Source organism: Anguilla anguilla, chromosome 2 (assembly GCF_013347855.1).
Source record: "Anguilla anguilla isolate fAngAng1 chromosome 2, fAngAng1.pri, whole genome shotgun sequence".
NCBI classification, from domain to species: domain Eukaryota; kingdom Metazoa; phylum Chordata; class Actinopteri; order Anguilliformes; family Anguillidae; genus Anguilla; species Anguilla anguilla.
This window is the reverse complement of record NC_049202.1, coordinates 58,414,941-59,379,940: the sequence shown is the minus strand read 5'-3', so window position 1 is coordinate 59,379,940 and position 965,000 is coordinate 58,414,941. Positions and strand designations below refer to the sequence as shown.

The following is a 965,000-nucleotide window of genomic DNA, read 5'->3' as shown; positions in this document are numbered from 1 at the left end:
GATCTTTCACAGATGCTCTAACTCACTGGTTCTTAAACTTTTAATATCGGGACCCAAATTTGAAATTTAGTACCGTTGGAGGACCCATCAAATACACGTACTAGCAGAGACTAGTGGATGACAGGCTAATTTCAGGCCCACCTCATACACTCCCCGGGCCTGTTTTGGCTTTCGACCCATAGTTTGATCCAAAGGGAGCCGGTATCTCTGCTCCGGGCTATTTTTGTTCTCGCCAGTGATGTTACAACCTGTGGATTCTTTTACCTCATATACTGTTTCCATGCACCACAACCTCACCTCAACACCCCCCCCCCCCCCCCCCAATCCCACGTCCACACACACGCACACCCCCAAAGGGTCTCGAGAAAAATCTCTAGATCTCTGAACTACTGGAGCAAGGAATTCCCCCTGGCCAAATTATGCAGTTATTCCAGTTTCAACTGCCAAAGTAGAACACAACGAGTTACACTCCCTTTGAATTTGATGTGTTATAAACTTTAAAGATATGAATATATTTTCTATTTTTTAGTTGTTTTTTTTGTCAATTTCAGGAATGCCTCATTTTGTGATCGCATAACGCAATTCTGTGCGATTTGTTTGCTTTCGTAAGACTGTTTTTTGGATGTTGATTGAATTTGTTTGTGCGAAGTTGTTTACATTCATGTATCATACAGGTTGCACGAATATTGTATGTCGCCCTGGAAATTGGTCATTGGTCATAACATGAACCAGGCTCTTCTATGCATTCATGAAAGTGTGATTGAGGTGGGTGGAGTCAACAAAGATGGCCCCTCCTCTTGCTGAAATGATGGGCATCTGAGGTCCACAGAGAACCATAGAAGCCCAAAAATCTTCTCTATCTGCCTCTTTCTCTTCATTTTCTTGCCTTCTACCTCTCTCTCTCTCTCTCTCTCCTCTCTCTCTTCCCCCACCCCCATTTTAACATTGTCCATAAAAAATAGAAAATTATGAACAATGCAACACTGGACCCCAGTTTCCCTTGTAAAGGTATATGGCTGTTTAGTTAAATAAGTTAAAAGTTGAGCTAAACCCTGCAATCAGTGGCTGCTCAAGAATCCCCTCTGGTAGGGAGTGCGAGGGGGGGGGGGGGGGGGGGCAGGGGAGAGGGAGAGGGTGATTATTCCAGGGAAACCATGAGTCACCGTCACACTGAAGGGACTGAGGAGCCCAGATTTGCAGGCAAAACCACACAGGCCTTGGTAAATGGTAAATGGACTGCATTTATATAGCGCTTTTATCCAAAGCACTTCACAATTGATGCCTCTCATTCACCGGAGCAGTTAGGGGTTAGGTGTCTTGCTCAGGGACACCTCGACGCGCCCAGGGTGAGGAACGAACTGGCAACCCTCCGACTGCCAGACAACCGCTCTTACCTCTTGAGCTATGTCGCCTTCACTGCAGTCAGCCATCTTTAACCCATGTCATTTATATTACTGCAGTCAGCCATCTTTAACCCATGCCATTTATATTACTGCTGTCAGCCATCTTTAACCCCTGCCATTTATATTACTGCTGTCAGCCATCTTTAACTTGTGCCATTTATATTACTGCTGTCAGCCATCTTTAACTTGTGCCATTTATATTACTGCTATTGGCCATCTTTAACCTATACCGATGCCATTTATACAAGCCTCTTGTTTCCTCTTCAGATTTTTTAAATTGATTTTTACTATTAATGCTAATAAGAACAATAACACCACCCCAAAAACGACTGGATCTCCCCCAAAACAGGTCCCTGCCAGACCAAACTGCATGAGAACAAAATCAAGCACTTTTCAGGGCATAACCCCCTGTCTTCTGTTTTATGGCAGGATTGAAATTAAAGAAAGTCTTTCCTCATAACCTTGACCGCTCAGTATATTCAAAACATGCACACAACAAAAACGCCCACTGCGGAGTCCCTGCCCAAATACTTGCTCGATGAAATCGAATCCATCTGAGAATTACATTACTGCTTTCTACATTACATTTCACTTTTTCATTTTGAGCAACATAAGTGGTAGAGGCATAAACTCTGTGGTATTTTTCAGAAAATTTTGATTTGGGAATTTGTCAGGAGCCATTACCACTGTAACAGAATACAGGAAGTTTAGATTCAGGGAGGGGAAGACACTGAAAGGGCTGTAGTTCTGTCAGATGAGTCCGATTTTGGAATATCACCAGCATGACTTTCTTTTTTTTCATTTCTTTTTGTTGCCGGAGTGGTGCAATATCTTTAAATATATCTTTAAACATGACACAGCCCCAGTGTTCCATGCGATCTCCTGACCTCCTGGCTGTGGTGACTCATACCGCTGAAAGCTCTCTACCTCCTGGACATGACAAACCTGTTCCAGAGCCCAGTCCAGAACTTTTATTCATTTGAACACTGTGTTCTAGCGCTGGAACAGGGGCTGAAGTTTCTGAGCATTGGTCACTGTTTCAGAACCCGAAATCTGGGCTTTGTGACGCAGTTCAGAGGACCCAGGATGGCTTCACTCTCCACCCCCCCCGCTCAGTCTGAACCGCCGAACTGGGTTGCAATTACCCCATCTAAGCCGCACGACTACTGGTATCCCAGCACACGCCTAACCCAACCATGACTTTTTTCTTTTTCTTTTATTTCCCCCTGCTAACTGCAGAAGAACACATGCCGCAAAGCCAAATGGGTCTTGTTCATCTGTTTTTGATTTTAGCTTGTGTGAGAGAGAAAGAGAAAGATAGAAAGAGTGAGAAAGAGAGAGAGAGAAAGAGGGAGAATGTATCAGAGGAAAAGAGTGGGTCTGTGTTAAATACAACGGGGGCCTCAGGTCCGTTAGGTAAAAAACTTTAAAGGTTTTAGATCGGTAATGGTGAGACGATTTAGCAGAATTCCGCTCAAATGCCTTAACCACACTCAGAATGAGCCCCTCCCCCCCCCAGAGTCTAGACAGACTTCCCACCTCAGCCCCTGATGGATGCAGCCCACCCACAAGCCCAGACGCCCAGAAAATTCCACACTGAGAAAATCACTCGAGGAGTTGTTTCATTTTTAAAAAATTCATTTTATTTACTTTATTTGCTTTTATTGTATTTTTTATGGGCTTTGCCTTTAAATGCCTTTCTGGCGTGTGATGGATAACCTTGTCCTGAGTGGCTTACAGCACAAACTCAAGCGCAAACACCCGGGTCCCAGGTGCGGTAATCCCTTAAAGGCAGAAAGCATAATTCCGAAAGTGTCCACAAGTGCACACTCAACTGACAACTGGACAACTACTCTAGTGAACATTAAATCAAGTTACACAAACAAGAACAAAATAACCCTAATGAGAATTTAACAAGATTACTCAAACAATAAAACAACAGCAAAGGACCACAGACACTTAAAATTAACAAAAAAATAAAAAGGTATGCTGTAGGATTGGGTGACTGGAGTTCGTTGGTTTGTAGGATTGGATGATTGGAGTTAGTTGGTTTGTAGGATTGGATGATTGGAGTTGATGGCTTGTAGGATCGGATGATTGGAGTTGACGGCTTGTAGGATTGGGTGATTGGAGTAAGAGGCTTGTAGGACTGGGTGATTGGAGCTGATAGCTCATCGGATTGGGTGATTAGGTTTGGCAGCTTGTCTGAGCAAGGGCTTGTTTTGTTGTGTCTGATTTTGTTTTAGTTTGTAAATTCCTTTCTGATGTACAGATGAAGGCATTGAAGAGTTCAGACCCTTCGCTGAAATTAAGGTGGTGGTTGTGCTTCACCCATAATTTGGAAATGTCCTCACAGGCCCCCATCCATCACCATCCCTCCATCCCTCTCTCCATCCCGTACAAACACAAACACATAAGCACTTCCGAGCGCCCCTCAATCTTTCACTCCTGGAATCCCTCTCACCCTCTACTTTAAATAGGTAAATACTGTTGTCTTGCCAACCAAAATGTGCATATACCAAGGAAAACAACCCCTATGGGGTGAGCTCCTTCACCAGTCAGCCTAAATGGAGGACCTACATTCAGCTTTCAGTTGATCGTCTCCACAGCAACAGGCAGAATTGGCCAGGTTTAAACACACACAGGCCAATGAGGCAATAATGCGTAACCTGGTTTGACCTCGTGTTGTGAATTAATTAAAAACAAACAAAAAGCATTTTAAGAGACCTGGAGAAGCAACCCATTTGACTGCAGCATCCTGTTTGTTTTTTATTAAAGACTTCAAGTCAAGTATTTTCTGGATGATACCCAACATTCGTGTTAAGGATAATTGTTAGGAACGACTGCCCTGGACCCTCCCCTTACCCACCATGTAAGGGAACTTTCCAATTAATTTCTGGGGCAAATCAGACAGGTACAAATAAATAGAGGAGGCACTGGGTACTCTGCCAAAACTTGACATTTTTCGTGAGATGAAAATAACAAAAGTGGCATTTATTTTTAGCACAATAAATACACTTTAATGGGCAATCTAGGTTCTTCCAGCAAGGGAGAGATTAAGAGACCATGTTGACTTAAGGAGCTGGTCTGTCATGGTGCCCCAGCCACAGACACAATGCCAAGCGTTCTCCAAAGTCAACTCGACATGAATAACAAAGCACTAAGATTAGGACTGGAGGCTGAAAAGCATAAATTCCTGTGCGCCAACAAGAGCTTGTTTCTAAAAATGAGGAATCAGATAGGGAAAAGGTATTTGAGTTGAGTGAGAATGGAGTGCTTATATAACAGCTCTGCACAGGCCATCTGCTTCCCCTGAGACACTGATGTCATGTTTGTTTTTCCACAAAAAATTCAGAAATATATCTGTATCTGCTACTTTTTATTTGATAACAAATTGGGCACCCAATGTGTGACTGAGTACATCCAATTACCACCTTAATCTGGAATATGCAATTGACTATTCGTAGCGGTGTTCATGTAGTGATCCACACTGTCGACTGGGGAGATGTAGTCATCCGCAGTTCCCCTCCGAAACACATGGTGTCGCCAGCCTGCTGCTTTTCACACCTCAGACAACAGCCCAAGCTTGCACAGAGCTGAGTCGGAGGAAGACATTTCATACTCAAGAGGAAAGGTACAACAGCAGTGTTCTACCTGGGAATCAAACCTGTGACCTTTCGGTCAACAGACCAGAGCCTTACCCATTATACGGCACATTCCAGATTGGATCCAAGTCTGTGGGTCTCATCCATGCACCCCAGAGCAGAGCCTTAACTAATTGAGCCACCCAGCAGCCCCATGTATCATCTACTTCAAAACAGTTTATATAAACAGTTTTTATTTATTTATTTATTTTTAACCTGTAATCAGTCCATTTTTACCGTGGCATGATAAGAAGCAGTATACCCTGACTGAAAACAACATCAATAGATGTCATTTGTCTAGATATTATTTGTGTGAAAATTATTCATTTTTCCACATTTCCACGCGTTTCTTTTTGTCAAGTCAGATTGCCAGCTTTGTCATCTGCACATTATCCCTAAAGAGGGAGAGAATTTGCGGCACTTCCTGAAAATATTAAGCAGGGGTACGTGGTCTTTCAAATTTTGGAAAACTGTCTTTCCTTGTGTTTATAAATTTTGAGCAGTATTAGCAGAAAGCTCAACTGTGTCTCACCCACCCAGCTGACAAGACTATAGTCTTCTCTTCTACAAGAATCCAGAATGTTCCGTGTCTACCCCTTTACATCTCCAGATTGCGGTTACAGACACCAACCGAATCAGCGTTTCTCTTTTGAAATCGAGAATTATTTAATTATATTCAAAACATTAAGGAAGTGTGTAGATGCCATGCATATAGGTCTCATTATCTCCAGATCACAAATGATCATCTTATGATCTCAACATAATTGTTTTCTTGTGATCATAAGGTAACCTTCACAATCTGAATTCATCATGATTGCGTGTGACAGACTGGGAACAGAAAATTAACAGGTGTAATCTGACCAGGGAACGAATCTGACTGAAACCACGCACTGACTTTCAGGAAGAAAGTTGGCATTTGTCGGTTAATGAAGCCATTTACTGTCAGGCTGTGGAACAAGGTGGGTGCAAGTGCAAAGAATGACAAGAGATTGGATTTCAGCCAAACTAGGGCACTTTAATAAAATACAAAATAACAAACAGGAGGGAATGCTAGAAGGAAGCAAACATGGGAGAAAATAAACCAGGAATCACAAAACGCAGACGCAAGAGAAAAGGCTGAGGATTCGTAAAAAGACGACTAAATAACCGACCAAAGACAGAACTACCATAGTGAACTTAAATGCAGAGAACAAGTTAATGACTGATGACACACAGGTGGGGAAAACTAATCACCCAATAATACAATAATTTAAAAACTAGAAAGGTTACAGTTCCTGAAGGAATTGTGTGGGCTTGCTTCAAATTCCAGCTGGCACTCTCCTCAAGCCTCAGTGCATTTCAATCAGGGTGTGGCGTTCCCGGCTGAATGATGGTCAGACTCTATACCGATGGTTTATGAAGTCCTTTAATGTTCTTAATCATAAACACACCGTAAAAGCTAAAGAAAAAACAAATACAAAATACATGAATATATTTACTTTAAATGACAGAAAACAACCTTTATGCACATGGCTGTACTAATCCCAGAGTCTCTTTTAAGTATCCCTTTATTTTGCTACTGAGTTTAAGCCAACAAAAGTGCATTAAATGTATAGCTTCAAACATTTTCCGAATTAAAATGTACTTCCATGAATGTGTATTCATATAATGTGCATCCATACATCACAGTAGTCTCAACTATTCTTCTAATTTATAAATATTTATTATTATATTTGTGCGTATATTCTGAAAAGGCAGTCTTAGCGTTGCTCAGTCCTATAACACGGGTCTCGACAGAATATAACAAATGGCATGTCTTTAATGCAGTGGACAACCACCAATTATGTGGCTTATAACCCAAAACGCGCTTAACCACAAACAAGAGAGCTAACTTCTTCACGTTTTGCAAATCAAACACATCTCAATAGTCTAAAACCAAAATAAACGATACAAAATGATCAACCAGGCGCTATACCATTTAGAACATAAAATAAACCGTACGTTTTATAAACCATTTTTACGAAGCTCAGAAGAAGCACGAAACCATCCAGACTCATGGCGCACCGTAGCGTATACAGCCAGGGATCAGCAAGTAGCGATTATGTTCCAGAGATCAGTCATATCCTAAAAGTGTCATGAGTAAAACTTGGCTAGCTAGCTATGGTATGTCCTCACCTCTGTAACGTTATTTGTTGTCCTCCATGTGTCCATACATCTGTATCGGTGGTTGTAGCTGTGTGTCATTAGCTCCTACTCATGCGTGCACTAAGTAGATTAACTAAAGTAGGCAAAACGTGAACATGTTAGCGTAGGCAATAAAGCTGTGCTTAAAAATCTTGTGCCGTTGGAAGTGCATCCCACCTGCGCATGTGTCCTATAGCGTTCCACGAAACGTCCGACAAAACATGCTATGCGACCAGACACCTCAGAAACAGGTACGGACACCATGACAACAAAGGGAAGCCACGCGGGGTAAAACATGGACAGGTCTAGGATGGGTGACCAGAAGTTCTCTGGTGTCCAGGAACCATGGCATTTATACTTGAGTCAGTCCCTGCTCAAAGTAAAATTGAATGTGATCATCCATTGTAAGACAACATGCTATTCCCCAGACTGTCACACACAATCGCTGTGCCCTTTTTTTTTTTTTTTTTGCTTGACCAGAAGTTAGTGGGACTTTATCACTTTTCTCAAAATGTGCACAATTATGGAAGACCATACAAGGCAAAATGAGGAAAAAATGGGTAAAAATATGCAAAAATAAATTAAAGTAAATAAATAAATGGACACTCTGGTGAGTGCTGACAGAATGCATCAATACTGGGAGATTAAATATACAAGTCTCTTCAAAAATAAAATAAATAAATAATCTATTGTTAGGCCTGAACAACAAAACAAGGTCAAGGGCTTTTAAGTAGTGTGGGAGGCCGTCACTCTGCAAAATGAGAGAGAGAGAGAGAGATAGAGAGCCACAACGTCAATCTATCCAAAGAAAAGTTAGAAGAAAAGGGATGAAGTGCAGCATACAGCCAGACGAAAAGGACAACTTTTAAAAGCTCCTCACATGAGTGAGAGATGTTTATCACCACCTCTACAAAAAAAAACTCCCAAAAAAACAAAGAGGCGACTTGGTAAGCTTAAGCATTCTTACTGAGGTTTTGTGAGTCGGATACAAAAATAAGAAAAGGATGTGAACGAAAAAAAAGTGAAAATGGGTGATTTTAAATAGTTTTCTTCTTTGTCATGGACTGTTGTTTTTTTTGGAAACAAAAGCAGCAGCTCTCTCTCTCTCCCTCTCCAACCTGCACCCCCCCCGCGCCCGAAAGCGGGTGTTTGTGGTGCGAGACGTAGGAGCCACGGACGGCGGTTTGAATGGCTGCACTGGGCCGTACCGTCCTGGGGCAGAAATATTTGGCATTCATTTCACCGTAGGACTCGAGGAGGCCCTGACTGAGGAGTGGGACCATAAATACTCCACAGGCATTAACTCCCCATCGTTTATTAACTCCCTCCCTCCCTCCCTCCCTCTGTCCGTCTCTCTCTCTCTCTCTCTCTCTCTCCAGTGGAAAACCTAGCCAAGGTTCACTCTTCAACGGCCTCTGAACTACCATGGTTCGCCTGCAATTATTCTTAAATTCTTAAAATGATAACAAGGGAGAAACAAATTATCCTCACTCAACCCCCCGATCCTGACAGTACTTTTGACCTGGACGGTGCCGTTTCATGAAAACCCCCTTAATTAATCTGGGAAAGTTCTGGGGGGAATGGGGGGGGGGGGGGGGGGGGGGGGGTGCATGTGAATTGTGGCCCGTGTGAACGTTTATCACGCGGATCGGACAGCAACGTTTGCAGAATGCTCACAGACACCTCGGCCAGCAGCTCCCTTTCTGATGCTGCTGTGATCGGAACAGGAATGAAAAAAATTGAGATGGGCTGAACAGGGCATCATCATATTTAAAGCCTGCGCGAAATCACATTCATACTTGCACTTGATATGTCCATTAAGCCCCAAAACACCAATACATGATATTAATTTCTAACATTTACCTACAGGAAAGTTATACAATTTCCTTTTGAAGTAAAGCATGTTATTTGTATGCATGCACATTGGAGGTCTGTTCTGTATGGGTATTCTTTAATCAAACCTGATTATTTGTCTTTTGTTATATATGTATTAATATAAAAATATGCCTTTTATTGCACAGGGTACATAAAGCTAGGTGCCCCTGTCTTCAGTGTGACATCCATTACAACATTTCAATGCACAAAAAGGTTTTTCTGCATGTGTACCAGCAGAATAAGATCCACTGGAAAAGCACTAATAGGAAGGTACTCCTCGCACCCACTCCCCCCCAAACCACATACGAATCTGCAAATTATTGGTGTTTCATTAAAAAAAATATATTTTCACAAAGTAGGCAGTGATGCTGTACCTACCCTGACCACACATTTCTGGCAGCCTGGTTCAAACAATATTTTGATGTATTTTTATGCAATTTATACTCATCAGTTATTCCCTGCTCTTTAAATGATCCCTCATGGGGCACTAATAAAAGCTCTATTCTATTCTATTCTATTATATTCTATTCTATTCTATTCTATTCTATTCTATTCTATTCCATTTCTGTCTGTTCAGTTCTATTCTATTCTATTAAACTCTGCTGTATAGTATCTTGCTTTATCCTATTATATTGTGGGGGTCCCTTCATAACAATTCAGGGTGCAGAAGGAAACCAGGTGTTTTTGCAACTTTCTTGCTGTGATGAAATTTGGCAGAATTCCGTTTGATGACATACCACCATTCACATCTCCCTCTCTGCTTGTAAGATTCTAAAGGCATATTCTCAAGCTGGCTGATGAGAACTGACTGGAAAAGGCCTGTTTTTTCAATCCTGGGTTTGTGGATATATTTCATGTAAGGTGCGGATGTGGATCTCTCCGGTCTGTCCTAGAATGTATAATGATGAGAACATTCCGTTCGTTATTTACCTGCAGCCTAGAGAGCATCAAGTGCTACATCAATCTTTTACTCAAACACCCCAAGGATCTCTGCCTCTACAGCTGTTCCACACACTGACAACTTCCTGTGTGGAAGTACAAAACTTTTCTTACACGAGAGAATAGAGCTATTCGGCTGCAGACAGTTAAAGAAGACACATAATCACTACCCTTAAAAATAAAAATAAATCCAACATGAGTGTCCCTAGTGAGGAGGGGGTGGGCGGGTACATTTGGGATGGGGGGGCGGGGGGGGGGGGGCTTAGAGGCTCTGCTCACAGGCCTCTGTTTGTATGGATACAGCACCTGGTTCTGTGTAGCCTTCAGAAGCGGGGTTGGAAGGATGGGGGGGGGGGGGGGGGGGGGGGTTAGCTTTAAACGGGTACATTGAGGATGGCTAAGAACATGCATTTACAGACAGGCTCAACACCCTGTGACATTCCATTGCATCCATTTATACAGCTGGATATATATATATATATATATATATAGGTAGGGGCCGCAAGTGAGCAACAACTGCTTCGCCTGGCGGAGATCTGCACTCTACTGAGTGCACTCTTCTAGTTTTATTTTTGTTTTTGTTGAGGGTGGGGGCAGGGTGGTCACACTGCTTACAGAATGTAGTAGACGTTGCAGAGGGCAAGAGGTGAAAACTGCAGAAATAAAAGATACTCAGACAGGGGACCTTGGAGGAAATTAAGTTGTAATGTTACATTTCTGTCTTTGTGCTGGGCACGAGGTTCACCATTACCTGGGCCAGGTAAACGTACCTATCTATCTCTCTTTGTCGAATGGGCAGGTACCCGCAGCAGACCTGCTTTACCTGTCCGTGTGTTCTCTCAGCACAGTGTCTGGTAACATTCCACAGGTGTGTTTATATAGGCCGAACGATCTTACCAAACATCTGAAATATGTATCTGAAATGCCTTCTAATCCTTTAGAATTCAGTACGGTTGCTGAAGATTAATGGAGGTGGAATAGCTGAGGTTGAGGAGAGAGTGTTAAGTGTTAATTATTCCCTGTAAGAAACCTCCCTGCCCACCGCACCTGTTCTTTCGTTCTTGTTTCAGTGCACCACCCTCCTGCCGGTCTCTCTCCCCCCCTCTCTCTCTGTATGTCTCCATTTTTCTACATCTCTCTCTCCCTCTCTCTTTCTACTGCGGGCTCCAGTGGGGGGTTTGCCTAGCCTGGTAGCTATGAAGAATCCTTCGCCGAAGTATTCCCCACACTGCAGACTCATCACCCATACTACTATTTATTTCTTTCTGTTGTGGACACCTGCTCAAGAAACATACTGCTTGCATTCATTTGATGGTGTGATCCTTAGCTAATGAAATATAAAAATGAAAAGAATGTCTGCTGTGGCCAGAAGTAGGTCTGGTACAAATGTACTACAGCATAGTCAGTGATATACAGTACATTTCATGATTTTCAAGTTTTTTCCCCAAAGTACTTATACTGAAAACAAAAAACAAAAACTAAACAAAACAAAAAACTAATGATTAGCTACACTAACTACCATGAAAATATTTCCAAAGGGCTTTGTTATTGGTAGAGCTTCAGGGGTGGAGGTAACAAACCCAAAAACTAAATAGAATGCGGTATTCCTGACCATAGAAACACTGCGGAAGATTTCTACCAGGAATTTGAGGATGAAAAAGAAATGTCAGCTTAGCTTTCCAGAACAAAGGAATGGTAGGAGAGTTGTACTTGGAATCATGAACACAGAAAAGAATGCAGAGTTATATTTGGAATTGGTCACACAGAAGGGGTCGCAGAATTCTGAAATCCGGGAAACAGTGCACATGACCTTTTCATGACTGCATGCATCTGCAATAATAGTTTACATTTTTTCCATGCTATATGTGGCTTGGCTAAAGGACTCAGTCACTCTGAAAGTGTATATGTTATATTTATTTATATGCAATGTGTACACAAACGCCTGCCACAATTTTGACAAGTTCAGTTTAGGCCAAGCAGGCTCCTGTTTCCTCTCTCTTTCCCTCTCTCTCTCTCTCTCACTCCCACTCTGTCTCTCTGTCTTGTTCTTTTTCTCTTGCTCTCACTCTGTCGGTCTCTCTCACTCAGTCTATCTCTGCCTCTCTTTCTCTCAGCTGAAGTGTATTTGGACACCCTCTCTCCATCAGCCTGTTCATTACACACTCACACAACACCCCCCGCCCCCTCCACAACTCACACTCACTCTCTTCAAAATAAAATTGAACTAAGATCACAGTAATGTGAAACAGAAGGACAATAGCAGCAGGTTTATGGTCCTTATGGGGTAGAGAGAGACGGCTTCCCCTCTGGCTATCCCAGGATAAACATGTCATCCGGTGTGAATGGGTTATCCAGAAGAGGTTTTTCTGTTTTGTTTTAATTTCAGCTTTTTTTCTTTTTTTTTTTGAAAGAAGGAATATTCCCACGGCTTTCCTGGGAACGATCGAAGGAAACAGGGATGTGTCTGCAGGGAGCGGGAAAGCGAGAAACCAGAGGAGAAGAGGAACAGTGGGGACCTCAGTCACCCAGTCACAAACAGCACTAATTCAGCAAAAAGTAAGATTTTTGTGGGACCTTGCAGGACAGGATTGGAATTTATAAAATGAAGGGAGGGGGGTGGGGGTGGGGTTGATTCTCCCAATATTGTTGACCAGTGGGTAGTTTTGGGGTGCTGATATATAGTGGAACTGCTCAGTGGCCAACAATAGAGGATTGTGGTTGTACTGGGCAGCTCCCAGGTGTGAATGTGTATGAGTGTGAAGCAGGGCGTTCCTGCAAAAGAGCATCCGTGCTCAGCGAACCTACCCTGGATAAATAAAGGTTAAATAAAAATGTTATGATTATGATTTTGTGTCACATGCAGTATTTTATTCAAATGTTTGTTAATTACAAAATGGTGTGAATTAGGATAATAATAATAATAATAATAATAATAATAATAATAATTTATTATTTATTTATTTATTTTTATTATTAGTAGTAGTTGTAGTAGAGGTATTGTTGCTGTTGTTGTTTTGAATATGGGTAATTCATATTCAATCTCTGATTTGAACATCTACATGTCTGCAGCATGAAGCTGCAAGTACACCCCCTGGGGATATACTTGGGTATTACAGTGTCACTCAGGAAAAGCACAAACACACACACACACACACACAGTCACTGCACTATTTATTTTAACCTTGCATTCAAAATATTAGCAGGAACTAACAAGAATACTTAAAAAAAAAAACGGGTCATTTTTTTTGCCTCAAGTTTGAGCACACTTTCTTCAGAGGAAGATCTGTGCCAAATTATAAACATTATAGACTGTTTTTTAAAAAAAAAGAAAAAAAAAAAGAACCGTCTATCCCAATAAAAAAATACACTTTTTTAGAACATTTAGTCACTATTTATTTGAGAAAGATGGTGCTTTTCCCCCCCTCTTTTGGAAGTTCTGTTGCCTTTTGCTTTCTTTTTGGGAAGCACTCTCAGACTTTTCTTTGTTTTGGTTGGCTAGTTTAATTTCCAGATATTCAAAAAGGCTGAAATGGTCAGCCAAATAAAAGCCACACTCTCCAGGACGAGGGCTGATGGCCTCTGTTGAAGACACAGCTTACAACTGGTCACCCACCCCGAGAAGCGTTAGCTCATGATATTAAGCAGTGCCAGAGCACTCAAGATCAGTTGCTTATGGTGCAGGTACCCTGACCCCACTGTGACACTAATGGGGAGGCTGACTGATGAGGGCAGTGTGACGTTGGTGTGGGCCTGCCAATTAGAGATGGAGTGCGTTTACCCTGGGACCTACGAGCCAGTTGTTGGGTCAAGACCCAGCCGATACAATGGAAAATCTGCACTTTCTGGTGAATTACAGACTCATACTTTTTACCATAGTTCAGTCCCGACTTATGGTAACTGATTTTTTTGTCTAGAGTAAATGCGTGTGCAGGTCTGTTTGTGTGTGTGTGTGTGTGTGTGTGTGTGTGTGTGGGCATGCGTGTGTGCGTAGGTGTGTGTGGGCGGGGAGGATATGAGGGTGGTGGCAGAGATACATTTCCCCACAACCCTGCGGAATTTCCCCACTGTCACTAGGCAACAGGAGGTATTCAATATGATATTAATAGGCAGCCCTCGCTTTTTTTCTCTATTTAAAAGCAAACTAAAATAATAATTGTCTTGTAATGGCGTTACCATTCGGTGCATTCCTCAGTTAATGTGGAAGAGCAGAAAGCTCCTGTAAGTTCCTGAAGTTCAGTGGGAGTTCAGAGTCATGTCCCAGTGCATTGTGGGGAAAAAAGAGGGGCAAAAAGGTTCTCCTGCGGCTGGCTCGTACCCGCTACCACAAAGCCTTTCCAGAAGATCTGGGTGAGATTTCAGTTAGATTCCATTTGATTATCAGATAATGTTTTCAATAGGAATGTTCCCCAGGCTTCGATCATTTCATTGCTGCAAAAGTTAAACTTTGAGTTTATTCAATGGATAGCCAGAAAACTGGACAAATGTAGGTTTTGTGATTGTTTACCAATTTTCTGGAATGTATTGGGAACCAAAAACTGTTAACTGTGAAGATGTTCACAGTGTGGAGCAAATCTGAAGAGCTTAATTCTGCAAATGTAAAATAAAACATTATGAGCATGTTGGCATTGGCACTGGGCTTTTTCATGAACACTATTCATTATTTTGTTCATAAACATGCTCCCTTTAAAAAACTTTGAATAAAAGTAATCCCTGGTTTTCACATGAACTGTCAAATTCTTTTAATTTAAGGAATAAATCTTGGACCTTGGCTAGACATTCAGGTGACCCATCTCACTGGCTTACTTTTAGACAGTGAAGACATAAATTACATGACAGGGATTTCCTATCAGACACTCTTATCCAGCAGGACTATACTACACCTCTGTTAATACTGAGGTAACCAATCCCCTGACAATGAAGCTAAGTTAATACTGAGATAACCAATCCCCTGGCAATGAAGCTCAGTTAATACTGAGATAACCAATCCCCTGACAATGAAGCTCAGTTAATACTGAAGTAACCAATCCCCTGACAATGAAGCTCAGTAAATCCTGAGGTAACCAATCCCCTGACAATGAAGCTCAGTTAATACTGAGATAACCAATCCCCTGGCAATGAAGCTCAGTTAATACTCAGATAACCAATCCCCTGACAATGAAGCTCAGTTAATACTGAAGTAACCAATCCCCTGACAATGAAGCTCAGTTAATACTGAGATAACCAATCCCCTGGCAATGAAGCTCAGTTAATACTCAGATAACCAATCCCCTGACAATGAAGCTCAGTTAATACTGAAGTAACCAATCCCCTGACAATGAAGCTCAGTTAATACTGAGGTTAATACAGTTAATTTAGTCAGTCATGAAAACGAGACCGTAGTGTCATGTGCCTTGGTGAGGACTGTGACAGTTTACACAGAGCACATGGTATAATTCAGCATTGTACTCTGTTTACACAAAAAAATGAAAACATGCGTGAGACACAAACAAGTTTTCAATAGAATGTAATGACACCAGCGCCCTATATTTAAATGCATCTCCGCAGATTCCGTCTGACCCTTTAAAAAAAAATAATAATCTGGGTCCTCGTATTTCAGATAAACAGTCAAGCATTGTTTCTTTCTCAGCCTCTAGTCACTGTGTGTTTTTAGTGTTGGGCAGTTTCCCAGGTCTGTTAATGTTAAAATAAATATTGAAATAAACTCTACCACAGACAATTTGCCTTCATACCAGAGACACTGTAGCCACTGTGTTCATTACACTGGGTATTAGTGATTCACAAACCAAAAGAAAAGTCACAAGACAAAACATACTGAAATCCTGATCAGAGTATGATTTGTGTTCAGTGACTCAATGGGTGACATCTAAAGGAATGTTTATAAAGCCAATTTGGTTTTAGTTTAATTGTGAAGTCATAGCGCTACACCCTAACAAGTAAGCCAGGGCCAACTGAGCCAATGTAGGCAACAGTTGTCAGTGTGGCAATGGGTAAGGGTAAATAGCCAGACCACGCCACCTTGGGAATTTCACCCAAGGAAATAAACAGTTCAGACACTTTACAACAGTTTCTCAGGTTCTTTCATTGAAGGAAGACAGACACATGGCTCAAAAGAAATGATTTTAACTTTTATTGAGATTAAAATAGAGGGCTGGAAGTACCTGTATGGAAAGAATCAAGCTCAAATAGCCAAAACAATTAGAAGCTACAAGAAAATAGACAAATTTAAGCAATGATATCAATTTTTTATTAATTTAACATCAGAATACATACACGGACTTCCAGACTACCCTTGTTAAAAAAGACTAAAATGGCCACTAGATGGCGCTAAGGAGTGAGCAGACAACCTACTCGGTGGGAGGGTTACTAGCAATTACGGGCTGTCCTAAAGTAAATTCTACTTTGCACCATGCGTGCCACCTCATCTTCAACACATCAAATTCGTGTTAAATAAGTGATTCAGTGCAATCACTAGGAACGCAAACAATGAGGGACCTAACCACCAAGCTAACCTCCCCACCAGAGCAGCGCTGGGCTCACGGCCAACCTTAATTTAAGCAATTCAATAGATCTAGTTAAAAACAATGAATCAAATACAAAGAACCAGTTGGTTAGTTTCGATCATTTCGAAATTGAAATGTCAAGGGTAGGCCCACTACAGTATTTCCCGTATCTCCGCCAACAAACAGTGTAGCCCGTTTAAGGTTTTTAAAAAAGGAGATTTAACAGCCGAACAATTGCAGTAAAACACGACCAGCGCGGATACACTTAATGAGCGTTCAGGGTAGCAAGTGCCGTACAACTACCAAACACATAGCATATTCTGACAAAGCTATCAAATCATAGGAACAGGGGAAACCTACAGAATAGCTGATAAGTTTTAGGCAAGTAATGTTACGCTAAGAAAGAGGCAAAACAGCAGTACACCTTGGCAACCTAAAAGGGGGGAAAACAAACCAATAAACAAGGTAACCGGACAATTGCTATGAATTGGGGGCCATAAGGCAATCCTACTTACCATACCTCTAGCCTACCTTAAGCCTCAGAAATGCACGCACCTTGATTGGTGAAGACACACCCTCACTTTACTACCTCAGCCAGGCGAATCAATCACTCGCTCTGGCTGACAGATACCTGTGAATGAATTGGAGGGTTTGTTAGCCAGTGAAAACACGGACTTTTAGTTGAATATGCACGTCTTCCCAAAATACCTATATGCAGCAACAACTGGTTCACTGTAGGATCCAGCGATTTACTAGAGGCCAGGAAACCACAAATGCAAAAGGTTATGAATTTACCATTGTGGATATTGAACCTTAAAACAGAGGAACAAGACTGCACGGCTACACGTACCTCTCACCAAAACAGGAAGACTCTCAGAAACAGAGGCACAAGAGCAGGAACCTAGGTAAAGCGAGGGATACGTTTCACCTACCTAAAACCTATCTAACTGGCGAACTACTCAGGGAAGAGGGGTGGGAAAACACGCAACCATTTTACCATGATGTCATCCCAAACAGGAACAAATGAAGAATCACTAGCTCCGGTCACATCAACACACTACTATTGAAGGCCATTATCTGCTCAAATGGCCTTCCATAAAACTGTACGTGTTAACACTCATTTTAATTTAATGTATGCACAACGTCAGTAATTTATGCAAGACGTGCTCCCTTGCGTTGTTGTTCGACATCATGAATATGTATGACTGCCTTGATTCAAGGTCCCTCATTGGCCACATGACATTAACGCCTCGTTATTTGCTCAAATGACCTTCCATAAGCGGCAGGACTACTCGCAAACTATTCAGTGACATCACTGAAGCCATAATCCTGCTAACTGTGACATCATTAAAGTCATAATCCTGAAAACTGTGGCATCATTAAAGCTGTAATCGTGCTAACTACGCCATCATTAAAGCCACAATACTGCTAACTGTGACATCACTAAAGCTGTCATCCTGTTAACTGTGACATCATTAAGGGTGTAATTCTGAAAACTGTGACATCATTCAAGTCATAATCCTGCTGCTTGGGGGCAGGAGTGGAATCTCAACAGTCGCTGCAGCTAATTTTGAAGAAAATAGTTAATGAGACATTTTTGGAAGTACTTGAGGATTGGACTGGTAAATTTGGCTCTCTGAATGGGAAATAAAGCTAACGCAGAAAAATGAATGTGATGATGTGCAAACAGTACACAATTGATTCCTGTATTACATATATTTTAACTGGGGATTTGGATTAAATGTTTGTATGTCTGGTCTTGGTTGAAAATGAAAGTCACCTGCGGCTGCACAGAACTAACGGTGGAGGGTTGCATTTTTATTGCGTCTTTCATCACAAAGCGCTTTACAGTGAAGTGGCGGGTGTAAACTCATTACCCTAACCCCCTCCAATGTGTAGCACCCACTTGGATAATAATGGGAAATAGAAATGTAAAAAAAAATCATTAATAACATAATGTAAGTAATATGGGAAAGAAAAAAAAAATTCACAGAACCAGCGTCATTAGCCACAGCACCAGTCCTCTTTATTGCACCTTGATCACTGTGGTCAAGAAAGGGGATGTCTATGATTTCTGCACATGCTGAGCAGTACAGGAGTTAAAGTGGTTGTCAGGGAGATGATAATGCTCTTTGAACTCTCTTTCACTGCCACACTGAATGATGGATTTTGTGCATAACACAAAGGGTTAACTATATATATATATATATATATATATATATATATAGTAAAAATATATACATTTCACAATACCACTCAATTGGCAACGGAAAACAAAGGGAAACATACATTCACTTACAACACTGTTTGTTTAGCGATTTATGGATCAGATCATTGTGTCAAACTTTGGAACGTTATTCTGCTGGCTTTATGTGGATCCAGGATTTTTGTTTCATCATTCTAGCGCTGAATGCGTCCCAGTTATAAATACTTTTCCTTGAGAGAGAGAGAGAGAGAGAGAGAGGATTCCAGGATTGTGAAACATGAGAAGAAGGACTTACATTGGTCCATATGTTTCCCATCTAGAAATTTCCATAGCGATGTTCAAGCCATGACATATGCTTTTGTCGGCATAGAAAAATATACATTTTTGTTGGTGCACCTGAGACAGGTAGAGGAGTCTGCAGTGAAGGTTTTTAACATAGGTTGCTATGCTTGCATTTCTTGGCACCGGCAGTACGCTAGTGGCTCCTGCTCCTGTTATATAAATTTAAACCTTTAAGCAACAACAATGTTACAGTCGTGCATAACAGCAACTAACATACCCAATCAGAAATGAGCGATCTACAATAATAGGAAGAAAGAAGAAGGAAGAAAGAAAAAAGAGGAATAAGACAGAAGAAGAAAGAATGAGTAAGAAAATGAAGAAAGGAAGAAGGAGGAGGAGGAGGAGGAAGAAGAAGAAAAAGAATATGCAACTACTATAAATAGTCAAGAATGAAATCTAGCAATCAGCAGATGCAAAGCGAATGTCTGCACTGTAATCCTTTCCCTAAAAATATGACCTCATACTCACTCTCACTCTTCGGAATTTCCCCTTTGTGAAGTCCAAGCGACATCTCACATCTCGCGGTCAAGTTTTTGCCCATTCGTTTTCTTTGTTTTTCTTTTGTATGTACTGTATGCAGATGGATTATTGTTGGAGCACTTCACTGGGAAATGCCGGAGAAGGCCATAGGCCATGAAAGCGCATAGTAACATGCACACCGACAGCCAGGTGGAAGCTCGCTGTCCAAATACTATAGTGGCTCACTTCGGTTTTTATTGAAAGCCTGTACTTATAAAGTATGCAGACCTTCAGTTTGCTTATCACAGGTCCCAGAGCTCTCCCTGTGGAGTCCGATTGAAGTCCCTATACCATTGTAAAAATTCATATGTTTATCTAGTATGGAACCAAAACATTTATAGGTATAAGTATAATTTAGTGACAAATCTCCCAAAAAAACAAAAAACAAAAAAACAGATTCGCTTCCTATTTCTCTGTTTTTTCTAAAAGTGCACAATAAAGGTGTTTTCTCTGGCAGTCATTTGTCTCCATGTGAGGCATCAGACATTGACAATGTTTAACCTATTTTGAAGATAACGAACATGTTTGCCCAAATCCAGGTGATTGGAACAGAACACAGGGGAGTAGGTATGTGTATGGTATGTTTGTGCGTATGGTACAATAGAAGTGCACCACCTGGGAATCGAACCGCCAAACCCAGACTTGAAAACTCCTTTCCCTAACGGTTATAGACTTGCAGGAAACCTTCCACAGGCTTTCAGCCCCCTTCATTTACAGAGGAACTCATTCTGTTTTGTCTTCCTGAATGGGAATTAAATAAACACAGAAAAAATAGATCATAAATATGTGTTCCAGTGCTATACATGTATGCCTTCAACATAATGAAATTTCATTATACGGCACAATGAGCCATCGCATTTTAAAAGTTACATTCAGATCTTGCACATCTCATGTTGTCTGATGTTGAACTTCAAGCACTCTTGGAAAACAGTCAGCCAGTGAAGTACTTGGCTAAACCTTGCACCAGTTTTGTATTGTGTCTGTTTGTTTTTAAAGATTAGTTTTATAAGAGCAAAGACCTGCGACCTCTGCCTGTACCCCACATTCCTACATCACTACCTCTGTGACCCTTGACCCGTGACCCCTTGCATGTGGTTGTAATCAGGAGATCCAATCAGAAGTGGGGAGCATGTTGATTGAGGGGAAATGAGGGTAATGAGAAACAGGCTTTGTACCACACCATTCTACATCCTCCATCACACACACACACACACACACACACTCACATACATTTGCACGCACACACACACACGCAGACAAATCCACACTCACCCACACACACACACACACACGTATACACACAGACACACACGCACACACACACGTATACACACAGACACATTCATACACACACACGTATACACACAGACACACACACACACATGCACACACATATACACACGGACACACTCACACATATTCACATACACCCACGCACACCCACAGACACACACACACACACCCAAATGCACACTCACACATACGCACATACACACACACACGCTCACGCACACACACACACACACACATATACACACACACACACACGTATACACACAGACACACTCCCACGCACACACACACACACACACACACACACACAGAGCAGCTGTTTAATCACGCCGCAGCTCATTTAGTGGCTGTAGTTAATGAGTTGTGGCTGCGCTCTGTGGAAAGGTCACCCAGTTTGCTGCTTTCCCATACAGACGGAGCACAGGGCCATTGTGTGGGACTCAGCCAGTCTGTGTAAAGTAAAAGGCCGGGATGGGGGTCCCTGCTGCCGGATACCCTTTTCCAGTCTCCCCTGGTAACCCCTCTGCCTATCAGCTGAGACAGGCAGGCGAGGTGAGGGCTGTTTGCCTGTCCCTCTGTCCAGTCTGAGGACACCCAGCTAAAAGAAATAAAAACTTGACAGGACCAAGTCTCAACCCCAAAAAAGCAAATAATAATAATAATAATAATAATAATAATAATAATAATAAATAAATAAAAATAAAACAATTGCAAGTACAAAATAAAGGGCTCAAACATAGATGATAAAAAGGTTCCCAGTCTTACATGGAATCAGGCTACAGAGGAAGAACCCATCCTCTGACTGGACAGCTTGGTATCAACAGTTAAAGACGGGCTAAATGGCAATAGAGAACTAATGGGGAATCCGTCATCGCAAATAATCATTGTTGGACAGATTATGGTCTGAGGTGTTAAACTAGCTGGTAAGATAGACATCCCCTTTTATAGTAATATCTGGTTCAGAAGAGCAAGGTCATCCATCGAGGTAGTGTCATGACAGGGGTTTAATACAGGAGAGGTTCAGCCCTGGAGTAAAATGCAGTGAGAATATTCTAGTTCCTCTGACATCATGCTTTAATCATCACAGTTCTGCAGTTTTTCTGGTCTGTTTCACTCCCTGGAGCTCCTCCCTCTGTCATATCTCCTTCCTCAGGTTCTTCTCATCTTCTACTTCTCACTGGATCTTCTCTGAAGTCTTTTTCTCATGCTGCTAAAGCCTCCTGTTCCTCTCCTCCTCCATGCTGTTTTACTTTTAGAATGGGCTGACAATCACCGCAATGCTCCTCCCAACCACCAGGGTGTGTGCTTCCTGACACTGCAGCTCTGCACTGATGCTCAATGGAGAAATACACAGCATCCCAACAGCATTTCCTTGTGACCTCATTTCTTCATTTAATAAACACTGAATTTTACTCGCTTTGTTGCCAAGTACAATGAACCTCCAGAAGCATAACATATGATTATTTCATGTTTTTTATTTTATTTTTAATAGCAGGAGTCACAAATACAGAATGATTGGACTGATCACAGTAGTTTTTAAAATGTAGTAAATGTATTAACTATACTATAGAGTTTTCTGGTCTGTTAAACAGACATGTAAACCGTCTCAACAGTAAAGGGCTTTGATGGTGTTGTGCAGGTGTGGGGTTCATATGCCTGCCATGCAGTGGGTGTGGTCTTAACCACAGGAGGCCAGATGGATGTGAATGCCTCCTTAAGGGTCTCTAAACAGCACAAACAATCATCTAATAATCTAGGAGGCCTTCTTCATGTGGTGCTCCAGATATTTCTCCCGAAAACAGAAACTAGGAAATACTAGTTCAGGCCCATACCCAGTCTGAATCCCCAGGAATCCAGCAAGTGAGGTCACAACCTCCCCAGGAGGAAGAAAAGACTCAAATAGTGGGAACAAATCTCTGGTCTGAATGAATGAATAAATCAATAAATAAGTGGCAATTCACCAAGAAGGCATAGATGCCCATTTATAACTAATAACTGTAATATTGACCCACAAAACAATAGTTTGCACTGTAATAAATGCAGGTACCATTAAACAGGTAACTTATCTTAACGCAGCTAAACCTGTAACATTATTCTAAAGGAAATCCTAAGAAAAAAGTAGGTCAGGGGAGCCATGGTGGCAGAGAGAGAGATGGGAGGTGGAGGGATACTGAGTTGGGACCTGGGGGAGGGTTGCCTGGGAAGAGGATTAACTATTGTGTTTGAAGACTCCATCTTGAAGGAAATGCAAACTTCAGCAACCTTCTTGTAAAAAAAACAGCAAGGTTTGGGACACATGTGGTCCCCCCACACAGCGAAGAAGATGATGAGGGAGGCAAAGAAGTGCCCAAGGATCACAATTTTAGTTTAGTTGCTTTTTGAGATCAGAGAACGCTAAATGATGTATGGAATATTATTTACAGAAATATTATTCAAAAATTGATTATGTTGGCTGAGGTGTAATTTGCAATAGAAATTTGCATCACTCCAGCATGCCCAGCTGAACTACGCTGGCCTGAAGAAAGCTGTGAAAGTTACACATTTAACTGTGACACTGAGAAGCTCTCAGAGCGGCTGCCATCTCCTCTGAAATCGCAGAGTATCCTAACCCAAACACAGCTGCAGGAAGCTTCAACGGTTACCAAGTGCGTCTGCATTTTAGTGCCATGCTCCTCTCTCCTCTGTTTGAAATATAAACAGAGCTGCAGGTTAGAGCTGATCGTGTGGTTTCTGTACTCTGATCACGTGCTCACGACGGGAAGCTAATGAGCCGCAACGTCCGTTATTTTTATACTTTCATTTTTTTTTCAAGAGGAGGTAATCAGATAAGTAAGATATGCCCACGTATTTTATAACTGTTCTGCAGCTATCTTCCTGTGTGTGGCAGGAAAAAAACGGGGTGTGCATATGCAAGTGTGTATGTGTGAAATAAACAGATGCAGCAGTTTCTTTCTCTGTGTTTGTGTTTGTACTCTGATAAACAGCTTGATGTCAATTCCATTTCTAGGAGCTTTTAGAATGTAAATATCTTCATAAATTATACTTTTAGAGAACTACAGTACCAGTCAAAAGTTTGGACACACCTACTCACAGAAGGGTATTTCTTTATTTTTACCAATTTCCACATTTTAGAATAATAGTCAAGTCTTCAAAACTATGGAATAACACAAAGTGAATTATGCAATGACCAAAAAAAGGTAAAACAAATCAAAACTATCTTATATTTTACATTCTTCGAAGTAGCCACCCTTTGCCTGGATAACATCTTGGCACACTCTTGGCATTCTCTCAACCAACTTCATGAGGTAGCCACCTGGGATGCTTTTCCAGCAGTCTTGAAGGAGTTCCGATATATGCTGAGCACCTGTTGGCTACTATTCCTTTCCTCTCCGGTCCAACTCATCCCAAACCATCTCTATTGGGTTTAGGTCAGGTGACTGTGGAGGGCAGGTCATCTGATGCAGCACTCCATCACTCTCCTTTTTGTCAAATAGCTCTTATACATACTGGAGGTGTATTTTGGGTCATTGTCCAGCTGAAAAATAAATGATGGCCCAACTAAGCGCAAACCAGATGGAATGGCATGTCGCTGCAGAATGCTGTAGCCATGTTGATTAAGTGTGCCTTCAATTCTAAATAAATCGCCAACAGTGTCACCAGCAAAGCACCCCCACACCATCACGCCTCCTCCCCCATGCTTCACGGTGGGAACCACACATCCAGACATCATCAGTTCACCTTCTCTGTGTCTCATAAAGACACGACGGTTGGAACAAAAAATCTCAAATTTGGACTCATCAGACCAAAGGACAGATTCCCACTGGTCTGATGCCCACTGCCTGTGTTCCTTTGCCCAAGAAAGTCTCTTCTTCTTATTTGTCACCCTCAGTAGTGGTTTCTTTGCAGCAATTCTACCATGAAGGCCTGATTCACGCAGTCTCCTCTGAACAGTTGATGTTGAGATGTGTCTGCTGCTTGAACTCAGTGAAGCATTCTGAAGCCTCTAATCTGATGTGCTGGTAATTATCCATTTCTGAGGCTGGTGACTCTAATAAACTTATCCTGTGCAACAGAAGTAACTCTTGGTCTGCCTTTCCTGTGGTGATCCTCATGAGAGCCTGTTTCATCATAGTGCTTCACAGTTTTTGCCACTGCACTTGAAGAAATGTTCAAAGTTCTTGAAATTTTCTGAATTGACTGACCTTCATTTCTCAAAGTAATGATGGACTGTCATTCCTCTTTGCTAAGTTGAGCTGTTCTTGCCATATTACGGACTACTACAACCAGAAATGATGGCCTTCTACCGACCCTACCTTGTCTTAACACAACTGGTAGGCATTAGACATTAATGAAAGAAGACATTCCACAAATTCACTTTTGAAGGCGCACATTTACTATGTGTGCCTTTAAAATTATGATTTAATCATTGTGCTTCAACATTCTCCATCTCTAAATTTCACTGAAGTTCTAAATGAAAACTACTTGTTGGGGGTGCATTTCAAATTTTTTAAAAATTTTTAAATTAAAATTTTAGTTTTGTAAAGACATTCATACATAGGCATCAACTTCACTATTTATATTTGTCTAATAAACTAATTTCAAGCATTTCAGCATAATCCTTTAGATCAAAATGTCTTTAAGATCATGAGAAACATACATTCAGTCAGGTGTGTCCAAACTTTTGACTGGCACTGTATATGAACGTTTATTGTGTTGTACATTTTTATTGATTCCTAATGCAAAGGTTTTATAACATGTATTACTTACTGCAGCACAATTTCAATCCGAAGGTCTCCAGGGCGCGAGCATTATACTGTACATCAGCCCGGAAGCCAGGAGTGACCGCTGTCCATTCAGCACCACGTGCTGCCATAGCGCCCGGCAGCACCAGTGCAGTAACCGCTGTCTTACCTCAATACAGTTCATTGGTCTCACTCCATGAACATGCTGCGAATTCTGTACTGCTCATGTCAGCTGTGTTGCAGAAACTGTAGCCAAAACTGTTCCTAAACAAGACCGCATAAACTCAACAAGGGCGAAAACGCAGTCTTGGTAGTCTTTTGTGGGCACTCAGCACGAGGTCAATAGATACTCATAGCACTTTAGAAACTGTACTGTCAATATGTACGCATTTGTATACATATTGCTTTAAAGCAACATCGGTTCAGAAACGACTGTAAGTGAGATGAACTTAAAAACAGGCAGTGCTATACAGCAAATAACTTGTACTTGGCTCGAAAACGTTAGTCTAGCCACCAGCCCATTTACCATTTTCCCTTCACTGGCCTGACCAATCGGTGCTCATCTTTTTATCTATGACGTCATTGCAGTTCGACGGTGGTAAAGTCGAACAAGACTTCCGGGTAAGCTTTCAGTGCAGTGTGAATGTAGCTCCACGAAGCTAGCGACAGAATATAGCTAATTGTTTCAGCATTTTTTTTGCAATGATTTACGTCGTTAATGTCGACTGACCCGAAAATAGTTTAGCAAATATATATCTGTGATGAAAGTTCACGTTCACGTGGTTAAGATGACAATGAAGAAATCGAGGACGGCTATTTAGCTTGCTAAAGTTAGCTTGTTGAATTTAGCGTACTGCTCTACCACTTAATAGCTGTAATCTTAGCCACCTTTATCTTATTTTGTAAGAAAAATGTTGAGTATTCAAATACCTTGATAGGTGGCTATAAATATTTATTTTCGTGTGAAAATATGAAGTGTTTTGGTTGCAAGCTAGATTATATTTTATTAAGTGGGCTTATTGTGAAGCGTACAGATCACTATCTGCCATGTAATTGAGAATCGCTGGATGAATAATAGGGAATGTTGTGACGTCTGAATTGTAACTTAACCAGTTTTGTGCTAATTTAATTGAAAGGTGGAACGATATGATCAATAATGCGACGGGTGGAATAATGCGTATTCTGTGCGTTACTGCGTTGCAGGGGAGCTGAACGGGGGCAGTGGCTGCGTCCTCTGTCAGAGTGCCGCAGGACCAGCTTGGACTCCTGACGAGAAAGGGCTGCACGCGGAAGATGAGGGAATTTGAAGATGCGCAGGACAAGAGAGACCCAACGGCCCATTACCCCTCTCCGCCATCAGGTAAACCCATAGGCATGCATATGACTAGACAGGAAAGCTCAGCCAACCTAAGCGGCGCAGCCCCGGAAATATGCTTGTACTGCGCATGTCTTCGTTGTTCAGGGGCAAAACATTGAGCTCCCCATTAAAGTGAATGGGGAATACCAGACTTTTGAAGGCAAAATAAAACTACCCCGATAGTATTATGACTCTCGATTGATGACCGTTACGTTTCATATGAAAAGCAGATTTAAATATATGCATTATGTAGTAAAAATGCTCATGTTAATAAAAATTTCCCCATGACTTCTGGACCAAAACAACTATTGTTTCAGAAACTGCTGCACATAATGAAATTTATGATCACAAAAAATGGACTGATGAGGTTTTCTTTGGTTCCTAAATCACCTTGGACTTCTACATTGAAATCAAAGGGCAGCAAGCTCTTTTGCCCTCAACAGTTTCCGAACGTGCACAGTAGAGGCCGTTTCCCGATACTTCCTAAGCTTCACCGACTGGCCACCTCTACCCTCTCCAGTTCCTATGTACGCTCTATGGGTAAACCACCCACCCTGCTGCCCCGAGGCCTGTCCCTAGTACCCTCACCCGACAAAGCACTCCTCCCCAGCCTACCACTGCTGCTCCCCCTTGGACAGATCCTGAGGTAAGATTTCACTGTTAACACACAGCACTGACTTTGTGTGTTAAATATTTCACTGTGAACCCATAGGAGACACATCATTTGGTAAATTTAGCATTAACACGTCTTGTTATAGAACCGTCTTTTTGTTTCTGCATGGAAAGAAACACTAAAATCCAGATTTTTCCTGTTGAAATGAGTGTAGAGGGATGTCCAGACTGCTGGGTTGTTAGCATTGTTACTTTTTGTTTGTAAACCTGTAATAAAATGTAATTATTATTTGTGAATCTTTAATTAAAATGCAGATGTTTTCATAAAAATTCTGCCTCTTGCCAGTTTTATTACATTGTCTTTTATATGCGTCATATGTTTGCGTTTACATTAGAAATGATCAGGGATATTATCATTTTTTAAAACAAAATGTCACTTCATCTCACCGCATGTACTCATTCATGCAAAATCTAATCTTTCACTTTGTTTGAATGATTCTCATCTCAACGGAACACAATGATACAGATGCTCTTCTAGTACACATATCCCTATAGGACATCTATTTTATTTTGTTGCTTCTATTACATTTCAGCTTGAATAGGTTGTTACAAAATCATTGAAAAAATATATCTTCTAGGAAATAAACAATAAGTAAATTTTGTTGTGAATGAGTCTTTCAGTTTTATTTCACACTCTTCCGGTGAAGCAGGAAGCTAACATACACATACACTTTCACACACACACACACACACATATTTTATTATTTTATCTTGTATTTGTTGTATCTTATTCCTATATTTAGCTAACAATATTTCTTATTTATTTATGCTCTATCTATTTTTGTATGTTTTTGTTGAGTTGTTTTATTTAGGGTGAGGCCATGTATAAGCCCCTTGGGTTTCTTGCCTCTCCCTGAACTATTTCACTGTTTTTGGGTCTCTTCTGTTTCTGTTTTGTATTTTAATTGTGCTAAGTAAAATCAAACCAAATCAAATTCAGTTTTATATTAAATGTAAAGGCTTTGCTGCCTAGGGTTTCATACGGCACAGCCAAACACTGCACTGAAAACTTTCTCCTTTTTTGAAATAAAAAATGTGTCTGTCAGTGCAGTGTGTCATGGGGGTGAGGTCTTTTGCTGGTGGGAGGTGTCCTGACAGTTTGCAATGATGCAGAGTTGGAATATATGGAGAAAATGTAAATGGCGTACGCTGATTTGTCACTGTGACCATTCAAAGTGTCCCTGCAATGCTCTTATAAGGTGACAGTGAGTGTGATTGGTGGGGGGGAAGAGTGTGCTCTCTCAGAGGGGGGTCGGGTGCATGCATAGGGCTCAGTTTCTCTCAGAGCTCAGAGGTGAAGGTGTGAGCATCCACTCTGCTCTGAGGAAGGTTCTGTTTGCGCTGAAGAAGATGGAGAGATGTCTGTTCTGCCTCTCTCTCTCCTCCCTGCTCCTGCTCTCCACAGCCAGTGAGTACCAACTTCATCCTCCTCTCCAGCTCCCAGTCAGGGCTCAGAGACTGGGGGTCAGGGCCAAGGGGTCTGCTGGTGAAAGGGCAGCTCCCTAGCCAGGGCAGTGATACACTCTAAACACCAGAGATTAGTAATATTTAATTGCACTAAGTTTTCGTGAAACTAATTTAGTATGAATTATTTAGGAAATGTTTATGTACTCACCGGTATATACAATTCACTGGTATATAAAACACTATTTGAATAATCCAGCCAGGATAAAGACTTGTGTTTGCACATAAATGTAAATGTAACTTAAAAAAATTTTTTTTTTTATTTAAATTTGAATCTTTTTTAAGCATTGTTTTAAAAAAAAAAATCATTTTAATTTCTACAGAAGTTGGCACCTGATATTCGTTAAAAAGTCCAGGTAATAGCTGGGTCCAAAATACAAGCTGCTGTTTTATATAGAGTTAATTTCAGAAGTTAGCTTAATATATTATTACTCTCAGTTTCTGTAGTTGCAAACTGCTTTTTAGTTGTTTAGTCTTATGAAAAATGTCCAGTCGGATGAGTTTTAACCAAACGGAAGTGTGACATACTTTAAATGATACATTTGATTTCATTATGGAAGAACATTTATTATATATTACACATACTCAAATGTACTCACCTGGAAAAAAAAAAAACAACAAAATAAAAATAAATGAAAAACGGTAGTGCAGCAGTGGTAAAACATGTGCAAACCTCATCTCCAAACCCAGGGCTGAAGCAGCGTCGATCCAGAGTCAAACTTTCTGTGTAAAAAACATGCTCTGAACAGATAATATCATCCACCACTGCTGGCAACAACGAATGGAAAAAAATAATTTTATTTCAAGCTCACACAAGTTTGAATATGTGGAATATTTCATGCGAAATTGTAAAAGCAGTTCCTCAGTTTGAAAAATAAAAATAATCATGGAAATTTAACAAAAAATATGACAAGGATATATTCCATAGATGAAATTATATGTGATTGTGTAATAAAAATGCGAAATCATTTTATTTAAAAAATTTTGACTCAGATTCACATTTAATCATTCATCATGGTTAATATATTTTACGGAAAATGAAGTCATCCCTAATGTAGAACATAATGTTTTTCATTAGTAATGGTTTTATTTTCAGTAAAATGTTTACACCATAATATAATGTTTCACATAAAAACAAAACGGTATAATGCAAAACTACACACATCCTGGGCTGTACACAAATATCAATAAATGGTTGATGGAAAGGCATTACTGCCATTTACCATACACTTTTATCCAGAGTGAGTTACAGTGCACACACACACATACAAAGATCAGGGATGAAGGTGCAGTAATTCTCTAGAGAGGGAGCGCAACCGGTGTTTTGCAATGCACAGGAGGTTTATGTCTGAGTGACCATTAAGCCAGGAAATGCAATAGAAGGTGAAAACTCATACCAACCTGCAATAAAAATGCACGTTATCCCAGTCTCCTTTTAATCACTCAGTTTCTGTAGAAAGCGGACACTGGTAACGCTGATTGCATTTTGAGAATATCTTTGTGTTTGCACTCCACAAGGAAATGTTTCTGTATTTGATTCACTGGTATACAAGAAACTATATTTGAATACTGCAGCAAGGCTAAAGCCGTTTCTTTGCTTATGTTTGTGTTTTAGTGAATTTAAAGATATTTTAAAAGTGTTTTTCTAATCGTTGTCATTTCTACAGTTAGTTAGCACCTGATATTCATGTAAAAGTCCAGGTAATAGCTGGATCCCAGAGTACAACCTGCTGTTTTATATAAAGTTCATAAGTTAGCCTAATATATTATTACTTTCACCTTGTGTTGTTGCTAGCTGCTTTTTAGTATTTTAATTTTGTTAAAAGGCTTCAGTCTCTGATGAGTATTAACTGAATGGAAATGTTACATACTCTCTTCATAGTGAAACATTGATTTAATTTTTGCTGTGCATTAATTATATATTACACCTATTAGAAAATACTCATCTGATAAAACATAACAAAAATAAAAAAACTCAACTTCAAAAACAGAGCTGAATCAGCATAGATCCAAATTCTTTAAAATAGACTGAACAGATATTATCCTCAACCCCTGCTAACAGCAGCCAATACGAAAATATTATTTCATTTCAGGCACGCATAAGTTTGAATGTGTGGAATATTTCACACAAAATTTTAAATTTCTTAGTTTCAGAAATACAAACATTTAAATAAAACATGAAATATGACAAGGATATATCCCATAGATTAGTTGAAATCTAAAAGTGATTGGTGAACAGGAATTTTATGAAGCATACGTATAAAAGTTGCTACAAATATAAAATAAAAGCTAAAAATTCTGATTTGCATTTAATCATCCCTCATAGTGAAAACAACATTTGACTGAAAACTTTTCAGTCTTTATCCAGTTACATGCCATTGGATATCCTCTCCTTTACTAGCATTTACCAGACACTTATCTAGAGAAATTACGGAAACTTACGGAAACTACAGGTACAAAGATCACGAACGGAAATGCTGTAATCCTCAAGAGAGGTAAAGTATCGTCCCCAGAGGGGTAGCGCGTCTTTAAAACCAGTGTTTTGCACTGCACAGGAGTTTACTTTCATGTTTAAATGACCATTAAGCCCAAGAATACAACAGAAGGTGAAAAGTCTTAGTAACAAACTGCAATAAGAAAGCATGTTCCAGTCTACTTTAAAAGCCCTCAGTTTCTGTAGAAAGTAGATGCTGTTAATGTTGATTGCAATTTGAGAACATCTTTATGTCTGCACTCCACTTGAGATATTTGAAAATGTCAAATCCCAGGTTTTTAAAACCATCTCAATATTCTCAATTCCTATTTCCGGGGCTGTAAATCCCCTCTAAAATTAGAGAAATTCAAAATACATATTTATTTAGTAAACTTTTATAAGCAAATAATTTTTCCCCACCTTGTGGCCAAAGTGTGCATCTGCAGTCTGTGGGGTGAGATGAGTGCTGTCACTCGAGCATCATCTGCTTATTCATGTGACTGGCCTCACTGGCAGAGCTCATGTCACTGGTGTACAGTGTACAAAGCATGCGGGATAGAGCATACCCTTGTGGTGTGACTGTGTTCCTGCAGACAGTGATGGGGAGGGGTTTTCCAGTTCTTGCTGTCTGAGCCCTATCTTTTGAATCCACAGTGTCAATATGGTGTTAACACCCATGGTAGAGGTAGAGGTACATCATGGGAGCTCCTGGGGCACAGTGTGTGATGCTGACTTTGACCAGCAGGACGCAGAGGTTGTGTGCAGAGAACTGGGCTGTGGAGCTCTTAAAGAGCTGCGGGGGGCAGCTGCATTTGGCCAGGGGGAGGGCCAGGTGTGGGCAGAGGAGATTCAGTGTACAGGCAATGAGTCTCAGATTCAATTCTGTCCCACAGCACCCTCACAGAATCAATCCTGCTCCCATGGAAACGACGTGGGACTGGTGTGTTCTGGTAAGAGTCTTCTATGCACTATGAGTGTTTTAGTAATATTGGTTAGACGTCATTCCTATACAGATTGTATTAATTTATATGTAGATATATATCTTTATTCATGATACTATGAAGTGATAGGGGCTGTATTGTTTGAATATTGTGATGCATATATAATCTGTAAAATGCAGTGAAAACTATAGAGGGCTGTGATGTATGCTGTGCATATCAGAGCCACTTGGAAGATCCAATGTTTCAGACTTTAGCCACAGTGCTGAAACAGTTAAGCTGTTTATAACCAGAACCTTTGCCCTATAGGGTAGCTGGGGTAGCAACTATATCCATCTAGACCTTCTCCACTAAACCCTCCCTGTTTTTCTCTACAAAAACTGGATGTATTTGGTCCAAATGAAACTAAAAAAACTACAGAATGTAAGGCTAACATGTTTTGTTGTTTTTTGTTAGTTAATTCTTTCCCCTCCTCTTTGTTAAAGCCCCACTTTACCTGTATATTTGATTTGCATAAACATGGATAAATTAAATGAAACATTGAAAAGCTTCTATATATATATATATATATATATATATATATATATATATATATATAATATAGAAGCTTTTCAATGCCTCCAAGTGGCTCTGATATGTACAGCATTGGCTGAGGGCACCAGTTCTTTGTGCATGTCCAATTAGAAATCTGAACTGGACAATGTAACGTTGGTCCAAGTAACTGATAGGAGATATGTATCAGTAGTTTCTAATGAAGTTTCATTTCTGTGACTCAGTTGGGTACTTGGGGATGAGTGGGTGGGATTGAAGACGGACGGACGGACGGATGGACGGGGCGGGGGGAGGGGGGGAGACTTCTTTGCTTGTAAACACAGGCTAAAAATTCCTGCATAGTAGGCCTTTAAACCCAAGTGCATTTGACTTAAACACAGAACATTGCATAAACACAGGGTACTCTATCCATGGATTTTAAAATTATTTTTTGCATTTAAATTTTTTGGTTTTGCATAAGATCACCCACACCCATCTCACACAGTTTCTCATTCTCATACTTGACTCTTTCTCTCTGCTCTCTCTCTCAGGTATTGAGGATGTGAGGCTGGTGAATGGTAGCAGCCGCTGTTCTGGGATAGTGGAGGTTTACCATCGAGGAGAGTGGGGGACAGTGTTCCGTGAAGGCAGATTCGGGACTATGAGAGAAGCTGGAGTGGTGTGTAGAGAGCTAGCCTGCGGAGATGCTGCAGATGCACCAGAACGTGATCACACTGTACCAGGGTCTGAAAAAATTTGGATGGGTGTGGTGTACTGCCTGGGACCAGAATCCACACTGAAAGAGTGCCTTTTAGGAGCATGGCTTGAACGTTACACTCGCTATGCATGGGTTGCCGGAGTGGTCTGCTCAGGTAGGACTGCTATTCAGCTCTTAGCAATGCTTTTATTGCAATGCAGCAAATTGGATTGAAATTAGGATATATTCATTTTCATAAACAAATATATTATAACATATATGAATAAAACTTAGTATTACATTTTTCCAGTTTAAAAAAGGGAATGTGTGCATTGTTCCATTCACTAAACTAATCCACAATTTACAGCCACAACAGAATCTCATACTTATGTTTCTGATGTACTTGCTCTGGTTCTGTAGCAATGTTATGTTCATGCTAATGTTTATTAATTTTATCCTAAGTCTGTCACTGCAGTTGGTTTGTGATTGGCTCATCTTGCACTACAGTTTACACGTGATTGGCTTGGCTCAAATTGCGTTTTACATGTGATTGGCTCCTCTCACAGACTCACACTGCAGTTTTCATGTGATTGGTTCCTCTCATACTGTTGTACTCCATTTTTAGTAGCTGTGCAATTCTGTATTCTTATGGCTGTACTGAATGTTGTCTCTGGAATAAGGTGCCAGTCATTGCTGATGATTCTCTCTTTATTCCCTGTTTACTTCTAGGCAATGTCAGGCTGGTGGGTGGGGCAGACCTGTGCTCTGGGAGAGTAGAGGTGCATCATGGGAGCTCCTGGGGCACAGTGTGTGATGCTGACTTTGACCAGCAGGACGCAGAGGTTGTGTGCAGAGAACTGGGCTGTGGAGCTCTTAAAGAGCTGCGGGGTACAGCTGCATTTGGCCAGGGGGAGGGCCAGGTGTGGGCAGAGGAGATTCAGTGTACAGGCAATGAATCTCAGATTTACTTCTGTCCCACAGCACCCTCACAAAATCAGTCCTGCTCCCATCGAAACAATGTGGGGCTGGTGTGTTCTGGTAAGAGTCTTCTATGCACTATGAGTGTTTTTGTGATATTGGTTAGACGTCATTCCTATACAGATTGTATTCATTTATATGTAGATATATATCTTTATTCATGATACTATAAAGTGATAGGGGCTGTATTGTTTGAATATTGTGATGCATATATAATCTGTAAAATGCAGTGAAAACTATAGAGGGCTGGGGTGTAGTGGAGTTCACTGTGGAGTGTGCTTGATCTCCCAGTGTCTGTGTGAATATAATCTGTGTGGAGTTTGCATGATCTCCCAGTGTCTGTATGAGTTTAATCTGTGTGGAGTTTGCATGATTTCCCGGTGTCCGTATGAGTTTAATCTGTGGAGTTTGCATAATCTCCCAGTGTCTGTATGAGTTTAATCTGTGGGAAATTGACATGATCTCTCATTGTCTGTTTGAGTTTAATCTGTGCTCATTCTGTATTTGTGTGCATGCATGTCTATGTGTGTGTGTTTGTGTGTGTGTGTTTTGTACCTGTGTGTTTGTGTTATCCTTTTCCACAAGTTTCCTGTATTATCTCAGTGTTGGTCAGATGCTAACCCCACTCTGCTGTGTGTAGGGTACACTGAGTCCAGGCTGGCTGACGGCCCTGACAGCTGTTCTGGTCGAGTGGAGCTGCAGTACCAGAGTATCTGGGGGACAGTGTGTGATGCATGCTGGGATAGGAGAGCCTCCAATGTCCTCTGTCAGCAGATGAAGTGTGGGACTGCAGTGGCAGTGCCAGGACAGTCCTGGTTTGGAGCGGGGAGTGGGCAAATCAGGGCTGATGTGTTTGATTGCCATGGGAACGAGACACGCCTCTCGCAGTGTGCCATTTCCTCTTGGAGCCGAGCTATGTTCTCACATGAACAGGATGCTGGAGTCATCTGCTCTGGTGAGGAGTCCTGCTCTCTATGCTGTATACTTGGCAGAATTTAGCATATATTTGTGTGCTATATTTGTAGCATATATTTACGACGTACAACGTCGCTCTGATAAGAGTGTCTGCCAAATGTCTGTAATGTAATGTAATATTTATCGCACTGAGAGAGACAGAGAGGGACAGAGAGAGAGAGAGAGAGAGAGAGAGATTGAAAACGAAAGAGAGAGAGAGAAATTGAAAAAGAAAGTGAAAGAGAGACAGAAAAAGTGAGAGAGACAGAGAAACAGAAAGAGAGTAAGAGAGAGCCAAGTGAGAGAGTGAGAAACTTTTAGATGGGTGTGGGTTGTCTTTTGCAAAATCAAAAATACGATGAACCAAAATATAAATGCAACACTTATCAATTTAGAAGATTTTACTGAGTTCAAAGGTAATAAATGGAGAAATGATCACCCATTACTTTGGCAACAGCTCTACAGGACATTCCTGCAGTCACCATGCCAATTGCATGATCTCTTAACTCTTGTGGCATCTGTGACATGGTGTTGAACAACAAAAAACTCATTTAAGGATGGCCTTTTATTGACCCCGTCATAAGGAACATCTGTGTAGTGATCATGGCTTTTAATCAACATCTTGATATGCCACACCTGTGCAGGAAATGGATTATCTTGACAAGGGAGAAATGCTAGCTAACAGTGATATAAACAAATTTGTGGGAAAAATTTGAGAAAAATTAAATCTTTGTGAACATAGAACAAATCTTTGAGGTATTATTTAAACACATTAAAAATGGCTGAAAAAATAGAAGTGTTGCGTTTATATTTTTGTTCAGTATGAAAATGCACAGGGTAGAGTATCTTGTGTTTATATGATGTTAGGTGTTAAGTTGGATATAAACAAAGGAGTGATCTGTAATTCTGTGCAAATTTCTGTAACACACTCGGATTTTTAAAGGAGTGTACTCTGCTATCCTGTGGAAATGCATGCGAGTAATACACTTGAATTTAACAGAGGAGTATAACCCTAACCCTAATACACTTGGATCTAACAGAGGAGTCTAACCCTAACCCTAATACACTTGAATTTAACAGAGGAGTCTAACCCTAACTCTCATACATTTGGGATCCTCAGGCTCTGCCCTCTCAGCTCTGGACGGGACGGTGCGGCTGGCTGGAGGGAATGCATGTGAGGGCCAGGTGGAGGTGTACTACCAGCAGACCTGGATCAGAGTGGGGGGGTCCTGGAGCTTCAGCGAGGCCTCGGTGGCCTGCAGGCAGCTGGGCTGTGGCTCTGCAGTGCAGATCTACAGTTCCTCTCCGTCTGGGACGGGGGACAGTGGGGAGTGCCTAATGGGGTTTCAGTGTTCCGGGAGAGAGGCTCACCTGGGGAACTGCAGCGCTCCACACAAACTCTCCTGCAGCTCCAAGGAACAGGTGTCCATCGTCTGTTCCAGTGAGTACAGGTTACTAATGAAGCTCCTCTGCAGTGTCTAGTAGGGCTGAATACAAATACTATATTTGACAACACCCAAATAATGCGTTCACCCTGAATGTTTTCTTGCCCTTGAATTCGGATTCTGATCTTTTTCCCACCTCTTTGATGCGATTCGCTCAGAAGTCAGCTCCACATTTCTCAATTAGACACACACACACGTTGCAGAGAGACAGTGAGTGAGAGTTTCCTTTAACACTAGATAGGCCAGAGCAACATCATTGATCTTTGGGGACTTTAAAATGAAAATTACTCCTACACCGTAAATACTATATCCTCCTCCTTCCGTGACTTTCCTAAATATCTAAAATATATATCTAAAAAATATTCCTAAATATATTTAACTGTTTTTTTTTTTTTTTTTGCCATTTTCCCATTTGCATTTACCATGTCATATGCAGATAGAAACAAACCTTTTACCATATCATAAGCAGACATAATTGCAAACATTCCCAATGACCCCTCTCCAAAAAAGACTTTTCTCTTAACACCTAAAAAAACCCCCAAAAACAGTTTTCCGAGTGTTGTTTTAGAATTCTATTTACATAGCTAGTTGAAGCGCGAGTTTTTAGAAAAAGTCAAGGAATGACAGACATGTGGAATAAACATTAACAAAATACATCCCATTTTACTGTGCAAGGGGTCAGTTGACATGGCGGTTCTAGTGATGAGCAGTATACTGTGAGTAGTGCCAAGTGACGTCAGAAGCACACTACGTGACCAAAGACGGGAAGTGTTGAAGAGAAGCTAACTGCTTGTCCAAAATTACCAATATTTATACGCCATCTCTATGCCGCTTCACAGCGATAAAAATATCCTACTTATCAGACGACGTTAATTTCGTCAACGAAAAATATTCGTTACGACCCCTTTTTCCATGACAAAAACAAAACATAATGAAATAACAATTCAGAATATGCCTTAGGGTTTAAAGTGAACAACTCATTTATAAAATAAATGTTTTACAATAAAGAATGAATGGAAATAGATTCATTAAAACTCCTCAATTAGCATGCTCAATCAAGATACATCACATGGTAACAGCTAGCTATCAGAAGGTGTTAACAAGGTATAAACTGTGTACTTTGCATTAGGCTACTATCTGCCGGTTAACTGAAATACCATAAAAAATAAAAAACATATTCACTCCAGTAATATAATCAAAACTTACCCGAAAGCATGTAGTCCTTTGGCTCAGACAGTGCGGTAGTGTTGGCAGTAATGTGGGCTGCACACGTGATGGGAGAATGCACTGTGCATGCAGAGGGTTGTAATTTTACTGAATTCCTATTTAAATGTACAGTGTGTAGAATTTAGTGGCATCTAGCGGTGAGGTTGCTGATTGCAACCAACTGAATACCCCCCCCCCCCCTCACCTCCCCTAACCCCTCCCTTTCTAATGACGTAGGAGAAGCTACGGTGGCATGTAAGTTCCAAAAATGATGTCATCGTCTACGGCAGCATCGAGTAGCCAAGTGTCAAGTGATGAGGTTCCTTGATAGATTTATAAATTGTAATTAGTTATTTAGTCTGCAAAACTATAGGTCATAGCTTACAAGTAAGATTGCTATTATGATTGTTAATTGTTCTGCATTGTGGTAGCGTTTTATTGCTAACGTTAGCTGCTTTGCATGGCAAATCATAGAAAGACATGATGCATCACAAAAACTATCACACTACTAACTAACGCTTACATTACAGTGTGAAAGATCCTCATTATAAAATACCACTAACCTATGTAAAGACACTCAATTTCAAAAATAATGTATATAACCGAAATAATTTTGAGGAGTAATACTTACATAGCAATGATGAAATCTTATCTGTTTTCAATAGATAGAGACAGAGACAGAGTAAATCAATGATATGTTTATATCCGCTTCTGTCTTACACCAGAAAACGATGTCAGCTAGGTCTATCAGCATACATATGGCTTAGCTATGCCCAGAAGTCCTCAATAATAATAGTATTTTCCAAGAAATTACGAAAAATCGTTAACAACGTTTCATTAGGTGCAGCGTATTTTACTGCTACCACAGAGTGAATGTGTAAGTGAATGCGATGATAACAAAACTTTCGATTACGCTGACGAATGAAACGCTATTCCAAAAGCAAAATTAGACATGTTATACATCGTTATAAAGCTTATACTCTCACCTACTGAATAAATGGATTGTCAATCAAGCCAAACTGTACTAAAAAGGACGACAACACCGTAAACAACACGTGTGGTTTTACACACAGCTATTTTGGAAGGTACCCAAGCATTACAAATGCGCCCTCTCTAGAGCCTTTTGTCCGTTCTGGGCTACTGTAGAAACATGACGGTGCAACATGGCAGCCTCCGTGGAAGAGGCCCCGCTCCCTATGTAGATATAAAGGGCTCATTCTAAGGTAACGAAAACACAACACTAATTACAACACTATACACTAATTAAAACATACTTATAAATATTACATTCCATTTCTGCCAAGTCCGTTCCGCTAGACGCAACTAAATTCTACACACTGCACCTTTAAATGGATGCTGACAAATTATCAGTACATGTGATGGAAGAGTGCGCTGCTGAATGCAGTGTATGGTTACAATTCAATTAAATGGGAATCCATTATAAATAAATAAATTCACTATTAAAAGTTAAGATTTTTATATTGAAATTGTGCAAAATTCCCAGAATTCCCTAGCTTAACTTCCCTTCCAAAATTTCCGGAAATTTACTGGAAATATTCCGACCCTTTGCAACCCAAATCAGGACTCATACCCTCACCGGCTTCCCACCCGCGAACACTGCCAATTGTGTTCGTAGGAAAGTCTGACCGAGCCGGATGTGCCGTTGCCGGGGATTGAACCCTGGTCTCTGAGGTGGTAGGCGAGTGCCTCAAACTGTTTTTAAAATAAATGTTAAAAATTGGCTCAGTATAGAAATACAGGCAGTTCATGCCATTTTCTTCCCAACCCCCCAATAATGCACAGGTGGGAACGTGTCGCTGTCTACTCCTGCACGCTGTTCAGCTACTGAATGACCAGTGCTTTGATATGAGTTTCCCAATCAAGCGCTATCAAAACTAACTTTGTCCATATAATCACACAAAATTCAATCACTGCAATCATCTGATGAAGTTTATAAGCCCTTTGGGGTGAGGATGTAGTTGTAGTTATAGAAATGATAACCTTAGAACTCCACCAGCATATTTTCAGGTTTTCACTGAAAATGAGACTTTGAATAAACTGAATAGAACAGCTGCATGACAACTGAAATGTCACTGATGTGTGTGCGTACGGTCTCAACAAACCACCAAGGCTGTGCATTGTCTGTGGAATTGATAAGAGGAGAACAATGGTGTGTAGGGTATGTAAAAGCGCACTCCAAGGGGAAGGGAGGGAGAAATGTACTGAATTCGTTATGACCGAGGAGATCTTTTTTTTTTTAAATATTGCACTTTGTATTTCTTTAACTACTTTCTATTCCATTTCCATTTTGTTTTGTTTTTGTCATGCACATCTTTGTGCTTTTCTCTGTGTTCATGTAATATGCCTTGATACATTTTCCCTTCGCCTATATTACAAAACCCCTATAATTTAATAATACAAATGTTGAAATTTCTTTCAGCATTTAATTTCAGACTCATCTAAAAAGAGGTCCATAGCAGGTTTTGCGCTCTTTTTTTCCTCAAGAAAATAGTTTTGAAATATATTATTTCACAGTCTTCATAATCAGATTAGGTTGTTACCGGTGCAGAAATCAATGCTGTAATGCTGGATACGTCCAGCTCATGTGTGGGTGGGGTTCATGCAGTTCATAAAATGCAGTGCAGAGTAAGGATGAGTTACTATTTTTTTATTCATAAAAATATTTTGTCTATGTTTGAAACTTGATTTGACTGTTTGTTTTCATCAGTGTTATAAAAGCCTGTTTTGGCTATATAATATATTGGTCGTTATTTAAGGTAAGGTAATCTTTATTATCCCCGATTTGTTGCACAGCCAGCAGTAAATATAATCATCATCAACAATCAACACACACCAATCAACACACTAACAATTCACACAATAAACATAGAATTACATAACGTTATTCAAAAGGCCAATAGCAGCAATATTTCTTTGTTAAATACTGCATTTAAAAGCAAATTAGCTGTTGTTTAACTGGATTATTATTGATGTCATTGTAAAACCATGACTTTAATACTTTAATATCGACAATAGTAGTGCCACTGATTACAATAGTAAATATCTAGTATTTGGGGCATTTTATACATCTTCAGGGTTAAACCACAACCTGAGAGTAAGTATTTACAACAGGCAAGGAGTTTGTGTTACAATAGGTTCCAGCAAGCTTGAACACATTACCTGAACCATCTGTTTTTTAAAGTTCAATTCTCTCTGACGCTTATCATCAGGTAAATCATTAAAGTATTTTTTAAAGTCTCTCTCTCTCTATTTTCATTCTCTAGGTGTGTGAGTGGATATTTTGTGTTTCGTTTGAAAAATGCAAATATGTTGGTCTCTATTTTATACATTTTGTGCAATAAAGGAGTCTTTTAAAAGTCTCTCTCTCTCACTTAGCTCTCTCTTACCCTCTGTTTCTCTGTCTCTCTCTTTTTCTATGTCTCTCTCTCTCTTTCTTTTTCAATTTCTCTCTCTCTCTCTCTCTCTCTCTCTCTTTCTCTTAGATCACAGGTCTCTCAGGCTGGTGGGGGGAGGGGGGGAATGTGCGGGACGTTTGGAGGTGTTCCACAACGGCTCCTGGGGGACGGTTTGTGATGACTCCTGGGACCTGGAGGATGCTCAGGTGGTGTGCAGGCAGCTCCAGTGTGGGACAGCCCTCAGTGCCCCGCTACCCTCCTTCTTTGGGCCAGGAAATGGACCCATCTGGCTGGATGAGGTGGGCTGCATGGGAAATGAGACGTCCCTGTGGGACTGTCCCACATCTGGATGGGGACATACTGACTGTGGACACAATAAGGATGTGGGGGTCGTGTGTTCAGGTTTGGAACTCTATTGAGCGCCTAAAAATCTTGCTTTTACACTGACACTTGATAAATACATGATACCCGACTAGTCAGGAAATTCAGGTGTTTCACAAAATATTGGTGAAGTGATGAGATCCAATTCAGGAGAGCACTGACTAACGGAACATACTATTTTTCATCCCAACTTACCTGCATTTGATACTTTTACATTTTTTTCCTCTGTAATTTCTGGCAAGCTATTTTAAAGTTAAGTTTATTTTGTCCCTAAAAGATTTCTAACATTGTCATTGTAGAATTCAAGGAGATAAGGCTGACCAAAGGCTGTTCTGGGAATTTGGAAGTTTTCTACAATGGCACCTGGGGCAACGTGTGCTTCAATCGAATGACTGCAGACACAGCCACTCTCATATGTCAGGAGCTAAACTGTGGGAAGAGTGGATTGCTTTCTCGTACAAGGCCAAGGCTGGAATCAGTTCCAAACTGGCTGGATCATTTAAAATGTCGCTCACATGACTCCACTCTGTGGCAGTGCCCATCAAGCCCTTGGGGTCAGAATAGCTGCAGGAAAAATGACGTGGCTTTGCTCACCTGCACAGGTAAACCTGCCCCTACTGCAGACACAGTATTACTCTTGTTGGGAAGAGTAGAATATATAGAGATATAGATCATTATTCATTATACTATGAAATTACATGTCTCAGGGGCTGTAATGCTTGAATACTGTGATGTAGACATAATCTGTAAAATGCCGAGAAAACTAAAGAGGGCAGGGATGTGCAGCCCATAAGCCTGTGATAGGGGAAGCACAGATTATGTACCATAGACACACAGGAAGAGGAAGCACACAGCTATCAGCAGCCTTCCTGTGAGCTGCAGGAATTCACATACAGGGATTTCTGAGCCACGGCATTTCCCAGTGTCTGTGTGAGTATAATCTGTGTGGAGTTTGTATGATCTCCCAGTGTCTGTGTGAGTATAATCTGTGTGGAGTTTGTATGATTTCCCAGTGTCTGTGTGAGTATAATCTGTGTGGAGTTTGTATGATCTCCCAGTGTCTGTGTGAATATAATCAGTGTGGAGTTTGTATGATCTCCCAGTGTCTGTGTGAATATAATCTGTGTGGAGTTTGTATGATCTCCCAGTGTCTGTGTGAGTTTAATCTGTGTGGAGTTTGTATGATCTGGTATGATATTGTAATCAAATGAATTTTGGGAACTGTAGAATAAATCTTTCTCTACTGCAGATAGAGTGTTACTCCTCTTATAGTAGTCAGATTCTATAACATTTGGTAAAACTAAGGGCTATTGTGAATTTTCTTTAGTTTTGGTGTAGCCCCAAGAATGAGATGTTTCTGAAGCGTTCAGTAGTGCGGGTTGCTTTTCATATGACATGCACCTGTCTTTGTCTCTGTGTTAATAAAATTATATCTTAATTTCTAATTCATTTATATATTACTTTTTTCCACATCAAAGGGGAAGAGCACAACAAAGTTCCAAGAAGCAAATTGTCATGCTCCTCTGCTACACATCAGAGAGCTTGCACAAGTACGTTTTCTTTGGCCTGAATCCTGAGGCCTGTCAACATGAGATGTGTCTGTAGATGTTAAATGTAATGAGATCAGCCATAATGTCAGCAGAGATGTGACTGTAGGAGATGTTAAACGTAATGAGGCTGCTCAGTTCATCTGTGTTTCCTGCTCTAGATCACTGGCCCCTCCGGCTGATGGGGGGTAAAGGCGAGTGCTCTGGGAGGCTGGAGGTGTTCCACGGGGGCTCCTGGCGGATGGTGTGTGGAGACTCCTGGGATATGATGGACGTCCAGGTGGTGTGCAGACAGCTGGGCTGTGGGTCAGCAAAGGAGGCCCATGGTAATGCTATTTTTGGGCTGGGGAATAGTTCCCTCTGGCTGACTGAAGTGAACTGCAGGGGCAGTGAGCTGCACCTGTGGGACTGCCCACACTCTGAGCACCAGCACAGCCGCTGCCCACCCCAGAACCAGGCTGGGGTCACCTGCACAGGTGAGTCTGCATCTCCAGATCACCTCAGGCTAACTGCCAGCTTCTGTGAAGTTTAATCACTGGAGCCCTGACAGAAACATACACCCTTAACCCCAGGAGCAGCTTAAAGATTCACCCTGCATTACACCTCTATGATTACTTTGTTTATAGCACCGTGAAAAAGTATTTGACCCATTCTGATTTCCTCTGTGATTGCATATTTGTCACACTGAATGGTTTCAGATTGTTAGACAAAATGTAATCTTAGACAAAGGGCACCTGAGTGAACAGGTTATAAACAGTTAATTATTATTTAATTTATTTAATGAAAAAAGTTATCAAACACCCATATCACCCATGTGAAAAAGTAATCGTCCCCTTAAACGTAAAAACTGGTTGCACCACATTTAGCAGCAAAATGTACAAACAAACACTTCCTATAATTTGATACCAGTCTTTTATATCACTGTGGAGGAATGTTAGCCGACTCTTCTTTGCAGAACTGCTTTAAATCAGACAAATTTTTGAGCATGAACTGCTTGTTTCAGATCTTGCCACAGCATCTCTATTGAACTCAATCAGGACTTTAACTATAGGCCAGTCCAAAACTTAAATTTTGTTTATTTTCAGCCATTCAGATGTGCCCATTCAAGTGTTTTGGATCATTGTCTTGCTGCATAACCTAATTACGCTTCAGCTTCAGCTCACAAACAGATGACCGGACATTCTCTGGCTAAGAATTTTCTGGCACAGAGCAGAATGAATGGTTCCTACAATAATGGCATGTTGTACATGGTCCCGAGGCAGCAAAGCATCCCCACAGTATTGCACTACCATCACCATGTTTGACTGTTGGTATGAAGTTCTTACTGTGAAATGCTGTATTTGCCTTACGCCAGACATAATGGGACCCATGTCATCTCAAAAGTTCCACTTGTGACTCATCTCTTCATAGAACATCATCCCAAAATGCTTGGGGATCATCCAGGTGCTTTTTTTGCAAATTGAGAGGAGCATTGATTTTTCTCTTTGGTAACGGTCTCTTTCTTATTGTGGAGTCGTGAACACTGACCTCAGCTGAGGCTAGAGAAGCCTCCTTTTATATATAAATAAAAGACTTTATTTCTGTGCCTTTGGAGAAATTTTAGCATTCTCCATTTGGAAATAAAGGCTCTCACTGTGGTTCAGTGAAGCATCCGAGCCATAAAAATTGCTTTCTATGCCTTTCCATACTAATATATTTTAACAACTTCTTTCTTATCTCTTCTGGAATTCTCTTTGACTGTGGCATAGTGTGCTTGTAGGAACTTTGTGATGACTACTTCACTCGGATGGTATGGTTTGAAATGAATGCGGTTTAGATTCAACAGGGCTGGCTGAAATCAAGCCTGGCTGTGTTCAGTCAGCTGAATCTGTTTATCAATTAAATGTGGTTAATTGGTTTACTGAAGCACTGTATGGCACTGTATGTATTCACTAATAATGGAAGCAGAAATAATGATGCATTGGAACGACATTCACATTTATCAGAAGCACTTATCCAGGGCAGCTTACAGAAGTGCATCCATAAAGGTTTAGGCAACAAGCACAGAGGATGACAGTGCACAGGAACAGGAAGTGAGACAGTTGAATGAATAAATAATACATCTTCTCATATTTTACAGGTCATTCATCTGACTCCAGTTCCACTGCAGGTATGGACGTCCTCTAGATGGTGTAGGAAAGAGTTTAGGAGATAAAACCTGAGGCTGAGCTCAGAGCCCTGTCAATCACACAAACACAAACCCTTTCTCATGCCCAATAAAGAAAACAATGCATTTGCTTATTTTGTTGTTTTATGTACTCCTGGAATGACTATCAAACCAACAACACAGCCAGGTAAAGCTGACCCAGGAGTCATTTATACAGTAAAAAGAGGACCTATTATCTCACAACTAATTTCAGTTATTGAGACTAGCTTTTCTGTTAATTCTTTGTATTGCACTTCCTCCATAGACATTCTATTGCTAGGTGGTGACTGAGTAGATAGCTAATGCCTCACATACATTAGAGGACTGACATGCTCACGGTAACACTTTACAATAAGGTCACATAAATTGGCATTAAATAATGTCGTTATTTAACAAGAAAGAACAAAGAACAAATAAATTAATTAAGCATGAAATTAACTTTTCATTAGTTAGTTAGCAAATACATAAAGTATTGCATTGGTTGCATTATTATTTACACATTAGGAAAACATAAGATAAACTTATAGGGCTCTATTATTGTGAATCTAGGTGCAAACGCAGGTCTAAGTTCAGAGCGCTGGGGCACATGGGTGTGGCCAACTCTTTTTTGGTAATTTGGTGACCAGAGGCGCAAGCGCATCCATGGCGCAGCATGGGGGAGGGTTGGAGTGGGAGGAATACATTATTAGCAGGTATGTCCTGGCTGCCTTCAGTCATGGCCAATCAAATCAGCTCCTCTCATCCCCTTTAAAACCGGCGTGGCGCACAGGCGCAGCGTATTGTCAATTTCGTAATGGCTGAAGACGCGCCAGACCGGCTCCACCAGCCAAACTTTACCCAGGAAGAAACTGACATACTTGTCCGAGAGGTTCAGACTCGCAACGACCGAATATATGGCACTGCAAGTCGGCCTCCATGGGCTGATGATGTTAAATTGGCTTGGGAAGAGGTAATGAGTATTATAAGTGCCTCTTCCTCTGGAGCTCTGAGAACCGCTGCCCACATCAAATTCAATAGACAAGAGTCAAGCTCATTTTTTTATGATTAACTGATTCAGAAGGTTGCATTCAGTAGTCTTGTTTTAACTATTTGTGTAAGCGGGATGAAATACGTAGGACATCCACCAAACCTGTCTGTGGGATTTTGGATAGGTCTACGTTCATGTGCTCCCCCGCCCACTAAAGTCACGAAAATAGCTGAAGATCACCAGCGCTGCGCTTAGACGTGGTTTGAGTGGGCGGAGACGCAGGCGTGATTTTACGCCAAAACAGACACCAAAATTGTAATGCACTGGCGTATCTGTATCGACACACCCCCAGCTATGACATACCACCCATCTCGGCGCAGACGGGTTCATGTCGAGCCACGAAATTAGCAAATGGGCGCAAGCGGGAAAAAATCACGTTGCCACGTACCAAATTCCAAATACACCTGCGTGTGCGCTTGGACCAGACTTCCGTCCGGTACAAAAATAAAGCCCATAATCAGTTAACCAATAACAAATAATTCAACAGTTTTTATTCCAAATTGAAATAGCATTAACTACTGCAGTTGGTAACATTAATTAACATTGTACAAATACATTAACAAAGATGTACAGATTAAAATTTTAGTAGTTAGTAGTTAACAACTGCATTATTCCTCCCCTACATTAGAGGACTTCTAGACTACCAAAGTCTGACACACTCTCACGTGTTGACACATTGGTCCAGACAGTAATTGAATTGTCAGAGGACCTCGCAGAAAAACAATAGTCTTTTTCAGCCAGAATTATTATTCGCATGCTCGATAAAAATCTAAAAATCACTGATAGCTGAAATGTTTACTAGTTAAAAGCTATACTGTACACTTGTTCTCTGACCCACTTTTGGCCTCATTGCATTGAGAATTGTGGAATGACTTGCTATATACAGTACATACAGCGACCACTTAGCTGGTGGAAACCTAGCTAAGTGGTCATTGTAAGTTAAGTAGCAGCAGTATGCCATGTTGTTTGCTGATTCCCAACCCCTTTACTTCCTCATTTTCAGTGACCAAACGGCCAGAGCCCCCATTAGAGGCTCCACCCAGCCTATCTATCCTAGAAGTGGCCTTCCTGGTGGTGGGGGTGCTGTTCCTCTTGCTGCTGGTGGTGCTGCGTGTTCTGCTGCTCCGGAACAGAGCACTGAGGAGAGGTAGGGGGCAGACGGATAGATGCTGGGCAAACCGCCATCACATGCTAGCTGTGACTGAGGAAGCCTCTTCAGTAAACAGCTCAGTCGGTGAACCAGGCAGTTTTAAATAGGGGCTGATGGGAGGCTCGCCTAGTTATGACCCTGGGCCAGTGTGTGTTAGTGGGCTCTGCAGTGTGTGTCCTCCATCACCAGGTCCCCTGAAAGCAAGGAGACTTCAGGGCACTGTGTGATTAGCTGTAGCGTTTTCAAGCGAAGGAGGGATTCAGTTGGCATGCTCACCATGTCTCTTTGTGCATGAGCGCCCCCTCAGGTCAATCACATGCCTGCAGTTTGCCTGGATAAAGAATTAGTTGTGTAATAAAAGGTTAAACTGATCTCAGATCAGCAGTCCTACAGGGCCCTGGTCTCTGTCAGGTGGCTGGTGTATGACAGTTGCTGTGCGCTGTACCTCTGCTACTCACATGCAGAGAGAGATAGGCTCTCTGACAGGAGACTTTAATTCTGTGATTCTCTGTCTCTGCTCTCACAGCCCTGTCTCAACGGGACCACGCCCCTCTGCACGAAGCCATCTACGAGGAGCTTGAGTGCAAACTGGCTGAAGGGGGAACCACCAGCGCCCCCTGGCGGGGTGAGTGAATCTGATCTGTCCTCCTCGAGCTTCACAGTAAAGTCTTAAGCACATTGTGGAAGACCTCCACAGAGCATGTGTGGTGTGGGCGGGGTCAGTACACAACATCTCTCCTGTTCACAGGGAGTCGCCTATCTGAGGATCCGCCCTCTGGGTATGAAGACGTGGAGGAAGGTGAGGGACTCTCCCTCTCAGGTAAGGGGGCGGAGCTCTGTGGAGCTCTCAGTGGGTGAAGATGGTAATGCTGTGGTTTCAGTGTGATTTTGGAAGGGGTGGGACTCCTGAGTGGTCCTCAGAGTTTTGGTGGATTCGGTGGGTTAACATGATCCACAAGCCAGACAGCAATGTAATTTGATTGGTAGGGAACTGGGGTTGTAACCTCAAGGTTGCAGGTTCAATTCTCTGATAGAACTGCCAGGTACTTGACCTGAATTACTGACCTGAATATATCCAGGTCAGTAATTCAGGTCCAGCTGTATGAAATGGATACTGTATAAAAATGACAAAGCTGTGTAAGTTGGTCTGATTAAAGAAATGAGAAATGTCTGTAATGTAATCATATTTTTGATTCATTGTAAATTCATGACATACATTAAAACAGCAGTTATAGGAACACAGGGATACACTGTTAATCATTCCTTATACCTCACAGAAACACTGAAATAGGATCCTTCAGGCCTATATTTTTGAGTACTTAGATACATCTTCCAGGAAGTGGAGCTGTGTTCCTCTGTGTTCTGTCTAATTGTTATTGCCGGGTCAGTTCAGTTCCTGTGGGACACAGTGATGTGGAGTCCCCATTACCCGCATACCAAAGTTTAAATATGGGGTCAGTTAGACTGTGAAAGATGTCCCCACATCGTCAGTCAGCCGGGACTGCAGTGTGCAAAAACATCTAGCTGAAGTGTTATTCAGTGCTGCTCTGAAGGGCTCTGCTGTTTTGCTGTGTTGGAGTCTTGATGAAGCCATAAGTCCCCAGAAGTCTCTTTGCTTTCAGGGGACCTGGTGATGGAGGACACACCAGAGAACTATGATGATGTCATCACTGCAGATAAGCATCCAGACAGTGTGACAGGTGAGTGCTTTAATTGGTTTGTGGGACGATTAAATATTTTCTCTTCATGAATACATCTATTGGCCTTCATTATAATATATTGTAATTAGTTGTTTGTGTTATGTGGCCAGTATAGATTTGGAGGGGGAATTTACTTTGTCCTCTTTAGAAGAATAAAAGTTGTGCATTACTGAAATTATTTGATCACATAGAGCCGCTCTTGTTGAAAATACTTTTGTGGTCCAGCCTTGGACATGGAAAAATGACTTTGAAAGTTGTTCCCCCAAAAATGATCCATTATGAGTACTATAACCAGTGTGCCCAGTTTAATCAGCACAGCTGCTGCTTCTCTCTGCTTGTTTAAGGGGAGCTGGTGGACGGAGATGCACCAGAGCGCTATGATGATGTCATCACCATGCAGCCAGGCCCAGATGCTTTTCCAGGTTGAGTATCTCTTTTTAGACAGAATGTTGGAGTGAAGCACAATCTCTGTCATCAAATTCACCGTGTTCTGCTCAGGTGGTTTTTGTGTCTCTGATGGCAATCGTGTTATTTATTCATTATCAATCTTATTTTTACATTCTAGGTATTGATGTTTAGTTAATTATTCCATTTATTCACCTTAAGTCTCAGTCCTGTGCTAAAAATCTCTACTTCCTGTCCGTGTGATTTGTGAAACTCACTGCCCTGCGTTACTTCCTGTTTGTGTGATTTGTGAAACTGACTGCCCTAGGTTACTTCCTGTTTGTCTGATTTGTGAAACTCACTACCCTGGGTTACTTTGTGTCTGAGTGATTTGTGAAACTCACTACCCTGCGTTACTTCCTGTTTGTGTGATTTGTGAAACTCACTACCCTGGGTTACTTCCTGTTTGTCTGATTTGTGAAACTCACTACCCTGGGTTACTTCCTGTCTGTGTGGTTTGTTACAGGGTATCATGTGACAGACACAGAGGAGAATTATGATGATGCCGTGACTCTGGACTGGATTCAAGTGGGTGAGTCTGTGCAAAGTGATCAATGTCTAAAACAAATTACTACAAGATTTTATGGTTTTAGCAAAATTCATCAATCTGCCTCATTTTGTTTCATATACTGGCTCTTTGAAGGCAGTTTTAGTGATGGCTTCATAGGCAATTATGGGAATATGTGCATTCCTTTCCACCTGCAAACTTTGCTGAAAGCAGGCATTTGAGTGTTGATGTAAGCCTGCTAAAATATTTTGAATTAAACTTTTAATTTCAATATAGAATTACAAGATTACAGCAGGTATTTGTTGAAAATGACCTTCTGCTGACTGTGTCTATCTGTCTTCTGATCCATCCCTGTAGGGGAGAGCGTTCTGGCCCCCGAAGGCCCTCCAGCTCCCAGTGGGATGGACTATGATGATGTGGGGGAGGAGCCTCCTGAATGAGGAGGAGCATCTTGAGATTGGCACTTCTAACTGAGGAAGAGTCCGCTCACTCAAGTTTGGACAGCAGAGCGTACAAGGACACATTTATGCTACACAGTGTCACAAGGAATATATTTTAATGTTATAAAACCACATCCTAGTAGATCAGCCATTCTTCAATTAGTAATTCACCTGGAATTATTGACAGTAGATTCCTTAGCTTGTTCATAAATTAGACCATTGTAAGTGCTGGTACTTGTATAAATTGGCTAAAACAGCTTGCATTCATTGACACAATGAATCAATTATTGCAGTACTACTCGTTTCATGCTGCTTTCATTTCTACCCAAACTGGTTCAATAGACTGGAACTTTTCTCTTTCAGCATTTAAAAATCTGTTGCCATTTTTTTTTATTAACAAAAAACTTTTTATACTAAATATTTTTAGATATTTGGATCTTGGAGAATTATGCAGCTTTTGATAGACAATATTTTATAAAACTGAAATATTTCTCACAATGTATTTGTTTGCCTTCTTGAGCAATATCAATATTTTTAACAGCTATACATAAATGTGATATTTTAAATAAAGCTTGAAGACTGAATTCCTTTTTACTGTTGTATATTCATTTATTTATTTGTCAGAAAATATTAAGAGATATGCATTGTACAGTTTAGGTTGTTTGTCGTTTACTGGAGTCTGCGCTGTGTCTCATGGTTTAGGGCCCTCAGCTTCTCCCTCCACATTCAGCTCACCATTCCTATTCAGTCTCTCCTGCTCACACTTGGATTTGATTGTGTTTCTCAGCGCAGTGGAAGGTGCCATAACTGACCTACTGGGGATATTACATTACACGTATGTTTCTTTTTTCCTTTATTTCTCATCATGTTACAAAATTAAAGAGGGAACAAAAAAGAACACACTTTAAAGTCCATTTAATTTAATACTAATACACGCAGACACATGAAATGCATTTTGAACATGTTGCAGAGTCTCAGCTGTTTAAGCTGTATGTACGTCTTTCGCGAGTTTTCTGCATCATATATAAAGTTCAACGTAGGACCTGAAACAAACACACAGCGATCAAAGCTGACTAACTTAGACAAAGATGTCATGTGCAGCGCTCGCGAATCACAACTGCAGATAAATATTACACAGATCCTGCACTCTAGAGGCACAACAACTTCCTGTTCTCATTCCCAAAACTCACTGAGTGTCCCCATGACTGTACCCCCAATCAGGATTTCCCTGCAAGCTGGGAAACATCACAATGAAAAATAATCCTGAGCTCTCAAACGTTCTTCATTCGACATGAGCACACTGATCCAGCTTCTGTGTGAAGGTTTTATAAGTCAACTTCCACATTCTCTTCAGTGTATTTGACAGCTGCCTCATTAGACGACCCTGCACATCAACAAACATGTATAAACACGACAGAGGGAGAGAACTGGAGTGAGAATGAACAGTGTTGCAGCCTGAAATCTGAAACACTCGTTTTTAGATGTGTTCCCCTGTAAAATGACATCACCTGGTTTCCTGCACCATTTCACACACAGTATAATGGAGGCCAGCAGCAGAGGAGCAGCTCCCAGACCGAACACCAGTCTACCTGTGGAGAGACACAGAGATGAGGGATATGTGGAAAACATAAACCTGTGCATATACAAGAATATATGGCCTGACAGGGCGGCAATCTGAACCCATGATGTGGTTAATATCTCTTATACTATGGCTACAACTAAAATGCATAAAACAATTAAAATATGAAGGTATTTTTTGAAGACATTTCATTAAATAAAACCATTGTGTACACATCTGTCACTTCACTAAATATGGTTTCTCTGGTAATGATAGATGGCACCAGTGTTTCTCTTTTCATATGTATGCAGAGTAGTTTCACTATCAGCCATCAAAAATATTAGAAAAGAGAAAAGACATTAAACAATGAAAAACAAAGTTCACAACCATTGATATGATTCATTTAGCAACTGGTATAATGGGCAGACAGTCAGCTGTGTCATTTATTCTAATCCACATAACTACGCTACGCTAATATCTCCAAGCTTAATAAATGCTGCACTCCTGACCACAAAAATGTGAAATGTGTTGCAGCTGAGATATTTTCTGGATAAAAATGCTTTCTATCTGCATATTGAACATTAGCTATTGATTTTTTTTTTCAATAATGTGGTGTTCAGTTTCCTTTTATTTTAGGATTTCTAAGTCAACAAATTGAAAGTTTTCGTGTAGCGATTTAGAACCATAATGAGGCAAATTGCCCACATTGCCATGCCTATACACAAATATATACAGCAGCCATACCACCATGCACTCTGCTCCTGCTGACTGGCTGAAGCTAAGCAAGTGTGGGCTTGGTTAGTACTTGGATGGGAGACCACCAGGGAATACCGAGGAAGTGCTGTTGGTGGGTCAGCAGGGGGCAATCTTCCCTCTGGTCAAATAAACCCCAATGCCCCAGTGCAGTGACGGGGACACTGGGCTGTAGGAGATGCCATCTTTCGGATGAGATGTTAAACCGAGGTCCTGACTCACTGTGGTCATCAAAGATCCCATGACACTATTTGCAAAGAGTAGGTGGTTCCTTGGTGTCCTGGCTAAAATCCCAGATCTGGCTATAGCCAAAAAAAAAAAAAAACTTGGAAACTAATCATCCCCTGATCTAATTGGCTAAAAAAAAGTTCTCTCCCTCTAGTGGAGCTGCTCAGTGGCCAGCAATAGAGGATTGTGGTTGTACTGGACAGCTCCCAGGTGTAAATGTGTATGAGTGTGTAGCAGGGCGTTGCTGCAAAAGAGCATCCATGCTCAGCGACCCTACCCTGGGTAAATAAAGGGTAAATAAAAAAATAATACATGGGTGTCAACCAATCAGTTAATGGAATACAATGTAATGCACTGTAAATATATCAAGGTGAAGTTCTATATCTAAATAAAAGGCCTACCTGAGACTCACCTACAGTCAGAGTGATGGAGTCGCTGCGCTGTGATGTCACATTTCTCCCCTCCAGCCTCCCCTCACACCAGTACTGCCCCCGGTCAGACCCAGCAGCACCAGGGATGTTGAGTCTGTTACCAGTTACACTGTGACCAGCAGTCTGGGACACGGCCATCTGGGTCTGGTCTTTGTACCAGGAATATGTCCAGTTGCTGTAAGAGTCTACCTCACACCTCAGGGTGACGGTCTCTCCATTGTACAGTGGGCGCCATTTTGGCTCTGCAGTCAGCTTGGCTTTAGGCAGTGCTGTAGAAACAGACAGACTGGGTCACAGTTCTGTTGTCATGCCAGTGTTTTTATGACTATGGAGAAACCAAATCACCCTAACTGAGGCGAAAAAATTCAGGGCAGCTACATTCCTAATTTTAACGACATAAAGATATTCAAGAATCAACAATGAAAAATCTATAATTATAATCCACATAGCACAAATATGAAACTAAGAAAGAGGATCCCAGAATCATCACAGCAGTTGCACCCAGTGCATTATGGGAATGTGCCAGTTTTGCACACTGAAAAATGCCTGTCAGCACTCACCTGATACCTGTATGTGGGCGGTGTTACTGTGCTCTGTGTACCAGTCAGCACTCACCTGATACCTGTATGTGGGCGGGGTTACTGTACTCTGTGTACCAGTCAGCACTCACCTGATACCTGTATGTGGGCGGGGTTACTGTACTCTGTGTACCAGTCAGCACTCACCTGATACCTGTATGTGGGCGGGGTTACTGTACTCTGTGTACCAGTCAGCACTCATCTGATACCTGTATGTGGGTGGGACAACTGTACTCTGTGTAGTCTGTGTGGGGTGAGACCACCTAATTAATTAGGTATTTGCCTGTAATAAATGAACTGGTACGGGAAGCACAGTGTGCACCGGGGAAGATTGAATAAATGTGTTAAATATGGTCTCTCTGTGGGATGAGTGAGACCACCAGTGTTCAGCTGTTGATCAATTTTGACTCACCTGACACGTTCAGTCCGACATGATCACTATAGGAGCCAAAATCAGCGCACCTGTATATACCACTGTGGGCTTCAGTAACAGGTGAGATGATGTAGGTGTTTTCATAGGATGTGTGCTTTGTCACCATAATATTTGATTCATTTCTGTACCATATGAATCCATAATGTTTGAATGGCTGTCCCAAACACCTGAAACCAACAGTCTCTCCAGTGAAGAACAGGGGCCAGTTAGGCTGCAGAGTCAGTACAGCCTTTGGGCTCCCTGTACAAACAGTGCATGCACTACGTCAGTACATGTGTTTAAATACTCATGACATGTTTATAGTGTCCTGATTAATGCCTCAGCTTCATTAGTTTAGAACAGTAAAGATCTGCTTCTGTTTGTGACCTCTGTATCGCCCCGTATTGTAGGACATGCCTTGAGTCTCACAGAATATTATCTCCACATTACCGTCCACATATGCATTCAAACTCATCACATCATTAAGCTGTTATATAGTCTTAATGTGAGTACTGACATTCTGTTATCAATCATACATTTAATTAAACTAGCAATGCTGTTTTCTCTGATAAATCATCAGGTAAGAAAAGGTGGGATTTGTTTTAATATCTATGAGCACTCACCCAATCTGGCCATTAGACTCAGCACTGTAACACAGAACAGTCAGAAATCATTGGTAGTATCAATATAATGGTCAATGAAGTGCATTAATTCCAAGAGAAAGCTAAATTACAATTATTTTCCAAATGAAGACTGAATAGACCCCATCATTTCAATCTGATTACATGGTATGTTCTCTGTAGTATTTTGGATGCGGGGTAAACTTAAGTAAACCAGTTATGTGAAAAATCAGTTTGAATGGAGTGTGTTCATCTGTTTGAAGTAACATTTGAATATATTCCATATACATCACTTCTTGTAGTTCTTCCTTAGATATGTATAATGTTTGATGTGTTCCAATGTTGTATTACAGATGATGAAACTGTATCACACACTCTCACACACACACACACTCACTCATTCACTTTGAACTGAAACATAAGTTTGCTGGCATGTGTATGTAACAAGCACAGTCTCTCAATTTGTATTTGAAATACAAATGTTAAATAACTATCACTTCAGTTGAATAATCCATCTGTTGTCCTGCAGTAATTAATTCTGTAACGTGCATATTTCAGAATCATGTGACTTTCTATATGCAACGGCAGCTTTTATGACACACACTCAAAGAGTGCTTCAGAAATATTTATTTGAAACACAACTATAGCTCAGACTATTTACATTTTTTGAAACATCATTCTTTCTGATGTTTTTGTAGTTTCAGCGCTGTGCCATCAAACACTCAGCTCGGTTCAATTCAAATATGCTTCTATAACCCTTTTTATAGAGACACCATCACAAAGATGCTTTACACATGAACAGGAAATAGAAAAAATTTAAACCCCTGTAACAATAAAATGGCTGTAGAGACAGACCAGTTAACTGCATAGTAACAGAGTATTAACTCTTCCTGTTATCTATTGCGTTTTCAAAGACCTCAAGTCAAAAACGTGCCCCTTAATATGGCCCAAGTCCAAGTCTAACACACTTCACATGCAAAACCTATTACAAGACCGTGTTTATTATCTTCTCTCACTACATTTTGTTAGTGATCATTCAAGGTATTTTATCTGCTGAATTAAACGCATACTTCTTCACTCATACTTTTCTTCTTATCTGATAATGCAGGTAATTCCAAGGCAGCCCAAGGGCTGTAGAGCATTCTAGTGTTAGTGAGGTCAAATCATACTGAGTTACTTCAACTTAACTTAGTAAATGTGTTGTTTTTTTTTCTCAATCAAATGCAAATTTCACCACAAAAACATCATGCTAAAAACCTTTACATTATAAAACTGATTCGGTAGTACTCACAGATCAATGTGACCCCGCTGTTTGCCTGCATGATTCAAGAAGAAGTTTAGTGCTACAACTTCAGTGGTCAAAAGGGCGGAAAAAAAACCCTGGCAATTTCTTTGCAGTATAGCACAGCTACTGCATTCTTTTCTTAACTGCTTGTGTGGTCAGCAAGTTGTGAAATTATTCTCACACAAGCTCACACATTTCCTGCCTACTGACAAAAAAGTCACCAACAGCAGAAGCCAGAAAACCCACAGGCACTCACAGTGCCAAGCCGAGAACACATTACGCAAACATGTGCTTGAATTGTGTAGGCTACATTCAGAACTAAGCCACTTTGTATGACCTGCTGACACTAGATACCTCTGCATCTGATTTTCTGGAGGTTCTGTTCGCTCTCTGTCGAACATCCTTCTCTGGGAGCTCTGGGCCAATTCACAAGAACCCTGAGATTGATTTATGGAAGAAGGTTCACACTAAAGAGTCTGCTCTGATGTTTAACTGTACAGTTCCTGGAAAGGACTTGGGGTGGGGGTGGAGGGGGGGGGGGGGGGGGGGGGGGGGGGGGCGTGTTGTAAATAGAAAATGAAATACATTTTTTGTAAACTGTCACTGGAACAACTGTTTTTTTTTTTTAATTAGGGATTAACATTTTTAAAAAACTCTAATGCATAACTTATATTGTTTTTTATATTCCTGAACAATAGAGATGAAGCATGAGGTGCTTGGAGGTACGTCAAGTCAATTTGCATAAATGAAATTTAAAAAACAGTGCCCTCAAAAAGAATGGTAACGGTAATCTGAAATTAGTTCTTTTTGCCTTTTATTTAAGGAATTTGGATTTAAGATCGAAAGATGTATATGAGATAAAGGTAGATACAATCAGCTTTTATTTTATGGTATTTGTATCACCATTTTATTGAAACAGCTGTTTTTTTGTTGAGTCCCCTGATTTTCAGCTGTGCAAAAGTAATCTAAAGTATGAATATAAAATCAAAAAGTAGGCTAAAAGTTTCTTGCGTTACACTTTCAGCTGTCCATCATTACTTACAGAGAAAAGAGTTCACTTGACCTTTACCATACTTTTAGAGGACACTATGTGAAAGCAAAAATAAGGAAGTATAAACTAAAGAAAAAGTGGAAAACTTCACTCTCATTATCACCAGAAATCAGAGTGATTTTAGGGCAGAACTGTGCCTAAATGCACTGGTCCTCTGTGCAATGCAACACTGCATGGTTCAAAAACCTGACTGTGTCAGAGCTGACTGGGAATGTTGGACAATGAACAATGAACAATTGAACAATGCACAATTGGCTAAAGTGCTGTCCTGGGTGTGTATGATAGGCTATTGTGCTGTCCAGAGAGCGCAAAATCAGCTATAGTGTCCAGCCAAAGGCTATTTCAGCTTGACAGCTTCAGTTTCACAAAATGGCCGCTTCTCTGTCTGGTATAGCCAAGCAGCAGGCTGGTTGCATGCGTTTGAAAGGATGGGGCTGCTAGAACGCCCGCTAACAAACTTACACAGGATTGGGTGCTGGTCTGTGGCCCTTTAAACATACAGTGAATGTCACTCTGAGAAAAGGCATGAGAACCTCTACTATCCTGCATTTTACTTTGCAGAACATTCAATCCTGGGAATTTGGCTGAGGTTTTTTTTCTTGGTGTGTGCATTCCCACAAACCCCCCTCCCTTTTTTTCCCTGCCCCAATCCAAAGTGACCAATGCAATCAGCCCACCATAATCCTCTCCCAAACGCTCATGGGTATGGGTGAGGGAATAAATAATATGTTAAAATCAATAAATACATAAAATAAATAAATAAATAAATAAATAATAATAATGCCTTTATTTTGTTGCAGATTTGTGAAGACGTCACAAAATTTATTTTTCTTTGATAATAGCAGCAGGCCAGCAGGTGGGGCCATAGAGCAGTAAAAAAATAGAGTATTTCAAGAAAAATATGGTGCTAGTATGCCTTATCTTTAGGGTACGTTGTAGTATGCGGGATTTCCTGCAATCTGGCACCACTAATTCAACAATGTTGTTGGAGAGTAGAGGTTCTACTATAATGATCTTTAAAAAAACCGACAGTGTCAGAGATGTAACATTGAGGCTAATGTGTGAGGTCCCGCCCTACTGAAAGAGCAGCTGTGTAAATAGCATGTAGTGGCTACAGTCTCCTATAGGCGTTAATCAAGGTCACCCCTGTAGGGGCTGGACTGTCAGAGTGATGTTTCTATGCTGTGCAGCACTCACTATAGTTCCTTCTTCCTTCTTCCTTCCATTTATAGCCACCAATAGGGCTGTAGTTTGTCAGTGTTCTTCAGCACGATGTGAAATGAAAGCTTTTCCTGTAAATAAATAGAAACAGGCCAATAGGTCTGCATGTGTCCAAGGCTGAAGTTAATCTGAGCAGACAGAGAGACTCACTCCAATACTGTTGGGGTCTGAAGTGTGAATAACCCAGTTAAACAATAAGAGAATCCCCTGCTTTCTTCCAGGTTGACTGCAGGTCTGATATTCAACTTGCTGCAGGACTGTGTTGTCTGATGTGTTGGCATGACACAGCAGTTCATCTGCGGTTCTCTACCCCCCTCTCAACAGCTCAGAGAGACAGTCTAACTGGCTCCATCCTTCTTTCAGATATGGACTTCATGGCTGCTTGGTCATAGAATTATTTGTGTTCTGTCTGTTTCTCCAGGCTTGGCAGCTGATTGGCTGCAGCAGAAGAGCTGTACTCACAGCTGAGGGAAACTGAGCAGCAAATGGGCAGAGGGGGCGGAGTTAATGCACTCAAAACCACTACACTTTCTGTTCCTGGCTAAGACAGTGTGCGGGCAGCCATCCTTCAGCATTTAATTTAATGCCCCTACCACTCTACTGATTCTCTCAATGAACAACTGAGGTCTCTTGCCGCGATCAGCATTCCACACGTGCGCCCAACCCCCACTGCTCCCACAGTTCTTGCCCAATGAAGTTAGAAGACAGCGCTACTCATGACATACGCACACTCGTCTATTTTGATCATCACTTGTGCCATTTCTCATGACCTGCTAAAGTTCTGAGCTTGTGAACGGAAGCCTAATACTGTCCCAGAGAAAGACATGGCCTTTGCACATGTTCACTGAACAGAGGATGCCACTAATTAAATTAAAAAACAACACAGATCAATGAACTTAAACCCATCTCTTCTGGTTTTAATGTTAAAGTCCCAGTACCTGTGTGAGATGTCCTGCTGTTGGCCATTCTGACTTCTGGCTGATGCAGTACTTACTTGTGACCAGGTGAGGTCAGCAGATGACATGTTTCACTGTCAGCTGAGAAAGAACAAAAAGAAAAACTGAACTCCTCCCCCCCACCCCCCAAAAAAAAAAAAAAAAACAGCAAGTAAAGTTTAAAAAAAAACTGAAACAGCGATAATAAAAAGGTTCCCAGGCTTAGGTGGAAGCTGGCTACAGAGGAAGCCCATCCGCCACTGGCTAGACTGGTATTAACAGTTAAAGATGGGGTCAATGTCAATAGAGAGCTAATGGGGATTCTGTCAAAGCAAATAATCATAATGATTGAACAGATGATGGCCCGAGGTGTTAAACTAGCTGGAACAATATGCATCCCCTTGTACAGTAAAATCTGGTTCAGAACAGCGAGATCAGGTCTCCAGGTAGTGTCATGACAAGAGTTTGAACTAATATGCAGAGAGAATATTCTATTTCCTCTGACATCATGCTTTAATCATCACAGTTTTTCTGGTTTGTGTCACTCTCTGGGGCTCCTGCCTCTTCCCTCTCTTTATGTTCTTAATGTTATTATGTTCTTGTCTTCATCCACTTCTCTCTGGATCTTCTCTGATGTCTCTTTCTCATGCTGCTGGAGCCTCCTCAGTTCCCCTCCTCCTCCACGCTGTCAGTTTTCTGGAGGAACTGTGTGATCTGAGTGTGTGCTTCCTGACATTGCAGGGCTGAAGTGCCGGTCAGTGAAGAATTCCACTGCCTCCCAAAGCCTTTCCTTGTGTACTCAATCCTTCATTTAATAAACCCTGTCTGTCACTCACTTTTGTTGCCACGTACAACTAACCCCCAAAAGAGAAACAAATGATTATTTGATGTTTTTCATTTTTAATAGCAGGAGTTGCAAATATAGAATTCTTGGACTGAATGTAGTGAATGTATATAATATACTATAGAGTTTTCCAATCTGTTAAACTGAAACTTGAAAAGGGATAAGGTGAGAACATAGGTAATTGGATATTGGAGTGTGAAGTGAGATTGGGGTAGTTGGAGCAACATTCATATCCATTATGTCTGGCAATGGTAGATGCTGGCAGGTGTGTGTCTGTGTTATGAAAGGCTTGCATATTTTCACCAATAGGTGTCAGTAAACTCTCACTAAAAATGTGGGGAAACAACGGTCTTTCTCTGGGACATAACCAGACTTCCGTTCACCAGTTCTGCCTTTCAGCAGGTCAACAGAAATGCCACAAAATAAACAAGTGTCTGTACATCAGGAGTAGCTCTGTCTCCTAAATTTATTGGGCCGGAACTACAGGAGTAAAGGGGGTTGGGCGCACATGTGGAATGCTGATGGCAGAACAGAATCATTTGTAGACTGCCAGAGCGGTGGGAGATCTCTGGTGTTCATTGAGAGAATTAGTTGAGCAGAACGGGTATAAAATTAAAGGGGCATGTAGGATCGGTGAGGATAAAGAGATTCCCCCAGGGGGGTGGGACGGGGGTTGAGATTCCTTGTGTGCCAGTTAATTTTATTTTCATTTATTCTTGGTGGCCAGGTCTGTGTTGTGTCTCGAGATACTTTTAACCTTTGGTACAGCACCTTTGTGTGGTGTCTGTGATGTGATTGGTTGTGCTTGTAACCTGGACGAGGGGCTTATCTGGCGGCAGACGGGGGGAGAAGCCCTAGCCTGGAAGCCAGAGTGTACAGCGGCGTTGGCAAAACCGCGGATCAGGCTGTGGCGCTGTGGGAAGTTGGAACAGGAAGTGCAGCAGTATCTTGAGAAGTCTTTAGTTTATTCAGAGCTCAGAGTGCAGTAACTCCGCCCCCTCTATCTATTTGCTCTTCAGTTTCCCACATAGTGGTCCTTAGCTATGACCTAACACAGCTCTTCTGCTGCAGCCAATCAGCTCCCAAGCCTGGAGAAACAGACAGAACACAAATGATTCTGTGGCCAACCAGCCATGAAGTCCGCATATGCAAGAAGGGTGGAGCCAGTTAGACTGTCTCCACCTGGGCTGACGGAGCATGGTGGCCAGATGTTGGGCTTTGACTGGGCATTGATGGGCATTGTTTTTGCAGAGGTCATTATAGGAGAACCTCTACTCTCCATCACCTTCAGGGAATCCGTGTTGCCGGATAGTAGAAAATTTTGTATAGTAGAGCGTACCCTAAAGATTATGCAGGAACCAAATTACTGAAGTATTTATTTATTAATTATTTTTAAAAACTCAAAGTATTATTTTATTCCTCAAGGGCCCCACCTGCTGGCCAAATGATTTTACAATAGCTTCTATTTTCAAGTAAATGTCAGAGGGACATGCACTGTAAGTTCAAAGGAGCACAGACAAGCACCCAATCCTGTGTAAGTTTGTAAGCACACAGACTAGCACCTCAATCTTGTGTACGTTTTTTAGTGCACAGACAAGCATCCCCATCTTTTCAAATGAATGCAACCAGCCTGCTGCTTGACTATTGAGTCTGACCAATCAGAGGAGCTGCTATGTTGTGATGGGACGGTACTCCTCACAAACTGAAGCCACCTTTCTGTGGACCACACTACAGCCTCTGGACAGCACAGTAGCCAATCACATACTCCCAGGGCTTCACTCTAGCCAATTGTGAGCTGTCCTGCGGGTCCAACATTCACAGTCAGCTCTGGCACAGTCAGGTATTTTAGACCATGCAGTGTTTCATTTCACAGAGGAACAGTGCATTTAAGCAAGGTGCTGCCCTGAAGTCTCTCTGATTCCCTGTGATAACGAGTGGAGTTCTGCACTTTTTCTTTAGTTTATAAAAAAGAAGAGAAGAAAACATGAAGCTGGTTTGCTGTGCAGGACCTACTTCCTTATTTTTGCTCTCACAAACAGAGCCCCCCAAAAGTGTTATAATGGTAGAGCGAAATTGGTTTTGCTCTGTGCTTACGGTAAATGGATATTAATATGAGACAAAAGTACAGTCAGCTTTTAATATCATGGTACCATTTCTCAGAAACTGCTGTATTTGTGTTGAGTCCCCCTATTTTCAGCTGTGTAAAAGTAAAAAAAAAAAAATTAAAATTAAAAAGCAGAAGTTCTTTCCTCCACACTTTCAGCTTTCCATTGCTTTGGTTTTTATTTTTTTTTATTTTTTTGTCTCATCTGTTCATAAAACTGTTTCAAAACTCTTCTGGCTTGTATATTTTGGCAAATTCTAATCTGGCCTTTTGATTCTTGACGTTGATGTGAGGTTTTGTATTTTGCTGTTTAGCCTCTATAATTCTGCTCTCAGAGTCTTCTGCATTTGGCGGCTTGCTATATCTTTACCCCTGCCCTCTGGAGACTGCTGGTGACATCACTGACCGTAGTTTTAGGGTTCTCCTTCACAACTCTTCACAGGATTCGTCTGTCATCAACTGCAGTCCAACTCATACAGGTACTTAGAGTTGTATGTAGCCTACACAACTCACATACAAGTTTGAATAGTTTATTATCTGTTTGGCACTGTGAGTGCCTGTGGGTTTTCTGGCTTCTATTGTTGGTGGCTATTTGTCAGTAGACAGGAAAGGTAAGAGTGATCTTCTGCAGATATATATTTAAATTTAGTTGATTTTAGTTACAGAAAAGCGGAAGGTAAAGCAGTGATGAAGTAGAAGTGTGGGAGCTTCTGGAAGAATTTTTTTTGCAACTTGCTGTCCACACAAGCAGATAAGAAAAGAATGCATTAGATGTGATGTACAGTATATATAATAGCCCAGGGGTTTCTTTTTTATCGCTCATTTGATCACTGAAGTTGAAGCACTAAACTTCCTCTTGAATCATGCAGGCAAACAGAGGGGTCACACTGATCTGTGAGTACTACTGAATCAGTTTTTTAATGTAAAGATTTTTAACAGACAAGTATGGTTTTGTGGTGAAATTTGCATTTGATTGAAATAAAACAACAACAACAACACATTTGTTAGGTTATGCTTAAATAAATAAGTATGATTTGACCTCACTAATACTAAATGCTCTACAGCATTTGGGCTGCATTGGAATGACCTGCGTTATGGGAAAAGAAGAAAAGTATGAGTGAAGAAGTATGCTTTTGCTTCAGTAGATAACATACCTTGAATGATCACTACCAATTTTTTGTGAAAGAAGAAATACAATTTAATTTATCTGTTATTTGAAAGAGACATTGGACAGTTAGTAAGTACCCCAGAATTAGCTTGATAACTAAATTTCTTCAGTAGTCCCTTGGCAGGTGGGAAAGTGGGAAAATTTACAAAAAATATGTACAAGCAGCAATTTGCAATTAGAATAAAAAGGTTGGTGTCCATCAATACACTCTAGCAGTAAAATAAAAAATATAAATAATCGCAAATGGTGCCAATGTAGAATATTGTGCTACAAATAAAATAATAAAACAAAAAATTACATGATAAAAGGTGAGACAATTGTACTTAATAATATAGCAGTGGTGATATGTAACTGGCTTTTTAACCAGAACTTTCAGTGTATTTTTGCACAGAACATGTAAAGGTTTCAAATATGTTCACACAAACAGATACGCTCCATTCAAACTGATCATTACTGAACTCGAACACTGACTGGTGGACCTGAGTTTACCCAACTTCCAAAGTACTGCATGGATGACATCTTGAAATCAAACAGCTTGAAATCAAATGATGGGGATGTATTTAGACTTTATTTGGAACATATTTATAGTTTTGTATTTTTCTTGCACTTATTGCATTTTTTGGCCATTTCGATGATGATGTCAATGATTCCTGTCTTTTTTTTTCTTTTTTTTACAGTGCTGAGTCTAATGACAAGACTGGGTGAGTGTTACTAGATTTTAAAACAAACCCCACCTTCTGTTACCTGATAATTTATCAGAGATAAACCTTATTCAGACAGTTTAATGAAACTTACGATTGATAACAGAATGTCCTGCTTCACAATAAGACTGTCTCACAGCATTATGATGTGATTAATTTGACTGCATATGTGGACGGTAATGTAGAAATATTATTCTGTGAGACTCGAGGCATGTCCTACAGTAGGGGGTGATACAGAGATCACAAACAGAAGCAGTTCTTTACTGTTGCAAACTAATGAAGCCACAGCATTAATCAGGACACTATAAACATGTTGTGAGTATTTAAACACATGTACTGACGTAGTGCATGCACTGTTTGTACAGGGAGCCCAAAGGATGTACTGACTCTGCAGCCTAACCGGCCCCTGTTCTTCACTGAAGAGACCGTCACTCTCACGTGTTTGGGACAGCCATTCAGACATCACGGATTCACATGGTACAGAAATGAATCAAATAGTTTTGTGTTAAAGCACACTTCCCAGGAAAACAACTACACCATCGCACCTGTTACTGAAGCCCACAGTGGTGTATACACGTGTTCTGCTGAATCCACGAGTGATCCTGTCAGACTGAACGTGTCAGGTGAGTCAAAACTGGTCAGCAGCTGAACACTGGTGGTCTCACTCGTCCCACAGAGAGACCATATTTAACACATTTATTCAATCTTCCCCAGCGCACATGGTGCTTCCCGTACCAGTTCATTTATTACAGGCAAATATAAAATTAACTTATTTTCACTTAAATGGGCTGGGTATACCAGCAATTGAGTTGAGTTTGACTGTCACACTGTTTGTATTGTTAATATTTGAGCTTCTGTATGTTTTAATCCATGGAACGTAGCCTTTTCTATCTGTTATGATAGAATGAGAGAATCTAATGCTTTAGCTCTTTGTTTCAACCCCAATCAGAGCATGCCTGTCCCTCTGTAGTCATGTCTACACTCCACTAGCAAAGTTGTATGTAGAAGTTGAGTAAATTTCTCTGGGTAGAACCATCTGCGAATGCCTGTAATGTAGTGTAATGTAATGAGCTGTTAGAGCTGTGACACAGTCTGTCCGTCTTCACAGCCTCACCCACACCCGTTCTGAGATAGTCACATGCTTTCCCAGTACATGGATAAGCGAACCATGTTCTACTGTATCACAGATTAAAGCCAGTTTGCACTGTATGTTTGGTTATGCCATTATTAGGAACCTGGGGGAGAGATTCAGTCTGTTCTGTCTGTTATAGAGAAACCCCACCTGTCCTGACTGTCTCTCCACACAGGCAGTTATATGCAAGAGAATATGTCAGTCTCTCTTGTATGGTATCAGTGACTTCAGCTGGCTGGGATTATTACTGGTAAAAAGGAACTGGATCACATGACATTGCCCATATTTCCAGAACATCTAAAGGCTTGTACACCCTCAGTGCTGCTCCTCTTACACACACAGGGGGGAGACCCAGTCTGGTACACAGAGTATAGTTTCCCCACCCACATACAGGTATCAGGTGAGTGGTGAGTACTGACAGGCATTATTCAGTGTGCAAAATTGGCACATTCCCATAATGCATTGGGTCCAACTGCTGTGATGATTCTGGGGTCCTGTTCCTTAGTTTAATTCTTGTACCATTACGATCAGGATTAGAGCTTTTTCAATTCTGATTTTTGAATATCTTCTCTTAATATTATTGAAAATAGGAATGCAGCTGCCCTGGTTTTTGTCCTTCATTTAGGGTGATTTGTTTTTTCCATAGTCATAAAAATTCTGGCATGACAACAGAACTGTGACCCAGTCTGTTTGTTTCTACAGCACTGCCTAAAGCCACTCTAACGGTAGAGCCAAAATGGCGCCCACTGTACAATGGAGAGACCGTCACCCTGAGTTGTGAGGTGGACTCCTACAGCAACTGGATATATTCCTGGTACAAAGACCAGGCCCAGATGGCTGTGTCTCAGACTGCTGGTCACAGTGTAACTGGTAACAGACTCAACATCCCTGGTGCAGCTGGGACTGACCAGGGGCAGTACTGGTGTGAGGGGAGGCTGGAGGGGAGAAACGTGACATCACAGCGCAGCGACTCCTTCACTCTTGCAGGTGAGTCTCAGGTACGCTTTCAATTTGGATATGTCACATGCTCTATTGGATTCAGATCTGGGGACTGTGCAGGTCATTGGAGTAAAATGAAGTCGCCATCTTGTTTGTGGAACCAGCTAGAGGTGACGTGTGCTTTGTGACATGGCACATTACCTGCTGGAACTATCAACTCGAAAAAAGGTAGAATGTGGTCATAAAAGGATGCACATGGTCCGCTACAATGCTTAAGTATGTTCTGGCACTCAATTGATGCTCAGTTGGCATTAAGGGGCCTAATGTGCGTGCCACAAAAACATTGCCCACACCATTACACTACCACTGACAGCTGTTACTGCGGACACAAAGCAGGATGGGATTTTTATGCAGATGGATTCATCCTGTTATGCCAAATTCAGACCCTACCATCTACGTATGTGTCGTAGCAGAAATTGAGATTTGTCAGACCAGACATTTATCCATTCTTCAATTGTTTAGTTTTGGGTTGTGTATTCAGAGATGTCCATCTGCGCAGCACTGTTGTAAATAGCTGTTATTCAACCATTTGTGGCCTTTCTGCTAGCTTGAATGAGTCTGCCCATTTTACTCCAACGCTCTCATTAATAAGGTATTTTCACCCGTTGAACTGCTACTCACTGGATTTTTTTGTTTATTGCACCACTCTCTGTATATTTCATACATGTTTTTGGGATTCTAATGAACTCAGTAGTGCTAGAGGCTTTGTATAATTATCCTAATTTCAATGATATTCAACATATGCTCACACTATAGAGAATAAAAATATTCTGTGAATGATTTCACATATCTAATTTACTTTTGAAGTTATGCTACAAATATTTGTATTTTATGAAATATTGCACAGGACCATCTATTGATTCAAAGATAATGAATCTTTCTGACATGGTTCTTTTCCCCTTGCATTTTATACACAACTGTTTCCTCCTCAATCAAAACTGTGACCCAGTCTGTCTCTTTTCCACAGCCCTGCCTAATTCCTCTCTGACTGTAGAGCCAAAATGGCGCCCACTGTACAATGGAGAGACCGTCACCCTGAGGTGTGAGGTGGACTCCTACAGCAGCTGGACATATTCCTGGTACAAAGACCAGGCCCAGATGGCTGTGTCTCAGACTGCTGGTCACAGTGTAACTGGTAACAGACTCACCATCCCTGGTGCTGCTGGGTCTGACCAGGGGCAGTACTGGTGTGAGGGGAGGCTGGAGGGGAGAAATGTGACATCACAGCACAGCGACTCCATCAATCTGACTCTTGCAGGTGAGTCTCAGGCAGGCTTTCAATTTGGATATGTCACATGCTCTGTTAAATTGAGATCTGGGGGCTGTGCATGTCATTGGAGTAAAATGAAATCACCGCCATCTTTGTGGAACCATCTGCAGGTGACGTGTGCTTTGTGCCATGGTGCATTACCTGTTGGAAGTATCCACTTGAAAAAAGAAAGACTGTGGCCTTACAGGGACGCATATGGTCAGCTACAATACTTAAGTATGCTCCGGCACTCAATTGATGCTCAGTTGGCATTAAGGGGCCTAATGTGTGTGCCACAAAAACATTGCCCACACCATTACACTACCACTGACAGCTGTTACTGCAGAGACAAAGCAGGATGGATTCATCCTGTTTTACCAAATTCTTACAGTACCATGTTTCAATTGTTAGTCTTGGGTTGGGTATTCAGAGATGCCCTTCTACACAGTTCTGTTGTAAACAGCTGTTATATGAGCATGTGTGGCCTTTCTGCTAGCTTGAACGAGGCTGCCCATTCTGTTCTGGCCTCTCTTATTAGCAAGGTGTTTGCCCCCAAAGTAATGCCATTCACAGGAGTTTATTGCACCACTCCCCGTGAAATCTAGAGACTGTACTGCATAAAAATCCCAGGAGCGAAGCTGTTTCTGAGATGCTGGAACCACCACGTCTGGAACCAGCTATCATACCATGGTCAAAGTTGCTTATATTGTGTGTCTTGCTCATTATAATTTTGGTTAAACAAAAAACAAAAACTCTTTACCATGTCTCCATGCTTTATATGTTGACTTGCCGATGCCACGCCCTTGTTGTGAGATGATATTAAACAGGGAGACAAAGAGGCAGGAGAGGAAATTGTTTACTGAAACACAGGAAATGATATTAATCAGAGATGCAGCTCACAAAAGGGGCCAGCTTTTGGTTGTCAACCTCAGCACCAGATGTAATGTCGCCCCTGCTGATATCCATTATTTTCGCTCAAAAAGCAAGTTTCCCCATTCGGCTCCATTCATTTTTGAAAACAAAAATAAATTACTCAAATATTTATGTTAACTATATTAGGAAGAAAAAACTCTTAATCAAATAATTTGTTCAGACATGTTATTGGCATTCTCCTGAATTCAGCAGTGCTAGAGGCTTTGTATAATTGTCCTAATTTCAATCATATTCAAATAAGGCAAACATTAAAAAATTCTGTTAATTATTTCGCATACATAATTTGCTTTTGGTTAAATGCTTCAAATTTATTTTTTTGTGCAGGCCTGTCTATTAATTCAAAGACAATGTACATTTCTGCCAGGTTCTTTTTCATTACATTTTAGACATAACCCTTTCCTCCTCAGTCACATGTACATTCTGAGAGAAGAAACTGTGACCCAGTCTGTGTCCGTTCCACAGCCCTGCCTAATGCCACTCTGATCATGAAGCCAAAATGGCGCCCACTGTACAATGGAGAGACCATCACCCTGAGGTGTGAGGTGGACTCCTACAGCAACTGGACATATTTCTGGTACAGAGACCATAACCAGACAGCCACATCTCTCTCTAAAGAGTACAGTGTGAACATCACTGGGGCTGCTGGATCTGACCAGGGGCAGTACTGGTGTGAGGGGAGGCTGGAGGGGAGAAATGTGACATCACAGCACAGCGACTCCATCACTCTGACTGTTGCAGGTGAGTCTCAGGTAGGCTTTCAAATTATATATAAAACTTTATCTATAAAATATTTGCATTGCTTTCCATTCACTTACCATACATAGTAGCAACAAACAGTATAACAATTTATACTATGGCTTGGACAATTATTTAATTCCGATTGGTTGACAGCCATGTCAACCAATCGTTTTATTTGTGTTTGTGTATAGGCATGGCAATGTGGATAATTTTGCCTCATTATGGTGTCAAATCACTACACGAAGACTTTCAATTTGTTGACTTAGAAATCCTGAAATAAAAGGCAACTTCACACCACGTTATAAATAAAAAAAATCAATCGCTAAATTTAAATGATAGATAGAAAGATAGAAAGCGTTTTTTAATCCAGAAAATATCTCAGTTTCAACACATTTCACATTTTTGTGGTCAGGGGTGCAGCATTTATTAAGCTTGGAGATATTAACGTATCGTAGTTATGTGGATTATAATATATGATACAGCTGACTGTTTTCCCACTATACCAGTTGCTAAATGCACCATGACAATCATTGTGAACTTTGTTTTTCATTGTTTAATGTCTTTTCTCTTTTCTTATATTTTTGATGGCTGATAGTGAGACTACTCTGCATACATAAGAAAAGAGAAACACTGGTGCCATCTATCATTACCAGAGAAACCATATTTAGTGAAGTGGCAGATGTGTACATAATGGGGTTAGTTTTGTAATTAATTAAATGTCTTTAAAAATACCTTTTTACTTAAATTTTTCCACGCATTTTAGTTGTAGCCATAGTATAACAGAGATTAACCACTTCATGTCAGGCCATATATTCTTGTATATGCACAGGTTTATATCCTCCACATATCCCTCATCTCTGTGTCTCTCCACAGGTAGCTGTATACTGCTATTCGGTCTGGGAGCTGCTCCTCTGCTGCTGGCCTCCATTATACTGTGTGTGAAATGGTGCAGGAAACCAGGTGATGTCATTTTACAGGGGAACACATCTAAAAACAACGTGTGTTTCAGGTTTCAGGCTGCAGAACTGTTAATTCTCACTCACAGTTCTCTCCCTCTGTTGTGTTTATACGTGTTTGTTGATGTGCAGGGTCGTCTAATGGAGCAGCTGTCGAGTACACTGAAGAGAATGTGGAAGTTGACTTATAAAACCTTCACACAGAAGCTGGATCAGTGTGCTCATGTCGAATGAAGAAGATTTGAGAGCTCAGGATTATTTTGCAATGTGATGCTTCTCAGCTTGCAGGAGGGGAAATCCAGATTGGGGGTGCAGTTATGGGGACACTCAGTGAGTTTTGGGAATGAAGCAGTCGTGCCTTTAGGGTGCAGGATCTGTATAATATATGTGTGTTTCTGATTCACCAGAGCTGCACTTGTGATCTTTGTCTAAGTTAGTCAGCTTTGATTGCTGTGTGTTTGTTTCAGGTCCTACGTTGAACTCTATATATTATGTAGTAAAATTGCCGCAAGCTTACATACTGCCTAAACAGCTGAGACTCTGCATGTTCAAAATGCATTTCATGTGTCTGCTTGTATTAGTATTACATTAAATTGACTTTAAAGTGTGTTATTTTTTGTTCCTTCTTTATTTTGTTAACATATGAAATAAATGAAAAAAGTAAAAGGTTGCAGGTTCGATTCCCGGGTAGGACACTGCCGTTGTACCATTGAGCAAGGTGCTTAACCGAAATTGCTTCAGTATCCAGCTGTATAAATGGATACAATGTAAAAATGCTATGTAAAAGTTGTGTAAGTCGCTCTGGATAAGAGCGTCTGCTAAATGCCTGTAATGTAATGTAATGTATATTATGCTGATTCCACCATATTATTTTGACTACATTGTCATTTTGATATTGCTTGTAATAGCGTATTACCATTATCATTACTTTACATTACAGGTCATTAAAAATGTTATTAGTTGCGGTATTTCTGTCTTTGCATTGAGTTTTCGATGATAACTATGAGTAATTACATATGAAAAATAAATAGGCCATCATAAATAAAAAATGAGAATAGCTGAATTTAATTTGATCTTAAATAATTGTTGAGCATCAATTGGCCAGGGCAATGAAGGGATAGGCTGTTGGCTTGGCAAGCATATTTGAGGAAGTAGACTACAAGTGACTTAAATTACCGGCATTTAGTAGACAGTGTGATCCAGAGCGACTTACACAACTTTTACATTGCAACTACATTGGATCCATTTATACAGCTGGACCTATACTGAAACAATGCAGGCTAGGTACCTTGCTCAAGGGTACAACGGCTGTGTCCTACACAGGAATCAAACCTGTGTGCTTTGGGTTACAAGACCTGTTCGACTCATTATACTGTGCTATCGCTCATGCTAACATAATAGCAGTGTCTTTGGAAGCTCATCACATTTGCAATCCTTTCTGAACCGATGTTGCTTTAAAGCAGTATCCGTTCAAATGCCTACATAAGGATCATATAGTTTTAAAGTGCCCTAAGGTTCTGTTGATGCGTGGTGCTCAATGGACAGTGGTCACTCCTGGTTCAGGGCTGATGTATAATGCTCGTGTACAGGAGAACTCAGGATTGAAACGGTGCTGCAGTCATTAATGCATGTTATGAAACATGTCTAATAGGAATCAATAAAATGTATACAACACAATAAACGTTGATATAACGCACTTAAATAATAACTTATTGAGATAAGCTTTATTTTTTATAAGCTCCCTGACATGGAATGGACACCTAGCTGTCAGGCGCTACCTGACTATAAACACAAACATACGGACTTTCACATTTCTCCAGAGGAAGAAAGTGCTGCATCACACATGTGCTCTGGCATATGCACACACTGTTATTTTCCTGCCACACAGGGGAAAGCTGCAGAACGGTTATAAAACACACAGGCATGTCATACTTCTCTGATTACCTCCTCTAAAAAAAAAATGAAAGTACCAATATAGCGGACGCTGCGGCTCATTAACTTCCCTTCATGAGCACGTGATCAGAGAACAGAAACCACGCGAGCGTCTCCAACCTGCAGCTCCGTCTATATCTCGAGCAGTGGAGAGAGGAGCATGGCACTAAATGCAGACGCACATGGTAACCGTTGCAGCTTCCTGCAGCTGTGTTTGGGTTAGGATACTCTGCGATTTCAGAGGGGATGGCAGCCGCTCTGAGAGCTTCTCAGTGTCACAGTTAAATGTGTAACTTTCACAGCTTTCTTCAGGTCAGCGTAGTTCAGCTGGGCATGCTGGAGTGATGCAAATTTCTATTGCAAATTACACCTCAGGCAACATGATCAAATTGTGAATAATATTTCTGTAAATAATATTCCGTACATCATTTAGCATTCAAACAGAGTTACATTAAAAACTTTAGGGTTATCTGAGACTTTAAAAGTTGCAGAAATTGTGTGGTTACAGTATGATTTCAGAGGCAGTTGACTCTTACTTTGCCAAGTTTCTGTTCATGACCAAAAGGCTCAATTTTGGTCAAACCAGACAATTGATTTACACAATTGCTCTCACTAAGGCCTTTGTTTGTGCAGCATTTCCAAAGAGCCTGTTGGTATGACGGTGTTATTGTATGGTTGAATATGAGACTTGGTGATCTCAAAAAGCAACTATATTCAAACTGTGATCCTTGGGCTCTTCTTTGCCTCCCTCTTCATCTTCCTCGCTGGGTGGGGGGACCATATGTATCCCAACGTTGCCGCTTCTTTAACAGGAAGGTTGCTGATATTTACAAATCCTTCAAGATGGAGTCTTCAAGCACATTAGTCAATCCTCTTCCCAGACAACCCTCCCCCAGTCCCAGCTCAGTACCCCTCCCCCCATCTCTCTCTCTGCATCCTCTCCTCTTCTCTCTCTTTACCAAGTCTCTTGTTTCTGTTATCTCCTCTCATACTCTATCTTCCAGGTCACATCTCCAGTCTGTTCTGACCCCTGGTGGTAGAATGAGCTTCTGACTGCTGTCAGGAATGCAGAAACCATGCCCATGCTCCCACTGCAACATTGTATGAATACTGCTCGATACCGTCATACTGTACATGAGTGTGATTAATTTCAGTTACTTTGAGAATGTGAAGCTTTAATGGAATCTATGGCTGAGGTAGTGCACTGCTGTTTGTACAACAGCTTATATTAGAAATGTGTATTTACACCATTTGATATTTCATAAAGGCAAGTGTCAGAGAGCTGCAAAGGAGATGCATGAAAATGTGTGAAGAGAGAGATGCACTTGACTTGATGTTGGAGGAGAGAGAGAACAGAATAAAAAGTGCCGATCTGGAGCAGGAGGAATTTAAGAAGACATTTCAAGAGAAAGCAATGGCTTTGAGCAGTGAGTACCGAGCAAGACTCTGTCAAGGGAAACCAGATATGACATCTAAATAAGGTAACCATGGCAATGGGAGAGTGAGGCTTCATGAACTCCATTATAGGTGGGACTACCGTGTGCTGTTAGTCATTGACATTGATATGAATCAATCTCTCTAGTTTGGTCTCCATAGCAGACCGCTTTGACTGGATCAATTTTATCAACTGTTAATAACTCATAATAACGCCACCCATTTCGGGGCTTGTGTCTTATTCCAAGTAACAGTCATTGGAAAGGAAAAGTAATAATATTGATGCTAATTTTAGAAGTAACTGAATCTGAGTTAACAATGGACAGACACTTAACAGAAAGCTTAAATTGTACTTGAATGATGAAGCTTTTGATTATTTTTTAACGTGCTGGAATCCTGTACAGGATTGATGAGTGTCACATGGTGCACACCTCCATGTGCTGTGATCCAGTTTATAAAAAGCACATGAGTTACTGCTGGCTCCAGCACAGTGTAAGACTGAAGCCTGTGTGCTCCGTGCTGCAGGAAGCTAGGGCAGCTTGAGCAGGACTGGAGAGCGAAGCTGGAAAGAGTGATGGAGGAGAGGAACGAGCACAAGCAGTTCGTGAAGAAGGAGATCCAGGCTCTGCTCCTTAAGCTGTTCAAGACTGAGTGGCTGCACCAGACCCAGGTGAGCACATCCAGCGAGTACCAATGCGCCACTCTACCCTCTCTGCAGTCAGGTCTGTCTCCTGTAATAGGATTGCATCCATATGTGTGGGTCTTAGGAACACCTTTAATCTCCATGTTCTCCTATTCCATTGCAGATATGTGACTATGAGATCAAGTACAGGGACTCACTAAAACTGGTGTCTGAGCTGCAGCGTCAAATCGAGGAGCGTGAGGTGAGAGGCTGAAATGGAGGTCGGCAGGAAGATCCGTACGTGTGTGTGTGTGTGTGTGTGTGTTCTGGCAATGAATACTTGCCTCACCTGTCAGATCTTTTTCTGTCTGTCACTTGTCTTTCTCCAGGTTGCAGTTCTTCAGAACAAACAGGAGAAACTTGGTAAGAAGGACACTATCAGTTGTTTTTTTAATTGGTATCATGACAGAACATTAATTACCCCTCTTTTCCCTCATATTCAAAGCAAAAGCAGCAAGTGATGTCCTTGAGCCGAAGAGACGGATGGCCATGTCTCGGGAGAAATATCTGGAGCACCTGAAGAAGGCCTCCTAGATTATTAGATGATTGTTTGTACTGTTTAGAGACCCTTAATGAGGCATTCACATTCACCTGGCCTCCTTTGGTTAAGACCACACCCACACCATGGCAGGCATATGAACCCCACACCTGTACAACACAATCAAAGGCCTTTACTGCTTAAACGGTTTACATTTCTGTTTAACAGACCGGAACACTCTATAGCATAGTTAATACATTCACTACACTACACAAGAAATATCAAATAATATTACGCTTTTGGAGGTTCAATGTACATGGCAAAAAAAGCGAGTGAAATTCAGTGTTTATTAAATGAGGAAATGAGGTCCCAAGGAAATACTGTTGGGATGCTGTGTAATTCTCAACTGAGTATCAGTGCAGCCCTTCAGTGTCATGAAGCACACACCCTGGTGGTTGGGAGGAGCATTGCAGTGATTGTCAGCCCATTCTAAAAGTAAAACAATTGTATGTGAGAACAGTACTGCTCACACAGATGGGAAAGGAGATGTTTAGAGACATTTGTGCAGCACGGCTGTGAGCTTCAGGAGCTCATTGGTCAGTGTCACGGCGGACGTCACATGTTAAGCAATAAGAACAGGGCTGACCACACTCAGATCACACAGCTCCTGCAGCAGACTGGCAGCATGGAGGAGGAGAGGAACAGGAGGCTCCAGCAGCATGAGAAAAAGACATCAGAGAAGATCCAGAGGGAAGTGGAAGAAGAGAAGAAATAAGAAGAGGAAAATGAAATAATAAAGGAGGGAGGGAATAGGCAGGAGCTCCACGGAGTGACACAGATGAGAAAAACAGCAGGAGGATTGGGTGATTTAAGCATAATGTCAGAGGAAAGGGAATATTCACACTGCATTTATCTCCTGAGCTGAACCTCTCCTAGTCAAAACGTTGTTATGACACTACTCGGGGGCCTGGATGGATGACCTCGATCTTCTGCATCGCATTTTAATAAACAAGAGCTGTTAATTTTCTCAGCTAATTTAATACCTCAGGCCATAATCTGTACAAACTCTATGGTTATTTGCTTTAACAGATTCCTATTTAGCCCGTCTTTAACTGTTGATACCAGGCTTGTATGAACCATTTAATCATCACTTTTTCAGTCTTTTTCCTTTACTTGCTGTGTATTGGGAGGCTCAGATATGATCTTGCACTTTTTACTGTTTTGGCTGACCGTGAAACATGGCCTCTGCTGACCTCCCATGGTCACAGATGAGTACAGCATCAGCATTAACCCCCTGCAGGATATCTCACTCCGGTATAGAGACTTAAACATTAAAACAAAGAGAGGTTGGTATGAAGTTATTGTCTAAGTTAAGTTTATTAATCAATGTTGTTCATTTGTTTATTTAGTGGCCTCCACTTGCTCTCATAAATTCTGTTTCCGTCTTGTAGGAGGGTGTAGTTACAAGGCAAAAGCCACACATTTACACAGACAGTGGTGGAATGGTCATTGGTCACAGGTGTTTATCTCACATGCAGGTCCAGGCACCATGAACATCTGACCACCAGCACATCCCCTACATCTGAGAGGTTACAGAACACCTTCACTTCCCCACATACATTAATTCCCCAAGCTGTCACAACAAAAGAGAATTTAGTTCTCTCTTGACTGAAATGAATATTTTTTTAATTTTGAAAATGGATAAGGTGAGAACATAGGTAATTGGATATTGGGGGCAATAGAGTGTGAAGTGAGATTGGGGTATTTGGAGCAATATTCATATGCATTATATATGGCAATGGTATATGCTGGCAGGTGAGTGTCTGTGATATGAAAGGCTTGCATATTTTCACCACTAGGTGTCAGTAAACTCCCACTAAAATCCCATTTCAGTGAATGTGGGGAAATGCCAGTCTTTCTCTGGGACATAACCAGACTTCTGTTCACCGGTTCTGCCTTTCAGCAGGTCAACAGAAATGGCACGAAATAAACGAGTGTCTGTACGTCAGGAGTAGCGCTGTCTCCTAAATTTATTGGGCCGGAACTACGGGAGTAATGGGGGTTTGGCGCACAAGTGGAATGCTGATGGCAGAACAGAATCATTTGTAGACTGCCAGAGCGGTGGGAGAACAGAACACAAATGACTCTGTGGCCAAGCAGCCATGAAGTCCGCATGAGCAAGAAGGGTGGAGACAGTTAGACTGTCTCTGGGCTGACGGAGCACGGTGGCCAGATGTTGGGCTTTGACTGGGCATTGTTGGGCATTGTTTTTGCAGAGGTCATTATAGTAGAACCTCTACTCTCCATCACCATCAGGGAATCAGAGGTGCCGGATAGTAGAAAATTTTGTATACTGGAGCGTACCCTAAAAATTAGGCAGGAGCCAAATTAGTGAAGTATTTATTTATTTATTTATTTTTTAAACTCAATGTATTATTTTATTGCTCAAGGGCCCCACCTGCTGGCCAAATGATTTTACAATAGCTTCTATTTTCAAGTAAATGTAAGAGGGACATGCACTGGAACTTTAAAGGACCACAGACAAGCACCCCATCCTTTGTAAGATTGTAAGCACACAGACTAGCACCTCAATCTTGTGTACGTTCTTTAGTGCACAGACAAGCATCCCCATCTTTTAAAATGAATGCAACCAGCCTGCTGCTTGACTATTGAGTCTGACCAATCAGAGGAGCTGCTATGTTGTGATGGGACGGTACTCCTCACAAACTGATGCCACCTTTCTGTGGACCACACTACAGCCTCTGGACAGCACAGTAGCCAATCACATACACCCAGGGCTTCACTCTAGCCAATTGTGAGCTGCCCGGCGGGACCAACATTCACAGTCAGCTCTGGCACAGTCAGGTATTTTAGACCATGCAGTGTTTCATTTCACAGAGGACCAGTGCATTTAAGCAAGGTGCTGCCCTAAAGTCTCTCTGATTCCCTGTGATAACGAGTGAAGTTCTGCACTTTTTCTTTAGTTTATAAAAAGGAGAAGGATACATGAAGCTGGTTTGCTGTGCAGGACCTATTTCCTTATTTTTGCTCTCACAATCAGAACCCCCCAAAAGTGTTATAATGGTAGAGGGAAATTGGTTATTTTTGCTCTGTGCTTACAGTAAATGGATATGAATATGAGAAAAATGTACAGTCAGCTTTTAATATCATGGTATGTGTGTTACCATTTCTCAGAAACTGCTGTCGTTGTGTTGAGTCCCCCTATTTTCAGCTGTGTAAAAGTAAAAAAAAAAAAAATTTAATTAAAAAGCAGAAGTTCTTTCCTCCACACTTTCAGCTTTCCATTGCTTTGGTTTTTATTTTTTTATTTTTTTGTCTGATCTGTTCATGAAACTGTTTCAAAACTCTTCTGGCTTGTCTCTGTATATTTTGGCAAATTCTAAGCTGGCCTTTTGATTCTTGACGTTGATGTGAGGTTTTGCATTTTGCTGTTTAGCCTCTATAATTCTGCTCTCAGAGTCTTCTGCATTTGGCGGATTGCTATATATTTACCCCTGCCCTCTGGAGACTGCTGGTGACATCACTGACTGTAGTTTTAGGGTTTTCCTTCACAGCTCCTCACAGGATTCGTCTGTCATCAACTGCAGAACAACTCATACAGGTACTTCGAGTTGTATGTAGCCTACACAACTCACATACAAGTTTGGATAGTTTATTCTCTGTTTGGCACTGTGAGTGCCTGTGGGTTTTCTGGCTTCCGTTGTTGGTGGCTTTTTGTCAGTAGACAGGAAATGTTAGAGTGATCTTCTGCATATATGTGTTTAAATTTAGTTGATTTTAGTTACAGAAAAGCGGAAGGTAAAGCAGTGATGAAGTAGAAGGGTGGGAGCATTTGTGAGAATTTTTTCGCAACTTGCTGTTCACACAAGCAGATAAGAAAAGAATGCAGTAGAGGTGCTGTACAGTATATATAATAGCCCAGGGGTTTCGTTTTTTTCGCTCTTTTGATCACTGAAGTTGAAGCACTAACTTCCTCTAGAATCATGCAGGCAAACAGAGGGGTCACATTGATCTGTGAGTACTACCGAATCATTTTGTTAATGTAAAGGTTTTTAACAGACAAGTATGTTTTTGTGGTGAAATTTGCATTTAATTGAAAATAAAAACAACAACACATTTGTTAAATTATGCTTAAATAAATAAGAATGATTTGACCTCACTAATACTAAAATGCTCTACAGCATTTGGGCTGCATTGGAATGACCTGCGTTATGGGAAAAGAAGAAAAGTATGAGTGAAGAAGTATGCTTTTGCTTCAGAAGATAACATACCTTGAATGATCACTAACAATATTTTGTGCAAGAAGAAATACAATATTGTTTATTTGTTGTTTGAAAGAGACATTGGACAGTGAGTAACTGCCCAAGAATTAGCTTGATAACCAAATTTCATCAGTAGTCTCTTGGCAGGTGGGAAAGTGGGAAAATTTACAAAAAATATGTACAAGCAGCAATTTGCAATTATAATAAAAAGGTTGGTGTGCATCAATACACTCTAGCAGTAAAATAAAAAATATAAATAATCGCAACAGGTACCAATGTGGCATATTGTGCTACAAATAAAATAATAAAACACAAAATTACACGATAAAAGGTAAAACAATTGTACTTAATAATATAACAGTGGTGATATGTAACTGGCTTTTTAACCAGAACTTTCAGTGTATTTTTGCACAGAACATGTAAAGGCTTCAAATATGTTCACACAAACAGATATACGCTCCATTCAAACTGATCATTGCCGAATACAGACACTGACTGGTGGACCTGAGTTTACCCAACTTCCACAGTACTGCATGAATGACATCTTGAAATCAAACAGCAATGATGGGGATGTATTTAGGCTTTATTTGGAACATATTTATGGTTTTGTATTTTTCTTGCACTTATTGCATTTCTTTGGCCATTTCGATGATGATGTCAATGATTCCTGTCTTTCTTTTTTTTTTTTTTTACAGTGCTGAGTCTAATGACAAGACTGGGTGAGTGTTACTAGATTTTAAAACAAACCCCACCTTCTGTTACCTGATAATTTATTAGAGAATAACCTTATTCAGACAATTTAGTGAAACTTATGATTGGTAACAGAATGTCATGCTTCACAATAAGACTGTCTCAAAGCATTATGATGTGATTAATGTGACTGCATATGTGGACGGTAATGTAGAAATATTATTCTGTGAGACTCAAGGCATGTCCTACAGTAGGCGGTGATACAGAGATCACAAACAGAATCATTTCATTACTGTTCTAAAATAATAATGCCACAGCATTAAACACTATAAACATGTCATGAGTATTTAAACACATGTACTGACGTAGTGCATGCACTGTTTGTACAGGGAGCCCAAAGGATGTACTGACTCTGCAGCCTAACTGGCCCCTGTTCTTCACTGGAGAGACCGTCACTCTCACGTGTTCGGGACGGCCATTCAAACATTATGGATTCGCGTGGTTCAGATATGAATCAGATAGTCGGCTGCTAAAGCACGCATCCCAGGATAACATCTACACCATCGCACCTGTTACTGAAGCCCACAGTGGTGTATACACGTGTTCTGGTGAATACGAAAGTGATCCTGTCAGACTGAACGTGTCAGGTGAGTCAAAACTGGTCAGCAGCTGAACACTGGTGGTCTCACTCATCCCACAGAGACACCATATTTAACACATTTTTTCAATCTTCCCCAGTGCACATTGTGCTTCCTGTACCAGTTCATTTATTACAGGCAAATATAAAATTAACTTATTTTCATTAAAATGGGCTGGGTATACCACCAATTGAGTTGAGTTTCTGACTGTCACACTGTTTGTATTGTTAATATTTGAGCTTCTGTATATTTTAATCCATGGAATGTAGTCTTTTCTATCTGTTATGACAATGAGAGAACCAACTGCTTTAACTCTTTGTCTCAACCCCAATCAGAGCATGTCTGTCCCTCTATAGTCATGTCTACACTCCACTAGCAAAGTTGTATGTAGAAGTTGTGTAAATCTCTCTGGGTAGAACCATCTGCGAATGCCTGTAATGTAGTGTAATGTAATGAGCGGTTTGAGCTGTGACACAGTCTGTCCGTCTTCACAGCCTCGCCCACACCCGTTCTGAGAAAGTCACATGCTTTCCCAGTACATGGATAAGCGAACCATGTTCCACTGTATCACAGATTAAAGCCAGTTTGCACTGTATGTTTGATTATGTCATTATTAGGAACCTGGGGGAGAGATTCAGTCTGTTCTCTCTGTTATAGAGAAACCCCACCTGTCCTGACTGTCTCTCCACACAGGCAGTTATATGCAAGAGAACATGTCAGTCTTTATTGTAAGGTTACAGTGACTTCAGCAGGCTGGGAATATTACTGGTAAAAAGGAACTGGATCACATGACATTGCCCATATTTCCAGAACATCTAAAAGCTTGTACATCCTCAGTGCTGCTGCACTTACATACACAGGGGGAGACCCAGTCTGGTACACAGAGTATAGTTACCCCACCCACATACAGGTATCAGGTGAGTGCTGACAGGCATTATTGTGCAAAATTGGCACATTCCCATAATGCACTGGGTCAAACTGCTGGGACGATTCTGGGGTCCAGTTCCTTAGTTTAATTCTTGTACCATTACGATCAGGATTAGAGCTTTTTCAATTCTGATTTTTGAATATCTTATCTTAATATCATTGAAAATAGGAATGCAGCTGCCCTGGTTTTTGTCCTTCATTAAGGGTGATTTGTTTTTTCCATAGTCATAAAAATACTGGCATGACAACAGAACTATGACCCAGTCTGTCTGTTTCTACAGCACTGCCTAAAGCCACTCTAACGGTAGAGCCAAAATGGCGCCCACTGTACAATGGAGAGACCGTCACCCTGAGTTGTGAGGTGGACTCCGACAGCAACTGGATATATTCCTGGTACAAAGACCAGGCCCAGATGGCTGTGTCTCAGACTGCTGGTCACAGTGTAACTGGTAACAGACTCACCATCCCTGGTGCAGCTGGGACTGACCAGGGGCAGTACTGGTGTGAGGGAAGGCTGGAGGGGAGAAATGTGACATCACAGCGCAGCAACTCCATCACTGTTGCAGGTGAGTCTCAGGTACGCTTTCAATTTTGATATGTCACATGGTCTATTGGATTAAGTTCTGGGGGCTGTGCAGGTCATTGGAGTAAAATGAAGTCACCATCTTGTTTGTGGAACCAGCTGCAGGTGTCGTGTGCTTTGTGACATGGCGCATTACCTGCTGGAATTATCAACTTGATTAAAGGGAGACTGTGGTCATAACGGGATGCACATGGTCCGCTACAATGCTTAAGTATAATCTGGCACTCAACTGATGCTCAGTTGGTAATAAGGGGCTTAATGTGTGTCACATAAACACACCATTACACTACCACTACCAGCCGTTACTGCTGACACAATGCTGGATGGGATTTTTATGCAGTATGGATTCATCCTGTTTTGTCAAATTCTGACCCTACCATCTAAGAATGTGTGGTAGCAGATATTGAGATTCGTCAGACCAGACATTTATCCATTCTTTAATTGTTTAGTTTTGGGTTGTGTATTCAGAGATGTCCTTCTGCGCAGCACTGTTGTAAATAGCTGTTTTTTGACCATTTGTGGGCTTTCTGCTAGCTTGAATGAGTCTGCCCATTCTACTCCGATGCTCTCAATAATAAGGTATTATCACCCATAAAACTGCTACTCACTGGATTTCATTGTATATTGCACCACTCTCTGTAAATTTCAGACAAGTTTTTGGGATTCTTATGAATTCAGCAGTGCTAAAGGCTTTAACAAGTGAATAACAAGTGAAGTTCCGCATTTTTCTTTAGTTTATAAAAATAGGAGAGAAGAAAACATAAAGCTGGTTTGCTGTGCAGGACCTACTTCCTTATTTTTGCTCTCACGAACAGAGCCCCCCAAAAGTGTTGTAATAGTAGCTGGAAATTGGTTACTTTTGCTCTGTGCTTACAGTAATTGGATTTGAATATGAGACAAAAGTACAGTCAGCTTTTAATATCATGGTATGTGTGTTACCATTTCTCAGAAACTGCTGTTTTTGTGTTGAGTCCCCCTATTTTCAGCTGTGTAAAAGTTTTAAAAAAAATTAAAATTAAAAAGCAGAAGTTCTATCCTCCACACTTTCAGCTTTCCATTGCTTTGGTTTTTATTTATTTATTTTTTTTTTGTCTCATCTGTTCATAAAACTGTTTCAAAACTCTTCTGGCTCTTCTACTTTTTGGCAAATTCTAATCTGGCCTTTTGATTCTTGACGTTGATGTGAGGTTTTGCATTTTGCTGTTTAGCCTCTATAATTATGCTCTCCGAGTCTTCTGCATTTGGCGGCTTGCTATATTTTTACCCCTGCCCTCTGGAGACCGCTGGTGACATCACTGACCGTAGTTTTAGGGTTCTCCTTCACAGCTCCTCACAGGATTCCTCTGTCATCAACTGCAGTACAACTCATACAGGTACTTAGAGTTGTATGCAGCCTACACAACTCACATACAAGTTTGGATAGTTTATTCTCTGTTTTAGCACTGTGAGTGTCTGTGGGTTTTCTGGCTTCTGTTGTTGGTGGCATTTTGTCAGTAGACAGGAAATGTTAGAGTGATCTTCTGCAGATATATATTTAAATTTAGTTGATTTTAGTTACAGAAAAGCGGAAGGTAAAGCAGTGATGAAGTAGAAGGGTGGGAGGTACTACCAAATCAGTATTATAATGTAGAGGTTTTTAACAGACAAGTGTGTTTTTGTGGAGAAATTTGCATTTGATTGAAACAAAAAACAACAACAACACATTTGTTAAGTTATGCTTAAACAAATAAGTATTATTTGACCTCACTAATACTAAAATGCTCTACAGCGTTTGGGCTGCATTGGAATGACCTGCGTTATGGGAAAAGAAGAAAAGAATGAGTGAAGAAGTATGCTTTTGGTTCAGTAGATAACATACCTTGAATGATCACTAACCAATTTTTTTCTGAAAGAAGAAATACAATTTTATTTATTTGTTATTTGAAAGAGACATTGAACAGTTAGTAACTGCCCCAGAATTAGCTTGATAACTAAATTTCATCAGTAGTCCCTTGGCAGGTGGGAAAGTGGGAAAATTTACAAAAAATATGTACAAGCAGCAATTTGCAATTAGAATAAAAAGGTTGGTGTCCATCAATACACCCTAGCAGTAAAATAAAAAATATAAATAATCGCAAAAGGTACCAATGTAGAATATTGTGCTACAAATAAAATAATAAAACACAAAATTACATGATAAAAGGTAAAACAATTGTACTTAATAATATAACAGTGGTGATATGTAACTGGCTTTTTAACCAGAACTTTCAGTGTATTTTTGCACAGAACATGTAAAGGCTTCAGATATGTTCACACAAACAGATATACGCTCCATTCAAACTGATCATTGCTGAACTCAAACACTGACTGGTGGACCTGAGTTTACCCAACTTCCACAATACTGCATGGATGACATCTTGAAAGCAAACAGCAATGATGGGGATGTATTTAGTCTTTATTTGGAACATATTTATGGTTTTGTATTTTTCTTGCACTTATTGCATTTCTTTGGCCATTTCGATGATGATGTCAATGATTCCTGTCTTTTTTTTTTTTACAGTACTGAGTCTAATGACAAGACTGGGTGAGTGTTACTAGATTTTAAAACAAACCCCACCTTCTGTTACCTGATAATCTATCAGAGAATAACCTTATTCAGACAGTTTAGTGAAACTTATGATTGATAACAGAATGTCATGCTTCACAATAAGACTGCCTAACAGCATTATGATGTGATTAATGTGACTGCATATGTGGACGGTAATGTAGAAATATTATTCTGTGAGACTCGAGGCATGTCCTACAGTAGGGGGTGAAACAGAGATCACAAACAGAATCAGTTCTTTACTGTTCTAAAATAATAAAGCTGAGGCATTAATCAGGACACTATAAACATGTCATGAGTATTTAAACACATGTACTGACGTAGTGCATGCACTGTTTGTACAGGGAGCCCAAAGGATGTACTGACTCTGCAGCCTAACTGGCCCCTGTTCTTCACTGGAGAGACCGTCACTCTCAGGTGTTTGGGACGGCCATTCAAACATTATGGATTCATGTGGCTCAGATATGAATCAAATATGTGGGTGCAAACGCACAGCTCCCATGAAAACATCTACACCATCTCACCTGTTACTGAAGCCCACAGTGGTGTATACAAGTGTGCTGCTGAATCCGAAAGTGATCCTGTCAGACTGAACGTGTCAGGTGAGTCAAAACTGGTCAGCAGCTGAACACTGGTGGTCTCACTCGTCCCACAGAGAGACCATATTTAACACATTTTTTCAATCTTCCCCAGTGCACATTGTGCTTCCCGTACCAGTTCATTTATTACAGGCAAATATAAAATTAACTAATTTTCATTAAAATGGGCTGGGTATACCACCAATTGAGTTGAGTTTCTGCCTGTCACACTGTTTGTATTGTTAATATTTGAGCTTCTGTATTTTTTAATCCATGGAATGTAGCCTTTTCTATCTGTTATGACAATGAGAGAACCAACTGCTTTAACTCTTTGTCTCAACCCCAAGCAGAGCATGCCTGTCCCTCTGTAGTCATGCCTACACTAGACTAGCAAAGCTGTATGTAGAAGTTGTGTAAATCTCTCTGGGTAGAACCATCTGCGAATGCCTGTAATGTTGTGTAATGTAATGAGCGGTTAGAGCTGTGACACAGTCTGTCCGTCTTCACAGCCTCGCCCACACCCATTCTGAGATAGTCACATGCTTTCCCAGTACATGGATAAGCGAACCATGTTCTGCTGTATGACAGACTAAAGCCAGTTTGCACTGTGTGTTTGATGATGCCATTATTAGGAACCTGGGGGAGAGATTCAGTCTGTTCTCTCTGTTATAGAGATACCCCTGCCTGTCCTGACTGTCTCTCCACACAGGCAGTTATATGCAAGAGAACATGTCAGTCTCTCCTGTATGGTATCAGTGACTTCAGCTGGCTGGGATTATTACTGGTAAAAAGGAACTGGATCACATGACATTGCCCATATTTCCAGAACATCTAAAGGCTTGTACACCCTCAGTGCTGCTGCTCTTACACACACAGGGGGGAGACCCAGTCTGGTACACAGAGTATAGTCACCCCACCCACATACAGGTATCAGTTGAGTGTTGACAGGCATTATTCAGTGTGCAAAATTGGCACATTCCCATAATGCACTGGGTCCAACTGCTGTGATGATTCTGGGGCCCTGTTTCTTAGTTTAATTCTTGTACCATTACGATCAGGATTAGAGCTTTTTCATTTCTTATTTTTGAATATCTTCTCTTAAAATCATTGAAAATAGGAATGTAGCTGCCCTGGTTTTTGTCCTTCATTTAGGGTGATTTGTTTTTTCCATAGTCATAAAAATACTGTCATGACAACAGAACTATGACCCAGTCTGTCTCCTATCCACAGCCCTGCCTAAAGCCACTCTGACGGTAGAGCCAAAATGGCGCCCACTGTACAATGGAGAGACCATCACCCTGAGGTGTGAGGTGGACTCCTACAGCAACTGGATATATTCCTGGTACAAAGACCAGGCCCAGATGGCTGTGTCTCAGACTGCTGGTCACAGTGTAACTGGTAACAGACTCACCATCCCTAGTGCTGTTGGGTCTGACCAGGGGCAGTACTGGTGTGAGGGGAGGCTGGAGGGGAGAAAAGTGACATCACAGCGCAGCGACTCCATCAATCTGACTGTTGCAGGTGAGTCTCAGGTACGCTTTCAATTTGGATATGTCACATGCTCTATTGGATTCAGATCCGGGGACTGTGCAAGTCATTGGAGTAAAATGAAGTCGCCGTCTTGTTTGTGGAACCAGCTGCAGGTAACGCGTGCTTTGTGACATGGCACATTACCTGCTGGAAGTATCAACTTGAAAAAAATGTAGACTGTGGTCATAAAGGGATGCACATGGTCTGCTACAATGCTTAAGTATGTTCTGGCACTCAATTGATGCTCAGTTGGTATTAAGGGGCCTAATGTGTGTGCCACAAAAACATTGCCCACACCATTACACTACCACTAACAGCTGTTACTGCTGACACAAAGAAGGATGGGATTTTTATGCAGTATGGATTCATTGTTTTGCCAAATTCAGACCCTACCATCTATGTATGTGTGGTAGCAGAAATTGAGATTTGTCAGACCAGACATTTATACATTCTTCAATTGTTTAGTTTTGGGTTGTGTATTCAGAGATGTCCTTCTGCGCAGCACTGTTGTAAATAGCTGTTATTTAACCATTTGTGGCCTTTCTGCTAGCTTGAATGAGTCTGCCCATTTTCTCCCACGCTGTCATTAATAAGGTGTTTTCACCCACAGAACTGCCACTCACTGGATTTTTTTGTTTATTGCACCACTCTCTGTAAATTTCATACATGTTATTGGGATTCTAATGAACTCAGCTGTGCTAGTGATTTTGTATAATTATCCTAATTTCAATGATATTCAACTTATGCTCATACTATGGAGAATAAAAATATTCTGTGAATGATTTCACATATATAATTTACTTTTGAAGTTATGCTTCAAATATTTATATTTTATGAAATATTGCGCAGGACCACCTATTTTCTCAAAGATAATTAATCTTTCTGACATGGTTCTTTTTCCCTTGCATTTAATACACAACTGTTTCCTCCTCAGTCACTTCTACATTCTGACAGAAGAAACTGTGACCCAGTCTGTCTCCTTTCCACAGCCCTGCCTAATGCCTCTCTGACTGTTGAGCCAAAATGGTTTCCACTGTACAGTGGAGAGACCATCATTCTGAGGTGTGAGGTGGACTCCTACAGCAACTGGACACATTTCTGGTACAAAGACCAGACCCAGATGGCTGTGTCTCAGACTGCTGGTCACAGTGTAACTGGTAACAGACTCACCATCTCTGGTGCTGCTGGGTCTGACCAGGGGCAGTACTGGTGTGAGGGGAGGCTGGAGGGGAGAAATGTGACATCACAATGCAGCGACTCCATCACTGTTGCAGGTGAGTCTCAGGTAGGCTTTCAATTTGGATATGTCACATGCTCTATTGGATTGAGATCTGGGCCTATGCATGTCATTGGAATAAAATTAAGTCATCATCTTGTTTATTGAACCAGCTAGAGGAGACATGAGCTTTGTGAAAATACTCATTACCTGCTGGAAATATCCACTTGAATACAGGTAGACTGTAGTCATAAAGGGATGCACATGGTCAGATACGATACTCAAGTAATCTCCGTCACTCAAATGATGGTCAGTTATTATGGGGCCTAATGTGTGTCATGAAAACATTCCACACCATTATGTTATTGGCATTCTGATGAATTCAGCAGTGCTGGAGGCTTTGTGTAATTATCCAAATTTCAATGAAACTCAGCTTATGCTCACATTATAGAGAATAAAAATATTTGGATTATTATTTCACATATATAATTTATTTTGGGTGAAATGCTTAAAATTTTAATATTTATGGAATATTGTGCAGGACCACCTATAGAGTCAATTAAAATTTATATTTCTAGTTATTTTTCCTTGCAATTTATGCACAACTGTTTCCTCCTCAGTCATCTCTAAATTCTGACAGAAGAAACTGTGACCCAGTCTGTCTCCTTTCCACAGCCCTGCCTAAGGCCACTCTGATCGTGAAGCCAAAATGGCGCCCACTGTACAATGGAGAGACCGTCACACTGAGCTGTGAGGTGGACTCCTACAGCAACTGGACACATTTCTGGTACAGAGACCATAACCAGACAGCCACATCTCTCTCTAAAGAGTACAGTGTAAACATCACTGGGGCTGCTGGGTCTGACCAGGGGCAGTACTGGTGTGAGGGGAGGCTGGAGGGGAGAAATGTGACATCACAGCGCAGCGACTCCATCACTCTGACTGTTGCAGGTGAGTCTCTTTCAAATTATATATAAAACTTTATCCTTAAAATATTTGCATTGCTTTCCATTCACTTACCATACATAGGAGCATCAAACAGTATAACAATATATAATATAGCTTGGACAAATATTTAATTCCGATTGGTTGACAGCCATGTCAACCAATCGTTTTATTTGTGTTTGTGTATAGGCATGGCAATGTGGGTAATTTTGCCTCATTATGGTTCTAAATCACAGCGCGAAAACTTTCAATTTGTTGACTTAGAAATCCTGAAATAAAAGGAAACTTAACACCATGTTATTTAAAAAAATCAATCGCTAAGTTGTGCAGATAGAAAGCGTTTTTTTATCCAGAAAATATCTCAGTTTCAACACATTTCACATTTTTGTGGTCAGGGGTGCAGCATTTATTAAGCTTGGAGATATTAACGTATCGTAGTTATGTGGATTAGAATATATGATACAGCTGACTGTCTTCCCACTATACCAGTTGCTAAATGCATCATGACAATAGTTGTGAACTTTGTTTTTCATTGTTTAATGTCTTTTCTCTTTTCTTATATTTTTGATGGCTGATAGTGAGACTACTCCGCATACATATGAAAAGAGAAGCACTGGTTTATCATTACCAAAGAAACCATATTTAGTGAAGTGGCAGATGTGTACATAATGGGGTTAGTTTTGTAATTAATAAAATGTCTTTAAAAATACCTTTTTATTTAAATTTTCCCACGCATTTTAGTTGTTATACATAGTATAAGAGATATTAACCACTTCATGGGTTCCGATTACCACCCTGTCACACCATATATTCTTGTATATGCACAGGTTTATATCCTCCACATATCCCTCATCTCTGTGTCTCTCCAGAGGTAGACTGGTATTCGGTCTGGGAGATGCTCCTCTCCTGCTGGCCTCCATTATACTGTGTGTGAAATTACATTACATTACATTACATTCATTTGGCAGACGCTTTTATCCAAAGCGACATACAAAGAAGTGCATTCCATGGTCGTAGACAACTGCTAAACACGGGTTCAGTAAGGTACAATACTTATTTTGTACAGCTATTTCTAGCCAAGAACAGTGAACACTATTCTGGCCTAACATCTGCAAAGCCAACTAGGCAGAAGAATAAGCTGCAGTATTAGGACAAATACAAATTACCAAGATGTGTTGGGATGGGGCAACATGTAACAAGTGACAGGAAAGGGGTTTTTTTTTTTTTTTGGGGGGGGTTGGGGTGCTCACTGGATGGGCGAAGGAGTTCCGGATTGTAGCCACCTTTCCTTCAAATGCGGCCAGAAAGTCATCTGCGGAGAGGGAAGAGGGAGGTGGGGGTGGAGGAGGTATGAGGAGGGAAGAGAAGGTGGAGAATAGTTTGAAATGTTGCAGGAAACCAGGTGATGTCATTTTATAGGGGAACACATCTAAAAACAATATGTGTTTCAGATTTCAGGCTGCAGAACTGTTAATTCTCACTCACCGTTCTCTCCCTCTGTTGTGTTTATACGTGTTTATTGATGTGCAGGGTCGTCTAATGAAGCAGCTGTCAAATTCACTGAAGAGAATGTGGAAGCTGACTAATAAAACCTTCACACAGAAGCTGGATCAGTGTGATCATGTCAAATGAAGAACATTTGAGAGCTCAGGATTATTTTTCAATGTGATGCTTCTCAGCTTGCAGGAGGGGAAATCCTGATTGGGGGTGCAGTTATGGGGACACTCAGTGAGTTTTGGGAATGAAGCAGTCGTGCCTTTAGAGTGCAGGATCTGTATAATATATCTGAGGTTCTGATTCACCAGAGCTGCACTTGGGATCTTTGTCTAAGTTAGTCAGCTTTGATTGCTGTGTGTTTGTTTCAGGTCCTACGTTGAACTCTATATATTATGTAGTAAAATTGCCGCAAGCTTACATACAGCCTAAACAGCTGAGACTCTGCAACATGTTCAACATGCATTTCATGTGTCTGCTTTTATTAGTATTACATTAAATGGACTTTAAAGTGTGTTCTTTTTTGTTCCTTCTTTATTTTGTTAACATATGAAATAAATGAAAAAAAATAAACGTATGTGTAATGTAGCATCCCCACAGGTCATTAAAAATGTTATTAGTTGCGGTATTTCTGTCCTTGCATGATGAAGTTTTTGATGATAACTAAGTGTAATCACATATGAAAAATAAATAGGCCATCATAAATAAAAAATGAGAATAGCTGAATTTAATTTGATCTTAAATAATTGTTCAGCATCAATTGGCCAGGGCAATGAAGGGATAGGCTGTTGGCTTGGCAAGCATTTTTGAGGAAGTAGACTACAAGTGACTTAAATTACCGGCATTTAGTAGACACTGTGATCCAGAGCGACTTACACAACTTTTACATTGCAACTACATTGGATCCATTTATACAGCTGGACCTATACTGAAACAATGGAGGCTAGGTACCTTGCTCAAGGGTACAACGGCTGTGTCCTACACGGGAATCAAACCTGTGACCTTTGGGTTACAAGACCAGTTCGACTCATTATACTGTGCTATCGCTCATGCTAACATAATAGCAGTGTCTTTGGAAGTTCATTACATTTGCTGTACTTTCTGAACCAATGTTGCTTTAAAGCAGTATCCGTTCAAATGCCTACATAAGGATCATATAGTTTTAAAGTGCCCTAGGGTTCTGTTGACGCGTGGTGCTCAATGGACAGCGGTCACTCCTGGTTCAGGGCTGATGTATAATGCTCGCGTACAGGAGACCTCAGGATGCATAATGCATGTTATGAAACATTTCTAATAAGAATCAATAAAATGTATACAACACAATAAACGTTGATATAACACACTTAAATAATAACTTATTGAGATAACCTTTGTTTTTTATAAGCTCCCTTACATGGAATGGACACCTAGCTGTTTACCTGACTATAAACACAAACATACGGACTTTCACATTTCTCCAGAGGAAGAAAGTGCTGCATCACACATGTGCTCTGGCGTATGCACACACTGTTATTTTCCTGCCACACACAGGGGGGGAAGCTGCAGAACAGCTATAAAATACACAGGCATGTCATACTTCTCTGATTACCTCCTCTAGAAAAAAAAATTAAAGTACCAATATAGCGGGCGCTGCGGCTCATTAGCTTCTCTTCATGAGCATGTGATCAGAGTACAGAAACCACGCGAGCGTCTCCAACCTGCAGCTCCGTCTGTATCTCGAGCAGAGGAGAGAGGAGCATGGCACAAAAATGCAGACGCACATGGTAACCGTTGCAGCTTCCTGCAGCTCTGTCTGGGTTAGGATACTCTGTGATTTCAGAGGGGATGGTAGCCACTCTGAGAGCTTCTCAGTGTCACAGTTAAATGTGTAACTTTCACAGCTTTCTTCAGGTCAGCGTAGTTCAGCTGGGCATGCTAGAGTGATGTAAATTTCTATTGCAAATTGCACCTCAGGCAACATGATCAATTTGTGAATAATATTTCTGTAAATAATTTTCCATTCATCATTTAGCATTCAAACAGAGTTACATAATAAACTTTAGGGTTTAAGTTGCAGAAATAGTGTGGTTACCATATGATTTCAGAGGCAGTTGACTCTTACTTTGCCAAGTTTCTGTTCATGACCAAAATGCTCAATTTTGGTCGAACCAGACAATTGATTTACACAATTGCTCTCACTAAGGCCTTTGTTTGTGCAGTATTTCCAAAGAGCCTGTTGGTATGACGGTGTGATTGTATGGTTGAATATGAGATTTGGTGATCTCAAAAATCAGCTCCCAAGCCTGGAGAAACAGACAGAACACAACTGATTCTGTGGCCAAGCAGCCATGAAGTCTGCATATGCAAGAAGGGTGGAGCCAGTTAGACTGTCTCTGGGCTGACGGAGCATGGTGGCCAGATGTTGGGCTTTGACTGGCTCCTATGGCTCCCCATTGTTGGGCATTGTTTTTGCAGAGGTCATTATAGTAGGATCTCTACTCTCCATCACCATCAGGGAATCCGTGGTGCCGGATAGTAGAAAACTTTGTATAGTAGAGTGTACCCTAAAGATTAGTCAGGAGCCAAATTAGTACAGTATTTATTTATTTTTTTAACTCAATGGATTATTTTATTGCTCAAGTGCCCCACCTGCTGGCCAAATGGTTTTACAATAGCTTCTCTTTTCAAGTAAATGTCAGAGGGACATGCACTGGAACTTTAATGCACCCCATCCTGTGTAAATTTGTAAGCACACAGACTAGCACCTCAATCTTGTGTACGTTTTTTAGTGCACAGACAAGCATCCCCATCTTTTCAAATGAATGCAACCAGTCTGCTGCTTGACTATTGAGTCTGACCAATCAGAGGAGCTGCTATGTTGTGATGGGACGGTACTCCTCACAAACTGAAGCCGCCTTTCTGTGGACCACACTACAGCCTCTGGACAGCACAGTAGCCAAACACATACTCCCAGGGCTTCACTCTAGCTAATTATGAGCTGTCCTGCGGGTCCAACATTCACAGTCAGCTCTGGCACAGTTGGGTTTTTTAGACCATGCAGTGTTTCATTTCACAGACAACCAGCGCATTTAAGCAAAGTGATGCCCTAAAGTCACTCTGATTCCCTGCAATAACAAGTGAAGTTCCACATTTTTCTTTAGTTTATAAAAATAGAAGAGAAGAAAACATAAAGCTGGTTTGCTGTGCAGGACCTACTTCCTTATTTTTGCTCTCACGAACAGAGCCCCCCAAAAGTGTTGTAATAGTAGCTGGAAATTGGTTACTTTTGCTCTGTGCTTACAGTAATTGGATTTGAATATGAGACAAAAGTACAGTCAGCTTTTAATATCATGGTATGTGTGTTACCATTTCTCAGAAACTGCTGTTTTTGTGTTGAGTCCCCCTATTTTCAGCTGTGTAAAAGTTTAAAAAAAAATTAAAATTAAAAAGCAGAAGTTCTATCCTCCACACTTTCAGCTTTCCATTGCTTTGGTTTTTATTTATTTATTTATTTTTGTCTCATCTGTTCATAAAACTGTTTCAAAACTCTTCTGGCTCTTCTAGTTTTTGGCAAATTCTAATCTGGCATTTTGATTCTTGACGTTGATGTGAGGTTTTGCATTTTGCTGTTTAGCCTCTATAATTCTGCTCTCCGAGTCTTCTGCATTTTGCGGCTTGCTATATTTTTACCCCTGCCCTCTGGAGACCGCTGGTGACATCACTGACCGTAGTTTTAGGGTTCTCCTTCACAGCTCCTCACAGGATTCCTCTGTCATCAACTGCAGTACAACTCATACAGGTACTTAGAGTTGTCTGTAGCCTACACATCTCACATACAAGTTTGGATAGTTTATTCTCTGTTTGGCACTGTGAGTGCCTGTGTGTTTTCTGGCTTATGTTGTTGGTGGCATCTTGTCAGTAGACTGGAAATGTAAGAGTGATCTTCTACAGATATATATTTAAATTTAGTTGATTTTAGTTACAGAAAAGCGGAAGGTAAAGCAGTGATGAAGTAGAAGGGTGGGAGGTTCTGTGAAAATTTTTTCACAACTTGCTGTTCACACAAGCAGATAAGAAAAGAATGCATTAGCGGTGATGTACAGTATATATAAAAGGCCAGGGGTTATTTTTATGGCTCTTTTGACCACTGAAGTTGAAGCACTAAACTTCCTCTTGAATCATGCAGGCAAACAGAGGGGTCACATTTATCTGTGAGTACTACCAAATCAGTTTTATAGTGTAAAGGTTTTTAACAGACAAGTATGTTTTTGTAAAGAAATTTGCATTTGATTGAAACAAAAAACAACAACACATTTGTTAAGTTATGCTTAAATAAATAAGTATGATTTGACCTCACTAATACTAAAATGCTCTACAGCATTTGGGCTGCATTGGAATGACCTGCGTTATGGGAAAAGAAGAAAAGAATGAGTGAAGAAGTATGCTTTTGCTTCAGTAGATAACATACCTTGAATGATCACTAACCAATTTTTTTGAAAGAAGCAATGCAATTTTATTTATTTGATATTTGAAAGAGACATTGGACAGTTAGTAACAGCCCCAGAATTATCTTGATAACTAAATTTCATCAGTAGTCCCTTGGCAGGTGGGAAAGTGGGAAAATTTACAAAAAATATGTACAAGCAGCAATTTGTAATTTGAATAAAAAGGTTGGTGCGCATCAATACACTCTAGCAGTAAAATAAAAAATATAAATAATCGCAAAAGGTACCAATGCAGCATATTGTACTACAAATAAAATAATAAATCAATAAATTACATGATAAAAGGTAAAACAATTGCACACAATAATATGACAGTGGTGATATGTAACTGGCTTTTTAACCAAAACTTTCTGTGTATTTTTGAACAGAACATGTAAAGGTTTCAAATATACTCCCACAAACAGATATACTCTCCATTCAAACTGATCATTGCCGAACTCAAACACTGACTGGTGCACCTGAGTTTACCCAACTTCCAAAGTACTGCATGGATGACATCTTGAAATCAAACAGCAATGATGGGGATGTATTTAGGCTTTATTTGGAACATATTTATGGTTTTGTATTTTTCTTGCACTTATTGCATTTCTTTGGCCATTTCGATGATGATGTCAATGATTCCTGTCTTTCTTTTTTTTTTTTTTTACAGTGCTGAGTCTAATGACAAGACTGGGTGAGTGTTACTAGATTTTAAAACAAACCCCACCTTCTGTTACCTGATAATTTATCAAAGAAAAATTTTATTCAGACAGTTTAATGAAACTTATGATTGATAACAGAATGTCATGCGTCACAATAAGACTCTCTCACAGCATTATGATGTGATTAATTTGACTGCATATGTGGACGGTGATGTAGAAATATTATTCTGTGAGACTCAAGGCATGTCCTACAGTAGGGGGTGCTACAGAGATCACAAACAGAATCAGATTTTTACTGTTAATCTAATGAAGCCACAGCATTAATCAGGACACTATAAACATGTCATGAGTATTTAAACACATGTACTGATATAGTGCATTCATTGTTTGTACAGGGAGCCCAAAGGATGTACTGACTCTGCAGCCTAACTGGCCCCTGTTCTTCACTGGAGAGACCGTCACTCTCAGGTGTTCGGGACAGCCATTCAAACATCATGGATTCGTATGGTACAGAAATGAATCAAATAGTCTTGTGACAAAGCACACATCCCATGAAAACATCTACACCATCGCACCTGTTACTGAAGCCCACAGTGGTGCATACTACTGTGCTGCTGAATCCAGCAGTGATCCTGTCAGACTGAAGGTGTCAGGTGAGTCAAAACTGGTCAGCAGCTGAAAACTGATGGTCTCACTCATCCCACAGAGAGACCATATTTGACACATTTATTCAATCATCCCCAGTGCACATTGTGCTTCCTGTACCAGTTCATTTATTACAGGCAAATATAAAATTAACTTATTTTCACTTAAATGGGCTGGGTATACCACCAATTGAGTTGAGTTTGACTGTCACACTGTTTGTATTGTTAATATTTGAGCTTCTGTGTGTTTTAATCCATGGAACGTAGCCTTTTCTATCTGTTATGATAGAATGAGAGAATCTAATGCTTTAGCTCTTTGTTTCAACCCCAATCAGAGCATGCCTGTCCCTCTGTAGTCATGTCTACACTCCACGAGCAAAGTTGTATGTACAAGTTGTGTAAATTGCTCTGGGTAGGAGCATCTGCTAATGCCTGTAATGTAATGTAATGAGCAGTTAGAGCTGTGACACTTTCTGTCCGTCTTCACAGCCTCGCCCACATCCGTTCTGAGATAGTCACATGCTTTCACAGTACATGGATAAGCGAACCATGTTCTACTGTATCACAGATTAAAGCCAGTTTGCACTGTATGTTTGATGATGCCATTATTAGGAACCTGGGGGAGAGATTCAATCTGTTCTCTCTGTTATAGAGATACCCCGCCTGTCCTGACTGTCTCTCCACACAGGCAGTTGTATGCAAGAGAACATGTCAGTCTTTCTTGTAAGGTTAGAGAGACCTCAGCAGGCTGGGAATATTACTGGTAAAAAGGAACTGGATCACATGACATTGCCCATATTTCCAGAATATCTAAAGGCTGGTACACCCTCAGAGCTGCTGCTGTTACACACACAGGGGGGTTACCCAGTCTGGTATAGTATAGTTACCCCATAGAGTATAGTTACCCCACCCACATACAGATATCATGTGAATGCTGATTTGTACACAGAGTACAGTTACTACAGTTGCAAAATTGGCACATTCCCATTATGCACTAGGTCCAACTGCTGTGATGATTCTGGGGTCCTGTTCCTTAGTTTAATTCTTGTGCCACTACAATCAGGATTAGAGATTTTTTCATTTCTGATTTTTGAATATCTTCTCTTAATATCATTGAAAATAGGAATGCAGCTGCCCTGGATTTTGTCCTTCATTTAGGGTGATTTGGTTTCTCCATAGTCATAAAAATACTGGCATGACACTGTGAACTGTGACCCAGTCTGTTTGTTTCTACAGCACTGCCTAAAGCCACTCTGACTGTAAAGCCAAAATGGCGCCCACTGTACAATGGAGAGACCGTCACCCTGAGGTGTGAGGTGGACTCCTACAGCAACTGGATATATTTCTGGTACAAAGACCAGGCCCAGATGGCTGTGTCTCAGACTGCTGGTCACAGTGTAACTGGTAACAGACTCACCATCCCTGGTGCTGCTGGGTCTGACCAGGGGCAGTACTGGTGTGAGGGGAGGCTGGAGGGGAGAAAAGTGACATCACAGCGCAGCGACTCCATAAATCTGACTGTTGCAGGTGAGTCTCAGGTACACTTTCAATTTGGATATGTCACATGCTCTATTGGATTCAGATCTGGGGACTGTGCAGGTCATTGGATTAAAATGAAGTCGCCGTCTTGTTTGTGGAACCAGCTGCAGGTGACGTGTGATTTGTGACATGGCACATTACCTGTTGGAAGTATCATCTTGAACAAAGGTAGACTGTGGTCATAAAGGGATGCACATGGTCCGCTACAATGCTTAAGTATGTTCTGGCACTCAATTGATGCTCAGTTGGTATTAAGGGGTCTAATGTGTGTGCCACAAAACAATTGCCCACACCATTACACTTCCACTAACAGCTGTTATTGCTGACACAAAGCAGGATGGGATTTTTATGCAGTATGGCTTCATCCTGTTTTGCCAAATTCAGACCCTACCATCTACGTATGTGTAGTAGCAGAAATTGAGATTCGTCAGACCAGACATTTATCCATTCTTCAATTGTTTAATTTTGGGTTGTGTATTCAGAGATGTCCTTCTGCGCAGCACTGTTGTAAATAGCTGTTATTTGACCATTTGTGGCCTTTCTGCTAGCTTGAATGAGTCTGCCCATTCTTCTCCGAAGCCCTCATTAATAAGGTGTTTTCATCCACAGAACTGCCACTCACTGGATTTTTTTTTTTATTGCACCACTCTCTGTAAATTTCAGACATGTTATTGGGATACTAATGAATTCAGCAGTGCTGGAGGCTTTGTATAATTGTCCTAAGTTCAATGATATTCAAATAATGCTAACATTAAATAATTCTGTAAATTTTTTTGCATACACAAATTGCTTTTGGTTAAATTCTTCAAATATAATAATAATAATTAATTTTTTTGTGGAGGCCTGTCTATTAATTCAAAGACAATGTACCTTTCTGCCAGGTTCTTTTTCATTACATTTCATACACAACTGTTTCCTCCTCAGTCACATGTACATTCTGACAGAAGAAACTGTGACCCAGTCTGTGTCCTTTCCACAGCCCTGCCTAATGCCTCTCTGACTGAAGAGCCAAAATGGCGCCCACTGTACAGTGGAGCGACCGTCACCCTGAGGTGTGAGGTGGACTCCTACAGCAACTGGACACATTTCTGGTACAGAGACCATAACCAGACAGCCACATCTCTCACTAAAGAGTACAGTGTAAACATCACTGGGGCTGCTGGATCTGACCAGGGGCAGTACTGGTGTGAGGGGAGGCTGGAGGGGAGAAATGTGACATCACAGCGCAGCGACTCCATCACTCTGACTGTTGCAGGTGAGTCTCAGGTACGCTTTCAAATAAAACTTTATCCTTAAAATATTTACATTGCTTCCATTCACTTACCATACATAGGATCAACAAACAGTATAACAATTTATACTATGGCTTGGACAAATATTTAATTCCGATTGGTTGACAGCCATGTCAACCGATCGTTTTATTTGTGTTTGTATATAGGCATGGCAATGTGAATAATTTTGCCTCATTATGGTTTCAAATCACTACACGAAAACATTCAATTTGTTGACTTAGAAATCCTGAAATAAAAGGAAACTTAACACTACGTTATTTAAAAAAAATCAATCGCTAAGTTTAAATGTGCGGACAGAAAGCGTTTTTTTATTCAGAAAATATCTGTTTCAACACATTTCACATTTTTGTGGTCAGGGGTGCAGCATTTATTAAGCTTGGAGATTTTAACGTATCATAGTTATGTGGATTAGAATATATGATACAGCTGACTGTTTTCCCACTATACCAGAATGAAGAGAATGTGGAAGTTGACTTATAAAACCTTCACACAGAAGCTGGATCAGTGTGCTCATGTGGAATGAAGAACGTTTGAGAGCTCAGGATTATTTTTCAATGTGTTGTTTCCTTTAGAGTGCAGGATCTGTATAATATATGTGAGGTTCTGATTCACCAGAGCTGCACTTGTGATGTTTCTCTAAGTTAGTCAGCTTTGATTGCTGTATGTTTGCTTCAGGTCCTACGCTGAACTTTATATATTATGTAGTAAACTCGCTGCAAGCTTACATACAACCTAAACAACTGAGACTCTGCAACATGTTCAACATGCATTTCATGTGTCTGCTTGTATTAGTATTAAATTAAATGGACTTTAAAGTGTGTTTTTGTTCCTTCTTTATTTTAACATAAGAAATAGATGGAAAAATAAACATACGTGTAATGTAACATCCCCAGTAGGTCAGTTATACCACCTTCCACTGTGGTGAACAATACAATCTAATCGAAGTGTGAGAAGGAAAACCCGAGCAGGAATGGTGAGCTGAATGTGGAGAGAGAAGCTGAGGGATCGATTGTTTTTATTATATTATTTTTATATAATTACTGTTAATACTTCTACTGTAATAACAATTTACCAGTCATAACTTTCTTGTGCTCATTCTTCGTGGTGATGAATCGTGACAAATAAATATTAATAAATAAGTAGGCTAAAGCTGGCATTTGTCTCTCTGATGCTATATTATGCTGATTCCACCATATTTTTTTGACTACATTGTCATTTTGATATTGCTTGTAATAGCAAATCGTCATTAAAAATGTTATTAGTTGTGGTATTTCTGTCTTTGCATAATGGAGTTTTCGATGATAACAAAGAGTAATCACATATGAAAAATAAATAGGCCATTATTGTCAGGACTGGCGAGGGAATGGACCCAAATGCTGAGTAAAAAAATCCAAGAACTCCAAAAGGAAAATTTACACAAAGACTTTAATTACCAAAACTAAGGAACAAATGCAGGAAACCAAGAAATGCCTCGCAGGGCAATTCCCAACAACACAAAAGAAAAATACAAAGAAACAGAAAACAGAAAATCCAAAAATCGCAAGAAGAAAAACATACAGAACAGAACTCGGGCAGGGCAGGAACTCATGGGCAGAAACACAGAGGCAGAAAAACATGTGGAAACACAAGGAACCAGCACCCGAGTCAGGGAAGCAAAGAACTTAAATAGACATGACACTAACGAGTCACAGGAGGGCACAATGCACAATCAGACCACAGAGAGGGAAGGGAAAACGAGATAACCAAAAAACAATAATAGAATAATTGAAAACAATAATACAATTAAATAGGGAAAAGGAACAGAACTACAAACTGTGCCGCCATCTGGCAGCCCAAAAACGGAAAAGCAGACAAACACAAAACCATGACAATCATAATTAAAAAATGCGAATAGCTGCATTTAATTTGATCTTAAATAACTGTTCAGCACAAATTGGCCAGGGCAATGAAGGGATAGGCTGTTGGCTTGACAAGCGTTTTTGAGGAAGTAGGCTACAAGTGATTTACATTACCGGCATTTAGCAGACACTGTTATCCAGAGCGACTTACACAACTTTTACATTGCATCTACATTGGATCCATTTATACAGCTGCACTTATACTGAAACAATGCAGGCTAGGTACCTTGCTCAAGGGTACAACGGCTGTGTCCTACACAGGAATCAAACCTGTGACCTTTGGGTTACAAGACCAGTTCTACTCATTATACTGTGCTATCGCTCATGCTAACATAATAGCAGTGTCTTTGGAAGTTCATCACATTTGCTGTCCTTTCTGAACCGATGTTGCTTTAAAGCAGTATCCGTTCAAATGCCTACATAAGGATCATATAGTTATAAGAGCCCTAAGGTTCTGTTGACCTCGTGCTGGGTGCCCCCTAAAGACTGTCAGAGATTGCACCTTCGGCCTGGGTGAGCAAACAAGGTGTTTTTTGGGAACAGATTGGGCTACAATTGGCGCATCACTGATGAAATGAGCAATACAGAAATCGCAGCTTCAGTCTTGCATGTTTACGGAGTGAGACTGCTGTGACGTGGTGCTGAATGATATTTGCAGTACTCTGGCAGCGCGTGGTGCTCAATGGACAGCGGTCACTCCTGGCTCAGGGCTGATGTATAATGCTCGTGTACAGGAGACCTCAGGATTGAAACAGTGCTGCAGTCATTAATGCATGTTATGAAACATTTCTAATAGGAATCAATAAAATGTATACAGCACAATAAACGTTGATATAACGCACTTAAATAATAACTTATTGAGATAACCTTTGTTTTTTATAAGCTCCCTGACATGGAATGGACACCTAGATGTTTACCTGACTATAAACACAAACATACAGACTTTCACATTTCTCCAGAGGAAGAAAGTGCTGCATCACACATGTACTCTGGCGTATGCACACACTGTTATTTTCCTGCCACACACAGGGGGAAAGCTGCAGAACAGCTATAAAATACACAGGCATGTCATACTTCTCTGATTACCTCCTCTAGAAAAAAAAAATTAAAGTACCAATATAGCAGACGCTGCGGCTCATTAGCTTCCCTTCATGAGCACGTGATCAGAGTACAGAAACCACGCGAGCGTCTCCAAACTGCAGCTCCGTCTGTATCTCGAGCAGAGGAGAGACGAGCATGGCACTAAAATGCAGACGCACATGGTAACCGTTGCAGCTTCCTGCAGCTGTGTTTGGGTTAGGATACTCTGCGATTTCAGAGGGGATGGCAGCCTCTCTGAGAGCTTCTCAGTGTCACAGTTAAATGTGCAACTTTCACAGCTTTCTTCAGGTCAGCGTAGTTCAGCTGGGCACGCGAGAGTGATGAAAATTTCTATTGTAAGAAATCTGTCTCTGATGCCAATTTGTCTGCTGGCCACACATTCCCTTGATCTTATCATTATCACAATACAGTTGGTACAATGGTAGAATAGTGACCGGGAGTGAGAGATTGGGAACCATCCAAGCCAACAGACGTGCTAATTCAATCACAACAGGACAGCCAATACACTACGGCCTAATTGATAAGTGTTAAAAAACTGACTATATCCTTCTTAGTATGTGTATTCAACACTCCTGATCAAAGCTTCGAAAACAAATAAGAAGCAGCCTCTGGAAAGGTTCGTGGTTCAGTCTGACTCTGCTGAATCCAAGGTGTCATTCGTGCGCTTTGTCACTGCCGGTATTGGAAATAAACTTTGTACTTTTTCATCACGTTCGAGAGACGTCCTTTTTTCCTTACAAAATGTACTCCAACATAGTCAGTGATATACACTACATTTCATGATTTTCAAGTTTTTTTCCCCAAAGTACTTATACTGAAAACAAAAAACAAAAACAAAACAAAACAAAAAACTAATGATTAGCTACACTAACTACCATGAAAATATTTCTAAAGGGCTTTGTTATTGGTAGAGCTTCAGGGGTGGAGGTAACAAACCCAAAAACTAAATAGAATGCGGTATTCCTGACCATAGAAACACTGCGGAAGATTTCTACCAGGAATTTGAGGATGAAAAAGAAATGTCAGCTTAGCTTTCCAGAACAAAGGAATGGTAGGAGAGCTGTACTTGGAATCATGAACACAGAAAAAAATGCAGAGTTATATTTGGAATTGGTCACACAGAAGGGGTCGCAGAATTCTGAAATCCGGGAAACAGTGCACATGACCTTTTCATGACTGCATGCATCTGCAATAATAGTTTACATTTTTTCCATGCTATATGCGGCTTGGCTAAAGGACTCAGTCACTCTGAAAGTGTATATGTTATATTTATTTATACGCAATGTGTACACAAACGCCTGCCACAATTTTGACAAGTTCAGTTTAGGCCAAGCAGGCTCCTGTTTCCAGGCTTCCTCTCTTTCCCTCTCTCTCTCTCTCTCTCACTCCCACTCTGTCTCTCTGTCTTGTTCTTTTTCTCTTGCTCTCACTCTGTCGGTCTCTCTCACTCAGTCTATCTCTGCCTCTCTATCTCTCAGCTGAAGTGTATTTGGACACCCTCTCTCCATCAGCCTGTTCATTACACACTCACACAACACCCCCCACCCCCTCCACAACTCACACTCACTCTCTTCAAAATAAAATTGAACTAAGATCACAGTAATGTGAAACAGAAGGACAATAGCAGCAGGTTTATGGTCCTTATGGGGTAGAGAGAGACGGCTTCCCCTCTGGCTATCCCAGGATAAACATGTCATCCGGTGTGAATGGGTTATCCAGAAGAGGTTTTTCTGTTTTGTTTTAATTTCAGCTTTTTTTCTTTTTTTTTTTGAAAGAAGGAATATTCCCACGGCTTTCCTGGGAACGATCGAAGGAAACAGGGATGTGTCTGCAGGGAGCGGGAAAGCGAGAAACCAGAGGAGAAGAGGAACAGTGGGGACCCCAGTCACCCAGTCACAAACAGCACTAATTCAGCAAAAAGTAAGATTTTTGTGGGACCTTGCAGGACAGGATTGGAATTTAGAAAATGAAGGGAGGGGGGTGGGGGTGGGGTTGATTCTCCCAATATTGTTGACCAGTGGGTAGTTTTGGGGTGCTGATATATAGTGGAACTGCTCAGTGGCCAACAATAGAGGATTGTGGTTGTACTGGGCAGCTCCCAGGTGTGAATGTGTATGAGTGTTAAGCAGGGCGTGCCTGCAAAAGAGCATCTGTGCTCAGCGAACGTACCCTGGGTAAATAAAGGTTAAATAAAAATGTCATGATTATGATTTTGTGTCACATGCAGTATTTTATTCAAATGTTTGTTAATTACAAAATGGTGTGAATTAGGATAATAATAATAATAATAATAATAATTTATTTTTATTATTAGTAGTAGTTGTAGTAGAGGTATTGTTGCTGTTGTTGTTTTGAATATGGGTAATTCATATTCAAACTCTGATTTGAACATCTACATGTCTGCAGCATGAAGCTGCAAGTACACCCCCTGGGGATATACTTGGGTATTACAGTGTCACTCAGGAAAAGCACAAACACACACACGCACTTTAACATACACACACACACACACACACACAGTCACTGCACTATTTATTTTAACCTTGCATTCAAAATATTAGCAGGAACTAACAAGAATACTTAAAAAAAAAAAAAAACGGGTCATTTTTTTGCCTCAAGTTTGAGCACACTTTCTTCAGAGGAAGATCTGTGCCAAATTATAAACATTATAGACTGTTTAAAAAAAAAAAAGAAAAAAAAAAAGAACCGTCTATCCCAATAAAAAAATACATTTTTTTAGAACATTTAGTCACTATTTATTTGAGAAAGATGGTGCTTTTTCCCCCTCTTTTGGAAGTTCTGTTGCCTTTTGCTTTCTTTTTGGGAAGCACTCTCAGACTTTTCTTTGTTTTGGTTGGCTAGTTTCATTTCCAGATATTCAAAAAGGCTGAAATGGTCAGCCAAATAAAAGCCACACTCTCCAGGACCAGGGCTGATGGCCTCTGTTGAAGACACAGCTTACAACTGGTCACCCACCCCGAGAAGCGTTAGCTCATGAAATTAAGCGCAGTGCCAGAGCACTCAAGATCAGTTGCTTATGGTGCTGGTACCCTGACCCCACTGTGACACTAGTGGGGAGGGTGACTGATGAGGGCAGTGTGACGTTGGTGTGGGCCTGCCAATTAGAGATGGAGTGCGTTTACCCTGGGACCTACGAGCCAGTTATTGGGTCAAGACCCAGCCAATACAATGGAAAATCTGCACTTTCTGGTGAATTACAGACTCATACTTTTTACCACAGTTCAGTCCCGACTTATGGTAACAGATTTTTTTGTTTAGAGTAAATGTGTGTGCAGGTCTGTTTGTGTGTGTGTGTGTGTGTGTATGTGTGTGTGTGGGCATGCGTGTGTGCGTAGGTGTGTGTGGGCGGGGAGGATATGAGGGTGGTGGCAAAGATACATTTCCCCACAACCCTGCGGAATTTCCCCACTGTCACCAGGCAACAGGAGGTATTCAATATGAAATTAATAGGCAGCCCTCGCTTTTTTCTCTATTTAAAAGCAAACTAAAATAATAATTGCATTGTCTTGTAATGGCGTTACCATTCGGTGCATTCCTCAGTTAATGTGGATGAGCAGAAAGCTCCTGTAAGTTCCTGAAGTTCAGTGGGAGTTCAGAGTCATGTCCCAGTGCATTGTGGGGGAAAAAAAGGGGCAAAAAGGTTCTCCTGCGGCTGGCTCGTACCCGCTAACACAAAGCCTTTCCAGAAGATCTGGGTGAGATTTCAGTTAGATTCCATTTGATTGTCAGATAATGTTTTCAATAGGAATGTTCCCCAGGCTTCGATCATTTCATTGCTGCAAAAGTTAAACTTTGAGTTTATTCAATGGATAGCCAGAAAACTGGACAAATGTAGGTTTTGGGATTGTTTACCAATTTTCTGGAATGTATTGGGAACCAAAAACTGTTAACTGTGAAGATGTTCACAGTGCGGAGCAAATCTGAAGAGCTTAATTCTGCAAATGTAAAATAAAACATTATGAGCATGTTGGCATTGGCACTGGGCTTTTTCATGAACACTATTCATTATTTTGTTCATAAACATGCTCCCTTTAAAAAACTTTGAATAAAAGTAATCCCTGGTTTTCACATGAACTGTCAAATTCTTTTAATTTAAGGAATAAATCTTGGACCTTGGCTAGACATTCAGGTGACCCATCTCACTGGCTTACTTTTAGACAGTGAAGACATAAATTACATGACAGGGATTTCCTATCAGACACTCTTATCCAGCAGGACTACACTACACTTCTCAGTTAATACTGAGGTAACCAATCCCCTGACAATGAAGCTAAGTTAATACTGAAGTAACCAATCCCCTGACAATGAAGCTCAGTAAATCCTGAGGTAACCAATCCCCTGACAATGAAGCTCAGTAAATCCTGAGGTAACTAATCCCCTGACAATGAGGCTCAGTTAATACTGAGATAACCAATCCCCTGGCAATGAAGCTCAGTTAATACTGAGATAACCAATCCCCTGGCAATGAAGCTCAGTTAATACTGAGGTAACCAATCCCCTGGCAATGAAGCTCAGTTAATACTGAAGTAACCAATCCCCTGACAATGAAGCTCAGTAAATCCTTAGGTAACCAATCCCCTGACAATGAAGCTCAGTTAATACTGAGATAACCAATCCCCTGGCAATGAAGCTCAGTTAATACTGAGATAACAAATCCCCTGACAATGAAGCTCAGTAAATACTGAAGTAACCAATCCCCTGACAATGAAGCCCAGTTAATACTGAGGTAACCAATCCCCTGACAATGAAACTCAGTTAATACTGAAGTAACCAATCCGCTGACAATGAAGCTCAGTAAATCCTGAGGTAACCAATCCCCTGACAATGAAGCTCAGTTAATACTGAGATAACCAATCCCCTGGCAATGAAGCTCAGTTAATACTGAGATAACCAATCCCCTGACAATGAAGCTCAGTTAATACTGAAGTAACCAATCCCCTGACAATGAAGCTCAGTTAATACTGAGATAACCAATCCCCTGGCAATGAAGCTCAGTTAATACTCAGATAACCAATCCCCTGACAATGAAGCTCAGTTAATACTTAAGTAACCAATCCCCTGACAATGAAGCTCAGTTAATACTGAGATAACCAATCCCCTGGCAATGAAGCTCAGTTAATACTGAGATAACCAATCCCCTGACAATGAAGCTCAGTTAATACTGAGGTTAATACAGTTAATTTAGTCAGTCATGAAAACGAGACCGTAGTGTCATGTGCCTTGGTGAGGACTGTGACAGTTTACACAGAGCACATGGTATAATTCAGCATTGTACTCTCAGTTTACACAAAAAAATGAAAACATGCGTGAGACACAAACAAGTTTTCAATAGAATGTAATGACACCAGCGCCCTATATTTAAATGCATCTCCGCAGATTCCGTCTGACCCTTTAAAAAAAAATAATAATCTGGGTCCTCGTATTTCAGATAAACAGTCAAGCATTGTTTCTTTCTCAGCATCTAGTCACTGTGTGTTTTTAGTGTTGGGCAGTTTCCCAGGTCTGTTAATGTTAAAATAAATATTGAAATAAACTCTACCACAGACAATTTGCCTTCATACCAGAGACACTGTAGCCTCTGTGTTCATTACACTGGGTATTTGTGATTCACAAACCAAAAGAAAAGTCACAAGACAAAACATACTGAAATCCTGATCAGAGTATGATTTGTGTTCAGTGACTCAATGGGTGACATCTAAAGGAATGTTTATAAAGCCAATTTGGTTTTAGTTTAATTGTGAAGTCATAGCGCTACACCCTATCAAGTAAGCCAGGGCCAACTGAGCCAATGTAGGCAACAGTTGTCAGTGTGGCAATGGGTAAGGGTAAATAGCCAGACCACGCCACCTTGGGAATTTCGCCCAAGGAAATAAACAGTTCAGACACTTTACAACAGTTTCTCAGGTTCTTTCATTGAAGGAAGACAGAGACATGGCTCAAAAGAAATGATTTTAACTTTTATTGAGATTAAAATAGAGGGCTGGAAGTACCTGTATGGAAAGAATCAAGCTCAAATGGCCAAAACAATTAGAAGCTACAAGAAAATAGCAGACGAATTTAAGCAATGATACCAATTTTTTATTAATTTAACATCAGAATACATACACGGACTTCCAGACTACCCTTGTTAAAAATGACTAAAATGGCCACTAGATGGCGCTGAGGAGTGAGCAGACAACCTACTCGGTGGGAGGGTTACTAGCAATTACGGGCTGTCCTAAAGTAAATTCTACTTTGCACCATGCGTGCCACCTCATCTTCAACACATCAAATTCGTGTTAAATAAGTGATTCAGTGCAATCACTAGGAACGCAAACAGTGAGGGACCTAACCACCAAGCTAACCTCCCCACCAGAGCAGCGCTGGGCTCACGGCCAACCTTGATTTAAGCAATTCAATAGATCTAGTTAAAAACAATGAATCAAATACAAAGAACCAGTTGGTTAGTTTCGATCATTTCGAAATTGAAATGTCAATTAGGGTAGGCCCATTACAGTATTTCCCGTATCTCCGCCAACAAACAGTGTAGCCCGTTTAAGGTTTTAAAAAAAGGAGATTTAACAGCCGAACAATGGCAGTAAAACACGACCAGCGCGGATACACTTAATGAGCGTTGAGGGTAGCAAGTGCCGTACAACTACCAAACACCATAGCATATTCTGACAAAGCTATATTACCAAATCATAGGAACAGGGGAAACCTACAGAATAGCTGATAAGTTTTAGGCACGTAATGTTATGCTAAGAAAGAGGCAAAACAGCAGTACACCTTGGCAACCTAAAAGGGGGGAAAACAAACCAATAAACAAGGTAACCGGACAATTGCTATGAATTGGGGGCCATAAGGCAATCCTACTTATCATACCTCTAGCCTACCTTAAGCCTCAGAAATGCACGCACCTTGATTGGTGAAGACACACCCTCACTTTACTACCTCGGCCAGGCGAATCAATCACTCGCTCTGGCTGACGGATACCTGTGAATGAATCGGAGGGTTTGTTATCCAGTGAAAACACGGACTTTTAGTTGAATATGCACGTCTTCCCAAAATACCTATATGCAGCAACAACTGGTTCACTGTAGGATCCAGCGATTTACTAGAGGCCAGGAAACTACAAATGCAAAAGGTTATGAATGTACCATTGTGGATATTGAACCTTAAAACAGAGGAACAAGACTGCACGGCTACACGTACCTCTCACCAAAACAGGAAGACTCTCAGAAACAGAGGCGGGCACAAGAGCAGGAACCTAGGTAAAGCGAGGGATACGTTTCACCTACCTAAAACCTATCTAACTGGCGAACTACTCAGGGAAGAGGGGTGGGAAAACACGCAACCATTTTACCATGATGTCATCCCAAACAGGAACAAATGAAGAATCACTAGCTCCGGTCACATCAACACACTACTATTGAAGGCCATTATCTGCTCAAATGGCCTTCCATAAAACTGTACGTGTTAACACTCATTTTAATTTAATATATGCACAACGTCAGTAATTTATGCAAGACGTGCTCCCTTGCGTTGTTGTTCGACATCCTGAATATGTATGACTGCCTTGATTCAAGGTCCCTCATTGGCCACATGACATTAACGCCTCGTTATTTGCTCAAATTACCTTCCATAAGCGGCAGGACTACTCGCAAACTATTCAGTGACATCACTGAAGCCATAATCCTGCTAACTGTGACATCATTAAAGTCATAATCCTGAAAACTGTGGCATCATTAAAGCTGTAATCGTGCTAACTACGCCATCATTAAAGCCACAATACTGCTAACTGTGACATCACTAAAGCTGTCATCCTGTTAACTGTGACATCATTAAGGGTGTAATTCTGAAAACTGTGACATCATTCAAGTCATAATCCTGCTGCTTGGGGGCAGGAGTGGAATCTCAACAGTCGCTGCAGCTAATTTTGAAGAAAATAGACATTTTTGGAAGTACTTGAGGATTGGACTGGTAAATTTGGCTCTCTGAATGGGAAATAAAGCTAACGCAGAAAAATGAATGTGATGATGTGCAAACAGTACACAATTGATTCCTGTATTACATATATTTTAACTGGGGATTTGGATTAAATGTTTGTATGTCTGGTCTTGGTTGAAAATGAAAGTCACCTGCGGCTGCACAGAACTAACGGTGGAGGGTTGAATTTTTATTGCGTCTTTCATCACAAAGCGCTTTACAGTGAAGTGGCGGGTGTAAACTCATTACCCCTAACCCCCTCCAATGTGTAGCACCCACTTGGATAATAATGGGAAATAGAAATGTAAAAAAAAATCATTAATAACATAATGTAAGTAATATGGGAAAGAAAAAAAAAATTCATAGAACCAGTGTCATTAGCCACAGCACCAGTCCTCTTCATTGCACCCTGATCACTGTGGTCAAGAAAGGGGATGTCTATGATTTCTGCACATGCTGAGCAGCACAGGAGTTAAAGTGGTTGTCAGGGAGATGATAATGCTCTTTGAACTCTCTTTCACTGCCACACTGAATGATGGATTTTGTGCATAACACAAAGGGTTAACTATATATATATATATATATATATATATATATATAGTAAAAATATATACATTTCACAATACCACTCAATTGGCAACGGAAAACAAAGGGAAACATACATTCACTTACAACACTGTTTGTTTAGCGATTTATGGATCAGATCATTGTGTCAAACTTTGGAACGTTATTCTGCTGGCTTTATGTGGATCCAGGATTTTTGTTTCATCATTCTAGCGCTGAATGCGTCCCAGTTATAAATACTTTTCCTTGAGAGAGAGAGAGAGAGAGAGAGAGAGAGAGAGAGGATTCCAGGATTGTGAAACATGGGAAGAAGGACTTACATTGGTCCATATGTTTCCCATCTAGAAATTTCCATAGCGATGTTCAAGCCATGACATATGCTTTTGTCGGCATAGAAAAATATACATTTTTGTTGGTGCACCTGAGACAGGTAGAGGAGTCTGCAGTGAAGGTTTTTAACATAGGTTGCTATGCTTGCATTTCTTGGCACCGGCAGTACGCTAGTGGCTCCTGCTCCTGTTATATAAATTTAAACCGTTAAGCAACAACAATGTTACAGTCGTGCATAACAGCAACTAACATACCCAATCAGAAATGAGCGATCAACAATAATAGGAAGAAAGAAGAAGGAAGAAAGAAAAAAGAGGAATAAGACAGAAGAAGAAAGAATGAGTAAGAAGATGAAGAAAGGAAGAAGGAGGAGGAGGAGGAGGAAGAAGAAGAAAAAGAATATGCAACTACTATAAATAGTCAAGAATGAAATCTAGCAATCAGCAGATGCAAAGCGAATGTCTGCACTGTAATCCTTTCCCTAAAAATATGACCTCATACTCACTCTCACTCTTCAGAATTTCCCCTTTGTGAAGTCCAAGCGACATCTCACATCTCGCGGTCAAGTTTTTGCCCATTCGTTTTCTTTGTTTTTCTTTTGTATGTACTGTATGCAGATGGATTATTGTTGGAGCACTTCACTGGGAAATGCCGGAGAAGGCCATAGGCCATGAAAGCGCATAGTAACATGCACACCGACAGCCAGGTGGAGGCTCGCTGTCCAAATACTATAGTGGCTCACTTCGGTGTTTATTGAAAGCCTGTACTTATAAAGTATGCAGACCTTCAGTTTGCTTATCACAGGTCCCAGAGCTCTCCCTGTGGAGTCCGATTGAAGTCCCTATACCATTGTAAAAATTCATATGTTTATCTAGTATGGAACCAAAACATTTATAGGTATAAGTATAATTTAGTGACAAATCTCCCAAAAAAACAAAAAACAAAAAAACCGATTCGCTTCCTATTTCTCTGTTTTTTCTAAAGTGCACAATAAAGGTGTTTTCTCTGGCAGTCATTTGTCTCCATGTGAGGCATCAGACATTGACAATGTTTAACCTATTTTGAAGATAACGAACATGTTTGCCCAAATCCAGGTGATTGGAACAGAACACAGGGGAGTGGGTATGTGTATGGTATGTTTGTGCGTATGGTACAATAGAAGTGCACCACCTGGGAATCGAACCTCCAAACCCAGACTTGAAAACTCCTTTCCCTAACGGTTATAGACTTGCAGGAAACCTTCCACAGGCTTTCAGCCCCCTTCATTTACAGAGGAACTCATTCTGTTTTGTCTTCCTGAATGGGAATTAAATAAACACAGAAAAAATAGATCATAAATATGTGTTCCAGTGCTATACATGTATGCCTTCAACATAATGAAATTTCATTATACGGCACAATGAGCCTTCACATTTTAAAAGTTACATTCAGATCTTGCACATCTCATGTTGTCTGATGTTGAACTTCAAGCACTCTTGGAAAACAGTCAGCCAGTGAAGTACTTGGCTAAACCTTGCACCAGTTTTGTATTGTGTCTGTTTGTTTTTAAAGATTAGTTTTATAAGAGCAAAGACCTGCGACCTCTGCCTGTACCCCACATTCCTACACCACTACCTCTGTGACCCTTGACCCGTGACCCCTTGCATGTGGTTGTAATCAGGAGATCCAATCAGAAGTGGGGAGCATGTTGATTGAGGGGAAATGAGGGTAATGAGAAACAGGCTTTGTACCACACCATTCTACATCCTCCATCACACACACACACACACACACTCACATACATTTGCACGCACATACACACACGCAGACAAATCCACACTCACCCACACACACACACAGACACGTATACACACAGACACACACGCACACACACACGTATACACACAGACACATTCATACACACACACGTATACACACAGACACACACACACACATGCACACACATATACATACGGACACACTCACACATATTCACATACACCCACGCACACCCATGCACACACACACACACACCCAAATGCACACTCACACATACGCACATACACACACACACGCTCACGCACACACACACACACACACATATACACACACACACACACGTATACACACAGACACACTCCCACGCACACACACACACACACACACACACACAAACACAGAGCAGCTGTTTAATCACGCCGCAGCTCATTTAGTGGCTGTAGTTAATGAGTTGTGGCTGCGCTCTGTGGAAAGGTCACCCAGTTTGCTGCTTTCCCATTGTGTGGGACTCAGCCAGTCTGTGTAAAGTAAAAGGCCGGGATGGGGGTCCCTGCTGCCGGATACCCTTTTCCAGTCTCCCCTGGTAACCCCTCTGCCTATCAGCTGAGACAGGCAGGCGAGGTGAGGGCTGTTTGCCTGTCCCTCTGTCCAGTCTGAGGACACCCAGCTAAAAGAAAGAAAAACTTGACAGGACCAAGTCTCAACCCCAAAAAAGCAAATAATAATAATAATAATAATAATAATAATAATAATAATAATAATAATAATAATAATAAATAAATAAAAATAAAACAATTGCAAGTACAAAATAAAGGGCTCAAACATAGATGATAAAAAGGTTCCCAGTCTTACATGGAATCAGGCTACAGAGGAAGAACCCATCCTCTGACTGGACAGCTTGGTATCAACAGTTAAAGATGGGCTAAATGGCAATAGAGAACTAATGGGGAATCCGTCATTGCAAATAATCATTGTTGGACAGATTATGGTCTGAGGTATTAAACTAGCTGGTAAGATAGACATCTCCTTTTATAGTAATATCTGGTTCAGAAGAGCAAGGTCATCCATCGAGGTAGTGTCATGACAGGGGTTTAATACAGGAGAGGTTCAGCCCTGGAGTAAAATGCAGTGAGAATATTCTAGTTCCTCTGACATCATGCTTTAATCATCACAGTTCTGCAGTTTTTCTGGTCTGTTTCACTCCCTGGAGCTCCTCCCTCTGTCATATCTCCTTCCTCAGGTTCTTCTCATCTTCTAATTCTCACTGGATCTTCTCTGAAGTCTTTTTCTCATGCTGCTAAAGCCTCTGTTCCTCTCCTCCTCCATGCTGTCAGACATCTGCCGGAGCTGTGTGATCTGAGTGTGGCCAGCCCTGTTCATATTGCTTAACATGTGACGTCCGCCATGACACTGACCAATGAGCACCTGAAGCTCACATCCAGGCTGCACAAACGTCTCTAAACATCTCCTTTCCTATCTGTGTCCACGTGTGAGCAATAGCTGTTCTCACATACCATTGTTTTATTTTTAGAGTGGGCTGACAATCACCGCAATGCTCCTCCCAACCACCAGGGTGTGTGCTTCCTGACACTGCAGCTCTGCACTGATGCTCAATGGAGAAATACACAGCATCCCAACAGCATTTCCTTGTGACCTCATTTCTTCATTTAATAAACACTGAATTTTACTCGCTTTGTTGCCAAGTACAATGAACCTCCAGAAGCATAACATATGATTATTTCATGTTTTTTATTTTATTTTTAATAGCAGGAGTCACAAATACAGAATGATTGGACTGATCACAGTAGTTTTTAAAATGTAGTAAATGTATTAACTATACTATAGAGTTTTCTGGTCTGTTAAACAGACATGTAAACCGTCTCAACAGTAAAGGGCTTTGATGGTGTTGTGCAGGTGTGGGGTTCATATGCCTGCCATGCAGTGGGTGTGGTCTTAACCACAGGAGGCCAGATGGATGTGAATGCCTCCTTAAGGGTCTCTAAACAGCACAAACAATCATCTAATAATCTAAGAGGCCTTCTTCATGTGGTGCTCCAGATATTTCTCCCGAAAACAGAAACTAGGAAATACTAGTTCAGGCCCATACCCAGTCTGAATCCCCAGGAATCCAGCAAGTGAGGTCACAACCTCCCCAGGAGGAAGAAAAGACTCAAATAGTGGGAACAAATCTCTGGTCTGAATGAATGAATAAATCAATAAATAATTTATTCATTAATTAATAATTTTAATTTTAATTTGTTTTGGAACCGCTTTTCCTTTTATAGGTCAGACGGAGTCCACCCAAACAGGCAGGGTAGCCGAATGCTAGCGGCTAACTTGCAGCACGCTGTGCAGTCCTCTCCACGTGACTGACTGTTTACCTCTCCTACACACACCCCCGAACTCCCCTCTTCTTCTCAGGTTTTACCCCAGGCCTCTGTTTCCAGTACTAGCACCCCCTATCTGTTAGGAGTGCAATTTTTTCCTTCGTCCTCAGTGGCCTTTCCCTTTCCTTCTCCTCCGGTCTGTACCACTGGCTCTCCCTACTCTCGTATCCTTAAACTTAATGTTCAACAGTATATCTCTCCTCCCATCATTCCTACCCGAATCTCTGTTAGATATCCCACTCATTATCCAATCCGTGCTGTTACTGTTTCCAATTTAATTACAATTCCCCTTCAGCTTCCTATCACCAGCTCTGTTCCCATTCTATTTAATCCAACTACCTTTAGAAACAGAAAAGGATTAGGAATTATTCACTTAAATATTAGAAGTTTACTTAAGAAATTAGATCATGTAAATATACTAGTCATGCAGACTGACCTGGATATACTGGTTTTAAGTGAAACTTGGCTTAAAAATAGCATCAGTGACTCAGATGTAGCTCTATTGGGTTACAACTTATACAGAGTGGATAGAACTGGTAGGGGAGGAGGGGTGAGTATATATGTTAAAACAGGTTTCTCTGTAACAATCTTAAAAGCTGTCACAATTCCAAGAAATTTTGAATTCCTTGCACTGAAGGTTCAACTGGGGCCTAACTCAGTAATTGTGGTTGGGGTCTATAGACCCCCATCTGCTGAGTTAGGCTCCATTGATGCAATAGCGGATCTACTGTCCCATTATTCCAATGCTGAATTGATTGTTATGGGTGATTTTAACTTGAACTGGCTGAATGTTACTTCCAATCATTTCAAGGAGGTTAGTGCTGGCCTTAACTTATTCCAACTAATAACAGAACCCACTAGGCCAAATCTGAAAGACAGCTCAAAATCTACCCTAATTGACCTTATTTTTTCTAATAGGGTTGATAATATCACTGCCTGTGGTGTCTTTGAGCTTGGAATCAGTGATCATTGCCCTGTTGGCTGCATTAGAAGTACTCGGCTAATGAAAACAAAATCTCACAAGGTTATGAGGAGAAATCTAAGACATTTTAATGAGCAAGCCTTTTTATCTGACGTTTCCCATAGTAACATACAATACACATCTGAGATTACTGATGTCGACTTGGCTCTGGATTTCTTCACAAAGACTCTTCTTTCTGTCATTGACAGACATGCTCCACTGAAAAAACTTAGGATTAAAGATAGAGTCACCCCCTGGTTTTCACCTGAGCTAGCAGCTTTACTCAAAGAAAGGAATAGAGCCTGGTCTCTTGCCAGACACTCCGGCGACCCTTCACATTGGGCAGCTTTCAGGCAAATCAGGAATAGATTCACATCTTCGGTAAGAGTAGCCAAATCCAAATATTACCTAGATCTAATTACCTGCTCCTATGCTAACCCGGCTAAATTCTGGAAGGCAGTGAACTCCATCAAAAACAGACCCACTACTTCCCTACCTTCACACATTGATTCTGGTGACTGTTTGATCTCTGATCTTAATGAGGTTTGCCTAGCTTTCAACAAGCACTTTGCTGAGGCTGGGCATTTATTTGAAAAGGAATATACAGCACCCCCTCTTATTAGTGATGATTGTGTATATACTATGAACCAGGCCTTTCAGTTTTCCTTTCAGCCCTTCTCTGCTAGTGTTGTTTTTGAGACCTTGCAAACCATTGATCCCAGGAGCGCTACTGGAGAGGATAAATTAGATCCCTTTTTTCTAAAAATGGCTGCTCCATTCATTGCAGAGCAGTTATCACACATATTCAATCTTTCTATTTCAACAGGAATATTCCCTAGTATCTGGAAATTGGCACATGTATTTCCACTGCACAAAGGAGGTGATAGAAATAATCTAAACAATTATAGACCAATCTCCAAATTACCATGCCTAGCTAAAATTCTGGAATCTCTGGCAAATAATCAACTCAAAGTATTTCTTTCTAGTCATTCAGTTCTAAGCCCACATCAATCCGGATTTAGAGCCAAGCATAGCACTATCTCAGCTGTTACGCTAGTTACAAACAATATTATGTCTGCTCTAGACAGTAAGAAACACTGTGCTGCCCTTTTTGTAGATCTGTCTAAAGCTTTCGACACAGTCGATCACGCTTTGCTTTTACAGAAGCTGTGCAGCATTGGTTTAGATGGTAAAGCTTGTGATTGGTTTCATAATTACTTGTATGGGAGATTTCAGTGTGTGAAGTCTGGGAGCACCCAGTCTGGGTTCCTGCCTGTGTCGAAGGGGGTTCCGCAGGGATCAGTTCTGGGCCCTATCCTTTTCACCATTTACATTAGTAATATTGTTTCCCCACTAAATGATTGTCAAGTCCATCTATACGCAGACGATACTATTGTATATTGTATTGCTGATTCTGCTCAGCTTGCCATTGAGAAACTGCAGCTTGCTTTTAATGCCCTTCAGGAGGCTCTTGTTAAGCTTAAGCTGGTTCTTAATGCAAGCAAAACAAAATTCATGTTGTTTACTAGGGCCAGAAGCACTGATTATGATAGCATATTTATATCCACTGCAAATAGTTCTAAAATTGAGAGAGTTTCTGAATATAAATATCTTGGCATCTGGCTTGATGAGAAATTCTCATTTAAATTCCATATAGATAATCTTGTCAGCAAACTGAGACAAAAAATTGGCTTCCTTTATAGAAACAGATCTTGCTTCCCTATGATCAGTAGAAAAAGAATTGTTGAAGCAGTTTTCCTTTCAGTATTAGACTATGGTGACATTATTTATAGAATTGCTGCTCCTTCTTCCCTTAAGCGCTTGGACACAGTCTATCACTCTGCCCTCAGATTTATTACTGGCGATAGTTATGGTACCCACCACTGTGTCCTCTATGCCAAGGTGGGTCTGTCTTCTCTGGCAGTGAGGCGTGATAAACACTGGTTTTTGTTTATCTTTAAGGCCATTGTCGGAATGCTTCCACCTTATATTACAAGGTTGTTAGAGTGGCGCTCTGGACCCTATCAAACCCGATCAAATGGCTTGCTTATGCTTAAGGTCCCTCGGGCTCGATCAGAAATTGGGAAGTCAGCATTCCATTTTAGTGCCCCATCCTCCTGGAATGAGCTCCAACAATTGCTGAAAATCAGCTCTCTACCTACTTATGGGCAGTTTAGATCGCTGGTTTTGAACATTCCTGTCTCTGAGTGCATCTGTTTTTGATCGTATCTGTGCTGATTTTATTTATTTTATTATTTTATTTTATTTTTATTTTTTATCATATTTTACTGTATTTTATTACTGTTATTTTATTATTTACTATGTTAGTTGCTGTTGCTATATTCTATGATCTTTTATTACACCTATTGTGTTTTAATTGTGTTTGTAATCTCGGCTACATTGAAAATGAGGGCCTGGCCCTCAATTGTACCTCCGAGAATTTAAATAAAGGTTCTGACTGACTGACTGACTGATAAGTGGCAATTCACCAAGAAGGCATAGATGCCCATTTATAACTAATAACTGTAATATTGACCCACAAAACAATAGTTTGCACTGTAATAAATGCAGGTACCATTAAACAGGTAACTTATCTTAACGCAGCTAAACCTGTAACATTATTCTAAAGGAAATCCTAAGAAAAAAGTAGGTCAGGGGAGCCATGGTGGCAGAGAGAGAGATGGGAGGTGGAGGGATACTGAGTTGGGACCTGGGGGAGGGTTGCCTGGGCAGAGGATTAACTATTGTGTTTGAAGACTCCATCTTGAAGGAAATGCAAACTTCAGCAACCTTCTTGTAAAAAAAACAGCAAGGTTTGGGACACATGTGGTCCCCCCACACAGCGAAGAAGATGATGAGGGAGGCAAAGAAGTGCCCAAGGATCACAATTTTAGTTTAGTTGCTTTTTGAGATCAGAGAACGCTAAATGATGTATGGAATATTATTTACAGAAATATTATTCACAAATTGATTATGTTGGCTGAGGTGTAATTTGCAATAGAAATTTGCATCACTCCAGCATGCCCAGCTGAACTACGCTGGCCTGAAGAAAGCTGTGAAAGTTACACATTTAACTGTGACACTGAGAAGCTCTCAGAGCGGCTGCCATCTCCTCTGAAATCGCAGAGTATCCTAACCCAAACACAGCTGCAGGAAGCTTCAACGGTTACCAAGTGCATCTGCATTTTAGTGCCATGCTCCTCTCTCCTCTGTTTGAAATATAAACAGAGCTGCAGGTTAGAGCCGATCGTGTGGTTTCTGTACTCTGATCACGTGCTCACGACGGGAAGCTAATGAGCCGCAACGTCCGTTATTTTTATACTTTCATTTTTTTTTCAAGAGGAGGTAATCAGATAAGTAAGATATGCCCACGTATTTTATAACTGTTCTGCAGCTATCTTCCTGTGTGTGGCAGGAAAAAAACGGGGTGTGCATATGCAAGTGTGTATGTGTGAAATAAACAGATGCAGCAGTTTCTTTCTCTGTGTTTGTGTTTGTACTCTGATAAACAGCTTGATGTCAATTCCATTTCTAGGAGCTTTTAGAATGTAAATATCTTCATAAATTATACTTTTAGAGAACTACAGTACCAGTCAAATGTTTGGACACACCTACTCACAGAAGGGTTTTTCTTTATTTTTACCAATTTCCACATTTTAGAATAATAGTCAAGTCTTCAAAACTATGGAATAACACAAAGTGATATATGCAATGACCAAAAAAAGGTAAAACAAATCAAAACTATCTTATATTTTACATTCTTCAAAGTAACCACCCTTTGCCTGGATAACATCTTGGCACACTCTTGGCATTCTCTCAACCAACTTCATGAGGTAGCCACCTGGGATGCTTTTCCAGCAGTCTTGAAGGAGTTCCGATATATGCTGAGCACCTGTTGGCTGCTATTCCTTTCCTCTCCGGTCCAACTCATCCCAAACCATCTCTATTGGGTTTAGGTCAGGTGACTGTGGAGGGCAGGTCATCTGATGCAGCACTCCATCACTCTCCTTTTTGTCAAATAGCTCTTATACATACTGGAGGTGTATTTTGGGTCATTGTCCAGCTGAAAAATAAATGATGGCCCAACTAAGCGCAAACCAGATGGAACGGCATGTCGCTGCAGAATGCTGTAGCCATGTTGATTAAGTGTGCCTTCAATTCTAAATAAATCGCCAACAGTGTCACCAGCAAAGCACCCCCACACCATCACGCCTCCTCCCCCATGCTTCACGGTGGGAACCACACATCCAGACATCATCAGTTCACCTTCTCTGTGTCTCACACGACGACACGACGGTTGGAACAAAAAATCTCAAATTTGGACTCATCAGACCAAAGGACAGATTCCCACTGGTCTGATACCCACTGCCTGTGTTCCTTTGCCCAAGAAAGTCTCTTCTTCTTATTTATCACCCTCAGTAGTGGTTTCTTTGCAGCAATTCTACCATGAAGGCCTGATTCACGCAGTCTCCTCTGAACAGTTGATGTTGAGATGTGTCTGCTGCTTGAACTCAGTGAAGCATTCTGAAGCCTCTAATCTGATGTGCTGGTAATTATCCATTTCTGAGGCTGGTGACTCTAATAAACTTATCCTGTGCAACAGAGGTAACTCTTGGTCTGCCTTTCCTGTGGTGATCCTCATGAGAGCCTGTTTCATCATAGTGCTTCACAGTTTTTGCCACTGCACTTGAAGAAATGTTCAAAGTTCTTGAAATTTTCTGAATTGACTGACCTTCATTTCTCAAAGTAATGATGGACTGTCATTCCTCTTTGCTAAGTTGAGCTGTTCTTGCCATATTACGGACTACTACAACCAGAAATGATGGCCTTCTACCGACCCTACCTTGTCTTAACACAACTGGTAGGGCTTAGACATTAATGAAAGAAGACATTCCACAAATTCACTTTTGAAGGCGCACATTTACTATGTGTGCCTTTAAAATTATGATTTAATCATTGTGCTTCAACATTCTCCATCTCTAAATTTCACTGAAGTTCTAAATGAAAACTACTTGTTGGGGGTGCATTTCAAAAAACATTTTTTTTTAAATTAAAATTTTAGTTTTGTAAAGACATTCATACATAGGCATCAACTTCACTATTTATATTTGTCTAATAAACTAATTTCAAGCATTTCAGCATAATCCTTTAGATCAAAATGTCTTTAAGATCATGAGAAACATACATTCAGTCAGGTGTGTCCAAACTTTTGACTGGCACTGTATATGAACGTTTATTGTGTTGTACATTTTTATTGATTCCTAATGCAAAGGTTTTATAACATGTATTACTTACTGCAGCACAATTTCAATCCGAAGGTCTCCAGGGCGCGAGCATTATACTGTACATCAGCCCGGAAGCCAGGAGTGACCGCTGTCCATTCAGCACCACGTGCTGCCATAGCGCCCGGCAGCACCAGTGCAGTAACCGCTGTCTTACCTCAATACAGTTCATTGGTCTCACTCCATGAACATGCTGCGAATTCTGTACTGCTCATGTCAGCTGTGTTGCAGAAACTGTAGCCAAAACTGTTCCTAAACAAGACCGCATAAACTCAACAAGGGCGAAAACGCAGTCTTGGTAGTCTTTTGTGGGCACTCAGCACGAGGTCAATAGATAGTCATAGCACTTTAGAAACTGTACTGTCAATATGTACGCATTTGTATACATATTGCTTTAAAGCAACATCGGTTCAGAAACGACTGTAAGTGAGATGAACTTAAAAACAGGCAGTGCTATACAGCAAATAACTTGTACTTGGCTCGAAAACGTTAGTCTAGCCACCAGCCCATTTACCATTTTCCCTTAACTGGCCTGACCAATCGGTGCTCATCTTTTTATCTATGACGTCATTGCAGTTCGACGGTGGTAAAGTCGGTTAAGCTTTCAGTGCAGTGTGAATGTAGCTCCACGAAGCTAGCGACAGAATGTAGCTAATTGTTTCAGCATTTTTTTGCGATGATTTACGTCGTTAATGTCGACTGACCCGAAAATAGTTTAGCAAATATATATCTGTGATGAAAGTTCACGTGGTTAAGATGACAATGAAGAAATCGAGGACGGCTATTTAGCTTGCTAAAGTTAGCTTGTTGAATTTAGCGTACTGCTCTACCACTTAATAGCTGTAATCTTAGCCACCTTTATCTTATTTTGTAAGCAAAATGTTGAGTATTCAAATACCTTGATAGGTGGCTATAAATATTTATTTTCGTGTGAAAATATGAAGTGTTTTGGTTGCAAGCTAGATTATATTTTATTAAGTGGGCTTATTGTGAAGCGTACAGATCACTATCTGCCATGTAATTGAGACTCGCTGGATGAATAATAGGGAATATTGTGACGTCTGAATTGTAACTTAACCAGTTTTGTGCTAATTTAATTGAAAGGTGGAACGATATGATCAATAATGCGACGGGTGGATTGATGCGTATTCTGTGCGTTACTGCGTTGCAGGGTAGCTGAACGGGGGCAGTGGCTGCGTCCTCTGTCAGAGTGCCGCAGGACCAGCTTGGACTCCTGACGAGGAAGGGCTGCACGCGGAAGATGAGGGAATTTGAAGATGCGCAGGACAAGAGAGACCCAACGGCCCATTACCCCTCTCCACCATCAGGTAAACCCATAGGCATGCATATGACTAGACAGGAAAGCTCAGCCAACCTAAGCGGCGAAGCCCCGGAAATATGCTTGTACTGCGCATGTCTTCGTTGTTGAGGGGCAAAACATTGAGCTCCCCATTAAAGTGAATGGGGAATACCAGACTTTTGAAGGCAAAATAAAACTTCCCCGATAGTATTATGACTCTCGATTGATGACCGTTACGTTTCATATGAAAAGCAGATTTAAATATATGCATTATGTAGTAAAAATGCTCATGTTAATAAAAATTTCCCCATGACTTCTGGACCAAAACAACTATTGTTTCAGAAACTGCTGCACATAATGAAATTTATGATCACAAAAAATGGACTGATGAGGTTTTCTTTGGTTCCTAAATCACCTTGGACTTCTACATTGAAATCAAAGGGCAGCAAGCTCTTTTGCCCTCAACAGTTTCCGAACGTGCACAGTAGAGGCCGTTTCCCGATACTTCCTAAGCTTCACCGACTGGCCAGCTCTACCCTCTCCAGTTCCTATGTACGCTCTATGGGTAAACCACCCACCCTGCTGCCCCGAGGCCTGTCCCTAGTACCCTCATCCGACAGAGCACTCCTCCCCAGCCTGCCACTGCTGCTCCCCCTTGGACAGATCCTGAGGTAAGATTTCACTGTTAACACACAGCACTCACTTTGTGTGTTAAATATTTCACTGTGAACCCATAGGAGACACATCATTTGGTAAATTTAGCATTAACACAAGTCTTGTTATAGAACCGTCTTTTTGTTTCTGCATGGAAAGAAACACTAAAATCCAGATTTTTCCTGTTGAAATGAGTGTAGAGGGATGTCCAGACTGCTGGGTTGTTAGCATTGTTACTTTTTGTTTGTAAACCTGTAATAAAATGTAATTATTATTTGTGAATCTTTAATTAAAATGCAGATGTTTTCATAAAAATTCTGCCTCTTGCCAGTTTTATTACATTGTCTTTTATATGCGTCATATGTTTGCGTTTACATTAGAAATGATCAGGGATATTATCATTTTTTAAAACAAAATGTCACTTCATCTCACCGCATGTACTCATTCATGCAAAATCTAATCTTTCACTTTGTTTGAATGATTCTCATCTCAACGGAACACAATGATACAGATGCTCTTCTAGTACACATATCCCTATAGGACATCTATTTTATTTTGTTGCTTCTATTACATTTGAGCTTGAATAGGTTGTTACAAAATCATTGAAAAAATATATCTTCTAGGAAATAAACAATAAGTAAATTTTGTTGTGAATGAGTCTTTCAGTTTTATTTCACACTCTTCCGGTGAAGCAGGAAGCTAACATACACATACACTTTCACACACACACACACACACATTTTATTATTTTATCTTGTATTTGTTGTATCTTATTCCTATATTTAGCTAACAATATTTCTTATTTATTTATGCTCTATCTATTTTTGTATGTTTTTGTTGAGTTGTTTTATTTAGGGTGAGGCCATGTATAAGCCCCTTGGGTTTCTTGCCTCTCCCTGAACTATTTCACTGTTTTTGGGTCTCTTCTGTTTCTGTTTTGTATTTTAATTGTGCTAAGTAAAATCAAACCAAATCAAATTCAGTTTTATATTAAATGTAAAGGCTTTGCTGCCTAGGGTTTCATACGGCACAGCCAAACACTGCACTGAAAACTTTCTCCTTTTTTGAAATAAAAAATGTGTCTGTCAGTGCAATGTGTCATGGGGGTGAGGTCTTTTGCTGGTGGGAGGTGTCCTGACAGTTTGCAATGATGCAGAGTTGGAATATATGGAGAAAATGTAAATGGCTTTCGCTGATTTGTCATTGTAACTGTTTGAAGTGTTCATGCAGTGCTCTTATAAGGCGACAGCGAGTGTGATTGGTGGGGGGGAAGAGTGTGCTCTCTCAGAGGGGAGCCGGGTGCATGCATAGGGCTCAGTTTCTCTCAGAGCTCAGAGGTGAAGGTGTGAGCATCCACTCTGCTCTGAGGAAGGTTCTGTTTGCGCTGAAGAAGATGGAGAGATGTCTGTTCTGCCTCTCTCTCTCCTCCCTGCTCCTGCTCTCCACAGCCAGTGAGTACCAACTTCATCCTCCTCTCCAGCTCCCAGTCAGGGCTCAGAGACTGGGGGTCAGGGCCAAGGGGTCTGCTGGTGAAAGGGCAGCTCCCTAGCCAGGGCAGTGATACACTCTAAACACCAGAGATTAGTAATATTTCATTGCAGTAAGTTTTCGTGAAACTAATTTAGTATGAATTATTTAGGAAATGTTTATGTACTCACCGGTATATACAATTCACTGGTATATAAAACACTATTTGAATAATCCAGCCAGGATAAAGACTTGCGTTTGCACATAAATGTAAATGTAACTTAAAAAAAAAATTATTTTTATTTAAATTTGAATCTTTTTTAAGCATTGTTTTAAAAAAAAAAAATCATTTTAATTTCTACAGAAGTTGGCACCTGATATTCGTTAAAAAGTCCAGGTAATAGCTGGGTCCAAAATACAAGCTGCTGTTTTATATAGAGTTAATTTCAGAAGTTAGCTTAATATATTATTACTCTCAGTTTCTGTAGTTGCAAACTGCTTTTTAGTTGTTTAGTCTTATGAAAAATGTCCAGTCGGATGAGTTTTAACCAAACGGAAGTGTGACATACTTTAAATGATACATTTGATTTCATTATGGAAGAACATTTATTATATATTACACATACTCAAATGTACTCACCTGATATAAAAAATAAATAAAAAACGGTAGTGCAGCAGTGGTAAAACCTGTGCAAACCTCATCTCCAAACCCAGAGCTGAAGCAGCGTCGACCCAGAGTCAGACTTTCTGTGTAAAAAAACAGATAATATCATCCACCACTGCTGGCAACAACGAATGGAAAAAAATAATTTTATTTCAAGCTCACACAAGTTTGAATATGTGGAATATTTCATGCGAAATTGTAAAAGCAGTTCCTCAGTTTGAAAAATAAAAATAATCATGGAAATTTAACAAAAAATATGACAAGGATATATTCCATAGATGAAATTATATGTGATTGTGTAATAAAGATGCGAAATCATTTTATTTAAAAAATTTCGACTCAGATTCACATTTAATCATTCATCATGGTTAATATATTTTACGGAAAATTAAGTCATCCCTAATGTAGAACATAATGTTTTACATTAGTAATGGTTTTATTTTCAGTAAAATGTTTTCACCATAATATGTTTCACATAAAAACAAAACGGTATAATGCACAACTACACACATCCAGGGCTGTACACAAATATCAATAGATGGTTGATGGAAAGGCATTACTGCCATTTACCATACACTTTTATCCAGAGTGAGTTACAGTGCACACACACACATACAAAGATCAGGGATGAAAGTGCAGTAATTCTCTAGAGAGGTGAAGTATCATCCCAAGAGAGGGAGCGCAACCGGTGTTTTGCAATGCACAGGAGTTTACCGAGGTTTATGTCTGAGTGACCATTAAGCCAGGAAATGCAACAGAAGGTGAAAACTCATATCAACCTCCAATAAAAATGCACGTTATCCCAGTCTCCTTTTAATCACTCAGTTTCTGTAGAAAGCGGACACTGGTAACGCTGATTGCATTTTGAGAATATCTTTGTGTTTGCACTCCACAAGGAAATGTTTCTGTATTTGATTCACTGGTATACAAAAAACTATATTTGAATACGGCAGCAAGGCTAAAGCCATTTCTTTGCTTATGTTTGTGTTTTAGTGAATTTAAAGATATTTTTAAAGTGTTTTTCTAATCATTGTCATTTATACGGATGTTAGCACCTGATATTCATGTAAAAGTCCAGGTAATAGCTGAATCCCACAGTACATCCTGCTGTTTTATATAAAGTTCATAAGTTAGCCTAATATATTATTACTTTCACCTTGTTTTGTTGCTAGCTGCTTTTTAGTATTTTAATTTTGTTAAAAGGCTTCAGTCTCTGATGAGTTTTAACTGAATGGAAATGTTACATACTCTCTTCATAGTGAAACATTGATTTAATTTTTGCTGTGCATTAATTATATATTACACCCATTAGAAAATACTCATCTGATAAAACATAACAAAAATAAAAACCTCAACTTCAAAAGCAGAGCTGAATCAGCATAGATCCAAATTCTTTAAAATAGACTGAACAGATATTATCCTCAACCCCTGCTAACAGCAGCCAATACAAAAATATTATTTCATTTCAGGCACGCATAAGTTTGAATATGTGGAATATTTCACACAAAATTTTAAATTTCTTAGTTTCAGAAATACAAACATTTAAATAAAACATGAAATATGACAAGGATATATCCCATAGATTAGTTGAAATCTAAAAGTGATTGGTGAACAGGAATTTTATGAAGCATATGTTTAAAGGTTGCTACAAATATAAAATAAAAGCTAAAAATTCTGATTTGCATTTAATCATCCCTCATAGTGAAAACAACATTTGACTGAAAACTTTTCAGTCTTTATCCAGTTACATGCCATTGGATATCCTCTCCTTTACTGGCATTTACCAGACACTTATCTAGAGAAATTACGGAAACTTACGGAAACTACAGGTACAAAGATCATGGACGGAAATGCTGTAATTCTCAAGAGAGGTAAAGTATCGTCATCAGAGGGGTAGCGCATCTTTAAAACCAGTGTTTTGCACTGCACAGGAGTTTACTTTCATATTTAAATGACCATTAAGCCCCAGAATACAACAGAAGGTGAAAAATCTTAGTAACAAACTGCAATAAAAAAGCATGATGTTCCAGTCTACTTTTAAAGCCCTCGGTTTCTGTAGAAAGTAGATGCTGTTAATGCTGATTGCATTTTTAGAACATCTTTATGTCTGCACTTCACTTGAGATATTTGAAAATGTCAAATCCCAGGTTTTTAAAACCATCTCAATATTCTCAATTCCTATTTTCAGGGCTGCATCCCCTCTAAAATTGGAGAAATTCAAAATACATATTTATTTAGTAAACTTTTATAAGCAAATCATTTTTCCCCACCTTGTGGCCAAAGTGTGCACCTGCAGTCTGTGGGGGCTTCTCCCTGAGAGATGAGTGCTGTCACTCGAGCATCATCTGCTTATCTATGTGACTAGCCTCACTGGCAGAGCTCATGTCACTGGTGTACAGTGTACAAAGCATGCGTGATAGAGCATACCCTTGTGGTGTGACTGTGTTCCTGCAGACAGTGATGGAGAGGGGTTTTCCAGTTCTTGCTGTCTGAGCCCTATCTTTTGAATCCACAGCGTCAATATGGTGTTAACACCCTTGGTAGAGGTAGAGGTACATCATGGGAGCTCCTAGGGCGCAGTGTGTGATGCTGACTTTGACCAGCAGGATGCAGAGGTTGTGTGCAGGGAACTGCGCTGTGTAGTTCGTAAAGAGCTGCGGGGGGCAGGTGCATTTGGGCAGGGGGAGGGCCAGGTGTGGGCAGAGGAAATTCAATGTACAGGCAATTAATCTCAGATTTACTTCTGTCCCACAGCACCCTCACATAATCAGTCCTGCTCCCATCACAACAATGTGGGGCTGGTGTTTTCTGGTAAGAATCTTCTATGCACTATGAGTGTTTTAGTGATATTGGTGAGACGTCATTCCTATACAGATTATATGTGTCAGGGTTCTGTGTCTTCCCCCTATTTTTCCTGGTTGGGCCGCCAGATGGCGGCACCTCTGTTTTGTGTCCTGTTTGATTGTTTCATTGGTTTCAATTATCCCATTATTGGTTGCTTATTGTCTCGTGTTCCCTTCCCTCTCTGTGGCCTGATTGTTCATTGTGCCCTCCTGTGTCTCGTCTGCGTCGTGTCTATTTAAATCTCCCTTCTCCCTGACTCAGGTGCTGGATCCTTGCCCTATGCCCGTTGCCTATTGCCTGCCTGTTGCCCGTTGCCTCTTGCCTTATGCCCGTTGCCTGTTGCCTGCCTGCCTGTTGCTTGTTGCCTGCCTGCTTGCCTACTTGTTGAAATTAGTTTGTTTAATCGTGCCTCCGAGCATTTTTCTGCCTTGTGTGTTCCTGCCTTTGTTCTGTTTCCTACGTGCCCTTGGATTTTTGTATTTTCTGGTTTCCTGCTTTTAGAAGTTTTTTGTGTTTGTGTTTGCTGCCCTGCGAGGCTTTCTGTTCCCTTTCTCCTGGATTTCTTCTGGATTAAAGTCTTTTGTTCTCCCACCATCTTGGAGTTTTGTGTTTTTCTCTACACTCTGCGCTTGGGTCCATTCCCTCGCCCGTCCTGACAGTATGAATTTATATGTAGATATATATCTTTATTCATGATACTATGAAGTGATAGGGGCTGTATTGTTTGAATATTGTGATGCATATATAATCTGTAAAATGCAGTGAAAACTATAGAGGGCTGTGATGTATGCTGTGCATATCAGAGCCACTTGGAAGATCCAATGTTTCAGACTTTAGCCACAGTGCTGAAACAGTTAAGCTGTTTATAACCAGAACCATTGCCCTATAGGGTAGCTGGGGTAGCAACTATATCCATCTAGACCTGTCAGACCTTCTCCACTAAACCCTCCCAGTTTTTCTCTACAAAAACTGTTTGTATGAGGTCCAAATGAAACTAAAAAAACTACAGAATGTAAGGCTAACATGTTTTGTTGTTTTTTGTTAATTCTTTCCCCTCCTCTTTGTTAAAGCCCCACTTTACCTGTATATTTGATTTGCATAAACATGGATAAATTAAATGAAACATTGAAAAGCTTCTATATATATATATATATATATATATATATATATATATATAATATAGAAGCTTTTCAATGCCTCCAAGTGGCTCTGATATGCACAGCATTGGCTGAGGGCACCAGTTCTTTGTACATGTCCAATTAGAAATCTGAACTGGACAATGTAACGTTGGTCCAAGTAACTGATAGGAGGTATGTATCAGTAGTTTCTAATGAAGTTTCATTTCTGTGACTCAGTTGGGTACTTGGGGATGAGTGGATGGGATTAAAGACAGACGGACGGACGGACGGGGGCGGGGGGAGGGGGGAGACTTCTTTGCTTGTAAACACAGGCTAAACATTCCTGGATAGTAGGCCTTTAAACCCAAGTGCATTTGATTTAAACACAGAACATTGCATAAACACAGGGTACTCTATCCATGGATTTTAAAATTATTTTTTACATTTAAATTTTTTGGTTTTGCATAAGATCACCCATACCCATCTCACACAATTTCTCATTCTCATACTTGACTCTTTCTCTCTGTTCTCTCTCTCAGGTATTGAGGATGTGAGGCTGGTGAATGGTAGCAGCCGCTGTTCTGGAATAGTGGAGGTTTACCATCGAGGAGTGTGGGGGACAGTGATGCGTCAGGGCAGATTCTGGACTATGAGAGATGCTGGAGTGTTGTGTAGCGAGCTAGCCTGCGGAGATGCTGTAGATGCACCAGAACGTGATCACACTGGACCAGGGTCTGAAAAAATTTGGATGGGTGTAGTGTACTGCCTGGGATCAGAATCCACACTGAAAGAGTGCATTTTAGGAGCATGGATTGAACGTTACGTTCGCAGTGCATTTGTTGCCGGAGTGGTCTGCTCAGGTAGGACTGCTATTCAGCTCTTAGCAATGCTTTTATTGCAATGCAGCAAATTGGGTTGAAATGAGGATATATTAATTTTCATAAACAAATCTATTATAACATATATGAATAAAACTTATTACATTTTTCCAATTTAAAAAAGGGAATGTGTGCATTGTTCCATTCACTAAACTAATCCACAATTTACAGCCACAACAGAATCTCATACTTATGTTTCTGATGTGCTTGCTCTGGTTCTGTAGCAATGTTATGTTCATGCTCATGTTTATTAATTTTATCCTAAGTCTGTCACTGCAGTTAGCTTGTGATTGGCTCATCTTGCACTACAGTTTACATGTGATTGGCTTGGCTCAAATTGCGGTTTACATGTGATTGTCTCCTCTCACAGACTCACACTGCAGTTTTCATGTGATTGGTTCCTCTCATACTGTTGTACTACATTTTTAGTAGCTGTGCAATTCTGTATTCTTATGGCTGTGCTGAATGTTGTCTCTGGAATAAGGTGCCAGTCATTGCTGATGATTCTCTCTTTATTCCCTGTTTACTTCTAGGCAATGTCAGGCTGGTGGGTGGGGCAGACCTGTGCTCTGGGAGAGTAGAGGTGCATCATGGGAGCTCCTGGGGCACAGTGTGTGATGCTGACTTTGACCAGCAGGATGCAGAGGTTGTGTGCAGAGAACTGGGCTGTGGAGCTCTTAAAGAGCTGCGGGGGGCAGCTGCATTTGGCCAGGGGGAGGGCCAGGTGTGGGCAGAGGAGATTCAGTGTACAGGCAATGAATCTCAGATTTACTTCTGTCCCACAGCACCCTCACAAAATCAGTCCTGCTCCCATCGAAACAATGTGGGGCTGATGTGTTCTGGTAAGAGTCTTCTATGCACTATGAGTGTTTTTGTGATATTGGTTAGACGTCATTCCTATACAGATTGAATGCATTTATATGTAGATATATATCTTTATTCATGATACTATAAAGTGATAGGGGCTGTATTGTTTGAATATTGTGATGCATATATAATCTGTAAAATGCAGTGAAAACTATAGAGGGCTGGGGTGTAGTGGAGTTCACTGTGAAGTGTGCTTGATCTCCCAGTGTCTGTGTGAATATAATCTGTGTGGAGTTTGCATGATCTCCCAGTGTCTGTGTGAATATAATCTGTGTGGAGTTTGCATGATCTCCCAGTGTCTGTGTGAGTTTAATCTGTGTGAAGTTTGCATGATTTCCCGGTGTCCGTATGAGTTCAATCTGTGGAGTTTACATAATCTCCCAGTGTCTGTATGAGTTTAATCTGTGGGAAATTGACATGATCTCTCATTGTCTGTTTGAGTTTAATATGTGCTCATTCTGTATGTGCATGCTTGTGTGCATGCATGTCTATGTGTGCGTGTTTGTGTGTGTGTGTTTTGTACCTGTGTGTTTGTGTTATCCTTTTCCACAAGTTTCCTTTATTATCTCAGTGTTGGTCAGATGCTAACCCACTCTGCTGTGTGTAGGGTACACTGAGTCCAGGCTGGCTGACGGCCCTGACAGCTGTTCTGGTCGAGTGGAGCTGCAGTACCGGAGTATCTGGGGGACAGTGTGTGACGCATGCTGGGATAGGAGAGCCTCCAATGTCCTCTGTCAGCAGATGAAGTGTGGGACTGCAGTGGCAGTGCCAGGACAGTCCTGGTTTGGAGCGGGGAGTGGGCAAATCAGGGCTGATGTGTTTGATTGCCATGGGAACGAGACACGCCTCTCGCAGTGTGCCATTTCCTCTTGGAGCCGAGCTATGTTCTCACATGAACAGGATGCTGGAGTCATCTGCTCTGGTGAGGAGCCCTGCTCTCTATACTGTATACTTGACAGAATTTAGCATATATTTGTGTGCTATATTTGTAGCATATATTTACGACGTACAACGTCGCTCTGATAAGAGCCAAATGTCTGTAATGTAATGTAATATTTATCGCACTGAGAGAGACAGAGAGGGACAGAGAGAGAGAGAGAGAGAGAGAGAGAGAGAGAGATTGAAAACGAAAGAGAGAGAGAGAAATTGAAAAAGAAAGTGAGAGAGAGACAGAAAAAGTGAGAGAGACAGAGAAACAGAAAGAGAGTAAGAGAGAGCCAAGTGAGAGAGTGAGAAACTTTTAGATGGGTGTGGGTTGTCTTTTGCAAAATCAAAAATACGATGAACCAAAATATAAATGCAACACTTATCAATTTAGAAGATTTTACTGAGTTCAAAGGTAATAAATGGAGAAATGATCACCCATTACTTTGGCAACAGCTCTACAGGACATTCCTGCAGTCACCATGCCAATTGCATGATCTCTTAACTCTTGTGGCATCTGTGACATGGTGTTGAACAACAAAAAACTCATTTAAGGATGGCCTTTTATTGACCCCGTCATAAGGAACATCTGTGTAGTGATCATGGCTTTTAATCAACATCTTGATATGCCACACCTGTGCAGGAAATGGATTATCTTGACAAGGGAGAAATGCTAGCTTACAGTGATATAAACAAATTTGTGGGAAAAATTTGAGAAAAATTAAATCTTTGTGAACATAGAACAAATCTTTGAGGTATTATTTAAACACATTAAAAATGGCTGAAAAAATAGAAGTGTTGCGTTTATATTTTTGTTCAGTATGAAAATGCACAGGGTAGAGTATCTTGTGTTTATATGATGTTAGGTGTTAAGTTGGATATAAACAAAGGAGTGATCTGTAATTCTGTGCAAATTTGTGTAACACACTTGGATTTTTAAAGGAGTGTACTCTGCTATCCTGTGGAAATGCGTGTGAGTAACACACTTGGATTTAACAGAGGAGTCTAACCCTAACCCTAATACACTTGAATTTAACAGAGGAGTCTAACCCTAACTCTCATACATTTGGGATCCTCAGGCTCTGCCCTCTCAGCTCTGGACGGGACGGTGCGGCTGGCTGGAGAGAGTGCGTGTGAGGGCCAGGTGGAGGTGTACTACCAGCAGACCTGGATCAGAGTGGGGGGGTCCTGGAGCTTCAGCGAGGCCTCAGTGGCCTGCAGGCAGCTGGGCTGTGGCTCTGCAGTGCAGGTCTACAGTTCCTCTCCGTCTGGGACGGGGGACAGTGGGGAGTGTCTGATTGGGTTTCAGTGCTCCGGGAGAGAGGCTCACCTGGGGAACTGCAGCGCTCCACACAAACTCTCCTGCAGCTCCAAGGAACAGGTGTCCATCGTCTGTTCCAGTGAGTACAGGTTACTAATGAAGCTTCTCTGCAGTGTCTAGTAGGGCTGAATACAAATACTGTATTTGACAACACCCAAATAATGCGTTCACCCTGAATGTTTTCTTGCCCTTGAATTCGGATTCTGATCTTTTTCCCACCTCTTTGATGCGATTCGCTCAGAAGTCAGCTCCACATTTCTCAATTAGACACACACACACGTTGCAGAGAGACAGTGAGTGAGAGTTTCCTTTAACACCAGATAGGCCAGAGCAACATCATTGATCTTTGGGAACTTTAAAATGAAAATTACTCCTACACCGTAAATACTTTATCCTCCTTCCGTGACTCTCCTAAATATCTGGGCTTAAACTGTTTTTTTTTTTTTTGCCATTTTCCCCTCATTATCTCCCCAATTTAGTCGTTATACCAATTCCCCATGTGGATGACTGTCCTGGTTGATGCGCGATCTTCTGTTGGTCTGGGGATGGTGTAGACTACCACATGCCTCCTCCGATACATGTGGAGTCGCCAGCCGCTTCTTTTCACCTGACAGCGAGGAATTTCACTGGGAGAGCGTAACGTGTGTGGAGGTTCACGCTATCTCCCCCAGATCCCCTCCCTGCTGAACAGGCGCCCCAACCAACCAGTAGGAGTCGCTAATGCAACAATGAGGACTAGGGTTGCAAAATTCCAGGAATATTCAAGGATGGAAAGTTTCCATGGGAATTAACGCAAATTTATGGGAATTAACAGGAAATAACGGGAATAAAATGGAAATACAGCCCTATTTGCTCAGGCTGCATTTACCATGTCATATGCAGATAGAAACAAACCTTTTACCATATCATAAGCAGACATAATTTCAAACATTCCCAAACACCCCTCTCCAAAAAAGACTTTTCTCTTAACGCCTAAAAAACCCCCCAAAAACAGTTTTCCGAGTGTTGTTTTAGAATTCTATTTACATAGCTAGTTGAAGCGCAAGTTTTTAGAAAAAATCAAGGAATGACAGACATGTGGAATAAACATTAACAAAATACATCCCATTTTACTGCGCAAGGGGTCAGTTGACACGGCGGTTCCAGTGATGAGCAGTATACTGTGAGTAGTGCCAAGTGACGTCGGAAGCACACTACGTGACCAAAGACAGGACGTTTTGAAGAGAGGCTAACTTCTTGTCCAAAATTACCAATATTTATACGACGTCTCCATGCCGCTTCACAGCGATAAAAATATCCTACTTATCAGACGACGTTAATTTCATCAACGAAAAATATACGTTACGACCCCTTTTTCCATGACAAATGCAAAACATAATGAAATAACAATTCAGAGTAGGCCTTAGGGTTTAAAGTGAACAACTCATTTATAAAATAAATGTTTTACAATAAAGAATGAATGGAAATAGATTAATTAAAACTCCTCAATTAGCATGCTCAATCAAGATACATCACATGGTAACAGCTAGCTATCAGAAGGTGTTAACAAGGTATAAACTGTGTACTTTGCATTAGGCTACTGTCTGCCGGTTAACTGAAATACCATAAAAAATATAAAACATATTCACTCCAGTCATATAATCAAAACTTACCTGAAAGTAGTCCTTTGGCTCAGACAGTGCGTTAGTGTTGGCAGTAATGTGGGCTGCACACGTGATGGGAGAATGCACTGTGCATGCAGAGGGTTGTAATTTTACTGAATTCCTATTTAAATGTGCAGTGTGTAGAATTTAGTGGCATCTAGCGGTGAGGTTGCTGATTGCAACCAACTGAATACCCCCCCTCACCTCCCCTCACCCCTCCCTTTCTAACGACGTAGGAGAAGCTACGGTGGCATGTAAGTTCCAAAAATGATGTCATCGTCTACGGCAGCATCGAGTAGCCAAGTGTCAAGTGATGAGGTTCCTTGATAGATTTATAAATTGTAATTAGTTATTTAGTCTGCAAAACTATAGGTCATAGCTTACAAGTAAGATTGCTATTATGATTGTTAATTGTTCTGCATTGTGGTAGCGTTTTATTGCTAACGTTAGCTGCTTTGCATGGCAAATCATAGAAAGACATGATGCATCACAAAAACTATTACACTACTAACTAACGCTTACATTACAGTGTGAAATATCCTCATTATAAAATACCACTAACCTATGTAAAGACACTCCATTTCAAAAATAATGTATATAACCGAAATAATTTTGAGGAGTAATACTTACATAGCAATGATGAAATGTTATCTGTTTTCAATAGATAGAGACAGAGAGAGAGTAAATCAATGATATATTTCTATCCGCTTCTGTCTTACACCAGAAAACGATGTCAGCTAGGTCTATCAGCATACATATGGCTTAGCTATGCCCAGAAGTCCTCAATAATAATAGTATTTTCTAAGAAATTACGAAAAATCGTTAACAACGTTTCATTAGGTGCAGCGTATTTTACTGCTACCACAGAGTGAATGTGAATGCGATGATAACAAATCTTTCGATTAAGCTGACCAATGAAACGCTATTCCAAAAGCAAAATTAGTCATGTTATACATCGTTATAAAGCTTATACTCTCACCTACTGAATAAATGGATTGTCAATCAAGCCAGACTGTACTAAAAAGGAAGACAATGCCGTAAACAACACGTGTGGTTTTACACACAGCTATTTTGGAAGGTACCCAAGCATTACAAATGAGCCCTCTCTAGAGCCTTTTGTCCGTTCTGGGCTACTGTAGAAACATGACGGTGCAACATGGCGGCCTCCGTGGAAGAGGCCCCGCTCCCTATGTAGATATAAAGGGGTCATTCTAAGGTAACGAAAACACAACACTAATTACAACACTATACACTAATTTAAACATACTTATAAATATTACATTCCATTTCTGCCAAGTCCGTTCCGCTAGACGCCACTAAATTCTACACATTGCTCCTTTAAATGCTGGCAAATTATCAGTACATGTGATGGAAGAGTGCGCTGCTGAATGCAGTGCATGGTTACAATTCAATTAAATGGGAATCCATTATAAATAAATAAATTCACTATTAAAAGTTAAGATTTTTATATTGAAATTGTGCAAAATTCCCAAAATTCCCCAGCTTAACTTCCCTTCCAAAATTTCCGGAAATTTACTGGAAATATTCCAACCCTTTTCAACCCTAATCAGGACTCATACCCTCACCGGCTTCCCACCCGCGAACACTGCCAATTGTGTTCGTAGGAAAGTCTGACCAAGCCGGACGTGCCGTTGCCGGGGATTGAACCCTGGTCTCTGAGGTGGTAGGCGAGTGCCTTAAACTGTTTTTAAAATAAATGTTAAAAATTGGCTCAGTATAGAAATACAGGCAGTTCATGCCATTTTCTTCCCAACCCCCCAATAATACACAGGTGGGAACGTGTCGCTGTCTACTCCTGCACACTGTTCAGCTACTGAATGACCAGTGCTTTGATATGAGTTTCCCAATCAAGCGCTATCAAAACTAACTTTGTCCATATAATCACACAAAATTCAATCACTGCAATCATCTGATGAAGTTTATAAACCCTTTGGGGTGAGGATGTAGTTGTAGTTATAGAAATGATAACCTTAGAACTCCACCAGCATATTTTCAGGTTTTCACTGAAAATGAGACTTTGAATAAACTGAATAGAACAGCTGCATGACAACTGAAATGTCACTGATGTGTGTGCGTACGGTCTCAACAAACCACCAAGGCTGTGCATTGTCTGTGGAATTGATAAGAGGAGAACAATGGTATGTAGGGTATGTAAAAGCGCACTCCAAGGGGAAGGGAGGGAGAAATGTACTGAATTCGTTATGACCGAGGAGATCTTTTTTTTTTCAAATATTGCACTTTGTATTTCTTTAACTACTTTCTATTCCATTTCCATTTTGTTTTGTTTTTGTCATGCACATCTTTGTGCTTTTCTCTGTGTTCATGTAATATGCCTTGATACATTTTCCCTTCGCCTATATTACAAAACCCCTATAATTTAATAATACAAATGTTGAAATTTCTTTCAGCATTTAATTTCAGACTCATCTAAAAAGAGGTCCATAGCAGGATTTGCGCTCTTTTTTTCCTCAAGATAATAGTTTTGAAATATATTATTTCACAGTCTTCATAATCAGATTAGTTTGTTACTGGTGCAGAAATCAATGCTGTAATGCTGGATACGTCCAGCTCATGTGTGGGTGGGGTTCATGCAGTTCATAAAATGCAGTTCAGAGTAAGGATGAGTTACTATTTTTTTATTCATAAAAATATTGTGTCTATGTTTGAAACTTGATTTGACTGTTTGTTTTCATCAGTGTTATAAAAGCCTGTTTTGGCTATATAATATATTGGTCGTTATTTAAGGTAAGGTAATCTTTATTATCCCCGATTTGTTGCACAGCCAGCAGTAAATATAATCATCATCAACAATCAACACACACCAATCAACACACAAACAATTCACACAATAAACATAGAATTACATAACGTTATTCAAAAGGCCAATAGCAGCAATATTTCTTTGTTAAATACTGCGTTTAAAAGCAAATTAGCTGTTGTTTAACTGGATTATTATTGATGTCATTGTAAAACCATGACTTTAATACTTTAATATCGACAATAGTCGTGCCACTGATTACAAGGGTTAAACCACAACCTGAGAGTAAGTATTTACAACAGGCAAAGAGTTTGTGTTACAATAGGTTCCAGCAAGCTTGAACACATTACCTGAACCATCTGTTTTTTAAAGTTCAATTCTCTCTGACGCTTATCATCAGGTAAATCATTAAAGTATTTTTTAAAGTCTCTCTCTCTCTATTTTCATTATCTAGGTGTGTGAGTGGATATTTTGTGTTTTGTTTGAAAAATGCAAATATGTTGGTCTCTATTTTGTACATTTTGTGCAATAAAGGAGTCTTTTAAAAGTCTCTCTCTCTCTCACTTGGCTCTCTCTTACTCTCTTTCTCTTTCTCTGTCTCTCTCTTTTTCTATGTCTCTCTCTCTCACTTTCTTTTTCAATTTCTCTCTCTCTCTCTCTCTCTCTCTCTCTCTCTCTCTCTCTCTCTTTCTCTTAGATCACAGGTCTCTCAGGCTGGTGGGGGGAGGGGGGGAATGTGCGGGACGTTTGGAGGTGTTCCACAACGGCTCCTGGGGGACGGTTTGTGATGACTCCTGGGACCTGGAGGATGCTCAGGTGGTGTGCAGGCAGCTCCAGTGTGGGACAGCCCTCAGTGCCCCGCTACCCTCCTTCTTTGGGCCAGGAAATGGACCCATCTGGCTGGATGAGGTGGGCTGCATGGGAAATGAGACGTCCCTGTGGGACTGTCCCACATCTGGATGGGGACATACTGACTGTGGACACAATAAGGATGTGGGGGTCGTGTGTTCAGGTTTGGAACTCTATTGAGCGCCTAAAAATCTTGCTTTTACACTGACACTTGATAAATACATGATACCCGACTAGTCAGGAAATTCAGGTGTTTCACAAAATATTGGTGAAGTGATGAGATCCAATTCAGGAGAGCACTGACTAACGGAACATACTATTTTTCATCCCAACTTACCTGCATTTGATACTTTTACATTTTTTCCTCTGTAATTTCTGGCAAGCTATTTTAAAGTTAAGTTTATTTTGTCCCTAAAAGATTTCTAACATTGTCATTGTAGAATTCAAGGAGATAAGGCTGACCAAAGGCTGTTCTGGGAATTTGGAAGTTTTCTACAATGGCACCTGGGGCAACGTGTGCTTCAATCGAATGACTGCAGACACAGCCACTCTCATATGTCAGGAGCTAAACTGTGGGAAGAGTGGATTGCTTTCTCGTACAAGGCCAAGGCTGGAATCAGTTCCAAACTGGCTGGATCATTTAAAATGTCGCTCACATGACTCCACTCTGTGGCAGTGCCCATCAAGCCCTTGGGGTCAGAATAGCTGCAAGAAAAATGACGTGGCTTCGCTCACCTGCACAGGTAAACCTGCCCCTACTGCAGACACATTATTACTCTTGTTGGGAAGAGTAGAATATATATAGATATAGATCATTATTCATTATACTATGAAATTACACATCTCAGGGGCTGTAATGCTTGAATACTGTGATGTAGACATAATCTGTAAAATGCCGAGAAAACTAAAGAGGGCAGGGATGTGCAGCCCATAACCCTGTGATAGGGGAAGCACAGATTATGTACCATAGACACACAGGAAGAGGAAGCACACAGCTATCAGCAGCCTTCCTGTGAGCTGCAGGAATTCACATACAGGGATTTCTGATCCACGGCATTTCCCAGTGTCTGTGTGAGTATAATCTGTGTGGAGTTTGTATGATCTCCCAGTGTCTGTGTGAGTATAATCTGTGTGGAGTTTGTATGATCTCCCAGTGTCTGTGTGAGTTTAATTTGTGTGGAGTTTTTATGATCTTGTATGACATTGTAATCAAATGAATGTTGGGAACTGTAGAATAAATCTTTCTCTACTGCAGATAGAGTGTTACTCCTCTTATAGTAGTCAGATTCTATAACATTTGGTAAAACTAAGGGCTATTGTGAATTTTCTTTAGTTTTGGTGTAGCCCCAAGAATGAGATGTTTCTGAAGCGTTCAGTAGTGCGGGTTGCTTTTCATATGACATGCACCTGTCTTTGTCTCTGTGTTAATAAAATTATATCTTAATTTCTAATTCATTTATATATTACTTTTTTCCACATCAAAGGGGAAGAGCACAACAAAGTTCCAAGAAGCAAATTGTCATGCTCCTCTGCTACAAATCAGAGAGCTTGCACAAGTACGTTTTCTTTGGCCTGAATCCTGAGGCCTGTCAACATGAGATGTGTCTGTAGATGTTAAATGTAATGAGATCAGCCATAATGTCAGCAGAGATGTGACTGTAGGAGATGTTAAATGTAATGAGATCACCCATACTATTAGTGGAGGTGTGTCTATTGGAGATGTTAAACGTAATGAGGCTGCTCAGTTCATCTGTGTTTCCTGCTATAGATCACTGGCCCCTCCGGCTGATGGGGGGTAAAGGCGAGTGCTCTGGGAGGCTGGAGGTGTTCCACGGGGGGTCCTGGCGGATGGTGTGTGGAGACTCCTGGGATATGATGGACGTCCAGGTGGTGTGCAGACAGCTGGGCTGTGGGTCAGCAAAGGAGGCCCATGGTAATGCTATTTTTGGGCTGGGGAATAGTTCCCTCTGGCTGACTGAAGTGAACTGCAGGGGCAGTGAGCTGCACCTGTGGGACTGCCCACACTCTGAGCACCAGCACAGCCGATGCCCACCCCAGAACCAGGCTGGGGTCACCTGCACAGGTGAGTCTGCATCTTCAGATCACCTCAGGCTAACTGCCAGCTTCTGTGAAGTTTAATCACTGGAGCCCTGACAGAAACACACACCCTTAACCCCAGGAGCAGCTTAAAGATTCACCCTGCATTACACCTCTATGATTACTTTGTTTATAGCACCGTGAAAAAGTATTTGACCCATTCTGATTTCCTCTGTGATTGCATATTTGTCACACTGAATGGTTTCAGATTGTTAGACAAAATGTAATATTAGACAAAGGGCACCTGAGTAAACAGGTTATAAACAGTTAATTATTATTTAATTTATTTAATGAAAAAAGTTATCAAACACCCATATCACCCATGTGAAAAAGTAATCGTCCCCTTAAACGTAAAAACTGGTTGCACCACATTTAACTATACTTTAACTATTGGACTTTAACTATAGGCCAGTCCAAAACTTAAATTTTGTTTATTTTCAGCCATTCAGATGTGCCCATTCAAGTGTTTTGGATCATTGTCTTGCTGCATAACCTAATTACGCTTCAGCTTCAGCTCACAAACAGATGACCGGACATTCTCTGGCTAAGAATTTTCTGGCACAGAGCAGAATGAATGGTTCCTACAATAATGGCATGTTGTACATGGTCCCGAGGCAGCAAAGCATCCCCACAGTATTGCACTACCATCACCATGTTTGACTGTTGGTATGAAGTTCTTACTGTGAAATGCTGTATTTGCCTTACGCCAGACATAATGGGACCCATGTCATCTCAAAAGTTCCACTTGTGACTCATCTGTTCATAGAACATCATCCCAAAATGCTTGGGGATCATCCAGGTGCTTTTTTTGCAAATTGAGAGGAGCGTTGATTTTTCTCTTTGGTAACGGTCTCTTTCTTATTGTGGAGTCGTGAACACTGACCTCAGCTGAGGCTAGAGAAGCCTCCTGTTCTTTGTACGTTCTTCTGGGATCTTTTGTGACTTTATTGCTGTGCCTTCTGAGAAATTTTAGCATTCTCCATTTGGAAATAATGGCTTTCACTGTGGTTCAATGAAGCTCCAGAGCCATAGAAATTGCTTTCTATGCCTTTCCAAACTAATATATTTCAACAAATTCTTTCAATCTCTTCTGGAATTCTCTTTGACTGTGGCATAGTGTGCTTGTAGGAACTTTGTGATGACTACTTCACTCGGATGGTATGGTTTGAAATGAATGCGGTTTAGATTCAACAGGGCTGGCTGAAATCAAGCCTGGCTGTGTTCAGTCAGCTGAATCTGTTTATCAATTAAATGTGGTTAATTGGTTTACTGAAGCACTGTATGGCACTGTATGTATTCACTAATAATGGAAGCAGAAATAATGATGCATTGGAACGACATTCACATTTATCAGAAGCACTTATCCAGGGCAGCTTACAGAAGTGCATCCATAAAGGTTTAGGCAACAAGCACAGAGGATGACAGTGCACAGGAACAGGAAGTGAGACAGTTGAATGAATAAATAATACATCTTCTCATATTTTACAGGTCATTCATCTGACTCCAGTTCCACTGCAGGTATGGACGTCCTCTAGATGGTGTAGGAAAGAGTTTAGGAGATAAAACCTGAGGCTGAGCTCAGAGCCCTGTCAATCACACAAACACAAACCCTTTCTCATGCCCAATAAAGAAAACAATGCATTTGCTTATTTTGTTGTTTTATGTACTCCTGGAATGACTATCAAACCAACAACACAGCCAGGTAAAGCTGACCCAGGAGTCATTTATACAGTAAAAAGAGGACCTATTATCTCACAACTAATTTCAGTTATTGAGACTAGCTTTTCTGTTAATTCTTTGTATTGCACTTCCTCCATAGACATTCTATTGCTAGGTGGTGACTGAGTAGATAGCTAATGCCTCACATACATTAGAGGACTAAAGTCTGACACGCTCACGGTAACACTTAACAAAAAGGTCACATAAATTGGCATTAAATAATGTTGTTATTTAACAAGAAAGAACAAAGAACAAATAAATTAATTAAGCATGCAATTCACTTTTCATTAGTTAGTTAGCAAATACATAAACTATTGCATTGGTTGCATTATTGTTTACACATTAGGAAAACATAAGATAAACTTATAGGGCTCTATTTTTGTGAATCTAGGTGCAAACGCAAACGCAGGTCTAAGTTCAGAGCGCTGGCGCACATGGGTGTGGCCAACTCTTTTTTGGTAATTTGGTGACCAGAGGCGCAAGCGCATCCATGGCGCAGCATGGGGCAGGGTTGGAGTGGGAGGAATACATTATTAGCAGGTATGTCCTGGCTGCCTTCAATCATGGCCAATCAAATCAGCTCCTCTCATCCCCTTTAAAACCGGCGTGGCGCACAGGCGCAGCGTATTGTCAATTTCGTAATGGCTGAAGACGCGCCAGACCGGCTCCGCCAGCCAAACTTTACCCAGGAAGAAACTGACATACTTGTCCGAGAGGTTCAGACTCGCAACGACCGAATATATGGCACTGCAAGTCGGCCTCCATGGGCTGATGATGCTAAATTGGCTTGGGAAGAGGTAATGAGTATTATAAGTGCCTCTTCCTCTGGAGCTCTGAGAACCGCTGCCCACATCAAATTCAATAGACAAGAGTCAAGCTCATTTTTTTATGATTAACTGATTCAGAAGGTTGCATTCAGTAGTCTTGTTTTAACTATTTGTGTAAGCAGGATGAAATACGTAGGACATCCACCAAACCTGTCTGTGGGATTTTGGATAGGTCTACGTTCATGTGCGCCCCCGCCCACTAAAGTCACGAAAATAGCTGAAGATTAGATGTGGTTTGAATGGGCAGAGACGCAGGCGTGATTTTATGCCAAAACAGATACCAAAATTGTAATGTGCTGGCGTATCTGTATCGACACACCCCCAGCTACGGCATCCCACCCATCTCGGCGCAGACGGGTTCATGTCGAGCCACAAAATTAGCAAATGGGCGCAAGCGGGAAAAAATCACGTTGCCACGTACCAAATTCCAAATACACCTGCGTGTGCGCTTGGACCAGACTTCCGCCGATACGAAAATAAAGCCCATAATCAGTTAACCAATAACAAATAATTCAACAGTTTTTATTCCAAATTGAAATAGCATTAACTACTGCAGTTGGTAACATTAATTAACATTGTACAAATACATTAACAAAGATGTACAGATTCAAATTTCAGTAGTTAGTAGTTAACAACTGCATTATTCCTCCCCTACATTAGAGGACTTCTAGACTACCAAAGTCTGACACACTCTCACGTGTTGACACATTGGTACAGACAGTAATTGAATTGTCAGAGGACCTCGCAGAAAAACAATAGTCTTTTTCAGCCAGAATTATTATTCGCATGCTCGATAAAAATCTAAAAATCACTGATAGCTGAAATGTTTACTAGTTGAAAGCTATACTGTACACTTGTTCTCTGACCCACTTTTGGCCTCATTGCATTGAGAATTGTGGAATGACTTGCTATATACAGTACATACAGCGACCACTTAGCTGGTGGAAACCTAGCTAAGTGGTCATTGTAAGTTAAGTAGCAGCAGTATGCCATGTTGTTTGCTGATTCCCAACCCCTTTACTTCCTCATTTTCAGTGACCAAACGGCCAGAGCCCCCATTAGAGGCTCCACCCAGCCTATCTATCCTAGAAGTGGCCTTCCTGGTGGTGGGGGTGCTGTTCCTCTTGCTGCTGGTGGTGCTGCGTGTTCTGCTGCTCCGGAACAGAGCACTGAGGAAAGGTAGGGGGCAGACGGATAGATGCTGGGCAAACCGCCATCACATGCTAGCTGTGACTGAGGAAGCCTCTTCAGTAAACAGCTCAGTCGGTGAACCAGGCAGTTTTAAATAGGGGCTGATGGGAGGCTCGCCTAGTTATGACCCTGGGCCAGTGTGTGTTAGTGGGCTCTGCAGTGTGTGTCCTCCATCACCAGGTCCCCTGAAAGCAAGGAGACTTCAGGGCACTGTGTGATTGGCTGTAATGTTGTCAAGAGAGGGAGGGTTTCAGTTGGCATGCTCACCATGTCTCTTTGTGCATGAGCGCCCCCTCAGGTCAATCACATGCCTGCAGTTTGCCTGGATAAAGAATTAGTTGTGTAATAAAAGGTTAAACTGATCTCAGATCAGCAGTCCTACAGGGCCCTGGTCTCTGTCAGGTGGCTGGTGTATGACAGTTGCTGTGTGCTGTACCTCTGCTACTCACATGCAGAGAGAGATAGGCTCTCTGACAGGAGACTTTAACTCTGTGATTCTCTGTCTCTGCTCTCACAGCCCTGTCTCAGCGGGACCACGCCCCTCTGCACGAAGCCATCTACGAGGAGCTTGAGTGCAAACTGGCTGAAGGGGAAACCACCAGCGCCCCCTGGCGGGGTGAGTGAATCTGATCTGTCCTCCTCGAGCTTCACCGTAAAGTCTTAAGCACATTGTGGAAGACCTCCACAGAGCATGTGTGGTGTGGGCGGGGTCAGTACACAACATCTCTCCTGTTCACAGGGAGTCGCCTATCTGAGGATCCGCCCTCTGGGTATGAAGACGTGGAGGAAGGCGAGGGACTCTCCCTCTCAGGTAAGGGGGCGGAGCTCTGTGGAGCTCTCAGTGGGTGAAGATGGTAATGCTGTAGTTTCAGTGTGATTTTGGAAGGGGTGGGACTCCTGAGTGGTCCTCAGAGTTTTGGTGGATTCGTGGGTTAACATGATCCACAAACCAGACAGCAATGTAATTTGATTGGTAGGGAACTGGGGTTGTAACCTCAAGGTTGCAGGTTCAATTCTCTGATAGAACTGCCAGGTACTTGACCTGAATTACTGACCTGAATATATCCAGGTCAGTAATTCAGGTCCAGCTGTATGAAATGGATACTGTATAAAAATGACAAAGCTGTGTAAGTTGGTCTGATTAAAGAAATGAGAATTGCCTGTAATGTAATCATATTTTTGATTCATTGTAAATTCATGACATACATTAAAACAGCAGTTATAGGAACACAGGGATACACTGTTAATCATTCCTTATACCTCACAGAAACACTGAAATAGGATCCTTCAGGCCTATATTTTTGAGTACTTAGATACATCTTCCAGGAAGTGGAGCTGTGTTCCTCTGTGTTCTGTCTAATTGTTATTGCCGGGTCAGTTCAGTTCCTGTGGGACACAGTGATGTGGAGTCCCCATTACCCGCATACCAAAGTTTAAATATGGGGTCAGTTAGACTGTGAAAGGTGTCCCCACATCGTCAGTCAGCCGTGACTGCAGTGTGCAAACACAGCTAGCTGAAGTGTTATTCAGTGCTGCTCTGAAGGGCTCTGCTGTTTTGCTCTGTTGGAGTCTTGATGAAGCCATAAGTCCCCAGAAGTCTCTTTGCTTTCAGGGGACCTGGTGACGGAGGACACACCAGAGAACTATGATGATGTCATCACTGCAGATAAGCATCCAGACAGTGTGACAGGTGAGTGCTTTAATTGGTTTGTGGGACGATTAAATATTTTCTCTTCATGAATACATCTATTGGCCTTCATTATAATATATTGTAATTAGTTGTTTGTGTTATGTGGCCAGTATAGATTTGGAGGGGGAATTTACTTTGTCCTCTTTAGAAGAATAAAAGTTGTGCATTACTGAAATTATTTGATCACATAGAGCCGCTCTTGTTGAAAATACTTTTGTGGTCCAGCCTTGGACATGGAAAAATGACTTTGAAAGTTGTTCCCCCAAAAATGATCCATTATGAGTACCATAACCAGTGTGCCCAGTTTAATCAGCACAGCTGCTGCTTCTCTCTGCTTGTTTAAGGGGAGCTGGTGGACGGAGATGCACCAGAGCGCTATGATGATGTCATCACCATGCAGCCAGGCCCAGATTATTTTCCAGGTTGAGTATCTCTTTTTAGACAGAATGTTGGAGTGAAGCACAATCTCTGTCATCAAATTCACCGTGTTCTGCTCAGGTGGTTTTTGTGTCTCTGACGGCAATTGTGTTATTTATTCATTATTAATCTTATTTTTACATTCTAGGTATTGATGTTTAGTTAATTATTCCATTTATTCACCTTAAGTCTCAGTCCTGTGCTAAAAATCTCTACTTCCGTGTGACTTCTGAAAGTCACTGCCCTGGGTTACTTCCTGTCTGTGTGTCTTGTGAAAATCACTGCCCAGGGTTACTTCTGTCTGTGTGATTTGTGAAACTCACTGCCCTGGGTTACTTCCTGTCTGTGTGATTTGTGAAACTCACTGCCCTGCGTTACTTCCTGTTTGTGTGATTTGTGAAACTGACTGCCCTAGGTTACTTCCTGTTTGTTTGATTTGTGAAACTCACTACCCTGGGTTACTTTGTGTCTGAGTGATTTGTGAAACTCACTACCCTGGGTTACTTCCTGTTTGTCTGATTTGTAAAATTCACTACCCTGGGTTACTTCCTGTCTGTGTGGTTTGTTACAGGGTATCATGTGACAGACACAGAGGAGAATTATGATGATGCCGTGACTCTGGACTGGATTCAAGTGGGTGAGTCTGTGCAAAGTGATCAATGTCTAAAACAAATTACTACAAGATTTTATGGTTTTAGCAAAATTCATCAATCTGCCTCATTTTGTTTCATATACTGGCTCTTTGAAGGCAGTTTTAGTGATGGCTTCATAGGCAATTATGAGAATATGTGCATTCCTTTCCACCTGCAAACTTTGCTGAAAGCAGGCATTTGAGTGTTGATGTAAGCCTGCTAAAATATTTTGAATTAAACTTTTACTTTCAGTATAGAATTACAAGATCACAGCAGGTATTTGTTGAAAATGACCTTCTGCTGACTGTGTCTGTCTGTCTGTCTTCTGATCCATCCCTGTAGTGGAGAGCGTTCTGGCCCCCGAAAGCCCTCCAGCTCCCAGTGGGATGGACTATGATGATGTGGGGGAGGAGCCTCCTGAATGAGGAGGAGCATCTTGAGATTGGCACATCTATCCACAAACATTTATCCTACACAGTGTCACAAGGAAAATATTTTAATGTGATAAAACCACATCCTAGTAGATCAGCCATTCATCAATTAGTAATTCACCTGGAATTATTGACAGTAGATTCCTTAGCTTGTTCATAAATTAGAACATTGTAAGTGCTGGTACTTGTATAAATTGGCTAAAACAGCTTGCATTCATTGACACAATGAATCAATTATTGCAGTACTACTCGTTTCATTCTGCTTTCATTTCTACCCAAACTGGTTCAATAGACTGGAACTTTTCTCTTTCAGCATTTAAAAATCTGTTGCCATTTTTTTTTATTAACAAAAAACTTTTTATACGAAATATTTTTAGATATTTGGATTCTACATCTTGGAGAATTATGCAGCTTTTGATAGACAATATTTTATAAAACAAATATTTTTCCAACATACTCACAATGTATTTGTTTGCCTTCTTGAGCAATATCAATATTTTTAACAGCTATACATAAATGTGATATTTTAAATAAAGCTTGAAGACTGAATTCCTTTTTACGTCTGTTGTATATTCATTTATTTATTTGTCAGAAAATATTAAGAGATATGCATTGTACAGTTTAGGTTGTTTGTCGTTTACTGGAGTCTGGGCCCTCATCTTCTCCCTCCACATTCAGCTCACCATTCCTATTCAGTCTCTCCTGCTCACACTTGGATTTGATTGTGTTTCTCAGCGCAGTGGAAGGTGCCATAACTGACCTACTGGGGATATTACATTACACGTATGTTTCTTTTTTCCTTTATTTCTCATCATGTTACAAAATTAAAGAAGGAGCAAAAAAGAACACACTTTAAAGTCCATTTAATTTAATACTAATACACGCAGACACATGAAATGCATTTTGAACATGTTGCAGAGTCTCAGCTGTTTAAGCTATATGTACGTCTTTCGCGAGTTTTCTGCATCATATATAAAGTTCAATGTTGGACCTGAAACAAACATACAGCGATCAAAGCTGACTAACGTAGACAAAGATGTCATGTGCAGCGCTCGTGAATCACAACCGCAGATAAATATTACACAAATTCTGCACTCTAGAGGCACAACAACTTCCTGTTCTCATTCCCAAAACTCACTGAGTGTCCCCATGACTGTACCCCCAATCAGGATTTCCCTGCAAGCTGGGAAACATCACATTGAAAAATAATCCTGAGCTCTCAAACGTTCTTCATTCCACATGAGCACACTGATCCAGCTTCTGTGTGAAGGTTTTATAAGTCAACTTCCACATTCTCTTCAGTGTATTTGACAGCTGCTTCATTAGGCGACCCTGCACATCAACAAACATGTATAAACACAACAGAGGGAGAGAACTGGGAGTGAGAATGAACAGTGTTGCAGCCTGAAATCTGAAACACACGTTGTTTTTAGATGTGTTCCCCTGTAAGATGACATCACCTGGTTTCCTGCACCATTTCACAAACAGTATAATGGAGGCCAGCAGCAGAGGAGCAGCTCCCAGACCGAACACCAGTCTACCTGTGGAGAGACACAGAGATGAGGGATATGTGGAGGATATAAACCTGTGCATATACAAGAATATATGGTGTGACAGGGTGGCTATCGGAACCCAAGAAGTGGTTAATATCTCTTATACTATGGCTACAACTAAAATGCATGGAAAAATTTAAATTAAAAGGTATTTTTAAAGACATTTTATTAATTACAAAACTAACCCCATTATGTACACATCTGCCACTTCACTAAATATGGTTTCTTTGGTAATGATAAACCAGTGTTTTTCTTTTCTTATGTATGCAGAGTAGTCTCACTATCAGCCATCAAAAATATAAGAAAAGAGAAAAGACATTAAACAATGATAAACAAAGTTCACAACTATTGTCATGATGCATTTAGCAACTGGTATAGTGGGAAGACAGTCAGCTGTATCATATATTCTCATACACATAACTACGATACGTTAATATCTCCAAGCTTAATAAATGCTGCACCCCTGACCACATAAATGTAAAATGTGTTCAAACTGAGATATTTTCTGGATAAAAAAACGCTTTCTATCTGCTTTCTATCTATCTTTTTAATAAAGTGGTGTTAAGTTTCCTTTCATTTCAGGATTTCTAAGTCAACAAATTGAAAGTCTTCGTGTAGTGATTTGACACCATAATGAGGCAAAATTACCCACATTGCAATGCCTATACACAAACACGAATAAAATGATTGGTTGACATGGCTGTCAACCAATCGGAATTAAATATTTGTCCAAGCCATAGTATAAATTGTTATACTGTTTGTTGCTCCTATGTATGGTAAGTGAATGGAAACTAATGTAAATATTTTAAGGATAAAGTTTTATATTTAATTTGAAAGCCTACCTGAGACTCACCTGCTACATTCAGAGTGATGGAGTCGCTGCGCTGTGATGTCACAGTTCTCCCCTCCAGCGTGGGTTTAGGCACACACACAACCACTCATGCACGCATGCACACACCAAAAACACATATATGGTATTGACAGTATAAATTTATTAAACAGCATAAACCTGTATACCCTACCTTGCTGTTTAATTAAAGTTGTAGGATATGACGGAGTGATAGAGTCACTGGGTTGTGATGTCACATTTCTCCCCTCCAGCGTGGGTTTAGGCAGGGCTGTGGAAAGGAGACAGACTGGGTCACAGTTTCTTCTGTCAGAATGTAGAAGTGACTGAGGAGGAAACAGTTGTGTATAAAATGCAAGGGAAAAAGAACCATGGCAGAAAGATTAATTATTTTTGAATCAATAGATGGTCCTGCGCAATATTTCATAAAATATAACTATTTGAAGGATAACTTCAAAAGAAAATTACATATGTGAAATCATTCACAGGGTATTTTTATTCTCTATAGTGTGAGTATAAGCTGAATATCATTGAAATTAGGATAATTATACAAAGCCTCTAGCACTGCTGAGTTCATTAGAATCCCAATAACATGTCTGAAATTTACAGAGAGTGGTGCAGTAAACAATAAAATCCAGTGAGTAGCAGTTCTATGGGTGAAAATACCTCATTAATGAGAGTGTCGGAGTAGAATGGGCAGACACATTCAAGCTAGCAGAAAAGCTACAAATGGTCAAATAACAGCTATTTACAACAGTGCTGTGCAGAAGGACATCTCTGAATACACAACCCAAAACTAAACAATTGAAGAATGGATAAATGTCTGGTCTGACGAATCTCAATTTCTGCTACGACACGTACGTAGATGGTAGGGGCTGAATTTGGCAAAACAGGATGAATCCATACTGCATAAAAATCCCATCCTGCTTTGTGTCAGCAGTAACGGCTGGTAGTGGTAGTGTAATGGTGCGTTTATGTGACACACATTAGGCCCCTTAATACCAACTGGGCATCAGTTGAGTGCCAGAACATACTTAAGTATTGTAGCGGACCATGTGCATCCCTATATGACCACAGTCTACCTTATATCAAGTTGATACTTCCAACAGGCAATGTGCCATGTCACAAAGCACACGTCACCTCTAGCTGGTTCAACATACAAGACAGCGACTTCATTTTACTCCAATGACCTGCACAGTCCCCATATCTGAATCCAATAGAGCATGTGACATATCCATATTGAAAGCATACCTGAGACTCACCTGCAACAGTCAGAGTGATGGAGTCGCTGCGCTGTGATGTCACTTTTCTCCCCTCCAGCCTCCCCTCACACCAGTACTGCCCCTGGTCAGACCCAGCAGCACCAGGGATGGTGAGTCTGTTACCAGTTACATTGTGACCAGCAGTCTGGGACACAGCCATCTGGGGCTGGTCTTTGTACCAGGAATATATCCAGTTGCTGTAGGAGTCCACCTCACACCTCAGGGTGACGGTCTCTCCATTGTAAAGTGGGCGCCATTTTGGCTGTACTGTCAGAGTGGCTTTAGGCAGTGCTGTAGAAACAAACAGACTGGGTCACGGTTCTGTTGTCATGCCAGTATTTTTATGACTATGGAAAAAACAAATCACCCTAAATGAAGGACAAAAACCAGGGCAGCTGCATTCCTATTTTCAATTATATTAAGAGACGATATTCAAAAATCAGAAATGAAAAAGCTCTAATCCTGATTGTAATGGTATAAGAATTAACTAAGGAACAGGACCCCAGAATCATCACAGCAGTTTGACCCAGTGCATTATGGGAATGTGCCAATTTTGCACAATAATGCCTGTCAGCACTCACCTGATACCTGTATGTGGGTGGGGTTACTGTACTATGTGTCCCAATCAGCACTCACCTGATACCTGTATGTGGGTGGGGTAACTATAATCTGTGTACCAGACTGGGTCTCCCCCCTGTGTGTGTAAGAGCAGCAGCACTGAGGATGTACAAGACTTTAGATGTTCTGGAAATATGGGCAATGTCATGTGATCCAGTTCCTTTTAACCAGTAATATTCCCAGCCAGCTGAAGTCACTGTAACCTTACAATAAAGACTGACATCTTCTCTTGCATATGACTGCCTGTGTGGAGAGACAGTCAGGACAGGCGGGGGTATCTCTATAACAGAGAGAACAGACTGAATCTCTCCCCCAGGTTCCTAATAATGGCATAATCAAACATGCAGTGCAAACTGGCTTTAATCTGTGATACAGTAGAACTGTTGTTGTATTTCCCGGTCACTTGTCTCCCCAGTACTGTCTCTGTGTCTGTGTTCCCTGAGCTGCTTCACTCCCCTGTATTTGTGTGATTTCACTATTCGGGTGGTTCCGGGTTTTCGTGGTTTCCCCCCCTTCCTTCCAGTCTCGTTTTTACTTACTTACATTACATTACATTACAGGCATTTGGCAGACGCTCTTTTCCAGAGCGACGTACAACAAAGTGTATAACCATAACCAGGAACAAGTATGACGAAACCCCTAGAGAGAAGTACCGGTCCAAGTACAGGGAAGAACCGCATAGTTCAACCTGGACCCTGGTGGTTAAACTGATAACACTAACAACGAGAACGGCAACAACGCAATCTATGGAAAAATAAAAATAAATAAAAATACAAGTAGTCGTTAAGACTGGCGCATCAACTAAGTCACCTATTAAACAGCTACCTAGTTACAACCCTAAGTTTAGTCATTTACAGGGGGGAAGGGAGGGATGGGGAGAGGTGCAGCCTGAAGAGGTGGGTCTTCAGTCGTCGTTTGAAATGGGTCACAGTCTCAGCTGTTCTGACCTCCACAGGGAGGTCATTCCACCATCGTGGGGCCAGAACAGATAGGAGACGTGTTCTGGAAGTGCAGGTGCGAAGAGGGGGAGGTGCTAGGCGTCCTGAGGTAGCAGAACGGAGGGATCTGGCTGGCATGTAGGGTTTGAATATCTTGTGAAGGTATGCTGGGGCTGATCCCTTGACTGCCTGGTATGCTAGAACCAATGTTTTGAATTTGATGCGAGCTATAACAGGCAGCCAGTGGAGGGTAGTGAGCAGGGGAGTTACGTGGGAGTGTCTGGGGAGGTTGAAGACCAGACGAGCCGCAGCATTCTGAATGAGCTGTAGGGGCCTGGTGGCAGATGCCGGTAGTCCAGCCAGAAGAGAGTTGCAGTAGTCCAGGCGGGATAGAACCATTGCTTGGACCAGGAGCTGGGTTGAGTAGGTGGTGAGAAAGGGGCGGATTCTGCGGATGTTGTATAGGAAAAATCTGCATGCCCGGGTTACTGCTGCAATGTTGTTGGAGAGGGACAGCCTGTTGTCCATCATCACTCCGAGATTCTTGGCGCAGGGTGATGATGTCACTACGGTGTCCCCTAAGGAAATGGAAAAGTCGAGGAGGGGAGAGGATAGAGCAGGAATAAAGATTAGCTCCGTCTTTCCCGGGTTGAGCTTCAGGTGGTGATTGTCCATCCAGCTCTGTATGTCCCTCAGGCAAGCGGAGATGCGGGCGGGGACCTGTGTGTCCGATGGGGAGAAGGAGAGAAAGAGTTGCGTGTCGTCGGCATAGGAATGATAGGACAAGCCATGGGCAGATATTACAGGGCCAAGGGATCTGGTGTACATGGAGAAGAGAAGGGGACCAAGGACTGAGCCCTGGGGAACTCCGGTGGTGAGGGGACGGGGTGGTGATACCTTACCCGCCCAGGCAACCTGGAAGGAGCGGTCAGAGAGGTAGGACTCAATCCAGTCAAGGACTGTGCCGCGGATCCCTGTTGCTGCCAGGGAGGACAGGAGGGTAGAGTGGTCCACAGTGTCAAATGCAGCGGAGAGGTCTAGAAGAATCAGGACAGAGGAGAGGGAGGCTGCTCGTGCGGCATGGAGTGACTCACTGACCGAGAGGAGTGCAGTCTCAGTCGAGTGGCCAGGCCTGAAGCCAGACTGGTGGGGATCAAGCAGGTTGTTCTCAGAGAAGAAAGCAGAGAGCTGGTTAGATGCAGCACGTTCGAGTGTTTTGGATAGGAAAGGGAGGAGAGATACCGGGCGGTAGTTCTGAATGACTGAAGGATCTAGTGTGGGTTTCTTCAGCAGCGGGGTGATGTGGGCCTTCTTGAAGGATGAGGGGAAACATCCAGAAGATAGGGATGAGTTCACGAGGGAGGCGACAAAAGGGAGGATGTCTGGTGTGATTGCTTGAAGGAGAGATGAGGGGATAGGGTCGAGGGCGCAGGTGGTAGGGCGGTGGGTGAGCAGAAGCTGGGAGACTTCAGTGTCTGAGAGTAGTCTCACTATCAGCCATCAAAAATATTACAAAAGAGAAAAGACATTAAACAATGAAAAACAAAGTTCACAACCATTGATATGATTCATTTAGCAAACTAGTAAAAAAGTAGCATAACTACGCTACGCTAATATCTCCAAGCTTAATAAATGCTGCACCCCTGACCACAAAAATGTGAAATGTGTTGCAGCTGAGATATTTTCTGGATAAAAATGCTTTCTATCCGCATATTGAACATTAGCTATTGATTTTTTTTCAATAACGTGGTGTTCAGTTTCTTTTTATTTTAAGATTTCTAAGTCAACAAATTGAAAGTTTTCGTGTAGCGATTTAGAACCATAATGAGGCAAATTGCCCACATTGCCATGCCTATACACAAATATATACAGCAGCCATACCACCATGCACTCTGCTCCTGCCGACTGGCTGAAGCTAAGCAAGTGTGGGCTTGGTTAGTACTTGGATGGGAGACCACCAGGGAATTCTGAGGAAGTGCTGTTGGTGGGTCAGCAGGGGGCAATCTTCCCTCTGGTCAAATAAACCCCAATGCCCCAGTGGAGTGACGGGGACACTGGGCTGTAGGAGATGCCATCTTTCGGATGAGACGTTAAACCGAGGTCCTGACTCACTGTGGTCATCAAAGATCCCATGACACTATTCGCAAAGAGTAGGTGGTTCCCCGGTGTCCTGCTAAAATCCCAGATCTGGCTATAGCAAAAAAAAAAAAACTTGGCACCTAATCATCCCCTGATCTAATTGGCTAAAAAAAAGTTCTCTCCCTCCAGTGGAGCTGCTCAGTGGCCAGCAATAGAGGATTGTGGTTGTACTGGGCAGCTCCCAGGTGTAAATGTGTATGAGTGTGAAGCAGGGCGTTGCTGCAAAAGAGCATCCGTGCTCAGCGAACCTACCCTGGGTAAATAAAGGGCAAATAAAAAGATAATACATGGGTGTCAACCAATCAGTTAATGGAATACAATGAAATGCACTGTAAATATATTAAGGTGAAGTTCTATATCTAAATAAAAGGCCTACCTGAGACTCACCTGCAACAGTCAGAGTGATGGAGTCGCTGCGCTGTGATGTCACTTTTCTCCCCTCCAGCCTCCCCTCACACCAGTACTGCCCCTGGTGAGATCCAGCAGCCCCAGTGATGTTTACACTGTACACTTTAGTGAGAGATGTGGCTGTCTGGTTATGGTCTTTGTACCAGAAATGCGTCCAGTTGCTGTAGGAGTCCACCTCACACCTCAGTGTGACGGTCTCTCCATTGTACAGTGGGCGCCATTTTGACTTCACGATCAGAGTGGCCTTAGGCAGGGCTGTGGAAAGGAGACAGACTGGGTCACAGTTTCTTCTGTCAGGATTTAGAGATGACTGAGGAGGAAACAGTTGTGCATAAATTGCAAGGAAAAATAACTAGAAATATAAATTTTCTTTGACGCTATAGGTGGTCCTGCACAATATTCCATAAATATTAAAATTTTAAGCATTTCACCCAAAATAAATTATATATGTGAAACAATAAACCAAATATTTTTATTCTCTATAGTGTGAGCATAAGTTGAGTTTCATTGAAATTAGGATAATTATACAAAGCCTCCAGCAGTGCTGAATTCATCAGAATGCCAATAACATAATGGTGTGGAATGTTTCTGTGACACACATTAGGCCCCATAATAACTGACCATCATTTGAGTGCGGGAGCATACTTAAGCATTGTATCTGATCATGAGCATCCCTTTATGACTACAGTCTACCTGTATTCAAGTGGATACTTCCAGCAGGTAATGCGTCTTTTCACAAAGCTCATGTCTCCTCTAGCTGGTTCCACAAACAAGATGATGACTTAATTTTATTCCAATGACCTGCACAGTCCCCAGATCTGAATCCAATAGAGCATGTGACATATCCATATTGAAAGCCTACCTGAGACTCACCTGTAACAGTCAGATTGATTGAGTCGCTGCGCTGTGATGTCACATTTCTCCCCTCCAGCCTCCCCTCACACCAGTACTGCCCCTGGTCAAACCCAGCAGCACCAGGGATGGTGAGTCTGTTACCAGTTACACTGTGACCAGCAGTCTGGGACACGGCCATCTGGATCTGGTCTTTGTACCAGGAATATGTCCAGTTGCTGTAAGAGTCTACCTCACACCTCAGGGTGACGGTCTCTCCATTGTACAGTGGGCGCCATTTTGGCTCTGCAGTCAGCTTGGCTTTAGGCAGTGCTGTAGAAACAGGCAGACTGGGTCACAGTTCTGTTGTCATGCCAGTGTTTTTATGACTATGGAGAAACCAAATCACCCTGAGGTGAAAAAATTCAGGGCAGCTACATTCCTAATTTTAACGACATAGAGATATTCAAGAATCAACAATGAAAAATCTATAATTATAATCCACATAGCACAAATATGAAACTAAGAAAGAGGATCCCAGAATCATCACAGCAGTTGCACCCAGTGCATTATGGGAATGTGCCAGTTTTGCACACTTAAAAATGCCTGGATGAGTGAGACCACCAGCGTTCAGCTGTTGGTCAGTTTTGACTCACCTGACACGTTCAGTCCGACATGATCACTATAGGAGCCAAAATCAGCGCACCTGTATATACCACTGTGGGCTTCAGTAACAGGTGAGATGATGTAGGTGTTTTCATAGGATGTGTGCTGTACCACCAAACGATTTGATTCATTTCTGTACCATATGAATCCATAATGTTTGAATGGCTGTCCCAAACACCTGAAACCAACAGTCTCTCCAGTGAAGAACAGGGGCCAGTTAGGCTGCAGAGTCAGTACAGCCTTTGGGCTCCCTGTACAAACAGTGCATGCACTACGTCAGTACATGTGTTTAAATACTCATGACATGTTTATAGTGTCCTGATTAATATTGTGGCTTTATTAGTTTAGAACAGTAAAGATCTGCTTCGGTTTGTGATCTCTGTATCGCCCCCTATTGTAGGACATTCCTTGAGTCTCACAGAATATTATCTACACATTACCATCCACATATGCATTCAAACTCATCACATCATTAAGCTGTTATATAGTCTTAATGTGAATACTGACATTCTGTTATCAATCATACATTTCATTAAACTAGCAATGCTGTTTTCTCTGATAAATCATCAGGTAAGAAAAGGTGAGATTTGTTTTAATATCTATGAGCACTCACCCAATCTGGCCATTAGACTCAGCACTGTAACACAGAACGGTCAGAAATCATTGGTTGTATCAATATAATGGTCAACGAAGTGCATTAATTCCAAGAGAAAGCTAAATTACAATTATTTTCCAAATGAAGACTGAATAGACCCCATCATTTCAATCTGATTACATGATATGTTCTCTGTAGTATTTTGGATGCGGGGTAAACTTAAGTAAACCAGTTATGTGATAAATCAGTTTGAATGGAGTGTGTTCATCTGTTTGAAGTAACATTTGAATATATTCCATATACATCACTTCTTGTAGTTCTTCCTTAGATATGTATAATGTTTGATGTGTTCCAATGTTGTATTACAGATGATGAAACTGTATCACACACTCTCACACACTCACTCATTCACTTTGAACTGAAACATAAGTTTGGTGGCATGTGTATGTAACAAGCACAGTCTCTCAATTTGTATTTGAAATACAAATGTTAAATAACTATCACTTCAGTTGAATAATCCATCTGTTGTCCTGCAGTAATTAATTCTGTAACATGCATATTTCAGAATCATGTGACTTTCTATATGCAACGGCAGCTTTTATGACACACACTCAAAGAGTGCTTCAGAAATATTTATTTGAAACACAACTATAGCTCAGACTATTTACATTTTTTGAAACATCATTCTTTCTGATGTTTTTGTAGTTTCAGCGCTGTGCCATCAAACACTCAGCTCGGTTCAATTCAAATATGCTTCTATAACCCTTTTTATAGAGACACCATCACAAAGATGCTTTACACATGAACAGGAAATAGAAAAAATTTAAACCCCTGTAACAATAAAATGGCTATAGAGACAGACCAGTTAACTGCATAGTAACAGAGTATTAACTCTTCCTGTTATCTATTGCGTTTTCAAAGACCTCAAGTCAAAAACGTGCCCCTTAATATGGCCCAAATCCAAGTCTAACACACTTCACATCCAAAACCTATTACAAGACCGTGTTTCTTATCTTCTCTCACTACATTTTGTTAGTGATCATTCAAGGTATTTTATCTGCTGAATTAAACGCATACTTCTTCACTCATACTTTTCTTCTTATCTGATAATGCAGGTAATTCCAAGGCAGCCCAAGGGCTGTAGAGCATTCTAGTGTTGGTGAGGTCAAATCATACTGAGTTACTTCAACTTAACTTAGTAAATGTGTTGTTTTTTTTTCTCAATCAAATGCAAATTTCACCACAAAAACATCATGCTAAAAACCTTTACATTATAAAACTGATTCGGTAGTACTCACAGATCAATGTGACCCCGCTGTTTGCCTGCATGATTCAAGAAGAAGTAATTAAAAAAAAAAATTTCTTTGCAGTATAGCACAGCTACTGCATTCTTTTCTTAACTGCTTGTGTGGTCAGCAAGTTGTGAAATTATTCTCACACAAGCTCACACATTTCCTGCCTACTGACAAAAAAGTCACCAACAGCAGAAGCCAGAAAACCCACAGGCACTCACAGTGCCAAGCCGAGAACACATTACGCAAACATGTGCTTGAATTGTGTAGGCTACATTCAGAACTAAGCCACTTTGTATGACCTGCTGACACTAGATACCTCTGCATCTGATTTTCTGGAGGTTCTGTTCGCTCTCTGTCGAACATCCTTCTCTGGGAGCTCTGGGCCAATTCACAAGAACCCTGAGATTGATTTATGGAAGAAGGTTCACACTAAAGAGTCTGCTCTGATGTTTAACTGTACAGTTCCTGGAAAGGACTTGGGGTGGGGGTGGAGGGGGGGGGGGGGGGGGGCGTGTTGTAAATAGAAAATGAAATACATTTTTTGTAAACTGTCACTGGAACAACTGTTTTTTTTTTAAATTAGGGATTAACATTTTTTTAAAACTCTAATGCATAACTTATATTGTTTTTTATATTCCTGAACAATAGAGATGAAGCATGAGGTGCTTGGAGGTACGTCAAGTCAATTTGCATAAATGAAATTTAAAAAACAGTGCCCTCAAAAAGAATGGTAACGGTAATCTGAAATTAGTTATTTTTGCCTTTTATTTAAGGAATTTGGATTTAAGATCGAAAGATGTATATGAGATAAAGGTAGATACAATCAGCTTTTATTTTATGGTATTTGTATCACCATTTTATCGAAACAGCTGTTTTTTTGTTGAGTCCCCTGATTTTCAGATGTGCAAAAGTAATCTAAAGTATGAATATAAAATCAAAAAGTAGGCTAAAGGTTTCTTGCTTTACACTTTCAGCTGTCCATCATTACGTACAGAGAAAAGAGTTCACTTGACCTTTACCATACTTTTAGAGGACACTATGTGAAAGCAAAAATAAGGAAGTATAAACTAAAGAAAAAGTGGAAAACTTTACTCTCATTATCACCAGAAATCAGAGTGATTTTAGGGCAGAACTGTGCCTAAATGCACTGGTCCTCAGTGCAATGCAACACTGCATGGTTCAAAAACCTGACTGTGTCAGAGCTGACTGGGAATGTTGGACAATGAACAATGAACAATTGAACAATGCACAATTGGCTAAAGTGCTGTCCTGGGTGTGTGTGATAGGCTGTTGTGCTGTCCAGAGAGCGCAAGATTAGCTATAGTGTCCAGCCAAAGGCTATTTCAGTTTGACAGCTTCAGTTTCACAAAATGGCCGCTTCTCTTTCTGGTATAGCCAAGCAGCAGGCTGGTTGCATGCGTTTGAAAGGATGGGGCTGCTAGAACGCCCGCTAACAAACTTACACAGGATTGGGTGCAGGTCTGTGGCCCTTTAAACATACAGTGAATGTCACTCTGAGAAAAGGCATGAGAACCTCTACTATCCTGCATTTTACTTTGCAGAACATTCAATCCTGGGAGGTTTTTTTTCTTGGTGTGTGCATCCCCACAAACCCCCTCCCTTTTTTTCCCTGCCCCAATCCAAAGTGACCAATGCAACCAGCCCACCATAATCCTCTCCCAAACGCTCATGGGTATGGGTGAGGGAATAAATAATATGTTAAAATAAATAAATACATAAAATAAATAAATAAATAAATAATAATAATAATAATGCCTTTATTTTGTTGCAGATTTGTGAAGACGCCACAAAATGTATTTTTCTTTGAAAATAGCAGCATTTGGCCAGCAGGTGAGGCCATAGAGCAGTAAAAAAATAGAGTATTTCAAGAAAAATATGGTGCTAGTATGCCTTATCTTTAGGGTACGTTGTAGTATGCGGGATTTCCTGCAATCTGGCACCACTAATTCAACAATGGTGATGGAGAGTAGAGGTTCTACTATAATGATCTTTAAAAAAACAGACAGTGTCAGAGATGTAACATTGAGGCTAATGTGTGAGGTCCCGCCCTACTGAAAGAGCAGCTGTGTAAATAGCATGTAGTGGCTACAGTCTCCTATAGGCATTAATCAAGGTCACCCCTGTAGGGGCTGGACTGTCAGAGTGATGTTTCTCTGCTGTGCTGCACTCACTATAGTTCCTTCTTCCTTCTTCCTTCCATTTATAGCCACCAATAAGGCTGTAGTTTGTCAGTGTTCTTCAGCACGATGTGAAATGAAAGCTTTTCCTGTAAATAAATAGAAACAGGCCAATAGGTCTGCATGTATCCAAGGCTGAAGTTAATCTGAGCAGACAGAGAGACTCACTCCAATACTGTTGGGGTCTGAAGTGTGAATAACCCAGTTAAACAATAAGAGAATCCCCTGCTTTCTTCCAGGTTGACTGCAGGTCTGATATTCAACTTGCTGCAGGACTGTGTTGTCTGATGTGTTGGCATGACACAGCAGTTCATCTGCGGTTCTCTAGCCCCCTCTCAACAGCTCAGAGAGACAGTCTAACTGGCTCCATCCTTCTTGCAGATATGGACTTCATGGCTGCTTGGACACAGAATTATTTGTGTTCTGTCTGTTTCTCCAGGCTTGGCAGCTGATTGGCTGCAGCAGAAGAGCTGTACTCACAGCTGAGGACCACTCTGTGGGAAACTGAGCAGTAAATGGGCAGAGGGGGCGGAGTTAATGCACTCAAAAAACCACTACACTTTCTGTTCCTGGCTAAGACAGTGTGCGGGCAGCCATCCTTCAGCATTTAATTTAATGCCTGTACCACTCTACTAATTCTCTCAATGAACAACTGAGGTCTCTTTCCGCGATCAGCATTCCACACGTGCGCCCAACCCCCGCTGCCTTTGCACATGTTCACTGAACAGAGGATGCCACTAATTAAATTAAAAAACAACACAGATCAATGAACTTAAACCCACCTCTTCTGGTTTTAATGTTAAAGTCCCAGTACCTGCGTGAGATCTCCTGCTGTTGGCCATGCTGACTTCTGGCTGATGCAGTACTTACTTGTGTCCAGGTGAGGTCAGCAGAGGACATGTTTCAAAAACTGAAACAGCGAGAATAAAAAGGTTCCCAGTCTTAGGTGGAAGCTGGCTACAGAGGAAGCCCATCCGCCACTGGCTAGCCTGGTATTAACAGTTAAAGATGGGCTCAATGTCAATAGAGAGCTAATGGGGAATCTGTCAAAGCAAATAATCATAATGATTGAACAGATGATGGCCTGAGGTGTTAAACTAACTGGAACAATGTACATCCCCTTGTACAGTAAAATCTGGTTCAGAACAGCGAGATCATCCATCCAGGTCTCCAGGTAGTGTCATGACAGGAGTTTGAACTAAGATGCAGAGAGAATATTCTATTTCCTCTGACATCATGCTTTAATCATCACAGTTTTTCTGGTTTGTGTCACTCTCTGGGGCTCCTGCCTCTTCCCTCCCTTTATGTTCTTAATGTTATTATGTTCTTGTCTTCATCCACTTCTCTCTGGATCTTCTCTGATGTCTCTTTCTCATGCTGCTGGAGCCTCCTCAGTTCCCCTCCTCCTCCACGCTGTCAGTTTTCTGGAGGAACTGTGTGATTTGAGTGTGTGCTTCCTGACATTGCAGGGCTGAAGTGCCGGTCAGTGAAGAATTCCACTGCAGAATTCCACTGCATCCCAAAGCCTTTCCTTGTGTACTCAATCCTTCATTTAATAAACCCTGTCTGTCACTCACTTTTGTTGCCACGTACGACTAACCCCCAAAAGAGAAACAAATGATTATTTGATGTTTTTTCATTTTTAATAGCAGGAGTTGCAAATATAGAATTCTTGCACTGAATGTAGTGAATGTTTATAATATACTATAGAGTTTTCCAACCTGTTAAACTGAAACTTGAAAAGGGATAAGGTGAGAACATAGGTAATTGGATATTGGAGTGTGAAGTGAGATTGGGGTAGTTGGAGCAACATTCATATCTATTATGTCTGGCAATGGTAGATGCTGGCAGGTGTGTGTCTGTGTTATGAAAGGCTTGCATATTTTCACCAATAGGTGTCAGTAAACTCCCACTAAAAATGTGGGGAAACAACGGTCTTTCTCTGGGACATAGCTAGACTTCTGTTCACCAGTTCTGCCTTTCAGCAGGTCAACAGTAATGCCACAAAATAAACGAGTGTACATCAGGAGTAGCGCTGTCACCTAAATTTATTGAGCCGGAACTAAGGGAGTAATGGGGGTTGGGAGTACGTGTGGAATGCTGATGGCAGAACAGAATCATTTGTAGACTGCCAGAGAGGTGGGAGATCTCTGGTGTTCATTGAGAGAATTAGTTGAGCAGAACGGGTATAAAATTAAAGGGGCATGTAGGATCGGTGAGGATAAAGAGATTCCCCCTGGGGGGTGGGACGGGGTTGAGATTCCTTGTGTGCCAGTTAATTTTATTTTGGTTTATTCTTGGTGGCCAGGTCTGTGTTGTGTCTCGAGATACTTTTAACCTTTGGTACAGCACCTTTGTGTGGTGTCTGTGTTGTGATTGGTTGTGCTTGTAACCAGGACGAGGGGCATATCTGGCGGCAGACGGGGGGAGAAGCCATTGCCTGGAAGCCAGAGTGTACAGCGGCGTTGGCAAAACCGCGGACCAGGCTGGAGGCGCTGTGGGAAGTTGGAACAGGAAGTGCAGCAGTTTCTTGAGAAGTCTTTAGTTTATTCAGAGCTCAGAGTGCATCAGAACTCCGCCCCCTCTATCTGTTTGCTCTTCAGATTCCCACAGTGTTCCTTAGCTATGACCTAACACAGCTCTTCTGCTGCAGCCAATCAGCTCCCAAGCCTGGAGAAACAGACAGAACACAAATGATTCTGTGGCCAAGCAGCCATGAAGTCCGCATATGCAAGAAAGGTGGAGCCAGTTAGAATGTCTCTGGGCTGACGGAGCATGGTGGCCCGATGTTGGGCTTTGACTGGGCATTGTTGGGCATTGTTTTTGCAGAGGTCATTATAGAAGAACCTCTACTCTCCATCACCATCTGGGAATCCGTGTTGCCGGATAGTAGAAAATTTTGTATAGTAGAGCGTACCCTAAAGATTATGCAGGAGCCAAATTACTGAAGTATTTATTTGTTAATTATTTTTAAAAACTCAATGTATTATTTTATTACTCAAGTGCCCCACCTGCTGGCCAAATGATTTTACAATAGCTTCTATTTTCAAGTAAATGTCAGAGGGACATGCACTGTAAGTTCAAAGGAGCACAGACAAGCACCCCATCCTGTGTAAGTTTGTAAGCACACAGACTAGCACCTCAATCTTGTGTACGTTTTTTAGTGCACAGACAAGCATCCCCATCTTTTCAAATGAATGCAACCAGCCTGCTGCTTGACTATTGAGTCTGACCAATCAGAGGAGCTGCTATGTTGTGATGGGACAGTACTCCTCACAAACTGATGCCACCTTTCTGTGGACCACACTACAGCCTCTGGACAGCACAGTAGCCAATCACATACACCCAGGGCTTCACTCTAGCCAATTGTGAGCTGCCCTGCAGGACCAACATTCACAGTCAGCTCTGGCACAGTCAGGTTTTTTAGACCATGCAGTGTTTCATTTCATAGAGGACCAGTGCATTTAAGCAAGGTGCTGCCCTAAAGTCTCTCTGATTCCCTGTGATAACGAGTGAAGTTCTGCACTTTTTCTTTAGTTTATAAAAAAGAAGAGAAGAAAACATGAAGCTGGTTTGCTGTGCAGGACCTACTTCCTTATTTTTGCTCTCACAAACAGAGCCCCCCAAAAGTGTTGTAATGGTAGAGCGAAATTGGTTATTTTTGCTCTGTGCTTACGGTAAATGGATATTAATATGAGACAAAAGTACAGTCAGCCTTTAATATCATGGTACCATTTCTCAGAATCTGCTGTCTTTGTGTTGAGTCCCCCTATTTTCAGTTGTGTAAAAGTAAAAAAAAAAAAATTAAAATTAAAAAGCAGAAGTTCTTTCCTCCACACTTTCAGCTTTCCATTGCTTTGGTTATTATCTTTTAAATTTTTTTGTCTCATCTGTTCATAAAACAGTTTCAAAACTCTTCTGGCTTGTCTCTGTATATTTTGGCAAATTCTAATCTGGCCTTTTGATTCTTGACGTTGATGTGAGGTTTTGCATTTTGCTGTTTCGCCTCTATAATTCTGCTCTCAGAGTCTTCTGCATTTGGCGGCTTGCTATGTTTTTACCCCTGCCCTCTGGAGACCGCTGGTGACATCACTGACCGTAGTTTTAGGGTTCTCCGTCACAACTCTTCACAGGATTCGTCTGTCATCAACTGCAGTCCAACTCAAACAGGTACTTAGAGTTGTATGTAGCCTACACAACTCACATACAAGTTTGAATAGTTTATTATCTGTTTGGCACTGTGAGTGCCTGTGGGTTTTCTGGCTTCTATTGTTGGTGGCTATTTGTCAGTAGACAGGAAAGGTAAGAGTGATCTTCTGCAGATATATATTTAAATTGAGTTGATTTTAGTTACAGGAAAGCGGAAGGTGGTGAAGTAGAAGTGTGGGAGCTTCTTGAAGAATTTTTTTTACAACTTGCTGTCCACACAAGCAGATAAGAAAAGAATGCATTTGAGGTGCTGTACAGTATATACAATAGCCCAGGGGTTTCTTTTTTATCGCTCTTTTGATCACTGAAGTTGAAGCACTAAACTTCCTCTTGAATCATGCAGGCAAACAGAGGGGTCACATTGATCTGTGAGTACTACCGAATCAGTTTTTTAATGTAAAGGTTTTTAACAGACAAGTATGGTTTTGTGGTGAAATTTGCATTTGATTGAAATAAAACAACAACAACAACACATTTGTTAAGTTATGCTTAAATAAATAAGTATGATTTGAAGAAGAAAAGTATGAGTGAAGAAGTATGCTTTTGCTTCAGTAGATAACATACCTTGAATGATCACTAACAATTTTCTGTGAAAGAAGAAATTTTTATTTATTTGTTATTTGAAAGAGACATTGGACAGATAGTAACTGCCCCAGAATTAGCTTGATAACTAAATTTCATCAGTAGTCCATTGGCAGGTGGGAAAGTGGGAAAATTTACAAAAAATATGTACAAGCAGCAATTTGCAATTAGAATATAAAGGTTGGTGTCCATCAATACACTCTAGCAGTAAAATAAAAAACATGGAACATATTTATAGTTTTGTATTTTTCTTGCACTTATTGCATTTCTTTGGCCATTTCGATGATGATGTCAATGATTCCTGTCTATTTTTTTTTACAGTGCTGAGTCTAATGACAAGACTGGGTGAGTGTTACTAGATTTTAAAACAAACCCCACCTTCTGTTACCTGATCATTTATCAGAGATAAACCTTATTCAGACAGTTTAGTTAAACGTACGATTGATAACAGAATGTCCTGCTTCACAATAAGACTGTCTCACAGCATTATGATGTGATTAATTTGACTGCATATGTGGACGGTAATGTAGAAATATTATTCTGTGAGACTCGAGGCATGTCCTACAGTAGGGGGTGATACAGAGATCACAAACAGAAGCAGTTCTTTACTGTTGTAAACTAATGAAGCTGAGGCATTAATCAGGACACTATAAACATGTCATGAGTATTTAAACACATGTACTGACGTAGTGCATGCACTGTTTGTACAGGGAGCCCAAAGGATGTACTGACTCTGCAGCCTAACTGGCCCCTGTTCTTCACTGGAGAGACCGTCACTCTCTCGTGTTCGGGACAGCCATTCAAACATCTTGGATTCACGTGGTACAGAAATGAATCAAATAGTTGGGAGCTAAAGCACAAATCCAATGAAAACATCTACACCATCGCACCTGTTACTGAAGTGCACAGTGGTGCATACTACTGTGCTGCTGATGAGAGGAGTGATCCTGTCAGACTGAACGTGTCAGGTGAGTCAAAACTGGTCAGCAGCTGAACACTGGTGGTCTCACTCGTCCCACAGAGAGACCATATTTAACACATTTATTCAATCTTCCCCAGTGCACATTGAGCTTCCCGTACCAGTTCATTTATTACAGGCAAATATAAAATTAACTTATTTTCACTTAAATGGGCTGGGTATACCACCAATTGAGTTCAGTTTCTGACTGTCACACTGTTTGTATTGTTAATATTTGAGCTTCTGTATGTTTAAATCCATGGAAAGTAGCCTTTTCTATCTGTTATGATAGAATGAGAGAACCTACTGCTTTAGCTCTTTGTCTCAACCCCAATCAGAGCATGCCTGTCCCTCTGTAGTCATGTCTACACTCCACTAGCAATGTTGTATGTAGAAGTTGAGTAAATTGCTCTGGGTAGGAGCATCTGCTAATGCCTGTAGTGTAATGTAATGAGCAGTTAGAGCTGTGACACAGTCTGTCCGTCTTCACGGCCTCGTCCACACCCGTTCTGAGATAGTCACATGCTTTCACAGTACATGGATAAGCGAACCATGTTCTACTGTATCGCAGATTAAAGCCAGATTGCACTGTGCGTTTGATGATGCCATTATTAGGAACCTGGGGAAGAGATTCAATCTGTTTTCTCTGTTATAGAGATACGCCCGCCTGTCCTGACTGTCTCTCCACACAGGCAGTTATATGCAAGAGAACATGTCAGTCTCTCTTGTAAGGTTACAGTGACTTCAGCTGGCTGGGAATATTACTGGTAAAAAGGAACTGGATCACATGACATTGCCCATATTTTCAGTACATCTAAAGGCTTGTACACCCTCAGTGCTGCTCCTCTTACACACACAGGGGGGAGACCCAGTCTGGTACACAGAGTACAGTTAGCCCACCCACATACAGGTATCAGGTGAGTGGTGAGTACTGACAGGCATTATTCAGTGTGCAAAATTGGCACATTCCCATAATGCACTGGGTCCAACTGCTGTGATGATTCTGGGGTCCTGTTTCTTAGTTTAATTCTTGTACCATTACGATCAGGATTAGAGCTTTTTCATTTCTGATTTTTGAATATCTTCTCTTAATATCATTGAAAATAGGAATGCAGCTGCCCTGGTTTTTGTCCTTCATTTAGGGTGATTTGTTTTTTCCATAGTATTTTTCCATAAAAATACTGGCATGACAACAGAACTGTGACCCAGTCTGTTTGTTTCTACAGCACTGCCTAAACCCACTCTGACGGTAGAGCCAAAATGGTGCCCACTGTACAATGGAGAGACCGTCACCCTGAGTTGTGAGGTGGCCTCCTACAGCAACTGGACATATTTCTGGTACAAAGACCAGGCCCAGATGGCTGTGTCTCAGACTGCTGGTCACATTGTAACTGGTAACAGACTCACCATCCCTGGTGCTACTGGGTCTGACCAGGGGCAGTACTGGTGTGAGGGGAGGCTGGAGGGGAGAAAAGTGACATCACAGCGCAGCGACTCCATCACTGTTGCAGGTGAGTCTCAGGTACGCTTTCAATTTGGATATGTCACATGGTCTATTGGATTGAGATCTGGGGACTGTGCATGTCATTGGAGTAAAATGAAGTCGCCATCTTGTTTGAAGAACCAGCTAGAGGTGACGTGTGCTTTGTGACATGACACATTACCTGCTGGAAGTATCAACTCGAAAAAAGGTAGACTGTGGTCATAAAGGGATGCATGGGATTTTTATGCAGTTGGATTCATCCTGTTTTGCCAAATTCAGACCCTACCATCTACGTATGTGTCGTAGCAGAAATTGAGATTTGTCAGACCAGACATTTCATCCATTCTTCAATTGTTTAGTTTTGGGTTGTGTATTCAGAGATGTCCCTCTGTGCAGCACTGTTGTAAATAGCTGTTTTTTGACGATTTGTGGCCTTTCTGCTAGCTTGAATGAGTCTGCCCATTCTACTCTGACGCTCTCATTAATAAGGTGTCTTCGCCCACAGAACTGCCAATCACTGGATTTTTTTGTTTATTGCACCTATCTCATGTAAATTTCATACATGTTTTTGGGATTCTAATGAACTCAGTAGTGCTAGAGGCTTTGTATAATTATCCTAATTTCAATGATATTCAACTTATGCTCACACTATAGAGAATAAAAATATTCTGTGAATGATTTCACATATCTAATTTACTTTTGAAGTTATGCTACAAATATTTATATTTTATGAAATATTGCGCAGGACCACATATTGATTCAAAGATAATTAATCTTTCTGACATGATTCTTTTTCCCTTGCATTTTATACACAACTGTTTCCTCCTCAATCAAAACTGTGACCCAGTCTGTCTCCTTTCCACAGCCCTGCCTAAACCCACTCTGACTGTAGAGCCAAAATGGTGCCCACTGTACAATGGAGAGACCTTCACCCTGAGGTGTGAGGTGGACTCCTACAGCAACTGGACATATTTCTGGTACAAAGACCAGGCCCAGATGGCTGTGTCTCAGACTGCTGGTCACAGTGTAACTGGTAACAGACTCACCATCCCTGGTGCTGCTGGGCCTGACCAGGGGCAGTACTGGTGTGAGGGGAGGCTGGAGGGGAGAAATGTGACATCACAGCGCAGCGACTCCATCAATCTGACTGTTGCAGGTGAGTCTCAGGTACGCTTTCAATTTGGATATGTCACATGCTCTGTTAAATTGAGATCTGGGGGCTGTGCATGTCATTGGAGTAAAATGAAATCACCGCCATCTTTGTGGAACCATCTGCAGGTGACGTGTGCTTTGTGACATGGTGCATTACCTATTGGAAGTATCCACTTGAAAAAAGAAAGACTGTGGCCTTACAGGGATGCATATGGTCAAGCTACAATGCTTAAGTATGTTCTGGCACTCAAATGATGTTTAGGTAGTATTAAGGGGCCTAAGTGGTGTCACAAAAACATTCCCCACACCATTACACCACCACTACCAGCCGTTACTGCAGAGACAAAGCAGGATAGATTCATCCTGTTTTACCAAATTCTTACAGTACCATGTTTCAATTGTTAGTCTTGGGTTGGGTATTCAGAGATGCCCTTCTACACAGTTCTGTTGTAAACAGCTGTTATATGAGCATGTGTGGCCTTTCTGCTAGCTTGAACGAGGCTGCCCATTCTGTTCTGGCCTCTCTTATTGGCAAGGTGTTTGCCCTCAAAGAACTGCCATTCACAGGAGTTTTTGCACCACTCCCAATGAAATCTAGAGACTGTACTGCATAAAAATCCCAGGAGCAAAGCTGTTTCTGAGATGCTGGAACCACCACGTCTGGAACCAGCTATCATACCATGGTCAAAGTCGCTTAGATTGTGTATCTTGCTCATAATAATTTTGGTTGAACAAAAAACGAAAACTCTTTACCATGTCTCCATGCTTTATATGTTGACTTGCCGATGCCACGCCCTTGTTGTGAGATGGTAATAAACATGGAGATAAAGATGCATGAGAGGAAATTGTTTACTGAAACACAGGAAATTATATTAATCAGAGATGCAGCTCACAAAAGGGGCCAGCTTTTGGTTGTCAACCTCAGCACCAGATGTAATGTCGCCACTGCTGATATCTATTATTTATGCTCAAAAAGCAAGTTTCCCCATTGGGCTCCATTCATTTTTGAAAACAAAAATAAATACTCAAATATTTATGTTAACTGTATTAGGAAGAAAAAACTCTTCAAATAATTTGTTCAGACATGTTATTGGCATTCTCCTGAATTCAGCAGTGCTATAGGCTTTGTATAATTGTCCTAATTTCAATCATATTCAAATAATGCAAACATTAAAAAATTCAGTAAATTATTTTGCATACATAATTTGCTTTTGGTTAAATGCTTCAAATTAATTTTTTTGTGCAGGCCTGTCTATTAATTCAAAGACAATGTACCTTTCTGCCAGGTTATTTTTCATTACATTTTAGACATAACCCTTTCCTCCTCAGTCACATGTACATTCTGAGAGAAGAAACTGTGACCCAGTCTGTGTCCGTTCCACAGCCCTGCCTAATGCCACTCTGATCATGAAGCCAAAATGGCGCCCACTGTACAATGGAGAGACCGTCACCCTGAGGTGTGAGGTGGACTCCTACAGCAACTGGACATATTTCTGGTACAGAGACCATAACCAGACAGCCACATCTCTCACTAAAGAGTACAGTGTAAACATCACTGGGGCTGCTGGATCTGACCAGGGGCAGTACTGGTGTGAGGGGAGGCTGGAGGGGAGAAATGTGACATCACAGCGCAGCGACTCCATCACTCTGACTATTGCAGGTGAGTCTCAGGTAGGCTTTCAAATTATATATAAAACTTTATCTATAAAATATTTGCATTGCTTTCCATTCACTTACCATACATAGGAGCAACAAACAGTATAACAATTTATACTATGGCTTGGACAATTATTTAATTCCGATTGGTTGAGCCATGTCAACTTATATTCATGATGATTCTATATTTTTGATGGCTGATAGTGAGACTACTCTGCATACATAAGAAAAGAGAAACACTGGTGCCATCTATCATTACCAGAGAAACCATATTTAGTGAAGTGGCAGATGTGTACATAATGGGGTTAGTTTTGTAATTAATTAAATGTCTTTAAAAATACCTTTTTATTTTAATTTTTCCACGCATTTTAGTTGTAGCCATAGTATAAGAGAGATTAACCACTTCATGTCAGGCCATATATTCTTGTATATGCACAGGTTTATATCCTCCACATATCCCTCATCTCTGTGTCTCTCCACAGGTAGCTGTATACTGCTATTCGGTCTGGGAGCTGCTCCTCTGCTGCTGGCCTCCATTATACTGTGTGTGAAATGGTGCAGGAAACCAGGTGATGTCATTTTACAGGGGAACACATCTAAAAACAATGTGTGTTTCATATTTCAGGCTGCAGAACTGTTAATTCTCACTCACAGTTCTCTCCCTCTGTTGTGTTTATACATGTTTGTTGATGTGCAGGGTCGTCTAATGAAGCAGCTGTCGAGTACACTGAAGAGAATGTGGAAGTTGACTTATAAAACCTTCACACTGAAGCTGGATCAGTGTGCTCATGTCGAATGAAGAACATTTGAGAGCTCAGGATTATTTTGCAATGTGATGCTTCTCAGCTTGCAGGAGGGGAAATCCAGATTGGGGGTGGAGTTATGGGGACACTCAGTGAGTTTTGGGAATGAAGCAGTCGTGCCTTTAGAGTGCGGGGATCTGTATAATATATGTGAGGTTCTGATTCACCAGAGCTGCACTTGTGGTCTTTTTTCTAAGTTAGTCTGCTTTCATTGCTGTATGTTGGTTTCAGGTCCTTCGTTGAACTTTATATATGATGCAGAAAACTCGCCGCAAGCTTACATACAGCCTAAACAGCGGAGACTCTGCAACATGTTCAACATGCATTTCATGTGTCTGCTTGTATTAGTATTAAATTAAATTGACTTTAAAGTGTGTTCTTTTTTGTTCCTTCTTTATTTTGTTAACATATGAAATAAATGAAAAAAGTAAAAGGTTGCAGGTTCGATTCCCGGGTAGGACACCCTTGAGCAAGGTGCTTAACCGAAATTGCTTCAGTATCCAGCTGTATAAATGGATACAATGTAAAAATACTATGTAAAAGTTGTGTAAGTCGCTCTGGATAAGAGCGTCTGCTAAATGCCTGTAATGTAATGTAATGTATATTATGCTGATTCCACCACATTATTTTGACTACATTGTCATTTTGATATTGCTTGTAATAGCGTATTACCATTATCATTACATTACATTACAGGTCATTAAAAATGTTATTAGTTGCGGTATTTCTGTCTTTGCATGATGGAGTTTTCGATGATAACTATGAGTAATTACATATGAAAAATAAATAGGCCATCATAAATAAAAAATGAGAATAGCTGAATTTAATTTGATCTTAAATAATTGTTGAGCATTAATTGGCCAGGGCAATGAAGGGATAGGCTGTTGGCTTGGCAAGCATATTTGAGGAAGTAGACCTCAAGTGACTTAAATTACCGGCATTTAGTAGACACTGTGATCCAGAGCGACTTACACAACTTTTACATTGCAACTACATTGGATCCATTTATACAGCTGGACCTATACTGAAACAATGCAGGCTAGGTACCTTGCTCAAGGGTACAACGGCTGTGTCCTAAACAGGAATCAAACCTGTGACCTTTGGGTTACAAGACCTGTTCGACTCATTATACTGTGCTATCGCTCATGCTAACATAATAGCAGTGTCTGTGGAAGTTCATCACATTTGCAGTCCTTTCTGAACCGATGTTGCTTTAAAGCAGTATCCGTTCAAATGCCTACATAAGGATCATATAGTTTTAAAGTGCCCTAAGGTTCTGTTGACGCGTGGTGCTCAATGGACAGTGATCACTCCTGGCTCAGGGCTGATGTATAATGCTCGTGTACAGGAGACCTCAGGATTGAAACGGTGCTGCAGTCATTAATGCATGTTATGAAACATTTCTAATAGGAATCAATAAAATGTATACAACACAATAAACGTTGATATAACGCACTTAAATAATAACTTATTGAGATAACCTTTATTTTTTATAAGCTCCCTGACATGGAATGGACACCTAGCTGTTTACCTGACTATAAACACAAACATATGGACTTCCACATTTCTCCAGAGGAAGAAAGTGCTGCATCACACATGTGCTCTGGCGTATGCACACACTGTTATTTTCCTGCCACACACAGGGGGAAAGCCGCAGAACGGTTATAAAACACACAGGCATGTCATACTTCTCTGATTACCTCCTCTAAAAAAAAAAATTAAGTACCAATATAGCGGACGCTGGGGCTCATTAACTTCCCTTCATGAGCATGTGATCAGAGTACAGAAACCACGCGAGTGTCTCCAACCTGCAGCTCCGTCTATATCTCGAGCAGAGGAGAGAGGAGCATAGCACTAAAATGCAGACGCACATGGTAACCGTTGCAGCTTCCTGCAGCTGTGTTTGGGTTAGGATACTCTGCGATTTCAGAGGAGATGGCAGCCGCTCTGAGAGCTTCTCAGTGTCACAGTTAAATGTGTAACTTTCACAGCTTTCTTCAGGTCAGCGTAGTTCAGCTGGGCATGCTAGAGTGATGCAAATTTCTATTGCAAATTATACCTCAGCCAACAAAATCAATTTGTGAATAATATTTCTGTAAATAATATTCCGTACATCATTTAGCATTCAAACAGAGTTACATTAAAAACTTTAGGGTTATCTAAGACTTTAAAAGTTGCAGAAATAGTGTGGTTACAGTATGATTTCAGATGCAGTTGACTCTTACTCTGCCAAGTTTCTGTTCATGACCAAAAGGCTCAATTTTGGTCAAACTAGACAATTGATTTACACAATTGCTCTCACTAAGGCCTTTGTTTGTGCAGCATTTCCAAAGAGCCTGTTGGTATGACGGTGTGATTGTATGGTTGAATATGAGACTTGGGGATCTCAAAAAAAAAAAAATTCAAACTGTGATCCTTGGGCTCTTCTTTGCCTCCCTCATCTTTCTCGCTGGGTGGGGGGGCCATATGTATCCCAACGTTGCTGCTTCTTTTATAGGAAGGTTGCCGATATTTACAAATCGTTCAAGATGCAATCTTCAAACACATTAGTTAATCCTCTTCCCAGACAACCACCCCCATTCCCAACTCAGTACCCCTCCCCCCTTCTCTCTTTCTGCTTCATCTCATAGGGGGCGACATAGCTCAGGAGGTAAGACCGATTGTCTGGCAGTCGGAGGGTTGCCGGTTCAAACCTCGCCCTGGGCGTGTCAAAGTGTCCTTGAGCAAGACACCTAACCCCTAATTGCTCTGGCGAATGAGAGGCATCAATTGTAAAGCGCTTTGGATAAAAGCGCTATATAAATTCAGTCCATTTACCATTTCCTCTTCTCTCTCTTTACCAAGTCTCTTGTTTCTGTTATCTCCTCTCATACTCTATCTTCCAGGTCACATCTCCAGTCTGTTCTGACCCCTGGTGGTGGAATGAGCTTCTGACTGCAGTCAGAACAGCAGAAACCCTGCTCATCTTCCCACTGTAGTCAGGACAGCAGAAGCCCTGCTCATCTTCCCACTGTAGTCAGGACAGCAGAAACCCTGCTCATCTTCCCACTGTAGTCAGGACAGCAGAAACCCTGCTCATCTTCCCACTGCAGTCAGGACAGCTGAATCCCTGCCCATCTTCCACTGTATACTGAAGACTCAGCATCACAGATTCCACCATGGCTCCCCTAACCTACTTTTTTTCTTTGGATTTTCTTTAGAATAATGTTGCAGGTTCAGCTGTGAAAAGATAATTTATCTGTCTAATGGTACTTGCATTTATCACAGTATAACAGTTGTTTTGTAGGGTAACATTTCACTTATTAGTTATAAAGTGGCATCTATGCCTTCTTACTGAATTGCCACCTATTCATTTATTTTTTAATTTTTATTTTTTTGTTCATTATGTCCCGAGATTTGGTCCCTGTATTTGTTCCCCCGAACGTTTTATCTTCCTCCTGGGGAGGTTGTGACCTCACTCGCTGGATTCCTAAGGATTCAGACTGGGTCTTATCTCTGTAGTGTGATTTGGAGAGTGGTTTTGTGGTTTTTTATGATTCTGCTTTTTTCCCAGTGCTTCCATTCCCCAGGACAGCCTCATTGCAGTACGGCCAACCAGATGGCCAGTTCCTGATAGACCAGAGCATCTTACAGATAAGTAGTGTAAGCTGCACTACACACCTGTGTCAAGCACATATATGAATATGATTATTCTGTAACATTTGGAAACTCCTGCAGTTCCCTGGGAATGATAAAGAAAATATATGTAAAGTGTAAAGTCAAATTGCAAAAGTTTGTGTAAAGGGGTTTCCTCTGTAACAAGTGCTTCAATACTAACACCGTTACTAGAATGGATAAAATCAGGTAAGTATGGACCAGATCAGAAGACAACAGATTCGACTCGAGAGAGAGAGGCAGTTTGCACATCAAGAATGAAGCACACGGAAGCAGGATCTGTATTTCAAAGGTAAGAGAATGATTTTTTTTCTTTTAATTTTAATTTTCCCTTTTTGGTTCTCTGTACCCTTTGTTTTTATTACAAAGTAGAAAGCATTAAACAACAACAGTACACATATCTACAAAATGGGAAAAGGAAAAAAATACAAGTTGGTCCCAAGCCCTTTTACTTTGTGTCTGTATTTATATTTTCTCTGGTTCCACTAATTTTTGACTATTTTTCCTATCTTTATACCTTAACCATACTTTTAGTATTTATTTGATGTGTTTCAGTTAATCCCTATTATTAGTTATTTGGTTCTAGTATGATTTGTCACTAATTAGACTTTAGGACTTTTATTTTGAAACCAAAACCCTTATGTAGTACTACTGCATAGTACCTATGCAAAGGAAACTTATCACACTATAACACCAAAACACTTTTCTAAAACACTATCTGTGCAAATCAGTTTAGTCCGTGTGGTTGTTGGACCACTTGTTGCTGAGTTCCAGTTTGTAGAATTCAAACTCTTGTCCTACCACCATTTTAGAAGGCACAACTGAACTCTTTCCTTCTCTTTAAAATTGCAGGTCGATTCCATGGGTGGCTCGCCAGTCCGCGTGCCGCTGTAGCTCTCCAGGGAAGGCAAGCAGGGCGGACGAATCCAGGATCCAGCACAGCAGTTCAAATCCAACAACAAAAAAAACAACACTCCAACAAAAAAAACCCGGCCTTGCAACACAAAGCCAAAAGACTCATCAGTAGTCTGTACATTCAGATTATTAAGACATAGTATACACTGTGAACATCTAAATTGTATAACACTTGTAACCTTCCATTTACTCTGTTAAATAAACTTGGTGAAAGCTTAGGGTAAACGTCCCTATTAAGCCCATCAAATCCGCTTTTCAGACATTTTTAATGTATACTGCCCCAATTTAAGTGAGAACATTTTAGTTAAAATGAAAGTCTAATCTCTCATTTGAAGTGTCAATAATTCATTTATACCAATTTCTAATGTTTTTATTGTTTAATTTGTCAAAATATGTCAAAAGTCTGGCATGGGCTTAATGGGTACCTAACGTACCCTTTAAGCCCATGGGTGTTCCAAATAAGCCCACTTCATGATTTGTTGATAAATAAATAAATATTTAAAAAATCTTAACAATACAAACTTGTTCTATTCAAATCTGTAATCTCTTAGCTCTCAATAGCTATTTTCATTTCGTCTCCACTCCTATCCTATGGCCTGTAAATGGCATTTGAAATAGGCATGACCAGCCTTTCTGCTGTGTTGTCAACACAGAAAAAGCTAAACTTACAATATGTCTTCTTTGGAATGTAGCCAAAAAACTATTTACGAACAAAATCAAAACTATAGTGGAAATTACTCTTCAATACTTCCTCTTTCAATATGTGTTGTCATTTTGTCTGTATCTCTATCCTATGGTGTGCTGTTGGCATTTGAAATTGGCCAAAATTTCTGGTCCAGTCAGCTGGTTGAAAGTGCAGGTGTTTTTATGAAGATTTCTGAAGACCGACTGACTGAACGAAAAACAATTTCAGGTTCAATACTAATGTTCTAAGGATAGTAAATAAGTCAATTTCAGGATTTACAATTAAACTATAACTTTTAAAATGTTAATCACATTTAGGATAGTAGTTTGAAAACATTGTAAAAACACATTTTAAAACCATTCAGTTCATTGTGGAGTAACATTAAAACATACAGTTCATTATGAGGAGACATCAGTCATAACATATTGAAGCTCATGTATCATTAGCCTATAACTTAAACAAAATAAACAAGAAAGATGTCAACATTTCTGCAATTTCTACTTTCTCCAAGACTAAACATAGGCCTATGCTCTTTGAGGTGATTGTATCGTTTTAGTAAGGCTATCATTTGCTCCATGCTCCATCTTAGTAGTGTAACATAACATAGGTTATAGGGTGGGCTAAGCTTTATTTTATTTGTTTGTTTCAATCTTTTGCCCACGTTATGGTTGTCTTTGTCTTACGCTAACAAGTCTTTCATGGCTTTCATCTTGTTTTTGTAGATTTTCAACGACCTCATGATTGCGCAAATAGAATGGTCCAGGTCCCTACAGCCCTGCTTTGCAGAGGATGAACTTGCGCTTCTATCATGCGTGGGCATGAACTGTAGTTCTTTTGTGTTTTAGTCATCTTAAACTAAAACTCATCTGAAAAGTAAAGATTAAAAAATTATTGCTAATGTTAAGATAGAACACAGGCCTATCCAGAATGAATTGACCTATGCAATATCACTGATATTTAAATGTGGGTATTAATTATCTGAATTATGGAGCTGATTCATCAGGTGAGGTCAAAATTATGGAGGAAAATGGTTCAAAGGTCAAAAGGGAGAAAATCCCCATTGAAACACAGTAAAGTAGGCTTAATGGGAACAGGTGGGCTTAAAGGGAACATCAGTGAATTTATGATTAAAAGACAGAATATTTTATTCTACTCACATGACATTAAAATACAACTATATGAAATAAATCTATATATGGTGCACTAACATAATATGAAAAGTATAAATTGATCATGTAGAGAAGTAATTAGCTATACTCATTTACATCCACCTCAGTCAGTGTGATTTTTTTGCTAGAGTCCCCTTTAAGCCCACCAGGTAAAAATGTTGATTAAAAAATAAATAAAGATAAACATACACATTTATTGTCTATTTAACAGTATAATAATATAAACTGCATACAAAAATATAAACTATACATGCTTATCATGCTTTATGTCATTGCAATGAACCATACTATGTAGCTACTGTATTGATGCAGCATGTGGTCTGTTTGCTAGCGTGCTAAAACTCATATTTTGATTTCAAGACACAATATTTCTAATTCAGGTAATATTCTAACATATGTCTCATTCAAAACACTAATCACTTAAATTTTGATAACAAGTGAGTACTTTCCAAAAACAGGAGTAGAAATATACAAAAAATGTTATTTTCTGAGGGTACCAAAATCACCAAAGTTTTTTTGCAACTTCTTCTGGGATCAGCAGGCACATGCCACACATGTGCTTCGATAACTCAATTTCGATAAATGTGATTGACTTACAATAAAAAGTGTCATTTACGTAACAAGCAGCTTCATTTGAAAAAACATCACACAGCAAAAAATGATGATGTAGTTTTTTTTATTTGACTCAGAAGTTGCAAGTGGGCTTATATGGTACGTGGGCTTAATAGGGACGTTTACCCTATATCAATTGTCAATCTGTTCTCATTCTGTCAGCATATCTAGATTCTGATTAACTGGAAGTAGAATTAGCCACCATTAGCTCACTCAATTCACTACTCATATCTTGCAGTGCTTCCAAACTTACCCACTGACGTTTCCTCGCAGCACTAGCTAGCTAGCTAGTTACGTTAGCTTTCTAATAAAAGGTACCACAACATACATTCGTTTTAAGTAACATTTAACAAAGAGTACGCCGATGTGGCTTCGATATTCGATTACACAGGAGATACACTTTCAGAACTCAACCGGAGAATTTTCAAATGCCCTTCTTCTAGCTAACGTTACATCACATTGTCCCCGCTTCAATATATTTTCAGCTTGCTATGTGGCGAACTGCCTGGTTCGTCTACCACCACAGTCACAAAGCAGGAAACAGCCCTGCTGTTAGCCCGGCCTACACCCCACACATCAATTATACACATTTGCCGGTTTAGCCGCGAGTTGCTATAGCTAGCCAACTTAGCTAGCTGCTACTACCAGAGCTTTAAATCACATGAAGCTAGCTACTTAGCAACCTTCATTTTCGGATCTTTTTTTAATTACGAATACGTTTAACATTTTCGTTTCTGAACACACCCAAGCTAACTGATACTACGGCAGTGAAATAAGATAGATAGTCTTAGAATGGGAACTCACCAAGGGAATATGTTCAAAGTTGTACAAAGTTCGGTTTTCAACGATCTTAATGGCGAATGCAGAAAATTTTCTTTCACGCGGTCGTCACCCAAGGCGATAGAAGAACGCTGCAAATCTTCGTTATTTCTTTATAAATCTGTTTCTTTTCAAGTTACTGTCACTCCTCAATAAAATATCTGCAATTGTATCCTAAATTCACTTGTAATTCACTTCGAATTAGCTTAATCTGTTCAGAGAAAGTTTCGCATGACTGCTGTCGCTCAAGCCATCTTGACCAGAGGAAGTTAGGGCGGGCTTGTCATCTGACTGACCAATCAACAAATGTACAACAAGTATCATTATCCGCATTGGTTGTCTAATCCTTCTATCAACATATCTTTCTGCATATAAAGAAAATGTATTTTTCCTTATTAAAAGTATTTTTCTTTTGTCTCCATTTTGAATGGTAATTTACTTGCTACTAGTTATTTACAATTGTTTTTCTTTGTTTCACTATCTATTCAATTTGTGTCCTGGAACCCTGGGTTACATCTGCACATCATAACAAATCTGCTGAAAATACATCTTTCAGTCTACTTAAAAATTGAAAGTATTGGAAAATGTTTAATTAAGTTAGCCAGGGATAGTCTTTAGCTCATGAATAGTCAAATCTATTCATGAGCTCATGAATGACTACAGTTAAAATGTGTGTACATAATTGAACTTCATTCAGTAATTCAGAAGCAGGTCCAGCCTCCAGGATTGGGGTCTCCACCCATTTTGTTCTGACAATTTAATGGGTGGAGACCCCAGTCCTGGAGGCTGGACCTGCTTCTGAATGTATATTTACACAACCTGCCATTCATTCATTCATAAGTATCTGGTTTTGTTCTTCAGGAAATGGATTCTGCTAGTGAAAGCACCAGGAAAAGCACTGCGTTACTTCCTATAGAAACACCCAAAATGCACGTGGACATTGGCCCGTTCCTGGATATCTGTCTTGCATCAAACCGCCCATCGACAGGTACCCGCTTCCTGCTACTGCTGTTACGATGGCCATTCTTCAGGGGTGAGGAGAACATCCTGTCATGCAGTTATGTTGAAATCCCTAAAATGATCCTCATATTCTTTGGATTTAGGAGAGGCTTCTTTCAATAAAATAAATGAGATGAAGGACAGTGTCTCCTCACTGAAGTTCATCACCAGCATACTCCTTCAAGCTGAGCTGCACATTCAAGCATATTCAGAAACGGTAACAACTTTACTTTTTACACTGTGCTATTTATTGTTGTGTGTTCAGGAATTCTCGTGTAAGATAGGACTGCATGTGATCAGAAACACCAGCAAATGAACAACTCCAGTGACCTTTGACCTTTAACACTGTTTTTTTTCCATTCAGATCATCAACATTTTGCCACAGAAATGTCAGCCAGGCTCTGTGTTCCATCAGACAGCAAGGATGGTCATGTCCATGACACCGGCTTTGAATGTGCTCATGATTTTGGTCTTCTGATGAATTTTATCCACATGTAAAGTATTTGCATCAGGAGGGCTTGTATTTGTCATAATCCATGTGTTTGTCCATTTTTGATTAGAGACACTAAAGAAAAATTAGAAGAATCAGAAGAATGCTTTCTTCCTCCCATCGTAATAACTGGAACCTGAAGGTGAGAAACAGAAATTAGTAATTGGCAAAATTAATACTGCTCGATACTATCATATACTGTAGATGAGTCTGATTAATTTCCGTTACTTTCAGAATGTGAAGCTTTAATGGAATCTATGGCTGAAGTATTGCACTGCTGTTTGTGCAACAGCTTATATTAGAAATGTGTATTTACACCATTTGATATTTCATAAAGGCAAGTGTCAGAGAGCTGCAAAAAAGCTGCATGAAAATGTGTGAAGAGAGAGATGCACTTGACTTGATGCTGGAGGAGAGAGAGAACAGAATAAAAAGTGCCGATCTGGAGCAGGAGGAATTTAAGAAGACATTTCAAGAGAAAGAGATGGCTCTACAGCAGAGAGTACCAAGCAAGACTGTGTTAAGGGAGACCAAATATGACATCTAAATAAGGTAACCATGGCAATGGGAGAGTGAGGCTTCATGAACTCCATTATAGGTGGGACTACCGTGTGCTGTTAGTCATTGACATTGATATGAACCAATCTATCAAGTTTGGTCTCCATAGCAGACCACTTTGACTGGATCAATTGTATCAACTGTTAATAACTCATAATAACTCCACCCATTTCGGGGCCTGTGTCTTATTCCAAGTAGCAGTCATTGGAGAGAAAAGGGAATAATATTGATGCTAATTTTAGAAGTAACTGAATCTGAGTTAACAATGGACAGACACTTAACAGAAAGCTTAAATTGTATTTGAATGATGAAGCTTTTGATTATTTTTTAACGTGCTGGAATCCTGTACAGGATAGATGAGTGTCACATGGTGCACACCTCCATGTGCTGTGAACCGGTTTATAAAAAGCACCCAAGTTACTGCTGGCTCCAGCACAGTGTAAGACTGAAGCTGGTGTGCTTCGTGCTGCAGTAAGCTGGGGCAGCTTGAGCAGCACTGGAGAGAAAAGCTGAAAAGAGTGATGGAGGAGAGGAGCGAGCACGAGCAGTGTGTGAAGAAGGAGATCCAGGCTCTGCTCCTTAAGCTGTTCAAGACTGAGCAGCTGCACCAGACCCAGGTGAGCACATCCAGCGAGTACCAATGCACTACTCTACCCTCTCTACAGTCAGGTCTGTCTCCTATTATAGGATTGCATACCTATGTGTGGGTCTTAGGAACACCTTTAATCTCCATGTTCTCCTATTCCATTGCAGATATGTGACTATGAGGTCAAGTACAGGGACTCACTAAAACTGGTGTCTGAGCTGCATTGTCAAATCGAGGAGCGTGAGGTGAGAGGCTGAAATGGAGGTCGGCAGGAAGATCCGCTATTAAAAATAAAATAAATCAAATAATATTACGCTTTTGGAGGTTCATTTAACATGGCACCAAAGCGAGTTAAAGCATCATCAGAGAGAGACATCAGAGACGATCCAGAGGGAAGTGGAAGAAGAGAAGAAATAAGAAGAGGAAAAGAACATAATAAAGGAGGGTGGGAAGAGGCAGGATCTCCAGGGAGTGACACAGATGAGAAAAACAGCAGGAGGATTGGGTTATTTAAGCATAATGTCAGAGGAAAGGGAATATTCACACTGCATTTATCTCCTGAGCTGAACCTCTCCTGGTCAAAATCCCTGTTATGACACTACTTGGGGGCCTGGATGGATGACCTCGATCATCTACACTGCATTTTGATAAACACGGGCTCTTAATTTTCTCAGCTAATTTAATACCTCAGGCCATAATCTGTACGAACTCTGTGATTATTTGCTTTAACAGATTCCTATTTAGCCTGTCTTTAACTGTTGATACCAGGCTAGTATAAACCATTTTATCATCAATGTTTCAGTCTTTTTACTTTACTTGCTGTATATTGGGAGGCTCAGGCTTGCTCTAGCCCATTTTTAAAATTTACTGTTTTGGCTGACCGTGAAACATGGCCTCTGCTGACCTCGCCTGGTCACAGATGAGTACAGCATCAGCATTAACCCCCTTCAGGATATCTCACTCCGGTATAGAGACTTAAACATTAAAACAAAGAGAGGTTGATATGAAGTTATTGTCTAAGTTAAGTTTATTAATCAGTGTTGTTCATTTGTTTATTTAGTGGCCTCCCCTTGCTCTCATACCTTCTGTTTCTGTCTTGTAGGAGGGTGTAGTTACAAGGCAAAGGCCACACATTTACACAGACAGTGGTGGAATGGTCATTGGTCACAGGTGTTCATCTCACCTGCAGGTCGAGGCACCATGAACATCTGACCACCAGCACATCCCCTACATCTGAGAGGTTACAGAACACCTTCACTTCCCCACATACATTAATTCCCCAAGCTGTCACAACAAAAGATAATTTAGTTCTCACTTGACTGTCTGATGAAATGAAGATTTTTAAATTTTGAAAATGGATTAGGTGAGCACATAGGTAATTGGATATTGGGGAAACAGAGTGTGAAGTGAGATTGGGGTAGTTGGAGCAACATTCATATGCATTATATCTGGCAATGGTAGATGCTGGCAGGTGAGTGTCTGTATTGTGAAATGCTTGCATATTTTCACCACTAGATGTCAGTAAACTCCCACTAAAATCCCATTCAGTGAATGTGGGGAAATGCCAGTCTTTCTCTGGGACATTACCAGACTTCTGTTCACCGGTCCTGCCTTTCAGCAGGTGAACAGAAATGCCACGATATAAACGAGTGTTTGTACGTCAGGAGTAGCACTGTCTCCTAAATTTATTTGGCCGGAACTACAGGAGTAATGGGGGTTGGGCGCACATGTGGAATGCTGATGGCAGAACAGAATCATTTGTAGACTGCCAGAGAGGTGGGAGATCTCTAGTGTTCATTGAGAGAATTAGTTGAGCAGAATGGGTATGAAATTAAAGGGGCATGTAGGATCGATGAGGATAAAGAGATTCCCCCAGGGGGGTGGGACGGGGTGGAGATTCCTTGTGTGCCAGTTAATTATATTTTGGTTTACATTACATTACATTACATTATAGGCATTTAGCTGACGCTCTTATCCAGAGCGACTTACAACAGTGTAACCAAACTCAGGATCAAGTCCACTTAAGTCCATTGAACAAAATGCAGATAAAAAGCCTTTACTATGGTAGCATACATTAAGGAGAAACAAGATAATTTTTGGTTCAGACTTTTTTTTTTTTTTTTTTTTTTTTTTTTTAATAGTTATGGGAGGGGGTTTAGGGAAGAGGAGAGAGGTACACAGAGAAGAGGTGCGTCTTGAGTTTCCGTTTGAAGGTGCTCAGACACTCTGCTGTTCTGACCTCCACTGGAAGATCGTTCCACCATCGTGGGGCCAGAACTGCAAAGAGTCGAGACCTTGTTGCTGCTCGTGTTGGGGGAGGAATCAGCCGCCCTGTAGTAGCCGATCGGAGCGATCTCCGGTTTATTCTTGGTGGCCAGGTCTGTATTGTGTCTCAAAATACTTTTAACCTTTGGTACAGTACTTTTGTGTGGTGTCAGTGATGTGATTGGTTGTGCTTGTAACCTGAGCGAGGGGCTTATCTGGCAGCAGACGGGGGGAGAAGCCCTAGCCTGGAAGCCAGAGTGTACAATGACGTTGGCAAAACCGCGGACCAGGCTGGAGGCGCTGTGGGAAGTTGGAACAGGAAGTGCAGCAGTTTCCTGAGAAGACTTTAGTTTATTCAGAGCTCAGAGTGCAGTAACTCCGCCCCCTCTATCTATTTGCTCTTCAGTTTCCCACATAGTGGTTCTTAGCTATGACCTAACACAGCTCTTCTGCTGCAGCCAATCAGCTCCCAAGCCTGGAGAAAAAGACAGAATACAAATGATTCTGTGGCCAAGCAGCCATGAAGTCCGCATATGCAAGAAGGGTGGAGCCAGTTAGACTCTCTGAGCTGACGTAGCATGGTGGCCAGATGTTGGGCTTTGACTGGACATTGTTGGGCATTGTTTTTGCAGAGTTCATTATAGTAGAACCTCTACTCTCCATCACCATCAGGGAATCCATGGTGCCGGATAGTAGAAAATTTTGTATAGTAGAGCGTACCCTAAAGATTAGGCAGGAGCCAAATTAGTGAAGTATTTATTTATTAATTTGTTTAAAAAAACTCTATGTATTATTTTATTGCTCAAGGCCCCCACCTGCTGGCCAAATGATTTTACAATAGCTTCTATTTTCAAGTAAATGTCAGAGGGACATGCACTGTAAGTTCAAAGGAGATCAGAGGAGCTGCTATGTTGTGATGGGACGGTACTCACAAACTGAAGCCACCTTTCTGTGGACCACACTACAGCCTCTGGACAGCACAGTAGCCAATCACATACACCCAGGGCTTCACTCTAGCCAATTGTGAGCTGCCCTGCGGGACCAACATTCACAGTCAGCTCTGGCACAGTCAGGTTTTTTAGACCATGCAGTGTTTCATTTCACAGAGGACCAGTGCATTTAAGCAAGGTGCTGCCCTAAAGTCTCTCTGATTCCCTGTGATAACAAGTGGAGTTCTTCTGAAGAGAAGAGAACATGAAGCTGGTTTGCTGTGCAGGACCTACTTCCTTATTTTTGCTCTCACAAACAGAGCCCCCCATAAGTGTTATAATGGTAGAGGGAAATTGGTTATTGTTGCTCTGTGCTTACGGTAAATGGATATGAATATGAGACAAAAGTACAGTCAGCTTTTAATATCATGGTACGTGTGTTACCATTTCACAGAAACTGCTGTCTTTGTGTTGAGTCCCCCTTATTTCAGCTTTGTAAAAGTAAAAAAAAAATTAAAATTAAAAGCCAGAAGTTCTTTCCTCCACACTTTCAGCTTTCCATTGCTTTGGTTTTTATTTTTTTATTTTTTTTTGTCTCATCTGTTCATGAAACTGCTTCCAAACTCTTCAGGCTTGTCTTTGTATTTTTTGGCAAATTCTAATCTGGCGTTTTGATTCTTGACATTGATGTGAGGTTTTGCATTTTGCTGTTTAGCCTCTATAATTCTGCTCTCAGAGTCTTCTGCATTTGGCGGCTTGCTATGTTTTTACCCCTGCCCTCTGGAGACCGCTGGTGACATCACTGACCGTAGTTTTAGGGTTCTCCGTCACAACTCTTCACAGGATTCGTCTGTCATCAACTGCAGTCCAACTCATACAGGTACTTAGAGTTGTATGTAGCCTACACAACTCACATACAAGTTTGAATAGTTTATTATCTGTTTGGCACTGTGAGTGCCTGTGGGTTTTCTGGCTTCTATTGTTGGTGGCTATTTGTCAGTAGACAGGAAAGGTAAGAGTGATCTTCTGCAGATATATATTTAAATTGAGTTGATTTTAGTTACAGGAAAGCGGAAGGTAAAGCAGTGATGAAGTAGAAGTGTGGGAGCTTCTTGAAGAATTTTTTTTACAACTTGCTGTCCACACAAGCAGATAAGAAAAGAATGCATTTGAGGTGCTGTACAGTATATACAATAGCCCAGGGGTTTCTTTTTTATCGCTCTTTTGATCACTGAAGTTGAAGCACTAAAATTCCTCTTGAATCATGCAGGCAAACAGAGGGGTCACATTGATCTGTGAGTACTACCGAATCAGTTTTTTAATGTAAAGGTTTTTAACAGACAAGTATGGTTTTGTGGTGAAATTTGCATTTGATTGAAATAAAACAACAACAACAACACATTTGTTAAGTTATGCTTAAATAAATAAGTATGATTTGAAGAAGAAAAGTATGAGTGAAGAAGTATGCTTTTGCTTCAGTAGATAACATACCTTGAATGATCACTAACAATTTTCTGTGAAAGAAGAAATTTTTATTTATTTGTTATTTGAAAGAGACATTGGACAGATAGTAACTGCCCCAGAATTAGCTTGATAACTAAATTTCATCAGTAGTCCATTGGCAGGTGGGAAAGTGGGAAAATTTACAAAAAATATGTACAAGCAGCAATTTGCAATTAGAATATAAAGGTTGGTGTCCATCAATACACTCTAGCAGTAAAATAAAAAACATGGAACATATTTATAGTTTTGTATTTTTCTTGCACTTATTGCATTTCTTTGGCCATTTCGATGATGATGTCAATGATTCCTGTCTATTTTTTTTTACAGTGCTGAGTCTAATGACAAGACTGGGTGAGTGTTACTAGATTTTAAAACAAACCCCACCTTCTGTTACCTGATCATTTATCAGAGATAAACCTTATTCAGACAGTTTAGTGAAACGTACGATTGATAACAGAATGTCCTGCTTCACAATAAGACTGTCTCACAGCATTATGATGTGATTAATTTGACTGCATATGTGGACGGTAATGTAGAAATATTATTCTGTGAGACTCGAGGCATGTCCTACAGTAGGGGGTGATACAGAGATCACAAACAGAAGCAGTTCTTTACTGTTCTAAACTAATGAAGCTGAGGCATTAATCAGGACACTATAAACATGTCATGAGTATTTAAACACATGTACTGATGTAGTGCATGCACTGTTTGTACAGGGAGCCCAAAAGCTGTACTGACTCTGCAGCCTAACTGGCCCCTGTTCTTCACTGGAGAGACCGTCACTCTCTCGTGTTCGGGACAGCCATTCAAACATCTTGGATTTACGTGGTACAGAAATGAATCAAATAGTTGGGAGCTAAACCACAAATCCAATGAAAACATCTACACCATCGCACCTGTTACTGAAGTGCACAGTGGTGCATACTACTGTGCTGCTGATGAGAGGAGTGATCCTGTCAGACTGAACGTGTCAGGTGAGTCAAAACTGGTCAGCAGCTGAACACTGGTGGTCTCACTCGTTCCACAGAGAGACCATATTTAACACATTTATTCAATCTTCCCCAGTGCACATTGAGCTTCCCGTACCAGTTCATTTATTACAGGCAAATATAAAATTAACTTATTTTCACTTAAATGGGCTGGGTATACCACCAATTGAGTTCAGTTTCTGACTGTCATACTGTTTGTATTGTTAATATTTGAGCTTCTGTATGTTTAAATCCATGGAAAGTAGCCTTTTCTATCTGTTAAGATAGAATGAGAGAACCTACTGCTTTAGCTCTTTGTCTCAACCCCAATCAGAGCATGCCTGTCCCTCTGTAGTCATGACTACACTCCACTAGCAATGTTGTATGTAAAAGTTGAGTAAATTGCTCTGGGTAGGAGCATCTGCTAATGCCTGTAGTGTAATGTAATGAGCAGTTAGAGCTGTGACACAGTCTGTCCATCTTCACAGCCTCGCCCACACCCGTTCTGAGATAGTCACATGCTTTCCCAGTACATGGATAAGCGAATCATGTTCTACTGTATCGCAGATTAAAGCCAGATTGCACTGTGCGTTTGATGATGCCATTATTAGGAACCTGGGGAAGAGATTCAATCTGTTTTCTCTGTTATAGAGATACGCCCGCCTGTCCTGACTGTCTCTCCACACAGGCAGTTATATGCAAGAGAACATGTCAGTCTCTCTTGTAAGGTTACAGTGACTTCAGCTGGCTGGGAATATTACTGGTAAAAAGGAACTGGATCACATGACATTGCCCATATTTTCAGTACATCTAAAGGCTTGTACACCCTCAGTGCTGCTCCTCTTACACACACAGGGGGGAGACCCAGTCTGGTACACAGAGTATAGTTACCCCACCCACATACAGGTATCAGGTGAGTGGTGAGTACTGACAGGCATTATTCAGTGTGCAAAATTGCCACATTCCCATAATGCACTGGGTCCAACTGCTGTGATGATTCTGGGGTCCTGTTCCTTAGTTTAATTCTTGTACCATTACGATCAGGATTAGAGCTTTTTCATTTCTGATTTTTGAATATCTTCTCTTAATATCATTGAAAATAGGAATGCAGCTGCCCTGGTTTTTGTCCTTCATTTAGGGTGATTTGTTTTTTCCATAGTATTTTTCCATAAAAATACTGGCATGACAACAGAACTGTGACCCAGTCTGTTTGTTTCTACAGCACTGCCTAAACCCACTCTGACGGTAGAGCCAAAATGGTGCCCACTGTACAATGGAGAGACCGTCACCCTGAGTTGTGAGGTGGACTCCTACAGCAACTGGATATATTCCTGGTACATAGACCAGGCCCCGATGGCTGTGTCTCAGACTGCTGGTCACAGTGTAACTGGTAACAGACTCACCATCCCTGGTGCTACTGGGTCTGACCAGGGGCAGTACTGGTGTGAGGGGAGGCTGGAGGGGAGAAAAGTGACATCACAGCGCAGCGACTCCATCACTGTTGCAGGTGAGTCTCAGATACGCTTTCAATTTGGATATGTCACATGGTCTATTGGATTGGTCTATCTGGGGACTGTGCATGTCATTGGAGTAAAATGAAGTCGCCATCTTGTTTGAAGAACCAGCTAGAGGTGACGTGTGCTTTGTGACATGGCACATTACCTGCTGGAACTATCAACTCGAAAAAAGGTAGACTGTGGTCATAAAGGGATGCACATGGTCTGCTACAATGCTTAAGTATGTTCTGGCACTCAATTGATGCTCAGTTGGTATTAAGGGGCCTAATGTGTGTGCCACAAAAACATTGCCCACACCATTACACTACCACTAACAGCTGTTACTGCTGACACAAAGCAGGATGGGATTTTTATGCAGTTGGATTCATCCTGTTTTGCCAAATTCAGACCCTACCATCTACGTATGTGTCGTAGCAGAAATTGAGATTTGTCAGACCAGACATTTCATCCATTCTTCAATTGTTTAGTTTTGGGTTGTGTATTCAGAGATGTCCCTCTGCGCAGCACTGTTGTAAATAGCTGTTATTCAACCATTTGTGGCCTTTCTGCTATCTTGAATGAGTCTGCCCATTTTACTCCAACGCTCTCATTAATAAGGTGTCTTCGCCCACAGAACTGCCAATCACTGGATTTCATTGTTTGTTGCACCACTCTCTGTAAATTTCATACATGTTTTTGGGATTCTAATGAACTCAGTAGTGCTAGAGGCTTTGTATAATTATCCTAATTTCAATGATATTCAACTTATGCTCACACTATAGAGAATAAAAATATTCTGTGAATGATTTCACATATCTAATTTACTTTTGAAGTTATGCTACAAATATTTATATTTTATGAAATATTGCGCAGGACCACATATTGATTCAAAGATAATTAATCTTTCTGACATGATTCTTTTTCCCTTGCATTTTATACACAACTGTTTCCTCCTCAATCAAAACTGTGACCCAGTCTGTCTCCTTTCCACAGCCCTGCCTAAACCCACTCTGACTGTAGAGCCAAAATGGTGCCCACTGTACAATGGAGAGACCTTCACCCTGAGGTGTGAGGTGGACTCCTACAGCAACTGGACATATTTCTGGTACAAAGACCAGGCCCAGATGGCTGTGTCTCAGACTGCTGGTCACAGTGTAACTGGTAACAGACTCACCATCCCTGGTGCTGCTGGGTCTGACCAGGGGCAGTACTGGTGTGAGGGGAGGCTGGAGGGGAGAAATGTGACATCACAGCGCAGCGACTCCATCACTCTGACTGTTGCAGGTGAGTCTCAGGTACGCTTTCAATTTGGATATGTCACATGCTCTGTTAAATTGAGATCTGGGGGCTGTGCATGTCATTGGAGTAAAATGAAATCACCGCCATCTTTGTGGAACCATCTGCAGGTGACGTGTGCTTTGTGCCATGGTGCATTACCTATTGGAAGTATCCACTTGAAAAAAGAAAGACTGTGGCCTTACAGGGATGCATATGGTCCGCTACAATGCTTAAGTATGTTCTGGCACTCAAATGATGTTTAGGTAGTATTAAGGGGCCTAAGTGGTGTCACAAAAACATTCCCCACACCATTACACCACCACTACCAGCCGTTACTGCAGAGACAAAGCAGGATAGATTCATCCTGTTTTACCAAATTCTTACAGTACCATGTTTCAATTGTTAGTCTTGGGTTGGGTATTCAGAGATGCCCTTCTACACAGTTCTGTTGTAAACAGCTGTTATATGAGCATGTGTGGCCTTTCTGCTAGCTTGAACGAGGCTGCCCATTCTGTTCTGGCCTCTCTTATTGGCAAGGTGTTTGCCCTCAAAGAACTGCCATTCACAGGAGTTTTTGCACCACTCCCAATGAAATCTAGAGACTGTACTGCATAAAAATCCCAGGAGCAAAGCTGTTTCTGAGATGCTGGAACCACCACGTCTGGAACCAGCTATCATACCATGGTCAAAGTCGCTTAGATTGTGTATCTTGCTCATAATAATTTTGGTTGAACAAAAAACGAAAACTCTTTACCATGTCTCCATGCTTTATATGTTGACTTGCCGATGCCACGCCCTTGTTGTGAGATGGTAATAAACATGGAGATAAAGATGCATGAGAGGAAATTGTTTACTGAAACACAGGAAATTATATTAATCAGAGATGCAGCTCACAAAAGGGGCCAGCTTTTGGTTGTCAACCTCAGCACCAGATGTAATGTCGCCACTGCTGATATCTATTATTTATGCTCAAAAAGCAAGTTTCCCCATTGGGCTCCATTCATTTTTGAAAACAAAAATAAATACTCAAATATTTATGTTAACTGTATTAGGAAGAAAAAACTCTTCAAATAATTTGTTCAGACATGTTATTGGCATTCTCCTGAATTCAGCAGTGCTATAGGCTTTGTATAATTGTCCTAATTTCAATCATATTCAAATAATGCAAACATTAAAAAATTCAGTAAATTATTTTGCATACATAATTTGCTTTTGGTTAAATGCTTCAAATTAATTTTTTTGTGCAGGCCTGTCTATTAATTCAAAGACAATGTACCTTTCTGCCAGGTTATTTTTCATTACATTTTAGACATAACCCTTTCCTCCTCAGTCACATGTACATTCTGAGAGAAGAAACTGTGACCCAGTCTGTGTCCGTTCCACAGCCCTGCCTAATGCCACTCTGATCATGAAGCCAAAATGGCGCCCACTGTACAATGGAGAGACCGTCACCCTGAGGTGTGAGGTGGACTCCTACAGCAACTGGACATATTTCTGGTACAGAGACCATAACCAGACAGCCACATCTCTCACTAAAGAGTACAGTGTAAACATCACTGGGGCTGCTGGATCTGACCAGGGGCAGTACTGGTGTGAGGGGAGGCTGGAGGGGAGAAATGTGACATCACAGCGCAGCGACTCCATCACTCTGACTATTGCAGGTGAGTCTCAGGTAGGCTTTCAAATTATATATAAAACTTTATCTATAAAATATTTGCATTGCTTTCCATTCACTTACCATACATAGGAGCAACAAACAGTATAACAATTTATACTATGGCTTGGACAATTATTTAATTCCGATTGGTTGAGCCATGTCAACTTATATTCATGATGATTCTATATTTTTGATGGCTGATAGTGAGACTACTCTGCATACATAAGAAAAGAGAAACACTGGTGCCATCTATCATTACCAGAGAAACCATATTTAGTGAAGTGGCAGATGTGTACATAATGGGGTTAGTTTTGTAATTAATTAAATGTCTTTAAAAATACCTTTTTATTTTAATTTTTCCACGCATTTTAGTTGTAGCCATAGTATAAGAGAGATTAACCACTTCATGTCAGGCCATATATTCTTGTATATGCACAGGTTTATATCCTCCACATATCCCTCATCTCTGTGTCTCTCCACAGGTAGCTGTATACTGCTATTCGGTCTGGGAGCTGCTCCTCTGCTGCTGGCCTCCATTATACTGTGTGTGAAATGGTGCAGGAAACCAGGTGATGTCATTTTACAGGGGAACACATCTAAAAACAATGTGTGTTTCATATTTCAGGCTGCAGAACTGTTAATTCTCACTCACAGTTCTCTCCCTCTGTTGTGTTTATACATGTTTGTTGATGTGCAGGGTCGTCTAATGAAGCAGCTGTCGAGTACACTGAAGAGAATGTGGAAGTTGACTTATAAAACCTTCACACTGAAGCTGGATCAGTGTGCTCATGTCGAATGAAGAAGGTTTGAGAGCTCAGGATTATTTTGCAATGTGATGCTTCTCAGCTTGCAGGAGGGGAAATCCAGATTGGGGGTGGAGTTATGGGGACACTCAGTGAGTTCTGATTCTTGTGGTCTTTGTCTAAGTTAGTCTGCTTTCATTGCTGTATGTTGGTTTCAGGTCCTTCGTTGAACTTTATATATGATGCAGAAAACTCGCCGCAAGCTTACATACAGCCTAAACAGCGGAGACTCTGCAACATGTTCAACATGCATTTCATGTGTCTGCTTGTATTAGTATTAAATTAAATTGACTTTAAAGTGTGTTCTTTTTTGTTCCTTCTTTATTTTGTTAACATATAAAATAAATGAAAAAAGGAAAAGGTTGCAGGTTCGATTCCCGGGTAGGACACTGCCGTTGTACCCTTGAGCAAGGTGCTTAACCGAAATTGCTTCAGTATCCAGCTGTATAAATGGATACAATGTAAAAATACTATGTAAAAGTTGTGTAAGTCGCTCTGGATAAGAGCGTCTGCTAAATGCCTGTAATGTAATGTAATGTATATTATGCTGATTCCACCACATTATTTTGACTACATTGTCATTTTGATATTGCTTGTAATAGCGTATTACCATTATCATTACATTACATTACAGGTCATTAAAAATGTTATTAGTTGCGGTATTTCTGTCTTTGCATGATGGAGTTTTCGATGATAACTATGAGTAATTACATATGAAAAATAAATAGGCCATCATAAATAAAAAATGAGAATAGCTGAATTTAATTTGATCTTAAATAATTGTTGAGCATTAATTGGCCTGGGCAATGAAGGGATAGGCTGTTGGCTTGGCAAGCATATTTGAGGAAGTAGACCTCAAGTGACTTAAATTACCGGCAGTAGACACTGTGATTCAGAGCGACTTACACAACTTTTACATTGCAACTACATTGGATCCATTTATACAGCTGGACCTATACTGAAACAATGCAGGCTAGGTACCTTGCTCAAGGGTACAACGGCTGTGTCCTACACAGGAATCAAACCTGTGACCTTTGGGTTACAAGACCTGTTCGACTCATTATACTGTGCTATCGCTCATGCTAACATAATAGCAGTGTCTGTGGAAGTTCATCACATTTGCAGTCCTTTCTGAACCGATGTTGCTTTAAAGCAGTATCCGTTCAAATGCCTACATAAGGATCATATAGTTTTAAAGTGCCCTAAGGTTCTGTTGACGCGTGGTGCTCAATGGACAGTGATCACTCCTGGCTCAGGGCTGATGTATAATGCTCGTGTACAGGAGACCTCAGGATTGAAACGGTGCTGCAGTCATTAATGCATGTTATGAAACATTTCTAATAGGAATCAATAAAATGTATACAACACAATAAACGTTGATATAACGCACTTAAATAATAACTTATTGAGATAACCTTTATTTTTTATAAGCTCCCTGACATGGAATGGACACCTAGCTGTTTACCTGACTATAAACACAAACATATGGACTTCCACATTTCTCCAGAGGAAGAAAGTGCTGCATCACACATGTGCTCTGGCGTATGCACACACTGTTATTTTCCTGCCACACACAGGGGGAAAGCCGCAGAACGGCTATAAAACACACAGGCATGTCATACTTCTCTGATTACCTCCTCTAAAAAAAAAATTTAAGTACCAATATAGCGGACGCTGGGGCTCATTAACTTCCCTTCATGAGCATGTGATCAGAGTACAGAAACCACGCGAGTGTCTCCAACCTGCAGCTCCGTCTATATCTCGAGCAGAGGAGAGAGGAGCATGGCACTAAATGCAGACGCACATGGTAACCGTTGCAGCTTCCTGCAGCTGTGTTTGGGTTAGGATACTCTGCGATTTCAGAGGGGATGGCAGCCACTCTGAGAGCTTCTCAGTGTCACAGTTAAATGTGTAACTTTCACAGCTTTCTTCAGGTCAGCGTAGTTCAGCTGGGCATGCTAGAGTGATGCAAATTTCTATTGCAAATTACACCTCAGCCAACATAATCAATTTGTGAATAATATTTCTGTAAATAATATTCCGTACATCATTTAGCATTCAAACAGAGTTACATTAAAAACTTTAGGGTTATCTAAGACTTTAAAAGTTGCAGAAATAGTGTGGTTACAGTATGATTTCAGATGCAGTTGACTCTTACTCTGCCAAGTTTCTGTTCATGACCAAAAGGCTCAATTTTGGTCAAACCAGACAATTGATTTACACAATTGCTCTCACTAAGGCCTTTGTTTGTGCAGCATTTCCAAAGAGCCTGTTGGTATGACGGTGTGATTGTATGGTTGAATATGAGACTTGGGGATCTCAAAAAAAAAAAAATTCAAACTGTGATCCTTGGGCTCTTCTTTGCCTCCCTCATCTTTCTCGCTGGGTGGGGGGGCCATATGTATCCCAACGTTGCTGATTCTTTTATAGGAAGGTTGCCGATATTTACAAATCGTTCAAGATGCAATCCTCAAACACATTAGTTAATCCTCTTCCCAGACAACCACCCCCATTCCCAACTCAGTACCCCTCCCCCCTTCTCTCTTTCTGCTTCATCTCATAGGGGGCGACATAGCTCAGGAGGTAAGACCGATTGTCTGGCAGTCGGAGGGTTGCCGGTTCAAACCTCGCCCTGGGCGTGTCAAAGTGTCCTTGAGCAAGACACCTAACCCCTAATTGCTCTGGCGAATGAGAGGCATCAATTGTAAAGCGCTTTGGATAAAAGCGCTATATAAATGCAGTCCATTTACCATTTACCATCTCCTCTTCTCTCTCTTTACCAAGTCTCTTGTTTCTGTTATCTCCTCTCATACTCTATCTTCCAGGTCACATCTCCAGTCTGTTCTGACCCCTGGTGGTGGAATGAGCTTCTGACTGCAGTCAGAACAGCAGAAACCCTGCTCATCTTCCCACTGTAGTCAGGACAGCAGAAGCCCTGCTCATCTTCCCACTGTAGTCAGGACAGCAGAAACACTGCTCATCTTCCCACTGTAGTCAGGACAGCAGAAACCCTGCTCATCTTCCCACAGCAGTCAGGACAGCTGAATCCCTGCCCATCTTCCACTGTATACTGAAGACTCAGCATCACAGATTCCACCATGGCTCCCCTAACCTACTTTTTTTCTTTGGATTTTCTTTAGAATAATGTTGCAGGTTCAGCTGTGAAAAGATAATTTATCTGTCTAATGGTACTTGCATTTATCACAGTATAACAGTTGTTTTGTAGGGTAACATTTCACTTATTAGTTATAAAGTGGCATCTATGCCTTCTTACTGAATTGCCACCTATTCATTTATTTTTTAATTTTAATTTTTTTGTTCATTATGTCCCGAGATTTGGTCCCTGTATTTGTTCCCCCAAACGTTTTATCTTCCTCCTGGGGAGGTTGTGACCTCACTCGCTGGATTCCTAAGGATTCAGACTGGGTCTTATCTCTGTAGTGTGATTTGGAGAGTGGTTTTGTGGTTTTTTATGATTCTGCTTTTTTCCCAGTGCTTCCATTCCCCAGGACAGCCTCATTGCAGTACGGCCAACCAGATGGCCAGTTCCTGATAGACCAGAGCATCTTACAGATAAGTAGTGTAAGCTGCACTACACACCTGTGTCAAGCACATATATGAATATGATTATTCTGTAACATTTGGAAACTCCTGCAGTTCCCTGGGAATGATAAAGAAAATATATGTAAAGTGTAAAGTCAAATTGCAAAAGTTTGTGTAAAGGGGTTTCCTCTGTAACAAGTGCTTCAATACTAACACCGTTACTAGAATGGATAAAATCAGGTAAGTATGGACCAGATCAGAAGACAACAGATTCGACTCGAGAGAGAGAGGCAGTTTGCACATCAAGAATGAAGCACACGGAAGCAGGATCTGTATTTCAAAGGTAAGAGAATGATTTTTTTTTTTTAATTTTAATTTTCCCTTTTTGGTTCTCTGTACCCTTTGTTTTTATTACAAAGTAGAAAGCATTAAACAACAACAGTACACATATCTACAAAATGGGAAAAGGAAAAAAATACAAGTTGGTTCCTCTTTCAATATGTGTTGTCATTTTGTCTGTATCTCTATCCTATGGTGTGCTGTTGGCATTTGAAATTGGCCAAAATGTCTGGTCCAGTCAGCTGGTTGAAAGTGCAGGTGTTTTTATGAAGATTTCTGAAGACCGACTGACTGAACGAAAAACAATTTCAGGTTCAATACTAATGTTCTAAGGATAGTAAATAAGTCAATTTCAGGATTTACAATTAAACGATAACTTTTAAAATGTTAATCACATTTAGGATAGTAGTTTGAAAACATTGTAAAAACACATTTTAAAACCATTCAGTTCATTGTGGAGTAACATTAAAACATACAGTTCATTATGAGGAGACATCAGTCATAACATATTGAAGCTCATGTATCATTAGCCTATAACTTAAACAAAATAAACAAGAAAGATGTCAACATTTCTGCAATTTCTACTTTCTCCAAGACTAAACGTAGGCCTATGCTCTTTGAGGTGATTGTATCGTTTTAGTAAGGCTATCATTTGCTCCATGCTCCATCTTAGTAGTGTAACATAACATAGGTTATAGGGTGGGCTAAGCTTTATTTTATTTGTTTGTTTCAATCTTTTGCCCACGTTATGGTTGTCTTTGTCTTACGCTAACAAGTCGTTCATGGCTTTCATCTTGTTTTTGTAGATTTTCAACGACCTCATGATTGCGCAAATAGAATGGTCCAGGTCCCTACAGCCCTGCTTTGCAGAGGATGAACTTGCGCTTCTATCATGCGTGGGCATGAACTGTAGTTCTTTTGTGTTTTAGTCATCTTAAACTAAAACTCATCTGAAAAGTAAAGATTAAAAAATTATTGCTAATGTTAAGATAGAACACAGGCCTATCCAGAATGAATTGACCTATGCAATATCACTGATATTTAAATGTGGGTATTAATTATCTGAATTATGGAGCTGATTCATCAGGTGAGGTCAAAATTATGGAGGAAAATGGTTCAAAGGTCAAAAGGGAGAAAATCCCCATTGAAACACAGTAAAGTGGGCTTAATGGGAACAGGTGGGCTTAAAGGGAACATCAGTGAATTTATGATTAAAAGACAGAATATTTTATTCTACTCACATGACATTAAAATACAACTATATGAAATAAATCTATATATGGTGCACTAACATAATATGAAAAGTATAAATTGATCATGTAGAGAAGTAATTAGCTATACTCATTTACATCCACCTCAGTCAGTGTGATTTTTTTGCTAGAGTCCCCTTTAAGCCCACCAGGTAAAAATGTTGATTAAAAAATAAATAAAGATAAACATACACATTTATTGTCTATTTAACAGTATAATAATATAAACTGCATACAAAAATATAAACTATACATGCTTATCATGCTTTATGTCATTGCAATGAACCATACTATGTAGCTACTGTATTGATGCAGCATGTGGTCTGTTTGCTAGCGTGCTAAAACTCATATTTTGATTTCAAGACACAATATTTCTAATTCAGGTAATATTCTAACATATGTCTCATTCAAAACACTAATCACTTAAATTTTGATAACAAGTGAGTACTTTCCAAAAACAGGAGTAGAAATATACAAAAAATGTTATTTTCTGAGGGTACCAAAATCACCTAAGTTTTTTTGCAACTTCTTCTGGGATCAGCAGGCACATGCCACACATGTGCTTCGATAACTCAATATCGATAAATGTGATTGACTTACAATAAAAAGTGTCATTTACGTAACAAGCAGCTTAATTTGAAAAAACATCACACAGCAAAAAATGATGTAGTTTTTTTTAATTTGACTCAGAAGTTGCAAGTGGGCTTATATGGTACGTGGGCTTAATAGGGACGTTTACCCTATATCAATTGTCAATCTGTTCTCATTCTGTCAGCATATCTAGATTCTGATTAACTGGAAGTAGAATTAGCCACCATTAGCTCACTCAATTCACTACTCATAGCTTGCAGTGCTTCCAAACTTACCCACTGACGTTTCCTCGCAGCACTAGCTAGCTAGCTAGTTAGTTAGCTTTCTAATAAAAGGTACCACAACATACATTCGTTTTAAGTAACATTTAACAAAGAGTACGCCGATGTGGCTTCGATATTCGATTACACAGGAGATACACTTTCAGAACTCAACCGGAGAATTTTCAAATGCCCTTCTTCTAGCTAACGTTACATCACATTGTCCCCGCTTCAATATATCTTCAGCGTGCTATGTGGCGAACTGCCTGGTTCGTCTACCACCACAGTCACAAAGCAGGAAACAGCCCTGCTGTTAGCCCGGCCTACACCCCACACATCAATTATACACATTTGCCGGTTTAGCCGCGAGTTGCTATAGCTAGCCAACTTAGCTAGCTGCTACTACCAGAGCTTTAAATCACATGAAGCTAGCTACTTAGCAACCTTCATTTTCGGATCTTTTTTTTATTACGAATACGTTTAACATTTTCGTTTCTGAACACACCCAAGCTAACTGATACTACGGCAGTGAAATAAGATAGATAGTCTTAGAATGGGAACTCACCAAGGGAATATGTTCAAAGTTGTACAAAGTTCGGTTTTCAACGATCTTAATGGCGAATGCAGAAAATTTTCTTTCACGCGGTCGTCACCCAAGGCGATAGAAGAACGCTGCAAATCTTCGTTATTTCTTTATAAATCTGTTTCTTTTCAAGTTACTGTCACTCCTCAATAAAATATCTGCAATTGTATCCTAAATTCACTTCGAATTAGCTTAATCTGTTCAGAGAAAGTTTCGCATGACTGCTGTCGCTCAAGCCATCTTGACCAGAGGAAGTTAGGGCGGGCTTGTCATCTGACTGACCAATCAACAAATGTACAACAAGTATCATTATCCGCATTGGTTGTCTAATCCTTCTATCAACTTATCTTTCTGCACATAAAGAAAATGTATTTTTCCTTATTAAAAGTATTTTTCTTTTTTCTCCATTTTGAATGGTAATTTACTTGCTACTAGTTATTTACAATTGTTTTTCTTTGTTTCACTATCTATTCAATTTGTGTCCTGGAACCCTGGGTTACATCTGCACATCATAACAAATCTGCTGAAAATACATCTTTCGGTCTACTTAAAAATTGAAAGTATTGGAAAATGTTTAATTAAGTTAGCCAGGGATAGTCTTTAGCTCATGAATAGTCAAATCTATTCATGAGCTCATGAATGACTACAGTTAAAATGTGTGTACATAATTGAACTTCATTCAGTAATTCAGAAGCAGGTCCAGCCTCCAGGATTGGGGTCTCCACCCATTTTGTTCTGACAATTTAATGGGTGGAGACCCCAATCCTGGAGGCTGGACCTGCTTCTGAATGTATATTTACACAACCTGCCATTCATTCATTCATAAGTATCTGGTTTTTCTGCTAGTGAAAGCACCAGGAAAAGCACTGCGTTACTTCCTATAGAAACACCCAAAATGCACGTGGACATTGGCCCGTTCCTGGATATCTGTCTTGCATCAAACCGCCCATCGACAGGTACCTGCTTCCTGCTACTGGTGTTACGATGGCCATTCTTCAGGGGTGAGGAGAACATCCTGTCATGCAGTTATGTTGAAATCCCTAAAATGATCCTCATATTCTTTGGATTTAGGAGAGGCTTCTTTCAATAAAATAAATGAGATGAAGGACAGTGTCTCCTCACTGAAGTTCATCACCAGCATACTCCTTCAAGCTGAGCTGCACATTCAAGCATATTCAGAAACGGTAACAACTTTACTTTTTACACAGTGCTATTTATTGTTGTGTGTTCAGGAATTCTCGTGTAAGATAGGACTGCATGTGATCAGAAACACCAGCAAATGAACAACTCCAGTGACCTTTGACCTTTAACACTGTTTTTTTTCCATTCAGATCATCAACATTTTGCCACAGAAATGTCAGCCAGGCTCTGTGTTCCATCAGACAGCAAGGATGGTCATGTCCATGACACCGGCTTTGGATGTGCTCATGATTTTGGTCTTCTGATGAATTTTATCCACATGTAAAGTATTTGCATCAGGAGGGCTTGTATTTGTCATAATCCATGTGTTTGTCCATTTTTGATTAGAGACACTAAAGAAAAAATTAGAAGAATCAGAAGAATGCTTTCTTCCTCCCATCGTAATAACTGGAACCTGAAGGTGAGAAACAGAAATTAGTAATTGGCAAAATTAATACTGCTCGATACTATCATATACTGTAGATGAGTCTGATTAATTTCCGTTACTTTCAGAATGTGAAGCTTTAATGGAATCTATGGCTGAAGTATTGCACTGCTGTTTGTGCAACAGCTTATATTAGAAATGTGTATTTACACCATTTGATATTTCATAAAGGCAAGTGTCAGAGAGCTGCAAAAAAGCTGCATGAAAATGTGTGAAGAGAGAGATGCACTTGACTTGATGCTGGAGGAGAAAGAGAACAGAATATAAAGTGCCGATCTGGAGCAGAAGGAATTTAAGAAGACATTTCAAGAGAAAGAGATGGCTCTACAGCAGAGAGTACCAAGCAAGACTGTGTTAAGGGAGACCAAATATGACATCTAAATAAGGTAACCATGGCAATGGGAGAGTGAGGCTTCATGAACTCCATTATAGGTGGGACTACCGTGTGCTGTTAGTCATTGACATTGATATGAACCAATCTATCAAGTTTGGTCTCCATAGCAGACCACTTTGACTGGATCAATTGTATCAACTGTTAATAACTCATAATAACTCCACCCATTTCGGGGCCTGTGTCTTATTCCAAGTAGCAGTCATTGGAGAGAAAAGGGAATAATATTGATGCTAATTTTAGAAGTAACTGAATCTGAGTTAACAATGGACAGACACTTAACAGAAAGCTTAAATTGTATTTGAATGATGAAGCTTTTGATTATTTTTTAACGTGCTGGAATCCTGTACAGGATAGATGAGTGTCACATGGTTCACACCTCCATGTGCTGTGAACCGGTTTATAAAAAGCACCCAAGTTACTGCTGGCTCCAGCACAGTGTAAGACTGAAGCTGGTGTGCTTCGTGCTGCAGGAAGCTGGGGCAGCTTGAGCAGCACTGGAGAGAAAAGCTGAAAAGAGTGATGGAGGAGAGGAGCGAGCACGAGCAGTGTGTGAAGAAGGAGATCCAGGCTCTGCTCCTTAAGCTGTTCAAGACTGAGCAGCTGCACCAGTCCCAGGTGAGCACATCCAGCGAGTACCAATGCACTACTCTACCCTCTCTACAGTCAGGTCTGTCTCCTATTATAGGATTGCATACATATGTGTGGGTCTTAGGAACACCTTTAATCTCCATGTTCTCCTATTCCATTGCAGATATGTGACTATGAGGTCAAGTACAGGGACTCACTAAAACTGGTGTCTGAGCTGCATTGTCAAATCGAGGAGCGTGAGGTGAGAGGCTGAAATGGAGGTCGGCAGGAAGATCCGCTATTAAAAATAAAATAAATCAAACAATATTACGCTTTTGGAGGTTCATTTAACATGGCACCAAAGCGAGTTAAAGCAGCATCAGAGAGAGACATCAGAGACGATCCAGAGGGAAGTGGAAGAAGAGAAGAAATAAGAAGAGGAAAAGAACACAATAAAGGAGGGTGGGAAGAGGCAGGAGCTCCAGGGAGTGACACAGATGAGAAAAACAGCAGGAGGATTGGGTTATTTAAGCATAATGTCAGAGGAAAGGGAATATTCACACTGCATTTATCTCCTGAGCTGAACCTCTCCTGGTCAAAATCCCTGTTATGACACTACTTGGGGGCCTGGATGGATGACCTCGATCATCTACACTGCATTTTGATAAACACGGGCTCTTAATTTTCTCAGCTAATTTAATACCTCAGGCCATAATCTGTACAAACTCTGTGATTATTTGCTTTAACAGATTCCTATTTAGCCTGTCTTTAACTGTTGATACCAGGCTAGTATAAACCATTTTATCATCAATGTTTCAGTCTTTTTACTTTACTTGCTGTATATTGGGAGGCTCAGGCTTGCTCTAGCCCATTTTTAAAATTTGCTGTTTTGGCTGACTGTGAAACATGGCCTCTGCTGACCTCGCCTGGTCACAGATGAGTACAGCATCAGCATTAACCCCGTTCAGGATATCTCACTCCGGTATAGAGACTTAAACATTAAAACAAAGAGAGGTTGATATGAAGTTATTGTCTAAGTTAAGTTTATTAATCAGTGTTGTTCATTTGTTTATTTAGTGGCCTCCCCTTGCTCTCATACCTTCTGTTTCTGTCTTGTAGGAGGGTGTAGTTACAAGGCAAAGGCCACACATTTACACAGACAGTGGTGGAATGGTCATTGGTCACAGGTGTTCATCTCACCTGCAGGTCGAAGCACCATGAACATCTGACCACCAGCACATTCCCTACATCTGAGAGGTTACAGAACACCTTCACTTCCCCACATACATTAATTCCCCAAGCTGTCACAACAAAAGAGAATTTAGTTCTCACTTGACTGTCTGATGAAATGAAGATTTTTAAATTTTGAAAATGGATTAGGTGAGCACATAGGTAATTGGATATTGGGGAAACAGAGTGTGAAGTGAGATTGGGGTAGTTGGAGCAACATTCATATGCATTATATCTGGCAATGGTAGATGCTGGCAGGTGAGTGTCTGTATTGTGAAATGCTTGCATATTTTCACCACTAGATGTCAGTAAACTCCCACTAAAATCCCATTCAGTGAATGTGGGGAAATGCCAGTCTTTCTCTGGGACATTACCAGACTTCTGTTCACCGGTCCTGCCTTTCAGCAGGTGAACAGAAATGCCACGATATAAATGAGTGTTTGTACGTCAGGAGTAGCACTGTCTCCTAAATTTATTTGGCCGGAACTACAGGAGTAATGGGGGTTGGGCGCACATGTGGAATGCTGATGGCAGAACAGAATCATTTGTAGACTGCCAGAGAGGTGGGAGATCTCTAGTGTTCATTGAGAGAATTAGTTGAGCAGAATGGGTATGAAATTAAAGGGGCATGTAGGATCGATGAGGATAAAGAGATTCCCCCAGGGGGGTGGGACGGGGTGGAGATTCCTTGTGTGCCAGTTAATTATATTTTGGTTTATTCTTGGTGGCCAGGTCTGTATTGTGTCTCAAAATACTTTTAACCTTTGGTACAGTACTTTTGTGTGGTGTCAGTGATGTGATTGGTTGTGCTTGTAACCTGAACGAGGGGCTTATCTGGCAGCAGACGGGGGGAGAAGCCCTAGCCTGGAAGCCAGAGTGTACAATGACGTTGGCAAAACCGCGGACCAGGCTGGAGGCGCTGTGGGAAGTTGGAACAGGAAGTGCAGCAGTTTCCTGAGAAGACTTTAGTTTATTCAGCGCTCAGAGTGCAGTAACTCCGCCCCCTCTATCTATTTGCTCTTCAGTTTCCCACATAGTGGTCCTTAGCTATGACCTAACACAGCTCTTCTGCTGCAGCCAATCAGCTCCCAAGCCTGGAGAAACAGACAGAATACAAATGATTCTGTGGCCAAGCAGCCATGAAGTCCGCATATGCAAGAAGGGTGGAGCCAGTTAGACTCTCTGAGCTGACGGAGCATGGTGGCCAGATGTTGGGCTTTGACTGGGCATTGTTGGGCATTGTTTTTGCAGAGTTCATTATAGTAGAACCTCTACTCTCCATCACCATCCGGGAATCCATGGTGCCGGATAGTAGAAAATTCTGTATAGTAGAGCGTACCCTAAAGATTAAGCAGGAGCCAAATTAGTGAAGTATTTATTTATTAATTTGTTTAAAAAAACTCTATGTATTATTTTATTGCTCAAGGTCCCCACCTGCTGGCCAAATGATTTTACAATAGCTTCTATTTTCAAGTAAATGTCAGAGGGACATGCACTGTAAGTTCAAAGGAGATCAGAGGAGCTGCTATGTTGTGATGGGACGGTACTCCTCACAAACTGAAGCCACCTTTCTGTGGACCACACTACAGCCTCTGGACAGCACAGTAGCCAATCACATACACCCAGGGCTTCACTCTAGCCAATTGTGAGCTGCCATGCGGGACCAACATTCACAGTCAGCTCTGGCACAGTCAGGTTTTTTAGTGTTTCATTTCACAGAGGACCAGTGCATTTAAGCAAGGAGCTGCCCTAAAGTCTCTCTGATTCCCTGTGATAACAAGTGGAGTTCTTCTGAAGAGAAGAGAACATGAAGCTGGTTTGCTGTGCAGGACCTACTTCCTTATTTTTGCTGTCACAATCAGAACCCCCCAAAAGTGTTATAATGGTAGAGGGAAATTGGTTATTGTTGCTCTGTGCTTACGGTAAATGGATATGAATATGAGACAAAAGTACAGTCAGCATTTAATATCATGGTATGTGTGTTACCATTTCACAGAAACTGCTGTCTTTGTGTTGAGTCCCCCTTATTTCAGCTTTGTAAAAGTAAAAAAAAAAATTAAAATTTAAAACCAGAAGTTCTTTCCTCCACACTTTCAGCTTTCCATTGCTTTGGTTTTTATTTTTTATTTTTTTTTGTCTCATCTGTTCATGAAACTGCTTCCAAACTCTTCAGGCTTGTCTTTGTATTTTTTGGCAAATTCTAATCTGGCCTTTTGATTCTTGATGTTGATGTGAGGTTTTGCATTTTGCTGTTTCGCCTCTATAATTCTGCTCTCAGAGTCTTCTGCATTTGGCGGCTTGCTATGTTTTTACCCCTGCCCTCTGGAGACCGCTGGTGACATCACTGACCGTAGTTTTAGGGTTCTCCGTCACAACTCTTCACAGGATTCGTCTGTCATCAACTGCAGTCCAACTCAAACAGGTACTTAGAGTTGTATGTAGCCTACACAACTCACATACAAGTTTGAATAGTTTATTCTCTGTTTGGCACTGTGAGTGCCTGTGGGTTTTCTGGCTTCTATTGTTGGTGGCTATTTGTCAGTAGACAGGAAAGGTAAGAGTGATCTTCTGCAGATATATATTTAAATTGAGTTGATTTTAGTTACAGGAAAGCGGAAGGTAAAGCAGTGATGAAGTAGAAGTGTGGGAGCTTCTTGAAGAATTTTTTTTACAACTTGCTGTCCACACAAGCAGATAAGAAAAGAATGCATTTGAGGTGCTGTACAGTATATACAATAGCTCAGGGGTTTCTTTTTTATCGCTCTTTTGATCACTGAAGTTGAAGCACTAAACTTCCTCTTGAATCATACAGGCAAACAGAGGGGTCACATTGATCTGTGAGTACTACCGAATCAGTTTTTTAATGTAAAGGTTTTTAACAGACAAGTATGGTTTTGTGGTGAAATTTGCATTTGATTGAAATAAAACAACAACAACAACACATTTGTTAAGTTATGCTTAAATAAATAAGTATGATTTGAAGAAGAAAAGTATGAGTGAAGAAGTATGCTTTTGCTTCAGTAGATAACATACCTTGAATGATCACTAACAATTTTCTGTGAAAGAAGAAATTTTTATTTATTTGTTATTTGAAAGAGACATTGGATAGATAGTAACTGCCCCAGAATTAGCTTGATAACTAAATTTCATCAGTAGTCCATTGGCAGGTGGGAAAGTGGGAAAATTTACAAAAAATATGTACAAGCAGCAATTTGCAATTAGAATATAAAGGTTGGTGTCCATCAATACACTCTAGCAGTAAAATAAAAAACATGGAACATATTTATAGTTTTGTATTTTTCTTGCACTTATTGCATTTCTTTGGCCATTTCGATGATGATGTCAATGATTCCTGTCTATTTTTTTTTACAGTGCTGAGTCTAATGACAAGACTGGGTGAGTGTTACTAGATTTTAAAACAAACCCCACCTTCTGTTACCTGATCATTTATCAGAGATAAACCTTATTCAGACAGTTTAGTGAAACGTACGATTGATAACAGAATGTCCTGCTTCACAATAAGACTGTCTCACAGCATTATGATGTGATTAATTTGACTGCATATGTGGACGGTAATGTAGAAATATTATTCTGTGAGACTCGAGGCATGTCCTACAGTAGGGGGTGATACAGAGATCACAAACAGAAGCAGTTCTTTACTGTTGTAAACTAATGAAGCTGAGGCATTAATCAGGACACTATAAACATGTCATGAGTATTTAAACACATGTACTGACGTAGTGCATGCACTGTTTGTACAGGGAGCCCAAAGGATGTACTGACTCTGCAGCCTAACTGGCCCCTGTTCTTCACTGGAGAGACCGTCACTCTCTCGTGTTCGGGACAGCCATTCAAACATCTTGGATTCACGTGGTACAGAAATGAATCAAATAGTTGGGAGCTAAAGCACAAATCCAATGAAAACATCTACACCATCGCACCTGTTACTGAAGTGCACAGTGGTGCATACTACTGTGCTGCTGATGAGAGGAGTGATCCTGTCAGACTGAACGTGTCAGGTGAGTCAAAACTGGTCAGCAGCTGAACACTGGTGGTCTCACTCGTCCCACAGAGAGACCATATTTAACACATTTATTCAATCTTCCCCAGTGCACATTGAGCTTCCCGTACCAGTTCATTTATTACAGGCAAATATAAAATTAACTTATTTTCACTAAAATGGGCTGCGTATACCACCAATTGAGTTCAGTTTCTGACTGTCACACTGTTTGTATTGTTAATATTTGAGCTTCTGTATGTTTAAATCCATGGAAAGTAGCCTTTTCTATCTGTTATGATAGAATGAGAGAACCTACTGCTTTAGCTCTTTGTCTCAACCCCAATCAGAGCATGCCTGTCCCTCTGTAGTCATGTCTACACTCCACTAGCAATGTTGTATGTAAAAGTTGAGTAAATTGCTCTGGGTAGGAGCATCTGCTAATGCCTGTAGTGTAATGTAATGAGCAGTTAGAGCTGTGACACAGTCTGTCCGTCTTCACAGCCTCACCCACACCCGTTCTGAGATAGTCACATGCTTTCACAGTACATGGATAAGCGAACCATGTTCTACTGTATCGCAGATTAAAGCCAGATTGCACTGTGCGTTTGATGATGCCATTATTAGGAACCTGGGGAAGAGATTCAATCTGTTTTCTCTGTTATAGAGATACGCCCGCCTGTCCTGACTGTCTCTCCACACAGGCAGTTATATGCAAGAGAACATGTCAGTCTCTCTTGTAAGGTTACAGTGACTTCAGCTGGCTGGGAATATTACTGGTAAAAAGGAACTGGATCACATGACATTGCCCATATTTTCAGTACATCTAAAGGCTTGTACACCCTCAGTGCTGCTCCTCTTACACACACAGGGGGGAGACCCAGTCTGGTACACAGAGTATAGTTACCCCACCCACATACAGGCATCAGGTGAGTGGTGAGTACTGACAGGCATTATTCAGTGTGCAAAATTGCCACATTCCCATAATGCACTGGGTCCAACTGCTGTGATGATTCTGGGGTCCTGTTCCTTAGTTTATTTCTTGTACCATTACGATCAGGATTAGAGCTTTTTCATTTCTGATTTTTGAATATCTTCTCTTAATATCATTGAAAATAGGAATGCAGCTGCCCTGGTTTTTGTCCTTCATTTAGGGTGATTAGTTTTTTCCATAGTCATAAAAATACTGGCATGACAACAGATCTGTGACCCAGTCTGTCTGTTTCTACAGCACTGCCTAAAGCCACTCTGACGGTAGAGCCAAAATGGCGCCCACTGTACAATGGAGAGATCGTCACCCTGAGGTGTGAGGTGGACTCCTACAGCAACTGGATATATTCCTGGTACAAAGACCAGACCCAGGTGACTGTGTCCCAGACTGCTGGTCACAGTGTAACTGGTAACAGACTCACCATCCCTGGAGCTGCTGGGTCTGACCAGGGGCAGTACTGGTGTGAGGGGAGGCTGGAGGGGAGAAATGTGACATCACAGCGCAGCGACTCCATCACTCTGACTGTTGCAGGTAATTGAGCCATTCAGCGGTGTCATTAAGGAAGTCTTGTGTATCCTACAACTTTAATTGAACAGCAACGTAGTGTATACAGGTTTATGCTGTTTAATAAATTTATACTGTCAATACCATATATGTGTTTTTGGTGTGTGCATGCGTCCATGAGTGGTTGGTTGTGTGTGTGTGTGTGTGTGTGGGGGGGGGGGTTATAGACATATGCTAAAAATGCAAACATTTTTCGCCAGCACTGACAGACTATGAGGCACAGAGAGGAGGCAGAGTTACAGGACATTCTCGCTTCTTTTTCTCGTTAATTAGGCACATCAGTGATTCTGCCCATCGCACTTGGAGTTAGATTCTGTCTGATTGTTTTAGCCCTGATTTTCATTCTCTTCCAGAAACACCGCAGGAACAAAGGTGAGATTGTCATGCTGCCTAACTGAACGTTTCAGATGAATTTGTTCTTTAATCTGTGCCTACAATGTGTGTGTTTGTACAGTACATACATACAGACAGGTTTATTTTTGATGTATCTTCAAATACATACAGTCCCCACAGTGCTTGCCTGCTTTCATCCGGCTCTGACACGCTGTGCCCGAGAACCACCCAGTTTTTCATTAGCTCACCCGAACAAACAAAGGTTCATACTCCCACGCCCCTCCCCCCTTGCCCTTAGCCCACGGTACACCTGTAACTAGATCCGCTACTAGTGCTAACCCCCTTCTTACTCACCTGTCTCTCGGTGTCTGTCTGCTCTACAGGTTTACCATGCCTGGCCTGGTCCCGCTCAGAGTAAGTCACGGCCATACGTGAGCTACCATTAGCACAGGAACACCTACCATTTTATACCCTGATTCAAATCTCCCTTTCTCTCTTTCTCGTCCTCCAACTATCATATTGCTCTTTCACTCTCTCTGTACCTTATCCTCTCTCTCTCTGTCTCTCTGTCCTCTCTCTAGTTCCTCAGTGCACACTCAGGCCATTGCAGCTGTAGGGACCCAGCCCTACCCTGTGGATCAGGCAACAAGTCAGTTTCTTTATGGATGGTGATTCTGTCCCTTTTCACTGAGGGGGGCATTAGTGAAAGCACTGTCTCTCATTCCCTGTCCAGAGCAATGGAGTTTACCATGTGAAAATCTGGGCACCTGTAACAGTCAGTCAGAGTGCCTGAATGTGTTCCACTCTTTATCTCTCTCCCCCAATACATCTCTCTGCTTTTTCTCTCTTCTCTTCTTTTCTCTCTTCTCTCCTCTCCCCTCTCTACTTCTCTTCTTCTCTTCTCTTCTCTTCTCTTCTCTTCTCTCCTCTTCTCTCCTCCTCTCTGCCCTTTCAGGTTTGAGCCAGGCTGCTGGACCCAGCTGTGAGCCCCTGCATTCTCAGGCCAATGTGACCAATCAGAAGAAGAAAAGGAAAGGTGAGTCATCGCTCTGCCCTAGACCTGCTGCTCTGTGAGAACAGGGAGACTCACTTAGAGACCAGTACACGAGTGAAAATACTTAAAAATCACCTCAGATCCTCACAGGAATAATAAATAAATAACATATCTGATACATGCTGAATGTTGGGCATTCTCTTGATAACAAGAATGAAGAATGCGTTTTACACTGGGATATCGATTTATTGCTACAGCATTAGAAGTTAGTTCTAAAAAATACAGAATTGCGTTGCTGTTATTCAAGCGTCCTGGAATTGTTGCATCTGAATGAAGTGGAGAAGAATTGCAGGAAACAAGAATATATTTGTATTTTCAAGCATTAGAAATCACAGTCACTCATTAAATAATAATGCCATTGGTTTGAGTGTGGGGCACAGATGCAGTCTTTTCTCTCTGACAGGCATGAGTTAAATCGGTAAAAGATTTTCACTTTCTCTGGGTTCTGAAGCCCCTTTATGCATGCTGGCTTTCACTCCTGCCAATCTCTCGATCATTGAATTTAAAATGTGTTTAAATCCTCCCATAGTTTCATAATTAAAGTAATATCTACACATTTGGGCTCATTTGGCTTTGTTTTGAAGACCACAATTGGTTTAGCATCTGTGACACAATGTGGCCGGCAGGCTAGTTTAATGGTTTGAGCACTCGCCCTGTAACCCAAAGGCTACAGGTTTGATTCTCAAATTGTTCATGTCTGCTATGCCCTTGAATTAGGTGTTTCAACTGAATTTCTCCTGTAGAATTCCAGTTCTGTCACTGTTACTGAATGCGTCAAAGATAAAACTTTGCTCTTCCTCATTCGCTCGATTGCTTTCTCAGAAGCTGGGGGCCATGAGGATGTGGTTTGCTCAGAACACCCCCAGTAAAACATTGTTTTATCTCTCTGCTTATTTAAAACAGAATAATGCATTTTTAGCTTATATTCCAATTAAATGCATATATTGTTTTACATTTTATCAGTGCATTCTCTCTCTCTCTCTCTATCTCAATCTCTGACGTCCAAGAAGCTGAAGGTTGTGACAATGTCGTTTACTCAATCGTGGCCTTGGAGGACCAGAAGAAAAAGAAGCGGAAGGAGAAGAACACTCAGAGTAAGAACAAGGCACCTGCTAAATGCCTGTAATGTTAAATGTAAAAGAACAGGTTTTCATGGTGTTATCACTGGAGGATTGATTTTGCCTGCATAGGGCTGGCAGGGTAGCGTAATGTGTAAGACACTGACCTTATGACTCCGTGGTTGTAGATTTGAGCTATGCCCTTGTGCAAACTAATTAATCTGAGTTGCATCAGTAAAATGCCAGTTGTGGGTAAATTGAGTTAAGTCATTCTACCAAAGAGCATCCTCCAAATGGCCTGAATGTAATGCAATGGCATTTTTATTAAATTTTTTGGTGGCAGTGAGGTACAAATTTTAAGGAACTGGGCTTTGCTATATTTGAATAAATGAGACAGATCACTGGCTGCAGGCTTCTCAGTCTTACGTTCACGTTTCTGCTGTAAAACACCCCACCCCAACGCCCATGAAGCAGATGCTCTGTGATTTACGGCATTCAACAGTCACTAGAGATATCAGACAGTACAGGGAATGCTCACTGCATTCCATTAACAAGTACTGGGTATACAACTGAACCAGATATCCTACAAACTGATGTGACAGGCTTTCAGTTGAAAGGCTGTGGTTTCGGCTCCCAGCTTGTGCAAGGTGCTTGAACTTTAGTGAAATTATCCAGCTGTACAAATGGATTAAACAGAAAAAACTGCTCTGCGTAAGAGAGGCTGCTGAATACCTGTTAATTACTTTACATTACAGGCATTTAGCAGTCACTCTTATACAGAGACTTACACTCAATGTATTGTGTTAATGCACTGTGTTAATGTACTCTGTTAATGTACTGCGTTAATGTACTGTGTAAATGCACTGTGTTAATGTACTGTGTTAATGAGCTATGTTAATGCACCGTATTAATGTACTGTGTTAATGCACTGTGTTAATATACTGTGACAGTAGAATGCACTGTGTGGGAATCCACATACAGAAGATTGTCTACCTGTTCTGTGAACATAAAAATGTATTTAAAAAAAAAATGTATTGTAGCTTATATGCAATGTTATTTTTTTTTCTGATTTTGAAAGTGTATTCATGAAGGCATAAATGCTCATTTCTCTCTTTCTCTCTCTGTATCTGTCTCTCTCTCTGTCTGTCATTCTCTCTCTCTCTTTCTCTCTCAATCTCAAATGTCCAAGATGCTGAAGGTGGTAATGACGTTGTTTATTCAACCCTGGCCTTGGAGGACCAGAAGAAGAAGAAGAAGGAGAAGAACACTGAGAGTAAGATTAGCACTGACTTTCCCTGTATCACAGAAAAATAAACTATATTTTAAAAAAGAATAATGTATTCACAGCAAATTACAGACCTTATAGCTGACAACCAGCATGGGTAAATCAGTCAGGTCTCCTCAATTCAGTACTGAAATTATTGTAATCTATCAGCTTCCCATAGGGTACCAATTGTCACCAGCATACAGCAAAATGGCTGGCCTTAAGTCAAATCACAGTGCACATTTTACATTGCATTGCAGGCATTTAGTGAATTATCTCATCCAGAGCAACGTACACAGCTGCTTTTTTAAACACGGCACTTGTTTATATGGCTGAATATTTACTGAAGCAGCTCCACTCCAGGTGACTTGCTCAAGGGTTCCATCTAGGAATCAAACCAGCGACTGTTGGAGCATAAGCCCCCAGTTCATTAACCATTGCACGACAATGCCAGCTGTACTCTGTACATTGACAAGAGTGCAGTTTACTCAACTGTGGACCTGGATAAACAGAAGATGAAGAGGAATGTGAGAGAAGACTGTCTCTATCTGTTAATTGAAGGCAAAATAGTGTATTGTAGTTTATATTGTGGCAGGCTCACGGGTGTGGGGTTTCCACGTCACCAATTCAATAACTAAACAATCACACGAAACACGACTGGAGTGAAATAGGGGGATTTATTTAGGGAAAATTTACACAAGGAGGGGAAGGGGAAATTCAGCAACCAATCCAAAGTCCACAATCCGTTCTCGTTGTCCTTTTCCGTAATCCAGGGGTATCCAAAAACCAGGTCCTCAGCCAAAACAGTTCGGTACACAGCGGGGTTAGTCAAACAGTCCGGGTCACAACAGGTAATCACACAGATAATCTTCGCTCTCTCTTACTCTCCACAACACGCGTTTCCCTCACGGTACTTTGCGCCGTTCGTGCACTCCGCTTCCCCTTTTATCCCTCTGCCCTTAATGGCTTAATTAGGCCCAGGCTTGCCTCGTTGGGGCAGGAAGTCCATATAAGGCTCGGGGGTGGAGCCAGCGGGCGGCAACGTATCTGCCCTCAATTACCACTCCCCTCACCTCTCCCTGCCGTCTGCCACACACCCCCCCCTCAGCTCCGACCGGGAGGGAGGGGCGGTCCAGCTCCCTAGAGCATCCCTCCTGGAGAGGGCATCGGCATTTCCATGGGCTGCACCTGATCTGTGGATGACAGAGAACGCAAAGGGCTGTAAGGACAGGAACCAGCGGGTGACCCGGGCGTTACTGTCTTTATTACGTGACATCCAAACCAGTGGTGCATGGTCCGTTACGAGGGTGAAGTGCCGTCCCAATAAGTAATACTTCAGCGTTTCCAGGGCCCACTTGATCGCTAGACATTCTTTCTCCACAGTGGAATATCTTTGCTCCCGTGGTAACAGCTTCCGGCTAATGTATACGACTGGGTGTTCCTCACCTTCTTGTAGCTGTGATAGGACGGCCCCCACCCCTGTTTCGGACGCATCGGTCTGCACCACCAGTGGTTTGGAGAAGTTTGGAGTCACCAGCACGGGTCCAGAACACAGTGCTCCCTTTAAGTCCTGGAAGGCTTTCTCCGCCTCCTCGGTCCATATCACCTGGGCGGGCAGATGGCTCCTGGTCAGATCCGTCAGGGGGCTGGCTCGGGAGGCAAAGTTGGGAACAAATCTCCTGTAGTAGCTCGTCAACCCCACAAACGTGCGTACTTGCTTCTTGGTGCGGGGGCGTGGCCAGTCCCGAATCGCCTCCACTTTCTTCACCTGGGGTTTTACACATCCCCTCCCGATCGTGTACCCCAGGTACTCAGCCTCCCGTAGGCCGAGTCGACAATTTTTTGGGTTAGCTGTTAGCCCCGCCCCCCTTAAGGCCTGTAAAACTGCATTCACCTGGTTTAGGTGGATCTCCCACTCGTTCCCGTGGATTACAATATCGTCAAGGTAGGCCGCGGCATACTCACGATGGGGACGGAGAACCTGGTCCATCAACCTCTGGAAGGTGGGTGGGGCCCCGTGCAATCCAAAGGGCAGCTTCCTGTAGTGGAACAGCCCGTCAGGGGTGGCAAAAGCAGTTTTCTCCCGCGCCTCGGGAGCTAAGGACACCTGCCAATAACCCTTTGTCAGGTCAAGCGTGCTGATAAAACGGGCGGTCCCCAGCCGTTCTATTAGTTCATCAATTCGGGGCATCGGGTAGGCATCGAACTTTGAGATTTAATTTAATTTTCTAAAATCATTACAGAAGCGAATGGTGCCGTCTGGTTTCGGCACCAACACTATGGGGCTGCACCACTCACTATTCGACTCTTCGATGATTCCTGCTTCCAACATCATTTTTACCTCGTCCCTTATGGCGTCTCTCCTCGCTTCTGGTATGCGGTAGGGTCTCAATTTCACCTTTTTCCCCGGTTCAGTGATGATGCGGTGCTGTACCAGATCGGTGTGTCCCGGTTCACTGGAGAACACATCCTGGTTCTGGCCGACCAACTCCCTCAGCTCTTGCTTCTGTGCTTGGCTCAGCTGCTCCCCCAGTGGCACCTCCACAGGCTTGGTCTCTGTAGTAGCTTTCTTCGGGGGAATAGAGTATAGTACCTCACGTGCATTCCATTTTTTCAACAAATTCACATGGTAAATCTGGGTCAGATGCCTACGCCCCGGCTGTCTGACCCTATAATTAACCTCACCCACCTTCTCAAGGACCTCATATGGCCCGTTCCATCGGGCCAAAAACTTACATTCTGTGGTGGGGACCAACACCAACACTTTGTCGCCTGGCTGGAAGTCTCTTCGTTGCGCCCCTCTGTTGTACACCCGCGCTTGGGCCTCCTGTGCCTCCTGCATGTGTTCTCGTACCAGGGGCCACAGGGTTGCCATCCGGTCTCTCATGTCTTCCACGTGTTCCACCATGGTTCGATGGGGCGACGGTTGCTGTTCCCAGGCTTCTTTAGCCACGTCCAGTAGTCCTCGGGGTCGTCTCCCGTACAGGAGTTCAAAGGGAGAGAAACCTGTTGACGCTTGGGGCACTTCTCGGATCGAGAACATCAGGTAGGGTAGTAGCTGGTCCCAATTCCTCCCGTCCGCCTCCATCACCTTCTTTAGCATCTGTTTTAGGGTTCGATTGAATCTTTCCACCAATCCATCGGTCTGCGGGTGGTACACTGAGGTGCGCAACTGGGTTATTTTCATTAGCTTGCAGAGATCCTTCATGATTCGCGACATGAACGGGGTTCCCTGGTCGGTTAATATCTCGTCGGGGATGCCGACTCGGGAGAACAGCATGACTAGCTCCCGTGCGATTCCCTTGGTAGCCATGGTGCGCAGGGGGATGGCTTCTGGGTACCTGGTGGCATAATCCAAAATCACCAGGATGTATTGGTGACCTCGGCTGCTCTTGGGTAGAGGTCCTATCAGGTCCATTGCGATCCTGCTGAAAGGGACTGAAAGGATGGGTAGGGGAATTAAGGGGCTACGAAAGTGTGGTTTTGGAGCCACCTGTTGGCACTCCGGGCAACTGCGGCAGTAATCTTCCACTGCCCTCTTCGCACCAGGCCAGTAAAATCGTGCCTTGATCCGGTCTAAGGTCTTCTCCACCCCTAGGTGGGCCCCAAGAAGGTGGGAGTGCGCCAACTGCAGGACAGTTTGTACGAAGGGTCGGGGCACCAACAACAATTCCAAACATTCGTCGTTTTTCTTCACCACCTGATACAACAGTTTCTTCTTTATCGAAAAATGAGGGTACGTAATCTGACTTACCCCCTCGATCGGCTTTCCATCCACCACTGTCACCTGCTGGAGAGCGCTGGCCAGGTTGGAATCCTCCAACTGGGCCGTCCCAAACCGGCCCATTAGAGAGGCGGGCTCTGGCGCCACCTCGTGATCCATTGGGAATATGCTGTCCAGACTCTCCTCACCTTCCTCCAGTCTTGCATCACCTGCATCGTCCTCAGAGAGGGGTTCTGTTGATGCCTGGGGGTCCACTTCCTGGAATCCACACAACTGGCTATCACCCCTTCTGGTGTCCCTCCCGCCTCTCCGGCTTCCTCCTCCCTTTTGGTTCCCTCGTCTCCCCACGTCTCCGGACATACTGGCCCACAGTGGACGGAACATCGGGGAATCTCTCCCGATAAGGACCGGCACCGGTAGGTTTGGGACGACTCCCGCTGGTCCCGTGTGTTGTCCCTTTGTGGTCTGTAGGTGGAGGAGGGTGGTAGGGTAGTTCTTAGTTTCACCGTGTATACATGTGATGGCCACGGTGTCAGTCAGGTTCGGGGACTGGGCGTAGTCGGGGCGGATCAGGGTCACCATACTCCCGGAGTCCAAAAGTGCTGTGGTGTCCTTTCCATTGGCCCTTACCGGGGTAACAGGGGTAGGACTACTTTCCTCCGCCCAGCATGTCATCAGCAACCCGCAGGGACGCCCGGTGGCTACCTCACTGGCTGAGGCCGAAGGCATCTGGACATCACGGTTTGGACAGCTCCAGGCGATGTGTCCCGGCTCACCACACTCGTAGCACTTCCTGCCGTCTGTGTTCAGGAAGGGGCGTCGTCTCGGGGAGCTGACCATCGGGGTCCCTCCATCCCTGGTCGTGGTCCAGGCCTGGTCCTCCGTCCTTTTCCGCTCTTTCGGGCGAGTGGAGGGTTCCGCCTTCAGTGGTCGTCCGCTGCGCAGGACCTCCAAAGCCACCTGTTGACCTTCCACCAGTTCCACCAGCTGATCCGCGCTCTGTGGGTTAGCTTGGCTTGCTAACTTCTTAGCTTCAAATGGGAGAGAGCGTAGAAATTTATCTATGACCACTTTCTCGAGGGGCGTGGTCGTCAGTGGTTCCGCCGTTAGCCAGCTCTTGGTCAGCCTAATCAGATCATGCATTTGTGATCGGGGGGACGCTGTGGCATCATACGTCCAATCATGGAACCGTTGCGCCCGGCCGATCAGTGTGTAACCATACCGGCGCAGGATCTCCTTTTTCAGCCCCTCATAGTGCGTCGCCTGTTCAGCCGTCAGATCCTGATAGGTCTTCTGTGCCGCGCCTGACAGGAAGGGTGCGAGCAGGCTGGCCCATTGCGCCTGGGGCCATTTCTCCCTAGCCGCCGTCCTCTCAAAGGCTTGGAGGTAAGCCTCGATGTCATCAGCTTCTGTTAGTTTCAGCAGAAACATACTGGGTTTAGGGTGGGAGACTGCTGCGCCTGCAGCCACGGCAGCATGGGCGGCTGTTAGCTGGCTGAGTTCAGCTCGCAGGAGAGCGGTCTGCTGACGCTGTTCCTCCAGCAACTCCCGATGCATAGCCTGCTGCGCTATGTTGGTCTCCACTAGTTGCTTCACTAAGGCTTCCATTATGCTCCGTGTCTGTTTAGTTATTGAGCTTGGGTAGTGCCCGCATTTTCCACCATATGTGGCAGGCTCACGGGTGTGGGGTTTCCACGTCACCAATTCAATAACTAAACAATCACACGAAACACGACTGGAGTGAAATAGGGGGATTTATTTAGGGAAAATTTACACAAGGAGGGGAAGGGGAAATTCAGCAACCAATCCAAAGTCCACAATCCGTTCTCGTTGTCCTTTTCCGTAATCCAGGGGTATCCAAAAACCAGGTCCTCAGCCAAAACAGTTCGGTACACAGCGGGGTTAGTCAAACAGTCCGGGTCACAACAGGTAATCACACAGATAATCTTCGCTCTCTCTTACTCTCCACAACACGCGTTTCCCTCACGGTACTTTGCGCCGTTCGTGCACTCCGCTTCCCCTTTTATCCCTCTGCCCTTAATGGCTTAATTAGGCCCAGGCTTGCCTCGTTGGGGCAGGAAGTCCATATAAGGCTCGGGGGTGGAGCCAGCGGGCGGCAACGTATCTGCCCTCAATTACCACTCCCCTCACCTCTCCCTGCCGTCTGCCACAATATCCTATGAAATTATTTTATTTTGTCATTTTGCAAGTGCATTTATGAAGGCATAAACTCTCTCTCTCTCTCTCTCTCTCTCTCTCTCAACCTCTAATGTCCAAGAAGCTGAAGGTGGTAATGATGTTGTTTATTCAACCCTGGCCTTGGAGGACCAGAAGAAGAAGAAGAAGAAGAAGAAGAAGAAGAAGGAGAAGAACACCGCAAGTAAGATTGATACTGACTTTACCTGTCACAGAAAAATAAACATTGTACATTGACGAGAGCACATTTTAATCCCCCTGTGGACTGAAATACACACGTTGTGGTTGAATTAACACTGAACCCTTAAAGCCTCATCTTGAAAGTAGACACAAGCAAAATCATTCTCTATGCTGCGCTACAGGTTTGATCTCAGCTCTCTGCCTCCCTCTGCAGATGGCGACGCAGACGTGCTGTATTCCACAGTCAGGACTGGACAAAGAGAGCAACACTGGCTCCCTGATCCTCCGCCTTTATAGCTTCCTCCAGACCAGGTTTTACTTTATGCTGGTTATAAAGTGCTGCATTCTCGTATAGATGCCTGACCTTGAGGATCAGTACAGCACAGTACAGATCAGTATTTTCCCCTCCCCATTTCAAATATTGCTGAATGTGTTTTTACTTTATTTTTTACTGACTATAAAATATTGTATCAAAGCTTAGATTCATATTCATGAAGTATGCCATAATAGGACTGCTTTTGACTTTTAGTTTATAGTGGATAAGATTAGGATTTTGACAGTGGAAACATGGTCTTAGATCAGTGCTCCCACTACAAGATACTTTATGAATATGGGTCTGGGTCTTTATTCAACACAGAAGAATTATCCGCTCCTTATTTCAACATGCATCTGCTTTCACGGTATTTTATTAACCCATAGACCTGTAATAGATGTACATCAGTATTATCTGAAAGTGAATCCCGGAGGGGTTATATGGTTTCTTTTAATTAAAAATGCTGAAAACAGTAAATCAAATTATTTCAAGACTACTTTCAAAGTGATTCTAGATAGCCATAAATAAAAATATGAAAAAAGGCTTTCAGTTGAACAATCGCAGATGATAAAAAAATGAGAGAGATTACAGATACGATGCAACGCAAAAGAATTAGATACCTCAATGAACCAAAATAAATGAGTAAATCACATTACCCGTTCTAGGAGCGTCTCGGTGCTCACCAGTGACCCCTTCTGGCCAACTGGGTGACTACAGCCTGCATGCACAACCCCGGTAAAAGTTGTTCTCTGACTCCTGGCGGCCTGCAAAGAAGAATCATGTGTTTTAGCGGAGAGTGTGTGCTTTTCCGAAATATCACCAACTGAACGAGAAAACAGAAAAAATACACAAACACACCTATGCAGAGGTTTCCAGAACCAAGAGAAAATTTCGGTAAGAGAAAATAAAAAGAATAAGTCAACTCATTCCTAGAGGAACTCCAAGCTTGCATCGCCTGGTCTTGATTTAATTGATTTATCTTTCAATTAAATAAAGTTTTTTTCCGCAATTGTAAAGCACTTTACGCAGAGACGCTGTCACAGATACGCTTTACAGTGAACTCAGAAAATATCTGCGGTTCTTTGGGCTGGCCGCGTGATTCATCCGGATAGAACACAGAATTCCAGCACGGTGACGTGCTCCGCGGACTGGCATGACATCCTGACAGTGCTGGTGCCAGGCATGGACGGACAGGAGTGCTGCTTCGCCCGGCCAAGCCCGGATCGGCCAAACCCCACTTGAGTGCAAGGGACTCTACACAGTCCGCCTGCAGAGAGCGCTAATTGCAAACGTTCATAAACATATAACAATACGAAACCGTCCTTTGGTCTTCCCTTCTTATGCCATCACTATCCATACATCCATCCACCCATGTCCTGTTCATCTAACCATCCATTCCGTTAATCCGAAGCAATCACAAATTTCTACCACAACAGCGCCTGACCTGGATAATCAGGTGACGGCAGCCTGTCTTAGCCAGCTGCGTTGATGTTTTATCCCGCCACAGCAATGACGCGCCTCAGCTAGTGTGGGCTATGTGGTGACTGTGTCATTGTGACAATAGGCCTACGAGTTTCTTTGAATTTGGGAAACAGGAAATGAAATCCAAGAAGGTGTAGGCTACAGTTTAACTTTTATGAAAGTCCTGCAATAGCGTTACTGAATTTGTATTTTTAATATCTTGGGGGGGGGGGGGGTTTCAATGAAAATACAAAAGTTATTAACAGATGCTAAGCATACCCGGGTCATAACTGAAACCGCATCCTTGGAAAGAAACGTATTTTACAGGTATTCCAAAAAGCCGTATTTCCATTCAACATCAAACGTCACAAATTTAAATCTGATGATAGGCTACCGCGATAAGGCCACCTTGTTTGTGAGGCAGCTGCTCAGTGACAGGACAAACGCCATGCAGAAACATTTATTTACTTCCTTAGCCTACTTGCTTATTTATTCATCCGTTTGCTATCTTTTTATTTTTACCTTACCGCGAAGACTTTGTGACGGATGGACTGAAGCGCGGGTGGCCCTTTAAGAGAAGAAGAGGAGGGGGCTTAGAGCTGGGTTACGGCTCTGTTTTGTGTCCCTGTCAGTGAGCAAGCGAGAAGCCATCAAGTGAGGAGTGGTCGGCAATGACGGAGGCTCAGCGAAAGGCGAGGTAAGGGCATCTGGGAATCTCTTTCTAACTTCAAAGTCGGTTTGAGTTGAAATATTAAAATAAACGGAGTAATGAATTGCTCTTCGAATTCTGATGATAAATGAATCGAAATGTTTCCCATCCACTCGCGGCTAATTCCCGGCGACGGGTGGCACAGATCTAACAGTATCCGCTTCCTTTTCGTTTTGTCCCCATTCAGCACGGATATCTCAATTCTCCGACCCTTTGCTTCCCTTTGTTTACATGCGTCCACGTGTGGTAGTGTAACTTGTGTTTTGGTATCCCAGCGAGAAATTCGTTTTGGTAACTGTCCTGTGATATCTCTGACTGAGTGCAACGGTGGGAAACAAGAAAGGATACGCACAATACGGGTGATGGGTTTAGCAGTAAATCTGCCGACGGTTACCGTTGTCGACTATCGCAGTAGTCTAAATAACTCACATTGAAAGATGAGTGGTTTCCCGTAACGACGAGAAAGGAAATATCTTTTCTGTTCGCTGGGATAACGGTTCTTCCACGTGTCACGCCATATAACAATGAAATATAATATCTTATTCGAGTACAGTTGGCAATTGATATCTGTATCAAATAAAAAATGTTTTGAGCGTCACTAACAGTATCCCTACGGAACAGCAATAGGCAATGTTTATATTCATTGGCCGGAATATGTCTGTGCTCAAGAAGCAAACTCTTGATTGCAACCTGAAGCTGTTCTGACGATGACCATGGAAAAAAATCGTTTTTTTTTCCTTCCAATTTTATGATTCCCAACACAGGGGAGAGGATGGGTCTGTGTCTTTTCTGAGTCACCATTATTTACAGATGTTCCCGATTTGCGATGTTTTTTTGTGACGCATATTCCAATTAGGTTACACAACGGGTGATCAAATTTGAAACCCTTGACGTTGATTAAATGTTCCGAAAATAATTATCTGTTGCTGCAGACGGGGAAACAACAATGAAGGCATCCAGAAAACAATGGCTGTTTCTAGTGAGATGTGAACACAGAAAAAAAAACCAATCGCTAAGTTTAAATGTGCGGATAGAAAGCGTTTTTTTATCCAGAAAATATCTCAGTTTCAACACATTTCACATTTTTGTGGTCAGGGGTGCAGCATTTATTAAGCTTGGAGATATTAACCTATCGTAGTTATGTGGATTAGAATACAGCTGACTGTTTTCCCACTATACCACTTTATAAATGCATTATGACAATAGTTGTGAACTTTGTTTTTCATTGTTTAATGTCTTCTCTTTTCTTATATTTTTGATGGCTGATAGCTGAGACTACTCTGCATACATAAGAAAAGAGAAACACTGGTTTATCATTACCAAAGAAACCACATTTAGTGAAGTAGCAGATGTGTACATAATGGGGTTTGTTTTGTAATTAATGAAATGTCTTTTAAAAATACCTTTTTATTTCAATTTTTCCATGCATTTTAGTTGTAGCCATAGTATAAGAGAGATTAATTCACTCACTTTATGGGTTCCGATTACCACCCTGTCACACCATATATTCTTGTATATGCACAGGTTTATATCCTCCACATATCCCTCATCTCTGTGTCTCTCCACAGGTAGACTGGTATTCGGTCTGGGAGCTGCTCCTCTCCTGCTGGCCTCCATTATACTGTGTGTGAAATGGTGCAGGAAACCAGGTGATGTCATTTTACAGGGGAACACATCTAAAAACAACGTGTGTTTCAGATTTCAGGCTGCAACACTGCTCATTCTCACTCCCAGTTCTCTCCCTCTGTTGTGTTTATACATGTTTGTTGATGTGCAGGGTCGTCTAATGAAGCAGCTGTCAAATACAATGAAGAGAATGTGGAAGTTGACTAATAAAACCTTCACACAGAAGCTGGATCAGTGTGCTCATGTGAAATGAAGAACGTTTGAGAGCTCAGGATTATTTTTCAATGTGATGCTTCTCAGCTTGCAGGAGGGGAAATCCTGATTGAGGGTGCAGTAATGGGGACACTCAGTGAGTTTTGGGAATGAAGCAGTCGTGCCTTTAGAGTGCAGGATCTGTATAATATATCTGAGGTTCTGATTCACCAGAGCTGGACTTGTGGTCTTTGTCTAAGTTAGTCTGCTTTCATTGCTGTATGTTGGTTTCAGGTCCTACGTTCAACTTTATATATTATGCAGTAAACTCGCTGCAAGCTTACATACAGCCTAAACAGCTGAGACTCTGCAACATGTTCAACATGCATTTCATGTGTCTGCTTTTATTAGTATTACATTAAATGGACTTTAAAGTGTGTTCTTTTTTGTTCCTTCTTTATTTTGTTAACATAAGAAATAAATGAAAAAAATGAACATGTGTAATGTAACATCCCCAGTAGGTCAGTTATAGCATCTTCCACTGTGGTGAACAACACAATCTAATCCAAGTGTGAGGAGGAGAAACCGAACAGGAATGCTGAGCTGAATGTGGAGAGAGAAGCTGAGGGCTCAATTGTTTTTATTATATTATTTTTATATAATTACTGTTAATACTTCTACTGCAATAACAATTTACCAGTCATAACTTTCTTGTGTTCATTCTTCGTGGGGATGCACTGTGAAAAATAAATATTAATAAATAAGTAGTCTAATTCTGGCATTTGTCTCTCTTGATGCTATATTATGCTGATTCCACCATATTATTTTGACTACATTGTCATTTTGATATTGCTTGTAATAGCATATCGTCATAAAAAATTTTATTAGTTGCGGTATTTCTGTTTTTGCATGAAGTTTTCGATGATAACAAAGAGTAATCACATATGAAAAATAAATAGGACATCATTGTCAGGACTGGCGAGGGAATGGACCCAAATGCAGAGTAAAAAAATCCAAGAACTCCAAAAGGAAAATTCACACAAAGACTTTAATTACCAAAACTAAGGAACAAACGCAGGAAACCAAAAAATGCCTTGCAGGGGAAATCCCAAAAACACAAAAGAAAAATACAAAAAAACAGAAAACAGAAAATCCAAAAATCGCAAGAAGAAAAACATACAGTACAGAACTCGGGCAGGGCAGGAACTCATGGGCAGAAACACAGAGGCAGAAAAACATGTGGAAACACAAGGAACCAGCACCCGAGCCAGGGAAGCAAAGAACTTAAATAGACATGACACTAACGAGACACAGGAGGGCACAATGCACAATCAGACCACAGAGAGGGAAGGGAAAACGAGATAACCAAAAAACAATGATAGAATAATTGAAAACAATAATACAATTAAACAGGGAAAAGGAACAGAACTACAAACTGAAGTACCGCCACCTGGCGGCCCAAAAAAGTAAACGCAAACAAACACAGAACTATGACAATCAAAATTAAAAAATGAGAATAGCTGCATTTAATTTGATCTTAAATAATGTTCAGCACAAATTGGCCAGGGCAATGAAGGGATAGGCTGTTGGCTTGACAAGCGTTTTTGAGGAAGTAGGCTACAAGTGATTTACATTACCGGCATTTAGCAGACACTGTTATCCAGAGCGACTTACACAACTTTTACATTGCATCTACATTGGATCCATTTATACAGCTGCACTTATACTGAAACAATGCAGGCTAGGTACCTTGCTCAAGGGTACAACGGCTGTGTCCTACACAGGAATCAAACCTGTGACCTTTGGGTTACAAGACCAGTTCTACTCATTATACTGTGCTATCGCTCATGCTAACATAATAGCAGTGTCTTTGGAAGTTCATCACATTTGCTGTCCTTTCTGAACCGATGTTGCTTTAAAGCAGTATCCGTTCAAATGCCTACATAAGGATCATATAGTTATAAGAGCCCTAAGGTTCTGTTGACCTCGTGCTGGGTGCCCCCTAAAGACTGTCAGAGATTGCACCTTCGGCCTGGGTGAGCAAACGAGGTGTTTTTTGGGAACAGATTGGGCTACAATTGGCGCATCACTGATGAAATGAGCAATACAGAAATCGCAGCTTCAGTCTTGCATGTTTACGGAGTGAGACTGCTGTGACGTGGTGCTGAATGATATTTGCAGTACTCTGGCAGCGCGTGGTGCTCAATGGACAGCGGTCACTCCTGGCTCAGGGCTGATGTATAATGCTCGTGTACAGGAGACCTCAGGATTGAAACAGTGCTGCAGTCATTAATGCATGTTATGAAACATTTCTAATAGGAATCAATAAAATGTATACAGCACAATAAACGTTGATATAACGCACTTAAATAATAACTTATTGAGATAACCTTTGTTTTTTATAAGCTCCCTGACATGGAATGGACACCTAGATGTTTACCTGACTATAAATACAAACATACGGACTTTCACATTTCTCCAGAGGAAGAAAGTGCTGCATCACACATGTACTCTGGCATATGCACACACTGTTATTTTCCTGCCACACACAGGGGGAAAGCTGCAGAACGGTTATAAAATACACAAGCATGTCGTACTTCTCTGATTACCTCCTCTAGAAAAAAAAAAATTAAAGTACAAATATAGCGGATGCTGCGGCTCATTAGCTTCCCTTCATGAGGATGTGATCAGAGTACAGAAACCACGCGAGCGTCTCCAACCTGCAGCTCCGTCTATATCTCGAGCAGAGGAGAGAGGAGCATGGCACTAAAATGCAGACGCACATGGTAACCGTTGCAGCTTCCTGCAGCAGTGTTTGGGTTAGGATACTCTGCGATTTCAGAGGGGATGGCAGCCTCTCTGAGAGCTTCTCAGTGTCACAGTTAAATGTGCAACTTTCACAGCTTTCTTCAGGTCAGCGTAGTTCAGCTGGGCATGCGAGAGTGATGAAAATTTCTATTGTAAGAAATCTGTCTCTGATGCCAATTTGTCTGCTGGCCACACATTCCCTTGATCTTATCATTATCACAAAACAGTTGGTACAATGGTAGAATAGTGACCGGGAGTGAGAGATTGGGAACCATCCAAGCCAACAGACGTGCTAATTCAATCACAACAGGACAGCCAATACACTACGGCCTAATTGATAAGTGTTAAAAAACTGACTATATCCTTCTTAGTATGTGTATTCAACACTCCTGATCAAAGCTTCGAAAACAAATAAGAAGCAGCCTCTGGAAAGGTTCGTGGTTCAGTCTGACTCTGCTGAATCCAAGGTGTCATTCGTGCGCTTTGTCACTGCCGGTATTGGAAATAAACTTTGTACTTTTTCATCACGTTCGAGAGACGTCCTTTTTTCCTTACAAAATGTACTCCAACATAGTCAGTGATATACACTACATTTCATGATTTTCAATTTTTTTCCCCCAAAGTACTTATACTGAAAACAAAAAACAAAAACAAAACAAAACAAAAAACTAATGATTAGCTACACTAACTACCATGAAAATATTTCTAAAGGGCTTTGTTATTGGTAGAGCTTCAGGGGTGGAGGTAACAAACCCAAAAACTAAATAGAATGCGGTATTCCTGACCATAGAAACACTGCGGAAGATTTCTACCAGGAATTTGAGGATGAAAAAGAAATGTCAGCTTAGCTTTCCAGAACAAAGGAATGGTAGGAGAGCTGTACTTGGAATCATGAACACAGAAAAAAATGCAGAGTTATATTTGGAATTGGTCACACAGAAGGGGTCGCAGAATTCTGAAATCCGGGAAACAGTGCACATGACCTTTTCATGACTGCATGCATCTGCAATAATAGTTTACATTTTTTCCATGCTATATGCGACTTGGCTAAAGTACTCAGTCACTCTGATAGTGTATATGTTATATTTATTTATACGCAATGTGTACACAAACGCCTGCCACAATTTTGACAAGTTCAGTTTAGGCCAAGCAGGCTCCTGTCTCCAGGCTTCCTCTCTTTCCCTCTCTCTCTCTCTCTCACTCCCACTCTGTCTCTCTGTCTTGTTCTTTTTCTCTTGCTCTCACTCTGTCGGTCTCTCTCACTCAGTCTATCTCTGCCTCTCTTTCTCTCAGCTGAAGTGTATTTGGACACCCTCTCTCCATCAGCCTGTTCATTACACACACACAACACCCTCCGCCCCCTCCACAACTCACACTCACTCTCTTCAAAATAAAATTGAACTAAGATCACAGTAATGTGAAACAGAAGGACAATAGCAGCAGGTTTATGGTCCTTATGGGGTAGAGAGAGACGGCTTCCCCTCTGGCTATCCCAGGGTAAACATGTCATCCGGTGTGAATGGGTTATCCAGAAGAGGTTTTTCTGTTTTGTTTTAATTTCAGCTTTTTTTCTTTTTTTTTTTGAAAGAAGGAATATTCCCACGGCTTTCCTGGGAACGATCGAAGGAAACAGGGATGTGTCTGCAGGGAGCGGGAAAGCGAGAAACCAGAGGAGAAGAGGAACAGTGGGGACCTCAGTCACCCAGTCACAAACAGCACTAATTCAGCAAAAAGTAAGATTTTTGTGGGACCTTGCAGGACAGGATTGGAATTTAGAAAATGAAGGGAGGGGGGTGGGGGTGGGGTTGATTCTCCCAATATTGTTGACCAGTGGGTAGTTTTGGGGTGCTGATATATAGTGGAACTGCTCAGTGGCCAACAATAGAGGATTGTGGTTGTACTGGGCAGCTCCCAGGTGTGAATGTGTATGAGTGTTAAGCAGGGCGTGCCTGCAAAAGAGCATCCGTGCTCAGCGAACGTACCCTGGGTAAATAAAGGTTAAATAAAAATGTCATGATTATGATTTTGTGTCACATGCAGTATTTTATTCAAATGTTTGTTAATTACAAAATGGTGTGAATTAGGATAATAATAATAATAATAATAATTTATTATTTATTTATTTTTATTATTAGTAGTAGTTGTAGTAGAGGTATTGTTGCTGTTGTTGTTTTGAATATGGGTAATTCATATTCAAACTCTGATTTGAACATCTACATGTCTGCAGCATGAAGCTGCAAGTACACCCCCTGGGGATATACTTGGGTATTACAGTGTCACTCAGGAAAAGCACAAACACACACACACACACACAGTCACTGCACTATTTATTTTAACCTTGCATTCAAAATATTAGCAGGAACTAACAAGAATACTTAAAAAAAAAAAAAAAAACGGGTCATTTTTTTGCCTCAAGTTTGAGCACACTTTCTTCAGAGGAAGATCTGTGCCAAATTATAAACATTATAGACTGTTTAAAAAAAAAAAAAGAAAAAAAAAAGAACCGTCTATCCCAATAAAAAAATACATTTTTTTAGAACATTTAGTCACTATTTATTTGAGAAATATGGTGCTTTTTCCCCCCTCTTTTGCTCTTTTGGAAGTTCTGTTGCCTTTTGCTTTCTTTTTGGAAAGCACTCTCAGACTTTTCTTTGTTTTGGTTGGCTAGTTTCATTTCCAGATATTCAAAAAGGCTGAAATGGTCAGCCAAATAAAAGCCACACTCTCCAGGACCAGGGCTGATGGCCTCTGTTGAAGACACAGCTTACAACTGGTCACCCACCCCGAGAAGCGTTAGCTCATGAAATTAAGCGCAGTGCCAGAGCACTCAAGATCAGTTGCTTATGGTGCTGGTACACTGACCCCACTGTGACACTAGTGGGGAGGGTGACTGATGAGGGCAGTGTGACGTTGGTGTGGGCCTGCCAATTAGAGATGGAGTGTGTGCAGGTCTGTTTGTGTGTGTGTGTGTGTATGTGTGTGTGTGGGCATGCGTGTGTGCGTAGGTGTGTGTGGGCGGGGAGGATATGAGGGTGGTGGCAAAGATACATTTCCCCACAACCCTGCGGAATTTCCCCACTGTCACCAGGCAACAGGAGGTATTCAATATGAAATTAATAGGCAGCCCTCGCTTTTTTCTCTATTTAAAAGCAAACTAAAATAATAATTGCATTGTCTTGTAATGGCGTTACCATTCGGTGCATTCCTCAGTTAATGTGGATGAGCAGAAAGCTCCTGTAAGTTCCTGAAGTTCAGTGGGAGTTCAGAGTCATGTCCCAGTGCATTGTGGGGAAAAAAGAGGTGCAAAAAGGTTCTCCTGCGGCTGGCTCGTACCCGCTAACACAAAGCCTTTCCAGAAGATCTGGGTGAGATTTCAGTTAGATTCCATTTGATTGTCAGATAATGTTTTCATAGGAATGTTCCACAGGCTTTGATCATTTTATTGTTGCAAAAGTTAAAGTTTGAGTTTATTCAATGGATAACCAGAAAGCTGGACAAATGTAGGTTTTGGGATTGTTTACCAATTTTCTAGAATGTATTGGGAACCAAAAACTGTTAAGATGTTCACAGTGTGGAGCAAATCTTAAGAGCTTAATTCTGCAAATGTAAAATAAAACATTATGAGCATGTTGGCATTGGCACTGGGCTTTTTCGTGAACACTATTCATTATTTTGTTCACAAACATGCTCCCTTTAAAAAACTTTGAATAAAAGTAATCCCTGGTTTTCACATGAACTGTCAAATTATTTTAATTTAAGGAATAAAGCTTGGACCGTGGCTAGACATTCAGGTGACCCATCTCACTGGCTTACTTTTAGACAGTCAAGACATACATTACAGAGATTTCCTATCAGACACTCTTATCCAGAAGGACTTACACAAGTATTTACAAGACCAGAACCTTACCCATTATACTACACTTCTCAGTTAATACTGAGGTAACCAATCTCCTGACAATGAAGCTCAGTTAATACTGAGATAACCAATCCCCTGACAATGAAGCTCAGTTAATACTGAAGTAACCAATCCCCTGACAATGAAGCTCAGTAAATCCTGAGGTAGCCAATCCCCTGACAATGAAGCTCAGTTAATACGGAGATAACCAATCCCCTGACAATGAAGCTCAGTTAATACTGAGGTAATCAATCCCCTGACAATGAAGCAGTTAATTTAGTCAGTCATGAACACGAGACCATAGTGTCATGTGCCTTGGTGAGGACTGACAGTTTACACAGAGCACACGGTATAATTCAGCATTGTACTCGCAGTTTACACAAAAAAAATGAAAACATGCATGAGACACAAACAAGTTTTCAATAAAATGTAATGACACCAGCGCCCTATATTTAAATGCATCTCCGCAGATTCCGTCTGACCCTTTAAAAAAAAATAATAATCTGGGTCCTCGTATTTCAGATAAACAGTCAAGCATCGTTTCTTTCTCAGCATCTAGTCAGTGTGTGTTTTTAGTGTTGGGCAGTTTCCCAGGTCTGTTAATGTTAAAATAAATATTGAAATAAACTCTGCCACAGTCAATTTGCCTTCATACCAGAGACACTGTAGCCTCTGTGTTCATTACACTGGGTATTAGTGATTCACAAACCAAAAGAAAAGTCACAAGACAAAACATACTGAAATCCTGATCAGAGTATGATTTGTATTCAGTGACTCAATGGGTGACATCTAAAGGAATGTTTATAAAGCCAATTTGGTTTTAGATTAATTGTGAAGTCATAGCGCTACACCCTATCAAGTAAGCCAGGGCCAACTGAGCCAATGTAGGCAACAGTTGTCAGTGTGGCAATGGGTAAGGGTAAATAGCCAGACCACGCCACCTTGGGAATTTCGCCCAAGGAAATAAACAGTTCAGACACTTTACAACAGTTTCTCAGGTTCTTTCATTGAAGGAAGACAGAGACATGGCTCAAAAGAAATTATTTTAACTTTTATTGAGATTAAAATAGAGGGCTGGAAGTACCTGTATGGAAAGAATCAAGCTCAAATAGCCAAAACAATTAGAAGCTACAAGAAAATAGCAGACGAATTTAAGCAATGATACCAATTTTTTATTAATTTAACATCAGAATACATACACGTACTTCCAGATTACCCTTGTTAAAAATGACTAAAATGGCCACTAGATGGCGCTAAGGAGTGAGCAGACAACCTACTCGGTGGGAGGGTTACTAGCAATTACGGGCTGTCCTAAAGTAAATTCTACTTTGCACCATGCGTGCCACCTCATCTTCAACACATCAAATTCGTGTTAAATAAGTGATTCAGTGCAATCACTAGGAACGCAAACAGTGAGGGACCTAACCACCAAGCTAACCTCCCCACCAGAGCAGCGCTGGGCTCACGGCCAACCTTGATTTAAGCAATTCAATAGATCTAGTTAAAAACAATGAATCAAATACAAAGAACCAGTTGGTTAGTTTCGATCATTTCGAAATTGAAATGTCAATTAGGGTAGGCCCACTACAGTATTTCCCGTATCTCCGCCAACAAACAGTGTAGCCCGTTTAAGGTTTTAAAAAAAGGAGATTTAACAGCCGAACAATGGCAGTAAAACACGACCAGCGCGGATACACTTAATGAGCGTTCAGGGTAGCAAGTGCCGTGCAACTACCAAACACCATAGCATATTCTGACAAAGCTATATTACCAAATCATAGGAACACGGGAAACCTACAGAATAGCTGATAAGTTTTAGGCACGTAATGTTACGCTAAGAAAGAGGCAAAACAGCAGTACACCGTGGCAACCTAAAAGGGGGGAAAACAAACCAATAAACAAGGTAACCGGACAATTGCTATGAATTGGGGGCCATAAGGCAATCCTACTTACCATACCTCTAGCCTACCTTAAGCCTCAGAAATGCACGCACCTTGATTGGTGAAGACACACCCTCACTTTACTACCTCAGCCAGGCGAATCAATCACTCGTTCTGGCTTACGGATACCTGTGAATGAATCGGAGGGTTTGTTAGCCAGTGAAAACACGGACTTTTAGTTGAATATGCACGTCTTCCCAAAATACCTATATGCAGCAACAACTGGTTCACTGTAGGATCCAGCGATTTACTAGAGGCCAGGAAACTACAAATGCAAAAGGTTATGAATTTACCACTGTGGATATTGAACCTTAAAACAGAGGAACAAGACTGCACGGCTACACGTACCTCTCACCAAAACAGGAAGACTCTCAGAAACAGAGGCGGGCACAAGAGCAGGAACCTAGGTAAAGCGAGGGATACGTTTCACCTACCTAAAACCTATCTAACTGGCGAACTACTCAGGGAAGAGGGGTGGGAAAACACGCAACCATTTTACCATGACGTCATCCCAAACAGGAACAAATGAAGAATCACTAGCTCCGGTCACATCAACACATTACTATTGAAGGCCATTATCTGCTCAAATGGCCATCCATAAAACTGTACGTGTTAACACTCATTTTAATTTAATGTATGCACAACGTCAGTAATTTATGCAAGACGTGCTCCCTTGCGTTGTTGTTCGACATCATGAATATGTATGACTGCCTTGATTCAAGGTCCCTCATTGGCCACATGACATTAACGCCTCGTTATTTGCTCAAATGACCTTCCATAACCGGCAGGACTACTCGCAAACTATTCAGTGACATCACTGAAGCCATAATCCTGCTAACTGTGACATCATTAAAGTCATAATCCTGAAAACTGTGGCATCATTAAAGCTGTAATCGTGCTAACTACACCATCATTAAAGCCACAATACTGCTAACTGTGACATCACTAAAGCTGTCATCCTGTTAACTGTGACATCATTAAGGGTGTAATTCTGAAAACTGTGACATCATTCAAGTCATAATCCTGCTGCTTGGGGGCAGGAGTGGAATCTCAACAGTCGCTGCAGCTAATTTTGAAGAAAATTATGAAAATGTCTTAATGAGACATTTTTTGAAGTACTTGAGGATTGGACTGGTAAATTTGGCTCTCTGAATGGGAAATAAAGCTAACGCAGAAAAATGAATGTGATGATGTGCAAACAGTACACAATTGATTCCTGTATTACATATATTTTAACTGGGGATTTGGATTAAATGTTTGTATGTCTGGTCTTGGTTGAAAATGAAAGTCACCTGCGGCTGCACAGAACTAACGGTGGCATCACAAAGCTCTTTACAGTGAAGTGGTGGGTGTAAACTCATTACCCTAACCCCCTCCAATGTGTAGCACCCACTTGGATAATAATGGGAAATAGAAATGTAACAAATCATTAATAACATAATGTAAGTAATATGGGAAAGAAAAAAAAAATTCACAGAACCAGTGTCATTAGCCACAGCACCAGTCCTCTTCATTGCACCCTGATCACTGTGGTCAAGAAAGGGGATGTCTATGATTTCTGCACATGCTGAGCAGTACAGGAGTTAAAGTGGTTGTCAGGGAGATGATAATGCTCTTTGAACTCTCTTTCACTGCCACACTGAATGATGGATTTTGTGCATAACACGAAGGGTTAACTATATATATATATATTGTAAAAATATATACATTTCACAATACCGCTCAATTGGCAACGGAAAACAAAGGGAAACATACATTCACTTACAACACTGTTTGTTTAGCGATTTATGGATCAGATCATTGTGTCAAACGTTGGAACGTTATTCTGCTGGCTTTATGTGGATCCAGGATTTTTGTTTCATCATACTAGCGCTGAATGCGTCCCAGTTATAAATACTTTTCCTTGAGAGAGAGAGAGAGAGAGAGAGAGAGAGAGGATTCCAGGATTGTGAAACATGGGAAGGAGGACTTACATTGGTCCATATGTTTCCCATCTAGAAATTTCCATAGCGATGTTCAAGCCATGACATATGCTTTTGTCGGCATAGAAAAATATACATTTTTGTTGGTGCACCTGAGACAGGTAGAGGAGTCTGCAGTGAAGGTTTTTAACATAGGTTGCTATGCTTGCATTTCTTGGCACCGGCAGTACGCTAGTGGCTCCTGCTCCTGTTATATTAATTTAAACCCTTAAGCAACAACAATTTTACAGTCGTGCATAACAGCAACTAACATACCCAATCAGAAATGAGCGATCAACAATAATAGGAAGAAAGAAGAAGGAAGAAAGAAAAAAGAGGAATAAGACAGAAGAAGAAAGAATGAGTAAGAAGATGAAGAAAGGAAGAAGGAGGAGGAGGAGGAGGAAGAAGAAGAAAAAGAATATGCAACTACTATAAATAGTCAAGAATGAAATCTAGCAATCAGCAGATGCAAAGCGAATGTCTGCACTGTAATCCTTTCCCTAAAAATATGACCTCATACTCACTCTCACTCTTCAGAATTTCCCCTTTGTGAAGTCCAAGCGACATCTCACATCTCGCGGTCAAGTTTTTGCCCATTCGTTTTCTTTGTTTTTCTTTTGTATGTACTGTATTCAGATGGATTATTGTTGGAGCACTTCACTGGGAAATGCCGGAGAAGGCCATAGGCCATGAAAGCGCATAGTAACATGCACACCGACAGCCAGGTGGAGGCTCGCTGTCCAAATACTATAGTGGCTCACTTCGGTTTTTATTGAAAGCCTGTACTTATAAAGTATGCAGACCTTCAGTTTGCTTATCACAGGTCCCAGAGCTCTCCCTGTGGAGTCCGATTGAAGTCCCTATACCATTGTAAAAATTCATATGTTTATCTAGTATGGAACCAAAACATTTATAGGTATAAGTATAATTTAGTGACAAATCTCCCAAAAAAACAGATTCGCTTCCTATTTCTCTGTTTTTTCTAAAGTGCACAATAAAGGTGTTTTCTCTGGCAGTCATTTGTCTCCATGTGAGGCATCAGACATTGACAATGTTTAACCTATTTTGAAGATAACGAACATGTTTGCCCAAATCCAGGTGATTGGAACAGAACACAGGGGAGTGGGTATGTGTATGGTATGTTTGTGCGTATGGTACAATAGAAGTGCACCACCTGGGAATCGAACCTCCAACCCCAGACTTGAAAACTCCTTTCCCTAACGGTTATAGACTTGCAGGAAACCTTCCACAGGATTTCAGCCCCCTTCATTTACAGAGGAACTCATTCTGTTTTGTCTTCCTGAATGGGAATTAAATAAACACAGAAAAAATAGATCATAAATATGTGTTCCAGTGCTATACATGTATGCCTTCAACATAATGAAATTTCATTATACGGCACAATGAGCCTTCGCATTTTAAAAGTTACATTCAGATCTTGCACATCTCATGTTGTCTGATGTTGAACTTCAAGCACTCTTGGAAAACAGTCAGCCAGTGAAGTACTTGGCTAAACCTTGCACCAGTTTTGTATTGTGTCTGTTTGTTTTTAAAGATTAGTTTTATAAGAGCAAAGACCTGCGACCTCTGCCTGTACCCCACATTCCTACATCACTACCTCTGTGACCCTTGACCCGTGACCCCTTGCATGTGGTTGTAATCAGGAGATCCAATCAGAAGTGGGGAGCATGTTGATTGAGGGGAAATGAGGGTAATGAGAAACAGGCTTTGTACCACACCATTCTACATCCTCCATCACACACACACACACACACACACTCACATACATTTGCACGCACACACACACACGCAGACAAATCCACACTCACCCACACACACACACACACACACACACACACACCCAAATGCACACTCACACATATGCACATACACACACACACGCTCACGCACACACACACACACACATATACACACACACACACACACACGTATACACACAGACACACTCCCACGCACACACACACACACACACACACAAACACAGAGCAGCTGTTTAATCACGCTGCAGCTCATTTAGTGGCTGTAGTTAATGAGTTGTGGCTGCGCTCTGTGGAAAGGTCACCCAGTTTGCTGCTTTCCCATACAGACGGAGCACAGGGCCATTGTGTGGGACTCAGCCAGTCTGTGTAAAGTAAAAGGCCGGGATGGGGGTCCCTGCTGCCGGATACCCTTTTCCAGTCTCCCCTGGTAACTCCTCTGCCTATCAGCTGAGACAGGCAGGCGAGGTGAGGGCTGTTTGCCTGTCCAGCTAAAAGAAAGAAAAACTTGACAGGACCAAGTCTCAACCCCAAAAAAGCAAATAATAATAATAATAATAATAATAATAATAATAATAATAATAATAAATAAATAAAAATAAAACAATTGCAAGTACAAAATAAAGGGCTCAAACATAGATGATAAAAAGGTTCCCAGTTTTACATGGAATCAGGCTACAGAGGAAGAACCCATCCTCTGACTGGACAGCTTGGTATCAACAGTTAAAGACGGGCTAAATGGCAATAGAGAACTAATGGGGAATCCGTCATCGCAAATAATCATTGTTGGACAGATTATGGTCTGAGGTGTTAAACTAGCTGGTAAGATAGACATCCCCTTTTATAGTAATATCTGGTTCAGAAGAGCAAGGTCATCCATCGAGGTAGTGTCATGACAGGGGTTTAATACAGGAGAGGTTCAGCCCTGGAGTAAAATGCAGTGAGAATATTCTAGTTCCTCTGACATCATGCTTTAATCATCACAGTTCTGCAGTTTTTCTGGTCTGTTTCACTCCCTGGAGCTCCTCCCTCTGTCATATCTCCTTCCTCAGGTTCTTCTCATCTTCTACTTCTCACTGGATCTTCTCTGAAGTCTTTTTCTCATGCTGCTAAAGCCTCCTGTTCCTCTCCTCCTCCATGCTGTCAGTCTGCTGCAGGAGCTGTGTGATCTGAGTGTGGTCAGCCCTGTTCATATTGCTTAACATGTGACGTCCGCCATGACACTGACCAATGAGCACCTGAAGCTCACAGCCAGGCTGCACAAACGTCTCTAAACATCTCCTTTCCCATCTGTGTCCACGTGTGAGCAATAACTGTTCTCACATACCATTGTTTTACTTTTAGAATGGGCTGACAATCACCGCAATGCTCCTCCCAACCACCAGGGTGTGTGCTTCCTGACACTGCAGCTCTGCACTGATGCTCAATGGAGAAATACACAGCATCCCAACAGCATTTCCTTGTGACCTCATTTCTTCATTTAATAAACACTGAATTTTACTCGCTTTGTTGCCAAGTACAATGAACCTCCAGAAGCATAACATATGATTATTTCATGTTTTTTATTTTATTTTTAATAGCAGGAGTCACAAATACAGAATGATTGGACTGATCACAGTAGTTTTTAAAATGTAGTAAATGTATTAACTATACTATAGAGTTTTCTGGTCTGTTAAACAGACATGTAAACCGTCTCAACAGTAAAGGGCTTTGATGGTGTTGTGCAGGTGTGGGGTTCATATGCCTGCCATGGTGTGGGTGTGGTCTTAACCACAGAAGGCCAGATGGATGTGAATGCCTCCTTAAGGATCTCTAAACAGCACAAACAATCATCTAATAATCTAGGAGGCCTTCTTCATGTGGTGCTCCAGATATTTCTCCCGAAAACAGAAACTAGGAAATACTAGTTCAGGCCCATACCCAGTCTGAATCCCCAGGAATCCAGCAAGTGAGGTCACAACCTCCCCAGGAGGAAGAAAAGACTCAAATAGTGGGAACAAATCTCTGGTCTGAATGAATGAATAAATCAATAAATAAGTGGCAATTCACCAAGAAGGCATAGATGCCCATTTATAACTAATAACTGTAATATTGACCCACAAAACAATAGTTTGCACTGTAATAAATGCAGGTACCATTAAACAGGTAACTTAACGCAGCTAAACCTGTAACATTATTCTAAAGGAAATCCTAAGAAAAAAGTAGGTCAGGGGAGCCATGGTGGCAGAGAGAGAGATGGGAGGTGGAGGGATACTGAGTTGGGACCTGGGGGAGGGTTGCCTGGGAAGAGGATTAACTAATGTGTTTGAAGACTCCATCTTGAAGGAAATGCAAACTTCAGCAACCTTCTTGTAAAAAAAAACAGCAAGGTTTGGGACACATGTGGTCCCCCCACACAGCGAAGAAGATGATGAGGGAGGCAAAGAAGTGCCCAAGGATCACAATTTTAGTTTAGTTACTTTTTGAGATCAGAGAACGCTAAATGATGTATGGAATATTATTTACAGAAATATTATTCACAAATTGATTATGTTGGCTGAGGTGTAATTTGCAATAGAAATTTGCATCACTCCAGCATGCCCAGCTGAACTACGCTGGCCTGAAGAAAGCTGTGAAAGTTACACATTTAACTGTGACACTGAGAAGCTCTCAGAGCGGCTGCCATCTCCTCTGAAATCGCAGAGTATCCTAACCCAAACGCAGCTGCAGGAAGCTTCAACGGTTACCAAGTGCGTCTGCATTTTAGTGCCATGCTCCTCTCTCCTCTGTTTGAAATATAAACAGAGCTGCAGGTTAGAGCTGATCGTGTGGTTTCTGTACTCTGATCACGTGCTCACGACGGGAAGCTAATGAGCCGCAACGTCCGTTATTTTTATACTTTCATTTTTTTTTCAAGAGGAGGTAATCAGATAAGTAAGATATGCCCACGTATTTTATAACTGTTCTGCAGCTATCTTCCTGTGTGTGGCAGGAAAAAAACGGGGTGTGCATATGCAAGTGTGTATGTGTGAAATAAACAGATGCAGCAGTTTCTTTCTCTGTGTTTGTGTTTATACTCTGATAAACAGCTTGATGTCAATTCCATTTCTAGCTTTTAGAATGTAAATATCTTCATAAATTATACTTTTAGAGAACTACAGTACCAGTCAAAAGTTTGGACACACCTACTCACAGAAGGGTTTTTCTTTATTTTTACCAATTTCCACATTTTTGAATAATAGTCAAGTCTTCAAAACTATGGAATAACACAAAGTGAATTATGCAATGACCAAAAAAAGGTAAAACAAATCAAAACTATCTTATATTTTACATTCTTCGAAGTAGCCACCCTTTGCCTGGATAACATCTTGGCACACTCTTGGCATTCTCTCAACCAACTTCATGAGGTAGCCACCTGGGATGCTTTTCCAGCAGTCTTGAAGGAGTTCCGATATATGCTGAGCACCTGTTGGCTGCTATTCCTTTCCTCTCCGGTCCAACTCATCCCAAACCATCTCTATTGAGTTTAGGTCAGGTGACTGTGGAGGGCAGGTCATCTGATGCAGCACTCCATCACTCTCCTTTTTGTCAAATAGCTCTTATACATACTGGAGGTGTATTTTGGGTCATTGTCCAGCTGAAAAATAAATGATGGCCCAACTAAGCGCAAACCAGATGGAATGGCATGTCGCTGCAGAATGCTGTAGCCATGTTGATTAAGTGTGCCTTCAATTCTAAATAAATCGCCAACAGTGTCACCAGCAAAGCACCCCCACACCATCACGCCTCCTCCCCCATGCTTCACGGTGGGAACCACACATCCAGACATCATCAGTTCACCTTCTCTGTGTCTCACAAAGACACGACGGTTGGAACAAAAAATCTCAAATTTGGACTCATCAGACCAAAGGACAGATTTCCACTGGTCTGATGCCCACTGCCTGTGTTCCTTTGCCCAAGAAAGTCTCTTCTTCTTATTTGTCACCCTCAGTAGTGGTTTCTTTGCAGCAATTCTACCATGAAGGCCTGATTCACGCAGTCTCCTCTGAACAGTTGATGTTGAGATGTGTCTGCTGCTTGAACTCAGTGAAGCATTCTGAAGCCTCTAATCTGATGTGCTGGTAATTATCCATTTCTGAGGCTGGTGACTCTAATAAACTTATCCTGTGCAACAGAGGTAACTCTTGGTCTGCCTTTCCTGTGGTGATCCTCATGAGAGCCTGTTTCATCATAGTGCTTCACAGTTTTTGCCACTGCACTTGAAGAAATGTTCAAAGTTCTTGAAATTTTCTGAATTGACTGACCTTCATTTCTCAAAGTAATGATGGACTGTCATTCCTCTTTGCTAAGTTGAGCTGTTCTTGCCATATTACGGACTACTACAACCAGAAATGATGGCCTTCTACCGACCCTACCTTGTCTTAACACAACTGGTAGGGCTTAGACATTAATGAAAGAAGACATTCCACAAATTCACTTTTGAAGGCGCACATTTACTATGTGTGCCTTTAAAATTATGATTTAATCATTGTGCTTCAACATTCTCCATCTCTAAATTTCACTGAAGTTCTAAATGAAAACTACTTGTTGGGGGTGCATTTCAAAAAACATTTTTTTTTTAATTAAAATTTTAGTTTTGTAAAGACATTCATACATAGGCATCAACTTCACTATTTATATTTGTCTAATAAACTAATTTCAAGCATTTCAGCATAATCCTTTAGATCAAAATGTCTTTAAGATCATGAGAAACATACATTCAGTCAGGTGTGTCCAAACTTTTGACTGGCACTGTATATGAACGTTTATTGTGTTGTACATTTTTATTGATTCCTAATGCAAAGGTTTTATAACATGTATTACTTACTGCAGCACAATTTCAATCCGAAGGTCTCCAGGCCGCGAGCATTATACTGTACATCAGCCCGGAAGCCAGGAGTGACCGCTGTCCATTCAGCACCACGTGCTGCCATAGCGCCGGGCAGCACCAGTGCAGTAACCGCTGTCTTACCTCAATACAGTTCATTGGTCTCACTCCATGAACATGCTGCGAATTCTGTACTGCTCATGTCAGCTGTGTTGCAGAAACTGTAGCCAAAACTGTTCCTAAACAAGACCGCATAAACTCAACAAGGGCGAAAACGCAGTCTTGGTAGTCTTTTGTGGGCACTCAGCACGAGGTCAATAGATAGTCATAGCACTTTAGAAACTGTACTGTCAATATGTACGCATTTGTATACATATTGCTTTAAAGCAACATCGGTTCAGAAACGACTGTAAGTGAGATGAACTTAAAAACAGGCAGTGCTATACAGCAAATAACTTGTACTTGGCTCGAAAACGTTAGTCTAGCCACCAGCCCATTTACCATTTTCCCTTAACTGGCCTGACCAATCGGTGCTCATCTTTTTATCTATGACGTCATTGCAGTTCGACGGTGGTAAAGTCGGTTAAGCTTTCAGTGCAGTGTGAATGTAGCTCCACGAAGCTAGCGACAGAATGTAGCTAATTGTTTCAGCATTTTTTTGCGATGATTTACGTCGTTAATGTCGACTGACCCGAAAATAGTTTAGCAAATATATATCTGTGATGAAAGTTCACGTTCACGTGGTTAAGATGACAATGAAGAAATCGAGGACGGCTATTTAGCTTGCTAAAGTTAGCTTGTTGAATTTAGCGTACTGCTCTACCACTTAATAGCTGTAATCTTAGCCACCTTTATCTTATTTTGTAAGCAAAATGTTGAGTATTCAAATACCTTGATAGGTGGCAATAAATATTTATTTTCGTGTGAAAATATGAAGTGTTTTGGTTGCAAGCTAGATTATATTTTATTAAGTGGGCTTATTGTGAAGCGTACAGATCACTATCTGCCATGTAATTGAGACTCGCTGGATGAATAATAGGGAATATTGTGACGTCTGAATTGTAACTTAACCAGTTTTGTGCTAATTTAATTGAAAGGTGGAACGATATGATCAATAATGCGACGGGTGGATTGATGCGTATTCTGTGCGTTACTGCGTTGCAGGGGAGCTGAACGGGGGCAGTGGCTGCGTCCTCTGTCAGAGTGCCGCAGGACCAGCTTGGACTCCTGACGAGGAAGGGCTGCACGCGGAAGATGAGGGAATTTGAAGATGCGCAGGACAAGAGAGACCCAACGGCCCATTACCCCTCTCCACCATCAGGTAAACCCATAGGCATGCATATGACTAGACAGGAAAGCTCAGCCAACCTAAGCGGCGAAGCCCCGGAAATATGCTTGTACTGCGCATGTCTTCGTTGTTCAGGGGCAAAACATTGAGCTCCCCATTAAAGTGAATGGGGAATACCAGACTTTTGAAGGCAAAATAAAACTTCCCCGATAGTATTATGACTCTCGATTGATGACCGTTACGTTTCATATGAAAAGCAGATTTAAATATATGCATTATGTAGTAAAAATGCTCATGTTAATAAAAATTTCCCCATGACTTCTGGACCAAAACAACTATTGTTTCAGAAACTGCTGCACATAATGAAATTTATGATCACAAAAAATGGACTGATGAGGTTTTCTTTGGTTCCTAAATCACCTTGGACTTCTACATTGAAATCAAAGGGCAGCAAGCTCTTTTGCCCTCAACAGTTTCCGAACGTGCACAGTAGAGGCCGTTTCCCGATACTTCCTAAGCTTCACCGACTGGCCACCTCTACCCTCTCCAGTTCCTATGTACGCTCTATGGGTAAACCACCCACCCTGCTGCCCCGAGGCCTGTCCCTAGTACCCTCATCCGACAGAGCACTCCTCCCCAGCCTGCCACTGCTGCTCCCCCTTGGACAGATCCTGAGGTAAGATTTCACTGTTAACACACAGCACTGACTTTGTGTGTTAAATATTTCACTGTGAACCCATAGGAGACACATCATTTGGTAAATTTAGCATTAACACAAGTCTTGTTATAGAACCGTCTTTTTGTTTCTGCATGGAAAGAAACACTAAAATCCAGATTTTTCCTGTTGAAATGAGTGTAGAGGGATGTCCAGACTGCTGGGTTGTTAGCATTGTTACTTTTTGTTTGTAAACCTGTAATAAAATGTAATTATTATTTGTGAATCTTTAATTAAAATGCAGATGTTTTCATAAAAATTCTGCCTCTTGCCAGTTTTATTACATTGTCTTTTATATGCGTCATATGTTTGCGTTTACATTAGAAATGATCAGGGATATTATCATTTTTTAAAACAAAATGTCACTTCATCTCACCGCATGTACTCATTCATGCAAAATCTAATCTTTCACTTTGTTTGAATGATTCTCATCTCAACGGAACACAATGATACAGATGCTCTTCTAGTACACATATCCCTATAGGACATCTATTTTATTTTGTTGCTTCTATTACATTTGAGCTTGAATAGGTTGTTACAAAATCATTGAAAAAATATATCTTCTAGGAAATAAACAATAAGTAAATTTTGTTGTGAATGAGTCTTTCAGTTTTATTTCACACTCTTCCGGTGAAGCAGGAAGCTAACATACACATACACTTTCACACACACACACACACACACACACATTTTATTATTTTATCTTGTATTTGTTGTATCTTATTCCTATATTTAGCTAACAATATTTCTTATTTATTTATGCTCTATCTATTTTTGTATGTTTTTGTTGAGTTGTTTTATTTAGGGTGAGGCCATGTATAAGCCCCTTGGGTTTCTTGCCTCTCCCTGAACTATTTCACTGTTTTTGGGTCTCTTCTGTTTCTGTTTTGTATTTTAATTGTGCTAAGTAAAATCAAACCAAATCAAATTCAGTTTTATATTAAATGTAAAGGCTTTGCTGCCTAGGGTTTCATACGGCACAGCCAAACACTGCACTGAAAACTTTCTCCTTTTTTGAAATAAAAAATGTGTCTGTCAGTGCAGTGTGTCATGGGGGTGAGGTCTTTTGCTGGTGGGAGGTGTCCTGACAGTTTGCAATGATGCAGAGTTGGAATATATGGAGAAAATGTAAATGGCTTTCGCTGATTTGTCATTGTAACTGTTTGAAGTGTTCCTGCAGTGCTCTTATAAGGCGACAGCGAGTGTGATTGGTGGGGGGGAAGAGTGTGCTCTCTCAGAGGGGAGCCGGGTGCATGCATAGGGCTCAGTTTCTCTCAGAGCTCAGAGGTGAAGGTGTGAGCATCCACTCTGCTCTGAGGAAGGTTCTGTTTGCGCTGATGAAGATGGAGAGATGTCTGTTCTGCCTCTCTCTCTCCTCCCTGCTCCTGCTCTCCACAGCCAGTGAGTACCAACTTCATCCTCCTCTCCAGCTCCCAGTCAGGGCTCAGAGACTGGGGGTCAGGGCCAAGGGGTCTGCTGGTGAAAGGGCAGCTCCCTAGCCAGGGTAGTGATACACTCTAAACACCAGAGATTAGTAATATTTAATTGCAGTAAGTTTTCGTGAAACTAATTTAGTATGAATTATTTAGGAAATGTTTATGTACTCACCGGTATATACAATTCACTGGTATATAAAACACTATTTGAATAATCCAGCCAGGATAAAGACTTGTGTTTGCACATAAATGTAAATGTAACTTTAAAAAAAATTTTTTTTTATTTAAATTTGAATCTTTTTTAAGCATTGTTTTTTAAAAAAAAAAAATCATTTTAATTTCTACAGAAGTTGGCACCTGATATTCGTTAAAAAGTCCAGGTAATAGCTGGGTCCAAAATACAAGCTGCTGTTTTATATGGAGTTAATTTCAGAAGTTAGCTTAATATATTATTACTCTCAGTTTCTGTAGTTGCAAACTGCTTTTTAGTTGTTTAGTCTTATGAAAAATGTCCAGTCGGATGAGTTTTAACCAAACGGAAGTGTGACATACTTTAAATGATACATTTGATTTCATTATGGAAGAACATTTATTATATATTACACATACTCAAATGTACTCACCTGATATAAAAAATAAAAAAAAACGGTAGTGCAGCAGTGGTAAAACCTGTGCAAACCTCATCTCCAAACCCAGAGCTGAAGCAGCGTCGACCCAGAGTCAGACTTTCTGTGTAAAAAAACAGATAATATCATCCACCACTGCTGGCAACAACGAATGGAAAAAAATAATTTTATTTCAAGCTCACACAAGTTTGAATATGTGGAATATTTCATGCGAAATTGTAAAAGCAGTTCCTCAGTTTGAAAAATAAAAATAATCATGGAAATTTAACAAAAAATATGACAAGGATATATTCCATAGATGAAATTATATGTGATTGTGTAATAAAGATGCGAAATCATTTTATTTAAAAAATTTCGACTCAGATTCACATTTAATCATTCATCATGGTTAATATATTTTACGGAAAATTAAGTCATCCCTAATGTAGAACATAATGTTTTACATTAGTAATGGTTTTATTTTCAGTAAAATGTTTTCACCATAATATGTTTCACATAAAAACAAAACGGTATAATGCACAACTACACACATCCAGGGCTGTACACAAATATCAATAGATGGTTGATGGAAAGGCATTACTGCCATTTACCATACACTTTTATCCAGAGTGAGTTACAGTGCACACACACACATACAAAGATCAGGGATGAAAGTGCAGTAATTCTCTAGAGAGGTGAAGTATCATCCCAAGAGAGGGAGCGCAACCGGTGTTTTGCAATGCACAGGAGTTTACCGAGGTTTATGTCTGAGTGACCATTAAGCCAGGAAATGCAACAGAAGGTGAAAACTCATATCAACCTGCAATAAAAATGCACGTTATCCCAGTCTCCTTTTAATCACTCAGTTTCTGTAGAAAGCGGACACTGGTAACGCTGATTGCATTTTGAGAATATCTTTGTGTTTGCACTCCACAAGGAAATGTTTCTGTATTTGATTCAATGGTATACAAGAAACTATATTTGAATACGGCAGCAAGGCTAAAGCCATTTCTTTGCTTATGTTTGTGTTTTAGTGAATTTAAAGATATTTTTAAAGTGTTTTTCTAATCATTGTCATTTATACGGATGTTAGCACCTGATATTCATGTAAAAGTCCAGGTAATAGCTGAATCCCACAGTACATCCTGCTGTTTTATATAAAGTTCATAAGTTAGCCTAATATATTATTACTTTCACCTTGTGTTGTTGCTAGCTGCTTTTTAGTATTTTAATTTTGTTAAAAGGCTTCAGTCTCTGATGAGTATTAACTGAACGGAAATGTTACATACTCTCTTCATAGTGAAACATTGATGTAATTTTTGCTGTGCATTAATTATATATTACACCCATTAGAAAATACTCATCTGATAAAACATAACAAAAATAAAAACCTCAACTTCAAAAGCAGAGCTGAATCAGCATAGATCCAAATTCTTTAAAATAGACTGAACAGATATTATCCTCAACCCCTGCTAACAGCAGCCAATACAAAAATATTATTTCATTTCAGGCACGCATAAGTTTGAATGTGTGGAATATTTCACACAAAATTTTAAATTTCTTAGTTTCAGAAATACAAACATTTAAATAAAACATGAAATATGACAAGGATATATCCCATAGATTAGTTGAAATCTAAAAGTGATTGGTGAACAGGAATTTTATGAAGCATACGTATAAAAGTTGCTACAAATATAAAATAAAAGCTAAAAATTCTGATTTGCATTTAATCATCCCTCATAGTGAAAACAACATTTGACTGAAAACTTTTCAGTCTTTATCCAGTTACATGCCATTGGATATCCTCTCCTTTACTGGTATTTACCAGACACTTATATAGAGAAATTACGGAAACTTACGGAAACTACAGGTACAAAGATCACGAACGGAAATGCTGTAATCCTCAAGAGAGGTAAAGTATCATCCCCAGAGGGGTAGCGCATCTTTAAAACCAGTGTTTTGCACTGCACAGGAGTTTACTTTCATGTTTACATGACCATTAAGCCCCAGAATACAACAGAAGGTGAAAAGTCTTAGTAATAAACTGCAATAAAAAAGCATGATGTTCCAGTCTACTTTTAAAGCCTTCGGTTTCTGTAGAAAGTAGATGCTGTTAATGCTGATTGCATTTTTAGAACATCTTTATGTCTGCACTTCACTTGAGATATTTGAAAATGTCAAATCCCAGGTTTTTAAAACCATCTCAATATTCTTAATTCCTATTTTCAGGGCTGTAAAATTGGAGAAATTCAAAATACATATTTATTTAGTAAACTTTTATAAGCAAATCATTTTTCCCCATCTTGTGGCCAAAGTGTGCACCTGCAGTCTGTGGGGGCTTCTCCCTGAGAGGAGTGCTGTCACTCGAGCATCATCTGCTTATTCATGTGACTAGACTCACTGGCAGAGCTCATGTCACTGGTGTACAGTGTACAAAGCATGCGTGATAGAGCATACCCTTGTGGTGTGACTGTGTTCCTGCAGACAGTGATGGAGAGGGGTTTTCCAGTTCTTGCTGTCTGAGCCCTATCTTTTGAATCCACAGTGTCAATATGGTGTTAACACCCTTGGTAGAGGTAGAGGTACATCATGGGAGCTCCTGGGGCGCAGTGTGTGATGCTGACTTTGACCAGCAGGACGCAGAAGTTGTGTGCAGGGAACTGCATTTGGGCAGGGGGAGGGCCAGGTGTGGGCAGAGGAAATTCAGTGTACAGGCAATTAATCTCAGATCTACTTCTGTCCCACAGCACCCTCACATAATCAGTCCTGCTCCCATCGGAACAATGTGGGGCTGGTGCATTCTGGTAAGAGTCTTCTATGCACTATGAGTGTTTTAGTGATATTGGTTAGATGTCATTCCTATACAGATTGTATGTGTCAGGGTTCTGTGTCTTTCCCCTGTTTTTCCTGGTTGGGCCGCCAGATGGCGGCATCTCTGTTTTGTGTCCTGTTTGATTGTTTCATTGGTTTCAATTATCCCATTATTGGTTGCTTATTGTCTCGTGTTCCCTTCCCTCTCTGTGGCCTGATTGTTCATTGTGCCCTCCTGTGTCTCGTCTGCGTTGTGTCTATTTAAGTCTCCCTTCTCCCTGACTCAGGTGCTAGATCCTTGCCCTATGCCCGTTGCCTATTGCCTGCCTGTTGCCCTTTGCCTCTTGCCTTATGCCCGTTGCCTGTTGCCTGCCTGCCTGTTGCTTGTTGCTTGTTGCCTGCCTGCTTGCCTACTTGTTGAAATTAGTTTGTTTGATCGTGCCTCTGAGCGTTTTTCTGCCTTGTGTGTTCCTGCCCCTGTTCTGTTTCCTACGTGCCCTTGGATTTTTGTATTTTCTGGTTTCCTGCTTTTAGAAGTTTTTTTGTGTTTGTGTTTGCTGCCCTGCGAGGCTTTCTGTTCCCTTTCTCCTGGATTTCTTCTGGATTAAAGTCTTTTGTTCTCCCACCATCTTGGAGTTTTGTGTTTTTCCCTACACTCTGCGCGTGGGTCCATTCCCTCGCCCGTCCTGACAGTATGAATTTATATGTAGATATATATCTTTATTCATGATACTATGAAGTGATAGGGGCTGTATTGTTTGAGTATTGTGATGCATATATAATCTGTAAAATGCAGTGAAAACTATAGAGGGCTGTGATGTATGCTGTGCATATCAGAGCCACTTGAAAGATCCAATGTTTCAGACTTTAGCCACAGTGCTGAAACAGTTAAGCTGTTTATAGCCAGAACCTTTGCCCTATAGGGTAGCTGGGGTAGCAACTATATCCATCTAGACCTGTCAGACCTTCTCCACTAAACCCTCCCAGTTTTTCTCTACAAAAACTGTATGTATGAGGTCCAAATGAAACTAAAAAAACTACAGAATGTAAGGCTAACATGTTTTGTTTTTTTTTTGTTAGTTAATTCTTTCCCCTCCTCTTTGTTAAAGCCCCACTTTACCTGTATATTTGATTTGCATAAACATGGATAAATTAAATGAAACATTGAAAAGCTTCTATATATATATATATATAATATAGAAGCTTTTCAATGCCTCCAAGTGGCTCTGATATGCACAGCATTGGCTGAGGGCACCAGTTCTTTGTATATGTCCAATTAGAAATCTGAACTGGACAATGTAACGTTGGTCCAAGTAACTGATAGGAGATATGTATCAGTAGTTTCTAATGAAGTTTCATTTCTGTGACTCGGTTGGGTACTTGGGGATGAGTGGGTGGGATTGAAGATGGACGGACGGACGGATGGACGGGGCGGGGGGAGGGGGGGAGACTTCTTTGCTTGTAAACACAGGCTAAAAATTCCTGCATAGTAGGCCTTTAAACCCAAGTGCATTTGATTTAAACGCAGAACATTGCATAAACACAGGGTACTCTATCCATGGATTTTTAAATTATTTTTTGCATTTAAATTTTTTTGTTTTGCATAAGATCACCCACACCCAAACACCACAGTTTCTCATTCTCATACTTGACTCTTTCTCTCTGCTCTCTCTCTCAGGTATTGAGGATTTGAGGCTGGTGAATGGTAGCCGCTGTTCTGGGATAGTGGAGGTTTACCATCGAGGAGAGTGGGCGACAGTGTTCCGTGAAGGCAGATTATGGACTATGAGAGAAGCTGGAGTGTTGTGTAGCGAGCTAGCCTGCGGAGATGCTGTAGATGCACCAGAACGTGATCACACTGGACCAGGGTTTGAAAATATTTGGATGGGTGTAGTGTACTGCCTGGGACCAGAATCCACACTGAAAGAGTGCATTTTAGCAGGATGGATTGAAAGTTACATTCGCTATTCATTGGCTGCCGGAGTGGTCTGCTCAGGTAGGACTGCTATTCAGCTCTTAGCAATGCTTTTATTGCAATGCAGCAAATTGGGTTGAAATGAGGATATATTAATTTTCATAAACAAATCTATTATAACATATATGAATAAAACTTAGTATTACATTTTTCCAATTTAAAAAAGGGAATGTGTGCATTGTTCCATTCACTAAACTAATCCACAATTTACAGCCACAACAGAATCTCATACTTATGTTTCTGATGTACTTGCTCTGGTTCTGTAGCAATGTTATGTTCATGCTCATGTTTATTAATTTTATCCTAAGTCTGTCACTGCAGTTAGCTTGTGATTGGCTCATCTTGCACTACAGTTTACACGTGATTGGCTTGGCTCAAATTGCGGTTTACATGTGATTGGCTCCTCTCACAGACTCACACTGCAGTTTTCATGTGATTGGTTCCTCTCATACTGTTGTACTCCATTTTTAGTAGCTGTGCAATTCTGTATTCTTATGGCTGTACTGAATGTTGTCTCTGGAATAAGGTGCCAGTCATTGCTGATGATTCTCTCTTTATTCCCTGTTTACTTCTAGGCAATGTCAGGCTGGTGGGTGGGGCAGACCTGTGCTCTGGGAGAGTAGAGGTGCATCATGGGAGATCCTGGGGCACAGTGTGTGATGCTGACTTTGACCAGCAGGACGCAGAGGTTGTGTGCAGAGAACTGGGCTGTGGAGCTCTTAAAGAGCTGCGGGGGGCAGCTGCATTTGGCCAGGGGGAGGGCCAGGTGTGGGCAGAGGAGATTCAGTGTACAGGCAATGAATCTCAGATTTACTTCTGTCCCACAGCACCCTCACAAAATCAGTCCTGCTCCCATCGAAACAATGTGGGGCTGGTGTGTTCTGGTAAGAGTCTTCTATGCACTATGAGTGTTTTTGTGATATTGGTTAGACGTCATTCCTATACAGATTGTATGCATTTATATGTAGATATATATCTTTATTCATGATACTATAAAGTGATAGGGGCTGTATTGTTTGAATATTGTGATGCATATATAATCTGTAAAATGCAGTGAAAACTATAGAGGGCTGGAGTGTAGTTGAGTTCACTGTGGAGTGTGCATGATCTCCCGGTGTCCGTATGAGTTTAATCTGTGTGGAGTTTGCATGATTTCCCGGTGTCCGTATGAGTTTAATCTGTGGAGTTTGCATAATCTCCCAGTGTCTGTATGAGTTTAATCTGTGGGAAATTGACATGATCTCTCATTGTCTGTTTGAGTTTAATCTGTGCTCATTCTGTATTTGTGTGCATGCATGTCTATGTGTGCGTGTGTGTATTTATGTGTGTGTTTGTGTTTGTGTGTGTGTGTTTTGTACCTGTGTGTTTGTGTTATCCTTTTCCACAAGTTTCCTGTATTATCTCAGTGTTGGTCAGATGCTAACCCGCTCTGCTGTGTGTAGGGTACACTGAGTCCAGGCTGGCTGACGGCCCTGACAGCTGTTCTGGTCGAGTGGAGCTGCAGTACCTGAGTATCTGGGGGACAGTGTGTGATGCATGCTGGGATAGGAGAGCCTCCAATGTCATCTGTCAGCAGCTGAAGTGTGGGACTGCAGTGGCAGTACCAGGGCAGGCCTGGTTTGGAGCAGGGAGTGGGCCAATCTGGGCTGATGTGTTTGATTGCCATGGGAACGAGACACGCCTCTCACAGTGTGCTGTTTCCTCATGGAGCCGAGCTGTGCTCTCACATGGACAAGATGCTGGAGTCATCTGCTCTGGTGAGGAGTCCTGCTCTCTATACTGTATACTTGGCAGAATTTAGCATATATTCGTATGCTATATTTGTAGCATAAATTTAGGACGTACAACATCGCTCTGGATAAGAGCGTCTGCCAAATGCCTGTAATGTAATGTCATATTTACCGCACTGAGAGAGATAGAGAGTGACAGAGAGAGAGAGAGAGAGAGATTGAAAAAGAAAGAGAGAGAGAGAAATTGAAAAAGAAAGTGAGAGAAAGACAGAAAGTGAGAGAGAGACAGAGAAACAGAAAGAGAGTAAGAGAGAGCCAAATGAGAGAGTGAGAAACTGTGTTAGATGGGTGTGGGTTGTCTTTTGCAAAATCAAAAATATGATGAACCAAAATATAAATGCAACACTTATCAATTTAGAAGATTTTACTGAGTTCAAAGGTAATAAATGTAAATCAGTCAACTGAAATAGATTCGTTAAGCACGTATCTATTGATTTCATGTGATTGGGGATACATAGATTCCCCAAAAAAAGAAGATACCATGAAATGAACAGCATACCAATCAGTATCTTGTGTGACCACCATTTGCCTCATGCAACGCAACACATTTCCTTCGCATTAAATTCATCAAATTGTTGATTGTAGCCTGTAGAATATTGTCCCACTCCCCTTCAATAGCTGTATGAAGTTTTTGGATATTGGCGGGAACTGGAACACGCTGTCGTATGTGCCGGTCCAGAGCATCCCAAACATGCTCAATGGTGTCTGGTGAGTATACAGGCCATGGAAGAACTGGGACATTTTCAACTTCGAGGAATTGTGTACAGATCCTTGCAACATGGGGCCGTGCATTGTCATGCTGAAACATGAGGTGATGGCGGTGGATGAATGGCACAGCAATGAGCCACAGGATCTCATCACGATATCTCTGCATTCAAATTGCCATGGATAAAATGCAGTTGAGTTCTCTGCCCATAGGATGTGCCTACCCATACCAACACCCCACCACCACCTTCGGCCACTCTGTTCACAACGTTGACATCAGCAAACCGCTCACCGACCCGACGCCATACACACTGCCTGCCATCTCCCCTGTACAGCTGAAACCGTGAGTCATCTGTGAAGAGGACCATTCTCCAGCGTGCCAGTGGCCACTGAAGGTGCGCTTTTGCCCACTCACGTCGATTGTGACGCCGAACTGCAGACAATTCAAGACCCCGGTGAGGACGTCGAGCACGCAGATGAGCTTCCCTGAGGTGATTTCTGACCCAGTTTGTGCGGAAATTCTACGGTTGTGTAAACCAGCTGTTTCATCAGCTGTCCGTGTGGCTGGCCTCAGATGATCCTACTGGTGAAGAAGTCGGATGTGGTGGTCCTGGGCTGGCGTGGTTACATGTGGTCTGCGGTTGTGAGGCCTGTTGGACGAACTTCCAAAATCTCTGAAATGACGCTGGTGGCGGCTTATGGTGGAGAAATGATCACCTATTACTTTGACAACAGCTCTATAGGACATTCCTGCAGTCAGCATGCCAATTGCATGATCTCTTAACTCTTGAGGCATCTGTGACATGGTGTTGAACAACAAAAAACTCAACATGGCCTTTTATTGACCCCATCATAAGGAACATCTGTGTAGTGATCATGGCTTTTAATCAACATCTTGATATGCCACACCTGTGCAGGAAATGCTAGCTAACAGTGATATAAACAAATTTGTGGGAAAATTTGAGGTATTATTTAAACACATTAAACATGGCTGGAAAAATAGAAGTGTTGCATTTATATTTTTGTTCAGTATAAAAATGCACAGGGTAGAGGGTTTATATGATGTTAAGTGTTAGGGATGGATATAAACAAAGGAGTGTAATCTGTAATTCTGTGCAAATTTGTGTAACACACTTGTATTTAAAAGGAGTGTACTCTGCTATCCTGTGGAAATGCATGCGAGTAATACACTTGAATTTAACAGAGGAGTCTAACCCTAACCCTAATACGCTTGAATTTAACCGAGGAGTCTAACCCTAACCCTCATACATTTGGGATCCTCAGGCTCTGCCCTCTCAGCTCTGGACGGGACGGTGCGGCTGAATGGAGAGAGTGCGTGTGAGGGCCAGGTGGAGGTGTACTACCAGCAAACCTGGATCAGAGTGGGGGGGTCCTGGAGCTTCAGCGAGGCCTCGGTGGCCTGCAGGCAGCTGGGCTGTGGCTCTGCAGTGCAGGTCTACAGTTCCTCTCCGTCTGGGACGGGGGACAGTGGGGAGTGCCTGATGGGGTTTCAGTGCTCCGGGAGAGAGGCTCACCTGGGGAACTGCAGCGCTCCACACAAACTCTCCTGCAGCTCCAAGGAACAGGTGTTCATCGTCTGTTCCAGTGAGTACAGGTTACTAATGAAGCTTCTCTGCAGTGTCTAGTAGGGCTGAATACAAATACTATATTTGACAACACCCAAATAATGCGTTCACCCTGAATGTTTTCTTGCCCTTGAATTCGGATTCTGATCTTTTTCCCACCTCTTTGATGCGATTCGCTCAGAAGTCAGCTCCACATTTCTCAATTAGACACACACACACGTTGCAGAGAGACAGTGAGTGAGAGTTTCCTTTAACACTAGATAGGCCAGAGCAACATCATTGATCTTTGGGGACTTTAAAATGAAAATTACTCCTACACCGTAAATACTATATCCTCCTCCTTCCGTGACTTTCCTAAATATCTGGGCTTAAACTGTTTTTTTTTTTGTTGCCATTTTCCCCCCATTATCTCCCCAATTTAGTCGTTATACCAATTCCCCATGTGGATGACTGTCCTGGTTGATGCGCAATCTTCTGTTGGTCTGGGGATGGTGTAGACTACCACATGCCTCCTCCGATACATGTGGAGTCGCCAGCCGCTTCTTTTCACCTGACAGCGAGGAATTTCACTGGGAGAGCGTAACGTGTGTGGAGGTTCACGCTATCTCCCCCAGATCCCCTCCCTGCTGAACAGGCGCCCCAACCAACCAGTAGGAGTCGCTAATTCAACAATGAGGACTAGGGTTGCAAAATTCCAGGAATATTCAAGGATGGAAAGTTTCCATGGGAATTAACGGGAATTTATGGGAATTAACAGGAAATAACGGGAATAAAATGGAAATACAGCCCTATTTGCTCAGGCTGCATTTACCATGTCATATGCAGATAGAAACAAACCTTTTACCATATCATAAGCAGACATAATTTCAAACATTCCCAAACACCCCTCTCCAAAAAATACTTTTCTCTTAACGCCTAAAAAACCCCCCAAAAACAGTTTTCCTAGTGTTGTTTTAGAATTCTATTTACATAGCTAGTTGAAGCGCAAGTTTTTAGAAAAAATCAAGGAATGACAGACATGTGGAATAAACATTAACAAAATACATCCCATTTTACTGCGCAAGGGATCAGTTGACATGGCAGTTCCAGTGATGAGCAGTATACTGTGAGTAGTGCCAAGTGACGTCGGAAGCACACTACGTGACCAAAGACAGGACGTTTTGAAGAGAGGCTAACTTCTTGTCCAAAATTACCAATATTTATACGATGTCTCCATGCCGCTTCACAGCAATAAAAATATCCTACATATCAGACAACGTTAATTTCATCAACGAAAAATATTCGTTACGACCCCTTTTTCCATGACAAATACAAAACATAATGAAATAACAATTCAGAGTAGGCCTTAGGGTTTAAAGTGAACAACTCATTTATAAAATAAATGTTTTACAATAAAGAATGAATGGAAATAGATTAATTAAAACTCCTCAATTAGCATGCTCAATCAAGATACATCACATGGTAACAGCTAGCTATCAGAAGGTGTTAACAAGGTATAAACTGTGTACTTTGCATTAGGCTACTGTCTGCCGGTTAACTGAAATACCATAAAAAATATAAAACATATTCACTCCAGCAATATAATCAAAACTTACCTGAAAGCATGTAGTCCTTTGGCTCAGACAGTGCGGTAGTGTTGGCAGTAATGTGGGCTGCACACGTGATGGGAGAATGCACTGTGCATGCAGAGGGTTGTAATTTTACTGAATTCCTATTTAAATGTGCAGTGTGTAGAATTTAGTGGCATCTAGCAGTGAGGTTGCTGATTGCAACAAACTGAATACCCCCCCTCACCTCCCCTCACCCCTCCCTTTCTAACAACGTAGGAGAAGCTACGGTGGCATGTAAGTTCCAAAAATGATGTCATCGTCTACGGCAGCATCGAGTAGCCAAGTGTCAAGTGATGAGGTTCCTTGATAGATTTATAAATTGTAATTAGTTATTTAGTCTGCAAAACTATAGGTCATAGCTTACAAGTAAGATTGCTATTATGATTGTTAATTGTTCTGCATTGTGGTAGCGTTTTATTGCTGATGTTAGCTGCTTTGCATAGCAAATCATAGAAAGACATGATGCATCACAAAAACTATTACACTACTAACTAACGCTTACATTACAGTGTGAAATATCCTCATTATAAAATACCACTAACCTATGTAAAGACACTCAATTTCAAAAATAATGTATATAACAGAAATAATTTTGAGGAGTAATACTTACATAGCAACGATGAAATGTTATCTGTTTTCAATAGATAGAGACAGAGAGAGAGTAAATCAATGATATATTTCTATCCGCTTCTGTCTTACACCAGAAAACGATGTCAGCTAGGTCTATCAGCATACATATGGCTTAGCTATGCCCAGAAGTCCTCAATAATAATAGTATTTTCCAAGAAATTATGAAAAATCGTTAACAATGTTTCATTAGGTGCAGCGTATTTTACTGCTACCACAGAGTGAATGTGAATGCGATGATAACAAATCTTTCGATTAAGCTGACCAATGAAACGCTATTCCAAAAGAAATATTTGTCATGTTATACATCGCTATGAAGCTTATACTCTCACCTACTGAATAAATGGATTGTCAATCAAGCCAGACTGTACTAAAAAGGACGACAATGCTGTAAACAACACGTGTGGTTTTACACACAGCTATTTTGGAAGGTACCCAAGCATTACAAATGAGCCCTCTCTAGAGCTTTTTGTCTGTTCTGGGCTACAGTAGAAACATGACGGTGCAACATGGCGGCCTCCGTGGAAGAGGTCCCGCTCCCTATGTAGATATAAAGGGCTCATTCTAAGGTAACGAAAACACAACACTAATTACAACACTATACACTAATTAAAACATACTTATAAATATTACATTCCATTTCTGCCAAGTCCGTTCCGCTAGACGCCACTAAATTCTACACATTGCTCCTTTAAATGGATGCTGGCAAATTATCAGTACATGTGATGGAAGAGTGCGCTGCTGAATGCAGTGCATGGTTACAATTCAATTACATGGGAATCCATTATAAATAAATAAATTCACTATTAAAAGTTAAGATTTTTATATTGAAATTGTGCAAAATTCCCAAAATTCCCCAGCTTAACTTCCCTTCCAAAATTTCCGGAAATTTACTGGAAATATTCCGACCCTTTGCAACCCTAATCAGGACTCATACCCTCACTGGCTTCCCACCCGCGAACACTGCCAATTGTGTTCGTAGGAAAGTCTGACCGAGCCGGATGTGCCGCTGCCGGGGATTGAACCCTGGTCTCTGAGGTGGTAGGCGAGTGCCTTAAACTGTTTTTAAAATAAATGTTAAAAATTGGCTCAGTATAGAAATACAGGCAGGTCATGCCATTTTCTTCCCAACCCTCCAATAATACACAGCAGGTGCTTTTACCCAGGTGGGAACGTGTCGCTGTCTACTCCTGCACGCTGTTCAGCTACTGAATGACCAGATATGAGTTTCCCAATCAAGAGCTATCGAAACTAACATATAATCACACAAAATTCAATCACTGCAATCATCTGATGAAGTTTATAAACCCTTTGGGGTGAGGATGAATAATTCTGGACGTTGTAGTTATAGAAATGATAACCTTAGAACTCCACCAGCATATTTTCAGGTTTTCACTGAAAATGAGACTTTGAATAAACTGAATAGAACAGCTGCATGACAACTGAAATGTCACTGATGTGTGTGCATACGGTCTCAACAAACCACCAAGGCTGTGCATTGTCTGTGGAATTGATAAGAGGAGAACAATGGTGTGTAGGGTATGTAAAAGCGCACTCCAAGGGGAAGGGAGGGAGAAATGTACTGAATTTGTTATGACCGAGGAGATAATTTTTAAAAGAATGTTGCACTTTGCATTTCTTTAACTACTTTCTATTCCATTTCCATTTTGTTTTGTCATGCACATCTTTGCGTTTTTCTCTGTGTTCATGTAATATGCCTTGATACATTTTCCCTTTGCCTTTATTACAAAACCCCTATAATTTAATAATACAAATGTTGAAATTTCTTTCAGCATTTAATTTCAGACTCATCTAAAAAGAGGTCCATAGCAGGTTTTGCGCTCTTTTTTTCCTCAAGAAAATAGTTTTGAAATATATTATTTCACAGTCCTCATAATCAAATTAGGTTGTTACCGGTGCAGAAATCAATGCTGTAATGCTGGATACGTCCAGCTTATGTGTGGGTGGGGTTCATGCAGTTCATAAAATGCTGTTCAGAGTAAGGATGAGTGACTATTTTTTTATTCATAAAAATATTTTGTCTATGTTTGAAACTTGATTTGACTGTTTGTTTTCATCAGTGTTATAAAAGTCTGTTTTGGCTATATAATATATTGGTCGTTATTTAAGGTAAGGTAATCTTTATTATCCCCGAGGAGAAATTTGTTGCACAGCCAGCAGTAAATATAATCATCATCAACAATCAACACACACCAATCAACACATAAACAATTCACACAAAAAACATAGAATTACATAACGTTATTCAAAAGGCCAATAGCAGCAATATTTATTTGTTAAATACTGTGTTTAAAAGCAAATTATCTGTTGTTTAACTGGATTATTATTGATGTCATTGTAAAACCATGACTTTAATACTTTAATATCGACAATAGTAGTGCCACTAATTACAATAGTAAATATCTAGTATTTGGGGCATTTTATACATCTTCAGGGTTAAACCACAATCTGAGAGTAAGTATTTACAACAGGCAAAGAGTTTGTGTTACAACTCTTAAGTTCAGATAGGTTCCAGCAAGCTTGAACACATTACCTGAACCATCTGTTTTTTAAAGTTCAATTCTCTCTGAAGCTTATCATCAGGTAAATCATTAAAGTATTTTTAAAAGTCTCTCTCTCTCTCTATTTTCATTCTCTAGGTGTGTGAGTGGATATTTTTTGTTTCGTGTGAAAAATGCAAATATGTTGGTCTCTATTTTGTACATTTTGTGCAATAAAGGAGTCTTTTAAAAGTCTCTCTCTCTCTCTCTCTCTCTCTTTCTCTTAGATCACAGGTCTCTCAGGCTGGTGGGGGGAGGGGGGGAATGTGCGGGACGTTTGGAGGTGTTCCACAACGGCTCCTGGGGGACGGTTTGTGATGACTCCTGGGACCTGGAGGATGCTCAGGTGGTGTGCAGGCAGCTCCAGTGTGGGACGGCCCTCAGTACCCCGCTACCCTCCTTCTTTGGGCCAGGAAATGGACCCATCTGGCTGGATGAGGTGGGCTGCATGGGAAATGAGACGTCCCTGTGGGACTGTCCCACATCTGGATGGGGACATACTGACTGTGGACACAATAAGGATGTGGGGGTCGTGTGTTCAGGTTTGGAACTCTATTGAGCGCCTAAAAATCTTGCTTTTACACTGACACTAGATAAATACGATACCCGACTATTCAGGAAATTCAGGTGTTTCACAAAATATTGGTGAAGTGATGAGATCCAAATCAGGAGAGCACTGACTAATGGAACACACTATTTTTCATCCCAACTTACCTGCATTTGATACTTTTACATTTTTTCCTCTGTAATTTCTGGCAAGATATTTTAAAGTTAAGTTTATTTTGTCCCTAAAAGATTTCTAACATTGTCATTGTAGAATTCAAGGAGATAAGGCTGACCAAAGGCTGTTCTGGGAATTTGGAAGTTTTCTACAATGGCACCTGGGGCAACGTGTGCTTCAATCGAATGACTGCAGACACAGCCACTCTCATATGTCAGGAGCTGAACTGTGGGAAGAGTGGATTGGTTTCTCGTACAAGGCCAAGGCTGGAATCAGTTCCAAACTGGCTGGATCATTTAGAATGTCGCCTACATGACTCCACTCTGTGGCAGTGCCCATCAAGCCCTTGGGGTCAGAATAGCTGCAGGAAAAATGACGTGGCTTCGCTCACCTGCACAGGTAAACCTGCCCCTACTGCAGACACAGTATTACTCTTGTTGGGAAGAGTAGAATATATATAGATATGATCGTTATTCATTATACTATGAAATTACACATCTCAGGGGCTGTAATGCTTGAATACTGTGACGTAGACATAATCTGTAAAATGCCGAGAAAACTAAAGAGGGCAGGGATGTGCAGCCCACAACCCTGTGATAGGGGAAGCACAGATTATGTACCATAGACACACAGGAAGAGGAAGCACACAGCTATCAGCAGCCTTCCTGTGAGCTGCAGGAATTCATATACAGGGATTTCTGAGCCATGGCATTTCCCAGTGTCTGTGTGAGTATAATCTGTGTGGAGTTTGTATGATCTCCCAGTGTCTGTGTGAATATAATCTGTGTGGAGTTTGTATGATCTCCCAGTGTCTGTGTGAGTATAATCTGTGTGGAGTTTGTATGATCTCCCACAATCTGTGTGGAGTTTGTATGATCTCCCAGTGTCTGTGTGAATATAATCTGTGTGGAGTTTATATGATCTCCCAGTGTCTGTGTGAGTTTAATCTGTGTGGAGTTTGTATAATCTTGTATGACATTGTAATCAAATGAATGTTGGGAACTGTAGAATAAATCTTTCTCTACTGCAGATAGAGTGTTACTCCTCTTATAGTAGTCAGATTCTATAACATTTGGTAAAACTAAGGGCTATTGTGAATTTTCTTTAGTTTTGGTGTAGCCCCAAGAATGAGATGTTTCTGAAGCGTTCAGTAGTGCGGGTTGCTTTTCATATGACATGCACCTGTCTTTGTCTCTGTGTTAATAAAATTATATCTTAATTTCTAATTCATTTATATATTACTTTTTTCCACATCAAAGGGGAAGAGCACAACGAAGTTCCAAGAAGCAAATTGTCATGCTCCTCTGCTACAAATCAGAGAGCTTGCACAAGTACGTTTTCTTTGGCCTGAATCCTGAGGCCTGTCAACATGAGATGTGTCTGTAGATGTTAAATGTAATGAGATCAGCCATAATGTCAGCAGAGATGTGACTGTAGGAGATGTTAAACGTAATGAGATCAGCTAGAATGTTAGTGGGGAAGTGTCTATAGGGGATTTTAAACGTAGTGAGATCACCCATACTATTAGTGGAGGTGTGTCTATTGGTGATGTTAAACGTAATGAGGCTGCTCAGTTCATCTGTGTCTCCTGCTCTAGATCACTGGCCCCTCCGGCTGATGGGGGGTAAAGGCGAGTGCTCTGGGAGGCTGGAGGTGTTCCACGGGGGGTCCTGGTGGATGGTGTGTGGAGACTCCTGGGATATGATGGACGTCCAGGTGGTGTGCAGACAGCTGGGCTGTGGGTCAGCAAAGGAGGCCCATGGTAATGCTATTTTTGGGCTGGGGAATAGTTCCCTCTGGCTGGCTGAAGTGAACTGCAGGGGCAGTGAGCTGCACCTGTGGGACTGCCCACACTCTGAGCACCAGCACAGCCGCTGCCCACACCAGAACCAGGCTGGGGTCACCTGCACAGGTGAGTCTGCATCTCCAGATCACCTCAGGCTGACTGCCAGCTTCTGTGAAGTTTAATCACTGGAGCCCTGACAGAAACACACACCCTTAACCCCAGGAGCAGCTTAAAGATTCACCCTGCATTACACCTCTATGATTACTTTGTTTATAGCACCGTGAAAAAGTATTTGACCCATTCTGATTTCCTCTGTGATTGCATATTTGTCACACTGAATGGTTTCAGATTGTTAGACAAAATGTAATATTAGACAAAGGGCACCTGAGTGAACAGGTTATAAACAGTTAATTATTATTTAATTTATTTAATGAAATAAGTTATCAAACACCCATATCACCCATGTGAAAAGTAATCGTCCCCTTAAACTTAAAAACTGGTTGCACCACGTTTAGCAGCAAAATGTACAAACAAACACTTCCTATAATTTGATATCAGTCTTTTATATCACTGTGGAGGAATGTTAGCCGACTCTTCTTTGCAGAACTGCTTTAATTCAGGCAAATATTTGAGCATGAACTGCTTGTTTCAGATCTTGCCACAGCATCTCTATTGGACTCAATCAGGACTTTAACTATAGGCCAGTCCAAAACTTAAATTTTGTTTATTTTCAGCCATTCAGATGTGCCCATTCAAGTGTTTTGGATCATTGTCTTGCTGCATAACCTAATTACGCTTCAGCTTCAGCTCACAAACAGATGACCGGACATTCTCTGGCTAAGAATTTTCTGGCACAGAGCAGAATGAATGGCTCCTACAATAATGGCATGTTGTACATGGTCCCGAGGCAGCAAAGCATCCCCACAGTATTGCACTACCATCACCATGTTTGACTGTTGGTATGAAGTTCTTACTGTGAAATGCTGTATTTGCCTTACGCCAGACATAATGGGACCCATGTCATCTCAAAAGTTCCACTTGTGACTCATCTCTTCATAGAACATCATCCCAAAATGCTTGGGGATCATCCAGGTGCTTTTTTTGCAAATTGAGAGGAGCATTGATTTTTCTCTTTGGTAACAGTCTCTTTCTTATTGTGGAGTCGTGAACACTGACCTCAGCTGAGGCTAGAGAAGCCTCCTGTTCTTTGTACGTTCTTCTGGGATCTTTTGTGACTTTGTTGCTTTGCTTTCTGAGAAATTTTAGCATTCTCCATTTGGAAATAAAGGCTCTCATTGTGGTTCAATGAAGCTCCAGAGCCATAGAAATTGCTTTCTATGCCTTTCCAAACTAATATATTTCAACAACTTCTTTCAATCTCTTCTGGAATTCTCTTTGACTGTGGCATAGTGTGCTTGTAGGAACTTTGTGATAACTACTTCACTCGGATGGTATGGTTTGAAATGAATGAGGTTTAGATTCAACAGGGCTGACTGAAATCAAGCCTGGCTGTGTTCAGTCAGCTGGATCTGTTTATCAATTAAATGTGGTTAATTGGTTTACTGAAGCACTGTATGGCACTGTATGTACTCACTAATAATGGAAGCAGAAATAATGATGCATTGGAAAGACATTCACATTTATCAGAAGCACTTATCCAGGGCAGCTTACAGAAGTGCATCCATAAAGGTTTAGGCAACAAGCACAGAGGATGACAGTGCACAGGAACAGGAAGTGAGACAATTGAATGAATACATAATACATCTTATATTTTACAGGTCATTCATCTGACTCCAGTTCCATTGCAGGTATGGACGTCCTCTAGATGGTGTAGGAAAGAGTTTAGGAAAACCTGAGGCTGAGCTCAGAGCCCTGTCAATCACACAAACCCTTTCTCATGCCCCATAAAGAAAACAATGCATTTGCTTATTTTGTTGTTTTATGTACTCCTGGAATGACTATCAAACCAACAACACAGCCAGGTAAAGCTGACCCAGGAGTCATTTATACAGTAAAAAGAGGACCTATTATCTCACAACTAATTTCAGTTATTGAGACTAGCTTTTCTGTTAATTCTTTGTATTGCACTTCCTCCATAGACATTCTATTGCTAGGTGGTGACTGAGTAGATAGCTAATGCCTCACATACATTAGAGGACTGACATGCTCACGGTAACACTTTACAATAAGGTCACATAAATTGGCATTGAATAATGTCGTTATTTAACAAGAAAGAACAAAGAACAAATAAATTAATTAAGCATGAAATTTACTTTTCATTAGTTAGTTAGCAAATACATAAAGTATTGCATTGGTTGCATTATTATTTACACATTAGGAAAACATAAGATAAACTTATAGGGCTCTATTATTGTGAATCTAGGTGCAAACGCAGGTCTAAGTTCAGAGCACTGGCGCACATGGGTGTGGCCAACTCTTTTTTGGTAATTTGGTGACCAGAGGCGCAAGCGCATCCATGGCACAGCATGGGGGAGGGTTGGAGTGGGAGGAATACATTATTAGCAGGTATGTCCTGGCTGCCTTCAATCATGGCCAATCAAATCAGCTCCTCTCATCCCCTTTAAAACCGGCGTGGCGCACAGGCGCAGCGTATTGTCAATTTCGTAATGGCTGAAGACGCTCCAGACCGGCTCCGCCAGCCAAACTTTACCCAGGAAGAAACTGACATACTTGTCCGAGAGGTTCAGACTCGCAACGACCGAATATATGGCACTGCATGTCGGCCTCCGCGGGCTGATGATGTTAAATTGGCTTGGGAAGAGGTAACGAGTATTATAAGTGCCTCTTCCTCTGGAGCTCTGAGAACCGCTGCCCACATCAAATTCAATAGACAAGAGTCAAGCTCATTTTTTTATGATTAACTGATTCAGAAGGTTGCATTCAGTAGTCTTGTTTTAACTATCTGTGTAAGCGGGATGAAATACGTAGGACATACACCAAACCTGTCTGTGGGATTTTGGATAGGTCTACGTTCATGTGCGCCCCCGCCCACTAAAGTCACGAAAATAGCTGAAGATCACCAGCGCTGCGCTTAGACGTGGTTTGAGTGGGCGGAGACGCAGGCGTGATTTTACGCCAAACAGACACCAAAATTGTAATGCGCTGGCGTATCTGTATCGACACACCCCCAGCTACGGCATCCCACCCATCTCGGCGCAGACGCGTTCATGTCGAGCCATGAAATTAGCAAATGGGCGCAAGTGGGAAAAAGATCACGTTGCATCCTACCAAATTGCAAATACACCTGCGTGTGCGCTTGGACCAGACTTCCGCCGGTACGAAAATAGAGCCCATAATCAGTTAACCAATAACAAATAATTCAACAGTTTTTATTCAAAATTGAAATAGCATTAACTACTGCAGTTGGTAACATTAATTAACATTGTACAAATACATTAACAAAGATGTACAGATTCAAATTTCAGTAGTTAGTAGTTAACAACTGCATTATTCCTCCCCTACATTAGAGGACTTCTAGACTATCAAAGTCTGACGCACTCTCACGTGTTGACACATTGGTCCAGACAGTAATTGAATTATCAGAGGACCTCGCAGAAAAACAATAGTCTTTTTCAGCCAGAATTATTATTCACATGCTCGGTAAAATCTAAAAATCACTGAAAGCTGAAATGTTTACTAGTTGAAAGCTATACTGTACACTTGTTCTCTGACCCACTTTTGGCCTCATTGCATTGAGAATTGTGGAATGACTTGCTATATACAGTACGTACTGCTACCACTTAGCTGGTGGAAACCTAGCTAAGTGGTCATTGTAAGTTAAGTAGCAGCATTATGCCATGTTGTTTGCTGATGCCCAACCCCTTTACTTCCTCATTTTCAGTGACCAAACGGCCAGAGCTCCCATTAGAGGCTCCACCCAGCTGGTCTATCCTAGAAGTGGCCTTCCTGGTGGTGGGGGTGCTGTTCCTCTTGCTGCTGGTGGTGCTGCGTGTTCTGCTGCTCCGGAACAGAGCACTGAGGAGAGGTAGGGGGCAGACGGATAGATGCTGGGCAAACCGCCATCACATGCTAGCTGTGACTGAGGAAGCCTCTTCAGTAAAGAGCAGTTTTAAATAGGGGCTGATGGGAGGCTCGCCTAGTTATGACCCTGGGCCAGTGTGTGTTAGTGGGCTCTGCAGTGTGTGTCCTCCATCACCAGGTCCCCTGAAAGCAAGGAGACTTCAGGGCACTGTGTGATTAGCTGTAGCGTTTCCAAGCGAAGGAGGGATTCAGTTGGCATGCTCACCATGTCTCTTTGTGCATGAGCGCCCCCTCAGGTCAATCACATGCCTGCAGTTTGCCTGGATAAAGAATTAGTTGTGTAATAAAAGGTTAAACTGATCTCAGATCAGCAGTCCTACAGGGCCCTGGTCTCTGTCAGGTGGCTGGTGTATGACAGTTGCTGTGTGCTGTACCTCTGCTACTCACATGCAGAGAGAGATAGGCTCTCTGACAGGAGACTTTAACTCTGTGATTCTCTGTCTCTGCTCTCACAGCCCTGTCTCAACGGGACCACGCCCCTCTGCACGAAGCCATCTACGAGGAGCTTGAGTGCAAGCTGGCTGAAGGGGGAACCACCAGCGCCCCCTGGCGGGGTGAGTGAATCTGATCTGTCCTCCTCGAGCTTCACAGTAAAGTCTTAAGCACATTGTGGAAGACCTCCACAGAGCATGTGTGGTGTGGGCGGGGTCAGTACACAACATCTCTCCTGTTCACAGGGAGTCGCCTATCTGAGGATCCGCCCTCTGGGTATGAAGACGTGGAGGAAGGTGAGGGACTCTCCCTCTCAGGTAAGGGGGCGGAGCTCTGTGGAGCTCTCAGTGGGTGAAGATGGTAATGCTGTGGTTTCAGTGTGATTTTGGAAGGGGTGGGACTCCTGAGTGGTCCTCAGAGTTTTGGTGGATTCGGTGGGTTAACATGATCCACAAGCCAGACAGCAATGTAATTTGATTGGTAGGGAACTGGGGTTGTAACCTCAAGGTTGCAGGTTCAATTCTCTGATAGAACTGCCAGGTACTTGACCTGAATTACTGACCTGAATATATCCAGGTCAGTAATTCAGGTCCAGCTGTATGAAATGGATACTGTATAAAAATGACAAAGCTGTGTAAGTTGGTCTGATTAAAGAAATGAGAAATGCCTGTAATGTAATCATATTTTTGATTCATTGTAAATTCATGACATACATTAAAACAGCAGTTATAGGAACACAGGGATACACTGTTAATCATTCCTTATACCTCACAGAAACACTGAAATAGGATCCTTCAGGCCTAGATTTTTGAGTACTTAGATACATCTTCCAGGAAGTGGAGCTGTGTTCCTCTGTGTTCTGTCTAATTGTTATTGCCGGGTCAGTTCAGTTCCTGTGGGACACAGTGATGTGGAGTCCCCATTACCCGCATATCAAAGTTTAAATATGGGGTCAGTTAGACTGTGAAAGGTGTCCCCACATCGTCAGTCAGCCGGGACTGCAGTGTGCAAAAACAGCTAGCTGAAGTGTTACTCAGTGCTGCTCTGAAGGGCTCTGCTGTTTTGCTGTGTTGGAGTCTTGATGAAGCCATAAGTCCCCAGAAGTCTCTTTGCTTTCAGGGGACCTGGTGACGGAGGACACACCAGAGAACTATGATGATGTCATCACTGCAGATAAGCATCCAGACAGTGTGACAGGTGAGTGCTTTAATTGGTTTGTGGGACGATTAAATATTTTCTCTTCATGAATACATCTATTGGCCTTCATTATATATATTGTAATTAGTTGTTTGTGTTATGTGGCCAGTATAGATTTGGAGGGGGAATTTACTTTGTCCTCTTTAGAAGAATAAAAGTTGTGCATTACTGAAATTATTTGATCACATAGAGCCGCTCTTGTTGAAAATACTTTTGTGGTCCAGCCTTGGACATGGAAAAATGACTTTGAAAGTTGTTCCCCCAAAAATGATCCATTATGAGTACTATAACCAGTGTGCCCAGTTTAATCAGCACAGCTGCTGCTTCTCTCTGCTTGTTTAAGGGGAGCTGGTGGACGGAGATGCACCAGAGCGCTATGATGATGTCATCACCATGCAGCCAGGCCCAGATTATTTTCCAGGTTGAGTATCTCTTTTTAGACAGAATGTTGGAGTGAAGCACAATCTCTGTCATCAAATTCACCGTGTTCTGCTCAGGTGGTTTTTGTGTCTCTGACGGCAATCGTGTTATTTATTCATTATCAATCTTATTTTTACATTCTAGGTATTGATGTTTAGTTAATTATTCCATTTATTCACCTTAAGTCTCAGTCCTGTGCTAAAAATCTCTACTTCCTGTCCGTGTGATTTGTGAAACTCACTGCCCTGCGTTACTTCCTGTTTGTGTGATTTGTGAAACTGACTGCCCTAGGTTACTTCCTGTTTGTCTGATTTGTGAAACTCACTACCCTGGGTTACTTTGTGTCTGAGTGATTTGTGAAACTCACTACCCTGCGTTACTTCCTGTTTGTGTGATTTGTGAAACTGACTGCCCTAGCTTACTTCCTGTTTGTCTGATTTGTAAAATTCACTACCCTGGGTTACTTCCTGTCTGTGTGGTTTGTTACAGGGTATCATGTGACAGACACAGAGGATAATTATGATGATGCCGTGACTCTGGACTGGATTCAAGTGGGTGAGTCTGTGCAAAGTGATCAATGTCTAAAACAAATTACTACAAGATTTTATGGTTTTAGCAAAATTCATCAATCTGCCTCATTTTGTTTCATATACTGGCTCTTTGAAGGCAGTTTTAGTGATGGCTTCATAGGCAATTATGAGAATATGTGCATTCCTTTCCACCTGCAAACTTTGCTGAAAGCAGGCATTTGAGTGTTGATGTAAGCCTGCTAAAATATTTTGAATTAAACTTTTACTTTCAGTATAGAATTACAAGATCACAGCAGGTATTTGTTGAAAATGACCTTCTGCTGACTGTGTCCGTCTGTCTGTCTTCTGATCCATCCCTGTAGAGGAGAGCGTTCTGGCCCCCGAAAGCCCTCCAGCTCCCAGTGGGATGGACTATGATGATGTGGGGGAGGAGCCTCCTGAATGAGGAGGAGCATCTTGAGATTGGCACTTCTAACTGAGGAAGAGTCCGCTCACTCAAGTTTGGATAGCAGAGCGTACAAGGAAACATTTATCCTACACAGTGTCACAAGGAAAATATTTTAATGTGATAAAACCACATCCTAGTAGATCAGCCATTCATCAATTAGTAATTCACCTGGAATTATTGACAGTAGATTCCTTAGCTTGTTCATAAATTAGAACATTGTAAGTGCTGGTACTTGTATAAATTGGCTAAAACAGCTTGCATTCATTGACACAATGAATCAATTATTGCAGTACTACTCGTTTCATGCTGCTTTCATTTCTACCCAAACTGGTTCAATAGACTGGAACTTTTCTCTTTCAGCATTTAAAAATCTGTTGCCATTTTTTTTATTAACAAAAAACTTTTTATACTAAATATTTTTAGATATTTGGATTCTACATCTTGGAGAATTATGCAGCTTTTGATAGACAATATTTTATAAAACTGAAATATTTTTCCAAAATACTCACAATGTATTTGTTTGCCTTCTTGAGCAATATCAATATTTTTAACAGCTATACATAAATGTGATATTTTAAATAAAGCTTGAAGACTGAATTCCTTTTTACGTCTGTTGTATATTCATTTATTTATTTGTCTGAAAATATTAAGAGATATGCATTGTACAGTTTAGGTTGTTTGTCGTTTACTGGAGTCTGCGCTGTGTCTCATGGTTTAGGGCCCTCAGCTTCTCCCTCCGCATTCAGCTCACCATTCCTATTCAGTCTCTCCTGCTCACACTTGGATTTGATTGTGTTTCTCAGCGCAGTGGAAGGTGCCATAACTGACCTACTGGGGATATTACATTACACGTATGTTTCTTTTTTCCTTTATTTCTCATCATGTTACAAAATTAAAGAGGGAACAAAAAAGAACACACTTTAAAGTCCATTTAATTTAATACTAATACAAGCAGACACATGAAATGCATGTTGAGTATGTTGCAGAGTCTCCGCTGTTTAGGCTGTATGTAAGCTTGCGGCGAGTTTACTACATAATATATAAAGTTCAACGTAGGACCTGAAACAAACATACAGCAATCAAAGCTGACTAACGTAGACAAAGATGTCATGTGCAGCTCTGGTGAATCAGAACCTCAGATAAATATTACACAAATTCTGCACACTAGAGGCACAACAACTTCCTGTTCTTATTCCCAAAACTCACTGAGTGTCCCCATGACTGTACCCCCAATCAGGATTTCCCTGCAAGCTGGGAAACATCACAATGAAAAATAATCCTGAGGTCTCAAACGTTCTTCATTCGACATGAGCACACTGATCCAGCTTCTGTGTGAAGGTTTTATAAGTCAACTTCCACATTCTCTTCAGTGTATTTGACAGCTGCCTCATTAGACGACCCTGCACATCAACAAACATGTATAAACACAACAGAGGGAGAGAACTGGAAGTGAGGATGAACAGTGTTGCAGCCTGAAATCTGAAACACACGTTTTTAGATGTGTTCCCCTGTAAAATGACATCACCTGGTTTCCTGCACCATTTCACACACAGTATAATGGAGGCCAGCAGCAGAGGAGCAGCTCCCAGACCGAACACCAGTCTACCTGTGGAGAAACACAGAGATGAGGGATATGTGGAAAACATAAACCTGTGTATATACAAGAATATATGGCCTGACAGGGCGGCAATCGGAACCCATGATGTGGTTAATATCTCTTATACTATGGCTACAACTAAAATGCATAAAACAATTAAAATATGATGGTATTTTTTTAAAGACATTTCATTAACTAAAACCATTGTGTACACATCTGTCACTTCACTAAATATGGTTTCTCTGGTAATGATAGATGGCACCAGTGTTTTTCTTTTCATATGTATGCAGAGTAGTCTCACTATCAGCCATCAAAAATATTAGAAAAGAAAAAAGACATTAAACAATGAAAAAGGAAGTTCACAACCATTGATATGATTCATATCATTCATTTAGCAACTGGTATAATGGGCAGACAGTCAGCTGTGTCATTTATTCTAATCCACATAACTACGCTACGCTAATATCTCCAAGCTTAATAAATGCTGCACCCTTGACCACAAAAATGTGAAATGTGTTGCAGCTGAGATATTTTCTGGATAAAAATGCTTTCTATCTGCATATTGAACATTAGCTATTGATTTTTTTTTTCAATAATGTGGTATTCAGTTTCCTTTTATTTTAGGATTTCTAAGTCAACAAATTGAAAGTTTTCGTGTAGCGATTTAGAACCATAATGAGGCAAATTGCCCACATTGCCATGCCTATACACAAATATATACAGCAGCCATACCACCATGCACGCTCCGACTGGCTGAAGCTAAGCAAGTGTGGGCTTGGTTAATACTTGGATGGGAGACCACCAGGGAATTCTGAGGAAGTGCTGTTGGTGGGTCAGCAGGGGGCAATCTTCCCTCTGGTCAAATAAACCCCAATGCCCCAGTGCAGTGACGGGGACACTGGGCTGTAGGAGATGCCATCTTTCGGATGAGACGTTAAACCGAGGTCCTGACTCACTGTGGTCATCAAAGATCCCATGACACTATTCGCAAAGAGTAGGTGGTTCCTTGGTGTCCTGGCTAAAATCCCAGATCTGGCTATAGCAAAAAAAAAAAACTTGGAAACTAATCATCCCCTGATCTAATTGGCTAAAAAAAGTTCTCTCCCTCTAGTGGAGCTGCTCAGTGGCCAGCAATAGAGGATTGTGGTTGTACTGGACAGCTCCCAGGTGTAAATGTGTATGAGTGTGAAGCAGGGCGTTGCTGCAAAAGAGCATCCGTGCTCAGCGAACCTACCCTGGGTAAATAAAAAAATAATACATGGGTGTCAACCAATCAGTTAATGGAATACAATGTAATGCACTGTTAATATATAAAGGTGAAGTTCTATATCTAAATAAAAGGCCTACCTGAGACTCACCTACAGTCAGAGTGATGGAGTCGCTGCGCTGTGATGTCACATTTCTCCCCTCCAGCCTCCCCTCACACCAGTACTCCCCCTGGTCAGACCCAGCAGCCCCAGTGACGTTTACACTGTACTCTTTAGTGAGAGATGTGGCTATCTGGTTATGGTCTCTATACCAGAAATGTGTCCAGTTGCTGTAGGAGTCCACCTCACACCTCAGGGTGACGGTCTCTCCATTGTACAGTGGCCGCCATTTTGACTTCACGATCAGAGTGGCTTTAGGCAGGGCTGTGGAAAGGAGACAGACTGGGTCACAGTTTCTTCTGTCAGAATTTAGAGATGACTGAGGAGGAAACAGTTAGGAAAAATAACTATGGCAGAAATATAAATTTTCTTTGACTCTATAGGTGGTCCTGCACAATATTCCATAAATATTAAAATTTTAAGCATTTCTCCCAAAATAAATTTTGTATGTGAAATAATAAACCAAATATTTTTATTCTCTGTAGTGTGAGCATAAGATGAGTTTCATTGAAATTAGGATAATTATACAAAGCCTCCAGCTGTGCTGAATTCATCAGAATGCCAATGACATAATGGTGTGGAATGTTTTTGTGACACACATTAGGCCTCATAATAACTGACCATCATTTGAGTGCCGGAGCATACTTAAGCATTGTATCTGACCATGAGCATCCCTTTATGACTACTGTCTACCTGTATTCAATGGATACTTCCAGCAAGTAATGCGTCTTTTCACAAAGCACACGTCTCCTCTAGCTGGTTCCACAAACATGATGATGACTTCATTTTACTCCAATGACATGCACAGTCCCCAGATCTGAATCCAATAGAGCATGTGACATATCCATATTGAAAGCCTGAGACTCACCTGCAGCAGTCAGATTGATGGAGTCGCTGCGCTGTGATGTCACTTTTCTCCCCTCCAGCCTCCCCTCACACCAGTACTGCCCCTGGTCAGACCCAGCAGCACCAGGGATGGTGAGTCTGTTACCAGTTACACTGTGACCAGCAGTCTGAGACACGGCCATCTGGGTCTGGTCTTTGTACCAAGAATATGTCCAGTTGCTGTAAGAGTCTACCTCACACCTCAGAGTGACGGTCTCTCCATTGTACAGTGGGCGCCATTTTGGCTCTACAGTCAGCTTGGCTTTAGGCAGTGCTGTAGAAACAGACAGACTGGGTCACAGTTCTGTTGTCATGCCAGTGTTTTTTTGACTATTGAGAAACCAAATCACCCTAACTGAGGCGAAAAAATTCAGGGCAGCTACATTACTAATTTTAACGACATAAAGATATTCAAGAATCAACAATGAAAAATCTATAATTATAATCCACATAGCACAAATATGAAACTAAGAAAAAGGATCCCAGAATCATCACAAAAGTTGCACCCAGTGCATTATGAGAATGTGCCAGTTTTGCACACTGAAAAATGCCTGTCAGCACTCACCTGATACCTGTATGTGGGCGGGGTTACTGTACTCTGTGTACCAGTCAGCACTCACCTGATGCCTGTATGTGGGCAGGGTTACTGTACTCTGTGTACCAGTCAGCACTCACCTGATGCCTGTATGTGGGCAGGGTTACTGTACTCTGTGTACCAGTCAGCACTCACCTGATATCTGTATGTGGGTGGGACAACTGTACTCTGTGTACTCTGTGTGGGGTGAGTGAGACCACCTAATTAATTAGGTATTTGCCTGTAATAGATGAACTGGTACGGGAAGCATAATGTGCACTGGGGAAGATTGAATAAATGTGTTAAATGTGGTCTCTCTGTAGTATGAGTGAGACCACCAGTGTTCAGATGTTGATCAGTTTTGACTCACCTGACACGTTCAGTCCGACATGATCACTATAGGAGCCAAAATCAGCGCACCTGTATACACCACTGTGGGCTTCAGTAACAGGTGAGATGATGTAGGTGTTTTCATAGGATGTGTGCTGTACCACCGAACGATTTGATTCATTTCTGTACCATATGAATCCATAATGTTTGAATGGCTGTCCCAAACACCTGAAACCGACAGTCTCTCCAGTGAAGAACAGGGGCCAGTTAGGCTGCAGAGTCAGTACAGCCTTTGGGCTCCCTGTACAAATAGTGCATGCACTACGTCAGTACATGTGTTTAAATACTCATGACATGTTTATAGTGTCCTGATTAATGCTTCAGCTTCATTAGTTTAGAACAGTAAAGATCTGCTTCTGTTTGTGACCTCTGTATCGCCCCGTATTGTAGGACATGCCTTGAGTCTCACAGAATATTATCTTTACATTACCGTCCACATATGCATTCAAACTCATCACATCATTATGCTGTTATATAGTCTTAATGTGAGTACTGACATTCTGTTATCAATCATACGTTTCATTAAACTAGCAATGCTGTTTTCTCTGATAAATCATCAGGTAAGAAAAGGTGGGATTTGTTTTAATATCTATGAGCACTCACCCAATCTGGCCATTAGACTCAGCACTGTAACACAGAACGGTCAGAAATCATTGGTAGTATCAATATAATGGTCAATGAAGTGCATTAATTCCAAGAGAAAGCTAAATTACAATTATTTTCCAAATGAAGACTGAATAGACCCCATCATTTCAATCTGATTACATGATATGTTCTCTGTAGTATTTTGGATGCGGGGTAAACTTAAGTAAACCAGTTATGTGAAAAATCAGTTTGAATGTAGTGTGTTCATTTGTTTGAAGTAACATTTGAATATATTGGGATGGCAGGTATGCCATCCCGCCAAGTTACGCCTTACGTACACTTGGCCCTGTGTTTTGTAATCTTACCATTTTACAGTCATGCAAACTTTGTGTCAGATCAAAGAGTGAAATATTTTGAAGAGCCTCATGGAACACATTGAAATTCATGTACAAAACTGCTGCTGAGTAACTACAGGAAGCACATTTCTCTACTTGCTTCTGAACTGAATTTGAGTACATGTCCAAGTTATTGTATATTTGCTACGTACAATAAATACTGCATGTAAAATACATATTGTACATACATACATAGAGAACTTCTTTATCCCCATGGGGACATTTCCCTCGCAGCATGTTACATTCGCATTTACGAACACACACTTATACCAAGAAACATACTATCATTCGCGCAACAGAAAGGCTGGGCAGCGAAATACATACATACCAATACAAATTGGACATATACATGCCTATTCAATAAATCTTGACTGTGAGAGAGTCATCCACACATATGTTTGGCCTGTCCATGTAGTGCATGCTTATACACACAGGGCCAAGTGACTTGAAAGAACTGAGGAAATATTGGGTAGCATTGCTTTGAAATACATCTTACGTAATTTCAGTGAGGCAAGATAGCCTATATTGTTTGTAGTACCGTAACTTGGCGTCATTTTGATATCAATACTTTTGAGTAACTTGGCATTTTTGTACGTTGAAAACATGCATTTTAAAAAATATTCCATATACATCACTTCTTGTAGTTCTTCCTTAGATATGAAAACTGTATCACACACTCTCACACACATACTCACTCACTCACTTTGAACTGAAACATAAGTTCAGTGGCATGTATATGTAACAAGCACAATCTCTCAATTTGTATTTGAAATACAAACATTAAATAACTATCACTTCAGTTGAATAATCCGTCTGTTGTCCTGTAGTAATTCATTCTGTAACGTGCATATTTCAGAATCATGTAACTTTCTATATGCAACGACAGCTTTTATGACACACACTAAAAAAGAGTGCTTCAGAAATATTGATGTGAAACACAACTATAGCTCAGACTATTTACATTTTTTGAAGCATCATTCTTTCTGATGTTTTTGTAGTTTCAACGCTGTGTCATCAAACACTCAGCTCGGTTCAATTCAAATATACTTCTATAACCCTTTTTATAGAGACACCGTCATAAAGATGCTTTACAGATGAACAGGAAATAGAAACAATTTAAACCCCTGTAACAAGAAAATGGCTATAGAGACAGACCAGTTAACTGCATAGTAACAGATTATTAACTCTTCCTGTTATCTATGGTGTTTTCCAAGACCTCAAGTCAAAAACGTACCCCTTAATATGGCCCAAATCCAAGTCTAACACACTTGACATCCAAAACCTATTACAAGACCGTGTTTCTTATCTTCTCTCACTAAATTTTGTTAGTGATCATTCAAGGTATTTTATCTGCTGAATTAAATGCATACTTCTTCACTCATACTTTTCTTCTTATCTGATAATGCAAGTAATTCCAAGGCAGCCCAAGGGCTGTAGAGCATTCTAGTGTTGGTGAGGTCAAATCATACTGAGTTACTTCAACATAACTTAGTAAATGTGTTGTTTTTTTTCTCAATCAAATGCAGATTTCACCACAAAAACATCATGCTAAAAACCTTTACATTATAAAACTGATTTAGTAGTACTCACAGATAAATGTGACCCCTCTGTTTGCCTGCATGATTCAAGAAGAAGCTTAGTGCTACAACTTCAGTGGTCAAAAGGGCGGAAAAAAAACCCTGGCAATTTCTTTGCAGTATAGCACAGCTACTGCATTCTTTTCTTAACTGCTTGTGTGGTCAGCAAGTTGTGAAATTATTCTCACACAAGCTCACACATTTCCTGCCTACCGACAAAAAATTCACCAACAGCAGAAGCCAGAAAACCCGTAGGCACTCACAGTACCAAGCAGGGAACACATTACCCAAACTTGTGCTTGAATTGTGTATGACCTGCTGACACTAGATACCTCTGCATCTGATTTTCTGGAGGTTCTGTTCGCTCTTTGTCGAACATCCTTCTCTGGGAGCTCTGGGCCAATTCACAAGAACCCTGAGATTGACTTATGGAAGAAGGTTCACACTAAAGAGTCTGCTCTGATGTTTAACTGCACAGTTCCTGGAAAGGACTTGGGGAGAGGGGGCGTGTTGTAAATAGAAAATGAAATACTTTTTTTGTAAACTGTCACTGGAACAACTGTTAGAATATTATTTTTTTAAATTAGGGATTAACATTTTTTAAAAACTCTAATGCATAATTTATATTGTTTTTTTATATTCCTGAAAAATAGAGGTGAAGCATGAGGTGCTTGGAGGTACGTCAAGTCAATTTGCATAAATGAAATTCAAAAAACAGTGCCCTCAAAAAGAATGGTAACGGTAATCTGAAATTAGTTATTTTTGCCTTTTATTCAAGGAATTTGGATTTAAGATCGAAAGATGTATATGAGACAAAAGTAGAAACAATCAGCTTTTATTCTATGGTATTTGTATCACCATTTTACCGAAACAGCTATTTTTTTGTTGAGTCCCCTGATTTTCAGCTGTGCAAAAGTAATCTAAAGTATGAATATAAAATCAAAAAGTAGGCTAAAAGTTTCTTGCGTTACACTTTCAGCTGTCCATCATTACTTACAGAGAAAAGAGTTCACTTGACCTTTACCATACTTTTAGAGGACACTATGTGAAAGCAAAAATAAGGAAGTATAAACTAAAGAAAAAGTGGAAAACTTCACTCTCATTATCACCAGAAATCAGAGTGATTTTAGGGCAGAACTGTGCCTAAATGCACTGGTCCTCTGTGCAATGCAACACTGCATGTTTCAAAAACCTGACTGTGTCAGAGCTGACTGGGAATGTTGGACAATGAACAATGAACAATTGAACAATGCACAATTGGGTAAAGTGCTGTCCTGGGTGTGTGTGATAGGCTATTGTGCTGTCCAGAGAGCGCAAGATTAGCTATAGTGTCCAGCCAAAGGCTATTTCAGTTTGACAGCTTCAGTTTCACAAAATGGCCGCTTCTCTGTCTGGTATAGCCAAGCAGCAGGCTGGTTGCATGCGTTTGAAAGGATGGGGCTAGAACGCTAGAACGCCCGCTAACAAACTTACACAGGATTGGGTGCAGGTCTGTGGCCCTTTAAACATACAGTGAATGTCACTCTGAGAAAAAGCATGAGAACCTCTACTATCCTGCATTTTACTTTGCAGAACATTCAATCCTGGGAATTGGGCTGAGGTTTTTTTTCTTGGTGCGTGCATCCCCACAAACCCCCTCCCTTTTTTTCCCTGCCCCAATCCAAAGTGCAATCCAATGCAACCAGCCCACCATAATCCTCTCCCAAACGCTCATGGGTATGGGTGAGGGAATAAATAATATGTTAAAATAAATAAATACATAAAATAAATAATAATAATAATGCCTTTATTTTGTTGCAGATTTGTGAAGACGTCACAAAATGTATTTTTCTTTGAAAATAGCAGCATTTGGCCAGCAGGTGGGGCCATAGAGCAATAAAAAATAGAGTATTTCAAGAAAAATATGGTGCTAGTATGCCTTATCTTTAGGGTACGTTGTAGTATGCGGGATTTCCTGCAATCTGGCACCACTAATTCAACAATGGTGATGGAGAGTAGAGGTTCTACTATAATGATCTTTAAAAAAACAGACAGTGTCAGAGATGTAACATTGAGGCTAATGTGTGAGGTCCCGCCCTACTGAAAGAGCAGCTGTGTAAATAGCATGTAGTGGCTACAGTCTCCTATAAGCATTAATCAAGGTCACCCCTGTAGGGGCTGGACTGTCAGAGTGATGTTTCTATGCTGTGCTGCACTCACTATAGTTCCTTCTTCCTTCTTCCTTCCATTTATAGCCACCAATAAGGCTGTAGTTTGTCAGTGTTCTTCAGCACGATGTGAAATGAAAGCTTTTCCTGTAAATAAATAGAAACAGGCCAATAGGTCTGCATGTGTCCAAGGCTGAAGTTAATCTGAGCAGACAGAGAGACTCACTCCAATACTGTTGGGGTCTGAAGTGTGAATAACCCAGTTAAACAATAAGAGAATCCCCTGCTTTCTTCCAGGTTGACTGCAAGTCTGATATTCAACTTGCTGCAGGACTGTGTTGTCTGATGTGTTGGCATGACACAGCAGTTCATCTGCGGTTCTCTACCCCCCTCTCAACAGCTCAGAGAGACAGTCTAACTGGCTCCATCCTTCTTTCAGATATGGACTTCATGGCTGCTTGGTCATAGAATTATTTGTGTTCTGTCTGTTTCTCCAGGCTTGGCAGCTGATTGGCTGCAGCAGAAGAGCTGTACTCACAGCTGAGGGAAACTGAGCAGCAAATGGGCAGAGGGGGCGGAGTTAATGCACTCAAAACCACTACACTTTCTCTTCCTGGCTAAGACAGTGTGCGGGCAGCCATCCTTCAGCATTTAATTTAATGCCCGTACCACTCTACTGATTCTCTTAATGAACAACTGAGGTCTCTTGCCGCGATCAGCATTCCACACGTGCGCCCAACCCCCGCTGCTCCCGCAGTTCTTGCCCAATGAAGTTAGAAGACAGCGCTACTCATGACATACGCACACTTGTTTATTTTGATCATCACTTGTGCCATTTCTCATGACCTGCTAAAGTTCTGAGCTTGTGAACAGAAGCCTAATACTGTCCCAGAGAAAGACCTGGCCTTTGCACATGTTCACTGAACAGAGGATGCCACTAATTAAATTAAAAAAACAACACAGATCAATGAACTTAAACCCATCTCTTCTGGTTTTAATGTTAAAGTCCCAGTACCTGCGTGAGATCTCCTGCTGTTAGCCATGCTGACTTCTGGCTGATGCAGTACTTACTTGTGTCCAGGTGAGGGCAGCATGTTACACTGTCAGCTGAGAAAGAACAAAAAGAAAAACTGAACGCCCCCCCCCCCCCCCGCCCCAAAAAAAAAACACAGCAAATAAAGTTAAAAAAAAAACTGAAACAGCGATAATAAAAAGGTTCCCAGGCTTAGGTGGAAGCTGGCTACAGAGGAAGCCCATCCACCACTGGCTAGCCTGGTATTAACAGTTTAAGATGGGCTCGATGTCAATAGAGAGCTAATGGGGAATCTGTCAAAGCAAATAATCATAATGATTGAACAGATGATGGCCCGAGGTGTTAAACTAGCTGGAACAATATACATCCCCTTGTACAGTAAAATCTGGTTCAGAACAGCGAGATCAGGTCTCCAGCTAGTGTCATGACAGGAGTTTGAACTAAGATGCAGAGAGAATATTCTGTTTCCTCTGACATCATGCTTTAATCATCACAGTTTTTCTGGTTTGTGTCACTCTCTGGGGCTCCTGCCTCTTCCCTCCCTTTATGTTCTTAATGTTATTATGTTTTTGTCTTCATCCACTTCTCTCTGGATCTTCTCTGATCTCTCTTTCTCATGCTGCTGGAGCCTCCTCAGTTCCCCTCCTCCTCCACACTGTCAGTTTTCTGGAGGAACTGTGTGATCTGAGTGTGTGCTTCCTGACATTGCAGGGCTGAAGTGAAGTGAAGAATTCCACTGCAGAATTCCACTGCATCCCAAAGCCTTTCCTTGTGTACTCAATCCTTCATTTAATAAACCCTGTCTGTCACTCACTTTTGTTGCCACGTACGACTAACCCCCAAAAGAGAAACAAATGATTATTTGATGTTTTTCATTTTTAATAGCAGGAGTTGCAAATATAGAATTCTTGGACTGAATGTAGTGACTGTATATAATATACTATAGAGTTTTCCAACCTGTTAAACTGAAACTTGAAAAGGGATAAGGTGAGAACATAGGTAATTGGATATTGGGGCAATAGAGTGTGAAGTGAGATTGGGGTAGTTGGAGCAACATTCATATCCATTGCCGGTTCGATCCCCACCCTGGGCGTGTCGAAGTGTCCTTGAGCAAGACACCTAACCCCTAACTTCTCTGGCGAAAGAGAGGCATCAATTGTAAAGCACTTTGGATAAAAGCGCTATATAAATACAGCCCATTTACCATTTACCATTATGTCTGGCAATGGTAGATGCTGGCAGGTGCGTGTCTGTGTTGTGAAAGGCTTGCATATTTTCACCACTAGGTGTCAGTAAACTCCAACTAAAAATGTGGGGAAATGCCAGTCTTTCTCCTGGACGTAACCAGACTTCTGTTCACCGGTTCTGCCTTTCAGCAGGTCAACAGAAATGTCACAAAATAAACGAGTGTCTGTACATTAGGAGTAGCGCTGTCTCCTAAATTTATTGGGCCAGAACTACAGGAGTAATGGGGGTTGGGCGCACATGTGGAATGCTGATGGCAGAACATAATCATTTGTAGACTGCCAGAGAGGTGGGCGATCTCTGGTGTTCATTGAGAGAATTAGTTGAGCAGAATGGGTATAAAAATAAAGGTGCATGTAGGATCGGTAAGGATAAAGAGATTCCCCCAGGGGGGTGGGACGGGGTGGAGATTCTTTGTGTGCCGGTTAATTTTATTTTGGTTTATTCTTGGTGGCCAGGTCTGTGTTGTGTCTCGAGATACTTTTAACCTTTGTTACAGCACCTTTGTTTGGTGTCAGTGTTGTGATTGTCATGGTCCTGTTTTCCTGTCTGTGTTTCCCCTGTTGGGCCGCCAGATGGCGGCACTTCTGTTTTGTGTCCTGCTCCCCCCCGGTTAATTGTATGATTGTTTCATTGTCTCGTTATCCCATCATTGTTCCCACCTGTCTTATCCCCTCCTTCTGGTTTGATTGTTTTTTGAGTTCACCTGTGTCTTGTTACCCCTGTCTATTTAAGTTCTCTGTTCCCTTGACTCGGGTGCTGGTTCCTTGTGTTTGTTCCCGACTAGCGTTTGTTGAGACCGTATGTACCTGCCTGTGTTTGTTTCATGACTTATATGTACCTGCCTGTATTTTGTTCCTGACTGTTTTGTTTGACCTTCCTTTGTGCTCTGCCTTCCCGTGTTTTGCCCTGCTTGTGTTTGTTTCATGATTTATATGTACCTGCCTGTATTTTGTTCCTGACTGTTTTGTTTGACCTTCCTTTGTGCTCTGCCTTCCCGTGTTCTGCCCTGCTTGTGTTTGTTTCCTGACTTTCATGTACCCGCCTTCTTGTGTTTGTTCCTGAATTCTGTTTGAAAACCGTATGTACCTGCCTGTATTTTGTTCCTGATTTGTGTTTTGTTTGACCTTTCCTTGTGCTCTGTTTGACCTGCCCTTGTCCTCTACCTGCCTGTGTTCTGCCCTGCCCATGTTTGTGAGTTCCTCTTGTTTTCTGTTTTTAGATATTTTTTGAGTGTGTTTTTGCCCTTCGTGTCCTTTCTGTTCCCTGTTTGTTTGCCTTCCTTTCTGTAAGTAAAGTCTTTGTTAATTTTCTCCCTTTTGAGTTTTGTGTTTTTTTCCACTCTGCGCCTGGGTCCCAGCACCCGTACCGTTACAGTGATTGGTTGTCCTTGTAACCAGGACAAGGGGCTTATCTGGTGGCAGACGGGGGAGAAGCCCTAGCCTGGAATCCAGAGTGTACAGCGGCGTTGGCAAAACCGCGGACCAGGTTGGAGGTACTGTGGGAAGTTGGACCAGGAAGTGCAGCAGTTTCTTGAAGTCTTTAGTTTATTCAGAGCTCAGAGTGAAGTAACTCCACCCCCTCTATCTATTTGCTCTTCAGTTTCCCACATAATGGTCCTTAGCTATGACCTAACACAGCTCTTCTGCTGCAGCCAATCCGCTCCCAAGCCTGGAGAAACAGACAGAACACAAATGATTCTGTGGCCAAGTAGCCATGAAGTCCGCATATGCAAGAAGCCAGTTAGACTGTCTCTGAACTGATGGAGCATGGTGGCCAGATGTTGGGCTTTGACTGGGCATTGTTGGGCATTGTTTTTGCAGAGGTCATTATAGTAGAACCTCTACTCTCCATCACCATCAGGGAATCTGTGGTGCTGGATAGTAGACAATTTTGTATAGTAGAGCGTACCCTAAAGATTAGGCAGGAGCCAAATTAGTGAAGTATTTATTTATCAATTTTTTTTTTAAAACTCAATGTATTGTATTGCTCAAGGGCCCCACCTGCTGGCCAAATGATTTTACAATAGCTTCTATTTTCAAGTAAATGTCAGAGGGACATGCACTGTAAGTTTAAAGGAGCACAGACAAGCACTCCATCCTGTGTAAGTTTGTAAGCACACAGACTAGCACCTCAATCTTGTGTACGTTTTTTAGTGCACAAACAAGCATCTCCATCTTTTCAAATGAATGCAACCAGCATGCTGCTTGACTATTGAGTCTGACCAATCAGAGGAGCTGTCACGTGTTTGGACGCTACTCCTCACAAACTGAAGCCACCTTTCTGTGGACCACACTACAGCCTCTGGACAGCACAGTAGCCAATCACATACACCCTGGGCTTCACTCTAGCTAATTGTGAGCTGTCCTGCAGGACCAACATTCAGTCAGCTCTGGCACAGTCAGGTGTTTTTAGACAATGCAGTCTTATTTCACAGAGGACCAGTGCATTTAAGCAAGGTGCTGCCCTAAAGTCTCTCTGATTCCCTGTGATAACGAGTGAAGTTCTGCACTTCTTTAGTTTATAAAAAGGAGAAGGAAACTTGAACCTGGTTTGCTGTGCAGGACCTACTTCCTTATTTTTGCTCTCACAAACAGAACCCCCCAAAGGTGTTATAATGGTAGAGGGAAATTGGTTATTTTTGCTCTGTGCTTAAGGTACTTGGATATGAATATGAGACAAAAGTATTCAGATTTTAATATCATGGTATGTGTGTTACCATTTCACAGAAACTGCTGTCTTTGTGTTGAGTCCCCCTATTTTCAGCTGTGCAAAAGTAAAAATGGGGCGACATGGCTCAGGAGGTAAGAGCGATTATCTGGCAGTCGGAGGGTTGCCGGTTCAAACCCCGGCCTGGGCGTGTCTAAGTGTCCTTGAGCAAGACACCTAACCCCTAACTGCTCTGGCGAATGAGAGGCATCAATTGTAAAGCGCTTTGGATAAAAGCGCTATATAAATGCAGTCCATTTACCATTAAAAAAAAATGAAATTAAAATTAAAAACTAGAGGTTCTTTACTCCACACTTTCAGCTTTCCATTGCTTTGTTTTTTATTTTTTTATTTTTTTGTCGTATTATCTGTTCATAAAACTGTTTCAAAACTCTTCTGGCATTTCTCTGTATTTTTTGACAAATTCTAATCTGGCCTTTTGATTCTTGACATTGATGTGAGGTTTTGCATTTTGCTGTTTAGCCTCTATAATTCTGCTCTCAGAGTCTTCTGCATTTGGCGGCTTGCTATATCTTTACCCCTGCCCTCTGGAGACTGCTGGTGACATCACTGACTGTAGTTTTAGGGTTCTCCTTCACAATTCTTCACAGGATTAATCTGTCATCAACTGCAGTACAACTCATACAGGTACTTAGAGTTGTCTGTAGCCTACATAACTCACATACAAGTTTGGATAGTTTATTCTCAGTTTGGCACTGTGAGTGCCTGTGGGTTTTCTGGCTTCTGTTGTTGGTGGCTTGTTATCAGTAGACAGGAAATGTAAGAGTGACCTTCTGCAGATATATATTTAAATTTAGTTGATTTTAGTTACAGAAAAGCGGAAGGTAACGCAGTGATGAAGTAGAAGGGTGGGAGCTTCTGTGAGAATTGTTTTGCAACTTGCTGTCCACACAAGCAGATAAGAAAAGAATGCATTAGCAGTGATGTACAGTATATATGATAGGTCAGGGTTTTTTTATCGCTCTTTTGACCACTGAAGTTGAAGCACTAAACTTCCTCTTGAATCATGCAGGCAAACAGAGGGGTCACATTGATTTGTGAGTACTACCGAATCAGTTTTTTAATGTAAAAGTTTTTAACAGACAAGTATGTATTTGTGTTGAAATTAGCATTTGATTGAAAAAAAACAACAACAACACATTTGTGAAGTTATGCTTAAATAAGTATGATTTGACCTCACTAACACTAAAATGCTCTACAGCCTTTGGGCTGCATTGGAATGACCTGCATTATGGGTAAAGAAGAAAAGTATGAGTGAAGAAGTATGCTTTTGCTTCAGTAGATAACATACCTTGAATGATCACTAATAATTTTTTGTGAAAGAAGAAATACAATTTTATTTATTTGTTATTTGAAAGAGACATTGGACAGTTAGTAACTGCCACAGAATTAGCTTGATAACTAAATTTCATCAGTAGTCCCTTGGCAGGTGGGAAAGTGGGAAAATTTACAAAAAAAAATGTACAAGCAGCTTTTTGCAATTAGAATAAAAAGGTTGGTGTGCATCAATGCACTCTAGCAGTAAAATAAAAAATATAAATAATTGCAAAAGGTACCAATGTAAAATATTGTCCAACAAATGAAATAATAAAACAACAAATGTCATGATAAAAGGTAAAACAATTGCACTTAATAATATGACAGTGGTGATCTGTAACTGGCTTTTTTACCAGAACTTTCAATGTATTTTTGCACAGAACATGTAAAGGCTTCAAATAAGTTCACACAAACAGATATACGCTCCATTCAAACTGATCATTGCCAAACTCAAACACTGACTGGTGGACCTGAGTTTACCCAACTTCCACAGTACTGCATGGATGACATCTTGAAATCAAACAGCAATGAGGGGGATGTATTTAGACTTTATTTGAACATATTTATGGTTTTGTATTTTTCTTGCTTATTGCATTTCTTTGGCCATTTCAATGATGATGTCAATGATTCCTGTCTTTTTTTTTATACAGTGCTGAGTCTAATGACAAGACCGGGTGAGTGTTACTAGATTTAAAAACAAACCCCACCTTCTGTTACCTGATAATTAATCAGAGATAAACCTTATTCAGACAGTTTAGTGAAACTTATGATTGATAACAGAATGTCATGTTTCACAATAAGACTGCCTAACAGAATTATGATGTGATTAATTTGACTGCATATGTGGACGGTAATGTAGAAATATTATTCTGTGAGACTCGAGGCATGTCCTACAGTAGGGGGTGATACAGAGATCACAAACAGAATCAGTTCTTTACTGTTCTAAAATAATAAAGCTGAGGCATTAATCAGGACACTATAAACATGTCATGAGTATTTAAACACATGTACTGACGTAGTGCACGCACTGTTCGTACAGGGAGCCCAAAGGATGTACTGACTCTGCAGCCTAACTGGCCGCTGTTCTTCACTGGAGAGACCGTCAATCTCAGGTGTTTGGGACGGCCATACAAACATCATGGATTCTCATGGTACAGAAATGAATCAAATAGTTGGGTGTATAAGCACACATCCCATAACAACATCTACATCATCACACCTGTTACTGAAGCCCACAGTGGTGTATATAGGTGTTCTGCTGAATCCACGAGTGATCCTGTCAGACTGAACGTGTCAGGTGAGTCAAAACTGGTCAGCAGCTGAACACTGGTGGTCTCACTCATCCCACAGAGAGACCATATTTAACACATTTATTCAATCTTCCCCAGTGCACATGGTGCTTCCCGTACCAGTTCATTTATTACAGGCAAATATAAAATTAACTTATTTTCACTTAAATGGCCTGGGTATACCACCAGTTGAGTTGAGTTTGTATTGTTAATATTTGAGCTTTTGTATGTTTTAATCCATGGAATGTAGCCTTTTCTATCTGTTATGACAATGAGAGAACCTACAGCTTTAGCTCTTTGTCTCAACCCAAATCAGAGCATGCCTGTCCCTCTGTAGTCATGTCTACACTCCACTAGCAAAGTTGTATGTAGAAGTTGTGTAAATCGCTCTGGGTAGAACCATCTGCTAATGCCTGTAATGTAATGTAATGTAATGAGCAGTTAGAGCTGTGACACAGTCTGTCCGTCTTCACAGCCTCGCCCACACCCGTTCTGAGACAGTCACATGCTTTCCCAATACATGGATAAGCGAACCATGTTCTACTGTATCACAGATTAAAGCCAGTTTGCACTGTATGTTTGATTATGCCATTAGTAGGAACCTGGGGGAGAGATTCAGTTTGTTCTCTCTGTTATAGAGATACCACCACCTGTCCTGGCTGTCTCTCCACTCAGGCAGTTATATGCAAGAGAACATGTCAGTCTCTCTTGTACGGTTACAGTGACTTCAGCTGGCCGGGAATATTACTGGTAAAAAGAAACTGGATCACATGACATAGCCCATATTTCCAGAACATCTAAAGGCTCGTACACCCTCAGCGCTGCTGCTCTTACACACATAGGGGGGAGACCCAGTCTGGTATAGTATAGTTACCCCACAGAATATAGTTACCCCACATACACATATCATGTGAGTGCTGATTGGTACACAGAGTACAGTTACCTTACCCACATACAGGTATCAGGTGAGTGCTGATTGGTACATAGAGTACAGTTACCCCACTCCCATACAGGTATCAGGTGAGTGCTGATTGGTACATAGAGTACAGTTACCCCACTCCCATACAGGTATCAGGTGAGTGCTGACAGACATTATTCAGTGTGCAAAATTGGCACATTCCCATAATGCACTGGGTCCAACTGCTGTGATGATTTTGGGGACCTGTTCTTAGTTTAATTCTTGTGCCACTACGATCAGGATTAGAGATTTTTTCATTACTGATTTTTGAGTATCTTCTCTTAATGTCATTGAAAATAGGAATGCAGCTGCCCTGGTTTTTGTCCTTCATTTAGGGTTATTTGGTTTCTCCATAGTCAAAAAAATACTGGCATGACAACAGAACTGTGACCCTGTCTGTTTGTTTCTACAGCACTGCCTAAACCCACTCTGACGGTAGAACCAAAATGGCGCCCACTGTACAATGAAGAGACCGTCACCCTGAGGTGTGAGGTGGACTCCGACAGCAACTGGATATATTTCTGGTACAAAGACCAGGCCCAGATGGCTGTGTCTCAGACTGCTGGTCACAGTGTAACTGGTAACAGACTCACCATCCCTGGTGCTGCTGGGTCTGACCAGGGGCAGTACTGGTGTGAGGGGAGGCTGGAGGGGAGAAAAGTGACCTCACAGTGCAGCGACTCCATCAATCTGACTATTGCAGGTGAGTCTCAAGTACGCTTTCAATTTGGATATGTCACATGCTCTATTGGATTGAGATCTGGGGACTGTGCAGGTCATTGGATTAAAATGAAATTGCCGCCTTGTTTGTGGAACCAGCTGCAGGTGACGTGTGCTTTGTGACATGGCGCATTACCTGTTGGAAGTATCAACTTGAACAAAGGTAGACTGTGGTCATAAAGGGATGCACATGGTCCACTACAATGCTTAAGTATGTTCTGGCACTCAATTGATGCTCAGTTGGTATTAAGTGGCTTAATGTGTGTCACAAAATCACACCATTACACTACCACTACCAGCTGTTACTGCTGACACAAAGCAGGATGGGATTTTTATGCAGTATGGATTCATCCTGTTTTGCCAAATTCAGACCCTACCATCTACGTACGTGTCGTAGCAGAAATTGAGATTCGTCAGACCAGGCATTTATCCATTCTTCAATTGTTTAGTTTTGGGTTGTGTATTCAGAGATGTCCTTCTGCGCAGCAATGTTGTAAATAGCTGTTATTTAACCATTTGTGGCCTTTCTGCTAGCTTGAATGAGTCTGCCCATTTTACTCCGACGCTCTCATTAATAAGGTGTTTTCACCCACTGAACTGCTACTCACTGGATTTCATTGTTTATTGCACCACTCTCTGTAAATTTCAGACATGTGATTGGGATTCTTATGAATTCAGCAGTGCTGGAGGCTTTGTATAATTATCCTAATTTCGGTGATACTCAACTTATGCTCACATTATAGAGAATAAAAAATATTCTGTAAATGGTTTCATATATATAATTTACTTTTAAAGTTATTTTTCAAATGTTTATATTTTATGAAATATTGCGCAGGACCACATATTGATTCAAAGATGATTAATCTTTCTCCCATGGTTCTTTTTCCCTTGCATTATATACACAACTGTTTCCTCCTCAGTCACTTCTACATTCTGACAGAAGAAACTGTGATCCAGTCTGTCTCCTTTCTCCAGCCCTGCCTAAAGCCACTCTGACTGTAGAGCCAAAATGGCGCCCACTGTACAATGGAGAGACCGTCACCCTGAGCTGTGAGGTGGACTCCTACAGCAGCTGGACATATTCCTGGTACAAAGACCAGGCCCAGATGGCTGTGTCTCAGACTGCTGGTCACAGTGTAACTGGTAACATTCTCACCATTCCTGGTGCTGCTGGGTCTGACCAGGGGCAGTACTGGTGTGAGGGAAGGCTGGAGGGGAGAAAAGTGACATCACAGCGCAGCGACTCCATCACTCTGACTGTTGCAGGTGAGTCTCAGGTACGCTTTCAATTTGGATCTGTCACATGCTCAACTGGATTCAGATCTGGGGACTGTGCAGGTCAGTGGAGTAAAATGAAGTCGCCGCCATGTTTGTGACATGATGCATTACCTGTTGGAAGTATCCACTTGAAACAAGAGACTGTGGCCTTACAGGGATGCATATGGTCAGCTACAATGCTTAAGTATGTTCTGGCACTCAAATGATGTTCAGTTGGTATTAAGGGGCCTAAGGGGTGTCACAAAAACATTCCCCACACCATTACACCACCACTACTAGCCATTACTGCAGAGACAAAGCAGGATGAGCAAGGTGTTGGCCCCCAAAGAAATGCCATTCACAGGAGTCTATTGCGCCACTCCTCATGAAATCTAGAGACTGTACTGCATAAAAATCCCAGGAGCGAAGCTGTTTCTGAGATGCTGGAACCACCACGTCTGGAACCAGCTATCATACCATGGTCAATGTCGCTTAGATTGTATATCTTGCTCATTATAATTTTGGTTGAACAAAAAACTAAAACTCTTTACCATGTCTCCATGCTTTATATGTTGACTTGCAGATGCCACACCCTTGTTGTGAGATGGTATTAAACAGGGAGATAAAGAGGCAGGAGAGGAAATTGTTTACTGAAACACAGGAAATTATATTAATCAGATATGCAGCTCACAAAAGGGGCCAGCTTTCGGTTGTCAACCTCAGCACCAGATGTAATGTCGCCCCTGCTGATATCTATTATTTACGCTCAAAAAGCAAGTTTCCCCATTGGGCTCCATTCATTTTTGAAAACAAAAATAAATACTCAAATATTTATGTTAACTATATTAGGAAGAAAAAACTAATTTGTTCAGACATGTTATTGGCATTCTCCTGAATTCAGCAGTGCTGGAGGCTTTGTATAATTGTCCTAATCTCAATGATATTCAAATAATGCTAACAAAAAAATTTAATAAATTAATAAATTTAAATTATTTCGCAAACATAATTTGCTTTTGGTTAAATGCTTCAACTATTATAATAATAATTTATTTTTTTGTGCAGGCCTGTCTATTAATTCAAAGACAATGTACCTTACTGCCAGGTTCTTTTTAATTACATTTTAGACATAACCCTTTCCTCCTCAGTCACATGTACATTCTGACAGAAGAAACTGTGACCCAGTCTGTGTCCTTTCCACAGCCCTGCCTAAGGCCACTCTGATCATGAAGCCAAAATGGCGCCTACTGTACAATGGAGAAACCATCACAATGAGGTGTGAGGTGGACTCCTACAGCAACTGGACATATTTCTGGTACAGAGACCATAACCAGACAGCCACATCTCTCTCTAAAGAGTACAGTGTAAACATCACTGGGGCTGCTGGATCTCACCAGGGGCAGTACCGGTGTGAGGGGAGGCTGGAGGGGAGAAATGTGACATCACAGCGCAGCGACTCCATCACTCTGACTGTTGCAGGTGAGTCTCAGGTAGGCTTTCCAATTATATATAAAACTTTATCCTTAAAATATTTGCATTGCATTCCATTCACTTACCATACATAGGAGCAACAAACAGTATAACAATTTATACTATGGCTTGGACAAATATTTAATTCCGATTGGTTGACTGCCTTGTCAACCAATCGTTTTATTTGTGTTTGTATATAGGCATGGCAATGTGGGTAATTTTGCCTCATTATGGTTTCAAATCACTACACAAAACTTTCAATTTGTTGATTTAGAAATCCTGAAATAAAAGGAAACACCACGTTATTAAAAAAAATCATTCGCTAAGTTTAAATGTGCAGAAATTATCTTATTTTCAACACATTTCACATTTATGTGGTCAGGGGTGCAGCATTTATTAAGCTTGGAGATATTAGCGTATCGTAGTTATGTGGATTAGAATATATGATACAGCTCACTGTCTTCCCACTATAACAGTTGCTAAATGCATCATGACAATAGTTGTGAACTTTGCTTTTCATTGTTTAATGTCTTTTCTCTTTATCTTATATTTTTGATGGCTGATAGTGAGACTACTCTGCATACATAAGAAAAGAGAAACACTGGTTTATCATTACCAAAGAAACCATATTTAGTGAAGTGGCAGATGTGTACATAATGGTGTTAGTTTTGTATTTAATAAAATGTCTTAAAAATACCTTTTTATTTAAATTTTTCCATGCATTTTAGTTGTAGCCATAGTATAAGAGATATTAACCATTTTCATGGGTTCCGATTGCCACCCTGTCAGGCCATATATTCTTGTATATGCACAGGTTTATATCCTCCACATATCCCTCTTCTCTGTGTCTCTCCACAGGTAGACTGGTGTTCGGTCTGGGAGCTGCTCCTCTGCTGCTGGCCTCCATTATACTGTGTGTGAAATGGTGCAGGAAACCAGGTGATGTCATTTTATAGGGGAACACATCTAAAAACAACGTGTGTTTCGTTTCAGGTTTCAGGCCACAACACTGGTCATTCTCACTCCCAGTTCTCTCCCTCTGTTGTGTTTATACATGTTTGTTGATGTGCAGGGTCATCTAATGAAGCAGCTATCAAGTACACTGAAGAGAATGTGGAAGTTGACTTATGAAACCTTCACACAGAAGCTGGATCAGTGTGCTCATGTGGAATGAAGAACGTTTGAGAGCTCAGAATTATTTTGCAATGTGATGCTTCTCAGCTTGCTGGAGGGGAAATCCTGATTGGGGGTGCAGTAATGGGGACACTCAGTGAGTTTTGGGAATGAAGCAGTCGTGCCTTTAGAGTGCAGGATCTGTATAATATATCTGAGGTTCTGATTCACCAGAGCTGCACTTGTGGTCTTTGCCTAAGTTAGTCAGCTTTGATTGCTGTATGTTTCTTTCAGGTCCTACGCTGAACTTAATATATTATGTAGTAAACTCGCCGCAAGCTTACATACAGCCTAAACAGCTGAGACTCTGCAACATGTTCAACATGCATTTCATGTGTCTGCTTTTATTAGTATTACATTAAATGGAATTTAAAGTGTGTTCTTTTTTGTTCCTTCTTTATTTTGTTAACATAAGAAATAAATGAAAAAAAATAAACGTGTAATGTAACATCCCCAGCAGGTCAGTTATAGCATCTTCCACTGTGGTGAGCAACACATTCTAATGCAAGTGTGAGAAGGAGAAACTGAGCAGGAATGGTGAGCTGAATGTGGAGAGAGAAGCTGATTGTTTTTTTTAATATTATTTTTATATAATAATACTTCTACTGTAATAACAATGTTACCAGTCATAACTTTCTTGTGTTCATTCTTCGTGGTGATGAATCGTGACAAATCAATATTAATAAATATGTAGGCTAAAGCTGGCATTTGTCTCTCTTGATGCTATATTATGCTGATTCCACCATGTTATTTTGACTACATTGTCATTTTTATATTGCTTGTTATAGCGTATCGTCATTAAAAATGTTATTAGTTGCGGTATTTATGTCTTTGCATGATGAAGTTTTCGATGATAACTAAGAGTAATCACATATGAAAAATAAATAGGCAATCATAAATAAAAAATGAGACTAGCTGAATTTAATTTGATCTTAAATAATTTTTCAGCACCAATTGGCCAGGGCAATGAAGTGATATGCTGTTGGCTTGGCAAGCGTTTTTGAGGAACTAGGCTACAAGTGATTTACATTACGGGCATTTAGCAGACACTGTTATCCAGAGTGACTTACGCAGCTTTTACATTGCATCTACATTGGATCCATTTATACAGCTGGACTTATACTGAAACAATGCAGGCTAGGTACCTTGCTCAAGGGTACAACGGAATCAAACCTGTGACCCTTGGGTTACAAGACCAGTTCTACTCATTATACTGTGCTATCGCTCATGCCAACATAATAGCAGTGTCTTTGGAAGTTCATCACATTTGCAGTCCTTTCTGAACCGATGTTGCTTTAAAGCAGTATCCGTTCAAATGCCTACATAAGAATCATATAGTTATAAGAGCCCTAAGGTTCTGTTGACACGTGCTGCTCAATGGACAGTGGTCACTCCTGGTTCAGGGCTTATGTATAACGCTCGTGTACAGGAGACCTCAGGATTGAAACAGTGCTGCAGTCATTAATGCAGGTTATGAAACATTTCTAATAGGAATCAATAAAATACATACAACACAATAAACGTTGATATAATGCACTTAAATAATAACTTATTGAGATAACTTTTATTTTTTATAAGCTCCCTGACATGGAATGGACACCTAGCTGTTTACCTGACTATAAACACAAACATACGGACTTCCACATTTCTCCAGAGGAAGAAAGTGCTGCATCACACATGCACACTGGCGTATGCACACACTGTTATTTACCTGCCACACACAGGGGGAAAGCTGCAGAACGGTTATAAAATACGTGGGCATATCTTACTTATCTGATTACCTCCTCTTGAAAAAACAATGAAAGTATAAAAATAACGGACGTTGCGGCTCATTAGATTCCATTCATGAGCACGTGATCAGAGTACAGAAACCACACGATCGGCTCCAACCTGCAGCTATGTCTGTATCTCGAGCAGAGGAGAGACGAGCATGGGACTAAATGCAGACGCACATGGTAACCATTGCAGCTTCCTGCAGCTGTGTTTGGGTTAGGATACTCTGCGATTTCAGAGGGGATGGCAGCCGCTCTGAGAGCTTCTCAGTGTCACAGTTAAATGTGTAACTTTCACAGCTTTCTTCAGGTCAGCGTAGTTCAGCTGGGCATGCTGGAGTGATGCAAATTTCTATTGCAAATTACACCTCAGCCAACATAAAACTGACTGACTGAATGTTGGTCACTAGTCGGCACCCTGAGCAGACCAGAGGAGGATGGGTTTCCCCCTTGAGCCTGGTTCCTTCCAAGTTTTCTCCCCATCTGCCACAGGGAGTTTTTCCTTGCCTTAGGCTTGCTCCTGTGGGGGTTTAGGCCAGGGTTGTCTATAAAGCGTATTGTGACAACTGCTGTAAAATAAGCTATACAAATAAAATTTGATTGATTTGATTGATAATCAATTTGTGAATAATATTTCTTTAAATAATATTCCATACATCATTTAGCATTCAAACAGAGTTACATTATAAACTTCAGGGTTTTCTGTGACGTTAAAAATTGCAGAAATAGTGCGGTTACAGTATGATTTCAGAGGCAGTTGACTCTCACTGTGCCAAGTTTCTGTTCATGACCAAAAGCTCAATTTTGGTCAAACCAGACAATTGATTTACACAATTGCTCTCACTAAGGCCTTTGTTTGTGCAGCATTTCCAAAGAGCCTGTTGGTATGATGGTGTGATTGTATGGTTGAATATGAGACTTGGTGATCTCAAAAAGCAACTCAATTCAAACTGTGATCCTTGGGCTCTTCTTTGCCTCCCTCATCTTCTTCCTCGCTGGGTGGGCAGACCATATGTATCCAAACGTTGCCGCTTCTTTTACAGGAAGGTTGCTGATATTTACAAATCCTTCAAGATGGAGTCTTCAAGCACATTAGTCAATCCTCTTCCCAGACAACCCTCCCCCATTCCCAACTCAATACCCCTCTCCCCATCTCTCTTTCTGCTTCCTCTCCTCTTCTCTCTCTTTACCAAGTCCCTTGTTTCTGTTATCTCCTCTCATACTCTATCTTCCAGGTCACATCTCCGGTCTTTTTTGACCCCTAGTGGTGGAATGAGCTTCTGACTGCTGTCAGGACTGCAGAAACCGTACCCATCTTCTCACTGCAGTCAGGACAGCAGAAGCCCCTCCCATCCTCCCACTGCAAAATTGTATGAATACTGCTCGATACTGTCATACTGTAGATGAGTGTGATTAATTTCAGTTACTTTCAGAATGTGAAGCTTTAATGGAATCTATGGCTGAAGTAGTGCACTGCTGTTTGTACAACAGCTTATATTAGAAATGTGTATTTACACCATTTGAAATTTCATAAAGGCAAGTGTCAGAGAGCTGCAAAGGAGATGCATGAATATGTGTGAAGAGAGAGATGCACTTGATGCTGGAGGAGAGAGAGAACAGAATAAAAAGTGCCGATCTGGAGCAGGAGGAATTTAATAAGACATTTCAAGAGAAAGCGATGGCTCTACAGCAGTGAGTACGAAGCAAGACTGTTAAGGGAAACCAATTATGACATCTAAATAAGGTAACCATGGCAATGGGAGAGTGAGGCTTCATGAATTCCATTATAGGTGGGACTACCGTGTGCTGTTAGTCATTGACATTGATATGAACCAATCTATCAAGTTTGGTCTCCATAGCAGACCACTTTGACTGGATCAATTTTATCAGCTGTTAATAACTCATAATAGCTCCACCCATTTCGGGGCTTGTGTCTTATTCCAAGTAACAGTCATTGGAGAGGAAAAGTAATAATATTGATGCTAATTTTAGAAGTAACAGAATCTGAGTTAACAATGGACAAACACTTGACAGAAAGCTTAAATTGTATTTGAATGACAAAGCTTTTGATTTTTTTTTTTTACGTGCTGGAATCCTGTACAGGATAGATGAGTGTCACATGGTGCACACCTCCATGTGCTGTGAACCGGTTTATAAAAAGCACACAAGTTACTGCTGGCTCCAGCACAGTGTAAGACTGAAGCTGGTGTGCTTCGTGCTGCAGGAAGCTGGGCCAGCTTGAGCAGGACTGGAGAGCAAAGCTGGAAATAGTGATGGAGGAGAGGAGCAAGCATGAGCAGCGTGTGAAGAAGGAGATCCAGGCTCTGCTCCTTAAGCTGTTCAAGACTGAGCAGCTGCACCAGACCCCGGTGAACTCATCCAGCGAGTATCAATACTCCACTCTACCCTCTCTTCAGTCAGGTCTGTCTCCTGTTATAGGATTGCATCCATATGTGTGGGTCTTAGGAACACCTTTAATCTCCATGTTCTCCTATTCCATTGCAGATATGTGACTATGAGGTCAAGTACAGGGACTCACTAAAACTGGTGTCTGAGCTGCAGCGTTAAATGGAGGAGCGTGAGGTGAGAGGCTGAAATGGAGGTCGGCAGGTCCACTATTAAAAATAAAACAAATCAACAAATATTAAGCTTTTGGAGGTTCATTTTACATGGCACAAAAGCGAGTGAAATTCAATGTTTATTAAAAGTAAAACAATGGTATGTGAGAACAGTTATTGCTCACACATGGACACAAATGGGAAAGGAGATGTTTAGAGACGTTTGTGCAACATGGCCGTGAGCTTCAGGTGCTCATTGGTCAGTGTCATGGCGGACGTCACATCTTAAGCAATAAGAACAGGGCTGACCACACTCAGATCACACAGCTCCTGCAGACGACTGACAGCATGGAGGAGGAGAAGAACAGGAGACTTTAGCAGCATGAGAAAGAAACATCAGAGAAGATCCAGAGGGAAGTGGAAGAAGAGAAGAAATAAGAAGAGGAAATGAACATAATAAAGGAGGAAGGGAATAGGCAGGGAGTGACACAGATGAGAAAAACAGCAGGAAGATTGGGTTATTTAAGCATAATGTCAGAGGAAAGGGAATATTCACATCGCATTTTTCTCCAGAGCTGAACCTCTCCTGGTGAAAACCCCTGTTATGTCACTACCTGGAGGGCTGGATGGATAACCTCGATCTTCTGCACTGCATTTTAATAAACATGGGCTGTTAATTTTTTCATCTTATTTAATACCTCAGGCAATAATCTGTATAAACTCTATGATTATTTGCTTTAACAGATTCCTATTTAGCCCATCTTTAACTGTTGATACCAGGCTTGTATGAACCATTTAATCATCACTTTTTCAGTCTTTTTACTTTACTTACTGTGTATTGGGAGGCTCAGGCTTGATCTTGCCCATTTTGTAAATTTGCTGTTTTGGCTGACCGTGAAACATGGCCTCTGCTGACCTCGCCTGGTCACAGATGAGTACAGCATCAGCATTAACCCCCTGCAGTATATCTCACTCTACTATAGAGACTTAATCATTAAAACAAAGAGAGGTTGGTATGAAGATATTGTCTAAGTTAAGTTTATTAATCAGTGTTGTTCATTTGTTTATTCAGTGGCCTCCACTTTCTCTCATATGTTTTGTTTCTGTCGTGTAGGAGGGTGTAGTTACAAGGCAATATTCACACATTAACACAGACAGTGGTGGAATGGTCACTGGCCACAGGTGATTCTCTCACCTGCAGGATCAGGTACTACAAACATTTGAGCACCAGCAGATCTCCTACATCTGTGAGGTTACACAACACCTTCACTTCCCCACATACATTAATTCCCAAAGCTGTCACAACAAAAGAGAATTTAGTTCTCACTTGACTGTTTGATGATTTTTTAATTTTGAAAATTGATTAGGTGAGAACATAGGTATTTGGATATTGGTGCAACAGAGTGTGAAGTGAGATTGGGGTAGTTGTAGCAACATTCATATCCATTATGTCTGGCAATGGTAGATGCTGTCAGGTGCGTGTCTGTGTTGTGAAAGGCTTGCATATTTTCACCACTAGATGTCAGTAAACTCCCACTAAAATCCCATTTCAATGAATGTGGGGAAATGCCAGTCTTTCTCTGGGACATAAGCAGACTTCTGTTCACCGGTTCTGCCTTTCAGCAGGTCAACAGAAATGCCACGAAATAAACGAGTGTCTGTACGTCAGGAGTCGCGCTGTCTCCTAAATTTATTGGGCCGGATCTACGGGAGTAATGGGGGTTGGGCGCACATGTGGAAGGCTGATGGCAGATGGCATTTGTCACTGCCGGAGAGGTGGGAGATCTCTGGTGTTCATTGAGAGAATTAGTTGAGAAGAATGGGTATAAAATTAAAGGTGCAAGTATCATTGGTGAGGATAAAGTAAGTCCCCCAGGGGCGTGGGACGGGGTGGAGATTCATTGTGTGCCAGTTAATTTTATTTTGGTTTATTCTTGGTAGCCATGGTCTGTGTTGTGACTCAAGATACTTTTAGCCTTTGGTACAGCACCTTTGTGTGGTGTCTGTGTTGTGATTGGTTGTGCTTGTAACCTGGACAAGGGGCTTATCTGGCAGCAGACGGGGGGAGAAGCCCTAGCCTGGAAGCCAGAGTGTACAGCGGCGTTGGCAAAACCGCGGACCAGGCTGTAGGCACTGTGGGAAGTTGGAACAGGAAGTGCGGCAGTTTCATGAGAAATCTTTAGTTTATTCAGAGCTCAGAGTGCAGTAACTCTGCCCCCTCTATCTATTTTCTCCGCAGTATCCCACATAGTGGTCCTTTGCTATGACCTAACACAGCTCTTCTGCTGCAGCCAATCAGCTCCCAAGCCTGGAGAAACAGACAGAACACAAATGATTCTGTGGCCAAGCAGCCATGAAGTCCGCATATGCAAGAAGGGTGGAGCCAGTTGGACTGTCTCTGAGCTGATGGAGCATGGTGGCCAGATGTTGGGCTTTGACTGGGCTTTGTTGGGCATTGTTTTTGCAGAGTTAATTATAGTAGAACCTCTACTCTCCATCACCATCAGTGAATCAGTTGTGCCGGATGGTAGAACATTTTGTATAGTAGAGCGTACCTTAAAGATTAGGCAAGAGCCAAATTAGTGAAGTAGTTATTTATTTTATATATTTTTTTAACTCAATGTATTATTTTATTGCTCAAAGGCCCCACCTGCTGGCCAAATGATTTTACTATTTTCAAGTAAATGTCAGAGGGGCATGCACTGTAAGTTTAAAGGAGCACAGACAGCACCCCATCTTGTGTAAGTTTGTAAGCACACAGACTAGCACCTCAATCTTGTGTACGTTTTTTAGTGCACAGACAAGCATCCCCATCTTTTCTAATGAATGCAACCAGCCTGCTGCTTGACTATTGAGTCTGACCAATCAGAGGAGCTGCTATGTTGTGATGGGACGGTACTCCTCACAAACTGATGCCACCTTTCTGTGGACCACACTACAGCCTCTGGACAGCACAGTAGCCAATCACATACACCCAGGGCTTCACTCTAGCCAATTGTGAGCTGTCCTACAGGTCCAACATTCACAGTCAGCTCTGGCACAGTCAGGTATTTTAGACCATGCAGTGTTTCATTTCACAGAGGACCAGTGCATTTAAGCAAGGTGCTGCCCTAAAGTCTCTCTGATTCCCTGTGATAACGAGTGAAGTTCCGCATTTTTCTTTAGTTTATTAAAAAGAAGAGAAGAAAACATGAAGCTGGTTTGCTGTGCAGGACCTACTTCCTTATTTTTGCTCTCACAAACAGAGCCCCCCAAAAGTGTTGTAATGGTAGAGCGAAATCGTTATTTTTGCTCTGTGCTTACGGTAATTGGATATGAATATGAGACAAAAGTACAGTCAGCATTTAATATCATGGTATGTGCGTTACCATTTCACAGAAACTGCTGTCTTTGTGTTGAGTCCCCCTATTTTCAGCTGTGTAAAAGTAAAAAAAAAAAAAATTAAAATTAAAAAGCAGACGTTCTTTCCTCCAGACTTTCAGCTTTCCATTGCATTGGTTTTTATTTTTTAATTTTTTTTGTCTCATCTGTTCATAAAACTGCTTCAAAACTCTTCAGGCTTGTCTTTGTATTTTTTGACTAATTCTAATCTGGCCTTTTGATTCTTGACGTTGATGTGAGGTTTTGCATTTTGCTCTTTTGATCACTGAAGTTGAAGCACTAAACTTCCTCTTGAATCATGCAGGCAAACAGAGGGGTCACATTGATCTGTGAGTACTACCGAATTAGTTTTTTAATGTAAAGGTTTTTAACAGATAAGTATGTTTTTGTGGTGAAATTTGCCTTTGATTGATATAAATAAACCACAACAACACATTTGTTAAGTTATGCTTAAATAAATAAGTATGATTTGACCTCACTAATACTAAAATGCTCTACAGCGTTTGGGCTGCATTGGAATGACCTGCGTTATGGGAAAAGAAGAAAAGTATGAGTGAAGAAGTATGCTTTTGCTTCAGTAGATAACATACCTTGAATGATCACTAACAATTTTTTGTGAAAGAAGAAATACAATTTTATTCATTTGTTATTTGAAAGAGACATTGGACAGATAGTAACTGCCCCAGAATTAGCTTGATAACTAAATTTCATCAGTAGACCCTTGGCAGGTGGGAAAGTGGGAAAATTTACAAAAAATATGTACAAGCAGCAATTTGCAATTAGAATAAAAAGGTTGGTGTCCATCAATACACTCTAGCAGTAAAATAAAAAATATAAATAATCGCAAAAGGTACCAATGTAGAATATTGTGCTACAAATAAAATAATAAAACAAAAAATTACATGATAAAAGGTAAGACAATTGTACTTAATAACATGTCGGTGATATGTAACTGGCTATTACTGCTACTACTGTGCTGCTGATGAGAGGAGTGATCCTGTCAGACTGAACGTGTCAGGTGAGTCAAAACTGGTCAGCAGCTGAACACTGGCGGTCTCACTCGTCCCACAGAGAGACCATATTTAACACATTTATTCAATCTTCCCCAGTGCACATTGTGCTTCCCGTACAAGTTCATTTATTACAGGTGAATATAAAATTAACTTATATTTACTTAAATGGGCTGGGTATACCACCAATTGAGTTGAGTTTCTGACTCACACTGTTTGTATTGTTAATATTTGAGCTTCTGTAAGTTTAAATCCATAGAATGTAGCCTTTTCTATCTGTTATGATAGAATGAGAGAACCTACTGCTTTAGCTCTTTGTTTCAACCCCAATCAGAGCATGCCTGTCCCTCTGTAGTCATGTCTACACTCCACTAGCAAAGTTGTATGTAAAAGTTGTGTAAATTCCTCTTGGTAGGAGCATCTGCTAATGTAGTGTAATGTAATGAGCAGTTAGAGCTGTGACACAGTCTGTCCGTCTTCACAGCCTCGCCCACACCCATTCTGAGAGAGTCACATGCTTTCCCAGTACATGGATAAGCGAACCATGTTCTACTGTATCACAGATTAAAGCCAGTTTGCACTGTATGTTTGGTTATGCCATTATTAGGAACCTGGGGGAGAGATTCAGTCTGTTCTCTCTGTTATAGAGATACCCCCGCCTGTCCTGACTGTCTGTCCACACATGCAGTTATATGCAAGAGAACATGTCAGTCTCTCTTGTATGGTTACAGTGACTTCAACTGGCTGGGATTATTACTGGTAAAAAGGAACTGGATCACATGACATTGCCCTTATTTCTAGAACATCTAAAGGCTCTTACACCCTCAGTGCTGCTGCTCTTACACACACAGGGGGGAGACCCAGTCTGGTACACAGATTATAGTTACCCCACCCACATACAGGTATCAGGTGAGTGCTAATTGGAACACAGGGTACAGTAACCCCACCCACATACAGGTATCAGGTGAGTGCTAATTGGAACACGGAGTATAGTTACCCCACCCACATACAGGTATCAGGTGAGTGCTGACAGGCATTGTTCAGTGTGCAAAACTGGAACATTCCCATAATACACTGGGTCCAACTGCTGTGATGATTCTGGGATCCTGTTCCTTAGTTTAATTCTTGTGCCATTATGATCAGGATTAGAGCTTTTTCATTTCTGATTTTTGAGTATCTTCTCTTAATATCATTGAAAATTGGAATGTAGCTGCCCTGGTTTTTGTCCTTCATTTAGGGTTATTCGGTTTCTCCGTAGTCATTAAAATGCTGGCATTACAACAGAACTGTGACCCAGTCTGTTTCTATAGCACTGCCTAAAGCCACTCTGACTGTAGAGCCAAAATGGCGCCCACTGTACAATGGAGAGACCGTCACCCTGAGGTGTGAGGTGGAATCCTACAGCAACTGGACAATTGGAAACAATCATACAATTAACACAGGGGGAGCAGGACACAAAACAGAAGTGCCGCCATCTGGCGGCCCAGCAGGGGAAACGCAGACAGGAACACAGGACCATGACACTTTGTGACATGACACATTACCTGTTGGAAGTATCCACTTGAATACAGGTAGACTGTAGTCATAAAGGGATGCTCATGGTCAGATACAATGCTTAAGTATGCTCCGGCACTCAAATGATGGTCAGTTATTATGGGGCCTAATGTGTGTCACAAAAACATTCCACACCATTATGTTATTGGCATTCTGATGAATTCAGCAATGCTGGACGCTTTGTATAATTATCCTAATTTCAATGAAACTCAACTTATGCTCACACTATAGAGAATAAAAATATTTGGTTTATAATTTCACATATATAATATATTTTGGGTGAAATGCTTAAAATTTTAATATTTATGGAATATTGTGCAGGACCACCTATAGAGTCAAAGAAAATTTATATTTCTAGTTATTTTTCCTTGGAATTTATGCACAACTGTTTCCTCCTCAGTCATCTCTTAATTCTGACAGAATAAACTGTGACCCAGTCTGTTTCCTTTCCACAGCCCTGCCTAAAGCCACTCTGACTGTAGAGCCAAAATGGCACCCACTGTACAATGGAGAGAACGTCACCCTGAGGTGTGAGGTGGACTCCTACAGCAACTGGACATATTCCTGGTACAAAGACCAGGCCCAGATGGCTGTGTCTCAGACTGCTGGTCACAGTGTAACTGGTAACAGACTCACCATCCCTGGTGCTGCTGGGTCTGACCAGGGGCAGTACTGGTGTGAGGGAAGGCTGGAGGGGAGAAAAGTGACATCACAGCACAGCGACTCCATCACTCTGACTGTTGCAGGTGAGTCTCAGGTAGGCTTTCAAATTGTATCTAAAACTTTATTCTTAAAATATTTACATTGCATTCCATTCACTTACCATACATAGGAGCAACAAACAGTATAACAATTTATACTATGGCTTGGACAAATTTTTCATTCCGATTGGTTGACAGCCATGTCAACCAATCGTTTTATTTGTGTTTGTATATAGGCATGGCAATGTGGGTAATTTTGCCTCATTATGGTTTCAAATCACTACATGAAAATTTCAATTTGTTTACTTAGCAATCATGAAATAAAAGGAAACTTAACACCATGTTATTTTAAAAAATCAATCGCTAAGTTGTGCGGATAGAGAGCGTTTTTTTATCCAGAAAATATCTCAGTTTCAACACATTTCACATTTTTGTGGTCAGGGGTGCAGCATTTATTAAGCTTGGAGATATTAACATATCATAGTTATGTAGATTAGAATATATGATACAGCTGACTGTTTTCCCACTATACCAGTTGCTAAATGCATCATGACAATAGTTGTGAACTTTGCTTTTCATTGTTTAATGTCTTTTCTCTTTATCTTATATTTTTGATGGCTGATAGTGAGACTACTCTGCATACATAAGAAAAGAGAAACACTGGTTTATCATTACCAAAGAAACCATATTTAGTGAAGTGGCAGATGTGTACATAATGGTGTTAGTTTTGTATTTAATAAAATGTCTTAAAAATACCTTTTTATTTAAATTTTTCCATGCATTTTAGTTGTAGCCATAGTATAAGAGATATTAACCACTTCAGGGGTTCCGCTTGCCACCCATATATTCTTGTATATGCACAGGTTTATCTCCTCCACATATCCCTCATCTCTGTGTCTCTCCACAGGTAGACTGGTATTCGGTCTGGGAGCTGCTCCTCTGCTGCTGGCCTCCATTATACTGTGTGTGAAATGGTGCAGGAAACCAGGTGATGTCATTTTACAGGGGAACACATCTAAAAACGTGTGTTTCAGGTTTCAGGCTGCAACACTGTTCATCCTCACTCCCAGTTCTCTCCCTCTGTTGTGTTTATACATGTTTGTTGATGTGCAGGGTCGTCTAATGAAGCAGCTGTCAAATACACTGAAGAGAATGTGGAAGTTGACTTATAAAACCTTCACACAGAAGCTGGATCAGTGTGCTCATGTGGAATGAAGAACGTTTGAGAGCTCAGGATTATTTTTCAATGTGATGTTTCTCAGCTTGCAGGAGGGGAAATCTAGATTGGGGGTGCAGTTATGGGGACACTCAGTGAGTTTTGGGAATGAAGCAGTCGTGCCTTTTTTGGGTTTTTTTTTCAGCTTTATTTGGATAGGATAGTGTAGAGAGACAGGAATAATTAGGAGGAGAGAGAGGTGCGACAAAGGTCTGCGGTCGGATTCGAACCGCCGATGTCGCGGCTCGCGTTGAGCTTGTGGATAGCGCTGTACGGACTGCGCCCACAGTCGTGCCTTTAGAGTGCAGGATCTGTATAATATATCTGAGGTTCTGATTCACCAGAGCTGCACTTGTGATCTTGTCTAAGCTAGTCTGCTTTCATTGCTGTATGTTTGTTTCAGGTCCTACGTTGAACTTTATATATTATGTAGTAAACTCACCGCAAGCTTACATACAGCCTAAACAGCGGAGACTCTGCAACATGTTCAACATGCATTTCATGTGTCTGCTTGTATTAGTATTAAATTAAATGGACTTTAAAGTGTGTTCTTTTTTGTTCCTTCTTGTTAACATATGAAATAAATGAAAAAAATAAACGTATGTGTAATGTAACATCCCCAATAGGTCAGTTATAGCACCTTCCACTGTGGTGAACAACACAATCTAATCCAAGTGTGAGAAGGAGAAACCGAACAGGAATGGTGAGCTGAATGTGGACAGAGAAGCTGAGGGCTCGATTGTTTTTATTATATTATTTTTATATAATTACTGTTAATACTACTACTGTAATAACAATGTTACCAGTCATAACTTTCCTGTCTTCATTCTTCTTGGTGATGAATTGTGACAAATACATATTAATAAATAAGTAGGCTAAAGCTGGCATTTGTCTCTCTTGATGCTATATTATGCTGATTCCACCATATTATTTTGACTACATTGTCATTTTGATATTGCTTGTAATAGCGTATTATCATTATCATTACATTACATTACAGGTCATTAAAAATGTTATTAGTTGCGATATTTCTGTCCTTGCATGATTAAGTTTTTGATGATAACTAAGAGTAATTACATATGAAAAATAAATAGGCCATCATAAATAAAAAATGAGAATAGATTAATTTAATTTTATCTTAAATAATTGTTCAGCATCAATTGGCCAGGGCAATGAATGTTGGCTTGACAAGCGTTTTTCAGGAAGTAGGCTACAAGTGATTTACATTACCGGTATTTAGCAGACACTGTTATCCAGAGCGACTTACACAACATTTACATTGCATCTACATTGGATCCATTTATACAACTGGACCTATACTGAAACAATGCAGGCTAGGTCCCTTGCTCAAGGGTACAACGGCTGTGTCCTACACGGGAATCAAACCTGTGACCTTTGGGTTACAAGACCAGTTCTACTCATTATACTGTGCTATCGCTCATGCTAACATAATAGCAGTGTCTTTGGAAGTTCATCACATTTGCTGTCCTTTCTGAACCGATGTTGCTTTAAAGCAGTATCTGTTCAAATGCCTACATAAGGATCATATAGTTTTAAAGTGCCCTAAGGTTCTGTTGACTGCTCAATGGACAGTGGTCACTCCTGGCTCAGGGCTGATGTATAATGCTCGTGTACAGGAGACCTCTGGATTGAAACAGTGCTGCAGTCATTAATGCATGTTATGAAACATTTCTAATAGGAATCAATAAAATGTATACAACACAATAAACGTTGATATAACACACTTAAATAATAACTTATTGAGATAACCTTTATTTTTTATAAGTTCCCTGACATGGAATGGACACCTAGCTGTTTACCTGACTATAAACACAAACATACGGACTTTCACATTTCTCCAGAGGAAGAAAGTGCTGCATCACACATGTGCTTTGGCGTATGCACACACTGTTATTTTCCTGCCACACACAGGGGGAAAGCTGCAGAACGGTTATAAAATACACAGGCATGTCATACTTCTCTGATTACCTCCTCTAGAAAAAAAAATTAAAGTACCAATATAGCGGGCGCTGCGGCTCATTAGCTTCTCTTCATGAGCATGTGATCAGAGTACAGAAACCACGCGAGCGTCTCCAACCTGCAGCTCCGTCTATATCTCGAGCAGAGGAGAGAGGAGCATGGCACTAAATGCAGACGCACATGGTAACCGTTGCAGCTTCCTGCAGCTCTGTTTGGATTAGGATACTCTGCGATTTCAGAGGGGATGGCAGCCACTCTGAGAGCTTCTCAGTGTCACAGTTAAATGTGTAACTTTCACAGCTTTCTTCAGGTCAGCGTAGTTCAGCTGGGCATGCTAGAGTGATGCAAATTTCTATTGCAAATTACACCTCAGCCAACATAATCAATTTGTGAATAATATTTCTGTAAATAATATTCCGAACATCATTTAGCATTCAAACAGAGTTACATTAAAAACTTTAGGGTTATCTAAGACTTTAAAAGTTGCAGAAATAGTGTGGTTACAGTATGATTTCAGATGCAGTTGACTCTTACTCTGCCAAGTTTCTGTTCATGACCAAAAGGCTCAATTTTGGTCGAACCAGACAATTGATTTACACAATTGCTCTCACTAAGGCCTTTGTTTGTGCAGCATTTCCAAAGAGCCTGTTGGTATGACGGTGTGATTGTATGGTTGAATATGAGACTTGGGGATCTCAAAAAAAAAAAAATTCAAACTGTGATCCTTGGGCTCTTCTTTACCTCCCTCATCTTTCTCGCTGGGTGGGGGGGCCATATGTATCCCAACGTTGCTGCTTCTTTTATAGGAAGGTTGCCGATATTTACAAATCGTTCAAGATGCAATCTTCAAACACATTAGTTAATCCTCTTCCCAGACAACCACCCCCATTCCCAACTCAGTACCCCTCCCCCCTTCTCTCTTTCTGCTTCATCTCATAGGGGGCGACATAGCTCAGGAGGTAAGACCGATTGTCTGGCAGTCGGAGGGTTGCCGGTTCAAACCTCGCCCTGGGCGTGTCAAAGTGTCCTTGAGCAAGACACCTAACCCCTAATTGCTCTGGCGAATGAGAGGCATCAATTGTAAAGCGCTTTGGATAAAAGCGCTATATAAATGCAGTCCATTTACCATTTACCATCTCCTCTTCTCTCTCTTTACCAAGTCTCTTGTTTCTGTTATCTCCTCTCATACTCTATCTTCCAGGTCACATCTCCAGTCTGTTCTGACCCCTGGTGGTGGAATGAGCTTCTGACTGCAGTCAGAACAGCAGAAACCCTGCTCATCTTCCCACTGTAGTCAGGACAGCAGAAGCCCTGCTCATCTTCCCACTGTAGTCAGGACAGCAGAAACCCTGCTCATCTTCCCACTGTAGTCAGGACAGCAGAAACCCTGCTCATCTTCCCACTGCAGTCAGGACAGCTGAATCCCTGCCAATCTTCCCACTGCAGTCAGGACAGCAGAAACCCTGCCCATCTTCCCACTGCAGTCAGGACAGCAGAAACCCTGCCCATCTTCCACTGTATACTGAAGACTCAGCATCACAGATTCCACCATGGCTCCCCTAACCTACTTTTTTTCTTTGGATTTTCTTTAGAATTATGTTGCAGGTTCAGCTGTGAAAAGATAAGTTATCTGTCTAATGGTACTTGCATTTATCACAGTGTAACAGTTGTTTTGTAGGGTAACATTACACTTATTAGTTATAAAGTGGCATCTATGCCTTCTTACTGAATTGCCACCTATTCATTTATTTTTAAATTTTTATTTTTTTGTTCATTATGTCCCGAGATTTGGTCCCTGTATTTGTTCCCCCGAGCGTTTTATCTTCCTCCTGGGGAGGTTGTGACCTCACTCGTTGGATTCCTAAGGATTCAGACTGGGTCTTATCTCTGTAGTGTGATTTGGAGAGTGGTTTTGTGGTTTTTTATGATTCTGCTTTTTTCCCAGTGCTTCCATTCCCCAGGACAGCCTCATTGCAGTACGGCCAACCAGATGGCCAGTTCCTGATAGACCAGAGCATCTTACAGATAAGTAGTGTAAGCTGCACTACACACCTGTGTCAAGCACATATATGAATATGATTATTCTGTAACATTTGGAAACTCCTGCAGTTCCCTGGGAATGATAAAGAAAATATATGTTACATTACATTACATTACAGGCATTTGGCAGACGCTCTTATCCAGAGCGACGTACAACAAAGTGTATAACCATAACCAGGAACAAGTATGACGAAACCCCTAGAGAGAAGTACCGGTCCAAGTACAGGGAACAACCGCATAGTTCAACCTGGACCCTGGTGGTTAAACTGATTAACACTAACAACGAGAACGGCAACAACGCAATCTATGGAAAAATAAAAATAAATAAAAATACAAGTAGTCGTTAAGACTGGCGCATCAACTAAGTCACCTATTAAACAGCTGCCTAGTTACAACCCTAAGTTTAGTCATTTACAGGGGGGAAAGGGATGGGGAGAGGTGCAGCCTGAAGAGGTGGGTCTTCAGTCGTCGTTTGAAATGGGTCACAGTCTCAGCTGTTCTGACCTCCACAGGGAGGTCATTCCACCATCGTGGGGCCAGAACAGAGAGGAGACGTGTTCTGGAAGTGCAGGTGCGAAGAGGGGGAGGTGCTAGGCGTCCTGAGGTAGCAGAACGGAGGGATCTGGCTGGCATGTAGGGTTTGAATATCTTGTGAAGGTATGCTGGGGCTGATCCCTTGACTGCCTGGTATGCTAGAACCAATGTTTTGAATTTGATGCGAGCTATAACAGGCAGCCAGTGGAGGGTAGTGAGCAGGGGAGTTACGTGGGAGTGTCTGGGGAGGTTGAAGACCAGACGAGCCGCAGCATTCTGAATGAGCTGCAGGGGTCTGGTGGCAGATGCCGGTAGTCCAGCCAGAAGAGAGTTGCAGTAGTCCAGGCGGGATAGAACCATTGCTTGGACCAGGAGCTGGGTTGAGTAGGTGGTGAGAAAGGGGCGGATTCTGCGGATATTGTATAGGAAAAATCTGCATGCCCGGGTTACTGCTGCAATGTTGTTGGAGAGGGACAGCCTGTTGTCCATCATCACTCCGAGATTCTTGGCGCAGGGTGATGATGTCACTACGGTGTCCCCTAAGGAAATGGAAAAGTCGAGGAGGGGAGAGGATAGAGCAGGAATAAAGATTAGCTCCGTCTTTCCCGGGTTGAGCTTCAGGTGGTGATTCTCCATCCAGCTCTGTATGTCCCTCAGGCAAGCGGAGATGCGGGCGGGGACCTGTGTGTCCGATGGGGAGAAGGAGAGAAAGAGTTGCGTGTCGTCGGCATAGGAATGATAGGACAAGCCATGGGCAGATATTACAGGGCCAAGGGATCTGGTGTACATGTGTACATATGTAAAGTGTAAAGTCAAATTGCAAAAGTTTGTGTAAAGGGGTTTCCTCTGTAACAAGTGCTTCAATACTAACACCGTTACTAGAATGGATAAAATCAGGTAAGTATGGACCAGATCAGAAGACAACAGATTCGACTCGAGAGAGAGAGGCAGTTTGCACATCAAGAATGAAGCACACGGAAGCAGGATCTGTATTTCAAAGGTAAGAGAATGATTTTTTTTCTTTTAATTTTAATTTTCCCTTTTTGGTTCTCTGTACCCTTTGTTTTTATTACAAAGTAGAAAGCATTAAACAACAACAGTACACATATCTACAAAATGGGAAAAGATGGGAAAAAATACAAGTTGGTCCCAAGCCCTTTTACTTTGTGTCTGTATTTATATTTTCTCTGGTTCCACTAATTTTTGACTATTTTTCCTATCTTTATACCTTAACCATACTTTTAGTATTTATTTGATGTGTTTCAGTTAATCCCTATTATTAGTTATTTGGTTCTAGTATGATTTGTCACTAATTAGACTTTAGGACTTTTATTTTGAAACCAAAACTTTTATTTTGAAACCAAAACCCTTATGTAGTACTACTGCATAGTACCTATGCAAAGGAAACTTATCACACTATAACACCAAAACACTTTTCTAAAACACTATCTGTGCAAATCAGTTTAGTCCGTGTGGTTGTTGGACCACTTGTTGCTGAGTTCCAGTTTGTAGAATTCAAACTCTTGTCCTACCACCATTTTAGAAGGCACAACTGAACTCTTTCCTTCTCTTTAAAATTGCAGGTCGATTCCATGGGTGGCTCGCCAGTCCGCGCGCCGCTGTAGCTCTCCAGGGAAGGCAAGCAGGGCGGACGAATCCAGGATCCAGCACAGCAGTTCAAATCCAACAACAAAAAAAACAACACTCCAACAAAAAAAACCCGGCCTTGCAACACAAAGCCAAAAGACTCATCAGTAGTCTGTACATTCAGATTATTAAGACATAGTATACACTGTGAACATCTAAATTGTATAACACTTGTAACCTTCCATTTACTCTGTTAAATAAACTTGGTGAAAGCTTAGGCTATAGCAATTGTCAATCTGTTCTCATTCTGTCAGCATATCTAGATTCTGATTAACTGGAAGTAGAATTAGCCACCATTAGCTCACTCAATTCACTACTCATATCTTGCAGTGCTTCCAAACTTACCCACTGACGTTTCCTCGCAGCACTAGCTAGCTAGCTAGTTACGTTAGCTTTCTAATAAAAGGTACCACAACATACATTCGTTTTAAGTAACATTTAACAAAGAGTACGCCGATGTGGCTTCGATATTCGATTACACAGGAGATACACTTTCAGAACTCAACCGGAGAATTTTCAAATGCCCTTCTAGCTAACGTTACATCACATTGTCCCCGCTTCAATATATTTTCAGCTTGCTATGTGGCGAACTGCCTGGTTCGTCTACCACCACAGTCACAAAGCAGGAAACAGCCCTGCTGTTAGCCCGGCCTACACCCCACAAATCAATTATACACATTTGCCGGTTTAGCCGCGAGTTGCTATAGCTAGCCAACTTAGCTAGCTGCTACTACCAGAGCTTTAAATCACATGAAGCTAGCTACTTAGCAACCTTCATTTTCGGATCTTTTTTTTATTACGAATACGTTTAACATTTTCGTTTCTGAACACACCCAAGCTAACTGATACTACGGCAGTGAAATAAGATAGATAGTCTTAGAATGGGAACTCACCAAGGGAATATGTTCAAAGTTGTACAAAGTTCGGTTTTCAACGATCTTAATGGCGAATGCAGAAAATTTTCTTTCACGCGGTCGTCACCCAAGGCGATAGAAGAACGCTGCAAATCTTCGTTATTTCTTTATAAATCTGTTTCTTTTCAAGTTACTGTCACTCCTCAATAAAATATCTGCAATTGTATCCTAAATTCACTTGTAATTCACTTCGAATTAGCTTAATCTGTTCAGAGAAAGTTTCGCATGTCTGCTGTCGCTCAAGCCATCTTGACCAGAGGAAGTTAGGGCGGGCTTGTCATCTGACTGACCAATCAACAAATGTACAACAAGTATCATTATCCGCATTGGTTGTCTAATCCTTCTATCAACTTATCTTTCTGCACATAAATAAAATGTATTTTTCCTTATTAAAAGTATTTTTCTTTTGTCTCCATTTTGAATGGTAATTTACTTGCTACTAGTTATTTACAATTGTTTTTCTTTGTTTCATCTATTCAATTTGTGTCCTGGAACCCTGGGTTACATCTGCACATCATAACAAATCTGCTGAAAATACATCTTTCGGTCTACTTAAAAATTGAAAGTATTGGAAAATGTTTAATTAAGTTAGCCAGGGATAGTCTTTAGCTCATGAATAGTCAAATCTATTCATGAGCTCATGAATGACTACAGTTAAAATGTGTGTACATAATTGAGCTTCATTCAGTAATTCAGAAGCAGGTCCAGCCTCCAGGATTGGGGTCTCCACCCATTTTGTTCTGACAATTTAATGGGTGGAGACCCCAATCCTGGAGGCTGGACCTGCTTCTGAATGTATATTTACACAACCTGCCATTCATTCATTCATAAGTATCTGGTTTTGTTCTTCAGGAAATGGATTCTGCTAGTGAAAGCACCAGGAAAAGCACTGCGTTACTTCCTATAGAAACACCCAAAATGCACGTGGACATTGGCCCGTTCCTGGATATCTGTCTTGCATCAAACCGCCCATCGACAGGTACCTGCTTCCTGCTACTGGTGTTACGATGGCCATTCTTCAGAGGTGAGGAGAACATCCTGTCATGCAGTTATGTTGAAATCCCTAAAAGGATCCTCATATTCTTTGGATTTAGGAGAGGCTTCTTTCAATAAAATAAATGAGATGAAGGACAGTGTCTCCTCACTGAAGTTCATCACCAGCATACTCCTTCAAGCTGAGCTGCACATTCAAGCATATTCAGAAACGGTAACAACTTTACTTTTTACACTGTGCTATTTATTGTTGTGTGTTCAGGAATTCTCGTGTAAGATAGGACTGCATGTGATCAGAAACACCAGCAAATGAACAACTCCAGTGACCTTTGACCTTTAACACTGTTTTTTTTCCATTCAGATCATCAACATTTTGCCACAGAAATGTCAGCCAGGCTCTGTGTTCCATCAGACAGCAAGGATGGTCATGTCCATGACACCGGCTTTGAATGTGCTCATGATTTTGGTCTTCTGATGAATTTTATCCACATGTAAAGTATTTGCATCAGGAGGGCTTGTATTTGTCATAATCCATGTGTTTGTCCATTTTTGATTAGAGACACTAAAGAAAAAATTAGAAGAATCAGAAGAATGCTTTCTTCCTCCCATCGTAATAACTGGAACCTGAAGGTGAGAAACAGAAATTAGTAATTGGCAAAATTAATACTGCTCGATACTATCATATACTGTAGATGAGTCTGATTAATTTCCGTTACTTTCAGAATGTGAAGCTTTAATGGAATCTATGGCTGAAGTATTGCACTGCTGTTTGTGCAACAGCTTATATTAGAAATGTGTATTTACACCATTTGATATTTCATAAAGGCAAGTGTCAGAGAGCTGCAAAAAAGCTGCATGAAAATGTGTGAAGAGAGAGATGCACTTGACTTGATGCTGGAGGAGAGAGAGAACAGAATAAAAAGTGCCGATCTGGAGCAGGAGGAATTTAAGAAGACATTTCAAGAGAAAGAGATGGCTCTACAGCAGAGAGTACCAAGCAAGACTGTGTTAAGGGAGACCAAATATGACATCTAAATAAGGTAACCATGGCAATGGGAGAGTGAGGCTTCATGAACTCCATTATAGGTGGGACTACCGTGTGCTGTTAGTCATTGACATTGATATGAACCAATCTATCAAGTTTGGTCTCCATAGCAGACCACTTTGACTGGATCAATTGTATCAACTGTTAATAACTCATAATAACTCCACCCATTTCGGGGCCTGTGTCTTATTCCAAGTAGCAGTCATTGGAGAGAAAAGGGAATAATATTGATGCTAATTTTAGAAGTAACTGAATCTGAGTTAACAATGGACAGACACTTAACAGAAAGCTTAAATTGTATTTGAATGATGAAGCTTTTGATTATTTTTTAACGTGCTGGAATCCTGTACAGGATAGATGAGTGTCACATGGTGCACACCTCCATGTGCTGTGAACCGGTTTATAAAAAGCACCCAAGTTACTGCTGGCTCCAGCACAGTGTAAGACTGAAGCTGGTGTGCTTCGTGCTGCAGGAAGCTGGGGCAGCTTGAGCAGCACTGGAGAGAAAAGCTGAAAAGAGTGATGGAGGAGAGGAGCGAGCACGAGCAGTGTGTGAAGAAGGAGATCCAGGCTCTGCTCCTTAAGCTGTTCAAGACTGAGCAGCTGCACCAGACCCAGGTGAGCACATCCAGCGAGTACCAATGCACCACTCTACCCTCTCTACAGTCATGTCTGTCTCCTATTATAGGATTGCATACATATGTGTGGGTCTTAGGAACACCTTTAATCTCCATGTTCTCCTATTCCATTGCAGATATGTGACTATGAGGTCAAGTACAGGGACTCACTAAAACTAGTGTCTGAGCTGCATTGTCAAATCGAGGAGCGTGAGGTGAGAGACTGAAATGGAGGTCGGCAGGAAGATCCGCTATTAAAAATAAAATAAATCAAATAATATTACGCTTTTGAGGTTCATTTAACATGGCACCAAAGCGAGTTAAATTCAGTGTTTATTAAAAGTAAAACAATGGTATGTGAGAACAGTTACTGCTCACACATGGACACAGATGGGAAAGGAGATGTTTAGAGACGTTTGTGCAGCCTGGCTGTGAGCTTCAGGTGCTCATTGGTCAGTGTCATGGCGGACGTCACATAAGCAATAAGAACAGGGCTGACCACACTCAGATCACACAGCTCCTGCAGAAGACCGACAACATGGAGGAGGAGAGGAACAGGAGGCTCCAGCAGCATTAGAGAGAGACATCAGAGACGATCCAGAGGGAAGTGGAAGAAGAGAAGAAATAAGAAGAGGAAAAGAACATAATAAAGGAGGGTGGGAAGAGGCAGGAGCTCCAGGGAGTGACACAGATGAGAAAAACAGCAGGAGGATTGGGTTATTTAAGCATAATGTCAGAGGAAAGGGAATATTCACACTGCATTTATCTCCTGAGCTGAACCTCTCCTGGTCAAAATCCCTGTTATGACATTACTTGGGGGCCTGGATGGATGACCTCGATCATCTACACTGCATTTTGATAAACACGGGCTCTTAATTGTCTCAGCTAATTTAATACCACAGGCCATAATCTGTACAAACTCTGTGATTATTTGCTTTAACAGATTCCTATTTAGCCTGTCTTTAACTGTTGATACCAGGCTAGTATAAACCATTTTATCATCAATGTTTCAGTCTTTTTACTTTACTTGCTGTATATTGGGAGGCTCAGGCTTGCTCTAGCCCATTTTTTAAATTTGCCGTTTTGGCTGACCGTGAAACATGGCCTCTGCTGACCTCGCATGGTCACAGATGAGTACAGCATCAGCATTAACCCCCTGCAGGATATCTCACTCCGGTATAGAGACTTAAACATTAAAACAAAGAGAGGTTGGTATGAAATTAGTGTCTAAGTTAAGTTTATTAATCAGTGTTGTTCATTTGTTTATTTAGTGGCCTCCCCTTGCTCTCATACCTTCTGTTTCTGTCTTGTAGGAGGGTGTAGTTACAAGGCAAAGGCCACACATTTACACAGACAGTGGTGGAATGGTCATTGGTCACAGGTGTTCATCTCACCTGCAGGTCGAGGCATCATGAACATCTGACCACCAGCACATCCCCTACATCTGAGAGGTTACAGAACACCTTCACTTCCCCACATACATTAATTCCCCAAGCTGTCACAACAAAAGAGAATTTAGTTCTCACTTGACTGTCTGATGAAATGAAGATTTTTAAATTTTGAAAATGGATTAGGTGAGCACATAGGTAATTGGATATTGGGGAAACAGAGTGTGAAGTGAGATTGGGGTAGTTGGAGCAACATTCATATGCATTATATCTGGCAATGGTAGATGCTGGCAGGTGAGTGTCTGTATTGTGAAATGCTTGCATATTTTCACCACTAGATGTCAGTAAACTCCCACTAAAATCCCATTCAGTGAATGTGGGGAAATGCCAGTCTTTCTCTGTGACATTACCAGACTTCTGTTCATCGGTTCTGCCTTTCAGCAGGTGAACAGAAATGCCACGATATAAACGAGTGTTTGTACGTCAGGAGTAGCACTGTCTCCTAAATTTATTTGGCCGGAACTACGGGTGTAATGGGGGTTGGGCGCACATGTGGAATGCTGATGGCAGAACAGAATCATTTGTAGACTGCCAGAGAGGTGGGAGATCTCTGGTGTTCATTGAGAGAATTAGTTGAGCAGAATGGGTATGAAATTAAAGGGGCATGTAGGATCGATGAGGATAAAGAGATTCCCCCAGGGGGGTGGGACGGGGTGGAGATTCCTTGTGTGCCAGTTAATTATATTTTGGTTTATTCTTGGTGGCCAAGTCTGTATTGTGTCTCAAAATACTTTTAACCTTTGGTACAGTACTTTTGTGTGGTGTCCGTGATGTGATTGGTCGTGCTTGTAACCTGGACGAGGGGCTTATCTGGCGGCAGACGGGGGGAGAAGCCATAGCCTGGAAGCCAGAGTGTACAACGACGTTGGCAAAACCGCGGACCAGGCTGGAGGCGCTGTGGGAAGTTGGAACAGGAAGTGCAGCAGTTTCCTGAGAAGTCTTTAGTTTATTCAGAGCTCAGAGTGCAGTAACTCCGCGCCCTCTATCTATTTGCTCTTCAGTTTCCCACATAGTGGTCCTTAGCTATGACTTAACACAACTCTTCTGCTGCAGCCAATCAGCTCCCAAGCCTGGAGAAACAGACAGAACACAAATGATTCTGTGGCCAAGCAGCCATGAAGTCCGCATATGCAAGAAGGCTGGAGCCAGTTAGACTCTCTGAGCTGACGGAGCATGGTGGCCAGATGTTGGGCTTTGACTGGGCATTGTTGGGCATTGTTTTTGCAGAGTTCATTATAGTAGAACCTCTACTCTCCATCACCATCAGGGAATCCATGGTGCTGGATAGTAGAAAATTTTGTATAGTAGAGCGTACCCTAAAGATTAGGCAGGAGCCAAATTAGTGAAGTATTTATTTATTAATTTGTTTAAAAAAACTCTATGTATTATTTTATTGCTCAAGGCCCCCACCTGCTGGCCAAATGATTTTACAATAGCTTCTATTTTCAAGTAAATGTCAGAGGGACATGCACTGTAAGTTCAAAGGAGATCAGAGGAGCTGCTATGTTGTGATGGGACGGTCCTCCTCACAAACTGAAGCCACCTTTCTGTGGACCACACTACAGCCTCTGGACAGCACAGTAGCCAATCACATGCACCCAGGGCTTCACTCTAGCCAATTGTGAGCTGCTCTGCGGGACCAACATTCACAGTCAGCTCTGGCACAGTCAGGTATTTTAGTCCATGCAGTGTTTCATTTCACAGAGGACCAGTGCATTTAAGCAAGGTGCTGCCCTAAAGTCTCTCTGATTCCCTGTGATAACAAGTGGAGTTCTGCACTTTTTCTTTAGTTTATAAAAAAGAAGAGAAGAGAACATGAAGCTGGTTTGCTGTGCAGGACCTACTTCCTTATTTTTGCTGTCACAATCAGAACCCCCCAAAAGTGTTATAATGGTAGAGGGAAATTGGTTATTGTTGCTCTGTGGTAAATGGATGTGAATATGAGACAAAAGTACAGTCAGCATTTAATATCATGGTATGTGTGTGACCATTTCACAGAAACTGCTTTCTTTGTGTTGAGTCCCCCTTATTTCAGCTTTGTAAAAGTAAAAAAAAAAATTAAAATTAAAAAGCAGAAGTTCTTTCCTCCACACTTTCAGCTTTCCATTGCTTTGGTTTTTATTTTTTTTATTTTTTTTTGTCTCATCTGTTCATGAGACTGCTTCCAAACTCTTCAGGCTTGTCTTTGTATTTTTTGGCAAATTCTAATCTGGCCTTTAGATTCTTGACGTTGATGTGAGGTTTTGCATTTTGCTGTTTCGCCTCTATAATTCTGCTCTCAGAGTCTTCTGCATTTGGCAGCTTGCTATATTTTCACCCCTGCCCTCTGGAGACTGCTGGTGACATCACTGACCGTAGTTTTAGGGTTCTCCTTCACAACTCTTCACAGGATTCATCTGTCATCAACTGCAGTAGAACTCATACAGGTACTTACAGTTGTATGTAGCCTACACAACTCATATACAAGTTTGGATAGTTTATTCTCTGTTTGGCACTGTGAGTGCCTGTGGGTTTTCTGGCTTCTGTTGTTGGTGGCTTTTTGTCAGTAGACAGGAAATGTAAGAGTGACCTTCTACAGATACATATTTAAATTTAGTTGATTTTAGTTACAGAAAAGCGGAAGGTAAAGCAGTGATGAAGTAGAAGGCATCTGTGAGAATTTTTTCACAACTTGCTGTCCACACAAGCAGATAAGAAAAGAATGCATTAGAGGTGCTGTACAGTATGTATAATAGCACAGGGGTTTCTTTTTTATCGCCCTTTTGATCACTGAAGTTGAAGCACTAAACTTCCTCTTGAATCATGCCGGCAAACAGAGGGGTCACATTGATCTGTGAGTACTACCGAATCAGTTTTTTAATGTAAAGGTTTTTAACAGACAAGTATGTTTTTGTGGTGAAATTTGCATATGATTGAAAAAAAAAAACAACAACAACACATTTGTTAAGTTATGCTTAAATTAATAAGTATAATTTGACCTCACTAATACTAAAATGCTGTACAACATATGGGCTGCATTGGAATGACCTGCGTTATGGGAAAAGAAGAAAAGTATGAGTGAAGAAGTATGCTTTTGCTTCAGAAGATAACATACCTTGAATGATCACTAACAATTTTTTGTGAAAGAAGAAATACTATTTTATTTATCTGTTTTTTAAATGAGACATTGGACAGTTAGTAACTGCCCCAGAACTAGCTTGATAACTAAATTTCATCAGTAGTCCCTTGGCAGGTGGGGTTGTACATACAAAAAATATGTACAAGCAGCAATTTGCAATTAGAATAAAAAGGTTGGTGTGCATCAATACACTCTAGCAGTAAAATAAAAATATATAAATAATCGCAAAATGTGCCACTGTAGCATATTGTGCTACAAATAAAATAATAAAACAAAAAATTACATGATAAAAGGTAAAATAATTGCACTTACTAATATGACAGAGGTGATATGTAACTGGCTTTTTAACCAAAACTCAGTGTATTTTTGCACAGAACATGTAAAGGCTTCAAATATGTTCAGACAAACAGATATACTTTCCATTCAAACTGATCATTGCCGAACTCAAACACTGACTGTTGGACCTGAGTTTACCCAACTTCCAAAGTACTGCATGAATGACATCTTGAAATCAAACAGCTTGAAATCAAATGATGGGGATGTATTTAGACTTTATTTGGAACATATTTATAGTTTTGTATTTTTCTTGCACTTATTGCATTTCTTTCGCCATTTCGATGATGATGTCAATGATAACTGTCTTTTTTTTTTTACAGTGCTGAGTCTAATGACAAGACTGGGTGAGTGTTACTAGATTTTAAAACAAGCCCCACCTTTTGTTACCTGATAATTTATCAGAGAAAAACCTTATTCAGACAGTTTGGTGAAACTTACGATTGATAACAGAATGTACTGCTTCACAAAAAATCTGTCTCACAGCATTATGACGTGATTAATTTGACGGTAATGTAGAAATATTATTCTGTGAGACTCGAGGCATGTCCTACAGTAGGGGGTGATACAGAGATCACAAACAGAAGCAGTTCTTTACTCTTCTAAAATAATGAAGCCACAGCATTAATCAGTCACTATAAACATGTCATGAGTATTTAAACACATGTACTGACGTAGTGCATGCACTGTTTGTACAGGGAGCCCAAAGGATGTATTGACTCTGCAGCCTAACTGGCCCCTGTTCTTCACTGGAGAGACCGTCACTCTCAGGTGTTCGGGACGGCCATACAGACATCACGGATTCATGTGGTACAGAAATGAATCGAATATTGTTGTGTTAAAGCACGAATCCCAAGAAAACATCTACACCATCACACCTGTTACTGAAGCCCACAGTGGTGAATACACGTGTTCCGCTGAATCCACGAGTGATCCTGTCAGACTGAACGTGTCAGGTGAGTCACAACTGGTCAGCAGCTGAACACTGGTGGTCTCACTCGTCCCACAGAGAGACCATATTTAACACATTTATTCAATCTTCCCCAGTGCACATTGTGCTTCCCGTACCAGTTCATTTATTACAGGCAAATATAAATTTAACTTATTTTCACTTAAATGGGCTGGGAATACCACCAATTGGGTTGAGTTTCTGACTGTCACACTGTTTGTATTGTTAATATTTTTGCACCTGTATGTTTTAATCCATTGAATGTAGCCTTTTCTATCTGTTATGATAGAATGAGAGAACCTACTGCTTTAGCTCTTTGTCTCAACCCCAATCAGAGCATGCCTGTCCCTCTGTAGTCATGTCTACACTCCACTAGCAAATTTGTATATACAAGTTGTGTAAATTGCTCTGGGTAGGAGCATCTGCTAATGCCTGTAATGTAGTGTAATGTAATGAGGGGTTAGAGCTGTGACACAGTCTGTCCGTCTTCACAGCCTCGCCCACACCCATTCTGAGATAGTCACATGCTTTCCCAGTACATGGATAAGCGAACCATGTTCTACTGTATCACAGATTAAAGCCAGTTTGCACTATGTGTTTGATTATGCCATTATTAGGAACCTGGGGGAGAGATTCAGTCTGTTCTCTCTGTTATAGAGATACGCCCGCTTGTCCTGACTGTCTCTCCACTCAGGCAGTTATATGCAAGAGAACATGTCAGTCTCTCTTGTAAGGTTACAATGACTTCAGCTGGCTGGGAATATTACTGGTAAAAAGGTATTGAATCACATGACATTGCCCATATTTCCAGAACATCTAAAGGCTTGTACACCCTCAGTGCTGCTCCTCTTACACACACAGGGGGGAGACCCAGTCTGTTACACAGAGTATAGTTACCCCACCCACATACAGGCATCAGGTGAGTGGTGAGTACTGACAGGCATTATTCAGTGTGCAAAATTGGCACATTCCCATAATGCACTGGGTCCAACTGCTGTGATGATTCTGGGGTCCTGTTCCTTAGTTTATTTCTTGTACCATTACGATCAGGATTAGAGCTTTTTCATTTCTGATTTTTGAATATCTTCTCTTAATATCATTGAAAATAGGAATGCAGCTGCCCTGGTTTTTGTCCTTCATTTAGGGTGATTAGTTTTTTCCATAGTCATAAAAATACTGGCATGACAACAGATCTGTGACCCAGTCTGTTTCCTTTCCACAGCCCTGCCTAAAGCCACTCTGACTGTAGAGCCAAAATGGCGCCCACTGTACAATGGAGAGACCGTCACCCTGAGGTGTGAGGTGGACTCCTACAGCAACTGGATATATTCCTGGTACAAAGACCAGACCCAGATGGCTGTGTCTCAGACTGCTGGTCACAGTGTAACTGGTAACAGACTCACCATCCCTGGAGCTGCTGGGTCTGACCAGGGGCAGTACTGGTGTGAGGGGAGGCTGGAGGGGAGAAAAGTGACATCACAGCGCAGCGACTCCATCACTCTGACTGTTGCAGGTAATTGAGCCATTCAGTGGTGTCATTAAGGATGTCTTGTGTCATATCCTACAACTTTAATTGAATAGCAACGTAGTGTATATAGGTTTATGCTGTTTAATAAATTTATACTGTCAATACCATATATGTGTTTCTGTCAGGACCACTGTCATCAAGTAGAACTTTATTGACAATAAAGGCAATACAGTTATGTTTGGCGGTATGGCTCTGTTCTGGAGCTCTCCCGCCAACCACGCAGCCCGCGTGGATAAAGCCGGGAGGCCAGCAGCCAAACCCCCCCTAGAGGGGTACACACAGAACAGATCCAGCAGCAAAGCAGTTTTTAACACATATTAATGGAGCAAATGCAATTTCTTAACACATAAGGATGGAGCAATACAACTTCTTAACACATAGGAATGGAGAATGCAAATTCTTGACGCATGGGGATGGAGCTGGGGTGGTGGAGGGGATTTACGAAGCAACGTGCAGCGCTTGCATGCAGGAGGAGCAGCCGAATGAGTAGAGGGAGGATGTTTAAGTAGACCGCCCTGTTAGTGAATGTACTGTGATAGGCGAACATCACTCAGCTGAGCCATCAGCTGATTCAGCCGGAGCGCTTGACTCTCGTGACCTGCCAGAACTACGCGATGCTCCATTTTTGGTGTGTGCATGCGTCCATGAGTGGTTGGTTGTGTGTGTGTGTGTGTGTGTGTGGGGGGGGGGGGGGGGGTTATAGTCATATGCTAAAAATACAAACATTTTTCACCAGCACTGACAGACTATGAGGCACAGAGAGGAGGCAGAGTTACAGGACATTCTCGCTTCTTTTTCTCGTTAATTAGGCACATCAGTGATTCTGCCCATCGCACTTGGAGTTGGATTCTGTCTGATTGTTTTAGCCCTGATTTTCATTCTCTTCCAGAAACACCGCAGGAACAAAGGTGAGATTGTCATGCTGCCTAACTGAACGTTTCAGATGAATTTGTTCATTAATCTGTGCCTACAATGTGTGTGTGTGCACAGTACATACATACAGACAGGTTTATTTTTGATGTATCTTCAAATACATACAGTCCCCACAGTGCTTGCCTGCTTACATCTGGCTGTGACACGCTGTGCCCGAGAACCACCCAGTTTTTCATTAGCTCACCCGAACAAACAAAGGTTCATACTCCCACGCCCCTCCCCCCTTGCCCTTAGCCCACGGTACACCTGTAACTAGATACGCTACTAGTGCTAACCCCCTTCTTACTCACCTGTCTCTCGGTGTCTGTCTGCTCTACAGGTTTACCATGCCTGGCCTGGTCCCGCTCAGAGTAAGTCACGGCCATACGTGAGCTACCATTAGCACAGGAAAACCTACCATTTTATACCCTGATTCAAATGTCCCTTTCTTTCTTTCTCATCCTCCAACTACCATATTGCTCTTCCACTCTCTCTGTACCTTATCCTCTCTCTCTCTCTATCTCTCTCTCTCTCTCTCTGTCTCTCTGTCCTCTCTCTAGTTCCTCTGTGCACACTCAGGCCAGTGCAGCTGTAGGGACCCAGCCCTACACTGTGGATCAGGCAACAGGTCAGTATCTTTATGGATGGTGATTCTGTCCCTTTTCACTGAGGGGGGCATTAGATACTCAAAGACAGTGAAAGCACTGTCTCTCATTCCCTGTCCAGAGCAATGGAGTTTACCATGTGAAAATCTGGGCACCTGTAACAGTCAGGCAGAGTGCCTGAATGTGTTCCACTCTTTATCTCTCTCCCCCAATACATCTCTCTGCTTTTTCTCTCTTCTCTTCTTTTCTCTCTTCTCTCCTCTCCCCTCTCTACTTCTCTTCTTCTCTTGTCTTCTCTTCTCTTCTCTTCTCTTCTCTTCTCTTCTCTTCTCTCCTCTCATCTCCTCTTCTCTCCTCTTCTCTCCTCTTCTCTCCTCCTCTCTGCCCTTTCAGGTTTGAGCCAGGCTGCTGGACCCAGCTGTGAGCCCCTGCATTCTCAGGCCAATGTGACCAATCAGAAGAAGAAAAGGAAAGGTGAGTCATCGCTCTGCCCTAGACCTGCTGCTCTGTGAGAACAGGGAGACACACTTAGAGACCAGTACACGAGTGAAAATACTTAAAAATCGTCTCAGATCCTCACAGGAATAATAAATAAATAACATATCTGATACATGCTGAATGTTGGGCATTCTCTTGATAACAAGAATGAAGAATGCGTTTTACACTGGGATATCGATTTATTGCTACAGCATTAGAAGTTAGTTCTAAAAAATACAGAATTGCGTTGCTGTTATTCAAGCGTCCTGGAATTGTTGCATCTGAATGAAGTGGAGAAGAATTGCAGGGGACAAGAATATATTTGTATTTTCAAGCATTAGAAATCACAGTCACTCATTAAATAATAATGCCATTGGTTTGAGTGTGGGGCACAGATGCAGTCTTTTCTCTCTGACAGGCATGAGTTAAATCGGTAAAAGATTTTCACTTTCTCTGGGTTCTGAAGCCCCTTTATGCATGCTGGCTTTCACTCCTGCCAATCTCTCGATCATTGAATTTAAAATGTGTTTAAATCCTCCCATAGTTTCATAATTAAAGTAATATCTACACATTTGGGCTCATTTGGCTTTGTTTTGAAGACCACAATTAGTTTAGCATCTGTGACACAATGTGGCCGGCAGGCTAGTTTAATGGTTTGAGCACTCGCCCTGTAACCCAAAGGCTACAGGTTCGATTCTCAAATTGTTCATGTCTGCTATGCCCTTGAATTAGGTGTTTCAACTGAATTTCTCCTGTAGAATTCCAGTTCTGTCACTGTTACTGAATGCGTCAAAGATAAAACTTTGCTCTTCCTCATTCGCTCGATTGCTTTCTCAGAAGCTGGGGGCCATGAGGATGTGGTTTGCTCAGAACACCCCCAGTAAAACATTGTTTTATCTCTCTGCTTATTTAAAACAGAATAATGCATTTTTAGCTTATATTCCTATGAAATGCATATATTGTTTTACATTTTATCAGTGCATTCTCTCTCTCTCTCTCTCTATCTCAATCTCTGACGTCCAAGAAGCTGAAGGTTGTGACAATGTCGTTTACTCAATCGTGGCCTTGGAGGACCAGAAGAAAAAGAAGCGGAAGGAGAAGAACACTCAGAGTAAGAACAAGGCACCTGCTAAATGCCTGTAATGTTAAATGTAAAAGAACAGGTTTTCATGGTGTTATCACTGGAGGATTGATTTTGCCTGCATAGGGCTGGCAGGGTAGCGTAATGTGTAAGACACTGACCTTATGACTCCGTGGTTGTAGGTTTGAGCTATGCCCTTGTGCAAACTAATTAATCTGAGTTGCATCAGTAAAATGTCAGTTGTGGGTAAATTGAGTTAAGTCATTCTACCAAAGAGCATCCTCCAAATGGCCTGAATGTAATGCAACGGCATTTTTATTAATTTTTTTGGTGGCAGTGAGGTACAAATTTTAAGGAACTGGGCTTTGCTATATTTGAATAAATGAGACAGATCACTGGCTGCAGGCTGCTCAGTCTTACGTTCACTTTTCTGCTGTAAAACACCCCACCCCAACGCCCATGAAGCAGATGCTCTGTGATTTACGGCATTCAACAGTCACTAGAGATATCAGACAGTACAGGGAATGCTCACTGCATTCCATTAACAAGTACTGGGTATACAACTGAACCAGATATCCTACAAACTGATGTGACAGGCTTTCAGTTGAAAGGCTGTGGTTTCGACTCCCAGCTTGTGCAAGGTGCTTGAACTTTAGTGAAATTATCCAGCTGTACAAATGGATTAAACAGAAAAAACTGCTCTGCGTAAGAGAGGCTGCTGAATACCTGTTAATTACTTTACATTACAGGCATTTAGCAGTCACTCTTATACAGAGACTTACACTCAATGTATTGTGTTAATGCACTGTGTTAATGTACTCTGTTAATGTACTGCGTTAATGTACTGTGTAAATGCACTGTGTTAATGTACTGTGTTAATGAGCTATGTTAATGCACCGTATTAATGTACTGTGCTAATGCACTGTGTTAATATACTGTGACAGTAGAATGCACTGTGTGGGAATCCACATACAGAAGATTGTCTACCTGTTCTGTGAACATAAAAATGGATTTAAAAAAAAAAATGTATTGTAGCTTATATGCAATGTTATTTTTTTTCTGATTTTGAAAGTGTATTCATGAAGGCATAAATGCTCATTTCTCTCTTTCTCTCTCTGTATCTGTCTCTCTCTCTGTCTGTCATTCTCTCTCTCTTTCTCTCTCAATCTCAAATGTCCAAGATGCTGAAGGTGGTAATGACGTTGTTTATTCAACCCTGGCCTTGGAGGACCAGAAGAAGAAGAAGAAGGAGAAGAACACTGAGAGTAAGATTAGCACTGACTTTCCCTGTATCACAGAAAAATAAACTATATTTTAAAAAAGAATAATGTATTCACAGCAAATTACAGACCTTATAGCTGACAACCAGCATGGGTAAATCAGTCAGGTCTCCTCAATTCAGTACTGAAATTATTGTAATCTATCAGCTTCCCATAGGGTACCAATTGTCACCAGCATACAGCAAAATGGCTGGCCTTAAGTCAAATCACAGTGCACATTTTACATTGCATTGCAGGCATTTAGTGAATTATCTCATCCAGAGCAACGTACGTAGCTGCTTTTTTAAACACGGCACTTGTTTATACGGCTGAATATTTACTGAAGCAGCTCCACTCCAGGTGACTTGCTCAAGGGTTCCATCTAGGAATCAAACCAGCGACTGTTGGAGCATAAGCCCCCAGTTCATTAACCATTGCACGACAATGCCAGCTGTACTCTGTACATTGACAAGAGTGCAGTTTACTCAACTGTGGACCTGGATAAACAGAAGATGAAGAGGAATGTGAGAGAAGACTGTCTCTATCTGTTCATTGAAGGCAAAATAGTGTATTGTAGTTTATATCCTATGAAATTATTTTATTTTGTCATTTTGCAAGTGCATTTATGAAGGCATAAACTCTCTCTCTCTCTCTCTCTCTCTCTCTCTCTCAACCTCTAATGTCCAAGAAGCTGAAGGTGGTAATGATGTTGTTTATTCAACCCTGGCCTTGGAGGACCAGAAGAAGAAGAAGAAGAAGAAGAAGAAGGAGAAGAACACCGCAAGTAAGATTGATACTGACTTTACCTGTCACAGAAAAATAAACATTGTACATTGACGAGAGCACATTTTAATCCCCCTGTGGACTGAAATACACACGTTGTGGTTGAATTAACACTGAACCCTTAAAGCCTCATCTTGAAAGTAGACACAAGCAAAATCATTCTCTATGCTGCGCTACAGGTTTGATCTCAGCTCTCTGCCTCCCCCTGCAGATGGCGACGCAGACGTGCTGTATTCCACAGTCAGGACTGGACAAAGAGAGCAACACTGGCTCCCTGATCCTCCGCCTTTATAGCTTCCTCCAGACCAGGTTTTACTTCATGCTGGTTATAAAGCGCTGCATTCTCCTATAGATGCCTGACCTTGAGGATCAGTACAGCACAGTACAGATCAGCATTTCCCCTCCCCATTTCAAATATTGCTGAATGTGTTTTTACTTTATTTTTTACTGACTATAAAATATTGTATCAAAGCTTAGATTCATATTCATGAAGTATGCCATAATAGGACTGCTTTTGACTTTTAGTTTATAGTGGATAAGATTAGGATTTTGACAGTGGAAACATGGTCTTAGATCAGTGCTCCCACTACAAGATACTTTATGAATATGGGTCTGGGTCTTTATTCAACACAGAAGAATTATCCGCTCCTTATTTCAACATGCATCTGCTTTCACGGTATTTTATTAACCCATAGACCTGTAATAGATGTACATCAGTATTATCTGAAAGTGAATCCCGGAGGGGTTATATGGTTTCTTTTAATTAAAAATGCTGAAAACAGTAAATCAAATTATTTCAAGACTACTTTCAAAGTGATTCTAGATAGCCATAAATAAAAATATGAAAAAAGGCTTTCAGTTGAACAATCGCAGATGATAAAAAAATGAGAGAGATTACAGATACGATGCAACGCAAAAGAATTAGATACCTCAATGAACCAAAATAAATGAGTAAATCACATTACCCGTTCTAGGAGCGTCTCGGTGCTCACCAGTGACCCCTTCTGGCCAACTGGGTGACTACAGCCTGCATGCACAACCCCGGTAAAAGTTGTTCTCTGACTCCTGGCGGCCTGCAAAGAAGAATCATGTGTTTTAGCGGAGAGTGTGTGCTTTTCCGAAATATCACCAACTGAACGAGAAAACAGAAAAAATACACAAACACACCTATGCAGAGGTTTCCAGAACCAAGAGAACATTTCGGTAAGAGAAAATAAAAAGAATAAGTCAACTCATTCCTAGAGGAACTCCAAGCTTGCATCGCCTGGTCTTGATTTAATTGATTTATCTTTCAATTAAATAAAGTTTTTTCCGCAATTGTAAAGCACTTTACGCAGAGACGCTGTCACAGATACGCTTTACAGTGAACTCAGAAAATATCTGCGGTTCTTTGGGCTGGCCGCGTGATTCATCCGGATAGAACACAGAATTCCAGCACGGTGACGTGCTCCGCGGACTGGCATGACATCCTGACAGTGCTGGTGCCAGGCATGGACGGACAGGAGTGCTGCTTCGCCCGGCCAAGCCCGGATCGGCCAAACCCCACTTGAGTGCAAGGGACTCTACACAGTCCGCCTGCAGAGAGCGCTAATTGCAAACGTTCATAAACATATAACAATACGAAACCGTCCTTTGGTCTTCCCTTCTTATGCCATCACTATCCATACATCCATCCACCCATGTCCTGTTCATCTAACCATCCATTCCGTTAATCCGAAGCAATCACAAATTTCTACCACAACAGCGCCTGACCTGGATAATCAGGTGACGGCAGCCTGTCTTAGCCAGCTGCGTTGATGTTTTATCCCGCCACAGCAATGACGCGCCTCAACTAGTGTAGGCTATGTGGTGATTTACTGTGTCATTGTGATAATAGGCCTACGAGTTTCTTTGAATTTGGGAAACAGGAAATTAAAGAAGGTGTAGGCTACAGTTTCACTTCTATGAAAGTCCTGCAATAGCGTTACTGAATTTGTATTTTTAATATCTTGGGGGGGGGGGGGGGGGGGTTTCAATGAAAATACAAAAGTTATTAACAGCTGCTAAGCATACCCGGGTCATAACTGAAACCGCATCCTTGGAAAAGAAACGTATTTTACAGGTATTCCAAAAAGCCGTATTTCCATTCAACATCAAACGTCACAAATTTAAATCTGATGATAGGCTACCGTTTGCGAGGCAGCTGCTCAGTGACAGGACAAACGCCATGCAGAAACATTTATTTACTTCCTTAGCCTACTTGCTTATTTATTCATCCGTTTGCTATCTTTTTATTTTTACCTTACCGCGAAGACTTTGTGACGGATGGACTGAAGCGCGGGTGGCCCTTTAAGAGAAGAAGAGGAGGGGGCTTAGAGCTGGGTTACGGCTCTGTTTTGTGTCCCTGTCAGTGAGCAAGCGAGAAGCCATCAAGTGAGGAGTGGTCGGCAATGACGGAGGCTCAGCGAAAGGCGAGGTAAGGGCATCTGGGAATCTCTTTCTAACTTCAAAGTCGGTTTGAGTTGAAATATTAAAATAAACGGAGTAATGAATTGCTCTTCGAATTCTGATGATAAATGAATCGAAATGTTTCCCATCCACTCGCGGCTAATTCCCGGCGACGGGTGGCACAGATCTAACAGTATCCGCTTCCTTTTCGTTTTGTCCCCATTCAGCACGGATATCTCAATTCTCCGACCCTTTGCTTCCCTTTGTTTAGCCTACATGCGTCCACGTGTGGTAGTGTAACTTGTGTTTTGGTATCCCAGCGAGAAATTCGTTTTGGGAACTGTCCTGTGATATCTCTGACTGAGTGCAACGGTGGGAAACAAGAAAGGATACGCACAATACGGGTGATGGGTTTAGCAGTAAATCTGCCGACGGTTACCGTTGTCGACTATCGCAGTAGTCTAAATAACTCACATTGAAAGATGAGTGGTTTCCCGTAACGACGAGAAAGGAAATATCTTTTCTGTTCGCTGGGATAACGGTTCTTCCACGTGTCACGCCATATAACAATGAAATATAATATCTTATTCGAGTACAGTTGGCAATTGATATCTGTATCAAATAAAAAATGTTTTGAGCGTCACTAACAGTATCCCTACGGAACAGCAATAGGCAATGTTTATATTCATTGGCCGGAATATGTCTGTGCTCAAGAAGCAAACTCTTGATTGCAACCTGAAGCTGTTCTGACGATGACCATGGAAAAAAATCGTTTTTTTTCCTTCCAAATTTATGATTCCCAACACAGGGGAGAGGATGGGTCTGTGTCTTTTCTGAGTCACCATTATTTACAGATGTTCCCGATTTGCGATGTTTTTTTGTGACGCATATTCCAATTAGGTTACACAACGGGTGATCAAATTTGAAACCCTTGACGTTGATTAAATGTTCCGAAAATAATTATCTGTTGCTGCAGACGGGGAAACAACAATGAAGGCATCCAGAAAACAATGGCTGTTTCTAGTGAGATGTGAACACAGAAAAAAAAAACCAATCGCTAAGTTTAAATGTGCGGATAGAAAGCGTTTTTTTATCCAGAAAATATCTCCGTTTCAACACATTTCACATTTTTGTGGTCAGGGGTGCAGCATTTATTAAGCTTGGAGATATTAACCTATCGTAGTTATGTGGATTAGAATACAGCTGACTGTTTTCCCACTATACCAGTTTCTAAATGCATTATGACAATAGTTGTGAACTTTGTTTTTCATTGTTTAATGTCTTTTCTCTTTTCTTATATTTTTGATGGCTGATAGCTGAGACTACTCTGCATACATAAGAAAAGAGAAACACTGGTTTATCATTACCAAAGAAACCACATTTAGTGAAGTAGCAGATGTGTACATAATGGGGTTTGTTTTGTAATTAATGAAATGTCTTTTAAAAATACCTTTTTATTTCAATTTTTCCATGCATTTTAGTTGTAGCCATAGTATAAGAGAGATTAATTCACTCACTTTATGGGTTCCGATTACCACCCTGTCACACCATATATTCTTGTATATGCACAGGTTTATATCCTCCACATATCCCTCATCTCTGTGTCTCTCCACAGGTAGACTGGTATTCGGTCTGGGAGCTGCTCCTCTCCTGCTGGCCTCCATTATACTGTGTGTGAAATGGTGCAGGAAACCAGGTGATGTCATTTTACAGGGGAACACATCTAAAAACAACGTGTGTTTCAGATTTCAGGCTGCAACACTGTTCATTCTCACTCCCAGTTCTCTCCCTCTGTTGTGTTTATACATGTTTGTTGATGTGCAGGGTCGTCTAATGAAGCAGCTGTCAAATACAATGAAGAGAATGTGGAAGTTGACTAATAAAACCTTCACACAGAAGCTGGATCAGTGTGCTCATGTGAAATGAAGAACGTTTGAGAGCTCAGGATTATTTTTCAATGTGATGCTTCTCAGCTTGCAGGAGGGGAAATCCTGATTGAGGGTGCAGTAATGGGGACACTCAGTGAGTTTTGGGAATGAAGCAGTCGTGCCTTTAGAGTGCAGGATCTGTATAATATATCTGAGGTTCTGATTCACCAGAGCTGGACTTGTGGTCTTTGTCTAAGTTAGTCTGCTTTCATTGCTGTATGTTGGTTTCAGGTCCTACGTTCAACTTTATATATTATGCAGTAAACTCGCTGCAAGCTTACATACAGCCTAAACAGCTGAGACTCTGCAACATGTTCAACATGCATTTCATGTGTCTGCTTTTATTAGTATTTCATTAAATGGACTTTAAAGTGTGTTCTTTTTTGTTCCTTCTTTATTTTGTTAACATAAGAAATAAATGAAAAAAATGAACATGTGTAATGTAACATCCCCAGTAGGTCAGTTATAGCATCTTCCACTGTGGTGAACAACACAATCTACTCCAAGTGTGAGGAGGAGAAACCGAACAGGAATGCTGAGCTGAATGTGGAGAGAGAAGCTGAGGGCTCGATTGTTTTTATTATATTATTTTTATATAATTACTGTTAATACTACTACTGTAATAACAATGTTACCAGTCATAACTTTCTTGTGTTCATTCTTCGTGGGGATGCACTGTGAAAAATAAATATTAATAAATAAGTAGTCTAATTCTGGCATTTGTCTCTCTTGATGCTATATTATGCTGATTCCACCATATTATTTTGACTACATTGTCATTTTGATATTGCTTGTAATAGCATATCGTTATTAAAAATGTTATTAGTTGCGGTATTTCTGTTTTTGCATGAAGTTTTCGATGATAACAAAGAGTAATCACATATGAAAAATAAATAGGCCATCATTGTCAGGACTGGCGAGGGAATGGACCCAAATGCAGAGTAAAAAAATCCAAGAACTCCAAAAGAAAAATTCACACAATGACTTTAATTACCAAAACTAAGGAACAAACGCAGGAAACCAAAAAATGCCTCGCAGGGGAAATCCCAAAAACACAAAAGAAAAATACAAAAAAACAGAAAACAGAAAATCCAAAAATCGCAAGAAGAAAAACATACAGTACAGAACTTCGGGCAGGGCAGGAACTCATGGGCAGAAACACAGAGGCAGAAAAACATGTGGAAACACAAGGAACCAGCACCCGAGCCAGGGAAGCAAAGAACTTAAATAGACATGACACTAACGAGACACAGGAGGGCACAATGCACAATAAGACCACAGAGAGGGAAGGGAAAACGAGATAACCAAAAAACAATGATAGAATAATTGAAAACAATAATACAATTAAACAGGGAAAAGGAACAGAACTACAAACTGAAGTACCGCCATCTGGCGGCCCAAAAAAGTAAACGCAAACAAACAGAACTATGACAATCAAAATTAAAAAATGAGAATAGCTGCATTTAATTTGATCTTAAATAATGTTCAGCACAAATTGGCCAGGGCAATGAAGGGATAGGCTGTTGGCTTGACAAGCGTTTTTGAGGAAGTAGGCTACAAGTGATTTACATTACCGGCATTTAGCAGACACTGTTATCCAGAGCGACTTACACAACTTTTACATTGCATCTACTTTGGATCCATTTATACAGCTGCACTTATACTGAAACAATGCAGGCTAGGTACCTTGCTCAAGGGTACAACGGCTGTGTCCTACACAGGAATCAAACCTGTGACCTTTGGGTTACAAGACCAGTTCTACTCATTATACTGTGCTATCGCTCATGCTAACATAATAGCAGTGTCTTTGGAAGTTCATCACATTTGCTGTCCTTTCTGAACCGATGTTGCTTTAAAGCAGTATCCGTTCAAATGCCTACATAAGGATCATATAGTTATAAGAGCCCTAAGGTTCTGTTGACCTCGTGCTGGGTGCCCCCTAAAGACTGTCAGAGATTGCACCTTCGGCCTGGGTGAGCAAACAAGGTGTTTTTTGGGAACAGATTGGGCTACAATTGGCGCATCACTGATGAAATGAGCAATACAGAAATCGCAGCTTCAGTCTTGCATGTTTACGGAGTGAGACTGCTGTGACGTGGTGCTGAATGATATTTGCAGTACTCTGGCAGCGCGTGGTGCTCAATGGACAGCGGTCACTCCTGGCTCAGGGCTGATGTATAATGCTCGTGTACAGGAGACCTCAGGATTGAAACAGTGCTGCAGTCATTAATGCATGTTATGAAACATTTCTAATAGGAATCAATAAAATGTATACAGCACAATAAACGTTGATATAACGCACTTAAATAATAACTTATTGAGATAACCTTTGTTTTTTATAAGCTCCCTGACATGGAATGGACACCTAGATGTTTACCTGACTATAAACACAAACATACGGACTTTCACATTTCTCCAGAGGAAGAAAGTGCTGCATCACACATGTACTCTGGCGTATGCACACACTGTTATTTTCCTGCCACACACAGGGGGAAAGCTGCAGAACGGTTATAAAATACACAGGCATGTCGTACTTCTCTGATTACCTCCTCTAGAAAAAAAAAATTAAAGTACCAATATAGCGGACGCTGCGGCTCATTAGCTTCCCTTCATGAGCATGTGATCAGAGTACAGAAACCACGCGAGCGTCTCCAACCTGCAGCTCCGTCTGTATCTCGAGCAGAGGAGAGACGAGCATGGTACTAAAATGCAGACGCACATGGTAACCGTTGCAGCTTCCTGCAGCTGTGTTTGGGTTAGGATACTCTGCGATTTCAGAGGGGATGGCAGCCTCTCTGAGAGCTTCTCAGTGTCACAGTTAAATGTGCAACTTTCACAGCTTTCTTCAGGTCAGCGTAGTTCAGCTGGGCACGCGAGAGTGATGAAAATTTCTATTGTAAGAAATCTGTCTCTGATGCCAATTTGTCTGCTGGCCACACATTCCCTTGATCTTATCATTATCACAATACAGTTGGTACAATGGTAGAATAGTGACCGGGAGTGAGAGATTGGGAACCATCCAAGCCAACAGACGTGCTAATTCAATCACAACAGGACAGCCAATACACTACGGCCTAATTGATAAGTGTTAAAAAACTGACTATATCCTTCTTAGTATGTGTATTCAACACTCCTGATCAAAGCTTCGAAAACAAATAAGAAGCAGTTTCTGGAAAGGTTCGTGGTTCAGTCTGACTCTGCTGAATCCAAGGTGTCATTCGTGCGCTTTGTCACTGCCGGTATTGGAAATAAACTTTGTACTTTTTCATCACGTTCGAGAGACGTCCTTTTTTCCTTACAAAATGTACTCCAACATAGTCAGTGATATACACTACATTTCATGATTTTCAAGTTTTTTTCCCCAAAGTACTTATACTGAAAACAAAAAACAAAAACAAAACAAAACAAAAAACTAATGATTAGCTACACTAACTACCATGAAAATATTTCTAAAGGGCTTTGTTATTGGTAGAGCTTCAGGGGTGGAGGTAACAAACCCAAAAACTAAATAGAATGCGGTATTCCTGACCATAGAAACACTGCGGAAGATTTCTACCAGGAATTTGAGGATGAAAAAGAAATGTCAGCTTAGCTTTCCAGAACAAAGGAATGGTAGGAGAGCTGTACTTGGAATCATGAACACAGAAAAAAATGCAGAGTTATATTTGGAATTGGTCACACAGAAGGGGTCGCAGAATTCTGAAATCCGGGAAACAGTGCACATGACCTTTTCATGACTGCATGCATCTGCAATAATAGTTTACATTTTTTCCATGCTATATGCGGCTTGGCTAAAGGACTCAGTCACTCTGAAAGTGTATATGTTATATTTATTTATACGCAATGTGTACACAAACGCCTGCCACAATTTTGACAAGTTCAGTTTAGGCCAAGCAGGCTCCTGTTTCCAGGCTTCCTCTCTTTCCCTCTCTCTCTCTCTCTCTCACTCCCACTCTGTCTCTCTGTCTTGTTCTTTTTTTCTTGCTCTCACTCTGTCGGTCTCTCTCACTCAGTCTATCTCTGCCTCTCTTTCTCTCAGCTGAAGTGTATTTGGACACCCTCTCTCCATCAGCCTGTTCATTACACACACACAACACCCCCCGCCCCCTCCACAACTCACACTCACTCTCTTCAAAATAAAATTGAACTAAGATCACAGTAATGTGAAACAGAAGGACAATAGCAGCAGGTTTATGGTCCTTATGGGGTAGAGAGAGACGGCTTCCCCTCTGGCTATCCCAGGATAAACATGTCATCCGGTGTGAATGGGTTATCCAGAAGAGGTTTTTCTGTTTTGTTTTAATTTCAGCTTTTTTTCTTTTTTTTTTTGAAAGAAGGAATATTCCCACGGCTTTCCTGGGAACGATCGAAGGAAACAGGGATGTGTCTGCAGGGAGCGGGAAAGCGAGAAACCAGAGGAGAAGAGGAACAGTGGGGACCTCAGTCACCCAGTCACAAACAGCACTAATTCAGCAAAAAGTAAGATTTTTGTGGGACCTTGCAGGACAGGATTGGAATTTATAAAATGAAGGGAGGGGGGTGGGGGTGGGGTTGATTCTCCCAATATTGTTGACCAGTGGGTAGTTTTGGGGTGCTGATATATAGTGGAACTGCTCAGTGGCCAACAATAGAGGATTGTGGTTGTACTGGGCAGCTCCCAGGTGTGAATGTGTATGAGTGTTAAGCAGGGCGTGCCTGCAAAAGAGCATCCGTGCTCAGCGAACGTACCCTGGGTAAATAAAGGTTAAATAAAAATGTCATGATTATGATTTTGTGTCACTGTATGCAATATTTTATTCAAATGTTTGTTAATTACAAAATGGTGTGAATTAGGATAATAATAATAATAATAATAATAATAATAATAATTTATTATTTATTTATTTATTTATTTTTATTATTAGTAGTAGTTGTAGTAGAGGTATTGTTGCTGTTGTTGTTTTGAATATGGGTAATTCATATTCAAACTCTGATTTGAACATCTACATGTCTGCAGCATGAAGCTGCAAGTACACCCCCTGGGGATATACTTGGGTATTACAGTGTCACTCAGGAAAAGCACAAACACACACACGCACTTTAACATACACACACACACACACACAGTCACTGCACTATTTATTTTAACCTTGCATTCAAAATATTAGCAGGAACTAACAAGAATACTTTAAAAAAAAAAAAACGGGTCATTTTTTTGCCTCAAGTTTGAGCACACTTTCTTCAGAGGAAGATCTGTGCCAAATTATAAACATTATAGACTGTTTAAAAAAAAAAAAGAAAAAAAAAAGAACCGTCTATCCCAATAAAAAAATACATTTTTTTAGAACATTTAGTCACTATTTATTTGAGAAAGATGGTGCTTTTTCCCCCTCTTTTGGAAGTTCTGTTGCCTTTTGCTTTCTTTTTGGGAAGCACTCTCAGACTTTTCTTTGTTTTGGTTGGCTAGTTTCATTTCCAGATATTCAAAAAGGCTGAAATGATCAGCCAAATAAAAGCCACACTCTCCAGGACCAGGGCTGATGGCCTCTGTTGAAGACACAGCTTACAACTGGTCACCCACCCCGAGAAGCGTTAGCTCATGAAATTAAGCGCAGTGCCAGAGCACTCAAGATCAGTTGCTTATGGTGCTGGTACCCTGACCCCACTGTGACACTAGTGGGGAGGGTGACTGATGAGGGCAGTGTGACGTTGGTGTGGGCCTGCCAATTAGAGATGGAGTGCGTTTACCCTGGGACCTACGAGCCAGTTATTGGGTCAAGACCCAGCCAATACAATGGAAAATCTGCACTTTCTGGTGAATTACAGACTCATACTTTTTACCACAGTTCAGTCCCGACTTATGGTAACAGATTTTTTTGTTTAGAGTAAATGTGTGTGCAGGTCTGTTTGTGTGTGTGTGTGTGTGTGTATGTGTGTGTGTGGGCATGCGTGTGTGCGTAGGTGTGTGTGGGCGGGGAGGATATGAGGGTGGTGGCAAAGATACATTTCCCCACAACCCTGCGGAATTTCCCCACTGTCACCAGGCAACAGGAGGTATTCAATATGAAATTAATAGGCAGCCCTCGCTTTTTTCTCTATTTAAAAGCAAACTAAAATAATAATTGCATTGTCTTGTAATGGCGTTACCATTCGGTGCATTCCTCAGTTAATGTGGATGAGCAGAAAGCTCCTGTAAGTTCCTGAAGTTCAGTGGGAGTTCAGAGTCATGTCCCAGTGCATTGTGGGGAAAAAAGAGGTGCAAAAAGGTTCTCCTGCGGCTGGCTCGTACCCGCTAACACAAAGCCTTTCCAGAAGATCTGGGTGAGATTTCAGTTAGATTCCATTTGATTGTCAGATAATGTTTTCAATAGGAATGTTCCACAGGCTTTGATCATTTTATTGTTGCAAAAGTTAAAGTTTGAGTTTATTTAATGGATAACCAGAAAGCTGGACAAATGTAGGTTTTGGGATTGTTTACCAATTTTCTGGAATGTATTGGGAACCAAAAACTGTTAACTGTGAAGATGTTCACAGTGTGGAGCAAATCTTAAGAGCTTAATTCTGCAAATGTAAAATAAAACATTATGAGCATGTTGGCATTGGCACTGGGCTTTTTCGTGAACACTATTAATTATTTTGTTCATAAACATGCTCCCTTTAAAAAACTTTGAATAAAAGTAATCCCTGGTTTTCACATGAACTGTCAAATTATTTTAATTTAAGGAATAAAGCTTGGACCGTGGCTAGACATTCAGGTGACCCATCTCACTGGCTTACTTTTAGACAGTCAAGACATACATTACAGAGATTTCCTATCAGACACTCTTATCCAGAAGGACTTACACAAGTATTTACAAGACCAGAACCTTACCCATTATACTACACTTCTCAGTTAATACTGAGGTAACCAATCTCCTGACAATGAAGCTCAGTTAATACTGAGATAACCAATCCCCTGACAATGAAGCTCAGTTAATACTGAAGTAACCAATCCCCTGACAATGAAGCTCAGTAAATCCTGAGGTAGCCAATCCCCTGACAATGAAGCTCAGTTAATACGGAGATAACCAATCCCCTGACAATGAAGCTCAGTTAATACTGAGGTAATCAATCCCCTGACAATGAAGCACTGTTAATTTAGTCAGTCATGAACACGAGACCACAGTGTCATGTGCCTTGGTGAGGACTGACAGTTTACACAGAGCACACGGTATAATTCAGCATTGTACTCGCAGTTTACACAAAAAAAATGAAAACATGTGTGAGACACAAACAAGTTTTCAATAAAATGTAATGACACCAGTGCCCTATATTTAAATGCATCTCCGCAGATTCCGTCTGACCCTTTAAAAAATAATAATAATCTGGGTCCTCGTATTTCAGATAAACAGTCAAGCATTGTTTCTTTCTCAGCATCTAGTCACTGTATGTTTTTAGTGTTGGGCAGTTTCCCAGGTCTGTTAATGTTAAAATAAATATTGAAATAAACTCTACCACAGACAATTTGCCTTCATACCAGAGACACTGTAGCCTCTGTGTTCATTACACTGGGTATTAGTGATTCACAAACCAAAAGAAAAGTCACAAGACAAAACATACTGAAATCCTGATCAGAGTATGATTTGTGTTCAGTGACTCAATGGGTGACATCTAAAGGAATGTTTATAAAGCCAATTTGGTTTTAGTTTAATTGTGAAGTCATAGCGCTACACCCTATCAAGTAAGCCAGGGCCAACTGAGCCAATGTAGGCAACAGTTGTCAGTGTGGCAATGGGTAAGGGTAAATAGCCAGACCACGCCACCTTGGGAATTTCGCCCAAGGAAATAAACAGTTCAGACACTTTACAACAGTTTCTCAGGTTCTTTCATTGAAGGAAGACAGAGACATGGCTCAAAAGAAATGATTTTAACTTTTATTGAGATTAAAATAGAGGGCTGGAAGTACCTGTATGGAAAGAATCAAGCTCAAATAGCCAAAACAATTAGAAGCTACAAGAAAATAGCAGACGAATTTAAGCAATGATACCAATTTTTTTATTAATTTAACATCAGAATACATACACGGACTTCCAGACTACCCTTGTTAAAAATGACTAAAATGGCCACTAGATGGCGCTAAGGAGTGAGCAGACAACCTACTCGGTGGGAGGGTTACTAGCAATTACGGGCTGTCCTAAAGTAAATTCTACTTTGCACCATGCGTGCCACCTCATCTTCAACACATCAAATTCGTGTTAAATAAGTGATTCAGTGCAATCACTAGGAACGCAAACAATGAGGGACCTAACCACCAAGCTAACCTCCCCACCAGAGCAGCGCTGGGCTCACGGCCAACCTTAATTTAAGCAATTCAATAGATCTAGTTAAAAACAATGAATCAAATACAAAGAACCAGTTGGTTAGTTTCGATCATTTCGAAATTGAAATGTCAAGGGTAGGCCCACTACAGTATTTCCCGTATCTCCGCCAACAAACAGTGTAGCCCGTTTAAGGTTTTAAAAAAAGGAGATTTAACAGCCGAACAATTGCAGTAAAACACGACCAGCGCGGATACACTTAATGAGCGTTCAGGGTAGCAAGTGCCGTACAACTACCAAACACATAGCATATTCTGACAAAGCTATCAAATCATAGGAACAGGGGAAACCTACAGAATAGCTGATAAGTTTTAGGCAAGTAATGTTACGCTAAGAAAGAGGCAAAACAGCAGTACACCTTGGCAACCTAAAAGGGGGGAAAACAAACCAATAAACAAGGTAACCGGACAATTGCTATGAATTGGGGGCCATAAGGCAATCCTACTTACCATACCTCTAGCCTACCTTAAGCCTCAGAAATGCACGCACATTGATTGGTGAAGACACACCCTCACTTTACTACCTCAGACAGGCGAATCAATCACTCGCTCTGGCTGACGGATACCTGTGAATGAATCGGAGGGTTTGTTAGCCAGTGAAAACACGGACCTTTAGTTGAATATGCACGTCTTCCCAACATACCTATATGCAGCAACAACTGGTTCACTGTAGGATCCAGCGATTTACTAGAGGCCAGGAAACTACAAATACAAGAGGTGATGAATTTACCATTGTGGATATTGAACCTTAAAAACAGAGGAACGTCAGTAATTTATGCAAGACGTGCTCCCTTGCGTTGTTGTTCGACATCATGAATATGTATGACTGCCTTGATTCAAGGTCCCTAATTGGCCACATGACATTAACGCCTCGTTATTTGCTCAAATGACCTTCCCGTAAGCGGCAGGACTACTCGAAAACTATTCAGTGACATCACTGAAGCCATAATCCTGCTAACTGTGACATCATTGTAATCGTGCTAACTACGCCATCATTAAAGCCACAATACTGCTAACTGTGACATCACTAAAGCTGTCATCCTGTTAACTGTGACATCATTAAGGGTGTAATTCTGAAAACTGTGACATCATTTAAGTCATAATCCTGCTGCTTGGGGGCAGGAGTGGAATCTCAACAGTCGCTGCAGCTAATTTTGAAGAAAATAGTTAATGAGACATTTTTGGAAGTACTTGAGGATTGGTCTGGTAAATTTGGCTCTCTGAATGGGAAATAAAGCTAACGCAGAAAAATGAATGTGATGATGTGCAAACAGTACACAATTGATTCCTGTATTACATATATTTTAACTGGGGATTTGGATTAAATGTTTGTATGTCTGGTCTTGGTTGAAAATGAAAGTCACCTGCGGCTGCACAGAACTAACGGTGGAGGGTTGAATTTTTATTGCGTCTTTCATCACAAAGCGCTTTACAGTGAAGTGGCGGGTGTAAACTCATTACCCTAACCCCCTCCAATGTGTAGCACCCACTTGGATAATAATGGGAAATAGAAATGTAAAAAAAATCATTAATAACATAATGTAAGTAATATGGGAAAGAAAAAAAAAAAAAAAATCACAGAACCAGTGTCATTAGCCACAGCACCAGTCCTCTTTATTGCACCCTGATCACTGTGGTCAAGAAAGGGGATGTCTATGATTTCTGCACATGCTGAGCAGTACAGGAGTTGAAGTGGTTGTCAGGGAGATGATAATGCTCTTTGAACTCTCTTTCACTGCCACACTGAATGATGGATTTTGTGCATAACACAAAGGGTTAACTATATATATATATATATAGTAAAAATATATACATTTCACAATACCACTCAATTGGCAAGGGAAAACAAAGGGAAACATACATTCACTTACAACACTGTTTGCTTTGCGATTTATGGATCAGATCATTGTGTCAAACTTTGGAACGTTATTCTGCTGGCTTTATGTGGATCCAGGATTTTTGTTTCATCATACTAGCGCTGAATGCGTCCCAGTTATAAATACTTTTCCTTGAGAGAGAGAGAGAGAGAGAGAGAGAGGATTCCAGGATTGTGAAACATGGGAAGGAGGACTTACATTGGTCCATATGTTTCCCATCTAGAAATTTCCATAGCGATGTTCAAGCCATGACATATGCTTTTGTCGGCATAGAAAAAAAAAAATTTTTTTGTTGGTGCACCTGAGACAGGTAGAGGAGTCTGCAGTGAAGGTTTTTAACATAGGTTGCTATGCTTGCATTTCTTGGCACCGGCAGTACGCTAGTGGCTCCTGCTCCTGTTATATAAATTTAAACCTTTAAGCAACAACAATGTTACAGTCGTGGATAATAGCAACTAACATACCCAATCAGAAATGAGCTATCAACAATAATAGGAAGAAAGAAGAAGGAAGAAAGAAAAAAGAAGAAAAAAGAGGAATAAGACAGAAGAAGAAAGAACGAGTAAGAAGATGAAGAAAGGAAGAAGGAGGAGGAGGAAGAGGAGGAAGAAGAAGAAAAAGAATATGCAACTACTATAAATAGTTAAGAATGAAATCTAGCAATCAGCAGATGCAAAGCGAATGTCTGCACTGTAATCCTTTCCCTAAAAATATGACCTCATACTCACTCTCACTCTTCGGAATTTCCCCTTTGTGAAGTCCAAGCGACATCTCACATCTCGCGGTCAAGTTTTTGCCCATTCGTTTTCTTTGTTTTTCTTTTGTATGTACTGTATGCAGATGGATTATTGTTGGAGCACTTCACTGGGAAATGCCGGAGAAGGCCATAGGCCATGAAAGCGCATAGTAACATGCACACCGACAGCCAGGTGGAAGCTCGCTGTCCAAATACTATAGTGGCTCACTTCGGTTTTTATTGAAAGCCTGTACTTATAAAGTATGCAGACCTTCAGTTTGCTTATCACAGGTCCCAGAGCTCTCCCTGTGGAGTCCGATTGAAGTCCCTATACCATTGTAAAAATTCATATGTTTATCTAGTATGGAACCAAAACATTTATAGGTATAAGTATAATTTAGTGACAAATCTCCCAAAAAAAACAAAAAAACAGATTCGCTTCCTATTTCTCTGTTTTTTCTAAAGTGCACAATAAAGGTGTTTTCTCTGGCAGTCATTTGTCTCCATGTGAGGCATCAGACATTGACAATGTTTAACCTATTTTGAAGATAACGAACATGTTTGCCCAAATCCAGGTGATTGGAACAGAACACAGGGGAGTGGGTATGTGTATGGTATGTTTGTGCGTATGGTACAATAGAAGTGCACCACCTGGGAATCGAACCTCCAACCTCAGACTTGAAAACTCCTTTCCCTAACGGTTATAGACTTGCAGGAAACCTTCCACAGGCTTTCAGCCCCCTTCATTTACAGAGGAACTCATTCTGTTTTGTCTTCCTGAATGGGAATTAAATAAACACAGAAAAAATAGATCATAAATATGTGTTCCAGTGCTATACATGTATGCCTTCAACATAATGAAATTTCATTATACGGCACAATGAGCCTTCGCATTTTAAAAGTTACATTCAGATCTTGCACATCTCATGTTGTCTGGTGTTGAACTTCAAGCACTCTTGGAAAACAGTCAGCCAGTGAAGTACTTGGCTAAACCTTGCACCAGTTTTGTATTGTGTCTGTTTGTTTTTAAAGATTAGTTTTATAAGAGCAAAGACCTGCGACCTCTGCCTGTACCCCACATTCCTACATCACTACCTCTGTGACCCTTGACCCGTGACCCCTTGCATGTGGTTGTAATCAGGAGATCCAATCAGAAGTGGGGAGCATGTTGATTGAGGGGAAATGAGGGTAATGAGAAACAGGCTTTGTACCACACCATTCTACATCCTCCATCACACACACACACACACACTCACATACATTTGCACGCACACACACACACGCAGACAAATCCACACTCACCCACACACACACAGACACACACGCACACACACACGTATACACACAGACACATTCATACACACACACGTATACACACAGACACACACACACACATGCACACACATATACACACGGACACACTCACACATATTCACATACACCCACACACACCCACACACACACACACACGCACACACCCAAATGCACACTCACACATACGCACATACACACACACACGCTCACGCACACACACACACACACATATACACACACACACACACGTATACACACAGACACACTCCCACGCACACACACACACACACAAACACAGAGCAGCTGTTTAATCACGCCGCAGCTCATTTAGTGGCTGTAGTTAATGAGTTGTGGCTGCGCTCTGTGGAAAGGTCACCCAGTTTGCTGCTTTCCCATACAGACGGAGCACAGGGCCATTGTGTGGGACTCAGCCAGTCTGTGTAAAGTAAAAGGCCGGGATGGGGGTCCCTGCTGCCGGATACCCTTTTCCAGTCTCCCCTGGTAACCCCTCTGCCTATCAGCTGAGACAGGCAGGCGAGGTGAGGGCTGTTTGCCTGTCCCTCTGTCCAGTCTGAGGACACCCAGCTAAAAGAAAGAAAAACTTGACAGGACCAAGTCTCAACCCCAAAAAAGCAAATAATAATAATAATAATAATAATAATAATAATAATAATAATAATAAATAAATAAAAATAAAACAATTGCAAGTACAAAATAAAGGGCTCAAACATAGATGATAAAAAGGTTCCCAGTCTTACATGGAATCAGGCTACAGAGGAAGAACCCATCCTCTGACTGGACAGCTTGGTATCAACAGTTAAAGACGGGCTAAATGGCAATAGAGAACTAATGGGGAATCCGTCATCGCAAATAATCATTGTTGGACAGATTATGGTCTGAGGTGTTAAACTAGCTGGTAAGATAGACATCCCCTTTTATAGTAATATCTGGTTCAGAAGAGCAAGGTCATCCATCGAGGTAGTGTCATGACAGGGGTTTAATACAGGAGAGGTTCAGCCCTGGAGTAAAATGCAGTGAGAATATTCTAGTTCCTCTGACATCATGCTTTAATCATCACAGTTCTGCAGTTTTTCTGGTCTGTTTCACTCCCTGGAGCTCCTCCCTCTGTCATATCTCCTTCCTCAGGTTCTTCTCATCTTCTACTTCTCACTGGATCATCTCTGAAGTCTTTTTCTCATGCTGCTAAAGCCTCCTGTTCCTCTCCTCCTCCATGCTGTCAGTCTGCTGCAGGAGCTGTGTGATCTGAGTGTGGTCAGCCCTGTTCATATTGCTTAACATGTGACGTCCGCCATGACACTGACCAATGAGCACCTGAAGCTCACAGCCAGGCTGCACAAACGTCTCTAAACATCTCCTTTCCCATCTGTGTCCACGTGTGAGCAATAACTGTTCTCACATACCATTGTTTTACTTTTAGAATGGGCTGACAATCACCGCAATGCTCCTCCCAACCACCAGGGTGTGTGCTTCCTGACACTGCAGCTCTGCACTGATGCTCAATGGAGAAATACACAGCATCCCAACAGCATTTCCTTGTGACCTCATTTCTTCATTTAATAAACACTGAATTTTACTCGCTTTGTTGCCAAGTACAATGAACCTCCAGAAGCATAACATATGATTATTTCATGTTTTTTATTTTATTTTTAATAGCAGGAGTCACAAATACAGAATGATTGGACTGATCACAGTAGTTTTTAAAATGTAGTAAATGTATTAACTATACTATAGAGTTTTCTGGTCTGTTAAACAGACATGTAAACCGTCTCAACAGTAAAGGGCTTTGATGGTGTTGTGCAGGTGTGGGGTTCATATGCCTGCCATGGTGTGGGTGTGGTCTTAACCACAGGAGGCCAGATGGATGTGAATGCCTCCTTAAGGGTCTCTAAACAGCACAAACAATCATCTAATAATCTAGGAGGCCTTCTTCATGTGGTGCTCCAGATATTTCTCCCGAAAACAGAAACTAGGAAATACTAGTTCAGGCCCATACCCAGTCTGAATCCCCAGGAATCCAGCAAGTGAGGTCACAACCTCCCCAGGAGGAAGAAAAGACTCAAATAGTGGGAACAAATCTCTGGTCTGAATGAATGAATAAATCAATAAATAAGTGGCAATTCACCAAGAAGGCATAGATGCCCATTTATAACTAATAACTGTAATATTGACCCACAAAACAATAGTTTGCACTGTAATAAATGCAGGTACCATTAAACAGGTAACTTATCTTAACGCAGCTAAACCTGTAACATTATTCTAAAGGAAATCCTAAGAAAAAAGTAGGTCAGGGGAGCCATGGTGGCAGAGAGCGAGATGGGAGGTGGAGGGATACTGAGTTGGGACCTGGGGGAGGGTTGCCTGGGAAGAGGATTAACTATTGTGTTTGAAGACTCCATCTTGAAGGAAATGCAAACTTCAGCAACCTTCTTGTAAAAAAAACAGCAAGGTTTGGGACACATGTGGTCCCCCCACACAGCGAAGAAGATGATGAGGGAGGCAAAGAAGTGCCCAAGGATCACAATTTTAGTTTAGTTGCTTTTTGAGATCAGAGAACGCTAAATGATGTATGGAATATTATTTACAGAAATATTATTCACAAATTGATTATGTTGGCTGAGGTGTAATTTGCAATAGAAATTTGCATCACTCCAGCATGCCCAGCTGAACTACGCTGGCCTGAAGAAAGCTGTGAAAGTTACACATTTAACTGTGACACTGAGAAGCTCTCAGAGCGGCTGCCATCTCCTCTGAAATCGCAGAGTATCCTAACCCAAACACAGCTGCAGGAAGCTTCAACGGTTACCAAGTGCGTCTGCATTTTAGTGCCATGCTCCTCTCTCCTCTGTTTGAAATATAAACAGAGCTGCAGGTTAGAGCCGATCGTGTGGTTTCTGTACTCTGATCACGTGCTCACGACGGGAAGCTAATGAGCCGCAACGTCCGTTATTTTTATACTTTCATTTTTTTTTCAAGAGGAGGTAATCAGATAAGTAAGATATGCCCACGTATTTTATAACTGTTCTGCAGCTATCTTCCTGTGTGTGGCAGGAAAAAAACGGGGTGTGCATATGCAAGTGTGTATGTGTGAAATAAACAGATGCAGCAGTTTCTTTCTCTGTGTTTGTGTTTGTACTCTGATAAACAGCTTGATGTCAATTCCATTTCTAGGAGCTTTTAGAATGTAAATATCTTCATAAATTATACTTTTAGAGAACTACAGTACCAGTCAAATGTTTGGACACACCTACTCACAGAAGGGTTTTTCTTTATTTTTACCAATTTCCACATTTTAGAATAATAGTCAAGTCTTCAAAACTATGGAATAACACAAAGTGATATATGCAATGACCAAAAAAAGGTAAAACAAATCAAAACTATCTTATATTTTACATTCTTCAAAGTAGCCACCCTTTGCCTGGATAACATCTTGGCACACTCTTGGCATTCTCTCAACCAACTTCATGAGGTAGCCACCTGGGATGCTTTTCCAGCAGTCTTGAAGGAGTTCCGATATATGCTGAGCACCTGTTGGCTGCTATTCCTTTCCTCTCCTGTCCAACTCATCCCAAACCATCTCTATTGGGTTTAGGTCAGGTGACTGTGGAGGGCAGGTCATCTGATGCAGCACTCCATCACTCTCCTTTTTGTCAAATAGCTCTTATACATACTGGAGGTGTATTTTGGGTCATTGTCCAGCTGAAAAATAAATGATGGCCCAACTAAGCGCAAACCAGATGGAATGGCATGTCGCTGCAGAATGCTGTAGCCATGTTGATTAAGTGTGCCTTCAATTCTAAATAAATCGCCAACAGTGTCACCAGCAAAGCACCCCCACACCATCACGCCTCCTCCCCCATGCTTCACGGTGGGAACCACACATCCAGACATCATCAGTTCACCTTCTCTGTGTCTCACAAAGACACGACGGTTGGAACAAAAAATCTCAAATTTGGACTCATCAGACCAAAGGACAGATTCCCACTGGTCTGATACCCACTGCCTGTGTTCCTTTGCCCAAGAAAGTCTCTTCTTCTTATTTGTCACCCTCAGTAGTGGTTTCTTTGCAGCAATTCTACCATGAAGGCCTGATTCACGCAGTCTCCTCTGAACAGTTGATGTTGAGATGTGTCTGCTGCTTGAACTCAGTGAAGCATTCTGAAGCCTCTAATCTGATGTGCTGGTAATTATCCATTTCTGAGGCTGGTGACTCTAATAAACTTATCCTGTGCAACAGAAGTAACTCTTGGTCTGCCTTTCCTGTGGTGATCCTCATGAGAGCCTGTTTCATCATAGTGCTTCACAGTTTTTGCCACTGCACTTGAAGAAATGTTCAAAGTTCTTGAAATTTTCTGAATTGACTGACCTTCATTTCTCAAAGTAATGATGGACTGTCATTCCTCTTTGCTAAGTTGAGCTGTTCTTGCCATATTACGGACTACTACAACCAGAAATGATGGCCTTCCACCGACCCTACCTTGTCTTAACACAACTGGTAGGCATTAGACATTAATGAAAGAAGACATTCCACAAATTCACTTTTGAAGGCGCACATTTACTATTTGTGCCTTTAAAATTATGATTTAATCATTGTGCTTCAACATTCTCCATCTCTAAATTTCACTGAAGTTCTAAATGAAAACTACTTGTTGGGGGTGCATTTCAAAAAACATTTTTTTTTAAATTAAAATTTTAGTTTTGTAAAGACATTCATACATAGGCATCAACTTCACTATTTATATTTGTCTAATAAACTAATTTCAAGCATTTCAGCATAATCCTTTAGATCAAAATGTCTTTAAGATCATGAGAAACATACATTCAGTCAGGTGTGTCCAAACTTTTGACTGGCACTGTATATGAACGTTTATTGTGTTGTACATTTTTATTGATTCCTAATGCAAAGGTTTTATAACATGTATTACTTACTGCAGCACAATTTCAATCCGAAGGTCTCCAGGGCGCGAGCATTATACTGTACATCAGCCCGGAAGCCAGGAGTGACCGCTGTCCATTCAGCACCACGTGCTGCCATAGCGCCGGGCAGCACCAGTGCAGTAACCGCTGTCTTACCTCAATACAGTTCATTGGTCTCACTCCATGAACATGCTGCGAATTCTGTACTGCTCATGTCAGCTGTGTTGCAGAAACTGTAGCCAAAACTGTTCCTAAACAAGACCGCATGAACTCAACAAGGGCGAAAACGCAGTCTTGGTAGTCTTTTGTGGGCACTCAGCACGAGGTCAATAGATACTCATAGCACTTTAGAAACTGTACTGTCAATATGTACGCATTTGTATACATATTGCTTTAAAGCAACATCGGTTCAGAAACGACTGTAAGTGAGATGAACTTAAAAACAGGCAGTGCTATACAGCAAATAACTTGTACTTGGCTCGAAAACGTTAGTCTAGCCACCAGCCCATTTACCATTTTCCCTTAACTGGCCTGACCAATCGGTGCTCATCTTTTTATCTATGACGTCATTGCAGTTCGACGGTGGTAAAGTCGAACAAGACTTCCGGGTAAGCTTTCAGTGCAGTGTGAATGTAGCTCCACGAAGCTAGCGACAGAATATAGCTAATTGTTTCAGCATTTTTTTTGCGATGATTTACGTCGTTTAGCAAATATATATCTGTGATGAAAGTTCACGTTCACGTGGTTAAGATGACAATGAAGAAATCGAGGACGGCTATTTAGCTTGCTAAAGTTAGCTTGTTGAATATAGCGTACTGCTCTACCACTTAATAGCTGTAATCTTAGCCACCTTTATCTTATTTTGTAAGCAAAATGTTGAGTATTCAAATACCTTGATAGGTGGCTATAAATATTTATTTTCGTGTGAAAATATGAAGTGTTTTGGTTGCAAGCTAGATTATATTTTATTAAGTTGGCTTATTGTGAAGCGTACAGATCACTATCTGCCATGTAATTGAGACTCGCTGGATGAATAATAGGGAATATTGTGACGTCTGAATTGTAACTTAACCAGTTTTGTGCTAATTTAATTGAAAGGTGGAACGATATGATCAATAATGCGACGGGTGGAATAATGCGTATTCTGTGCGTTACTGCGTTGCAGGGGAGCTGAACGGGGGCAGTGGCTGCGTCCTCTGTCAGAGTGCCGCAGGACCAGCTTGGACTCCTGACGAGAAAGGGCTGCACGCGGAAGATGAGGGAATTTGAAGATGCGCAGGACAAGAGATACCCAACGGCCCATTACCCCTCTCCACCATCAGGTAAACCCATAGGCATGCATATGACTAGACAGGAAAGCTCAGCCAACCTAAGCGGCGAAGCCCCGGAAATATGCTTGTACTGCGCATGTCTTCGTTGTTCAGGGGCAAAACATTGAGCTCCCCATTAAAGTGAATGGGGAATACCAGACTTTTGAAGGCAAAATAAAACTTCCCCGATAGTATTATGGCTCTCGATTGATGACCGTTACGTTTCATATGAAAAGCAGATTTAAATATATGCATTATGTAGTAAAAATGCTCATATTAATAAAAATTTCCCCATGACTTCTGGACCAAAACAACTATTGTTTCAGAAACTGCTGCACATAATGAAATTTATGATCACAAAAAATGGACTGATGAGGTTTTCTTTGGTTCCTAAATCACCTTGGACTTCTACATTGAAATCAAAGGGCAGCAAGCTCTTTTGCCCTCAACAGTTTCCGAACGTGCACAGTAGAGGCCGTTTCCCGATACTTCCTAAGCTTCACCGACTGGCCACCTCTACCCTCTCCAGTTCCTATGTACGCTCTATGGGTAAACCACCCACCCTGCTGCCCCGAGGCCTGTCCCTAGTACCCTCACCCGACAAAGCACTCCTCCCCAGCCTGCCACTGCTGCTCCCCCTTGGACAGATCCTGAGGTAAGATTTCACTGTTAACACACAGCACTGACTTTGTGTGTTAAATATTTCACTGTGAACCCATAGGAGACACATAATTTGGTAAATTTAGCATTAACACATGTCTTGTTATAGAACCGTCTTTTTGTTTCTGCATGGAAAGAAACACTAAAATCCAGATTTTTACTGTTGAAATGAGTGTAGAGGGATGTCCAGACTGCTGGGTTGTTAGCATTTTTACTTTTTGTTTGTAAACCTGTAATAAAATGTAATTATTATTTGTGAATCTTTAATTAAAATGCAGATGTTTTCATAAAAATTCTGCCTCTTGCCAGTTTTATTACATTGTCTTTTATATGCGTCATATGTTTGCGTTTACATTAGAAATGATCAGGGATATTATCATTTTTTAAAACAAAATGTCACTTCATCTCACCGCATGTACTCATACATGCAAAATCTAATCTTTCACTTTGTTTGAATAATTCTCATCTCAACGGAACACAATGATACAGATGCTCTTCTAGTACACATATCCCTATAGGACATCTATTTTATTTTGTTGCTTCTATTACATTTGAGCTTGAATAGGTTGTTACAAAATCATTGAAAAAATATATCTTCTAGGAAATAAACAATAAATAAATTTTGTTGTGAATGAGTCTTTCAGTTTTATTTCACACTCTTCCGGTGAAGCAGGAAGCTAACATACACATACACTTTCACACACACACACACACACACATATTTTATTATTTTATCTTGTATTTGTTGTATCTTATTCCTATGTTTAGCTAACAATATTTCTTATTTATTTATGCTCTATCTATTTTTGTATGTTTTTGTTGAGTTGTTTTATTTAGGGTGAGGCCATGTATAAGCCCCTTGGGTTTCTTGCCTCTCCCTGAATTCACTGTTTTTGGGTCTCTTCTGTTTCTGTTTTGTATTTTAATTGTGCTAAGTAAAATCAAACCAAATCAAATTCAGTTTTATATTAAATGTAAAGGCTTTGCTGCCTAGGGTTTCATACGGCACAGCCAAACACTGCACTGAAAACTTTCTCCTTTTTTGAAATAAAAAATGTGTCTGTCAGTGCAGTGTGTCATGGGGGTGAGGTCTTTTGCTGGTGGGAGGTGTCCTGACAGTTTGCAATGATGCAGAGTTGGAATATATGGAGAAAATGTAAATGGCTTTCGCTGATTTGTCATTGTAACTGTTTGAAGTGTTCCTGCAGTGCTCTTATAAGGCGACAGCGAGTGTGATTGGTGGGGGGGAAGAGTGTGCTCTCTCAGAGGGGAGCCGGGTGCATGCATAGGGCTCAGTTTCTCTCAGAGCTCAGAGGTGAAGGTGTGAGCATCCACTCTGCTCTGAGGAAGGTTCTGTTTGCACTGAAGAAGATGGAGAGATGTCTGTTCTGCCTCTCTCTCTCCTCCCTGCTCCTGCTCTCCACAGCCAGTGAGTACCAACTTCATCCTCCTCTCCAGCTCCCAGTCAGGGCTCAGAGACTTTGGGGTCAGGGCCAAGGGGTCTGCTGGTGAAAGGGCAGCTCCCTAGCCAGGGCAGTGATACACTCTAAACACCAGAGATTAGTAATATTTAATTGCAGTTTTCGTGAAACTAATTTAGTATGAATTATTTAGGAAATGTTTATGTACTCACCGGTATATACAATTCACTGGTATATAAAACACTATTTGAATAATCCAGCCAGGATAAAGACTTGTGTTTGCACATAAATGTAAATGTAACTTAAAAAAAAAAAAAATTTATTTAAATTTGAATCTTTTTTAAGCATTGTTTAAAAAAAAAAAATCATTTTAATTTCTACAGAAGTTGGCACCTGATATTCGTTAAAAAGTCCAGGTAATAGCTGGGTCCAAAATACAAGCTGCTGTTTTATATAGAGTTAATTTCAGAAGTTAGCTTAATATATTATTACTCTCAGTTTCTGTAGTTGCAAACTGCTTTTTAGTTGTTTAGTCTTATGAAAAATGTCCAGTCGGATGAGTTTTAACCAAACGGAAGTGTGACATACTTTAAATGATACATTTGATTTCATTATGGAAGAACATTTATTATATATTACACATACTCAAATGTACTCACCTGATAAAAAAAAAAAACAACAAAATAAAAATAAATGAAAAACGGTAGTGCAGCAGTGGTAAAACATGTGCAAACCTCATCTCCAAACCCAGGGCTGAAGCAGCGTCGATCCAGAGTCAGACTTTCTGTGTAAAAAAACATACTCTGAACAGATAATATCATCCACCACTGCTGGCAACAACGAATGGAAAAAAATAATTTTATTTCAAGCTCACACAAGTTTGAATATGTGGAATATTTCATGCGAAATTGTAAAAGCAGTTCCTCAGTTTGAAAAATAAAAATTATCATGGAAATTTAACAAAAAATATGACAAGGATATATTCCATAGATGAAATTATATGTGATTGTGTAATAAAAATGCGAAATCATTTTATTTAAAAAATTTCGACTCAGATTCACATTTAATCATTCATCATGGTTAAAATATTTTACGGAAAATGAAGCCATCCCTAATGTAGAACATAATGTTTTACATTAGTAATGGTTTTATTTTCAGTAAAATGTTTTCACCATAATATAATGTTTCACATAAAAACAAAACGGTATAATGCACAACTGCACACATCCAGGGCTGTACACAAATATCAATAAATGGTTGATGGAAAGGCATTACTGCCATTTACCATACACTTTTATCCAGAGTGAGTTACAGTGCACACACACACATACAAAGATCAGGGATGAAAGTGCAGTAATTCTCTAGAGAGGTAGCGCAACTGGTGTTTTGCAATGCACAGGAGGTTTATGTCTGAGTGACCATTAAGCCAGGAAATGCAATAGAAGGTGAAAACTCATACCAACCTGCAATAAAAATGCATGTTATCCCAGTCTCCTTTTAATCACTCAGTTTCTGTAGAAAGCGGACACTGGTAACGCTGATTGCATTTTGAGAATATCTTTGTGTTTGCACTCCACAAGGATATGTTTCTGTATTTGATTCACTGGTGTACGAAAAACTATATTTGAATATTGCAGCGAGGCTAAAGCCGTTTCTTTGCTTATGTTTGTGTTTTAGTGAATTTAAAGATATTTTTAAAGTGTTTTTCTAATCATTGTTATTTATACGGAAGTTAGCACCTGATATTCATGTAAAAGTCCAGGTAATAGCTGGATCCCACAGTACAACCTGCTGTTTTATATAAAGTTCATAAGTTAGCCTAATATATTATTACTTTCACCTTGTTTTGTTGCTAGCTGCTTTTTAGTGTTTTAATTTTGTTAAAAGGCTTCAGTCTCTGATGAGTTTTAACTGAATGGAAATGTTACATACTCTCTTCATAGTGAAACATTGATTTAAGTTTTGCTGCGCATTAATTATATATTACACCTATTAGAAAATACTCATCTGATAAAACTTATAACAAAAATAAAAACCTCAACTTCAAAAGCAGAGCTGAATCAGCATTAATCCAAATTCTTTAAAATAGACTGAACAGATATTGTCCTCAACCTCTGTTTACAGCAGCCAATGCAAAATATTATTTCATTTCAGGCACGCATAATTTTGAATGTGTGGCATATTTCACACAAAGAGGTAAAGTATAGTCCCCAGAGGGGTAGCGCATCTTTAAAACCAGTGTTTTGCACTGCACAGGAGTTTACTTTCATATTTAAATGACCATTAAGCCCCAGAATACAACAGAAGGTGAAAAATCTTAGTAATAAACTGCAATAAAAAAGCATGATGTTCCAGTCTACTTTTAAAGCCCCCGGTTTCTGTAGAAAGTAGATGCTGTTAATGCTGATTGCATTTTTAGAACATCTTTATGTCTGCACTTCACTTGAGATATTTGAAAATGTCAAATCCCAGGTTTTTAAAACCATCTCAATATTCTCAATTCCTATTTTCAGGGCTGCATCCCCTCTAAAATTGGAGAAATTCAAAATACATATTTATTTAGTAAACTTTTATAAGCAAATCATTTTTCCCCACCTTGTGGCCAAAGTGTGCACCTGCAGTCTGTGGGGGCTTCTCCCTGAGAGATGAGTGCTGTCACTCGAGCATCATCTGCTTATCCATGTGACTAGCCTCACTGGCAGAGCTCATGTCACTGGTGTACAGTTTACAAAGCATGCGTGATAGAGCATACCCTTGTGGTGTGACTGTGTTCCTGCAGACAGTGATGGAGAGGGGTTTTCCAGTTCTTGCTGTCTGAGCCCTATCTTTTGAATCCACAGTGTCAATATAGTATTAACACCCTTGGTAGAGGTAGAGGTGCATCATTCTGGGGCACAGTGTGTGACTTCTTTGCTTGTAAGCACAGGCTAAAAAATCCTGCATAGTAGGCCTTTAAACCCAAGTGCATTTGACTTAAACATAGAACATTGTATAAACGCAGGGTACTCTATCCATGGATTTTAAAATTATTTTTTGCATTTAAATTTTTTGGTTTTGCATAAGGTCACCCACACCCATCTCACACAGTTTCTCATTCTCATACTTGACTCTTTTTCTCTGCTCTCTCTCGCAGGTATTGTGGATGTGAGGCTGGCGAATGGTAGCAGCCGCTGTTCTGGGATAGTGGAGGTTTACCATCGAGGAGAGTGGGGGACAGTGTTGCGTGAGGGCAGAATCTGGTCTATGAGAGAAGCTGGAGTGTTGTGTAGAGAGCTAGCCTGCGGAGATGCTGTAGATGCACCAGAACTTGAACATACTGGACCAGGGTCTGAAAAAATATGGATGGGTATGGTGTCCTGCCAGGGATCAGAATCCACACTGAAAGAGTGCATTTTAGTAGCATGGGGTGAACGTTACGTTCTCTACACAAGGGTTGCCGGAGTGGTCTGCTCAGGTAGGACTGCTATTTAGCTCTTAGCAATGCTTTTATTGCAATGCAGCAAATTGGATTGAAATGAGGATATATTCATTTTCATAAACAAATGTATTATAACATATATGAATAAAACTTAGTATTACATTTTCCAATTTAAAAAAGGAAATGTGTGCATTGTTCCATTCACTAAACTAATCCACAATTTACAGTCACAACAGAATCTCATACTTATGTTTCTGATGTACTTGCTCTGGTTCTGTAGCAATGTTATGTTCATGCTCATGTTTATTAATTTTATCCTAAGTCTGTCACTGCAGTTAGCTTGTGATTGGCTCATCTTGCACTACAGTTTACACATGATTGGCTTGGCTCAAATTGTGGTTTACATGTGATTGGCTCCTCTCACAGACTCACACTGCAGTTTTCATGTGATTGGTTCCTCTCATACTGTTGTACTACATTTTTAGTAGCTGTGCAATTCTGTATTCTTATGGCTGTACTGAATGTTGTCTCTGGAATAAGGTGCCAGTCATTGCAGACGATTCTCTCTTTATTCCCTGTTTACTTCTAGGCAATGTCAGGCTGGTGGGTGGGGCAGACCTGTGCTCTGGGAGAGTAGAGGTGCATCATGGGAGCTCCTGGGGCACAGTGTGTGATGCTGACTTTGACCAGCAGGACGCAGAGGTTGTGTGCAGAGAACTGGGCTGTGGAGCTCTTAAAGAGCTGCGGGGGGCAGCTGCATTTGGCCAGGGGGAGGGCCAGGTGTGGGCAAAGGAGATTCAGTGTACAGGCAATGAATCTCAGATTTACTTCTGTCCCTCAGCACCCTCACAAAATCAGTCCTGCTCCCATCGAAACAATGTGGGGCTGGTGTGTTCTGGTAAGATTCTTCTATGCAACTATGAGTGTTTTAGTGATATTGGTTAGACGTCATTCCTATTCAGATTGTATGCATTTATATGTAGATATATATCTTTATTCATGATACTATAAAGTGATAGGGGCTGTATTGTTTGAATATTGTGATGCATATATAATCTGTAAAATGCAGTGAAAACTATAGAGGGCTGGAATGTAGTGGAGTTCACTGTGGAGTTTGCATGATCTCCCAGTGTCTGTATGAGTTTAATCTGTGTGGAGTTTGCATGATTTCCCGGTGTCCATATGAGTTTAATCTGTGGAGTTTGCATAATCTCCCAGTGTCTGTATGAGTTTAATCTGTGGGAAATTGACATGATCTCTCATTGTCTGTTTGAGTTTAATCTGTGCTCATTCTGTATTTGTGTGCATGCATGTCTATGTGTGCGTGTGTGTATGTATGTATGTGTTTGTGTTTGTGTGTGTGTGTGTGTGTGTGTGTGTGTGTGTGTTTTGTACCTGTGTGTTTGTGTTATCCTTTTCCACAAGTTTCCTGTATTATCTCAGTGTTGGTCAGATGCTAACCCACTCTGCTGTGTGTAGGGTACACTGAGTCCAGGCTGGCTGACGGCCCTGACAGCTGTTCTGGTCGAGTGGAGCTGCAGGACCTGGATAACTGGGGGACAGTGTGTGATGCATGCTGGGACAGGAGAGCCTCCAATGTCCTCTGTCAGCAGATGAAGTGTGGGACTGCAGTGGCAGTGCCAGGACAGTCCTGGTTTGGAGCGGGGAGTGGGCAAATCAGGGCTGATGTGTTTGATTGCCATGGGAACGAGACACGCCTCTCGCAGTGTGCCATTTCCTCTTGGAGCCGAGCTATGTTCTCACATGAACAGGATGCTGGAGTCATCTGCTCTGGTGAGGAGTCCTGCTCTCTATACTGCATACTTGGCAGAATTTAGCATATATTTGTGTGCTATATTTGTAGCATATATTTACGACGTACAACGTCGCTCTGATAAGAGTGTCTGCCAAATGTCTGTAATGTAATGTAATATTTATCGCACTGAGAGAGACAGAGAGGGACAGAGAGAGAGAGAGAGAGAGAGAGAGATTGAAAACAAAAGAGAGAGAGAGAAATTGAAAAAGAAAGTGAGAGAGAGACAGAAAAAGTGAGAGAGACAGAGAAACAGAAAGAGAGTAAGAGAGAGCCAAGTGAGAGAGTGAGAAACTTTTAGATGGGTGTGGGTTGTCTTTTGCAAAATCAAAAATACGATGAACCAAAATATAAATGCAACACTTATCAATTTAGAAGATTTTACTGAGTTCAAAGGTAATAAATGGAGAAATGATCACCCATTACTTTGGCAACAGCTCTACAGGATGTTCCTGCAGTCACCATGCCAATTGCATGATCTCTTAACTCTTGTGGCATCTGTGACATGGTGTTGAACAACAAAAAACTCATTTAAGGATGGCCTTTTATTGACCCCGTCATAAGGAACATCTGTGTAGTGATCATGGCTTTTAATCAACATCTTGATATGCCACACCTGTGCAGGAAATGGATTATCTTGACAAGGGAGAAATGCTAGCTAACAGTGATATAAACAAATTTGTGGGAAAAATTTGAGAAAAATTAAATCTTTGTGAACATAGAACAAATCTTTGAGGTATTATTTAAACACATTAAAAATGGCTGAAAAAATAGAAGTGTTGCGTTTATATTTTTGTTCAGTATGAAAATGCACAGGGTAGAGTATCTTGTGTTTATATGATGTTAGGTGTTAAGTTGGATATAAACAAAGGAGTGATCTGTAATTCTGTGCAAATTTCTGTAACACACTTGGATTTTTAAAGGAGTGTACTCTGCTATCCTGTGGAAATGCATGCGAGTAATACACTTGAATTTAACAGAGGAGTATAACCCTAACCCTAATACACTTGGATCTAACAGAGGAGTCTAACCCTAACCCTAATACACTTGAATTTAACAGAGGAGTCTAACCCTAACTCTCATACATTTGGGATCCTCAGGCTCTGCCCTCTCAGCTCTGGACGGGACGGTGCGGCTGGCTGGAGAGAGTGCGTGTGAGGGCCAGGTGGATGTGTACTACCAGCAGACCTGGATCAGAGTGGGGGGGTCCTGGAGCTTCAGCGAGGCCTCGGTGGCCTGCAGGCAGCTGGGCTGTGGCTCTGCAGTGCAGGTCTACAGTTCCTCTCCGTCTGGGACGGGGGACAGTGGGGAGTGCCTGATGGGGTTTCAGTGCTCCGGGAGAGAGGCTCACCTGGGGAACTGCAGCGCTCCACACAAACTCTCCTGCAGCTCCAAGGAACAGGTGTCCATCGTCTGTTCCAGTGAGTACAGGTTACTAATGAAGCTTCTCTGCAGTGTTTAGTAGGGCTGAATACAAATACTGTATTTGACAACACCCAAATAATGCGTTCACCCTGAATGTTTTCTTGCCCTTGAATTCGGATTCTGATCTTTTTCCCACCTCTTTGATGCGATTCGCTCAGAAGCCACATTTCTCAATTAGACACACATTGCAGAGAGACAGTGAGTGGGAGTTTCCTTTAGCACTAGATAGGCCAGAGCAACATCATTGATCTTTGAGGACTTTAAAAAGAAAATTACTCCTACATTGTAAATACTATATCCTCCTCCTTCCGTGACTTTCCTAAATATCTAAAATATATATCTAAAAAATAAAAAAAATATATTTAACTGTTTTTTTTTTTTTTTTTGCCATTTTCCCATTTGCATTTACCATGTCATATGCAGATAGAAACAAACCTTTTACCATATCATTATCTGGCAATATTATGGATAATTATCCAGCATCCTTTAAATGGATGCTGGATAATTATCAAATTATCAATTACATGTGATGGAAGAGTGCGCTGCTGAATGCAGTGCATGGTTACAATTCAATTAAATGGGAATCCATTATAAATAAATAAATTCACTATTAAAAGTTAAGATTTTTATATTGAAATTGTGCAAAATTCCCAAAATTCCCTAGCTTAACTTCCCTTCCAAAATTTCCGGAAATTTACTGGAAATATTCCGACCCTTTGCAACCCTAATCAGGACTCATACCCTCACCGGCTTCCCACCTGCGAACACTGCCAATTGTGTTCGTAGGAAAGTCTGACCGAGCCGGATGTGCCGCTGCCGGGGATTGAACCCTCGTCTCTGATGGTAGGCGAGTGCCTCAAACTGTTTTTAAAATAAATGTTAAAAATTGGCTCAGTATAGAAATACAGGCAGTTCATGCCATTTTCTTCCCAGCCCTCCAATAATACACAGCAGGTGCTTTTACCCAGGTGGGAACATGTTGCTGTCTACTCCTGCACGGTGTTCAGCTACTGAATGACCAGTGCTTTGATATGAGTTTCCCAATCAAGCGCTATCGAAACTAACTTTGTACATATAATCACACAAAATTCAATCACTGCAATCATCTGATGAAGTTTATAAACCCTTTGGGGTGAGGATGAATAATTCTGGATGTTGTAGTTATAGAAATGATAACCTTAGAACTCCACCAGCATATTTTCAGGTTTTCACTGAAAATGAGACTTTGAATAAACTGAATAGAACAGCTGCATGACAACTGAAATGTCACTGATGTGTGTGCGTATGATCTCAACAAACCACCAATGCTGTGCATTGTCTGTGGAATTGATAAGAGGAGAACAATGGTGTGTAGGGTATGTAAAAGCGCACTCCAAGGGGAAGGGAGGGAGAAATGTACTGAATTCGTTATGACCGAGGAGATCTTTTTTTTTTTTAAATATTGCACTTTGTATTTCTTTAACTACTTTCTATACCATTTCCATTTTGTTTTGTTTTTGTCATGCACATCTTTGTGCTTTTCTCTGTGTTCATGTAATATGCCTTGATACATTTTCCCTTCGCCTATATTACAAAACCCCTATAATTTAATAATCCAAATGTTGAAATTTCTTTCAGCATTTAATTTCAGACTCATCTAAAAAGAGGTCCATAGCAGGTTTTGCGCTCTTTTTTTCCTCAAGAAAATAGTTGTGAAATATATTATTTCACAGTCTTCATAATCAGATTAGGTTGTTACCGGTGCAGAAATCAATGCTGTAATGCTGGATACGTCCAGCTCATGTGTGGGTGGGGTTCATGCAGTTCATAAAATGCAGTTCAGAGTAAGGATGAGTTACTATTTTTTTATTCATAAAAATATTTTGTCTATGTTTGAAATTTGATTTGACTGTTTGTTTTCATCAGTGTTATAAAAGCCTGTTTTGGCTATATAATATATTGGTCGTTATTTAAGGTAAGGTAATCTTTATTATCCCCGATTTGTTGCACAACCAGCAGTAAATATAATCATCATCAACAATCAACACACACCAATCAACACACAAACAATTCACACAATAAACATAGAATTACATAACGTTATTCAAAAGGCCAATAGCAGCAATATTTCTTTGTTAAATACTGCGTTTAAAAGCAAATTAGCTGTTGTTTAACTGGATTATTATTGATGTCATTGTAAAACCATGACTTTAATACTTTAATATCGACAATAGTAGTGCCACTGATTACAATAGTAAATATCTAGCATTTTATACGTCTTCAGGGTTAAACCACAACCTGAGAGTAAGTATTTACAACAGGCAAATAGTTTGTGTTACAATAGGTTCCAGCAAGCTTGAACACATTACCTGAACCATCTGTTTTTTAAAGTTCAATTCTCTCTGACGCTTATCATCAGGTAAATCATTAAAGTATTTTTAAAAGTCTCTCTCTCTCTATATTCATTCTCTAGGTGTGTGAGTGTTTATTTTGTGTTTCGTTTGAAAATTGCAAATATGTTGGTCTCTATTTTGTACATTTTGTGCAATAAAGGAGTCTTTTAAAAGTCTCTCTCTCTCTCTCACTTGACTCTCTCTTACTCTCTTTCTGTTTCTCTGTCTCTCTCTTTCTATGTCTCTCTCTCTCACTTTCTTTTTCAATTTCTCTCTCTCTCTCTCTCTCTCTCTCTCTCTCTCTCTCAGATCACAGGTCTCTCAGGCTGGTGGGGGGAGGGGGGGAATGTGCGGGACGTTTGGAGGTGTTCCACAACGGCTCCTGGGGGACGGTTTGTGATGACTCCTGGGACCTGGAGGATGCTCAGGTGGTGTGCAGGCAGCTCCAGTGTGGGACAGCCCTCAGTGCCCCGCTACCCTCCTTCTTTGGGCCAGGAAATGGACCCATCTGGCTGGATGAGGTGGGCTGCATGGGAAATGAGACGTCCCTGTGGGACTGTCCCACATCTGGATGGGGACATACTGACTGTGGACACAATAATGATGTGGGGGTCGTGTGTTCAGGTTTGGAACTCTATTGAGCGCCTAAAAATCTTGCTTTTACACTGACACTTGATAAATACATGATACCCGACTAGTCAGGAAATTCAGGTGTTTCACAAAATATTGGTGAAGTGATGAGATCCAATTCAGGAGACCACTGACTAACGGAACATACTATTTTTCACCCCAACTTACCTGCATTTGATACTTTTACATTTTTTTCCTCTGTAATTTCTGGCAAGCTATTTTAAAGTTAAGTTTATTTTGTCCCTAAAAGATTTCTAACATTATCATTGTAGAATTCAAGGAGATAAGGCTGACCAAAGGCTGTTCTGGGAATTTGGAAGTTTTCTACAATGGCACCTGGGGCAACGTGTGCTTCAATCGAATGACTACAGACACAGCCACTCTCATATGTCAGGAGCTAAACTGTGGGAAGAGTGGATTGCTTTCCCGTACAAGGCCAAGGCTGGAATCAGTTCCAAACTGGCTGGATCATTTAAAATGTCGCCCACATGACTCCACTCTGTGGCAGTGCCCATCAAGCCCTTGGGGTCAGAATAGCTGCAGGAAAAATGACGTGGCTTTGCTCACCTGCACAGGTAAACCTGCCCCTACTGCAGACACAGTATTACTCTTGTTGGGAAGAGTAGAATAATAGATATAGATCATTATTCATTATACTATGAAATTACACGTCTCTGGGGCTGTAATGCTTGAATACTGTGATGTAGACATAATCTGTAAAATGCCGAGAAAACTAAAGAGGGCAGGGATGTGCAGCCCATAAACCTGTGATAGGGGAAGCACAGATTATGTACCATAGACACACAGGAAGAGGAAGCACACAGCTATCAGCAGCCTTCCTGTCAGCTGCAGGTATACATATACAGGGATTTCTGAGCCACGGCATTTCCCAGTGTCTGTGTGAGTATAATCTGTGTGGAGTTTGTATGATCTCCCAGTGTCTGTGTGGATATAATCTGTGTGGAGTTTGTATGATCTCCCAGTGTCTGTATGAGTATAATCTGTGTGGAGTTTGTATGATCTCCCAGTGTCTGTGTGAGTATAATCTGTGTGGAGTTTGTATGATCTCCCAGTGTCTGTATGAGTATAATCTGTGTGGAGTTTGTATGATCTCCCAGTGTCTGTGTGAGTATAATCTGTGTGGAGTTTGTATGATCTCCCAGTGTCTGTGTGAATATAATCTGTGTGGAGTTTGTATGATCTCCCAGTGTCTGTGTGAATATAATCTGTGAGGAGTTTGTATGATCTCCCAGTGTCTGTGTGAATATAATCTGTGAGGAGTTTGTATGATCTCCCAGTGTCTGTGTGAATATAATCTACGTGGAGTTTATATGATCTCCCAGTGTCTGTGTGAGTTTAATCTGTGCGGAGTTTGTATGATCTTGTATGACATTGTATTCAAATGAATGTTGGGAACTGTAGAATAAATCTTTCTCTACTGCAGATAGAGTGTTACTCCTCTTATAGTAGTCAGATTCTATAACATTTGGTAAAACTAAGGGCTATTGTGAATTTTCTTTAGTTTTGGTGTAGCCCCAAGAATGAGATATTTCTGAAGCGTTCAGTAGTGCGGGTTGCTTTTCATATGACATGTACCTGTCTTTGTCTCTGTGCTAATTAAAATTATATCTTAATTTCTAATTCATTTATATATTACTTTTTTCCACATCAAAGGGGAAGAGCACAACGAAGTTCCAAGAAGCAAATTGTCATGCTCCTCTGCTACACATCAGAGAGCTTGCACAAGTACGTTTTCTTTGGCCTGAATCCTGAGGCCTGTCAACATGAGATGTGTCTGTAGATGTTAAATGTAATGAGATCAGCCATAATGTCAGCAGAGATGTGACTGTAGGAGATGTTAAACGTAATGAGATCAGCTAGAATGTTAGTGGAGAAGTGTCTATAGGGGATTTTAAACGTAATGAGATCACCCATACTATTAGTGGAGGTGTGTCTATTGGAGATGTTAAACGTAATGAGGCTGCTCAGTTCATCTGTTTTTCCTGCTCTAGATCACTGGCCCCTCCGGCTGATGGGGGGTAAAGGCGAGTGCTCTGGGAGGCTGGAGGTGTTCCACGGGGGGTCCTGGTGGATGGTGTGTGGAGACTCCTGGGATATGATGGACGTCCAGGTGGTGTGCAGACAGCTGGGCTGTGGGTCAGCAAAGGAGGCCCATGGTAATGCTATTTTTGGGCTGGGGAATAGTTCCCTCTGGCTGACTGAAGTGAACTGCAGGGGCAGTGAGCTGCACCTGTGGGACTGCCCACACTCTGTGCACCAGCACAGCCGATGCCCACCCCAGAACCAGGCTGGGGTCACCTGCACAGGTGAGTCTGCATCTCCAGATCACCTCAGGCTGACTGCCAGCTTCTGTGAAGTTTAATCACTGGAGCCCTGACAGAAACACACACCCTTAACCCCAGGAGCAGCTTAAAGATTCACCCTGCATTACACCTCTATGATTACTTTGTTTATAGCACTGTGAAAAAGTATTTGACCCATTCTGATTTCCTCTGTGATTGCATATTTGTCACACTGAATGGTTTCAGATTGTTAGACAAAATGTAATATTAGACAAAGGGCACCTGAGTAAACAGGTTATAAACAGTTAATTATTATTTAATTTATTTAATGAAAAAAGTTATCAAACACCCATATCACCCATGTGAAAAAGTAATCGTCCCCTTAAACTTAAAAACTGGTTGCACCACGTTTAGCAGCAAAATGTACAAACAAACACTTAACCTATAATTTGATACCAGTCTTTTATATCACTGTGGAGGAATGTTAGGCCACTCTTCTTTGCAGAACTGCTTTAATTCAGACAAATTTTTGAGCATGAACTGCTTGTTTCAGACCTTGCCACAGCATCTCTATTGGACTCAATCAGGACTTTAACTATAGGCCAGTCCAAAACTTAAATTTTGTTTATTTTCAGCCATTCAGATGTGCCCATTCAAGTGTTTTGGATCATTGTCTTGCTGCATAACCTAATTACGCTTCAGCTTCAGCTCACAAACAGATGACCGGACATTCTCTGGCTAAGAATTTTCTGGCACAGAGCAGAATGAATGGTTCCTACAATAATGGCATGTTGTACATGGTCCCGAGGCAGCAAAGCATCCCCACAGTATTGCACTACCATCACCATGTTTGACTGTTGGTATGATGTTCTTACTGTGAAATGCTGTATTTGCTATACACCAGACAAAGTGAGAGCCATGTCATTGAAAAAGTTCCACTTTTGACAAATCTGTTCAAAGAACATTATCCCAAAAGGGGATCATCCAGGTGCTTTTTTTGCAAATTGAGAGGAGCATTGATTTCTCTCTTTGGTAACAGTCTCTTTCTTATTGTGGAGTCGTGAACACTGACCTCAGCTGAGGCTAGAGAAGCCTCCTGTTCTTTGTATGTTCTTCTGGGATCTTTTGTGACTTTATTGCTGTGCCTTCTGAGAAATTTTAGCATTCTCCATTTGGAAATAATGGCTCTCACTGTGGTTCAATGAAGCTCCAGAGCCATAGAAATTGCTTTCTATGCCTTTCCAAACTAATATATTTCAACAACTTCTTTCAATCTCTTCTGGAATTCTCTTTGACTGTGGCATAGTGTGCTTGTAGGAACTTTGTGATGACTACTTCACTCGGATGGTATGGTTTGAAATGAATGCGGTTTAGATTCAACAGGGCTGGCTGAAATCAAGCCTGGCTGTGTTCAGTCAGCTGAATCTGTTTATCAATTAAATGTGGTTAATTGGTTTACTGAAGCACTGTATGGCACTGTATGTATTCACTAATAATGGAAGCAGAAATAATGATGCATTGGAACGACATTCACATTTATCAGAAGCACTTATCCAGGGCAGCTTACAGAAATGCATCCATAAAGGTTTAGGCAACAAGCACAGAGGATGACAGTGCACAGGAACAGGAAGTGAGACAATTGAATTAATAAATAATACATCTCCTTATATTTTACAGGTCATTCATCTGACTCCAGTTCCACTGCAGGTATGGACGTCCTCTAGATGGTGTAGGAAAGAGTTTAGGAGATAAAACCTGAGGCTGAGCTCAGAGCCCTGTCAATCACACAAACACAAACCCTTTCTCATGCCCAATAAAGAAAACAATGCATTTGCTTATTTTGTTGTTTTATGTACTCCTGGAATGACTATCAAACCAACAACACAGCCAGGTAAAGCTGACCCAGGAGTCATTTATACAGTAAAAAGAGGACCTATTATCTCACAACTAATTTCAGTTATTGAGACTAGCTTTTCTGTTAATTCTTTGTATTGCACTTCCTCCATAGACATTCTATTGCTAGGTGGTGACTGAGTAGATAGCTAATGCCTCACATACATTAGAGGACTAAAGTCTGACACGCTCACGGTAACACTTAACAAAAAGGTCACATAAATTGGCATTAAATAATGTCGTTATTTAACAAGAAAGAACAAAGAACAAATTAATTAAGCATGAAATTAACTTTTCATTAGTAAGTTAGCAAATACATAAACTATTGCATTGGTTGCATTATTATTTACACATTAGGAAAACATAAGATAAACTTATAGGGCTCTATTATTGTGAATCTAGGTGCAAACGCAGGTCTAAGTTCAGAGCGCTGGCGCACATGGGTGTGGCCAACTCTTTTTTGGTAATTTGGTGACCAGAGGCGCAAGCGCATCCATGGCGCAGCATGGGGGAGGGTTGGAGTGGGAGGAATACATTATTAGCAGGTATGTCCTGGCTGCCTTCAATCATGGCCAATCAAATCAGCTCCTCTCATCCCCTTTAAAACCGGCGTGGCGCACAGGCGCAGCGTATTGTCAATTTCGTAATGGCTGAAGACGCGCCAGACCGGCTCCGCCAGCCAAACTTTACCCAGGAAGAAACTGACATACTTGTCCGAGAGGTTCAGACTCGCAACGACCGAATATATGGCACTGCAAGTCGGCCTCCATGGGCTGATGATGTTAAATTGGCTTGGGAAGAGGTAATGAGTATTATAAGTGCCTCTTCTTCTGGAGCTCTGAGAACCGCTGCCCACATCAAATTCAATAGACAAGAGTCAAGCTCATTTTTTTATGATTAACTGATTCAGAAGGTTGCATTCAGTAGTCTTGTTTTAACTATTTGTGTAAGCGGGATGAAATACGTAGGACATCCACCAAACCTGTCTGTGGGATTTTGGATAGGTCTACGTTCATGTGCGCCCCCGCCCACTAAAGTCACGAAAATAGCTGAAGATCACCAGCGCTGCGCTTAGACGTGGTTTGAGTGGGCGGAGACCCAGGCGTGATTTTACGCCAAAACAGACACCAAAATTGTAATGCACTGGCGTATCTGTATCGACACACCCCCAGCTATGACATACCACCCATCTCGGCGCAGACGGGTTCATGTCGAGCCACGAAATTAGCAAATGGGCGCAAGTGGGAAAAAGATCACGTTGCATCCTACCAAATTGCAAATACACCTGCGTGTGCGCTTGGACCAGACTTCCGCCGGTACGAAAATAGAGCCCATAATCAGTTAACCAATAACAAATAATTCAACAGTTTTTATTCCAAAGTGAAATAGCATTCAGTTGGTAACATTAATTAACATTGTACAAATACATTAACAAAGATGTACAGATTCAAATTTCAGTAGTTAGTAGTTAACAACTGCATTATTCCTCCCCTACATTAGAGGACTTCTAGACTATCAAAGTCTGATGCACTCTCATGTGTTGACACATTGGTCCAGACAGTAATTGAATTATCAGAGGACCTCGCAGAAAAACAATAGTCTTTTTCAGCCAGAATTATTATTCACATGCTCGGTAAAATCTAAAAATCACTGAAAGCTGAAATGTTTACTAGTTGAAAGCTATACTGTACACTTTTGGCCTCATTGCATTGAGAATTGTGGAATGACTTGCTAAATACAGTACATACAGCGACCACTTAGCTGGTGGAAACCTAGCTAAGTGGTCATTGTAAGTTAAGTAGCAGCAGTATGCCATGTTGTTTGCTGATGCCCAACCCCTTTACTTCCTCATTTTCAGTGACCAAACAGCCAGAGCTCCCATTAGAGGCTCCACCCAGCTGGTCTATCCTAGAAGTGGCCTTCCTGGTGGTGGGGGTGCTGTTACTCTTGCTGCTGGTGGTGCTGCGTGTTCTGCTGCTCCGGAACAGAGCACTGAGGAAAGGTAGGGGGCAGACGGATAGATGCTGGGCAAACCGCCATCACATGCTAGCTGTGACTGAGGAAGCCTCTTCAGTAAACAGCTCAGTCGGTGAACCAGGCAGTTTTAAATAGGGGCTGATGGGAGGCTCGCCTAGTTATGACCCTGGGCCAGTGTGTGTTAGTGGGCTCTGCAGTGTGTGTCCTCCATCACTAGGTCCCCTGAAAGCAAGGAGACTTCAGGGCACTGTGTGATTAGCTGTAGCATTTTCAAGCGAAGGAGGGATTCAGTTGGCATGCTCACCATGTCTCTTTGTGCATGAGCGCCCCCTCAGGTCAATCACATGCCTGCAGTTTGCCTGGATAAAGAATTAGTTGTGTAATAAAAGGTTAAACTGATCTCAGATCAGCAGTCCTACAGGGCCCTGGTCTCTGTCAGGTGGCTGGTGTATGACAGTTGCTGTGTGCTGTACCTCTGCTACTCACATGCAGAGAGAGATAGGCTCTCTGACAGGAGACTTTAACTCTGTGATTCTCTGTCTCTGCTCTCACAGCCCTGTCTCAACGGGACCACGCCCCTCTGCACGAAGCCATCTACGAGGAGCTTGAGTGCAAACTGGCTGAAGGGGAAACCACCAGCGCCCCCTGGCGGGGTGAGTGAATCTGATCTGTCCTCCTCGAGCTTCACAGTAAAGTCTTAAGCACATTGTGGAAGACCTCCACAGAGCATGTGTGGTGTGGGCGGGGTCAGTACACAACATCTCTCCTGTTCACAGGGAGTCGCCTATCTGAGGATCCGCCCTCTGGGTATGAAGACGTGGAGGAAGGTGAGGGACTCTCCCTCTCAGGTAAGGGGGCGGAGCTCTGTGGAGCTCTCAGTGGGTGAAGATGGTAATGCTGTGGTTTCAGTGTGATTTTGGAAGGGGTGGGACTCCTGAGTGGTCCTCAGAGTTTTGGTGGATTCGGTGGGTTAACATGATCCACAAGCCAGACAGCAATGTAATTTGATTGGTAGGGAACTGGGGTTGTAACCTCAAGGTTGCAGGTTCAATTCTCTGATAGAACTGCCAGGTACTTGACCTGAATTACGGACCTGAATATATCCAGGTCAGTAATTCAGGTCCAGCTGTATGAAATGGATACTGTATAAAAATGACAAAGCTGTGTAAGTTGGTCCGATTAAAGAAATGAGAAATGCCTGTAATGTAACCATATTTTTGATTCATTGTAAATTCATGACATACATTAAAACAGCAGTTATAGGAACACAGGGATACACTGTTAATCATTCCTTATACCTCACAGAAACACTGAAATAGGATCCTTCAGGCCTATATTTTTGAGTACTTAGATACATCTTCCAGGAAGTGGAGCTGTGCTCTTCTGTGTTCTGTCTGATTGTTATTGCCGGGTCAGTTCAGTTCCTGTGGGACGCAGTGATGCGGAGTCCCCATTACCCGCATACCAAGGTTTAAATATGGGGTCAGTTAGACTGTGAAAGGTGTCCCCACATCGTCAGTCAGCCGGGACTGCAGTGTGCAAACACAGCTAGCTGAAGTGTTATTCAGTGCTGCTCTGAAGGGCTCTGCTGTTTTGCTGTGTTCGAGTCTTGATGAAGCCATAAGTCCCCAGCAGTCTCTTTGCTTTCAGGGGACCTGGTGACGGAGGACACACCAGAGAACTATGATGATGTCATCACTGCAGATAAGCATCCCGACAGTGTGACAGGTGATTGCTTTAATTGGTTTGAGACGATTAAATATTTTCTCTTCATGAATACATCTATTGGCCTTCATTATAATATATTGTAATTAGTTGTTTGTGTTATGTGGCCAGTATAGATTTGGAGGGGGAATTTACTTTGTCCTCTTTAGAGGACATTACTGAAATTATTTGATTACATAGAACCGCTCTTGTTGAAAATACTTTTGTAGTCCAGCCTTGGACATGGAAAAATGACTTTGAAAATTGTTCCCCCAAAAATGATCCATTATGAGTACTATAACCAGTGTGCCCAATTTAATCAGCACAGCTGCTGCTTCTCTCTGCTTGTTTAAGGGGAGCTGGTGGACGGAGATGCACCAGAGTGCTATGATGATGTCATCACCATGCAGCCAGGCCCAGATGCTTTTCCAGGTTGAGTATCTCTTTTTAGACAGAATGTTGGAGTGAAGCACAATCTCTGTCATCAAATTCACTGTGTTCTGCTCAGGTGGTTTTTGTGTCTCTGACTGCAATCGTGTTATTTATTCATTATCAATCTTACATTCTAGGTATTGATGTTTAGTTAATTATTCCATTTATTCACTTTAAGTCTCCATTCTGTGCTAAAAGTCTCTACTTCCTGTCCGTGTGATTTGTGAAAGTCACTGCACTGGGTTACTTCCTGTCTGTGTGATTTGTGAAACTCACTGCCCTGCGTTACTTCCTGTTTGTGTGATTTGTGAAACTCACTGCCCTGCGTTACTTCCTGTTTGTGTGATTTGTGAAACTCACTACCCTGGGTTACTTCCGGTTTGTGTACTTCCCATTTTGTTTCATATACTGGCTCTTTGAAGGTAGTTTTAGTGATGGCTTCATAGGCAATTATGAGAATATGTGCATTCCTTTCCACCTGCAAACTTTGTGTTGATGTAAGCCTGCTAAAATATTTTGAATTAAACTTTTAATTTCAGTATAGAATTACAAGATCACGGCAGGTATTTGTTGAAAATGACCTTCTGCTGACTGTGTCCATCTGTCTCCTGATCTGTCCCTGTAGGGGAGAGCGTTCTGGCCCCCGAAAGCCCTCCAGCTCCCAGTGGGATGGACTATGATGATGTGGGGGAGGAGCCTCCTGAATGAGGAGGAGCATCTTGAGATTGGCACTTCTAACTGAGGAAGAGTCTGCTCACTCAAGTTTGGATAGCAGAGCGTACAAGGAAACATTTATCCTACACAGTGTCACAAGAAAAATATTTTAATGTGATAAAACCACATCCTAGTAGATCAGCCATTCATCAATTAGTAATTCACCTGGAATTATTGACAGTAGGATCCTTAGCTCGTTCATAAATTAGACCATTGTAAGTGCTGGTACTTGTATAAATTGGCTATAACAGCTTTCATTCATTGACACAATGAATAAATTATTGCAGTACTACTCATTTCATACTGCTTTCATTTCTACCCAAACTGGTTCAATAGACTGGAACTATTTTCTTTCAGCATTTAAAAATCTGTTGCCATTTTTTTTTATTAACAAAAAAGCTTCATTAACATTTTTATACTAAATATTTTTAGATATTTGGATTCTGCATCTTGGAGAATTACGCAGCTTTCGATAGACAATATTTTATAAAAATGAAATATATTTTCCCAACATACTCACAATGTGTTTCTTTGCCTTCTTAAGCAATATCAATATTTTTAACAGCTATACATAAATGTAAATGATATTTTAAATAAAGCTTGAAGACTGAATTCCCTTTTACTTATGTTGTATGTTCATTTATTAATTTGTTTGAAGATATTTAGGGATATGTATTGTACACAGTTTAGGTTGTTTGTCGTTCACTGGAGTCTGCATTGTATGGAGTTTCTTTGGTGTCTTTATTATGCAATCAAATAGAATAGATTTGAGTGCAAAACTTCCCACACTGCAATCAAAAAATAGATTTGAGAGCAAAACTATCGACACTGCAATCTAAAAATGTTTTATTGCAAGTAAAATAAATTTGTGATTAAAAATGTATTAATGTGAATCAAAAACTTTTCTTTGCAAATCTAAAAGTTTTCTTTGCGAATTCAAAAGATTTCTTTGCGAATCCGAAAGTTTTGCTTGCTGTTTTTTGCAAATCCAAAAGTTTTGCTCGCTGTTGAGCTGAATTTCGTGGGCGGGACCTACGCTGAAAGATGTAAGACACGTTTCTATTGGCCAGTCTCGATCAGAGTGACAGCTTGGTAACATCGACAGTTAGTGAACGAGAGAGGGAGTTTTGAAGTCTATGGAGAAGACAGAGCGGCAGCGGAGAAGACAGAAAATCAAAGCACAGGTATGTTTACACATAACTTCCGTCTTAGTAATAGCAAGAATGTTATGTTTGAACTGGTGCATGTAGATTGCTTTTGTTTAACGATCTGTGATGTTGTAATGGGTTAAAAAATGCATGTTGTTTTGTCAGCCTGTAGCTGCTAGCTTAGCTCAATTAGCTAGTCACTTGCTTGTCATAGGTACGTTACGTTGTCATAAAATTTTTCCCGACCGTGAAAACTGCCTGACTTGTTTACATTTTGGACAGATGTGGCTAGTGGGTAAATCTATCGCTGTTTCCGTCGCAGCACTTTCAACACAAGCAATATCGGAAGCGCTATCCTAAAATTTCTTCTTACCGTGAAGAGTGCCTGACCCGGCCGCAACCGTAGTAATTTGTTAACACGGCGGCACAATTATATTGAGACAGAATCGTTAAACAGAAGCAATCTACATGCACCAGTTCAAACATAACATTTTTGCTATTACTAAGACGGAAGTTATGTGTAAACATACGTGCGCATTGATTTTCTGTCTTCTCCATGGACAAAACTACCTCTCTTGTTTACTAACATCAGCCCACATTACAATTTACTACGTTAACGACACTTATATTCAATATATATAGTAGAATTTCTGGGGAGTGGCAGATGGACAGCATCAATCAGTTTTTCTGTTTAATTTTGGAGGGAAGGGGGACTGTCCCCATAACAAAGTGAACAGTTACGAAAAATATTAATGCATACATACTGTAAATGTATTTGTTTACAGTATGTATGCACTAATATTTTTCTTGTGCGTCTATGGTCATAATTACTCACATCCTAAAGTTATCTTATGTTAAGACATTCACATAAACATGCACACAGCTCGAGGTACGATAAGAATACGATGTACATACTATAGATCAGATATAAACACTATAGACACTAGTGTATTCATATTTACAGTTGAAGTCGGAAGTTTACATACACTTAGGTTGAAGTCATTAAAACTCATTTTTAACCACTCCACAGATTTCATGTTAGATTTTCATGTTCATAGTGTTGGCAAGTCAGTTAGGACATCTATTTTGTGCATGACACAAGTCATTTTTCCAACAATTGTTTACAGACAAATTATTTCACTTTTAATTCACTATATCACAATTCCAGTGGGTCAGAAGTTTAGATACACTAAGTTGACTGTGCTGTGGGTGGCAGCATCATGTTGTGGGGGTGCTTTGCTGCAGGAGGGACTGGTGCACTTCATAAAATAGATGGCATCATGAGGAAGGAAAATTATGTGGATATATTGAAGCAACATCTCAAGACATCAGCCAGGAAGTTAAAGCTTGGTCGCAAATGTATACTTCCAAAGTTGTGGCAAAATGGCTTAAGGACAACAAAGTCAAGGTATTGGAGTGGCCATCACAAAGTCCTGACCTCAATCCAATTGAAAATTTGTGGGCAGAACTGAAAAAGCATGTGCGAGCAAGGAGGCCTACACCAGTTCTGTCAGGAGGAATGGGCCAAAATTCCAGAAACTTATTGTGAGAAGCTTGTGGAAGGCTACCTGAAACGTTTGACCCAAGTTAAACAATTTAAAGGCAACGCTACCAAATACTAACAGAGAGTATGAAAAGTCTGACCCACTGGGAGTGTGATGAAAGAAATAAAAGCTGAAATAAATCATTCTCTCTACTATTATTCTGACATTTTACATTCTTAAAATAAAGTTGTGATCCTAACTGACCTAAGACAGGGAATTTTTACTAGGATTAAATATCAGGAATTGTGAAAAACTGAGTTTAAATGGATTTGGCTAAGGTGTATGTAAACTTTCGGCTTCAACTATATACTACTGTCTATAGTGTTTACATCTGATCTATAGTGTGTACTAGGGCTGCCACTAACGACTATTTTTCTATCGATTAATCTATCGACTATTTTACCGATTAGTCGATTAATCTAAACGATTAATTTTCCTCCAAAAAAAAATAATCTAATTGACCATTTCAAGTTTTAAATGTTTTTATTATGGTCTTAAAACCAGAGGAAGGCGTTTGGAGCAGAAGTGGAAGAAATCTAGGCTCTGTGTTGATTTGGAGATATGGAAATCTCATGTACAGTTATATCAGGAAGCACTGTCTAATGCTAAAGCATCTTACTTCTCGGACCTCATTGCATTAGGTAAAAATCGTCCAACTACTCTGTTTAACACAACAGACAAACTTGTTAACCCAAAAGCAGTAATTCCTCTGCAGGATGAGAAAAAGGAGAAATGCAAACAATTTCTTGAATTTTTTAATGACAAAATTGAGAAGAGTAGGCTTCAGATGCCTACTATGCCCAGTCTTTTAGAAGAGCCCAGTGAAATCAGGACTAGTAGTGCCTGCTTCACAGAATTTTTAGCAGTCACTGAGGCAGAGGTCAGTCATGTAGTGCTGAAAATGAACTCCTCTACCCGCAGACTAGATCCTTGGCCCATGTGGCTTATAAAAGAATGTCTCCCTGCTTTGGCTCCGATTTTAACTTGCATTGTGAACTCTTCGTTGAAATCTGGAAGCGTTCCTACTGACTTAAAACTGGCTGTGGTTAAGCCACTCTAAAAAAAAAAAAAAAACACCACCTGTCTCCTGAGGAAATGGGGAACTATAGGCCAGTCTCCAACATCCCATTTCTATCAAAAGTGGTAGAAAAAATTGCGGTAAACCAACTTCAAGACTATCTCAATGGAAATGACATGTTGGAGAAATTTCAATCTGGCTTCCGTTCTGGGCATAGCACTGAGACTGCTTTGATAAGGGTCAGCAATGACCTTCTATGATCAGCTGATACTGGGCAGTTATCTATTTTAGTTCTTTTGGATCTCTCAGCTGCTTATGATACTGTTGATCACAGTATCTTACTGGAGAGAATGCACACCCATACAGGGATTGGAGGCACTGCCCTTGAGTGGTTTTCCTCCTATTTGTCAAACCGCCAACAATTTGTTTGTTTGGGTGATTCATGCCCTGAAAGGGGTGATGTGAGGTATGGTGTCCCACAGGGATCTGTGCTCGGGCCTCTGTTGTTCAGCCTGTATACGCTCCCCCTTTCTGCCATTATTGAGAAGTTCAACCTTGGATTGCATTGTTGCGCTGATGACACACAAATATACTGCTCACTTCCCATGAAACCGGAGATGGAAGTTGCTGCTTTGTCTCAGTGAAATACAGGCATGGATGACAACAAACTACCTTAAACTTAACTCCAAAAAGACAGAAGTATTGCTGGTTGGCTCCAGGCACAGTCTGACTAAGTACCCATGTGTAGATGTGCCATTTGATGGCCATTCTTTTAAACCATAAAAAATCTGGGAGTCATAATGGATCCTGAGCAGACCTGCCAACCTTAGGAAAATATTTTGAGTACCACAATAGTCAGTGTAACGCTTAGTGCACATGCTTTCGCACCACTCAGCTTTGCACGCGCACACAAGCCTTTATTCATAATTCTAGTTTTGACTGTAGAAGTGATCAGGCAAAATTGTATAATTTGACCTGATTCTAAAATATCACTTGCACTGCACTGGGCTATATTATGATATACTTTCGAGTAAAAAGTTTGAGTACACCTGCTTAAAACAATTTTTTCATGATTAATATTTCATTAGGGTAAACGTCCCTATTAAGCCCACCAAATCCGCTTTTCAGACATTTTTAATGTATACTGCCCCAATTTAAGCAAGAACATTTTAGTTAAAATGAAAGTCTAATCTCTCATTTGAAGTGTCAATAATTCATTTATACCAATTTCTAATGTTTTTATTGTTTAATTTGTCAAAAGTCTGGCATTGGCTTAATGGGTACCTAACGTACCCTTTAAGCCCATGGGTGTTCCAAATAAGCCCACTTCATGATTTGCTGATAAATAAATATATATTTAAAAAATCTTAACAGTACAAACTTGTTCTATTCAAATCTGTAATCTCTTAGCTCTCAATAGCTATTTTCAGTTTGTCTCCACTCCTATCCTATGGCCTGTAAATGGCATCTCATAAAAAACACGTTTTCAACGTACAAAAATGTCAAGTTACTCAAAAGTATTGATATCAAAATGACGCCAAGTTACGGTACTACAAACAATATAGGCTATCTTGCCTCACCGAAATGACATAAGATGTATTTCAAAGCAATGCTACCCAATATTTCCTCAATATTTCCTGCAGGTGTTTTTATGAAGATTTCTGAAGACCGACTGACTGAAGGAAAAACAATTTCAGGTTCCATACTAATGTTCTAAGGATAGTATATGAGTCAATTTCAGGATTTACAATTAAACAATAACTTTAATTTATTTCAAATTTTAATCACATTTAGAATAGTAGTAGTGAAAACATTGTAAAAACACATTTTAAAACCATTCAGTTCATTGTGGAGTAACATTAAAACATACAGTTCATTATGAGGAGACATCAGTCATAACATCTTGAAGCTCATGTATCATTAGCCTATTACTTAAACAAAATAAACAAGAAAGATGTCAACATTTCTGCAATTTCTACTTTCTCCTAGACTAAACGTAGGCCTAAGCTCTTTGAGGTGATTGTATCGTTTTAGTAAGGCTATCATCTGCTCCATGCTCTATCTTAGTAGTGTAACATAACATAGGTTATAGGGTGGTCTAAGCTTTATTTTGTTTGTTTGTTTCAATCTTTTGCCCACGTTGTGGTTGTCTTTGTCTTACGCTAACAAGTCTTTCATGGCTTTCATCTTGTTTTTGTACAGATTTTCAATGACCTCATGATTGCGCAAATAGAATGGTCCAGGTCCCTACAGCCCTGCTTTGCAGAGGATGAACTTGCGCTTCTATCATGCGCGGACATGAACTGTAGTTCTTTCGTGTTTTAGTCATCTCAAACTAAAACTCATCTGAAAAGTAAAGATTAAAAAATTATTGCTAATGTTAAGATAGAACACAGGCCTATCCAGAACACAGGCCTATCCAGAATGAATTGACCTATGCAATATCACTGATATTTAAATATAGGTATTAATTATCTGAATTATGGAGCTGATTCATCAGGTGAGGTCAAAATTAGGGAGGAAAATGGTTCAAAGTTCAAAAGGGAGAAAGTCCCCATTGAAACACAGTAAAGTGGGCTTAATGGGAGCAGGTGGGCTTAAAGGGAACATCAGTGAATTTATGGTTAAAATACAGAATATTTTATTCTACTTACATGACATTAAAAAACAACTATATGAAATAAATCTATATATGGTGCACTAACATAATATGAAAAGTATAAACTGATCATGCAGAGAAGTAATTAGCTATACTCATTTACATCCACCCCAGACAGTGTGATTTTTTTTTGCTAGAGTCTCCTTTAAGCCCACCGGGTAAAAAGGTTAATTAAAAAATAAAGAAACATACACATTTATTGTCTATTTAATAGTATAATAATATAAACTGCATACAAAAATATAAACTATACATGCTTATCATGCTTTATGTCATTGCAATGAACCATACTATGTAGCTACTGTATGGATGCAGCATGTGGTCTGTTTGCTAGCGTGCTAAAACTCATATTTTGATTTCAAAATAAACAATATTTCTAATTCAGGTAATATTCTAACATGTCTCATTCAAAACACTAATCACTTAAATTTTGATAACAAATGAGTACTCACCAAAAACAGGAGTAGAAATATACAAAAAATGTTATTTTCTGAGGGTACCAAAATCACCTAAGTTTTTTTTGCAACTTCTTCCGGGATCAGCAGGCACATGCTACACGTGCTTCGATAACTCAATATCGACAAATGTGATTGACCTACAATAAAAAGTGTCATTTAGGTAACAAGCAGCTTCATTTGAAAAAACATCACACAGCAAAAAATGTAGTTTTAAAAAAAAAATTTGACTCAGAAGTTGCAAGTGGGCTTAATAGGGACGTTTACCCTATATGATATGTGTGCTTATACAAACTGATAACCACCAGTGTCGCAGGGATTCAAGCAATTAGTTTCACAATTCCCTAGTGGGGTTACAAAGTTAAATTATGTATTTTTACAAATTTTCGAAATGTAGTTTGTTTCTGAGATCAGGTTGCACCCCACAGCACAACAACCTGAGCCCAACATCAGTCTGCTCATCAGTTTAACTTTCACTGCGTTTGTAATCGGTGTCATATTAAACACAAATTACAGTCTCTGACACAAACCCAATATAAACAAACACAGAGCGGAAGTTAATTTAGGGCAAAGCGCATAACCTTGGCAACGCGCGTGCGTCCGATGAAAGCGTCTATACAACCATATTTGTGTACATCCTTTGATCATTTTGTACAGAAACAACATTTTATGAATATTTACCCATTTAAAACTGCAATCGCTCCACACGAGGTGAGTCACTCAAAATGGAAGGCTCTCCACTTCCTGCTTCCTCTCGCGCAATTTCCTCTGGCGCACCTCTCAATTAGGGGATACCCAAAAAGGCACAGTGCCATCTAGTGGCTTTAGTGGGAACATATTTTCCACTCGGTTACATTTGCTCCATTTCTTCCATCTCAATGAGGAATGGATTTTTCACAAGCAAAAAAATGAATCGACTAGGAACACGCTTGGAATTCTTTAATCGCGACCATTATTAAGTACATTGGTACAAATGCCGCTTCACAGTTTCCAACTGCACTCCTAATGGCTATTTTGCTTCCTGCGACTTGGGTGACAACTGTGAATATGTAACGGATCGCTAGAAATGCTAGTAGGGACGAGCCTTTTTCAATTAACCTGAAATACACAAGACGGGACACTTAATCTTAGCTGTAACTATCGGAGAAATTTAAATGGTAAACCTGAGGGGAATAATGTTAATTCTGGTTTTGGCCGCTTGCACGAGACACGCAAAACAGAGACAGGCAGGGAATACAACGACAGTATTGGCTAGTTGACTAATGACAGAAACATGACGGTGCAAATCATAAACCCGAGGGGCTGCTAGCGCTACGTAAGCGATTCCTAGCAGGCTACACACATTTAAAATAACGAGTATTTACACGATCGCGGAGCGGGACAAGTTAACCGCTAACAATTATTTAGTTACACACAGACAAGATCGCCACAGTATTTCGGTGTGTAACACCAAATCCCCATATTGCGTGTCGAATGCGTCACACAAAAGTTTAAAATTCTGGTGATTTCTGGCACGGGCCCTTACGTAATTCACCAACTCGATTACATTTGCCATCACATCATTTATTGACTTAAACTTAGCAAACAACGCTTGTTGATGCACAATACAATGGTAAGTGTCATTCGCTGTCCCATTTGCGTTCAGTGCTTCTTTTTATAAAGCCACCGCCCCGTTTCTCTTACCGAGCATAACTGGTGCACCTGTTGTGATTGCTGTGATATAGCAGGTTGAATAGCAAACTTTCTCAAAGTTTCAAATACAGTTATTTTAATCTCCTGGTCAGTTGTTCCATTTTGCACGGGAACCATGTCAAGTAGTTCTTCTGTCACGTCAAGTTCGGTATTGACTGCTCTGACGAAGATGAGTAACTGCGGAATGTCGTTAATATCCAGGCTTTAGTCCAGTGGTGTCAAACTCGTGCCATGGAGGGCCGTGTGTATGCAGGTTTTCATTCCAGCCTCAGATCTTGATTATATAATTAGTTAAATTATTTGCTGAATTAGGGATGCAGGTTTGTGCACAATGGTGACCCGACGTCTATGGTGACCCGCATTGTCTATATAAAAATGTTCTTATATTCCGTGCTTCAATGCAGTTAAACGCATATGACTGAATGAGTAATTGGACTCAATTAAGGCAGCATTAATTGGTTGGAATGAAAACCTGCATACACACGGCCCTCCATGGCATGAGTTTGACACCACTGCTTTAGTCCATCGCAAGGCTGACAAACTCAGCGGATGACTGTTTATCCTTAAGAATATTCCCGATGTTTTCTGAAATGTCTGATGCTCTTCTAGACACAACTGAATAAGACAGTTGGAGTTTTCTAACCTCTTTCTCAATTTCGTTTTTCTCAGGAAACAGCGTGGAGCAGGCTAATAGTATGCAATCTTTCACCATTTCTTCATCGGTGTATGGTTTTATCCTTTTCATCAGTTCGTGGGTGATTTTGAATGATGCTGTTGTCGCCTTTTCACTGGTGTTTACGTGGAAATACGTTTTTTGTACAGATCGTTGTTGTTTGAGTCTTTTAAGTTTTTCGGTCCTTAGGCCTGCTCCCCCTCCCATAGGAAAATCAATACAGAACTTTGGATGTTTTGTCTCGCGATGGCACTCTAAATTGGACCTTTTGAACTGCGAAATTGTTTTATCACAAAGGAGACAAATGCACTTGCCCACACCACTGGACACAAAGAAAGATCCCAGTTCCCACTCCTTTCAATGTCCTGTTGTCATGGTTCTGTGTTTGTCTGCGTTTCCTTTTTTGGCCGCCAGATGGCTGCACTTCAGTTTGTAGTTCTGTTCCTTTTCCCTGTTTAATTGTATTATTGTTTTCAGTTATTCTATTGTTTTTTTGGTTATGTCTCGTTTTCCCTTCCCTCTCTGTCTGATTGTGCATTGTGCCCTCCTGTGTCTCGTTAGTGTCGTGTCTATTTAAGTTATTTGCTTCCTGACTCCGGGTGCTGGTTCCTTGTGTTTTTGCGTGTGGTTCTCACTGAGTGTCTGCCTGTGTTCCTGCCTCTGTGTTTTTTTTTTTTTTTTTTGCATGAGAGTTTGCCCGTGTTTCCCCGTTCCTGTTTTTGTTCGCCTGTTTCTGCCCTGCCTCTGTTTGGCTTCTTGTGATTTTTGGATTTTCTGTTTTTTATTTTTGTTTTGTGTTTTTGGGATTTGCTCTGCGAGCCATTTTTTGGTTTCCTGCGTTTGTTCCTGAGTTTTTGTAATGAATTTTGGATGAATTTTCCTTAGGGAGTTTTGGGTTTTTTGCTCTGCATTTGGGTCCTTTCCCTCGCCAGTCCTGACACCTGTACTCCTCTTCGTATTTGCGTTTTTTTGGTTACTTTCTGAAAACGGTATGCACCGTTTTGCTGGGTTTCCAGGTTGAACGACATGTTTCCTCGAAACGGTGTGCAATGGGCATTGAAGTACGTTTTCTCGTTTGGTGGGTGTGTCATAGGTGTTACCCAATCAGCAGCGACGTGTTCTTGATTGCCAACACACTAAAACTGGTTCTTTTTAGCAAAAACTCCCAAATTATTACTTCAGCTTTCAGAGGACCAACACATCTCTCAAAACAAAAAACCCTTTTCACTTGTGTTAACATGCTGCAAATTGTCAAACTTTCTGCAAATCTCCACAAACAAATGCTCTCATGAATCACTGATTACACACTGTGCTCATGCAACAAACATGAGCAGTCAAAACGGTTAACTCAAGTCCTCACAACCTAAACTCAGGTAACACCTTTCTCTAGGTACAAACACTTGGCAGCAAAATTGTTAACACACCGATCACAATCTCAGGATCAATAAATAGGCCCACAGTTTGCGTCTGTGATTTTGAATAATGGATCCTCAAAATGTACAAGCTGTCCAAAGATCAGGAAGACAAAGAAGACGACGAAGAGGCAGGAGACAATTCATCCCAGACGAAATACGTGCCACCTTGATTGACCATGTCCTGGTGCATGGTATGACGATGAGGGAAGCTGGACGGAGTTCAGCCAGACTTGAATCGTTTCACAGTGGCATCCATTGTCCATACTTTCAGACAAGAAACCAGGTACTGTAATTTACTGTAATGTTACATATTGTATCTGCTGTACTACTGTGAGAGGATATGCTGCCTATGTAATGTTGAAGTGTATTTACAGACTATGTTCTTTAGATTTTATTGCTATTTTTGTTTATAGTGCTGCATATACTGAGTTCCTTTTTTGAATGCTACTCTCCTTTGAAAATACTGCATTTTTTGTTCCTTCAACTGTGTTGTGTTTACAGTACTTTTCACTCAGCATCACTTTTCAGTATTACAAATAAAATATTTGGAAATTTGCACACTCCCTCATTTGTTAGTAGTGTAACATTGCAAAGATCAAAATCAGAACATTGCAAAGATGAAAACCAGAAAATAAGCAGAATAAGCAGGAGTAAATAACTCCTGACTCACTGCTGTAAAAGGTTTTTGCAGTAGTGCTTTGCATTTCTCACTGGTGTGTTATGGGTAATCTACATTGTCTGTGTTTTTGATGGCTTGTGTGTGCCATATGAAGGCAAAGTTTAATTTTGATGGAAGAGAATATGTTTTTGAGAAGATAATTTGAGTTTGGCATGGATGTTTGAGGTTTGTACTGATTGATGTGTAGTTTTGGGATTGTGTTAATAGTTCTGAGAAAAAGGGGAATTGTTTCATAAAATGTGTCTTAGCAATAAATAAAAAAAACTAAAAAGGCAGTGTGCACAATGGATCCAACTGAAGTCCTTTACAAATGCGTCCATTGCAGCTTGGTGTATGCAACAATTGAAGACATTAGAAGACATGTTTGTCGTAAGTATTTTACAGTAGCCTATTAAACGCGTATTTAAACCGATTTAATCAGGCTCTGAAAATTCTTCGAAAAGAACGCAAAGAATGGCCTTCTCTGCTGCCATAGTTGCAACGCTTGCATAACACAACAGGGTGTTCAATGCACCACCATTTCCGTTTAAATAAATGTTTTGCTACGTTTTGTCGGGGCTGAACGCGCTCCAGGTCTATGATTTTCATCGCCCTTGATGAAAATCAGATGAAATTTCTATTTTAAAAAATAGATTCAGTTTCATTTTCTTTGTATGGTTCTGTTAACAGATACACTGTCACATAGGCCCTTTACTAAAACAGGAACTAGAAGCTGTCCTAACATCACTCTGATAGGTTTTGCACCTTAGATCAGTTCAAAGAAGAGAACGAAACATAGCAGTTGCTATGCAGTGCAGTTCCTACTTTTATTTTCACTCTCAGAAGGTGAATTAAGTTCAACATATTCATACATCTATAGCCATTTATTTCCATCATATCAATTTCATGAGGCTATTGATAGAATGTAAGTTATGCAGTGGGCATAAATAAAAATTTAAATACTTATTTCCTCATTTAAAAAAAAGTAATTTAAATTGCTCTTCCTGGTTTCATTTTCATCCATCCATCCATTATCTATACCCGCTTATCTTGGGCAGGGTCACGGGGGTTGCTGGAGCCTATCCCAGATTGCATTGGGCGAGAGGCAGGAATATACCCTGGACAGGCCGCCAATCTACTGCAGGGCACACACACCATTCACTCACACACTCTCCAATGAGTCTTCAATTGGCCTACCTGCATGTCTTTGGACAGTGGGAGGAAACCGGAGTACCTGGAGGAAACCCGCACGGACACGGGGCGAACATGCAAACTCCGCACAGAAAGCCCCAAGTCAAAGTTTGAACCCACAATCTTCTTGATGTGAGGCAACTCATGGCACCACCGCGCTGCCATCTTTTTTTCAGCCGTTTATAAAAAGATATTTTATTTTTTATTTACAATAACTTCCCCCTAACACCACCAGCAGGACCTGCACAGTTAAACATCAAAGCATACCCTTCAGTATGGACCATCTCCCATAAGTCAATCTCTAAGGGTGAATTGTGATTGGCTCTGGGTATGGACCGCTCGGCTCCCAGACTATAAAACAATGTCCCCAGAAACAATCAGCTCATCCAAGTTGCTTAGTGTTACATGTATATGTCTCATGTACAACTTTAGATAACTTATTCTGTCTGTCACCGTGAGCAGCTGTGGTTTTCCGGCCTGTGCAGTTGCAAGCTTTTTCCCCTCAGTCCACAGGAAATGTGTGTGGGTGATCTTCAGCAGGTATATGCACATTGGCCACTTTTTATAGGTACACTGATCTAGGACTATCTTTAGCCTCCAAGCAGCCTGAATTCTTTGGAGCATGATTTCCACGAGGTGCTGGAAACATTCCATAAGGATTTTTGGCCCATGCTGACTCGATAGCATCACACAGTTCCTGTAAATCACACTTTCATGCTGCCTCGCCTCATCCCAGTGCTGCTTTATTGGATTGAAATATGGAAAGTCAGCAGGCCATTGGATAAAAACTGAGGTGTTCCACACCCATCTAGGGGTGGAGACGATGCATAACATAAAATAAAGTGGACGGGCCCTTTCCCTCCCAACCGTCCTAACCTGCCAGGCCAAACCAAGAGTGAAAACCTTTCTTTTTCTTGCCAGCTCACTGATTTATTTTAATGGGTGGGGAAGCCAAGCCAACACAAAATACAAATAACTTTTGAGCTGAAAATAAAGCCAATAACAAATTGCACTAATCAGAAAATAAAAACGAACAACACTATGCTGACTTCCTGATCCAAACAAAAACAGGAGAAAAAGAACCAAAGCTAACTGTAGCAGTTGGGCCGCCGGAGAGGCGGACTGGTCTCGGCTGCGCCGGCTCGTGGAGAGAGCACACGCACCTGGGTTGTGTTAGCTAACCAGCACAGGGGCTTAAAGGTGTGCTGCTCTCCACAGTTCGTGCCCGTGACCGGGAGCTAACACTGAGAGCACAGTCATGATTTTCGTTTCGTTTTATTTTGAGTACTAAAAAGAAAGGAATCCTCAGCCGGGATGTTGGAGGAGCTGGACCTGGCCAGGAAGGTGGTGAACTGATAAGTTGCTGCTTTGTTTTACTTTCTTTTGTCTTTGTTATTTTAGCTTGTCGTTTTACTTTATTGTTTTTTCCCGTAACCCGTGAGAGGGAGGGGTGAAGGTGTCAGTTTATTTAATTTCGTGTTTGTGTGGGTGCGCTCTCTCCTTCTCTCCATGCGACAGACAACGATGTTCCCCGGCACTGCCGCATCTCCCTCCCCGGGGTGTCACGATTGGCATGTGACTCTAATCTAAAGCTGACCGAGTGGAACCCCACCCAGATTTTTAGAAAATTTATTCACAACTTACATACCACACAAGCTGATAGGAAAATAATGTACTAGCCATGCTGAATAGTGTATACTGTCAGGCTTTTTAATCACCTTTTTGACCATTGAAGTAAAAGTGTAAAGGTAAGGAAAGTGGGATAGGCAAAGAGAGGGAAATAAAGTTCAGATACAAACAGTGCACTCTTTAGATATTTCAGTGGCTCTACTCAAAAAATTAAAGCAATCATTAGAATTGATTTTTTTTAATGGAAACACTATCAGCCCATCATTGCCTTGAGTAACACCATTAGCTTTATTACAACCAATGTGGTTTTTCTCCATATTTAGCTTAATTATGGTGAATTATACTTAAATATTTATATTTACATGCATTGATATATTAAGCTAAGTGATCATAAGAATCAAGCAAATTCAACAAGTAGTCTTTTTCTTTTCTACTCAAATGTTTTTCAAATTATTCAGTCAGTATGTTTATACAAATTACCCTTTTCTTAGAAATCAAGAGAAAAACCAGTCATTTAGAGGATTTAGCTGTTCTGTTTTTAATCAGTAAAATTTGTAGTACTGTGATACATTACAGCATATCTTGAAGTTGGTACAACCTCTGTCTAGCTAATGAATTCAGCAGGAAGTAGACAGGAATTGAGCTGCGGTTTATCTGGGTGAGAGGCTGCTGCGCTAACCACTGAACTAAAGGTGAAGTCATCAAAGCCTTCTTGCCTTGCTTCGGGGGGAGTAGTGCAATGATGCTCTCAGTACACTGGCTAGCCTCTTTGCTAATGGCAAACTCATCTTTAGAGCAACGGTTAGCCCAGCCACCTGTCACCCAGGCGACACAAGTTCAGTTCCTGCTTACTTCCTGTCAGGTTTGTTAGTTTAGATGTACGTGGTAACAAACTCACAATTTGTTATAGTGTGTCATGGATCTACAAAAGTTGGCCAATTAGAAAATGAAAAAGGTGAAATCATCTAAATCATGCATCAATTTGCAAAAGATCTGAGCAGAAAATAAAAAAGAACTAATTGAATCAACTTAATCCTAATGTTTTGTTAACTTAATATCTCAGTGAAGAAGAACATACATTTAAGTAGACTCGATGCAATTAGGCTTTGAAATATGGAGGAAACCCACATTGGTTGTATTTTAACTAGCTATGTTAACCTGACAAAGATAGCCTCATTGCATTTACAGAATACCAAAGTAGAAATGTCTGAAAAACCTGCAAATTGTTACCCACATTTCTTTGAGTAGAGGCAATGAATTAGTTTTTAGAGAGAGCTGGTGTCTTTGCATTAATATGCGTGACCCTGAAGGCCCGACACTCCTGATTTAGCCCAGCTGTTTAAATCTGATTACTCTAACATGGATCGCAGAGAACTCCACAAGAGATTCATTTAAATTCAGAAGATTGTCAGTCACAGCAGATGAGAAGCTAAAACAGTGATGTATTAGGAGGGTGGAGGGTTTGCTGACCTCACAAGCAGGAAAGAATAGCCTACATCAAGTCAGCTTAAAAAAACAGCCAATGTTTTTTTTTTCTATCACCCTTTTGTCCACTGAAGTTGAAGCGCTAAACCTCATGTTGAATCATGCAGGCAAACTGTGGATTTGCATTGATCTGTGAGTACTGCCAAATCAGTTTTGCAATGAAAAGTTGTTTAGCATATGGGAATGTTTGAGTTTTTCTACAATAATGCATTTGTTATGTTATGCGAAGGCACCGTAGTCGGATGTGACATTCTTAGCGCTAGAATACTCTAGCTTCTGGCTGTATTGGAATGACCTGCATTATGGGAAAAAAGAAATGGATGAGCTCAACCTTCAGTAGATGAAATACCTTGAATGATACCTACAAATTTTAGTGAGAGAAGAAAAGAAACAGTTTTGTATTAGATTTATATGCAATGTGTTAGACTTAGGTTTGGAGCATGTTACAGTCAAATTTGGTAGGGTAAACGTCCCTATTAAGCCCACCAAATCCGCTTTTCAGACATTTTTCATGTATACTGCCCCAATTTAAGTGAGAACATTTTAGTTATAATGAAAGTCTAATCTCTCATTTGAAGTGTCAATAATTCATTTATACCAATTTCTAATGTTTTTATTGTTTAATTAGTCAAAATATGTCAAAAGTCTGGCATGGGCTTAATGGGTACCTAACGTACCCTTTAAGCCCATGGGTGTTCCAAATAAGCCCACTTCATGATTTGTTGATAAATACATATATATTTAAAACATCTTAACAATACAAACTTGTTCTATTCAAATCTGTAATCTCTTAGCTCTCAATAGCTATTTTCATTTTGTCTCCACTCCTATCCTATGGCCTGTAAATGGCATTTGAAATAGGCATGACCAGCCTTTTTGCTGTGTTGTCAACACAGAAAAAGCTAAACTTACAACATGTCTTCTTTGGAATGTAGCCAAAAAACTATTTACGAACAAAATCAAAACTATAGTGGAAATTACTCTTCAGTACTTCATCTTTCAATATGTGTTGTCATTTTGTCTGTATCTCTATCCTATGGTGCGCTGTTGGCATTTGAAATTGGCCAAAATTTCTGGTCCAGTCAGCTGGTTGAAAGTGCAGGTGTTTTTATGAAGATTTCTGAAGACCGACTGACTGAATGAAAAACAATTTCAAGTTCAATACTAATGTTCTAAGGATAGTAAATGAGTCAATTTCAGGATTTACAATTAAACAATAACTTCTCAAATGTTAATCACATTTAGGATAGTAGTTTGAAAACATTGTAAAAACACATTTTAAAACCATTAAGTTCATTGTGGAGTAACATTAAAACATACAGTTCATTATGAGGAGACATCAGTCATAACATATTGAAGCTCATGTATCATTAGCCTATAACTTAAACAAAATAAACAAGAAAGATGTCAACATTTCTTCAATTTCTACTTTCTCCTAGACTAAACGTAGGCCTATGCTCTTTGAGGTGATTGTATCGTTTTAGTAAGGCTATCATTTGCTCCATGCTCCATCTTAGTAGTGTAACATAATAGGTTATAGGGTGGTCTAAGCTTTATTTTATTTGTTTGCTTCAATCTTTAGCCCACGTTGTGGTTGTCTTTGTCTTACGCTAGCAAGTCGTTCATGGCTTTCATCTTATTTTTGTAGATTTTCATTGACCTCATGATTGCGCAAATAGAATGGTCCAGGTCCCTACAGCCCTGCTTTGCAGAGGATGAACTTGCGCTTCTATCATGCGTGGGCATGAACTGTAGTTCTTTCGTGTTTTAGTCATCTTAAACTAAAACTCATCTGAAAAGTAAAGATTAAAAAAATTATTGCTAATGTTAAGATAGAACACAGGCCTATCCAGAATGAATTGACCTATGCAATATCACTGATATTTAAATATGGGTATTAATTATCTGAATTATGGAGCTGATTCATCAGGTGAGATCAAAATTAGGGAGGAAAATGTTTCAAAGGTCAAAAGGGAGAAAATCCCCATTGAAACACAGTAAAGTGGGCTTAATGGGAACAGGTGGGCTTAAAGAGAACAACAGTGAATTTATGGTTAAAAGACAGAATATTTGATTCTACTCACATGACATTAAAAAACAACTATATGAAATAAATCTATATATGGCACACTAACATAATATGAAAAGTATAAATTGATCATGTAGAGAAGTAATTAGCTATACTCATTTACATCCACCTCAGACAGTGTGATTTTTTTGCTAGAGTCCCCTTTAAGCCCACCAGGTAAAAATGTTAATTAAAAAATAAATAAAGATAAACATACACATTTATTGTCTATTTAACAGTATAATAATATAAACTGCATACAAAAATATAAACTATACATGCTTATCATGCTTTATGTCATTGCAATGAACCATACTATGTAGCTACTGTATTGATGCAGCATGTGGTCTGTTTGCTAGCGTGCTAAAACTCATATTTTGATTTCAAAAGACACAATATTTCTAATTCAGGTAATATTCTAACATATGTCTCATTCAAAACACTAATCACTTAAATTTTGATAACAAGTGAGTACTTTCCAAAAACAGGAGTAGAAATATACAAAAAATGTTATTTTCTGAGGGTACCAAAATCACCTAAGTTTTTTTGCAACTTCTTCTGGGATCAGCAGGCACATGTCACACATATGCTTCGATAACTCAATATCGACAAATGTGATTGACTTACAATAAAAAGTGACATTTACGTAACAAGCAGCTTCATTCAAAAAAACATCACACAGCAAAAAATGATGATGTAGTTTTTTTTTATTTGACTCAGAAGTTGCAAGTGGGCTTATATGGTACGTGGGCCTACATCTTTGATTTGGTCGGTATTAGAATAAGCAACAGACCAGTAGTCTGTCTCAATAGTCGCTGATTTCGAAGAGGGTTTAATTTTTCCTATTTTCTGTTTATCTGTAAATCAGCTTTGCAACAGTGTCTGTTAAAATCGCTATACGAATGAGCATTAATTGAGCTAAAATTAATGGCACAGTGTTATAGGAACAAAAACTGTTAATGGCCTCAGCTGCAGACGTGTTTCAACAGTTGAACTCATTATATGCAGTTGCAATCAAAATTATTCAACCCCTCTAACCCATAAGATGTCTTTGTGATGAGAATAAAATTTCATGACAATGTATCAACTAAGGCCTTTGTAAACAGAAATGCATGTTTATTAGAACACGTTCAAGTGATTTTGAAAACATACAGCTGAGTTTACCAGGGTTTCCCCCAGAAAAGTTGTTAGGCCCGGTGGCAAGTATGTTTTGACGGGGGCCGGCGGCCCGGCGCGGGCCGGTGGCCAAATGTCTTTTTTGATGGGGGCCCGGCGCGGGCCAGCAACAGACTGATGGCAGCATTAAGGTAGGGCCCTATGGTTTCTGTGATAACAGAATCACAGACGGAATCACGGAATTGAGAATTTAAAAAGCCATAACACAGATTCCATAGGGCCCTACATTAAGTCAGTGCTAAAAGCTGACTGGAGATTTGAAAATATAACTACATAATGTGAATGTTGTTATAAATAAGTCATTCATTCAACACACATTTTAAAAAATCAACAACTATTTACAGCATAGCATAGTCTTACAAAGAATCTGACAACAATGTACAGACTTGGAATGCTGTGTTTTCAACAACAACAAAAGTAATTAAATTAAAATAAAATAAATAATATCAAAGTTTTTGCACTCTACAAAAAACTTGTATTGAAGTCCTGATTGGCTACTGATTCTTACAGCCTTGGAATGCTGGGTACATGTAAGGATGGGAATCACGAACCGGTTCCAAGTTGTCCTATTCATTGGAATCTATGGCTCCGAATTTATCGAATAATTAATAATAATAAATGCGATTTTATCCATGGAAATAGCTATACAAAAAGGCAAAATAAATGTCGTGTTTGCGATTGCCGTCGTAGATGTCAGAAGGAAATGTCACTGACAAAAAGTTTGCTCTCTTTGCAGTGGTTTGGGCTGGAAACGAGCTGTAAGAGCGGGAGCGCAACACTGCCTACTTATTGGCTACTGAATCTTACAACAATGTAGGCTACAGCCTTGGAATACTGGGTACATTTCAACAACAAAATGTCTATGGATCTGTGTTACTGACTGTTTGGCTAGCTAGCTAAGTTAGCTAAATGACCACGTTGTCGTGCACATCAATGTCACCAAGCTAACGTTATTAATAAACAAGTGAAGTCGTTATTTAGATGGCGATTAATAAATCATGTAATGTTACAATGTATCGAACGTTACATTCATGCTACTAGTTTAACGTTACCTACTGCTTAAGTTAATATAAAAAGAATGTGCTTACCAACGAGATGAAGTGATAACACCGTTTGTAACGAGGTTAGTTAGCCTACTAAAGAAATGGTGCCTTGCTAGGTACCGTTAGCTTGTGATAGTTCGAAGCATCAAGTGTTAAACGTCACTCTATGTACAATAAGGGTAAAGAACAGACCTGCTGTTTTCCTATAGTGCGTTCACGTTTTAACCAACAGATGTCGCTGGTGAGCTTCCAACCAAGCCGCCCCACTGTAACTGTAGTTTAAAAAACATCTTAAAAATACATTTAAAAAAATCCCCGATTCTTAGGCCCGGCGGGCCGCCGGGGTTGCAATACACTGGCGGAAACCCTGGTTTACTATTTTTTATAAGGAAAAAACTGAAATTCTCTCCAAAAAATCAATGACCAAACTAGAAAGGTTACAGTTCCTGAAGGAATTGTGTGGGCTTGCTTCAAATTCCAACTGGCACTGTCCTCAAGCCTCAATGCATTTCAATGGGGGCGCATAGCTCAGAAGAAGCACGAAACCGTCCAGACCCACGGCGCACCGTAGCGTTACATATACAGCCGGGGATCAGCAAGTAGCGATTATGTTCCAGGGATTAGTCATATCCTAAAAGTGTCATGAGTAATACTTGGCTGACTATAGCTAGCTAGCTATGGCATGTCCTCACCTCTGTAACGTAATTTGTTGTCCTCCGTGTGTCCATACATCTGTATCGGTGGCTGTAGCTGTGTGTCATTAGCTCCTACTCATGCGTGCAGGATAGCATCCGTACGCGCGTTGTAGCTGTGTGTCCGTAGCTCCTACTCATGCGTACAGGATAACATCCGTACGCGCTAACTAGGTTGACTAAAGTAAGCGAAAGGTTACGGTTAGCTGAAGTAACGGTAGGCAATAAAGCTGTGCTTAAAAATCTCGTGCCGCTGGAAGTGCATCCTGCGCATGCTTCCTACTAAAGCGTCGCACTAAACTTCCCTCAATGAGCCGCTATGGAGTGACCACAAAAAAGTTGAATATTTCAAAAAGATGTGCCTGATACCAGTTGATGTAACTTTACTCTTCCTTCCACGTCCAGGTAGGTTTACTGCTATTCCATGACTTTTAAACTTCCTTATGATGCTGCCAATTGTGTCTCTTTGAACTTTCAATATCTTGGAGATCTTTTTGTATCCATTGACTTTTTTATGCAATTAAATAATGTCTTCTGTTAACTTTTGAGAGCGCTCCTTTGTCTTAGGCATGTTTGCTAGTCAGCTTCAAATCGATGTGAAGAAGTGCATCGGTGGGATTTATATGTTTATCACAGGTGAAGCAAACAGTATCGTTATGGATTTCCTAAGGGCTTAAGTGTGTTTCCATAAAATGTAGTTAACCTACAGACCAGCAAATATAAATACAAAATTTATATGCTACTTGGAAATCTTAAAAAATAAATTTTTATTTTGAATTTTAACAGAACACATGTGACATACATGTTGTTTTTTTTAGTTTCAAGTCTCCCAAAAAGCATACATTTAAAAATATTTACAGTTTCCACAGGGGTTGAATAATTTTGATTGCAACTATATATATATATATATATATATATATATATATATATGTGTGTGTGTGTGTGTGTGTGTGTAGCATGTGTGTGTGTAGCATAACCTGCAGGTAGAAACTGAAGATCGCATGATTCTAAAGTATGCATCTTTTGTAATTAATTACTGAGGAACAACAAAGTTGTTATAGAACAAATATACGCATAGTAACTGAACTTAGTAAGCATTCAAAGTGAGTGAGTGAGAGCTTGTCCCTTATAGAAACTAATTATTTTTTTTCAACAGTTATACAGGTAAGTTGAAGAGAACAGCACTGAACAATATATCTTGATTTCCTCATGAAACTCATTTGAGTAATTCAGTAAAAGATTATATTCAGTGTGAGAGCAATGAAGAGCACTAATAAAATAATTTTATCCTTTTTCTGAGCTGAAGGGGAAAGGAAGTTCTACAGGAAGTGGTATATGTGGAATATAAAAAAGGCCACAACAACCTAGAAAACAGTTTTATGACACCTGGTCATTGTACAGAAATATATTTTACCAAAATGAATGAATTAAAATTTGTGATGGTGATAATAATAATAATAATAATAATAATAATAATAATAATAATAATAATAATAATAATAATAATAATAATCTTTTTTAAAAATCAAATCAAAGGGAACCCCCCCCCCACACACACACGCCTGTTCAAACTGATCATTATGGATCATATTAAGTAACTTTGTTTTCTCTTAGACTTGATGCATTTCATTGCCCATGATATTAATACTGTCAATGATTTGTAACTGTTCTGTGTTACAGTGCTGAGTCTAATAGCCAGATTTGGTGAGTACTCATAGATTTTCAAATAAACCCCACCTCAGGTCACTTGATAATTTATCAAAGACAAACCATATTGAAACAGCAATGATAGTTCATTGAAATGTATAATTGATAACAGAATGTCAGTATTCACAATCAGACTGTAGAACAGCATTATCATGTATTGAGTTTGACTGCGTTTGTGGACTGTAATATTATTCTGTGAGACTCAAGGCATGTCCTACAGTAGGGGGCGATACAGAGGTCACAAACAGAAGCAGATCTTTACTGTTCTAAACTAATGAAGCCACTGCCTTAATCAGAACACTATAAACATGCCGTGAGTATTTAAACCCATGTACTAACACAGTGAATGCTGTTTGTACAGGGAGCCCAAAGCCTGTACTGACTCTGCAGCCTAACTGGCCCCTGTTCTTCACTGGAGAGACCGTCACTCTCAGTTGTTTGGGATGGCCTGATATTCGAACTGGATTCACATGGAGTAAATTTGAATTAAACAGTTGGACACTGAAGCACACATCCCATGAAAACACCTACACCATCTCATCTGTTACTGTAGCTCACGGTGGTGCATACAGGTGTGCTGATTCCTCCTCCCACAGTGATGATGTCAGATTGACTGTGTCAAGTGAGTCAAAACTAAACATCAGATGAACATATTGTGAGAACCCTAATGTTTTACAAACACATATTTTTTCTTGATTTGGCTCTGTACTCCACAATTTCAGATTTGTAATCACACAATTCACATGTGGTTAAAGTGCACATCCTCAGATTTTATTTAAGGCCATATTTTTATGTATTTTGGTTTCACCGTGTAGAAATTACAACACATTTATTTAATCTGCTCCAGAGCACATTGTTTCCTAGCTCTTTGTCATAACCACAGTCAGAGTATGATTGTCACATTGTAGTCATGGCTACAGTACACTATAAAATAAGTGAAATGTGTTCCACTGAATCCCAGGTTAAAGTCAGTTTGCACTGTGTGTTTGATGAGGCCATTATTATGAGGACAGGGGAGAGACTCGAGTCCGTTCTCTCTGTTTCAGACAAACCCCAGCCTGTCTTGACTGCCCCTCCGCACAGGCAGTTATATGCAGGAGAATCTGTAAGTCTCTCTTGTGAGGTTACAGGGACCTCTGCTGGCTGGAAATATTACTGGTACAAAGGAACTGGACCACATGACATTGCCCATATTGCCAGAACAGCTAAAGGCTTGTACACCCTCAGTGCTGCTGCTCTTACACACACAGGGGAGTACAGCTGCAGAGCTGGGAGGGGAGACCCAGTCTGGTACACAGAGTATAGCTGTCCTGCCTACATACAGGTAATAGGTGAGTGCTGACTGGTATTGAGTAAGTTGCCCCATCTACATACAGGTAACAGATGAGTGCTGAATGGTATAGAATACAATTACACAGTCCACGTTCATATACCAGGTGACTGCTGACTGGTATTCTTCAGTGTGTAAAACTTGCAAGGACCCATACGGAACTGAGTATTACTGCAAAAACTGCATTATTTCTGTTAATTCTGGGACCCTGTTTATTATCTGCCAGCATCAGTGCTTTTTCACTGTTGATTCTTGAGTATCTTTTCTAAATACCATTCAAAATAGAATAACAACTGTTCTGGTTCTTTGTCGGTTAGGACGGTTTGTTTTCTCCATAATCATAAATACACTAACATTAAAATGGAACTGTGACCCACAGCACCACCGAAGGCCACTCTGACTGTACAGCCAAAATGGCGCCCACTCTACCCTGGAGATACAGTCACCCTGATGTGTTGGGTGGACCCATATGGCAACTGGACATATTTCTGGTATAAAAACCAGCCCCAGACCGCTATATTCTTCACAAAGGAGTACGCGGTGACCATCACTGGAGCTGCTGGGTCTGACCGGGGCCCGTACTGGTGTGAGGGGAGGCTGGAGGGGAGAAATGTGACATCACAACCCAGCGACTCTATCACTCTGACTGTAGGTGAGTCTGAGGTAGGCCTTCAATAAAGACATGGCATGTCATCATTAATATATGTACAGTCCATTACATTACATTTAATTTGCTTCTAAGATGCTTTCATCCATAGTGACTTACTATAGAGGAGAAACCCAATTGCATTGACCTGTGAGAAATAAGGCCAGACCTGGCTAACTGGGTGCTGAAGTTTCTCCTGGTCCTGCCACTGCTATCTGTGGTTCTGAATTCTCCTGCCGTGGAAAAGGATAGTTGGATTTTTTGCTGCAGAGATGAGGTCCAGAGTGACAGCCGGCGGGGCAGTACCTCCGCATTGCCATGTTTCCATGTAGTGCAGTCCACAACCTGGGCAGAGAAGTCAGACAAGATGAAGTCAAGGTTATGTTCACCTTCTCCAGTGTCCTCTCCAGCATTGTCCCCAGCAGGTCTGTGTTCACCCAGTCTCACAGTGTACGCTCAGGATCTGCCTTCTCCGTGTTCAGTCCCCAGAATCTGTGGCCGTGTCACCATCTGGGTGGCCATTGGGTCTCTCAGCAGCCCAGGCTGCCTGTTACAACAGCTCAAACTCTGAGCAATTCTGCCTGAAAATGAAGGACACTGGCAGGTCATGTACCGCCCCTGCGGTGATGTTCCAGTTCCTGTGCTGATAGTGGATGAGCAGGGTTACTGCAGTTGACATGATGCTTGTCTCCATGAATGCAGGTCATAAGCAGGTTTGGGCTCATTTCAGCAGTGCCCAGGGGAACACGGTGGGGCTTCACCAGGGCCAGGGCACTCCCATAGTCATGGAGGACACAGACATTCTGCATTGTCACTGAGGAGTGGGCAGTGGGGCTGGGGTTTCCAGGCTGTGGCTGGAATTTGGGAAGCTGGATCATGATTAAAGGACATGGGGACATCCTTAGAGCTTTTCCATGGGCTAGGCAGTGAAGGTCCTGACCATGATGGGCAGAGGGGTACAGGTGGTCCTGGCGCTATCCAGAGGTACAACGGCGGGCCCTTCTGGGCTGCCATCTTCTCCGGGTGTGCAGTCTGAAGAGGTGGTTCTTCAGTCTGCATTGGGAATTATGTCTTGGTTCAGCTGTTCTGACAACTTTGGAAAGTTTGTTCCACCACTGTGGGGATTTGTAGCTTGAAGAAGCAAACGTGCAAGGAGGAGAGACCCAATCGCCTCGCTGGTCAGGGTGTAGTGTTTGGAGGAGCTGCAGCATTAGCTGCTTTTTTAGGATAGTATCAATATGAGGTGCAATACAGTACCATGTGATCAAAACAGCATGCTTTCTGCTGCTTACCAGGGAACACTGTGCTGTAGGAGATGCCGTCTTTCGGATGAGACGTTAAACCGAGGTCCTGACTCACTGTGGTCATTAAAGATCCCATGACACTATTTGCAAAGAGTAGGGGGTTCCCCGGTGTCCTGGCTAAAATCCCAGATCTGGCTCTCACAAAAACTTGCCACCTAATCATCCCCTGATTTAATTGGCTAAAAAATGTTCTCTCCCTCCAGTGGAGCTGCTCAGTGGCCAACAATAGAGGACTGTGGTTGTACTGGGCAGCTCCCAGGTGTGAATGCGTATGAGTGTGAAGCAGGGCGTTCCTGCAAAAGAGAATCCATGCTCAGTGAACCTACCCTGGGTAAATTAAGGTTAAATAAATGAATAAAAATCGATCAGATTGTATAGGTGCACAGTTAGAAATGATTCCTCCTGTGTGGGTAAGAGCTCATTGTGCCCGAGGCAAATTGGATGGCTCATTTGGTTAAGGCAGCACACAGTGTTGCATGGATGAGCCTCGGCAGCTCCATAAGGCCATGCACAATTGCCAGCTGCATTGCCTAGGGAATGGGAGGGTTTTTTAGTGGGACAGGATTCACATTTACTGCTGTCTAGTGACCCCTGCTGGTTGATCGGATGCCTGCAGATTGCAGTCAAAGCCGCCTATGTATGTGGTCGCTGTTGGAGATAATTAACTATTCCCAACTGGGGTGGGAATTGAACATACTCAGCACCACAATGGGCACCAAATTTATGAATAAAATAAAAGAGATCATGGTCGTCTCTTCTCTGTGTCTCTCCACAGGTAGACTGGTATTCGGTCTGGGAGCTGCTCCTCTGCTGCTGGCCTCCATTATACTGTGTGTGAAATGGTGCAGGAAACCAGGTGATGTCATTTTACAGGGGAACACATCTAAAAACAGCTTGTGTTTCAGATTTCAGGCTGTAACACTGTTCATTCTCACTCCCAGTTCTCTCCCTCTGTTGTGTTTATACATGTTTGTTGATGTGCAGGGTCGTCTGATGAAGCAGCTGTCAAATACATTGAAGAGAATGTGGAGGTTGACTTTTAAAACCTTCACACAGAAGCTGAATCAGTGTGCTCATGTGAAATGAAGAACGTTTGAGAGCTCAGGATTATTTTTCAATGTGATGTTTCTCAGCTTGCAGGAGGGGAAATCCTGATTGGGGGTACAGTCATGGGGACACTCAGTGAGTTTTGGGAATGGAAACAGAAAGCAGTCGTGCCTTTAAGGTGCAGGATTTGTGTAATATAATCTGAGGTTCTGATTCACCAGAGCTGCACATGTGATCGTTGTCTAAGTTTGTCAGCTTTGATTGCTGTATGTTTGTTTCAGGTCAGAGTGTTGAACTTTATATATGATGCAAAAAACTCGCCACAGGCTTACATACAGCCTAAACAGCTGAGACTCTGCAACATGTTCAACATGCATTTTATGTGTCTGCTTGTATTAGTATTAACCATAATAACCATATGCATGGTGTCCACTACAGTGGACAGGGCTATTAAAGTCTATTTTTGCCAAGTCAAAAACATTCCTAATATCCAAACTGCTTGATTCCTTGGACCTTTCCATAAATATTGATATACTCCATATTGTTACATTTGATTGCCTTTTCCAGTTTTGACACATTGAAGGTCAAAATGGTGGGTGGAGGTGGGAAACGGAACAGGAATGGTGAGCTGAATGTAGAGGGAGAAGCTGAGGGCCCTAAACCATGAGACACCATGTGAACGACAAACAACCTAAACTGTTTACAACACATATCCCTTAATATTTTCAGACAAATTAATAAATAAATGAATATACAATAGAAGTAAAAGGGAATTCAGTCTTTAAGATTTATTTAAAAATATCTCATTGATGTAAAGCAGTTAAAAATCATGATATTGTTTAAGAAGGCAAAGAAATACAGTATGAGTATGCTGGAAAAATATATTTCATTTTTAAAAAATATTGTCAATTAAAAGCTGCATAATTCTACAAGATATAGATGTAGATCCAAATATCTAAAAATATTTCGTATAAAAGGGTTATTAAAGGTTTTTTGTTAATAAAAATAAATGGCAACAGATTTTTCAATGCAGAAGGAAAAAATGTTCTGGTCTATTGAACCAGTTTGGGTAGAAATGAAAGCAGTATGATGCACTGCGTCAGAGAGAGCCAACATGGACAGCTGTGACCTACACACGATGAACACAGCAGCCAAAACTGAAAGGTTTTGATGATAACACAAAGAAATCTAAAGCAAAGACTTACACACTTACTAAAGCTCTTTGTTCTAATTTTACATTCCATTTTATATTTAATGACTCGGTTTCGTTTGAGTTGTCATTACATCATCATCTGAGTCAGCAAAATAATTGATTCACTGTGTTAATAAATGCAAGCTGTTATAGCCAATCTATACAAGTACCAGCACTTACAATGTTCTGATTTATGAACAAGCAAAGGAACCTACTGTCAATAATTTCAGGTCACTTACTAATTGATGAATGGCTGACCTACAAGGACAGCGGTTCTCAACCTCGGTCCTGGGGGCACACTGTGTATGCTGGTTTTCGTTCCAACCACAATTGCAATCTCAGAATTTTAACAAGCTGTTCATTTTTCTTAATTATGTGTTTTTCATGTTAAGAGGAATTATTTACCCGAATAAGCCACATTATGTCAGAAATTGCTATGCATGGCATGAAGAATAAAATCCCATTGTGTTATTGTGTTGCTTTTTAAGTGATTGCAAACAATCACTTAAAAAGAGGAAACATTTTTAACAGATCAAATTAAAGAGGGGAATTAATAGGCTCTTAATTAGGTTGCTGAACACATGTGTTTAAGTGTATAATATTTCCCTTAAACTAATTAGCACAATACAGATTTGACTCATCATTTTCTTTGTTTTTGAATTCTTCATTATCTATCAAATGATTAGATTTAGTGGCCAGGTGTCCACACTTTCCCCAATTAGGAACCTGTTGATTTGCCTCAGTCTTTATTTTGATTAGTTAAAAAGTTTTTTTAACCTCTTTATGTAATTGTCTACAATATAGCACAGTGTGAATATGGGACTTTTATTCTTTATGGCATGCATAGGTATTTCTGACACAAGGTGGCTTAAGTGGGCAAATAAACCCTCTGACACGACAGGCACCTAATTAAGGTAAAATAATAGCTTGTTACAATTCTGGGATTGCAATTGTGGTTGGAATGAAAACCAGCATACACAGGCCCCCAGGACCGAGGTTGAGAACCACTGTACTAAGATGTGGTTTTATCACATTAAAATATTTTCCTTATGACACTTTGTAGGGTCATGCTTGTACGCTCTGCTACCCAAATGTGTGAGTGGACACTTCCTCAGGCAGAACTGCCAATCTCAAATTGCTCCTCCTCTTTCAAGAGGCTCCTCCCCCACATCATCATAGTCCATCCCACTGGGAGCTGGAGGGCTTTCAGGGGCCAGAACGCTCTCCCCTACAGGGACGGATCAGGAGACAGATAGACACAGTCAGGGAAAGGCTCATTTTCAGAAAATCACTGCTAGGATCTTGTAATTCTATATTGAATGTAAAAGTTTCATTCATGTCCACAAAACAATTTTCAACTACAAGAACTATTGTATGTAATCAATTTCAGTAAGCACAAGTTTTATTCTTCTAAAAAGACAAATGGAGTTTTTTCCTCCAAATCCCTACTGGCTGTTTAACACAAACAACTAAGTGTAATATATAATAATGAATGCAAATAGATGTAATCATGAGGATAAAATACTGAATCACTATATACCAACCAAAACATTCACCTGCCATACTGTCTGGATGCTTATCTGCAGTGATGACATCATCATAGTTCTCTGATGTGTCTTCCATCAGCAGATCCCCTGAAAGGAAAGAGACTTCTGGGGACTTATGGCTTCATCAGAAGGCTAACACAGCAAAACAGCAGAGCCCTTCAGAGCAGAACTGAATAACACTTTAGCTAGCTGTGTTTGCACACTGCAGTCACGGCTGACTGACGATTTGGGGACACATTTCACAGTCTAACTGACCCCATATTTAAACCTTGGTATACGGGTAATGGGGAATCCGCATCACTGTGTCCCACAGGAACTGAACTGGCCCGGCGGAAAAAGAGAGACAGAACACAGAGGAGCACAGCTCCACCTGGTGGAAGATGTATCTAAGACCACGTTTACACCAACGGTCTTGATGCCTAGTTATGATTTTTTGCCTATGACCTATTTTGTTGACCACCTGTTTACATCTACTTTTAAAAGTGACCTATATCCAGTACCTGTCCTCACATGGTTTACACTTGAAATAACCCACATGCATATAGAAGGGTTTGGTGAACAACCACGCCACCACGGCCATATCACTATCTTCAGGCCATAGCAAAACAATTATCAGGTGTTCTATCAGGAAATCAAACCTGCAACCTGGAGGTTACAAGCCCAGTTTCCTAACTATCATACTGCACTGCTGTCCTGTTTGTGGATCATGTTACATAGCTTATCGAAACTCTGAGGACCACTCTGAGGAGCAGTCAGGAGTCCCACCCCTCCCAAAATCACACTGGAACCACAGCATCACCACCGACACCAACAGAGCTCCACAGAGCTCCGCCCCAATACCTGAGAGGGAGTGTCCCTCACCGTCCCCCACATCTTCATACCCAGAGGGCAGATCCTCAGATAGGCGACTCCCTGTGAACAGGAGAGAGGGTGTGTACTGAACCCGCCCACACCACACATGCTCTAAGGAGGTCTTCCACAGTGTGTTTAAGACTTTACTGTGAAGCATGAGCAGGACAGATCAGATTCACTCACCCCGCCAGGAGGCGCTGTCGGTTTCCCTTTCAGCCAGTTTGTACTCGATCTCCTCGTAGACGACTTCGTGCAGAGGGGCGTGGTCCCGTTGAGACAGGGCTGTGTGAGCAGAGACAGAGAATCACAGAGTCAAAGTCTCCTGCATATCTCTCTCTGCATGTGAGCAGCAGAGGTACAGCACACAGCTACTGTCACACACCAGCCACCTGACAGAGACCAAGGCCCTGTTGGACCGCTGATCTGAGATCAGTCTAACCTTTTATCACATAAGGGATAACTTATCTGGGCAGACTGCAGGAATGTGATCGACCAGAGGCGCTGGTGCACAAAGAGACATGGTGAGCATGCCAACTGAATCCCTCCCTCTCTTGACAACACTACAGCCAATCACACAGTGCCCTGAAGTCTCCTTGCTTTCAGGGGACCAGGTGATGGAGGAATCACACACTCCAGAGCCCACTAACACACACTGGTGCAGGGTCACACTGGGCGAGCCTCCCATCAGCCCCTATTCAAAACTGCCTGGTTCTCCAACTAAGCTGATTACTGAAGTGGCTTCGTCAGTCACAGCCAGCGTGTGATGGTGGTTTGTCCAGCGTCCATCCGTCCCCTACCTCTCCTCAGCCCTCTGTTCTGGAGTAGCAGAATACCCAGCACCACCAGAAGCAGGAACAACAGCGCCCCTACCACCAGGAAGGCCACTGTTGGGATAGACCGGCTGGGTGGAGCCTCTAATGGGGGCACTGACTGTTTGGTCGTAACTGAAAATGAGGAAGTAAAAGGGTTGGGCATCAGCAGACAACATGGTGTACTGATACTCAACTTACAATGACCACTTAGATGGGTTTCCAACAGCTAACTGCCACTGTACATATATAGCCAGTCACCTTGCTACCTATAAAAGCAAAGCACTTATCTGCATTAAACAAGTCATTCCACAAGATTTCCAATGTAATAAGGCAAAAAGGTGGTCCAAGAGCAAGTTTACAGTTAAGCTTCCAGCTAGTAAACATGAGCTAAGTTAGCTAAGCCTGTGCTAGCAGTAAGAGAATGTGGGTGTTCTCTGTTATCTGTACAAAAACATTGGCTATTTAAATTTAATAAGCTACTAGCTTGACATCAGTATTCAGTCAGCTTAGCTAGTCACACCATGTTTAAAGTTAGATTGAAACCTAGAGGATTACATTCTCTTTTAATGCATCTGAAATAAATGCATTACATTCTCTTTTAATGCTATGTATTACATTTTCTTTTAATGCTGAAATCAATACTATTGCTAACTGGCAACAAAAACTGCAAGAAGCAGCTGAGTGTTAACCAATCAGCACGGTCACTGACATACTGAGTGTTACTTTGCAACCTACCCAGGCTAACAATCGCCACCTACCTACAGCATATCTGTAGAGGAATTGCAATACAAAGAATTCATGGAAAAGCTAGTCTAAGCTGAAATTTGTGAGATTTGTGCCTTTCACTGCATGAATAACTACTGGGGCAGCTTTACCTGGCTGTGTTGTTGGTTTGACAGTTAACCCAGGATTACCTAAAACAATGAAATAAATAATTGTTATCATTATTGGGCATGAGAAAGGTTTTGTGTTTGTGTGATTGACAGGGCTCAGAGCTCAGCCTCAGGTTTATTTCCCAAACTCTCCCCTACAACATCCACAAATTAAGAAATGTATTATTTATTCATTCAATTGTTCCACTTCCCGTTCCTGCGAACTGTTATTGGCTGTGACCCTGATGGGGTCACATCCTCTGTGCTCGTTGCGTAAAATTTTATGGACGCACTTCTGTAAGCTGTCCTAGATAATATCTTCTGATAAATGTAAATGCAGTTCCAATGTATCATTATTTCTACTTGCATTAATAATGAATGCCTAAATAATATCATCAAAGAGGTGTAATGCAGGGTGGATCTTTAAGCTGCTCCTGGGGTTAAGGGTGTGTGTTTCTGTCAGGGCTCCAGTGATTAAACTTCACAGAAGCTGGCAGTCAGCCTGAGGTGACCTGGAGACACAGACTCACCTGTGCAGGTGACCCCAGCCTGGTTCTGGTGTGGGCAGCGGCTGTGCTGGTGCACAGAGTGTGGGCAGTCCCACAGGTGCAGCTCACTGCCCCTGCAGTTCACTTCAGCCAGCCAGAAGGCACCATTCCCCAGCCCAAAAGTAGCATTACCATGGGCCTCCTTTGCTAACCCACAGCCCAGCTGTCTGCACACCACCTGGACGTCCATCATATCCCAGGAGTCTCCACACACCATCCACCAGGACCCCCCGTGGAACACCTCCAGCCTCCCAGAGCACTCGCCTTTACCCCCCATCAGCCGGAGGGGCCAGTGATCTAGAGCAGGAGACACAGATGAACTGAGCAGCCTCATTACGTTTAACATCTCCTCATTACGTTTAACACCTCCGCTAATAGTATGGGTGATCTCATTACGTTTAAAATCCCCTATAGATACATCTCCGCTAACAACAGTTAGCTAGGTAGCTACTGCTGGCTAAGTAGGCTATGTCAGCAAAATGTTATTTGCGGTACTTCATTGTGGGACGTAACTGCAGCTATGGCTGTTTTCAATAAGTGCGCTAAGTAGCAAGCTAACTAGCTTGTTAACTAGATAAACATAAATCGTTGTTATTAGCAAACTTCAGACTGATGTCATGATTGTTTACCCTTTTATAGCATCATATGATACTCAAGTGTTGCAAGCAAGTCCGTAGGGAGCATCCGTTATACTACAATCGTACTACCGAGTTTCTAACCTCATTTCTGTTCATTTTGGAAGTAATTTGGAAGTAGTAGTAGCTAGCTACCATAACACGGAATGGAGAGTGCACACTTCACTGTAGGATTTTCAATCAAGGCATTGCAAATAAATAGTATGTCATTAAATAAATTATATGAAATCGCTTCTGTACTACTGTGCTGAAGTGGAAGTAAAATAGAAAGGTTCAAGTGTCATAGTTGAGAACTGTGCTTAGCACTAGCTTCTGTTTAGATAGTCATTGAACTGAGAGTGAATTCATACCAATCGAGAGTTGGCTGTGTGGGAAAGACATTCACTGACTGGAGCTGTTAACCTCCCTGTTTAAGGGTGCACATAATTTAAAGAGGAAGGTTGATCTAGTAGTATCTAGGCGGGAGAAAAGAAATACTGTCTCTCCGAGCTGTTATGCTGCATTGTTGTGAGCACCAACATTTTTTCAGGAGCTGTAAATGTATAATTCAATTTACAGCTGAAGAGGGAGGACTAGAACGAGAATACTATATTTGCAACTGAGTGTTTTATTAATGGTCAAGCATGAGAAAAAACCTCAAATGACTGGAAAACTTGAAAGTTAGATTCATTTTGATGTACTGACTCAAATGTGCTGATTCTTCATAAAGAATCAAACTTCCCAACAATACGATCCCATCCTGAACTGTATACATGCTGTTAGTCAGGCTAATGTGGATGATAGCCAAAACATGTCTTAAAATCTGGACTAGACTCTGTAAAAAAAAATATATATATATATTTTTTAACTATTTGGTGATTTTTTTAGTAAACGGAGCCACTCAGATTGTCTCAAAAATCCACAAATGAATGTGAAGCAGCTACATTTATTTGTTGATCAGCTAAATTTTTTTATTTTTATTAATTTGAGACAAAAATACCCCCATACTAATCTCATTACATTTAATATGTACAGACACATCTCCTTAACATTACTGCTGACCTCTCACAATGCTTTTTGCCCTGTGGAGAATATTAATCATATTTAAAGTTTTTTTACAAAAACCTGTACAAAAGTGAATTTATTATAGTGATTTACACATGCAACATATGCAATGTGTAATTGTATATATTCAATTTTGTTCACTTTGAGATTTCATTCTGGTATCTTTGCAGATATCTTGGGTGTTATAAGACACTCTCAAGAAGACTCCCGAATGACAGTCACAGTATTTTTAACTACCAGTAACCCTGTCAAAGACCCAGTCACTGCACAGGAACTTGACCTTTCCCAAACCAGAGTAGATGTGTGGCTGTGGATACAGCCTGCTAATCACATGTTGGCAGACCTCAGGATACCCCACAAAAAAAAAAAAAAAAAAAAAAAAACGTACTTGTGCAAGCTCTCTGATTTGTAGCAGAGGAGCATGACAAGTTGCTCCTTGGAACTTCGTCGTCCTCTTTCCCTTTGATGTGGAAAAATATATATAAATCAATTATACACAAAACATGAATGAATAAACAGAGAGAGAGAGACAGGTTCATGTCATATCAAAAGCAAACTACTGAAAGCTTCAGAAACATATCATTCATGAGGTTACATTAAAACTGAAGAAAATTCACAATAGCCTTTAGTTTTACCAAAATAATGTTAGAAACACTAATAATCTGACTTACTTATTGGTTACAGTTTATGGTACAATGACTTCATTAATTAAATCTTATCTTCTTCACCGTATACATAAATGAGCCAGTTCTGCTTGAAGATTTAATTCTACCGTTCCTAACAGGAGTAAGAAAGTCAACAGTAGAGACAGGTTTATTCTTTTGTTCCCAATGGGAGTAATACTGTGTCCGCATAGAGACAGGGTTACCTGTGCAGTCGAGCCAAGCCGTGGCTTTTTGCCCGCATGTATTCTGACCCCAAGGGCTTGATGGGCACTGCCACAGAGTGGAGTCATGTAGGCGACATTTTAAACGATCCAGCCAGTTTGGAACTGATTCCAGTCGTGGCCATGCAGAAGAAACAAATCCACTCTTCCCACAGTTCAGCTCCTGACATATGAGAGTGGCTGTGTCTGTAGTCATTCGATTGAAGCACACGTTGCCCCAGGTGCCATTGTAGAAAACTTCCAAATTCCCAGAACAGCCTTTGGTCAATCTAATCTCCTTGAATTCTGCAAGAACAATGTTAGAAATCCCTTAGTTTCTTTAAAATAAACATAAAAAATAAACATGACCGTAAAATCACTTGCCAGAAATTACAGAGGATACAAATGTAAAATTATCAAATGCAGGTATAAATCAGGATGAAAAGCTGTATATTCCGTTAGTCACTTCTCTCCTGGGATGGATCGAATCACTTTACCAATATTTTGTTGAAACATTTGAATTTCTTGACCAATTGGGTATCATGTATTCACCCCAAACTAATAACAGTGTAAAAGCAAAAATGTTAGATGCTCCATTGAGTTCCAAACCTGAACACACGACTCCCACGTCCTCCTTGTGTCCACAGTCAGTTTGTCCCCATCCGGCTGTGGGACAGTCCCACAGGGATGTCTCGTTCCCAACACAGCCCACCTCATCCAGCCAGATGAGTCCATCTCCTGGTCCAAAGAAGGAGGGTAGCGGGGCACTGAGGGCTGTCCCACACTGGAGCTGCCTGCACACCACCTGAGCATCATTCAGGTCCCAGGAGTCATCACAAACTGTCCCCCAGGAGCCCCTGTGGAACACCTCCAACCGTCCTGCACAGTCCCCCCCTCCCCCCACTAGCCTGAGAGACCTGTGATCTGAGAGAGAGAGAGAGAGAGAGAGAGAGAGAGAGAGATAGAGGTTTGTTAGAACTTATCTGAACTTAAGAGTTGTAACAGAAACTCTTTGCCAGTTTTAAGTACTTACCCTCATTCGTCATACTTAAAACAAATCCTTCACATTGAGTGTACAATATTCACCATGTCAAACAAGCAGCTAGAGACTGCAGAGAAGCTTCATTAGTAACCTGTACTCACTGGAACAGACGATGGACACCTGTTCCTTGGAGCTGCAGGAGAGTTTGTGTGGAGCGCTGCAGTTCCCCAGGTGAGCCTCTCTCCCGGAGCACTGAAACCCAATCAGACACTCCCCACTGTCCCCCGTCCCAGACGGAGAGGAACTGTAGACCTGCACTGCAGAGCCACAGCCCAGCTGCCTGCAGGCCACCAAGGCCTCGCTGAAGCTCCAGGACCCCCCCACTCTGATCCAGGTCTGCTGGTAGTACACCTCCACCTGGCCCTCACATGCACTCTCTCCAGCCAGCCGCACCGTCCCGTCCAGAGCTGAGAGGGCAGAGCCTGAGGATCCCAAATGTATGAGGGTTAGGGTTAGACTCCTCTGTTAAATTCAAGTGTATTAGGGTTAGGGTTAGACTCCTCTGTTAAACCCAAGATTATTAGGGTTAGGGTTAGACTCCTCTGTTAAATCCAAGTGTGTTACTCACACGCATTTGCACAGGATTACAGGATTTAAGTTTAATAGAAACACAGGATACTCTACACGTGGATTTAAAATTTTTTTTTGCACTTTTATTTTTAGTTTTTGCATAAGACTGCCCATGCCCTTCTCACACATTCTCACAGTCTCTCTTTCTTTCTCTCTCTGCTTTCTCACTCTCTCCAATTCAAATGTTTTATTGACATTACATGTTTAAAAATACATATTGCCAAAGCATAGTGATAAGAAAAATCAATCAAAATAAGAATATAAAAAACAAGCAGCAACAAAAATAACAGCATAAATGACATAAACATAACATTTATAAACTATTAAATTGACTACTAAATACTATTACTACATTACACCATACTCTTACTATATTATACTATGCTCTATAATTAAATTTATTATTATATTCTCAATAAAATATTATGGTTAAATGTTTACTCACTGTCCCTCAGCCTGTGACAGGCAAAAACATATTTAGCTCCTAATAGGACTCACAGCTTTAGTTCATTTGTAAGGAAGGGAAATTTATTTTGGAATTTTTACATCTTGTTAAAATATATTTTTCTTATTTGTGAATATATTTCACAATACATCAAGAAGTGCATCTCTGTCTCTACCTCTCCTGTCTTGCAGTGACCACATATGTTCTTCTTTAGCCGCGTTTCCACCAAAAGTACCCGGAACTTTTAGTCCCAGGAACTACTTTTCAAGGAACTAAAAGGTTCCTTCAGCCCATTGTTGTCTGCGTTTCCACCGCGGTCTAACGTCCCGCGAAGATTAGGCAAATTAGCCCGTTGACGTATGAAAAAGCGACGTTGTCGTCGGTCCATCTGTCCTATGATTTCTTCTGTAACCCCATACTACCACCGAAGTAGCCTACATTATTTTCTAATATCCAGGACAGCCCGGAGGGGTTTATTCCACTTATATACAACTGGTTACCAACAATGACTATATATGATTACTTTTGTATTTATTGATTTTTATCGATTTAATCACCTGGAATTGAAATATTCTTCTGCAGCCGTTTGGGCATATTTTACCGTTGTCAAGCAAAACTGTCGTTGGTAGTTGAACTTGGACCATTGTTATGCAGCAAATAGGATATAACAGGCCAATAGTTAGATTGTAACTGTTTTATATATCCTCTCAAACACATTCATTATGTTTTTATGCGAACATTCACTTTCATGTCTTGACATCCGAGGCGACAGAATGCATTCACATTTCCAATATAATTGGCAACAGCAGAAAACATGCACACGTTGTAAACAATTTGCTGTTTGATTACTTTCTCATCGTCAATTCCATATAGGCTAATCGCAAAATGACAAGAATAGAACGAAAACTCGGACTTGCGTGAAAATTTAAATTAGCAGTGGTACAGCCACTGTTTGCTTTCCTTCAAAGTTACTGCTAGCCGAGCAGCGAAGTGTGCCCTCCAGATGCGAACCATGCACCATAAATTAGTCCATAGTCTTCCTGGTCTTTTTGTGGAATTGAAGAATGGCAGAGTAAAATTACGGCAGTATGAAAAAGCTAAAGGGACGATTACTAGAATGAACTTGTTATTTTACCCTGACAAAAAGTGCGGAAGGTGATTTCCAGTTTGCTTTTTCCTGTATCACCAATGTGAATTACGCAGAACTACCGCATACCTCACATAACTGTATCAAACGTTTTGAGTCAATTACAATGGGCTAACAAAGAAAATCCGGAAGAAAATATTCAGCAACCGAATTAATCCGTTTGAATGTTTTGGTACGTAATATGCTGTCCCAGCATGAATGCTTAGCATTTTATAAAACAAATACTAAAGCAAGAAAAGAACAGAAGAGCACACATTATAATTCCAAGACGTTGGCAGGCTATAACCAAAACTAGGCTACTGCGCCGCATAACATACAAGTTTGATTTGAAATTATTATGAAAATAAATCGGTTTGCGGCTGCAGATTTTTAAACATGGCGGTTCAAATAAAACACTGCAAGTAGTAGACCAATCAGAAATTTTCAGTGCTTGCGCCCCACCCCAAAGGTTCCGGTACTTTTGGAAAGTACTACCCCCCGAGCAGGGACGTTTTTGGGGGTAAAATAAAGACCATGTTTCAGATGGTCAGAGTTAGGTTTTAGCTGGTCTCTCTCTCTCTCTCTCTCTCTCTCTCTCTCTCTCTCTCTCTCTCTCTCTCTCTCTCTCTCTCTGACAGTGAGGATTTCTTGGTTTAACAGCCAATGTCTTTATAAGTAAAATGAAACCTAGAAGTGCTTATTGACATTTCAACAGCACATTGCTGGATGATGCAAATTTTTTTTTTTTGGAAGCGATGGAGATCTCAGAAAGCCCAGTCAAGTCTGGTCAAGAGCTCACTGAGTCTACTGACATCCAGAGAAGGGTCATACAATTTTATACTGAACTTTATGCTTGTGAATATAAGGAAGTGGATGAGGTGGCAAAACAGTTCTATGAGGGTCTACCGCAGGTGTCTGTGGAGGCTAATGGGGTGCCGGAGTGACCACTGGCTCTGACAGAGCTCTTTAAAGCACTACAATGTACAATGTGGCGGTGCTCCTAGTATAGATAGCCTGTCTGTTGATTTTTTCAAGGCCCTCTAGGGGTGTTGGGTGCTGATCTCCTGGCAGTGTTAAATCCCAGTCTGGCTGGTGGGCTGCTGCCAGTGAGCTGCAGGCGGGCAGTCCTCATTCTACTTCCAAAGAAGGGTGACTTGCAGGACATGAGGAAATGGAGACCAGTGTCTTTACTGTGCACAGATTGTACATATTTTTCCAAGGTGCTGGATAACAGGCCAAGGAAGATGTTGGAGCACACAAATTAGTCCTATTGAGTCCCTGGCAGATCCATAATGGATAATATATTCTTAATTTGTGATGTCATTGATATCGCTGGGCTATTAGGTTTAGATACTGGTCTTATTTCCATTGACCAGGAGAAGGTTTTCGACCGGGTTGAACACCAATATCTGTGGCAGACTTTTGAGGTATTTGATTTCAGCCCTGGCTTTGCAACCATGATCAAAGCACTTTATGGGGGCATTGAGAGTAGATTTGAGGTAAATAGGGGGTTAAGTTTTAAAGTTCTCAGAGCTATCAGACAGGGTTCTCTTTCTCTGGGATGCTGTACTGTTTGGCTATTGAACCCTCATGTCAGGTAAGGAATAGGCTGCAGGGTCTGAAAGTGGCACCTGGGCTAGATAGGGTTTTTTTGTATCAGCATACACAGACGATGTGCTGATCATGACCAATAATCAGAGGGATCTAGACATACTGAGTCTTATTGTGAGGCAATTTGTGGGGCTGTCCTCAGCAAGGGTGAACTGGGCAAAAAGCCCAGATATGCTTTCAAGTACCTAGAGGTGTACCTGGCGGAAGACATGTCATGCAGAATAACTGAGAGGGTGTCCTGGAGGCTGTCCAGGGTTGCTTAAACAGGTGGAACTGGCTAGTTCCATGCTTCTCATATAGAGGACGGGCCCTCATTGTAAATAACCTGGTAGCTTCAGCACTTTGGCATAGACTAGCATGTCTAAAGCCACCTGCTGGCCTGTCAGCCAAGATTTGTCTCTCTCGTGAACCCCACAGTAAGCAGAGGCTGCCCTTTCTGTGGTGTCAGAGAGACAATTTTAACTGTTTTAAAGATTGCGTTAGGCTCTTTGTTGGTGGCCACACTTGGGGAAGTCTTCATAGCTCTGCAATTTATTTTTGGTACGCACAGCCCCAAGAAAAGAAGAAAAGTGGGCTGCATTGTTAATTTCTTGCAGGGACAGGCTAAGATGGCCGTGTGCCCTCAGCAGGAAGTAAAAAGTAGAAACGGGTGTAACGGTTAACATCAATGAGATATATAAATCTCTTGTCAAATCAAGAGTAGCTATTGACTTTGAGTATTATAGAAGGATGCAGGACCAAGGGGTGTTTCAGGATATGTGGAGTCTGTGTGTAGTCTGGAGGGTGGAGATTTAATATGCTGATGGTCATACAAATTGTTATATATTTGTTTCTGTAAAGCTTTGCATTTTATTGGTTTGTTCAACTTTTTCTCCTTTTATGTTTTTCTTGTATGTGTCTTGTCACACGCCAAGCGTGACACCCCGGGGAGGGAGATGTGGCAGTGCCAGGGAACACCGTTGTCTGTTGCATGGAGAGAGACAGAGCACACCCACACAAACACGAAATTAAATAAACTGACACCTTCACCCCTCCCTCTCACGGGTTACGGGAAAAACAATAAACTAAACAACAAGCTAAAATAACGAAGACAAAAGAAAGTAAAACAGAGCGACAACTATTTCAGTTCACGGCACTGTAGCTGGCCTGCTTTCCAGCAGACCAGCTCCTCCGACTTTTCTGTGGGGTTCACTTTTCCCCGTCTTTTTAAAAGAAACAAAACTGAAATTAAACGCAACTCAAATAAAGAAAGTAGCTCTTTGTGTTAGCTCCCGGTCTCGGCCCTGAACTGTGCAATGCAGCACACCTTTAAGCATCTGGGCTGATTAGCTAATGCAACCCAGGTGCGTGTGCTCTCTCCACTAGCTGGTGCAGCCGAGACCAATCCGCCTTTTCGATGGACCGAAATTTTTTTATTTTGTTGTGCCAAATGGCAGTATGTATTATACAATAAAGGTTTGTTAAAACTCAAACTCTCTCCCTCTCCCTCTCCCTCTCTCTCTCAAAAGATCAGGGGACTCAGCATGGGACTCTAGCCATGAACAGACACACACCTGAAGGCACACCTGGATCCAGCAGTGGGTGAGGAGTGTGATATTTGTGGAGTGTCGGAAACAGTTTTTCACATTTTTGTGGAGTGTGCACGACTGGGGGGGCGGGTGGGCGGTGCCTTGCATTTAGTTAGGGAGTGGGGTATAGTGCTGGGAGGTGGGTATTCTCATGCACTATTTATCGATGGGCCCAGGTACAGTGTCTCCAAAAAAGATGGTGTTACTGAACTTTCTATTGGGTAAGGCAAAGATAGCCATTCGGCTGACTTGAAAGAACTAAGAGATTGGCATGGGCTCATTGGAGCCTGTACATGTCTTAAGAGGGCTTGTTCATAAACGCCTGCTTACTGAGTTTTTCACTTTGGTGGTTAATGTTCAGGGTTTTTGGGACATGTGGGGAGTGGGGGGTTGTTTATGTGCAGTGAATGAGGGGGGAATTAGAATTGCTCTTCTGAAGTCATGGTAGGATCTTTTCTCTTTTATTCCATACTTTTTGTTTTCTGATTGTGGAGTTTTATTCAATATCTTTTCAGGTTTTAGTTTTTTGTAATGGTCTCTCATTGTGTGTCTATTATGTATAATTGTATGTATGTATGTATGTAAATGTATGTATTTCTTTTTTTGGTTTTACTTGTTGTTGCTCATTTTATTGGTATTTTTGAAAATGTGTTTATTTTTGCTCTGTATGTGTCTGAGTGGTTATTTGTGTTAATGTGGTCTTTATTTATATTTTGCCACTTATACAGTATAGAGAGCAGGACTCCTCACCTGAGCAGATGACTCCAGCATCCTGTTCATGTGAGAACATAGCTCGGCTCCATGAGGAAACAGCGCACTGTGAGAGGCGTGTCTCGTTCCCATGGCAACCAAACACATCAGCCTTGATTGGCCCACTCCCCGCTCCAAACCAGGCCTGCCCTGGTACTGCCACTGCAATCCCACACTTCAGCTGCTGACAGAGGACATTGGAGGCTCTCCTATCCCAGCATGCATCACACACTGTCCCCCAGATACCCAGGTACTGCAGCTCCACTCGACCAGAGCAGTTGTCAGGGCCGTCAGCCAGCCTGGACTCAGAGTACCCTACACACAGCACAGTGGGGTTAGCATCTGACCAACACTGAGATAATAAAGGAAGCTTATGGAAGAGACTACAACAAATACACATGCGAAACACAAACACACACACATACACAATGACACTGGGAGATCATGCAATCTCCACAAAAATTAAACTCAAACAGACACTGGGAGATCATTAAACTCATACAGACACTGAGAGATAAGAAAAACTCCACACAGATTAAACTCAGGCAGACACTGGGAGATCATGCAAACTCCACATAGATTAAACTCAGACAGACACTGGGAGATCATGCACACTCCACAGATTAAACTCAGGCACACACTGGGAGATCATGTAAACTCCACACAGATTAAACTCAGGCAGACACTGGGAGATCATGCAAACCCCGGAGCTGAGAGGTGACAGCATTAGCCGCTGTTCAAAAGTCCCTGTATGTGAATTCCTGCAGCTCACAGGAAGGCTGCTGATAGCTGTGTGCTTCCTCTTCCTGTGTGTCTATGGTACATAATCTGTGCTTCCCCTATCACAGGGTTATGGGCTGTAAATTCCTGCCCTCTATAGTGTTCATCGCACTTTATAGATTATATTTTCATCAGAACTCAAGTATTACAGCCCCTGACATGTAATATTCCACAGAATGATTAATAAAGATGTTGTTCAATATAAATGCATACACTCTTTCTAGGAACTATATTTACCCAGTATCACTGAAACAGTCACAAGTGCACAGAAGACTCTTACCAAAACACACCAGTCCCACATCGTTTCCATGGGAGCAGTGTTGATTCTGTGAGGGTGCTTTGGGACAGAAGGAAATGTGAGATTCGTTACCTCTACACCGAATCTCCTCTGCCCACACCTGGCCCTCCCCCTGGCCAAATGCAGCTGCCCCCCGCAGCTCTTTAAGAGCTCCACAGCCCAGTTCTCTGCACACAACCTCTGCACCCTGCTGGTCAAAGTCAGCATCACACACTGTGCCCCAGGAGCTCCCATGATGCACCTCTACTCTCCCAGAGCACAGGTCTGCCCCACCCACCAGCCTGATCTCTCGATGAGCTGCAATTAAACAGAGAATAAAGAGAATCAATAGCAATGACTTGCACCTTATTCCAAAGACAACATTCAGCACAGCTGTATGAATACAAAACTGCACAGCTATTATAGTACAGCTGTGTGAGATGAAGCAATCACATGTAAACTGCAGTGTCAGATTAGCCAATCACATGCAAACTGCAGTGACAGATTACAAAGAATAAGCATTCAGATAGCTGCAAGTACATCCTAAACATAAATATGCGATTCTGTTGTAATAGTAAATTCTGTAATACTTTGGTTTATTTATATATATATTTTTAATTACACTGAGTCCTACCTGCGCAGATCACTCCAGCATCCTCACCATGATTACAGTCATGTTTAGCCCATCCTCCTGACTGACACTCTTTCAGTGTGGATTCTGATACCCTGCAGGACACCTCATCCATCCATATTGGCCCACTCCCTGGTCCAAAGTGACCATCTTGTTTTGATTCTACAGCATCTCCACAGCCCAGCTGTCTACACACCACCCAAGCACCTGTAATATCCCAAGAATCATCACACACTGTCCCCCACTGTCCCTGATGGTAAACCTCCACTCTCCCAGCACAGGGGCTGCCACCATTCACCAGCTTCACATCCTCACTGCCTGAGAGAGAGAGAGAGAGAGAGAGAGAGAGATTGATTCTTTTATTGAGATGTTCCCACCCCTGCCCTCCATCCTCCCCAAAAGAAAGATAAATAAAACAGAAAGAAACCCACTACTGTACCCATTACATTTACATAGCAGGTGCTTTTATCCAAAGCGAAGTACAGAAGTGCATATCAAGGTCATTGTAACAACTACAAAACACATTTTCTACAGTTATTCATAGCCAAGAACACAATCCAGTTAATACAGTGAACATTTTTCTGACCTAACCTATGCTAAACCAACCTAGGGGGCAGTACACACTACAACATCAGGACGATAATACAAAGTACAATAAGTGCTGGAATGGAGGTACCTGTAACATGAGTGGCATGAAAGGGGGGAATTTAAGTGAAATGATCTGCAGAGTGGTGGTAGTTAGTCCAGGTATAGTATAAAGAGATGCCTCTTCAGATCATGGCGGAAGATCGGTACCCCCCTCCACAGTTAAGCTAAACATGTCTCAATTTCCTCTCCATTCTTTCCAATTTTGGCACATTATGCATCATTTTAAAATACTGAAATTCTACTCTGAGGTACGCAGAGACGTAACCCCTAAACACCTGCAGTACATCTGTGGACTCACCACGACGCAGCACGTTCCTGCGTGTGACCCAAGTCACAAGTTTTGCCTGCCCATATAAAAAATTCACCACTACTACAGTATAAAACTTCTGGCAGCTGGAACCTGTACCTTGGTCCACAGATAAACTCCCCCACAGTAAAAAGCGCCCCTAGCTGCAAACACGCTGTTCATAATAAACAAAACATTTGTTTCAACCTTACTCATGAAACAAACAGGTGTGACATTGTTTCCTGCTAAGCACAAAATGGGCATCCTATCCCCAACCCAGGGGTAACATGAGCCAACCACACTTTAGCAGCCACAGTCCCATGTACAGTAGTATCCTCCACCGCAGGTCTCCAGTCCGCTTAGGGATGGGGCCTTATATAGCACCCTCCATCTGTACCCTGCCATCGTCTGGTCACCCAGCTTATCCTGCCGCCGATGCTCCCTCTTATCACCTAGAGCCCTCTTATGCCTGACCTTAACACATCCCACATACAGGTCCCTCCCCTTCAACTCCTGAAACTATCCCAAACCTGGAGAAAAGAAAGATGAATGCATTCTGCCCGTCCCCGCCCCCCCCCCCCCCCCCCCCCCCCCCCACCCCCGCCCACAGCTGCCTTGCCTTCAGCACCGCTGCATAGTACTCTGTGTGACCTTTAGTGTTCAGACCATCCGGTCTCATTAAAAACAGCTGTAGATACCCTTTCCAAAACTTAATTTTTAATCAACGGTGGTAAATTTGACTTTCATGGCTGGTGCAGAAAGCGATGTTACCTGCACTAGATTTCCTATGATTACAATACTGCTTTCAATCAAAAAATTAACAAAATCTTCCTTCTTCAAAGACACAGCCACTTCTTTATTCATTCTAGATTCTAAGTAAATTTGATTATTCCCTTCCCCAACCGCAAGTAGTACCTCTTCCTCTGTTGTGTCTCCCGCAGGCACGCACCTAAACCCGTGACGGAGCGATTGCATGTCAAACTGATACCCCATTCTGGCCTCAGGGAAGGCCAGAAAGCCCTAGCCAACTACCTAAAAAAACTCCACCAACTCCATTAAACATTTAAATCAATAAAAATAAATATACCAATTAAATATACGATTGTGAAAAAAGGGGGGGAAACAAAAAAGAAAAAAGTTAAAAAGTTAAGCTGCACCACCAAAGTGCGAGAGAGCCCAAATCCACTACACAAAGTTCTATACATTCTCTTCTCAATCAGTTTTTTTGTATATGTTTTTGTAATTATTGTTCAATGTTATGTTCATTGTTTCACCTAATTTACACATGACACAACATTACTCAAGCTAACACAAATACCACACACACACACTGCATAGAAGACTCTTACCAGAACACACCAGTCCCACGTCGTTTCCATGGGAGCAGTGTTGATTCTGTGAGGGTGCTTTGGGACAGAAGGGAATGTGAGATTCTTTGCCTGTACACTGAATCTCCTCTGCCCACACCTGGCCCTCACCCTGGCCAAATGCAGCTGCCCCCCGCAGCTCTTGAGGAACCCCACAGCCCAGTTCTCTGCACACAACCTCTGCGTCCTGCTGGTCAAAGTCAGCATCACACACTGTGCCCCAGGAGCTCCCATGATGCACCTCTACTCTCCCAGAGCACAGGTCAGCCCCGCCCACCAGCCTCACCTTCTGAGGGGCTGGAGCTAAACAGAAGAGAGAATCATCAGCAATGCCTTGCACCTTATCCCAGCTGTGTGAATACAGGTCTGCACAGCTATAATACATGGAGTACAGCAGTGTGAGATGAGCCAATCACATGTAAACTGTAGTGTGAGATGAACCAATCATATGTAATTTGCAATGACATTTAGAATAAAAAAAAACATTCAGATAGCTACAGAACAAGAGCAGGTACATCAGAAACATAAACTAGATTCTTCTGTGACTGTAAATTCTGTGTTAGTTCAGTGAATGGAACAATGCCCACATTTTCTTTATAACACAACATTTAAGAATATACTATATTTCAGTTTTATGTATTATTATGTTTTAACTTATGACAAAATATTTTCTCATTTAAAACAAAAGTGCTATGCTGGTATAAGAACATTGGCAAGAGCTGAATAACACTGAGTCCTACCTGAGCAGATCACTCCAGCATCATCTCTATGATCACAATAATGTTCACCCCATCCTAGGGACACACACTCCTTCAGTGTGGATTCTGATCCCCTGCAGGACACCTCATCCATCCATATTGGCCCAGATCCTGGTCCAAAGTGACCATATTGTGGTGCTTGTTGAACGTCTCCACAGCCCAGCTGTCTACACACCACCCAAGCATCTGTAATATCCCAATAATCACCACACACTGTCCCCCACTGTCCCTGGTGGTAAACCTCCACTCTCCCAGCACAGGGGCTGCTACCATTCACTAGCCTCACATCCTCACTATCTGAGAGAGAGAAAGAGAGAGAGAAAGAGAGAGAGATTTTAAAATCACACAGACACTGAAACACTGACATTAATAAAGATCTTGTTAAAGTGACAATCTTGAAGACTTCACTTTCGTTCTCTATGGCGGTGCCAATGGCGAGAAGCGGTAATTGCAGGTGTGTTTTTGGACCTCACTTCCCATAGATCCAACCGGATCCAACCAGTGTCGCCTGTGTGACGTCAGTCAGTTGGCACGCCAACTATAACACTTACTATTTACTGAATAAAAAACGGTTGTTATAAAAGTAACGTTATGTACATACTCATTGGTTGTCTAACATTAGGCTAACTCAAGATGTCTTTGCACTGCCAAGCCGGGTTAAAATGCCGTAGCAAACCTGGGGTAGAATTAATGATGATCAATTTCTGCAAATGTTCTTTATCCACCTTTTGCCCGGTATGAACATCTTTACACTGCAGAGAAGAATTTGCGGGATTCGCTGTGGCTCGTGCAATTATGTACCCGCCAAAGCGTAACTTGGCGGGATGGCATACCTGCCATCCCAATCTCGTGCACAATAAGCAGTCTTTTTCGTGAATGATTGTTGTGTGGTATTTTTGAAACAACTGCCTTGCAAAATGTTACCCCTGGTGTTTCTGGTTTTGCTAGCTAAACTGTTCGAGAATAAAGCTGAGCTGGGTGTTAAATTAGCAATCAGAACAAAAAGAATAAAACAAAAACAAAGGAGATTTCATCAAAAAGGGCATAAAGGCTGAAGGAATTATAATATATTGATGAACTCGATGGCAATGTAAATAACGGTAACGTTAAGGTCAGTTCAGATCAGAGACTGTAAGGTTCAGATCAATGATTCGCAACGAGGTGAAACGGTTTTAGAATGTTGCAGAGAAAATTGCAGCGGTGTGAACTGGCTAGTAGCAGAGCCGTTGCCTGCCCTGAGGTTTTAAAAGACCGTCCTTGTCAAATAGCCAAGTGCAGTTTTATAACGTTTACAATAAGACGTCTTGGAATTTTGCAAGTTGCAGCCAGTCTCGTTGCGAATCATTGATCTGAACTGGCCTTAAGTTAGCTACACTGCAACGTTGTAACAAGGTAGCATTGCATTCGAGAGACGGTTTGCGAGGTCGGTACTGGTCGGTAGCGTTAGCTAGCGTTTTTTTCTAATTGTTAGCCGATATTAGATTGTGTTAATTACATTAGCTAGCTAGCTAACGCAACGTTACCTGATATGAGAGATGGATACTGTGCACAAAGTTGTCTAAACTAATGTTGTCTTTCTTGACATGGTCCGGTAGCTAGCGTTAGCTGTGCAAATAGCTATGTAATTTAGTAAAGTTACATTGTCATTAAATGTAATACGAAATCTACATGAACAAATAATAAGATCTGTGATGATATGTTACACAAAAACTTTTTAGGGTTCCATAACTCCCCCAACCCCCATTTCTCTGTTATTGTAACGCATGCAGACACCGGAAAAAACAGTACGCCGCTCACATACAAGTGAGTTGAAGAGCGAGACTGTTGCGTTAGTTCCGCCTACCCTCTCTGGCGGACCAACCACCAATGGGTGATGAAAAACGCGTCACTAACTTTGCGCCGCTTGTGATTTTTTCCCGGGAATGTCGCCACAGACACCAAGTTTTTTAATCATGAATTATGATAATAATAGTATAAATTAATATAAAAATAGGCTCAATCACCATTGTGTTACCCAATGCAGCGATAGATAGTGACTTAAAGGACATTTATTTTAATGAAAATCTTTGAGATTATTACTTTAAATATAAAATCATATAATCTGTCAGGAACTATATTTACCCATTATCACTAAAACACTCACAGTGCACAGAAGACTCTTACCAGAACACACCAGTCCCACGTCGTTTCCATGGGAGCAGGGTTGATTCAGTGAGGGTGCTTTGGGACAGAAGTAAATCTGAGATTCATTGCCTGTACACTGAATCTCCTCTGCCCACACCTGGCCCTCCCCCTGGCCAAATGCAGCTGCCCCCCGCAGCTCTTTAAGAGCTCCACAGCCCAGTTCTCTGCACACAACCTCTGCGCCCTGCTGGTCAAAGTCAGCATCACACACTGTGCCCCAGGATCTCCCATGATGCACCTCTACTCTCCCAGAGCACAGATCAGCCCCGCCCACCAGCCTCACCTCTGTAGTTAAACAGAGAATAAAGAGAGAATAATCAGTAATGACTGGCACTTTATTCCAGAAACAGCATTCATCACAGCTGTATGAATACACGACTGCAGTACTATTACAAATGGAGTACAGCAGTGTGTGATGAACTAATCACATATAAACTGCAGTGTAAGACATAGACTTAAATAAACATTCAGATAGCAGAACAACAGAACAAGAGCAAGTACATAAAGACTGTCTTGTCGCTGTAAATTCTGGATTAGTCCAGTGAATTGAAGAATGCACACATCTACTTTAGAATACAACATTCCCAAATGAAATTCTCTTTTTTAGTTATATGTAATATTGTATATTTGCTTATAAAAAAATATTATTTCCTCATTTGAAAAAAAGTGCTGTTTGGTACCAAGAACATTGGTAACACCTGAATAGGTCCTACCTGCACAGATTACTCCAGCATCCTCTCCATGACGGCAGTTATGTTTACCCCATCCCCGTGACTCACACCTCTTCAGTGTGGATTCTGATCCCCGGCAGAGCACATCATCCATCCATATTGGCCCAGACCCTGGCCCAAAGTGCGCACCTCCTGGGGCATCTACAGCATTTCCACAGCCCAGCTGTCTGCACACCACTCCTGCATCGATCATATCCCACTCATCACTGCAGACTGTTCCCCACTCTCCCTGATGGTAAACCTCCACTCTCCCAGCACAGGAGCTGCTACCATTCACCAGCCTCACGCTGCCTGAGAGAGAGAGAGATTATATTGAAAAATAAATATAAGAATTTACCTTATGTGGAACAAGAAGTATAAAAGACGTCTACTGTAAGCATAACAGTAGTATGGATGTAAGCCAATTATCCAATGATTTATTTATGTCTAAGTTATAAAACACCAGCACCAGTTAAAGTACATGAACAGATACAAGTGTATAGAAATGCAAATGAGTAAATGCTCCTCATAAAATGATATGATACACAAATACAAGAATCAGAAAAGATATTCTAGTTATTGTTTGCTCATGGCACTTATTTGCAAGCTAACAGTAAACGCTAGTTGAGTAAATTTCACAAAAAACATGCTCATATAGGCTATTCATTTTTAAATTGGTGAAATGTTTTGAAAATATCTGTAAATCACATTATAGAGTCAGCCTACGCCAAGTTTCTGTAGGAATTCACATACAAAGCACAGTATACCACATTTCCTTCCACAGGAATTAGAGTCAGAGGTTGGAATCAATCACTGCATAACTCTTGTTTTTGTTCACTAGGATCTGGAGTCAGTGAACGAAGAGTCTGATCTCGGAACCAGTCACCGCATGACTCTAGTTCTCGTTCGCAGGAGTCTGGACAACAGCTGTGTAGGAACCAGTGAACGAATCTGGAAACTGAGTTAAAGGATTTGTGTCCCTGAAAGCAACTGGAACGCTCACCACTAGTAAGAACTAGAAAACACCTCAGCAGCTCTGTCTGTAGGAAGACAGGGTACAGTCTATCTACTTTGACATAAGTGCTAGAATGGAAAGACCTGTATAATAGTATGTGAGGTGAGCCAAAATACCAAATTTTGTGCAAATCAGTTTTGGAGGAGCAGAAGCATTTGAAGTGTTTTTCAAAAAATTCTAATTGCCAGAAAGTACAAAATGGTGAATATTTCCAATATTTTTTATATTCAGATCTCTATAGTGGTACCATGTAATTGGATTTGGCTAAAACGACTGGAGTCATGATGTAATTGTCAATATACTTACCAAGTTTTATAACTTCATATCAAATTGTTTCTGAATCAGCATTTTTGCGAAAAAGCCATGCCACACTGCAATTTTATTGGATCATAATTTGGCTACATTTGGACAGAAGTGTTAGAAAAGTGATACGGTATCTTGAGATTTTGTGAAAATCTGGGAATTTTTGTTGGAGGAGAAGCATTGAAGAGTTTTTAAAAATATTTTAAATGGCGGAAAATACAATATGGTGATCTTATGGTTCCTTGGGGCACATTTGTTCTTAGTAAAGAGGACGTCTACTGCCATTATTTTCAAGCCTGTAGGTCAAACACAGCAGGAGTTATGTTTAATTGTTTAACAATTCCAACTTACTATAATAGCACCACCAAGAAGCCAATCACCATCAAATTTGGTATAGGGTTACTAGGTGTCACACTCTAGAAATGTGCTAAGTTTAGTAAGAATCAGCCGAGCGGTTCAGGAATAACTCAGAAAAGTAATAGATGAATAAATATATTATAAAATGGCGGCCAATTAAAGATGGCGTCAACCCAATTAGCACATAACTATGTTGCTAATGAGGGCTTTTGTCATTGTAGCAAGTTTTAAATCTCTGCAAAGGAACAGTGATTTTGAATGAATTACACTTCCACTTCGCAGGGTGGACCCCAAATAAATATGAAAAAGAACAGGTAGTGGGTTGCTGAAGCAACCACACTAATTAGTAAAGATATGGTTAAATATAAATGCATCTGATCTGTTAAAGGCATATTATGCAGGATTTTTTAGCCTGTGTTTACTATCAAAGAAGTCTCCTCCTCGATCTTCAACCCCGCCCACTCAACCCGAGTACCCAACTAAGTTATCGACACGCAAATTCATGAGACACTACTGAAAAAGTTTTCCCATCAATTACTCAGATTGACATTATATTGTCCGGTCGAGACTACAAACCAGACAATATAATGTCAATCGAGACTATGTACAAATAATTTGAAAATGGGACCTCTGACAAACCTAGCTGGATAGCTAGAAAGTAATATTACTTACAGGTCCAACAGAAAACAAGCCAACATCACATTCCTTTTCAGTGTTGCGAACTTCAGCTGATGTCACAGAGAAAAAGCAATTCCAAGGTTATTGAGCGAGCCCTATCGTCTTTTTGCTTCGGAAAGGTTCCAAACATATTTTAGGATGACAAATACAGGTAAACACGCACAAATTTGGCAAAAGTGCATAAATACAGAGATTGCCAGTGCATCAAAGAAATGCCTTAGCATGGTTATTTTATAATACTTTCGTGGTAAAAACCCTGCACAGTATGCCTTTAAGGAACTATATTTACCCACTACCACTGAAACAGTCATAGTGCATAGAAGACTTACCAGAACACACCAGTCCCACATCGTTTCCATGGGAGCAGGATTGATTCTGTGAGGGTGCTGTGGGACAGAATTGAATCTGAGACTCATTGCCTCTACACTGAATCTCCTCTGCCCACACCTGGCCCTCCCCCTGGCCAAATGCAGCTGCCCCCCGCAGCTCTTTAAGAGCTCCACAGCCCAGTTCTCTGCACACAACCTCTGCGTCCTGCTGGTCAAAGTCAGCATCACACACTGTGCCCCAGGAGCTCCCATGATGCACCTCTACTCTCCCAGAGCACAGGTCAGCCCCGCCCACCAGCCTCACCTTTCGAGGGGCTGGAGCTAAACAGAAGAGAGGATTATCAGCAATGACTTGCACCTTATCCCAGCTGTATGAATACAGGTCTGCACAGCTATAATACATGGAGTACAGCAGTGAGACATAGGACTCTATTTTACACCCGATGCAAAGCGGCGCCAAGTGCAACGCAAGTGTCAGCGCCCACGTTGTTTAAAAAGCAAATGTACTTGCGCCCATCTGAGTGCCCATGAGCATGTTGGTCTTAAAATGAGGTGTGGTCAGAAGCATTGTTGGCGCATTGCTGTCTTGAGGCAGCGGAACGCGGTTGCGCGATTGACCAACAAAAACCTGGTCTTAAGTCAATGGCGCAGTATTTTACTGTTATTTTAAGGGCGCATTATTAAGACAGTAATATGCACCTACATAGGCGGGTGCACAACGCGCGATATTAAAAAAAAAATACATGGCATAATGGTTAGTCATAATAGTTATCACAATTAGCTAATCATGTATATCATGCCTACAACTGTGCGTGAATTTTGGTTCAATCGAAAACACGAACTGTAATAGAAAGAACGTTTGGAGTGCTAAAATTGTGCTTCAGATGTTTGGGTAAGTCAGGTGGAACATTAACATACAGCCCTTATAATATCAATCCGCCAAGGGGCAAGTGCACCTGGCTTTGAAAGGGAACGGGAGATGACACTCTGATTGGTTTATTTCATGTTACGCCCAAAACACACCTATGGTTAATTAAGAGACTAAGTACAACCCCTTTGAACCATGCACCTTACTTTGTGCTCAGAATAAGAATTAAACTAGTGAAAGTGGATTTGGACACGCCCTAAATGCACTTGCACCATGCGCTTTAGGCCGTGCGCTTAGATCGTTAAAATAGAGCCCTAAAATATGAAAATTCTGATAGCCACAACAAAGAACAAGTATATGAGAAACATAAATATGAGGTTCTGTTGCAACTGTGCAACAGTGAATGGAACAGTGCACAAATGTACTTTATAGCACAACATTTAAGAATATAATACTATATTTCAGTTTTGTGTATTATCTTTTATTTTATGAAAAATTATATTTCATCATTTAAAACAAAAGGGCTGTGCTTGGATAAGAACATTGGTAACGGCTGAATAACACTGAGTCCTACCTGAGCAGATCACTCCGGCATCCATTCCATGATTACAGTAATGTATGCGCCTTTTTTGTGACTCACACTCCTTCAGTGTGGATTCTGATCCCCTGCAGGACACACGAGCCATCCATATTGGCCCAGACCCTGGTCCAAAGTGATCGCCTCCTAGTGCATCTACAGCATCTCCACAGCCCAGCTGTCTGCACACCACTCCAGCATCGATCATATCCCAGAAAAGACTACACACTGTCCCCCACTCTTTCAGATGGTAAACCTCCACTCTTCCAGCACAGGGACTGCTACCATTCACCAGCCTCACATCCTCACTGCCTGAGAGAGAGAGAGAGAGAGAGAGAGAGAGAGAGAGATTTAAAAACTCCTTTTATTGGGACATTGTTCAACCACAGAAATTACTGTACTTCAAAATAAAAATAATAGACAAGCAACATAAAGAGATAAACAATTAAAAAAACTAACCACAGGCAGAAAAGAGAGGATAGATAGAGAAGAGAGAGAGAGATGGAGAGAGGGAGAGAGATTATATTGAAAAATAAATATAAGAATTTACCTTATGTGGAACAAGAAGTATAAAAGACGTCTACTGTAAGCATAACAGTAGTATGGATGTAAACCTTGGGAATAGCGATCATTCTGCAGTCGGTTTTGATGTATTTCGGCACATTAACAAGGCCTCCACTATGGCCAGAATTTTTAATTTTAGATCAGCCAATTTTAACAAGATCCGAGAAGATTCAAGTAATATTGACTGGGTGCAACTTCAGACTGCAAGACTGTGAATGAAAAGTGGGGCAGGTTCAAAATGGTTATTCTTGAGGCACAATGTAAATTTATTTTCCAAAGGTAAGGAAAAGTAAGTTGAAGTCTCCCTAGTGGATGAACAAAAAACTGTTATAAGATATATAAAAATAACAGAACTGAGAGGGATAAGGCTGAATACTGTAATATGTGTGATATGATTAAAAAAGAAGTATGGGAAGCCAAGAGGCTCTTTGAAAGGCAAATTGCTCAAGATGCAAAAAGTAATCCTAAATGTTTCTTTCAATATCATTGTAGGAAAAGGAAACTTAAGGAGGATATCAGATGCACCGGAATGCAGTACTCAATATGTTATAGCAGATATTGAGATAGAGGATGAAGAAGTACTGGATAAATTACATAAACTAAAGACAAATAAGGCAGCAGGCCCTGATGGCATATACCCAAGAGTATTCTAGAGTTAGGTGTGGTCATCTTTAAACCACTGGCAGGTATTTTTAGACTGTCTTCAGAAACTGTAGAAATACAAGAGGGCTGGAAGCATGCTCATATAATACCAATATATAAGAAAGGGGACCTTGCTGATCCAGTAAACTACAGGGCTGTCAGTTTGACATGTTCAACATAAAAAATCAGAATCTATCATTAGAGAAAAGTTGGAAGTATTTCTTGAATAGCAACATCTGAAAAGATAGCCAGCATGGTTTTCACAAGAGAAGGTCATTGCTGACAAACCTTCTTGTATTCTTTGAAGAGCCTACCAATGCTTTGACCAAAAGAAGCCTTATATTATATGCTTAAATTTCCAAAAAGCATTTGATAAGGTACCGCATGAGAGACTTGTTAGCAAAATGAAGACAGTAGGAATTACAGGAAGTATTTCAGAGTGGATTCAGAATTGGCTACAGGGTAGAACGCAAAAAGTAGTAGTAGGAGGGATATTATCTGAGGAAACAGTGGATAGTTCCTGATTCATATCAGTGACCTTGAAAGGGACATACAAGTACATAAGTCACATTTGCAGATGATACAAAACTAGGAGACCCAGCTAATAGTTTGGAATCCACTAAAGTAATCCAATATTTAAACAAAAGGCAGAAACCTGGCAATTGAAATTAAAATAGCCAGATGTAAAATTCTGCATGTGGGAAGCTTAAGCTTAAGACTTAAGATGTATAATCTCTTCAAGCTTAGTAAAAGGACACTTAGAGGTGATTTGATTCAGGATTTTAAATTTATAAAGGGGATTAACACAAAGTGAACTACAAGAGATTATTCAGGTTGAGTTCTGTTAGTATAACGAGGGGACATAAATGAAAATTAGCAAAAGGTAAATGGACTGCATTTATATAGCGCTTTTATCCAAAGCGCTTTACAATTGATGCCTCTCATTCGCCAGAGCAGTTAGAGGTTAGGGGTTAGGTGTCTTGCTCAAGGACACTTCGACATGCCCAGGGCGGGGTTAGAACCGGCAACCCTCCGACTGCCAGACAATCGGTCTTACCTCCTGAGCTATATCGCCCCAGGTAAATTCCGTACAGGTAAGGTAAATTCCGTACAGACATTAGGGTGAATTTTTTTCACGCAGAGCGTAGTCAATGTGTGGAATAATGTGCTGGGTCACGTAGTAGAGGCAGAAATTCTGGGGATTTTCAAGACTAGGCTTGATACGGTGTTAGATATTATCTTGTCTGTAGGTAATCAGCACTAGATTCAATATAGTCAGGAAAATGGCAAGCATTGTTGAACTGAATGGCCTGTTCTTGTCGTTATGTAATGTTATGGTATGTCATGTTATGCTATCTCTGTAAGAATACCACACCAGGTTAACCTTTGTATGTGGCTGGGCGCTAACCCGTAGATATCAAGATCCTTAGTCAGTAATCCACCACCAAAGACATCAGCTTGTTCCCCAGGACACCGGCTTTCCGACTATACAAAACATGATTACCCTGTATTACAGAGAACCTTAGTTATACATAATGCTGATCCAGTAGGATATTTTGGAACTGAGCACTGTCTCTTTATCAGATAATACATAAAATTTTCTAGATAAACCTGGTTTATAGATTTTTAAATAGTGTGTAGCTTGTAACTGCGAACTCCAAATTGTCACAGTAAATTCAGGGAATAGGACCTAGCAGCATCTGCAGGAACACCGTCACAACACTGAGGTGCACTCTACCACCTATGCTTTGCACACTGTCCACCAGTGACACCAGCTCTGCCAGTGAGGCCTGTCACGTGACTGAATAAGCAGATGACGCTCAAGTGACAGTGCTCATCTCTCAGGGACATGAAGCCCCTAAATACTGCAAGTGCACACTTTGGCCACAAGGTGGATAAAACCCCTTTACTTTCTCATGCTAAGAACTGTTTTACTGCCCTGAAAATAGAAAATTAGAATGCTGAGATGGTATTAAAAACCATGAGAGTTCACATTTGCAGATATCTAAAATGGAGTACAGAAGATTTAAATGAGATATACTCAAAATGTAATGAGAATTATTAGTGTCTACTTTCTACATTCGAGACTGGGATATCATGCATTTGTATTGCAGTTTGGTACTAAGAATGTTCACATTTTGTTTAATTTCCTGGCTAAAAGGTCATTCAGACATGAAACTCAATAAACTCATGTGCATTGCAAAACACAGATTTTACAGATATGCTGCCTCTTTTGGCACAATAATTTATTTCTCTAGAGAATTACTGCACTTCCATTCTGATCTTTCTACCTTTGTTTGCATTGTAACTTTCTCTGGATAAAAGTGTCTGGTAAATGGCAGTAAAGTGGACATGTGACTGGACAGAGACCGGAAAATTCAAAGGAATTTCCACAGATGAAAGCCATCTTCTGTGCACAGCTGTGACCCCCAGCAGATCGGGAAGAACGGTTCCTCTAAAGAGCCCTGTGCATCTGTATAGCAACTCATTTATAAGTGATAAAATAGAAGACTCATCTGGAATGGTTTAAATCAACCAATTAATTATATGTGTGTACAGGCCGGGTGTGTGTACACATGCATTATACTGGTTTGTAACATTTTAAATTAGTCATGGTTTTGTTTTCAGTCAAATGAGTAATGATTAAATGCAAATCTGAATTTTTAGCTCATATATTTGTGGCGACTTCTATACCTGTATTTCATAAGATACCTTTTAAATAATCACTTTTAGATTTCATATTATCTCTGATGTTCAGTATTTAATTGGGATAGTTCTTGTTAAGTTTCCACAATTATTTGATTTGAATTTTTTTTAACAAAGAAACTTTGTATGTTGAAATGTATGTGAAATAAAATAATCATCTCCATTTTCTGTTGTAAGCAGCAGTGGAGGATATTATCAGTTCAGAATGTTATTTTAAAAGATTTTCACAGGAAGTCTGACTGGATCAACGCTGCTTCAGCCCCGCTTTTGAAGTTGAGGTTCGCACGGGTCTTTCTACTCATGCACTAATGTGTAAAGTTTTTTTTTTTAATTTTTAAATTTTTTGTTGTAATAACATTTTAGGAGATGAGTACATTTTAATTGTGTACATTTTAAAGTGTACTATATAATTAATGTTCTGCCATAATGAAATCAGCGTGTCACTATGAAGACAGTTCACATTTCCGTTCAGTTAAAACTCATCAGAGAAGAGAATTAAACGACTAAAAAGCAGCTTGCAACTACAGAAACTGAGAATAATATAATATTAATAATTAACATTATTAATAATGGTAATAATATATTATTAATTCATAAATACATTTATGACATGAACATTAAACTGTGGACTTAATTTTGAGCCAGCAATTATCTGAACTTTTTCATGAATATCACATGCCAGCTTAATTAGACATGAAAATGATAAAAACAATACTTTAAAAAGATTGTTAAATTCACTACAGCACAAACATGAGCAAACATACAGCTTTATTCTGGCTGGATTATTCAAATATAGTTTTTCATATACCAATTAATCAAATATAGAAACGTTTCCTAAATAATTAATAAAGAAATTAATTTTGTGAAAACTTCATGAAATATTGCAGTGAAATATTACTACACTAATCTCTGGTGTTTAGAGACGGCCTGTAGCGCTGCCCTGGCTGGAGAGCTGCCCTTTGACAACCTGACCTTCTGACCCCTTGGCCCTGACCCCCAGTCTCTTAGCTCTGACGGGGTGTGGCGAAGCTTGAGAGGAGGATGAAGCCGGTACTCACTGGCTATGGAGAGCAGGAGCAGGGAGGAGAGAGAGAGGCAGAACAGACTTCTCTCCATCTTCTTCAGCGCAAACAGAACCTTCCTCAGAGCAGAGTGGATGCTCACACCTTCACCTCTGAGCTCTGAGAGAAACTGAGCCCTATGCATGCACCCGGCTCCCCTCTGAGAGAGCACACTCTTCCCCCCCACCAATCACACTCACTGTCACCTTATAAGAGCATTGCAGGGACACTTTGAATGGTCACAGTGACAAATCAGCGCACGCCATTTACATTTTCTCCATATATTCCAACTCTGCGTCACTGCAATCTGACACAAACTGTCAGGACTCCTCCCACCAGCAAAAGATCCCAACCCCATGATGCTGTGCGTAGAGACACAAAAGAAGAAAACGTCTTTTTTTCTAAAAAGGATAAAGTTTTTAGTGCGGTGTTTGGCCACGCAGTCTTTACAAGATTAATATATTGTGACATGCTGCACTGACAGGCAGAAGAAGAAAGTAGCTTATTTTAAAAAGGATAAAGTTTTTAATGCAGTGTTTAGCTGTGCAGTATGAAATCCTATGCAGCAAAGCCTTGACATTTCGGACAAAAGACTCCTTTATTCAAGGATTTTTTAAAACTTATTTCAGCTGACATGTAATAGAAGCTGCAAAATAGCATATATATCCTATAGTGATATATGTACTGGAAGAGAAACTGTATTGTTGTGTTCAGTTGAGATCAGAATCATTCAAACAGAGTGATATCTTAAAACTTAAAGAGTGGAATGATGGGTGTGCTGTGCGTTATTGCGTTGCAGGGGAGCTGAACGGGGACAGTAGCTGCGTTCCCAGTCAGTGTTGCAGGACCAGACATAATTAAGCATCGTACCGATGGAAGCTGCCAATTCAGCTTATTTAATCAATGAACCGCTTTTTTACGTACACTGTATTCTTTAACTCACTCAGTAGAGGTCTCACAGCAACCTGTATGCTTCACAATGCTTTACTAATAGCCTTCTTATTGACACCCAAAAATCTTACGTGAGATATTTATACCCATCTAGCAAGTGATGTGAATATCTTACTTCATATCTTGCTTTAAAATTAAATAAAGGTAGCTAACATTAGAGCTAGCTAAATAAGCGGTAGAGCTATCATATTCAACAAGTTAATTTGAGCGAGCTAAACAGCCATCATCCTTTCCTCATTATCGTTCTTCACCAAGTTGGCAAACGTAAACTTTCACCAAAAAGAAATAACTGCTAAAATATTTGCGGATCAGTGAACATTGATTACTTGAATTGTTACTAAATGCTGCTGGAGAAAAAACTCACTGCAATAGTCGTGTCGCTGTAATTCACTGAGCTACATACACCATAGACCGTAGAAAAACCGCACTGAAAGCTTACGGCAGACTTGTTCGTCTTTACCGCCGTCAAACTGTAATGACGTCATGCAAGAAAAGCTAAGCACCGATTGGCCTGGCCAGTGAAGAGAAAATGAAGATTGCCGACACCGGAAACCGTGGAACCACAGAATCGTTATTTTACAAAAGCACTAACTTAATCACACCTACAGTCCTTTCTGAACCGATATTGTTTTAAGAAGATATGTACATATATGTGATTATGGATAATCAAGCGAATATATGAAATGTTAAAAGGGCTTGCCAGAGAAGGCTTCATTCCTATATGAAAGAGTCATTATAGCAACCATCCCGACGGAGCAGTTGTTTTGGCGCTACACAACACAATCCCGAAGTGTATCCGTGATTGGTCGGAGGGTAATGCGAGCGTTGGCGAAAGGGTGTCTTAAAATCTGAACTAGACACAGTGAGAAATAAAACCTATTTGTGGATTTTTGAGACAATCATTTTTTTCTTTGAGTCTAAGCACAAGGTAATATAAAATGTGACTCAGATGCATTTATTTGTGAATCAGCTATATTTATTTGTGGATTCGCTATATTTATTTGTGCATCAGTTACATTTATTTATTTATTTATTTATTTATTTTGAGGCAATAATACCCCCATACAGCTGTGACCTCACGCTGATGGATATTTGCGGTGAGACGGTGGTCTGGCAGCACGTGGTTCTGAATGGACAGCGGTCACTCCTTGGTCCAGGCAGAGCTGTAATGCTCGCGGACTGGAACTTTGGATCGAAATAGTGCTGCAGTCAATAATGCATGTTTTAAAATCTTTGCATTAGGAATCAATAAACGTAGACCATACAATACAATAACCTGGGACATGGAACATGGAATGGACACCAAGCTGTTCAAGAACATACACACAAACAAACGTACATACACATTTCCCCAGAGGATTAAACCCGCTGCATTTCTTTATTTCAAAGCATACTAGCCTACGCGCTAGTATGCACACCCCGTTATTTTCCTGCCACACACAGGAAGAAAGCCGCAGAACTGTTATAAAAAACACAGACATATCTTACGCATCTGATTAGCTCGTCTAGAAAAAAATGAACGAATAAAAATAGCGAACGCTGCGGCTCATTAGCTTCCCTTCTTGAGTATATGATCAAAGCGCAGAAACCACGCGAGCGGCTCTAACCCGCAGCTCCGTCTATTTCTCGAGCAGAGGAAAGAGAAGCATGGGCATGACACCAAATGCAGACGAATAAGACATGTAACCGGCGCAGCTTCCTACACCTGCATTTTTTGGAGAATTTTTTTTTTTTTTTTGTATTACTGAAACATGGTCTTGTAAATAATTCTGTAAGAATAAAAGCATATATTTGTCCTATATGTATGGACATAGAATGTTATAAATTCTCCCCTCCTAAGATTTGATCTAGATGGTTGAAAAGTTGATTTACATAAAGCATTGTGTAAGCAATAAAATGTCATATTGACCTTATAGTAATCTGATAAATGTAATTCAATGTAAGTCCTGAATGTCTACTTAATGTTTACTTTCAATAGCCTACACATCTAATTGTATGATGTTTCACCCCACACAATGCATCTGTTGCTATGTAAGTACAAGGAGATAAACCCCAGCTGCAGTACAAATAAAATGCATTAAGGAATCAAAGGACTGTCAAGTTGGAGGAGGCCCACATAGTCAGTCTTGGTATGGACTCCCTAACCTGTGATTGGCCACAAATTGAACTTTTGAAAATGGTGATTGAATGAATCTGATAGACTGGAACAACAGTACTTAAAAATATATAAACTCATGTATGAAGACTGTACTTGTACCTCCTCCCAACTGGTCGTTTTATCAAAACATCAAAATGAGCTCCTGACACTGTTGTTTGTTATCTTCATCTTCAAAACCATTATTTTTGTTTGGAAATTCCTACACCATATGAAGTAATGACTGAGCCAAGAGATTTGGTTTAAATGGAGAACAGCAGAGGCTCCAGTATAGATCTATGTGGGATTCCTGCAACAAGGGGATGAGGTGCAGAGACAGACCCCATCCAGGTGACCTGATAGGATCTATCTGCAATATAGGAAGCAAACCAAGAGAGGGCAGTTTCAGAAATGCCCATCTCAGCCAGTGTGGAAATGAGTAGTTGGTAGTTGACCATGAATGCTGCAGACAGGTCTAGAAGGATCAGGACAGAGGAGAGGGATGAGGTTCTTGCAGTGACAAGTGCCTCTGTCACAGTCAGGAGGGCAGTCTCGGTTGAGTGCCTATTTCAAAAGCCAGACTGGGGTGGGTCAAGCAGGTTTTTCTGATGGAAAAAATATTACAGTTGGTTAAGCACTACTCACTCAACAGTTTTGAACAGAAAAGGTAAAAGTGATACAGATTGATAGTGCTTGACATTAGAGGGGTCTAAGGTGGGTTTCTTAAGGTTACACAAGCCATCTTAAAATTAACACAGCCACAGGCAAGGGAGACAATAATAATGGGGAACAGATTAGGAAGGTCCTCACTGGATATAGACTGAAGCACTGCTGATGGGATGGGATCTAGCAGACCCATGGTTGCATGATGAGTGGTCATGAGTTTGAGTACATCTATGTTCTCCAGAAGCTTGAAGGAGGTAAGTGTAGGAGTGAGTTTACCATGGGGAGTACAGGGCATCACTGGATAAGTGAAGGCATTCTGGGTACTGGCCACTTTCCCCTCAAAGTTGGCCAGAAAGGCATCTGTAGAAAGAGGGGAAGAGGGAGAGCGGAGTGGAAGGGGAATGAGCTGGGAAGAGGTGGAGAAAAGTTAATATGGGTTAGAGAAGCATGCACCAATCTTAGACTGAAAAATAAACTCTTAGCCAATATGATAGCAGATATGAAGGCTGCCAGCGAGGTGTGGTATGAGGTCAGGTTGTTGGAGAATCTAGATTTCCTCCACGTCCCCTCAGCAGCTTGCAGCAAGGCAGCCATGGGCAAGGGGGAGATGATTGTGCTGGTTAGGGGACAGGAGGACAAAGTGAGTCAAGATACTGGGAGAGGCATGAGTTAAAGGTAGAGGCAGCAAGGTCAACACATAGGCTAAAGAAAGAAACTGGGAGCTCTCTGGTGGGAGATTGAAGTCTCCCAGTTGAATAGCAGGAGTGCCTTCCTCAGAGAGGGAGCTCAGGAGAGTGTCCAGCTCATCCAGGAAGCAGCCAAGTGGACCTGGAGGATGGTACAGAACAACAATGGCAATATCATAGTCCACCCACCTCTGTGAGTTCCTCAGATGAGGACAGGGGTGGGTAGACCAAGTTCGCTGGGGTATGCCTGCAAGGGTTGGCCCTTCTGAAATGAGACAAAGAGCACAGAGGAATTGTGATTAAACAAATGCTAGGTGTAAAAAGTTACAGATAATGTGTGAGAGGCTGGACAATCTATATACAAAAAAATAAATAAAAAATTGCATTAATGTCACATGTGGCCAAATTCAGATTGGACAAACATGACATGCTCTATGTATTGCACTTTGCATACATTGCATCTCGTGGTATCACTCAAAGAGAATTGTGATGATCTGATGTGGAATTTTGAAATAAAACCACTTCATAAATCACATACAGTAAATATACAGACAATTTCAGATTGGAATTAAAGGGAAACTGTGTTTCCACAAACAAATTACACATTGCATGCAAAGAGGGGCATCACATAGAATCACCCAGAAAGAATTATGATTATCCAATGTGGAATTTCAAAATGAAACATCTTCAAAAATCGCAAACAGTTAATATACTGTATGACCAAATTCAGGTTGGAATTAACAGGGAAGTATCCGTTTCCACTGACAAATTCCACTTTGCATACATAGAGGCCTGTCTCATATTATCACTCACAAAGAATTATGATGATACAAATAATTTAGGAAACATTGGGTAGCAGTATTGCTTTTAGAAATAGCTAAATTTGTGTGAGCTAAGATAGCAAATATTGTTTCTTGTAACTTGGGCTCCTTTGAATATCAGTATTTTTAATGGCAGCCCTAGATTAAGCAAGTTTTAATTAATGAGTTATAGACGGTGCATTGTATGTGTCAGTAACTTGGCATTTTTTTACGCTGAAAACGTGTTTTTCTTCAGATATTATTTACAAACTGATCATGTTGCCTGCGGTATAAGAAACCCCCAATGTGGATCATGCAACTATATTTGAACTCCAAATTCTGTATGAAATACTATTTACTGAAATATCATTTAAATTAGTATGTTGCCTGAGGTGTAATTTTTGATATAAATTTGACTCCAATATGCCCATATGACCGAACCTGACTTAAAGACCTGCGAAAATGGAACATTTAGGCTAACTGTGACACTGAGGAGCTCTCAGAGGGACTTCCATCCCCTCCGAAATCATATCCGAACCGAAACACAGGTGCAGGAAGCTGTACCCCTTACCACGTTCGTCTGCATTTTTGTGCCATCCTCCTCTATCCTCTGCTCGAGATACAGACGGAGCAGCAGGTTAGATCCGCTCCCGTGGTTTCTGCGCTTTGATCACGTGCTCATGAAGAGACGCTTATGAGCCGCAGCGTCCGCTATTTTTATACTTGAAATGTTTTCTTGAGGAGATAATCAGATAAGTACGACATGCCCACGTATTTTACAACCGTTCTGCGGCTTCCCGTGTATGGCAGGAAAATAACCGGTGTGCAGACGCGAGTGCGTATGTGTGTGAAATAAACAGATGCAACAGTTTCTTCCTGTTGTGAAATGTGAATGTCCATGTGTTTGTATTCATACTCTGGTAAACAGCTTGATGTCAATTTCGTATCTGGGAGCGTATAAAATGTAAATGATATATTTCTAAGTTATACTTTAAAAACACTCTATCAAAGTGTATGGTGTTGCATATTTTATTGATTCCTAATGCACATGTTTTAAAACATGCTTTATTGACAGTAACGATATTTAATCCAAATGTCTCCAGTATGCAAGCATTAATTGTAACTCAGCTCGGACCGAGGAGTGACTGCTGTCCATTCAGCACCAAGTCCTGCCAGAGTGCCCTCTCGTTGCAAATGTCCGTCAGCACGAGTTCACAACTGTGTCTCACACCGTAAACACCAGCACGGGGTCAACATATCCTCACAGCGCTTTTAAACTATTACATCAATGTGTGCGCATATTTCTTTAAAGCAATATCAGTTCAGAAATGTCTGCTAGTGTGATGAAGTTACAACCAGTTAGTGCTACACGTCAAATAACTGTTCGAAACGTTGGTTAGCCGACAGCCTTTTCTTCATGTTCTGGTCACTGCCCAGGCCAATCGGTGCCCTGCGTTTCTTCCATTACATCATTTCCTGTTGACGGCGGCTAAGTCGAACGAAACTTCCTGGTAAGCATTCGGTGCAGTATAATGTGTAAGATCCGTGAAGCTAGTGAACTTTTAGAATTGTTTCAGCATTTTTTGCGATGATTAAAAAGTAATTAATGTCCACTGACCCGCAAATACTTTAGCAAATATATCTCTGTGCTGAAAGTTCACGATTAGCGTCGTGGTAAAGAAGCGTATTCAGGCTTATTTAGCTTGCTGAAATATGCCTGTTGAAACTGACAGCTCTACGGCTTGTTAGCTGCAACGTTAACCACCTTTATTTATTTTAAAGCAAAATATCGAGAATTCAGATGGATGGATGGTTATAAATATTTATTTTCGATACTTGGGATTTTTGGGTGTAAATATGAAATGTATTGGTTGCAAGCTAGGTAGTAATAGGGGATGTTGTAACTTTGTAACCCTGAACCGTAGCGTTTTTTTCCACCAAAATGGTATTTCTAGATATAGCCTAACTTTGCCGCTGTGTTAACACATTTCTACGGCTGCCGGTCAAGCACTCTTCACCGTAGGACATTTTTTAAAGGATTTTTCTGATATAAATTGTGTCGAAAGTGCTGCGACGGAAACAACGATTGATTTAACCACATCTGTCCAAAATGTTAACAAGTCAGGGAGTTTTCACGTTACATAGAAAAGTGGTTAATTGATTAAATAATCTGATTGGTAACTTCCATCGGTGCAATGCTTATGTTAATCATCGAAAAGATGGGACAATATGATGAATAATGCGACGGGTGGATTAATGCGTGCTGTGCGTTGCTGCGTTGCGGGGGAGCTGAAAGGGGACAGTAGCTGTGCTGTCTGTGCTGCAGGACCAGCTTGGACTCCTGACGAAGAAGGGCTGCGCGTGGATGATGAGGGGATTTGAAGATGTGGAGGACAAGAGAATCCCATAATCCCCCCACCTTCAGGTAAACCACCCACCCTGCTTCCCTGGGGCCTGTCCCCAGTGCCCTGGCCCAACAGTGCACTCCTCCCCAGCCTGTGACTGCTGCTCCCCCTGGGACAGGTAAGATTTCATTGTTCACACACAACACTGGCTTCGTGTATTCAATATTTCACTGTGAACCCATAGCAGTCACATCATGTGTTAAATACTGCACTATCTTCACACATTTTGTTGTAGAACCTTTTGTTGTAAATCTTATTGTTTCTGCATGGAAAGAAAAACTAAAATCCAGAATTTTCCTGTTGAAATTAGTGTAGAGGGATGTCCAGACTGCTGGGCTGCCAACATTGTTACTTTTTTGTTTGTAAATTGTAATAAAATGTAATTATTATTTGTAAACCTTTAATAAAAACATATTTTCATTAAAATTCAGTCTCTTGCCGTGTTATTACATTGTCTTTTACATGTGCATTTACAGTGCAAATATATCATGAATATTATCATTTTTAAACAAAATATATTGCCTTCATCTCACAGCATGTATTGATTCATGCAAAATCTAAGATATTGCTTTGTTTGGGTGTTTCTGACGTTGTACTTATACATTTCTGCTGAAATAGCTTTTTAAAACCTTGATAAAATGAAAATGAATTTAAGAACATAAACAATATGTTAATCTTGTAAAGACTGCATGACCAAACACCGCACTAAAAACTTTTTAGAAAAAAAGACGCTTTCTTCTTTTGTGTCTCTACGCACAACATCATGGGATTGCGATCTTTTGCTGGTGGGAGGAGCCCTGACAGTTTGTGTCAGATTGCAGTGACGCAGAGTTGGAATATATGGAGAAAATGTAAATGGCGTACGCTGATTTGTCACTGTGACCATTCAAAGTGTCCCTGCAATGCTCTTATAAGGTGACAGTGAGTGTGATTGGTGGGGGGGAAGCGTGTGCTCTCTCAGAGGGGGGTCGGGTGCATGCATAGGGCTCAGTTTCTCTCAGAGCTCAGAGGTGAAGGTGTGAGCATCCACTCTGCTCTGAGGAAGGTTCTGTTTGCGCTGAAGAAGATGGAGAGATGTCTGTTCTCCCTCTCTCTCTCCTCCCTGCTCCTGCTCTCCATAGCCAGTGAGTACCGGCTTCATCCTCCTCTCAAGCTTCGCCACACCCCGTCAGAGCTAAGAGACTGGGGGTCAGGGCCAAGGGGTCAGATGGTCAGGTTGTCAAAGGGCAGCTCTCCAGCCAGGGCAGCGCTACAGGCCGTCTCTAAACACCAGAGATTAGTGTAGTAAGAGTTCTTTGCATGATTCATGATGTTTTTTTTTATCAAACTAATTTTATTATGAATCATTTAAGAAATGTTTGTGTATTTAATTCACTGGTATATAAAACACTATCTGTGAATAATCCAGTAAGAATAAAGCCGTTTGTTTGCTGATGATTGTGTTTTAGTGAATTGAACAATTTTTACGTATTGTTTTTATCATTTTCATTTCTATGGAAGTTGGCACCTGATATTCATAGAAAAATTTCTGATAATAGCTGGGTCAAAAAGACAACATGTGGTTTAATGTACATGTCAAAAATTGGCCTAATATATTACTATCCTCACTTTCTGTAGTTGCAAGCTTTTTAGTAATTAAATTTTGTGATAAAGCTTCAGTCCCTGATGAATTTTTACTGAACGGAAATTTCACGCACTGTCTTCACAGTGATACATTAGATTTCATTCTGGCTGCACATTAATTATATCTTGTACTCATCTCATAAAACTTACTACAAAAAAACTTGGCAAATGTTAGTGCATCAGTAGAAAGACCCGTGCGAAACTCAATTTCAAAAGCGGGGCTGAAGCAGCATTGATCCAGTCAGACTTCCTGTGTAAATCTTTTTAAATAACTGTCTGAACAGATATTATCCTCCACTGCTGCTTAAAACAGCAAAAGGAGATTATTTTATTTCAAGCTCACGCAAGTTTGTATATTTGCCATATTTCATACAACATTTTAGAAACAGTTTCTCAGTTTAAAAATGTAAATATTCAAATAAAATAACTATGGATATGAAATAACAAATATGACAGGTATACAGTGAGCACCATAATTAATTGGACAGTGACACATTTTTTGTTATTTTGGTTCTGTACTCTAGCACATTGAGTTTGAAAGGATACAATGACGATAGGGTTGAAGTGCAGACTGTCAGCTTTAATTTGAAGGTATTTTCATACTTATCGGATTAACCGTTTAGAAATTATAGAATCTTTTGTACATAGTCCCCCCATTTTCGGGTATCAAAAAATATTGGACAGTTTAACATAATGTAGAATAAAATAATCATTTTTAATTTTGGTTGCATATCCTTTGCATGCAATGACTGCTTGAAGTCTGCGACGCGTAGACATCTCCAGTCTCTGGGTATCTTCCCTGGTGATGCTCTGCCAGGCCTGTACTGCAGCCATTTTCAGTTCCTGCTTGTTTCGGGAACTTTTTGCCTTCAGTCTCCTCTTCAGCATGTAAAATGCATGTTCAATTGGATTCAGATCCGGTGATTGACTCGGCCAGTCAAGGATTTTCCACTTTTTGGCCGTCAAAAACCCCTTCGTTGCTCTAGCACTATGTTTTGGGTCATTGTCTTGTTGCATGATGAAGTGCCGTCCAGTGAGTTTGGAGGCTTTTGTTTTTATCTGAGCAGACAAAATATTTCTGTAGACTTCAGAATTCATTGTTCTGCTTCTGTCTGCAGTCACATCATCGATGAAGACAAGTGAGCCTGTTCCACTGGCAGCCATACAGGCCCAAGCCATAACACCCCCTCCACCATGTTTCACGGATGAGGTGGTACGCTTTGTATCATGGGAATTTCTTTTTTTCTCTCCACACTTTCCTCCTTCCATCACTCTGGTACATGTTAATCTTTGTCTCATCTGTCCACAAAACTTTGTTCCAGAACTCTTGGGGCTCTTTTAGGTGCTTTTTAGCAAACTGTAATCTTGCCTTTCTGTTCTTCAGGCTTATCAGTGGTTTGCATCTTGTAGTGTACCCTCTGTAGTGCTGCTGGTGTAGTCTTTTACATATGGTAGACTTTGATACATCTACACCTGCATCCAGGGGGGAGTGTTTTTGATCTGTTGGGCTGTTGTCAGGGGGGTTTTCTTCACCATAGAGAGTATTCTCCTGTCATCCAGTATAGTGGTCTTCCTCGAGCTGCCGGGTCTTTTGACATAATTCAGTTCACTAGTTGTTTTTTTCTTTTTAATGATGAACTAAACTGTTGACTTGGGCATGCCCAGGGTTTTTGCAATCTTCCTGATTGATTGATTTTCATTTCTGAGCCTTATAACAGCCAGATTAATTTTCATTGACACTGCTGTCTTCCTCATGTTGTCACACCCCAACAACAATCTCCAAAGGCAATTGCAAAGTCTAGAATCAAGACTAGACATCAGCAGCTCTCTTCTGCGTTCACTAACGACACAACTGAATACACCTGCCTAACGAAACACATCTGTGAAGTCAATTCAACAAATTCTTGTAGTACCTTAGAATGGGGGAACCATGTACAAAAGGTGCTGTCATTTCTAAACGGTTCATCCGATATGGATGAAAATACCCTCAAATTGAAGCTGGCAGTCTGCACTTCAACCTCATTGTCATTGTATCAAATTCAAAGTGCTAGAGTACAGAACCAAAATAACAAAAAATGTGTCACTGTCCAATGAATTATGGTGCTCACTGTATGCCATAGATTAGATAAAATGTAAAAGGGATTGTTTAACAGCAATTTTATAAAGCACAAGTATAAAAGTCAGACTCACTACAAATATAAAATGCAAGCTAAAAAGATGCACAGGGCTCGGGAGGGAGGATGGTCTGCTCTGGCTTGTCTGTGTCTTTAGAGGAACCGTTCTTCCCGATCTGCTGGGGATCACAGCTGTGTGCAGAAGATGGTTTTCAATTATTTTCACTTTTCCAGTCTTCATCCAGTTACATGTCCACTTTACTGCCATTTACCAGATGCTTTTATTCAACAGAAAGTGAAAAGTCTTAGTACCGAACTTCAATAAAAATGCACAATGTCCTAGTCTACTGTTAAAGCTCTGTGTTTCTGTAGAAAGCCGACACTGGTAATGCTGAATTCAACTTCTTAGTGTCTGCACGCCACACATTTCTGAAAGTGTCAACTACCAGGTTTTTAAAACCATCTCAATATTCTCATTTCCTATTTTCAAGTTAGCACAACCCTTCTAAAATCTGAGAAAGTTAAACATGTATTTATTTGGTTTATTGAAATTTGAAAGCAAATCTTTTTTTTTTCTTCATTGTGGCCAACGTGTGCACCTGCAGTCTGTAGGGTTTCATCTCCCTGAGGGATGAGTGCTGTCACACGGACTTCACCATGACTTATTCAGTCATGTGACAGGCCTCACTAGCAGAGCTCGTATCTCTGGTTTGTACATACGAACTAGGTTTTTCTGTGAGTGGTTCATGTACTGTGTGCAGTATAAAAATCAATGTATAATCTTCACTCCTTTTGGCACTGTTGGCTAGCTGACTAGTAATTAAAAGACTTATTGTTCGTTAAATTAACATAACATAACATAACATAACATAACATAAAATAACATAATGACGAGAACAGACCATTCAGCCTAACAATGCTTGCCGTTTTCAAGACTGTCCTTCCTCAGTTTTGTCTTTTTGATGGTGATTAGATACACACAATCTCTCTCTCCCTCTCTCTTTCTCTCTCACTGCCTCTCTCTCTCTTGTGTCTTGAGTGTGGTAAGTTGGAGTGTCTGCTGGGGACAGTGAGGGGTTGTTGTGCAGGGCTGGGAGGTACAGGGTGTCAGGGAAAGGGAGAGTGCGCTTACTCACAATTTGGGCAGGCCAAGCTGGCTACTTGGCTAAACGAGTGGGGACAGGTTCTGTGGAGGCAGGTGATGTACTGAGGGGCTGGTGGCAATGGGGCCGAGGGTATTATTTTTGTATTACTCAGTTGTGCACGATGTACCAAAGTCTGTGTTACTGTGGGAAATTGATGGGGTTCTGTGTCATTCATGTGGATTGGGAGGGGAGGGTGGGCCTTCATTTTGAGGGCTTGCACAGTAGTGTTGTGTTTTGTCATTATTTGTTTCACCTTGCAGGGGTGCAGGATGATCTTGTGATTACATTTTGAATCTCTCTGACACTGTATATATCTTACACAGCCAGACACAAATCTATTTCTCACTCTGTCTTTCTTGCCATTCGCTTTACCTTCCAATATTTCTCTTCACACCCCTGCTCTCCATCTCTCTGTCAGTTTATCTCAGTCTCACTGTCACTTAAATTGAGGGCATTAGGAGGGCTCGCTCTCTCTCTCTCAAATAAGCTTTATTGGCATGACCACATTTCAGCATATTACTTCAAATGGGATTGTTCACACAAAACACAATAGCAGCAACATCAACTATATAAACAATAATAATAAACACTCAGGTGCTTGGACCCTCAGTAATGGGGGCAATGCTGAGGGAATTTGTTAAGAAATTAAAAAATGGTAACAAACAGCAATAACCATAACAATGACAGTGTAAGCTACTAACTATTAGGTACTATCATCCCCAGCTCTCTCTCTCTCTCTCTCATTACATTTGGAACCCTAACCCTCATACATTTGGGATCCTCAGACTCTGCCCTCTCAGCTCTGGACTGGACGGTGCAGCTGGCTGGAGAGAGTGCATGTGAGGGCCAGGTGGAGGTGTACTACCAGCAGACCTGGATCAGAGTGGGGGGGTCCTGGAGCTTCAGCGAGGCCTCGGTGGCCTGCAGGCAGCTGGGCTGTGGCTCTGCAGTGCAGGTCTACAGTTCCTCTCCGTCTGGGATGGGGGACAGTGGGGAGTGCCTAATGGGGTTTCAGTGTTCCGGGAGAGAGGCTCACCTGGGGAACTGCAGCGCTCCACACAAACTCACCTGCAGCTCCAAGGAACAGGTGTCCATCGTCTGTTCCAGTGAGTACAGGTTACTAATGAAGCTTCTCTGCAGTCTCTAGCTGCATGTTTGACATGGTGAATATTGTACACTCAATGTGAAGGATTTGTTTAAAGTATGACGAATGAGGGTAAGTACTTAAAACTGGCAAAGAGTTTCTGTTACAACTCTTAAGTTCAGATAAGTTCTAACAAACCTCTATCTCTCTCTCTCTCTCTCTCTTTCTCTTAGATCACAGGTCTCTCAGGCTGGTGGGGGGAGGGGGGGAATGTGCGGGACGTTTGGAGGTGTTCCACAGGGGTTCCTGGGGGACAGTTTGTGATGACTCCTGGGACCTGGAGGATGCTCAGGTGGTGTGCAGGCAGCTCCAGTGTTGGATGAACCTCAGTGCCTTGATACCCTCCTTCTTTGGACCAGGAGATGGACGCATCTGGCTGGATGAGGTGGGCTGTGTGGGGAGCGAGACATCTCTGTGGGACTGTCCCACAGCCGGATGGGGACAAACTGACTGTGGACACAAAGAGGACGTGGGAGTCGTGTGTTCAGGTTTGGAACTCAATGGAGCTTCTAACGTTTTTGCTTTTACACTATTATTAGATTGGGGTGAATACATGATACCCAATTGGTCAAGAAATTCAAATGTTTCAACAAAATATTGGTAAAGTGATTTGATCCATCCCAGGAGAGCAGTGACTAACGGAATATACAGCTTTTCATCCTGACTTATACCTGCGGACCGAATGCCACACCGTCAGGAAATTTAGGAGTGCCGAAAATATTGGTAAAGTGATTGGTAATTAGTAATTAGTAAAGCTGGCTGACCAGTCCTGGGAAGATTCACCACTGCTCCAAGTGATCTCCATTTGGAGATCATGGCTCTTACTGTGAGTTCAGTGGAGTCCCAGAGCCTTAGAAATGGCTTTGTTGCCCTTTCTAGGCTGACATATTTTACTTTTTTCTCATCTCTTCTGGAATTCCCTTTGATTGTAGCATAGTGTGCTTGTAGAAATTTTGTGGTGAATTTTGTGGTTGCCTTTGTTGAAATGAGTAAGGTTTCAAATTAACAGGTCTGGCTGCAATCAAGCCTGGCTGTGTTCAATCAACCGAATCTAATTAGCAGTTAAATTTGGTTGATTGAGTAACTAAGGGGGCAATTACTTTTTCACCTGGGTGATATGGGTGTTTGATTAATGAAAAATAATTAAAATGTGTTTTATGTTTTGTCTAATTATTATATTTTGTGTAAAGATCTGAAATCTTTCAGTCTGACAAATATGCAATAATAAAGGAAATACTTCGTCATGGTACTCTATGTATTCACTAATAATGCCAGCCGAAACAATGATGCATTGGAACGGCATTCACATTTATCAGAAGCTCTTATCCAGCACAGCTTACAGAAGTGCGTCTATCAAGCTTTAGGCAACAAGCAGAGAGGATGTGACACCATCAGTGTCACAGCCAATGACAGTGCACAGGAACAGGAAGTGGGACAATTGAATGAATAAATAACAAATCTCTCAATTTTTCTTTTGCAGGTCATTTATCTTCCTCCAGCTCCACTGCAGGTATAGATTTCTCTGGATGGGGCTTGGGAAATAAACCCTTAGGCTGAGCTCAGAGCCCTGTCAATCACACAAACACAAAGGCCTTTCTCATGCCCAATAAAGATAACAATGCATTTTAAGTTATTTATTTTATTGTTTTAGGTACTCCTGGAATGACTACCAAACCAACAACACAGTCAGGTAAAGCTGCCCAGGAGTCATTCATTGGCCACGTTTCCATCCAAAGTACCCAGAACTTTTAGTCACAGGAACTACTTTTCAAGGAACTAAAAGGTTCCTTCAGCCCATTGTTGTCTGCGTTTTCATCGCGGTCTAAAGACCGGCGAAGATTAGGCAAATAAGTCCGCTGACGTATGAAAAAGCGACGGCTGTTATTGTGGTTCTTAATTTTCTTGTAATCTTGTTTTAATTTTTTGAGCTTCTCCCAGCACTGTTTCCCAGTGTGAACAGTGTTCACCTCGCTTAACTAACAGAAGGTTTTTTTGCGTACACCTTATCATTGCCGGTCGCCGTTTCCAATTCCCGCTGGATTTCATCCTCAACATAAATGCTCAATAAGGCCTGGACTTCGTCGTCGGTCCATCTGTCGGATTTCTTCTGTAACTCCATGTTGATGTGTCGAAGCACAATGAACAAGAAACAAACTGGTTTGCGGCTGCAGATTTTTAAAAATGAAATAAAATGCTGCAAGTTTGTTTGCTAAATCTGCTGTGATCCAAATGGTTTGCACCATTAAAATCAGACTATAGCAATGTAAAGAAGTGAAACCAGGTTTCCCTTGTGAAATAAGTTTAGGTAATTTCAACTGAGAAATATCGCAACGTCGGGTTAAACTACTTGCAAAATGTGCATGTCAGTCAAAATTGAATTTATGGTTGGGTACTGATTTCAAATTAAGCTAACCCCGCCTGCAATAAAATACAAGATGACAGTTTATTCTGTCGATATAGTGGAACTGTGACATTCTGGGGCTGATGTGAAATGTTACCTTGGCCAATCAGATAATTAACGATGGGCCATGGAAAAAGCACCGTTTTGGGAATGCAGTTCCCCTAGTTCTTATACAGTTCATTGGTTAACACTCAACTGCTTCTTGCAGTTTTTTGTTGCCGGTTAGCAACAGTACCTCTGCATTGATTTCAGATGCATTAAAAGAGAATATAATCCTCTAGGTTTCTATCTAACAATACATGTGCTGTGACTAGCTAAGCTCACAGAATATTGATGTCAAGCTAGTAGCTTATTGATTTTAAATAGCCAATGTTCTTTTACAGATAAGACTGAAAACCCTCATTCTTGTACAGATAGCACAGGCTTAGCTAACTTAGCTAACATTTACTAGCTGGAAACTTAACTGTACACTTGTTGTCAGACCACTTTTCATGTTATTGCATTGGGAATCTCGTGGAATGACTTGGTTAATGCAGATGGGTGCTTTGCTTTTATAGGCAGCTAGATGACTGGCTATATATGTACAGTGACAGTTAGCTGGTCGAAACCCATCTAAGTGGTCATTGTAAGTTGAGTATCAGCACACCATGTTGTCTGCTGATGCCCAACCCTTTTACCTCCTCATTTTCAGTTGCGACCAAATGGCCAGTGCCCCCATTAGAGGCTCTGCCCAGGCTGTCTATCCCAACAGTGGCCTTCCTGGTGGTAGTGGTGCTGTTGTTCCTGCTTCTGGTGGTGCTGGGTGTTCTGCTGCTCCAGAACAGAGAGCTGAGGAGAGGTAGGGGACGGATGGACGCTGGGCAAACCGCCATCACATGCTAGCTGTGACTGAGGAAGCCTCTTCAGTAATCAGCTCAGTCGGTGAACCAGGCAGTTTTGAATAGGGGCTGATGGGAGGCTCGCCTAGTTACGACCCTGCACCAGTGTGTGTTAGTGGGCTCTGCAGTGTGTGTCCTCCATCACCAGGTCCCCTGAAAGCAAGGAGACTTCAGGGCACTGTGTGATTGGCTGTAGTGTTGTCAAGAGAGGGAGGGATTCAGTTGGCATGCTCACTATGTCTTTTTGTGCACCAGTGCCCCCTGTAGTCGATTCCTGAGGTCTGCCCAGATAAGTTATCCCTTATGTGATAAAAGGTTAGACTGATCTCAGATCAGCGGTCCTACAGGGCCTTGGCCTCTGTCAGGTGGCTGGTGTGTGACAGTAGCTGTGTGCTGTACCTCTGCTGCTCACATGCAGAGAGAGATATGCTCTCTGACAGGAGACTTTGACTCTGTGATTCTCTGTCTCTGGTCACACAGCCCTGTCTCAACGGGACCACGCCCCTCTGCACGAAGCCGTCTACGAGGAGATCGAGTGCAAACTGGCTGAAAGGGGAACCGACAGTGCCCTCCGGTGGGGTGAGTGAATCTGATGTGTCCTGCTCATGCTTCACAGTAAAGTCTTAAACACACTGTGGAAGACCTCCTTAGAGCATGTGTGGTGTGGGCGGGGTCAGTACACACCCTCTCTCCTGTTCACAGGGAGTCGCCTATCTGAGGATCCGCCCTCTGGGTATGAAGACGTGGGAGAAGGCGAGGGACTCTCCCTCTCAGGTAAGGGGGCGGAGCTCTGTGGAGCTCTCAGTGGGTGAAGATGGTAATGCTGTGGTTTCAGTGTGATTTTGGAAGGGGTGAGTCCTCAGAGTTTTGGTGGATTCGGTGGGTTAACATGATCGACAAACCAGACAGCAATGTAATTTGATTGGTAGGGAACTGGGGTTGTAACCTCAAGGTTGCAGGTTCAATTCCCTGATAGAACTGCTGGGTACTTGACCTGAATTACTTCATAATATATCCAGCTGTATGAAATGGATACTGTATAAAAATGCCAAAGCTGTGTAAGTTGGTCTGATGAAAGGGTCTGAGAAATGCCTGTAATGTAATCATATTTTTGATTCATTGTAAATTCATGACATACATTAAAACAGCAGTTATAGGCACACATGGATACACTGTTAATCATTCCTTATACCTCACAGAAACACTGAAATAGGATCCTTCAGGCCTATATTTTTGAGTACTTAGATACATCTTCCAGGAAGTGGAGCTGTGCTCCTCTGTGTTCTGTCTCTCTTTTTCCGCCGGGTCAGTTCAGTTCCTGTGGGACACAGTGATGCGGATTCCCCATTACCCGCATACCAAGGTTTAAATATGGGGTCAGTTAGACTGTGAAAGGTGTCCCCACATCATCAGTCAGCTGGGACTGCAGTGTGCAAACACAGCTAGCTGAAGTGTTATTCAGTGCTGCTCTGAAGGGCTCTGCTGTTTTGCTGTGTTCGAGTCTTGATGAAGCCATAAGTCCCCAGAAGTCTCTTTGCTTTCAGGGGACCTGGTGACGGAGGACACACCAGAGAACTATGATGATGTCATCACTGCAGATAAGCATCCAGACAGTGTGACAGGTGAGTGCTTTAATTGGTTTGTGGGACGATTAAATATTTTCTCTTCATGAATAGGCTACATCTATTGGCCTTCATTATAATATATTGTAATTAGTTGTTTGTGTTATGTGGCCAGTATAGATTTGGAGGGGGAATTTACTTTGTCCTCTTTAGAAGAATAAAAGTTGTGCATTACTGAAATTATTTGATCACATAGAGCCGCTCTTGTTGAAAATACTTTTGTGGTCCAGCCTTGGACATGGAAAAATGACTTTGAAAGTTGTTCCCCCAAAAATGATCCATTATGAGTACTATAACCAGTGTGCCCAGTTTAATCAGCACAGCTGCTGCTTCTCTCTGCTTGTTTAAGGGGAGCTGGTGGACGGAGATGCACCAGAGCGCTATGATGATGTCATCACCATGCAGCCAGGCCCAGATGCTTTTCCAGGTTGAGTATCTCTTTTTAGACAGAATGTTGGAGTGAAGCACAATCTCTGTCATCAAATTCACCGTGCTCAGGTATTGATGTTTAGTTAATTATTCCATTTATTCACTTTAAGTCTCAGTCCTGTGCTAAAAATCTCTACTTCCTGTCCGTGTAACTTCTGAAAGTCACTGCCCTGGGTTAATTCCTGTCTGTGTGATTTGTGAAAATCACTGCCCTGCGTTACTTCCTGTCTGTGTGGTTTGTTACAGGGTATCATGTGACAGACACAGAGGAGAATTATGATGATGCCGTGACTCTGGACTGGATTCAAGTGGGTGAGTCTGTGCAAAGTGATCAATGTCTAAAACAAATTACTACAAGATTTTATGGTTTTAGCAAAATTCATCAATCTGCCTCATTTGTTTCATATACTGGCTCTTTGAAGGCAGTTTTAGTGATGGCTTCATAGGCAATTATGAGAATATGTGCATTCCTTTCCACCTGCAAACTTTGCTGAAAGCAGGCATTTGAGTGTTGATGTAAGCCTGTTCAAATATTTTGAATTAAACTTTTACTTTCAGTATAGAATTACAAGATCACGACAGGTATTTGTTGAAAATGACCTTCTGCTGACTGTGTCTGTCTGTCTGTCTTCTGATCCATCCCTGTAGGGGAGAGCGTTCTGGCCCCCGAAAGCCCTCCAGTTCCCAGTGGGATGGACTATGATGATGTGGGGGAGGAGCCTCCTGAATGAGGAGGAGCATCTTGAGATTGGCACTTCTAACTGAGGAAGAGTCCGCTCACTCAAGTTTGGATAGCAGAGCGTACAAGGAAACATTTATCCTACACAGTGTCACAAGGAAAATATTTTAATGTGATAAAACCACATCCTAGTAGATCAGCCATTCATCAATTAGTAATTCACCTGGAATTATTGACAGTAGATTCCTTAGCTTGTTCATAAATTAGAACATTGTAAGTGCTGGTACTTATATAAATTGGCTAAAACAGCTTGCATTCATTGACACAATGAATCAATTATTGCAGTACTACTCGTTTCATGCTGCTTTCATTTCTACCCAAACTGGTTCAATAGACTGGAACTTTTCTCTTTCAGCATTTAAAAATCTGTTGCCATTTTTTTATTAACAAAAAACTTTTTATACTAAATATTTTTAGATATTTGGATTCTACATCTTGGAGAATTATGCAGCTTTTGATAGACAATATTTTATAAAACTGAAATATTTTTCCAACATACTCACAATGTATTTGTTTGCCTTCTTGAGCAATATCAATATTTTTAACAGCTATACATAAATGTGATATTTTAAATAAAGCTTGAAGACTGAATTCCTTTTTACGTCTGTTGTATATTAATTTATTTATTTGTCTGAAAATATTAAGAGATATGCATTGTACAGTTTAGGTTGTTTGTCGTTTACTGGAGTCTGCGCTGTGTCTCATGGTTTAGGGCCCTCAGCTTCTCCCTCCACATTCAGCTCACCATTCCTATTCAGTCTCTCCTGCTCACACTTGGATTTGATTGTGTTTCTCAGCGCAGTGGAAGGTGCCATAACTGACCTACTGGGGATATTACATTACACGTATGTTTCTTTTTTCCTTTATTTCTCATCATGTTACAAAATTAAAGAAGGAACAAAAAAGAACACACTTTAAAGTCCATTTAATGTAATGCTAATACAAGCAGACACATGAAATGCATGTTGAACATGTTGCAGAGTCTCAGCTGTTTAAGCTGTATGTACGTCTTTCGCGGGTTTTCTGCATCATATATAAAGTTTAACGTAGGACCTGAAACAAACATACAGCGATCAAAGCTGACTAACGTAGACAAAGATGTCATGTGCAGCTCTGGTGAATCACAACCTCAGATAAATATTACACAAATTCTGCACTCTAGAGGCACAACAACTTCCTGTTCTCATTCCCAAAACTCACTGAGTGTCCCCATGACTGTACCCCCAATCAGGATTTCCCTGCAAGCTGGGAAACATCACAATGAAAAATAATCCTGAGCTCTCAAACGTTCTTCATTCGACATGAGCACACTGATCCAGCTTCTGTGTGAAGGTTTTATAAGTCAACTTCCACATTCTCTTCAGTGTATTTGACAGCTGCTTCATTAGGTGACCCTGCACATCAACAAACATGTATAAACACAACAGAGGTAGAGAATTGGGAGTGAGAATGAACAATGTTGCAGCCTGAAACCTGAAACACACGTTGTTTTTAGATGTGTTCCCCTGTAAAATGACATCACCTGGTCTCCTGCACCATTTCACACACAGTATAATTGAGGCCAGCAGCAGAGGAGCAGCTCCCAGACCGAACACCAGTCTACCTGTGGAGAGACACAGAGATGAGGGATATGTGGAAAATATAAACCTGGGCATATACAAGAATATATGGCCTGACAGGGCGGCAATCGGAACCCATGAAGTGGTTAATATCTCTTATACTATGGCTACAACTAAAATGCATGAAACAATTAAAATATGAAGGTATTTTTTTAAAGACATTTCATTAACTAAAACCATTGTATACACATCTGTCACTTCACTAAATATGGTTTCTCTGGTAATGATAGATGGCACCAGTGTTTCTCTTTTCATATGTATGCAGATTAGTCTCACTATCAGCCATCAAAAATATTACAAAAGAGAAAAGACATTAAACAATGAAAAACAAAGTTCACAACCATTGATATGATTCATTTAACAAACTAGTAAAAAAGTAGCATAACTACGCTATGCTAATATCTCCAAGCTTAATAAATGCTGCACCCCTGACCACAAAAATGTGAAATGTGTTGCAGCTGAGATATTTTCTGGATAAAAATGCTTTCTATCCGCATATTGAACATTAGCTATTGATTTTTTTTCAATAACGTGGTGTTCAGTTTCCTTTTATTTTAGTATTTCTAAGTCAACAAATTGAAAGTTTTCGTGTAGCGATTTAGAACCATAATGAGGCAAATTGCCCACATTGCCATGCCTATACACAAATATATACAGCAGCCATACCACCATGCACTCTGCTCCTGCCGACTGGCTGAAGCTAAGCAAGTGTGGGCTTGGTTAGTACTTGGATGGGAGACCACCAGGGAATTCTGAGGAAGTGCTGTTGGTGGGTCAGCAGGGGGCAATCTTCCCTCTGGTCAAATAAACCCCAATGCCCCAGTGCAGTGACGGGGACACTGGGCTGTAGGAGATGTCATCTTTCGGATGAGACGTTAAACCGAGGTCCTGACTCACTGTGGTCATCAAAGATCCCATGACACTATTCGCAAAGAGTAGGTGGTTCCTTGGTGTCCTGGCTAAAATCCCAGATCTAGCTATAGCAAAAAAAAAACTTGGCACCTAATCATCCCCTGATCTAATTGGCTAAAAAAAAGTTCTCTCCCTCCAGTGGAGCTGCTCAGTGGCCAGCAATAGAGGATTGTGGTTGTACTGGGCAGCTCCCAGGTGTAAATGTGTATGAGTGTGAAGCAGGGCGTTGCTGCAAAAGAGCATCCGTGCTCAGCGAACCTACCCTGGGTAAATAAAGGGCAAATAAAAAAATAATACATGGGTGTCAACCAATCAGTTAATGGAATACAATGAAATGCACTGTAAATATATTAAGGTAAAGTTCTATATCTACATAAAAGGCCTACCTGAGACTCACCTGCAACAGTCAGAGTGATGGAGTCGCTGCGCTGTGATGTCACTTTTCTCCCCTCCAGCCTCCCCTCACACCAGTACTGCCCCTGGTGAGATCCAGCAGCCCCAGTGATGTTTACACTGTACTCTTTAGTGAGAGATGTGGCTGTCTGGTTATGGTCGTCTCTGTACCAGAAATGTGTCCAGTTGCTGTAGGAGTCCACCTCACACCTCAGGGTGACGGTCTCTCCATTGTACAGTGGGCGCCATTTTGACTTCACGATCAGAGTGGCCTTAGGCAGGGCTGTGGAAAGGAGACAGACTGGGTCACAGTTTCTTCTGTCAGAATTTAGAGATGACTGAGGAGGAAATAGTTGTGCATAAATTGCAAGGAAAAATAACTAGAAATATAAATTTTATTTGATGCTATAGGTGGTCCTGCACAATATTCCATAAATATTATAATTTTAAGCATTTCACCCAAAATAAATTATATATGTGAAATAATAAACCAAATATTTTTATTCTCTATAGTGTGAGCATAAGTTGAGTTTCATTGAAATTAGGATAATTATACAAAGCGTCCAGAATTGTTGAATTCATCAGAATGCCAATAACATAATGGTGTGGAATGTTTTTGTGACACACATTAGGCCCCATAATAACTGACCATCATTTGAGTGCCGGAGCATACTTAAGCATTGTATCTGACTATGTGCATCCCTTTATGACTACAGTCTACCTTTTATCAAGTGGATACTTCCAGCAGGTAATGCGTCTTTTCACAAAGCACACGTCTCCTCTAGCTGGTTCCACAAACAAGATGATGACTTAATTTTATTCCAATGACTTGCACAGTCCCCAGATCTGAATCCAATAGAGCATGTGACATATCCATATTGAAAGCCTACCTGAGACTCACCTGCAACAGTCAGATTGATGGAGTCGCTGTGCTGTGATGTCACTTTTCTCCCCTCCAGCCTCCCCTCACACCAGTACTGCCCCTGGTCAGACCCAGCAGCACCAGGGATGGTGAGTCTGTTACCAGTTACACTGTGACCAGCAGTCTGGGACACGGCCATCTGGGTCTGGTCTTTGTACCAGGAATATGTCCAGTTGCTGTAAGAGTCTACCTCACACCTCAGGGTGACAGTCTCTCCATTGTACAGTGGGCGCCATTTTGGCTCTGCAGTCAGCTTGGCTTTAGGCAGTGCTGTAGAAACAGGCAGACTGGGTCACAGTTCTGTTGTCATGGCAGTGTTTTTATGACTATGGAGAAACCAAATCACCCTGAGGCGAAAAAATTCAGGGCAGCTACATTCCTAATATTAACGACATAGAGATATTCAAGAATCAACAATGAAAAATCTATAATTATAATCCACATAGCACAAATATGAAACTAAGAAAGAGGATCCCAGAATCATTACAGCAGTTGCACCCAGTGCATTATGGGAATGTGCCAGTTTTGCACACTTAAAAATGCCTGGATGAGTGAGACCACCAGTGTTCAGCTGTTGATCAGTTTTGACTCACCTGACACGTTCAGTCCGACATGATCACTATAGGAGCCAAAATCAGCGCACCTGTATATACCACTGTGGGCTTCAGTAACAGGTGAGATGATGTAGGTGTTTTCATAGGATGTGTGCTGTACCACCGAACGATTTGATTCATTTCTGTACCATATGAATCCATAATGTTTGAATGGCTGTCCCAAACACCTGAAACCAACAGTCTCTCCAGTGAAGAACAGGGGCCAGTTAGGCTGCAGAGTCAGTACAGCCTTTGGGCTCCCTGTACAAACAGTGCATGCACTACGTCAGTACATGTGTTTAAATACTCATGACATGTTTATAGTGTCCTGATTAATATTGTGGCTTTATTAGTTTAGAACAGTAAAGATCTGCTTCGGTTTGTGACTTCTGTATCGCCCCCTATTGTAGGACATTCCTTGAGTCTCACAGAATATTATCTACACATTACAATCCACATATGCATTCAAACTCATCACATCATTATGCTGTTATATAGTCTTAATGTGAGTACTGACATTCTGTTATCAATCATACGTTTCATTAAACTAGCAATGCTGTTTTCTCTGATAAATCATCAGGTAAGAAAAGGTGAGATTTGTTTTAATATCTATGAGCACTCACCCAATCTGGCCATTAGACTCAGCACTGTAACACAGAACAGTCAGAAATCATTGGTTGTATCAATATAATGGTCAATGAAGTGCATTAATTCCAAGAGAAAGCTAAATTACAATTATTTTCCAAATGAAGACTGAATAGACCCCATCATTTCAATCTGATTACATGATATGTTCTCTGTAGTATTTTGGATGCGGGGTAAACTTAAGTAAACCAGTTATGTGAAAAATCAGTTTGAATGTAGTGTGTTCATTTGTTTGAAGTAACATTTGAATATATTGGGATGGCAGGTATGCCATCCCGCCAAGTTACGCCTTGTTGGGATGGCAGGTATGCCATCCCGTCAAGTTACGCCTTACGTACACTTGGCCCTGTGTTTTGTAATCTTACCATTTTACAATGTCATGCAAACTTTGTGTCAGATCAAAGAGTGAAATATTTTGAAGTGCCTCATGGAACACATTGAAATTCATGTACAAAACTGCTGCTGAGTAACTACAGGAAGCACATTTCTCTACTTGCTTCTGAACTGAATTTGAGTACATGTACAAGTTATTGTATATTTGCTACGTACAATAAATACTGCATGTAAAATACATATTGTACATACATACATAGAGAACTTCTTTATCCCCATGGGGACATTTCCCTCGCAGCATGTTACATTCGCATTTACGAACACACACTTATACCAAGAAACATACTATCATTCGCGCAACAGAAAGGCTGGGCAGCGAAATACATAGGCTACATATCAATACAAATTGGACATATACATGCCTATTCAATAAATCTTGACTGTGAGAGAGTCATCCACACATATGTTTGGCCTGTCCATGTAGTGCATGCTTATACACACAGGGCCAAGTGACTTGAAAGAACTGAGGAAATATTGGGTAGCATTGCTTTGAAATACATCTTACGTAATTTCGGTGAGGCAAGATAGCCTATATTGTTTGTAGTACCGTAACTTGGCGTCATTTTGATATCAATACTTTTGAGTAACTTGGCATTTTTGTACGTTGAAAACATGCATTTTTAAAAATATTCCATATACATCACTTCTTGTAGTTCTTCCTTAGACATGAAAACTGTATCACACACTCTCACACACACACTCACTCACTCACTTTGAACTGAAACATAAGTTCAGTGGCATGTATATGTAACAAGCACAATCTCTCAATTTGTATTTGAAATACAAATGTTAAATAACTATCACTTCAGTTGAATAATCCGTCTGTTGTCCTGTAGTAATTCATTCTGTAACGTGCATATTTCAGAATCGTGTGACTTTCTATATGCAACGACAGCTTTTATGACACACACTCAAAGAGTGCTTCTGAAATATTGATTTGAAACACAACTATAGCTTAGACTATTTACATTTTTTGAAGCATCATTCTTTCAGATGTTTTTGTAGTTTCAACGCTGTGCCATCAAACACTCAGCTCGGTTCAATTCAAATATGCTTCTATAACCCTTTTTATAGAGACACCGTCACAAAGATGCTTTACAGATGAACAGGAAATAGAAACAATTTAAACCCCTGTAACGAGAAAATGGCTATAGAGACAGACCAGTTAACTGCATAGTAACAGAGTATTAACTCTTCCTGTTATCTATGGTGTTTTCCAAGACCTCAAGTCAAAAACGTGGCCCTTAATATGGCCCAAATCCAAGTCTAACACACTTCACATCCAAAACCTATTACAAGACCGTGTTTCTTATCTTCTCTCACTACATTTTGTTAGTGATCATTCAAGGTATTTTATCTGCTGAATTAAACGCATACTTATTCACTCATACTTTTCTTCTTATCTAATAATGCAGGTAATTCCAAGGCAGCCCAAGGGCTGTAGAGCATTCTAGTGTTGGTGAGGTCAAATCATACTGAGTTACTTCAACATAACTTAACAAATGTGTTGTTTTTTTTTCTCAATCAAATGCAAATTTCACCACAAAAACATCATGCTAAAAACCTTTACATTATAAAACTGATTTAGTAGTACTCACAGATCAATGTGACCCCTCTGTTTGCCTGCATGATTCAAGAAGAAGTTTAGTGCTTCAAGAACTTCAGTGGTCAAAAGGGCGGAAAAAAAACCCTGGCAATTTCTTTGCAGTATAGCACAGCTACTGCATTCTTTTCTTAACTGCTTGTGTGGTCAGCAAGTTGTGAAATTATTCTCACACAAGCTCACACATTTCCTGCCTACTGACAAAAAAGTCACTAACAGCAGAAGCCAGAAAACCCGTAGGCACTCACAGTACCAAGCAGGGAACACATTACCCAAACTTGTGCTTCAATTGTGTAGGCTACATTCAAAACTAAGCCACTTTGTATGACCTGCTGACACTAGATACCTCTGCATCTGATTTTCTGGAGGTTCTGTTCGCTCTTTGTCGAACATCCTTCTCTGGGAGCTCTGGGCCAATTCACAAGAACCCTGAGATTGACTTATGGAAGAAGGTTCACACTAAAGAGTCTGCTCTGATGTTTAACTGTACAGTTCCTGGAAAGGACTTGGGGTGAGGGGGTCAAGTCAATTTGCATAAATGAAATTCAAAAAACAGTGCCCTCAAAAAGAATGGTAACGGTAATCTGAAATTAGTTATTTTTGCCTTTTATTTAAGGAATTTGGATTTAAGATCGAAAGATGTATATGAGACAAAAGTAGAAACAATCAGCTTTTATTTTACAGTATTTGTATCACCATTTTACCAAAACAGCTATTTTTTTGTTGAGTCCCCTGATTTTCAGCTGTGCAAAAGTAATTTAAAGTATGAATATAAAATCAAAAAGTAGGCTAAAAGTTTCTTGCTTTACACTTTCAGCTGTCCATCATTACGTACAGAGAAAAGAGTTCACTTGACCTTTACCATACTTTTAGAGGACAGTATGTGAAAGCAAAAATAAGGAAGCATAAACTAAAGAAAAAGTGGAAAACTTCACTCTCATTATCACCAGAAATCAGAGTGATTTTAGGGCAGAACTGTGCCTAAATGCACTGGTCCTCAGTGCAATGCAACACTGCATGGTTCAAAAACCTGACTATGTCAGAGCTGACTGGGAATGTTGGACAATGAACAATGAACAATTGAACAATGCACAATTGGCTAAAGTGCTGTCCTGGGTGTGTGTGATAGGCTGTTGTGCTGTCCAGAGAGCGCAAGATTAGCTATAGTGTCCAGCCAAAGGCTATTTCAGTTTGACAGCTTCAGTTTCACAAAATGGCCGCGTCTCTGTCTGGTATAGCCAAGCAGCAGGCTGGTTGCATGCCTTTGAAAGGATGGGGCTGCTAGAACGCCCGCTAACAAACTTACACAGGATTGGGTGCAGGTCTGTGGCCCTTTAAACATACAGTGAATGTCACTCTGAGAAAAGGCATGAGAACCTCTACTATCCTGCATTTTACTTTGCAGAACATTCAATCCTGGGAGGTTTTTTTTCTTGGTGTGTGCATCCCCACAAGCCCCCTCCCTTTTTTTCCCTGCCCCAATGCAAAGTGCAATCCAATGCAACCAGCCCACCATAATCCTCTCCCAAACGCTCATGGGTATGGGTGTGGGAATAAATAATATGTTAAAATAAATAAATACATAAAATAAATAATAATAATAATGCCTTTATTTTGTTGCAGATTTGTGAAGACGCCACAAAATGTATTTTTCTTTGAAAATAGCAGCATTTGGCCAGCAGGTGGGGCCATAGAGCAGTAAAAAAATAGAGTATTTCAAGAAAAATATGGTGCTAGTATGCCTTATCTTTAGGGTACGTTGTAGTATGCAGGATTTCCTGCAATCTGGCACCACTAATTCAATAATGGTGATGGAGAGTAGAGGTTCTACTATAATGATCTTTAAAAAAACAGACAGTGTCAGAGATGTAACATTGAGGCTAATGTGTGAGGTCCCGCCCTACTGAAAGAGCAGCTGTGTAAATAGCATGTAGTGGCTACAGTCTCCTATAGGCATTAATCAAGGTCACCCCTGTAGGGGCTGGACTGTCAGAGTGATGTTTCTCTGCTATGCTGCACTCACTATAGTTCCTTCTTCCTTCTTCCTTCCATTTATAGCCACCAATAAGGCTGTAGTTTGTCAGTGTTCTTCAGCACGATGTGAAATGAAAGCTTTTCCTGTAAATAAATAGAAACAGGCCAATAGGTCTGCATGTGTCCAAGGCTGAAGTTAATCTGAGCAGACAGAGAGACTCACTCTAATACTGTTGGGGTCTGAAGTGTGAATAACCCAGTTAAACAATAAGAGAATCCCCTGCTTTCTCCAGGTTGACTGCAGGTCTGATATTCAACTTGCTGCAGGACTGTGTTGTCTGATGTGTTGGCATGACACAGCAGTTCATCTGCGGTTCTCTAGCCCCCTCTCAACAGCTCAGAGAGACAGTCTAACTGGCTCCATCCTTCTTGCAGATATGGACTTCATGGCTGCTTGGACACAGAATTATTTGTGTTCTGTCTGTTTCTCCAGGCTTGGCAGCTGATTGGCTGCAGCAGAAGAGCTGTACTCACAGCTGAGGACCACTCTGTGGGAAACTGAGCAGTAAATGGGCAGAGGGGGCGGAGTTAATGCACTCAAAAAACCACTACACTTTCTGTTCCTGGCTAAGACAGTGTGCGGGCAGCCATCCTTCAGCATTTAATTTAATGCCTGTACCACTCTACTAATTCTCTCAATGAACAACTGAGGTCTCTTTCCGCGATCAGCATTCCACACGTGCGCCCAACCCCCGCTGCCTTTGCACATGTTCACTGAACAGAGGATGCCACTAATTAAATTAAAAAACAACACAGATCAATGAACTTAAACCCACCTCTTCTGGTTTTAATGTTAAAGTCCCAGTACCTGCGTGAGATCTCCTGCTGTTGGCCATGCTGACTTCTGGCTGATGCAGTACTTACTTGTGTCCAGGTGAGGTCAGCAGAGGACATGTTTCAAAAACTGAAACAGCGAGAATAAAAAGGTTCCCAGTCTTAGGTGGAAGCTGGCTGCAGAGGAAGCCCATCCGCCACTGGCTAGCCTGGTATTAACAGTTAAAGATGGGCTCGATGTCAATAGAGAGCTAATGGGGAATCTGTCAAAGCAAATAATCATAATGATTGAACAGATGATGGCCTGAGGTGTTAAACTAACTGGAACAATATACATCCCCTTGTACAGTAAAATCTGGTTCAGAACAGCGAGATCATCCATCCAGGTCTCCAGGTAGTGTCATGACAGGAGTTTGAACTAAGATGCAGAGAGAATATTCTATTTCCTCTGACATCATGCTTTAATCATCACAGTTTTTCTGGTTTGTGTCACTCTCTGGGGCTCCTGCCTCTTCCCTCCCTTTATGTTCTTAATGTTATTATGTTCTTGTCTTCATCCACTTCTCTCTGGATCTTCTCTGATGTCTCTTTCTCATGCTGCTGGAGCCTCCTCAGTTCCCCTCCTCCTCCACGCTGTCAGTTTTCTGGAGGAACTGTGTGATTTGAGTGTGTGCTTCCTGACATTGCAGGGCTGAAGTGCCGGTCAGTGAAGAATTCCACTGCAGAATTCCACTGCATCCCAAAGCCTTTCCTTGTGTACTCAATCCTTCATTTAATAAACCCTGTCTGTCACTCACTTTTGTTGCCACGTACGACTAACCCCCAAAAGAGAAACAAATGATTATTTGATGTTTTTTCATTTTTAATAGCAGGAGTTGCAAATATAGAATTCTTGCACTGAATGTAGTGAATGTTTATAATATACTATAGAGTTTTCCAACCTGTTAAACTGAAACTTGAAAAGGGATAAGGTGAGAACATAGGTAATTGGATATTGGAGTGTGAAGTGAGATTGGGGTAGTTGGAGCAACATTCATATCCATTATGTCTGGCAATGGTAGATGCTGGCAGGTGTGTATCTGTGTTATGAAAGGCTTGCATATTTTCACCAATAGGTGTCAGTAAACTCCCACTAAAAATGTGGGGAAACAACGGTCTTTCTCTGGGACATAGCTAGACTTCTGTTCACCAGTTCTGCCTTTCAGCAGGTCAACAGTAATGCCACAAAATAAACGAGTGTACATCAGGAGTAGCGCTGTCATCTAAATTTATTGAGCCGGAACTAAGGGAGTAATGGGGGTTGGGAGTACGTGTGGAATGCTGATGGCAGAACAGAATCATTTGTAGACTGCCAGAGAGGTGGGAGATCTCTGGTGTTCATTGAGAGAATTAGTTGAGCAGAACGGGTATAAAATTAAAGGGGCATGTAGGATCGGTGAGGATAAAGAGATTCCCCCAGGGGGGTGGGACGGGGTTGAGATTCCTTGTGTGCCAGTTAATTTTATTTTGGTTTATTCTTGGTGGCCAGGTCTGTGTTGTGTCTCGAGATACTTTTAACCTTTGGTACAGCACCTTTGTGTGGTGTCTGTGTTGTGATTGGTTGTGCTTGTAACCAGGACGAGGGGCTTATCTGGCGGCAAACGGGGGGAGAAGCCATTGCCTGGAAGCCAGAGTGTACAGCGGCGTTGGCAAAACCGCGGACCAGGCTGGAGGCGCTGTGGGAAGTTGGAACAGGAAGTGCAGCAGTTTCTTGAGAAGTCTTTAGTTTATTCAGAGCTCAGAGTGCAGTAACTCCGCCCCCTCTATCTGTTTGCTCTTCAGATTCCCACATAGTGTTCCTTAGCTATGACCTAACACAGCTCTTCTGCTGCAACCAATCAGCTCCCAAGCCTGGAGAAACAGACAGAACACAAATGATTCTGTGGCCAAGCAGCCATGAAGTCCGCATATGCAAGAAAGGTGGAGCCAGTTAGACTGTCTCTGGGCTGACGGAGCATGGTGGCCAGATGTTGGGCTTTGACTGGGCATTGTTGGGCATTGTTTTTGCAGAGGTCATTATAGAAGAACCTCTACTCTCCATCACCATCTGGGAATCCGTGTTGCTGGATAGTAGAAAATTTTGTATAGTAGAGCGTACCCTAAAGATTATGCAGGAGCCAAATTACTGAAGTATTTATTTGTTAATTATTTTTAAAAACTCAATGTATTATTTTATTACTCAAGTGCCCCACCTGCTGGCCAAATGATTTTACAATAGCTTCTATTTTCAAGTAAATGTCAGAGGGACATGCACTGTAAGTTCAAAGGAGCACAGACAAGCACCCCATCCTGTGTAAGTTTGTAAGCACACAGACTAGCACCTCAATCTTGTGTACGTTATTTAGTGCACAGACAAGCATCCCCATATTTTCAAATGAATGCAACCAGCCTGCTGCTTGACTATTGAGTCTGACCAATCAGAGGAGCTGCTATGTTGTGATGGGACGGTACTCCTCACAAACTGATGCCACCTTTCTGTGGACCACACTACAGCCTCTGGACAGCACAGTAGCCAATCACATACTCCCAGGGCTTCACTCTAGCCAATTGTGAGCTGTCCTGCGGGTCCAACATTCACAGTCAGCTCTGGCACAGTCAGGTTTTTTAGACCATGCAGTGCTTCATTTCACAGAGGAACAGTGCATTTAAGCAAGCTGCTGCCCTAAAGTCTCTCTGATTCCCTGTGATAACGAGTGGAGTTCTGCACTTTTTCTTTAGTTTATAAAAAAGAAGAGAAGAAAACATGAAGCTGGTTTGCTGTGCAGGACCTACTTCCTTATTTTTGCTCTCACAAACAGAGCCCCCCAAAAGTGTTATAATGGTAGAGCGAAATCGGTTTTGCTCTGTGCTTACGGTAAATGGATATTAATATGAGACAAAAGTACAGTCAGCTTTTAATATCATGGTACCATTTCTCAGAAGCTGCTGTCTTTGTGTTGAGTCCCCCTATTTTCAGCTGTGTAAAAGTAAAAAAAAAAAAAATTAAAATTAAAAAGCAGAAGTTCTTTCCTCCACACTTTCAGCTTTCCATTGTTTTGGTTTTTATTTTTTTTATTTTTTTGTCTCATCTGTTCATAAAACTGTTTCAAAACTCTTCTGGCTTGTCTCTGTATATTTTGGCAAATTCTAATCTGGCCTTTTGATTCTTGACGTTGATGTGAGGTTTTGTATTTTGCTGTTTAGCCTCTATAATTCTGCTCTCAGAGTCTTCTGCATTTGGGGGCTTGCTATGTTTTTACCCCTGCCCTCTGGAGACTGCTGGTGACATCACTGACCGTAGTTTTAGGGTTCTCCTTCACAGGATTCGTCTGTCATCAACTGCAGTCCAACTCATACAGGTACTTAGAGTTGTATGTAGCCTACACAACTCACATACAAGTTTGAATAGTTTATTATCTGTTTGGCACTGTGAGTGCCTGTGGGTTTTCTGGCTTCTATTGTTGGTGGCTATTTGTCAGTAGACAGGAAAGGTAAGAGTGATCTTCTGCAGATATATATTTAAATTTAGTTGATTTTAGTTACAGAAAAGCGGAAGGTAAAGCAGTGATGAAGTAGAAGTGTGGGAGCTTCTGGAAGAATTTTTTTTGCAACTTGCTGTCCACACAAGCAGATAAGAAAAGAATGCATTAGATGTGATGTACAGTATATATAATAGCCCAGGGGTTTCTTTTTTATCGCTCATTTGATCACTGAAGTTGAAGCACTAAACTTCCTCTTGAATCATGCAGGCAAACAGAGGGGTCACATTGATCTGTGAGTACTACCGAATCAGTTTTTTAATGTAAAGGTTTTTAACAGACAAGTATGGTTTTGTGGTGAAATTTCCATTTGATTGAAATAAAACAACAACAACAACACATTTGTTAAGTTATGCTTAAATAAATAAGTATGATTTGACCTCACTAATACTAAATGCTCTACAGCATTTGGGCTGCATAGGAATGACCAGCGTTATGGGAAAAGAAGAAAAGTATGAGTGAAGAAGTATGCTTTTGCTTCGGTAGATAACATACCTTGAATGATCACTACCAATTTTTTGTGAAAGAAGAAATACAATTTTATTTATCTGTTATTTGAAAGAGACATTGGACAGTTAGCAAGTACCCCAGAATTAGCTTGATAACTAAATTTCTTCAGTAGTCCCTTGGCAGGTGGGAAAGTGGGTAAATTTACAAAAAATATGTACAAGCAGCAATTTGCAATTATAATAAAAAGGTTGGTGTGCATCAATACACTCTAGCAGTAAAATAATAAATATAAATAATCGCAAAAGGTACCAATGTAGCATATTGTGCTACAAATAAAATAATAAAACAAAAAATTACACGATAAAAGGTAAAACAATTGTACTTAATAATATAACAGTGGTGATATGTAACTGGCTTTTTAACCAGAGCTTTCAGTGTATTTTTGCACAGAACATGTAACGGCTTCAAATATGTTCACACAAACAGATATACTTTCCATTCAAACTGATCATTGCCGAACTCAAACACTGACTGGTGGACCAGAGTTTACCCAACTTCCAAAGTACTGCATGGATGACATCTTGAAATCAAACAGCTTGAAATCAAATGATGGGGGCCATTTCGATGATGATGTCAATGATTCCTGTCTATTTTTTTCTTTTTTTTACAGTGCTGAGTCTAATGACAAGACTGGGTGAGTGTCACTAGATTTTAAAACAAACCCCACCTTCTGTTACCTGATAATTTATCAGAGATAAACCTTATTCAGACAGTTTAATGAAACTTACGATTGATAACAAAATGTCCTGCTTCACAATAAGACTGTCTCACAGCATTATGATGTGATTAATTTGACTGCATATGTGGACGGTAATGAAGAAATATTATTCTGTGAGACTCGAGGCATGTCCTACAGTAGGGGGTGATACAGAGATCACAAACAGAAGCAGTTCTTTACTTTTGTAAACTAATGAAGCCACAGCATTAATCAGGACACTATAAACATGTCATGAGTATTTAAACACATGTACTGACGTAGTGCATGCACTGTTTGTACAGGGAGCCCAAAGGATGTACTGACTCTGCAGCCTAACCGGCCCCTGTTCTTCACTGGAGAGACCGTCACTCTCACGTGTTTGGGACAGCCATTCAGACATCACGGATTCACATGGTACAGAAATGAATCAAATAGTTTTGTGTTAAAGCACACTTCCCAGGAAAACAACTACACCATCGCACCTGTTACTGAAGCCCACAGTGGTGTATACACGTGTTCTGCTGAATCCACGAGTGATCCTGTCAGACTGAACGTGTCAGGTGAGTCAAAACTGGTCAGCAGCTGAACACTGGTGGTCTCACTCGTCCCACAGAGAGACCATATTTAACACATTTATTCAATCTTCCCCAGTGCACATTGAGCTTCCCGTACCAGTTCATTTATTACAGGCAAATATAAAATTAACTTATTTTCACTTAAATGGGCTGGGTATACCACCAATTGAGTTCAGTTTCTGACTGTCACACTGTTTGTATTGTTAATATTTGAGCTTCTGTATGTTTAAATCCATGGAAAGTAGCCTTTTCTATCTGTTATGATAGAACGAGAGAACCTACTGCTTTAGCTCTTTGTCTCAACCCCAATCAGAGCATGCCTGTCCCTCTGTAGTCATGTCTACACTCCACTAGCAATGTTGTATGTAAAAGTTGAGTAAATTGCTCTGGGTAGGAGCATCTGCTAATGCCTGTAGTGTAATGTAATGAGCAGTTAGAGCTGTGACACAGTCTGTCCATCTTCACAGCCTCGTCCACACCCGTTCTGAGATAGTCACATGCTTTCCCAGTACATGGATAAGCGAACCATGTTCTACTGTATCGCAGATTAAAGCCAGATTGCACTGTGCGTTTGATGATGCCATTATTAGGAACCTGGGGAAGAGATTCAATCTGTTTTCTCTGTTATAGAGATACGCCCGCCTGTCCTGACTGTCTCTCCACACAGGCAGTTATATGCAAGAGAACATGTCAGTCTCTCTTGTATGGTTACAGTGACTTCAGCTGGCTGGGAATATTACTGGTAAAAAGGAACTGGATCACATGACATTGCCCATATTTCCAGAACATCTAAAGGCTTGTACACCCTCAGTGCTGCTCCTCTTACACACACAGGGGGGAGACCCAGTCTGGTACACAGAGTATAGTTACCCCACCCACATACAGGTATCAGGTGAGTGGTGAGTACTGACAGGCATTATTCAGTGTGCAAAATTGGCACATTCCCATAATGCACTGGGTCCAACTGCTGTGATGATTCTGGGGTCCTGTTCCTTAGTTTAATTCTTGTACCATTACGATCAGGATTAGAGCTTTTTCATTTCTGATTTTTGAATATCTTTTCGTAATATCATTGAAAATAGGAATGCAGCTGCCCTGGTTTTTGTCCTTCATTTAGGGTGATTTGTTTTTTCCATAGTATTTTTCCATAAAAATACTGGCATGACAACAGAACTGTGACCCAGTCTGTTTGTTTCTACAGCACTGCCTAAACCCACTCTGACGGTAGAGCCAAAATGGTGCCCACTGTACAATGGAGAGACCGTCACCCTGAGTTGTGAGGTGGACTCCTACAACAACTGGACATATTCCTGGTACAAAGACCAGACCCAGATGGCTGTGTCTCAGACTGCTGGTCACAGTGTAACTGGTAACAGACTCACCATCCCTGGTGCTACTGGGTCTGACCAGGGGCAGTACTGGTGTGAGGGGAGGCTGGAGGGGAGAAAAGTGACATCACAGCGCAGCGACTCCATCACTGTTGCAGGTGAGTCTCAGGTACGCTTTCAATTTGGATATGTCACATGCTCTATTGGATTGAGATCTGGGGACTGTGCATGTCATTGGAGTAAAATGAAGTCGCCATCTTGTTTGAAGAACCAGCTAGAGGTGACGTGTGCTTTGTGACATGGCACATTACCTGCTGGAAGTATCAACTCGAAAAAAGGTAGACTGTGGTCATAAAGGGATGCACATGGTCTGCTACAATGCTTAAGTATGTTCTGGCACTCAATTGATGCTCAGTTGGTATTAAGGGGCCTAATGTGTGTGCCACAAAAACATTGCCCACACCATTACACTACCACTAACAGCTGTTACTGCTGACACAAAGCAGGATGGGATTTTTATGCAGTTGGATTCATCCTGTTTTGCCAAATTCAGACCCTACCATCTACGTATGTGTCGTAGCAGAAATTGAGATTTGTCAGACCAGACATTTCATCCATTCTTCAATTGTTTAGTTTTGGGTTGTGTATTCAGAGATGTCCCTCTGCGCAGCACTGTTGTAAATAGCTGTTTTTTGACTATTTCTGGCCTTTCTGCTAGCTTGAATGAGTCTGCCCATTTTACTCCGATGCTCTCATTAATAAGGTGTCTTCGCCCACAGAACTGCCAATCACTGGATTTTTTTGTTTATTGCACCACTCTCTGTAAATTTCATACATGTTTTTGGGATTCTAATGAACTCAGTAGTGCTAGAGGCTTTGTATAATTATTCTAATTTCAATGATATTCAACTTATGCTCACACTATAGAGAATAAAAATATTCTGTGAATGATTTCACATATCTAATTTACTTTTGAAGTTATGCTACAAATATTTATATTTTATGAAATATTGCGCAGGACCACATATTGATTCAAAGATAATTAATCTTTCTGACATGATTCTTTTTCCCTTGCATTTTATACACAACTGTTTCCTCCTCAATCAAAACTGTGACCCAGTCTGTCTCCTTTCCACAGCCCTGCCTAAACCCACTCTGACTGTAGAGCCAAAATGGTGCCCACTGTACAATGGAGAGACCTTCACCCTGAGGTGTGAGGTGGACTCCTACAGCAACTGGACATATTTCTGGTACAAAGACCAGGCCCAGATGGCTGTGTCTCAGACTGCTGGTCACAGTGTAACTGGTAACAGACTCACCATCCCTGGTGCTGCTGGGTCTGACCAGGGGCAGTACTGGTGTGAGGGGAGGCTGGAGGGGAGAAATGTGACATCACAGCGCAGCGACTCCATCAATCTGACTGTTGCAGGTGAGACTCAGGTACGCTTTCAATTTGGATATGTCACATGCTCTGTTAAATTGGGGGGCTGTGCATGTCATTGGAGTAAAATGAAATCACCGCCATCTTTGTGGAACCATCTGCAGGTGACGTGTGCTTTGTGACATGGTGCATTACCTATTGGAAGTATCCACTTGAAAAAAGAAAGACTGTGGCCTTACAGGGATGCATATGGTCAGCTACAATGCTTAAGTATGTTCTGTCACTCAACTGATGTTTAGGTAGTATTAAGGGGCCTAAGTGGTGTCACAAAAACATTCCCCACACCATTACACCACCACTACCAGCCGTTACTGCAGAGACAAAGCAGGATAGATTCATCCTGTTTTACCAAATTCTTACAGTACCATGTTTCAATTGTTAGTCTTGGGTTGGGTATTCAGAGATGCCCTTCTACACAGTTCTGTTGTAAACAGCTGTTATATGAGCATGTGTGGCCTTTCTGCTAGCTTGAACGAGGCTGCCCATTCTGTTCTGGCCTCTCTTATTGGCAAGGTGTTTGCCCCGAAAGAACTGCCATTCACAGGAGTTTTTGCACCACTCCCAATGAAATCTAGAGACTGTACTGCATAAAAATCCCAGGAGCAAAGCTGTTTCTGAGATGCTGGAACCACCACGTCTGGAACCAGCTATCATACCATGGTCAAAGTCGCTTAGATTGTGTATCTTGCTCATAATAATTTTGGTTGAACAAAAAACGAAAACTCTTTACCATGTCTCCATGCTTTATATGTTGACTTGCCGATGCCACGGCCTTGTTGTGAGATGGTAATAAACATGGAGATAAAGATGCATGAGAGGAAATTGTTTACTGAAACACAGGAAATTATATTAATCAGAGATGCAGCTCACAAAAGGGGCCAGCTTTTGGTTGTCAACCTCAGCACCAGATGTAATGTCGCCACTGCTGATATCTATTATTTATGCTCAAAAAGCAAGTTTCCCCATTGGGCTCCATTCATTTTTGAAAACAAAAATAAATACTCAAATATAATAAAAAAATATAAATATAATTTCAATCATATTCAAATAATGCAAACATTAAAAAAATTCAGTAAATTATTTTGCATACATAATTTGCTTTTGGTTAAATGCTTCAAATTAATTTTTTTGTGCAGGCCTGTCTATTAATTCAAAGACAATGTACCTTTCTGCCAGGTTATTTTTCATTACATTTTAGACATAACCCTTTCCTCCTCAGTCACATGTACATTCTGAGAGAAGAAACTGTGACCCAGTCTGTCTCCTTTCCACAGCCCTGCCTAATGCCACTCTGATCATGAAGCCAAAATGGCGCCCACTGTACAATGGAGAGACCGTCACCCTGAGGTGTGAGGTGGACTCCTACAGCAACTGGACATATTTCTGGTACAGAGACCATAACCAGACAGCCACATCTCTCACTAAAGAGTACAGTGTAAACATCACTGGGGCTGCTGGATCTGACCAGGGGCAGTACTGGTGTGAGGGGAGGCTGGAGGGGAGAAATGTGACATCACAGCGCAGCGACTCCATCACTCTGACTATTGCAGGTGAGTCTCAGGTAGGCTTTCAAATTATATATAAAACTATATCTATAAAATATTTGCATTGCTTTCCATTCACTTACCATACATAGGAGCAACAAACAGTATAACAATTTATACTATGGCTTGGACAATTATTTAATTTCGATTGGTTGAGCCATGTCAACTTATATTCATGATGATTCTATATTTTTGATGGCTGATAGTGAGACTACTCTGCATACATAAGAAAAGAGAAACACTGGTGCCATCTATCATTACCAGAGAAACCATATTTAGTGAAGTGGCAGATGTGTACATAATGGGGTTAGTTTTGTAATTAATTAAATGTCTTTAAAAATACCTTTTTATTTTAATTTTTCCACGCATTTTAGTTGTAGCCATAGTATAAGAGAGATTAACCACTTCATGTCAGGCCATATATTCTTGTATATGCACAGGTTTATATCCTCCACATATCCCTCATCTCTGTGTCTCTCCACAGGTAGCTGTATACTCCTATTCGGTCTGGGAGCTGCTCCTCTGCTGCTGGCCTCCATTATACTGTGTGTGAAATGGTGCAGGAAACCAGGTGATGTCATTTTACAGGGGAACACATCTAAAAACAATGTGTGTTTCATATTTCAGGCTGCAGAACTGTTAATTCTCACTCACAGTTCTCTCCCTCTGTTGTGTTTATACATGTTTATTGATGTGCAGGGTCGTCTAATGAAGCAGCTGTCGAGTACACTGAAGAGAATGTGGAAGTTGACTTATAAAACCTTCACACTGAAGCTGGATCAGTGTGCTCATGTCGAATGAAGAACATTTGAGAGCTCAGGATTATTTTGCAATGTGATGCTTCTCAGCTTGCAGGAGGGGAAATCCAGATTGGGGGTGGAGTTATGGGGACACTCGTGAGTTTTGGGAATGAAGCAGTCGTGCCTTTAGAGTGCGGGGATCTGTATAATATATCTGAGGTTCTGATTCACCAGAGCTGCACTTGTGGTCTTTGTCTAAGTTAGTCTGCTTTCATTGCTGTATGTTGGTTTCAGGTCCTTCGTTGAACTTTATATATGATGCAGAAAACTCGCCGCAAGCTTACATACAGCCTAAACAGCGGAGACTCTGCAACATGTTCAACATGCATTTCATGTGTCTGCTTGTATTAGTATTAAATTAAATTGACTTTAAAGTGTGTTCTTTTTTGTTCCTTCTTTATTTTGTTAACATATGAAATAAATGAAAAAGTAAAAGGTTGCAGGTTCGATTCCCGGGTAGGACATTGCCGTTGTACCCTTGAGCAAGGTGCTTAACCGAAATTGCTTCAGTATCCAGCTGTATAAATGGATACAATGTAAAAATACTATGTAAAAGTTGTGTAAGTCGCTCTGGATAAGAGCGTCTGCTAAATGCCTGTAATGTAATGTAATGTATATTATGCTGATTCCACCACATTATTTTGACTACATTGTCATTTTGATATTGCTTGTAATAGCGTATTACCATTATCATTACATTACATTACAGGTCATTAAAAATGTTATTAGTTGCGGTATTTCTGTCTTTGCATGATGGAGTTTTCGATGATAACTATGAGTAATTACATATAAAAAATAAATAGGCCATCATAAATAAAAAATGAGAATAGCTGAATTTAATTTGATCTTAAATAATTGTTGAGCATTAATTGGCCAGGGCAATGAAGGGATAGGCTGTTGGCTTGGCAAGCATATTTGAGGAAGTAGACCTCAAGTGACTTAAATTACCGGCATTTAGTAGACACTGTGATCCAGAGCGACTTACACAACTTTTACATTGCAACTACATTGGATCCATTTATACAGCTGGACCTATACTGAAACAATGCAGGCTAGGTACCTTGCTCAAGGGTACAACGGCTGTGTCCTACACAGGAATCAAACCTGTGACCTTTGGGTTACAAGACCTGTTCGACTCATTATACTGTGCTATCGCTCATGCTAACATAATAGCAGTGTCTTTGGAAGTTCATCACATTTGCAGTCCTTTCTGAACCGATGTTGCTTTAAAGCAGTATCCGTTCAAATGCCTACATAAGGATCATATAGTTTTAAAGTGCCCTAAGGTTCTGTTGACGCGTGGTGCTCAATGGACAGTGATCACTCCTGGCTCAGGGCTGATGTATAATGCTCGTGTACAGGAGACCTCAGGATTGAAACGGTGCTGCAGTCATTAATGCATGTTATGAAACATTTCTAATAGGAATCAATAAAATGTATACAACACAATAAACGTTGATATAACGCACTTAAATAATAACTTATTGAGATAACCTTTATTTTTTATAAGCTCCCTGACATGGAATGGACACCTAGCTGTTTACCTGACTATAAACACAAACATATGGACTTCCACATTTCTCCAGAGGAAGAAAGTGCTGCATCACACATGTGCTCTGGCGTATGCACACACTGTTATTTTCCTGCCACACACAGGGGGAAAGCTGCAGAATGGTTATAACATACACAGGGATGTCATACTTCTCTGATTACCTCCTCTAGAAAAAAAAATTAAAGTACCAATATAGCGGACGCTGCGGCTCATTAGCTTCTCTTCATGAGGATGTGATCAGAGTACAGAAACCACGCGAGCGTCTCCAACCTGCAGCTATGTCTGTATCTCGAGCAGAGGAGAGAGGAGCATGGCACTAAATGCAGACGCACATGGTAACCGTTGCAGCTTCCTGCAGCTGTGTTTGGGTTAGGATACTCTGCGATTTCAGAGGGGATGGCAGCCGCTCTGAGAGCTTCTCAGTGTCTCAGTTAAATGTGTAACTTTCACAGCTTTCTTCAGGCCAGCGTAGTTCAGCTGGGCATGCTGGAGTGATGCAAAATTCTATTGCAAATTACACCTCAGTCAACATGATCAATTTGTGAATAATATTTCTAAATAATATTCCATACATCATGTAGCATTCAAACATACATAATAAACTTTAGGGTTTTCTGAGACCTTAGAAGTTGCAGAAATAGTGTGGTTACAGTATGATTTCAGAGGCAGTTGACTCTTACTTTGCAAAGTTTCTGTTCATGACCAAAAGGCTCAATTTTGGTCAAACCAGACAATTGATTTACGCAATTGCTCTCACTAAGGCCTTTGTTTGTGCAGCATTTCCAAAGAGCCTGTTGGTATGACAGTGTCATTGCATGGTTGAATATGAGACTTGGTGATCTCAAAAAGCAACTAAATTCAAACTGTGATCCTTGGGCTCATCTTTGCCTCACTCATCATCTTCCTCGCTGGGTGGGGGGTGCCATATGTATCTCAACTTTGACGCTTCTTTTACAGGAAGGTTGCTGATATTTACAAATCCCTCAAGATGGAGTCTTCAAACACATTAGTCAATCCTCTTCCCAGACAACCCTCCCCCATTCCCAACTCAGTACCCCTCCCCCTCTTCTCTCTTTCTGCATCCTCTCCTTTTCTCTCTACCAAGTCTCTTGTTTCTGTTATTTCCTCTCATACTCTATCTTCCAGGTCACATCTCCAGTCTGTTCTGACCCCTGGTGGTGGAATGAGCTTCTGACTGCTGTCAGGACTGCAGAAACTCTACCCCTCTTCCCACTGCAGTCAGGACAGCAGAAGCCTTGCCCATCATCCCACTGCAGTCAGAACAGCAGAAGCTCTGCCCATCATCCCACTGCAGTCAGGACAGCAGAAGCCTTGCCCATCTTCCCACTGCAGTCAGGACAGCAGATACCCTGCCCATCTTCCCATTGTAGTCAGGACAGCAGATACCCTGCCTATCTTCCCACTGCAGTCAGGACAGCTGAAACCCTGCCCATCTTCTCACTGCAGTCAGGACAGCAGAAACCCTGCTCATCTTCCCACTGCAGTCAGGACAGCAGAAACCCTGCTCATCTTCCCACTGCAGTCAGGACAGCAGAAACCCTGCTCATCTTCCACTGTATCTTCCACTGTATACTGAAGACATAGATTCCACCATGGCTCCCATAACCTACTTTTTTTCTTTGGATTTCCATTTCGAATAATGTTACAGGTTCAGCTGTGAAAAGATAAGTTATCTGTCTAATGGTACTTGCATTTATCACAGTATGTTGAACAGTTGTTTTGTAGGGTAACATTACACTTATTAGTTATAAATGGGCATCTATGCCTTCTTACTGAATTGCCACCTATTTATTTATTTTTTCATTTTTATTTTTTATTCATTATGACCCGAGATTTGGTCCCCGTATTTGTTCCCCCGGGTGTTTTATCTTCCTCCTGGGGAGGTTGTGACCTCACTCGCTGGATTCCTAAGGATTCAGACTGGGTCTGTATATATGTATATAGTTTAGACCCGGTTCCTGTTTTAGTAAAGAGTTTATGTGACTGTATCTCTGTTAACAGAACCATAAAATAAAATAAAAAATTGAATCCATTTTTTTAAATACATAAATTTCCTCTGATTTTCATAATGGGCAATGAAACATTCGTAGACCTGGCTACAGGCAGGTCGGCCATGTTTCTGTCATGGTTCTGTGTTCCCGTCTGTTCTTCCTTGTTGGGCCGCCAGATGGCGGTACTTCTGTTTTGTGTCCTGCTTCCCCTGTTTAATTGTATTATTGGTTTCAATTGTTCAATTATTGGTTTTTGGTTGTCTCGTTTTCCCTTCCCTCTCTGTGGCCTGATTGTGCATTGTGCCCTGCTGTGTCTCGTCAGTGTCTTGTCTATTTAAGTTCCCTTCTCCCGGACTCAGGGGCTGGATCCTTGGTTGTTTGTTTGTGGATGCCTCTGATCATGTTCCTGCCCCATGTGTTCCTGCCCAGGTTTTGTTTTCCATGTGCTTTTGGACTTTTGGGTTTCCTGTGTTCCCTGTGTTTTTGAAGTTTTCCTTTGTGTTGTTCGAGAGTTGCCCTGTGAGGCCTTTTGTTCCCTTTTGTCCTGTTTTAAGTAAAGTCTTTGTTTTAGTTACCGTTTGGAGTTTTGTGTTTTCCCTCACTCTGCTTTGGGTCCGAACCCCCACTGCACCCTGACAGTTTCTCGTTGCGTAGCCTAACCTGCATTTCGAATCGGAATTACGATAAAATGTTATTTTTATTTTTTAAAAACAAGTGTTCATGTATGAAGGCAAGTAGGCAATCTCAGCAACTTGTGGATCCCTCTGACGCTTTTGACAACTCACAAACTGCTTTGGTCATAATTCCGAATTTGAATGAACATTCTGCGCCGGTTTCATATTTGAACGCGTTTCCAGAATCCAGCCGTTAGTTCATGAGTGCGCTTTTTTATATACAGATTGTGTTCATTTTTCCTCTGATCTAGTGAGTTTATAGGCTACATCTTAATTTTAAACCGAGGCTGCAGCCAAAACAGCCGGAATTCCATTTAATTGGCGTTGGCTGTTTTTAATTGCGCTGCTTAATTTCAAGTTACCGCAATTTGTCGTAGATCCCAATCAGTGTCCCGAAACACATTACGACGGTAAGATAAATATTGAATAGATTCAGCGCTGCTTTACCACTTAGTTGTACGAATAAATATTTAAGATTTGTTGGCTTTCTTGCCATTTTTGTGATAGAAATCTATTTCAGTATTTCATCTACGTTGATATCGAGACATTAGTGAGACATGAAAAAAAACATTTAATCATTAATCTCACATGGTCTATTTCTATATACATGTATTGAATAACATACAACGATAGTTTTACAGTAGTTCATTGTTATACAGTTGTTGTATACTTGATAGAGAACCTTCAATCTCTCATGATTTGGGGAGTGTGATCTTGTCTCTGCAATGTGATTTGGGGAGTGTGATCTTCCCTCTGCAATGTTATTTTGTGCTTGTGATCTTATCCCTGCAGTGTGATTTGGGGAGTATGGTATTGTATGTTGTATGCAGATTTTGCTTTGCAGTGTGATTTGGGGAGTGTGATCTTATCTCTGTAGTGTGATTTGGAGAGTGATCTTGTCTCTGCACTGTGATTTGGTTTTGTGATTTTTTTATGATTCTGTTTTTTTCCCAGTGCTTCCATTCCCCAGGACAGCCTCATTGCAGTACGGCCAACCGGATGGCCAGTTCCTGATAGACCAGAGCATCTTACAGATAGGAAGTGTAAGCTACACTACACACCTGTGTCAAGCACATATATGAATATGACTATTCTGTAACATTTGGAAACTCCTGCAGTTCCCTGGGAATTATAAAGAGAGAATTTTTTTTTCAGGAAATGGATTCTGCTAGTGAAAGCACCAGGAAAAGCATTGCGTTACTTCCTATAGAAACACCCAAAATGCACGTGGACATTGGCCCGTTGCTGGTTATCTGTCTTGCATCAGACCGCCCATCGGCAGTTACCTGCTTCCTGCTACTGCTGTTAAGATGGCCATTCTTCAGGGGTGAGGAGAACATCCTGTCATGCAATTTTGTTGAAATCCCTAAAATGATCCTCATATTCTTTGGATTCAGGAGAGGCTTCTTTCAATAAAATCAATGAGATGAAGGACAGTGTCTCCTCACTGAACTTCATCACCAGCATACTCCTTCAAGCTGAGCTGTACATTCGAGCATATTCAGAAACGGTAACATCTTTACTTTTTGCACTGTGCTATTTACTGTTGTGTGTTCAGGAATTCTCGTATAAGATAGGACTGCATGTGATCAGAAACACCAACAAATGAACAACTCCAGTGACCTTTGACCTTTAACACTGATTGTTTCTGTTCAGATCATCAACATCTTGCCACAGAAATGGCAGCCAGGCTCTGTGTGCCATCAGACAGCAAGGATGGTCATGTCCGGCTTTGAATGTGCTCATGATTTTGGTCTTCTGATGAATTTTACCCACATGCAAAGTATTTGCCTCAGGAGAGCTTGTATTTGTCATAATCCATGTTTGTCCATTTTTGATTAGAGACACTAAAGAGAAAATTAGAAAAATCAGAAGAATGCTTTCTTCCTCCCATCGTAATAACTGGAACCTGAAGGTGAGAAACAGAAATTAGTAATTGGCAAATTTCCCAAAATTGTATGGATACTGTCATACTGTAGCTGAGTGTGATTAATTTCAGTTACTTTCAGAATGTGAAGCTTTAATGGAATCTATGGCTGAAGTATTGCACTGCTGTTTGTGCAACAGCTTATATTAGAAATGTGTATTTACACCTTTTGATATTTCATAAAGGCAAGTGTCAGAGAGCTGCAAAGGAGCTGCATGAAAATGTATGAAGAGAGAGATGCACATGACTTGATGCTGGAGGAGAGAGAGAACAGAATAAAAAGTGCCGATCTGGAGCAGGAGGAATTTAAGAAGACATTTCAAGAGAAAGCGATGGCTCTACAGCAGTGAGTTCAAAGCAAGACTGTTAAGGGAAACCAAATATGACATCTAAATAAGGTAACCATGGCAATGGGAGAGTGAGGCTTCATGAACTCCATTATAGGTGGGACTACCATGTGCTGTTAGTCATTGACATTGATATGAACCAATCTATCAAGTTTGGTCTCCATAGCAGACCACTTTGGCTGTATCAATTTTATCAGCTGTTAATAACTCATAATAACTCCACCCATTTCGGGGCTTGTGTCTTATTCCAAGTACCAGTCATTGAAGAGAAAATGGAATAATATTGATGCTAATTTTAGAAGTAACTGAATCTGAGTTAACAATGGACAGGCACTTAACGGAAAGCTTAAATTGTACTTGAATGATGAAGCTTTTGATTATTTTTTAACGTGCTGGAATCCTGTACAATGGCATGTGAGAACAGTACTGCTCACATATGGACACAGATGGGAAAGGAGATGTTTAGAGACGTTTGTGCAGCATGGCTGTGAGCTTCAGGAGCTCATTGGTCAGTGTCATGGTGGACGTCACATGTTAAGCAATAGGAACAGGGCTGACCACACTCGGATCACACAGCTCCTGCAGAAGACTGACAGCATGGAGGAGGAGAGGAACAGAGGAGGCTTTAGCAGCATGAGAGAGAGACATCAGAGAAGATACAGAGGGAAGAGAAGAAATAAGAAGAGGAAAATTACATAAAGGAGGGAGGGAATAGGCAGAAGCTCCAGGGCGTGACACAGATGAGAAAAACAGCAGGAGGATTGGGTGATTTAAGTATAATGTCAGGGGAAAGGGAATATTCACACTGCATTTATCTCCTGAGCTGAACCTCTCACAGTCAAAATGCTGTTATGACACCTGGGGGCCTGGATGGATGACCTCGATCTTCTGCACCGCATTTTAATAAACACGAGCTGTTAATTTTTTCTGCTAATTTAATACCTCAGGCCATAATCTGTACAAACTCTATGGTTATTTGCTTTAACAGATTCCTATTTAGCCCGTCTTTAACTGTTGATACCAGGCTTGTATGAACCATTTTATCATCACTGTTTCAGTCTTTTTACTTTACTTGCTGTGTATTGGGAGGCTCAGATATGATCTTGCCCTTTTTTTTATGTTTGCTGTTTTGGCTGACCGTGAAACATGGCCTCTGCTGACCTCCCATGGTCACAGATGAGTACAGCATCAGCTTTAACCCCTGCAGGATATCTCACTCCGGAATAGAGACTTAAACATTAAAACAAAGAGAGGTTGTTATGAAGTTATTGTCTAAGTTAAGTTTATTAATCAGTGTTGTTCATTTGTTTATTTAGTGGCCTCCACTTGCTCTCATGCCTTTTGTTTCTGTCTTGTAGGAGGGTGTAGTCACAAGGCAAAAGTCACACATTAACACAGACAGTGGTGGAATGGTCACTGGCCACAGGTGATTCTCTCACCTGCAGGGTCAGGTACTACAAACATCTGACACCAGCAGATCTCCTACATCTGTGAGGTTACACAACACCTTCACTTCCCCACATACATTAATTCCCAAAGCTGTCACAACAAAAGAGAATTTAGTTCTCACTTGACTGTTTGATGATTTTTGAATTTTGGAAATGTATTAGGTGAGAACATAGGTAATTGGATATTGGGGCAACAGAGTGTGAAGTGAGATTGGGGTAGTTGGAGCAACAATCATATCCATTATGTCTGGCAATGATAGATGCTGGCAGGTGCGTGTCTGTATCGTGAAAGGCTTGCATATTTTCACCACTAGTTGTCAGTAACCTCCCACCAAAGTCCCATTTCAGTGAATGTGGGGAAATGCCAGTCTTTCTCTGGGACTGCCAGAGCGGTGGGACATCTCTGGTGTTCATTGAGAGAATTAGTTGAGCACAACGGGTATAAAATTGTACGATCGGTGAGGATAAAGAGATTCCCCCAGGGGGTTGGGACGGGGTGGTGATTCCTTGTGTGCCAGTTAATTTTATTTTGGTTTATTCTTGGTGGCCAGGTCTGTGTTGTGTCTCGAGATACTTTTAACCTTTGGTACAGCACCTTTGTGTGCTGTCAGTGATGTGATTGGTTGTGCTTGTAACCTGAACGAGGGGCTTATCTGGCGGCAGACGGGGGGAGAAGCCATAGCCTGGAAGCCAGAGTGTACAGCGGCCTTGGCAAAACCGCGGATCAGGCTGTGGCGCTGTGGGAAGTTGGAACAGGAAGTGCGGCAGTTTCTTGAGAAGTCTTTAGTTTATTCAGAGCTCAGAGTGCAGTAACTCCACCCCCTCTATCTATTTGCTCTTCAGTTTCCCACATAGTGGTCCTTAGCTATGACCTAACACAGCTCTTCTGCTGCAGCCAATCAGCTCCCAAGCCTGGAGAAACAGACAGAACACAAATGATTCTGTGGCCAAGCAGCCATGAAGTCCGCATATGCAAGAAGGGTGGAGCCAGTTAGACTGTCTCTGGGCTGACGGAGCATGGTGGCCAGATGTTGGGCATTATAGTAGAATCTCTACTCTCCATTACCATCAGGGAATCCGTGGTGCCGGATAGTAGAACATTTTGGATAGTAGAGTGTACCCCAAAGATTAGGCAGGAGCCAAATTAGTACAGTATTTATTTATTTTTTTAACTCAATTGATTTTTTTATTGCTCAAGTGCCCCACCTGCTGGCCACATGATTTTACAATAGCTTCTGTTTTCAAGTAAATGTCAGAGGGACATGCACTGGAACTTTAAAGGACCACAGACAAACACCCCATCCTGTGTACGTTTGTAAGCACACAGACTAGCACCTCAATCTTGTGTATGTTTTTTAGTGCACAGATAAGCATCCCCATCTTTTCAAATTCATTTCACAGAGGAACAGTGCATTTAAGCAAGGTGATGCCCTAAAGTCACTCTGATTCCCTGCAATAACAAGTGAAGTTCCGCATGTTTCTTTAGTTTATAAAAATAGAAGAGAAGAAAACATGAAGCTGGTTTGCTGTGCAGGACCTACTTCCTTATTTTTCCTCTCACAAACAGAACCCCCCAAAAGTGTTGTAATGGTAGCGGTAAATTGGTTGTTTTTGCTCTGTGCTTACGGTAATTGGATATGAATATGAGACAAAAGTACAGTCAGCTTTTAATATCATGGTATGTGTTTCTCAGAAACTGCTGTTTTTGTGTTGAGTTCCCTTATTTCCAGCTGTGTAAAAGTAAAAAAAATTAAATAAAAATAAAAAAGCAGAAGTTCTTTCCTCCACACTTTCAGCTTTCCATTGCTTTGGTTTTTATTTATTTTATTTTTTTGTCTCATCTGTTCATAAAACTGTTTCAAAACTCTTCAGGCTTGTCTTTGTATTCTTTGGCAAATTCTAAGCTGGCCTTTTGATTCTTGATGTTGATGTGAGGTTTTGCATTTTGCTGTTTAGCCTCTATAATTCTGCTCTCAGAGTCTTCTGCATTTGGCGGCTTCTATATTTTTGCCCCTGCCCTCTGGAGACTGCTGGTGACATCACTGAACGTAGTTTTAGGATTCTCCTTCACAACTCTTCACAGGATTCATCTGTCATCAACTGCAGTACAACTCATACAGGTACTTTGAGTTGTATGTAGCCTACACAACTCACATACAATTTTGGATAGTTTATTCTCTGTTTGGCACTGTGAGTGCCTGTGGGTATTCTGACTTCTGTTGTTGGTGGCTTTTTGTCAGTAGACAGGAAATGTAAGAGTGATCTTCTGTAGATATATATTTAAATTTAGTTGATTTTAGTTACAGAAAAGCGGAAGGTAAAGCAGTGATGAAGTAGAAGGGTGGGAGCTTCTGTGAGAATTTTTTCACAACTTGCTGTTCACACAGGCAGATAAGAAAAGAATGCATTAGAGGTGCTGTACAGTATATACAATAGCCCAGGGGTTTCTTTTTTAGCGCTTTTATCGCTTTTTGATCACTGAAGTTGAAGCACTTAACTTCCTCTTGAATCATGCAGGCAAAAAGAGGGGTCACATTGATCTGTGAGTACTACCGAATCAGTTTTTTAATGTAAAGGTTTTTAACAGACAAGTATGATTTTGTGGTGAAATTTGCATTTGATTGAAAATAAAAACAACAACAACACATTTGTTAAATTATGCTTAAATAAATAAGAATGATTTGACCTCACTAATACTAAAATGCTCTACAGCATTTGGGCTGCATTGGAATGACCTGCGTTATGGGAAAAGAAGAAAAGTATGAGTGAAGAAGTATGCTTTTGCTTCAGAAGATAACATACCTTGAATGATCACTAACAATATTTTGTGCAAGAAGAAATACAATCTTATTTATTTGTTATTTGGAAAATTTACAAAAAATATGTACAAGCAGCAATTTGCAATTAGAATAAAAAGGGTGTGCATCAATACGCTCTAGCAGTAAAATTAAAAATATAAATAATCGCAAATGGTGCCAGTGTAGAATATTGTGCTACAAATAAAATAATAAAACAAAACATTACACAATAAAAGGTAAAACAATTGTACTTAATAATGTAACAGTGGTGATATGTAACTGGCTTTTTAACCAAAACTTTCAGTGTATTTTTGCACAGAACATGTAAAGGCTTCAAATATGTTCACACAAACAGATATACGCTCCATTCAAACTGATCATTGCCGAACTCAAACACTGACTGGTGGACCTGAGTTTACCCAACTTCCAAAGTACTGCATGGATGACATCTTGAAATCAAACAGCTTGAAATCAAATGATGGGAATGTATTTAGACTTTATTTGGAACATATTTATAGTTTTGTATTTTTCTTGCACTTATTGCATTTCGTTGGCCATTTCGATGATGATGTCAATGATTTCTGTCTATTTTTTTTTTTTTTACAGTGCTGAGTCTAATGACAAGACTGGGTGAGTGTTACTAGATTTTAAAACAAACCCCACCTTCTGTTACCTGATAATTTATCAAAAAAAAAATTTATTCAGTCAGTTTAGTGAAACTTATGATTGATAACAGAATGTCATGCTTCACAATAAGACTGTCTCACAGCATTATGATGTGATTAATTTGACTGCATATGTGGACGGTAATGTAGAAATATTATTCTGTGAGACTCAAGGCATGTCCTACAGTAGGGGGTGATACAGAGATCACAAACAGAATCAGTTCTTTACTGTTCTAAACTAATGAAGTCACAGCATTAATCAGGACACTATAAACAGACATGACTATTTAAACACATGTACTGATGTAGTGCATGCACTGTTTGTACAGGGAGCCCAAAGGATGTACTGACTCTGCAGCCTAACTGGCCCCTGTTCTACACTGGAGAGACCGTCACTCTCAGGTGTTTGGGACGGCCATTCAGACATTATGGATTCACATGGTACAGAACTGAATCAAATATTCCGCAGCTAAAGCACACATCCCAGGATAACATCTACACCATCGCACCTGTTACTGAAGCCCACAGTGGTGTATACTACTGTTCCGCTGAATCCGTGAGTGATCCTGTCAGACTGAACGTGTCAGGTGAGTCAAAACTGGTCAGCAGCTGAACACTGGTGGTCTCACTCATCCCACAGAGAGACCATGTTACTAGATTTTAACACAAACCCCACCTTCTGTTACCTGATAATTTATCAGAGAAAAACCTTATTCAGACAGTTTAGTGAAACTTATGATTGATAACAGAATGTCATGCTTCACAATAAGACTATCTAACAGCATTATGATGTGATTAATGTGACTGCATATGTGGACGGTAATGTAGAAATATTATTCTGTGAGACTCGAGGCATGTCCTACAGTAGGGGGTGATACAGAGATCACAAACAGAATCAGTTAATTACTGTTCTAAAATAATAAAGCCACAGCATTAATCAGGACACTATAAACATGTCATGAGTATTTAAACACATGTACTGACGTAGTGCATGCACTGTTTGTACAGGGAGCCCAAAGGATGTACTGACTCTGCAGCCTAACTGGCCCCTGTTCTACACTGGAGAGACCGTCACTCTCAGGTGTTTGGGACGCCCATTCAAACATCATGGATTCTTTTGGTACAGAAATGAATCAAATAGTTGGGCGCAAAAGCACACATCCCAAGAAAACATCTACACCATCGCCCCTGTTACTGAAGCCCACAGTGGTGTATATAAGTGTTCTGGTGAATCCGAAAGTGATCCTGTCAGACTGAACGTGTCAGGTGAGTCAAAACTGGTCAGCAGCTGAACACTGGTGGTCTCACTCATCCCACAGAGAGACCATGTTACTAGATTTTAACACAAACCCCACCTTCTGTTACCTGATAATTTATCAGAGAAAAACCTTATTCAGACAGTTTAGTGAAACTTATGATTGATAACAGAATGTCATGCTTCACAATAAGACTATCTAACAGCATTATGATGTGATTAATGTGACTGCATATGTGGACGGTAATGTAGAAATATTATTCTGTGAGACTCGAGGCATGTCCTACAGTAGGGGGTGATACAGAGATCACAAACAGAATCAGTTCATTACTGTTCTAAAATAATAAAGCCACAGCATTAATCAGGACACTATAAACATGTCATGAGTATTTAAACACATGTACTGATGTAGTGCATGCACTGTTTGTACAGGGAGTCCAAAGGATGTACTGACTCTGCAGCCTAACTGGCCCCTGTTCTACACTGGAGAGACCGTCACTCTCAGGTGTTTGGGACGGCCATTCAGACATTATGGATTCACATGGTACAGAACTGAATCAAATATTCCGCAGCTAAAGCACACATCCCAGGATAACATCTACACCATCGCACCTGTTACTGAAGCCCACAGTGGTGTATACATGTGTGCTGCTGAATCCAGGAGTGATCCTGTCAGACTGAACGTGTCAGGTGAGTCAAAACTGGTCAGCAGCTGAACACTGGTGGTCTCACTCAGCCCACAGAGAAACCATATTTAACCCATTTATTCAATCTTCCCCAGTGCACATTGTGCTTCCCTTACCAGTTCATTTATTACAGGCAAATATAAAATTAACTTATTTTCACTTAAATGGGCTGGGTATACCACCAATTGAGTTGAGTTTCTGACTGATACACTGTTTGTATTGTTAATATTTGAGCTTCTGTATGTTTTAATCCATGGAATGTGGCCTTTTCTATCTGTTATGATAGAATAAGAGAACCTACTGCTTTAGCTCTTTGTCTCAACCCCAATCAGAGCATGCCTGTCCCTCTGTAGTCATGTCTACACTCCACTAGCAAAGTTGTATGTAAAAGTTGTGTAAATTGCTCTGGGTAGAACCATCTGCGAATGCCTGTAATGTAATGTAATGAGCGGTTAGAGCTGTGACACAGTCTGTCCGTCTTCACAGCCTCGCCCACACCCGTTCTGAGTCACATGCTTTCCCAGTACATGGATAAGCGAACCATGTTCTACCGTATCACAGATTAAAACCAGTTTGCACTGTATGTTTGATTATGCCATTATTAGGAACCTGGGGGAGAGATTCAGTCTGTTCTCTCTGCTATAGAGAAACCCCGCCTGTCCTGACTGTCTCTCCACACAGGCAGCCATATGCAAGAGAACATGTCAGTCTCTCTTGTAAGGTTACAGTGACTTCAGCTGGCTGGGAATATTACTGGTAAAAAGGAACTGGATCACATGACATTGCCGATATTTCCAGAACATCTAAAGGCTTGTACATCCTCAGTGCTGCTGCACTTACACACACAGGGGGGAGACCCAGTGTGGTACACAGAGTATAGTTACCCCACCCACATACAGGTATCAGGTGGGTGGTGAGTACTGACAGGCATTATTCAGTGTGCAAAATTGGCACATTCCCATAATGCACTGAGTCCAACTGCTGTGATGTCTCTAAGATCCTGTTCCTTAGTTTAATTCTTGTACCAATTCGATCAGGATTAGAGCTTTTTCATTTCTGATTTTTGAATATCTTCTCTTAATATCATTGAAAATAGGAATACAGCTGCCCTGGATTTTGTCCTTCATTTAGGGTGATTTGATTTCTCCATAGTCATAAAAATTCTGGCATGACAACAGAACTGTGACCCAGTCTGCCTGTTTCTACAGCACTGCCTAAAGCCACTCTGACTGTAGAGCTAAAATGGCGCCCACTGTACAATGGAGAGACCGTCACCCTGAGTTGTGAGGTGGACTCATACAGCAATTGGACATATTCCTGGTACAAAGACCAGACCCAGATGGCTGTGTCTCAGACTGCTGGTCACAGTGTGACTGGTAACAGACTCACCATCCCTGGTGCTGCTGGGTCTGACCAGGGGCAGTACTGGTGTGAGGGGAGGCTGGAGGGGAGAAAAGTGACATCACAGCCCAGCGACTCCATCAATCTGACTGTTGCAGGTGAGTCTCAGGTACGCTTTCAATTTGGATATGTCACATGCTCTATTGGATTCAGATCTGGGGACTGTGCAGGTCATTGGAGTAAAATGAAGTCGCCGTCTTGTTTGTGGAACCAGCTGCAGGTGACGTGTGCTTTGTGACAAGGCACATTACCTGCTGGAAGTATCAACTTGATGAAAGGTAGACTGTGGTCCTAAAGGGATGCATATGGTCCGCTACAATGCTTAAGTATGTTCTGGCACTCAATTGATGGTCAGTTGGTATTAAGGGGCCTAATGTGTGTCACATAAACACACCATTACACTACCACTACCAGCCGTTACTGCTGACAAAGCAGGATGGGATTTTTATGCAGTATGGATTCATCCTGTTTTGCCAAATTCAGACCCTACCATCTACGTATTTGTCGTCACAGAAATTGAGATTCATCAGACCAGACATTTATCCATTCTTTAATTGTTTAGTTTTGGATTGTGTATTCAGAGATGTCCTTCTGCGCAGCACTGTTGTAAATAACTTTTTTGACCATTTGTGGCCTTTCTGCTAGCTTGAATGAGTCTGCCCATTTTACTCCAACGCTCTCATTAATAAGGTGTTTTCGCCCACAGAACTGCCACTCACTGGCTTTTTTGTTTATTGCACCGATTTCTGTAAATTTCAGACATGTTATTGGGATACTAATGAATTCAGCAGTGCTGGCGGCTTTGTATAATTATCCTAATTTCAGTGATTCTCAACTTATGCTCGCATTATAGAGAATAAAAAATATTCTGTAAATGGTTTCACGTATATAATTTACTTTTGATGTTATGTCTCAAATATTTATATTTTATGAAATATTGCCCAGGACCACCTATTGATTCAAAGATAATTAATCTTTCTGCCATGGTTCTTTTTCCCTTGCATTTTGTACACATCTGTTTCCTCCTCAGTCACTTCTAAATTCTGACAGAAGAAATTGTGACCCAGCCTGTCTCCTTTCCACAGCCCTGCCTAAAGCCACTCTGACTGTAGAGCCAAAATGGCACCCACTGTACAATGGAGAGACCATCACCCTGAGGTGTGAGGTGGAGTCCTACAGCAACTGTACATATTCCTTGTACAAAGACCAGGCCCAAATGGCTGTGTCTCAGACTGCTGGTCACAGTGTGACTGGTAACAGACTCACCATCCCTGGTGCTGCTGGGTTTGACCAGGGGCAGTACTGGTGTGAGGGGAGGCTGGAGGGGAGAAAAGTGACATCACAGCGCAGCGACTCCATCAATCTGACTGTTGCAGGTGAGTCTCAGGTACGCTTTCAATTTGGATATGTCACATGCTCTATTGGATTCAGATCTGGGGACTGTGCAGGTCATTGGAGTAAAATGAAGTCGCCGTCTTGTTTGTGGAACCAGCTGCAGGTGACGTGTGCTTTGTGACAAGGCACATTACCTGCTGGAAGTATCAGCTTGATGAAAGGTAGACTGTGGTCCTAAAGGGATGCATATGGTCCGCTACAATGCTTAAGTATGTTCTGGCACTCAATTGATGGTCAGTTGGTATTAAGGGGCCTAATGTGTGTCACATAAATGCACCATTACACGACCACTACCAGCCGTTACTGCTGACAAAGCAGGATGGGATTTTTATGCAGTATGGATTCATCCTGTTTTGTCAAATTCTGACCCTACCATCTACGTATGTGTCGTAGCAGAAATTGAGATTCGTCAGACCAGACATTTATCCATTCTTCAATTGTTTAGTTTTGGGTTGTGTATTCAGAGATGTCCTTCTGCGCAGCACTGTTGTAAATAGCTGTTTTTTGGCCATTTGTGGCCTTTCTGCTAGCTTGAATGAGTCTGCCCATTCTACTCCGACGCTCTCATTACTAAGGTATTTTCACCCACAGAAATGCCACTCACTGGATTTTATTGTTTATTGCACAACTCTCTGTAAATTTCAGACATGTTATTGGGATTCTTATGAATTCAGCAGTGCTGGAGGCTGTGTATAATTATCCTAATTTCGATGATATTCAATTTATACTCACACTATAGAGAATAAAAATATTTGGTTTACAATTTCACATATATAATTTATTTTTGGTGAAATGCTTAAAATTTTAATATTCATGGCATATTGTGCAGGACCACCTACAGAGTCAAAGAAAATTTATATTTCTGCCATAGTTGTTTTTCCTTGCAGTTTATGCACAATTGTTTCCTCCTCAGTCATCTCTAAATTCTGACAGAAGATACTGTGACCCAGTCTGTCTCCTTTCCACAGCCCTGCCTAAGGCCTCTCTGACAGTAGAGCCAAAATGGCGCCCACTGTACAATGGAGAGACCGTCACACTGAGGTGTGAGGTGGACTCTTACAGCAACTGGACACATTTCTGGTACAGAGACCATAACCAGATAGCCACATCTCTCACTAAAGTGTACAGTGTGAACATCACTGGGGCTGCTGGATCTGACCAGGGGCAGTACTGGTGTGAGGGGAGGCTGGAGGGGAGAAATGTGACATCACAGCGCAGCGACTCCATTACTCTGACTGTTGCAGGTGAGTCTCAGGTAGGCTTTCAAATTATATATAAAACATTATCCTTAAAATATTTACATTACTTTCCATACTTACCATACATAGGAGCAACAAACAGTATAACAATTTATACTATGGCTTGGACAAATATTTAATTCCGATTGGTTGACAGCCATGTCAACCAATCGTTTTATTCGTGTTTGTGTATAGGCATGGCAATGTGGGTAATTTTGCCTCATTATGGTGTCAAATCACTACACGAAGACAATCAATTTGTTGACTTAGAAATCCTGAAAAAAAAGGAAACTTAACACCACGTTATTAAAAAGATAGATAGAAAGCAGATAGAAAGCATTTTTTTATCCAGAAAATATCTCAGTTTGAACACATTTTACATTTATGTGGTCAGGGGTGCAGCATTTATTAAGCTTGGAGATATTAACGTATCGTAGTTATGTGTATGAGAATATATGACACAGCTCACTGTCTTCCCACTATACCAGTTGCTAAATGCATCATGACAATAGTTGTGCACTTTGTTTATCATTGTTAATGTCTTTTCTCTTTTCTAATATTTTTGATGGTTGATAGTGAGACTACTCTGCATACATAAGAAAAGAGAAACACTGGTTTATCATTACCAAAGAAACCATATTTAGTGATGTGGCAAATGTGTACATAATGGGGTTAGATTTGTAATTAATAAAATGTCTTTAAATATACCTTTTAATTCCATGCATTTTAGTTGTAGCCATAGTATAAGAGATTTTAACCACTTCATGGGTTCCGATTGCCACCCTGTCAGGCCATATTTTCTTGTATATGCACAGGTTTATACCCTCCACATATCCCTCATCTCTGTGTCTCTCCACAGGTATACTGGTATTCGGTCTGGGAGCTGCTCCTCTGCTGCTGTCCTCCATTATACTGTGTGTGAAATGGTGCAGGAAACCAGGTGATGTCATTTTACAGGGGAACACATCTAAAAACAACGTGTGTTTCAGATTTCAGGCTGCAACACTGTTCATTCTCACTCCCAGTTCTCTCCCTCTGTTGTGTTTATACATGTTTGTTGATGTGCAGGGTCGTCTAATGAAGCAGCTGTCAAATACACTGAAGAGAATGTGGAAGTTGACTTATAAAACCTTCACACAGAAGCTGGATCAGTGTGCTAATGTGGAATGAAGAACGTTTGAGAGCTCAGGATTATTTTTCATTGTGATGCTTCTCAGCTTGCAGGAGGGGAAATCCTGATTGGGGGTGCAGTTATGGGGACACTCAATGAGTTTTGGGAATGAAGCAGTCGTGCCTTTAGAATGCAGGATCTGTATAATATATCTGAGGTTCTGATTCACCAGAGCTGTACTTGTGGTCTTTGTCTAAGTTAGTCTGCTTTCATTGCTGTATGTTGGTTTCAGGACCTACGCTGAACTTTATATATTATGTAGTAAACTCGCCGCAAGCTTACATACAGCCTAAACAGCTGAGACTCTGCAACATGTTCAACATGCATTTCATGTGTCTGCTTATATTAGTATTACATTAAATGGAATTTAAAGTGTGTTCTTTTTTGTTCCTTCTTTATTTTGTTAACATAAGAAATAAATGAAATAAATAAACATGTGTAATGCAACATCCCCAGTAGGTCAGTTATACCACCTTCCACTGTGGTGAACAACACAATCTAATCCAAGTGTTAGAAGGAAAAACCGAACAGGAATGCTGAGCTGGATGTGGACAGAGCAGCTGAGGGCTCGATTGTTTTTATTATATTAATTTTATATAATTACTGTTAATACTTCTACTATAATAACAATGTTACCAGTCATAACTTTCTTGTGTTCATTCTTCGTGGGGACGAATCGTGACAAATAAATATTAATAAATAAGTATGCTAAAGCTGGCATTTGTTTCTTGATGCTATATTATGCTGATTCCACCATATTATCTTGACTACATTGTCATTTTGATATTGCTTGTAATAGCGTATTATCATTATCATTACATTACATTACAGGTCATTAAAAATGTTATTAGTTGCGGTATTTCTGTCCATGCATGATGAAGTTTTCGATGATAACTATGAGTAATTACATATGAAAAATAAATAGGCCATCATAAATAAAAAATGAGAATAGATTAATTAAATTTGATCTTAAATAATGTTCAGCATCAATTGGCCAGGGCAATGAAGGGATAGGCTGTTGGCTTGGCAAGCGTTCCTTATACTGTGCTATCGCTCATGCTAACTTAATAGCAGTGTCTTTGGAAGTTCATCACATTTGCAGTCCTTTCTGAACCGATGTTGCTTTAAAGCAGTATCCGTTCAAATGCCTACATAAGGATCATAGTTTTAAAGTGCCCTAAGGTTCTGTTGACGCGTGGTGCTCAATGGACAGCGGTCACTCCTGGCTCAGGGCTGATGTATAATGCTCGTGTACAGGAGACCTCGGGATTGAAACAGTGCTGCAGTCATTAATGCATGTTATGAAACATTTCTAATAGGAATCAATAAAATGTATACAGCACAATAAACGTTGATATAACGCACTTAAATAATAACTTATTGAGATAACCTTTATTTTTTATAAGCTCCCTGACATGGAATGGACACCTAGCTGTTTACCTGACTATAAACACAAACATACGGACTTCCACATTTCTCCAGAGGAAGAAAGCGCTGCATCACACATGTGCTCTGGCGTATGCACACACTATTATTTTCCTGCCACACACAGGGGGGAAAGCTGCAGAACGGTTATAAAATACACAGGCATGTCGTACTTCTCTGATTACCTCCTCTAGAAAAAAAAATTGAAGTACAAATATAGCGGACGCTGCGGCTCATTAGCTTCCCTTCATGAGCACTTGATCAGAGTACAGAAACCACGTGAGCATCTCCAACCTGCTGCTCCCTCTATATCTCGAGCAGAGGAGAGAGGAGCATGGCACTAAAATGCAGACGCACTTGGTAACCGTTGCAGCTTCCTGCAGCTCTGTCTGGGTTAGGATACTCTGCGATTTCAGAGGGGATGGCAGCCGCTCTGAGAGCTTCTCAGTGTCACAGTTAAATGTGTAACTTTCACAGCTTTCTTCAGGTCAGCGTAGTTCAGCTGGGCATGCTAGAGTGATGTAAATTTCTATTGCAAATTACACCTCAGGCAACATGATCAATTTGTGAATAATATTTCTGTAAATAATATTCCATACATCATTTAGCATTCAAACAGAGTTACATAATAAACTTCAGGGTTTAAGTTGCAGAAATAGTGTGGTTACAGTATGATTTCAGAGGCAGTTGACTCTCACTGTGCCAAGTTTCTGTTCATGACCAAAAGGCTCAATTTTGGTCAAACCAGACAATTGATTTACACAATCACTAAGGCCTTTGTTTGTGCAGCATTTCCAAAGAGCCTGTTGGTATGATGGTGTGATTGTATGGTTGAATATGAGACTTGGTGATCTCAAAAAGCAACTAAATTCAAACTGTGATCCTTGGGGTCTTCTTTGCCTCTAGCATCATCTTCCTCGCTGGGTGGGGGGGCCATATGTATCCCAACTTTGCCACTTCTTTTACAGGAAGGTTGCTGATATTTACAAATCCTTCAAGATGGAGTCTTCAAGCACATTAGTCAATCCTCTTCCCAGACAACCCTCCCCCATTCCCAACTCAGTACTCCTCCCCCCTTCTCTCTTTCTGCATCCTCTCCTCTTCTCTCTCTCTACCAAGTCTCTTGTTTCTGTTATCTCCTCTCATACTCTATCTTCCAGGTCACATCTCCAGTCTGTTCTGACCCCTGGTGGTGGAATGAGTTTCTGACTGCTGTCAGGACTGCAGAAACCCTACCCATCTTCCCACTGCAGTCAGGACAGCAGAAGCCTTGCCCATCTTCCCACTGCAGTCAGAACAGCAGAAACCCTGCCCATCTTCCCATTGCAGTCAGGACAGCAGAAGCCCTGCCCATCTTCCCACTGCAGTCAGGACAGCAGAAACCCTGCCCATCTCCTACTGCATTCAGGAGAGCAGAAACCCTGCCCATCTTCCCATTGCAGTCAGGACAGCAGAAACCCTGCCCATCTTCCCACTGCAGTCAGGACAGCAGAAACCCTGCCCATCTTCCACTGTATACTGAAGACTCAGCCCCACAGATTCCACCATGGCTCCCCTAACCTACTTTTTTTCTTTATATTTCCTTTAGAATAATGTTACAGGTTCAGCTGTGAAAAGATAAGTTATCTGTCTAATGGTACTTGCATTTATCACAGTATAACAGTTGTTTTGTAGGGTAACATTACACTTATTAGTTATAAATGAGCATCTATGCCTTCTTAGTGAATTGCCACCTATTTATTTATTTTTTAATGTTTATTCATCATGACCCGAGAGTTTGTCCCTGTATTTGTTCCCCCGCGTGTCTATTTTTCCTCCTGGGGAGGTTGTGACCTCACTCGCTGGATTCCCAAGGATTCAGACTGGGTCTGTATATATATATATATATATATATATATATATATATATATTTCAGACCCGTTTCCTGTTTTAGTAAAGGGTTTATGTGACTGTATCTCTGTTAACAAAACCATAAAATAAAAAATAAAAAATTGAATCCATTTTTTTAAATACAGAAATTTCCTCTGATTTTCATAATGGGCAATGAAACATTTGGCCGTGTTTCTCGTTGCGTAGCCTAACCTGCTTTTCGAATCTGAATTACGATAAAATGTTATATTTTATTTTTTTTAAAACAAACAAGTATTCATGTATGAAGGCAAGTAGGCAATCTCAGCAACTTGTGGATCCCTCTGACGCTTTTGACAACTCACAAACTGCACTGGGTCATAATTCCGAATTCGAATGAACAGAGATTCTGCGCCGGTTTTATATTTAAACGCGTTTCCAGAATCCAGCCGTTAGTTCATGAGTGCACTTTTTTACATACAGATTGTGTTCATTTTTCCTCTGATCTAGTGAGTTTATAGGCTACATCTTAATTTTAAACAGAGGCTGCAGCCAAAACAGCCAAAATTCCATTTAATTGGCGTTGGCTGTTTTTAATTGCGCTGCTTAATTTCAAGTTACCGCAATTTGTCGTAGATCCCAATCAGTTTACCGACACATATTACCACGGTAAGATAAATATTGAACGGATTCAGCGCTGCTTTACCACTTAGTTGTACGACTAAGTATTTAAGTAACATTTGTTGGCTTTCTTGCCATTTTTGTGACGATAAAATCTATTGTTATTATATTTCAGTATTTCATCTACGTTGACATCGAGACATTACAGTGAGACATGAAAAAAAAAAAAACATTTAATCATTAATCTCACATGGTCTATTTTTATATAAATGTATTGAATAACATACAACAATAGTTTTACAGTAGTTCATTGTTGTACAGTTGTTGTATACTTGATAGAGAACCTTCAATCTCTGCACTGTGATTTGGGGAGTGTGATCTTGTCTCTGCAGTGTAATTTGGAGAGTGATCTTGTCTGTGCACTGTGATTTGGGGAGTGTGATCTTGTCTCTGCAATGTTATTTTGTGCTTGTGATCTTATCTCTGCAGTGGGATTTGGGGAATATGGTGTTGTTTGAAGTGTTGTATGGTGTATGCAGATTTTGCTTTGCAGTGTGATTTGGGGAGTGTGATCTTATCTCTGTAGTGTGATTTGGAGAGTGATCTTGTCTGTGCACTGTGATTTGGGGAGTGTGATCTTCTCTCTGCAATGTTATTTTGTGCTTGTGATCTTGTCTCTGCAATGTGATTTGGGGAGTGTGATCTTGTCTCTGCAGTGTAATTTGGAGAGTGATCTTGTCTCTGCACTGTGATTTGGTCTTGTGATTTTTTATGATTCTGGTTTTCCCAGTGCTTACATTCCCCAGGACAGCCTCATTGCAGTATGGCCAACCGGATGGCCAGTTCCTGATAGACCAGAGCATCTTACAGATAGGAAGTGTAAGCTACACTACACACCTGTGTCAAGCACATATATGAATATGATTATTCTGTAACATTGGGAAACTCCTGCAGTTCCCTGGGAATTATAAAGAAAATATATTTAAAGTGTGAAGTCAAATTGCAAACGTTTGCACATCATAACAAATCTGCTGAAAATACATGTTTCGGTTAACTTAAAATTTGAAAGTATTGGAAAATGTTTAATTAAGTTACCCAGGGATAGTCTTTAGCTCATGAATAGTCACATCTATTCATGAGCTCATGAATGACTACAGTTAAAATGTGTGTACATAACTGAACTTCATTCAGTAATTCAGTAGCAGGTCCAGCCTCCAGGATTGGAGTCTCCACCCATTTTGTTCTGACATTTTAATCGGTGGAGACCCCAATCCTGGAGGCTGGACCTGCTTCTGAATTACTGAATGAAGTTCAATTATGTATATTTAAACAACCTGCCGTTCATTCATTCATAAGTATCTGTTTTTATCTTCAGGAAATGGATTCTGCTAGTGAAAGCACCAGGAAAAGCATTGCGTTACTTCCTATAGAAACACCCAAAATGCACGTGGACATTGGCCCGTTGCTGGATATCTGTCTTGCATCAGACCGCCCATCGACAGTTACCTGCTTCCTGCTACTGCTGTTAAGATGGCCATTCTTCAGGGGTGAGGAGAACATCTTGTCATGCGGTTATGTTGAAATCCCTAAAATGATCTTCATATTCTTTGTATTCAGGAGAGGCTTCTTTCAATAAAATCAATGAGATGAAGGACAGTGTCTCCTCACTGAAGTTCATCACCAGCATACTCCTTCAAGCTGAGCTGCACATTCGAGCATATTCAGAAACGGTAACAACTTTACTTTTTACACTGTGCTATTTACTGTTGTGTGTTCAGGAATTCTCATATAAGATGGGACTGCATGTGATCAGAAACATAAGCAAATGAACAACTCCAGTGACCTTTGACCTTCAACCCTGATTGTTTCTGTTCTGATCATCAACATCTTGCCACAGAAATGGCAGCCAGGCTCTGTGTTCCATCAGACAGCAAAGATGGTCATGTCCATGACACCGGCTTTGGATGTGCTCATGATTTTGGTCTTTATCTGGAGAAGAGTATGCATTTCTTTCATTATTATCAGTGCTAAGTGTCGCACAGTTTTCAAAACATATTGTACTGTATAAAGACTGAACCTTCTATTGACCAAGATTCTCTGCCTGCTTGACTTTTTTATTAAGCAAAATATTCTATTCTGATACCTCCATTCTATTATCTTTTCCTTTTCCAGCTTAAAAGCAAGACCAATCAATGTGAGTTTATTTATTTTATTATATTGTTTGATTAACTACCATCTATTTCCTTCTGTCACATCCTTTATGTAGATCTTAGGGCCAGATTATCATGTGCTAGAATCTCATGTAGTCTCATTCTTCCTTTCTATTTTGATTTCTTAGTGACCAACAAGCAATTTTTTGAGCAGTTTGCTCAACACATAGATGAGAGTCATGTGAAAATTTCAGCCCTGAATAAAAAAGTAAGCTTCAGATGAATTTTATCCACATGTAAAGTATTTGCCTCAGGAGAGCTTGTATTTGTCATAATCCATGTTTTTGTCCATTTTACATTAGAGACACTAAAGAAAAAATTAGAAGAATCGAAAGAATGCTTTCTTCCTCCCATCGTAATAACTGGAACCTGAAGGTGAGAAACAGAAATTAGTAATTGGCAAATTTCCCAGAATTGTATGAATACTGCTCGATACTGTCATACTGTAGATGAGTGTAATTAATTTCAGTTACTTTCAGAATGTGAAGCTTTAATGGAATCTATGGCTGAAGTAGTGCACTGCTGTTTGTATAACAGCTTATATTAGAAATGTGTATTTACACCATTTGATATTTCATAAAGGCAAGTGTCAGAGAGCTGCAAAGGAGATGCATGAAAATGTGTTAAGAGAGAGATGCACTTGACTTGATGCTGGAGGAGAGAGAGAACAGAATAAAAAGTGCCGATCTGGAGCAGGAGGAATTTAAGAAGACATTTCAAAAGAAATTATGGCTCTACAGCAGTGAGTACCGAGCAAGACTGTTAAGGAAAACCAAATATGACATCTAAATAAGGTAACCATGGCAATGGGAGAGTGAGGCTTTATGAACTCCATTATAGGTGGGACTACCGTGTGCTGTTAGTCATTGACATTGATATGAACCAATCTATCAAGTTTGGTCTCCATAGCAGACCACTTTGATTGGATTAATTTGATCAGCTGTTAATAACTCATAATAACTCCACCCATTTCGGGGCTTGTGTCTTAAACAGTCATTGGAGAGAAAAGGGAATAATATTGATGTTAATGTTAGAAGTAACTGAATCTGAGTTAACAATGGACAGACACTTAACAGAAAGCTTAAATTGTATTTGAATGATGAAGCTTTTGATTATTTTTTAACATGCTGGAATCCTGTACAGGATAGATGAGTGTCACATGTGCTGTGAACCGGTTTATAAAAAGCACACAAGTTACTGCTGGCTCCAGCACAGTGTAAGACTGAAGCTGGTGTGCTTCGTGCTGCAGGAAGCTGGGGCAGCTTGAGCAGCACTGGAGAGAAAAGCTGGTAAGAGTGATGGAGGAGAGGAGCGAGCACGAGCAGTGTGTGAAGAAGGAGATCCAGGCTCTGCTCCTTAAGCTTTTCAAGACTGAGCAGCTGCACCAGACCCAGGTGAGCACATCCAGCGAGTACCAATGCTCCACTCTACCCTCTCTACGGTCAGGTCTGTCTCCTATTATAGGATTGCATACATATGTGTGGGTCTTAGGAACACCTTTAATCTCCATGTTCTCCTATTCCATTGCAGATAAGTGACTATGAGGTCAAGTACAGGGATTCACTAAAACTGGTGTCTGAGCTGCAGCGTCAAATCGAGGAGCGTGAGGTGAGAGGCTGAAATGGAGGTCGGCAGGAAGATCCGCTATTAAAAATAAAATAAATCAAATAATATTACGCTTTTGGAGGTTCATTTTACATGGCACCAAAGCAAGTTAAATTCAGTGTTTATTAAAAGTAAAACAATGGTATGTGAGAACAGTTATTGCTCACACATGGACACAGATGGGAAAGGAGATGTTTAGAGATGTTTGTGCAGCATGGCTGTGAGCTTCAGGTGCTCATTGGTCAGTGTCATGGCGGACGTCACATAAGCAATGAGAACAGGGCTGACCACACTCAGATCACACAGCTCCTGCAGACAACTGACAGCATGGAGGAGGAGAGGAACAGAGGAGGCTCCTGCAGCATGAGAGAGAGACATCAGAGAAGATACAGAGGGAAGTGGAAGAAGAGAAGAAATAAGAAGAGAAAAAGAACATAATAAAGGAGGGTGGGAAGAGGCAGGAGCTCCAGGGAGTGACACAGATGAGAAAAACAGCAGGAGGATTGGGTTATTTAAGCATAATGTCAGAGGAAAGGGAATATTCACACTGCATTTATCTCCTGAGCTGAACCTCTCCTGGTCAAAATCCCTGTTATGACACTACTTTGGGGCCTGGATGGATGACCTCGATCATCTACACTGCATTTTGATAAACACGGGCTCTTAATTTTCTCAGCTAATTTAATACCTCAGGCCATAATCTGTACAAACTCTGTGATTATTTGCTTTAACAGATTCCTATTTAGCCCGTCTTTAACTGTTGATACCAGGCTAGTATAAACCATTTAATCATCACTGTTTCAGTCTTTTTACTTTACTTGCTGTACATTTGGAGGCTCAGGCTTGCTCTAGCCCATTTTTTAATTTGCTGTTTTGGCTGACCGTGAAACATGGCCTCTGCTGACCTCGCCTGGTCACAGATGAGTACAGCATCAGCATTAACCCCCTGCAGGATATCTCACTCCGGTATAGAGACTTAAACATTAAATCAAAGAGAGGTTGGTATGAAGTTAGTGTCTAAGTTAAGTTTATTAATCAGTGTTGTTCATTTGTTTATTTAGTGGCCTCCCCTTGCTCTCATACCTTCTGTTTCTGTCTAGTAGGAGGGTGTAGTTACAAGGCAAAGGCCACACATTTACACAGACAGTGGTGGAATGGTCATTGGTCACAGGTGTTCATCTCACCTGCAGGTCGAGGCACCATGAACATCTGACCACCAGCACATCCCCTACATCTGAGAGGTTACAGAACACCTTCACTTCCCCACATACATTAATTCCGCAAGCTGTCACAACAAAAGATAATTTAGTTCTCACTTGACTGTCTGATGAAATGAAGATTTTTAAATTTTGAAAATGGATTAGGTGAGCACATAGGTAATTGGATATTGGGGAATCAGAGTGTGAAGTGAGATTGGGGTAGTTGGAGCAACATTCATATGCATTTTATCTGGCAATGGTAGATGCTGGCAGGTGAGTGTCTGTATTGTGAAAGGCTTGCATATTTTCACCACTAGATGTCAGTAAACTCCCACGAAAATCCCATTTCAGTGAAAGTGGGGAAATGCCAGTCTTTCTCTGTGACATTACCAGACTTCTGTTCACCGGTTCTGCCTTTCAGCAGGTGAACAGAAATGGCACGATATAAACGAGTGTCTGTACATCAGGAGTAGCGCTGTCTCCTAAATTTATGTGGCTGGAACTACGGGAGTAATGGGGGTTGGGCACACATGTGGAATGCTGATGGCAGAACATAATCATTTGTAGACTGCCAGAGAGGTGGGAGATCTCTGGTGTTCATTGAGAGAATTAGTTGAGCAGAACGGGTATAAAATTAAAGGGGCATGTAGGATCGGTGAGGATAAAGAGATTCCCCGAGGGGGGTGGGACGGGGGGGGGAGATTCCTTGTGTGCCAGTTAATTTTACTTTGGTTTATTCTTGGTAGGCAGGTCTGTGTTGTGACTCGAGATACTTTTAACCTTTGTTACAGCACCTTTGTGTGGTGTCCGTGATGTGATTGATTGTGCTTGTAACCTGGACGAGGGGCGGCAGACGGGGGGAGAAGCCATTGCCTGGAAGCCAGAGTGTACAGCGGCGTTGGCAAAATCACGGACCAGGCTGGAGGCGCTGTGGGAAGTTGGAACAGGGAGTGCAGCAGTTTCTTGAGAAGTCTTTCGTTTATTCAGAGCTCAGAGTGCAGTAACTCCGCCCCCTCTATCTATTTGCTCTTCAGTTTCCCACATAGTGGTCCTTAGCTATAACCTAACACAGCTCTTCTGCTGCAGCCAATCAGCTCCCAAGCCTGGAGAAACAGACAGAACACAAATGATTCTGTGGCCAAGCAGCCATGAAGTCCGCATATGCAAGCAGGGTGGAGCCAGTTAGACTGTCTCTGAGCTGACGGAGCATGGTGGACAGATGCTGGGCTTTGACTGGGCATTGTTGGGCGTTGTTTTTGCAGAGGTCATTATAGTAGAACCTCTACTCTCCATCACCATCAGGGAATCCGTGGTGCCGGATAGTAAAAAATATTGTATAGTAGAGAGTACCCTAAAGATTAGGCAGGAGCCAAATTAGTGAAGTATTTATTTATTAATTTTTTTAAGAAACTCCATGTATTATTTTATTGCTCAAGGGCCCCACCTGCTGGCCAAATGATTTTACAATAGCTTCTATTTTCAAGTAAATATCAGAGGGACATGCACTGTAAGTTCAGAGGACAAGCACCCCATCCTGTGTAAGTTTTTTAGCACACAGACTACCACCACAATCTTGTGTACGTTTTTTAGTGCACAGACAAGCATCCCCATCTTTTCAAATGAATGCAACCAGCCTGCTGCTTGACTATTGACCAATCAGAGGAGCTGCTATGTTGTGATGTTGTGGGACGGTACTCCTCACAAACTGGAGCCACCTTTCTGTGGACCACATTACAGCCTCTGGACAGCACAGTAGCCAATCACATACACCCAGGGCTTCACTCTAGCCAATTATGAGCTGTCCTGCGGGTCCAACATTCACAGTCAGCTCTGGCACAGTCAGGTATTTTAGACCATGCGGTGTTTCATTTCACAGAGGACCAGCGCATTTAAGCAAGGTGCTGCCCTAAAGTCTCTCTGATTCCCTGGGATAACGAGTGAAGTTCTGCACTTTTTCTTTAGTTTATAAAAAAGAAGAGAAGAGAACATGAAGCTGGTTTGCTGTGCAGGACCCACTTCCTTATTTTTGCTCGCATAAACAGAACCCCCCAAAAGTGTTATAATGGTAGAGGGAAATTGGTTATTTTTGCTCTGTGCTTACAGTAATTGGATTTGAATATGAGACAAAAGTACAGTCAGCTTTTAATATCATGGTACGTGTGTTACCATTTCTCAGAAACTGCTGTCGTTGTGTTGAGTCCCCCTATTTTCAGCTGTGTAAAAGTTTAAAAAAAAAATTTAAATTAAAAAACAGAAGTTCTATCCTCCACACTTTCAGCTTTCCATTGCATTGGTTTTTATTTATTTATTTATTTATTTATTTGTCTCATCTGTTCATAAAACAGTTTCAAAACTCTTCTGGCTTGTCTCTGTACTTTTTGGCAAATTCTAATCTGGCCTTTTGATTCTTGATGTTGATGTGAGGTTTTGCATTTTGCTGTTTAGCCTCTATAATTCTGCTCTCCGAGTCTTCTGCATTTGGCGGCTCACTATATTTTTACCCCTGCCCTCTGGAGACCGCTGGTGACCGTAGTTTTAGGGTTCTCTTTCACAACTCTTCACAGGATTTGTCTGTCATCAACTGCAGTACAACTCATACAGGTACTTAGAGTTGTATGTAGCCTAAACAACTCAGATACAATTTTGGATAGTTTATTCTCTGTTTGGCACTGTGAGTGCCTGTGGGTTTTCTGGCTTCTGTTGTTGGTGGCTATTTGTCAGTATACAGGAAATGTAAGAGTGATCTTCTGCAGATATATATTTATATTTAGTTGATTTTAGTTATAGAAAAGCGGAAGGTAAAGTAGAAGGGTGGGAGCGTCTGTGAGAATTTTTTCACAGCTTGCTGTTCACACAAGCAGATAAGAAAAGAATGCATTAGAGGTGCTGTACAGTATATACAATAGCCCAGGGGTTTCTTTTTTATTGCTCTCTTGATCACTGAAGTTGAAGCACTAAACTTCCTCTTGAATCATGCAGGCAAATAGAGGGGTCACATTGATCTGTGAGTACTACCGAATCAGTTTTTTAATGTAAAGGTTTTTAACAGACAAGTATGTTTTTGTGGTGAAATTTGCATTTGATTGAAGAAAAATAAAGAACAACAACACATTTGTTAAATTATGTTAAATATATAAGTAGGATTTGACCTCACTAATACTAAAATGCTCTACAGCGGTTGGGCTGCATTGGAATGACCTGCGTTATGGGAAAAAAAGAAAAGAATGAGTAAAGAAGTATGCTTTTTCTTCAGTAGATAACATACCTTAAATGATCACTAACAATTTTTTGTGAAAGAAGAAATACAATTTTATTTATTTGTTATTTGAAAGAGACATTGTACAGTTAGTAACTGCCCCAGAATTAGCTTGATAACTAAATTTCATCAGTAGTCCCTTGGCAGGTGGGAAAGTGGGAAAACTTACAAAAAATATGTGCAAGCAGCAATTTGCAATTAGAATAAAAAGGGTGTGCATCAATACGCTCTAGCAGTAAAATGAAAAATATAAATAATCGCAAAAGGTAACAATGTAGCATATTGTGCTACAAATAAAATAATAAAACAAAAAATACAAGATAAACGGTAACACAATTGTACTTAATAACATGTCAGTGGTGATATGTAACTGGCTTTTTAACCAGAGCTTTCAGTGTATTTTTGCACAGAACATGTAAAGGCTTCAAATATATTCACACAAACAGACATACGCTCCATTCAAACTGATCATTGCTGAACTCAAACACTGACTGGTGGACCTGAGTTTACCCAACTTCCAAAGTACTGCATGGATGACATCTTGAAACCAAACAGCAATGATGGGGATGTCTTTAGGCTTTATTTGGAACATATTTATGGTTTTGTATTTTTCTTGCACTTACTGCATTTCTTTGGCCATTTCGATGATGATGTCAATGATTCCTGTCTTTTTTTTTTTTTATAGTGCTGAGTCTAATGACAAGACTGGGTGAGTGTTACTAGATTTTAAAACAAACCCCACCTTCTGTTACCTGATAATTTATCAGAGAAAAATCATATTTAGACAGTGTAGGTAAACTTATGATTGATAACAGAATGTCATACTTCACAATAGGACTGTCTCACAGCATTATGATGTGATTAATTTGACTGCTTATGTGGACGGTAATGTAGAATATTATTCTGTGAGACTTGAGGCATGTCCTACAGTAGGGGGTGATGCAGAGATCACAAAGAGAAGCATAACTTTATGGTTCAAAACTAATGAAGTCACAGCATTAATCAGGACACTATAAACATGTCATGAGTATTAAAACACATGTACTGATGTAGTGCATGCACTATTTGTACAGGGAGCCCAAAGGATGTACTGACTCTGCAGCCTAACTGGCCCCTGCTCTTCACTGGAGAGACCGTCACTCTCACGTGTTCGGGACGGCCATTCAAACATCTTGGATTCTTTTGGTACAGAAATGAACCAAATGGTTGGGGGATAAAGCGCACTTCCCAGGAAAACATCTACACCATCGCGCCTGTTACTGAAGCCCACAGTGGTGTATACAAGTGTTCCGCTGAATCCATGAGTGATCCTGTCAGACTGAGCGTGTCAGGTGAGTCAAAACTGGTCAGCAGCTGAACACTGGTGGTCTCACTCGTCCCACAGAGAGACCATATTTAACACATTTATTCAATCTTCCCCAGTGCACATTGTGCTTCCCGTACCAGTTCATTTATTACAGTCAAATATAAAATTATAGTTTTAAATTATTAACTTATTTTCACTTAAATGGGCTGGGTATACCACCAATTGAGTTGAGTTTCTGCCTGTCACACTGTTTGTATTGTTAATATTTGAGCTTCTGTATGTTTAAATCCATGGAATATAGCCTTTTCTATCTGTTATGACATTGAGAGAACCTACTGCTTTAACTCTTTGTCTCAACCCCAATCAGAGCATGCCTGTCCCTCTGTAGTCATGTCTACACTCCACTGGCAAAGTTGTATGTAAAAGTTGTGTAAATTGCTCTGGGTAGGAGCATCAGCTAATGCCTGTAATGCAATGTAATATAATGTAATGTAATGTGCAGTTAGAGCTGTGACACAGTCTGTCCGTCTTCACAGCCTCGCCCACACCCGTTCTGAGATAGTCACATGCTTTCCCAGTACATGGATAAGCAAACCATGTTTTACTGTATCACAGATTAAAGCCAGTTTGCACTGTATGTTTGATTATGCCATTATTAGGAACCTGGAGGAGAGATTCAGTCTGTTCTCTCTGTTATAGAGAAACCCCACCGGTCCTGACTGTCTCTCCACACAGGCAGTTATATGCAAGAGAACATGACAGTCTCTCTTGTAAGGTTACAGAGACTTCAGCTGGCTGGGAATATTACTTGTAAAAAGGAACTGGATCACATGACATAGCCCATATTTCCAGAACATCTAAAGGCTTGCACACCCTCAGTGCTGCTCCTCTTACACACACAGGGGGGAGACCCAGTCTGGTACACAGAATATAGTTACCCCACCCACATACAGGCATTGTGGGAATGTGCAAAATTGGCACATTCCCACAATGCACTGGGTCCAACTGCTGTGATGATTCTGGGGTCCTGTTCCTTAGTTTAATTCTTGTACCATTATGATCAGGATTAGAGCTTTTTCATTTCTGATTTTTGAATATCTTTTCTTAATATCATTGAAAATAGGAATGCAGCTGCCCTGGTTTTTGTCCTTCATTTAGGGTGATTTGTTTTTTCCATAGTCATAAAAATTCTGTCATGACAACAGACCTGTGACCCAGTCTGTCTGTTTCTACAGCACTGCCTAAAGCCACTCTGACGGTACAGCCAAAATGGCGCCCACTGTACAATGGAGAGACCGTCATCCTGAGTTGTGAGGTGGACTACTACAGCTGCTGGACATATTCCTGGTACAAAGACCAGGCCCAGATGGATGTGTTTCAGACTTCTGGTCACAGTGTAACTGGTAACACACTCACCATCCCTGGTGCTGCTGGGTCTGACCAGGGGCAGTACTGGTGTGAGGGGAGGCTGGAGGGGAGAAAAGTGACATCACAGCGCAGCGACTCCATCAATCTGACTGTTGCAGGTGAGTCTCAGGTACGCTTTCAATTTGGATAAGTCACATGCTCTATTGGATTCAGATTTGGGGACTGTGCAGGTCATTGGATTCAAATGAAGTCGCCGTCTTGTTTGTGGAACCAGCTAGAGGTGACGTGTGCTTTGTGACATGGCGCATTACCTGCTGGAAGTATCAACTTGATAAAAGGTAGACTGTGGTCATAAAGGGATGCACATGGTCCGCTACAATGCTTAAGTATGTTCTGGCACTCAATATATGCTCAGTTGGTATTAAGGGGCCTAATGGGTGTGCCACAAAAACATTGCTCACACCATTACACTCCCACTAACAGCTGTTACTGCTGACACAAAGCAGGATGGGATTTTTATGCAGTATGGATTCATCCTGTTTTGCCAAATTCAGACCCTACCATCTACGTATGTGTCGTTGCAGAAATTGAGATTCGTCAGACCAGACATTTATCCATTCTTCAATTGTTTAGTTTTGGGTTGTGTATTCAGAGATGTCCTTCTGCGCAGCACTGTTGTAAATAGCTGTTATTTGACCAGTTGTGGCCTTTCTGCTATTATGAATGAGTCTGCCCATTCTTTTCCGACGCTCTCATTAATAAGGTGTTTTCACCCACAGAACTGCCACTCACTGGATTTTATTGTTTATTGCACAACTCTCTGTAAATTTCAGACATGTTATTGGGATACTAAGGAATTCAGCAGTGCTGGAGGCTGTGTATAATTATCCTAATTTCAGTGATACTCAACTTATGCTCACATTATAGAGAATAAAAAATATTCTGTAAATGGTTTCACATATATAATTTACTTTTAAAGTTATCTTTCAAATATTTATATTTTATGAAATATTGCGCAGGACCACCTATTGATTCAAATGATAATTAATCTTTCTGACATGGTTCTTTTTCCCTTGCATTTTATATACAACTGTTTCCTCCTCAGTCACTTCTAAATTCTGAAAAAAGAAACTGTGATCCAGTCTGTCTCCTTTCCACAGCCCTGCCTATACCCACTCTGACTGTAGAGCCAAAATGGCGCCCACTCTACAATGGAGAGACCGTCACCCTGAGGTGTGAGGTGGACTCCTACGGCTGCTGGACATATTCCTGGTACAAAGACCAGGCCCAGATGGCTGTGTTGCAGACTTCTGGTCACAGTGTAACTGGTAACAGACTCACCATCTCTGGTGCTGCTGGGTCTGACCAGGGGCAGTACTGGTGTGAGGGAAGGCTGCAGGGGAGAAAAGTGACGTCAGAGCACAGCGACTCCATCACTGTTGCAGGTGAGTCTCAGGTACGCTTTCAATTTGGATATGTCACATGCTCTATTGGATTCAGATCTGGGTATTGTGCATGTCATTGGAGTAAAATGAAGTCACCGCCATGTTTGTGACATGATGCATTACCTGATGGAAGTATCCACTTGAAAAACGAAAGACTGTGGCCTTACAGGGATGCATATGGTCAGATGCAATGCTTAGTTATGTTCTGGCACTCAAATGATGTTCAGTTGGTATTAAGGGTTCTAAGTGGTGTCACAAGAACATTCCCCACACCATTACACCACCACTACCAGCCGTTACTGCAGAGACAAAGCAGGATAGGTTCATCCTGTTTTGACAAATTCTTACAGTACCATGGTTCAATTGTTAGTCTTGGGTTGGGTATTCAGAGATGCCCTTCTACACAGTACTGTTGTAAACAGCTGTTATATGACCATGTGTGGCCTTTCTGCTAGCTTGAACGAGGCTGTCCATTCTGTTCTGGCCTCTCTTATTAGCAAGGTGTTTGCCCCCAAAGAAATGCCATTCACATGAGTTTATAGCACCACTCCCCATGAAATCTATAGACTGTACTGGATAAAATTCCCAGGAGCGAAACTGTTTCTGAGATGCTGGAACCACCACGTCTGGATCCAGCTATCATACCATGGTCAAAGTCTCTTAGATTGTGTGTCTTGCTCATTATAATTTTGGTTGAACACAAACAAAAACTCTTTACCATGTCTCCATGCTTTATATGTTGACTTGCCGATGCCATGCCCTTGTTGTGAGATGGTATTAAACAGGGAGATAAAGAGGCAGGAGAGGAAATTGTTTACTGAAACACAGGAAATTATATTAATCAGAGATGCAGCTCACAAAAGGGGCCAGCTTTCGGTTGTCAACCTCAGCACCAGATGTAATGCCGCCCCTGCTGATATCTATTATTTACGCTCAAATACCATGTTTCCCCATTGGGCTCCATTCATTTTTGAAAACAAAAATAAATACTCAAATATTTATGTTAACTATATTAGGAAGAAGAAACTCTTTAAATAATTTGTTCAGACATGTTATTGGCATTCTCCTGAATTCAGCACTGCTGGAGACTTTGTATAATTGTCCTAATTTCAATGATATTCAAATAATGCAAACATTAAACAATTCTGTAATTTATTTTGCATACATTATTTGGTTTTCGTTAAATGCTTCAAATATAATAATAATTATTTATTTTTTTGTGCAGGCCTGTCTATTCCTTTCAAGACATTGTACCTTTCTGCCAGGTTATTTTTCATTACATTTTAGGCATAACCTTTTCCTCCTCAGTCACTTCTACATTCTGACAGAAGAAACTGTGACCCAGTCTGTCTCCTTTCCACAGCCCTGCCTAAAGCCACTCTGACTGTAGAGCCAAAATGGCACCCACTGTACAATGGAGAGACCGTCACCCTGAGGTGTGAGGTGGACTCCTACAGCAACTGGACTTATTCCTGGTACAAAGACCAGACCCAGATGGCTGTGTCTCAGACTGCTGGTCACAGTGTGACTGGTAACAGACTCAACATCCCTGGTGCAGCTGGGTCTGACCAGGGGCAGTACTGGTGTGAGGGGAGGCTAGAGGGGAGAAAAGTGACATCACAGCGCAGCGACTCCATCAATCTGACTGTTGCAGGTGAGTTTCAGGTACACTTTCAATTTGGATATGTCACATCCTATATTGGATTCAGATCTGGGGACTGTGCAGGTCATTGGAATAAAATGAAGTCGCCGTCTTGTTTGTGGAACCAGCTGCAGGGGATGTGTGCTTTGTGACAAGGGACATTACCTGCTGGAAGTATCAACTTGATAAAAGGTAGACTGTGGTCCTAAAGGGTTGCATATGGTCTGCTACAATGCTAAATTATGTTCTGGCACTCAACTGATGGTCAGTTGGTATTAAGGGGCTTAATGTGTGTCACAAAAATACACACCATTACACTACCACTACCAGCCGTTACTGCTGACACAAAGCAGGATGTGATTTCATGCAGTATGGATTCATCCTGTTTTGTCAAATTCTGACCCTACCATCTACGTATGTGTCGTAGCAGAAATTGAGATTCATCAGATCAGACATTTATCCATTCTTCAGTTGTTTAGTTTTGGGTTGTGTATTCAGAGATGTCCTTCTGCGCAGCACTGTTGTAAATAGCAGTTTATTGACCATTTGTGGCCTTTCTGCTAGCTTGAATGAGTCTGCCCATTCTACTCCGACGCTCTCATTAATAAGGTGTTTTCACCAACAGAACTTCCACTCACTGGCTTTCATTGTTTATTGCACCACTCTCCGTAAATTTCAGACATGTTATTGGGATACTTATGAATTCAGCAGTGCTAAATGCTTTGTATAATTATCCTAATTTAAATGATATTCAACTTATACTCACACTATGGAGAATAAAAATACTCTGTGAATGATTTCACATATATAATTTACTTTTGAAGTTATGCTTCAAATATTTATATTTTATGAAATATTGCCCAGGACCACCTATTGATTCATAGATAATTATTCTTTCTGCCATGGTTCTTTTTCCCTTGCATTTTGTACACAACTGTTTCCTCCTCAGTCACTTCTACATTCTGACAGAAGAAACTGTGACCCAGTCTGTCTCCTTTCCACAGCCCTGTCTAAAGCCACTCTGACTGTAGAGCCAAAATGGCACCCACTGTACAATGGAGAGACCGTCACCCTGAAGTGTGAGGTGGAATCCTACAGCAACTGGATATATTCCTGGTACAAAGACCAGGCCCAGATGGCTGTGTCTCAGACTGCTGGTCACAGTGTAACTGGTAACAGACTCACCATCCCTGGTGCTGCTGGGTCTGACCAGGGGCAGTACTGGTGTGAGGGGAGGCTGGAGGGGAGAAAAGTGACATCACAGCACAGCGACTCCATCAATCTGACTGTTGCAGGTGAGTCTCAGGTAAGCTTTCAATTTGGATATGTCACATGCTCTATTGGATTCAGATCCGGGGACTGTGCAGGTCATTGGAGTAAAATGAAGTCGCCGTCTTGTTTGTGGAACCAGCTGCAGGTGACGTGTGCTTTGTGACAAGGGACATTACCTTCTGGAAGTATCAACTTGGTAAAAGGTAGAATGTGGTCCTAAAGGGATGCATATGGTCCGCTACAATGCTTAATTATGTTCAGGCACTCAACTGATGGTCAGTTGGTATTAAAGGGCTTAATGTGTGTCACAAAAACACACCATTACACTACCACTACCAGCCGTTACTGCTGACACAAAGCAGGAGGGGATTTTTATGCAGTATGGATTCATCCTGTTTTGTCAAATTCTGACCCTACCATCTAAGTATGTGTCATAGCAGAAACTGAGATTCGTCAGACCAGACATTTATCCAATCTTAAATTGTTTAGTTTTGGGTTGTGTATTCAGAGATGTCCTTCTGCACAGCACTGTTGTAAATAGCTGTTATTTAACCATATGTGGCCTTTCTGCTAGCTTGAATGAGTCTGCCCATTCTAGTCCGACGGTATCATTAATAAGGTATTTTCACCCATAGAACTGCTACTCACTGGATTTTATTGTTTACTGCACCACTCTCTGTAAATTTCAGACATGTTATTGGGATTCTAATGAACTCAGCAGTGCTAGAGGCTTTGTATAATTATCCTAATTTCAATGATATTCAGCTTATACTCACACTATAGAGAATAAAAATATTCTGTGAATGATTTCACATATGTAATTTTCTTTTGAAGTTATGCTTCAAATATTTATATTTTATGAATTATTCCGCAGGACCACCTATTGATTCAAAAATAATTAATCTTTCTGCCATGGTTCTTTTTACCTTGCATTTTATACACAACTGTTTCCTCCTCAGTCACTACTACATTCTGACAGAAGAAACTGTGACCCAGTCTGTCTCCTTTCCACAGCCCTGCCTAAAGCCACTCTGACTGTAGAGCCAAAATGGCACCCACTGTACAATGGAGAGGCCGTCACCCTGAGTTGTGAGGTGGAATCCTACAGCAGCTGGATATTTTCCTGGTACAAAGACCAGGCCCAGATGGCTGTGTCTCAGACTGCTGGCCACAGTGTAACTGGTAACAGACTCACCATCCCTGGTGCTGCTGGGTCTGACCATGGGCAGTACTGGTGTGAGGGGAGGCTGGAGGAGAGAAAAGTGAAATCACAGCGCAGCGACTCCATCAATCTGACTGTTGCAGGTGAGTCTCAGGTACGCTTTCAATTTGGATATGTCACATGCTCTATTGGATTCAGATCTGGGGACTGTGCAGGTCATTGGAGTAAAATGAAGTCGCCGTCTTGTTTGTGGAACCAGCTGCAGGTGACGTGTGCTTTGTGACAAGGCACATTACCTGCTGGAAATATTAACTTGATAAATGGTAGACTGTGGTCCTAAAGGGATGCATATGGTCCGCTACAATGCTTAATTATGTTCTGGCACTCAACTGATGGTCAGTTGGTATTAAGGGGCTTAATGTGTGTCACAAAAAAACACCATTACACTACCACTACCAGCCGATACTGCTGATACAAAGCAGGATGGGATTTTTATGCAGATTGATTCATCCTGTTTTGCCAAATTCTGACCTTACCATCTACGTATGTGTCGTAGCAGAAATTGAGATTCGTCAGACCAGACATTTATCCAATCTTCATTTGTTTAGTTTTGGGTTGTGTATTCAGAGATGTCCTTCTGCGCAGCACTGTTGTAAATAGCTGTTTTTTGACCATTTTTGGCCTTTCTGCTACCTTGAACGAGTCTGCCCATTCTACTCCGACAATCTCATTAATAAGGAATTTTCACCCACAGAACTGCCACTCACTGGATTTCATTGTTTATTGCACCTCTCTCCGTAAATTTCAGACATGTTATTGGGATTCTTATGAATTCAGCAGTGCTAGAGGCTGTGTATAATTATCCTAATTTCAATGATATTCGATTTATACTCACACTATAGAGAATAAACATATTCTGTGAATGATTTCCTATATGTAATTTACTTTTGAAGTTATGCTTCAAATATTTATATTTTATGAAATATTGCCCAGTACCACCTATTGATTCATAGATAATTAATCTTTCTGCCATGGTTCTTTTTCCCTTGCATTTTATACACAACTGTTTCCTCCTCAGTCACATCTGCATTCTGACAGAAGAAACTGTGACCCAGTCTGTCTCCTTTCCACAGCCCTGCCTAAAGCCACTCTGACTGTAGAGCCAAAATGGCGCCCACTGTACAATGGAGAGACCGTCACCCTGAAGTGTGAGGTGGAATCCTACAGCAACTGGACATATTCCTGGTACAAAGACCAGGCCCAGATGGCTGTGTCTCAGACTGCTGGTCACAGTGTATCTGGTAACAGACTCACCATCCCTGGTGCTGCTGGGTCTGACCAGGGGCAGTACTGGTGTGAGGGGAGGCTGGAGGGGAGAAATGTGACATCACAGCACAGCGACTCCATCACTCTGACTGTAGGTGAGTCTCAGGTACGCTTTCAATTTGGATATGTCACATGCTCTATTGGATTCAGATCTGGGGACTGTGCAGGTCATTGGAGTAAAATGAAGTCGCCGTCTTGTTTGTGGAACCAGCTGCAGGTGACTTGTGCTTTGTGACAAGACACATTACCTGCTGGAAGAATCAACTTAATAAAAGGTAGAATGTGGTCCTAAAGGGATGCACATGGTCAGATACAATTCTTAAGTATGCTCCGGCACTCAAATGATGGTCAGTTATTATGGGGCCTAGTGTGTGTCACAAAAACATTCCACACCAGTATGTTTTTGGCATTCTGATGAATTCAGCACTGCTGGAGGCTTTGTATAATTATCCTAATTTCAATGAAACTCAACTTATGCTCACACTATAGAGAATAAAAATATTTGGTTTATTATTTCACATATATAATTTATTTTGGGTGAAAAGCTTAAAATTTTAATATTCATGGAATATTGTGCAGAACCACCTATAGAGTCAAAGAAAATGTATATTTCTAGTTATTTTTCCTTGCAATTTATGCACAATTGTTTCCTCCTCAGTCATCTCTAAATTCTGACAGAAGAAACTATGACCCAGTCTGTCTCCTTTCCACAGCCCTGCCTAATGCCACTCTGATCGTGAAGTCAAAATGGCGCTTACTGTACAATGGAGAGACCGTCACCCTGAGGTGTGAGGTGGACTCCTACAGCAACTGGACATATTTCTGGTACAGAGACCATAACCAGATAGCCACATCTCTCACTAAGGAGTACAGTGTAAACATCACTGGGGCTGCTGGGTCTCACCAGGGGCTGTACTGGTGTGAGGGGAGGCTGGACGGGAGAAATGTGACATCACAGCGCAGCGACTCCATCACTCTGACTATTGCAGGTGAGTCTCAGGTAGGCTTTCAAATTATATATAAAACTTTATCTTTACAATATTTGCATTTTTTCCATTCACTTACCATACATAGGAGCAACAAACAGTATAACAATTTATACTATGGCTTGGACAAATATTTAATTCCGATTGGTTGACAGCCACGTTTTATTTGTGCTTGTATATAGGCAATGTGGGTAATTTAGCCTCATTATGGTTTCAAATTACTACACGAAAACATTCAATTTGTTGACTTAGAAATCCTGAAATGAAAGGAAACTTAACACCATGTTGTTAAAAAAAATCTATCGCTAAGTTTAAATGTGCGGATAGAAAGCGTTTTTTTATCCAGAAAATATCTAATTTTCAACACATTTCACATTTTTGTGGTCAGGGGTGCAGCATTTATTAAGCTTGAAGATATTAACGTATCATAGTTATGTGTATGGGAATATATGATACAGCTCACTGTCTTCCCACTATACCAGTTGCTAAATGAATCATATCAATGGTTGTGAACTTCGTTTTTCATTGTTTAATGTCTTTTTTCTTTTCTAATATTTTTGATGGCTGATAGTGAGACTACTCTGCATACATATGAAAAGAGAAACACTGGTTTATCATTACCAAAGAAACCATATTTAGTGAAGTGACAGATGTGTACACAATGGTTTTAGTTAATGAAATGTCTTTAAAAAAATACCTTCATATTTTAATTGTTTTATGCATTTTAGTTGTAGCCATAGTATAAGAGATATTAACCACATCATGGGTTCCGATTGCCGCCCTATCAGGCCATATATTCTTGTATATACACAGGTTTATGTTTTCCACATATCCCTCATCTCTGTGTCTCTCCACAGGTAGACTGGTGTTCGGTCTGGGAGCTGCTCCTCTGCTGCTGGCCTCCATTATACTGTGTGTGAAATGGTGCAGGAAACCAGGTGATGTCATTTTACAGGGAAAACGTGTGTTTCAGATTTCAGGCTGCAACACTGTTCATCCTCACTTCCAGTTCTCTCCCTCTGTTGTGTTTATACATGTTTGTTGATGTGCAGGGTCGTCTAATGAAGCAGCTGTCAAATACACTGAAGAGAATGTGGAAGTTGACTTATAAAACCTTCACACAGAAGCTCATGTGGAATGAAGAACATTTGAGAGCTCAGGATTATTTTTCAATGTGATGCTTCTCAGCTTGCAGGGAAATCCTGATTGGGGGTGCAGTCATGGGGACACTCAGTGAGTTTTGGGAATGAAGCAGTCGTGCCTTTAGAGTGCAGGATCTGTATAATATATCTGAGGTTCTGATTCACCAGAGCTGCACTTGTGGTCTTTGTCTAAGTTAGTCTGCTTTCATTGCTGTATGTTGGTTTCAGGTCCTATGTTGAACTTTATATATTATGTAGTAAACTCGCCGCAAGCTTACATACAGCCTAAACAGCGGAGACTCTGCAACATGTTCAACATGCATTTCATGTGTCTGCTTGTATTAGTATTACATTAAATGGACTTTAAAGTGTGTTCTTTTTTGTTCCTTCTTTATTTTGTTAACATAAGAAATAAATGAAAAAAATAAACATGTGTAATGCAACATCCCCAGTAGGTCAGTTATACCACCTTCCACTGTGGTGAACAACACAATCTAATCCAAGTGTGAGGAGGAGAAACCGAACAGGAATGCTGAGCTGGATGTGGACAGAGAAGCTGAGGGCTCGATTGTTTTTATTATATTAATTTTATATAATTACTGTTAATACTACTACTGTAATAACAATGTTACCAGTCATAACTTTCTTGTGTTCATTCTTCGTGGGGATGAATCGTGACAAACAAATATTAATAAATAAGTAGACTAAAGCTGGCATTTGTCTCTCTTGATGCTATATTATGCTGATTCCACCATATTATTTTGACTACATTGTCATTTTGATATTGCTTGTAATAGCGTATCGTCATTAAAAATGTTATTAGTTGCGGTATTTCTGTCTTTGCATGATGGAGTTTTCGATGATAACTAAGAGTAATCACATATGAAAAATAAATAGGCCATCATGAATAATAAATGAGAATAGCTGAATTTAATTTGATCTTAAATAATTGTTCAGCACCAATTGGCCAGGGCAATGAAGGGATAGGCTGTTGGCTTGGCAAGCATTTTTGAGGAAGTAGACTATAAGTGATATACATTATCGGCATTTAGCAGACACCGTTATCCAGAGCGACTTACGCAGCTTTTACTTTGCATCTACATTGGATCCATTTATACAGCTGGACCTATACTGAAACAATGGAGGCCAGGTACCTTGCTCAAGGGTACAACGGCTGTGTCCTACACAGGAATCAAACCTGTGACCTTTGGGTTACAAGACCAGTTCTACTCATTATACTGTGCTATCGCTCATGCTAACATAATAGCAGTCTCTTTGGAAGTTCATCACATTTGCAGTCCTTTCTGAACCGATGTTGCTCTAAAGCAGTATCCGTTCAAATGCCTACATAAGGATCATATAGTTTTAAAGTGCCCTAAGGTTCTGTTGATGCGTGGTGCTCAATGGATAGCGGTCACTCCTGGCTCAGGGCTGATGTATAATTCTCGTGTACAGGAGACCTCTGGATTGAAACAGTGCTGCAGGCATTAATGCATGTTATGAAACATTTCTAATAGGAATCAATAAAATGTATACAACACAATAAACGTTGATATAACGCACTTAAATAATAACTGATTGCGATAACCTTTGTTTTTTATAAGCTCCCTGACATGGAATGGACACCTAGCTGTTTACCTGAATATAAACACAAACATACAGACTTTCACATTTCTCCAGAGGAAGAAAGTGCTGCATCACACATGTACTCTGGCGTATGCACACACTGTTATTTTCCTGCCACACACAGGGGGAAAGCCGCAGAACGGTTATAAAATACACAGGCATGTCATACTTCTCTGATTACCTCCTCTAAAAATAAATTAAAGTACCAATATAGCGGGCATTGCGGCTCATTAGCTTCCCTTCATGAACATGTGATCAGAGTACAGAAACCACGCGAACGTCTCCAACCTGCTGCTCTGTCTATATCTCGAGCAGAGGAGAGAGGAGCATGGCACAAAAATGCAGACACACTTGGTAACCGTTGCAGCTTCCTGCAGCTGTGTCTGGGTTAGGATACTCTGCGATTTCAGAGGGGATGGCAGCCGCTCTGAGAGCTTCTCAGTGTCACAGTTAAATGTGTAACTTTCGCAGCTTTCTTCAGGTCAGCGTAGTTCAGCTGGGCATGCTGGAGTGATGCAAATTTCTATTGCAAATTACACCTCAGCCAACATAAAACTGACTGACTGAATGTTGGTCACTAGTCGGCACCCTGAGCCGACCAGAGGAGGATGGGTTTCCCCCTTGAGCCTGGTTCCTTCCAAGGTTTCTTCCCATCTGCCACAGGGAGTTTTTCCTTGCCTTAGGCTTGCTCCTGTGGGGGTTGAGGCCAGGGTTGTCTATAAAGTGTATTGTGACAACTGCTGTAAAATAAGCTATACAAATAAAATTTTATTGATTTGATTGATAATCAATTTGTGAATAATATTTCTTTAAATAATATTCCATACATCATTTAGCATTCAAACAGAGTTACATTATAAACTTCAGGGTTTTCTGTGACATTAAAAGTTGCAGAAATAGTGTGGTTACAGTATGATTTCAGAGGCAGTTGACTCTTACTTTGCCAAGTTTCTGTTCATGACCAAAAGCTCAATTTTGGTCAAACCAGACAATTGATTTACACAATTGCTCTCACTAAGGCCGTTGTTTGTGCAGCATTTCCTAAGAGCCTGTTGGTATGACGGTGTGATTGTATGGTTGAATATGAGACTTGGTGATCTCACAAAGCAACTAAATTCAAACTGTGATCCTTGGGCTCTTCTTTGCCTTCCTCATCATCTTCCTCACAGGGTGGGGGGACCATATGTATCCAAACGTTGCCGCTTCTTTTACAGGAAGGTTGCTGATATTTACAAATCCTTCAAGATGGAGTCTTCAAGCACATTAGTCAATCCTCTTCCCAGACATCCCTCCCCCATTCCCAACTCAGTACCGCTCCCTCCATCTATCTTTCTGCTTCATCTCCTCTTCTCTCTCTTTACCAAGTCTCTTGTTTCTGTTATCTCCTTTCATACTCTATCTTCCCGGTCACATCTCCAGTCTTTTCTGACCCCTGGTGGTGGAATGAGCTTCTGACTGCTGTCAGGACTGCAGAAACCATACCCATCTTCCCACTGCAGTCAGGACAGCAGAAGCCCTGCCCATCTTCCCACTGCAACATTGTATGAATACTGCTCGGTACTGTCATACTGTAGATGAGTGTGATTAATTTCAGTTACTTTCAGAATGTGAAGCTTTAATTTAATCTATGGCTGAAGTAGTGCACTGCTGTTTGTGCAACAGCTTATATTAGAAATGTGTATTTACGCCATTTTATATTTCATAAAGGCAAGTATCAGAGAGCTGCAAAGGAGATGCATGACTGTGTGAAGAGAGAGGTGCACTTGACTTGATGCAGGAGGAGAGAGAGAACAGAATTAAAAGTGCTGATCTGGAGCAGGATAAATTTAAGAAGACATTTCAAGAGAAAGCGATGGCTCTACAGCAGTGAGTACCGAGCAAGCCTCTGTTAAGGAAAACCAGATATGACATCTAAATAAGGTAACCATGGCAATGGGAGAGTGAGGCTTCATGAACTCCATTATAGGTGGGACTACCGTGTGCTGTTAGTCATTGACATTGATATGAACCAATCTATCAAGTTTGGTCTCCATAGCAGACCACTTTGGCTGTATCAATTTTATCAGCTGTTAGTAACTCATAATAGTTCCACCCATTTCAGGGCTTGTGTCTTATTCCAAGTAACAGTCATTGGAGAGGAAAAGTAATAATATTGATGCTAATTTTAGAAGTAATTAACAATGGACAGACACTTGACAGAAAGCTTAAATTGTATTTGAATGATGAAGCTTTTGATTATTTCTTCTACGTCTTGGAATCCTGTACTGGATAGATGAGTGTCACATGGTGCACACCTCCATGTGCTGTGAACCGGTTTATAAAAAGCACACAAGTTACTGCTGGCTCCAGCACAGTGTAAGAATGAAGCTGGTGTACTTCGTGCTGCAGGAAGCTGGGGCAGCTTGAGCAGGACTGGAGAGCAAAGCTGAAAAGAGTGATGGAGGAGAGGAGCGAGCAGGAGCAGCGTGTGAAGCAGGAGATCCAGGCTCTGCTCCTTAAGCTGTTCAAGACTGAGCGGCTGCACCAGACCCAGGTGAGCACATCCAGCGAGTACCAATGCTCCACTCTACCCTCTCTACAGTCAGGTCTGCCTCCTGTTATAGGATTGCATACCTATGTGTGGGACTTAGGAACACCTTTAATCTCCATGTTCTACTATTCCATTGCAGATATGTGACTATGAGATCAAGTACAGGGACTCACTAAAATTCCCTCATATTCAAAGCAAAGGCAGCAAGCGATGTCCTTGAGCCGAAAAGACGGATGGCCATGTCTCGGGAGAAATATCTGGAGCACCACATGAAGAAGGCCTCCTAGATTATTAGATGATTGTTTGTACTGTTTAGAGACCCTTAAGGAGGCATTCACATCCACCTGGCCTCCTGTGGTTAAGACCACACCCACACCATGGCAGGCATATGAACCCCACACCTGTACAACACAATCAAAGTCCTTTACTGCTGAGACGGTTTACATTTCTGCTTAACAGACCAGAAAACTCTATAGCATAGTTAATACATTCACTACATTTTCCTATTAAAAATAAAAAAATATCGAATAATATTACGCTTTTAGAGGTTCAATATACATGGCAACAAAGCGAGTGAAATTCAGTGTTTATTAAATGAGGAAATGAGGTCACAAGGAAATACTGTTGGGATGCTGTGTAATTCTCAACTGAGCATCAGTGCAGCCCTGCAGTGTCAGGAAGCACACACCCTGGTGGTTGGGAGGAGCATTGCAGTGATTGTCAGCCCAATCTAAAAGTAAAACAATGGTATGTGAGAACAGTACTGCTCACAAATGGACACAGATGGGAAAGGAGATGTTTAGAGATGTTTGTGCAGCATGGCTGTGAGCTTCAGGAGCTCATTGGTCAGTGTCATGGTGGACGTCACATGTTAAGCAATAGGAACAGGGCTGACCACACTCAGATCACACAGCTCCTGCAGACGACTGATAGCATGGAGGAGGAGTGGAACAGAGGAGGCTACAGCAGCATTAGAGAGAGACATCAGAGAAGATCCGGAGGGAAGTGGAAGAAGAGAAGAAATAAGAAGAGGAAAATTACATAATAAAGGAGGGTGGGAAGAGGCAGGAGCTCCACGGAGTGACACAGATGAGAAAAACAGCAGGAGGATTGGGTGATTTAAGCATAATGTCAGAGGAAAGGGAATATTCACACTGCATTTATCTCCTGAGCTGAACCTCTCACAGTCAAAACGCTGTTATGACACTACCTGGGGGCCTGGATGGATGACCTCGATCTTCTGCACCGCATTTTAATAAACACGAGCTGTTAATTTTTTCATCTAATTAAATACCTCAGGCCATAATCTGTACAAACTCTATGGTTATTTGCTTTAACAGATTCCTATTTAGCCCGTCTTTAACTGTTGATACCAGGCTTGTATGAACCATTTTATCATCACTGTTTCAGTCTTTTTATTTTACTTGCTGTGTATTGGGAGGCTCAGATATGATCTTGCCCTTTTTTATGTTTGCTGTTTTGGCTGACTGTGAAACATGGCCTCTGCTGACCTCCCATGGTCACAGATGAGTACAGCATCAGCATTAACCCCCTGCAGGATATCTCACTCCGGTATAGAGACTTAAACATTAAAACAAAGAGAGGTTGGTATGAAGTTATTGTCTAAGTTAAGTTTATTAATCAGTGCTGTTCATTTGTTTATTTAGTGGCCTCCTCTTGCTCTCATGCCTTTTGTTTCTGTGTTGTAGGAGGGTGTAGTCACAAGGCAAAAATCACACATTAACACAGACAGTGGTGGAATGGTCACTGGTCACAGGTGTTTCTCTCACCTGCAGGGTGAGGTACTACAAATATCTGAGCACCAGCAGATCTCCTACATCGGAGAGGTTACACAAAACCTTCACTTCCCCACATACATTAATTCCCAAAGCTGTCACAACAAAAGAGAATTTAGTTCTCACTTGACTGTTTGATGATTTTTGAATTTTGAAAATGGATTAGGTGAGAACATAGGTAATTGGATATTGGGGCAACAGAGTGTGAAGTGAGATTGGGGTAGTTGGAGCAACAATCATATCCATTATGTCTGGCAATGGTAGATGCTGGCAGGTGCGTGTCTGTGTCGTGAAGGACTTACATATTTTCACCACAAGGTGTCAGTAAACTCCCACTAAAATCCCATTTCAGTGAATGTGGGGAAATGCCAGTCTTTCTCTGGGACTCCCAGAGCGGTGGGAGATCTCTGGTGTTCATTGAGAGAATTAGTTGAGCAGAATGGGTATAAAATTAAAGGGGCATGTAGGATCGGTGAGGATAAAGAGATTCCCCCAGGGGGGTGGGACGGGGTGGAGATTCCTTGTGTGCCAGTTAATTTTATTTTGGTTAATTTTTGGTGGCCTGGTCTGTATTGTGTCTCGAGATACTTTTAACCTTTGGTACAGGACCTTTGTGTGGTGTCCGTGATGTGATTGGTCGTGCTTGTAACCTGGACGAGGGGCTTATCTGGCAGCAGACGCGGGGAGAAGCCCTAGCCTGGAAGCCGGAGTGTACAGCGGCGTTGGCAAAACCGCGGACCAGGCTGTGGCGCTGTGGGAAGTTGGAACAGGAAGTGCAGTAGTTTCTTGAGAAGTCCTTAGTTTATTCAGAGCTCAGAGTGCAGTTACTCCACCCCCTCTATCTATTTGCTCTTCAGTTTCCCACATAGTGGTCCTTAGCTATGACCTAACACAGCTCTTCTGCTGCAGCCAATCAGCTCCCAAGCCTGGAGAAACAGACAGAACACAACTGATTCTGTGGCCAAGCAGCCATGAAGTCTGCATATGCAAGAAGGGTGGAGCCAGTTAGACTTCTCTCTGGGCTGACGGAGCATGGTGGCCAGATGTTGGGCTTTGACTGGCTCCTATGGCTCCCCATTGTTGGGCATTGTTTTTGCAGAGGTCATTATAGTAGAATCTCTACTCTCCATCACCATCAGGAAATCTGTGGTTCCAGATAGTAGAAAATTTTGTATAGTAGAGCGTACCCTAAAGATTAGTCAGGAGCCAAATTAGTACAGTATTTATTTATTTTTTTAACTCAATGGATTATTTTATTGCTCAAGTGCCCCACCTGCTGGCCAAATTATTTTACAATAGCTTCTGTTTTCAAGTAAATGTCAGAAGGACGTGCACTGGAACTTTAATGCACCCCATCCTGTGTAAGTTTGTAAGCACACAGATTAGCACCTCAATCTTGTGTACGTTTTTTAGTGCACAGACAAGCATCCCCATCTTTTCAAATTCATGCAACCAGCATGCTGCTTGACTATTGAGTCTGACCAATCAGAGGAGCTTCTATGTTGTGATGGGACAGTACTCCTCACAAACTGAAGCCACCTTTCTGTGGACCACACTACAGCCTCTGGACAGCACAGTAGCCAATCACATACTCCCAGGGCTTCACTCTAGCCAATTATGAGCTGCCCTGCGGGTCCAACATTCACAGTCAGCTCTGGCACAGTTGGGTTTTTTAGACCATGCAGTGTTTCATTTCACAGAGGACCAGTGCATTTAAGCAAGGTGATGCCCTAAAGTCACTCTGATTCCCTGTGATAACAAGTGAAGTTCCGCATTTTTCTTTAGTTTATAAAAATAGAAGAGAAGAAAACAAAAAGCTGGTTTGCTGTACAGGACCTAGTTCCTTATTTTTGCTCTCACGAACAGAGCCCCCCAAAAGTGTTGTAATAGTAGATGGAAATTGGTTATTTTTGCTCTGTGCTTACAGTAATTGGATTTGAATATGAGACAAAAGTACAGTCAGCTTTTAATATCATGGTATGTGTATTACCATTTCACAGAAACTGCTGTCTTTGTGTTGAGTCCCCCTATTTTCAGCAGTGTAAAAGTAAAAAAAAAAGATTACAATTAAAAAGCAGAAGTTCTTTCCTCCACACTTTCAGCTTTCCATTGCTTTGGTTTTTATTTTTTTTATTTTTTTGTCTCATCTGTTCATAAAACTGCATCAAAACTCGTCAGGCTTGTCTTTGTATTTTTTGGCAAATTCTAATCTGGCCTTTTGATTCTTGATGTTGATGTGAGGTTTTGCATTTTGCTGTTTAGCCTCTATAATTCTGCTCTCAGAGTCTTATGCATTTGGGGGCTTGCTATATCTTTACCCCTGCCCTCTGGAGACTGCTGGTGACATCACTGATCGTAGTTTTAGGGTTCTCCTTCACAACTCTCCACAGGATTAATCTGTCATCAACTGCAATACAACTCATACAGGTACTTAGTGTTGTCTGTAGCCTACACAACTCACATACAAGTTTGGATAGTTTATTCTCTGTTTGGCACTGCGAGTGCCTGTGGGTTTTCTGGCTTCTGTTGTTGGTGGCTGTTTGTCAGTAGACAGGAAATGTAAGAGTGATCTTCTGCACATATATATTTAAATTTAGTTGATTTTAGTTACAGGAAAGCGGAAGGTAAAGCAGTGATGAAGTAGAAGGGTGGGAGGTTCTGTGAGAATTTTTTCGCAACTTGCTGTTCACACAAGCAGATAAGAAAAGAATGCATTAGAGGTGCTGTACAGTATATATAATAGCCCAGGGGTTTCTTTTTTAACCTTCCTCTTGAATCATGCAGGCGAACAGAGGGGTCACATTGATCTGTGAGTACTACCGAATCAGTTTTTTAATGTAAAGGTTTTTAACAGACAAGTATGATTTTGTGGTGAAATTTGCATTTGATTGAAGAAAAAACAACAACACATTTGTTAAATTATGCTTAAATAAGTAGGACTTGACCTCACTAATACTAAATGGCTCTACAGCATTTGGGCTGCATTGGAATGACCTGCGTTATGGGAATGAAAGAAAAGAATGAGTGAAGAAGTATGCTTTTGCTTCAGTAGATAACATACCTTAAATGATCACTAACATTTTCTGTGAAAGAAGAAGTACAATTTTATGTATTTGTTATTTGAAAGAGACATTGGACAGTTAGTAACTGCCCAAGAATTAGCTTGATAACTAAATATCTTCAGTTGTCCCTTGGCAGGTGGGAAAGTGGGAAAATTGTGCAAGCAGCAATTTGCAATTAGAATAAAAAGGTTGGTGTCCATCAATACACTCTAGCAGTAAAATAAAAAATATAATCGCAAAAGGTGCTACTGTAGCATATTGTGCTACAAATAAAATAAAACAAAAAAATTACATGATAAAAGGTAAAACAATTGCACTTACTAATATGACAGTGGTTATATGTAACTGGCTTTTTAACCAGAACTTTCAGTGTATTTTTGCACAGAACATGAAAAGGCTTCAGATATGTTCACACAAACAGATATACTTTCCATTCAAACTGATCATTGCCGAACTCGAACACTGACTGTTGGACCTGAGTTTACCCAACTTCCAAAGTACTGCATGAATGACATCTTGAAATCAAACACCTTGAAATCAAATGATGGGGATGTATTTAGACTTTTTTTGGAACATATTTATAGTTTTGTATTTTTCTTGCACTTATTGCATTTCTTGATGATTATGTCAATGATTCCTGTCTTTTTTTTTTTTTTTTTTTTTTTTTTTACAGTGCTGAGTCTAATGACAAGACTGGGTGAGTGTTACTAGATTTTAAAACAAACCCCACCTTCTGTTACCTGATAATTTATCAGAGAATAACCTTATTCAGACAGTTTAGTGAAACTTATGATTGATAACAGAATGTCATGTTTCACAATAAGACTGTCTCACAGCATTATGATGTGATTAATTTGACTGCATATGTGGACGGTAATGTAGAAATATTATTCTGTGAGACTCGAGGCATGTCCTACAGTAGGGGGTGATACAGAGATCACAAACAGAAGCAGTTCTTTACTGTTCTAAACTAATGAAGTCACAGCATTAATCAGGACACTATAAACAGACATGAGTATTTAAACACATGTACTGACGTAGTGCATGCACTGTTTGTACAGGGAGCCCAAAGAATGTACTGACTCTGCAGCCTAACCGGCCCCTGTTCTTCACTGGAGAGACCGTCACTCTCAGGTGTTCGGGACGGCCATACAAACATCATGGATTCTTTTGGTCCAGAATTGAATCAAACATTTGGGTGCACAAGCACGCATCCCAGGATAACATCTACACCATCGCACCTGTTACTGAAGCCCACAGTGGTGTATACATCTGTGAGGCTGATTCCACGAGTGATCCTGTCAGACTGAACGTGTCAAGTGAGTCAAAACTGGTCAGCAGCTGAACACTGGTGGTCTCACTCATCCCACAGAGAGACCATATTTAACACATTTATTCAATCTTCCCCAGTGCACATTGTGCTTCCCGTACCAGTTCATTTATTACAGGCAAATATAAAATTAACTTATTTTCACTTAAATGGGCTGGGTACACCACCAATTGAGTTGAGTTTCTGACTGTCACACTGTTTGTATTGTTAATATTTGAGCTTCTGTATGTTTTAATCCATGGAATGTAGCCTTTTCTATCTGTTATGATATAATGAGAGAACCTACTGCTTTAGCTCTTTGTCTCAACCCCAGTCAGAGCATGCCTGTCCCTCTGTAGTCATGTCTACACTCCACTAGCAAAGTTGTATGTAAAATTTGTGTAAATTGCGCTGGGTAGGAGCATCTGCTAATGCCTGTAATGTAGTGTAATGTAATGAGCAGTAAGAGCTGTTTCACAGTCTGTCCGTCATCACAGCCTCGCCCACACCCATTCTGAGATAGTCACATGCTTTCCCAGTACATGGATAAGCGAACCATGTCCTACTGTATCACAGATTAAAGCCAGTTTGCGCTGCCTATTTGATGATGCCATTATTAGGAACCTGGGGGAGAGATTCAGTCTGTTCTCTCTGTTATAGAGAAACCCCACCTGTCCTGACTGTCTCTCCACACAGGCAGTTATATGCAAGAGAACATGTCAGTCTTTATTGTAAGGTTACAGTGACTTCAGCTGGCTTGGAATATTACTGGTAAATAGGAACTGGATCACATGACATTGCCCATATTTCCAGAACATCTAAAGGCTTGTACATCCTCAGTGCTGCTGCTCTTACACACACAGGGGGGAGACCCAGTCTGGTACACAGAGTATAGTTACCCCACCCACATACAGGTATCAGGTGAGTGCTGACAGGCATTATTGTGCAAAATTGGCACATTCCCATAATGCACTGGGTCAAACTGCTGTGACGATTCTGGGGTCCTGTTCCTTAGTTTAATTCTTGTACCATTACGATCAGGATTAGAGCTTTTTCATTTCTGATTTTTGAATATCTTCTCTTAATATCATTGAAAATAGGAATGCAGCGGCCCTGGTTTTGGTCCTTCATTTAGGGTGATTTGTTTTTTCCATAGTCATAAAAATACTGGCATGACAACAGAACTGTGACCCAGTCTGTTTGTTTCTACAGCACTGCCTAAAGCCACTCTGACAGTACAGCCAAAATGGCGCCCACTGTACAATGGAGAGACCGTCACCCTGAGTTGTGAGGTGGACTCCGACAGCAACTGGATATATTCCTGGTACAAAGACCAGGCCCAGATGGCTTTGTCTCAGACTGCTGGTCACAGTGTAACTGGTAACAGACTCAACATCCCTGGTGCAGCTGGGACTGACCAGGGGCAGTACTGGTGTGAGGGGAGGCTGGAGGGGAGAAATGTGACATCACAGCGCAGCAACTCCATCACTGTTACAGGTGAGTCTCAGGTATGCTTTCAATTTGGATATGTCACATGCTCTATTGGATTAAGTTCTGGGGGCTGTGCAGGTCATTGGAGTAAAATGAAGTCGCCATCTTGTTTGTGGAACCAGCTGGAGGTGTCGTGTGTTTTGTGACATGGCGCATTACCTGCTGGAAGTATCAACTTGATAAAAGGTAGACTGTGGTCCTAAAGGGATGCACATGGTCCGCTACAATGCTTAAGTATAATCTGGCACTCAACTGATGCTCAGTTGGTAATAAGGGGCTTAATGTGTGTCACAAAAACACACCATTACACTACCACTACCAGCCGTTACTACTGACACAATGCTGGATGGGATTTTTATGCAGTATGGATTCATCCTGTTTTGTCAAATTCTGGCCCTACCATCTAAGTATGTGTGGTAGCAGATATTGAGATTCGTCAGACCAGACATTTATCCATTCTTTAATTGTTTAGTTTTGGGTTGTGTATTCAGAGATGTCCTTCTGCGCAGCACTGTTGTAAATAGCTGTTTTTTGACCATTTGTGGGCTTTCTGCTAGCTTGAATGAGTCTGCCCATTCTACTCCGATGCTCTCAATAATAAGGTATTATCACCCATAAAACTGCTACTCACTGGATTTCATTGTATATTGCACCACTCTCTGTAAATTTCAGACAAGTTTTTGGGATTCTTATGAATTCAGCAGTGCTAAAGGCTTTAACAAGTGAATAACAAGTGAAGTTCCGCATTTTTCTTTAGTTTATAAAAATAGAAGAGAAGAAAACATAAAGCTGGTTTGCTGTGCAGGACCTAGTTCCTTATTTTTGCTCTCACGAACAGAGCCCCCCAAAAGTGTTGTAATAGTAGCTGGAAATTGGTTATTTTTGCTCTGTGCTTACAGTAATTGGATTTGAATATGAGACAAAAGTACAGTCAGCTTTTAATATCATGGTATGTGTGTTACCATTTCTCAGAAACTGCTGTTTATGTGTTAAGTCCCCCTATTTTCAGCTGTGTAAAAGTTTTTAAAAAAATTAAAATTAAAAAGCAGAAGTTCTATCCTCCACACTTTCAGCTTTCCATTGCTTTGGTTTTTATTTATTTATTTTTTTTTGTCTCATCTGTTCATAAAACTGTTTCAAAACTCTTCTGGCTCTTCTACTTTTTGGCAAATTCTAATCTGGCCTTTTGATTCTTGACGTTGATGTGAGGTTTTGCATTTTGCTGTTTAGCCTCTATAATTCTGCTGTCCGAGTCTTCTGCATTTGGCGGATTGCTATATTTTTACCCCTGCCCTCTGGAGACCGCTGGTGACATCACTGACCGTAGTTTTAGGGTTCTCCTTCACAGCTCCTCACAGGATTCCTCTGTCATCAACTGCAGTACAACTCATACAGGTACTTAGAGTTGTCTGTAGCATACACATCTCACATACAAGTTTGTATAGTTTATTCTCTGTTTGGCACTGTGAGTGTCTGTGGGTTTTCTGGCTTATGTTGTTGGTGGCATTTTGTCAGTAGACAGGAAATGTTAGAGTGATCTTCTGCAGATATATATTTAAATTTAGTTGATTTTAGTTACAGAAAAGCGGAAGGTAAAGCAGTGATGAAGTAGAAGGGTGGGAGCTTTTGGGAGAATTTTTTCGCAACTTGCTGTTCACACAAGCAGATAAGAAAAGAATGCATTAGAGGTGCTGTACAGTATATATAATAGCCCAGGGGTTTCGTTTTTTTCGCTCTCTTGATCACTGAAGTTGAAGCACTAACCTTCCTCTAGAATCATGCAGGCGAACAGAGGGGTCACATTGATCTGTGAGTACTACTGAATCAGTTTTTTAATGTAACGTCTTTTAACAGACAAGTATGTTTTTGTGGTGAAATTTGCATTTGATTGAAAATAAAAACAACAACAACAACACATTTGTTAAATTATGCTTAAATAAATAAGATTTATTTGACCTCACTAATACTAAAATGCTCTACAGCGTTTGGGCTGCATTGGAATGACCTGCGTTATGGGAAAAGAAGAAAAGAATGAGTGAAGAAGTATGCTTTTGGTTCAGTAGATAACATACCTTGAATGATCACTAACCAAGTTTTTTCTGAAAGAAGAAATACAATTTTATTTATTTGTTATTTGAAAGAGACATTGAACAGTTAGTAACTGCCCAAGAATTAGCTTGATAACCAAAGTTCATCAGTAGTCTCTTGGCAGGTGGGAAAGTGGGAAAATTTACAAAAAATATGTACAAGCAGCAATTTGCAAATATAATAAAAAGGTTGGTGTCCATCAATACACTCTAGCAGTAAAATAAAATAAAAAAATAATCGCAGAAGGTACCAATGTGGCATATTGTGCTACAAATAAAATAATAAAACACAAAATTACACGATGTAAGGTAAAACAATTGTACTTAATAATATAACAGTGCTGATATGTAATTGGATTTTTAACCAGAACTTTCAGTGTATTTTTGCACAGAACATGTAAAGGCTTCAAATATGTTCACACAAACAGACATACACTCCATTCAAACTGATCATTGCCGAACTCAAACACTGACTGGTGGACCTGTGTTTACCCACCTTCCAAAGTACTGCATGGATGACATCTTGAAATCAAACAGCAATAATGGGGATATATTTAGGCTTTATTTGGAATATATTTATGGTTTTGTATTTTTCTTGCACTTATTGCATTTCTTTGGCCATTTCGATGATGATGTCAATGATTCCTGTCTTTCTTTTTTTTTTTTTTTTTACAGTGCTGAGTCTAATGACAAGACTGGGTGAGTGTTACTAGATTTTAAAACAAACCCCACCTTCTGTTACCTGATAATTTATCAGAGAATAACCTTATTCAGACAGTTTAGTGAAACTTATGATTGATAACAGAATGTCATGCTTCACAATAAGACTGTCTCACAGCATTATGATGTGATTAATGTGACTGCATATGTGGACGGTAATGTAGAAATATTATGTCTCAAGGCATACTCAAGGCATGTCCTACAGTAGGGGGTGATACAGAGATCACAAACAGAATCAGTTAATTGCTGTTCTAAAATAATAATGCCACAGCATTAATCACTATAAACATGTCATTTAAATACATGTCATGTATTTAAACACCTGTACTGACGTAGTGCATGTAATGTTTGTACAGGGAGCCCAAAGGCTGTACTGACTCTGCAGCCTAACTGGCCCCTGTTCTTCACTGGAGAGACCGTCACTCTCACGTGTTCGGGACGGCCATTCAAACATCTTGGATTCACGTGGTACAGAAATGAATCAGATAGTCGGCTGCTAAAGCACGCGTCCCAGGATAACATCTACACCATCGCACCTGTTACTGAAGCCCACAGTGGTGTATACATCTGTGAGGCTGATTCCACGAGTGATCCTGTCAGACTGAACGTGTCAAGTGAGTCAAAACTGGTCAGCAGCTGAACACTGGTGGTCTCACTCATCCCACAGAGAGACCATATTTAACACATTTATTCAATCTTCCCCAGTGCACATTGTGCTTCCCGTACCAGTTCATTTATTACAGGCAAATATAAAAATATAGTTTTAATTTATTAACTTATTTTCACTTAAATGGGCTGGGTATACCACCAGTTGAGTTGAGTTTCTGACTGTCACACTGTTTGTATTGTTAATATTTGAGCTTCTGTATGTTTAAATCCATGGAATATAGCCTTTTCTATCTGTTGTGATAGAATGAGAGAACCTACTGCTTTAGCTCTTTGTCTCAACCCCAATCAGAGCATGCCTGTCCCTCTGTAGTCATGTCTACACTCCACTAGCAAAGTTGTATACAAAAGTTGTGTAAATTGCTCTCGGTATGAGCATCTGCTAATGCCTGTAATGTAATGTAATGTAATGAGCAGTTAGGGCTGTGACACAGTCTGTCCGTCTTCACAGCCTCGCCCACACCCGTTCTGGGATAGTCACATGCTTTCACAGTACATGGATAAGTGAACCGTGTTCTACCGTATCACAGATTAATGCCAGTTTGCACTATAGGTTTGATTATGCCATTATTAGGAACCTCGGGGAGAGATTTAGTCTGTTCTCTCTGTTATAGAGATACCCCAGCCTGTCCTGACTGTCTCTCCACACTGGCAGTTATATGCAAAAGAACATGTCAGTCTTTCTTGTAAGGTTACAGTGACATCAGCTGGCTGGGAATATTACTGGTAAAAAGACCCAGTCTGGTACACAGAGTATAGTTACCCCACCCACATACAGGTATCAGGTGAGTGTTGACAGGCATTAGCCAGTGTGCAAAATTGGTACATTCCCATAATGCACTGGGTCCAACTGCTGTGATGATTCTGGGGTCCTGTTCCTTAGCTTATTTCTTGTACCATTACGATCAGGATTAGAGCTTTTTCATTTCTGATTTTTGAATATCTTCTCTTAATATCATTGAAAATAGGAATAAAGCTGCCCTGGTTTTTGTGAACCAGAACTGTGACCCAGTCTGTCTCCTTTCCACAGCCCTGCCTAAAGCCACTCTGACTGTAGAGCCAAAATGGCACCCACTGTACAATGGAGAGACCGTCACCCTGAGGTGTGAGGTTGACTCCTACAGCAACTGGACATATTCCTGGTACAAAGACCATGCCCAGATGGCTGTGTCTCAGACTGCTGGTCACAGTGTGACTGGTAACAGACTCACCATCCCTGGTGCTGCTGGGTCTGACCAGGGGCAGTACTGGTGTGAGGGGAGGCTGGAGGGGAGAAATGTGACATCACAGCGCAGCGACTCCATCAATCTGACTGTTGCAGGTGAGTCTCAGGTACGCTTTCAATTTGGATATGTCACATGCTCTATTGGATTCAGATCTGGGGACTGTGCAGGTCATTGGAGTAAAATTAAGTCGCCGTCATGTTTGAGGAACCAGCTGCAGGTGATGTGTGCTTTGTGACAAGGCACATTACCTGCTGGAAGTATCAGCTTGATAAAAGGTAGACTGTCGTCCTAAAGGGATGCATATGGTCCGCTACAATGCTTAATTATGTTCTGGCACTCAACTGATGGTCAGTTGGTATTAAGGGGCTTAATTTGTGTCACAAAAACACACCATTACACTACCACTACCAGCCGTTACTGCTGACACAAAGCAGGATGGGATTTTTATGCAGTATGGATTCATCCTGTTTTGTCAAATTCTGACCCTACCATCTACGTATGCGTCGTTGCAGAAATTGAGATTTGTCAGGCCAGACATTTATCCATTCTTCAATTGTGTAGTTTTGGGTTGTGTATTCAGAGATGTCCTTCTGCACAGCACTGTTGTAAAAAACTGTTATTTAACCATTTGTGGCCTTTCTGCTAGCTTGAATGAGTCTGCCCGTTCTACACTGACCCTCTCATTAATAAGGTGTTTTCACCCACAGAACTGCCACTCACTGGATCTATTTCTTTATTGCACCACTCTCTGTAAATTGCATACATGTTTTTGGGATTCTAATGAACTCAGCAGTGCTAGAGGCTTTGTATAATTATCCTAATTTCAATGATATTCAACTTATGCTCTCACAATAGAGAATAAAAATATTCTGTGAATGATTTCACATTTATAATTTACTTTTGAAGTTATGCTTCAAATATTTATTTTTTAAGAAATATTGCGCAGGACCACCTATTGATTCAAAAATAATTAATCTTTCTGACATGGTTCTTTTTCCCTTGCATTTCATACACAATTGTTTCCTCCTCAGTCAAAACTGTGACCCAGTCTGTCTCCTTTCCACAGCCCTGCCAAATGCTTCTCTGACTGTACAGCCAAAATGGCGCCCACTGTACAGTGGAGAGACCATCACTCTGAGGTGTGAGGTGGACTCCTACTGCAACTGGACATATTCCTGGTACAAAGATCAGGCCCAGATGGCTGTGTCTCAGACTGCTGGTCACAGTGTAACTGGTAACAGACTCACCATCCCTGGTGCTGCTGAGTCTGACCAGGGCCAGTACTGGTGTGAGGGGAGGCTGGAGGGGAGAAATGTGACATCACAGCGTAGCGACTCCATCAATCTGACTATTGCAGGTGAGTCTCAGGTAGGCTTTCAATATGGATATGTCACATGGTCTATTGGATTGAGATCTGGGGACTGTGCATGTCATTGGAGTAAAATGAAGTCATCATCTTGTTTGTGGAACCAGCTGCAGGTGACGTGTGTTTTGTGAAAAGACGCATTACCTGCTGGAATTATCCACCTGAATACAGGTATACTGTGGTCATAAAGGGATGGTCATGGTCAGATACAATGCTTAAGTATGCTCCGGCACTCAAATGATGGTCAGTTATTATGGGGCCTAATTTGTGTCACAAAAACATTCCACACCATTATGTTATTGCCATTCTTTTGAATTCAGCGCTGCTGGAGGCTTTGTATAATTATCCTAATTTCAATGAAACTCATCTTAGGCTCACACTATAGAGAATAAAAATATTTGGTTTACAATTTCACATATATAATTTATTTTGGGTGAAATGCTTAAAATTTTAATATTCATGGAACATTGTGCAGGACCACCTACGAGTCAAAGAAAATTTACATTTCTGCCATTGTTATTTTTCCTTGCAGTTTATGCACAACTGTTTCCTCTGTCATCTCTAAATTCTGACAGAAGATACTGTGACCCAGTCTGTCTCCTTTCCACAGCCCTGCCTAAGGCCTTTCTGACAGTAGAGCCAAAATGGCGCCTACTGTACAATGGAGAGAACGTCACCCTGAGGTGTGAGGTGGACACCTACAGCAACTGGACACATTTCTGGTTCAGAGACCATAACCAGACAGCCACATCTCTCTCTAAAGAGTACAGTGTAAACATCACTGGGGCTGCTGGATCTGACCAGGGGCTGTACTGGTGTGAGGGGAGGCTGGAGGGGAGAAATGTGACATCACAGCGCAGCGACTCCATCACTCTGACTGTTGCAGGTGAGTCTCAGGTAGGCTTTCAAATTATATATAAAACTTTATCCTTAAAATATTTACATTACTTTCCATTCCCTTACCATACATAGGAGCAACAAACAGTATAACAATTTATACTATGGCTTGGACAAATATTTAATTCCGATTGGTTGACAGCCATGTCAACCAATCGTTTTATTCGTGTTTGTGTATAGGCATGGCAATGTGGGTAATTTTGCCTCATTATGGTGTCAAATCACTACACGAAGACAATCAATTTGTTGACTTAGAAATCCTGAAATAAAAGGAAACTTAACACCACTTTATTAAAAAGATAAATAGAAAGCAGATAGAAAGCGTTTTTTTATCCAGAAAATATCTCAGTTTGAACACATTTTACATTTATGTGCTCAGGGGTGCAGCATTTATTAAACTTGGAGATATTAACGTATCGTAGTTATGTGTATGATAATATATGATACAGCTGACTGTCTTCCCACTATACCAGTTGCTAAATGCATCATGACAATAGTTGTGAACTTTGTTTATCATTGTTAATGTCTTTTCTCTTTTCTAATATTTTTGATGGTTGATAGTGAGACTACTCTGCATATATAAGAAAAGAGAAACACTGGTTTATCATTACCAAAGAAACCATATTTAGTGATGTGGCAGATGTGTACATAATGGGGATAGTTTTGTAATTAATAAAATGTCTTTAAAAATACCTTTTCATTTAAATTTTTCCATGCATTTTAGTTGTAGCCATAGTATAAGATATATTAACCACTTCATGGGTTCCGATTGCCACCCTGTCAGGCCATATATTCTTGTATATGCACAGGTTTATATCCTCCACAGACTGTTATTCGGTCTGGGAGCTGCTCCTCTGCTGCTGGCCTCCATTATACTGTGTGTGAAATGTTGCAGGAAACCAGGTGGTGTCATTTTACAGGGGAACACATCTAAAAACAACGTGTGTTTCAGATTTCAGGCTGCAACACTGTTCATTCTCACTCCCAGTTCTCTCCCTCTGTTGTGTTTATACATGTTTGTTGATGTGCAGGGTCATCTAATGAAGCAGCTATCAAATACACTGAAGAGACTGTGGAAGTTGACTTATAAAACCTTCACACAGAAGCTGGATCAGTGTGCTCATGTCAAATGAAGAACATTTGAGAGCTCAGGATTATTTTTCAATGTGATGCTTCTCAGCTTGCAGGAGGGGAAATCCTGATTGGGGGTGCAGTTATGGGGACACTCAGTGAGTTTTGCGAATGAAGCAGTTGTGCCTTTAGAGTGCAGGATCTGTATAATATATCTGAGGTTCTGATTCTTGTGGTCTTTGTCTAAGTTAGTCTGCTTTCATTGCTGTATGTTGGTTTCAGGTCCTACGTTGAAATTTATATACTATGTAGTAAACTCGCCGCAAGCTTACATACAGCCTAAACAGCGCAGACTCTGCAACATGTTCAACATGCATTTCATGTGTCTGCTTTTATTAGTATTACATTAAATGGAATTTAAAGTGTGTTCTTTTTTGTTCCTTCTTTATTTTGTTAACATAAGAAATAAATGAAAAAAATAAACATGTGTAATGTAACATCCCCAGTAGGTCAGTTATAGCACCTTCCACTGTGGTGAATAATACAATCTAATCCAAGTGTGAGGAGGAGAAACCGAACAGGAATGCTGAGCTGAATGTGGACAGAGAAGCTGAGGGCTCGATTGTTTTTATTATATTAATTTTATATAATTACTGTCAATACTTCTACTGTAATAACCATTTTACCAGTTATAACTTTCTTGTCTTCATTCTTCATGGTGATGAATTGTGACAAATAAATATTAATAAATAAGTAGGCTGAAGCTGGCATTTGTCTCTCTTGATGTTATATTATGCTGATTCCACCAAATTATTTTGACTACATTGTCATCTTGATATTGCTTGTAATAGCATATTGTCATTAAAAATGTTATTAGTTGCGGTATTTCTGTGCTTGCATGATGAAGTTTTCGATGATAACTAAGAGTAATCACACGAAAAAAAAATAGGCCATCATCAATAAAAAATGAGAACAGCTGAATTTAATTTGATCCTAAATAATTGTTCAGCACCAATTGGCCAGGGCAATGAAGGGATAGGCTGTTGGCTTGGCAAGCATTTTTGAGGAAGTAGACTATAAGTGATATACATTATCGGCATTTAGTAGACACTGTGATCCAGAGCGACTTACACAGCTTTTACATTGCATCTACATTGGATCCATTTATACAGCTGCACTTATACTGAAACAATGCAGGCTAGGTACCTTGCTCAAGGGTACAACAGCTGTGTCCTACATGGGAATCAAACCTGTGACCTTTGGGTTACAAGCCCAGTTCTACTCATTATACTGTGCTATCGCTCATGCTAACATAATAGCAGTGTCTTTGGAAGCTCATCGCATTTGCAGTCCTTTCTGAACCGATGTTGCTTTAAAGCAGTATCCGTTCAAATGCCTACATAAGGATCATATAGTTATAAGAACCCTAAGGTTCTGTTGACCTCGTGCTGGGTGCCCCCATATACTGTCAGTGATTTGGCCTGGGTGAGCAAACAAGGTGTTTTTTGGGAACAGATTGGGCTACAATTGGCGCGTCACTGATGAAATGAGCAATACAGAAATGGCAGCTACAGTCTTGCATGTTTACGGAGTGAGACTGCTGTGACGTGGTGCTGAATGATATTTGCAGTACTCTGGCAGCGCGTGGTGCTCAATGGACAGCGGTCACTCCTGGCTCAGGGCTGATGTATAATGCTCCTGTACAGGAGACCTCTGGATTGAAACAGTGCTGCAGGCATTAATGCATGTTATGAAACATTTCTAATAGGAATCAATAAACGTTGATATAACACACTTAAATAATAACTTATAGAGATAACCTTTATTTTTTATAAGCTCCCTGACATGGAATGGACACCTAGCTGTTTACCTGAATATAAACACAAACATACGGACTTCCACATTTCTCCAGAGGAAGAAAGTGCTGCATCATACATGCACAATGGCATATGCACACACTGTTATTTTCCTGCCACACACAGGGGGAAAGCTGCAGAATGGTTATAAATACACAAGCATGTCGTACTTCTCTGATTACCTCCTCTAAAAAAAATTCAAGTACCAATATAGCGGGCGCTGCGGCTCATTAGCTTCCCCTCATGAGCACGTGATCAGAGTACAGAAACCACGTGAGTGTCTCCAACCTGCAGCTCCGTCTGTATCTCGAGCAGAGGAGAGAGGAGCATGGCACTAAAATGCAGACGCACATGGTAACCGTTGCAGCTTCCTGCAGCTGTGTTTGGGTTAGGATACTCTGCGATTTCAGAGGGGATGGCAGCCGCTCTGAGAGCTTCTCAGTGTCAGAGTTAAATGTGTAACTTTCGCAGCTTTCTTCAGGTCAGCATAGTTCAGCTGGGCATGCTGGAGTGATGCAAATTTCTATTGCAAATTACACCTCAGCCAACATAATCAATTTGTGAATAATATTTCTGTAAATAATATTCCATACATCATTTAGCATTCAAACAGAGTTACATAATAAAGTTTAGGGTTTTCTGAGACCTTAAAAGTTGCAGAAAGAGTGTGGTTACAGTATGATTTCAGAGGCAGTTGACTCTTACTTTGCCAAGTTTCTGTTCATGACCAAAAGGCTCAATTTTGGTCAAACCAGACAATTGATTTACACAATTGCTCTCACTAAGGCCTTTGTTTGTGCAGCATTTCCAAAGAGCCTGTTGGTATGACGGTGTGATTGTATGGTTGAATATGAGACTTGGTGATCTCAAAAAGCAACTACATTCAAACTGTGATCCTTGGGCTCTGCTTTGCCTCCATCATCATCTTCCTCGCTGGGTGGGGGGGCCATATGTATCCCAACATTGCCGCTTCTTTTACAGGAAGGTTGCTGATATTTACAAATCCCTCAAGATGGAGTCTTCAAGCACATTAGTCAATCCTCTTCCCAGACATCCCTCCCCCATTCCCAACTCAGTACCCCTTCCCCCATCTCTCTTTCTGCTTCATCTCCTCTTCTCTCTCTTTACCAAGTCTCTTGTTTCTGTTATCTCCTCTCATACTGTATCTTCCAGGTCACATCTCCAGTCTGTTCTGACCCCTGGTGGTGGAATGAGCTTCTGACTGCTGTCAGGACTGCAGAAACCCTACCCATCTTCCCACTGCAGTCAGGACAGCAGAAGCACTGCCCATCTTCCCACTGCAACATTGTATGAATACTGCTCGATACCGTCATACTGTACATGAGTGTGATTAATTTCAGTTACTTTGAGAATGTGAAGCTTTAATGGAATCTATGGCTGAAGTATTGCACTGCTGTTTGTGCAACAGCTTATATTAGAAATGTGTATTTACACCATTTGATATTTCATAAAGGCAAGTGTCAGAGAACTGCAAAGGAGATGCATGAAAATGTGTGAAGAGAGAGACGCACTTGACTTGATGCTGGAGGAGGGAGAGAACAGAATAAAAAGTGCCGATCTGGAGCAGGAGGAATTTAAGAAAACATTTCAAGAGAAAGAGATGGCTCTACAGCAGTGAGTACCAAGCAAGACTGTGTTAAGGGAAACCAAATATGACATCTAAATAAGGTAACCATGGCAATGGGAGAGTGAGGCTTCATGAACTCCATTATAGGTGGGACTACCGTGTGCTGTTAGTCATTGACATTGATATGAACCAACCTATCAAGTTTGGTCTCCATAGCAGACCACTTTGACTGGATCAATTGTATCAACTGTTAATAACTCATAATAACTCCACCCATTTCGGGGCTTGTGTCTTATTCCAAGTAACAGTCATTGGAGAGAAAAGGGAATAATATTGATGCTAATTTTAGAAGTTAACAATCGACAGACACTTAACAGAAAGCTTAAATTGTATTTGAATGATGCAGCTTTTGATTATTTTTTAACGTACTGGATAGATGAGTGTCACATGGTGCACACCTCCATGTGCTGCGAACCGGTTTATAAATAGCACACAAGTTACTGCTGGCTCCAGCACAGAGTAAGACTGAAGCTGGTGTGCTTCGTGCTGCAGGAAGCTGGGGCAGCTTGAGCAGCACTGGAGAGCGAAGCTGGAAAGAGTGATGGAGGAGAGGAGCGAGCACGAGCAGCGTGTGAAGAAGAAGATCCAGGCAGGCTCTGCTCCTTAAGCTATTCAAGACTGAGCAGCTGCACCAGACCCAGGTGAGCACATCCAGCGAGTACCAATGCTCCACTCTACCCTCTCTACAGTCAGGTCTGTCTCCTATTATAGGATTTCATACATATGTGTGGGTCTTAGGAACACCTTTAATCTCCATGTTCTCCTATTCCATTGCAGATATGTGACTATGAGGTCAAGTACAGGGACTCACTAAAACTGGTGTCTGAGCTGCAGCGTCAAATCGAGGAGCGTGAGGTGAGAGGCTGAAATGGAGGTCGACAGGAAGATCCGCTATTAAAAATAAAATAAATAAAATAATATTGGAGGTTCATTTTACATGGCACCAAAGCGAGTGAAATTCAGTGTTTATTAAAAGTAAAACAATGGTATGTGAGAACAGTTACTGCTCACACATGGACACAGATGGGAAAGGAGATGTTTAGAGACGTTTGTGCAGCATGGCCGTGAGCTTCAGGTGCTCATTGGTTAGTGTCATGGCGGACGTCACATGTTAAGCGATAAGAACAGGGCTGACCACACTCAGATCACACAGCTCCTGCAGAAGACTGACAGCATGGAGGAGGAGAGGAACAGGAGGCTTTAGCAGCATGAGAAAGAAACATCAGAGAAGATCCAGAGGGAAGTGGAAGAAGAGAAGAAATAAGAAGAGGAAATGAACATAATAAAATAAAGGAGGGTGGGAAGAGGCAGGAGCTCCAGGGAGTGACACAGATGAGATAAACAGCAGGAGGATTGTGTGATTTAAGCATAATGTCAGAGGAAAGGGAATATTCACACCGCATTTTTCTCCAGAGCTGAACCTCTCCTGGTCACAACCCCTGTTATGTCACTACCTGGAGGGCAGGATGGATAACCTCGATCTTCTGCCCCGCATTTTAATAAACATGGGCTGTTAATTTTTTCATCTTATTTAATAACTCAGGCCATAATCTGTACAAACTCTATGATTATTTGCTTTAACAGATTCCTATTTAGTTCGTATTTTACTGTTGATACCAGGCTAGTATGAAGCATTTCATCATCACTGTTTCAGTCTTTTTACTTTACTTGCTGTGTATTGGGAGGCTCAGATATGATCTTGCCCTTTTTTTATGTTTGCTGTTTTGGCTGACCGTGAAACATGGCCTCTGCTGACCCCTCCTGGTCACAGATGAGTACAGCATGAGCATTAACCCCCTGCAGGATAGCTCACTCCGGTATAGAGACTTAAACATTAAATCAAAGAGAGGTTGGTATGAAGTTATTGTCTAAGTTAAGTTTATTAATCAGTATTGTTCATTTGTTTATTTAGTGGCCTCCCCTTGCTCTCATACCTTTTGTTCCTGTCTTGTAGGAGGGTGTAGTTACAAGGCAAAAGCCACACATTTACACAGACAGTGGTGGAATGGTCACTGGTCACAGGTGTTTATCTCACATGCAGGTCCAGGCACCATGAACATCTGACCACCAGCACATCCCCTACATCTGAGAGGTTACAGAACACCTTCACTTCCCCACATACATGAATTCCCCAAGCTGTCACTGCAAAAGAGAATTTAGTTCTCACTTGACTGTCTGATGAAATGAAGATTTTATAATTTTGAAAATGGATTAGGTGAGCACATAGGTAATTGGATATTGGGGAACAGAGTGTGAAGTGAGATTGGGGTAGTTGGAGCAACATTCATATGCATTTTATCTGGCAATGGTAGATGCTGGCAGGTGAGTGTCTGTATTGTGAAAGGCTTGCATATTTTCACCACCAGATGTCAGTAAACTCCCACTAAAATCCCATTTCAGTGAATGTGGGGAAATGCCAGTCTTTCTCTGTGACATTACCAGACTTCTGTTCACCGGTTCTGCCTTTCAGCAGGTGAACAGAAATGGCACGATATGAACGAGTGTCTGTACGTCAGGAGTAGCGCTGTCTCCTAAATTTATTTGGCCGGAACTACGGGAGTAATGGGGGTTGGGCGCACATGTGGAATGGTGATGACAGAACAGAATCATTTGTAGACTGCCAGAGAGGTGGGAGATCTCTGGTGTTCATTGAGAGAATTAGTTGAGCAGAACGGGTATAAAATTAAAGGGGCATGTAGGATCGGTGAGAAGAAAGAGATTCCCCCAGGGGGGTGGGACGGGGTGGAGATTCCTTGTGTGCCAGTTCATTTTATTTTGGTTGATTCTTGGTAGGCAGGTCTGTGTTGTGACTCGAGATACTTTTAACCTTTGTTACAGCACCTTTGTGTGGTGTCCGTGATGTGATTGATTGTGCTTGTAACCTGGACGAGGGGCGGCAGACGGGGGAGAAGCCATTGCCTGGAAGCCAGAGTGTACAGCGGCGTTGGCAAAACCGCGGACCAGGCTGGAGGCGCTGTGGGAAGTTGGAACAGGGAGTGAAGCAGTTTCTTGAGAAGTCTTTAGTTTATTCAGAGCTCAGAGTGCAGTAACTCCGCCCCCTCTATCTATTTGCTCTTCAGTTTCCCACATAGTGGTCCTTAGCTATGACTTAGCTCTTCTGCTGCAGTCAATCAGCTCCCAAGCCTGGAGAAACAGGCAGAACACAAATGATTCTGTGGCCAAGCAGCCATGAAGTCCGCATATGCAAGAAGGGTGTAGCCAGTTAGACTGTTTCTGAGCTGACGGAGCATGGTGGACAGATGTTGGGCTTTTACTGGGCATTGTTGGGCGTTGTTTTTGCAGAGGTCATTATAGTAGAACCTCTACTCTCCATCACCATCAGGGAATCCGTGGTGCCGGATAGTAGAACATTTTGTATAGTAGAGCGTACCCTAAAGATTAGGCAGGAGCCAAATTAGTGAAGTATTTATTTATTAATTTTTTAAAGAAACTCCATGTATAATTTTATTGCTAAAGGGCCCCACCTGCTGGCCAAATGATTTTACAATAGCTTCTATTTTCAAGTAAATGTCAGAGGGACATGCACTGGAACTTTAAAGGAGCACAGACAAGCACCCCATCCTGTGTAAATTTGTAAGCACACAGATTAGCACCTCAATCTTTACATTTTTTAGTGCACAGACAAGCATCCCCATATTTTCAAATGAATGCAACCAGCCTGCTGCTTGACTATTGAGTCAGAACAATCAGAGGAGCTGCTATGTTGTGATGGGACGGTACTCCTCACAAACTGATGCCACCTTTCTTTGGACCACACTACAGCCTCTGGACAGCACAGTAGCCAATCACATAAACCCAGGGCTTCACTCTAGCCAATTGTGAGCTGTCCTGCAGGTCCAACATTCACAGTCAGCTCAGGCACAGTCAGGTTTTTTAGACCATGCAGTGTTTCATTTCACAGAGGACCAGTGCATTTAAGCAAGGTGCTGCCCTAAAGTCTCTCTGATTCCCTGTGATAACGAGTGAAGTTCTGCACTCTTTCTTTAGTTAATAAAAAAGAAGAGAAGAAAACATGAAGCTGGTTTGCTGTGCAGGACCTACTTCCTTATTTTTGCTCTCACAAACAGAGCCCCCCAAAAGTGTAAATAATGGTAGTAATGGTAGCGGGAAATTGGTTATTTTTGCTCTGTGCTTACGGTAATTGGATATGAATATGAGACAAAAGTACAGTCAGCCTTTAATATCATGGTATGTCTGTTACCATTTCTCAGAAACTGCTGTTTTTGTGTTGAGTCCCCCTATTTTCAGCTGTGTAAAAGTTAAAAAAAAAATTAAAATTAAAAATCAGAAGTTCTTTCCTCCACACTTTCAGCTTTCTATGGCTTTGGTTTTTATTTATTTATTTATTTATTTATTTTTGTCTCATCTGTTCATAAAACTGCTTCAAAACTCTTCAGGCTTGTCTTTGTATTTTTTTGGCTAAATCTAATCTGGCCTTTTGATTCCTGATGTTGATGTGAGGTTTTGCATTTTGCTGTTTCGCCTCTATAATTCTGCTCTCAGAGTCTTCTGCATTTGGCGGATTGCTATATCTTTACCCCTGCCCTCTGGAGCCCGCTGGTGACACCACTGAACGTAGTTTTAGGGTTCTCCTTCACAGCTCTTCACAGGATTCCTCTGTCATCAACTGCAGTACAACTCATACAGGTACTTAGAGTTGTATGTAGCCTACACAACTCACATACAAGTTTGAATAGTTTATTCTCTGTTTGGCACTGTGAGTGCCTGTGGGTTTTCTGGCTTCTGTTGTTGGTGGCTTTTTGTCAGTAGACAGGAAATGTAAGAGTGACCTTCTGCAGATATATATTTAAATTTAGTTGATTTTAGTTACAGGAAAGCGGAAGGTAAAGCAGTGATGAAGTAGAAGTGTGGGAGCTTCTGTGAGAATTTTTTCGCAACTTGCTGTTCACACAAGCAGATAAGAAAAGAATGCATTAGCGGTGCTGTACAGTATGTATAATAGCCCAGGGGTTTCTTTTTTATTACTCTTTTGACCACTGAAATTGAAGCACTAAACTTCCTCTAGAATCATGCAGGCAAACAGAGGGGTCACATTGATCTGTGAGTACTACCGAATTTGTTTTTTAATGTAAAGGTTTTTAACAGACAAGTATGTTTTTGTGGTGAAATTTGCCTTTGATTGATATAAAATTAACCACAACAACACATTTGTTAAGTTATGCTTAAATAAATAAGTATGGTTTGACCTCACCAATACTAAAATGCTCTACAGTGGTTGGGCTGCATTGGAATGACCTGCGTTATGGGAAAAGAAGAAAAGTATGAGTGAAGAAGTATGCATTTGCTTCGGTAGATAACATACCTTGAATGATCACTAACAATTTTTTGTGAAAGAAGAAATACAATTTTATTTATTTGTTATTTGAAAGAGACATTGGACAGTTAGTAACTGCCCCAGAATTAGCTTGATAACTAAATTTCTTCAGTAGTCCCTTGGCTGGTGGGAAAGTGGGAAAATTTACAAAAAATATGTACATGCAGCAATTTGCAATTAGAATAGGTTGGTGTGCATCAATACACTCTAGCAGTAAAATAAAAAATATAAATAATTGCAAAAGGTACCAATGTAGAATATTGTGCTACAAATAAAATAATAAAACAAAAATTAACATGAGATAAGATAAAACAGTTGTACTTAATAATATAACAGTGGTGATATGTAACTGGCATTTTAACCAGAACTTTCAGTGTATTTTTGCACAGAACATGTAAAGGCTTCAAATATGTTCACACAAACAGATATACTCTCTATTCAAACTGATCATTGCCGAACTCAAATACTGACTGGTGGAGCTGAGTTTACCCAACTTCCAAAGTACTGCATGAATGACATCTTGAAATCAAACAGCTTGAAATCAAATGATGGGGATGTATTTAGACTTTATTTGGAACATTTTTTTTTTTAGTTTTGTATATTTCTTGCACTTATTGCATTTCTTTGGCTTTTTTGATGATGATGTCAATGATTCCTGTCTTTTTTTCTTTTTTCTTTATAGTGCTGAGTCTAATGACAAGACTGGGTGAGTGTTACTAGATTTTAGAACAAACCCCACCTTCTGTTACCTGATAATCTATCAGAGATAAACCTTATTCAGACAGTTTAGTGAAACTTATGATTGATAACAGAATGTCATGCTTCACAATAAGACTGTCTCACAGCATTATGATGTGATTAATTTGACTGCATATGTGGACGGTAATGTAGAAATATTATTCTGTGAGACTCAAGGCATGTCCTACAGTAGGGGGTGATACAGAGATCACAAACAGAGTCAGTTCATTACTGTTCTAAACTAATGAAGCTGAGGCATTAAACAGGACACTATAAATATGTCATGAGTATTTAAACACATGTACTGACGTAGTGCATGCACTGTTTGTACAGGGAGCCCAAAGAATGCACTGACTCTGCAGTCTAACTGGCCCCTGTTCTTCACTGGAGAGACCGTCACTCTCACGTGTTCGGGACGGCCATTCAAACATTATGGATTCACGTGGTACAGATATGAATCAGATAGTCTTATGACAAAGCACACATCCAAGGATAACATCTACACCATCGCACCTGTTACTGAAGCCCACAGTGGTGTATACACGTGTTCTGGTGAATACAAAAGTGATCCTGTCAGACTGAACGTGTCAGGTGAGTCAAAACTGGTCAGCAGCTGAACACTGGTGATCTCACTCGTCCCACAGAGAGACCATATTTAACACATTTATTCAATCTTCCCCAGTGCACATTGTGCTTACCGTACCAGCTCATTTATTACAGGCAAATATAAAATTAACTTATTTTCACTAAAATGGGCTGGGTATACCACCAATTGAGTTGAGTTTCTGACTGTCACACTGTTTGTATTGTTAATATTTGAGCTTCTGTATGTTTAAGTACATGGAATGTAGCCTTTTCTATCTGTTATGATAGAATGAGAGAACCTACTGCTTTAGCTCTTTGTCTCAACCCCAATCAGAGCATGCCTGTCCCTCTGTAGTCATGTCTACACTCCACTAGCAAAGTTGTATACAAAAGTTGTGTAAATTCCTCTGGGTATGAGCATCTGCGAATGCCTGTAATGTAGTGTAATGTAATGAGCAGTTAGAGCTGTGACACAGTCTGTCCGTCTTCACACCCTCGCCCACACCCATTCTGAGATAGTCACATGCTTTCACAGTACATGGATAAGCGAACCGTGTTCTACTGTATCACAGATTAAAGCCAGTTTGCACTGTGTGTTTGATGATGCCATTATTAGGAACCTGGGGGAGAGATTCAGTCTGTTCTCTCTGTTATAGAGATACCCCCGCCTGTCCTGACTGTCTCTCCACACAGGCAGTTATATGCAAGAGAACATGTCAGTCTCTCTTGTAAGGTAACAGTGACTTCAGCTGGCTGGGATTCTTACTGGTAAAAAGGAACTGGATCACATGACATTGCCCATATTTCCAGAACATCTAAAGGCTCTTACACCCTAAGTGCTGCTGCTCTTACATACACAGGGGGGAGACCCAGACTGGTACACAGATTATAGTTACCACACCCACATACAGGTATCAGGTGAGTGCTGAATGGAACACAGAGTACAATAACCCCACCCACATACAGGTATCAGGTGAGTGCTGACAGGCATTATTCAGTGTGCAAAACTGGAACATTCCCATAATGCACTGGGTCCAACTGCTGTGATGATTCTGGGGTCCCGTTCCTAAGTTTAATTCTTGTACCATTACGATCAGGACTAGAGCATTTTCATTTCTGATTTTTGAATATCTTCTTTTAATATCATTGAAAATAAGAATGCAGCTGCCCTGGTTTTTTTCCTTCATTTAGGGTGATTTGTTTTTTCCATAGTCATAAAAATACTGGCATGACAACAGAACTGTGACCCAGTCTGTCTGTTTCTACAGCACTGCCTAAAGCCACTCTGATGGTAGAGCCAAAACAGAGCCCACTGTACTATAGAGAGACCGTCACCCTGAGGTGTGAGGTGGAATCCTACAGCAACTGGACATATTTCTGGTACAAAGACCAGGCCCAGATGACTGCTGGTCACAGTGTAACTGGTAACAGACTCACCATCCCTGGTGCTGCTGGGTCTGACCAGGGGCAGTACTGGTGTGAGGGGAGGCTGGAGGGGAGAAAAGTGACATCACAGCGCAGTGACTCCATCAATCTGACTGTTGCAGGTGAGTCTCAGGTACGCTTTCAATAAGGTTATGTCACATGCTCTATTGGATTCAGATATGGGGACTGTGCAGGTCATTGGAGTAAAATGAAGTCACTGTCTTGTTTGTTGAACCAGCTAGAGGTGACGTGTGCTTTGTGACATGGCACATTGCCTGTTGGAAGTATCCACTTGATATAAGGTAGACTGTGGTCATAAAGGGATGCACATGGTCCGCTACAATGCTTAAGTATGTTCTGGCACTCAATTGATGCTCAGTTGGTATTAAGGGGCCTAATGTGTGTCACAGAAACGCACCATTACACTACCACTACCAGCCGGTCCTGCTGACACAAAGCAGGATGGGATTTTTATGCAGTATGGATTCATCCTGTTTTGCCAAATTCAGACCCTACCATCTACGTACGTGTCATAGCAGAAATTGAGATTCGTCAGACCAGACATTTATACATTCTTCAATTGTTTAGTTTTGGGTTGTGTATTCTGGGATGTCCCTCTGCGCAGCACTGTTGTAAATAGCTGTTATTTAACCATTTGTGGCCTTTCTGCTAGCTTGAATGAGTCTGCCCATTTACTCCGACACTCTCATTATTAAGGTGTTTTCACCCACAGAACTGCTACTCACCGGATTTCATTGTTTATTGCACCACTCTCTGTAAATTTCATACATGTTTTTGGGATTCTAATGAACTCAGCAGTTCTAGAGGCTTTGTATAATTAGTCTTAATTTCAATGATATTCAACTTATGCTCACACTATAGAGAATAAAAATATTCTGTGAATGATTTCACATATATAATTTACTTTTGAAGTTATGCTTCAAATATTTATATTTTATGAAATATTGCGCAGGACCACCTTTTGATTCAAAGATAATTAATCTTTCTGACATGGTTCTTTTTCCCTTGCACTTTTTACACAACTGTTTCCTCCTCAGTCACTTCTACATTCTGACAGAAGAAACAGTGACCCAGTCTGTCTCCTTTCCACAGCCCTGCCTAAACCCACGCTGGAGGGGAGAAATGTGACATCACAACCCAGCGACTCTATCACTCTGTCATATCCTACACCTTTAATTAAACAGCAAGGTAGTGTATACAGGTTTATGCTGTTTAATAAATTTATACTGTCAATACCATATATGTGTTTTTGGTGTGTGCATGCGTGCGTGAGTGGTTGTGTGCGGGGGTTGGGTGTATTGCGGTGGGGTTACAGCCATATGCTAAAAATGCAAATATTCTTCGCCAGCACTGACAGACTATGAGGCACAGAGAGGAAGCAGAGTTACAGGACATTCTCGCTTCTTTTTCTCATTAATTACACCCAACAGTGATTCTGCCCATCGCACTTGGAGTTGGATTCTGTCTGATTGTTTTAGCCCTGATTTTCATTCTCTTCCAGAAACACCGCAGGAACAAAGGTGAGATTGTCATGCTGCCTAACTGAACTTTTCAGCTGAATTTGTTCATTAATCTGTGCCTACAATGTGTGTGTGTGTACAGTACATACATATAGACAGGTTTATTTTTAATGTGTCTTTAAATACATATAGTCCCCAGGGATGTTTATTACCAGCCTTATAATGGACAGAGCCGGAGTGCTCGCCTGCTTACATCCGGCTGTGACACGCTGTGCCCGAGAACCACCCAGTTTTTCATTAGCACACCCGAGTTTACCATGTGATCTGGGATCTTACCAAATCTGGGCACCTGTAACAGTCAGGCAGAGTACCTGAATGTGTTCCACTCTTTATCTCTCTCCCCCAATACATCTCTCTGCTTTTTCTCTCTTCTCTTCTTTTCTCTCTTCTCTCCTCTCCCCTCTCTGCTTCTCTTATTCTCTTCTCTTCTCTTCTCTTCTCTTCTCTTCTCTTCTCTTCTCTTCTCTTCTCTCCTCTCCTCTCCTCTTCTCTCCTCTTCTCTCCTCCTCTCTGCCCTTTCAGGTTTGAGCCAGGCTGCTGGACCCAGCTGTGAGCCCCTGCGTTCTCAGGCCAATGTGACCAATAAGAAGAAGAAAAGGAAAGGTGAGTCATCGCTCTGCCCTAGACCTGCTGCTCTGTGAGAACAGGGAGACACACTTAGAGACCAGTACACGAGTTAAAAATCACCTCAGATCCTCACAGGAATAACAAATATATTAAATATCTGATACATGCTGAATGTTGGGCATTCTCTTGATAACAAGAATGAAGAATGCGTTTTACACCGGGATATTGATTTATTGCTACAGCATTAGAAGTTAGTTCTAAAAAATACAGAATTGTGTTGCTGTTATTCAAGCATCCTGGAATTGTTGCATCTGAATGAAGTGGAGAAGAATTGCAGGGGACAAGAATACATTTCCATTTTCAAGCATTAGAAATCACAGTCACTCATTAAATAATAAAGCCATTGGTTTGAGTGTGGGACACAGATGCAGTCTTTTCTCTCTGACAGGCATGAGTTAAATCGGTAAAAGGTTTTCACTTTCTCTGGGTTCTGAAGCCCCTTTATGCATGCTGGCTTTCACTCCTGCCAATCTCTCGATCATTGAATTTAAAATGTGTTTAAATCCTCCCATAGTTTCATAATTAAAGTAATATCTACACATTTGGGCTCATTTGGCTTTGTTTTGAAGACCACAATTGGTTTAGCGTCTGTGACACAATGTGGCCGGCAGGCTAGTTTAATGGTTTGAGCACTCACCCTGTAACCCAAAGGCTACAGGTTTGATTCTCAAATTGTTCATGTCTGCTATGCCCTTGAATTAGATGTTTCAACTGAGGAACTCCAGTTCTGTCAACAACAAAAATATATATTTACTTGTGTTACTGAATGTGTCAAAGATAAAACTTTGCTCTTCCTCATTCACTCGATTGCTTTCTCAGAAGCTGGAGGCCATGAGGATGTGGTTTGCTCAGTTCTGGGCCTGCAAGACCAGAAGTCGAAGAACACTCCCAGTAAAACCTTATTTTATCTCTCTGCTTATTGAAAACAGAATAATGCATTTTTAGCTTATATTCCTATGAAATGTTTTTTTTTTACATTTTATCAGTGCATTCTCTCTCTCTATCTCAATCTCTGACGTCCAAGAAGCTGAAGGTTGTGACAATGTCATTTACTCAATCGTGGCCTTGGAGGACCAGAAGAAAAAGAAGCGGAAGGAGAAGAACACTCAGAGTAAGAACAAGGCACCTGCTAAATGCCTGTAATGTTAAATGTAAAAGAACAGGTTTTCATGGTGTTATCCCTAGAGGATTGATTTTTGCCTGCATAGGGCCGGCAGGTTACCGTAATGTGTAAGACACTGACCTTATGACTCTGTGGTTGTAGGTTTGAGCTATGCCCTCGTGCAAATTAATTAATTAATTAATTAATCTGAGTTGCATCAGTAAAATGCCAGTTGTGGGTAAATTGAGTTAAGTCATTCTACCAAAGAGCATCCTCCAAATGGCCTGAATGTAATGCAATTTTTATTAATTTTTTTGGTGGTACAAATTTTAAGGAACTGGGCTTTGGTACGTTTGAATAAATGAGACAGATCACTGGCTGCAGGCTGCTCAGTCTTACATTCACGTTTCTGCTGTAAAGCACCCCACCCCAACGCCCATGAAGCAGATGCTCTGTGATTTACGACATTCAACAGTCACTAGAGATATCAGACAGTACAGGGAATGCTCACTGCATTTGATTAACAAGTACTGGGTATACAACTGAACCAGATATCCTACAGACTGATGTGACAGGCTTTCAGTTGAAAGGCTGTGGTTTCGACTCCCAGCTTGTGCAAGGTGCTTGAACTTTAGTGAAATTATCCAGCTGTACAAATGGATTAAACAGAAAAAACTGCTCTGCGTAAGAGAGGCTACTGAATGCCTGTTAATTACTTTACATTACAGGCATTTAGCAGTCACTCTTATACAGAGACTTACACTCAATGTATTGTGTTAATGCACAGTGTTAATGTACTGTGTGAATGCACTGTGTTAATGTACTGCGTTAATGTACTGTGTGAATGCACTGTGTTAATGTACTGCGTTAATGTACTGTGTGAATGCACTGTGTGAATGCACTGTGTTAATGTACTGCGTTAATGTACTGTGTGAATGCACTGTCTTAATGTACTGCGTTAATGTACTGTGTAAATGCCCTGTGTTAATGTACTGTGTTAATGCGCTATGTTAATGTACTGTGTGAATGCACTGTGTTAATGTACTGCGTTAATGTACTATGCGAATGCACTGTGTTAATGTACTGCGTTAATGTACTGTGTAAATGCACTGTGTTAATGTACTGTGTTAATGCACTGTGTTAATATACTATGACAGTAGAATGCACTGTGTGGGAATCCACATACAGACTTTCTTTGATGTATGAGTAATGAATAATTCAAATTTGCAAGTTAAATGCCTGTCTCTTTTACTCGCTTGATACATTTCACAGAAGCTAGAGGTTGTGAGGATGTGGTTTACTCAACTGTGAACCAGAAGAGGATGAAGAAGAACACAGATGGTGAGAGATTGTCTACTTGTTCTGTGAACCTAAAAATAGTGTATTGTAGCTTATATGCTATGAAATTATTTTTTGTGATTTTTAAAGTGTATTCATGAAGGCATAAATGCTCATTTCTCTCTTTCTCTCTCTGTATCTGTCTCTCTCTCTGTCTGTCATTCTCTCTCTCACTTTCTCTCTCAATCTCAAATGTCCAAGAAGCTGAAGGCGGTAATGATGTTGTTTATTCAACCCTGGCCTTGGAGGACCAGAAGAAGAAGAAGAAGGAGAAGAACCCTGAGAGTAAGATTAACACTGACTTTCCCTGTATCACAGAAAAATAAACTATATTTTAAAAAAGAATAATGTATTCACAGCAAATTACAGACCATATAGCTGACAACCAGCAGGGGTGAATCAGTCAGGTCTCCTCAATTCAGTACTGAAATTACTGGAATCTATCAGTCTCCCACAGGGTACCAATTGTCACTAGCATACAGCAAAATGACTGGCCTTAAGTCAAATCACAGTGCACATTTTACATTGCATTGCAAGCATTTAGTGAATGATCTCATCCAGAGCAACGTACACAGCTGCTTTTTTAAACACGGCACTTGTTTATACGGCTGAATATTTACTGAAGCAGCTCCACTCCAGGTGACTTGCTCAAGGGTTCCATCTAGGAATCAAACCAGCGACTGCTGGAGCATAAGCCCCCAGTTCATTAACCATTGCACGACAATGCCAGCTGTACTCTGTACATTGACAAGAGTACAGTTTACTCAACTGTGGACCTGGATAAACAGAAGATGAAGAGGAATGTGAGAGAAGATTGTCTCTATCTGTTCATTGAAGGCAAAATAGTGTATTGTAGTTTATATCCTATGAAATTATTTTATTTTGTCATTTTGCAAGTGCATTTATGAAGGCATAAACTCTCTCTCTCTCTCTCTCTCTCAACCTCAAATGTCCAAGAAGCTGAAGGCGGTAATGATGTTGTTTATTCAACCCTGGCCTTGGAGGACCAGAAGAAGGAGAAGAAGAAGAAGAAGAAGAAGAAGAAGGAGAAGAACACTGCGAGTAAGATTGATACTGACTTTACCTGTGTCACAGAAAAATAAACATTGTACATTGACAAGAGCACATTTTAATCCCCCCGTGGACTGAAATACACACCTTGTGGTTGAATTAACACTGAACCCTTAAAACCTCATCTTGAAAGTAGACACAAGCAAAATCATTCTCTATGCTGTGCTACAGGTTTGATCTCAGCTCTCTGCCTCCCCCTGCAGATGGCGACGCAGACGTGCTGTATTCCACAGTCAGGACTGGACAAAGAGAGCAACACTGGCTCCCTGATCCTCCGCCTTTATAGCTTCCTCCAGACCAGGTTTTACTTCATGCTGGTTATAAAGCGCTGCATTCTGGTATAGATGCCTGACCTTGAGGATCAGTACAGCACAGTACAGATCAGTATTTTCCCCTCCCCATTTCAAATATTGCTGGATGTGTTTTTACTTTATTTTTTACTGACTATAACATATTGTATCAAAGCTTAGGTTCAGATTCATGAAATATGCCATAATAGGACTGCTTTTGACTTTTAGTTTATAGTGGATAAGATTAGGATTTTGACAGCGGAAACATGGTCTTAGATCAGTGCTCCCACTAAATGATACTTTATGAATATGGGTCTGGATCTTTATTCAACACAGAAGAATTATCTGCTCCTTATTTCAACATGCATCTGCTTTCACGGTATTTTATTTACCCATAGACCTGTAATAGATGTACTTCAGTATTATCTGAAAGTGAATCCTGAAGGGGTTATATGGTTTCTTTTAATTAAAAATGCTGAAAACAGTAAATCAAATTATTTCAAGACTACTTTAAAGATGATTCTAGATAGACATAAATAAAAATATGAAAAAAGGCTTTCAGTTGAACAATCGCAGATGTTAATGCTTGAAAAAAAAGAGAGAGATTACAGATACGATGCAACGCAAAAGCATTAGATACCTCAATTAACCAAAATAAATGAGTGATTCACATCACCCGTTCTAGGAGCGTCTCGGTGCTCACCAGTGACCCCTTCTGGCCAACTGGGTGACTACAGCCTGCATGCACAACCCCGGTAAAAGTTGTTCTCTGACTCCTGGCGGCCTGCAAAGAAGAATCATGTGTTTTAGCGGAGAGTGTGTGCTTTTCCGGAATGTCACTAACTAAACGAGAAAACAGGAAAAAATGCACAAACACACCTATGCAGAGGTTTCCAGAACCAAGAGAAAATTTGGGTAAGAGAAAATAAAATGAATAAGTCAACCCATTCCTAAAGGAACTCCAAGCTTGCATCGCCTGGTCTTGATTTAATTTATTTATCTTTCAATTAAATAAAGTTTTTCCGCAATTGTAAAGCACTTTACGCAGAGACACTGTCACAGATACGCTTTACAGTGAACTCAAAAAATCTCTGGGGTTCTTTGGGCTGGCCGCGTGATTCATCTGGATAGAACACAGAACTCCAGCACGGTGACGTGCTCCGCGGACTGGCATTAAATCCTGACAGTGCTGGTGCCAGGCATGGACGGACAGGAGTGCTGCTTCGCCCGGCCAAGCCCGGATCGGCCAAAACCCCACTTGAGTGCAAGGGACTCTACACAGTCCGCCTGCAGAGAGCGCTAATTGCAAACGTTCATAAACATATAACAATACATAACCGTCCCTTGGTCTTCCCTTCTTATGATATCACTATCCATACATCCATCCACCCATGTCCTGTTCATCTAACCATCCATTCCCTGTTAATCCGAAGCAATCACAAATTTCCACCACAACAGCGCCTGACCTGGATAATCAGGTGACGGCAGCCTGTCTTGGCCAGCTGCGTTGATGTTTTATCCCGCCACAGCAATGACGATTTACTGTGTCATTGTGACAATAGGCCTACGAGTTTCTTTGAATTTGGGAAACAGGAAATGAAATCCAAGAAGGTGTAGGCTACAGTTTAACTTTTATGAAAGTCCTGCAATAGCGTTACTGAATTTGTATTTTTTATATCTTGGTGGGGGGGGGGGGTTCAATGAAAATACAAACGTTATTAATAGCTGCTAAGCATACCCGAGTCATAAATGAAACTGCATCCTTGGAAAAGAAACGTATTTTACAGGTATTCCAAAAAGCCGTATTTTCATTCAACATCAAAAGTCACAAATTTAAATCTGATGATAGGCTACCGCGATAAGGTTATCTTGTTTGCGAGCCAGCTGCTCAGTGACAGGACAAACGCCATGCAGAAACATTTATTTACTTCCTTACTTCCTAAGGCTACTTATTTATTCATCCGTTTGCTGTCTTTTCATTTTTACCTTACCGCGAAGACTTTGTGACGGATGGACTGAAGCGTGGGTGGCCCTTTAAGAGAATAAGAGGAGGGGGCTTAGAGCTGGGTTACGGCTCTGTTTTGTGTCCCTGTCAGTGAGCAAGCGAGTAGCCATCGAGTGAGTGGTCGGCAATGACGGAGGCTCAGCGAAAGGCGAGGTATGGCATCTGGGAATCTCTTTCTAACTTCAAAGTCGGTTTGAGTTGAAATATTAAAATAAACAGAGTAATGAATTGCTCTTCTAATTCTGATGATAAATGAATCGAAATGTTTCCCATCCACTCGCGGCTAATTCCCGGCGACGGGTGGCACAGATCTAACGGTATCCGTTTCGTTCGCTCCCCATTCAGCACGGATATCTCAATTCTCCGACCTGCTTCCCTTTGTTTACATGCGTCCACGTGTTACCGTTGTCGACTATCGCAGTAGGCTAAAAAACTCATATTGAACGATGTTCAGTGGTTTCCCGTAACGACGAGAAAGGAAATATCTTTTCTGTTCGCTGGGATAACGGTTCTTCCACGTGTCACGCCATATAACAAACAATTAAATATAATATCTTATTCGAGTACAGTTGGCAATTCATATCTGTATCAAAGAAAAAAATGTTTTGAGCGTCACTAACAGTATCCCTACGGAACAGCAATAGACAATATTTATATTCATTGGCCGGAATATGTCTGTGCTCAAGAAGCAAACTCTTGATTGCAACCTGAAGCTGTTCTGACGATGACCATGGAAAAAATCGGGTTTTTTTCCCTTCCAATTTTATGATTCCCAACACGGGGGAGCGGGTGGGTCTGTTTCTGAGTCACCATTATTTACAGATGTTCCCGATTTGCGATGTTTTTTTGTGACGCATATTCCAATTAGGTTACACGACGGGTGATCAAATTTGAAACCCTTGACGTAGATTAAATGTTCCGAAAATAATTATCTGTTGCTGCCAAAGGTGGGTAGAGTAGCCAAAAACTGTACTCAAGTAAAAGTATTGTTACTTTAAAATAATAATGACTCAAGTAGAAGTAAAAGTAGTCATCCAAATAATTACTTGAGTAAGAGTAAGAAAGTATCTTGTGAAAAGACTACTCAAGTACTGAGTTACTTCATATAATCTGATTTAATGTTGAAATAAGCAGAGCAAGATGAACGTAAAAATCCAAATGTCCAAAATATAAAATTGTAAATGCTTGTCCAATAGAAATAAACAAAATATTAAATAGCCATGTGCAAATTCAAATATGGCCTAAATCATATCCCTTTAAATAAAACAATACACAGGAGGTTCGTCAGAAGAGGAGGATTTTCGCTTTCTGTTGTACTCTATTAAGTCTATATACCTCATCAGTTTGTTGGGGTGAACCCTCCGTTGACAGAAAAAATATCAATGAGGCTACAGGGGATTTATCCATTAAAATAGACTCATCATCACAACAAAGAGGAGCCTGCTCAAATTCAAACAGAAACTTTATATGTGGAAAACATAATGCTTTGTCGCACCATTATTGTACCTTATGATGCACTTATCCACAATATTCCAAAGTCCCATGATGCCTTGCGCGGAATATGTGCAGAACTTCCGGTTTAGCGTAAACAAACTTATGTATGCTATGCAATGCTATGCAATGTTCCAGCGCTCACGTCATGACTGTTGCATGCTTCACAAAAACTATTACACTACTAACTAACGCTTACATTACAGTGTGAAATATCCACATTAATACCAGTAACGTATTTAAACACACTCAATTTCAAAAATAACGTATATAACCGAAGTATTTTGAACAATAATAGCCTACTTACATAGCAATGATGAAATCTTATCTGTGTTCAGTAGATGGAGACAGAGACAGTAAATCAACAATACAGTTCAATCCGCTTCTGTTTTGCTCCAGAAAACGATGTCAGCTAGGTCTATCAGCAAACATGCAGCTTAGCTATGCCCAGAAGTCCTCAGTAATAATAGTATTTCCCAAGAAATTACGAATAATAGTTGACCTCGTTTCGTGAGTGAATGCATAAGTGAATGCGATGATAAGAAAAATTCTGGTTACGCTGACCTAAAAAACGCTATTCCAAAAGCAAAATTAGACATGTTATACATCGTTAGAAAGCTTATACTCTCACCTACTGAATAAATGAATTGTCAATCAAGCCAGACTGTACTAAAAAGGGTGACAACGCTGTGAACAAGGCGTGTGGTATTAGGCACAGCTATTTTGGAAGGTACCGATTCGCGTATATTTCACAAAGGGATTGTCCAAGACAATAAATGACCACTCAGTCAAATAGTTAGCTATCCACAGCCAAAACTAACCTACAGCTTACCGCCACATATTTTCTCAAGTTCGAAGTTGAGTTCTTGTAGGCTGAAATGTCCACATTTCTAGGCAGACAAAGAAGGCAGCGCATAATGTAACTACTGTTTTTGGTAGTCTGTAAGTAAAACATAATTTGAACGTGAGGCCAGGGGTGTTCTGCCTCCTACGAATCACCCGCCGTTGTTTCAGCCATTGTTGTCACCCACTCATCCTTCTGTATGCTGTGACTGGCTACGTTTGATTGGTGAAACGGAGTCATTTGGGGCTGTGACAGAGCCAAAGCAAAGACCAGTTAGCCTCTTTGGCTGAAGTCTCTCTGAGAGAATGAAACAAACAGAACGTCCATTGAGTAAAAAATGGGTAAAAAATAAAAGTAACGAGCGGAATGTAGCCGAATATAACGGAGTAAAAGTAACATTTTTTCTTCGCAAATATACTCGAGTAAAAGTGAAAAGTATGTTGCATTAAAACTACTCTTACAAGTACAATTTATTCAAAAAGTTACTTAAGTAAATGTAACGGAGTAAATATAACGTGTTACTACCCACCTCTGGTTGCTGCAGACGGGGAAACAACAGTGAAGGCATCCAGAAAACAATGGCTGTTTCTAGTGAGCTTTTGGGGCGACATAGCTCAGGAGGTAAGACTGATTGTCTGGCAGTCGGAGGGTTGTCGGTTCAAACCCCGCCCTGGGCATGTCGAAGTGTTCTTGAGCAAGACACCTAACCCCTAACTGCTCTGGCGAATGAGAGGCATCAATTGTAAAGCGCTTTGGATTAAAGCACTATATAAATGCAGTCCATTTGCCAACACACAGGTCTATATGATACAGGGCTGTAATTATACTTATATATCTATATGTAATTAAAAACAATTAGGCTACCACACAAGCAGTGCTGTTTTTGTCTGATTTAGGGGAAGATAGAATTAGCTAAACACGGTGCAGGCTTTAGTGTACACTTGCAGAGCTTATTCGTTTATTATTACACTCTGCACGTGTAGCCTATTTTTCAATCACTGAAAAAGATTTAAATGTACGTATGTTTAAAATATCGAATACGCTTTAAATATAGAAAAAACATAGCTCACATAGCATTTTTTAAAATGAACATCATCTATACAATTATGTATGTGTAACTTTTGTCTAAATAACTTTTAGCATTTATAATGAAATATATTTTATAATGTGTGTAGTGTCTATTATCAATCTGATGCACACAGGTGCATGGATATGTTGGTGCTATAATGTGGTTTGTTTGTGTTTTTCCCCCCTCGTGTGCTAATACACTGAGACTCACATTAAAATGCACATTAATTATGTTTCAAACTGTTGGATAGGCATTGTTCTGTGCCCGGAAATGGTAGGAAAATGGTTGGCAAGAAATGTATGGACCATGCGTCTGTTGATAGAGCAACAGGCAGGTTTGTTTGTCATTCCCAAAGGAGCTATGTGGTATTCTTCACTGTGTTGGGGCACAAGAACTGTGCTGTGACTATATTAGGGCACAGACATTGCACAGGTAGTACAGGGAATGTGGTGCCTCTTTTAGTAGTGACAGATCAGTTTTATTTCTCTTTCTCAATCTCTCGCTCTCTCTGTTTTTCTCAGAGAGTTGTGGGCTTGTGGATCCGGTTTTGATGTTTAGGGGACTAGTCTCTGCCACATTTGGGCAAAGTATGATTTTTATAGTTTTGTGAATGACTTAGATCTATTTCAGAATGTTTGGTGTGATCAGGGGCAGGGAACTGTCAATTTGTATTAGTTTGGAGCAACCTGGTTCGTCTGGTGGATTATTGGTGTGTTATGGTTATGGGTGGGTGGGGGGGTGGGTGGAGGGGCTAGGACGGGGGGTTCATTTATTGATTTGTATGTGTAGGGGATATGGTTATCAAAAAAAAGATATCAAAAGTCTCTTTCTCATTCTCTCTGTCTCTGGGATAGGCTATACCAGGCTGCCTTTGCTACAACTTGCAATATAAAAACATACTTTAAAACATAAAGTACAGAGATGGGGAGCATTCTCATTTGCTCTTGTCCACACAGGACAACATCATCCTCCAGATTCACTTCCAGGGTAAATTGTTTGTGATGTCACTGTACTCATAAAACAAAACATGAGACAGGCTCTTTCAATCATAAAGTACATCAGTAGCAACCGACAGAACAACAGTGGTCAATACTTTCTGGCACCTTCCTGTTAATTCCTGCAGGAATTCTTGGAAGTGTAGCCAGAAATGATCGACCAATCACCATCAAGGTTGTACTGTTGGGTGTTATCAGCATGCCTTTCATGATTGGTGGAGCTCTTCTCTTTTTTTCTATAAAGTGACATCACAGCAGTCTTACCCCTATTTCATCACCGACTGCTGCAATCAATCACTGACATATGGGGTCTGGCTGAGATGGTGTACGTAGCTGTTTTTTTCTTTTCTTTTCTAGCTTACCTGCTTTCATGCAAAAAACGTATAAATAATAAATAAACAGGTTGCATCATCATAGCCCTTTATTTAAGTGTGTATTACTTGTCTTTTTATAGGTGGTAGATTTGGTGAGTTGTAATGACGAATAGACAGGCAACACACTTCTGTGTGGACGGGTTACATTTTTTAGGCTGGACTAGGCTTGCAGCTGGCTAGCAGACATGTAGCATCTGTGCTACATTAGCATCATATGTTCATTTGATCGGTGGTGTAGACGTTGCCACCTCAAAATTCCATGCCCCCACTGCTCATAGCTGGGTAGGAGCGGGAATGCAGGGAACAAGGCACCCTGATGGCTTTGCCCTGCCAGGAGCAGGGTGCGTTTAATTTGACTGCGGTTCCCTAGCTTACCGCTGGGCTAGTTCCTCCCCGCAGGATGCCAGACATCCACAGGATTGCAACTACCCTCAGGCCCTTATTCATGAAACATTTTTAGAGTAATTCCACTGATCTGGGATCGGTCTTGTTTTTTAGGTCATAATGGATGAGGTTAGGCTAGGTGCTGGAGTAAACTGATCCTGGACTCTGAGAGGTTTCATTAGCGGGGCCCTCGGTTAGAGATGCACCTCTCCTCTGATTGGCTCCTCGTGTGGGCATGGCCGATGACACTTTTGAGGGCCACACATTCGAGGGCCGGCATTTGCAAAGTTGAAAACTGTGGAGAAACAAACAAACCAGAAAAACCGGTATTTGGTCTTTTTTGGGGTTTGTTAGTTCTTTGGGATGTGTTTGGTAAATGGTAGGCTAAATGGACTGCATTTATATAGCGCTTTTATCCAAAGCGCTTTACAATTGATGCCTCTCATTCACCAGAGCAGTTAGGGGTTAGGTGTCTTGCTCAAGGACACTTCGACACGCCCAGGGCGGGGTTTTTTGAACCGGCAACCCTCCGACTGCCAGACAATCGGTCTTACCTCCTGAGCTATGTCGCCCCGTGTTTGAAATGTTACTGGCTTTGGGTTGTTTTGGGGGGTAGTATTTGGACTGGTTTGTTGTGTGTTAGTTATTTTGGATGTGTTTAAATTGTTAGCGGCTTTGGGTTGTTTTGGGGGGTAGTATTTGGTTTCGGGTGTGTTAGTTATTTTGGATGTGTTTAAATTGTTAGTGGTTTTGGATTTTGTTGGGGGGTTGTATTTGGACTGGTTTGGGGTGTGTTAGTTATTTTGGATGTGCTTGAAATGTTAGTGGTTTTAGGTTGTGTTGGGGGTGTTGGTTATTAGGGCTGTTATGGGGTCGGAAGTCATTAGGGTCATGGAGGGGTCAAAAGTATTTAGGGTTGTGGTGATAGGGCAGTACTGCGTTGCTTGTTTTGTTGTGGAGGGAATTTGCCAGTTCGCATTAGGTGGGGGCTAGTAGGTTTGTGGGCATCTGTGTGCATTATTCGGTTGATTGTGGGGGTGTTAGTCATATGGGTGCCAGCGGGGGGTGTTAGTCATTTGGGTCCTGGTGGGGGGTTAGGGTTATTAGGGTTGTGGTGGGGGTTGTGTGTTATTAGTTTTAGGGGGGATGAGGGTCATTAGGGTTATATTGGGGGGGGGGGGGGGGGGTGATGGCTGGAGTATCAGTTACTTTGGTTGTGGTGATGCTTTGGACATTGAGGGCTTTTTACATGTGCCTGTGTGTGAGAAGATGTGTGTGATTCTGTTTGTTCATAAGAATGTGTGTGTGTGTGTGTGTGTGAGTGTGTGTGAGTTTGTGAGTGTGAGTGTGAGTGAGTGTGTGTGTGTGTGTGCATGCACGCACACATGTGCATGAGAGTGAGTTTGTGCTGTGAACGGTGAAGCACTGGATCAGTGCTACTGCTGAAAGCTGTGATGGCGGGTTGCTCAGCGGAAATGCAGACATTAATTGTTTCTTATCAGCTGTTCTCCACCCACCCGCACAAACGCAGATGTAAACACTCTACCCTCGGCTGTCCTTCTTAAAGAGAGGATTTTTACAAAATGAAATAAGTGCCGCGGTCCCTGGCGTCGTTAGCATCCCCACTGATAGAGCTTCCTTCTGTGTCACTGAGACCTGAATCATCTGCATTCCAGGCTAAACTGGCACCCAGCTTCCCAGTAACCTCTCCAAAGGGGTAACACACACACACACACACACACACACACACAGGAAGCACTTCAAAAGGCTCAAAATCAGGTGCCACTTGCTGCCACTCATTTGCAATGTATTCAGGGGAAGCCTCTGTGTCTTGAGTAGGTGACCGGTTGACTGCTGACTGTTGAAAGTCTTTCGGGTTGACGTGTGTTTGGCGTATAATCAGGGATCTTAAACTGCCGTCCCAGGGGGCCACCTTGCCTGCAGTTTTTTCTCTTTTTTTTTTTCTTTTTTGCTTTGGAGGGAGATTTGTGGACTCTTTAGTCGATCATTACGTGGGAGTGGGGGGTACCCTAAAAGTTTATTACAGAAGTACGTGGGACAGAGGTGCACCTCGCTTGCTTCACCTCGCTCTGTCCAGCTGATCCTGACTTCTTTACACCCTGAACTTAAAAAATGTGGGCATGGGGACTCTGGGGAGTCTGTTCTTGTGTGCTGATTCTTGACAAATTCAAGACAAATTTAGCAGCTGGTTTCAGCTGGTTTCTAAGGCATAAGATCACACGTGTGATCAGAATGTTTTTAACTAGACATTATAACGTTGATGTAACAATCACTGTTATCCTGGCAACCTAGTTCTAGAATAAAAAACATGAAAATCTGATTTTTAAAAAAAGATTTTGTCTTTCAGTCATGGTGGAGAACATAGGAACAAGATGACAAAAGTAAGACTGGTTGAGAAGCAAAGAAATTTTATATATTCAAAAATATATTCATAATATATTCAAAAGTAGTTATCAGTTCTTTTTTTTCATGTGAAGGGTTTTTGCTGTCTCAAACTCATTGCTTCATGCGGACGTCGAAAACCTTGCCCAATTTCTTTTTTTTTTATTTGGAAAGGAAAAGAAGATCATAAGAGCCTGTAATTCTCAGGGCAGTTTGGGGCTGTTTTTTAATGGGGGATTTATTACAGTTAATATAAAACAAATTCATCTCATATCCCCTTGGAGAGAGAGAGAGTCTTTGGCTTTCGTTTTGAACAGGCATGCGGGGAGAAGGTATCCATTACTTTACCAAACACTGTGAAATCCCCACACTGCATTATTCCCTCCTTACCCCCGCCCCCCCATACCCCCCTCCTCCCCCTATGCCTTAGGGCTAGTCCCAATCCCCCCCATCCCGCTCATAGAAAGCCCCCTGTAAGTGGGGGGTGGGATTTAAAGCTTTGGTTCTGGGACGGCCTTTAAGTGGCTGTAGTGGGTGTCTGGCGAGGGCTTCCTGGGACAGACAGAGCTGTTTACAGAAGACGGGGCGAAGCCCCATAGCCTTCGGTCTCTGGACTCGGGTCGCCATGCGAAAGCTGCTGACTTTTTGGAAGGAGGGAGCCGAGGACGTTACCGGGCCTCCCACCCCGACCACGGCCAGCCGCACCCCACCCCCCTTTCGCACTCGGATTCTCTTTCCACATTATCTCACACTCCTCCTCCTCCCTCTATCCCTCTGTCCCACACTCCTGCTCACCCCAGATTCCATGAGTATGATGTCACTCTGCTGCCCTGCTGCCTTACTGTAAGTTACTGTGTTTCTGGGTGAAACTCTTTCTGAATGCGCTAGTCACACAGTGTCTAAGGCTGTTGGTGTGTTTAATACTGTTAGTGAGTGCTTTACACTGCTTGACTCTGTATTTAAAGGAGTACCATGGTGATTTTCACACTTTCTCGGTTTTATGTGCTATTTGCACAAGAGGCATTGAAGAAACACAATGAGCAAAGTATTAAATATGTCCGTTCTGTATTTTTGGAGAAATATGCGTTTTAAATTCATCGTCCTATTTTCAACCGGTTGAGAAAGTTGTCATTTTGCTGCGTCACGAATACAGTAACCACTCCCATTTCCACGCCCCGTAAAGAAATCTGACAGGACACACCGTGCAAATATTTGACTAAGGTTAGGTTCACTGAAATTAGAGTGCCTTTAGATTATTTATGGTTATATTCATTTAGCTAGCTAGCTAACGTTAGCTAGCTAGGAGGTTTGCTTTCATAAGGCAATGTTATCGATAACGTTAGCTTGCTAGTTTGCTTTTATGAGGACGTTATAGTTGTGCTTTTATCTTAACTTGGCTAGCTAGATAGCAAAAATTATAATTGGATATAAGTCAACGTCCTTACCTTAGCTATCTATCGATACTTGATATACTACTAAGCTAGCTAGCTTGTGAAAATTCAGTCTCCCAAAGAGAGCGCGTATCATGGGGGTAGCTATGGTAACGGGGCACGGTCTGTCAATCATAGCTAACTGCCAGTTCTCATTACAGTCAGTTCGGGTGAATTTTTATAGTGGGAAATTTAGGCTTAGAAAAATACATTTTAAAGTACATTGAAATGACTGAAGAATAAAAAAATTATGCACATTTGTTTTGTTGTTGCCTAAAGACAACTGGGAAGTGTCACGTTCAACCACCATGGTACTCCTTTAATACTGTAGATTAGTGTATTACACTGAAACTGACTGTGTGTAGTACTGTTGGTGAATGTGTGCTTCTGTCAGGTACTGTTGCAGTGTTTCTAAAGGGATTGTGTTTCTGTTTTCCAGGTAAGATTTTACAGGCGAGGAAGTGACTGCCCACCACAGACGCTCAACATGGCCCAGGTGCTGCAGATGGATTCCAACTTCCCAGGTACATCAACTGCCAGTTCTTTCTAATGCCACCGCCCCCCCCCCACACCCCCCAATAATATTCCTCATGCTCTGCCCTATATTTTTCCCAATGCCGCACTCTCTCCCACAGGGAAGTCTAACCCCGCCCCCGGCCCCTCCTTCCTGGGCAAAGAGAACGTGCCGTATTCAGTGGAGACCCCGTACGGCTACCGGCTGGACCTGGACTTCCTGAAGTACGTGAACGACATCGAGAAGGGCAACACCGTCCGGCGGGCGCCGGCGCCACGGCGACCGCGCTTCGGCTCGCTGCCGCGCGGCGGATACGGCTACACGGGGTCCTGGTGGACCTCCACCGAGTCGCTCTGCTCCAACGCCAGCGCCGACAGCCGCCAGTCGTCCTACTCCTGCTGCGTGCCCGGTTACCACGGCGCCCGGCCCTCGGCGGCGGGCGCGGCGTTCGGCGTGAGCGCGGCGCGGGTGGAGAAGACGCTGCTGGACGCGCGGCGGAGGCTGGAGGAAGAGAGGGAGCGGGAGAGGGAGGGGCGCAAGCTCTCCAACCTGGGCAGCATGCGAAACAGCGTGGCGGGATCCAACACCTCCCTGTCCAGCGCGCACGGGCTGGCGCTCAGCCGCGCCCAGGGGGCGGGGCCGGGCGGCGGGGCCGGGCGGCGGCTCCTCGGGCCTGTCCACGCCCGTCTCGCCCAGCCCCGCCCACCTGCACCAGCCCCGGTCTGACACCCGCTAGCCCTGCCAAAACACCCACTAGCCCCGCCCCAACCCCTGCTAGCCCCACCCAGACACCAACTAGCCCCGCCCCAACCCCTGCTAGCCTCACCCAGACACCCGCTTCCTTTCTATTTTGATTTCTTAGTGACCAACAAGCAACTTTTGGAGCAGTTTGCTCAACAAAAGGATGAGAGTCATGTGAAAATTTCAGCCCTGAATAAAAAAGTAAGCTTCAGATGAATTTTATCCACATGTAAAGTATTTGCCTCAGGAGAGCTTGTATTTGTCATAATCCATGTGTTTGTCCATTTTTGATTAGAGACACTAAAGCAAAAATTAGAAGAATCAAAAGAATGCTTTCTTCCTCCCATCGTAATAACTGGAACCTGAAGGTGAGAAACAGAAATTAGTAATTGGCAAATTTGTCAGAATTGTATGAATACGGCTGGATACTGTCATACTGTAGATGAGTGTGATTAATTTCAGTTACTTTCAGGATGTGAATCTTTAATGGAATCTTTGGCTGAAGTATTGCACTGCTGTTTGTGCAACAGCTTATATTAGAAATGTGTATTTACACCATTTTATATTTCATAAAGGCAAGTGTCAGAGAGCTGCAAAGGAGATGCATGAATATGTGTGAAGAGAGAGATGCACTTGACTTGATGTTGGAGAAGAGAGAGAACAGAATAAAAAGTGCCGATCTGGAGCAGGAGGAATTTCAGAAGACATTTCAAGAGAAAGAGATGGCTCTACAGCAGTGAGTACCGAGCAAGACTGTTAAGGGAAACCAAATATGACATCTAAATAAGGTAACCATGGCAATGGGTGAGTGAGGCTTCATGAACTCCATTATAGGTGGGACTACCCCCCCATTTCGGGGCTTGTGTCTTATTCCAAGTAACAGTCATTGAAGACATAAGGGAATAATATTGATACTAATTTTACAAGTAACTGAATCTGAGTTAACAATGGACAGACACTTAACAGAAAGCTTAAATTGTATTTGAATGATGAAGCTTTTGATTATTTTTTAACGTGCTGGAATCCTGTACAGGATAGATGAGTGTCACATGGTGCACACCTCCATGTGCTGTGAACCGGTTTATAAAAAGCACACAAGTTACTGCTGGCTCCAGCACAGTGTAAGACTGAAGCTGGTGTGCTTTGTGCTGCAGGAAGCTGGGGCAGCTTGAGCAGGACTGGAGAGCGAAGCTGGAAAGAGTGATGGAGGAGAGGAGCGAGCAAGAGCAGCGTGTGAAGCAGGAGATCCAGGCTCTGCTCCTTAAGCTGTTCAAGACTGAGCAGCTGCACCAGACCCAGGTGAGCACATCCAGCGAGTACCAATGCTCCACTCTACCCTCTCTACAGTCAGGTCTGCCTCCTGTTATAGGATTGCATCCATATGTGTGGGTCTTAGGAACACCTTTAATTTCCATGTTCTCCTGTTCCACTGCAGATATGTGACTATGAGGTCAAGTACAGGGACTCACTAAAACTGGTGTCTGAGCTGCAGCGTCAAATCAAGGAGCCTGAGGTGAGAGTCTGAAATGGAGGTCGGCAGGAAGATCCGTCTGTGTGTGTGTGTGTGTGTGTGTGTATGTGTGTGTGCATGTGTGTGTGTGTGTGTGCGCGCGCATGTTCTGGCAATGAATTCTTGACTCACCTGTCAGATCTTTTGCTGACTGTCACTTGTCTTTCTCCAGGTTGCAGTTCTTCAGAAGAAACAGGAGAAACTTGGTAAGAAGGACACTATCAGTTGTTTTTTTAATTGGTATCTCAGATCATGGCAGAACATTAATTACCCCTCTTTTCCGTCATATTCAAAGCAAAAGCAGCAAGCGATGTCCTTGAGCCGAAGAGACGGATGGTCATGTCTCGGGAGAAATATCTGGAGCACCACATGAAGAAGGCCTCCTAGATTATTAGATGATTGTTTGTGCTGTTTAGAGACCTTTAAGGAGGCATTCACAGCCATCTGGCCTTCTGTGGTTAAGACCACACCCACACCATGGCAGGCATATGAACCCCACACCTGCACAACACCATCAAAGCCCTTTACTGCTCAGACGGTTTACATGTCTGTTTAACAGAAAACTCTATAGTATAGTTAATACATTCACTACATTTACCAAACTACAGAGATCAGTCCAATAATTCCGTATTTAAGACTCCTGCTATTAAAAATTTTAAAAATCAAATAATTTTACGTTTTTGGAGTTTCATTGTACATGGCAACAAAGCGAGTGAAATTCAGTGTTTATTAAAAGTAAAACAATGGTATGTGAGAACAGTACTGCTCACACATGGACACAGATGGGAAAGGAGATGTGTAGAGACGTTTGTGCAACATGGCTGTGAGCTTCAGGTGTTCATTGGTCAGTGTCATGGCGGACGTCACATGTTTAGCAAAAAGAACAGGGCTGACCACACTCAGATCACACAGCTCCTGCAGACGACTGACAGCATGGAGTAGGAGAGGAACAGGAGGCTCCAGCAGCATGAGAGAGACATCAGAGAAGATCCAGAGGGAAGTGGAAGAAGAGAAGAAATAAGAAGAGAAATAAGAAAATGACATAATAAAGGAGGGAGGGAATAGGCAGGAGCTCCAGGGAGTGACACAGATGAGAAAAACAGCAGTAGGATTGGGTGATTTAAGAATAATGTCAGAGGAAAGGGAATATTCACACTGCATTTTTCTCCAGAGCTGAACCTCTCCTGGTCAAAATACCTGTTATGACACTACTTGGGGGCCTGGATGGATGACCTCGATCTTCTGCACCGCATTTTAATAAACACGGGCTCTTAATTTTCTCAGCTAATTTAATACCTCAGGCCATAATCTGTACAAACTCTGATTATTTGCTTTAACAGATTCCTATTTAGTCCGTCTTTAACTGTTGATACCAGGCTAGTATAAACCATTTAATCATCACTGTTTCAGTCTTTTTACTTTACTTGCTGTGTATTGGGAGGCTCAGGCTTGATCTTGCCCAATTTGTAAATTTGCTGTTTTGGCTGACCGTGAAACATGGCCTCTGCTTGACCTCGCCTGGTCACAGATGAGTACAGCATCAGCATTAACCCCCTGCAGGATATCTCACTCCGGTATAGAGACTTAAACATTAAAACAAAGAGAGGTTGGTATGAAGTTATTGTCTAAGTTAAGTTTATTAATCAGTGTTGTTCATTTGTTTTTTTTGTGGCCTCCACTTGCTCTCCTGCCTTTTGTTTCTGTCTTGTAGGAGGGTGTAGTCACAAGGCAAAAGTCACACATTAACACAGACAGTGGTGGAATGGTCACTGGCCACAGGTGATTCTCTCACCTGCAGGGTCAGGTACTACAAACATCTGAGCACCAGCAGATCTCCTACATCTGAGAGGTTACACAACACCTTCACTTCCCCACATACATTAATTCCCAAAGCTGTCACAACAAAAGAGAATTTAGTTCTCACTGTTTGATGATCTTTGAATTTTGAAAATGGATTAGGTGAGAACATAGGTAATTGGATATTGGGGCAACAGAGTATGAAGTGAGATTGGGGTAGTTGGAGCAACAATCATATCCATTATGTCTGGCAATGGTAGATGCTGGCAGGTGCGTGTCTGTGTCCTGAAAGGCTTGCATATTTTCACAACTAGGTGTCAGTAACCTCCCACTGAAATCCCATTTCAGTGAATGTGAGGAAATGCCAGTCTTTCTCTGGGACTGCCAGAGCGGTGGGATATCTCTGGTGTTCATTGAGAGAATTAGTTGAGCAGAACGGGTATAAAATTGTAGGATCGGTGAGGACAAAGAGATTCCCCCAGGGGGGTGGGACGGGGTGGAGATTCCTTGTGTGCCAGTTAATTTTATTTTGGTTTATTCTTGGTGGCCAGGTCTGTGTTGTGTCTCGAGATACTTTTAACCTTTGGTACAGTACCTTTGTGTGGTGTCCGTGATGTGATTGGTCGTGCTTGTAACCTGGACGAGGGGCTTATCTGGCGGCAGACGGGGGGAGAAGCCATAGCCTGGAAGCCAGAGTGTACAGCGGCGTTGGCAAAACCACGGATCAGGCTGTGGCGCTGTGGGAAGTTGGAACAGGAAGTGCAGCAGTTTCTTGAGAAGTCTTTAGTTTATTCAGAGCTCAGAGTGCAGTAACTCCGCCCCCTCTATCTATTTGCTCTTCAGTTTCCCACATAGTGGTCCTTAGCTATGACCTAACACAGCTCTTCTGCTGCAGCCAATCAGCTCCCAAGCCTGGAGAAACAGACAGAACACAAATGATTCTGCGGCCAAGCAGCCATGAAGTCCGCATATGCAAGAAGGGTGGAGCCAGTTAGACTGTCTCTGTGCTGACGGAGCATGGTGGCCAGATGTTGGGCATTATAGTAGAATCTCTACTCTCCATTACGGATAGTAGAACATGGATAGTAGAACATTTTGGATAGTAGAGTGTACCCCAAAGATTAGGCAGGAGCCAAATTAGTACAGTATTTATTTATTTTTTTAACTCAATGGATTTTTTTATTGCTCAAGTGCCCCACCTGCTGGCCAAATGATATTACAATAGCTTCTGTTTTCAAGTAAATGTCAGAGGGACATGCACTGGAACTTTAAAGGACCACAGACAAGCACCCCATCCTGTGTAAGTTTGTAAGCACACAGACTAGCACCTCAATCTTGTGTATGTTTTTTAGTGCACAGATAAGCATCCTCATCTTTTCAAATCAATACAACCAGCCTGCTGCTTGACTATTGAGTCTGACCAATCAGAGGAGCTGTCACGCTGTGATGGGACGTTACTTCTCACAAACTGAAGCCACCTTTCTGTGGACCACACTACAGCCTCTGGACAGCACAGTAGCCAATCACATACTCCCAGGGCTTCACTCTAGCCAATTGTGAGCTGCCCTGCGGGACCAACATTCACAGTCAGCTCTGGCACAGTCAGGTTTTTTAGACCATGCAGTGTTTCATTTCACAGAGGACCAGTGCATTTAAGCAAGGTGCTGCCCTAAAGTCTCTCTGATTCCCTGTGATAACGAGTGAAGTTCTGCACTTTTTCTTTAGTTTATAAAAAAGAAGAGAAGAAAACATGAAGCTGGTTTGCTGTGCAGGACCTACTTCCTTATTTTTGCTCTCACAAACAGAACCCCCCAAAAGTGTTATAATGGTAGAGTGAAATCGGTTATTTTTGCTCTGAGCTTACGGTAAATGTATATGAATATGAGAAAAAAGTACAGTCAGCTTTTAATATCATGGTATGTGTGTTACCATTTCACAGAAACTGCTGTCTTTGTGTTGAGTCCCCCTATTTTCAGCAGTGTAAAAGTAAAAAAAAAAAAGATTAAAATTAAAAAGCAGAAGTTATTTCCTACACACTTTCAGCTTTCCATTGCTTTGGTTTTTATTTTTTTATTTTTTTGGCTGATCTGTTCATGAATCTGTTTCAAAACTCTTCAGGCTTGTCTTTGTATTTTTTGGCAAATTCTAATCTGGCTTTTTGATTCTTGATGTTGATGTGAGGTTTTGCATTTTGCTGTTTAGCCTATATAATTCTGCTCTCCGAGTCTTCTGTATTTGGCGGCTTGCTATATTTTTACCCCTGCCCTCTGGAGACTGCTGGTGACATCACTGACTGTAGTTTTAGGGTTCTCCTTCACAACTCTTCACAGGATTCATCTGTCATCAACTGCAGTACAACTCATACAGGTACTTAGAGTTGTATGTAGCCTACACAACTCACATACAAGTTTGGATAGTTTATTCTCTGTTTGGCACTGTGAGTGCCTGTGGGTTTTCTGGCTTCTGTTGTTGGTGGCTATTTGTCAGTATACAGGAAATGTAAGAGTGATCTTCTGCAGATATATATTTATATTTAGTTGATTTTAGTTACAGGAAAGCGGAAGGTAAAGCAGTGATGAAGTAGAAGGGTGGGAGCGTCTGTGAGAATTTTTTCACAACTTGCTGTTCACACAGGCAGATAAGAAAAGAATGCATTAGACCTGCTGTACAGTATGTATAATAGCCCAGGGGTTTCGTTTTTTTCCGCTCTTTTGATCACTGAAGTTGAAGCACTAACCTTCCTCTAGAATCATGCAGGCAAACAGAGGGGTCACATTGATCTGTGAGTACTACCGAATCAGTTTTTTAATGTAAAGGTTTTTAACAGACAAGTATGTTTTTGTGGTGAAATTTGCATTTGATTGAAAATAAAAACAACAACAACACATTTGTTAAATTATGCTTAAATAAATAAGAATGATTTGACCTCACTAATACTAAAATGCTCTACAGCATTTGGGCTGCATTGGAATGACCTGCATTATGGGAAAAGAAGAAAAGTATGAGTGAAGAAGTATGCTTTTGCTTCAGAAGATAACATACCTTGAATGATCACTAACAATTTTTTGTGCAAGAAGAAATACAATCTTATTTATTTGTTATTTGAAAGAGACATTGGACAGTTAGTAACTGCCCAAGAATTAGCTTCATAACCAAATTTCATCAGTAGTCTCTTGGCAGGTAGGAAAGTGGGAACATTTACAAAAAATATGTACAAGCAGCAATTTGCAAATATAATAAAAAGGTTGGTGTGCATCAATACGCTCTAGCAGTAAAATAAAAAATATAAATGATCGCAGAAGGTACCAATGTAGCATATTGTGCTACAAATAAAATAATAAAACAAAAAATTACACGATAAAAGGTAAAACAATTGTACTTAATAATATAACAGTGGTGATATGTAACTGGCTTTTAAACCAGAACTTTCAGTGTATTTTTGCACAGAACATGTAAAGGCTTCAAATATGTTCACACAAACAGATATACGCTCCATTCAAACTGATCATTGCCGAACTCAAACACTGACTGGTGGACCTGAGTTTTGGCTTTATTTGGAACATATTTATGGGTTTGTATTTTTCTTGCACTTATTGAATTTCTTTGGCCATTTCGATGATGATGTCAATGATTCCTGTCTTTATTTTTTTTAACAGTTCTGAGTCTAATGACAAGACTGGGTGAGTGTTACTATATTTTAACACAAACCCCACCTTCTGTTATCTGATAATTTATCAGAGAAAAACCATATTCAGACAGTTTTGTGAAACTTATGATTGATAACAGAATGTCATGCTTTGCAATAAGACTGTCTCACAGCATCATGATGTGATTAATGTGACTGCATATGTGGACGGTAATGTAGAAATATTATTCTGTGAGACTCAAGACATGTCCTACAGTAGGGGGTGATACAGAGATCACAAACAGAATCAGTTCATTACTGTTCTAAAATAATAAAGCCACAGCATTAATCAGGACACTATAAACATGTCATGAGTATTTAAACACATGTACTGACGTAGTGCATGCACTGTTTGTACAGGGAGCCCAAAGGATGTACTGACTCTGCAGCCTAACTGGCCCCTGTTCTTCACTGGAGAGACCGTCACTCTCAGGTGTTTGGGACGGCCATACAAACATCATGGATTCATGTGGTACAGAAATGAATCGAATATTTGGACGCTAAAGCACAAATCCCAGGATAACACCTACACCATCGCACCTGTTACTGAAGCCCACAGTGGTGTATACTACTGTTCCGCTGAATCCAACAGTGATCCTGTCAGACTGAACGTGTCAGGTGAGTCAAAACTGGTCAGCAACTGAACACTGGTGGTCTCACTCGTCCCACAGAGAGACCATATTTAACACATTTATTCAATCTTCCCCAGTGCACATTGTGCTTACCGTACCAGTTCATTTATTACAGGCAAATATAAAATTAACTTATTTTCACCTAAATGTGCTGGGTATACCACCAATTGAGTTCAGCTTCTGACTGTCACATTGTTTGTATTGTTAATATTTGAGCTTCTGTATGTTTAAATCCATGGAAAGTAGCCTTTTCTATCTGTTATGACAATGAGAGAACCTACTGCTTTAGCTCTTTGTCCCAACCCCAATCAGAGCATGCCTGTCCCTCTGTAGTCATGCCTACACTCCACTAGCAAAGTTGTATGTAAAAGTTGTGTAAATTGCTCTGCGTAGGAGCATCTGCTAATGCCTGTAATGTAGTGTAATGCAATGAGCAGTTAGAGCTGTGACACAGTCTGTCCGTCTTCACAGCCTCGCCCACACCCTTTCTGAGATAGTCACATGCTTTCACAGTACATGGATAAGCGAACCATGTTCTACTGTATCACAGATTAAAGCCAGTTTGCACTGTATGTTTGATTATGCCATTATTAGGAACCTGGGGGAGAGATTCAGTCTGTTCTCTCAGTTATAGAGAAACCCCACCTGTCCTGACTGTCTCTCCACACAGGCAGTTATATGCAAGAGACCATGACAGTCTTTCTTGTAAGGTTACAGTGACTTCAGCTGGCTGGGAATATTACTGGTAAAAAGACCCAGTCTGATACATAGAATATAGTTACCCCACCCACATACAGGTATCAGGTGAGTGTTGACAGGCATTATTCAGTGTGCAAAATTGGTACATTCCCATAATGCACTGGGTCCAACTGCTGTGATGATTCTGGGATCCTGTTCCTTAGTTTAATTCTTGTACCATTACGATCAGGATTAGAGCTTTTTCATTTCTGATTTTTGAATATCTTCTCTTAATATCATTGAAAATAGGAATGCAGCTGCCCTGATTTTTGTCCTTCATTTAGCGTGATTTGTTTTTTCCATAGTCATAAAAATACTGGCATGACAACAGAACTGTGACCCAGTCTGTCTGTTTCTACAGCACTGCCTAAAGCCACTCTGACAGTACAGCCAAAATGGCGCCCACTGTACAATGGAGAGACCGTCACCCTGAGTTGTGAGGTGGACTCTGACAGCAACTGGATATATTCCTGGTACAAAGACCAGACCCAGAAGGCTTTGTCTCAGACTGCTGGTGACAGTGAAACTGGTAACAGACTCACCATCCCTGGTGCTGTTGGGTCTGACCAGGGGCAGTACTGGTGTGAGGGGAGGCTGGAGGGGGGAAAAGTGACATCACAGCGCAGCGACTCCATCAATCTGACGGTTGCAGGTGAGTCTCAGGTACGCTTTCAATTTGGATATGTCACATGCTCTATGGGATTCAGATCTGGGGACTGTGCAGGTCATTGGAGTAAAATGAAGTCGCCGTCTTGTTTGTGGAACCAGCTGCAGGTGACGTGTGCTTTGTGACATGGCACATTACCTGCTGGAAGTATCCACTTGATAAAAGGTAGACTGTGGTCCTAAAGGGATGCATATGGTCAGCTACAATGCTTAATTATGTTCTGGCACTCAACTGATACTCAGTTGGTATTAAGGGGCTTAATGTGTGTCACAAAAACACACCATTACGCTACCACTACCAGCCGTTACTGCTGACAAAAAGCAGGATGGGATTTTTATGCAGTATGCATTCATCCTGTTTTGTCAAATTCTGACCCTACCATCTACGTATGTGTCATAGCAGAAATTGAGATTCATCAGATCAGACATTTATCCATTCTTCAATTGTTTAGTTTTGGGTTGTGTATTCAGAGATGTCCTTCTGCGCAGCACTGTTGTAAATAGCTGTTATTTACCATTTGTGGCCTTTCTGCTATCTTGAATGAGTCTGCCCATTCTACTCCGACGCTCTCAATAATAAGGTGTTTTCACCCATAGAACTGCTACTCACTGGATTTCATTGTTTACTGCACCACTCTCTGTAAATTTCAGACATGATTTTGGGATTCTTATGAATTCAGCAGTGCTAGAGGCTTTGTATAATTATCCTAATTTCAATGATATTCATCTTATACTCACGCTATAGAGAATAAAAACATTCTGTTAATGATTTCACATATATAATTTTCTTTTGAAGTTATGCTTCAAATATTTATATTTTATGAAATATTGCGCAGGACCACCTATTGATTCAAAGATAATTAATCTTTCTCCCATGGTTCTTTTTCCCTTGCATTATATACACAACTGTTTCCTCCTCAGTCACTTCTACATTCTGACAGAAGAAACTGTGACCCAGTCTGTCTCCTTTCCACAGCCCTGCCTAAAGCCACTCTGACTGTAGAGCCAAAATGGCACCCACTGTACAATGAAGAGACCGTCACCATGAAGTGTGAGGTGGACTCCAACAGCAGCTGGACATATTTCTGGTATAAAGACCAGGCCCAGATGGCCGTGTCTCAGACTGCTGGTCACAGTGTAACTGGTAACAGACTCACCATCCCTGGTGCTGCTGGGTCTGACCAGGGGCAGTACTGGTGTGAGGGGAGGCTGGAGGGGAGAAATGTGACATCACAGCGCAGCGACTCCATCACTCTGACTTTTGCAGGTGAGTCTCAGGTACGCTTTCAATTTGGATATGTCACATGCTCTATTGGATTCAGATCTGGGGACTGTGCAGGTCATTGGAGTAAAATGAAGTCGCCGTCTTGTTTGTGGAACCAGCTGCAGGTGTTTTGTGCTTTGTGACAAGGCACATTACCTGTTGGAAGTATCAACTCGAAAAAAGGTAGACTGTGGTCATAAAGGGATGCATATGGTCCGCTACAATGCTTAAGTATGTTCTGGCACTCAACTGATGTTCAGTTGGTATTAAGGGGCTTAATGTGTGTCAAAAAAACACACCATTACTCTACCACTACCAGCCGTTACTGCTGACACAAAGCAGGATGGGATTTTATGCAGTATGGATTAATCCTGTTTTGTCAAATTCAGACCCTACCATCTATGTATGTGTCGTAGGAGAAATTGAGATTCATCAGATCAGACATTTATCCATTCTTCAATTGTTTAGTTTTGGGTTGTGTATTCAGAGATGTCATTCTGCACAGCATGGTTGTAAATAGCTGTTTTTTGACTATTTGTGGCCTTTCTGCTAGCTTGAATGAGTCTGCCCATTCTTCTCCGATGCTCTCATTAATAAGGTGTTTTCACCCACAGAACTGCCACTCACTGGATTTCATTGTTTATTGCACCACTCTCTGTAAATTTAAGACATGATTTTGGGATTCTTATGAATTCAGCAGTGCTAAAGGCTTTGTATAATTATCCTAATTTCAATGATATTCATCTTATACTCACGCTATAGAGAATAAAAACATTCTGTTAATGATTTCACATATATAATTCACTTTTGAAGTTATGCTTCAAATATTTATATTTTATGAAATATTGCGCAGGACCACCTATTGATTCAAAGATAATTAATCTTTCTCCCATGGTTCTTTTTCCCTTGCATTATATACACAGCTGTTTCCTCCTCAGTCACTTCTACATTCTGACAGAAGAAACTGTGACCCAGTCTGTCTCCTTTCCACAGCCCTGCCTAAAGCCACTCTGACTGTAGAGCCAAAATGGCACCCACTGTACAATGAAGAGACCGTCACCCTGAAGTGTGAGGTGGACTCCAACAGCAACTGGACATATTCCTGGTACAAAGACCAGGCCCAGATGGCCGTGTCTCAGACTGCTGGTCACAGTGTAACTGGTAACAGACTCACCATCCCTGGTGCTGCTGGGTCTCACCAGGGGCAGTACTGGTGTGAGGGGAGGCTGGAGGGGAGAAATGTGACATCACAGCGCAGCGACTCCATCACTCTGACTTTTGCAGGTGAGTCTTTCAATTTGGATATGTCACATGCTCTATTGGATTCAGATCTGGGGACTGTGCAGGTCATTGGAGTAAAATGAAGTCGCCGTCTTGTTTGTGGAACCAGCTGCAGGTGTTGTGTGCTTTGTGACAAGGCACATTACCTGCTGGATGTATCAACTTGATAAAAGGTAGACTGTGGTCCTAAAGGGATGCATATGGTACGCTACAATGCTTAAGTATGTTCTGGCACTAAACTGATGCTCAGTTGGTATTAAGGGGCTTAATGTGTGTCACAAAAACACACCATTACACGACCACTACCAGCCGTTACTGCTGACACAAAGCAGGAAGGGATTTTTATGCAGTATGGATTCACCCTGTTTTGTCAAATTCTCACCCTACCATCTACGTATGTGTCGTAACAGAAATTGAGATTCATCAGACCAGACATTTATCCATTCTTCAATTGTTTAGTTTTGGGTTGTGTATTCAGAGATGTCCTTCTGCGCAGCACTGTTGTAAATAGCTGTTATTCAACCATTTGTGGCCTTTCTGCTAGCTTGAAGGTGTCTGCCCATTCTACTCCGACGCTCTCATTAATAAGGTATTTTCACCCATAGAACTGCTACTCACTGGATTTTATTGTTTATTGCACCACTCTCTGTAAATTTCAGACATGTTATTGGGATTCTAATGAATTCAGCAGTGCTGGAGGCTGTGTATAATTATTTTAATTTCAATGATATTCAATTTATACTCACGCTATGGAGAATAAAAATATTCTGTGAATCATTTCACATATATAATTTTCTTTTGAAGTTATGCTTCAAATATTTATATTTTATGAAATATTGCCCAGGACCACCTATTGATTCAAAGATAGTTAATCTTTCTCCCATCGTTCTTTTTCCCTTGCATTATATACACAACTGTTTCCTCCTCAGTCACTTCTACATTCTGACAGAAGAAACTGTGACCCAGTCTGTCTCCTTTCCACAGCCCTGCCTAAAACCACTCTGACTGTAGAGCCAAAATGGCACCCACTGTACATTGGAGAGACCGTCACCCTGAGGTGTGAGGTGGACTCCGACAGCAACTGGACATATTCCTGGTACAAAGACCAGGCCCAGATGGCTGTGTCTCAGACTGCTGGTTACAGTGTAACTGGTAACAGACTCACCATCCCTGGTGCTGCTGGGTCTCACCAGGGGCAGTACTGGTGTGAGGGGAGGCTGGAGGGGAGAAATGTGACATCACAGCGCAGCGACTCCATCCCTCTGACTGTTGCAGGTGAGTCTCAGGTACGCTTTCAATTTGGATACGTCACATGCTCTATTGGATTCAGATCTGGGGACTGTGCAGGTCATTGGAGTAAAATGAAGTCGCCGTCTTGTTTGTGGAACCAGCTGCAGGTGACGTGTGCTTTGTGACAGGACACATTACCTGCTGGAAGTATCAACTCGAAAAATGGTAGACTGTGGTCATAAAGGGATGCATATGGTCCACTACAATGCTTAAGTATGTTCTGGCACTCAACTGATGCTCAGTTGGTATTAAGGGGCTTAATGTGTGTCACAAAAACACACCATTACACTACCACTACCAGCCGTTACTGCTGACACAAAGCAGGATGGGATTTTATGCAGTATGGATTCACCCTGTTTTGTCAAATTCTCACCCTCCCATCTACGTATGTGTCGTAGCAGAAATTGAGATTCGTCAGATCAGACATTTATCCATTCTTTAATTGTTTAGTTTTGGGTTGTGTATTCAGAGATGTCCTTCTGTGCCACACTGTTGTAAATAACTGTTATTTGACCATTTGTGGCCTTTCTGCTATCTTGAATGAGTCTGCCCATTCTACTCCGACGCTCTCATTAATAAGGTGTTTTCACCCACAGAACTGCTACTCGCTGGATTTCATTGTTTATTGCACCGATCTCTGTAAATTTCATACATGTTATTGGGATTCTTATGAATTCAGCAGTGCTGGAGGCTGTGTATAATTATTTTAATTTCAATGATATTCAATTTATACTCACGCTATGGAGAATAAAAATATTCTGTGAATCATTTCACATATATAATTTTCTTTTGAAGTTATGCTTCAAATATTTATATTTTATGAAATATTGCCCAGGACCACCTATTGATTCAAAGATAGTTAATCTTTCTCCCATCGTTCTTTTTCCCTTGCATTATATACACAACTGTTTCCTCCTCAGTCACTTCTACATTCTGACAGAAGAAACTGTGACCCAGTCTGTCTCCTTTCCACAGCCCTGCCTAATACCACTCTGACTGTAGAGCCAAAATGGCACCCACTGTACATTGGAGAGACCGTCACCCTGAGGTGTGAGGTGGACTCCGACAGCAACTGGACATATTCCTGGTACAAAGACCAGGCCCAGATGGCTGTGTCTCAGACTGCTGGTTACAGTGTAACTGGTAACAGACTCACCATCCCTGGTGCTGCTGGGTCTCACCAGGGGCAGTACTGGTGTGAGGGGAGGCTGGAGGGGAGAAATGTGACATCACAGCGCAGCGACTCCATCCCTCTGACTGTTGCAGGTGAGTCTCAGGTACGCTTTCAATTTGGATACGTCACATGCTCTATTGGATTCAGATCTGGGGACTGTGCAGGTCATTGGAGTAAAATGAAGTCGCCGTCTTGTTTGTGGAACCAGCTGCAGGTTGCGTGTGCTTTGTGACAGGACACATTACCTGCTGGAAGTATCAACTCGAAAAAGATAGACTGTGCTCATAAAGGGGTGCACATGGTCCGCTACAACGCTTAAGTATGTTCTGGCACTCAATTGATGCTCAGTTGGTATTAAGGGGCCTAATGTGTGTGCCACAAAAACATTGCCCTCACCATTATACTACCACTAACAGCTGTTACTGCTTACAGAAAGAAGGATGGGATTTTTATGCAGTATGGATTCATCCTGTTTTGCCAAATTCAGACCTTACCATCTACGTATGTGTCGTTGCAGAAATTGAGATTTTTCAGACCAGACATTTATCCATTTTTCAATTGTTTAGTTTTGGGTTGTGTATTCAGAGATGTCCTTCTGCGCAGCACTGTTGTAAATAGCTGTTATTTAACCATTTGTGGCCTTTCTGCTAGCTTGAATGAGTCTGCCCATTTTATTCCATAGCTCTCATTAATAAAATGTTTTCACCCACAGAACTGCTACTCACTGGATCTTTTTGTTTATTGCACCACTCTCTGTAAACTTCATACATGTTTTTGGGATTCTAATGAACTCAGCAATGCTAGAGGCTTTGTATAATTATCCTAATTTCATTGATATTCAACTTATGCTCACACTATAGAGAATAAAAATATTATGTGAATGATTTCACATATATAATTTTCTTTTGAAGTTATGCTTCAAATATTTATATTTTATGAAATATTGCGTAGGACCACCTATTGATTCAAAAATAATTAATCTTTCTGACATGATTCTTTTTCCCTTGCTTTTCATACACAATTGTTTCCTCCTCAGTCAAAACTGTAACCCAGTCTGTCTTCTTTCCACAGCCCTGCCCAATTCCTCTCTGACTGTAGAACCAAAATGGCGCCCACTGTACAGTGGAGAGACCGTCACTCTGAGGTGTGAGGTGGACTCCTACAGCAACTGGACATATTCCTGGTACAAAGACCAGGCCCAGATGGCTTTGTCTACTGGTCACAGTGTAACTGGTAACAGACTCACCATCCCTGGTGCTGCTGGGTCTGACCAGGGGCAGTACTGGTGTGAGGGGAGGCTGGAGGGGAGAAAAGTGACATCACAGCGCAGCGACTCCATCACTGTTGCAGGTGAGTCTCAGATACGCTTTCATTTTGGATATGTCACATGCTCTATTGGATTGAGATCTGGGGACTGTGCATGTCATTGGAGTAAAATGAAGTCATCATCTTGTTTGTGGAACCAGCAAGAGGAGATGTGTGCTTTGTGAAAAGACGCATAACCTGCTGGAAGTATCCATTGAATACAGGTAGACTGTAGTCATAAAGGGATGCTCATGGTCAGATACAATGCTTACGTACGCTCCCGCACTGAAATGATTGTGAGTTATTATGGGGCCTAATGTGTGTCACAAAAACATTCCACACCATTATGTTATTGGCATTCTTATGAATTCAGCACTGCTGGAGGCTTTGCATAATTATCCTAATTTCAATGAAACTCACCTTATGCTCACACTATAGAGAATAAAAATATTTGGTTTACAATTTCACATATATAATTTATTTTGGGTGAAATGCTTAAAATTTTAATATTCATGGAATATTGTGCAGGACCACCTACAGAGTCAAAGAAAATTTACATTTCTGCCATAGTTATTTTTCCTTGCAGTTTATGCACAACTGTTTCCTCCTCAGTCATCTCTAAATTCTGACAGAAGATACTGTGACCCAGTCTGTCTCCTTTCCACAGCCCTGCCTAATGCCTCCCTGACAGTAGAGCCAAAATGGCGCACACTGTACAATGGAGAGATCGTCACACTGAGGTGTGAGGTGGACTCCTACAGCAACTGGACATATTTCTGGTACAGAGACCATAACCAGACAGCCACATCTCTCTCTAAAGAGTACAGTGTAAACATCACTGGTGCAGCTGGGTCTGACCAGGGGCCGTACTGGTGTGAGGGGAGGCTGGAGGGGAGAAAAGTGACCTCACAGCGCAGCGACCCCATCACTCTGACTGTTGCAGGTAATTGAGCCATTCAGTGGTGTCATTAAGGAAGTCCTGTGTCATTTCCCACTTTAATTGAACAGCAAGGTAGTCTATACATGTTTATGCTGTTTAATAAATGTATACTGTCAATACCATACATGTGTTTTTGGTGTGTGCATGCGTGCATGAATGGTTGGGGGGGGGGGGTGTTATAGTCATATGCTAAAAATGCAAACATTCTTCGCCAGCACTGACAGACTATGAGGCACAGAGAGGAGGCAGAGTTACAGGTCATTCTCGCTTCTTTTTCTTGTTAATTAGACCCAACAGTGATTCTGCCCATCGCACTTGGAGTTGGATTCTGTCTGATTGTTTTAGCCCTGATTTTCATTCTCTTCCAGAAACACCGCAGGAACAAAGGTGAGATTGTCATGCTGCCTAACTGAACTTTTCAGCTGAATTTGTTCATTAATCTGTGTGTGTGTGTGTGTACAGTACATACATATAGACAGGTTTATTTTTGATGTATCTTTAAATACATACAGTCCCCAGGGATGTGTATTACCAGCCTTATAATGGACAGAGCCGGAGTGCTCGCCTGCTTACATCCGGCTGTGACACGCTGTGCCCGATAACCACCCAGTTTTTCATTAGCACACCCGAGTTTACCATGTGATCTGGGATCTTACCAAATCTGGGCACCTGTAACAGTCAGGCAGAGTGCCTGAATGTGTTCCACTCTTTATCTCTCTCCCCCAATACATCTCTCTGCTTTTTCTCTCTTCTCTTCTTTTCTCTCTTCTCTCCTCTCCCCTCTCTACTTCTCTTCTCTTCTCTCCTCTCATCTCCTCTTCTCTCCTCTTCTCTCCCCTCTTCTCTCTTCCTCTCTTCCCTTTCAGGTTTGAGCCAGGCTGCTGGACCCAGCTGTGAGCCCCTGCATTCTCAGGCCAATGTGACCAATCAGAAGAAGAAAAGGAAAGGTGAGTCATCGCTCTGCCCTAGGCCTGCTGCTCTGTGAGAACAGGGAGACACACTTAGAGACCAGTACACGAGTGAAAATACTTTAAAATCGCCTCAGATCCTCACAGGAATAATACATATATAAAATATCTGATACATGCTGAATGTTGGGCATTCTCTTGATAACAAGAATGAAGAATGCGTTTTACACCGGGATATCGATTTATTGCTACAGCATTAGAAGTTAGTTGAATTGCGTTGCTGTTATTCAAGCGTCCTGGAATTGTTGCATCTGAATGAAGTGGAGAAGAATTGCACGGGACAAGAATATATTTGCATTTTCAAGCATTGGAAATCACAGTCACTCATTAAATAATAATGCCATTGGTTTGAGTGTGGGGCACAGATGCAGTCTTTTCTCTCTGACAGGCATGAGTTAAATCGGTATAAGATTTTCACTTTCTCTGGGTTCTGAAGCCCCTTTATGCATGCTGGCTTTCACTCCTGCCAATCTCTCGATCATTGAATTTAAAATGTGTTTAAATCCTCCCATAGTTTAATCATTAAAGTAATATCTACACATTTGGGCTCATTTAGCTTTGTTTTGAAGACCACAATTGGTTCAGCGTCTGTTACCCAATGTGGCCGGCAGGCTAGTTTAATGGTTTGAGCACTCGCCCTGTAACCCAAAGGCTACAGGTTCGATTCTCAAATTGTTCATGTCTGCTATGCCATTGAATTAGGTGTTTCAACTGAGGAACTCCAGTTCTGTCAACAACAAAACTATACATTTACTTGTGTTACTGAATGTGTCAAAGATAAAACTTTGCTCTTCCTCATTCGCTCGATTGCTTTCTCAGAAGCTGGAGGCCATGAGGATGTGGTTTGCTCAGTTCTGGGCCTGCAAGACCAGAAGTCGAAGAACACCCCCAGTAAAACATTATTTTATCTCTCTGCTTATTGAAAACAGAATAATGCATTTTTAGCTTATATTCCTATGAAATGCATATATTTTTTTACATGTTATCAGTGCATTCTCTCTCTCTCTCTATCTCAATCTCTGATGTCCAAGAAGCTGAAGGTTGTGACAATGTTGTTTACTCAATCGTGGCCTTGGAGGACCAGAAGAAAAAGAAGCGGAAGGAGAAGAACACTCAGAGTAAGAACAAGGCACCTGCTAAATACCTGTAATGTTAAATGTAAAAGAACAGGTTTTCATGGTATTATCCCTAGAGGATTGATTTTTGCCGGCAGGTTACCGTAATGTGTAAGACACTGACCTTATGATTCTGTGGTTGTAGGTTTGAGCTATGCCCTCGTGCAAACTAATTAATCTGAGTTGCATCAGTAAAATGCCAGTTGTGGGTAAATTGAGTTAAGTCATTCTACCAAAGAGCATCCTCCAAATGGCCTGAATGTAATGCAACGGCATTTTTATTAATTTTTTTGGTGGCAGTGAGGTACAAATTTTAAGGAACTGGGCTTTGCTATATTTGAACAAAAGAGACAGATCACTGGCTGCAGGCTGCTCAGTCTTACGTTCACTTTTCTGCTGTAAAACACCCCACCCCAACGCCCATGAAGCAGATGCTCTGTGATTTACGACATTCAACAGTCACTAGAGATATCAGACAGTACAGGGAATACTTACTGCATTCGATTAACAAGCACTGGGTATACAACTGAACCAGATATCCTACAAACTGATGTGACAGGCTTTCAGTTGAAAGGCTGTGGTTTCGACTCCCAGCTTGTGCAAGGTGCTTGAAGTTTAGTGAAATTATCCAGCTGTACAAAGGGATTAAACAGAAAAAATTGCTCTGCGTAAGAGAGCCTACTGAATGCCTGTTAATTACTTTACATTACGGGCATTTAGCAGTCACTCTTATACAGAGACTTACACTCAATGTATTGTGTGAATGCACTGTGTTAATGTACTGTGTGAATGCACTGTGTTAATGTACTCTGTTAATGCACTGTGTTAATGTACTCTGTTAATGCACTGTGTTAATGTACTGTGTGAATGCACTGTGTTATTGTACTGTGTGAATGCACTGTGTTAATGTACTGTGTTAATGCGCTATGTTAATGCACTGTATTAATGTACTGTGTGAATGCACTGTGTTATTGTACTGTGTGAATGCACTGTGTTAATGTACTGCGTTAATGTACTGTGTACATGCACTGTGTTAATGTACTGTGTTAATGCGCTATGTTAATGCACTGTATTAATGTACTGTGTTAATGCACTGTGTTAACATGCTGTGACAGTAGAATGCACTGTGTGGGAATCCACATACAGACCTTCTTTGATGTATGAGTAATAATTCAAATTTGCAAGTTAAATGCCTGTCTCTTTTACTCGCTTGATAAATTTCACAGAAGCTGGAGGTTGTGAGGATGTGGTTTACTCAACTGTGAACAAGAAGAGGATGAAGAAGAACACAGATGGTGAGAGATTGTCTACTTGTTCTGTGAACGTAAAAATAGTGTATTGTAGCTTATATGCTATGAAATTTTTTTTGTGATTTTGAAAGTGTATTCATGAAGGCATAAATGCTCATTTCTCTCTTTCTCTCTCTGTATTTGTCTCTCTCTCTCTGTCTGTCATTCTCTCTCAATCTCAAATGTCCAAGAAGCTGAAGGAGCTAATGATGTTGTTTATTCAACCCTGGCCTTGGAGGACCAGAAGAAGAAGAAGAAGGAGAAGAACACTGAGAGTAAGATTAACACTGACTTTCCCTGTATCACAGAAAAATAAACAATATTTTAAAAAAGAATAATGTATTCACAGCAAATTACAGACCATATAGCTGACAACCAGCATGGGTGAATCAGTCAGGTCTCCTCAATTCAGTACTGAAATTATTGGAATCTATCAGTCTCCCATAGGGTACCAATTGTCACCAGCATACAGCAAAATGGCTGGCCTTAAGTCAAATCACAGTGCACATTTTACATTGCATTGCAGGCATTTAGCAGTCACTCTTATATAGAGACTTGCACTCAATGTATTGTGTTAATGCACTGTGTTAATGTACTGTGTGAATGCACTGTGTTAATGTTCTGTGTTAATGTACTGTGTGAATGCACTGTGTTAATGTACTGCGTTAATGTACTGTGTAAATGCACTGTGTTAATGTACTGCGTTAATGTACTGTGTAAATGCACTGTGTTAATGTACTGTGTTAATGCACTGTGTTAATATACTCTGACAGTAGAATGCACTGTGTGGGAATCCACATACAGACCTTCTTTGATGTAATGAATAATTCAAATTTGCAAGTTAAATGCCTGTCTCTTTTACTTGCTTGATAAATTTCATAGAAGCTGGAGGTTGTGAGGATGTGGTTTACTCAACTGTGAACCAGAAGAGGATGAAGAAGAACACAGATGGTGAGAGAAGATTGTCTACCTGTTCTGTGAACGTAAAAATGGTGTATTGTAGCTTATATGCTATGAAATTCTTTTTGTGATTTTGAAAGTGTATTCAGGAAGGCATAAATGCTCATTTCTCTCTTTCTCTCTCTGTATCTGTCTCTCTCTTTGTCTGTCATTCTCTCTCTATCTTTCTCTCTCAATCTCAATTGTCCAAGAAGCTGAAGGCGCTAATGATGTTGTTTATTCAACCCTGGCCTTGGAGGACCAAAAGAAGGAGAAGAAGAAGAAGAAGAAAGAGAAGAACACTGCGAGTAAGATTGATACTGACTTTACCTGTGTCACAGAAAAATAAACATTGTACATTGACAGGAGCACATTTTAATCCCCCCGTGGACTGAAATACACACGTTGTGATGGAATTAACACTGAACCCTTAAAACCTCATCTTGAAAGTAGACACAAGCAAAATCATTCTCTATGCTGCGCTACAGGTTTGATCTCAGCTCTCTGCCTCCCCCTGCAGATGGCGACGCAGATGTGCTGTATTCCACAGTCAGGACTGGACAAAGAGAGCAACACTGGCTCCCTGATCCTCTGCCTTTATAGTTTCCTCCAGACCAGGTTTTACTTCATGCTGGTTATAAAGCGCTGCATTCTCGTATAGATGCCTGACCTTGAGGATCAGTACAGCACAGTACAGATCAGCATTTCCCCTCCCCATTTCAAATATTTCTGAATGTGTTTTTACTTTATTTTTTACTGACTATAAAATATTGTGTCAAAGCTTAGGTTCAGATTAATGAAATATGGCATAAAAGGACTGCTTTTGACTTTTAGTGTATAGTGGATAAGATTAGGATTTTGACAGTGGAAACATGGTCTTAGATCAGTGCTCCCACTACATGATACTTTATGAATATGGGTCTGGATCTTTATTCAACACAGAAGAATTATCTGCTCCTTATTTCAACATGCATCTGCTTTCACTGTATTTTATTTACCTATAGACCTGTAATAGATGTACTTCAATATTATCTGAAAGTGAATCCTGAAGGGGTTATATGGTTTCTTTTAATTAAAAATGCTGAAAACAGTAAATCAAATTATTTCAAGACTACTTTAAAGATGATTCTAGATAGACATAAATAAAAATATGAAAAAAGGCTTTTTGAACAATCGCAGATGTTAATGCCTGAAAAAAAAGAGAGAGATTACAGATATGATGCAACGCAAAAGCATTAGATACCTCAATGAACCAAAATAAATGAGTAAATCACATCACCCGTTCTAGGAGCGTCTCGGTGCTCACCAGTGACCCCTTCTGGCCAACTGGGTGACTACAGTCTGCATGCACAACCCCGGTAAAAGTTGTTCTCTGACTCCTGGCGGCCTGCAAAGAAGAATCATGTGTTTTAGCGGAGAGTGTGTGCTTTTCCGCAATGTCACTAACTAAACGAGAAAACAAAAAAAAAAAAAATGCACAAACACACATATGCAGAGGTTTCCAGAACCAAGAGAAAATTTGGGTAAGAGAAAATAAAATGAATAAGTCAACCCATTCCTAGAGGAACTCCAAGCTTGCATCGCCTGGTCTTGATTTAATTGATTTATCTTTCAATTAAATAAAGTTTTTCCGCAATTGTAAAGCACTTTACGCAGAGACGCTGTCACAGATACGCTTTACAGTGAACTTAGAAAATCTCTGGGGTTCTTTGGGCTGGCGGCGTGATTCATCCGGATAGAGCACAGAATTCCAGCACGGTGACGTGCTCCGCGGACTGGCATAACATCCTGACAGTGCTGGTGCCAGGCATGGACGGACAGGAGTGCTGCTTCGCCCGGCCAAGCCCGGATCGGCCAAACCCCACTTGAGTGCAAGGGACTCTACACAGTCCGCCTGCAGAGAGCGCTAATTGCAAACGTTCATAAACATATAACAATACGAAACCGTCCCTTGGTCTTCCCTTCTTATGCTATCACTATCCATACATCCATCCACCCATGTCCTGTTCATCTAACCATCCATTCCCTGTTAATCCGAAGCAATCACAAATTTCCACCACAACAGCGCCTGACCTGGATAATCAGGTGACGGCAACCTGTCTTAGCCAGCTGCGTTGATGTTTTATCCCGCCACAGCAATGACGTGCCTCAGCTAGTGTAGGCTATGTGGTGATTTACTGTGTCATTGTGACAATAGGCCTACGAGTTTCTTTGAATTTGGGAAACAGGAAATGAAATCCAAGAAGGTGTAGGCTACAGTTTAAATTTTATGAAAGTCCTGCAATAGCGTTACTGAATTTGTATTTTTTATATCTTGGTGGGGGGGGGGGGGGGGGGGGGGGGGGGGGGGGGGGTTCAATGAAAATACAAACGTTATTAACAGCTGCTAAGCATACCCGGGTCATAACTGAAACTGCATCCTTGGAAAAGAAACGTATTTTACAGGTATTCCAAAAAGCCGTATTTTCATTCAACATCAAAAGTCACAAATTTAAATCTGATGATAGGCTACCGCGATAAGGTCATCTTGTTTGCGAGCCAGCTGCTCAGTGACAGGACAAACGCCATGCAGAAACATTTATTTACTTCCTTACTTAGGCTACTTATTTATTCATCCGTTTGCTATCTTTTCATTTTTACCTTACCGCGAAGACTTTGTGACGGATGGACTGAAGCGCGGGTGGCCCTTTAAGAGAAGAAGAGGAGGGGGCTTAGAGCTGGGTTACGGCTCTGTTTTTGTGTCCCTGTCAGTGAGCAAGCGAGTAGCCATCGAGTGAGTGGTCGGCAATGACGGAGGCTCAGCGAAAGGCGAGGTAAGGGCATCTGGGAATCTCTTTCTAACTTCAAAGTCGGTTTGAGTTGAAATATTAAAATAAACGGAGTAATGAATTGCTCTTCGAATTCTGATGATAAATGAATCGAAATTTTTCCCATCCACTCGCGGCTAATTCCCGGCGACGGGTGGCACAGATCTAACGGTATCCGTTTCCTTTTCGTTTGCTCCCCGTTCAGCACGGATATCTCAATTCTCCGACCTGCTTCCCTTTGTTTACATGCGTCCACGTGTGGTGGTGTAACTTGTGTTTTGGTATCCCAGCGAGAAATTCGTTTTGGGAACTGCCCTGTGATATCTCTGACCGAGTGCAACGGTGGGAAACAAGAAAGGATACGCACAATACGGGTGATGGGTTTAGCAGTAAATCTGCCGACGGTTACCGTTGTCGACTATCGCAGTAGGCTAAAAAACTCATATTGAACGATGTTCAGTGGTTTCCCGTAACGACGAGAAAGGAAATATCTTTTCGGTTCGCTGGGATAACGGTTCTTCCACGTGTCACGCCATATAACAAACAATGAAATATAATATCTTATTCGAGTACAGTTGGCAATTCATATCTGTATTAAAGAAAAAATGTTTTGAGCGTCACTAACAGTATCCCTACGGAACAGCAATAGGCTATGTTTATATTCATTGGCCGGAATATGTCTGTGCTCAAGAAGCAAACTCTTGATTGCAACCTGAAGCTGTTCTGACGATGACCATGGAAAAAATCGTTTTTTTCCCCCTTCCAATTTATGATTCCCAACACAGGGGAGAGGGTGGGTCTGTTTCTTTTCTGAGTCACCATTATTTACAGATGTTCCCGATTTGCGATGTTTTTTTGTGACGCATATTCCAATTAGGTTACACAACGGGTGATCAAATTTGAAACCCTTGACGTTGATTAAATGTTCCGAAAATAATTATCTGTTGCTGCAGACGGGGAAACAACAATGAAGGCATCCAGAAAACAATGGCTGTTTCTAGTGAGATGTGAATACACAGGTCTATATGATACGGGGCTGTAATTATACTTAAAAAAACAATTAGGCTGCCACACAAGCAGTGCTGTTTTTGTCTGATTTAGGGGAAGATATAATTAGCTAAACACGGTGCAGGCTTTAGTGTACACTTGCCGAGCTTATTAGTTTATTATTACACTCTGCACGTGTAGCCTATTTTTCAGTCACTGAAAAAAATTAAATGTACATATGTTTAAAATATCGAATAAGCTTTAAATATAGAAAAAACATAGCTCACATAGCATTTTTTTAAATGAACATCATCTATACAATTATGTATGTGTAACTTTTGTCTAAATAACTTTTATCATTCATAATGAAATATATTTTATAATGTGTGTAGTGTCTATTATCAATCTGATGCACACAGGTGCATGGATATGTTGGCGCTATAATGTGGTTTGTTTGTGTTTTTTCCCCCCTCGTGTGCTAATACACTGAGACTCACATTAAAATGCACATGAATTATATGTTTCAAACTGTTGGATAGGCATTGTTTTGTGCCCGGAAATGGTAGGAAAATGGTTGGCAAGAAATTTATGGACCATGCGTCTGTTGATAGAGCAACAGGCAGGTTTGTTTGTCATTCCCAATGGAGCTATGTGGTATTCTTCACTGTGTTGGGGCACAAGAACTGTGCTGTGACTAGCCTATATTAGGGCACAGGCATTGCACAGGTAGTACAGGGAATGTGGTGCCTCTTTTAGTAGCGACAGATCAGTTTTATTTCTCTTTCTCAATCTCTCGCTCTCTCTGTTTTTCTCAGAGAGTTGTGGGCTTGTGGATCCGGTTTTGATGTTTAGGGGACTAGTCTCTGCGCACATTTGGGCAAAGTATGATTTTTATAGTTTTGTGAATGACCTAGATCTATTTCAGAATGTTTGGTGTAATCAGGGGCAGGGAACTGTCAATTTGTATTAGTTTGGAGCAACCTGGTTCGTCTTGTGGATTATTGGTGTGTTATGGTTATGGGTGGGGGGGTGGGTGGAGGGGCTAGGACGGGGGGTTCATTTATTGATTTGTATGTGTAGGGGATATGGTTTACTAAAAGATATCAAAAGTCTCTTTCTCATTCTCTCTGTCTCTGGGATATGCCAGGCTGCCTTTGCTACAACTTGCAATATAAAAACATACTTTAAAACATAAAGTACAGAGATGGGGAGCATTCTCATTTGCTCTTGTCCACACAGGACAACATCATCCTCCAGATTCACTTCCAGGGTAAATTGTTTGTGATGTCACTGTACTCATACAACAAAACATGAGACAGGCTCTTTCAATCATAAAGTAGGCTACATCAGTAGCAACCGACAGAACAACGGTGATGGTGATTGGTCAATACTTTCTGGCACCTTCCTGTTAATTCCTGCAGGAATTCTTGGAAGTGTAGCCAGAAATGATCGACCAATCACCATCAAGGTTGTACTGTTGGGTGTTATCAGCATGCCTTTCATGATTGGTGGAGCTCTTCTCTTTTTTTCTATAAAGTGACATCACAGCAGTCTTACCCCTATTTCATCACCGACTGCTGCAATCAATCACTGACATATGGGGTCTGGCTGAGATGGTGTACGTAGCTGTTTTTTTCTTTTCTTTTCTAGCTTACCTGCTTTCATGCAAAAAACTTCTAAATAATAAATAAACAGGTTGCATCATCATAGCCCTTTATTTAAGTGTGTATTACTTGTCTTTTTATAGGTGGTAGATTTGGTGAGTTGTAATGACGAATAGACAGGCAACACACTTCTGTGTGGACGGGTTACATTTTTTAGGCTGGACTAGGCTTGCAGCTGGCTAGCAGACATGTAGCATCTGTGCTACATTAGCATCATATGTTCATTTGATCGGTGGTGTAGACGTTGCCACCTCAAAATTCCATGCCCCCACTGCTCATAGCTGGGTAGGAGCGGGAATGCAGGGAACAAGGCACCCTGATGGCTTTGCCCTGCCAGGAGCAGGGTGCGTTTAATTTGACTGCGGTTCCCTAGCTTACCGCTGGGCTAGTTCCTCCCCGCAGGATGCCAGACATCCACAGGATTGCAACTACCCTCAGGCCCTTATTCATGAAACATTTTTAGAGTAATTCCACTGATCTGGGATCGGTCTTGTTTTTTAGGTCATAATGGATGAGGTTAGGCTAGGTGCTGGAGTAAACTGATCCTGGACTCTGAGAGGTTTCATTAGCGGGGCCCTCGGTTAGAGATGCACCTCTCCTCTGATTGGCTCCTCGTGTGGGCATGGCCGATGACACTTTTGAGGGCCACACATTCGAGGGCCGGCATTTGCAAAGTTGAAAACTGTGGAGAAACAAACAAACCAGAAAAAAACAATAAACAACTAGGAAAGTATTATTATTCTTAAAGCATTTAAAACAGCATTACTGTTTGTCACTACTGATGGAAGAGTCACTCTTCCTCATTGGGTGGAGCTAAAAAGAATTGTCAATCAGGGACTTGTTTGGACAAATCGAAAGACCTGGCTCACCACAGCGTCACACAATGATTGGTCAAAGCCAGCGAGCCGCTGTTCACATACTGTAACCCCGCTCATCGGCGGTTGACCGAGCCATCGCTGCTTTCAGAAGGAGCGCTGCGGGAGATCTGAGCTATGCATTCTGACAGAGAGCGCTGGGAGAGGCTGTAGGCTGGGGAGTTCAAGGCGGTCACCTCCGAGATTGGCAGATTTTCAGGGCGTTGCCGTGACAGCAGACATACTGGGCGAAGTCTGTTCTGGGCAATTTAAATTACAGAGACATAGCATTTATTCACTCTGATGGCATGCATCAAGTGCAGCACAATGAGTTTGTCACAAAATGTAAGAGAAGCTTCACCTTTGGCTTGTCTCGGTGGACAACTCACTTATTTAAGATGACTTCGATAGAAAGGTTAATTTACCCTCTGTTTCTGTTTTATTATTTGATTTTGTGTAAATTTCACCCTTATAGTAAACAAATTGTCTGTTTTTTTCCAGTGTTAAGTACTTTGAGCTGCTTTTCTCCTTGTTTGAAGGTTGCTTCTCAAATGTATGCATATTATACATTTGCAGAAACTCTCCTATAGAGAGATTTACACAGCTTACATCCATTACATACAATCAATTTGCACAGCTGGATATTTCATGGAGCATTTGAGGGCCCTGTTTCACATGCGTGGCTAACTAAGTTAACCCGATTAGATTGTTGACATTTTGGGGATGAACCACAGATTTTCGGTTTTAATGAAGCAAGTTCACAATTTAGGCGGTATTGTTCCCAGGGGGTGGTGGTGGTGGTAGTGGTGGTGGGGGGGTTGAATTAGCCTAGCGGAAATTCCAAAAGGGTTTTTTAGTAGAGTTAATGAAACATTACATTACATTACATTTATTTGGCAGACACGTTTATCCAAGGCAATGTACAATAAGTGCATACCAAAGGTCATTAGAACAACTTACAAAAGGATGAACTGCATGGTCACCTTCCGATAATACAGGAGCTGCAGCACCCAGCCACCGGGTCAGCGCAGGTGCCCCCAGGGATGCCCTCCACCAGCGGCCTGTTGGCACTGTGCTGCAGCACAAGCTCCTCAGCAGGGGTGAAGGCTGATCACCAACACCCCCCCGTATGATCCCACCCCCACAGTCTTCCTCACCTCAGTCTTTTCCTTGTTGGTGGCATTGGGGTCAGTTTTGTAGGTTAGCCACTTGTACATGAACTATTTGATCGTTTTAAAGAGGCTTTTTTTAAAAAGATTTTTTGATATTTGACTTTGACCCACTGCCATGTACTTCAGTAACTGCTGTCAGATGCCCTGGGAAGCCAATGAAAGGAATATGATTCCATGTTTCAATATGGTGACATCAGAAAGCACAAGCATCCAATTTGGGGGACCATGGTAATTGAACCTGTGACATTTGGGTTGCAAGTCCTATGCTGCTGCTCTTAGCTGAAATGTATTATAATTATTATTATTATTATTATTATTATTATTATCATTATTATTATTATTATCATTATTATTATTATTATTAATGAGACTGTGACTAAAGCCAGGATTGATTCAGCAGGAAAGAGCTATAAGATAAATGCCCCCATCTGGCTTGAGTGAGACAACAGCATTGGTTGTGCGAGGGGCAGTTCGTCACCATCAGCGTAAGTGGGCCATATTCTGGATCCTCTGTTCAAAGAAAGAGAAATTATCCCAAGCGCGCGAGGCCTAGTGCAGGTCAGTGTCCCATGACCGGCCGAAGGCAGAGGAGTCGCTCATTCTCACATGTTATTCATTTTTTCTGGTATTTTGAAGAGATTTCACAGCAAAATAGTGGCTGGCTCATCTTGGTCATTAGACCCCCATTCACTTTGGAATTCCTTTTGGATGGACCAGTCAAATCTGAAAAAACAAGGGAGCGGTCAGTGACAGAACAAAAAACATACCTTAAGGTATGAATGTTCATAATATCATAACCCATGAATGCATTTTTTTTGGTGAACTACCCCTTTAAATTAAATGAGGCAGCAGTCTGAAATGTGTTGATTTGGTAGAAGTGGGCAGTGGGAGGTGGACCAGGGCAGGGTGGGGCCGCGTGTTATTTTCCATCCATTCAATAACAGAAAAAGAAAAGGATTCCCACGGGAGAGACTGGAATGCCTGGAGAGAGAGCGTCACCTGGTGTGAGTCACAGTGGGGGGGTTTAAGGGGGCTCTGCAGAGCGTCCCTGAGTCACCCTGACAGGCTCAGTTTGGGGTGGGGAATGAGGCACCGTCCGTCCGTCTGGAGAATGGCCAGACCCCTCTGTCCCCTCCCTCTCCCCTCTTTCTCTCCTCCCTCTCCCTTCCCTCTCTCCTCCGGAGCTTCGAAGCTTCCATCTGCTGTGGAAAGATCTGCACTCAGCTGCTGGTTTCACAACAGGTCCTGTTCTGACTGTGTGCGTGTGTGTGTGTGTCTGTTAATGTGTGTCTGTGAGTGTGTATGTGTGTGTGTGTGTGTGTGTGTGTGTGTCTGTGAGTGTGTATGTATGTGTGTGTGTGTGTGTGTGTGCGTGTGTCTGTGAGTGTGTGTGAGTGTGTGTGTGTGTGTGTCTGTATGTGTGTATATTCCCAGTGAGAGGCCTGGTGTGTGAACTGTGACTGTCGGTGTGTAACGGGTGTATCAGCAAATTCCTTGTGTGATTTTGGATGGCCAGCTGTGCCAAAAGTAAATGTAAAAATGAGTGTATACAATTCAAGAAACAAAGAAACATGGTTTTCTCTCACACTCTTTCTTTTTTCTTTTTTCACTGTCTCACAGACAATCTCTCCCCCCCCCTCTCTTTTTAATGAAGTCCTATATTTTTTGTGTTGGAACAATGTCTCAATAAAAGGGGTTTTAAAAATCTAAATCTCTCTTTCTCTGTCTCTCTCTGTTTGTCTCTTTCTTTCTCTTTCTCGCTCTCTTTTCTTAAATGTAAAAAAAAACAAACCAACAACAACAAAAAACAGCAGTTATAATTTCTTGAGTTTGGGGAGAACTCTGAGGGCTGTGGTGTTTAATGTAGAGGGTTTAACAGGCTAGCGTAGCCAGGCTGTGTCCCTCTCGCTGGCGGGCTGACGGGCGGGGCGGGGCCAGAGGAAATGGCAGGACTGATTTAGGTCTCCTGGGAGGCGTGAGGTGGAGCACCCTTTCCTGTAACCCTCTCCCAACCCGGCGCACGGCTGATGCTAATCTGCAGCGCTACCGTCCAGCGACAGCCTGGGTGCATATTATTGGCAATGTACACAGAAGACAGCTCTGCTGTGGATCTGAATTTTTATTTTGGGATTAAGTACATACTTGCACATATAGAATGCATGTATAGTTGAGCTAGTGGCAGCCAATAACTGGAAAACACCAGTTTCCAGCATGGTTCTAAATTAGTGAAGGTGCAATTATATGTAAATTAGTAGACCTGATTCAACATTAGTATCAGCCTACAGCATATACGATTTTTCTTTAGTATCAGACTCCTGCAGATCTGATTTTACGTTAGTATCAGACTCCAGCAGGTCTGATTTTACATTAGTATCAGACTACTGCAGATCTGATTTTACATTAGTATCAGACAACTGCAGATATGATTTTTCATTAGTATTAGACTCCAGAAGATCAGATTTTTCATTAGTATCAGACTCCAGCTGGGTGGTTAGACTTCAGCTGGGCATGCCCATCAGAGCCCGGATAGCTCAGTCGGTAGAGCATCAGACTTTTAATCTGAGGGTCCAGGGTTCAAGTCCCTGTTCGGGCAGCATTCTTTGCACTGTTTGAGTGGTTATAGGCAGCAGTTTTTAAGATCTTGTACCCCAACTATTTGTGAAAAGCCGCATATTGTGGTTGGTTGATCCATATGGTTAGTTGATCTCCTCACATGGAAATCAGATTTTATATTAGTATCAGACTCCAGCCGATCAGATTTTACACTAGTATCAGACTCCAGCTGGGTGATCAGACTCTAGCTGGGCATGCCCCGGATCGATCAGTCAGTAGAGCATCAGACTTTTAATCTGAGATGTTTGCAGTGTTTGAATGGTAATAGTATAGGCATTTTACATTACTATCAAACAACAGATCTGATTTTACGTTCGTATCTACAGCAGATCTGATTTTACATTTGTATCTACAGCAGATCTGATTTTACATTCGTATCTACAGCAGATCTGATTTTACATTAGTATCAGACTGCAGCAGATCTGACTTTACATGAGTGCCAAGCTACAGATGTTAGAACTGTTTGGACTGATGGAGGATAACTTTCAGCCCATCTGGGCAGCTGCTTGGCTTCGTCATCCTGTTGGCAACGAAAACGATGTTCTTTCCCCTGCTCGGAAAGGGTCGCTTTGCAGAGCAGCTTTCCCTGAGAATCCATTCCTGCCTGCCTTTCCAGGCCTCACGGACAGTTTGCCGGCATGGTATTATTGCGTGTGGTGATGCAATAAGATGGTGGTCTTCATCATACACGCATGCCAGCTTTGCTTTGGAAATTGTACTCATTTCTGCTGTTTGAACCGTTTTATCAGAGCAATCATCTCTGTTAAAATTTGTCCTCTGCCTCGTCAGAATTTCTATCAACATTTTGCTGATGTATCACTTTATTTTTGTTAAGGTGGGGCCATTCTTGATTGGCCTTTATTTTCCTTTGTTTTGGTTAGTTAATAACAAAAAAAAGTTGAATTCCAAAAATAATGGAAAAACTAGGAGGACCAGAAATTCTGCTCTGGATTGGTGGGTCCTCTATGTTTCCTGTCTCGGTGCTGCTCCTGATTGGTCGGTCCTCTGGCGGTCTGGCGTTTTTTCTCGCCGAACAGCACAGCTTCATGCTCATTCACGTGTGGGTCACGAGGGGAAATTGGTTTTTGGGAGGGTCTTGAGGTGGGACACTCTCAGACCCTCTCAGAAGTGGAGTAGTTTCCCTGTGGTCAGAGAGTTGGCTGGCTGTGAGCACGTTGATGCTCTTTGAGTCTAAATCTAGAGGGGTGTAGTCTGCAGCACAGCCTCCCCAGACAGTCCCCTCCACCCCTCCCCCTTGCGCCAGTCAGAAGCTTTGTTGAGGTGAATCAGTCTGTTTCCCTCTCCGTTTGGTCACACTGTCATAGACTGTCTCTCAGCACTGTATGTTCAGTGTGTTCGGTGAGCGGTGGTTCATGGTTGGATTTTGGAAGTGTCTGCCAAACAGGTAGGCGTTTCCCTGGCAGTTACCTGTGTTGAGGTTGTCCCGTCTCCCTGCCGGTCCTGGAGCTAAGGGTTTGGAATGAGGCGCTTTTAGGGTTTGAAGGTCATGGAAACTGAAGGATGGTAGCCTTGCAGCAGAGGGAGTGCAGGTAGCTTTTCTGGCTGGATTTGGGAAATGTAGCCTATGTGTGGTGCAGGGGGGTGTGGGTGGTTGTGGGGTGGAGGGTATAGGGGGTGTGATGTGGGTGCTGGGGTAGGGTGTGTGGTGCGGTGGGGTGGGGGGATGGGGTGGACTACACCAGGTGTCCTGAGGGATTGTTGTGTCAGCGTTATGGATTTTGTTTGTAACTGTCTGTTTTTTCAGAGTACATCATCCCAGTCCCGCTGATATTGAAGGACAGTTTTCAGCAGCCTAAAAAGAAGTGCTTGATTTATGATCTAATGGCACCTAACAGGCTGGTTTTATAGAGAGGGAAAACTATGTAACCATCTCACCAGTGTCTCAATTCTGTATGTGTATGAATTTGCAATCGTTTTGACTGATACATGAGTCAGGACAAAACTATTTCTCTTTCTCTGTCTCTTTTTGTCTCACTCTCTCACTTGGTCTTGTTCTCTCTCTTGCTCTCTTTCTCTCTCTTTCTCTGTCTCTTTGTGTTTGTGTTTATACCTCTGCGGTCTCTTTGGGTCTTCCTGTTCAGTGTCTGCATCTCTTCCTGTCCTCTTTCTCAGCATTTCACACAGGAAGTTCTCTAACCTGCTTGCCCTATTGCCCTCGGTCATCGAGGTGCTGTGTGTGTGTTTTTTTTTTTTTTGATGTGAAGAAGAACGGAGGGAAGGGGGGGACAGGAGAAAAGTAAGTTTCAGAGAGAGAGAGAGACGGAAAAAAGAAAGAGAGGCAGTGACTGAAATGGGCTCCACGGCTGCAGCGGTCTGGTAAGGAATCGGAGTCCTCTTTCCTTTCGAACCCCTGCTCCCCCCACTGCCTGCTGTTGGGTGTTCCCACGGGACTCAGGATAATGAATTTGATTGGGTCTAATAGCGTATTCCGGCGTGTGTGTGACGCCCAGCGTCAGGCCTGTGTTTCCTGGGCCAGCCAGAACACGGGTTGCTGAGATGCACTTGCCCTCTTTGGGTTGGGACAGCTGTCCTGCTAGTCCTGCCTTCTATCTGTAAATGAGTGTAAGTAAGTGTCTCTCCACAGAGGAGAGGTCACGTGCCTTTTTGGCTTGCTTTTCGGTGCCAACTGCAGCTGGCTCGCCCCTGTAACTCTCTGCAGCCACAGCGTTTCTCTTATCGTACGGCGCTAGAGCGTCCCCTCTGGTACGGAGGGTTAGTGTTAGGATTCGGAGAAGGGGCAGGGGTGGGAGGGGCAGGGTTTTCCCCATCTTGTGACAGAAGAGCTCTGTCTCTGGTGAAGGAGGTCAGGCTTTGGGGGAAGGGGGGACTGGGTTTTCCTTATCTTTCAGAGCTAGAGCACCCCTCTCTGGTGTGGGGGGTCAGGGTTAGTGTTAGGATGACTGACCAGCTCTGCAGATCAGAGCAGACCTGTGGGCCCAATGCCTCAACTCAGATACTTCAACCCTTCAGACAACAGCAAAATGCCTGCCAATCTCTGTGCTTTTAAAAGAAACATTGATTTCCGTTGCTTTTCGCCTATATTCGCCTAAAAAAAATGCGGTGGTGTGATTCGCTTAGATGCAACTTAAGTTTAGTTGAAATGTGCCAGGGATCTTAGTGGTATCTGAAAAAGGTCCCAGCCACTAAATAATATTTTAAACAGTTATTTAACCCCAGCCTACTTCTGTACAGATGGGTTCTTATTTTTCCTGCAGCCGTGATGTGGGTCGCTAAATGCAAAAAAGAAAGACATTCCAAGACTCTGTCTCGGTGTTCCCTGCTGAAGCCGTGTTGGCGTGTTCTGACCGGGGAAGCGCGCGCGGAGAACTGGCCGCCCGAGGCCAGAAATAACCTCAAAGATAATCTGTGGAATTTGGTTTCATTTGACTGGTAATCTTAACGGTCCGAGGGTGGGCGGGGGTGTTCCTTTGGGAGGGGAGACTTCCGATTGCTGGGAATAGCACAGAGGAGAAACGGAAGTGGTTGGGGTGGTGGGGTCGGGGCGGGGGGGAGACGACCAGAGGTGGCAGATGCATCGTGGAGAAATAGCCTTGAAGTCCTGTTGGGTTACTGCTGAGAAATAGCCTTAAAGTCCTGTTGGGTTACTGCTGAGAAATGGTCTTAAAGTCCTGTTGGGTTACTGCTGAGAAATGGCCTTAAAGTCCTGTTGGGTTAGTGCTAAGAAATGTCCTTAAAGTCCTGTTGGGTTACTGCTGAGAAATGGCCTTAAAGTCCTGTTGGGTTGCTTCTGTTGTTTGTGGTATGGTGATGCGAGGATTGGAGGATTTATATTTAAATTACGCTGGAGGTGTTATTAGTTTTTGCTTGTTTTTGAGGTCTTAGTTGGGTTTTGTTGGGGGTAGTGTTTGGACTGAGGTGCGTTCAAGTTCAGCGAACCAAGGCGAATGTTCGTGGCAAACATGTTTTCTTTGAACAGTTCAATTTGAACGGCTTTTTACGAACATTCCAAATTGTTTGCATTAAACGTAAACAAACATGGCGACGAGGGCATTTGTACTTGTACTCGCAGCCACTTCTGTAATCGTCGATGATAAAAAACAATAGCTAGTTAGCGAACAATAATAACATTGGCTAGCGTTAGCAATAACATTATTGAAAAAAACGATCACACTTAACGGCATCTTCAATTGAAATACCCATCTGGGAACATTTCCCTCAGTCCAGCGTCCATTTTTGTTCTCTGCAAACTACCTGTTTAGACCGTTCGCTTATGTTTGCAAACGTTCGCGGCGAACACAAAGCTAACAGAAAAAAGTTTGAAATAGTTTGCAAACGTTCGCCTTGTTCGCTGAACTTGAACACACTTCTGGTTTAGGGTGTGGTAGTTATTTGGGATTTGTTTGAAATGTTACTGGCTTTAGGTTGTGTTGCCGGGGGGAGGGGGGGGGTGAGGGGGGGCGGGGGTGGTATTTGGTCTTTTTTGGGGGTTGGTAGTTGTTTGGGATGTGTTTGAAATGTTACTGGCTATAGGTTGTGTTTCGGGGGGGGCGGGGGTGGTATTTGGTCTTTTTTGGGGTTTGTTAGTTCTTTGGATGTGTTTGAAATGTTAGTGGCTTTGGGTTGTTTTGGGGGGTAGTATTTGGACTGGTTTGGGGTGTGTTAGTTATTTTGGATGTGTTTAAATTGTTAGCGGCTTTGGGTTGTGTGGGGGGTAGTATTTCCACTGGTTTGAGTGTTAGTTATTTTGGATGTGCTTGAAATGTTAGTGGTTTTAGGTAGTGTTGGGGGTGTTGGTTATTAGGGCTGTTACGGGGTCAGAAGTCATTAGGGTCATGGAGGGGTCATAAGTATTTAGGGTTGCGGTGATAGGGCATTACTGTGTTGCTTGTTTTGTTGTGGAGGGCATTTGCCAGTTCGCATGAGGTGGGGGCTAGTAGGTTTGTCGGCATCTGTGTGCATTATTCGGTTGATTGTGGGGGTGTTAGTCATATGGGTGCCAGCGGGGGGTGTTAGTAATTTGGGTCCTGGTGGGGGGTTAGGGTTATTAGGGTTGTGGTGGGAGTTTGTGTTATTAGTTTTAGGGGGGATGAGGGTCATTAGGGTTAGGCTATATTGGGGAGGGGGGGGGGTGATGGCTGGAGTATCAGTTACTTTGGTTGTGGTGATGCTTTGGGTTAGGGTTAGGGTTTACATGTGACTGTGTGTGAGAAGATGTGTGTGATTCTGTTTGTTCATAAGAATGTGTGTGTGTGTGTGTGTTTGTGTGAGTGTGTGTGTGTGTGTGTGAGTTTGTGTGTGTGAGTGTGAGTGTGTGTGTGTGTGTGTGTGTGTGTGCATGTACGCACACATGTGCATGAGAGTGAGTTTGTGCTGTGAACGGTGAAGCACTGGATCAGTGCTACTGCTGAAAGCTGTGATGGCGGGTTGCTCAGCGGAAATGCAGACATTAATTGTTTCTTATCAGCTGTTCTCCACCCACCCGCACAAACGCAGATGTAAACACTCTACCCTCGGCTGTCCTTCTTAAAGAGAGGATTTAGAAATGAGGATTTTCAAAAAGAAATAAGTGCCTCTGGCGTCGTTAGCAGTGTATTCAGGGGAAACCTCTGTGTCTTGAGTAGGTGACCGGTTGACTGCTGACTGTTGAAAGTCTTTCGGGTTGACGTGTTTTTGGCGTATAATCAGAGATCTTAAACTGCCGTCCCAGGGGGCCACCTTGCCTGCAGTTTTTTCGTTTTTTTTTTTTTTCTTTTTTGCTTTGGAGGGAGGTTTGTGGACTCTTTAGTCGATCATTATGTGGGAGTGGGGGGTACCCTGAAAGTGTATTACAGAAGTACGTGGGACAGAGGTGCACCTCGCTTGCTTCACCTCGCTCTGTCCAGCTGATCCTGACTTCTTTACACCCTGAACTGAAATTTGGGTGTGGGGACTCTGGGGAGACAGTCTGTTCTTGTGTGCTGATTCTTGTTTCTTTAAGACAAATTTAGCAGCTGGTTTCAACCCTTTAAGGCGTAAGATCACACGTGTGATAAGAATGTTTTTAACTAGACATTATAACACTGATGTAACAATCACTGTTATCCTGGCAACCTAGTTCTAGAATGCTCTTCAAAGGGTTAATTCAGCCCAGAAAACACATGGTTTTAATTGACCTTTTTACACAATGCATCAAAGAACATGAAAATCAGATTTTTTAAAAATGATTTTGTCTTTCAGTCATGGTGGAGAACATAGGAACAAGATGGCAAAAGTAGAATTGGTTGAGAAGCAAAGAAATTTTATATATTCAAAAATATATTCATAATATATTCAAAAGTAGTTATCAGTTCTTTTTTTTCATGCGACGTGTTTTTGCTGTCTCAAACTCACTGCTTCATGCAGATGTCGAAAACCTTGCCCAATTTCTTTCTTTTTTTTTATTTGGAAAGGAAAAGAAGATCATAAGAGCCTGTAATTCTCAGGGCAGTTTGGATCTGTTTTTTAATGGGGGATTTATTACAGCTAATATAAAACAAATTCATCTCATATCCCCTTGGAGAGAGAGAGAGTCTTTGGCCTTCGTTTTGAACAGGCATGCGTGGAGAAGGTATCCATTACTTTACCAAACACTGTGAAATCCCCACACTGCATTATTCCCTCCTTCACCCCCCCCCCCTCCCTGTACCCCCCTCCTCCCCCCATGCCTTAGGGCTAGTCCCAATCCCCCCCACCCCGCTCATACAAAGCCCCCTGTAAGTGGGGGGTGGGATTTAAAGCTTTGGTTCTGGGACGGGCTTTAAGTGGCTGTAGTGGGTGTCTGGCGAGGGCTCCCTGGGACAGACAGAGCTGTTTACAGAAGACGGGGCGAAGCCCCATAGCCTTCGGTCTCTGGACTCGGGTCGCCATGCGAAAGCTGCTGACTTTTTGGAAGGAGGGAGCCGAGGACGTTACCGGGCCTCCCACCCCGACCACGGCCGGCCCCACCCCACCCCCCTTTCGCACTCGGATTCTCTTTCCACATTATCTCACACTCCTCCTCCTCCTCCCTCTATCCCTCTGTCCCACACTCCTGCTCACCCCAGATTCCATGAGTATGATGTCACTCTGCTGCCCTGCTGCCTTACTGTAAGTGACTGTGTTTCTGGGTGAAACTCTTTCTGAATGCGCTAGTCACACAGTGTCTAAGGCTGTTGGTGTGTTTAATACTGTTAGTGAGTGCTTTACACTGACTGACTCTGTATTTAATACTGTAGATTAGTGTATTACACTGAAACTGTGTGTAGTACTGTTGGTGAATGTGTGCTTCTGTCAGGTACTGTTGCAGTGTTTCTAAAGGGATTGTGTTTCTGTTTTCCAGGTAAGATTTTACAGGCGAGGAAGTGACTGCCCACCACAGACGCTCAACATGGCCCAGGTGCTGCAGATGGATTCCAACTTCCCAGGTACATCAACTGCCACTGTTATTTCTACTGCCACCGCCCCCCCCCACACCCCCCAATAATATTCTTACTGCTCTGCCCTATATTTTTCCCCAATGCCCCACTCTCTCCCACAGGGAAGTCTAACCCCGCCCCCGGCCCCTCCTTCCTGGGCAAAGAGAACGTGCCGTATTCAGTGGAGACCCCGTACGGCTACCGGCTGGACCTGGACTTCCTGAAGTACGTGAACGACATCGAGAAGGGCAACACCGTCCGGCGGGCGCCAGCGCCACGGCGACCGCGCTTCGGCTCGCTGCCGCGCGGCGGATACGGCTACACGGGGTCCTGGTGGACCTCCACCGAGTCGCTGTGCTCCAACGCCAGCGCCGACAGCCGCCAGTCGTCCTACTCCTGCTGCGTGCCCGGTTACCACGGCGCCCGGCCCTCGGCGGCGGGCGCGGCGTTCGGCGTGAGCGCGGCGCGGGTGGAGAAGACGCTGCTGGACGCGCGGCGGAGGCTGGAGGAGGAGAGGGAGCGGGAGAGGGAGGGGCGCAAGCTCTCCAACCTGGGCAGCATGCGAAACAGCGTGGCGGGATCCAACACCTCCCTGTCCAGCGCGCACGGGCTGGCGCTCAGCCGCGCCCAGGGGGCGGGGCCGGGCGGCGGCTCCTCGGGCCTGTCCACGCCCGTCTCGCCCAGCCCCGCCCACCTGCATCACGTGCGCGAGCAGATGGCGCTGGCCTTGCGGAAGATCCGCGAGCTGGAGGAGCAGGTGAAGACCATCCCCGTGCTGCAGGTGAAGATCTCCGTGCTGCAGGAGGAGAAGAGGCAGCTCAGCGTCCAGCTCAAGAGCCACAAGTTCCTGGGCCCCAGCATGGGGCCGGGCAGGCCCCGCCCTCAGCGGGGGGAGCTCTACATCCACATCCCAGAGGACGAGGCTCCGCCCCCGACCAGCCCCGGTCTGACACCCGCTAGCCCCGCCCAAACACCCACTAGCCCCGCCCCAACCCCTGCTAGCCCCACCCAGACACCCACTAGCCCCGCCCCAACCCCTGCTAGCCCCAGCTTGGAGAAAGCAACGAAGGAGGTGCGGTCTGTGGGGGTGGGCCCAGAGGCAGAGGGGCGGAGCCGGGAGGTGGGCGTGGGGGTGGAGGAGCGGGACCTGGGGCTGCTTCCGGAGGCGGAGGCCCTGAGGAGCCGGGTGGGGCAGCTGGAGACCACCCTGCAGGAGCTGCAGGCGGCCAGGGAGAGAGAGAAAGAGGCCACGCCCCTGAGGGCGGAGCCTGCTGTCAGAGCCACCACCGTGGGCTGGCGCGAGCTGCTGGGCGGGGCTCCGGGACTGCAGTCGGTGCTCAGCTTTACCCAGAAGCCTCAGCGGCCAGAGCAGAGGAATGTGGGAGTCCAGGTGTACACGCTAGAGCAGCCCGCGCTGATGCGAGCAGAGAAGTGCAGGTCCCCGTCGGCCCCGCCCACTGGGGCCGGCCTGGCCACGCCCCCTCACACGCCGCCCATAGAGAATGGCCAGGTGGAGGCTGTCAGGTCCACAGGTATGGGAAATCAGTCACTAGAGATTATGTGTATGTGTATGTACGTGTGTGTGTGTGTGTGTGTGTGTGTGCGTGTGTGTGTGTGTACCTTTGTAGCTTTTTAACCCTTTCACTCCTGAGCTCTAAATGAGCATTCCAGGAACAGGTTTTCAGTGTTCAAAGGAAATTGTGTTCACTGTGAAATATCCTTGTGAATCTCAAGAAATAAATTCAAGTCATTTCATATTACAGAAGCAGGTAGACACTGATCCTCACATTTCAAAGCTGAATTAGGGCTTGCCATGAATTAATGCCAATTATTAACACGTTATCACTCAGCCATGGCCTGTTCACAGCCTTCCTACAGCTTTCACCCACACTGAAGTAGATTTTTCATATCACATGCAAGAGTAGAGCCGGCTCCCCCTGCTGGTGGCGTTCAGTAACTGGCTTAGCCAGCCTCTTTAGTGTCACTCTCCTTTCCAGAGTAAACAGTTTCCGCAGCATTCTGGGGTTACCGTGGTGATTCTTCAGTTGGAATTCATTTGAACTGATTCTACCTGCTTGGCTAGGACTTTCATGAAAAAAAATCAATTGGATTTTCCTGTAAATATGGAGGAAAGATAAAAAACGAGGTTGTTTTAATTAACCTGGTGTTTGTCGGTCTCTCCATCTCTTACTCTCTCTCTCTCTCCTCTAAGAATCTGCCTCTGCACTTCCTCTCACTGTCTGCTCCAGGCAGGTGCAAGGGGTCCTTCACAGGAGTGAGGTGTCCAGATCTTTGCCTGTTTCCGGCCCTGTAGTGGAGAAGCTGGACACTGTGGAGCTGAAGTCCAGCAGAGGGGCGTCACAGAGGGAGAGGTCACCGCAGACAGGTGGCCAATCACCCACAAGCAGGTCACAGCCAGGTTAGGGGTCGAATGGGGAGAGTGGCATCTCTCTTGCTCTCTCTCTCATTTTTTTTGCTGTTGAGTTTTTTTTGGAAGGTCAAACCTTATCATCTCTTGTGTTTATTTTTTCATTGTGTCATGACCTGGTCTAGACCTGGTCAGACCATAAAAACAAATAAAGGAGAAAGGTAATGAAAGGGAAATGGTGACTGCAAATGGGCGAGCAACTCCAGTCTCTAACTAACTCACCAAAAGTAAACTAAAGCCTATTTAGTGTTTCAAAGCTTTCAATGCTGAACTTTGGGACACTGAGTCAGCGGACTGAGATCAAGAGTCCAGTCTTAGTAACCACCACTAAGACTTAAAATTCCACCCAAACTCACCTTCAGAAACAACAAATGAAAAACAATAAAGCTAAATAACGAAATAGTGTCCCAACAGAAGGATTTGCAATCCAAATAAGATTACCCTAACTAACAGGAGTTACTCTACATAGCAAACAAACTAGAAAGGCTGGACAAGAGGTCAAACGCACAAAATCCACAACGTAATCACGATTCACAAGCTCACAGCAAATCCGAAGAGCGAGTCTCCACTGGTGAATAGCCACCCGCGTCTTTGTCAAACAGCGATGGAAGCTGCCGGCCTGATGATGAACCGGAGAACTCACCCACACACAGACTAACAAACGAAAGCGCAATATTTACAAACAAATGTGTTCGTACCGAGGAAAGAGTTTCTGTTGAAGTATTTTATTGTCTCTCCCATCTCTCTCTCTGTCTCTCTCTCTGTCTCCTTCACTTTCTGATTCATCCTTTCTTTATCTGACTCATTCTCTTTTTCACCCTTGTTGGTTTCAATTCAGTTTTATTTTTATTTTTTATAATTTTTACATTGCTTTATTTAAATGAACTTTTTGCCTGTTAGCGTCTAGAGTTAGAATGTTTTTTTTGAGGACTCTGCTGCCTAATATTCTGTTCATCTTTGAGTCGGTGATTCTGTCTCACCATCCTGATTCCACCTTCCTCATCCTCTTTTCTCTTCATCCACAGCTGTGCCACAGCGCCCCCTGTGGCCTGTGTTGGAACACGAGGCAGAGAGCCAATCTGTTCCTCTCACCGCCAAGCAGAACCGACAGCTCAGCAGCGCCCCCACAGGGTGAGTGCGTGTACTGCAGAGTGTGTGAGGGTATGGTTTCCTTACAACACATACACACCGGCTTTCTGTCCCAGTCTTCCAGAGCACCTTCAACTGAGCATAATGCGTGCTTTACATTTTACACGTGTGTTCCACTGAAATGCACACGTGTAATGGCTGACTGATGGGAGAATACCACTCATTCAGCTGATATAAAGCAAATGTCATTAATGAGTCATTGTGTGTTCAGGATGAGATGTGCAGGTAACGGGTGTGAGTTTTAATTAGAGAGTGTCAGTGTTCAGTAGAGGATATGAGTGTTAAATCCTGGGTGTCAATGTTAAATTCGGTGTGTGGGTTCAGTACATGGTGTGAGTGTTAAATCCCGGGTGTGAGTGTTGAATTGCAGGTGTGAGTATTGAATCCAGGGTGTGAGTATTGAATCCCGGGTGTGACTGTTGAATCACAGGTGTGAATGTTGAATCCAGGGTGTGAGTATTGAATGCCGGGTGTGACTGTTGAATCACAGGTGTGAGTATTGAATCCTGGGTGTGAGTGTTGATTCTCATGTGTGAATGTTGAATCGAGGGTGTGAGTATTGAATCGCAGGTGTGAGTATTGAATCCTGGGTGTGTGTTCTCATGTGTGAGTGTTGAATCGCAGGTGTGAGTATTGAATCGCAGGTGTGAGTATTGTATTGCGGGTGTGAGTATTGAATTGCAGGTGTGAGTATTGAATTGCGGGTGTGAGTGTTGAATTGCATGTGTGTGTATTGAATCCAGGGTGTGAGTATTGAATGCCGGGTGTGACTGTTGAATCACAGGTGTGAGTATTGAATCCTGGGTGTGAGTGTTGATTCTCATGTGTAAGTGTTGAATCCAGGGTGTGAATATTGAATCGCAGGTGTGAGTGTTGAATTACGGGTGTGAGTATTGAATCACGGTAGTGAGTGTTTAATCGCGGTTGTGAGTATTGAATCGCAGGTGTGAGTGTTGAAACCTGGGTGTGAGTGTTGATTCTCATGTGTGAGTGTTGAATCCAGGGTGTGAGTATTGAATCCCGGGTGTGAGTATTGAATCCCGGGTGTGAGTATTGAATCCCGGGTGTGAGTATTAAATCCCGGGTGTGAGTATTGAATCCCGGGTGTGAGTATTGAATCCCAGGTGTCGTATCTCACTGTGCAGGTATGAGTCCTCTTCCTCGGAGGACAGCAGCAGTGAGAGCTCTGATGAGGAAAGCGATGCCAGTGAATATCACGAGGCCAGAGAGAGGCTCCCTGAAACCCCCACGCACCGTCCCTCCGCTGACCAATCAGCTGCCAAGCAGGGAGCCACCCGATCACTGTCCACCGGCTCCGCCCCCAAACCGAATGCCAACCAATTACCACTCACCGCCTCCGCCCCCAAACGGGACGTTGCTGGATCGCCGTCCGTTGTCTCCGCCCCCAAACAGGTTGTCCCCCAATCACCCCTCAAGACCCAGGAGCAGGTGTCTGGGAAAGGCAGCTCCGGACCATGCGCCTCTCAGGAAGCCAGGTAAAGGACACCAGGAGGGGACATGCTGGTCTACGATGGGCCTCCATACAGAGCACATATTTGATACAGTGCAGTCGTGTGTTTTACTGTGAGAAAGCTGGTGTTTGTTACAGTGTGGCTGGGTGTTTTACAGTAAGAAAGCTGATGTTTGTTACAATGTGGCTGGGTGTTTTACAGTAAGAAAGCTAGTGTTTGATACAGTGCAGTTGTGTGTTTTACAGTAAGAAAGCTGGTGTTTGATACAGTGCAGCTGGGTGTTTTACAGTAAGAAAGCTGGTGTTTGATACAGTGCAGCTGGGTGTTTTACAGTAAGAAAGCTGGTGTTTGATACAGTGTGGGTGGGTGTTTTACAGTAAGAAAGCTGGTGTTTGATACAGTGCAGCTGGGTGTTTTACAGTAAGAAAGCTGGTGTTTGATACAGTGAAGTTGTGTGTTTTACAGTAAGAAAGCTGGTGTTTGATACAGTGTGGCTGGGTGTTTTACAGTAAGAAAGCTGGTGTTTGATACAGTGCAGCTGGGTGTTTTACAGTAAGAAAGCTGGTATTTGATACAGTGCGGCTGGGTGTTTTGCAGTAAGAAAGCTGGTGTTTGATACAGTGCAGCTGGGTGTTTTACAGTGAGAAAGCTGGTGTTTGATACAGTGAAGTTGTGTGTTTTACAGTAAGAAAGCTGGTGTTTGATACGGTGTGGCTGGGTGTTTTACAGTAAGAAACCTGGAGTTTGATACAGTGTGGTTGGGTGTTTTACAGTAAGAAAGCTGATGTTTGATACGGTGTGGTTGGGTGTTTTACAGTAAGAAAGCTGATGTTTGATACAGTGTGGTTGGGTGTTTTACAGTAAGAAAGCTGGTGTTTGATACAGTGCAGCTGGGTGTTTTACAGTAAGAAAGCTGGTGTTTGATACAGTGCAGCTGGGTGTTTTACAGTAAGAAAGCTGGTATTTGATACAGTGTGGCTGGGTGTTTTACAGTAAGAAAGCTGGTGTTTGATACAGTGTGGTTGGGTGTTTTACAGTAAGAAAGCTGATGTTTGATACAGTGTGGTTGGGTGTTTTACAGTAAGAAAGCTGGTGTTTGATACAGTGCAGCTGGGTGTTTTACAGTAAGAAAGCTGGTGTTTGATACAGTGCAGCTGGGTGTTTTACAGTAAGAAAGCTGGTGTTTGATACAGTGAAGTTGTGTGTTTTACAGTAAGAAAGCTGGTGTTTGATACAGTGTGGTTGGGTGTTTTACAGTAAGAAAGCTAGTGTTTGATACAGTGCAGTTGTGTGTTTTACAGTAAGAAAGCTGGTGTTTGATACAGTGCAGCTGGGTGTTTTACAGTGAGAAAGCTGGTGTTTGATACAGTGAAGTTGTGTGTTTTACAGTAAGAAAGCTGGTGTTTGATACGGTGTGGCTGGGTGTTTTACAGTAAGAAACCTGGAGTTTGATACAGTGTGGTTGGGTGTTTTACAGTAAGAAAGCTGATGTTTGATACGGTGTGGTTGGGTGTTTTACAGTAAGAAAGCTGATGTTTGATACAGTGTGGTTGGGTGTTTTACAGTAAGAAAGCTGGTGTTTGATACAGTGCAGCTGGGTGTTTTACAGTAAGAAAGCTGGTGTTTGATACAGTGCAGCTGGGTGTTTTACAGTAAGAAAGCTGGTATTTGATACAGTGTGGCTGGGTGTTTTACAGTAAGAAAGCTGGTGTTTGATACAGTGTGGTTGGGTGTTTTACAGTAAGAAAGCTGATGTTTGATACAGTGTGGTTGGGTGTTTTACAGTAAGAAAGCTGGTGTTTGATACAGTGCAGCTGGGTGTTTTACAGTAAGAAAGCTGGTGTTTGATACAGTGCAGCTGGGTGTTTTACAGTAAGAAAGCTGGTGTTTGATACAGTGAAGTTGTGTGTTTTACAGTAAGAAAGCTGGTGTTTGATACAGTGTGGTTGGGTGTTTTACAGTAAGAAAGCTGGTGTTTGATACAGTGTGGCTGGTTGTTTTACAGTAAGAAAGCTGGTGTTTGATACAGTGTGGCTGGTTGTTTTACAGTAAGAAAGCTGGTGTTTGATACAGTGTGGTTGGGTGTTTTACGGTAAGAAAGCTGGTGTTTGATACAGTGCGGCTGGGTGTTTTGCAGTAAGAAAGCTGGTGTTTGATACAGTGCGGCTGGGTGTTTTGCAGTAAGAAAGCTGGTGTTTGATACAGTGAAGTTGTGTGTTTTACAGTAAGAAAGCTGGTGTTTGATACAGTGAAGTTGTGTGTTTTACAGTAAGAAAGCTGGTGTTTGATACAGTGCGGCTGGGTGTTTTACAGTAAGAAAGCTGGTGTTTGATACAGTGTGGTTGGGTGTTTTACAGTAAGAAAGATGGTGTTTGATACAGTGTGGCTGGTTGTTTTACAGTAAGAAAGCTGGTATTTGATACAGTGTGGCTGGGTGTTTTACAGTAAGAAAGCTGGTGTTTGATACAGTGTGGTTGGGTGTTTTACAGTAAGAAAGCTGGTATTTGATACAGTGTGGCTGGGTGTTTTACAGTGAGAAAGCTGGTGTTTGATACAGTGTGGCTGGGTGTTTTACAGTAAGAAAGCTGGTGTTTGATACAGTGTGGCTGGGTGTTTTACAGTAAGAAAGCTGGTATTTGATACAGTGTGGCTGGGTGTTTTACAGTGAGAAAGCTGGTGTTTGATACAGTGTCGCTGGGTGTTTTACAGTAAGAAAGCTGGTGTTTGATACAGTGTGGTTGGGTGTTTTACAGTAAGAAAGCTGGTGTTTGATACAGTGTGGCTGGTTGTTTTACAGTAAGAAAGCTGGTATTTGATACAGTGTGGCTGGGTGTTTTACAGTAAGAAAGCTGGTGTTTGATGCAGTGTGGCTGGGTGTTTTACAGTAAGAAAGCTGGTATTTGATACAATGTGGCTGGGTGTTTTACAGTAAGAAAGCTGGTATTTGATACAGTGTGGCTGGGTGTTTTACAGTGAGAAAGCTGGTGTTTGATACAGTGTCGCTGGGTGTTTTACAGTAAGAAAGCTGGTGTTTGATACAGTGTGGTTGGGTGTTTTACAGTAAGAAAGATGGTGTTTGATACAGTGTGGCTGGTTGTTTTACAGTAAGAAAGCTGGTGTTTGATACAGTGCGGCTGGGTGTTTTACAGTAAGAAAGCTGGTATTTGATACAGTGTGGCTGGGTGTTTTACAGTAAGAAAGCTGGTGTTTGATACAGTGCAGCTGGGTGTTTTACAGTAAGAAAGCTGGTGTTTGATACAGTGTGGCTGGGTGTTTTACAGTAAGAAAGCTGATGTTTGATACAGTGCAGCTGGGTGTTTTACAGTAAGAAAGCTGGTGTTTGATACAGTGTCGCTGGGTGTTTTACAGTAAGAAAGCTGGTGTTTGATACAGTGTGGCTGGGTGTTTTACAGTAAGAAAGCTGGTGTTTGATACAGTGCGGCTGGGTGTTTTACAGTAAGAAAGCTGGAGTTTGATTTGATTCTCTCCTGTGTCTGTCCTCCAGGCTGCAGCTGAGTGACAGCATGATGGCGGCCCTGCACTCGCTGCAGAAGGCCGTGGGCGAACCTGCTCTCTTCAGCCAGCAGGAGGCGGTATGCTCCTCGCCTTCTTTCACACACCGGACACGCTGAAAACACTGAACACACTGCATATACTGCATACACTGCAAACACTGAACACACTGAACGCACTGTATATACTGCATACACTGCACACACTGAACACACTGCACACAGTGAACACACTGCACACATTGAACACACTGTCCACACTAAACATACTGCGCACACTGAACACACTGTACACACTGAACACACTGAACGCACTGCATATACTGCATACGCTGCAAACACTGAACACAATGCACACATTGAACACACTGCCCACACTAAACATACTGCGCACACTGAACACACTGTATATACTGCATACACTGCACACATTGAACGCAGTACCCACACTAAACATACTGCGCACACTGTACACACTGAACACAGTACGAGACAAACATGCTTTCTGAGACCACATCAGGTTTTTAGAGCCTCACGAGGACTCTGTCAGGGGGCACACCCTGGTATTATGTGACCCTCTGATGTTCTGTAAATCAGAGCTTTCCAGACCCAATGGACAGAACGCTTTTTCAAGGAAGAAGTGGTCCATGTGGAAGCAAACATTACAGCAGCCTGGCACATGACTGTGTATAGTAACGTGACGTCAAACGTGGAAAAAAAAAACACTTTCCCAGATTAAACCTTAGAAGCCCCTACGCTAAATTATGGATGCAGGTATGCCTCTGAGGAAGAGCTGGCTTTTAAAACGCGTTTCCGTGTTACAGTTTTGTGCTCTAACCGAAACTAACAGAGTGCCCTCAGAGCTGGTTTCACTCGTCGTTCACAGTGAATTAATTTTTTTTTTTTTTTTTCTAGACTAATTCAGCCGGTGCGATGTGCATAGAATCTGTTATCGTGCCGTTCTATTTCTGGCACCGGGTCTTTCTTCCGCCCGCTCCTGCAGATAGCGGTTGGTGGCACGCGCGCGTAGATATTTCCGGAGCATAAACAGAGATGCAGCTTTGCAGCTCTTCCCACCACGCGTAGTTGCCGTGCCGACCGCAGAGGACGCAGCTGTGCCATGTTAGCGCGAGACACTCGCGAAAATGCACCTGTAAATCTTTATCTATAATAATGACCATGGTTAAACATTGTAAAAATTGTATCAAAATGTGATAGTAATGAAATAAAAAAAGAATACATTGTTATAATAATAATAATAATAATAATAATAATAATAATAATAATAATAATAATAATAATAATGTCCTCCTCCAACTCAATATCCTTTAGAGTTGATTTTACCATGAACATTTTCTACGTAATTATGGCGTTAATAATATTTTTATCTTCTTCAACATAATAACAGGTTGTCTTGAGTTCGCTTTCATTCAGACTAGCGTTTTGAGGTCAGTCTGTTTTTTTTAAAGTGTTTTCTAAGTGTTATTTTATTTCTGATAAGTGTGAGTAGAGGTTTGAATGTGAGAATCCCATTAATTCAGCACTGAATCAGGTAGCGGCCATGCGGTCGTCAATCTGAATCAGTTCTAATGAACTGAACTTGCAGGGAGGGGGGAAGAGATAAGGTAAATAAGCATATACATATCTGTGAAATATGATTTCTCTGAGCCTCTCAGGCCAGAGTGGCAGATCACTGCTCGGAGGGAGGCCAGCGTCAGGGACCTCTGCCTCGTCCCTGGTGCTGGTGTGGTCTCTGTGGGGGTGCAGAACTGAAATTATGTGTCTGCTTTTAACATGGGGACTGTTAGTCACAGCAAGGCCTTGCAGGCCTATAGATCCGTTACTGATGTGTGGAGCTATGCAGAGGCAGCAGGCAGGCATTTTATATGTATATCCATCCTTCACTCCCTCCCTCTCTTTCTCTTTTTAACTCTCTCCCCCTCTGTCTGTCTTTCTCCTCTTGTTTTCCCCATTTTCTCTCTTTCTGACTATCTCTCTCCTTTTTAATTTTCTCTCTGTTGCCGTTTATTTCTTTTGCTCTGTGCTCTTCCTCCTTTCCTCCCTCACGTTTTATTTTTTTCTCTCTTCCTCTCCTTCTCCCCTTCCTGTCGCACCCTTGCTTCAATGATCTCACAATAACAACATTGTGGGTTTGGAACACACACAAAAAAAAAAAAAAAAACACAAGTCACATGATTTGTGATTCATGAAAATAGCCTGTGGCTTGTGCGTGTCTCCTAAATGTGTGTGACTGTAGTTCTTTCCTTTTCATGATGGCAGAGGCTAATTCACAGGAGCGCAGGTTTGCCTTTCCCCTTATTGTGTATCAACAACCAGTGAAAGCCTGTGTGTAAATTGGATTGTTCTGTTACCGCGCACAATACAAGTTTTAGTGTTAATTTTACTCTAACACAGTTTATGAGTCAAGGAGGGATCAGATTTACTCTGTCAGAGTGTATTTAACGTTGACACTGAACATTTTGCTGTGTAGTAATTAGTAAGAGTGGCATATGGGTGTTGATAATTATTTATTAGACTGAATTAATTATTAGAATTAATGATTTGATCATTATGATATTTATTTTGTAATATTTATTTAGTAATTCTGCTTTGTGAAACAGGGCCCATGACCTCATTAAAAAGTATATATACTTTTTTTAATTTTGTCTGTTTTTTGGTCTGATAACTGTGCTGAAGTGATTCATAAGTAACTATATTTTGAACTTGCTGAGTAACCACATTTTGAACACATCTCCCCCTGTCTCTCTCTCTCTCTCCCTCCCCCTCTCTCGCACTCTCCCTGTTTCTCTTTCTCTCTCTCTCTCTCCATCTGTCTCTCTCATAATGAGTGTTGTCCCTTATCGGCCCTGTGTTTTTTAGTTGTTCCAATGACCTTCGGTATGCACTTATTGTATGTCGCTTTGGATCAAAGTGTCTGCCAAATAAATGTAATGTAATTTAACGTCTCTCTCTCAATTTGGTTCAATTCGATTCAAAATGCTTTATTGGCGTGGCATATTTCAGTATAAAGCTTTGTAAATGCACATTGCAATGCATATAAAATATAGTGCAATGTCATACTTTTCTCTCTCTATCCCTCTCCCTCCCTCTCTCCCTTCCCCCCTCTCTCTCTTCCCCTCCCTGTCCCCCCCCCCTGCAGAAGTCTGCGTACAGCCTGGTGCTGCAGGAGTGGCTGCGCGTGTCCTGTCACCGGTCGGCGGACACGGGCGTGGTCAGGGCCTACATGGACGCCTTCGCCTCCGTCTCCCCGCGGCTGCTGGAGTTCGTGGTCAACATGGCCGACGGCAACGGCAACACGGCCCTGCACTACACCGTGTCCCACTCCAACTTCCCTGTGGTCAAACAGCTGCTCGACACCGGTGGGGGGGGGGGGGGGGGGGGGGGAGGGAGAGAGAGGGGGCTGGAGGAAGAGAGAGAGAGGGTGGGAGGGAGGGGGAGACAGAGGGAGGGATGGAGAGAAAGGGGGAGGGGAGGGGGAGGGGGGGAGGGAGAGAGAGGGGGCAGGAGGGAGAGAGAGAGGGGGTAGGAGGGAGGGGGAGACAGAGGGAGGGATGGAGAGAAAGGGGGGGAAGGGATGGAGGGGGGGGAGGGGGAGTAAGGGAGAGAGAGATAAATATGAAGACAAATAGAAGCAGAGAGAGAAAGACTGTGTGTGTGTGTGTCTGTATGCTGTGTGTGTGTGTGTGATATACACTAACCCCTCTCTCTGCACAGGTCTGTGTAATGCAGATAAACAGAACAAGGCGGGATACACAGCCATCATGCTGACTGCGCTGGCTGCGTTCCACTCGGACAGCGATCTGCGCACCATCCTGCAGCTGCTGCACTCTGGAGACGTCAATGCCAAGGCCAGCCAGGTACCGCTTAATGTTCTGCGCAAATGTCAGTCAGACCGTCTCTCACCTATTCATTATCTTACGATTGGATAGAATTATGCTATCTGTCCTCTGATTGGATTTGATTCATGTGACTCTTCTTCTCCTTCTCTGATTGGATGGGAATGTTCTAACCCTCCTGCGATTGGCTGCGTGTTGGCAGGCGGGACAGACGGCGCTGATGCTGGCGGTCAGTCACGGGCGGGGGGACATGGTGCGGGCGCTGCTGTCCTGCGGGGCGCAGGTGAACGTCCGGGACGAGGACGGCTCCACCGCGCTCATGTGCGCCTGCGAGCACGGGCACGTGGACATCGTGCGCCAGCTCCTGTCCGTGCCCGGCTGCGACGCCACCATCACCGATAACGTGAGTCTCTTTCTCTCTCTCTGCCTCTCAGCCGAGCTGGCAGTATGGGTGACCCGCGGAACAAGGCACGGGGATCTGGTTCTGTGGACCCAGAGCTGCTTTTTAAATGTTATGTTTTAGCTCGCTTGCGAGTAGAATATGCGCATGCAGAGATGGTTAAAAACTCTGAAGGGTTCAAGAGAACCTGGTGTGCTGGGGAAGCAATCTGTGTTGGGGATGAGGGGGGGTACATGTCTTTGCTTTATAAGGTATATGAGCTGTTCTCCCTTTTGATGTTTTTTGGTTGTTTCTTAATTTATTTTTATTTTTATTTTCCTTTTTTTCATTTATTTATTTAATTTATTTTAGTGTAATGAACTGACCATGATGTTCAAATAATGGAGCATTAAAAGTCAAAAAGCCCATCTCTGCCTCTCTCTCTCTCTCTCTCTCTCTCTCTCTCTCAATTCAATTCAATTCAATTCAATTCAATAAGCTTTATTGGCATGGTAAGGGTACACTTACATTGCCAAAGCATACACTCACGTGACAAACATAACAGACAGGCAATAACAATTTAACTACAATAAACAGAGTAAATATAAAATCCAGACCACAGAAATAAAATTCTACATCTAGAAGATAACGCATACAAAATGTCAAAATGTCTCTCTCTCTCTCTCTAAAATTCAAATTCAAAGAGCTTTATTGGCATGACGAAATGTGCCTTGGTATTGCCAAAGCATGGCGAGGAACATGTAAAACATCAGATACCAAACATCTGTCTCTTTTTCTCTGTCTCTCACTTGGTCTCGCTCTCTCTCTCTGTTCCTCTCAGTCTCTTTCTCTCTCTGCTGAGTAACACTGATGCAGCTCCCTCCCTTTCTTTTTCTTCACAAAATGTTTGGCAAGTTCAATGAATTGAACTGTACTTTTCCGCTTGCTTTTGTTGAAGTCAAGACAAATATTTTGTTTTAAGACAAGTATGGACAGAGTCCAGACACGAATGCCTCTCCACCCTGTGTTTCTGCATGTTTGTCAAAATGAAAGAGAACACCGAAAAAATACTCCCTTAATGTTTTCCAGAGAAGGTCTGGTAATTTTGTCCGCATGTTCTCGGGCTCAGGCTCTGTCGGACTTTGACTGTGTGACCTTTGCCCTCTGGTGCGTTTGGTAAGGACTTGTGCCTGTGTTCTAGGACGGCAGCACAGCCCTCTCCATCGCCCTGGAAGCCTGCCAGAATGACATCGCTGTGCTCCTGTACGCCCACCTGAACTTCGCCAAGCCCCCCTCCCCAGTAAGTGTGCATACACTCTCAATGGGATCTAGGACATCATTTTAGGGCATACGCTCAACACGATCTAGAGCAGAATTTTAGGGTTTATACACTCAACAGGATCTATAGCAGAATTGTAGGGTATATACACTCAACAGGATCTAGAGCAGAATTTTAGGGTATACAATCTCAACATGATCTAGAGCAGAATTTTAGGGTTTATACACTCAGTAGGATCTAGAGCAGAATTTTAAATGGTAAAATGGTAAATGGACCACATTTATATAGCGCTTTTATCCAAAGCGCTTTACAATTGATGCCTCTCATTCACCAGAGCAGTTAGGGGTTAGGGGTTAGGTGTCTTGCTCAAGGACACTTCGAAATGCCCAGGGCGGGTTTTGAACCGGCAACCCTCCAACTGCCAGACAATCGGTCTTACCTCCTGAGCTATGTCACCCCTGTTTTAGGGTTCATACACTCAACAGGATCTAGAGCAGAATTGTAGGGTATATACACTCTCAATAGGATCCAGGGCAGAATTTTATGGTGTACACTCAACACGATCTAGAGCAGAATTTTAGGGTATATACACTCAGCAGGATTTAGAGCAGAATTTTAGGGTATACAGTCTCAACATGATCTAGAGCAGAATTTTAGGGTTTATACACTCAGTAGGATCTAGAGCAGAATTTTAGGGTTTATACACTCAACAGGATCTATAGCATAATGTTAGGGTATATACACTCAACAGGATCTAGAGAAGATTTTTATGGTATATTTTGGGGTATATATACTTAGAAGCAGGCAGATGGTTGAAGGTATATACATAAAGTAGAGATAAAGCAGTAAGCCTTAGAGTGAATAAACTGTGGGATTTACAGCAGAGTGGCTCTCTGATACACTGGTCAGACATTGCTTTGGCTCAGTGAACATCGGTAATACTCAAGCAATGATATTTATATTTCGCTGCATTACGTTACATTTAGTGGACGCATTAGTGTGAATTGAAACACACATTAGTGAGCATTATATGTGCCCAAATGCAACTGTAGTTGAGCGACTCTTCAGCGTTAGCTGTACGAGTTAAGCAGTTAATGTAAGCACATCAGATACGTTTCATACACATATACTTGGTTTCTGTGTGCGTAATGCAATGTTTTGTTTATAGGAAGTGGTTTTAGATCGCGTTGTCTGACCAAGCCACGTCCCACATTCTTATAAATGACTCGGTTGCCCAGATGCTCGGAAGACAAACAGCTGTGTGTGTGTGTGTGTGTATGTGAGTGAGTGAGTGAGTGAGTGAGTGAGTGTGTGTGTGTGTGTGTGTGTGAATGAGTGAGTGAGTGTGTGTGTGTGTGTGTGTGTGAATGAGTGAGTGAGTGAGTGTGTGAGTGTGTGTGTGAGAGAGTGAGTGAGTGAGTGAGTGACTGAGTGTGTGTGACTGAGTGTGTGATTGAGTGAGTGAGTGTGCGTGTGTGACTGAGTGAGTGAGTGAGCGAGTGAGTGTGTGTGAGTGAGTGAGTGTGTGTGTGTGTGACTGAGTGTGTGATTGAGTGAGTGAGTGTGTGTGTGTGACTGAGTGTGTGATTGATTGAGTGAGTGAGTGTGTGTGTGTGTGACTGAGTGTGTGATTGAGTGAGTGAGTGAGTGTGTGTGTGTGTGTGTGTGTGACTGAGTGTGTGATTGATTGAGTGAGTGAGTGTGTGTGTGTGTGTATGACTGAGTGTGTGATTGAGTGAGTGGTCCATGAGGTGATTGGTATCTAGAAAGGAAGGAGGCAGTGTGGTAAGGAAAGATGTTTGTTAAGGTGTTTGTTAAGGCGCGTGATTGGCCGTTTTTCTGATCTTCCCGCCGCAGACAGCCGGTCGCTGACTGCGCCGTGCTTCTCAGCCGCCGTGTTTGAGAGGGAGGTGTAGCAGCGGGCGTGTCTCCTGCGGCGGTTTGTAGCGCGCGGCGCAGCCACGCAGATTTGAAACTGCGGAGCTGGCAGCTCAGAGCCGCACGTGCACATGTGCAGGGACTGTTCAGTCATACCTGGCCACGTCCTGGAGATGTTTCTGTAGTGGGAACAGATGTCAGCACAACTGCCTTTCTCTCTCTCTCATCCTGTTTTCTCTCGCATTTAGAATGTGTAGGTAAATCTTTTTTTTCTTACACGGTACAGTGGAGAAGAGGTGGTGATGTAACAGGAAAAGACACACTCAGTTCACACGGAGTTCATTCTTCAGGAGTGGTATAGAGAGAAACACAGAGTGTGGACATATTGTGTGGATTGACATATTGTGGACGACTTGTGCTCGTGTAATCATGTGGATTATGAGCCAGTGTGGTGCTAATGTGCCTGTGGTCTGGAGTGTCTGCCGCTCCCTTTCACCACTCTGCTCTGTATAAAGGCTCATCTGTCCTTCCTCCTTCTCCCTTTAGGTGTCACCAAAAGCCCACCAAATGGGAACTTCACCTCCCCCTGCTGGTGACAGAAAGTAACTGCAGCTCAGTTTGGATCAGGCCTCACTCTCCTGCTCACAGCACTGTCACACCCGCGTGTGTGTGTGTGTGTGTGCGCGCACTTGCCCGTGTGTGTGTGTGTGTGTGTGTGTGTTTGCGTGTGTGCGCTTGCCCATATGTGTGTGTGTGTGTGTGTTTGTGTGTGCGCACTTGCCCATGTGTGTGTGTATGTGTGCGCGCTTGCCTGTGTGTGTGGGCATGTGCACATGCGCATGCGTGTGTGTTTGTGTTTGCATGCATACACACTTGGAACATATTTTCCTCTCACACTCTTGTTAAGTGAAATGGTTTCTTAATGTTGTGGAAGTATTACTTACCAAAAAAACATTGTTAAAAATTTGCCCAAAAACTGCCATAAATTCTGAATGCGTTCTTCAGATTCTGGCCTTAATTAATGAGCACATCAAAATCAGAAAGACATTTTTTGAAAAAAAAAAACAATGGAAGACCATGTTTGTATTTTTGGGTGGACCGCAACAGCGGGGCCAGCCCTATAAATGCGAACGTCTGTGACTGAGTCACTGAGTGATGAAGTTACACCATTGGTCGGCTGATCCAGCCATATACTAGGTTTTGACCTGGTGTTGTTCTATATGTAATCCAGTTCAGCGCAGTACAGATAGATAGTAATAATAAGTCCAGTCAGGGAGTTGTGGAAGTGCATAGAGATTAGTGGAAAGGTGTGGGGTTAATGAAGGTGTTTATGGGATTAGTGCAAGTGTGTAGGGATTAGTACGGCATGTTGAGATTATAGTTTGTGTGTAGGGATTATTGTGGAGTCTATAGGAGTGTTACAGTCAGTAGGTCTGTGTAGTGTCAGTGTGTGGGTGCGCACAAAGCGTTATGGGGTCATGGGGTCATTTTTGGGGGTGTAGGAGTGCAGTAGGAGTGCAAGTCTGCAGGATTTAAGAGGGCAAAGAGCAAAAAAAGTTGTGCTTTAGCTGAAGAAGCAATACCTTCCTGAGACCCGCCAATTCATTTGTCTCCTGTAGGGGGTGTCCATGAGTCTCTGGTCCTAATCTCAAGAACCCTGTATTCTGCTACGCTGACACCTACGCAAAAAGGAACACTCAATAAAAATATAAGTAATATTTTGGAAAATATTTTCACCACAACATGTTATGTGTCATGTAAGACACTCACTTGTATCTTGTCAAAAAATTGAAATGCTTACTTTTTTTTACGGCTGGGCCTCTGAAGGACGTGAAGTGTAGGTTTCCTGCTCAGCGAGACAGTGAGGAATGTTACAGTGAGGAACGTTGGAAAATGGGAAGGAAGGGTTTTAGAGTGTAGAGATAATTAAACTGTAAGTGTGTTTTGCCAGTCTTCAGGGTGCAGTAGCTTGTTAGCCCTTACCAGGAAGCAGAAAAGTGAGGTACAGGTTGTCGTAATATGTACGTCAAAATAAGAGCTGTGTGTACATCAAAATAAGAGCGGTATCTATTAAACCTGAGCAGTACATTTTCAGTTATTGAAAAATGCATATTGTGGAATGTTTGAATCTAAGCAATATGATATATTTTTGAACAACTGCAAATTTGTATAAAGAAAGCAAATTTTGAAAGTTCTTTTTACATTCCTTTCTTATTCACAAGCTTTTGAATACATATCTGTTTTATATTCTTTTATATTATGTTATTTATCTATAACTTTATATACTCTTCTGTGTAGTCTCAGTCTCCAATATGTATCTGAAGGTACAGCCAATGTTAACTAAGCATTATGTGAAATTGTCACTTAATAATGATTTTTTCTAATTGTTCCAGTTCATCCTGGTTCTTTTTCTCCAAGATAAATAAATGTTTTGTACTTTTCCCTGTGTATGGAGGTATTGCTTTTCTCAAACGCTGTGATCAAATTTGGGCCGGAAGAGTGGTATGGCGAAGCATGTGGGGTAGTAAAAATGTGACCTCTCATTAATTAGACCGCTGGTGATATTTTCCCTGGACTCAGAATGGCTAATAACAGAAAAAGAATCCAATTATACTTTATGAATTATACAATGACATCCATGAATCAGATCGGCTCGGACTCTGTTTGCATGGAGTGTGCCGTGTGTGTAGTTTTCTGTTTCTTTTACCGTCCAGTGTTATTTTGTCACGTGGTGATCTCCTGGTTTTTCCACTGGGAAAATCCTTGGGTTTGTTCCCCAGGTCAAGACATACAATAAAATATATAGTTATTGCGTTAAGATAAAAATTCATACAATAATAAAATAAAATCTGGAGCAAAAGCTACACACTCACTTCAGCATCAGCAAAGTAAAACATCGAATGAAAGCGGGCGCGTACAAAACGAGAGAGGTTTAAAAGTGAGCAGACTCCTCCGGTCTCCGACCTGCAGCGGCGCTCTCAGCACAGGCCTGACAGCGTGCACCCTGGACTCATTCCGCTTCCTGATTGGTCAGACTCAGGACTGGGAGCTGCTGCGGCCGGGTGTTTGATGGAAGCCCGGTTCCGGTTTGGAACCCTGGAGGCCGAGTCCGGGACTCTCAGCTGCAGCACATACAGATGCGACCACGCCTCTGTGGAACCCTCCTCCACAATACGGCCTCTGCCTCTCTCCTCCCCTCCCCTCTCCTCCCTCACTCTCCATTTCCTCCTCCACCTCCCTCTCTCTCTGTCACACACACACACACACACACACACACACGCATGCGCGCACACTGATTCAATCCCTCCCTGCCTGCCTCATGAATTATTCAGAAAGGGCAAAGACAGGCAGTAATGTTCCATTCTGGAGGTGGAACACACTGCCTCTCCCTATGCATACTCCCCATATATTTCTCTCTCTCCGTCTTTGTCTTATGTTTTCTTCCTCATGTTCGCATAATTAGAATAGATATACGTATTTGCCCCATAAATACGCATGTAAATTAGAACATCAGAACATATTTACCACTTATTAGTGTGCCTAATTCACTGTGTTTCCCTTTGCATCTGAGCTGCAGGTCTCTTTCTGCACATCCCTTGTGGAGGACGTGCAGACGGGACAGGGGGGTGCAGTGAGCTCCACTAAATCTTGTCCACCCACTCTATCCCTCCCCCACTCCCAGATCCTCTCATCTACTCTCCTCAGCAGAGCGTACCCCTCACCAGCCACACCTCGTTTGCTCTCTAAGGAGATTCAGGATATGACACAGAAAGCTACTACCACATTAGAGATGTTTTATTTTTTAGAGGTTAGTTTTTTGTTGTATTTTTCCTCCACAGATTTTCTTAACTTCGTAATCATTTTCTGTTGCATTTGCATTCTGTCAGAGAACCTAGATCAATTTGAATTCAAAATTTTCTTTGGCCCTGTTATGCCGTATCCATCCAAGGGATGTTTGTGAATTTAGGTGTTTTCTTTCATCGGCAGCTTTGATCAGAACCATGGAGAGCTCCTGTATTCTGGCACATTCAGTACAGGAGAGCTGTCCACGGCAGGTTTATTCAGCACCATGGACAGTTCCCCTCATGCAGGTCTGTTCTGCACAGAAGATTTCTCGTGCAGGTTTATACAGCTCCATGGAGAGTTCCTGTGTATCTTCATTCAGCAGAACAGAGAGTTCTTGTGCAGGTTTGTTTAGAATTATGGGGAGTTCCTGTGCATGTTTCAGTCCAATTAAGAGTTCTACAACAGTGCTCTCTTACAGCTCTATCACTACTCAACAGTCCCAATACCTTGTCCCAAAATCTATCTTGAAATGATTGCCGTGAGCAATTGTTCATAAGGTAAGCATCACGCAGCCTGTTCAAGCATGATTGTGCTGCACCTAACAAAATAAAACTATTGTGAAAAATGCAATTATTATTATTATTATTATGAAGTTAAAGATAAATACTGCCTAAATAGGTACTGTTGATCTTTAGTTTGTGACTGCAATTGCATGTTCTGTAAAAGTTGTTGAAAGAGTTTGCAAAGATTTGTCTGCTGGTCAGTTTTCATTTGAGTGGTTTATGTCCCGCCATGACTGGCTGCAGTTTTATTTCTACCTTGCCTGTTGTCCTGACTCATCTCCTGTCCAAATTTGGATTCGGCCAGTTGTGCATCTTGAGCCGCGGCTGAGCTGTCCATGCCCATATAAGGGGTGCTCTCACTCTGGGTATTTTTTCCACCCCGAGGGCCACAAGCCTGCGTACACTTTACTTACCTGCAGAGGTGGACAGTCCAGGGGTCAGAAAGTGAAAGTCCCACCATGCGTTTCTGACACCCATAATCTCAGCCAGCTGATTTCACTAATTAGGCTGAAGAATTGTGCCAATCAGCAAATTCAGGTACTGGGTGCAAATCCATACTGGGGAAATACACAATGCTACAGCTGATGCCCGGATACCAGATTGTGGGGTCATCCACACACTGAAACAGAGCCTTAACTGATACCAGTCCATGGGCCCCATCCACACACTGGAACAGAGCCTAAACAGACATCAGACCATGGGGCCCATCCACACATTGGAACAGACCCTGAACTGAGAGACATTTCTGAGAGACACAACAGATGTTTTTTTATCATTGTACTTATTGCTAATTGTCCATGTGCTCTATTTGAAATAACATGAAACCACAGATGAAAAAGTAACTTCTAGTGACCTTTATTTTTTCAATTGAAAACTCACTCCCCAAAAGCCTTGTGCCTTCTTTCTGAATGCACTTCTGCTTCTCCTGCACAGTAAGTCGATAATGCAATGTATTGGAAATGTCACACGCTTACTGGGCACCACACTTATCATTCATGAAAATGCTCTGGCCTTGATTCTGTTTCACACTCGACAGGCCACACGGTTGTGTGGGCGAAGCCTACAGCTGATCGGAAAATTAGTGTGTCCTCACTAAATGTTAGCATGTATAATGGGCAAGGACCTGGTCTTGTAACTTAAAGGTTACAGGTTTGATTCTCAGGTAGGGGCACTGCCGTTGTTCCCTTGGGCAAGGTACTTAACCTGAATTCCTTCAGTATATATCCAGCTGTATAAATGGATACCATGTAAATGCTATGCAAAAAATTTGTGTAAGTTGCTCTGGATAAGAGCGTCTGCTAAATGCCTGTAATGTAAAGTAATGGCGTGCAGGTGCTGGGCGCTAACCAAATGCAGTACCGACCACAGGCATCATGACCAGCTTAAACCCACCCAGCCCCCGGCGGGATGAAGCCAGTCCCGCTGCGGTCGGCTTCCTGCAAAACTCTGTGCTCCAAGAAGGCCCGCGCGGTTTCATCGTCTGAGTTTATCGTTCTGATCAGATAACCTTTCTCCATCTCCAGTAAAAATGAATTATTCAGACACTCTCCAGTAATGCGATTTCCAATCAATACGAATTTCCCGTCTGGGAATTAATAAAGGGCAGGTTCCACAACTGTAAAGCTAGCGAGCCAGCGAGTGTGGCCGAGGGCAACTGGGTGTGGGAGCTGCTTTCTTCTAAAAATCGTGTGATACATTTCAGCTTCCCTTTCACCTTCTGGAGTTTCATTAGAATGTCATACTCAATCAATAAAAAATACAAGCATTATCATTACGAAGAACATTTGTTGTGATGATGACATTACAGTTCATATCTGCCCATTTGAAAGGCTGAAGCTATTCCTGTCTCATGATGATGTCATAACACCAAACATCAGGATAACATTAGTGTTCTTTAAATGTTGAAATCATTCCTGTCTCCTGATGATGACATAAAAGCTGACATCACTGCTCTTGAATGCTGAAACTATTCCTGTCTCGTGATGATGACACAACAGCTCACATCAGCGCTCTTTAATGTCCTTCCTTCCTGAAGGCAGCGTAGCGCGAACACTCACTCGTTTCTGACCATCTGACCATCCTCAAAAGCAAGCCTGCTGTCCTAGTGGATGTTTTGATTGAGATCATTTGTCAGGGCCCTTGTGAGGTCACGTGAGGTCACGTGAGGTCATTTCCCCCGCAGCAGATGCCCTGGCTCAGTGCTGGATAAGGCAGCAGCCATGAGGGTCATGTTACACATTACTGCCCCCTCATCTAAAGGTTACAGCAGGTCAACTGCCAGCACTTACTCTACAAGCTTACTTTACAAACTATTCTTTTGTTACTGTTGCTGTTGTTGTTTTATTATCATTATTATTATTATTATTATTATTATTAGTAGTAGTAGTAGTAGTAGTAGCAGTAGTGGCAGTAGTAGTCGTAGCAGTAGTAGCAGCAGCAGCAGTAGTAGCAGTACCAGTAATAGTAATAGTGGTGGTGGTAGTAGTAGTAGTCGCAGTAGTTGAATTAGTAGTAGTAGCAGCAGCAGCAATCGTATTAGTAGCACTAGTAAAATCAGTAATAGTAGTAATAATAGCAGTAGCAGAGGTAGCAGTAGCAGTAGTAGTAGTAATAGTAGTAGTAGTAGTAGTAGCAGTAGTATTTGACTCAGAAGGCCAAACTGGACGAAACCACAGCAGTAGCTATAAATGTTGTTGTTGGTTCACTAAATAGTTGTAGATTAAACATCCATTTTTTCATGTCCAGTGCCACCTAGGTCAAACAGGTCACTTCTTATACCTAACACAGGTCACTCACCTTTTTTTAATGATGATTTAACCCATTAGACACTAGCCAAATTCCTACAGGTTAGTGGCAATTACAAAAAAATACCTTAAATACTCAGATTCTATTTAAAAAATATATATATTCTTCTTCTTTTAATTCATAGCAGGTTTCCTTAGGACTTTCCAAGGTACTTAGGACTATGCAGGGAGCAGGATCAGAGCCTCTTCTGATTCATATACATGTTTCCCATACATTAACTCCTCCCACCAATGCACCCGACACACACAGAGTACCAGTTGTCACCTGTGAGTGACGCACCCCTTCTGTAGTACTATGTGGCTTTGGACAAAATTTGTTTTAATAACAGTTACAAAGCAATTTAATAACAATGAACCATTTAATAACAATTTCATTTATTTAATAAGCTATGATCAGCTGACACAAAACCAATGGTTTTTCAAAATCTATTTAATGTGATCTTCAGCTTTTAACCCCTGTGTGTTTATTTTAGTTCACTGCCATGCTCCTTTGGAACATTTTGGGCATATGGCGGTGCTTAATGAACAGACAGAGCATGTAATTGGCTGTCATCAGCTTGTACAGTGTGCATTTCTGTAATGAACTCCACAGATCTGTGGATTTCCTCCTGTTCATATAGTAATTAAATTAATCTCAGAAGTGACAAAAATGACGTCAGTTATTTTATTTTTAATTTTAAAAGACTGCTGACAACTGTTGACTACATAAAAGAAAATATTTTTGTTCCGATAGCGCCAAGTGTCAGCGTAATCGCTGTCCGCTTTACTAAAGTGACAAGTGTTTGTGTTCAGATTCCAGCTGTGTAAAGTGGTCCAGTAATCTATTTTTTAATGTTGAAACATCAAGACCTTCGAGGTACCCCAGGGATTTCCCTTAATTTGGATATATATATAAAAAAACTCTCTGTGGATTTCTGAAATCGTAGAATTAGGTTTACTTGAATCTTGGAGTAATTCCTCCTAGAATTATTTATGATTCCGCTCTGGTGGCTAAATCCTAAAACTTAGAAAAAGAAAATGTGCAGTATAAACATGCACATTCTTTCAGGAATTGCATCTCTCACTCTCTCTCTCTCTCTCTCTCTCTTGCTCTCTCACTCTCTCTCCTTCTCTCAATTCAGTAGCATAAAAATAAATACATTCATGTTTGGACTGAAATTAAACTCATGTCTTTGTGTTTTCAGCTCAAGAGCTGGTTACAAAAAGACTGCATTTGCTCCTTGTGCACATTTAACAAAAGTTTCTATTATTATTTTTTATCACTGAATTATGAGTGAGTAATTATTCACAGTGCCATTTAAAAAATCAAGCCAATATAAACTTGTTTCTCTGTGTAGTTATAGGCGATAGAAAGCCACCAGCTGATATGAAGTATTTATTTCTGCAATGTAACCTTCAAAACTTCTATTTCATTCAGTGAAGTAGAATAGGGTCAGTGTACTCTTTTTGCATGCAGATATCTTAAATTCTGCATGTACAGAATGAATTAAACACACAATTATGGAACGTAGAATGCTGAACACAGAACATAGAGATTGTGTGTTGGTGCTTCAGCACAGAACACAGAACACAAAGAACATAGAATGCTAGTTTGTTGATTCCCCTCTGCGCTCACACTTCCATATCGGGCTGGTGGCCATGACAATAATTTATTTTTTATTTTTTTAAAGTTGTCTAACTTTTTTCATGCATTCAGTTCTGCAGTCTGCTGTGGATGAAGCACTCAAAATCGACTGATCATAAAAACTAAATGTGAAAACAACAGTCATGTTTGCTGTTTCTTAACTCCCCCCCCCCTCCCCAAGCTGAAACCACCACCCCTCCTCTGAGAGACAGGTCTGCTGCACCAGTCCCTGCTCCTATTGTCAAACCCCCATCTGCAGAACTGCTCTATCAAAGGCCACAAAGAGAATTTCAGAGCCCATCCAATAGAGCTCTTTAACCCCCCCCCCTCACCTCCCCCTCACTCTGATCCCAGATGGGGTCTCCACCCCCAGCCTCTCTCGCCCCATTCAGAGGCTCCTCTCCAATTCCCATCTGCCCGCCTTCCACCTGCTCCCCCAAACACCAGCCACACACACACACGCACTCACACACACACACACTCACTCACTCACACACACACACACACTCTCATACATACACACTCACACACACTCACTCACTCACACACACACACACTCACTAACTCACACACACACACTCTCATACATACACACTCACACACACTCTCATACATACACACTCACACACACTCACTCACTCACAAACACACACACTCACTAACTCACACACACACACTCACACACACACTCTCATACATACACACTCACACACACTCACTCACTCACACACACACACACACACACACACTCTCATACATACACACTCACACACAAACACAAACTCACACACACACACTCACACATACACACACACACTCACTCACACATATACACATGCTCAAACGCACACTCACACTCACTGACACTTACACACACATGCATTGACACACTCACACACACACACTCAAACACATATACACTCAATGGCCTGACAACCAAACTAACATATCTTGATAAGAAAGCTACTAGCAATCAGGCTTTGCGATCAGTCAGATGGGCTATGTTCTGTACATTATCATAAGCAGCTCAACACAGGCCGGACACACAGTCAGTCCTGCTACTCACACACATCCCCAAAAATCTTTAAGCAGCAGAGGAGCCAGGCTATGTTTTCAGCAACCACCACCCCCCCCCCCCCCCCCCCCGCCCCCCCAAGACAAAATCTTTCCTGTAAAGCTTTGTCCTGCCCTGGTCATGGCCCTCTGGGGAACTCCTGTGGGGTGGGGGGGTCGCAGTGGAGCAGCAGGCTCTTAGACCACATCTGTCACCTCTCAGCTGTGGGCCCTTTAATGGAGTGGTGTGTGTGTGCGTGTGTGCATGTGTGTGTGTGTGTGTGTGTGTGTGTGTGTGTGTGGAATCAATCACACTGCAAAAGAAATCTCTGCTGGTCCTCCTTAGAGCTGCTGTGATTTATTTATTTATTCATTACTGTTACTGTTGTTATCAGTAGTAGAACACTAATAGAAATAGCATTAGTAGCTAGTAGTAGTAAATTTAGTGTCAGTAGTAAAAGTTATTGTAGTAGTAGTAACGGTAATACTTGAAGTAGTGGTTGTCCTTCTGCCTTCTGGTGGTTGCAGTAGAAGTGGTAGTCATACTGGTGGTAGTAGTAGAAGTAGTACTGTCATTAGATCATAGAGCCTCGTTTTCACATGGGGATCCGAGGTGGGCGTGGCCAGCCTGTCAGTAATGGTGACAGGGCTGCAGAGAGAGAGAGGGTACAGGTGTGGTCCGGCTTCCCTGAGAGGTCCGACCCGCTAGCGGTGCAGTCCCGAATCTGAAGGGCGGGGGGTGGGGGGGGGGGGGGTATGAGGGCGGACAGAAGGGACCAGTCGCTGTGTGGAGGCTGGGTAACTAATGGACACACTTCAACTAGCCGACAACCTGCCACTAGGCCCGGTCTATCTGCATTCATTTAAACCATAAGAATAAAGGAAGCGTGCGCTGCAGCCCAGAGAAGTCATGGAGAGAATGGCAGAGGGGGAGAGAGAGGGAGAAGTGAGAGAGTGCGAGAGAGAGGGAGAGAGAGAGAGAGAGAAGAGCGGAGAAAAAAAGGAGTGAAAGAGAGAGAGAGAGTGAATCACGGCCTCCTTAAAGATTCTCCTTCCCCTTTCTTTCTCTCTCAGCTCAGTTAAATTAGATTTAAATTTAATTGGATTTAATATCTCTTACTGGGATGAAGTACAGCAGGCAGATTACTGGCAGTGCATTAACGTCACTCGCTGAAGCACGCAGAACATGAAATCAATCGCTAATCCGCGCAAGGCTCACGGTGATGGTCCTACCACCAAACGAGCAAGATACGGGCCAGAGGCAGGGTTACGCCGACCCCCCACCCCCCAGGGAGAGCTAAAGTTCCTCATGAGAACTTGCAATCTCGTGGAGGGAAATGTTGTCGTTTATTTCGTATTCTTTTGCAGGAAAGCATTGCCCCGCCCTCTCTCGGCTGACACTGTGAGTGCGGGTGCCGCCCCTACAAAGTCTCACGGGGTTTTTTAACAGCGTTTCGCTGCTGTGAGTTCTGCGGCGCGTGCGTCTCAGTGCTCCGGTTCCCTTCGGCCTCTGCTGCTCAGTCGTTGGGCTCGTTTTTGAGCGCTTCGTCGTCCGCGTTGCTCGGGGTTAGTGGGACAGCGCTTGGCCTGATGCTGGCAAGCATCAACACAGGCCCACTCCTTTATAAACTACACGGGTCATTACCAACCACAAAACATTACGGGCTTTTAGTAGCTTGGTCTTCAAGCGCTTTGTGGCATTTTAGCACACTCTCTGTCGCACACAAATGTACTATTTACTCACATTGTGGAGACAACAGCATGCCAAGTAATGCCCATGGGAAATTTAATCACCATATTTTGGTAGTCGTGCATATCAAATTGCGCACACTCGGAAACAAAGGAAATTTTTTTTTACAGTTAGCGATTCAAACTGCGTTTTATTCTTTTTCTTATACTCTCAATTCCAGTTTGAAATGCTTCACTGTTCAAATGTGTGCAGAGATGACAGTTGGAAATATTCCAACTTTGCCGTGACATACTGGATGCACTGCTTCATCCATGTTGAAGTTTTTTCGCCCTATCCCGTCAAAGTAAATACACAAATAATTATACATATAGGAATCGTTGGGCGTTGTGATCACCAGGGCGAAACCATTACAAGATAAAAAACAATACAACTGAATGCAGGGGAGAACAGGAAAGAGACTTGTTACAGCGAGCTGAACCTTGGGACAACAAGAAGTCGCAGTTACTTTGCTTACCACGGAATCAGGAATCACCTCTGATTGAGAGCAAAGAAATAACCATCGTAAATAAAAATACTCATTTCAAGAGTAAAACTTAAGAGTTTTGAGTTTGGAACAAAAATTGAAAATATTTTTGTTTTGTTTGATACTTTATACAATGTAGCCGCAGCATGTTAGCAATGAGCAAACTACTTCCACGCCATGTCGCGACTTCCTCCCACCGACAGCAAGCGACAATTGGGCCCTAAATGGGCCCTACATAGCTGCTATCAGCGTGCTGTCTGGGGTAGGACAGGGTCACCCTGAAAGGCCTCTCCCTCCCTTGGCAACGCTACGGCCAATAACGCGACACCCTGAAGTCCTTGCTTTCAGGGGACCTGGTGATGGAGGACACACACTGCAGAGCCCACTAACACACACTGGCGCAGGATCTTAACTGGGCGAGCCTCCCATCAGCCCCTATTCAACCCACTGGGTTCCGCTCCTAATTTAACGCCAATGACAAATGGGTAGAAAGTCTGACAGACGGATAGACAATGAATACAGGTGAAGGAACCAAAAATGCATTTAAATGAAGGCAACAACATACAATCAAAACATTCATTTGCAATTGTAATTTGGAGATTGCATATCCCAATTCATACCAACTACAAAAAAAACAACAACAAAAAAACTATTATACTCAACCAGTGATTTATACTAAAAGGGAAGGAAAAAAAGAAAGAATAAACAAATTGCTGGGTTCTTATGATAGGCATATACTGTGTATGTGCGTGTTTAGTGTGGTGAAGGTGGTTAAAAAAGGGGCTTGTGAGAAAGCATAAATGTGTACAGAAGCTGTGAACTTGGCCTACTTTTAAAAAGGCGTAACTACTGGAGGATTGGAGAGTCCATGTAAAGGTTGTTCGGGGCGCACGGTACCGGTACAGAAAAAGGCAAGTTTGCAGTTCCATTTCTTCCTCGCTGTTTCTTATCTTATTTTTATTGATTTATTTATTTTTTTGTGGTGTGCATCAGCACGTCGCGGGGAAGCGTGCAGAGCCGGCGTGGACGGAGCGGGGCGCACTCACAGGACACCACGGCTGAAGCGAACGCCGTAACTCCAGTGCCAGATGAGGACCTTGAGGAGCGTATACCCGATCCACTGGCGGAGATGGAGCTGCCATGACAACGACAAACTACGAGAAGTGGCATAACACGGAGAGAGAAAGCCAAGTGCGGCCTGTGGCTATTTTTGGATCGCGCGTGCCCAGTATAGGGGATGTTCCCAAATCCTAAAGCCTCTTCAGCGCACCAGCAAAAGCTCACAACAAGCTTACCAGAGCTGGGCTGATAATAATAATAATAATAATAATAATAATAACTTTCTATAGCACCATTCATAAATGAAAAAACTTAAAGTGCGGTAAAATACAGCATTTAAGCTAAAGAATAATGAAAGGCAACTGTTAAAATAAATGCAAAAACAGAAAATCAGAATATATATTTTTTTAAAATAGAGTAGATAAAATACAATAGATAAAATATACAAAATGCAACAAAATTGAAGAAATAAAGGGAATATAAAATTGTAAGAACAGGACGTCAGATTAAAACTTTCAATTAAAAGCCAGGCTAAACATGTATGTTTAAGCTGTTTTGTTAAAAATGCCTGCCTCAAATATTTTTTCAGAAGAGTGGTGTACAGTTTTGGTGCACAGAAACCACAGGCATGATTCTTCATTCATATTGCACATTGTCCTGAGTACGTTCCCTTGAGGAGATTAGCACTGGAGGATCTCACTGTGCCAAGAGATGCCTGGGTATAAATCATGAATCATGCTGTCGTGGCAATCAGAAATCCAATCAGAAATGTTTTACATCCATCCATCCATTATCTAGACCAGCTTATTCATGGTCAGGGTCTCGGGGGGGTGCTGGACTCGTCCCAGCATGCATTGGGCGAGAGGCAGGAACACGTCCTGGACAGGTCGCCAGTCCTTCTGCAGCACACATAGCATTCAGTTCACACAGAAAAGCCACGGCTACAATTCGTACCAAGGACCTCCTTGTTGCGAAGCAATGCTATCCACTGCACCACCGTGCCACCCAGAGATGTTTTCCTCTGTGTAATTTGAGGAAAAAGCACATATGCCAGGTGGGGGTTCCGATTCAGACACCGGAAGAAGCAGTAGAGAGAGAAATATGATGGAAATAATATCCACCTGAAACCCAGCTGTAAAAGATTTCTGTATTTAAATTCTTGACATAACATCAGTGTCTTTGATTGCAAAAAATTGTTGCATTAAAAAATATTTTCAAAAAAATTGTATTTAGTATCCCTTGTAGTATAGGTTTCAGCATAAGATAAGATAAGATATAATTTTATTGAACCCCGTGGGGTAATTTGTCCTCTGCATTTGACCCATCCTAGTTACTTAGGAGCAGTGGGCAGCCGCAGTGCAGCGCCCGGGGGCCAACTCCAGTTCTGAGGCCAGTGCAACTTCAGGAGCGCACCTAACAAGCATGTCTTTGAGTGTGGGAGGAAACCGGAGTACCTGGAGTAAACCCACGCGAACACGGGGAGAACATGCAAACTCCACACAGAGAGGATCTGGTCGAACCCGGAACCTGCTTCTTGCCAGGCAACAATGCTAACCACTATGCCACCGTGCCCGCCCATGGATGATATGGTTCCTGCGATTAAGACCAGAGACACATCTTCAGGAAGAAAAAATAATTGTCAGGTCTCAGTTGGATATGTGGGAACTGGGAAAAAAGAGATCCAATTCAAACCCAAAGTACTCACCTCGTGCAGAAGGCCTACATACCCCTGAAATACCTGATCTGTTCCCTCACACCTCTACCCCACCCCAAAATGCTTAAGCTCCTCCTCACTAAGGTGTGCCGCCCCCACCAGGCCCAAGGCACAGACCTCTGCCCAAAACCTATATCAGAGACAGAGGAGAGAGGAGCCCAGCTCAAAGAGGCCAGGGTATACACGGTATGTCGTGTCTTGTGGCAGATCCTCGGTAAAATGCACTATATAAATAAATAAAACACTACTGAACTGAGCAGGCTGAATCTGGCGTGCGTGAAAAAAGAGTGATAGAAAGAAGGATGGCGAGAGAGACAGATTGAGAGAATACATATATATATATATTGTTGATATGTTCTTTATATGAAAGGCTGCGGCAATATAAATATTGATTTTGCCATTCCAATAAAGCGAGGATGGAATTGGATTTGGAATTGGACGGTGGGGAGGAACAGAAAGAAGGCCAGAGGGGAGAGAGAAATTGAGAGAGGGGGAGAGAAAAAGGTGGACAGTGCCACTGGAATAAACAGACAACAGAGAGAGGGCAAGTAAAAGGATGAAACATTTCAGAAAGAGATAAAAACCCAAAAGGTGCTACCTTTTTCCCGCCACTAGGGGCACAAAGACATTCTGGGCATGCTCTTTTAGGGACACCCCGGGGGAGCGAAAACTCCGCCTGGCGGCTATGTCGCCGACAGGACGTGTTTTACAGGGCTAACATTAGCTAATTTTAGCGAGCATTTGCAAACGTGCTTGAACGTTTTCGTTTTTTTTGTTCCCCTTGAACGTTCATTAACAGTATGACAATGCAGATCACAACCATTGGGGAATGCAATAGCAATACCTGAGATAAGCAATAAGTCCACAATGATTAGACAACTAACTATCTGACTTTCAAAGACGTCATCCACAGCAAAGCAGACTGAAAATTCAGTATGAAGGAGTTCACACTAACATAACATAACATAACATAACATAACATAACATAACATAACATAACATAACATAACAACAATGATGACAATAAGCCATTCAGCCCAACAATGCTTGCCATTTTCTAATTTCTAACTAAATTTCCTGACTAAATTGTTCCTAGTGCTCTGATTACCTACAGACTAGATAGTCACTAACACCTAATCCAGCCTGGTCTGGTCTGGTCTGCCTCTACTACATGACCTGGCAGGATATTCCACACATTGACTATTGAATGTGAAAAAATGTTTCCTAATGTCTGTATGGAATCTACCTTTTGTTCATTTCCATTTTGTCCCCTCTTTCTACTAACAGAACTCAACCTGAAAAATTTCTTGTAGTTCACTTTGTTAATCCCCTTTATGAAACAAAAATCAATCAAATCACCACATGATTCCTTTTACTATGCTTGAACAGATTAAACATCTTAAGTCTTTCCACATAGCTTTTATCTTTCAAGCCAGGAATCAATTTGGTTGCCCTTTTTTGAATCTTTTCCAGAGCCTCTATACCTTTCTTGTGACAGTGCGCTGCAAAAGGTTGCCCTTATCGAAGGAAAACCAAGTTAGACACGTGTAGGCTGAAAAAGGCAGCCCCTCCGAAAAAACCCGGCAGGGGCTGTACCTGGGCAAACAGGCCTAGCCCTTGACCAGAGAGCGAGAGAGAAGGGTATGAAAGGAGGTGAGGTAATTAACCCGTTAATTAACGCCGGTTAATTACTGGGGTCCCCGCCCACTGCAGACTGAAGAGCTGATTTAGGAGGGAACACAGAGAGAGAGCCTTAACAAGTGTCTAATGGAACACTCACACACTCTATCCTCATACTCAGAGAGAGAGGCAGAGGGAGAGAGTGAGGGAGGGGGAGGTGATGGAGAGAGGGTGATGAAAGGAGAGGAGAGAAAACATATGTAATGACAGAAAGAAAGAGAGAAAGGATGAGAAGGATAGTAGAGAGGGGGAAAGAGAGATGGAGGGCTGGACATGAGGAAAGAGACAGTTTTAATTTCTGTTAGGGTTTGTAGGGTTGTTTTTTTGTTATTGTTGTTGTTTCCTTTGTCAACACAGTGCATGCCTTGAGAATAAAGCACCTTGAAAATTGAAATTGAGAGAGAGCGAGATGGAAGAAAGAGGCATGGCAGAGAGAGAGATAGAGAAAGGGAGGGATGGGGTGGATAGAGCGAGAAAGAAAGGGAGAGAAAAACAGCTGTGCGGCTGTAAACTTTGGCAACATTCACAGATGTACGTCCTGTCAATAAAGCTTTTTAATTTGAATTTAAAAGACAGGGTGTGATGGATGGATGGATGGATGGATGGGAGAGACAGAGAGAAAGAGGGCAAGGCAGAGATGGGAGAGAGAGAGAAAGAGAGTGTGATGGATGGATGGATGGATGGATGGATGGATGGGAGAGAAAGAGAGTGAAACCCACAACATGTGCATCAGCCATGATGGTGTGAGATGCTCCACCACACAGTAAAGTGGGGGGGGGGGCACTCTAGTATAAGGCGGGGGGGGGGGGCAAAAAGCGGCTGGACAGATGGACTACAGGGGACCTGAGGAGGTGAAGGGGGGGTCATCCAATTCTGGGATGGGGCAGGTTGGACACCGGGGGTGGGGTGGGGGGTGGTGTGGGCTGGTTGGCGGGGGGTGGGGGGGGGGGGGGGGTCGGGAGGTTGGGGGATTGGGGGGGGGGGGGTCGTCCTGGCTGGTTTGCTCTTTCCTCTTATTAGCGCTTAACGAGCACTTAACTCATGAAATATTCATCTGCGCTAATACCATCTCTGCTCCAAGCTGAGCCGGCTACTTACATAAGGCAATTATGTAAAATAACGAACAGATTTACTGAAAGGGAGGGAAGGAGAGTGAGAGAGAGAGAGAGAGAGAGAGAGAGAGAGAGAGAGAGAGAGAGAGGAAACAGGAAACAAAGGAGAGAGAGAGGAAGAGAGGGGGAAATGAGGAGAGAAAGAGGGGTGAAAGTGAAGTGGGGTGACAGAAAAAGGGAGCAGGTTGGATGGAGAAGAAAGATACAGAGGTTTATATCTTTTTATACAAAGATATAAAAAAAAACTGGAAAGCATTAACCTAGAACATACACAAAGGAGCAGACTGAACCAAAAACGTAGCCTTCAAACAACCCTGTGGAGAAAACACACTTTGTGTACTCATGGAATTATACTAATCTTGAAAAATCCCACAACTACTAACTCAGCGTAAAGAGGAGCAGGTACCTCAAACCAGAGTGCCACCTCCTCTGGAACTACCCTGCCTGCCAACCAGCTATTTCAACCACCTTTTATTAGTCACGGCAATTTACGACCATTTTGATGCATTTGGCAGCACGATAACTTAAGACTTGTTGTGCCAGTCGTCCACTAAGCACCGGAGATACAGTGACTCAGCAGCGATGCACACCATCCTTGATTCTTCCAAAAAATATTTCAATATTGTCCAAATGAGATCGTGGCACGTTTGAGCATTGGGTAGCACTGTCGCCTCACAGCAAGAAGTTTCCTGGGTTTGAATCCCAACTGGGGCCTTTCTGTGTGGACTTTGCATGTTCTCCCCAGTTCTGCATGGGTTTCCTTCAGGTACTCTGGTTTCCTCCTGAAGACATGCAGGTAGGCTAATCGGAAACTCTAAATTGTCCACCGGTATGAGTGAGTAAGTGAATGATGATTGAATGGTGTGTGTGTGTGCCCTGTGGTAGATTAGCGACCTGTCCAGGGTGTGTTTCTGCTTCTCGCCCAACGCATCCTGGGATACGTGCCAACACCCCCCACAACCCCTGGACAAGTGGGTATAGATAATGAATGGATGGATGTCCCAATGACAATAACTTAACAAATCAGCACGGGGGGGCAAAGAAAAAACACCTATTGCGAATACATTTTCTTGTGGGAATAATTTATTGACTTTGTATTTTGACCATATTGTACCACTAACTTACACTGATATGGGTTGCTGAAAGACCTATACTGGAGCCAGCCGTGCTGGCACTAAAGAGCAAAGTCTCTCCACAACACCAGGAAGTGAAGCCCATTTTTGGCAGCTTCGTTTGAACACAGACAACTTAGTTTAGGAGAAGAATAAGGAAACATTTTGTGGGAGTCATCTGTGAAGTTAAAAGATTAAACAAAAGATGAATGCTATTCTTATCCACCACTATGCATATCAAGTTAAACAAGCCATCACCATGAATGTTGCTTCATTTATGCACCAAGTTTGTTCAAAACAGTTGGTATCATCCATCAATAATTTATAATGTGCAGAATAACATAACTCAGTCTGTCACCAAACCAGTCGGGATTATTTTTCTGCTTTTGAGCCAAAGTCGGCTTTTCCAAAGAACAAAAAGAAAACAGATGAAAGAAAACTCTCAGTCCCCTCTTGCGATTTTAGCACAACGCTTGGAATATAAATTTATCGCGACTCCCAGAATATTTTTACTGACTTTTTATTCATCGCAAATCTCCCACCGGAGATCCATCCGCAGGCCGGTTCGGTTGAGGAGACGTGTGGCCCAATCTCTGACTCCAAGCTGTAGGGGTCAAAGTGCACGACTCCAGGGGGGCTCCCCATCTTCACACCGCACCACGGCTCCCCTGACCCCCTTTAGATATCCGTTCAAATTCACAGCTGGGCCTGCTGCTTCTCTCTCAGGACCCTCACCTGCTGCCTCCCTATGCAAAAAAAGCAAAGCAAAGTTAATGTTTTCTAGCCATCCGACCTAATGTTAGCTAGGTGAAGACTGATGCTTGCTAAATGCTAGCTAACCTTAATCCAAGCAGTGTGGATACCTTTTCAGTCTTGCTTAGGGCAGAGGACACTTTCTTTTGAGAAACTGAACAATTTTGAAAAACTTAAAATATTTTGTTGCCTGGCACAAATATGGGCGCACGATTGCCCTCCATATTATATTCGCCTTCACGCACTGGCTTGTGACTGCCCGCTGCCCAGCTCTACTTGCACCTGAATACAAGCTACGAGTGAGAGGGGGCAGGGGCAGCTCATACAGCGGAATGACAGGTGGCTGTATGCCACTTTGACATTTGAAAAAAAGTGTAGTGTGTTGCTTACAGAAATAAACAACTATCTATCCATCCGTCCATTATCTATACCCGCTTATCCTGAACATGTTCCCGGGGTGGTGCTGGAGCCTATCCCAGTGTGCATTGGGCAAGAAGCAGGAATACACCCAGGACAGGCTGCTGATCTAACACAGGGCACACACATCACAGGCCATTCACTCACACACTTATACCTATGGGCAATTTAGAGTCTCCAATTAGCCTACCTGCATGTCTCTGGGCTGTGGGAGCAAACTGGTGTACCCGAAGGGAACCCATGTGGAATAAACAACTAAACACCAAAAAAAATATTTTTGGGCAGGAGCAAATCTATTTTTTTGTATGGGTTTCATAGTATGTGAAACACAGGAAAGAACAGATCAGATTGAGGAAGTGATTTAGCTAATTTAATATTTAAGAGCAGCAGTTGCTGTAAAACCCTGAAATGGACTAGCCCTTGTTCAGCGGATCAGCAGCCCTGTCATACCGCATGGTCTGAACACCCCCCCCCCCCCCCGCCCCCACCCCCGCCCGCGGCATGGTGACACAGAGGTAGGGCGTGAGCTCACAGTAATCTTTCTCTACGAGTCATAAAACCTCCTCTCTCCCTCTTGCCACTCCCCCAACTCTGCCTGAAGACTGCAGAAACAGAGAGGTAGAGAGAGAGAGAGAGAGAGAGAGAGAGAGACAGAAAGCCATCATTTCTTGGAGTCTGTCTGACAATCTCAGATCAATAACATATACAGCGGATATATACACACACACATATAAATGAATGTATATGAATATATATATATATATATATATATATATATATATATATATATGAATATATGAATGTATGTATGTATTATATAATGAATATATATTATATTCATTATAAATGAAAGGGATAGTTCTCACTAGTTTACATTAAAAGTAAAAGAATAACAAGCAAAAACAAACACATGAGAGAGAGAGACAGAGAGAGAGAGAGAGAGAGAGAGACGTTCCCACTGCCATGTCAATCAGAAACTCCTCCACCAGCATCCTCTCTCTTTCCTCCTATCCTGATGTTTTCTCCCTGTCCCCCACCCTCTCACCTGATCTATTTGTCTCCTGCCTGTTGACATGTGTTGCTCACTGTGAATACATAATAGCTGTCACTATGTCAGATGAGTGTGTGTGTGTGTGTGTGTGTGTGTGTGTAGGATGCTACTGTCCAGGTGAAGTGTGTCTGTTGTAAATATGTATGTAAGTATATATAAGTATGTTTGTGTAAGTATGTATGCTGAAGTACGCACGTCTAAGTATGTACGTGTATGTATGTTTCTGTAAGTATGTATGAGTAAGTATATATATGTAAGGGTGTATGTGTAAGTATGCAGTAAAAGGAGTAGATTAGTGTGGTGGAGGGGAATAAAGACAGTTTTAAGATGGGCAGGGGGCATAAACAGGAAAAAAGATGGATGGATGATGGATGAGTGGTGTGATGGAGAGAGCACAGTGGGGTGACAGTCTGAGGTAGGGGAGGGTAGGATGATTAAAGGGCTGAAAGGAGCGAGAGAAGAGTCTGATTTGAGGGTAACAGGAAACGACAGCGAAGGATGTTTTCAAGGGCGTGGCGCAGACGTGGATGATTTTGAGTCTGTGGGGGGGCGGCAGGAAGGGAAGGATGGAGAGATGGTGGGACAGAGAGAGAGAGAGAAAGAGAGAGAGAGGTGGGTGAGTGGTTTGAGGGTGTGGGGCAGAGAGTCAGAGAGAGAAAGGAGAAAGGGGGAGGGGAGAGAGAGAGAGAGACTCACAGTGCTCCACTGAAAGGGGGGGGGGGGGTGGCTGCCATGTTGCTACTCCCCTCCCTTCACAATTAGCCAATCAGCAAAGGCCGTGGCAGGCAGGAGACATAAAGCACAAGATTGCAGCACAAGCAGAGAAGGATACTGAGAGAGTTGCTGGGGAACCCTCATCCAACACACCCATCCACCCAAAAAAGAGAGTACCTGCTGGGGACAATAACCACCATAAGAAAGAAGCCTCTTTTTTCCCTTTTCCGTCTTTTCTTTTTTTCCCCCAAAAAAAAAAGACAGAGAGAAAAAAAAACAACCGAAGACAGAGGTTTTTCTTTTTCTTTTCCGGAGAAAACTGCCTTTTATTTTTTTTTATTTTTAATTTTTGTGTTGTTGTTTGCTGCCACTGCCGCTGGTTTTTAATTTTCTCTCTGTCATCTGTATTGTGTCCCCACTCGGCCTTGGGAAAAGAAAAAAGAAAAAGGAAAGAGAAAAATACCACGCTAAATACAATATCAAATACAATATTTCAGCAGGCAGCATATCCCCTCACAAAGCCAAGTGGCTATTCCAAGACCTCATCGACCGGACCTGTTCCCTCTTTTTACAACAAGAATGGTTACAGTACGTATATCTGATTTTTTTTCCTTTGCATGGCTCTGAACTTGAATGCTTATTTACTCAATATATGACATAAACTGAGCAACTAAATATATGTATTTATTATAATATATCTTACTGCTGTTGATACATATATATATATATATATATATATATATATATATATCGTGTGTTTGTGTCTGATTGTGTGCAATGCATCATGAATATCTCGGATCTTCGCACAACACATTATTTTTTCCAGTCAAACATACACACACACTGTGTGCGGATATCACTGCGCATAGTGATAGGATTTAACGATCAGTCGCGGGTATTAGTAATGTGATATATGGCGATGCAGCGCGGGGCCGGGGCTTAAATCAATGACTGTGTCCTGCGACGATTTGGCTGTACGTGCTTTCTGCAGGGATTAAAATGCTTATTGTGCTCTTCCCGAGCAATATACAGCGCCAGTGAAGCAAATACCTCAACTAATCAACACGATGTATTTTCTCTTGTCTGTTTCTAATTAGTATTTCCTTTTTTCATTCATCTTAAATATTTCGTTTCAAGGCGAGAAAAGTCTTATATTGATGGCGATTTAATTGCATCTATGCATGTCCCGTTTCCACACAATAGCACGTATAATGTCTGAAATGGAGCAAAGCAGAGAGGCTGGGGCCGCGCGCCGTGCAGCAACGGGGGAGGGCTGCGCGTGCTAGGGGAGGACTGCGCCACTACAGAGAATAGCCTTTCACTGCCTAGCGCTCAGGAAGGATGCTTGTGAGGAGACTGGAGACAAAGGAAAACAATAAATCGAAAGGGGCAGCTGAGAGCCACAGAGAACAAGGGAAAGAGCTGCGTCAGAGAAAGAGAGGGAGACAGAAAGAGAAGAACAAGGGAGAGGGAGAGATATATTGAAAGGTGAAAGGATGAACAGAGAAAGAGGAAATGTACTAATGTACTTGCTTACGTTCACAGACAAGTCAGAATTCCTTAGGGTTCTCGTTGCGATGCAACTCGGTTAATGTGGTGGAAATTGCAGCGGGAGCGATGGGGAGAAACGTGGCCTCTATACAAACATATTCTGTGCTCCGCAGCCGACGCGAAAACTCGTCAAATACAAGTAGAAACACACATTTGTAGACTAAAGGTTCTGCTTGACACATAATGAAATGGCAGCTATTTCTATGCAACGGTTCTAGCGCTGAAACAGCGTCGTCGTGCGCTTCCTCGCGGACCATTTTGGGCGTGTCACCACAGTGTGTCCTTGACCCCCACATCTTCGAGGACATAACGATGCCACGCGCCTCTAGTGGTCACCCATTCTCGAGCCCGACAAGGGCTCTCGAGCTGGGAGCAATTTGTAAATTAATTGAACTGCTGGGTGAGTTCCCCCCTGCAATCTATCAGCAGGTAGAATAAATTAGTCCTTTTGTCTGGCTCCGACAGTCGCGGAGAGCGCGCGCATTGATATCGTTCCGTCAATGTAAGTAAAACAAAAAGGATGCATCGAGCAATTCAAAGAGGCCCTTCAATTCCATTTTGAAGGACAATATTAATATTTATAAATCTGCTCAAAAACCGGATTCCCCTCTTTGCGGCCATTGACGCCATTGTAATGCCAATAACATTATGGTGTGAACGTCCGTTCAGTTAATCGTTCATCGCACTCAATTTCTAACAAGTCCGCTAATTATATAACAAATCCTCCACAAATAAGCATTTGTTTTAGAGAATAAATGGTGTTGGATTGGGCACTTGCATTTTCCTATTTAGGGTTATAAATGAAATTACTAACAGAATTGGTAGGCCTTTCTTTTTTTCGATAGCATAGCCTACCATAGTAGAAAACAGAGAAAACGATGTGTTTGTCTTGTCTGAGACTTAAAATGAACACTTGAGTTTAACATGAACCGAACATGCCCGTTTAACATATACATTATTCCTTTAAACTCTGACATGTTTCGAGTTTAAGTACGCTCCATATATTCTAGGAGCATCCAAGCCCGATACAAAATAGAGGCCTTAGCAGCGTCACAAACGCTGATTCCGCAGTGCACTGTGCGCACGCACTGCACGCTCTTGACCGTCGAGTCAAATGTCACACATCCAAGCGAAGCAATCGGGAATCCGAATACCGGGCCGAATACCATAGCCGTTGTGGCTATGTTTACTAAAAAATCACGAACATTATCTAAGATGCAGTTGGTCAAATTTATACGAATGTAACGTGATAATAAAACGGGCACTTATACCACCATGCTACAGTTATATAATTATGATTATTATAATTATTATTTGTACCTTGTAGTATTTTTGGTGCTGTTCCTTAGAGAGGAAATTGTTTTTGTCGTTATTTTCTTCTTCTTCTTCTTCTTCTTCTTCTTCTTCTTCTTCTTCTTCTCATTATTATTATTATTATTATTATTATTATTATTATTATTATAGATTTTAAATAATAAATGGCTGGAGAGTACGAGAACAAAACAGCTGACCTCTGTACAGATGTAGAGTGACAGACACACGTCTGTGAAAATTAATATATCAAAACTATAATGCTGTTTTGATGCCGGCAATGATATTATCATCTGCTATCTTAGTGGGTATGGCTATTGTTGAGACAGGTGTTGATTGTATTTTTATAAAATAGATTTTTACTGTCATATATGTTATTACTATGTGAATGATTATAATCATATGCTGTTGAACACACACTGAAGGTAAGGCATTAGTACAAGCCTTCAGTCAATAAGTCAGGATATTGTTTTTTTTATTGTATGGTAGTCTGTGCACCTGCATTTCAGTTTGACTCTTTGTGTTATTGTCTAATGTGCATTCCACTTGTGTAATACATGAGTTAAAGGATTCAATTCAGGACCGCAATAGTTTAGCTCAACATTATTATTAGTAGTAGTATTATTCGTATTCTTATTATTGTTATTATTATTATTATTATTATTATTATTATTATTAGTTGCAGGCAGTGATAGCTTGCTAGCTTACTTACTAGGCTTGTGTAATGGTTCTTATATAATAATAGTGACTATAAGGGCATTATGTTATATTGTCAGATGTGCAACAACCAGTAGTAGCTACAATACAGAACACAGCCCCATCCCATCAAACCCCCATCCCCAAAAAAACAATAATAAATGGATTCATGCTGGGTTTGGGTTTGCATGTTAGACACCAAGATTAGCACAGACTTATTTAAAAGTCAAAGTAGGTGAAAGTGCTATTTCTGACCATCTGCCCACCCTGGAAAACAGCCCCCTCCCCCAACCCCCGATGATATCATCTTGGACCCACCAATAAGCATACAAGTGACAACATTGGAATTAAGCATAAAAACTTAATTTCTTTAATTCAAGGTCAGATACTATGCTGCCAAAGCTAAACTATGTTTTATGTAGCTCTTTACTAAAATTAGCAAGCCAATATGTTCCTGTGGTGATAGCCAGTGATCATTAGATAGCTAGCTTGACTAGCTTGTGTAATGGTTCTTGTATGATCGGGAATTTTAACTGTATAGTTACAAGACTTCTGCTCAAGAATGGTTTCGTCTGTCGGCCAAAGTTTGACCTGAATTTATCACCAAAGGGTTATGGTTATCAAATACTTACGACCAATCTAGTTCATATTTAAGGCTCAAATAAAAAAATGAAAAACTTTTCTCAAAATTAATCTCTGGGGTGGATTTCATCACCAATTAGCAATTTAAAAAAATTATGAGAATTGATTGATTTCCTATATAGCAAGTGCCTGTATGAGCTAGCAGCTCCAGCTGATTGGATGCCTACCAGTGTCAAACAGCACCCTAACTGGCTGCAACTCTAGTCAAAATGAGAGGAGCCACCAGAGTGCAAGGATTCTATTGGCTAACTCTAAAGGACTATTAGGGAATTAATTCAAACAGAAATTAAGGGAGAAATAACAGTCTGCAGAGGACAGTAAAAACTACGGGTGTTACGATGCACCCATCCAGATCGGTTCAAAGGGCAAAGATCCCACTCAATCAATACAACATGCAAACATTTATATGTATTGGAATGAATCATACCAAAATATTTATTTAAATGTCAATAATCAACACAGCCAACATCATTGTTTACAATTTCAGCCTCACTACGTGCTAGTGTTGTTTTTCCTTCTGTTAAACGTGATGTCACTTAAGTTTTTGCACTCTCGCCCTCCTTTTGGTTGGATGTGTACTTTGTTACAGGATTGAGTTGTAGCTGAATCACATATATTGATCATTTATTATCATATCGGATTGTTTTGGATCCGCAAAATTTGTGATATTGCCAGTCATCTAATGTTAGCTTCAGAATCAAAATAGCATCCTATCATGGTGAAGCCTGATGTTTATCCTCCTCAGAAAAACACCCATAGTATGACATGTATAATACCCAGCTTGAAAAAATAGCTCTTGGCAAGATAACTCAAAGAATTACACAAACTACTCCTCAAGATGTACATGGGAAGAACTCCGCTTTAGTGTTTTCCTTTCCTCAAGCTCCCATAGTTCATTGAAAACTCTTTATCCATGATGTCTGTGAGATGTTGGAAGTATTACATGCTTGAAGGGAGTTGTATTACAGTGTGGAACACACATTTTCCAAGCATAAAATCATTTTAAAAACGTAAATGTATAATGATTTCATTACAATCACAATAAACCTAAATAATGAAAAATGTATATTTAATGAAATTTGTTCTTATAAACTTATTTTCCTGTAACCCCCCATGGAGCTGAATCGAGGCTAGTTCTTAGTCTTGAATAACTGCTGTAGGCACTAATTGCTAATCTGTTTGTGTACAGAACAGTAATAAGTCAAACATTTCACAGTGCTTGTCAACTCAACAGGCCATTGTTTGTTAGTTTTAACTTTTCAGCTTGATTTACAATGATCTGTCTAAAGCAGGACACAGTAACCTCTCGCAAGTATAAGTTTACATTAGCATACATTTACATGACTTTTGAATTTTGATTCACAGTGTTGTGCAACTTATGTAATGGAATTGACCACTGTAAGCATAGCAAAGGTATTTGTGGCCGTAAAAAAATTACATTACAGGCATGTAGCAGATGCTTATATTCCTGAGTGACTTACACAATCCAGGAACCGAACCTATAACCTTTCAGTTAAAAAGCCCAGTTCTTTACCCACTATGCCACACTGCTACCTAGACCTCTGAGGTTTTGCAAAGTCGAGAGATCTGAGTATTTGAAATCTCTTGGAAATAGTCAAACAGGGTAAAAATTCTGTGCAACCTCCTAAACAGAAAAATGGACATAATAACTCATACAGATATATAAGATTTTTTTTTACTGGATACTACATTAGCTAGCAATTGGCTAGCTGCCTTACGACTGTACTGGCTGTTGTGGTACAGACAGAACTAAATACGTGGCCAGTTATTTCATCAATTGCAGTAGTTTAGCAAAGGAAGCACCTGGCAGATTGTTCATTGGTCACTTAGTTGCCTAGGCAACATATGGACCTCCAGCAATGGCTTGACTTTGATTCCACCCCTGAAAGAACAATCAGTAAGCATGTAAGGCACAAAAATAGAGGTTCTTTAAAAGCTCATGAATTAAAAAGGTACAATGCTGTTCACAGCCCTGTCATAACTTTATGAGGTTTAGAGTTTGTAACTGATGAAAAAAAAATCTGTTAAAACATTTGGGGTTTTAATTCCAAACTGGCAGCACACTGATTAAAAAAGGCCTTGTCAAATATTGAATAAGTCGGGCACCATTTGTTTCAAACCCTAGATGTATGCGATATGTGGGAGGGCAGATGATTGATTGTTTTTTTGCAGTTTGGAAAGCAACCATTGAAGCCACACAACCAGTCTGCTTGTGCCAAGAAATTGAGGCTTCATAGGTTTTTTCCAGATATTATTTATGGTAATACACTCTAGATTGACCGTTGTGCCATGAGATCGGCCTTCAAAATCGAGCCCTCATTGTTTAATCCAGCACTGCGAGGAAACCGCAATTTTAAGGACGAATTTCCTTTTGTGTTCAAAAAAGGTTTCGCCGTTTCATGCGCCGACTAATTACCGTCGTTGATGTTCCTGCTCGGAATGGCCGCGGCGTTTAAACTCGTTAAACGGTCACGAGAGAGGGGGGGAAAAGGGAGAAAAAAGTGGCAAACGATACAGCTCATTGTTCCCCTGCCTCGTGGCGACACAAAGGCTCAGTGTCCGCATTAATATTCATAATGCTGCCACGGTCTCTCAGCACGAGGAGGAGGAGGAACGGGTGGCGCTTTTGTTGATTGTGTCACTCCCTTTATTCAGCAAAAAGACCTTAAATTTGTGCAAGCGCACAGCGCACATCTTTTTTTTTATGGGAAAGAAAGAGAGGGAGAGAATTTTAACAAGCTTGAAGGAAAGAAAAAACGGATAGATATTCCAAGACAAAGCTGATGAGCATGAGATAACCTTTATGAATGGCTAGAAGCCACTCTTAATAAATACACAATATGCTCAGGATTCATGCCTAGCAGCCTCTGCAGTTTTTTCTAAAATTATTATTATCATTATTATTATGAATTTTACAAGCATCGCCAGTGATTTATTGAAACAGTACAGTTGTGTTCTAATCATGCATTGTTCTGATGCAATATTATGATTATTAATTGCATAATATTATTACCTTTATTTTACTTGGAGCTCACACAGGGACCAGCAGGTGGGGGGCAGCCGGAGTAGAAGTTTGTGGTGCGTTGTGAGGGTTTACAGCAGTACAGCGGACACACTGCTCTGACCCTTGAGATGATAAAGGCGCCGGTATACTCAAAACGAAACCAAACCTTTTGTTCAAAACGATGCATTTCGAAACCGAGAGATGAACAAAATTTTTTTTTTAAATACGCGGCGTTTTTGAGCTCGTGCTGTTGAAGAACACGCCCCCTGATTGGCTCCTTGGCAAGCTCAGCCGTACAAAAAAAAAAAGAAGGAGAATCTCCCCGCTTGGAGCTGAGCAGAGGTGCGCGCGGCAGAACGTTTGCATGAGAGAACAGGAGTAGTGGTTTATGTGTGGGCAGGGGTATTAATTGTCTGGAGGCTTTTCTGGTTTAGCCTTTTGCCTTCAGGCTGTCTGTCCAGCCCGTGTGCACTGTGAGTTCTGTGTCGGGCATCCGGGTGCTAATCTGCGCTAAAGCAGATGTTTTGAGACCAAACTGACCCTCTAATTAACTCGATTGTGCATACGTGCCTGTATATGTACGTGTGTGTTGACTGTTTGTGCGTGTGTATCTGTGTGTGTGTGTATGTGTGTTTCGGTTCAAGTCTCATTATCCATTTCTCCTGTCTGTCACTACCTGTTCCAAGGTTCTGCCTGTGTTCAGGTGTCATTCGTGAAGACTGATGGGCTATGGCATGCATCAGTGTTCAGGCGTCAACCACGCAGTGTGGTAGTTGCTAAGGTCTCAACCATGGAGAGTGGCCACTATGCAAGGCAACGACCCCGTCAATCCAATAAAGTCTGTCTGTCCACTTGCAGTGTTGGAAAGTGCAGGTTGAGGAACTGGCTGAATAGAGTAGCTCCTGCTGTCCCTTTGGGCAGGGTAATGAACCGGAATCACTTCAGTGGATATCCATCTGCATTAATGGATGGGATAAGTGGTCTGTGAACTGTGTCACTAAGTTTCCCGATGAGGGATAAATAAATAATTATTGAACGCAGCAGATGTTTGAGCAGCTTGACTGGTGATTCCCTCAGGAGTGCAGTGATTCTTCACAGGTGAACTGTGGCTTTGTCAGGTAAACAGGGAGCAGGTTGTTTGTTTCGCTTTTGTTTCTCAGATTTACCATAGTTCTGTTTGGTTAAGCAGGGGTTCGGTATGTTGAACAGTGATTCTGTTTGGTGAGTAGTGGTTCTGCTTGGGTGAACAGTGACACTGTTTGATAAGCAGTGGTTCTGTATGGTGACCAGTTATTCTGTTTGATGAGCAGTGGTTCTGTGTGGTGAACAGTGATTCTGTTTGATGAGCAGTGGTTCTGTATGGTGAACAGTGATTCTGTTTGGTAAGCAGTGGTTCTGTCTGGTGAACAGTGGTTGTGTTTGCTGAGCAGTGGTTCTGAATTGTGAACAGTGATTCTGTTTGATGAGCAGTGGTTCTCCTTGGGTGAACAGTAGTTATGTGGGCAGTAGTCAGTTGGATTTATGTGTTGCTGGATGATGTTTTGGTTTGAGCTCTAGAGTTCTCCTACCCCATACTGTAAATTAGGGGTATAAATACTGTATGTTAATGTGAAACATGTTCAGTGTTAATTCAACTCTAACAGAGTCAAAAAGGATCATGTGCACTCTATAGAAGTTTGATATCAGATGCTGTAGAATCGATTTTACAGTGTGAGGAGAGCTGGTTTGTTCGTGCAGATTGTTTACCAGGAGCCAGTCGTGCATTTTCCAATAGCAGATGCAGGAATAGATTTTCTTCAAGTCCAGGCAAGTCCAGCAGAAGGTGTGTTTCTCTTGTGTTGAAAGGCATATCTCCAACAAAAAGGTTTTTTTTTGTCATTATAATATTTAGCAGTTCATAATTATTGGCCTCAGTGCCTCAAACGGCATCGTAAATTAAAATGTTGGCAACCAGTTTTGCCAATGGAATTTTAGCAAACAGTTTCTTTATAATTTCCTTACAAGCAGATGATTCCAGACATTTCTGTGTGTACATTTTGAAAATGGGCTAAATTATCACTAAAGTTATTTATGGACTTACACATTTTGAATTTATAGTCTGTCATATTATTTTGAAGTAAGCTACTGAATTCACTTGAATATGAGTTTATTAAGTTGATATTACTGAAAAGTTGCAAATAACTGATTTGGTATTAAGATAACAAGTCAGCTAATGTTTGTTACATGAAAGTAACTCTAGCTATCTGGCCAGATGAACTAGCTGAACAGTGTCACATCAGCTAGATAGATGTTAGCTCTACTCTGTACTGAGGTGCTACATCCAAACTGGTATCTGTGTTAGTTTCAGTCTCCAAGTTATGATAATTGATTGACAAGTGTGAGACCCCCCCACCCCAAAGAAAAAAAAAACAAGCTTTGCATCAGCACAAAACAGAAAATGAAAATAGCTTTTTGAAGGCTACACTGAAAGTGACGCAGACGCTGTATCGTGTATCGATGCACACACTCTGATTTCTGATTTCATTTCCCAGGTGGAGTGCATTCTTTCATCGACACACCCTCCATTCTCTTCCATTCATCAGCCCTCAGTAGGGAAACCAACAGCCATTATTACACTGCAGGAAGCACTCAGACTCCATATCCTCCCTGCCCATCTCTCTCTCCTGGCCGCTATCATCTGGCGCTAGTCCTAGCATCTCCTGGAAAGGAAGCACTTTATGATACAATAATCATAAATACTTAATAAAGTTATAAAAACTACATTATACAGCATTATTAAAGTATGCATTGTTGATTGTCTGTCAGAGTAATGAATGTTTGAGAATGCACTTTCAAGGAGTAGCAAAAGGTTTCCAGATTGAGAAAATCAAATCAGTTTATGGGGGAAAATACGATGTGAGAACAGTTCTTCTGTGGTTATGCAGAACCTGGCAATCCTGGCCTCTTTCTCAGTTACATATTTTAAAAAATGTTTTGATGCTTGACTAAATATCCACTTGCAACAGTGTCATTTTGGCTAAAGCTTTCGCACAAATACATGTAAACAAACAAACACGTATGAGCATGGACATATACATGAACACACTCATGCCACTGTGCCTATTATGTAGTAGTATTTTTTTTTATTTTTTTTTATTCAGTCATCACACACAACACAATAAATATAAACAGTCTAGACAGTATAAACAATTCAACAATCTATGTATTAGGTAGTGACTGAAAAGGCACAGGCAGAAGCATAATGCTTATATATGCCTATCCTACATTCTTTTCAATTTAAGCTACCCTCCAAAAATAAACATAATAACAAAATAAAAATCATTCACAATTGTAACCCTCAAAAAGAACTTTATAAATCATTCTTTTGAAAACCAAAAGCGAATTACACATTCTTACATTTATATTAGCATTATTCCATAATTTAACCCCAACAATAGAAATACATCTCCTTTTAATCCCTTTTTTAGCTTTTTGTACAGTAACATCTCTCAAATCATATTTGGACTCCTGTATTGAAAAAAACCTTTGTACACGGTCTGGGAGTGACTTTGTTTTAGCTCTAAACATGATTTGCATTATTTTATAATATACCAAATCATTAAATTTCATAACATGGGATTTTATAAACATTGGATTAGTCTGATCATAGTAACCAGCCTTATTAATAATACGTATGGCTCGTTTTTGTAGTATGACTATTGAATTTATAGTCGTTTTAAAGGTCGACCCCCACAATTCCACACAGTAAGATATATAAGGAAGTATAAGTGAGCAATAAATTATATACAAGGCCTTATAATTTAATATATCCCTAGATTTATACAGGATTGCTATTGACTTTGAAATCTTTCCTTTTATATAGTCAATATGTTGTTTCCATGTTAATTTATGATCAATCACAACCCCTAAGAATTTTGTCTCAAAAACTCTTTCAATTTCAACATCACAGATTTTTAATTCAATATCCCCATCAATTTATCAATGCACATCAAATGTGCACACCTAAAAACAAAAACATGTAAAGCACAAATGCACATGTGTGGGTATGATACTTGTGTACGTGTGGTGCGTGTGTCAGCATGCATTAAGTGTGTTTGTGCTCATTTATTGTGCTTGTGTGTGAGAGTACGTGTGAACTGGTGTCTGGTAATGTGCATCTCCCACAACACAATGCCTCTGTCTCATTCTCACTCCCCCCCCCCCCACTGCCCTCATCCTCCTCCCCATTCCCCCGCCTCTTCCCTCTACACCGCCTTTTTTTCTGGGAGTCAGAAAGCTAGCGACTATGGCAACTGTCGTCAGGCTGCTGTTGCCCTGGGAACCAGGCTTCAGTTAGACCTTGCAGAAGGTGATCAAGGTTAGAAGAGAGAGGGAGAAAGAGAGAGAGGGAGAGATGGAGAGAGAGAGTAATTTCAAGGAATATGCCAGTGGAAATGCGGGATTTGTTTAAATATAGAATCGCTGCAATCACCTGCATTGATGCAAAATACGGATTTTTCGATAAAAGAAATCTCCAGGGGTAATCTGAGACAGAGCATCAGGCTCTGATGACATCACCGCATGACTTCAAACCCTTATGTCAATCACACTCTTGAAATGCTCTTTGACACTTCAGAGAGATATAGCTACACTGTGTGTGCATCAGTGAGTGTGAAGTCTGTAAATTGTTCAGTGTATATGTTTGTGTGTACATGTTTTATTGTGTGTGTGTGTGTGTCTGTATGTGTACGTACACGTTTGTGTTTGTGTGCATGCACATGTGTGTGTGTTTGTGGGTTGTGTGTGCTTGTACGCATGCGTGTGTGTGCGTGCATGTGTGTGTTACTGGGTGTATGTGTGTGTGTGATTGTGTGTATATGTGTGTTTATGCATGTGTGTGCGCATGCGTATGTGCATGCGCACGTGCATGTGTTTCTATGTGTGTGTGTCCGCGTGTGTATGTGTGCATGAGTGTCTGTTTTATACATGCTAACGTGCATGTGTGTGTATACGTGCGTGCGTGCGTGTGTGTGCGTGCGTGTGTGTAGGTGTCTGTGAAGGTGTGTGAATGTGTGTGTACGTGTGTTTGCACACGCGAGCATGTGTGTGTGTGTGTGTGTGCATGTGTGTGGGTGTGTGATAGTGTGTGTGGGTGTGTGAATGTGTGTGATAGTGTATGTGTGGGTGTGTGATAGTGGGTGTGATAGTGTGTGTGGGTGTGTGTGCGTGTGTGTGATAGTGTGTGGGTGTTTGCGTGTGTGTGATAGTGTGTGGGTGTGATAGTGTTTGTGTGTGGGTGTGTGATAGTGTGTGTGGGTGCGTGTGTGTTAGTGTGTGTGGGTGTGATAGTGTGTGTGCGTGTGTGTGATAGTGTGTGTGTGGGTGTGATAGTGTGGGTGTGTGTGTGTGTGATAGTGTGTGATAGTGTGTGTGTGTGTGGGTGTGATAGTGTGTGTGGGTGCGTGTGTGTTAGTGTGTGTGGGTGTGATAGTGTGTGCGTGTGTGTGATAGTGTGTGTGTGGGTGTGATAGTGTGGGTGTGTGTGTGTGTGACAGTGTTTGTGCGAGTGTGATAGTGTGTGTGTGTGTGGGTGTGATAGTGTGTGTGCGTGTGTGTGATAGTGTGTGTGTGATAGTGTGTGGGTGTGATAGTGTGTGGGTGTGATAGTGTGTGTGTGTGTGTGATAGTGTGTGGGTGTGATAGTGTGTGGGTGTGTGTACACATATTCTCAGCGTGCCTGATTTCCTCCTCCTTCCCTCAGCAGATAATCAGCACCATGGAGACTCAGGTGTCTAATGGTCCCACGGCTAACAGCCTCCCCAATGGGCCTGTGATCGGCGGCAGCAGCTCCACTGACGACAGCAAAACCAACCTGATCGTCAACTACCTGCCCCAGACCATGACCCAGGAGGAGTTCAAGAGCCTCTTCAGCAGCATCGGAGACATCGAGTCCTGCAAACTGGTCAGAGACAAGATCACAGGTACACACACATGCACACACACAGGCACATGCACACACATGCACACACATGCACACACACACACACACACACACAGGCACACACACACACGTGCACATGCACACATACACATACACAGGCACACACACAGACACGTGCACACACACACTTAGACACGCACACAGACACACACATACTCATAAGCACATGCACACACATATAAGCACACGCACACATGCACACAAACATACGCACACACACAGACTCATAAGCATGCACACACGCACACACGCATACACACACACATATACTCAGAAGCCCGTGCAAGCACACACACACACACACACACACACTTTTTTTTTTTTTTTGCTAGCATTTCCTCAGTGTAACATTCATTTTCTTGAAAGGAACAGTTATTTTCCCCCCACTATTCCATTAACCATCAAAGAGCTGAAAATTAAGGCTTGCAATTGGTTAGTGGTGAAAACGAAGGCTTGTGACTGGTTGGCGGTGAAAATGAGGGCTTGTGATTGGTTGATGTTGCAGGTCAGAGCTTGGGCTACGGCTTCGTGAACTACGTGGACCCCAATGATGCCGACAAAGCCATCAACACGCTGAACGGGCTCAAACTGCAAACCAAAACGATCAAGGTGAGGACGGAGACTTCTAGAAGCCTGCCAGCTGAGCAGGGCGTGGGGGGGAGGAGGGGGTGGGAGCTGGGGGGGAGCTGTACAAACAAAGAAAGTGTGAAGGAGAGAAAGAAAAAAGAAAGCAGGGGCAGGAGGTCAGAAGGCGGGGTATTGTCATGGTAATGTAATTAAGGGGGACTTACCAGGGGCGGGGGCGGGCGAGGAGGGGGGGCTGTTTTAGGGGAAAGCCCATCTGTCAGAGATCTGGGGGTCAATGGGGAATGCCTTTGTCCCATGTCTGAATGGGAGGGGGGTAGACAGGGGGGCGGTGGGTGGAGTTTGATGGCAGGAACAAAAACCAACAGGAAGATTAAACACTGCCCCCCCCCACCCCCCCTCCCCAGTCACTTATCCATGGTGTCTGGGAGTCACACCTCCATCAGAGGAGAGATGTGTACAATGGCATTTACAGGATTACAGACATATGGGACTGCACTGAGCTACGGGGGACGCCATCTGTACACACACACACACACGCACACTCACACACACACAGATACACACACATACACACACGCAGATACACACACACTCACAGATACACACACACACACACGCACACTCACACACACACAGATACACACACATACACACACGCAGATACACACACTCACAGATACACACACACACACACGCACACTCACACACACACAGATACACACACACGCACACAGATACACACACACACAGATACACACACATACACACACGCAGATACACACACTCACAGATACACACACACATACACACACACTCACACACACAGATACACACACACGCACACAGATACACACACACACACACAGATACACACAAATATTCTAATATAATACTAATATACAAAATACAAATATACTGAATAATTCTATAATTCTAATATAATACACATAAATATTCAAATATAAATATAAACTAATAAAGTGATTTAGTGCGTTCACAGATATATATGCAAGTACACAAACATACACAGATGTTATGATGCCCAAATGCACTGATAACAGGCATGCATTCATACCTAGATATGAGCACAAACACATGTACACAAATACGGATGCAGTGTACTGACAGTGTATGCGCAAAAGCAAATAGACACACATTACATGTTCTCAGACACCCATGAAAACACAAACACATGTATTTTTTTTTACATTTTTCAGATTTTGTATTATGCAAAGACATCGATTAGTAGTTCATACATTTTTAATGTACTGTATTACAGTAAATATATAGTTAATCTAATGAACTTTCTCTCATATTCCAAATACAGATCATCTCTACTTAGTTATTATCAGTTGCATGCTTCATTTATATTTATCATTGGTAAAGGAGAGCGTCCTGTTGTGATACAAATATAAACTAATGGAGTAGGTTGCATCTAACCCTCTCTCTCTCTCTCTCTCTCTCTCCCCCTCCTTCTCCCTCTCTTTCTGTCCCTCTCTCTCTCTCTGTGCTGCTGCAGGTGTCGTACGCCCGGCCGAGCTCGGCCTCCATCCGAGACGCCAACCTGTATGTCAGCGGGCTGCCCAAGACCATGAGTCAGAAGGACATGGAGCAGCTGTTCTCGCAGTACGGCCGAATCATCACCTCCCGCATCCTGGTGGACCAGGTCACAGGTACAGCCTTAACCCTGGATGCTGACCGAGTGCTCTCCGAGCCCCGACCGCGGGCCTCCTGGGCTGGACTGGGAGCAAAATTCGGTCATGGCTGTCCCACACCGAGCAGCCGTAGGGTGACCAGGCGAGAAGGGGATAAAATTCTTCCCAAACGTGGCCCAGCAGCCCAAAATTCAACCGGCCCATCTGGCGTTTGTCAAAATTGCCAGGCGGCCAGTTTGACCGTGGTGACCACTCTGACGCAAACACAGACTGTGACTCTGTTACGCCCACCCACTCCCACCATAAACCTGACTGCCACAGACCTGTATTTGTACTGCAGTCAGGACAGCAGAAACCCTGCCCATATTCTAACACAGACTGAAGAATCACCTGGACCATGGCTCCTATGACCCGCTCTAAATAGCATTCCTCTTTCACTTTCTTTCTTTGGAAGAGTTAGTTAGTTAGTGAGTTAGTTAGTTTAACATTGCATTTATTATTAATGGGCCATTGTGGTGATGCATTTTTGTATCCCTGCGAGTAACACTGCTGTTCTCTACTTGATAAGATGAGAGTGTCTGCTAAGTGATTGTGATGTAATGTAATGTATGTTCTGTCCCTCCTGTCTGTAACTGCACCTGACACTTTTCTGTAACCCTGGCCATGGCAGTAATGATCGTATCTCTGTCCGTAGCCCCCACCACATTCCAGGCCCACATTCTGAGCCTAATCCCTCCAGTACTTCAAAGCCTGACCCTGACTGCCTCACTCAAACCCTAAACCCCACTGTTTAGTCAGATATTATTATGGCTTACCAGCTAACATCACCCACTTAGGTACTAACATTACCCTTTACCAGCTAGCATAACCCACTCAGGTACTAACATTACCCCTTAGTGGCTAACATCACCCACTCGGGTACTAACATTACCCTTTACCAGATAACATCAACCACTCAGGTACTAACATTACTCCTTAGAGGCTAACACAACCCACTCGGGTACTAACATTACCCCCTTAGCAGTTAACATCAACCACTCAGGTACTAACATTACCCCTTAGATGCTAACATAACCTACTCGGGTACTAACATTACCCCTTAGATGCTAACATAACCTACTCGGGTACTAACATTACCCCTTAGATGCTAACATAACCTACTCGGGTACTAACATTACCCCTTAGATGCTAACATGACCCACTCGGGTACTAACATTACCCCTTAGTGACTAACATCACCCACTCAGATACTAACATTACCCCTTAGATGCTAACATCACTCACTCGAGTACTAACATTACACCTTAGATGCTAACATCACCCACTCGGGTACTAACATTACCCTTTACCAGCTAACATCACTCACTCAGGTACTAACATTACCCCTTAGTGGCTAACATAACCTACTCGGGTACTTACATTACCCCTTGGTGGCTAACATCACCCACTCAGATACTAACATTACCCCTTAGTGGCTAACATAACCCACTCGGGTACTAACATTACCCCTTAGATGCTAACATAACCTACTCGGGTACTAACATTACCCCTTAGATGCTAACATAACCTACTCAGGTACTAACATTACACCTTAGATGCTAACATCACCCACTCGGGTACTAACATTACCCTTTACCAGCTAACATCACTCACTCAGGTACTAACATTACCCCTTAGTGGCTAACATAACCTACTCGGGTACTTACATTACCCCTTGGTGGCTAACATCACCCACTCAGATACTAACATTACCCCTTAGATGCTAACATCACTCACTCGGGTACTAACATTACCCCTTAGTGGCTAACATAACCCACTCGGGTACTAACATTACCCCTTAGATGCTAACATAACCCACTCGGGTACTAACATTACCCCTTAGCAACTAACACCACCCAGCAGGGCCAACATATCCTAGTCCAGGATAAACATTGCCTCCGAGTAGCTAACATCACCCTCTCAGGTATTAACATGACCTTTAATGGCTAACATTACCTACCAGGTGCTAACATTACAACTTAGGGGCCAACATAACCTAGTCCGGAACTTACGTTGCCTCTCGGGGGCTAACATCACCCCCTAGGCGGCTCGCGTGTCCTCCTAGGTGCTAACATCCCCCCTAGGGGGTTAATGTTGCCTCCCAGGTGCTACAGTAACATCGCCCCCTGGGGGGCTAACGTTGCCTCCCAAGTGCTACAGTAACATCGCCCCCTGGGGGGCTTACATTGCCTCCCAGGTGCTACAGTAACATCGCCCCCTGGGGGGCTAACGTTGCCTCCCAGGTGCTAACATTGCCCTGCTTTCTGTTCCGGAGCAGGCATATCGCGAGGCGTGGGCTTCATCCGGTTTGACAAGCGCAACGAGGCGGAGGAGGCCATCAAGGGCCTGAACGGGCAGAAGCCGCTGGGCGCCGCCGAGCCCATCACCGTCAAGTTCGCCAACAACCCCAGCCAGAAGACGGGCCAGGCACTGCTCACCCAGCTGTACCAGACTGCGGCCCGCCGCTACACCGGCCCCCTGCACCACCAGACGCAGAGGATAAGGTACTGAGGACTGCCGGGCCTGGGGGCGGGGCTGGGGGCGGGACAGGGTGCAGGGCTGGAGCAAGGGGGCAGGTGGGGCTGTGGGGGCGGGGCTGGGGGCGGGACAGGGTGCAGGGCTGGAGCAAGGGGGCAGGTGGGGCTGTGGGGGCGGGGCTGCGGGAGGGGCTGGGGGCAGGGCAGGGGGGCAGGACGGGGGGGTGGGGCTGGGGGCGGGACAGGGTGTGGGTCTGGAGCAGGGGGGCAGGTGGGGCTGGGGGGGGTGGGGCTGAGGGTGGGGCAAGGGGATGGGCGGGACAGGGGGGCGGGGGGTGTGGGGTGCAGGTGGGGGTCACAAGTTGGGTGGACGGGGTAACCCACGTGCCTTTCTCCGAATCTGTCTGCCTGGAGCAGCATCCCTGACCACCACAAGAAATCAAAAAAAAAAAAAATGAATACTCAATAAAGTTAATACCACTCTACTACCACCATATCTCTCTTTCCTTCTCTATCTCTGTTTCTGTCTTTTTTTCTGACTTTCATTTAAACTTGCAGTGTTCTTCCTCCTGTAATTAATGATTAATGGAAAAGTCACCTACAGTAACACTAATACAGAGAGAATAATAATAAAAAAATAATAATAATAAATAAATAAATAAATAAATTTCAAAAGTGCCAGTCCCTTTCCCTCAGAGGGAAGATGACGCACGTTAAATGAAAGACCTATTTCTCATTTATTTTCTCCTTTCTTTTTTCTTTTTCTCTCCCTTTCTTTCAAGCTTTCAACTAATGTCTCCACTCCCTCCATTCTCCCTCTTCCATTGCAGACTCGACAATTTACTAAACGGCAGCTACGGAATGAAGAGGTAAAGGCTGCGACATTGGGTGTGCGTTTCAAAAGACATCCAGAGCCAAACAAAGCAGCGGGAATTACAACTGCTGGCACCACCAGTACTCCCACAGTAGAAGACATTACACACCAAACCACACCTTTCCTTCCACTCGCTTCTGCCATTTAGCAAGGCACTCTTATCACAGAGAGAGACTTACTCACTGCTATGTTAACACCACAGGACACTTTACTGAAGGAACTCCCTGGGTAAGTACCTTGCTCAAGGGTACGGCAGGTAGCGCCCCAGGTGGTATTCGAACCTGCGTCTTTTGAGTTCCAAACCCAGGTCCCATAGCCATTGCATCACGCTATCGCTCTTTTACAATCCCACACACTCATTGAAAGGACAGAGCCACATGCTCCCATTAGAAGGGTGTAGCGCCGCCTCAGAGTGCACCCAGTGTGTTGCCCACTTTAGAGTCCCTCACTCTGTCAGCACTTCCATTAGAATGACGGAGCGGAACACGAATGACGAAGTGTTCCAAATATTATAACGATCGTCTGTAGTAGTGCCCGCATTTAAATACCGGGTGCTAATAGTGTTTCCGTTTGACTGACCAACGGAAACGCGACCGGTAGCTGCTGTCATTGCACTAACGAACATCAGGCAGAAAGGATAACCTCGTTAAAATCACAGAGCGCCGCAGCAAATCCATCTACAGGGCCACAGGACGCAGACCAGCAGGCCCAGCAGAGCAGTCCCACAGTGCTGGCTTAATTAAGTATTCACTCTGCAGACACCGTTTTTATTGATATTTATTGAAGCAGGGAGTCACTGAAAATAATTTGGAAGAATCAGGTCACAGAGAGCTGTGCCCCGTCTGTGGCTCTAACTCCAGACCTCCTCATTACACCCCAAATTACCTTCCATGAGCAGCGCAACGCAATAGACATCTGCAGGAAAACAAAAAACAGCAACTGACAAGCCCATTACGGCGATCGAATCACCTTCGGCCCAAACGGGAAAGCCACATAAAGACGAAAGCGGTTACTGGCTGCAGCAGTAGATTCTGGCAAGGCTTTGTTTAACATCTCTCTCACTTTGTGTTTCCGCTTAATTGAACTAACTTTTCAGTTTTTTTCTTTCTTTCTTTCTTTCTTTCTTTTTAAATTTAATTTTCTTTTTTTCCACCAGCATCGGTACACCAGATTCCATCTCCCTTGGGTGTGTGTCTGTGCCGCAGTGTCTTTTGCCTCCGGCTTTGGTTTTCGTGTTACCTTTTTTAAAGATTCCTCCATAGGTCTCTCTGTCTTTCCTTTTCGATCGCTACCTGTTTTACCCGCATCTCCATCCCCTCCGGAAAGCAATGGACAGTTAGCGGGATAAATGTGCTTTTTCTTTCTTTCTGTTTTGCGACAAGGCCACCGCAGTGTTTGTTCATTTCGGGTCCCAGAAAAGGAAAGAAAAAAACGAAACAAAACAAAACAGAGTTGTGTGTGATGCAACCAAGCTGAGAATAAATGAGTAAATTAAAAATGGAAATGTAAAATAAATGCGATGGGCGCATTACAAAGCGCAGCAGCAGCCCTGGGGTATGACGAGTGTGTGTGAGAGAGTTTATGCGCTAATTAGCAAATCCAGGTGATCGGAACAAAATACTGGGGAAGACTTTTACTTTCTGAACCTGGACATTCCACCTCTGGGAGAGAGGCCAGACAGGGTTAGGGTGTAGGGGGTATGATTAGGGTAGGGTGTGGGTGTGGTTATCGTTTGGGCATGGGGTTAGGGTGAGGTGTAGGTGTTGTTAGCATATAGGGGTGTGGTTAGGCTGTGGGGGGTGTAGTTATGGTGTGGGGGGTGTCATTAGGCTGTGGTGTGTGCGGTTAGGATGTGGGGGGTGTAGTTATGGTGTGGGGGGTGTCATTAGGCTGTGGTGTGTGTGGTTAGGATGTGGGGGTGTGGTTATGGTGTGATAGGGGTGTGGTTAGGGTGTGAGGGGTGTGGTTAGGGTGGGGAGTGATTGTGATTTTGGTATGGGGGGGTGTGGTCAGGCTATGGCGGTGAGATTATGCCCTGGAGGGTGTGGTTAGGCTGTGGAGGGTGTGGTTTTGGTGTGGGGGTGTTGTTAGGCTGTGGAGGGTGTGGTTATGCTGTGGGGAATGCGTTTAGTCTGTGTGGGTGTGGTTATGTTGTGGGTGTGAGGTTAGGCTGTGGGGGTATATGATTATGGTGTGGTGGGGTGTGGTTAGTGTGTGGGAGATGTGTTTAGGCTGTAGGGGTGTGGTTATGGCGAGGGTGTGTGGTTAGGCTGTGGTGGGGGTGTGGTTAGTGTGTGGTTAGTGTGTAGGGGATGTGTTTAGGCTGTGGGGGTGTGGTTAGTGTGTGGGGGATATGTTTTGGCTGTGGGGGTGTGGTTAGTGTGTGGGGGATGTGTTTTGGCTGTGGGGGGTGTGGTTAGTGTGTGGGGGATGTGTTTTGGCTGTGGGGGTGTGGTTAGTGTGTAGGGGGTATGTTTTGGCTGTGGGGGTGTGGTTAGTGTGTAGGGGGTATGTTTTGGCTGTGGGGGTGTGGTTAGTGTGTAGGGGGTATGTTTTGGCTGTGGGGGTGTGGTTAGTGTGTGGGGGATGTGTTTTGGCTGTGGGGGTGTGGTTAGTGTGTGGGGGATGTGTTTAGGCTGTGGGGGTGTGGTTAGTGTGTAGGGGGTGTGGTTAGGCTGTGGGGGGTGTGGTTAGTGTGTAGGGGGTGTGGTTAGGCTGTGGTGGGGTTGCGGAATGCGCGGATTTGAACTGCAGAGTGACGTCCAGATTAGCTCTCCCTCTCTCCTCCCCAGGTTCTCCCCCATCACCATCGACAGCATGAGCAGCCTGGCGGGGGTGAGCCTGACAGGGCCCACGGGGGCCGGCTGGTGCATCTTCGTCTACAACCTGTCCCCCGAGGCCGACGAGAGCGTCCTGTGGCAGCTGTTCGGCCCCTTCGGCGCCGTCACCAACGTCAAGGTCATCCGCGACTTCACCACCAACAAGTGCAAGGGCTTCGGCTTCGTCACCATGACCAACTACGACGAGGCGGCCATGGCCATCGCCAGCCTCAACGGCTATCGTCTGGGAGACCGCGTGCTGCAGGTCTCCTTCAAAACCAGCAAGCAGCACAAGGCCTGAACAGCAGGGCGGAGAGAGAGGGAGAGAGTGAGAGAGAGAGAGAGAGAGAGAGAGAGAGAGAGAGAGAGAGAGAGAGAGAGAGAGAGAGAGAGAGGGAGAGAGAGAGGGAGAGGAATCGCCACAACTCCTTAATCCTGCAGGGGGAGCCCCATAGCTCCCTACTACACTCACCCCACATGGGTCTGGATAACGTCTCACACATACACTGATGCGTGAACACACACACACACACAGACACACAGAAGCGTGAAAACACTACACAAACACCCTCCTGCACACACACACTGATGCATGATCATACGCACACACACACATGCATTGTGCAGACACAGGTATAATCACATGCTAGACATCACACGCACACACATGCACGAACGCACGCACTCACACACTCGCACACACATACACACAGAATGGACTGTTGGACTGTACCACCAGTGGTGTCAGTAGAGTTCCATGCATGTTTATAGTTTGGTCTGCTAAACTGCCGTGAATGTTGAATAGCAACAAAATACCCACAGCGACTGCACCAGAACACACCAGAGTTGTAACAACGTTTATTGTTAGCTTGCTAGAGTAAAATGTTGTGACATTTTGTTGTCGGCTTGGTAGGAGAGTGAAATGTTGCAACAACATTTTGCTTTATGCTTGGTAGAGGAATGAAATGTTGTGACAACGTTTTAGTATTGGCTTGGTAGAGGAATGAAATGTTGTGACAACGTTTTAGTATTGGCTTGGTAGAGGAGTATTATCACAGACCTGACACTGTAAATCAGTTCAAATCTTCACACTGGAGCCATACCTTCAGCTCAAGGTCCTGTCAAATTTAACATCAGAAATCTTCCCCGACGGAATTAAATACGATTTTAAAATTTGCCCTCTGATGACAGAAAAAAACACATTGTTAAAAGTATTTCATATGATATGATATATGATGTATAGTAAAATATAAAATATAGTATGCTTTTGTAACCATCTGTTCAAATTCTAGCTCTTCCTCGTTCTTTTTTTACTTTTAACTGAAAAGAGAAAAGGGAACATTCATTAGAATAAAAAAATATTTTCCACATTTGTGGTGGGAAGGAGTCCGGGAAAAAAACTATATAAAGGCAAAAAATATATATATACATAAAAATGGTTAACTGTGTTGAAATCACATTTTGATTTTCTAAATATCGCTGAGTTAGCCAAAGAGGACGACGATCTCTTTGAGGTGAGAGGGTTACGTAAGAAATAAATATATTTTTATAAAAAAAAGGGAAAAAAAGAACATGCTGAGACTTTTTACTGATTGTTGAGCTCAAAAATATTTTGACAGACCACATTGTTTCTTTTACGCTGTTTAAAGAAACAAGGGGAAGGGATTGCGGAAGGGGAGGGAGGGGGGCAAGAACCATTTTGTTGTGTGAGAACACTTGATTGTTCGGTACAAAATCAAAAAAAAAAAAACAAAAAAAAAAACTTTTTAGTCAGTACAAAAAAATAAAATAAAAATCAGGCTTATCCCCAAATTATTATTATTTATTTCCTAATATAGGTTCAATTCCATATTTGATTAGCCCCACCCTCACTCCACCATAGCCCCACCCACTTCGCCATGGTCCCACCCACTTCACCGTAGCCCCACCCACTTCTCTGAAAGTGAACTGTGAGATTCCAGTTCTGTGATGCATGAAATATATAGAGAGGCAGAGCTAACACAGCTTCCCAGAGAGGTGGAGGAACGGGGTGCCAAGTTTCCTCCCTCGTCACCAGTTCCTAAAAGCGCATAGATCCCCAGTAAATAACCGATACAAGCAAACGGCTCCTGACAGATGCCCCTTCATTATCTGAGGAACAAAAAATAAAAGGAAATAAAATAAATCCTTACGGAACAGCAAGTGCAATGAGCTTCGTTTTTATATTAACTTAAAACATGAAATATATATTTTTTAAGAAATTAAACATCAAACTGAAATTGCAGAAAAGCAAAAGGATCAAATAAAGAAAAAAAAGACAAAAAAAACGTTAAAAATGTTTGTCGGTTTATTAGCGCTAAAAGCTCTGATCCCCTGGAATCATACACTTCCTGAGCCCCTGATTCGTGTCCTGAGTATGTGACGTTAATGCGAACAAATGATTCGGCATCAAAATCTCTTACCTTTTTTTGATCGTTAAAACAAACAAAAAGAAACAAAATAAACTAGCATCAACACAAGATTGTTCAAGGGATACTTCATTTTCACAATATGTTCTTAAGTTTATGCGTTGTTCTGTTTTTTTCTTTTTTCAATGTTCTTTGGTTTATCCATCCTCTTTTACAGTTACTGTATATCCCGTATTGGGTCTACCCATCATGCATCTGTTCTCTTTGGTTCACCCCGTGTATATCTCAGAGTAGGCGGCTTTGGTTTCTAGGTATGTTTTGCATATCAGAATCACGTGTTGATTTTGCGTCTTTGTGTGGTTAATATAGCCTAACTGTAGGTTAACGTGGGTCTAAGATTTTATTTGATTCATTCCCTTCTTTTGGGTACACATTTAAATGGCTTTTGTTTCATTGTTTAAATAATTAGTTGCCGTTCTTAAGTTTGCAGATTTTAGAATTAGTTGCCTTTATTTCAATACAAAATGTGTACAATTGTGTTTGTAAAAGTCTGTGGTAGCTTTTATTGCGGCAAAAATATATATATATATATATATAAAATGGAAAAATTACTACAAGATAGCGCCAACAAACTTGTAATTATTTGGGTGACTTTAAGCTCGTAGTTTTAACTTATTGTTAACTTAAAAACTATTTATTATCATTATTATTATGATTATTATTATTATCATTATTATTGCCTCGTATAAAAGTATGTTTTGTGTATATTTATGGTTTATTTAATTATATTTGCAAGTTTAAAGGACTTTTTTCATTTTTGCTGATATGTGGTTCTGCCATTTTTTTTCTAAAAGGGTACAAAAAGATTTTAAAAAACAACTCAAAAGTTATGCTTGAGAAATGTTCTCCATAGGCTGAGTGCACTGATTTAAAAAAAAATTCAAAAAGTTGAATTGTGTAGTCTACAAATATTTAGAAACATTCTGTGTGCTAGATGTTACGACTTTACTACCTGTGTTCTGTTTGTCTTGTTGAACCTTATATTCTTTCATTCTTCATGTTGTATAAAAATGAATTTTTTCTTCCATTCACAGTTTTGGTTTGGCAAACACTTTCAGTCTAATTTTACCACCCCCTAGAGTCCACCTGAGCACCTGAGTCTCCCCACAGCCTGTTTGAACGTGTTCTACAGGCAGCTGAGGTTTACTTACAGCACTCCACACACGTTCCAGGTCTGAATGGGCTGATCCTGAGTTTAATACATGACTATACACTAAAGTAGGAATCCTCCCTCAGATATATTCTGCAGAGGCAGGAAACGTGTGAGTTTTTTAACCTGCAAACAAAGCAAAGCAAACAAAACATTTCTCACTACTGCCCCCTGGAGTACAGTAAAGATACGTCACTTGCCTGAAAGTCAGTCGTCGAGGGTGAATATAGAGTGTGGATTAGAGGGGACATTGAATAGGTTTGTTTCTCAGACATGCACACACAACGCAGCCAAGCCATGTTGAACAAAACCTCAGGTACATAAGTATTATTTTCCCCTAAATTTAAATGCAAATTCTAACTGTTTCTGATAAAAACAATGAGTGATGTCATTTTTTCCCCTCAGAAATAAAAATGTGCACAGTCATCGTAGCTGCATTCTCTAAAATGTGAACATGAAATTAATTAATCTGGTACATTTTGGTACAGAATTTGATTTAAGTACGTTACTATAGCATGTGTTAATACAATTAAAGGACAGCCCTGAGGACAGTCCTGGTTTGTTGTAATTAACCCCTAAGTGTGTTTTAAACAGCTGGAGTTCTGTGGGTGGGACAATCAGTGCTCGTAAATATGACGACAGTGAGGAAGAGGCTGACTAGAGGGGTAAACTCTGGGAAGTCCACTCTGATTGGTGGAGGGGCGATGAGAGCTCTACTCTGATTGATGGAAGTGTACTCACCTGAGTAACATCCTTCTCTGGGGTCAACAGCTCTTCTGTTTTTATTTTATTTTGTTATTATTTCTTTAAATTTTCAAAAAAACGTCTGTTTATTGCTTGATTGATATGGGGGAGAAAACTCGTCGTTACTTTACAATGTTAAATTTTCAATATTTTCTTTGGATGGTTGAACAAAAAATAAGTAAACGATCAAATCATAAAGAAAGATGGAGTGTGTGTGTGAGAGAAATGGGAAAATCAAGCAAAACCATCAAACAAAAGCAAAAATAATTTCAACCTAAAACAAAAGATCAAACGAACAACAACGAAAATGTCAAAAAAAGAGAAAAAGAAAAGCGTGTGGTTAGTTTAGAATATTTATTACTGGGATTTCAGCTGAGGATGCTTTAAAACTTTTTCATGGAATTGTTTGATTATTTGTACTTTTCATGCTAGAAAAAAATAAAAGTTAAAAATCTTGCTAGTCTGGTCTGTTTTTATTATATATATTTTTTTTATTTCTGCGACACTGCGACATTTCTGGTTCTATCCCACAGAATCTAAAGGGCATCCAAGACAATGGGCCTCATTCATGAAGCATGCATACAATCACACTTGATCCTGAACTGTGTGTAAGAAAATTTCCACAAACATTTTGGCATTCATAATTTTTTGTCTTATCTGTATTTGTTGTTTCAGAACTTTTTATGAATAGTTCCCCCAATTTCAAGGTATTATAATGTTTAGGATAAATGGCTTCACAAGTGTTTCTGATTGGTCAGGTGTGTTCAGTTGCTTCCTTAGTGCAGGTATAAGAGAGTTTCAGTATCTAGGTTTGATTCTAGTCTTTTTATTGCCTTTGGAGTCTTATTGGTATTTGTCAACATGAGGACCAGAGTTGTGCCACTGAAAGTCAAGGAAGCCATTATGAGGCTGAGAAATAGAAAAACAAAAAACAGTCGCAGAGACATAGGCCAAATCTTAGGCTTACCAAAACTGTGTGGAACGTTGTTAAGAAGAAAAAGACCCTGGTGACCTCAGGAATCACGAAGACGCAGGTAATCCAAAAAATACAAGGAAGAGTCTGTGGTGGCTCAGACCCACCATGCCTGGAGTTCAACACCCTTTCCCCCCCCAAAAAAAACAAAAAAACAAACGCACCCTGGTGGGCCTCACCCTGGTGGACCCCTTGTGATAAAGTCTCTTCATTGAATTTTAAACCCTAAATCAATATTTTTTCATGTAGGAACAACCGGTCACTCATGAATAAATCAAGGAATAACTTATCCTGCTTCACAGTCCAGAAGTCCAGAGAAAATGTATTTCTTCAGCACTAATTTCTACTACAAAATACACATTTATTTATTTATTTATTTATTTATTTATTTATTTTGCTGGAATAGATTTGTGGACCTTAACTTTGATTATGAATTCAGATTTCATAACTGTAGGGTTAAAAAAAGACTCATAAGATACTCCTTGTACCCTGGTGGTGTGCTGTTTTTATTTTTATTTTTAAATATTAAAAAGGGCAATGTAGAACTTTTTCTAATGGTAGGGTCACTCTAGGCAAAGTCATGAAATTTCATGCTGAAAAAAAAGAAATGTTAAGAAAAGGAAAGTCTGGAAAGGATCATTTTTGTGCCTGAGGACAACAGCGGGGTCAACAGTTGACTCTCCCCGCCAGTGTTCTCTGGCTGAACTGGTCGTGAAATTTATGGCGAAAACAAAGTTCTACAGACCCTGTGGCTCTCCAGAGGCAGAATTTATCAAACGTCCTGCAACAGTATAATGAGGGAAGAGTTTGTAGTCACATTCCCCAAGCCATTATCGCCCCGGACTGCACCGAGATACACGTCAGAACACAAAGCTTTCAGGATTCTCGCTCGTCTGAATGCTCCTGAATCGATAGGAGGGTTCGCAGCAGTGAGCACTGATATATATATTCAACGTTCAGGAGAACAAATATTTATAAGTAGCATGTCATGATCAGCTGTACAGCATCCAGAACCATCCCAGATACTCTTCAGAATAGTAACTGAGTGTCTGCTTTTGCTGCACTTCAGTGACCTCATTGATTTTTAAGAGACTGAGTCATAGTGTCCTTTTAATGAACGATCAAGAACTATCAAATTTTCGGGAGGCAGAACAACCCTTCTTTAAGCCTTCTAAAAAAATGACAAGAGAACCGGCCTAACAGAAAAAGAATCACCCTGTCATCGGTAAACAAGGAGCCAGAATACGGTCATCTGCGTTTGCCCAATCCCAATCTGGGCCTGAGGTGGAAATTGAATCCAACTCACCGAGTGTACTACAATGTAACACTAATCAATACTTACAGTTCTTCACAGTTCAGCTATTTGGCAGATCCTTGTAGTCAAAATGACATTTCATTTTTGTGAAGGTGGGATGAGAGTGGAGACTCTAGCAAGGACTGAGGGACTTGCTAGCATCAATCAGGAAGACACCAATCTCACTGTAACTGTAACTTGTAGAAAATAGATTAACGGTGCTCTCTTTCTGTTATAACCCTCTGCTATTTTTCTGTTTTACAACTACCCTCTGCTCTCTCTTTCTGTTATAACCCTCTGCTATTTTTCTGTTCTACAACTACCCCCCTGCTCTCTCTTTCTGTTCCACAATTACCTCCTGCTCTCTTTCTGTTCTACAATTACCCTCCACTCTCTTTCTGTTCTACAATTACCCTCCACTCTCTGTTCCACAATTACCACTCTGCTCACTTTCTGTTCTACAACTACCCCCCACTCTCTCTTTCTGTTCCACAATTACCACTCTGCTCTCTCTTTCTGTTCCACAATTACCCTCCACTCTCTGTTCCACAACTACCCCCTGCTCACTTTCTGTTCTACAACTACCCCCTGCTCTCTCTTTCTGTTCCACAATTACCACTCTGCTCTCTCTTTCTGTTCCACAATTACCACTCTGCTCTCTTTCTGTTCCACAATTACCACTCTGCTCTCTTTCTGTTCCACAATTACCACTCTGCTCTCTTTCTGTTCCACAATTACCACTCTGCTCTTTTTCTGTTCTACAACTACCCCCTGCTCTCTCTTTCTGTTCCACAATTACCACTCTGCTCTCTCTTTCTGTTCCACAATTACCCTCCACTCTCTGTTCCACAATTACCACTCTGCTCTCTTTCTGTTCCACAATTAACACTCTGCTCTCTTTCTGTTCCACAATTACCACTCTGCTCTCTTTCTGTTCCACAATTACCACTCTGCTCTCTTTCTGTTCCACAATTACCACTCTGCTCTTTTTCTGTTCTACAACTACCCCCCTGCTCTCTCTTTCTGTTCCACAATTACCACTCTGCTCTCTCTTTCTCTTCTGTATACTGTTCTGTTCTCTTTATGTTCTTTCCCTGCTCTTCTACTCCTCTGTTCCATTAAACGTAAATAAAATAGACTGACTCTGCTCGAACTCATCGTGTGTGGCACTGTGTGACTTGGAAAAAGCCAAAAAAAAAAAAAAACACTCAATGAGCATACCAACTCCGTGAGTCCTATTTGCTGCATAATTTCATAATGCTTTTAATTTTTATCAATTGTAAAAATCATCATTGATGGTAATAGTTAAACACACTTTACAGAAACACACAGAGATCCACAAAAATATTAATTTATATATTATGTATAGTTATTTATATATTCGTCATATATGTTAGATGCATTTTATTCACAAATCCTCATCCCAGCTCTCCTTACGGAAAGCTAAAATATGACCATAATATGAAAAAGATTACCTTGACACATTTTACATACAGTATTACAGCAATATAATGTACATAAATTGCAATGTTTTCATTTAAATATTCCACAATTTGAATTCTATTACAAGGTTCATTGGAGTCATTTGCTGACCGTTGTTCTATCATGGATACTGAACCTAATATGGCTTAAATAAGAGAAAATGAAAAAACGATCATAGTTTTTTCAACAAAAAAAAAAAAAAAAAGGAAAAAACGAGATCGGAAATGTGCTTCAGCTTCAGCACAGATGGAGTCAGCATTCTGCGTCATAGACGGATGTGTCAGCACACCAATGCTGTGTGGACATGTGGGGTTTTGCAAACGACGACCGAAAGACAAAACTACTTCAAGCGTGACAAAGGCCGGAGAACAAAGAGCTCTTTTCACCTGCGACAATTCAGACGGGCACTCTCAAGTGACAGGACTTCAGTCAGGAACATCGGAGCACAGTAGGTAGGGTCAGGCTTGCGCTGTTAACCCTTGCATTTGAAAGCCGTGTTGGCATGCGAAAGACTCCCCAGCTTCCCCAGAGGCCCGGTCCTATTCCAGCACACAGCCTTAGCTGGGCGGCGCACAGACGCCGGGGTACCAGAACGTCGGACAGACAGACGGACCGTGAAGCGCAGGCCTGGCGGACAAATGGTAACAATTTAGATTGTGATAGAATTTGAACTTACTTCTGCAGACGCCTGAGAATCTTTCAACAAAATACACGACTAAGCCAGAACGTATAATCGAATAAAACTTTTAAACTATTAAAACTGTCCGTTAATCTGCAGGAGTTGTACCGGTGGTTTTAAGGGTAGGTTCTTTACGATATATTTTCAGTCCAATTTTTGGAAGCTGTAAACATCTGAAAAAAAAAGTGTCTCTCCAACGCTCACACGTTTTGGGTTAGTTGTGCTTAGTTGATATTCATCAAAACAACCTGCAGGAGTGTTTTCAGACTTTATCAATATCTAAAAAGTAATTCAATCAAGTAATTCCACAGCTTATTTGACCCTGGCCTGAATACAGTTACACTCCTGACACTAAATATTTCAGGCGACTTACGCCTAAATCCAAATTCTACAAATTTTTCAGACCGACCCAGTTCCTCTGCCCAAACTTCTGGCTTTACATCCATTCAGCACCAGCCATAGCCCTTGAGGGGTCCCTCAAACCCAACATGTTAAATAATATATATATGTTAGGATAATTAGGGGCCCCCCTGGTATTCACGGGGGCCCTATGCATACGCTTCCCAGTGACCAAAAGCCGGAATCTTGATGACTAAAGGGGTGGAAATCTAGACTGGGAGATGTTTGGACAAACAGACTATACCCCAATATTGCTGAGGTCTGACCTCGGAAATAGCCTGGCTACATCCTAGTCAGCAAGAAAACTTTCACTTTTTAATGAAATGTAGCCTGAGCTTTTCACCACAGAAATGTCCATTGGGCTACGTCACAGGCCAGGTCTGCGTCTGTTACATATCATGTGACATTTCACACGATAGATATACTCAGACCTCAGTGTCAAGCAAATTCCAGCCATCTTGAATTCAATAACTTAATAAAGAAATTGTTCTCGCAAGGAACGCTTCACGGTTCTAGTCAGGAGATACGACGTGTCTGAAATGATCCATATTTTGGATTAAGGGCCTCCTCACAAGCAGGGTTAAGGGGGGCACAGGTAAGGGTGCGTTGATGAAGAGAAGCGTTCAAATGTTCACAATCTGAAGGTGTCTGTGTTCATGTGCACTTGAGGCTAAGTTCCACGATTCAACTTCCATTGACACACACTGTTTATTGGTGAACAATGAGAGTGAGAACTTAACGTACAACATCTCCAACACAGCATAGGCTCTACATCCAACTACTGTCTGTCTTCTCCACCTCTTTGGTTAACCTGATGCCTTTCATCTGTGGAGTCTGGTACCTCCATCACCAACACACAAAGAGAAACATTACCATAGTACACACAAACACACACACACACAGGCACACAGTACACATGCGTGCACACACGCACACACACATACATGTCCATGTGCACTTTCAAACTTTTGCATACACATGTGTACTCAAAATCACACAAACTTTTTCACACACACACACACATACAGAGAGGTAAATCCCTGCTGCTTATATTTACAGGAATACACCACATAATCGAAGGAGATAAAAAAAAAAACAAGATGATATCAAAGAAAATAAAGTGCAGTAAAGATGGTCAATATCCTCCATACGCCCCTTTTTAACCAATGAGTTAAGGTGCTAGTCCAGAGTTACACTCTTCCACATTTTCAGAGAGACAGAGATTGAGAGAGAAAGTGAGAGAGAGAGAGAGAGAGAGAGAGAGAGAGAGGTGGAAATGAGAGAGAGGGAGAGATGAAGAGAGAATGAGAGTTTGAGAGAGAGAGGGGGAAATATGTGGTAGAATGGAGGAGGGCAGTACATATTAATTCCTTGCTCAACAATGATGTAAAATGAGACATATTCATTTATACAATTCATCATTTACAGTCCAACATTACAGTATATACAAGCCCAGCAGGATACATATTATACATTTACTCCTTCAGCCCTAATAATGTCATAATCATAATAATAATAATTATAATAGAATGTATTTCATTACATCCAAAAGTATCATACAAAAATAAAAACTGTACATGACCACTTTAGAGGAAACATTTGAGGCATTTGCTTATTTTTTGTTTTCCCTTTCAGTTATTTTCAACACTTATGAAGCATGGCAGCAAGGAATCAATATAGTAATAGTAAATAGTAAATCAACAAGAGATAAATGCTACAGTATTGTGTTAAAATGGCAATCTTTGTGTTTTTAAATATATATTTTAGGAGCACACATAAATGGAGATTCCACAGGGGGCCTCCGGCATGAGATTAAGCGTGTGTGTGAACAGGCTTCAGGTACAGGTGTTTTCCTTTTTAAAAAAGACCCCACGCGAAAGAATTTCCTTCAACTTCAGTAGCTGTAAAATGTTTCAGTATTACTCTCACGGTGTTAAGACTTATAAACACAGATAAACACTCATCTTTCTCACTGAGCACATGCCATGTGCGTGTGTGTGTGTGTGTGTGTCTGCGGGCGTGTGTTTGCATATGTGTGTGCTTCTCTGTGGATGTGTGAGCGTGAGCATGTGTGTCTGTATATGTGTATGTGGGTGTGTGTTTGTGTGTGTGTGTGTGTGTGTGTGTGTGTGTTTGTGTATGTGTGTGCTTCTCTGAGGATGTGTGAGTGTGAGCGTGTGTGTCTGTATATGTGTATGTGGGTGTGTGTTTGTGTGTTCATGTGAGTGTGCATTTGTGTGTACGTGTGTGTGTGTTTAAAAGAGAGAGAGATGGATACAGGTCTGTGTTTGTGTACATGTGCGCACACGGCATGTCTGCGTGAAAGAGTTTCCCAGAAAAAAACCAAATGTGCTCTTCATCTGTGAGACTTGCGATTCTGTTATATGGTAAGACGAGTAACCCACTCAAAGCAACAACTCCTCTTTCGGTTACCCAGACAACATCGCCCCAGGGGTAGCCGTGTTTGACACTAGTGCCCTCTATGGGCCAGGAGGAAGACTTACTGTGGAGTTATTTTTTTTTCCCCACAGAGAGTAAATATGACAGTAATAACAGACAGCACAGGAGGAGCTTGAAACGTCACGATCAAAAAGAATAGACAACAGCAAACCACGCGGACCTCTCCTTTCCCACAAGCCATTGTGCTCCCACGGTTCCAAGGTAAAGCCGTCATTGGTCCTTCAGAAAGGCACGCGGCCATATTGCACTGGTAGCACTGCTGGTAAAATGGAAAAGGGCGGTGTCTGGGGGGGGGGGGGGGGGGGGTTGAAAGGGGGTAGGGGTACTCTTCCTCTCATCTCCTAGCCCTCATTTAACAAAAATAATAATAATAATGTCCTCTGGCTTAGCTTCTTCTTATTCTGAGAAAAATAGAAAATCCTATTTAAAAACAAACAAACAAACAATAAAAAAAAAAAAACGATCGGCACACAACTGCTTGGGAAAACTGGGCGGAGTTCCAGGGTGGAGTTCCGGGTGGCGTTCCGAGTGGAGCTCCACGCGGAGAAAGATGAGTCAGTCCTACACATTGACACTCAATATACAGATGGCTTTTCCCCAGTCCGTCCGAAATATACACACACACACACAGAAATACATGTGCATGAGCAAGTAGAGCAAGTACACCTGTACGCGTGTTTCTGAGTATACAGCATGCGCACAACTGAATGTGCGAACGAGTGTGTTTGCATTTGTGAGCGTGTATGTGCGTTTGAGTACAAATGCGAGTGTACATGTGAACATAAGATTGAGAGTATACACATGTATGCACAAACATGTGTGTGTGTGTGTGTGTGTATGTGTGTGTGCGCGTGTGTGCATGTGTGTGTTGAGTCCAGAGTGCTACATTGTCTTCAATGGCGATAAAATAATGCTCTTCCCCAGGTGCAGTTCCTCAGAAAGACCACTGTGTGGCGCCAACACAATCCAAATCTACAGCTGCTGTGTAAATAGTTTTGTTCATATTTTGTTCCCGTTTTTTAAAAAATAAATGTCTTTTTTTATCAATAAGCGTCATTATTTTTTGTCACACTTGTTTTGTCCTCCATGGCTGGGGTGGAGTGAACTTTCCTGCATCCCCCAGCAGTACCCTGACTACAGATCCCCCCCCCCCACACACACACACACACACACACAAGTACATACACAAACACAATCTACCCCCACCACACACAGTCTAAACATCATACAGCCAACCCTGTGCCATATATATTCTAAATCCACCTATGCTGATAAACACCCACTCCTCACACACACAGGTAAACACACCCCTTTGTACAACTCACGCCCACAGACACTCTAGACCCCACCCCCCCCGACCATGTACACCTATTCTTCCCAGTCAAGGGCAGTGGCAGAAGGTGGATGGAGGGGCGTGGCAGTTGAGAGGGGTGGGGCTTGCAGGTATGAGGGGTGGTGTGGCTGTGTGTGTTTGTGTGTATAAAGGGCGAGGGTGGGGGGAGACTATTGAGTGTGATTCTTCCTCATGTGTCATTCTCCTCCTCTTCCTCATGGCCTTCATCTGAGAGTCCATTCTCTCCCACCTGCTCGCACTCCACCCCTTCCTCCTCTCTACCCTCCACTTCCTCCTGCTCTTTTCCCTCCTCTTCCTCTTTTTCTTCTTCCTTTGCACCTTCTTCTTCTACCTCTTCTTCCTCTTTCATTTCCTCCCCCTCCTCTTCCTCCTCATTTTCTCCTTCCTGCTCTTCCTCCAGCCCTGGCTCTCCCTCCCCCTCCCTCTCCTCCCCCTCCTCCTCTTCCTCCTCCTGGTCATCGCAGGTCTCCCCTAAGTGGTTGTGGTTGGGTTGCCCCTCCCCCTCGTCCTCCAGGGTCAGTTCGAACTGAAACTTGTCCCCGCAGGCGCCCAGCTCCTTGTCCGGGACGTCTGGGGGAGGGGAGGGGCTTTGGGGGATAGTGCTCTGGTACCAGTCCCGGTTCTCCTCCAGGGTGTCCAGGATGTCCTGGGCATCGGGGTGCACCAGGTCCCCCCACGTCTCCCACAGGGGGTGCACGATGTAGTCAATGAAGCCCACCTATAACCAAGGGAACGCACACACGCACACACACGTACATACAGGCACACACACACACACATACACACACATGAACATGTGCACACACACACGTACACACACATGTGCGTACACACACATACACAGATATATAAGATGGGTAGACATATTATTCCCATATAAACATGAAACGTATGTGTGTGTATGTGCGTGAGCGTGTGTGTCACCTGGCTCTTCTCCACAGACGCAGTGTGTTTGTCGCACATGGGGCTGATCTCCATGCCTCTCTCCCTCTCTTTGTCTCCCTGGCGGAAGAACTCCTGCATGATGCGCTCAGTCCACTGCCTGTACACGGCCAGCGGCTTGGTGGGGTTACTCAGGTCTGCGCAGTGCACCATGTTCCGCAGGACCTGCAGCACACAGCACGCTAAAGCTGACCGTCGCTCACACGCAGCACGCTAAAGCTTACCATCGCTCACACGCAGCACGCCAAACCTGACCCTCGCTCACACGCAGCACGCCGAACCTGACTGTACCTCACACGCAGCACGCCAAACCTGACCCTCGCTCACACGCAGCACGCCGAACCTGACTGTACCTCACACGCAGCACGCCAAACCTGACCCTCGCTCACACGCAGCACGCCAAACCTGACCCTCGCTCACACGCAGCACGCCAAACCTGACCCTCGCTCACACGCAGCACGCCAAACCTGACTGTCACTCACACGCAGCACGCCAAACCTGACTGTCGCTCACACGCAGCACGCCAAACCTGACTGTACCTCACACACAGCACGCCAAACCTGACCCTCGCTCACACGCAGCACGCCAAACCTGACCATCACTCACACGCAGCACGCCAAACCTGACCCTCGCTCACACGCAGCACGCCAAACCTGACCCTCGCTCACACGCAGCACACTAAACCTGACCCTCGCTCACACGCAGCACGCCAAACCTGACCCTCGCTCACACGCAGCACGCCAAACCTGACCCTCGCTCACACGCAGCACACCAAACCTGACCCTCGCTCACACGCAGCACGCCAAACCTGACCCTCGCTCACACGCAGCACGCCAAACCTGACCCTCGCTCACACGCAGCACGCCAAACCTGACTGTCACTCACACGCAGCACACCAAACCTGACTGTACCTCACACGCAGCACGCCAAACCTGACCCTCGCTCACACGCAGCACACCAAACCTGACCCTCGCTCACACGCAGCACGCCAAACCTGACCCTCGCTCACACGCAGCACGCCAAACCTGACTGTACCTCACACGCAGCACACCAAACCTGACCGTCACTCACACGCAACACGCCAAACCTGACCCTCGCTCACACGCAGCACGCCAAACCTGACCCTCGCTCACGCGCAGCACGCCAAACCTGACCGTCACTCACACGCAACACGCCAAACCTGACCGTCACTCACACGCAGCACGCCAAACCTGACCCTCGCTCACACGCAGCACGCCAAACCTGACTGTACCTCACACGCAGCACACCAAACCTGACCCTCGCTCACACGCAGCACGCCAAACCTGACTGTACCTCACACGCAGCACGCCAAACCTGACCCTCGCTCACACGCAGCACACCAAACCTGACCCTCGCTCACACGCAGCACACCAAACCTGACCGTCACTCACACGCAGCACGCCAAACCTGACCCTCACTCACACGCAGCACGCTAAACCTGACTGTACCTCACACGCAGCACGCCAAACCTGACCCTCGCTCACACGCAGCACGCTAAACCTGACTGTACCTCACGCGCAGCACGCCAAACCTGACCCTCGCTCACACGCAGCACGCCAAACCTGACCCTCACTCACACGCAGCACACCAAACCTGACTGTACCTCACACACAGCACGCCAAACCTGACCGTCACTCACACGCAGCACGCCAAACCTGACCGTCACTCACACGCAGCACGCCAAACCTGACCCTCGCTCACACGCAGCACGCTAAACCTGACTGTACCTCACACGCAGCACGCCAAACCTGACCCTCGCTCACACGCAGCACACCAAACCTGACTGTACCTCACACGCAGCACGCCAAACCTGACCCTCGCTCACACGCAGCACGCCAAACCTGACCCTCGCTCACACGCAGCACACCAAACCTGACCCTCGCTCACACGCAGCACGCCAAACCTGACCCTCGCTCACACGCAGCACGCCAAACCTGACCCTCGCTCACACGCAGCACGCCAAACCTGACTGTACCTCACACGCAGCACACCAAACCTGACTGTACCTCACACGCAGCACGCCAAACCTGACCCTCGCTCACACGCAGCACGCCAAACCTGACCCTCGCTCACACGCAGCACACCAAACCTGACCCTCGCTCACACGCAGCACGCCAAACCTGACCCTCGCTCACACGCAGCACGCCAAACCTGACCCTCGCTCACACGCAGCACGCCAAACCTGACTGTACCTCACACGCAGCACGCCAAACCTGACTGTCACTCACACGCAGCACGCCAAACCTGACCCTCGCTCACACGCAGCACGCCAAACCTGACCCTCGCTCACACGCAGCACACCAAACCTGACCCTCGCTCACACGCAGCACGCCAAACCTGACCCTCGCTCACGCGCAGCACGCCAAACCTGACCCTCGCTCACACGCAGCACGCCAAACCTGACCCTCGCTCACACGCAGCACGCCAAACCTGACCCTCGCTCACACGCAGCATGCCAAACCTGACTGTCACTCACACGCAGCACGCCGAACCTGACCCTCGCTCACACGCAGCACGCCAAACCTGACTGTACCTCACACGCAACACGCCAAACCTGACTGTACCTCACACGCAGCACGCCAAACCTGACCCTCACTCACACGCAGCACGCCAAACCTGACCCTCGCTCACACGCAGCACGCTAAACCTGACCCTCGCTCACACGCAGCACACCAAACCTGACCCTCGCTCACACGCAGCACACCAAACCTGACCCTCGCTCACACGCAGCACGCCAAACCTGACTGTACCTCACACGCAGCACGCCAAACCTGACCCTCGCTCACACGCAGCACGCTAAACCTGACTGTACCTCACACGCAGCACGCCAAACCTGACCCTCGCTCACACGCAGCACGCCAAACCTGACTGTCGCTCACACGCAGCACACCAAACCTGACCCTCGCTCACACGCAGCACGCCAAACCTGACCCTCGCTCACACGCAGCACGCCAAACCTGACCCTCGCTCACACGCAGCACGCCTGTGACATGGCAAACCTTACCGTCACTCACACGCAGCACATGGTCACCTGTATCTGGTCAGTACAGTGGTCAAAGCTCACCTGTATGTGGTCAGAGCTCACCTGTATGCGGTCATTGTAGCGCTCAGAGCTCACCTGTACGCGGTCAGTGTAGCGCTCAGAGCTCACCTGTATGCGGTCAGTGTAGCAGTCTGAGCTCACCTGTATGCGGTCAGTGTAGCAGTCAGAACTCACCTGTATGCGGTCAGTGTAGCAGTCAGAGCTCACCTGTATGTGGTCAGTGTAGCGCTCAGAGCTCACCTGTATGCGGTCAGTGTAGCAGTCAGAGCTCACCTGTATGCGGTCAGTGTAGCAGTCAGAGCTCACCTGTACGCGGTCAGTGTAGCGCTCAGAGCTCACCTGTATGTGGTCAGTGTAGCGCTCAGAGCTCACCTGTATGTGGTCAGTGTAGCGCTCAGAGCTCACCTGTATGCGGTCAGTGTAGCGCTCAGAGCTCACCTGTATGTGGTCAGTGTAGCGCTCAGAGCTCACCTGTATGCGGTCAGTGTAACAATCAGAGCTCACCTGTATGCGGTCAGTATAGCGGTCAGAGCTCACCTGTATGTGGTCAGTGTAGCGCTCAGAGCTCACCTGTATGCGGTCAGTGTAGCAGTCAGCGCTCACCTGTATGTGGTCAGTGTAGCGCTCAGAGCTCACCTGTATGGGGTCAGTATAGCGCTCAGAGCTCACCTGTACGCGGTCAGTGTAGTGGTCCAGCAGAAGCACTCCTGAACTTGTCACTTTCTTGGTCTCCACCATCGTCTTTAGGTCAGCCAGCAGACTCATGTGTTTGGACATGTCTGTAGCCAACACCTACAGAGAGAGAAGAGAGTGGTGGCAGAAAGAAAAAAAGACAGAAGGAAATTAAGAAAGAAGCAGAGATGAAGGGAGAAAGAGGAGGAGCAGTGTGATTATTCTAATTAGTCCAATTTATTATGAGTTACATTACATTACATTTATTTGGCAGACGCTTTTATCCAAAGCGACGTACAAAAAGTGCATTTCATGGTCATAGACAACTGCTAAACACAGGTTCAGTAAGGTACAATACTTATTTTGTACAGCTATTTCTAGCCAAGAACACTGTTTAGTTCACACAGTGAACACTATTCAGACCTAAGTTCAAAAATGACCATTCCAACTGCCAAAGGATTCTCTATTCCCCAGCTGAGCCTGCCACCCCCCCCCCCCCCTCCCCCCCGGTTCCATTGGAGGGTTACTGTGACGGACAGGCATTCATCATTCCCCAGCTGAGCCCGCTCCCCACCCCCCTCTCCTGCTCCCATTGGAGGGTTACTGTGACAGACAGGCCCTCACCATGTCAATCACCATCCTGCGCAAGCTCTGTCGCTGCCTCTTGCTCAGGTTCTGGAAGATGTCGCAGTTCTCCTCGTGCAGCAGCTTGAAGCCCACGGCCAGGTGATGGTTCTCCAGAACTGACTCATCATTGTACATCAGCGCCAGCTCAGAGTCTGAGAGAGAGAGGATCACACGCAGTGCTATAGACCAGCAGTGATACTCTGTATACTCCTGACAAGTACAGCAGTACACCATAAACCACTTACAATAACAGCAATGCACCATATACCACGTACAATTACAGCAATACTTTATATACACCTTAGAATTACAGCAATACACCATATACCACTTACAATTACAGCAATACTCTATACACCCCTTAGAATTACAGCAACACACCATATACCGCTTGCAATTACAGCAATACTCAATATACCCCTTAGAATTACAGCAATACACCATATACCACTTACAATTACAGCAATACACCATAAACCACTTACAATTACAGCAATACACCATAACCCACTTACAATTAGAGCAATACACCATATGCCACTTAAAAGTACAGCAATACTCCATATACTCCTTCCAATTACAGCAATACTATATATAGCCCCTTACGATCACAGCAATACTCTATATACCCCTTAGAAATACAGCAAAACTCTATATACCCCTTACAATTACAACAATACTCTCTATACCATTACAATTACAGAAATACTCTAAATACCCCTTAGAATTACAGCAGCACACCATATACCACTTACAATTACAACAATAGTCTATATACCCATTACAATTAGAATACACTATACCCCTTACAATTACAGCAACATTCTATGTGCCTCTTACAATCTACAGCAATACTATATCAATCAATCAATCAATCAAACTTTATTTATAAAGGACATTTCCGACAGCGGGTGCAACTCAATATGCCGTACATAAAAAGACAGAAACAAACAAGGTGATTGAAGGATATTAGAGAAAACATTTAAGACCTAAGGACAAAACTAAAATCAAGATAAAAATTAGGGTAAACGGCAGCAGTAGTGAAAGTGGCGCAACAAAAAACACAGCAGACAAACAAGGTCAGATAAATAACAGAGTAAATAGTTTAAAATAAATAAAAACATTTTTAAAAATGCATAAAAACCAGAAGTAGTACAAATAAAGATAAAAGTATAAAAAGTAGATCAGGGAGGGTAAGAACAAGGCTAAAACCAGGTAAAAAGCCATGCTAAGAGAAATAAAAGAAATAACAACAACAACAACAACAACAACAACAATAATAATAATAATAATAATAATAAGAATAAAATAAATAAGTAATAATATACATATATGTATATAAAAAATAAAATATGGATAAAACAGTGCTATAAAACCTAGGTAAAAGCCATGCTAAAATGGTGCATCTTAAGATTTCTTTTAAAAATGTCCACAGATTCAGAGACCTGGAGGTCCTCTATATACCCCTAATAATTACAGAAATACTACATATACCCCTTACAATCTACAGCAATACTCTGTATACCCATCACGATCTGCAGCAATGTTCTATACATACCTTTTACAATCACATCAACACCCTATATACCCTTTACAATCTACAGCAATACCCTACATAAGCCTTACAATCTACAGCAATAATCTATATACCCCTTACAATCTAGAGACATACTCTATCTACCCATTACACTATATAATATTATAAAACCAATTACAATCTACGGGAATGTTACTGTATATATACCCATTACAATCTACAGCAATATAGTATATACCCATAACAATCTATACCACTACTCCATACATGCAAAATGTGAATACACTCCTTAAATGCCCTGAAAATTTAAAATGTACAATGAAATGCAAATAATATTTTTTTTCTATTAATGAAAATGGATTTTTCTTTGCAAAAACACATTGCACAGCAATACTTCATATACTCAGCAACCCTCAATCTATGCAACAGCCCACATTGCCGAACTAAGCTATCGTACAGTGTACTCTTCTTCGCTGTACAGTGCTCTATGTCTATGCAGCATATTGTCATGTATGCTCAATGCTCATGTTTGTGTTTTACAGCACAAAAACCTATGCAGCACTTTGAGCCAGTACAAGGAGAAGCTCTTTAGAACGAGGCTGATTTTATTACGGCTGTGCAGTGGTGACTCACTGGTGTTGATGAGGAACTGGTTGGAGACTCCGGGATGATCCACGTCATGGATCGCTGCAGCAAACAGAGCAGCCAGGATCTCCAGATCTGTGAAAACAGCCTGAGAGACAGAGGGAGGGAGGGAGTGAGGGAGGGGGAGAGAGAGGTGGTGTGCAGCGAGAGAGAGTGACAGAGAGAGAGGGAGGGAGGGAGTGAGGGAGAGGGAGAGAGAGGGGGGGTGCAGAGAGAGAGAGTGACAGAGAGAGAGAGAGAGGGGGTGGAGGTGAGAGAGAGGGAGAGAGAGAAAGGGAGGGGGTGGGGAGAGAGTGAGTGACAGAGAGAGAGAAAGAGAGGGGGGGTGAGAAAGCGAGAGCGACGGGGCAGAGAGAGAGGGAGAGGGGGTGGGGAGAGAGAGGGAGAGAGATGAGGAAGTAAAAAAGAAAGAGAGAGGTGGAAATAAGAAGAATGGAGGGGGGCAGTACACATTAATTCCCTGCAATGTATTTCTGTAAAATTATAATTATGCATATTAATTTATATAATTAATAATTTACACTTGAACATTACTCTATAGAGAGAAAGAAAGAGAGAGAGAGACAGACAGAAAGAGAAAAAGAGAGGAAAAGGTAATCAGAGTTGAACACATCTCTTCAATTTGAAGTCCTCCTTTTTAATGAGGCACTGTCTTTTCTCTTCCCCAGGGCTGAATTTAGAGGAATGCCATGTTACTGTGTTATAAGTGCGGCAGATGCAGAAATGTGGCTGTCGGCAGCAGAAGGCGACAGCACACACAGAAGTGTGACTGGCACACCTGAAACCCACAGCACACACCCCCGTTGCATTCCCAATGAATTACTTTCCTTTCAATTTTAAAATAGATGCATGCATACTTTCCATATGTCCATCTTTTTCACATGTGTAAATTATACATTACTACATTTATGTGCTTTGGTGTAATGTTCTTATGCATGCTGTAGAATATGTCTATTCTAACAACTGTTTTTCCAACTTGGCTGGCTGTGTAGAAGTGGTACCAAAATGAATTTTTTCTGAATGGAACGATAAAGAAAAAATCAACTGGATTTAACTCGCCATGTGCCACTGAAAACTGTGACAAAGCTCCTTTGTTAAAAGCGCTATACAAATAAAAATTGATTGATTGATTGATTGAAAACACCAAGAGATTACTGATTATAACATGTGTGGAGGCCAACCATGCATTATATGTTTACATAATTTAATACAAATTATTAATGTATTATGATGACTCTTTGGTGTCACCTGAATAGTGGGTGGACCCCAGGTAATAAGAACCCCACCTTTCCCTTTGCCAAAGCTCCCTTCCTTTGTTATTTGCCTATGTTGGAGCTGTGGGACACTTTTCACTGGTTGGATTGTTCTCTTTGTTTTACACTTACAACGTCTCACATGTACACATTCATTTACTTCTGAACATCCGCACGCACTACCGACAATGCTGACTGTCCCACTCAACCCTGCTTATATCTTATTTAGTTAATAAATTAATTTATTACTTTAAGCAACATTTAATGTGTGTTCTCCCTCCTTTTGCCATGACTTTTGAGCCGGCCATGACAGTATCAACGACCTGTAGCTGATTCGTTTTAGCGAGTTAGCTGAGCCATTGTATTGATTTAGCATGGTGTCATTGCACTAAGTTAGCATGAAGTAAGTGTACTGAGGTAGCATGTTGATGCTGAACTGAATTAGCATGGAATTGATGTACTGAGTTAGCATGGTGTCAGTGTATTGAATTAGCATGATGTTGGTATACTGAGTTAGTGTGGCATTGGTGTACTGAGTAGGCAAGCTGTTGGGTTACTGAGTTAGCATGGTATTAATGTACCGAGTTAGCATAGTGTCAGTGTATTCAGTAAACATGATATCAGTGTGCTGAGTTAGCATGGTGTTTGAGTACTGGGTTAGCATGGCATCAGAATACTGAATTAGGATGTTGTTGGGGTACTCTGTAAGCATGGTTTTGTTATACTGAGTTAGCATGGTGTTGGTGTACTCTGTAAGCATGGTTTTGGTGTACTGAGTTAGCACAGTGTTGGTGTACTCTGTAAGTATGTTTTTGGTGTACTGAGTTAGCATGTTATATGTGTACTAAGTTTGCATGCTGTTGGCATACTCAGTAAGCACTGTGTGTTTCTAGTGAGTAGTTAAGTGGAGGTGAGCTAGTCCAGTGTTGGCTCAAGAGTGTTAGTATCCAAAAATGTGCAGTAAGACTAGATTTGTTATGCTAAGTGTGCACTTAGACCATTGGAAGTGCACTAAATGTAAAGCAGTTAGAAGTGCTGGCGGTGGTGGCGTGGGCACTCACGTCGAGGGCTGGGGTGGACAGAAGCACGTGCGTGGACTGTGTGACATCAGCAGCATGTAGGCTGTTGTGGTAGGCCACGTTGGAATGGTAGTGGTCCTCCAGGGTCATCACATATGTGATGAAAGTGTCCACTGGAATTCGGAATGTCTTCAACAGATCTCTCTCCTGCAAACACACAATGTTACCTACATGCAGCACACACATGCATGGACACAAACACACATGGGCGTAGACACGCTCACTCACATGACGCACACGTTAACACGCAAACAGTCTCTCTCTGTCTCCTGCTTTATAGGCATGACATATTTCCAAATACACTCTGTCTCTCTCTCACACAAACACACACACACACACACACACATACACACATATACACATACATTACACACACAGGCACGCACATACACACACAAGCACGTATACATACATACTCACACACACAAACAGACACACACAATCACCTGGAAGATGGCAAACATGATGCAGCTAAGGGGTCTGTTGTTGGTGAACTCTGCAACACGGAAGATATTCAAACCCCACTTATTCAAATCATCCAGCTCCTGCAACAGACATTACAAACACTTCAGAATACTTGTGTGTGTGTTTTTGTGTGTGTGTTTGTGTGCATGTGTGTGTGTGTGTGTGTGTATATGTGTGTGCATGTGTATGTGTGCATATGTGTGTGCGAGTGTGTGTGTGTGTGTGTGTGTGTGTGTGTATGCATGTGCATGTGAGTGTGTGTGTGTGTGTGCGTGCGTGTGAGCGTGTGTGTGTGTAACGTGGGGAACATACCTTGCCCAGCGCTTCCTCCTGCTCAGTCTGCACTCCGAAGCGAGGCAGGGTGGAGTTGGAGAGGCTGGAGCTGTGGGTGAGCTTCCTCACGCCGCTGATGTGACACATGGGCTTCTCCCGCTCTCCCGTGGGGGACGGGATCTCCACCTCATTCTGCTTATCTGAGGACCCGCATAGAGACACTGCTGTATTACATGCATGGCACACACACAGCCGGCTATACCACACATACATATATATGCCACGCACACTCATCTATACCACACACTCACCGATACCCCCACACATATATACCAGACACAATAATATATACCACACACTCATCTATACCACACACACTAATATATACCATGCGTATTCATCTATACCACACTTGTTCATTTATAGCACACACACCCATATTTACACACACACATATCCCACACACCCATCTATAACACATGGGCTCATCAATACCACACATGCTCATCAATACCATATCAGCAAATCTATACCGTACATGCTCATATATACCACACATGCTCATCTATACCATTTGTGCAGATTTATACCATACACACTCATATATACCACACATGCTCATCTATACCACATACACTTATCTATACAACACATGCTCATCTATACCACACACACCAATATATACCACAAGCACATTTATATACCACTCACACTCATCTATACCACACACACTCATATACACCATTCCACAGATAAGTGTGTGCGTGTGTGTGTGTAAAAACAAACTGAAGGTGTACGGTTGGAGTGTTATATAAAGGTATAAACTTCAGGTGTACAGTTGAAGCTGTGAATATGTAAATCTGAGGTATGAGGAAGATATGCCGTAAAATCAGTGTGTGGTTGTGGTTTAAAGGTGGAGGTAAAGGTATGAACTAAGGTATTCAGTTGTACTTGTAGGTAAAGGTGTAAAGTCCATATGTGATTATATACAGGCCCAGGTGTGCAGCTCAAAGAGGCAGGTTCAGCAACTTACCTAAGAAGGTACTGGATATGTACTCTGACACCTGGTTTCCAGAGCGACTCATTTCAGACAGGTGAGACAGCTCCCGGTTTAACATTCTCTTGAACTAGGGAGACAGCAACGAGAGAGAACGAGAGAGAGAGAGAGAGAGAGAGAGTGTGGGGGGTCAGGCATAAATTTGCAGAAAGTTTTTAACTAAGTATGGGTTCAGTAGTGTGAAATTTATTATTTTTGTTATATACTTAAGGCATTCAGGTTGTAGTTCAAAAGGTGAATTTGAGGTAAAAGTACAGACAATGAGCTTTTATTTCATGGTATTGGTAAGTGTTCCCACACTTTTGGAGGGTACATTTTAAAATATAAATGTTTAATATACAAATATACATATATGGTTTGCAATGAGCAGGGGGAACCTTTAGGGTGAATTATATAATTTGAATAATCTGCAGAACTGTATCTAGAAAAACTGAAAAAAAAAATCTGAGGGAATGACAAGATATTTACATTCAAATAGCTCATTTGCAATGATTAGAGCAGAAGGTATATTTTAGCATGCAAATAAAAATCTGACAAACCCCCAAAAAATAAAAATAAAACAAGAACACTGCTAATGTGACAACGAAGAGCATTCACAAGTTTCACAACGTTAAGAGCTCAGACAAGTCTTGTGTTTGGAGAAACCAAGCATTTTTTAGAAAGGCTGTGATGTAGGGTTTGGGTGCACCTGAAAGAGGTGCTATCCCTTTAAGAGACAGCCATTTTGTGTCACCGGAAACTACAATACGACTGCAAAAATACAACAAACAAAAAAAAACTACAATTCCCACAAGGACACCAGATTATACCAGGGATACTCAATTAGTAGTTAGCAGCCTGCCTTGTGTTGCTAACGGTTATTTAATGAGGTGGCAGGGATACTCCTTGCCTGCACCATATTTGTCTGTTCTGCTGCCTTGCCCCTGACATCCTGGCTTGTTAAAATCCGCAGTCCCACCCCTCCCTCGGTCTGTCACACTGAGGTAGCAGTAAGATGAGACTGCCTGTTTGCTCGGGGGAGGGGGGAGGGGGGAGGTGGGTGGATGATGGGGTTTTGAATCCAGAATGAACCATATCAAGCATTAATATTGCATGCAATTATGGCAGGGTCCTTTATTCAAACCCAGTTACAACTCACTGTTTTCTATGTGCTCAGCTTGTTATTTATTTTATATATGAGATAGAGAGAGAGAGAGAGAGAGGTGAAGTCAAGTATCAAGGTGCAGAAAATCCAAATTACTCCAACATGTAAAGTAAAGTAAAGTAAAGTAAAAACAAAGTTTTATTTGAAAGCTTTGGTCATGGTACTTCAAAGACACAGCACAAGGGAAACTATTAAATCAGAGTGTGGAGTAACAAAACGCTGGCTAAATAAACAAATATTTATTCTAAAAAATAATAATAATTATGAAAATGAATACATTTTGTGTAATATTTGGGGTAGGGAGTATAAATAAACATATTTGGCAGTTACTTATTTCAACAGCCTATTAATATGCATATTTATCTTCCTGAAAAAAAAATAAAATAAAATTTTTGTTTCATTTTTAAATTATATGTAGTGCCCATGGCCAAATATGAAAATGCATATATTAATATATATATATATATATATATATATATATAAGGATTCACCATTCATCTTGAAAAGCATACAATGCACATCTAAAAGGGGATAAAAGTTCATGCTTTATATTTTTAATACAGCTATAGGCTTGTTTAGCTATCGGTTCGTATACTGCAAGTATTTATGGTTTGTAAATAAAATGTGGCCTTAGCTGGGTGTCTATGTTCTACAAATTTTTCAAGTATTTCCACTAGTTACATGCACTCTGCTAAATATATACAGATCTATATACAGTTGTTTTGACATATGCTAAAAACATTTGCATGCCATATTTGAACAATATTAGGTTATATTTTAAGAAGAGGTGGGCCGTAGACAATAAATTGGCTCATAAAGGACTCAGACATTTTGGGAACCCCTACTCTAGATTACAGGTAGAAATAGAAATCAGCACCTGGATGGAAAGACTGGCCTGTTCTCATTGTTAAACTCTCTCATAACCCTAAATTTAATGAGAGAGAGAGAGAGAGAGAGAGAGAGAGAGAGAGAGAGAGAGAGAGAGAGAGAGAGAGAGAGAGAGAGAGAGAGAGAGAGAGACAGAGAGAGCAAATATAAGGAAATAAGAAAAAACTTACTTCCAGAAATTGGAACTACATTTCCAAACTTCCCAAATCATAATAATATAGAAAAACTCCTCTATATACAGGGGAGAATGTGTAGCAGTAGCTGCAAGATATGTGGCCTCCTGTCACAAAATGAGGGACAACCAGTGAGGCACCATCTCTCTTATTTGTATTGTTGGTAGTTTTTGTTCTTATCACTATCCTTGTCATTCAGGTTAGGTTATTAATTAATTAAATTTATATATTTAATATGACTGTATTAATTAAGTGTCTTAAGTGTCATTGTTATTTATTTGTGAATTGCTTTGGCAATATTGTCAATATACTGTTATATAAAGCATTGTTGAATTGAACTGAGAGAGAGAGAGAAACAGAGACAGAAAGAGAAAGAGAGAGAGAGACAGAGAGAGACATAGGGTGTGCTATGCCTATATCATCTTTGATAATGTTACACACATTATCTTTAGGTACACAAATGCTACTTCATTCCACAGCTACAATGTAATTGCATCTAATGTTTTTATACTTTACATTTATCAAATACAAGACTCCTTCCTTAAAATTTGACTCTTTCCTTAATATAAGACCTTTTCTTAAACATAACTAAGGGGACCTATGCAAGTACTGCTTTAGATCACAGCAAACTCATATTACACTAACTCATCCACTAGAGCAGCATAGCAAACACCTAAAACATGAACCCATTCACCTGAGAGGCAGTACCAATGACTATAAAACTAACCCATTCACCAGAGAGCCACAAACACCTATAACACTAATCCATTCATCTGAGAGGCACTAAAACACATATAACCCTAACCCACTCACCAGAGCACCATTACAAATGCCTACAACACTAACACGTTCACCTCAGACCCACTAAAATGCCTATAAAACTAACTCATTCACCAGAGAATCAATACAAACACCTAAAAAACTCACCCACTCACCTGAGAGCAACTACCAATGACTATAACACGAACCCATTCACCTGAGAGGCACTGCCAGTGACTGGAACACTAATCTATTCACTAGAGAGGCACTGCCAGTGACTGGAACACTAATCTATTCACTAGAGAGGCACTAAAACATGTATAACAGTAACCCATTCACACATGAGGCATTACAAACACAGCTAACACTAACTTATTCACATATAAGGCACTAAAAACACTGATAACACTAACATATTAACATGTAAGGCACGATAAACACTGATAACACTAACCCATTCACCTGAGAACCACTACCAATAACTGGAACACTAACCCATTCACCAGAGAGGCACTAAAACATGTATAACACTAACCTAGTCACCCCAGAGGCACTACAAACACAGAAAACATTAACCCATTCACACATGAGGCATTACAAACACTGATAACACTAACCCATTTACACATGAGGCATTCCAAACACTGATAACACTAACCCACTCACATATGAGGCATTACAAACTGATAACACTAACCCATTCACATGTAAGGACCTACACACACTGATAACATTAATCCATTGAACAGAGAGGTCCTAAAAACATGTCTAACACTAATCCATTCATGTGAGCCACTACCAATGACTACAACACAAACCAATTCATCAGAAAGTCTTTCACATGCATATAAAACTAACGTATTCACATGAGAGGCACTACAAATCGGATCCCCCCCCCCCCCCCAAAAAAAAAAAAAAAATTGCTGCCTTTCGATCCCCAGAATGGCTCAGTGCAGAGAGGAGTGGCCTATTTTGGAAGCATTTATGTTGTCTGCTAAGTTTCTATGATTAAAAGTGTGGCTTTTTCTCTGTAAAGACAAATGCAATGTATAATCCAGATGTCACAGAATTGTTGAATATAACAATTATTACCAAAGCTTTATAACACACTATTTGTTATGGTGTTATTTTTGGGGATGCAGTTATTTTCTCAATGATTTCATACAGGGATGTGCTGCACTTCAAAGGTGACCTTACAAGTGATGCACGGAAACACACACACCCTCTAAAACACAGACACAGAACCATAAAAACAGAAACATACCCACATAAACACATACACTCACCCAAATAGACACACACAAAAACACATATACACACACGCACATCATCACACACACACATACACAACCACACAAAGACACACACACACACACTTTCATTCACAAAGACACACACATCCACATAAACACACACACCCTCAAAGACACACACACACAACTGCACAAACACTTACACACACACACACACCCTCATACACACAGACACAAATACCCACATAGACACAAACACCCACATACACACACAGCAACACACACATGCACATACCGTCATACACACAGACACGCAAACATCCACATAAACAAACACACACACACAGAAAAAACACAGACACACCCACATACACACACACTGTCAAAAACACAAATACACACACACACACACACACACACACCGAAAAACACACAAACATATGTATATGGACAGAAAAAAGCACACAGACATACAGTCTATGCATGCAGTACACAAAAACAATGTGTTTGCACACAATATGCATATGCACACTTTCATATGCATATGCACGGCACACACAGAGATACACATACAACTACAACACCATCACTAGCACATGCACGCACTCTCACACTCGCACATGGACACATACGCAAACAAGCACAGACTTAGTGATCTAGTGACCAATCCATTCAGACAGAGTAATCTCCATGGCAACCCAAAAGGTTTCCCTAGCAACTGAACCTTCCTAATGGGTCCCGAGGCCTGCGGGGAGAAGAGCGGCTGAATAGATGACAATCTGAGAAACCTGCACAGAGCCAGGGGGACGCGACCCCTCTCAAGGTCAAACTCCTCCTGTCTGCACATCTGCCTCAGACTGGCCTCCGTCTGACTGCCTGCATCTACCTGTGCATAAGCACGCATGCATCAACATGCACACACGCATCAACACATAAACACGCACGCACACACGCATCAACACGCACACACGCATCAACACGCACACACACACACACACACAAACACATAAACACGCACACACACACGCATCAACACGCACACACACATAAACACGCACGCACACACGCATCAACACGCACACACACATAAACACGCACGCACACACGCATCAACACATAAACACATAATCACGCACACACGCACAAACACATAAACACGCACGCACACACGCATCAACACGCACACACACAAACACATAAACACGCATGCGCACACACACATAAACACGCACGCACGCACGCATCAACACGCACACACACAAACACATAAACACACACGCATCAACACATAAACACGCACGCACACACGCATAAACACGCACACACGCATAAACACGCACACGCACAAACACAATAAACACGCACGCACACACGCATAAACACATAAACACGCACGCACACACGCATCAACACGCACACACACAAACACATAAACACGCACGCACACACGCATAAACACATAAACACGCAAACGCACACACACATAAACACGCACGCACGCACGCATCAACACGCACACACACAAACACATAAACACGCACGCACACACGCATCAACAGGCACACACACAAACACATAAACACGCATGCGCACAAACACATAAACACGCACGCACACACACATAAACACGCACGCGCACACACACATAAACACGCACGCACACACGCATAAACACGCACGCGCACACACAAACACATAAACACGCACGCACACACACATAAACACGCACACACACAAACACATAAACACGCACGCGCACAAACACATAAACACGCACACACACACGCATCAACACGCACACACACACACACACAAACACATAAACACGCACGCACACACGCATAAACACGCACGCGCACACACAAACACATAAACACGCACGCACACACACATAAACACGCACACACGCATCAACACATAAACACGCACGCACACACACATAACACGCACACACACAAACACATAAGCACGCACGCGCACAAACACATAAACACGCACACGCGCATAAACACATAAACACGCACACACACAAACACATAAACACGCACGCACACGCATAAACACGCACACACACAAACACATAAACACGCACGCACACGCATAAACACGCACACACACAAACACATAAACACGCACGCACACGCATAAACACGCACACACGCACAAACACGGACACGCACAAACACATAATCACGCACACACACACAAATATGCACATACATACACATAAACATGTACACACACGCACACAAACGCACACACACAGACACAAAAACAAAGACATACACACACACACACACACACACACACAAACACATACATACACACATAAACACGCACACACATGCACACACAAACACGCACACACACACACACAGGCACAAACACGCACATACATGCACACATAAACATGTACACACACACACACGCAAACATACACATACATACACATAAACACGTACACACGCACACAAACGCACACACAGACACAAAAGCAAAGACATACACACACACACACAAATATGCACATACATAAACACACACACACACACACACAAATATGCACATACATAAACACACACACACACACACACACACACACATACAAACACACATACAAACACAGACATACACAAACATAAAAATACATAAACACACACATACATACATAAACATGCACATTCATGCACACATAAACACGCACACACACACACACACACACACATAAACACGTACGTACATGCACACATAAACACACACATACACACACACATACTGTACATGCACACACATACACACACACACACACAGAAAAACAGACACATACATGCACACATAAACACACACTTGTATACAAACATGAACGTGCACATACATACTCACATAAACATGCACATACATACACACACACACTGTACATACACACACACACAGAAACATAGACACATACACACACACACACACACACAAACAGAAACATAGACACATACACAGACACATAAACAACGCACACACTCACACACAAATAAACATACACATACACACACATGGATACATACACTCAAAAACACAAACACGCACATACACATATATACACATGCAAAAAAACACACATGAACAGACAAACATATACACACAAGAACATGCATGCACCCACCCACTTTCTCACACACAAATATAAACACACACTCACTCACACTAAGACATACATACACATGCTTTCACATACACAAACACACCTTCTCACAGATGAATATGCACACACACTTTCTTCCAGACACACACTCACGCTTGCACACAAACACATATACACACATACAAACACAGATACACACAATGACATAATGACACAATGTACACAAATACACATTCTCTCATTCTTTACATTGCATTTATTCGGCAGACTCTTTAATCCAAAACGACGTAAAATAAGTGCATACCAAATGTCATTTGTCAACTACAAAAAACAGGTTTGACAAGGTACAGTACTCATGTACAGTTATTCATAGCCATGAACACTTTAAGTCCAGTTCAGACAGTGAACAAGACTCTGTCCTATCCTATGCAAAGTCAAACTAGGAGGCATGATAAGCTACAACACCAAGACAATTATACAAGGCACAATAAGTGCTGGATGGAGGTACACTTCACAGACACATGCATGAGCACACGCGCACACACACACACACACACATGCTCTCACTCACAAACAGACACATGCTCATACACACACGCACATACACATACACATACTATGTGTGCAACTTCATTCTCCCTTTATATAGATTCTTTATATGTTTTTGAAAATATTGGCATGAAGAATTTATTTGATCATTCTGTGTATACAGTTTGAACTTTGTAACCCTGAACATTCCATCCCCCAGCTAGATAATAGAAAGCAATTACATACTGAAGATACACTCAGTACAAAACACTTAGTCACAAATATTTTGCCCCATCATGTACTGTATCAGTGTAGTCTTACTGGACTTGGACTTGGACTTACATCAGTCCAACATGTCCCTCCTCCAATCCTATATGCCCCTACCCAAATCCTAAATGCCCCTCGCCAACGCTACACACCCCTCCTCCAATCCTATATGCCCCTCCCCAAATCCAACATGTCCAAACCACTAAGAATATATGCCCCCACCAAAACACTCCATGCCCCTCCCTCAAGCATATATGATCCTCCCCTAACATGACATGCCCCTCCTCCAATCCTATATGCCCCTCCCCAAACACTACAAGCCCCTCCCCCAAACCTATATGTAACTTACCAAACTCTATGACCCTCCTCCAATCATACATGTCCCTCCTTCAATCTAACTTGCCCCTCCAGTCCTGCATGCCCCTCCCCCTCTCACGCATGCTCCGCCCCCCAGGCCTACCTGGTCCCACCAGCTGATGAGCCACGGTTTGGAGCAGGTCTCACAGAACAGGTCAACCAGGGGCGCCCTGCGCCCCTCTGCTGGAGGTCCCCCCCCTTCCAAAAACATGTCCGGAGGTGCCCCCACCCCTCCATCCATGGAAACGCGCCCTGCCCTGTCCAGCAGTATCCCGGGGGTCCGGCCCCTCCCCCAGAGGGGCGTGTAGCTGGGGGAGCGGCTGGGGGAGGAGCAGGGTGAGGGGGCGGGGCGGGGGGCCTCGGCCACGCCCATGGCGGCGGGCGGGGCGGCGCAGTGGCCCAGGCAGGAGGAGCAGGACTGCGGGGTGGGCGGGGCGCTGCCGGGGCCCCAGCAGCAGGTGGGCGTGGTCAGGGTCCGGGGTGGGGGGCCACGGCCGGGTGTGGCGGAGCACTCCAGAACGCTGCGCCCGCCCAGAGGGGGGAGGGGTGGAGCGGCAGGGGCGTAGGGTTGGGGGTTGGGGTGGGGGGTGTGGACGCGGAGCGGAAAAAAAAAGGAAGGGTGAGTCGTCAGAGGTCAGAGGTCAAGATGACAGCAGATGAGAGGGGAGGGGGGGTTGTGACCCCCCCCTCCTCCTCCTCCTCCTTTTCCTCCTTCCTCTTCGCTTTAGGAATGGCCTCCGCTCCGCCACCCCCGCCAATCGCCTGACTCCGAAAGAGACCGCATCTCACCACGCCCGCCCCCACCTGCCCCGGCCCCCCCCCCTCCCCCTCCCCCACCCCCCCCGGAAACGAAGCGCCCCCACGCGAGGGCGGAGAGAGAGAGAAACGCAGCGCAACGGGACACCGCTGCCGCTGAAGGACACTGAGCGGAGAGACAGAGAGAGAGAGAGAGAGAGAGAGAGAGAGAGGGAACACTGCAGACCTCCGGCTCCAGCCCCCACCAACTCCCCCCTCTCTCTCAGCCTGTATACTGCAGCTCTCCTACCCTGACTCCAGCTCACAGAGACCAACCTCTCACTGTCCACTGTGTGTGCGTGTGTGTGTGTGTGTGTATCTGTGCGTGTGTAAGTGTATGTGTGTGTATCTTTGCGTGTGTGAGCGTGTGTGTGTGTGTGCGTGTGTATCTGTGCGTGTGTGAGAGTATGTGTGTGTGGGAGAGAGAGCAGGCCGTGCGACACTATGCGACGTGATCAGGGCGATCAGGCGGAATGATAGTCCTCCTTTCTGTCCCGAGCGAGAGAGGGATGGTAAAAGAGGGACGAAAAAAATCTCCCCTTTGTCGGCCTGCGCAGTCGACAGCCGCCTCGTCTCCCCCGACAACGGCGCCCCTCGTCTTCGAGCGTGTCCTGATCGTCCGCCGGATCCTGTACGAGCGAGCGAGCGAGCGGGCTGGCGGGCGAGCGAGAGGTGTCGTTCCCGCCCCCCCCTCCTCGTTGTGCTGGGGGGCCCTGGCCGTCTGTCCCGGCAGCCGATCGGTCTGTCTGTCCCCCGTTCGCCTTTCTGGCTTTCTGTTTCTACCTCTCCCCCCGCGTTTCCGTGGCGTCCTCCTTCTGTTAGCCTGGGCTTCTGCAAACAGTCTGCAGGCGAATCAGGTGGTCTGTGTGTGCGCGCGCGCGTGTGCGCGCGTGTGTGCGCGTGTGTCTGAGCCGGAGCACGCCGCTAGCCTATGTGCGCCATGTGTGAGCGCACGTCACAGGCTACAAAAACACGCCTCGCCAGTTGCTGTTCCCCGACAAGGGTTTTGCAGGGGAAGAATAGGATTACATCCATCCGAGGACCGTGATATTTAACAGCCAAATTTGACAGGATTACTCCCCCGATAAGAAAGAAAAAGAAAAAAAACAACAGAAATGGGAGCCTGTCTCTTTAAGGCAGTGAGCTGAGGGAGAGCTGCCGCACTGCCATTGGTGGATACCTGCGCAGAATGCCTTGTGGTCAGAGCAGCTGGCCAATGGCTGCGAGGGAAGGGCAGAGCCTGCTTCTGTACTGTAGCAACCAAGGTTACAGCAACGACATCAGCATCAGGACCAAATTCTCCTTCCTGCTTGTTTCTCTCTCTCTCTCTCTCTCTCTCTCTCTCTCCTTATCCTCCCCCACTCCACTTCTCTTTCCTCCCATCCTCTCTCTGTCATTTGAATATTACATTGTAACCTGTAGTTCTCTGCTGTCTCTCAGTATTTATATCCATCTTACGTGCATATTTGTGGTCATGTAAGTACAGCAAACACATTAATATTTGTACTGGGCTCTGTTACACAATGTTTTGCATTAATGTCTTTCTGTTTATGTCATAAAATATAATACTGACCTTTGAGTGGTGATCCATCACAAATAAACTCCCTGCGCATATGTTTTAAAAAAACACACACACTCACACACACACATACATGCACAGTCAAAGACACACGCATACTTGTGTATACACATACACACACAAATGCACACACAGTTCCATGAATGAATTTAAGCATGAACATATGCACACACAAGCGTATATTCACAGACAACACACACAAACGCACACACAGATTTGACAAGAATGCCTTGGTTCTGCTTATGGGATTATAGTCTTCTTATTTATATGTTTGTGACGTTATGGATTATTAATTTATATTTATTTTTAATTTGGCACAGGTTCTGCTTATAGGTCTATAATATGCTTGTATAATATGTATACAGGACCTTCATCACATGATAGTTATTGTTTTTTTATTTATAATTTAGATATAATATATAATATTTTCAGTTATGGTTTGTTCCCACGTATAGGGCAATTGTAGGGATTACAGAGGTATAGGCAGGTTACAGTTATGGTATTTTTAAAGAATGGAGGTTTGTTAAGGTTACAGCATTGTGGTTGAGGTGTTTTTAAATATTGGGGTTGCGTTTTGCTTGTGTTAGGGTTAAACAGTTAGTGGTCTGGTTATACTCAGAGGGTTGTGGTTGAGGTTACGGTTAAACAGATGTGGTCGGGTTACGGTTTCAGGGTTGAGTTTGGATTATGGCTAAAAATAAAGCACTAAAATATCTTGAAGCTGGAAATAGGCCCGGTCTGATTATGATTATAGGTCTGTGGCTAGGATATAGCACAAGGACCGCACTCACGTTGTGTTTGTAATGCAATGGTCGAGGTATTTTAAATTACAGTAATAAGGTTGTGGTCAGGGTTTATTACTGAAGTGTAATGAAACCTGAGTGTTGCGTTATGAGATATTATGAAGGTTGCGGTCAGGATGTGTTACAGCAGGACTGCCCACCCCTGTTCCTGGAGATCTAGCATCCTGCAGGCTTTTCATTTCAACCCTAATTTGGCATGCTTGACTCTACTAATTAGCAGCTCAATGAGATCTCAAGTTGTTGAATGAGGTGTGCTTCGTTAGGGTTGGAGTGAAAACCTACTGGACAGTAGATCTCTAGGAACAGGGTTGGGCAGCGATTATGTTGGTAAGTCATGGCCTTGTTTCCACATCTTTTGAGCACGTTGTGGTGATGGCTTTTCAATGGTTGTGGTCCGGTTATGGTTACTGGGCTGTGATTATGTCGGTTGTGAGTGTTTGTGGTCAGGTTATGGTAAATGGGCTGTGATTATGTCGGTTGTGAGCGTTTGTGGTCAGGTTATGGTAAATGGGCTGTGATTATGTCAGGTATGAGTGTTTGTGGTCAAGTTACGTTTATATGGTTGTGATTATGTTGGTTATTAGCGTTTGTGGTCGGCTTACATTTATAGGGCTGTGATTGTGCTTGTTATGTGCGGCTGTGGCCAGGTTACATATATACGGTTGTGATTATGTCAGTTAAGAGCGTTTGTGGTCACGTTACGTTTACAGGGTTATGATTGTGTTGGTTAGATTATGTTTACAGGGTTGTGATTACGTTGGTTATGAGCGTTTGTGGTCACGTTACGTTGACAGGGTTATGATTGTGTTGGTTAGATTATGTTTATAGGGTTGTGATTATGTTGGTTATGAGCGTTTGTGGTCAGGTTGCGGTTACAGGGACCACCGGGGTAGAGCAGTACCTTGGTAGAGGCCATGTCGCTGACTGAGCGGTGAGTCTGAATAGTCTCCAGCTGGTCCAAACACCAATCCAGCTCCTCCAGGGTCTCCCGCGCTAACTGCTGATAGGTCTCCTCTGTGACAGATGGGTACATGACGTTAAAGCCACACCCCCTGCCAATTTGTCTCCTCTTTTATAAAGGGGATAGGTTGTTAATGCCACACCCCCTGCCTCTGATTTGTCTCCTCTTTGATACAGGGGATAGGTTGTTAAAGCCACACCCCCTGCCTCTGATTTGTCTCCTCTTTGATACAGGGGATAGGTTGTTAAAGCCACACCCCCTGCCTCTGATTTGTCTCCTCTTTGATACAGGGGATAGGTTGTTAATGCCACACCCCCTGCCTCTGATTTGTCTCCTCTTTGATACAGGGGATAGGTTGTTAAAGCCACACCCCCTGCCTCTGATTTGTCTCCTCTTTGATATAGGGGACAGGTTGTTAATGCCACACCCCCTGCCTCTGATTTGTCTCCTCTTCGATACAGGGGATAGGTTGTTAAAGCCACACCCCCTGCCTCTGATTTGTCTCCTCTTTGATATAGGGAACAGGTTGTTAAAGACACACCTCCAGCATCTGATTTGTCTCCTCTGTGATAGAGGGGTCAGGTTGTTAAAGACACACCCCCTGCCTTCGATTGGTCTCTTCTGTGACAGATGGGTGCAGGATGTTAAAGGCACACCACCTGCCCTTCGATACTATAATCCTCCCCAGAAGTCCAATTGCTACCCTGGTCTAATGCTGGGCACAGTCTGTTAGCTTACACTGTTGTCGTTTTTAAGTTGTCTATGTCAGTGCTTTCCAGACCTAACCTCAGGCACCCCCAGCCAGATCCTAGTATTCCATGTGTTCCATTTCAAACACACCTGATACAACCAATCAAGGTCTTTAATAGTTGAATCAGGTGTGCTTGAGATGGAACACATCAAATACCTGGATATGGCTGGAGGTACCTGAGGACAGATTTGGGAAAAACTTGTCTGTGCGTAAGTGCGTGTGTGTAAGTCAGACCTGGGTTAAGTTATTATTTTGTGTGTGCGTGTGTGTGCGTGTGTTTGTGTGTACTGTACGTGTGTATCCTGTCATAGAAGTAGACCTTAACCTACCTGACAACGTTGCCTTGGGAACTGTCGGTTGACTACCCATAGGTGACCTCCTGTGGACAGATTGAAAATAACATGAAAGAGTAATTAACAATGCCCTCTAGTGGCTGATATCGGTAAACTATTTTAGATGGAGGTGTCTTTTTGGGATAGATACCAAAAAAAAAGGACAAAACTGAATAACTGGGGCAAGAAGACTCAGGCTATGGGCAATGACAACAGAAAATCAATACATTCAGCTGGTCTAGTGCCTCCTATGGCAGAGTGAACTGGATCAGCTGACAGCTGGAACCACGGAGACCTGTCAATCACTGTCACTGTCACACACACACACACATGCACACACACCCACATACACACATGTACACACATACACACACATGCACACACACACACACGCACGCACACACACGCACACTCAAACATGCACACACACCTATACACGCACACACACATACACAGACACACACACACACACACGCACACACACACGCACACACATTATACAGGAAAAGGGGTCTTTGATTGGGTGTTACTGACCTGTTAGTGGGGGTGGTGACATTTGCCAAGATGGTGAAGTTACTTCTGACAGACCGAAGACTGGCCAACACCTGGAGACAAGGGTGTTCAAAAATGTCAGTGTAACTTCTACTTTATTCCATTAAACAGAATAAGAATGAAAGCATAAGAAGTAGAACATCCAGGCCTGTAATTTACCTCCAGACAAGGGAAACTAGAGAGCATCAATCCTTGCATACAGCCTGGGCCTGAACGCTCTGAGGGTCTCTGTCTGCACTACATTACCCAGCAGGCCGTTCCACACACTGGCACCTCTCTGTGAAATGAGCAATTAACTTTGGAGCATATGTGAATTAAAGGACTTTAAAAACAAACTCACCTGAGCAAAAGGGGTGACAATAAAATCCTCTGCATGCCTATAAAGAAAGAGAGATCGAGTGAGTGAGAGAGAGAGTGAGAGAGAGAGAGAGAGAGAGAGAGAGAGAGAGAGTAAGCAGATATGTTGACTGTATCCCTGTATTGTGTCGTGTGTCGTGATAATATGTGGATTGTCTGCTGTGGACGTGAGGGTCCGCTGAACACACGGACGTTAGCGTGCGGTGCAGGCGAGGGCGCACGCGAGGGCGCGCGCGGGGCACACTCACGCCTCGCTGGTGATGGAGGAGTTGCGGGACATGGTTTTGGGGGACATGTCGTAGTCAGAGTCAGAGCGGTACAGGAAGGACTCCCGCCGCTGACTTTGGGGGAAGGAGGGGTGCAGGACCAGCCCTGGACTCGCCTGCAAATCCAGAGCACCCGGAGAGGAGCCATTCTCCACATCAAAACTGAGAGGGGGGGAGAGCAAGGAATGAGGAGATGAGGAATGAGGAGAGATGGAGATATAAATAGAGCAGAGAAAGACGGAGAAAGGGAGAGGTGAGGAAGACAGAGATGGAGATGGTGGAAGACAGAGAGAGAGGGACAACAAGGAAGGGAGAGATAGAGATAGTGGTGCAAGAGAGAGAGGGACGGTGAGGATTTGAGAGAGATAGAGATGGGGAGCGAGAGAGGGACAGAAAAGAAAAGAGAGGGAGGAAGGAAAGGACAAAGATGGGAGGAAAAAAGGATGGAGAGATGGGAGAGAGGGATGGAGACAGGCAGAGGAAGAGAGAGAGAGGGGGAACAAAGGAAGAAAAGAGAGTGGGAGGGAGGAAGCAGAGGTAGGGAGTGAGGAAGTGAGAAGGGTAGAGGGACAAAGAGAGAGAGATAAAAAGAGAAAAACACACACAATTGAACAAAGAAAAATATCATCAAAGTACAAGTCAGTGTCAACAAGCACATCCTAGCAGCAGATTCAAGGTGTAAAGGATAAGACAGCTACTGTACCTGAAGAGGGCTCTCTCACACACTGCTGAGATAGGTCCCTACAAGGGGGGAAATCTGTGGTCTCTCACACACACACTGCTCAGACAGGTCTCTACAAGGGGGGAAATCTGTGGTCTCACACACACACTGCTGAGACAGGTCCCTACAAGGGGGGATATCTGTGGTCTCACACACACACTGCTGAGACAGGTCCCTACAAGGGGGGACATCTGTGGCCTTACACACACACACTGCTCAGACAGGTCCCTACAAGGGGGGAAATCTGTGGTCTCACACACACACTGCTCAGACAGGTCCCTACAAGGGGGGATATCTGTGGTCTCACACACACACTGCTCAGACAGGTCCCTACAAGGGGCGGAATCTGTGGTCTCACACACACACACTGCTGAGACAGGTCCCTACAAGGGGGGATATCTGTGGTCTCACACACACACACTGCTGAGACAGGTCCCTACAAGGGGGGATATCTGTGGTCTCACACACACACACTGCTGAGACAGGTCCCTACAAGGGGGAAAATCTGTGGTCTCACACACACACTGCTGAGACAGGTCCCTACAAGGGGGGAAATCTGTGGTCTCACACACACACTGCTGAGACAGGTCCCTACAAGGGGCGGAATCTGTGGTCTCACACACACACTGCTGAGACAGGTCCCTACAAAGGGGGAAATCTGTGGTCTCACACACACACTGCTGAGACAGGTCCCTACAAGGGGGATATCTGTGGTCTCACACACACACACTGCTGAGACAGGTCCCTACAAGGGGGGACATCTGTGGTCTCACACACACACTGCTCAGACAGGTCCCTACAAGGGGGGAAATCTGTGGTCTCACACACACACTGCTGAGACAGGTCCCTACAAGGGGCGGAATCTGTGGTCTCACACACACACTGCTGAGACAGGTCCCTACAAAGGGGGAAATCTGTGGTCTCACACACACACTGCTGAGACAGGTCCCTACAAGGGGGGATATCTGTGGTCTCACACACACACTGCTGAGACAGGTCCCTACAAGGGGGGAAATCTGTGGTCTCACACACACACACTGCTGAGACAGGTCCCTACAAGGGGGGAAATCTGTGGTCTCACACACACACTGCTGAGACAGGTCCCTACAAGGGGGGATATCTGTGGTCTCACACACACACTGCTGAGACAGGTCCCTACAAGGGGGGAAATCTGTGGTCTCACACACACACTGCTGAGACAGGTCCCTACAAGGGGCGGAATCTGTGGTCTCACACACACACTGCTGAGACAGGTCCCTACAAGGGGGGAAATCTGTGGTCTCACACACACACTGCTCAGACAGGTCCCTACAAGCGGGGACATCTGTGGTCTCACACACACTGTACACAAGAGGAGACTGATAACAAACAGATCTGTTCTTTGAAACCAGGTCTGCAAAAACAGGAACAGTCAGAGGAAACTTTCTTCTGCAAAGTCTTTGCCAACCCTGCCTTAAATTTGCAAATAGGATCGTCCTGGGACAGGAAAACCACTGCGTTTGACAAGACAATACTCCTCCAAATGACAAAGCTCCCACACCAGAGATAAATCTTAAGTCTCTATTTTTGTTTCCTATATTAGACCACTCTATCTCTTAAGTTCTCCTCTGTTGATTCTTTTTATTAATTTAGTTCTGACAATATGAAGTGCCTTATTCTCCAAATACAGCTTCCTGGGGGTCAGCTTCCTTTTAAAACATTGCATCCATCCATCCATTATCTAACCCGCTTATTACTGGTCAGGGTCAGGTGGGGGGGCTGGAGGCTATCCCAGCATGCATTTGGCGAGAGGCAGATATACACCATGCACAGGACGTCGGTCCATCACATGGCACACACACACCATTCACTCACACACTCAATCAATTTATACAGTTCAAATAGCCTAATCTGCATGTCTTTGGACTGTGATAGGGAACCAGACGAAACCCACAGGCACACAGATTCGAACTAAGAACCTTCTTGTTGTGAGACAACAGCGCTACCATTGCCGGTTTTCGGCACATTGTTTATAAATTGAACATGAACAAGATGTGTGATGTGCATATAAACAAAGCAAATGTCTTTTTACAACATGCATAGCAAATACTTATTACCCAGCCACAGGTGTGAAGCAAGCTGACACTGCACACACACAGGTTTGGAGAGACTCAGAAAACTGTGATGCGTCAGAATATTTTTTTCTCAGTGATTGAAGGGCCAACAGTGCATCTACACCAGGCAACATTTGGCCCCTGGGTGCCATTTGGCAGTGAAAGACAGGTTTTGTAACCTAAAGGTCACAGGTTTGATTCTCAGGTTAGACACTGCCTTTGTACCCTTGAACATGGTACAGTGCCTTCAGAAAGTATTCAGACCCCTTCACTTTTTCCACATTTTATTACGTTACAGCCTTATTATAAAATTGATTAAATTCATTTTTGTTCTCATTAAACTACACACAGTACCCCATAATGACAAAATGAAAACAGGTTTTTAGAAATTTTTGCAAATTTATTAAAACTAAAAAACTGAAATATTACATTTGCATAAGTATTCAGACTCTTTACTCAGTATTTTGTTGAGGCACCTTTGGCATTGATTATAGCCTTGAGTCTCTTTGGATATGACGCTACAAGCTTGGCACACCTATTTGGGGTATTTCTCCCATTCTTCTCTGCAGATCCTCTCAAGCTCTGTCAGGTTGGATAGCATTGCTGCACAGCTATTTTCAGGTCTCTCCAGAGATATTAGATTGGGTTCAAGTCCTGGCTCTGGCTGGGCCACTCAAGGACATTCACAGACTTGTCCCAAAGTGACTCCTGCGTTGTCTTGGCTGTGTGCTTAGGGTCATTGTCCTGTTGGAAGGTGAACCTTCAGCCCAGTCTGAGGTCCTGAGCGCTCTGCCGCAGGTTTTCATCAAGGACCTCTCTGTACTTTTCTCCGTTCTTCTTTCCCTCGATCCTGACTAGTCTCCCAGTTCCTGCTGCTGAAAAACATCTCCACAGCATAATACTGCCACCACCATGCTTCACCGTAGGGATGGTATTAGCCAGGTGATGAGTGGTGCCTGTCATTGTGGCCAAAGAGCTCAATCTTGGTTTCATCAGACCAGAGAATCTTGTTTCTCATGGTCTGAGAGTTCTTCAGTTGCCTTTTGGCAAACTCCAATGAGCTGTCATCTGCCTTTTACGGAGGAGAGGCTTCTGTCTGGCCACTCCATCATAAAGGCCAGATTGGTGGACTGCTGCAGAGATGGTTGTCCTTCTGGAAGGTTCTCCCATCTCCACAGAGGAACTCTGGAGCTCTGTCAGAGTGGTTATCGGGTTCTTGGTCACCTCCCTGACCAAGGCCCTTCTCCCCCGATTGCTCATTTTGGCCAGGCGGCCGGCTCTAGAAAGAGTCCTGGTGGTTCCACACTTCTTCCATTTAAGAATGATGGACTCCACTGTGTCTTCGGGACCTTCAATGCTGCAGAATTTTTTTTATACCCTTCCCCAGATCTGTACCTCGACACAATCCTGTCTCGGAGGTCTACGGACAATTCCTTTGACTTTATGGCTTGGTCTTTGCTCTGACATGCACTGTCAACTGTGGGACCTTATATAGACAGGTGTGAGCCTTTCAAAATCATGTCAAATCAATTGAATTTACCACAGGTGGACTCCAATCCAGTTGTAGAATCATCTCAAGAATGGATGCACCTGAGCTCAATTTTGACTGTCGTAGCAAAGGGTATGAATACTTATGTAAATGTGATATTTCAGTTTTTCATTTTTAATAAATTTGCTAAAATTTCTAAAAACCTGTTTTTGCTTTGTCATTATAGGGTATTGTGTGTAGATTGATGAGAATAAAAATGAATTTAATACATTTTATAATAAGGCTGTAACGTAACAAAATGTGGGAAAAGTGAAGGGGTCTGAATACTTTCTGAAGTCACTGTACTTCACCTGCATTGCTTCAGTATATAACACTCCATGTATAAATGGATGCAAAAGTTGTGTAAGTGGCTCTGGATAAGAGCGTCTGCTAAATGCCAGTGATGTCATTTTTTATATACCACTACAGATATTCATTCACTTCTCCTCATTTGACAGACACTCCTGCCCAAAGCTGGTGTGCTCAGCAAGGTTAGCCACAGTCAGCTAATGTTTGTGCATGCGGAAGATGAAGATGAGAAAGATGTAAATGAGTACAGGTAAGTTCACAGACATTTGTTGTGTTTGATTATTTTAGGCTCATACTAAAAATGTGACTTGTGGATCTTTTCTGTGTGTAGTTGCTGAATTCCATAGATCTGCGGCCCTACGTCCATTTATTTTTTAGCTAAAGGAACAAAATTAGCTTTTTAAATCTTGATTTAAAAACAAAAATATTGCCATGAAACATCTCTGATTACATTTTTTTTTTTTCAAAAGTTCAACACATTTGCAATATATTGCCCATTTCTTTTCCGAAATGTAGTGTGTGTGCTACAGAGAAAACATAAGTCTTTTGTAACTGCAGTTGAAAAAGTGCAACCGCAATGAAAACACTGGGGGAGAATGTCAGTGAATCCTGGCTATCGATAGGAGAGAGGTCAGTGCAGGATCCCGGGAACATGCTGTCTTAAAAGCTGTGCTTCACTCTGAGCCAAGAAACAGCCCGGCCCACCGATTGCTGTAGTTAACCTATTCCGCCACTAGAGGGCATGAACGCCGAACAAGCGAAGCAAGGACACGAACACAAAAGCCAGGTTGAGGCAAATCCCATTTTAAAATGAGTCACTTCAGGAACAGAGTCGAAATGAATTTCAATATTGAGAGAAGTTTTTTTGTTAATTCATGGAATAAATTTTAATTCATTGTCTGAATGGAAACAGAATTGACCACAGATAAGCCCAAGACACTGTTTCTCAAATTATCCGAACCCACAACCCATTTAAGGAGCAAGTCTGTTATCTGGGACCCACTCCTTTTTAAAACATAGCCTTGGATGATGTTTTACCATCCACCATGGTCAGAGCATGCACAATATATTCTGACATTTTGAATGCTGTCTTTTTCTGAATTTGTCTGTGGTAAAACAAATGCTGTCTAACATGCGACAAACCCAAACCCAGCATCAATGTACTCAATGAGTATGTGCGTGTGTGTGTGTATGTGTGTGTGTGTGTGTGTGCGTGCATGTGCATGTGTGTGTGTGTGTGTGTGTGTGTGTGCAGACCTCTAGACACACCTGTATTTCCTGTTCACAGCCTTTAAGTAAAAGGGAGTTCATGAACTTAATGTGAACCAGGACTGCTAAGAAACCAGTATAATGGAAAACTTCATTGTCGGTTGAATTTACATAAAAAGGGATGGATCATTTCCTCTGCCCCTCTGGCCAGCACATTAAAATGCAAAAACACACACAAACAAACATACAGCACAAACAGACTGAGTATACACAATATAGCATGCACGCAGCATTGGTTCCACAGGCCCCTGATGTAGATTGATTCAGCTCAGGGGACAAACATGCAACGCAATCATCCAGTAGCAAATATTCTGCAGACCAGCGGAACAGAACTGCCAGTTCTAGTGTCAACCCCATACACTCTATCAGACTGTCTATAAAGCCGATGAGACTGATTTTCCCACAATTTGATTGGTCCTTCAGCATTTTAGGCAGTGCTGTTCTATGGGGGGGGGGGGGGGGTGCTTGAATCATCGGCTCTAAATGGAGCAGTGGTTGCAGGAGGTCATGACTCATTCAGTGCAGTAACTGATCTACCACGGGTTCGTCAGCAACACGCCCCCAGACGTTAGGCACAGCTTTAGATTCCATAGGGCACTATTCCTCAGACCATGGTCCAGCAGAGCCACAAGGGGGGGGGGGGGGGGGTGTAACTTTATCAACTACTTTGATCAATCCATTAAGCAATTGTGTCTTTCTTGGTAACACAATTTCATATCATTAATCGATTGCCGAGTAACAGCTAAAAAAAACCTGAGGTTCTCCAGGACCAGGGCTGGGGACCCCAGCAGACCCTGTGGTTTTCCAGGACCAGGGCTGGGGACCCCAGCAGACCCTGTGGTTCTCCAGGACCAGGGCTGGGGACCCCAGCAGACCCTGTGGTTCTCCAGGACCAGGACTGGGGACCCCAGCAGACCCTGTGGTTCTCCAGGACCAGGGCTGGGGACCCCAGCAGACCCTGTGGTTCTCCAGGACCAGGGCTGGGGACCCCAGCAGACCCTGTGGTTCTCCAGGACCAGGGCTGGGGACCCCAGCAGACCCTGTGGTTCTCCAGGACCAGGACTGGGGACCCCAGCAGACTCTGTGGTTCTCCAGGGCCAGGGCTGGGGACCCCAGCAGACCCTGTGGTTCTCCAGGACCAGAGCTGCATGGGGACCCAGGCAGACCCTGTGGTTCTCCAGGACCAGGATTGCTTGGGGACCCAGGCAGACTGCTGTCAACGTTTCACCAAGCCCCCTCTCTCTTGTTTGAGATGCAGACTGCTGATGTGCTATATTGGGTGAGTGGAGAGGTCTTGGGTGGGTGAGGACTGGGCTGGAAGCTCATTCTGCAGCAAGGTTTGTTTTTAGATGCTGATTAGTCACCCAGTTTGAGATGTGGCAGGGGAAATGCAGTGATGCATGATGATGTTTGTTTGTAAGAGAATAAGGCTTTTCAAGTTTAACTGAAATTCAAGAGAGAAGAAGGAGAGTCAGGATAGACAGTGAAGAGAGAGGGAGAGAGAGAGAAAAAGAGAGAGAGAAAGAGAGGGAAATGAGAGATGAGAGCAGTATAAGGAAGGCAATGACAGAACATTAATATGGAAGAGTTGTTTTATGTTTGTGTGGAAAACAAAAGAAAATCTCAGCACAATTACAAAATTAAGTACAACACAAGGAAAGGTATTCCTCAGGCACATTTCTGCATCTGTTATTGAGCTGTATTCTTTCAATAAAATTAATAAACTTTTGATTGAAAAAAAATGAGCAATTCAAATTCTGCTTTTCTATGATGTTGGCAATGTCCTTTATATTAAATGTTCTGCCATTAATACTTGTCAGAGAGCATATCATTGTTTAAAAAAAACACTGTCACTGAGAATCCTTTTCAGAGAACCTTGTCACATCCTCTAAAGAACACTCCTCCATAGAGCATGGACTGGTGAAAGCAATATGGCAGCATCCTCGCCCAGCCAATCAGCAGCCACTTCATATCAGTGCAATGACACAGGAAGGAAGGCACCTTTGAGGGCCCCTCTGCAGGATTTGATTTGGGGGCACCCTCCAACCCAACATTATAAATAGTATTTATATTTTAGGATAATTAGGGGGCCCCCTGGTGGTCACAATGACCTAAGCAGCCGCTTTCCAGTGAGAAAGAGGCAGAGTCTAGATGTCTAGAGGAGTGGAAATCTAGGTTTGAGACGTTTTTACACAAGCCTACACAAAGTTAACACCAACATAAACTTTTCTGCTATAACAACCTCCACTCTTCTGGAAAAGCTTTATACTAAATGTTGGAGTGTTGCTGCAGGGATTTGCTTCCATTCAGTCAGGAGAGCATTAGTGAGGACGGGCACTGATTGGGTGATCCCAAAGGTGCTGGATGGGGTTGAGGTCAGGGCTCTGTGCAGGTCAATCAAGCTCTTCCGCACTATTCTTGACAAAAAACATTTCTATATGGACCTCACTGTGTGCCCGGAGACATTGTCATGCTTAAACAGGAAAGGGCCTTCCCCAAACTGTTAAGGAAGTACAGAATTGTCTAGAAAGAAATTGAATGCTGTAGCATTAAGATTTGCCTTCACTGGAACTGAGGAGCCTAGCCTAAACAATGAAAAACAGCCCCAGACCAAGGATTGTCCACATACTTTGGGTCATATAGTTTAGCACAAGGCTAACCCGGATATAGCCTGGCTATGACCTAGTCAGCTAGACAACTCTCCTTTTTTAACAAAATGTTGCCAGGTATCCACCTGGGGGAGGGAGGGTGCTACTTCAGAGTATTCAGGCACAGTCAGTATGTACTAAGGAAGAGTCCTTGTACCAGCATAGCTGGTATACTTTGGTGTGTACTGAAAGTGTGGTGGCAGTTCTCAGACAAAATATTGGGAAATCTTGTGAATGTATGTGGGGGGGGGGGGGGGGGGGGGGGGGGGGCAGGTGTTTCAACGAATCATGTCCCAATCATGTCCCTGGAACGATGCAGTCAGGCTTCTTGCCTCATCCCCAACCAAAAATGACAAAATAAATACAATTCTGAAATTGCTTAATCAAACTTTTACACAAGCCTGAATGAGGAGGATTTAAAAAAAAACATTTACAAATGCTGAAACAGAAATATGTTTTCATCAATACCTTAGAAACTCACCTTAATGTCAAACGTAATGTCACACCAGAGAAAAGGGGAGGAAACCTAGAACTAATTCACACTTCTCTAACTCATCTCTACTTCACATTTCTCTAACTCGCTCCTGTGCTTCACACTTCCCTAACTCATTTCTCTAACTCTCACCTGTGCTTCACACTTCCCTAACTCTCTCCTGTACTTCACACTTCCCTAGCTCACCCGTATTCCAGAATTGATGTGCAATTTTACAATGAAATACAATTCATTACTTGTCGTGGAAAACAAATTATCCAGACTGAATTTCTGTTGGTACTTCAAGAAGCCATTCATTGTTTATCATGTGGTGTGTAGAGAATACACATGAAAAGAGTCTCTGGGAGTCTCTGACCAACGAAAGTTTTCTAACTCCCTTTTACAGTTCAAAGCAAAGTTACACTTATCTTTTCTGCAAGCTAGACATTTGCACAGCTGTTGTACGAAGCATAAGACAGAAACTTTTCTGTTTTCCAACCTCGGACTCAAAACTTATCAAATCAGCAAGCTGTCTCCGCTATTTCAAGGTAAATGTGTTGTTCTACTCCGTGTTCCCTGCCTGACCTCCAAATACGATGGCATTAAGGACAACATGATCACAGACTTGTTCATGAGGGGCCAAGGTTTAATGTGTGAAAAACTAGTTTGCTTTGTTCTTTTTGTATGGGTCCTGTTCCGGTACACTGGGTTGAAATAGGGTTTGAAAAAAGCTGCAAGCTGCAAAACCAATTTTGGTTGGAGCTATAGAGAGCTGTACATAATTGGCCTGTTTGCACATACCCAAAGAGCCTTTTTGACACAGCAAAACTTAATGACTGGTGCAGATCAGGGAGTCTGTGAGAACATGGCAGATCTGCCTGTGTTTGATTTAGAGAAGAGTTGTTCTTCTGTCACAAAGTTGCAGTGCTTAGCACTGAGTCAGTATTTTCTCCCAGACAAAGCTCAGCGTCACTGCATTAGTGCTGAGTAATTATTTCACTGTGACATGTTTCTGAGTACAGAATCCAGCCCAGGGGCGTGAGGCACATTGACAGTGACACAGTCTCGCTGTAATGCAGAGACGCAGTGGCACAGCAAAGCAGTGATGCAGTGAGCTACGGACACAGTGATGCAGTGAGGCACAGACACAGTGATACAGTGAGGCACAAACACACTGATGCAGTGAGGTACAGACACAGTGATATAGTGAGGTACAAACACACTGATGCAGTGAGGTACAGACACAGTTATGCAGTGAGCTACAGACACAGTGATGCAGTGAGGTACAAACACACTGATGCAGTGAGCTACAGACACAGTGATGCAGTGATGTACAGACACAGTGATGCAGTGAGGTACAGATGCAGCAGTGCAGTGAGGTACAGACACAGTGATGCAGTGATGTACAGACACACTGATGAAGTGAGGTACAGATACACTGACGCAGTGAGGTACAGACACAGTGATGCAGTGAGGTACAGACACACTGACGCAGGAAGGTACATACACACTGACGCAGTGAGGTACAGACACACTGACGCTGTGAGGTATAGACACAGTGATGCAGTGAAGTACAGATGCACTGATGCAGTAATGCAGTGAGGTACAGACACACCGATGCAGTGATGCAGAGATGTACAGACACACTGATGCAATGAGCTACAGACACACTGATGCTCTCTATGGTCCAGAAAGAATCCTGTATAGAGCACTGGGTGAGGGTGGTGCATAATTGGTCAGGGGTGAATGTTTTAATTGGGCAGGAAATCCTCCTGCCCCCTGGCTCAGCAGCACCCCCTTTAGGGCATGGGGCGCTTGCAGCAGTGGGCCTCCAGCAGCGGGCTTAGCGGGTGAGCTGTACGACTGACTGCACCCGTTTCAGAGGCTGCGCGCTTGTGCTAGTGCGCGTCCTCGCAAACTGACAGGAGACGTTTACTGCAAAGGGACAGGCCTGCAATTACCCCACTGGGCTATATACACGACTGGGGGGGGGGGGAGAGCTGTGCTCATATTCTATTTCTGTCTCTGTGCAAGTAGCCAGCCTGTTCTTCCTCTTCTTCAACATGTTGAAAGCATGCTCCAGTGAATGTGTGTGTGTGTGTGAGGGCATGTGTGAGGATGCAAGTATGGCAGTGTGTGTGTGTGTGCCTGTGTGTGTGTGTGAGGGTGTATTTGTGTGTGAGTGTGTGTGTGTGAAGATGTGGCTATGGCAGTATGTGTGTGTGTGTGTGTGTGTTTGTGTACATGAGCGTGTGTGTTGTATGTGTGTGTGTGTGTGTGTGTGGAGATGTGGCTATGGTAGTATGTCTGTGTTTGTGTGCATGAGGGTGTGTGTTGTATGCGTGTGTGTGTGTGTGTGCATACAGTATGTGTGCATGTGTGTATATACAGTGTGCGTGTGTGTGTGTGTATGTGTGTGCAAACAGTGTGAGCATTGTATCTGAACTTAGAGTTATTGGTTTTAGTGCAGGTTTAGTTGCAGTTTTGTTCAAACATCCATTTTTTCCCGTTTTACTGAAAGTGATATTTTAGAGCAGATTTTGACAAATTTGAATGTTGAGCTCTTGTGTTCCGGTCTTAAGTATCCCGGAGGACTTCTTCGGGTTTTCTTCCTCACGTAATTTCACTGCCGCCATTGAATAGCCGGGAATTAATAAAATGTGCTTTGCCTTTGTTTAATTGCCCGTGACCAAGAGTGCTTAAAAGTCATTTTGTAGTAGGATTCTGTACAAAGGGATGAATGGGTGCCTTTAAATTGCACAAAAGGCTTCCTATATCTTGCTTTGTGTCATGGAAAAATTGATCTACTCAGGCAGCAGAGGCAGTAAACCTCTGGGTGTTTAAGTCCAGGGTGGACACTGGGGAACTCTCTAGTCTGTAGGTAAATGATGAGCCTGGATGGGCTGGATGGTCTGTTCTCATCATTATGTGTTCTTATGCTCTTAGGAGAGAGCGTTCGTGAAGGTGTGATTGAAAGGCCCAGCCTCCTCAGTGGTCACCGCCAGTCTCCCGGCTAATTCGTCCGCTGCAGGCATCGCCTCCTTCGTCTAGCCCAGTAGCGTATTGATCGCGGGCTGTCTCGTTGAGTCATAAGTCAAACAGGCGAACAGTTCCGGCTCTGCGAGAGTGGCTGGTTATTATTTCGTATTTCAGAGGCAGTTGGAGGGGGCTGCCACTGGGAGACGCTGCATACTTTAATACGTCACGTTTCCCTAGAGCTCGGGTTATGACTTATTTTCAATTGTGCCTACCACTAGTGCCTTCAGTTTTTTTTTTTTTTGTATAGTAAATTTTATGAATTTGAAACCCCCCCCCTCATGCTTTTGGCGGAGAGTCTGGTTCGTTGTGCTCAATCTTTTACACTCCGAGCCCTGGCGACATCTTCCCTCGGCTGTAAACTGTGTTTCTTAAAAGAAAACTATGCGTGGTTTGAGTTCTATTTTTTTCTCCCCCTTTGAGACTTTAGCATGTTTGGTTTGGCTGACGGCATTTGTGTTCCGCGTCAGTAATCCGTTATCAGTCCAGGGAGATACCAGCGAACAGAAGCCTTTAAGCCCTGGCAATGCCCAGGTCAATCAAACATAAGCACATCTTTTTTTTTTTTTTTGTGAGTGAAAAAATATGAAGATAACCTGTGTTGCTTTCACTGCAATTACCTTTCAAAGGGAACGCTTAAAAAAAAAAAAAAAAAAAAAAAGATATTATTAGTCATGATTTCCATTTGAGGAACGAAGCATTGCTAAGGTACAATAAACCACAATTAACCCCTTAAGACGCGAAATCGCAAATACAGTTTGTGATTAGAATGTTCTTAACTGAACATTCTAATGCTGATGTCACAATCTCTATTGGTCATTGAAAGCAGTGGTGTTCTAGAATACTGACTTAGAATTTTGAAAAAAATTTAATAAAATAATTCCAAAAGACTTACTCATCGAAGGTTTAAATGATTCAGATGTATTATTTTCATGGGGTAAGCCCACCTAATACCTCAGAAACAGGCATGCTACTTTCCTCATGGGAGATAAGTAAAAAAATAAAAGATAAAAAATAAAACACTGAACTGACCAACAACTTCACAAAGCGATTTTTTTTCTTTCTTTTTTAAGGGCAGAGACACAGCAGCCTGTCAGAATGAGTAATGCAAAGTGCTACAGTGGGGAGATGGGGGATATTGACTGTGGGATGGATGTATTGAGGTCAGGGCAGATTATGTTGAAAATGTTACTTATGGCAGAGTTATGATGCTTCTGAGAGACAAGCTGACCGAGTAAAGTTCAGCCAAACACACACACGCACACACACACATAAGGGTGGACACACACACACACACGCATGCAGAGCCTCTAAGCTTGTGTCCAGGTGATTTTTTTTTCCAGAGGCTTGGCAGCTTCACCCTCGGAGCCTGTGATCAGACGCCAGACTGGCTTCCTCAGCCCTGTCCTCCCTGCTGACCTGCCCCCCCCCCCCTCACTCTTTAACTCCAATGCTCATAGGCCACATCTGCCCTGCCTCCCACTCCCAACGCCCTGCCCCCTTTCCCAGCCACACTTCTGCCCCATAGAGCACTATGGAGACAAACATTTGAGTTAAGCATCTTAGCTTGGCAGTTCTTCACAACAATCTCTCTCTCTCTCTCTCTCTCTCTCTCTCTCCATCTCTCTCTCTCTCACACGCGCACACACAGACAAATGTATACATTCTTATAAAAATGTTTTTTTTTAAACTACACAAAACATGTCAGCAGACTATTAAATGAACTAAATGCAATTTTTTCCACTGTCTCTCACACATGTAGTATTTACTCTCCAAATACACATACAGTGTAAACACACATGTATCCCCTGCAAAAAAATTCTGTTTTAACAAGTCTTGTAATGAGACTTACTGTATAATATAAGAGTAAAGACGTTTAATGGTATTGTTCAGTTTTAGATGTATGTTTTGTTTAATAATGTATGCTTTGACAACACAAATGCAAGTTTTGTCATGTCAATAAAGCAAATTGAATTGATCTGACTTTAAATCCTTTTACTCTCAAGTAGAACATATTAGCTTGTTTTAAGCTAATATTTCTTTACCCCATTGGCAAATCTCAAAGTGTCTCATCTCACTGGGTATATTTTTGTCTTAATTAGCAAAAAGGTAACAGAAATATGATTTTAAGCATAAATATATGACTAAAATACTAGTTGAGATTATTTGGCTTTTGGAATGTATTTGCAATAAATGTATAATATGAAGTACAATGCCTGTAACAAACAAAGGCAACTGTAAATACAGTATTTTCCTCTGTCTTTCCAAGAGCATGAGACAAGGGCCCTGTTTAACGATGCAGGATTGCAAAGTTAGCTGGATAACTGCACTGAGTAAAAACCAGAACCCTCCTAAAACTGGAATGTGGACTGAAGTAAAAACAGCTGTTCTTGGGTTTTACTCAACGCAGTTATCCAGGCAACTCATTAATCCTGTTTTGTGAAATACCCCTCCCCACAGCTCCCCAAAGCTGTGTGTTTCTGAAGACATGGCGCATGCAGATCTGCTCTTTATCTCCCCTGAAGTTGGGTCTGTACAGCAGGTCCACATTCGAGAATGAAGACATTCTTCAGGTGCGCATGAATTCCAATGGCTGACTGTCAGGCCTCCCCGGAAGGTAATTCGCCTTGAAGTAAACCAGACTTACTGAGCAAAGGTGAAAAAGGCAAATATAATTATCGCTCTCTCTCTCTCTCTTCTCTCTCGCTCGCTCTCTCTCTCTCTCTGTCTCTCTGTGCCTCTGTCTCTCTCCCTCCCTCTCTCTCTCTCTGTCTGTCTGTCTCTCTCTCACTCTCTCTGTGATTCATTCCCTTCCCTTTACTCCCACGAGTGAGAGATATAGATAAGGAGAGAGCATGAGAGGGAAGGGGAAGGAAAGAGATGAGTGGAAGGAGAAAGATGGAAAGAGGGGGGGGGGAGAGAGTGAGGAAAGGGAGAGAGCCATCTCCTGCAGGGAGGGTAGGACACAGACTCCCCATAGAGGTCAGGATTATAGTGTGCGTGTGTGTGTGTGTGTGTGCCTATGTGTGTGCGTGCGTGTGTATGCCTGTGTGTGTGCGTGTGTGTGTGTGTGTGTGTGCCTATGTGTGTGCCTGCGTGTGTATGCCTGTATGTGTGTGCGTGTGAGTTTGTCTGTATGTGTGTGTGTGTGTGTGTGTGCGTGCATGCATGTATGTTTTTGAGTGTATGTTGTATAGGCACATACATGCTTAACATAAAGTCCACTCGGAACCAAATGAAAACCTTTTGTTTGTGACGGGTGTATTTATGGGTGAACTGCACTGGCCAATCACGGCGGCTTGTGCGCAATCACACGCTGGCACGCGCTCAGGACGCTGCCTCAACGATGCTCCAGAAAGGAGCCAGCGGCGTCGAGGGCGCTGGAAACGAGAGGAAAACGGAAGGAGGAATCCGGAGCCGGCGTGAAGCCGATGGCACGCCTCTGAACGCCGCGCATAAGAGCAGACACGGCTAATCACTCCCGCTTCTCCCGAAAGCTCGCTGCGTATTTTAAAATGAGCGTCTATTACCACTCAGACGCGTTGAGGCTCTCACGAGATAACAATCTCATTATCTCAGGATTTCCGTATTACTGAAAAACGTGTGACTCCAGATTGCAAGATAAGACTATCTTCCGGGGCTTCGCGCAGTTCTGAAGAATTTACTTTCGGCCTTCCTTCAGAACAATCCAAGGAACTCCTGCAGTCTCGAGATTAATCGTTACAGTCAACATCCGGACTCCTTGAGAACTACCTTGTGTTTGTGAAAGAAAAACCTCTGCAAATATTGTCTTTTCATGATGCTTCTTAAGCCAATAACATTTGAAAGTAAGCTTGTGGAATAAAGCCCTGTTGTGCTAGAAGGGCAGACAGGTTAAAGCAATTTACTTGTGAAATAAATATCTATGGTGGGTAAAAATAAGCATACGAGTTAGAACAGTAGCCTGCGATCTAATGCCTTGTTAGACCCCCCCTTAATGGGCTCACCTAGGGAGGCATTTCACTGCGACAGTCACAAAGCCAGGGTGGCTTAATTACACAGAGCAGACTTTAGCATCCGCAAGTTACCTGCGCTCGCATTACAGACTTGTGGGTTCGGAAGAAGGGGGAAAAAACATGCTGACGGAGGACAAAAGAAAGAAAAAAAAGATGTTTGCTTCTGAAAGAGAGGAAGGAAATGAGAGGAGCAGAGATGGTGAGGCAAAGAGAAAGAGAGGCAGGGAGAAGGAGAGAGAGAGAAAGAGAGAGATCATTTATTAAACAGATTGCCATACACTTCGGAAAAATATCGTTTATATACGAGTATTTTTCCTGTCAGTGAAGCAACTTTAATTTGACAAAAAAAGAGAGAGGAAAATGAAAAGGGGGAGAGAGAGAGAGAATAAGAAAAACAGAGAGGGGGAATAGCAGGGAGGAAAGCAAGAGAAAGAGGGGGAGAAATACAGACAGCTGAAGAGAGAGAGGGAGAAAGAGAGAGAGATAGAGAGATGTAATGAACTGTGTAAAATCCAGCTTGGTGAAGTTGGTGATTAACCACCCGCCCCCCCTCTTCTCCCCCACCTCCCTCCCTCCCTCCCTCCCTCCCCTCATCCCTGGAGCGTGAATAGCGCAGAGATGCAAGTGGCTTCCGTCCTCCTCTTCCTCTGTTCTGCCCACGGTCGCTTATTTCCCCTGAGCCTCCGCATCTCCCACCCAGCCATTTACCGGCTCCGTCAGTGGGCCCGCGGCTGCCTGGCCCGTCACCAGCGCTGCTGCTATATTTACACTGCTCGGCACTGCTCGCTCAGGCACCGCTCGCTCAGCACCGCTCGCTCAGGCACCGCTCGCTCAGGCACCGCTCGCTCAGCACCGCTCGCTCAGCACCGCTCGCTCAGGCACCGCTCGCTCAGGCACCGCTCGCTCAGCACCGCTCGCTCAGGCACCGCTCGCTCAGGCACCGCTCGCTCAGCACCGCTCGCTCAGCACCGCTCGCTCAGGCACCGCTCGCTCAGGCACCGCTCGCTCAGGCACTGCTCGCTCAGGCACCGCTCTCTCGACACCGCTCGCTCAGGCACCGCTCGCTCAGCACCGCTCGCTCAGCACCGCTCAGCACCGCCCGCTCAGGCACCGCTCGCTCAGCACCGCTCGCTCAGCACCGCTCGCTCAGCACCGCTCGCTCAGGCACCGCTCGCTGAGCACCGCTCGCTCAGGCACCGCTCGCTCACCACCGCTCGCTCAGGCACCGCTCGCTCAGGCACCGCTCACTCGGCACCGCTCGCTCAGGCACCGCTCGCTCAGGAACCGCTCGCTCAGGCACCGCTCGCTCAGGCACCGCTCGCTCAGCACCGCTCGCTCAGCACCGCTCGCTCAGGCACCGCTCGCTCAGGCACCGCTCGCTCAGCACCGCTCGCTCAGGCACCGCTCGCTCAGGCACCGCTCGCTCAGGCACCGCTCGCTCAGGCACCGCTCGCTCAGCACCGCTCGCTCAGCACCGCTCGCTCAGGCACCGCTCGCTCAGGCACCGCTCGCTCAGGCACCGCTCGCTCAGCACCGCTCGCTCAGCACCGCTCGCTCAGCACCGCTCGCTCAGTACCGCTCACTCGGCACCGCTCGCTCGGCACCGCTCGCTCAGCACCGCTCGCTCAGGCACCGCTCACTCAGCCACCGCTCGCTCAGGCACCGCTCGCTCACCACCGCTCGGCACGGCGGGGAGGAGTCCCGCCATGCAGCGCTGGGCCAGCGTATTCACGCTACACGTCCCCGCGGATATATATATATCTATAACCTTACATATAAAATTATATACACTATATGACCAAAAGGATCGGGATACCCCTTGGTCTGGGGCTCTTATCATGGGTTGGGCTAGGCCCCTTAGTTCCAGTGAAGGCAAATCTTAATGCTACAGCATTCAATCACATTGTAGACGATTCTGTTCTTTCTAGTTTGGCGAAGGCCTAATCGCCCAATCAGTACCCAACATCCCTCATGCTATTCTGGCTGAATGGAAACAAATCCCTGTAGCAATGCTCCAACATCTAGTATAAAGCCTTCCCAGAAGATTGGAGGTTGCTATAACAGCGAAGAGTATGTTGGTATTAACTTTGAGTATGTTTGTGTAAAAACGACTCAACCTAAATTTCCACGCCTGTAGACATCTAGATTCCACCAGACCAATTCCATATTAATGGCCATCATTTTGGATGAGAAGTTGGTTGTCAGGTGTCCACATACTGTTATCCACATATACATATATATATATATATATATATATAACCCTTTTTATCTTGTGATGGGGGTTCACTAAATGTCTTTGAGCCTGGTTGGGGGTCCCTGGATGAGAAAAGGTTGAAAACCCCGCCGTCCATTAAAGTACTGCCGCGTTGTCACCACGTGTGTATTCTGAACCTGCGTGTGCCGGCAGCGGTCTGTGCCTCTGCACACTCTCTTCTTTACATGCTCCTTTCTCTGGCGTCTGACACACGCTCAGACAGACACCAACATACCGTATGAAGCATATGCCCCCACCACCCCCTGCCCCCAGACAGCAGAAGTGCCTTTTGGCAACAGTGATTTATTATTATTTTTTAACGGGTGCCCTTTGTGACTGCAACCCCCCCCCCTCCCCCACCCACCCCTCGACCTGTATGGAGACTTGCTATTTTGATTTAATGGCAAGTGTTCTCCCTTGGGGGTACAAATGCTCTTCATGTCCTGTCATTATGGTTCTATACAACCGTAATTTTATAGCAGTGTAAAGTAGGCATGACCATCACTGTGAGCGAGGGAAGTAGGGAACAATAGGTGTGTTGTCGGGTCGGGGGGGTGGGGGATTCATCATGGACCGAGGGGCATGTTTGGGAGGAATCGGGGTGGGGGGGGCGGGTTAGAATGGTGGACTGGGTTTTGGGGGTGGGGGTTGGCTGATAGGGCCCCCCCAATCCTCCCTTAATATCCCCCTACAAGGGAAAGTCAGACAATTTCAGCGCAATAGGTTTCGCTCTCATTCAGTACAATGATGAACAAGCTGGGCGATCAGAGCAGGTGGTTATTTGGACTGTCTCAGTGCCTAGTCTGATTGTAGTGTAGAGCACGTCTGAGTGCTGTGCTTAGCGTTGGTTATTCAGGTCATTTTAGTCTGTGCGCTGTTTAATGTTGGTTATTCAGCCTATTTTAGCCTGTGCGCTGTGCTTAGCGTTGGTTATTCAGCTCATTTTAGCCTGTGCGCTGTGCTTAGCATTGGTTATTCAGCTCATTTTAGCCTGTGCGCTGTGCTTAGCATTGGTTATTCAGCCCATTTTAGCCTGTGCGCTGTGCTTAGCATTGGTTATTCAGCTCATTTTAACCTGTGCGCTGTGCTTAGCATTGGTTATTCAGCCCATTTTAACCTGTGCGCTGTGCTTAGCATTGGTTATTCAGCTCATTTTAGCCTGTGCGCTGTGCTTAGCATTGGTTATTCAGCTCATTTTAGCCTGTGCGCTGTGCTTAGCATTGGTTATTCAGCTTATTTTAGCCTGTACACTGTGCTTAGCATTGGTTATTCAGCTCATTTTAGCCTGTGCGCTGTGCTTAGCGTTGGTTATTCAGCCCGTTTTAGCCTGTGCGCTGTGCTTAGCGTTGGTTATTCAGCCCATTTTAGCCTGTGCGCTGTGCTTAGCATTGGTTATTCAGCCCATTTTAGCCTGTGCGCTGTGCTTAGCATTGGTTATTCAGCTCATTTTAGCCTGTGCGCTGTGCTTAGCATTGGTTATTCAGCTCATTTTAGCCTGTGCGCTGTGCTTAGCATTGGTTATTCAGCCCATTTTAGCCTGTGCGCTGTGCTTACCATTGGTTATTCAGCTCATTTTAGCCTGTGCGCTGTGCTTAGCATTGGTTATTCAGCTCATTTTAGCCTGTGCGCTGTGCTTAGCATTGGTTATTCAGCCCATTTTAACCTGTGCGCTGTGCTTAGCATTGGTTATTCAGCCCATTTTAGCCTGTGCGCTGTGCTTAGCATTGGTTATTCAGCCCATTTTAGCCTGTGCGCTGTGCTTAGCATTGGTTATTCAGCCCATTTTAACCTGTGCGCTGTGCTTAGCATTGGTTATTCAGCCCATTTTAGCCTGTGCGCTGTGCTTAGCATTAGTTATTCAGCCCATTTTAGCCTGTGCGCTGTGCTTAGCATTGGTTATTCAGCCCATTTTAGCCTGTACACTGTGCTTAGCATTGGTTATTCAGCCCATTTTAGCCTGTGCGCTGTGCTTAGCATTGGTTATTCAGCTCATTTTAGCCTGTGCGCTGTGCTTAGCATTGGTTATTCAGCCCATTTTAGCCTGTGCGCTGTGCTTAGCATTGGTTATTCAGCCCATTTTAGCCTGTGCGCTGTGCTTAGCATTGGTTATTCAGCTCATTTTAGCCTGTGCGCTGTGCTTAGCATTGGTTATTCAGCTCATTTTAGCCTCTGCGCTGTGCTTAGCATTGGTTATTCAGCCCATTTTAGCCTGTACGCTGTGCTAAGCTTGAGTCATTAAGCTCATTTTAGCCTGTGCGCTGTGCGTATCTTACAGATAACATTCCAATTCATTCCCAGCTCAGCCTGCTATAATCTTGTTCCTTCACTGGAAGCTGCATGGCATAGCTGTCATAATTAACCTTATTAATCCATTTAAAATGCTTATAAAAAGACTTCTATCAAATCCCATCCCCTTAATTCCTCTTTTAGTGATACTTATGAGATTCAGTGTCATCAGTGGTTTTTTTCTGTTTTTGTTTTTCAAAAATCACACCTTTAAGACTTGGAACGAGTCTTGTCGTTTTTTTATTTTTATTTTTTTCCATAAAATCAGCACCCATTTTAGATTTGGGAAACAAGGTGAGGTTTTTACGTAGCAAAGCAGGGTGTGCTGTCACTGTTACTCATGTTATTACTAAATTATCTTCTCTTGAAGCGAAGGTTAAAAATTTCTGAAAGACTGAAGCTATGGACTTTTTTTTTTTTTGCTTTTGAGTTTGTTGAGAGAGAGAGCTGTTCTATTCTGCATTTATGCGAGTGAAAAATCTTGACTCAGAAAAACAAAAAGGCCAAGACATCTATTGAAAATGGGGCAGCAATTTAAAACATGGGCAAACCCACTGTTTAACCCATTAGGTACTTCAACAGGTGCTCAGAACACAAAGAACCAAAAAGGAGTAATTAGTGGTTCTCTTTGTAAAGAACCAATAAAGGGTGGTAATAAGTGTTCCCTTTTTTCTGTTCCCTGATTATAATACAGTATTATGGCACTTACAGTAGAGTGTAATTATGGTAGTGAGGTATTGTGATTGATGATCGGGGGAACATCGAGACTGTCAGGCTAATTACAGCTGATTCATCACAGACTTCCTCTTCCATGTAGGACCAATGCTGTCACTGCTAAGCTTCCTCTGTTTTTTCTACCGCTGCTCTTTTTCTCCTGTTTTTTTATTTATTTTACCTTCTTTATTTTTATCTTTTCCTGCTCTTCGCCTCCATTGCTGCACTCTCTGTCTCCCCTTTTCCCATCCCCCTCTCTCTCACTCCTTTCTTCATTTTGTCCTCCCACACCCTCCCTCTCTCTTCTCTCTCTCTCTCCTCTCTCTCTCTCTCTCTCTCTCACCCTCTTTCCCTCCCTCTCATAAAATGCAGCATGTGTTTGTCCAGTATCACAGTCATACAGTGAAAAACAAAAGCAAACATTTAAATGTATGTGCTTGCTGTTGGAGTTCAGTGAACATTTCTATTATATAATTATTTTTTCATTTATCTATCAATGCTGACGAACACTTGCCATCTGTTGCAGTGACACTGGAGGAATGCTACAGGAATTCAGGGTTACTTTCATATTTTAAAATAGAAAGGTTAGGGAGCGCATGTAGACTGCTACAGAAACAGACACAGTCAACACCGTGTTACAGGAACACACATAGCTAGTGAACATTTGTATAGTGCTACAGGAACAGACAGGGCTAGTGAACACTTGTATAGTGCTACAGGACAGACGGGGTTAGTGAACACTTGTGTAGTGCTACAGGAACAGACAGGGCTAGTGAACACTTGTATAGGTCTACAGGAACAGACAGGGCTAGTGAACACTTGTGGAGTCTTACAGGAACAGACAGGGCTAGTGAACACTTGTGGAGTCTTACAGGAACAGACAGGACTAGTGAACACTTGTGGAGTCTTACAGGAACAGACATGGCTAGTGAACACTTGTGGAGTCTTACAGGAACAGACATGGCTAGTGAACACTTGTGGAGTCTTACAGGAACAGACATGGTTAGTGAACATTTGTATAGTGCTACAGGAACAGACAGGGCTAGTGAACACTTGTATAGTGCTACATAAACAGACAGGGTTACTGAACACTTGTAGAGCCTTACAGGAACAGACAGGGCTAGTGAACACTTGTGGAGTCTTACAGGAACAGACAGGGCTAGTGAACACCTGTGGAGTCTTACAGGAACAGACAGGGCTAGTGAACACTTGTGGAGTCTTACAGGAACAGACAGGGCTAGTGAACACTTGTGGAGTCTTACAGGAACAGACAGGGCTAGTGAACACTTGTGGAGTCTTACAGGAACAGACAGGGCTAGTGAACACTTGTGGAGTCTTACAGGAACAGACATGGCTAGTGAACACTTGTGGAGTCTTACAGGAACAGACAGGGTCAGTGAACACTTGTACAGTGCTACAAGGGTGTTACAGAAACACGCTGGGCTGTTGTTACACATGTGAGTCAGTGTGACCGCGGTGCGAAGTCTTTAGACAGAACAGGCTGTTTCACCCACCCGCGATCTGCCAAAGAAGCACTCACTACCACACTGTAGTCAGAATCATATCATAAGCTCACAGCTTTTTCTGTGCACAAATAACCTACAACCCCCACATACTGATGACCATACCCCAACTCGGCCAACATTCTCCCTGCACACACCTACCAACACAATACCTGTACATTCCTACTAACACTCTACCTGTACACCCTTACAAGACGCTACCTGTACACCTCTACTAAAACTACCTGCACATCCCTACCAACACTCTTCCTGTACACCCCTATTAACACTTTACCTGTACACCCCTACCAACATTATACCTGTACACCCCTACCAACACACTACCTGTACACCCTACCAAAACACTACCTGTACATCCCTACCAACACTCTACCTGTACACAACTACTAACACTCCACGTGTACACAACTACTAACACTCCACATGTACACATCTAATAACACTCTACCTGTACACCCCTACTAACACTCTACCCATACACTCCTTCCAGCACTCTACCTGTACACCCCTACTCATAGTCTACTCTTATCTGACCATATCAACATAACAATCCCATAAATACATAATTTCAGCAAAGTATATACTTCATGCCGACCCCCAGACTGCTAAAAATAGCAACGGAAAAGTTGTTGTGGATGCTTGCTTATGTAATTGATGGAGTCCTTTGCTTTCCCTGTGTGTAAACTGAGCTGCCTAAGGAAGACTCATGGAAGAATGTTATCACAATAACATTCAGAGACTATGGCTCCAGACCTATCGGCTAGCCCCCCCAGGGAGGTATCCTCTGCTCCCCCCCACCCCCACCCCCCTCATTCCAGGCAATGCTATCTTATCTGCCCCATAATGCCTCAACGCACAGTCCACTTTCCTGTTTAATACGCTGATACAATATGGCCTTGTTTCCAGTCATCTGTGGTTATTTTCCATTTTTGCTACACAGGTTGAAAAAAAAAAAAAGGATTCTGTATACCGGTTTATAAATCACCACTCTGAGTACTTTTAAAAGGGTGGGACGTGTCCTGTTAGGGGCTGACTGCTCACTTGCCCTGAGTTTCAATTGTTCTTTTTTTGCTTTTTTTCTTCTCCTCCTCACCGCAGTGTCCTTAATGTACTTATCCCTCTAGTATTTCTGGCTTTTTCCAACTGAACGTCTGTCTGAATTGTCCAAACTGTCAGTTAAGTCACTGTTCAGTACACCTGCAGTGTCTTGTTGCTACAGCCAAAGGAAGACCCCCCCCCCCCCCCACTCCCCCAATTCCCCACTTCCCCTGACCTCTTCGTTTGACCTTCGTTTTCATTTTGCTGATATACTGGGAAATGAATACAGGGACACTTCTGTGCGTCCTTGATTGTCTGCTCTTCAGAAAAGAGCCTGCTGTCAAACCTCTCCAGCCTTGAGGAACACTTTGCAGTCGCATATCTTGTTTTTTCGTCACTATCTTTTGAATTTTGCTGAATAGGAAGTGAATGTGCTTTAACACAGTCCCGCATGCTTTTTTTGACCTCTTTTTTGTACAGATGCAGTGCTCCCTCGCGAACGCTACTTTTTGTTGACTTGCTTTTCCCCCTTCGTTTCGGGGACGCACCTGTGCTTGACAGTAATTCTTTTAAATTTACGCCACTTTTCATTCTCAGCCTGACTGAATAAAATCTGCTCCTTGCCAACACTGCAAAAAAAAAAAAAAAAAACTCTGCCGCATCTCTCTAAATTTATCCAGTTTGACAGAATAAGCTCACTTTGATAGAATTCGTTTCAACTGAACCAGCTATGGAAAGGAACAAACAGTTACAGGCCATGCTGCAGAATAGCTTATTATGCAAATCTACCATTAGCCAAAATGTGCAACTGGATCAGTTATTTGCCATGTAAATGAAACACATTCCTCTGCACTTACAGTAATTAAAGGCCGAGAGCCTGTTTTTAAAACGGTCTTTCACTTAGTGCACAAAGATGCTGTTCATTAAGCGTGCCACTCTAAGCTGGAAGCCAGCATCGTAAATGCAGTTGACCTTCAAGTCACCTTCAAGTCCTCTCTTTACCCAGAAACAGTATTTCCCTGTTTTCTCTCCTGTAAAAGATGTTTTGAGACTGCCGTTGAAAACAAGGTTAGTTTTTTGTGGTCAGAGGTTAGGAATACAATAGTACTAAATGTATTATTTTTTTTTCAAGTCAGACTTGTTCATGCATGTGTTTAGTATGGCTGTGTTTGCCAGTTAGGGGTGGGGGGGGCTATACCTTCAATCAATGAGGATTTGTATAGAAGGGTATTGATTTCAGGTCTCTCTTGCAAAAGAGATTTTGAGCTCAGTGGGGTTTTCCTGGTTAAATAACAGTTAAATGAATTCCCTGCCCAAACAGTGGTATGCAAGCAAAGTAATTTTTAGATCCCTCTCCAATGCGAATGGTTAATTTTATAATTCTGCATTGGCATTACTGTCAATTTCAAAAATGTATATGGACAGATCAGGCAAAAAAAAGTCAGATCTCCACAGAAAAAATCAGACCGGTGAATTAAGGTGTTCTGTTAGATCACAGCCATAGAAAGAGTCACAACACACCCCACATTTGTGTTAAACCAATGGCCAATTGCTACTCCTTATTACTTTAGCAAACTTCCCTTTAGGGATCCGCATCCATGTGGATGTGTGTGTGAGAGGGAGATAGACAAGGAATGGGGAACTGCGTGTGAGTGTGTATGTGTGTGAGACAGAGAGAGAGAGAGAGAGAGAGACTGTGTGGTGTGTGTGTGTGTGTGCATGTGTGGTGTGTGTGAGAGAGAGATAGAGAAAGAATGGGGAACTGCGTGTGAGTGTGTATGTGTGTGAGACAGAGAGAGAGAGAGAGAGAGAGAGAGAGAGACTGTGTGGTGTGTGTGTGTGCATGTGTGGTGTGTGTGAGAGAGAATGAGGAACTGTGTGTGTGTACGTGTAAGAAAGAGAGAGAGACTGTGTGTGTGTGTGTGTGTGTGTGTGTGTGTGTGTGTATGCATCTGTGTGTGCGTGTGTGTGAATGTCATTTTTTTTATCAAAACTGAATTATTACTTTCAATTATTTAAACCCAGTTGAAGGAATGACCATTTTTATCAGCATGTCATAAGCTTTACAGCACAAGCGCAGCAGCTCTTCAATTGCCGGCACATTCTGGGAGATAATATTGTGCCCTAATGGAATGAATACAGCCTCTTTCCCTTTTTACAGTGAAATATATTCATTTTTTAACACCCACAAACAAGTAACCATGGCAACGGGGCTCCGGGCTCCAGAGTTGTACTTTTGCCGGAATGAGCGTTGGTCATCCTCACCTCTCCCCCGGTGCACTCTGGGATATGAGCTGAAGGTGGGAGGACACGGTCACGCTCACAGACGGACGGATGGACAGACATATGGACAGACGTACGGACGGACAGAAGGGAGATATACTGCCTGTCAGTCAGTAAGCAAGCTCTCCATGCGGTGATGGGTAAATTTGCTTATGAAATTAACAAATGTTACGATGATGTCATGTTGGAAATTCCAAGAAAAAAAGATTTATGTCTTACTGTGATTTCACAGTTTTATTTCTGAATTCAAAAAGATTTCATACTTTGAATAATAAAATCTAATCTATACACAAAACAATCTAACCACATCCACACGATCCTGATATCACATCCACACATCACATCCACACCATCCTGATATCACATCCACACATCACATCTTCACCATCCTGATATCACATCCACACATCACATCCACACCATCCTGCACATCCACACCATCCTGATATCACATCCACACACCACACCTTCACCATCCTTATATCATATCCACACACCACACCTTCACCATCCTGATATCACATCCACACATCACATTCACACCATCCTGCACATCCACACCATCCTGATATCATATCCACACACCACACCCTCACCATCCTGATATCACATCCACACACCACACCTTCACCATCCTGATATCACATCCACACATCACATTCACACCATCCTGCACATCCACACCATCCTGATATCACACCCACACACCACACCCTCACCATCCTGATATCACATCCGCCCCTTGTTATACCCCTGGGGACCAGCAGTCTGGCTGAGTTCTGAGCGTTGCAATGAAGAGCTCACTAAGTCCATAGCCTGCTTGTTCTGTTTGTACACTGAAAACACCAGAACCATCCATCTGCTCCATACAAATTCTGATCCAGATCCTGGTTCTGTTAACTTTATACAGATGATGACCCAGACCCTGGTGCTGTTCACTTTACTCCACAAAGATACCAGTTCAGTTGCTGATAGGTCATCCCACCCCCCGCAAGTAAGCTTTTTATTATTCTGTTTTGACATGTGTGTTTGGTCACGTCATGTTGCAAGGGCTGATATTGTATCTCTCGTAAAAACAATTAAATGTCCGCATGCAGTGTGTGCTGACCTCTACCCAAACGAAATTGGAGACTCTGCTGCATAAGAATATGTTACTTCTGTGAAATTTGAGAACAATTCTGTCCTTTACAAATGAAAAGCACTGCACACACTGCACTCTAATGTATTAGAGAAGGGAAGAGATGCACTGTCGGAACTAATGCACTCCCCCAGCACTAAGAGGCTATAGTGATCAATGACTCATCCTGGTACTCCAGACAGCCATGCATAAGAGAAATGTATTATTATTATTATTATTATTATTATTGATAATAATGTTGTTGTTGTTGTTATTGTTATTGTTGTTAATATTATTGCTATTTATGTATTATTATTCTTTTTAATTTCATTTATTTCTTTTCTTTTCTGCATTCACCTTGAGAAGTGAGACAGGTAGCAACCAGACTGAGAGTCACTCAGTCACTGTAGGTGGGCTGTTTAGATGCTACAGCAGTCTCCTAAAGCTCAGTGCCCCTATCAGAGCACACGGGGCATTCGTTTTCTTCTTGGCCCAGGGGAGAGAGGAAAAAAAGATTCCCTGTGCTCGCCCTCCGTCACAGCTTCCCGCCGCAAACAGGGCTTCCCCCTGAGGCTCCGCATCACTGGACTGTAGCACAGTTCCCACGCGAGACGGAGGTTGCAGGTTCAACCTCCATCTGGCGTGGGAACAGTGCAACGCGTGGAGCTGGCATGTCCACCCCCGTGTTCCGTGCGGGGTTTCCTCCGGGCGGCACTCCTACACCTCAAAGACATGCGCCCGGGCCTCACTTGCGAAAAGAGGTGTCAATCTCGACGTGACTGCCCCGGTTCAATACAGTTCAAATAAAAACTAAGTGGGCAGAATCCCGTTTAGCCCCCGGACATGAGGCTTCCACAAGGCTAAGAAAACACGAGGCTTCCTTCCCTTTTGATGTGTCCGCCCCGGAGGGCAAAAATCACAGATCCTGAATAAACAAATAAAGAATACGTGGAATAAATTTCAGCGTGCTGTGACAAACAGAGCACCGACCAGTGTCATGAGATAAACCCGAAGCCTCGAGAGAAAACAGCTCCACAGCAGGTCCAGAAATTTCTCACCAGTAGCTCAATAAACTCAGAGCTGCCGGGAGACAAACTGCCCGTGTCACTCTCTGCTATTGTGTGTTTTAAAATAATTACCCTCGTCGACAAACAGAGAACTGAAAAAAGATTCAAATTTTCCGCAAACGGCCATGTAAATGCATCTAATGGCGGCTGAGGTGAAGCCGGCTCTGAGCAGTAGTGCAAACTGACTCCGTGACACTCTTACACCCTGAGTCAGTCACTAACTCCGAGACACTACAGACTGACTGACTCACACACACATACTATTACACACACACACACACACACACACACACACACACACATACGCACCCACACACTACAGCCTGACTCAGTGAAACTCTTACACACCGAGTCAGTCACTAACTCAGAGACACTACAGACTGACGACTCACACACACACACACACACACATACACACAAACACTATTACACATACATATGCACACACACACACACATACCCATTCACACATACACACATACGCACACACACACACACATAAGCCGCGTTTCCACCGCAGGAACTATACCCCGGAACTAGGAACCTTTTGAGGAACTCAGTGCGTTTCCACCGCAGGAACTAGGGTCTAAATTTAGTTCTGGGGGCTTTGTTTTACCCCCCAAAACGTTCCTGCTCGAGGGGTAGTACTTTCCGAAAGTACAGGAACCTTTTGGGTGGAGCTTGCAGCGCTGAACATTTCTGATTGGTCGAGTACTCGTAGCATTTGTGTTGTATTTATTTTCCGCCATTACCCGCCATGTTTGAAAATATGCAGCGGCAAACCAATTTATTTTCATAATAACTTCAAATAAAACTTGTATGTTATGCGGCGCAGTAGCCTACTTTTGGTTATAACCTGTCAACGTCTTGGAATTATAACGTGTGCTCTTCTGTTCTTTTCTTGCTTTAGTATTCGTTTTATAAAATGCTAAGCATTCGTGCTGGGACAGCATATTACGTAGGCTACCAAAACATTCAAACGGATTAATTCGGTTGCTGAATATTTTCTTCCGGATTTTCTTTGTTAGCCCGTTGTAATTGACTCAAAACGTTTGATACAGTTATGTGAGGTATGTGGTAGTTCTGCCTAATTAACATTGGTGATACAGTACAAGCAAACTGGAAATCACCTTCCGCACTTTTTATCCGGGTAAAATAACAGGTTAATTCTAGTAATCTTCGCTTTAGCTTTTTCAGACTGCCGTAATTTTACTCAATTTTACTGCCATTTTTCAATTCCACGAAAAGACCAGGAAGACTATGGACTCATTTATGGTGCATGGTTCGCATCTGGAGGGCACACTTCGCTGCTCGGCTAGCAGTAACTTCGAAGGAAAGCAAACGGTGGCTGTACCACTACTAATTTACATTTTCACGCAAGTCCGAGTTTTCGTTCTATTCTTGTCATTTTGCGATTAGCCTATATGGAATTGACAACGAGAAAGTAGGCTAATAAAACAGCAAATTGTTTACAACGTGTGCATGTTTTCTGCTGTTAATGAATGTGTTTGAAAGGATATATGAAAATCAATAAATACAAAAGTAACCATATATAGTCATTGTTGGTAACCCGTTGTATATAAGTGGAATAAACCCCTCCGGGCTGTCCCGGTTATTAGAAAATAATGTAGGCTACTTCGGTGGTAGTATGGGGTTACAGAAAAAATCATATGACAGATGGACCGACGACAACGTCAGTGGGCTAATTTGCCTAATCTTCGCGGTACTTTAGGCCCCGGTGGAAACGCAGACAACCATTGGCTGAAGGAACCTTTTAGTTCCTGGTAAAGTAGTTCCTGGGACTGAAAGTTCCGGGTAATTTTGGTGGAAACGCGGCTATACATACACACACTACAGACTGACTCACACACACGCACACATACACACACGCACGCACTCACACACATACACACACACTTTAGCCTGACTCACACACACACACACACACACACTATTACACACACAAACGCACACCCACACACTACAGCATAACTCTCTCTCACACACACACTATTACGCATACACAACACTACAGCCACTAGCTCGCTGTCATACATACATACACCCACACATACATACATTTCCAAAAATGTATCACTTATGGATGCAGCTAAGCTTCGGCAGTAGAAAGCCATAATTATCTTGGTGTTGTACTTTATATGTCAGTCACACACTCACAAACAGTATAGGCAGACTCACACCCTCAGATACTGCTGCTCTGAGCTGCTGCCAAGACAAGACATCATGGAGACAATTATGGAGCTGCTCTGGATCAGCAGGATCAGCCACCAGTGTGATCAGCCTGAAGATCAGTTAGATCCTTTGAGGTGCTAACAGTAGAATCAGACTGTTGGAACCCCTTACAGAAACCATGCAGATGATCTCAGATGCTAACTGGAGCAAACGACATGGAGACCATGCTAGTGCTCTGATTAGGCAAGCTTATGGTTTGTGGATGGGTGACGAGCCCCAATCTGCCTCGCTGTGTCCTTCTCTTGGAAGGACCTGAAATGCTGGTCCCTTCTCCGGGGTAAGCACACAGCCCTATCCACCAGTTCAATACCATAGAAACAGTACACCCCAGCGTTGGTAGCCTCTACAGCACCGGTGTCCAGTCTTATCCGAAAAGCGCCGGTGTGGGTGCAGGTCTTTGAATTAGCCCCAGCACCACGGCACCTGATTCAAGGAATTAACTAATCATGGTTTTCACGCAACACCTTAATGAGTCCAATCAGCTTCTTAGTGTTGGCGAATAACATGGGACACCCCTGATCTACAATGCGTCCCCAGCTCCGTTTAAACCGGGATTCTGAACTACTGCGCATACACTGGTCGTGTTTGTCTCCCATCCAAATCGCATCATTGTTAGCAGAAACACTGGTGTGTTCTAGCGTCTGTTTCCATGTTTTTGAGTGGGCGTGCTGCTAAGTACACAGTAGGTCTCCAGACTATCGTTTCTCATGACACTTCCGGAGAGCCGCTAGCCTCTTAAAAGTAGAGCAGCGAACTGCTTGTTGTTCTTCATGGTATCGTATTAAAGTGGTGATATGGGGAGTCCCCTGCGCCCAGCTCTTAAAACCTATTTATTTCGGCAAATCTTTCGCGCTCTTGTCAGCTCTTTTAGCTGAGTAAACACGGTCATCAAAAATATCCATGGAAATTATCATGGACTGAAATGCGTAACTGCACGTCTGAATTCTTACCGTTTATTTCCCGCGTTGTTGCCGCCGGACGTGCCAGTTGTTCCGTGAAAGGAAGCGGGCCAGGTCATCCGAGACGTCTTAAGCCCCGGGCGGTCGGTCGTGTCCACCGCGTTGGAGCGCTCTATCTGTGGATGGTGATGCCGGTCCGTGTCCGAGTACCCGCGGTGTTTAATTTTGATGGGGGTCCGTGGCTGTCTCCAGAGGTGCTGCGGGGGTCTCAGGGTCGCGTGCCCTTCCCGCGGAACGGGCAGCGAGAGAGACAAGCTCTTCTTCGAGCAAGACGGGGGCTCCATCAGAGCGTGGTTATTAATACGCTCAAAAGTAAATAGGCTATTATAGCTAAGTATAGGCACGGGAGCCAAGTTCGATTATTTGGCTATATAATATTTCAATGACAAAATAAATATGTCTATTTCCATGGTTCATTCTAAACCCGGCAATGGCATATGATTTTTAAGCGTACCAATCGCTGTCAGCTAAATGTTGTTTTATCAATAGACTGGTAAAAATATTTAAGAACACAAATCATTCACAGTGCTAATTCCGTTTGAGATCCAATTGCTTGTCGATCAGACTCAGAATTGAAACTTTTATTTTTATTTATTTATTTTTGTTAAAAACTGATGGTTTTTTCTCTCTCTCTTTGCGCTGACAGTCAGCCTCGCAAACGGCTAACGTATCCGCGCAGCGGATGAAGGGAGACAGTCGCCCGCGCTGATTCCCCCGAAGTTAGTCGCATCATCGCCCATGGCGCGATGGATTACTTATTTACCACTAAATTTATTGCTCTTATCTGTCGCTTATTGCAGAATTCCAGACCGCCGGCGCTGCCGCGCGGGAGTTTATTGCTGCTCCGGGCTGCACCTGTCCGTCAAAGCGCTCTCGGTATCAATCTGTACCCAGTCCGAGCCGTACAAGTCTCCATTGGCCAAAAAGGGCTCGCGTAACTGGTACTGTAGCAGTTAAGGTGCCGCGCGTCCGCTTGTCCCATCAATGAAAGTGCATCATTTTACCTGGGCGAAGTCAAAAACTCACATACAGCTTACAATTACAAGACATCCTTTACGCACAGTCGAACACCCTGCCTCAAAAATAATTTCGACGTGTCTCTGTGTCGTGGTCATCGCTGTATTCCAAACGTTGTGCGATCCCGCGTTGTAAACCACTGTTCAAACCCCCCACTGCTATAAGCCACTCTTCTTAAAACGCCGACAATCTATTAAAAACCAAGTGCTCTTATCTCCCTTTCGCCGTTTCTCTTTCCCATTTGTTCTCTCATTGTCTTCCTTTTTATCCAGGTTGCTGGCAGTAATTTTATGGCATTCATATTACACCATTAAGCCATTAAGCCTCCCCAGCTATCATTCCCGACGCCAGTCTCAGTCGCTCTCTCTCTCTCTCTCTCTCTCTCTCTCTCTCTCTCTCTCTCTCTCTCTCTCTCTCTCTCTCTCTCTCTCTCTCTCTCTCTCTCTCTCTCTCTCTCTCTCCTCCCCCCATCCCATTTCGCTTTCCCGGCTATCCCCAGGTTCAATTTCGCGCAGGTGCCGACAAGTCCATAATTCAGATTTATTTATTGGCAACGCCTACTGTCTGTTTTGACAAGTATGTATCAAATTAAACTTAAGCCTCGGCAACGCATTAGACCATTTGTAATGGTGGATTAAACGTTTCCATTTGTTCTGAGCCAGCGGTCAGGCATCTTAGATCGCCATGCAAGTTTTCACTTTGCTTTTTAATGTTTAAAGCCACGACTGAATCTCTCGGGATAATCTGATGTCCCATAAAAGCGCATCTTCAAATGGCCTGAGTGAAGTTGGATACGAGATCAGCAAACCGTTGCTGGAACTGTACTCCCGTTTTTTCCTGCCTGATTTCGGAAGCAGGTAGCCTATTCCATAGCATGTTACACGGGTTCCTTCCACGCTTTTCTGAAGCATAATGTACATCTACCCTTCCATCTAGAAAGATTGGGCACATCATAACTTTAAAATCTGAGTCAGACCACGTCCATTCAGCAACACATAGTTTGAGTCACTGCCCCTCAAACCACCGCGCGCGCGCCGCCTCGCGCACAAGCATTCCACAATCGGTCTTATATAATGCGGATTTAGGACACCGATTGTCATGTCTATTTCTGTCTGCATTTCTTATTTTGTAAATCAAAACGAGTGCGCGAACAGTAACGATGGAATTGTTCAAACTAAATAGTGCATAGTAGGCTTTTGGAAGTCGGGAATGCGCGTGGGGACCGGGTTCTCCGTTCGCTCGGGCTTGAGTGTGCTGTCTATCATCCGGGCTCTTGATCTTGGCTTTAACCACGCGTAAAAATAGGTTGTTTTCAATAGAGGGATAACAATTATGCCTCTAGAGGACTCCTCAACAATAAGCGACTCGGTTACGTTGAAGTTACGCTGTCTGATTTTGTCATTTAGGGACCATCACATGCCAAAAGCGCGTGAACGTCTTGCCACGAACATTGTCGTGCTCTTGTGGGCTTTTGTTCACCGACAGAGCAATTTTGAAGTTTATTGTGCTGCGCCTTATTGAGCTGGACCAGCGCCGAGCTCAGTCACAACGACAAAAGTTAACGTTGCACGGAGGGCGCAAAAAATACAAAAACACTAGAAGGTATGAGCACCTAGCTTCAGATTCTTTTTCTTTTTCAGAAAGCTACACCACAATCCACAACTACATTACAAAAATAACCCTGCTCCGCTGTGACATTCAGACCAACTTTGAGATGGGACGATTAAAACTCGCAACTCCTTTGTGAGTGACAGCTACTCCTCCCAGTGAGTGACAGGTACTATTTCCTGCTCGGGTGGGGAGGGTTTGCTGAAGAGTCTGACTCATTCGGATGAGACTGTGTAGGCGGGGGTGAATTTGCGGCTTTTTGTTCAACCGTTCATCCATCTTTGCTTAGTTGAGCGGTTCTGTGAATTTTTTTTTTTTTTAAATCAAACTGAATTAATGTGATTTTCTTTAACAATTGGCATTGTGCATTTACAGTCACAATGTGATCTTAAATTTAAATGCCAAAGACTGCGTAAAATTCTTCTCCAGGAACAGCAAAGGCATGTTGGCATCGCTTTGTGAATACAGTAATCTCACAGAAAATACAGGCTGGAGGATCATCTGTCCTAACAGCATGTATCTGCCTTTGAGCGCGTGCCCGTGGCGGGGTGAGATGCCTGTGTGGGTGAATGTGTGTGTAATGCGGAAGTCCGTGTTGTTCGTGTGTGCTTGTTGACGTTTATATGAACATGCGTTCACGTGTTTTGTTAACGAATGACGACTCCTGACTTCCCTCTTCTCTCGTCGGTTCTCTTTTGTTTTATAAAACATTTTTAAAAAACGTATTTCTCGTTTCTGTTAGAGCCTATTTTGCTGGTGCACGGGTCAAACCTGAATTGAAGCTCATGGCGGTCTTCACGGGGAAAATAATCCCGAATTGGACATAGACGAACCACTGCACGAGCATAGATGGAAAGTAATTTCCTGTGTGCTTGAATAGAAAGATTTGAGAAATGCTATTAATGTAATACTGCATGTGTCAGTAACACCACTGTTTCTCCTTCAAAACAGCCCAAAATTATTTTACTGTTATCCTTATTTATCCAGTTACCTATCGAAATAATTGGTAATTCGTTGTTACCGTGAAGAGCAATTTATTTGCAAGACAGGACAAGCAATTTCCCTCTTTAGCACTTTTGACAACCAAAAATGAGATTAATATTTGTGTTTTTCTATCTGTGCATTAACACATTTGGCTCATTTATTGGATGATTATTTTGGTACAGTTTGCAGTCTGTTCTCTCTGTAATCAGCTAATTTTCAGTGGTTTCAAAAATCATGAACAAAAATAGTAAAAAAAAGAAAAAAAAAAAAGAAGGGACTCCTTTTCAAGAAATAATGGTAATTCTGAAGGGTCTTCAATGGTCTTAATTGAAAAGTGGCTACCACTGATGAGTTCCCTGCCATCACCAGGGCGTAGTTTAACATACTAGCATAGTCAAAGATATCTGTGCCTCCTCAGCCAACGCATATTAACTGCAGGTGTGTTTTAAAAGCTAACGGCTAAGCTAGTCGATGAACCGAAGGCGGAGGAAAGAGTTTGCAATTAAGTCAGTCAAGCTTGTGCCAAACGGGGCACAAACAATTCCCTGTAGCATGGGACTAATCAGACCATTTCTCCAAAAGGGCATCATTTTTTGATACGAGTGCTTCAAACCATTAAGTTTATTATTGCGTCTTTACAATATTTTTAAAAAAAGCAAAGACTTGTCCCCTTCAGATTTTGGCTTTCAGACCTCCAGCATCTTCATGAGTTCTTTCAGAAGCACTGCATTCTGAGCACTGTATATAGACGAATTGTTGTTTAATATATTATTGAAGCCTCACAGCTACAGAGCGGGTAAGAGAACAAGGTGTTAACAGTGCAGAAGCATCTCCAACTTTTGCATGTCGCCATTTGCCAGTGCATGATCGCATTTGCCTGACATTCTACCGCAGAACAAGAAGTAATTTTCCACCCGAGAGTGCCATTTTTAGACGCAGAGGGATGCTATGTTTATCCGGGCTACGCTTATGCTTATCTAGGCAGCCTGCTGCAGTTTGGGAGAGAGGCTCCAGTTTGGCATCGCAACACAACGGTTGATTCAGTGTCAACAAAATCACCCGAACCAATCAACATATTTTACTGATTTGGATTTGTTACTTTCCTTTTTTTCCACCCCTTGTGCAATTTCTTCCATCTGTTCCTGTTACAGCTCCCAAAGGCCACGGACGGTACTAGTCTCACCAACTGGCATGCCCGGCTTATTGGGTGGGAATCAGTCTGGGGGTTGTTTTGTCATCCTCAGCACGCCCGTTCATAAAGCCAGTGCCTGTTGTGCTGGGAGGCCGCCTTCGGACACACAGACAGCACCATTGCTTACAGACATGCACAGCTGAGGCTGATTCCAAAATCTTTCCAATTGCGATGCACAGTGGACATACACACACACACACATGCACAGCTGAGGCTGATTTGCAAACTTTTACCCAGCTGTGATGCACATTGCCTTCAGCAAAAAACTGTTTATGAAGGAGGCGCTGCCTGCAGTGTCTTTGGAAGGAGACACGCATGGCCAGAACTTGTTTTACATTAATTTGTCTCTCTCCGGGCCCTCCTTTTTAAAGAACTTTGGGATGTTTATTGGGGGGGATCTAACATGTCCCTAGCAGATAATTATTGAGTGCGTATTTTTCTTTGGTGGTGGAGGCTTCAAACAGGAAGCAGAGATAAACAGCCAACAAAAAAAAAAAAAAATCAAGATTGTCTAACATCGCCTTAATTTTCAAACTAATGCTGATCAAGGCTGTCCACTTGAGATTAAAATAAACCAAATCATTTCTCGATACAATCAAGCAGTCATTAATTTAATTTTATTTATTTAAAAAATGTATTATTGTTGTTATGAAATCTGCATATACAATGCGCCAATCTACTTTGAGGCTGGCGTTGTTTAATCTGTCTTGCACAGGAAAAACAGTGTTAATTAGAATTTTAAACAGGAATTAAATTAGATCTCTGATTGTGCATTTGTCATTAGTATAACTTACATGTTTGTTATTAGCATGCAGGACACTTTGATGGCGCTTGCCCCCCCCCCCCACCTCCGTCGATCTAACTGAAGATTACCTGAAAGAATCTTATCTGCGCCAGTCAACTCAGGACTGAGGCGCTTCTGGGGGCCAAATGAACAAAAAATAACTAAATAAATAAATAAGGCAACTCCTTGCGTACTAACGAAAGACATTTATTAGGCCTAAACCACACAAAGCGAATAAGGAGCCACAGGAGGGGGAAAGAAAAACAAAAACTACACTGCTGTATGTGTGCTGATGGCGCGATGCGTTTCAAAGCCTTCAAGCATTCGCTTCCCCGGGCAGCGTTACCTGCAGCTGGTTATGGGGGGGCCTGGGGGGCTGCCATTGCACAGAGTGTCAGGATTCAGCTGCAGAGGAAGCATGGCGTGGGCGTGTGCGCATCACAACATGCGATCTTAACGGCAGCAGCGGGAATGGAAAAGCAATCAAACCTCGAAGCAAAAAGAGGCCGGCGAAGATCAAAGCCGAAGGGAAAAGAGAGGGCGTAGCGTGGAAGACGTTACGTCTGCGGAAGCTGTTCCTTAATAAAGCGCACACAAAAAGAGACTACGGTGTTCGGGCCAACACGGCGATTTTAGAGGACTTACCCCACAAACACAGAACGGCAACAAAAAAATAAAAAATAGAGCGCGAGCGATTGCCATGCGAATCCGATGAGGACAGCTGGTGACGCGGAGGACCTCCAAGCTCTCCGTTTAATGGGCGGTATTATGCAAATCCAGTAGGCAAGTTCCGTCGTATAGATGCCTCTATCCGGCCCTGGTTTTCTTGCCTCCCAGTTAATTAACAATTAGCGCTACTGATTGGTCAGATTGTCTTCACACCTGACCCCCAGGTAAAGGGAGGGTGGAAAGCCAGCAGTTCCCGGACCTTGAGGACCGTGATTTGATGATCCCTGCCCTATGGGATCAACACCAACAAGTGAAACAGGCAACCACGGAACAGAAACAGGCAATGCAGTCGCTGAATCCTGGTTCATATCTGATCTGCAACACCAAGGATGAAAGTTTGATCTGAGTTTTGAGATCCGGAACGGGCTACGTTGAATGCCTTCATTTGCATAGACCGAAGAAGGAGTACAATTCTGTACAAATACAGAACTGGCGACGGAACCACACCACTCACCGGACTGCTTCCGTCACACACCGCGCAGCCTGTCCATAGAAAATGAATAGGATGCATCGAGTGCCAGATGCGACGTGAACCCGCCTTTAGCACGTGTTAGCGTCTGTGCGTCAGGCAAATTCAAAACCGATTGTGAGCGTTTGCATGCCGTTTGTGTGCGTTAGCATCGGTCCAGTTCAGCAAAATAAAACCAATGAGAGACCGGTCGATGGTATTTCACGTTTAAGGGGGTTGATATAGTTGAGAGAAATGGCTACTTGAACCTGAACCAGGGGAAATTGTGACTTGTAAACAAGTAAAAGCTAAATTTTGCTCAGACTCTCCAGTAGCAGATTTTCAGACAGTTTCGAAAGCGCCAAAGTACCTCATTGGGCTGGGCGCTGGAGTCAGAGGCCCAGTGCTCTTTCAGAAATAAGCGCAGGCGAAGCGACAGGCTGGTTCTGAGTTATAGGCAGCCATGGAGCTGAGCTGGCCTGAACGAACTGCCCTCATTGTCATAGCCCGTACATCACGCATGCGTCGTCTTCATTAAATCACCGCATCATAAAAGTGCCAAACCAGCAGTCATTCTGGATGACAATAAATCTGTAATTGCTGCCATTAGCCTTCATAGGATCATTAAGAACCAGAAGAAATCCTGCCTGGGAACAACTTGAGGTTTTATTTATCAGATTTTATTATTTTTTGTCTCTTTTTTTTTTTAACGGTCGCCTGTAAAAGTGACTGATATCAGGTGGCTGTAATCCCCCGCAAACCAGCCAGAGTCAGGTATTTTCACAGGAGGAACCTGCTGTTTTTTTCCCCTTCGAAGCGAGACATTCTGAGGTAATGCCCCTCTGCAACTCAACATCTTTGGCAAAGTGGGAAAAAAGCCCACATGACAGGCCCTGGGAATTATTCGGGTTATGCTACTCGTTTCTGTACCGAAAGCAGACCACAACTGATGCTACAAAGGGTTGAAAGTAAAAACCTTTATAACCCCCAGACCATACCGCCACCCCCACCCACCCCCAGCCCCACCCTGCCACAAAATTTAATAAAGCGTTGCACTCTGTCCCAATGGCACCAGGAACCTTTTCTGAAGACAAATGGCTAAGCTATAAACTGTAGTTCAGTTAAGACCGATGAATGCATGTCCTTTTAGCAACATGAGTCATACACACATGAAAAGGCACTGGCTAAGCCTGTGATTCGGCTCACTGAAATGTGATGTCATGTCAAGTGAAGTGATGTAGGTGTTTTTAGCTGAAAATAAATGTTTCGTTTACAGCATCGCATGTACAAAAATAATAATAATTACATGTCTTAAAACTCTCAAGAGTGAATACTTATGGTGATTACAGCTCATTCAAATAGCACTTAAGTGTGAAAATGGCACGTTTCCTTGTAGAAAAAATGCAACAGAAAAAAAAACAACTTCCCGTGGTCTGAATGCTTGGTTGCCAGAGTGTAAAAACATGATCCCCCTGTTTTTAATGAGCCAAAAACAAGGGCAGTCATAGGACATGATTTAAATTTTTCTTGTAATTAAAATAGAAAATGATAGAAACTTCCCTGGCAGAGACACACGGAGAGACAGCTGGAGGCTGAGTCCTAAATGGGGCTCTTGGCTGAAGCTACGGGGATTACAGGGCAGACGGGGGGAAGGTGGTGTGGTGGGGGGTCGTGCTGGGTGGGGAATGTTTAGGGAGAGCAAGGGAGCAACGGTTTCCATTCTTTCCACCGAGTCAGAGTTTGTGGAGACCCCGGTGCGTGAGTGCTTTGCCGGGGCGAATTCGATACGGCAAACAGTCTGCGGAAAGCAATCTACAGAAGCCTGAGCCGAGCATGCATTTGGGAAACGCTCCCCAACCCCCCCCCCCCCCCCCCCCAGTACAGGAGACAGTGCATTCCTCCTCAAAGAGTCTCTGCCTGAAATAACAGAAGCACATCACACCGAGCCCCATAAATAATATATGAACCACCCAGCCGCTAATAGTAAGGAGCTACCATTTCTTCTGCAACGTGATGCAAAAGTAGGCTAAGTGTAGGCTACGTTTTTAAAATTGTTTTTTTAAGCAAATACAGAAATAGCCAATTTGCTTCGACAGCCATGACATTGGAAGTCCTCGCTCATGACATAAACATCCGAGGGAGGCTGCGTTTGTGAAACCACTCTGTCTAAACGAGTTTCCCATTGGCTGCTGCAGCCGCCGCCGCCGTTATAACTGGCATGGCTGGGGCAGTCACGCCCACCTGACAGAGCCTAAAGATATTTGTTTTTCCACCTTTCTGGTTGATTTTCGGCGCTCCCCCCGCTGGGGAGTCGTGCCGGTGCCCGCTGTGGCCCTCGGAACGCCGCAGAACCTGATCAGCTGAGGCAGTTGATTGCACAAGTCACAGTTCCGCTCGTCTGATTCCACGGGTCTGAATCGGCGATTCCGATTTTAAAGTGAAAACAAAAAACCGGTGGAACCCATGCAGCTCTCTCTGGAACAGAGTGGCAGAACCCTGGATTATTTGGTCTCCACGTTAGAAAAGCTATTTACCTACAGTGCCATGAAATATTCTTTGCCCCCAACCCCCCTCACACACACACATACACACATCATGTTTTTATTTGCCTCCTGATAAAATGTCATATTAGACACACATTTTTCAAATTATTATTTAATTTCTTTCATGAAAAAAGTTATCAAACACCCACATCACCCATATTGCTTAGTTACTCAATCAACCAATTAACCTAATTTAATTGATGATTAGATTCAGCTGATTGAACACAGCTGGGTTTGATTGTTGAATCTAAACTTCACTCATATTGCACCTTACCATCAGAGTAAAGTACAAACCACCAAGCTTCTACAAGCTTCTTCTATGCCACGAGCAAAGAAAATTTTGTTTTTAAAAAGTTGTTTAAGTATATCAGTCTGGAAAGGGCTACAAAGCCATTTCTAAGGCTCTGGGACTCCACCTAACCATAATGAGAGGCATTATCTCCAAATAAAGAACACCTGGAATATTGGTGAATCTTCCCTGGAGTGGCCGGCCAGTCAGAATTTCTCCAAGTTGCTACGACAACTCATCCAGGAAGTCACAAGATCCCAGAAGAACATCCAAAGAACTTCAGACCTCTCTAGCCTCAGCTAAGGTCAATATCCATGTCTCCACAATAAAAAAGAGATTGGGCAAAAATGGGATTCATGGGAGAATAGCAAGGTGGGAGCTACTGCTAATCATCAATGCTCATCTCACATTTGCAAACAAAAGCACCTGGATGATCCCCTTTTGGGATAATGTTCTTTGAACAGATTTGTCAAAAGTGGAACTTTTTCAATGACATGGCTCTCACTTTGTCTGGTGTATAGCAAATACAGCATTTCACAGCAAGAACATCATACCAGCAGTCAAGCATGGTGGTGGTAGTGTGATGGTGTGGAGATGCTTTGTTGCCTCGGGACCTGGAAGACATGCCATTATTATAGGAGCCCATAAATTCTGCGCTATACCAGAAAATTCTTAGGAGAATGTCAATGTGATTTAAAGCAGTTCTGCAAAGATAAGTGGGCTAAAATTCCTCCACACAAGACTGAGGAAGTGAAAGATTGATATCAATTTATAAGATGTGTTTGGTTATTGCTGCTAAAGGTGGTGAAACGAGTTATTAAGTATAACAAGCAATTACTTTTTCACATGGTTTTGGATAACATTTTCATTAAATAAATTAAATAATAATGAAATACTCAGGTTCCCTGCATCTAATATTACATTTTGTCTGAAGATCTGAAATCAGTCAGTGTAACAAATATGCAATAATAGAGGAAATCAGAAAGGGGGAAAATACTTTTTCATTTTCTAAAATCTGTCCATATGCCAAATCATTGATATTACAAATTATGCTAAGTTATGACTAAATTGTCACCGATACGTTTCACAGAATCCAAACATGCCAGAGAAATGCTATCTATGGAAACACATATGCTGTATTTGCTGAAGGGATAAGAATAAAATGCAAAATAACTCATATTTGCGGCTTCATCATCTGGTTGTGTAAAGCTGTATTTAAATTCTGTGTGTTTACTTCAGTTCACAGTATCTGGTCTTTGTAATAGTGTGCACTCATTTGTTTTATTTTTGTGGGGACCCCTGAAAATAGGTAAACTGTACCGGTACAGGGAGAACGAGCCCCTTGTTAGCACACAGACACAAGGAGAGCTCAGTACTGAGAACCAGCCCCATGTTAGCACACAGACACAAGGAGAGCGCAGTACTGAGAACCAGCCCCATGTTATCACACATACACAAGGAGAGCTCAGTACTGAGAACCAGCCCCATGTTAGCACACAGACACAAGGAGAGCTCAGTACTGAGAACCAGCCCCATGTTAGCACACAGACACAAGGAGAGCTCAGTATTAAGAACCAGCCCCATGTTAGCACACAGACACAAGGAGAGCTCAGTACTGAGAACCAGCCCCATGTTAGCACACAGACACAAGGAGAGCTCAGTACTGAGAACCAGCCCCATGTTAGCACACAGACACAAGGAGAGCTCAGTACTGAGAACCAGCCCCATGTTAGCACACAGACACAAGGAGAGCTCAGTACTGAGAGCCAGCCCCATGTTAGCACACAGACACAAGGAGAGCTCAGTACTGAGAACCAGCCCCATGTTAGCACACAGACACAAGGAGAGCTCAGTACTGAGAACCAGCCCCATGCTAGCACACAGACACAAGGAGAGCTCAGTATTAAGAACCAGCCCCATGTTAGCACACAGACACAAGGAGCGCTCAGTACTGAGAACCAGCCCCATGCTAGCACACAGACACAAGGAGAGCTCAGTACTGAGAGCCAGCCCCATGCTAGCACACAGACACAAGGAGAGCTCAGTACTGAGAGCCAGCCCCATGCTAGCACACAGACACAAGGAGAGCTCAGTATTAAGAACCAGCCCCATGTTAGCACACAGACACAAGGAGCGCTCAGTACTGAGAACCAGCCCCATGCTAGCACACAGACACAAGGAGCGCTCAGTACTGAGAACCAGCCCCATGCTAGCAGCCACACATTCCAGCTAGCTGTGAGATTAAGTGTTTGTCTGCGAAAAGCAAACAAGCGAAGGTTTGGCATCCGCCGCCTCAGCAGCTGACAGGACATATTTTCATATGTGTGCCAGAGCCTTGTTTAATTCTTCACTTGGCCATTGTTTAATATGTTAAAAACACAGTTTTTCTCCTAAGAATAAACTCTCCTGTATATGTGGGTTTGAACACTGCCTTTTAAATTTATTTTTTCACAGCGTTTTTTTTTTTGGACAGCACACTGTGGGTCTTTGTCTCCTTTTATATTTTTAGTTTTTATTCATAATTATGGTGTGCTTTGAGTCACTGCGGTCAGATATCAACCTATCAGTGCAAAGGGCACGAGACCAGCTTGGTTCCTTCAGTTCCAGAGATATTTTTAGTGATAATATTCATGCCCTGAAGGGAATAAACCCCTAAAAGAATATATCAAACTCCACTTTGAGGAATATTGGACTGTAAAGGTCAGCTCTGCCTCAAAACTGTCACGTTTGAAGCGAATTGGTCCTTCATAATATCAATTCGATAGTATCGCAACACACAGGATCGATACCATGGCTGGTTATTCATGGTGAGAGTCCTGGTTGCCATATTGAGTCCTTTTGATTGAGGCAGGTTAACATTTGCAATATGTTCAGACTGAGGCTGAGTTCAATGTGCACATGTCGCTTTGTTTCAAAGGGTGACAAGTTTCAACTTTAAATCATGCATACAAAAGAGTAATAAGAGATATTTCCCTGGGTGACTGCGAATGGATGTCCTTTGAATAAATGCAAATCACGGCAGGATTTGTGAGTGAAAAGGCTTTGTGTGCTGAAGGGAAATGTTTAGTAATCTACGGCAGGGCTTTTGAACTTATTTATCCCGAAAGACCCTTTTCAGGTGCGTTGCATTATAAAGCAGAGCACGCGGGTGTGCATGTGTCTGCCTTTTTGTGTGTGTGTGCGTGTGTGATGCCTGTGTTGTGTGTCTCAACTTGTATGTATCTGTGCATATCAAATTTGTGCTGACTCATATGGGTTTATATAGGTTTCACTGCGTGACCAGAAACAGCACACACACACTCATGTGGGTTTATATGGAATGTATAGGGAGGTATAAACTTGTGAGAATGTACTCCATGGTGGCTCAGTTCACATGTACCATTCATACAGTATAGCAGACTATACCATCACACACATATACCATTTATGCTGTATTGCAGTCTACAACATCACACACATTTACCATTTATACTGTGTGACCGACTACACCATCCGACACATATACCATATATACTGTATGACAGACCACACCGTTCGACACATATACCTTTCATACTGTATGGCAGACTACACCGTCCGACACATATACCATTTACACTGTATGGCAGACTACACCATCCGGCACATATACCATTTATACTGTATGGCAGACTACACCATCCAACACATATACCATTTATACTGTATGGCAGACTACAACATCACAGTTATATACCATGCATTCTGTATGACAGACTACACCACCCAACACATATACCATTTATACTGTATGGCAGACTACAACATCACACACATTCACCATGTATACTGTATGACAGACTACACCCTCACATACATATACCATTTATACTGTATGGCAGACTACAACATCACACACATTCACCATGTATACTGTATGACAGACTACACCCTCACATACATATACCATTTATACTGTATGACGGAATACACCATCCGACACATATACCATTTATATTGTATGGCAGACTACACCATCACACAGATATACTAGTCATACTGTATGGCAGACTACACCATCACACACATATACCATGTATACTGTATGGCAGACTACACCATCACATTTCTATAACATTGATACTGTATGACAGACTACACCATCACACACATATACCATTCATACTTCTTGGCGGACTATGCCATCTCACCCCTATACCTTGCATTCTATATGACAAACTACACCATCACACCCTTATATCTGAACCAGACCCCGTAGCCTGTGCAACATGGATGCTACCTTTCCTCACAGTTACAGTATCCCCTCTATCTGCAGTCATGAGGGAACAGATTTAAACATCCCTGCTGGGGATGTGCAGGCTTTTAGTAGGCACTCGTACCCAGAGATACCCGCATAGCTAAAGCACACATGTTCTGTCTTTAAACACAATTATTTTATACAGCTGGATGTGTGCTGCAGTAATTCGGGCTAAGCGCCTTGTTCAAAGACAAAGCAGCCTTGGGAATTGAACCTGCAGCCTTTGAGATACAGGCCCAGGATCCATAACCGTGGAGACGCCGCTGCGATCTGACCCTCAGCCGGTTTTTCTGTCGGGTTATCTGCGTACCCCTGGCGCGACGTGTTTCCCTTCGCCCGCTTATCAATGCCGGCGCATCTACAGAGTGCTCGGTGGAGGTCGCCCCGGCTGAGCTCCCCTGTCAGGACAACGCACCCCGTAATCTCATACCGGCACGATCGCATTCCGATTCCTCTGCAGCACAGCCCCCCTGTAAAAAAACAGCCTCGGTCTGGGGCATCCAATCACATGCATAGCTGCCAATGCACTGCTGGCTTGGTATGTGGTTGTCAGGGCTTGAGTCTGAATATTTCCAGGTTTTTATCACTTTGTGCACACCAAAATATCTGGCAACCCTTTCCTCCCACGTCCTAAAGGCTCCTCTGACCTTGTAAAAGTGATGGAATTTCATCCTTGCGTGGAGCTTTTGCCAACACGGAAACCCTATCCTCCACCTTAAAACCCAGAGCACATGACTTTATGCTGTCATACTTTTGAGTTTTATGGGTATGGCAACCCTACCTTCCACTTAAAACACATAATGGCTTTTTAAGGCAGTGCTTCGTACGTTCATTCAAAGTGCATGTTGGTGAGGAGTTTCCTCAATACTGAAAACCGAATCAACCACTTAGAAGCCCTAATGGCCTCTCTAGGGACTCTCCTAATGGCCTGTTGTCAACAATGGCACTTTCGAAACCAATCAGAGCGAGTATGTGTCTCCACAAAATAACAGCTGCACGCGGCTTTGTAAAAGCAGCGGTCCGCGCGATAAATCGAGCGCTGGAGACAACGCACGAGTGCGCTCGGTTTCTCAGATGTTCGGCTCTCTCTGGTGGACAAGTGGAAGAGCCGCAGATTACCGAGATCAACAGTCAAACCAACCGCGCACAAAATGGCTCGGGAACCGTGTTTGTTAAGGAGCGGCAAGCTAAGTCCCCGGCGCAGTCACATTTCAACCCAAACGACTTCTGTAAATACCCAACGGTATGATTAGGTTTTGTGCCAAAACTAAAGAATGTAAGTTGGGCAAATCTAATTTCAGGGTCACTTTAGGGAACAGAGTGGCAATATCTTTTATTTCTGATCAAGAAATGTGATCATTCTTTCAAAATCGGATGCATCTGTAAGCAAAGTATAAGAGAGAAATAGTCTATAATTTATTCAGGATACCTTGATATTGAAGGCAATTTCACCCCATTTTGTTAAATGCATATGTATTTATTGGGAGCACTTAAAATTGCTGTTTTTGCCTGTTTTGTACTACTCTCAAACAAAGCCTTATAAACACGCAGCAGAGATATATAGGTAGTGGATGGCAGTATATGATAGCACATGCATAACATTATGACTATATTCATCAAAACCTATTGAATGTGTGAGTATACGTGGAACACAGGTAACTGATTCAATAGCCTTATAATCTACTCACTCTATTCCTGGGAGATAAATTATTATACACAGTTCATCCCCAGCATTTTTATTCCACCACTGGAAAAAAATTGTGCAGATATCTAAAAGCTATAATAAAAGGTTTTTTAATGAGAGGCTAATTTTCACCTTGAACATTCACTTTTGTCAAGCTCTTCAGTGACCTCGACTGTTAAAACATTTTCCCTTGAGTAGCTGCCATAATCACGCGCTCACAGCATGTTGCTGCCCCTGTAAATGCTGTGTTAAAGGTACTCTCTGGGCACCCTGTTGTGTAGACTGATAAGAGGACAGCTCCTGAATGGATAAACATCAATGGGGAGGCTGTGTGAAAGCTTGGAGACCTGTCTAATTTGTCCTCCTACCTGACTGACTTGTTAAAGCTTGGTTCACACTTGGCGACTGTTCCAGTCGTTGCCAGCGAAGGCAGTTCAGCCTTAACAGCGGGTCTTGATGATCGGTCTTGCCTTGCCGCCGTGACGGTGTGCACCACTGAACAGTTCATTGGTGTGCACGCTAGTCGCCCGAGGCTTTCTCTCACGAGGGCTCACTAGCCCGATTCTTAACATCTTGTCTCAGACCTCGCAAAACCTTGAGGAAAAACGATGGCGGCTCAAAAAGGATTGTGGTTGTTGCTCTTGTCATTAAAGTGAGTTTACTTCCTGCCCTTTCTGTTTGTCTTCCTCTCTAGCTTAAATTCCAATGGCTGTCACCTGGGTTGGTCTCGGATTTCAGTTTTTGACCAATTCACGCTACGATTTTGTTGCCTGTCCTGGCTGGTCTGGAGTCAACAGGGGGGCAGATTTGGAGTCCTAAGCCATTTCTCACTGAAGGATAATTAGAGCCGACCATCGGTCTGATTGGCTCCAGTCGGACTTAAAATCAGGGGAATTACCGCCATCTGTGGACCAAGCTTAAGGAAACCAATCGCTGCTCAGATAACAAAATGTAAGCTGACCCATCAATCATATTGAGCGAACTTCAGACTGGAGGCTTGGCGTGTCGAAACTTCAGTATGTGGAACAACTACAGCTTTAAAATCTGCGGAAGCTTTTTGGATCACAATCACATTTACATCGACGACAGCATCATCAAGATGCAAGTATTGGATATACCAGAACTTAATGCAGCGTAAGTACATTGCACACGGACATTTAAGACTTTTTTCTGAATGATTGATTGGGTGATCGGAAGCACTGTCCTGAAAGCTGAAATGGTATCTGATTTTTTTTCTCATGCAAAGATATGCAAGAGAAGATGAGCGTTGAAAGCATGAAAAAATAATGTTATGATGTGGTCTAGGCTGTAATGAGGTGTGGGAGACGGAGAAGCTTCTTCGGGTTTATTGCCCTGAGCTCATGGAAGAGCTGGTCAGGATAAAGAGGGGTTGCCAGCTGCATGAGTCTTCTGAAGGCTCTGAGAGTGAACCTGCGGCTTGTCTGTCGGATATGATTTAATAACACTTGGATTTGTGTAGACTCCTGCATTCTGCAGGTAGTACAGACTGCTGTGCTACTAGGGGGTCGGGGATGAAGCATAGTTTTTGTAAGCTTGAAACTGAATGATTTTTTTGTGCTCAGGAAAACTGGCCTTCCAATTAACAACTGCAAATCAACTGTACTTGATTTTTACAGTTTAACCCCATTTTGTTAAAAGCCTATGTTTTTATAGGAATAGCTATTTTTGCCTATGCAATTAGAATGTTCTTAACTGAAGATTCTAATGGTGATGCAACAATCATTATCGGTAATTGAAAGCAAAGGTGTTCTAGAAAACTGATGTAGAATTTTGAGAAGAAAAATATTCCAAAAAACTTGAACACTAGAGGTGTCATATTGACACTGACCTGCTTGACAGAGGACAGTCATCCACTCGCGTAGTAAGTGTGATTTTTTCAAATCCCAAAGATCACTGAGAGCATAATTGCTGATGTACATGTTCATGCTGATGTTTTGTATCAAACTTTTATAAGCTGCATCGTGTAAACTCCCCAGCCAGTTCAACATCTCTAGCTGCAGCCCCTGTTCAGCCCCTTAGGCCCGTGGGTCCTTTACATCTCCTTGGGTACCACCAGCTGGTGTTTGATTTGTTCCACCTCAAGCACACCTGATACAGGCAATCAAGCCTTTCAATTACTTGTATCAGGCGTGCTCGACACGGTACGCATCAAATACCAGGATCCAGGCCAGGGGTACCTGAGTTGAGCTTTGGGAACCACTGCTTTATTCTGTTTGCTATGATCAATTCCCCTTTATTATCACCATTTTAGCTTCATCTTTAAGTATTACAGAGGTGGGCCACCAAGGCCTGTATCTGTTTCTGGCTTTAATGCCAACTTCTAGTCTTAATTATTTAATTAGCCCCAACATTTTAGCTGCATGTCCTGATAAGCGCATGAATGAAGGCATTTCTCGTGTCCCTATATGAAACGCTTTATTGTTATCTAATCTGCAAGTGAATCAGTGTTGGTGTGCACACCTCGGTTAGCCAGGGTAATGGGTGGAAACAAAAACCCGCATACACAGTTGCCCCTGGTGTGGGCCCGACAGTGGAGGATGCTCTCCCCTCTCCTGACAATCCCCCCCCCCAGGAGTTTTCTTCCCACTGGGGGGTTCTCACTTGTTGGATTTTTTTGTGGGTTCAGGCTTGGATTTGCACCATAAAACGCACATAACACACAAATAAAGTTTAATAAAACTGACTTAAGTTGAAAATACATCAAACTGAATTCAAATGAGCAATCACGCAACTTGCCGAAATCACATTAAATTTTTCTGATTTTTTTCCCCTCTTATAAAACAACCAGATAGAAAAAAAACTACAGAATTCCACTGGGTTTAAATTAACTGATAAGTAATTTTCCATTGTTGTCCCATAGATACCATTAAAGTACTTTATGGAGTTAGAATGCAGTAAGTACTGCTTTAGCCAGCGTTTATAAACAGTATTATGGAGTGTGACTAACTCCATTTTCCTAGATGTGCGAGCATAATTCCACACCTGCGCATAACTGTAGCCAGTTATAGTGTGGCCACTAACTGAAATGCAGGAGTGCTAAATTATCCCCTGCTAAGCACAACCCTGGAGCCACTGTGCTATTGTTAAACAGAAGTATTTAATTCTTTTTAACATCGTTTTGAAACTCTGACAAAGTAACCTTTTTTTTTGCACATACAAGCCAGATTGCCTAGATAAATTTATATTGTGTCTCAAAACGATCATTTGGACTTAATTTGCATATTCACACAGACTGGGGCAGGTAGTGTTAGCATATTAGCCCGAGGACAATGGTGCTTTTGGGATCACTTTGTATATACTTCAGCCACACTGTAAATGTGTGTGTTTGTGTGTGCGTGGGTACACTGGTGTGTGTATAATACCTATGTCTGTGTGTGTGTGTATATGCAGGTGTGTGCGTCTGTATAAGTCAACCAACTATTCTGCTTTCTTTTTCAGCCAATCACAGAGGACCTCATATTGCATTGGTGGACATGTCACATATATTATTAAACCAGAATTTTTTTTTTTAAGCATTTGAATTGCACCCCAGGGAGTAAAGAAGAAAAAATAGTCAGAGATTTTGACATAATTGCATGCTGGGCAATATGCTAATTTAAATGCACCTGACAAAGTACTTAAATGAATATTCATGACTCATGAATATGCATATAATATGTTTCACAGTGTATCCCACTCTGACAGGGCAAAATTTCATAGGTGTTTCAAATCCCCCAGAAATGTCTCTGAGTACACTGTGGGTCGTTCCACTTTTATCTCGTCTTCTAAAAAGGGGGGTGTGGGGGGCCATTACAATACCACCAAATTGAGGGCTTCAAAACATGTCCATACAGCATTTTGGGAATAAACCAGAAAAAAGGGTTTTGGGGGGGTTGGGTTGAGGGTATTACATGAAGCAGGATTAATGAGTTAGCTGGATAACCATGCTGACTACAATGCAGGAACAGCTCTTTTTACTTCAGTCAGATAGTTCCGGGTTTTACTTCGTAATCCTGCTTCCTGAGGCAGGGCAATTCAATTCTACATAAATAAGCAGGCTAAAAAAACATCACACTCATTACACAATCATTTTGCGTGATGTTTCATTATGATATCTATTATCCGTGACAGTAACCATCCCTGGTCTTCCTGAGTCACGACATGATGCAAGCACGCTGCAGCTGAATAAAATATCACACATGACTAACATCGTGAGAGAAACGACTAGTGCTTCGCGTGCTTGTTTAACCCTGGGGCGGTACAAGACTTATTCAAACAGCGACAGACGTCTGGAGAGCGGCAGAACTGTCGGAGGACAGTGGAGCGAAAATAGTGGTGGTTAGAAGCGGCTCAGGAGGACAGGGCGCTATATCGCGCTCAGCGCTCGCGTGGATTGGTAAAATGGTGGAGATATTTGCAAGGCCGCCTGCTTCAGAGGCCTTCCAGGTATCCGGTATCACAAAGCCTCTTAATTTGTGCAAGCAGACGATGCACTTGGCTGTTTTTGCGTGGTCCTTTCGTCTGTTACTGTACTCCATTCCGATCGTAGCACTGCTGATGGTTAGGCCTCCATATCAAATCTACTGTACAGTGTACATGACGCATTAAATATCTGTGTTGTTCATACACATACTGCACATTCCCACACATACGCACACCCACACACACACACACACACACACACATACACACACACACACACAGAAACACACACACACACTCACATACACACACAAAAACAGAGCTACGCACTCACATCCACACAGACAGAGAAACACACACATGCACACACACGCACACACTCACATACACACACAGACACGGAAACACACACACATACGCGGTCTCGTCTTTATACAGTAGGTGGGTAATAGACAAGATCATTTTCATATAAAACCGCGATTGCAATCTACCTCTCAAACCCCCGCGCCTTATTTTCAGCATATGCTCTCCATAAAGTCTGCACAGCCCTGCGTCGGGACACATTAAATCCCATAACAATTTGGCTGGTATGCGACCTCCACATCAGTGCTGCACGAATACAATATTGCATTTCAGAAATATCCTAAATAACTTCAATGGGCCGGCCCCATGACAGCTCGACTGTGACATGCACACACACACGCACGCAGACACACACACATACACACACTCACACACACATCCCATGCCTATGGCATCTGAAATTGAAGTAGATACGATTTCAGTAGTGACTGAAAATCTGTGTGACCCATTAAATGACATACAGTACACCATCAGACTCTTAAGGAAATATGTGAAGCTGATGCTGGAGCTAATGTGACCAAACTTACTGCTTCTGAATCCCTGTAGGCAGGGGTACAGAGGCAACACCAAGGGATTCTGGGACCCCAAAAAAAAACTCACAACGGGCCCAGAACTGGCTCACGACATCCCTCCATCCATTATCCACACCCACTTATCCTGGGCAGGGTCGCAGGGGGTGAAGGAGCCTATCCCAGCGTGCATTGGGCGAGAGGCAGGAATACACCCTGGACAGGCCGCCAATCTATCACAGGGCGCCCCACCACCCCCGAAAATCTTATACTCTAATGTTTTTTAAGGGCCCTGTCAGGAATCATCCTAACCACAACCCTTCCCCTCCTTTTTTTTTGATACCCCAACCTGTAGGTAACCAAGGCCTTCCAGCCTGTAGGTGGCTGCCGTTGTGGACTGACTGTCCGGCCCTCTGACAAATCTCAGCGGCTGTGGTTAGCCAGGCTCACTGTGCATTATTCAGTAGCCCTGATTCGGGGAACTGACCCACGCAGCCCAGAAGCTGACCCACAAACCCCCAACCTCCCATGGGATTACAGTACAGCGGAGCCCTAACGAGAACACAAGGCCTTCTGGGCATTTCTCACTCTCATTCCCGATGCAGGTTGACGCAGCGTCTGAAACGCAGTCACCGAGCCGTGTCAGCTCGGGCGGGAAAGCTCACGGCTTCTCCGCTACCGATACGTGTCCATTACCTTACAGGCATTTAGCAGGCGCTCTTATCCGGAGCGACTTACACACCTTTTTACATGACATTTACATTACTACCACTTATACAGCTGGATGTATGCTGAAGCAATGCAGGTACTGTACCTTGTTCAAGGGTACAACGGCAGTATCCTACCCGGGCATTGAACCTTTAGGTTACAAGACCAGCTCCTTACTCATTATACTACATTGCCGCCCCAGGTAAGCCTACTGATGTATTGTGCAAGCTCTTGTCAGCTTGCTTACAGGAGGAATCCCCGTCAAACCTTAAACTGGTGCTGCTCAGTTTTGAAATAGCTACAGGCACCTGACACCTTAACTTTAAAATGTAGATCTATGTGTCATTTTCAGCCTGGGAGAGGAGACAGATATTTTGTGTAACGGATTTATTTATTTTTTTTGTAATAAACTGCAACCCTCCCACGAGGTTAATAACATGCACTTTGGCCTTGCGCGGTGCTTTACCAAACTTTCACCAAATTTCACCGCATGACTTCTCCCATTGTTACGGTACAGAGACATCCGTTTTCCAGATAAATCGTTTCACTTAGAAAAGAACAAGCACATCCCCCATAAAACTCAAAAATATGTTGGGTCATAAAATGAAAAGAGGGGGTTTTATGGCGGACATAATTTCCATTGGCTCACGTTTTGTCACTCAGTGCATCCTTCCTCAATTCTGTTTGCTCATCCGCACACAAATCATCATTTAGACCTTAGGTTTGAGAAGCAATTCCAACAAGTATGGCTTGTTTTTATTATCGGCACCATACCAGATAAATGCTATTAAATCTACACACCACAGAAATGCTTTTAAATTTAGGCAGTCCATAGCATAGACATTATATGCAGTCTAGCTGCTCTGTACCAGAATGTGTTTTTTTGGGGGGGGGGGGGGAGGTTGCTGCCCCGTACCATACAAATGCATCGAACATCTGCTCGACAGAGCTTTCGTTAGATGTATAGGTTTCATTAGATATAGAGCAGGGCTGCCCAACACTTCCTGGAGATCTACCGTTCTGTAGGTTTTCACTCCAAACCTAATTTGACACACTTGATTCTACTAATTAGCAGCTTAATGACATCTCTAGGAGTTGAATGAGGTGTGCTTTTTTAGGGATGAACTGAAGACCGACAGGATGGTTAATCTCCAGGAACAGGGATGGGCAGCCCTGCTCTAGCTGTTGTATGAGGTGTGCTTTGTTAAGGCTGGACTGAAAACCTATAGGATGGTAGATCTCTAGGAACAGGACTAGGCAGCCCTGAAACACATTATCAAATTATCTCTTCCACTCCAAAAAATGATCAAACTACTACTCACCATAAAATTTTTTGTCGAACTATGTCACAAATTGTTACTAACTGCCCTGTGTTCCAGCAGCCAGAACATCCTGTCATCAAAATAAACATCAAAAGTGCACCAGGAACACAAGACCTGAATATCCAGTTACCCTGAAGAATCTTGACCATGACTAGCTGTTTCTCACCACAACAATGCTGTGAGATCAGGCTCCTCAATGCCACAGAACCACAAGCTGATCGAGCTGTCCCACACCACAGAAATTCCTGATAACTCTCAGTTCACAAAGACTGGCCATCTGGTTAGAATTGAGAATCTGTGACCATGTGGTCTTTGCACCACTGGATTCCAGAACACGCAACACGCATTTAATTCTGCAGCATAGCAACAGGGTGCTCCTGTCACTAAACAGAGCTCCCCGTCTTCAAGAAGTGGACAGGACAGAAGGACTCCAGGAGCTGAGTATCTGACCGGTGTGTGGAATCTGTGAGGGTGCGACAGCGCCCCCTACCTGTCGGGGTCTGCGTGGGTGATGGCGATTCGCGGCGGGATGCGGAGTGGCAGGGTGGTGGGCCGGGGCGCACCGCTCAGCACCTCCGGAGAGCGGGCGCGGTCACGGTGTCGCCAGCACGGAACCTGCAGGCTGGACGGCAGCTTCTTGCTCCGCCCCCGTCGGAGCTCCGCCCCCAGCGTGGCGCCCGACGTATAGGAGCGGCTGTACCGGGTGAGCTCCGCCCCTGCTCCACCCCCTGAGCTCTCCACACACGTCTGCAGGGGGAAGGAGGTAGGGAGGGAGGAAGAGGGAGGAGAGAGGGAGAGAGACAGGGAAGAAGTAGGGGGAGAGGGGGTTTGAGAGGGAGGGAGAGATACAGAGAGACAGGGAGGAAGGGAGAAAGGGAGGAAACAAGATAGAGAATAATGAGAGAGGGAGTGGTTTAGTGGGATGTATAGAGGAAGGTAGACGAAAGACAGGAACAAGAGAGGGAAGGAAAATATTGAATAAATATTCAGATGAAAGAAAGAGGGAGGGGTTTCATGAGAGAGGAAGAGGAGGAGGTAAGAAGGTAGGGATACAGGGAGGGAGAGAAGGAGGGATTGGGTGGATGAGCAGCAGATGAAAGCAGAAAAAGAGAAAATATGAAAGGAAGAGTCGGATAAAGGCATTTGTGTTAAAATGCAAGCACTTCAAGAAGGGAGGAGCTTGTTTTAACTGCTGCTGAATAAACCGAAATAAATCTATTTTTGCAATGCCTCCTTCCCCGCAATCCCCACATCTCTAACCACACTCTCTGTACGTCTCTCCCACTCTCCATCCATCTATTCCTCTCTCTCTTCCTCCCATTCTGTACCTCTGTAATATTTAAAGGGAGAAATCTGCCCCCCACCACCACCGCCTGGCAGGGTTACACTCTCTAACAGAATTGTAATTTCGGTCCATATGTTTTCCACTCTGAGTCACACTGGGAGAGGGGTTTAAGTGTAACTCTTTTGAGTGTACTTAAAGATTATTGGATCCCAGTTTCCATTCATGTCAGCAACAACCTAGCTAAACATCAAACGTGTAAAAAAAGAGGAAATCATAAAATTTTCTATCTGATCCAAATTTCCAAGTTTGTGTGCGCACAAACACACACGCACACAGACACATATGTTTTATTTTATTTATTTTTATTTCACCATTATTTCACCAAGCAAGTTATTAAGAACAAATTCTTATTTAAAATGGCAGCCTGGCAAGCGACGAAAGCCACTTTTGTGTGCGCACACACTGGCGTAGGTTTAGTTTGAACATTGGGGGGGACACATTAAGCGGGGGTCTGGGGGTCATCCCCCAGGAAATTTTGAACATCAAACACTTAATTTCCTGCATTCTGGTGAATTTTTCTGCACCAATTTGTGGTGGAAATGCTTCTTTCATGTTTTTATTGGGGGGGACAAATGCACATGTTCTAAATATTGAGGGGGACGTATCCCCTGCGTACCCCCCGAAATCTACGCCTATGCACACACACACACACTCACACATATGCAGTACACAGAGGAATGAAGGGTATGTGCAATTGCAAGCTTTTATTTCTGTATACTGCTTTAAATCCAGCAAGAATTTTGCTGTCCCCTCAGTACTATATTTTACAAAGAGTAAATTTCCATGAACAGAACCCATTGCTGTAATTTTCCATTTTTCTTTATTTTTGCCATTCACTTATAAATGACTTATACTATAGTCAGTATACAGCATGAAGCATTTTGAATGCCAGTACTACAGACTACATAACAAAAATATAATCATCAAGTTGTGTATAAATTAAGAATATCAGCAGTGCAGTATTGGAGTTCAACACCTTGTGGAAGATGGTACATTTATGTTATTCCAGTGAGATGCTTGAGTGTCTCAAAATAAATGTCTATTGCTAATTAATAATTTAAAAAAAACAAGTGCTCTGTACCATACCCTGAAAATAAATAAACAAATAAATAACAGCCATGAACATGCTGTATATGGTGACTTTTGTTCTGATTGATAATGATTTTGTGATACAAATGTCCCCTTTTATTTTAAAGACTGCACTTCAGATGAAGCATTTGACTGCTATAGAAGGTACGGTGTTTCCTAACCATCCATATAGGTTTGGGGGGAGACAGGGAGAAATGTCTCCCCCAATATTTTCATACAAATTAATTGCAGGACTAGCTATAGTAAGCTTGTGAGACTTGACGTGTGACTGTGCGAGTCTAGGTGGTCCAGCAGTGTGTCTGCCCGAAAGCTGAATTGAAACCTACGCCAGAAACCTTCCCCAGAGTTCTCAGAATGCTCTCCTCTCAGGTAATTACCTTGCGATACAAACTGTGTCATAAGTCCCTCACCGGATTCAGATTTAACAAGGATTCATATCACTCAGTGCGCCAAAGGTTTAGCCTGCTGCAGTTGCTTTGGTCTTCATTTCAGCAGAAAAAGCACCTCATTGTAAACCCAAAATGTCAGAAATACAAAATGAGATATTCTCTGTGTGTATACATAAGAGAAAAATCTACCACACTTTTTTTCATTAATTGTAGTACTTGCTGGTGGCCACAAGAGGTCACCCATGCATGCAGGATGCTGCTGTTTCGTAACATCAGGACAAAGCTGTAAGGAGGAGTTTGTAAAACATATGGCTGCGCTCTAATTCAGCATGTGGGACGTGCAGTGTGTTGAGTGTGGGTGTTGGGTGTAGGTGCTGCAGTGTTAAGTGTGTGTGTTCAGTGTAGGTGCTTCAATGATCAGTGTGGATGTTGAGTGAAGGTGGTGCAGTGTTGAGTATGGGTGTTCAGTGTATGCATTGCAGTGTTTAGTGTGGGTGTGGAGTGTAGGTGCTGCAGTGTTCAGTGTGGGTGTGGAGTGTGCTGCAGTGTTCAGTGTGGGTGCGGAGTGTAGGCTCTGCAGTGTGTTGAGTATGTGTTCTGAGAGTAATTGCTGCAGTGTTGAGTGTATGTTTTGAGTGTAGGTGGTGCTGTGTTCAGAATGTGTGTTGAGGATTTGCATGGAGTGTGGTGAGTGTGTGTGGTGCAGTGGTGAGTGTGTGGGATGGGTACTGGCAGACATCTCTGCCACACAATAGCAGACATTAACTTCAACTGAATATTTTCCATTGAGAAATGGAAAATAGCCCTGGAGTTAATATAGAACCTCTTAACATGAATTTGTGATGGCACCTGCAATTTCGTCAAAAATAATAATAAACTGTTGCAGAAATTACAGAATTGAACCAGACCAGAATGAATCAGGAAAACGCCTTCGGCTCTAACCTAACCATATAGCATATTAATCCAGGACAGGCCGGCCACAAAACTCATCACACATAGCTGTTTTTGTTGGCGGTGTTGTAAATAATGTATTTAAATGAGCCAGCGAGGGAATGAGAACTGTGGTGGCCGGCTTTCTTGTTTTGCATGCGCTTTGCTCCGCTATTTCTCATTGACGCAACAGTTGCTAGGCAACGCAGCCGGGTTCCATACTGTGTCAACGCGGCTTCACTTTGCCTTCCTGTAGAAAACCGATAGCGGGGGAATTTAAAGAATACGCGGGTTTCACCAGACGTTTGCGTGAGCGCTAAGTGCACCTTACCTACACCATTATGTTAGTTGATCTGAGTAGCCTATAAAAGCATTTAGGGTAGATTTTTATGTTTCTTATTAAAAAAAAACCAGTCTCTGTGATCAGACTGATACTCGGTTCTAAATAGCCTTCAGTGTGGGATGTCGTTTGGCAAGGAAACCTTGTGCCATTATTCGCAACAACCTTAAATGGCATACCAGTGCGGCAAAAAACAGCACCGTAGGGTCGTTCTGTGTTACTATTTAGCTAAAAATATGGAGTGGCCGTTCATGTCCTCTGGTATTCGAAGTAGCCTATCAGTGACTCCAATACAGCGTTATGTTCATGTTAGTCACCGATGCTAAAGAAGTTTGTCGCAGGGGACAAGATGCCCGCAGGCAGACAGCTGTCAGATTTGGATGTAGGCGGGTTGGATTTTGGTCTCTTATTTTACGGATCCAGTAGCTTACTTTTTTTTTCTATAATTGTGATTTGAAATTATGTTGCCTATGCCTTATTGTATTTAGATTAATTTGCTCTCCTGTAAAATACATTTGTAGTGTGTGTATGTATGCTTTTGTTATCAGAGTAATTTACCTTGAGAATAAAGGTACATTTTATCGATAGGGTATTAAATGACTTTACTTATTTCAGTTACGAGTTACTCATTCATTCTTCTGGTTAATTAATTAATACATTAATTTGCACAGGGAGTAATTAGAACTATTACATTTCAGCTAATGAGCTGGAGAGGTCGTTGGCAAAAGGTGCACATGGTGTTGGAAAGTCCGGGTATGTACAGCTAATATTCAGTATGTGTTATCTGTTTCAGACCACATTATTACGAACAACACGGATTTCACAGTAAGTAAAACATCACGCAATTTAACCACTGGAGGGCGCACTGTCACTATAAATCTATCGCCGTGCTCCTACGCTAAGTTTCACAGTGACTGCAACGACAGTATAAATCAAAACGATCAAATCCCTTTTTGATTTCAACGCTCATGAACTGCGACCAAATGTGAGCATTTTAGAAAAAAGAAATGGGCAACAGTATAACCTGGTGTTTTACTAGATCCAGTGTCTACTCTATGAATCCATGTCAAAAAATAAAAAATAAAAAAGCTGATTTCAGCTTGATTTCTAGACGGCTAAAGAAAATACTACGCTAAACTTTTGTGCAACTCGACATGTGTATTAATATTCGTCTGCGTATTAATACATGTGATGTGTATTAATATGTGTCAAAGTTGGTAGAACTCATTATCTCTGCGAAATCTCTTTCTGTGGAAGCAATTGCTTTAAAGCTTACTGAGCAATTAAACCCGTGAATTTTATTTCCTCAACGTGCTAAATGATCATTTTCTCACTGATTGAACAAAACATGGGTGTAGATTAAATAGCATCAAAAATAAATTTTTAGTGTTTTCCATCTTTGCAACTTCTCATCGTGCATGTAGAGTTTCCTGTGTTACATGCATTTGAAATTATGTCTTGTCTTTGCAATATTACCAAATTATTTTGTCAAGGAACTAATTAATCAATTATGACTGCAATTAAGTCAACCGATAGCAAGAGGCCTTCAGAAATTAACGTCTTATAACTGGGTGGTTGAAAAAAAAAGCCACAGCCTGTGACATCTATTATGCCAGTTTAATTGCCTCCTCCATTAATCCAGATGACAAGGAGGTCATGACCATTTTGAGCTACACCCTTCAATTAAATGATGTAATGAGTAAATACTGTACTGATTGCTTTATGAAGAAGGAGAAGAGACTATTCAGAGTAAATGAAGTCAAATGATTAACCTATAAAGATTTGTTCTTAGCTTTGACTTAAAAGGAAGTGCGGGTGTTTCTGAATAAAGGCGGCAATGTGGTATAATGTGCAGGGAACTCTGATAAAGGTTGCAGGTTTGATTCCCAGGTTAGACACTGCTGGTGTATCCTTAAGCGAGGTACTTAATCTCAATTGCTACTGCAGAGCTGCCCAGCCCTGTTTATGGAGATCTACCATCTTGTACGTTTTCACTCCAACCCTAACAAAGCACATCTCACTGAACATCTAGAGATGTCATTTAGCTGCTAATTAGTATAATCAGCAGTGCCTAATTAGGGTTGAAATGAAAACCTACAGGACAGTAATCTCCAGGAACATAGTTGGGCAACCCTGACCTACAGTAACTCTGAAGCATAATCACAGGTGTACAACCTAGGACTGCCAATGAAAGCAGAGGCGGGCAATGAGGGCTGTATCCGTTTCTGGTTTTCATGCCAACTTCTGGCCTTAATTACTTAATTAACCCAAACATTTACATCAGCTGACATTTTAGCTACATGTTTTGATAAGCGCATGAATGACAGCCGAAGACTGCTCGTGTCCCTGTGTGAAACGTTTAACTGTGGTCTAATCAATGAGAGACCCAGTGGTGGTGTACACAGCCAATTAGCTCAGGGTAATTGGCAGAAACAAAAATCTGCATGCACACACACCGAGCCTTCAGGACCACAACTGGCCACCCTAACCTCTATTTTCAGGCAGTCTATGAACCAGTACTTAACTTATGGCAAATCCAAAAGACAAGTAGTTTTAACATTTTGTTGCAATCAACAGCAACAAAAAATGTATATTTTTTTTAAATAAAAAAAGTTAAAAAATGATATTTTTATTACTTTTATTATTGCTATCATTAATTTTAATTATTAGTTTTGGTTGAACATATCCCTCGTGAGGCCTTGGCGTGCTGTTCAGACTGTTGCAGTGCATGGATGGTGCCCACGGTCGGGTGTCCAATCCAGACAGCGCCAGTCGTGACTCAGCCAGGATTACAGTGTCCCAGCGCTTGCTAGTGCCCCCTACTGGTCGGTTTGGCAGCCGTACTTCCGCTGGTTGAGCCACACACAATGTGTTATCTTTCAACTCAGAGCCAGACCAAGGGGTTTTCAGCAGCCCCGAACGAGAATGCTGTTCTGGCCCCAACATGCCCAAATAAATAAAAAATAGAAAAGCTTGAATCGAGTGGCCCAGGGACGGCTGTGGCCGTAAGCACCTGAGTGTTTATAGTGTTTATGTCCGTGGTCGGCCCTCATCCAACCACAGCCAGCTCCAGGCATAAAGGATAAACGCTCTATTAGGGCCACAACCACGGATGGGCCACCAAATTCAGGTTTGAAATGTTTATTTAATACATTTTAAGACATTTTAATTATGTGGGATTCAGAGGGAAGCCCCACCCCACCCTTTGTCTGTGATCGGCTGTTTAAGCTCACCAAATTTTTTTTTTTTTAATTTTTGTTTTAGGCTCACCAAAATCCTAGAGCCGGCTCTGCTCCAACTCACGTCAGCACGAGTGCAGCCTGCAGACTGCAGGGTGATTAGAAGCGGCGGCTGACATCGCGCGCTTCGGAGGGGAGCTCGCGCTCGTCGACGCTGTCGCGGATCAATAGCGGAGATTAAAGCAATGGGCGCTTACGATAAATACTGCTGAGTATTCCAAAAGTGGCTGGTAAAAAAAAGGAAAAACTTTTATTTTTATTTTTTAAACGCAACCGTTTTACTGTTGCAACTCCTTTTTGAAGTTACGGGTAAAACGCTGACATGTGGCCGGATGGAAATTGTTCAGCTGGCGGAAGAACAGTCACAATAATAAGAGGAGGAGTAGCCGCTTAAAAAAAATGTAAATGTTCCGGCAAATTAGAGTAAGTGATCCTCTATATCCTGGACAGGATATTTGCATTATAGTCACGTAAATAAAATCCTAGTAGCCTTCTGGAATATTTTATGGGCCAACAACCAACATGAATTTCTACAACAACGTTACAAGAAAACAGGAGACTAGAATCAGTTTTAAGATGGCAGGGCATTGTTCTGTGTAACAATATAGATTATAATGTAATAATTTCTAAATTACTACCAAAACTATGACATGCAGCAGATGCAAAAGATTTAAAAAGGTTTAAAAAGGTGAGAAAAAGCATAAGAATAGTAAGAATAAGTCATTTGTAATAAGCATATTAATGTTTAAAGAGACACAGGTGAAAGAAAAAAACGAGTTGCCAAAACACTTCCTGAAAACGAAACTGCAGAGGAAGCGAAAAATGCTTCATGAATGATAATTAAACAGGAGAGATGTGAGGTGTATTAAATGTATGGGTGCGCCCCGAGCCGATAGTCCTCTGGGCTGCATCTTGCTACAGGAAGTCTTTCAGCTTCAATGAAACACAAACTTCCCTTCATAAATTAAAGAAAGGAGTAATGACAGCACTAAAAATGTTTGGGAGCTGTTCCTTGATGTATTTATGACTGGAGGATTTATCCAAGCTATAGACTAGGCCATTGCACACTGTGAGAAAGGAGTGCGTGTGTGTGTGTGTGTGTGTGTGTGTTTGTGAGTGGGTGTGTGTTTGCGTGTGTGTGTGTTTGTGAGTGGGTGTGTGTGGGTGTGTGTGTACATGGGTGTGTTTGTGCATGTGTGTGTGTGTGTGGATGGGTGGGAGTGTGTTTGGGTTTGAGTGTGTGTGTGCATGATTCTTACCTCTTCCTCAGTCACACTCAGTACACTGCAGCTCTTCTTCATGTTGAGTCTTCACTCCGGATTACACAGTCAAACCAGGCCCCCCATCAAGGGGAACGGTTACCACCAGCCAATCAAACTTCCTCTCACTGGACAACAGCCTGTAATCTTCAATCCTACTGGCTGCACGTGCTGTGGAACTTGACAGGTAATCCAGCTTCTAACTGGCCGCTCAAGTCTTCGGCGCTCACCCCATAACCCAAACTTCGATTGGCTGCAGGGGGAGAGATCACTAGAATTAATAATCATTCAAAGCACTTAATCATTTAATTTAGACTGCAGCTGGTCACCGAAGCAGGAAGTGTTAGAGGATGGGACAGCCTCACCAGCTACAACAGCAGAAAAATTGGCCGGAAACCAAAAACTTACTGCATGTTTAGAAACTCACCACAATCAACATTACAGTACTGGCATTTAGTTCAAATCAATTCAGTTCCATTCAGTTCTATTTTATTTGTACAGTGATTTTAACATAAACACAAAGACAAAGAGGCTTTACAGTAGAAATACAAAAAAATCATTTTTTTAAAATTGGCCCAAAAATCCGGCCTGAATCCTCCAAAAAGTCAGCAATTGTAAAATACTCCCCAGTGGAAAGAAAAACACTCAAATGGTGGTGAGAAAAAACTCCCCAATGGGAAGAAATATCAGGAGGAACCCAGTTATAGAGGGGAACCCATCCTCCACTGGCCAGCCCGGTGTAGTAGGAAAGATAGAATGGAATGGTGCACAGTAAAACATTCGGTGATAATTCAGCTGTTGTAGAGTTCATATGCGTCCAACTGTGGACTGCATTTACATAGCGCTTTTATCCAAAGCGCTTTACAATTGATGCCTCTCATTCGCCAGAGCAGTTAGGGGTTAGGTGTCTTGCTCAAGAACACTTCGACATGCCCAGGGCGGGGTTTGAACCGGCAACCCTCCGACTGCCAGACAATCGGTCTTACCTCCTGAGCTATGTCGCCCCTGGGACCATATGTACTCTGGTAGATTTGATCTAACACACTGAATGTTTTACTGTGCGACAGAAATATAATGAGAAATCTATCAGAGCCAATGATAAAATGGGTTTGAGCAGGTCAAAGTTCAAAGGCTTTATTTGTCACGTGCATATACATGTACATACAGTGAAATTCTGATGCGTCAAACTCCTTGTAGACTGTGCAACATAACGCTTCAGTAACAATAATAGTATACAAAAAAGAAAACATATGAATAAAAATAAAAAGAGAGAAGAATATAAGAGCAGTAAAAAAAGAGCAATACAGAGAGTATCCTGAAGGGGATGAGTAAATAATAAGTTAGCATTAGAAGTAACTAAGCTAGCTGGTAAAATAGGCAGTTCACGCAGAAATTTAGCATGTGCTCTAATGCTAAACTATGTACAGCACAAACCCGAATGCAAAGGTCAGGCTTCAAAATGCAGTAATTTCCCAGAGGGGGAAAGTGTAGCCCCGAGAGAGTCACCAAGTGCAGGAAATGTATATACAACTCGTCAACTACTTTACCAGACATTGAACTGCGTCGTGGAACAAGCACAAAACTACACCAATGAGCATCGTACTACACGATACAAACAAGAGTGCTGTCTGCAGCTCGCACATGTCTACAGTGAACGGGCGGTGCGCTCGAGTGCCTTCAGGAGCTGCTATCCACTCGCCAAGCGGGATGAGGCAAACATTCCGAGATGCCCTCGATTACAGCATCTGCCCAGGGGATAAATAAGTAATGGGGTACATTCAGGCAGACACAGGAGTGCGCCAGTGCACACTCTCACTCCTGCTCACTGCGCTACAGACTGCCCCGAATGAGGAGGTCCTGCAGGACAGACCCTGCTGAGGAAAGGGACTCCAGAACTGACCGCTGTGCTGAAGGGCGGTCTGTAGAATAGAGCACAAGGTGTTTCTGCAGAACAGACTGCACTGAAGAACACTGACCACTCTGTTCTGAAGAAGTGGCCATCCACAGAAGTGTTAAGCAACAGAGGTGTTACAGAACAGACCACCTACAGAAGCACTAAAGAACTGGCCACCGAAAGAAGTACTACAGAACAGACCATAAGCAGAAGTACTACAGAACAGACCACCAACAGAATTGCTACAGTACAGACCACTAACAGAAGTGCCACAATACAGACAAGAACCAGAAGTGCAATAGAACAGACTGCCAACAGGAGTGCTACCGTACAGACCAACTGTAGAAGAACTACAGAAAAGACCACCAAAAAGTGCTACAGTGCAGACCGCCAATAAAAGTACTGCAGAACAGACCGTCAACAGAAGTACTATAGAACAGACCGTCAACAGAAGTTGTGCAGAACAGACCACCAACAGAAGTACTACAGTAAAGACCGCCAACAGAAGTGCTACAGAACACTCTGCCAGCAGAACTGCTACTGTACAGATCACCTATAGAAGCATTACAGAACAGACCCAAAAAATGTGCTACAGTACAAACCACCAACAGAAGTACTACAGAACAGACCGCCAACAGAAGTACTGCAGAACAGACCACCAACAAAAGTACTACAGAACAGACCGCCAACAGAAGTGCTACAGAACAGACCACCAACAAAAGTACTACAGTGCAGACCGCTTACAAAAGTACCACAGAATAGAACATACTTTAAGCAGGAACAGCAGTACAGACAACAATGAAGGAGGTTCTCAGGACAGACCATTGAAGGCATTGCAGTATAGAACACACTGAAGGGAAGACTGCATTACAGACCATATCCCTTGCTGCTTTTCTTTAAAACATCAAAGTCCTGCTTCAGATTCAGAGTGTGTTCCCCTGTGGACCCCTCCCCCTCTCCAATCCTCTCTCAGCCTCAGACAGCATACAACCAGTACCAGCCCAGATATAATTACACTCTACACACAACCAGTACCAGCCCAGAAATATTTACACGCTACACAACCAGTACCAGTCATGACATAATTACACTCTACACAACCAGTACCAGCCAAGATATAATTACACTCTACACACAACCAGTACCAGCCAAAATATAATTACACTCTACACACAACCAGTACCAGTCATGATACAACTGCACTTTACACACAACCAGTACCAACCCAGATATAATTACACTTTACACAACCAGTACCAACCCAGATATAATTACACTCTACACAACCAGTACCAACCCAGATATAATTACACTCTACTCAACCAGTACCACTCATGATATGATTACACTCTACACACAACCAGTGCCAGCCCAGATATATTTACCCGCTACACAACCAGTACCAGTCATGATACAATTGCACTCTACACACAACCAGTACCAGCCCAGATATAATTACACTCTACACAACCAATACCAGTCATGATATGATTACACTCTACACACAACCAGTATTAACCCAGATATAATTACACTCTACACAACCAGTACCAGTCATGATACAATTGCACTCTACACAACCAGTACCAACCCAGATATAATTACACTCTACAAAACCAGTACCAGTCATGACACAATTGCACTCTACACAAGCAGTACCAACCCAGATATAATTACACTCTACACAACCAGCACCAGTCATGATATGATTACACTCTACACACAACCAGGACCAGACATGATATAATTATACTCTACACACAACCAGTACCAGCCCAGATATGATTACACTCTACACACAACCAGTACCAACCCAGATATAATTACACTCTACACAACCAGTACCAGTCATGATATAATTACACTCTACACACAACCAGTACCAGTCATGATATAATTACACTTTACTCACAACCAGGACCAGTCATGATATTCATTAGACTCCAGATTCAACCTGTATCTGTCTGTATGACATACATTACATTCTACTCCCAACCTATGACAGTCATGATATAATTGTCTGCTACATGCAACCAATACTAGTCATAATATAACTACATTCTGCACACAACCAGTAGTGGTCATGCTTTAATTGCGCTCAACACACAATCACTGCCAGTCAGGATATGCATTACACTAATCACTCAGCCAGTATCAATCATGATATACATTAAACTGTAGGCACAACCAGTTCCAGTCATGATATATTTACATGCTATACACAAACAGTACTGGCCATGAAAGTCAGAATCATTTTTTGAACACATCCCCAATGATAAAGCATGACTATCCTGTATTTCCTGTACTTGGGTGGAAATGGTTGGAATGTATAGCTACACTTGCAAGTATAAGTACAGTTATTGTTCTCAGTGGAATATGACCTTAAGATGTTAAAGTGCTGTCAGGTCACTGAGTATTTAAAAATATTCAAATGTTTTACAGTGAATTAACCTCAATCAATTTGTGCATGAGTAAAAATAAATTAGATTAATGATAATTATACATGCGGCACTGTAACAAGCCACAGTGATTAGTTTAAGATCAGTTTTTATTCATCTCCATGAACAGAAGGCTTTATCCAAACAGCACAAACATCAGGTGATGCTGATTAGCGTGGCCCCAAATTCATCTGCTTGCGATTAGTTTTTATCTTAAATAATGACATCCTAGCTGGCCCTGATGTACCCACAACTCTTGCAAGTCCAAAAAAAAAAAAAGAAATGTCAAAAACATTCATTCATAGAAAATAATTCATATCTCCAAGTGTTAAAATCTGACAAAAGAAGTTTATTTCTGTGTCACAGCTGTTACATGGAGAAGCACATGCAGAGAGTGGTATTCTCACGTGACCCTTTGCTTTCCCGAACAGGGGTCAGACCTCATGAAGGCCAGTATCCCAGAAAGCCAAGTTTCGTACACCTCAAACAACCATGCAGTAGAATTCCTTGACCACAGCCAACACATGAACACACACATTAACAGAACATAAACCGCACTAAAATATAGCATACCACACCATAAATTACTTAGGAGCATGACACCATGACCAGAATTAAACAGGAAATAGCTTATCCTACCCTAAAGTGCATACAATACTATACCATACATTACCCAAACGTACAGAATATTACACCATAACTACCCAGCAGCACAGAATACCACACCACAGATTACCCAGCATTGCAAAACACCACACCATAAATTACCTTATCTCAGTCACTGCCTTATTGTACCATAAATTACCCTCCAATACAGTATTCATAGCCAATTTCCAGACCACTGTTATTAGCCTACTATACAGTACCTTTCAGACTATAAACCACACTACACGACACTGTACCAAACCTGTCTCCTCTCTCTCTCTCTCGCTCTCTCTCTCTCACACTCACGCTGACAAACAGTGACACACGCACATGTGCACACACATACACACACACGCAGACACATATACACACACACACACACACACACACACATTCTCTCACGCACACGTACACAAACACACACACGCACACACACACACATGCGCGTGCACACACACACACACACGCAGATGGACGCAGCGCAGGGAGAGGGGATTAGCTCACCTTCATGGCAGACAGGGCGAGAGAGGAGACGCTGGTGTGGCCGTCACTCCTGTGAGCTGCTGCAGAGCGGGAGAGCGAGAGAGAGAGAGAGAGAGAGAGAGAGAGAGAAAGAGAGAGAACACTGGTGCGCTTCGGCACGCCAAAAAATCCCCTCCGTGAGCTCTCCTCCTCCTCCTCCTCCTCCTCCTCCTCCTCCTCCTTTGGCGGTATCCCTCCCGTATGGCGCGGCGTGGCGGTGCCACACACACCGCAGGCTGACAGCGGCGACAGGAAGGAGAGGGAGAGAGGAACCACACTTTTTTTTATTCTATCCTTTTATCACGCCTTTCACATGAGCCAGGGCTTTCTGTTTACTGGCTTTGTGTGCTGTCTTCTCCCCCCCCCCACCTCTCTCTCTCTCTCTCTCTCTCTCTTTCTCTCTCACTCACTCCCTCCCTCTCACTCGCTCTCTCTCTCTCAGACAAGACATAAGGGAACTCTCCCCCTCTCCCTCCCTCCCTCCCTTTCACTCTCTCTCTCTCTCTTTCTCGCTCTGAGGTGAAAGCCCCATGAAGCCATAGAGGATTCCCAGACTGAGGATTCCTGATAGAGGGGGTGGATGGGGGAGGGAGGGGGGGTCTGAGGGAGGGGGGAGGGGGGATGGAAACAGGAGGGTTTTAGCAACAGCAGGCAAAAGCAAAGGTACGTATATAATGCTATCACTGTGTGAATTTGTATACATGTGATATTTTGTTGTGCCATTGTGTAGATGCAATTATCCTTGCATGCGTAGATGTGATGTTGTGTGACGTTGTGGTGTCGATGTGGCATTGTATGGCACTGTTGTGTAGACGTGATATTTGTGTAGTGATGTTGTGTAGGTGCCATACAGGGTTGGAATGTTGTGTGTATATATATTGTGTGGCACTGTTGTGTAGATAGAATTTTGTATCCATGCGAAATAGTATCATGGTGTTGTGAGCATGTGATAATTGTTTTGTGACGTTGTGCACTTGTGATATTGTGTCATAATTTTGTACAGAGGTTTTTTATGATGATAGTAATTACCTCATATTTTTTCTGATAATGATATTGCATTTTGATGCTATGTTTGTTTGAATGTTTTCTCTTATGAATATTGTTTGTTTTTTGTTGTTTTCTTTCTCTTTTTTTCTTTTGTGCAGATGTCATGTCATGAACAGCAAGACAAATTCCATTTCAGTAATTCAATTCAGAAGGTGAACTGGAACTGAAACTGAATCCATGGCTTGCAGAAAATTCCAGAGATGTTCTGTGGGAATCTCCCAATTGATTAATTAAATTCCACTTCATTTCCTGAATTGACTGGGTGAAAACGGGATGCTAATGAACTTCATGTCTACACTGCGTAGATTTGTTGGATAGACACATTATACATCACATTACAGGCATTCAACAGACACTCATACACTTCATACACTACATGGAACTTTTGTTTGTTTGTTTTTTGTTTTTATATAGTACCAATTAACACTGTTGGATATATATATATATATCCAACAGTGTTAATTAAGTCATTTAAGAAATTCAGGTGAGATAGATACATTTCTCATGGGTTCAACAGAACTGAGAATAAAAGCAGCAACTCTGGTTCTGCAACCACTACACCACACTGCAGCCCATACATAATTGTGTATGTATATACAACATCCGGAGAATCCGCCCTTTCCTCACCACCTACGCAACCCAGCTCCTGGTTCAAGCGATGGTCCTGTCCCGCTTGGACTACTGCAACTCGCTACTGGCTGGTCTGCCAGCATCCGCCATCAGACCCCTGCAGCTCATCCAGAATGCTGCAGCGCGTCTGGTCTACAACCTCCCCAGACATTCCCATGTCACCCCCCCTGCTCACTGACCTCCACTGGCTGCCTGTTATGGCTCGCATCAAATTTAAGTCCTTGGTGCTTGCATACCAGGCAGCTAAGGGGTCAGCACCAGGGTACATTCAGAGGATCATCAGACCCTACACACCAGCCAGACCTCTCCGTTCTGCCACCTCTGGACGCTTGGCACCTCCCCCTCTTCGCGTCTGCACTTCCCGCTCCCGTCTGCTGTCTGTCCTGGCCCCTCGCTGGTGGAATGACCTCCCCGTGACGGTCAGAACAGCAGAGAATCTCACCACTTTCAAACGCAGACTGAAGACTCATCTCTTCAGGCTGCACCTCTCCCCACCCCTCCCTAGCCTATAGTTCAGCTCACTGTACCTAGCTAGGATAATTTGATTATGTTAGTGTATCTGGCAGGATTGTTTTTGTATGATTAGGTGTGATTCCAGTGCTAGTTTGTACTTGGTAGGATTCTTGCTTGCTGAACAAGCTTACTCTACAGGGTTGGAGTCCTGATCGATGTGGTCACTTCTGGCACTACGATCCTTACTTCACTCTAGTGTTTCTTTTGCGCCTCTACATCATGAAACCTATGCACTTGTTGTACGTCGCTCTGGATAAGAGCGTCTGCTAAATGCCTATAATGTAATGTAATGTAATATATGAGGGCTTTCAAAGAAGGTGTTCTCTAACATTTTCACTGTGGAATGTGGGCCCTATAATGATGTGGGCCATCTTTGCTTCATATCACTTCTGTGGGGGTTAAAACGTTAAAATGAGCAAACAGAGTTAAAGCAGCCTAATTTGCACTGGATGCTGCAGGCAGCGCCTAACAGGCTCACAGTCGATTCTGTTTCAGCTAAATGCAAATGAGTTAATTAATTAATTGAAATATACACCAACGTTCTTGGTGAGGATTTCTCAGTTAATGAAATAAGTTTAAATAGATTTCCTGAAAAAGTAAAAATTGAATTCGCTCCCAAGCCATTAAATACAGTCATTTCATTGCTCTTTGGAATTCAGTAATATTACGTGCAATTTTACCATCATTGCACTAATAAAATAATTTGGGTTAATCTCTGGTGCCTAGCTTATGAATGGGTATAATTTATAGAAATATTCTCAATGTTAATATATCAGATCCCTGTCTGTCTATGTATAGCTTTAATATGTAACAATCAATCATGCTGTTCCAAAGGTTTGGAGGATTTTTTGAAAATGTATCACGATTTTAAAAGTAGGACCCACTGTTTATCAGTAAAATATTCCATTCTGTTAGATTATTCAAATGAAGGCATATAGTGATTATTATTATTATTATTATTGTTATTATTACCTTGCAACAGCAACGAGGAATGATATTTTAAAAGAAGTAAAACGTGATTCACCATTTATCACAATAGTGCTTCCACATTTGACTGAATGACTCACCCCTGCTTCCGTGAATACAGACCCATCACCGGTAAGCTACTGCAGTGCAACGTACTTGATGCCAGATGTACGTCATTCTTAACGGCCTTATGAAATAGGGAACCCCAGCCGTTCATCTGAATGTAAAGCGACATGGATATGCAATGCATGTAGGAGGACAGAAAAATGTCGACATCTAGTGGCCATAGTATGAACTAGACTTTGAATTCTGAAGGATTCGCGTCCCTTTAAATACTTATTAATTTAGACAAATGCAGAAACTGAACAGATAGGTTCCGTTGCTACTTAGTGGGCTAGGATACTCAAAAAAGGGAGATAGGCTATTGTTTTTGGCCAACGATGGACAATAAGATTTACAATTACAATGTGGGTATTTAGCAGATGCTTTTACACCAAAGTGACACTCCAGTCTGGTGTTAATTCAACTGTAATAGTGATAATTCAACTCTTAACAGATAACATTTGGCCCCACTCTGGAATGTGGGACCAAATGACTTTGGCGTACCTTGTACACTGTTGAAGTAGCCATATGTTAAAAGGTGAGCTTAAGTTGACAGTTTCTAGTCCATGTTGCCAGATTTAGTACCCTCAAAATATTATATATAGATATATATTTACAATTTTTCATTTCAAAGAACACTTCCCCCACCACACTAAATTATTGATCAGCTAGGGGGGGTTTGCAACACTTATTTGAGAGCCAAACGGGTCTGCTGATTTTTGTTTTCACCTTAAAATCAGAAACCAACTCAGAAACCAGAAAACAGATGAACAAGGATAACTGTGTAATCATCTGTGTTGATCAATTTAGTGCTTAGCAACGAAGAAAACCAGCAGGTCTTCAGAAACCAGTGCTTATTGAACAACACTGTCCTGTCAAATATGTTCACCCTGAACCCCCCCTCACACATGTACTGTGTTTTAATTCCCTGTACGCATGAATAGATAGGGTAGCTGGAAACCTGGCAACCCTGCTCTCTAAACCTGGCAACCTTCTCCCCCCCTTTTCCCACTCTCCACCCCCACTCTTGCGATCCTGTCCCATTTCCTCTCCACCTTTCTGCTCCAATGTAAAATTGCATGGTATTGATCGGAAACCCTTGCGTGAAGACAGGCGGCGTGTATCGGTCTGGCATATGAAGCGAAGGCACAAATATATACTGGCTGTTTCCCCCGGGGGCCAGTGTTTGAAATACCTCCGAACAAGCGCCTTACCGTACGGTCACTGTAAACACAGGACAGCCGCTAAAGAGCCATCAATCACGTCGACAGAGAAAACCTCGGACTGAAGCGTGTATTAAATCATAAATAATACAGCCGTACAGACTGCCAGAACATAAGAGTGGAGAAAGGTGTATAAACATGTACAGATGTGTGGAGTAAGGTGTATAAAGACGTACAGAGGTGTGGAGTTAGGTGTATAAAGATGTACAGAGGTGTGGAGTAAGGTGTATAAAGATGTACAGAGGTATGGAGTAAGGTGTATAAAGACGTACAGAGGTGTGGAGTTAGGTGTATAAACATGTACATATGTGTGGAGTAAGGTGTATAAAGATGTACAGAGGGGTGGAGTAAGGTGTATAAACATGTACAGAGGTGTGGAGTAAGGTGTATAAAGATGTACAGATGTGTGGAGTAAGGTGTATAAACATGTACAGAGGTGTGGAGTAAGGTGTATAAAGATGTACAGAGGGGTGGAGTAAGGTGTATAAACATGTACAGAGGTGTGGAGTAAGGTGTATAAAGACGTACAGAGGTGTGGAGTTAGGTGTATAAACATGTACATATGTGTGGAGTAAGGCGTATAAAGATGTACAGAGGGGTGGAGTAAGGAGTATAAAGAGGTACAGAGGTACAGAGGTGTGAAGTAAGGTGTATAAACATGTACAGATGTGTGGAGTAAGGTGTATAAAGATGTACAGAGGGGTGGAGTAAGGAGTATAAAGAGGTACAGAGGTGTGGAGTAAGGTGTATAAACATGTACAGATGTGTGGAGTAAGGTGTATAAAGATGTACAGAGGGGTGGAGTAAGGAGTATAAAGAGGTACAGAGGTGTGAAGTAAGGTGTATAAAGATGTACAGAGGTGTGGAGTAAGGTGTATAAACATGTATAGAGGGGTGGAGTAAGGAGTATAAAGATGTACAGAGGTATGCAGTAAGATGTATAAACATGTACAGAGGTGTGGAGTAAGGTGTATAAAGATGTACAGAGGGGTGGAGTAAGGTGTATAAACATGTACAGAGTTTATACACCTGATATAGAGTTAATTTATAAACTAAAAGATGCAAGACAAGAAAACTGCAGAAGAGGGTCAAAGTACTCAGTATGAACACTATTGTGAGGATGAAAGAAAAGAAAAAAAGGGAGCTACTGCGGATTTATTTGTGTATTCCAAAGTCAACAGTATGTCCCAAAGAAGAAACCAACTACTGGAGGACTTAGAAATCACCAGCAATCAAGCCGTCGGCAGAAGACATCAGGAAGTGATGACTGGATGATTATAAGCTGTGAAAAAAAAATATTTCTTGATGGCCTCAGCTCAAGCAATTCCTAATGACCTCCAAAATGGGGGGGGGGGGGGGGGGGGGGGGGGGGGGGGGGGGGGGGGGGAAGTATCGCAGCATACTGTGCACAGAAGACAGAGGGGAAAATCACAGAGGCTGTACTTTCAGAGGTACACTGCTCATCAGCACCAAGAACAGAAAGGCAAGATAGGAATCCTGATGAGCCTGATGAGTTTTGTACTACACAGAGACAAAGATAAATCTTTACCAGAGTGATGAAGAGGTGAAACTGTGTAGCAAGAGAGGGACTGCTCTGGACCCTCGGTAGGCTACTTCATCTGTCAAGCATGGTGGAGTCAGTGTGATGGCTTGGGCCAGTATGGTAGCATCTGGAATCGGTTCAACGGTCTTTGTTGATTGAATGAAAGCTGAAGTGTACAGAAACATTGTCCACCAATATTCAGAGAAATGCCACCAAATTTATAGGAAGGATGTTCATCACACAGCAAGACACCAACTTACAACATACAGAAAACTTAACCGAGGAGCTAATCAACAAGACAATTTTTTCTTCCAGCGAGATCCTTCCCTATCTGTCCTCCATTTTTAATTCCTCTCTTGCCTCTGGTCATGTTCCCTCTGATTTTAAGATGGCTCGCGTTACCCCACTCATCAAGAAACCCACCTCAGACCCCTCCGATGTAATGAATTATCGACCCGTATCGCTTATACCCTTTCTGTCCAAAACCCTTCAGCGAGCAGTGCTTAAACAACTAACCTCTTTTCTCCATCAGAACGATCTGCTAGACCCTCACCAGTCTGGCTTCCGATCCGGGCACTCAACAGAGACTGCGCTCCTGGCTGTGACAGAGGTACTCGCCACTGCAAGAGCCTCACGCCTCTCCTCTGTCCTGATCCTTCTTGACCTGTCTGCAGCATTCGACATGTTCAACCACAAAATACTCCTCTCCACCTTGGCTGGGGTCTGCCTCTGCTTCTCATCCCCTTGTTACGGGAGTACCGCAGGGATCTGTACTGGGTCCTCTACTGTTCTCCATATACACCAAATCGTTATGAATAAATTGTTATGCAGATGACACGCAACTCTTCTTTTCAACCATACCTGACTACGCACTCTACCCAGCTGCTCGTCCAGGCTACAGTGACCTGCCGCCTTGAATACTGCAACTCTCTCCTTGAAGCCTGCCAGCTTGTGCCATACAGCCACTAAAAATGATTCAAAATGCCGCTGCCCGACTCATCTACAACCTTCCCAAATTCTCCCTCGTCACTCATCTGCTGTGATCACTCCACTGGCTAACGGTCGCTGCCAGGATCCGGTTCAAAGTCCTGACACTCGCCTACACTGCAGCCAACAGGACAGCCCCTATCTACTTGCAGGACACGATTTGATCCTATACGCCTTGTACCCCCTCCCACCCGAGTAAAGGGATCACAGAGCTTCTCCACCCTAGCTCCCACCCTAGCTCCCCAGTGGTGGAACGAACACCCTGTCCCTCTTTGAACCTCACTACCCATCTTCTGCCATGGTCTGAAAACTCACCTCTTCAGACTACACCTGGACTAACTACCACCACTCTGTATATTTCATTCTAAATCCCCCCCCCCCCTTTTCATGACACTCGTTACGTGTTCCCCATCCCAGCACTTATTGGTCATTTGTATTTGTCCTAATATTGTAGCTTGTTCTTCTGCCTAGTTGGCTTGGCAGAGGTTAGGTCAGAATAGTATTCACTATGCGAACTAAACAGTGTTCTTGGCTAGAAATAGCTGTACAAAATAAGTAAGTATTGTATCTTATTGAACCTGTGTTTTGTAGTTGTCCATGACCATGAAATGCACTCTTGTACGTCGCTTTGGATAAACGCGTCTGCCAAATAAATGTAATGTTGTGACGTGGCCTGGTCAGTTAGTGGACTTAAAACCACAATGACCATGCTTTTCACAAACTCAAAAACTTAAGACTGAATCCCCAGCAAAAACAAAAGAACTGAATAAGGCTGCATGAAAAACAGAGCATAGCTCTGCAGAGCATCTCAAAGGATCACATCATGAACCTAGTGATGCCCAGGAGTCAGACTCAATGCAGACATCAAATTTAAGGGGTATGCAATGAAACATTGCCCTTGCAAGTCATTCATTCCATATATTTTTTATTTGAAATACAGTACACAGGAAAAACATCCAGTTTGCCACAACTGCCCCAATGCTGTTGCATTTAACTGAAGGACATGACCCGTCTGAGTTGGGAATTATGTCAGCTGATAACCATACAAGCTTTACAGGATTACTTTTGCTCTGAGATTGCTTGGTCTGTAACAATGGGACAGGGGAAATAAAGGTTTAAGCAGCCTTGATGATGGATGGCCTCTCTCTCTAGCAAAGGGAAGTTCATTTAAGGGAAGGCTTTCTCTGAAATATGGCTGATTCCAGTGGTTTTTAGCCACCATTGTTATAATTCAATGGTTGCATTGATACGAATCGCCACCACTAATTACAGCCAAAGCTACACAAGATCATGATTTTCTCGACTGATCACTGTCCATTCGTTTATATGACAAAGTACAGCTCTGAAAGTTTGGCAGACTGACCTCAGATCAGTCTGTCACCCCAGCCAGGTACTCTACGGTTATGAGTCAGACAGGACAGACTTGTGCAAGGATTTATTTATGACGAAGAAAACATCTAAAAAATAGTAGCAAAAAAAGTAATCTGATTTGGTAACCGTAGCTTCTCAAGATACCTGCAAAACCCATTATCTATACCAGCTTATTTCTGGTCAGGGTCGCGGGAGGTGCTGGAGCCTATCCCAACATGCATTGGGCGAGAGGCAGGAATACACCCTGGACAGTTCGCCAGTCCATCGCAGGGCACACACATCATTCACTCACACACTCATACCTGGGAGCAATTTACCTAACCTGCATGCCTTTGGACTGTGGGAAGAAACCAGAGTACCCAGAGGAAATCCACATAAACACGGGAAGAACACACAAACTCCACACAGAAAGATATGCAAATAATTGAAATTACAAATATTACCTCACTTAGAATTTCACTCATCCAAATCTAATTTGGAAAGGTAATAAAAATACATTCTGCCAGGCTGTCTGTTGTTCTATGGTGGCTCTGAAGTGCGAAACTCGAAAACAAAAACAAATCACAGCTCCAACTCTCAACTCAGCTGTGACAGCAGAACGCCTTTTTCGAACGCTCTCAATCAGCATCTGATCACAGCCGGCTTCACTCCAGCTGAAACGCCACATTACCATGAATGTGCAGCCTCTGACTGAGCCACACTTCAGTACAGAAAATTAGTGTTCGATTTACCCATAATATATTCATAGGCAAACAGTAAAAACCAATTAATTCATACCATTTCCCAACATTTCATTGCTCAAACGTGTAACATTCATCCTCTGTACTACACTTGTAACGGGTCTGCACAGACCTCAGGCTGCAGAAAGGGCCGTTTTGGGCCCTCGGACCGTTCATGGAGCATTTGGCACAGAACGCAAGGTAAAATAAGCAGTAATTATACTAATATAAACTCCATGGCTGCCATGAGACAGATCTAAAATGGACACTAAGACAACGGCAGGTTATGGACTGCAGATTCAGGTCATGGGGTCATGGACTGTAGGTAGAGCAGTGATTCTCCTCGCTCAGGCCCCAGTAGTCCCCCACTGCTGGCCAGCCTCCCTGCTTGTTGTCAAGTCTACATGTGGAATCTGAAATGTATTTAGGCCTGTAAAAACGATAAAAGGAATACTACCTGAATGTTGCCATGGAAACATCATCTCCTCTCAGATTCCTGAATTCCTCTTAATTATTTATAAATGTATCCTTGGTTAAAATTTAAAAAAAGTTCTACTGAAGTCAGATATAGAAGGGATCCAGCGTTGGAGAGTACACAGCAGTGTAGAAAACTAATCCAGGAGGCTGCTGGGTTGCTGTTCCTCATTTCAGTGCACGTATAGGTCCCATGATCTGGTTTCAAATACAGACCTCATTAGTCAACTGCATCCATCAGGAAGAAGGAACACCGGAGTTGATCATCTTCAGAAGCCTGTGCTAAAACCGTTCTGCTTGCACACTTCGCTTCACTCCAGGCTACATTCTGCGAGCTGAGTACCTCCAGGCATAAGCCAGAGGTACTGTGCACACAAACTGCATGCTTTCTGCAGCTGCACCGCTCCCACACAGATGGCGCTCACGAGCACAGCAGCACTCACTCACACACTGCTCACACCCCAGAACGAGTACATTTTTCCAATTCTGTCACACGGTTAAGGGATTTGCATCGACGAGCTCAAGTCCTCATTAGAACTGAAATGTACGCACACTTGGTTTTGCATTCCCCGGGGGGGCAACGAGGTAGAAACCAACTCCCGAGCTAGACTGAGACTTATCCAGTGGAAAAATGAACACAAGTCTTCTTTCTTTTTTTTTTTTAAATTACATGTTTATTTAGCAATATTTCATGCATACAATTGTTGTTCCACCCCTCCCCCCCCAACAGCGATTACACTAGGCTGTTTTAAAAAATAATGTCACACAACAACCATGAGGAACTAGCTCCCTCTATAGGCTGTGCTGCCTGTAGCACAGTAGAATTCTAGAACGTCAGCGGTGACAGTTCCGATACAAGCATGTGTTCTGTTCTGTTGTGTCGTGCACCAACTCTCCACATTGGCAGGCCGATTTCAGAAGTCTCTCCACAAGACTGATGAATAAATGCAGCTCTTCTACCGCAATCAGACATCAGCCAGTGTGCTTTACTTTAGCACTGGCGAATCAGAGGACAGGAATGCCACCACTTAAAATAGCAATTGTGAGGCCCAGCCAAGGTAGCTTTATGAAAGGAACCAAGAGGAGAAACAATTACGACTGCTTTGAAGCATCCAGCATAAAAAAGCATTATGAATGCTTATAACCAGTTCATAAGCTTTCATAAACCCGCAGGCTGTCAGAAGGGGCGCTAGGACACCATCCATGTCAACTATGACCGTACTGCAACACAGCTGAATCAGGAAGTTGTGGTAGTATTGCCTCTAATATTAGACAATGACACGCTGCCATCAATGACAGTCCACGTCTGTTGTCATAAGTCTTCATGAATGTTTATACTGCTGTATAAAGCAGTTACGAAGGTCAAAGTCATTCACGTAAGCAGAGAAAGGCCTTGAGGCTAGCCTGCAAAGCCATCTGGAAGCAAACCCTGGGATTCTCTTCTGAGCCCATTCAGGGAATTATGGGTAACAAAATCGATTGCCATGTATCAGTCAGAAGATGGATGACATTGTTACACCAGACCGTCACGTCCTTCCACACAATGCCTAGTACATAAAAAATAAAAACACAAGTTTGCGAAATTAATTCATTAATCCGACTGGTCTTGACGTTTTTCCTTTTCTTAAAATGCATCTCATTCTCTTCGAAGGATAATGCGAAGAACTCTCCATTTCAGATGTTAAATAGCTGTCACCCCAGCAGTGATGCCTGTAGCAGCCACCAGATCCGCCCCCGAGGCTGAGATACTGTTATTATTCTGTCCCATGAAGACAATACATCCACAGGAAGTCATCACCAGCCCTACCGCGTCTATCCTGTGGTTCCCCTTCCCCTACAAGCCCAGCGAAGATCACGGCAGACCGCAGCTTTAAAATGTCTTTGAATGTCACAGAGCACGGACGACACGGTTCACGTCAAAGCAACATTTTATTGGCCGCTGAATGCAGGCGCGCGCGTCAGTCGCGCGGAAACTCGTCGTGCAAACTGAACAAAAAGAGGGCATCCCAAAAAAAAAAAATGCTTGTCCGTCGAAGGCTTTGAAAACCGGCCCTCGCTCGGCCTCTAAGCACAACCGCACACAGAGCTCGGCTTTACAGTGGACATTCACCGAGGTTTAGGACAGACGGGGAGACGAGAGAGAGCGGGGGGGGGGGGGGGGGGGAGGACCCCCCACGACTTCACAGACAAACAATCGGTGTGGAAACACATCTCTAATTTACCTTCATCAGTCTCTGACAGCCAATAAAAGCATGAGGGGTACTAATGCAGTGAAGGCAGAAACTAGAAATAAAATAAAGTGTGGACACACGGTTGCATATGATAAGGGTTTCCAACCGATCATAAAACATCAAATTCATCGTGCTTAGTCATTTATTTTATCCATTTCTGTTGTTTTATTATGATTATATACTAATGACGTCTGGACAAAAACACCTCGTGTGTAGGAAATGACTATTTGGAATATGTCATTTTTCATGAGTCAATAAGAGCAACGAAACTGAAAAGGTTGTCATCCTCAGGAAATGCATGGGGTGGGGGGACACACTAGGAATAGCAAAACTTTACTGTGTGATTTGCACACATACACAAACAGGGAGGAAAGGGAGTGGATGGAGAGTGAATATCTGATGCTGCTGCCAAGCTGATCTTGACCTGGTCTGTCTCAGGGATAAGAGGGTAAAGTTGGTTGTGATGTCACAATAACAGAATGGAGCTCCACCAATCATCACAACACTTTGGAAACAACCAGCAGAACAAAGCCTATGCTGATTGGTGGATAGGTTCTGGCTACTTCCTGCCAATTCCCACAGGGATCCAGGAAGTACAGGCCAGAAGTCCTCATTGTTCTATTGGTTGCATCCGCTGTACTCTGTGATTGGAGTTCTTTCTCATTTTGTGACATCACAACCACAAAATCCCTATTCCAATTCCTCTGGTCTGACTGATAGTATTCAGATACCTATGGGGTTGGGGATAGGAGGTGGAGTAATGGGGTGGGAAAAAAATGATTGGGTGGGGGGGGGCGGGGGGTGGACAGTAGTATAGCGAGAATGAGAACAGTTTTGGGTGGGGTAGGGCGTATTGGCGTAAAAGTTGACAATATACAGTGGGCGTGGGGGGTAGGTGAGGGGAGGGAGGTGGTGTAGTAAAGCTGTCCGTCCCAAGGTCTGTTTCACTCCGCCTCTTTCTCCTTCTCCGCCTCCTCCTTCTCTTCCTCCTTGTCGCCAGCATCCTCCTCGGTCCGCGAGTTGGGGACCCAGAGCCCTGAATCGATGCACTTCTGCATGTATATCTTCGCCTCCTAAGGGGGAAGAATGAGCTGCTTTACACCCGCTAAAAATGACACCCGCCCCACATCTCTACACCCCCCCATTACAGCGTGCATCTCAAAGAGGGCTCACATTACCCCCCATTTATTCTGATGTTCAGACCCTAAATGTCTGTGGGGGCGGGGGGCGGGCAGAAATATTTGGCTTCATTTTGCCTAACATTCTCTCTCCTGCTCAAAGGAGTAGATCTGTGTGAACTTAAGACAGACCTGAAGCCTCTAGATGAGACAGTGAAAGACAGGAAGTAAGAATGAGAAAGGAGACAAAGACGACACTTCTATTTTACCATTCTGCTCTTTCTCTTTGAAACAGAAAATTGTCATCTTTTTCATCTCTGCACTGTTTGACCATTTCTGTAAAGCACTCTGTGCTTCAAATGGCTTGTATAAAATGTGCTATGTAAATACAGGTTCTGTAGTTCTTACTGATGATAATAATACTAATAATAACAATGACAATAACAATAATAATAATAATGCATCGATATGAAGCATTTCTCATTTCCCAGAAACCTCATATCCTTTAACAGTAATAGGACCACAGGAAACCGATCAAACTGTGCCAGCCACTTATCAGGCGTGGTAATGCAGTAAAGCTCAAAATGGCTGAACAGGACAGGAGGGACCTGACTGTGGTCCTCCACTGCTGTAAATGCTCAGTCTGTCAGAAAAGGGGAGAGCCCATACGCAGGTCCTGCCATCAGAGGCCTACACACTACACGCTACACACTACATGCTAGACACTACATCCTACACGCTACACCCTACACCCTACATGCTACACGCTACACCCTAAATGCTACATGCTACAGGCTACACAGCACAGCTGTTGCCGGCGGCGAGCTCTTCAACCAACTGATCCACTCCACACCCCAAAATGACACCTTTATCCATTTTTTTGGGTCCCTTTACTTTTGGTTAACACGACCCTGCGCATATTTTCTAAATCTAAATGACTTTATAATGCCTCTGAGCTACGGCCTACCCGTTCCTTTTAAAGGCATTAAATCCCACACAAGCCTGCTCTCAGTGAGACTAATGAGATTAAGAGCTTCTGGGTCCGTTGCATAAGCAGCCAGGCCTGGATTTTATGCTCATTTTTAGATCAAGCTACAGCCACTTAACAAGCAACGAGTCAAACGGCTGCTCGATTCAAAAAGCGCGATTAGCTGATCTGTGTGACTTACATGAACCAACGTCCTAAAGAGTGTAGCATTTAAACCGAGTCACTTTAATCCTGTGACTGAGCACATGTCGAGTCTATGAGTGATTCCAAAGAGGAAGACAAACATGAAAGAGCGAGTCATTTTGCAGTACAAGAGAAGGGGAAAGGAGAGAGTTGAAGCTGAATGAGGACAGGAGAAGGACAGAGATGAGAGGGTGAGAGATTCTACAGGACAGGAGAAGGACAAAGGTGAGAGGGTGAGAGATTCAACAGGACAGGAGAAGGACAGAGGTGAGAGAGTGAGAGATTCTACAGGACAGGACAGAGGTGAGAGATTCTACAGGACAGAAAGCCAGAGGTGAGAGAGTGAGAGATTCTACAGGACAGAAGGACAGAGGTGAGAGAGTGAGAGATTCTACAGGACAGGACAGAGGTGAGAGAGTGAGAGATTCTACAGGACAGAAGGACAGGTGAGAGAGTGAGAGATTCTACAGGACAGGACAGAGGTGAGAGAGTGAGAGATTCTACAGGACAGAAGGACAGAGGTGAGAGAGTGAGAGATTCTACAGGACAGAAGGACAGAGGTGAGAGAGTGAGAGATTCTACAGGACAGAAGGACAGAGGTGAGAAAGTGAGAGATTCTACAGGACAGAAGGACAGAGGTGAGAGAGTGAGAGATTCTACAGGACAGAAGGACAGAGGTGAGAGAGTGAGAGATTCTACAGGACAGGACAGAGGTGAGAGAGAGATTCTACAGGACAGAAGGACAGAGGTGAGAAAGTGAGAGATTCTACAGGACAGGAGAAGGACAAAGGTGAGAGGGTGAGAGATTCTACAGGACAGGAGAAGGACAGAGGTGAGAGAGAGAGAGATTCTACAGGACAGGACAGAGGTGAGAGATTCTACAGGACAGGACAGATGTGAGAGAGAGAGAGATTCTACAGGACAGGACAGAGGTGAGAGAGAGTGACTGTACAGGACAGAAAGACAGAGGTGAGAGTGAGAGATTCTACAGGACAGGACAGAGGTGAGAGAGAGTGACTGTACAGGACAGAAAGACAGAGGTGAGAGTGAGAGATTCTACAGGACAGGACAGAGGTGAGAGTGACTGTACAGGACAGAAAGCCAGAGGTGAGAGTGAGAGATTCTACAGGACAGGACAGAGGTGAGAGAGAGTGACTGTACAGGACAGAAAGACAGAGGTGAGAGTGAGAGATTCTACAGGACAGGACAGAGGTGAGAGAGTGAGAGATTCTACAGGACAGGACAGAGGTGAGAGTGACTGTACAGGACAGAAAGACAGCAGGCTGCACGTAACGTACCGTCGGGTCCATTTTGCTGATGGCGTCCTGCAGCATCTGAATGTCCTTCTCATCAAAACACTTCTGCAGCTCCTGCCCACGGAGAGAGACATCAAAGGAACAGCTTTTAACTCAATGCCTCTTCAAACTGAAATCACACTCACACACATTATTCCAAAACACACCTTTCAGCCTGCCCTCACACTGAAATCACACTCACACACATTATTCCAAAACACACCTCTCAGCCTGCCCTCACACTGAAATCACACTCACACACATTATTCCAAAACACACCTCTCAGCCTGCCCTCACACTGAAATCACACTCACACACATTATTCCAAAACACACCTTTCAGCCTGCCCTCACACTGAAATCACACTCACACACATTGCAAAACACACCTCTCAGCCTGCCCTCACACTGAAATCACACTCACACACATTATTCCAAAACACACCTTTCAGCCTGCCCTCACACTGAAATCACACTCACACACATTATTCCAAAACACACCTTTCAGCCTGCCCTCACACTGAAATCACACTCACACACATTATTCCAAAACACACCTCTCAGCCTGCCCTCACACTGAAATCACACTCACACATTATTCCAAAACACACCTCTCAGCCTGCCCTCACACTGAAATCACACTCACACACATTATTCCAAAACACACCTTTCAGCCTGCCCTCACACTGAAATCACACTCACACACATTATTCCAAAACACACCTTTCAGCCTGCCCTCACACTGAAATCACACTCACACACATTATTCCAAAACACACCTCTCAGCCTGCCCTCACACTGAAATCACACTCACACACATTATTCCAAAACACACCTCTCAGCCTGCCCTCACACTGAAATCACACTCACACACATTATTCCAAAACACACCTCTCAGCCTGCCCTCACACTGAAATCACACTCACACACATTATTCCAAAACACACCTTTCAGCCTGCCCTCACACTGAAATCACACTCACACACATTATTCCAAAACACACCTTTCAGCCTGCCCTCACACTGAAATCACTCACACACATTATTCCAAAACACACCTTTCAGCCTGCCCTCACACTGAAATCACACTCACACACATTATTCCAAAACACACCTTTCAGCCTGCCCTCACACTGAAATCACTCACACACATTATTCCAAAACACACCTTTCAGCCTGCCCTCACACTGAAATCACACTCACACACATCAGGCCATAACCCCACAGCTAGAGGTAATTCTTTGTCACTGGAATTCACGTAGGGAAGGGAAGGTAGAGGAATTTTTTTGGGGATCAAAAAATGGTCTGGATTCAATCAACACCGGTCTTAAACCAAACTGCCTATGATTAAAAAAAAAAATAGACAAACAGAGTGAATCCAGGTGTTTGTTTGGTCGAGGGTAAATGGACAAAACGCCAAAACAACAATGCAACCGCAGCCAGTCACTTCACGTTTCCACAGAAAGGAAAGGGACGACAAAAACTGGCGAACGCAGCACGTCTCATTTTGTGAAGCACTGGATGCGTTTTGGGACTGCCGACCGTTGATCGCTCCCCTTTTTCCACTTGTCCAAACTTCTGTTGATTGGTTGCCATGGTTTTTTTTTCAGAAAGCCCCCGGAGGCTGGTTTACACAGCACCCAGAGGAGGCGGAGCTCACCGCTATCATGTCTGAAGTTTGACTGAGAGGAACAGGTGCGCGAGAGCACTGCACCATTCAGCACAGGGCACAAGATGGAGAAGCAGAGGATTAGAGAGAGAGGGAGAGAGGGAAACATAGTGATAACATGACAGAGACAGACGGAGAGAGAGACAGAGGACAGAGAAACGAAGAGCAGTAGGGGAGAAAAAGTAAGACTGAAAGTTTAATTGATTCCTTTATTCTTATTATTACTTCTTCTTCATATTCTATTTTTCATTTTAGCATTTTACATTTTTTAAATACTTTACTATTTATTGATTTTAATATTTTATATACATTTCATTTTTTGTTCCATTTCATAATCTCGTTTTATGTTTTTAATTTGTATAACTGATTATTAATGTTGTGTTTTTCCCTGTTTTCCTTTGCTTTTATTATTCCGGCGAAGCACTCTGAGCTGCATTCTGTATGAAAGGTGCTGTACAAATAAAGCTATTATTATTATTACAGAAGAGAGAGAAACAGAGAGAAGGAGGGAAGAGAAGAGAGGCAAAAGTGAATGAGCAAGAGGGAAGGAGAGAGAGCGAAGGGCAAGAAAGAGGGAAGAAGAAAGAATGAGAGAACAGAGTGCGAGAGAGGGAGAGACAGAGAGATGTGGGTGAGAGGGAGAGAAATAAGTGAAGGAGTGAGAGAGAGAGGGGGAGGGGGGCGTACCGCGGGCAGGGACTCGTACACCTCCACAGGGTCCAGGCCCCCTGGCCCCAGGCGTTTCTGTTTCTCCTGCTCCTCGTACTCCTTCAGGGCCTTCTCTATGCGGATCTTGGCCCGGCCCCGCACGCGCTCCTTAAAGGACTCCAGCTCGTCATTAAACGCGTCCTGGTACTGCTGGTCTGCAGTCTGAGGGAAACACAGCAGAGTCCATAACCCCAGAGACACACTCGCACACACAGACATATACAAAAATACACACACACACACACACATATACAAAAACACACACACATATACCATATACACATGCACACACACACATACAAACATACACACACACATACGTACGTACATGTACCATATACGCACACGCACACATATATATATACACACACATATGTACACGCACACACATATACACATGCACATACATACACACACATGCAGAGTCCATAACCCCTGAGACACACACACACACACACATATATACATATACACACACACAAACATACACAGACACGTATATATATATAAACACATATATATATATACACACACACACACACACATACGCACACATACACGCACGCACGCACGCACGCACGCACACGCACATGCACACACAATCACACACACCTTAATCTTGGCGAAGAACTGGCGGAAGCAGCCTCGGGGGTCCACCTTCAGACTCTTGGCCAGCTCCAGGATAAACTGCATGACTATGGTCTGGTGTGCAACCTGCTCCATCAAAGCATGTTTCTGTAAGAGAGAGAGACCAGCTCAAACTCAGTGTGTTTCCATAAGAGAGACCTGCTCCATCAAAGCATGTTTCTGTAAGAGAGAGAGACCAGCTCAAACTCAGTGTGTTTCCATAAGAGAGACCTGCTCCATCAAAGCATGTTTCTGTAAGAGAGAGAGACCAGCTCAAACTCAGTGTGTTTCCATAAGAGAGACCTGCTCCATCAAAGCATGTTTCTGTGAGAGAGGGACAAGCTCAAACTCAGTGTGTTTCCATAAGAGAGACCTGCTCCATCAAAGCATGTTTCTGTAAGAGAGAGAGACCAGCTCAAACTCAGTGTGTTTCCATAAGAGAGACCTGCTCCATCAAAGCATGTTTCTGTAAGAGAGAGAGACCAGCTCAAACTCAGTGTGTTTCCATAAGAGAGACCTGCTCCATCAAAGCATGTTTCTGTAAGAGAGAGAGACCAGCTCAAACTCAGTGCTTCCATAAGAGAGACCTGCTCCATCAAAGCATGTTTCTGTAAGAGAGAGAGACAAGCTCAAACTAAGTGTGTTTCCATAGAGAGACCTGCTCCATCAAAGCATGTTTCTGTAAGAGAGAGAGAGATCAGCTCAAATTCAGCACATTTCTATGACAGAGAATGCTCCATCAAAGCGTATTTCTGTAGGAGAGATACCTGCTCCATCAAAGTGTGTTTCTGTAAAAGAGAGAGACCAGCTCAAACCCAGAAATTTTATGTAAAAGAAAGCCGCTTCAGTAGTGAGTCAGAGTTCAGGTGGCAGAAGTCAGGGGTCAGGTCTCACCTCCTCCACCTCCAGGTCGATGCACATGATGACCAGGTAGTTGGCGGTCTCCTCGCACACCAGGTGGGGGTTGTCCGACAGGTACTTCTGGCTGTCGTCCCAGCGCCTCAGCATCCCTGAGAACACAGACCACCGCGGGCGAACGCACATTAACACAGACACCTTCCCCACACACAAACGCAGGTTAGCGCCTCGGCCAGAGGGCCACAGCAGATCTGACGGGCCTCTCACACACTACCCAGCCACCAGGCTGAACTAATATCATGGACATTTTCAAGTTCAAAAAAAAAAAATAATAATTAATTAGGCAAGAACCTAGCTAGTCACCAAGCTCAATTAAATATGTTAGCACCAACTTTTGGATACGGTCAAGGAAGTTTTAAAAAACGGGTTTCGCCATCAAGCAACAGACCCTTCTTTCTTTGTTCCAGTGAGGTGCTATGAAACGGTACGTTTTCAGCTTTATCATTCAGCCCTGAAGCCGTTTGCTGCTGTGCTCTCAACCGCCCCCTATCAGCACTGATGATACTGGCAGCGGAGGAAAGAAGCAGAGTCCATCCATCACTTTGCCCTGATGTAGCGCTGATATCACTGCACAAGTATGTCCACAAACTCTGTAGCCAGAAGTAACACACAAGTGTCCCCTAAAACACACTAACCGGAAGGGGCTTTCTGTAGGACCACAGATGTTTAAACATTTCCTGCTAAAAAAACGATTACGCATACACTGCGGTATTACTAATTGTAAAACTGTGAAAGCGCGATATTTCCTCAGGTTATAATCGCACCGTCAAAATCTCGTTATGTTATATCACTAGTTCACAAAGTCTCAACTGGAAACTTCTCTACATGGGTTTTTTTTTTTTTTTTAAAAAGACTCTTTAATTAGCGGCTCTGGACCCAGAAGCCCAGTGTAAATCCAGGAGGAGTGCGATTCCAGTCCGGACTCAGTTTGACCCTCTGGTTCTTTAACATCACACCGGTCCTAAATATTTTTCACACTGGTACAAAATTAGATATACCGTTTAATATCGGGACCCAAATTTGAAATTTAGTAGCTTTCGAGTACCTGTCAGATACACGTACTATCATAGCCTAGTGGACTAGACTTATTTCGGGACCCACCTCATACACTCGAGGCCCATTTTTGGCCCCAACACATAGTTTAAGAAACACTGGTTTACCTGAACAGGGATCGACACAAACAAACGATAAACAAGCACACTGTGCTTTTCACCACGGCGCGCACTGCTAACACCAGTTAACGATGTACATCAAGCGACAACTGAAGACTCACCTCAGGCTGCACCTCTCCCCATCCCTCCCTACCTCCCTGTAACCTCTAAATTGACTATAAGCTTAGGGTTGTAACTAGGTAGCTGTTTCTTCGTTGACTTAGTTAATGCACTCGTGTCTTAACTACTGCTTGTATTTTTTGCATAGACTGCGTTGTTACTGTTCTTGTTTGTGTTAGTGTTAATCAGATTAACCTACAGGGTCCAAGTTAAACTATGCGGTTGTTCCCTGCACTTGGAACGGTACTTCTCTCTAGGGTTTTCAACACACTTGTTCCTGGTTATGGTTATACACTTGGTTGTACGTCGCTCTGGATAAGAGCGTCTGCCAAATGCCTGTAATGTAATGTAACATCCCTGAACGGCCTGTCAAGAATGGCAAAGATATTGAACGTGAAATGCAAAGCCCTGGAGGGAAGCCTGCCCCTAGTGGCTAACTAACAGTGCTGCCAGCGGATAGCTGGCTTTCCCAGGGGAACTCCGGTCCTGTCCTCGACTCCGCTTAGCCTCAACACCGCAAGGCCGCCATCCGCCAACAACTTCCCGCCCTCTATCACCTCAGCAAAGGGTTGTCCTTGTGCAAGATGGCGGCTGAGGACCCAAAGGGCTGGTGCTGTGTCGACTCTTCCCCCACCCCCCCCCCCCCCCCCCCCCCCCCCCCCCCCCCGATTCTGAAAGCTGCGATACAAACTCAAGCAGAGGCGACAGAATCCACACGCTGCATTAGCGACCCCCGAAATAACCAAGAATTTCTCATTTAAAATACCACAGTGTGGACCCCCCCCCCCTTCCCCCCCCAAGGGTTCTCCGTCCAGGGCGTCGTGCTGTATTGGGAAATATTTTCCCGCTCATTTGGAAGCCGCTAATGCAGAGAGCGGATTCTGTTGCCTTCATCCACACTGCTCTTCTGTGCTAAACCTGAGTCACCAGCCTGAGGGCGGCCATTATCATTTCATCTTACTGCTATATAAACGCAATCCAAAATAATCATAGTCATCATCACAAAAAGACAATAATACTTACTAGCAGTAGTTGTATCAGTAGTAGTGTAATAAGAGTGCAGTGGTTAAAGATCATTAAAATAATACAAAGAGTGAAGTTATAATTTTTTCATTCATATTTTAGGCACTCTTTCCCAGAGTGGCTTGCAAAGCTTGTATTCATTACAAACCACCCATTTATAACTGAACATTTACTGAAGAGGCTCAGGTTACGCAGCTTGCTTGAAAAGTAGTTATTATCATTGCTACCAATACTATTGTAACTCGCTATAGACTACATTTAGCATCTTTCATGATGTCACAGTACACCGCAAAAACTTCACTGCTCATAAGGAAACCAATCAAACGGTGACATGCTCTAAACTCTGAGACACGCGACCCAAACCCACTTAGAAGGCGTGCCTCGGGTGTTCTTATTTGCTTCTGTGCATCGCTGCACCCCATAATGCAAAACTAATTATTATTCAATGCTGCACTGCCATGTTGCCACGGCAAACCTGCCGCCCACAAGAAAATTAACGAGCTTCACGCGCCTCTCATCTCGTCCTGTCACTCTTGTTCGCATCCTCAGCCAATATTACCAAAACAATTATGTTGCTTACACTACACTGCATTTATATGTGAACACACTTACATGAATTCGCACATGCAAGTACACTTACATGAATAGTCTCATATATTAATATACTCTTCTGTGAACACAGTTATATTACAGCACGGGTCCCTGGATAAAGTCACACAAACACACTCTTATGCGAATACCATTAAAATAATCATATGTAAGCAGCTATAGGAGACAAGCAGAGTGTCAGAAACTCACCAAAGTGTTTTATCTGTTTCTCGTATTTCTCTACGAAGGTCTTGTGCTTCTGTTCCTTCTCCTCCTCAGTCTCCTCTTTCACCTCCGGCTTAATGTTCACCACACTCTGATGAGAGTGTGTGTGCGTGTGAGAGAAAGAAAATCAAACTTGTATCTTTAGTAACGCTATGCACTGTGAAATCTTGGCGATAAACAACTATCTGCATTTTAACTAGCTATGTGGAGGGAGGGTTGGCTGACAATTTGTCTCCACAACATGTGCTGGGAAGTCACACACAATTATTTTATAAAAAGTCTGCAATTAACTTGAGAATAGTACCTTAAATACAAACTCAGATACAGACAATGTCACAAAGATAACCACACCTGCACAATGAGTCTCACCGGTGCACTGACGTCAGAAAGCCTAACCTGTACGCTGTGTCAGTAGCTTACCTTGCTGAAGCCCTCCTTGCTCAGTGTGTCCACGTTCCAGGGCATCTTCTTTTCCTCGCGCCGGTGCTCCTCAATCTTCTTCTCCCAGCTGCGCTCCTCCTTCTTCAGCTGCTTCTCCTCGTCTCGCGCCCGACTCAGCTCCGCCTTGGCGTCGTCCGTGCCCGCGCTCTCCAGCTCCTTGATCCGCTTCTGCAAGTCCGCCAGCTTACGCCGACACTCCGCCCGACTCTTCTCCAGATCGGCCCCTTGCTTCTCGAACTGCTCCATCCGATCCACGCGGGCCTGAGGGAGGTGGTGGATGACAGGCGAATAACAGATATAGCGGACGCGCACAATTCTTTACTGTCCGTTTTGAAAATGAGGTAAACGGTTACAATTTGGGAAAAACTTAACTCCCACGCCAAGTAATCTTAATTAATTATTAGTTTTTAATTTGTCTAACCTGACATATAGTGGCTAGGTACCAAACCTCACAAGCTCGATAGTTTCAATATAAAGTAACTTTATCAAGCTAATAATTAACGTACTCTCATTGTCGTAATTTAATTATGGGGACGTTAATTAGAGCTAAATGTAGCTTTAAAATGAGCAAACTACATTAACCAGCTAGCTCACATCTGATACCTGAGCTAGGTAGACCGTTACCTAATGCAAAGCAACGTTATTAATCAGAGATGTAGCAAGTTAGCCACATAGCGTTAGCTAGTAGGCTAATCTAATGCGCTTTTAAAGAACTAGACTAGCTAGCAAGCTAAGTTACAGTTAGCATTTAGCTGGCTAAAGTGCGTCGGAAATTCAGTTCAACTGAAAAACAGAGGGGTCAATCGCTCTACAGGATGCGTGTATCGCCCGACGAATATGCGTTCTACTGCATACCTGATGTCTCCATCTGAAAAGGCTGGGGGTATCAATATTTGGATGAATGTCGTCCTCATCGTCTGACACCTCGATGTGGTCCCACACGCTGTAATCTATGGTCGTCATCGCCGCTGTTTCGCTTGTAAAAACACAAATTTGGACGCGCAAAAAAACCCCGGAGACTAGTTAAGACAATGCAAAAACGGAAATGGAGACGCTACTTTTCGCTTTTTGTGGAAAATCCCACAAACTGGTAAGATTCGCCGCGGTTCAACCTCCTGTGTGTTGTTCGGTCTTTCTGGAAATCTCCAAAGCTTCCGCTTTGGCGTAAAGACGCACCTGACGCATCTACGCACAATCGCGTTCTGACGTATACTGGTTTTGAAATGGAAGATGGTGGACATAAAAAAGATAACACTGTTGATACTTTACGCTTTTCGCATGTCCTGTGCGTGTCACAGAGAGACTCGAGTCGTGGGTTTGTTGAGTGAAGCTCGTATTCAGCAGTTGCACTTGTCTACAGTACCATACTCGTTGAGGTTAATCAAAGGAAACTATGCGAATCGCAATGTCCCATTTAAGATTAAAAAATAAAATAACGGAACACGAAATTATCCTGGTTAATTCTGTAGATGTGGCTGTTAGCTATCATACAGTACAGGAGCACATCTCATAGGTTGTTCTATAATATTGAAATATTTTCTACTGTTGGTTCACAATATTAGAAGGCTTGAAAAACAAGTCGATTTAGCCTGCTAATATTATGAATCAACTGTTTAAAGTCTTTCATTTGTACTGAATCTTACGTGACAACGTTAAGTGCGCCACAAATTAGTTGCTCGTGTAAACTGTGTAAAAATAATAACTCCTACTTGTTAACCGTGACAAAGACAATACCCATAAAATAAAGACAACCAACCGAAAAGTAATAATTCTACAATATCCGAAATCAAAATACTGTAGCCTACTGCGCCTTCTGTTGTAAACTGTGTTTCATATTTTCGACCACTAGGTAGCACCCTTTGATCTTCAGACTTGATACAGACCCTGTGTCGTTTAGTTTTGATTTTGAATGATAAAAGCCTGAACTGTAAGAAAATATTATATGCATAGATTTAGCAGCTCACAAAATATTTAGAAATATAGCACATGAATTACATGTTTATATCATAATATGATAAAATGTCTGCCATTATGCAGAAAACTTGAGATGGGAATTTTAATCATTAGTATGCCTCATTAAAAGCAGCATCTCAAAATAAGGGTCTTACCTCGAAGAAAACACTGCATATTTTTGGAAGAGATGTTCAAAATCTTGTGTTTTTCCTGTTCCGTGTGGATGGCAATGGGGTTTCCTTCAGAGCAGATTCCAAACACACAGAACCCAAATATAACCTTTCCTGTCTCTCTCTAAATTTGAGAACTAAGCTGCACATTTGTTTACAGTCTGTGAAAATTTTATTTTGTTTGAATAATATACTAGATAGCATACAGATTAATGGGTTATTCCATGCAGAGCTACACACGAAATCTGAGATTGCACCTTCTAGCCAGTGATACATGAGAGTAAATCACTGGGGCTTCGTCATCAGAAGGCATTGCTCGTAAATCCTTCTCTCCTGTGTCTGCTTCTGACTGTAACTTAAATGCTTTTAAAACTGTAAATAATTTAGTGAGAAAAATGGGCCTCCATTCAGGATCCACTGCACAGTTTGATGGGAGGTGTGAACAGCCTACTGTAAAGTAGGCCTATTCATCCTCTTAGCAACTGGTAATCTTGTGTTTCGCTTACAAAACATTAATATTTGCTGTGCTCATACACGTCATTATATAGAATTGCATATAATGAAGTAATGGATTATAAATGTCAATTTATTGTACATGGCAGCATGTACTTTGTATACATAACCACCTAGTAGATCCACCAAAATCTTATCCAATATCTTGCAAATAACAATGCACACAGTGAGTCTTAAAGATCAGATTTTGAGAAACAAATAGGATTTACCAGCTGAAAGTATGTGTTTCGCTGTATCCATTTCAGTCATTCTTCTGAGACTTACAGAGCAGTGACACCACTGCTGTCATGTACTGTGGGAAGTCTGGGACTTGTCTGGTGTGGTGGCCAAGCGGCAAGGCGTCGGTCTTGTAAACCGAAAACCACGGATTCGAATCCCGTCCGCGCCTTGAAGTGCCGTATCTTTAAAACCACGATATAACATTCCATGATGTTCCCAGTGAAGCTCTTGCCATAGCTGTCAATGGTGTGTTTTCTTCCCCATCATCTTGGCTGCTCTTTGGAGTCCTGAAAGTGATGAATTGTGGGATACTGAGCTCTAAATACCGTTCTAAGGCGTGCATTAAGTGTAGTGCGTGTTGGCGTTTTTCAGGCATGGGACAGTCAATACTTGTTCCGTATGAACGCACACTTAAATCCACTAAACCACAGGCGTGGGTAATGGGACAGGCCCACCGCCTCCGTTGTTGATTCTCAATGTGAACATGTACAATTTGGTTCTATGTACAAATAGCAGTGAAATATCAATGCACTTAGGGAGGACACAGAAGTATCAGGAGTGGTGACCTGATCAATGATCAACAATATTTTATGATTGTCTATGGTACACATGTACAGCCCAATCAGCACACAGGAGGCATGGTGGCCAAGTGGTAAGGCGTTGGTCTCGTAAACCAAAGATCACGGGTTCAATCCCCGTCCGTGCCTGTCTTTAACTAATCTCTTCATGTCTGTCTTTAGCAGCAGGTTAATGCATTTAATGCTCAATGTTAGAGTGCCTCTAAATACTCTTGCGTCAAGTAAAGGGGTGAGTGTAAATTCAAGATAGACATGGGGTGACCGACGGCACAATTACACATAGTCAGTGCTTGCTTGCAATGTCCTAAGTCTATGCTGCTACTTCTGTTCAGTGCTCAGTACGTTGTGAACACATCTCCAGGTCCTGGGGTAATTAAGAGCATGTTTGGGAGAAACTATCAATGTGTGTTTTCTTTATGAAGCTAGGGGAAGTACCCTAAAGCTGGGCTGTCCGACCCTGTTCCTGGAGATCTGTCGTCCGGTAGGTTTTCATTCCAGCCTCAATTTGGCACACCTGAGTAAACTAATTAGCACCTCAACAAGATCTATAGCTGTTGGATGAGGTGTGCTTTGTTAGGGCTGGAGTGAAAACCAACAGGATGGTAGATCTCCAGGAACAGGCATGGCTATCACTGATCTAGTAGATCCTAGATTGTTATTGCTAAGGTCAGTGTCCTCCCATCACAACTGAAGGGTTGACAAAAAAGCTGCAGAGCTCAAAGTTTCAGGGGATAAAGAAATAATTCCAGAGTCTCCACCCACTCTGCTCAGCCAGACAGAAGGGGATGCACAAGCCCTACCATGTGCTCATCAACCTCTCTTTCCTGCAGCATCAGCTGCTGGTGAGGTCCGCTTTCTCTCCTCTTTCTCTGCCTCCTGTTCTACTCGTCTTCCCTGCCAGGCTCCACCCCTGCGTTGTTTTCGACGGTCATCCTCCCTCTCCTCGGCGGGACAAGGGGTTCTGCCGAGGAGGCTCGGGACCGACCCCTTCCACACCAGAATCCCCCCGCCGCCCCCCCGTCCCCCGCCCCCAGGGGTCCCCACAGTGCGGCCCCTACAGAAAACCACTTTTACTACTTTAACCTGGGAAGCTCAAGTGTTGAACTCAAAGCAGTGCAAATGTTAAAAAGCATTGTTAACTGTCATGTTAGTCTTAAATAAAACATGAGTTATATTACATGAAACTTGTTTGGGCAGGGATCTCAAACTCCAATCCTGGAAGACTGCAGAATCTGTTGGTTTTAAAGAGCTTCATTTAAATCATTGATTGGCAAAAGAGTCCATCTGCCTTGTTTCCTAGGCTTACATTGGCTGCGTATTGAAAGGAAACCACAATAAATAAATAAATAAAACAGTTAATGCAGCTCTTATGGGGTGTAGTGAGAGATAAAATGTACAATTACAGTTCATAACTGAAATTGATTTGCAGATGCTTTTAACCAAAGTGACTTACAAAACTATAGTTTAACAGCAGATTCCTCCTATACCCATGTAGGCACTAGTATAATTCCCACAGAATGCTGTCAATGTAAAAAATAATAATAATATTTTCTCAAAAATCAATGCTTATTCATTGTGATTATATGCTTCAGTCAGTTATTTGTTTGATTGATTTGATTTGATTCTCAGGGATCTGCATGAGTGTTATCAAATTTCATCATCATCTAAAGGGTTAAAAATGATTTGAAATAAATACTTTGTTCCATGTCTGCTCCCTTTTGGATAGACTGCTCTCAGAGTCTAGCCAAAAGTCCCAGAGAGACTTGCCTCCCATGCTGTTTAATTTAGGACATTTCTACTAACCAACCCTCATTTTAAACCCATTGCTGTGGTCTGGGAATTTGTTTGTCCAACCACATTGTCACATTCGGTTTGTGAGAGGCCTGGTTTTAGCTTAACGTTCTGGTTCAGTACTGTAAATGTGAGCTTAGAGTCCTCGTAATAGAGTGCTGTGCTTCATAGAAACAAGTTTAGGTTTAAAAGCCAAATTGGGGCCCAAATCTGTGAGAGAGGAGAACAGCTTGGTGAGCATTCAGGAAATGACCTCATATGGAACCATGGCCAATAACATTCCCCTTTCTCACACCTTAACTAAGGAGTCTCTTAACAAGCAGAGCGTTCTGTTATGTTTAGAATGTTCCATCCAATGAACGGGAAGATCGCCCTGGTTCGCTATGTTATGCAAAGCTCCTTGGGAGATTTTTTATAGGTGTTTCATGGGGGTGGGGTGATGTATTGCACTGAGGTAAAGTGTGTAATTGGCCATAGTATAAAGGCTGCACAGACTAACCCTCTCAGTCACCATAACTATCTATGAAAGGGTATTCAGTTTAGTTTATTTTTAATTTTTATTTTAAAGCATCTGCTTTAAAGCTTCTGGGTGCTTTTGAATATGTTATAAAACATTGTTCAGTGTGGCAGTGTAGTATAATGGCTAAGCAGTTGTTCTTATAAACTAAAGGTTGCAGGTTCCTATTCCCCAGTAGGACACTGCTGTTGTACCCTTGAGTAAGGTACTTAACCTGTGTTGCTCCAGTATATATCCAGATGTATAATTGGATACAATGTAAGTTGCTCTTGATAAGAGTGTCTGCTAAATGCCTGTAATGTAATTGTTTTGGTCCAGCACATGGGTGCCAAACTTAAATCCTGAAAAGCCACAGTGTCTAAAGGTTTTTGTGGGCTCTCTGTCCATCAGATGACAGTTTAGGTCTCAGAAACAAGTCTTGTAGAGTTTCTAACCTGTCCATGAAGTAAATAACTTGTGCAGAAAGGCACACAAAACCAGCAAATACTAGGGCCCTCCAGGACTGAAGCTAAACCTGCAGACACTGCAGCCCTCCAGGACTGGAGTTTAATCAGCAGACGCTGCAACCCTCAAGGACTGGAATTTAACCAGTAGACACAGCAGCCCTCCAGGACTGGAATTAAACCTGCTGATACTGCGGCCCTGCTGGACTGGAGTTAAATCTGCAGACACTGCGGCCCTCCAGGACTGGAGTTAAACCAGCAGATACTGCACCAGGACCGGAGCCTGATACCCCTGGTGTAAGCGAATCCCGCTCCCAGAGTGATGACAGACGGATGCTGTGTTTGTTTCCTCCCACAGAGCGCACTGAGGCACCGAACGCAGCGTTCCCCTCCCTCCTCTGGGGCTTCTTCAGTGTTTATTTGGGGGGAGGCTGAGTGGGTGGATCCAGCTCGCTTTTCAGGAGTTCCCACCAGCTCCAGCACACTGGTGGATACTCTCCTCACTCTCTCAGAGTCAATGACTAATGGCTGCACAGTAACATGAGGCCAATAGCATGTGTGTGCAATGTGTGTTAATGTGTGTTCCTGTGCATCTCATTCCTTATCCATCCATCTATTTTCTTAAACCGCTAATTCCTGGTCAGGGTCACGGGGTGGGGGTGGGGGTGGGGGTTGGGGGGGGGCGATTTGGTTGGTTAGGGGGGTCTGGAGCCCATCCCAGCATGCAGTGGGCAAGGGGCAGGAATACAGCCTGGACAGGTCGCCAATCCATCATAGGCCCCACACACACCATTCCCTCACACACTCATACCTATGTGTAATTTAGAGCCTCCAGTTAGCCAAGCCGCATGTCTTTGGCCTGTGGGAGGAAGTACCTGTCAGAAACCCATGCACACGTGAGGTGCACACGGAAAGGCCCTTGATTGGCATTCGACTCAGTACCTTCTGTCTCATCTTCTTCTTCATTGCTCCTCGTTTTTCATCTGACCCTGAAAACTCCTGAGAGGGAATGAGTGTGGGTTTGCGTATAATTAATGTGTTTGCACGTTAGCTGTATTTTATTTTATTTTATTTTTTTCTGGGTGAGGTGAGTGCTTGGTGAACGTGTTTTTTTATTTTATTTTGGTGAGTAGTGGGTGGGAGAGCTATGGTGTGTTTTTGGTGAACGGATGTCTATGAGAATTCTTTTTTTAGATTGATGATTGATTACAACAACCAGAAAAAGGGGTGTGAACCTTAAGCTCAGGATGTGAGGAGAACACGGAGATCCACTCACAGAGCAGGAGCAGCCGTTCCAGGTCTGATACAACTCTGTGATTCCAGCACGAGGTTAAAACCCCTCCTAAATTCAGTTCTTTTTTTTCTTTTTGGTAAATTCCTAAACTATTCTCTGAAAAAAAATAAGGAAAAGGGGGGCACTCAGAAAGCCCCACCACATTCTAAGGAGCTTAGGAATGTTCGTTAGTGACCCCAACAGGAAGTGAGGTCAAGGCCCTCATCAAACCCCCTTCCCAATACACCACCTCCCCCTCCCCTACTCCATGCTATAGCAGATGTGGCCCTGAAATTCTTCTGTAAGAACCCTTCCTAAAAAAAAAAAAAAAAAAAAGCTAGTCTATGACATTGTGTGCCCAATCTGATATACATGTAGCACTTTGCAAACTTGTCCTTGGTTGTACTATTGGCAGAATCACTGTGCTTCGCGCTACAGTACTGTCTGTGTACTGATCTGTTTGAGCTGTCACATTGCTGTCGATCCTGTACTGGTGTGCCCAGGTAAGGTCATTGGGCAGATGCATAAATAAAAGAATAGTGTGTCCAATATGTCTATGTCAGTCCCGCTGAGATAATGGTTTTTCCAAGGGTGCTCAGAGCAAATGCAAGCGACTTAACCAATGGCACACAATAAATGACAATATATTACAGTACACTGGCCTACAGTACAAAACAACACCCACTAAACATAAGTCTAAGTTCGATTTTACTGGTCAGAGAAAACTAAAATGGCAGGTTTCACTGTGATGACTACTGACCTTACTGGTGAATACACTGACCCTGTTTAAATGGGTGTAATGACACGCCAACTACAATCAATCACACACTTTCACAAAATCTTTCAAGATCACACACTGTCTCATTTCTGATCCCTTGGAAAAATCACTGAAAGGGCAGTGAGGGAAATATATTTATTTCCCGAGGTCCCCTAGTGGCAGCCACAAATAAAACCGCCTGTTCCCAAAAGCAAATCCAGACTCTCACTAATCTTAGCCCCTTCCTTAATGTAAAAAAATGTAATTGCCCCTGGGTCAATACTGGCTATCGGAAACCGAATTAAATTACCCTCGACATGATTAGTCGCCACTTTCTGCCGTCAGGGAAACTCTAATCTAAATATACCCAAAGAAAAGTTTAAGTGGAAGAACAGACGAATCGCGATTGCGACATCCCTTCTTCTCTCGTGAAATGGGTTGTGTGTGTCTGGAAGTGATTTGGATCAGTGGGGGTGAAAAAGAGGACAAGGAACGAGAGAAAAGAGGAGGGGGCCCCGGGGGTGTCCAGAACAAGTCCCTAGCGAGCTAGGGCGACTGTTTTAAATGAACTTCAGTTGACGATGAATACCAGGGCTAATGTGAGCCGCTTGCCGTGTTCTGGTGTCGGTTTTTTACCGACTTCTTCGAATGCCTGGCGCGGTTTCTTAATGACACACTGGCACGCCCAAACCTGGCGCTGAACGGTTCGCTCAGACACGTGAAAAAGAGTAGGCTACGAGGTACCTTAACCTCGGTGTTCGTCAACCTCTAGGTACCTGAATCAAAAATTGTAGCTACAAAACAGAGTAAGACCATCAAGGAATGTGGTGTTACGTTTTCTTTTCTACTAATTCCCAAAAACGTATTTTAACCTCGATGTTGTTTAATCATTGAATAACGGGGGAAAAATACTGCCCTTTACTATATATCTCCTGTTTTTTTCTCCAATTCCCATTCAGCCTTTACCACAGAGGGCAACACAAGTGATCCATAAATACGAGCCACGAATATATAATCGCGCATGTGACCGTAGTTTGCTAGTCATCGCCTTATTCTCAAAGAAAAAAAAACGATGGGAACTACACTGTGTGGGAAAACGCCACGCTGACTGCACCGTGGGCGGGCGGGCGCGCGCGCGTGCGAGCGGGGATGCGAGCACACATGCTTGCGCGTCTGTGTGCAAGTAGTTGTGCAGCTGGTGTCCAGGGAATACAGTACGCTTTCGAATACCGGGATCACGCGCAACGAGAGCGCAAAAATTGGGGAGGAAGTGAGAAGGTGGGTGGGGGGAAAGAAAACATCTGGACCTCATTTGTAGCTGGAGGAGAGAAATAAAAAAAGAACTTCAGTAGAAGGGTCTGTTTTAGCCCTGAACGTTTTCCATCGGTTTCCACAAACAAAAGAAGAGAGACAACGAGAGAGCGAGAGAGTTCTTCTTACTTTTCGGAATCAAGCTTTAGCGACGTCCTATGGAGTATCCGTTTTAATGTCCCGCATCAGGACAATGGGAACCCACTGAGTCCTTATCGGCGCGATGAGGGCTAGGCTACAATCGCCCCATCTTGGAATCTGTCACAAAGGAGATAGCGGCAGATGTTTCAAACGTCCTGCATACTGCCTTTAATTACCCTTATAATTGGGACTGTATAAACGCCGCTTTAAACCCCAGCGTTTGGATTTCTAAGGAAACTGTCTCAATACATAACGTGAGCAATGGAGGCGACATAAGAAATAGTTTCATACATGGCTAGTAGACTTTTTCATGATTATGACTAACTGTTAATCTTTTTTTACCAGTAGGCTAGCCTACCAGTATTTTGAAAAGTGTATACGTAGCCTAGCCGACAGAAGTCACTGAATATTAGGCTACTTATAAAACCAACATTTGAAAGCAAATGCAAACGCTACAAACAGCTTCTTCACCTCGGGTTACGGATATGGGGTAAGTGAACATAAATGTGGTTGTTGTCATTATCAAGATGATCGATCCCAATTACTTTCTTGCTTTCCAATGAAGTTCAAATATTGTTAACCTTGCCTGGAAATGTCTTCGTTTATCGCACTTTTCTTCGGGGTTGATAACCAAGCGGTTTCGAAAAGCACGATAAAGTCGCCTCCAGCTGTTAAAAGCGTGTAGAGAGATGAGATTTTGACCCGAAGCCTTTCCGCCGATATTACGCGGGTCATTTCCTCGAGAGGGGAAACGAGGCAATACGCACGGGCACACTCAACACGAGCTGTCATTTAGAAGCCAGTCCAACCTGCTAAGTAGCGTACTGTCCATCAGTCATACACGCTGCCATTTAAAGGGCATGGCATGTTTGCAATGCTGTAGGCCCTTGATGTTAGAATATTACATGTGGTAATTATCTTGTTATAGGGTACATTTCCTGTGCACAATATACAGAGGAAGTTCCCCAGTTAACGACGCTGCTGCAGATGAGGTGCTTCATAAATTCAATCTGTGCCGCCGTATTTGTTTCGATCAATGCATATAGCAAAATTTCAGTCTGTTTTCTGAAAGTGTTTCCACTGCAATCAGACCACACTGTATGTTCGTCAGCACCATATTGAACAGCAGATGATTATAGTAGCCTATCTATAGGCTTGGTGACCAGGAATGACAGTTTAATAGGCAATCTTTTGCTGGCATTAAGACATTGGCACTCTGGGCATTTTACAAACTGGTGTACACAGTGGCTGTTATTTTACTAATTTGCTAACTACCTGTGAGAACATGACAAGTAAGGACACACACCATGATACATGCTTTAATGGTTTCTAACATTTGGGCTTAGCGGTTAACTGGGAATGGGAATGACCATTTCCATGTTGGTCTTTGTACACAGTAAAATGTCCAGTGTTAATTCAACTCTAGCAGATAACTTTCGGGCCCCATTGGGTCTGTCTCTCAGAGTTGATTTTACATTTAGAAAATGTTGTATGCAAACTTTGCAAACACTACAAATGTTGTTTTTCATGACAGTAATGACATACACGATTTATAGGATTTCAGTTAGAAATTATACATAGTAATATGTCAAAGGACACTGCTGAGGATAAGCAGGTTTAGATAATGGATGGATGGATAGATGCAAAACAGCAAATGTACATCATTTGATGAGTGACCATGCTCTGCCATTTTGAAATGAGTTAGGGGACCAAGGCATTTACCAGAAAATTCCCAATTCTGATGATGCTCAGTCAAATGCAAGGTGGTCATTTTGGCTCAAGCAGAAGGGCAACTGTAGCTGGTTGCACGCCCCTCCATTGCCGTAGTATAGCCATCTAGAGCTCCTTTACGGTGTGATGAAGTAGCTTTTGCGACCGGGTCCCAGGTGAGTGACAGCTGGCCTTGTTCTGGCAGGGGAAGGGGTGGGAAATGGGTCTGTGTGATCCAGGGTTACTCCGGTTACTGTAGCCATGTGCCACACCCACAGGGTACCAGTTGCCATCAGGGGGAACAAGTGGATAACTGAAGAGGGGGGCTTGGACTACATTCCTCCGCCCCTTCCCCCCCAAGGAAAACCAGTTGGCAAAAATGTTATTGGCTAGTAGGGGTGCATTCCCTTCTCTGGGACTGGAAGAAACTTATGTTATACTGGGACACTGTGCTATAGGAGGTGCCCAGATGTGTTCGCTGGTGATCATTGGAGACTGGGTAGGGGTTAGAGTATGGGGATTAACCCTGGTGTCCTGCTCAAATTCCCAGATTATGTGAATCCATATTATCGCCACATTTTAGTAATTGTATAATGTAAAATTATATAACATGTTTACAAGCCTAGAGGCATATTTTCTGATCATCATAGATATGGAGGATGGTAAAGTTATAGATTTCTCCTGGAAAAGTCAAATATTCTATTATGTGCAACACAGAGAAAAGACAATGAATTGGAAACTGTACATACACGGTATACACGTGCGCGCGCACACACACACGCACATTCACACACACACGCACATTCGCACACACACACACAGAGGAAAGTGTACACACGAATATCAGGCAGCATGCAAACCTACAATATCCTGGCCCAGAGAATCCATTGATCTGCCTTCTGGGAATTTTGGCTTTTAAACATAAAAATCAATAATGTTCCTGCTGACATTCCTGTTAAACACATCATTGTTACCAGTGAAGATCGATAAGTCACAGGCAATTGGAGAAATATCACCGTTGAGATCTTCAATACATCAGTCGTGTACATAAGGTAGGTCTATGTGGGGATGTCAGTGGATCGCAGTGATTTTAAAAAAGAACTTCACATTTACAAACACTTTTCATGTTGAAAATCCCAGCATAACCAACGAAAAAGAACAGAAGGGGAGCCACAGAACTGATAAAATATCAGAAATTTAAAAGATTATAAAGGGGTGTGAAGTACATGAATAAAAACGGAAAATGATTTCAACAAAGCATTAACAACAGCAAATGGGGAAAAAAGAAAAAAAACAAACAATCTACGTTTAACTATTTAAGAGAAGAAAAGGTCAGTTCACAGTGAAGTCAGGTTCTCTGGGGTGGGATGGTAGCGTTCCCTAATACAGTAATTCTGCTGGTTATCGGTGCCCAGAAGTCTCGGTAAAAGATGGCAGGAATATTTTGTGCGTTGCTGTTTCTGAATGAAAAGCCGGGAATTGAGGTTTAAATGGTAAATGCTCTGACTGCACCAGGGTTCGAATTACGGGGGGATTGGGGGAGTCTGACCCCCCTAATTAAGACTAGGGCCCGACCGATATATCGGTTTGGCCGATATTTCGGCCATTATTTGACTTTTTTGACGACATCGGGATCGGCAGTTATGCCGCCGATGTGTCCCGAATTTTTAATAAGTATAATAAACAAAAAAACAATGATTATTTATCTGTACTTCTCTGTTCGAACGTTGTAATTGCTATTTACTAGAATTATCCAGTCGAGGGAGCTCTAATACAAGTGTGAACTGCAGCAGCTGACGCGCTACTTTACTTTACTCTAATAAGACGTTTGTCACTCGTGCCTCATCCAATATTCTCCACTGCAAGACTTGTCTGCACAGATTCGATTGCTGCAATAAAGGTATGTATATTTAGTGAAAGTTTTTCATTAAATGCGTTTATACGACCACTATGTTTATCAATCCTCATTATCAAGCGAGCGAGCTAGCTAACATATTTGGTTCACTTTAGCAAGCTAGCTGGCTAGCAAGCCTTTATGAAGTGGCAGTGAGCACATAAGCAGCGTAGGATCTATATTTCCAGAGGACATCGCTGTATTCTCAGATAAATAACCAGCCAAAATAAAATGGTGATTGAATGCATCACACGTTTGTTTTTTTATCTGAGATAATGATATTAGCTACTATGATGCTGTGTCAATAACCAACGCGTTATTGCAGGCGAGTGTGTCATCTAGTCACGCGTCATCGTAGCAAGCTAACCAGACAGTAAAAACGCAGATAAAACACTTCTAACATGGATCATTTTAAGCCATGTTATCTAGCTTTGTCGTGATAACATGAGAGAAGGATTGCTGTTGGAGAAGTGAATCAACCAACAGTTAGCGCGGGTAACTTGCACGAAAGCGCAATACGTTTTTTCACGTATTTCATCCAGTCAATTTAATTTCATCTAACGTTACACTTGATTCACTCTTTAGCTCCGCTAGATAATGTCTTACTCTTTGAGATCGTGTAGTAGAAATAAAATAAGAAAATATAATTCATTTAACTTACTGAGAATATATAATAAGAAATAATGAGGCTGTGTCAATAGCTAATGCGTTATTGCGAGCGAGTGTGTCATCTAGTCACACGTCAGAGCGCATTGTAGTTATTTTCACCACCGAATTCTTATGGACAGGGAAGCTCGCTAGATATTCTTACTCTTTGAGATCATGTAGTAGGAATAAAATAAGAAAATATAATTAATGTACTGATAATAGATACTAAGAAATAATAATAACAAATTAATAACAACAACAACAATAATATTCATATAAATACATGTTTGAAACTGGAAAACTGATTTTTTTTAATTAATTTTTTTATAGATGGCTGGAAAAGAAAGGAGTAAAAGCAAGGTGTGGAGTTATTTTGATTTCACACACTTAAAGATGGTGTTAATATATATATATATATTTAATTTAATATCATATTTTACTTTTTTATCTAAAAAGTTGTGTGTTTATTTTTATTTTTATTTGTTTGCTTATAAGTTAAATGTTCTCAAATATAGAAACTTTAATAAAATATAAGTTTTTCAAATTGATTTGAAAATGTTGCACTTTTTGACAAAATATCGGTCAAAACATCGGTAATCAGTGGGCTAGGACTCTCCAAAATCGGGATCGGCATCGGACCCAAAAATCTGGCATCGGTCGGGCTCGAATTAAGACTTGGACCCCCCCAAAAGGGGTGAAAACAACAGGTCGGGGGGGGGGGGGGGGTCGAAACATTTATATATCCTTCTTACCTGTAATCGTAAATATTACAATATATTTCCCATCAGTGGCGTCACTAGGGTTGGTATCTAGTGACGCCACTGATGGGAAATATATTGTAATATTTACGATTACAGGTAAGAAGGATATATAAATGTTTCGACCCCCCCGACCTGTTGTTTTTACCTCTTTTGGGGGGGGTCCAAGTCTTAATTAGGGGGGTCAGACCCCCCCAGTCCCCCCCATAATTCGAACCCTGGACTGCACCCTTGCCCGTCTGAAAAGAGAGCTATGACAGCGAGGTAAGCGCACCTGCCAGACGTGACGCCGCAGAAAGGGTTGGGAGGAACGCGGATGTTGGTTTATATGATGCATACACTAACATCGGGAAAACATAACTTTGCGGATTTGTGGGGAGGACGTTGTTATGTGTAGAAACCTCAGCTCAACCTTTATGACAACATTGCAGTGATGTTTTCTGGGCCTGTTTCCACCCAGTGTCAGGGCGGCAGTTTGTGGCGATTCCAGATCCCTTTAAATTTATTTTAAGTACACGTTTAGGAAAAGCTGTACTTCTATTTAGCTTTTGTGGACACAGAATTACACCTCAAATATACCAAATCACTGAACTGCAGCCTTTTGGATTTTAAAAATCACATTTAATCAATCGCTCTTGATTGGTGGATTCTTCCTCATTATCACAGAACTTGGAAAAGGGGTGTACCCGCTCTCCTCTCCCAAACGGGAAAACTATCCCGACTTAGATTAACTGTAAAAGAAACAGACTCAATTTTCCTCTCGAAAACAACATTGTCATTGTCTCAGTTGGAAACTTTGGTGAAGTTGGGTGTGACACAGGCAGACAGACCAGCAGACAAACAGGCTGACAGAAAGACGAACATACAGACATCACCCCTGGCCGCATTGAAATCTGCAGTAAAGACAATCTGATGCTTCTAAGAACAAAGACAACGCTGTTCTGCTCATTTAAACCGCATATACAATGACTGTGCACATTTACATATAACTACTCTCAGATTCCACCTTTATTTCCGATTCTGTGATGCTCCCTATAATGGTAAACTGAGGTAGGCCTAAATCATTTCCCAAAGACATTATACACTTCCAGCTCTGATTGCTCACTCTGTTATTAGACAAGCAACTTCATCTTAGAGGAAGTCGTTGATGATAAAAATAAGAATTGTACACAGTAAATCACACAGCGAGACATGCAGGCTGATCTTGCGGTGAGATATGAACTGATCTCTGAATGTACTGATGAAAACAAACTGTTCTCTCGATGCAACAGATGTTATGGGCTGATCTATTTGTGCAGTGAGACACTGTGGTCTTATAATGCAGCCAGACGAATAAGCCGATCACTCATTCGGATTTATCTCTGAATGAGATATATGGCTTTACCTTGCAGTGAGATACTGGTTGATCTCTTAATACAGGGTGATATATGTTGGGGATTATCTAGCCTCTCTCTAAAAGAGAATCCAGTTAAAGAAAGGCACCTTTCTTTTCCTCTGTCAGTTGCTGTGGAAACACAGGGTAGGAAAGATCACGGGACGGAGCACTTAAGGCGATCCAGAGGACAAAACACAAAGACAAAGGACACATTTCCCTGGCAGCAGTTAGACCTAGCCCCGTCAGCCAGTCTCAGATACATGGTCCACGTGTTCTTAAATGAGGCGTCACCTACTACTAGGATACATTAGTAAGTTCCTTCCGATGGGTAGGGCCAACTGTTAGACTGCACGTGTTTGTCCTATATTTACGTGTAAATCAGAAACCACAATTCTGACACTGCAGTCTATTTATGAACCCGTGTTCAAATACCATTGGAACTAGGGGGAAAAATGCAAGGATTCGGGCTGTCTGGGTAGTGTAGAGGTATAAGCACTCGCCTACCACCTCTGAGGCCCAGGTTCGATCCCTGGCAGCGGTACATCCGGCTTGGTCACACGTTCCTACGAACACTATTGGCAGTGTTCACGGGTGCCAGTGAGGGTATGAATCCTGATCATTGCAATAGCGACTCCTACTAGTTGGTCGGGGCGCCTGTTCAGTGGGGAGGGGATCTGGGGGAGATAGCATGAACCGTTACGCTCTCCCAGTGAAACTCCTCACTGTCAGGTGAAAAGAAGTGGCTGGTAACTCCACATGTGTCGGAGGAGACGTGGTAGTCTACACCCTCCCCAGACCGACAGACGATAGCGCATTGACCAGGACTGTGATACACACAGGGAATTGGTATAATGACTAAACTGGGGAGAAAATGGCAAAAATAAATTTGAGGATTCCTCAAAGTTAAAAAACGCTTTATGGATGGACATCGCTCTGGGTAAGAGCGTCTGTCAATTGACAGTAATGTAGGCCTAATTGTGATATAGTTCAACGAACAGCATACTAAAAATAGCGTCATGCAAGAACAATAAATAGCGTATGAATTAAAACCCATTGTAAAAGGCTATAATTCAGCAGGTCTCGCTGGTTTTGGCAGCGTCTCCGTACGATGTAAAGCCTCTGCTGTACACTGGGCCTGCCTGCCTGCCTGGTGTCAGTTTTGCGGGGGGGGGGACGGGGACCTGTCGGAATCGCTGGCCTTTTTCTTCTTTACAAGGCTCTCCGGTGAGCGCCGTATTTTCACTGTCGCGTTCCTTCTGTCTGGGGATTTCTCCTAGCTGTCGTGTGTGGAGCCAATACACGAAATAAATGGGGGTGATTTTTGGGTCAAGCGGCGCCGGGCCGGTTTAAATCGCCGCTGCTTACGCCAGCTCGGACAGGTCCATGGACAGAAACGCTCCCTGGCGGCGGCCGTCTTTCAGTGTGTGATTTATGTCTCCCGGTACACTTACCCGACTGCAAATTGTATGGCTCGCATAATGGACGTGATGTTGACACGGTCAGAATCACACGATCAATGGGGTCCATTTAGATATCTTGTGACTCCATTAAAGCAGGGATACATTTTTAATGCATGTTAGTAATTCATAATTCATGTCCGCTCTCAGTATCCCCGTTTAGCAGTAGCCCATTTCTATGACGGCTATTTAAGTGTAACTTCAGTCTCTATTGATTTTACGCGCAAGATAAAAGGTTATGAACGAGCATTGAGAGAAATCTCAACGTTTGCTGAACGTGAGGCACGTAGCCAGGGCTCATCAGTTTCGTTGACATGAAATGACATCAGAGCTGACGTCTTTGCTCCAGCAACAAAGAGAAGAAGTTAAGTCAGTTTCACAGAGTGGGTGTAGTTTTCGACGGGATTTGAAGTGACGACGCAGAACAAAGGGGTGATGCTACTATGGTAAAAATGCAATAGCACTGCGACATTGTGACACTACGCCGCTTTCGACAGGACTTTCTCTTATAAACCTGCGCCCAATCACCGGGGTAAAGGAAGCAGTGACCGTTACGCCGGTATTAAGCTATATCAATGGCCGCATTTCGAACCGTGGCCTGTTTGGAAACGAGCGTAGGAGAGGCGGGTGTGGTCCATGCGATGATGTCAGGAGCAGTAATAAAGTTGACAGTGATATAATGTTAATAATGTCCGCCGTCTGCTCAGAGAATGACTCCCACATGGACAGATCCAGAGAAAAGGGCAGCATGCGGCAGAGAAAGAAGCCATTGTTCTCCATTCCTGCAACAGGAAATGGCTCTGACATCATAACTGGCACGAAAAAAAACAGCTGTGCTGTGCACTGGTCTGCGTTTTGCTGTGTGTGTGTGTGTGTGTGTGTGTGTGTGTCTGCAGCAGGGAAAGCAGCTGTGTGGAGTTTTGGCCAAGGCAGCAGTGTGGAGCATTGGCTATAGCAGCAGTGTGGAGCAGTGGTCAGAGCAGCAGTGTGGAGCAGTGATCAGAGCAGCACCATGGAGCAGTGGCTAGAGCAGCAGTGTGGAACAGGAGGCAGAGCAGCAGTGTGGAGCAGTAGTCAGAGCAGCAGTGTGGAGCAGTGGTCAGAGCAGCAGTGTGGAGCAGTGGTTAGAGCAGCAGTGTGGAGCAGTGTTCAGAGCAGCAGGGTGGAACAGTAGTCAGAGCAGCAGTGTGGAGCAGTGATCAGAGCAGCACCATGGAGCAGTGGCTAGAGCAGCAGTGTGGAACAGGAGTCAGAGCAGCAGTGTGGAGCAGTAGTCAGAGCAGCAGTGTGGAGCAGTGTTCAGAGCAGCAGGGTGGAGCAGTGGTTAGAGCAGCAGAGTGGAGCAGTGTTCAGAGCAGCAGGGTGGAGCAGTGGTTAGAGCAGCAGTGTGGAGCAGTGTTCAGAGCAGCAGGGTGGAGCAATGGTCAAAGCAGCAGTGTGGTGCAGTGGTTATAGCTGCAGTGGTCAGAGCAGCAGTGTGGAGCAATGGTCAGAGCAACAGTGTGAAGCAGAGGTCCGAGCAACCGTGTGGAACAGTGGTCAGCATGGATCAGTGGTCACAGCAGCAGTGATCAGCTCTTTCTGGTGTTACGTTGCTGTTACAGATTCCTCTTCTGTGACCCTTGATCTGAGCCGCTGCCTTGAACACATTACTGTCAGTACTGTCCTGAATAACTGGCTAATAATTAATTCTGGGCTGTGCATTTTGGGTGTTATTCTGTTGAGGGTTGAGGTTTAGGGTTTGCATCGAGCCAGTGTCTGCGCTGGATTCAAACGCAGCAGTGTTGGCTGTTGCTTATTTCTCCCTGAGACCTTATGAGCTGGCAGAGCTCACAGTGGGAAGCAGGGGAGATATGTAGCACATTAAACTGCCAAGCTGAAAATTAACCGCAATGTGTTATAGCTGTCTCTATTGCTGTAATTTAGTAATTTTCTGCTGCCTCTAGCTTAAATTCACTGTGTTGGCACTGTTGTGAGCAACGTTCACTGCATTAATGTTGTGTTTGTTGGCATTTTCCATTGTGTTAGTGCTGTGTTTGTGAGTGCTGTTCACTGTGTTAGTGCTGTTTGTGAGCATGTTCACTGTGTTAGTGTTGTGGATAACGTTCACTGTGTTAGCGCAGTGCCCTGCATGTATTTTCAGCTTTGTCTCTAGAGCTGAGTAGCAGCGTTTGCTGTGTTTTAAAGCTGCGGTCACTGTTTTGCTGTGCTGGCTAATGGTGGATGCATACACTGGCTTGCTTGCAGTCACTCTTGAGTCTAGTTTTTCTGGAAGTCTTTTTTTTTGTGTTATGTAACATCATCTCAATCGTCTTGACCACGCCTATTTTTCCTTTCTACACAGGTGACCTCATTTGGACATCCTGGGCAGCTGTGGCTGGGAGGGGGGAAGTCATTCAAGCTCTGCAGCTCCCCACCCCCACCCAGACCCCTCCCCCCGCCCCCCCCACACGCACTCCAAAGAGAATGAACATTTGTCCCAGTGCTGCAGCCTGTCGTGTTGTCGCCACGGGAACTATGTACCAGGACTACTACAACGTGTCCGTCATCCAGGTCTACTACCGCTACGCCAAGGATATGAGCCAGGAGGAGCTGGAGAAGCGCATGCGCAGCGGGGCGGGACTGAGCGCGCTCTCCCTGGCCCTCCTGGTGGTCTGCAGCGTCATCATCCTGGAGAACGTCCTGGTGCTGGCAGCCGTCTGCCGCAACAAGAAGTTCCACACCGCCATGTTCTTCTTCATCGGCAACCTGGCCTTCTCCGACCTGCTGGCCGGCTCCGCCTACATCGCCAACGTGCTGCTGTCGGGCCCCCGGACGTTCCGCCTGGCGCCCGTGGAGTGGTTCGTGCGCGAGGGCACGGCCTTCATCGCCCTGGCGGCCTCCGTCTTCAGCCTGCTGGCCATCGCCATCGAGCGCTACGTTGCCATCACCAAGGTGAGGGTGTACGGCTCCAGCGGGGGCTGCCGGGTGTTCCTGCTCATCGGGGCGTGCTGGGTCACCTCCGTGCTCCTGGGCGGGCTGCCCATCATGGGCTGGAACTGCGTGGGGCGCCTCCTGGAGTGCTCCGCCGTGCTGCCGCTCTACTCCAAGCGATACATCCTCTTCGTGGTGACCATCTTCAGCATCATCCTGCTCTCCATCGTCATCCTCTACGTGCGCATCTACCTGATCGTGCGCTCCAGCCACCGGGAGGCGGCCAGCTCGCCGGCGTACGCCCTGCTGAAGACGGTCACCATCGTGCTGGGCGTGTTCATCGTGTGCTGGCTGCCCGCCTTCACCGTGCTGCTGCTGGACACGTCCTGCAGCATGGCGTCCTGCCCCGTGCTCTCCCACGCCGACATCTTCTTCGGCCTGGCCACGCTCAACTCGGCGCTCAACCCGCTCATCTACACGCTGCGGAGCAAGGACATGCGCCGCGAGTTCCTGCGGGTGCTGTGCTGCTGGGGGCTGCTCAGGGGCGGGCGGCCGTCCCACAGGTGCGCCGTCCCGCTCAAGAGCTCCAGCTCCCTGGAGCACCACCACCACTGCTCCGAGAGGGACGAGCAGCAGAACACGCCCATCATGCAACACTGCACCACCTGCGTCTGACTGTACAGGGGGGGAGGGGAGGCACTTAAAACAGACACAAGCTCCAGGCCACACCCATCATGCAGGACTGCACCACCTGTGTCTGACTGTACAGGGGGGGAGGGGAGGCACTTAAAACAGCACAAGCTCCAGGCCACACCCATCATGCAGGACTGCACCACCTGCGTCTGACTGTACAGGGGGGGAGGGGAGGCACTTAAAACAGCACAAGCTCCAGGCCACACCCATCATGCAGGACTGCACCACCTGCGTCTGACTGTACAGGGGGGAGGGGAAGCACTTAAAACAGACACAAGCTCTACGCCACCCCCATTGTGCTTGAATGTACCATCTCTGTCTGACTGTATGGGGGGAAAAGAGGGGAGGCACTTAAAACAGACACAAGCTCCAGGCCACGCCCATCATGAAGGATTGTGCCACCTGCGTCTGACTACGTGGGGGGAGGGGAGGGCACCTAAACAGGCTCAAGCTCCAGGCCACACCCATTGTGTGTGAATGTACCACCTCTGTCTGACTATATGGTGTGAAGGGCAGGGAAAGAAACTGCAGATGGGGCTGGTGGTGAAGGCACCGACAGGCACAAGCGCCTGGCAACCACCATTATGAATTATGAAAGAATAAACCACCTCCGTCTGACTGCGGGGGAGGAGGTGAGCTTGAAGGAACATCAGAAGTGGGAGGTGAGAGCTGAAGCAAACTGAAACTCCCCCCTCCCCCACCATCCCCCAAAGCCTGACCCTGTCTTACCTCTCCCTAGCCTCAAACAGCAGACGCTTTGGCTGGAATGCCTGAGGTCACATGACTAATGAGCTCTCAGGGTCCAGGGGTCCCAGAACATAACAGTGAGTATCTCAATACCCCAAGACCCAGTCATGGCCCAGTATCAACACCAAAATACTCTAACTACAGTGTCTGCAGGTGTGAATGAAAGTGTGACTGTTTGTCACTTCTGTGTGTGTGTGTGCTGGCTGTTATGTGTAACAAAAACAAAAACAATGTGTGTCTAGTGAGGTCTTTTTTGTGCATTATGCGTGCGTGTGTGTGTGTGTGTTTACTGTAATGTGTGAAGAGCAGAACCCTTAAATAGGTCCGGTACTCAGAAGACTCCATTACAGGCACGGTAAGCCAGCAGGTCCATTTTTGGCAGTAGTCTCAGCGGCGGCATTTTTGTTGCACCAGTTGAAGGACACCGAGGCCTTAGATCAGACAGTGTGACTGTGTAACGTTCACACAGTGACCAAACGCCGCGGACGGCCGCGTCTCCCGCCACGGACGCCTGCCCAGCGCACGGAAACGGCGCCTCCTCCTCGTCCAGCGGGGAAACGTTGCAAAACCGCTGTGGCAATGTTCCTGTAACGTTGCGCCACACTGCCACACGGCAGGCATGGGGAAATAGTGCTTTTCTTTTTTTGTGCTATTTGCATGTTATATGTGAATGTAAAATGTTACATTTTTAACAGACTATGAATATTATCCCATCTAGCCAAATGGCCATATTTAAAACTTCTTTGTTTTTTTTGTTTTTTGTTGAATGTTGAATGTGAACAACATTCTTGCTATCAGGTTGCAAACATGTCTTTAAAGCATCTTCTCCCAGATAATAAGCATCATGTGACCTGAACCTGTTTACAATGATGCCGAGAAGTTGTGGTTTGGATGAGGGGGGGCCAGGAAGAAACATTAAAATGTGCATGTCAGCATGTCATTCACCACAACTTTACAGCAACATTGTAAAAGGGTTACCATATCTTCTGCTAGTGAGGACATAGTACATGTATGAGGCCATTGCTGCCTGATACTTCTGCTTGGGGGGAGAGGGGTTGGGAGTGGGGGTTGGGGTGGGGTGGAACTGAAGCGGGTGGTACTACAGGCAGGGTTAGAAAAAATGTTAACTTGTCAGCTCATGCGATTCATTTTAATTACAATGTCTAAATACACAAAGGTAGACAGGACATCTGGTTAAAGGTTTGCACTTATGATAACTCTCTCAGCCAAATTAAGAAAATGCAATTGTGTTTAAAAAAACGTTGACAGCCCTAATTTTGTGTTCAGCATAAAACAAATCCAGACAGCACCTGATCTTCCCTCTCCCAGACACAGGCCCCCAATGGCAGAAAAAGCTTTTACAAAGTCTAATGTTGGGAACCGTCCAACTCTACTAAGCTATATAAGATTTATATGCCATAAGAGCTACATAAGCATGACATAATACCTGTCATAACCAGTCAGGACTGCATGTTAAAGGGGCAATTCACCCAAAAATGAAATGAATGCACCTTTCCACTTACCCAGAGTACTATATCCATCCAGGTAGTTTTGCTGAGATCTGACGCATTTTCTAGATATCTGCTGCAGGTCACCCTGATGCAATGAACCTCAACGGCTGCATCGCTTTTGTAGGCTCAAAAATCTATGTTACATTATCTTGGAAACTTTTCAAATCTCAGATATCTGGAGGGATAGATAGTACTCTTGGTAAGGGAAAAGATGCCTTAATTTCATTTTTGGGTGAACTGTCCCTTTAATGCTGGCCATGTCATGTTTATGACAGCTTTATGTCCTGTAATTCCAAGTGTTACCATTGTTACCATTGATCCTCAAGTGGTCTAAATGGTCTAATCAGATAAAATTCTAATGAATTAACCCAATCATTCCCAATGATTTTCTTTTTGGTTTCTAATGGACTTAGCCTTTTTTCAACCCTCACTGCACCCCAACTGTTGCCTCTGTGCCCCCCAAGAAGGCAGGTCGGCTGGTAGTATAAATCCCACCCAGACCCCCCCCCCCCCCAATAAAAAAAAGTTTCCCAGTATTTTCAGGTGTTGGTCTGTTTACAGTAAGCACCTAAACTCTGTAAAACAGTGTTTCATTTTGTTTTTTTTACACACATAATGTATTTGTGTACAATATACACTATGAATGTATGTGACGCCTTGAGCATGTGCTTGATGTATGCTGCCTGTTTCATTAGTAAAGTCAGCCATAAGTGCTGATCTTTATAAGGTACAATAAAAAAAATGTTTATTCCATTCCTTTTCTATTAAATTAAATCTGTAAAGAAAGGGATTTTGCATAGGAGAGGATTGTGTGGGAGGACTATACATCAGTGGCGTCACAACACCAACCCTAGTGACGCCATTGATGGGAAATATGTTGTAATATTTACGATTACAGGTAAGAAGGATATATAAATGTTTCGACCCCCCCCCCAACCTGTTGTTTTTACCTCTTTTGGGGGGGTTCCAAGTCTTAATTTGGGGGGTCAGATCCCCCCAATCCCCCCCGTAATTTGAACCCTGCACTCACACACATACACACACACACACACTCTCTCACATGCATGCACACAAATAGCCACACGCATGTGCATACACATCTGCTTACGTGCAGACATACACATATATGCACAGCTACAGTTCCCCCCCCCACACACACACACACACACACACACACAAATACCCATTTAATCAGCTAAATTCCCCATCACCTGTCCCCTGGGTAACCTCAGACACACACACCTGTAAGTAAACATTGAACACTGAACACTCCACAGCAGGTGGAGCAGAGTCTATTGAGAGGATGTGAGCCTGGGTGGGTTTTGGTTTGATTAGCGCAGGTCTTTGCTGATATTTAGAGCTCTTTCACATTCAGTTTTATTCATGTTCCTGTCCGTTCTGCATAAATGCTGGTGTGAAACCAGCAGGGATACATTTGTTGGTTTCACAGTGGTTTATTTTTGTTTTGCTGAGCCCTGGTGACACTTACCATAGTTTCCCTGCACAACATGCAGTTTGGCAACAAATTTGTGATGCGAAACTGCTAAAGAGACTTATCAGAACACATGATAAAAGCTCCTCACAGCTTCCACGGTTATCTGAGCAAGAAGATCACCGATGGCGGATTGCTTATTTGCTTGAAAAAGCAGTACTGCTAAACAGGTGCCATGGTGGAAGTCCTGTTTCTCTCACCGTGTGTGTGCTTGTGTGTGTGTGTGTGTCTGTGTACGTGTCTGTGTCTGTGTGCGTACGTGTGTGTGTACGTGTACTTGTGTATGTATGTGTGCGGTGTATGTGTGGTGTATGTGGGTGTGTGTACGTGCAAGTGTGTGTGTGTGTGTGTGTGCGTGCGTGCATGTGCGGTGTACATGTGTGTATGCAAGCCTGATATCCTGCTATGACACATTATACTCCCCAAGCTGCCACTGACATGTCGGCAGCCGTGACACGTGTGATTCCAAACGTCGTTGTGTGCCAAACATCCTCCGATGCAAAACTTCACATTTTTAAAGATGTCATTCACAGAGAAGGGGAGGGGAGGGGGAAAACGAAACTATGGAAGGCGGCGGGACCATGGGAGAGCGTTCCGCGATCGCGGCGTTGCACTTTGGGGCCGGTCGATATGCAGGACACACGATGCATTACTCTAGCAGACGCACTTTCCCACAGGGACTTACCGAGTCGGAGAAACATGAAGCGGCTCACCTGACTTATAGGACTAACAGTGCCAGATCACACTAATGGCATTCCCAGACCAGCGGGTGGACGTGCAGTATCACTAAAGCATGAGCGCACCAAGCACCAAAAACCACAGAGCAAATCCTGAACGCACACAGATTACGTTTTATACGTTATGCGAGGAAACATATTGCCATGTGTGCTTTACTTAACCCAGAGGTGACCTGTATAATTTGCAAAACCAGCTGTTCCTTCCCTTCGTTCAGCCACAAACGTAAAGCCATGTGACCCCATGCCCTGTGAAGGAGGACCCTCTCCATGCATGGCTGATTATAGAGGCCTTGCTTCTGCAGCAACAGGAAGTGCTTTGATCATAAAAACCACAGAATTAGAAAGGGGGAGTTTCTCATATGCAGCTCAATGAATGCAGAAAGTATAGACTGGAAACTTCCCTACCCCAGGGTAATTTTCCAACCAGAGGTGGAAAGGTCCAGAGGTCAGAAAGTAAAAATCCTGCCATGTTTTTCTTCCACCCATTAACTCAGCCAGCTGATTGCAGTAATTATTTCTAACTCCTGGATGAAGAATTGTGCTAATTAGCAAACCCAGGAAGTTGGAACAAAATACTGGGGGAGGACTGTTACTTTCTGAATCTGAATTTTTCATAACTCACACGTTTTTAAGCAACTGGTTCCAATATAGCACAAAAAGCACAACATAAACATGGGAATTTTATGCTTCGTAGCATACATAGCTATTTCTGACATAACATGATTTAAGAGGGTAAATAATCCATGATAGGATTTATACTGCTTTCTGAATCCACCTCTGCTTTATGAATCCAACTCTGCTTTCCAAATCCACCTCTGCTTTCCAAATACACCCCTGTGGAAAAGCGGCAAAGACTCTCAAATCTGGTCCTCCAAGCCTGTAGTGCTGCTGCTTTTCATTTCACTGTCATTGCTCACTCAATGCCACCGATTGGCCAGAGGTTTAACTCACCCGGTGTTCCAGGTTTAAATCCGTCCTGATTAGAGGGGAAAGAATGAAAACCAGCTGTGCTACTGGTCGTGAGGGCCAAATTTGAGTATCTTTGCTCCAGAGCCCCTGATTTCCCTCAGAATCAGCGGCTTTAGTGCACACCAGTGGTGGAAAATCCGGGTTCAGAAAGTAATAGACCTCCCCAGTATTTTCTTCCAGTCACTGAGATTTGGTAAGTATCACAATTATTCAGTCAGGAGGTTGCTGGCTACCACCATGGAGTTCATGGGAGGAATAAAACACATGGCAGGACTTTTACTTTCTGACCCCTGGATTTTCCACACACAGACACACACACACACACAAATGGATACAAAGAATAAGCACGCACTGTAAAACATGCAGTGACTGCATGACGGGCTGTGTACAGCGTGAACATAACTGAAAGCTGCAGGTACACAGGAAGTCGCTGTGTGTCTCAGGAGAGTTTGGCTTCATTAGACCTCATATTTACAGCTCTTTCACATTCAGTCTCAATATAACCTCTGCTCCACTGCGCAGGCACGAAAGTAACAGCGATAATCGTGTTGGTTTCACCGTGAAGAGCTACGTGTTTGCAGCCCTCAAAACCTGCATCAGCACAAACTCTGCTTTAGAACATGCAAATACGCATCTCAACTTCAAAATGTACAAAAAGACACATAATGTACAAACATGGAGCTCCCTGAAGGCTTATCTTATTATTATGAAACTGCCCAAAAGACATTCATCAATGCATGCAGCAATCACACACACACGCACACACACATGCATGCACAAACATACACACACATGCACACACCCACACACACATATACACGCACACACATGCATATACACACATGCACACACAAACATACACACACATGCACACACCCACACACACACACGCACACACATATGCACACACACTCTCTTACACATGCACACACAAACACACACACACACAGGCTAGCACAAAAGCCCATGACTTGTTCCCTATGAGTACGGTGTGGAGCAGGGACGGACAATTTTAATACCTAAAGTTTAATCTGGAGAGATGGCTGGAGTGTGCATGTGTCAGGGTTGGTGTGTGTGGTGTGTGTGTGTGTTTGAGAGGGGTGGGGTTTGGGGACTGTATGCCTTCTAGAAATATTACTGATGGCACAACCCAATAATTTGCCTGAACAAAACCACATGACTGAATGTAAGCCACACAAAACACTTGAATTGTACCCACTTTTACCCCCTCTCCCCCACACACTAACCCATGACCATGAATAACTCAAACAATGGCATAAACGGCACCCTCTTGAGGACCTAGTTGGCATTACCGTTTGTTTTGTCTCGCATTACACAGAAAACGCTCACTCTCCTCTGCCAGGCTAACGCCTGAACGCAGCAGCCCAAAAAGACAAGTTTAATTTCAACCAGCGTCAAAAAGGGCTCATGCCCAAATTTTAACAGAATGTAATATTTAACTGTTCAGGGGGATGTTTCACTGCACTTTGAACGGCACCCACTCTGTGCATCTGTGATAAACTAAACTATTACAACTTTCATGGAATTGTGATATGTATATTACACATACTAATAGAAGGCATAGATCACTTTCTGGGGTTTTATGTTTTGTGAGAGCTTCTTTGAGGTCTCAGATTACACACATTAAAGGAAATCGTTCCAACTGAAAATAAGATTTATATTTTACAGAATGTTTTGAAGAACAATCAAGTAAAATACACACATACGACCTCTGGAGATGACCTCTGGAGGAAAAACGTCACAGTACAGACTGCTCTGAAGTTACTGTATTTTCTTGCTTTAAACCACAAACCAGTCAATGGTAAATGGTAAAAGGACTGCATTTATATAGCGCTTTTATCCACAGCGCTTTACAATTTATGCCTCTCATTCACCCATTCGCACATACACTCACACGTCAATGGTGAAAGGGTGCCATGCAAGGTACCAATCAACTCATTGGGAGCAATTAGGGGTTAGGTGTCTTGCTCAGGGACACTTTGACACTCCCAGGGCGGGGGATGGAACCGGCAACCCTCCGACTGCTAGTCAAGCATTCTTACCTCCTGAGCTATGGCGCCCCTATGTGCACCAGTGCCCCAGTACCAGCCACCGTACAGCCAGTAGGGCATCAGGAATTTAGAAACATCTGTAAATATCAAAAATATCCTTCAATGCACAAAAAATATACTTGGGCCAATTGGAAAAAATAACAAAAAATCTGGGATTCCGATTGTGGCTGGAATGGAAACCAGCATACACAGGGGTGCCCAGGTCCGAGGTAGGGAACCACTGATAGAGCCTTCAGTCCCACCTTTCTGCAAAGCAACAGAGATCGCCTGTGCTGTAGTTAAACACTAGGTGGCAGTGAAGCGCTGCAAAGTAGATTTTGTACTGCATGATGTTTACACTGGCACATGACCACAGGTACTTCGATGGTACATTAAAATTAAGCAGGTGAGCCTTTCTTTACTACTGAGGTATTGTCTACATTTGAAAAAGTTACAATGATCATGAAAGATCATAAAAATGGCTCCGAATTCTGATTATGCCGTTTGGACCCCTCTGCCCCCTCCCCGCTTCTCCACATTCCCTCTCCTCACACTCTGACGTTTCCCAGCTCCTGCTCTCCCACCGCCCTACCACCTGTGCTCTCGACCCTATCCCCTCATCTCTCCTCCAGGCAATCACACCAGACATCCTCCCATTTGTCACCTCCCTCGTGAACTCCTCCCTGTCTTCCGGATGTTTCCCCTCATCCTTCAAGAGGGCCCACATCACCCCGCTGCTGAAGAAGCCATGCCTAGTCAGATATATATTTCTTGATATTTATCAGTGGCCATGACAACCCGTTCTTTATTTATTGCTATTACACACAAGAGATGGCTATTACTTATATCAGTCACAATTTAAACCTTTTAAAAATAATAATTTAATTACTGTACGTACTGTATAATCTTTGAATTCTGGTCCGTAGCTACAAACTGCAATTGGTAATCGGTAAAATGAATGTGGCATTACCAATATTTATATATTTTAAGTAATATGAATTAAAATGAATATCTCATGGGAAATTATACGCAATACTGCTGATAGTAGTGCACAATTTGGATATTTGTATCATCAAAACCATTTACTTACATGCAATGTTTGCATAGACATGGAATCGGGGAGAAAAAATGCATCTGGACTGACATTGCACCGGTTGCTGACTCAAGATTTTCCATACACATTTATCTCCTCCTCAGTGGCTCTTGAAAAGAGATGTACAAGCACAGAAGAATCTTCCACCCCGCCGCTGAGAAGCTGTTCCATTTCGGCCATTTTCTCCTCCTCCAGCTTCCTCATGTTCTGCACGATTTTGTTCCCCTGCTCCTGTTGGGACATTCTGCCATTACACCTTTCCAAGCATTCCAAGCCCACTCCCATCCCGATCAGCCAGCCTTATTCATTTATTTATTTTACTTTTTTCCCCAAAAGATTTCAGGTGACCCCATCCTCAAATAAGGCAGCCCCACAAGGGGTCACGACCCTCCGTTTGGGAACCCCTGCATTAACCACTGATGAAACACTGAACCGAAGCTTTACCTTCTCGGTGGCGATGACGGCGGCCGCCACCTCGTGTCTGAGGTAAAGGGGGTGCTTGCGGTCCGGCTTGCTCTGGAAGCGGGGCTGCTTCTTCACGGGGTCCTCGTGCCCGAAGCAGGGGGAACGGGTCATCCCCAGCTGCTGGACGTCCTCCACGAAAATGAAAGGCTTGAACACCGACCTGGGGGCGGGAGAGGAAGCCGTGCTCAGGTCACACCTCAGTCCTGTCACAACAGTCCTGGACACAACTGCGCTCCAATCACATGTCAGTTACCGCTTTAACCCAGCGCTGGGGAACCGGGGCTTGTTGAAGGGCCACCTTCCCAGCCCAATTTACCCTCACTCTTCTTGATTACGTTCCAAACTGTTGGTTTTGGTAAGCCTAATTTTCGGCCTGTGTCTCTGACTATTTATTATTTCTCAGATGGCCTCTCTCTGGTCTCCAGCTGTTTTCTTTTTTGTTTTTTTCTCAAAATGGCATCCTTGACTTTCATTGACATAACTCTGGTTCTCATGTTAACAAATTAACAAACTCCAAAGGCAATCAAAAGCCTAGAATCAAGACTAGACACTCAACACTGTCTTGTGCACGGGCTAAGGAAGCAACTGAGCACACCAGACTAATCAAAATTGTGTTGTAATGGTCATTTCTACATGGTGAAACTAAAATGTATGTATGATTTTTCTTGATTTAACATGCAGTTAAAGTGCAGATTGCCAGCTTTTATTAAAGGGGTATTTTACACATCTTGGTTTCACTGTGTAGTTACAGTTATAGTAATTACGTTAAAATGTGCCTGAAAACAAAAGTCAGTGGTGAGCTGTGATCTGTGCCGAAACAAGATGGCAGTTCATCCGGTGCGTGGGCGTTCTCTCACCTTTCAGGGTCTGGCGTCCCGGTGAAGTAGTGCACCCCCGGCAGGGAGGGGTCCCGGGGCAGGACGGACACCATGCTTCCCGTCGTCATGAACGCGCCCTGCTTGTTGATCCCGCTCTCCTTGTCCCTCAGAATCCCCATCATCACCTCAGCCGTGATCTTCCCTGTCCATTAGAGGGCAGGTCACACCGTCATCAGCCACAACAAAAAGCCTACTGCGCTCTTAGTACCTAACGAGGGCAGGCCACACGGTCATCAGTGACAGCACTCTTTAACTGTGTAAAACAAAAAGCCTACTGTGGTCTCAGTACCTAACGAGGGCAGGCCACACGGTCATCAGTGACAGCACTCTTTAACTGTGTAAAACAAAAAAGCCTACTGCGCTCTAAGTACCTAACGAGGGCAGGCCACACGGTCATCAGTGACAGCACTCTTTAACTGTGTAAAACAAAAAGCCTACTGCGCTCTGAGTACCTAACGAGGGCAGGCCACACGGTCATCAGTGACAGCACTCTTTAACTGTGTAAAACAAAAAGCCTACTGTGCTCTAAGTACCTAACGAGGGCAGGCCACACCGTCATCAGTGACAGCACTCTTTAACTGTGTAAAACAAAAAGCCTACTGTGCTCTAAGTACCTAACGAGGGCAGGCCACACCATCATCAGTGACAGCACTCTTTAACTGTGTAAAACAAAAAGCCTACTGTGCTCTAAGTACCTAACGAGGGCAGGCCACACGGTCATCAGTGACAGCACTCTTTAACTGTGTAAAACAAAAAGCCTACTGTGGTCTCAGTACCTAAAGTACTTGCCAGTGTAGTATAATGGGTAAAGAGCTGGTCTTGTAGCCTAAAGGTTCCTCATAGGTTCGATTCTCAGGCAGGACACTGCCGTTGTACCCTTGAGCAAGGTACTTAGCCGTATGAATGGATACGAATGTAAATGCTGTGCAAAAAGTGGCTCTGGATAAGAGCATCTGCTAAATGCTTGTAATGTAATGTAATGTCTTCACAGCCCAGTCTACAGCCAAGCTCACATAGAGCCGAGCTGGAGGAACTATAAGCCCTATTGACCAGCGTTGCCCTTGGAGCCACCAGCCGCAGACGGCACTGGCACGGCTCGGATTTGATCTGTGGTCGTGGCGCTCATCCATGCACCACAGCGCGTTGCCTTAACCGAATCAGCCATCCAGCAGTCAGTGTAAAGACTCATTTACGTAATTAATTTGAGTAATTATTGGTTTATTCAGCTAATTTTAAGCACACTGATTATAAATGGGCCTTATCAGTCCCATCCTGGTGGTATTGCACTTTCGTATACCTGAGACTAAAAATGCACAGGAGCGTCTGCTAAGTTATAGTTGTGTAAAGTAATGGTGTACTTCAGCCGTTCAGTGCTAATTTGCCTTTATGTGCACGTACACAAACTACAAACGATGTGAAGTCAAGAGATTCCTCCTTCACCAAACAAAAAAACCCCGGGGACTGTTTTCCGCAAAACAAATCTCACCACGACTTTTCCCAACGCAGACAAACACGTTTGACCTTCGGTTCAGGACAAGGACAGTAACCTTTACTTTTCTCCAGCAGTCTACGGCCCTCGCGGCATCGGCTGCTCGCGGCTTCGATCCGGGCCGTGTCCGTACGCGAATACACTTGGGCGAAACTGAACGGGGCCGTCCCGTCCCACCAGCCCTGGCTCCTGGCATGCCCCCTCATCTCCGGGTGCTCCCGGTCTATCTTGGTGGTTATGGAGTACAGGTTGGAGATGTTGCGATGTCCCTCTGGGTCAAGAGAATCACGAAAGGAGGAAGTCAAAAACATTTTACAGCTCAGTTTCCCGCACTTCGTGGCACATTAAAAAAAAATAACCTCATGATTATTATTGAAGTACTGCAGGAAAAGCGTTCATTTGAACATTTATGGAAATGGAATACACTAAAAATATATTGAAATAAAATACACTATCAAGATACTGCAACACTCCACAATATATGAGAAACATAAAAACTATTGTCGCCTTCAAATATTGCAAAACATACTGCTGTGAAATACATCTAAATAACATTTTTTTTAAAGCCCACCTTTTCAATACATTGCCGTATATATATATATATATATATATATATATATATATATATATATATATATTAATTTCTCTTGAGAAGTGCACAGGACTTGAGCATGCATCCTACATACGACCCAAGTCTCCTTTACAAAGGTCTGGTGCATCTATTCAAACAGTCATTACTTCTTTCTTATTATTTAAAAGGTATCCTGGGTGCCTCTTAAAGCATGCCACCTGTTCAAGAGGGAAACTCCCCTGGACACTACTAACCCTCCACCCTCTCGGCAGCCCAGTATTTCCCAGAAGTCTCCAGCACCCAGGCCTCGGTCCTGTCTGAGATCAGGAAGCTGTTGTGGTACGTGAAGCTGCTCTCCGCCTCCATGCAGTTCCCTCCCTGGCCGTACTTCTCCAGCAGTTCTGTGATCACGTCCACGGCCTTCTGGGCACTGTCCGCCCTCTCCAGACCCAGCCTGGAAAGTCAGGACGGCCACAGCGTTTGTTTCCTCTGCTCACAGCCTCTCTCCCGCCATTTGAAACCTAAGCATTTCTATACGAGAACATCGCAGGCCTTGTTACAACTTCAACCATCAAAGATCTCGACTCAAGATGTTTTTCCCGATTTATGCCACAATCCGTTTTTATGTATCACATAAACAGTTTTAAAAGACTTATTAAGCACCCTTTGTGCACTGCTGTCGTGGTATAAAGCTTTATACCTTAGGTTAGCGGCAGAGAAGAAACACGGGGACGGGTCCTTAAGTTTCATTTGACATGCCGACGGGACTCACCTGACCAAGTCCATGCCCAGCAGAGCCTCCTCGGGATGGGCCTCCTCTCGGCTCCACACCGCCTCGTTCCCAATGCACACCTGGTGTTCGTTTGCCCCCATCTCCGCCCCCCACAGCCAGGCGGGCCGGCTTAACACCACCGCATAGGTGTGGGGAGCCTGCTCGATCTCAATGTAGGTGCACTAGGCCAGGAAGGCAACGGAGAATAAGCAAAGTCACGTCTAAATGAACTGCGGGGGTGTTCTTGCGCGTCAACACAGTGAAATGTCCAGCGTTCAATTTGACTCTTGACAGTGTTAATTTGACTCTAACAGATGGCATCTGGTATTTCAATGCTGGAGTTGAAAAAAGAAAGCTAGAGGATAACCGACGACTAAAAACCTTTTCTGATTGTTTTCAAACCATGTGTGTTTTCAATCTCTAAAAACTGTAGAAATTCAGTATCAGATTCCTTGAAACAAAGTATTAATATACCAAAGGGTTAATATGTTTTTATCCATGTTATTCAATTTCGTTTTGGGGCTTATATAAAGTGATGTATTCTATCCCGTTCAATGTTGCTTGTTACCAAATGTTATCTGTTAGAGTTGAATTAACACTGTTAAGAGCAGAATTAACACCAGACATTTCACTGTGCATTAACATAAACGCAAGGTGGTGGGGGGGGGGGGTTAACAGAATGCACGTACAGTACCTCCACCTTCTCCCCTGCTGCATGGTCTGCGGCTGGGAAGTAGAGCACCTCCTGGACCTCATCGCAGGGCCTGTCCGAGTTCTTCCCGAACACGACACGTGGCCCCACCGTCGACGGGGGCAAGGCCACCAAGGTGTCACAGGAGGACGGAAGCATCCTTCAGAACAAAGCAAATTCACCTGGCTGTCAGTGTGACAAGCTCCATAGAAAGAAACTCAGTATATATCTTAAAACATTTTCTGCCCAAGCTCCACATAGTCTACAATAACCCAGGGGTGTAAGGAGTGAGTTTGACATTGGGGGAGGGGGGGAGGCACATTTGCTCCCCGGCCCCTACCCCCGCTATAAATATTATAGTTAGTGGATGTTACGTTCGCGTGTGGGATGCGGGCGTGCGTTTTTCTCCCCTCTTTCGTTCTGCTCTCTCTCGGTTGCTGTCATTTCCGCAGGAGTCCGTGTGCCGCCCTTCGTTATTCCCATTGGTCATCCCTGCTGTCCATCATCAGAGTTCTCCCGCTCATCCCCCCCATCCGCCAATCAACTCCCTCCTGCAATCATGTCTCCCCCAATCATGCCTCAGCTCTCAATTTAAAATATCCCCATTTCGTTCCTGCATTTGTGCTGTGTGTTTGGGCAAATGCTAGGTTGTGTGTGTTATTGGAGAGAGTTGTGTGGTCTAAAATTTTGTCCTCCCTGTTTCGCTTCAGAGACCAGTGTTGGGTAAGTTCCGGGGGCCCCTATACACGTGTTGACACGTAGGGTAAGGGCTCTGTCTAAATACATTAGTTTAGTGGTGGTGTTGCCCCCTGTATTTATGACTGCGGGTCGCAGTTAGGTTAGTTAGACAAGTTTTGTTTTCTGCATTGTTAATAGGTTAGTTATATTACAAAATCGTAGTTAGGGTATTTGTTTGTTATTTTCGGCACCACTCCCTTTATTTTATAATAAATATAAATCACAATGTATTCAGATCAATAACATACAGTAGACATATCCTTTATAGAAATAATATAGACAATATGTATATAAATGTCCACGGCTTTCATCCAGACAGATTTTCAAAGTGACTAAAGAAAATGGTTCCAAGAATGAACCTGACAGTTGGAGACGCATTTGGTCATGTGATAAAATGCCACCCAGCAGGGCTGAACTAAAACAACATTGGCTTTTAAAAGCAGGGTGCAGCAGATCAGCCAATCAGAGGCCAGCTTCAGCACCAAGGCAGCTTAACGAGGCCGAAACCACTGCTAACGCACAGCTAGCGTCCCTGCAGCCCACAAACGCATACGCATGCACACGTCTGCACACACAAACCTGCAGCATCCCTGAAACCGCTACACATACGCATGCACACAAACCTGCAGCATCCCTGCATCCCACAAACGCATACGCATGCACACGTCTGCACACAAAAACCTGCGGCACCCCTGCAGACCACAAACACATGCATACGTCTGCGCACAAAAACCTGCAGCACCCCTGCAGATCAAAAAAAAAAAAAAAAAAAAAAAAAAAAGAAAGTGGAAACGATGGCCACAGAGAGAGCTGAGGCATGATTGGGGGAGACATGATTGCAGGAGGGAGTTGATTGGCGGATGGGAGGGATGAGCGGGAGAACTCTGATGATGGACAGCGGGGATGACCAATGGGAATAACGAAGGGCGGCACACGGACTCCTGCGGAAATGACAGCAACCGAGAGAGAGCAGAACGAAAGAGGGGAGAAAAACGCACGCCCGCATCCCACACGCGAACGTAACAGTGGGCAAAGCTCATTGTGTTCCACCAGTGCCAGCTATATGTATTAAAAATACAGACAGACACTGTAGATAGATAGGTTGTCCTCAAGAGGAAATTATTTTCACAGTTAGGTGCAGGCATATGAGAACATTTCAAAAGCATAACATACATACAAAAAAGTCTTGGGATTCCCTTTTCTCTCTACCCAACTTTCACTCTGAAAAATATAAAATAAAATAAATAAATAAAAACAAGAACAATAGCTATGTGGTCACAAAAAACCTCCACTACACTTTCAACCCATCTGCGAAATAAAGTTCAGTGCAACATTTATGTGAAACGGGTACGTGTGTCAAACATGGTAATACGTTGCGTTGTGCCAGATTAAATTTTGGACTGGATACGTTTTCGGGCTGCTTTTGTTTCCGTATTTTTGGACGAAGGAATCCTGGAAATAGATAAAACGAAGACCGCTAAATCAAACATGGGCCGTCCAACTTTTAACCTTGCACCGATACTTTCATCGAACATTACAGAGCATGCCAGCTTCAGGAAGTCTACAGATAGCTAGATTCGTGACGGAACAAAAAAAAAAAAAAAAAAAAAAAAAAAAAAAGGATATTGTTTGATACACATAGCGCACCCAAAACTTAGTCAATTAATGCATTAAATTCATTACGTATTGAACAATACATATAATTTTGTAATAACTATCGATACAATTCGAACAATGCAAGCAACTTATTTAATAAGTTAATAGTATGCTAATAGCGTACTGACATTAGGCTACTCTCCTCCTCGAAAAATCTCTCGGTGCATAATTGTGATATTTGTAAAGGCTGATACTGGACTCAGCCTAGCAGGTACCATAGTAAGTGCACACGATTTGAATGGGGTGATTTTTTATGGATTGTAAAACGGGGATTGGGAGAATATTTGGATAAATTTATCACCCGCCCCCCGCTTCCTACGCCCAATAACCCACAGGCGCTCTACGCTCTTAAACTCTGAGAACTCAGCTGTTTCTTGAAACGATTACAGAGTTTGTTAACTTGAATTTCAATTCATGTGTAAACTGTATGCCGGTGAGCTACCACTACAAGTTCGTTTATCTAGGATATCAAAGATCTAATTCACCATTTGTCTTAATATGCAGTGCCACGGGCCTTGTAATTAACAATTGGCAAGCCCATACTGTAACAGTAAACATAACTAGCTACATGTGTACAAAGCTACGTCGTCAGCTATAATAAGGCTATTGCGTTGTCACCTGGTTAGAAGCAGAGTAGTCAGACCGACAGCTGCTGAAAATGCATAGCTTACTACACAGCGGCGTCGCCTCACTCACAGAACACGCCCATATGATGTCACCTCTGACCTTTAATTTTCATTTCCTGTGACCAGATTTCATAAATAGAGTGTAGCTGTCAAATAAAATTAAGACTGTTCCAAGCATAAAATCAAACTTGCTTTTTGTTACGTTTTCCATTAAATCCAAAAACTGTCGCTTCAGCAACTATTTACGTAGCGCTAATATGACTAGCGATAAAGAGTGTGAAAGACAGCCAGTGTCTTCTACACTTCAAAAGATAAGGACCCATGACTTCGAAATCTCTCTACCAAGGGACCCGACGCACACCACACACCTTTTAGTTTTACCACAGATTGCAAAAGCAACTTTAAATTATCTTTAGTTAAACGGTATTTTAGGAATTATCTATGTAGCCTACATAAAATAAAAAAGGAAAGAACTTCCTGTGTTCGCCACGAGAGATTAAAAACAAAATAAAAGTACCCCTTAATTAGATTAAATTTGATTAGATTCAACTTTATTGTCATTGCACAGAGTACACGTACTGAGACAACGAAATGCAGTTAGCATCTAACCAGAAGTGCAAAAGAAGCAGTAAAGTGCAGTAAGGTGTATGTACATAAGTGAATAAATATGAATACAATATTGATAAATATGAATACAATACAATGTGATATAAACAGTATAGACAGTTATAAACAATATAGACAGTGGATTGGTATAAATATGATAAATATATTATTAGCAAGGTGCGGCAGTGCAAGGTTCAGTCATTGGGGGGGTGGGGGGGGCTGGGGGGGTCCAGGTGGGGGTATCCGGGGGGGGGGGGGGGGGGGGGGGGGGGGGGGGGGGGGTTCCTGAACCTGCTGGTCCTAGAACGGAGGCTCCTGTAGCGCCTCCCAGAGGGAAGGAGGGCAAACAGTTTGTGGCTGGGGTGAGAGGTGTCCCTGGCGATGCTGCGTGCCTTCCGCAGACACCGCTTGTGCACAATGTATTGTGTTTCAAGTAGTCTCTGGTTTTAACTATGAAATCGTTTGATCTTTCATCGAATGCCAATGTAAATAAACATTTCAAACAAGCTAACTGATATCCGCAAACTGCAATAATCCCAGAGTTTATTCCAAACTATAGATCATTTAGTTAATCTTGTTTCAAAATGCGTCTGTAATTCCTCTTTTGAGAAATGTGAAATTTCCTGTCCTTCGTTGTGGACAATATAGAAAATATTAGGGGCAACATCATTCCGTCTGCTTTTCCTGTTGGTGTCTCCCCCCAAAATATTAAAGTGCTGCACTTTTTTGAGCCCATTACTATGGGTGATCTCAAGAGGATTGTGTCTCAGGTGAAACATTCATCCAGTCTCGTAGATGTGATCCCTGCAAAATTGATGTGTTAGCTACAATTGGTTCTAATTTAGTCTCCATGATAAACAGTTCACTCATGATGGGGTAAGTTCCTACTTATTTTAAATGGGCAGTGGTCCAGCCACTCCTAAGTAAACCAAGTCTGGACACTTCAGTTCTTAATATTTGTAGACCTATTGCAAAGTTATCTTTCATCAAAAAATGTCTCCAAACAACTTTTGTCTGTATAAAATACACAGAGGAACAAAATACTAGGTCTTGTATACTTTCCTTGTCACCTATACAGCACCGAGAGTTTGGCACTTTTCAGGGTTCCCCACAGAAATAACCACAACAGCCACAGACACTCAGCCCTTAAAAACATTAAATTCTGTACATTCTGACCCCATTTCAACAGACAGATTTCATAAACAACTTCACATGTCCACACAATAAAGCCCCAAACTAAGGGGATTTTGCGTTTTCTCCTTCTTCTTCTTCTTCTTCTTCTTCCTCTTCTTCTCATTCTTATTTTTCCTGCCGCCTATCCCACTACAACATGTCTCCCCATTGGACATTATACCGACATCAGCCAAATCTTCACCTACACAACCCAATCAAAAACTCGCATACACACGCAATATACCCATACCTTTTTACTCTGAAACATTTCCAGTTTAAACAGCTAATCTACCTGTGGCCTAGTGGGTAAGGTTACAGTCTTGGAAACATGGGGTCTTAGGTTCAAGCCCAACTAAGGACATGTTTCTTTAACCTGCTTTTAATAATTAATCATTTTAATCACTAATAATTGTCTACTACTTCTCAATTATTGCTTTTGCTCCATATCTACCCATTCACCGAATGTATACACTGCATTATGACGTACCGTCTGCACGTTCAGTTATTAACCGGCTACAATATTGCAAAGCCATATGGATTCAACGGGAGCTCTTCTGTGCTTACTGGCCTGTGTTCTTCTTTAAAACCACGGACAGGTTTGATAATGATATTTCACGCATTGCATAGCTATGTCATGGTGCTGCACTAACAGTCACAGACTGGTAAACCTCCGGTTGAAGGTTCAATCCCGCCTCGCCCTCAGGCAGATAATTTCCTCTTTTACACTAACGTTTTCTTACGCTTTTATATTTTCTTTACCAAAACTCACTTATGGCTACCCATATGCATGTCATGGCGGCAAATGTATTCCTTTTATTAAAAAGTTACACCAGTTCACCACTGTGCCATTTCTACTAACTATATTTCTTAACTTGGCTACCGTACAAAACCGTCTTATCAGCAAACGCCACGTTTCTACATTCATGTTTCCTCGCCTGTTCTCTATCTAGCCATATGCACGTTCTGCAACTCCCCATTGAAACATTACATTCAAAATCAATCATAGTTATAACTACTAGTACTGAACATGAGAAAACTACAGCAAGCTTTCACACATTACTTTACTCCCCACTTTAACAACTAATGATACTGTTATATATACCGTTCCATAAGGAAACTAAGCTTGCTCATGGTCACTTCATTTACTTCGCACTATAGTCTGTGATCATGTCAACCTTCACCTACATGCCCATTCTGCTAAAAACATATTGTTTCAACTACGCAATTTCATCATTTCATCCTAATTTCTCTCACACTGTTGTTATTTTCTCATATGCAAAGCCTGCTGGGACATATGCGTCTGCTCCTATTCTCCACTATCAAGTTCTCCGGTTCTAGCTTAGCAAAACAGCGAAGAGGATTCCCACCTGCAGATAAGCCTATAAAAATGCCTTATAAACCATACAAACACTAAAAGTGCATCTCCACGAAATAACAGACAACGGAGCAGGACAGCAGGGTACACAAGTTGCGACCTAGGGAGCTCTAATTCTACGAGCTTGCTGATTCTTTTGTCAGTCAAGGCTCGTTGGATGGCCGTCAAATCCGTGAGTACATACACTGGCCATATTTCACCTGCGCTTCTGATGCGTTTACACTTACACCACAGCACGCTTTGTCACAGCCACTGTTTGATATATATAGCAAACCGAAACTGCTAAACAGTACACGCTTATCAGACTGTACAAATTCACACAAAGATAGCCATAATCCACAACCGTTTCTTACAGGGTCACTTCACATTTCTCACTCTCATAATAAAACGCTTTGCAAAAAGAAATGATATCTCATAAAAAACACGTTTTCAACATACAAAAATGCCAAGTTACTCAAAAGTACTGATATCAAAATGACGCCAAGTTACGGTACTACAAACAATATAGGCTATCTTGCCTCACCAAAATTAAATAAGATGTATTCCAAAGCAATGCTACCCAATATTTCCTCAGTTCTTTCAAGTCACTTTTGAGTAACTTGGCATTTTTGTACGTTGAAAACGTGTTTTTTATGAGATTTTACATACGTACGTAGAGAACTTCTTTATCCCCATGAGGACATTTCCCTCGCAGCATGTTAGATTCACATTTAAGAACACAGACTTATACCAAGAAACATACTATCATTCACGCAACAGAAAGGCTGGGCGGCAAAATACATACATACCAATACAAATTGGACATATACACGCCTATTCAATCAATCTTGACTGTGAGAGAGCCATCCACACATATGTTTGCCCTGTCCATGTAGTGCATGCTTATACACACAGGGCCAAGTGACTTAAAAGAACTGAGGAAATATTGGGTAGCATTGCTTTGGAATACATCTTATTTAATTTTGGTGAGGCAAGATAGCCTATATTGTTTGTAGTAATGTAACTTGGCATCATTTTGATATCAATACTTTTAATGGCAGGCCTGGACTGGTCTTGTATGTGTGAGTAACTTGGCATTTTTGTACGTTGAAAACGTGTTTTTTATGAGATTAAGTATGCATTCACAAAGCAGGGGGGTATTTCACAAAACTGGATTACTGAATTAGCTGTCAGTGGCACTTGAAAGCTGCCACTGCCACTACTTGCCTTTGTGTGTAATGCGTCAATTATGTCTAGTCTTAGAACCCGTTTTGTGGTCTCATTGCTACTCTGTGGCACAGATTCAAATACCCTTTTTTCTCGTGTGGGGAGGCATCAAACACACAAACTAATACCATTCAAAGTCAGTGACAAATAACACCATAAAACAGAAACAGGTATTAACAACATATAACAAATAACCAGATATACATATAAACTGATGTAACATACACCTGTGTGCGTAGAACTATGGTGTAGACCTGTGCTATACCACAGATTCTATTGACAAACCCGATAGAAAGCTTCCGCTCGGTAACAGGAGTTTCAGGTTCTACCATTAGGCTACAGTGCTTTATTTCTCTACCATGTGCACAACTCGAGCAGTAGCGGATCGTGTCTTATCACAACGGAGGAATGTGACCGATAGAAACCTTGTTAAAAAGATGGAAACTCAGCGGAGGCCATCTAAGAACATCAAATGAGACGATAATAACTCATTAACAAACCAAGGTTATTGCTATTTTATTTTATTTTTTTGTTTTTTACTTGACAGAGCGGGAGACTTTTGAGAGAGATGAAGAGATCAGAGACAAGTGCAGATTGAGAGACCACCCCGAGCAACCTCACGGAGAGGCAGATACACAGCTGGCCATTGATCTTGTGAGTGTCAGACACTGCCATTTCCTCCTTGCACAGCATAGAAATAACCGTGTAAAAAGCTGAACTGAAAGTGTTGCAACGCCAGTGCAAAACTGGCACCCGCTGAAGTTAAAGCCTCCAATCATAATAGGACCTCACACCCACAAGGACCGAGCGAGCAGGCAGCACCAGCACTTCCTGCCCTGCACATTCTTTCAGCTATTCGTGTAAGCTTTCATGTAAGTGCTTTCTCTCTCTTTATTATAAATCGAATGCATATGTATGTATATTTTTGCTCATTCATTCTCTCTCTCTCTCTCTCTCTCTTTCAATTCAGTTTGCTTTTATGGCATGATGCTTTAAAACACATATTGCCAAAGGGTATTGTTTGTGTAATCTTTTACAGAAAACAATGATATAATAATCATGAAACATAATAACAAGACAACAATTAAACATTTTTTTTTTTAATTATGGATTATTTGTAAAATAAATAAAATACTGTACGTATAAATTGACTAATAGCAATGGATATGGATCACTGCTATCTCACTGATTGTGACAAGATGTAATCTCCAGCCAAATTTGCAGAATAATTCTGTCCATTGGTTTTATTTCAGGCAGGTCTCTCTCACTTTCATACAAAAAGAGCCAATGCAAAAGTACCTTGGTAAAGACATTTTCTTTCTCCCTCTCACTCTCTGTGTCTATTTCTCTCCCTCCCTCCCCCTCTCTCTCTCTCCCACTCTCTTTCCCCATCCCTCTCTCCCTCCCTCTCACCCTCTCCTTCTCTCCCTCTCTCTCCCTCGCTCTCTTCCTTCCTCTCTCTCCCACTCTCTCCCCATCCCTCTCTCCCTCTCCTTCTCTCCTTCCCTCCCTCTCTCCTCCTCCCTCCCTCCCTCCCTCTCTCTTCCTCTCTCTATCTGAATTTAGTTTTCAGTAGCCCACCGCGCGGCGATGCCAGGCCCTAACAATTCGTTTGGTGAGTTCCAGCAGCGGTTCCTGCCGCCGCTGTTCGGGTTGCAGTTCTGCCTGGCGCTGGCGGGGAACGGGGCCGCCCTGTGGCTGATGGTGACGCGGGAGCGCCGTCGGAACTGGCACACGGGCCTAGTGTTCTCCTGCAACCTGGCGGCCAGCGACCTGCTGTACGCGCTCACGCTGCCGCTGCTGGTGCTGTACTACGCCGGCGGCAAGCAGTGGCACTTCGGTGAGGCGGCCTGCAAGGCCGAGCGCTTCCTCTTCACCTGCAACCTGTACAGCAGCCTCCTCTTCGTCACCTGCATCAGCGTCAACCGCTACGTGGGCATCGTGCACCCCTTCTTCACGCGGAGCCACGTGCGCCCCAAGCATGCCACGGCTGTCAGCCTCCTGGTCTGGGCGGCGGTGGCGGCCGCCTCGTCCCCGGTGCTGCGGTTCGCCGGCGAGGTGAAGAATGCCACCGTGGAGTGCACGTCGACCCACTCGCACACAGATGACCGCCCGCACTTCGCCTACAGCGTGTGCCTGGCGGTCTTCGGCTGCCTGCTGCCCTTCCTGGCCACCGCGGCCTCGTACGCCGCCATCTTCAGGGTGGTGTGGAGGAACGCCAACATCACGCAGGCGGAGAAGAGGAAGGTGGGGCTGATGGTGGGGGCAGTGCTTGCCCTGTACGCCGTCTCCTTCGTGCCCTATCACGTCCTGCGAAACTACCACTTGTACCTGAAGCTCCACAACAAGAATATACTGGCGGTGTACAAGGCCTACCAGGTGAGCAAGGGGCTGGTGACGCTCAACATTTGCCTCCACCCCTTGCTCTACATGGCCCTGTTCAGCAGCATCCGGACTGTCTGCTGTGGAGGGGCGGAGGAGAGGGGTGCCCAATCCCCTGGGGGACAGCGGTTGTGCCCAACCTGACATCCATAGGGGACTCTCCAGGCCATTGGATTCCAAGGCAAAGGTGTGCAAACAGGAACTACAATCATTTCTGGATTTTCACAGTGAATTCTGCACTTGATTATTGAACCACCAGGACAGTTGTTTCTCACATGCCATTCAGGTGAAGCCACACATCCTCCAACAATCACATCGCCTTCATTCGTTTTCGACGGCTGGCAATTCTTCACGTCCGCATCTGCATGTCGTGATAGCCGGCGTCGCGAGGGCAAGCCAGTGATGAGGCCAGAAGCAATAGGTGTGACAACCAATCAGATTAAAGATCATATGTGGGAATTGTCCCCCGTTTTAAATTTTGTTGCGCCCACAGCGACCGATTGTGGGAGATCTCCTACCCTGGTCCTGGAGAGCTACAGGGTCTGCTCGTTTTTGTTTTCACCTTAAAATCAGCACCCACTTGAGACCCAAGGCATCAGGTGAGTTGAGTTAATTGTGTAATCAACTGCTCTAATTGATTCATGAAGTGCAGAGTCACCATGAAAACCAGCAGTAGCTCTCCAGGACCAGGGTTGGAGACCACTGATCTATATAATGATCACTGACAGTGTTGGCCACTCTCTCCACCCCGAGAACAAAGCCCAGATCAGCTGGCCTGAACTGGATCTGAATCCAGGGCTCTGTGAACCGCTAAACCTGGCACTGGCCTTGGATCAGCGGCATGGCGGACTCTGTGCTTACTGGCGCTTGCCTTTATGGCAGGGGTGTATGACAACGGCCGATCTGTGTCAGGATTTTGTGCCAACTTCTACTCTTTAAATTAAAAAAAAAATATTAGCCCAATCATATTGACAATAGTATGAACACCAGCTAACAGGCATGTATCCGTGTAATGTGTATCCTAATGATTTTATGTAGGCTATAGAGCTGTCAGATAACTGAAACTAAGGTGATTGGTTGAAACAAAAGCCAGTGTGCAGATGTGCACCCCTGGTATAAGGCTTCACAAACAGCAAAATAAATATTAATAAATATAAATAAATAAACAATGCCAGACATGCTTTAGCTCAGCTATTGTAAAGAGGAGCAGATTTGGGAATTGCAGAAAATTATCAAAAACGTATACATTTTTGAAAATCATCCAAAATAAATGTGTAAAGAGCAGACTCGGATGAGTCAGTCAAAATGTTTTTCTCTCCAAGGCAAGAACACTTTGGTTACAAGTTACAACACGACTGATTTCACATGAGAGCACCGCCAAAATTGGTGGTTAACGCCCAATTTCATGACGACAAGATAATCTGGTGCTGCTTTTGCATGTGAGAAGGCTTAGAGTTTGGAATTTAGAATGTGGAATTTGGAATTTGGCCTTAATGAAGGGAGCCAGCACTCTCCAGGAACCTCCCTGTCTCATCACAAGCCAGGCTCAGTGATAATCAATAATGGCCTGAAAATGCCAAAACTCTGCCTAAGTTGGAGATATGCTTTGCTGAGAGACCGACCGAGAGTTCATACCTCGGATGAATCACAATCTTGCGTGGTCGGGAGTTCAACTGGAGAAGCAGGCCTCTCTTAGATCTTGCCCTTTCCTATGGTGACCACAGGATTTAAATAAAGAGGACAGGGTGGGTGGGCGTTATAAGCAATAATACTAGACTACTTGTTTGTGTCTATTTGGCCTAACTTTGGCAATTTAGTCACTTAGAAATCCCACCAGGATCAGTCCTGAAAAAGAAGAATTATCAGGGAACAAAGAATGTCTGGTTAGCCTATCTTCTCCGTCTGTCTGTTTGTCTCTCTTTCTCTTTCTCTCTCACTCCCCCCCCCCCCCCCAAGTGGTCATAGGTTTCTTTCTTTCTGCAAAGGTTTGCATTCTATTTCTTTATTCAACTTTTTTTTGTTGCCGAATGGCTGTATGTATTGTACAATAAAGGTTTGTTAAAACTCAACTAGTCTCTCACTAGTTCCCTTTCACTCTCCCTTTTAGGTTACTCTCTTTCTCCCCACGCCCCCCCCCCCCCCAAATTAAATTAAAAATACATGTTAAGAGCACAAAATCCGCTATCTGTTGATATGGTCATTACATTTTTGTGTCCTCTATCCCATAAGAGCAAACAAGGCGTTCTAGTGGTCTGCAGGAGAAATATGTGTCATTTTGAATTCTCTAGGAGGTAAAATTGCAAATTTGTGATCGGAATCTTCTTAACTGAACATTCTAATGCTGATGTAACAATCACTACTGGTTCATAATTCCAAAACAAAGCCTGCTCTTCTAAAGGTTAATACATTAGGCTCGCCACATCAGGCCGGAACATGCTGTGCAAAACACTGCATTTCTGCAGCACATGACAGTGTGGTGCTGGTGTGGCACTGTAACCGTGAGCTAAATTTACACCTTGCGCGACAGATCAGCAGAACTGAGAGGCCCCGTCTGAAGAGAGCTGCAGACACTGTGGCAGTTTTTCTTAAAGCTGTACACAAGACTGAGTTGGACATCTATTCGCACAGCAAAGACGCATGCAATTTTGATTTCGCGTATATGCCAATGATTTCTGTTGGCAAGTCTCACAGGAAACATATTATTTATTTATTTATTCATTTATTTACATGTCTGTAACACAAAATGCTTTACAGAAAGAGAAGACAAAAAAGAACAACTCAAGATAAAACAGAGATACGCCATACATAGATTCTTATAAAACTCCTCCCCACTTCCTTCCATCCCAGGAATACGATAAAACAATACAATGAAACAATAAAAACAGTAAAACAATACAAAAAACAATAAAAAAAACAGTTAAATAATAAAATTGCAATAAAACAATACAGACAGAAAATAAAGGAAATAAAACAAAGCTCAATAAAAGTCCTTTTTAAAAAAGTATGTTTTAAGTCATGATTTAAAGCCTGGAACTGATATCCTGTGGGAGTGAGTTCCACACTTTAGGGGCATAAAAACTAAAAGCAGCCTGGCCTCTAGTTTTGAAGCAAACTTCTGGGACATACAGTAGGCCAGCAGAAGATAATCGTAGTGCTCGCTCTGGTTGGTACGATACGAGCATATCTTGGATATATTCAGGTGCCATCCCATGTTTTGCCTTAAAAACCAACAGTAAAATTTTTAAATCGATTCTAAAAGAAGCGGGAAGCCAGTGCAGGGATTTGAGTACCGGGGTAATGTGATCATGTTTTTTAGTCCTTGTCAGAACCCTCGCTGCTGCATTTTGAATGACATGCAGTTCTGCAATAACATAGCTGGGGAGGTCAGAAAACAAGGAGTTGCAGTAGTCCAGTCTAGTTGAGATAAAGGCATGCATTAATTTCTCAGCAATTGGTAGTGATAAAAATGATCTTATCTTCGCTATGTTTCTAAGATGATAAAATGAGAGCTTGGTAATGGATTTCATGTGTGATTTCAAGCTTAGCTCAGCGTCTAGGATTACCCCAAGATTCCTAACTTCAGACTTAAAGTTGAACATTTCAGAAATATGATCCATGCAAAACGATTCTCTTAGCCTCTTTGAACCTACATGAAGAGCCTCAGTTTTGTTCTGATTAAGCTAAAACATATGTAAACTAAATGTCACTACACTCACAACCATTAGTATCATATTCAAAGGCCCTGTGCAATCGAAATCATAATTTTAAAATAATCGTATGCTATGTGTCTCACACAGAGACCCATAGCAAGCAAATACTTTGATATCAATCTAATTTATTCATTGTAGAGATTAAAAGTTTTCTGTTGAGATTCATTTTTTCTTGGTTTTCAATATAGAAAACTCTACTGCCCCCTATAGGAGTGTTTGTTATTGATCATTTGAAAACCATGCACATACATCCATCCTTTATGTGTTGTACACCCTCTTATACCTGGTCAGGATCACAGGGGGTGATGGAGCCTATCCCAGCATGCATTGGGGGAGAGGAGGCGATACACCCTGGATAGGTCTCTTTGTTTCCTCTTTTAGTACAAAAAGCACAGTTTGAGCATGGCATTTTTATTCTTCATGGCATGCATAGCTGTTTCTGAGATAAAGTGTATCAAGGGTCAATAACCCCCTGGACATAAAAGCCCATAATTAAGGAAAATGAACAGCTTCTGGGATTGTGGCTGGGTTTGGCATGAACGCCAGCATACACATGGGGGCCCCAGGACCAGGATTAGGAACCACTAGTCTACACAACAGTATGTCAGGGGCCTCAAGATCCAGTCCTGCAGAGCCGCAGCCTCTGCCGGGTTTTTTAAAATTTCCTTTCAATCAGTAGCCAATTTTGTCCTTGGAAACAAAGTGTGCAGACTCTGTAGCCCACAGGTGTAAAACTCCAGCCATGGAGGGCTGCAGTGTCTGCTGGTTCTTGGGGTCATCCCAGCACAAGTCTTTCATTTAAGTCATTGATTGGCTAAGGAATCCACACACCTTGTTCTCACGGCCCTAATCAGCAGCTTATTGAGAAGAAAACACAAAAACCTGCAGACACTGTGGCTCCCTTGGAATTCAGTTTCACACCCTGCTGTAGCCAATCAATGACTGAAAGCAGGTGTGGATAATTCCAGTCCTGGATGCCTGGTATGTTTGCAGGTCTTTGTTTCCACCAGGTACCCTGGCTAAATGAGCTAACTGGCTCTATAATACACCAACATCAGTTCACTTGTAGATTAGATTAAAACATTGTCAGATAGGGACACAAGAATAGTCTTCAACCTCATTCATGCGCTTGTGAAAATGTCAGATGGTGCAAATATTAGGGCTAATTAAGTAATTAAGGGCACCAATTTGCATGAAAACCAGAGACAGATACGGCCACCCTTGCCCACCTCTGCCTTAAATCAAGCACTTAAAACATCAGATCAAAACCAGCTGACACCAGAATTTGAGCCCTGCAGGATTTGAATTTGAGATGCTGCTCATGACTGTGTTCCAATATTTAATATGTCCACCAGGGGGCATACATGCCTTTCGTTTTGCCATCACACATAGCTTCCTGTAACATACGTAAATGTGATTGCCTTATGTGACTCTGGTCATCAAAAACCAGTGTAATTTGTCCATCACACAGGACAATGATGATTTAAATAAATTTTGAACTGAGCCACAAAGTATGTGTGGCTAACACAGTAAAATAATAAACAATAACATTATTCAATTTTATAATCATTTCATAATGGTGACATAATTCACCACAAAAAATCTTATTTTGATATGATCTACAATTAAACCATCATAATTGCATTTAGGTAATTAGCTAATTTGGCCAGTGTGATCATTGATCATGCTGGCCACATTAGGAATGGAATTGCTCGATTCAAAGACAGAGCAAATGGTAACAAGCCAAACCTGCATTGTGTTTAAATCTGTTTAAGCACAAAATTACTAAGCCCTTAAGAATTTAACAAATCATTTAAGCAATAAAGAGAGTGGCTGGAGCAAAAATGAGCACAGACAAGAAGGCCACTGAGTTCAGGTGTGTTTTTCCCTTTAGAAACGTACACTCATACAAACAAATACAAGTACAATCATTACTGTAAACATAGATCTAAATTTAAAGCAGATACTGATTTATTTGCATTATTAGCACCTGGATTTGGGAGTTTCTTAATTAGGTTAAAATATTTTAATGATAGTTTGAAGACTGCATACATGATATACAGAGTATGCATTTTTAGCATGAAATGTGTTGCTTTTCATAATCCTGTCTATCTGACCCAGCAGGTCCAGATAACACTGTTGGCCCTACATGGAACACCTGTAGTCAATTAGCCATCACATTAAAGCAGGTCTGTGGCATTCAGTTACGTGTTTGTTTCAGGTGCAGGCTTGGTTCAGAATTCTTGTTTGTTTCGAGGTCTCGTCCGAGGAACCACCGAAGCAATAATGGTAAAACCAGCCTTCAAGTTTGGTTAGATTTCATGCGATTGTTTGCAAAGGACAAATGCAAGTTTTAATTCTCTTTATCCTTCTTTTTGCTGGAGGCTCTGCATGTTGCATAAGGTTGCCCTGCTGGGATGTTCAGATTGGTAAAAGCTTGATTAGGCCTGTTCTTGATGTGACAATCTGCAGTGGAGTTCTTGAGTTTTGTAATGCAGTCTTTCATCTCCATTTCCCCTCCTTTTAATCTGCGGCTTTGTATTTTTTAACCTTACCCTTAGTTTGGTATGTAATGAGTGTCAATGGCTGATTTTTAAGTTGGTCATTAACTGTAGTGATTGACATGTGGTTTGAAATGGAAACTCCACTGACAATATCCACCCCTCCCAAAATGTGATGGGCTGAATGGCATTTGTGACCACTCAAAACTGTGAGATGGACACCCCTTGCTCTGATCTGGTCCAAACCCCGCTCTTCAAGCTAGCTCTGACCCAGTTTAACCTCGCTCTCTGTGCAGAGGGAGTGCATCTCTGTGCATATAGGCCAAGCTGGAGTCCAGATGGGCAACTCCTGCTGGGAACTTTACTGTCTGGAACACGGCTTCCTTCCCGACGGGACCACCAGCGGCTCCGGTCCAGCTGACTCGTCCTTCGGGACGTTCTTCAGCGAAACTCAGGCAGGGAAGTACGTTCCCAGGGCCATCTTCATCGATCTGGAGCCGACTGTGGTGGGTGAGTAACGGCCTGCTCTGTGGAACACCTGGGGGACCTGTGCGATGGACACGGGAGTGGCAAACGTGTCCTAACAGCGTTTTCTAAGGCCTCTTCTGCTGCTGGACTTGAGTCTAATACTGATTCTGGTTCTAGTAGGTGCTGACTATCCAGTTTTAGGTGGTACACTGGATCTACCAGTAACGTCATCATGATTTAATTGGTGTGTAAATCGGTAATTTCAGGTGTAGTATTTAACTCTGGCTAGGACAGTTCACCAGGGCTTTAAGCCTAATTGCCTTTCCTAAATGTTAATGATATGGAATGGTATGGGTGAAATGTCTGGCTTTTCCTAGGTCTGCTGTTCAGTGATCAGCTAAGTCAAAAAAGGCTAGTTTTAAAAATGTCTGGTTCTGTTTCGCAACCTTAAACTTGATATTCCCCAGATGAAATCCGGACTGGATGCTACCGGCAGCTGTACCATCCAGAGCAGCTGATCACCGGGAAGGAGGACGCTGCCAATAACTACGCTCGCGGACACTACACCATTGGCAAGGAGATCGTCGACTCGGTGCTGGATCGCATGCGCAAGATGGTCAGTCTGAATTCATGTTGTAATGGTGCTCTGAGAACCAGAAACCACCTGGGAGGGATTACTGGCGTGTGGGTTTTTTTTTTGTTTTTTTTTTTTTTTTTTGTAATTCTAAGTCGGTGTTCTGGAAATCTGTTGCTTTGTTACCGGCAGTGATTTACATCTGCATTTGAATGTTACTTTGTTATTTGAATGCTACATCTGAATGTTAAGGGAATTCGAATTGCATATCTGATCTTGCACCTTAAAAGGTTGATAGTGGCCCTGTACTGAAACTAAATTTCTTTAACTTGTCCTCTTCAGTTTGTCCTAAATGCATTGTGCACTGGTTGCTTCCTGGAGTACTGCCCCGATCAAGTGTTTTTAACTGCCTGTCAGCAGCCATTGTGGGCATCTAACAAGCGCCCAGATGCCTGTGTTCCCAGCTAACCAATATGTTCTCGCAATGTAACTTGAATGTTCTATCACGGTTATAATGGTTCGCCCACATGGCAGCGATAAGTGTTTCTGTTAACTGGGTTGTTCTGGGTGATGAAATGCTGTTGGGCATTTCACAAGCACTGGCTGTTCAATGTGCCTCAATGCAGTGCCCTAATCATAAAATGAGCTCCTGTGATTGCTCCTGGATATGCATGCAGAGATCTGTGCTAATCTGGTTACTTCTATGCAAATGGGACTGTCACGACTAATGTGCAAAACTCATGTCCTAACCTTGATCTCTTATGCTTTCTTTCCAGTCTGACCAGTGCACAGGACTCCAGGGCTTCCTCATCTTCCACAGTTTTGGAGGGGGAACTGGCTCTGGGTTCGCCTCTCTACTCATGGAACGTCTGTCTGTGGACTACGGGAAGAAGTCCAAGCTGGAATTTTCTGTGTACCCAGCTCCCCAGGTGTCCACGGCTGTGGTGGAGCCCTACAACTCCATCCTGACCACCCACACCACCCTGGAGCACTCGGACTGCTCCTTCATGGTTGACAACGAGGCCATTTTCGACATCTGTAAGCGCAACCTTGACGTGGAGCGCCCGTCCTACACCAACCTCAACCGCCTCGTTGCCCAGATCATTTCCTCCATCACCGCCTCCTTGCGCTTTGACGGGGCCCTGAACGTTGACCTCACGGAGTTCCAGACCAACCTGGTGCCCTACCCTCGCATCCACTTCCCCCTGGTCACCTACTCGCCCATCATCTCTGTGGAGAAGGCCTACCATGAGCAGCTCTCCGTGAGCGAGATCACAAACGCCTGCTTTGAACCCTCCAACCAGATGGTGAAGTGCGACCCGCGTCGAGGAAAGTACATGGCCTGCTGCCTGCTGTATCGTGGCGACGTGGTACCCAAAGACGTAAACGCTGCCATCGCCAGCATCAAGACCCGTCGCTCCATCCAGTTTGTGGACTGGTGCCCCACAGGCTTCAAGGTGGGCATCAACTACCAGCCACCCACAGTTGTTCCTGGGGGAGACCTGGCCAAGGTGCAGAGGGCCGTGTGCATGCTGAGCAACACCACTGCCATTGCCGAGGCCTGGAGCCGCCTGGACCACAAGTTTGACCTGATGTACGCCAAGCGGGCCTTTGTGCACTGGTACGTTGGCGAGGGCATGGAGGAGGGAGAGTTCACCGAGGCCAGAGAGGACATGGCAGCGCTGGAAAAGGACTATGAGGAAGTTGGGATGGAGTCTACAGATGGCTGTGAAGATGAGGATGATGAGTACTAAATGCCATGTTTGAATAAATCTAAGCATTAAAGTTGCAGTGCCTCTGGCTTCATTCATCTGGTCAAAATTACAAGTACAGTTCTGCATTTGGGGAGGAAGTGTTTGTTTCGCTCTTGCCAAAAGGTTTAAATTCTGTTTGGTTTTTTTAAATCCATAAAGGCAGGAAAGCTGGCATCTAGGTGAATGTAGAGGGACTTCCATCATATTGCAAAGTTAATGTTTTAGTGCGAATTGATATCAATGACGTTTTACTGCTTTTAAATCTACTGTACATCCAGGCACTACTTCTGTTAATATTCTACACTGCTTTCTGCAGCTGTTACAGGATTGAGTTATTTTGAAAAGGGGAAATCATGTTAACCCTTAAAGTAGGTTAATGCAGAGTTTGTGTCTTAAAATGCCATTGCTTTCGATTGCATCAGCACTGGAATATTCAGTTAAGAACATTTGAATATAATTTGACCTTGCACCTTAAAGGGTTAAGCTCTTCTTTAATGAAACGAGCGCCCAGATTTCAACTTCGAGAATTTTATTTTTTTTAATGCCAAACTCAAACCCAGCTTTAGACAATCAATAAAAGGTGCTTCAGGAAACTAAATTCCTCTGGAGAAGGGTGTGGGCAAAGTGGAGCACCGATGCCCAACAGGAGCGTTTTTAAGTGTTGCTTAAGATCAGAGTTAACGCCTTGCAGGGGGGTTGGACAGTGTCCTCCCCTGGGCGAATTATCTGAATTTCATGTATTACACTTCAGTTCTCTAGGAGTAGCTACAGAAGATGATCATGTCATTTTGTGGGAGAAGTGACCAAACGCCCCTGTGTCAGTTTAACAGTGTGTTGTACGTTATAGCATGGTAATGGGTACAAGGGAAGACTGGGAATTCCACCTGAGAAATCAGGTTTAATCCTGACGATGCATGCACACAAGGAGACTCCTCCACCTCCCCCAAATGCATACAAACTTTCTATCCCTCCCCCCTGCCTCTTACCCGTGGTCACATGGAAAGATCTCACATTGGGCTCCATCGCCCAAGGCTACCCCGTCCCTGCATATTTGCAGCACAATCGCTGAGGGCCTCTGTCAGCCAGGGCCCTTAGATTTGTGATAACGGAACACTGCCCTGCACCCCCACCCCACACACACATACACACACACCAGTATGCTCCCCTGCCTGTACTCACTGGCTCTGAGGCAGCTGTGAATGTATTTAATCCTTTGACCCATACCTATTGCAGTCCCTCTCTGCTATCTATTTTTAACTGTTTCCTTTCTTGAATCTCCCCTCCTCCTATGCTTTCATCTTTTCATTTCTTCCCTACAATTATTTTGTTAGATCACATTTCTTCCTTCCTCCCCAGTTCCACATCTTTGCCCCTCTCCTCTTTCCTTCTGCTTCTAATCCCATTTCACACTCACTCTTTCTCTGTCCATCTCTCACTCACTCTGTTTAGCCTCTGCCTATTGAATAAGTTCTTAGCTTTCTGTGCTCAATACCTCCCCTGTTCGTGGGCAGTGTACACAGGGAAACCAATGGCATGTCAGCTATAGTTGATGAATGTTTCTGTTGTTTGCATCAGCAAACACACCTGTGTTTATATGTTGTCTTTGGCCCCATTCACCTTGCTGCTGGATGCAAATACTGTATTTGCTTAATTTGTTGTCGTAGTAACTAGCCTATTTAAACCATGGTCACCGTTGATTTCAAAAACAGGGAAACGAGACCACTGTAGGCTACGCAGAAAATGGACATAGGCAAAATATTTTATTCCAATGTTCTCTAGCAATGGCAAACGGGACCGAAATAGATTTTGGCGTCGTTGCAATTGAATTTCTAGCTCCAGTTTACAGTGTTGAATGCTGCTTGGCTTTCGCTGGGTCCTCCGCTGGTCTGTGGTTGATGTTGACGCGAGGGCGGCAGGACCGACACGCTGGGCTCGTGTTCTCCGTGAATCTCGCCGTGAGCGACCTACTCTACACTCTGACTCTTCCTCTACTGACTTACTCCTATTTCAACGGCAAGCACTGGGTCTTCGGACTGGTACTTTGCAAAATAGAACGGTTCCTCTTCACATGTAACCTGTACGGAAGCATGTTTTTCATCGCCTGTATCAGCGTCACCCGCTACCTGGCTGTAGCGCATCCTTTCTTTACACACAGCTACTCTAACCTCAAGCACGCCTACGTCGTAAGTTTAGCGGTATGGATTGTAAATTGCTCCATTTCTATCCCAGTTTTAAAATTTGCTTCAACCTCACAAAGCAACATCACGAACCAAACCGAATGCGTTACTGCCTCTGGAAAGGAGAACCAAGTGAAGTATTTTCCTTACAGTCTGTTTTTGGCAGCGTTTGGGTGCGCGCTCCCGTTCCTGGCAACACTTTTTTCCTACGTCGGCATTCTTCGGTCATCTGCGAAGAACTCATCCATTACGGATTTGGAGAAGAAGAAGCTCGTTCAGCTGGCCGCGACGGTGGTGGCACTGTACACGGTTTCATTCGTTCCGTATCACGTGCTCTTGAACGTGAACTGGTACCTGAAGCTGGATCCGGAAACCGCCTTTAACAGGACCGTGTACTGGTTTTACCAAGTTTCTAAAGCCCTGATCTCTCTCAACCCGTGTGTCCACCCCCTGCTGTACGCGGCGCTGCTTGACAGCATCCGCAGATTGTGTGGGCTGACAGTCAGCGCTGACTGACAGGGGCGTGCGAATCCTATAATTCCCGTGCATTTTAATCGCTTTGCTGTCATTTTTCGTGTTCTTTCCTGTTTTCGTTAGATGTTTCGGGCTGTCATAGAAGTAACTTCCGAGATCATTTTGATTATATTTTGATTGCGTATAAGTGTGGCTAATCTTAGTAGCCTATTATACGAGTTATGTTGAAAATAAGAAATTTGTAGTGATAACGATGTGGCTGTGAGAAATAACATTTCGGAATTTTGTATTGATATTTGTTTCGAATAACATTAAGGCCGAAAACCTTTATTTTTTAAATATATCGTTGGTTGCAAAACAACTTGCTTCTGTATAAAAGCGAGCCAGGATGATGTTTTAACACTTCTCCTTTTTCGTAAAGTTTGAACGTGCTCCATGCATGGCAGGACAACGTGCCAGTGTATGCCTAAAGAGGAAAGTAGCTTTGGTTGGCTGTTTGTGTAAGTTTGCATCGTGAGTGTATCTGCTGTCTTTGTATTTACATATATAGTACAATCAGTTTTTTTCCTTTTTTTTTTTTTTTTTTCAAAAAGCAGCATCATTATCATAATTCAACCATTGAAAGAGACTGGCATGTATGTATCTGTACATTTCCGAAACAGCAAAGCAAAACTGCAGTATATCTAGCCATTGAAATGGATGTTTTGACATCTCGTGTGGTTGGTTAAGTGCGCACTTGCGCTGGTTGCATTGAAACCCCTTTTTCAGCAGTTCCAGGGCTATCCATTGTAAATGGTAAATTGACTGCATTTATATAGCACTTTTATCCAAAGCGCTTTACAATTGATGCCTCTCATTCGCCAGAGCAGTTAGGGGTTAGGTGTCTTGCTCAAGGACACTTTGACACGCCCAGGGCGGGGTTTTGTACCGGCAACCCTCCGACTGCCAGACAATCGGTCTTACCTCCTGAGCTATGTCGCACCATTGTCTCGGTGAAATTGCTATGTTTTTATTTTTCTCACTTGTTCATTTGAACTTTAAATATTAGCTTATCTTAATATGCTTGAAGCTGCTATGTAATACAACGATTAGAGAACTAACAACAAAACTGTTCCTGTCTGAGAACACCATCTCAGTTTGGGTGCGCAGATTCTTTGTGTGCATCATGGGAAGGATCCACACCTTCCTCACCACCTACTCAACCCAGCTTTTAGTCCAGGCACTGATCACCTCCCGTCTGGACTACTGCATCTCCGTCCTCGCTGGCCTCCCTCCCTCCACCATCAGGCCTCTGCAGCTCATCCAAAATGCTGCTGCTCCTCTGATCCACAGCCTCCCCAGACTCAGTCATCAGGTCCCTTCAGCTCCTCCAGAATGCTGCTGCTCCTCTGATCCACAGCCTCCCCAGACTCAGCCATGGCACTCCCCTTCTGTCTTTTCACTGGCTGCCTTTAACAGCTCACATCACATTCAAAACCCTGGTGCCGGCCTATCAGGCAGCTACAGGGACAGCCTAGCTATATTTTCAAAAGATCATCAGGCCCTACACACCAGCAGACCCCTCTGTTCTGCTACGTGATCTCCCCCACCCCCCACCCCCTAAAAAAACCCGGCCTGACTGAACATATTGATGACAGCAAGGCATTTGCATGAGTAACACGATAAGGCATTCAATGGTTTGAATGGAAACAAAATGCTGGTTGGCTACATAAATAAAGGTTAATGTAAGCTGAGGCTCTGTTCTTGGGTAAAAATGCATTTGCAAGTTCAAGTCTGAGATAAGGGTCTAACCACAGATATGCACATACACTGCTGTGTTTACAAAGTAAACCACAGCTAATGCAAACGGACATGCACACATGCACGTACACCTACACCACTCGTTTCACTACAAGACAAGTATCATAGTTGATTTATTTATTTTTTTGCTGTAATAGATGTGCAGACCTTAAATATGATTATGACTTCTGTTTTCATAACTGTAGGGTTAAAGAAGACTCATAAGATCAGCTTTGTTCCTTGATGGTGTACCGTTTTAATAAAAATGTTTAAAGGGCAATTTTTAACTTTTTATAATGGTAGGGTCACTACAGAAAAAGTAATCAAATTTCATGCTGAAAAAATAAAATTTAAAGAGTTTTTCTTTGCTGTAAAACTCAGGATCAGGCCAAATTTGACCCTGAGGACAACATGATGGTTAATCAAAGACAAATATTATCAATGTGGTTATAATTCCTGAAGCATTTGAATACGGTGTCAAGCATGAGAAACATGGGTAGTGTTTGTCAGACCTCTGTGTGAATAAAGATATGGTCTCATACACACAATCTGAACACATGATTGGCTTGATTACCTGAAGTGAATTTCACATTAAGACCCATTCTATGTACCGGAATGAGACGCTTAATATTTCATAAACATGTTAATGCCATCGCCAATTGCGCATCGCCATATATGGAGCTCTCGGCCACAGTTGGCATTGGCACGGTCCAAATTCAGTATCCTCACCATTAACCCCGCATTACCCAAACCTGTCTGAGAGACCCCACCAACCTCCTGTGTCCATTAACACCCCACCCTGGTCAGAAGCCTTTTTGGCCCTTCAGCCAAATGGTGACATTCATGGGCAGATCTGAATGTAGACATCAAAATGACTGGTCAGACAGGTTTAGTTTGTTAGAGACTGGATTTTGCAAACTAATCATCCCTGACTAAAAAATCATCTTAAGCTTGATCATTAAATTTCTTGAAACTGTTACCTTGATGTGATTGTAAAGGAGGGTAGAGGAGACTAATAACACCTAATCTGAGTGCCACCCAAGGAATCACCTTAAAAGGTCAACACATTATTCTCTATGTCCCATTTAGCATCACACTCACAGCAGACATTGTGGATCTAATTCTGTATGTATTACTGTTTTAATTGTGTTGAATACTGTGTTATCGCTTTCACTTCTGTGCCATTATCAGGCGTTCTGGTGTAACATCTGGTCGATAATATTAGTCTGTTTTGCAGGTATTTCATTGGTTTGATTATTTTTCATATACTCTCTGACACGCGCGCGCGCGCAAACACACACACACACACACACTCAGTATACACATGAATATATATTAATCTTTCATAACAGAACCTGTGCAATCACTGTTCATTGACATACACATGCTCTTTTTTTAGACATACAAAAATGGCAAGTTATTCATGCATGCAAAGCACTGTCTATAAATATTACAAAATGTTAAAATATTATTTTCATGTAATGTTATGTAATGTAAATATATGTCATTTAGTGTAATGACTCTGTGACGTGAGCTGTGCGGATGATGGAGTACAGCTGGATAGTCAGTGATGTCATCTCGCAGATAAACTCAATTCGTGAGGGTGTTTTTCTTCCACAGCTATTGAACATGTCCAGGATTCAGGTGCGGAGTAGGGGAGGCCGTGGGGAATGCAATAGCCAACTGGGTATTAAATATATGCTCTCACACACTAAAGATATGCTCTCACGCATGAAAGATATATTCTCACACACTAAAGATATGCTCTCACGCATGAAAGATATATTCTCACACACTAAAGATATGCTCTCACGCATGAAAGATATATTCTCACACACTAAAGATATGCTCTCACGCATGAAAGATATATTCTCACACACTAAAGATATGCTCTCACGCATGAAAGATATATTCTCACACACTAAAGATATGGTCTCACGCATTAAAGATATGCTCTCACACACAAAAGATATGCTCTCACACATTAAAGATATGCTTTCACACACTAAAGATACACTCTAACACACTGAAGATATGCTCTCACACATTAAATATATGGTCGCACAAACTAAAGATATGCTCTCATACATTAAAGATATGGTGTTGATATAATATGACATGGGAGGATATATTGTCCTTGATCCAGTATCAAACCAAAGACTCAAGCACTTTGGCTAAAGCAGATAAATTGAAGATAGTTCTGTAGTTATTCAATGTAATACGTTCTCCTTGTTTTAATAAAGGTGACACATAAGCTGACTTCCAGGCTGTAGGAATTTTGTGAAAGTTTAAGCATGAAATAAGTATTTGAAATATGAAGAAAAATTGCATAAGAGGTCAAGAAAGTGATTGTGTTTGTAAGTGAAAAAAACACTTGAAGATAAAAAATAACATCTGTGTTCCCGTAATGAGGCTGACAGTTTCCTCATACTTATGTGTAGGGTATGTGTGAGAAAATGATAAACAGAGAGATAGCTCTTTTTCAAGTATTACCTCCAAGCAACTCTGGTCCCAAACACAATGTTCTTGGATGACTAACCTTGCCCCATATTAAAGGTGTTTTTAATGAACCCCACAGTTAAAAAAAAAAAACTCTGCTCTGCTACATAGTTAAATAATAAAGAACCAATTGGGAGAATCAGTGTTCATGCAGCAAATGAAAAGTCACAGTTCATGTGCTTGTGGAAGAATGGCTGTTAGCCTGTGCCATCGGGCAACAGTTTGATACTTATTTTGTGAAGTTTAAGGTGCAGTCAGATTATCAACATAATCACAGTTCTTTTTGCGAGAGAGTCAATGCCAATAGATTATCAGAGGAAAACTGAGTCAAGTGTTAGTCGTTTTGCTCCACTTGCCCTTGAATGTATTTGCTTAGTAATTATTTATTTAGTTAGTCGGTTAGTGTTAGTCGGCATGGTGGCACAGTGACTGTGCAGGGAGACCAGCAGTGTGCTAGACCCCTGTTTGAGTAAAGATATGTGCTCACATATGAAAGATATTTAAGTCCCCTTCACATTCCCCTTCTATGTCAGGAAACAAGAAACACATTTGATGAATGTACTGTGAGAAATTTAACAAATTGTTTTTATTTACGGGCATGACTCATGCAAATTATTATTCTTTTAAAAATTATTCTTATTCTTTTTTCTTCCAAAAAGCACACCTTTACATTGTGTGTGTGTGTGTGTGTGTGTGTGTGCGTGTGCGTGTGCGTGTGCGTGTATATGTATGCACGTGTCTGTACATGTGTATGGGTATGCATTACGCGTGAGCCTGCAGGGGAATGTCTTAAATTGCGCACAAGAAAATGAAATGGCACAAATCCAATGGCACGCATCACAGAAAGAAGCTCAAAAACAAGAGCACTCAAAATAAATGTGAGCATTTCATGATCTTAGGGGGCAGATATACTTATCAAGACATTGTCATAAACAATACAAAGAGGAGGGTTATAAAACAGGTACGTGCAGGTTTTGCGCAGGCCTTTCCTAAAGGCACTACAAGCTGAGCCTGAATAACAGGTTTGACAAATGCACTGGGGAACATCTGGACAGATTACAGCTGACGTGTGTGTGCCTGTGAGGTTTTTTTTGTCCTGTTGCTGTCCCAAATGACTGCCTGGCTTTGGGAGGGAGGGAGAGAGAGAGAGAGAGAGAGAGAAGCTGCCCTCTCAGCTTCATCCAAAATCATTCACTGACACGGCAACAAATCTAACCTTTAAAAGGCTATTTAAATTTTAGGAAATACTTGTGTCTGACTGCAAAGAGTATCACTGGCCACCACTGGTGGGATGCTAAAGTCAAGCCATTCCATTTGATGTTCTGTATTATGATTAATAACGATGTGGGCGTGTGTTAACCTTTATGCTAATGCTATATCACCAGGATTTCCTTGCTTAAATTTCATCTCATAAAATTTTTATTTTAATTTATATAGCGCTTTTATATAACAGAACCTGTGCAATCACTGTTCATTGAGCTGCAGGATAGAGATGTGAAATTGTTTCTTTTTTCAAAATGTGTTAAGAGGAAAATATAATGATAAGATTTTGCTTTAATGTACTATTTAATGAGAGCCTGATTGACAGCCCACTGAATGGACGCACTGCTGATTGTTTAAAACACAACTTACCTTTTTACATATGTAAGCAACATTTACCACAGAAGACCAATACAGCATCCTGTTATTGTGGATCTTTGTTGTTTGCAGGTTGTACAAAATAACTTTTAAATTTCAACTGAATAAAATAGACCAAATTTGACAATATTTGTTTTCTTCAGTTATTTATATCACACTGCTAACTGCTAAAAAGATTTCAATAAAAAAAAACAAAAAAACTCCTGCATGGTGGTGATATACACTGCCTGGTCAAAAAAAAGTCACACACTCTAATATTTTGTTGGACAGCCTTTAGCTTTGATTACGGCACACATTCGTCATGGCATTGTTTTGACAACCTTATGCAACGTCACAACATTTATTTCTGTCCAGAATTGCGTTAATTTTGGCCGAGATCGTGTATTGACGACGGGAGAGTCAAACCACTCCATAAAGTCTTCTCCAGCACATCTCAAAGACTTTTAGTGGGGTTAAGGTCAGGATTCTGGTGGCCAATTCATGTGTGAAAGGGAAGAAAAAATGCATTGATGGGATAACTTGGTCATTCAGTACATTCAGGTACTCAGCTGACTTTATTTTATTGCCGCATAACGTTGCTGAGCCTAGACCTGACCAATTGAAGCAACCCCAGATCATAACACTGCCTCCAGAAGCTTGTACAGTGGGCACTGTCCAAAAAAATCCAAACAGCGACTTTGTTTTGGCCAGGCGGTGTATATTTAATGCCCTCTGCTAATAGTATTTCTGAACACACGTTGTGATGTAGTGCACTCTTTCTACACCAGAGGGCAGAAGATCTACGTGGCAGCCTAATCCATCTGGAAGCTAACAAAGAAGCTAGCTGGTAAGCATGTACTCTCTTTTTTTAGACATATAAAAATGGCAAGTTATTCATGTATGCAAAGCACTGTCTATAAATATTACAAAATGTCAGCCTGTCATCAAATGTATTGATATCAAAATGTGGCCATGTAACAACAAACAACCTCATCTATATTTTTTGAGTAGTGTTCCATTTTGTCATAGAAGTCAGAAGTTTGGCCGGAACTGTGTGAGTTTTTGTGTTTTGTGTTTCATATTTTAAGAACAATGGATCACTTCAGGAAATCTGTGTAAGGAGTTGGGAAAAACTGCAATGACCATAAATAATAGCATTTGAACACACACTGTAATGCAGTGCACACTTTCTACACCAGAGGGCAGAAGCTCTAACTGGCAAAAAAGCACTTATGTTCTGCTACAAGGTTAGGTGCTCTGGATAAAAGTATCTGCTAAATGCAATGTGATGTTTTTTCATGTAATGTTATGTAATGTAATTATATGTCATTTAGTGTAATGACTCTGTGACGTGAGCTGTGCGGATGATGGAGTACAGCTGGATAGTCAGTGATGTCATCTCGCAGATAAACTCAATTCGTGAGGGTGTTTTTCTTCCACAGCTATTGAACATGTCCAGCATTGGGCAGGGATTCAGGTTCGGAGTAGGGGAGGCCGTGGGGAATGCAATAGCCAACTGGGTATTAAATATATGCTCTCACACACTAAAGATATGCTCTCACGCATGAAAGATATATTCTCACACACTAAAGATATGCTCTCACGCATGAAAGATATATTCTCACACACTAAAGATATGCTCTCACGCATGAAAGATATATTCTCACACACTAAAGATATGCTCTCACGCATGAAAGATATATTCTCACACACTAAAGATATGCTCTCACGCATGAAAGATATATTCTCACACACTAAAGATATGCTCTCACACATTAAAGATATGCTCTCACACACAAAAGATATGCTCTCACACATTAAACATATGCTCTCACACACTAAAGATACACTCTAACACACTGAAGATATGCTCTCACACATTAAATATATGGTCGCACAAACTAAAGATATGCTCTCATACATTAAAGATATGGTGTTGATATAATATGACATGGGAGGATATATTGTCCTTGATCCAGTATCAAACCAAAGACTCAAGCACTTTGGCTAAAGCAGATAAATTGAAGATAGTTCTGTAGTTATTCAATGTAATACATTCTCCTTGTTTTAATAAAGGTGACACATAAGCTGACTTCCAGACTGTAGGAATTTTGTTTGAGAAAGTTTAAGCATGAAATAAGTATTTGAAATATGAAGAACAAATTGCATAAGAGGTCAAGAAAGTGATTGTGTTTGTAAGTGAAAAAAACACACAAGGAAATGAAGATACAAAATAACATCTGTGTTCCCGTAATGAGGCTGACAGTTTCCTCATACTTATGTGTAGGGTATGTGTGAGAAAATGATAAAAAGAGAGATAGCTCTTTTTCAAGTATTACCTCCAAGCAACTCTGGTCCCAAACACAATGTTCTTTGATGACTAACCTTGCCCCATATTAAAGGTGTTTTTAATGAACCCCACAGTTAAAAAAAAAAAACTCTGCTCTGCTACATAGTTAAATAATAAAGAACCAATTGGGAGAATCAGTGTTCATGCAGCAAATGAAAAGTCACAGTTCATGTGCTTGTGGAAGAATGGCTGTTAGCCTGTGCCATCGGGCAACAGTTTGATACTTATTTTGTGAAGTTTAAGGTGCAGTCAGATTATCAACATAATCACAGTTCCTTTTGCGAGAGAGTCAATGCCAATAGATTATCAGAGGAAAACTGAGTCAAGTGTTAGTCGTTTTGCTCCACTTGCCCTTGAATGTATTTGCTTAGTTATTATTTATTTAGTTAGTCGGTTAGTGTTAGTCGGCATGGTGGCACAGTGACTGTGCAGGGAGACCAGCAGTGTGCTAGACCCTTGTTTGAGTAAAGATATGTGCTCACATATGAAAGATATTTAAGTCCCCTTCACATTCCCCTTCTATGTCAGGAAACAAGAAACACATTTGATGAATGTACTGTGAGAAATTTAACAAATTGTTTTTATTTACGGGCATCACTCATGCAAATTATTATTCTTTTAAAAATTTAAAAATTATTCTTATTCTTTTTTCTTCCAAAAAGCACACCTTTACAGTGTGTGTGTGTGTGTGTGTGCGTGTGCGTGTGCGTGTGCGTGTGTGTGTGCGTGTGCGTGTATATGTATGCACGTGTCTGTACATGTGTATGGGTATGCATTACGCGTGAGCCTGCAGGGGAATGTCTTAAATTGCGCACAAGAAAATGAAATGGCACAAATCCAATGGCACGCATCACAGAAAGAAGCTCAAAAACAAGAGCACTCAAAATAAATGTGAGCATTTCATGATCTTAGGGGGCAGATATACTTATCATGACATTGTCATAGACAATACAAAGAGGAGGGTTATAAAACAGGTACGTGCAGGTTTTGCGCAGGCCTTTCCTAAAGGCACTACAAGCTGAGCCTGAATAACAGGTTTGACAAATGCACTGGGGAACATCTGGACAGATTACAGCTGACGTGTGTGTGCCTGTGAGGTTTTTTTTGTCCTGTTGCTGTCCCAAATGACTGCCTGGCTTTGGGAGGGAGGGAGAGAGAGAGAGAGAGAAAGAGAGAGAGAGAGAGAGAAGCTGCCCTCTCAGCTTCATCCAAAATCATTCACTGACACGGCAACAAATCTAACCTTTAAAAGGCTATTTAAATTTTAGGAAATACTTGTGTCTGACTGCAAAGAGTATCACTGGCCATCACTGGTGGGATGCTAAAGTCAAGCCATTCCATTTGATGTTCTGTATTATGATTAATAACGATGTGGGCGTGTGTTAACCTTTATGCTAATGCTATATCACCAGGATTTCCTTGCTTAAATTTCATCTCATAAAATTTTTATTTTAATTTATATAGCGCTTTTTACAAAGACTCATGTCATAACAACGCTTTACTGTGGGAAAAAAAAATTGGCCAAAAAACCAGGCCTGAACCTGCAAAAACCAAGCAGCTGAGGTAAATGCAAGCTGTCCAGGTCCCGAGCCAGGAAAGCATCCTCACACTATCACACTTCACACCACCATCTTAAAGGATGTGGGAACATAGGCTGATGACAATGAATCATTCATTATGTCCAGAACTGGTTTGTCAAGGACAGGCAATAACTCCATCAGTGGCTTTGTGAGCATGGGGTCTAGAAGGCAGGTGGATGATTTGATTAGTTCACTCTGCGGTTTGGAAGTGAACAGTTGGAGGTGTTCTGTCTGTCTAGCAGGCAGCTCAATATTGTCAATACAGCTCTCTCTGTCTGGCATAGAATTCGTCATTGTGTAACAACAAGCTAATTTAGAATATTTATTATTTTTTTAAAATACACTTCAACAATCAACCCCTGACCAAAATTAAATCAAAAATGGCTACATACAATTAAGCCATTTAAATTGTGTCCTTTGTTATATTTTTAATGGATTATATTATAACAAAGTGAAATTAAATATATGAATAAATAATTTAATTTCTGGCTCTAGTGGTGTTAATAAATTGAATTTGATATAGACACATTTTTTACAGGGAACCTTCTGGGGTTTTCCATATTATGTTGGTTTCAGGGAACGAATGACAAAGACTGACCTGTGTAAGAAATATGACCAGTAAAATGTAGGACAACCAGCTCACCTTGAGAAAAAAAGCATGTAAATAATACTGTACATTTGGGATAACAAATGGTAGCATGGTCCCCATAGGGTAAAAATCTAATTTTACATAGTTTGTGATATCTGTTACACAAAAAATGCATGAAAAAGAATGACCTGCGTAAGAAATATGACCTGATGTGTTACACGCAGTTCCGGGTATTTGATAGCATAGAGTAAACATCTCTATTAAGTCCACTGCCTCAATTTAAAAAAAATAAATGTAGAGATGAAAGGAAAGATTCATTTCTCATTTGAAGTTCCATGAATTACATACAGTCCTAAGCATAATATCTGTCCTAAATCTGATACTGGAAACCTAGTTAATTTTTTTTATCACACGTTGAAATGACCATGTCTAGCATGACCTAACTCATGATCAAATATTGAGTTATATTCATTCTGGGGCAAGCCAGTGCCATGGGCAAGGAAACATAAGAAATGCATGGAAAGTGTTGAATTAATGCAAGAAATAGGACAACCAGCTCAACCTGAGTAAAAATATGTAAATAATACCGTGCACATGTGAAACCAAAAGGTAGCATGATTCCCATGGACCAAGAATCTAATTTCAATAGATGGCTGCATTCCAGGTAAAGTAATTCATAAAAGTTCTGGAAATGAGAGTCGACTTTAGAGGGGAAGAACACTAAATCCCATCACAAAGACTTCACTCCCTGCCAACCGACAAACAGGAGGGTGAGCGACAATAATCTCTTATTTACGTTGGTTTGAGATCACCGAAGGATGAAACATTTCACTTAGTTGCATGTTTTATTACACATTTAAATCAGTGTCATGTCAATTTTTTGAATACATTTCTGCAGGTTTCCTTGGTCCAGAGTCGCTTGCATCGCATACAGGAAACTAGCAGAAAATATTTCTCAGTCATTCATGTTTTGACACCAAAAAGAACATGTCCTCTGTCGTTACAGGTATGCCACTCAAATGCAGCTCTGTGAAGAAACTGGACTGTAAAACATTCCAGCAGCAAACGGCAATATTTTCATTGCATTCTGGCATTATGGTAAGCATATATATGTATGATTAAGGAGTTGGTCTTGTAACCTAAAACCTAAAGGTCACAGGTTTGAGCAAGGCACTTAACCTGCATTGCTTCAGTATATATCTAGCTACATAACTGGATACTATGTAAATGTAAAAAAAAGTTGTATAAGTCGCTCTGGATGACAGCATCTGCTAAATTCCTGTAATGTAATATATACACAGAGCAGTATATGTCTACTGTACTGTAGCAGTGGTAAGTACATGTTGTGTGAAGTACAGAAGACACACGCAGGGTAGGGATGGGTTTGAGTAATTAATCAATTACTCGCATGATATGTGCCCACTCCATCTTTTTATTGTTTCATAAAGATGCATATGAATAGAAGATATTTTTTCATCTAATATGAATAGAATGAAGCTAATTATTTCCAAAATGCATGTTTTGATTAAAATGATGCTTTTTGTCAGTAAAGCCATTGCATAAGTTGGATAATGTCAGAGGGGCTGTGCATTACGCAGTTTGAATGCCTGAGACAATTTACCTCTGTCAATTGTAATAAAGAAATGCATTTCAAAATATGCAATTTCATTGCAATAGAAACATTACTTAAGTATTCCAGAAAATATCCCATATCCTATGTCACTTAGCAAGGAACGCATCTTTCTAGTAACCTTCTAAGGAGTGCCAATTGTAAAGTAAAACACATCATGTTGTTCCTCTATTCTTTTCCCCCCCCAAATTTAGCATAGATATGGCATTCCTCAAATATTTATGCTAAATATGACTAATTTCTTTCTCAGATTTAACTGGAATGCTAAATAAACCTTTTAATTCATATTTTCAGATTTAACAGACACATCTCAAAATATACTAGATAAATAGCTTCAGGGGAAGCACCACAAGTGAAAAGGTTGTTTCTAACTTAATCGGTCAAATTTGAGATATTTTATGATATTTAGCTTCTACAACTACTGTAGTTTCATAATATATCAGGAACAATGACCAGAATCTATTTAATTGTAAATGGTCATTACATATTTCCTGTATGAAACATATTTTTTTTTAAACTTAACTTGTAGGTATAGCTACCAAATTTTACATGGTTCTTCTTAACCAAAATAGATTTTTTAAATATATTTTATAATTTATATTTTATGGGGTATTTTATGTAGAAAAATAGCAAAACATCCAGATTATTTTTGGCATATACTGACAAATACAAAAACCTATTGGTTTGTCATGTCATCACGTATACACTCGTGGTACCTCCCCTTAAATGTTAAATCGGATTTTTTTAAAAAAATGTAATTAAAAAATAAGTATTTAACATATCTAATATCTCTATTTCAGAAGCAAATATATAGTAAAATATAAATATATTATTCAAAAATCTTGTTTCAAAAATAACTATTTATTTTAAAAATATATATTTACTTTATATGATTATATCTTACATTGTAAATTATTTTAAATTATATAATATAATATATATTACAAAATACCACAAATCTGTGTTTAAAAGTTAAATATCTGAGGTTCAAATATCACTTGACTGTGTGTATACATTGAGTACAGCACAACACGAGTGAAAAATATCACTCCCGATCACCTATAAGCCTGCATTTAGTACCATGTTGCACACCATTTAACACCTTACGAGCCACATGTTACTTTCTACAAGAAATCTACCACACGTAAGAAACCTTAAATTTCTCATTTACAAAATTATTTTACTGTCACAAATCAAATGTAATAGAATTTCTCATTATTATTATTATTATTAAGATATCAACAAAAATGGCTCCAAACACAGTGAGGTGTACACTAACAATAATTATTATTATTATGAATAATAATAATAATAATAATAATAATAATAATAATAATAATAATAATAATAATAAAACAGAATTCACATTTGCTATGTTTGTTTGTCACACAGACATGCACAGAATACAATGGAAAACTCACTGTAACTTTAACTGTAACAGTTAGGTATAGCTATGCTTTCCAGAAACAATAATTGAAGACATCATCTGTTGAACTTATAACTACAATAAAAACAGGGATGCAGGATAACACAGTAGTAAGAAAAATACAGAATTCCATGAAACAGAACCTTCTTGCAGGGCAGCAGTGCTACCCACCACTCCACTGCGCTGCCAGTCACACTGTTCCCTTCTCCTATGTTCCAGAACAGGCACAGGGTCCCTCTCTCACATGTTCTAGAACAATCTCGGTGTTCTTCTAATGTGTTCCAGAGCAGTTTCAGTGTTCCCCACTCCTCTGTTCTAGAACACTTTCAGCATCCACTTCTCCTGTGTTCTATAACAATCTCAGCATTATTCTGTGTTCTAGCACAATCTCAGTGTTTCTCTCTTCAGTGTTCCAGAAATGTGTCAATGTTCCTCCCTCCTGTGTTCCAACATAGTCAAAGTGTTCCTCTCTTCTGCTGACCAGGTCACAGTGTTCCTGCTTGTGCTACTTCCTGTGGCAGCCCTCTCTGTTCCTGTGGTCCAAAAATTCCTTCCATTGAACTGTGAAGATATCAACAGAAATGGCTCCAAACACAGTGGGGTGTACACTATCTATCCTGCAGGACACACCAAAGCTGTCCAGGTGTACTGTGACATGGGCTGTGAAGATGGTGATGAAAATGATCGAGGAATGTGGACAGTAAGTAACATCACCTGTCGGGTAAACTAACATGCTCACCTAATGAGGGTCTCTCTTTTTCATAGCTGGGCCTCTGTGGAAACATGTGCATTTGAGCATTGAACTGCTCGTATAGACACTCAAGAGGGTGCTGGGGGCAATGGTTAAGGTTATTATGTGTGATGATGATGATGATAATGATGGTGATGATGATGACAGCAATACCAATGGATCTTGTGGTGGCGGTGGTGGTGGTGATGATGATGCTGGTGATGATGTTTAAAGATAATGACATTTGTGATAATGAAGATAATGATGATGATGATGGCAATAATGATGATGGTTATTGATGCTGATATTAGGTTATTGATGCATTTTTCAGGTGATTCAGAGGAGAATGGACGGCTCTCTGAACTTCCACAGACCCTGGGATCAGTACAAGAGTGGATTTGGGAACCCAGCTGGGGAGTACTGGCTGGGTAAAACCATAATGTACACCATAATGTATGATTAGTGCTCCCACTCTCTCTTGATCCCATTCAACCTGGTTTCACTGGCAGTACATTATAACTTCCACTAGAGGAACAGGAGAATGAGTGCATGGGACTCAAAAAAAGAATGGGGTCAGGAGCCAGAAATAACTGTTAATTCCACCTTAAATACCAATGTTCAGAACACACTTTGCGATGAAACTAATTTCATTGTCCACTGAAATGGGGGGAAAATTATAATGATTTGACATGTTAGTTTCTTCATTTGACAGACTTTTTGAGGGGAAAGTGTTTTAAACATGGTGGCTGCCTAATATTCATTGGCTGAACATGGTCAAGAAAAATAAAAAGCATATTCTTCATAATACTCTTCCCCATAGTCCACAATGCAGTGGGTGAACCTGGAAAGTACTGGTAGGACGGTCTGTGCTGTTTCCTTGAGGTTACAAACAACAGACCGTATGTTTGATGTAATGCTACACCTCCAGATCAAGGGCCTTCAGATCTGACTCCTACACTGATGTGCAACTGCAGGGCTGGAGAACATCTTCCTTCTTACTTGGACAAAGAAGTATGAGTTGCGGGTGGATATGGAAGACTTTGAAAGAGGAAAGGTTCATGCTCAGTACTCCTCTTTCTCAATCGACCCTGAGTCAGAGGGATACAAACTGCATGTTAGCAGCTACATTGATGGAGGTGCAGGTGAGCAGCTGGGCAATTTTATCTTACTTATAGTCATACATTTTGAAAGTGGCAATTTTTTTTGCATAACATACATGTAAGAGCTTTATGGCGTACTCTGGTTTCACCGTGAAATGTCTTACAGGTTATCAAACTTTCCTCAATATCTTTAGCTACAGTATTTTTAGCAGCAAGAAAAGATTTTGAGCAGTCTTCTGAAAATAATCAGCCTGTCTGGCATCAGCTCAGAAGGTTTAGTCCATGTCATCATTGCTAGGTTACTGCTCAGACCTCAGGCCACACACTACCACTTGGCAGGAAAAGACATCTAATACTGTGATTTTACTAAACATTAAATACATACAAGGGAAAGCACACAGAGTAGTCTAAGCAGGTACCCTGATCACACCACTTAAGACTGTTTGCCAAAAACACTTTGGTGAGCTTTCATTTGTATGTATTTAATGTTTAGCAAAAAAGAAAATGCTGCAGGCTACAAGTCATAATGGTCATATACCATCTGTGTACTGTAGATGTTTTCAGTATTAAGGACATGCCTTTAAAGGACATTAAGTACAGCGAAATTAAAATGAAGCTTTCGTTAAATAAAAAGGTAGTTGCAAAATAAATGAAAGAATACTTATTTCATAATGCCTCAAAACCATAAAACTATGATTTAAAAAAAAAAAATTTTGATCAGTTTTCAAGCCATAAAATATCATACCATTGCATCTCTACATGCAGTCATTGTGTCTCTGTGTTTCTGCTGCTGCTCTGAACTACAGGAGACTCCATGGCTTACCACAATGAGAAGAGGTTTTCCACCTTCGACAATGACCAAGATACCTGGGGAAGTAACTGCGCTCTGCTCTACCATGGAGGATTCTGGTTTGACAGGTGTCTTCATGCAAACCCAAACGGCTTGTACACATGGGGTCAAAGAAGCGGCTCGCCCATCAGCGTTGGTGTTCAGTGGCGAACGTGGAAGGGTGATTACTACTCCCTGAAATCTATCAGCATGAAGATCCGATCTGTGTCTCTGGAACGGTGGGAGGAGTAAACAGAGCTCCTCTCCCCTGCCACGCCCACTTCCCCTCTCCAATTTGCCTACTTCCTGTGTCTAAAAAGACTGCTTCCTATCACTGAACAAAGTACTAAGAATGTAATCAGACTTTATTTTGTCTCTTGGTGTCTGGTGTATCTTAGTGTCTCTACGTTTATCCAAAATGTCTAAATTGTGCGTTGCTGTAAATCATGACATCAACCAATCATATATTACACTACAAATAAACTGTTTTGACTCATGAAACTCACATTTGCATAATTCTGTGAGAATTACTGACCTTTCATCAGTATAAGGGTCTATGTTATATAGGGGTGCAAAATAGAATAAAATGATTTTTGTTCATTATAGAGCATAAACATTTGCCCATTATGATAGTTTGATCCACGTCAGCAAGGCTAGAGTTTGCTTTAGCCATCCTGATTAGTCTGCAAAATTAGTAAAATTTTCCCAAAACCAAAGGTAAAACAATTATGCCTCAACAAGTGCTTGTATATTACGGCGTAATGTTAGAGTTGACTGCACAATATTGTATTGAAGCAACAATACAAGCTGTTGAGCAGGGTTATAACTATAAGAATTAGACATGCAATACACCACTGCAAGCTCATACTGCACACTATTGGATAAAAATGGTATCTCTCAAACCAGAATGAATGTAAAAGAGATATGTGGACATAAACAACTAGTGGGGTTTTGTGAGTGGCTGATGTAAATGCCGACCCCCACTTTGTATTTGAGAACAAATGCATTACATTACATTACATTACATTACAGGCATTTAGCAGACGCTCTTATCCAGAGCGACGTACAACAAGTGCATTGGTTCACGATGTAGAGGTGCAAAAGAAACACTAGAGTGAAGTAAGGATCGTAGTGCCAGAAGTGACCACATTGATCGGGACTCCAACCCTGTAGAGTAAGCTGTTCAACAAACAAGAATCCTACCAAGTACAAACTAGCACTGGAATCACATTTGCCTAATCAGACAAAAACAACAACCCTGGCAAATACACTAACGTAATCATATTATCCTAACTAGGTACAGTGAGCTAAACTATAGGCTAGGGAGGGGTGGGGAGAGGTGCAGCCTGAAGAGATGAGTCTTCAGTCTGCGTTTGAAGGTGGTAAGATTCTCTGCTGTTCTGACCGCCACGGGGAGGTCATTCCACCAGCGAGGGGCCAGGACAGACAGCAGACGGGAGCGGGAAGTACAGACGCGAAGAGGGGGAGGTGCCAAGCGTCCAGAGGTGGCAGAACGGAGAGATCTGGCTGGTGTGTAGGGTCTGATGATCCTCTGGATGTACCCTGGTGCTGACCCCTTAGCTGCCTGGTATGCAAGCACCAAGGTCTTAAATTTGATGCGAGCCATAACAGGCAGCCAGTGGAGGTCAGTGAGCAGGGGGGTGACATGGGAATGTCTGGGGAGGTTGTAGACCAGACGTGCTGCAGCAATCTGGATGAGCTGCAGGGGTCTGATGGCGGATGCTGGCAGACCAGCCAGTAGTGAGTTGCAGTAGTCCAGGCGGGACAGGACCATCGCTTGAACCAGAAGCTGGGTTGCGTAGGTGGTGAGGAAGGGGCGGATTCTCCGGATGTTGTACAGGAAGAACCTGCACGTTCGACTCACCGCCGTGATGTTCTGGGAGAGGGACAGTCTGTTGTCCATCACCACTACAAGGTTTTTTGCGGTGGGTGATGATGACACCACGGTATCCCCTAGGGAAATAGAAAAGTCAAGAAGGTTAGAGGATGGGGCAGGGATGAAGATCATCTCCGTCTTACCTGGGTTCAGCTTAAGATGGTGGTTATCCATCCAGCTCTGGATGTCCCTCAGGCAAGCAGAGATGCGAGCTGAGACCTGATTGTCAGGGGGGGTAAGGAGAGAAAGAGTTGGGTGTCATCAGCATAACAATGATAGGACAACCCATGGGCAGAGATTACAGGACCAAGAGATTGGGTGTACCGGGAGAATAGGAGGGGACCTAATGTAATGTAATGTAATGTAATTATGCACATTTATTTCTGAAACAGATTGTTCAAGACAATAAATAACCACTAAATCTTTAAAGGGACATATGCACATGCGAAATCGATGGTTAGATTGTATATTAATTCCATATTTAGTCACAGATACTGACGTGGTATAATTACACAATAATGCCTCTTGTTTATTTAGTGCACATCTTTTTTCACGACTGTATTGGCATACCTTTGTATTGTACCAATATTGTTGGCTTTATCTTGTTGCAATGATGGATTGCAAATTTCTGGTGGTGAAAAAATGTTTTTATGAACTGCCAGATAGACAATATTGTCCAGTATGTCATGCTTGAGGAGTGTAGCTGCAGATGAGACTGGAGGGAGGGGGTGCATGTTAAATGGACTACCTACAAGACAATGGTGGCACTTAGAAACTCTGTATTTTGCATAGTTGTCTTGTATCATCAACTAATGAAGCTAGAACAGAGCTTGTTTCCATTGCAGGAGCACTGAATAACTGAGGTGAGCAATCCAAGAACATTGGCATCCTGGCCACTGGGGTGCTTGTGCAAAGGGTTTAATAGTTTTTAATTAAACATTTGGGGCTCTATTTTTCAGTATCAATGTTGCACGGCACATGAGTGCCGTCAAGCAGGGCATGTGGATGCATAGGGCGATACTAGTGAATGTTGGTATTCTCGTGACCCAAGGTGAGGACTGTACAGATCAAAGTGCGCTCTGCACCTGGAAAATGGACTGGATTATACTGAATATACTAGCAGTGGGTGTGGTGCTGCTGGATTTATTAATAGCCAATCAAATCTATTCATTCTCTCTAAGAGCTGTGTGCATTGCGCAGGGCATACTGCCAAATGTATTAGTCTGACTGCAATGGAAGACAAGGATACGGATATACTAATCAGAGCTTTCTTGCAAGATGTCATTTTTTGGGACTTGCAGAGATGGGCTGTCTCTTTTTAAAAAAATGAATGTTTGAATTTGCTTCTGTCAGAATTAAAATGAAACATTTACTATACATTTATCATGGGCCAGTTTTAATTTCCCATTAAACCTGTATCTAAATATGTTGACCGCGCTATGCTCCAACAAAGAAATAATGACAACAGTAATTAAGTTTTATTAAACAGAGAACATCATACAATGCCAGTGATACGATTCACAGCAGTAAAATGACTTGGAGTTCCTCTAATGAAAGGAAAATTATGACACGAGTCCATTAGTAATTCACAACAACACTATGTTTTAACTGAACTGAGCAGGATTAGATGAGTTGTGGTTTCAAATGCACTCATTTCGATAAACCAGTGGTTCCAAATCAACATAGGTCCGACTTGTATTGCTTACTCATAGACATTTCTAAGCAAGAAAACAGCAAGTCTGTCCTCATGCAGCCTTGGTCGAACATATAAATATAGAATATAAATAGAAGATATTAGAAGGGTATATAGAAGAGGCAAAACCTGGTTTCCACCTCACACATGATTAGTAACTGGGCAATTAATTATGTAAAGCCAACAAGAAATCAAGATTTGCTGAAAAAGGTCTCTACTCTTCTCTACTGATTTGACTACGATACGTACTGTTTTTGGAAATAAATAAAAAAACTAAAAAAACACAACCTTCCTAATTGTTTGCTGGGATCAAAATCCATGCGCATTTTTCTCCTTTGAACCAAGGGTGCTTTGTCTGGTAAATATAGCAGATACAGTATTAACAATTTATGCAGTTACTTTTGTTGTTACAATTGCACAGCACCTCTATTATAACAGTCCCACACATACTTTGCAGTTGTAACATCGGACTACGTTAACGTTTCTTTAAATTGCACCTGATCCATTTGTGATCACCTCAAACTTAATGCGTCGTATTGTAGCAGGCAAGGATATGCCCTTTATAGTGAAATTTCACAGGTTTTTATCGACATGACAACATGACCTGGCAAGCGTTTGGTCTCCCTACTTCCCCTCTCCTTCACACGCGACTGAGCAGGGAACTTTAAGTTAACCACCTGGGGCGGAATAACCACTAAATCTCGTTAGAGACAAAAGGATAGGGAAAAAAAATAAACAAAAAGAAAACCAATACTCCTATGGGAGTTTATCCCAAAGAAAACGCTTTAGTGACCCGGGTACAGGGTGAAGAACTAAGGCTTAAGGAGAGTCTTCTAAAACAAAACACAGTCTGAAAAGAATGGTGAACGTGAGAACTTTAAGAAAACAGCCCTCACACAGAGGACTGTCAAAAGAATCACGAGAAAGTAGTAGAAATGAGTTAAGATAGTGATGCTAACTTAGTAGCCCACAATCCAATAACCACAAAATTCAGTTCCGCAGTAACTCTTCGCGTAAGACAAAGGACGCAGAAGAGGAACTGATCTAGTACTGAACAAGTAACTAAACCTCCTACCAAAACAGACAAGTTGACACGCAACTCTTCTTTTCTTTCCCCCCCTCGGCCACACAGGTCGAGGATAAGATATCTTCCTGCCTGGCTGACATCTCCACCTGGATGGCCAGCCACCATCTGAAGCTCAACCTCAACAAAACTGAGCTGCTCTTCTTCCCATGCAAGACCTCCTTACTACGTGAGCTCTCAATCACGGTTGATGGCACCACAGTGACTGCCTCTCACTCTGCCAAGAGCTTGGGGGTGGTCCTGGATGACCAACTGGACCTCAAGGAGCACATCAAGGCAATCCTGCAGATTCCTTCTGTACAACATCAGAAGGATTCGACCATACCTGACGACGCACTCCACCCAGCTGCTCGTCCAGGCTACGGTGACCTCTCGCCTTGATTACTGCAACTCTCTCCTTGCAAGCCTGCCAGCTTGTGCCATACAGCCACTACAGATGATTCAGAATGCCGCTGCCCGACTACCCACGTCACTCCTCTGCTGCGATAACTCCACTGGCTACCGGTTGCTGCCAGGATCCGGTTCAAAGCCCTGACCCTTGCCTACACTCCAGCCAACAGGACAGCCCCCATCTACTTGCAGGACATGATTCGATCTTATGTCCCTGCTCGACCACCAGCTTCTCCACCCTAGCTCCCCAGTGGTGGAACGAACTCCCTGTCCCTCTCCGAACCTCCCCCTCACTACCCATCTTCCGCCGTGGCCTGAAGACTCATCTCTTCAGACTATACCTAGACTAACCACTACCACGCTGTATATTTCACTCTAATCCACCCCCCCCCTTTTCATGACACTTGTTACGTGTTGCCCCATCACAGCACTTTTTGGTAATTTGTATTTGTCCTAATACTGTAGCTTATTCTTCTGCCTAGTTGACTTTGCAGAGGTTAGGTCTGAATAGTGTTCACTGTGTGAACTAAACTGTGTTCTTGGCTAGAAATAGCTGTACAAAATAAGTATGGTATCTTACTGAACCTGTGTTTAGTAGTTGTCTATGACCATGAAATGCACTTTTTGTACGTCACTTTGGATAAAAGCGTCTGCCAAATAAATGTAAATGTAAAAGAAGTTGACACTAAAGCAAAGCTTATCGGTTTGCTTGCGGTTTAAATAGACAGGTGCAAATCGTAAACAGATTTGCACGCGTAAAATTCCATCAAGAAAACAATCAATCAATCAACGGCATAATTCAAGCAAGGACATCAATCAAGGAAACTAAAAGGCCGTAATAACTGAAGGAAAGGCACATGAAAAAACAGATAGCCATAAAAACTGAAAGAATGATGCAGGATGGAAAGGAAATGGTGATAACACCCAAAACCATGACATACAGAGCCTACTCCCTTTGAGAAAAAATACTTCCTTACATTATTACTTATTTAACACAAATGCAAATTATTTCTAATTATGTTTACTACATATTACATTTATTATGCCAAAAAGAGGGATTGTGTAAAGTTCTACATGAATTGTCAAACTCTGTTTACAAATGCAGTTTGTCTATAATTTGAACCAGTACTATAGCTATCAGATTAACTACAGCCAATTAGAATTAAAATATTATTCAAGTTATGTATATTTTCATTCTTCTTGTTACAGACCGGTGCAAGAAAAAGAATGAAATATAGTACCCAAGGGACAACAGTGCAGTTTAAGAAAAAAGATAAACAATTAACAATAAATGCAAAGTATGCATTTTCCTGCTTCAAGGATTCATATCAAAGCCCAAATTCATATCACATGCCCTACACTGTGCTGTGTTTCATACCATACACCTGGTCTGAGCAAGCAGGCGGCGAGGGTACAAATCGTACACTAGATGCACCAGAAGATTGCAATGAGCTGCAACAAAATTACAGGCCACATCTGGATCTTGGCTGACACACCCCCAGCAGCAAAACTCTCCTACCACTTCGGCACAGGGCGAGCCAGGAAATGACCAAATGGCTCAGGCACGTCAAAATGTATGATGAAAAAATACCATTTTGCCAGTGGAATGGCTTGCAACATGCCATGCGCCAGCAGGAAATTACAGCCCTTGACATTTATTGAGGGATGATTTGGCTTCATAATGCCATACTATGTCAGAAACAGGTCTCCATGTTATAAAGAACAAGAATAATCAATCGAGAGATTGGCTGGATGTGTGGTTATATGTTGGGTGTTTCATTTTGTGGGTTTTGGTTTACGGTTGACCCTAAGTGTTCACATTTGTGATGTTTGAAATTTTACCTCCCACCACTTGGCTTGATGTTGCTCTTTCCCCTGATTTATGCCCTTGTCCTCTCATTCCACTTGATAAGAGAAGTAATGGAATATAATGGGAATGCAAGAGGAAGTGTTTGTGCTGATTGGTGCACACCAGATTTCTTGCATTATTATTTGACAGTTAGCTGGACTTATTATTGGTTTTATTGGTTATTAAACCCTAAGATGTCTGACCTCAGTTTCTTTCCTCTCCTGTCCCTGCCAGGTGTACTACTGAGGCCTATTTAACTACAATTGAATCAACTACCAGTACTTTTTTTATTTCAATTGCACCCCACAGCTAAGATGTTCACAAACTCAGAAGGACTTCATGCCAATGTCACAATCTATGATAATCTCTCTCATAAACTATCACCCTAAAAACCTCTTTTGTTTTAATGACACAACGTGCACTGTTTTTTGTCTTCCCCAAGGGAAAAAGCACTCCAGTCATCGCCAGTTCCCTCCAGGTTGCATTGACTTGTCACACAGTTTTCTTAAGCTGTTTGTTTTGGCCAAAAAGACAAATATTTAACACAGCAATAATGACACAATGAATCCAGGAAATGACAACAGGACAGTGTTTATTTGGAAGCAGGTGATTACAAACACACACATGAAAGCAGAGTGGCCTTTGGTGAGTTTAATATTAGAATAGGAGAGAAAGTGAGTCATTAAATCATGATATTTTTTCATTTTATATCCAAAGTTGACCCAAGTAAGCATTCCAATGCACCATACTATATGAGTGTGACCTATTGTTTCTCAATCAAACCAATGAAAAAAAATTAATTATTTAATTTTAAAATACTGAGACAAAACAAAAAGTGATTAAAGCATCAATAAGTAAGAAGTAATTTTGAGGTAATTATAACAAAAAAGGTCTAATAATCTGTTCAATCTGAAGAAGAACAGAGAATGGTTGTGCCATGAACATAGAGAGGGTGTGGCACAAACAGGAAGTGGATTTAATTTGTAGTTCCCCTTCCTAGTTCTTTACATGTTCTAGAGACAAAGGTCTGATCTTCATGGAGATGGCTTTCAAAGAGTAATAGGTCCCCTTCCAGCCGTCCCACAGGATACCTCTACGATGATCTGAGTGGCGGCCCCATTTGTACAAGCCATTGGGGTTTGCATAAACAGTGTAGGTGTACCAGAACCCTCCATGATAATTTTCAGCAGTATAAGAATTACTTCCGTGGTCAAAAGTGGAAAACTGCCTCCCATTGGAATACCTGAGGTAGTCACCTGAGAAACAGAGCAAGAGCATGATCACATAATGACAAAGTGGACCTTAGGTTGTGCTTACATTCCTATGGCAACATCAGACTCTACACACCAGCCAGACCACTCTGTTCTGCAGTCCTCCCCTCAATTGCGCGACCACCCACACACACACACCCACGTACACACACGCACACACACACACCAGCAGCTACATTGCTCACCTACACCTTCATCAATGTAGTTGTCAATATTCAGCCTGTATCCATCAGACTCCGGATCCAGAGAGAAGGAGCTGTACTCAGCATGGACATTTCCTCCCTCAAAATCTTCCATGTCCACCCTCAACCTGTACTTCTTTTGCCAACTAATAGCAAAGATGTTATCCAGACCTGCGGATGTACATCAGTAAAGGTCTCAGAACCAACATTAAAAGAGTGGGATTTATGGCTGGTATTTGAAACAACACTGAGAGAGTTCTGGAACAGGCTTCTGTGATAACAATACTGAAAGTTTAAGAACATGCTTCAGTGGCAATGTGAAAGTTCTAGAATGGACTTCAGTGGTAATGATGGCAATAGCATGAACAGCTCTGTGTGAAAGTCGTTGAGCTGAATATTAGGTCAGTTTATAGAATATCTAAACCAGTAGTCTCCAGAATTTATCAATGCATTATGGGAGTGTAAATACCTTACCCAGCCAGTGTTCTCCAGAAATATCCCCAAAGCCACTCTTGTACTGATCCCAGGGTCTGTAGAAGTTCAAAGAGCCATCCAATCTCCTCTGAAACACCTGAAAGACGCAAGTAAATTCACCAGTCAGTCTCACTAATATCAGCATCAATAATCACCGCCACCACCATCATGATCATCATCATCATCATCATCATCATCACCAGTATGATCATCATATGCACATGGGTTCCACACAGACCTCAGAGCTGTGGAAGACAGATACTCTGAGCAGATGAGTTTATCTGACAGCTGATTTTACTCACAGTCCATCCTCCTTTGTCCTCCTTGTCCTCACAGTCCATGTCACAGTACACCTGGACAGCTTTGTTGTACTCTGGAGGATAGATAGTGTACACCCCACTGTGTGTGGAGCCATTTTTGTAGACATCATGACAGTCCTCAGGAAGTTGTGCCTGGGCTGCAGGAAGAGAGAAGGCTCCCACAGAAAGCAGCACGAGCAGGAAGACTGAGACCTGTTCAACAGGAGAGAGAGAGACACTGTAACTGTGCTGGAACACATGGGAGAGCGACACTGAGACTGTACTGGAACACAGGAGAGAGGACTTGTAATTTACCATATCATGTTTCATTATATATTCAAGATTTACACATTATCCATATGTATTTGGATGCACTTGCGCTGCATTTCAGGCTCAGGGAATTACTACAGAATTAGTTCAGCATGTGAGGGAGAGACTTACCATCATGCTGGACTCCAAATAAGGTCGTGTTCAGGTGTTCAGGTTGGATGTCACACAGCTGAATCTCATAAAACCAGGTTGTGCTGAGGTGATCTTAAAAAAATAAATAAATAAAATAAAGTTGTTCCCTTGCTCAGATTCCTTTGATCCAATCAACATTTACATTTTGTCTTTCGTCATTTAATCAAAGGTTATATGAGGAGTGATTTACAAAGTGCATAAAGCAGTTATTTTAACAGGTGCACATTAAAAATCATTAGAGAGAGAGAGAGATAGATATAGATCATTATTTTATTAATGAATTAATGAACAAATAAACATTCCAGCTCACCAACCTTTGCAGCCTCTGAAGTGTTAGTGATGTTCTGGGTGTTCCTGTCCTCTTTTATAAGGGGCCTTTTTGGAATGATTGGAATGAAGCCAGTTGACATTGGGTTTGGCAGGTATGCCATCCTGCCAAGTTACGCCTTGGTGGGGGCATGCCCCATACCTATACAGGACCGAGAGTTTGGCACTTTTCAGGGTTTCTCACAGAAATAACCACAACAGCCACAGACACTCAGCCCTTAATAACATTATATTCTGTACATTCTGACCCCATTTCAACAGACAGATTTCATCAACAACTTCACATGTCCACACAATAAAGCCCCAAACTAATGGGATTTTGCGTTTTCTCCTTCTACTTCTTCTCTTTCTTCTTCTTCTTCTTCTTCTTCTTCTTCTTCTTCTCATTCTTATTTTTCCTGCCGCCTATCCCACTAACAACATGTCTCCCCATTGGACATTTTACCGACACCAGCCAAATCTTCACCTACACGACCCAATCAAAAACTCGCATACACACGCAAAATACCCATACCTTTTTACTCTGAAACATCTTCAGCACAAAAAGCTAGTCTGCCTGTGGCCTAGTGGGCAAGGTTACAGTCTTGGGAACACAGGGTCGTAGGTTCAAGCCCAGCTAGGAACACATTTCTTTAACCTGCTTTTACCCTCACTAATAATTGTCTACTACTTCTCAATTAATGCTTTTACACCATATCTACCCGCCGTTCACCGAACGTATACACTGCATTATGACGTACCGTCTGCACGTTTAATTATTAACCGGCTACAATATTGCAAAGCCATATGCATTCAACGGGAGTTCTTCTCTGCTTACTCGCCTGTGTTCTTCTTTAAAACCACGGACATGTTTGCTAATGATATTTCACGCATTGCATAGCTATGTCATGGTGCTGCCCTAACAAAGTCACAGACTGGTAAACCTCCGGTTGAAGGATTGAATCCCGCCTCGCCCTCAGGCAGATAATTTCCTCTTTTACACTAACGTTTTCTTACGCTTATATTTGCTTTACCAAAACTCACTCACGGCCACCCATATGCATTTCATGACGGAAAATGTATTCCTTTTATTAAAAAGTTACACCAGTTCACCACTGTGCCATTTCTACTAACTATATTTCTTCACTTGGCTACCGTACAAAACCTTCTTCTCAGCAAACGCCACGTCTCTACATTCATGTTACCTCGCCCTGTTCTCTATCTAACCGCATACAAACAATTACTACGTATGTACGTTCTGCAACTCCCCATTAACCCTCCTGTTATGTTGCGGGTCAAATTGACCCTTTTTAAAGTTTGAAAATCTTCTTCTACTGGCCTTAATTAGTGTAATCAACATTTGAAATGAAAATGGTTCATTTCATGTATTTGCAAACCCCCCCTGCATGTTTATATCACAGAGATACTGTTCGGGTCCATTTGACCCGACAGTGAAAGTGGAGGCTAAAAGGGGTCAGAAGTGTCAAATTTAGACCATTTCTTTCTTTGCAGATGTGAGACATAAGGTATTTCCTACTCCCTCCCACCATATTTCACCCCAATCACACACACACACACACCTGCATGCACACACACACACACACAGACACACACATACATGTTTGTATTGCTATACTTGTGAGGACTTCCCATTTACTTACATTCATTCCGTAACCTCTAACCCTAACCCTAACCCCAACCAATACATGCCTAACCCTAAGTCCTAACCCTAAAACAGCCTCTTGAACTTGTGGGGACCAGAAAAAGGTCCCCACCTTGCGTAATTTTCCTCATCCTTCTATCCTTGTGGGGACATTTGGTTCTCACAAAGACAGTAATACATGTCAATACACACACACACACACACACATTTCACCCCAATCTAACACACACAAATACGCACATACATACAAACACTCTTTCTCCTTATTATCCATTATCCCTACCTCACCTGTAAAGTGCGAGAAAGTGCAGATATGCCGAACTGTTGGTGATCAAGTATAGGGCCCTTCAATTGTCCAAGTTCGTCTTCACAGACACCACAGCCCTAGTGTCTCATGAGCACTCTCCATGAAAATGCCGAAATCAGCACCAGAGAGGACCAGAAACCAAGCATGATCCTAGATTGCAATGCCACCGAAGGGGGGGGTGGAACAACTTGGACAAAGTAATGAGGTCCTACAGCACCAAGCGAATGACTGTGCGCTGGCCTTTAGGCATCTTGTATAACATAATTGATGTATCGGCCTACAATGCGTTCATCATCTGGATGGAGATTTTTCCTGAGTGGAATGTGTCAAAGCTGTACAAGAGGCGCATCTTCCACGAGAAGCTGGGGAAGGCACTCGTGGTACCGCATATACAACGGAGGCAGCACAAGTATCCCAGCCACTGCAGCCACAGTGAGGGAGATCCAGGAGAGGGCTGCACCTAGTACACCAGTGCCTGAGGTAAGTAAGTGTGTGTGTGTGTGTGTGTGTGTGCGTGCGCGCGCATGCATGTGTGCGTGTCAGGGGATCGGGATCAGCAAAAAGACATAGTAATCATCTCCCTCATCTTTCTAGGTTGCTGCTGGGGGAAGAAGGAAGTGGAAAAGGTGCCAGGTCTGCATGACGTCAAGATGAGCACGACATGTGCGACGTGCAAAATTCATTTGCACAAAGCATACCGTGACGACTTGTCCCAGATACACAGATACACACATTTTTGTTCATTTCTGGTTCTAAACATTCTAAACATTGCATAAATAAAGATTACTTTCAATAAAAATCCTTATGACCCATTTGGCTTGATTTTAAGTGAACGGGTCAATTTGACCCTGAACAGAAGAGGTGTCTCATCTCTATTTAGCAACATCACCCCATGAAAAAATAAATGTTTAAAAATGTAAAACAAATTTAAAATTAAATGTTATATAAAACTAGTGTATTTTATATCTAGGTTTTTCCAATATACAGAAAAAAGAGTTTGAACATGTATCAAACGAGTGAATTATCCTAATGAAACCATGATCTGTGAGAGGTGAATAACACCATTGCACTAAATTTTGATGGAATTGTTAGTAATTAGGTACCCAAACAATGTTTATTAGAATTTTTTGGTTTCTGACAACTTTTGGATGTTTAAACATGCACCGGGTTATATTGACCCGGGAACATTTTTGCTGTACCTGAAAAATGAACAGAACAGGAGGGTTAAAACATTACATTTAAAATCATGATTCACTCATAATTATAACTACTAGTACTGAACATGATAAAAAACACATCAGTGCAATAGATTTCACATGTTACTTAACCCACCACTTTAACAACTAGTGCTTAATAGCGACTGTTATATATACCATTCAATAAGGAAACTAAGCTCGCTCATGGTCACTCGATTTACTTCGCACTATACTCTGTGATCATGTCAACCTTCACCTACATGCCCATTCTGCTAAAAACATATTGTTTCAACTACGCAATTTCATCATTTTATCCTAATTTCTCTCACACTGTTGTTATTTTCTCATATGCAAAGCCTGCTGGGACATATGCATCTGCTCCTATTCTCCACTATCAAGTTCTCTGGTTCTAGCTTAGCAAAACAGCGAAGAGGATTCCCACCTGCAGATAAGCCTATCAAAATGCCTTATAAACCTTACAAACACTAAAAGTGCATCTCCACGAAATAACAGACAACGGAGCAGGACAGAAGGGTACACAAGTTGCGACCTAGGGAGCTCTTATTCTACGGACTTGCTGATTCTTTTGTCAATCAAGGCTCGTTGGATGGCCGTCAAATCCGTGAGTACATACACTGGCCATATTTCACCTGCGCTTCTGATGCGTTTACACTTATACGCCACAGCACCCTTTGTCACAGCCACTGTTTTACATATATAGCAAACCGAAACTGCTACACGGTACACGCTCATCAGACTGTACAAATTCACACAAGGATAGCCATAATCCACAACCGTTTCTTACAGGGTCACTTCGCATTTCTCACTCTCATAATAAAACACTTTGCAAAAAGAAATGATATCTCATCAAAAACACGTTTTCAACGTACAAAAATGCCAACTTACTCAAAAGTATTGATATCAAAATGACGCCAAGTTACGGTACTACAAACAATATAGGCTATCTTGCCTCACCGAAATTACATAAGATGTATTTCAAAGCAATGCTACCCAATATTTCCTCAATTCTTTCAAGTCACTTGGCCCTGTGTTTTGTAATCTTACCATTTTACAATGTCATGCAAACTTTGTGTCAGATCAAACAGTCAAATATTTCGAATTGCCTCACGGAACACATTGAAATTCATATACAAAACTGCTGGTGAGTAACTACAGGAAGTATATTTGTCCAGAAAACATGTTTATACTTGCTTCTGAACTGAATTTGAGTACATGTACAAGTTATTGTATATTTGCTACGTACAATAAATACTGCATGTAAAATACATATTGTACATACATACATATAAAGAACTTCTTTATCCCCATGGTGACATTTCCCTCGCAGCATGTTACATTCACATTTATGAACACACACTTATACTAAGAAACATACTATCATTCACACAACAGAAAGGCTGGGCAGCGAAATACATACAATACTTTTGAGTAACTTTTTGAGCATTTTTGTACGTTGAAAACGTGTTTTTGATGAGATAATTATGTACCTCAGGCCTTCGGATTTAAGCATTCTTGCCTATCGTTCTTGGTGTTACTACTTTTACTACTACTACTACTACTACTCATCACACACACATAAATAAAATGCAGTACAATGTAATAAGATACAATAAGACTTATAAAAACATCAGTCAGTAAATTCAAGTGAAGCGGGATGCTACGTTCCCTTGCTTTGCGGAGCCTCTGCACACCTGTCTGGGTCCTGCAGGTGGAGCTGATTGGCGACTTGATTGTCTGTTTGATGTGCACATGTCCACCTGATGTTCCAAGTGGATGAAAGCTTGAAGACTCTGCAGTTTGAAAACTCATATTTGCTTCCCTGCTAGTGATTTTAGAATTTTCAGCTACCATGTTTTGCTTTCCGTTTAAGTTTTGCATTTGTGTATTTTTCTATTGTAGGATACAGGTGGTCAGGCAGTATATTTTCTTTGTTGTTTTTCAACAGCTTTTCAGATAGTTTGGTCAGAGTAGGGAAGGTGTTTGCCGGAAGACTAACTCCTTATGCTTTGCCTCAGCAGGGAGAGATACTGTAGTACTGTGCTTTGTTTTAGGTAAGGAGTAGCATAGCCCTGGCCTGTCTACTGCCTAAACTGTCAAGTCAAGCTATGTGTGTTAGCGTGCTGTGCACGTTTGTCTTATTGTTTGTAATCAATTTCATCTTTGTACTTGTCTGTATTTGTCTTGACTCTTTCTGGTTTGTGGAATTTGCTTTGTGTGTGCTTCCTATCACTGAACAAAGAACTAAGAATGTAATCAGACTTTATTTTTTAAAGGTTAATTCTCACTTTTATCTCTATTTACTCATTTAAATGCCTTAATGAAGAGGAGTTAAAACTAACGATATGAGGAACTACTAAAGATCTATGAAGCAAAAAGTAAGCAGTGTACCCTGGTGTCTCTTAGTGTCTCTACGTTTATCCAAAATGTCTAAATTGTGCATTGCTGTAAATCATGACATCAACCAATCATATATTACACTACAAATCAACTGTTTTGACTCATGAAACTCACTTTTGCATCATTTTGAAGTGGGAATTACTAACCTTTCATCAGTATAGGGGCCTATGTTATATAGGGCTCTAAGAACCTATCCAAGACCTTTCCAAAACAGAATACAATGATTTTTGTTCATTATAAAGCACATAAATTTGCCCATTATGATTCTTTGATGTCAGCATGGCTAGAGTTTGCTTTAACCATACTGATTAGTTTGCAAAATGAGCAAAATCTTCCAAAAACCAAAAGTAAAAAACAATAATGCCTCAACAAGTGCTTGTATATTACGGCGTAATGTTAGAGTTGACTGCACAATATTGTATTGAAGCAACAATACAAGCTGTTGCGCAGGGTTATAACTATAAGAATTAGACATGCAATACACCACTGCAAGCTCATACTGCACACTATTGGATAAAAATGGTATCTCTCAAACCAGAATGAATGTAAAAGAGATATGTGGACATAAACAACTAGTGGGGTTTTGTGAGTGGCTGATGTAAATGCCTACCCCCACTTTGTATTTGAGTTCAAACGTATGTTTATTTCTGATCAGAATTAAAATTAAATTAAAACAGATTGTTCAAGACAATAAATAACCACTAAATCTTTAAAGGGGCATATGCACATGTGAAAGCAATGGTTAGATTGTATATTTATTCCATATTTAGTCACAGACACTGACGTGGTATAATTACACAATAATGCCTCTTGTTTATTTAGTGCACATCTTTTTTCACGACTGTATTGGCATACCTTTGGGCTATTGTTGGTTTTATCTTGTTGCAATGATGGACTGCAAATTTCTGGTGGTGAAAAAATGTTTTTATGAACTGCCAGATAGACAATATTGTCCAGTATGTCATGCTTGAGGAGTGTAGTTGCGGATGAGACTCGGGGGAGGGGGTGCTTGTTAAATGGACTACCTACAAGACAATCGTGGCACTTAGAAACTCTGTATTTTGCATAGTTGTCTTGTATCATCAACTAATGAAGCTAGAACAGAGCTTGTTGTTTCCACTGCAGGAGCACTGAATAACTGAGGTGAGCAATCTAAGAACATTGGCATCCTGGCCACTGGGGTGCTTGTGCAAAGGGGTTAATAGTTTTTAATTAAACATTTGGGGCTCTATTTTTCAGCATCAATGTTGCACGGCACATGAGTGCCGTCAAGCAGGGCATTCACTAGTATCGCCATTGGGCGATACTAGTGAATGTTGGTATTCTCGTGACCCGAGGTGAGGACTGTACAGATCAAAGTGTGCTCTGCACCTGGAAAATGGACTGGATTATACTGAATATACTATCAGTGGGTGTGGTGCTGCTGGATTCATTAATAGCCAATCAAATCTATTCATTCTCTCTAAGAGCTGTGCACATTGTGCAGGGCATACTGCCAAATGTATTAGTCTGACTGCAATGGAAGACAAGGATACGGATATACTAATCAGAGCTTTCCTGCAAGATGTCATTTTTTGGGACTTGCAGAGATGGGCTGTCTCTTTTTAAAAAAATGAACTTTGTGCCACTCTCATAAGATAAATTTGTTTGAATTTGCTTCTGTCAGAATTAAAATGAAACATCTACTAAACATTTGTTATGGGCCAGGTTTAATTTCCCATTAAACCTGTATCTAAATATCTTGAGCGCGCTATGCTACAACAAAGAAATAATATAAAATGTGTGCAAAACTGACAATCAAGGTTCAATTCAGCTGAATTGTTCCGGCTTTGTGTACCTGTGCAATAAAGTCTAAACTTTCTGAAGAGCTTGCTGCTGTTGTGTCTTTTCCCTCGTGAAATTGTTTTCTACAGATTGGCAATTGGCGTGGATGTCTGTCGGTTCCTAGACACGACACGGGCAAAAGACCAGTCTCACTAGTGGGGTGAAAGTCACTAGTGAGACCTAATAATGAGTCTAACTTTTGCACATTCGTTACCGTGGAACTGGTGTGGAGAGGGTTTTCTGTTCAGGCTAATGCTTTTTTAGACTCCGGTGCAGTGGAAAATTTTATTGATGCCAGTTGGGCGAAAAAACTGAAGCTACCTGTCCAGTTACTCTCTCATCCTCAACACATTACCGCGTTGGACAGTTGCCCGTTGGGTACTGGCCTTGTCAAACGAGTCACTAGTTTTAAAAAAATGAGCATTCCGTTCGACGGTCACGTGAAACGGAGACGTTTCTTTTTAGTGGATTCCCCAGCTTACCCCTTGGTCTTGGGCCATTCCTGGTTGCTTGAGCACAAACCGCACATCGATTTGGGTAATAGTTCGAACCCTATCTTACAGTGAGTTCCCCAGTGCGGGACTCTGAACGAGACTGATATTGGGTCCGAGAGTGATGAGGCGGAGGTTGGGGTGTCCTTTGGTCGTTGTTTCTCTCCTGTTTCCAAGGAACGGGAGGAAAGCCTAGCATGGGACTCCGTTTGAGACTGGGACCCTCCTGCAGACGAATGGTCCCGGAGTGATGGTTCAGATTCAGACACCGAATCTAGGGCTTGGTCCTCCACGTGTTCGGAGGATGTCAATTTGGTCGATGCGATTTCATTTCCGCTCCCAACCAACATTCCGGAAGTCTATCTGCCGCTTGCTGAGGTATTCAGCAAGCAAAAGGCTACTATCTTACCGCCGCACAGACCCTATGACTGTGTGGTCAAATTATACCCAGGCACGGTTCCACCTAGGGGTGCTCTCTATTCCTTGTCTGTCCCAGAAGGCAAGGCCATGAGAGAATATATAAAGGAGGCATTAGCCAATGGGTTCATTATAGCCTCTACGTCACCTGCGGGAGCCGGATTCTTCTTTGTAGAAAAGAAAGACGGTAGTCTGAGACCCTGTATCGATTACAGAGGTCTTAATAACAAGACCCGGTACCCGTTACCCCTCATGAATTCGGCTTTTGAACGCCTCCAATCTGCCGCTGTCTTTACTAAGCTCGACCTCCGTAATGCGTACAACCTTGTGCACATACGCGAGGGAGATGAGTGGAAGACAGCTTTTAACACTCACACCGGGCATTATGAATACCTGGTAATGCCGTTCGGTCTCACCAACGCCCATCGATATTCCAGGCTTTTGTGAATGATGTACTCCGATAAATGCTGGAGAAGTTCATTTTCGTCTATCTTGACGACATTTTAATCTTCTCTAGCAATCTCAGGGAGCACATCAAGCACATTAGCCTGGAGTTAACTGGCCTTCTGGAGGCTCGCCTTTTTGTCAAGGCTGAGAAGTGCGTGTTTCATGCGGAAACTGTCTCTTTCTTGGGTTTCATTGTTTCTGCTGGAAAGATCCAGAAGGACCCGGAGAAAGTTTCTGCTGTACGGAACTAGCCAATCCCAGAATCGGTGAAGCAAGTTCACCGTTTTCTGGGGTTTGCTCATTTTTACAGGCGGTTTGTCCACAATTTTAGTTCTGTAGTAGCCCCCATCACTTACTAAAAAGACGGCATCGGCACAGTTTATTTTGACCCCTCGGGTGGAGGCGGCGGAGGTTGAGTTAAAGAATAGGTTTTGCTCCGAACCTATTCTGCTTACTCCAAATCCGTCTCTCCCGTTCGTGGTAGAGGTTGATGCCTCTGAACTCGGGGTCGGTGCCGTCTTATCGCAGCATTCTCCTGTAGATCAGAAGGTCCATCCCTATGCTTATTTCGCTCGGTCTCTCTCCACGGTCGAGAGGAATTATGACATTGGGGATCGGGAGCTGCTGGCTGTTAAACTGGCCTTAGAAGAGTGGCATCACTGGCTCAAGGGGGCCGAGCATCCTTTTACAGTTTGGACGAACCACAAAAATCTGGAGTATGTCCAAACCGCAAAAAGGCGAAACTCGCGACAGGCCCGCTGGGCATTGTTTTTTGCACGTTTTAATTTTATTACATATCGCCCGGGGTCGAAGAACATTAAGCGGGATGCGCTATCCCAGATTTTTGAGTCCGATGAGGACCGCCCACCGGAGCCCATCATTCCCGCCAATCAGATTCTTGCTTCGGTTATGTGGAGTATCGAGACCGTGGTGCGGGAGGCTCAACGTTTTGAGCCAGATCCTGGGGCGGGGGGGGGGGGTCCCTAACTGTCTTTTTGTCGGGGTACGGCCCCAAATTCTCAAATGGGGTCATTACTCCCACCTCACGGCCCACCCTAGTGTTCACAGGACAAGGGACTTTCTGGCCAGGCGGTTTTGGTGGTCAGGGATGGAAAAGGATGTTCGGGAGTTTGTGTCGGCCTGTTCGGTCTGTGCCCGCAATAAGGGCACTCAGCTCTCACCCGCGGGGCTTTTACGGCCTCTACCTGTCCCGAGTCGCCCCTGGAGCCACATAGCCCTTGATTTTATTACTGGGCTACCGGCTTCTGATGGTCACACCGTTATCCTGGTGGTGGTGGACCGTTTTTTTAAGGCAGCCCGTTTTATTCCTCTGCCCAAATTGCCATCTGCACCGGAAACTGCTCGACTGGTGGTCAGTCATGTCTTCCGGCTGTACGGCTTACCGCTGGACGTGGTGTCGGACCGAGGCCCTCAATTCATTGCTCGGTTCTGGCATGGATTCTGCTCACTTCTAGGGGCTTCTGTCAGTCTCTCATCGGGTTTTCACCCAGAGACCAATGGACAGACCGAACGCACCAACCAGACTTTGGAGAACACTCTCCGCTGTTTAGCTGAGTCCAACCCTACCTCGTGGAGTCGGTACCTCACTTGGGCGGAATACGTATATAACACCTTGCGGAATGCATCCACAGGGCTCTCTCCATTTGAGGTTCAGGTGGGCTACCAGCCACCACTTTTTCCTGATCTAGAGGAAAATATCAACGCGCCATCTGCGGGGCACTTTGCCGGCAGTGTCGAGCAGCGTGGAAAAAGGTCCATGCTTCTTTAATATGCGCCACCGCCAACCAAAAGAGACTAGCCGATAGGCATCGTCGCCCAGCACCGTCCTATCGAGTGGGTCAGCGGGTGTGGCTGTCCACTCGGGACCTTCCGTTGCGGGTTGAGTCCCGTGAGCTCGCTCCCTGCTACGTGGGTCCTTTTAAGATCTTCGAAAGATTAACCCAGTCACTGTACAGTTTCAGCTCCCGCGATCCATGATGATCCACCCCACTTTCCATGTCTCCCGTCTTAAGCCAGTACTTATTAGTGCACTGGCTTCGGCTGACGAACCTCCGCCTCCTCCTCGACTCATTGACAGAGGTCCGGCTTATACTGTGAGAGACGGGTAGGCAGGGGTAGGCAATTCCTCATTGATTAGGAAGGCTATGGTCCCAAGGAGCGCTCGTGGATTCCCGCTAGGGATATTTTAGACCCGGAACTCATCCGAGATTTCCGCAGGCATGGGATGGAAGGATTGTCTCGGACCACTCCTTAGAGGAGGGGGGGTCCTCTCATGGGTTTGGGGTGCAGTTCCGTTTTTTGGCCACCTGGCCTGATTATTACCGCATTGGATGCACCTGTTTCCAATTATTCCTCCCAATGCTGTGATTTCGGCCACCTGCGTCGTGCAAGGCTATTTAAGACGCTGTCTGACTTCAGTCCTTGCTTCAGTGTCAACTTATGTTTTCATTGAGCCGGTAAGGTATTGCAGAGCCTGTTTAATAAACCTCCTGTTCTCGCTTCTCAAGAAGTGTTCCCCCCTTAGAAGGTTTGTATTTTGGTCTGTGTTTCTGGGCTTTGTGACGATAGACTTTTAGGGCTTTACCTTTTCGTTTTCCTGAGCTGCGTCTTAGGTTCTTGGGTATCTCGGTGTTCGACCCCAAGTTTTCCTTTTGTTTTGGGTCTGAGCTGCGACTCAGTTACGTTGGGTTTCCCTGGTTTCTATCCCAACTATTGTTTGTTCCTGAGCGGTGCTCAGTGTTTTTATTTCTCTGTTTCTCACCTTTGTTTTTACAGGGTTGTTTTCTGTTTGGCCGTTTTTTAAAGGCTTGACAGGAAGTTTGAGTTTTCACTCCTGTCAGTCTGTTTTATTGTTTTCCCTTCCTTGTTTCCTCTAGCCTCAGTGGCTTATCTCCTCAGGGATAAGCTTTTCGAGTCCCTGTACAGTTGCGTGTGATCCTCCGACACTCCCCCCTCCCTCACAATGTCTTAACTGAACTGAGCAGGATTAGATGTGTTGTGCTTTTAAATACACTCATTTTGATAAATCAGTGGTTCCAAATCAGTATGGGTCTGACTTGTATTGCTTACTCATAGACATTGCTAAGCAATGAAACAGCAAGTCTGTCCTCATGCGGCATTGGTCGAACATATAAATATAGAATGTAAATAGATAATACATATTAAAAGGGTATATAGAAGAGGCAAAACCTGATTTCCACCTCACACATGATTAGTAACTTGACAATTAATTATGTAAAGCCAACAAGAAATCAAGATTTGCTGAAAAAGGTCTCTACTCTTCTCCACTGATATGACTGCGATATGTACTGTTTTTGGCAATAAAACAAAAAAAAAAAAAACATGACTTTCCTAATTGTTTGCTGGGATCAAAATCCATGCACATTTTTCTCTTTTGAACCAAGGGTGCTTCATCTAGTACATATAGCAGATACAGTATTAACGCACAGCCCCTAGTGGTCGGCACGCCGGTGTGCCGAGATTACTAAACTCAAACATTCGGTGCTACTGCAACCAAAGTGTGAGATAAACACAGAAACGCGTTGTTTCAGTTTCATTAGTAGACGATACATGACAACTATGCCAAAAATGGAGTTTCGCAGCCCCACCATTGTCGCTCCAGTCGTTCATTTAACACGCACCCTCTCCCTGCAGTCGCATCTACAAAACACCCCCCACCCTTGACATAATGGACAATATTGTCTATCTTGGCATTCATAAAAATATTCTTTCACCACTACAAAAATCATATTCCGTCATAGCAACAAGATAAACCCGACAATAGCCCTAAGATACGCCTATACAGCAGTGAAAAAAAACAAAAACAATTAACAATAAATGCAAAGTATGCATTTTCCTGCTTCTGGGATTTATATCAAAGTCAAATTGGACAGCATGTAATCCAAGAAATCCATTGATTGACTTCCAAAAAATACTGTGACCATGCTCAGATTGCACGGGAAAGCCCCGAAATTGGACACATGCCCTACACTGGGCTGTGTTTTATACCATAAACCTGGTCTGAGCAAGCAGGCGGCGAGGGTGCAAATCGTACACTAGATGGACCAGAAGATTGCAATGAGCTGCAACAAAATTGCAGGCCACTTCTGGATCTTGGCTGACACACCCCCAGCAGCAAAACTCTCCTACCACTTCGGCACAGGGCGAGCCAGGAAATGACCAAATGGCTCAGGCACGTCAAAATCTATGATGAAAAAATACCATTTTGCCAGTGGAACGGCTTGCAACATGTCATGCACCAGCAGGAAATTACAGCCCTTGACATTTATTGAGGGATTTTTTGGCTTCATAATGCCATACTATGTCAGAAACAGGTCTCCGTGTTATAAAGAACAAGAATGATCAATCAAGAGATTGGCTGGATGTGTGGTTATATGTTGGGTGTTTCTATTTTGCGGGTTTTGGTTTACGGTTAATCCTAAGTGTTCACATTTGGGATGTTTGAAATTTTACCTCCCACCACTTGGCTTGATGTTGCTCTTTCCCCTGATTTATGTCCATGTCCTCTCATTCCACTTGATAAGAGAAGTAATGGAATATAATGGGAATGCAAGAGGAAGTGTTTGTGCTGATTGGTGCACACCAGATTTCTTGCATTATTATTTGACAGTTAGCTGGACTTATTATTGGTTTTATTGGTTATTAAACCCTAAGATGTCTGACCTCAGTTTCTTTCCTCTCCTGTCCCTGCCAGGTGTACTACTGAGGCCTATTTAACTACAACTGAATCAACTACCAGTACCTTTTTTATTTCAATTGCACCCCACAGCTAAGATGTTCACAAACTCAGAAGGACTTCATGCCAATGTCACAATCTATGATAATCTCTCTCATAAACTATCACCCTAAAAACCTCTTTTGTTTTAATGACACAACGTGCACTGTTTTTTGTCTTCCCCAAGGGAAAAAGCACTCCAGTCATCGCCAGTTCCCTCCAGGTTGCATTGACTTGTCACACAGTTTTCTTAAGCTGTTTGTTTTGGCCAAAAAGACAAATATTTAACACAGCAATAATGACACAATGAATCCAGGAAATGACAACAGGACAGTGTTTATTTGGAAGCAGGTGATTACAAACACACACATGAAAGCAGAATGGTGAATTTAATATTAGAATAGGAGAGAAAGTAAGTCATTAAATCATGATAATTTTTCATTTTATATCCAAAGTTGACCCAAGTAAGCATTCCAATGCACCATACTATATGAGTGTGACCTATTGTTTCTCAATCAAACCAATGAAAAATAATTAATTATTTAATTTTAAAATACTGAGACAAAACAAAAAGCGATTAAAGCATCAATAAGTAAGAAGTAATTTTGAGGTAATTATAACAAAAAAGGTCTAATAATCTGTTCAATCTGAAGAAGAACAGAGAATGGTTGTGCCATGAACATAGAGAGGGTGTGGCACAAACAGGAAGTGGATTTAATTTGTAGTTCCCCTTCCTAGTTCTTTACATGTTCTAGAGACAAAGGTCTGATCTTCATGGAGATGGCTTTCAAAGAGTAATAGGTCCCCTTCCAGCCGTCCCACAGGATACCTCTACGATGGTCTGAGTGGCGGCCCCATTTGTACAAGCCATTGGGGTTTGCATAAACAGTGTAGGTGTACCAGAACCCTCCATGATAATTTTCAGCAGTATAAGAATAACTTCCGTGGTCAAAAGTGGAAAACTGCATCCCATTGGAATACCTGAGGTAGTCACCTGAGAAACAGAGCAAGAGCATGATCACATAATGACAAAGTGGACCTTAGGTTGTGCTTACATTCCTATGGCAATATCAGACTCTACACACCAGCCAGACCACTCTGTTCTGCAGTCCTCCCCTCAATTGCACGACCACCCACACACACACCCACGTACACACACGCACACACACACACCAGCAGCTACATTGCTCACCTACACCTTCATCAATGTAGTTGTCAATATTCAGCCTGTATCCATCAGACTCCGGATCCAGAGAGAAGGAGCTGTACTCAGCATGGACATTTCCTCCCTCAAAATCTTCCATGTCCACCCTCAACCTGTACTTCTTTTGCCAACTAATAGCAAAGATGTTATCCAGACCTGCGGATGTACATCAGTAAAGGTCTCAGAACCAACATTAAAAGAGTGGGATTTATGGCTGGTATTTGAAACAACACTGAGAGAGTTCTGGAACAGGCTTCTGTGATAACAATACTGAAAGTTTAAGAACATGCTTCAGTGGCAATGTGAAAGTTCTAGAATGGACTTCAGTGGTAATGATGGCAATAGCATGAACAGCTCTGTGTGAAAGTCGTTGAGCTGAATATTAGGTCAGTTTATAGAATATCTAAACCAGTAGTCTCCAGAATTTATCAATGCATTATGGGAGTGTAAATACCTTACCCAGCCAGTGTTCTCCAGAAATATCCCCAAAGCCACTCTTGTACTGATCCCAGGGTCTGTAGAAATTCAAAGTGCCATCCAATCTCCTCTGAAACACCTGAAAGACGCAAGTAAATTCACCAGTCAGTCTCACTAATATCAGCATCAATAATCACCGCCATCACCATCATGATGATCATCATCATCATCATCATCACCAGTATGATCATCATATGCACATGGGTTCCACACAGGCCTCAGAGCTGTGGAAGACAGATACTCTGAGCAGATGAGTTTATCTGACAGCTGATTTTACTCACAGTCCATCCTCCTTTGTCCTCCTTGTCCTCACAGTCCATGTCACAGTACACCTGGACAGCTTTGTTGTACTCTGGAGGATAGATAGTGTACACCCCACTGTGTGTGGAGCCATTTTTGTAGACATCATGACAGTCCTCAGGAAGTTGTGCCTGGGCTGCAGGAAGAGAGAAGGTTCCCACAGAAAGTAGCAGAAGCAGGAACACTGAGACCTGTTCAACAGGAGAGAGAGAGACACTTTAACAGTGCTGGAACACATGGGAGAGCGACACTGAGACTGTACTGGAACACAGGAGAGAGGACTTGTAATTTACCACATCATGTTTCATTATATATTCAAGATTTACACATTATCCATGTGTATTTGGATGCACTTGCGCTGCATTTCAGGCTCAGGGCATTACTACAGAATTAGTTCAGCATGTGAGGGAGAGACTTACCATCATGCTGGACTCCAAATAAGGTTGTGTTCAGGTGTTCAGGTTGGATGTCACACAGCTGAATCTCACAAAACCAGGTTGGCTGAGGTGATCTTAAAAAAATAAATAAATAAAATAAAGTTGTCCCCTTGCTCAGATTCCTTTGATCCAATCAACATTTACATTTTGTCTTTCGTCATTTAATCGAAGGTTATATGAGGAGTGATTTACAAAGTGCATAAAGCAGTTATTTTAACAGGTGCACATTAAAAATCATTAGAGAGAGAGAGAGATAGATATAGATCACTATTTTATTAATGAATTAATGAACAAATAAACATTCCAGCTCACCAACCTTTGCAGCCTCTGAAGTGTTAGTGATGTTCTGGGTGTTCCTGTCCTCTTTTATAAGGGGCCTTTTTGGAATGATTGGAATGAAGCCAGTTGACATCATTATGTACCTCAGGCCTTCAGATTTAAGCATTCTTGCCTATCGTTCTTGGTGTTACTACTTTTACTACTACTATCACTACTACTCATCACACACACATAAATAAAATGCAGCAATACATACATATTGTACATACATACATAGAGAACTTCTTTATCCCCATGGGGACATTTCCCTCGCAGCATGTTACATTCACATTTACGAACACACACTTATACTAAGAAACATACTATCATTCAAGCAACAGAAAGGTTGGGCAGCGAAATACATACAATACTTTTGAGTAACTTGGCATTTTTGTACATTGAAAACGTGTTTTTGATGAGATATTTATGTACCTCAGGCCTTCAGATTTAAGCATTCTTGCCTATCGTTCTTGGTGTTACTACTTTTACTACTACTACTACTACTACTACTCATCACACACACATAAATAAACTGCAGTACAATGTAATAAGATATAATCTGACTTATAAAAACATCAGTCAGTAAATTCAAGTGAAGCGGGATGCTACGTTCCCTTGCTTTGCGGAGCCTCTGCACACCTGTCTGGTGTCCTGCAGGTGGAGCTGACTGGCGACTTGATTGTCTGTTTGATGTGCACCTGTCCACCTGATGTTTCAAGTGGATGAAAGCTTGAAGACTCTGCAGTTTGAAAACTCATATTTGCTTCCCTGCTAGTGATTTTAGAATTTTCAGCTACCATGTTTTGCTTTCCGTTTAAGTTTTGCATTTGTGTATTTTTCTATTGTAGGATACAGGTGGTCAGGCAGTATATTTTCTTTGTTGTTTTTCAACAGCATTTCAGATAGTTTGGTCAGAGTAGGGAAGGTGTTTGCCGGAAGATTAACTCCTTATGCTTTGCCTCAGCAGGGAGAGATACTGTAGTACTGTGTTTTGTTTTAGGTAAGGAGTGGCATAGCCCTGGCCCCTCCCCAAATTCTCTCAGTCACTCCTCTGCTGCGATCACTTCACTGGCTACCGGTCGCTGCCAGGATCCGATTCAAAGCCCTGACCCTTGCCTACACTGCCGCCAACAGGACAGCCCCCATCTACTTGCAGGACATGACTCAATTCTGTGTGCCTGCTCGACCACTCCGCTCTGCGGCAGCAGGGCGTCTTGTAACCCCTCCCACCCGCCCAAAGGGATCACAGAGCTTCTCCACCCTAGCTCCCCAGTGGTGGAACAAACTCCCCATCCCTCTCCGAACCTCCCCCTCATCTATCTCATCTCTTCAGACTATACCTAGACTAACCACCACCACGCTGTATAAATATAAAAAAAATTTTTTTTTAAATATACCCTTTTTCCTGTCACTTGTTACATGTTGCCCCATCCCTGCACTTCTTGGTAAATTGCATTTGTCCTAATACTGTAGTTTATTCTTCTGCCTAGTTGGCTTTGCAGATGTTAGACCAGGATAGTGTTCATTGTTCTCGGTTAGAAATAGCTGTACAAAATAAGTAATTGTACCTTACTGAACCCGTGTTCAGCAGTTGTCTACGATCATGAAAATGCACTTTTGTACGTCGCTTTGGATAAAAGCGTCTGCCAAATGAATGTAATGTAATGTAATGTCTACTGCCTAAACTGTCAAGTCAAGCTATGTGTGTTAGCGTGCTGTGCACGTTTGTCTTATTGTTTGTAATCAATTTCATCTTTGTACTTGCCTGTATTTGTCTTGACTCTTTCTGGTTTGTGGAATTTGCTTTGTGTGTGCTTCCTATCACTGAACAAGAATGTAATCAGACTTTATTTTTTAAAGGTTAATTCTCACTTTTATCTCTATTTACTCATTTAAATGCCTTAATGAAGAGGTGTTAAATCTGACGATATGAGGAACTACTAAAGATCTATGAAGCAAAAAGTAAGCAGTGTACCCTGGTGTCTCTTAGTGTCTCTATGTTTATCCAAAATGTCTAAATTGTCCATTGCTGTAAGTCATGACATCAACCAATCATATATTACACTACAAATCAACTGTTTTGACTCATGAAACTCACTTTTGCATCATTCTGAAGTGGGAATTACTAACCTTTCATCAGTATAGGGGCCTATGTTATATATGGCTCTAAGAACCTATCCAAGACCTTTCCAAAACAGAATACAATGATTTTTGTTCATTATAAAGCACATAAATTTGCCCATTATGATTCTTTGATGTCAGCATGGCTAGAGTTTGCTTTAACCTTACTGATTAGTTTGCAAAATGAGCAAAATCTTCCAAAAACCAAAAGTAAAAAACAATAATGCCTCAACAAGTGCATGTATATTACGGCATAATGTTAGAGTTGACTGCACAATATTGTATTGAAGCAACAATACAAGCTGTTGCGCAGGGTTATAACTATAAGAATTAGACATGCAATACACCATTGCAAGCTCATACTGCACATTTTTGGATAAAAATGGTATTCCTCAAACCAGAATTAATGTGAAAGAGATATGTGGACATAAACAACTAGTGGGGTTTTGTGAGTGGCTGATGTAAATGCCTACCCCCACTTTGCATTTGAGAACAAATGCACATTTATTTCTGAAACAGATTGTTCAAGACAATAAATAACCACTAAATCTTTAAAGGGACATATGCACATGCGAAATCAATGGTTAGATTGTATATTAATTCCATATTTAGTCACAGATACTGATGTGGTATAATTACACAATAATGCCTCTTGTTTATTTAGTGCACATATTTTTTCACTACTGTATTCGCATACTTTTGGGATATTGTTGGCTTTATCTTGTTGCAATGATGGATTGCAAATTTCTGGTTGTGAAAAAATGTTTTTATGAACTGCCAGACAGACAATATTGTCCAGTATATCATGCTTGAGGAGTGTAGTTGCAGATGAGACTGGGGGGAGGGGGTGCTTGTTAAATGGATTACCTACAAGACAATGGTGGCACTTAGAAACTCTGTATTTTGCATAGTTGACTTGTACCATCAACTAATGAAGCTAGAACAGAGCTTGTTTCCACTGCAGGAGCACTGAATAACTGAGGTGAGCAATCCAAGAACATTGGCATCCTGGCCACTGGGGTGCTTGTGCAAAGGGGTTAATAGTTTTTAATTAAACATTTGGGGCTCTATTTTTCAGTATCAATGTTGCACGGCACATGAGTGCCGTCAAGCAGGGCATGTGGATGCATTGGGCAATACTAGTGAATGTTGGTATTCTCGTTACCCAAGGTGAGGACTGTGCAGCTCAAAGTGTGCTCTGCAAATGGGCAGGATTATACTGAATATACTATCAGTGGGTGTGGTGATGCTGGATTCATTAATAGCCAATCAAATCTATTCATTCTCTCTAAGAGCTGTGCGCATTGTGCAGGGCATACTGCCAAATTTATTAGTCTGACTGCAATGGAAGAGAAGGATATGGATATACTAATCAGAACTGGGCGGTCTCTTTTTAAAAAAATGAACTTTGAGCGACTCTCATAAATACGATAAATTTGTTTGAATTTTCTTCTGTCAGAATTTAAATAAAACATTTACTAAACATTTATAATGGGCCAGTTTTAATTTCCCATTAAACTAGTGTCTAAATATCTTGAGCGCGCTATGCTACAACGAAGAAATAACAACAACAGTAATTAAGTTTTATCAAACAGAGAACATCATACAATGCCAGTGATCCCATTCACAGCAGTAAAATGACTTAAGCTGTTTGTTTTGGCCAAAAAGACAAATATTGAACACAGCAATAATGACACAATGAATCCAGGAAATGACAATAGGACAGTGTTTATTTGGAAGCAGGTGATTACAAACACACACATGAAAGCAGAGTGGCGTTTGGTGAGTTTAATTTTAGAATAGGAGAGAAAGTAAGTCATTAAATCATGATAATTTTTCATTTTATATCCAAAGTTAACCCGAGTAAGCATTCCAATGCACCATACTATATGAGTGAGACCTATTGTTTCTCAATCAAACCAATGGAAAAAAAATAATTCTTTAATCTTAAAATACTGATACAAAACAAAAAGCGATAAAAGCATCAATAAGTAAGAAGTCATTTTGAGGTAATTATAACAGAAAAGGTCTAATAATCTGTTCAATCTGTTTACCCAAAGCTTCATAACAACAGAAGAAGAACAGAGAATGGTTGTGCCATGAAAATAGAGAGGGTGTGGCACAAACAGGAAGTGGATTTAATTTGTAGTTCCCCTTCCTAGTTCTTTACATGTTCTAGAGACAAAGGTCTGATCTTCATGGAGATGGCTTTCAAAGAGTAATAGGTCCCCTTCCAGCCGTCCCACAGGATACCTCTACGATGATCTGAGTGGCGGCCCCATTTGTACAAGCCATTGGGGTTTGCATAAACAGTGTAGGTGTACCAGAACCCTCCATGATAATTTTCAGCAGTATAAGAATTACTTCCGTGGTCAAAAGTGGAAAACTGCCTCCCATTGGAATACCTGAGGTAGTCACCTGAGAAACAGAGCAAGAGCATGATCACATAATGACAAAGTGGACCTTAGGTTGTGCTTACATTCCTATGGCAACATCAGACTCTACACACCAGCCAGACCACTCTGTTCTGCAGTCCTCCCCTCAATTGCACGACCACCCACACACGCAACCATGTACACACACACACACACACACACACAAACATACACCAGCAGCTGCACTGCTCACCTACACCTCCATCAATGTAGTTGTCAATATTCAGCCTGTATCCATCAGACTCAGGATCCAGAGAGAAGGAGCTGTACTCAGCATGGACATTTCCTCCCTCAAAATCTTCCATGTCCACCCTCAACCTGTACTTCTTTTGCCAACTAATAGCAAAGATGTTCTCCAGTCCTATGGATGTACATCAGTAAAGGTCTCAGAACCAACATTAAAAGAGTGGGATTTATGGCTGGTATTTGAAACAACACTGAGAGAGTTCTGGAACAGGCTTCTGTGATAACAATACCGAAAGTTTAAGAACATGCTTCAGTGGTAATGTGAAAGTTCTAAAATGGACTTCAGTGGTAATGATGGCAATAGCATGAATAGCTTTGTGTGAAAGTCGTTGAGCTGAATATTAGGTAAATTTATAGAATATCTAAACCAGTAGTCTCCAGAATTTATCAATGCATTATGGGAGTGTAAATACCTTACCCAGCCAGTGTTCTCCAGAAAGATTCCCAAAGCCACTCTTGTACTGATCCCAGGGTCTGTAGAAGTTCAAAGTGCCATCCAATCTCCTCTGAAACACCTGAAAGACGCAAGTAAATTCACCAGTCAGTCACACTAATATCAGCATCAATAATCACCATCATGATCATCATCATCACCAGTATGATCATCATATGCACATGGGTTCCACACAGACCTCAGAGCTGTGGAAGACAGATACTCTGAGCAGATGAGTTTATCTGACAGGTGATTTTACTCACAGTCCATCCTCCTTTGTCCTCCTCGTCCTCACAGTCCATGTCACAGTACACCTGGACAGGTTTGTTGTATTCTGGAGGATAGATAGTGTACACCCCACTGTGTGGGAAGCCATTTTTGTAGACATCCTCACAGTCCTCGGGAAGTTGTGCCTGGGCTACAGGAAGAAAGAAGGCTCCCACAGAAAGTAACAGAAGCAGGAACACTGAGACCTGTTCAACAGGAGAGAGAGAGACACTGTAACAGTGCTGGAACACATGGGAGAGCGACACTAAGACTGTGCTGGAACACAGGAGAGAGGAGCACTGAGACTGTGCTGGAACACAGGAGAGAGCAACACCAAGACTGTGCTGCAACACAGGAGAGAGGACTTGTAATTTACCATATCATGTTTCACTATATATTCAATATTTACACATTATCCATATGTATTTGGATGCACTTGCGCTGCATTTCAGGCTCAGGGCATTACTACAGCATTAGTTCAGTATGTGAGGGAGAGACTTACCATCATGCTGGACTCCAAATAAGGTTGTGTTCAGGTGCTGAGGTTGGATGTCACACAGCTGAATCTCACAAAACCAGGTTGTGCTGAGGTGATCTTAAAAAAAAAATTAATAAAGTTGTCCACTTGCTCAGATTATCTTTTGATCCAAGACAACATTCACATTTTGTCTTTCGTCATTTAATCAAAGGTTATATGAGGTGTGATTTACAAAGTGCATAAAGCAGTTATTTTAACACGTGCATGTATATTAAAAATCATTAGAGAGAAAGAGAGATAGATAAATAGATCATTATTTTATTAATAAATAAAGAAACAAATGAACATTCCAGCTGACAACCTTTGCAGCCTCTGAAGGAATCAGTGATGTTCTGGGTGTTCCTGTCCTCTTTTATAAGGGGCCTTTCTTGGAATGATTGGAATGAAGCCAGTTGACAATCTGTACCTCCGGCCTTCAGATTTAAGCATTCTTGCCTATCGTTCTTGGTGTCTCCTATTTTAATGATTGTGATGATCCTACTACTACTACTAATAATAATAATGATAATAATAATAATAATTACCATCATCGTCATCAGCACACACACACACACACACACACATGCACATAAATAAAATGCAGTACAATGTAATAAGATACAATAAGACTTATAAAAACATCAGTCAGTAAATTCAAGTGAAGCGGGATGCTACGTTCCCTTGCTTTGCGGAGCCTCTGCACACCTGTCTGGGTCCTGCAGGTGGAGCTGACTGGCGACTTGATTGTCTGTTTGATGTGCACCTGTCCACCTGATGTTCCAAGTGGATGAAAGCTTGAAGACTCTGCAGTTTGAAAACTCATATTTGCTTCCCTGCTAGTGATTTTAGAATTTTCAGCTACCATGTTTTGCTTTCCGTTTAAGTTTTGCATTTGTGTATTTTTCTATTGTAGGATACAGGTGGTCAGGCAGTATATTTTCTTTGTTGTTTTTCAACTGCTTTTCAGATAGTTTGGTCAGAGCAGGGAAGGTGTTTGCCGGAAGACTAACTCCTTATGCTTTGCCTCGGCAGGGAGAGATACTGTAGTACTGTGTTTTGTTTTAGGTAAGGAGTAGCATAGCCCTGGCCTGTCTACTGCCTAAACTGTCAAGTCAAGCTATGTGTGTTAGCGTGTTGTGCACGTTTGTCTTATTGTTTGTAATCAATTTCATCTTTGTACTTGTCTGTATTTGTCTTGACTCTTTCTGGTTTGTGGAATTTGCTTTGTGTGTGCTTCCTATCACTGAACAAAGAACTAAGAATGTAATCAGACTTTATTTTTTAAAGGTTAATTCTCACTTTTATCTCTATTTACTCATTTAAATGCCTTAATGAAGAGGTGTTAAATCTGACGATATGAGGAACTACTAAAGATCTATGAAGCAAAAAGTAAGCAGTGTACCCTGGTGTCTCTTAGTGTCTCTACGTTTATCTAAAATGTCTAAATTGTGCATTGCTGTAAATCATGACATCAACCAACCATATATTACACTACAAATCAACTGTTTTGACTCATGAAACTCACTTTTGCATCATTCTGAAGTGGGAATTACTAACCTTTCATCAGTATAGGGGCCTATGTTATATAGGGCTCTAAGAACCTATCCAAGACCTTTCCAAAACAGAATACAATGATTTTTGTTCATTATAAAGCACATAAATTTGCCCATTATGATTGTTTGATGTCAGCATGGCTAGAGTTTGCTTTAACCATACTGATTAGTTTGCAAAATTTGCAAAATTTTCCCAAAACCAAAGGTAAAAAACAATTACGCCTCAACAAGTGCTTGTATATTACGGCATAATGTTAGAGTTGACTGCACAATATTGTATTGAAGCAACAATACAAGCTGTTGCGCAGGGTTATAACTATAAGAATTAGACATGCAATACACCACTGCAAGCTCATACTGCACACTATTGGATAAAAATTGTATCCCTCAAACCAGAATGAATGTAAAAGAGATATGTGGACATAAACAACTAGTGGGGTTTTGTGAGTGGCTGATGTAAATGCCTACCCCCACTTTGTATTTGAGAACAAATGCACATTTACACAGTTCAAGACAATAAATAACCACTAAATCTTTAAAGGGACATATGCACATGTGAAAGCAATGGTTAGATTGTATATTTATTCCATATTTAGTCACAGACACTGACGTGGTATAATTACACAAGAATGCCTCTTGTTTATTTAGTGCACATCATTTTTCACGACTGTATTGGCATACCTTTGGGTATTGTTGGCTTTATCTTGTTGCAATGATGGACTGCAAATTTCTGGTGGTGAAAAAATGTTTTTATGAACTGCCAGATAGACAATATTGTCCAGTATGTCATGCTTGAGGAGTGTAGTTGCGGATGAGACTGGGGGGAGGGGGTGCTTGTTAAATGGACTACCTACAAGACAATGGTGGCACTTAGAAACTCTGTATTTCGCATAGTTGTCTTGTATCATCAACTAATGAAGCTAGAACAGAGCTTGTTGTTTCCACTGCAGGAGCACTGAATAACTGAGGTGAGCAATCTAAGAACATTGGCATTCTGGCCACTGGGGTGCTTGTGCAAAGGGATTAATAGTTTTTAATTAAACATTTGGGGCTCTATTTTTCAGTATCAATGTTGCACGGCACATGAGTGCCGTCAAGCAGGGCATGTGGATGCATTGGGCAATACTAGTGAATGTTGGTATTCTCGTGACCCAAGGTGAGGACTGTACAGATCAAAGTGTGCTCTGCACCTGGAAAATGGACTGGATTACACTGAATATACTATCAGTGGGTGTGGTGCTGCTGGATTCATTAATAGCCAATCAAATCTATTCATTCTCTCTAAGAGCTGTGCGCATTGTGCAGGGCATACTGCCAAATTTATTAGTCTGACTGCAATGGAAGACAAGGATACGGATATACTAATCAGAGCTTTCCTGCAAGATGTCATTTTTTGGGACTTGCAGAGATGGGCTGTCTCTTTTTAAAAAAATGAACTTTGTGCAACTCTCATAAGATAAATTTGTTTGAATTTGCTTTTGTCAGAATTAAAATGAAACATTTACTAAACATTTATTATGGGCCAGTTTTAATTTCCCATTAAACCTGTATCTAAATATGTTGACCACGCTATGCTCCAACAAAGTACGTTGTCAACGATTTTTCGTAATTCCTTGGAAAATACCATTATTATTGAGGACTTCTGGGCATAGCTAAGCCATATGTTTGCTGATAGACCTATCTGACATTTTTCTGGAGCAAAACAGAAGCGGATAGAACTGTCATTGATTTACTGTCTCTGTTTCCATCTACTGAACATAGATAAGATTTCATCATTGCTATGTAAGTATTGCTGCTAAAAATATTTCGGTTATATGCGTTATTTTAGAAATTGAGTGTCTTTAAATAGGTTAGTGGTATTATGTAATGTGGATATTTCACACTGTAATGTAAGCCTTAGTTAGTAGTGTAATCGTTTTTGTGACGCATACAACAGTGATGAGGAGAGTGTTGAAACATTGCCAAAATGTGGTGGACGGCTGAAAATTGTTTTCATATCGTCCCATTCCCATACAAGAAAACATAGGAGTGTACAGAGTATAGAAATACATACAATTTAATTATTGTTAATTATTACACATTTAGGTACTGTGCAGCATTGTGTGACTATATTTATGCATTATGTTTAAATTATATCTATGTTTCATCTTAAACCTTCATAAGGGGCTCATATGCTTTACAATGGACAAAAAGCATTATATTCCTTTTTGGAGAGATTTTGGATTTGTTTCTGGACCCTTAGCTATTTTAGACCAGTGTTAATAATTTAGACATTTTGGGTAGATTTGGAGATGCTGGGTACGCTGCTTAGTTTTTGCTTCATAGACCTTTAGTAGTTCAACATATCCACCCTTAGATTTTATGAACTTGTGGTCAAGAAGTTTTTGATCCAGGACATGTATACTTTAACCCGCAATCTCCCAGTATTTCATTGCGAACTAAAAAAGGAGCAAATTCATTTTAGATTTTTTGCCTTGACCATTGCATTTGTGGCACTTTATTTCTTACAAAATTATGAATATAAAGTAATCTAAGCTAGTATTATAAATGGTACAAATGTATTGCTTAATTTAAGACATTTTTCTAGTCTCTGTGGTGTTCACATCTGGAGTTATAAAGGTTTAAATAGGGTAACCCCTAAATGGGCAAGGATTGACAGGTACTCTAGTGGTTGGGGTGGAGTTAACTAGCTATTGTTCCCACCCATTATCTCCCTGTGAGAAGTGTGAAAAGTTCAAGATCTTTCAAGGGGATTTTCTCTGCTACTTGATTTTAGGAGTACTAACATTCAAATAAGCATATCTTCTTCAACTATTTTCAGATTTCAATGTATGACACATCATTTGAAAGCTTATAATGCACTGCACTTTCATAATCTGTAAAAAACTGAAAAATGACCTTGCCCTACTTGAGGACCAAAACACCAGCACCTGTCACATATGTATTTGGATGCACTTGCACTGGGCAAGGCTCAGGGCATTGCTACAGCATGAATATATATTAATGAATAAAGAAACAAATGAACATTCCAGCTCACCAACCTTTGCAGCTTCTAAAGGAGTCAGTGATGTGTTGGGTGTTCCTTTTATATGGTGCCTTTCTTGGAATGAAGCCAGCTGACATATTCTTATTGTGATGATGATAGTGATGATTATACTACTACTACTACTACTACTAATAATAATAATAATAATAATAATAATCATCATCATCATCATCATCATCACACACATATATATAAAATGTATATAAATATAAATTCAAGTGAAGCGGGATGCTAAGATGGCGCCGCGGATGGCTGCCTCGGTGTGTTGTGCGCCTTGTTTTGCCTTGTTTTGTTTGTAAATTCAGTGTTCTGTGATAGTATCCGTAACTCTTTCACCAGACAAGAGCTCATGAATATCAGGGAAACAACTTCTGTGGATTTATTTCCCAACTTTCTCATCCCATCTGTGGAATTACTGGTCATTTTGGTCAAAGGTGCGCTCACCCTTGTTCAGGCAGTGAAACGCCGGAGGAGAGGGAAACGTGCCGGTGCGCTCGTGCGTCTCCGCAGATGCGGTCTACGCACTCCGTTACCGGGAATTTTTCTCTCTAACATGCGATCACTGTGCAATAAACCGGACGAACTTCAGCTACTGGTGGAGAAGACCCCAGACTTTTCTTCATCTTCCGTTTTGTGCTTCACGGAAACTTGGCTGTGTGGATCGATACCGGACTCTGTGCTGCAGCTGGCAGGCTTTCAGCTATTCAGAGCGGATCACGACACAGAGCTCTCTGGCAAAATGAAAGGTGGAGGTATTTGTTTTTATACTAACAGTGGCTGGTGTAAAGATGTTACAGTGATTATGCAGCACTGTTCTCCTATTCTGGAAACTTTCTTCATTAACTGTAAACCCTTCTACTCCCCCCGCGAGTTCGCTTCATTCATTCTGGTCGGTGTTTACATTCCACTGCAAGCCCTCGTGCAGGAGGCACAGCGTATGCTCACCAACCAGATACTGTGTGTGGAGCGGACAAACCCGGACTCTTTCGTTATTGTCCTCGGCGACTTTAACAAAGAGAATCTCAGCCACGAACAGCCTAAATACCGCCAGCTGATTAAATGCCCGACCAGAGAGGAGAACACTTTAGATCACTGTTACACTACAATCAACCGTGCCTATCACGCCGTCCCCCGCGCTGCACTGGGACACTCTGACCACGTCATAGTACACCTGATTCCTGCATACAGGCAGAAATTAAAACTCTGCAAACCTGTTGTGAGGATATCTAAGAAGTGGACCAGTGAAGCTATGGAGGATCTTCGCGCGTGCCTGGACTGTACTGACTGGGATGTTTTCAGGACTGCTACCAACAGTCTGTGACATCATACTGTGACATCAAAGCAGCTGGACCAGACTCTGTCTCTCCCTCCACCCTGAAGCACTGTGCTGATCAGCTGTCTCCGGTGTTCACAGACATTTTTAACACCTCACTGGAGACATGCCACGTACCAGCCTGCTTCAAGACTTCTACCATAATCCCCGTCTCCAAAAAACCGAGGACCACAGGACTCAATGACTACAGACCCGTTGCCCTGACCTCTGTGGTAATGAAGTCTTTTGAGCGCCTTGTACTGTCCCACCTTAAAACCATCACGGACCCACTCCTGGACCCCCTGCAGTTCGCATACAGAGCCAACAGGTCTGTGGACGATGCTATAAACATGGCCCTCCACTTCATCCTCCAGCACCTGGACACTGCAGGAACGTACGCCTGGATCCTGTTTGTGGATTTCAGCTCCGCCTTTAATACCATCATCCCGGCTCTACTACAGGACAGGCTCTCCCAGCTGCACGTGCCTGACTCCACCTGCAGGTGGATCGCCGACTTCCTGTCTGACAGGAAGCAGCACGTGAAGCTGGGGAAGCACGTCTCCGACTCCCAGACCATCAGCACCGGTTCCCCTCAAGGCTGCGTCCTTTGCCCTCTTCTCTTCTCCCTGTATACAAACAGCTGCACCTCCAGTCATCAGTCAGTCAAGCTCCTGAAGTTTGCAGATGACACCACTCTCATTGGGCTCATCTCTGGTGGGGATGAGTCCGCCTACAGGTGGGAGATTGAACATCTGGTGTCCTGGTGCAGCCAAAACAACCTGGAGCTCAATGCTCTAAAGACAGTGGAGATGGTTGTGGACTTCAGAAAGAACCCAGCCCCACCCGCCCCCATCACCCTGTGTGACTCCCCAGTCAACACTGTGGAGTCCTTCCGCTTCCTGGGCCCTGTCATCACCCAGGACCTCAAGTGGGAGCTGAACATCAGCTCCCTCACCAAGAAGGCACAGCAGAGGATATACTTCCTGCGGCAGCTGAAGAAATTCAACCTGCCAATCCCAATGATGGTGCACTTCTACACCGCCATCATTGAGTCCATCCTCACCTCCTCCATCACCATCTGGTACGCTGCTGCCACTGCCAAGGACAAGGGCAGACTGCAGCGTATCATTTGCGCTGAAGAGAGGGTAATTAGCTGCAACCTGCCATCCCTCCAGGACCTGCACACCTCCAGGGCCCTGAGGCAGGCAGAAAAGATTGTGGCTGACCCCTCCCACCCTGGACACAAACTCTTTCAAACACTCCCCTCGGGCAGGAGGCTGCGGTCCATCAGGACCAAAACCTCACGACACAAGAACAGTTTTTTCCCGACTACAGCCGGCCTCATCAACAAATGAGCAAAATGAGTCAAATGAGCAATCTAAAACATAGCTACCATATCAATTAACCAAACCCATGTTTTGGTAAGGCAGGTATGCCATCCCATGCCAAGCTATACCTTTGCGTGTGATACAACACATAGAGTTTGACACTTTATTGTTTTTTTTTTGACATTTTTTACTTCTTTTTTCTGGTGATTAAATCATCACAAATGCTCCAGTACCACAATCAATAATTGTCCACATTGGACATTTTGCTACATCAGCATATAACGCCATTGGATACACACAAAAAATTGACATATAAGAAAGAGCACGTTTTTAAAAACTTCTTTTTTGGTTGCCTGATTTCTGTGGAAGTTAGCTTGCTTGCTTGCTAATTGCCAACAATAAAAATAAAACTATTGCTTTTGCTGTATAATCTCTGGGAAACTCACATATCTTTCTGAAATCAATTCTCTACCATCTTGCATGCAAAACCAACATAATTTTATTTCATGCCTTTGTTTCAAATTATTCAATGTTATTGTTTCATTTTATTGCATATGTATCATAGTGAATGGTTTCAGATCTTTGCAGTAGTTATTTTCCATGTAACAAAACCAAATGGCACTGTGGTGGTTTCTGCTTGAAAGTATAACTGCTTCTAAAAATGTGGATTTCAACAGTCAGGCCTCGACAAACCATTTTACAGCCATAGCTGTTTTTTGTTGCGTCCATCAATTTTATTTTTGTCATATTCATCTTGTGATCTCAAATCCAAATGCCTTAAGTGTATTCATCCATTATCTGTACCCACACTTGGGGGTCACTCAGACATGGAGAGAACATGCAGAAACCACACAAAAAGGCCCTGGCTGGGATTCGAAGCCAAGACTTTCATATTGTGAGACAACAGAGCTACCCACTGCACCACTTTTGAAGTGTATGAAATAAGTGAAATAATAATTTTACAAATGTGTTTTGTGTTTGCTCAGGTTCCCTTTGTCTAATATTACATTTGGTATTATGATCCGAAACCATTCAGTGTGACAAATATGCAATAAAGGAGGAATACAAGAATACCTTTTAGATTCAGCAATAGAGAAAAAAAAATACTTTTTTCATAGCACTGCACTGTATATCTACAGTAGATAGAAAAAGTATTGCGTACCTTCCTACAAATATCTGGTTGGATGAAAAGCACGGTTTGCAAATGCACGTCAACAATCTTGTTAAAAAGCTTAAGCTTAAGCTGGTGTTTTATTTTAGGAATAGACAGTGCTCCAGTTTTGCAGCTAGACATAAATCGTTCCAAGCCACTTTTCTCCCTGACAGAACATTCTTTACATTCATGCATCTGCGTTTTCCCTGCACGCTATTGACACAGTGTATATCCGGGTGCCATACATTTCATTACAAATGCCGAATCTCTTACTCATCATTACCGTTTGGGCCTGCCATCTCTACCTTACCGTAAATGGTTTCACAGGAACATTTTTTACAAAGCCATTGGAAGCCATTATAGGGCAACTCCCTATTTAGCTTGTATTTTTAACTGGAACACTATGTCTCAGCATAGAATAGAATAGAATAGAATAGATCTATATTTTCCCATAGGGGAAATTCTTTTGCACATACAAAAGGCAATAAAAACAACAACAGGGCAATCATAGGACATATCAGTCCCAACCGTGTAATGTACTAGGTGTACCAGTTCAAACCAGGGCTTGACATTAACACTCGTATCCCGTCAAATGTGGGTAGAATTCGACAGTGGGGTGTAACCCCGTTACTCTTGCCAGCCACTTCTGTGAATGAACTTTTGGGTATCTTAACCACACTTAACAGCCAAGGGCCTTTTGTAAAAATCCCCCACCCCCCTACCCCCCATTTTAAATAACCCCCATTATTTCCATGCATATTCCACTTCCAGATGCTAATTCTTTTTTTAACCCATTCTCTCTTTTTGACTAAGCCCTGTATTTCAGTCAAATGGTGTCCTTCTGGAGAGCTTCTATGCAGAAAATGTGTTCATGATGGTTACTTATCACACAACCTAAATTCACTAAGAAACAATCAAGCCACTTGTAAATGAGCTTGAAAACGATGACACTGTCAGGTTACTGTAATGTATACAGGGCTTCCAAGCAAGGGCAAAAGTCACAATGGGTAGATCTTAGAGAGGATCCATTTTTTCAGGTAATAGCTTACTTTTACGTCATTTACTCGGCACTGGAATGTCTAACTGCGTTCTTTTTTTATGTTTGTAAGGTAATAAGTTCCTTTTTATTAAAAACGGCACTTTTCTGTTTGAAATTCTATTTACCTACATAGAAATGATTGTTTTCTAAATGCTCCTGCAAACGCTTACAGCTCAGTGATTTTGGCCGGTGGAAATTCTGAGTGGCTAGTGACTTAGGCAAACCACCAGCCACACTGATTCTGATTCTGCTCAGCTTGCCATTGAGGAACTGCAGCTTGCATTTAATGATCATCAGGAGGCTCTTGTTAAGCTTAAGCTGGTTCTAAATGCAAGCAAAACAAAATTCATGTTGTTTACTGGAGCCAGAAACACTGATTATGATAGTATATTATATATCCACTGCAAATAGACCTAAAATTGAGAGAGTTTCTGAATGTAAATATCTTGGCATCTGGCTTGACAAGGAATTCTCGTTTAAATTCCATATAGATGATCTTGTCAGCAAACTGAGACAAAAAATTGGCTTCCTTTATAGAAACAGATCTTGCCTCCCTATGTTCAGTAGAAAAAGGATTGTTGAAGCAGTTTTCCTTTCAGTGTTGGACTATGGTGATATTATTTATAGAAATGCTGCTCCTTCTACTCTTAAGCACTTGGACACAGTCTATCACTCTGCCCTCAGATTTATCACTGGCGATAGTTATGGTACCCACAACTGTGTCCTCTATGTCAAGGTGGGTCTGTCTTCTCTGGCAGAGAGGCATGATAAACACTGGTATATGTTTATCTTTAAGGCCATTGTCGGAATGCTTACAATGATGTTGGAGTGGCCCTCTGGACCCTACCTAACCCAGTCAAATGACTTGCTTATGCTTAAGGTCCCTCGGGCTCAGTCAGAAATGGGAAAGTCAGCATTCCATTTTAGTGCGCAATCCTCTGGAATGAGCTTCAACAATTGCTTAAAATCGGTTCTCTACCAATTTATTGGCAGTTTAGATTGCTGGTTTTGAACATTCCTGTCACTGATTGTATCTGTTTTGATTCTATTTATTTTATTTTATTTTATTTTATTTTATTTTATTTAAATTTATTTTATTTTATTCTAGTTATTATTATTACATACTATGTTGGTTTTACTGTTGCTATATTCTGTGATCTTTTATTATACTTATTGTGTCTTAAATGTTTTTGTAATCTTGGCTACATTGAAAATGAGGGCCTGGCCCTCAATTGTACCTCCGAAAATTAAATGAAGGTTATGATGATGATGATGATGATGATGATGACGATGATGATGAGGTTATTACAAACCATTAAAACTAATGTGTGCAATTGTTTTACTTGAATTGTATAACATAATCTGTGGTTTTGTTGACGTTTTTCCTGTGTGGTGTTTTTTTGTGTTAACAGACTGCTTGTTGCTTCTCTTGGCCAGGGCTCCCTTGAAAAAGTATGGAAAATTTCAATGGGACTTACCTGGTAAAATAAAGGTCAAATAAATAAAAGTCAAATTCCACATCTCACTCTACATAGCCATGTTTATACAAAATATATTGCGACAGCCCTCAGGCTGTCTAGCTGCACGTGTGTGCTGTCTCCTTGCCTACCTGTAGGGGGCTTGTTAAGCTGATACAGAACACATACAGTATATCTTGCACAGTTAATGAATATTTATCTTTAATTTTTTTAAGAATCTTGAAATGAGGCATGCTTCTCAGGACTGTTGCCGTGAAGCTTCCAGGTTGTTCCTGTTGAATTTCATGCAGTTTAGCCAAATAGAGCTATTTAGTCAAAACGTGTCCTCCATAGACCATGTTGCGCAATGACACGGAGTGCCTGTGTACACTCATCCACAATAAGGCTTTCTATTGTCCCCTGAAGTATCATTGCAATCAGCCTTAATGTTGATTAATAATAATTCATGACAGCTAATTAGTAATAATTAGCTGTCATGCATAAGCAACATATTCCGCACATGCCTGTCAAGTATGGGAAAGTGTTGAGTATGGGAAAGGCATGAAAATTTAGTAAGACATGGAATAAGAAGAGTAAGAAGATGAGAAGTAGAAGATTCCTTTCAGAAACAATAGGGGTCCTAAACACATTTGGTGCTTGGGCCCCTAATAAATTCAAGTAGTTTATTTAAATTCCTTTGCTGGCTAACATTAGCTTTGACTAGCCACCGGGTCCCAGTTAGGAACCTCTAGCTGTGATGCTGTTATGACCCCTGGTGTAAGTTTGTTTACATTAGTCTCTGTTGCGTGTGTTTCGTCTTTCCAGTTCGTCATCTGATTGGCTGCTTCTGTCTCGTTACTCAGAATGAAAAAGCCACCCTTTTCCACTAACCAGTGAAGACTAGCTCCTCGAACTCATGTCTGATGTGTTGTGTATAGTGATTGCTTTGTTTGACCTTGCAAATTTGACCCTATCTTTGTTTGATTCCGATTCCCGTCTAGCCCTTCTGGTTTGTTTGTTGTGTATGACAATTGACTCTTTCCCTTCGACTGTTGTTTTGCCCTCTGCTCGTCGTATAGTGCTACAGTTAGTTAGTGTGTTCCCAACTGTACTGCAAATCCTTTGAAGGCACTCTGGGTGGATTTTGAACTCCCCGTTGGGGGTACGCTATTCAGACTTTTAGTTTCAGTCTACTTACTAATCAGCCAAAGCGCAGCGTTCAAAGCCGCCCCATGCCCAGTACCCTTCAAAAACTAGCCAGCTTTCAGTTGAATTTGGATTGGCAGATACAGACCAGAGTTACTGATTTGCAGTGCATTTTCCTTACCCTCTCCCCCCTCATTTCCCTCATCATTCACCCTGTAATGGTCTAACCCTAGACAATACCATTACAGAAGTACATAAATATGCATATCTGTGTTAGATTGCTGGTAGTAAAATAATTATTTTGGTTCAAAGAAAAATCAGAATTCTGTGGTTCTAGTGTCATTTAAGAGTCAAGACAAGATGTTCACAAACTAAAAAGGAGATCATAACATGGTCATAAGCTCTGATTGTCTCCCTGATAAACCATCACATTAGAAAGCTCTCGTGTTATAGGGCTGTCTGGGTAGTGTAGAGGTATAAGCACTCGCCTACCACCACAGTGAACCAGGTTCAATCCCTGGCAGTGGTACTTCCAGCTTGGTGGAAGTTGTTCCTACAAACACAATTGCCAGTGCTCGCAGGTGGGCAGCCAGTGAGAGTATGAGTCCTGATCGTTGCATTAGTGACTCCTACTGGTTGGTCAGGGTACCTGTTAATTTGTTTGTTTTTTATTTTTTTATTTTATAGCGCTTTTATCTAAAGCGCTTTACAATTGATGCCTCTCATTCACCCATTCACACACACACACCAACAGTGAAAGGCTGCCATGCAAGGTACCAGTCAGCTCGTTGGGAGCAATTAGGGGCTAGGTGTCTTGCTCAGGGACACTTCGAGGGCAGGGGATCAAACCGGCAACCCTCCGACTGGTGTTACGCTCTCCCAGTGAAACTCCTTGCTGTCAAAAGAAGCAGCTGGTGACTCCACATGTATCAGAGGAGGCATGTGGTAGTCTACACCCTCCCCAGACCAACAGAGGACAGCGCATCTACCAGGACCGTGATTCGCACAGGGAATTGGTATAATGACTAAATGGGAGAAAAAATGGCAAAAAAAAAGCAAAAAAAGAAAGCTCTCTTGTTTTTGTGACACATCGTGTGCTGTGTATTGTCTTCCCCTGGGGAACAAGCACTCCAGCTTTAATCAGTTCCCTTCAGGTTAAACAATAAACCTTAAGCTAAAATGGGGGGGGGGGGGTCTTATAATACATATAATAAAATATGGTGGTTGAACAATAAAATGATGTCATGCTGTGTTGTATGGAGTTCACGTAAGGCAACAATACATGCTGCTAATCTTAAGGAAAATAAAAAATAAAAATTAGCAGACTCCAGGACCAGGAGTATCACTGCAGTAAAAATGAAAACGCATCCATTTAAAGCAGGGGTGTCCAAAAAGAGCTAGTGTGGCTGCAGGTTTTTGTTTTTGCCCAGCGCTAAGACATCTGATTCTACTTAAAGTTCTGATTGAAGACCATGATTGGTCAATTAGTTGAATCATAATTCAATTGTGCCAATGGAATGTTATATAGCTTCTCACATTTTAATGTGGGCATTTCCCACTGCGTTTAAAACCTTTCATGCCCCTGTACGACATTTAAAAATTTGAAGCCATGCCAATTACAGACGTGGCAGATGGGGAAAGCCGGATCCACAGGTTGATCATTCATACGTCATACGTTCTGAATAAAGGACTTGTGTGATTAAGGGAAATACACCACCCCCGCCTGGAGCGAATAGCTCTTTGGGCTTGGCCCGTGAGAGGCATAACCTTATTGCGTTATGGCTCCCCTCTTGTGTGACTGCTACCATCCAATGCGCAAGAGCGCCCTCTGCCAGGTCACTTCATGAAATAAGTGGCAGGTATTTGTTGAAGGATGGTGTGCCTCTCGTCAGTCAGTGCCTTACCAGTGCTCTGTTACTAACGTGCTGTGCTTTTTACAGAACCCTATGGATAAAGGGAAATCCTTTTCAACCATTAAGGTCTACCTGGCAGCTGTCACTGCTGGTCGTGTTGGCTTCAAAGACTATGCAGTGGGGCAACACCCCCTCATTCTCAGGTTTTTGAAGGGGGCTCGCCGTTCTCTGCCTGTTGCTAAAAAGCACATCCCTTATTAGGATCTGTTACTGGTGCTCGAGGATCTGTCTTTACGGCCATTCAAGCCTATAAATGAGAGAGTTAAAATTGCTGTCTCTCAAGACAGCATTGCTGCTCACTCTAGCTTTGACTAAATGAGTCCTCCATGCACTCTCAATGCATCCCTTTTGCGCAATATTCTCCCCTAATATGGATAGGGTTTATCTTAAGCCCAATCCATCTTTTATGTATAAAAGCTTCCCAGCTTTCACTCACATGTGAAGTGTTGGAGCTTGCTGCTTTTCACCCATGGCCTTTCTCCTCTCAAGAGGATCAAAGGCTGCCTAAGCTATGTCCTGTGCGTGTTCTCCACACGTATATGACAAGGACTAAGGCTTTCAGAAAGGGAAACCTGATCTTTGTTGCCTGGGTCCCACCCTGCAATGGGAAAGCCATCTCTAAGCAGCGGCTGTGTCATTAGCTTGTGGAAGCTATTGCTATGGCATATGACTCAAAGGGGGTAACACTCCCTTCGGGCCTGAGGGCTCATTCTACGAGAGGCATGGCTGCATTGTGGGCCCTATTCCATGGGGTCTCCTTGCAGGAGATTTGTTCAGCTGCAGGCTGGGCTTTTTCACATACCTTTGCTAGGTTCTACCACCTGGACGTCACCAGGACTCCGGCAGCCCACGCAGATCTGGGGATGAGTTCTGTGTGAAGCTCACGCATCTCCCCTCACCTGCTTTGTGTTTAGTACTTCCTTACATGGGATGTGCAAGACACGCCCTCCCCTCAAGGGGCGAGGCTTCCCTCGCTGGCCTGACAGTTTCTCAGCTGTGAGCATAGGGCAATCTGAGAGTTGTCCATATCTCCCATAGGTGGATCTCGAAACGAGATGATGAAAGAGAACTTTAGGTTACTATGATAACCCCGGTTCTCTGAAACATCGAGTGGAAACACCTGCTTGCTGCGCACGAGAAGCGAATATGTTCACTGAACAGTAGTATCGCTGTAGCGTCCAATATGTTCTTACAGAAGGGCGGTGCCTCCTGTAGCATTGGACGTGCTACTGTCTGTCAGAGCCAGACTTGGTGCAATTAGATGCTTCTGAGGAGTCATGACCAGATGTCATTCCCCATAGGTGGATCTCTCCACTCGATGTTTCAGAGAACTGGGGTTACGATAGTAACCTAAATTTTATAATGGACTTCAATGGGGAAATTAGCTTTTAGGCACCAGAGGCTTATTAAACTGCAATACCTTGAGTAACCACTGGAGTTTATGAGCTCCACGCTCTTGTGGAATCCCTGGTCCCCCTGGTTCTTCTTCTACTTGTAATGGCAAATTGCTACCACTATGGAGCATTATCGCCACCTACTAAAGTACAATATGAAACTCAATTTTTAAATCCTTTGAATTAGACCTGTTTGGTCCAGACACGTGAATACAGCACTTCCCGAATAACTGGAGGAAAAAAAACATTTTAAAGTACATTCCCCCAATTCCAAAGTGACCCAGTTCTTCTTGCAACCTGTGACGTTTTTCTGAATACTGAGGACATGTGAACATTACATGTTCTACTGTTTCTTTCTGCTGATGACAATGGCCACATTCTCCGGTTGGATGTTTCTTTGTCAGTTGTAGCTTGGCATTCAGCTTTGTATGCCCCAGTCTCATCCTGTTTATCAGGAATTCTTCTTTTCTCTTCCTGCCAACAGGCCTCCCATTCCCCACCTCTTTCTTTTTGTATTTGGAAAAGATGTCTTCCTTTTGAATCCGTATTCCAAATCTCCTGCCACTACTTCCTAACATGGAACCATATATATGGTTTAACTTCCACTTTACTAAATGGGACACTGATCTCAACTAATTCCAAGGTAAGACCCCTCTTTGTCCACCACCTCATTCCCGTCTACCCCTACATGAGCTAGTACCCATAAGAAGGTAATGCTACTTCCAAACCAGGTCATTCTTAAAAATATAGTTATCATTTTATAAACAATATCTTGTCTACGTATTCAGGTTGCATATTTAATACTTATTAAAGCTGAACTAGAATTAGAGACCAGTTCCCTTCAGGTTGCATTGACTTTTTATACGCTCATGTAAAGCTGTCTGTTTTGGCCAAAAAGACAAATGTTGAACACAGCAGTTCCATTTGACAACACAATGCAATTAATCCAGGGTGTCAATGAACAGGACAGTGTTTATTTGAAAGCAGGTTATTACAAATACATGAAAGCAGAGTGGCCTTTGGGAAGCTTAATTTTAGAATAGTCATAAAATCATGATGATCTGGCATTTTATATCCAAAATTAACCCCAACAAGCATTCAATGCATGACTCTTTCTGCCAGACACATAGTGAGGGACAGGTTGGGGGGGGGGGGGGACAAAACAGGAAGTCATAAAAGCCTCAATAAGTATGCATTTAATTTTTTGGTAATTATAATATAAAAAGATCCAATAAGCTGTTCAATCTGTTCATCCAAAGCTGCACAACTACAGAAGAAGGACAGAGAATGGTTGTGTAATGATCATAGAGAGGGTGTGGCTCAAAAAGGAAGTTGATTTGTAGTTGCCCTTCCTAGCTCTTTACATATTCCAGAGACAAAGGTCTGATCTTCATGGAGATGGCTTTCAAAGAGTAATAGTAACCCTTCCAGCCGATCCACAAGATACCTGTACGTGCTTCTAAATGCCGACCCCATTTGTACAAGCCATTGGGGTTTGCATAAACAGTTTTGGTGAACCAGAATCCTCCATGATATCTATCAGCAGTATAAGAATAACTTCCATGGTCAAAGGTGGAAAATGTCACCCCATTGGAATACTTGAGAGAGTCACCTGAGAATCAGAGTAAGAGAATAATCACATTATGACACAGCGAACCTTTAGCTACACTTACATGCCTATGACATCGGACTCTACACACCATCCAGACCTCTCTGTTCTACAATCCTCCCTTCAAACACTCATGCTCGCATGTTCGCACAAATGCGTGCATGTATGCATGCACACACACAAACATGCTCACACACACATGCAGAAACACACATGCACACACACACACACACACACACACACTCCAGTAGCTGCACTGCTCACCTGCACCTCCACTGATGTAGTTGCCAATGTGCAGCGTGTAGTCATCAGACTCAGGATCAATAGAGAAAGTGGAGTACTCAGCGTAGACCTTTGCTCCCTCAAAATCTTTCATTTCCACCCTCAACCTGTACTTCTTTAGCGAAGTCATGGCAACGATGTTATCCAGTCCTACGGATGTACATCAGCAAAGGCCTCAGAACCAAAACTGAAAGGTTGGGATCTACTGCTGGTATTTGAAACAACACCGAGGGAGTTCTGGAACAGGCTGCAGTGTTAATGATTAATACTGCAATTTCTAAAACAGGTTTCAGTGATACAATACAGTAAGCTCTAGAACATGCTTCAGTGGTAATCCTGAAAATTCTAGAATGGACCTCAGTGGTAATGATGGAAATAGCATATACAGTTCTGTGTGAAACACATGGAGCAGAGTATGTGGACAGTTTGTCGAATATCGAAACTGGTAGTCTCCAGAATTTATCAATGCATTATGGGAGTGTAAATTCCTTACCCAGCCAGTATTCTCCAGAAATATTTCCAAAGCCACTCTTGTACTGATCCCAGGGTCTGTGGAAGTTCAAAGTGCCATCCTTTCTCCTCTGAATCACCTGAAAGATGCAGGTAAATTCACCAGTCTGTCTCACTAATATCAGCATCAATAACCATCATCATCATAATCATCATCACCAGTACTACCATCATGTCTGCATGGGTTCCACACAGGTCGTAGGGCTATGGAAGCTAGAGCAGGTGAATTTATCTGACAAGTGATTTTACTCACAGTCCATCCTCCCCTGTCCTCATCATCCTCACAGTCCATTGAACAGTACACCTGGACAGGTTCGTTGTACTCTGGAGGATAGATAGTGTACACCCCATTGTGTGGGGAGCCACTTTTGTAGACATCCTCACAGTCCTCAGGAAGTTGTGCCTGGGCTACAGAAATAGAGAGGGCTCCCACAGAAAGTAGCACAAGCAGGAACACTGAGACCTGTTCAACAGGAGAGAGAGACACTGTAACTGTGCTGGAACACAGGAGAGAGGAACACTAAGACTGTTCTGGAACAGAGGATAGGTGAACACAGAGACTGCTGGAACACGGAACACTGATACTGTGCCAGAACAGAGCAGAGAGGACTGCTATGACTGTTGGAACAACAATGAGACTGTGTCTACAAAACTTTGGACGCTGAAATTATGTTTCATTTTCATTTTAATTATTTTTCAATTGATGTATATGGATGTACGCAAATTTTGAAACATTACATGTAGGGGAATCAAACCAGCTGGGGCCTTGTGGTGCAAATTCTGCATTGCACTTCATTTAGAGATGTTATATTATCTTAAATGGTTTAAAAAATCAAGAAAAGTGCAAGAAATTCCAATTTGTTTTCACTTGTTATCAAACATATTTAAGTTTTCATTGATTAATTTCAAATTTAAAGTACGACCAAAGAACTATACAAACCAATTAATCTGATGGTCATATTAATTTCAAGAAGGATGAATTAAAACAGTGATCAACAATGTTATCAACAATATAACAATATTGCATAATTCCAATGAGTTGGAATTATGCTATGTTTTTGCTGGGAAGTAAATAAGGTTTTAGCAGATGTTTTACTTTGCGCAAATATACAACCATGCAAACAATAATGTGAATCAAGAATCAAATGCACTATTTGACCAAAAGTATCTGGAAACCGCTTGGTCTGGGGCTGTTTTTCATGGTTTGGTGCTAGGCCCCTTGGTTCCAGTGAAAGCAAATCTTAATGCGATGACATTCTAGACGATTCTGTGCTTCCAACTTTGTGGTAAAAGTTTGGGGAAGGCCCTTTCATGTTTCAGCATGACAATGCCCCTGGGCACACAGCGAGATCCATATAGAAATGGTTTTGTCAAGATTAGTGTGGAAGAACTTGACTGGGCTGCACAGAGCCCTGATCTCAACCACATCCAACACCTTTGGGATCAGTTGGAAAGTCAACTGCGAGCCAAACGCCCAATCACTGCACGACCTCACTAAAACTTTAACGGCTGAATGGAAGCAAATCCCTGCAGCATCTATTATAGAGCCTTCTCAGAAGAGTGGAGGTTGTTATAGCAGAAAAAATGTGGAGTAACTCCATATTAATGCGCATAATTTTGGATGAGATGTTGGATGTCAGGTGTCCACATACTTTTGGCCATGTCGTGTACATTTCACATTCCCAAATGCAAAAAATAAAAATACTGATAATGGCAGTCAAGGCTAAAGTTATATTCACACATTAGATTTACACATTATCCGTATGGATTTGGATGCACTTGCGCTGCATTTCAGGCTCAGAGCATTACTACAGCATTAGTTCAGCATGTGAGGGAGAGACTTACCATGATGCTGGACTCCAAATAAGGTCGTGTTCAGGTGGGCTGTCACACAGCTAAATCTCACAAAGATTGGGCAAAAATGATCTTAATAAAATAAAGCAAGCTGATGCTAGATTGTCCACTGGGTCAGATTAGCCTTTGATCTAATATAACACATTTTATCTTTAGTCAAAGCTGTGAATCAAAGCTTTATCCAGAGTAACTTTCAAACTGCATAAAGCAGTAATTTTAATAAACATACCTTCATTAGAAATGAAAAAAAAAAAATCAGAAAGAGTGAAAGCGAGAGATCATTGTTTGATTAATGAATACAGAAACAAATGAACATTCCAGCTCACCGACCTTTGCAGCCTCTGAAGGAGTCAGTAATGTGCTGGGTGTTCCTGTCCTCTCACACTTTTATTAGGTGCCTTTCTTGGAATGACTGGAATGAAGCCAGCTGACAGATATTTAATGTGATTATACACCTCTGATCTTCAGATTTATTTTTCATATCGTTCTTAATGATTTCAATTATGATGATGATGATCGTGATGATACTACTACTACTATAAGCACTTATACTACTACTACTACTACTAATAATAACAACAACAACAACAACAACAACAACAACAACAATAATAATCATTATCACACTCACAGACACACAGACACACACACACGCACACACACACACACACACATACTGTACATTCTGTTGTAGGCTGCAGGTGGTTTTCTGTTGTTTTTAAACCCCTTTTTTCAGGTAGTTCGGTCAGAGTAGGGAAGGTGTTTGCCGGAAGACTCACTCCTTATGCTTTGCCTCGGCAGGGAGAGATAGTACTGTGTTTTGTTTTAGGTGAGGAGCAGCATGGCCCTGGCCTGTCCACTGCCTAGTCCGTCCAGTCAAGCTACGTGTGGTAACGTGTCGTGCATGTTTGTCTTATTGTTTGTGATAAATTTTCTATATTATTGTAAGTAGATCTCGGCTCCTTTTCTGATTTGTGACATTCGTTTCATGTTACTGTAGTCCCCGGTTATGGAAACGCAGGTTAACTTTTAGGACATGACACAGGAAATAAAAACAAGGACTAATTAACTGAAATCAAAACCAGCCCCATTGTAGGTTTGGAACAATGAGCAGGCCGGCACTTAGATTGTGTTTGGGTTGCTTGGTAAATTTGATGAAAGAATCCAGGGTGGTTACATTTTTGTCATAGATTTGAAATCGGATTCCCTGAATACTAAGGTCATTTGAGAGGTCAAATTAGCAGTTAAGAATGTAGTTACCATAACAAACAACGCAACTATTTTGTTTAGCAAGGCAGGTATGCCATCCTGTGCCAAGTTATTCCTTGGCAGGGTGCTCTGCTCATTACTGATATAGCACAGAGTTTCCTTCTTTTTTTTTCTTTTTTCTTCTGATGGCATCATCACAAATGCTCAAATACCACGATCAATAATTCTCCCCATTGGACCTTTAACTACATCAGCCAATACCATCGGATACACACGCAAAATGGGACATTTATATAAGAAGTGCACACGTTTTTTAAAAACTCTTCTGTCTCCATCTTGCTTGCTAACTAATAACTGCCAAAAAAAATGTAAACTATTGCTTTTACAACTGTATAATCTTTGTGGGAAAACTTATTTATCTTTCTGAAATCCATTCTTTATCATATCACATGGATACCCAACATGATATTGTTTCATGACTAGAGATGGGTATCATTCACATTTTGATGATACCCTGCTAAAACAATGCTTTTCAAACCAGAAACAGTAGTCTAACATCTTTAAAAGAATGAGCAAATGACAAAATTATAAAACATCTATTTTATTGCAAAAGCACATCCCATTGTTTGAATCCGTCTGGGTAAAACATGGCCTCCCTTTAGACAGCTTCAATTTCTGTATTTTCACTGAGTTTAACGTTAGCCAGCTTGCTAACAAGTCGACAGAGTGATTGCATACCGTTCGCACAGATGGCACCAAAATTAAGCACAGAAATCTGCTTTGCAATTTTGTCCAATAAGCAACGTTACCGGTCGTATGGGAGCCGATGCCTGCTTCCGGGTATTGTTACCAAACCCCATGCATGACGCAGACAGCTACTTGACTACAAGGTAGATCCTAAAAGCTCAGACTACTGTTGCAGGCATTGCCCAGCCAGGGGCTTGTTCTGTGGAGCTGCAGCAACAACGTTATACATGCAAAGATCTAAATCATCATTTTTATTACATCCATGAGGCAGCCATGTTCATTTTTTTATTTGGTGGAAACGGATTTATTTTAAAATGTTTGCTCACAGGAGTAAAAGGGAGAGAGTCACATCAAAAAAACCAAATATTTCAGAGAGGGTGTCAAGAAGAGATGTACAGAATTCAGCAGAATTGTCAGATTTCCCCCCCCCCCCCGGAATCACCATAATTCAGCTAAAGAAAATATTTTGGCCACAACTGATCAGAACAGAATTTCAGTTGAAACCACCAGTTTAAACTGGTGAATGGTCAGGTGAGATCAATATGCCTACCAAAAACAGTTGACAAGAACTTAAATCTTGATCAGCACATTCTAGGATCTACATTGTCACACTTTGCTTCTCCCAGAATTAGGCAATGAGGTGACAATGCTACAGTCCTGTAGCAAATCACACTGTATGCTTCAATAAGGCTGATAGTTCCCATCCAAAACTGCTGAAAGTCACAGAAAGCACACGTTTTGGAGGAAATCAAGGAAATGGTTAAAAATAAGGGCCAAAAATGACAATAATCATGGAATTCCCCGGGTGATACCATCTGAGGGGGGTGAGGCCGAAATGACTGGCAATAAAGTTTTTGTGCAGTATTTTGTGCAGCGACGTGTTGAAACAGCTAAGACGCATTGTTGTTTGAATACAAGCAATTCCTTGCACCCCCCCACCCCCCCGCCCGGGTCGACAACATCGGGTGACACCAATGGTCAACCGCACCTGGTGTCACCGACCCTAGTGACACCACAGAATGTACATACATTAGAAAAAAAAAAAAAACGGAAAGAAAGAGAATAAGGGAGTGACAGAGAGAGATAGAGAGAGACGGAGAGAGAGGTAATTGTTTTATTAGTGAATACAGAAACGAATGAACATTCCAGCTCACCAACCTTTGCAGCCTCTGAAGTAGTCAGTGATGTGCTGGGTGTTCCTGTCCTCTCACACTTTTATAAGGCCCATGATTGGAATGAAGCTAGTCGACAGTTTTCTAATGTCACTATACACCTCTGATTCTTAAATTCCGCACATTTGCATATCGCATATAACCAATTATGATGATGATACTGCTACCACTATTACTAGTACCACTCCTACTGATAACAGTAATAATAATAATAACAACAGCAACAACAACAATAATAAAAATAATAATAATTATTATTATTATTATTATTATCATCATCTCAATAATAATATTCATGATTTATATTTAATATATGTATATGTGTGTGTGTGTGTGTGTGTGTGTGTGTGTGTGTGTATAAAATACAAATAAGATACTTAAGACAAATAAAAACAAGGACTAATTACAAAAAATCAAAACCACTCCTATTGCAGGTTTAGAACAATGAGCAGGCCGGCACTGGGTGATCACAGGGTGTGTTTGGGCTGGTTGATAATTTATTCGATAAAAGAATCCAGGGCGGTTACATTTTTATACAAACAAGTCATTTTAAAGGTCAAAGCAATTAAGAACATAGTTATCATGACAAAGAACCCAACCCATGTTTACTGTAATATTGTTACTGTAATACTGTGTCATAAATAACACTGAGATGAGATCATAACAGATGAAGAATAGATACACTGCCGGTGTCAACACTGTCAAGACCATTAGCAATATTTATATACAAAAAAGATCTTCATTGTTTATGAGTCATTATCTATGTTCTAATGTATTTTTATTAGATCCATTTGGGAGACATGCTCATTTTTACTTTAGCTGAAAATATGCTTATTATAACATGCTCACTCAGAGAAAGTGTGAAAAACAGACATGTTAAAATAATCCAAATATTTCAGACTGAGTGTCAAGCAGAGATATCCAAATGGGTCTGGAATATTTTAACAAAGCATAATCGTCAAATGTATCTTTTTTTTTTGTTTGTTTTGTTTCTCCTGGAAACACTATAACTCAGCTAGACAAAATATTTTGGTCAGAACTGATCACAACAGAATTTCAGTTGAAACCATGACTTTCAGGTGGTAAGTCACAGAAAACACTAATATTGGAGGAAATCATGGAAATTGTTGAAAAAGAGGCAAAAATGGCAATAAGCATGGAATTCCCCCTGTGAATAAGCACTCGAATGCTCTATCAAAATTCCCACCGGGTACTCGAGCACTAAAAATCATACAAATGCCCATCTCAATGAGCTATAGCTAATTTGACAATATCTCAATTCCTCATTCTATCACATCATAAAATATGAGATACAGACGGGTCACAAATTAAAGGAAAAATCTGAATAATTTAGTGGAGAAACATAAAGAATACAGAAGCGTCCATGCAGGTGTACTGCCTGACACGATTAAACAATTAACATCCCATCTCTGTGCACCAATACCTTATTGAGACACTTTATGTTGGCTTTTCATTTAATTTATCACCCGTCTGTATAGAGCTCCATAATGTTTGAGATATCGTTTTTCTTAATTTGGGTACCACACAATTTTATATTTGTATTCAAACAATGCACATGTGGTTAAAGTACAGTGACTCAATTTTTATTAAAGGGTATTTTTAGACATTTTGGTTTCACCGTGTATATATAATTTTTTACCTGCATACACAGCCTTCTGAGACCCAGACCATGTTTTTGTGTGCATTTGTAATTTCTCCTTGCTATTTGCATCGTGTAGCACATTTGTAGGACTACACAATAAATACAGGAAACCACATAACAGCACAGTGTTTATTTGGAAGCAGGTGATTACAAACACACACATGAAAGAAGAGTGGCCTTGGTGAGCTTCATTTTAGAATAGGAGATAAGTTAATTCATTAAATTATGATAATCTGCATTTTATATCTAGAATTACCCCAGTAAGCATTCTAATGCACCATACTATATGACAGACCCTACAGTGGGACCCACTGAGATAGTTATTTGGGTTGTGGGTGGGTTTCGAACCAAACTGATGGAAAAATTTACAGGTGTTCCATCCCATGAAGATATAAATGTTTCTACTATCTTGTAAAATTATGAGACAAAACAAAAAGTCATGAAAGTATCAATAAGTAGTTATTTTGCGGTAATTATAACAGAAAAAAGGTCCAATAATCTCTTCATCGCACCCAAAGCCTCCCAACAACAGAAGAAGAGGAACAGAGAACATAGAGAGGGTGCGGACCAAACTGGAAGCTGATTTGATTTGTAGTTGCCCTTCCTAGTTCTTTATGTCATGCAGAGACACTGGTCTGATCTTCATGGTGATGGCTTTCAAAGAGTAATAGGGCCCCTTCCAGGTGTCCCATCTGATACCCATTTGATAATTTGAGCTGGACCCCCACAAGTACAAGCCATTGGGGTTTGCCTGATTAGAGTAGCTGAACCAGAATCCTCCATAATTCATGCCATAGGAATAATAATACGAATAATAATTGTAATATCCATCCAGGTCCTTGTCAAAGGTGGCAAACCTCATCCCCTTTTGATAAATCAGGGAGTCACCTGAGAATCAAAAAGAGAGAATATAATGACACAGCAGACCTTAGGCTGCATTTCTATGATGGCATCAGACTCTACACACCAGCCAGATCTCTACATTCTGCAATCTAAGCCAACTGTAAACTCAAGGAAATTAGAAACACATGACCTACATGTGTCCCTCTTCAATTTGTACAACTAAAAATTTAAAATAGAGGCAGGATGTAAAGGATGTGTGCTCAAATATCCTTTGCACAGTTTGTTCAAAATTCATATTCAATTTTATTTAACAATCTTAAAGTGAGGGATGCATGCTTCTCAGGACTGTTGCAGGGAAGTTGTTAAGTGGTTCCTGTTGAATTTCATAAAGTTTGGCCAAATGGAGCTTCCCATTGACTTACATTCATTCCTCAACCTCTAACGCTAACCCTACCCCCAAACACTACATGCCTAACCTTAACCCTAACCTTAACCTAATTGTAACCCTATCCCTAAGTCCTAACCCTAAAACAGCCTGTTGAACTTCTGGGGACCAGCAAAAGGTCCCCACCTTGCGTAATTTCTCTCATCTTTCTATCCTTGTGGGGACATTTGGTTCTCACAAAGATACTAATACATGCCCACACACACACACACACACACACACATCCTCCAGAAGCTGCACTGCTCACCTGCACCTCCATCGATGTAGTCACCAAGATTCAGCCTGTATCCATCAGACTCAGAGTCCAGAGAGAAGGAGCTGTACTCAGCATGGACGGTTCCTCCTTCAAAATCCTCCATGTCCACCCTCAACCTGTACTTCTTTTGCCAAGTAATCGCAAAGGTGTTCTCCAGTCCTACAGATGTACATCAGCAAAGCCTTCAGAGTCAAAAGTGAAAGACTGGGATCTACTGCTGGTATTTGAAACAACACTGATAGATAGGCTTCAGTGATAATACTTAATGCTGAAAGTTCTAGGACAGGCTTTAGTGGCAATACTGAAGATTCTAGTACAGACTACTAGTGTAATGAAAGTTCTTCTGTGGTCAGTTTATGGAAAATTTTAGCAAGTGATCTGTAGATTGTATCAATGCATTATGGGAGTGTAAATACCTTACCCAGCCAATGTTCTCCAGAAATATTTCCAAAGCCACTCTTGTACTGATCCCAGGGTCTGTGGAAGTTCAAAGTGCCATCCGATCTCCTCTGAATCACCTGAAAGATGCAGATAAATTCACCAGTCTCTCACTAATATCAGCATCAGTAATCATCACCATCATCATCACCATCACCAGTATGATCATCATATGCACATGGGTTCCACACAGGCCTTCCAGAGCTGTGGAAGACAGATACTCTGAGCAGATGAGTTTCTGACAGCTGATTTTACTCACAGTCCATCCTCCTTTGTCCTCCTTGTCCTCACAGTCCATGTCACAGTACACCTCAACAGGTGTGCTCTCTGGAGGAAAGATAGTGTACAACCCACTGTGTGTGGATCCATTTTTGTAGACATCATGACAGTCCTCAGGAAGTTGTGCCTGGGCTGCAGGAAGAGAGATGGCTCCCACAGAAAGCAGCACGAGCAGGAAGACTGAGACCTGTTCAACAGGAGAGAGAGAGACACTGTAACAGTGCTGGAACAAAAAATGGAAGAACACTGAGGCCTGTTCAACAGTAGAAAGAGACTGTTCTGGAGCACAGGAAAGAGGAATACTGAGACAGTTCTGGAACACAGGAAAGAGGAACACAGACTGTTCTGGAATACAAAAGAGAGGAACACTGAAACTGTCCTGGAACACAGAAGACAGAAACACTGAGACTGTTCTGTAACATAGAAGAGGACAACACTATGACTGTTCTGGAGCACAGGAGAGAGGAACACTAAGGCTGATGAACCCAAAAGCAGGGGCAGGCACAGGAAGTCAAGTGATATGGTTTTAATTTTGCAAGAACAAAAAACTGGATTCCAAAAAATATACACAAGAAAGTACTCAGGCACAACAGTCTTTAAGTTTCAAAGAACCCGATCTAAAAAAAAAACAAGGAAGGCCAAAAATTTTTAAATCCAAAAACCTCATAGAAAAAGAAACTAAACACAAGAGAGTTTGCAAGCACAGCAAAGTCCAAAAACAGAGAGCACAAGGTAGCACTTAGTCAAAGTAGATAGGCAAAGACAGCTACAAAACGGGCAACTTAAATACACAGCGCAATTAAGACACAGGTGGAACATATTACCAAGACACTCTCAAAGACAGAAAAAAAGGGAAACCAAAAGTCTATAAGGGTCATTTGGTGGCCAAAAGCATGTATTACAGTCCAGATCCTGACACAAATGAAAATAGTTCAATCAAATTCAAACAATAAAATACAGGAGAGAGAACAACAGTCAAGGCTAAATTTATATTCAAGATTTACACACTATCCATATGGATTTGGATTTGGATGAACTTACGCTGCATTTCAGGCTCAGAACATTACTATAGAATTAGTTCAATATGTCAGGGAGAGACTTACCATCATGCTGGACTCCAAATGAGTTTGTGTTCAGGAGGAATGGCACACAACTAAATCCCACAACGTCAAATTGGATAAAGGTGATCTTAAGAAAAAAAAAAAAAAAATTAAAAATAAAGCAAGCTGATGCTAGATTTTCTACTGGCTCAGATTAGCCTTTGATCTAATATAACACTTACATTTTAGTTTTAGTCATTTAAGTGCACAAAACAGTTATTTGAATAAATGTACATACATTAAAAATGAAAAAAAAAATTACAAAGAGAGAGAGCGAGGGAGTGAAAGAGAGAGATAGAGAAAGGGAGAGAGAGAGGTAATTGTTTTATTAGTGAATACAGAAACAATTGAAATTTCCAGCTCACCAACCTTTGCAGCCTCTGACGGAGCTAGTAATGTGCTGGGTGTTCCTGTCCTCTTTTATAAGGTGCATTTCATGGAATGACTGGAATGAAGCCAGCTGGAAGATTTTTAATGTGATCATTCATCTCTGTTCCTTAGATTTCCGCAATCTTGCATATTGCATATTTTCAATTCCTATTGCAAGTACTAATACTATGCTATTGCTATGTAAAAAAAAAAACTTGTGTAAGTCGCTCTGGATAAGAGCGTCTGCTAAATGCCTGTAATGTAATGTAATGTAATACTACTGATAATAATAATAATAATAATAATAATAATAATAATAACAACAACAACAACAAAAACAATAATTATATATTATATATAATAATTATTATTTTAATCAGAATTATCTCAATAATATTAATAATTGATATTCAATAACAATATTGAAATTTATTTGTAGGTACATTTTAATAAAAGCAGGATATAATAATCAAGAAGTAAAAAGAAAACATAATGGATCAATTGCTCAGTTTTAAACCCCTAGACCACAGAACTGCATTTCAACTGGTACATAAAATCCTCATTTCACAGATCTGGATAGCCATTCCAGTTTTAACCCAAATCTGTAGTCTAGGGGTTTAAACCTGTGCAATTTTCCAATGTTTGACTGACACGTTTTGTTATGTATATCCCTATATATGAGAGGAATGCAGATAGCCCATCTAAGAATTCAGACTTGTTAGCTTCAGTGGTGGTTGTGAGATCAGGACCTTTACATTAAAATAGGATTCAAAAAAACAAATGAATGAATGAATGAATAAACAAATAAATAAATAAATGAAATGTCTGGTAAAAAAAATGACGAAAAAAATGATTCATTTATCATGCATGAGAAGTATTTACAAAGAATACACATTCTATAAAGAGTGAAAACAAAAAAACAATACATTAAGATTAACTTATGAATGAATGGTGTCTGAATGGTGTGTGTGCCCTGCGATAGATTGGTGACCTTTGCTGGGTTTATTCCTGCCTCTCGCCCAATGAACGTTGGTATAGGCACCAGCACCACCCACAACCCTGATCAGGAATGATATAGGGAAATGGGAAAGGCCGTTATAAACAGTCATGGTTGCCAAAAGACGCAAGGTTATGTGGTCCCTATGAGAGAGGTGAGGTGGAAACAGAAATGCAATTTATCCTACATTGTGAAAACAAAATTAAAAAGAAAAATATTTTAGAAAATCAGAAATATCTTTCCCTCAGTTCAAAGAAATGACTGACTAAATTGTATTATTTTTGATTATATGGTTATTGCTCTGTATTGCTGTGAAATGTGTTACTTATGGCATTTGGAATTGAGGTGGAAAGATGAATATTAAAAAAAAAGGAAAATGATGGGGCTCAACTCAAAAACAGCTGTTTCTGTAAAATTCAACCACAGAACTGCTGCTCACTAGATGTTTTGTGTTTATTGAACCACATACTCTGTAAACTGCAGAGACAGTTGCCTGTCTATGAAATTCCCAGGTGGGCAGCAGTTTATCTGATTCTGAAGCCACCGCCACCAACAGTCACACCAGGGTCAAAGGCAATAGGTGTGGCATTTCCATTTGGAGTCTGCATTTGCTGTCGTCTCCCAACATGAGGAGCAAAGCAGTGTCAATGCCAATAAAGCAGGCCATCCTGAGGCTGAACAATCTGAACAAATTACTCAAAGACCTTTTTTGTATCAGGTTAATTCAAATTTGCTACGTATTACCAAAGATAATTTGTCTTGTATTTATCAAGGGCTTGATTAGTTGTACCAGGTGTGCTTGAGATGGAACACATCAGATGCCTGGATCCAGTGTTGGATCCAGCTTGGGGTACCTCTCCTCAGGTACCCCAAGCTGGATCCAACACTGGGAACCAACACTGCCGCTAAAACAGTCTCACTGTGAGAAATCTATAGAGGAGGGTTGCCTATCCCTTTTCTCCCATCCTGTAAATTTTCATTTCAACTATAATGCACACATTTTTGCACTAACTGGCAGCTCAGCAAGATCTCTAGCTGTAGAACGAGGTGTGCTTTCGTTCGGTTGCAATGAAAACATGCAGCGTGGAAAATTTCAAGGAACAGGGCAGCCTTGCTATGTTGAACTCCACCTAAAGGAGTTCTTTTCATACTTGGCAGCCATGGCCTTTGCTACTGTTTTGTTTGTTGTGTACTTGTGTACGTTACCGTAACTTGCTCTGCAGAGTTTGTTTTTTTCCCCTCTTGTTTCCTCGTTGTTGTCTCACAGGTTTTTCCGTGTTTTTTTTCAGATCTGGGCCTTTAATTAAGGGCGTTTGCCTGTTCACCACGAGACAGTGGCCACCCCAGCACTGTGGCACTATGTGTAATGCAGATAAAGGCCCATTTGAATCTGAATTATAATCTGAATACCACTCTATCTGCATTTACTTTAATGATTTAATCCATGTTAATTGGCATAGCATACCTCCACAAGATCTTCAAACCCTACATGCCAGCCAGACCCCTCCGTTCCGCTACCTCAGGACGCCTGGCACCTCCCCCTCTTCGCACCTGTGCTTCCCGATCACGTCTCCTGTCTGTTCTGACCCCACGATGGTGGAATGACCTCCCCGTGGAGGTCAGAACAGCTGAGACACTGACCCACTTCAAGCGACGACTGAAGACTCACCTCTTCAGGCTGCACCTCTCCCCATCCCTCCCTACCTCCCTGTAATCTCTTAACTGACTGTAAGCTTAGGGTTGTAACTAGGTAGCTGTTTCGTAGGTGACTTAGTTAATGCACTCGTGTCTTAAACTACTGCTTGTATTTTTGCATAGACTGCGTTGTTGCTGTTCTCGTTTGTGTTAGTGTTAATCAGGGTCCAAGTTGAACTATGCGGTTGTTCCCTGCACTTGGAACGGTACTTCTCTCTAGGGTTTTTGACATACTTGTTCCTGGTTATGGTTATACACTTTGTTGTACGTCGCTCTGGATAAGAGCGTCTGCCAAATGCCTGCAATGTAATGTAATGTAATGCATAGCCCTAGGTTTTTATTCAACTGCTCTTAGCCAGTTTTTACCAGTCTCCTCTCACACTCCAAGGGGCCCGCAGTGTTTGCAGCTTTTTGTGTTTTCCTTTCAACCAGCTGCTGATTAAGGCCTTGAAGAAGGTGTGTGGATTCCTTAGCTAACCAATAACTTATATGAACCACTGGTGAGGAGAACACCCCAAAAACTAGCAGACACTGCGGCCCTTCAGGACCGGAGTTTGACACATGCGATCTAATGGATATTGTGTGACACTTGAAACCCAAATTTCACATAGATGTGTTACACAGATGCTCCTTATTCTGTCTCTTTTATTAGCAGCTCCCCATCCTCAGGCTGTGCCCCTTTTTGTTTTAAGACCGCTGGGCTCCAGCCTCTTTTTAAAAATACCTGGCCTTGACCCATCAAATTGCAGTAAGAACAGGCCCTGTCTTTTCCATTATTATTGTCCATACAGTTGTTGCTGCTGTTGTTGATTTACAGCCTGCCAACAAAGTTTATGTGAATTTGAATTTGAAAGAGAGAGGGAATAAATGGATACAGAAAGAGAGATTAATGAGAAGAGATGAACATAGAAAGAAAAAAAGAGTGGCATAAGGAGATTGCGAGAGAGAAGGAGAAAGGGGAGAAGTGATAAATTGAGAGATTCCCGGCTTGTGATTTTAGAGTTTTCACCTACCATGTTTTGCTACATGTTTTTCTTTCCATTTAAGTTTCATGTTTGTGTATTTTCCTGTTGTAGGTTCCAGGTGATCAGGCGGATTATTTTCTTTGTTGTTTTCAAACAGATTTTCAGATAGTTTGGTCAGAGTAGGGAAGGTGTTTTCCAGAAGACTCACTCCTTATGCTTTGCCTTGGTAGAGAGAGATACTGTAGTACTGTTTTGTTTTAGGTAAGGAGTAGCATAGCCCTGGCCTGTCTACTGCCTAGACTGTCCTGTCAACCCACAGGTGGTAACATGTCGCGCATGTTTGTGTTATTGTTTGCAATACATTTTCTTTGTTATTGTAAGTAGATCTCGACTCCTTGTCTGATTCGTGGCATTCATTTTATATTACTGTATTCCCCGGTTATGGAAACTCGGGCTGACTTTTAATACATTACACAGGAAATAAAAACAAGGAATAATTAAATGAAATGAAAACCAGCCCTACTGGTTTGGAACAATAACCAGGCTAGCACTGGGTGATCTCAGATTGTGTGTGTGCTTGGTAAAGCATTTGATGAAAGAATCCAGGGTGGTTACATTTTTATCATTGATTTGAAACCTGAATCCTAACATGTCATTTGAAAGGTCAATTCAGCAATTAAGAACATAGTTAACATAACAAAGAACCCAACCCATGTTTACTGGAATACTGTAGTGTCATAAGTAACACTGATATCATAACAGATGAAGAATAGACATACCACCGATGTCAACACTGTCAAGGCATTTAGAATGTTTATATACAAAAAAAATTGTTATTGTGTTATGAGTTATTATTTATGTTATAATGTATTTTTAATACTTCCATGCGGGAGACAAGTTCATTTTTTTATTTAAGTGAAAATATGCTTATTATAACATATTCACTCATAAGGAAGTACGCACATTTTAAAAAACCTTTTGATCACCATCTTTGATTTGTGTGGAAGCTAGCTTACTCGCTAACTAACAAGTGCCAAACAATTTTAACTATTGCCTTTACAGCTGTATAATCTTTGTGGGAAACTCATTTATCTTTCTGAAATCCATTCTTTATTATTTCACATAAAAACCCCACATAATATCCTTTCATCTTTAGAGATGGGTATCGTTCACATTCTGATGATACCCTGCTAAAGCACTTTTCAAACCAGAAACTGTAGTCTAACTTTAAAAGAATGAGCAAATGAAAAAAAATATAAATATGTTAAAAGTTTTTTTTTTTTTTTTTGCAGACACTTGCAGACAGGGCTGCGTTTCCCAGAGTCTCCTTAGCGCTACGTGCGTCGTAATGTATACCTTAAGGCTTAAGCTCTTCCTTTAGGTCTCGAGCTGTTTCCCAGCGTCTCCTTAGCTAAGGTATACCTTAATTAAGGTATACCTTTAAAAGGGTGGTCTGAGGCACTCGTAAACTGTCCCTTAGCGCTGCGCTCCGGTAATCCTTTCACAGTTTTGCCTTATTATGCCAACATTTTGCTTTTCAAATCGACAGTTGTACTACAGTGCGCATCTAGTAGCACATCGGCATGCGAAAATGACATAGTTTAATATAATATATAAACTTTACGAAAAGTAATTATCCAATCAACGTTTCTGTGCATAGCACGTCATGAGAATGTTGTCGTTTTACCTGTCTATACCCATCATGATGGGGATTAAGTATAGGGCCTATCCATTACATTACAGGTATTTAGCAGACGCTCTTATCCAGAGCAACTTACACAACTTTTTACATAGCACTTTACATTGTATCCATTTATACAGCTGGATATATACTGAAGCAATTTCAGTTAAGTACCTTGCTCAAGGGTACAACGGCAGTGTCCTTACCCGGGAATCGAACCTACGACCTTTCAGTTACAAGCGCACTTCCTTACCCACTGTGCCACACTTCGTCCTGATACTAATCCCATTTGTGAAAAGAAAAAAAAAGTTTAAAAAAAAAAATTATACGTAGTGGAGCTAACTGAGGATATGGCTTTTCTGACTGCGTACCCTGTAGACATTAGTTCGTTTGTGTGTGAGTCAATGATCACTGACTTGGAACAAACCGCCGGTTTATTAAGAATATAAAACCTGTGTGTGCAAAGCCAACGTTGAGTGAGTCTACTTGCATGACCGAACTAGAGCACGTTGATTGGCCTAGCCATAAACACTCATACAGGTACGGTGGCTCATAATGAACAAACATATCCAAATTATCTACATCCCCTTCCTTTAGCTCACACCTCCTATATAAAACAAAATACCACTGGGTAAATATCAACATTACGGAACAGTTTTCTTACGATGTTGTTTTACGATTTTCGGTAAACAACCCAATAATGATATTATTGGTTAAACCTAAGATTATCCAACAGCAAATTAAGGTGGATGAATCACTTTAACAGGTAGACCTATTCATAAGGCATACCCGGTATAAAATTAATCATGATCAATTTCCACAGACGCACAAATTGCCTTTCATCTGCGATCATTTTTGCATTGCAGAGAAAAGTTCGCGGGAATCAGTGGATATGCTGCTACAGTTGCCTATATATTGTGTGACAAAAACAAATTAACATTAGACCTTTGTTTCAATAAGAACAAAATAATTCACCCATATGTAGCCTATAGCCTATCCTTTTTCCTGGTCTTCCACGAAGTCCCAGACTATGGCTTATATGTCCCGATTGATGCTTTTTATTTTATCCTTTGTAGCCTAGGCTATATGTATGTATTTATTGAAACTATCACAAGGTCTCGTCTTAATTGACTCTTAAAGAGATTAGCAGATGATCTCTAGTAGGCATAGCTTACTCTTCTGCAATATTAGATTGATGTAAAATGATTATGACAACACTTGTTATATTAAAACGTCATTCATACACCTTTACAAGTGAGACGATCGATTCGCTTGGCATCGATTGATAAACTTTTCAGCACCACAGTGAAGGCCAGCTCCAATTTACGATGTACCTTTGAGGTCTCCCTAGTCTGAGAAACACTTGTAAAAAAGCGGTTTCCCTTTGAAAGGTATACCTTAAGAACCTTCGTAGAACGTTAAGGTACATCGAAACTCGGAAACGCAGCCTTGGCCTTTATTGAAGGGTATTTTTAGACATTTTGGTTTCACCGTGTATATATAATTTTTTACCTACATACACAGCCTTCTGAGACCCAGACCATGTTTTTTTGTGCATTTGTAATTTCTCCTTGCTATTTGCATCTAGTAGCACCTTTGTAGGACTACACAATAAATACAGGAAACCACATAACAGCACAGTGTTTATTTGGAAGCAGGTGATTACAAACATACACATGAAAGAAGAGTGGCCTTGGTGAGCTTCATTTTAGAATAGGTGAGAAATTAATTCATTAAATCATGAATCTTGCATTTTACATCTAAAATTACCATATTATATGACAGACCCTAGAGTGGAACGTACTGAGATACTTATTTGGATGGTGGGTGGGTTTCAAACCAAACTGATAGAAAAATGTACAAGTGTTCCATCCCATGAAAATATAAGTTTTGTTTTATCTTGTAAAATTATGAGACAAAACAAAAAGTCATAAAAGTATCAATAAGTAGGAATTTTGTGGTAATTATAACAGATAAAAGGTCCAATAATCGCTTCATCGCCCCCAAAGTTTCCCAACTACAGAAGAAGGGAAACAGAGAATGGTTGTGTCGTTAACATAGAGAGGGTGCGGCCCAAAGTGGAAGTGGATTTGATTTGTAGTTGCCCTTCCTAGTTCTTTATGTCATGCAGAGACACTGGTCTGATCTTCATGGTGATGGCTTTCAAAGAGTAATAGGGCCCCTTCCAGGTGTTCCATATGACACCCATTTGATAAATTGAGTTGGACCCCCACAAGTACAAGCCATTGGGGTTTGCCTGATCATAGTAGCTGAACCAAAATCCTCCAGAACGTATTCCATAGTAATTATAATAATTGTAATAATAATAATAATAATAGGGATAATAATTGTAATATCCATCCAGGTCATTGTCAAAGGTGGCAAACCTCATCCCGCTTTGAGTACTCAGGGAGTCACCTGAGAATCAGAAAAAGAGAATATAATGACACAGCAGACCTTAGGCTGCATTTCTATGATGGCATCAGACTCTACACACCAGCCAGATCTCTACGTTCTGCAATCTAGGCCAACTGTAAACTCAAGCAAATTTGAAATTCATGACCTACATGTGTCCCTCTTCAATTTGTACAACTAAAAATTTAAAATAGAGGCAGGATGTAAAGGAGGTGTCCTCAAATATTCTTTGCACAGCTTATGTAAATCCATATTTAATTTTCTTTAACAGTCTTAAAATGAGGGATGCATGCTTCTCAGGACTGTTGCAGGGAAGTTGTCAGGTGGTTCCTGCTGAATTTCATTAATTTTGGCCAAATAATATTTAGCAATTATTGTGTCCTCCATAGACGATCATGCACTAAAACACGGAATGCTTGTGCATGCTCATCCACAATAAGGCTTTCTATTATCACTTGAAGCATCACTGCAATCAAGCTTAATGTATGCATACAACATACACATACACAACTTAGCCATGCCCAGCCATTTTTTTAATTTATGTCCTGCGGCCATCGTTGGACGTATCAAAATTTTCTTAGCAATATCACACAGATATATGCAGTAGATCAGTTGTGCCAAATTGGCTGAGAATTAGATAAACATTGTTGAAGAACTACCAAAAAGTTCATTTTTCAAAACATTCAAAATGGTGGAAATGCAGTATGGTAGAAGGTTCTATTAGTAAATTTGTTCAGGATGAGGAGGTACTGATGTGGAAGACATTTGGTGTATGTAAGTGAAACGGGATGGCCACAATATTTTTTTTCAATGTTGCAATTTAGATGGCACAACAGCACTACCCACTAGAGTGTTGGTTGCAAGGCTGTCTTGTATAATAAATTGACAAGCCTGACAGATTTTTTGAGTTTTTGAGTACGGGAAAGGCATGAACAATTAGCAAGAGGTGGAAGAAGAAGAAGATAAGAAATTGCATGCCATGTGTATGCAACACAAACAATGCAATACGCTCCTCTCCTCACACGCACACGCACACACACACACACACACACACAAACACATGTTTGTATTGCTATACTTGTGAGGACTTCCCATTGACTTACATTCATTCCGTAACATCTAACCCTAACCCTAACCCCAACCACTACATGCCTAACCTTCACCCTAACCTTAACCTAATTGTAACCCTATCCCTAAGTCCTAACCCTAAAACAGCCTATTGAACTTCTGGGGACCAGCAAAAGGTCCCGACCTAGCGTAATTTCTCTCATCTTTCTATGCTTGTGGGGACATTTGGTTCTCACAAAGATACTAATACATGCCCACACACACACACACACACACACACACACATCCTCCAGAAGCTGCACTGCTCACCTGCACCTCCATCAATGTAGGCACCAAGATTCAGCCTGTATCCATCAGACTCAGGGTCCAGAGAGAAGGAGCTGTACTCAGAATGGACGGTTCCTCCTTCAAAGTCCTCCATGTCCACCCTCAACCTGTACTTCTTTTGCCAAGTAATCGCAAAGGTGTTCTCCAGTCCTACAGATGTACATTAGCAAAGCCTTCAGAGTCAAAAGTGAAAGACTGGGATCTACTGCTGGTATTTGAAACAACACTGATAGATAGGCTTCAGTGATAATACTTAATGCTGAAAGTTCTAGGACAGGCTTTAGTGGCAATACTGAAGATTCTAGTACAGACTACAGTGCAATGAAAGTTCTTCTGTGGTCAGTTTATGGAAGATTTTAGCAAGTGATCCGTAGATTGTATCAGCGCATTATGGGAGTGTAAATACCTTACCCAGCCAGTGTTCTCCAGAAATATCTCCAAAGCCACTCTTGTACTGATCCCAGGGTCTGTGGAAGTTCAAAGTGCCATCCAATCTCCTCTGAATCACCTGAAAGATGCAGGTAAATTCCCCAGTCTCTCACTAATATCAGCATCAGTAATCATCACCATCACCATCATCATCACCAGTATGATCATCATATGCACATGGGTTCCACACAGGCCTCAGAGCTGTGGAAGACAGATACTCTGAGCAGATGAGTTTATCTGACAGCTGATTTTACTCACAGTCCATCCTCCTTTGTCCTCCTTGTCCTCACAGTCCATGTCACAGTACACCTCAACAGGTGTGCTCTCTGGAGGATAGATAGTGTACAACCCACTGTGTGTGGAGCCATTTTTGTAGACATCATGACAGTCCTCAGGAAGTTGTGCCTGGGCTGCAGGAAGAGAGATGGCTCCCACAGAAAGCAGCACGAGCAGGAAGACTGAGACCTGTTCAACAGGAGAGAGAGAGACACTGTAACAGTGCTGGAACAAAAAATGGAAGAACACTGAGGCCTGTTCAACAGTAGAAAGAGACTGTTCTGGAGCACAGGAAAGAGGAATACTGAGACAGTTCTGGAACACAGGAAAGAGGAACACAGACTGTTCTGGAATACAGAAGAGAGGAACACTGATACTGCCCTGGAACACAGAAGAGAGGAACACTGAGACTGTTCTGTAACATAGAAGAGGACAACACTATGACTGTTGAACCCAAAAGCAGGGGCAGGCACAGGAAGTCAAGTGATATGGTTTTAATTTCGCAAGAACAAAAAACTGGATTCCAAAACATATACACAAGAAAGTACTCAGGCACAACAGTCTTTAAGTTCCAAAGAACCTGATCCAAAAAAAAACTTAAACACAAAAAAGAAACTAAACACAAGAGAGTTTGCAATCACAGCAAAGTCCAAAAACAGAGAGCACAAGGTAGCACTTAGTCAAAGTAGACAGGCAAAGACAGCTACAAAACGGGCAACTTAAATACACAGCGCAATTAAGACACAGGTGGAACATATTACCAAGACACTCTCAAAGACAGAAAAAAAGGGAAACCAAAAGTCTATAAGGATCATCTGGTGGCCAAAAGCATGTATTACAGTCCAGATCCTGACACAAATGAAAATAGTTCAATCAAATTCAAACAATAAAATACAGGAGAGAGAACAACAGTCAAGGCTAAATTTATATTTAAGATTTACACACTATCCATATGGATTTGGATTTGGATGAACTTACGCTGCATTTCAGGCTCAGAACATTACTATAGAATTAGTTCAATATGTCAGGGAGAGACTTACCATCATGCTGGACTCCAAATGAGTTTGTGTTCAGGAGGGATGGCACACAACTAAATCCCACAATGTCAAATTGGATAAAGGTGATCTTAAGAAAAAAAGAAAAAAAAAAATTTAAAATAAAGCAAGCTGATGCTAGATTTTCCGCTGGCTCAGATTAGCCTTTGATCTAATATAACACTTACATTTTAGTTTTAGTCATTTAAGTGCACAAAACAGTTATTTGACTAATATATTATAATATATAAATAATATATAATATTTGAGTACATACATTAAAAGTGTAAAAAAATCACAAAGAGAGAGAGCGAGGGAGTGAAAGAGAGAGATAGAGAAAGTGAGAGAGAGGTAATTGTTTTATTAGTGAATACAGAAACAATTGAAAATTCCAGCTCACCAACCTTTGCAGCCTCTGACGGAGCTAGTAATGTGCTGGGTGTTCTTGTCCTCTTTTATGAGGTGCATTTCAAGGAATGACTGGAATGAAGCCAGCTGGCAGATTTTTAATGTGATCATTCATCTCTGTTCCTTAGATTTCCGCAGTCTTACATATTGCATATTTTCAATTTCTATTACCTAGTACTAATACTACTACTACTACTACTACTACTAATAATAATAATAATAATAATAATAATAATAATATCAACAAAAACAATAATTATATATATAATAATTATTATTTTAATCATCATTATCTCAATAATAATATTAATGATTCAATAACAATACTGAAATTTATTTGAAGATAAATGTTAATATAAACAGGATATACTCATCAAGAAGTAAAAATAAAACATAATGGGTCAATCGCTCAGGTTTAAACCCCTAGACCACAGAACTACATTTCAACTGGTACATAAAATCCTCATTTCACAGATCTGGATAGCCATTCCAGTTTTAACCCAAATCTGTAGTTTAGGGGTTTAAACCTGTGCAATTTTCCAATGTTTGACTGACACGTTTTGTTATGTATATCCCTTATGAGAGGAATGCAGATAGCCCATCATTAAGATTCAGATTGTTAGCATCAGTGGTGGTTGTGAGCTCAGGACAATAACATTAAAATAGGATTGAGAAAACAAATGAATTAATAAACAAATAAATAAATAAATGAATGAAATGTCTGGTAAAAATATGACTAAAAAAAGAGTTCATTTATCATGCATGAGAAGTATTTATTTGAATTGAAAATATAACCAATACATATATATTCAAAAGTCTACTTTAAAGTAGGTATACATTTGTAAGTGTTTTAATGTTAGTTTTTTTTCATTTTTATTCTTTTTTAAAAATTTTTTACAAAGAATACACATTCTATAACAAAAAACAATGAATTAAGATTAACTTATGAATGAATGGTGTCTGAATGGTGTGTGTGCCCTGCGATAGATTGGTGACCTTTCCTGGGTTTATTCCTGCCTCTCGCCCAATGAACGTTGGTATAGGCACCAGCACCACCCGCAACCCTGATCAGGAATGATATAGGGAAATGGGAAAGGCCGTTATAAACAGTCATGGTTGCCAAAGGACGCAAGGTTATGTGGTCCCTATGAGAGAGGTGAGGTGGAAACAGAAATGCAATGTATCCTACATTGTGAAAAGTGTATTAAAATTAAAAAGAAAAATATTTTTGAAAATCAGAAATATCTTTCCCTCAGTTCAAAGAAATGACTGACTAAATTGTATTATTTTTGATTATATGGTTATTGCTCTGTATTGCTGTGAAATGTGTTACTTATGGCATTTGGAATTGAGGTGGAAAGATGAATATTTAAAAAAAAATGAAAATGATGGGGCTCAACTCAAAAATAGCTGTTTCTGTAAAATTCAACCACAGAACTGCTGCTCACTAGATGTTTTGTGTTTATTGAACCACATACTCTGTAAACTGCAGAGACAGTTGCCTGTCTATGAAATTCCCAGGTGGGCAGCAGTTTATCTGATTCTGAAGCCACCGCCACCAACAGTCACACCAGGGTCAAAGGCAATAGGTGTGGCATTTCCATTTGGAGTCTGCATTTGCTGTCGTCTCCCAACATGAGGAGCAAAGCAGTGTCAATGCCAATAAAGCAGGCCATCCTGAGGCTGAACAATCTGAACAAATTACTCAAAGACCTTTTTTGTATCAGGGAAATTCAAATTTGCTACTTATTACCAAAGATAATTTGTCTTGTATTTATCAAGGGCTTGATTAGTTGTACCAGGTGAGCTTGAGATGGAACACATCAGATGCCTGGATCCAGCTGGGGGTACCTGAGGAGAGGTTTTGGAACCACCACTGCCGCTAAAACAGTCTCACTGTGAGAAATCTATAGAGGAGGGTTGCCTATCCCTTTTCTCCCATCCTGTAAATTTTCATTTCAACTATAATGCACACATTTTTGCACTCACTGGCAGCTCAGCAAGATCTCTAGCTGTAGAACGAGGTGTGCTTTCGTTCGGTTGCAATGGAAACATGCAACGTGGTAAATCTCCAGGAACAGGGCAGCCTTGCTATGTTGAACTCCACCTAAAGGAGTTCTTTTCATACTTGGCAGCCGTGGTCTTTGCTACTGTTTTGTTCGTTGTGTACTTGTGTAAGTTACCGTAACTTGCTCTGCAGAGTTTGTTTTTTTCCCCTCTTGTTTCCTCGTTGTTGTCTCACAGGTTTCTCTATGTTTTTTTCAGATCTGGGCCTTTAATTAAGGGCGTTTGCCTGTTCACCATGAGACAGTGGCCACCCCAGCACTGTGGCACTATGTGTAATGCAGATAAAGGCCCATTTGAATCTGAATTATAATCTGAATACCACTCTATCTGCATTTACTTTAATGATTTAATCCATGTTAATTGGCATAGCATACCTCCACAAGATCTTCAAACCCTACATGCCAGCCAGACCCCTCCGTTCCGCTACCTCAGGATGCCTGGCACCTCCCCCTCTTCGCACCTGCGCTTCCCGATCACGTCTCCTGTCTGTTCTGACCCCACGATGGTGGAATGACCTCCCCGTCAGCTGAGACACTGACCCACTTCAAGCGACGACTGAAGACTCACCTCTTCAGGCTGCACCTCTCCCCATCCCTCCCTACCTCCCTGTAATCTCTAAATTGACTGTAAGCTTAGGGTTGTAACTAGGTAGCTGTTTCGTAGGTGACTTAGTTAATGCACTCGTGTCTTAAACTACTGCTTGTATTTTTGCATAGACTGCGTTGTTGCTGTTCTCGTTTGTGTTAATGTTAATCAGTTTAACCTTCAGGGTCCAAGTTGAACTATGCGGTTGTTCCCTGCACTTGGAACGGTACTTCTCTCTAGGGTTTTTGACATACTTGTTCCTGGTTATGGTTATACACTTTGTTGTACGTCGCTCTGGCTAAGAGCGTCTGCCAAATGCCTGCAATGTAATGTAATGTAATGCATAGCCCTAGGTTTTTATTCAACTGCTCTTAGCCAGTTTTTACCAGTCTCCTCTCACACTCCAAGGGGCCCGCAGTGTTTGCAGCTTTTTGTGTTTTCCTTTCAACCAGCTGCTCATTAAGGCCTTGAAGAAGGTGTGTGGATTCCTTAGCTAACCAATAACTTATATGAACCACTGGTGCGGAGAACACCCCAAAAACTAGCAGACACTGCGGCCCTTCAGGACCGGAGTTTGACACATGCGATCTAATGGATATTGTGTGACACTTGAAACCCAAATTTCTCATAGATGTGTTACACAGATGCCCCTTATTCTGTCTCTTTTATTAGCAGCTCCCCATCCTCAGGCTGTGCCCCTTTTTGTTTTAAGACCGCTGGGCTCCAGCCTCTTTTTAAAAATACCTTGACCCATCAAATTGCAGTAAGAACAGGCCCTGTCTTTTCCATTATTATTGTCCATACAGTTGTTGCTGCTGTTGTTGTTTTACAGCCTGCCAATGAAGTTTATGTGAATTTGAATTTGAAAGAGAGGGAATAAATGGATACAGAAAGAGAGAGATTAATGAGAAGAGATGAACATAGAAAGAAAAAAAGAGTGGGATAAGGAGATTGCGAGAGAGAAGGGGAGAAGTGATAAATTGAGAGATTCCCGGCTTGTGATTTTAGAGTTTTCACCTACCATGTTTTGCTACATGTTTTTCTTTCCATTTAAGTTTCATGTTTGTGTATTTTCCTGTTGTAGGTTCCAGGTGATCAGGCGGATTATTTTCTTTGTTGTTTTCAAACAGATTTTCAGATAGTTTGGTCAGAGTAGGGAAGGTGTTTTCCAGAAGACTCACTCCTTATGCTTTGCCTTGGTAGAGAGAGATACTGTAGTACTGTTTCGTTTTAGGTAAGGAGTAGCATAGCCCTGGCCTGTCTACTGCCTAGACTGTCCTGTCAACCCACAGGTGGTAACATGTCGCGCATGTTTGTGTTATTGTTTGTAATACATTTTCTTTGTTATTGTAAGTAGATCTCGACTCCTTGTCTGATTCGTGGCATTCATTTTATATTACTGTATTCCCCGGTTATGGAAACTCGGGCTGACTTTTAATACATTACACAGGAAATAAAAACAAGGAATAATTAAATGAAATGAAAACCAGCCCTACTGGTTTGGAACAATAACCAGGCTGGCACTGGGTGATCTCAGATTGTGTGTGTGCTTGGTAAAGCATTTGATGAAAGAATCCAGGGTGGTTACATTTTTATCATTGATTTGAAACCTGAATCTTAACATGTCATTTGAAAGGTCAAATCAGCAATTAAGAACATAGTTAACATAACAAAGAACCCAACCCATGTTTACTGGAATACTGTAGTGTCATAAGTAACACTGATATCATAACAGATGAAGAATAGACATACCACCGATGTCAACACTGTTAAGGCCATTAGAATGTTTATATACAAAAAAAATTGTTATTGTGTTATGAGTTATTATTTATGTTATAATGTATTTTTATTACTTCCATGCGGGAGACAAGTTCATTTTTTTATTTAAGTGAAAATATGCTTATTATAACATATTCACTCATAAGGAAGTACGCACATTTTAAAAAACTTTTTGATCACCATCTTTTATTTGTGTGGAAGCTAGCTTACTCGCTAACTAACAAGTGCCAAACAATTTTAACTATTGCCTTTACAGCTGTATAATCTTTGTGGGAAACTCATTTATCTTTCTGAAATCCATTCTTTATTATTTCACATAAAAACTCCACATAATATCCTTTCATCTTTAGAGATGGGTATCGTTCACATTTTGATGATACCCTGCTAAAGCACTTTTCAAACCAGAAACTGTAGTCTAACTTTAAAAGAATGAGCAAATGAAAAAATTATATAAATATGTTAAAAGTTTTTTTTTTTTTTTTTTTTTTTTTTGCAGACACATCCCATTGTATGAATCCTTTTGTGTGAAAAGTCACACTTTAGACATTTTAGTTTCATCATTTTGACTGAGTTTAACGTTAGCCAGCTTGCTAACAAGTCGACAGAGTGATTGTATACCGTTCGTATGAACGGCATCAAAATCAAGCACAGAAATGTACGCCGCAATTTTGTCCAATAAGCAACGTTACCGGTCGCATGGGAGCCAATGCCTGTTTCCGGGTTTTGGTACCGGACCCCATGCATGTGATAATACTTAATGCTGAAAAACCTTTTTTGTATCAGGGAAATTCACTTTTGCTACTTATTACCAAAGATAATTTGTCTTGTATTCATGAAGGTTTTATTAGTTGTACCAGGTGTGCTTGAGATGGAACTCATCAGATACCTGGATCCAGCTGGGGGTACCTGAGGACAGGTTTGGGAACCAACACTGGTGTGCTAAAACAGTATCACTGCGAGAAATCCAACCCTGTTCCTGGATATCTTCTGCTCTCTAAGTTTCCATTTCAACTATAATGCACACCTTTCTGCGCTAATTGGCAGCTCAGGGAGATCTGTAGCTGTAGAACAAAGTGTGCTTTGTTAGGGTTGCAGTGAAAACATGCAGCATTGTCAATTTCCAGGAACAGGTCAGTCCTGCTATGGAGGATTCTACCGAAAGGAGTTCTCCTCATACTTGGTAGCTGTGGCCTTTGCAGGTATTTTGTTTGTTGTGTAGGCTATTTGTGTACGTTACCGTGACCTTTCCTGCAGAGTTCCGCCGCAGAGTCCCTCCCTCAGAGTCCCATTGTTTTCTCACAGGTTTTTCAGGGTTTTTTTCAGATCTGGGCCTTTAATTAATAAGGCGTTTGTCTGTTTACCATTTTATTTAATCGATTTAATCAGCTGAAATTGAAACATTTTTCTGTGGCTCTTTGGGCATATTGCTTTACCGTTGTCAAGCAAAACTCTCAGTTCTATTTGGACCTTTGTTATGCAAATCTCTTGTTGGTAGTTCTATTTGCACCGCTATTAAGCAAAAGAACCTCTGGTCGTTAATTCTATGAAAACAATGATTCTATCGGGGGGAAAAAAGTTTCTTCTCACTTGATACCATACAATTAGCACCAGTTTTGGTTATTTTTCTCATTACATTATTTAAGAAAAATGCAAGAATCCATAACTGAATTAAAAATCCATCACCCTAGCTCTAACTCTTGCTTTTAAAAATTGTGTGGTCACGCAGTGCAGACATAGCGTCTTTCCTATGAAACCGGGGTTGAATGCCAGGTAGCTTTATGATAGGTTTGCAGTCACTTGTCACCTAGCCAATATTGAAATTCAGCTTGGTTTTAGATCAAAATGGTCTCACAGCATGATTGTTATCCCGGCTAGCTAGCTAGCTAACTGTTGAATTATATTTAAAAAATGTAAAACTATAAATGCACAAGTTAAATACGGAATGTCCATTCTACTCTGCAGACAAGTGATGATTCCGTGTTTTGCGGGATGGTTGGCAACCATAAATCAAGCTATAGCCCAACCTACAGTAGCTAAAACTGTGATTCAGCGTTGCCATCAATTGTGAAATCGGACATTGAAAAGGGGAGGGGATGTAATATTGCCATTTCAAAATTGAAAGAATGACATTGCTGTTTAACTGATGTAGAATGATGGATTTTGAAACGCATTGTATATATATATATATAGCCCCTTTCATATTTGCAAATTTGTGTTTAGTTAAACATGTTAATAAAAACAAGATATAATCATCAAGAAGTCAAAGGAAAACATAGTGGGTCAATTGCTCAGGTGTAAACCCCTAGACCACAGAACTGCATTTCAACTGGTACATAAAGGCCTCATTTCACAGATCTGAATGTCCGATCAAGTTTTAATCCAGATCTGTGGTCTAGGGGTTTAAACTTGTGTAATTTGCCAATGTTTGACTGACACGTTTTGTTATGTATATCCCTTACAAGAGGTATGCAGATAGCCCATCATTAAGAATTCAAACTTGTTAGCGTCAGTGGTGGTTGTGAGCTGAGGACATTAACATTAAAATAGGATTGAGAAAACAAATGAATGAATGAATAAACTAATAAATAAATAAATGAAATGTCAGGTAAAAAATGACTCATACATTCATTTATCATGCATGAGCAGTATTTATTTAATTTGAAAATATAACCAATACATATATATTCAACAGTCTACTTTAAAGTAGCTATACATTTGTATGTGTTTTAATGCTAGTTTTTTTTTTTAAAGGATGCACATTCTATAGTAAAAAGTGAAAACAAAAAACAATAAAAATTAAAATGGATGCTTACATCAGTTCAGAGTAAGCAAGAGACAATACTGTCAGAGGATCTGCACAGTGCGTGTGTGTGTGTGTGTGTATGTGTGCGCGCGTATGATTGTGAGTGTGTGCGTACGTGCGTGTGTGTGCGTGCCTGGCCTTGTTTTCCTTCACAGCTGATGCTACGTGCTTCAAGGCACAGCTCCACTGGGGTGGCATTTGGGGTGGAGCCTTGTGAGGGGCAGGGCCTAATAAGAAGGGGGCGGAGCCAGCAGGTCAGACCCCTTCCACTCAGTTGGGGGAGATGGTGCGGCTCCGCAGGCAGCCGCAGGTCAGGCACTTCATCACATTCATGGTGACGTGCATGAGCGGGCCGAAGTTAAAGAGCAGGTTGTAGAAGGCGTGGACCGACAGACCCCCCGTCTCGTCTGCGTACTTCATGGCCACGATGGGCGTGTACAGGGGGTTGGTCATGTTCCGGAACCGCGGACGACTCGACTCGATCACCTTCTTAGTGCACTGCAGTAGAGGGAGGGAGAGGGAGAGAAATAAGAGAAAGGAATTATTTCGGAAAATTAATAGACCAACTTATGAGTGAATTTCGTGTGAATGGTGTGTGTGCCATGCAATTGATTGGCCGCCTGTCCAGGGTATATTCCTGCCTCTCGCCCAATGAACGTTGGTATAGGCACCAGCTCCCCCCCTGACCGTGATCAGGAGTAATATAGGGAAATGGGAAAGGCTGTCATAAACAGTCAGGCTCAGTGACCACAGCCTGGCCATTGAGAAAGGCAGTTATAAACAGTCAGGCTCAGTGACCACAGCCTGGCCATTGAGAAAGGCAGTTATAAACAGTCAGGCTCAGTGACCACAGCCTGGCCATTGAGAAAGGCAGTTATAAAGAGTCAGGCTTGGTGACCACAGCCTAGCCAATGAGAACGACCGTTATAAACAGTCAGGCGTAGTGACCACAGCTTAGCCAATGAGAACAGCCGTTATAAACAGTTAGGCGTGGTGACCACAGCTTAGCCAATGAGAAAGGCCGTTATAAACAGTGATGGTTGCCAAAGGATGCAGGGCTATGTGGTCAGTGTAAGAGAGGTGAGGTGGAAACAGAAATGCACTTCATCCTACATTGTGAGAAGTGTACAGAACAAAAAAGAAAAATATTTTAGAAAATCTGAAATATCTTTCCCTCAGTTCAAAGAAATGACTGACATGACCAGATTATCAGTCTTACTGAGGGAGGGACACAGTTTGTGTCAGTGTGCCATGAGAGACCGTAAACAGGCAACTCCACCATCACAGGACAGGGACAATAGATTTTACCTAAATTGTATTTTTTATGATTATATGGTTATTGCTCTGTATTGCTGTGAAATTTGTTACTTACGGCATCTGGAATTGAGATGAAAAGATGAAAATGAAAATGGAGGGGCTCAACACTAAAACAGCTGTTTCTGTAAAACGCCACAGAACCACCGCTCAAAGACCTAGCCGAAACACCAGGCCTCATTTACCAATGTTGTGGTCTGGGTATAGATAACGGATGAATATGTATACATATATACATTTCCGTTTTATTACTGTTTTCCTTTGTTTATTTTATACTTATATTACTGCTACTTTATTTAGGCTGTTTGTTTTTTTTTGTTGTTGTTTTTTTTTGTTATTTTGGTATCACTGACATAAAATTATAACTATTTATTACCGTTAAAGTTAATGTTAATTTGCCTTGTATTTATCAAGGGCTTGATCAGTTATATCAGGCGTGCTTCAGATGGAACACATCAGATGCCTGGATCCAGCTGGGGGTACCTGAGGACAGGTTTGGGAACCTCTGTTTCAGAGAACACTGCTGCAAAACAGTATCACTGTGAGAAATCTATAGAGCATGGCTGACCAACACTGTTCCTGGATATCTCCCATGAAATTTTCAGTTCAACTATAATGCACGCATTTTTGCACTAACTGGCAGCTCAGAAAGATCAGTAGCTGTGGAATGAGGTGTGGTTTTGTTACGGTTGCATTGAAAACATCTCACAAGAAGCCCTGCTATGTTGAATTCCACCTGAAAAAGGAGTTATTTTCATACTTGGCAGCTGTAGCTTTTGCTGGTGCTTTGTTAATTGTGTACTTTACCGTAACTTGCCCTGCAGAGTTATTTTGTTTTCCTCTTGTTTCCTCATTGTTTTCTCACGGGTTCTTTTGTGTTTTTTTCAGATCTGGCCCTTTAATTAATTTAATTGAATTGAATTTAATTAAAAACACCCTGTCTATTCCATTATTATTTCTCATATAGTTGTGGCTGCTGTTGTTGTTTTACAGCCTACCAATGAAGCCTATTTGAATTTGAATTTGAAAGAGAGAGAAGAAATCGATACGAAAATAAATATAGAGAAATAAGAAGAGATGAAGAGAGAAAGAAAAACGACAGTGATAGTCTCCTGATAGACCTGTGCACAGCCTCAGACGGGACCCTGCTGGCTGTTCCCAGGACCGGGTCGAGTACCGAGGGACCCTGCTGGCTGTTCCCAGGACCGGGTCGAGTACCGAGGGACCCTGCTGGCTGTTCCCAGGACCGGGTCGAGAACCGCGGGACCCTGCTGGCTGTTCCAAGGACCGGGTAGAGAACCGCGGGACCCTGCTGGCTGTTCCAAGGTCCGGGTAGAGAACCACGGGACCCTGCTGGCTGTTCCAAGGACCGGGTCGAGAACCGCGGGACCCTGCTGGCTGTTCCAAGGACCGGGTCGAGAACCGAGGGTGACCGCACCTTTGTGTTCAGGGCCCCGCAGCTCTCCAACCACCTGCCTGAGCACCTCAGGTTTTCCACCAAAAGGCTTTCCACCAAATGTTTATACTTTGTCTTATACTAAATTTTATTGCACTATTGTTCTATTTCTCATTCCATTTTTTTTATTTTATACACATCAAGTCTTGTTATGTTTTTATTCTTGTTGATTTTACCTCTGTTTTCCCCTCTTCTTATGTTTTTGTGAAGCACTTTGTAACTTTGCTTTTGATGAGTGCCATTAAAATAAACTTCAGTATGTTATCATATTATTGTGAGTCTAAATGGTTTTAGTGAGATACTGTGACGTTGAGCTGAGAAACAGCTCAGATTTTCCTAACGACAACTCCTGTGTGACATGCTTGAGGCTCCACCTAGTGGCCAGAGATGGAATGACAGCGGGAAGGGGAGAGAGTTCCAGATGGAGAAACAGCACACATTTAGTGGGCGAGACCAGAGCGAGAGTGCTGGGGAGGGGTGGGTGAACACTGACCCTGGCCAGGGGGGCAGTAACACTGAGGTGTGGGGGGGAGGGAGCGGGGGGGGGCTTCGTACTGACCCTGGCAATGTCATCAGGAGTCTGTCCCAGGGCCTCGAAGATGTCGACGGAGGACGGCAGATAGACATTCTTGAAGTAGTGCACTGTGTCGGGGTCGGTCCCAGGGAACTCTTTCTTGGACACGTCCTCCACCATCTTTGCCTCAAATTCTGTGTGCACCGGGCCAGGCTCGATCATGGACATACTGAGAGAGAGAGAGAGAGAGAGAGAGAGAGAGAGGAACCACTCAGCAAGAAATACAGTATAACGTATTATTTTTTACATTTCATCTTCATCCATTTACTGAAACATATTTTACTGTTTCCCTTAGCAATACTGTAACTATGTTGTTCCATAGTTAAATGGTTACAGTACTGATTCCCCATTTATGTTTAAAACTATTATGTTCACATAATGCTGTGGTAACATTTACTGTATTTCATGCCAATAAAGAATACTGCATTGAAATCTGATAGTGAGAGAGAGATAGAGAAAGAGTGGTAAGGGGGGAGGAGAGAAAGAGAGAGAGCAGGGTGAAGGAGGACACAGAGAGTGAGATGGAGGAGGAGACAGAGAGAGCAGGATGGGGGTTGAGACAGCGAGATGAAAGAAGAGACAGAGAGAGCAAGATGGAGAAGGAGAGAGAGAGTGGGACAGGGGAAGAGAAAGGGAGCAGGATGGGGGGATGGGACAGAGTGGGATGAAGGGGGAGACAGAGAGAGAGGGATGGAGGAGGAGGAGACAGACATCACTCACGTGACGTTGAACTTGAGCAGCTGCACAGCCAGGCTCTCGCAGAACCCCTCCATGGCGAATTTGGAGGCGGCGTAGACGTCATTGAACACGACACCTGAGACAGGCGTGTAATGTCAGGCAGTGTGTGAGCTCACGGTAACACGGCAACAACAATGTCCCTGTTTTTCTCTCCAGTCACGCATTACCTAACAGAGATGTGCTTATCCACATTATCCATACACTACTTGCTTCCTCCACTGGTCAGGACATGCCCCAGCATTCTGAAGCCCCGCCCCCTCGTACCCTGCAGGCCCATCACGCTGCTGATGATGAGGATGTGCCCGCCCCGCCTCTTCTTCATGTCCGGCATCACCTCCTTGATCATGCGCACCACGCCGAAGAAGTTGGTCTCAAACACCTTCTTCATCTCGTCCATGGTGATGCTCTCCACCGGCCCCACCAAACCGATCCCTGCATTATTAACTGAGAGAGAGGGACAGAGGGATGAGGATGGAGGGATAGACAGAGAGAAAGAGAGAGATGGAGACAGGAATGGTGAGATTAGGGAAGGGCACTGGTGTTTCAGATAACTTACATAACGACTTTACTAACTAACTAACTAACTAACGTGACTAAAGTTAACTAACTCTAATACAAATGTAAGGCCAGCATTAAAACAATGCTAACAGTAAAATAAAACAAGCATACTAGTAGAGACAGTGAAATAACACTAAACCTGGTATCCTCATATGATACAGGGAGACAGAGAGTTTCCCTTACTTTAACATTTTTTGTAACCACTTCCCCTCACACAACATATCCTCCTAACCACATTTCAGCTGAATAAAAAGAACTTGGTTGTACTTGGCCGCAGTTCCTGTTTTCAACCACAGTGAGGCAGCATAATGGGCAGGAATGAGCAGTGCACACATGAACCTGGCCGTGCTCTTGGCGACAGACAGGGCAGGGAGAGAGGAACTCACTGAGTACGTCCACGCGTCGGTCTTTGATGCTGTGGACACACTCCCGGACAGACTCGTCACTGCACACGTCCAGGGTTTGCAGCGTCAGCGTCTTGCCGTAGGCGTCACCCGCTGCCTCCACCAGCTTGTCCTTCTTCCTCAGATCCCGCATGGTGGCGATCACTGCAGGGGAGGCAGGGACAAACTGAGACTCACTGGAGAACAGAGACCCACTGAAACTCACAGGGACACACTGAGATGCACAGGGACACACTGAAACACACAAGGACACATAGAAACTCACAGGGACACACTGAGACGCACCGGAGAGCAGAGACCCACTGACGCTTACAGGAACACACTGAAACTCACAGGAACACACTGAGATGCACCAGAGAGCAGAGACACACTGAAACTCACAGGGACACACTGAGACGTACCGGAGAGCAGAGACACACTGACACTCACAGGGACACACTGAAACTCACAGGGACACACTGAGACGTACCAGAGAGCAGAGACACACTAATCTCACAGGGACACACTGAAACTCACAGGGACACACTGAGATGCACCGGAGAGCAGCGACTCACTGAAGCTGGTTTTGTTGGTTTTAGGTCCCAAAATATTAAGGGATATGATATATACTGTGATGGTTGTTTGGCTGAATCTAATATGGTCATTAAAGACCTTGGTGTCACCATTGATCCTGATCTATCTTTTGACACCCATATAAAAAACATATCCAGAATTGCCTTCTTTCAGCTACGCAACATAGCTAAAATTAGACATTTCCTGTCAGTTGGGGATGCTGAAAAATTGATCCATGCATTTGTTACGTCTAGGTTAGATTACTGTAATGCCCTGCTATCTGGCTGCCCTAATAACTCGTTGTGGTGGGGTGGGCGTGGTTTGAGCGTCGGCTGCAGAGAGAGAGAGAGTGAGAGGAGCGGCTCTCGGATCCTTCGTCACAACTGTCAGGTGGAGGTAATCAGCGCCGATAATTATCAATTGTTTAATTGCGCTGATTGCCTCTGATTGTTTTTCAACAGTGAGCCTGGGGTTTTTAAAAGACCGGGAGTCTTTGGAAGCGGACGCCGGAGAGAAGGACAAAGTGTTAAAAGAAACAAAAGACAAACCCTGTGTTACGTTGTTTCCAAGAAAAAGCCGTGGGCTTTAATAAAGAGCATGGAAGTGCTAAAAACTAAAACGGTTGTCTCACGTGAGTGTGTTGGAAGGCAGGAGGGGTGGCACTCACTGCCACACTCATTAAAGAGTCTCCAGCTTGTGCAGAATGCAGCTGCTCGTATCTTGACCACAACTAAGAAGTATGAGCACATTACACCAGTGCTAGCGTCGCTTCACTGGCTACCCATTAAGCATAGGATAGATTTCAACGGTTTGCTCCTGACCTTTAAAGCTCTGCATGGACGTGCACCTGTGTACATAACTAACCTGCTCCTACCTTATAAGCCCACAAGGTCACTCCGATCCCAAGACGCAGGCTACTTGGTAGTCCCAAGAATTTCCAAAAACCTAAAAGGTGGTAGGGCTTTCTCCTACAGGGCCCCACTACTGTAGAACCAGCTTCCAAAATTTATAAAGGAGTCAGACTCAGTCTCAATATTTAAATTTAGATTAAAAATGCACCTCTATGCTCAGGCTTATAATCAGTTATAGTCTGGAGACAGGGTGCGAGAAGCCTGTAGTCACAGAGCTTTGTAGGTGGCAATCCTTTCCTTACTGTCACCTGTCAATCAGCTGTGACCCGACTTTACATGGGCTGGCTCCTGATAGGCGGGTATGGTTGTCCACCCCTCATGACTGCATGGGCTCTCAATCCCTGTCCTAGTAGCTATGCAGCCATATATTACTCCTGGCGGGGTACCCCCAATACACACTACTGCCACTTTACCCACTGTCTGCTATATTGCAAATTCCCTAATTGCCGTTTCTACCCTCTTCCCCACGCTGCCAACGGGGCTCTTGCCCCAACCTTCGAGAGTGCTTCGAGAATCGTCTGGTCTCCCCCACCTCTGGGGTCCAGCCCCTCTTTCGTCATTGCCTCCGCCCTGCCCACATTTGTCGCCACCTGCTGTTCCCCATCACCGCCACCCAGCCCCACCCATCATCTGAGCCACGTCATAAACCTGACTGACATTTTGGTCACCAGTCGGCACCCTGACCCGACCAGAGGAGGATGGGTTTCTCCCTTGAGCCTGGTTCCTTCCAAAGTTTCTTCCCATCTGCCACAGGGAGTTTTTCCTTGCCACTGTTGCCTTAGGCTTGCTCCTGTGGGGGTTTAGGCCAGGGTTGTCTGTAAAGCGTATTGTGACAATTGCTGTAAAATACGCTATACAAATAAAATTTGATTGATTGATTGATTGGACCTCACAGAGACACGCTGAGACTTACCAGAGAGCAGAGACCCACTAACGCTCACAGGGACACACTGAAACTCACAGGGACACACTGAGACACACCGGAGAGCAGAGACCCACTGACTCTCACAGGAACACACTGAAACTCACAGGGACACACTGAGACTCACAGGGACACACAGAGACTCACAGGGACACACAGAGACTCACAGGGACACACTGAGATGCACTGGACAGAGCAGAGACTCACTGAAACTCACAAAGACACATTGAGACACACCGGAGAGCAGAGACCCACTGACACTCACAGGGACACGCTGAGACTTACCAGAGAGCAGAGACCCACTGACACTCACAGGGACAAACTGAGACTCACAGGGACACACAGAAACTCACAGGGACACACTGAAACTCACAGGGACACACTGAAATGCACTGAAGAGCAGAGATTCACTGAAGCTCACAGAGACACACTGAGACGCACCAGAGAGCAGAGACCCACTGACACTCACAGGGGGACACAGAAACTCACAGGGACACACTGAGATGCACCAGAGAGCAGAGACCCACTGAAGGTCACAGTGTGTGTGTGTGCATGCGTGCACATAATTCACCACCCGTTCTCTGGGAAAGGCACAGCAGTGATTTTGTTTTAGATCACAGAAAGCATCAATCATGCTTGAGAGAGAAAATAACTGAACACCCCTGTTAGTAATTAACCAAGTGCAGCTTCATTATTCAATTAACCAATTAAATGAAGTTTATAAAACTGGACTGGAGTGATTTTGGCTCTGTTCTAGGACATTTTCATAACTGTGATAAGGACCTGTGCTGTGTGTGTGCGTGTGTGTGTGTGTGTCTGTGTGTGCATGTGCGCCTGTGTGTGCTTGTGCGTGTGTTCATGTGCATGTGTGCATGTGCGTGAGTGCATGTGTGTGTGTGTGTGTGTGTGCATGTGCATGTGTGTACCTGTGTGTGCGTATATGCGTGACCTGTGCTTAATGTCCTGTAAAATAAGTCTGATATATATACATATATACATACACAAACACACACACACAGACACACACACACGGGCACAAACCCAAACTCCCTCGGACCCTGCTGTGTTGTGTGCACGTGCGCGCACGCATACGGGAGGAATGTGCTCATATTGCGTAAGTTCATGTGAGTGAGGGGAAGTGGGTGAAAGGTCACGGGGGAGATGGAGGAAACAACACACTTCCTCAGACAAAATGGGAACGCACTCAGAACGACCCCGCCAATCACCAGGGAAGGAAACGAGAGCGTGCCCTGTACGTACGTAGACTGACTGCTCCTGTTACACATCTTAAAGATTACTCCAGTGCTATACATCTTAAAGATCACCCCAGTGCTATACATCTTAAAGATTACTCCAGTGCTATACATCTTAAAGATCACCCCAGTGCTATACATCTTAAAGATTACTCCAGTGCTATACATTTTAAAGATCACCCCAGTGCTATACATCTTAAAGATTACTCCAGTGCTACACAATTTAAAGATTACTCCAGTGCTATACATCTTAAAGATTACTCCAGTGCTACACAACTTAAAGATTACTCCAGTGCTACACATCTTAAAGATTACTCCAGTGCTATACATCTTAAAGATTACCCCAGTGCTATACATCTTAAAGATTACCCCAGTGCTATACATCTTAAAGATTACTCCAGTGTTACACAATTTAAAGATTACTCCAGTGTTACACAATTTAAAGATTACTCCAGAGCTACACAACTTAAACATTACTCCAGTGTTACACATCTTAAAGATTACTCCAGTGCTACACAGCTTAAAGATTACTCCACGTGCTACACAATTTAAATATTACTCCAGCGTTAGACAACAATTCTGATGTACACATCAGTCATGTTTTCATATGTAGTAACTGATGCAACTTTACAAAACTGATTTATAATTTTCAAAATGAAGCACGTCATTTTTATATTAGAAAATGTGCATAAAAATGGCTTTCTAAAAATAACATTTATCTGTTATTACTGAATTGGTAGTCTGGAAAAAATACAACAATTTGATTTAATGATCACTGAAGTTTACCAAGACACAGCTGTAATTTTCAATAAATAAAACTCACAAAATTAACCATTCGCTCATGATAGAAATGACACAAATTACCACAAAATGAAAACTAAATAATCAGATTTTTCACAAAACATTAAGAGATTTAAAGGTGATTGTTTATCATTGTGATAATTCACCTCAAACCCACAGGCTAATGGATTATAGGCTGGTTCCATAAGAGAGAGTCTCCCTTGTTAATCCACTGGGTTAAGATTATGAGAGATTACAGAATTGCTATCAGACAGGTTAGGGTATTGGCAAAGCTGGCAACTCAAATGCAATGATGGTTATACAAGCACAGAGGATCAAAGCCTGTATAAAAGCACACACGACCAGTCTCTTTCAACTTTGTACAAGTACAGAGGATCAGCCTTTGAACCATAAAGACACAAGCAAAGCATAGAAATAAATCTGTGTAACATGCAGCTACAAGCACAAACGATAAGTCTCATACATGCCAATACAGGCACAGACAATCAGTCTCTGCCACATACCTTTTGGGAACAGAGGATCAGTCCATGATACATGCAAATATAGGCACAGAGGATCAGTTCCTGATACATACCAATATTGGTACAGAGGATCAATCTCTGATACATGCCAATATATGCACAGAGGATCAATCTCTGATAGAAGCCAATGTAGGCACAGAGGATCAGTCTCTGATACATGCCAATATATGCACAGAGGATCAGTCTCTGATAGAAGCCAATGTAGGCACAGAGGATCAGTCTCTGATACATGCCAAAACAGGCACAGAGGATCAGTCCACACAGATAAAAGCACAGTGAATCTATGCAGTCAGCGGATCAGCCTCAGTAACTTGTGTAAAAGCACAGAGGATCATTCTCTACAGCATGAACATACAAGCAGAGGATCAGTCGCTGCAAACTGAAGACCCCGCCAGGGTTTCCGCCAGTGTATTGCAAGGCCGGCGGCCCGCCGGGCTTAAGTTGACCCCCCGCCGGGCCTAAGCCTAATTTTTAAAAATTTATTTTAAAAATGTTTTTTAAACTACAGTTACAGTGGGGCGGCTCGGTTGAAAAGCTCACCAGCGACACCTGTTGGTTAAAACGTGAACGCACTGTAGGAAAGCAGGTCTGAGATCAGTGTTCTTTACCCTCATTGTGCATAGAGTGACGTTCAACACGTGCATAGTGACGCTTCCAACTAACACAAGCTAACGTTACCTAGCAAGCCACCATTTCTTATTTAGTAGGCTAACTAACCTTGTTACAAACTGCGTTATCACTTCATCTCGTCGGTAAGTACATTCTTTTTATATTAACTTAAGCAGTTTGTAGGTAACGTTAAAACAGTAGCATGAATGTAACGTTCAATATATTGTAACATTACATGACTTATTCATTGCCATCGAAATAACAAGTTCACTTGTTTATTAATAACGTTAGCTTGATGACATTGATGTGCACGACAACGTTGTCATAAAATTTTTCCTGACCGTGAAAACTGCCTGACTTGTTTACATTTTGGACAGATGTGGCTACATAGTAAATTGCAGCACTTTCGACACAAGTAATATCGGAAAAATCCTTAAATTTCTTATGGTGAATAGTACCTGACCGGCAACCGTAAAAATGTGTTAACACAGTGGCAAAATTAGGCTATATCTAGAAATACCATCTTTGGGGAAAAAACGCTATGGTTAAGGGTCAGGCACTCTTCACGATAAGAAGAAATTTCAGGATTTTTCGATATTGCTTGTGTCTAAAGTGGTGCTACGGAAACGACGATTGATTTACTGATGAGCCACATCTGTCCAAAATGTAAACAAGTCAGTCAGTTTTCACGGTTGGGAAAAATTTTATGACAACGTGATCATGTAGCTAACTTAGCTAGCTAGCCAAACAGTCAGTAACACAGATACTTACTTTGTGCCATTTAGGGATAATGTCAAGGAGGAGAGGTAGCCTACTGTAAAAGCCAAAAAACCTTAGACAGTTTTTTAAATGTTTAAATGTGCCCAGCATTCCAAGGCTTGTTGTAAGATTCAGTAGCCAATCAGGACTTGAATACAAGTTTTTTGTAGAGTGCAAAAACCTTGATATTATTTATTTTTATTTAATTTATTTTGTTGTTGAAATGTGCCCAGCATTCCAAGGCTGTAAGAATTAGTAGCCAATCAGGACTTTTTTCAAGTTTTTTGTAGAGTGCAAAAACTTTGATATTATTTATTTTAATTTAATTTAATTTAATTTAAGTTCTTTTGTTGTTGTTGAAACCACAACATTCCAAGACTGTACATTGTTGTCAGATTCTTTGTAAGACTCTGCTATGCTGTAAATAGTTGTTAGATTTTATATTTTTTTTAATGTGTGTTGAATAAATGACTTATTTATAACAACATTCACATTACAGTCATATTTTCAAATCTCCAGTCAGCTTTTTAGCACTGACTTAATGTAGGGCCCTATGGAATCTGTGTTATAGCTTTTTTAAATTCTCAATTCCGCGATTCCGTCCGTGATTCTGTTATTACAGAGACTATAGGGCCCTACCTTAATGCTGCCATCAGTCTGTCGCTGGCCTGCGCCGGGCCCCCATCAAAAACGACACTTGGCTGCCGGCCCGCGCCGGGCCGCTGGGCCCTGTCAAAAGATACTTGCCACCGGGCCTAACAACTTTTCTGGGGGAAACCCTGCATACACTTCTACAGCACTGACACTGACCCAAAACTGACACAATATTGATACCAATACAAGTGACACTGATACAATATCAATGTGCCTCTGTTATCCATACAGCACTGATGCTAATGCCATGTTATCCATGCAGCACTGATGCTAACGCCACTGTTATCCACACAGCACCAATGCACTACTGATATCCACACAGCATGCCACCGACAGGTGCACAGCTTACTCTGTTACTGCTACAACAGGAAAACAATACTGAAGATTTAGCATGTGGCATAGTTCCTACCTCTGTCCAATCTGCTCTTAATACAACACAGATCTGTCCAATCCCCTCTCAATACAACACATCTCTGTCCAATCCCCTCTCAATACAACACAACTCTGTCCAATCACCTCTCAATATAGCACAACTCCGTCCAATGCCCTCAAAACACAGCACACCGCTGTCCAATCCCCTCTCAATACAACACATGGGACACATGATTTTTTTTCTGTTGTATCACTGTAGTATCAGCAGTTGTGTGACTTGTTGCAGACAGTTATTGGATTATGAAATACCATAATCATCAACCTAATGGACTGCCTTGTTATTCCTTTTATCTCAAGTGGTTTTACCGGTAAAGACCGGGTTTTTTTGTATCAAAGTGCAAAGAGTCTGTGTTTTCCACCGGTGTAGGTGTTACAGCAGTGTACCTTGAATCAGTGACTGATGAACGCAATAATTCAAGTGAATGCTATTTTCAGATGCCGGCGTCTAATTGGGGCAATAAGAAACTAAATGGGTTCCTAGCAGAGGACCAGCCCCGCCTTTGCACCCTGCCAGAACCGCAAGCGGCGGACTGCTTATTCTCCCGAGTCACCACCAGAGGGCAGTACCTGTTGTGTTTGCGCAGCACGGTTCGGCCTAACCTCTTGCACTCTAATGTCGGGGCGGTGGGCCTAATCTTCTCTCCTTGTACAACAGGGCTGGGCATTATCTCCAGCTCTTAGTGCAACACAGTGCGGTTTTGGTCTTATGTGCTCTGTGCGGAGCTCAGATCTCCCCAGGCCCGCCCCGGGGTCTGAATAAGGTTAAGCAGGGATAAGACGCGTGACCAGCTGTAAACCGCAAACGGAAACTCGCCGCCATGCCAACCGAGAGTCGCCCGGCGGCCTGGACTGACTGTCCTTCGCTGTTCCCCCCTCCCCCAGGGATACAGCAACAGGAGGATCTCAAAGGTCTTATTGGCTATTTTCCACCAGAGCCGAGATCCACAGTAGCCAGGACAACATACTCTGCACTCTGGAAAAGGGTACCAGAAAGTCATACCGGGCCTGGGGTAAAGACTGTCCAAAACGTGGAGCGCGTCTCATTCAGTACCCCATCATTTACTGTCTCTGGGGTGTTTCAACTGCCGACAAGGGGCTAAAAGAAATGTCAGCCCATGTTTGGTCCCAGTCACCCCCGAGAACATACTATCCACAATACTGGACTGATTAGCAGTCAAGCCAGTACATGGCATGGGGACAGATGATAGATTATATACTATGTATATATGTGTGTGTGTGTCTATATATATATATCAAATGAGCCTCAAACCACCATGCTGCTGCCAGATATGCAGTAGATAGTACAAGCATTGTTTCTCCTGAATATTTTTTCCATTGAGTTCAACAGGAAAATTAATCAGGAGAAACAATGCTTGTAGTATCTACTGCATATCTGGCAGCAGCACGGTGGTTTGAGGCTCATTTCATACCTTGGACCCTTGATGACTTAAAGCCATTTAGCCAACAAATGTGTTCCATACTGTATCAGAATAATTTACAGCTGTATCTAGTCCCACCCCCCAATTCCCATAGAGATCCATTCAAATGCAAAGAGTTTTTGTATCGCTTGTAGGACAACCTGAAAATCAGATATCCAGACTCTGATAATGTTGATAGGTCACAGACACCAGGACGTAATCGCATGCAAATGATATGCAACCAAATACAAAACATGACTCTTTTATTTGACATTATGTTAATTTGCCTACTGAATAAGTGAATTTCCCTGTTTCTAGCTTTTCCCCAAACAGTTCACTTCAGCAAAAGTAAACAAGCAAATGGTGGCACAGGAGGTCTCAGGAGTGCATTTGTTTAATTCTTGCTAATTTGTTGACCAATGATTTGTTGTTAAGACCATTAAAAGCTTATTTTTTGCCATTTTGGGCTTTGCCCATTTTTTATTTATATTTTGCCCAGGAGTGTGTGTGTGTGTATATATATATATATATATATATATATATCAGTCTATCTGTGTGAGAGAGACAGAGTGAGAGTGAAAGTGATTGAGAGTGAGAGTACTGACAGTGTCAAATGTGCAGTAATGATGGTGTTTATTGCATCAAACTGCCAAAGCCCTGGGCCTGGACAGATTTTTACTGGAGACATATTATATTGGGGGCATGCAATAGAGTTAAAGACTTTTACTTTTTTTATATATATATATAACTGCAGAACAATGCACATCTCCAGGACTACATGTCCACAGGATCTTACACAAGCTGTACATGGCTATTGACTGTACAAAAAATACAAAAATAAAAACATTAACAACAAAAAAAAACTGTTTCAAGATAAGTATTAATGTGCTTGTTTAACTTGTCTGAAGCTACGTGCTAAAACATTGTAGCTGGAATCTTCAGTCAGTGTACAATTTATTGAATTATTTTTAAAACCCCTTGAAACGGAGGAAAACACCCGAGAATCGTCTGTAGATCAAACTAAACAGATTTTTGGAAATGTGATGATTACATTATTTTGTAGCGACTATTTATAATGGGAAAAACATACGGAATTACATCCTATCTATGTAGAGATACATTTCTCTGCGGTTTTTCACACGATGTAGGCACAACCAGTACTACAGACTAGTGAGCGCAACTAAAGTAAACCACGAGAAGACAGGACGGTGAGGGGGTATACTCACCATGGTAACGTTTTTTCTCATCTTTCGCGAGCATCACAGCGATCCGTAATCCGATCCCGGAGGAGCAACCGGTGATCAGGACTACTTTCTGTCCGTCGCTCGCCATGGTTCCCTTTCGGAGTTTGCGTCCTAGTGTGGTCACCAACCGAGTGGATCAGTCGGGCTTTAACTGAAGTAAAGCGGATAAGACGAAGCCCCGGAGAGCGAGTTGTGAAGTCACATGGCACGGGCAGTAGGTCTGGTTACTTAACACAGGAGCTCGGCTGACTCGGGCAGTGCGGTTACAAAGCCCCGTGCGTAATGCGTGGAGTATCGCGGTAGAAAACGCAGTCCCTGTGTGTTGAAAAACGACGAACTGGCGAAAACACAGGAATGCTGCTATCATGGTATTTGTTCAAATCTTTGGAATTTTACCACCGCTTACACGTTAAAATACTAGTCTAGTAAACAAAATAAACACTTATAAATTAAACACAAATGTGGCCATTCCGTGCGTTGGCTGTTACATAAAGCGCTCCTGGTAAACAGTAAGCAATAGTTTATCAGATCAGCAATAGACTGTTTTAGATCTGAAACATTGAAAGCTTGAGAGTTGATATAATAAGGAATGCAGATGTAAATGAAGGGGAACTGATGTGGTTCCGATTAGCTCACAGCAGTAACAAACACTTCCAAACTCCAGTCACCGTGGCAGGTTCGCGCGTAAGGGCTGAACAGCTGGAGCTGTTTACGGACGTTCAAGGCGGTGACGTCACTGCCCACAGCGCAGTTCTGCGCTCCTCTATGGCTCCTCTATCTCGTTCACAATAACGGAATTTAATTGGTACGAAGCTTTTTGACATCAAGAGGCTTTTGTTTATTTGTTTATTTAATTTTATTTTTTGTAGAAAAACGAAGGTAGTTATCCAAATGACGAAATGGAGAGGAACATTATATATTTCCCGATGGCTCGAGCTAATCTAAGCTGCTGTGATGTCCTCGCTTCTTTAAGTGGTGGTATTGAGCCAGATGGGGGCGCTCTTCTTTCTGGACTAATGAAAACACCACTGGGGTACTGTTGTATGGGGTGATATTTTCATAAAGTTATGGTAATTTTTTGGTGACAATGAAAACTACAGGGCAGCCCCAAACCGCTTCCTTAACGTGTAGGTTCTAAAAGAAAATGGTTTTTAAACATACAAAATGCTTGTTGCAAAGTACATTGTAAGTATTCAGTCGAATGCTGGCCATTCACCTCTCTGTTCGGCCGATTCGATTTGCACTTTTTTGTGAGCTCTACCGAAGACACGTGGAACTTTTTCTCCCCCTAGCGGTAAAATGTAGATAACACAGCCTTACTGTACTGAAAAGACTTGTGGCGGCGCTTTAGCTGCACGAATGCTTTTATGTCAAATAACCAGACAGACAAGAGGGCAGTACAAGAAAACCAAAACATTACTCGAACGTGTTTGACTGTGGGCGAAACTAGCAACGGTCTTTATATTTGTGGCCAATTAAGCTACATGCACTGTACGAAGTGAACTTTATGTTCAACAGCAGAACCAGGACATGTTCTGCCTATTGCATAAAAATAGAGTTTTTCAGTTCTTCAAGGGGGCTGGTTTTTAAATTCACATTTTTTCATGTGCTATTAACGATGTGTATGATAAAGATGTGCAGTATGTGTGTACAAAAGTGTGTGCTCCTTAAAAGTGTGTGCTCCTCATCGCTTCTTAATGCTCTCATACTAGTGGGAGGTATGTGGACACTGCGCAGATGCAGACCTGGACATAGACGTAATAGATACATCTGGAAAAATAGTAATAACTTTATTCTGGGTGACCAAACGACCAAAAGTGCATGTCTCAGTTATCCACCTAATATTATCTCTGAATTTTACATGAGATGTATAGATTTGCTGAGTTGGCATAGACCAGGTTTGTCAATCTGAAGAGGACAATTCAGCAACTTATATAACGGATGCAAGTTTAATTCAGGATGTTTATAAAACTTCTTGCTAATTGCAATTCAGACATAAACTCATATGCCCTTGCATTATTTGCGAGGATGCATGATATACAGTATATGCATGATCTGCCATCCCCCATCCCCCCATTCCTTACTCAACATTGTCTGATAACTGGATTATTACTCAGCTGCGTGGTTATCCGACTGCCTATTACTGCGCCTATCGCGACCTGTCTTTTCACTCTAATGCTCTAATGTTATGACATAAACCTTACGCAAAAGGTATACACTGCACAGCAATATATTGCAAATGTGCTTCATATATATCAGATATCATATGTATAATTACATTTTCCAAATAGATATTTGGATCCGTTATATATTAAACTATCATACTGCTCCTATCATATAGTGTGAGCACCATAATTCACTGGACAGTGACACATTTTTTTGTTATTTTGGTTCTGTACTCTAGCACTTTGAGTTTGTCAAGGTTTGACAATGAGGTTGAAGTGCAGACTGTCAGTTTTAATTTGAGGGTATTTTCATCCATATCAGATGAACTGTTTAGAAATGACAGCACATGGTCATCCCATTTTAAGGTACTACAAGTATTTGTTGAATTGGCTTCACAGATGTGTTTCGTTAGGCAGGTGTATTCATTTGTGTCATTAGTGAATGCAGAAGAGAGCTGTTGATGTCTAGTCTTGATTCTAGACTTTGAAATTGCCTTGGGAGATTGTTGTTAGGGTGTGACAACATGAGGAAGACAGCAGTGTCGATGCAAATTAAGTTGGCCATCATAAGGCTCAGAAATGAAAATCAATCAATCAGGAACATTGCAAAAACCCTGGGCATGCCCCAATCAACAGTTTTGTTCATCATTAACAAGAAAAAAACAACTGGTGAACTCAATTATGTCAAAAGATCCGGTAGACCGAGGAAGACCACTGTAGTGAATGACCGGAGAATACTCTCTATGGTGAAGAAAACCCCCCTGACAACAGCCCAACAGATCAAAAACACTCTCCTGGATGCAGGTGTAGATGTGTCAAAGTCTACCATACGTAGAAGACCACACCAGCAGGACTACAGAGGGTACATCACAAGATGCAAACCACGGATAAGCCTGAAGGACAGAAAGGCGAGATTACAGTTTGCTAAAAAGCACCTAAAAGAGCCCCAAGAGTTCTGGAACAAAGTCTTGGGGACAGATGAGACAAAGATTAACATGTACAGAGTGATGGAAAGAGAAAAGTGTGGGGAAAAAAAGGAAATGCTCATGATCCAAAGCATACCACCTCATCCGTGAAACATGGTGGAGGGGGTGTCATGGCTTGGGCCTGTATGACTGCCAGTGGAATGGGCTCACTTGTCTTCATCGATGATGTTACTGCAGACAGAAGTAGAAAAATGAATTCTGAAGTCTACAGAAATATTTTGTCTGCTCAGATAAAACCAAATGCCTCCAAACTCATTGGACGGCACTTCATCATGCAACCAGACAATGACCCAAAAAATACTGCTAGAGCAACGAAGGGGTTTTTGATGGCCAAAAAGTGGAAAATCCTTGACTGGCTGAGTCAATCACCGGATCTGAATCCAATTGAACATGCATTTTACATGCTGAAGAGGAGACTGAAGGCAAAAAGTCTCAGAAACAAGAAGGAACTGAAGATGGCTGCAGTACAGACCTGGCAGAGCAGCACCAGGGAAGATACCCAGCATCTGGTGATGTCTATGCATCGCAGACTTCAAGCATGCAAAGGATATGCAACCAAATATGAAAAATGATTACTTTGTTCTACATTAAACTGACCAATATTTTTTAATGCCCGAAAATGGGGGGGGGGGGGGGGGGGGGGGGCTATGTACAAAAAATTTCTAAACGGTTCATCCGATATGTATGATAATACCAGCAAATTAATGCTGACAGTCTGCACTTAAACCACATTGTCCTTTGTAACGATACATTTGTATCCTTTCAAACTCAAAGTGGTAGAGTGCAGAACCAAAATAAAAAATGTGTCACTGTCCAATGAATTATGGTGCTCACTGTAGCTGCAGTTTAATAAATCACAAAATTCTGAGAAGTAGCTCAAAATTTTGCATATATTTTGCAAATACATTGTGAAGTTTTACAGCACATTGATTATATGTTTATTTCAGTTTTGGATATATTTCATTTCCATAAGGGGTTTGCAATTGGTGCGTTAACACTTCTCATAAAAACCCACACATTAAAATTCCCAGTGTTAATTCAACTCTAACATTGCTAATTCGAATCTGAACAGTTAATAGGCTATGTGGTTCCACTCTAGGATTGTGGGACAAAATGTTATCTGTTAAGAGTTTAAATAACACTGCTTAATGTTTAATTAACCCAGGACATTTTACTGAGAATTTGGTAAAACTGTCGTGCCAAATGCACTGTCCAGCCGTCTTGAAATCCAAGTGTGAGTGACACCGTTTGGTATTCCGTTAGATTCAGATTCTGAGTCCGTTGAAGACATCCATGAGGTGGATGCGAACGTGCGAATGGCTCGCGTTTCCCAGCACACCTTTGTGTAGATCAAGAGCACCCGGTCGTGAGTGGAAGCCAGTTGAGCCCCGCTTCTCCGTTTGCTTTCCCTGGGAGATTCTGTTAAAAGCTCCTGTTGTCTCCGTTAGCTCGCGTGTACTAAAGCTTGCAGCATGATGTTTATTTGCTCGACAAGATCGACGATCTTCACCTGGCCAACCGGGCCCCAGTACATTACATTACATTTATTTGGCAGACGATTTTATCCAAAGTGACGTACAATAAGTGCATACCAAAGGTCACTGGAACAACTACAAACACAGGTACGATAAGGTACAATTTTCATTTTGTACAGTTATTCATAGCCATGAATACATCAAGTGTAGTTCACACAGTGGACATTACTCTGATCTAATCTATGCTGAGTCAGACAAGGAGGCATTACAAGCTGCAACATCAAGACAATGATACAAGGCACAATAAGTGCTGAATGAAGGCCCTGAGATTTTGGGTATCAAACCAATAGTTTCACTCGTTTTTGGGGGTGAGACATTAAACCAGAGTGCTAAATCATTCCGGTCACTTCTACCTATTAAAAAGGACATAGTCCCCTGTATTGGGGGATGTTCAGTGGATGCTGCTTGCCATATGAAAATCAACCAGAAAAAAACGTGTTCAATTATCTATCACTATTCATTCATTTTTATTTGAAATTTTTTTCACCAGTGCCATGTTAAGAGGTGTGGTTTATAAGGTACTGAAAAGGATATGCCCCCTTAAAGCCACAGAAGACATGCCTTATTCTAAGGCATTGTCTTAATCACCTACCTACTCCACAACCACCTCACCTGTGGAACACAAGAATCCAGGTTCGAGTCAGGAGGACAAGACTGAAATTATGACTGCAGATAAGTAGCGGCATTTACCTCAGGATTTGACCCTTTAAAGGGCAGGGTTTTCTGGAAATTTTAATTTTTTTTAATCTTTTTTTTTTTCCCAAAAATTCTACGTCAATATTCTCGAACTCCTTTGCTTTCAGTTGCCAGTGGTGATTGTGACATCAGCTTTAGAATCTTCAGTTGGGAACATTCTAACCACGTGTTTGTGATGCCATTCTGCGGGTAAATGCTGCCGCTGCAGGCACACCCATTGGCCGCAGATGGTGAAACCCCCCCCCCCCCCCCCCCGTCCCCCGACTCCTGGCCAGAGCCGCAGCCTGCAGGGCTGTTCTGGGTCGTCAGTCTGGCTTTAATGAGTCTGTCTGCGGGGAGTCTCAGCAGTCTGGCTGGCTTTCATCCGTCACTTCCTCACAGCTTTCCCACCTGTGAGGAAGGGGCAGGACACGCCTGCGGGCTAGCGTGGTCTGCGGCTAGCATGCTAACGCCTCAGAGCCACTTTCCCCCCTGTGTTCCTCTAACAGTGAGCTGTGCTAGATATGTTGCTGTGTAAGCTGTGTTAGGTGTGTAACTGTATATGCTGTGTTAGGTGCTGCAGATGTTGGTTCCCACAGTTAGGACAGAATTAGGCAAAAAAGCTGCCCCCTTTTCCTAGAATAAGGTACAGAAGGATCTGAAATTGTCAGAACTAATTACTATGGGGAAGTCAATTTTAAAGGATTGTGAAAATAGAACTCTTGGTCATTGTGATTGCTCCTAAATTTTAATTTTAGAAAATTGTACCTGTTTATGTCCTTGACCTTGTATTGCATTTTAACTGGATATTGTGTTCACTTATTTGCATTGTATGACAGTTGTATTTGTCTGTTTGTATTCTTGTGTTATTGTTGTAACAATGTTTATGCTGCTTTCTTGGCCAGGTCACTCTTGAAAAAGAGATTTTAATCTCAATGAGACTTTTACCTGATTAAATAAAGGATATATATATATATATATATATATATATATATATATATATTAGGTGTGTAACAGTGTAAGCTGCGTTATGTGTGTGACTGTTAGATGTGTTTGGTGTGTGACTTTATAAGCTGTGTTAGGTGTGTGATTGTAAGATGTGTTTGGTGTGTAATTTCGTAAACTGTGTTAGGTATGTAACTGTATAAACTGTGTTTGGTGTGTGACTGTGTAAGCTGTGTTAGTAATTTAACTACAAACTGTGTTAGGTGTGTGATTGTAAGTATCTCCATTATAACTAAATGAAGCTATTTCATGTTTCTATTTCTCCATCATTTTATTTTACAGTTCTTAATTCATTTTTCATGTAATTTTTTTTGGACAAACGGAACAACTAATTATTTTTAATAAATACAGGTTAATTCCTCTCTGTTTTGAGAGAACATTCCAAAGGGAAATGTTTCCCCCAAAGGCAGTTAACTTGTCAAATCTTGTAAAAAGGAAACATGAAATATCAGCTATACAGGATTGTTCAGTAATTTTAAATGTAGTGTGTATAGAGCATTACAGAGCATGTGGTCTCTGGCAAAAACACATTCACCAGTACCATCCTGACATAAAGAAAATATGTAGTACAGCTTGCGTCTGCAACAAACCAAGCAGGCAAATAAAGATCACAATTCACTTTCTTATTCTCTCTCTAAACTCACACACAGACACAGACAGACACACACACACACACACACATGTGCGTGCACACCCACACCACACACACACACAGGAACACACACTCTCTCTCACACACACATACACACACACACACTCTTACTCACACGCATGCACGCACACACACACACACACACACACACACACACACACACACACAGGAACACACTTGGTGCTCGAAGTGAGATTACAGTCATCACAAACTCCATCTGAGAGCCCTGTCGCCACGGCGATTTGAGAATGCGGTGTGATCACCAGCAGGACTACAGAAGATAAAGTTAGAGTACTATGCCGTTGAGATTCCTTTCTGTGGCCAAATAAAACCTTTTTGGAGTGAGATCATGTGTTCACTAGAAGGCCTCGGTGCTCGGCTAAAGTCTGCTTTGTGAATGTGGACAGACTGGTGTTGTGTGAACGCCATCCTCAACAACACAACAATCTACACCTGTATTCATAAAACACCACCTGATATTTTCAGGACTGCTGATCTAGGATCAGTTTTGGCCTTTGGGTTCATCAGGCCCATTTGAGATGCTTTATGAATGCAGACTCAGGTCCCTTTGTGTGTCTGAGATGATGATGATGATGATGATAATACTTTATTGTCAGATCAAGTCTGAAATTTTTCTTGCATCACAGAAGCTCCATGTGTTTTATGAATACAGCCCCAGGTCCATTTGGGTGTCTGAGATGTTTTATGAATACTAGTCCAAATCATTGTTGCAGTGGTATTATACACAATTAGTGCAATATATCAGCCACCCATCAGCCATCTCTCCCTTCATATGAGATACAGAGTTACTGCAATGATATACAGTTTCTATTGGAAAAGATTCTGATGTGTAATGGGGAAAGCCCATTCCAGATCAGCTCTCCTACTCAAAGATGCTTTATGAATATAGTCTCTAATCTGTTTGCTGGAGTCTGACATCTCTTCCAGTCAAATCTCTCTTTTTTCTGATGTATACGCGTCTGATTGTGGCCATGGCCTTGAGTGATGCCGGTCTGCAGTAATGATTTCTATGATTTCTTTGAGCGTTCTTGCGATGCACCCTGCATCTAAAATGCTCAAAAACACGCCAAGCTGCATGAGTCTGTAATCAGCCCTGGCCCCAGACCCCAGGGGATGCTGTTTTCTTTACAAATTACAGCCCCTGAATTGCAACAGACTGTTAATTAGTCACATTTAATGTAATTCAGTGTCTACTGGAAGATTTACTCCCTTGTGTTACATTGTGCCTGATATAGCTATGCATGGCATGGAGACTAAAGACCCACGTTCATGTCCGAGGACTTTCCATCGCTTAGATTAACGGATGCTGTCATTTTCCATGATGCGGAAAACGATTCCTGTAGAAATTTTTTTATTGACCGCGTTATTGGTGGACAGAGGTCCTTTTAGCAGGACTGGCCGTGTTTGCCTGTGAGATCCGCAGGAGCGAAACTCCCGTTAGGGGTGGAGGGAGGGGCAGTTTAACGAGGGAGCACCTGCAGCTGGGTTCAGGAGGGTTAGGAAATTAGCAGCCCTCTGCTCCTGCTCTCAGAGTTACTCTGGGTGGGGGGGGCGGGGTCAGGGGGTGAGCTCAGAGAACACGCTGACCTGACTGATGATATCCGGGGGACATTTTGGACGTCATTACGCCCCCCTTTTCCTCCTCGCTGTGCAGCCTCCCCTTGTTACTCCCTCAGAACATTCAAATCAGGTTCAGCTGTAATTAACTTGAGTAATTACACAAGGGGAGGGGGGGGGGGCGAGAAAGAGAAAGGGAGGGAGGGAGAGACGGGTGGGAGGTAGGGAGAAAGAGAAAGGGAGGGAGAGAGAGGGAGCTGCACGCACACACATGCACACTCACACAGTCACACCCATTGCCTCTCACACACACAGATGCACACACACACACACAGACACACTCACATGCACACAGATAAACACGCTCACACACACACATACACACACATACACACACACTCAGCTGTGTAAAAATGGACAGAGTTGGTGTGTGAGCTGCAGTCTGCCTGGATTGTCCCAGGTGTGGTGGATTTAAATTATCCCCGTGTGTCAGCAGTACTGCCTCAAGCTTAGCATGCTCTATTACAGCAAGGACTGCAAGGCTGCAGTTTCTTTAGTGAAAAATGGAATTAGCCTTGTAACGCATGTCACTAGCTGCATTTCACTGTATTTCAGCTGGTTTGGCCTTCCTGTCTGTTGCATCATCACCATCACAACCATCATCATTATTATCTTTGCCATCATCCCCATCGTCATCATCGTCATCACCATCATCATTACCATCACCATCACCACCATCATTATCCTCATCGTCATCGCCATCACCATCATTATTCTGTTTTCCATTTCAGATTTGCGTTTTTGCCAATGCTTCAGAGAGAGCAACTCCAGCCAGACAACTTTCATTTGCTTTGATGAAATGTTCATATGGGATACATTTACTTTTGTTTACAATCATATTCAGAAATTTTTGGAAAGCATTGCTTACTTTAAAGCTTCCTGTTCATTTACTGTTCCACTGCCCTAGAGAAAGATCCCATGTTTTACATCTGGGTGTTTCACAAAATGTTTACATGCATTGGGACAGACCATATGTTGAATTCTCTTTTTGCGTATTTCTGAAATACCCATCTCTAACCGGTAGCCTCCTCTATTCCGACCGTACCTGGATCAGCGGAGCTATTTTCCACCTTCTGCGACCTCCAACAGTCTCACATTCAGTGGGCTTACATGATGCTTGAAAAAGTCGATTTATTGTATTAGTCCGGCTAAAACTGGACTTTTAAAAATCATGTAAACCTCATAGTCCGACTGAAATCGTACAAAGTCGAATTTTTCAAAGTCGGACTAACATACCTAATTAATGCGGTTTGGGGTTGATTTACTATGGCATGTATACACTTCAATCGAACTACAATTGGCCTAGGCGTTCTGCACATGTTCCGTAATTTACATAGCAACTTTACGCTCACGGTGGTCAACCCAAGCAGAATCGATAACGTTTCAGAAATTATATAACTTTAAAAGATTTAATTCAATCTTCTACAGGGACTTGTGCCATTTATTGAGGGTGTGACTGAAAATTTCGGTGCCACTGACTATAATCGAATGTTTTTCAGATTTACCACATTAAGCAAGCAGCCTGCCATTCAAAGTACATTTTTATGGGTTATTGCTGTCCGATTGTGCTTCACATTAACCTTGTACGGCGATCAATAAAGGCTAACAGCACAGTACCACTTAATTATTGTCACTTCTATCACCACTGTAATGAACTAAAAAAAGGCGACAAACAACCTTTTCTGTGAGAAATGCATTGTCGAGCTCATGCACATACACTGCTGGTAACATTCTAAAGCTCCGTTTTGCCCTCCCTAGTATCATGGCCAAAAAAACACATTTCTGGACGGACAAGGAGACCAACTTCATGCTATCGCAACTAAAGGAGTTAAATATCCTAAAATACATGGATGGAAGAAAAATGCGGAATGACGAACTATTCAAAAAAGTTGTGACAAAATTGGAGGAAGCAGGATTTGTAAGAAGCCTTAGTCAGACATACC

At 42.0% G+C, this 965,000-nt stretch overlaps 28 protein-coding genes, 13 long non-coding RNA genes and 2 other non-coding genes across 81 annotated transcripts in view; 23 read left to right on the top strand and 20 right to left on the bottom strand.

Annotated features, from left to right (window-relative positions):
* Window positions 1–17,417: 17,417 nt before the first annotated feature.
* LOC118219891 lies at window positions 17,418–22,322 on the top strand. Its single transcript, XR_004763878.1, has 2 exons — window positions 17,418–17,627; window positions 22,141–22,322. It is a non-coding gene; the product is annotated as an uncharacterized LOC118219891 (long non-coding RNA).
* A 9,946-nt stretch (window positions 22,323–32,268) lies between these two features.
* LOC118220376 (scavenger receptor cysteine-rich type 1 protein M130-like) lies at window positions 32,269–51,627 on the top strand. Its single transcript, XM_035404243.1, has 17 exons — window positions 32,269–32,532; window positions 33,567–33,933; window positions 34,488–34,796; window positions 35,377–35,691; window positions 36,811–37,131; window positions 41,845–42,159; window positions 42,438–42,740; window positions 43,617–43,688; window positions 43,847–44,161; window positions 45,805–45,834; window positions 47,901–48,044; window positions 48,574–48,672; window positions 48,796–48,867; window positions 49,670–49,747; window positions 50,092–50,169; window positions 50,658–50,723; window positions 51,057–51,627. The coding sequence occupies exons 1-17, from the start codon at window positions 32,269–32,271 to the stop codon at window positions 51,137–51,139; spliced, it is 3,231 nt and encodes a 1,076-aa protein (XP_035260134.1). The 3' UTR covers window positions 51,140–51,627.
* Window positions 51,628–52,037: 410 nt separating this feature from the next.
* LOC118219867 (low affinity immunoglobulin gamma Fc region receptor III-like) lies at window positions 52,038–57,471 on the bottom strand. Of its 5 annotated transcripts, none has more exons than XM_035403363.1 (6): window positions 57,011–57,471; window positions 55,723–55,746; window positions 55,100–55,360; window positions 54,095–54,378; window positions 52,648–52,728; window positions 52,038–52,523 (listed from the first exon to the last, which is right to left on the bottom strand). In XM_035403363.1, the coding sequence occupies exons 1-5, from the start codon at window positions 57,039–57,041 to the stop codon at window positions 52,666–52,668; spliced, it is 663 nt and encodes a 220-aa protein (XP_035259254.1). In that variant the 5' UTR covers window positions 57,042–57,471; the 3' UTR covers window positions 52,038–52,523; window positions 52,648–52,665. The 5 variants fall into 5 exon arrangements, 4 of the variants coding, with proteins under 4 accessions (XP_035259254.1, XP_035259251.1, XP_035259253.1 ...); XM_035403360.1 differs by having other exon boundaries at window positions 54,079–54,378; window positions 57,011–57,467; XM_035403362.1 differs by having other exon boundaries at window positions 54,091–54,378; window positions 57,011–57,464.
* A 10,773-nt stretch (window positions 57,472–68,244) lies between these two features.
* Window positions 68,245–69,887, bottom strand: LOC118219887. The gene is made up of 3 exons (XR_004763875.1): window positions 69,802–69,887; window positions 69,074–69,075; window positions 68,245–68,410 (listed from the first exon to the last, which is right to left on the bottom strand). It is a non-coding gene; the product is annotated as an uncharacterized LOC118219887 (long non-coding RNA).
* A 4,506-nt stretch (window positions 69,888–74,393) lies between these two features.
* Window positions 74,394–582,619, top strand: LOC118219848 (hemicentin-1-like). Its single transcript, XM_035403310.1, has 65 exons — window positions 74,394–75,071; window positions 75,208–75,285; window positions 75,413–75,446; window positions 79,040–79,183; window positions 80,540–80,563; window positions 80,924–81,181; window positions 82,381–82,665; window positions 85,222–85,245; window positions 85,611–85,868; window positions 87,075–87,376; window positions 88,309–88,648; window positions 89,266–89,541; window positions 96,163–96,186; window positions 96,550–96,807; window positions 168,537–168,821; window positions 169,641–169,949; window positions 171,330–171,432; window positions 191,149–191,336; window positions 207,544–207,567; window positions 207,933–208,190; window positions 209,400–209,690; window positions 285,251–285,508; window positions 286,871–287,161; window positions 288,136–288,444; window positions 289,636–289,911; window positions 301,806–302,096; window positions 320,108–320,398; window positions 462,257–462,280; window positions 462,646–462,903; window positions 464,120–464,404; window positions 465,367–465,675; window positions 466,944–467,237; window positions 479,396–479,419; window positions 479,784–480,041; window positions 480,463–480,720; window positions 481,142–481,399; window positions 482,604–482,894; window positions 483,882–484,172; window positions 501,306–501,596; window positions 502,599–502,883; window positions 504,247–504,537; window positions 505,530–505,820; window positions 506,812–507,102; window positions 508,075–508,380; window positions 521,949–522,233; window positions 524,990–525,013; window positions 525,391–525,648; window positions 526,731–527,021; window positions 528,903–529,178; window positions 539,803–539,826; window positions 567,440–567,697; window positions 570,092–570,382; window positions 571,373–571,663; window positions 572,645–572,797; window positions 575,343–575,474; window positions 576,097–576,372; window positions 576,658–576,756; window positions 577,236–577,316; window positions 578,157–578,228; window positions 578,369–578,455; window positions 579,679–579,747; window positions 579,933–580,016; window positions 580,624–580,692; window positions 580,893–580,988; window positions 581,201–582,619. The coding sequence occupies exons 1-65, from the start codon at window positions 74,976–74,978 to the stop codon at window positions 581,281–581,283; spliced, it is 13,179 nt and encodes a 4,392-aa protein (XP_035259201.1). The 5' UTR covers window positions 74,394–74,975; the 3' UTR covers window positions 581,284–582,619.
* Window positions 109,597–114,982, top strand: LOC118219893. The gene is made up of 2 exons (XR_004763880.1): window positions 109,597–110,100; window positions 114,801–114,982. It is a non-coding gene; the product is annotated as an uncharacterized LOC118219893 (long non-coding RNA).
* On the top strand, window positions 123,063–124,168 carry LOC118219884. Its single transcript, XR_004763871.1, has 2 exons — window positions 123,063–123,227; window positions 123,745–124,168. It is a non-coding gene; the product is annotated as an uncharacterized LOC118219884 (long non-coding RNA).
* On the bottom strand, window positions 149,058–275,954 carry LOC118219859 (neural cell adhesion molecule 1-like). 3 transcript variants are annotated; one of them, XM_035403347.1, is made up of 10 exons: window positions 275,753–275,954; window positions 273,786–273,809; window positions 273,163–273,423; window positions 272,202–272,492; window positions 271,325–271,597; window positions 155,956–156,231; window positions 151,874–152,164; window positions 150,787–150,882; window positions 149,672–149,752; window positions 149,058–149,543 (listed from the first exon to the last, which is right to left on the bottom strand). In XM_035403347.1, exons 1-10 carry the CDS (start codon window positions 275,781–275,783, stop codon window positions 149,485–149,487), a joined length of 1,683 nt encoding a protein of 560 aa, XP_035259238.1. In that variant the 5' UTR covers window positions 275,784–275,954; the 3' UTR covers window positions 149,058–149,484. The 3 variants fall into 3 exon arrangements, with proteins under 3 accessions (XP_035259238.1, XP_035259239.1, XP_035259241.1); XM_035403348.1 differs by lacking the exons at window positions 271,325–271,597; window positions 272,202–272,492; window positions 273,163–273,423; window positions 273,786–273,809; window positions 275,753–275,954 and adding exons at window positions 156,850–157,140; window positions 157,464–157,724; window positions 158,087–158,110; window positions 159,367–159,799; XM_035403350.1 differs by lacking the exons at window positions 271,325–271,597; window positions 272,202–272,492; window positions 273,163–273,423; window positions 273,786–273,809; window positions 275,753–275,954 and adding exons at window positions 156,850–157,140; window positions 158,087–158,110; window positions 159,367–159,797.
* LOC118219881 lies at window positions 176,736–180,541 on the bottom strand. The gene is made up of 2 exons (XR_004763867.1): window positions 180,244–180,541; window positions 176,736–177,052 (listed from the first exon to the last, which is right to left on the bottom strand). It is a non-coding gene; the product is annotated as an uncharacterized LOC118219881 (long non-coding RNA).
* On the top strand, window positions 181,095–182,771 carry LOC118219882. 2 transcript variants are annotated; one of them, XR_004763869.1, is made up of 5 exons: window positions 181,095–181,246; window positions 181,362–181,474; window positions 181,622–181,711; window positions 181,818–181,889; window positions 182,085–182,771. It is a non-coding gene; the product is annotated as an uncharacterized LOC118219882 (long non-coding RNA). The 2 variants fall into 2 exon arrangements; XR_004763868.1 differs by lacking the exon at window positions 182,085–182,771 and having other exon boundaries at window positions 181,099–181,246; window positions 181,622–181,827.
* Window positions 182,780–183,206, top strand: LOC118219879. Its single transcript, XR_004763865.1, has 2 exons — window positions 182,780–182,922; window positions 183,059–183,206. It is a non-coding gene; the product is annotated as an uncharacterized LOC118219879 (long non-coding RNA).
* LOC118219886 lies at window positions 187,338–188,360 on the top strand. Its single transcript, XR_004763874.1, has 3 exons — window positions 187,338–187,380; window positions 187,916–187,939; window positions 188,305–188,360. It is a non-coding gene; the product is annotated as an uncharacterized LOC118219886 (long non-coding RNA).
* Window positions 210,980–222,161, bottom strand: LOC118219890. Its single transcript, XR_004763877.1, has 3 exons — window positions 221,834–222,161; window positions 220,502–220,609; window positions 210,980–211,046 (listed from the first exon to the last, which is right to left on the bottom strand). It is a non-coding gene; the product is annotated as an uncharacterized LOC118219890 (long non-coding RNA).
* Window positions 298,862–520,605, top strand: LOC118219862 (high affinity immunoglobulin gamma Fc receptor I-like). Of its 3 annotated transcripts, XM_035403353.1 has the most exons (8): window positions 298,862–299,115; window positions 318,260–318,283; window positions 391,769–392,029; window positions 392,454–392,738; window positions 393,117–393,389; window positions 395,463–395,543; window positions 473,224–473,312; window positions 473,667–474,089. In XM_035403353.1, the coding sequence occupies exons 1-8, from the start codon at window positions 299,085–299,087 to the stop codon at window positions 473,697–473,699; spliced, it is 1,077 nt and encodes a 358-aa protein (XP_035259244.1). In that variant the 5' UTR covers window positions 298,862–299,084; the 3' UTR covers window positions 473,700–474,089. The 3 variants fall into 3 exon arrangements, 1 of the variants encoding a protein (XP_035259244.1); XR_004763859.1 differs by lacking the exons at window positions 298,862–299,115; window positions 318,260–318,283; window positions 391,769–392,029; ... (3 more) ...; window positions 473,224–473,312; window positions 473,667–474,089 and adding exons at window positions 492,109–492,224; window positions 492,392–492,493; window positions 492,833–492,912; window positions 493,007–493,079; window positions 493,287–493,423; XR_004763858.1 differs by lacking the exons at window positions 298,862–299,115; window positions 318,260–318,283; window positions 391,769–392,029; ... (3 more) ...; window positions 473,224–473,312; window positions 473,667–474,089 and adding exons at window positions 518,809–519,174; window positions 520,101–520,124; window positions 520,489–520,605.
* Window positions 309,230–310,737, bottom strand: LOC118219880. The gene is made up of 2 exons (XR_004763866.1): window positions 310,362–310,737; window positions 309,230–309,546 (listed from the first exon to the last, which is right to left on the bottom strand). It is a non-coding gene; the product is annotated as an uncharacterized LOC118219880 (long non-coding RNA).
* Window positions 311,217–313,254, top strand: LOC118219878. Of its 2 annotated transcripts, XR_004763864.1 has the most exons (6): window positions 311,217–311,361; window positions 311,477–311,589; window positions 311,737–312,005; window positions 312,201–312,415; window positions 312,894–313,038; window positions 313,175–313,254. It is a non-coding gene; the product is annotated as an uncharacterized LOC118219878 (long non-coding RNA). The 2 variants fall into 2 exon arrangements; XR_004763863.1 differs by having other exon boundaries at window positions 311,218–311,361; window positions 312,201–313,038.
* Window positions 322,230–327,953, bottom strand: LOC118219888. The gene is made up of 3 exons (XR_004763876.1): window positions 327,816–327,953; window positions 326,496–326,603; window positions 322,230–322,358 (listed from the first exon to the last, which is right to left on the bottom strand). It is a non-coding gene; the product is annotated as an uncharacterized LOC118219888 (long non-coding RNA).
* LOC118219876 (DEAD-box ATP-dependent RNA helicase 27-like) lies at window positions 323,294–329,837 on the top strand. 3 transcript variants are annotated; one of them, XM_035403382.1, is made up of 5 exons: window positions 323,338–323,518; window positions 324,670–324,753; window positions 325,436–325,531; window positions 325,742–325,839; window positions 326,505–326,576. In XM_035403382.1, the coding sequence occupies exons 1-4, from the start codon at window positions 323,353–323,355 to the stop codon at window positions 325,822–325,824; spliced, it is 429 nt and encodes a 142-aa protein (XP_035259273.1). In that variant the 5' UTR covers window positions 323,338–323,352; the 3' UTR covers window positions 325,825–325,839; window positions 326,505–326,576. The 3 variants fall into 3 exon arrangements, 2 of the variants coding, with proteins under 2 accessions (XP_035259272.1, XP_035259273.1); XM_035403381.1 differs by lacking the exon at window positions 326,505–326,576 and having other exon boundaries at window positions 323,294–323,518; window positions 325,742–326,383; XR_004763862.1 differs by lacking the exons at window positions 323,338–323,518; window positions 324,670–324,753; window positions 325,436–325,531; window positions 325,742–325,839; window positions 326,505–326,576 and adding exons at window positions 327,574–327,631; window positions 327,823–327,985; window positions 329,573–329,653; window positions 329,782–329,837.
* Window positions 350,364–369,442, top strand: LOC118219853 (scavenger receptor cysteine-rich type 1 protein M130-like). The gene is made up of 16 exons (XM_035403333.1): window positions 350,364–350,481; window positions 353,607–353,927; window positions 354,481–354,789; window positions 355,371–355,685; window positions 356,805–357,125; window positions 359,811–360,125; window positions 360,404–360,706; window positions 361,806–361,877; window positions 362,144–362,458; window positions 364,112–364,141; window positions 366,186–366,329; window positions 366,859–366,957; window positions 367,081–367,152; window positions 367,955–368,032; window positions 368,363–368,440; window positions 369,066–369,442. Exons 1-16 carry the CDS (start codon window positions 350,424–350,426, stop codon window positions 369,146–369,148), a joined length of 2,913 nt encoding a protein of 970 aa, XP_035259224.1. The 5' UTR covers window positions 350,364–350,423; the 3' UTR covers window positions 369,149–369,442.
* On the bottom strand, window positions 411,906–421,262 carry LOC118219858 (scavenger receptor cysteine-rich type 1 protein M130-like). The gene is made up of 7 exons (XM_035403346.1): window positions 421,202–421,262; window positions 418,858–419,166; window positions 418,124–418,429; window positions 415,943–416,257; window positions 415,185–415,505; window positions 412,905–413,219; window positions 411,906–412,588 (listed from the first exon to the last, which is right to left on the bottom strand). The coding sequence occupies exons 2-7, from the start codon at window positions 419,066–419,068 to the stop codon at window positions 412,227–412,229; spliced, it is 1,830 nt and encodes a 609-aa protein (XP_035259237.1). The 5' UTR covers window positions 419,069–419,166; window positions 421,202–421,262; the 3' UTR covers window positions 411,906–412,226.
* LOC118219885 lies at window positions 429,647–434,631 on the bottom strand. 2 transcript variants are annotated; one of them, XR_004763872.1, is made up of 4 exons: window positions 433,763–434,631; window positions 432,581–432,656; window positions 431,850–432,111; window positions 429,647–431,644 (listed from the first exon to the last, which is right to left on the bottom strand). It is a non-coding gene; the product is annotated as an uncharacterized LOC118219885 (long non-coding RNA). The 2 variants fall into 2 exon arrangements; XR_004763873.1 differs by having other exon boundaries at window positions 431,982–432,111.
* On the top strand, window positions 442,915–448,061 carry LOC118219870. Its single transcript, XM_035403372.1, has 8 exons — window positions 442,915–443,312; window positions 444,715–444,861; window positions 445,382–445,480; window positions 445,604–445,675; window positions 446,446–446,523; window positions 446,873–446,950; window positions 447,199–447,264; window positions 447,601–448,061. Exons 1-8 carry the CDS (start codon window positions 443,285–443,287, stop codon window positions 447,681–447,683), a joined length of 651 nt encoding a protein of 216 aa, XP_035259263.1. The 5' UTR covers window positions 442,915–443,284; the 3' UTR covers window positions 447,684–448,061.
* LOC118219864 (low affinity immunoglobulin gamma Fc region receptor II-like) lies at window positions 448,600–454,969 on the bottom strand. 3 transcript variants are annotated; one of them, XM_035403355.1, is made up of 7 exons: window positions 454,767–454,969; window positions 452,754–452,777; window positions 452,131–452,391; window positions 451,517–451,807; window positions 450,620–450,916; window positions 449,214–449,294; window positions 448,600–449,085 (listed from the first exon to the last, which is right to left on the bottom strand). In XM_035403355.1, the coding sequence occupies exons 1-7, from the start codon at window positions 454,795–454,797 to the stop codon at window positions 449,027–449,029; spliced, it is 1,044 nt and encodes a 347-aa protein (XP_035259246.1). In that variant the 5' UTR covers window positions 454,798–454,969; the 3' UTR covers window positions 448,600–449,026. The 3 variants fall into 3 exon arrangements, with proteins under 3 accessions (XP_035259246.1, XP_035259247.1, XP_035259248.1); XM_035403356.1 differs by having other exon boundaries at window positions 450,620–450,898; window positions 454,767–454,966; XM_035403357.1 differs by lacking the exon at window positions 452,131–452,391 and having other exon boundaries at window positions 454,767–454,967.
* Window positions 560,122–561,619, top strand: LOC118219875 (transport and Golgi organization protein 1 homolog). Its single transcript, XM_035403380.1, has 5 exons — window positions 560,122–560,272; window positions 560,309–560,455; window positions 560,663–560,823; window positions 561,242–561,386; window positions 561,523–561,619. Exons 2-5 carry the CDS (start codon window positions 560,417–560,419, stop codon window positions 561,610–561,612), a joined length of 435 nt encoding a protein of 144 aa, XP_035259271.1. The 5' UTR covers window positions 560,122–560,272; window positions 560,309–560,416; the 3' UTR covers window positions 561,613–561,619.
* A 435-nt stretch (window positions 582,620–583,054) lies between the features above and the next one.
* LOC118219852 (KN motif and ankyrin repeat domain-containing protein 2-like) lies at window positions 583,055–616,573 on the top strand. Of its 6 annotated transcripts, none has more exons than XM_035403327.1 (14): window positions 583,055–583,125; window positions 583,333–583,493; window positions 598,096–598,180; window positions 598,294–599,703; window positions 600,384–600,590; window positions 601,625–601,730; window positions 602,894–603,244; window positions 606,726–606,813; window positions 609,893–610,112; window positions 610,468–610,610; window positions 610,792–610,992; window positions 612,170–612,268; window positions 614,672–614,727; window positions 615,745–616,573. In XM_035403327.1, the coding sequence occupies exons 3-14, from the start codon at window positions 598,144–598,146 to the stop codon at window positions 615,755–615,757; spliced, it is 2,931 nt and encodes a 976-aa protein (XP_035259218.1). In that variant the 5' UTR covers window positions 583,055–583,125; window positions 583,333–583,493; window positions 598,096–598,143; the 3' UTR covers window positions 615,758–616,573. The 6 variants fall into 6 exon arrangements, with proteins under 6 accessions (XP_035259218.1, XP_035259223.1, XP_035259217.1 ...); XM_035403332.1 differs by lacking the exon at window positions 583,055–583,125 and having other exon boundaries at window positions 583,246–583,493; window positions 598,294–598,795; window positions 598,859–599,703; XM_035403326.1 differs by lacking the exon at window positions 583,055–583,125 and having other exon boundaries at window positions 583,248–583,493.
* On the top strand, window positions 590,685–590,757 carry trnak-uuu. Its single transcript has one exon. It is a non-coding gene; the product is annotated as a tRNA-Lys (tRNA).
* Window positions 616,574–635,776: 19,203 nt separating the features above from the next.
* Window positions 635,777–662,235, top strand: LOC118221358 (ELAV-like protein 3). 8 transcript variants are annotated; one of them, XM_035406368.1, is made up of 7 exons: window positions 635,777–636,368; window positions 648,746–648,965; window positions 649,491–649,594; window positions 651,093–651,246; window positions 653,546–653,771; window positions 654,575–654,613; window positions 657,411–662,235. In XM_035406368.1, exons 1-7 carry the CDS (start codon window positions 636,360–636,362, stop codon window positions 657,736–657,738), a joined length of 1,080 nt encoding a protein of 359 aa, XP_035262259.1. In that variant the 5' UTR covers window positions 635,777–636,359; the 3' UTR covers window positions 657,739–662,235. The 8 variants fall into 8 exon arrangements, with proteins under 8 accessions (XP_035262259.1, XP_035262257.1, XP_035262258.1 ...); XM_035406366.1 differs by having other exon boundaries at window positions 635,778–636,368; window positions 657,390–662,235; XM_035406367.1 differs by having other exon boundaries at window positions 635,778–636,368; window positions 653,543–653,771.
* A 6,860-nt stretch (window positions 662,236–669,095) lies between these two features.
* On the bottom strand, window positions 669,096–765,829 carry LOC118220558 (cAMP-specific 3',5'-cyclic phosphodiesterase 4C-like). 2 transcript variants are annotated; one of them, XM_035404399.1, is made up of 17 exons: window positions 765,450–765,829; window positions 759,969–760,221; window positions 751,868–752,124; window positions 696,917–697,096; window positions 696,652–696,688; window positions 696,294–696,364; window positions 695,757–695,806; window positions 694,617–694,729; window positions 682,010–682,103; window positions 681,016–681,176; window positions 680,685–680,783; window positions 680,221–680,385; window positions 677,895–677,994; window positions 675,722–675,876; window positions 675,095–675,217; window positions 671,344–671,526; window positions 669,096–671,137 (listed from the first exon to the last, which is right to left on the bottom strand). In XM_035404399.1, exons 2-17 carry the CDS (start codon window positions 760,008–760,010, stop codon window positions 670,589–670,591), a joined length of 2,379 nt encoding a protein of 792 aa, XP_035260290.1. In that variant the 5' UTR covers window positions 760,011–760,221; window positions 765,450–765,829; the 3' UTR covers window positions 669,096–670,588. The 2 variants fall into 2 exon arrangements, with proteins under 2 accessions (XP_035260290.1, XP_035260291.1); XM_035404400.1 differs by lacking the exons at window positions 751,868–752,124; window positions 759,969–760,221; window positions 765,450–765,829 and adding an exon at window positions 728,491–729,881.
* A 10,081-nt stretch (window positions 765,830–775,910) lies between these two features.
* Window positions 775,911–789,472, bottom strand: cdc37 (cell division cycle 37 homolog (S. cerevisiae)). The gene is made up of 8 exons (XM_035404401.1): window positions 789,181–789,472; window positions 788,305–788,586; window positions 787,870–787,975; window positions 784,754–784,869; window positions 783,845–783,967; window positions 783,212–783,394; window positions 780,861–780,932; window positions 775,911–778,346 (listed from the first exon to the last, which is right to left on the bottom strand). The coding sequence occupies exons 1-8, from the start codon at window positions 789,286–789,288 to the stop codon at window positions 778,218–778,220; spliced, it is 1,119 nt and encodes a 372-aa protein (XP_035260292.1). The 5' UTR covers window positions 789,289–789,472; the 3' UTR covers window positions 775,911–778,217.
* Window positions 789,473–791,815: 2,343 nt separating this feature from the next.
* On the top strand, window positions 791,816–791,887 carry trnat-cgu. Its single transcript has one exon. It is a non-coding gene; the product is annotated as a tRNA-Thr (tRNA).
* A 5,531-nt stretch (window positions 791,888–797,418) lies between these two features.
* LOC118218228 (sphingosine 1-phosphate receptor 2-like) lies at window positions 797,419–809,538 on the top strand. The gene is made up of 2 exons (XM_035400758.1): window positions 797,419–798,481; window positions 808,178–809,538. The coding sequence occupies exon 2, from the start codon at window positions 808,300–808,302 to the stop codon at window positions 809,419–809,421; it is 1,122 nt and encodes a 373-aa protein (XP_035256649.1). The 5' UTR covers window positions 797,419–798,481; window positions 808,178–808,299; the 3' UTR covers window positions 809,422–809,538.
* An 8,171-nt stretch (window positions 809,539–817,709) lies between these two features.
* LOC118221798 (secernin-3-like) lies at window positions 817,710–826,314 on the bottom strand. Of its 4 annotated transcripts, none has more exons than XM_035407187.1 (9): window positions 825,918–826,010; window positions 824,821–824,864; window positions 822,909–823,065; window positions 822,215–822,396; window positions 821,697–821,896; window positions 820,930–821,142; window positions 819,362–819,524; window positions 818,484–818,664; window positions 817,710–818,270 (listed from the first exon to the last, which is right to left on the bottom strand). In XM_035407187.1, the coding sequence occupies exons 3-9, from the start codon at window positions 823,062–823,064 to the stop codon at window positions 818,109–818,111; spliced, it is 1,257 nt and encodes a 418-aa protein (XP_035263078.1). In that variant the 5' UTR covers window position 823,065; window positions 824,821–824,864; window positions 825,918–826,010; the 3' UTR covers window positions 817,710–818,108. The 4 variants fall into 4 exon arrangements, with proteins under 4 accessions (XP_035263078.1, XP_035263075.1, XP_035263079.1 ...); XM_035407184.1 differs by having other exon boundaries at window positions 824,817–824,864; window positions 825,918–826,001; XM_035407188.1 differs by lacking the exons at window positions 824,821–824,864; window positions 825,918–826,010 and adding an exon at window positions 826,294–826,314.
* A 4,571-nt stretch (window positions 826,315–830,885) lies between these two features.
* p2ry11 (purinergic receptor P2Y11) lies at window positions 830,886–834,736 on the top strand. 2 transcript variants are annotated; one of them, XM_035402735.1, is made up of 2 exons: window positions 830,886–831,145; window positions 831,852–834,736. In XM_035402735.1, the coding sequence occupies exon 2, from the start codon at window positions 831,876–831,878 to the stop codon at window positions 832,809–832,811; it is 936 nt and encodes a 311-aa protein (XP_035258626.1). In that variant the 5' UTR covers window positions 830,886–831,145; window positions 831,852–831,875; the 3' UTR covers window positions 832,812–834,736. The 2 variants fall into 2 exon arrangements, with proteins under 2 accessions (XP_035258626.1, XP_035258625.1); XM_035402734.1 differs by having other exon boundaries at window positions 830,888–831,157.
* A 3,475-nt stretch (window positions 834,737–838,211) lies between these two features.
* LOC118218267 (tubulin alpha-8 chain-like) lies at window positions 838,212–841,711 on the top strand. The gene is made up of 5 exons (XM_035400823.1): window positions 838,212–838,253; window positions 838,599–838,666; window positions 839,175–839,388; window positions 839,814–839,962; window positions 840,697–841,711. The coding sequence occupies exons 2-5, from the start codon at window positions 838,664–838,666 to the stop codon at window positions 841,672–841,674; spliced, it is 1,344 nt and encodes a 447-aa protein (XP_035256714.1). The 5' UTR covers window positions 838,212–838,253; window positions 838,599–838,663; the 3' UTR covers window positions 841,675–841,711.
* A 1,744-nt stretch (window positions 841,712–843,455) lies between these two features.
* On the top strand, window positions 843,456–844,388 carry LOC118221693 (P2Y purinoceptor 11-like). The gene has a single exon (XM_035406986.1). The coding sequence runs from the start codon at window positions 843,456–843,458 to the stop codon at window positions 844,365–844,367; it is 912 nt and encodes a 303-aa protein (XP_035262877.1). The 3' UTR covers window positions 844,368–844,388.
* A 13,825-nt stretch (window positions 844,389–858,213) lies between these two features.
* On the top strand, window positions 858,214–860,735 carry LOC118220375 (microfibril-associated glycoprotein 4-like). Its single transcript, XM_035404242.1, has 4 exons — window positions 858,214–858,495; window positions 858,857–858,953; window positions 859,500–859,667; window positions 860,432–860,735. Exons 1-4 carry the CDS (start codon window positions 858,214–858,216, stop codon window positions 860,704–860,706), a joined length of 822 nt encoding a protein of 273 aa, XP_035260133.1. The 3' UTR covers window positions 860,707–860,735.
* A 7,209-nt stretch (window positions 860,736–867,944) lies between these two features.
* LOC118219916 (microfibril-associated glycoprotein 4-like) lies at window positions 867,945–870,114 on the bottom strand. The gene is made up of 5 exons (XM_035403409.1): window positions 870,035–870,114; window positions 869,597–869,806; window positions 869,295–869,391; window positions 868,824–868,991; window positions 867,945–868,623 (listed from the first exon to the last, which is right to left on the bottom strand). The coding sequence occupies exons 1-5, from the start codon at window positions 870,038–870,040 to the stop codon at window positions 868,364–868,366; spliced, it is 741 nt and encodes a 246-aa protein (XP_035259300.1). The 5' UTR covers window positions 870,041–870,114; the 3' UTR covers window positions 867,945–868,363.
* A 14,090-nt stretch (window positions 870,115–884,204) lies between these two features.
* Window positions 884,205–886,626, bottom strand: LOC118219918 (microfibril-associated glycoprotein 4-like). Its single transcript, XM_035403410.1, has 6 exons — window positions 886,615–886,626; window positions 886,281–886,372; window positions 885,843–886,052; window positions 885,544–885,640; window positions 885,073–885,240; window positions 884,205–884,874 (listed from the first exon to the last, which is right to left on the bottom strand). Exons 2-6 carry the CDS (start codon window positions 886,284–886,286, stop codon window positions 884,615–884,617), a joined length of 741 nt encoding a protein of 246 aa, XP_035259301.1. The 5' UTR covers window positions 886,287–886,372; window positions 886,615–886,626; the 3' UTR covers window positions 884,205–884,614.
* A 4,235-nt stretch (window positions 886,627–890,861) lies between these two features.
* On the bottom strand, window positions 890,862–892,626 carry LOC118220374 (microfibril-associated glycoprotein 4-like). The gene is made up of 5 exons (XM_035404241.1): window positions 892,621–892,626; window positions 892,115–892,324; window positions 891,837–891,933; window positions 891,366–891,533; window positions 890,862–891,155 (listed from the first exon to the last, which is right to left on the bottom strand). The coding sequence occupies exons 1-5, from the start codon at window positions 892,624–892,626 to the stop codon at window positions 890,896–890,898; spliced, it is 741 nt and encodes a 246-aa protein (XP_035260132.1). The 3' UTR covers window positions 890,862–890,895.
* Window positions 892,627–908,923: 16,297 nt separating this feature from the next.
* Window positions 908,924–915,362, bottom strand: LOC118219798 (microfibril-associated glycoprotein 4-like). 6 transcript variants are annotated; one of them, XM_035403215.1, is made up of 7 exons: window positions 913,011–913,180; window positions 912,562–912,658; window positions 912,223–912,278; window positions 910,631–910,840; window positions 910,361–910,457; window positions 909,850–910,017; window positions 908,924–909,588 (listed from the first exon to the last, which is right to left on the bottom strand). In XM_035403215.1, the coding sequence occupies exons 3-7, from the start codon at window positions 912,223–912,225 to the stop codon at window positions 909,329–909,331; spliced, it is 738 nt and encodes a 245-aa protein (XP_035259106.1). In that variant the 5' UTR covers window positions 912,226–912,278; window positions 912,562–912,658; window positions 913,011–913,180; the 3' UTR covers window positions 908,924–909,328. The 6 variants fall into 6 exon arrangements, with proteins under 6 accessions (XP_035259106.1, XP_035259104.1, XP_035259105.1 ...); XM_035403213.1 differs by having other exon boundaries at window positions 912,223–912,272; XM_035403214.1 differs by lacking the exon at window positions 913,011–913,180 and adding an exon at window positions 912,914–913,004 and having other exon boundaries at window positions 912,223–912,272.
* Window positions 915,363–917,137: 1,775 nt separating this feature from the next.
* LOC118217401 (microfibril-associated glycoprotein 4-like) lies at window positions 917,138–920,827 on the bottom strand. Its single transcript, XM_035399370.1, has 6 exons — window positions 920,753–920,827; window positions 920,387–920,471; window positions 919,264–919,470; window positions 918,988–919,084; window positions 918,558–918,725; window positions 917,138–917,910 (listed from the first exon to the last, which is right to left on the bottom strand). Exons 2-6 carry the CDS (start codon window positions 920,390–920,392, stop codon window positions 917,627–917,629), a joined length of 762 nt encoding a protein of 253 aa, XP_035255261.1. The 5' UTR covers window positions 920,393–920,471; window positions 920,753–920,827; the 3' UTR covers window positions 917,138–917,626.
* Window positions 920,828–927,720: 6,893 nt separating this feature from the next.
* LOC118217393 (microfibril-associated glycoprotein 4-like) lies at window positions 927,721–932,130 on the bottom strand. The gene is made up of 6 exons (XM_035399357.1): window positions 932,044–932,130; window positions 931,646–931,730; window positions 930,588–930,794; window positions 930,312–930,408; window positions 929,883–930,050; window positions 927,721–928,508 (listed from the first exon to the last, which is right to left on the bottom strand). Exons 2-6 carry the CDS (start codon window positions 931,649–931,651, stop codon window positions 928,201–928,203), a joined length of 786 nt encoding a protein of 261 aa, XP_035255248.1. The 5' UTR covers window positions 931,652–931,730; window positions 932,044–932,130; the 3' UTR covers window positions 927,721–928,200.
* Window positions 932,131–939,183: 7,053 nt separating this feature from the next.
* LOC118219924 (retinol dehydrogenase 8-like) overlaps window positions 939,184–965,000 on the bottom strand; it is a 29,387-nt gene continuing 3,570 nt past the window's right edge. Inside the window, exons 1-6 of one of the 2 annotated variants that reach the window (XM_035403417.1) lie at window positions 954,384–955,021; window positions 944,308–944,469; window positions 943,628–943,807; window positions 943,346–943,439; window positions 942,611–942,794; window positions 939,185–939,779 (exon numbers count right to left, since the gene is read on the bottom strand). In XM_035403417.1, coding sequence (XP_035259308.1) covers window positions 939,552–939,779; window positions 942,611–942,794; window positions 943,346–943,439; window positions 943,628–943,807; window positions 944,308–944,469; window positions 954,384–954,489 — 954 coding nt within the window. In that variant the 5' untranslated portion in view covers window positions 954,490–955,021 and the 3' untranslated portion in view covers window positions 939,185–939,551. Of the gene's footprint in view, window positions 939,780–942,610; window positions 942,795–943,345; window positions 943,440–943,627; window positions 943,808–944,307; window positions 944,470–954,383; window positions 955,022–965,000 lie in introns of those variants that run through there. The other variant, XM_035403418.1, reaches the window with a different exon arrangement.

Excerpts from the sequence above, each read along its gene's own strand:
- LOC118220376 (XM_035404243.1), top strand. The coding sequence starts at position 32,269 with ATGGTAGAGGTAGAGGTACATCATGGGAGCTCCTGGGGCACAGTGTGT. Across the intron at positions 34,797-35,376 it reads TGTGGGGCTGGTGTGTTCTG|GGTACACTGAGTCCAGGCTG; the intron begins GTAAGAGTCTTC and ends TGCTGTGTGTAG. Across the intron at positions 42,741-43,616 it reads GGCTTTGCTCACCTGCACAG|GGGAAGAGCACAACAAAGTT; the intron begins GTAAACCTGCCC and ends TCCACATCAAAG.
- LOC118219867 (XM_035403360.1), bottom strand. The coding sequence starts at position 57,041 with ATGCAGGCAAACAGCGGGGTCACATTGATCT. Across the intron at positions 55,361-55,722 it reads GAGTCTAATGGCCAGATTGG|GGAGCCCAAAGGCTGTACTG; the intron begins GTGAGTGCTCAT and ends CTGTTTGTACAG. Across the intron at positions 54,379-55,099 it reads TGTCGGACTGAACGTGTCAG|CACTGCCTAAAGCCAAGCTG; the intron begins GTGAGTCAAAAT and ends CTGTTTCTACAG.
- LOC118219848 (XM_035403310.1), top strand. The coding sequence starts at position 74,976 with ATGGAGGAGAGGAACGAGCACAAGCAGTTCGTGAAGAAGGAGATCCAG. Across the intron at positions 81,182-82,380 it reads TGTCAGACTGAACGTGTCAG|CACTGCCTAAAGCCACTCTA; the intron begins GTGAGTCAAAAC and ends CTGTTTCTACAG. Across the intron at positions 579,748-579,932 it reads GATGAAGAAGAACACAGATG|AAGCTGAAGGAGCTAATGAT; the intron begins GTGAGAGATTGT and ends CAAATGTCCAAG.
- LOC118219859 (XM_035403347.1), bottom strand. The coding sequence starts at position 275,783 with ATGCAGGCAAACAGAGGGGTCACATTTATCT. Across the intron at positions 273,424-273,785 it reads GAGTCTAATGGCCAGATTGG|GGAGCCCAAAGGCTGTACTG; the intron begins GTGAGTGCTCAT and ends CTATTTGTACAG. Across the intron at positions 149,544-149,671 it reads GAAATGGTGCAGGAAACCAG|GGTCGCCTAATGAAGCAGCT; the intron begins GTGATGTCATCT and ends GTTGATGTGCAG.
- LOC118219862 (XM_035403353.1), top strand. The coding sequence starts at position 299,085 with ATGCAGGCAAACAGAGGGGTCACATTGATCT. Across the intron at positions 392,030-392,453 it reads TGTCAGATTGACTGTGTCAA|ACAAACCCCAGCCTGTCTTG; the intron begins GTGAGTCAAAAC and ends TCTCTGTTTCAG. Across the intron at positions 393,390-395,462 it reads CTCTATCACTCTGACTGTAG|GTAGACTGGTATTCGGTCTG; the intron begins GTGAGTCTGAGG and ends GTCTCTCCACAG.
- LOC118219876 (XM_035403382.1), top strand. The coding sequence starts at position 323,353 with ATGAAATGCATATATTGTTTTACATTTTATCAGTGCATTCTCTCTCTC. Across the intron at positions 324,754-325,435 it reads GAAGGAGAAGAACACTGAGA|AAGCTGAAGGTGGTAATGAT; the intron begins GTAAGATTAGCA and ends CTAATGTCCAAG. Across the intron at positions 325,532-325,741 it reads GAAGGAGAAGAACACCGCAA|ATGGCGACGCAGACGTGCTG; the intron begins GTAAGATTGATA and ends CTCCCCCTGCAG.
- LOC118219853 (XM_035403333.1), top strand. The coding sequence starts at position 350,424 with ATGGAGAGATGTCTGTTCTGCCTCTCTCTCTCCTCCCTGCTCCTGCTC. Across the intron at positions 360,126-360,403 it reads TGTGGGGGTCGTGTGTTCAG|AATTCAAGGAGATAAGGCTG; the intron begins GTTTGGAACTCT and ends TTATCATTGTAG. Across the intron at positions 360,707-361,805 it reads GGCTTTGCTCACCTGCACAG|GGGAAGAGCACAACGAAGTT; the intron begins GTAAACCTGCCC and ends TCCACATCAAAG.
- LOC118219858 (XM_035403346.1), bottom strand. The coding sequence starts at position 419,068 with ATGATCGATGCAGGAGTGGTGTGCAGACAGCTGGGCTGTGGAAATGCT. Across the intron at positions 418,430-418,857 it reads TGCTGGAGTAATCTGTGCAG|AGGTGAGGCTGGTGGGCGGG; the intron begins GTAGGACCTATT and ends GTTTAACTACAG. Across the intron at positions 415,506-415,942 it reads TGCTGGAGTGATCTGCTCAG|CTCCAGCCCCTCAGAAGGTG; the intron begins GTAGGACTCAGT and ends TCTTCTGTTTAG.
- LOC118219870 (XM_035403372.1), top strand. The coding sequence starts at position 443,285 with ATGACTACCAAACCAACAACACAGTCAG. Across the intron at positions 445,481-445,603 it reads CGACAGTGCCCTCCGGTGGG|GGAGTCGCCTATCTGAGGAT; the intron begins GTGAGTGAATCT and ends TCCTGTTCACAG. Across the intron at positions 446,951-447,198 it reads AGGCCCAGATGCTTTTCCAG|GGTATCATGTGACAGACACA; the intron begins GTTGAGTATCTC and ends GGTTTGTTACAG.
- LOC118219864 (XM_035403355.1), bottom strand. The coding sequence starts at position 454,797 with ATGCAGGCAAACAGAGGGGTCACATTGATCT. Across the intron at positions 451,808-452,130 it reads TGTCGGACTGAACGTGTCAG|CACTGCCTAAAGCCAAGCTG; the intron begins GTGAGTCAAAAC and ends CTGTTTCTACAG. Across the intron at positions 449,086-449,213 it reads GAAATGGTGCAGGAGACCAG|GGTCACCTAATGAAGCAGCT; the intron begins GTGATGTCATTT and ends GTTGATGTGCAG.
- LOC118219875 (XM_035403380.1), top strand. The coding sequence starts at position 560,417 with ATGCTTTCTTCCTCCCATCGTAATAACTGGAACCTGAAG. Across the intron at positions 560,456-560,662 it reads GTAATAACTGGAACCTGAAG|GCAAGTGTCAGAGAGCTGCA; the intron begins GTGAGAAACAGA and ends TATTTCATAAAG. Across the intron at positions 561,387-561,522 it reads AGCAGCTGCACCAGACCCAG|ATATGTGACTATGAGGTCAA; the intron begins GTGAGCACATCC and ends GTTCCACTGCAG.
- LOC118219852 (XM_035403327.1), top strand. The coding sequence starts at position 598,144 with ATGGCCCAGGTGCTGCAGATGGATTCCAACTTCCCAG. Across the intron at positions 599,704-600,383 it reads GGAGGCTGTCAGGTCCACAG|AATCTGCCTCTGCACTTCCT; the intron begins GTATGGGAAATC and ends CTCTCCTCTAAG. Across the intron at positions 612,269-614,671 it reads TCGCCAAGCCCCCCTCCCCA|GTGTCACCAAAAGCCCACCA; the intron begins GTAAGTGTGCAT and ends TTCTCCCTTTAG.
- LOC118221358 (XM_035406364.1), top strand. Across the intron at positions 649,595-651,092 it reads TGCAAACCAAAACGATCAAG|GTGTCGTACGCCCGGCCGAG; the intron begins GTGAGGACGGAG and ends GTGCTGCTGCAG. Across the intron at positions 654,614-657,389 it reads GGCAGCTACGGAATGAAGAG|CTCTCCCTCTCTCCTCCCCA; the intron begins GTAAAGGCTGCG and ends CGTCCAGATTAG.
- LOC118220558 (XM_035404399.1), bottom strand. The coding sequence starts at position 760,010 with ATGAAGAAGAGCTGCAGTGTACTGAGTGTGACTGAGGAAGAG. Across the intron at positions 696,689-696,916 it reads TCCTCCATCACCAGCGAGGC|GCATGCAGAGGATTTTATTG; the intron begins GTGAGTGTGCCC and ends CTTTCTTTATAG. Across the intron at positions 675,877-677,894 it reads CCAGTTCCTCATCAACACCA|ACTCTGAGCTGGCGCTGATG; the intron begins GTGAGTCACCAC and ends TCTCTCTCTCAG.
- cdc37 (XM_035404401.1), bottom strand. The coding sequence starts at position 789,288 with ATGACGACCATAGATTACAGCGTGTGGGACCACATCGAGGTGTCAGAC. Across the intron at positions 788,587-789,180 it reads TTTTCAGATGGAGACATCAG|GCCCGCGTGGATCGGATGGA; the intron begins GTATGCAGTAGA and ends CACCTCCCTCAG. Across the intron at positions 783,395-783,844 it reads AGTTCTTCGCCAAGATTAAG|ACTGCAGACCAGCAGTACCA; the intron begins GTGTGTGTGATT and ends TGTTTCCCTCAG.
- LOC118218228 (XM_035400758.1), top strand. The coding sequence starts at position 808,300 with ATGAACATTTGTCCCAGTGCTGCAGCCTGTCGTGTTGTCGCCACGGGA.
- LOC118221798 (XM_035407184.1), bottom strand. Across the intron at positions 821,143-821,696 it reads GGCTGCCGAGAGGGTGGAGG|AGGGACATCGCAACATCTCC; the intron begins GTTAGTAGTGTC and ends CTCTTGACCCAG. Across the intron at positions 818,665-819,361 it reads GGGACGCCAGACCCTGAAAG|GTCGGTGTTCAAGCCTTTCA; the intron begins GTGAGAGAACGC and ends TCCCGCCCCCAG.
- p2ry11 (XM_035402735.1), top strand. The coding sequence starts at position 831,876 with ATGCCAGGCCCTAACAATTCGTTTGGTGAGTTCCAGCAGCGGTTCCTG.
- LOC118218267 (XM_035400823.1), top strand. Across the intron at positions 839,389-839,813 it reads TCTGGAGCCGACTGTGGTGG|ATGAAATCCGGACTGGATGC; the intron begins GTGAGTAACGGC and ends GATATTCCCCAG. Across the intron at positions 839,963-840,696 it reads TGGATCGCATGCGCAAGATG|TCTGACCAGTGCACAGGACT; the intron begins GTCAGTCTGAAT and ends CTTTCTTTCCAG.
- LOC118221693 (XM_035406986.1), top strand. The coding sequence starts at position 843,456 with ATGGCAAACGGGACCGAAATAGATTTTGGCGTCGTTGCAATTGAATTT.
- LOC118220375 (XM_035404242.1), top strand. The coding sequence starts at position 858,214 with ATGTGTCAATGTTCCTCCCTCCTGTGTTCCAACATAGTCAAAGTGTTC. Across the intron at positions 858,954-859,499 it reads AGCTGGGGAGTACTGGCTGG|GGCTGGAGAACATCTTCCTT; the intron begins GTAAAACCATAA and ends GTGCAACTGCAG. Across the intron at positions 859,668-860,431 it reads CTACATTGATGGAGGTGCAG|GAGACTCCATGGCTTACCAC; the intron begins GTGAGCAGCTGG and ends TCTGAACTACAG.
- LOC118219916 (XM_035403409.1), bottom strand. Across the intron at positions 869,392-869,596 it reads AGGACAAAGGAGGATGGACT|GTGTTTCAGAGGAGATTGGA; the intron begins GTGAGTAAAATC and ends TGCGTCTTTCAG. Across the intron at positions 868,624-868,823 it reads CTACATTGATGAAGGTGTAG|GTGACTACCTCAGGTATTCC; the intron begins GTGAGCAATGTA and ends TCTGTTTCTCAG.
- LOC118219918 (XM_035403410.1), bottom strand. Across the intron at positions 885,641-885,842 it reads AGGACAAAGGAGGATGGACT|GTGTTTCAGAGGAGATTGGA; the intron begins GTGAGTAAAATC and ends TGCGTCTTTCAG. Across the intron at positions 885,241-885,543 it reads TTCTGGAGAACACTGGCTGG|GTCTGGATAACATCTTTGCT; the intron begins GTAAGGTATTTA and ends GTACATCCGCAG.
- LOC118220374 (XM_035404241.1), bottom strand. Across the intron at positions 891,534-891,836 it reads TTCTGGAGAACACTGGCTGG|GACTGGAGAACATCTTTGCT; the intron begins GTAAGGTATTTA and ends GTACATCCATAG. Across the intron at positions 891,156-891,365 it reads CTACATTGATGGAGGTGTAG|GTGACTACCTCAGGTATTCC; the intron begins GTGAGCAGTGCA and ends TCTGTTTCTCAG.
- LOC118219798 (XM_035403216.1), bottom strand. Across the intron at positions 910,458-910,630 it reads AGGACAGGGGAGGATGGACT|GTGATTCAGAGGAGAAAGGA; the intron begins GTGAGTAAAATC and ends TGCATCTTTCAG. Across the intron at positions 910,018-910,360 it reads TTCTGGAGAATACTGGCTGG|GACTGGATAACATCGTTGCC; the intron begins GTAAGGAATTTA and ends GTACATCCGTAG.
- LOC118217401 (XM_035399370.1), bottom strand. Across the intron at positions 919,085-919,263 it reads AGGACAAAGGAGGATGGACT|GTGATTCAGAGGAGATCGGA; the intron begins GTGAGTAAAATC and ends TGCATCTTTCAG. Across the intron at positions 917,911-918,557 it reads CTACATCGATGGAGGTGCAG|GTGACTCCCTGATTTATCAA; the intron begins GTGAGCAGTGCA and ends TTTGATTCTCAG.
- LOC118217393 (XM_035399357.1), bottom strand. Across the intron at positions 930,409-930,587 it reads AGGACAAAGGAGGATGGACT|GTGATTCAGAGGAGATTGGA; the intron begins GTGAGTAAAATC and ends TGCATCTTTCAG. Across the intron at positions 928,509-929,882 it reads CTACATTGATGGAGGTGCAG|GTGACTCCCTGAGTACTCAA; the intron begins GTGAGCAGTGCA and ends TCTGATTCTCAG.